Source organism: Carettochelys insculpta, chromosome 6 (assembly GCF_033958435.1).
Source record: "Carettochelys insculpta isolate YL-2023 chromosome 6, ASM3395843v1, whole genome shotgun sequence".
NCBI lineage: Eukaryota > Metazoa > Chordata > Testudines > Carettochelyidae > Carettochelys > Carettochelys insculpta.
In genome coordinates, this window is record NC_134142.1 from 77452687 (window position 1) to 78363738 (window position 911052).

The 911052-nt window shown below is 45.0% G+C and overlaps 3 protein-coding genes and 1 long non-coding RNA gene across 7 annotated transcripts; 2 read left to right on the forward strand and 2 right to left on the reverse strand.

Annotated features, from left to right (window-relative positions):
• Nucleotides 1-15869: 15869 nt before the first annotated feature.
• On the reverse strand, nucleotides 15870-18043 carry ADM (adrenomedullin). The gene is made up of 4 exons (XM_074998915.1): nucleotides 17948-18043; nucleotides 17433-17543; nucleotides 17179-17319; nucleotides 15870-16696 (listed from the first exon to the last, which is right to left on the reverse strand). Exons 2-4 carry the CDS (start codon nucleotides 17528-17530, stop codon nucleotides 16372-16374), a joined length of 564 nt encoding a protein of 187 aa, XP_074855016.1. The 5' UTR covers nucleotides 17531-17543; nucleotides 17948-18043; the 3' UTR covers nucleotides 15870-16371.
• Nucleotides 18044-26424: 8381 nt separating this feature from the next.
• Nucleotides 26425-674785, forward strand: SBF2 (SET binding factor 2). 4 transcript variants are annotated; one of them, XM_074997415.1, is made up of 41 exons: nucleotides 26425-26580; nucleotides 163400-163485; nucleotides 292350-292487; nucleotides 324415-324531; nucleotides 330267-330377; nucleotides 352487-352592; nucleotides 406827-406959; nucleotides 410188-410296; nucleotides 412005-412118; nucleotides 414502-414579; nucleotides 423950-424063; nucleotides 425206-425334; nucleotides 426244-426342; nucleotides 440733-440937; nucleotides 449937-450046; nucleotides 452176-452325; nucleotides 521034-521102; nucleotides 560244-560414; nucleotides 562240-562502; nucleotides 569431-569603; nucleotides 569886-569959; nucleotides 571218-571434; nucleotides 575989-576116; nucleotides 578795-578970; nucleotides 588467-588612; nucleotides 592635-592833; nucleotides 594278-594474; nucleotides 599502-599639; nucleotides 601844-601939; nucleotides 627338-627522; nucleotides 628100-628276; nucleotides 631933-632034; nucleotides 633264-633449; nucleotides 642439-642565; nucleotides 644680-644807; nucleotides 653317-653550; nucleotides 660325-660429; nucleotides 663249-663442; nucleotides 664915-665002; nucleotides 672545-672676; nucleotides 672981-674785. In XM_074997415.1, exons 1-41 carry the CDS (start codon nucleotides 26526-26528, stop codon nucleotides 673077-673079), a joined length of 5658 nt encoding a protein of 1885 aa, XP_074853516.1. In that variant the 5' UTR covers nucleotides 26425-26525; the 3' UTR covers nucleotides 673080-674785. The 4 variants fall into 4 exon arrangements, with proteins under 4 accessions (XP_074853516.1, XP_074853517.1, XP_074853518.1 ...); XM_074997416.1 differs by having other exon boundaries at nucleotides 571239-571434; XM_074997417.1 differs by lacking the exon at nucleotides 601844-601939.
• Nucleotides 674786-706717: 31932 nt separating this feature from the next.
• LOC142014587 (uncharacterized) lies at nucleotides 706718-789921 on the forward strand. The gene is made up of 3 exons (XR_012645985.1): nucleotides 706718-706787; nucleotides 775699-775871; nucleotides 789203-789921. It is a non-coding gene; the product is annotated as an uncharacterized LOC142014587 (long non-coding RNA).
• A 3590-nt stretch (nucleotides 789922-793511) lies between these two features.
• Nucleotides 793512-870058, reverse strand: SWAP70 (switching B cell complex subunit SWAP70). Its single transcript, XM_074997419.1, has 12 exons — nucleotides 869853-870058; nucleotides 858532-858672; nucleotides 846837-847010; nucleotides 836452-836679; nucleotides 825799-825945; nucleotides 825292-825400; nucleotides 821347-821528; nucleotides 815062-815169; nucleotides 802969-803135; nucleotides 801206-801404; nucleotides 798017-798113; nucleotides 793512-796382 (listed from the first exon to the last, which is right to left on the reverse strand). The coding sequence occupies exons 1-12, from the start codon at nucleotides 869949-869951 to the stop codon at nucleotides 796273-796275; spliced, it is 1761 nt and encodes a 586-aa protein (XP_074853520.1). The 5' UTR covers nucleotides 869952-870058; the 3' UTR covers nucleotides 793512-796272.
• Nucleotides 870059-911052: the final 40994 nt, after the last annotated feature.

Here is a 911052-nt window from a genome sequence, read left to right on the forward strand (position 1 = left end):
AAGTTAGTGGACTTCAAGCACTTCACAGATGCAGGCTGAATAATGTATGCAGGCACCGGGGAACTACATAATATCTGGAGAAAGAAGGAAACATTTCTGAGATGTTCCTAAGTTTGGAGAAAGAGAATTACCAAAATCTAAACTATTTTTCTAACACTTTTTACACCTCTTGACTGCAACTGAATCATAATTTACATTTTCCAAGTAGATGAAGCTAAAAACAGCTTATTTTCTCTTACTGGTACAACTGGTTCCATTTTGCAAAGCAGAACTCTGGGATAAGAGGTTCAGGACCTAAATATGCACTTCAATGACTAAAAGCCTTTCTTTGCTGGTAAATGAGGTTGAGATTTCAAGTATAAGTGCAAAAGCAATAGACATACTTTTGCTAGATCTACACTAAAGTGCTACTTCGAAAGAGCGTCTTTCAAAAGAGAAAGCAGTCAAGTAGCACTTTAAAGACTAGCAAAATAGTTTATTAGGTGAGCTTTCATGGGACAGACCCATGTCTTCAGACCATAGCCAGACCAGAACCTAATACACTATTTTGCTAGTCTTTAAAGTGCTACTTGACTGCTTTTTGTTTCAAAAGAGAGTGATTGAAAGACGCTCTTTCGATGCATAGCGTCTACACACAGGCCAAGGCTGGCACTGTCAATGAGCGACATCAAAAGGGCCCGATGGCACATTGAAAGGGAACACCCAGGATATCGAAGGAGAGTGTATACACTTATCACCAATCTCTTTCGGGCCAGGAAAGGCTGCTGACAAGGTCACAGAGCGGACAAGATCTTCTGGGGCTGCAGCAAGCCATTCCTTTAAAGGGCCCCTCCCAAACACACACAGCCTGCACAGCATGAGGCCTGTGGAATTGCCACAAGCCCCACAGACACAGTGCCCACAGGAGAGACCATGGAGCGGCAGCTGCTCGACACCCTGCTGGCTGCCACCAGAGGAGTGGGCACCCTGCTAGCTGCAACCAAGGTGGCTGCCCAGCAGCTCCTGATGGGGAGCTCCCCTCAGGGGCAGAAGGGGATGTCCCAGGCCATCAGGTCCTCCTGTCCCCACCCGCCTTGTATGCTCCGCCAGCTCTGGAGCCATCTCACCAGCTGCGAATGGTGGGAGCAGCTGGTGACAGGGGAGTGGGAAGGTGACTGGTGGCTCCGGAATTTCTGGATGTGACGGCAGACCTTCCTGGAGATCTGCCAGTGGTTGACCCCTGCCCTGAGACAAGAGGACTCCCAGATGCGGAGAGTTGGAGAAGGAGGTTGCAATAGATGTCTGGAAGCTATCCGCTCCAGACAGCTCCTGCTCCGTGGGACACCAATTCAGTGCGGGCAAGGCCACAGTTGAGGCCATCGTGATGGAGGTAAGGAAGCCCAGGCATGCACCCACTGGGGGAAGGAGGACTGGGGTGGGGCCAGGGTGGGCCGGGCACAACCTGCACACCCTCATGGATGCCTATGTCCCCTCCCTGCAGGTGGTTCATGCACTAAATGCCATGCTTCTCCAGAGGTTGTCCGGAACTCAAGCCTGTGCCATCAGCTGTAGGCGAGGACCTACATTCCCCACTGAGGGACACCACCATGCCCCTCTGCCTGGTGGCCGACACCACATACCCACCCCAGCCCTAGCTCATATGGCCCTATATGGGTCACCTCATCCCCAGCCAGGAGCTCTTCGATAGCCAGCTCAAGCACACCCACCACGTGGTTGAGCACACCTTTGGTCTCTTGAAGGGGAGGTGGTGTTGCCTCCTCGCCCACCTGGATGTGGGTGTCTTCAGTGTTCCCCAGGTGGTGGGCACCTGCTGCACTCTACATAATATTGTAGAGAGCAAGGGGGAAGCCTTCATGCAGGGGTAGGCGGTCAAGGCAAGCACAGGCTACCCCCAGCCAGGCACTGCCCCTAGCCACCAGGCCCACCCAGGGGAATCTGCATCCAGGAGGCCCCACGCTGGTACTTTGACCAGGAGCCCCAGTGAACTCTGCCCCACATCCCCCCACACCTCCCACACACTCCCCACCACCACCAAGTACTTGGCACACAGTGGTTTGGGAAAAATAAAACCATGTATTAAAAACTATAAGTAATACTAATTTTTTTCTAAAGAATGGTAGGGTAACTATTTACACGGTGGGGGACTACCTATATAGAGAGGGAGGGGGACCTAGGTGGCCCAGGCAGTGGGCCATCACTCTGGGGCAGGGATGGAGGGCCATGATCCCCGCCAGCTCTGGGTCCTATGCCCCCCTCATCCAGGGTCCCTGGCGAGGCTGAGTGGGGTCAGGGAGGTAAGGCCAGGGATCCGGCTAGTGGGGACCTCTCCTGGGAGCCTGGCAGGTGGGGCCATGGTGGGAGAGGTGGCAGGAGAGGCAGCTGGGGTGACAGCCGGGCCAGGAGCTCCAGGTACAAGACCACCATGTCCTTAAAGGGGGCCATGAAGTCCCCCCAGGCTGCCTGGTGCCAGGCAGCCTACCCTCTCCTCGAAATGGAGCTGGCGCTCAGCCAGCTCCACCTAGCACTAGATGGAAGCAGCAAGGTGTGGGTCCTCGGATGCCTGCCTCAGGCTCTGGCACAACCGAGCTTGCCCAGGCATTTGTGGGGCCTCCAGGGAGTCTCTGTCCCTCAGCTCCGGGGGGCTGTCTGGGACAACAGACACAGTGAGAGTCTCCCAACCCTCGGGTGGTGCTGCTGCGGAAACAGAGGGAAAAAAGCAAAAAGCTGTGAGTACTGACCCCTGCGCTATGGCCCATGCCCCCAGTACCTATGTGGGTGCAGGCTCCCTGTCCCCTGTCCTGTGTCTGTGGGTGTGGTGGCCCTGTGGGTGGCCCCTTTGTGTAGTCCACCACTCCCCCCGCCCCCGGTAGCAAGGCACAGCGCTGTCCATGGGAGAGGATGCTGACAAGCACTGGTGGACATGCCACTGTCCCAGGGCTGTGGTCTGGCTGGGCCCTGGAGGGCCAGGGTCTGCCAGTGATGTGGTGAGCCCCCAGTTGTGTATGGTGCCCTGCCCCACAATCCAGGGTGTGTGCCCTGTTGGGTACATACCTGAGGGTCCACCACCGAGGTTGGGGGATGGCCATCTGGACGATGCCCAGCTGGAGGTACTGTCACCAGCTCCCCTTCCTCACTGGACCACTCTGCTGCCTCAGTGCCTGGCTCCATCTCCAGCCCTGGTGGTGCAGGGCTGGCCGACAGTCTCGGCTTTGCTCCTCAACTGGCTGGGTCTCCTCGGCCATGGTGTCAAGGACAGCCAGCAGGAAAGAGGTGTCCTGGGGGCCCAGCATGGCCCTGAGCTTCCAGTAATAAGGGCAAGTGATGGGGACAGCCTCCAACTGGCTGGCCAAGTCCCAAGCCCAGGTGTAACCCAGCTGCAACTCCTTCACCTTACTCCTGACATGGTCAGGAGTGCAGGTGGGATAAACCCAGGAGGTCAGGTCCTCGGCCAGCTGGGCAAAGGTGGCCACATTCCACTTCTTGCTCCCCGTGACCCGAAGCAACTCCTCCTTGTTCCAGAGCCCCAGCAGGTCCTGGAGCTCGGCCTCGCTCCAGGGGGCCACACTTCTTCCCCAGCTGGCCAGACCCTTGAGAGCCCAGGAGACAGTTGGAGGGAGGGAGCTTGGGACTGCTTCCATGCCAGGCTGCTCTCCATCTCCAGCAGGAGGCTGCTGGGGTTCACTCTGACATGTGCAGGGGCAACATGTGTGATGGATGGTGTCTGCACACTCTCAGCTTCCTGCCACAGAGTTTCCTGGTCAGTACAGCTTTAAGAGCCACTGCACGCACAGACCATAGAAGCCTGAAGGGGTTAGGCAGCACATCTCAACATCCCAGCTGATTGCCGTCATGGTGGACTCTGCTCTTCCAAAATAGCGAGACACGGAGCATCTAAATACATCCTTTTTTGAAATTAGACCTCAAACTAGTGCCCTCTTCCTATTTTCTGGTTGGAATAGCGGTTTCAACATCTGTGGCACCTAACATCGATTTCAACTTCAAAGTACCATGCTGTGTGTGTAGACATAACGCGTGCTACTTTGACTTGGTGCCTGCTCTTTCAACACAGCAAGCTAGTAGAGACGCAGCTTTTTTAGCTTTTAGGAATAATGTAGTTCTCAGTAGTGAAGATGTAAGAGTCATAGCCCACCTAAGAACCCCTACTGTCCATGCCCACCCACCCACACCCCAAAAAGGACTGGCTTGATAGAACTTTGGGTTGGTAAGGTAGGGCTGGTATTGACCCTATGCTGTAGGCATGTGGCTTTAAAATCAGCATCTGCAGCCAGCCTGCCCTACAGAAAGATTGAGCAAGTCAACTATTATTTTAAGAATATTTCACGTGGAATACATTCAAGCTACCTGAACAAAAGGAGGGTTTATGAAAGAGTAAAAATGGCTATTCCTTTGTGTATTTAAGTAGTTTCTAAAAAGGGAAAGCAGATTCCTGAGCCGCAGTCATTTTTGTCAATGTCCTATTTTATGCTTTCCCAAGACTCTGTTTAGCACTTACAAGTCAAAGAAATGGAAGGGTTAGAGTTCATGGTTTTAGCTGATGAAAACTGGTCTCAGCCCTTTGATGTCCATGAAGCTTTGAAACACATGAGGCTTTACCTATAATTTTTATGGCGCACATTTAACCGTACAAGTACAAAAATAGAGGCTCAAAACTATGCATTTAGAAATATTTAATTACGTGATTGCTGGACCTACATGACCTAGGCTATGTCTACACTTAGGAAAAACTTTGAAATGGCCATGCTGATGACCAAATTGAAGAATACTAATGAGGCGCTGAAATGAATATTCAGCGCCTCATTAGCATGCTGCCAGCCACAGCACTTCGAAAGTGCACGTTTCGCTCACGCACAGCTCTTCTACACAGGTTTCGCTCACGCACAGCTCTTCTACAGAGGTCCTTTTCTAAAGGACCCTGCAAACATCAACATCCCCTTATTCCCATCAGCTGATGTTTGCAGGGTTCTTTCAAAAAGGACCTCCATGTAGACAAGCCGCATGCAAGCAAAATGCGGCACTTTTGAAATGCCATGGCCAGCAGCATGCTAATGAGGCACTGAATATTAATTTCAGTGCCTCATTACTATTCTTCAATTTGGCCATTAACATGGTCATTTTGAAGTTTTTCCTAAGTGTAGACACAGCCCTGCTGTAAGTCTTAGCTCTCATGCTACATATGCACAGGCGTCCTTTTAATATGAAAGGTCTGTTAAACAGTAGGCTCCAATCACAAGACACCTTAGTTTGGCACTGCAATCTTAGTGCCTCAGCTCCCCATTTTTGGTCCTCCATCTATTCAGAAAATAAACTCTTTTTGTTGTTACTCCTAGCCTCTGAGTCTTCTTTAATCTGCACCATAGGCATCTCAAGAGATACCCACACATATTCCCTATAATCTCTTCTTTGCCATGGTTTCCAGATTAAAATTCCATTTTCTCTGGGGCTATGTCTCCTCAGCCTTCCTTTTGGCTCTGGTTGAGCTGTGGCAGCAGCAATATACAGTAAACTGAATAGTAACAAGTCTCCAGGACCAGATGGCATTCACCCAAGGGTTCTGAAAGAACTCAAATGTGAAATTGCGGAGTTATTAACAGTGGTTTGTAACCTATCCTTTAAATCCACTTTGGTACCAAATGACTGGAAGACGGCCAATATAACACCAATATTTAAAAAAGGCTCTAGAGGAGATCCTGGCAATTATAGACCGATAAGTTTAACATCAGTACCAGGTAAATTAGTAGAAACACTAGTAAAGAGTAAAATTGCAAGGCACATAGAAGAGCACGAATTGTTGGGCAAAAGTCAGCATGGTTTCTGCAGAGGGAAGTCGTGTCTGTCTAATCTATTAGAATTCTTTGAAGGGGTTAATAAACATGCGGACAAGGGGCACCCAGTGGACATAATATACCTAGATTTCCAGAAAGCCTTTGACACGGTCCCACACCAAAGGCTTTTATGTAAATTAGGTGGTCATGGGATAGGAGGAAAGGTCCTTTCATGGATCGGGAATTGGTTAAAAGACAGAAAACAAAGGGTTGGAATAAATGGTAAATTTTCACAATGGAGGGGGGTAACTAGTGGTGTTCCCCAGGGCTCAGTCCTGGGACCGATCCTGTTCAACTTGTTCATCAATGATCTAGAAAATGAGGTAAGCAGTGAGGTGGCAAAGTTTGCAGATGACACCAAGTTGTTCAGGACAGTCAAAAGCAAAAGGGATTGTGAAGAACTACAAAAAGATCTCAGCAAACTGAGTGATTGGGCAGCAAAATGGCAAATGAAATTTAATGTGGGTAAGTGTAAGGTAATGCATGTTGGAAAAAATAACCCAAATTACACGTACTACATGATGGGGTCAAATTTAGCTACGACAGATCAGGAAAGGGATCTTGGAGTTATAGTGGATAGTTCTCTGAAGACATCCACGCAGTGTGCAGCGGCAGTTAGTAAGGCAAATAGGATGTTAGGAATTATTAAAAAAGGGATCGATAATAAGACAAAAGATATCATACTTCTCCTATATAAAACTATGGTACGCCCACATCTCGAGTACTGCGTGCAGATGTGGTCTCCTCACCTCAAAAAAGATATATTGGCATTAGAAAAGGTTCAGAAAAGGGCGACTAAGATGATTAGGGGCTTGGAAAGGGTCCCATATGGGGAGAGGCTAGAGAGACTGGGACTTTTCAGTTTGGAAAAAAGGCGATTGAGGGGCGATATGATAGAGGTATATAAAATCATGAATGGTGTGGAGAAAGTGAATATAGAAAAATTATTTACCTTTTCCCATAATACAAGAACTAGGGGACACCAAATGAAATTGATGGGTAGTAGGTTCAAAACTAATAAAAGGAAATTTTTCTTCACACAGCGCACAGTCAACCTGTGGAACTCCTTGCCCGAGGAGGCTGTGAAGGCCAGGACTCTATTAGGGTTTAAAAAAGAGCTTGATAAATTTTTGCAGGTCAGGTCCATAAATGGCTATTAGCCAGGGATAAAGTATGGTGCCCTAGCCTTCATAACAAGGGCAGGAGATGGATGGCAGGAGATAAATCACTTGTCTTCTGTTCTCCTTTTCTGGGGCACCTGGCATTGGCCACCGTCGGCAGATGGGATGCTGGGCTTGATGGACCTTTGGTCTGACCCAGTATGGCCATTCTTATGTTCTTATGTTCTTATGTAAACTCTTTCGTATCCCATGGCCCCACAACCTGGAGGTTGCCAGACATTCAAATACTCTGGGTAATAGAGAGGTGTACTAGCAACGCATAACACTACAGAAAAACACGATTAGACATTAAGAAACAAATAATGTATGCAGAGTACTTAATTACCAACAACAGTAGTATTGTACACTGTAAACGTATACAGCATGTGCTGTATTTATTTGTATTTACTTTCACCACACTGTATTTTTGGAAAACATAACTAAAATTTACTTCTGACTAAAATGCTGGTTATTTGAGAGTTCCAGATGATAGAACGCCAGTTAAGACAGAGTTTACTGTAGCACTTTATTATAGATTATCTTACACTGATCCTAGCTGACTGAACTAAGTGCTCTCTTTTTCTGAGCTGGGCAAGTAGTTATCTGATTTAAATGCTTGCCCTCCATTCCCAACATAGCTTGGTGTCCTACCCCAGAACAATCTGTTGTGAAAGGGGCCATATCTTGGAACAGAGTCTGCTGTCCCCAAGTGCCATTACCACAAAGGGGACAGACTACCCTATTACAGAGTAATATCCAGCATTCATTGTGCACCAAGAAGTCCTATTAACCTCAATGAAAATTTTAAATATACTGTTTATGAGATACATTGGAGATGTATAAAGAATTAAAAGGGTAATTACAAGTACCTAGGAAAGTTGGTATAAAACTCAGAGGGGTAGCCGTGCTAGTCTGTATCTGCATAAACAACAAGAAGTCCTGTGGTACTTTACAGACTAACAAATATATTATAGCATATGCCTTCATGGGCCAAGACCCACTTCATCAGTGCATCTATGATTGTGGTGCATTTAAAAAATGGCAGCAGCATGAAAAAAGTCATGGAACGCTGTTCCATGGTGTTCCACCAGAAAAAAAGCCCTGGTTGTATATTAAAGTAGGAATAAATTTGAATAATTGTGTGAAAAAGAACCTGTGATCTCCATCATCAACAACCATTTCAACCCAATAAAAATTAAATTGTAAAACATGCTCCCTTCACCCTTTCCAGGTAGTGGAAAACGTCACACTGATATTACAGAAGCTGCTAACGGATACCTTTATACTACTGAGATAGCACCTCCATACTACTGCAGTGCTAATGCCTCAGATCAATAATTCTCATCATGCTGTTCTGATTCCTGTTTTTGTGTAACTTGGCATCGCCGTGAAAAGGCCTGCAAACTCCCCCAGTGGCTGCCATTAATGTCATTTCATTCGTAGGTGCAAGAGAGATGCAGAATAGCAGTCTTGGTCATCCATACTCTAGTCCATTTCCTCCTAAACCAAATATGTCATTCCCACAACATGCAGAGGAGACAGATACATCAAGTCAGCCCTGGCCCTTCTTATGCCAAATAGCTAATGAAACTGAACCTTGGGAATACCACTGCCATGAGGAGGCACTCTGGGTGTCTCAGAGTTCCATGTTGCCTTTATTGTGGCCCCAAGCATAGGCTGTTGACCAGAAGAATGAATTAAGTATGACCTGAGAGCCCTGGGGGACTGTTGCAGCCAAATGTAAGCTGTGAAGTTGCTCTAATCTTCTGTAGGAGCAGCTTAGTTTTCCCCCATCCCACTCCACAAGCCCCATAAAACAGAAAGATATTGTAAAGTCCCTTCTGCACCTACACTGAAGGGAGTTCAGGAGGAATGGAAAATTGGATTGCCTGCATTAAGCAGCATTGCAAGTAACCAGCCTGGTCCAGATTCAGAATTTTCTTCTAAGTTCAGGATTTCCTAGGGAAAGTAACTGCACTGCAACATACCCAGGAATAATTTTAAATAGGGAGTTTGTTTTGCTCTTCAGTAAACAGCAGGTGGCAGCAAGATTTTAAAGATCCAACACATTGTTAAAAGTGGAAAAATACTTTAATCTGAGAGTTCTAACAATCCATGGAAAAAACGTATAATTTGTTTCTAACAACCTTGCAATGTGGTGATCATAATAAATCATTCTCCAGTGCCCTTCTGCACTTGTAATATGAGTTATTTCCTGCCTTGCTAAGAGATGGTGCAATCAAATTGGGCAAGATGATGTGGCTTGTCACTCCTAAATACCATTGTTTTGGTAGGATTTAGTCTATTGTGCACATATATTTTAGGCACCTTGATAAACCGTTGGTTTTATTATTAATTAGGTAAATGCATTTATAAAAACATTACTTTGGTATATGACCATGTATCTGCACATGCTCAGATTGATACTACGCTCTATTTTGGCAATTAAAAAGCCGCCTTTACTCCTTATTTGACTTGTTTTCCTTGATTCATCCTTGGATTTAGGGCCTCAAACTGGGTGTTGAGATTGAAAAAAAGGAGATGGGGAAGTATGCCTAAAACAAATGCCATAAAGTTAAAAATTCACTTAATGAAATACATAGTGATGAGCTGATTGTGGACACCACCACTGGAAGGCACAGTGATCTGGTGCCTTCCATTCTAAAGCCAACGAACTCTTCTAACATTTCCCTTCACAAACTTATGTTATTTACTGCTAGTGTTATCCATATTACTCCCATTTCTTGAACTGTAATTGTAGAGCAGGAGAAGCTGTGATCATACATCAAGAAGCCCGACCCAGACTTAATCCTGGGGTTTGGATTAGAGTCACCTCCTTTTGATAGAGTAATTGTCCATTATTTCCAGTTATTGGTAACTCCTTTAGTTTTCAGAAACAAGGCTCTAAGTGGAAAACACATGACACAGCAGAATTTATACTGCTGGGGAAGATTGTGGAAGAGACTGAAACTGATTATGTATTCTTCCACTGTACAGATAGCTTTGTAATTAATTTTCAAGAGGCCGGCGATCCAAAATTTTCTCCACTGAAGTCAAGAGAAGGGTTTTTTATTTAAGTAGGAATAGCCTCAGGCCCCACATTTGATAGATTCATATTCAGTTTATCATATTACCATCGCCCTCCACTGTAAGTTTTGCTGCTCATGCCTATGCAATGAAGAGGACATCATGATCATATCCTGTTATAAATTTTTTATTTTCTCTCTCATCAAAGGGACAGACAATGAATTTACATCTCATCCTAAAGAAGGAGCAGTGCATAGCTGCACTGCTCCAGGAGCAGCCCAGAACAAGGAATGGTGACTCAGAAAGCCACCAATGGTTCACTAGGTCCTGGGAGAGCAATTCACTTTGCAGGGTGCAAATAGCTTCCTCACATAGCATGCTGGGTCAGCTCTGTTCCATCCAGTCCCCAGCCCTCTGCAATCCCTTGTGCAATGGAGATAGAGAGAAGGAATAGTGGCCCCCAAAGCCTACTGTCTCCTTCCCCCCAACACAACAAAGTAACACAACAAAACTAAGGGGATGGGGAGAACTCATATGTTTAGAGTAGGGTTGCAGTATATGAAGGATGGGGAGAACTCTTACATGCTTAGTGTAGTAGTGTTAGGGCTAGTTCCAAACTGGCCCCAAGTTAGTCTGAAATATTGTAGGCACCGAAATCATTGCAGTTACAGTAAACCTATTATTAAAAAAGATAATGATAACGATGTTTGTCCTATTAACTTAACCAGAGCTTAAAGTAACAGAGAAAGTGCCTCTTGTTTGCTCTCTCCTTCCCTGCCTTACTGGTCATGAAAGAGCCACATGCTTTTTACCTTCTTAAAAAAAATGTGCTGAAAAAAAATGACAGTTGCTGAAAAAGTAATACACATTTTGCAAAGTGGCATATTTGGGAATCAGTACTGAATTTGCTACGTGCAGTGAAAAGGCGAGAGAAGTATTCACATTTTAAACATATATGGTGACATTTCAGGACATTTAGTGTGAAATGTGTGGAAAGCAAAAAAAAAAAAAAAAAAGAGCAATTTTGCCAGTATCCAATCATAAGAATGATCTTTTTCATGCCAGCATCATGATATTATAAACTGTTCAAAATGTTTGACACTCTGAGTGTTACCGAATGATGTAAACTGTATTAAAAGGTCCTTTACATAACAAAGGTCTTCACCTCATGAACAAACTATGTCCTTTTCCCCCACCACAGGATATATGACTCCGTTCCAAAGAGCTAAGTGTTTAAAAGTTTAAAACTTCAAAGCCGAGACAAATTATTTTGTGAAATAAATAGCTCTTCAAAAATATTTTGGTAATAAAAGCAACCTGTAAATCCTTTGAACATAATAAACAAAGTCCATTTTGACTTACTTGTTTTTTGTTATTAGTTGCACTCATCCCCCTTGGAATTTATTTTTCTCTTGATGCATGTGTGCTCTGCTCTTCTTAACTATGATGTTAGATAATATAAAATGGTGTATTGACTGCACAAGGAAAATATTTGGACAGTTGTCTGGAGTTGCCATTATTGGCTTTAATCATGATCTTTGGTCTTCTGGGTACTGAATATGCCAGAAAATTCTACATATGTGCCAAAATATTCATTAGTATTCCCTTCTCTGTCATTGTTCTTGAAGAAAAAGTTATTTCTGGCTTAATGTTGTGGTTCTTACTAGTGGAACTTAGATGCTTCACAGATTTTTGTGATCATCATTCGAGAACACACTTCCTGGTATAGCTTTATATATACAGGTGCTTTAACAATCATCTGGTAAAAGGAAAACACTCTTTGATCTCCTTTTTTTATATGTGAATTATAAATATTTTTAAGTCCTCATAGTTACCTACATGCTAGAAATGTTTATATGTTGTTCTTCTGGAGGGACAATACAGCTGCTAGCTTCTCTTCCAAGGTAAAAGTGATGCTCTGGGTTTTTTGGGTTTTTTTTTTTTTTGTATAAGGCACTGGGATATCACCATTTTGCAGGCCCATAAAGCAGTAAAAATAAAACCTCATATTTTCTTTGTTGAAATGAATGCATGTATGTATTTAAAAGCTAGAACTATTTGGTATTCTTTGTTTTTGCTGTATTACCCTCTTGAGGGCAGCCACATAGCTTAATGAATGTAACAGCTCTGAAAGGCGATCCCATGAATGAAAGTAGAAATTTCCTGACACATCGCCATTGGGATTCAGTTCAGAAAGATGACCACTTTTTTGGCACATATTCTTGGACTGGCTGGTGGGCAAGGATGATTTCATATTCTAATACATAATTCCCATCACAAAAATCATTTAGAATGTAGGCGCTTGTCTCTATGAAACAGTGTTTTAAGCTGTCTCTGAAGTGGTGGCATAGCAGGCTCCACACTATCCCTTGAAACTGACATGTTAATGCTTTAATTAACACTCCATGTAAATAGATGATGGTGATTTTGGAGGAATGTGATGCTAGTTTTTGCTCATCACCTATCACCCTGGACTACATGCTGCCCTTGAATCTATTTGCACAACTCTTCCTGAGTTTCTGGCACCTTACGTTCCATCTCACCTTCCTGTGGCAGATAGTTTTGGGACCAAGTCAGAATCAGCAACTTGTATGGAAAGGTCTGGCTTGTGTATTTGCATCTGCAGCCAAGGGTTTATAACACTCTCATTATTGTTCTTTAGGAGGATCACAGAATTGAAGCTTTAAAGCTTTTGTATTTCTCTGAGCTTTTGGCCTGTGTATCAGTGTGAGCTGGCATCTGCTTGGTTTTACTGTATTTGTCCTGGATATGTTTATGTATGGCCTGTACTTGTTCCTGGGATGCCCATGATGGAGAAATGCCTTAAAATAAGCAGACAATCATGCCTTCTGATTCAACAGGGAGAAAGGACCCTGCCTGGGATGCTCTAGCTAAGGGAGGGATGCAAAAAAGTAGAAGAGCAATCTTCATGGCTTTACCCTCTGTGCAACCACTCTGCAGGTATTCAGCTCTATGGTATTTTGGGAGATTGTATGTGGAGCAGAAGAGAAAGAAGCTGCTAGCACACTTGTATTTTCAACTACCTTTATTCCCCAGAGGCAGCAGACAGCAGCATCATTACCTTGAGTTTTTTGTATGCAACCTTATCTCACCACTTCTCACCCTTAGAGAAGAGGTTATGGGGATCCATCCAGGAAGGCAGCTCCATTTCTTTGTAAATCTCTAAAATCAGTGGTGTCAGGAAGTTGCACCCTGCACCTGCCACACCTGCCATCTCCTTCCCACCTGAAAGGATAATCAACATACTACTTCAGACAGTGATTATTATGGATGTTAAGCCTCTCCATTCCCTTCCATACAATGAAATAGTCTAATCTACTAATATATATGGCAGGCCCCAGCTGTCCTTTACATGACATGTTTCATTCCCTGTACTTCCTAAAATTAGGACCATGGCCCCAAGGAGTAGTACAGAAGAGCTCTGTTTGCTTCAGCAGTCCAAACTACTCTGGCTGGCGAGCTGGGAGCAAATCTTAATACACAATTTTAATAGTTATGTGACAGTAGTGCCTACATGCCTCTCTCAGTTCTGGACCCTGGTGGTAGGCATGGAACCAAGTCATATAATAAATGTCTTTGCCCCAAAGAGTTTGCATTTTGGGATACACCCTTTTTCCCTCAGATCAAAGAACACCTGTTCTCTAACAAAGGACCAGTCCAACCTCTTCTGGGATGTAGGGCTCAGTGACGTTTCTCTTTACACATAATAGACACCCCCCCATCTGTTCAAAAACTAATAGAGAGAAAACCAAGATTTTTACTTTTCTTTAATTTTTTTTTCAATTCTTACTGTACTACCATCCTGTTACAACTATGGGGCTTTGCTGCTCCCTTCAGCTGCAGCAGAGGGCACCCTTGATCCTTTTAAGTCAAAGCCTATTTTTAAACTTTGAGGAGATCAACATAATGCTACCTCACCTAGCACCAATTTGCTGGCTTAAGTCATGCCTGAGGCAGCCGTGGATCTTGCAACAGATATGGAAGGAAAAAAAAAACACAATAAAACAGTAGCTGTGCTGTGCAAGCTTTGTAGATTATTATCCACTAAAGCAAACACTAAACCTGCCACAGACTTACCTTACAGCTTTCCAGGTTACCCAGGCTGCAGTTATGTAACTACAGGCAGTACCTTCCATAAATCAGTGCTCTCACAGAAGAAGAATATGGGCAATATCCTAGCCCTTTCGAAGTCAGTATGAATGGTTAATTTGTCTTCAACTGGGCCAGGATTTCCTTTCTTGTATCTTCTTTCTTTATAACACCTTCGATAACTTGTTGACTGCAGACACCAGCCTTACTTCAAGATCTGGACCTTGTAATTGATATTTAACATACCTACTTGCTGACTTTGCAATTGACAGCCACTAGATGAAATCTGCACGTGACAACCCATTTCTTTGGGAAATGAAAGCCTGTTCAGCATATAAGAAACACTGTTTTAGGTATGCCCCTGAAAATGTTATTTTCACCCATGCTATTTCTGCTTTCAACAAATTTCAGATCAGAACTGTCAGCAGCAGGAAAGGGATAAAAATTCTCTCATAAGTTCCAGTTTGTAAAAATCAAAACCTCAACCAGAAACATAACTGAATAACAACTTCACAGCTCTAGCCTATAAAGTTGTAGTTGCAAAATTTTGGGAAGTGGCTAACATTAAGAAAACTCTATAAAATGTGCCCATAAAACTTTGTGCCTGTATAAGTCAACATGGACCCAACCAACTTACACACACAAGGGTACCAACAGCTGGGGGCACCTGTACCTTATGCAGACTCCTTGCCAAAGTAGCTCTGATAAAGAAGATAACATTGTTTCTCCCTCACCCTTTAAAATGATGCTTCATGTACACTGTACAAAAGCACTGAAATGCTTCAAGTAGCAGGGTTCCACCTTCTGGTGTGGTTGAATGCATTCCCTCTGTGTCTGAGGAGCTGACTTTAGAGCATTGGTAATGGACACTATTGGATGGTGCTGTAACACCATTAATAAAGTCTCTAATATCTCAAATTTGTTTTCTAGTCTGTGGTTTGGGGAATTTTTAAGTAAGGCTAAGATGTTCTTCCCACAGTGATCTGGTTGTCTCTCAGTTGTAGTGCAGGAAATCCTTCACCATAAGTAACCTTGTAAACTGCCACAACAATTTTGTTGGAACACAGTGCCTCAATAAATCTGTTACTTTGTTGTGCAATGTTGGAAGTCTGCATTGTTTCTCTGATTAATTGTGGCAAAAATAAACTTGCACCATTAATCCAGTCTGTGAAACATTTCAAACTGGGTTGAATTGTGTGCTCAGGAAAGGCCTTGGAGCCTTCTAACTAGTCCTGCTGCAGATTTTAAAGTGCAGGGGTTGTGCATTTTTTATTTGTTTGCTTTCTGGAAGCTTTTGATCTGTACCTTGCCTGCTAATAAATTGCTAGTGATTAATGGCTTGATAGCTCTGTTATTCCACAGTTTCACACAAGTTGGTTATGATAGGATAGAACAGGGTCAGATATTACTTATTTTGATCCCATCTGCCCTCTCCAGACACCATAACAGCACTGTTTTAAGTATTAATGTTTATTTTATTTCACACATTACCCATGGAGAACAGCGGATACATCCTCTACATCTGTCACCAGTCCAGAATGCAAGGTAAGAAGAGACTCAGAGAAACTTAAAAAAAACAACAAACCAACAACAACAACAAAAAAAGATTTTACATTCACCCTAGGAGAAACAAGGGGAATACAATGCTTTTAAAATGCCCTTATGCAAAAATATATAATGTATAAAAATAACTCTTTTCAAAGATGCAAAAAAAGAAGGGAACAGTAAATTCTTAAATATTGATATTTATCTTATTATACACACACAGCACTTATTAACCCAGGTACAATTGCACTTTTCCATTCTCTGGTACATTCAAGTATAAGGCAGTCCCCGCAGGGACTTGTGAGTGTCCGATTCCCTGCCGGGTGCAGACAAGGGTGCAGAGGGTGCTTGCCTTGCAGCCCAGCGGCCAGGGCAGGCAAGGAAAAGGAGTCCCCGTATGTCCGAGATCCAGGGTTCACAAGTTCACTTGGCAGCCCCGTGGGATGTGACGCCAGCCGAGAGAAGCGAGTCTCCAGCGCGCTCCCTCCTGGCGCCACGCGCCTCTCGTTCCCGGGGGCGCTGCGCTCCGCTGGCCGGCAGCTGCCGCAGCCCCCAGGCTGGGGTTGAGTCCAAGTCCGAGGCGTCCCGCTCTGTCCCCGAAGCTGCCCTGCCCCAGGGGCTCCCTGATGCTGAAGCGCCGGGGAAAGCCACCGTGCGAGGTGGCGCCAGCGCGGTGCGCGGCTGCTCTAAGTCCTGCGGGAGAGGGCGCGAAGCTGCGCCCGCAGCCAGCCGGGCTGGTCCGGGGCCTCGGCAACCGTGCCGCGCCGGGGGCTGGAGCGCGTCCGGCCGGGGACTGGCACCGAGCGCCGGCGGCGGCCGTAGCCCTGCGGGCTGATTTTGCTCGCCGGGGCAGCGCCGTCCTTGTCCTTGTCCGTCAGCTGGTAGATCTGGTGGGCCAGCTGCTGGATGGTGCAGGTCCCGAACCTGCAGCCAACCCGCGGGTGCTGGAAGTGGAAGCCGCTGGCGCCCGGGCGGTAGCGCTTCACGCGGATGCGAGCATCCTCCGGGCGGCTGCAAGAGACAGGCGAGAGGAAGGGGCGTAAGAGGAGGCCTGGGGCCGCGAGGCACCCAGCGGGATACCCCGGAGAAGGGAGAGGTCCCAGCGCCCGGGGAAAGCCGGGGAGGGGGCTGCGCGGCGCGGGGCCGAAGCTTCCCGGCGGGGGCGGGAGGGGGCGTCCCGGCTGGGGGCTGGTCCCAGGTGTGAGTCCGGGACTCGGGCTCCCGCGTCCCTTTGGCTCGGCGCCGCCAACGCGCCGCTCTCCCGCCCGCTCACACCGGAGACCCCAGAGTCCGATCCCCAGCGCGCGCCGGGGCAACCCGGGGGACTGAGAACTCCCCGCCGCCTGCCCACGGCCGCCCTGCCCGCGCGCTGGAGCGATCCGCACGCGGGCGCCGGGCTCAGAGCCACCGACTCGAGCCTTAAACGTGCCCCGTCAGGAGCGCGGCTGCAGCCAGAGGGGCAGCGCCCGTCCCGCCCGGTCCAGCGCCCTTACCTGTGAGGCGCGGCTCTGGGATCCTCCTTCGCGTCCTGTGGCCGTACGAGAGGCTGCACAGCCGCAGCTGCAGCTCTGCCGCCCAGCGGGCTGGCGGGGCCAGCGTCGCGCTTGGCCCGGCTCGGCGCCCATTTGGTCCACCTGAAAGACGCAGCGAGGTGGGGGTGGGGGTGTCAGCGCCAGCCCGGGGGCCCAAGGGACGGCCCGCGTCCAGCGCTGGCCAGGCTGGCGGAGGAGCGCGCGGGGGTACTCACCGCCTTTTGAATCCCGGCGCCACTTGCAGCCGTGCCGCCCCCGCCCCAAGCAGGGCCAGGGACCCGAGGCAGAGCAGCGCCACGTGAACCGCTCTCATTCTGCCCCACAGCCTGCGGGGGGAGAGGAGGAAGGGGTCAGCCAGGGCGCGGGGGGCTTGGCGCGGGGCCCCGGCGGTGAGGCGGCCGGGGTGTCGCCGCGCGCAGGAGACGGTCTCCAAAGTCCGCCCCCCTCGGACGTGACCTCCGCGCGCGACCCAGGGGTAACCGTGGAATCGGCTCCCCGGGGCAGAGCAGCCTCGAACGCCTGCGACCCATTCCCCCGCCAGCCCGCATTGAACTGCGCTGGGTTTACGCGGCCGCCTCCGCTTTCTCAACGCGCGGAGGAAGCTACGCCAGGCTGCCAGCGCCAGCCGCGATGGTACCGAGAGCCAGTGCAAACCCCGCAGCGTGGCCTCGGGGAGCCGGAGCTGGGGAGCTGCTCGTCCCCCTAATTCCCCCTTCTCGAGGAGCCGTACCTGGGAGCGAGGATAATCCACTGAGAACAAATCTGTGCGCGACGCAACCGCGCCCCGGTAACAGCCGCCCTCGGAGTCTCTCTGCCACTAGACGCCCTCCGCCGTGTCACTGAAGTAACCACTGGCTCTCCCGCGCTCCACCTCGCGCTTTTATAGAGCAGCGCCGCTGGGGAGGGGGCGGAGCTTCGTACCACTGGCCCGACACTTTCTGCCCCCGTCCCTCCCTGCCCCGCACGCGTCTAATGTTAATCATCCCGCTGCAAGGAGTGCGCGTTGGGGACACCCCATACTAGGGCAAAAGTAAGAAGATTAGCAAAAAGAAATCCTGTACAAGCTCGCTGGTGTTATGCTAATTATCCAAGGAATTTTTAGGTGTGGGTTCTTAGTCATGGCATGCTGCAACGTTCATCGCAACTTACAGTATCTGCTCTGTCGATGATTCTGGGAACACAATACCTGTGGATCTAAAGCAAATACCTAGAATATATAGTGTGTGGTTCCCATCCTATAAGATAAACACTAGGCATTTATAAATGTTGCTAGACCCGATCACTTTCAAAATCCGTACAAGTGCAGCCAACCAAAACTTTTAAAAACATTATATTTGGGTAAAGGTGAAATGCGAAGGATAAGTTTAATGAAGAACAGGCCTCTTACATAAGTAAGGAAATGAATACATCATCCAATAGTTGTATTTATTATCTGCTTGAGAACATCTTTCTCTGTTGGTAATCACTTAAACGTTTGCTGACATTTAGGCATTGTTCAAAAATTTAAGGTTAGAACAGATGCCTAAAGGTTCAAAGCAAGTTGGATCAATATGGAACTACAGACACCCTCATCTAAAATACTAAAAGCTATAGACTCTCTCTATATGGAAAGAGTTATCATGGGCTGCTTTGGCCCTGGTCCTACAAACGCTTAACCAGGTGCTTAACTTCAGTCAGGAAAGTAAAGTTAAGCATGTGCGTGTTTGTTGGATCGGGGCCTTTGGCAGTATTCACCATAGGCAGTGAAATATAGTCCCATTTTACAATAGTGCATGACATCTCTACTGGGACCATTTCAAAGGTTTGATTTTCTTTTTCTTGTTTCTCTTTCCCTCGGATTCTTTTCACTAGAGAACATTTCACTCCGTGTCAGAATGAACCAAACGTATACACTGTTGCAACACAGATTCATTAGCCTCTTACTGTCGTTTTTCCAGAAGAATCCCTGGTGTTTCTTGCCGCCTTTGCTATTGAGAAAAGTAAAAACTGGATTCAGACTCCTGAGACACTTACTTCACAGTTCTGCCAAGATAAACACTATTTAGGAAATCAGGTGTGTATACGTGTGCGATGCTGTCTCTCTTGGTAACTTTGGCATGTATCACACTCAGAAAGGTATGTGGATGAAGATGATAGAAACTTTCCTTTGCACAGCTGACTCAGTCAGTGGTGATCCCTCCCTTGCCAGCAGCGTCCAGAACAAGCACTCACGTCTCACAGCTATCCCAGGGTACACATCTGCTTTGATGAGAGATTGTTAGGGTTCTAGTGGCAATAAGGTTGGGGCTTGCAGGTACATTACAGAGATGCATTCTTTGAGTTAATTATTTTCCCTGGAATTGCCATGCTCCTGCGGCCCAGAAGGCAGACAGGTGGGTTATTTCACACACTTTATCTTTCTCCAAGAAAAGAGGGACCTTTCCAGGTTGGGATTTTAATACTCCTTCAGGAGTTAACCCTCCACACATGTAGGAATCTGGGTAGCTTTACTCAGCCGTTTTATTTCCTTTCACAAACTATCTCAAACCACACTTAAATAATGCAGTGACAGTTAAAGGATCAGCAGAGGGAGGAAACAAGAAGTAGATGAGGGAGAAAAGGAATTAAATGAACATATCACTGATATATAATTTTGAAAAAATTAGTTTGACAAATTAACATGATTTTAAGTGATCATATATGCAACTAAAGCTCCAGTGACTCCTAAACATTTATTTATAACCTTCCTTAATCAGCAAAAATACACGACCCTGCTTTTTTTTTTCTGAGAAGGCAGGATTTAATGCAATGGGCATGGCTTTGGTTTTGTATTATTACAGTACTGTGCAGTTCCACTCACATAACACATTTCCTCAAATGTGGAAAGTCCCTAATCAAAAATCACCAGCCAAAAGAGAATTCCGTTCTTTGTACTCTTAGGAAACATCATACAGAAGATTCCTACTGGGACATAAGAATTGTAATAAACCACTCAGGCTCTGAAAACAAAAAAGCAGTCCCGTAGCACTTTAAAGACTAATAATCTGAAGAAGTGGGTCTGTCCCATGAAAGCTCATAACCTAATAAATTATTTTGTTAATCTTTAAAGTGCTACTGGACTGCTTTTTTGTCTTCATAGTACATAGACTAGCATGGCTAGCTCTCTGTTACCACTCAGGCTCTGTGTAACTCAGTATTGTCACGCTTAAAACGTCTGTTTTTCACAAACACCATTTCAGTGATATATAATCACCTAAACCTAATATGGGATTGAAACTGGGCACTCAGTTTATCAACCTACTGGTGTAGTTTGTGGAAAGGGCTGGGACAGGTAAAGCTGATTTTAGGTCTAAGATGAAAACATTCCTTTCTGAATCCAGATGCTTGTTGTCCCACCTAAGCATATTTACACAAAGAGTTTTAAAATGAGCTGTAAGCACTGAGTTTATACATTGGAAATAATGTATCTTTTATTATGAAAATTATTTCTTAAACAGACACGTTTTTGCACTTCATAAAACAGAGACAGGATGTTCCTTGTAAGTACTTTATTATTTTTGATATATTTTGGAGGAACTATAATACATACAACACAAAAAAAATTCTTCTATGATATCTCAATTCTGACCTGGGTACTAACTCCATTAATTGGGAAACTGGGTGGTTTGCAGGAAGGAATGCTAGGCTAGATATTATCAAGTATGCAGTTTTAATCTTTTACTGACTGGCTGTTGACCTTAGGCAAGTCACTTCAACGTTTCTGTAAGTCAGTTTTCCCATATGAAAACTGGATTAACAGTATGTACCTTCTCTGCAGGGAGATAGCAAGGATTAGTATGTATTTGTACAGCACTTTGAATAGGTAAAGGGCTCAGTGTTATTACTGCTCTAAGAATTTCTCTTAAAATTTCTGTGCATCAATGGGGAGATAGAGTTTTGGCCAAATTCCATGTGACTTATGCAAGAAAAATCTTTCCTTCAAGTCAGTGTGAGATTTTCCTGTGTAAGGATTTGGTCCGTAAGTATGGACTGATATTAGTTTAATTAAATTTATATGCAATTTGTCATACTACCTATTATAGTAAGTCTGAAGTTGGACTAAAGATATGAAGGTAAGTATTCTACTATGAGTAGTGTGTAAAATCCCAGCCACAGGCAAAGTGAAGAACTCTTGATTTTAATTTTATTGCTTTGCAGCAACACATTGAAAAGGGACCAGTGAAAGTAGGTGCCTTGATTTTTGGGTGCCCGAGAAGAGATAACAGATTCTGATTTTCAAAAAGTGGTGAAAATCCAAAAACTGAAGCACCCAAATATCCCTAAAGACTTTTGAAAATTTAGGTTCTTGGACCTACATACAATACTCAACATTTGAAGTGCCCCATCTACAACTTAAGTTTATCCATAGTCCTGAGATCCCCCTTTAATGTCCAGGTAGAACAGGATGAGTTTCTCTTCCTCCCGGGTAGGAAATATGATCTCAGCATTGAGAAACTGGACTTCAGTAAAATAGGGCAGGCCCACGCAATTCTAGCTATGACAATTGCATAGTTGGAATCGCCGTATCTAAGATCTCTCAGGCCATCCACATAGAGGAAGGATGATGGGAGGAACTATCCCATCAACCTCCATTATGCCTTGTGAGAAAGAGGAATATGGTGTTGACTGTTGAGCTCTGATGGTTCAGTTTAGCATGCCCCCACTAGGTGCGCCTGGAAGATTGACACTGACTGGGTTGGTCTTCTGGTAAGTATAGACGTACCATTGGTTTCAATTCTTCATTCTACCATAGACTTCTTCTGTGACCTCAGGTGACTATCTATCTATCTAATCTCCTTGTCCTCACTTATCGGATGGGACATCATTACTGGATGATGAAGGGATATATGGAGGTTAACTCCATAAATATTTAGGAAATAGTTAGATATTATGTTGGTGGTGAACATCCAGGTAGTTTATTTCAAATCAAGTTAAAGTTAAGAAGTGCTTTTTCTTTTGCTAGACTGTTTTAAAGTCTATGCTGTAATCCCACTAGATTTTGCAAGCTAATCAAGGTTTAGCTATGTCTGTTTAGACAGAAGAATCAGGAATGGTGAGGTATTGCCAGAAGCAGTGTTGGTGAGACCATAGGTATATTTTTATTCTCTTCAGTGCACACTGAATTAATACCTCAGCAAAGTTCTGTGTAACACTGCCAGGTTTGGAGTGCACTCAAATGAAATGAAATCTCAGATGTTCTGAGATTTGCTTTGATAAAGTATTTCTGTGTTACTTTTCATAAAAGTAGAAATATGAATGCTAAACTCCTGGTCAAATGCAAAATGATTTTAAATAAATAATTACATTCTGCCATATAAACTTTCTCTTCACTGTCAATTGTACAGAATATTATTAAGTCCCTCTTGTAGACTGCTCTGTATTCTTGCTGTGCATGGTCAACAACTGGTGTCTCATTCTAGTGGTGACTTGTTGATCCTAATTCAGAGTAGCTTAATTAACAAATGCATACCTTTTGTTATTGTTGTTGTTGTTTTTTGTTATTTCAGCAATGCTTTTCATCCAAAATCTCCAAGTAGTAAAATGACGCTATTCTCAAGACTTTTTGCCCCTATATTTTCAAAGCAGCTCTTTGGGTTTCACTCATTAAAATCCATGAGGATGACACTGGTAAAATCTTGCACATTCCTTTTAAAACATATCCTTTGCATTTATTCTACCTGCTCTTATGCCCAGGGGAACCAAAATAATATATTTAGAACCCTGAGAGCTATTCTTTTTCTCTAAAAGGATATGTACTTCTATAGATTAATTTTATACTTTTGTATTTTCTAATAAAGCTTACACTGCATTTTATTACGCCTAAATCATGCTAAATCATGGTGATACTTTTTAGGAATGTTTGATTACCTAAGGTATTTGGGAGAGATAATGTAAGTTGCTACCCTCTACAGGATAGTAACAAACAAGAGGATTTTAATCCATATAATTTGTGCTCCACCCTTTGTATACTAGAAAAGTGTTGCTTCTAATTATGCCTCTTCTGAACATAGAGCGTAGTTATTCAGCATCTGCCAATATGGACAGTAATGTTCCTACACAAAATGTTTATTACTGTATTTCATATCCTAAATTATGGGTTAGAAATAAATCCAGGAGTAACCTAACAGTAATGAAGAGTAATTCATATAACTTACGGATGCAGTTCTTACTATTTTGCTGTAAAACATGGCTGAGATATAAATGGCAGTTTTTATCTTATTATACTATTTTTGGCATATGCTCAACCAGTTAATCCACCAGTGTCTTGTTAGACATCCTACATTTCAGCATAATCTTTGCAGCACCTGGTAGGCCAAATAGCCTTTGGGGTAAGATCAAAAGGTATCAGTCCTATTTGTGCACTATAAATAGTAACCCAAAATCTTCCACTTAACTGTAAATGAGCTCTGCAAGCTGTTGAAGAATAGCGTTTTGCTAATGTGTCACACAAATGGGTAAGTAGAAGACCAGCGATATTAAATAAAAGAGCATATGAGCCACAATCATCATCTTGATGAGGATTTAAAATTAAACCAACCCGATTTTTTCCTGCTTGGGTGCCAATGCCAAAACTGAACTCCACGTGGAAAGTAATACCTACATGCAGTAGAGGGAAGCACAAGTGGAAAACCTGTTAATAAATATGTATGGAAAAAAATTTCCAGACATATCAATATTTCAAATAATATAGTTACCAGCAATTTGCCAAGTCAGAGGCAGCCTGTTTCTGTTTCTGTTTCTGTTTATCTCTCTCTCTCTCTCAGGCTGATTCTGCATGTGCCACCTCCCATTGGTGGCAATTTGAAGCAGGCTAGTGAGGTGCTAATGTGCACATTCACCTCATTAGTATAATGATGACTGTGCAAATTTCAAAGTGGAGACTTTGAATTGCAAATTGACAGTGTAAATGCAGGCATCTTCAAAATAAGCACCCCACTTCAACATTCCCTTACTCCCACAAAACTAGATCAGAGTAAGGGAATGTGGAAACAGGGCACTTATTTTGAAGATGTCCCCATCTACTCTGTCAACCTGCAATTAAAGATCTGCACTTGGAAATTTGTGCAGTGGACATTATGCTAATGAGGTGCTGAATATGTACATTAGTGCCTCATTAGCTTGTTTCAAATTGCCTCTTTACCATGCCCCCTTGAATGGGAGGGGGCATGTGTAGAAGCAGCCTTACACCTTCTGCCCCAGATTTTCCTGTTGACTTTATTGCCAGAGACAAGCCCGTGCAAGCAGAACAAACACAGTTACTACAAATAATTAAAGGACGTGGTGAATGCTGGGCCATGATAATTGTGTTCAGTTCACAAAAGCTTGCTTCCTGCAGCAACATGGCATGTTCCTAACATAAACAGGAAACTTCCTGAAAATTCCTGGACACTGTAAATTCCATTCTTGACAAGGAACTCAGGGATGCTATTTTAAGGAACTACACTGATAGTTCAATTAAGGCATTTCTTTTGTATGCACAATTAACTGTAAATGCATCAGCAAAATATGTGAAACAAGACGATGTGCTTCACTGAAAATTTTGCCAAAGAAAAAGTCCCACTTCCATAGCTGGGTGCTAAATGAGGTCAGGAAGGATACTTTAGAGAGACTCTTAGTTACCTTATTTGTAGTTTCATGAGTTAAACTCAAAATGTGTTAATAGAAGGAAAAAACAATGACTGTCTTGCTGCAAAAGTTACTAGATTATGGAGCATAATCTGTGGGTGGATATTTTAGGGAGAGACATGAATGGTTGTCATGAGCTAAAATGCATGAGCAGGGATCAGCAACCTGCAACTCTGGAGCCACATGTGGATCTTTTAACTAGTAATTTGCAGCTCTGGATGCTTCTGCCACTGACTCCTCTGTGGCTGCCTGCCCTGCTGCCGCTGAAAGAGTAGAACTAAATTTAATTGGTTTAATGGCTGGCAAGGTAGTGGGAGGGATCTGGCCATTAAACAGACTGAATTTGGTTCCACTGTTTCAGCAGTGGCAGGACAGGGATCCACTTGCATTGCAGGTGGGGGAAGTGCAATGCCTGCAAGAGAGCTGGGGGAAGGGGCAGCTGAGTCTGCCCCTGCTGGAGCTGTGCAGACCCACTGAGAAGAAGAAAGAGGTTGAGGAGGTGGCTATGGAGAAGCAGGTGCAGTGTGCGGAGCTGACCCAGCAGTATTGCCTGCTGCTGGCAGAGCACACATGGCGGTACAAAGGCCTGAATGCCATCTTGTGCCAGAAGGGGGAGGAGCTGCCCTGCATGCAGCTGGAGGAGCTCATGAGCTGAGGCAGTTTAATGCTGGGGATGGAGGGAGTGGGTTTATGGATTGGGGAGTGGATTTGGGAACTGAGGGCTGAGGTGGGTAAAGCCTGTTTGAGGACAGAGGGAGGTAGAGCCTGGGGGTTGATGTGAACATTGCTCCTTCATCTTCAAGAAGCTTATCCCCAGGCACAGCTTTTCCTTGTCCACATTTGCTCTCCAGTCCAGGTCTGAAAGTAACTTAAACTTTCTATCAAAACAAAAAGCAGTCAAGTAGCACTTTAAAGACTAGCAAAAATCACCTAAAACTATTTTGCTAGTCTTTCAAGTGCTACTTGACTGCTTTTTGTTTTGCTAGTGTATAGACTAGCACGGCTTCCTCTCTGTTACTATTAAACTTTCTAGCTGGTACAAATCATTGTGTGTGTGCTGGTCTTAAGACAGGGTTGACAAAAAGTCCAGTTTGACGTTATTTATTAGGGACTGCCTCCTATTCAGATGCACTGTGGCGCTTGAAGTATTGCTTTTTCTAACTGAATTTGAAAAAAAATGGCTCGTCTCGCTATTTCGGTTGCAGACCCCCGTGCACGGGTTAAACTACCTGCCTTCCACCCTTGTAACAGACCCAAACTCACGTTCAAGCAGAGACTGAGAACAAGTGTGTGTAGCGAGAGATTCGCATAGGTCGGGGCACCGTGCAAACAGAGCAGGAAGCCGCTGTACCCCACCTTTCGCACGCCAGACGGCCAATGCGCCGGCAGCATCCTGCCGCGTGCTCACTGCAAACCCCGCAGCCCACGTCCAGCGCCGGCAACATCCCGCCGCGTGCTCACTGCAAACCCCGCAGCCCACGCCCAGCGCCGGCGAGGTCAGAACCCGGCGGCCGAGAGGGCGCGCAGGCGCAAAGCGTGCATGGGTGGCCAATATGGCCGCGGTGCTGCTGCTTCTGTCGTTGGAGCAGCGGGCAGGATGCTGAGTTCCCCGGCGGTGGCAGCAGCAACAGCCGCGGCGGGGCTGAGGCAGATTCGTCTCAGCCATGGCCCGGCTGGCTGACTATTTCATTGTGGTGGGCTATGACAATGAGAAGCCAGGTAGGTGTGGCTGTTCGTGTTGCGGCTGGTGCGCTGCTTCTGGCCGCCCTGCCCTGCCCTGCCCTGCCCTGCCCTTTGGGGTCACGGAGCGCCCTCCCCACACCGCCCGCACGAGGGGGAGGCGGTGCGGACATTGCGCGCCAGAGGCTGCTGGGGGGACGTGGCTGGCAGGGCGTCGGGGTGGGGTAACGGCCTCCCTCCGGGCTGAGCAGGTGTGGTGGGGGGACTCAGGCGGTTGCTTTCATGAAGGGGCCGAATTTCCTGGCCGCAGCGGTGGCTAGGCTGGGAGGGGAAGGCGGGAATTCCCTTCCTCCCGGCAGGTTTTCTCCAGGATCTTCCCAGGGCTCGGCCGTGTGGAGTGGCTTCACGATCCCTGTGAAGATCAACACACCACCCCCTGTCCGCCCCGCGCTAACGCTCCTGTCGCATCCTGAGCGAATCAGGAATGACGCAAGGGAAGGGGCTGGGATGTTCCTTGCCTTCAGAAGGAAGAGGTGACATTCTGGTCCTGGCCCTTTTTGGTAGTTTCAAAGAGTGGCTGTAGGCTGCTGTCCTGTCTAGGAGCCATTTTGATCATTGAAAGGAGAGAAATTCCCAAAACAAATTAGAGGCTTTAAAGGGTTGTCATAATTTATATACTATTCACCCTTCATTAAATCAGCCCTTAAATGTTAGCTTAATCTGAATCCTCGGGTGGGGATTCTTGTTTATTGTTTTATGAGGTGTTTTCTCTGTAAAGAATAATGTTTTTGTTATTCCTTTCTCCTACTTTATGTAGTTTTTCAAAATACTTTCTTTAGCAGAATAGTAAACTTTATTGAGAAAACATTTACATGCAAGTTGTCACATACGAGTTAAAATGGCAGGTATACTAAAAGAAATGTTGGCTAAGTAGGATCTCCCTCGAAACCAAGTGGGACTATTGTCCTTTCTGTCTGGGTGCAAGCAGTTTGTCACCACCTGCATTGATACAGTGTAGGTAGCAATATAGCAATTTATAGGCTCTGTGAGGGATTGATTTTGTTACTGAATTCGCACAGGAAAGATGTTTTTGCTCCTCTGGTTAGACAAGACCAAGAGATGTTCTTTGTATGTGATGTGCAACCTGAACAGGAAAAAGATCCCACTTTTGCGAATTAATTGAAATATCTCTTTCTGACTTCATATTTATCAAGCATGACATCCCTTGTGTATGGTTATTGTTGAAGGACCTTGCAGCTCTCATGCTGTTGTGTTTTAAATTTTCTATTCACTTGGAAACTGTTGCATAAATATACATAGACTGTTTTTTTATTTTAGCGTGAGCAATGAATTAACTATTGTCATTAAGCTGGCTTCTAAATAATTACATGCTTTTTTTTAATTGTCCAAGGCTATGTCTAACAAACTGTATTTTAATCTTGTACTTCAGTCTGTATTTGTAGACTCTCTGAAGGTAATACTTACTCCCTAGTTTCTTTTATGTATTGTCAGAATATACATAGTAAAGGATTAGTTTGGTATCTTTAACAGAAGGATGAAATATAACTAAAACAGAAATATAGATTTAATATAAGATTTGGTAGGCTTCTTCGCTCCATAATTTTGTGTGTGCATTACAATATATATTGTCTTTTCTAATTCCAGTGTTGAAATGATAGACTTGTGAAGGAGGGTGAAGTGAAAATGGAGTACAAGAAGCTAAGGGCGAATGTGGGAAGATCCAATATATAGATTGCTTTTTTTAAAGAGAGCTCAGTCAGCTTTAATACCTTCACTATGTGAAGTAAATTTACAGATCAGAATTAGACAATGCCTGTAAGACCCTCACGCTTTATTCTTACTTCATGCACATCTTATTGACTCCTGAACTACTATCTTATGTAAACTAAGAGCTTTCAGGATGGGGAACTTAATCTGAAGAGTCCATGTCCAGAAATAGTTTAGACAGCATAATCAGAAATTATTATTGAATGGGTTTGTTGTTCAAAATGTTTGAAAGAAAACAACATTCTCCGGAAGACTAAGCACACACTGTATTTCAAATTCCTTCACCCCCACACGCAATTCCATAACACACAGAATAATGAACTTTTTTCTTTTGTAAGATTCTGAAGTCCTTTTTGCATATTTATTCCATTTACTTCTATCTGAAATAGACAGGCCGAAAATATTTTTGTAAAATAAACTTAGAATTATCCTTTAATATTTTAAATACATCTTTGTGTAGAGACATTTTCTCTTCATTTTCTCTTTTTAAACGATGCTTGTTTTGTATATTAATTTTTAACTTTAACCAAAGTAAAGTTAGTATTTAACTTTAAATGCAAAAAAACCCAGCTGTTCTGCCTCATCCGAATGATTTAAAATAGACTTGGTTGAAAACTTGAAAATCATGAAAAATATTTCATGTAGTTTAAGAAACCATTTCTAGAGTTCTTTTTGGTAGAAAATACTCTCAACATCAGTGTTACAGTTCTTGATCCAATAGGTGTTTTAAGTGTTTTGAAAGGGGAGAAAGATGCCACTTATTGTGTGTGTTTTACATACCTCTCCCAAGTGTAGCGTTGTCTGGACAGGACTCCTATGAGATAGGGAAGTGTTATCCCCGTTCTACAGATGAAACTCAGACAAGGAGGGATGAGTGGGTTTACCTACAGTTGATAAATCAACCCATATTTCCTCAGAGTACAGTATCCTAATAACAAAACCATTTTTTCTTACTACAAAGGCAAATCTAATTCACCTGCCACTTTATCCATTGCAAACACGTGATGGCAGTCTTCTCATTTAATTGTGTGTGCTTGGATGTTTCAGAATTATAAATTTGAATATGTGGTATTTAGGTACTGTCTCTTGTAAATGATATTTAGCAGTTTGCTGCTGTTTGTTTTTACTTCCTCATGGGATTTAGGCTATCGCTATACTCACACGGAAAGTCGATGACTGATATGTAATTTTAGGTACGCCGATTGCATACCTAAAATAGACTTTTCAGCCTTTGACTTTGGCGTCTGTCTTCACAGCAGAAGGTCGACAGGAGTGCTCCTCCAGTTGACCTTCCTTAATCCTTGTGGCTCGTGAGGCATTCTGGGTTGATGTTGCCCCTAGAATGTGCCAATGCTTGAAACGGTGCCCTAGAATATTGAACCTGAGTGGTTGATCTTCTGCAGTAAGTGTAGCTGCAGGCTCAGGTTCACTGTAATCGCAGAAGAAGGAATGTAAACTTTTACAAGTTAGTGCAGCCTTTAATATTTTCTTCACCTTTTAAAAATACTTACGCTTACTATAAAGTGGTGCAAAAGTGCTGTATTGAGAGTCCTGTTGATTTAAATTCTATGTTTATTCTTGAAATAGGTATAGCTGTAGTGTTATAAGTTTCCTTGTGCCACCCTGTTTGCGTTCTCAAGTTTGAATTGAAGCTACCCTCAGTATTTCTGTGGCACATACACATGCACAGAGTAGATGAAACTAACTAATTTGATTTGATTTTTCGGCCTTTGTTAACTGGAAGTATAGCGAACATTCACTGACACAAATTGACAGGTAGCGTGTTCCATCTTGTCCTGCATCAGTTTTATAAATCTTTGTCAAGTGTTGAAATGTCTGGTTTGTGATCCAGCATTTCACTGTTTGTAAGCGCACTCTTATATAGGTTCCTGCTGATGGTGGTAGGCCAGTGTATCTATGCCTAGTCATATGGATGTGGAGCAGTTGCTGTTCTTGTGTGAGGGTATCTGCTTATTATCCTCCTTTTTATTGAATACAATAAAACAATAGTTTAAAAATAAGAATTATTTTTGTCCCTATTGTGGAGAATCTCTTGCAAGTTTTCTGCTAATAAATATGTCACTCCTGTGCACACTTTTAATAACTGGTGGAAATTTCAAGAGGGAAAATTACTTTTGTGGACTTGCCCCATGATTAGTGTATTGTGAGTTCTGCAATTATATTCACACATGGTGCTTTTTTTGTGCTGATATTTGCCAGTGCAGAGTACCAGCACCTCCTCCCCAGCCAATCCTGGGGCTGGATGGGTAGGGAGCTGGCTGAATACTGGCTCCTGTTGTTTTGTTTTATTTTTTTTACACAACAAAAAGCTCTGTTCACACATATGGACCCTTGCACTACAAACAAGCCTGACTTATCTTGGAGGTTCTTTGTATGGATGTAAGAGCCCATGTATGCAGATAGGAGTTTACAGTGGAATTGAGTTTGGATTCCTTGTGGGCTCAAAACTTCTTTTGAAGTTGCTGATACTTTTGAGTGTGAAGGAGTGCAGCAGCATCCCTTGTGGGAAGTGAAATAAACAAGCATTTAATTTGACAAAATAGAAGGAGTCAGATTTAGTGCATTTAGCTCTCAAATTAGTTATTTCTCTCACTTTTATTCTGAAGTAAGAACTATAGAGCTGCATGTATTAAATCTGACTTTCACTTTTTTCACATTATATGCTTGCTTCATTTTGCACTGCTGCATCCCATATACACCCAGAATTACCAGTGCCTTCAAATAGAAGTTTTTATGTGTACAAGGAGTGAAGGCTTGTGGTCCATTGCAAGTAGGACATCATCTGCCTCTGTGGGCTCTTACTGGGATGGAAGAATTTTTTTTATTCCAATGTATCGGTATAATGGAGAGTTACAACAGAAATGGTCTAAAGGGCACATGTTAAAATGTCTTTTAAAACAAAGTGGTAATTGGCAAATGTAGGCCCCATAAATAATAGTTTAAAAAAAAACTACTTCATGTTCATTCTGTGTTTTTCCTTGGGCTTTGAAGTGTTCTTGTTTTACAACAATAATTCCCATATAATGTGTTTGCTGAAGGAATGTTGATGGGATTTGGGGAAGTGCACAGATGTTTGCAAAGATCACAGGAGGGCATGAGAAAACATGCTGTTCTTGTTTTTTGTTTTTTGTTTGTTTTTTTGCTGCTATAAGCCCTAATCACAAATTCATCATTGGAATTTACATATGGCCTCATTCAGAAAGGTACGAGAGAGAGAGAACGTGCCAAGCTTTTGTTGTTTTTCAAAGGCAAAAACAAAATGGTAGTGTAAAAGAAAGAAACCAAATATTGGGCATGTTTAACTTGTCCATAAGCACACCATGACTTTTCTTTACTTGAAACTCTGGAAAAAGAACTTGCATATAATTGAGATGTAGTAATGAATGCAACAAAGTAAAACTGCCAAAACAGAGAGAATCTTTTTTTTATAAATATTTTTTCTAAAGCTAATCAACAATTAGTCAGCATTACTCTTGCTTCTTGTCTTCATTGGTTCTGTGTGTAATACAAGGAATAATGATTGAAAACTCTTTTAAGTATTACAGTGGTTGGTACAATCTAACGTGACAAGTGATAGTACCTACACTTACAAAATTATCTAATGTTATTTGTTTTATAGAGACCACTTTCTCTTATTTAGCTTCACATCTTGTTAGATTATGAAGCTATTTAAGAGAGCATGCAATGAAGTGGGCAGAAGAAATTCCTATAGTTGTAGAATTTTTGTTTATTGTCTGTGATCGGACTTTGCCTATAAACAGAATGTCTGTCTGTCTTATTCAGTTAAAACAAAACTTCGGCTAGAATTAGAGTGAATTTTTTTATGATACATCATTTTGGAGATGATGTAACTGGTGTGTAGCTTCATAATAAGTGCCAAGTAGTCTTCTCATATTTAAAGTAATACCACATGTATTACTGAGGACAGATATTCTGTTCTGCTGCCCTGTAAATCAAAGGAAGCCACTTACTCTTGTAAGTAAACATGCCACCTCCAACTGTACTAATGTTGGAAGAGTGTAGGAAATCAGGTTGTTGCTTCATTCCTCTATTTATGCCTCAGTTGGATGAGGGCTAGTTGCCATCTAATGCCAAAAGTGCAATACCCTTAAAACAAAGAAAATGTCAGAACAAAAATAAAACTTGTCTTTTTTGTAGCAAGGTGCTTTAGTGTTTAATCCAAGCACAAAATCTGCTCTGTGAGCTAAATCAGAGTGGAGCTACCCAGTACTGTATGTGGGCTAAGACATTGGTAATCACATGGTGGATCTGAAGAAGTGGGTCTGTCCCATGAAAGCTCATAACCTAATAAATTTTGCTAGTCTTTAAAGTGCTACATGACTGCTTGTTATGATTGACATCAGTTAACATCAGACAATGGTTACATTGCAACAATTTGTTGACAGAAGTCACTGTGGGAAGAGATTTCCTCACAAAACTTCTGTCAATGGAGTGCGGCCACACACAAACGACAATCAGAAGAGGGCTCTTCTCTATTGAGAGAGTGGCTGGACTGCCCAGGTGTTCTCTTGACAAAATAGGCACCTGGAAGCACAGTGCAGAGTTCCCCATTGTGCTGGATGTCCTGTCTGTTGAGAGAAGGCCCTGCAGAGTATCTATACAGCTTTTTTGCCAACAGAACCTGGGAGAGGCAGAAGGTTGTCAGTGGAAGTGCTGACTTTTGTCAACATAGTGTTCACAAAACACATTTTCTGTGTGGATGTTCCACCAGTTTTGTCGAGAAAACTCGCTAGTGTAGCTTTAGCTTTGGGGCATAGGAAAAATGAAGTTTGTAACAAAATGTCACATGAGTAGTGTGATCATTCTTAATGCTCTACTTAACAGTGGACTTTTAAGGCAAAGTAGAAAAATTTTGGTAGTGTTTTTTTCCATTGATGTCTCTGATCTCTGAAAACTAATATTCAGAGATTTGGTAGTAGTTTTACGTAAGCTGCTAATTGTTATTTGAAAGTGGTTTACTCTGAATCACTAACTTGTAATTTAAGAATGCTGTAAGTTATAATTTCTTGTAAAGTTCTGATTCTGGCACTTTCTTAAAAAACTTGGTTTTTGAACTCTGTCCAGTAGATTTCCCTTGCATAGTGATAATAGTAAGAAAAATGTATTTGCCTGTATTTAATATGGAATTGTTTTGTACATCTGTTTCAGTTTAAAATATAATGTTCAGAAGACACCCCAGCTTATTGTGCATGTATACTACTTTAACTGTTTAGTATCAGGGAAAATAATTAATACATTATATCTTCAGGGACATTGTAAAATCAAACTGTACCTGAGAAATAATTTTCTTTTGTTCTGTGGAAGTCTTGAATTGCACTTTCATATCTAAGCAGGGGATATTTCTGCTTGATGTGCTGTCATCTTTTCTTGGCTGCACATTATATTGTGTTAAGTTTGAACACTGCTAGACCACTGGATTTCTATAAACACAAATTTTCAGTAGGAAACAGTGGTGACTTGCACTTTAACTCCTACAGTATCACAAAGATAGTAGCCTTATCATATAACACTAGGTGAGATAATTGTAGTGCTCTGGTACTTCACTGACATGAATTCAAAATACAGGTGTGATATCAACTCACTCCCAACAGCTGCAGTTCATAAAGAGGGGAACCCCAATTTTGGTATAATTTTCTAGCAAGAAACAGTGGCTTCCGCGTTGGAAAAATATTGCTAAAATCTGAATGGTATAAATTGCAGGACAGACTTGATGATCTCCTTCTCCATCTCTGCAGAGTAACGCAAAGTTTACAAGTTTTTAGTGGTAACCTTAATGACCTATGTTGTGAATGACAAGAATAGTGTGATTATGGTGAAGGTATTTGTCTTCTGTTTAGGATTTTGAATAATTTATTTCAATTTATGTACTATTTACTCTTTTTTAAAAAAGAACAAATTCCACCTGTGGGCTGTGTCTACACTAGCCCAAAACTTCGAAAAGGCCATGCAAATGGTCATTTCAAAGTTTACTAATGAAGTGCTGAAATGCATATTCAGCATCTCATTAGAATGCTGGCAGCCGTGGCACTTTGAAATTGACGGGGCTCCTTTTCGAAAGGACCCCGCCAACTTCGAAATCTCCTTATTCCTAACAGCAGATAGTAAACTTCGAAATGGCCATGCAAAGTGTACATGCTAGTGTAAACGTAGCCATAATGTTAATGTCAAGTTCTGGAGTCCTGAGTAATTTAACTACTAATCTCTACACGCTGTAGTCAGTATGGCTGTTGTTTATCTATTAGTCAGTGATTTGGGGACACAATGATTTTTATCTGGCTTTTAAAAATATTCATAAGTTGACTTTCTGGGTGTGTCTACACTCGCATTCCTCTTTCGAAAGAGGCATGCAAATGAGGCAAATTGAAAACGCAAATTAGATATAAATTTGCATATTTGGCACATCATTTGCATATTCTAATTTCAAAAGAAGAAGGCCAGTGTAGACGCTACTATTTTGAAAGTAAGCCCCATCTCTGAAAGAATCCTTCCCAAAGGAGAAGGATTGCTACTTCCTGTACAAAGACAAATATGAAGCTAGACACTCCTTACCCCAAGAACTTAATAGTGTTGTGGCTAAAGGGGAGGGCTAAAAACCAGAACTTCTGTATTCTATTTCCATTGCTGCTGCAGAATTTGGTTGTTTACTGTTGCTAATGATGTAGCTTCATCGTACATAAAATCAGGATGACAATAAATCTCTGCTGAAGGGTGGTGGTTTGGCATAAGTTGTTAATACTAACAGAGAATTTTGGAGACCTTATATAAATGGCTGTCTGAAATCGCGAAGTGTTATCATAGTTTCAGCCAACTTCTATTTTAACATTTTTTTAATCATCCAGTACTTTTGGGTTGGAAAAATGGCTTAGTCTGAATATAGTCAGATTTGTTTTTAAGGCAGTGGTAAATGCTTCTGGAGTGTTAGGGAGGAAAAAAAAATGGTCACAGACACATTAATGAGCTTCAGAGAAAAATCCTCCTACCTATTTATGTAATTTTTACCATTCATAAACACTGTTATAAATTTTGCCTATTAAGCTATATGCAAACAATTCTTGCATTTTTAAGCCTTCACTCTACTCTCCACAAGTAACCACATTAAAAAAATAATTGGAAAGAACTCAGGTTGAAAGTAGGTATCATTGTCACTACCCCACCTATACTTTCTTCAAAATTTTTTTTTTTGTTTAAATTGAAAAATCTCCAAATTTGAAGTCTAGAAAGTAACAGTTGTGAGCTTATTCACACTTGACTACAATCCATAATTACTTATTGCCACAACAGGCAATACTCTACAAGCCTAAAATTAACTTTATTCCCCAAAATTTGCAAAAGAAATATGCAGAGATCAAACTAATAGTGATCGGATATTGTTGTAAATAATAGTTTATAACGTCCCCAGTTGTTTTGAATTTAGTAGATATTTTTGCGGATATTAAAGCTATTGGACTACAGTACTATAATCTTAGACTTTTTATCCTGCAGAGACTTACACATGTGCAATTATATCATTATATTGAAGTCAGAGGTACCATTTACAGGTGCAGAGTTGACTATGAGAATAAGCCTGAAGAAGTGGGGTTTCATACTCAATATGCACTGTCTTCTCTTGAGGGACAGAAAAGCTGCTGTTCATGTTTCAGCATGTTGTGGTGGTACTGTCTCATCCCAAATCTTGGACCATCCAATGCAAATGATGGATTGCACACTTGATACTCTTAGGCTGTGTCTACACTACAGAAATAACTTCAAAGCAGCTACACACACCCTACTTTGAAGTTATACTTCAAAGTAGGTCACTACTCCATTCCCAGGAATGGAGTAAGGACTTTGAAGTTGGGCTTGAAGTACGTTAACTTGAAGTAAGGTCAAATGTGCGTAGACTCTCTGCTGGCTACTTCGATGCAGTGTCTAACTTCGAAGTTAATTCCTAGTGTAGACTCACCCTTGATGTTTTTCTTTTTTAAAGAGGGAAAAATATTTGATGCTGACTTCTTTTACAAGAAATATGAAGGACATAAATCAATACATTTTTGCTCTGCATTTCACCTTTTACCATGTCTTTGAAGCTTTACTTTTTGGTTTATATCCCTTGTTCTTGAGTGGATTTTCTGTGTGCAATCTACAGAGGGAGCTTTATAAATGATTCTGAATCTTGCATTTGGATTAATGACTCTACTCCAAGATGAATTTTACTTCTCTGACAATGTACATTTGTGCCTCACTAACAGTTTTCTAATACAGGGATGCAAAATTGTTTTTCTTGATTAAATTACTACTATAATAACAAAGTTTGAAACAGGCAATTACAGCCACTATTCACCCTTAAATTATTGGCTACCATTTGCAAAGCTCCTCACTAGGAATGTTGAAGAGCAAGTAATTTGGTAACTGAGTAACCACCAATTTTTTTTCAGTTACTTAGTTCACTGCCCCCTCCGTTCACCCTGCTGCTTTGCATTTCAAAGGCTGAGCTGCCACACAGGCTGTCCCTAAGGTTAGCCAGCTGGCTTGTCCAGTGTCCTGGCTGTTGATGGGACCTGGGTCTTTTATGTTACACTCCATCACTGATCTTCTGTATGCCTGCCTGGGTCAGCTGTGTCAAGATTTATGTAATCTTTGCATACAGCATCCCCCCTCCCTCACTCTTTCGAGTCCTTCCTGGTCCCTTGGACCTCATGTCTTTGTTTTCCCTTGCAAAGTAATCTTCCCTCCCTCATGCTTTGCTGCCGCTAGTGTCCCTTCAGTGTCCTCATATCATGTCTTAGTTTCCCTGCTTTCCACTGTTCCCACCTGAAGTGTTCCTCCCAACTTTCACCCTCTTGCTTTGGTAGCCATCTTCCAGCCGCTACTACCTGTCCTTGTTTTCCTGGGCAAAATACAGCAATAATTCTGCTTCTGTCCTAACTGTTTGTGACACACAGACTGCATCTACATTAAGAGAGAAATTCAAATTTAATTCACTTAGCTTGATTTACCAAATGACTTTCTTCACTATAAAGACCATTAGCTTGATTATTGGTGCACTAATCTCGAGATTGCAAAATCATGGTTACCTGACGGGTGTAGCATCAAGCTCGAATTCAGAAGTTCAATTAAAGGTAAGTGTGGAAGTGCTACGTCTTAAAAGAGAATTTATTAGCCTCCAGAGGTGTCCCGTATGTAACCCACAATGCCCCCTTCAGTGCTTCGCTCTGGCTGCTGCTCTCCGGTAACAGGAAGACTGTAAATTTCCAAGTGGGCATAGCGGGCCTTTAGCTGTGGGCTCATTTTGGTATGACAGCCTGAGAAGTGACTTCTTTCTTTCTATGTCTTTAGCACTGTGAGTGCATCTGCCCATTTAAATAACCCCTGCAGGGAGTTCGCGGCTCTGTCTGTACACTTGCTGTTTTTTTTCTGTGCTGCTTGGTGCCAGCCCATGCCCCGCCATAGCACATGTCAACAAGGCTGTGGTGGGTGCTTGCATAACATGCCGAGAAACTTCTTCTCAGCAGTTTACGTTTGTGAGCAAACCCCCTTCCCTCCCCCACAGGTACTACACAGTCTGGGGCTTTCCCACACTCAGCCACATCACGTGGGTAGCCCCCAACCCAAAAAAAGGATAAGCCTGCCATTCAGTGCTGACCATGCTGCCAGTCATGCATTTAGGGCTCCAAGGGTGGGAAAGATATTTTGGGCTTTGCTGCTGCTGTGGGGAAGTCACCCCTGGTGGCTAAGATACTAGGGGCTTTGCTGCTGCCGTGGGGAAGGACCACTTCAACTAACTCAACTACTGACTCCCTGCTGCCCATACCAGGCTTTGCTGCCGCCAGGGAAAATTCTCCCCCAGTAGCTAAGAAATTTGGGGTTTGTCTGCTGCCACGATGAAGGACTACTTCAGGTAGCCCTCCCTTGTCCCAAACTGGTGCTTGCTGCTGCTGGGGAAAAGGTCTCCCCCGTTAGCTAAAGGGCTTGCTGCTGCCGGGGAAGGATCACCTCAACTGGTCCTCCACTGAACCACCATCCCCACCTTTGGCCCATACTGGGGTTTGCTGCCTCTGGGGAGAGGTCTCCCTGGCAGCTAAAGGGCTTTGCTGCTTCTGCCAGGGAAAAGTTCTCCCCTGGTGGCTATGGGGCTTGCTGCCACCGGAAAAGGACCACTTCAACTGACCACCCCCATTTCTTCTCCCCACCTCCCGCTTTCCCCATACCGGAGCTTGCTGCCACCCAGGGGAAACCAAAAATACTTTTTTTTCTGGCGCTTTCCTATCCTCTTTCTTCTCACTTTAAAAAAACAGTCTTGGACCCTGTGTTTTTTTCAGGGATCACATGCATGTAATGGTGGAAGGTAGGCCACAGTGGATGGCCAGTTGAGAACACAGTTGTTATACCCATGTGGGCAATGTAGTGGCATGGGAAACCAAAAATTCTTTCTTGTAAGTGTGAGGATCTCTGCATTATTTTCAGGGATCAGGAGAAGAATGAGAAAATGCAATGAGGGAAGATGATGTCAAGACCAGTGAACATACTCAGAATGCTAAAGGGGTGAAGGAACTGTGGGATAGCTTTCCACAATGCACTGCTTCAACAGTCAATGTTAGCCAATTTGTGTGTGGGACCAATGACTCGACTTTGTAGGGAGCATGGTCAAAATTGAACTTACAGATTCCAGAATTAGAAAGTCAGTGTAAAGAAATTCGATTTTATCTCGTAGTGTAGATACAGCCTTAGTCAGCATTCATCGCAGTTCAAACAGCATTGAGGTTTTTATTTTTATTGTTGGTGACAGCTAGTGCATATTTAAGATGGAACAATCAAAGAGTGCTGCTTGGAATCATTTCACACAAATAAGTGAAGACACTGTTAAATGTAAACTATATTCTGCTGGGCTGAAGTATGCAAGGAGTACAAGATCAATGCACAACTGCTATAGAGTGGGGAGGGAAAAAGAGACAGAGCCCGTGTGCCAGCTCAGCCTTTTAAATGCGGAGCGGCAGAAGGGGAACTTGCCTGATCCCAGTGCAAACAGGGATAGAGGCTAAGCCAGCCACTGCTCTGTTTGTTTGGGTGGGGGCAGGAGGAAAGAGAAGGGGCTGTGACTAACTGGTAGAACTAACTAATAATGTTTATTGATTAGTTGTGTAACAGGCTGCTCTATTGCATCCCTTCTCCTCAAAAGTGTGACTTAAAAGACTGAAGAGCTTAAAAGTTGACAAGCTATTTATATTCTATCCTTTGGTTAAGGGAGATGTAGATTGTAGAGGGGGAACAAATCTGTTTATGCTGAATACCTCTCTTCTATGCTATATCAGTTTGGCTTTGGTCTATCTAACGTTTTTTGTCCCCCTTAGTAATACTCAAAGTAACAAAAGCCTAGAATACATCTACGCTATCACAGTAAGTTGCTCTAAGGTCCTCAGCTCTACATATGTGAATAACATAGCTGGAGTTAAGTTAGATCACCTGTCTGTGGTGTATATGGGAGAAATGTTTATGTCCACATACCTTACTGCCCAAGACTAGAAGAAAGTACTGGGGTCAACTGGAGAAAGATCTGAGGTCACTTTGGTGGATCTTCATTAGACTCCCTAAATTGACCACTGGTGCATCGATTTATTTATTTTTTTCCCCTCCTTCCATCCTGGCTATAGTGTAGATGTAACCCAAATAGCATTTGGTACAAGGAGTTGACTGTTGAACAAAATAAAAATGAAAAAAGAATCGCTGTATGAAAAGTTGAATGCTTTTCTTTGATTAAAAGGTCATCTTTGGTGAAAAATTAGTGAGGGTGACAACTTTATGATCTAAGTAGAGAGAGACAACTTGTGTATAAAATTGTTGTGCTTTCTGCTGGACTTCCTAAAAACTGTGGTGGCTTTATTGCCTTTAAATATATTATGTCAAATGTCATGTAGAATTTTCCATTCAAATTGTTTTTCAAAGTAATCTAGAGTTAAATTGATACAGGTTGGCATTACAGCAATCTGTGTTTCCTTGCAAAATATTTAAGTGACATTGTGATAACTGTAAAACAATGGAGGATCAGTCTCACAGAATTAGCAAAGAGAAGTAGAGAGAATATAAAGCAAGTGAGAAAAATTTTAATGAGTTCTGGAAAGAGATGAAAATCCTGATTCATTGTCATGTTACTCCTGTTTTTATAGTAGAGAAACTTCTTTTGAACCCCATTTAAGAGCATACTGCAGAAAGTTAGTGTTTGTGAAACTCCAAAACAAGAACGGATCTCGGTCCAAATTAGCAACTGTCTGGGGGTTGAGGGGAGGAAGGGAATTTGAAAAGGATGTGATTAATATCTTAAAGTTACAGTAAATAGTTCAGCTTTTGGGTCAGCGATGTCCAGTAGGAAATCAAAGATTGCCACACTTGTGGTTCTTGTCTTTCCATATTTGCCACATTAAATAATTATCTAAATTAATGCCCTCCCTCTCCCCCAGAGCCAGGCACTCCTAGCCTTTCCCCCTCTAAATAAATGCCCTCTCCCTCCCTCAGAGTCAGGCACTCTCCCCCCCAACTGCCTGCCCTCCCCTAGAGGCAGGCACCCCAGCCTTCCCCCCATTCTAATGCTGGCGACTCACCAGAGTGGCTGCTGGGGTTGCTGCTGGGGTCACTACCGCTGCCACCATGCGTGCCTCCCACCAAGCTTTGGGGTGCATGGATGGAGTAGACGGACGGCACTCCCTGCATATGGCTCTCATGAGGAGCTATATTTAAAAGCTCCAAGAGCCGCATGTGGCTCAGGAGCTGTAGCCTGTCTATCCCCATATTCACCACAACGTTGTCCTATTTACCTCATGTGGCACGTGGTGAAAGTATTGACCACTGCGGTTCTAGGTACAGTACAAGAAGACCTGCTCTTCTGAGATTGCACTTCAAGGCTACCTGTGCATATCATGTGTGTCTGCATTGTATCACACAGAGGTAGCTGTATTTTTCTGTATACGTGTATTAGCCTTTGAAGTGTTGTCGTTGTCTCAAATAGAAATGACCAACTAGATTTTTCTGTATTGATATGACTTGTGCAGAAAAGAGAATAAGGTTTTTATTGACTACATATGGGCCATAAGAAATACTTCTACTCAGTGGAAATTTTTTTGTTATACTGTTGTGTTGTTTTGCTGTTCTTTGAATCTGTGTAGTCAATCCAGACAAAATATTTGTCCTAACAAGGCCTGTGAATCATTCTTTGTTAAAATTTTATTGTCTCCTTATATCCTGAAAATATTTTGTGTGTGTGTAAGAAATGAGTACCCAACATAGGTTTATTTACTGTTAATGTACGTTTTTACAGCTGTTCTGTAAAAATTAGTTTTGAATGATCAAAATATTATTGAAATGTTTTATCTTATTGGTGCTACAGGAAGTACACAGGGTGGGAATTCCCAGGTGGCCTGCAGCTCATCATCATCATCAGACATGGGCTACCAGTTGCATGTTTATAACTATTTTTTCCAGCTGTCTAAGTTCTGGGAAAACAGAGGAAAACTTTGTTCTTTTATTGTGCACATTCTGTTGATCCTGGAACTGTGAAGAAAAAGAAAAAATATTTAGATTTATCCTTCATTCTGTCAGCCTCTGTCATCAGTAAGGAAAAAGCTGACCAAGTCATAATACTTGTAAAATGAAATATTAAGTGAGTGAAGCACAGGGCACTTACTAGCTCTCAGTCTTGGACTTAAAAGTGTGCTTGCTTTTTTTTTTTTTTTTTTTTTTAAAACTGAAAAGTTGATAGGAGTGTGGGAGGTTGGCAAATGTGCACCACCCAGTGAGTAAATGAAGTAGCTCTTACTAAACAGAAGGAAATTAATGAACTTATGGTAACTTACAGCGTACTGCACTGCTTCTTATGGTCAATAATTAAAAAGAATAAGATTGCAACTATTTTTAAAAGCTGTTTTCAAAAAGGTTGAGAACATATTTTCACAGTGAGATGATACACAGTCACAAACGCAAAAGCTGTATCTCGCCGTGAGCTTGAACAGGGCCATATTTCAATTCCTGTCACTAGAAGTTTTGATTCAAGAAATGATCAGTAGTTTGTAAAACACTGTACAGGTGGTATTTGAATGTGAATGAGGAGGGAGGAAAAGGAATACTAGCCAGATAATAGTTAGATGATGCTGCAACAAAAAAGGATGCTCCTTCCTTCAGAGGAGGCAGTGTTGAGAGGCTCAGAACATAAGCAATACCAAGAGAGAAAATGAAAGTGTAGAGAGATGAAATCTCTCATGGGTGGAGTGTTGCCATAAGGATCCTGTAAGGATTGGAGTAGAGAGATTGCCTATGAAAACTTATGGTCCAGAAATCTGTTAAGACTATAAGGTGCACAGGATTTCTCATTGCTTTTGTGGATTCAGACTAACACGGCTAACCCTCTGATACTTGTTTTGATGATGTGGCATTAAAGGGAGTAATGAATGGGGCCAGATAATGTATGACTAGCTCTCGTGTCTGAAGTTCACAAGAAGTCATTGAAAGTTTGAGATGAGGTGAACTGAGTTTTGTGTTTCAGATTGCTTTTACTTCCTACAGATGCTAAACTTTTAACACAGTTGGGAAACACTACTCAGAAGTAATTGTGATTCTTGAGAAGTTAGAGAGTGAGTGGGGCCAATATAAATTAACATTAAGATATATTAATGCTTAGCTGACTTGGAAAATTGGACCTCTATGCATTTTCTTTGGCTTCAGGAAAAAAAAATACTGCAAAATATGTATTTTTTTTTAAAACAAAAGAATTATGTAAATTTTAGTACCTTCCTTGCCATTGTCTGTCTGAACCAGTCATCTAACCAGGATGTGCCTTTGAAACTTATGATAAGTAGGTACGTGTTAGAGGGTTGTGATATAGAACTAATCCAGTTAAGGTATGCTGTATCATACTTCCACTGGAATCAAAACATTAGATGCTAGTATTTTAAACTAATCTAAGAAGCTGTCGACAGGCATGATAGAACCTCTGGGTCTGAAAAAGAGCCTTCTGCACAGTTCTGTAACTAGCTAATTTTGCACCTGAGGTAAGAAAATAAAATTGTGTTGCCTCTTGTTTGCAGGGTGTGTGTGTGTGTGTGTGTGTGTGTGTGTGTCACATTATTGTCACCTTTACCTCTGCCCTGACTTCAGTTGGGCTTTAAGAGTGCTGGCTGTTAGCTGGGCACCAAGCTCTGAAGGCGGTGCCCTTTCAGCAGCAGTGCAGAAGTAGGTGTGACAATGCAGTATCATATCACACCCTCCCTTAGTCTGTGCTGCTGCTAGCGTTGGTTCTGCCTTCAGAGCTGGACTCTATGTCAGCATCTGCCCCTCTCCAGCTACTCAGCTCTGAAGACAACAGCAGCAGTGTAGAAGGGTCACTGTGCTACAACCTAAGTTTCGTGTAAGCTATGCAGCTTCCCATTAAGCACTGTTCTGGGATTTAGGGCAGCAATGGGGCCCTTCCTATGCTCTGAAGCTGCCGAGGCTGGCAAAGGGGAGCACTCTTTTTCCCCACCAGCCACAGCTGACAAGAGGGGAAACCTTCCCTGCCAGCCCCTGCAGAAATCTGTCCAGGTAAACCTGAGCCTCAGCCCTTACCCCACCTAGCCCTGAGCACCTTCCTGTACCCCAAAACACTAATCCTCAGCCCTACCCTAAAGCCCACACCCCTAGCCCAGAGCTCCTCCCCAACCCCCTCTCTTGCACCCCAAACTCTTCATCCCCAGACGCACCCCAGAGACTGCACTTTCCCAGCCAGAGCCCTTGTACCCTAACCCTCTGTCACAGCCCTGAACTGCCTCACTCCTGACACATGAGTTTTGTTATATGCACCAATATGAAGGTGATGTGTCATCCATCAGCTCCACAATGGAAGTGTACATAAAGAGAATTCATTCTGCTGGGTGTGGGAAAAGTTGAGGGGGGAGCACTGACTGCAGCCATACCCCACAGTAACCATGCGACATCTCTCCCCCAAACTGCTTTTTGGTTACAACCCTGACAAATTTTGAGATTTAAGACAGCTGCAATCATGGAATTTACAGTTTTTTAAAATCCTGTGACCATGAAACTGATCAAAATGAATTGGGTAGTGCCCTAGTAACAGTAGAGATGCTAGAGCAGACAGCCGTCCAGAGTCATCAGCATTTAGTAACTGCACAGTACAATTCTGATCAGAGCAAATTCTGGTATACAACAATAATAAATCAATCCAGTGCCAACCAAAGGCATGTTCTACTATCATCACAAGAGGAGAGGAACTGGTGGCATCAGTTAGATAATTTCAACATTAGATAATTTGGGTGACATGAAAGAGAGTGTAAATAGGTTCAGAGGGAGTCACTATAGTTATAAGACTGATGTGAGACCTCCATGGTTTCCTTCTTCTGGGTTAGCACCAGCAGGCACAGTACCTGGAATGTTACAGGCACAAGATCACATGCGTGTTCTGCTGTTTTTATGTAGTAGTAGGCATCCTTCAGTCTGCATAGACTATGGATTGCGCCCTTTATAGTTTCAATTGAGGACTTCATTTACAGCATCTACTGTGCCTATGAAGACCCACATGAGAGGGACAGTCCTTGCTGCATCTCTTGCAGATGTGGTGGGTGTCTGGCAAGTCCTTAGTGTGCTTTCTGTGTGCTCGCTTCTCCTCTGCTAGCTGTCTGATCCTCATCTTGCCCTTCTGAAGGCCCTTGTGTAACCCCTGCCTCCATCTGCTGCGGTCGTCTGCTAGTTCTTCACAGTTGTCCAGCTCGATGTCTACCTCTCTGAGGTCTCTCTTGCAGACATCTTTGTAACGCAACTGGGGGCGTCCGGGAGGTCTTTTGCCAGAGGCTAGCTCACCATACAGTATGTCTTTTGGAATCCTTCCATCATTCATCCTGTGGACGTGGCCAAGCCAGCGGAAGCCGCCGCTGCCTGAGGAGGATGTGCATGGTTGGGATTCCAGCTTGCTTGAGGATGGCGGTGTTGATCACTCTGTCCTTCCATGATATTCCAAGGATGCGCCTGAGGGAGCGCAAGTGGAAAACGTTCAGCTTCTTTTCCTGGCGGGCATGCAGGGTCCAAGTCTCGCTGCCATAAAGGAGGGTGCTGAGGATGCAGGCTCTGTAGACTTGCATTTTGGTGTGAGCGTACAGCTTGTTGTTATTCCGCACTCTCTTGCTGAGTCTGGACAGAGTTGTGGCCGCTTTTCCGATCCTCCTATTTAGCTCAGTGTCCAACGACAGGGTGTCAGTGATGGTGGACCCGAGGTACACGAACTCGTGGACGACCTCTAATGTATAGTTGTCAATGCTGATTGATGGGGATTCAGCAACATCCTGACCGAATACGTTTGTCTTCTTTAGGCTGATGGTAAGCCCTAAGTCCTTGCACGCTTTGGAGAACTGATCTAGCAGTTTTTGAAGCTGGTCTTCTGTGTGAGACACTACAGCAGCATCGTCTGCGAACAGCATATCTCTGATGAGGACTTCACGCACCTTAGACTTAGCTTTCAGCCTTGCAAGGTTAAACAGTTTCCCATCAGATCTTGTGTGCAGCAAGATGCCCTCTGTTGAAGACCCAAAGGCATGCTTCAGGAGGAGTGAGAAGAAGATCCCGAACAACGTCGGAGCAATCCTTGTTTGACGCCGCTCCTGATTCTGAAAGCATCCGATAATGTGCCGTCATATTGGATGGTTCCTCTCATGTCTTTGTGGAACGACTGGATCATCTTGAGTAACTGTGGAGGACAGTCTATCTTGTGGACCAGTTTGAACAGACCATCCCTGCTGACCAAGTCAAAGGCCTTGGTCAAGTCAATAAAGGCTATGTAGAGTGCCTTCCTCTGCTCCCTGCACTTCTCCTGCAGCTGCCTTAGAGAGAAGACCATGTCAACGGTAGACCTCTTTGCACGGAATCCGCACTGCGATTCGGGGTACACCCTCTCAGCAATCTTCTGGAGTCTGCCAAGGATGACGCGAGCGAACAGTTTACCAGTGACGCTTAGGAGGGAGATTCCACGGTAGTTGTTGCAGTCGCTTGTGTGTCCTTTGTTCTTATACAATGTTACAATGTTAGCGTTGCGCATATCCTGTGGAACCTCACCTTCTTTCCAGCACAGGCACAGTAGCTCATGTAGGGCGTTCCAGGAGCGTGTCCGCGGCACACTTGATTACCTCTGGTGGTATACCCCCCTGGCCAGGGGCCTTTCCTGCTGCAGTGCTGTCGATGGCTCTCTTCAGTTCATCCACAGTCGGTTCTTGATCCAGTTCGTCCATTACTGGTAGGAGCTCGAAGGCATTGGGGGCTGCGTCAACCACAACGTTCTCGCGTGAGTACAGCTCAGAGTAGTGCTCAGTGTACGAGGAATGTGAGAGGAATGTTGTTATGAATATACACGTAATCAGCATGGTCATAGAGACATAGTTGAGTTAATCTTCAAAGTGCTCATGACTGACTGCTTTTTTGTTTTGTGAAGATGCAGACTAACAAAATAATCTATTAGGTGATGAGCTTTCATGGTGCAGGCCCACTTCTTCAGGTCTGCCCCACGAAAGCTCATCACATAATAAATTATTTCATTAGTCTTTACAGTGTTACATGACTCTTTCTTTTTTGTTTTGTCTGAAGTACTGGTTCTCAAATTGCGGTCCACAGACCACTAATGGGCTGCAAGACTCAGGGCTCCCTTGCCACAGCAGGGAGCCCATGCTGGTGCTTCAGCCCTGTGGCGTCCTTTCTTCCCATGAGGTTGTTATCCCAGGTTCCTGCTGTGGGTGGGAGGCAGCACCGAATCTTACGGGGTGGGTGGGTGGTGGACTGAAGCACGGCTTTGCATATTGCCAATCCCCCTGTCCCTGGCTGGGGGAACGCCGCAGCAGACACTGCTTGTGGTAGGGTTTCCCTGCTGCTCCCATTGGCTTTGAAGTTTGGTCCTCCTTGCCGCCTCTCCTTCTTTCCCCCCATCACAACCCCACTGTGGGGCTAGAGTGCCAGGGGAATGAGGTATCTCAGTTAGGAGGGGTCACATAAGTGAGGGTTGGGGCCTTTGTTTTGCAGGTTGCTTCTCACTTGTCTCTCCCCAACTGATTTTTCTGCAGATCAGTGTTCCCTGACCCAAAAAAGGTTTCCGACCCTGCCATAAATAATGGTAGTGTTGAAACCTTTTACTGGGGCATAAACTAGTATTTTATTTAAAAGAAAGTTTTTGGTAAACTAACATTGTAAAGGTAAAGCGCATTTGTTTAATTATTTTTATTTTAATTATTTCCACTCTAATCAGTTATATGCCCCCTAATGTTGTAGCTGCAGTAGCCTAATATGAATAATTTAGTAGTTAAGGTATTTAGAGATAAAGACATTTTGTCATTGTGGGTGGTTGGCTCGTGGTCCACGGAAGGGTTTGCATTGAATTGTGTGGTCATGGTCCAAAAAGTTTGAGAACTACTGGTCTAAAGACATGACCCGTTTGAGGATTTGTATTCCACTGATTCCCTGCAAAAATATTTGCCTTTTGTCATGAAGAGTTTTGAGAAGTTTTGAGTTAATTTGCAAATGGTAAATATTATGCAGTACATGTTTAAGAAGCAGGAGTCTTCTTGCATAACCATAGCTTCAATTTAGAGATGTATTTATCAACACAAGACAAGACTCCACAAACCAGAGGAAATGTTAGTGAACCAAAACCCACTTCCTGTGGCTAACCAGCTATGCTGTTGTGAACAGATACTAATGTGGTAATTAAATCTCACTGAATATTTGCAAGAGGTATACTTGAGACTGTCACTGAATTTGTTCAATTCATCTTCAATTTCCAAACTGTGAGCCAGTGGTCCTGTTATAAGAATGTGGACAACTGTGCTTGTGGACAGGCTTACTGGGGTATGCTGAATGTTTTAATGGAGCTTACTTTTTTTTTCTTGATGGTCACTTGATAATGAGTAGGACATCTTCATGTCACCCTCTTATTTGTGAGTCTGCTGGTGGCTGGTAAGCCTGATTATGGAGCTGCAGATTTTATTGGTGAAGGGGCAGATGTTGGTAGGTGATGGAGGGGCATGGGGCAGTTTTTGATGCTCTTTTTCTTCTTCTCCGGCTCTTCACATCTGTGCTCTGGCAGGACCTCTCAAATTGCACCACCCCCTCACGGGTTTCCATTGTCCACTGGGGGCAGTCTTGGGTAAGATTCTCCTTCTTTTCGTGTTCAGTGTGAGGCTGAGATTCTTGTATGCTTAAGATCGTCTGATGGTATGTAAGATGGTCTGAAAGGCTGTGGGAGAAAGAGCTGCAACCATATTGTCATCTGCATACTGGAGCTCCATAATGTGCAATCAACAAAGTGGGTCTTTGCCCATGAAAGCTTATGCTCCAAAAAAATCTGTTCATCTATAAGGTGCCACAGGACTTCTCGTTGTTTTTGTAGATAGAGACTAACACGGCTACCCCCTGATAATGTTGAAGCTTGCGAAGGTCTTACTTTTAGCTTTCAGTCTCGTGAGATTGTTTATAGAGTGAACAGGAAGCTTTTCAATCTTCACACCATCTGCAAGCTTGCCATCAATAAGGTGAAGGGTCATGGCACTGAAGATGGAGAACAATGGCGGGACAGTGATGCAGCCTTGTTTAACTCCTGTTTTGACTTCAACAGGGTCAGTTTTTTTGCTAAATACTGTGGCAGTCATGTTATGAGCAGCGTCAAGATGCTAATGAATATTTTGGGGCAGCCAATCTTTGAGAGGATGGTCCACCGGGCGCTACAATTGGCTGAGTCAAATGCTTTCATCAGGTCAATGAAACTCATGTATAAGGCTTGGTTTAGTTCACAATATTTTTCTTGTACTTGCTGGGCAGTAAAGATCCTGTCTGCTGTTCCTTGGAATCCTCAGAAGCCACATTGAGATTCTGGCAGAATTTCTTCTGAGTGGCAGGAGTTGGTTTGCAAGGATTCAAGCTAAGATTTTTCCCTGCTGTTGTCAGGAGGGAGATGCCATGATTAGTTTCCGCATTCCAACTTGTTGCCCTTCTTGAAGTGACTGACAGTCACTAAGTGTCTGAACTCTTGCAGAATCTGCTTCCGATCCCAGATCTTGAGAATGAGGAGGTGGAGTTGTTTGTGGAGTTCTGGCCTGCCTTGTTAAAGACTTAGGCAGGCATTCCATCTAATCCAGTTGCCTTGTTGCACTCCAGTGCTTTCTTGGCAGCTTGGACCTCACTCAGGGTAGGAAGTGTTGCAAGATCATCTCTAGGTGGTTGCTGAGGGATTTGGTCAAGGGATCCTAGGACCACAGGGGAGGGGTGGCTCAAGAGCTCATTTTAGTGATCCCTCCAGCGAGAAGCAATGGCTTCATTGTCTTTCAAGAACTGGATACCATCCTTTGATCGCAGGGGATTGATACCATGGTTTCTTGTTCCATAAACATCTTTTGGTAGCATTGAAAAAATGTCTTGTATCATTGAGGTCTACAAGGTGCTGGAGTACTCGTGTCTTCTCAGTCTACCCCTGGTTTTTCAGAGTCCGTGTTTTACACTGGGCTTTTGCCTTAGCCTTGGTATGCACTTCTTTCTTCGTTGTGCAGTTGATGTCACTGTGCTAGGCCCTAAAGTTTTTCCTTTTTGCCTGAATCACGAGTTCAGTTTCCACATTGTTCTCATCAACCCAGTGCTTATGCTTCTTGGACTGGTAGCCAGTGGTTTCTCCACAAGCTCCGGTGACGGCATTTTTCATTTGACACCAGTGTTCTTACACATCTTTAGGGTGTACTGTCATCAGCTTCCTTTGGAGTGCTATCTGGAAGTCACGTAACCTGATGGGGGCACTTCAAACCTTGTATGTTGATCTTTCATTGGATCTGTTTCCTCTGACTTTTCTGTTTGCAGTTCTCATTGCACTTGTGGATCGAATAAGGCAGCGATTAGTTTAGCAGTCATCAGCACTAGTCATTGGACATGTGTGAAGGACATCACCCCGATCCCAACTGTGCAGGATAACATAGTCTATGAGGTGCCAATGCTTCAATTGGGGATGTTGCTAGGAGATCTTAAATTTGTTTTTCTGGCGGAAGAGGGTGTTCATGACGATGCGCTTGTGTTCCGTAAGTTTCGTAAGGAGGAGCACTTCAGTGGAGTTCCTGTTGCTGACTCCTCCTTTCCCAATGGCAGTCTGCCAGAGGTTGGCGTCTCTTATGACCCTGGTATTGAAGTTCCCCATTTCTTTGGGGGCGCCTTTCACGTCTGTGTCGAGGTGGCTGTAGAAGTTCTCCTTCTTCTTCGAGTGTCCCCGTGGGTGCTCCACAATAGGTGACGGCTTGGCCGGCGCCGCAGATCGGATCTTCCAAGCAGTTTCTGCCGGACCGCGCATGCGCCAGCGCGCGCCGCTCCCTGGCGCGCTCCTGGCCATGTGCGCGATCCGGTCCCCGCCAGTTCCTCTCAACCGCCGTCGGCTGCAGACGGAATCCGACTAGGCTAAAGCCACATAGCGTATTCAACGACTTTAATTGTTTTCTCTTTAAAGTTTTCAGTTATTTAGGCTACCATAAGTAGCCGGTTGTTATTTTGTAAAAAAAAAAAAACAAAAAAAAACAAACAACAAACAAGCTACGGAGGGACAGCTCAAACCAGTCCCAGTAACAAGCGCCGGAGGCCGGGAGCTAGGGCCATCAGCCCTCCTGCTGAGGCAGGCCATCGGACGGGGAAACAGCACAAAGAGGGTGCTAAGTACCCATAAACAAACTCAAAGACTCACCAACAATGTCCTCCTCAGGCTTTAAAAAATGTGAGTCCTGCCGAGAGGCGATGCCAGTGTCCGATGGGCACAGTCTATGCATAAGGTGCCTGGGGGAGTCCCATGTGGCACAAAAATGCGCCTTCTCTGCAAAATTAACAACAAGAGCACGGAGAGACAGGGAGATGAGGATTAAACTGCTGCTTCTTGACAAGGCCCTCCAGCCAGATGTGCCGGAGCGGCCGCAGCAGGAGGGACCCTCCGGGACCCTTAGAAGAAAAGCTGCCTCCCTCACTCCATCAGCGCAAAAACGGAGGAGAGTTTCTCCAACCCGATCCCTGCCGGCAGCAACGGTGAGCGGGACGGGAGGAGCAAGCAGCCCCCAGCCGCAGCAACAGCTGATCGGCGGCTGCACGGAGAGCCACGTGGAAGCGGCTCAGCCTCCGATGATCAGCCAGCCGCCCCGCACCGCAGGCAGGGCGGCGGCTAAGCAAGCGCCGGTACCGGCGGCACCGCAGGCAGCGGCACCGACCCCCGGGGAACCGGCGGTGCAGAGCGCGCAGGCACGTAGCCTGCAGGCACAGAAGCACTCCGCACGTGCGGCACCGCCTTCGAGCGTGCCTAGCACGGTGCCGACGGTGCCGGGATCCCCCGCCCATCAGGGGGCGGAGTTACCTCCCTTAGGGAGGGGAAAGGCTGCACACAAGAGGAGGCACTGCAGCCCCTCTCCAGACAGGGCTGTGGAGCTCTTTTCTCACAGCCCTCCGCTCATGTTGCAGACTCCAACCAGAAGGCAGGGGCTCCCCCTAGCCTACCCGGAGCCCCCTTCTCCTTTCCTGCAATCAGCCTCCCCATGGCTGGCACCACCCTCACCCTTCCTGGGATTTGAAACGCTGGACTATTATGCAAAATCGCTCTCTCCAGTGTCTCGACGATCCCCCTCTTCCAGACACAGAGGGTACGTGCAAAGGGAATGGTCAAGGTCACCTTCCCAGGAACAGTGCCTATACTGCCATGGTCGTCCCTACCACGCGGGGCATGGACACCATCGGCAATCTACCAGGGAAAGATCCCCACATACTACCTCGTACCCCCGAGGGCAATCGCGATCGGGGACAGAGACTCAAACGTCCCAGGGGGGACTGGCTGTAGACCCACGAGATTTTCCCTCGCATACCTCCAGCGAGAGGGCGCACCATCACCATCAAGAACCGGAAGGGTCCAAAGAAATGTACCCCAGCGGTTCCTCGTTTTCCTCCCCGGATGAGGCCACGGCCTTAGGGGACGTCCATCCTAAGGACGATCTCAAACAGTTTCAGGAGCTGTTTAAGAGGGTAGCTTTCACGCAAGGCATCCAGACAGCACAAGTGCAAGAGAAACATCATAAGCTCCTTAAAAATTTGAGCTCCCCGGCCTCCTCCAGAGTAGCAATACCGCTTGATGAAGCGATCTTGGAGTCCGCCACTACCATATGGCAGACCCCTGCAACTATTCCGCCTGTTCAAAAGAGAGCGGATAAGAAATACTTCGTGCCGGCGAAGGGCATGGAGTTCTTGTTTAGCCACCCCCAGCCAAACTCCTTGGCGGTGGAGTCCTCGCAACAAAGACTAAAAACATCTCAATTTAAAACAGGGGGAACGGACAGAGATGCCAAGAAGCTAGAGCTGTTCGGCAGAAAGGTCTACTCCTCCTCCACCTTAACGTTGCGCATGGCAAATTACGCAGCGCACTTGGCGAACCATAATTTCAACAACTATGCCAGATTAACTTCCCTCATGGACTCGGTTCCAGAGGACAAAAAGCCGGTCCTCAAGGCCATAGTGCAAGAGGGCTACGCGGCTGCGAGGATGGAAGTTCAGATTGCTTTGGACGTTGCGGACACGGCAGCACGTTCCACAGCAACTGCAGTGGTGATGCGACGGGAGTCCTGGCTCCAGACCTCGGGTATACCAAGAGATCTGCAAGCGAAGATAGTCGACCTTCCCTTCGACTTGCAGAAGCTGTTTGCTGAATCAACTGACTCGGTCCTTCATTCCAGTAAAGATTCAAGAGCCACACTCAGGACCCTGGGGATTTACACCCCTCCATACTCAAAGAAAAGGTACTACCCACAGCAAAGGTGGTACCAGTACCAGCAACAGCGCCCCCAGTATCACAGGGGTTACGAGCAAGGGCGGTATCAGCAGCACCAGCAGTACAGAACCCCCAGGCGACGCTCACAACAGGGCCGTCCGTCCTCGGGGCGGGGCCAAAGGCCACAAGTTTGACATACAGATCCAGGGCTGCGCCATCACCACCATTGCACAAGATCATCCGAAACGGCTTTTTCACCATCGCCTCCGACCATTCTACGACCAGTGGCAAAGGATCACCACAGACAAATGGGTGCTGGAGATCATAGCCACGGGGTACGCCATCCCCTTCCAGTCGCTCCCGCCGCCGCGACCTCCGCCCAAGCCCCACCCTCAGGAGGCCTCCCATGTAGCCAGGCTCAGGCAGGAGGTGGCCCACCTCGAGTTCTTAGGGGCGGTGGAGAAGGTGCCGGAGCAACTGCAAGGGAAAGGGTTCTACTCTCGGTATTTCCTGACGGAGAAAAAGACAGGAGGCTGGAGGCCCATCTTAGACCTTCGTGGCCTCAACAGGTATCTACGCAAGCAACGTTTTCGGATGATCACGATTGCCTCCATCCTTACAGCACTGGACGATGGAGACTGGTTCGCAGCCCTCGATCTAAAAGACGCGTACTTCCACATAACCATCCATCCGGCTCACCGGCGTTTTCTCCGGTGCATGGTGGGCAACGAACACTTCCAATACAAGGTCCTACCGTTTGGCCTTTCCTCGGCCCCCAGAGTCTTCACCAAGACCTTGGCAGTGGTGTCAGCCTACCTGCACAGACAGGGGGTGTTTATCTTCCCGTATCTGGACGACTGCCTGCTCAAAGGGACCTCGAAAAGGGAGGTCCTCCGCATGATACGCGTCACAGCAAACACGTTCTCCTCACTTGGCCTGGTTATCAATCTGGCAAAATCAAAGAAAGACCCCTCACAGGACATAGAGTTCATAGGGGCTCGCATAAACTCGGTCTCGGCGAGAGTATACCTACCAGAGGCTCGCTTTCGAGCCATCGGTTCCCTCGTGCAGGTCATCACCTTCAGCCCTACAGTGCCGGTCTTGACGTGCTTGCAGCTGCTGGGCCACATGGCAGCGGCGACGTTTGTGGTACAGAACGCCAGGTTGCACATGCGCAGCATGCAACACTGGCTGGCAAGTGTATACAAGCCGGCAGTACACACCGTTCACAGGGTGGTGTCGCCCTCACCTGGGGTGCGCGAATCCCTGCAATGGTGGGTAAACCCCGGGAACTTGCTAACAGGGGTACCCTTCCATCAGCCGCAAATATCGGTTTTCCTCACTACGGATGCCTCCCTCATAGGGTGGGGAGCGCACATGGGCGAAGAGGTGGCTCAAGGACTGTGGTCACCCACGGAACAGTCTCTACATATCAATGTTCTAGAGCTCAGAGCAGTGTTCAACGCCTGCAAACACTTTCGAGACCGTATACGAGGCAAAGTCGTCGGGATCAGTACGGACAATACCTCCACCATGTTTTACATAAACAGGCAAGGAGGAGCTCGATCCCGTACCTTATGCGCGGAAGCAATCCGCCTATGGAACTGGTGCATCGCCCACGATATAATCCTGAGAGCCTCATACTTGCCGGGCGTGCACAACGTGAAGGCAGACCAGTTGAGCAGGCGTTCTGCGCTCACCCACGAGTGGCAGATCCGTCCCGATCTACTGCGGCCGATTTTCCACGCATGGGGGTTTCCCCAAATAGATCTGTTTGCCACTCAGCACAACAAACAGTGCCCACGATTCTCCTCCAGAGCAGGGCTGGGCCGGGGGTCCCTGGGGGACGCGTTCGCGATCCCGTGGGGGGGCCCCCTGCTTTACGCGTTTCCCCCCGCAGTGCTGATCCACAAGGTTCTGCAAAAAGCCAGGAGAGAAAAGGCTCGGATGATCCTGATAGTCCCAACGTGGGATCGCCAACAATGGTTCCCCCTACTCCTGCGCATGTCGGACCGCCCACCGATGCCTCTTCCGGCGGCGCCGGATCTGCTCACGCAAGCCCAGGGGTCCATAGTGCATCCGCACCCCCAAAGCCTGCGACTGCAAGCGTGGCTAATCCATGGCTCAGCTCCCTAGAGAGCACATGCACAGTGGAAGTACAGCAAGTCCTAGAAAGTAGCAGGAGGACTTCCACTAGGAAAACCTACAAACAAAAATGGACTCGCTTCATGGCTTGGTGTTCTACCAAGCAGCTGGCCCCCCTTTCGGTGCCTATACCTACAATTCTAGAGTATTTACTGGACCTCAAGAGAGCAGGACTCTCGCTATCCTCGTTAAAGGTCCACCTTGCCGCCATCTCGGCGTTCAGACATGAGGATGGGGGGCACACGGTGTTCGCCCACCCTATGGTTACCAGGTTCCTCAAAGGGTTGGTAAACCTCTACCCCCCTCGGAAACCGATTCCACCCTCGTGGAGCTTGGACCTGGTGCTTACCACACTCATGGGACCACCGTTCGAGCCCTTGGCCACGGTTCCCCTTCGCCTCCTTACAATAAAGACGACCTTTCTTCTTGCAATTACGTCGGCTCGTCGGGTGAGTGAGCTTGCGGCAGTCATGGCAACGCCACCCTGCACTGTCTTTTCCAAGGAGGCGGTAACCATACGGCTGCATCCAGCCTTTGTTCCCAAAGTTTCTTCCGAGTTTCACATCAATGAACCTATTGTTCTACCCTCGTTTTATCCAAAGCCTCATACCTCCAGCGAAGAGGCGCGCCTACACCTCCTGGACGTGAGGAGGGCGCTAGCCTTCTACGTAGACAGGACCAAGTCCTTCCGGAAAACGGATAGACTCCTAGTCTCCCTCGCTCCCAAATCAAAAGGAGAAGGTCTCTCATCGCAGAGAATTTCAAAGCACATTGTATCCTGCATAAAAATGTGCTACGAGCTCAAAAAGACTCCTTTGTCGGCCACTCCCAGGGCTCATTCCACCAGGGCGGTGGCAGCATCAACAGCCTTTTTCAAGGGCGTTGCATTGAAAGACATTTGCAGAGCGGCGACCTGGTCATCCTACGACACCTTCGCCAAACATTACGCCCTTCACAGGGTATTCCAAGAGGATACCCGTCTCTCTGCAGCGGTCCTCTCGGGGACCAGCTGCACTTAATCCGATTACTCACCACCTATCTTGGGTTACTGCTGGGTAGTCACCTATTGTGGAGCACCCACAGGGACACTCGAAGAAGAAAGAGAAGTTACTCACCGTAGTAACGGTGGTTCTTCGAGATGTGTCCCCATGGGTGCTCCACTTCCCGCCCATCCTCCCCGCTTCGGATCTCTGTTAGTGTTTTGCAGGGGCACCCGAGGCGGTTGGTCGAGGAACTGCCGGGGACCAGATCGCGCACATGGCCAGGAGCGCGCCAGGGAGCGGCGCGCGCCGGCGCATGCGCGGTCCGGCAGAAACTGCTTGGAAGATCCGATCTGCGGCGCCGGCCAAGCCGTCACCTATTGTGGAGCACCCACGGGGACACATCTCGAAGAACCACCGTTACTACGGTGAGTAACTTCTCTTTCACCTCATCTTCAATGTCTAGAGTTGGTGCATAAGCACTTATGACACTTGCCTGTTGGTTTTTGGCAGGCGTCAAGTGGAGAGTCATGAGATGCTCACTGATATCAACAGGAAGTTCAGGTAGGATCTTTGTCGTTTTGTTTTTGATGGGAGATCCTACTGCATGAATTTGTTTTTTGCCGTTTGGGGTTCCTTTCCAGAAAAACATGTACTGGCTGCCTTCTTTTCTTAGCTGTCCTTCTGGTCTACGCGTTTCTGCCATGGCAGCTATATTGATGTTGAAATATTGCAGCTTGCGGGCGATAATTGTAATAAGTCTTTTGGGTCGCTCGCTGTCTGGGTTGTCCATTAGAATCCGAATATTCCATGTTACAAAGTTTACTGTTCGATTTCAGCTGCTTAGAGGGGAACCCAATGGATGCGGTTATGCCGTCAGGTTGAGGTGGACTGTGTTTAGGGCACCTTTTCTAGCCGCTTCCCCATGTATGGGGAGCAGAGCAGATCCTAAATGGGGCTGCTTACTTATGTATACAGCAGCCAGACCATTCTACCACCTCAGTCCTCGAAATGGAATAACTGATACACATATTCACTGCCTACGTTCTGGTATATGACTAAAAGCTTCCAGATTTCACAATCCTGGTGCCATTTGCCATAGGGCTTAAGTTTAGGAGAGTAGTACACAGAGGAAGATGCCTGTGCATGACTTCTTTTAAAGGGGGAGACTGTTGCACTGCAGCTGCCACACAGTTCTTGATGGATAGAAGGCTCAGGTTTGATGGCATGAGACCCATGATAACTGCTGGAGAAGACTCCCAGTTCAGACTTGTGGGGCCTGGCTGTTGCCTGGAGGAAGCCTCTCCCGGCGGCTGTAAATTGCAGGGCCTTGCTGCCACCTTGCGGGGGAATGCCTCAACTGTCCTTCCACCCAAACCGCCACCAGGCCCCCCCACCACAACGTGGACACTTGGGGGGCTAGCTGTTGCCAGGGGAAGTCTCCCCCAGGGGCTATAAACTGCAGGGCCTAGCTGCTGCCTGGGGGGAACTCCTCAACAGGCTTCCACCCAATGCCTCCGTCTCCCTGCCACAACAAGGACGCTGGCTGCTAGCTGTCACTGGGGGGGAAGTCTCCCCCTGGCGACTACAAATTGCAGGACCTGGCTGGTGTGTGGGGGAATGGTTTAAATCACCCTCAAGCCATGGACCCCACAGCCCAAAAACATTTTCAGGGACCATGTCAACTGGCCAGTCAACCTCCAAAATACCAGTCCCCCCAGATGGCAGTGAAGTTTGGCAAGCCCCATCTTCCATGTTGGCAATATCTGTATAGTGAAGAGAGAAGCCAAAAATCTTTTTTCCTGTCCTTTTCTATTGTATTTCTTCTAATTTTGGCCTCCTTCACACAGGAAAGTACGGGTGGAGGACCAGTTGAGAAGACAGACTGCTGGGAGATCCTAGGGCACAGAAGCTGTATAATGAACTGGGAAGCCAAAAATCTTCCCTCACCAAATCTCTTTTTTGAAAACCTTTACTATCTACTCTTTCTTCAAGCTTTGCATCGTCCCTGTATTATTTTCAGGGATCAGATGTACTCAAGGGAGGGGGGGAAGTGGGTGGAGGCCCAGTTGAGAAGACACACACCTGCTGCTTTTTATAAAATCTTTGATAATTCAGTTACAGCTACAGTTTTGAAAAGCAATTCAGTTATATAAGCAAGAGAGTGCCAGCTTTTCCTTCCGTCCACCTGAAAAAATGCACTTTTGCTTAACATGGGAGGGGAATGAGGGCAGTGTAATGTGGGAAGATGTCAAATACCTACAACCACTTGTGGGTCATTTTTTTCCCATGCTGCACCAGCGAAAATACCGAGAACGATACAGGGATGGGGCATTGTGGGAATCTATCCCACAGTTCTATTGCTGCAATATTCGATGTTTGCTGATTGAGTGTGGCAGCAATAAGTTGACTTTGTGGGGATGTGAGGATACTCAAATTCAAATTTATAAAATCCAGCATTACAAAATCGATTTTAATTTGAATTTATCTCATATTGTAGGCGTAGCCTTATGCTTTTTTTTTTTTCTGTCTTCCAAGTACTGTCGGAATGAATGAAGCTGGCCTCTGCATTAGGGTTTGCGAACTGTTCTTCATGCAGCAGTGCACCAGTGCAGCGGGTCTTAAATAGGATCCTAATTCAGTGTGAGAGAGAACCAAAATTCTCAGATTTAAAATAAACCATAAAAATCTGCATTTTTCTATCATTAAAAGGGAATACTGGGGTGAGCTTGTGGCAGTGCAGTGCACCGAGACCCCTAGCCTTCCCTACTCCAGGAGCTGCTGGGATATGCTGGCCCCGTGTAGGGAGCTGCACAGCGCTGGGTAGTTGGGTAAATTGGTATGTTTCATGTGAAGTGTAACCATAAGCAAGCTACTTAGGCCTGGAATTCCTTTTGCACATAAGTGGAACCACATAGGTCACATGGTGGACACTGATTAACAGCCCTAGATTGCACTTAATCTGGGGCATATTTTGGTATCACAGTCCATATCCTGTTGTAATCTCTAGAAGGACTGCACACACTCGGTTTAACAGTAATGATGGAAGCAGGGAGTTCTGGTTTTTGAGTTATAACACCACTTCTTTCCTAGCAAGAAAGGGATATTTAACCTATCAGAGATCAGGGGGTGCTTTCAGTTTTGGAAATAAACATTATCTATGGGAAACATATATTTTTATGGCTTTGGAAAGAGAGAGCCTTCTTATCACATACTAAAAGGAATGAAAATGTTTCTTATATGTAGTTTGTGTTTGATGTGTTGGAGTGCCTGATACATGCATATGAAGTTTTCAGGTAGGAAAAGCAAGGATTTGGCTTTTTTTTTTTTTTTTTTAAAAGATAAATTCATATGATTAATACAAAGTGAAATTTTTGTACTGCATTTTTGAGGGCCAGCACAAAACTTGAAGTCCAGGAGAGTGGAGGCCTGAAGTGACTTTAAGCCTCTTGGAATTCTTCCAGTTCTGGGCTTCAGTGGGCACTAAAAGACTTCCACTTTGATGTATGCAAACTTGTTTCAGTCAAAACCAAACTGTCTATTGCTGGCAGTGCTGCCCAGAATCATTATAGTGTCTAGTATGGCCGTGATCACTATGACAGGGCTTGCAAAGGTGGCTTTATTTAGTTCATATGCTAGGGGAAATTCTCTCTTGCTTGGATCCCATGCTTTATAGTGTGATTAGTGTAAAAAGGCTCTATCAAGACCAAGAATTCAGCCTGTATATTTTTACAAAAATAAAAAATAGTGTTGACATTATCCTTTTAAATGATACTGTATATTACAGTCAAATTCACTCCTTAAAAAGTTCACTGCAGTTATTTAAGTTTATTAGTTCACGTGAATTGCTTCCCCCCTCTCCAAAATATTGTATTTATGATATATTGAAGGTTGGGTTTTCACAGAAATTTCAATACAGTAAACCCTCGAGTTACACGGAGGTTGTGTTCCTGCAATCCCTGTGTAACTTAAATTTTTGCACAAGTTGGGGCGGGGAGATGGGAACCAGGATGCCGCTTGGTTCCCAGTTCCCCTCTGCTTGCAAGCCTGCAAACTGAACAGCCCACCAGACTTTTAGGTTGACAGCTGCGTGGCTGGGAGAAGGCAGGGAGAAGGGGGCTTTTAGCTTGCCTAGCTGCCTGCAGCTGCAGCCTTTCCTCTGCCTTCCCTCAGGGGTGCGGCTGTCAGGCTGACAGCCCTGCTGCTGGGAGAAGGCCAGGGAGAAGGGCTGCAGCGCAGTGTCAAGTTGTGCTTAACTCTTGTTAAAGCAAGTTACATGCAACTTGAAGCCGTGTATGTCGAGGGTTTACTGTAATTCAATTTTCAAATAAATCCTTAGGATCTACCACCTATTTTCTCTCCAGGATAAAGAATCCTTGAATATTGTTTTCTGAAACAAATTATATATCATTTTAGTTTCTGTCTTGATCCAGGTGATTGTTTAAACACATGCTACGGTGAAGTCAACGTGTGTGAGCTCTGCTACATTGATTCACTTTATAAGCCTGGTTTCCACTTGATTAAATTTTGGACTGATCTGTTCCTCAGTAGAGAATTGGAAAAGGGGGAATCTCTTGCTCCTGTTCTCTTACCAAAGTTTGTATTTTGCAGTCAATAATTTTGTGTGAAAGTTTCTCACTTTTTTTTCTGTTTAGGATTCAGGGCTGGCTTAACAACTGGTTTAAATAACAATGTAGGACATTGTGGTAATGACAGAATGAGAAAAATTCAACGTTTTTATGTTGTAGACCATAGTCAGTCAGTGGTCAGTCATAATAGAATCTAGGAATCCTGATTCCAGGGTGTGTCAGTGCACCTTTTATACAGTAGACATATGAACGCCTTGACAATGGAAGTTGTTTATAACTCTAAACAAAATGTTATGGTTCTTCATTGAAATGTTTACAACTGACATTAAGGTAATACAACTTTGAAACTGTACTATGCAGAAGACAAATGCTGCTTTTACTCATCTTAATTTAAGTGAAATAAGCACAGAAAGTTTCCTTACCTTGTCAAATCTTTTTTTAACTTCCCTTTATTTTTTAGGAGTTTAACACAGTATTTTGTTTTGTTTTGTGTTTCTGCTGCTGTCTGATAGGGTAGGTCCTGTTCCAAATGAGAGGTGTAGTTGACGGGTCAATTGGTAGCTCTGGTGTACATGATGCTTAATATCTACTGTCAGACAAAAATGTTAAGTGAACTAGTTGATTTTTGTCACAGTTGAATTTTGAGGTGGCCACTCAGGAATAGTCAGTTGAACATTTTTATAAGCTAAAACAGATGGATCTTGAATCCTTTAGTTTGTGTTCTGTTCAGTTCAAGGATTTACATTACCCTCATCAGTATAATATGTGAGCAGCTGACAATCACTAATTGATTTTATCCTCCTATCACTCTTATGAGGTAGCAAATTCCATTTATAGTTAGGAAACAAATATTAAGTTTTCTGCATACCTATGCTGTTCTTGCTATTTCATTACATGTCTTGCATATTCTGTGATATGTCGATCATCTTACAATTAAATGTCTCCTCTGTCATACTGTTCTAATAGCACAGTTCTAGTTTCCTTTTAGGTTACAAAAAATTACATTGATGGGTACTGGGAGAGCCCATTTTTCAGAATTTGTAATGCCATAAGCAGATTTTTAAAGATTAGTTAACAAAAACAGCAAACATCATTTTATGTAACTCAGAGCTTAAGAATGTTTTGTGAACTAAGTTGTTACATAAGCTTGCAAAGATAGCTGTCAAGTTTGAGCCACACAATTTTTGTAAAAATGTCTGTATGTTCTTTAAGTAGTATTTCCAATTGATATAAATGTTTGTTAATTCTACTGGTAACAATTACTTTGTAAAGAGCTCTGTACTCAGAAGTCAGAAGAATGTTAATTCAGTGTAATGCCTACAAAACTGCAGTTGCAAAATATGAGTAAACATTTTATAAAAGTGGAAAACTTGACTTGCTTATCTTGATTTTCAGCAGGATATGGAGTCTTCATAGAATCACAAAACGCTAGAACTGGAAAGGACCTCAAGAGGTCATCGAGTCCAGTTCTGTGCTCTCTTGGCAGGACTAAACACCATCTAGATCATCTCTCATAGGTGTTTGTCTAACCTGCTCTTAAATATCTCCAGCGATGGAGATTCCACAACCTCCCTAGGTAACTTATTCCAGGGTGCATCTACACTAGCAAGTACATTCAAAATTAGGAACGGAAGACAGAGATGCTCCGCAGCTTCTTTCGAAAGAACTATGCTGACACAGCACTATTTTGAAATTAACTTCGAAAGAACGGGAGAGTTCTTTCATAGTTGTCCTCCACTCCCAGGGTGGGAAAAGCACCCTCTTTCGAAAGAGAGCAAGTGTAGATGCTCTGTGTCCCGCTCCTTCGAAAGAGCGGGTCTTCCATGGCCACGATCAGCTGGCAGGCAGTGTCGTCGCTTGTAGCACAAGTGGAGCTCTCTGGCGCCAGTGTCTGGCTGCCTTTCAGCACGCAGGCTCCCAAAAGCCCGCAGGCAGGAAGCTGAGAGCATGCAGGCAGCAGGGAGTCTACATTGCCGCTCGCACAGCTCCCAGCTGGGATGCTCCGGGGGAAGTTGCAGCACCATGGCCAGCAGGTGGGACTCCCGCCCGCCCCAGGGGCCATACAGGGACCGGGGGAGACCTCCCAGGAGGGGAGCCAGCCCCCCAAATGTTGGGCCCCTTCCTGGACAGAGGCCGAGCTGCAGTACCTCCTTGCCCTGTGGGAAGATGAGGAGGTCCTGCAGCAGACGGGGGTCCAGCGCCCAAATGCTGCAGCATTCGAGCACCTGGTCAAGAGCCTCACCAGCCAGGGTCACCCCATACGGACCCCAGACCAGGTGAGGTCGAAGGTCAAGGAACTCTGGCAGCTGCCCCTACTATCAAGAACTGGACTGCCTCCTTGGGACCAAGGAGGCGGGGTCCCTGGCTGTGTACCTGGGCACTGCCAGCCCACCGACTGAGCTGGAGGAGACAGGGACTGGGACCGAGGAGGAGGACTGGCCCGGACCACCGGCCACCTGCAGGTGCCCCTAATGGATCCAGGACATGATGATAGCCATGGCGTGACAGGCATGGGACCGGGTGGGGTCCAACTTGGTCAGCCACCTGGCCCCTGCAGCCACTCCATCGCAGGTCACTCCTGCACCCACAGCCTCCCTCACCCCCCCACAGCCCCCTTGCCCTCCCAGGGGTTCCCCCCGCCCCACTCCCACAGCCCCCTGCTCCCTCCCCAGCCAGCCTCATCCTCCTGGCCTACACCCTGCTGGCCAGGGCTGGCCAGGTGGAGGCTGAGCCCCCGGCTCCCCCCCGCCGAGCCCAGCACAGGTACGGGGACTGCACCCGAGCCATCCCCCTACCATTGTGTGCCACCGGCCCCGGCCTGGCCACGCCCGGCCCCCAGACATGTGGAGGAAGGGGCAGGTGCAGGCGATCCCGGCCATTGAGCCCCCTGCAGGGGTGAGGCCCCCCCCACTCCCTGGCCCCTTCCACCCTCCCCACTCCCATGTAAAAAGTTCTCCCCGTTCATCTTTTCCTCTCCCATGTATACAGCTCTCCCCGTTCATCCTCCCCTGACACATCTGTAGAGCTCCCCCGGATAATGAGGGGCATAGTTTTTCCAATAGTAAACAGTTTATTTTTATGGTTTACCCTGTGTCCCCCATGCATGTGTGCTGGTGTGTGTGCGTGTGTGTATGCAGAGTGTGGTTGAGGGGGGAAGTGTGTGTGCAGGATGGGGGGGGTTGCTGTGGCCCCTGCTCAGAGGCCTGGTGCGGGGCCACCCTTACACGCACCCCATCCTGCTGGGCCTGGTGGCACAGGGTGGCACGAGGCTGTTTGTAACCGTGCCCCACCTTGGCGGCCCACCCCTGCATATAGGGCTCATGTTTTGCCTCCACCAGCTTATGGAGGGTGCAGCAGGCCCCAACCACTGCCGGGACTTTGGGGAGGCCCACCTCCAGCCTGGTGTAGAGGCATCTAAAACGCCCCCTTGAGGCGGCTGAATGCCCTGTCCACAGTGTTCTGGGCGTGGTTCAGCTGCTTGTTAAAAAGGTCCTGGCTTGGCTGGGTGTGCCTGGTGTATGGCTGCATCAGCCAGGCCTGCAGGGGGTAGGCTGCGTCCGCCATGGTGCAGGGCGGCATCATCGTTTCCCCGATGGGGAGCTCCTGCTGGGAGGTGAAGTTTCCCTCAGCAATAAGACGTCCCAGCCCTGAGTTCCTGAAGACCGTTGTGTCATCGGTGTGGCCGGACCAGCCCACATAGATGTCCTCGACCCAGCTGTTGGCGTCAACCAGGGCCTGCAGGACCACCGAGTGGTAGCCCTTGTGATTGACCTAGGCCCCGCGGCTGTGCTCCGGGGATCAGATGGTGATGTGGGTGCCATCCAGGGCCCAAAAGCAGTTGGGGAGCCCCAGCTCCTGGAATCCCTGGATGGCATCATCCAGCTCTCCAATGTGCACCAGCTGCCTCAGGAGCAGCTTGTTGATTGCCCGGATGACCCGCAGGGCATAGGGGGGCATGTTCGTGAGCATGAGCTGGGGTGCAGCTTGCCTGCCTGTGCCTGCGCGTGTCCCCCGGGTGCCCGCCCTTGCCCCGAAGGTGCCTGTCACCAGGCTGCCCCCCCCGCATGCTGTCTAGGTGTGAGCTGGGCACAGCTTATCTCGATGAGGATGGCCCTGATGGTGGCTTTGCCCACCCCAAACTGGTGGCCGACAGATCGGTAACTGTCCAGGGTGGCCAGCTTCCATAGGGCGATGGCCATCCTTTTGTGCAACAGGAGTGCTAGCCTCAGGTGTGTGTCCTGGTGCTGGAGGACTGGGGCGAGCCAGTAGCACAGCTCCAGGAATGTCCCCTTGGTCATCCTGAAGTTCTGTAGTCACTGCTTCTCGCCCCTGTCCTCCAGCACCAGCCGGCCCCACCAGTCGCTGCTTGTGTGGAAGCTCCATAGGCAGTGGATGACCCGTGGGGCCGGCTGGGGACATTGCACCCTGAGGATGACTTCTAGGAGGGTGGTTATTGTGGTGGCCACCCAGAGCCACTGTAGGACGGCGGCCAGGACCACGGCCAGGGCGCTGGCCAGGGCTGCGATGGAGGGGGGGTGCTGCTTGGGATCCATGCGTTCCCAGGATGCCACCTCTGCTGTCTGTCTGTCTGTCTGTCTCATGCTGCCTGGGGACAAGGTTGCTGGCCCTCTGAGGGTGCAGGCTGAGGTATGGAGGGGGGACCTTTAAGGGGATGGCGGTTGACGGCCCCGGAAGGGCTCGTCTGCCATGCGACCTTGCCCATGGCGCTTCTTGTCCCTGTTCTTTCGAAAAAGCGCCCTGACATGTATGGACACGCTCTTTCAATATTATGCTGGGGGCCTTTTGAAAGAATGGACCGAACCTTTGGTCCCCACTGGTGTGTGTGGATGCTCTGTTTCGACAGACCATCTTTTGAAACAGAACTGTAGTGTAAACGCAGCCCCACTGTTTAACCATCCTGACAGTTAGGAAGTTTTTCCTGATGTCTAATCTAAACCTTCCTTGCTGCAGTCTAAGCCCATTGCTCCTTGTTCTATCCTCAGAGGTCAAGGAGAACAATTTTTCTCCCTCCTCCTTGTAACCCTATTTGAGGTACCTGAAAACCATTATCATGTCCCCTCTAAACCTTCTCTTTTCTAAACTAAGCAAGCCCAGTTCTTTCAGTCTTCCATCATAGCTCATGTTATCTAGACCTTTAATCATTCTTGTTGCTCTTCTCTGGACCTTTTCCAGTTTTTCCACATCACTCTTGAAACGAGATGCCCAGAACTGGACACATTAATCCAATTGAGGCCTGATGAGCATTGAGTAGAGCAGAAGAATGACTTCTCCTGTCTTGCTCACAACACTCCTGTTAATACATCCCTGAATCATGTTTTGCTTTTTTGGCAACAGCATCACACATTTGACTCATATTTAGCTTGTTGTCCACTATGACCCCAAGTCCCTTTCTGTAGTACTCCTTCCTAGACAGTCGCTTCCCATTCTATATATATGAAGCTGATTGTTTCTTCCTAAGCAGAGTACTTTGCATTTGTCCTTACTAAACTTTATCCTGTTTACCTCATACCGTTTCTCCAGATCCTTCTGAATTATGAACCTATCCTTCAAAGCAGTTGCAACCCCTCCCAGCTTGGTATCATCTGTAAGCTTAATAAGCATACTTTCTATGCCAATATCTAAATTGCTGGTGAAGATATTGAATAGCACCAGTCCCAAAACAGATCCCAGCGGAACCCCACTTATTATGCCCTTCCAGCATGAATGTGAACCATTAATAACTGCTTTGTGGGAGCGGTTATCCAGCCAAGTATGCACCCACTTTATAGATCTTGTTTTCAAATCTGATTCAGGGTGGTCCTGAGTAGAGGTTTCTGCTGTGATAGGTGTTGTGCATTTGGCTCTAGAAAATGATTTGTGGTTTCATTTCATTTCAGCAGTGTTGTTTGAACCTGAGAACTTCAATGAATAAGTAGAGAGAATGGGCTGGCATGTTACAATTAGAGTTAGACTCTGACAAACTATGAAACTATAATTAAATATAGATTTTTAAAACTTGATCCTGTGCTTTGCACACTCAGAACTCCCATTATGAAGTCATATTTTTAATGTTTGTGTAGGTTATAGGTGATAATTTTTATTATAGTATTTAAAATAATTAAGCTGTTTGGTATTTATAACTTAATTTTATATATATAATTTTCATTTTCAAGGCACAATCTAATATACGAGAAATCATATATGCTGTATGGTTTGTGATTAAATATGGAAGAAGCTGGTGTAGTGATTGTGTTTTGTAGGTGTTTTATGTGGTTTTGCTTGTTCCTGGTAAGTTACCAGGAAACACTCTGAATGAGATATAGCTCCATAGTATTGATGAAAGATGATTTCTTTTTCTTTCAAGAGGAGGTTGTGCTAAGAAATGTGCTTCTGCTTTTCTGTCTACTTGCTCTCAGTGAAGTAGGATACATACTTAATTGTTATTTGTAAAGTAGGTAAAATATTTTGAATATGTAAAGCACTACGAGGGCTTGGTAACACTAGTGGATTCATTTATCCTTCTTTGCAGTTGAAATACCAATAGGTCATTGCCAGGTTTTGTCCTTCAGTCTTTTCAATTTGACTGTTCATACCAGGGATACAAATGTGACTCTTTATGGTTAAAGTTAGACTGTGGAGCCCCTCATGCCCACCTCTTTTTTTTTTTTTTCTGCTTACCAGAGTGTGGCGAGAGCTAGGGCCTTCTGCCCAATGGTGGGGTAGTGGGACTACAGGCATCAGCCTCTGGAGAAATAGCTGCTCAGGCTTGGGAGCTGCAGCAGGAGTAATGCTGAAACACATAACTCTGGCAGGCACCTCCTGCAAAGCTGAAGCCCTGAGATTCCCTCTCTGTGAGGCAGAAGGAACTAGTTCTATCATTGTGTTGTAGGACAGAAAATGGCAAGCGGTCCTTGGCTCTCAAACTTCTGAATATTATAGTTTAGAGGGTCAGTAAGTTTGGTATAGACATCTGCTCCAAATCATTGGATGACTCTGCGTTTTCACCAAAATAGATGGGAATGTGACCTCATGCAAATTCCATTCTTGTCATTCCAGTTTTATGAATTTATTTTTGTTTTACTGTTTCCAGTTTCATCGGTCCTTTATAAAGCTTTTCTTTTCTCATGGTAGTCTAATGGAAGATTGAGGTACTTTAACAAATTATTTAATCTTTTAAAAACTATCATAAATTATAAATTTTAGATGTGAAAGGAGTTAGTTGACAATTACATCGAGGCTGACTTGTAGGAAAAAAAAAGGTGGACTTTGCAATAGGCCAAATGATATTTGGAAATGTTATGTGCGCGGAGACTTCTCTTCTTGCGAGAGATTTTCTATAGCTTTGTAAGTCTTTTAGCATGAACCATGCAAGAGTTCAGCTCTGAGTGTTTTCAAAAAAAATCATGTTCTGTTTATTCCTGGAGTACAAAAACTGGCTCATACCTTACTTTTATGGCAGATTTTGTGATCCTGTCAGCACAGGACCTACATAGAAATGGTGGGAACAAAGTTGGATTTGTGCCAACGTTGTACGTCCCAATTTTAGGGCCAGTGTGGCACTACTTTGTCTCTTAGCACCAGATTAAAACATCCCCTAGACTGCTCCACCTTCATGGAACTGACCTGATGCTCTGCTGCTAGAAGGGGAAAGTTGTGATTTTTGAGGTGTAGAGGCCATGTTTGTACACTTATAGCTGTTATATGTGGTTTAATGGGTCTGGACATGGGTAGGAGCATTTCTGTAATTTACTTTGAAATTCAGTAGTGGGAGTTAGTAGAGTTAATATACGGAAGCAGATTGTTGTTTATAGATGTGTGGAGAAGTAGTTAAATATGGGGTGAGATTTTTGCGTGGGTCAGGGAGATCCAGAAGGTAGGTTTCAGACACTTAGTGTCCTTACGATGTTGGGTTACAAGCTCCTACTTTTGTTTTTTTTGTTAATAATATCTTTTAATTTACTGCATATTTGGTATAACTGTTGCTGTGGTTGTGCACCACTAAATTGACTTAAAAATTGCAGTGCATGATAAGGATCGCAAAAGCTTCTCTCTAGGCAGCTAAGCAGCTACTTTTTAGGCTCTTTGTTCAGTAAATTAAACTCTTAAAGTGATCTCTACACTTGATAGGTATGCAACATCTCCCTTTACAGTTCCTAAAATATGTCTTTTGAGTTGTAGATAGCCTATCAGCTGTTGCATTTCAATTTTTAATAATTTGACTATTGGGTATGTAACATTATTTGCCCAGTGCAGTACAGAATCAAATTCTTACATAAATATTTTTCTAAACTGCTTAAAGTTAGTCGCTGCTGCCTTTGTTGTGAAGTCTTAGGTCTTTTAATTTTGAAGCACAATATATGTTCCTCTTCGAGTGTCCCCATGTGTGCTCCACCTTAGGTGTCAGGCTCGCCCTGGTGCCACAGATCGGAGATCTTGATAGCTATTTTTGCTGGACCACACTTGCTCGGCTCCTATGCTCCTCTTCGTGCTCTTTTCATCACATGTGCAGTCCAGCTTGATCCAGTTCCTCTCAACCGCCAGTGGCTGCAGGCGGAGCTTCCAACTGTTCTCTCCTTGGCTTCAATTCTTCAAATTTTCCTTTTTTATTTCTTCAATATTCATAAAGTTTTTCTAATTTAAGTACTTCTATTGCTTAATTGACTGTTTAACGTTTAGCTACCATTGGGCTGACACTTAGTTTTGGTTAGTTGTTAAATCCGTTATTGGAGCAAGGACTCCTCATCTATTGACTTGCTAATCTGTTTAGCACTTGCTACCATGCCTGAATTTAAGAAGCGTGAGTCTTGCTGTGAGGCAGTGCCTGCTTCTGATGGCCACGCATACTGTATTCGGTGCTTGGGTGAAGGGCACATACCTGCAAAGTGCCCCCATTATTCAAAGTTAACTGCGAGGGCTCGCAGAGTCAGGGAGATGTGTCTTCGTGTGCTCCCATTTGAGAAGGCACTGCAGTTGGCTCCACTGGAAAGCAATGAGCCCTCTTAGGAGTGCCACCTTAAGTGTAGAGCGTCTGCAGAGGAGGTAGCACATAAGCGACCAAGAGCCTCCCCCCACTCGATCGCTACCCAGTCTGTGTGTGGGTACGATGAGTGAGACTGAAACAAGTTCAGCTGAGATCCCTGGTGCTCATAAGAAGGCCAGGTCCAAGAGGAAGTCTTGCTCGCCGAAGCAGGGGATAGAGCCCGGCACCGCCAGAGCCCCTGACCACCCTGAAGCATCTCCGGAGGCCTTGGTCCCAGCACCAGTGAAATCTAGAGTGCCACTGGCATCAACAGCATTGGCACTGACGAAGTCTAGAGCACCGTCAGCACTGACAATGCTGACAATGACAACCATGGCACCCACAGTCCCAGCACTGAGACACTCGACCACGGCACTGACAACCATGGCACCGAGATGCTCGACCTTGACACTGACAACCATGGCACCGACAACTATGGCACTGATGTTCCCAGCACCAACGCGTTCTCTGCTGCATGTCAAAGAACTGTGTCTTCCATGAACCTCACCAAGCTTATTGGTGCTGACGCAAGCAACGGAGCAGGGAAAGGCAAGGCATAAATCCACCCATACCCCTCGCAGGGATTCCCCAAGCCAGTGTTCTGTATCGCCGATTTCTGTCACGTCACAGATTTCTCCGGGATGCTACGCCAGGTCTCCTTACCATGTTATGAGGTCACCATCCCCAGTGTTGGGGCCGCAATCCCCTCACTGGCGTGAAGTTCGAACTGGAGGGTGACGGAGTAGTGACAGATCTAGGTTACCACCTCAGCGCAGTGGGCGCTCTCATTCCTGCTCATTGTATGAATATGACCACGAATGCTACTCCCCTGCTTGTCAATTCTACCATTCTCCATGCAGTGCAAGGCTTTGGGACTATGAGTAGCATCAGTCTTCCAAGAGCCATGTGCCTGAGCAGACAGAATACACAGCAGAGAGGCTTTTGGTGGCCTCCTGGTCTCCTGGCCCCTGTCCAGTGCCTCCACCTCCGATGACCACCCAACCGTTCTCTCCACTGTCTGGAGAGGAAGAGGCCCAGTTTTTGGAGGCTGACTTCCCTTCCGGCCCTGCTTCACCACACAACCCATCCTCATCATCGCCAGATGAGGCACTCATTCCAGATCATGTCTCTCCCCTTGATGACCTTCGTGGTTTCCAGGACTTATTTTGGAGGGTGGCAAAATCCCAGGGGATTCAGATAACAGAGTTGCCTGAGAGGAGACAGGGGTTGTTGAAGTTAAGGCCCCCTTGTCTCCACCAATATCGCCATCCCGCTGGGTGAGGCTATCATAGGGGCTTCCGACAATATCTGGCAAACACCGGCATCTGTGCCAGCCACTTAACAAAAGACAGTGGACAAAAAGTATTTCGTCCCTTCTGCAGGTATGGAGTACTTATTTACCCACCTGCAGCCTAATTATTTGGTGGTGGAATCCTCGCTACAGAGAGCGAAGGCCCCACAACATAAGGCCCTAGACAGAAACTCAAAACAATTGGACTTATTCGGTTATAAAGTCTATTTGGCCTCCACTCTATTGTTGTGCATGGCAAACTATGCTGCACACCTGTCCAATCACAACTTCGACAGCCACCCCAAGCTTACATCCCTTATGGAGTACTTCCCTGACTCTAAGAAGCCCTTGTCGAAGGCCATAGTACAGGAAGGCTATGTGCCCTCCAGGGCTAGTGTCCAGATTGCTCTCGATGTGACCAACACGGTGGCTAGCCCCACAGCCATGGCCATAGCCTTTAGAAGGGCTTTGTGGTTGCAATCTTCGGGCATCCCCAAAGAGCTTCAGTCTAAGGTTGAGGACCTGTCCTTCGATAAACAGAATCTCTTTGCTGAAAATACAGATGAGGTGTTCCATTCAAGTAAGGACTCACGCGCTACCCTCTGGACTTTTGGGTATGTACACACCGCCGTTTAGACTTAGGCGATATGGGCCTTACCAGGGGAGGTACTCCCAACCTTTCTAGAGGCAGTACCAGCCCAGACAATACGAACAACCCAGGTCTTCCCAGAGGCCACCCAGGCCAAGACATACACTGTCTCATGGCCAGCAACATCAGTTGAGGCAACAAGTTTGACGGTGTCATTGTTGAGAGCCGAACCTCCCCTGTGCCAGTAGCTTCATCCTCCTCTCAGATACTGTTCCACCACTGCCTGCAACTGTTTTTTTTATCAGTGGGCCAGAATTATCACAGATGGGTGCTAGAGATAGTATCTGCGGGTTACATGATCCTGTTTTGCATCACCCCTCCCACGACTCCACCAAGCATGCCCCTCTTCAAGGACCCCTCACATGAAGTCATGTTATGGCAAGAGGTAGACCACCTTCGCACCATAGGGGCGATAGTGCCAGTGCAGGAGGAATTCAGAGGAAGAGGCTTCTACTCCTGTTACTTCCTCACACAAAAGAAGTCTGAAGGCTGGAGACCCATTCTGGACCTCCGCAGTCTAAATCACCATCTGCACAAGCAGTGGTTCAAAATGGTCACATTGGTCTCCATAATTCCTGCGCTTGAACAAGGGGATTGGTTTGTGGCTCTCAACCTACAAGATGGTTACTTTCATGTCACCATCCACCCTGCCCACAGGCGATTTCTTTGATTCGTGGTGGCGGTGGGCCACTTCCAGTACCAGCTGCTAACCTACAGCCTAGCTACAGCTCCCAGGGTATTCCCAAAAACCCTTGAAGTGGTGGCAGCACATCTGCGCCACCTGGACATGATCATCTTTCCGTACCTAGATGACTGCCTCATAAAAGGACCCTCCCGGGAGGAGGTCAATACGATGGTCTGGGTCACCAAAGCCAGCTTTCTCGCTCTGGGCCTACTGATAAACGAGCAAAAGTCGACTCTGGAACCGACCCAGGACATAGAATTTATCGGGGCAAGGTTGAACTCTACCACCGCCCGCACATATCTGTAACCTCTCTGCTTTTGAGCTATCCAGGACCTTGTTCACACACTGTTGATGGGTCCACAGGTGCAGATCATAATGTGCTTATGCCTCATGGGTCACATGGCTGCCACTATGTATGTGGTGCAAAATGCACAGTTGCGTTTCTGATGTTTCCAACTCTGTATAGCAACCATTTATAGATCAGTACACCGAAACCTACTCAAATGGGTGACAGTGCCAACCGATGTGTGCATGTCTCTACAATGGTGGAAAGTGCCAGACAATTTGTTGGTGGAAGTCCCCTTTCAATGACCACAGGCCAAGGCTCTCATGATGACAGAAACCTCCTTGTTGGGCCAGGGAGCGCACCTCATTGGACAGTCCGTGCAAGGTTGATGGTCTGCAGTGGAGTCGATCCTGCACATAAACCTGCTAGAACTCAGGGCGGTACGCAGTGCCTGCAAGCTTTTTCTACCGAACGTTTGCAGCATCCCCGTCAAAGTCCTCATGGACAGTGTTGCTACAATTCACTACATCAACCACCAGGGAGGAGCCTGTTTTCGGTCCCTCTTTGCGGAACCTATCCGCCTATGGAACTGGTGCATCCGCAATGGGGTAACGCGAACTGCATGCTCTCTACCTGGGGTCAACAATACAGAGGTGGACTCACTGAGCAGACAGTTTGCGCTGGATCACGAATGGGAGATCTGCAGAGACATCATCCTCGCAATGTTCCATTGGTTTGGGGGTTTCCAGCCATGGACCTGTTCACGACACATGACAATTGCCAGTGCGAGCTATACTGCTCCAGAATGGGCCTGGGACTGCACTCCTTAGGTGATGCGTTCCTGATCAGCTGGAGGGGTCCATTGCTGTATGTATTCCCACCAATGGTGTTGATCCCCAGAGTCTTACAGAAGGTCAACAGCGGTGGAGTCAAGCTCATACTCAGCGCCGGCATGGTCGCGTCAGCACTGGTTCTCGATCCTACACAGAATATTGCTACAAGAGCCTCGTCTCCAACCCTGTCCTGTAGATCTACTGACTCAGGAGAAAGGGACAATCATACATCCACAGCCGCACACCCTACACCTCACAGCATGATTGATGGCTGGTTCAACGCGGTGGAGGACCGTTGTTCAGAACCAGTGAAAGCTGTTGTCATTCAGAGTAGACAAAAAACACACGAAAGACGTGTTGTGGGAAATGGCGACGATTCATTGCATGGTGCTTGAAGAGACAGCTAGTACCAGATGAGTCACAAATTCACTTGATACTTGACTACTTACTAGAGCTAAAAAGTCAAGGTTTAGTGCTGGTGTCCTTAAAGGTACATTTGGCTGCTATATCAGCCTTTAGACATATGGTGGATGGTATGTCGGTCTTTGTGCACCCAGTGACAGCACAATTCCTCAAAGGTCTAGCAAACATATATCCACTAAGATGGCTGGTAGTGCCCCCTTGGAGCCTGGATCTGGTCTTAGAGACACTGTCAAGAGGCCCATTTGAACCCTTGGGCACAACTTTGTTCAAATTGCTGGTGCAAAAGACCGCCTTCCTTTTTGCAATCACGTCAGCCTGAAGGGTGAGCAAGCTATCGGCCCTCATGGCGACTCTGCCATACATGATTTTCAGCAAGGATGGGGTGACGCTCAGGTTGCATCCCTGCTTCATCCCTAAGGTTGCCTCTGAATTTTGTGTCAATGAGCCAGTAGCGCTCCCAGCATTCTAACCTAAGCCACGTGCTTCAGCATGGGAAGTGCAGTTGCATTCCTTGGACATTAGAAGAGCCTCGGCCTTCTACATTGACAGAACCAAGTCCTTTTGGAAGACCGAGAGGCTGATGGTTTCTTTAGCCCATCGCTCTAAAGCCAAGGTGATTTCCTCACAAAGATTCTCTAACGTTATCATGTCCTGCATCACAACCTGCTACTCACTGAGGGGCATATCTTTGCTGTGCCAACCCAGGACATATTCAACAAGAGTGATGGCAGCATTGACAGTGTTCTTCAGAAGAGTCCCTCTTTGTGATATCTGCAGGGCGGCGACCTGGGCATCCTACGGCATGTTCGTGAAGTGCTACGCCGTCTACCAACAGATGACTGAGGATACCTCCTTGTCCACAGCAGTGCTGTCTGTCCTGGACAAGACCTGAATCTAGTACCCGCCTCCTAGTTTCCCGGGGGGTGGGGTGGGGCACTGCTACTCAGTCACCTAAGGTGGGTTACCCACAGGGACACTCGAAGAAGAAAGAGAAGTTACTTACCTTTGTGCAGTGACGATGGTTCTTCGAGATGTGTCCCCGTGGGTGCTCGACCACCCACCCTTCCTCCCCACTTTGGATTCTTCTTTGTGCTTTTTTCCAGATCCGGAGCAGTTTCTAGGAACTGGATCAAGCCAGACCGTGCACATGATAAAAAGAGCGCGAAGAGGAGCACAGGAGCTGCGCATGCGTGGTCTGGCAGAAAGAGCTATCAGGATCTCCAATCTGCGGTGCCAGGGTGAGCCTGACACCTAAGGTGGAACACCCGGGGGACACATCTCGAAGAACCATAGTTACTGCACGAAGGTGAGTAGCTTCTCTTTTATCAGTTTTGAAGTGTGAGTACTGTATTTTATAAGTTCTTCACCCACACCTGTCCTCTCAGAAGTAAATTTTAGTGGGCTAAATTATTCCTTTCAAACACTAGGTTTAAAAACCTGGTAGGTCCAAGATTATGATATGGTTTGTGAAAACTGACAATGTCCTGTGTCCTGAACAAACCTTGTGGAATTAAGGTAACTTTTTTATTGAATTGCGTTAAACCTTATTCACTTAGAGTTAATATCTTTCAGGTATGGTGTATTAAGATGCAGATGTGTTTTGTGGTGTTGTGGCATTGTGTGTACCTGCTGTAGCAGGGAACGAGGATTGTAATGTTCTTCTTCCATCTTGAAGTGACCCCTTTGGAGAGGTGTGCAGATAGCAGTTGAAATAGGATTCTGCAGGGACCAACACAGAAATGTTTTTTTGGATAACTATCTTGGTATTCAACTGGTTCATGATCATCTTCTTGGTCCAGCAACGTGAGAGTGGCCCTGATTCACCCCAGGGTCCCAACATTTAGGGTAGGGTCTGAAGAACTGAATCTCATGAAACTGTGTAGTTCTGAGCTGAAGCTCTGGTGGTCTTGCAACCACAAGAAGTCCCTTTTGGTGGGGTGCTGACAGACTGCTTCTGCTGAAAATCACGTTAGGATGATCTCTGCTAAGCTCATTTCTGTGTGTGCAGGATTTTTTAAAATTGCTTTTAATGTGCTTTTCCCTAGTGCTCATTGCCTTAAGAATAAAGTAGACTTACGTAGGTGGTGTTCTGTGGTCCTATCAGCTTTCTCTTCAGAGAAGGCAAACAAATGTCCTTGTTCAGTCTGTGCTGGGAATAACCATGAAGGCTGAAAACTAGACAACTTGAAATCCTTCATTCATAAGGAAGAGAAACATGAATCACCACCCAGAAGGGCCGTGGCTGGGGAACTGGAAACCCAGAAATGGATGAAAATATTGGACCACTGAGGGAATATACAGGTATAGTTACCCTGAACTGTGACGAGGACAATGTGATCTTAACTTGCTAACCAAGTGCTAAAAAGAGATTTGTGTAAGCAGATCCTTTGGCTGTCAGCAAGAACTTCTCACATGCACAAAAGAACAGAATTTAGCGCTAAGAAAGCAGAAGAGCTGCAAAAACCAAATGGCAAATGAGGAGAGAAAGGTAACATTTTAAAACTGTAGCTAATTCAGTAAGTACTGCAATTTCCTGGAAATGGTATATTTTGCAAAATAATAACTGACAATCCCTGCTTCTATCAAAACAAGAAGCAGTCAAGTAGCACTTTAAAGACTAGCAAAATAGTTTATTAGGTGAGCTTTCGTCTGTCCCATGAAAGCTCACCTAATAAACTATTTGGCTAGTCTTTAAAGTGCTACTTGACTGCTTCTTGTTTTGGTAGTGTATAGACTAGCACGGCTTACTCTCTGTTTCCAATCCCTGCTTCTGTGAGTCTTCCAGCAGTTGCGTTTTGAAAGTAGCCTTTGTCCAAAGGTTTGGAACTGTCATTTAATCAAGGCTTCTGTTGTTATTAGTTACTAAGGTAAGGGAATACCGCAAAGTGTCCAGCATTAGGCGGCAGGAAATCTGTAGCCTCCACCATCTCTTCAGCTGTCCTTATTTAATCCTATTAGGTTTTTATTTTTCTTGGTAAATGTCGGGTCATTTGTGGAACACCCTGTCCCAGCTGCCACAATTAAGGAGACAATCTGACATAGTTCATTTAAAAATTGTTGAAGACAGGACTTTCATATCCATGCCACAGACTTGTGTCATATGAATGATTAGAGTAACAGCTAGAAATAGAAGTCTGTTATTCTAAAGATGGAACACACTTTGCCAGTGGGTCACACAACTGTTGCTGGACAGTAGCAGACTGTAGGGAAATCCTGATTCCTGTGGTCTGTTCATAGGACAGTGAGGGGAGTATTGTTTACTGATATGAGTAGGGGAGATGGTGTTAGCCAGTTAAATGGTGATAGTGCCTTTCATAATGAATGCACGATGCTGAAATAGCTAAGACTTATTTCTGTCATATCAGGGACATGGCAGAAATTCCTACCTCTATTAGAAGTGAACTTGTGCAACCTATGCACTAAATCATGTGCAAAATAGGTGGTTTTATGCTTGCCTGCCCTCTAGATCGGGCCTGAGGTCTTGCTGAATAGTAAGGTTATATAGTGTCTAGAAAGCGTATTACCATGTGTGCAGTTTTTTAAAATTGTCTTTTAATGTCTCTCTAAAGCTTATTGCCGTAAGAATAAAGTAGATTCACTAGGTAGTCCCTTGTGGTCCTACTAACTGTCTCTTGAAGAGAAAGCTAAACATATGTCTTTGGGCAGTCTGGCTGTACTGGGAATAATACAGTGAAGGCTGGAGTCACATCTCTCAGGTCACTTCTCTTCCAGTGTGAGTGAGTAGAGGAGATGTGACTTGAAATCGCTGCCTCTTACTCAAGGAAAAGGTGTACTGAGGTTGGGAGCCAAGAGTGAGTTGTGTAAGCTGAGCGTACTTGCTGTATTGGTTCCCCCTCTACTCCTGGGGAGCACTGCATGAGCTGTGCAGCAGGAAAGGGTGAATACAGCTTAGAACATATTATGATACTTTTCAGAGCTCTAGTTGGATGGTGGTAGCTTGTTAAACTTCTCTAGTTTGAAGGAGACTGTCCCAAGATCAGGCAGCTTTTTGTCTTCTGTAATTTCCATCTGCTGATGAATCCTCTAACAAGTGTTTCTTCGCAAAAAGATTTCTCTGCAGTAACCATTGGAAGAACTTTCTGTTTAGTCATTGTTAGCATCATTAATTAATTTAATCCTGTTGATGAGCTTCCCATTCATGAATCTTCTTGTTAAAGATTTGTAATAGTTAAGATATTCTCAAATCACAGCTAAAACTCTAATACAGTGTTAGGTTAGTGTAAGGGAGCTTACATTGACCTAATTCTCTATAAGCATCTGCACTTAATAGTATCTCCCACCTGTGTAACTTGTCCAGTACATCAGTGTGCTAGATGGAGATGCAAGGGATGGAGTGCTTAGGTCAGTGTAGTTAGGCAAGTGCAATGACAGTGTAGATACTGTTTTTCACATCAACTATTGCTGCCTTTTGGAAGCCATCCCACACTGCCCCATACTGACAGTTAAATTGGTGGGAGCACTCATGGTGCAGATGCCAAGTCAAGGAGCCTAGTCTAGACATGTAAAAGTGATTTAATTACTGCAGTGGCTATAGGACAAGGTAACTTAAGTTGACTTAATTTTGTGGTATAGACTTGCTCATAGAGGGCTTCTGCAAGGTAGATAATGTAACATAGCTAGCTTCATGTGATATATCAGTCTGCAAGATTTAAGGAGCTTCACTTAATACTGTTGGAAACATAACGTAATGCAGGCTACTGTACCAGGAGGACTCAAAAGTGTTCAAATACTTGATTTGATAGAAACTTGTCTGAGGCACACAGGAATAGGAAACTGAAGTGAATGGTGGATTGATCTTGTAAGTGAGATTGCATCATACCACTTCTTCTGTATGTGGACAGGTCACATGTCAGACTGGTGAAGATGATGCTTGCACTAGCAAAGTCATGATCTTGGTATCTGAATCTTTCACAGTGCCACTGTGAGCAGGAGCTTTGAAACCAACATGTAACAAAATATACCAAATTCCTTTCCAAATCTTTGACTGAAAGACTACCCTGACATGCTATACTCCTAATGTTTCTCTGTTTTAGTAGTTTTTTATTTTATTTTATTTTATTTTATTTTATTCTTTATTTTATTTATTTTTTTTAAATTTCTGTTGCTTGATGTTAAATACAGTTGTACTGCTCTGTATCATTTTCTAAAGCTTGTCTCTCTGGGAGAATCTCAGTGAAACTCCAAGTGTGGATCAGTGTTCCCTCTACTCTTTTCCATCTGTGTGGAATAAATTTTGTTACGTGCATCAAGTGCAGATGTTTACCACCACTAGACTCACATGCTGCTGGGTGTAGGTGCTCTGCTAATCAGGTAGGCAGCACCTGAATCTCTCCTGAGCCAAGGCGCTCAGCTCGTATGGAACACTGGTTTGGATGCTGAAGGAACACAACACCTGCCAAACCCTTAATTTGTATATGTTGTCTGTGAGCAGTAGAAGCTCATGCCTTTAATGTCAGCCAGTTGAAGAAATTAATGTAGACTATTTCATACTTATGAAATTGCCATTAGAATGTTACTGATCTATTCATGTGGTTTGCAGTGGTCAAAGGTGCTTGGGAGAGGCCTTAACTTTTTTGCTATACACTAAATATATTGTAGTGGCATTCATAAAAAAGTGCGGCGGTTACTTTTATGTTTTCTATCACAGCTGTAGGACACGAACCATAGGAAGTCGTAGAGGTTGGCATCAGGATCAAAGACATTTTGAATTACTCAGGTGTTAGAGGTACATGCCTCAAATGCTTTTGGATATGCCTGGCTTTCCAGATCTACCACTCCTAAATCTCTTCTGTCTGCCATTTAGGCCTGGTCTACACTAAGAGATAAAGTCAAATATAAGGCTCTATGGTCAATCTTTAAAACTCTCCATCTACGCCCTCGCGCTCAGTAAGTTGATTCTAAGCTGCTGTAATGAAGACTTCTATGTTGCTGACTCCCCAGTGAAGTTACTTGAAAAATTGAATTTCCAATGTCGAGCTAAAACAATGTAGATTAACTATGGTTAAAATTGACTTTATTAGCCCCAGAAACTCTTCCACCAGTGCCCCACGAGGTGTCCTTTCCAATCATTGCCCTGCCCCCGCTGCACTACAGGTGAGCCAGAAGTGGGTGACAGGAAGTGGTGGTCATCAATCCGTGAATTTTGATTAGATTTCCTTTCCTCTCCGGGCAGCATGGTGATCAGATGTGTGGATCACATCTCTGCAGCATACCTAGCACCAGTGCTTTTTTTCCCTAGAAAAAAAGGAGGTGGAACTCAAGCTGTGATGCATCCCATCCCCAGGCTTAACTCTCCCCCCACAGCCCCAAACTGTTGGAACTCAAGACTGATGATTCCTCATGAGGGCAAGGGTGTTCAATTTTAAATAAAAATAATTCAAAATAATGTTCTAAAAACAGTTTTTTGATGTAAACCAGTCCAGCAGCACTGTACATCTCATGTTAATTGTAAAAACTGCTTAAAATATGTAATGACTATTTTACTCCTACAACACTGGCACTGGAGGACAAAAAAGCCCTTAAGCCAGTGCTTTAGCCACTAGACCATCCTTCCCTCCCTCAGGTTTCTGTCTGCGGAAACTAGTTCTGTCCCTTTAAATACTGTTACCCTATTGAGCTTATCCTGCAGTCCCAGCCCCAGAACTGCCTTGGCATGGAGAAGTAGCTCTACCCTCCCTGGTGCTGCTGTAGGGAGAGAAAACTAGAGGGGGTCCTTTCTCCCCTGTGCTGCCTTGTAGCATACTTCTGTGCCCCTCTGCCATAACCAGAGCATTCACCCCCTGCACACAGCCCTCTGCCCCAGCCCCAAGCCCACATCCCAACCCTCTGTCTAAGCCCTTAATCTCTCATCCCCAGAGCCTGCACTCCAAGCAGAGTCCTCACAGTCTCTGCACCTCTGACCCAGCCCTGAGCCCCATCCCATACTGCAAACCCTCAGCCTCACCCACAGTACGTGAATTGTGTTATGTGCACCAATATATAGGAGACGTATCACATATGACCTCCGTATTGGTGCACAAAGCAAAGTTCATTCTGCATGTGGAAAGATTAGAGGGAATATTGTTCATAACTGAGGTTCAGTGCTGTAACTACCTAATTTTGCGCCGGAAGCAAGAATATAAAATTGAGCCCCCTTCTATATTCATGGTGTGTGTGTGTGTGTGTGTGTATATATTCATATTTCATGGAAAAAGGGCAAATACATAAATAACAATAATTACAATAACAACAACACTTGCTTATGCTGCTGGGAAGTGGGGAGTGTGTCTGGTTTCCCCGGGCTGTCTAGTGGTGGGGTACAGGGCTGTGTGTGGTGGACCTGCCGTGCTCCCATCTCGCCCACCTCAGTGGGTCCTGCGTCCCTAGCGGCCGCTTGCAGGAGTCTATGGTGGGGCCATGCAGGAAGCGTGGGGTGTGGGGTCAGAGGGTGGGTGGGTGTGCTGATTGCTCACTGCAGGGCTACTGGTGGCCAGGTTGGCTGCATTTCCTGCCTGCCCCACACTCTCTGGGTGAACAGGCTGGTAGGAGCCACTTAAATGAGGCTACTCGTGAGGTGCATGGAGGTTCCTGGCTGTAGCTGCCCTGTGGTTGCATCAGGCAGCTCTGTAATTGCCAGGATTACCTCTCTAGACCTTCTAAATACGGGCATCACACTAGCTATCTTCCAGTCATTAGCTACAGAAGCTGATTTAAAGGATAAGTTACAAATCACAGTTAATAGTTTCACAATTTCACATGGAGTTCTTTCAGAACTCTTGGGTGAATGCCATCTGGTCCCGGTGATTTGTTACTCTTACGTTGATCAATTTGTTCCAAAACCGCCTCTAATGACACCTGAATCTGGAAAAATTCCTCAATTTGTCACCCAAGAAGAGTGGCTTAGGTTTGGGAATCTCATCACAACATCCTCCGTTGTGAAGACTGAAGCAGACATTTAATTTAGTTTCTCTGAAATGGCCTTATCTCTGAGTGCTCTCTTAGTGTCTTGATTGTCCAGTGGCAGCACTGGATGATCTAGCAGGCTTCTTGCTTCTGATGCACTTAAATACATTTTGCTATTACTTTTTGAGGTTTTGGCTAGCTGTTCATCAAACTGCTTTTTTGGTTTTCTTCTTAGTTTTTTAGACTTAACTTGACAGATTTTATGCTCTTTTCTATTTTTCTTACTGGGATTTAATTTACTATTATTATTACATTAGGGTCACTATTTCCAACTGGTTACATCATATTTACCTTTTTGGATCAGATCTTGTGCTTCACTTAGAACTAAAACAAAAATTGCCTGTCCCCTTGTGGGATCCAGAACTTGCTGCTCCAGGAAGCAATCATTAAAGTATTAAGAAATTTATCTCTGCATCCAGTCGTGAGGTGACGTTCCCAGTCAGTATGTATATAGTTGAAATTCCCCATTATTACTGAGCTTTTAATTTTGATAGCTTCTCTAACTTGCCTTAACATTTCATGGTCACTATCACTATGTTGGTCAGGTGGTCAGTAATATACTCATACTGCTAAGTTTTTTTATTATTAGAACACAGAATTATTATCCATAGATATTCTGTGGAACATTTTGGATTCATTTAAGATTTTTGCTTCACTTAATTGTACATTTTCTTTCACCTATTATGCCATTCCCTTATCACCATGACCTGTTCTGTCCTTCTAATATATTTATATCCTGGTATGGCTGTATCCTATTGACTTGTCCTCATTCCACCAAGTTTCTGTGATGTCTGCTACATCAATATCTTCCTTTAAAATGACACACGCTAGTTCACCTATCTTATTATTTAGATTTCTGGCATTTGTGTTGAAGCAATTGAAAATTTTATCACTGTGTCATTTCCTGATGTGTTACACTTTCATTTGATTGCTTCTCATATGATCTTACCCATATTTTATTATCTTTGATCCTCTTCTCCTTATTAGATAGACTCCCCCCTATGGGATGTCTGTTCCATGTACTCCTCTGGAATCATAGGTTTTCCTTAGCCCATAGTGTTTAAAAACTGCTGTATGACTTCTCCAATGTTAAGTGAGAGCAATCTGATTCCATTTTTCTTTAGGTAGAGTCCATTCTTTCTATACAGGCACCCCTTTCCCAAACGTTACCCAAGGTCCTAATGAATGTTAACCCGTCCTCCCTACACAATGATCTCATTCATGAATTGAGATCCTGAAACTCTCCCTGCCTTCCTGGCCCTTCACGTGAACCTGGAAGCATTTCAGAGTATGCTGCCACAGAGGTCCTGGATTTCAGTCTCTTTTCTAGTAGCATAAATTTGGTCTCCAAAACCTGTCTCCTACCCTTCTCTATGTCATTGGTGCCTATCTGTACCACAACCACTGGCAGCTTCTCAACAACATGGGGGCTGATTGAATGAATGGAAATGGGACAGGTCAGTAGTGTCTGGAAAGCCTCATCTATGTACTTCTTTTGCCTCCCTTAGCTCCCCCAATTCAGGCACCCTGATCTTCAAATCCTGTTCGCAATCTGAGGATCAGGAGCTCCTTGCACTGAATATACACACATGCTACCCATTCATAGGGAAAGTAATCATACATGCTAAACTGGGTTCAATAAACAGAATAATCCCCATTCTGCTGCTGGGCTTCTGCCTGCATTCCCTCCTACATTTAATGAGATTCTTGAGAGAATTTTTATTTTCATCAGGTAGGTTTGGTTTTAGTGTAGTTTAAAAAGAATTTTAAAGAATGCCAGATACATCTAGTCCCCTTCAAATCCACCTTCTATACTCCTTTTTAGCTGTTCCTGTTCACTAAGCTCCACGTCCACTTAGTAGTGGGCTATGTGTAGCTCTTGCCTTCCTGATAGCTAAGCTTCCTGGTTAAGACTTGACCAATGTACAGCGGGTTGTAGATTTCAAATCCTCATCAAGAAACTCACAGCTTCCAACTATTGGCCTCAGCACATGGTCTTTCAAACAAATAGCTCAGTACATGGATCTCCAAACAGATAGACAGACAGGCTCAGAACACAGTATCTTTCACGCAGCGCAGCAAGAAACCTCCAAACACACACTACAGACGATTGCTTTCCTGGAGAATTCCTACATGAAACTCCCTGTTAGCTGCTCCTGTTTGCTAAGCTTCCACTGCTTACTCCGCTCGTAGAAATTTAGGGATAAATTAGAGCTAAATAACAGCAGAGAACACTGACAGCCAGGATTGTTGGCTGTAAACAAGCTTTATGGGACCCTGGGATATTTGGTATCCCGTGGTAAGTGGACATCTGGCAATAATCATGCCAGACCACTGCTACTGCCAGACCTGAGAGTGCCAGACTAGAGAGGTTCAATCTGTAATACATTTTTGTGTCCTACTTTTAATGGACAGTGGAGAGAGGAAATTAGGGCTTCTGCATCAAATCACCAGTTTAACATCAGCTTTTACATTTAAGCAAAGGAGTGGAGAAGGATGGTGAAATAGAATAGATCGAGCTGTGAGAAGAGTGAGAACTGTACTGTTGTCTTAACGCTGCTGTATGTTTGTGCCTTGGGAAGCTTCCATGATTGGCAGGAAAATTCTGGTTTACCTATGCAATATATAAAAATCGTTCTGTCAATTTTCAGACTTCTCCCCCCAGATTGATCTTGTGTCTCCTTGGAAATTTTCAAAGTGTTAAGGATGTATAATAACAATACATTCAGATTTCTAAACTTGTTCTGATTATTTGCTGACTGTGTGATGGTTAGATTGGGACATTGCATGTAAGTGAAGAAATATTAAAAATAAGAGAAGGCTGTTTGGCTCAAGGGCATTAGTTTTTTGCAATTCTCTTCTTCCAATTTCTTTCTGCCAGCTAATTTAGGGACCTGACTAACTACTCGTTCCCTTAGAAAAAATCAATTACTCATAAAGCAGAAGTTGTTTGCATTTTATGCCTCACTAACTGAAATACATCATTTAAGTAATTAACAAAATCATTGCCCTTGTTTTAAATAGGAAAATGCTGGTAAAGTCAAGTCTTTGTTTTTCTGCATAGTTGCTTCATCAAAGTTTAAATATTTCCAATTTAAAGTCAAAATCTAAAGTTTAGTGATTTATCCTAGCATGCTATGAACTAAGTGTTGAAAGTGGGGGGGAAAAAACCTCACGACCTTCTGTAAAAGACAGATATTTTTCTAACGATTTGAGAAAATGCTACATATATATTTCTAACTAAGAGGGTTTCCAAGAACATATAGGGAAAAAAACTTTTAAAAAAAATGTACTGAGAATTTTGCTGTACTAGAATCTATGAGTGCTTCATGGTGTGGCGGCTTGTTTCTCATGGTTGCTTTTGTTGGATACTTGAAAGGAAATCCCAGAAACCCTGTATTATGGAGGTAGATTTTTTTCCCTCTGGTCCCTAACTGGTGTTCCACATACATTTGGAAGACAGTTATGGTGTTCTTTGCTATTGCTACACTTTAGATGCTATTTCTGATGGGTATTTCTCCATTGTGTAGCTTGAAAAAGTGGTTCTTTTCTTAATGAGGAAAATAGATTTACTATGGTGTCTCACAGGGAGTTTGATCTGTTGGGGGTGTGTGTGTGTGTGGGTGTAGCGTGAGGAGGAGGCATTTATGACTCTGTGGCTGTGGCTACACTAGCACCCGCCCTTTTTCGAAAGGGGGATGCTAATGAGCCACTTTGGAAGATGCTGCCATGCATATGCAGAGCCTCATTAGCATAATGGCGTCCGCATGTATTTGGAAAGTGGTGCTTTCAAATCATGCACCACCCATGTAGACAGGGTCCTTTTGAAAGGACCCCTGGATTTCGAAAGCACCTTCTTCCCAGTTGGTTTTGGGAAGAAGGGGCTTTCGAAATCCAGGGGTCCCTTTCGAAAGGCCCCTGTCTACACCGGTGGCGTGCGTTTCGAAAGCGGCACTTTCAAAACGTGTGCGACTGCCATTGTGCTAATGAGACACTGCATATGCATGGAGGCACCTCATTAGCATCTGCCAAAGTGGCTCAATTAACATCCCTCTTTTGAAAGCGGGGTGCTAGTGTAGCCATGGCCTTTCTGAGGTAAAATAAAAGATTAAGATGTGGCACAGAGAACATCCTTTCCAATAACTTCTGTTACATTTTTCATGGAAATAAAGCAACCTTTCTACCTTTCCCACAGAAATTTCTATAACTTTAAAAGGAAAACGTCAGTCTGTTGAACAATAATACAAATTGTACCTCTTTGATGCTTGGTAGTACTGTAATGGGATATAATACTTAACTTAGGTTGGCAGTGTGTAATACACTAAGGGCTGGATTGTGGCCCTTGCTTCAATAATTTTGTGCAGTCATTAAGCTGGTGAAGCCTGTCTTCTGTAGATTACCCACTTTTAACGTGAATCGTTTCATACTTTACCTCTTATGGTGCGGTAGACAGGTATTACCGCACCTTGCTGCTCCACAGTTGGTAGAAATGCATCCGGCGAATCACATTAGCTTTCTTGTCCATCATTTTATACTGGAAGCTCACTTGATATCCGCTCTGATCCCCAAGTCTTTTTCAGTCACTGCTTCCCCAGATAGGATTGTTTATCTGTGCCTAGCTTACCAAGTAATCCAGGTCATTCTGTACCAGTGACCTATTTCATTTTTTACCACAATTTTTGAGTCCTCTTCAGAATTTTTCCTGGTGACTTTTTTTCTTCCCGGCCATTGATAAAAATGTTAAATAGTAGACAGCCAATAGCGAGCCCATGCACTATCCCTGAGGTACACCTACATTAAGAAAAGTCCCTATTTGTAGTTACATTTTGAAATCTCTATTACCTGGTTATTAATCCATTCAGTGAAATGAGCATGTTAATCTTCTGTATTTCTAGTTTTTTAAATTAAAATATGTGGTATCAAGTCAAATGCCTTGTAGAATTTTGTTACATCAACACCATTTCAGTAATCTTACTTAGATTGTTGGTGTGCCTCATTTTGACCCAACCTGCATTTTTAAAGAGCATTCTGCCGTTAGTGTGTTGGGTAATAGCACCAGCTCTTCTCAAGTACAGTAGGGTCTTGACATTCACGAGCGCCACATTCGCCAATTCAGTTATTCACAAATGGCCTTGCTTCCCCGGGGCTCTGGGGCAGGGGGCGTTGGTGGCCGCCGCTTCCTGGGGCTCTGTGGGAGGGAGCACCCATGGCTGCTGCTTCCTGGAACTCTGAGCCCACCCCCCCATTTGCGAAAATCAACATTCATGAGGCTTCTGAACATAGAACCCTCATGAATATTGAGACCCTACTGTATATAATGAATTATGCAAATGTTATTCAAAGTAAGAGTGCATACTTTACCCCATCGTCCATAAAATAAAATACTAATATAAATCTAGCCATATAGACTTCATTGCCTGAGGAGGGTGTGCATGGTTGGGATTCCAGCTTGCTCGAGGACGGTGGTGTTGGTTACTCTGTCCTTCCATGATATTCCAAGGATGCGCCGGAGGCAGCGCAAGTGGAAGACGTTCAGCCTCTTTTCCTGGCCAACCATGCACACCCTCCTCAGGCAGCGTCGGCTCTGCTGGCTTGGCCACGTCCACAGGATGAATGATGGAAGGATTCCAAAAGACATCCTGTATGGTGAGCTAGCCTCTGGCAAAAGACCTCCCGGACGCCCCCAGTTGCGCTACAAAGATGTCTGCAAGAGAGACCTCAGAGAGGTAGACATCGAGCTGGACAACTGGGAAGAACTAGCAGACGACCGCAGCAGATGGAGGCAGGGGTTACACAAGGGCCTTCAGAAGGGCGAGTTGAAGATCAGACAGCTAGCAGAGGAGAAGCGAGCACACAGAAAGCACACTAAGGACTTGCCAGACACCCACCACATCTGCAAGAGATGCATCAAGGACTGTCCCTCTCATGTGGGTCTTCATAGTCACAGTAGACGCTGTAAATGAAGTCCTCAATTGTAACTTTAAAGGGTGCGATCCATAGTCTATACAGACTGAAGGATGCCTACAAATAGACTTCATTAAATGCCAGTTTTTAATTTCCTAAAAGATTGTCTTTCTATATTGTATAGTTTAGGACCAAAAGACTAAATTGAAACTTTTTTATAGGCCAAGTAATATTTGTAGAGGCATTCAGCAAGCTTCAGGTTGCACCTCCTTGGCCCGGCATGGTCGGGACGTGACTGGTTCCAAACAAGAGAATTTGCCAGACCAGGGAAGGTTTGGTGCCACTGCGCCCCTAACTGCTGCTGGGCTGGGGTCCCAGCCTGTTCTGATGCAAGTCTACCACTCATGCTGCGGCCCAAATTGGAATGCAGTTCCAGCCCTGTGTGGCTTTCCCAGGCCCTGCAGGGTTGCAGGGTGAAGCTGGCTCTGGCCCTGACCTTGTGGGGTTGCCTGGAGAAGCCAGCTCCAGACCTGCAGTGGGAATGCAGCTCCAGCTCTGTGCAGCCCTGCAGGGCTGCCTGAGGAATCTGGACCAAACAGTAAATGTGAACTTATTGAGGTACCCTTACTAGTTAGGATCTGCAAGTTGGTCAGTCTTTATTGCAACTCTTTTTGGAATGTGTTGCAGCATCTGGTTTGTAGCAAATCTCTGTCTTCACTCCTTCCCAGATCTGGGACCATAACAACTTCTTACATTTTATTTTCTGTGTTTATTGTTGATTTGGGGCCTAAACACGCAATTCATTTACATAAGATGTTGTTTAATTTCTAAAATTCTTTGTCAGATTAAACACATCTGCCTTTCTAAATTTTTTTTCTCTTTTATGCTTTTGCTAGCAAAACATTTTGTGAGGCAGATTGTAACACATCCACTTAGTAACTGTTGTCAGGCATTTAACTGTTTTCACTCTTCTGTTCTAATTGTTTTGATTAGTGTTGTCTTCATTTTGTAATGCATATATTGCTGAAATTGTTCATTTCCGCCCCTCTTATGATTTAAAACAGCAGATAGAGATTTCATCTTTTTCTTGGAAATTGTACCACAATACCCTGAGGGGGTGGTGTCTTCATAAATCATTTTGACAGTGGATTGTGCATGTCATTTGAGGAAGATTCTTCAAGAACAACTTTGAGCAGGTCATACTGGAATCTGCTCTGGGAGAGGGTACTCCAGTTAGTAAGAAGGGGCAGGTGTTAGTAATGGAAGAATTGATCATTAGAAACTTAGATAGCTGTGTTTGCCATGATTGGGAAAACCTTATGGTGACTTGCCTTCCTGGTGTGAAGGTTGTGGATCTCTTGAGGCATCTCGATAGACTTATGTATAGTGCTGGGGAGGGGTCAGTGGTCATGGTACACGTAGGTACCAAAGAGCTAGGGAAGGGTAGGAGGTATGTCCTGGAGGCCAAATTTGGGTTGCTAGGAAAGAGGACTGAAATCCAGGACCTCAATGGTGGCATTCTCAGAAATGCTTCCAGTTCTGTATGCATAGGTAGGCAGAAATTCAGAGTCTCAATGTGTGGATGAGATGATGGTGTAGGGAGGAGGGGTTTAGATTTATTAGGAACTGGGGAATCTATTGGGATGGAGGAGACTATCCAGGAAGGATGAACTCTACCTAAACCACAGTGGACCCAGCCTGCTGGCACTTGCCATTAAAAAGGTTGTACAGCTGCTTTTAAATTAAGAGAGAGCTGATTTGGTGCAGAGCAGCATGCGGATTGGATGGAGACTTCGCTTAGTGCAGAGTCTATTGATAGAGATTTTCTAGGTTTTACTCAGGAGGAGAGGATGGAAGAGGATAAAGTATGGGCAGGATCAGAAAAGAAACAATCACATGAAAAAGAATCTCATGCATCAGGAAAGAACAGACAGATCTATAGTGACAAGTTTTTAAAGTGCATCTGTGCAAATACTAGAAGCCTAAATAATGAGGTGGGTGAACTAGAGTGCCTTGTATTGGAGGAGGCTATTGATGTAATAGGCATCACAGAAACCTTATGGAATGAGGACAATCAGTGGGACTCAGTCATACCAGGGTACAAAATATATCGGAAGGCCAGAACATGATGTGCAGGTGGGGGATTGTATATGTGAAAGAATATGTAGAATCAAATGAAGTAAAAATCTCAAACAAATCAATTTCCATAGAATTTCTATGGATAGAAATTCCATGTTTGATAAGACTATAGCAGTAAGGATATATTATAGACCACCTGACCAGGACAGTGATAGTGACTATGAAATGCTAAGGGAGATTAGAGAGACAATCAAAATAAAAAACTCAATAATAGTAGGGGATTTCTGTTATCCCCATATTGACTGGGTACATGTCACCTCAGGGCAAAATGCAGAGATAAAATTTCTCAATACCTTAAACAACTGCTTCTGTGAGCAGCTGGTACAGAACCCGCAAGGGGAGAGGCAGTTCCTGATTTAGTTCCAAGTGGAGTGCAGGATCTGGTCCAAGAGGTAACTCTAACAAGACTAGTTGGAAATAATGACTCTATAATAAGATTTAACATTCCCGTGTTGGGAAGAACATCTCAACAGTCCAATGCTGTGGCATCTAATTTCAGAAAGGGGAACTGTGCAATACTGAGGAGGTTGATAAACAAAAAATAAAAGGTATAGTGACTAAAGTAAAATCCCTGCAAGTGGCGTGGAGACTTTTCAAAGACACCATAATAGATGCCCAACTTAAATTTATGCCACCAAATTAAAAAACACAATAATAGACCCAAAAAATAGCCACCGTGACTTAAAAACCATGTGAAAGAAACGGTGAGAGATAAAAAGGCACCTTTTAAAAAGTGGAAGTCAAATTGTAGCCAGGAAAATAGAAAGGAGCATAAACACTGACAAATTAAATGTAAAAATGTGACAAGAAAAGCCAAAAAGGAGTATGAAGAACAGCTAGCCAGAAAACTCAAAAAGCAATATCAAAATGTTTTTATAATTACATCAGAAGCAGGAAGCTTGTTAAACAACCAGAGGGGCCCCTAGACGATTGAGATACAAAAGGAGCCCTCAGAGATGACAAAGTCGTTGCACAGAAACTCAAACAATTCTTTCTTCGGTCTTCATGACTGAGTATGTTAGGGAGATTCCCAATCCTGAGCCATCCTTTGTAGGTGACAAATCTCGGGAATTTGAGGCATCATTAGAGGAGGTTTTGTAACTGATTTGTTAAACTTAACAGTAACAAGCCACCAGGACCAGATGGCATTCACCCAGGAGTTCTGAAAGTACTGAGATGTGAAATTGCAAAACTGTTAACTATGGTTGATAACCTATCCTTAAAAATCAGCTTCTGTACCCAATGACTGAAAGACAGCTAATGTAATGCTAATACAGTAAACCCTCAAAATGCGTGATTTCGAGTTGCACTTAACTCACATTAGTAAGTGAGTTGAGCCAGCCCTGGCTCAACACCCCTCCCCCCCGCCAGCAGCTTTGGCTCACCAGCCCTGCCCTGGTTCAACAACCTGCCTCCCCCCGGCCCTGGTTCAAACTTCCCTTGCTTGGCTCCAGTTTAAAATTCCTGTGGCCCGGCTCACCCTCACTCCCCGTCCCAGTTCAAATGCCCCACGTGCAGCTCCAGCTTACTCCACCCCTGTCACCCCCGCAACCCTAACCCACCTGAGGCTTAAATCACTGCTCCCCTCCCACAGCCCCAACCCACCACCAGGCTTAATCCTCCCCAACCCCAGAACTTACCTTTCAAAAGGAGCTCCGGTGCTCCTGCTGCTTCCCTGGCTGCAGAATGTGTGTTCTGTCAGGGAAAAAGCTGCCCCTGACTTATGTGAAATTTTGAGTTATGTGAGGATGCAGGGGAATGCAACCCTCACATAACTTAAGGGACATTTGTATTTAAAAAGGACTCTAGAGGCGATCCCATCAATTGCAGACCAGTAAGTCTAACATTGGCACCAGGCAAATTAGTTGAAACCATAGTGAAGAATAAAATTGTCAGACACGCAGAAGAACATAATTTGTTGGGTGAAAGACAGCATGGGTTCTGTAAAGGGGAATCCTGTCTTACTAATCTATTAGTGTTCTTTGAGGGGTCATCAAACGTGAACAAGGGGATCCAGTAGATATAGTGTACTTGGATTTCCAGAAAGCCTTTGATAAGGTCCCTCACCAAAGGCTCTTATATAAATTAAGTTGTCATGGAATAAGAGGGAAGATCCTTTCATGGATTGAGAACTAGTTAAAAGGCAGGAAATGGAGTGCGGGAACAAATGGAGAAGGGTAACTAGTGATGTTCCCTAAGAGTCATTCCTATGACCAGTCCTATTCAACTTATTCAGAAATGGTCTGGAGAAAGGGGTAAACTGTGAGGTGGCAAAATTTGCAGATGACACTAACCTGCTCAAGATAGTTAAGACCAAAGCAGATGGTGAAGAACTTCAAATGATCTCAGAATACTGAGTGATCGGGCAACAAAATGGTAAATTTAATTTAATGTGGATAAATATAAAGTAATGCACATTGGAAAAAATAACCCCAACTATACATACAGTATGATGCAGGCTAATTTAGCTACAGCTCATCAGGAAAGAGATCTTGGAGTCTTTGTGGATGGTTCTCTGAAAACATCCATACAATGTGCAGCAGTGGTCAAAAATGCAAACAGGATGTTAGGAATCATTAAAAAAAGAGATTGAGTATAAGATGGAGAATATCTTTTTGTCCTTGTATAAAACTCTGGTATGCCCATATCTTGAATATTGCACACAGATGTGGTCTTCTCATCTCAAAAAAGATGTATTGGCATTATAAAAGATTCAGAAAAGGGCAGCTAAAATGTTTAGGGGTTTGAAATGGGTCCCATATGAAGCGAGATTGAAGAGACTAGGACCTTCCACTTAGAAAGGAGGAGACTAAGGGGGGATATGATAGAGGTATATAAAATTATAAGGGGTGTGGAGAAGGTGAACAAGGAAAAGTTATTTACTTGTTCCCATAATATCAGAACTAAAGGAGACCAAATGAAATTAATGGGCAGCAAGTTTAAAACAAATAAAAGAGAGTTTTTCACACAGTGCACAATCAACCTGTGGATCTTCTTGCCAGAGGAGGCTGTGAATTGTAGGACTATAACAGGATTTAAAAAATTGCTAGATAAATTAATGGAGGGTAGGTCCATTAATGTCTATTAGCCAGAATGCATAAGGAATGGTATCCCTATCCTCTGTTTGTCAGAAGGTGGAGATGGATGCTAGGAGAGAGATCGTTACCTGTTCAGTTCCCTTCCTCTTGAGCACTTGGTATTGGCCACTGTCAGCAGGATACTGGGCTAGTTGGACATTTGGTCTGACACATTAATGGCCATTCTTATGTTCTGAGTTCAGCTGAGGGTAAGGGAATTTTGTCAATCTACTCAAATGGTCTGAGAAAAGGAGGGCGATTTTTCATTGTAAAAAACTTCAGTTTAATATGTCTCTAGACTTACGCAAGGAGCATGAGAAATTCGCCATGCTGGATAGGGAAGTTCTGGCATGTTCTGCAGTGTTCTGTTCCATTCCAAAGATGCTTAGAAGAAGAAACCACAGTGATGACTCTCTTTAAAAGGTAGTGTTTGTAAGCTGCTTACTAGTTTGAATCTTGGGGCATGGAGAACTTGTTCCCTAAGTGAGGCCCTAGGGTTGAGGTACCTATTCATGTAGGTGAGTACCAATCCCAGATTAACTGGGATGCAGACGTGCAGTTGCCCCAGTGCCCTGGGGTCTGGTGGGGGCAGCCCAATCTTGGAGGAGCCGGCAGGGGAAAGGCTGCGATCCATGTTGCTGGCTGGGGGCACCGGGGGTCTAATGCTCAGAAAGGCTGGCAGGGAAATGGCTGTGTGTCACGACACTGGCTGGGGCACGGCAGAGCAGCACTCTAGAGGAGATGGCTTTATGTGCCATGGCCTTTGACTATCTTAATCCGGCTTTGTTGAGTACAGGTACTTGTTAGAAGCGTTAGGAAAAAATATGTATAATTTTTTATATTTTTGTTAGAGGAAAATGATTTAAGTGACTTGTACAATAGACAAAGTTGTGTAGTATGCGTGCACTGATACATGTGAGGAGCAAATATGCTGTGCTCCAAGTCCTAAATAAGGGTGGAGGTGAGAGGTGGGTGAAGTGTTGAACTGGGGAAAAGGGAGGGCTTCTTCTCAGTGATGGCCCGCTCCACTGAGAGTGATTGTGCTATTTATTATGAAACTGATGTAGTTATAGCTGTGGCTTACACCACACTACTAAATTTATCTAATCTGCTTGTGTGGAGATATATCTCTGTGTGGAGGGCTGGCTATCAAATGTAAAGAAGGTGGGTGGCTCTGCAGAAATGAGAAGTATTGTTGAAGGAGTGAGATTTTGTACTTCTGTAGAGGTGTACATTATCTGCTCCTGGGGAAATTTTGTGCCAAAACCAAATATTTTTGGGGAGAAGATGGTTAGGAAGTTGGTGAACCTCCAACATGCAGACACTGGCTGCCCCCTAGCTATGTCTCTTCAGCAAGGCATCTCTGCATGTCTGCAGCCTTGTTGCCTGGCTCTGCAGCTCCTTCCCAGTGTGGTGATACCACTGAGCCAAAGGCACTAGACACATGTGTATGCACACATGCACGCATGTACTTCTACTCAAGTAGTTTTCGAGGGGGGGCATCCCACTGGTGACTTGTAAATGATTGCCTTTGCTCGATTTTTTTTTTTTTTTTTTTTTTTTTTAAACCTCTACTGTTGAGGAGGAGGGAAAATACTGCACTCTTGACTCCTTGAATGATTTTGCTTAAAAAGGAAGACGCAAAGGAAATGGTCAGTCGCAAAACGCAATTGAACATAATAGGTCTCATTGTAAGACTTTCTAGGAAAAAAGAAAGTTATGTTGGTATAATTTACTTTAGCAACTTGACATATAATTTTATGTGAATTAAGTTGCACTATTTGCACCTCTGAAATGTACTCTAAGGGTATGAGGATATTTTAAAATCTTAATTGACTTAGATTAATACAAAAATTGTTCTGGTTTAGTAGCAATCATTCTGAGACTTCTTTCTGGTTTCAGTTAACTGATGTGAACAGTGACCTGAATTTTTTTTTTCTAGGGCATTAAGATCTCTTAAAAATAATCTTTACTGCTAATCTTCTGGCGCGTTCCTCTAGGTTGTTAATTAACAGATTTACAAGTATGCAGTATTGTCTGCTCTGGTGTTGGAGTCACATGATTTACCCATGTAATCACACCACTTGGAACTATTTGCTAATTTTGGAAGAGGCACATAGAGGTTTATTTGCATGTGATTTGCTTAGTAGCTATAATATTCATGCCCCTTTATATATCTCTCCTGTGTCATCCATTGTTTTCCCTCCAGAAGGAAAAGCTATGGTGATAGTGTCTAAGTATGTTATATTTCTTTTTCCTCTTTCTTAACTGCTACTACTGCCAAATGTTATTTCAGGAGTTGAGAAATTAATCTACAAAGTGCATTGTTAACTAGCTAAGAAAATCGCTGATACTATTTGGTACAAATAAGATTGGATGTCACAATATTTTAATTACATTGAGATAATATGACTAGGTTTTAATATTAAATGCAAAGCACATCTGAGATGTACTGGGATACTGATAGTATTTTTCCACTCTTGCTCACTCAGTCTCTTGGGTTATGTGTAGTATGTTTTCTTTGCAATGGTAACAGTAGGGGTAAAATTATCAACATCGTTTACGCTATGAGCTCTTTATTTGCTACTTCCAACAAAGCACATGTAAATTATCAGAAATTTTAAATATTCAGGTATATCTTTAAAAACGTAGTTCCAATTAAGATAATTTCTAACTTTCTTAACATCTCCGACCTTTTCTGGTTTAATTTGATTCTTGGCAGCAAAAAGTCAGTAAAATCTACTATTTTTACCAGCAAATTCAGTGAGTTTTTAGAATGTAATTCACAGAACATCAGACTCATAGGACTGGAAGAGACCTCAGGAGGTCATCTAGTCCAGCCCCTGCTTCAAGCAGGATCAACCCCCACTAAGTCATCCCATCCAGGACCTTGTCAAGCCAGGTCTTTAAAAACCTTGAGGGATGGAGAATCCACCACCTCTCTAGGCAACGCATTCCAATGCTTCACCACCTTCCTGGTGAAGTAGTTTTTCCTAATATCTAACCTACACCTCTCCCTCTTCAACTTCTGACCATTATTCCTTGTTTTGCCATTTGACACCACTGAGAACAGTTTCTCACCCTCCTCTTTAGAGTTCCCCTTCAGTAAGTTGAAGGCAGCTATTAAATCACCCCTAAGTCTTCTCTTCTGTAAGCTAAACAAACCCAAATCCCTCAGCCTATCCTCATAGGTCTTGTGCTCCATCCCCTTAATCATTTTTGTTGCCCTTCGCTGAACCTGCTCCAGAAAATCCGCATCCTTTTTATACTGGGGGGTCCAAAAGTGGACACAATATTCCAGATGTGGCCTCACCAGGGCTGAATAGAGGGGAACAACTACTTCTCTAGATCTGCTTGAAATGCTCCTCCAAATGCACCCTAGTATGCTGTTAGCCTTCTTTTCTACAAGGGCACACTGTTTACTCATATCTAGCCTTTCATCCACCCTAGGTCCCTTTCCATCATACTGCTGCTTAGCCAGTTGGTCCCCAGCCTATAACAATGCTTGGGATTCTTCTGTCCCAGGTGCAGGACTCTACAATTCTCCTTGTTGAAACGCATCACATTTCTTTTGGCCCAATCCTCCAATTTATCCAGGTCCCTCTGGATTCTCTCTCTACCCTCCAACGTATCTACCTCTCCCTCTAGTTTTGTGTCATCTGCAAACTTGCTGAGGGTGCAATCCAGTCCCTCATCCAGGTCATTAATAAAGATAATGAATAACACTGGCCCCAGAACCGAGACTTGCAGCACTTCACTTGAAACCAACCACCATCCAGATATTGAGTTGTTGACTGCTATCTGTTGGGCCCAACTGTCAAGCCAGCTTTCTATCCCTTTTATAGTCCAAGGATCCAGTCCATATTTCCTTAATTTATGGACCAGAATGTTGTTGGAGACTATATCAAAAGCCTTGCTGAAGTCAAGATATATCACATCCACTGACTTCCCCATGTCCACAGAGCCTGTTACCTTGTCATAGAAGCTAATCAGATTGGTCAGGCAGGACTTGCCCTGGTGAATCCATGTTGGCTACTTTTGATCACTTTCCCCTCTTCCAAGTGCTCCAAAATGGATTCCTTGAGGATTCCCTCCATTATTTTCCCAGGGATTGAGGTAAGGCTGACTGGTCTATAGTTCCCTGGATTGTCCTTCTTTCCCTTTTTAAAGATGGGCCCTATGTTTGCATTTTTTCAGTCATCCATTATCTCCCCTGATCTCCAAGAGTCTTCAAAGATAATGGCCAAGGGTTCAGCAATGACATCTGCCAATTCCCTCAGTACCCTTGGGTGCATTAGATCCAGATGCATGGTTTTGTGTACATCTGGCAGAGCCTGCATCCTCAGCACCCTCCTTTATGGCAGCGAGACTTGGACCCTGTATGCCCGCCAGGAAGAGAGGCTGAACGTCTTCGACTTGCGCTGCCTCAGGCGCATCCTTGGAATATCATGGAAGGACAGAGTGACCAACACCGCCGTCCTCGAGCAAGCTGGAATCCCAACCATGCACACCCTCCTCAGGCAGCGTTGACTCCGCTGGCTTGGCCACGTCCACAGGATGAACGATGGAAGGATTCCAAAAGACATCCTGTATGGTGAGCTAGCCTCTGGCAAAAGACCTCCCGGAAGCCCCCAGTTGCGTTACAAAGATGTCTGCAAGAGAGACCTCAGAGAGGTAGACATCGAGCTGGACAACTGGAAAGAACTAGCAGACGACCGCAGCAGATGGAGGCAGGGGTAACACAAGGGCCTTCAGAAGGGCAAGATGAGGATCAGACAGCTAGCAGAGGAGAAGCGAGCACACAGAAAGCACAATGAGGACTTGCCAGACACCCACTACATCTGCAAGAGATGCATCAAGGACTGTCACTCTTGTGTGGGTCTTTATAGTCACAATAGACACTGTAAATGAAGTCCTCAATTGTAACTTTAAAGGGTGCGATCCATAGTCTATGCAGACTGAAGGATGCCTACTACTACTGGTTTTTCTAGATAGCTCAGGACTTGTTCCTTCCCCACAGATGACTGCCCTCCACCTTCCCATACTGTATTGTTCTACCCAAGTTTTGTAAGGCTGCTGATTTTCCATGTAATTAAATAGAATACATTCTTTAAATAATATTGGGGACTTAGTTTCATTGGTCTTTAGATCTTCTGAGAACTCTAAAATATTAAGTGGCTTGTTAGTATATTTGTTTGTGTTAGTTTTTATTTCAAAAGAGAAAAAACATGAGCAAGTTAGATAAGAGAAACCTTTGGTCTTGTGAAAACTTTGGTCTTGGTCATTTGCAAATTATATAATGAAAATTTATTATTCCAGGCAAATCATATATTTATACACCTTATTATGGTGATAATGAAATAAAAAAAGATCAAAACTGCTATCCTCATAATCTTTTGATGAAAGCACAAGAAGAGTTTTGCAATTCTTTTTTAATAAGAATAGCAGAATATTTCTGGTAAGTCTCATTCTTATAAGTCATATCAAATGTGTACAATATAACATGAATAGAATTAATACATTTCAAATTTGTAGTAAAGGTTGATAGTAGAGCAGAAATATTGTGTGTTTGTGTGTGTTGTGATGGGTTCGGTTGTTGGGAATCCCTTGGGACTGTCATTTCCTGTGCTGAAATACCACAGAGCCTGGGTACCGCTCAGCTCTGTTCTGATGAGTTATGCCGTCAGGCCTCCTCCAGCAATGACATAGGGATAAGATCACAGCCCTCTGCAGTATAATAGATGCCAAGATCGGCTCTGCTCTGGGAAGGCCCAGATAAAGTGATTTGCCTCAGCTCCCAAATGCACAGCCTCAATGTGACCTGAACCTCAGATAAATCAATCTTACCTTGTACAAAGTTTTATACAGGGAAATGGTGAGACTGACACTCGCCACAGGCTCTTTGGCAAGTTGGGAGGGAGGCCTAGCTCTGTGCCTTGGAAGGGGTGGAGCCAAGAACAGGAGGGACAGGTCTTAGTGCAGAGAGCCCTCAGTGCCGCTTGGACCCTGGTGCTGCCCCTCACTCCCTCGCAGCCATGCACAGCAGTGCTGCTGCAGCAGTTCAAATGTGCTCTGGGCAACTGTCCTCTTTGTTCCTCTGGGCAGGTCAGCAGGATATTGTGGTATTGTGGTATTCACTTGTGGTATTCACCCTCTTTCTCACGGTAAAGAGAGAGACGCGCATCTGCTTACCCCTCTCAGTTAGAAATTATTTACACTGGCTTTAGTAATAACCATTAATAAAAATAATGTAAACTGAAAAGGTAAAAAATACTTTGTAAGGAGGTATTTTTTCCTATTTTTTCTTTTATTGTCAGTCATGCCTTAGGCATCTGTATTTGTATGGGGTCCTTTTTCTTTGCTAGATTAGTCTTTCAGAGGTTTTAATTTTCAATGTGCATAGAAGTTTATAGTTCTATAGAAAACTAAAATTTCTGTAATTCTGGAAGATATGTGAATAAGGGGTGTTGTAACAGAATATAAAATTATCTTTTATGCAGCGTCATATATACTACTGTTAGTACACTTGAACTTCCCTAATTCAGATATCCCAGATCTGGGAACACAGGTGTTCCACAACTGGCTGGGAGAGGAGAAAGCATCTCTGTGTGCTGCCATCCTCCCCTTGCTCCCCTCCTTGGGGGGAACAGCAGCACAGTGAAGAAGCTGTGGTCCAGAAGCTTTTCCCCTGCTGTTTCCATAGCAGCTGTAGGTGGTGGTGGTTTGTGGTTCCTGGGAACAATGGGGAAGGGAATAAGTGCCATGTAAGTCCCCCACCCAGATCCTACACACCCCTAGTCCCTCTCACCCACCCTCCTTCCTCCATCCCTGCAGTCTCATTCCAGCATGCTCTCGCATCCACCCATCCACCCACCCTCAGTCCCAGACCCTGTGTGTATTGCTGTCTTTACATGTGAAATAAGAACTCTATCTTCCAAAATGTTTTTATTTTCACATTCTACAATAAAAAGTATACATAACCACCCCTGGCCTGGAAAATTCCATAATCTGGCATAGCCTGTTTCCCAAGGTTGCTGAGTTAGAGATTCAAGTGTAGTTACTCTGCAGGATGGGGTTGCCACATAATTTTATAATCAGACAGTACATCTTACTTCAGAAGGGTTGAAGTACTGTTTACAGGATAAAAATCTGGCCATTTCTCCGTATCTGTATATTAGCTATTGGGACAAATTAGACATTAGTGCAATGTCAAATTACAATAAGATTAAACTGCATAGTAGTTTTTCTATGAGCAGGTCTTTATTAGGTATTCCATTTTGGCACTAAATACTAAGACTGGCTTCATTGGTATTCAGGGCAGTAATCTCTTGTGATCAGCTGACCAACATGCTGTTTTGATTACACAAGAGTCATGGAACATGGTTTAAAACTCAAATGTAGTATGTAGAAAAAAGATAACCTCAGAGGGCTTTTGTACAAACGTGAAGGCCTTTGTGGATGTTTGTGATTCCATAAAGTGGTGCATTTAAAAAACTGTGAATTACTTGTGTGTCAGCATTAGGGATGTTAACAGCTAACTGGTTAATTAGTCTCGTCGGTTTAAGATGAGGCTTACTAGTTATGATTAACCACTAGGGGCTGGGTGCTGCTCTGGCTCCACAAGACCTGCTGTGCCCAGGAGTGCACCAGCACAGCCGGAGCAGACCCCGTCCTTAGCGAGGAAGAGGGCTGACCTCCTGTTTAATGGGTTAACCAGTTGAATTTAACTGGTTAACTAATTGATCAGGATTTTACTTACCCCATCAGCACATTAGCAAAGTCTAGACAGGGGAAGAATAAGCAATGTTTTGAGAGCTAGTCTGTCAGGAGTATAAAATTAGGGGAAGTCGACCAGTGAAATATTGATCAAATAACGTCAACAGTGCTCAAATATTCTATGGCACAAAATTATTAGAACAGTACAAAAAAAGTACTTTGTCATTTCTAGTAGGCTCAGTCTTACATATTTATGCCAAATTACAAAAAATCAGGTTACTTAACTGAGTTATTTTGTCTCAGAAAAATGCAAAGCACAATGAAATGAAGGCCTAAGAAAGGGGGGGCCCTGACCCATAGACAAACCAGTTGGGGGTTCACATGAGTGAGAAGCTGCCCTCCCCCTCAGAGAAAAAAAGAAAAAAAATAACCCAAAAGCAAAATGCTGGGCAGGATGCAAGATGCAGGAGCAAGCTGGGAATTGTGGGGCTTGGATGGGAGGAAAGGGGTGGGAGTAGATGTGGGGGATGATCTGGGCTGGAAAGGGGTGCAGAAGTGGGCCAAGGGTGGCGTGTCTGGTTGGGGGAGGTGCAGGAGCAGGCTGAGGATGTGGGTCTTGGTGAAAAGAAGGGTACAGAAACGTTTGGGGTCTGAAAGGGAGGAGTCAGGGTGGGAGGGAGGGAACAGGAGCAGGGTGCAGGTGGGAAGTCTGAGCAGGAGGAGAGTGCTAGAGGGAAAATGGGGTCTGGACAGGATGGGCATGGAGGGTTTGGGGTTCCAGGTCTGGGAGGTATGGGTCAGGGTAGGGGGTGGGGTAAGGGTGCAACAAGGGAGTGGGAGTGCGCACAAGAGCAGTCAAGGGGTATAGGATCTTCGTGAAAGAGGTGCAGGTTACTTGCTTTTCCTCTGATGCACATGGCTCTGCTTCCTCTCCCCGTCTCCTCAGAGGTATAAGTTTCTGGGCAGGCTGCTGAGGCTGCTCCTGTTCCCCTTCTCTTCCCCATCTGGGGGAATAGCAACAGTGGGTGGCGGCAGAGCCTGGAGCTGTTTCTCTGCATGCATGTGTGTGCGCACGCACGCACGCACGCACAGAGCCGAGCCCATAATCGGGATCCGGCACTGGCTTGTTTGATCTGATCCACAAGGCTTGGGGCACCAAACCCTCTGCCCCAGCGCAGGCCATATGCTATGGAGGGGAGCCCTCAGCCTCAGTCTGAATCCAGACAAGCTGCAGTCTGCATCTGGACCATGAGCCAGGGGTTCCCCACCCCGGCTTGAGAAAAAAGAAGGATTAGTATTATTTTTCTTAGGTGTTGCATTCATTTAGATGTGACATATGCGCTGTACGTTTTTCTTCCCCCAGTACGGTTAAAGATAATGAGCTTTTTTCTTGCCCCTCCCTCTCACTTTTGTATGTTTTGTCCAGTTCTGGATTGTAGGCTCTTCAGGGCAGGGAGCATGTCTTGTGTTTAATATGCTTTCTAACCTGCTGTATACATAGAATGTCTGATACACAGATTATCTGATACGCAGATCTGATGCTGTAGAAGACTCAGATGTTCAGCTTTTGGTTATTTTATCTCTTCTACATACATCTTGTCCCTAACAGATGGCATTGGCATGTAGTGAAGTGAGTGACCTAGACGCATTAGTAGGCTTGCTAACAGATGGCAACATGTTAGGCTGATGTCTCCGTCTAGGCATTCTTGCTAGAATATTTAAATGTGGTCTAATAATAGTAGGTCAGTTGACCAGCTTGATAAGTCTAGGCCACAGGTGGCAGGGATGCATAAATTGATGAGTGTGATGAATGCGGCTATTCTTCACTGTTAAATAACATCAGATAGGGTCAGATATTTGGATTAGCACAGTATCTAATGGCTATTTTTTAGGAGTTTGATAAGTCCTTCTGCTTATAGCAAGTGTAATAGGATAGGGTTAGATGTTTTTCAGAGTAGAGGTTCCCAAGTTCATTTCATTTGTTTTTGTACAAAGGCAGAAAGGTCAGCACCCCAAGGCTTAGGTTTCTTTTGTTTAGTTTCTTTTTCAGAAGTACCTTCCAGTCCAGCTTTCACTTTAAATTATTGTATCTGAACAAATGTGTGAAGAAAATGTCAGTTCCCCATCTGTCTACAAAAAGCATGTACAAATAACAGTAATAAAAATCTTGAAATTTTACTTGGTACTAGCATTCAGAAGCATCAGCAGAGAAACCCTCCTATTCTGTCTGCCATGTAAAATCTATTTAGTGTCTCACTCCCTTGTTCCACTGTGTTAAATGCTATCTGAGTACAGTACTGTATGTTGTATGCATTAGGGTGTGCTATGGGTGGTGGAGGGGTGTGCTTCTGCACAGCCAGAGCAGAGCAGCCCCTGCTGCAGTACTCCCAGGTCTGCTGCAGTACTCCCAGGTCTGCTCTGGCTGTGCTGGAGTGATCTAGTCTGTGACGTGCCCTGCAGGGCTGGAGCAGCCCCCTGCCTGCCGTTGGAGGTTATCTGCTCCGATCGCTACTGGTTCCTCTTAGCCATAATCTATAAGACTCATCAATTTAGGATGATGCTTACTGATTAACCAATAACATCCCTAGTATCCAATGGTTGCTTAGTTTCCAAAAGGAACCTTTGATGGACAGCTTATATAAGACTGTGTCAGTATTTTCGTAGGTAAGTCACATTTGCACAGTGTGATCTTGTATGGTCACATTATGCTGCGAGAGAGATTCATATTTAAGACAGTTATCTTAATATTAAAATTTCCCTGTCTTCACTGTAAACACCATTTGCTCAATTTAGGGAGCACTAATATTGATATAATATTGATCTCATAATATCATCGGAACTGGGTGGGTGTATTTCAAATTTAAAATTTTGAATAAAGGCCAGTGTGGAAGCACCATGTCTTTAAATTGAATTTATTGGCCTCCAGAATTGTCCCATATGTATCCCAGAAAGCTACACGGTTACCTGCTAGGTATGACTGCTTCCTTCCCTGTTGCTCTCCATCCAGGTGTGCAGGAAGCTCACAGGAAGTCTTTGAATTATTGATTCAATTTGAATTCATCAGCACCCAGGTGTGCAAATATAAAGGGTGCACACAATGAAAAAAATCTTTTACCCAACACAGCACACCGCATCAGTAGCAGTCACTTTGGTAGCCATTACCTGCAATTATGAGCACTCAGGATATTGATCTGCTTAGTAGCTCTCAGGCTCGTAAGAGAGCTCCAGCATGGACCCATCAAGAGTTTCTGGATCTTCTTGCAGTTTGGGGAGACTAATCGGCGCTCTGCTCAGCTCTGTTCTCTTGTGTTGCACTTGCCATGCCTCCAGCCTCCTCCTCCTATGGGAAACACTCCCCTCTCCTCCTGCTGCCTGGGAAGAGCCTTTTATAGGAAGCCTGGAGGCCTTAACTGGCCACAGTTGCTATAATTATGTCCTGTTGCTGGCTGACTCCTGCGGAGCCACAGTTGCCTATCCAATCTGCAGGACTGCACCCTCTGTGAACCTAAGAAGGGAACAAAAAGGAGTTCCTCCAGCACCAAAACTGTTCCTCCTCCATCAGGCACTTGTCAGCTGCAGTCTGTGATCTGTCACACTATCAAGTCTGTATCCCTTTTGGTTTAAATATTCAGCAGCCAGGTGGTCTGGGGCCCCGATGGGGATGTGTGCGCCATCTATTGCCCCACTGCAGTTAGGAAATCCCATGGAAGCAAAGCCATCCTCTATGGCCTGTACATGTCCCAGGGTCACAGTCTCCCTGAGGAGACACTGACAGATTGCATGGGCCACCTGCATCACCACGGACCCCACTGTAGATCTGCCCACCCCAAATTGATTTGCCACTGACCAGTAACTGTTGTTGCAAACTTCCACAAAGCGATTGCCACTTGCTTCTGAACTGTTAAAACTGGCCTCATTCTTGTGTGGCTGCGCTTCAGGGCGGATGCCAGCACATCAGAGAGTTCCATAAAAGTGGATTTACACATGCGAAAGTTCTGGAGCCAATGGCGTTTGTCCCAGGACTCCAAAATGATGTGGTTCCACCAATGCATGCTGGTCTCACGAGTCCAAAACTGCCGCTCCACTTTCATCAGTGGATTCAAGATAGCCAGCATTTGTGAGTTCTTGGACCACAGTTGAAAGATTCTCTTCAAAAGCAACATGATCATTGTTGTACTGAACCATCATTTGAGCTTTTAATAGAAAGCAAAATTGAGCAGCAATCCAGGAAGTTGCCATAACGGTATTTGCAATGACTTGAAGCATTTGGGGATCCATGCTTCTACTAGTGCCGTGCCACAGAAAATGCTGCAGGGAATTGTGCGATCTCTAGTTTGTTTTCATGTGCTTACTGGGTGCTCCAAATTCTGGGACAGTGGTTTGCATTCTGGGATTCCTGACATGAAGCATCCACAAACTACCGGGGTAAGGCACTGTGTAATAGGTACCCACAATGCATTGCTCATGCTGTTGAACTTGGATAAGGCAATGGGGACATGGAAAATTGACAGTCAATCCATCAATCAATAAAAGGGACCAACTAGGAAAGCAGTAGTGCAAAATTCTTTCAGGATTGAAGATTCTTTTTTGGTCAACTAATTTGGATAGCCGAGTGTTATATATTTTATTTTAGATACGTCCATCAAATTACTAGAGCAGACTTTTAATTAAGATTATCATAAGCTTTTCCCAGGTGAGTGGTGGTTGAGTTTGATTTGTTTTGCTAATTCCTCATCTGACTTTTAAAGTCCTGTTATTTCTGTACATAGTTGGGCAGTGGGCCCTCTGTGTATGTTCTATCATATTTTCAATGCTTGAATTAAATCCTGTATGATTAGATTACTGAGAACACTTTTTGTCTTTGTGGTGTCTTAAAGGTTAATATAGTAATTAGCTCATAGAAGAGCATACAAGGTTTCAGAAAAGAGTACAAATGCAACTCCTCTGGTTCAGTGAGGCTCAGCATCAGTTTTTCCAAGATGTCACGCTCCTTTTTCCAGTAGCAGTAACAATTTAAAGAATCTTGGATAAATACTGATAATTGATTTCTCTTATGATGGGCTGCCACTAGTGGCAGCAATAGTAACAACTGATTTTAGTTTTATTAGGTCTTTGAGATAAAGTTGGTGGGATTTTAGATGTTTAAGCATCAGCAGTTATGGTTAAAGTTTGGGTCCCAGGTCCATATGTAGTCACCTAAATAAGTAACTTGATTTTTCAAAAGAGCACATCAGCTTTTGCAGGAATCAGTGGGCGTTGCTGGGTTCTCAAGTCTCTTTGACCATCAAACTACTTACATAGGTGTTTAAATTGAGACAAGTATTCATGGCAATCTAAGCCTAAGGCTTCAGCCTGTCATAAAAGTGAAATTTAAAATGATTATTCTACAAAATGTAGAAACAGTTTAATTAAACGTAATCAAAAATGTAGATTTTTTTAGGCTAATTTTTTTGTACAGAGTAACATATATTCAATTTGTTCACTCATTCATTCTAATTACTGTTGAAACACAATCAAGGAAAAGACATGAGATCATTCAGTTCCAACGCTGTACATTGGAATTGGAATAATGCTATATTAATTACATTTTTAGAACAAGAAAATCAATAGGTATGAAAGCTTATTGTGTCTTTTCTATTGTAGACAACATGAGTTTAACGAAGAAAATTGACTGCAGGCTTGATATTTGGGGTCTTTTTTTCCGGCATCTTGTGAAATATGCATGCTGATAACTTGTACACAAAAGTCCAGCACATCCTGTTTTTTGTTCTCGGTGGTTATATATACATTCTGTAACTTTATCTAGGCATCTTTACATGCGCTTATGCTGAGACTGTGGAATCTGATTTAAAAAAAAATCCTAGTCTAAATAAAAAGGTGGTATAGGTGGAATTCATTCCCAGAGGTATTTCGCAGTGCCAGGCTTTAATAGCTGCTTTCATTTTGACCTTATAAATCTTGCAAACTCTGAGATGGCAAGTAGTTCTGATTCCTTGTCTTTTGGGATATCAAAGTGGAGAGTTGGCTGGGTTCCTTTCTTAGACTGTTTATTTAAAAGTTATTAAAAACTTTTCTGTATGTTTAGTGATTACAGCATGTCACTGGCAGATGGGTAGCTCTCTTGGGTAGAATGCCCTGGCGTCTGTATTTAGTAGTGCATGGCAGATTTTGCCATAATGTGTCTGTCGGAAGCAGAAAAGAGTTGGATACATTTAATAAATATTAGCTAGTAACTTCTTCACTCCTTCACTTAGTCTGGTATCATCTGATTGGAGTCCATTATTAAGATTTTTTGAAGGCAGAATAAGATCATGATCATGCAGGATAAAGGTACAGAAAAGTGCTTCCTGGAGCAAGAAAGGTGAGAAGAACCATACGTGTGAGAATCCTTCTGGGATCACTAGCAAGAATGAATCTGTACAGAGCCTAGGGACTATGAGAAATGGTGCACTGTCACATGTACACATGTCCCACAGTCATATGGGGACAGGAGAAATTCTGACGGAGCCCCTCTGATTTCACTGTGCCCAGGGACACGTTGCTCTTTTCAGTACTGCACTTACTATTTTATTATAACAGATGTTTAACGTTCTCAGTATCGTTCTGTGCCAATTTGGCTAAGATGCTGCAAAATTCCTGTAGCTGGTCGTGTTATGTTTTATGTTATATGTTATAACAGTCTGTAGTTGTTTTCTTTTTATTATTGTAGTACTGTATTGTACTATTGTAATAGCTTTATAATACCTGCTATAGTGCATGTCAGAGAGAATACTCCCTCTTTTTGCTCTCTGGTTATTGAATTGCAGGGCTTTTTGTCAATTAGAACATGTTAGTTCATCCAGTTAAGCTCCTGATGGTCTTGATAAGCAAAAAGAATGTGTGTCTTTGGCACGATTAATGCTTTCTCCAAAGCAACTGAATAGCCCCAAATCACTCTTGGAACATAATTTGTGTGTGTGTGTCTTTCAATAAACTGTCGATTCACTCTTCTACTAGTAATTGTATAAGAAAAGTTTTCCCTAGCAACTAGCCAGCTGGGTCCTCTGGGGAGTTCCCTGAAGTGGTGCCTGTCCAAAGCCTACCTATGACTTAGGCAACTTGGCACCCCACAGTTCTCTTTTTATCTCCTATGGTGGCTATTCAGTTGCTCTAATCAAGTACCTGTTGCTTTAGCAAAGATCCCTAGCCTTTTCTGTGCAAATAGTAGAAAAGAGCTGTGTTGAACATAACCAATGGTTTTTGGTTCAGTTAGTTTTCACTGTTCTTGGGTTTGGAAAGGTTTTCCTTTTTCTCCTACACTAGTTTCCCCTTTCGCAGGCTTAGGGATGAAAAGATCTCAGGGCTTTAAATAGTGCTCCAGGTGCTTAAAGACTATGCCATCCAGTGATCCTCATGTCTCCTGCCTTCATTATTTGGGTGAAGCTCATCAAGCATGTAAGTGCCATATCTGAAGGGGTTTCAAGCCCCAGATCCATAAGGAGCATGACTTTTGGCCATGCCATCCTTGTTTCTGGGCTCAGTGCCCAGGAAAGGCTTGATGCGCTCAAAACTGCCAGCACAGTGTTGCTGCCACTCTCCAGTGTACACTCCAAAATGCCCAAGTCATTGACACCAACTCTGTCGACAGTGGCATCCTCAATGCAGAAGGTACCGGATGCTCCTGGGGCCTGCAATCCTGATGCTCCTGCATCCTGCTCACTGATCCCCATCATCTTGTACTCACCCTGAGGTGATCTAGTGCTGCTTGGTCCTTCATTGATGCCTGATACTTACTGGGTGGCCCGGGGACTCATAGAAATAAAGAACTTCCCAGTGCACACCAAGGCCCCTGCCGCACAATGCATGCCCAGGGATAAGCCTTCCCTTCTGCCTGCACCTGCCCAGGTGCCATTACCTAATTGCCTGACAGCTGAGGCCCACCCTAAGTCCCAGCATGGCCATCTGAGGCATTGCTGTTCTGACTCATGATGCCGGACGTCTTCACAGCTGCCTCCTCCGTCTTTCTCAATGCTGGTCTGTTTTTCATCCAGGGCTGCCTCTGGGGGCTCCTCTGATTCCACATCTTTGGCACATTCTGTCTCCCACTCTAATGCTGAGCACCGTCCCTTGCCTGTTCTGATGCCATCTGATGCTCAGTGGTTGTCCTCTGGCTTTGGAATCTGTCCGCAGCCTGTGCCACCACCGTGTTCCCCTTTGGGGACTTGTTCCTACTCCTTGCACCAGTCTGGCTCTTCTCATCAGGACCCTCATGGATTGGACCTTTTCTTTTTCCCCCTCTGTGGTACCAAAGGCTTCAACTCCACGGGGAGTGGAAACGCCGAGCAGATCTTGCTCTTCACACAGGTCTCCATCCTGGCACTTGTCCTGGTCCCAGCACCAGTCCATCTTTCAACTCCAGTCCCCATGTCAGCACTGTTCTCAATCTCCACATTGATTCTGATGTCGGTCTTGTTCTCAGCACTGCTCTACCTCTCAGCACTAATCCCGTTCGCAATGCTGTTTCCATTCTTTGGTGTCAAGAGGTATCATGGCATGGTCTTGGCACCAATCTTGTTCCCGGTGCCAGTTTCTGTCTTGGTGCCAGTCAACTTTTCTCCTTTTTTCCTGTCTCGCAGTGGTTGCCACTCTGCTCAGTATCAGAGAGGTAGCCGTGTTAGCCTGAATCTTTGAGAACAAGTCCTGTGGCACCTTATAGACTAACAGATATTTTGGAGCATAAGCATAAGCTGATGAAGCGGGTCTTTGCCCATGAAAGCTTATGCTCCAAAATATCTGTCACTCTGCTCAATGTTGTTCTCCTTGGCATCAGTCTGGTTCTTGGCACTCTTCACCCCAGCCCTGTTCTTGCTCTCCTTATTGGTCCTGTGAAACCATGCACACTAAGCCAGGTGGTGACTCCTCCAGGAATGGCTCCTCTTTGACCTTCTCCAGCCTCATTCCAGGGCTTTCTGGTGTCAGACCCTTAAGACCTGGAACAGGACCTTGCTGCTGCCCAGTGGCTTACAGCTCAGTACCCATACTAGGATCTGTGGGCATAGCGTGAATCAGCAAGTACCGTGGCCTCTGCCAAGTCGCATACAATGTCTACCTCAAAAGCTCATGAGTCTGCTGCTAGTTTCCTGCCTCAGGGCTCCTGCCATTGGGCTCCTGCGATCTCCTCCTCCTCCTCCCTCTGAGGATCCTGCTGTGGTGATGCCCCCCTGGCTCCCTCCAGCTCCTCCCTCGATGAAGCTGTAGCAGGTGCATCAGCCTCTGGATGCTCCAAGAGCTTCTCTGCCATGTGGCTTTCAGGCTTACTCTTGCAGTGGAGGAAGCTGCTGAATCTGTTGACCCTCCCTGTAGCATTCTGGCCTCAGAAGGTCCATACTGTGTGGTCCATCCCTTTAACCAAACTATATTGTCTGCCTCTGCTATTTGGCAGACACCGGCCTCTATCCTCCTGACTGCTCATGGGGTAGAACGTGAGTATTTTGCATCAACAAAAGGCAATGAGTATTTGTGTACTTACTGGCCACCTTGGAGCCCTCAAGTTTAAAAAGGCCCTCTCCAAAAATCTCAATGAGGAGTTCTCAGCCCTAAGGTAGGAGGGCATGATGGTGTCTGGCATCTCCCTGCAAGCGGCCCTCGGTGTTAGTGACTCTGCAGCCCACTCCACTGCCTCAGGCATAGCCATGCACTGGATGGCCTGGCTGGGATCATCAGGGCTCCCACCAAAGTTCCAACAAACCATCCAGGATTTTCCATTCAATTGCCAGAGATTGTTCACTCAGCAGACTGATATCCCCATTCACAACTCTTGCATTACCAGGAAGTCCTTAGGCGTGCACACACCTGCTACACAGTGCAATTCCTTTAAGCTGTAGACTCAGCAGCAGCAACACAGTGCCAGCCCTTCCAACCTCATGGGTGCTTGGACCCTTAAAACAAAAGGGTCATTACTCCTGCCTCCAGCCTCCCCATCAACTGAAGATGGTCATGATCAGTCAAAATCCTCGTCAAAGTGCTCCTTTTTGTGGTGTGTTTTAAGACTGGAGTACCTGCACCAATCGGTCCTACTCCACTCCACCCTACCGCCTCCCCCCACCCTCCTATCTGTCCCTCTACAAGGACCTTGCTTATCTGCAGTTCCTCCTCGTGGAGGTTCAGTCACTCCTAAACTTGTAGACAGTGGAGGAGGTCCCCCCAAGTACAGGGATAGAGCTTCTAGCCCTGTTACTTCCTGGTTCCTAAGGTAAAGGGAGGGCTGTGATCCATCCTGAACCTCCAGGAGGTCAACAAGTTTGTGGTGTCTCACAAGTTCTGCATGGTATCTCTGGGCACTATCATGCCCTCTCTGGATCTGGGGGACTGGTGCATGATTCTCGTCCTAAAGAATGCTTCCACACTTCCATCCACTTGTCCTACCACCCGTACCTCCAGTGCGCAGTGCCTTCAATTCACGGCTCTCCACAGTCTTCAAGATGTTTACCAAGTGTATGGTGGGGTGTGGGATGCCTTCCTCTGCTGTCATGGGCTTCAGGTGTACCCTTACCTGGATGACTGTTACCTCCGTGGGCAGTCTGTGAATTAGGCGCAGTCTCAGCGGCGTTCACCAGATGGCCTCTGGTCTTGTTGCTTAACCCATCAAAGTCCTCACTGTTGTCAAGTCAGCATATAGAGTTCATTGGGGCAGTTCTCGATGCTGCACAAACCAGGGTATTCCTCCCTGATCAGTGCTACCAAGCTCTTGTTCAGCTCCTACACTCCTTCTCCGAGTTTCCTACCACCATGGTCCGCGTGTGTCTTCGGCTGCTGGGTTACATGGTGGCCTGTCCTTATGTGGTGCCATTCTCCATGCTCTGTCTCCACCCTCTTCAGGTGTAGTTGGTCTCAGCATACTGTCATGGCTGAGACAGCCTGGACATGCTCATGACCCTTCCTCACCATGTCTGCAAAGCTCTCTGCCGGTGGCTGTGTCCGCAGAGTGCTCTGATTGGCATTGACTCTTAAGCTCCTCAGACCATGGTGCCTCTAGTCACAGACAGCTTTAGGCTGGGGAGCTCACTTGGGAAATCTAACAATTCTGGCATTGTGGACAGTGGAGGAGCTGTCAGTCCACATTGTGTGTGAACTCTGGGCCATTCGCCTGGCTTGTCTGGCATTTCTACTTCATCTCTGTGGCCATTGCGCAGTGGTCATGATGGGCAATACAATGGCCATGTGTTACCTCAGCTGGTGGGTGAGGGGTGGGTTCCTCTCCAGTTCACTCAAAATCTCTGTGCTTTTGGGAATTCTGCATGGCCCACTCAAGATGCCTCCTTGCGAACAGTCTCCTGGGGTGTCCAGAACCAGCTGGTGAACCATCTGAGTCATCAGTTCCTAGCCCATGAGTAGATGATCTGCCTGGATGTCATCCACTCAATTTTTCTGAAAGTGGACCTTTCCCCAGGTGGACCTCTTTGTGTCCCAAACAATTACAAGCACTCTGTACTCTCCTTTTTCTGGGGTCTGAGTCTGGGCTCCGTAACTGATGCTTTCCTCATTCCACTGATCCTGGGACTGCTGTGTGCCCTTCTTCCATTTCCCCTTGTGCATAAGGTGCTCTTCAAGGTCTGCAGGGACCCAGGCTGATGGAGCTTTTACTGGATGGGTGCTGGGTTGGCTAGGTTGTATATAGGCTTCACATTGGCGCTATGCCAGAGGACTCCCCAGCTGACTCAGCTTGCTATTTGCTTGGGAAAACTTTCTTATGGCCATGCAGGCATGTGCAAATGCCTAACTTGAATAGATACGAGCAACACATCTTGAAGAAAATTACGATGGTGGGTAACTGTTTTTTCTTCAACATGTGGGCAAGGTAAGAGTATTCTGAAGAAATGAGAAGAGTTAGTGAAGATGAAGACAAGGGTATTTTTTCTGCACAGTGGCCTGGTAGCATAATATATGCAAAGAACTGTTCTTTAATGGGACAGTAGAATGGTCTGTGTAAGAGATTTTCTACATCAGGGCACTCAGGAAAGCTAAGAGAGTTAGCTGAAGGTATGAAATCAGATGCATTAAAACCCTTTGTGGATGATCTAATTTAAGCTAAAGTGAAATGTATGAAAGAGCCTGCCTGCCTGCACAGTGAATTAATACACAGTAATTTCACACCTTTAGTTAATTGAATTAACTTTACTGAGTTTCCCCATGTAGACAAGGCTTCAAGCTTAGTACAACTATGAACTTTATTTGAACAAAAGAGAAACTTCAGAAGTCCTTGAAGGTAGAGGAAAACAGTGAATTGTCCTCATGCAATCATATCTTCTGGAATGAACCTTTGTAGCCAAAGAGTAAAAATGTTTCTGAAAAATTGAACTTTTTAATTATAATATGAGTATATGTGAAGGTGCTTGAGTTGTTCTAGGATGTGAACTGTCTAGCAGTATCTTTGCTACTTCTGTTAAATCTAAAGATTTATTACTTGCCAACTAAGAAGTGCAGTTGATATTCACAGATGACTTACTGAATTACTGTTAAATTTCAGTCAATTTTAATAAAAATGCCAAATTCACAGTCAACCTACTCTAACAAAAAATAGGAATAGTTTGGTACAATAGATTTGGGGCACTGTATGTTCAGAAAATGGGGTTTTATTTCTGGCTTTATGGCTATCTTTCTGTGGATTCTGAGCAAGTTATTTAATCTCTGCATGTCAGTTTCCTCAGCTGTAAAAGGGAAGCAATCTTTTAATAAGGTCATCTGTCACCATGGTATCTGAGTATCATACTCCACCTGTTGTAGAAGGTTTTAAGATTCTTGTGATGGAAAACACCATACTTATTTATATTTGCTGTGACAGGTGTCCTAATAAAGTAGCCTTTCTAGCATAGCTAGTCTTTGTGCCTAACAAGTGGGCTTCAGTGTTTCATAGGAGTCTTTTGAAGTTAAAAACAAACAAATCCTCCATTAAACGTTGTGGGCCAGCATGCTTACTATATACCTTGGCTGAGTCATTTTGCTGCTATCTTCATTCATCTCTCAGACCTAATTTCAAGTCAGATTGTTTGAACAGTTACCATGGTGACAGAATCCATAGGCATACCTGAACAGACATTCTTGCTTTACATTAAAACTGTACACAGTTATTAGCTCATGGGAAATTAACTATAGAAAATTGAAATAATTCCTTTTAAATAAGAGTGTATATGGGCCTTTCCTTTTGACTAATGTGCATTTGATTTTGAACCTTTGCCTATAAAATTCTATGAACTCATGCAGTGGTTGGGGAAAACTACCTCTTCTATGACACATGCATAAGAGGAGGATGGAGGAAGTTGGAGCTTTAATTATAGCTCTTCCTTATTTGAGAATGCCTTAAGATGTATTTTATACTGTCTGTCCTTTTTATTTTTAGAGGCACATGGGGGCAGGTCAGGTAATGTCTTCTTTTGGACCAACTTCTGTTGGCTAGAGAGACAAGGTTTCACACTTATATAGAGCTCTTCTGCAGGTTTGGAAATGTAAGCTGAGCTACAATAACACTGTATAACTTTTATTTAATACTCTTTCTGTTCCCTGACCACTTTAAAACAAGTTCAGAACTCCCTGTTGTGCAAAATTTGGAGTGCTACAGAGGCATCATGTTTATTCTCCCCATCATTCCCACCAAGGGGATTGTAAATTGCTTTTCAGCTGTGATTCCTGTGCAGAAACTGAATGATGTTGATGCACTCAAGTGTTCTGTATCCCAAGAGATAATAACTGTGACAGGTGTTGCAAAGATGATAGTTGAAGGATGTCATATGGGAATATTCTCAGGTATGTGATAGGGATACAAAGGAATTTGGACAGTATACTTCAGGTTCTTCTACTATAGTAATTTCACTTGAATTGCTTGACTGTGTTTCAGATTAATTTCATGCAAATAGAGTTATTAGAAACTACAGCAGCTTCTTGGAATGATTGCTCATGTGCATTCCAATGTAGGTGTGTACACATGCGCATGCCAAGTTGCTGGAAGTCTTTGTCCCCTAACTGGTAGCCCTGGGGTTGGTGCAGTGCCCCCTGGAGTGGTGCAGATATGACGACCAAGATATGCATTGCTTGACCCGCTCCCCACAGTTCTGTCTTGCTACAGTCTCAGTTGTAGGAACTCCATGACTCTCATGGGAGCAGCCTTATCTTTGCTGGTAGCTTTGCTTATCAGTAGACAGTTAATCATTGTTTACAGTTCATTAGGTAGGGAGTTGGTTGTTAATAGTTCATTGTTATAGATAGTTTGACAGCTGAATTGGGTAGCTGGTTCCCCCTTCTCCCTGCCCTGGCACCTGGGCATGCCAAAGTTTCCAGGCTTGTGCGGAGAGTGGCAAGCACATGCCAAAGAGTGACCTGCACCCAGACTATTTGAAGTGATTGGGTGAGAGCAACCAGCGAGATCGCTGTCCCATTTGTAGAACTTTTAAGCTGAGGATCTTGAAGGACAGGACACAGCGCCTGAAAGTTCTCCTTATGGAAGTGGCTCTCCAGCCAGAGCAATTGCCTTCCATGGGACCGAGTACAGTATCCCTGTTGAGTGCGCTGGCACTGTGTGTGACAGTGGCACCGGTAAAATAGAGTGGCCCAGCACCAGGTGGTGGGCCACCATCACACTCATCTTTGAGACACAGGTCTCAGCCACCATTGCTGCATAAGCAGAAGAAGTGTGATGGGGCTGGTCTGCGGTGCTGAGAAGGAGGGACAAGCCCGAGGTAGCAAGGGTTGAGCTGGGGCATGCTTCGTAAAGCCAAGTGTTAAAGCTGGCTCAAAGATCCAGCCCTCGTTCACTGGAGATGCCATTGACACCAAGGGCATTCTGGGTGGCACAGAGTCTCTCGTGGATTATGGCAGCCTTTTTGCCACTCAGGACTTTGATGCGACTGGTGCACAGCTATGTTGGCACCCCCTTTTATAGCCGTGGCCCGGATCTTGACTGTGGTGCCTGTGTAGGCACCTCCAGTCAGGCACCTGCCTGCTCCTTGATGTTGGAGATGTCGGTATCAGAGTTGGACTCCTATTTTTTGGGATTGGACAGGAACAGAAGCAGCCGTTTGTTGGTGGAGCTGACACTCAGTGTAGGGACATGGTCAACAAAACTGGCAAGCCTCGCCACAGTGGCCCTTTTGGGCCCTGTGGGGATTCCACGAGTCAAAAAGGCAGTTTCTCTGACTGCAGTCTGGGCCCCTGTTGCTGCTGGCAGCATTGGGATCTCTCCCAGTGTCACACACTGCTGAGGGATGCACCACCAGACCAGCTGTCCCCTGCCATGGTGCTGATGCCAGCAGAGCTGGTTCTGGCATTGGCTTCTTTGGTGCTGCTGCCTCACCCCCTCCATGCTGTACATGCAGGTACCAACGGTGCTGGTGACCTCGACAGCCCCGTGCCTTCCCCAGGGGTGTCATCCTCAGCACTGCCTTTGGTAAGTGCCTCAACTGTTTCCCCCACCTTTTGATGGCACGTGTATTGGACCCTTTAGGGGCCTTGGGCCTGGGTTGTTTGGGATAGGCTGGCACCTCTTCATTGTCCTCCATGGATAAAGGAATACTCGGCTCCTCTGCTTCTCTGGTGTTTAGAGGATGGTCGAGCTCTGCAACAGCTCCTCTGCAGTGCTGCTCAGAAGTTGGGCTTTCAGGCAGAAGTGAGTAAGGACAAGGTGGCCCCAATTACAGACATTTTATTGTCTTTGGGCCCCACTAGAGTGGCCTGGACTATTATTAAGGACAATTACCCAAACAGCTAAAACTGTGTGGCAGCCACCAGCATCTGCCCAGCCAGCCACCAGAAAAAATGAACGGTGTTATTTCATCCCCTCTGAGGTGAATGAGAACTTGTTTGCCCACCTGTCTCCCAATTCCCGGGTTGTTGATGTAGCCAACCGTAGGGAGCAGCAAGGCTTTGAGGGGCCCTCACCCAGAAACAGACAAGCCAAAAAGATCAGATTTATATGGGAGGAAGGTTTATTCCAAAGGGGCCTGCAATTATGCATAGTGAACCATCAGACTGTGGTGATCAGGTAACTCTTTTTTAACACAACAAGAAGTCTTATGGCACCTTATAGACTAATGGATATTTTGGAGCAAAATATAAATATACATTAAAATAAAGAGATCTGTGTAAATCAAGTTCTTGGTTTAATAAACATAGCTCAAAAACGTTGTCAGTGTTAAGTATTCAGAAGAACAGTATTCGGAAAAGCAGTTTATTATGGTACACAGTTTATTTCTGCCTAATTTGTTTTTGCGTGTTTTAGAGACACTAAAACATTGATAGTTATAATTTTATGTTCCTCAGTCTTATTGCAACTAAATTTTTACGCATGCCGGAATTCTCCTAAAAGAGGATATGCAGATTTTTTTCCTTGGAAGAAATGTATAATGTCAGTGTCCTAGAGAATGTAAGCTCTACTTAAAGAAAACTCCAAACCATGCACTTTAGCTAATCATTCTTAAGTTTGGTGTAGATGGGCCTCGTTCCTCCACCAAAGTATTTTCTCTTCTTGATGACATGACAAACTTGTGCAGAATTCATGCTAAGATTCATGCTGTATCTATCACAAAAATGTACTGTTGTTCATTTATCATGTATTTGTTATATGATGCTAATGAGCCCTGTGCTCTGGGAAGATTTTTGCTTACTCTTGGGCAATAGTGCATTCCATGCTAATTAGATACATCCGACTCACTGGTGCCTTTGAATCCTCCCCCACCTCTCCCTCCTGACTGAAAAAATACATTCGTTCTTTCAGTGATTTTTACAAACTCAGTTTTCACCTTCAGTAGAATTCTTATGTGATAAGTAGGTTTCTGGGTGTGAATTACCTTACTTGAATATAGCATACGGAGCCCAGATTACCTGTACACTGCCTGACTGTTTATTGGTTGTACATTTCACAGTAGGTCTTAAGCCATATGATACAGAGCTTTGTATTTTTATTAGCAAAAACAAATGATTGTATAATGAATGTGGAAGAACAATGGTTTAATCTGGTAAGAGATGGCATTGCTTTAGGATGGGAAGATAATTTTTACAACCTTGGGAATCCAAGTCACTGTGGGAGGCCCTTTAGGACATATTGGAGCTCAGGATGATAAAATTAACATGAAAGGCCATCATATGTCTCTTTTGAGTTCTCCTTATGCATGAGCACTTGAACACCACTTCTGTGATGCACTTGTCAACAGACAGGGGAAGGCAAAATCATACTCATTTGCCACAAGGTGGAATATTGCATACCATACCTCGTTAGGTCAGTGGCCCTCCATTTGCTTGGCCTTCTGAACACTCTGGCAAATCGTCTCAGCAGGACTTTGCTATAGTATCATGTATAGTTCCCTCAAAAATTCCATTTCCTTCATCTTTGTAAGCTGGGACACTCCTTCATGCTCATGACACAGGAGAACAAGCGAGTGTTCTGCTCCTGAGGTAGGGTGGGTCTGGGCCAGATACACCAGCTCCAATATCAGGTTATTCTGATGGTTAGCCTTTTTGGGTTTGGAAACAACATCTGGGTGTAAAGTGCACTGCTGAAGTGTGTTTAACAAGCAGGGAGGACCTGGATTTTTTGTAGAAGATTCATTGTTTTTGAGATTTCCATAATAAATAAAAAAGTGCATTATAATAATTGGTTCCTTGAATATTAGTTCCTCTCCTTCCCCCCAGGTTCTCATTCCTTTCTGTTTCCTAGCTTCAGGTTCATCTATTCCTCATATATTTGTCACCATTTTTTTTAGCAGAATGAATATTTTTGTACCCACCTCTAGTTTAATTTGTCACTTGTTGATGGGATTGTAATGATACAAATTCTTATTTACTAATTTTATTTTTCTAATGTGGGCTAATTGAAGTCCATTCTGCATGGAACCTTTACTACTTTGAGGGTCCCATTGGGTGCTCCACCTTTAGGTGCATAAGCACCTCTGTACCCACTAGCTGTAGATTTGTATGTAGCTGTGTCGCCTCCAGCTGCCCATGCGCACAGGGCACAGACATGAGTTGCTTGTAGCACTTACTGTGCATGTGTGGCAGCCAGCTCCTCAGTTCTCTCATTGCTGCTAGCATTGGTCACAAGAGCAGTCCATCTCAAGTCACCTAAAAGAGAAAAAAGAAGGGTGGGGGTGAAGAAAGATAAAGATTACAACTTACCTTTAATGAACAACTAAATACAGCAAGGAGAAGACGACAGTGGAGAAAAGCTGCAGATGTAGTTTCTCCCAAGTGGCTTTACCCACTTCAAAAACAACAAGAAGTCCTGTGGCACCTTATAGACTAACAGATATTTTGGAGCATAAGCTTTTGTGGGCAAAGACTCACTTTGTCTGATGCATGGGTGGGCTCTAACAGCTCTGCTTCATAGTGAGCCATTCTGGCGAATTTCACTCATGCCTGGCTTGCTGGGTTTTAAAAAGTACTCCTCTTGTGGCCTGTCCATTTCACTCACAGAGACCACTGTCTCTGAATGCAGTATTAGGGTCAGCACCATAATACAGAAGGCTACCCACACTTAAAAGACTTAACAAAACAGTCCAGGAGAGCTTGGCAACAGCAGCTCTGTATCCTGCAAATGGAGCAGGCGCTCAGACATGCAGACCACGACAACTACCCCCTCAAGCATAGCTCACAGGCGATTGAGACTATTGACAGGGTTTTGACTCTGACAAACCCTAGAGACCAGGGGAAATCCCCTGGAGCTAACAAGAGATTGCATACTTCCTAGGGGTCTGTCTACCTGATGGTAAAATTGACCAGCTCCAAGCACTGCACTGCCATTCTCCTTGCTTTTAAGGGATCAGCTATGATACCTCACTGAAAAGGCAACATAAGGAGAGGGCTCTCCGCTCCTCAAGCAGAAGGCTTTTTGAGTTAGCCACTGTCCCAGCACTGCAGAATAAGCCATCAGAGAAACTCGCTTCTGCTCAGAGTACATTGGTGCTCTTAGTGCTGACAAGCCTGCATCAGTTAAGTGTGTGGAAGTGCTGAATGCAGCTACAGCTTCTGTGCTCCCAGCACCGAGGGCCCTGGTACCAATGCCCCTCTTGCCATTTATACCACAATACACCACCATAGGGGAGCTTTCTGTCACCATGGTATTGGAAACCTCCACTCCAGCTTCTGATTCTGCAAGGTTCTCTGATTCATATGATATTTCATCTCAGAACAGTGAGAAAATCTTCATCCAAGCCAATGCAATTACCACAGTGGTAACACCAATGGGTGCCGCCACCCAGCTGGCCATACTGGGATCTGTGGGTGGCTTTTCATCACCAACCCCTTCTTCAGCTGTTACCTCAACCTCTACCGGTAAACAGATGTCAACCCCCTAGTATTCAGACACTAGACAGGTCTGAGAGTAGTATGAGGGTCTCAGACAGGGTAGAGAGATCCCTCTTTACCCTGTGGGGTACACATCACAAGCTGACTAATGTATTACACTCCGAACAGTGGCAATATCAATTAATGAAGCCCTCCTGGATCCAGTCAAGATTCCATGGAACACCCTCACCTGCATTCCACCCATGTTGAAGAGAGTGGATTGAAAGTATGATGTGCCCTCAAGAGGTGCTGAATTCAACTTCTCGCAGCCACCCTCTAACTCACTGATAGTAGAGGCCGTAAATTGGAGGGGTAGGTGCAGAATGACAGATTCAGCCCTGGAGATAGAGTGGAAAAGGCTGGATGCCATGGGTGAAAAGTTGTACTCATCAGCCAGCCTACAATTTTGCACTGCCAGTTACGCTTGCAAAATACACACACACCGTCTTTGACCAACTTTACACCTTCATTGAAACAATTCTGGATAACAAAAGAGATCACTATAAAGCCCTCATGGGAGAGGGCTCCCTTATTTCAAGGACAGCTTTACAATCCGCTCTGGATGCAGCAGACAATGCTGCTAGGTCCCTAGCATCAGCAGAGGTCGTGAGGTGGGTGTCCTGGCTATATCTGTCCACCTTTCCTAAGGATGTCCAAACCACTGTTGAGGATCTTCCCTTCAAAATGTCTTGACTCTTCACAAAAAGCACTAACAAGATGCTTCACTCTCTCAAAGATACATGGCTCACCTTACGTACCATGGGCATCCAAACAGTCGCTGCTAAATGTAAGCAAAACAGGTAATTCAGTTGCAAGTACAAGCCATCTCAGTTCAATAACAGAAAATGTCAGAACCAACCGATGAGGAGACAAACCACAGATCAATTTCTAACCCAACAGGCTACAGCCTTTCAGTCATTATGAAGATGTGGTTGAGAGTTGGATGGCCTCCATTGGTTGCGGGCTCCAGGCTGAGCCACATACTACCTTCATCTCAAGGCTTTCAGAATTCTACCCTGCATGGCGAGCCATCACCACCAACAAGCAGATCTTAGAGATTGTACACACCGGTAATGTCCTCCCATTCATCTACAAACCCCAACCACCATCCCTGTCCCGTTTCAGGGACCCCTCCCATGAGTTTGCGCACATGCAAGAGACACAACGCCTTCTGCAGCTGGGGCCATAAGAGGTACCTGCTGAGCACAGGGGAGGGGTCTTCTACTTTCATTACTTCCTCATACAGAAGAAAACAAGGGGTTGAAGACCCATACTGGGTCACAGAAATCTCAATTGGTATGTGCTTTTTCAAAGATTCAAGATGGTAATGTTAACCATGATCATCTCTATGCTATACAGAGGGGATTGGCTTCTCACTCTCGACCTCCAGGATGCTTATTTTCATTTCACCATCCACCCATTGCACAGATGATTGCTCAGATTCGAGTTAGTGAAGCGACTCTGCCAATACAGGGTGCTGCCCTTTGAGCTACGCACAGCACCAAGGGTTTTCTCAAAGTTTCTAGCACTGGTCACCACATATATAAGAACAAAAGGAGTAACGATATTTCCCTACCTAGATGACTGTCCAATAAGGGGCTACTCTTTAACCCAGAACCAACAGGCAACAGCTTTGCTCAGAACGCTATTCTCCAATCTGCCAAAGTGCACCCTGACGCCAGCTTGCACACTAGAGTTCATAGGGGCACTTGGATTGCCAGAGAGCCATAGCCTCGCTGTCTCTCAACAGAGTATAGGCAATCGATGACCTCGTCATCACCCTGCAGGTCAGCCAGATGATATTTATGTTCACATCTCCTTGGCCATATGGCACCAGTGATCTCTGTTGTACCCCATGCGCACCTCCGGATAAGACCAATGGTTCAGTGTTCAGGCCCCATGTCCATCCACTGAACAAAACACCGAGCATCCTAGGTGTAGTCAGAAGCTCTCAGCTGGTGGATGTAGCCACAGAACACGTGCAATGGGGCTGTCTTCCAGATACCCTCTCCAACTATTACGATTATGACAGGCGCTTCCCTACTAGGCTGGGTACTCACCTGCAGGGCCAAGTGGTTCAGGGGACGTGGTCAGCAAATGAGTGGGTTAGTACATCAATCTCCTAGAGCTGAGAGCAGTATGGTATGCCTGCATGCACTTCATGCAGATCACCAACAACACAGTCTGCATAATGATGGGCAATACAGCAACAATGCACAACATCAACATACAGGGTGAAGTATGTTAGCGACAACAACTCTGCTGAGAAGCAGTGCAGTAAGGAAGTGGCCTGTCCATCTACAAATCCACCTTGTGGCTGCCTACATACCAGGCAGGGAGAATCTACTAGTGGATGACCTCAGCCACAACTTCCCTCTTGAGCACAAATGAGAAATCAACAGATCCACTGTTTTCCATGTCTTCCACAAATGTGGATCTGTTTGTTGCAACTGCCAACACATGCTGTATTCACTATTGCTCCAGACATGAATTAGGCCACAAATTCACAGGGGGTGCATTCAACATCACATAGAATGCACCCTTAGAGTATGCATTTCCACCGATTCCTCTCATTCAGAGGGTTGTGATCAAGATAAAGCAGGACAGGGCTTGGGTCATACTACTAGCACCCAGATGGCTCAAACAGATCTGGTTCTCTGAACTTCTACAGCTGTACAGACATCCCCCATGTCGTCTTTCTCATGACTCCTCACTCTTAACCCAGCAGGATGGGTCCATTCACCATCTATTCATTGACTGCTTTCACCTCCACACGTGATTCCTGGTTGGCTGACCGAATCAGAGCTGAGTTGTCTATCTCAGGTCTGAAAGATCCTGAAGAACAGTAGGTGACCTGCAAGGAGAAGGATTTACTCAGAAAAATGTGACAATCACCTTCCTGCAAAGGGCAAGGGGAGATCAGTGCACTGATGTCAGAACCATCATATATGACCTTTTACAAATAAAAAGTGGTCCTTCACATCCACCCTAAATTTTTCCCTGAAGTAGTTACCTCTTTCTGCTGTAACAAACCAGTATACTTACAGATTTTCTTCCTCAAAGCTCATACCGATGATAGGGACAGAGCAATATGTACCCTTGATGTCTGCCAGGCCTTGGCCTTCTACCTGCAGAGAACAGAGTCCTTCCAGAAGACAACCTGACTCCTTTGTCTCCTCTGCTGATAGATGCTGTGGCATGCCTGTCTCCAAACAGGTGATGTCCAAATTGATGTCTGGCTGTATGACTTGCTTACAGTAAGTTTAACCAAGAACCCCAGGCAAGCATTCGTGCCCATTCTACACATGCAATGGCTGCCTCTACAGCCTTGCTCTGAGGTGTTTCCATTGAGGGCATTTGCAGAGCAGCTACATGGGTGTCTGCTCACACATTCACCCAGCATTACACCATGCAAACATTTGCTGACTCACAGACTGTATTCATCCAGTCTGTATTGTTATCAGCCGATGTACACTACCCGAGGGTGATACTGCTTTGTAGTCACCTGAAGATGGAGCACCCACAGGGACCCTCGAGGAAGGAAAGGTTACCTACCCTCCCCTCTGCTTCGGATTCCTTTTTTGGCTTCCAGATCAGAGAAGAACTGAGCAGTTGGCTGCCTGAGCATGCGCAGTAAGATCCATAATCAGCTTGTGCCTGTGTCTTGAGGCTACACAAATCTGCGGCTAGTGGGTAGTGGGCACATTGGTGCTGGTGCATGTAAAGGCAGAACACCTACGGGGACAACAACTTGAAGACACCAGTTACTGCACCGGGTGAGTAACCGTTCCATCAGGCTCAAATAGGGTAACTCACAGAAATAGATGTGAGTTGTGAGAGGGGTTTGTTTTTGTTGGTTAAATTGTACTGATTATGCTAGGTCTCATTGATGTTCAGACTTGCAGGAAGTAAAGAATGAGTCATTTGTTTTGATATTATGGTTTTGTTCATAGAAATGAAATTATTTTACAATGTATTGTTTAAAGCTTCAACATATATGTTCATTTTGTCTTTCTGAAGAATATCACAGTATGGCCTTTGACAAAAGGAATACATTACTGGGAAAGATGGACTATAGTTTTCTTTTCATGCTTTTCTAACTTTGACTTGAAAAGTTCACGCAAACGTGACCAGTATTGAGGCTAAATATAAAATTAACCTACATGTGTGAAACTTAAAATATGTACATGCTAAATACTATCTTGTTCAACATTTCGGTTGCAGTAGTTTCGTTATCTATGTTCATGTACATTAGATTACATTCAATTATGATGTCACCGGCCTAAAGTTGATTGAGTAAAAGCAAGAAGCAGGAGAAGTAAAAAAATCAAAATGACAGGGCCAGATGAATACCCAGAAACTAACTACTCCAAGATAGGCCCAAAAAACCCAGCAACAGAACATTACTGGTCATTACCTACAGCCCCCATCTCAAACCACCGCAACCCGTCAATAAAGACTTGCATCCTGATTTAGGATAGGTTGTATCACTCCAGAAGGCCCTAGGTGACCGGCCTGTTCTCTCCTCTAGAAAACCTCCCAACCTTATGAGGATTCTCACCAGCAATCACAGGCTATACCACAATAATATCAATCCTGAAACTTTTCCTTGCAACAAGTCCCATTGCCAACTTTGTCCACATATCTATTCTAGAGATACCATTACGGGACCAAACCATTATCAGAGAGGTAGCTATGTTAGTCTGTAGCTTCGAGAACAACAGGAAGTCTTGTGGTCTATAAGGTGCCACAAGACTTCTTGTTGTTCTCTTGGACCTAACCATATTACTCACAGAATCATGGGAACATTCTCATGTTCCTCAACTAACATTATATATGGCATCATATGCCAGCAATGCCCACACACTATGTATATTGGACAGACTCCAAATGCTCTTCAACAAAGAGTGAATGGACACAAAATAGACATCAAAAAACTCCTAACTCACAAACCTGTCAGCCAGCACTTTAATGGAGCGGGCCATTCTGTTAGTGATCTGAAAGTCTGTATTTTACTGAAGAGGAACTTTAATGATCGTTTACAGAGAGAGTGCTCAGAACTCTCATTTACATTCAAATTCATCACATTAACACATGGTTTGAACCAGGGCAGCAATTACCTGGCCCATTATAAGGACTCTTTTACATACTGCGTTATATCTAACTCTTGCCTTCCCCACCCCATACCCCCCCGCCACCCCTCTGCTCTTCTGATTTGCCAACCTTGATAATTTTTGGACCTCTGTGCTTTATGTATTGAGTCTGTTCTGGTATGACTATGATCTTCTTCAGTGGGTCTGTCCCACGAAAGCTCATCACCTAATAAATTATTTTGTTAGCCATTAAAGTGCTACTTGACTGCTTTTTTGTTTTGATAGGTTTGATACAGTGTGTGTACACTTGACTTGTGTTGACCCTTACAGTTCTCCTCGAGCTGTCCCACAATAAGTCATTCTCTGTGACAGTGATTGCTCAGCTCACAGCTGTAAACTCTGGAGCCCCCTTCAACTGCTGTCATATTTCTGAAGTGCCCTTTTCCTGATTGATCACTTTGGTCAGCACACCTAGAAGCTCTCTGATATTTTGTTCAACTGCCAAACTGACCAGGCTGGTTCCATGCACTAGGCATGCTCCTGTTTGAAATAGACAATAGATATTGGGATCTCCTTGGCTTGTTGGAATCTATAGCTGCCACTTAGCCATAAATATGTGAACCATCTATGGAAAGATTTCATGGGATGCAGGCAAAGTGGTACAGCAGAGGTGAGAAGCAATATCATGTGAAAGCAAAAGAACTACACCAAGCATGCCACAGGGTCAGTGGCTCCAAGGGAAACACTTGATCTAGTGCTGAGCCACAGACCTGCCACTATTATGATAAGCTGTACAACATATGTGGTGGACATCCCAACAGCAGTGGAGATTTTTGAGGAGTCTGAGACAGACTTCTGCTGTGAACTGATGAAGAAGAGTGGGGAACTGCAGTGGAGGGCTACAGGCAGGCTACAAGCTATGACCTATTTGAAACTCCATGACAATATAGTCAGTTATACTAGCCAAGAACAGATGAGCCCAGTAAAGAAAGTGTCTTATTTGGAAGAGTGTGCACACATTTTTCTGTAGTGTGTTTGAATTAAAAGATGACTGCTCTGTCAAGGCATGTTGTTGACGTCTCATAGTTTTACTTGTATGAGAAGAGCTACAACAAACAAAGGTAGAGTTAACATACGCTTTTCATTATCCCTGCACACCACAGTTGGGGGCACTCCTGCCTGGCTGGAGCAGCCCTGGGTCCCTGGATTTCTGTGAGTGGGGGTGCTGTAACCCTAGGTCTCCAGTTGGGTTAGGCAGTGGGGGATGGGTTTGAAGAGCATGTGAAGCACTTTAAGTAAATAATAATAAATAATGGCTGCTTAAAGTATTGCTGCTTTATTTTCCTATGCTACTTTGCAATTAGTTTGGCTGGGTTGAAAAACAAAAGTTTTAATTATTTCTTCATTTCATACCATGAAATATTTTATATCATTTTATTTTGTTATTCCGTTACATATTTAGGTATGCCCAAAGGTGATAAAGCCTGAGGTTCTTCCTTGTCAGTTTTGTGCCCCAGAAAGTCAAGGTTCTCTTTCTTTACCACCACTTCTGTTTTTCTAGAATTGTTATAGTGTCTTAAATCAAAAAGAGATGCTTTGTTGCATTAGCTTAAATTTTAATTTGTGACCTCACTGTAGCTGTTCCTTGTTGTTCAGTGATTTGCATTGTGAGTTCTTTAAATGCACACCTTTGTCTACATACTTTCTTTTATTGCATTATTTTAAAATAGCCAAGCAACTTGTACCTGAAGTGTAGCACATAGAGTTAACCATACATTTAAAATGTGCTTGTTGTTGTTACTGGTTTTCAAGTAAAAGACAAGAGTTTATCACATTTCTCATTAATTTGGAATGTAAGTTGAATTAACAGCTTGCTTCTGGAATTTAAAGGGCAAACTAGATGGCATGCGACCTTTAATCGGGAAAGATTTATACAAGAGGGGAGTTCAGGGGACTAGAGTTCAGAAACTAGTGAATTCTGCCAGATTTTTAATTGTTTTTATTGTTGTGAGGGAAAAGAGAGGTTTGTGGGATAGTTTACTGTGGAGTGCATTCTTAATTTTAAATTGCTTAAAAGGTAAATTGTTGATTCCAGAATTCTTCTAATATGCTATCATTGTTAACTGTGAGGCAGCAACAAATATGTTGTAAAGTCAAAAAGTCCCTTGGTGTTTTTGAACAAAATCAAAAATAATTATGGAGAAATGATCTACTTTTTATATGCATTATTCATTATCTGACTTTGAAGGTTTGAGTCGAAAGTGAATGAGAAGTCAAATATACTGTGTATTTTAGGACCTCTTTGTGTTTAAACTGAATAAAATATTGGTAATAGTGCTTGCTCATGGCTCTTTCACGTTAGATGTGTTTTTGTTGCGTGCACCGCTGCTGTAAGTTTTTCCCTCAGCAGTATCTCAAGGGGACTTGGCTCTGCTGCCCTCTGGAATAGCACCAGCATGGTGTGGTCTAAAGGGCACTGATGGTTCCCTATAGCCTTAGTTCCTTCTTGGAGGAAACTTTGACAGTGGGGAAGAAAGAAGGGGGTTCTTCGAGTGATTGCTCATGTCCATTCCAAGTTGAGTGTGAGTGGGCACACAGCCAGTTGCCAGAAGCCTTTTTGCCCTAGCCAGTAGCCATAGGGTTGGTGTGGTACCCCCTGGAGTGGTGCCGATATAGCAACCAACATATGCTCCTCCCACTGCCCTCTGCTCTCACTTCCTTCTCACTATGCTGGTGGTCATTGGAGCTCTTGCTTTCTCTGCTCAAATCTTCAGGTAGAAGCCTATTGTTGTGTAAATAGTTCTTGAAGAAAATGTAAATAGTTTAGTATTTGGTGGCTGTGTCTACACTACCACCTTCCGTCGAAGGAAGGATGGTAATTAGGGTATTGGGAGTTTAGTAATGAAGTGCTGCTGTGCATAGGCAGCACTTCATTAAGCAAAATCCCCGCCCCCCCACCCCGCGGCAACTCCAAAGTTTTAAACTTTGAAGTACCAGCACACATCTAGCCGCAGCACACCCACCAGTACTTCAAAGTGTTGGGGCAACTTCAAAGTCCCCTTACTTGAAGAGTAAGTGCTGGTGCAGGAGTAACTCCCGGGGCAAGTCCCAGGAGTAAGGGGACTTCGAAGTTGCCCCGGCACTTTGAAGTACTGGTGGGTGTGCCGCGGCTAGATGTGTGCTCGTACTTCAAAGTTTAAAACTTCAGAGTTGCTGCGTGGGGGAATTTGCTTAAAGAAGTGCTGCCTATGCATGGCAGCACTTCATTACTAACTCCTAACACCCTAATTACCATCCTTCCTTCGAAGATAGGTGGTAGTGTAAACAAGCCTGATAGTTAGTCTTAGTGTTCTAACTAATAGCCGAGGTGGCTTTCCATCTCCCTTGGTGCTGGGGAATTCCTGGCTCCCCAGGCTTTAAGACTCATTCAGAATGTGGCAAACGCATGCCAAAAAGTGACCCCCCCATTCAGCCTGTTTGATTTGCTTGGAGGAAGGACACTTGCGTGGTTGCTGTCTTATTTGTAAGGCCTTTAAGCCCAGAACTTTAAAAGATAGGGCCCAACGCCTTCAAGTCCTCTTAATGGAGGTGACTCTTAAACCTCTAGGGTCTCCTGCGAGAGTGGAGCCTCCCCAATGCAAAGTGCGCCGGCGCCATCAACTGTGGTGCTGCCTAAGGATTCCTGGCGCAGAGAGCAGGTGCAGGCACCGTTGCCTTCGTGGTGTTATAGAAATCAATTTCTGGTGCCAATGAAGTGGAGGAGGCACGAAAGGCATCGCTCGCTGAAGAAATGGGGTGGCCTGAAGTCCAAGGCTCCGGCACACACTGCTGAAGGGCAGGAGGTGTGTCCGTTGAAGTTGATGTGGAGCAGGAGCCCGCAGGTACTGGACTTGCCCTCAACTCCAGAGGCAGTTCAAGTGGCACAAGGACTGCTACAGATGATGGTGCCAGGTCCTTCTCAGTCTATGGAGAACAGGCGCTAGAACACTGGAATGGTGTGCTTGGGGCTCATGGATGTGACACTGGCACCAACATTTGCACTTATGTCAACACCAGCACCTGCACCGTATTCGGTGCTGAGAGCTCTAGTGCCAACCCAACAAACTATGGTGCCAGTTTCAGGTGCCCTATACTCTGGCACAGTCACCGTCACTGTCACTGTCCCTGGCATGCATGACATCGGTGCTGACTCCAGTGGCCCTGCCGTGGTCATCTGCCTCTGAAATCGGCGTCAGAGTCGATCTTCTACTTGAGCTCCGGACAGAGGAGGAGCTCGAGAAGGTTGCACCATGTTCATTTCAGGCACCGTAGTCATTGTTCGGACGATATGGGTTGGCTGCTGACTTCACAGGCGACTCAGCAGTGGCCCTTCTGAACCCTGTGGGCAGTCCATGAGCCTGAGGGCCAGGTTGTTGGAGTGTCTTTTTTAACGGTGCTGAGGGCCCTGCCGATCCTGCGCTTGGCGTCATCAGCATCACTAGGTGCCCCACCACCAGAACAAAGACAGGAAGCAGTGGTCATCGTGGAGCTGCCTGCTTCTACCTCATCGGTGTTGATCTCAGCACCATTGTTGGTGCTATCGCAGTGGGACTGGACCCCTTTGAGGGCTGGCACCATCTGATATTGTAACTCCTTTGCCCATGGGTCAAGCACCATCACCGACCCAACTGCAGAGAGAGGTACCGGTGCCGTCTGTGCCTCCTGTGGCAGGGTTTTTGGGCCAGCCAGTACCCATGCCAGCTCTGCTTACAGTGCCCACCCCCCAGTTTGCCCATAATTTCCATGGGGGTCTAAGTGCCTGAACAGGTCACTACTGCTCTTCCCCTCCAAAGAGAAGTGCAAGGGCTATCAACATCTTCCTCCTTGGATGAAGCCATTGTGGGCTCATCAGTCTCACCTGTGTTGGAGGATGGCAGGGCTTTTCAACAGCTCCTTAGGAGAGTGGCCCAAAACTTGGGGCGCAAATGTTGGAGGTCCAGGATGAAATGGACCCTGTCACAGACATTTTGTCCTCTGCAGGCCCCAGGAGGGTGGCTCTGCCCATAATCAAAACAATTGTCATTATGGCTAAAATGGTCTGGCAGACCCTTGCTTCTGCCCTTCCTATGGCCTGTTGGCATGAGAGACGGTACTTAGTCCCATCCCAGGGCAATGAACATTTGTTTATGCACCCCTCCACCACCTGACTCCCTGGCAGTGGACGTTGCTAACCATAGAGAGCGCCACGAGTTCCAGGGTCTCTCCCTGAAAAACAGAGTAGCTAAACACTTGGACGTCTATGGGAGGAAGGTCTATTCAATGGGAGGGTTGCAATTAAGAATTGCTAACCAGCAGGCTCTGGTTAGCAGGTATGCCTATAGTACAGTCAGCACCCTGTTTAGGTTCTCTGAAATGGTGCCACCTGAAGCCAAGCAGGACTTCAGAGCTGTAGTGGTGGAGAACAAAATGATTTCATGGGCGGCCCTGCAGGCAGCATTGGATGCTGTGGAGCCTGCCACGAGGGTTGTGGCCTCTGGAGTGGCAGTGGCGCAGGGGGCTTGCTTGTATGTTTCCTGCCTGCCTCATGACGTCCAACAGACGATCCAGGACATGCCCTTTGATGGCCTTACCCTATTTTCAGATAAGACTGATCAAAGTCTGCATATTGTGAAAGATTCTAGGGCCACCCTCTGCTCTTTGGGCCTGCGTACAACTGCCAACTAACACAGGCATTTTAACCCCTATCCTCAGCAAAGGCAGTTTCCACAGCCACAAATGGACAGCAGTAGCTGGCGGAGCAGGATGTGGAGGCTCTGTTTGGGGCCACTGAAAGGGCCCCCAAGGCCCCAAGCCTCAGTTTTGATGCACAGTCGGGAGCATTGAATCGATCTCACCCACTCCAGCATCTCCACTTTTTTGTTCCGCCTGTCCCACTTTTAGCATATGTGGTGCAGCATCACCACAGACTGGTGGGTCCAGTGTACGGTAGAGCGAGGGTATGCCATTCAGTTCTCTTCCTACCCCTCCTTCCCTGTCCCCTTCCCTATCCCACTTCAGGGACCCTTCTCAAGAGATCAAGTATATGGCAGGACTTGCAATCCCACCTGGTTCTGGGCCCATAGAAGAAGTTCCTCCCAGGTTCAGGGGACAGGGATTTTATTCCCAGTATTTCCTAATTCCAAAACCAAAGCGGGGCTTGAGACCCATCCTGGACCCAAGAGGTCTCAACGAGTTAGTGAAAAAGATAAGCTTGCGCATGATATCCCTGGGTCTCATACTCCTGATGTTGGAGCAGGGGGATTGATTCACGGCTTTTGACTTACAGGATGCACATTTCAATCTACGTTCCTCACAGGAGGTTTCTCAGGTTTATGGCAGATGGCATTATCAGTTCAGTCCTACCTTTCAGTCTGTCTGCGGCCCCAAGGGTCTTCACTAAATGCGTGTCTGTAGTAGTAGCGTACCTACGCAGGGATGCAGCTGTTCCTGTACCTGGACGACTGACTAGTCAAGGGTCATTCCAGGGAGCAAGTGATTCAGCATGTGCAGTTGATCCATCAAACCTTTGTAAGCCTCAGTCTCTTTATCAATGAGGCAAAGTCGGTGTTGGTACTATCTCAATCAATAGAGTGTTTAGAGGTACCACTAGATGCCAGGTGTGCAAGGGCATTCCTGCTGGATGACAGGTTCAGGTCCATGGGGGGCCATAATCTGAGACATCCTGGCAGTTTCTACCATGACAGCCAGGTGCTGCCTGCATTTGCTGGGTCACATGGCAGTGTGCACCTTCATGGTACAGCACGCCACGTTAAGGATGCACCCTCGACAGCTATGGCTGTCATTGGTGTATTGCCCTGTAAGAGACAGTTAAGACTTGGTTGTTACGGTGTGGACACGAACTTTGTCGACCCTGCGCTGGTGGTTAGATGAGGGAATCGTCCTCATGGGAGTCCCCTTTGCCCCTCAGCAGCCCTCGCTTTCCGTAGTAATGGACACGTCGTACCAGGCATGGGGAGTGCACCTGGGTCAGCTACAAACCTGGGTCAGCTACGAACCCAGGCTGTTTTGAGTGTGCAGGACCTTTGGCTCCACATAAATGTGAGGGATCTCAGGGTCACCAGACTAGCATGTGTGACGTTTGAGGCCTGTCTGATGGGACATTGTGTGTCAGTCAGTACAGACAACATGACAGCAGTGTACTGTGTCAACAAACGGGGGTGTATGCTTCTCCTCCCTGTGTCATGAGGCCACGATGCTCTGAGACTTCTGCATATAGCACATCACCACGCTGCAGGTCCTTTAGCTGCCAGGTGTGCACGATTCGCTGGCGGACCAACTCAGCACGTCCTTTATGGATAATGAATTGTCTCTCCACCTGGAGGTTGTTCATTCTATTTTCTGGAGGTGGGGATATTCCCAGGTGGACCTGTTCGCCTCCCACCTCAGTGCAAAATGTGGAACATTTAGCTTCTACCACAAACAGAGCCTGGGGTTCTAGGCAGATGCCTTCACTGTCCCCTGATTAGGCAGGTTGATGTATGCATTCCCTCCGATCTCGCTAGTTCACAGGGCACTCCTCAAGATTCACTCAGAAGGGGCTTTGATCATCTTGGTGGCACCAGCATGGTCCCATTAACACTGGTACTCAACCTCCTGCACCTGTCAATCCACAAGCCGATTTGGTCAGACCTGCTGACGCAGCAAGAGGGGAGACTGCAACATCCCAATCTCCAGTTGTTGCACTTCACAGTGTGAATGCTCCATGGCTGAGGGACCGAGAGCTGTCTGTTCGGATCCCATAAAAGAAGTATTGTTAAATAGTAGGAAACCCTCCACGAGGGTGACTTATTTGTTTAAGTAGAAAAGGTTTTCAGTGTGGGTGTCTCACAGAGAGCTGTTTCCCTCACAAGCCCCCATCACATTGATTTTAGATTCTCAAGGGGTCTGGTACAGGAGGGCTTGTTCCTCCCCTCAGTTAGGGGGCACTTAGCCACTATCTCAGCCCTTCATCCGGGTCATGGAATGCCTTCTGTGTTCTCAGACCCTGTAGGTTTAGAAAGAATTAAGGGTTCAGAAAGAACCAGCCCCAGGTTCGGATACCACTGCCCACACGAGATTTGTTTGGTGTTAGCCAAGCTTATGTGGGCCCCCTTTGAACCTCTGGCTCCCTGCTCCCTACTGTTTGAGTTACAGATCAGTGTTTTTGGTGGCAATCACCTCAACCAGGAGGGTATCTGAGTTGAGGGCACTTTCAGTGGACCTCTTGTATACAGTGTTTCGCAAGGATAAGGTTAGGCTGAGACGTCACCTGCATTTTTACCTAAGGTTGTCTCCAAGTTTCATGTTAACATTTCCCTACCGGTATTTTACCCAAAGCCCCATGCCTCCCCGAGGGAGCAATGTTTGCATACCTGGGATGTTAGAAGGGCGCTGGCCTTCTATGTGGATAGGACTAGACCCTTTAGAAGAACACAGCAATTCTTTGTGGCAGTTGCTGATAGGATGAAGGGCCTTCCAGTTTCCTGCCAGCGGATTTCCTCCTGGATAGTGATGTGCATCAAAGAGTGTTACAATATCGCGGGGGTTCCTCCCCCACCAGTTAGGGCACACTCCATGAGAGCGTAGGCAACGCCTGTGGCATATTTGGTTAAGGTGCCTATCCAGGACAGCTGGTCCTCAATTTGTACATTTATAGCACATTACGCTTTGAAGCAGCATGCACAGGAAGACTCTGCGGTGGGCAGGGCTGACCTGCAGTCTGTTTGGGGCTCCGACCCCACCTCCTAGGCATTGGCTTGCATTCACCCAACTTGGAACATACATGAGCAACCACTCAAAGAAGAAAAGACAGTTCCCTGTTCTGTAATTGGTGTTCTTTGAGATGTGTTGCTCATGTCCATTCCAAAACCCTCACGCCTTCTCCACTGTTGGAGTAGCTGGCAAGAAAGAACTGTGTGTGTGTGGAGGGGTGGTGTTGGGTGGTGCATGTTGTGGTCGCCATATCAGCATCACTCCAGGGGGTGCCACATTGACCCTATGGCTGGCTACTGACTGTGGGTGCGCCCACACACACCCAACTTGGAATGGAGATGAGAAACACATCTCGAAAAACACCAGTTACAGAACATGAACTGCCTTTTGCACAAAGGACATGAATAAAAGGAGTTATGGAACAGGTAACTGTCTTTTCATTGACATCAGTGTTAAGTGATTGTTTTCTCAATGACTGTAACCTTTTTATAAGCATGATAAGAAAATATTTTTACAAGATTTAAAACGTCTACATTCATCAATATAGGAATTTTCAGGAAGTAGGAACAGGAAATACTTTTTATACTTTAAACACATAGTACTGGAACAGTCTTGCATTGGCGGATAATCAGTCTAATGTTGTTGACATAGGAGCAAATATGCATCTGTTAATACTAGAGAAAATTAATTTTTGGCAGTAGTCTTCTGTAGAATTAATGACCTCAATTTTACTGTAGCTATAATGTAGGTTGAACCTCTCTCGGCTGGCACTGTGGTCTGGCAACATCTGTGGTCCAGCATGATTTTAGTTAAACAAATGTCTACTTTTGGGTGTGGCCAAGTTCCCTGTGGTCCCATGAAGTTTGTTTACAGTCACCAGTCCTGGCTTTTAGTGTTCTGTGCTGTTGATTAGCTCTAATTTACACCAAAAGATCTTTTGAGTAAGCAGTGGAAATGTTGCTAGGGCTGGGAGACAATATTGACCTTCCATGGTCCAGCAAATTCTCTGTTTTGGTGCTGGTCAGGGCTCAAGGGTGGTGGACTAGAGAGGTTCAACCGAGAGCAATAAATTAATTCAAAACTGTTTACTTAGTTTTATAGTCTTTATGGTACTGTTGTGAAACATGAAGCTTTCTAATACTCAGAACTGTGTGGGGAGAGTGACAGCAGAACTTAATACCAATGGGAGAATGATCTTGGGGCATAGCTGCAAACACGTTTGTATATACCAGCAGTTCCCAACCTTTTCAAGGTGGCGACCTGTTTTGACAATTAGGTTGGACTTTGTGACCCAAGGCAATTCAAAATTGGGGGGTAGATGGGGTTCTCCCTTGCGAAATTTTTTTTTATAAATCTTGATTCACCCCCGCCCCTGCCCCCAGGCTTAAGCCCCTTGCAGCCCCAAACGACCACCCCTACCCCAAGATTAAACCTCTTGCAGCCCCAAACCACCCCCTCCTGCACCACCAGGCTTAAACCTCTCACAGCCCCAAAATGCTTTCCCACCTACCTCTCCTAAGTACTCCCGCTGCCTCCCTCGCTGTTCCTTTGTTGGGCCATTGCCGCCATTGCCACTCCTCTGTGCAGCTACCACCACTCTCCTACTCCCTTCCCCCACCTGCAGTGCGGGCAATTCCCTTCCCTGCTCAAGTGAAATGGGGCTCAGTTTAATTGGTTTAACAGCTGGGTCCCTCCTGGAGGCCATTAAATCAATTATATTCAGTTCCATTTCAGCACTTCAGGGTAAGGACTGGGAGCTGGAGGATGGTAGCAGCAGGAGCTGTGAATGGCTCCATAAAGAGCCCCATGCAGCTCAGAGCGTCCCAGATAGTGACCCTTAGAAAATCTAATGGTGACCCATGTTTGTGTTTCAACCCATGGGTTGGGAATCAGTGGTATATACATATTGATAGGTTCTTCCTCGAGTGTCCCCGTGGGTGCTCCACGATAGGCGCCGTGCTCGCCCTGGTGCCGCAGGTTGGATCCCCTCAGCAGTCTCTGCTGGACCGTGCATGTGCCGGTGCGCGCCGCCCCCCCACGCGCCCCATCCAGTCCCCGACAGTTCCTCTTTAACCGCCATCGGCTGCAGATGGATTCCGCTCAGGCTATGTCCAGAGTTAGCGTATTTAATGTTTTTAAAGTGTTCAGAGCTTCTTTTTCAGTCTTTAGCTTAAGTTAGCTTGTGATTGTTTTCAAAAAAAAAAAAAAAAAAAGAAAAGAGAGTAAAAAGTAAAGTTTTACAGCCTTAATAGCAAGCAGAGCAGCGGAGACCCGGGGACGTAAGGCCAATAGGCCTCCTGCCGCGGCAGGCTGAGTCCGAGAGGGGAACAGGCACAGAGAAGGTGCTAAGTACCCTATTAACAACTCAGACTCACCACAATGTCCTCTTCAGGATTCAAAAAGTGTGAGTCATGCCGCGAAGGAATGCCGGCCTCCGATGGGCACAGAAATGCTCCTTCTGTGCAAAGCTCACAGCCAGAGCAAGGAAGGACAGCTGAAAATGCTGCTCTTTGACAAGGCCCTCCAGCCAGATGTGCCGGAGCGGCCTCAGCAGGAGGGACCCGCAGGGGCCCATAAAAGGAAAGCTGCTTCCCTAACCCCATCAGCGCAAAAACGGAGGAAGCTTTCACCAACCCGATCCCTGCCGGCAGCCACAGCGAGCGGGCCGGGTGGAGCGCATAGCCCCCAGCCGCAGTCACAGCTGAGCGGCGGCGGCGGCGCGGAGACGCACGTGGCAGAGGCTGAGCCTCCGATAATCAAACAGCCGCCCCGCACCGCGGGCAGGGCGGCGGCCAGGCAAGCGCCGGAACTGGCGGCACCGCAGCTAGCGGCACCGACCCCCGGGGAACCGGCGGTGCAGAGCTTGCAGGCACGCGGCCTGCAGGCACCGGGCCCGCGCGGCACCGCAGCAGAGCTTGCTGAGCGCGGCGCAGACAGCAGGGCCAAGATCCCCGACGCAGAAAGGGGTGGAGCCAGCCCCACAGGGGAGGGGAAAGGCAGCACAGAAAACCCGGCACCGCAGCCCTTCTCCAGACAGGGCTGCAGGGCTACTCGCTCTAAGCCCTCCACTTATGCTGCGGACTCCAACGAGGTGGCAGGGGTCACCTCCAATATACGCTGAGCCCCCATCCCCGTTCCTACAGCCAGCATCACCATGGCTCGGACCACCATCGCCCTTCCTGGGCTTTGAACCCCTGGAGTACTGCCACAAATCAGTCTCTCCATTATCTCAATCACCCAGACGATCTCGCTTCCCCAGACGGAGGGGGTATGCGCCTCCAGAGTGGTCCAGGTCTCCATCTCTGGAACAGTGCCCGTGTTGCCATGGTCGCCCCTATCGCGTGGGGCATAGACACCATAGGCATACTCCCAGGGATAGATCCCCCCCAGACGGTTCAATATCCCTGAGGGCAATCACGGACGGGGATGGAAACGCAGATATCTCAAGGGGAGTTGATTCTGGAACCCCGAGATTTTCCCTCGCAAGTATCCAGCGAGCAGATGTATCACCGTCAACAGGACCCAGAGGGGTCCAGAGAGGTTTACCCGAGCGGTTCTTCGCTATCTTCCCCTGACGAGGCCACGGCCCCAGGGGGACGTCCATCCTCCAGACGATCTCAAACAGTTCCAAGAGCTGTTTAAAAGGGTGGCCTTCACTCAAGGCATCCAAACAGCAGAGGTGCAGGAGAAACACCATAAGCTCCTTAAAAACCTGAGACCTCCAGCCTCTTCCAAAATAGCTATTCCGCTGATGAAGCAATCATGGAGTCCGCCACCACAATATGGCAGACCCCTGCGTCCAGTCCGCCTATAAACAAGAGAGCGGATAAGAAGTACTTCGTCCCGACGAAGGGCATGGAGTTCCTGTTCAGCCACCTGCAACCAAATTCTCTGGTGGTGGAATTGTCTCAACAGAGGTCAAAAACTTCTCAGTACAAGACAGGGGGAACGGACAAGATGCCAAGAAACTAGAGTTCGGCAGAAAGGCCTACTCCTCCTCTACCCTACTGTTGAGAATGGTGAATTACGCAGCGCATCTAGCGAACCACAATTTCGACAACTACTCCAGGCTGACTTCCCTCATGGACTCGCTTCCAGAGGACAAGAAGCCGGTGCTCAAGGCCATCGTGCAGGAAGGCTACGCAGCCTCGAGGACAGGAGTTCAGATCGCCCTAGACGTAGCGGATACGGCAGCACGCTCAACAGCTATGGCAGTGGTCATGCGCAGGGAGTCCTGGCTCCAGACATCGGGTATCTCGAGGGATCTGCAGGCGAAGATCGTTGATCTCCCCTTTGACACGCAGAAGCTATTTGCAGTATCAACCACAGCGTCCCCAGTACCACAGGGGCTACAAGCAAGGGCGACATCAACAGCACCAACAGTACAGAGCTCCCAGGCGACGTTCTCAACAGAGCTGTGCGTCCTCGGGGCAGGGCCAAAGGCCACAAGTTTGACACACAGATCAAGGGCTGCACTATCACTACCATTGCGCAATGTCATCCGAAGCTACTATTCCACCATCGCCTCCGACCATTCTACGACCAGTGGCAAAAGATCACCACAGACAAATGGGTACTGGAGATCATAGCCACGGGTTACGCGATTCCCTTCCAGTCGCTCCCACCGCCACGACCTCCACCCAGACCCCACCTAAAGGACGCCTCCCACGAAGTGAGACTCAAGCAGGAGGTAGACCATCTTATGCTTATAGGGACAGTGGAAAGAGTGCCGGAGCAACTCCGAGGGAAAGGGTTCTACTCAAGATACTTCCTCACAGAGAAAAAGGCTGGAGGCCCATCCTAGATCTTTGAGGCCTCAACCGGTACTTGCGCAAGCCACGCTTTCGGATGATCACAGTTGCCTCTATACTTACGGCACTGGACGATGGAGATTGGTTCGCAGCCCTCGACTTACAGGACGCGTATTTCAACATAACTATTCACCCGGCTCACAGGCGTTTTCTCTGGTTTATGGTAGGCAAAGAACATTTTCAGTACAAGGTTCTGCCGTTCGGCCTCTCCTCGGCCCCCAGAGTCTTCACCAAGACCTTGGCAGTGGTGTCAGCCTACCTGCACAGACAGGGGGTGTTTATATTCCCATATCTGGGGAAAAAAAAAAAAAAAGACTGCCTTCTGAAAGGGGCCTCGAAGGAGGAGGTACTTCGCATGATACGCATCACAGCAGACAGGTTCTCTTCGCTGGGCCTGGTCATCAATCTGGCAAAATCAAAGATAGACCCCGCACAGGACATAGAGTTCATAGGGGAACGTATAAATTCCATCACAGCAAGGGTTTATCTATCAGATGCCCACTTTCGCGCGATTGGTTCCCTCGTGCAAGTCATCACCTTCAGCCCTACGGTGCCGGTTCTGATGTGCTTACAGCTGCTGGGCCACATGGCAGCAGCAACGTTTGTGGTACAGAACGTCCGATTGCATATGCGCAGCATGCAGCACTGGCTGGCGAGCGTCTACAGACCGGCAGCACACACCGTCCACAGGGTGATGTCGCCCACGACAGAGGTGTGCAGATCTCTGCAATGGTGGGTGAACCCCAAGAACATGCTAACAGGGGTGCCCTTTCACCAACCACAAATATCGGTTTTTTTCACTACCGACGCCTCCCACATAGGGTGGGGAGCACACATGGGCGAAAAGGTGACGCAAGGACTGTGGTCCTCCATGGGACAGTCACTGCACATAAATATACTGGAGCTCAGAGCAGTGTTCAATGCCTGCAAACACTTTCGAGAACATATACAAGGCAAGTAGTCGGGATCAGTACAGACAATACCTCCACCATGTTTTATATAAATCGGCAAGGAGGAGCTTGGTCCTGTGCCTCATGTGCGGAAGCAGTCCGATTGTGGAACTGGTGCATCGCCAACAATATAACCTTGAAAGCCTCGTATTTACCAGGCCTCACAATGCGAAGGCAGACCAGCTGAGCAGGCGCTTCGCACTCACACACGAGTGGCAGATCCGTTCCGATGTGCTACGACCTATTTTTCACGCATGGGGATTTCCCCAGATAGACCTGTTTGCCACTCAACACAACAAGAAGTGCCCACAATACTGCTCCAGGGCAGGACTGGGACGGGGGTTGCTGGGGGACGCATTCGCGATCTCGTGGAGGGGCCCCCTGCTCTACGCCTTTACTCTCACAGTGCTTATCCACAAAGTCTTGCAGAAAGCCAGGAGAGAGAGAGCCCGAATGATCCTAGTAGTCCCAACGTGGGATCGACAGCAATGGTTCCACTTACTCCTGCGCATGTCGGACCGTCCACCGATGCCCCTCCCAGTGGCGCCGGATCTGCTCACGCAAGGCCAGGGGTCCATAGTGCATCCACACCCCCGAGGCCTGCGACTGCAAGCATGGTTAATCCATGGCTCAGCTCCCTAGAGAGCACGTGTACGGAGGAACTGCAACAAGTCCTAGAAAGTAGCAGGAGGACTTCCACCAGGAAGCCCTATAAGCAAAAATGGACTCGATTCACTGGATGGTGTTCTACCAAGCAATTTGCCCCCCTTGCTGTGCCTATACTTGTAATACTATAGTATTTACTGGACCCCAAGAGAGGCAGACTCTCCCTATCCTCGTTGAAGGTCCACCTTGCTGCTATATCAGCTTCCAGACATGAAGAGGAAGGGCACACGGTGTTAGCCCATCCCATGGTTACCAGGTTCCTCAAAGGGCTGGTAAACCTATACCCCCCTCGGAAACCACTTCCACCTTCGAGGAGCTTGGACCTGGTGCTTAATGCGCTAACGGGACCACCGTTTCAACGCTTAGCCATGGTTTCCGTCCGTCTCCTTATGATAAAGACGACCTTCCTTCTCGCAATCACGTCAGCTCACAGGGTGAGCGAGCTTGTGGCAGTTATGGCAACGCCACCCTGCACAGTAATTTCCAAGGAGGCGGTAACCTTACGGCTGCATCCAGCCTTTGTTCCAAAAGCTTCTTCAGAGTTTCATATTAACGAACCTATAGTTTTACCCTCGTTTTATCCAAAGTCTCATAACTCCAACAAAGAGGCGTGCCTACACCTCCTGGACGTGAGGAGGGCGCTGGCTTTCTATATAGACAGGACTAAGTCCTTCCGGAAAACAGATAGACTCCTAGTCTCTCTTACTCCCAAATCAAAAGGAGAAGGTCTCTCTTCGCAGAGAATCTCGAAGCACATCGTATCCTGCATAAAAATGTGCTACGAACTTAGAAAGACTCCTTTATTGGCCCCGCCTAGGGCTCACTCCACTTGGGCGGTGGCGGCATCAACAGCCTTTTTCAAGGGCATTGCGCTAAAAGACATTTGCAGAGCGGCGACCTGGTCATCCTATGACACCTTCGCCAAGCATTATGCCCTTCACAGGGTATTCCAAGAGGATACCTGTCTCTCGACAGCGGTCCTCTCGGGGACAAGCTGCACATAAACCAATTACCCACCTCCTATCTTGGGTTACTGCTGGGTAGTCACCTATCGTGGAGCAGCCACGGGGACACTCGAGGAAGAAAGAGAAGATACTCACCGTAGTAATGATGGTTCTTCGAGATGTGTCCCTGTGGGTGCTCCACCACCCTCCCAACCTCCCCGCTTCGGATCTCTGTTTAGTATTTTTCAGGAGCATCCGAGGCGGTTGGTCAAGGAACTGGCGGGGACCGGATCGCGCGCGTGGCTGAGGGCGCGCGGGGGGCGGCGCATGCCAGCTCATGTGCAGTCCGGCAGAGACTGCCGATGGGATCCGACCTGCGGTGCCGGGGCAAGTCCGGCGCCTATCGTGGAGCATCCACGGGGACACATCTTGAAGAACCATCGTTAGTACGGTGAGTAACTTGTCTTTTCTTGGGAAGTCCATTAAAATAGCTTTATGTATTTGGTTTACATGTAGATGTAGGCAATTCAGATCACTTTGTAATTTGAATTTGAAATTAAATTTAAATAAAATATTAACTTGGCAAATATAGGTATTTTATTGTATATTTGTAGGGAGCCAAGCAACAAGCATTGCTGCTGTTTGTGTTCATTATCTCTGAGGGGTACTGATCCAACAAAAATAGCCATATCCGATACTTCAGGGGAAGACCAACCCCATCACCACCAGTATCTCCTAATATGTTGGATACAAGATCCTTTCTCAATACCAGCATGTGACTGAAGTCCTGATGCATGTCCTTTATGCTATAAGATATAAATTGGAAGGGCTGCTCAGAGCCATGGAGCATTTTCCCTCCACCATTACAAGCAATCTGATTGTACAGTTGGACTCAGATTTTCCCAGTTTGTGCTTAAAATTAATTAAATTGCCCCCTCCACCCCAACTTATATTGGGAAGCGACTCTAGAACCACACTGCTTGATCATTAGAAATCATTCTTCACCTGAATTTGTTCTTGCCCAGCTTATTCCCATATCTTGTTGTGTATCTGTACAGTTTTTAAACTTAAAACAGCACTTCACCCACTAGTGTTTATACGCTTTTTATATAGATGTTGGTGTATAACTCTGTTATTGTATGTGTACCCATGCACACTCAGGGTCGTCATCTTCTCTCAGCCTTCTCCTTTTTTGCTAGGTTAAACAAGCCAAGGCTTTCCAGTCTCCTTTCATTCCCCAGATCATCCTACTAGCTTTTCTATCTCTGTTCCAGTTGAATTAATTATTTCTTGAAAATGGGTGAAGAGAAACGTGCACAGTAATGTAGATTAGATCTTACCAAGGCCTCCCACAATGGCATTAATTCCTCTGTCTTGGCTGATGCATCATTATTGTTCCATGATCAGTCAGCAGACCCTGGTTTCTCTCTCTGTCACTTCCAACTGACTAGCCTCCAGATTGTAGTGGTTCTTAAAGTTAGACCCTAAACGTGTATGTGCTTTTGAGTTTCATCACATTTCTGTTAGTCCAGTTGTTTGTGAATGGGAGATGCAAAGGAAAGAGCTAAAGGGTTAAGCTAACCTGCCTCTGAGGGGAGTAGGTTTGGGGGGAAGTGGCAAAGAGCCAGTAGGAGCCAGCGGAAAAATTCAAACTTGAAACTGAACCACAGTTAGAAAACAGAGACAGAGAAAGAAGGGGATATCTCCAGAGATAGAGGGGAAGAAATGAGGTATTCCAGAACAGATCACCTGGACCCTTCAGAATGCATGAGTAGGGAAAAGTTCAGGTAGTCCTGTAAAGTTTGTTTTCATTGTTTGGGATTTGAAAATTATGTCTGAGCTGGGTATTTATTCCTTTTGTTCTTTTCTGTGACTGACTTAGAGTCTGACTTAGGGAAAGATCCCTGTGTTTTCCTTCAATTCATTTTTTTTAACCATCAAACCATTTACAATGCTTGCAACGATTGTCTTGTTTTAATAATAGAAGTACGTTTTCTTTATTAACAAGTACTGGTTGATCCTTTGTGTCTCACAGGTGCTTAAAACTACATACCTGGTGTGGCAGGGCCAGGGCAGAGGACCCACTCACAGGGAACCCAAAGAAACAAGAAGGGCCTGCGGAGCACCAGCAGGGCAATCAGAGGCAGCTGGGCAGGAGATGGTTCAGCCTACTTGGGGCCAGCTGACTCCATGACTGGTCTAATAAGAGGCCTTTTAAAAGCCCTTCACAGTGGGGAGAGAGTGGGAGAGGCGACTGGAGAGAGGTGAGGAGACCAGAGTAGTGGGAGAGAGCAGGTTTGAGAGGAGCAGAAGAGAGGATCAGGAACACCAGAAACCACAGAGGGAGAATGAGGAGCTTCAGCAGATCAAGAAGGGTGGATGCACTACTGCTGTAGCCTGGAAAAGGTACCAGGAGAATTGTCTGGGAAAGTGGCCCAGAGAGAAGATCTGCTGCACCAAGGGCTAAGGGAGTCAGCCCTTCCTACTAGCAGTCACATAGGGTCCCTGGGCCAGAACCCAGCACGAATGGGCATGGACTGTGTTCCTTCCAGACCACCCCTCACCCCAGTGAGGGCAACTGGGCCCTTAAGTGGGACCAGTGGACCGAATAGAGGCCAGAGGCCTAGGAACAAGACCGACGTTGTCACATTGGGCACAGACATATTATCAGAGAGCTCACAATTCCCTGCATGTTTTTTGTGGGCATCCTCTTATTTATTTCTAAGTCCTTGGGAAAAGGAGGATGGGGGCTAGGGGTGGGGTTTGCCCTCAGGGAAGAGATTTCAAGTGATTTGTTTCCTGGAAAGGGGTTTTTGTATACTTGATAGAGATAGCTACTGACTGATGTCAGGTAAAACTGAAATCAGGAAAAAAAAATCTCTCTGGGAACTGCAGAGACAAGACCTAGCAGTGTTTTATTTGGCTAGCTGGCCCACGTTACCTACACTGGAAGTGCTAGGGTGGGGAATCAAACAGGCTTTGAGGACATCTAGCTTTACCTGTATAATGTGCCAGTCCACCTCTGTATTGACATTGCCTCCCAACTTCGTAGCATCAGCAGATTTTATTAGCACATACCTATTTTTTGCACGATGGTCATTAATGATAAAAAAGAAAATGGTATTGTTCTAAAACTGATCCTTGAGGAACTCCCCGAGTAACCTCCCTCCAGTTCTGTAGTTCACCTGTGAACACAGCCTTAGCCAACTCCTCATCTGCTTTACAGTTTTTGTACTAATCCTCATTTTAACTAATCCTCATTGTCCCATCTGATACGCTGTCAAATACTTTATTGTAACACAAGTATATAAGATCTATTTAATTTCTCTTTCCTACAAATTTACTTACGGTCTCAAGGAAGGGCATAAGGTTAGTGGGGTTTAACTTGGATAAACCCATGTTGCATTATAGTCTCCCCTCCACCCCATTTCTGTTTTTTTCAATTAACTTATTTACTTACTTCATTGTTTGCTCCAAAATCTTGCATGCTACTAAGATTAGACTAGCAAGTCTGTAATTGCCCAGATCACTTTTCCCCCGCCCCCCATTCTTGTGTAGAACATGAGCTGTTCTCCAGTTATACAGCGCTAGTCCCAGCCACATAGACTTATTAAAAATCCTTGCTACCACACTAGCAATGCCATGAGCTCATTTATGGTGTCCTGGGATGGAAATTATGTGGTCCCCCTAATTTGAGTGCATTAAACTTTTTTTTGTTTTTTCTTTCTCTTCAGAAGTAGTTGTTTCCATTCTTATGGGCTTATTTTCCAATAGCCATCTTGCCTGTATGCCCATGTTCCATATTCTCATCTGTTTTGAAAACAGAGGCTGTGGGGGTGTTTCAACCTTGCAGTGAGTCAGAGCAGGCTGATCTGTCTCACCTAGCCAAGGAGGTCCCAACACTGCAGCCTTGCTGGGTATGGTCCAGATGCAGGCCTGTATACAGGACTGTGTAGCTGGTCAGTCTGAGCTGGCTGCCACTGCGGAAGGAGGTGCTCCGGAGCTCTAGAGGGGGAACTGTCTGAAGACCAGACCATGGAGGCAGGCAGGAAGCAGCCCACGGATGGGAACACTCCTTGCTGACTGGGCGCCTTTCAGTAGGCAGTTCCCTGTCAAGTCAGTGGTTGGCCACCCCACTGCAGATAGGGCCCTGGTCTGGGGTCCTGTGGAGCAGAGAGGGCTTGGGCACCCTACACTTTCCTAACACCTGACCTGTGGGGTCTGTCCTGTATGAGGGATCTTGCTTTATAGACTTTGGTCACTAGGCCACGTGGACCTGCAAGAAGGGACTCACTGTGTTGACTCTAGCAGCTAAGCCACACTGGCTTTCAGGGTGGGTTTTATATGGATTCTAGCCACTAGTCTGTCCTGCCCCGTGGAGACAGATTTGTATAGACTCTGACCAAGAGTTTATGATGTCCTGTGGGGGTGTGGGGTGAAGGGTAAAGGGGCTTGTGAATAAACCAGCCCCTGGTGAGTGGTAATGGGCTTTGTTTGTTTTTGGGTGATACTTAGACTAACTTAATTTTCTCCCCATCAGTGGAATATAGCAGCCCAGCCTCCTCCTTATTTTGATTTTATTTATCTCTTAAAATACCTTATTTTAATTTGCATGTCAAGAGCTAATTTAGTTTGACTTTTAGCAATTATTTTTGCATGCTCTAACCTCCAAGATGAAGCTTTTCTTATGAACCCCTTTTTCCTTTCCATATACGCTCTGTAGGAAATTGTTGTTCATCAACTGGGTCTGGGATCCAATTCCTACAGCCTCCCCCCGCCCCACCAGCTTGGGATGCAAAGTGCAGATAGTTTTTGTACAGTTGATTTATAGAAATTCCAGTCCTCCATATTAAGTCGTTGAACTCTTTAGTTCAGTTGACCTCTTTAAGACCCTGGTTTTTAAGTGAATTCTTACTAACATAAACAATTAATGTTGACTTGTTTTTACTAGGATGAAAGTTTTAAAATGAAGAGCAAAATACATTGGGCTGATGAGCTTCCCAGGAAACTTTGAATTAGCTATGTCTTGAATATTATGTAAGCCCACTTTTTATAAAAGTAGTTTTTATAACAAGATTTTAGCATGCCTTCTAAATTACAATAGTGTATTACAATATAAAATTAGAATATAGTACAAAATATTTTATTGAAGACAAAAAAGATAGCACATTTATTTTGCAAGCATTTGAAGTTTCCAAAACTTTGCAGTAGTTGAAGTGTAAAATTTTTGTTTTACAGTATAATTTTGTTTGATGTTCAAATTATTTTTATTATATTCAGTCTGTACAGAAACATTGCTATTCAGCTTCCACATTTTTAGAGTGAGAGTAAAAACTTTAAGACGTATTTTATTTTTTTGTTCATGGTAAAGCCAAAATATGCAGGGTTCTGTTTTATTCTCTTTTTTTTTTTGTTGCAAAAGACTGATTTGCTGATCAGAGTTTTATAAGTAAATGTTGGAATCTTAAATTGATTTTGATAAACTTGGTTTGTTTGTGAAATGTTTTATAACTGAATGATACAAGTTTTTAAAACCATATTAAAATTTACAGTTTAATCTAGGGACAAATAATTCTGTGAGTGCAAACTGATTTGACAATGAATTACTGTTTGGAATGTGGCCCCTTGGTAGTTTAGGAATGTTGTCCTGAGTTGCCATCAGCATCTATTGAAACCAATTTTGCTAATCTTCTAAAAATTTTCATATGCTTCTAATAAAAGTTTTCTGTTAACACCTTTAGAGCTGTCATGTTTGGGAATGTGAAATCACATAGGTGTTTACAAAACCTAGCCTCTATCACACTGTAAAGATGAATAATATGATATTTCCAAATACAAGAGATCTGCTGATAACTGAAGGACTTCATAAAGTCAGATGAAACCAGTTAGAGTCAATAACCCAATAAAGTATGAGAACTAGGCGACTTTATAAAAGTTTTAATGTTTGTGGGTCAGATGGATCTGAAAAATCAGAGTAATCAAAGGTCATCAGAAATTATGCCAAAGAATTAGAAGAATTTAATAAGTGCACTGCATTCAAGTCTCCCCTCTCCCAGCGTACTGTGTTTCTGTTTTTTGATGGGAAAAGCCAGAACCGAGTCTCCTCTTTCATAACCAGGTTTTACTCCTGTCTTGCTACGTGAGCTTAGTGGAGTTACTCTGGATTTACACAGTATTAATGAATCAGGCCTGTTAGTTGGAGAATTAAAAAGAATTGTTTTCTTTCTGTTAGAAGACTATTACTTCATTTCTAAAAGTTTATATCGTTGCCACTGTGTAGGTGGGAGGAGTGTCTTTATTTTTTTAAATTGTGTATGGGTTGCACATAGTTCCCTAAAGCAGCAGTTTCTGCTTGGGATCCAAGCCAATTAAGGTTTATTTTTGTAGATTAGTGTGGCAGTGAATGTTTCCTTACTATTTGCTACTATGGTGTTCCAAAGGTCAGTCAGTTTTCTCTGATTTTTTCATTTGTGAAGTGTTCAAAAACTGGGATGAACTCATGAAAATCTGCAGAACAAAGTTATCCTTGTCCATAAAAGAATTCCAGGGCCCAAACAGCCAACGACCCCTGATGCGTGAAGGGCTACGTCTATGCTAGCCAAAAACTTCAAAATGGCCATGCAAATGGCCATTTCGAAGTTTACTAATGAAGCGCTGAAATACATATTCAGTGCCTCATTAGCATGCGGGCGGCAGCAGCACTTCGAAATTGACGCGGCTCACCGCCACGTGGCTCGTCCAGACGGGGCTCCTTTTCGAAAGGACCCCGCCTACTTCGAAGTCCCCTTATTCCTGTGAACAGATGGGAATAAGGGGACTTCGAAGTAGGCAGGGTCCTTTCAAAAAGGAGCCCCGTCGGGATGAGCCGCACCAATTTCGAAGTGCTGCAGCCGCCCGCATGCTAATGAGGCGCTGAATATGTATTTCAGCGCTTCGTTAGTAAACTTCGAAATGGCTATTTGCATGGGCATTTCGAAGTTTTTGGCTCGTGTAGACACGGCCAAGAAGTTGCATCCATGTGCATGTGAGTTCTTCTGATAGTTAGGCAGTGTTGCATCTGCACTTGCTGTTGCCCAGCGAGCTCTTCTGATGTGGCCAGGGCTTCCACATGCCTGCTTGATAGAGTTGACGCCTGTCTAAGAAGTCTGTAATTGCCCGGATCACTTTCCGCCACCTCCCATTCTTGCAAGGAATGTGAGATATTCTCCAGTTATATAGTGCTAGTCCCAGTACATAGACTTATTAAAAATCCTTGCTATCAGACTAGCAATGCCATGAACTCATTTATAGTAGTCTTCATTGGCTTTTGGATCAAGCCCATGCTGAGGTATTGCTCCAAAACCGATCCAATCTCTGTCACATCCTGAATTCTCGCTCCTGGTAAGCAGCACACTTCCTGAGATTGCAGCTCTGGACTGCAAATGGATGACTCTGTCCCTTTTAGGAGGGAGACCCCAACCACAACCACCTGTCATCTTCTCTTAAGAGTGGTGGCTGTAGAATCCCTGTCCCTAAGACTAAGCATCCCATGTCTTCCATTCAATGGGGTCTTCTGAGCCCTTCCCCAAGAGGTCTTTTTCAAAGCATTCTCCACTGTAGTGCTTGTGCCGAGAGCCTGAAAGCAGTTGCTTACCTCCACTGGAATTGGGAATATCTGAGTTGGCTTTCTTCTTCTGGAGGTTACACGCTTCTGGTTTTCTTCCTTGTTCTGTACTGCCCTCACTGGTTTCTCAGCCCTGCTGTGCTTCAGCCTGCCAAACACACAGGCAAACAAATGCCTGCAGTGTTAAATGTTGCCTTCTATCAAGAAAGTCTTCATCTTCCCTGATGACGGTGTGGTTGATACTTGATCCTTAAGTCCTCTAATCTTCTCTTCCAAGATGGCAATGAGCTTGCACTTAGTAAAGATGAAATCCCTTCTATGTTCCGGGAAGAAGACACACGTGGCACAGGCTGTGCAGGTCACAAAAGCTGATCATTTTTGCCTTTCTTCAGAGAGCTCCCACAGATGTTTTTATTGCCCCCTCGAATGGCAGAAGAGAAACTACAAGAAAAAACTAAAGAGTATGGGTTTCCCCCAAAGGCAAAATCCCAGACAGATTGCCCTCTTGGATGCTGCCCTGTTTTGCTGCTCACTATGTTTGCTTGGGCTGCCTTTTTATAAGGCCTTGCCTCCAGTCCAGTTAGCCCTTGAAGGCTGACTTGGAACAAAGCACTCTCAGTTCATACAGTCAAACAAATACTGACAGACGTGGATATTTACCCCACCAGCTCACAACACAGGTCCCCCAAAAGCCACACTCTGAGCTCCTCTTGGACATTTCCCAGGGCAAATTCCCCTGTTGACTGCTGCCCTGCTGTCGACTGCTTGTTTGCTGTGGACTCGCTATATTTGCTCTTATTATATATGGAACATTCCTGATACTTTGCTGTCTAGTTCAGTGATTCCCAACCTTTTCAGTAACATGGTAAACTTCAGTGAGATGATTCTATGGCACATCCATTTGTTTTCTGCTGAATTGATTGCTCTTACACGTCACATTTACTTATATTTGCTATGGTTACGTTGTTACTAGAGAGGTTTGCAACATAGTAGTGCATACAACAAGCTAAACAGGGATCAGATGAGATGTCGAGTAATTGAGTAACCATTTAAAATTTCAGAGTTACTTGATTACTCATGAAGGATGAGGGGAAGGCAGATCCAGAGAGCAGGCTCCCCTCCCCATGAGCCCATTGGAGCCAGGACATAGCATTTGAACCATGTCTTAGCTCCAACAAGCTTCTGCCCACCCCTCTCCCCTTTCCACAGCAGGGAGGGGACATGGGCTTTCCGCCAGCCAGTTTCAGTTGAAAAGCAGCATTTCAGTTGCTTCTCTGTGCAAGTGGGCTCCTGCAGGGTCAGCATTTCCCCATGTGGTGGCTCTGCAAAGAACTGGCAGACGGGAAATTGACAGACCCCGTACCAGCTGGGACTCAGGCAGCCTTGCCCTTTAAGCCCCAGCTGGTGCTGGGGTTGTCTTCTGTCGTCACCCTCCCACCCCCCGGTGCAGTGGCTCTTCATAGAGCCACACTGAAGGGAAATGAACAGCATTGTATGGCACGCTTGGAGAGTTCTCACAGCGCATGGGTTGAAAACCACTGGTCTAGTTTGATATTTTCTGGAAAAAATTTTTATGAATTTGCCTGAATCTCCTATCCTAGTTCATTTACAGTTAAAATGAAAGCAGATTAAAGAGCACCGCTTTTTCAAGACTACAGAAGGATTTCTTAAGGCAGAAATGGCTTGGATGAAAATTAGATGTGAAAGAACAAATTCTTAATAACTATTTGCCATTGAATATATGCTGTGCTAAACCTAATAACAACTGAGGAAAATTAAAGAGTAAATCATTATTGGGGAAGATCTGGTAGCATATATTAGCTTAAAGATCATCAGTAAAATCTACTAGAAAAAAACAAGCTTCATTACATTTATATTAGAAAAACATGAACTTGTTACCTAAATTCCCTGAGTACTTAGGAAGATTGGACGTGGAAAGATAGCTTAGTATTACATTCATATTTCATAATCTAATAGCTCTGAATTACCAGGAAGCTGGTCAGATCTATTTGTTTTTCAGTTTTTTTGTGAGACTGCCTTGACTGGCTTGCCTTGACTTGTGCCAGGCTCAAGACAGCTAAAATTTGGTGTCCTGTTTCCTCTTTCTGAATTCTATTGAGTGATCTTGCATTGGCTAAAGATCAATTCTGTTACTAAAGAAGATGACAGCAAAATTCTGAAAGGGAAAAAAATTACCTCAAAAATTTGGACTTTTTTTTATAATGGTAGACTATCTATTGACCCTATTTCTGTTCTGTTTAATTTACTCCATGTTTTTTCTACAATGATTTACAAGAATGGGATGTGTTTGTATTGGTCAGCCCTTGGCAAAGCATCTTGTTGATCATCAGTTTCAAGATTTATCCCCCTTGCCTTTACTGCTCACTACAAATCGGAGTCTGGATACTGCTCTGCTCATCCCTGACTTTGATTATAAAGCAGTTATATTCCTCAATGGGGATGGGATACAACTCTGTTTTTAGGATTGTTCTGGAACTCGGGGTATAGCCACACTAAGGAGATTATATTAATGTCATCTTTCAACATAGCTACACATGGGGGGATAGGTTAGCATAGTTATATCATATCCCTGATACATGTAGGTATATTGACTGAACTCTTAAGTGTAGACTTGGCCCGGGTTAAGCCCCTGAATCACAAGTGCTGTGAGGATTTATCCATGCTGTAGTTGTCACTGTAATGTAGCAGGTTTAGAGGACAACAGTTACACAATTGGATTTGCAATTTTGATAGCCTCTGGAAGGGTTCATTATTAGTGTCTTCTAAGTGTAGGTAGTTTTCTGCTCTGAAAGAAGAAATTCTCCCGTCTTCCAGGGCTGTGTTGAGCAGGAATTGGAAAGTCTGGTCAGAAGATCTATGAATTATATACTGTGAAGCCCAGCTTTGCAATGCTCTTTTTTTCTTTTTGGACAGCTACACAGCAGAGTTTGATGGGGACCTTGTGAAATTGTTGATCCAGAGGCAATCTTTCCCATAGTGGAGTGGGCACAAGTAACCGCTGAGTGTCATTTGGAGAAAGACATTCCTAATCTAGGATGCAGCCCAACTACTGTTGGTCATATTTCTCATTTTAGGTTGTGCATCTGACAATCCAGGAGGAGAACAAAGCCTTGGTTTGGCTTAGGTCATATTCAGAAGGAAGTCTATGTATGCATAAGGGTAGAAACTTTTTTTGCTCCCAACCCAGAGCTTCAATTCTTGATGTTTTGTCAATGTGGACCACACACTCTATAGATATGTATGTGCATAAGCTCAAATCTTTTGAATAACGTTATACTTTGTAGCCATGCCTGTTTCTCTTTATGTTCCAGTATAACAGTATAAAGGGCAGAGCAGCTCTGCCTCAACATCAGTTTCCTCTTCCATTGCAATGAGATGGAGCCTGAACGGTGTCCAATCTGCCTCTGTTTTGAGTGTCAGAGCTCAGACTTTATGCAGAAACAGTTCTACAGCTTCTTAATTTATTCTCATTGAAAATTTTAATTGAATGCTCCAAAAAGAGAGAGGAAAAGAAGGTATGGGGGAAGACTTCTTTGTTCACCTTTCTGTACAGGCTCCTAGATTATCTGGACCTGTTGTTGCCAGAGGAAGGACAAATACAACATCCAGATTCAGAGTTATTGCAACTGACAACCTAGATCAGAAGTCTGCAACCCCTAGCATGTGTGTCAAGAGTGGCACGTGAACCAATTTTCGTTGACACACAAGGCAGGAGTTCAGTCCTTCCCCTCCTCCGTGCAGCCAGGAGCTTGCTCAAAGCCATGCTGCCTGTTGATAACAAAAGACCACGTAATGCTACCAACCACTGCCTAAATGGTAAAGCTCTGCATCTTAATTTGTTAGCTGAGATCAATGGAAAGTGGTTACTCATAATGAGTTTGAGTCCTATCCTGGCACAAATCAGGAAGCTATTCTCAAGAAAGACTTACTCCTGCAAATCAATATATTCTTGGTTATGGTCAGCTCAACATAACCTAGACATAGTCCAAGCACCCATAATAAAGATTTTAGAATGTTTGTTGCAGCTAAAGTATTCTTGATTCTAACTGAGCTCAGTGTTCACCTGCTAGTAATATGCACTCATGTAGTCACTGCGGTCTTTGCTCATGCAATTATTTCAAAATTCCTGAAGAGCCTGATTCACACTTACATGCTCTTTAGAGAGCCTTTGCCAGTATGGGACCTCAGAGCACTGTCCTTTTGATGCTTATGCCCTAAAATTCAAAGTAATGAAGAATACTACTTGTTGGAAGAATGGAAAAATACTTATTTGTTCTTTAGCTTCCTTGTGTTTCCTATTGTTGGATTCAATAGGCATGTCTGATTTTCTAAACATTTTATTCTAGTGAATTCAGAAGCTTTTTCCTTTACATTATTCTATTTTCTTTTGGGAATAGGTTGTGAATGTATACCCTACCTTTTGTAGAGAATGTTACAGATGGTATTAGAATGATTATACAATTTTATCTTCTCACTAGTTAAATGGGAGACTAAACTAGTTAAGATTTTAGTTTGAAATATTTGTTGTTCTAAATGTAATTCTCTGGTTTGGTGACGATACTATATTGCTTGGGGAATGAACATCAGAAACAATGTTTATGAAATAATATTAAACTGTTAGACTAAAATGGTGAGTAGGGAATAAGTATCCAGTAATCTTACCTTGTTACCCTTTTATTCCTTTTGTGGTTGGGGCTTCAAAATTGTTCTGCCAACACTGCGTGGTTATTCCTACAGAAATGCCAGACACTTTGAAGGCAAATCAGCATGCCAGATTTTATTCCTCTCTGCCATTTTTTTTTTTTTTTTTTTAAAGATCAGGGTGGTCTGCATTTTTGCCTTATGCGATGGACTTCGTCTTTCCCCAAATGCCTTTTTCGGGTAACTTCTTGCTTGGCTTTCTAATAATTATTTGTCTTGGAGCAAGGGTCTGCAACCTGCGGCTCCAGAGCTGCAAGTAGCTCTTTTAGGACTTCTGTGTGGCTCCTGATGCTATCATTGCAAAGTTTAAAAAAAAAAACCAAAAACTTCCAGATTCATTTTGATAAATGGAGAACATGTATCACATTACAAATCATTGTGTGGGCACTGTTCTTAAATAGGGGTTATAGACAGTATGGTTTCATGTTCTTTATTAAGGACAGTGCATTGTGGCTCTTGAATTATTGAGTTTTTAAATTGAATTAAAAATGGCTCTTGCTATTTTGGTTGCCAGCCCTTCTCTTAGGTTTACTTGAATAGATATGGAACACGAGAGAATGTTAAAACAAGGGATATTTAAAATTGTGCACTGCTTAAGATGTTAATACTAAGTAAACCTTTAATTAATTTTAAAAGTGTTTCTTTTTAGGTAATGTTACTCTGAGGTGTCTGGATATTCAAAATCTAATGATGGTGAAGCCTCAAATACTATGCCTAAAAGTGAAGGGAAATTGCACATTATGCCAACAGTTAAAGAAATAGTTTATTGTGATTCAAGAGATTTGCAGTTCCTAATTTACTGATAACAGAAATGTAAAAATAACATTTACATTTTGATTACCGAGATTTTAAGTGTTTTACTTCATCCTACATATTTCTGCATTCGATCTGGCAGCTAATGCCAGCCATTTTTCATCACTAAAATATTTTAAAAACCTTCCTCCTCTGTTCCGACTCTCCCAGAGGGCAGTACAATTCACTAGACACTAAAACAGCAAGACTTTTATAAATACCTTAGAAGTTTGACATCACTGGACTATTGCACTTCTAGGCAAATCTGTGTACACTTAAAATCTGAGTAAAAGAAATAAGCTAGTTGGAGAATGTTATTTAGAAACCATAATTTTTTAAAGCAAAAATAGGGAGCAGCCAATGTCTCTTCCTGCTGCAGTCCAGGGAATGGGGCCAGGGAGAGAGAGACTTCTTCCCTCTGTAGATTTACACACTTGAAATTCTTCCCATCACTGCCCTCCTACCTCACCCTCCTGTCCTCCACTTACTTTCTATTCCTTACCTTGCCCTACACTCACCTGTGGTTGATTGAACCCCTGTGGCAATGCCTGAGCAGCTGTAGTAATCTGGCACAGAGCCCTAGATGGCCTCCTATGTGGCTGTGCATTTGTGCATCTTAGATGGAACACAGATTGTAAATAAAAGTAAATATCACAAGTCTTTAGAAAAATGGCCTCAGATCCTAGTTATGCTTGAACTAAATTATTTCATATACTGGAGCTTACAAGCATGTTTCACTCTTCAGCAACAATAAGAAAAGGGAGTGAGTGGGTGCTGATAACCTTAAATCCACAAAGAAAGAGAGAGAGAATTGCTCTGTGGTTTTCATTATTTTAGGATCAGTCTGTCTTGTCCCAATCTTTCCATTGAGCTGCCTTTTGAGTACTATGGTGGATCTACATGGTTATGAAGTTGCAAATACTATTAAGAGTCTCAAATAGTAACATGAACAAAGTAGTGCTAAAGCAGTTTGATTTGAGGCTTACATTCCGGTTGGTCTGAGTATTTGTTCCTCTGTCTTCATTTCAATCCGTTTCATCTCCTTTCCTATTCTATGCCTGTGGCACACAATAGGATAGTCTCTTCATTGTGCTGATTTAGCTTTACAGCTGTGTCCTCAGGCTTCTGTTACATATAGGAATAGCAGATTGGGGGACTGGCAAGTATTGCCCACAGAATCATAGGCCTGGAAGGGCCACAGGAGGTCATCTAGTCCAGCCCCCTGCTTCAAGCAGGATCAACCCCTACTAAGTCATCCCAGCCAGGACCTTTTCCAGCTGGGACTTAAAAACCTCAAGGGATGGAGAATCCACCACTTCTCTAGGCAACGCATTCCACTGCTTCACCACCCGCCTGGTGAAGTAGTTTTTCCTAATATCTAACCTACACCTCTCCCTATTCAACTTCAGACCATTACTCCTTGTTCTGCCATCTGACAGCACTGAGAACAGTTTCTCACCCTCCGTTTTAGAGCTCCCCTTCAGGAAGTTGAAGGCTGCTATTAAATCACCTCTAAGTCTTCTCTTCTGTAAACTAAACAAGCCCAAATCCCTCAGCCTATCGTCATAGGTCTTGTGCTCCAGACCCTTAATCATTTTTGTTGCCCTTCGCTGAACCTGCTCCAGCAAATCCACATCCTTTTTATACCGGGGGACCCAAAACTGGACACAGTATTCCAGATGTGGCCTCACCAGTGCCGAATAAAGAGGAATAACTACTTCTGTAGATCTGCTTGAAATGCTCCTCCTAATGCACCCCAGTATGTCATTAGCTTACTTGTCTACAAGGGCACACTGTTTACTCATATCCAGCCTTTCATCCCCCATAACCCCTAGGTCCCTTTCCATCATACTGCTGCTGAGCCAGTCCGTCCCCAGCCTGTAACAATGCTTGGGATTCTTCTGCCCCAGGTGCAGGACTCTACACTTCTACTTATTGAACCGCATCAGATTTCTTTTGGCCCAATCCTCCAATTTATCCAGGTCCCTCTGGATTCTCTCTCTACCCTCCAATGTATCTACCTCTCCCCCTAGTTTTGTGTCATCTGCAAACTTGCTGAGGGTGCAACCCAGTCCCTCATCCAGGTCATTAATGAAGATGTTGAATAACACCAGCCCCAGAACCGAGCCTTGCGGCACTCCGCTTGAAACAGACCGCCATCCAGATATTGAGCCATTGACCACTACCCATTGGGCCTGACCATCAAGCCAGCTTTCTATCCATCTTATAGTCCAAGGGTCTAATCCATATTTCCTTAACTTATGGACAAGAATGTTGTTGGAGACAGTATCAAAAGCCTTGCTGAAGTCAAGGTATATCACATCCACTGACGTCCCCATGTCCACAGGGCTTGTTACCTCGTCATAGAAGCTAATCAGATTGGAGAGTTGTCCTGCATCCTACAAAAGGAGAGGCTCTATTATTTGTTCTATAGGTGACTCTTCCCAGCTCCTTATAAGATATGGAGAAAATGTTGGAGGCTTGCAGCTAGCGCCCTTTGTGTGAAGACGAGGAGAATGGATACTTCCATCTTTCTCTCATTCTGATAGGTGAAAGAGAGGAAAAAAGAGTTGAACTAATCTCCTCTGGGAAGATGGCAGAATCCTAGGTTTCAGTATTTGTGGGATGGATGTCATGCATTGCAATATGAAGATATAGTTATCTTGTGTATATTTTGGTGGAGGGATGTGGCAAGAGTAGGGATGGAACAAGGCTACATCATTGCCCCATCATTGTTTGTCATATTCATTTCCATGACTCTTCGCCCAACGAGCATCACCTGGCAAGCTTCCAGATGGCATGAAGATTGTCTGTAGAATGAATGGGAAGCTTTTCAGTCTCAGGAGACTGAAGACTGAAAACAAGACCTCCACAACCTCGATCATGGAGCTGCAGTACGGGTTGCTGCTCTTTGTCCCACAGCCCTTCAGACCATCTTAAGTGTCTTTGCTGAAGCTTACAGGAATTTCAGCCTCAAGTTGAACATCAAAAAGACAAAGGTGCTCCACCAACCCTCTCTGATGGGGCAATTTCATGTACCTTCTATTGAAGTCAATGGAGAACTGCTGGAAAATATGGATTACTTCCCATAACTTGGGAGTCATCTTTCCACTAAATTTAACATCCGTGTGGAAATCTAGCATTCTCTGAGCTTTGCAAGTTCTGCTTTTGTCCGCTTGAGACCAAGTGTCTTCAGGAATCCATTCCAAGACAAAGCTCCTTGCACACCATGCAGTTGTTGTTCCAATGCTACTTTATGCATGTGAAACATGGACAACATACGAGTCATTTGAAGTCACCTGAACAATATCATCAACATTGCGTCAGGAGGATCCTAAATATCTCTTGAGAGTAGAGGCACACAGACACTAGTGTCCTCGAAGAGTCGAACATGAACAGCATTGAAGCCATTATCATTCATCAACATTTCCATTGGACTGGTCACATGGTTTGGATGTCTGATCAGCATCTCCTAAAACAGAATCTGTTTTCTGAGTTGGGGGGAAGGACAGAGCAGCACTGAGGGCTAGTGGAAGCGATATAAGGACATGCCGAAGGCACATGTGGAAAAGTGCAGCATTGGTGTTGACACTTGGGAGAACCTTGCCCAATATCATCCTTAGTGGAGAACATTAGTCTGTGAGGAGATGGTGCAATGTGAGAGGTCCTGCAACAGTGCAGATTAGGAGACATGGAGGAAACAAAAAGAGAGTCAAAAACTGCCTGGCACCCCTCGAACAGCTACCACCACCTGCCCCTTCTGTGGTAGGATCTGTAGCTACAGAATTGTGCTGATTGGCCATTAGCAGACTCACAAATAGAAGGGTGACATGAAGACATTCTACTTGTTATTTAGTGACCATAGAGAGAGAGAGAGAGGTGGGAAGCATCTTAGTCACCCCTTCCCACACAAGAAGGATGAGACAACAGGTGAAGAAAGGAGAGGTACAAGATGCAATTCTTCTTGTCATTCAGGATACATCTGCACTTTAATCTGGCAGGTGTGATTTGCAGCACATACCTGAATTACTTTTGATCTGTCTAGGTCAAAATGAACTCAGTATCAGCAGTGAAGTCATGTTTACTCAGGATTTCAGGCACTTGGAGCTGTTGGCACTCAAACTAGCTTTGATTTAACCAGATAGAACTATCGAAGGTATGTTTACATATGTTGCAATTGAATCATCTGATTGCAGTGTAAACAGAACCTCAGAAATTTCTGCCTTAAGAAGAGCTAATTTAGATTAACATTTGACATAAGAAAGGCAAATTCAATAAAATATGAAGAGAGACTCATCTCAACATTGACTTTTATTACTGGGATCTAGAGAGTTCTTCCCTACACAGTTACATACTGTATCTACTTCTTAGTTTCTGCCATTTATCACCCTCTGGCTGGTATACAATTCTTTTTCCATACGGACAGGTACACTTCCCGTTTCTCGCTAAACTGTTTTCTCTGGTCTGTGACTTGCTGTCGTGGCTGTCACATTTCTTATCTAATTCCCTCCCCTTAGTTCTGCTTTATTTTGATTGCAGTTCTTCAGTGTCCCGTCCTGTTTACATGAATGCTAATTAAAGTTGTGAGCTAGGACTAGTAAGCAGTGTGTACCATTTAGGGGTGAGGATGCTTGCTGTAGGGAAGAATAACTGCTGTGATATAACTTATTCTGTTACCATTCTACTTTCAAGAATTATTACAGATCCAAGAAGGCCAGTGGTAGAAATAATTTTTGGAGTAAATATAGAGGTTGCATCTCTCAAATCCGGTACACTCTCATCTGGAATATCCATCATCCAGCAGGACCACAGATGTTACCAGATGAGATAATACCAGGCAGGCTGGGAGCCAGAGCCCATACTTGCCCTGCAGTAGTTGGGGCTGGGAGGTTGCTGAGGGGCCAGACCTGGAGCCACCATCTCCCCCACAGGGCCACAGCTGGAGCTCCCCACCTGTTCTGCGGTAGCAGGGTTAGGACACTGCTGAAAGGTTGGGAGACAGAGGCTCCACCTGCCACACAGCAGTGGTGGCTGGAAGGCAACTGCGGGGCCAGGCATGGTAGCACCTACCTACCTTGTGAGACCAGAACTGGAGCCATCTTCTGTTCCCTGGCAGTGGGATCTCGAGCCCCTGCTTGTCCCAGAGAAGCAGGTCCCAGGAAGCTGCTGTGGGGCCTGACTCAGCACCCTTGCCGGCTCTGCAGGGCCAAGAGCTGGAGACCTCATTTGGTCTGTGGCAGTGGGGTCTGGGAAGCTGCTGTGGGACTGGCATTGGAACTGCTGCCTGCCCCACGACATTGGGACCTGGAGCCCCCGCCTGCCCTGTGACAGAGGGGGAAGATGCTGCTGCGGGGTCATAAGCTGGAGCCCCTGTCTGCCATGGCCTGAGAGGCTGCTGATGGGTTGGTGCTTGAGCCCCTGCCTATCCAGTGGGGTTAGGAGCTGGTGCCACCACCTGCCCCATGGGGCTGGGAGGCAGAACCCTCACCTGCCGTGTGCACAGGGTGGGCAGGGACTGGATAGAGCCACAGTCTGCCTTCTCTTGTCTGGCACATTTTCTTGTCGGGGACCTGTAAGGGAGGTGCAACCTGTATTGAACTGCCATACCAATTGTTTCAAAACACATTTGGCTGTTTTTATTGCGCAATTCACTGGAGTAAAGTGGATTCAAACTCTCTAAATTAGTGTTGGTTTAAAGGGCATATATGCTTAGATTGTAATATAAAATATGAAATAATGTTACCATGAATTGACTTGTTGTTAGACACTTGCTATATCACATTAAATACTGTTTTTATGGGAGTACGAACAATGTAATCTATTCTTTGTTGCTGTTGGAGTAGCTGCAATGAATCAGACATGAAGAATCACTCTTAAATGATTCTGATATTAACACCTTTCTTATTCTTAATGTTTATATTTAGTCGCAGAAAATTCTACACGGGGTGTACTTTGCTTTCATCATTTCAAAATAGCATGATTTTTTATGTTGTAATCAGATGTCAAGTGTTCAGAATACATTTTAGAGGTATAACACAGCTAGCTAGTGAGTTTTAGATCAGCATAGATTTTCATTATTGTATCCCATTGAATAATGGCTTCTATTGGTTATGTAACTTACATCTCCTGTTGTAAAGCAAATATGTTAAAAATATCGTAAAAGTCTTCATTGTGCATGTGAAATACTGTACAGCCTTACCATATATTGCTTCTGGAAAATAAAATGCAATTTATAAAAATAAAAAAAGAAGTCCCTTAGTACCCTTGAAAGATAGGAAAATATCTCAATTTCACAACTAGGGAATAAGAATCACAGATAGGTATCAGAGAGGTATCCAAGTTAGCCTGTATCTTCAAAACAAGAAGTCCTATGGCACCTTATAGACTAATAGATGTTTTGGAGCATAAGCTTTCATGGGCAGAGACTCACTTCATCAGATTCAGGAGTTGGGGGCGTTTCAGAGGAGGATTTAAAGAGGGAGTCTCAGTAAATGGGAGGGCCAGAGCTGACAGGGTCTATTCAGTCAGGGTGTATGTGGCCAGTTATCAGCAGTTAATGTGGAGTTGTGAACATCAAGAAAGTAGAAAACAAATCAGTTCAGTTGGGGGGATGTGGCCCATTGTCAGTTGTTAATGTGGAAGTGTGAATATCAAGAGCTGAGAAAATGCTTTTGTAATGAGCCAACCACTCCCAGTCTCTGTTCAATCCTTGGTTGATGGAGTCAGATTTGCAAATGAATTGCACCGCTGAAATTTCTCTTTGCATTTTATTTAAACATTTTTTTTGTTGTAGGACTGCTACTTTTAAATTTGTTAGCAAGTGTCCAGGAAGATTGAAGTGTTTACCTACAAGATTTTGTATGTTACTGTTTCTGATGTCTGATTTATGTCTATTTATTCTTTTATGAAGAGACTGTCCGTTTTGGCCAATGGAAATTGCAGTGGGGCATTGCTGGCACATTATGGCATATATTACATTAGTAGATGTGCAGGTGAAAGAGCCCCTGATAGTGTGGTTGATGTGGTTAGGCCCTGTCATGATATCGTTGGCGTAGGTATGTGAGCAGACCTGGCAGGGAGGTTTTGTTGGAGGGATTGGTTCCAGGTTTAGAGTTACTGTGGTGTGGTCTGTAGTTGCTGGTAAGAATTTGCTTAAGGTTAGCAGGCTGTCTGTCTGCGAGGACAGGCCTGCCTCCCACGGTGTGTGAGAGTGAAGGATCGTTGTCCAGGGTGGGTTGTAGATCACTGATGATGTGATGGAGGGCTTTTAGCTGGGGGCTGTGTGTGATGGCCAATGGTGGTCTCTTGTTTTTCTTGTGGGGCCTGTCTTGTAGCAGCCTGTCATCTGGCTCTGTCAATCTGTTTCTTCCCTTCCTTAGGTGGGTACAGTAGTTTCAGAAAAGCTTGGTAAAGGTCTTGTAGATGTTTGTCTCTGTCTGAGGGATTGGAGCAAATGCAGTTGTACCTTAATGCCTGGCTGTATACAATAGATCATGTAGTGTGCTCTGGATGGAAGCTGGAGGTATGTAGGTGTGTGTGCGTAGCAGTCCGTGGGTTTTCAGTATAGGGTGGTATTTATATGATTATCACTTATTTATACAGTTAAGGTTGGGATTTTCAAAGGGAACTAGAAAAGGCCAGTGCTCAATATCCATGGAAATTTAATTTTATTGTAGACCCATTTGAAAGTTGCAGTTTTAATCTAATGTGTCCAAAAAAGTAAGAGAGAAGCACATCCAGGAAAATCTTTCAGTTAAGTTCTATGCTTAAACAGCAGACGATCTTTTTCCCCCCCGAGTGCAAGATGGTGGCACTGCTGTTGTCTTGAGCATATGTAGGATGTTAACTGGAATTACTAACTATGCACTTAAATGGTCCTAGTGGTGTTAGGTCAGCATCCTAAACAGAAAAGATTTCGTTTAAATTTTTTTTCATCTTTGCAGGCTTTGTTGTATTATTTTCTGGGATATGAAGTTTCAGTAACAAAGAGGCTTTGCAAATGGCATTTTGCAATAGAATTACAAATTATATTCTTACCTTTAAGGTTTAATTATGTTAAAATCTTGTCAGCTGCTCCAAGACAAGGCGAGAGAGAGAGAGAGAGGAGGGTACATTTTTGCATGAAGCGAGTGGCATGATTCAGTCAGATAGGTTCTATAGCTTGCATGATTGAGGGGATAGAATCATGTTTCTAATCTAAAGGGTCAAGAGGGTGATTGTGTTAGGTTTACTAACAGAATTAAATTAACAACTTTATTTTTAATTCTAATGTTTACCAGCTGTGAACATGAATTTTTCTCCCCCTTTCCACCCCACATTAAGACTCCATTAACATTGGCAAGGAAAGAAAATAATGGACTATCCATTTGGGACTGGTTTTTTCAGTTTTGCAGAATGCTTGGGGAATGGAAATTCTCTCGTGGACTAGATGTTTGCTGAATGTAGTAATATGACCTGGCAAAAATAATTTTTTTTCCCAAGATTCAGAGGGAGTAAGCTATGCACAGAGCTATATTATTAAATTACTCCTATTTCATTTTCATTATTCTTAAATTTAGAAATGCATATTTTTCCTAAGGAGTTCCTAATCTCACTATTGCATACAAGGAAATGAAATAAGAGTTCTGGCAAGGAAGACTGGAGTACATTAGCAATTTATGCTTTGGATAAAACAAAAATGTCATTTTTAACTCAAATCCAGTAAATTTTTGAAAAAAAATTATAATCTACCACATTTAATGTTTGACACATTTAGAAATAAGCTCTTGATTCTATGAAGATTTTTATTGTATTTTATTTTAATAAAAATAGCCACTGATAAGCCTCATTCAAATCACCTGATTTGTCTGTCTTGATGTGTTAATGTAAGAGTTTGCACTGTGATATTTATGACAGCATAAGCTGCAGTGTTGTGAGTAAGTTTGTTGAAGGGGGCAAAGTTTCATGCCTTGATTTTTGTCTTTGTATAGGCTCAGCGGAAGGTTTGGGGAAAATAATTCAGAGGTTTCCTCAGAAGGACTGGGATGATACTCCCTTCCCCCAGGGAATAGAGTTGGTAAGTTCATATTAACCTTCTGTATATTATAAACCTCTTGGAGTTGAAGCTTGAAAGTGTAGTTAGCGGAGTACATGCATCTAACCTGACATAGTATTGAACACAAGTATTATGTTAATGGGTTGTAGCAAATATCTTCAAGGATCATTTCAGCTAGCAGGGAAAAACAATCCTTCCCATTCACAAATCTAACTAAAATAGAACAGGTAGAAAAATGATTTCTAAATACAGTTACTAGAAAGGTGAAAATATTTTTATAAATAGTTTGAAAAATGTAATATGAAGGACTGTCATTTAAAAAATAAATGTGCATAATACACAGAAGAAAGTATGAATAATTTAAGGTTTTAACTTTCATCTTAAACCACTGTAGAACACTGTATTTTAAAGTGTGAACAAGAACTTTGAAAATAAGTTCATTTGAGTAATGATAATTCAAATTTAGGATGTACAGTATAACTGTTCAGGAAAATTTTATTGCTAAATTAATGCTGAAATGTAACACATCAAAAGATTTATTAATACGATATTGATACAACTACATTTCTGTCGTGGTTGAACAAACATGGCATGCAGGTGTCCCACATAACACAATAGTCTTGTGACAGTGTTGATCTTTATAAACTTTTTTACACTTCAGAATCTATTTATGATCTAAGGTATTTGTTCATTTAAAATTCAGTACACAGAGGCATTGAAATCCATAGTTAAACATGCTGCATTGCTTTAAAAGCTACAGCTAGACAATTACATAAGTGTTCCTGTGAGTTTTTGGGGCAGGAAGACTGGGAGATGGAGAGACATATTAGTTAATAAAAGTATCATGACTTTGTTGGAGCTAGAGCATACGTTCAAAGCTAGTTGTTCAAGGAATTTTGTTGTGGAAGAAAAAATTTGTTACAGCTATGATAGTATGAAACATTGGTATCTTTTTGGTGTTAATAGGAATGCGTGCAGTATAAAGTGCGTAAGGCACTTTACTAGGTAAACTGTAGCTTGAAGTAAAATAATGGGTAGATTTGTCCAAGCAAAACGTCTCTCGCTTTCCTCTCCTCCACAGCTCTTCACCAGAAGAAAAATCTATATTATAGCATGAGAAATTTTTGGAGCATAAATTGTAGGCTGAAATATGGGTTTTCTAACCAAATGTGAAGCATATATGTGAAAATACCCAATCACAGAAAAATTAAGACTGCAATATTCTGTACGTCTAAAACAAATCTAGTTTATGCATCTTCCTTTGCTTAGAAAATTTCCCTGTGTAGCAATCCAAAGGATATTCTGTGAATTGGTTTTTCATAGTCGTAAAATTCCTGTCTCTTTGATTCTTGGACTACAATCTCTTCTATTAGCTGCTCCACGTTTCCTGCAATTCACTTTTTCTGTCTATGTGTGCATTTTCTGGAATACATATAGCAGGCACATGTAGCTAAGTTGTTTTCTCTTTTCTTTCAATGCCACATTAATTACAAAAATCAATTAAGTGCTTGGAATTTGAACTGCTAACCTCATTAATATTGCTCTAACTCGTCCCAGACATTCACATTTTGAATCATTTTGATATTTTTCCCAGATCAGTTTGTGTAAATTAAAACTTATGTTTCTCTAAAAATAAAGTAGACTCTAGACTGCAGAGGTCTCACGGAAGAAGTCTGTTGCATCCAAACAATGATTCTGCTTTACTGAGACCACTACTGGAAAAGCAGATGTGTTCATCTGACATCCCTGGTATGCCTTGTGCCATGAGGCAGAAGCGATGTCCTGGCAGAGGGGCTTGTCCCGACATTTGGCCCTGTGTGGACAGGACTAATGTCAGAAAAGCCTCTCCTGACAGAACAGTTGGCAGAAGACATGCAAATTGCAGTTCCCTGCAGTCTAGACTACCTGAGACTGAAGCCCAAGAAAAGTTAACAGAAACCAACCCTAGGCTATGTCTACACTACAGCATAAATTTGATTTTAAGGCACTTAGCCCGATTTTAAATTGTGACTGTTCACACAGCAAATATCAGTAGGTTTTTCTTAGGGGGCACGACGGCCTGACAACCTGGATGGGATTAATGGGAAGTTCAAATTTAAGCGCTCAGATTAATGGTCATGTGGAAACAGCTTCAATTTAAACCATTTTTATTGGCCTCCAGAGGAGTCCCACAATGCGCCACGGTGATCCGTTCTGGCTGCTTTCAGCTCTGATGCCGTCCAGGTGCTCAGGAAGTAGGTAACGGGAAGTCCGCAAAATTGAATTTGAATGGTATCAGGAATTCAAATTAATTTTCTTTCTGACAAGTGTGGATAGCATACCTCATCCATCCATACATCATGAGTACTCAAGGTTATTGTCTCGATTTGAGTTCTCAAAGTCACAAAAGAGCTCCAGCATGGACTCACATTGAGTTCCCGGATCTCATTTCTGTGTGGGGAGAAGAATAGGTAATGACCAGACTATGAGTGCGCAAGTGAAATGTGACCATTTATGAGAAAATTTCACAGGGTATGCTCACTAAGGGGATACTCAACAATGGCGGTTGAAAGGAAAGGCGCTCCGACATTAGTTCCTACATGGAGAAGTAGGAAGGGGTAATATTCTGAATATTCTGTGGGTTTGATGATTTTTGGAAGAGATTCTGTAACATCTCAGATTCTAGCTCCCAGCAAGCAGCAAATTTTGTGGGATTTTAGGTCCAGACAGCAGCTGGATGACTCTGTCCCTCTTAGGAGGGAATTCCCGACCACAACCACCCGTCTTTTTCTCTTAAGGGTGGTGGTCATAGATCCCCCATCCCTAAGACTGTGCATCTCCTTTGTTACAATCTATGGGGTCATCTTTTGATCCATTCCCTGTGAGATATTTGCCCCAGCTATTTCCACCCTCTCACCTGTGCAGAGAGACTGAAAGCAGTTACTTATCTCCACTGGAGTTGGAGACACCTGATTTACTTTTCTTCTCCTGGAGGTAACATGCTTCCAGTTCACTTCCTTATTTTGAACAGCCTCCTGTTCTTGCAGTACTAAGCGGTGACTTCTGTCCAGAAAGTCTCCACCTTCTCTGATGGACCCAAGGGTTGTTATTTGCACTTCAAGTATTCTAATCTTATCTTTCAAAATGGCAACCAGATTGCACTTGGGATGTACAAAACTGTCCCTATCGTCCAGGAGAAAGACAGACGTGGCTCACACCATGCAGCTCACAACGGCAGACTTCTCAGTAGCCATGACACCATCTATTCTCCTTTCTTCAGAGTTCCCCTAGGTGTTTCTAGTGCCGCTTTGAAGGGCACAAGAGAAACAAACCTGTACGACAGGGACAGCTGGTGGCTCGCCCCCAAGGCAAACTGCCAGGCAAGCTCCCTGCTACCCTGTTAGTTTCTCCTGTTCACTGCTCTCAGTGTTCTCTGTGGCTGCCTTCTTATAAGACTGCTGGCTGGCTAGGCCCAGCTGAAAGCCTTGTCTCCAATCTAATCAGCCCCTGAAGGCCCACCTGGAACAAAGCACTCCCAATTCACACCTTGCAAACTTATCAAATGCCCTTCCTGAAACAGGAAAGGACGAACTTATCAAACACGCTTTCAAACTGCCCCTCTTTGCAAAATAACTGCTCAGTCACACAGGCAGATATTCAACCCCCACAGGCATGTATTCAACCACACCCCCCCAGAAGCCACTTACCTGAGCTTCTCTTGGATGCTTTCCCAGGCAATCTCTCTGTTAGCTGCGCCTGTTCACTTAGAGACATGGATCAAATTACCTCTTCACTTACTTTTTGGTAAGGCAAATAACTTGAGTTTTTGTCCATCTCCTGTAAATCAGATTTACCAGACCTGAAACCATTCTTGAATACTTTATAATTTATCGATGTTCTTTCAGAAATGTGGGATGCTGGAATTGGATCCAGTAATCAGTCTCAAAAATCCTCCCAACAAATGTGTTTCCACCTCCCTACCTTACTTGATATGTCCCTGACTATACATCCTAAGATTGTGTTCACCCTGTTAGCTTTACCATTGTACTGAGAGCTCATGGTTAGCCAGTCATTCACCATAATCACTAGGTTCCTTTCAGAGCCACTGCTTTCAGTTGTGTAAGTATGAGTTTTTCAGTTGGCAGTATTAAAAACATATGTTTAAATTTTCCTCCTTCTTATCTTTCCACAATATACTTTCTCTTTCCCAATGTGAGAGAAACTCTTTGCCTTTCTCCTTCTTTCCTCTCTCCTGTTATGTCTCATAAATTCAATAGTTTACCTGCTTCAGTTGAATAAACTGGGGAATTACTTTTACTGATCTAGAACTTGAAACCTATGAGAAGAAGTGGCAGAGCAGATGGACTGTAGTCTGTCAAGGTAGTGAGATTTGCATAATCACTGCACAGATACTGAGAAATAACAGTAACAATTATGCCAACAAGAGACTCGTAGTTAATCAATGCAGGGTTAGATAGTGGCTGTGGAATAGTGACAAGCAAATACATTTTCCTTTGCAATTACTGCCAAATTTGTTACTGTAACTGTGACAGGTGAGAGAATCATAGGAACTTCAGAAATCTGTTATATTGAGATATGAAGATACTATGGTTAAAGGAATTACTCATAAGCATGCATGTGTTTTAAATATTATATCTAGTCTTGTGAGGTAGGCAATGTATTCTAGCTCCAGAGTGGGCAGGGGGTAGGTTACTGAGTTTCCCACAGCAGTTAAAATCATTGAGGGGGGCAGGGATGTGATTACTGCAGATCCCTGAACAGATAAGCAATTCCAGCCTACCATGACCTCCTGTGAGAATTGCATCTTCGGACTGAATTCAGAAGGCTAAGACACAGAAAGGGGTTTTGGTATAATAGGACATCACAAAACTGACATGAGATTGTAACCCAAGGGATATAAAACTCTGCTGGAAGGGTTTCTCTGTGGAAGATGCGTGACATTTGATAAGCTTAACATTCAGATAGAATATTGTTTCATTGTGTGTTGTCTTTGTAATGCATTTGTATTAAATATACTGTACTTTGTGAAATCTGCTAACCATTTTCATGCCTTGGGAAAGAATAAAATAGGAGGTTCTAGAGACTGAGGAGATAGGAGGCCTCTTGGGATAGTCACAGTGAATTGCATGGGAATTGCAAGCCCTAAATCCATAGTCTGGAAGAAGGGGAAGATAAGTTTCCGCGCAGAGAGGTGTGATGGCTGGTGTCTAGAGACCCACTAAACAGATTATGCAAGGGATCAGAGGTGCATTTTGACCCATAACTGTGACAGTAACAGAAAAAATTGTAGGCTCTGTGAATTAGGTAAGTAGTTATGATTTTTGGAATATTGTGTTAAGTATGGAATGAAAAGTGTTTTGGCTGTATTATACATATCTTGTAATTTCGGAATTAGAAAGTAAACTGATATTTGTAGCAACGAAACTCTTGGAAATGTTTCTCTCCTGTTTGTTGCTTGTATGCATTTGATAAGGAAAGCTTGCATCTCACAGTGTGATTAATAAGAAGTATGTGAGAAATGGATGACAATTCTAATCTTTTCTAAGGCTACGTCTACACTACCAGATAAATTCAATTTAATTAAATTTGAGTTTGTAATGCTGGGTTTTATGAATTCGATTTTGAGTAGCGTTAAAATAAATGGTGATAATGGTAATTTATTTGAAAGCTTAATTGATATTTAAAGAGCTCTGTTGGAAGAATTTTTATTTACAATGAAATGTTTATTTTTATTTACATTTCCGTGTATTTTTTGTTTAATGAAGAGTGACTGAACATAATCATAGAATCATAGAACAATAGAGCTGGAAGAGACCTAAAAAAGCCATCGAGTCCAGCCCTCTGCCCTAAGCAGGACCAAACCCATCAGATCAGCCTCGCCAGGGCTTTGTCGAGGCGAGACTTAAACACTTCCAGGGAGGGAGACTCTACTACTTCCCTGGGTAGACCATTCCAGTGCTTTACCACCCTCCCAGTGAAAAAGTTTTTCCTAATGTTCAACCTGGACCTTTCCAGCCACAACTTGAGACCATTGTTTGGTGTTCTGCCATCTGTGACAACTGTGAACAGCCTCTTGCAGCCTCCCTTCAGTAAGGCTGTTATCAAATCCCCCCTCAGTCTTCTCTTCTGCAGACGAAACAGTCCCAATTCCCTCAACCTTTCTTCATAAATCATATGCTCCAGCCCCCTAATTATTTTGGTCACCCTCCGCTGGACCCTCTCCAGTGTATCCACATCCTTCCTATAATTGGGGGCCCAGAACTGGGCACAGTACTCCAGATGCAGCCTCACCAAAGCTGTATAAAGAGGAATAATCACTTCTTTAGATCTACTGGCAACGCTCCTCTTGATGCAACCTAATACGCCATTAGCTTTCTTGGCTACAACGGCACACTGTTGACTCATGTCCAGCTTCTCGTCCACTACAACTCCCAGATCCTTTGCTGCAAAACTACTACCGAGCCATTCGGACCCCAGCCTGTAACAATGCTTGGGATTCTTCCAGCCCAAGTGCAGGACTCTGCACTTGCCCTTATTGAACCTGATCAGATTTCTTGCAGCCCAGTCTTCCAATTTGTCTAAGTCAGTCTGGACCCTGTCCCTACCCTCCAGCATGTCTACCTCTCCCCCTAGCTTAGTGTCATCCACAAACTTGCTGAGGGTGCAATCGTAACCCTCATCCAGGTCGTTGATAAATATGTTGAACAGAACAGGACCCAGAACCGAACCTTGGGGCACTCCACTAGAAACTGACTGCCATCCCGACATGGAGCCGTTGATCACTACCCTCTGGGCCTGACCTTCTAGCCAGCTTTCTATCCATCTTACCGTCCATTTATCCAATCCACATTCCTTTAACTTGCCAACAAGAATATTGTGGGAGACTGTATCAAAAGCTTTGCTAAAGTCCAGATAAATCACATCCATTGATTTTCCCCTATCCACAGAGCCAGTTATCTCATTGTAGAAACTAATCAGATTGGTCAGGCATGACTTGCTGTTCATGAATCCATGCTGACTATTCCTGATCACTGTCCCCTCCTCCAAGTGCCTCAAAATGACTTCCTTGACGAGTTCTTCCATGATTTTTCCAGGGACTGATGTAAGACTGACTGGCACTAAATTTGCCTTTTTCCAATCATCCGATATCTCATCCGCTCTCTACAACTTTTCAAAGATAATGGCCAAGGGGTCGTCAACAACATACGCCAACTCCCTCAGAACCCTAGGATGAATTAGGTCTGGGCCGATCGATTTATGTACATTTAAGCTGTTTAGATAGCTCCTAATGTGTTCTTTCCCCACCAAAGGCTGTCCACCTTCATCCCATGATGCATCACTTATCGCATTAGTCCGGGAGCTGTCTTTGTCCGTGAAGACAGAGGCAAAGAAAGCATTAAGTACTTCAGCTTTCCCTACATCATCCGTCAGTGGGTTACCTCCCTCATCCAGTAGGAGCCCCACGCCCTCTCTGATCACCTTCTTCTTGTTAACATGCCTCTAGAAGCTTTTCTTGTTATCCTTCACATTCCTCGCGAGTCGCAATTCCAGTTGTGCTTTTGCCTTCCTGATAAGTGCCCTATATTCTCGAGCTATACGTTTATACCCCTCCCTAGACATCTGTCCCAGTGTCCACTTTTTGTAAGCTCCCTTTTTGTGCCTAAGTTTTCCAAGGATTTCCCCCTTAAGCCAGTCTGGTCTCCTACCATATTTACTTCTCTTGCTGCGCATCGGGACAGTTTCTTTCTGCGCCTTCAATAAGGCTTCCTTAAAATACTTCCCGTTTTCGTGGACTCCTTTTCCCTTCATGGTATCACCCCAGGGGATTTTGCCCATCAGGTTCCTGAAGGAGTCAGTCTGCTTTTCTGAAGTCCAAGGTGTGTAATTTGCTGCTCTCTTTCCTTCCTTTGGTCAGAATCCTGAAGTCTACCATCTCATGATCACTGGTTCCCAGGTTGTGCCCCACCTCTACCTTCCCTATTAGTTCCTCCCCGTTTGTAAGCAGCAAGTCGAGCTATGCACGACCTCTGGTCAGGTCCTTCAGCACTTGTACCAAGAAGTGATCCCCAGCATTCTCCAGAAATTTCCTGGACCGCTTGTGTACTGCCGTATTGGTCTACCAACAGATGTCAGGGTAATTGAAGTCCCCCATGATAATGAGAGCCCGTGATCCGGAAACTTCTCTGTTGTCCAAAAAAAGGCTCACCTACCTTATCATCCTGATTTGGCGGCCTGTAGCAGACACCAACCACCACATCCCCAGTGCTGCCTACACCACTAAGCTTGACCCATAGATTCTCAACAGGCTTTTCTCCCTCTGTGTACTGGAGTTCCAAGCAATCATAGTGCTGTCGTACATACAGTGCAACCCCTCTTCCTTTTCTCCCTTGCCTGTTCTTCCTGAACAGTTTATAACCTTTGATGGCAGCACTCCAGTCATGTGAGTCATCCGACCAAGTCTCTGATATTCCAATCAAGTCATAGTTCTTGGACTGAGCCAGGGCTTCTAATTCCTCTTGCTTGTTACCCAGGCTTCTGGCAATGGTGTGCAGACACCTTAGATAACCAGTCGATCTCCCCACCCTCACTACTTGAACCATGGGTCCACTTTTGTTGTACATTCCTCTTTGTATTTCTTCCCGGCCTCCAAGTTCCTTTCTACCCACAGGGTTTTGGTCACCGTCCCCCAGTGAACCTAGTTTTAAAGCTCTCCTCACTAACAAAACAAAAAGCAGTCAAGTAGCACTTTAAAGACTGGCAAAATGGTTTATTAGGTGAGCTTTCATGGGACAGACCCACTTCTTCAGACCATATCCAGACCAGACCAGACTCAATATTTAAGGCAGAGAGAACCAAAAACAGTAAGCAAGGAGGACAAATCAGATTAGATTAGATTAAATTAAATTAAATTAAACAGTAAGCACTTGCTTATTGTTTTTGGTTCTCTGTGCCTTAAATATTGAGTCTGTTCTGGTCTGGCTATGGTCTGAAGAAGTGGGTCTGTCCCACGAAAGCTCACCTAATAAACCATTTTGTTAGTCTTTAAAGTGCTACTTGACTGCTTTTTGTTTTGATAATGTATAGACTAGCACGGCTTCCTCTTTGTTACTATTCTCCTCACTAAGTTTTCAAGACTACTTGTGAAAATGCTCCTTCCTCTCTTGGTTAGGTGGACCCCATCTCTTCCCAATAATCCTTGTGCCCAGAACAGCGTCCCATGACCAAAGAATCCAAAGCCCTATCTCCGACACCACCTGCATAGCTATGCATTTACTTCCTCAATTCGACAGTCCCTACCTAGCCCTTTTCCTTCGACAGGAAGGATGGACGAGAACACCACTTGGGCTCCAAATACTTCGACCCTTCTTCCCAGCGCCACATAATCCGCAGTAACCCGCTCAAGCTCATTCTTGGCCGTATCATTAGTTCCCACATGCAGAAGTAGGAAGGGGTAGTATTCCGAAGGCTTGAGCAGTTTTGTAAAGCTCTCAGTCACATCCTGAATTCGAGCTCCCGGTAAACAGCTCACGAGATTGCAGGTCCAGTTGGCGGATGGATGGTTCAGTCCCTCTTAGGAGGCCCCTACCACCACCATCTGCCTTTTTCTTCTGGGGGGTGGTGGTCATTGAACCCCCACCCCTAAGACTACACATCCCCTGTCTTGCAGTAGGAGCAGTTCTCTTGCGATTTTCTTCCTGTGAGATGCCTTCCAAAGCATTCACCACTGCAGAACCAGTGGAGAGTGCCTGAAAGCGATTACTTATCTCTATATCAATGGGGGACTCGTGTACCGGCCTTCTTTTTCTTCTAGAAGTCACATGCTGCCAGTTCTCTGCTTCATCCCTTACCACCCTCCCTGGTTCTTCTGCCTGCCGTGCTTGCAAGATTAAACGCTCCCTTCTGTCGAGGAAATCTTCATCCTCCCTGATTGAGCATAGGGTCAATACTTGAGCCTCCAGTCCTCTAATTTTTAGTTCTGAAATGGAGACCAGGTTGCACTTAGTGCGGATGAAATCCCTTCTTTCATCAGGGAGGAAGACAAACATGGCGCATCCTGAGCAGGTAACAGCAGCAGACCTGTCACTATCCATGCCTGCCATCCTGTTCACTAGGACACTGCTTTATAAAGCCCTGAACTGCCTCAAAGTCCCTCCCCTTACTGAGGCTCAGCCAATCAGCAGAGGCTTCTAGATAACAAGCTTATTTAGAAGCCAACAGATTCCAACTGCCAGTCCCAGTCCACCCTCCAGACAGCCTCTTACTTAAGAATCCTGTTTTGCGTTCTCCTTTACCTGCCTGGAGAACTTGCTTTCTAACTCCCTAATACTGGGTTCTGTTCTCTTTAGCTCAGTGAAAAAGGTATTTTTTTCTATCTTTCTATATCTAAGTTGCTCAGTAGAGGAAAACAGTATTTAGAAATAAACAAATTGAAAAAATAAACTGGGCTTGGCACAGTCGGTCTTCTTCTAACTCAGTATAATGTTTTGTAATTTTGGATGATGAAGTGTGTTCAGATTTGTCTGTACAATTTACATTATTGACCATATGGCTGTGTGGCTGTTTGAAGACAGACAAACAAAAAAAAAAAACCCAACAAAGCAGAAGCATATTTACATTTATACTGGTACCCTTGATCAAATGCTGCTGTTCAACTTTTACAAATTTGTTACTAGGTTCAGAGGAATCACAGGAGTGATTGGGATTAAAATTGAACCCTTTAAATTCGTGGAACTGGCATCTGTTATTAATAGAATAAGTGATCACTGAAGCATTATAAAGCAGTATAGTATTAGGAAAGTTGTAAGACAATCAACTGAATGTTCTTGCTCATAGAAAAATATTTTAAAAGTAGAATGTAGACATAGGATGAGGTAACTTTACTCATCTCTGCAATTTTTTCATTTATAAGTAGGTTTTAACTCTGCTTACCTTCCCAGATGGTGTCATTTATTAGGAATCAAAGGAGGAGACTTGGATATCTTACGTTATACTGGGTACTCCTTTTTGTCCTTTGGCTAAATCAGCTTAATTTGCGTGGCGTCTACATGACTAATATTTGAGAAATGAATGAGAATTCAAATAATGAGACAGTCACACCATTGAAATAGATGCGTATGCTAAATTTAAATTAGGGCAGGTGTACATGTTCACTGTACAGGAAAAAATGTGTGGGTGTAACTAATACTGTAGTCATGGACTTATAATTTGCAGTTAGATCAAGTGTGTACAAGTACAAAAATGTGCATGTTTCTAGACAAGTTCAATAATTTAGGTGATATCATTGTTTAATAAATGACTTAAAAGGCAATACTAAGATGGAATCTCGTGGTATTGTAGACAGAAGATTTAGGAACAGTTAACTTTCTAACTGGCGTTCTTTGAGCTCGGCATTCTTCGTGAACAAATTTTTAAAGATAGTTCTTTGATATACAAGTTTATGCAGTCTGAGGAAACTCCTTGATTTTTACTTGATTATAAAAACAGAAATAAATATAAAAAAAAACAAGGGGTCCTGTGTCACCTTACAGACTAACAGAAGTGTATGAGCATAAGCTTTTGTGGGCAAAGACCCACTTCGTAAAGTGGGTCTTTGCCCACGAAAGCTTATGCTAATACATTTCTGTTGGTCTATAAGGTGCCACAGGACCCCTCATTGCTTTTGCAGATCCAGACTAACATGGCTACCCCACTGAGAAATAAATATAGTTAAGTTTTAAATAAAGTAGGTGAGAACACGCATACATGTAATTTTTTTTTTTTTACGTTTGAAGTTGAGACCATGTGAGGAGAGTCACATCAGTGCAAATATTCTGTTGTATCTTAAATATGCTTTGAGGCATTTGCTGCTACATAGTTGTAACTGAAGTGTGTACAAAACTTTAGAAAATAGAGGTTAAAATGGTACCTTTTCATGAGGACAGTTCCTCTTTTTAATGTTTGCTGTTTATCCTTGTGTGTATTTAATAAAGATATAATCATATGTAGAGGTCATATTAATGTGATAAATTTCAGGAGCAAGTGTAAAATCATACAGCTATATGGGTTTTTTTTGTACACTTTCTGACCACCTCACATGATCTTTCTTTACTTATCCATCTCCCACACAAAACCAGATTAAGGTAATCTCACACCATCTGCACAACATGATTCCCCCCTCCACTGCTAGAGAAGCAGGGTAAAGAGCATTATACATTCTCTTTTTGCCTTCAGGTACAGTAGTAGGGGCCTTCTTCATAAAAGAGCTGCAGAGAGATTGCTTGATCAATACCTAGTTAGTCCCCTCCCTCTGGGACACCTGGTATTGGCTGACTGGGCTGGGTGGACCTTTGGTCTGACCCATTATGGCCATTCTTATGCTCTCTCAGAGGGATATGGGTGGCATGCAGGGTGCCTCCCTCTACCCTTCAGACATTACACTTGTTGGGCAAATATCTGCTTGGATCACTGTGTGCAGGTGTTTTCCAGAACGCAGTTCTTGAAGATAACACCTGTTGGAGATGTACTGGGCATTTGCCCCCCCAGAAGCTGTTGTTGTAGATATTCTTTAGACTCGGACATCACTGCATCAGTTATTCAGATCACAGTTGTCTTGTTTTTCTTCTCAACTGTGAAGGATGGAAACTTCTTAAAATGGAAGCTCAATATTGTGATGAAAATACATTATGATTTAAGCCTGTGGCATGGGCCTATGGTGTGCCCATTGCCTTAATCCAATTGTGTCCTCAGAATTTATTGTCATATTCTGCACCTTCTCAGCAGTCTCTCAATGTCCAACAATTTAAAAAATATGAATTTTCTTGAAGTGTCATCTTCTCCACCATATATGGAATTTAGTCACTGAATTGCACCTATGGGAACCTGGATATGCAAAATTAAGTCTAGCTGTGGATAGCTTTTAAATAATTACATATCTTAGGCTATGTCTACACTAGGACACAACGTTGAAGTAGCTTATTTTGAAGTAAGAACTTTGAAATAGGCTACTTTGATGATTATCGTCTACACGTCCTCCAGGGCTGGCAAACGTCGACATTCAACGTTGAAGTAGCACTGGGGAACATCAAAAAGAGCCTCTCCACAGGGAAACGCAGATCATTCACACACACAAGCCCCCTATTTCGAAATAAGGGGCCAGGAAAGCCCACAAACCAGGTCACAGAGCACACTAGCCCTTCCGGGGCAGCTGCAAGCCGCTCCCTGAAAGGGCCCCTCCCAGACACACTCAGCCTGCACTGCACGAGCAGCCCTGCATTGGTGAGACAAGCCTCGCAGACCTTGAGCCTGCAGACGTGGACCTCCAGCAGCAGCTGGAGGCCCTACAAGCTGTCTCCCGCGGAGCAGGCACCCTTCTAGATGCTGCCTGGGCAGCCACCCAGAAGCTTCTGGAATGGGAGCCCTCCCCAGGAGCACCAGGAGACGCCCCTGGCCATCGGGCCCTCCTTGCCCAGCCCCGCCGGGTGCCCTGCCAACTCTGGAGCTACCCCTCCGGCACTGAGTGGTGGGAGCACCTGGTTATGGGGGAATGGAATGATGACCAGTGGCTGTGGAACTTCCGCATGAGCCGGCAGACCTACATGGAGCTCTGCCAGTGGCTCACACCCGCATTCAGGCACCAGGACACCTGCATGCGGCGCGCCCTCCCCGTCGAGAAGAGGGTCGCAATAGCTGTCTGGAAACTGGCCACTCCAGACAGCTACTGCTCCGTGGGACAGCAGTTTGGAGTGGGAAAGGCCACAGTCGGGGCTGTCCTCATGGAGGTAAGGAGGCCTGTGGCTGAACTCCCTGCTGGGGAGGGGGGCCTGGGTGAGGGGGGGCTTGGGTGAAGGGGGCCTCAGGAGGAGGTCACACTCTGCAAGCCCTCACAGGCACCCGTGTTCCCTCTCCACAGCTGATTGCCACCATGGAGGACTCCGCTATTTCGAGTAGTGGGATGCAGATCGTCTACACAAACCCTACTTCGACGTTCAACGTCGAAGGAGGGCGCTATTCCCATCTTCTGAGCCAGCTATTTCGACGTTGTGCCGGCTTTAAGAGCCGCTGAGTGCAGAGACCATAGAGCCCAGCGCGTGTAGAAATCTAAGTTAAATAGCTCTTTGTTACTGTTCAAAATAAACAGTGTTTAATATTATTGCCTTATTGTAAACTACTGTTATAAATCTAAGGGTGCGTCTACACTTACATCCCTCTTTCAAAAGAGGTATGCAGATGAGGTAAATCAAAAATGCAAACAAGTGTATATTTGCATAGTTGGCACCTCATTTGCATATTCTAATTTCGAAAGCTGGATTTCAGGAGGGGGCAAGGGTTCTGGGTAGGGCCAGAAATGTGGAATTCAGGATATGAGACGGGGAATTCTGGGTCGGGGCACAGCTTTGGATGTGAGCCCTGTGGGTGAGGCAAGGGATGATGAGGCTTGGAGTGCAGATGAGGGGTGGGCTGGAGTGGTTTGGCATATAGGAGGGGACTCCAGGCTGAGATGGGAGTTGGGGTATGGAAGGAGGTATGGGCTGTAGAGTGGGGCCAGAAATAAGGGGTTCAGGGTGTGGGAGGGGGCTCAAGGGTAGGGCAGGGATGTGTGATGGTATGCAGGGCGCAGGCTCCGGGAGGGAGTTTGGATGTAGGGGTGAGTTTTGAGTAGGAGCATTTAAAATTTAAATGCAGAGCAGCAGCAGAGGGGGGAGGGGTAAAAATTCCAAACCCGTGGTGAGGACAGAAGTGCTATGTCTACATGATTGCATAGGTTATTTCAAGTAAATCTCTACATAAGCTATTTCAGCATGTGATGCTGTCTAAATGGCACTCCATACTGAAATAGAACGCTATGTCAAGGCATGCCTGTACTTTTCCAGGTGTACAGGGATGCTGGATTAGCGCACTCATCTCAAAAACTCTTTTAAGACAACAGGTGTGCTTTTTAGATGCAGGCAACTATTTCAGAATGCCATCATATCCTGAAGTAATGCCAGTCATATACACATAGCCAAGCTGAGCCAGCCAGTATGCCAGTTCAGCCTTCTAAATACAGAGGCAGGATTGAGGGGTGGTTAATTGAGAGAAATTTTGGCAGTTACTTGGTTACCAAATTACTCACTCTTCAGCATCCCTAGTTGACAGTGGGCATGGATGGCAGAGAGAGAGAGACGACGAAGCTGGTTTTTGCCCATGAAAGCTTATGCTCCGAAATATCTGTTGGCCTATAAGGTGCCATAGGACTTCTTGTTGTTTTTGAAGATACAGACTAACATGTATACCTCTCTGATTCTGATTCTGATTCTGGTCTGTTGAATCCATAGTGATTTTTCCCATTGTCAAAGAAATTAGGATCTGTAATATTCAAAGCTGTGGAGGAGGAAGAGAAGAAAAGAATATCATGCTTCTTTATCTAGCAGTCTATTGTTTTAAACATAAGATTATGAAATTTGAATCAAATCAGTCTACGCAGGATGGAAATCCCAGAAAAGGATTGTATGGTAAGGTAATTCCTATGATTATGAATTACTGTATTTGGAAATGTATTCTAATAATTCAGGAAAAACCAAATTATGCACAATTAAATTATGCTTTTATAAACTTCCTTGAACAATTTTTTTAAATGATAAGCAGTCTTTGTATGTGTATGTCTCCTTACAGAGCAGCTACTTGTGGGCTTATAGTTATGAGTTTTCAGTAGTCCTGTTATAAACCTTGGATGTCTTTTTTCCCCCACTCTTAACTATATTGCTATCCTTAATTTAGTCTGAACTTTTGTTTTTGTCACACTTATAGAGGTTTGTTGCAGGTTTATATCAATTAAAAATTAAATTGTAGATTGACAAAAGTGTAAAAATTCTTGTGCTAAATCATTTTTTTGGATAAAAACACACTTTATAGTACATTACAGATAAGTAGGGCATATTATGGTGAAAAATATACAGCATTGCCAAAATTAACAATATTGAGCCTTGCTATAAAATTAGTATGAGGTAGACCAATGAAGGACAGGAATGTAGTCGAAATGGGAGCTTTGGGACACATTGTTTGATGTATCCAGCTTGTGTAGCTCCCTGATTCTTTATCTAAGACTAACCGCAGGTTTGAACAGTATTGTGTTTTGGGCCATTCCCACCTCTGACGTTTCCCTTGCACTAGGGACTGTGGGGACGAGCTTGCTTTGCAGAGGACTTGGAATAATTTTGCTTCCCTGTATGTGATGTAAATGATTCAAAGAAGCACATGGGGTAGAAAATATGGTCCATTTACTGTTGGTTCCTTTTTAAATGAGGTATAAAAGGCTGTTGACAAGGGAGGTTTTGGTTGACAGACCGCCATCTGCATGGCTTGTTTTGTGGTGACACTAGGAACAAAGCTGATTCCCAGATACACAGTTCTAGCTAGCTATTAGCATAGTTGGAATTGACGTAGAATAAATCGGGGCTCTTTGGACTTGCACCAGTGTATGAGGGCTGATGGCCAAGCCCAGAGGGAGTGATTTTTGCCATGTCTTTACACACGGCAAAATTGAACTCCGGAAGATATATTGCAGTGCAGCGATCTTCCTGCAAATATAGACATATGCTCAGAGAAAAACAAGACTGGCCAAGAAGTCAAGGGATTATACAGGTGCCCAGAGGGGATAAAAATGCAGATCTACAAGACTATGACAATGACCAAGGACAGTATCTTAGTGGCCAGGAACAGTGGCAGTGGCCAGTAACTGCATCACCATGGTCAATGAGAGCATGGAAGAGGAGAGGCAAATACAGAGACAACTTTACAGATGCTATTCTGAGGCAGAATCCTTTACTCTAAAATATACCCTACAGTCCTGTTTATATCCTTCTCTCCCTTGACAATGCTATAAACGACCACTATCTCGAAGAACTAATTTTTGAGCATCAAGAGTTCAGCAATTTTGACCTGCAGGACTTAATCCCAGAGGCCACACAGACCAAAAGAAACAGAGGGAGGGTGTATAGGTTCCTGGGACTTCAAGCCACATTCTCATCTTGTTTTGTTTACGTCTTTTTGTTTTCTGGTGTCCCTTTAATTAAAGGTTTGGTTTTATTTGATTAGATAGTACAAGTAGTCCTGTGGCACCTTAGAGAATAACAAATTTATTTGTCTTTCATTGCAAAACACTGCTTCTTCAGATAAAAAAAAGGAAAGGAAAAACAGAATCCATGGGTTACGTAGTGGGCTAGGGGCTTGGGGAAGGGAAGAAAGGAAAAAGGGGGAAAAGAATGAAGGAAAGGGAAAGAAGTAAATGGTTCAGTTAAATGTTTCTGTATTTGAAAATACATTATTTTTTCATTGGTTCAATTGAAGCATTTTTTATTTTATTCTTTTATAATAAAAATGGTTTATAATCATGAGTCATTAGTGCAGTTAACTCAAATAACCTCCAGATATTTTGTGGAAAAAGTCTCTTCACACTTCATATATTGCATATATTCTAGTGTGACCTAACCAAACACTTGAGCAGAGGAAATCTGCAAGATTTATTCCACTTTTTTGGATTTGATGAACCTAAGAGAAGTGTGCTGTCTGCCATCTCTGAAGCTACTTTCCCCTGCACAATTCTTATGGGTGGAGCGAAACCTCTTAGCTCATCTCACTCTATTATGTAGTTCACCAGTAGTTCATAACCTTCTCAGGTAAAGCAATCTCCCATTCAACCCAGGAAAAAGAGGAACAAGTGACACAGAAAACTTGAGCGGGAGCTCTCATTCAACTACATCTGAGATTTTTCAATCTGTTTACCATTGTGGGCTGCATCCACACGATGTATGCACTAACTGTATGGCCCAAAGAATCTCATGTGGGCCACAACCTTGTGCTGTTTCGCCGGGCAGGTTGAAAACCATTTACCTACCCTCTCATCAAGAAAGTATGTTGTACGACACCTGTCAGTCCTGAAAGAAAGTATTTTAGGATTAGAATGGGTACTGGAGCCATACATTTTTGCCTATGTATCAACAGTTCTCCTGCAGATCAGGAATATGAAGCAAAATGTGAAGGATGCTCTGCCACACATCCATGTTAAAGGCTGTGGATTTTTGTGCTGGTACTTGCTTGTATAGAGTACCGGCATCTTGGCAGTCCCAGCCGTGGGATTCCCCAGCCAGGTGGCGGGAGACCCCATTAGCTCTGCAGCTGGAAGCTGACTGGTGCACAAAGCCCTGTTGGCAGCCCCAGCTGTGGGAACCTTGGGGAGTGAGTGGGGCTTGGGGCCTACCGAATACTGGCTCCTCTTTTTTTTTTTTTACAAAAAGCAGCAGCTCTGGTTAAAAATGTATGTCGAGTGAAATTTGTGGTTCTGAGAGGTAGAACATCTATTTCCATAGACTGGTATGAACAATTTAAGATCGCTGCTATAAAGAAAACCAAAAAAACCAAAAAACACAAATCAGAAATCTTTTCTCTGAAGATTTTGGTGCATGTTTATCTTTGAGACTTGTATGATAATATATAGAAAATGGAAACAGACACTATGATATTGGAATGGCAGATTAGAATTAGATAGTGAATTGTTGCTATTAGAATAATGGGTCAAAATGGGTACCAGAGTTTCAATACATGTTTGTGGTTTCTGGAATTTGTTTTAACATTCCTCAAATGCCAGATTTGTCTGATTCTCAGCATCACCTCATGAGTATTTGCTATAACTACATACCAGAAAAGCATATTTCACAATGATTTCCCTTTATTCTGGCAGTAGCATTGTATTTTCAGGGACTTGTTGGCATTTGTAGGTTTCTAAGACCTGTGGTTGTGTTTTGTTCAGGGGTCAGCTACTGTAAAGTGTAAACAGGAGTCTTTTCTGGGACATATTGAAATAAAAATAGTTAATAAGAGCTCGAATTTTCTGTTTTCCTGGGCAGTGGAATTGTGAAAACTAACATGAACTGGGAAATCATTCCAGCTCAAATAACAGCCACCTATATCAACTCCCAACCTCCCTTCCACATGTAAGTGGATGGAATGTTCATATAACCTTTGAAACACTGGAAAGATTCAAAAGAAAATATTAAGATGCAATCATTTTGCCAAAAACTAGTCAGATCAAGCTGGGTGTCATGACATCAGCAATGTTAGTTACCTATGATAATCAAACGACTACAATCTGCATCGTTAGGAGTAGAGCAATGTATATTGTCTTGTTCTTTCAAATACACTGGTGAAAGTGACCAATGATGTTTCTTTATTACAAAAATAAACCATACAAATTCTATATGGTATAAATCTGCACATTGTATTCGATTTGAATCCAGTAAATGAAGGTATGTATGTGTTTGATTTTTTTGATCTTGCCTAATACTAAAATACTTCTACTTTAGTTACATGCTGTAAAGGAGAGATGATTGGTTTCTATGCCAGTTTTCTGCACTGAAGTCCATTATCCTCTGTACTTTTTCCAATTGTTTCAGTTCTGAAGATGAACCATAATACAATTCTGTTTGCCCTAACATTATGTGTTTTGTTTTTGTCAAAAGCTCTCTAGCTATCATATTAATTTTGACCTTAGCCTGAAAGAAATGTGGTGCTGTTATCTGAGTTTAACTAAAATCACTTAACTCTTTGGTGCCTGCATAAATGGATTTAAAGTTTACATGCAGTGGTGGAGGATAGTGGATTTCAGAAATTCACATTTTTGTTGCCCCATTAGGTAATAAAATGGGTAGAGGTGAACAATTAAGATAATTGGTAAGCTGTGAATGGTCATTATTGGACGATGATTACACTTTGCCAAAAGCCCACATATAAAATCAAAAACGTGCTTCTAAATAATAATGAAAAGAGTTGATTTTTCTCCATTTTTAAAAGTTTAACATGGATAACTGTTGGAAATATTCGTAGGGTCAAGGCCCAATTCTTAAACTATTTGAGATTTGCTCTAAACAAAACCCTTTGTTTAATTAGGGAAGTTATTTCTTCATTTTAGAAGTATTGTTTTCTTCATGCGCTGCTAAAAGATTTACCCAGGTCCTGTGGCAGAGTGGGTGCATATCCCCCCACATCTGGTGCAGATCCGGGTTTGCCTGTCCCCTGTGCTCCCAAGCCAGAGTGAGGAATGCAACCAACTTTGGTGGTCCTAGCTCTTACCTTATGGGAGGAGTTATTGAACAGACAGACAGACATGGAGACATATTCACAGACAAAGCTTCTTAAGTATATAGTAGACATTTTTCTAATCTCTGAATGAACACACCAGGGTATGTTTTTCAGATTGCTATGCTTCATGGATTAGTAATAGTTGATGTGTATCTTTGAATATATGCACGTTAGAAATATTTTCTCATATTTATTATGTTTTTAAATTAATATTTTATATCTTGATAAGATGCTCCAGTGTGTATATTATGATCTAACAATTACATGCCTTGTGGATTATTAAGGTGTCATCGTTATGCCACAGGCACACCTTGATATGTCTTATTGCTTAAATATGCTGTATTTAAAATAATGTTTTTAAAGGAAAGATTATAAAGTAATTTGGGTAAGATAGCAGTCATCGTATATTCATGATTTGTCATTTGTATTACCTGTTGTGAGCAATGTTTTCGTTGACTGGTTGATACAAAAGCAACACTATTGTTACAGCTTTATTAGATTTTTTAGGAATGACATTTTACAATTGTGAGATCTCAAATCCATGTACATAAAACCTGTCTTTCCAACAAAAAATAACGAAATCGTCTCAGTTTCACTAAATGTTAGGTAATAACTGTGCTGAATTGAGTTGTAATCATCTAATATTTTTGATTTCTTTAAAGAAAGTGAACCTGATTTTCCTCTCCCTCCTCGAGTCTGGATCAGTCCTCCTATGCAGCCAGGGTAAATCCATTGACTTTAGGGGAATTATTCTTGCTTTACTCCAGTTTGAATGAACTTATGATGAAACAGTGTTTTTCTTAAAGTCAGCGAATGTTCAGACCACAAGAACAGAAAATATTTTGTATTAAAACAATAGATCTGCTCATTCTTAAGCCTGTGATTTTATTTCTGATTTCACCAGAATGTAGATATTCTGACTTTAGGGCCATGTAAACACAAATTTAAGGTAGTTGCTTTTGCTTTTTAGGCATCTGTGTGAGATGGAGAGCAGAATAGGTTTATTTCACTGCCCTTAAAAAGAATGTGATTTGTTATTTCAAATTAGGCTTTTTAACAGACAAACATTTTAGTGTATAGCTTGTGTAAACCAGAATTGTATTCAAACTGAAAACCATATTTAACCTTCCATTGGTTCAGTTTATTTTCATTAGTCTATCAAGTCTCAAACTTTGTGGGAGCGGGGAACATGCTTGTTTACTGAACATGAAGTGTCAAGTCTACTTTTACATCTTTTATTAAACAGTGTAAAGGAACATGATAGAAATGTGACAGAAACTTGAAGTTCAAAAGAACATTATTCATGAGGTTGTTAAATAAGAGGAAAAGGCTAAAGTTGATCAGTATTTTACTCTGAAAATGAGCACAATTTGAGCTATCACATTTCAGTAAACATCCAGAATAACAACATATGGTGAAACACAAAGTAAGACCGTAACACTACTTTTTCCATAGGCCATGATATAAAATTGAATTTTTCTTATTTTCTTTTAGAAAGGAAAACTGTATTAAAAACTACACATTAGCCTTTTCGCTATGAAAATAGTGCTGAAATACTATGAAAGTACTGCTGGCTCAAAAAGAGGAAGAATTATGACTGAGATTTTGTGCTCTTTAAAACATAATGGCTACGTCTACACTAGGAAGTTCTTTCGAAAGAGCGCTTTAGAAAGCTCAAGCACAGTGCCTGCACACAAAAAGTGTTCTTTCAAAAGTAAATCAAAAGAATGAGGCACTCCTTTCAAAATCACTCTTCCTTTCCCATTTCAGAAAGACTGGCCCCTTTTTGAAAGCGTCTTGAAAGAAAACTCGTGTAGATGCCCCACAGGCCTTTCTTTTCCGAAAGTGCAGTTCTCATGGAGCCTGACTTTTTTGATCCCTGGTCTACTCTTTCGAAAGAGCAGGGACTGTGTGGACACTCTCTTTCAAAAGAGCAGCTCACTCTTCTGATCTGCTTTTTTTTGTGTGCGGGTGCACTCTTTCGAAAGAAGTCCTTTTGGAAGAGATCTTTTGGAAGGGCTTCTTTGAAAAGATCTCTGTAGTCTAGATGTAGCCGTATTGACGACGAGCTAATTGTCTTAGGCCACAGTAACAGAGAGAAAGGTGTGCTAGTCTATATACTATCAAAACAAAAAAAACAGTCAAGTAGCACTTTAAAGCCAAACAAAATAATTTATTAGGTGGTGAGCTTTCGTGGGACAGACCCACTTCTTCAGACCATAGCCATACCAGAACAGACTCAATATTTAAGGCACAGAGAACCAAAAAAGTAACCAAGGTTGACAAATCAGAAAAAAATGATCAAGGTGAGCAAATCAGAGAGTAGAGGGGCGGGGGGGGGAGGGTAAGAATTAGCTTAAGCCAAGTATGCAAAAGAGCCCCTATAATGACCCAGAAAATGAACCAAGATGTGAATTTTCTGGGTCATTATAGGGGCTCTTTTGCATACTTGGGTTAATCTAATTCTTTCTTCCCCCCCCCCCCACTCTCTGATTTGCTCGCCTTGATCATTTTTTTCTGATTTGTCAACCTTGATTACTTTTTTGGTTCTTTGTGCCTTAAATATTGAGTCTGTTCTGGCATGGCTATGGTCTGAAGAAGTGGGTCTGTCCCACGAAAGCTCACCACCTAATAAATTATTTTGTTAGTCTTTAAAGTTCTACTTGACTGCTTTTTTTCTCTTAGGCCATGTTTACACTAGAAGTATCTCTCCACAGAACTGCTGTTCGCAGATTGCTGCAAGGCACAATTTGCTCTGTTGACAGAGAGCTGCCAGACTGCATTGCCCTCTGGGGACAGAAAGTGGAATGACAGCTCTGCAAACAGGGCTGCCACGCAACCAGAAGCCCTCTCTGTCGACAGAAGTGTATACGCTGCACTTTTGTCGACAGCAGTCTGCCCAGAGATTGTTATGCCTCAAATTTCTGAGGGATAATACTGTTGAGGAAAATGCAGAGTTCTGTCAAGACTTTGTTGACAGATTGCTTTGTGGCTAGACACTCCCTGACTTATGTCGACAGAAGGTCCTTCTGTTGACAAAACTCTAGTGTAGACACAGCCTTCATGTTTTGGAGAGTAGAAATTACCTTTTAATGAGTGGAGTTTTAGGGTTTTTGGGCAAACTAGAATTGCATTTAGCACTGCAATGCCATTCATTCTTATAGCATATCTGTGAGGTATTTAGATCTCAATGTTATTCTCCAGTTACAAGTGGGAAAACTGAAATTAGGTGGCTTTCTCAAAGCTGGCAGGAGTTCAGGAGAAGAGCTAGGAATAGACTTTTTAATTTCCTGATGCCGTCCCTCTGTCCTCTGAGTAGATCATATTATAGTTCTTTTGTATACATTAGCAGGTTTATTATTATTGTCAGCTGTTTTCTTGTTATTTTTGCAACTAATAGTTGGAGTAAAGTCATTTAAAAATTGTACAAACATTAAAAAGTGTCATCTTCTTGCTTCATATGTGCTGAGAGTAGGACTTTCAAAAGTGGTTATTGGTGACCCAAGGCAGTTGGAGGGAGCAGAATTGGGCCAACCTGTGACTTTAAAAACTCGTCTCCAAATCTCTCTAACCAGCATAGATTAATTGTTTTGTCCTTTTCAAATCAAAACTTAAGTATTTTCCATGCATAAAATATACATATACTATATTGACTCATTCCCCAAGATTCACATTAAAATAAGGTATGTCTTGAGAAAGTTGTCCTGGAGAGCAAAATTTTAATTATGCATTGCTTAGACATATCATACAGCAATTTTGGTAACAATACTGTTTGACAGAGGCAAAACAATATAAATGACCTTTTGAATGTTCAGAACAACTTGCCAAGACTATGCAGTAAATGAAAACATTTGGGCTGTTCATTTTAATACAGAACAGAACTTTGAACTAAGCATATTAAAGCCATGATAAAACAAACAAAGAACACTACTTTCTGATGTTACCATGAAAGAGTGCCAGTTGTAAAGATTTTGAAAAAATATTTATGAAGCACAGTTCTCCCTTATTGTATCTTTAGACCTTGTTCATCAGGTGTTTTTGTAACTTTTCTGGCTAGTGTGATACACCATGACCCTTTTATTTTTAGCGTGTAGTTTTATAAAATTGTATGAAGCATTATGATGATAGTTTTCATATGGAACAAAGTTGAAGGTGTTAACTTGCAGTATTGTGCAAGTAGGTAGCCAGCAGTGTTTGAAAGTGTCTCCTGCATTGATGATATGCACTGATGTGGAAATTTCCAGCTGTATTCTTAATTTTTTAAAAAAGTGTTAATTAAAAGAAAAAAAAGCTCTCAAATCTGGAGACTCTCATAAAAAACCAGCCTTCCACACAAACCTTCCATGTGGCTGGACTTTACTAAAACAAGACAGGAGATTTACAATGGGCACTTCTCTACGAAAGAAAAAGGACTGTAAATGATCTAAACTCCTACTTTCCACACGGGGCCGCAATAGTGGTACCCTTAACTCACCCAACAATATTGTCAATCTATCCAACTACACACTCAGCCCAGCAGAAGAGTCTGTCCTTTCTCAGAGACTACTTTTTTGCTCAACTACCCCCACAAACTTGATACAGTTCTGCGGGGATCTGGAAGCCTACTTTTGCCGTCTCTGACTCAAGAAATACATCCAACATGACACTGAAATGCTCACTGACCCACAGGTACCCTCCCACCTACAGTACAAGAAAAAGAATTCTTCATAGACTCTCCCCCAATGGTCAAAATGACAGACTAGACCTATGCATAGAATGCTTCCACTGACCTGCACAGTCAGAGATTGTGGAAAAGCGGCATCACTTACCCCATAACCTCAGCTGTGCAGAACACAGAGCCATCAACAGCCTCACAAAAAATCTCTGACATTGTCATCCAAGAGGCTGACAAAGGACGTGCTGTTGTCGTCATGAATAGGACAGACTACCAAAAGGAGGCTGCCAATCAACTCTCCAGTACCACATTCCACAAGCCACTGTTCCAGGATCCCACTGAGGAGTACACAAAGAAACTACAGCATCTGCTCAAGACCCTCCCTGTAAAAGCACAGCAACAAATCTACACAGACACACCCCTAGAACCCCAACCAGGTTTATTCTACCCACTACCCAGGATCCATAAACCTGAGAATCCTGGACACCCCATCATCTCAGGCATCGGTACTCTCACTACAGGATTGTCTGGATATGTGGACTTTCTACTCAGACCGTATGCTACCAGCATTCCCAGCTTTGAGATACCACAACTTCCTTAGGAAATTACACTTCATTGATGACCTTCCTGAAAACACCATCCTGGGCACCATGGATGTAGAGGCTCATTACACCAATATCCCACATGAAGATGGACTTCAAGCTGTTAGGAACATTATCCCCGATGAGACTGAGACACAAATGGTGGCAGAGCTTATTGACTTTTTCCTAACCTACAGCTGTCTCAGATTTGAGGACAATTTATTCCTTCAAATCAATGGTACTGCTATGGCCACCTGCATTGCTCCACAGTATGCCAAGATTTTTATGGCTGACCTGGAACAACACTTCCTCAGCTCTTGTCCCCTAGTGCCCCTCCTCTATTTGCGCTACCTTGATGACATCTTCATCATCTGGACCCATGGGTAGGAGGCTCTTGAAGAGTTCCACCATGATTTCAACAGTTTCCACCCCACCATCAACCTCAGCCTGGACCAGTCCACAGAACAGATCCACTTCCTGGACACTACTGTGCAAATAAGTAATGGTCACGTAAATACCACCCTATACCGGAAAGCCACTGACCACTATGCTTACCTACAAGCCTCCAGCTTCCATCCAGGACACAGTACACAATCCATTACATTCACCAGGTACTAAGGTACAACTGACTTGCTCCAATCCCTCAGACAGAGACAAACATCTATAAGACCTTTACCAAGCTTTCCTGAAACTACAGTACCCACCTAAGGAAGTGAAGAAACAGATTGACAGTGCCAGACATATGCCCGGAAGCCACCTGGTACAAGACAGGCCCAACAAGAAAAACGGGAACACCACTGGTCATCTCGTATAGCCCCCAGCTAAAGCCTCTGCAGCGCATCATCAGTGATCTACAACCCATCCTGGACAATGATCCTTCACTCTCACACACCTTGAGAGGCAGGCCAGTCCTCGCCTACAGACAGCCTGCCAACCTTAAACAAATTCTTATGAGCAGCTATAGATCACAACACAGTAACTCTAAACCAGGAACCAATCCCTCCAACAAACCCTCACTGCCAACTCTGCTCACATATCTACACCAGCAATATAAGAGGACCTAACCACATCAACCACACCATCAAGGACTCTTTCATCTGCACAGCTACTGATACAATATGTGCCATGATGTGCCGGCAATGCCCAACTGCAATTTACATTGACCAAAATGGACAGTCTCTGTGTAAAAAAATAAATGGACATAAATCAGACATTAGGAACTATAACATATAAAAACTCGGAGGAGAATGCTTCAATCTCTCTGGGCACTCAGTAACAGATTTAAAAGTAGCTGTCCTACAACAAAATAACCCTTCAAAAATAAACTCTGAAGAAAAACTTCAGAACTACAATTCATTTGCAAATTTGACACCATCAAACAAGATTCAACAGAGACTGGGAGGGGTTGGCCCGTTAAAAAAGCAGTTTCTCCTCTCTCGATGTTCATACCTCCACATAAGCAATTGACAATGGGCCACATCCCCCCTGACTGAACTGGCTTGATTTTTACTCTTTTGATGTTTGCAAGTCTACATTAGTTGCTGATAATGGGCCACATCCTCTGGGACTGAACTGACTGTGTCAACTCTGTCCCTCCCCTTGACTGAGACTCCCTCTTTAAACCCTCCTCTGAAACCCGCCATACTTATGCATCTGACAAAGTGGGTCTTTGCCCACGAAAGCTTATGCTCCAAAATATCTGTTAGTCTATAAGGTGCCACAGGACTTCTTGTTGTTTTTGAAGGTACAGACTTACTTGGCTACCCATCTCATACTTGTCTGCTTAGAGTTCTTAGGTACTTGAAAGTCTATGTAAGTAATGAATAATCAAGTCTAACTAATAAGTCAACTCATGGATAGCAAAATGATGTGCTTTTAATATACTCATTTGACAAGCTGAGCTGTTGTGCACCTAATTATTGTAGAGTCCAGAAGTTAAAATTTTAAATTAATAAAACTGAAGAGAGTATGTCTTCACTACAGGTTGCACCTCCCAAAATCAGCATTCTGTGGGATGAGGGATGCTCCTGGTACAGAGGGCCAGGGCAGAAAGGCAAGCTGGGCTGGCTTCTCAGCAGCCCTGTAGGGGGCAGCGGGGGTGCGGGGGTCAGGGGTGGTGATCCTTGGCATCCCTATGGGGGGCCATGGCCAGTGTGCCAGCATCCCCTGGCTGCTGGGGCCAGAGAGCTGGCAGCTCCGGAGGAGGTAGGGGCTGGGGAGCTGGCATCCCTTGGCTGCCCTGCAGGGGGCCGGGAAGGAGAGACCGCTGCTTCAGCAAGCTGCAGCAGGCCAGTGGGGGTGACCATGGACCGGGAGGGCATTAACCTCCCCTGATCTGGCAAAAATCCCTCATATGGGACCACTGGAAGGTGGTGGAGGGAGATGGCACCTGTACTGAATTAGCCTGGTCTCAGATGTTGTCCTGGTCTCCCTTCCATTCACACAGAGAAACCTCTATCCTGAGGGTATGGGCTTGAATTTAGCCCACCTACTTTCAGTGAGAATGTAGACTAACGGAACATAGATGTTTTTATGGCTTATTGCTTCAAAACTATAGATAAGTTCTGGTTTTGTCACTTGCCTCTAATACTACCTCAGCAGTTTTGGATGTTGACCAAGAGTAGTGCATCAGAGTTCAAGTGTTTGCTTATACGCCACACATTCACATCCGGGTCATTCCTTGTATTCCACTTGATCATATTGTTGCCAGCCTGTACCACCCAAATTCTTTTTCCATTCAAAGTCAGCATTGTTATGAAGGAATAAGCGTCTCCAATATCTTTGGCATTTCCTGCCATTTTGTTACTCTGTAGCCTTTGCCAGCAGTATTTTGGGTAAGGGGTTTTCCAGAGGAAGAGTCTTCTGGACTTCCACTTCTTGGAGGTGCAATGTGTCTATCCAATGAGTGTCTTGGATCATGTACCTGTTTTTGTTTGTTCTTTTTACTGAACACATCCTGCCTCATTGATGGTGATGCAATGCCTATGAGAGTTGGTTTCAAGATCCATGTGGTGAACCTGTATCACTAAATTTAGTATCAATTTTGGGTGCACTTTTTAAACCTGATTTTATTGGGGCAGTCGATTGCTTGAGCACACAATTCCTGATGTTCACTTTCTTTTCCAGCTTCTTAATGTGCTCTTGGAGTGTCAGTATTTAGTTTAACGTGGCCCTAGGATACACTGGATGCTCATAATGCTTAAGAATTTACCATCTTCTGATATATGGAGCTTGTGTTTGGCTTTGCAGTCCTTCATGTGGATGAAATGCACTTGTGTGTCTCTTGGTCAGAACAGTTAAGTGTCTAAATTGGATTGTCCCAACGTTCAGTGTGGCCATCCTTGATGTTTCAATGTTTACACAAATCATAGAATTCTAGGGCTGGAAGGGACCTCAGGATGTCATTGAGTTCAGCCCCCTGACTAAAGCAGGATCAACCCCGACTAAATCATCCCAGCCAGCACTTTGTCAAGTTGGGACTTAAAAACCTCTAAGGCTGAAGATTTCACCACCTTTTCTAGGTATGGCCAACCAGAATTCCCCAATGTGCAAAGATTAATTTAATCCAACAATCTTTTTATTGCCATACAGTCAGAAAGATTCAAAGTGTTGAGGACATTCTGATATACCTGGATGTGGCTTAGTGCCATAACTAGCTAATTTTGCACCTGAGGCAAGAATATAAAATTGCTCCCCCTAATTTATAGTAGTTATTTTGTAGAAAAGTAGAAAATACATAAATAATAATAGCACTGCACTGCTTATGCTAGCTGGGGTTAGAGCAGGGGCCTGAGGGTCCCTGGCTCTGGGGCAGTGGAGGGCAATTGGGTTAGAGCGGGTGCCTGGGGGTGCCTGGCTCTGAGGGAAGGCATTGTCCTTCATAAGCATTCTGAAAATCTGACAATGCTAGAATGGTCTGGCTTCCCACATGGCTGCCAGGGATCCCCAAGGGGCAAGATGCTACCCTTGAGCCACCCAGCGTAGCTGTGGCTGCAGCTGGAAGCCTCCATGCACCACACAGTTGCTTCGTTTAAATGGATGCTACTAACAGTACCAGGGAGTGCGGGGCAGGAGGTAAATGCACCTAGCCTGGCTACCAGTGGGCCAGGAGCCCTGAAGGTCTGCTCGCTTGCACCTGCATTGGATATGGGGGGCAAGAGGGAGCCCAGGCAGAGCAGCACCATGGCAGTGGGAAGGTGCTGGGTGTGGACACAAGTCAGAAGGGAGGGATTATCTCGTCCCACTTGGCCCTACAGAGGCCAGACCCTGGGGTTCAAACCTGCAAACTCCTTCCAGCACCTCAGCCTTCCCTGCCAGCTGAGCACTTAGGCGTTGTCTAGAAGAGATTTAGGTACCACCCAGCTGACTAGCAGAGCTGGCAGCGTGTGTGTCTACTGGAGGTGCACATCCGCACATGCCTCTGTGCACAGTACCACCCACACTCCGTCTCTGCCCCTACACACAATGCCACCTCCACACACTCTGCCCCCAAACACAGTGCTGTCACATACACCATGCCCCTGCAAACAGTGCCACCGCCACCCTTGTGCACAGCACCACACAACCCATCCCCTGCACACGGCACCACTTACACTCCCTGCTCATGTACACACAACACTACCACAGATACCCTGCCCACAGAGCCACCTCCAAACACCCTGCCCCTGTCCACGCTCACTCCTGCCCCTGCACACCGTTTGTTAGGCGCTGACAGCAGTCTTTAGGTAAACTGTAAAACCCATGATTTGAGGAAATGTACCCAAAATACTTTGCACTGGGAATTCTCAGGCAATATTATGGTAGCTAGGTGGTCTAATTCTATGGTGAAGGTATATTTGAAAAGATTTACAGAAGCTTGGAGTAGATTAGGTTTCTGATACTATCTATTCTCTCTGTACAAACAATGCATTAAGTTATTCACCACCATTGGGAATCATCTCATGGGAAAGGATTGTCTGGGTTTTTTTTGCAGACTGCATGAGTGTATCCATACTGAGAACGTGTGTAAGCATTTCTCTGAAATGATGCACTTCATCAGTGCTACCCAAGGTGGAAACTGTAATGTAAACAGGGTGCAGGTGTTTTGTATGACTGCATCATTCAGTTCAGCCTACTGCAGAATTGACAATTTAAGTTTATATCGTCAGGACAAATGAACACAGAATTGGAACTTAGGATATCCTGAATTCTAATCGTGACTGTTGCCATTATATGGCATTGCAAAATTTCCTTTGCCTTTGGGGGTTTTACCTTTTATATAATTAGTGGACAGTTCTATTATTCCTTTGACTTGCTTGTGAATGACTCAGTACTGTTTGATTTCTCACAAACATGCATCAGAGAGAACAGAGACCTCAATATGTTGTGCAGTCTTCCTGGATGCCTTACTTAAACTGCTTTGCCAGATACTTGTTATGTACTGTGTTGGCCTGTAGCCAGGGAAACGGTGTTTTTACAGTACTGTTTCAAAAATAGTCATTTGTGAAAGGTGGTTTGAATGTTAAAAGAGGTGTCTGAATAAACAGTATGTTCTGTATGACATGATGAGGAACTACATTATTATAAGCTGTAACAATATTGCATCAAATGTTGGATCATAATGAGCACTAATGTGTATACCACTTCCTTTTGAAAGTATACAAACTCATATTTTACTTCACTCTATGACCTTGTAGATTCTGTGCAATATTAAAATTTACATGTGAGGTTCTTGGTTTCAGTGGCCAATACTAATATGAAGTCTGCTCTGGAAAAAAAATAGTAATAGTTTAAGGCATGAATCTGATCCCAGTAAAGTCTTTGGAAGTCAGTGGGAATATGATCTGAGCCCTCTGTGATGGGTTTGGTTACAGAGATCTTCTTGAGACTGTCACTCTGTGCGAAAATACCTCGAGAACCCAACTCTGGGGTGCCTCACCACCCCATCCTGCTGAGCCACAACCTCTGGTCTACCATCAGCAACAGCACAGAATTGGGGTCACATCCCACAGCAGAGCAACACAGACACTCAGCTCTGGGAAAGCTCAGTTAAAGGAACTTGCCACACCATCTAGATACACAGTCCCAGAGGGACCAAAACCTCAGATAAATCCATCTTACCATGCATAAAATTTATGCAGAGTAAGCTTATAAAATGTTTGCCCCCCTGTCAATGAAAGAGAGGTGCACATTTGTCACCCCCTCCCCCAGTAACAATTATTTACATTGGGTTTATTAATAAACAAAAGTAGTATTATTAAGAATAAAAAGTAGTATTTAAGTGGTTGCAAGTAATAACAGACATCAAAATTACTAAGGTATAATCAAACAAAGCATGCCATCTAAGGCTAATACAATAAGAAAATTGTTACAAACCATAATTTCTCACTGTAGTTCTTATTGTAATGTAAAGACCTTGTCAGGCCAGAGATGTCTTTTCTGAGCTGGTTCCAACAGTTTTCTCTTCCTCTGTCATTAGTCCTTTTGTTTCCAGGTGTTTTCACATATCCCTTAGAATGGGGAGGCAATCTGTAAACCAGCTGAAGACAATCATTGTTTACTTCTCACTCCTTGCATAGAATTTCCCTAGTGTGGGTAGTCTCTGCTAGTTCCCTCTCCCATTTATGGAAAAGTACAAATTAAAGATGGATTCCAGCACCAGGTGACATGGTCACATGTCTTTTCACAACCAACCATAGTCACGGCTTACTGAAAAAGCAAGACAGAAAAGCAGTCAAGTAGCACTTTAAAGACTAACAAAATAAATTATTAGGTGAGCTTTCGTGGGAAAGGTCCACTTTTTCAGACCATAGCCATACCAGAACAGACTCAATATTTAAGGCACAGAGAACCAAAAATAGTAATCAAGTTTGACAAATCAGACAAAAGTGATCAAGGTGAGCAAATCAGAGAGTAGAGGAGTAGAAGGGGGGCGAGTCAGGAATTAGATTAAGCCAAGTATGCAAAAGAGCCCCTATAATGACCCAGAAAATTGCCATCCCGGTTCAAACCATGTGTTAATGTATCGAATTTGAATATAAAAGAGAGTTCAGCAGCCTCTCTTTCAAGACTGTTGTGACAATTCCTCTTCAGTAAGACGCAAACTTTTAAGTCATTAACAGAATGGCCCACTCCATTAAAATGCTGGCTGACAGGTTTGTGGATCAGGAGTGTTTTTGTGCCCTTTAACTCTTTGTCTAAGAGAGTTTGAAGTCTGTCCAATATACAGAGCATCTGGGCATTGTTGGCACATGATGGCATATATGCTGTTAGTTGAGGAACATGAGAATGTACCCATGATTCTGTGAATAACCTGGTTAGGTCATGTAATGGTATCTCCAGAATAGCTATGTGGACAAAGCTGGCAGCAGGCTTTGTTGCAAGGAAAGGTTCCAGGACTGGTGTTCCTGTGGTATAGACTGTGGTTGTGGGTGAGAATCCTCATAAAGTTAGGAGGTTGTCTATAGGAGAGAACAGGCCTGCCACCTAGGGCCTTCTGGAGTGTGGCATCCTGATTAAGGACAGGTTGTAGATCTTTAATGCATTGCAGTGGTTTGAGTTGGGGGCTGTAGGTAATGAACAGTGGTGTTCATTTATTGGCTTTTTTAGGCCTGTCTTGGAGTAGCTGGTCTCTGGGTATTCATCTGGCCCTGTCAATTTTTTTTTTTTTTTAATTTCTCCTGGTGGGTAATTCAGGTTTATGAATATTTGATAAAGATCTTGTAGTTTTTGGTCTCCGTCAGTAGGATCAGAGCAAATGCAATTGTACCTTAGGGCTTCACTGTTAACAATGGATCTTGTTATGTGTGCAGGGTGGAAGCTAGAAGCGTGTAGGTAAGTATAGTCATCAGTGGGTTTCTGGTAGAGTGTGGTACCAATCACGCCATCCTTGATTAGTGTTGTAGTGTCCAGGAAATGTATCTCTCCAATGGAGTAATCGAGGCATAAGTTGACGATGGGGTGCAGATTGTTAAAGTTTCTGTGGAATTCTTCTAGTGTGTCTATACCATGGGTCCAAATCATAAAGATGTTATAAATGTATCTTAAGTAGAGCAGGAGTAATAGGGGACGAGAGCTGAGGAATCATTGTTCCAGGTCAGCCATAAATATATTAGCATATTGTGGGGCGGTTTCAAGGGTTGTCATAGCCGGGGGTGGTAACGGGGATAAGCTCCCACTACCTATAAAATGCTCCCATGGCGTGCGTCTCTAATAGCCTCTGACAACCGAAGTCCAGCTCCTGGCCTTTACGTGTGGCTTAGTTTTTAAGCCCGGCGAAACTGTTCGCACTGACAGGAGAAGGGGTGAAGGTGGGTGACTGGCGCCTTAAAACCAGCTGCTTCGGTCAGATGGGGCTCGTCAGCCTGGGAAGGCTGCCCACCTAGGAGAAGGAAACTCTGATCTAAAACCTCCGCTGCCTTGCGGCAATACCTAGTCATGGGAAAGGCTTCGGGAGGAAACCATGAGGAAAAATCTGGAGATGGAGCCCCTAAGGCAGTTTGAGGTTGTGCTCAATCTCACTCTGGCAGCTCCTGCGACGACATTGGTGCCAAGCTGTACTGGCTTTCGCCTTTCCCTTGGATTACATCAGTGGCGTGGAGAGGGGGAACCTGCTGCTGGGCATCAGCTGGTTCTTCAAACTTACTTGCCCAGGCCTGCGCCCTGGAGAGGACACTCCGGCATTGCTTTCTGAGCGGTGACACAACACGGGAAGCAGCAGTTACTGGTATTAAGCCACTGCACTCGATTGGAGTAGAGTGAGGTGCCAGGCGTTGCTTCCGAAGGTGGGAGAGGTCTTCGGATCTCATTGGCCAGCTACCGCCCGCCTCAAGCTGGGCAGCCTCCAGCCAAGTAGGTGCTGCCTTGCCACGGTCCACATGCTCCACTGGGTGTGTGGGGCTTAGGGAATCACCGACAGGTGGATTGTTAACCTTACACCAGGCAAAACAAACAAACAAACACAATAATCCAGCCTTCAGGCTGGGCACATGGAATGCAAGGACCATGACTCCGGGCCTTACAGAAGACCTACAGAGCATTAGTAACCCCCGGAAGACAGCAATCATTAACAACAAGCTGAGAAGAATGTGGATGTACATCGTGGCCCTCCAGGAAACAAGGCTCTTGTCCTCTGGATGTCTCAGGGAGAAGGACTTTTCCTTTTTCTGGCATGGGAAGCCTCCAGAAGAGACCATGGAACACGGTGTTGGCTTCGCAATCAGAAACAGCCTAGTTGGCTCAATCATACCACCAAATGTGGGAATTGAGAGAATGCTGAAAATCCAGCTTCAAACACCGGTGGGCATGGTCAACATCTTCAGCGTCTATGCACCTACTTTAACTTCTGCCCAGGAAATTAAGGACAAGTTCTATGATGAACTTAGCATTGCCATCAGTGAGGTACCTTCCCATGAGCTGCTATTCGTCCTTGGCGACTTTAACGCCAGAGTTGGCAGCGACCACCACAGCTGGCCATCCTGTCTGGGACAGTTTGGAACAGGGAAGATGAATGAAAACGGACAGCGCCTACTTGAACTCTGCTCCCAACATGACCTCTGCGTAACCAATATCATCTTCAACGTCAAACCCCAGCACAAAGTTTCGTGGCGACACCCAAGATCGAAACATTGGCACCAGCTTGACCTCATCCTCACCAAATGCAGCTATTTAGGTAATGTCAGGGTGACACGTAGCTACCACAGCGCAGACTGACATCGACCATTTGCTTGTGTGTAGTCAGGTGCACATCCAGCCGCGAAGATTCTTTCGCTCCAAAAAGGAAGGGAGGCCGCGCATTGACACTGGTAAGACTCGTGACCCTTCAAAGGTATGCGAGTTTGTCCAAGCACTTGAAGAGGCCTTGCCCCGCCCGGATGACACTGATATCAGGAAGAGATGGGAACAATGACGGGATTCTATCTATAATACTGCGATATCTACTTTTAGGAAGAAGACAGTCAAATCTGCTGATTGGTTTGAAGCCCACACTGAAGTGCTGACACCCCTGATTTGAGAAGAGACAGGCACTGGCTGCATACAGGTCCTCTCCCAGTGATGTGAACCTGCAGGCGTTCCGAACTGCTCGGAGTCAAGTGCAGCAGTTGCTCGGCGGTGTGCCAACGATTACTGGCTCCAGCTCTGCTCCAAGATTCAGCAGGCCGCAGACACTGGTAACATATGAGGAATGTACGATGGGATCAAGCAGGCCATCGGTCCATCACAAAGAAAGACTGCCCCACTTAAGTCGGCCACAGGCGAGGTCTTGAAGGACAGAACCAAGCAGATGAAACGCTGGGTGGAACACTACTCACAGTTGTACGCCAGAGAGACTGTAGTTACAGAGAGAGCCCTGAATGCCATCGAGCCTCTGCCCACCATGACTGAACTCGATGCTGAGCCCACCTTGGAGGAACTCAACGATTCGCTAAAAGCACTCCTTCCTGGAAAAGCCCCAGGGAAAGACGGTATTCCCTCAGAAATCCTCAAATGTGCCAACGGTACCCTAGTTTCAGAGCTGCATGGAATACTTTGCCAATGCTGGAGAGAAGGCAGCGTACCACAAGATATGAGGGATGCTAACATTGTTACTGTCTATAAGAACAAGGGTGACAAAAGCGATCGTAACAACTATCACGGCATCTCCCTTCTCAGTACCGTGGGGAAGCTATTTGCACGTGTTGTTCTGAAGAGGCTCAATGTTCTTGCGGAGAGAGTCTACCCTGAGTCTCAGTGTGGTTTCAGAGCTGAACGGTCCACCATAGACATGGTTTTCTCTGTTAGGCAACTACAAGAAAAGTGCAGGGAGCAGAACAAACCTCTGTATATTGCCTTCATCGATCTGACCAAGGCATTTGACCTCGTCAGCAGAAAAGGTCTGTTTGCGATTCTGGCTAAGATCGGCTGTTCCCCAACTCTGCTCAGCATTATTAGGGCCTTCCATGAAGGCATGAAGGGGATTGTCATATATGACGGATCCGCATCTGAACCCTTTGAGAGTCTCAGCGGAGTGAAGCAGGGGTGTGTGCTGGCTCCAACACTGTTTGGCATCTTCTTTGCAGTTTTGCTCAAATATGCTTTCGGAACTGCTACAGAGGGCATCTCTCGCTGCACGAGAATGGACGGCAACCTCTTCAAACTGTCGAGGTTTAGAGTGAGGACCAGGGTGCTTACATAGCATCTAAGGGAGTTCCTTTTAGCTGACGATGCAGCTGTTGCTGCTCACACTCATCAGGAACTTCAGACACTCATAACTTGCTTTGCGGATGCATGTGTGGAATTTGGCCTCACAATCAGCTTAAGGAAGACCCAGGTGATGGGCCGAAACGTGGGTAACGAGCCATCTATCAACGTGTTAGATTACGAACTGGAAGTCGTCCATGAGTTCATGTACCTAGGCTCGATGATCTCGGACAACTTGTCCCTTGATAGCGAGATCAACAAGTGCATTGGAAAAGCCGCCACAACTTTCTCCAGGCTGACGAAGAGAGTATGGGCTAACAATAAGCTCACTGTACACACCAAGGTGCAGGTCTACACAGCCTGTGTTTTGAGCACACTTCTGTATGGCAGTGAAACGTGTACTTTGTGCTCAAAACAAGAGCAGCAGCTCAACACATTCCACATGTGCCGCTTTAGGCGCATACTCGGTATCTCATGGCAGGACAAGGTCCCCAATAGCGCAGTGCTTGAGAGGGCAGGCACTGCCTCCACATTCACCCTTCTCAAACAGAGGTGTATGCGCTGGCTGGGCCATGTCTCACGCATGACAGATGGCCGAATACCGAAGGACCTCCTCTTCGGTGAACTGGCATCTGGAAAGAGGCCAAAAGGGTGACCTAAATTGTGCTACAAGGACATGTGCAAGCGTGACCTCAGCGCGCTCTCTATCAGCGTGAACACCTGGCATTCGCTCGCCTCAGACAGGCATGCCTGGAAACAGGGAGTGAAGGGAGCTCTTGTTGTGTATGAAACTACCTTGGTGAAGGAAGCGGAAGACAGGAGAGCCCTCAGGAAGATCCATGCCTGTGATACCAGAGCGACATCTGCCTACTGCTGTTCACAGTGCAGAAAGGACTGCCACTCCTGGATTGGATTGTACAGCCACAGAAGACGCTGCTCGAATCAGTCCAACTGGGGCACAAACCCATGATCCCTCGGGATTGAAGGATGTCAACTAACTAATTGTGGGGCCATGCGGGTGCCCATAGCAGTTCTACTAATCTAGAGGTATAAATTGTCCTCAAATTGGAAATAATTGTGGATGAGAACAAACAGATTGGCTGTGGTGACGTCAGGGATGGTATTCCTAATTGCTTGTAATCCGGCTTCGTGTGGAATATTGTGTGGAAAAAGCAACACTATTCACAGATTGTTGTCCCAAATACCTGGTCATTAAGTTCCTTAAGTGCCAGTAATGGCCCTTGCTTAGTATTTCTAAATCAGTAAACAGATGTAATGTCAATATTTCTAACCTCAAATGCAGGAATGATATTTACATAAAAGTAGATTATACACATTAAGGGATTATACACTTTCCAATGATAGGTTATATTTGTTAACCATATTCATAGACCTATTTGTGTAAAGAATATGGGATGCAACATCATATCCTGAAGTTGAGTCAACTGATAACTGATGTTAGAAGATTTACCTGGGGTTGCTCTGGTCCTTAATTAATTTTTGTTTTTTTGGAAATAAAATGAAAATGTACATTTCATTTAAATCAGTATTCTGGGAAGAGGCTGGGCATGAGGAATTCAGTATGCTGACTGCCCTTGGGTGAGAGGACTACTCCAGCCTCTCTCATTATAGCAGCATGGGGCTAGGAGAGAAGTGCCTATCCATGGCTGCTGCAGTTCCTGTGGGTGTAGCTAGTGGAGGGGTGCGTGTCCCCTGGCTGGTCCAGGCTCAGATTCATCTGCCCCCTTTGCTCCCCAATCAGAGAGAGGGAATGCAGCAAATGATACACTCGCTCCTCACTTACTGACAAAGGGGTTCAGCCAGCAATGTCCCTTTATAAACTGGGAGGTGGTGGGAGCTGCAGCCCCCCCCCCCGCCTTCCCTAAAGGGAATCTTCAGGGGTCCCAGATATCAGGGAGGGCATGCCTTCAGCCAGCACTTGTCACCCGTCTGGTGGTTCTCTCTTTTCTGAGTGCTTTTATGATAAGCAATCCCATTCCAGGCACTTTTGATTTTCCTGGCACAACCAGATCTTTACCTGGTTTTAAGTTATGATAAGAAGTTGTATGCCAAATTTGGTGGTGCTAGCTCTTGCTATTTTGGCCTTCTTGATCAAATGTGTGGATGGACAAACTCTCTCAAATATCCATCCGTCCATCCATCCCGAATATTCAGGACAAGTCCAGGACTGTATTTTGGAACTTCTGGACAGTGAAAGTCTCTGACTGATTTTTGTACAGCCCTATTGCTTCATCAATTACCATTTAGAGCATATATAAACTAGTGATTTGATATTTTATGATATAGTAAATGCAGGTTAGAGATGCTGAGTGAGATACTTGGAGTCTCTAGAGACAACTTCTTGTGCCAAAAAATCATGAGTTTCATTAAAAAGAAATAGTGTATTTAAATTTTTATATAATTTTTTCTGGTTTCTTTTAAACATATTGTCAATTAGCATTTTATACACAAACATCCTTCATGATCATGTGGAAGGATACATGATTTAATTTGGAGATAACAGAAGAAAATAAAGTTGGCAATTTTTAAAAACAATACTCATTTTTTGGTTTTGAAAGTTTCCCTTGTTTGTATGTTATCTAAATCAGCAATACTTTATTGCACTGAACTAAGAATCCAAGAAAATATTTTTGTTCCAAGGATGATATTCATTACGTGACATTAGAGTAACTTCTTACTTTTTTGCTTTTATTTGCTTGTGCTAATTTTCAAGGTTATTTTGTGGTTTTTTTCTTTGTCATAGTGCAAGTATTTTGTCTCTAGAATTGATTATTTTAGAGTTAAATGATGCAAAATGAGATGTCAGAGCCAGGTAGAAATTATGAAACTTTAAAAAAAATTAACCGTTAACGCTTAAATGTATAATTTATTTTTGATGTATGAGACAAAATTATTTTGTCAAACATCCTAGGTTAGATACATATCTAAACACTGTTTCAGAACCCCAAAAATACCAGTGTGGTGGAATTGTGGACAGCTCATTTTGCCAGGTGGATTACCCTTGAAAAACTAATTCAGCTTTTGACATGGTAATGATGCACTTTCTTATAAGTATCAGAGAGGTAGCCGTGTTAGTCTGTAGTTTCGAGAACAAGAAGTGCTGTGGCACCTTATAGAGTAACATATTTTGGAGCATAAGCTTTCGTGGGCAAACACCCGCTTCATCAGATGCATAAGTCAGTGGTGGTTTCAGAGGGGTATTTAAAGAGTGGGATCCCAGTAAAAGGGAGGGCCAGAGCTGACAAGGTCTATTCAGCAAGGCGGAAATGGCCCGTTATCAATAGTACGTACCAAAAGAGTTAAAAACGAGTCAGATCAGACAGGGGGATATGAACCATTGTCAGAGTCTAATGGGGAGATATTGACACCCGTGGGTGCCAAATACCCCTCTGAAACAACCCCCCCACTCATGCATCTGATGAAGCTGGTCTTTGCCCACGAAAGTTTATGCTACAAAATATGTTAGTCTATAACGTGCCACAGGACTTCTTGTTGTCTTATAAGCACAATATGTGATACATTTGTAAGAGATAACATATTTTAATATGTGGAAGAAGGGAAAGTGATCAAGAATAACCAGTATAGATTCACCAAGGGCAAGTTATGCCTAACCAGTCTGATTAGCTTCTGTGATGACATAACTAGCTCTGTGGACATGGGAAAGTCAATGGATGTTATATATTGACTTTATCAAAAGTTTTGATAGTTTCCCAGAACGTTATGACCCATAACTTAAGGAAGTATGGATTGGATGCATGGACTATAAGATGGATAGAAAGCTGACTAGATGGTCAGGCCCAACAGGTAGTGATCAATGGCTCTGTCAGTTTGGCGGTCAGTTTCAAGTGGAGTGCCCCATGCATGGATTCTAGGGCTGGTATTGTTCAGTATCTTTATTAATGACCTGGATGAGGGGATGCATTTTACTCTTAGTAAATTTGTGGCTGACATTAAGCTGCAGGAAAGGTAGACACGTTGGAGGGTAGGGATAGAGTCCACAGTGAGCCTAGAGAAATTGGAGAAGTGGGCCAAAAGCAATCTGATGAGGTTCAAGAAGGACAAGTCCAGAGGTTAGAGAATTTTTTTCCTCTCTCTTTCTTGTAACTGCCTTTTATGTACTTAAAAACTGCCATCATGTTCACCACAACTTTCTCTTCTTAGACTAAACAAACCATTTTCTTTCCAGTCTTGTCTTAAAGGTTGTGGATTTTGGACCTCCAGTAATTTTTATTACCTTTCTTTAGCTTTTCTCTAATTTTTCTGCATCATTCCTGACATGTGGCATCCAGAAGCGAACACAATACTCCAGCAGTTGCAGTCCAAGTAGAATGGACGAATTACTTCTCATATTTTGCAGTGCTCCCTTCTAACGTATGCCAAAATGTTGTTGACTTTCATTGCATCAGTGAAATCCTGCTAAATGAGAACTGAGATGAAGAGAATTTAAGAGAAAGGTAGGAAAAAATGAAACAAAAACTTGAATCAACTAGGTGGGACAAAGCGGGGAAAGCAGGAGGAAAAGTAGTTTCTGCAAATGTCTATTAAGTTAAGTGCATTGCCTGGGATCTCTACGAATATAAAGGGTGGTGAAACCATAAGGTAATTGACATCTTTGAGTCTGAGGTGAAAAGTATCAAACTTGAGAATGAACTCCAATTTAGGTGTCTCCCTTTGTAATCTGGTGTTTAAGTCTTTGTTTTAGAATGCGCGGTCTTAGGTTTAGGAGGCTATGACCTGCTAATTGTAAAGTTCACTGGCAGACTTCAGGAATCTGAATACACACAAACCTGATTTGTGCTCATTCATTCTTTGGCGAAGTGATTGTCCAGTTTGTCCAATATATTTGGAGAGGGGCATTGCTGTCAGATGATGCCGTATATTACATTGATGGAGGTGCGGGAATGTGAGCCCTTGATCGTGTAACTGACGTGCCTAGGTTCAGTGATGGTGTCTCCTATGTAAATATGTGGACAGAGTTGGCAACAGGGTTTGTTGCAATGAAGAGTTCCAAGGAGTATTTCTTTGGTGTGGTGAGTGGTTGCTAGTGAGAATTTTTCTGAGGTTAGATGGTTGCCTGTAGGAAAGAGCAGGTCAGCCACCTAGGGCCTATGAGTTGTGTAAGTGTAGTTTCTTTGCATTTGTCTTTATTTAATTTCATCCCATTTGCTTCAGTTTGTGATTCATTGTAAGTACCAGGACCTTTTTCAGCAGCACCATATTTTGCCAATTTTTCCTCATTTTTTAGCTGTCCACCTGAATTTTCCTAAATGGAGTAATTTGCAGTTTTTTTTACTGAATTTCATCCTGTTGATTTCAGAGCTGTTCTCTAATTTGTTAAAGGTGTATTTAATTCTAATCTTGTCCTCTAAGTACTTACAACAGACCCCAGTTAGGTGTGTGCAGATTTTACAAGCATAGTCTGTATATACTCAATTTTCCAAATCATTAATGAAAATATGGAATATTAGCAGGTCCAGAACTGACCCCTGCTAGACTCCACTAGATACACCCTTTCAGTCTGAAAGCCAACCATTGATAACTACTCTTGATCTATAGTCACTCACTAGTTTAACTGCTCCCTGTCCCCTAACCCTCCAGAGAAATTTCAGCTTGACCACATTTCCCGGGTTTGCTTATGAGAATGTCATGTGTCAGTGAGTCAAAAGTCTTACTAAAACCAAGGTATCTGACTCTATTGAAGAAATTATATTGGTTTGGCATGATTTGTTCTTGACAAATTCATGCTGGCTATTCCTTACAAGCTGTTACTCTGTGTGTGTGTGTGTGTTTTAAAAACTGATGATGATTTTGCCAGGTATTAGCCTTTTTCGCTGTTGTACTTGTCTGCTCCATTCATGTATGCCAGTAGACAAGTGACATTTTCAAAAAATCCTACTTTCGGAGCTGCATTATGTGGATTGCTAATCTTCCATGAAATAAGTTTGTTAGAAAAGCTAACCAGTTAAGTTAATGTTATTTTAGCATCATTTAGGTTAAGGGTTCTGTCTTCATTTTCTGGCTTGCCTTTCCATAAGAAAGAGTAACCTTTCGGTTCGCAGATGGATCCTTCCTCTGCAAGTGTGGTCTCGCTCACGGTGGCGATATCAATGTTATAGCATGCCAGCTCTCTTCCTATGAGGACCATTCTTCTCTCAAGCCTCATAGTGTTCTCCCTGTCGAAGAGGATGCGAATGTTCCATGCTCCAAATGGCATCTATCTTTTCAATGTTTTTTGACCTCTACGATGGTAAAACTGCCAGCCATGGCATGCTGGCAGTTTGGTTGGGACAAGCAATTTTGGGATGTCTTTTCTAGTCCCTTCCCTCATTTGTGGGTGAGCAGTGCTGCTCCTAAAAAGGCTTGCTTAGTTGCCTGGGATGTTGCTGAACTCCTCTGTTGTCCTGGGGTTAGAGTTGAGCACCCAAAGTCCTTAGGCCACCTATGTGCAGATTTGGAACTATGACTTCCAGTGGTCACCTCCACCTGTCTCTTCACCCTTACCCCATTGCTGCAGGACTTTGAAGTAAACAGAAAATGTAGAAGGAAGAGCAGATTAATGAAGTAGGCTGACTTGAGAGATGAGCGTGCAAAGAACCTGTGCGGGAGAATGTTTAAAGACGAAAAGCTGTTGCACAGGGGCAGTTCCACTTTCTTGGCCCTAGAAGCCTGGTTCTAGTGGTGTGGAAAGTTGTCATAGCTGGAGACTTCCTAGGTTGCAGTGTATGGCGTGCTGCCTTTGGTCCTTGTCATGCCCTTCGCTTTCCACAGAGCATTGCAGAGGTGCTTTCCTTGTTGTTGGATCTCGCTGTTGATTTCATCCATCCTGTCTGCCTGAGCCAACTTCACATGCTGGGATAGGCAAGTCCCTGTCTCACCGAAGATTTCAGACCTGTCAGCTATCCTCACCTGGTTTAGCCTTCCTGTTGAAGCAGTTTATCGGGGTGTGGCTTCTGTGCATGCTACAACTTCTTAGAGCCACAGGTGAGAGCTGAGAGCCAGGTCGGACCCAAAGGTGCATGAACTATCCCTGAAGAGACCCGACAAGTCCCCCATATCACAGGTGATACCCTTACTGGACACCCCATACACCCCATGCTCAAGTCATCTTCAACTGTCTGATCACCAGCATCTCAGAGGAGAACCTACCAGCAGCATAGTGTAGTTTCCGCCCAGGCTGCAGAACCATTGACGTGATCTTTTCTGTTCGTCAGGTCCACTAAAAGTACATAGAGCAACGCTTGGATGTATATGCCATCCTTATAGACCTGACTAAGGCGCTTGACACCACCAGTAGAGAAGCCCTGTGGATTATCCTGTCAAAATTCAGCTGCCCAAAAAGATTCGTTAACCTCATATGCCTGTTCCACGATGACATGACTGGCTTTGTTCTTTCAAATGACGAGTCCTCAGATCCATTTGAGATATCTAATGATGCAATGCAAGGGTGCGTGCCGGCCCCAGTGCTAGTCAGCCTCTTTTTCATGTGCATCCTCAGCCATGTAGTTAGGGACCTGGACCGTGGAGTCCATCTAAAGTACAGACTTGATGTGTCACTTTTTGACCTTTGTCGTTTGAATGCTAAAACCAAGATGCTTGAGAGGCTCATCCATGAAGCCTTTTTTGCTGACGATTGTGCACTTGTGGCACACAAGGAATCTGATCTCCAGCTTATTGTCAATAAATTTGCTGAAGCCACTCTCCTCTTTGGTTTGACCATCAGCCTAGGAAAGACCGAGGTACTGTTTCAGCCTGCTCCAGGATCTGCTGCTCTCCCCGCTTCAATCTCTATTGAAAGAACAGAGTTAAAAACAGTGGACGAGTTTGAGTACCTAGGCATTGTGATAGCCAGTGAGGGCTCCCTTGACAAAGAAATCATTGCCAAGATCTGCAAGGCCAGCCAGGCACTAGGATGTCTGAGAGCATGAGTGTTGAATCAGCACAATATCAGACAGTCCACTAAACTGGAAGTGTACAAGGCTGTAGTCCTGACCAGTCTCCTGTATGGATCTGAAACCCCTTGTACAGAAAACATGTGAAACTGCTGGAACACATCAACACACACAGCCTGAGGTCAATGCTGCACATTCGATGGCAGGACAGTCACAAACCTGGAAGTCCTTGACAGCAGGAACCATAAGCAATGATGCTATGATTCTGAAAGCCCAGCTTCGCTGGACAGGGCAAGTCATGAATAGAGCAGTCAAGAATCCCTAAGCATCTCCTCTATGGTAACAAGTATCAGAGAGGTAGCCATGTTAATGTGTATCATCAAAAACAACAAGAAGTCCCATGGCACCTTATAGACTAACAGATATTTTGGACCATAAGCTTTTGTGGGCAAACACCTGCCTGGGTCAACTCTCCCAGGTCAAAAGGAATCAAGGTAGGCCTCGCAAGAGGTATAAAGACTGCATGAAGGCCAGCATTGCTCATGCTGGATTAAAGCCAAAGTAGCTAGAGCAGCATGCAGGAGACCAAACAGGCTGGCATGCTCTTGTACGACTCGCGTATGACAACTCTGAAGAGCAGTGACACATCTGACTGATGGATGCTCATGAGAGGAGGAAAGCAACAGCAGCAGTCGCACTAACAGAGCCAGGATAATTCCCTTCCCCCTACTGTGAATGCCCATGCCATTCAAGGCTTGGACGCCTCAGCCACATGTGAGCCCACAACTGATAATCCTGTGCAAGCTCGAGGTGTTATTGTCGGACACAACGGACTACCAAGAAAAGTTAAGTTTTTTTGTGGTTTGGTTCCAATTTTCTTAGTTTGGCTAACCCTGAACATTGCATGAAGATTCTAACACTGTAAAAATTTGCAAAAAACTTTTTCATAGTGTCACACTTTGTCTTCAAATCATTGGACAATTCTTTGCTTAACCAAGAAATATATGGATGGTGTATAAATACAGGGAAGATGCTATTGCTTTAAAGTGGGATGGTAATATTTACTTTGTCATAACCATTTTTATTATGAATGAGAGAATGCATTTCTCCAAAATTAATCTTACTTTAGAAAACAATCTCATGTATTTAACCCTCAAACCACAAATTGCTAGGCCTACAAAAATTACAGCTTAATGTTGGGAGAGGCAGGCTTTTTCTTAGACTGATTTGAATTATACTCGTAATTGTCTTACGGCAATTATACTCTTAATTGTCCATAAAAAGAAAATTTCTCCATTCTCTCATATATCTGTGCTTTGTTTTGATTGGACCTCTATGCAATAATATTTGCAATGTATTTTGCTTAAAGATCCCTAAGAACAACAGAATCATTCTGTTTCACATTGACTACAAAATCATTTTGTTTCATGTGACTGACCTTTATGCACATTGTGATGACTCATGTTATAAATTTCTTATCAGATACACTGAGCTGTAGTTTTAAAAAAATTGTTGATTTAGGTTTTGTTTTTACAACTGAACTTTGCTGATATGGTTAATATTAAGACGTTTGTAATGAGTTCTATTCCCACTGGATCTTACAGAGAACATAGCATGTCTCTCTGTGACTTAAAAGGAAGGATTTATGACAATATTGCACAAACATGTTTGATTAGATATAGATCTAAATATTGTTTCAGAACCACAAAAATACCAGCATGGTGGTATTACGGATAGGTTATTTTGTCAGGTGGATTACCCTTGGAAAACTAACTTTAAAAAAACAGCAGTCAGAAATCAGAAGCATTGCGGGCAGGTGCATTACTTTTAGCAAATTATATGTAGTACTATGTTTTGAGTAACTGTATACATAATAATTTTACAAAGAATTAATTCTATAAAATATATGCTGCTTTAGAAAAGCATATTTCCTGAATAATCAATTTAAATCCATATAGACCAAATGGTTAGTTCTTTTCCTTGATTCTCTTCTCAAAATAATTGTGGGCTATAGAAATTTAAAAATATTTCACAGATTCTGAACCATGCAATTCCAGTGATGGCAAAATATTTATGGGGTGTGTATTTGCGCTCAAAGCCATTGTACAGAACTGTGAGGCTGTGTCTACATGGGCACAAATCTTCGAAATAGCCATACTAATGGCCATTTCAAAGATTACTAATGAGGCTCTGAATTAAATATTCAGCACCTCATTAGCATTAGGACGCTTCCGGCCGCAGTGCTTTGAAAGCCCCGCTTTTGAAAGCGTGTGGCTCGGTGCAGCTACATGGCGGTCCTTTTCTAAAGGACCCCACACCTTTCGAAATTGCCTTATCCCGATCACTGAAGTTACTCACTCTATGCTGTAATGATGGTTCTTAGAGATGTGTCCCTGTGGGTGCTCCACTACTCTCCCATCCTCTTCTTTACTTGGACTCCACAGTGACTTCAGGTAGAAAAGGAACAGAAAGGGGTTTGCTCCATGTGCACATGCCACAGAGAGGCCAGAGAGTGAGACACTGGTTGAGCATGTGCAGCATACTGCTCTGAGAAGACTTTCCAATCAGCTGTGCAGGGGTGCCAGCTGGTAATTAATTTTGAGTTTAAATCTGTTTGAGATATGTTAATAATAAATTGCTTCAGTGAGTTCTTTGTTCATATTTTGCTACATTTTGGGTAGTGTTAGTGCAAAAGAAGAATGCAACTTGCTTATCAAAGCTCAAGCTTTTGCCTTTCATTTGTTTCTGTGCCATGGTCATTGATTAATCTTCGCCATTTTGGTCTGCTTAAGGCAGAGACTCCTCCTCAGTGAAATGGATATTGAACAGGTGCTGAAAGAGTAAAACCAAAGACTTAAGTTATAATCATAGCTATGTTTCATGATGATATTCTCCAAAAATATTTTACTTCCAGAATCATAACTCATTAGTGTTCTAGTCTTCCACTCTAGACAGAATTGCATTAATTCTGATTTTTTATAGTTAATAAAAAGTTTTTGTGCACTTTGAAAAACAACCATAAATCCACTTTCCTTCTATTTATAATGGATAACAGTTTGTTTATACTGTATTTTAGAGCTATCTGACTTCATTACTCCTCTCCAGTCACTTCTGTGACTTCTTTCAAATTGAGACAAGTAGAATAAAATATCCATTTGTAATACTGATTAACAGTGCATATTTTATATTATTCTTAAGCATGTCTGTCCTTCCAAATGAGGTGTCATGGTGCATGGTCAATCACTTTGTATTCCTTGGAAGCATAATTTATGCTGATGGCCAACTGCATATGGGGGTGGAAGCGAGAACAAGAATGCAAATGGGAAGCCAAAGATGCACAATGCTGTTGTGATGCCCACTTTGATATATGCTTCCGAAACATGGCAACTGCAGGAAACCCACAACAGACAATTGAATCCAATCCATCAGTGATGCTTGTGAAGAATTTTTGACCAACACGGCTGAAATAAAAGTAACCAATGCTGTGGGTGTATCGCAAACAACTGGCCAACAGACTGTAGAAACAGTGATTTGAGAGAGAAGGCTGAAATGTTTTTGGACATATCACATCAGCCCCTGATTTGTATACCCCTTTGTGAAAATGAAGACAAGGGAGGACATATAAGAAAACCATTGAGAAAATTCTTCGTGTCATGGAAACCCATGATAATGGAGGAAGAAAGGTGACAGACATATGAAGGTGGAAAGACTGGGATTCCTCAAACCATGGTGGTCAAAATTAAATATATATTAAAATAAACATTCTTCTATCTTCCCTCTGTGCTTGTATAAGAAATAGTCTGATTTGTTATTGGGTTACAAGTATGTTTTTCTTTGTACATGTGAGTGCATTAATGTGTCTGTGTGAAGAAACTGAAAGTAAAATTGGATAGATAAATTTTATTTTGAAAGTGGTTTGTTCTGTGTACATCTTTATCCTTTGCGAGGATGAAAGCCACAGTCTGCTTTGGCTTCTGTGAAAGATCTATCATCTGCACTCATATTGGTCATATTTACTGCAGTTACAATGCAAGTAATGTGTCTGTAGTGAACTCGACATTACTAAAACACTGGGAAAAAGAGTCACCTTTATTATATTATAAAATATCTTGAATATCACAAAATAATCTAGATTTTAGGAAATCAGCCCTCTACCAGTTTAGAAATCTACCCCACTGTCAACATCCACCAGCAGCTGAATTCCACTGATTAGCAACACTCTTCTCTCTAATCACAAACATTAGGATAATTTTATAATCCAGGAATAGCGATAGCTCTGTAATTGTTTTTCATGTTTTCCTAATACCCTTCATAAATTCTGATTTTTCCTTTTAACCTTCGAAGTGGGTCTTTGCCCACGAAAGCTTATGCTCCAAAATATCTGTTAGTCTATAAGGTACCATAAAAATTCTTGTTGTTCTTTGAAACTAGTTACTTTTTCAATCACAGATTGAAATTATAGCTGAAAAGCCAGTCAAGAATAATTTCATTTAACTAAATTAGAAAAACAAGTTACAATGGGGGGGAAAAAATCTCATACTTAGCTGTTCAAAATGCCTGGTTGGAGCTAGAAAACTCATTGAGAAGAATTTAGGTAATTAGGGTAAAAGGAAGATGCTCTTGAAAGAATGGAGTGTTATGCCTGACTATTTAAATAAATGAATAAATAAATCCTAAACATTAGTTTCATATATATTGTCCTGATTATATATGTATTTTTTAATTCTTGGCTGAGATACATAGTTTTGTTTTGGCATCACGTACCTTCCATGTCCATTAATATCAATTTTCACTTTTCCTCAAACTTTAAGTTTAATTTTGTTGTAGAGATGGTGTTCATTTTCATTCATCATATTTTCAGATCAGAATTTCAGGACTTAAGTGCATTCATTACCCCCACAACTTCATTATTAGGGAAAAATGGACTTTGTGTACAAGTTCCACATATGTGCATTTATAGCTCACCCCTTGTACACGGATAGTCTGCTGTTTTTTTATCTTTACAGATTGATTATTACAGAGGATTCAGGTGAACCACTTTAATGAAGATTTAAAAAATGTAGATGATGGAACAAAATCAGAGACTTTTTAAAGATGTGGCTTGTTAGCATTCTCCGTTCTCATGTTTTGGTTAATTCTGATTACTTCTTCCCTGTTTAAAAAAGAGATACAAAGCATAATCTAGACAGAAAAAGTTGTTAAGAAGAAATAAACAATGTCAATATTAACTTTTGCTCTTTCAGACAAGGGAAAAGAGTGACTGAAGGAAACAGTAATTTTGAAGTGGATATTTGAAAGGAATAGTTTCGGAGGACAGTTATAATTTCTGAAGCAAAGACTTGAAAGTTTTAAATGTGATGCAGACAAAACCAAGGTATAAGAGGGTGAATTTGATATCTGTATGAAATATTATTGATATTCACATTGTGGTTTCCTTGTTTTGTACATGGCAAATGTGACCTGGGCTCAGTTATACATACTTATGGATGGAACTCTTGGCCTGTCAGACTGCTTGACTTTTTGAACTTTTCTCTTTGTTATATTGCAGTCCCAGTTGTAATGTGGAATGCAGAATGACCTTCCGGGAAGTGCTTAAATGTGAATTTAAAAAAATGCCTAAATGGGAATATAGTCATCCCTCAGTGACTAAGGATAACTGAATTCAGTTTAGCAATTCTCTTGTTTTCCTGTCTTGTGATGAGACACGTTCTTGGCAGTCAGTGTTGGGGATAGAGGAAAGGAAAGGTGAATGATAATAATGAACCAAAGCAGGAACTTCAAGAGGCTCTGTTTGTTTCTTTTTAGTTGTTTTGTAATGAAATCCGTTGTTTTAGTGAATAAGCAAGCAGCAGTGACATGTAGAATTGCACGTTGCTAGTGATGTGCTGACTGCCAAGATTCCTTTCATTTACAATATATTCCAGAAAGAATTCTTTATAAGAATCAACCTATTACTACTTAATGAACTGTTCTTTAAGAGCAAGAGACTCCATTATTACTTTAGCTACAGTTTGGCTCAGTTGACTGTGCTCAGAAAACTGATTGTGGAATGTTAGTGTTGTTTTAGGATGTGGACTGTTACAGCTTCTTTAAATTATTTCCATATGTAGTTGCTCAGGTTATAACACAGATTATTTTTTCTAATTGTCAGTCCTGCACGCTCCTCTTGGAATTTGGAAGTATTTTCTGCTTCTTACATTGTCATCAGTTTTGATGATCCTGTTGCCAGAACTTTGCACAATATCAGTGTTGAAATATGCATGAGTTATAATCCAGTCCCTTTTAGTCTTCCACGGCTGTATCTTCTCTTTAGTGCTAATGGAAATAAGAACTTTTTTTTTTCATTAAGGTAAGGGACTATGAGTTGAAGATACAAAAGGACTATTAGCAGGTGTGTTGTGAACAAGACACGAGAAATCATTCTTCTGCTCTACTCTGCGCTGGTTAGGCCTCAGCTGGAATATTGTGTCCAGTTCTGGTCACCCCAATTTAAGAAAGATGTAGAGAAATTAGAGAAGGTCCAGAGAAGAGCAACTAGAATGATAAAAGGTCTGGAGGACATGACTTATGAAGAAAGGCTGAAAGAACTGGGCTTGTTTAGCTTGGAAAAGAGCAGATTGAGGGGGGACATGATAGCGGTTTTCAGATATCTTAAAGGGTGTCATAAGGAGGAGGGAGAAAACTTGTTCTTCTTGGCCTCTGAGGAGAGAACAAGAGGCAATGGACTTAAGCTGCAGCAAAGGAAGTTTAGGTTGGACATTAGGAAAAAGTTCCTAACTGTCAGGTTGGTCAAGTACTGGAATAAGTTGCCAGGGGAGGTTGTGGAATCTCCCTCGCTGGAGATATTTAAGAACAGATTAGATAGATGTCTATCAGGGATGGTGTAGATAGTGGTCGGTCCTGCCATCGGGGCAGGGGACTGGACTCGATGGCCTCTCGAGGCCCTTTCCGGTCCTAGTGTTCTATGATTCTATGACTAAAGATGTCATTGTGACAATTGAGAACACAAAGTTTTGTGGAGCATCTGTCATTTTTGACTTATAATTTAGTAGGAACCCATTTTATGCACAGTTTCCAGTAGAGAAACTCCAAGAAACCCCCTCTTTAAATTTTCCTCTGAAACCCCCCACTCATGCTTCTGATGAAGCGGGTCTTTGCCCGCAAAAACTCATGCTCCAAAATATCTGTTAGTCTATAGTGCCACTAGACTTCTTGTTGTTTTCCAAGAGCTTTGGGTCTGATCCTCTGTGCACAAGTAATTCAACATTCCTGTATGGAAAGTGAGACAGACACATTTTGCTAGATCCTAGCACAGTCCTCTTTAGGCAGAATCAAAAGTTTCCTTCCAGTGGTTGTCCATTAGCATATTACATATGGTCCTCATGAACGCAATGTGACTGAGTGCAGAGTCTTTCGGTCAGCACTGTCTGTTGTGTCTCCATGTGTATCCAGTGTATCCTTGGGACCCATAACGAGGGCAGAGTGGGACAACAATTGGTCTCCTTGACTACTCGCTTCAACTGAGCTGCTTGTTGTATGTTGTTTAATTAACCAATTGTCATTTCCAAATTTGTAAATGGTTATGAATAAGCATCAGAGGGTAGCTGAGTTAGTCTGTATCTTCAAAAACAGCAAGAAGTCCTGTGGCACCTTATAGACTAACAGATATTTTGGAGCATAAGCTTTCATGGGCAAAGACAAAGCGGGTCTTTGCCCACAAAAGCTTGTGCTCCAGAGTATCCGTTAGTCTATAACGTGCCATGGGACGACTTGTTGTTTTAGTTAGGAATAGTTAGCTTGTCTGTTGGCACTTAATTTTTAAGAATATATTTCATTTTTAATGTGTACCACACGTGAGCAGAAAAGTTTAAGCATCCTGCAGGATAAATGACCAAAATTCAACCTTTAAGGACGTATTAGTAGACATTTGACAGGTCAGAGCCCTCAGGTGAACACCAGTCAATCATGGAGACTTCCAAGTGACCTATTTCCCAAGCATCACCAGTAATTAGCTATATGGATTAACATAAAGTAATAGCTGGATTTTTCAAGGTAAATTTGAGATTACCAGTCCTAAAATGGATTCATCCTGAAGACACACGGGACTGTAAGCTGTGGGCTAATTCTGAACGAACTCTTTGCAGCTACAAAGCTCTTCTTTGAGGGTCCTCCTGGGTGCTCCACCTTTTGGGTGCCTCATTGCCACTGTGCTTACTGGTTGGAGTCTCCTTGGTAAAAGTGCCCCCTCAGGGCATGGGCATGATATGCCTGTGGCACTTGAACTGCACGTTCCCAGAAAGCCAGCTCCTCAATTCTTCTCTGACTAATGCCAGCTTTGGTCTCAGTTGTGCACCACACATTCTCTTAATCAACTATTTTAAAAAAAAAAAGGGAAAGAAGAAACAAGAATATAACAGGAGAGGAAAGCCTCAGTGCTGCTTTTCTCAAATGTCTCTAGCTGTTTTTACAGGCTCTGCTCCAGAGCAGAGCCCAACCTTGTCAGTTTCACACAGGCATGCCTGGCTCTCCAGGCTTTAAAAAGAGCTAGTCGTGTGGGCTGTCCTCTATCTCAGACAGCCACTCTGTATTGGTTGTGGTGTTTGGGGCAGGGACACAATACAAAAGGCTGCCCAGACTTGCCTAAGCTTCACTAAGAGATCTAGCAAAACAAAAAGCAGTCAAGTAGCACTTTAAAGACTAGCAAAATAGTTTATTAGGTGAACTTTTGTGGGACAGACCCACTTCTTCAGACCAGCTGAGAGAGATCTAGAGGAGAGAGACAACAACAGCTCTGCATCTGGGCAATGGAGCAGGCTCTCAAACTGTCAGATTCTCTCAACCACTCCCCCCCAGACATACTCCACAGGGGGCTGAGGCAATTGACAGGGCTCTCACTTTGACAAGCCCTAGAGATAAGGAGAAATCCCTTCTGGCTAAGAAGAGGGATACCTCACTAGGGTCATTTTCATTGACAATCCAAGTGACTGGCTCAGAGCATCTGGCTGCTGCCCTCCCTACTTCAAAAGGGGCAGATATCAGTGCTTCATCAAAAAGTGGTACTGACCAGCATAAGGAGAGGGCACACCTTTCCTCAAAGGCAAAAGTGGTGAGGCTCTTTGATTCAGCTACCGCTCTGGCACCACAGAAGCTGGCTGAAAAAAGGTGAGCACTGGCTTCCACACAAAGCATGCTGCAGCCTTTATCTGTTAGTACTGACAAGCTGGCACTGGTGAAGTGAGCCAAATCACTAAGCACAGCTCCATCTTTTTCTGTGCCACCGGTACTGACAGAACAGGGGGCTCCAGTACCAATGTCCCCTCCTCCTTTCAAACTACAGTATCCTACGGCAGGGGAAGTCTCAGTCACATCGGTACTGAGCACCCTAGTACTCAGCACTGATGGCTCTTTGCATAGCTCACGATTTTCTCATTCATTCACCCCAGCTTCTATGTCAGCAAGGTTCTCTGACTTAGAGGAAGAAAACTTACCTCAGAGAACACCAGAAAAACCTTCTACATCACAATCACAATGGTGGCAACAGCAGCGGATGCTGCCGTACTGGGATCCATGGGCAGCGTTCTGCCAGCAGCCCCTTTCCCAGTCATTACCCCAGTTGCTGTTGCTGATTAGACCCCAAACTCCTAGTATTCAGTCACTAGATGGGTCGGAGATTTCGGAAGTTGATGACTATGATGATTACACAAGGGGAGATGATCGGTCAAACTCTCTGCTGCTTCTTCGAGTATTCCCCATGGGTGCTCCACAGTAGGTGTCGGGCTCGCTCTGGCGCTGCAGATCAGAGATTTCCAAGCCATATCTCGTCAGATTGTGCATGTGTCGATGCGCTCTGGTCCTTCGCGTGCTTTCAGTCACGTGCGCAATCTGGTCCATGCCAGTTCCTCTCAATTGCCAGTGGGTGCAGACGGACTTCACTTTGGCTCCAATGCCTAAGACAGATAAATACATTATTAGTTCCTTTTGTTAAAAATCATTCTTAAAGTTATTCCTGTTTTTAAAGTAATTCCTGTATATAGTTTGGAAAAAAAAAAAAGAGAGAGAGAGAAGGAAGGAGCAGCCGCTTCTGCGTCCTTCTTATTTCCACAATAGTCTGTTGAACTGTTATCTGGTTAGTAGCCCTTAAGTACCCTTGTTAAAGTACACATTGTTAAGTACTTCTACAAGGAGATGTCTCTGGGGGCGTTTTAAGAAATGTGACTTTTCCTCGAAGCTATGCCTGCCTCCGATGGACATAGCAAGTGCATTCGTTGTCTGGGAGAGACCCGTGTCCCACAGAAATGTCCTCACTGCTCTAAGCTGATGGCCAGAGCGAGAAAAGACAGGGAAATGAGACTTAAAATGATATTGTTTGACAAGGCTCTTCAGCCTGAACTGTCTGAGAGACCCCAAGGGGAAGGGCCCTCAGGGCCACATAAGTGGAAGGCAACCTCTTTGACCAGCTTGGCGCATAAGAGGAAGAAAATATCCCCTACTCGATCCTTGCCGGTACTACTTGTGAGCAGGACGAGTGAGGCACAGAGATGGGAAGCGCTTGCTATTAAGGGCAGTGCAAAGACCAGAGAACAAAAGACAGTGCCTGGGGCTCAGACTGGTAAAGAGGCAGCACCGAGGATTCCGCAGGCATCTAAACGACAGCCACTGGAGACTGTGGCACCAAGACCCCTGGCACCGAGAGCACTGGCACGGGGCACGCCGGCACGGGGCCCGACGGTGCTGGAGACCACCGTGAGTGTGGAACTGCAGGCAGCAGCACTGGGTGTGGCACTGAGATCTTACGCATAGGCACCGACTGAGCAGCCCCATGCACCAGTAAAAGCAAGGTCTAAAACCCGGCACCAAAGTCCATCGCCGGATCTTCTCATCGTGCCACTCTCTCCCCGTACTCCTCCGGAAGTGTGCATGCTGAAATGGCAGTTAACACCACCATCCCCTTTTCTAAGACCTCCATCTCCACTCCTACGGTCACCTTCTCCCTGGCTCAGGCACCCATCACCTGTCGCCTTGCAGGAGCTGCACAAACATCTCTACAGAGCCTCTCCTCCGATGTCCACATCATCCAGGAGATCGCACTCCTCATTACAGATACAGACATCACTCACATTCTAAATCTTCATCACCAGGTCCATGTCCTTGCTATTACAGTCACTCCTATCATCACGAAGATTATCGGCACCGAGGCTGGTCAAGGAATAGATCCCTGCACCAATGCTTGTCATACAGGCAGTTTTCACCCCTTCCTTCGAAGGGGACACACGTCTCTCCATGGGCATAGGCCCAGAGTCAACCTTAGACCTCTCCCTGGAATCTTTAGGGGAATGGGCACAGGAAGTGGCCGAGGCATAAGCAGAAGCATATCAGACTGATGCCTCCTTGTCCTCCCCAGATGAAGCGGTCATCCCAGGAGATATATCCCTCCTGCACGATCTTAAACAATTCCAGGAACTCTTTAAAAGGGTAGCGCAGTCCCAAAACATACAGATGGCTGAGGTACGGGAGAAGCATCATAAGCTCCTCAAAAATCTCCGACCTCCTACATCATCAAAAATTGCCATTCCGCTAGATGAGGCCATCGTGGAGGCCACCACAAACATCTGGCAGACCCCAGCTTCTATTCTGCCCACCAACAAACAAGCAGACAAAAAGTATTTTGTCCCATCAAGGGGGATGGAGTTCTTGTTTAACCACCCCCAACCAAAATCCCTTGTGGTGGAGTCCTCTCAATATAGATCAGACGCCTCAGTACAAATCCACGGGGTCTGACAAAGATGCAAAGAAACTGGACTTATTCAGGAGGAAGGTATATTCATCCTCCACCCTGTTGTTACATATGGCCAACTATGCTGCACATCTATCTAACCATAATTTCAACAACTATACAAGACTTACTTCACTCATGGACTTCCTTCCAGATGATAAAAAGCTGGTCTTGAAGGCAATAGTCCAGGAAGTTTACACAGCCTCGCGCACAGGCATCCAAATTGCATGAGATGTGGCAGACACAGCAGCATGCTCTACGGCCACCGCAGTTGTGATGCAGAGAGAATCGTGGCTCCAAACATCTGGCATCCCTAAAGACCTACGAACGAAAATTTGAGACCTTCCCTTTGATGGGGCAAAGCTCTTAGCCGAATCCACAGACTCAGTCCTCCACTCTAGCAAAGACTCTAGAACCACACTCAGAACGCTGGGTATGTACACCCTCCTTACATTAGGAAGAGATTCTACTCACACCAGGTTACACCTACCAGTCTCAGTGCCCTCAATACCAGCGAGGCTACGATCAAGGGCACCACCAGCAACAACAACAACAAAGGCCACCCAGGCGGTGCTCCCAGCAAGGCCGTACACCAGTATCACAGACTGCTAGGCAGCAAGTTTGACTGCTATGTCAAGGACTGCAACATCACAAACATCCTTCATTGCCAGCCACAAAATACGTTCCATCGCCTCAGACAATTCTACTGTCAATGGGAAGGTATCACTGCAGACAAATGGGTACTAGAAATTGTTGCCATGGGGTACACCATCCCATTCCACTCCCTGCCTCCACCAAACCCCCCTACCCAGTTCCTCTTCAAGGACCCCTGTCATGAGATAACATTGAAGCAAGAGGTGGATCACCTCGTATTCATAGGGGTGGTGGAGAAGTCCCAATACTTCCTCATGGAGAAGAAAACAGGAGGCTGGAGACCAATCCTGGACTTAAGGGCTCTCAATTGTTATCTCTGCAAACAGTACTTCAAGATGACCACAGTTGCTTCCATAGTCACAGCACTGGATGATGGAGACTGGTTCGCAGCCCTCAACTTGCAAGCCGCATATTTTCACATAACTATCCACCCAGCACATGGGTGCTTCCTCCGCTTCACCATGGGCAGGGAGCATTTCCAGTACAGAGTCCGCCCCTTTGACCTGTCTTCAGCGCCCAGGATTTTTCCAAAGACACTCTCTGTGGTATCGGCTTACCTGCATCAACAGGACGTATTCATTTTTCTGTATCTGGATGATTGCCTATTTAAGGGTGCCTCACGGGCAGATATAGTGCACATGATACACATTACCTTGAAGATATTTCTGTCGCTGGGCCTAGTCATCCACTTCTAAAAATCAATGACGGAGCCCACACAGGGCATAGTATTCATAGGAGCACACCTAAACTCAGTTACGGCAACGGTGTATCTGCTCACCGCATGTTTCATGCCATCCAGTCTTTGGTACAGATACTGACCTACAGCCCCACAATACGAGCTTTAACTTGCTTGCAGCTCCTGGGGCACATGGCAGCCACCACATTCGTGGTGCAGAATGCCAGATTACATATGCGATGCCTTCAACACTGGTTGGTGAATGTGTACAGACCAATGATACATGCCGCTAACAAAAAGGTGTCGCCCCTCAGCAGAGGTGGAAAAGTCTCTGGCATCGTGGACAAACCCCAAGAATTTGTTGTCGGGGGTACCTTTTCACCAACAGCAAATCACGGTCTTTCTCACAACAGATGCCTCCCACATCTGTTGGGAGGCTGGAGGGCACATGTGGGAAACAAGTCAGCACAGGGGTCCATCACAGAGATGGCAATGCACATAAATGTAGTGGAGCTGCGTGCGGTGTTCAATCCATGCAAGCACTGCCGCCAATACCTACGGAACAAGGTAATTGGAGTCAATACCAACAACATTTCCACAATGTATTATGTCAATTGCCAAGGTGGAGCCAGATCCCGCGCATTATGCACAGAGGCAGTCCAACTGTGGAATTGGTGCATTGCAAACAACATAATCTTAAAAGCCTCCTACTTACCTGGTGTCCACAATGTAAGGGCAGATCAGCTGCACAGACACTTCGCTCTTATGCCCGAGTGGGAGATCCACTCCAATCTGCTTTGCAATATATTTGACATCTGGGGGTTCCCTCAGATTGATTGATTGTTTGCCTCCTACATCAATAAAAAATGCCTTCAGTACTGCTCCAGAGGGGGCATTGGACAGGACTCATTGGGGGATGCCTCCCTGTTCTCATGGAGGGGCCCCTTACTGTATGCATTCCCCCACTACGATACTTATCTACAAGGTCCTGGAGAAAGCAAGGAGGGAGAAAGCACGCTTGATACTCATAGCCCCAGCATGGGACTGACAGCATTGGTTTCTTCTGCTGTTATGCATGTCATGCTGCCCACCACACCCCCTCCCGATCATACTGGACCTCCTCACGCAAAACCGGGGGACCATGAGACACCCTCTTCCTCGAACGCTTTGTCTGAAGGCATGGCTATTCCCTGGCTCAGTGCCCTAAAGGGAGCATGTTCAGAAAGAGTGCAGGAGGTCTTGGAATGCAGTCGATGGGCCTCTACCAGGAAAGCTTATGCATATAAGTGGAAACGCTTTACATTCTGGTGTTTGTCCAAACAATTGACCCCTTTGAAGGTTCCAGTTCCTACAATTTTGGACCTCAAACAAGGTGGACTCACTTTATTATCACTAAAAGTCCACCTTGTGGCTATAAAGTCATTCTGCCATACGGTGGATGGGTCAACCGTATTTGCTCATCCCATCACAGCACGGTTCCTGAATGGTCTTGCAAACTTATATCCCCCACAGAAACTGTTATCGCCTTCATGGAACCTAGATCTGGTCCTTGACATGCTATCTAGACCATCCTTCGAACCACTGGCCACTGTCTCCCTCCATCTACTTTCCATGAAAATGGCCTTTCTTCTCGCGATTACATCAGCCTGCAGAGTGAGCGAGCTGGCGGTGGTGATGGCAATTCTGCCCTGTACAACATTCTCCAAGGAAGCGGTGATTCTACACCTACACCTGGCATTCCTTCCAAAGATCTCTTCAGAGTTTCACATAAATGAGCTGATAATTCTAACATCCTACCCGAGACCGCACACCGTGAGTAGGGAAGTACTGCTGCATTCACTTGATGTGTGAAGGGCACTGGCCTTTTATGTAGACAGAACTAAGCCCTTCTGAAAGACGGATAGGCTACTGGTGTCTCTCACACCCAGATCAAAAGGGGAAGGATTATCATCACAGAGCATTTCAAATAACATTGTATCCTGCATAAAGATGTGCTGTACACTGTGTAAGACTCTCCTGCTAGTTCCTTCCAGGGCTCACTCTACCAGAGTGATGACTGCCTTGACAGTCTTCTTTAAAGGAGTCTCCCTAAAGGACATCTGCAGAGCGGTGGCATGGTAGTCTTATGACACCTTCGCCAGACACTATGCAATTCATCGTGTGCTGAAAGAGGATACACGTCTATCGGCAGCAGTCCTTTCAAGGGCAAGCTGCATATAAATCCAGTATCCACCTCTATTGTTCTGGGGTCACTTCTGGGTAGTCAGCTACTGTGGAGCACCCACAGGGACCACTCGAAGAAGAAAGAAGTTACTCACTTGTGAAGTAACGATGGTTCTTTGAGATGTCCCTCTGGGTGCTCCACTACCCACCCCTTCCTCCGTGCTTTGGAGTTGTGCTTTATATGTTTCAGGAGCACCCGGGGCAGTTGACTGAGGAACTGGCATGGACCGGATTGCATGTGAGACTGAAAGCGTGCGAAGGACTGGCATGCATTGGTGCATGTGCAATCCGACGAGATATGGCTTGGAAATCTCCGATCTGTGGCACCGGGGCAAGCCCGACACCTACTGTGGAGCACCCACGGGGACACGTCTCAAAGAACCATCATTACTACACAAGTGAGTAACTTCTCTTTCCGCCATGATTCATTCTCTCATTCTCCACCACAAACTCATTTACTTCACCACACACTTCCTTGTTGGGTGACGACTGCAGATCATTCCAAGACCTTTTCAACAGGGTTTCAGATAAACTGGAAGTATCCCTCTCAATTCCACTAGATATCCAACATAATTTAACCAATATATTACATTCAGTCACACAGAACAGGGTGGCAGTACCAATTAAGGAAGCCCTCCTGGACTCATCCAGGCTCCTCTGGAACACCCCTGACTCCATTCCACCTACATCTAAGAGGCTGGAATGAAAGAATTATGTTGCCTCAAAGGGTGCTGAATTCCTTTCTCCCATCCACCCTACAACTCATTGATAGTAGAAGCCATAAACCAGAAGGGTAGGCAGCAGAGCTCCAGATTTACCTCGGGGGATAAAGAATGGAAAAGGCTAGATGCCATGAGGAAGAAGGGGTATTCATCCACCAGCCTCTAATATGGCATTGCTTGCAAAATACACACACAAAGTCTTCAATCAATTGCATATTTTTATTGATGTAATATCAGACAAGAAGAGAGACTAATACAAAGCCCTCACGGGAGAAGGCTCTCTTATCTCAAGAAAAACACTTCAGTCAGCCTTGGATGCAGCAGATACTGCTGCCAGGTCCCTTGCATCAGCAATTGTCATGAGGCACCATCTTCCATCTCTTCTGCAGATGGGGATTCCTCACGGGATTTATTTTCCACAAGTACCAACACACATTGCCTCCACTATTGCTCCAGACATGGATTAGGCTGCAATTCACTGTGGGATGCATTCAACATCATGTGGAATGCACTTTTAGCATATGCATTTACCAATCCCTGTCATCCAGAGGGTCATGATCAATATAAAGCAGGACCAGGCTTGGGTCATACTATTAGTACCCAGATGGACCAGACAGACTTAGTTCTCCAACACTGTACATTTGTCCAGACATCCCCCATATTGTTTCCCTCCCATTCCCTTGCTACTAACCCAGCAGAACCGGTCCATTCATCACCCAGCCATTGACTGCCTTCGCCTTGATGCGTAGCACCTGGTTGACTGACAGACTCAGAACTGCTTTGCCCACTAGAAGTCCAAACAATCCTCAAGAACTGTAGGTGACCTGCAACAATGAAAACCTATTCACATAAACGGCAATGTTTTGTCACATGGTGCCTCTCCCAACCATGTTATCCTATGCATGCAGGGATCCCACATGTACTTGCTTACCTGCTTTGCCTGCAGCAGGTAAACCTATCCATTGGCATAATTAGGGTTCCTCTTGCGGCCATATTGGTTTTATACTCACTTATCCAGAATCATTTGGTTTTCCCGTACTCATTGGTCATGTATTCCTTAACGGCCTCCACAAAACATTCCTTCCAATTAAAGAGCCAACACCTCAATTTAGTCTTCAGGGCCCTAACTGGCAAACCCTTTGAGCCAATAACCACCTGCTCTCTGTTGCACTTGTCCATGAAAGTGGCTTTCCTTTGAGCAATCACTTTGGCATGAAGGGTGGGAGAGATTGGTGCACTGATGTTGAAGCCACTGTATACAACCTTTTACAAGGACAAAATAGTCCTCTGCACTCACCCTAAGTTCCTCCCACAGGTACTTACCCCTTTCCACTGAAATGAGCTGGTATAGTTACCAGTTGTCTTCCCCAAACCTCATGCTGGTGATAGGGACAGAGCCCTGCATACTCTCGATGTCTACTGAGCCTTGGCCTTCTATCTGCAGAGAATGCAACCATTCCGGAAGACATCCTGACTTTTCATCTCCTCTGCCAAAAGATCCTGGGGAATCTCTGTCTCAAGCAAAGGTTGTCCAAATGGACCAGGCTGTGTAAGACTCGCTTACAATAAGTTTAACAGAGAACCCCTGGAGATCATCCATGTCCTTGCAGCAAGGTCACCCTCCCAAATAATGAGGCCACCCTGGACCCTGAGAAAGAACTATGACAAATGCCTGCTACAGTACTATTCACTGTAACAAGAGGTGACAGAAAAAAATTACTACCATCGGGGCAGAATTTTTACTTACTCATCCCATCCCTAACTCCTAGGTGGTAGATGCAGTGGATGACATTGCAAACAAACCCAATTTTTATATGCACCATATGACAAAGACTGGAAAGGGTTAGATCTGCTGGGAAGAAAGTCCCTTCTTCGGCATCCTCACAGTTTTGGATTGCTAACTATTCCGCGCTCCTCGCAAAATACATTTACAACTTACTTGATATGAAAATTTTTATTGAAAATTTGCAAACAGAAGACAAACAATGGTTCAGGGCCAATCTGGCTTATGGTTCCCTCATAGCCAAAATGACTCTTCAGGCCTTAATGGATTCTGCTGACACAACAGCTCAGTCACTTGCAACAGCAGTTGTGATACGAAGGGATTTCTAGCTCCATCTCTCTGGTCCCCTTTGAAGGCCAGATGTGATATGCAAACTCTATGGGTACATTGTTACATACCTTAAAAGACTGACTCAGTACTTTAAAGACCATAGATATGTATGTACCTCAAGGCAAGATAAAACAGGGATACTACTATACTAAATGTTTCTGCCCTTCACCACACCAATAATCGTGACCGTCTGAACCATGTAGGCAACAGAGGCAACCCAGATGATGGCAACAACAAGAACAATCATCTGCTTCACAACTGTCAAAATCACATCAATCATTTAGAACTGTTGGTTGATGGTTCATCAAGTCACCTTCATTAACTTCCCACATCCTACCTGTTTTTTCACCTCCCAGTTCTTTTTACCCTATCTGGATCACCATGCCTTTGGACTAATGGGGTCTTGAAATAATCCACACAGGTTACGCCATCCCATTTCTCTCTAGACCGCATTCCAGCCCATCTTCCCCATCCCTCTTCAACGACCCTTTGCATGAGAGCCTGCTACCACAGGAGATAGCTCACCTCCTGCACATAGGAGCCATAGACAAGGCATCACTTTAGTAAAAGGGAAAAGGGTCACTCTAAATAAAAGCAGGGGATGAAGACCTATGCTGGACCGACATCAACTAAATAGGTGTATCAGGCATGAGCATTTCAAAATGGTAACACTGCTGAACATTATCCTGTTATTACACAAAGGAGATTGGCTGTTGTCCCTCATCCTAAAGGTTGCCCACTTCCACATACCTGTACATCTGTTCATGCAAAACACTATGAAAATCCCCCAGTTATTTAACTGCAGTGCTTAACTATGCAGTAAGGATTGCTGTTAAATAAGTGATAACTAAAATTTAAAGCCTGGTTAAAAATTTCTTCTCTTTTCAGTGACTTGTCTTGCAGCCTCCTGTCTTTTGTGACATCTTGTCTATACAACACAATGGATTCTCCCCAGGTCCAGCCATCAGTGGCAAGCTTCCAGTGTAGGTAAACTGGTGCAGAACCCTAGTGTAGACCTTTAAGGACTGGAGTGTTTGTAAGAGTGGAGTTTACTCGATGGTTTACAGTGTGGTGCACCCAGTCTTTGTTAGTGGTTAATACTATTACTACTACATCTATTTAAGTCAATGGCATTACTTATACTTAAAATTTAAGCATGTGTTTGAATGATTTAGTGTATTGGTGCCAGAATGCTCAGCACCTTGCAGAATTAAGCCTGTCATTGGTGCTTTAAGCAGCTTTCTACTCCATGTACTCTTTATTCTGGATGTGGGGAGAGGGGGTGCGGGGAGGAGCAAAGAAGTGGTGCCAGGGGAGGCTTCACATGCTGCTTCTGTCCCTTTGCAAAATCTCTCAGCTCCTGTTGACCAGCTTCTGGACAATGGGAGCTGAGAGATTTTTGCTGGGGGACAGCACACAAAGCCTCCCCCTCCCCCTGGCATCTGGAGCAGAGAGCCACATGGGGCAGGCAGCAGTTGTGAACTATCTGGGACTGCAGCAGGCACAGAGAATCTTCTTTAGAATCCAGTAGGACTGCTGGCTGGGAGTCACCCCTGTAAATCTCCTGGCTAGAGCCTGTCTTTCACACCCTGGACTCTCATTCCCCTCAGTCCTCTGCCCCCTACACCACATAACCCTAAACCTCTGCCCCTCCTCCTGCACCCATACCCCTTCCCAGACCATACACCACAATCCTTTGCCCTAGGTCACAGTCCAAACCCCCTACCCTGGGTCACAACCCTGCACCCCTCCTGTAATTCAGATCCCTGCTCTGGATCACAATTGCATCCTGCACCTAAACTCCATCCCAGACTTCACCCCCTGCAATCCCAATCTCTTACCCCAAACTCCCTTCTCCTCTGAGCCTTCTTCCTATACCATGCACCACCTCCTTTAATATTGTGGAAGAGGTTCAACCCTTGACCACTTTCCAAATTCTTGGAGTGTCCCCACCCCATCAAAAATATGGCCCACTGCTGATTTAAAGTAAACTTTTGGATATTGTGGCACATAATTGCTGATGACAGGGCATCAGGAAGTCACAGGGTCTAGTCTGTGGTCACGCTTGTACCCTATCTTCTGTGAATTACCTGTTTGGGTTTGGGTCCGTGTCATTCAGCCCTCTGAAACTGGGCCTTCCGCACCAGGTATCCCTGTCTTTCTCTGTGGCAGCTTGCAGTGAATCCAGCGAAGCCAGAATACTGCTAGAGGATTGTTCTGTGCTCCTTTGAGCACGCAGCTCAGTATTCACAACACAGGCATCCTTTTCAAAACAAGCTAACCATTATTAGTCAACTGGCATATCATTCATTTTGTAGTCCGTAGGTTAACACAGAGAATCAGAAGTTAAGCCATTGTCCATCTTGATCAAACAAATAATTCCTTGAGCCACCCAAGCTGTGATGGTGTCCATCTCTGGCTTCCTGTCTTGTCCCTCTGTGTCTTTCATGGTCTAGTTTCTTGAGTCTCTACAAACAGCCCTCTTCACCTGACACCTTGTTTTCACATCGGTTCTTTTGCTCATATTTCCTCCTCCCAGGTTCTGATTAGTTATAAAGGAATCTTTTTGTTTTGCTGGATCTTCCATTGATTTTGGTTAGTTTGAGCCAATTCTTTAATGACTGAACTAAGTCATCCCTACCTCTTATGCTGTTCCGGAATCATTGTTTGCATTGTACAGAAGGAACTGAGGTATGCACAGGGGTCAAAGAAAAGTATTACAGAAGATTCCCCCTTTGTCACACAGGGATTTCAAACTGTGGCACTATGGTTGAAATATTAGCCATCTGATTAAAATAGGGAAGGTAGCCAGAAAAGGTTAACCACCTCCTGGGCTGAATGACCTAGGGTCAACTTTGTTGGGAGGATGCTAGATGATAAATGAGCTTTTACACTGGGCTGTGATAGAACTTTAAAATGCAAATTTGCATCCTTAGAACAGTAGAATGGTAGCTTTTTGCTGAGGCCTTGTGAAGTGAACAAATAAGCTGTGTCTGTTACTGTAGGTCTGATTCAAGATCAGAAGAGAATATTAACATTTATGGTGAGTGATATAGTGTTATGGTTTATATGCCTCCTTGCAGGTTTTGGTAATCTGTATATGAACTGTTTAATGGATAAATTATTTTGTGCTAATTGCCATGATGTTTGGGAGACAGAAGGTTATGTCAAAAGCCTGTTGTGCACTCCCAAATCAAGAAGTTGCTGCTAAGGTATAAAGTCCCATTAGACAGGATCCTCTTTTGTTTCTCATATCTTCTTGGATGCTCCTGGGGAGACTGCAAGCCATAAGAAATACCCCTTTTATAGACATTGACGTAGAGGTTCAGATCTGCTTGTGGTTTCATACACTGCATACAACATGAGGCTTTAGTAAACTCTGTTAAAAACTTTAGTAGTGCATGAACATAATCAGAAGTAAGTTTTCAGTTGCTTTCATTATCCAGTCAGGTTTTATATATTTAGTCAAGCTTCCACTTCATGCCTTGGCTTCTTTAGATGCCAATTGAGAAGTTTCATATTTAATGTAGAATAGTAACAGAGAGATGCTTGTCTATATACTAGCTAGTCTAGTGCTAGTCTATATGCTATCAAAACAAAAAAGTAGTCCAGTAGCACTTTAAAGACTAACAAAATAATTAGGTGATGAGCTTTCGTGGGACAGACCCACTTCTTCAGACCATAGCCAAACCAGAACAGACTCAGTATTTAAGGCACAGCGAACCAAAAATAATAATCAAGGCTGCAAGAAGCAGAAACGTGTCCTAACTTTTTTGCCTTGGAAAAATGATCAAAAGTAGTAATTTTATTCATGCTTATATATATGTATAATCTCTCCAATTACAATTATAAAATATTTATGTATGTATAATTGGGCAGAAGCCATTCCTGGAAATCTTCCCCCATTAAAGTGAACGTTTCAAAAATTCAAGGGTTAGAAGAAGATAGAATGTCTTAATGCAATAGGAGGATTTTCCAGTGGTTAGGGCACAGGTTCAAGGCTATGATCTGACACAGACTTCCTAGGATGTCTTGGGCCAAGCATGACCTTGAGCTTCTCTTTGTCTGTTTTCTATCTGTAGAATAGAGGAAACAGTTCTCACAGGGGGTAAAGAAGAATGCATTAAAAATCGAGGAGTTGAGCTACTTTGGTGGAGTAGACTTATAAGTACCAAAACTAACATCTGGATGTTTTCTTTGATTTTTTCTTAGGGAATGTACAAAGCTGGATGCATTAATAATGACATGAGAACCATACTTTTAATATTTCCTGATTTCTGTTTTCAGATATGCACCTTTAATATTGTACTTGTGCATGCATGTATGGGTAGTGGGGTGGAATGTATTGAATAAGGCCCCTCTAACAAAATTAGCACATGCTGAAATTCCAACAGACTGTTTAATTTTGCCAAGGGTTGCACTTGTGTTGTCTAGTTAAATGTGTAGCTTAATAGATTTACTTTTTAAATCAGCTGAGCTATTTGTTTTTGATGCTATCGTCATTTCAAATTAGTAATCAGGCATTAAAATAGATTATTTTTAGTTTACTTAAAATTATTTTCCTGTTTTGGAATGAATTGTACAGTGGGTTCAGGAACAGTTGGTGTATTGATTTGTATCTGTCCATCAATTTGCTGATTTGTAATGACGTATGTAAGCAGAATGAAGAAGAGGATTTCTTTCTGTAGTCTGTCTGTTTACAAGGAGAAAATGTTCAATGTTTTCCTAACACACACACGCACAAAATTGCTAGAATGAATCACAGCTAGTTGGCGGATTTCCTTCATGGAGAAACTCCAAATTCAGTGTCAAAACTAGTGCAAGCATTATGGGTTTTCAAGATTTTGACTGGAATTCAAAGTATTGTGTTTTGGAACAGTGGACAAATCAGTTGCCTCAAAGGAGTTAGTTCATGTCCTAATTTTGGAAGTTTTTTCAGCATATTCTAATTTTAAAATATTTTATACTTTATTTTGTAACTTGGGATTTCAAAATGCACTTGCTCAAATAGTGGAAGTACATATTAAAACACCCTTTGGCGTGCCTCGTGACTTTTTCTCATCTGAAAAAGTTGCCAAGTTAGTTGAGATCATCTCATCTATCAAAATGTTGTTTCTTAAGAATGGAGTTTCAAACTTTAGTAAGTAAATTCTAGTATATATCAACTATTGATTTAAAAAGAGTATGTATGTGGCACGTTATTTTTTATAGTAATGGTTAAAAAACACATTTGTAGCGGAAAGAAGTCTCTTGGGTATGGTAAAGAAAAGAACTGCATGCCCAATAAAAGGCATTTAAAAAGATCACAGTCGTTAGACTATTAAACTTTTATGAATCCTTTTTCTGACACTTACACTAACTGCTAAATCACAAACTGCAAATAATATGACTTAAATGTGGCTTGCTTATGTAAACCTATTCAGGTTGGTGATAATCCAGCATTGCAGAACATTTAAAACCCTTGGGGTTTAGCATTGCATTCTTGGCTCATTTTTAGTCTTGTTCCTCTCCCTCTCCTCATGAAAATCTGTTTTATATACCTATTCTTGAAGGAAGCCTCAAACATATATCTCCCATCAAAGTTAGTTTTCATCCTTTTAATTTTAAATGTGAAATATTTTCCCACTTGCTAAATTGAGTCAAACTTTGGCTATCCTGGGGTTTCCATTGCTTCTTGTTTTGTATGTCTGTCTTCTGTGGTAATGTCTTGTGACAGTCCCTGCTTCATTATTTGAATCTTTTATAAGACTGGGCACAAATATTTAATTATAACTTTTGGCTGCCATGTCATGATATCACAGTTAAATTTATACAGAAAAACATCTTGGCTGAGTTTATTTGTATTTAGATTACACTAATTTAAACCTTATGGGTTTATAATCACATTACAGACTTCCCTGGGAGGACTTGTGGAGATCTTTTTCATATAAATAAAAAAGCCCACAGTTTTACCATACATGTTAAGAAATAACTGATAAAAATTAGATGCAACTCTTATTAAAATACTTAATTCTTTTAGTTCACCAAGGCTTGTCTGTACTACTTTGAAATGGGAATGGTAATCGGCCCGAGTGGGGAATAGCAGTGAGCTGCTGAGATACATATGCAGCACCTTATTAGGCTAATTCTTGCTGCAGGAACTTCAAAGTTAGCAACTTCGAAGTGCTGGCAAGCCGTGTAGCCACGGGCACTTTGAAGTGCTCTGACTCTCAAAACTTTTGAGTTTGGTCGCACTGTAAAGTGAGATGAATGAGCCCTTTCAAAGAGATGTTGTTAATTTTTTTGGCTTAGGAAAAACTTAAAACTATATATTTAACTTCAATGTTCTGAATTGTCCCAGTTAAATAGTAACTATGCAGTATGGCTGTAGCAGTCTTGGTCCAAGAATATTTTCAAGACAAGGCAGGTGAGCTATTACCTTTTATCAGACCAACTTCTTGTGGTTAAGCAGTAGATGTGCTTATCTAGACTTCAGTAAAATATTTAATACAGTCATGCGTGACCTTATCAATAAACAAATGTTACGCCTACACTACAAGATAAATTCAAATTTATTAAAATCAGTTTTGTAATGCTGGGTTTTATAACTTCGAATTTGACTATGCTCACCTTCCCACAAATTCCCCAAAAGTCAACTTATTGCTGCCACACTCTATCCGCAAATGTTGACTGTTGCAGCAGTGTATTATGGGCACCTATCCTACAGTTTCTTCATCCCTGTGGCATTCTGGGTATTTTCGCTGGGAAAAAAATGCTCCACAAGTGGTTGTAGGTATGTGATGTCATCCTCCCACATTGCATTGCCCTCACTCCCCTCCCATTGGAAGCAAATGGCCATTTTTCCAGAAAGAAAGAAGGAAAAATAGGGAATCATAATATGTATCTGCTCTGGGATCACCCAAATGACTGTGCCATGACAGCCGTTCCCTCTGTTACTCCCCCCTGCCCCAGCCCTTGAAACCATAGTATGGCATTAAAGAAACAAATAATGGGAAGAAAGCATCAACAAAGATCTCCAAATTAACTTAAATATCGTGCTTTCATAACTCAATTATCAAAAGATTTTACAAAAAACAGCAGATGTCCGAGTCTTCTCAACTGGCCCTCCAGCCTCTGCCCCCCTCCCTTGATTCCAGAAACATGATCCCTGAATATAATACAGGACCAATGCAAATCTTGAAGAAAAAGTAGGAAATCTAAAAGTTTGGAAAAAAAGCATTTTTGATGCAGGATTTTTGGCTTCCCAATTCACTACACAGAGGTGCCCAACATGGTGGATGAAGCTCCCTCATTGCATAAGGGGGCTGTGGGGCTTTAGGTTGAAGGGCCAGTTGGAATGGTGCCTTCAGTGTTGCTCACGTGGGGGTGACAAGCCCCTGAAATCTTTGCCATGGGAGGAGACTTCACCTGGTGACAGCGAGCCCTTGAAAATCTTTGCCGCTGGGGTTAGACTTCCCTCTGATGGCAGCAAGCCCCTGCAAATCTTCCCTGCACTTGGAGCCCTCACCACATGCAAGCCAGGACGTGGTGCTCCCTGGCAGCATGGTCCGCACTGAACATCAGAAATATTGTTTTATTGGGTTGGAGGCTAGCCATGTGATGTGGTTGGGTGCGGAAAGGACACCGAATGCATGGGGGCTGTAGGGGAGGCTAATCAAGTCTATTAAAAGACATGGTGTTTCACACTAGCCTTAATTCAAACTTCTAAAATCTAACTTAATGCTATGTTGAGTTGCTTCTCACACTGTTATAATATCGACCTTAGCACTGTCTAAAATAGACCTAATGGTATTTACAGTGAAAACGGTGACATTGTAAAATCTAGTTAAATGCAACTTTATCATGTAATATAGACATAGCCTAAGGAAATACGGTGTAGATGGGATTACTAGAAGGTGGATGCATAACTGGTTGGATAACCATTCTCAGAGAAGAGTTATGGTTCATAGTCTTTCTGGAAGGGCATCACAAATTCGGTTCCACAGAGATTAGTTTTGGGACTGGTTCTGTTCAATCTTTTCATCAGTGGTTAAGATAATGGCATAAAGTGTACGCTTATAAATTTTGCAGATACGTAGGTGTAGGTAGATTTCAGGATTCTGACAAAAGGAAGAAAGGTGAGTAGTAAAATACGGGCTTTTAATTTCAAAAGATCAGACTTTGACTCCCTGAGAGAGCTGATGGGCAGGATCCTCTGGGAAGCTAATATGAAGGGGAAAGGAGCTCAGGAGAACTGCCAGTATTTTAAAGGAGCCTTATTGAAGGTACAGGAGCAAACCATCCAATGCACAGTAGGAAAAGCAAATATGGTAGGCAACCAGCTTGGCTAACAAGGGAGATCCTTGGCAAGCTTAAACTCAGAAAGGATGCCTATAAGAAGTGGAAACTTGGACAGATGACTGAGGAGGAGTATAAATATATGGCTGGAGAATGTCGGGGACTAAGAAGGAAAACAAAAGCACAATTGGAATTGCAGCTAGCAAGGAATGTGAAGGACAGCAAGAAGGGTTTCTAGAGGCATGTTGACAATGAAAGGGTGTTCAAGGAGGGTGTGGAGCTGTTACTGGATGAGGGAGGTAACCTGGTGACAGATGATGTGGGGAAGGCTGAAGTACTCAATGGTTTTGTTTTTTTTTTTTTGCCTCAGCCTTCGTGGACGTGCTCAGCTCCCAGACTATGGCATTAGGTAATGCAATATGAGAAGGAGGAGGGCAGCCCTCAATGGGGAAAGAACAAGTTGAGAGCTATCTAGAAAAGCTAGATATTTAATCTATGGGTCCATATTTAATGTATCCAGGGGTACGAAGGGAATTGGCAGAAGTCACTGCAGAGCCTTTGGCTGTTATCTCTGAAAACTCATAGAGATTGGGAGAGGTCCTGGATGATTGGAAAAAAGGCAAATGTAGTACCCATGTTTGAAAAATGAGAGGAGAATCCAGGGAATTTACACCAGTCAGCCTCACCTCAGGCCCCAGAAAAATCATGGAGGGCATTCTCAAGGAATCCATTTTGAAGCACTTGGAAGAGGGGAAAAGTGATCAGGAGTAGTCAACATGAATTCACCAAGGGCAAGTCGTGCCTGACCAACCTGATTAGCTTCTACGATTAGGTAAGTGGCTCTGTGGACATGGGAAAGTCAATGGATGTGTGATATACCTTGAGTTTAGCAAACCTTTTGATACAGTCTCCCACAACATTCTTTCCCATAAGTTAAGGAAGTATGGATTGGATACCTGGACTGTGAGATGGATAGAAAGCTGGCTTGATGGACAGGCCCAACAGACAGTGGTTCAGTGGCTCGATTTCTGGTTGGTGTTTGGTTCAAAGTGTAGTTCCCCAAGGATGGGCTCTAGGGCCAGTACTGTTCAACATCTTTATTAATGACCTGGATGAGGGGATGGTTGCACCATCAGCAAATTTGCAGATGACACTAAACTAAGGAGTCCGGTAAATACATTGGAGGGTAGGGATAGGGTCCAGAGTGACCTAGACAAATTGGAGGATTGGGCCAAAAGAAAATAGATGATACTCAAAAAGGACAAGTGCACTTGGGATGGAAGAATCCCAAGCACTGTTACAAGCTGGGGATTGACTGGCTAAGTAACAGCAACGAAGGGTCCTGTGGCACCTTATAGACTAACAGAAAAGTTTTGAGCATGAGCTTTCGTGAGCACAGACTCACTTCATCAATGCATCAGATGTGAAGTGAGTCTGTGCTCACAAAAGCTCATGCTCAAAACTTTTCTGTTAGTCTATAAGGTGCCACAGGACCCTTCGTTGATGTTACAGATCCAGACTAACACGGCTACCCCTCCGATACTTGGCTAAGTAACAGTGCAGCAGAAAATGACCTGGTGATTACAGTGGATGAGAAGCTGGATAGGAGTTGAGTGTGCCCTTTTAGCCAAATAGTTTAATGGCATATTGCGGTGCATTAGGATAAGCATTTCCAGCAAATCTAGAGAAGTTATTGTTCCCCTCTACTTGGCACTGGTGATGCCACATCTAGATTATTGCGTTCAGTTCTGGCCCTCCCAGTATAGAAGGGCTATGGACGCATTGGAGCGGGTTCAGCAGAGAGCAACAATAATGATTAAGCAGCTGAAGTACATGACCTGTGAGGAGCGGCTGAGAGATTTGGGCTTACTTAGTTTATAGAAGAGAAGAGTAAGGAGTGATTTGATAGCAGCGTTCAACTTCCTGAAGGAGGATGGTGACAGATGGCAGAACAAGAAGCAATGGTCTGAAGTTACAGAGGGAGAGGTGTAGGTTGGATATTAGGAAGAAATATTTCACCATTGGAGTGATGAAGCACTGGAATGCGTTACCAAGAGAGGTGGTGGAATCTCCATCACAAGAGGTTTTTTTAGATCCTGGATTGACATAGTCATTGCTGAGATGATTTAGTTGGGGTTGATCCTGCTTTAGGCTGGGGGCTGGAGTAGGTGACCTGCTGAGGTCCCTTCCAGCCCTAAAATTCTATGATTCTGTGATAGATGGGAGGGGTTGCAATTGCTTTGGAGGATAGGGTTATAATTCAAAATGATCTGGGCAAACTAGAGAAATGGTCTGAGGGTAAATAGGGTGAATTTCAATAAGGACAAATGCAAAGTACTCTAGTTAAGGAAGAAACAATCAGTTGTACATCTACAAAGTGGGAAGGGAACTCCCTAGGAAGTAGTACTGCAGAAAGGAATCCAGGGGTCCTGGTGGACCAAAACCTATATGTGAGTCAAAAGTGTGACGTTGAAAGAAAAAAAAAAAAAAGGCAAACATCATTCTGGAATGAATTATCAAGAGTGTCATAAGCAAGGCATAAGAAGTAATTCACTGATTAGGCCTCAGCTGGAGTATTGTGTCCAGTTCTGGGCATCACATTTCAAGAAAGATTTGGAGAAATTGGAGAGGGTCCAGAGAAAAGCAACAAAAATGATTAAAAGTCTAGAAAACATGATCTCTGCGGGGTGAATGAAACAACTGGGTTTATTTAGTTTTGAAAAGAGAAGACTGAAGGGGGGACATAACAGCTTTCACGTACCTAAAAGGGTGTTAGGACAAGAAGCCATGGACTTAAATTGCAGCAAGGAAAGTGTAAGTTGGACGTTAGGAGAAACTTCCTAACTGTCAGGGTGCTTAAGGACTGGAATAAATTGGCAGGGAGGCTGTAGGATCTTCATAATTGGAGATATTGAAGAGCGGGTTAGATAAACGTGTGTTAGGGATAATCTAGATGGTGCTTAGTCCTGCTGTGAGTGTAGAGGACTGGACTTGATGAGATCTATAATCCCTTCCAGTTTTAGTATTCTGTGACTTCAAGGGATGATTCAAGGTGAAGTGGCCCATCTTTTCAGTCAGGGAAGGAGTATGATTAATGGATTGTAGATTGTAAAGCTATAAATCTAGTCTCTGTATTCAGTGCATTATTTTTAGTGTCTATCAAAGTTATGAATTTAAGCTTGTGTTACACAGAGTTTTCATAACCCACATCAATGGTAACTCCATGTTTTCACTCCTGGCAGTGTAAGGATAAATCAGTGCGAACACATTTCTCCACTTGATGAAAGATTAATGCAAGTAAGCATGCTGTTACCTAAAACTACAATTTATAAGATTTAAGTACCCATAGAAACAAGCAAGAGAATTAGATGACTGGCTGGGATGACTTAGTGGGGGTTGATCCTGCTTGAAGCAGGGGCTGGAGTAGATGACCTCCTGGGGTCCCTTCCAGCCCTATGATTCTAGAACATCTCAAATATCTACCTAAAATTTGGAATGGTACAAAACAAATTTTGACAGTTCAGCAACGATCAGTTGTTTCCTTGCTGGGGTGTGAGATAGCGGGGAAAAAATCTCTCAAGGTGGCTTCAGAGGACTACCCCCAAATTCACTACTTTAGCTTTACAAAACACGTAAATCATAGTGATCCCTTTTGGGTCACCGCTTTTCTCCTAACTTCAATAAACTAAATACCAGCAAACATGTCTAACAATACAAAAAAGTAGTCTTATAGCACTTTAAAGACCGACAAAATGATGTATTAGGTGATGAGCTTTCATGGGACAGACCCACTTATTCAGATTTGAAAATTCTGATGTTTTTAGTCTTGACAGTGCTACGAGACTGCTTTTTTCTTTTGTGAAGATATAGACTAACACAGCTACCTCTCTATTTCTGACAATGTTAGTCATAATAAACTTCTATGTGACAGGTATCTAAAACTCAAGGTTCCTGTTAACTTATATTCTTTCAGTCTCAAATGGTTCTTTTTTCCCCTTCTTCCCATTCAGATAAGCAGAGACTGCAAGTATTTCTGATGTTGCCTGTAGAAACTCTTGCTTGTTCCAGTTAACCCTTACTTAGGTGGTGGTCTATATGATTAATTTATGGTGTATAAATGCACATAATAATATGGTTGCAATTAGCTTGATCAGCATCTGGGGTTTGGACACCCCTCAAATCCAGGCTCATCTTTTGAAATTGATGTGCACAGTTCCTTTGAGGATAAAGGTTGAAAAGTGATTGCTTTGTGAAAAGTGTTCATCTGTGTGGTGTTTTAATTTTTATATTTTTTCTGTGTAAGTTCATTTATGAGCACGAGTGTCTGGCTTCATATAATACCTGTGGGTGAACAATTTTTACAAAGCTGTCACTCTGTATCTGACCTCTCAATCCTTAATCTCCAAGGAAGCCTGCACAAAAGAGAGTCTGGAATAGAGAATGTGGGTTTATAATTTACTAGCAAATATATCTGGCATTGCTCAGCTCTTTAGCTGAAGTTATTTTTTGAAAATAAATGAAAAATGTGCATACTTTTTTTCAATGATAGTATTTTTCAAAAATGAATGCTGAAGTGAGGATTTGGAGGTGAGGAGGAGGAGGGGCAGGGGCTGGGTTGTGTAGGGCAGAGCATTGGTGGCAGCTTAAACTAAGGGGTGGAGGTACAGAAGTCAAGGCATGTGGTGGGTTCAGCAGTTAGGGTAGGGGTCTCAGGACAGGGGAGTGAGAGGTGTGTGAGAGTTAGTTGGGCCACCTGTAATGGTAAAGGTGATAATGCTTCTTTGGCCCCTCCTCCCAAGTGGCCAGGGGAGCACTCCACATCCAGCGTCTCCTCTTGAGGGGGTTGGGGCTGCACCCTCTATCCAGTAACTTTTCCTGGGAGGAGGGCTCTGGGGCCATTTGCTTGTCAGGTAGGGGCTAGGGCTCTGCAGGGTGGTCCAGGCCTGCAGCTTCCCCCACCCCAGGCCGGCACTTTCTCCAACTGGAGGGAGGGGGCTCTTTGCTTGGGTTTCCTATTGTGTAGCCTGTTGTGAGTGGGAGAACGCTGTGCGGGTTCATCCAGACCTCTGTCTTGGGGGGAGCAGTGCTTTGGAGGCTACCCCCAGCCTCCAGTGACCCCGTTCATCCTGCAGCCTGCCTCCCACTTCCACTGCCCCCTGCAGCTCACAGGCTGTGGGGGCAAGGCTCTGGGAGCTGCCCCAGGCCTCCAGTGGGCTTCCTGCTCCTCCTCAGCCTAAAGGATTGTGGGTGGCGAGCCACTCTCTGTGGACTACCACCAGCTCCAGTGCTCTTGGGGCTTGCCCTCCCCTCTTGGCCTTTTAGGCTTTTGAGTGGGTGCAAGGCTCTGGGGGCTTGCCACAGCCTTCAGGAGGCTTTCTGTCCCAGCAGCCTGCAGGCGGTATGGAAGGAGGTAGGCTCCAGGAGGCTGCCCACCCTTCCCACTGGCCCCACTGTGGCCCGCAGGCTGTGTGGGTGGGGAGCCAGGCTCTGGGGTTGACTACCCAACAGCCACTTTGTGGCCTGTAGGCTGCCTGGGGAGGGTCCAGGCTCCAGGAATTGACCCCCCCCAGCTGCCCTCTGCAGGATGACTAGAGTGGGAAGCCAGGCTCTGGGGGCACTGTGCCTCTCCTAACAGCGTCCAACACTGTGCAGGTTGTTTGAGGGAAGCCAGGCTCTGAGGGTGGTGCCCCCCTGGGTGCCACCCTTGGTCTGTAGGCTGTCAAGGGAGACAGGCTCTGAGGGCTGCCCCTCTCCAACTGTCCCCCACCCCAGCAGCCTTGTCTGCAGCCTGCAGTATGTCCAGATAGGACCAAGTTTTGGGGACTGCGCCCAGCCTCCTGCACCCTCTCCCATGGCCCACAGGTTGTCTGGGGGCTGCCCCTCACTCGTCTGGCCCCCTGCAGACTGCCTGTGTGGGGTGAGGTTCCAGTGAGTACAGTCCCCCTCCTGTGACCTGCAGTCTGTCTGGGGGCTACCCCTTCTCCTGCCACCCCCTGTGCATCCTGTAAGCTCTCTGTGGGGTGAGGCAGGCTGTAGGTTTGGGGTGGGAGAGCTACTTAGGAAGTCTTTGTGGCAGGCAAAATGGCAGAGCCCCAGCCCTTCTGGCCTCTCCACTGGTGCTGCAGCTTCCCCCAGTGGCCACTCTCAGTATCTCATTCCTCCACTCTGTGCTCTCTTCTGCCTGCTCCCTTTTCCATGTTCTGGAAAATCCTGGGATTTCAGGCATTTCCCACTTTCCAGGCACAACCAAACCCTGACCTTAGTTTAAGTTAGGGTAAGAGGAAGCTGCATGCCAAATTTTGTAGTCATAGCTCTTACAATTAAAGAGGAGTTCTTGAACAAACATAGCACATACAAACACAGTCTTGTCTATATATTTGCAACAATATATAACCTACAGACCACACCACCTGCCCGTCCTCTTCCACTCCAAGACTGGAGGGAGTCACCCATCTTGTTTCTCTTTAAATAGTAATTGACGTTTGTTTCAGAGTTCAGCATCTTCGCTTGGAACAGGAACTCACTGACTTGTCATCAGCTTGTTGTTAGCCATGGGATAGCCAGGAATTTTAATTTCTAGTTCATTTGAATTTCTCTTTCCAATACAAAGTGTTTAAAAGTCAGATTTAAAAAGGTTTAATTTTTAGTGCAGTTGTTAAAGAATTGCCTTTCTCTTGAGTACTCTACACACATTGCGCTCAGTCACTAGGCAGGGCTTTTTATAAGGTTTTTGTCTGGATAGCCAAACCAGTTTAATGACCGCCTGCATTCAATTATTTGTTTGCTTGGTAAATTTGCTGAGTAGAGAAGTGGTAATGCTTTACCCTTTATCAAGAGTGCAAGTGGAGAGTTCCTGAGTGTATATCTTGGGTCTCAAGGGGGAAATGAGGAAAACGGGGACATGATGGCTAGGGGAGAGTAGATGAAGAAACATGAAGGTAATGGAAGAGTAGATGTGTGGCTGCAGTTGATGAGGAGACTGCCAGGAGCAGACGCATTTCAGTAAAGAGGGTAGTACACAGGAGCCAGCTAAGGGATACAGAAGTTAAAATTGGGAGGGAGAGAACCACTAGCTTTGCTGCCTTCTCTATTGCACAAACATCCTGTGGTCTGTCAATGAAAAAGCCCACTCACGCAGGTGAGGAAGAAAGGTCAGCAAATTTAGGAGACTCGTTTGGTCACCATACATTTTCATGAGCCTTAGGCAGCTTGGTGGCCCATATCAAAAGCATTTTGATGGAAAATGTTTCTTCATTAACACCCCTTTGTATGTCTGGGTTATATTTTAAGGTGTTTGTACAGAAAACCATAAAACCAATTGAAAAATGAGAGCTTAAACTTCCAGCAGCCATTGATACACTGGCACATGCTAGGACCCTGTTTACTTTAGTAACATAGCTAAACAAAAAGTCAAATTTCAAATATTAATATTTATCAAATTTTAGATTTGGACAATACATTTCAGCCAGAGGAATACATTAAAATAAGTTTTTTCTTTTTTAAAAAAATCTGATTGTCGCTTTTCTGGGTTAAAGGTGTAGGGTGAAGAGTTTGCTAAATAGGAATACAAAGAAAATTAATATACTTTTGTAACTTTGGTTAATAGCTGCATTTTGTGAGTTTCACATTTCTGTAATTCACTCTCCACTGGTTTTGTAACCGATAGTACTGATAATAAATATAAATCAGAAGCTAGAACTTCTAGACGAATGATAATGAGAAGCGAAGAGATAGAAGGCAAAATCTGTGCCCAGAAGTGTTACAGACATTAAGAATGAGCTTTAAAAATAATCTTAACAATGGTATTGGTCCATTATTGGATTAAAATATTAGAATTATAAATAATAATGGGAAAAAAGCAGAAGTGTTGAATGAATATTTGTTTAGTATTTGAGAAAACACAAATGGTGGTGTCATACAATATACCACTTCTAATTCCATTAGTACCTCATGAGGTTGTGAAACAGTAGATACTGAAATTATGTATTTAAAAAAATTGAATCTAAAAAGCTTGCATCCAAGAGTTTTTAAAAGAGCTGACTGATGGGGATCTTTCTGTATGTTAATGTTGATTTTCAGTACACCTATCCCTTGATTTACAAATGTAATTTGTTCCAGGAAAACTGTAAGGTGAAAATTTGTCAATCAAAAATGAAATTCCCGTTAATTTCAATGTAAAAATGCTGACTGTTTCTGGATTCTCAGAAAAATCACCCAGTAATTTTTCTGCATATGTTACGATATTATACAATCTTAAAAATAAGAACAGTACTACTTTATTTTGACATTTATCACCACTAGTCAGTTCTCAGATAGTGGTGAAGAAGGTGGTGTTGACGAGAGTTCCCTGGGATCCTCTGTGTCATCTTCAGAAGACAGTTTTGTAGAAATTTCAGCCTCCTTAATTGGGGTTTTATCTTCAGCTTTTGAGGTTGAGGATCAGCTGACAGTGTTGAGGTTTTAGGCAGAGGTGATGAGGTTGAGGGTCGAAAAAATGGTAAGATTGAAGTTTGTACTGCAACCCTCTTTTTTTCTGTTGTGCAACTCCTGATAGTATTGAATGGCTTCATGAATGTGTTGCTTGCATGCTGAACGTCATTGTCAGTTTGGGTTGTTGTCATCAAGTATTTGTGTAGCTGCTTCCAATGCACTTAGAATTTTGAGTGTTTTAGCATCCACCATTTTCTGTAGTTCATCCAATTCTTCCTCCTCCTTTTCTGATGAGCTTCCTGCATCCATCTGAATTAATTCTTCTCTAGTCAGTTCTTCATCGTGTGACAATAACAGGTGTTAAACATCATCTGCCTACCTCATTGAATCCTGCCTGAGTTGCCAGTTCCACAATAGTGTTTTGAATGTCTTTCACTTCACCCTCAACACCACGGAAATCATAACATATTTTGGTAATAGCTTTTTCCAAACGCCATACTTTGAATAATTTTATTCCATGCAGTTGCAATGTTTTCTGTAACTGTCTTGACCTTGTCGTTCTTCCACAACTGCTTAATTGTTCTTTTGTCTTCTGTCTCTGACACAGATATGATACCTCGTTACCAGTTGCAGATAGTAAACTTTAAATGTAGCAATGACACCTTGATCTATTGGCTGAAGGATGGAAGTGGTATTTGGGGACAAAAAACCACTTGAATTTTATCACCACAGTCTTTGACGTTAATAGGATGACTGGGAGCATTATCAAGGATCAGCAGACATTTGTTATCCAGATTATTTTCAGCATAGTATTTAGAGATGCATAATGAACTGTAGCTTGTTATGTAATCAGCAAAAACCTGCTTTGTCACCCATGCCTTTCGATTAGAACACCATGCCTTTAAGTGCTCTCAGATTTTCTGACTGGTAAAGAAGGAGAGGCTTCAATATCATGTCTCCTTCCAAATTTCCACCAAGAAATAATGTCGGTCAATACTGCAAGACCTTGAAACCTGTTGCTTTTGTTTCATCCCTTGAAATAAAGGTTCGAGGAGGCATTCTTTTCCAGAAAAGCCCCATTTCATCAATGATAAAGATTTGTTTTGGAGAATGTCCACCTTTATCAATTATTTGTTGCAGTGTGGCTGGGAAAATGTTAGCTGCCTGAATATCAGCAGATGCTTTTTTGCCTGTAACACGCAGACTATGATGATGTGAACACACTTTAAAATGCTCAAACCAACCATGACTTGGTTTTAAAGTTACTTTGGTGGCCCCAACTTGCCTCGTTGTTCTTCTTCAAGTCCTCAAACAAAGGCTTTTTCCATTATTATGAGGAAGCTGAAAGGCACGTTACATTCTGTGTGGTTGTTGACCCAATATATTAAGTCTTTCAAGTTTACACATTGCATCCCTGCCCTTTGTTATTCGATGCAGTTTAGTTCCACCAATACATGTTTCTACCATTTCGCTTACATTTTCTTTCTGCGGGAAGATTGTACACACTATCGATGTCGCCAAGTTCATTGCCAAACATGTGTCTTTCAATTTCTGGGCCTCTTCAATTCTTTGAATAACTTCAAGTTTGGTAGCTGTGGATATTGATTTCCTTGGATTTTTGGCCTTATTAATACCGGGTGAAGAAACTGTTTTCACATTTGGGACCCATGATGATTAAAAAAATTAAAAGATAGTTGAAGAATAGCATCAATCACAGTCAAGATGACATGAACACAAGGAAGCATGTGAACCAACTGGGAAAAGTAGGTGGCTGAAGGAAGTGCGTAAGCCTGCACATTCATGCTGCTTTTTTTTTTTTTCCCTCAGCCAGCTCTCCTCTCACTACCATGGTTCTCATGGCTGAGAAAGCAGGGCTCTGTACCCCAGCTGCTGGACTGCCGGAGTTCCCCAACCCAGTCAGCTCCCTGGGGCTGGAGCTGCCGACAGAGCTGCCTGCCCTGGCCAGCTCCCAGTCCCAGCGCTGCCAGGTTTTCCCACCCTGCTATTCCACCCTCTCCCCTTCTAGGGTTCCCACAGCTGGAGCTGCTGAAGGGACTCAGTGCCCCAGCCGCAAGGCTGCTGGGTTCCTCCAGGAGCTCTGCACCCCATCCGGCTCCCAGTCCTAGTGCTGTTAGGGTTCCCCAGCCCTGGCCAGTCTGGAGCCAGAGTTGCTGGCAGAGCTCCATACCCTGCTGGCACCCAGCCCTGCCGCTGCCGAGGTTCCCCATCCGCAGTCACATCTGATGCTGGAGTTGCTGTTGGAGCTCCATGCTCTCAGTTCTAGTACTGGCTAAGTTCTGGTGCTGCTGGGGTTTGTAAATTGAGGGATAGGTGTACACCTTGGAACACTGGGGAAGTTCCTGAAGAATGAAAAACAGCTAATATTGCACCAATATTTAAAAAGGTCAAACAGTATGACCCAGGTAGGCCTGTCAATCTGATGTTAGTCCTAGGCAAAATAAGGAAGGTGCTGATATGGGACTTAGTTAATAAAGAATTAAAAGGAAGGCAGTATAACTAACTGGGGGGCTGGGGGGAAGGAGCAGCAGTGGAGTTCCTGTGCAAGCCGGTAAGTGAATTGTGGTGTTGCGGGTGCTGGTTTTGGGGCTGAAAAGGGGGGAAGAGAGTTAAGCCTGGGCGTGGGGCAAGGAGGAGGCTTGGGCCCCACGTGGGGGGACGCACAAAGCCACCAGGGTTGTGGATTGGGCTTTCCCTAGGGTGTGGTTAAGCCACTGGATGGCAGCTTGGGCCCTACGGGGGCAGTTAAGCTGCTGGGGATGATTAAGCTTCCGGGGGGGGGCAGTTTGGGCCCTCCCAGGGACTGGTGTGGGCTCTGCCCAGGGGGCTGTTAAGCTGTGGGGGAGGGTTGGGCCTTGGGGTAGGGTGTGGTTTGGGACTTGAGTTCTGATGCCTTTTTCTGTAGAGAAAAAGCACTGGACATACATATAGAGGAAGGGCAAATAAATTGAGGTGCATGCTGTTTGCACACAGCGTTGACTGTGGGGTCAGTGTACTCCCTCTACATTCGATCGCAGCACTGCTACAGTTCTGTCTGTACAACTCAAATTCTAGACATGCAAGCACAGTTAGCAAAATGGTGCAATTTTAGGAGACCATCTTGGTTATAGCCAATTTGCATCCCACTGAAATGGAGGACTGCTCATACGACCCACTCGCTAGCCTCGGTTGCCCATCACTATGTCAGATTAACATGATTTTTGACTTAATCTTTTAAATAATTTTATCGTTGACCGAGAAAAAGATAAAACCTTCACTGATAGTTTATAAATGACACACAAATTGGGAAATTTGCGGAGTATTGAAAAAGTCCAGTAACTGATGCAGAGAGAGATGCAATGCTTGGTGAACGGAGCTCAAACACACAAAATATGCATTTTAATATCCAAATGTAAAGGTATACCTGTAGGAACAAATAACGTAGGCCTTATTTTACATGGAGAGATACCTTTATTGCTACCACTTTACCTTTGTTGTAGGCAGGGATGATTGCACTCATATTAATTAAGATTGCCATTTCAATACTTGGTTTTCAGTTATCTATGACTTTGTCAACTTATGATTTTAGGGTTGAGATTTACCTGCTGGGTGTTTAGCACAGGTTGAATTTCTTAATTTATTTGTAAACTTTCAGCCAAAATGGGTGAGCCCATTTCCAATGATAATCAGGGTAAAGTCTGTTTTCTTCATCGTAAAATTTTGTGTTGATTTTTTTTTGAGCAGTTGTATTGTTCCTCTATTTTGGAGAAGGAATTTGAAATTTGACATAGGTGTAACCTTTGTGTGAGAGGTGTGCCTTATGCTTTCACTGTGAAAATCTACCCAAGTTTGACTAAGTTTATAAGTCTTTTAGAAATTCAGTTTGTACTTGTACAGTAGAGACTTGCTACAGCTTTGGTGTTTAATTCACCAGAGATACCATCTGCACTGAATATACTCCCATCTTATAGATGAGTAGACCTTTCACTGTAACTGTAGTCTCCATTTTTTCCAGCCTCCCAGGTTTGAGCATTCATACTGAAAGCGGTTATGTTTTTTTTTTTCTTTCTGTGCTCTCAGTGCCTCCTCTGGTGCATAAAGGCAGTAAAGAGGAGAAATGCATCTGAATGGAATTCAAAGGAAAAGAGTGGGAGTGGGGTGGAGACAGTAGATTACAACAAGGAGGTTGGGGTGGAGGGACGTCTGTGGGGGAGGGGGCAGGGAATGGGACTGGGATTTGGAATAACAAGGGAAGACTTGTAACAGAGAGTAAACCGTGCTAGTCTATACACTATCAAAACAAAAAGCAGTCAAGTAGCACTTTAAAGACTAGCAAAATAGTTTATTAGGTGAGCTTTCGTGAGACAGGCCCACTTCTTCAGACCATATCCAGACCAGAACAGACTCAATATTTAAGACACAGAGAACCAAAAACAGTAAGCAAGGAGGACAAATCAGAAAAAGATAATCAAGGTGAGCAAATCAGAGAGTGGAGGGGTGGGGGGAAAGATCAAGAATTAGATTGAGTTAAGTATGCAGACGAGCACCCACGGAGACACATCTCAAAGAACCATCGTTACTACACAGGTGAGTAACTTCTCTGTCTTATGAGATATCATTGGAAGGGTTATGGTTTACTGAACATGACTATCGTATTTGTATGCATGTATCGTATTTTTATCTAAAGTTAGAATTCTTCAGTTCAGGATTTTATATCGATCCATGAAACCATTTTTTCTCTTCCTGAATTCCTGTACTTTGTTCACTTCATGCTTAACTTTTGTAAAAAATGAGTCAGGGCATCCTACAGTGGAATGCTCTGGTTTATCTCCAGAGTAGGTCCATGATGTGTGTTGAGGGGGCATGAGTTTGGTGAAATAGCATGTTATCCAAAAGACTGTATTGTAATGCATATATGCAAGGAGGTAAGTTAAGGTTGTACGTGAATCCTAGTTCTGGAATTTTCCTAATTTTTAAGAGGTTGACTTTGCAACCTTAATGATGTTAATACAGATTTAATTTAATGACTTTGCAACCTTAATGATCTTAATACAGATTTTGTGTAATTGTATTTTAAGGAGACTGTTCTAATGTTCATATTATATATATTAAAATTATTGCAACAAAGGCCTTGTCAGAACTGTGAACATACCCCTTAGTTGCCCCTCTCTTTAGAATCATGTTCCTCTAGCACTAACCCAAATATCTTCTCTCTTTTTCAAATCATGAATCTTCTTCAAAGCCTTTAAGTTAATGAATGCTGGAATATAGAAGACAACCTGCAAATCATAGTGACACCGAATATAAGTGTATGTTTACGATAAGTTTTGTAATTAGATCATAGAGCAGAAAGGGGCATGTACACTAGCCAGCTACTTCGAAGTAGCTGGCACAATGTCAAAATAGCACACATCGCATCTACATGTACCGTGTGCTATTTCGACATTGAAATCAACGTTAGGCGGCGAGATGTCGAAATCGCTATTCCTATCCGAAGATGGGAATAGCACTCTACTTTGACATTCAACGTCGAAGTAGGGCGTGTGTAGACAATCTGTGTCCCGCTACATCGAAATAGCGGGGTCCTCCATAGTGGCCAGCAGCTGAGGGGTTGAGAGATGCTCTGTCCAGCCCCTGTGGGGTTCTATGGTTGCTGCGTGCAACAGCCCTTAGCCCAGGGCTTCTGGCTGCTGCAGCTGGGGGTCCACGCTGTATGCACAGGGTCTGCAACAAGTTGTCGGCTCCGTGGACCTCGTGCTGTGCAGGTTGTGTGTGTCTGAGGGGGCTCTTTAAGGGAGTGGCTTGCTCTTGCCCCAGAAGGGCTAGTCCAGCCTGTGACCCTTCTGCAGGCTTTGCTGGCCCCTTATTTCGACAGATAGTGCTTGTGTGTGTGGACACTCCACATTTCCTTCGAGAGAGGCTCCTTTCAACGTTCCCCATTGCTACTTCGACGTTGAACGTCGATGGCACCAGCCCTGGAGGACGTGTAGACAATATGCGTCCAAGTAGCCTATTTCTATGTTCTTACTTAGAAATAGGCTACTTCAATGTAGTGTGCTAGTGTAGACGTAACCACATTGTTGCAGAATGTCATTGTGTTGTTGAGGGTTGTGTTCATGTTTGAGTTTCAGTACCAAGCATACTTGTATTCAATAAATAATGTGGCCATTAATCTGTTCATTATCATGATAACTTCAGTTTGCATGCTCTGGTTCTATATTCTTAATGTGGTTAGATTCTCCAGCGGGCTATTGTGCTGCTATGCACCATTCTACCAGACCAAAACTACCCAAAACTCAGATCAACTAATCATAGGTCGAGCCCTCAAGCATAGAAAGACCTTTGGATATTCTAGAGCTTCCGTAGCTGGTTTTAACATATTATAAGATCCAGTGGTTCTAAATTGAAGGAAGACAGACTCATTGCAAATAATGTGCATTTTATTTACAGTGAGTCGTTAAGAACTTACTAAACGTTTTGGTAGGTTGTCCATCACTGGCAATTTTTATATCAAGATTTAAAAAAACAGCCAGAGATATTCTATAATTCAGATTATTTTGTGCAGAGGCTATCATGTGTTACACAAAAGATCAGTGATTCTCAAGCTATTTATCACTGTGGGCAACATATGCATTTTTCTGTGTTATGTGGGCCAGATCCACACAATATATGTCTACTTGTTTGACCTGTGGTGTGCTGTGAGCTGTGCTGAGGATCATGCTGTGAGTTGAGAATCTTTGGGGTAAAGTGTCACAGTGGTCTCCTCTGACCTCAAAAACTGTGAATTATCTCTTCTACTCAAAAGTATAGTTTATTGGTTTTATAGAACATGATACAAATTAGCAGATCTTCAGTTGGTGCCAGGGAACCGGGCTGGCATGCAGCATCTCTGTTACTGGGAAAGTTCAAAAGGGGATTGGCACTTCTTACTTGAGTTGTATTGCGGGGCTTTCCTCTGCTGGGCCCCATGTGATTTATGTAAGAGAGTCCTGTGTAGAGTGTAGTCAAATCAATAATTCAGTGAGATCCCAGTTTCCCCTCTTCAATCCCTGCTTCCCATGTGAGTTGTGGAAATCAGTCCCAATTTACACTGCTGCCTTTAACTAGATGTTCTTTTTAGGAATCTATTTACAGATTAATGTGAAAATATGGTAAATTTTAGGATAATTCTTTGGAGGATCTTTTGAAGTGTTGCAAAGATTCATCTCAGCCATTCAACCCATGGTTTGAAAGCTAGCAAAACACAATAGTAATAAAAGCATATTTTGACATTTTGTAGTTTAAAAAATTGTTGGTGATCTTATGCAACATTTTATCTTTTTGGACTTCCTAATTTAAAAAGCAGGATGCTAGTTACAAACAACTTTAACCCGTGCATTCTACTCAGACCTTGCTTAGAATAGTATAATGGGTCTGAGGATTAGTTAAACAGTTATATTAAGGTGAAAACATTTTTCCTCCTCCTTTTAACTCTCTATTTGAAAATACCTTCATGCTATTTAAATTGTTGTCATTACCTCTTGGTGACTAGACAATTTTCAGTGATAAGGGCTAATTTGTTTATGAATTCTCAACTAAGAATAATTCTAGAATTGCATTTGAAGACTTTTTTTATACTGAGAACATTGGCACTGAATCATCGACAGTACATTATTAGATCTGCATTTCATTAATGTTCTCTATGTAACAGGTCATGTAATTTTAGATGTCTGATGCAAATGTTAACAGGTCATGCGCTTAATAGAATCATAAGGATGTGATACAGGATTTGTGGCTGCGAACTTTATTTCACATCTAGCAAGACATTTTGCAAAATGGAACATGACTTGCAAATTATAGATTAACTTCATTCAGTTAATTATTCTGGGCATATCAAATTCTCAATATCAATTTTTTTTCAAAATTATCCTCTCTCCCAATATGACTTTTTCCTTACTGGAAGACAGTGCTTTTTTAGATTACATAAAGACAACTCCACATATGGGCTCTACAACTTTGCTTAAATAAATTGACTATGCATAGTTTATAAAGGAATTCTGAAATTTTCTTGGTGAAAAACACTTCCCATTTAAAAGAAATACAAAAGTATTATTCTTTTTTAGTGGGAGAATCTAACTTACAGGGATGTTCTTCACAACTGATTTCTGTGGTGACAATTATAAGAGATATCTGCCCAAAAAAGTTGGTGTATTTTGCTATGTTGGTAAATGTGTGTGTCCTTTTTTTTTAAAAGGAAAAATGTCATCTAAACTCTGTGTCCTGAATGAGCTGTGTGCACTTGGAGATGGTTTAGTGTGCTGAATGTGCCATTAGCTTTTATTCTTTACTGCATTTAAAGTGAAATCAAGCCTTGGGTGTTATACTTCGTGATTGATACCATCTGTTAATTGTCAAGGAAATGCCAAACACATGAACATGTTAAGATGATGGGTGAAGAATCTGTGAATGTATGTCTAGAATTTAGTGTTGTCACATTGCTGCTGTTGTCAACAATGAAGCAGCTGCACACAACACCCTCCAATTTGATACAAACAATAATATGACATTCCAGAGTATTTTCAGCATTTATGTTTGTGACTTGGAGCAGTTTTCTGAATAATAGAGTGATTAGTAGTGGTAATGGTTGTGGCAGAAATGCAGGTGCCAGTCCCAGAAGTTCTCTTAAAATAAAATAGTCATCCCTTCTCTGTGACTAAGAATAATGCTGCTTAAGAACATAAGAATGGCCATACTGGGTCAGACCAAAGGTCCATCCAGCTCAGCATCCCATCTGCCGACGGTGGCCAATGCCAGGTGCCCCAGAGAAGGAGAACAGAAGACAATGATCAAGTGATTTATCTCCTGCCATTCATCTCCTGCCCTTGTTCTGAAGGCTAGGGGCACCATACTTTATCCCTGGCTAATAGCCATTTATGGACCTAACCTGCAAAAATTTATCAAGCTCTTTTTTAAACCCTAATAGAGTCCTGGCCTTCACAGCCTCCTCGGGCAAGGAGTTCCACAGGTTGACTGTGCGCTGTGTGAAGAAAAATTTCCTTTTATTAGTTTTGAACCTACTACCCATCAATTTCATTTGGTGTCCCCTAGTTCTTGTATTATAGGAAAAGGTAAATAATTTTTCTATATTCACTTTCTCCACACCATTCATGATTTTATATACCTCTATCATATCGCCCCTCAATCGCCTCTTTTCCAAACTGAAAAGTCCCAGTCTCTCTAGCCTCTCCCCATATGGGACCCGTTCCAAGCCCCTAATCATCTTAGTCGCCCTTTTCTGAACCTTTTCTAATGCCAATATATCTTTTTTGAGGTGAGGAGACCACATCTGCACGCAGTACTCAAGATGTGGGCGTACCATAGTTTTATATAGGGGAAGTATAATATCTTTTGTCTTATTATCGATCCCTTTTTTAATAATTCCTAACATCCTATTTGCCTTACTAACTGCCGCTGCACACTGCGTGGATGTCTTCAGAGAACTATCCACTATAACTCCAAGATCCCTTTCCTGATCTGTCGTAGCTAAATTTGACCCCATCATGTAGTACGTGTAATTTGGGTTATTTTTTCCAACATGCATTACCTTACACTTACCCACATTAAATTTCATTTGCCGTTTTGCTGCCCAATCACTCAGTTCGCTGAGATCTTTTTGTAGTTCTTCACAATCCCTTTTGGTTTTGACTGTCCTGAACAACTTGGTGTCATCTGCAAACTTTGCCACCTCACTGCTTACCTCATTTTCTAGATCATTGATGAACAAGTTGAACAGGATGGGTCCCAGGACTGACCCCTGGGGAACACCACTAGTTACCCTCCTCCATTGTGAAAATTTACCATTTATTCCCACCCTTTGTTTTCTGTCTTTTAACCAATTCCCGATCCATGAAAGGATCTTTCCTCCTATCCCATGACCACCTAATTTACATAAAAGCCTTTGGTGTGGGACCGTGTCAAAGGCTTTCTGGAAATCTAAGTATATTATGTCCACTGGGTGCCCCTTGTCCGCATGTTTATTAACCCCTTCAAAGAATTCTAATAGATTAGTTAGACACGACTTCCCTCTGCAGAAACCATGCTGACTTTTGCCCAACAATTCGTGCTCTTCTACATGCCTTGCAATTTTATTCTTTACTATTGTTTCTACTAATTTGCCTGGTACTGATGTTAAACTTATCGGTCTATAATTGCCAGGGTCTCCTCTAGAGCCTTTTTTAAATATTGGTGTTATATTGGCCGTCTTCCAGTCATTTGGTACCAAAGTGGATTTAAAGGATAGGTTACCAACCACTGTTAATAACTCCGCAATTTCACATTTGAGTTCTTTCAGAACCCTTGGGTGAATGCCGTCTGGTCCTGGAGACTTGTTACTATTCAGCTTATCAATTAACTCCAAAACCTCCTCTAATGTCACTTCAATCTGAGTGAGTTCCTCAGATTTGTCACCTAAAAAGGCTGGCTCAAATTTAGGAACCTCTGTAACATCCTCAGCCGTGAAGACTGAAGCAAAGAAATCATTTAATCGCTCCGCAATGGCACTGTCTTCCTTGATCGCTCCTTTTATATCTTTATCGTCCAAGGGCCCCACTGCTTTTTTAGCGGGCTTCCTGCTTCTAATGTATTTAAAAAACATTTTACTATCGTTTTTTGAATTTTTGGCTAGCTGTTCCTCAGTCTTTTTTGGCTTTTCTTACTACATTATGACACTTAATTTGGGAGTGTTTATGTTCCTTTCTATTTTCCTCACTAGGATTTGACTTCCACTTTTTAAAAGCTGCCCTTTTCTCTCTCACTGCCTTTTTAACATGGCTGTTTAGCCATGGTGGTTCTTTGTTAGGTCTCTTACTGTGTTTTTTTATTTGGGGTATACATTTAAGTTGGGCCTCTAGTATGGTGTCTTTAAACAGTTTCCATGCAGCTTCCAGGGATTTTAGTTTAATTACTCTACCTTTTAGTTTCTGTTTAACTAACTTCCTCATTTTAGTGTAATTCCCCTTTTTGAAATTAAATGCCAGAGTGTTTGACCGCTGCGGTGTTCTTCCCAACACAGGAATATTAAAAGTTATTATATTGTGGTCACTATTTCCAAGCGGTCCAGTAACAGTTACCTCTTGGACCAGATCTTGCGTTCCAGTCAAGACTAGATCGAGAATTGACTCTCCCCTTGTGGGTTCCTGTACTAGCTGCTCCAAGAAGCAGTCATTTAAGGCATCAAGAAATTTAATCTCTGAATCCCGTCCTGAGGTGACATGCACCCAATCAATATGGGGATAATTGAAATCTCCTATTATTACTGTGTTTTTTATTTTGATAGCCTCTCTAATCTCCCTTAACATTTCAGCATCACTATCACTGTCCTGGTTAGGTGGTCGGTAATATATTCCTAATGCCATATTCATATTAGAGGAATGAATTGTTATCCATAATGATTCTATGGAACATTTTGATTCCTTTAGGATTTTTGCTTCATTTGATTCTATATTATCCTTCACATATAGTACCACTCCGCCACCCGCACAACCTGTTCTGTCTTTCCGATATAATTTATATCCCGGTATGATAGTGTCCCACTGATTGTCCTCATTCCACCATGTTTCTGAGATGCCTGTTATGTCAACTTCCTCCTTTGATATGAGGTACTCCAGTTCACCCATCTTATTAGACAGACTCCTAGCATTAGTGTAAAAGCACTTTAAAAAACTACCACTATTTATATGTCCGCCTTTCACAGACGCGTTGGATTTTTTTATATGAGATTGTTTCACATCTGATCTTGCCCATATATTATTTCCCATGTTCCCTATCTGACTAACTTCTAGGGAATCCCTATCTATGGAGCCTCGTGTAAGAGAAGTCTCCGTCCGATCCAGGTGCTCCCCCGCACCAATCGGCTTTCCCCCACCTCTTAGTTTAAAAACTGCTCTACGACCTTTTTAATGTTTAATGCCAGCAGTCTGGATCCACCTTGATTTAGGTGGAGCCCATCATTCCTGTATAGGCTCCCCCTACCCCAAAAGTGTCCCCAGTTCCTAATAAATCTAAACCCCTCTTCCCTACACCATCGTCTCATCCACACATTGAGACTCTGAAGTTCTACCTGTCTATCTGGCCCTGCGCGTGGAACTGGAAGCATTTCAGAGAATGCCACCATAGATGTTCTGGATTTCAGTCTCTTTCCTAGTAACCTAAATTTGGCCTCCAGAACATCTCTTCTACCCTTCCCTCTGTCATTGGTACCGACATGTACCACGACCACCGCCTCCTCCCCAGCACTGCCCGTAAGTCTGTCTAGATGCCTCGAGAGATCCGCAACCTTCGCACCAGGCAGGCAAGTCACCATACGGTTCTCCCGGTCATCACAAATCCAACTATCTATATTTCTAATGATCGAATCCCCCACTACTAAAACCTGCTTCTTCCTAACAGCTGGCGCTCCCTCCCCCGGAGAAGTATCCTCGGCACGAGAGGATACAACAGCACCCTCTGGAAGGAGGGTCCCAACTATGGGATGGTTTCCCTGTGCTCCCATTGACTGCTCTCCTTCCCTGAGCCTTTCATCCTCCGTAACAGCATCAGGACTGTCAGATTGGAGGTGGGACAGCCCTACTATGTCCCGGAAAGTCTCATCAACAAACACCTCTGCCTTCCTTAGCTCCTCCAGTTCAGCCACCCTGGCCTCCAAAGCACGCACTTGGTCTCTGAGGGCCAGGAGCTCCTTGCATCGAGCGCACACATACGCCACCCACCCACAGGGTAGGTAGTCATACATACTGCACTCGACACAATAAAGCATGGTAGAAATTTTCTACCACTTAAAAGTAAAATATTACTTTTTCTACTTCTTGTCTTGGTTTGCCTTGAATAGATCAAGCATGTTACATAAATCTTTTACAACATAATGATGATTTAATAAAGTAGTCTTGAGGGAATATCTCCATAATAGGAATTAATAGGGTTCACTATGATGGTCCCTTTAGTGGCCTTAGTGTTGAATATCCTTTATAACAGAGTGTAGCTCCAGAGCTGTAACTAGGGCAGGGTGTGAGGGTGCTGAGCTGGCGGGGTTGTAGGATTGGTATGACTGGGCTATTGAGAGGCAGCTGCCCAAAGGGGATGCCTGAGCACATCTCATGGCAGCTCGGCTCCATGGGCAGATCCCTGCTCCAGGAGGTTTTACAGGGCAGAGACGATTGTATTGTATTAGGGTTGCAGCTTGGAGCTAGGCTGCCTGGGGAGTGCCTAGTTATGCAGACGCAGTCACTTTAGGGGGCAGGAAAGCTACCAGGCAGCCAACCAGCTCTCACAGCATAGAGAACCAAGGGCCTGAGGGGCTGGGAAACCCCTCAGGCACTGGGGACAGATAGCTGCTGGCAGGGTGGACCCACTTATGCCAGCTCCAGAAGCCAAGGCTGCTGGCTCCTGACAGGAGAGGATGTTTTTCAAACTGTGGGATATATACTTCTAGGAATGCATGCCCTCTGGTTTGAAGACCTTTGAACTGAATGCAAGGCATGTGACCCCATGTGCCTTCCTATGTGTTGCTCCTAGGGGACACAAGTATGACTGTTTGCCCCAGAGGCTAAAATCCTTGGTTATGGTTCTGTGAAGGACAGTGGCACTAATTTATTGCTTTCTGTGATGTGTAGCTAGGAAACAGGATAATCCGAAGAATAATGCCTTTTGGACCTTAATGTGTAAGGTGCACTCTCTCTGTCCTCTTGTAAGACTTTTGCCTGCTAGTGTGCAGCATGATACCAGAGCAGCTGTGTCTGTGATGATGTTGGATGCTAATGATGACATATAGGACTGTAGTAATAAGTCGACCTGTTGCAAATCAAGTAGAATTTCTCCTCTGACTGAGCCTGTGATTCCCCCTAGTAAAGCAAGCTTTTACTGCATTCAGAATATTTCATGCGACTATTGATGGTGAAGACATTGCGGCCTCCCGGTTTGGGATCTATCTTCTGAAAGCTACTAAAGCCAATCCAAAAGCTTTTAAACCATTAAAAGTCCAGAGATGCAGTGGGGCTAAGGCAGGCTCCCTGCCTGCCTTGGCTCTGCACTGCTTCTGGAGGTAGCTGGCATGTCCCGAGGTGAGGGTTGCCAGGGAGTCTCGCATACTGTCCTCGCCCTGAACGCTAGTTCCAGAGCTCCAATTAACTATGTGGTAACTAACACAAATTAAAATCCTAGTGAGGACAAACAGTTTATAGTTTCCACAACATAACAGGTTCAAGTAAACATTAGTGAGGAGCCAATAAAACTGTTTTATCTTCACCAGGATTTTACCTATCTTGATTGCAAAATGTTAACCAATATTTCTACTTTGAGGAGTGTCCCTGCAGGTGCTCTCTACCTGAGGTATTTTGGAGCTGGAGTGTGCCTGGCCAGAAGGTTTTTAATAGCAGTAACTTTGACAGCCAGCTGGCACACGTGCATAGCGCTCATCATGCTAAAAGGGTAATGTGCAAGTGTGAAGTACGGTCCCCTGCTGCCAGCAAGAACTGGAACCCACAGTGCTCTCTGCTAGTCTCCTCAGAGAGACAGCTCATCAATTTTCTTTTCTTCTTTTGCCTCTTCTCATGCTTGCCTTTTATTATTTTACCATTTTTCATTTGACAATCTCCTCAAAAAAAAAAAAAACTTCAAATGCCTCAGGCATGGAAGCAGCATGGGCTCCACACCTTGCATGTCCTCTCAGGGGACCTTTCTCCATCTCTGCTGAGGAGTTTTCCTCCTCGGCTTTTACCTCAGCCTGCCTTCACGTGGCTGAGATACGTATTTTGACTCTCATAACTTTAAAAAAAAAAAAAAAAAAAAGGAATTCCTTTTAAACAGCTTTTCTTTTCAGTATTTTTCCCCAAGCAGAGTTTTCTTTCAAACACTGTTTTTCCTCATAGACTGCCAACTTCGCTTTTAGAGAAGCCCTCTCACTTTTCTACATCTTGTCTTGGTGTCCTTGAAATATTGTCTGGATAAATGCAGCACATTTTACTGTCACTTGGCGAACATTGTGACAGATGGGGCTAGGCAAGCCAGAGGGTTGATCACCAAATTGATGAACCTCACATGCTCCCTCAGACCAGCGTTGGATCCTGGTCTCCCCGCAGCCCCACTGTCATCAGTGGTGATGTCAGATGAGGCAATGCCCTTGCCTCAGCTGCATGTGCTGCATCTTCCAAACAGAAGAGAGCACATTTAGCAGCTAACAGGGAATCCCCTTCACATAAGAAAGGGCAATCCCTGAATTCTAAGCCAGCTCTGTGCCCCGCTGGAGCTCCAGAAAAGCTCTTACTGCAGCAGTGTTCGCCAACTCCCCGAGAGTCTGAAGACCTGGCCATTGTGTCTAAGCATTCTGAGAAGCCCAAACCTCATTCTGATGCTGAGCAGTGCTGTGCACGAGGGCAACAGAGGGACCAGAGTGCTGTTGCCACCTCCAGCACCTGCACCCTCCTCTATGCTGGCAAAGAAAAATCACACACCGGCACAACATTCTTTGCCACCTGGGCCACCTTTTTGCCCTTATATGTCCACAGATGACCCAGTGCCTGTCACACCTCTGTTTAGCAGTGACAGAGAGAGAGTCATGTTCATCTGTATTCTGTCAAAACAAAAAAACAGTCACGTCGCCCTTTAAAGACTAACACAATAATTTTAGATGACGAGCTTTCATGGGACAGACTCGCTTCTTCCAATCTGTAGCCCGACCAGAACAGACCTGACATTTAACTTCTGCACCCCTCATCCTCCTCTTTCTGCTCTTCTATCTGATCTGCCAACTTTGATAACAATTTTTGGACCTCTGTGCTCTGTTTAGCATTGATTCTTCCCTGGATTCTGAGGCTTTTTCCATTCTGGGCACTTCCATACCACTCTTTTCTGGTGAAGGAGGATCAGGCTTCCATCACGGCCTCAACTCCTCCCAGATGTACTACACCAGGGCACAAATTGCATTGCTCACAATTGGCCATGCCATACAGGCAACCGGCACATTGGCTACCACTGCCAGTATCTCCCATGTAGCCTCACTGGGGACCCTGGGCACTGTATAGAGTGCAGCAGCAACATCACCAACGTATCGCTCAGCTCTGCTCCAGGCCTGTATCCACTTTGTCCCTTGATGTCCCAAGAGACCGGACTGATTTGTGATCACCTGCTAAGTGATGAGGAATCCACTGCCTCCTCTCACTCATTTGCTCAAATGTCTTCCTCCTCCCCTGGGGTCACACAGATTCTTCTAGAAGCCCTCCAGGGGATGATTTTAAGGTTTTTCCCCACCCTTTTAAGATGGTAGCCAAGGTCCTAGAGGTCTCACTAACTACACTGCCAGAGATCCAGCATAAACCAACAAGAATACTCCTTAAACTGACAACCCTGCCCTTATGGACCCACCCAAGCACCTCTGGGAAACACCTGCCACTACCCAGCCAGTATCAAGAAAGGCAGACAAAAAAGTGCTGAGTTTCTAGTCTCACATCCCTCCATGACTCAATAGTGATTGAGACACTGAATCAAAGATCCTAGCAAAACCTTTTTCATATCCATTCCTGACAGAATGGAAATGCTTAGCTATCATGGGCAAATTATCATATTCCTCTGCCTCACTACAGATGTGTATTGCTAATTACACTGCGGTGATAGCAAAGTGTATGCACCACATTTTTCAGCAAATTACAGATTTTATTCAGTTCCTCTCTGAGGACAAAAGTAGGACAAATGATAGTAAACACAAACAAGGATTTCCAGATAGCCAGAAAAGCCCTGCAGGCTGCTCTTGACTCTGTGGACACAGCCTCATGAGCCCTTGCAGACTCAACTGTAATGAGAGGGCCTCCTGGCTCCATCTCTCAGGGTTCCTGAGGGAAGTCCAGACAAAAGTAGAGGACCTTCCCTTCGAGGCCTGAAACTCTTCGCTAATTCCACAGATGTGTCACTCCATTCTCTCAAGAACTCCGGGGACACACTTAAAATGTTAGGTATTCAAGCTTCTGTGAAATAGTGTCTAGAATAGCAAAAGCAAGGGTGAGTTTGAAGGCAATGGGTAAGATCTGGAAAAGCAAAGCAATTAGCTTAAGAATGAAGCTGAGTGTCTTGAAAACGTGTATTCAGCAGCATGTTGTATGGATGTGAGACATGGGTGATAATGAAAGATTTGAAAGGAAGAATATTGGCGTTCGAAAGGAGTTGTTATAGAAAGATTCTGAGAATAGGATGGATGCAGAAAGTCACCAATGAGGAATTATATAGAAAGATACAGCCAAAAGAGAACCTGCTGCAGAAAGTTATAAAATGGAAGCGACAAGTATTTGGGCATATTTGCAGAATGAATGACAAAAGAAAAATCAAGACCCTGGTATTAGGCATAATGGATGGTTCAAATAGGAGAGGCAGACCCCACAAAGAATGGACAGATGATATAGTAGATTGGTGTGGAACTAGTCTTCGGAAACTAAGCCATTCCGCACTGGATGGAAAGGAAAGATGGAAGGAAATAGTGAGAGAGGCATCAGACACCAATGGGTGCTGAGCCCACGGTTATTGATGATGATGAATGAGTTGTGGCATTCCTGCTAGGGGGAGAGCAGGATGCTCTTAGCAAAACTCTCCTTGGAATTAGAAGGGCTTCTGTCTGCTGCTAGAACAACTAGTCCTGTGGCACCTTACAGACTAACAGATGTTTTGGAGCATTAGCTTTCATGTGCAAAGACCCACTTCATCACATGCATGACAAAGTGGGTCTTTGCCCACAAAAGCTTATGCTCCAAAATATCTTTTAGTCAATAAGATGCCACAGGACTACTTGTTGTTCTCGAAGATACAGACTAACATGGCTACTTCTCTGATACTCGTCTGCTGCTAGTTACTTGTTCTAACACTAAATCCTCTTCTGTGATCAGGCAACCTTAGGTAGATGGATAGCTTGTAGGCACAGTAATATGCTTGCAATGTGTACATCCCAATGGCAGTAACGATCCTTTGAGGACTGTTGACAATGTAAAGAGTGCACTATACATTTTCATATGCTATTGTGACAATCAAACCACTTTCATGAAGTACGGTGTATGCAGAATTTATTACAGATGGAGGCAAAGTCTACGGTGTTAATTGACAGTTAACACATTTTTAAACGTGACTGACTTGGGATTGTGTGGTGGTTAACAACGTGTTAATTAAAATCTGAACATTTTTATAAATCCTTTTTCAAAACACATTCCTGCTGCATAGAATCATGGAATTCTAGGGCTGGAAGGGATCTCAGGAGGTCATCTAATCCAGCCTCTTGCCTAAGGCAGGATCAACCCCAACCAAATCATCCCAGCCATGACTATGTGAAGACAGGACTTAAAATCTTCTAGGGATGGAGATTCCACTACCTCTCTTGGTAACACATTCCAGTGCTTTATCACCCTCTTGGTGAAATAGTTTTTCCTAATCTCCAACCTACACCTCTCCTGCTGTAACTTCAGATTATTGCTCCTTGTTCTGCCATGTGTCAGCATTGAGAAAAGTCTCTCTCCATCATTGCAGACTGGTATGAACAGACCCAAGAGCTTTGGAAGGCATAGGAGACCCCAGACCCTGCACCAGAGAGCGTACAGCTGCCTCCAGCCATGGCCCGAGGCTGCTCCTGGACTTGGGTCTCTAGTGCTAATAAACCTGCCCTCCACCCTGTTGACATGCCTGATCAGCTGGGGTTCCCTCCCTTGCCTCAGCCCCCAGGGGAACCTATTGCCGGCACCGCACCAGGCATGTCTCCGGCCACACATGTCTCAAGAGGCAGGAGCTCATGCTGCTAGTGCAACATCTGGGCCGAGTTACACCAGTCGCTCTGTCTAAACACTTGTTGCATCAGGCATCGGCCACCCTCTTGCAGCACTGCTGCTGCATCCCGCCAGCCAGCCTGCAGTGGTGCTTGACCCCCAGGAGCAGGACCAGGCTCCCCTGATCTTCATCCAACACCCCTCGGTGGCCCCATAGCTGAGTGTGGCTGGCAGAAGGGGGGACTCCCCAGGCAGGCACTAGCTGCCCCACTGCCAGTGCTCCCCAGAACAGCAGGGCCAAGCTGAGCACTGTACATATCCCGAGAGCTATACCTAGATTTCCCATATCGGCTGCAGTTGCCCCACACCACCTAGCACAGCCAGGCCTGGAACTCTGCTGTTGTCCTCCTCCTTTGTCTGGATGGCCACTCAGAATCGTACTGGACAGCTCCACAACTCTCCAGCTGCCTCCAGGACTGCACCGGGCGGGAGGCACTGTGTAGTTCCCACATGTCACCTCAGGAGCCATGCTGGGACAGGAGAGGCACGCAGCTCCCAGCTGGAGCCATGCATACGTGAAATGGAGGGGAGAGGTGCTCCATATGTGTGGCTCTACTGAGCATTTTGCCACCTGCTCTGAATGAGTAGCGTAGCCCAGCTGCTTGCCACAATGGCAGTACTTGGAAAATAAGGTGCAGCTTTCCAGCAGAAAAAAAAAGCCCTGATTTGATCCTAATGCCTCAGACTTACTCCTGCTAATCTTATTTGTGGCCAAATGCCTGAACATTTTGATGAGTTCCAATAATGTGATTATCAGCCTGTGTCAGGTAGAGAGTAGAGTCAATGCATGTGTATTTTTTATTGTATATGCCTAATCTTCAACACAAGAAGATGAGAAGTGCAGGGGTTGTATATGCTGTTATAGCAAGGACAAAGGAGAGACAAGACAGGACTGGGCGGGGTGGCCAAATCAATATCTTAGATGTATGTGTACTCAAGCAAGAAATATGGAGAGGAAGCAGGAATAATTCACAATTCCAGTAAATATACACAATTCTGACATAACAGGAACATAGTGGAATAATTGTAACAACTACAATAGTAGTGTAAAGCGATACAGCTTGTTCAGGAAAGCTGTGCAGAGTCAAAAAGGGAGTGGGTGTTGCATATATGACATGATATTATACTTGGACTGACGTTGAAATAGAAATAGGAGACAGATTTATTGAAAGTCTCTCAGTAAGTATAGAAAAGGGGTAAAAACATGAGTGATGTCATTGTAGTGGTCTGTCACAGAGCACCTAATCAGGAAGAAGAGGTGATTGAGCCTTTTTTTTTTTTTTTAAAACAACCACCCATATCATCCAAAGTGCGGGAATTGGTGGTGGTGGTGGGGGATTTCAGTTACTCAACCATGGCACAGGTTATTCAACATCTCCTTGGGATGTATTGGAGACAAATTTTATTTCGGAAGTTGGAGAAAGCTAATGAGGAGACATCATTGTACATTTGATTTGACAGATAGGGAGGAAGAAGTTGAAAATTTGACAGTGAAAGGCAGCTTGGGTACAAACAGCATGAAATAGTAAAGTTATTTATTCTAACGAATGGCAGGATGGAGAACAGCAAAATAATGACAGTGGATTTCAAGAAGACATTAGCAAACTCATGGAGGTGGTAGGTAAAAAGTCTAAAGAGTCTAAAGAGAAAAACAATTGATTAATAACAAACTATCCCACTGAAGGAAAGATGAGAAGTCTGGAAAGGAACAGTTTTGCCTTCACCAAGAAATTTTCAGTAATCTAAAATCAACAAAGAATGACAAAAACTGGAAACTAGATCAAATTACAAATGGCGAGTATAAACATATACTACAAATATGTAAGGACAAAATTATAAGGGCCAAGAAACAAAATGAGCTCAAGTGGCCTAGAGACATAAAAGAAAATTACAAGAAAATAAGAGAGAGACCAAGGAGAGATTAATCCCATTACTCAATGTTTGGGGTGGGGTGGGGTGAGGGGAATAGAAAGTGTGAGAATGGGAGAGGTGCTTCTTTCTTTTTGATTTCACCTAGAAGGTTAGTGGTTAATGACACCAGATGATATAGTAAATAACAGTGCAAAATATAATAATAATAATAATAATAATAATAAATAATTAATAAATAGGATCAGAAGCTAAAGCAGGGAAGGAACAGGCTAAAAATTAGATGAATTCATTGTCTTCAAGTGAACAGGGCCTAATTAAATGCATCCTAGAATACTCAAGGAACTTGCTGAGGAGACATCTGGGTCCTTATCATTGTCTTTGAAAAGTCATGAAAGATGGGAGAGATTTCAGAGCTCTGGAAAAGCGCAAATATAGTGCACATTTATAAAAAGGGAAATAAAGATAACACAGGGAATTACAGACCAGTCGTCTTAACTTATGTAGCAGGAAAGATAATAGAGCACATAATTAAGGAATCAGTTTGTAAATATCTAGAAGATAGAAGAAAATGGTAGGTAATAGCATGAATATATCAAGGAGAAATCATGTCAAACCAACTTGATAGCTTTCTTTGACAGGATAACAAACCTTGAGGATAAGGAAGAAGTGGTAGTTATGGTATGTATAAGTAGACTTTTGTGAGGCTTTTGGTACAGTCTTGCGCGAGTGGTCAAGAACTGGAATTGCTTTGGGAGGTTGTGAAATTTTTTCATCATTGGAAATTAAGAGCAGGTAAACAAATACTTGTCATGGATGTTCTAGGTCAGGGGTCTGCAGCCAAAATAACGAGAAGAGCCTTTTTTTTTCCCCCAAATTTGGTTACAAAATAATACTCTAAGAGCAGTGATGCATGTGAATATGAGACAGATCTTAATAAATATCTTCAAACCATACTCTCTGTAGCCCGTCTTAAGAACAGCACACACACAGTAATTTGTAATGCAATCCCCATGTAAATATTTAACCCTTTTCTGTGTCCTAGTAGGCTTCAAGATCAGTCCTGTCTAGTGGCAATGAGAGTTTGTTCTGGAAAAAAGAGACTTTAACCATCTACAGAGAGAGTGTTTGGAACTAACATTCATATTCATATTCAAATTCGACACATTAACACATGGTTTGAACAGGGACAGCAATTACTTGACCCATTATAAGCACTCTTTCACATACTTTGACGTTTGACCTAACACTTAACTTCACCACCCCTCACCCCCCTCTTTCTGCTCTTCTGTCTGATTTGGCAGCCTTGATAACAATATTTGGACCTCTCTGCTTTATATATAAAGTCTGTCCTGGCAAGGCTATAGATCTGAAGAGGTGGGTCTGTTCCACGAAAGCTCATCACCTAATAAATTATTTTGTTAGTCTTTAAAGTGCTACATGACTGCCTTTTTTTTTTTTAGTGGCAATAAGTACCAGAAATTAATTGACATCATCTTTCTCTCCAAATGCAAGAAAATGGACATTACACCCAAGGGACTGGCAGTGAAAAACTCATTACAATCAACATACTACACTGACTACAGTGAACATCTATGCAACACGCTTTCTAAAAAACTGAGGAACCACTTGATCAAAATCCTTTACAAGAAATTAATTGGTGAGCCAAAGGAGGTCTGTTTAGGAACATACAGTATAGCAGAGGGTCAGCAAACTTTTTTTTATGTTGGGCCCTACTTTTTGTCCCTGCAGTTAGCGGAGCCCCTCCTCTAGCTTGTCCAGTGCCCTGGAAGCAAGCACTGGTCTCCCATAAGTTATGTGCCATGCTCCACTGGCAATAGCGGAGGCGAGGAGGGGGGCCAGCAGAGGTCACAGTGGGGAGACTGATTGCACTGTGCCCATATTATGAAATTTCATGCCCCCTGCTTGGTTCAGAAGCTGAGGCATCTGGAGATGAATTCTTTTTCCAGCATTTCACTGGTTCAATTTAAGCAGAAGTCCATAAACGCGACACCAAGATTGAGAGTGGCTTTCAAAGCACCCTGGCAGCAAAATAGAGTTAGCCAAGGCTTGTTGTTGAGACACAGGTTTGCAGCATTTGTGAGGCCCGGATCTCTCTCAGCCTTAGTTGCCTCATCTGGGAAATAGGCTTAATAATAATTCCTGTCTCACAGGGATATTGGGAGAATGCCTCAAAATTTTATCTGGTTGATCCCCATTAGTTGCTTATGGCAAACTTGCACTTGAAGTGTCTTAGTTGGTGGTCCCTAGAGCCCAGAGCATGAAGGAAAGCTGAAAGTACATCAGTGGTGGGCAGACCCTGAGCCTTAGATCATCACAGACCTAGAGAAGTAAGTGGAAGAGAATCCAAGAGCCCATGGTGAATGTGAGCACTCTTTTGCCATCCAGGTTGAACACTATTTTTTCCTTCCTGCCTGCTCCGCTGAGCTCATAGCTTGGGAAAAATCTCAGTGTTCATTAATTTGAGCATAATATTCAAAACCATGACAGCAACTGTACAGCAATCAGGCCAAGGCAGCTCTATGTGGTACCTGTAGCAGTGCTGCCTCCCTGGGAGCTGCTTCTTCCCAACCCTAGGCTGGCTCCATTCACAGCTGGGCTTCAAGCACTCTGCCTTCTGGGCTGTTCTCCCAGCCTGAACCAGCTCCCACAAGCAGAGTGCTTACCCTGCCAGTGAGTGACAATGCCTGGGCTGGCTGCTTGCAAACATGCTGCATCCTGGAGGGGCTGAGCTCCCAGCCTGAACCCCCCACTCCCAATCTTATTTCCCTAAACAAAAAGGGAGGGGGGAGTCGTCCTCCTATTTCCTAGCACAGCTCTGCTCCTCCCCGTTCTGTTTCTGATTTTGCTCCCTGCGAACTAACTTGAGCCGAGGGCAAATGCAAGGGTGTGGGGTGAGGAACACAGGCTGCGCAAAGAGTTGGATGGAGCTGAGCAAAATCCCGGACATTTTCAGATTTTGCAAAAACCCAGCCAGCCAGAGTGTTAACCAGATGTATTGTAAGCCTAATTCCAGCTTCCAGAGCCGCAGTGGAATCAGCACTCAGAGCCACAAGTGACTCCTCAAAGAGCCACAGGTTGCCGACCCCTGGTCTAGGTAATAGTCCTGCTGTGAATGTAGGGGACTGAACTAACTTACTTCTTGAAAAACTCTTCCTATGAGTCTATGGTTAATCATGGTCCTTTCTTGAAAGAAAGTGGACTGTTCTCTCAAGTGAAGGGGGAGCAGCTATCCTTATTGGAGGAATTCCAATATCTAGCAATCCTGCTATTAGTAATGTTATACAGGAGTGATATTGAAGGATGAATTGGAGCAGTGGTGGCAGTGATGTGGGTGCTGTGCCAATCCGGGGTGGTGAAGCACCTACCCTGTGGTTCTCATCTATGGTCATGAACTTTGGATAATGACCAAAAGGGGACAATCAGAATATAAATGGTGGAAATGAAGTTTTTCCAGGGGTGGCTGGGCTTACTTTCCAAGACGGGGTGAGGAGCGTCGCTATTCGTGAGAGCCTTGGAGTAGATCTTCTACTCCTCTGGATCAAGAGGAGCCAGTGAAGGGGGTTTGGGCACCTTATAAGGGTGAGAGGCTTCTTTTAGATCTTTACCAGGCCCATTGGGAGGAGACTCTGAGGATAACCCAGGATATACTGGGGGCATCATATTTCCTGGTTGGCTTGCGAATCCCTAAGGAGGATCTGGAACCTGTCGAGTAACAGGAGATCTGGTACTTCCTACTCTCTATGCCACAATCACAATCCTCACCAGGAGAAATGGCAAAAAGGAATAAGATGGTAATGACAGCTGCCTTTTATATCCATTATAGCTGTGCCTCCCTGGATTACACAAGCCAGTAATTCTAGAACTATGTCAAAGCGTAGCAGGTAAAGCAGAACATGTTGGTCGACTGAGTCCAATTATAAGAATTTACTAACACGAATTATTACTCCTCCACAGTCCTGGTGGAGTTCTGCAATTTTACTACGGCTCCATATAAACATTTGCTGAATTTCTGCCAGGGCTCTGACGACAGTATGTACTGGTTTGATTTACCTGTCTTATACCACCCACAGGACTGTCAAGTAACACCAAAATTTTGAGTAAGAGCACTGCGAAGTTGTGACGATACTTTTGAAGTGCCCGCGGCTACAGAGCATGCCAGCACTTTGAAGTTTGCAACTTTGAAGTTGCCACGGGGAGAATTAGCCTAAGGAAGTGCTGCATATTCATTGCAGTATTTCAGTAGTATTCTCCCATTAGGATGATTACTGTGCCCCCTTCTTTGAAGGGGGCTAGTGTAGACATAGCCCCTAACTTCTTTCCCAAGGTGCCGTCACTGTTTCACACCAAGCTGCATTCTGACCCTACAGATGCAGTATGGCATTTGTTGGATGTCTGTCAGGCATTCCCCTTTTTTATTGACCATACAAAGCCATGGCACAAGTTTCCATGGCTCTTACTATCATTTTCAGAATGGGCCAAAGGCCTACCCATTTCATCCCAAAGACTTTTGAAGTGGGTTTCTTCATGCATCCACACTTGTTATGCTCTTCATCATAGAGAGTTACTAAGTACTGTCACGGTCAGCTCAACGAGGGCCATGTCTTCCGCTACTGCCCTTCTCAAGAATGTACCTCTCATGGATATTTGTAAGTTAGCCCTGTGGTCTTCCAGTAACATGTTCACCTGGCATTACGCTTGGCATAAGTAGCTAAGAAATATTCAAGGTGAAGTGAAGTCAGAGAAGAGAAGCATCCATGGGGAGTGTGTGTGATTTAAGTGGGTTATAGATGGTTGTAATAAGCCATAAAGCCAGTGTTTTGATTCAATATATGATTTCTAGTGTGCTGCACAGTTAGGAATTTTAGTCTTCTTCGAGTGCTTGTTCACATCTATTTGAGTTAGGTGTGCGCATGCGCTGCAAGGCTGTCGGAGAATTTTCCCTAGTAATTAGCTAGCCAGGTCGGCTGGGGAGCGTCCTGGAGTGACACCTATGTGAAGCCTATATGTGACCTAGCTGACCTGGCACCCCTCAGTTCCTTTCTTATGGCCTGTGGTGTGTGTTTGTTCTGGTGAAGTACCTGTTGCTTCCTAGCTCTTTCTGTGCAAATAATTGTAAATAGTGGTGTTTAGCATAACCATTGTTTCTTCTTTGAGCACTGTCCCTATGAGTTCTCCACTGTAGATGTATGTGTGCCCCTGTGCCTCAAATGGGAGATTTTTTGGCAGCAGTGTCCTTTGGGCCCGTGCATGTGCTCTCCCTCTCAATTGGTGTGCCTCAAGGTTATCTACCATTGCCTGGGGAAAAGCCCCTCCACTTCCTTCTGAACTGCCTTGGGCTGTGTCACTGAGAGAGCACTTGTCCTTACAGTATTTGCATCCTTTGCTCTCCTTAATAGTTGAAGATGTTTCCTTTTTCAATTCCCTTAGGGGTGTTTTCTTTTAAAGCAGACTAGACAGAGAACTTGAGTTTCTTTCCTCTTCTGTCTGGAAGACTTCTCCCCCTCCCCACCTGCTTTAGAAGTCTAGTTTTGTTCTTTTTCAGGTAAAAGAAAAAAGAGGTTTGTTTCTATTTCTCCTGCATTTCTCCTGTTTGGAGCTATTCAGCTCTGAGAGGTGCCTTCCTGCAAGCAGTTCCTGTAACAACCAGACACCAGCTGTGTGTCTGCTGTCTGATGAAAAACAAAATAAAAAACCCTTCAGGTTCCACAGCTAAAAGGGCAGTCCCACAGGAACTAGGAGCTGAAGGAAGAGCCCCCTCCACCCTCCCGCCCTGCCCCAAGCCATCAGCACCAGAGAAAAACTCCTAATGAGAGTGAGAGAGAACCTGCAGCCCTGTGCACCAACAGAGAGAGAGAGAGAGAGAGAACACACTGTGGAGTGTTTGGCCAGTCAGAGGGTGTTCCCCAGTATGGTCCTTAGCACCCAGGGCACCATGATGCCCCCTCCTCTGGTTGGTCTTCACCAGGAGCTGCATATCTCCTGAGAAGCCAAGGCTGTCAGGCTACAAGGCAATAGTAGAGACAGAAAATTACTCTAACATCTCTAAAAGAGTGGCACTCAGGAAACCTTTGGCACCAGGTGTGATGAAACTCCCATCTAGGGAGTGCTCTGAATCTTCCCAACCATTAGTACTGACAACATACTATGAAGACTTCTCTGACTTACCATTTGAACCAAGGTAACACATGAGCTCTGATATCCTAGCGAGTGCTCTGTTCCCTCAGATACTGGTACTGATAAAGTATCGTAGACACGCCTGTGATACAGAGCGAACTCATGATAACACATGAGCTCTTGTACCTTGGAGACCTGATGGTAAAGAAGAATGGGAATCCCCATTACATGATACCAGGGTCCCTGTACGGAGCACACCCAGGCACCAACAATCACTCCTGGCACTGAGCCATATACTGCCAATACCTCAGTCAGTGCTGCCTGTACCCAGAGACAAGTCTGACAGTTGTCAGGAGGAATTAATGACCCACTGTTCCATTGAGTCAACCCATAAATATGATATGGGACCAATGGGCCAAGCTCATCATCCGTAACCCCACCACTGCCATGTAGCAGTCCTTCGGGAATACACACACATATATCATAGCCATTCAGTTTGTCTCAGAGACAAAACCCCTGAGCTAGGGCTGGAGGAAGCTTTTCAGAACAGGAAGGATTAAAATGGGAAGCTACCCCTTCAGCAAACTTCTCTTTATCTCCACCAGAGAAGCCCCCTCTGGAGACCATTCTTAAAGTGGATCAAATAATAATGACAGATCGATCTCCCAGTTTTTTTCTCCAAAAGCACTTTGTGATAACAGGAAGATGATTCTGCACATGCTACGTATCAGAACACTAGCATTGTACTTGCACAGGACTCAGGATGTTAGGAAATCCCCTAAACTCTTCCTTTCGTCCATAGAAAGATTTCTAAACTGTGACATTGGTTCAAAGGCTACCTAGATGGGGATCTGATTGCATTAATCATGGTTAGAAAGGGCACATCCGGTTCCTATCTTGGGTCTGTATGTGCTCGATGTGGTCAATTTGTACCTTGTCACATTCCTTACGGGCATCTCAGCAATCGGTAGAGTAGTGACATAGATGTCTGTCCATACACTCACAAAGCATTACATGATCAGTGAAGATTTGGCTCCTAATGTCATCTTTGACTCCATAGTAGTCTGTATAGTAACAGACTCCACTCCAAAGTCCAAGCCTCCAATATTGAGTATTGCTTGGGCGTCACCTACAGTGGAGTACCCATAGGCATGCTAATCAAAGAAGAGGAAGTTACTTTGTGCAGTAACAATGGTTCTTTGAGATATGTGCGGTGGAGAAGGAAGTGAGGGACTTTCACTCATGCAGTGCTAGATAGACTTAAGACAGACCATGTGGGAAGGAGAGCACATGTGCTCGCTCAACGGACACTGCTACAAAAAAAAATCTGCAAATAGAGGTGCTGGTGGTGTGCTTACACACATAGTGGAGCACCCATAGGGGCACACATCTTGAAGAACAATCGTTACTGCACAAGGTGAGTAATGTCTTCTTTTGGTTCAGTTAGTCTTCACTGTTCCCCTTCTCCTACCATTTCCCGTCTGGGGGTTAAGGGAATGAAAAATCCCAAATGAAGTAGTTCATGGTTGCAAAAGGATTTTTGCTTTTGTTGGCATAGGTATGTCGGTGCGGGCAAAGTCACGGGCCAAGGCCACACTGACCCCACACCAGTATACCGCTCGGATCCTCAAGAGGCCTGGGATGAGGATAAGGAGGGGACGGCGGAGACCCGGCGACGAGTAGAGGTTGCCCTGCCCCTCTGCAGGCTATCCCCACCCACCTCTGGCAGGAGGCCCCGGGGATGGTGCACTGACCCTGTACCACTGTTAGAGAGGCTGGTAGGTTTTTCCCTGGCAGGCAGGAGGCTGGTTCTAAGGGAGAGATGAGAAGAGGAAGGCTTGTGAAGGTGCAAACAGTTACAAAGTTTATTAACAGAACAAACAACAGGAAAAAAGGGAATGACAAATGTAACACAGTAGATAATTCCTTACAATGTAACTATGTATATAAACTAGTGATTACTACTACTAATATACTGAGTTGCAACAATAGTATTTCATTTAAACACTTACAATGCTAAGTACTAAAGAATCCATGAGGCGACCTGTATGATGGCTTTTATTAGGTTGGGAGGCAAAGAGGAAGGTTAAAAGGAAAATCCAAGGAAAGAGGTATAGGTAATTTTAAATAGTTTTAACTCCGGGCAGGGGAAGGTCAATTTGCCTTCCCCCTTTGTGCCCCGGCTGGTTCGCTACGCCAGCCTATTGGAGGCCCTGGGGCTTTGCCTGCCAAGGTCCTCCTCTCAGCCGAGTGAGGGGGAAGTGCAACCTCCCTGGCTGGGGCTCGGAGAATAGGGACAGGTAAGGGGGTAAGGTAGGATGCAGGGTGTGTAGGGCAACTGGGAGGTTAAGCCTCTACCGAGATGACCCGCCTGCTCCTTAAGCTAATAATACACTCACTAAATAAATACATTCACTAAGTAAACACTATTAACTTTAACTAGATTAACAGATTAACTATAATTGTAAAACTATTAATACAAGTGCGCAGTAGTAAAGGTGGTAATTTAAACCTGGGCAGTAAGGCCTGGCCTTAGGTTCAAGCACCTGGGTGTGACCCTTTCTTGGCCCTGGAAGGGCGCGGTCCGGATCGCGACCCCAAACCCCCCGATGTGGGGACCCAATGCCCAAAGTGTTGTGATGATAATAATTTGTATAGCTTGGGCTGGGCCACGGGCCCGTGAAAGTCAATGTGGCCTGGGCTGGGCCTCAAGCCTGTGAAAGTCTGTGTGGCCTGGGCTGGGCCTCAGGCCTGTGGTAGATTTACATGTCCAGGTGATTGCAGTCTTGTCAGGCAGGTGGGTCGTGTCCGGTAGGTTGTGTCGTCACCGCAGGGTGGTAGGCGGCGGGAGCGAGGGTGCCGCTTCGATGGCAGGCTCTGGGCTTCAACAGCTGGGCACACAGTACCTCACCCTAATGGTGAGGCCAGTTCGCCACCCAGCTGATCCACCTCAGAGCCTGCTTGCTGTTTAGATGGCAGACCCTGGGTTTCAACAGGCGAGCGCGCAGTACCTCATCCTAGAGATGAGGCCAGTTCGCCGCTCGCCTGATCTACCTCAGGGCTGCTTGTCGCTTTTTCAGTGCTGAGGTAAAAAAAAACCAAAAAAAAACAGCCCGCTGTCACCGCAGCAGGCGGACCCTGCTGGACAGTGCTGGTGTTGACTCAGGAGCTCTTCGAAAAGGCAGGAGCTCTTCAAAAAGTCTTCACCGCTGGAGCGGCTGTCCAGAGACTCTCCTGGGTGCTGTGCTGTGCCTGCTTTTATCCTTTGATTTCATGCATAATTCATTAGTTGATTTTAATATTCATGATTCTGTCCATGGTTTTCAACCAGGTCCTCCAGGCCGTGGAAGGTTCTAGAAACTCCTCACATATGCCAAATCAGAGACCTGGATTTTGAACCTGGGCATGAAGTGTTTGAGTTCAGGGTTACCAGGGAAACCAACTGACTCAGAGTGATGGTTACAGGGGGCTGCTAAATGGCAGCCTATGTGATTTTAGATTCTACCTGTACCTGTAATGATGTTTAATGGCCAAAGGCTTGTTTCCCCTGACCCACAGGGGCGATAATGCCCAAGGGATGAAAAATCCCTAACAAGGTATATCAGTTTTTTTCCCCCCCCCCCCACATGACCAACAAATATAACTGTGCTGGCAAAACACTGACCCTAGTCTGTGATAAAGAGCTTAAGAATGCCCTATATTGTTTCCTTGATTCTCTCTCCCTTCTCCCCACTGGAAACTGTCAGAGTTAGTGGAAAGCACCGTACTTTTCTGCTGGAAACATATGATTTTTCCATTGAAACATAACTTACACATGCTTTAAAATATGCTGTCCTGGTAATCCTCAGTTAACATTAGTAGCTAAATTCGGGAATATCAATAGGTTTATTTAATGCAATTTTATTTCCAAACTGCCAGTCATAGCTATTCTAATTAAACATAGAAGCTGCTATACTGCGTATTTAAGGGTTTCTCTTCACTGGAAATTACTTCTCTTCGTGTTTTCTGTCATTTTTCCCAGAATATGAGACACATTAAATGGCTTAAACAACAATAACCTTTGTTTATGGCTTTTTACAGAAATATTTAGTAGCCAGCAGTTGCTCTACAAGTGCATTTCTCAAGAAGAATGTGTTAAATAAACAAAGAATAAATAGTCTGGATGACGGATAACTGATAGCATTAAAGGACAGTTGTTTGTCCAGATCTACTGAAACCAATGTTTATACATTATGGTAATCTACTCAACTTGTTTAGAAAGGTTTTTTAAAAAGCATTTCATTTAAGATATTTTTCAACAGCCTCATGAAATCCAAAACTAAGATATCAAAACCAACTTGTTGTAATCATGTATGGGAACTTCATGTTAGTTGTAATGTTTTGACTACTTTTCGGAAGTGAATTTATTCTGTTTTACAAGGGAAGATAGTCACTATCACAGGCTTTCAAATCAGTATTTTTAAACAAAAAGTAGTAATACAGTTTTGTGATTTATTCAGTGTTTCTGTAGATAAGAAATATGTAGGTCATTCGTAATTGTCAATGATGTTTGATGCCTCTAGCAAATAGAGATAATACTTCTCTCTGAGGTTGAAAGCCTGATCTGATTCATTCATTTTAGCACAGATTTTTCAGAACCATTTATTTCACTCTTGGGTTTCAACAGGGTACCTTTTGACAAAATGGGAAACAAAGTGTTGAACTGTATCCACTTCCTTATTACACTATGGCTGGGCCTACACTTGCCCCCAGCTTTGAAGGTGGCATGTTAATGAGGGCAACGGGAGATTACTAATGAAGTGCTGCAGTGAATACGCAGCACTTCATTAGGCTAATTCTCCCCCGTGGCAACTTCAAAGTAATGCAGGCACTTCGAAGTGCCCGCGGCTACACGCATGCTGGCACTGCGAAGTTTGAAGCTTTGAAGTTGCCATGAAGGAGAATTAGCCTAACAAAGTGCTGCATATTCCCCACAGCACTTCATTAGTAATCTCCCGTTGCCCTGATTAATATGCCCCCTTCACAGTTGGGAGCGAGTGTAGATAAGCCGTCTGTGTTCCACCAATGCTCGCTGGCAATGCTGTCAAACCAATGTGATACAGCTCATGGCACTAATATGAAATACGTACTGTAGGAAACTGCTGTACTAGGTAAAGTGAAGCTGATTTGAAAACATCGTGTTCTTGAAAAGAAGGTCTTGTAGAGTCCAAAGGATGCTTCAGTTTTAATTGGAAACAGTTTGCAGGATGTAGCAGACAAGTCCAAACCAAGTGAAATCATTGAAATATTGAATTACTCTTGATCACAGATCCTTCAAATGTGTCTCTCTATACACCGTGGCCTACCATCACCATGCTAGCAACTATATCACAACAGCCCTGGTGTGGCAAATAGTGTACCTACTGAAAGTGTTGGGAACTGTGGCACAAAGAGGTTAAGACATAAATTTGATGCCTGAATTTTTCATGGTCCCAACTTGATATGTCTTTAAAATGTTTTGATTTTCGGCAAGTATTGAGCACTAGAAAAGGAGCCCTTTAAAATGTCTCAAGTTGAGACACTGAACATTTTTAATAATTTAAAAAAAAAATCAGACCTAAATAACTTGCCTGTGATCACAAAGGAGTTTTGTGAAAGGACTGAAGTTTGAAACACTAGGTTCTTGGGGGTTTTTTCCCCACCAGTTTTATGCCCTCATCATGAGCCGTCCTTTAAAACAAATAGAGGGTCATAATGAATCATTTTTGTATTGGGCCTGGTGGGTACCCTTAGCATGAAAATCAGGGTTGATGTACTGAGATTAGTTGTACAGTGTTGTACAGTCAATTGCTTGACCATGCTTTTGTTCTTTATGAAATATACTCAAGGTCAAATAACTGATATTATTTAGGTTTATTAATATGATATAGGAAAAATGTTCTACAGGTTGATGCATTCTAACCCATGGTTCCTTGGTCTGGCAGAATCAATCATCTGGCTGGATCATGGCTGTTGCTAGACCAGAGAGACCCAGCACCTGGGAGCAGGGGCTAACTGGGAGTACAGTGGGGGTTGGCTGGGAGCCCAGCCAGACCATCAATCGGTGGGTCAGGAGCCCAGTTGAGAGCACAGTCATTTGTGTTGTGGGGGCTGGGATCATGGGTGGGTGCTCAGGATGTTGAAAATGTGTGGCTTAGTGTCTGGATGTAGAGGTATGTGTTCTAAAAATCACATAAATAAAGTTTATGAATTATAATGGTATTTGATACGAGATTATCCAGCTGCTCTGAAGGGATTTGTAGTCATTAACTTGTCAGATAAAAATTTACTACTGAATATATAATTTATGGTGTTCTAAATGGAAAAGTTGTGTGATTTAGTTTAATTATCCCTGGTTTTTTACTTATTTCTGTATTTTTTATCTAATTTGAAAAGACTTGTGCATGATATATATGCTTTTTGAAAGAACTTTACAGCCTTTTGTGCAAAATAAATTGGAAGGAAATAGACTGGAAAAAATAAATTTATAGCTGCTTTCATGATATGGAGCTAGCATAGTCAAGAAAAGAGACCCAGTTCAGTATCCTTGCTGAATATGATTGTTACTCAGATTAAGAATTAAATTGTGTAAAGCTTCCATGTGCTTTATAAACATATATCTGTACTGCCCAGACCTTTGAGATGGTAAGATTATTGTCTACAATACTTCAAATGTTAAAATTAACAGCTGTTTTAAGAAGCAGCATTACAGTATTGTAGAAACCAGTTTTGACTAGTTGGCGGAAAATGATAATAGAGGCATGTCAGCACACAGGTGTCTGCCAATATGTTGCAAAACAGAATGCTATTTGCAGTTATATGTGTTTTAATTTTCTTATTCACATGTTATTTGTCAATTCAATTATTGATGTAATGTGTACATAGTGCAGAATGTGAGAGAGGTAAAATATGAACACAAGGTATTTACTGCCATCTAATGGGAGAGAGTGACTGCCAAGAACTTGAGCTCTTATGTTAATTATGTTTTGAGTTCTAGGAACACAATTAAAGACTAACAATATAATTTATTAGGTGATGAGTTTTCATGGACCAGACCCACTTCTTGAGATATGGAAAATCATGATGAATGGTAACGGAAACAAAGATAATTTAACAGTGAGATAGAAGAAATGAAATAAAATGAAAGCTGATGAATCAGTTTTAGAATGCACCCTTCCAAATTTTGGATGCTATGACCTGTTAGATTTAAATGCTCACTCTCAGGTTTATGTGTATTCAGATTCCTAATGCCTGATTTGTGTCCATTCATTCTCCGGTGAAGTTTGTCCAACGTACGTAGCAGAGAGGCATTGCTGGCACATGGTGGCATATATCACATTGGTAGAAGTGCAAAATAATGAGCCTCTGGTCGTGTAATTGCCGTAGTTATGTCCAGCGATGGTGTGTCAAGTCTAAATATGTGGACAGAGTTGGCAATGAGGTTTGTTGCGGGGAGAGTTCCAGGGTTAGTGTTTCTGTGGTGTGGCATGTGGTTGCTAGTGAGAATTTTCCTGAGGTTAGGTGATTTTCTGTTGGAAGGCACAGGTCTGTTACCCAGGGCCTGTGCATTCTAAAACAGAGACTTTTAACACCAAATTACAAAAGGAGACCACTGAATTTAAATTCATTCTCAAGTTTGACACTTTTCACCTTGGTCTCAACAAAGATATCAATTACTGTATGCATTACAAGAACAGTTTCCCCACCTTTGATATTCATAGTGATCCCAGGAAGGCAACTTAATAGACACTTGGAGAAGCTACTTTTCTTCCTCCTCCCCGACCCTTCCTTCTATGTTATCTAGCTTGATGTGTCAGCTTTTATTTCATTTATTTTAATTATTTCATTTTTTTTCTCTCATTGTTAAATTCTCTTCATCTCAGTTAACATTCTTCAGGATTTTCCAGATCTGAAGAAGTGGGTCTGTCCCATGAAAGCTCAGCACCTAATAAATTATATTGTTAGTCTTTAAAGTGCTACAGGACTGTCTTTTGTTTAATAACAAAGTGTTAGTGTTAAACAATTTTACTGTTTTGGAACAAGGAAATAAGTAGATGAAAAAGAAATAGAAAATGATACAGGTAAATGTATAATATACTGAATCAAAATGATGCCTGAATTCTGCTTCCAAAGTGATGTAACAATTAGTTCAGTTACATTTGGGGTCTTTGCTATAGGTATATCTAGGGTAGATAAAGTGGAGGCAAAAGGATTTTCAACTGTTAAGTGCTGCTCACGGCTCTTCTTCACTACCTTGGCTTCTTTCATGAGTTTTTCATGTACGATATATAGAGACATGAGTCGTGGTCAGAAATGAAATGTCTACAATCCTCTATTAAATTTGTTTCCAACTAAATGCATTTATTGATAGGTATTTTTTTCTGCGACATCCTCATTATTGTCTTCATCATCAGCACTGGCTTTATTGTTTTCTTTGTTTTTCTCCTGCCATATCATTTACACAGTTTCTTTCTCTGTCATTTATCTGCTTCATCTTTGTCGGCTTTCATCCACTCTAGCAAATTTTTCTATTTCAAATCCTGCTCTGTTCAAGCACTACAGTGTTTGACATACCACTGTAGTTCCCTGGATTGTCCTCCTTTCCTTTTATAAACATGGGCACTGCATTTGCCTTTTTCCAGTCATGTGGGATCTCTCCTGATCTCCACGAGTTTTAAAAGATAATGGCCAAAGGCTCTCCAATGACATCTGACAATTCCCTCAGTACTCTTGGATGCATTAAATCTGGATCCACGGATTTTTGTGTGTCTAGGTTTTCTATATAGCTCTTCGCCTGTTCTTTCCTAACCAAAGGTTGCCCACATTCTTCTCATAGTGCATTGCCTCGTACCATAGATTGGGAGCTGCACTTTGGCAAAAAGTAACCCCAGCTACACGTACAATATGATGTGGGGCTAATTTAGCTACTACTCATCAGGAAGGAGATCTTGGGAATCATTATTTATATTTCCCTGAGAACATCCATGCAGTGTGAAGCAGCAGTCAAAAAAGCAGACAGGATGTTAGGAATCATGACAAAAGGGACAGAGAATAAGATGGAGATAACTTATTGCCCTTATATAAAATCATGGTCAGCCCACTTCTTGAATAGTGTGTACAGATGTGGTCATTTCATCTCAGAAAAGATATATTGGCATTAGAAAAGGTTCAGAATAGGGCAATTAAAATGACTGGGGGGTTTGAAATGGGTCCCCTATGAGAGATTAAAGTGACCTTCCACAGTATTTATTGTCAGCTCTTTTTCTGAAGCACATTCAATGATATTGTGTAGCCATTTCATAAAACTCTTGCTGACAAAAGAGCCAAATGTTAGATTCATTCTTAACACAACACTATTTTAAGCCATAATAGCTGTGTCTACACGTGCACGCTACTTCGAAGTAGCGGCACTAACTTCGAAGTAGAGCCCGTTGCGGCTACACGCGTCGGGCGCTATTTTGAAGTTAACTTTGACGTTAGGCGGCGAGACGTCGAAGTCGCTAACCCCATGAGGATTTAGGAATAGCGCCCTACTTCGACGTTCAACGTCGAAGTAGCGACAGTGTAGACGATCCGCGTCCCGCAATGTCGAAATTGCCGGGTCCTCCATGGCGGCCATCAGCTGGGGGGTTGAGAGACGCTCTCTCCAGCCCCTCAGCTCACTGGTGGCCGCGTGGAGCGGCCCCTTAAAGGTCCCCTCCCCCACCCTGACTCTGCAGGAAGCTGAGGCAATGTGCAGGCTGCAGCCTGCACACGCGGGCAGCCTGCACAGCCATCAGCCACCCAGCCAGCAGCGATGGCGAGCCAGCAGCCCCCCCAGCGCCCCCAGGGGACCCCCCCAAGGGGAGCCAGGGCAGCCAGCCCAGCCAGAGGGCCACCCAGTCTGGGAAGCGGCAGCGGGGCCCCTCCTGGACGGAGGCCGAGCTGCGGGACCTGCTGGGGCTCTGGAGCGAGGAGGAGGTGCTCCAGGTAATGGGGAGCAAGAGGCGGAACGCGGATGCATTCGCTCGGCTGGCCGATGGCCTGGCTGCCCGGGGTCACCCTGCCCGCACTCCGGATCATGTGAGGAGTAAGGTGAAGGAGCTGCGGCAGGGTTATGCCCAGGCCCGGGATGCGGCCAGCCAATCTGGGGCCGCCCCCGTCACTTGCCCCTTTTACAGGGAGCTCAGGGACATCCTGGGCTCCCGGCACACCTCCTCCCCTCCGGCCACCCTTGACACCTCGGCTGATGAGCCCCAGCAGGCCCTGCAGCCGGAGTCCGCCCCGGAGGCAAGCCCCGGGACATCGCGGCAGGAGGAGGAGGAGGAGGAGGAGGGGGGCTCCTCCTCTGCAGAATCCAGCCTGCAGATCCTCCTCCTGCCATCCCGGAGCAGCAGCAGGGCCTCCGACCCCCGGGGATCTCCGGACCGTGGGAGCGGACCCACAGGTAGGTACCCCTCTCTGGTGGACACCCCTGGGCTGGAGGGGCGGGGGTAACAGAGATGTGTCCAGGGCCCCCCACACGCTCACATGGCCATGGCCCCAAGGACACCAGGGCCATGGCCCTCACAGCACTGCAGCCATCAGCCCCTGCTCCCCCCCACCCTGCATGACAGTGCCATGCCCCATCCCCGGGCCAGGGGGGAGCGGAACCTCGAGGGGCCCCCGGGCGGAGGGGGTGGGACACCCCGCAGCAGCAGCATGTGATGGAGTGGGGGGAGTGCCAAAGGGAGACTCAGGCTACATATGAGCCACAAGAGCCGAAGAGCTCCCAGGGCCAAAGGAGGATCCTGGCGCTATAGCTGGCAGGTGACACCTCTGCCCTGAACCAACAGGAGGGAGGAGCCGAGCTGGCGTGGAATTGGGGGGCGAGGGCGGGGGCCACAGGTAGAGGCTACAGGAAGGGAGAGCTGGTAGGCAGCCAGCCTGAGGAGGGGGAAAGCTGCATCCCAGAGGGGCCCCCCTTGGGGTCTTCTCCCCACGACGGGTTGGAAGGACTGTCTCTTCCGACAGCTGGTGCTGTCACTCCTGCCAGAAACTGGCCATCTGTGGCCTAAGAAACCTCTTCTGCTCTCAGACCCTGCGGGGTGAAGTGAGAGTCGCTCCCACCAGGGGACGGGGTGCAGGGCAGGGGGACCCCGAACCCCATCCATCACAGCAGCATCTCCCGGGGACGGGGATGGGGAACCTGCAGCACAGGGCGGGGGGGACAGAGGCCACGGCTCGGGGCCCACACTAACGCCTGTCTCCATTCTTCTTTCCCCCCTCCTCTCCTGTGTCCTGCACCTGCACCATCAGAAGGACCGGAAGAGAGCGCTGGCGAGGCCTCAGTTGTCCAGGAGAGCCCTCCGGGACCATCGCTCCAGGGCAGCCCCTCGGCCGAGGAACGACCGGCCCCGCGGAGGGCTAGACGGCGGACCCCGCGCCTACTACCGGCGATGGCGACGGACCCCCAGCTGCTGGCCATCTTCCGCCGGCAGCTGGAGGTATCGGAGCAGCACCTCCAGCTGCAGGAGCGGGCTCTGGCCTGGCGCCAGGAGGCATGGGGGGCCTATATGCAGACATTTAACCGGCTGATGGACTACCTGGCCCCCCATGCCGCGCCGGCCGAGCCATCGCCCGCCCTGCCCGCTCCTGCAGCCCCACCACCAGCTGCTCCGGCCGTCGCTGGCCCGTCCGCCGTCGCCCCACCACCCACCCGCGAGGGCCAGAGCGCCGAGGGACCCCTGGAGCCACCTGAGACTCGCCGGCACCGATACCTTCCGGTCCAGCCCGCTCCCACCCAGCCGCGGACCAGACTGCAGGCACAGCGGGGCTCCCGGCCGGGCACGCCCAGTGCCGGGCTATAGGGGCGAGGGGCCCGGGACGTGGCCCCCCCCTTGTTGTATATAGTTAGACCCTGTTTTTTTGGTGCCCCCGTTTGCCCCGTCCCCCCCATGTAAATAGTTCTCCCCTTTCTCCTCCCTGGTTTTCTTTTTATTATGTATGCCACACAGTTGTTTCTTTGGTTTGTTTTATTTGTGTACATATTGCTTTGGTTGAACGTTTGTACTTAGTTTTCTGTTTGTGCTTCACATATTTATTTACACCCCAAAAAAAAGGTTCGGCCAGAAAAAAAAATTACGTTCACCCACAAGTTCGTGCTGTCATTTGTCCAGGACAAGTGGGGGGGGGGCGGTGGGGTGCTCCATGGTGTGGGCGTTGGGGCAGGAGTTTGGGGAGGAAGGGGCGGGCAGTAGGGGGCCTGGTCAGAGTTCACCCCGTGGCCTGTTGGTCGAAGTAGGCCCGCAGGGCCTCCCAGACCCGGGTCCCCTCTGGGTCCACCTGCCGACTGGGGGCAGCAGGTGGCTGCACGTGTGCCCTGCTGGCCTCCGCGGCCCAGCCCTGCAGAAAGGTCTCCCCCTTGCTCTCCATGAGGCTGTGCAGGGCGCAGCAGGCACCCACAATCTGGGGGATGTTGTTGGGGCCCGCATCCAGGCGGGTCAGGAGACATCTCCAGCATCCCTTGAGGTGGCCAAATGAGCGCTCCACCACCTGGCGCGCACGGTTCAGGCGCTCGTTGAAGCGCTCCTGGCTAGCAGAGAGGTGGCCCGTGTAGGGGTGCATGAGCCACGGCCGGAGGGGGTATGCCACATCTGCGATGACGCAGAAGGGCATGGTGGTGTCCCCCAGAGGGATCTCCCGCTGGGGGATGTAGGTCCCCGCCTCCAGCCGGCAGCACAGGCCCGAGTTCCAAAAAACCCAGGCGTCGTGGGTGCTGCCAGGCCACCCCACGTAAATGTCCTGGAACCGTCCCCGGCTGTCCACCAAGGCCTGCAGGACGACAGAATGGTAGCCCTTCCGATTGAGGTATCGTCTTCCACTGTGATGCGGGGCGCGGATGGGGATGTGAGTCCCATCCAGAGCCCCGAAGCAGTTGGGGAAGCCCAGGGTGGCAAAGGCGGCAACAGTGGCATGTGGGTCCCCCAGCCTCACGAGCCTGTGCAGGAGCATGGCGTTGATTGCACGCACGACCTGCAGAGAAAGCACATGGGACAGCCCCAATGAGGGGTGAGCAGGGTGTGCGTGGCCCTGCCCTGCCCTGGCCCCCCTGCCCTGCCTTGCCCTGGCCCCCCTGCCCTGGCCCCCCTGCCCTGCCCTGCCCTGCCCTGGCCCCCCTGCTCTGCCCTGGCCCCCCTGCCCTGCCCTGGCCTCCCCCTGTGGGTTCTCTTACCTCCATGAAGACAGCCCTGACGGTGGCCTTTCCGACACCAAACTGCTGCCCCACGGATCGGTAGCTGTCCGGAGTGGCCAGCTTCCAGACAGCGATGCCGACCCGTTTCTCCACAGGGAGGGCACGCCGCATGGCAGTGTCCCGGTGCCTGAGTGCGGGGGTGAGCCACTGGCACAGCTCCAGGAATGTCTGCTGGCTCATCCTGAAGTTCCTGAGCCAGTGGTCGTCGTCCCACTCCCCAAGCACCAGCTGCTCCCACCAGTCGGTGCTGGTGGGGTAGCTCCACAGCCGCCGGCGTGTGAGGCGGGGGGTGGAGCGGGGTGCTGCAGGGGTAGGGGTTGAGCCCTGCTGCCCTGGGGGCATCTCCTCCCCTGGGGCAAGGAGGTACTCAGCTGCCTCCCACATGGCATGGGCCAGGGCAAGCCCTGCTCCTGCTCCTGCCAGGAGGGCTGGGTGGACCTCTAGCTGCTGCTGCTGCTGCTGCTGCTGGGGGTCCATGACTGCGGCGCCCGGGGTCTGTGTGCCTATGGCTCGTCAGACCGCGTGCTGTGCAGGCTGAGTGTATGTGGGAGGGGCCCTTTAAGGGAGCGGCTAGCTGTTGCCCCGGAAGCGCTAGTCCGCCCGTTGACCCTGTCTGCCGCTGTGCCTGGCATCCCTATTTCGATGTGTGCTACTTTGATGTGTAGACGTTGCCTCGCTGCGCCTATTTCGATGTTGGGCTGAGCAACGTCGAAGTTGAACATCGATGTTGCCGGCCCTGGAGGACGTGTAGACGCTATTCATCGAAATAGGCTATTTCGATGTCGCAACATCGAAATAAGCTACTTCGATGTAGGCTTCACGTGTAGACGTAGCCAATATGTGTTATATTTTGGGAGATACACAGTAAGGTCATTGTGAAAACAGCATCACACAGGGACCAAAAAATGAAGCAAACAAACATCTTCTGGTCTTCCACATTCAAGCACTTATCTACATTCTCTTACCATTTCACTGTTCATTGAAAAAAGGAATTCTAGAACAGATTTATTTTTCTTTGGCTGAAAATTTCTACTTTTAAAAACTTTCGGAGGGGTAGCCGTGTTAGTCTGGATCTGTAACAGCAACGAAGGGTCCTGTGGCACCTTATAGACTAACAGAAAAGTTTTGAGCATGAGCTTTCATGAGCACAGACTCACTTCATCAATGCATCTGATGAAGTGAGTCTGTGCTCACGAAAGCTCATGCTCAAAACTTTTCTGTTAGTCTGTAAGGTGCCACAGGACCTTTCATTGCTGTTACTTTTAAAAAGTTACTGTAATGTTCCCTAGTATAATAAAACTTGATGTTATGAAGCTGTGACTACAATATGAGGAAAAGGATGAAGCTCCTGGGATGCCTATGAATCTGAACATTGTACTAATTTTATAGCATTTCCAAACCTTTCATCATGTAACCTACATATTTGTCTTTCAGTCATATTAGTGCACAAAAGGATGTTCAAATTGTGTATGGGTGTGCATGCACACATGCAAACACTTACGAGTGGCATGTGCGCACACATGCATGCACACACACACTTCAGTGAATGAAGATCTATTTTCAGAGTATTGCAGGCTAGCCTTGTGGGAAGGCTATGCTGACTTTTTGTGAAATTATCATTGGCCAGGAGAAAAATACTTGTAATTATAACAGGGATTGAATTTTAAATATGTTTTTTCTGTTCCAAAATACAAGGAAATAAAGGCTGCTGAGTTGTAACCAGAATTCCTCATGATGCAAAGTCAAAACTGCAGAATCAAGATAACTGCGCCATGAGCCTAAGGAAGTTTCCTAGAAAAAAAGTGTCCATTTGAGCCATCCTGTCCCATCCCACTAGCTCCTGTCTGTTTCCTAGGGTAGAAGATGGGAAGTTGGCACCAAATGCCATTTAGTTCCTTCCATTAATTTGGGAAATTAATTACTCTAGAAAGCCTATGAATCTGAAAATATGGGGAAGATGGGCCAGGAGTGAGAACATGCAGAGGCTTATCTCAGTAATTTCCTGATTACTTGTATTTTCATCAGAGCCATCCCCACTGTCAGATGTTGCTAAGGGCATAAACAAGGCTCAATTATCCCTATCTATCTGGGCCTGCACCTTTCATTTCTTTTATTGGCTATGCCTCATAATTTGGCTCCTTTTGCAAGTTTTTCTCACTGCTCAATGCCATGCCTGCCATGGCAGACGCTCTGACTTCATCAACCTTAACATTAGCTGTATATTTTCATCTTGTTTTCTAGAGAAGTAAAAAGATAAAGATAAATTAGCTGTCAGATCTTGGCATTTACTATAATGTAATTCCATTTAATATCTACTATTTTTCTAAAGCATTTTATTTTGAAGGCATTTATGCCTTTCTGTACCTTTAAACCTGATAAATGCAGCTGCTGCCTTGACACTTGTGACATTATTTCTCACTGGACATCCCCTTGGCTTGCACGTCATTGTCAAAGTATGTGAATTGTGCCGCCTCTTGTTTGTATTCCTTCTTCTTCTAAATTAATGCTTGAGTTCACAATTTCTGGGGTTGTCGCTACATTTTTTTTCCATAACTGTTTATTAGCCCCATATTTTTACAATATTGGATCATCCTTTCATCTTTACTTGAATGGTGATTGAGCTATCAGCTATGTTTCCTGCAAAATCTATGTCATAAAGCCCAGGTGAAGTAATGCACTCTTGTTTGACATCTTACTGAGCTTGCTTTTAAATGTGCATGCTTCACCTTAACGTAAAGCCTTGATAATTATTTTTGTTGGTACACTGATACTGCAGCATGGCTCAGTGAATCAAAATGGAGTCTTTCAAATGTTCTCTCTCATATCTATTAAGTTTATGATGAGTGTTTTTTGTTTGTTGGTTTGTTTTTTGTTTTTATGGTGCATTACAGTAGGACAAAGCACCCCACTTGTCCCAGCAACATAGGAAGAGAAAGGAGAGGGGAAGGGTAGCTGCACTCTCTCAGGTAGTCTCCATCCACACTGCCTGGGATGCTGCTGGCTGCCCAGTGCAGTGCAGCAGGGTAAACAGACACACATGAACACCACCCAAGCCCCCAACATTTGAACTAATTAGCCATGGCCTCCCATGTATACTGACTCTCACAACTGGTTAACAGTAAGACTCTAGTTCCAGCCCCACAAAAAATCCATGGTCATAGAAGGGTATAAACTGTTCAGGAAGGACTGGCAGGGGAAAAAAGGAGGAGTTGCACTGTATGTGACAGAGCAGTATGACTGCTCAGAGCTCCAGTATATGGAGGGGAAAAAAGCCAGTTGAAAGTCTTTGGATTAAGCTTAGAGGCAGAAGCAACAGAGGTGATGTTGCTGTGACTGTCTGCTATAGACTGCCAGACCAGGTAGATGAGGAATTCTTCAGACGACTAAGAGAAGCTTCCAAATCTCAGGCCCTTGTTCTCATGGGAGACTTTAACCACTCAGACATTTGTTGGAAGACCAATACAGCAGCACACACACAACCCAGGAAGTTCTTGGAGATTGCTGGGTGATAACTTACAGGAACAAGTGTTGAAGGAACCAAGCAGGGGCCGTGCTCAGCTTGACCTGCTGCTCAGAAACAGGGAAGAACTAGTAGGAGAAATAGAAGTGAGTGGTAACTTGGGCTGCAGCAACCATGAGATGGTAGATTTCAGGATCCTGACAGAAGGAAGAAAGGTGAGTAGTAAAATACCAACCCTTGATTTCAGAAGAGCAGACTTTGACTCCCTCAGAGAATTGATGGGCAGGATCCCTTGGGAAATGGATATGAAGGGGCAAGGAGTTCAGGCAAACTAGCAGTATTTTAAAGAAGTCTTATTGAAGGCACAGGAACAAACCACCCCAATGCGCAGTATTGAAAAACAAACATGGTAGGCAACCAGCTTGGCTTAACAGGGAAATCCTTGACAAGCTCAAGCTCAAAAAGGATTCATATAAGAAGTGGAAACTTGGAAAGATGACTGAGGAGGAGTAAAAATAAGTGGCTGGAGAATGCCAGGGAGTAATCAGGAAAGCAAAAGCAGAATTGGAACTGCAGCTAGCAAGGAACGTGAAGGGTAAGAAGAAGGATTTCTACAGGCATGTCAATGATAGGAGGTGATCAGGGAGGGTGTGGGGCTATTAATGGACGAGGGAGGTCAAGCTGAACTACTCAATGCTTTTATTGCCTTAGTTTTCACGGGCAAGATCGGGAGTGGGGCAGCCCTCATTGTGGAAAGGACAGGTTAAGAGCTACATGGAAAACTTAAGAGGTACAAAAAACCTTGGGTCTGGTTTTAATGCATCTGAGGGTACTGAGGAAGTACACATGCTGGGAAGCCATGCCAGCCTTGGACAGCCACTGTTCGTGTGTTCAGTGTATTGGTGAGGGGCACATACAGCAAAAAAAGGCCCCCACTGTTCTAAACTAATGACTAGAGCATGCAAACAGAGAGAAATGTGGTTCTGATTGATTTTATTTGACAATGCTGTGCAGCCTACTGAGCTGCAGTCAACAGCAACTTCATCTGACGCTGCCCCTCAAAAGTGCAGGGCGGCTTCTCCTGGGTCAGCCCCAGTGAAGAAAATAAGAGCTTTGTCCACTAGATTGATGCCATCATTATCTCTGAGCAGGGCAGGCGAGGGGGACAAGCCAGACACCTCTGGCACTTACTGGTACCACAACTACTTATTCTAAGATGGCAGCTCTATCAAAAACAAAGAATGACTTTGGCTACTTTTAATTCTGTTACTGAGTGTCCAGAGAGATTGAAGATATTAGGAATGGTAACATACAAAAACCAGTAGGAGAACACTGGATACTTAGTCAGAGAAGATCAAATTTATTTTTTCTGATATTTTCTTCTAAATCCCAAATAAGTACATGGGACCTTTGTGGTTAGTGAGGAAAATCTTTCTGGCCTTCAAAACCCTCTTTCAAACTCCATGTACCATTGTGAAGCTTACAGAAGCAAGAGGCAGAGGCCCCCAGGAGTGTCTTTCCGAGCACAGTCGTCCAAGCTCCATAGTTGAATAGAGTATGACTGAGGTCTCAAACGAAGGAGGGAGGAAGGTAAGATCAGTCAGTCTCATGAGAAGCATGAGAAGTCACATCACAGCACTGGTTTCTCAGCACTGAAGACCAAGACCATCTTGATGAAACTGGCACTCACTGAAGCATCATCTGCATCTGAAGAAGTGAGTTAACTCACGAAAGCTCATGCTCTAAACTTTTCTGTTAGTCTATAAGGTGCCACAGGACCCTTCGTTGCTCTACAGATCCAGACTAACACGGCTACCCCTCTGATACTTGAAGCATCATAATTGCCCTCAGTACCTGAAAGGGTGGAAGGCAGTGGATGCCTCCTATGTTGACAGTAGTAATGCAAAGCTTGAGAAAGAGCCATCAGTGCTGGAGATTGGAGCAAGACCAATACCACTGGCACCACCGTAGGGGAGAAGCTTGGTTCCTCATGTAAGGGACTACACCACCCCAAAGGACATTAACATATATTTTTTTCTGAACCGTGTTCAGAATCTCCAATACTCTTGAGTCAGATCCTAGCCAGGGATGTCCTCACACCATTGGTTCAGAATGAGAGTGAAAGCCATTCAGCGGTACGATTGACCAGCAGTGGCATAACACTGCTACTGTCACTGGAACTGCCTATTCATGTTGAAGCCACCTCAGATGAGCCTGGTTTCAGCAGGAGAGCTTCACCACTCTACTCCGGAAAAGGGATCAGCTCAGATAGAGGGTCTAAGATATAAGCGGCCATCCTGCTCAGTACGACTCATATCCTCTCTTATGGGAGTCTACCTTAATTTCCCTATGACTCCTGCCACTGGCCTTATTGGTATCTTGGGGCAATTAGGATATATATACATAAGTCACCCTGAATACACCAGATCCCTCCTGGAATCAGGGCAACCATCTACACGTAGGGAAGAACCTCAACAAATGAAGAGGAGGAACTAAATCAGAGAAAAGTGCCCACATCAATAAGGTTTTAATCTTTGTTTCCAGACAAAGGCAGTCGCAACAGTCTTGCTATCACCACCTGAGCATTACCAGGAAACCCTGATGAGGATTGCAGATCTCCATAAAACATGTACAGAACAAGACTATACTCTCAAACTACTAGACGTTATTCAGGGCTCTGGTCCCACTAAAGTGATACTGCCAAGGGCTGGCCAAGACAGTCTAGTGTACTCCAGCTACCACTTGAAAGACAATGGAGGAGAAATACTTCATGCAGAGGAGCAGAATAATTATTCATACATCCAACACCTAACTTGCTGGGTTGCAGGCTGTAACCAAAAGACAGACAACATCAACTTAAAGAGAGAGGCGATCTGCTTTGGGGTTCACAAGACTGGTCACAGATGCTTCCGTGCTAGGGTGAGATGATCACATAGCACAGGGTACCTGGATCACCAAGAATTCCAATAGTGACAGAGAGATAGCCATGTTAGTCTGCATTCTATCAAAATAAAAAATGCAGTCATGTAACACTTTAATGACTGACAGAATAATTTATTAGGCAATGAGCTTTTGTGGGACAGATCCACTTCTTCAGATCACAGCCATAGTCTGTCCCACAAAAGCTCATTGCCTAATAAATTATTCTGTTAGTCTTTAAAGTGCTACAGGAATTCCAACTAGATATAAAACTTGTGTGCAGTCAGGGATGCTGCAATTAGTTGCTCAAGGAGAGTGGCAGCACCTACTGTCTTGAAGTCATTTCCATTAAACAGAATTTACTGTTTTTAAAAATGGCTTTCAGCGCCCTTCCGACAAAATTGTTCAAATGTGACCATGCACATGAAGTCTGCAAGCAGTTGCTTCCACAGTATTCAAGTATTTCGTGTCCAAGGCTGTGTCTACATTATGAGATAAAATCAAATTTAAAGGAGTTAACTCAATAGTAAAATTTCATTGTCTCCACTGTGAATGCCATTACCTTGAAATATTGATGAGAAAAATGTCGACATTATTGGATGGGTATAGCATCAATTTCAAACTTAAAATTTTGAATAAAGGCTAGTGTGAAAGCTCCATGTCTTTAATTCAAATTTATTAGCCTCCAGTAGTGTCCAGTATGTATCCCACAAAGCTATGTGGTGACCCTCAATGTTATGCCCACTTCCTTCTCCGCTGCTCTCCATCCAGGTGCGCAGGAAGAATGTCACAGGAAGCCGGTGAATTTTTGATTGAATTAGAGTTTGAATATGAATTCTGCAGCTCCCAGGCCTGTAAATATAAAGGTCCGGACGCGCACCTGACGGAACCAGATGGGGCTATACAGGGCTGATAGCACAGCTGCCTGCTGCTATACCAATATCTGTAGAGGATGCATGGCACAGGGAACCCAGGTGGGTTTGGGAAAGGGCTGAATTCTGTTACTGAATTCTGGGACTCTGTTTTGCATTCTGGGATTCTAACGTGAAACCCTCACAAGCAACTGGGTTTAAGGCACTGTGCGATAGGTGCCACAATGCACTGCTCACACTGTGGAACTTGCATTGGGCAATGGGGGTGTGGAAACTCAACGCAAAAAAAAAGTGGGTTGAATTTCAAGGAGGTTTGTGGACACTTAAATTCAAATTCATAAGAATGCACTTAAAAATTGAATTTATTAAAAATGGAATTTATCTCGTAGTGTAGACATAGCCCAAGTCATGTTCACCAGCATTGCTACATCAACAAATAGGGGACATGGGTCCCTCCCTCTTTGCAAGAAGTGATATTAATCTCAGGAATGTGTATATTTGACATTAGACAGCACACCTCCCAAGGGTATACAGTACATAAGCAGATAGCCTCAGGAGACCTTTTTCCAGCAACAGCAAATAGGAATTACATGATTCCATGGTATGGAGCAACATTCAGCAGTGTTTATACCTGTTCTGGAATATCTTTGCATGTCAAGAGAACAAGAAATGCCTATCTGTTGCTCCAGTGCAAGTGAAGGTTATGACTCAGAAGACATTGGGCAGCTGATGTATGAGTTTTGGTGATCCTGAGAGCTCTCGAGTGGCCAGGGTAGGTCTTGTTTCTGAATTTTCTCCAGATGGCTGTACACCCATAATGGATCAAACTAATGGTCCTTGTGAAAGCCTAATATCCCTGTCTTCTAACAGTGGCCAATGCCAGGTACTTCAGGGGCTATAAATAGGACAGACAATCAGAATAATTCAGAATGGTCCATGCCCAGCTTCTAGCAGTCAGAAATAAGAGACACCAACAGCATGAGGTTTCAGCCTTAACCATTTTGGCTAAAGCAATTAGTGTACCTATCTTCCGTGAATTTTGGAAACCCGACTCTAGTTTTGTCCTTCATAACATTCACTAGCAAGAAGTTCCTCAGGTTGACTTTGCTTTGTGTGAAGTAGCACTTCCTTATATACTTCCTTCCTTAAACCTGCTGTCTATTTTACTGGGGACCCTGGTCCTTATGCTACGTAAAGGAGTACAGAACACTTCCACTTTCACTTCTTGCATGCCTTTATTGCAGCCCATATAATTTGAAATTATTTTTTTCACTGTTGCAGAAAGCTATCGTGCAAAATACTTTGCAAAAGGTGATGCACATTTTTAAATGAAGAATGAGATGCATGTCAGAGTTTTAAGAATTAAGTTTGCATGAGTCAGACTCATCTTGACTTTGACTTACTCATGGCAGTCGATCAATTGGATTTCTGTTTAAATTTGTTCAGATTTCTCAGTTTGTATTGTTACATTGTAGTTCAGAAGACCAAACTATGGGACTACCTCATGCACAATTAGACAACTGATAAGGAATTATATAGCAAATAAGCTGTGGCTGTTCTAAAAAAGAAAATTCTGGTCAAAGTAGCTACTAGAGTACCTGTTTTGGCAATTCACATGTTATAAATGCACTGTATCACTAGATTCTTGGGACCTATTAGGGACAGCCAAAATAGTCCTTGTTATACAGGTATCATATTTTTTTGGATTAGTCTGCTTGGATTTCTTTTGATGAAATTACTTTCATGCCCCATAATAGGCAAAAGGATGGGCAACTTCTCAAGGCACCTATTCAGTTATACTCATAAGCTCCAACTTGCAAGATGTTTCAAGTATTTTACCAGAATTCCAAGACGTGTTTTATCTTTCATATTACTGTAGTCTCAATTTATTTAAGAGATATTGCAGGAGAATATAGAAATAATTTTAGGATGTGAATTCTCTTGAATGGTTGACATCAGAATTTGGACCCAAATATTTTCTTTCACTCTGTCCACAAATCCTGTTGCCATTAGTGTTTGATCAACACCAGGAAAGACCTGAATACTGAGCAGGTATAAACTGTCATAACTTTATTGAAATCTATGAAGCCTGACAATCTACACAAACTGAGGATTGGACCCAAGGTCTGGTGTGTAGCTCTTCCCTTGTTTTGCTGAGTAGCACTGCATAGTGTTGGGCATAGATACTTTCATTTCATGTATATTTTACACCATGTTTCAAAAAGGCAGCCTAATGCTATATTGTTAGAAACGATTTTGATGCTTTTAAAATAGTATTATTGCTATTTAATTATACTTGGGTGTTTTCTTTTATTAGTTTTGTCAGCCTGGAGGATGGCAGCTGTCCAGAGAGAGAAAGCAGCCTACCTTCTTTGTTGTGGTTTTGACTGATATAGACTCAGAACGGCACTACTGTTCATGCTTAACTTTCTATGAAGCAGAGATCAACCTGCAGGTAAATCTTTGAACCACAAATAGAGAGGGGAAAAAACGTAATTTCAAAAAAAATAAATGCTCAAAATGGAGTGTTACTAAAATAATTTTCATACAAAAATGTTTTTATATTCTTGATATTCAGATAAGGGGATTTTTGTAAAAAGTTTGTATTTAGTATTTTTTTGTTTGATTTAAATGGCAGCTCAAAGTACTTGTTTGGGATCCTTTGGTGGTTTTTATCGTCCACTATTTGGAAAAAAAATTGCTTAGAAGGATTAGAAAAAAGTTTTAGTACATATTGATTTTTCTTTTTCTTCTACCTACTATTTTGCATGCATGATATTTTTGCTTTCCTTCCTGATTTGTACTTTAGCATAATGATTTTGTCAACTCTGCTCTATGAATCGAGTTTAACTTTTGCTCCTTCTGCTGACTGTCTATGCCTGATTCAGCAATGAAACATTGTAAATCTATACATTGTTTTAAATGTTAAATTGTATTTTTGTGTACTGTATATATATTTTATGATTGTACTTATTTGTTTAATTGCATTTTAACAAAATTAGTAGATTAATAAAACAATAGATTTTTAGGTAAGTCAGTTTTGGGGTAATTATTTGACAGTGACCTTTTTAAAATGCCTTACTAATTTTGGACAGTTTTAATCAATTAAAAGGCACTTTATTTCTCAATGTGTACATTACAAAAATAGTCTACCTTTTATTTGAAATCCTTTGTAGGAAGAAAAAAAGGGCAAACTTTACTACATTTCATAATTATGAATTGAATTATGTCTGAAAACTTTCTTTCCAACATATAATATCGCTCTGTATAATCGGAAGGAAATACAGTTTTGGCATTAAGATTATCACTAATATGTTTGTAAATTTATGTATCTGCTCCATAGGATTCAAAATTATTCCTTCAGAACAGATAGATTAACTTGTTAAATAATGGTTTTGGTTTTTTTTCCAACTAACTTTTAAAAAAAATACTCTGTTTGGATGTTTTCAACATTCCTGGAGTGGAATTATTTACTGTATACTGCTATTGAAAAGCTTACTGAATAGTTTTTGAAAATTGCTGATTAGCGGCAATTTTATTTTGCACCTTTTAGAAACAATTACACTTTTAACAGTAGCAGGAGTAACAAGGGTACACTGAATTTCTTTCAATTTTGTGGGTTTTTTAAGATTAATTTCTCTTGCACATGAATTAATGGAACTGAATTATAGAAATGTAGTCAGACAAAAGGATATACTTTACTTCTGTATTGTTTGGTGAAGATCTACTAATTTTTTTAGATTAATCTATGAAAAATTATAAAGTGAGGAACAATATTCTGTGCGAATTCTTTATTGTCCGATTAAATCTTGCACATATGTACTTTTCCTCATTGTGGATTTCATAATCTCTGTAATTAATCTGGCTAGGTCATTATTGGTGCTGTACTTCCTAGCAGCTGCTTTTAATTAATTAACTTGTTGCAAGAATACTAGTTAAAGAGCTGGTCTTAATATTTAATTGTATAATATTCCCTAATAATTTGACACACAAAAACTAGCTGCGTCTTGGTCCTTCCTGCCCACCTTCTGAAGGATGCATATTTTTCAGATGAGTTTGCTTTGGTGAAGCTTGTTTCATGACTGCATTGTTTATAGCCAAACTTCCTGTTTCTTATGAAGCCCAAAGATAATAAGTGAATGTGCCATGTTATATGGTCATTAGACAAGAATTCGACACACATACAACTGTAATGAAAGATAATTGTGTTGAGACGTTGAACTATGTAACTAAGTAATATAGGTTTCACCATCAGTGGTATGCAGCAGTAAGTGAGTCTTGTGAACCTCTGTGTCCAGGTCTTAAATGATAAGTAATGAAACTTTGAATGGTAATTTTTCATCTTAAGAACAATGCAGATTTCTATTTATCATTCTAACTAATGACATTTTTTTAAAGGGTTGAGGTTCCAAAGTAATTACTTCAAAAGGCAAGTAATAGTTTCAGGTCAACATGGACTGTAATGTTGATTCAATGCGAAAGTTATTTAAATGGCGGGTGACCATCTGTCCCAATTTCGTCCTGATTTATTTTGTCAAAAGGGCTAATTGCCCTGTATTTTCGTGCAGCTGCCCCACAACTTCCCCCAGCTGGGGGAGCCGGACCCAGTCGCAGCTGCCTCACCCACAAGCTTCCCATGGCTAGGGGAGCTGGGAGCTGGAGCTGCGCAGCAATGTGGCTGCTCCCCAGTTCCCCTGCTGTGGTGCAGCTGCCTTCCAGCTTCCTCCGGCTGGTGGATTTGGAGCTGGACCCATGCAGCAGCATGGCTGCTCCCCACCCCCACCCACCGCCCTCAGCTTCCCTTGGCTGGGGGACCTGGGAGCCAGAGCGGCAGCACGATGGCCCCCCCAGCTGGTGGAAGCCAGGAGCTTCACTGGTAGGGTGACAACCTCCTCAGGGAAGCCACCTCCTGACTCCCAAATAGGATGCCAATCTGTCCCATTTTGGCTGGGACAGCATCATTCCCTTTGTCCCATATTTGGGAGGGGGAAACATAGTCACCTATTTAAACACTGAAAATAGCAATCTGTATTGCACTGTCTCATGGTAGCATGGTTCGCTTGAGATAGACAACAGTATAAAAAGTATTTTCTCAAAATACCTTGAAGTTCAATAACAAAATTCTTTATAGAAACGTAACATTGTAGCTAAAAGCCTAGCAGCTGTAACACAATGGGATCCTAATATTAAGTAAATTCACTCTTCAGTTGCAAGCCTTTCAATGGCTCTAAAATTGACAGTTTTGCTTTTAGGTGTTGAGACAAATTAATTGAGAATCTTAAATTTAACATTGTGAAGTAAGCTCACATTTTCCACTTTTAGCGTTGTTTCTCACTGTGACGCTGTGTCTGACCAAATGTATCCAGTATAAATCGTGTAGAATACAGATTGCATTTAAATTATTTGGTCACTTACAGGTAGCATGTATCCACTTGATTGAGTTAATTAAATATATATATTCTTCAAATGACTGCACATGTCTATTCTGCTTAGGTGTTTGACTGCCTAAGACAATGAAAGCAGGGATTATTCTCTGTTCCTATGTGTTGGGATGAAGCATCCATCCTTGTGCTCAGCAGAAGGTAAAGGGTGAAACTGCCCTGTATCTCACTCAGTTTCTTTCCCCATCCATTGCTATGTATCAGAGCTCCTTCTATACTGTTTCAGCTCATTACTGGAAGAAGGATTCCATAGCAAGCTACAAACATAATCTTAGCACTACTTAAAATACCTTATATCTCTTCTCCCCACCAACCAACCTTCAAACTCAACTCCTTAATAATCCCTTTCTGAATTCCATTAGTGTCTCATGCCTACAAGAAATTTAAATTTATCTTTGACCCTCCAACTGAAAAGGACATTCAACCTGACAGAAGTAAGAGGAGACACTAAATGGAGAAGGCTCTGAATAATGACAGAGAATTCTTTCCCAGGTATCTGCCTGGCATAGGTCTTCGCCACGTACTCAGCGTCTAACTGATCACCATATTGAGGGTTTGGGAGGAATTCATCCATGGGTCAGGTTGATGGGGACCTTGAGATTTTTGCCTTCCTTTGCAGCATGGGACACAGGGAAAGTCTTTAAACTATGATTTGAAGAGTTCAGTCACTCAACCAGAGGTTAGGGAACTATTTCAGGAATGTACGAGGTTCTATGGCCTGCAGCGCACTGGAAATCAGACTAGATGATCGCAAGGGTCCCCTCTGACCTTGAAGTCTGAGGCTCTGAGGAAAAATATAAAAAGTCAACTCATTCTTTCTCCTTCCACCAATACTGGACTATGTTGATAAGCCCTGAGAGCAGCATTCAGAAAATTCACAGAAATGTAGGGCTGGATGGGACCAAACCAATTTATCAAGTTCATACCCTTGCACTGTAGCATGGCCAAGTAAATACATGAGACCTCTAATGCATTGTTCAAAGCTTCTAATTATGGTAGCTCCCAGTGATGTGATGCAGGAACATTTTAAGAGTGAGGATGCTGATGTCCTTCCCGCTTACCCAGGTCCTCCACCACCACCACACCCAACTGAGTCTGGAAGCAAAGCCCTCATGTGTTGGGCTAGCAGCCAGGACCTATGGCATGGGACTGGCAGCAGAGCCTGCAGTCAGGACCCCTGGCCAGAGCCAGCAGCAGAGCCCTCGGAGCAAGTGGCAGAAGCTGGGTCCTTGAGTGTGGGGTCAGTAACAGAGCCTCTAGCATGCTGGGAGGCAGATGGGTCTCTGGGCACTAGTGGGGGAGTCTGGGGGAGCTGCAGCACCACACCTCCCCATCTGTAGTGTTACGTGGAAGCTTCTTTGAGAGCTTAACTGCTGCTATAGTTTGAAAGTGTTTTTTAATGTTGAACCTAAATCTCCTTTGTTGCAGGTTTGTCCTACGTTCAGTGTACCCAGAGAATAATGGACTACTGTCCTCTAACCCTTTACAAATTGGAAAAGGCTTATTGATGCCCTCCAGGTTTCTGAAGATTAAATGTGCCCTGTTTTTAAAATCTTTCCTCATAAATCATGTTTCTAAACCTTTTATCATTGTTTTTTCTTGTATCTGGACTATTTTTAGCTTGTCCACTTTCTAAATTGCTGTGCTCAACATTGGACACAAGTGCCAAGTAAAGTAGCACAATTATCTCTTGCGTCTTGTGTGACCAGTGCTTTTTTTTGTACTGGCACCTCAGCAGCCCCAGCTAAGGGATCCCTGGCCAGGGGGTGGGGGAAGCCCGGCAGCCCTGTGACAGGGAGCTGGCTGGAGCATGGAGACCCCTGCCAGCAGCCCCCCATCTGCAGGAACCCCAGCTGGAGGGGCAGAGAGTCAATGACAGCTCTGCAGCTGGGAGCTGGCTGAGTACCAGCTCCTCCTTCCTGTGCCCACTTCCCCACCCCCAAAAAAACCCAAAACCCTGCACATGACACTCTTGTTAATGTACCCCGAGAATCATATTAGTGTTTTAGCAGCAGCAGCACATTAACAACACGTGTTCAGTTTGTGATCCATTACAACCCCCTGGTCCTGTTCAGTAGTACTACCACTTAGACAATTATTTCCCACTTCTGTGCATTTGTTTTCTTCTTCGATGAAGTACTTGGCGCTAGTTCTATTGAATTTCATCTTGTTGAATTCAGGCTAGTTCTCCAGTTTCTCAAGGCAATTTTGAATTTTAAATCTATCCTGGAAAGTTCTTGCAACACCTGCCAGTATAGTGTCATCTGCTTACTATTAAGCATACTCTTTACTGAAAATATTGAATAGCACTAGACCCATGTCTGATCCCTGTGGGTCCCACTAAATTTCCCTTCCCAGTCTGATAGAGAACTATTCTTTGAGTACTGCCTTTTAACCAGTTGTGCACCCACATCACAGTAGCTTTTTTCTAGGCCGCATTTCCTTAGTGTGCTCATGAGAAAGTCATATATAGCTGTTTAAAAAAAAAAACATACTGAAATCAAGGTATATCACTTCAACTGCTTTCTCGTATCTGCTAGGTCAGTAATCCTATCAAAGAAGGAAGATAAACGGGTGTGGTATGATTTGTTCTTAACAAAGCCATACTATTAATAATAATTGTTGCTCCAGAGGGTTTCCTTGGATATGGGCTTGGGAGCTATGCTCTCCCAGGTTGTGAGTGGTGATGAACGCCCAATCCTATACACCAGTAGGAGCCTATTTCCCAGAGAGAAGTCCCACTCAGTAATTGAGAAGGAGGCACTATTGGTGAAGTGGGCAGTGGACTCATTCCAATATTACCTTCTGGGCAAACACTTTACCCCCATCGCTGATGTGCCCCTCTTTGCTGGCTACACACAATGAAGGAGACGAACCCTAGAATCTTGAGGTGGTACCTCTCCTTCCAGCCCTTCTTCTGGATTGAACATCGTGATGGGAAGGCCCATGCAAATGCACATTTTTTTTTCTCCTGTGGGCAGGGAACACAGCTAGGGGAGAGGTGGGTAATCAACATGAGGCAGGAGGACCTGGCAGTGCAGGGGCTAAACAAGGCCTCTTTGCCCAATTAGCCCCTTCCTCCAAACTCTCCCCCAGGTTCCAAGAGGGAGAACCACAAAGAAAACCCCAGTGAGGAGGGGGAAATTGGATTCTTGGGGACACGCCCAAAGTGAAGGTATAGACTCTAGTAAGCTGACTGAAGTCCTACATGCCAGGCCCCCAGGTGACACAGGGACCCAAAATTTATTGAGATAGAGAAAGTTGATCATCTTTGGACCATAAGGTTCATAAACCTACTAAGTTAAAATATATATTATGAACAAAATGAGTGTAGTATTCTTTTAGCAGACAATGAGAGCTTAATTTTTTGGATATGTGACATATCTTTTGGGCAGTAAGTAAATATGTATTTTGTTTTTAGAGATTCAAGTATGCGCTGAATGTCCCAAATGTTAAACTTGGCATGAAAGTGACATGCATTTGTGTCGCTGTTGGTTTACAATACTGTCTCAAGATGTTTCTTGAGAAAGAATGTTCTTTTGCATAATGTTTACTCTGCTCTTTCATCAGATTCTAAATATTCTGAAAAATAGATAGCTTAATTTTACAGCCATTAAACAATGCCTGTTTCAGTTCCATAAGTGGAAAATTGTATAGTTGATGTTCCATAGGCATGAAATTGGGGGGGTGAGGTTATTTCTTCTTATAAATCTGATGGTCTGCTATATACCAAAGATTAAAGGTCAAGATTAGAATAACTAGACAGATTACAAATTTCTATCTTAATCGTATTGTTCCAGTAGCATTTTTTCCATTATTTGTACCACTCATTGGCAACAAGTTAGAGAACAGAAATATCTTTATTTAAAGTGATGCTAAATTTTTGAAATGATGAAATAGTGACCCTTCCTTTATTTATGGTTGAATCTCTAACATAATGCATGCTAGTGAGAAGGGGGTCAGTTTAGAGGATAATATACATAAAGAACAAAGTAAAAATTACTTAGAAAAATTAGATGTCTTCAAGCCACCAGGGTCTGATGAAGTACATCCTAGAATACTTAGGGAGCTGATAGAGGTGGTTTCTGAGCCTTTAGCTATCGTCTTTGAAAAGTCCTGGAAGTCAGGAGAGATTCCAGAAGACCGGAAAAGGGCAAACATAGTGCCCATCTGTAAAAAGGGAAAAAAGAACAACCCAGAAGACTATAGACCAACCAGTTTAACTTCTGTGCCAGGAAAGAAAATGGAGCAAACAATTAAGGAATTCATCTGCAAACATCTGGATGAAAATAAGGTGATAGGTAACAGCCAACATGGATTTGTAAAAAATAAATCACGCCTGAGCCATCTGATAGCTTTTTTTTGACAGGATGACAAGTCTTGTGGATAAGGGAGAGGCGGCGATATGGTATACCTAGACGTTAGTAAGGCGTTTGACACGGTCTTGCGTGATCTTCTTATTAATAAACTAATCAATAAACTACATAATCATTAAAACTTAGATGAGGCCACTATAACTGCCTGGATCACCGTTCCTAGAGAGTAGTTATTAATGGTTCATAGGTGCTGGAAGGGCATAACAAGTGGGATTCCTCAGAGATCTGTTTTGGGACCGGTTCTGTTCAATATCTTTATCAACGATTTAGATAATTGGCACAGAGAGTACGCTTATTAAGTTTGCAGATGATACCAAGCTGGGAGGGGTTGCAGCTGCTTTGAAGGATAGGTTCATAATTCAGAATGATCTGGTCAAACTGGAAAAATGGTCTGAGGTAAACAGGATGAAGTTTAATAAGGACAAATGCAAAGTACTCTGCTTCAGAAGAAACAATGAGGTACATACATATATAATGTCTAGGAAGGAGTACTGCAAAAAGGGACTTAGGGGTCATAGTGGACAACAAGCTAAATATGAGTCAACAATGTGATGCTGTTGCCAAAAAAGCAAACATGATTCTGGGATGCATTAACAGGAGTGTTGTGAGCAAGACACGAGAAGTCATCCTTCCGCTGTATTCAGTGTTCATTAGGCCTCAATTGGAATATTGTGTTCAGATCTGGGCACCACATTTCAAGAAAGACGTGGAGCATTGGGAAAGGTCCAGGGAAGAGCAACAAGAATGATTAAATGCCTAGAGAACATGAGCTATGATGAAAGACAGAGAGAACTGGATTTGTTTAGTTTAGAAAAGAGAAGATTTAGAGGGGACATGATAGCAGCTTTCAGGTAGCTCAAAGAGGGTTGCAAGGAGGAAGGAGAAAAATTGTTCTCCTTGGCCTCTGAGGATAGGACAAGGAGCAATGGGCTTAAACTGCAGCAAGGGAGGTTTAGGTTAGACATTAGGAAAAACTTTCTAACTGTCAGGACTGTGAGTCTTACGTTCCCAAGCCTTGTTGGCCCAGAGGATGTAAAAGATTATAAACTTAGGAAGAGACTTCAATTCTAGCAGTAGACGTCACCTACATTAGTGACCTTTCATCTGCAAATCCTATTAAGTGTTTTCCTAACTTATAGTTTAAAGGAACTCAGTGTACCTGTTTTCTAAAATATAGATTGAACCTCCTTAATTCAGAACTATCTTTCCTGGTATAAATTACCTAGGGAGGTTGTGGAATCTCCATCACTGGAGATATTTAAGAGCAGGTTAGACAGATACCAATCGGGAATGATCTAGATGGTGTTTGGTCCTGCCAAGATGGCAGGGAACTGGACTCAATGACCTCTTGATATCCCTTCCAGTTCTAGTGTTCTATGTGTCTATGATTCTTTATTTAAGTAATGTCATCAGACTGCTTTGCATAATATGTGGTTTTTCAATTGTCCATAGATGAATACACAGTCTTCCCCTGCCATACGAGGGTAATTCGTTCCAGAAAAACCCCTCTTAGGGCGTATTCTCTTAAGTCAAAAACGTAATTACCATTAATTTCAAAGTGAAAAAATTTTATGCATTCCTGAGCCCCAAAATTTACACCCATTTATGCTAAAACAACACCAAATCCCATTAAAATGAACACAATTACTTCAGTAGTTAACATTAGTTATCCTAACACAACCTAACAAGGCATTTTCCCTTCATTAATTACTCTATAATATGGCTGTTTACCTGCTTTTCGGGGGGGCTGTCCCAGGTGCAGAGACAGGGCTGAGAGGGGAACGGAAATCAAAGAGTGCCTGGGAGGGAGGCACAAAGTCAGGTAGCTGCTCACAGCTGCAGAAACGGGGCCAGTGCAAGGGGGTGGGCAGGGGCAGATCAGGGCATAGGGAGACAGCCTGGCCTGAGCGCAGTTTAGGTTAAGTGGGGAGTGGGTGGTGCCAGGGGCTGGCTGTACTTGGGAGCTAAGCAGGCACAGGGGGCCCCCGACTGGTGAGGGGTGATGTCTCGCTCATACGGGGCTCCGTGACAGAGAGGCCTCGCCGCCGGTGGCCAAGGTGGCAGCAGCAGGCAAGGCAGGCGCTAAAGAGGATGGAGCACCACAGACAGCGAGCGGCGCCCAAGGCACAGCTGCGTAGGGTGGGCGGCGCCCCCCTACATGCCGGGGGGGGGCAAGTGGCAGCGGCAGGGCTGGGATGGGCTGTGCACCCAGCATCCACATTTTGCAGAGCAGCGTGATCTACTGCCAGGATGCGGATGAGTCTGGCTCCCTACAGCTGCGCCACCCCCCTACACAGCCTCTTCGTCAAGACTGACACAGCTGACTCCATCCCCTCGGTGCTCGCCTACCAGGGCCGCCAGCCTCCGCCCGGCCCCGGCCCCCCACCACCAGGAGCGCAGGAGGCCCATGGCCACTGGCCAGGCCGGGGTGCACCACTGCTGCAGCGCCGAGGCAGATGCCCAGACCAGCCACAACAGTGTCAAGGTAAAGGTGGGGGTGGGCCAAGGTGCCCGGGGTGGCAGCTCTGTGGATGAGCACTTTCCCCTCCTCTCCCGGCTCCAGAGGTGGGCGCCCGCTGTGGCCTGATGGGGGCTCCGGGAAACCGCTGCTGGGCACTCTGGAGAGATGCGCCGAGCAGGCAGCAGCTGCAGGCAACTGTTTCCTGGAGCCGCGGCCTTTCTCCCACTGCAGGGCAGCCGTGTCCCACTGAGGTGCGCGAAATCCAAACCAGTCCTTGTAAATGCGAAGAAATGCCTCATAAGCCAAAGTAGGGGCATTAAATGAATCTCCTTGTAAAGTTGAATTCTCATAACCCGAATGGGCATATCTCGGGGTATGACTGTACTTTAAAATGTTCCTCCTTTTGAGGAAATCAGAGGGAATCAGCATCTTCACACTTCCCTTGCCCTTCCCTCTCTCATGGTCAGAGCTAACATCCTTTTAGCTATAAGGATTGAGCAGGATTACCTTTACGTCTCAACAATTCTACTTTCTAGCTTCCGCTTCCCTTTTCCCCATCATTCCCACGCAGTGTGCTTTGAACATAATGTGAACTTTTTAAACTGTGATTCGGGGACTTAAGTAACTGTGCCAGAAGTTATGAGTCTATTTTAGGAGTGAGTAGGTGTGATTCTATGACTTGCAATGTGCAGGAGTTCAGACTGTATGATCATCTTATATTTTAAGGTCAGAATGGACTGTGAGTCTTACATTCCCAAGCCTTGTTGGCCCAGAGGGATGTAAAAGATTATAAACTTAGGAAGAGACTTCAATTCTAGCAGTAGACGCCACCTACGTTAGTGACCTTTCATCTGTAAATGTTTCCAATATTACATTTTATTGCAAATCCTATTAAGTGTTTTCCTAACTTATAGTTTAAAGGAACTCAGTGTACCTGTTTTCTAAAATATAGGTTGAACCTCTTTAATTCAGAACTATCTTTCCTGCATGATTTTAGGTAGCTGTATGACCACTTTTCATGGGCGTGGCCAAGTTTCCTGTGATCCTGTGAAGTTTGTTTCCAGCTACCAGTCCTGGCTCTCAGTGTTCTGTGGTGTTATTTAACTGCGCTTTAACCCTAAATGTCTTCTACAGAGCCCAGTAAGCAGTGAAAGTGTTGGTAATGCTTCTAGACAATATTGACCTCTCATGATCTGGCAAATTCTCTCATCCAACACTGGTCTAGTCCCACGGATGCCAGATGAGCAAGTGCTGTTAAAATGTGACCAATCCTGTACTAAGCACATCTAGCCTTCCTACAGCTCCTTATGTAGCCACTGTGCTGAGTATTCTCCCAGCCCAGTGATGTTTCTGCATGTCAGTTGTACAGAACATGCTAGTTATCAAGGTGCCTAAAAATGAGCTAGGTGCCTACTGGGATTTTTGAAGGCACATAGATGCCTGACTCATATTAACATCAGTGAAACTTAAGTACCTAACTGACCCTGAGGTACCTAAATACAGCAGAACTTCAGCATTATGAACACCAGAGTTATGGACTGACGAGTCAACGTCATTCAGAATCAGAAATGTGCAATTAGGAAGCAAGAGGAACCAAAAAAAAAAAAAAAAAAACCAAACTAAATACATTATAGTGCTGTATCATGACGATCATGAGAGCTGCCTCTACATTTTGGCATACACTGGCCTCTGTTCCCCCTCAGCTGCTCATGGGGTAGAACACAAGTGCTTTGCAACAGTAAAATGCTATGAGTAGTTGGATGCCATACACCACCTTGCTCTTTGGTGGTAGATGCTGTGAATGAAAAAGAGCACCAAGGCCAGCAGGCCCTGTTCCCAAAGTCCAAAGATGCCTCTTTGGACAAAAGGTCTATTCGACTGGGGCCTTATGCTAATCAGCTAGTCATCCTTAGCCACTACAACTATGAATCGCAGGCCACATCTCTCAAATTTTCAAAGGCCCTCCTTGCAGAGCTCAAGGAGGAGTTCTTGCCCCTTATTCAGGAAGACAAGGTGGTGTCTTGTACCTGCCTGCAGGTGGACTTCCCATCTTATGATGGGATGGCTTCGTGGTTGACATTTGCCGAGCAGGCTTACTCAGGGCCAATGCAGCAGGTCTTCCTCAGCAACTGTCAACTATATATGTGATGGTCTTACCTGGCCAAATGGGCACACTTCTCTTATTGATGCACTCAGTGCAATGTTGTGCCTCTGACTATCTCCATCCCACCATGGATGTAGAGGCCCTTTATACCAATATCCCACATGAAGATGGACTCCAAGCTGTTAGGAACATTATTACTGATGAGACCAAGGCACAAATGGTGGCGGAGCTTTGTGACTTTGTCCTCACCCACACTTATTTGAGATTTGAGGACAAATTATACCTTCAAATCAGTGGTACTGCTTTGGGCACCCACATGGCCCCACAGTATGCCAACATTTTTATGGCTGACCTGGTACAACGCTTTCTCAGTTCTCCTCCCCTAGCACCCTTCCTCTGCCTGCACTACATTGATGACATCTTCATCATCTGGACCCATGGGAAGGAGGCTCTTGAAGAGTTCCACCGTGATTTCAACAGTTTCCATCCCACCATCAACCTTAGCCTGGACCAGTCCACACAAGAAATTCACTTCCTGGACACTACTGTGCAGATAAGTGATGGTCACATAAATACCACCCTATACCGAAAACCCACAGACCGCTATGCTTATCTACACGCCTCCAGCTTCCATCCAGGGCGCCCTACACGATCCATTGTTTACAGCCAGGCTCTAAGGTACAACTGTATTTGCTCTGATCCATCAGACAGAGACAAACATCTACAAGACCTTTACCAAGCTTTCCTCAAACTACAATACCCACCTAAGGAAGTGAGGAAACAGATTGATAGAGCCAAATGGGTACCCAGAAGCCACCTGCTACAAGACAGGCCTCGCAAGGAAAACAAGAGAACACCACTGACCATTACATACAGCCCCCACCTAAGGCCTCTCCAGCACATCATCAGTGATGTGCAACCCATCCTGAACAATGATCTTTCACTCTCACAGACCTTGGGAGGCAGGCCTGTCCTCGCCTACAGACAGCCTGCCAACCTTAAACAAACCTGCCACTACAAATCACAAACCAGTGACTCTAGGCCTGGAACCAGCCCCTGCAACAGTCCTCGCTGCCAACTCTGCTCACATATCTACTCCAGTGACATCATCACAGGACCTAACATCAACCATACCATCAGGGGCTCCTTTACCTGCACATCTACTAATATAATATATGCCATCATGTGTCAGCAATGCCCCACTGCAATTTACATTGGCCAAACTGGACAGTCTCTCTGTAAAAGAATAAATGGACATAAATCAGACATCAGGAAGGGTAATATACAGAAGCCTGTGGGGGAACGCTTCAATCTCCCTGGACACTCGGTGGCAGATTTAAGGGTGACAGTTCTGAAACAAAAAATTTCAAAAATCAAATGGAGAGAGAAATCTCTGAGCTGCAATTTATTTGCAAATATGACTCCATTAACCACGGATTAAACAGAGACTGGGAGTGGCTCACAGCTTACAAAGGCAGCTTCTCTGCTCTGAGTGCTAATGTCTCCCCATTAGACTCTGACAAAGGGTCACATCCCCTTGTCTGATCTGACTTGTTTTTTCCTCTTTTGATAAGTACCATTGATACTGAGCCATTTCCACCTTGCTGAATAGACCTTGTCAGCTCTGGCCCTCCCTCTTACTGGGACCCCACTCTTTAAATACCCCCCTGAAACCACCTCCCCCACGCATGCATCTGATGAAGCGGGTCTTTGCCCACAAAAGCTTATGCCCCAAAATGTCTATTAGTCTATAAGGTGCCACAAGACTTCTTGTAGTTCTCAAAGCTACAAACTAACATGGCTACCTCTCTGATACATCCCACAGGTGTTAGACTACCTCATTTCCCTGAAGCAGCAAGGCCTTGCTACTTCATCCATCAAGGTGCACTTGGCACCATATCAATCTTCCATCCTGGCGAAGGTGGCTGCTTCAGTTTTGCACATGCCATGGTGGGGCATTTCCTCAAGGGCATGGACTGACTTCACCCACTGGTTCACCGGCTGATTCCAGTCTGGGACCTTAAACTTATCCTCTGGGTGCTTTTGGGCCACCCCCTCAAACCTCTGGCCACTTGTTCTCTCCTCTGTGTTTTCTGGAGAGTGACCTTCCCAGTGGCTATCACCTGTGCAAGAAGGGTATCTGAACTTCGGTCCCTCATAGCTGAATCCCCATACATGATGTTCCGTAAGGACATGATCCAACTGCATCCTCACCCAGTGTTCTTGACAAAAGTGATCTCCAGGTTCCATGTTAGGACATTTTCCTGCCTGTGTTCTGTCCTAAGCCTCATAGCTCCCAATGGGAGCAACAGCTGCACTCCCTTGATGTGAGATGGGTGCTTGCCTTCTATATTGACCAGACTAAGCACTTCCTTAAGACCACACAGCTGTTCATGACCATTGCTTTTGTCACAGTGCATCTCCTCCTGGATCATGTTCTGTATATGCGCATGTTATGTCATCGTGAGTCTCTCTGCTGCCTGTGACAGCGCACTCTATGCAAGTTCACACTTCCTTTTCCATTTCCTGGTGCATGTGACTCTACAAAAGATCTGCTTCGTGCTGATATGTGGTCGTCTATGCATACCCTCACTCTCACTTATGCCATTGTGCAGCAAAGTAGACGAGATGCAGCCTTTGGGGCTGCTGTCCTAGAGTCAGCCACATGTTGACTCCGACCCCTTCTCCTGGGTTTAGCTTGGGAATCATCTAACTCAAATAGATATGAGCAATCACTTGAAGAAGAAGAAAACCCACTTTCCTGCCCACTGTTGGAGTGATCAGCAAGAAGGAATGAACATAAGAACATAAGAACATAAGAATGGCCATACTGGGTCAGACCAAAGGTCCATCAAGCCCAGCATCCCATCTGCCGACGGTGGCCAATGCCAGGTGCCCCAGAGAAGGAGAACAGAAGACAAGTGATTTATCTCGTGCCATCCATCTCCTGCCCTTGTTATGAAGGCTAGGGCACCATACTTTATCCCTGGCTAATAGCCATTTATGGACCTGACCTGCAAAAATTTATCAAGCTCTTTTTTAAACCCTAATAGAGTCCTGGCCTTCACAGCCTCCTCGGGCAAGGAGTTCCACAGGTTGACTGTGCGCTGTGTGAAGAAAAATTTCCTTTTATTAGTTTTGAACCTACTACCCATCAATTTCATTTGGTGTCCCCTAGTTCTTGTATTATGGGAAAAGGTAAATAATTTTTCTATATTCACTTTCTCCACACCATTCATGATTTTATATACCTCTATCATATCGCCCCTCAATCGCCTCTTTTCCAAACTGAAAAGTCCCAGTCTCTCTAGCCTCTCCCCATATGGGACCCGTTCCAAGCCCCTAATCATCTTAGTCGCCCTTTTCTGAACCTTTTCTAATGCCAATATATCTTTTTTGAGGTGAGGAGACCACATCTGCACGCAGTACTCGAGATGTGGGCGTACCATAGTTTTATATAGGGGAAGTATGATATCTTTTGTCTTATTATCGATCCCTTTTTTAATAATTCCTAACATCCTATTTGCCTTACTAACTGCCGCTGCACACTGCGTGGATGTCTTCAGAGAACTATCCACTATAACTCCAAGATCCCTTTCCTGATCTGTCGTAGCTAAATTTGACCCCATCATGTAGTACGTGTAATTTGGGTTATTTTTTCCAACATGCATTACCTTACACTTACCCACATTAAATTTCATTTGCCATTTTGCTGCCCAATCACTCAGTTTGCTGAGATCTTTTTGTAGTTCTTCACAATCCCTTTTGCTTTTGACTGTCCTGAACAACTTGGTGTCATCTGCAAACTTTGCCACCTCACTGCTTACCTCATTTTCTAGATCATTGATGAACAAGTTGAACAGGATCGGTCCCAGGACTGAGCCCTGGGGAACACCACTAGTTACCCCCCTCCATTGTGAAAATTTACCATTTATTCCAACCCTTTGTTTTCTGTCTTTTAACCAATTCCCGATCCATGAAAGGACCTTTCCTCCTATCCCATGACCACCTAATTTACATAAAAGCCTTTGGTGTGGGACCGTGTCAAAGGCTTTCTGGAAATCTAGGTATATTATGTCCACTGGGTGCCCCTTGTCCGCATGTTTATTAACCCCTTCAAAGAATTCTAATAGATTAGACAGACACGACTTCCCTCTGCAGAAACCATGCTGACTTTTGCCCAACAATTCGTGCTCTTCTATGTGCCTTGCAATTTTACTCTTTACTAGTGTTTCTACTAATTTACCTGGTACTGATGTTAAACTTATCGGTCTATAATTGCCAGGATCTCCTCTAGAGCCTTTTTTAAATATTGGTGTTATATTGGCCGTCTTCCAGTCATTTGGTACCAAAGTGGATTTAAAGGATAGGTTACAAACCACTGTTAATAACTCCGCAATTTCACATTTGAGTTCTTTCAGAACCCTTGGGTGAATGCCATCTGGTCCTGGAGACTTGTTACTATTCAGCTTATCAATTAATTCCAAAACCTCCTCTAATGTCACTTCAATCTGAGTGAGTTCCTCAGATTTGTCGCCTAAAAAGGCTGGCTCAGATTTAGGAACCTCTGTAACATCTTCAGCCGTGAAGACTGAAGCAAAGAAATCATTTAATCGCTCCGCAATGGCACTGTCTTCCTTGATCGCTCCTTTTATATCTTTATCATCCAAGGGCCCCACTGCTTTTTTAGCAGGCTTCCTGCTTCTAATGTATTTAAAAAACATTTTACTATTGTTTTTTGAATTTTTGGCTAGCTGTTCCTCAAACTCTTTTTTGGCTTTTCTTACTACATTATGACAGTTAATTTGGGAGTGTTTATGTTCCTTTCTATTTTCCTCACTAGGATTTGACTTCCACTTTTTAAAAGCTGCCCTTTTCTCTCTCACTGCCTTTTTAACATGGCTGTTTAGCCATGGTGGTTCTTTGTTAGGTCTCTTACTGTGTTTTTTTATTTGGGGTATACATTTAAGTTGGGCCTCTAGTATGGTGTCTTTAAACAGTTTCCATGCAGCTTCCAGGGATTTTAGTTTAATTACTCTACCTTTTAGTTTCTGTTTAACTAGCTTCCTCATTTTAGTGTAATTCCCCTTTTTGAAATTAAATGCCAGAGTGTTTGACCGCTGCGGTGTTCTTCCCAACACAGGAATATAACGGTGCTGGGTGGGTCATATACAGGCTTTGGGTAGGTGCCACTCCAGTTCACCCAGCTGGTAGTTGCTAGGGAAGGCTTTCTGATAGCCGTGTACATGCGCATGCACACACCTAACTTAAATAGGTATGAGCAACACATATCGAAGAACAACAGTTACAACAGCAAGTAACCGTTTTTTCCATTTATTCTCACCCTTTTCACTATGTAAAATTTTATGGACAATAAGTATCCAGTAGACAATTGATCTCTTCACGAAACTGAAATCTAATCTGGTAATGTATGCACCGATATTGTGGGATATAGGAAAAAAATTCAGAATGTATAATGCTGTTGTCTAATCTCAAAATAACATTGTGAAGCTGTCTCACTAGTAAGATATGCTCAATAAAATGTTTTTGTTAACACAGTCAATTTACCATTATTTTTCATTTGTGACTTAACTTCAGTTGAATACAAACTTAGTAAATTAATTGGATAAAGAATAACTGCCTAACCCCATTGCAGTTTTCTGTTTCAGATTATCAGGTTCAACAGCAGCCTGCCGTGATATTTTTATGAAGTCTACGTGAATGTTGAGCAATAAGAAAGTTATATGGTCATTAGAACGTCTGAAGTATTTGGCTCCATTTTGATCTCTGAGTACAGTGGAAATCAGATATTTAGCAGTGTTTCAGCTCACCATTACTTTGGCAAACAAAAAACAAAAATGATCTTTCTGGGAAACTGGAAACATTAACAATAATTTGTACTTTTCTTGCCACTTGTAAATTGGCATCTGAAACTGATGTTAATTTTCAACTGTGGCTCAAGATGTGTATGCTAAAGTAAACAAAGTATATTAGAAGGAAAAGATCATTGCAGAATTATTTGGTATCTACCCTTCTATCTGTACCACAAGGTTATTCCTTGGCTTATCTGGTATGCTTGAATACACAGTGGAATATTAGAGAACTGCATCATAGATTAAAAGTGCTGCACATCATGAGCTGTTTAACTGGGGCATTATGTACTGAAAGTATTTATAGATTTCCAGTGGTAACACTCCCTTTAATGTCACCATATATAACTTTTGGTAAAGCTGCAAAAATTTTTGTCCTGTATGAATGATTCTATTCTGTCCATTTATTGAATTAGCCAATTTACACACTTTTCCAGGGGGAGACGCAACATTGCCCCGTATATTATGCATGAAATCAACATTATACTGTAAATGCAAATCTCTTGACCTATAAAAATGTGCTTATTTGATTAACTCTTGCTTTAATTTATTTTTAAAAATACAGGTTGCACTCAAATCCAGTACTCTCAAATCTGGTACTCTCTCATCTGGCAACATCAGTGGTCCTGCCAGACCACAGATATTCCAGAATGAGGGAGTACCAGGCTGGGGCTCTGTCCAGTTCAGGAGTCCCACCTGCCCTGCCCTGCCCTGCCCTGCCCTGCAGCAGTCGGGAGAGGAGCAGGAGCCCCCACCTGCCTCACAACAGTGCTAGGGCTAGGAGATGGAGCCTCCACCTGTTTGGGAACCAGAGCCCTCACCTACCCTGCAGCAGCATGGGGCCAGGAGCCAGAGCTCCCACTTGACCTGTAGCAGTGTGGGGCCTGGAGCTGGAGCCGGAGCCTCTGCTTAGAATCACAGAATCCTAGGGCTGGAAAGGATCTTAGGAGGTCATCTAGTCCAGCCCCCTGCCCAAAGCAGGATCAATTTCAAGTAAATCATCCCAGCCAGGACTTTGTCAAGCTGAAACTTAAAAACCTCTAGAGATGGAGATCTCTCTAGGTAATCTACTCCAGTGCTTCACTACTCTCCTAGTGGAGTAGTGTTTCCTAATATCCAGCCTCAACCTCCCCCACTGTAATTTGAGACTGCTCCTTTTTCTATCATCTGCCACTACTGAGAACAGCCTCTCTCCATCCTCTGGAGAACAGGAGGTTGAAGGCTGCTATCAAATCATCTCTCACTCTTCCCTTCTGCAAACTAAATAAGCCCAAATCCCTGAGCCTTCCTGCTAGGTCATGTCCCTTAATCATTTTGATTTCCCTCCACTGCAACCTTCTCAGTGCATCCACATCTTTTCTATACTGAGGGGCGGAGCGGAACTGATGCCATACTGTAGATGTGGCCTCTCCAGTGCCAAATTAATGGGAAAAATCACTTCTCTAGATCTGCTGGAAGTGCTCCTCCTCATGCACCCCAATATGCCATTAGCTTTCTTAACTACGAGGGCACACTGTTGACTCCTATCCAGCTTCTCATCCACTGTAATGCCCAGGTTCTTGTCTGCTGTACTGCTGCGTAGCCAGTCAGTCCACACCCTTTAACAATGCTTGAGATTCTTCCGTCCCAAGTGCAGGACTCTGAACTTCTTGTTGAACCTAATCAGATTTCTTTTGGCCCAATTCTCCAATTTGTCTAGGTCACTCTGAACCATATCCTCACCCTCCAGTGTATTTACGTGACCCTCTAGCTTAGTGTCACCTGCAAATTAGCTGAGGATGCAATCCATCCCCTCATCAGGGTCATTAATAAAGATGTTAAACAGTACTGGCCCCAGGACAGATCCTTGGGACACTCCACTTGAAAGCAACCATCATCCAGACATTGAGCCATTGGTCACCCCCTGTTGGGTCTGACCCATCTAGCCAGCTTTCTATCCACCTTGCAGTCCATTTATCCAATCCATGCTTCCTTAACTTGCTGACAAGAATATTTTGGGAGACTGTATCAAAAGCTTTGCTAAAGTCAGGGTATATCACATCCATTGACTTCCCCATGCCCTCACAGCCAGTTACTTCATCATAAAGACTAATCAGATTGATCATACTGGTCACTTGTCCCATGGCAGCACAGGGTGGGAGGAGGAGCCTCCCCTGCCTGCCCTGTGGGTCCAGGAGACAGAGCTGGAGTCATCTGGCTTCCCCTTTTCAGCTGGGGAGGGGACACGTCTGGAGTCATGTGGCAGCCCCAGGGGACCCAGGCTGGGGCCAGCTTCTCTGGGACTGAGTCTGGACACTGGGGCTACAGCAGCTCTGGGAGCACAGCGCTGTCTGGGGGCAGAAGCCCTGGACTTCCCCTCATCTGGCAAAGTCTCTTGTTTGGGACCTGTGAGATCCCAGCCATGCTGCACAAGGGAAGTGCAAATTGTATCCTTTTGTTTGTCTTTTTCGGAAACCCCTTCTAACCACAAATTTAGTACTAATTAAAATACTTGCTGCTTGTTTAAGTGCATTAAACTCTGCATAGTGGGCTTTGCATATCCTCATAGATTTGTAGAGTTTTAGATTTTAACATGAAGCTCTTATGATCTAACTTGAACTTATGCAGAACATGGTCATTAGAATCTTACCCAGTAATTTTTGCATCAAGCTCATTACTTCTGTTCTGGTTTTAACACCAATTAGGGCTCTTATGATCTAATCTGAACTCATGTAGAATGCTGTCCTTGGAATCTTACCCAGTAATTTTTGCATGAAGCTCGCTACTTCTTTTCTGGTTATAGCATAATATACAGGGAAAATGTTCAGTCTTGATTTCTGCTTCAAGTTACAGAGAATCCAGCCCATCCTTTGGTAAGATGTTCCAATTGTTAATTGTGCTCATTGTTATAAATGTGGTGGTGCTTTGAGTGTTCATTCATGTCATTTCCAATCAGGTATTTGTGCATACACGTGCATGGTAGCTGGAAGATTTCTCTCATAGCAGCAACCATCACATTGGCCTGTGTGCCCCTTGAGTCATTTCTTCATGGTGCTTAATTTAGAGGACTGACAGCCCAACATCCCCTCAGTTCCTTCTTGCCAGTGATGATTCAGCAGCACCTTTATCTTGTCATCTGTATATAGTTTGTCTTTTGTTAGCTATGCTAAATAGTAGTTAGTTGTGGGATTCAAACAGCAGCTGTGGTATGCCGCAGTCCCTGATGTTTAAAAACTGTGAGGTCTGCGAGAAACACATGCCAAAGAGTGATCCTCATGCCTTTTTTTTAAGCTTCCCTAGGGAAAGTTCACCTCAAGGACCGTTATAAAATCTGCTATGAGTTTCATCCCAGAACTTTTAAAAAAGAGGAGCAATGACTAAAAATTCTCGTTATGGAGACAGGTCTTCTCCCGAACTCAGACCCAAAGTCAGGCAACCTTGCATGAGTATGTCCTTAGTGGCATGGGGCATACCAACACTGTTATCTCGGGAAACAGTGCTGAGACAGGACTGTTCCCAAGATGCTCAGCACTGACACAGCTGCTCCTGTAGCCAGTCGGTGGGTAGGCACTGGTCTCAATCTCCAGTGCCTCGTGGGGGAAAAAATATAAAGAAGCTGAAGAGGGCTCATTCTTTCATGGCCAAAGCCATGGAACTGATGACAGTGAGATCCTAGTTATGCCACGGCAGGGCTTTGTCTACTGCTGCCCAAAGAAGAAGCTGTTGTTTCCCTTGACACTGGAGGCTTTTGAAGTGGCTCAGGACCCGCTGCACCTCACAGCACTGTTCTTGTCCCCTACTTTACAGGAAACACCAGCACTATCCCACCCTTAAGTGCAGACAAGTGGGAAGCCAGCAAAGCTATCCCGGCACTCTGCTTCTCCATGGTGCTTTCTGGCACCAACATCATTGGAGGGAGAGCCCAATGGATATCAGATTTAAATCAAGTTAACAAAAAATCTAAGACTGATTGTGCTTTGAGTGCACTTAATTTTGGAGTAAAACTCACTAAACTCACTTATACTTTTGTTTTTGAGAAAACATTTATAAAATGGGGTTCCCTTGGAAAAGCTGATTTATGCTGAAGTAAAATAGAGAATAGACTTATGGCATCACCATTATCCTCTGTGGCCATGATGTTCCACAATAAGAAATAAGTGTTCTGTATTACGTAACCAGTAAACTAAGTAAATACAGCTTACATGGGGCCACTATAAGGTGGGTGCCTAACTGGCTGGATAACTGTTATCAGAGAGTAGTTATTAACGGTTTGCAGTCATTCTGGAAGGGCATAACAAGTGGGATTCCACAGGCATCTGTTATGGGACCAGTTCTATTCAATATCTTTATCAACAATTTAGATATTGGCATAGAGAGTATGCTAATTGAGTTTGCAGATGATACCAAGCTGGGAGGGGTTGCAACTGCTTTGAAGGATACGCTCATAATTCAAAACAATCTGGACAAACTGGAGAAATGGTCTGAGGTAAACAGGATGAAGTTTAATAAGGACAAATACAAGTACTCCACTTATGAAGAAACAATCAGGTTCATACACATAGAATGGGAAGTGACTGTCTAGGAGGAAGTACTGTGGAAAGGGATTTAGGGGTCAAAGTGGACCACAAGCTAAATATGAGTCCAGTGTGATGCTGTTGCCAAAAAAGCAAACATGATTCTGGGATGCATTAACAGGAGTGTTGTGAGCAAGACACAAGAAGTCATTCTTCTGCTCTACTCAGAACTCATTAGGCCTCAATTGGAGTATTGTGTTCAGTTATGGGCACCACATTTCCGGAAAGATGTGGAGAAATTAGAGAAGGTTCAGAGAAGAGCAACAAGAATGATTAAATGTCTAGAGAACATGAGCTATGGGGAAGACTGAGAGAACTGGCTTTGTTCAGTTTAGAAAAAAGAGTTAGAGGGGACATGATAGCAGTTTTCAAGTACTTCAAAGAGGCTTACAAGGAGGAAGGAGAAAAATTATTCTCCTTGGCCTCTGAAGATAGGACAAGGAGCAGTGGGCTTAAACTGCAGCAAGGGAGGTTTAGGTTAGACATTAGGAAAAACTTCCTGACTGTCAGGATGGTTAAACACTGGCATAAATTACCTAGGGAGATTGTGGAATCTCTATCGCTGGAGATATTTAAAAGCAGGTTAGACAGACACCTGTCAGGGATGATCTAGGTGATGTCTGGTCCTGCCAAGAGGGCGGGGAATTGATCTCAATTACCTCTTGAGGTCTCTTCCGGTTCTAGTGTTCTGTGATTCTGTAATATAAAATAAGAAACTGGTAGTGGCAACTTGGAAGTCTAGATTTCTGTTACTGCAGCTTTCTGTACTGTATACTTGAATGATAGATTCTAAACCTATTTAATTGAACAAGCTGTAAGGACTAGCTAAACTAAATATTTTTTCCTAGTAACATCCAACACAGCAAACAGCTTGGGAATTTACTTGTCAAATCACACTTATACTAAAAAGCATAGAGAGAGTCTGGAAGAATGATGCATTGCAAAGTGAATTATTCAATAACAGAGAGATAGCCGTGTTGGTCTGAAGAAGTGGGTCTGTCCCACGAAAGCTCACCACCTAATAAATTAATTTGTTAGTCTTTAAAGTGCTACTGGACTGCCTTTTTGTTTTGATGAATTATTTAAGTTACTGACGAGCCGTGTCTGTGTTTTCATCCTCATAATTTTCTCCCAAGAAGAAGTTTTCCTTATGATATTTCATTCTTGCATACAGGCCCTGCATTAACTTCTTGCACTGTTTACTCTCAACACATTTTACCTAGGGAATGAATTTCTTCAACACATTCCCAAATAAGCTTTCTCTTACTCCCAGAAGCCATCATGGTTTTTCTATGACAAAAATATGTGAGGCTATAGGAAGCTGTGTATATGTTCAATAAAGTCTCCACTTTTTCTTTGTAGTCCTTTCTATGCTGCCTCCATCCTTTCCTATTTATTCTCTCTCTGTCTTAGGACATCATCTTACTAACTCCTCTACCATACTTGGCCAAGGTCCACTACCACCAAGCACAGAACAAAAACAATCCTATCGAGCTTGTTTCTTTTTTTGCACGTTATTTTTTAGTATTCTGAGAAACAGAAATTGAAAGCTGCTCTTCCCAGATTTACTAATTCAAGAGTATGGCTGTCCCCCGAAATCAAAACTTTGAGTTGCTGCACTTCACGTCTTGGAAGCTCTGTGGCTGAGCCCAATGGAGTTTGTTTGCTCAGATCAGATGAGAAAAGTCCTCATTGGCAACAGGAAAAAACGGTTACTCACCTTGTAAATGTTCTTCGAGATATGTTGTTCATATTCATTCCAGTGCCCGCCCACCCACATAGCCATCTGTTGGTGCAGACAGTTTTCATCATGACCAGTCCACTGTTTTTTATGTCATCCACATATAAAGCCAGCAATAATTTTATATTTTGCCTATATTGGGTTGAGACAGATCATTGCAGAATCCCTTTGAGAACCCCATCCCATCTCCATGGGATGATGATTTCTTATTACAATTACTTTTTTCAGTAAACTTAACCCAGTTTTGGTCCCTTTTTTGAAGGTTGTATTGACTTTTTGTTTGCATACTACTCACTTTTATCAGGATGTCGTGTCAAATGCTTTACAGAATGCTATTATGACAATAGCTATCTTTATCAACTGAATTTCTAATTTCAGCACTGAACTGACAAATTTGTTACTACTTTTGTATGTGTGCTACATATTTAGGGATTGTGGATTTTTAAGGAAAAAGTATATCAAATAATAAGTATTGAGAAAAATGTGTCTATGTACCTGTTTTTATGCAAGATCAGAAGCAATCAGTTGAAAACTGAGAATGCATTTAAAAGTTGGGACACCGTAGCTATGGACAACCAGTTAGGCATAATAATCAAAATATGAAGTTGGTGAGCAAGAAGTGTTGCAGGCAGTGTGTTAATTTACAGCAGATAGCCTGAACAAGAGTCATAAGTCTCTTTAAAGGAACTTTGCCACTTTCTGAGGGTTGCTTATTTTTTTAATTTGTTTATATTTTTAAAATAGTTGATTATGGTTAAATTGTTCAGTGATACTGGGGTTTCATTTTTACATGAAATATTCCCAAACCATATATTGACAGCCATTACTGATAACAAAACATTAGATGCTAATTTGAAATATTGACAATATAATTCATCTGCTTTTAAAACTGACATTTTATTAAATTATTTTCTTATGCCTTTTGATATAAGTATTTACATTTGCACATTCATGTAACTGCCTGTATGCATTTGAGATGTCAGAATTCAATAATGTATTACAATTATCTTCCTGTAACAGAGTTATCAATTCAACTAAACGTACAGATCATGCAGTTGAGGAAGCCTAAATAAAAGTAGATTAATTACATGGAATATTTTTAAACACCATTCTTCACCTTAGTCCTAGTGTCTTGTGACTGATCATCAGTAGTTAGTACTCTGTCTTTTAGCCTGATTACTACAGCAAGTACAGATTTTTCATTCATATGAATGCCATCGTGTTTGATTTACTGATTCTCTGTTCCTTCCTGACTAAATTAAGGGGACTGGTTTATTTCAATGTGGAAACCTGCTTGTTGATTGAAATAGTTGAGGTAGATGGTTACACTAATGATATAAAAACCATAACAAAGAAAAATATTCGTAAATACTTGCAACAAATTACATAAAATTAAATATGTACACTCATCCCTCCTTTAACAAGTACTTTACTTACGAGTACTCACTAAAAGGAGGGACACATGCACTTACCTTTGTTCACTGTATGAGTGAACTTCCCCTGCTGATATGAACCAGCCATGGGGTCCCTGGCTGGGTCGGGCAGGGAGACACACAGCCCTGTGGCTGGCTCCGCTTGAGGCACGGGAACCCTGGCCAGGGGGTGGGGAGACCCATAATCCTGCAGCTAGAGTGGAGCCAGCTGCAGAGTCCCTGGCTGTGGGGCGGGGAGGTACACAGCCCTGGCTGCCACACTCCTGCTGTGGCAACCCAGGGGAACAAGCTGCCACCTCCTCCACTGGAGCCCCCACCAGGTTTTAACCCTCCTTCCCTCTCTTGGCCTCAAACTGCCCCCAGCCTTTAACCCTCTGCAACACCCCCCGCAACCCAAGGTTCACTTACCTTTCAAAAGCAGCACCACATGCTTCCACTCCTTCCCTGAGTTAGGAGCACTAGGAACCAGAGACTTTTACATGTATTTTAATGGTAATTTAGTGTCCCTTGTATGAGTTTTTGCCTATGAGCAGAAAGTGGGGAGCCAATTGTGCTCATATAGCGAGGGATGAGTGTATAGTGCAAATGCAATCATATTCTTTGGGAAAGCATACTTGTTTGTGGAGAGTCTCTTTAGTGGCATTTTTGAGACCCGTGCATTTTCATACTCAATAGAGTATTTTGAAGTTGTATTTTCTTCGGTTATGAGTGTCTGATATAGTTTATTTTCCAACACAATTTGAATTTAACTTTGTGTTTGTGCTCTTTGTGTATCTAGACATTGCAGCATTATGGTGCTTTAGAACACTGGGTTTTGGTTTTGTTTTTAATTTGTAAGAGTTCAAGCACACTGAAGAAGAGAAGAGTTGTACGTTTAATTTTAACTTTGAATTTTCTATTTGGCGTGCACTACAGTTGGTACCTGGAAACTGATCTAATTTTTAGCATTACTTGGCTACTCTGGAATGGCTTTTTTAGGAATTAGGCTGCTGTGTAGACATACCCCCAGTGTGCTGACTTTAAGAATATATCCTGTTTGTCAAAATCTTCAGTCATATCCCAGTTGGCTTTATGGCATCTAAGAATTTTCATGGTTACTTTATTAAGCTGAAATTACATTAAAATATACTTACAATGTGTATAGTTAGATGTGTATTGCTTAATTGAAAAATTAAAATCTTTCTGTCCTGCCCTGTCCTGTTTTAAGATATTTTAATCCATATGATCTTCCATGCCTCTTTTCCATTAGAGCACTGTAAACACACATTGTAAATGATCTTTTCTTCTAATAGTGCCACAGACTAAACTTGGTCAGTTTTTGGTGCTCTTAAACCTAAAACTAGTGATGGCTGGTTAGGTAAGTTGTTAGAATAACTTTGTATTTGAAAGAAACTCATTTTAACTGTCAAATTATATTTAAACAAGTCCTCTAGTATTGAATTTTGCCACCTATTTTTGGTGTAAAAATTACAGAGTGAGAATAAATTCACCGTCACGGCATATGTGAATGAAGATGAAGAAAACAAAATTGCATTGTGCCTTTTGTTAAGTTGTACCTTTTACACTCTGACAAAAAGGTGCAGAAATGAACTGTTAAGAGTACAAATGTTTGCAGTGCCTACACTGTTAAAGTAAAAGTCAACAGATGGCAGTAGGCTTTTTTTTCTGTGGCAGGTGTTTGTGCTGTATTATCGAAATAATCAATATAATTCTCTTTTAAAGCAAACTAGCCGATTTACCTGGCACTGCTTGTGTTCTTAATGTTATTATGATTGATTGTTGTTAAAAGAAAAATGTACATGCTTTATTTAAATGGTGGTATTTTTCAAAATTACAGTGTTTTAATGAAGTTAATTTTTATTTTGGATTTCTTAAAGTAGTGATGGGTAAAATTTGGCCATGCAACCAGGGAGACACAGCTAGATAGATGATGAACTGCTGCCAGCAGCGATGACCTGGGTACCAGCCCTGCCACAGTTGCAGGGGCCATGGCAGCCACAGCAGGGCTGGGATCTGGGGCCACTGCGGGAGGGTTGGGCACCCCGCCACAAGGCTGGGAGCCAGGCTGCCACAGCAGGGCTGGGAGCTGCGGCCAGGGCAGCCAGTGGCAGGATGCCAGCTAGGGCCACTACTGCAGGGGACCATCCCTGGTCTGGCATATTCCTTCTTTGAGATCAGTCTGGTCCCAAGGGTACTAGACCAGGGAGTTCTAAACTGTATTTTTAGTATTTGAATCTTCTCTAACAGAAGAATAGAAATTGTTCATTGTTTTGTTGTAGAAACCCAGAATTGATCAGCTATTTCAGCTTCAGTACTGTAAAAGAATTATGATCATCATCTTACTATCTGTAGCTGTACATTAATTTTTAGTGCTTATTTCTTGTTTCAGTGAGGACAGTGAGGGGAAAAAAACATTAATTTCAGTAGTTGGAGAATTGCTGAAGTACAGAGATTTCCCCCTGTTTAGTGAATCCATGTCCAACAGCTGATGCTTTCCATTTAAGGAAATCCTCAGCCAGAGGTCACTACTTGTTTTCCATTGTGTCATTTCATATCAAAATTAAGACACTTCTGCAAACTAAACAGAAAAAAGATTATCACAGTCTTGTTTAAAAAGAGGGAGATAGCGATTTTGTAGAAAGACTACTCCTTTGCAGTTGTGAAACTCTCTAAAATTAGAAAATACAATTCTTTTCCAATTAATGCATTTATAAATTTTGCTCTTCAGGTTTAGAGTCATTTTATGCTTGTATTTGGGTGTGGGCTATAGTTTAGATAAGACATACATTGTGAATTTTAGTAGCAAAATGGAAGTGATTTCATTCCTACCAACTAAAGGAATTTGTATGCAGACTCTTTCGTTGTAAGACAGTGATGACTAAATGTCTTAGCAGGGTGGTGATATCTATATGTCTATATATTTTGAGGAACATGCCATCAATCAAAAACTGCTGTTTCATGCTGTTAGAGCTAAAGGAAGTAGACACCCCACATTCATAAGTAAGGAGTTCTTAAGTTGGGTTAGAAGCAAAATAAAGCCATTAAATGCTTTTGAGTGGGAGGGAGGTACTCAAACTGGAAGGACAGCTCATTTTCTACTATTTATAGTATGTCAGTAAATTTGCAAAGAATGTGAAGAATGCAACCAAAGACAGAGTGCTTTAAAAAGGGGTGTAGAGGTAATCCTGGCAATTATAGACCAGTAAGACTAACATCAGTACCGGGCAAACGATTGAAACTGTAGTAAAGAATAAAATTGTCAGACACATAAACTAACAACTTGGGGAAAAGTCAACATGATTTCTGTAAAGGGAAATTTGCTGATGATATTAAACTGTTAAATATAGTAAAAAACAAAGTAGACAGTGAAGTGCTTCAAAAAGATCTCACAAAATGAAGTGTTGATAACAAAATGTTGATAAATGTAAAGTAATGCAAATTAGAAAAAATAATCCCAACTATACATCCAAAATGATGGGGACTAATTCAGCTATGACCACTCAAGTGAGAGAGATCTTGTCATTGTGGATAGTTCTCTGAAAACATCCATTCGATGTGCTGCAGCAGTCAAAAAGGGCAAACTGAATCCTAGGAGTCACTAAAAAAGGGATAGAGAATAAGACAGAGAATATCTTATTGCCTCCATACAGATCCATGGTACGCCCACATCTTGAATGTTGTGTACATAGGTGATAGCCTCATCTCAAAGAAGATAAGATAAAAGAAAAATATAAAAATGTTTGTCATTGGAAAACATTCATGAAAGGGCAACAAAAATGTTTAGGGGTTTTGAACAGGTCCCATATGAAGAGAGATTAGAGAGACTTGGACTTTTCATCTGGAGACTAAGGGGGTGGATATGACAGAGGTGTACAAAATTGGTGTGGAAAAAGGGAATAAGGACAAGTTATTTATTTGTTCCCATTCACCAAATAAAATTAATGAGTAGCAGGCTTAAAACTAACAAAAGGAAGTTTTTCTTCACACAGCACATAGGTCTGTGGAACTTTTCACCAGAGGAGGTTGTGAAGACTGAGACTTTAAAAAGAACTAGATAAATTCATGGAGGTTAGATCCATAATTGGATATTCTCCAGGATGGGTAGGAATGGGGTCCCTACCCTCTGTTGTTACAGGCTGGAAATAAATGTCAGGAGAGGAATTGCTTTGGTGATTACCTGTTCTGTTCACTTCTTCTGGGGCATCAGACATTGGCTTTTGTCGGAAGACAGGATACTGACGTAGGCAAACCTATGATCTGACCCAGTATAGCTGTTCTCATGTTATAATAGGCATCACCAAAACCAATGTTTGAGAATTAACAATACTTATTCTTTATTACTGTATAGGGTTTTTTTTAGCATGTTGCCTAAGTAGGGTTACGAGGTTTATCTAGCTAAGTGATATATTTCTTTCATCACCAGAAATTCAGCGTTCCATGGGTTAACAAGGCTCTTTTTGCAAATTCCATCTGGTTTCCTTGGGAAGAAATTCTTGTAGTTCCTTGATTCTCTGGGGGTAGTGGTGAACAACAACGCTGTGGTTTTCAGCTGCAAAATGGATTGGAAACTTGGAGATTATATGATCCTTTTTTTTCAAATCTGAAAAAGTGTGCTAAAATTTTCATACAATACGTAGTGGTATTGCTGTATATAGAAGTTGTATAGTAGTATACACAGAAAATCCCCAGGCTATTTTAATTAATGAACAAAGTTGTTAGATTCCAAAAGCCCCAATTTGTATATTCTGTCTTACTGTCTATATCTAAAGATATACACTGGCAATGTTAACGTGAAATACTGTCCTGTTAAAATGTATGACTCTGACAACATGATTTGTTAAAGCACAGTGCATTCCAACATTATACATATTTTTAATTATTTGTTTAAATATTTTAGTAAAGTGATGTGTTACACTGTATACCTTTACATCACAGTCAAATGTACCTATAACAGTGGAAACCTATTTAAATATCTTTCTGCATAAAGTAAAAAAGTTTGTTTTTATTTATATTTCTAGTTTATAAAAATGTGTCCACTTCTCTTATGTCTGGGTGCATGTACAATTTTAAAAAGCCACCACTTGAGTTAACTAGTGCTAACAAACATGCATTGTATTTCATCCTACAAATCTGGAGTATATGTAGTCCCACGTTAATTCCTGCTTTAAACTGGTCAGGTAGAATCTGAGGAAACGGATCTGATATATGTTGTACTCTGAAGATAACAATCTTTAGTCATGCAGGAGATGGGACTTCCAGTGTCTCCGGTTAATTAAATGTAGGGTCTGTTAAACTACAGTGCAACACTTGGCTCTGTTATGTTGGAAAGTAAGGAAGATATGGTCTGTCAGTTAACTAAAATCCAAATGGCGTGCTACCAATTTTTTTCAGAATCACACCCAGCCCATTATATTGCACCTGGAGATGTAGGTAGCCAGAGCAGTCATTGGATACTGGCATAATGATCTGCCTTTGGCTAGCTTCATTAAGTGGGTGAATTGCTATGCTCAGCAGCAAATGGTCACCAGCTTTAGTGCCACAGAGAGTGTACTACAAGACTATCATCTAGACATAACAAGACCAAATTTGACAGTACCAAGGTACACATTCAGGAGAACATCTGAGCTAAATAAGGATGAAAAAGTTGCTACAGCCACTTACAGATGTATATAAGATCCTTGGAACAGATAAAGGTCACCCATCAGTAGCTACTGCAGATGTCACTGAAGGGTATTAATTGAACCACTTGTACTCACATCAGCTTCTACCAGGTCCACACTTAATTCAAGAAAACTTTGATGAGTGACATCAGACTGCTGACAGACTGAAAGGAATGAAACAGGCCTACAATATATGTGTAATAGTGCAATGATGAAGTATTTACCATTTATTTCATTCTCTTTAAAGTGCCATAGCATAATTTTTATGAAAGAGTAAAACAGAGGCTAAATGGTTAATTTGGCATCCTATCCTAATTGTGCTCCCTGCCCCAACAATTGACTTCAGAGGTTCTCTGTAGGTGTTCAGTTTTAGGTTTAGATCCTCTTTTCTTTTAAAAAGAAAACCATCATTAATTATTTTTCATACTGTTTGACAGCACTACACTTTTGATATGACATTGAGGAAACAATTTGTCTTCGTGGCAATGCGAGGGTTTTTCAGACAGTATTTTGGTACTTTGTAGTAATTACATCAGTAGATTATGCATATAGTCTTTTATATAAAACTGTGGGCTTTTCTTACGTGTAGTTATGATTCTTTCAAAGATTCTGTGCACTATATAATTTTTTAAAAGCAATCTTGCTCCTTAAACATTCTAAAAATATTTCTTTATAGGAATACTAGCCTTATTTGGAAGATGTACCTCTTTCTAGTAATTAACTAAAGTATGTCTGTTTTCAAGGGAACAAAAGAGACTGAAGGTGAAGAAGAGGAGTCTGGTTTAATTCAGCCTGCTGAAGTATTTGCTCCCAAAAGCCTGGTGTTGGTGTCTAGACTAGATTATCCAGAAATTTTCAGGGTAAGGAACTCCCAGCTGCCATTTGTAGTATGTGTCTATACAAATCTGTTTTTAATGAGCAGCAGTGACAAGTAGTTTTGATTTAAAACATCTCTGCATTGGTTTGGGAATTTACCAGCACAAGCAGAGGTAGACTGTACTAAATGAAAGTCAATGTCTAAGAGACTGAATGCCCCTCTGGGTTAATGCAATACCCTTTTACTGACAGAGGCTAGCTTTAAATCTACATAGGCCACAAAATAAAGTCTTACTGAGCTCAGCGAAAAGTCTAATGACAAAAATCTTCCACTATGTCTACACTACAGTGATTTGTCGACAGAAGTTGCTGTCGGAAGAGACCTTCTGACAAAACCTCTGTTAACAGATCACTTCCACACACAAAAGCGGATTGAAAAAGCAATCTACTCTGTTGACAGAGAGCATCCACACAGCCCAGCTGCTTTCTCAAAAGCACAGACCCTGGAACCTCACTGGACAGGATCTCATGGCCAGCAAGCCCTTCTGGACTTAAAGGGACTCACCCCACCCACCTTCTCTGCCCATGCTGAGGCTTGCCTACCTCCATGAGGGACAGCATAGCTTCCACAGGGCTCAAAAACTTCCTGTGATAGTTTAACCTTTCCAGTTATCAATGGTGCCAGAGCAGTCCCAGGACACACTCCAATTTGCTTGGGCTGCTAATCACCCCCATCATGCCTGTCTTCCACCTCCTCTGGGGCGACACACCTGCCACTGGGTCTAGGAGCAGGGCCTCGGTGCCCCAGGGTCCCACCTGCGCCTACCCCCCCAGGTGACCAGGCAGGTCTGTGGAGTTACACCACCAGTTCTGATTGGTGGGACTGGCTGGTCGTGAGGCAGTGGGAGGACAAGCAGTGGCAACAGAATGTCCCCATGAAGGAGGACACCATCCTAGAGCTCTGTGCCTGGCTTGCCCCTGCCCTCCAAAGGGAGGACACCTGGATGCGGCCTGTCATCTGCCATGAGAAGCAGGTTGCCATCGCCCTATGGAAGCTCGCCACCCTGGACAGCTACCATTCTGTCAGGAGCCAGTTCGGTGTGGGGAAGTCCACTGTCAGAACCATCCTCATGCAGGTGAGGCCTTGCAGGTTGCAGGCCCTCCACGGGGGGTAGAGAAGAGCAGAGAGTTCTGCCCAGGGAGGGCCCTCGGGGAGCAGGAACAGGGGTCCAAGGGGTTGGGCTGAGCAGTGAGGGATGCCTTGTCCCCAGGGGGCTGTGCCATCCCACCTTCACACAGATCTGCTGCTGTGCTGGGAGAGCCCGGGGGGAAAGGGGACACAGGAGTGGGCTCGGGAGCCCGCTGAGGACCGCGAACACCCTTCTTTGCTTCCACAAGTGTATTTTTGGTCTCCTCCCATTGCAGATAGTGACAACCATCAGCATGCTCCTCCTTCAGAGGGTCATCCGCATTGCACAACTGGACACAGTCATGGCTGGCTTCGCATCCCCATCCCCATGACCCACATCCCCATCTGTGCCCCGGACCACAGAGTGGCCCACAGCATAAACTTCAAGGAGTACTATTACATCTTCCTGCAGACCCCGGTCGACCTCTGGGGCCGGGCACACAAATTGTGCCTGTTCTGCAACTCCATCCTGTGCTTGAGGATGGAGGTGGGAACTTACATCTCCTGCCAGGAGCTGACCATTGGGGCTGTGCAGGTACCACTCTGCATCAAGAGGGACACTGCCTACCCCCTCGTGCCCTGGCTCATGAGGCCCTACACCGGCCACCTGGACCCCACCCAGGACCTCTTCAACACTCCCCTCAACCGGGCACAGAATCAGGCAGTGTGCACCTTTAGCCATCTGAAAGCATGGTTCAGGTGCCTCCTTACCTGGCTGGACGTGGGGGAGTTCAATGTTTCCGAAGTCGTGGCAGCCCGTTGTGCCCTCCACAACGTTGTAGAGGTTGAGGAGTAGGAGGAGGAGAAGACCTTAATCCCAAGGTGGGGGTTGGACACCGGCCATAGCTATGAACAGCCTGGTGCACCTCCCATCTGCCAAGCCCACAGGGATGGGCTGCGGAACCATGAGGCCCTACAAGAGAGCTTCTCCCGTGGCCCCCGATGACCCTTCCCAGGTCACCCCTAGAGGCCTGTGGCCCGCAGCTCTCCCCTCTCCCCACCACAACCCCTCTTAACCTCTCTGCAGTAACAACAGACACAGGGGTGGTGAACAAATAAACTGTTTACTTTAAAATAGAAAAACTTCTGCAAGATAAAAGTTGTGCAAATAACAATTTACATTGGGTAACTATATACATTTGGTGGGGCTTGGAACAGGGGGTGCAGGCCATCTGAACTTGGAGGGGGGCTTGGGACAGAAGGTTCAGGTCTCAGTGTAGGGATGGGGTGGAGGGGGCTGTGACCGCACAGGGGAGCGGGACCCCAAGTGGCACTGGCTGCAGGATCGCCTCTCACTTCAAGTTCAGCGTAGCTGTCAGGGCTGGGATGGGGCTGGGAGCACAGAGAGGTACGGGGGTGGGATGAGGGGGGTTGGTGGTGTTAGGCTCAGTATGGGAGCAGGGGGGCCTTAGGGGTTGGAGGGGCTGGGATGGAGGAGAGGGCCTGGGAGGTTGGGGGTGGCAGCTGTGGCCAGCAGCCACCACGCCACTTCCAGGGCAGCCAGCAAGATGTCCTGTGGGGGCAGGGCAGCGGGGCCGGGGGAGGGCAGGGATGAGGGGAGCATCAGCGGGGCGGGGCAAAGAGGGTGGCAGGGGGTGTAGGGCTGGTTAGCTGCACAAGCCAGTCCCACCGGGCAACAGTGACGGTGTCCAGGTGAGACATTCCCGCACTCATCATTCCTGGTCCTCCCACAGCTGCCACTCCAGCAGGTTCCATCTGCCTCCTCTGGGCAGCCATGTACACCTGCAGGGCATCATTGTCAGTCCAGAGAGGGCCCCTCTGTCTGAGAGTCTATCCTGTTGGTGATTGAGTGCTTGCCCTCTCTGGTGCCAGTCCCGGCCTGGCCAGTTCCTGTCCCTGGATGGGGCTGGCCTAGCTCTCAGAGGGTACATCCGTAAAAAATGTGGGGGAGAGATATTGAATTATTCCCACCACATAGCCCCTAAGGCATTGGCTCCCATCCACTGTGAACAGCAGCTGCCACCTCTGTGCCAAGGGATGGGGATGTTTGGGGAGTGCAGACATGTGTGCCCTGCAATGCAGGGCCTGCCACACACAGACCCTGTGGTGCCTTGGGGACCAGGCTGACCACTGTGCCCCCCCCGCCCCCCCCCGGTCTCCTGCCCAATGAGCCTAGTGACCTGGTGGGGGCGGGATATAGGTGCACCAGACACAGCCTGCCCATCCCCCCAGGCTACCCACACACACATGCAGCTCGTGGTGCTGTCCATGGGGGCAGGTGCTGTTTGTTGCCTGCAGGCATGCCCGTGGGTGGAGAGCCACGCTTCTTGGTGGTGTGTATGAGATCAGGCTGCCACCTGTGTTGCTGGCCTGTCACCCATGTAGCTGGCCTGCTCCCAGCTGTGGCAGGGGCAGGCTAGCCCCCCTCACCCCTGGGGCCCTGTGGCTCATTCACTCTCCCCCCATGGGGCTGGCAGCAGGCTGTCACCCATACCCGGGGTGGCCGCCTGAGTCTGGGTGGAACATGCTGCATTGCACATGGTTACACGTGCTGGGACTGCAGTGTGGGTTGCCTCCTGGGCTGACCTGGTGAGGCTCATGGCATGCTCTGTCTGCACCTGTGCCCTGGGGTGTGTGACCCATGGGGTACTCACCAGAGGGTTCCTCGGAGAGGTCCAGAGGCACTCTGGATGTTGCTTTGCTGTAGGGGCCTGAGTCCAGGGCAATGACAAGTGTTCCCTGGGTGGACTTGGGGTCCAAATCGGACCCTGGCTGCTCCTCTGGCGGGGTCCCCAGCTGCTCCTGCAGCTGTGGGACTCCTCCTCCTTTACCATGTCAAGTGCCCACTGTGCTGGGGGCACCATCCTTGCCCTGCAGGAGCTGGTGCAGTCTGCATAGAAGGAGCAGGTGGCGATCCCTGCCCCAAACCTTGCCACATGTACCATGCCTTGATTTAACCCATCTCAGTTTTTTCACTTTGGCCCGCACCTGGTTCAAGGTGCAGGTGGGGTGTTTACCATCAGTCTGGGCTGTGGCAAGGTGGGCGTACCCTGGGGTGTTGTACCTCTTCACTGCAAGGTCCAGCAGTATGGCCTCTTCGACCTAGGAGGCAGAGAGCGTAGAGCTGTGATTATTGTGGACTGCTGTGGCACCATGGAGGACGGTTCATCATCAGCCTTCTGCTCTCCCCCCCCACCACCCAGAAACCTCCACACATGTTTTTTGTCTACAGAATCTATGGACAAAGACGTTCTGCCTTGTGGTGGAGAGGCAGAAGCCTGATGATGAAAGTGCCAAGTTCTGTCTATAGTAGTCAACAGAGCACATTTTTAGTGTGGATGCTCCGTATGTTTTGTTGACAAAAACAGGGTTTTGTCGGCAAACCTCTCTCTAATGTAGACATAGCCTTCATGATAAAACCAGCCTTTATAGATAAAAATAATCTCATCTGATATGATTTAAGAATGTAAGGAATTAAATATAATAGGTAGGTATAGTATAGTATCTCTTCCTTCGTAAAAAGTGAGTGAATTAGTTACTCTTCCAGATCCATTTAACATATATATTTCGAGTCTAAGATTTTTCAGTTGGTATTATGAGTGGTTCGCATTATACAGAAAACTTAATTTTTATCAGGTTTCCAGCTCTTTCATATGTTCAAAAACTGTATTAACTAAAGCAAAAATACTTCTGTCTAGTAATGCAGGAGTAATTCATTTAATAGTAAGTTGCAGCCATAATGTTGAAACTCTTTGTAATGACATCTCTTAACAAATTGATCCGTGTTCAGAATCTTCAATACTATAGGCAGCTAAAAATAGAAGGCAAAGTGTCATTATTGAGCAGTGTAATTTGTTCTCTCCCTTCCTTCTCCAAGGCTGATTGTGAACCAATGTTGTGTTATTTAGTGCTAAACAACTAACTTTATCAGTTTTGTCAGACCAATGATGGTAATGCTTAATGGAAACTGACGAGATGCAAAGTGAAAATAGTAATGCTAGAATGTCAGTGCCATTTATTTTAAAGTACTCCTTTTATCAAAATAACAGAAATACCAACTATAAATAGAGAAAACATACAAAGGTAGGTGACTGATCCTCAGAAAAATTTTTGTTACAGTTGTGAAGATTTTAGGTATCAGTCCTAAAATCAGATTCTGTGACCATAGACACCTGCACTGACATGAATACAATGATTTAATGCTACTTTATAAACGTGGTGATTTATGGAAAGAGATCTCAGTGCAGGAGCAGGTCTGTAGAATGAAAAAAAAAATAGCAATTGTTATAATGTAGGAAATTTTAAATTTTATTTTAAACCCAGTTTTTTTCAGATGTGTGAGCAAGAGAACTCAGATTAAGCATTAGATTTCTTTTTAAAATGTGTAATGTAAAATGTGTACTTTTTTAGAGTTTGTGAAATCCAACAAGAATTCAGAGGTATGCTGTGACACTTCTTCATAGGAATGAATTATTTTTCAGATAATTATTTTTATTCCTTTTGGAATGTTCTTTCCTGTATTAAGATTGTTCCAGGCCCTGTTTATTATAAAGCTATTTTTTGTTTGATGATAAACATCAATGTTCATCTTTCACCCATCACACTACTACGTATTTTTCAATTTTTCAGGCTTGCCTTGGCTTGATCTATACTGTGCATATAGACAGCTTGAGTGTGTCCTTGGAGAGTCTTATTGCAAATCTCTGTTCATGCCTAGTCCCTGCTGCTGGAGGCTCTCAGGTAAATGGGGGGGGGGGGGGCGGAAATATGTATTTTTCCAGATAATTTAATTTATGAAGAAAACAAAAAATAAATTCTTTAAATATTTTGATTTAAAAAATGGATCATAGTTCAATTGGGTGTTGTCCCTGTAGCCTGCCTTCTAAAGACAGCAAAATTCCATTCCAGATTAAGGTCAGAGGGTTAATTTTGTTACTGGATTTCCTTTTACAAGGCATAATAACAAATGAAGCAGTTTGTTATAAATTCAACTTTTTTTAATAGTATGTGTTCAGAAATAAGTTTGCTGTATGCAATTTTTTCTTGGGAGCTCTGACAAGTGCCTTCCTTTTTCATCAAAGAGAGAGCGAGAGAGAGTTTGAGAGAGAGAGAGATGAATGTAGTTCAAAATTTCATTGTTACTTGAACGCTATTTGGTTGTTTTTTTTTCATTTTTATGTAGCACAAATATGATTCTGAAATAACAATATATATGTAATATTCAGATTTCTAAAGAGCATCTGAAGGTGTCCAAAATACTCTGTCAGCTAAAAATTACAGAATTAAAAAAAGGGTGTCCATAAGTGTATTTACATTATCCTCAGGAGTCTTAAAGAGAGAAGAGTTACTTCCAATCCAAATGTTGTCCAAACTGCAGGATTGTATGTGGTGATGCTCCAAGAAACAAGTATGAAAAAATATTTTACTTAAAGAAGAAATAGATTATTTAATAGTTATTCTTACATACAGTTGAAACAGGAATAGCATACAGGTTGCATTTCTCAAATCCAGTGCACTCTCATCCAGCAACAACTGTAGTCAGGCTGGATGAGAGAGTATCAGGTTGCAGCTACTGACCTCCAAGTTGCACAAGCCAGCCTGGGTCCAGAGCAGTGGCTGGTAGCCTCTCTGGAACAGAGTTCTCATCTGCCATGCAGCAGAGCTGGACCTGGAGCCCATGCCTGCCCTGCAGGACCAGGGGTTGGAGCTGGAATCTTCTGGCATCTGGTGCTCCAGGGCAGCCTGGGCTGAGGCTGGTGGCCTGGAGTGGGAGGCTGGGGGAGCCACAACAGCCTCAGGGGTGGGACTGCCTTGGTTGCAGAATCCCGGGACCTCCCCAGTCCGGCAGGTTCTTTTGTTTGGAACCTGTCAGGTCCTGGCCAGGGAGGTGTAACCTGTATTATACCAAGATTGTGAGTGCCAGGGCTCCCTTTCTCTCTGAATGCACAACACTACAGAAAGACAATGGACGTTGCTGGATTAGAGAGCTACAGCTGTGCAGGGCCAGAGTGGGGCCCTGCTGTTGGTAGGGAGCCCTGCTGGCAGCTTGATCTGGAGAACCCCATGGGCAGCTCTGGGGCAGGTAGCCCTACCAGGGGGAGCCTGGCTGGAGTTGGGGACCCCAATTGTGGGGAGCTCTACCAGGAGCCCCACTGTAGGGAGCCAGACCCTCTAGCAGCCCCACATCTGCGGGAACCTCAGCTGCCCTGCACCAGGGAGCCAACTGGGGCATGCAACCCCAGCAGTACCAGATTAGTGAGGAACCTGGCCAGAGTAGGGAAACTTGGCAGCCCCACAGGAGAGCCATGCAGAAGGTCAGGCCCCGCTTCAAGCAGCTTGGGGACCTGACCTCCTCTTATCCGACAAATTCCCTCATTCTGGCTGACAAGGGAGGAACCACCTGTACAGCATTATCAAAGATAACTGAAAGAATAAATAAACTACAAATAATACCTATTCTGATGAATACACTTGGTATGTAATATAATGTGGCTGGAAGTCAGGTTGCCATGAAGATTGTAGAATCTTGATAATGGACAGTTTCAGGCTTGGTTATCTGCAGTATTTACGAACAAAAAAGTCTCTCATAAATTTTGTGAAAATGTGATCTGTATGCTATATATTAAACAATGGATTGTCCATTTTGCCTGTTCTGTTTTCATCAGCCATAATTGGAAAGATTTCTCTCCAGGTTTTTGGGTTTTTCTTTATGAGGAAATGTTGCACTCTGAATTTTTAACTGTTTTAGAGATTCTTCAGGATCTAAATTTTTCTTAATGCTATAGTAATTTCTTATATCTCTAACCGTAACGTCATTCATTCATTTTATTATATTCACTATAATGCCTGAAACTATCGACAGTTACAAAAAAACAAAAACAAAATAAAGGCACTGAAAGGGTTGATTCAAATAAAGTAACTTTTATAAGCAACACATCTTTCTTTTTCGAGTGTCCCCGTGGGTGCTCCACGTTAGGTGTCGGGCTCGCCCCGGCGCCACAGGTCGGATCTTCCAAGCAGTTTCTGCCGGACCGCGCATGCGCCGGTGCGCGCCGCTCCCTTGCGCGCTCCTGGCCACGTGCGTGATCCGGTCCCCTCCAGTTCCTCTTTAACCGCCATCGGCTGCAGATGGAATCCGCTCAGGCTATGGCCAGAGTTAGCGTATTTAACGTTTTTAATTGTTTTAAAGTTTCTTCAGTCTTAGATTAAGTTAGTCGGTGGTTGTTTTCAACAACAAAAAAAAAACAAAAAAACAAAGAAAGGGAAGGAATTCAAAGCTTCCAATCCTAGTAACAAGCGGAGCACCGGAGGCCAGGAGCCTAGAGCCATTAGCCCTCCTGCCGTGGCAGGCTTTATCCCAGAGGGGAACAAGCACAGAGAAGGTGCTAAGTACCCTATTAACAACTCAAAGACTCACCACAATGTCCTCTTCAGGATTCAAGAAGTGTGAGTCGTGCCGCGAGGCGATGCCAGCATCTGATGGGCACAGTCAGTGTATAAGGTGCTTGGGGGAATCCCATGTCACTCAGAAATGTTCCTTCTGTGCCAAGTTAACAGCCAGAACAAGGAAGGACAGGGAAATGTGGCTGAAAATGCTGCTGTTCGACAAGGCCCTCCAGCCAGACGTGCCGGAGCAGCTGCAGCAGGAGGGACCCTCCGGGGCCCATAAAAGGAAAGCTGTGTCCCTGACCCCATCAGCGCAAAAATGGAGGAAAATCTCCCCAACCCGATCCCTGCCGGCAGCAACAGCGAGCGGGACGGGTGGAGCGTACAGCCCCCAGCCACAGCTACAGCTGATCGGTGGTGGTGCGGAGACACACGTGGCGAAGGTTCAGCCTCCGATGATCAAACAGCCGCCCTGCACCGCGGGCAGGGCGGCGGCCAAGCAAGCGCCGGAACCAGCGGCACCGACCCCTGGGGAACCGGCGGCGCAGAGCGCGCAGGCACACAGCCTGCAGGCACTGGGGGAGACCGCCCGCGTGGCACCGCTGAGGAGCGTGCCGAGCGCAGTGCAGACTACGGGGCCGAGATCCCCGACGCGTCAGGGGGCGGAGCCACCCCCACAGGGGAGGGGAAAGGCAGCACAGAAAACACGGCACCGCAGTCCCTCTCCAGACAGGGCTGCAGAGCTGCTTTCTCTGAGCCCTCTGCTCGTACTGCGGACTCCAACGAGAAGGCAGGGGTCACCCCTAGCCTATCTGCAGCCCCAATCTCCATTTCTACAGCCAGCCTCCCCATGGCTTGGACCACCTTTGCCCTTCTTGGGCTTCGAGCCACTTGAGTACTATCACAAATCGGTCTCTCCAGTGTCCCATATCTCCAGAAGATCTCACTCCCCCAGACGTAGGGGGTATGCACCAAGGGAGTGGTCCAGGTCACCATCCCAGGAGCAGTGCCCCTGTTGCCATGGTCGCCCCTATCATGCGGGACATAGACACCCTAGGCATACTACCAGGAACAGATCCCCACAGATGGTTCCGTATCCCCGAGGGCAATCGCAAACGGGGACAGAGACTCATATCTCAGGGGGAGTTGGTTCTGGAACCCCGGGATTTTCCCTCGCAAGCTTCTAGCGAGCGGATGTACCACCGTCAATCGGACCCGGAGGGGTCCAGAGAGGCGTACCCTAGCGGTTGCTTGCTGTCCTCCCCGGATGAGGCTATGGCCCCGGGGGACGTCCATCCTCCGGACGATCTCAAACAGTTCCAAGAGCTGTTTAAAAGGGTGGCCTTCACTCAAGGCATCCGGACAGCAGAGATGCAAGAGAAGCACCATAAGCTCCTTAAAAATCTGAGACTTCCGGCGTCCTCTAAAATAGCCATTCCGCTTGACAAAGCAATCTTGGAGTCCGCCACCACGAGATGGCAGACCCCTGCGACTATTCCACCTGTCCACAAGAGAGCGGACAAGAAATACTTCGTGCCGGCGAAGGGCATGGAGTTCCTATTCAGCCACCCGCAACCAAATTCTCTGGTGGTAGAATCGTCTCAACATAGATCAAAAACGTCTCAGTTCAAAACAGGGGGAACGGACAAAGATGCCAAGAAACTAGAGCTGTTTGGCAGAAAGGCCTACTCCTCCTCCACCCTACTGTTGAGAATGGCGAATTACGCAGCGCATCTAGCGAACCACAATTTCGACAACTGCTCTAGGTTAACCTCCCTCATGGACTCGCTTCCAGAGGACAAGAAGCCGGTGCTCAAGGCTATCGTGCAAGAAGGCTACACGGCCTCGAGGACGGGAGTTCAGATTGCCCTGGATGTTGCGGACACCGCAGCATGCTCAACAGCTACGGCAGTGGTAATGCGAAGGGAGTGCTGGCTCCAAACATCGGGTATACCGAGGGATCTGCAGGCGAAGATCGTTGATCTCCCCTTCGACTCACAGAAGCTGTTTGCTGAATCAACTGACTCGGTCCTTCATTCCAGTAAAGACTCAAGAGCCACTCTTAGGACCTTAGGGATCTACACCCCTCCATACAGAAAGAAAGAGTACTACCCTCAGCAAAGACGGTACCAGTATCAGCCACAGCGTCCCCAGTACCACAGGGGTTACGAGCAAGGGCGACATCAACAGCATCAACAATATAGAACTCCCAGGCGACGTTCCCAACAGAGCCTTGCGTCCTCGGGGCAGGGCCAAAGGCCACAAGTTTGACACACAGATCCAGGGCTGTGCCATCACTACCATCGCACAATGTCATCCGAAGCTGTTATTCCACCATCGCCTCCGACCATTCTACGACCAGTGGCAAAGGATCACCACAGACAAATGGGTGCTGGAGATCATAGCCACGGGGTACGCGATCCCCTTCCAGTCGCTCCCACCGCCACGACCTCCACCCAGGCCCCACCTGCAGAATGCCTCCCACGAAGCGAGACTCAAGCAGGAGGTAGACCATCTTATGCTCATAGGGGCAGTGGAAAGAGTGCCAGAGCAACTGCAAGGGAAAGGGTTCTACTCCAGATACTTCCTCACAGAGAAAAAGACAGGAGGATGGAGGCCCATCTTAGATCTTCCAGGCCTCAACCGGTACCTGCGCAAGCCACGCTTTCGGATGATCACAATCGCCTCCATCCTTACGGCACTGGACGATGGAGATTGGTTCGCAGCCCTTGACTTACAAGACGCGTATTTTCACATAACTATCCATCCGGCTCACCGACGATTCCTCCGGTTCATGGTAGGCAAAGAACATTTTCAATACAAGGTCCTACCGTTTGGCCTCTCCTCGGCCCCCAGAGTCTTCACCAAGACCTTGGCAGTGGTGTCAGCCTACCTGCACAGACGGGGTATTTATATTCCTGTATCTGGACGACTGCCTACTCAAAGGGGCCTCGAAGGAGGAGGTACTTCGCATGATACGCGTCACAGGAGGCATGTTCTCTTCGCTCGGCCTGGTTATCAATCTGGCAAAATCAAAGATAGACCCCACACAGGACACAGAGTTCATAGGGGCACGCATATATTCTATTACAGCGAGAGTGTATCTACCAGAGACACGCTTTCGGGCCATCGGCTCCCTCGCGGAAGTCATCACCTTCAGCCCTACGGTGCCGGTTCTGACGTGCTTACAGCTGCTGGGCCACATGGCAGCAGCGACGTTCATAGTACAGAACGCCAGGTTACACATGCGCAGCATGCAGCACTAACTGGCGAGCGTATACAAACCGGCAGCACACACGGTTCACAGGGTGGTGTCGCCCACGACAGAGGTGCGCAAATCCCTGCAATGGTGGGTAAACCCCAAGAACATGCTAACAGGGGTACCCTTCCACCAACCACAAGTATCAGTTTTTCTTACTACAGATGCCTCCCACATAGGGTGGGGAGTACACATGGGCGAAGAGGTGATGCAAGGACTGTGGTCCTCCACGGAACAGTCACTGCACATAAATATACTGGAGCTCAGAGCAGTGTTCAACGCCTGCAGACACTGTCGAGATCATATACAAGGCAAAGTAGTTGGGATCAGTACAGACAATACCTCCACCATGTTTTATATAAATCGGCAAGGAGGAGCTCGGTCCCGTGCCTTATGTGCGGAAGCAGTCCGGTTGTGGAACTGGTGCATCACCAACAATATAACCTTGAAAGCCTTGTACTTACCAGGCGCTCACAATGTGACGGCAGACCAGCTGAGCAGGCGTTTCGCACTCACGTACGAGTGGCAGATCCGTCCCGATCTGCTATGACCGATTTTTCACGCATGGGGCTTTCCCCGGATAGACCTGTTTGCCACTCGACACAACAAGAAGTTCCCATGATACTGCTCCAGGGCAGGACTGGGACGGGGGTCCCTGGGGGACGCATTTGCGATCTCGTGGAGGGGCCCCCTGCTTTACGCTTTTCCTCCCACAGTGCTGATCCACAAAGTCTTGCAGAAAGCCAGGAGAGAAGGAGCCCGAATGATCCTGATAGTCCCAACGTGGGATTGACAGCAATGGTTCCCCCTACTCCTGCGCATGTCGGACCATCCACCGATGCCCCTCCCGGTGGCTCCAGATCTGCTCTCGCAAGCCCAGGGGTCCATAGTGCATCCGCACCCCCAAGGTCTGCGACTACAAGCGTGGTTAATCCATGGCTCAGCTCCCTAGAGAGCACATGTACGGAGGAAGTGCAACAAGTCCTAGAAAGTAGCAGGAGGACTTCCACCAGGAAGACCTACAAGCAGAAGTGGACTCGCTTCACGGCATGGTGTTCTACCAAACAGTTAGCCCCCCTTTCGGTGCCTATACCTGTAATATTAGAGTATTTACTGGACCTCAAGAGAGGAGGACTCTCACTATCCTCATTAATGATCCACCTTGCTGCCATTTCGGCGTTCAGACACGAAGAGGAAGGGCACACGGTGTTCACCCATCCCATGGTTACCAGGTTCCTCAAAGGGTTGGTAAACCTATACCCCCCTCGGAAACCGCTTCCACCTTCGTGGATCTTGGACCTGGTGCTTAGTGCGCTAACGGGACCACTGTTCGAACCTTTAGCCACGGTTTCCCTCCGTCTCCTTACGATAAAGACGACCTTCCTTCTCGCAATCACGTCAGCTCGCAGGGTGAGCGAGCTTGCGGCAGTTATGGCAACGCCACCCTGCACAGTATTTTCCAAGGAGGCGGTAACCATATGGCTGCATCCAGCCTTTGTTCCTAACGTTTCTTCTGAGTTTCATATTAACGAACCTATTGTTTTACCCTTGTTTTATCCAAAGCCTCATAACTCTAACAAAGAGGCGCACCTACACCTCCTGGACGTGAGGAGGGCGCTAGCCTTCTATATAGACAGGACCAAGTCCTTCTGGAAAACGGATAGACTCCTAGTCTCTCTCGCTCCCAAATTGAAAGGAGAAGGTCTCTCTTTGCAGAGAATCTCGAAGCATATCGTATCCTGCATAAAAATGTGCTATGAACTCAAAAAGACTCCTTTTCTGGCCACGCCCAGGGCTCACTCCACTAGGGCGGTGGCGGCATCAACAGCCTTTTTCAAGGTCGTTGCGCTAAAAGACATTTGCAGATCGGCGACCTGGTCATCCTATGACACCTTCGCCAAGCACTACGCCCTTCACGGTGTTGCAAGAGGATACCCAGCTCTCGACAGTGGTCCTCTCGGGGACAAGCTGCACATGATCCGATGACCCACCTCCTATTTTGGGTTGCTGCTGGGTAGTCACCTAACGTGGAGCACCCACGGGGACACTCGAAGAAGAAAGAGAAGTTACTCACCGTAGTAACGGTGGTTCTTCGAGATGTGTCCCCGTGGGTGCTCCACCACCCGCCCATCCTCCCCGCTTCGGATCTCTGTTTAGTGTTTTGCAGGAGCATCCGAGGCGGTTGGTCAAGGAACTGGCGGGGACCGGATCGCGCACGTGGCCAGGAGCGCGCAAGGGAGTGGCGCGCACCGGCGCATGCGCGGTCTGGCAGAAACTGCTTGGAAGATACGACCTGCGGCGCTGGGGCGAGCCCAACATCTAATGTGGAACACCCACGGGGACACATCTCGAAGAACCACCGTTACTACGGTGAGTAACTTCTCTTTAGATGTTTAAGAATCTGATGAAGTGGGTCTTACCCATGGAAAGTTCCTAATAAATAAAATTGTTGGTCTTTAAGGTGCCACAGGACTGCTTGCTTTTTTGTGAAGCTACGGACTAATATGCTACCTTTATGGGTTTTTTTCCTTCTCTTCTTTCAAGTTTCGTTCTTTGTCACCTGGTCTCTCTATTCTTTACCTTCAACATCATCTGTCAATTTAGTACGTATTTGTAGTCTTTTTGGAAAGTTGAAATGGTTTGTAAATTTTGTCCTGATAAAGGTTAGGCTCATAGTCATTCTAATTATCTCTGATCTTCAGCATATTCTACTTATCAAGCGTGGAAACAGATTTTGGGTTTGATGACTAGATATAAATTGGAAACTTTTCATCTTTGCAGATGAATATTTTCCATCACACAATTTGGCTTGATTGGCAGTCTGCCAGAAACAGAGGTTTGAGGTAGGAAGTGAGAGTTTATGTGCATCACCAGTATGGTGTGGAAGAGCTAACAGCTGATGATAGACCTACTGTTCCTTTTTCAGTTAGTGCTTATAGTCTCTACCCTTTCATCAGCACCAAAATTGCTCACTCACACAAAATAAAATCTAAAAAAAAGTCTGCAAATACTGATGTTTCATTTCTCTAATATGAACAAATAGAGAGCATTTTTGAATATCAGAGAAGCTGTAATCTCCATATTTGTTCCTTGGCTGCTCAGTAATTTCCAGAGTGAAACATCTCGCTAAATTGAATTTAGTATGCGCATTCTGTACACTTTGACGTTTGCATCTTTGGTAGGTCTCTGCTTCCTTGAAGAAACCCTGCAGATTCCCAGCTTTTTCCTGTTTTGATTACATGGCCAACTTTGTAGGCATCATCCATTAAATAGGGACTTCATCAGTCTGCCAGTGCCACTGCTTAATTAGATGACAGTGTCACAGTTAATGTAAGATTCTTCTTTTTCCTTTAAATCAAACAGTAGAGATCACACAGCATTCTGCTCTTTCTTGGTAGTGGAAGGTCACTAAGCCAGGAGTATAAAATAATTTTGAAAGTTGTGGGGGTGCACTCCAACAGTTGGTAAGTTGGCAAAGGCTACATTTTTCTGTGACATTAATGCAGGAAATATGGGGTCTGGGACATCTTTTTTTCTTTTCTTTCCTCTCTCCTGTACACATTTGTTCTTCTTCGAATGATGTCCTCGTGGGTGTCCTACTGTAGGTGCTGCCACTGTGTCTCTCCATGCATTCTCTTTTGATCATGTGTGCAGATTGGCTCATGCCAGTTCCTTTTCAACTGCCCCAGGCTGCAGACAGAGCTAACTGCTTCTCCGCATTTTGAAGTTAAGACTCATTAACCTTCTTCTTTATCTACATATATACATAGTTGTTGTTCTTATCTTCTATTTTCAGTTATTCATCGCTTCTTAAAAAAAAAAGACAACTGTGAGCATTTGAAGTGTTTTTCTCTAGTTACCTACAGTTAGCATATAGTTAAGTTTCTCACAGTTATACTTAAAAGTTATAGTGCAAAGTTTTTTGACTTATATAACCAACCATGCCTAGCTCACAAGGCTTTAAGAAACGCGAATGGTGCTATGAAGCCATGCCTGCCATGAATGGTCTTTCTGAGTGCATACACTGCCTGAGAAAGGGTCATATGCCTCAGAAGTCCCAGCATTACTCTAAACTAATGGCCAGGGCACAGCACAATTGTGAGATGCGCCTCAAGATGATTGTGTTCGATAAGGCCCTCCAACCCTTTTCTGATTAGACCATGAAAGGACCAGAGCAACGTGAACATAAGCTCAGGGCTTCCTTTTCAACAGCTGTTCCCTCTAAGAAAACCTAGCTTTGCCAACCAGGTCATTTCCTGCCCTATTGCAGAGCACACTTGATGTCACAGTGAAAACTGGCACTTCTGGCACCACCTCTGTGAGTTCTAAGGCAATTGGGAGTGGCAAATCAGCAAAACCTGTATTGGCAGCACCAAAACCTTTGGGCCCGAAGGCCCCAGAACTGAGAGCAGAGACAACTCTTCCCAAGTGCCCAGTGCCTAGCATGCCCACACCACTGGTACTGACTCCAGTTCCAGCCACAGTACCATCATTGGGCCTGCCAATGACCTTGGCACTGTCAGTGCCAGCCTTGCTGCACTGATCCCTGGATCTGCCTGTACATAGACTGTCAGCACTGGAAATCCCGCACGACACAGCACTGAAGAAGGCACTAACCAAATCACGGCACCGAAGCGTTAGCCCTCGGTCACCATCACCAACCTTCTCTTCAGCTCTGATGTCACCTCTTCTGCACTCTCACAGACAGCGAAGTTGTAGCTCTCAATATTAAGAGCTACAAAGGATGCTGTCATGCTTCCTGACCCCTACGCATGAACACAGGGCACGCTGCAGATACAGGTCACCCCCCCTTGTCTCTGTCATCCAGGATGTCAGTGTTTTCTTCCCATTGTAGAGATTTGTCCTGGGACTGGCATAGGCGATCATATGACTCACCAAATTCTTGTCACGCTAGCAGCTCTCACTATCGAGACCATCACTGTTATTGCTCCTCTTACAGGTACTTGCCTAGGAAGGAGTCTCCTGGCATGTCTCTATCACAGGCCCCTTCCACTGTGGGTGATACCTCTCCACAAATGTTGTCACTTCTGATCCTGTCTCTGACACCGCAATCTCCATCGTCCCAGCATTTGGAATCGGGGATTGCACTGGTATCGGACACAGAGAACCAAGGGCCTGATGCGCCTCACGTGGACTGGTGCTCCTCATCCCCCAATGAGGGTATTAGCCCCATGGACATCTCCCCTCTGGATAATTTAAAGAATTTCTATGACCTTTCCAAAAGAGTGGCTATCAGCCAGGATGTTCCTCTGGCTGAAGTGCAGTAGAAGAGATGTAGGCACCTAAAGAATCTATGACTTGCTCATTCATCCAGGGTAGCTATCCCATAGACGAAGACATTATGGAGGTATCTGATGACATATGGGTGACCCCTGCCTTGGTTTCCCCGTCAACAAGAGGCTCAACGAAAAACACTTCATCTCCCCCAGGGGATGGAGTTCTTGTTCACACACTTACAACCCAATTCTCTAGTGGTGGATGCTGCTTTGCATAGATCACGCACACCCCACTTCAGGGGGGCGATACATAAAGATGCTAAATGCTTAGATATTTTTGGCAGAAGGTTATACTCCTTGGTGACCTTGCTTCTTCGTGTAGTGTACTACGTGGCTCTGCTTTCCAATCACAATTTTGACAAGTATGCTAAGTTGCTGCCTCTTTTAGACTATCTGCCTGAATCTAGAAGACCGATTTTCAAGTTGGTAATAAAGGAGGGCTCCACCACAGCCAGGACAGAGGTCCAGTTGGCCTTGGACATAATGGATACAGTGGCAAGGGCTGCAGCCATCACAGTGGTTAAGCAGTGGGCCTCATACTTACAAGCTTCTGCTATATCTAAAGAGCTACAGGCGAAAGTCGAAGATGTACCCTTCGATAAAAAGAAACCATTTGCAAGGAATATCAATGAGGTCCTTCATTCAAGCAAGGACTTGCAGACCACACTACGCACTCTATGCACGTATACTCCTCCCTATAGGAGGCAGCACTACCGTCCATACCAGAGGCGTTATGATGTGAGATTCTATAGGCTGTGATTTCAGCAATCTGCCAGGCCTTATAATTGGCCTCAACCTCAACAGCGACAAAAATGCTGCAGAAACCAGGGCATACGCAACCAGTCATCACTGTCCAACAAGCATCACGTTTGACTTGTTAGTCGAGAGTGGCAACATTGTTAATGTTACTTGCCATCTTCCCATGCTGCGCCACCACCGGTTATGGCCCTTTTTCCTTTACTGCGTCTCCATCACCACCAACAGGTGGGTTTCAGACATAATCAAATCTAGATATGCAATTCCATTCACCTCCATCCCATCTCCCTCAGCCCACACTGTCTTTCTTCAGCAACGAAGGGTCCTGTGGCACCTTATAGACAAACAGAAAAGTTTTGAGCATGAGCTTTCGTGAGCAAAGACTCACTTCATCAGATGCTGGTCATGGAAATCTGCACGGCCAGGTATAAATAAGCTTATTTATTTATAAATAAATAAATTTATTACTTATTTATGCCTGGCCCTGCAGATTTCCATGACCAGCATCTGATGAAGTGAGTCTTTGCTCACGAAAGCTCATGCTCAAAAATTTTCTGTTAGTCTGTAAGGTGCCACAGGACCCTTTGTTGCTGTTACAGATCCAGACTAACACGACTACCCCTCTGATACTTGTCTTCCTTCAGCGACCCTTCTCACAAGACATTATTGTGTAAGGAGGTGAACCATCTCTTAGCCATAGGACTGGTGGAGAAAGTTCCTGACAAGTTCAGAAACAATGGCTTCAACTACCGTTACTTCCTTACGCAGAAGAAGAATGGTGGTTGGAGACCAGAACTGGACCTACGCCTTCTCAACAGTTTCATGCGGAAGCAGTGTTTCAGGATGGTAACCTCAGCTTCGATAATCCCAATCCTAGATTTCAACTATTGATTTGCCACTCTCAACCTTCAAGATGCCTACTTTCACATAACTATTCGTCTGGCTCACAGACATTTCCTTCAATACGCAATAGGGAAGGACCACTTTCAGTACAAGGTCCTCCCTTTCGGGCTTTCTGTGACTCCAAGTGTTCTCCAAGACTCTGGCAGTGGTCACCACTCATTTACATCAGCAAGGGATCATGTTATTCCCCTGTTTGCATGACTGTCTCCTCAAGGGGCGCTCTCCTTCAGATATGGCACAGGTGATACATGCCACAAGAGCTGTGTTCCACCCTCTGGGTCTCCTTGTCAATGAGAAGAAGTCTACCCGTCAGCCCAGACAGGAGCTGGAATTCATCAGGGCTCACCTCAGTGCAACCACAGCATGGGTCAGTCTATCCTTCCCAGGTTGCAAGTGATCCAGAATCTTATAGACATCTTTGGGCAGCCCTACAATTCAAGTGATCACATGCCTCAAACTCCTGGGTGATATGGCAGCCACAACATTCGTTGTGCCACGTGCCAGATGCCACCTACGATCATTACAGCATGGGGTGGCGATGATTTACAGCAATGCACACTGCAATCTCCACCACTCCATGACACCTACACCCGCAGTCCTCTCCTCTCTCCATTGGTGGCAGAGCAGGAAGAATCTGTTATCTGGCTTTCCATTTTACTCCAGGCAACCCTCCTGCCTCATCACTACAGCTGCTTTCCTACTGGGTTGGGGAGCCCACATGGACGCTCTCTCTATCCAGGGATGCTGGTCCCATCAGGAGCACCTCTTTCACATCCAAGTGTTGGAACTCAGAGCTGTCCTCAGGGCTTGCCAACAGCACATCCAGGGTTACATGGTCAAAATACTGACAGATAATGTGGCGACAATGTGCTATGTCAATTGCCAGGAAGGAGCTCACTCACGCTCCCGCTGTGTGGAGTCAATTTGACTTTGGAACTGATGCATTCACAGTGACAACACGATTGTGGCATCTTACTTACCTGAACTCAACAAAGTAGCTGCAGACTGCTTTACTGCCCAGGAGTTTCCAAAGTGCAATGGGGCAATAGATGGCACACACATCGCCATCATGGCCACAGAAACCTAGACTGTGAGTATATAAACAGAAAGTGATACTTCTCCATGATTTTGCAGGCATTGATTTATCACAAATGTCCTTTCACCGACATCAGTGTGGGATGTTTGGGAAGGGTTCACAGTGTGCACATCTAATTCTGGGCTGTACAGAAAGCTTATGGATGGGACTTTTTTCCCAGACCAGAAAACTCAGAATGGTGATGTGGAGATGCCTGTTTGTAACATTGGGTGACCCTAGTTGCCCTCTGCTCCCTTGCCTTATAAAGCCCTACACAGGAGCCCTGGACCCCAGCAAGGAAAACTTGAATCAGAGACTCAGCAGATGCAGAATGGTGTTGGAATGCGCCTTTGGCCATTTAAAAGTGAGGTTCAGATGCTTATTGACCCATTTGGACCTTTCTGAAACTAATGTCCAAAGTGTGATTACAGAATGCATCATTTTGTGCAACATTTGTGAATCCAGGCACGAGAATTTCCCATCCATTTGGAATTCTGAGGCTGAGGTTATCAGCAGGGCTTACTCTCAGCTGCCTCCATGGCCATTCAGTATCCATGCACAGGTAGCAGCAATAAGGGATGGTATAAAACATAGCTTCATGAATGATCTGTCATGCACATGATAGTGATGTATTTCTCTGTTGTACTCCCAGCTGAGCCCCACTCCCCAAACTGATGGTGCTCCCCATCAAATCTGAACCAATAAATTAGACCTTGTCTTACTGAATGAATGCTTTTACTTGGTGGGAGGGGGCTGAGTTTCAGGAAGTAGAATGAATGTCAAGGGAGAGTTATTCTCCTAAACAAGGGCAACTGTGCTTTCAGCCTCTATCCCTGCACCCCCTGCTTCGTTCTGTCTGCTGCCAATGCTCTGCGGATCTTGGCTTAGCAGCAGGCAACTGTGCTTTCAGCCCTCCACCCAGCACCCACCAGCCTGGTTCTGCAAAATGATTTGTATACCCTACCACTACCGCCCAGCCTGGTTCCACAAAATTATCTGTGTGCATGCCAAAAAATCACACTGAACTCAAAAGAATAAGTTTTTGTGGGGTGAGGAGAGGTTCAAGTGGCAGGAAAAAGAAGCCTTCTCAAGGGTGATGGGATAGCCCTATGCAGTGGTCATTGAGGCTAGAGTGGCAGGCTGTCCTTGCCTCCCTCCCTGTGTTTGGGGACTGTGATGCCAGGGGGGCAGGGGAGCGACCTGTCTTCGGGGTACTCTGGGCAGCAGTCAGTGGGGCCTGCAGTGCTGTGTTGGGAGTCCATCTGCACCTGCACCATGGAATGCAGGACCTCGGTTCGCTCGCTCACTGCCGTTATGAGCTTTGCCACTTGCTCTTGCTGGAACTCAAGCATTTTATGCCACCACTCAGCTCTGCTTTGCTGTCACTGAGCAATGTCCCTTGTCATCTTACTGTTTTCTGCCTCAGACTGCTCCATGTGCTGCAGGATGAAATCCTCCATTCACCTTTTTCACTTAGAATCATAAAATCATAGGGCAGGAAGGGACCTCAGGAAGTCATCTAGTCCAGCCTCCTGTCCAAAGCAGATTGAACCCCAGCTAAGTCATCCCAGGCAGGATCTTGTGAGCCAGGACTTAAAAACCACTAGGGATGGTGAATCCATCACCTCTCTGGGCAACGCATTCCAGTGCTTTGCAACCCTCCTGCTAAAGTAGTTTTTCCTAATATCTTACCTACTCATCTCCTTATGTAACTTCAGACCATTACTCCTTGTTCTGCTGTCTGTCACCACTGAGAACAGTTTCCCTCCATCTTCTTTAGAGCCCCTCAGTCTTCTCTTCTATAAACTAAATAAGCCCACATCCCTCAGCCTCTCCTCATTGCACATGTGCTCCAGCCCCTTAATCATTTTGTTGCTCTCTGCTGAACCTGCTCCAGCACATCCACATCCTTTTTATACTGGGGGGTCCCAAAACTGGACACAGTATTCCAGATGTGGCCTCACCAGTGCTGAATAGAGGGGAACAACCACTTCTCTAGATCTGCTTGAAATGCTCCTCCTAAGGCACCCTAATATGCCATTAGCCTTCTTGGTTACCAGGGCACACTGTTTACTCATATCCAGCCTTTCATCCGCCATAACCTCTAGGTCCCTTTCTGCTGTACTGCTGCTTAGCCAGTCAGTCCCCAACCTATAACAATGCCTCGGATTCTTCTGTCCCAGGTACAGGACTCTACACTTCTCCTTGTTGAACCTCATCAGATTTCTTTTGGCCCAATCCCCCAATTTATTCAGGTCACTCTGGATCCTATCTCCGCCCTCCACTGTATCTACCTCTCCCCCTATCTTAGTGTTGTCTGCAAACTGAGGGTGCATTCCAGTCCCTCACCCAGGTGATTAATAAAGATGTTGAGCAACACTGGCCCCAAAACCTAGCCGTGGGGCACACCGCTTGAAACCAGCTACTGTGCAGATATTGAGCCATTAACCACTACCCATTGGGTCTGACCGTCAAGCCAGCTTTATATCCATTTTACAATCCATGTATCCAATCCATACTTCCTTAACTTATGGGCAAGAATGTTGTGGGAGACTGTATCAAAAACTTTGCTGGTGTCAAGGTATATCACATCCACTGACTTCCTCATGTCCACAGAGCCTGTTACCTCGTCATAGAAGTTAATCAGATTGGTCAGACATGACTTGCCCTTGGTGAACCCATGTTGACTACTTTTGATCACTTTCCCGTCTTCCAACTGCTCCAAAATGGATTCCTTGAGGATCCCCTCTATTATTTTCCCAGGGACTGAGGTAAGGCAGACCAATCTATAGTTCCCTGGATTGTCCTTCTTTCCTTTTTTAAAGATGGGCCATTTGCCTTTTTCCAGTCATCCAGCATCTCTCCCCATCTCCAAGAATCTTCAAAGATAATGGCCAAAGATTCAGCAATGACATCTGCCAATTCCCTCAGTGCCTTTGGGTGCATTAAATCCAGACCCAAGGATCTGTGTACATCTAGTTTTTCAAGGTAGCTCTTAACTCGTTCCTTGCCCACCAAGTGCTGCCCTCCACCTTTCCATACTGCATAGTTGTAACATATTGTCCATGAAGACTGAGGCAAAAAAGCGTCGAGCACTTCAGCTTTTCTTACATCATCTGTCACTGGTTTACCTCTTTCATCTAGGAATGGCCCCACACCTTCCCTGATAACCCTCTTATTGTTAACATGTCTGTAGAAACCCTTCTTATTACCCTTCATGTCACTTGTCATCTGCAATTCCAGTAGTGCTTTTGCTTTCCTGATTACTGCCTGGCATTCTCCAGCCATATGTTTATACCCCTTCTCAGTCATCTGTCCAAGTTTCCATTTCTTATATGCATTCTTTTTGAGTTTAAGCTGACCAAGGATTTCCCTGTTAAGCCAAGCTGGTTGCCTACCACTTCCTTGACCTGTCTCCCACACTGGGGTTGGCAGCTGCAAGGTAAGTGAAGGTTAAAATTAAGGTACAGTTCAGATGAAGCACTTCTTCATGGAAAGAATGGGCCTTTGGTCTCTTGTCAGGGAAATTTTCTTTTTGCAAGCCTACTTAAGGTTTATTAAGGATGGCATTCAAAGCGTGCATTTCACAAGTCATCATTTACCATCGTTTATCCAGAACATTATGTTGTGGACATGGTAAGGTATTGTCTGCTTTTTGGGGTAAGGGGGCGGGCTGCAAAGCAAGGGGGCATCCGGTGTCCTGGGTGGGGGAAAAATTATTGGCCATTCCTCTGCAATGAGCAAGGCCCGCAGAGCTCGGCAGCTGTGTGTGAGAAGGGATGGTAGAGAAAGGTTTGATTCCAGCCACATGGATGCCTGGGTTTTTACTATAGAGTAAAAAGAAATGCTGCCAGGTTGGGTGGGGGGAGGTGGGGAGGTGTGCCATCTCCTGGGTTGGGGGAATAAAGTTTCTTGGTGCTCACTGGAGCAGCCCTCGTCGGGGAAAAAGGCCATTTAAAGGAGGGCACAACCCACCACTGTGGCACATGCAGGTTTGTGGTAGCAGCGTCCACAGAGCTCGGCAGCCACGTGGTGAGGGGGAGAGGTTCGGTTCTAGCCACATGCACAGCTGGGTGGGGAGGGATCCTTGCAAAGTAAAGAGAAATGCTTGGGGTGGGGGGAGAGGGTTTGTGCTATGTCCCGGGTTGGGGGAAAAAAGTTTGTCGGCGCTTACTGGAGCAGCCCTCATCAGGGAACAAAGGCTATTTAAAGGAAGGCACAACCCACCAGTGCTGCACATACTGGTTTGTGGTAGCAGGGTCTGCAGAACCTGGCAGCCGTGTGGCGTGGGGGAGGGGTTCAATTCCAGCCATGTGTACACCTGGGGTGGGGAGGAATCTCTGTAAAGTGAAAAGAAATGTCGAGGGTGGAGGGAAGAGACATTTGAGGGGAGAAGGTCCAGAGATCCTGCAACCTGAGCGGGGGGAGGTCTGGGGGGAGGAGAGCGGAACACTTGCCAGCCATGTAGTGCAGCAGAGAACTCCAGGGAAATGTAAAAGGGCAGGAAGCCTGGGAAAAAAATCCAATCCAAATTCCCGTGCTTCTTTCGGTTGACAAAGACATCACCCTCCTAAAACCAACAGATATCGACAAAGGAGAGCTGCTCATCCTGTGTGACCATAATTCTGGAAAACTTGCCAGATTGTTGTGTGGCGCCCTGACATCAGATCACTATCTGGTTGCCTGGCATGACAAGTTGTGCTACCCTGGAAGCTGCAGTAAGTCAGGCCTGCCCAAAAACTTTGTGTTAAAAATACAAGAGTGCCTGAATGAGGCCTTCAAAGAGATCTTCAAAAAGGGGAAGCCCTCCATCCCCAGAAATATTAATAATATGCTGTTCTGAGGGTCACACATCCATGTACCCGTACCGCAGATCTGTACCCATACCTATTCCTGTACTCACCTGCAACCCGCTTGTAGCATTCAGAAAAAAATATTCACCAGAACAGCTTGGGCTCACTGACTGGCATTGGGGAGACCAGTCCCAGATGAAGGGCAAAGAGCTCTGGGCTGTCGTGAACAACTTTCTCAGGCCCCTGCTCGTTGCCCCCTTCCTCCTCTCCATTGGCTTCTTCCTTATGGGCCCCCAGCTCCTCTTGGATCACCCCTGACTACAGACCAGGTCCTTCACAATTGTCATAATTAAAACCGGGGCTCTGTGGTGGGGTCGGCCCAAGTAAGCATGTGCAGCTGTTCATTATAGCGTCAGCTCTGTGGAGATGACCCTGACTGCTGGTTGGCTTCCCGGACTCTGTGATAGGTGTGTCAGAGTTCTTTCACCTTCATCTGGCATTGTGCAGAGTCTGGGAAGTAACCTCTGGCAGTCATCTCATGTGACGTGTGAACACAAAGGTCCTCATTTTTCTTGGCCACCCCAAGTCTCATTGCCACTGATTCCTCTACCCAAACTGCAAGAAGATCCAGAATCTCCTGATGGGTCCACACTGGAGCTTTCTTGTGAGCCTGAGAACTACTAGGCAGATCACTACCCTGAGTGCCCATGACTGCAGGAGATGGCTACTGATGCGATAGCTACTGATGCTGTGCTATGGGATGGTGATGGGTAGAAGAATTTTTCAGTTATGGGCACCCTTTATATTTGCACACCTGGTTGCTGATGAATTCAGATTCCAATTTAATCAAAAATTTGCAGGCTCCATGTGACCTTCTTCTTGCGCACCTGGATGGAGAACAATGGAGAAGAAAGTGGCCATACTTCATGTGTAATCGTGTAGCTTTGTGGGATACATATGGGAGACTTCTGGAGGCTAATGAATTCAATTTAAAGACATGGGTTGTCCACACTGGCCTTAATTTGAGGTTTTAAATTTGAACTTGAGGCTACACCCACCCGGTTCTGATGATATTACGATACCAATATTAGTGTTCCCTAAATCGAGCTAATGGTATTTACAGTGAAGGCAGTCATTTGGTACTATCGAGGTAACTGCCTTAAATTCTAATTTATCTCATAGTGTAGACACCCCTAGTTTTCAGGTGTTTTGCATAGTTCACTTTGGTTCTACTTAGCTATGATTTCAGCAGTTCATACTCTAATTGAGGAAGGGTCCGTATTCTCTAACCAAGTGGTGTCCAATAGTGATTGATGGATCACCACAGTCATGGTTGTCGTCCTTCTGTATTCACCACAGTTTCCCCCCACCCCGCTCTAATGCAATTCCCCTTTCCCAGAGTCAGGCACCCCAAGGCCTCCCCTCCACCGTTTTAACAATGCCCTCTTTCCCCAGAGCCAGGCACCCCAATCCCCCCCACTCTAACAATGCTCTCCCACTACCCCAGAGCCAGTCACCCCCACACATACAGCCAGCCACTCGTCAGAGCCACCACCATGGCCACACAAGGCAAGCTGCAGATAAGCCATGCTATAGCCACTGGGGCCACGCCAGCTTGGGGCTGGAGCTGCTGCTGCCACACTCTTGGCCCAGTAAGTGGTAGAGCACTTGCACAGAGAGGGCAGAGGGTGCTTCACGTGTACAGCTCTAAGGAGCCACACATTGTCACACCACAGTGTCCAATTTGCCACATGTGGCATGCGTGAAGCATTTTGGACACCGCATCTCTAATTTAACATGAGGCAGATTTCTCAAAGGTGGCATTCCTCTCTCTTCCCCTATAAAGAATGCAGTTAGCATGTAGGACTTAACACAGTGTTGGTACCTTTTATGGGCTCCCCATTTGAGTCTCTAGCTCAACAGCCCCAAAAAATACCTTGTTTTCATTGTAATAATGTGAGCCAGGAAAAGTGGGAGAACGTCAGTGCTGGGTGGCAGGCCCTCCATTTACAGAGTTCTTTGAAAGGTAAGGTAACCTTAAGACTACATCCAAAGTTTTTGACCAAAGTTGTATTATGATTTTCATCTATAATGAATAATATACTCATCTCTATCTTTCCAGAAGCCACATTTCAGCAAAGTTGAACCGTGTTTTCATACATTGCATGAGCAATGTCATTTTTCTTAGATAGAATGGAGACATTTCTAGCATTTCATCTTGCCTGTTTGTTTCTGATTATGGTAGAATCAAAAATCAGGCAGTTTTGATGCAGATTATCTCTAGATGGTTTTTAGCATGCATTCCAAAAACCTGCATGACAGCACACCTTTCCCACATGGGAAAGATCCCCTGTCCATTTCACAAGACCCCAAGCTATCTCTATGTCCATATTACAAGACATTTCTATACTGGTCGTAAGATCTGTTGCATTGTCCTTTTTTCAGCATCATGTTGTCACCTCTGCTTCCAGATTGCTTGGGAATCACCTAAGTGGAACACAGATATGAACCATTCAAAGAGGAAAAAATGGTTGTTTACCTATTCAGTAACTGTTTTCTTTTGTACACACATTCCTTGACTCCTTTTGTGTCCCTTTGCACTGGGGTCTTTAGCCATATATTATGGTGCCAAAGAACCATCGAAGGCTGAGGTGATGAACCCCTTAGATTGCTTTAGAGAGGGCTACAAGGGAGCTTGTGGCACATGTGCCAGCGTGACAGGCAGTGGCTACAGGTCACAGGAGCTTTCATGCACAGCTGAAGTGGAACACACGTGTGAACCACACATAAAGAACGGTTACAGAATACATAAGAAAGCATTTTTTCCTGTACTTCAGACACGCAAAATATTCAGGTCTTGTAAGTAAAAGTAGCAAATTAGAAACCAGTAGAAATGTAATGAGATCTACACTGTATAATCTCAAGAAATTATCCACCACTGGAATTCTCCTCTTGATTTTTATGTGCCATAATGTTATGGTTCAATAAAACTTTTGAATTTACACTTTAGTTCTCCAATATTTTTAAACATAATCACAAAATAAGTAGTAGTGAGATGTATATGGTTGACACTCTAGCAGTTTACTTGGAAGAAAATTAAATATCTTTCCTACTATCCATAGAATCTCACTAAACTTTATATGGCTATTAAAGTTTTTAGCATGGTGGACTTAGTTGTACATAAGATTTTAACTTTTCTGCTGTTAGATTTAATGAAGTAGCATTGCATCTCAGATGTAAATTAAAAAGTCAACTAGATTAACATGATAACATTTTATATTATGCACTTGGTCTGAATAAGAAATTAAAAATGTATAGTAAAACTATAAAAATATGTACAGAAGAGTTTAAAGTATGTATTGAAATATTTCTGTCTACAGAAATTGTTTTCTTTGGGAGCAGGAGACAGACAACTGATACAAACCCCTTTACATGATAGCCTTCCCGTTACCAATACAAGTGTGGCGCTTCTTTTTCAGCAATTGGGTAAGTCTGTTCTTAGCTTGTTATAGTATATTACAAAATTTTATAAAAAGAGAGATTCTCTTTTATTTCAGTCATATTAGGTAAGTGATCAAAATAGGTTGCCTTAATGCTTTGATAGTGAGTATTTGTTTTGAATGAAATAAATATAAATACTTCTGGTGTGTGCTTACATTTGGTTTAGGGTGATCAGATAGTAAGTGTGAAATATACTCTGCAGGGCCTCCCTTTCAGTGTCCTGGCCCTGTTCGCAAAACAAACAGATTAAAAACTGCACAGGCTTAAGGACTCTCATACCATGCTTAAGACCCTGTGCTTGTATGTCCCAGCTCAGCAGAGAAAGTGGTGCAAGCCGGGTCCTGCACCCCAACAGCATAGCCAGTCTAGGCAGGGCACTTCCAAAGGAAGGGAAAGCACAGCAAGTGCCTAAAGGTTAGCTCCTCTCTACTTCGACACAGGCAGGCTCTTCCCACTCCCAGCACTATTCCAACTGCACATTATGAGGGTTCTCTCCCAGCCACTTTCCTGGATCCTGCCCTTATTCCTTTTTCAAAACAGGTTTCTTTTTTCTGCCTTACTTGGAAATTTGTAACCTCAGACCACTGGGTCCCTCATTACTGTGGTAAACAGCTACATGCTCCATTTTATCCCTAGCTGCATCCCACTTCATCCTCCCGTCTTCTCTCTCTTCATGAGAATCTTCTGCAACAGAAGTTGCAAAACCTGCTGCAGGTGGGGGTGGTGGAAGAAATCCCCATAAACCTCAGGGGCAAGTGGTTCTACTTCAATTAGTTTCTAATCCCAAAGGTCAGGAGCACTCTGAGACCCATCCTGGACCTACAAGAACTTAAAAGATATCTCAAGCAGTTGGAATTTTGTATGGTCTCGCTGGCCTCCATTATTCTGTCTGGATCCAGGAGACTCTCGATTTGACACTCTCACGTTGAAAAAAGGTTACTTCCAAGTAGCAGTCTTCCAAGGGCCTGGGTGCTTCCTCTGTTCCATGGTGGGTCAAGTTCATTACTCGTTTGGTCTAGCTAGGGCACGGTGAGATTTTAAAAAATGTATGGCATTTGTGCCAGCCTACCTCAGATGTTGGATCATTCTCATCTACTTATATTTCAGTGAGGGTATGTCTACACTAGGAACTAACTTCGAAGTTAGGCACTACATCGAAGTAGCCAGCAGACAGTCTGCACACATTTTCCTTTACTTAGAAGTTGACTTCAAAGTAGGGAGCCCAACTTCCAAGTCCTTATTCCATTCGTGGGAATGGAGTAATGCCCTACTTTGAAGTTTAACTTCGAAGTAGAGTGTGTGTAGACACTCAGGTTTGAAGTTGCACTTCAAAATAAGCAACTTGGAAGCTATTTTTGTAGTGTGGACAGTCTGAGTGGCTGGTAAAGGACCATTCCAGGTCTTAGGTCATAGATGCAGTTGGTAGGTTGCGGTCCATATGCAGGAGGTTTGACCATTTGATAAACCAAGAAAAATCAGTGTTAGTCTCCATACAAAGGTTAAAGTTTATTGGGGTGATCCTAGACTCTGTTAGGGTGAAGGTTGTCTTGCTGCTCAGCATGTTCTAGGCAATGAGAGATCTCATAGTCATAGTTCTCCACATTCCCCTTCACAAAAGCCAAGGTCTGCCTCAGATTACCGGGACACATAGTGGCATGCACATATAGTGGCCACCAGCTGAGGCTGTGGATGCAAGCACTCCAGCAGTGGATAGGATCACCTGGACAAGATGGTCACTATTCTACCAGACATGCCTAATTCACTCCAGTAGTGGACTGAGACCAGCATGGTCCTCCAAGGGGTCCTGTTCAAGAGACCCTGTCCTTCCTCCTCCTGGATATCAGACACCTTGGACCCTGGATGAAGGGCACACTTCCAAGTGACATGAATGCAAGGTGGTATGTGGTATCTGGAGGAGTTGACATTGCACACAAACATCACAGAGCTCAGGGCAGTTTGCAGGATGTGTGCAATATTCTTCTCAGAGCTAGACAGTGTCCATGTTCTACATCAACAGCCCTCTCTTGGGAGGCACTGCACCTTTGGAAATTCTGTGTACAACATGCAGGTGGCATTTCTTCTCCCAGGCATCAAGAATACATTGGCAGATCACCTCAGCAGATCCTTCTTACCTTACCCCAACTGTTGCCTTCATTTGGAAGTAACCCAGATGCTATTCCATATGTGGGGAACTCTCCAAGTGCACCTGTTTGCCACAAAGCAAAATGCAACACATCCTCAGTTTTGCGCTCTTAGGAATCCTGGTGCTGGTGTTCTTGCAGACACTCCCTGACTGTAAGACCTGTTATCTTCTTTTTATCTGCAAAGGAAAGAGCCATATTTTGGATGCGATATTTATAATAGTAATCTGTGTATATGAACGTTAACTTTCAACTCCAGATTATTTTTAATAAAAGCCAGATGTTAACTTGCCAGCTATATCTGCCTTGTCACAATGAATGTAAATGATAAAAGAGCACGGGAAAAGATTAAACATAGTCTGTTCCATAAATTCTCTTTCGCACTCCCCTCTTATGCAGTATGATAACGGCAGAGAAAAGGCTAGTTCAGGAAGAAGGACCATTTTCACTTAGCTCATCCTTCAGTGCCACAGTTTTTTTTAAAGCTGAAACCTAATCCTCTCTGTGAGTAAGTACATAGTTGAGCTTGGTTGAATGCTTTCGTGTAGCTGGTAACAGTGCAGAGTGGCCTGTTCTAGTTAAGCCCTCATGCAAAGGCATACAGTATCTCTTCCTTCTTCCTCGAGTGTCCCCGTGGGTGCTCCATGATAGGTGTCGGGCTCGCCCCGGTGCCACAGATCGGAAACTTTCCAGCAATTTCTGTAGGACCGCGCATGCGCCGGCGCGCGCCGCTCCCTTGCGCACCCCCGGCCACGTGCGCGATCCGGTCCCCACCAGTTCCTTCTTAACCGCCATCGGCTGCAGACGGAGTCCGCTCAGGCTGCGGCCAGAGTCAGCATACTTAGAGTTTAGTTAGATTGTTGGTTTCTTTTCTTGCAAAAAAAAAAAAATAATAATAATATATGTAGAAAGATTAGTAAAAGAGAGGGAGGAGCGGAGACAACGCGGGGACGTGAAGGCCAGTAGGCCTCCTGCCGCGGCAGGCTGGGGTCCGTGAGAGGGGAACAGGCACAGAGACAGTGCTAAGTACCCTATTAACAACTCAAAAGACTCACCGCGATGTCCTCTTCAGGATTCAAAAAGTGTGAGTCCTGCCACGAAGCTATGCCGGCCTCTGATGGGCATAGTCAATGCATTAGGTGCCTGGGGGAATCACACGTTACCCAGAAGTGTTCCTTCTGTGCAAAGCTCACAGCCAGAGCCAGAAAGGACAGAGAAATGCGCCTGAAAATGCTGTTGTTTGATAAGGCCCTCCAGCCAGACGTGCCGGAGAGGCCTCAATCGGAGGGACCCACAGGGCTCCATAAAAGGTAGGCGGTGTCCCTCACCTCCTCGGTGCAGAAACGGAGGAAGCTCTCTCCAGCCCGATCCCTGCCGGCGGCCACAGCGAGTGGGACGGGCGTAGCACACAGCTCCCAGCCACAGTCACAAACAAGCGGCAGCGCGGCAGCGCATGTGGCAGAGGCTGAGCCTCCGATTACTAAACAGCCGGCACGCACAGCCTTCAGAGCGGTGGCCAGGCAAGTGCCAGAACCGGCAGCACCGCCGCAAGCGGCACAGATTCCCACGGCGCAAACGGTGCAGGGCCAACAGGCATGCAGCCTGCAGGCACCGGAGGAGGCTATCCGCGTGGCACCGCAGCTAAGTGTGCCGAGCGTGGTGCCGACAGCGGGGCCGAGATCCCCGGCACGGGAGGGGGCGGTGCCAGCCCCACAGGGGAGGGGAAAGGCAGCAGCAAAAACCCGGCACTGCAGCCCTTCCTTGGACAGGGCTGCAGGGCTGCTTTCAACAAGCCCTCCCCTTATGCTGCGCACACCAACCAGAAGACATGGGTCTCCCCCAGCCTACCCAGAGCCTCCTTCTCCGTTCCTCCAACCAGCGTCACCATGGCTCGGGCCACCTTCACCTTTTCTGGGATTTGACCCCCTGGAGTACTATCACAAACCAGTTTCACCATTGTCTCAGTCATCGAGAAGATCTCACTCTCCCAGACATAGGGTGTATGCACCTCAAGAGTGGTCCAGGTCTCCACCCCAGGAACCGTGCCCGTGCTGCCATGGTCGCCCTTACCATGCTGGGCATAGACACCACAGGCATACACCCAGGGGCAGGTCCCCCCGACCGTCCAATATCCCTGTGGGCACTCACGGACGGGGACGGAAACACAGTTGTCTCGGGGAGTTGATTTTGGAACCCCGAGATTTTCCCTCGCAAGCCTCTAGCGAGAGGGTGTACCACTGACAGCAGGACCCTGAGAGTTCGAAGGAGGCTTACCCTAGTGGTTCCTCCTTGTCCTCCCCCGACGAGGCTACGACTCCCGGGGATGTTGCTCCCCCGGACGACCTCAGACAGTTTCAGGAGCTGTTTAAAAGTGTGGCCTTCACGCAAGGCATCCAAACAGCAGAGGTGCAGGAGAAGCACCACAAGCTCCTCAAAAACCTGAGACCTCCGGCCTCATCCAAAATCGCTATCCCGCTCAACGAAGCAATCACGGAGTTGGCCACCACCATATGGCAGACCCCGGCTTCTGCTCCACCTATAAACAAGAGAGCAAATAAGAAATACTTCATCCCGGTGAAGGGCATGGAGTTCCTGTTTAGTCACCCACAACCAAATTCACTGGTGGTAGAATCATCTCAGCAGAGATCAAAGACTTCCTAGTACAAAGCAGGGGGTATGGACAGAGATGCCAAGAAGCTAGAGCTGTTCGGCAGAAAGGTATACTCCTCCTCCACCCTGCTGTTGAGAATGGCAAATTATGCAGCACATCTAGCGAACCATAATTTCGACAATTACTCCAGGCTTACTTCTCTCATGGATTCGCTTCCGGAAGATAAGAAGCCGGTGCTGAAGGCCATTGTGCAAGAGGGCTATGCAGCTTCGAGGACGGGAGTCCAGATCACCCTGGACGTAGCGGACACGGCGGCACGCTCAACGGCTACGGCAGTGGTCATGCGCAGGGAATCCTGGCTGCAGACATCGGGTATCCCGAGGGATCTGCAGGCAAAAATTGTTGATCTCCCCTTCGACACGCAGAAGTTGTTTGCGGAGTCAACTGATTCGGTCCTTCACTCCAGTAAGGACTCAAGAGCTACACTCAGAACCCTGGGTATTTATACCCCTCCATACAGAAAGAAATATTATTACCCTCAACAAAGGCGATACCCGTACCAACCTCAGTGTGCTCAGTACCAACGGGGCTACGACCAAGGGCGAAATCAACAGCAGCAACAGTATAGAACTCCTAGGCGACGTTTCCAACAGAGCCGTGCATCCTCGGGGCAGGCCCAAAGGCAATAAGTTTGACGGACAGGTCGAGGGCTGCACCATTACTACCATCGCGTAATGCCATCCCCAACTAATGTTACATCATCGCCTCTGACCGTTCCACTCACAATGGCAAAAGATCACCACAGCCAAATGGGTACTAGAGATCATAGCCGCGGGTTATGCGATCCCCTTCCAGTCACTCCCACTGCCAAAACCTCCACGCAGGCCTCATCTCAGGGATGCTTCCCACGAGGCGAAACTCAAGCAGGAGGTGGACCATCTTATGTTCATAGGGGCGGTGGAAAGAGTACCGGAGCGACTACAGGGGAAAGGGTTTTATTCACGATACTTCCTCACAGAGAAGAAAACAGGAGGCTGGAGGCCCATCTTAGATCTTCGAGGCCTCAACAGGTACTTGCGCAAACAGTGTTTTCGGATGATCACAGTTGCCTCTGTACTCACGGCACTGGACAATGGAGATTGGTTTGCAGCCCTCGACTTACAAGATGCGTATTTTCATATAACGATCCACTCGGCACACAGACGTTTTCTCCATTTTATGGTCGGCAAAGAACATTTCCAATACAAGGTTCTGCTGTTCGGCCTCTCCTCGGCCCCCAGAGTCTTTACCAAAACCCTGGCAGTGGTGTCAGCCTACCTGCACAGACAGGGGGTGTTTATTTTCACATATCTGGATGACTGCCTACTGAAAGGGGCCTCGAGGGCAGAGGTACTACGCACGATACGTGCAACAGCAAACACGTTTCTTCGCTGGGCCTGGTCATCAACCTCGCGTAGTCAAAGACCGACTCCACAGAAGACATAGAGTTCATAGGGGCACGTATAAACTCTATTACAGCAAGGGTCTATCTACCCGACGCCTGCTTTCGCGCCATCGGTTCCCTGGTGCAAGTCATTACATACAGCCCCACGGTACCGGTCTTAACGTGCTTGCAGCTGCTAGGCCACATGGCAGCGGCAACGTTTGTGGTACAGAACGCCAGATTGCATATGCGCAGCCTGCAACATTGGCTGGCGAGCGTCTACAAGCCGGCGTCCCACACTGTCCACAGGGTGGTGTCGCCCACGATAGAGGTGTGCAGATCCCTGCAATGGTGGGTAAACCCCAAGAACATGCTAACAGGGGTACACTTTCCCCAACCACAAATCTCTATTTTTCTTACTACCGACGCTTCCCACATAGGGTGGGGAGCACACGTCGGCGACAAGGTAACGCAAGGACTGTGGTCCCCTACGGAACAGTCACTGCATATAAATATACTGGAGCTCAGAGCAGTGTTCAACGCCTGCAACCACTTTCGAGACCTCATACAAGGCAAAGTAGTCGGGATCAATACAGACAATACCTCCACCATGTTTTATATAAATGGACAAGGAGGAGCTCGATCCCGTGCCCTATGTGCAGAAGCAGTCCGGCTGTGGAACTGGTGCATCGCCAACAATATAACGTTGAAGGCCTCGTACTTACCAGGAGCTCACAACGTGAAGGCAGACCAGCTGAGCAGGCGCTTTGCACTCACGCACAAATGGCAGATCCGCTCCGATCTGCTACGACCAATCTTTCATACATGGGGGTTTCCCCAGATAGACCTGTTTGCCACCCAGCACAACAAGAAGTGCCCCCACTACTGCTCCAGGGCAGGACTGGGGCGGGGGTCCTTGGGGGACGCATCCGCGATTTCTTGGAAGGGCCCCCTGCTTTACGCGTTTCCCCCCACAGTGCTCATCCACAAGGTCTTGCAGAAAGCCAGGAGGGAGAGAGCCCGCACGATCCTAGTAGTCCCAACGTGGGATCGACAGCAATGGTTCCCCTTGCTTCTGCGCATGTCGGACTGCCCACCGCTTCCCCTTCCGGCGGCACCGGACCTGCTCACGCAGGCCCAGGGGTCCATAGTACATCCACACCCTCAAGGCCTGCGCCTACAAGCATGGTTAATCCATGGCTCAGCTCACTAGAGAGTACATGTACGGAGGGAGTACAACAAGTCCTGGAGAGTAGCCGAAGGACCTCCACCAGGAAGACTTACAAGCAGAAATGGACTCGATTCACTGCATGGTGTTCTGCCAAGCAATTAGCTCCCCTTGATGTGCCTATACCCGTAATACTAGAATACTTACTGGACCTCAAAAGAGGCGGGCTCTCCCTATCCTCGCTGAAGGTCCACCTTGCCACTATATTGGCTTTTCGGCATGAAGAGGAAGGGCCCACGGTGTTTGCCCACCCAATTGTTACCAGGTTCCTGAAGGGGCTGGTAAACCTGTACCCCCCTCGGAAACCGCTTCCGCCATCGTGGAACTTGGACCTAGTGCTCAGCGCGCTAACGGGCCCACCCTTTGAACCCTTAGCCACAGTTCCCCTACGTCTCCTTACGATAAAAACAACCTTCCTCCTTGCAATGACGTCAGCCCGCAGGGTGAGCGAGCTCGCAGCAGTCATGGCAACGCCGCCCTGCACAGTCTTCTCAAAGGAGGCGGTAACCTTATGGCTGCACCCAGCCTTTGTTCTGAAAGTTTCTTCAGAGTTCCACCTTAGCGAACCTATAGTTTTACCCTCGTTTTACCCGAATCCTCACAGCTCCAGCAAGGAGGCACGCCTGCATCTCCTGGATGTGAGGAGGGCGTTGGCCTTCTACATAGACAGAACTAAGTCCTTCCGGAAGACGGACAGGCTCCTAGTCTCTCTCGCTCCCAGGTCAAAAGGAGAGGGTCTCTCCTCATAGAGAATCTCGAAGCACATTGTGTCCTGTATAAAAATGTGCTACGAACTTCGAAAGAATCCTTTGCTGGCCCCGCCTAGGGCTCACTCCACCAGGGCGGTGGCGGCATCAACAGCCTTTTTCAAGGGCGTCGCGTTAAAAGACATGTGTAGAGCGGCGACCTGGTCATCCTATGACACCTTCGCCAAACATTATGCCCTACACCGGGTATTCCAAGAGGATACCCGCCTCTCGACAGCGGTCCTTTCGGGGGCAAGCTGCACATAAACCGATTACCCACCTCCTTTCTTGGGTTACTGCTGGGTAGTCACCTATCGTGGAGCACCCACGGGGACACTCAAGGAAGAAAGAGAAGTTACTCACCGTAGTAACGATGGTTCTTCGAGATGTGTCCCTGTGGGTGCTCCACCACCCGCCCATCCTCCCCGCTTCGGATCTCTGTCTAGTGTTTTTCAGGATCATCCGAGGCGGTTGGTCAAGGAAGTGGCGGGGACCGGATCGCGCACGTGGCAGGGGGCGCGCAAGGGAGCGGTGCGCACTGGCGCATGCGCGGTTCGGCAGAAACTGCTGGAAAGTTTCCGATCTGCGGCGCCGGGGCAAGCCCGACACCTCGTGGAGCACCCACAGGGACACATCTTGAAGAACCATCGTTACTATGGTGAGTAACTTACTTTTTCCTATCCTGGGAAAAACAGTCTGATATTGTTCAAGTATTCCAGTTTCCAGTGTGGTGTTTGGTTATTTCCCTTTTTCAGTGATTTGTGATCTCATCCATTATCAGTGTATAATAAATAAGAAATGAGACACAAAAACACTGGCTTGTCTGATCTTGTCAGAAAAGCATTTTCATGTTTTCTACTTCCAGAATAAGTCACTATTTTATTACAGCATCCTAATATATCTTCAGGTGAATACAAGTACTAATTTCTAAAAAAATGGAATATTTGAGAAATATTTTTAGCTGAAGAAATCACCTTTTAAAATTAGCTCTTTATGTAGGAAGCACATGTAATTTTACAAATATGTACCAAATACACAATGTGAACTGTTACAAAAATTAGTATCATGTTAAGAAAAATATTGTGCAACTTTATACACGTGACCTTTTCAGTTTGGCCAAGTTTAAGGATGGTCCTCTCTGCACCATCCAGAGGCACTGTGTCTGAGCATAGTGTCTGAGCAAACTTTCAAATTGGGCTTCAAGGTACATTGGGGAAAATTTAATAATAAACTATTAAACTTTAAATTGAAACTTTTAAAACTATAGTATAAAGTATAAATTTTAAAATGCTTTTTGTTTTAAAGATGTATTCTTATATCAACAGATGATACTTTGGCAAGAGGCAAATTTATAGCTGTTCTGGGCCCTCCTCCCCCCCACCCCCACCCCTAAAAAAAAAAGTGGTGGCTACAGTAAGGTTTGGCCTGGAACAGTAGCCGCCAAATATTGTACATCTAGAGTTGAACTTGGCCAGCACGAGAACATTTGACATTTCCAAGCACTGTACCTTCCTCTTTTAGTTCTTTGTTCAGCTGATAGACATCCAAGGCAGGTAGAGAAGTCTGTCCAGAGCTGCTAAATTCTATTCTGGTATGAGATTTCTTATTTATTAGGATTCAATCCATACCGGAATTCTCTCGCTCCTCCTACCAGAGGGGGAAATAAGGGAAGCTCCATGGGGTACCTCATTCTTATAAAGGCATACAGTATTTTAGTCTTCTCCATACAGGCTATTTGGTTCATAGCCATATCACTGATCTTATTCATATTTATTCTGGAAGTTGGCATTTGAGTCTTTTATCTGCTCTTGACACTTACTCAGGTGGTCACATGTTTGGTATTTCCACATTACCTGCAAATATTAAAGCCCTTTTATGCTAAAAACTGGGTCTCTGGGATCCTTTAAGTAAGGCAAACACATATCCTTACAGACGTCTACTGACTTAGCTTATAGACAATAACCTTTCCTGATCCCAAATAGGCAGTTTGGTCAGGTTCATAGCATTTTGTAAATAGAGGTGGTAATACCATAGCTGCATGAACCCAAGAAAGTTGCTTAATCTCACTTTGCCTCTTTGTGACTTGTTCTTCTCGTCTCTAAAATCTAGCTACTTACACAACCTATATTAGGACTTAGATAATTATACACAGAAAGCACTGTAAAAATCCTAAGTAATATAAGTGGTAACTAATCTAAATGCTGATGTCAAATAGTTAATATTCTTACAACATTGACAGCTGTGTTTGTGCTATAGTTTGTCTAATCTCTGTTTCTGTAGGTTGGCAAAAAGAGAATATTTGAGAGAATATAACTTTTGTTGCAATAAAAGGAATACTTTGCTACACAATTTTGGTTGTCAACAATTTAGGGAAATACCTAAATCTATTCCTGTTTTAACTCAGCTGATTCCAAAGGCCAGTGAAGTCAGCAGCCGAGTTTCCATTGACTTCAGCAATCCTTGGATCAGGTGCTTTCCTCAATGGGGCCTTTAATGGACAAAATACCAATCTTTCCAAGGAGAAACATAGTATTCATAGTGACAGAGAAATGACAGAATAGATTGTATTGGTGGGGGAGTGGCACTATATTGGAAAGAGAGCATAAAGTCAAGTATACTAAAAATCTTAATTAATCAAATGGTACTATACGGTTTGTATCGGTAGAAATTCTCTTCTTGAATAATCATGTAATAGTAGGAATATATTATCACCATGTGACCTGAGCAGTGATGGTGGTTTTGAAATTCTCAGAGAGTAATGAGGCTTCAAAAACAAAACCCTTAGAAATAAAGGTGGGGATTTCAGCTTATTGACTGTCACCTCAACATTTTATGCAGAGAGAAAATTTCTAATTATCATTAATGCTTCTTTCTTAGAATGCTTCCTGGAACCCACAAAGAGGAAGCGGGGAATAAGGCAGTTCTTGATTTAATCCTAAATGGAGCCTAGGCTCTAGTCCAAGAGGTGAATACTGCTGAACTCTTCAGTGATAAAGACCATAGTGTACTAAATTTAAATATCTTTGTAGGAAGAAAAATATCAAAAAACCTACAACATTACCATTTTCCTTCAAAATATAAGGGAACTGTCGATAAATGAGACAGCTAATTAAATGGAAATGTAAAGTAACCATCACCAGAGTGAAAAGCCTGGAAGCTGCATGGAAACTATTTTACAACACGATAATAGAGGCTCAAACTAAATATATATGCCAATCAAAAACAAACAGTAAGGGGACATAGTAAAAGAGTAGAGTTAGAGACAAAAATACATCCTTTGAAAACTGGAGGTCAAACATTAAGGAGGATAGAAAGGAGCATTATCTCTTGCTTGTCAGATGTAAAAATACAGTTGATCAGGCTAAAAAAGAATGTGAAGGACAAGTAGAAAAAGACACAAAGACACTAGTAGCAATTTATAAAGTACATCAGAAGTAGGAAGTGTGCTAAAATTATTGGGGCCATGGGATGATCAAATCACAAGGGTTATGTCTACACTACAGCAATTTGTTCATAGAATTTACTGTTGAACGAGAGATTTTGAGGAAAAACTCTGTTGGCAGATTATGCCCACGCACAAAAGCAGATTGAAAAAGTGATCTGCTCTGTCAACAGAGAGTTGTGTCACATCCTGCCTACTTGAGAGAGAGAGAGAACGGACCCTGGAACTGCATCAGACAGTATCACATGGCTGGCAAACCCTTTCTGGAGACCTGGTTAGGTGTGCCATTAAAGAGACTCCCTCACCCACCTTTCCTACCCATGCTGAGGCTTCCATACCTCTGTAAGGGCCAGCATAGCTACCACAAGGCTCACACACTTTCTGTGAGAGTTTGACCTTTCAGTTAGCCATGGTGCCAGAGCAGCCCCCGGGCTTGTGCTGGACCCACTCAGATTTGCTTGAGCTGATGATCACCCTGATCATGGCCATCGTCCACCTCCTTTAGGGGGTGGGGGGTGGGGCACATCTGCCACATCTGCCCCATGCCACAGACAGGACACCTGGATGTGGCCTGCAACCCCCCCTGGAGAAATGGGTCACCATCGCCCTATGGCAGTTCCCCACCCTGGACAGCTACTGCATCACTGAGCACCAGTTTGGGATGGGGAGGTCCACTACTAGGGCTGTGTTTATGCAGGTAATGCGCACTTGGGCTACAGGCGCTGCGTTGGAGGAGAGGGGAGGTTTCTGCCCAAAGGTGACACTTGGTGAGTGGGGTCGGGGTGTAAGTGGTGGGGTTGAGGAAGGAGGGAAGCCTTGTCCCCAGGGGACCATTTGAACCACCCTCACACAGACCTGCTGCTGGGGATATGTGAGGGCACTCCATAGAAAGAAATTATTGCTAATAGAAAGAGGAGGTTGAAGAAGGAACAATTATTAAAGCATTGTCACTTGTAGGCATTGAAGAAGGACATCCCAACAGAAATTTAAATTGGCTTTTATATGTCATTACTAACGAATTGACCACATGTCACTTGAGTATTCAAGTGAAATAATTTTTTTTCCCCTGTCAGGAAAATAAAAGAGGAAAGATATGATTCATGCAAATTACTGGGGACTAATTCTTTGAGAGAATTGTGGGGAGGCAACAGGGTTCCCCTTCCAGGGCACTGTGCCCAAGCAATGCAGGTGGAGTTGGGGTCAAGGGGTGCTTACCTCTCCTGGCAGAGTGGATAGACCTGTCTCCAGGTGGCCACTTTTGCTACTGTGGCTGCACCCAGTGGTCACTCTGCAGTATTTCTGTTCCCTGCACTTGGTGCCCCCAGTGGTGAGTCTGAAGTATGTCAGTCCTTCTGTTGGTGCCCCTGCTTTTCCAAGTTCTGGGAAATCCTGCAATTTCAGGCATTTTCCAGGCACAGCCAAACCCAACCTTGGTTTAAGTTAAGGTAAGAGGAAGTTGCATACCAAATTGTATGGTTGTAGCTCTGATGATGTGATGTAACCCAGACAGACACACTGTAAAATATATAGAAGATTAGTTTCATCATATGTCAGTTTTACTTTTAAAACCAACCTTTAGCGTGCAACTTTTGGCATTAATAGGTTGTCCCAAAGTTATCGTCAGATAGACTGAACCAGAACCCCTGTAGAGGTTCAGCTGCTTTTCACCTCACTGCGGGTAGATTCCGGCTATAGAGCAGTGCATGTAATCCCCAGGGGATTGTCCTGCAGTGCAGAATCCACAAAGCCCCCTACACGGTCACATTTTGATTTTTATCCCCGTAGCAAAGACATAGGGCGCAGTAGTCAGCCTAACTTATGCTGCAGGGTCATCCCTAGGCTTACAGCTCTTGGCTTGGGGAGAGTACCATGGTAAGCTGTTACATTGACACTAATACAGTTCATATTAACTCCAGGAGCAGTTCTTTGAGTGAAACTCTCCACTTCCTTTATTAGAATGTTACGTTTCCTAGGCAAGCTTGCTTGTGTTTGCTTCCTGAAGTAGTCATTAATATGTATTTCAATAACTTCAGAGTACTTTTATGGATTCTTATATTTCCCTGTTTGCCGTCAAGTAAACACAAGCTGGTGTTCTAGGTATTCAACCTTTCATAATCCTGGAATCACTAAAAATAATATACTTTTGTTTTCCTATATCTAAACAAGTTGAAAGCCCGTTGTTGCAGACCTTTGTAAAATAAATGGTGCCACCAGTATATAGGCATTTTACTCATAAATGTAAGTAACTCTTAGGTTTTTTTCTACTTGAATTTTTCCTTCGCATCTTTTACAGTTTTACATCCTGCCTTCAGTTAATTGTTATCCTGGTTATTTGTGTAATCTTTTGCAACAGTTATTTACGAGCATTTTCAGAGGGCTTGAAATCCTGTGACTGTTACCAAAGAGACAACGTTATCATCATGCAGAAATGAGTACCTTATACTCGAATTTTCCCTAGAAGACTCTCTTCTCTATCATCCTGCCAGAACTCTGATTGTTTGGTCTGCATTACTGACAGATTAGCCCTATATTTACAGTCACTGATACCAGGGTGTGTATTTTAATACCAAACTTTGTTCTTCACACTGAACAACAGTACTTCTTAAAGGAAAATCAAGACACTTTTTCCTGTAGGAGATGGCTTTGCCCTCCTCCAGGAAAAGGTTTCTTACCTGTTTTGTGTCTGGATCACATCCTGTGTAGGGTGACAGACTGCTTCTACCCTTCAAAGGAGAATCCTGGCCATCTTATGTCCTTTAAAGCAGCACAAAGCTCTCCCTTTTTTAGTTCCATTTGCCTGCCTTTTTAGAAGCTTAAATGTACTCTAAGGCAGAACTGGCAACACAAAATACCTGTATATTCCCTCTTGAGGTTAGGTCCAAGGATTCTCACTGTGGGTCTTCACATGTCTGTATCTCTAGAATGACAGTTGATTGGATGACTGATGAGTGACTATTTACCACCTTTCAAAGCCCCCTCAGTTTTGTTTTGCCTCCTACAGCAGGTGACAAGGTGGTGAAGTATGTTACCAAGTGTGTAAGAGAACTTTTGAAGAGGTGGTTTGGCTCCTGCCTAGAATTACCAAAGTGGGAGGACCTCTCCACCCTAAAACACACACACACTGCTCAGGTAACAGGCTGGGAGGATGGCAGAAAAGAGGCCAAAAAAGAGGAAAACAAGGTTGTGTGCTACTCTATACTCCTGTCACACAGGAAGAGGTTTAGAAAGAAGTCGCTTTGGCCCCTGTATCCAACTTTACAAGTCCGCCTTCTCGAGCAGCAGGAATACAGAACAACCAACAGGGCTGTAAGAATTAGTGGCTGCTATTTAGCCTTCTGGTGGGTTCTGCATCAGGACTGCTGTAAACTTATGAAGGCAGTGGCTGCAGCAGCTTCCAGCATTATATCTCTGGGTAGGTTTTGGTAGAGGAACACCTCAGAGGCAATTAGAGGAATAGAGGTGTTGACAAAAAACAAACAAACAAAAACAACCCCTGTCTAAAATGTGTCAGCAAACCAGACCCTGTTTTTAGTGCAGTCTGCTATCTCACAGCGGTTGAGCTAATGGAGGAGCCCTTCTCGTTCTGCTCATCAGCCTTATCATACCTGCTGTGCTAATGGTCAACCCATAACATGTAGGGTGCCATTTGCCAAACAGCCATCCCTGCAAGGCAGAGAGAGTGAGCAGCCCATGCATGGAGGAACAAGCACAAGGATTACCCTCTTGGGTCATCACTTATTTCTGTAACTTACTTTAGCCATTATAACAAGGTATGACTCTGTCCTTAGGGAATCCTGCTTCACCCACTCCAGGATTCAGTGAGATTATATGTCAGTGCCATGGAGCTCAGCTATAGCATTGACTGGCTCTCTCAAAAGGGGCCTCTTGAGGAAAAAATGGATGTGCCATGCAGTGATTATGAAGCTATGAGTGACTCACTTAGGGATCCAAAGACATGAAGGGCTGTGCCCATGTAACAGTTGTGTAACACTATCTGGCTCATTAAGTTTTCCAGTGACAAGACAAACTAATGTTATCAGCTGTAGCATATTCTGGCTGACAGTTAAGGGAGCTGTTAGACAAAGTGGTGGTGGAATCCAAAGGTAGATCAAAAAAGTCCTTTACAGAGCCTTCATAATTTCGAATCCAAGAAGAGAAATGTCCATCCTTTTTACAGGCCTATATATCTTTTTACAGTTACTCTTCCAAATGTGGAATGCAAGACTACAGCAAAAGCAGGTTGAACAAATGTAAACCCAGAAAGGGGAGTGACCAGTCTTCTTGCAAGTCAAATTCTAGCACTAGAAATAGCCTTTTACTGGTATTAGGAGTGATGTGCTGGACAACAGTCTTGGGGGAGACTACTAAATTTCAAATATTAAGGGTCTCTCTCAAGAGTGGATAGATGGCTCCTGGATGGAGTTTAACAAGGGTACCTCATAGGATTGTCAAAGCTTCTGAATAATTTTATCCCTTCTTCACTACTACCAAATCCCCAAAAGATGCAAAATGTACAGAATGCTATAGATCATCTATAGAGAATTGGCGTGTTAGTGTTCCGGAGGTGGAGATGTTTTCCATCCACTAAGGCTTGTCTCTGGTAACCAGGAGATACCATGAGGATGAAGTAGATTTTGGAAGTAAAACACTGGAACAAGTTCATAAGGAGGACCTTATTTAAGATGGAGACCTTGAAGTCTATAACAGTGTCTACCTGCCAGGGGGATTACTGTACATCAGTGCACTTGAAAGAGACCTACTTTCATCTGCCAGTCCATCAGGTATACAGAACATTTCTGCAATTTACTCATGGGACTGATACTTTGCAATATAAAGCATGTATCTTAGGGCTTGTCATCTCTGCACCTTAGATATTCAGAAATTCAGAGAGGTTTCATGGAGGGATGGACATGGGGAAAACACAGAGCTGTGTCAGAACAGCAGATGGACATATGGAAGTATGGAAAGTGTTCTCCAAGAAGATGGCAACTCAAGCGTTATGGTGCTTCACTGAGTGAAAGACAAGATTTATTTTTTTCTAGAAGTGAGATTATTTCAATATTCTCTTCAACGGCTGGGTCCTGCATTTCTGAATGGTCATGTCTTTGTAACAATGGACAATATGTTGACAATAGTATGTAAACTATCAGTCAGAAAGAAGGTCAGAGAGTATACGGAAGAATGAAACATCAGTATATCAGTCTTCCATGTCACAGGCATGAGTAATACAAAAGTCAACTAGGTCAGAAGAAGGAAAATTGGTCAGATAGACTGTAGTCTTCACAACTTTTGCTTGTCTTTGAATCCAAGGCAAACCATAATACTTGGCAATATTCTTTAAAAAGCAGAGAGACAGAAGCACTGTGCATAGAGGCCTTATCGCTCAAATGGCCAAAGGGATTACTTACACCATTCTTTGAGTCCATTAACACCAGGTGAATACAAGAGATCAGGAAACAGGAAGGTAAAGTAAACTTAGTGGCTTCAGATTGGCCCAGAAGGCCCCTCAATCTTGTAAACATTTGAACAAAGCTACTGTTTTCCTGAATCCAAAGCCAGATTTGTTATCCCAAGGACCAATTTTTCACTAAGATCCAAGCAAGTTATATCCAGCAACTTGGCATTTGAAAGGAAATTTCTAAAAATGAAAGGTATCAGAGAGGTAGCTGTGTTAGTCTGTAGCTTCGAGAACAACAAGAAGTCTTGTGGCACCTTATAGACTAACAGATATTTTGGAGCATAAGCTTTTGTGGGCAAAGACCGCTTCATCAGACGCATGAGTTGGGGGGTGGTTTCAGAGGGGAATTTAAAGAGTGGGGCCCAGTAAGAGGGAGGGCCAGAGCTGACAAGGTCTATTCAGCAAGGTGGAAATGGATACTGGGCCACTGGTTGCCAGATAGCCATCCCCATTGCTGTTGGCCCCGGCCAGTCAAATGGCCTGCAGCATTCTGGTTATCCAAACTTGCTAGTTATCTGGGAGCCAGAAAACTGCACTTTTTACTGTGTGTATATATATATGGTCAGATTTATTAGCAGCAGCAGCAGTGTGTCTATTATATATGTATATATGTTTAACATGTCAAACAAATACAAGTTAGGAATATTTTGATATTCAAGCTAATTTTCCTTTTTACTTTGGTTTTCATGGTGTTTGTGGCCTCTAACTTTTTCAGGTCTTGTTTACAGTTATTGTCCATGACTATAATTCACTACTTTTCCTATTCCTTTCCTGGAGATATCCTAATAACATTGTATACTTAAAGTGCGTAGAGATAGATATCAGCTGAGTAGCTGGATCTTTGTTATAAAACATATGATTTAAATGTATTTAACATACAAAACATTTTTCAGGATTCTAAGTATGGTGGATCTTTCTTGTCCTATTCTTTAAAAAATATTTATTCACTTTTTGCATAACACTTGTCTACGAAAGTGAATAAGAGAACTGGAACTTATACATGTATGTATTTCAGGGGAGAACAACTGAAATATATCATTTTCCTACACTAGAGTAAATACCAAGAAATTGTATTGTAAGATCGACCAAAAGCCCATAGCTATTTCTCAACCAGCTATTGAATTTGTACATACAAATGCTCATTAGAGCTGTGCCCAATGTGACAACTTCACTAAATAAAACCTGTGCAAAATGAATCATAGTTCAGTGCTAAAACACAAACCTTTCTTGGATTTTTGGTTTGTATAGAAGCCCTGAAACCCTTGGTTTTCCCAGCTATGGTTTAAGGGCTTTCAGTGAAAATGCAACTCGATGAACTAGTGCCAGATTTGAGGCCAAGAGTGTTATATATTGGTACTGCATGACATATTTGCCAGAGAAGCTGCTTTGTTGAACTGGTTAAATACGTAGAAAAATGTGGTTTACATAAGTTACTCCAGAAAGTTGTGTGCAGTGTTCCCTGTAAACTGAGCACTTGGGCAGGCGCCCAAGAGAGATTCAGGTGCTGTCCAGCTGATTAGCAAGAGTGCCCACAGGAGCCATGGTGGGCAACATGTTTCTATTGGTGGTGCACATCTATACATTCCTTGGTGCACACAACAAATTTTATTCTATCCATGAATGGCAAAAATTAGAGGGAACACTGGTTGTGTGTTAAATAAGTTGCATCACTAAAACTGCTGAACTTATGTAAATAGACTCATTGAGCAATAGGTACAGAATCAAGATCTTAACACTGACCTAGCAAGGGCATTTTTAAATTAATTTGCTCTTGAGAATGTCTAACACTTTGGTGGATGTGTTTAAGATTTCTCTTTTTCTTTATTTTTATTTACCTGTGGAAGGATAAATTATAATGTTCAAACTCCCTGTTACAGGGCAGTTGCCCTGCACTGCTAGAGAAAGGGTTAAAAGTAGCCCCTAGGAGAGGGCTTCCCTGGGAGTCAATCAAGGGGAAGGATTGTGACAGCCAATCAGAGCCCAGGAGGGCTGTATAAAAGAGACAGCTGAGCAGGGTGAAGACTCTTGCTCCAGCCCTGGAGGGAGAGGGACTTAGCTGCCAGCTAGAGTTGGGTAACACAGACAAAGCAATGCTAGGGAAAGGCAGGGTGAGCAAGGGGAGCTCTGGCCAGGCAAACCTGAGACAAGGCCTGAGGCTACTAGACAGTAGAGAGGCAGGCAGGCAGGGCAGCAGAAGACACCAGGCCCACTGCTTTACAATGATGAGGTGGCCATTTCAGACTGCATTTTTACCCTGAGATGAAGACAGATGAAGGTAGATGAAGGTTGGCAGTGGGTCACTGAGGCAAGGTGCGTCGGGGCGCTTGGGAGTCCCTGGAAGGGAGGATCTCTGTGTGTGGCACGGCAGTGGGGAAGTGGCCCGACTGAAGGGCTCTGTCGTTAGAGAGAACATGGTTCTGGATATAAGGTGGAGAACAAACTAATGGGCAACAGTGGGTCAGATACTGGCCAGAAGGGAGCACTCAGGAGGCTGGAACAGCTAATTACTGTGTGATCAGTAGGAGGCATCATGGTGGTGAGTTGTGCCCATTCCACTCCCATGTAACATATCCTATGCATGGAGGGCCAAAAGCTTCTATGGGCAGTGTGTGTGCTGGAGAGTGCAGCTCCATACTTCAGCCCTCCACGCTGCCCAGAGTGTGGTGTGCTCACTGCAGCCCTCAGAGCCGCACAGAGCAGCAGGCATGGCACTCCACCAGCTATTTAAAGAGACCAGTACTCTGGCCGCAGCAGCAGTGGCTGCAGGGAGCCCCAGGCCCTGGGGCAACTCCCTCTGTTTTGTCCCACCCCACCCTATTGGTACGCCTGATCCTGTGCACCCCAAAATCTATATTGAATTACTAGGGAAAAGTTAGTCAACTTAAATCTTGATGTATATATGCATAATTGTATTACTGGGAAATATTATGTAAGATTCACTGCACAGCCAGTTTGTTAGCTGGCTTCAGCTTGCTGAGTAAAATATTCAAATGTGTTCAACATGGATCAGAAGAATTATTAGTCCTTAATAGTTTATTTTGGTTAGGAATAATTTACAGAAAATTTAACTGTGTATTTTAACCTGCAAAAATATTCTGTATGAAGTTATCTGATGTTGCAAAGACCAAGACTTTAACAGCGTTCAAAAAAAAACAAACCTAAATACGTTCATAGAGATTAGGTCCATCAATGGCTATTAGCCAGGATGGGTAGGAATGGTGTCCCTTGCCTCTGTTTGGCAGAGGCTGGATATGGATGACAGGCAAAGGATCACTCAGTTGACTACCTGTTCTGTTCACGCCCTCTGGAGCATCTGATATTGGCCACTGTCAGGCAAGCTAGATTCAGGGTTTTTTTCCTTGGAAAAAATGGTGGCAGAACTCAAGCCACAAACCGCTCCCCCTCCCAGCCCCCAGGTCCAGCCTCCCCCCATGCGGGGCCTAAACCACCTCCCAGGCAACATAACCACCCCACATGGGGCCCAAGCTGCCCTTCCGGCAGCTTAACTGCCCCCCCAGCTGACGCCCAAACCACCCCCTGCTGGCTTAGCTGCCCCACGTGGTATTCAAGCTGTGCCTCCTGTGTGGCGGACCAACTGCCCCCCAGCCAGCTTAACCATCCTCTCTCAGGGCCCGAGCTGCACCTCCATGGCTTAGCCACCCCGTGTGGGTCTGAGACACACCTCCTGTGCGGGATCCAAACTGTTCCTGGGCAGCTTAGCCACCCCATGAGGGGCCCAAGCTTTCCTCCTGGTGGGGCCTGAGCCATCCCCTCCCAGTGGCTTAACAACCCTACCTAGTGAGGCCCGAGCCACCTTCCAGTGGGGCTCGCCCTGCCCCCTCCCAATGGCTTAACTGCCCCCTGCCCCCTGTGTGGGGCCCAAGCTGCCCCCTGCTTCTCACCTCCCCCTATTTCTGGGCCTGCAGCAGCCCCTCTCCCTGCAGCTCTTCCCAGATCTGGGCCTGCACCAGCCCCCCAATTCAGCCCTCGATCTCCAGGCCCACGCCAGCCTCTCCTCGCCCCAGCCTGACCATGCCCATGAGCGAGGCCAGGACTGGCAGCAGGGTTCCCGCGGGGGAGTAAACGGGGGCAAGCAGCAGGCAGGGAACCACAAATGGTTCCTTTAAAGATCCATTTGTGGCTTGGAGCTACCCAATTGCCTTTTAAAATTGGCAGCAGTGGGAAGAAAAAGCCCTGGCTAGATGGTCCTTTTTTTTCTGACCCTGTATGGCTGTTCTTATGTTCTTGTAAGTGGACAGCTACATTGTTTTCATGTAATAATAGTTGTGTGTGTGCATAGCTGCAGGAAGCATTCTTTAAAAAAAAACCCGTGGTGCACTTTGGTCAATTCCACATGAGAGACAACCTCAAGTTTGTCACGAAGCTACAGTGAAACTAGTGAAATTAATCTTTTGGCAAGTTTCACTTTGCATTCCAGTTTATCAGGGTATTTTCAACTGTTTGAAAACTTCACTGCAAGTTGCTCCTTTTCCTCTCACCTCAATATACCTACCATACTTTGAGTGGGCAGCATTTGTACTTGAAATGTGTTGAGGTTTAACAGTGAAGTGAGGTAATGCATGTCAGTAATATCAAGTCATCCCTTTGCAGTCTTTGATCCTGCTGAGCTTTGTTTTGTATATCCTATCCAATCCACTTATGGAAATTAATTTCAGATATTGCATGAGTAGAGCTGCAGGCATCTATTGTAGTTTTAAGTTAAATCTGAGTAGCTCGTTTGCTGTGATGAGCTGATGAAGTTGGTTTTACCCATGAAAGCTCATGACTTAATACATTTGTGAGTCTATAATGTCTGTGTAAAGAACTACGAAGGTTACCTGGAAATTTGATTTGACATTTACTGCTGACTGGAATTTGCTGCTAGAGCAGCATAACAAAAAAGGGTGTTTGATGCCCCTTGAAGCAAAGGAAAAAAGTAAAGGATTATTGCAGCAACAAGTGTATTACTAACGCAGTAAACTTCTTTGATACTATTCTTTTATTAAAAATTAGCAAGTGTTTGTGAACAGACTCTTGATTGTTACTGCAGGGAAGGGTCCTGTGGCACCTTATAGACTAACAGAAAAGTTTTGAGCATGAGCTTTCGTGAGCACAGACTCACTCTGTGCTCACGAAAGCTCATGCTCAGAACTTTTCTGTTAGTCTGTAAGGTGCCACAGGACCCTTCATTGCTGTTACAGATTCAGACTAACACGGCTACTCCTCTGATACTTGATTGTTGCTGATTTTGTTTGATGTAGATTTACAAGATCATTGGCAAAGTTATCTATCACATGCTTTTCTGGCATGTATGGCAACACTATGAGAGATCCGATTTCAGTCCATATAATATTAGATGTGTCACTTCATCCATTAACATGTTAGAGTCTCAAATGTTTCAGGATGTTTTGATCAAAATTTCCAGTATTGTCATCTTTTGTATTATGACAGCACCAGGAAACACATGTAACAGGATGCTGACTTACATGTGACCTTATCTGAATTTGAATTACCAACTGATGAGTGTGTTCTAGTAGAACAGCAGAGACAATGATTCTGGAAGTGAAATATAAAGCAGGCAAGGAAATGGTATCTGAAAGAAGAAAATACTGACGTTTAAAGAAAATAAACTGGAGATATGTACGTGATGAACTGCAGATAAGTTATTTTTATATTAAAAGGAAGGTGACCTTTCAAATTTAATGGGAAAGGCTTAAAAATCTAATCTGAGATTTACTTCCTAAGTATTACGTGAAAAGTTTAGATAATTTATTTTGTGATATTTAATGCCTAGAGGAGTCTGAAGTTAAGTACATCCTTCCTTAGCTAATGCTTGCCATCTGTCACAGGTGGCACAGGTCCTCACAGGTGAATTCCAAATTAGCATATTAAGATTTTGCATTTTATAAAGACTAGAAAAAAATCTTTTAATGGATACCCTTATGCTTAAAATCTTTAGAATTTATGTTCAATACCAGTGTTCTAAGACAGCACCAACACCTGTGCTGTTGCTCAGACAGTGAGAGAGGCTGCTCCAAACATGAAGTTCAATGATCTCTGTAAAACTTGCAGAGGGCTTGTCTACACTACCACCTTCCTTCGAAGGAAGGATGGTAATTAGGGTGTTGGGAGTTTACTAATGAAGTGCTGCCATTCATAGGCAGCACTTCATCAAGCGAATTCCCTCCCATGGCAATTTTGAAGTTTTAAACTTCGACGTACTGGCACACGTCTAGCCACGGCTCACCCACCAGTACCTCGAAGTGCCGGGGCAACTTCGAAGTCCCTTTACTCCTTTGAAGTTTAAAACTTCAAAGTTGCCGCAGGTGGGCGGGGGGAATTTGCTTAATGAAGTGCTGCCTATGCACGGCAGCACTTCATTAGTAAACTCCCAACACCCTAATTACCATCATTCCTTCAAAGGAAGTTGGTAGTGTCCACAAGCCCAGAGAGAAGTTCACCAAGCCCTGCATGGTTTTGAGGCTAGGGAAAAGAAACAGCCTTCAGTATAGCAGACTTGGCAGCTGTGATCCCAGCTCTGGTGATGCCCTCTGGGGCTGACTCTGACATCGGTAGATGAGGGTAGGACAGATTCAAGTCCAGTGCTGGTGACAAGATGTTTGCTAGTACTGACGCCAATACTCAGAGTGCTTTACACATAGGCATCACTCCTAGAAGAGGTTTCTTCTCCTTCACGTCTGAGCGCTACTCAGTGACTTTGATGGACTGGCCAACACCCACTGAGTCTTCTAGATTCTTGTGATATGGCACCATGGTCTGTTGACTGTATTGGGCAATTATTAAGAAACCGGTCTTCACCATAGCGGAAAAGGGCAAAAATGTCTTTCCCCAGGTCACCAACTTCAAAATACCAGAAAGTGCTAGATCCAGGGGCAGAGCCACCTGTGAATCTTCCCTCACTTGGCAATCTCTTCTTTTCCTCACTGGATGAAGTGTAGCCCTCAGAATTGATGCTAGCATAAGTATATTTACACTTCTCCATAGTTCAGACTATAATGAATATCGGTGTAGGCTGAAGTGGTTACTGTAGGTGAAAATTTAAATGTTTAGTGCAAACTCAGGACCTTTAAAGGTTGCACATAAAGCATCCATATGGGGCTGTGGGGGCAGAGTTACAGCACAGCACTTCAGCATATGCTACTGTTTACATCCTCATAGCCTGAATTTCAGTGCTTTGTGGACATACATCTTACAAACTGTTTAATAGTCTGTCAGATTCCAGTTCAGCTAGGATCACTTTCACCATTATAGAGGGACTGCTTGACCCAGCTAATATTCTGTGGTAGAGACCAGGCACAGTAACATCAGCGGGAAAGCAGGTTTAAAAAAAAAAAAAAGTGGGGGAGGGTAAACACCCCCTCCCCCTCTGACATGAGTACTTCTGCACTAATCACAACTCGGGATCTTAGTCATGTTGTCTCTACAAGTAAAGTTAAGTTTTAGCAAAAGTACACCTATAGACACAAAAATCCAAAAAACTTGACCCATTTGGGCAGGATATGCTGTTTCCCTGTTCTTGCAGCTAGGGGACTTCTTTCAAACTATGAGAGAGCATCTCTCACATCATCACCGATTGTAGATTTCTTGGGAGTTTTAGCTAGTTCCAGATTGGCAAGAACCTCTCTGCCAGAGAACAGGTTCCAGTCTCTTCATTATGTGGTACACAGCCTACAATCATATTTGATGACAACAGTGTATACATGGATGGTACTTTTCGCCCATATGTCATGTGCCTGTATATGACATTTGTGACTTAACCTTTGCCTCTTAAACTCTGGCTGAGGTACGTTATATACTTCCCATATGTCATCTTGTGAACAGGAGGCTCACAATTCAGCCTCAAGACATGTAATTTAACTTAGTGGCAAGATGCAGTCAGCATGATCAAAAGGAGTGCCATTCTCAGTATCTTCCCTGGCAATGCCCAAGGAAAGGTTTGGGGCATCCACCTCAGCCACATGCAGACATAAAATAGATGTTAGCATTAAATTCCCTTAGGGCTTATCTTGCCACAATATTGCTGTTCAGTGCTCTGGTATAATCATACCCTTCTCACACCCTATGGTTTCTGATTTCCTCTAAGAATTTCTTCATATTTGACTGAGTCAGTGATTCATCTCCTATATGAGACCTCAGAGTCATCCTACTAAGTTTTATGGAGCCTTCTGTTGAACCAGTGTCAGAATGCCCAATATACGTTACTATCAATATGGTCTTCTGTGTGGCCCTAACTTCAGCATAGACGTTCAGTGAACCCCAAGACCTTAGACCAGATTGCTTTACACATCCGTCTGTAGAGACAATATACAACAAGTATACTTCAAGGTAAACCCTAAGGTGAGCTGAGGATTCCATCTTAAACCAATCAGTTTTTTGCTAGTCTATGTCCCAAAGAAGCAGTCCAGTAGCACTTTAAAGACTAACAAAATAATTTATTAGGTGATGAGCTTTCGTGGGACAGACCCACTTTGTCAGATCATAGCCATACCAGAACAGACTCAATATTTAAGGCACAGAGAAAAAAAATAATAATCAAGGTTGACAAATCAGAAAAATTATTATCAAGGTGAGCAAATCAGAGGCAAAGGAGCAGGAGGAGGAGTGGGGAAGTCAAGAGTTAGATAAAGCAAAGTATGTAAAAGAATCCTTATAATGAGCTAGAAAATTGCCACCCCAGTTCAAACCACGTGTTAATGTGTCAAATTTGAATATAAAAGAGAGTGCAACAGCCTCTCTTTCCAAATGGCTGTTAGTTCCTTTTCAGTAAAACACAGACTTTCAGGTCATTAACAGAACGGCCCACTCCATTAAAGTGCTGGCTGACAGGTTTGTGAATCAGGAGCGTCTTTATGTCTGTTTTATTCCCATTAATTCTTTGTCTAAGAGAGTTTGAAGTCTGTCCAATATACAAAGCATGTGGGCATTGTTGGCACATGATGGCATATATGATGTTAATTGAGGATCCTGCTTATTTGATGTTCCATGAGGACTGCTCTTTCAAGAGAACGGCTCATGGAGTGTCTACACAGGCTTTTTTTTTTTTTTTTTTTGAAATCTTCTTTTGTAAGAAGGCACTTTTCCTGATCTGGGAGTGAAAGAGGGATTCCAGAAGAAGAACCTGTTCTTTTGAGTTTTGGATCAAAAGAGCGCATTTTGTGTGTAGACGCGCCACGTGTTCTTTCAGAAAAGGGTCGGGTTTTCTGAAAGAACTTGCTAGTGAAGATGCAGCCTGTTACTAACAGGACCAAGCCTTTCAATGTATCTTCCCAGCCCTTTGTGGCAATATGTGACACACAACAATGCTAAGCCATTTCATTGCAGAGAATCTTTAAGTGGCTCACACATGTATTTTCCTCTGCTATCAAAGGACTAGTAAGCCAATCCTCCTGACCTTGAAGGCATGTTCCATCAGTGCAAGAAAAGCGTCTTGTGACTGCTTCAATAACATTTCCATTTCTTCGAACTGCAAGACCTCAGAGCAACCCACGAACTTCATATTATTCACTGGATGTGGAAGCCAGATCAGATGTCAAATTTGGGAACGTGGCATTCAATCAGTTTTGGATACATCAGAAGAACCTCCGTCTGAGCGTCTAGGGAGGACGTTGTTTTCCAGTCATCACCAATGGGATCCCCATTGAAATGAACAGTTACTTACCCTCTGATTTGTACCTCTGATCATTTTGTCAGTGTCTTGATTGTTGGATCCAATCCCTCACCTCTACTCCTTTCATTGTGTATCCTGCATTAACTCTGGTCATGCAATGTCCTTGAATTTAATTTTGTTTGAATTAGAGCACATATTTTAGAAAAAAAATCCACTATTGAGTTAAAAACTGCCAATGAAACAAAAGCCTTCACAAGCCTGGATAAATTGCTCAAAAGCTTAGTTTCTTCCCTGGTTAAAAAAAAATTACCATATCCAATGTAACTTTGGACAGAATCAACTTCCAGACACTAAATCTTCATTATATCTTTGTCTATTAAGTTGAAGAACCCTGAATTATCAAATTTCTGTTTCCTTTGGAGGTGTTTTTAAACTGTGATCAAATCATTGCTTAGCTTTCTCTGTAAGCTAACCAAACTGAGCTCTTTAAAACTTTCTCTTAGACATTTTCTGAACTCCATTAACGATTCTTGTAGTTCTGCTCTGAAATGTCTAACTTATTAACATCCTGTCTTCGATTGTGGACACCAGAACTGGACATAGTATTCCACTAATGACTCCAACAGTGCCAAATACAAAGATAATATAACCGTTCTGTTGCTGTTCAGTATTCCCTGTGTATACATCCAAGGATAGCATTTGCTGTCTTGAACATGTTTTACTGAGAATACAAATTGACTAGTTACCATGATGTACAGGTCCTTTACAGTAACAGAGAAAGCCATGCTAGTCTATATACTATCAAAACAAAAAAGAAGTAAAGTAGCACTTCAAACACTAACAAAATAATTTATTAGGTGAACTTTCGTGGGACAGACCCACTTCTTCAGAGGATAGCCAGACCAGAACAGACTCAATATTTAAGGCACAGAGAACCAAAAATAGTAATCAAGGTTGACAAATCAGAAAAAAATTATCAAGGTGAGCAAATCAGAGAGCAGAGGGGTACTGACCAGGAAGAGTGCTCTCTACACTCCAGCTTACCAGGTGAGAATCAAATGGGTCCATTGGTCTGGTTTGGCTATCAACACTTAATTCCTGTCTATATCTTTAGGTATCCAGGGGAGCTGACAGCCTCTGTGGGCACCCCGGGGCAGTGGGAGACGGGGAGATAATACTGCTCCTGGAAGGGGTGAGGCCAATGGTGGAATGGGCCGGGCCAGCCCTTGGCACCATTCAGAGCACTCTTTGCATCCCTACCCCATCCCTTAGCACTGCCCTGAGCATGCATTTTGGTGCTACAGCAGTGATTTAAAGGGCCTGGTGCTACTGCAGCAGAAGCAACAGCTGGAGCCTGGGGCCCCTTGAAGTACTGTGCTTGGGGGCAACTGACCTCTTTCTCCCCTCTCTGTTCCTAAAACTTTTGGAAATCTGGTCTTTGGAGACTTGTAGTTTGTGTTTGTGCAGGCATTAAGTTTAACACAAGCAGAGCTGTACCATCTTCCTTCTACTTTTCTGTCAGCTTGCCTCAGTTATGATCTGGAAAAGGCTGCTGCCCAGGGACTCTCCAGCAGTGCTGGACCCCCGACAGGTGGTGGGAAGACCCTCACCACCTTTTAGGTCCTGGAACCTGCCCCTGCGGCCTTTGTCGGGGTGCGCCCCTAGGGGATGCGGACCCACGCTGGCACCCCCCGGGAAGACTGAGGTCGAGGAGAGCAATGAGGCAGACACAGAGATGAGAAACACAATTGGTTTATTAATAGACTAGGAGGGAACGGGAAGTATTATTGTCAGTCTTATTCTAATACTGGTGTACACTTACTTGAATTATCAGGAAGATGACAATTTTACTACCAGATTGTGGCATGGTCTCAGGTAAATTCAGCTCAGGGCCAGTTCAAAGGAAAGTAATTTTGTGTGTGTGTGTGTGTGTGTGTGTGTGTGTGTGTGTGTGTATATATATATATATATATATATATACATATATATACACACACACACACACACACACACACATATGTATTTTGAATTAAAAGGAGGGAGAGGGCGCTACACCTCTTACCCTTACTGGGGTCGGGTTGCTACTCCAATCCAAATGATAAGTTTATAAAAGGCTGATGGAGGGTTTACCTCTCTATCGAGCCAAGTAGGAAAACAAGGAAAGAGGGAGGCCACGCCTTCACTTTGGTATGTATTCTCCAATATTCTAACAAGTTACTAACAATTTCTCCCTAACTAGGTATTAATAACTAACAATTACTACCTATAATTAACTACTAAAGTAGTTTAATAATGTTATCTATTACTAACAGTCCTATTTACTACTAACAACACAACTATTTAACTAACATTAAAAGAAACTGTCTATGGAAAACAGATCAATTAAAGTAATAACAGTTCAAGATTATAAGTAGTCTTAGCAAATGTCTTTTTGGACTAGACTTCAGCCAGAGGCCGGCAAGGCCTGGCCTAAGGTCAGTCCTCGGGGTGCTGCATCTGCCCTGCCCAACAGGCACACAGCAAGGGGATCAGCCCTGCTTCCCCACTAGGGGTCCCTTAGCTACTGGCTGAAGCGGTGTTGCTTTGTCTGTAGGTCCTGCGCAAAGCACAGGCCTGCTGGTGAGTTAGGATACTTGTCTGGAGGATGTGTCAGTTCCGGTATTAGGCTGCTGCTGCTGGTTAAGCCGGTGATGAAGATGGGCGCTGCTGGACCCGTGGCAGGCCCTGGGGTTTGCTACGCCAGAGGTGCAGTACCTGCGTGAATGCAGGCCAGTTCGACCTCTGTCGGGCTCCCCCACAGGGACACCGCCTTGCTGCTGAAGCCACCGCCTCAGGGATGCTGGATGGTGACAATCTTGCACCTCACGGGATGGTGACAGTCTTCGCCCAAAGGGCTGGCCTAGGGACTTGGCGGACGCTCTTGCAAGCCGCGCCTTACCATCCAGGGCCGCACGGAATGGGCTGCGTGCCCTGCTTATATAGAGGGTCCTCGTGAATAATTAATGAGATCATTACCATGCAGGTAAAGTCCTCAACTAGGTCCCCACTCTGATGGAAAGTTCTGGAAGGCATCCAGGCTCACCCAGTCAGATTGCCCCATGCAAATCTGAATACCCCGACTCATGAATATGGATGAGCGCATGGAACAATTCAAATTCCCGGGGGAGCTACCGGTCAAAAAGAACTGTTACAGTGTTGCCAATGGGCAAGCAATGACAATTTAAAGCTTCATGTATCTGTGGGGATTTTTATCATACAGCCCCTTCCCACCAAAATCATGCTGTCCCTGACTCACGGGGGCAATAATGCCTGTGCAGATGGTTTACACACGACAGCTGCCACTAGGTGAGAGAAGTTTGTGCAGTCTTTATGTCCATTCGTTTATTTGACCATCTGCTGAGAATGTCAACAAGATTGCTAGCTATGGTGATAGTTTTGGTAATGTTGAATGCATACCTGCTAATGGCAAAAGTGAGTCCACAAAACTAATTTCCAGCAGTAACAAACAAGTTACTTCATATGACTAGTGACCCATCTTGATTTGACTCTAAGGCTAAAGCCACACTATCATGGAAGATTGACCTGGGATTTTGTTTTGTGAATGCACGGAATGGTGCTTTCTGGGGTCAAAGTTGACCCTGGAACACCTCACAAGGAGCAAGGATAAAAGAAGTTCGATGGGAGAACTGCTCCCATCAACCTTCTGTGTAGACAGACTTGGAAGTCAACTGCTGATAAGTCAATTTTAGCTCTGCATTTGATGTAGGTAAAACTGCATATTGGCAGTCGACTTCCATGTCTAGTGTAGTGTAGTGTACAAGCCATCAGTAGACGGATCTCATCTTCTATGACGCCTTTGGTGAGCGACTAAACCAGTCCTTGATCGGCAGAGCTGATTACAAATGTCACGTAAAAAATGCCAACTGCAAGTGTTGTACATTCTTTTTGTATCCTACACTTTTCCTGTAGTGCGTGGTTATGCTGACTCTCAAATCAGTTAAGAGCCTGTACAGTGATTTGCCAATCTGACCTGAACTGTAGTTTCCAGATCTTTGGAATATAAGCCACATGACTTCACTTTGGCCTTTAAGGTGTCTTTATAGTGCTTATAATGACCACCAATAGAGTGTTTTCCATGAGCAAGCTGGCCATAGAAAACCATCTTTGGTGTTTGTGTATTATCCATCCTCATAAGAGAACCAGTCCAATGAAATTGTTTGTTCATAAGCATTGCTTCCATGCCCATGACACCACACAGCTTAAGAATATCTGTGTTATGAATTGTCCCCCACCAATTCACATGGGCAGTCTTTCTCAGACAGCACATATGGAACTGATTTGATTTTTCAAAGCATGGCAGTGATATATTGTCCATGACTCCAAAACATACAGCAGGATATTCAGGACAACTGCCTGATAAATTGCTACCTTGGTATGGAGTTTAATACCATGGCCATTCCATAGGCGTTTAGGCAATTTTCCAATTAGCTTTGGCTAATCAAGCAGGTATGTCATGATCCACATTTATGCTGGACATATGTACGCTTCTGAGGTAGCAGAACTTGTCAACAGCCTTCAGGATTCTACCAGCAGCAGTGATCACTGGAGTGCTGGGCTTTTTCTAAACAGGCTGAGGCATAACTTATGTCTTCTTGAAGCTCCCTGTGAATCCAGAGTGGTAAGCAGAGGTAACAAAAGGATCAAAAAGTTCCTGTGCATTCTTCACGGAATGAGCCGACAATGCACTGTCATGAGCAAACATTAGGTCATGGATAGTTGTATTAACCGTTTTAGTGTGAGCCTGAAATCTCCAAAGATTGAAAATTCTGCCGTCTATTCAGAACTGAATATGTATGCCCAACATGTAGTCCTTAAAAGCAGCAAACAGCATCAATGAAAAGGATTTTTGCACAAAGTGAGGCCATCAGCAGAGTGCAATGGTATACAGTCAGCAATGCAAGACCCATAGATTACCTTCAGCCTGTTCAACATGATTTTAGAGCATTCTATATCACTTGCATCTTGGAATTTAACTGCTTAATATTTCCACTAGTTCTCTTTCATTTCCTGTCATTTGACTTGTGTCTCCTGCTAGCTCAAATATGTGCTAATTTCCTGGAGGCATTCTCTTTATTGTTGATCCAAGCCAGGCGTGTCACGTGCATGTTATCAAGAAAAGATTGGGCACCTCTGTCCTTGTTGTCAAACTAATCCTTGTGCTTGTGTTTTTGGAAACCAAGGATCTCGACAGCAGTTCTGTAGGTTGTTTCTTTGATGTTAACCAAATCATCCTAAGTAGTGGGTGACCATTATGGACCTTTATTGATGATGACTAAGAAACTAGCAAGACTATGTTGAAACAGAATCTCTATCTTGGGTATTTCAAGTTTACCTACATCCAGCTTTTTTCCGTATACAGCAGAATGATGACGTTTTGGTGGACAAAGGTTCAAAGAGACAATACTGTGTACCATGTAGTGGTCAAATCGTGAGAAAGCATCATATGTTGCACGAGTCAACTTGATATTAGAAAGATATCTTTGTTTTGTAATGAAGTAGTCAGTCATATGTCACTGCTTAGACTGAGGGTGCCTCCATGTTGCTTTGTATTTGTTTGCCTGTTGGAAGAATATGCTTGCAATAGCAAGATGCTGCTGCCCACAGGTTTGAAGAGGAAGAGTGCCACTTGAGTTGTCATTTCCAAGACCATGATGTCCAAGCACCTTTGGCCATGTGGTGTAGTCCTCACCAATTCTAGCATTAAAATCTCCAAGTATATATAGCTTGGATTTAAAACATACTGAAGAGATCACTGAATTCAGGCTAGCATAGAAAGCCTCCTTGTCATCATCTGTGGCAGTCAAAAGTGGGTGCAAATGCACTAACAAATACAAGGCATAGCCTAAGGCAGATTAATGTTCCATGTCCTCTGATCAATCCCTTGAGTTCTCTGAGTGCTTTTCAAAATTATAATAATTATTGTAAAAAAAGGTTAAAAAGTCCTTAAATGGACATCTCTGATGTTATAAATATCAGTAGTTTGGTGAATAAAAATCCATTCTTTTTTAATTCACACATGCTAGATAATCTGAAAGTATTTTACATGCTGGCATGCAATAATGTCTATTTTTGGGTTGTATGAACAGGTTAATAATCACTTAAGATTCCTCCTTCACATCAAATTAACTTCAGATCTGTTACAAGAATGAATAAAGAAATGTGTTGGTTGTTTAAACTCATCATAATTTTATACCATTTGCCAGTTTTTCAAGGAGTTTTGACACTGTAGGACAAACTGTTTTCCCAAAGCAGTAATTTTGCAGTGTTTAAAATGGCATTTCGTGACAGAAGAAACTGAAAGCTTCCAGTATTTCCGTAACTGTAGAAATATTTTAATATAGATTCCCTTTTATTACAGGGAAATGATCAGTCTTTGGTTAACTCACATTCCTTAGTGAAAGAAATGATCAACAAAGCTACTATCCCTCAAAAAAAATGTTCAGGCAGCATGCATGGGAGAACTCTGGGGAAGTTCCTTGGACCACCTCTAGGTAGGTTACTAACAAAACAGCAGAAATATAGCACTTTAAAGACTAAAAAAATGATTTTGGTACATTACTGAGTTGCATCTAATACATACCTTAGGAGTTGTCAGGTCTAAAACCCTGACATCTGGGAGAAGAAATGCCACACACAGTTCCTGTATATTTGTGATGCATTGGAGTTCAACCAAACCAGTAAGACATTGTAGTGACTTCCTGCCCTACCTGTGTCTGTACTGTGCAATCTTGATTCAAATCTCTGACTCCAATAGTGTTCAGTTTGTACTGTAACCCCACTGGTTTGGTTATTCCTTGAAAGGTGACCCCAACATGTTCTCTCATCTCTATAGTTAACGTATGTCCTCAAGGCGTGGTAGCTAGTTATGAAAGAATTCTTCCACCCGACTAGCACTGTCTACACTATGGGTTACACCAGCTTAATTATATTGCTCATTGGTGTGGATTGTTCACACCCCTGTGAAATCTAGCGAGGTTGACTTAACTTTTGAGTGTAGACTTGGCCTAAGGGCAAAACTTAATCATCTGTAGTCCTTGTACAAAATATTTTTTCTACATACATCATCTTTTCCTGTGCATCTGGCTGTTATAGCCAAGATCTACCCTTACAGCATCAAACTGCTGTTTTCTTTGATCACTCAAGATGGATGCCCCAAAGTTTTTCAGCAGTTCCATGTATCCTCAAAGTATATCTTTGATTTCAAAAATCAGGAAATCCTCTTGGGATCTCAGCTTAGCTCTGATTCCTCTGTGCCCCATGAGGCAGATCCCACGTTTGGTTTTGGAGTCTCCTGTGACTTTACAATGCAAATGATTTTCCTGTAACATCTCATGCAAATGAGTAGTCCTTTGTCCATATCTTTGGTCACACATGGTTCAGGTTGCCACTGAGCCAGATGTGTTTGTCAGTTCCTCTATCTCAGTAAAGCCTGTTTTACATTCTTTATCTGTTCAGTCTGCAAAGAGAATATCCATAATTTCATGTACAGTAGTGTTGCAGTAAACTCTTTCATATCTGGCATTCTATCATCCAGAACTCTCAAATAACTTGCATTTTAGTTATGTTTTCCATAAGGACAGTATAGTGAAAGTAAACACAAATAAATACAGCAAACATAGTATAAGTTTACAGTGTACAATACTACTGTTGTTGGTACATAAAGTACTCTGCACACATTTTTGTTTGTTTCTTAATTTCAAATATTGTTTTTGTTTAGTGTTGTTCATTGCTAGGTACATCTCTCTATTACCCATAATAATTGAATAACTGACAACCTCCCGGATATGAAAGACTTTACTGTATAAATATTTCACACTGATTTTAATGACCTGTGTTTTACTAATTTTCAAATGGTATATTACAAGACATCTTTTTAAATCAACATCATAACAGTGTGTGAGTGTTTTTGAGCTGGTCAAGCTAACTGAGTTCTATTATTATTTGCAAAGGAGTCCTTTGTTTTCTGGCATGGTAGTGTTCAGAGGTCACAGTGTTTTATTATCTTAACTAAACCGCAGAGAGTTAAGCAAACTCATAAAATACATACAGACAAAGCATATTACAATATAGTAGATTAATATCAAACCTCAGATTAGACTAATTACCATCTGATTAAACCATGTCAAAAAGACCAACAGTTCCTTATAAGCGCTGTGTAATGATTTGGGAAAGGCAGTAGTCTTGGTTAGCTATGAGGTCCAAAAATATTGGGGTATTGTCACAATTAGTGCCAATAGATATATGTACGTTCTGGCTAATTAGCTGATAGAGAGAAGATCAACTCACTACTAGGTTGAAGCTTATAATGAAACTACAGCTCTGGTGTTAAGGCAGCATGTCCAAATGATCAGGAATTAGGTTGTTGCCGGTCTCTTACTCCCAATATAGGATTGTACTTAAAACATTTGAATACAATATAGCACACCGTTATATTTAATATTCAAATGATAGTTGAGATGAAAATGCATGATTACCTACAGATGAATATATAACTGCTAGCCCAAGAAGTATGAGCATGTGTGATTTCAGCTGTTTTTTTTAACCTAGGGATGTTTTAGGTGTGTTAGGAGTTTTTCATAAGCCCCATTTTTCAGAGCCTGTGAGTTCTACATAAGCACCCACATGCACTTACTGCCAGCCATCCTCAGTACTTTTTTTTTAAATAAAAGCTGAAGAATGTCCAAATATGGTTACGTCCATCTGCTGATAAAAATTAGAAAACAAAAATACTGATACAATGCAGGAAGATTCTTATGACTCTTGTGATTTTAGTCAGTTTCAGGGAGCTGGCAGGTGGTCTTACTGGTTCAGCTATTTTAACATGGATGGAATTGTTGGCTGATTAAAGATTATTTACTTGTAGGTGTCAAATCAGAGATTTAGCATGTTTCTGGACTCCTATCCCTCATTGGCCTGATGGGAAGGTGAGAAAGCACAGGCTTCTTGACAAGACATAGTAGTGTTGCATGGCCGGAGACCCAAAGCCAGTGGCCACAGCATCAAGCAGGCAATGTTAATCAAGAATCCAGAAAGCCAACAATGAAAGTTATTTTATGTTTCTTTAGTTTTTAAAGATGGGTTGGGGGATTGGCTAGTTCCTCCAACTTGAACTCCTCAGCAGTCCCTTGACAAATCAGAACAGAGCACTGTCCTTCTGAGGTCACTGTCATCACCCAGTTAAAAGAAGAATCTCTCCATTCCATTTCTTTAAGACTCAGGAAGTCCATGTATACAGCAGTATGTCCAGTCTTTGTCAGTTGGTCCAGAAGGGATGGATACATAGATGTCAACCACCCTGTAAAACTCCTCACTCAAAAATGATTTTAAATATGTAAGGCTAGACAGATGTTTGAACTGAAATTTTAAGAAAATAGCAATTACATGTCCATTCAGCCACACAGGGTGCCAACAGCTGTCATGGGCCCCTGGGCAAGTTGGAAGTGAGAATCCGGTCTGCAGAACAGGTGGGGCCAACACCAGTCAGCTCTCAGCAACACCCAGGCCACAGTGATGCTACCCTTCCAGTCCCTCAAAGCCACGAGCAGCTGAAGCAACACTTCTGCAACACTTTAAGGGACCTGGAGGCAACTGCTCCCTTTTTCCCATACCCCTCACTCCTGTTGGTGGGCCTGTGGACAGGTACTCACTACTTACAAAGGTTAGGCTATATGTAGCTTTTTACCAACAAGGCTGTTTTGATACAGCCCTGTCACTAAAAGTAAACATTTTGTCTACTCTTTTGATGACAAAATACTTCTAGCCCACCTGAGCTGCTTTCACTTTGACAGCAGGAGAGCACTTCTGCCGACAAAGTAGCATTCACACTTGCACTTGCCATGGCAAAACTTTTTTATCATTTAGAGTGGTTATTTTTTAAGTACCTGTGAACAGCAGTTTCGTTGATCAATGGCAAGTGTAGAGAGAGCCTTAGCCTTAGACTCTAACTTAGACCTGGTCTACGCTAGGGATCAAAGTTGATCCCAGGTACACAATTATAGCCATACCATTAGCGTAGTTAGAATCAACATATCAGGATCAACTTTGTTCCCTGGTATATGTCAGGGCTCTTTGGGCTCCTGCCGACGTCCCTTACTCAACACAGCAGAGAGAGTGATTTTGCCACGTCTTCACAGATATGGCAAAATCAAACTCCGGAGGATCAATTGCAGCATGTTAAACCCACATTAAGTGTAGACATACCCTAAAAGACAGTAAAAGTCTCTCCCTCCTAGAATCACAATCTTAAGATTCAGTTTTTACTTGCACCCCTAACTGCACAGCCCTCTGCCATTTATTCTTCAATGTAGTCTAATTCTTTCTGATGTGGTGTTCATATTTTTAAAGGAGATGAAAGAGAATTTATAACACAAAATCTACACAAAGAATTAAGTCTTGGAAAATGCTATTACAAGATGAATAATTGAATAAAGGTTCTTTCTAAACACCATCTATAAACATGTATTTTTTCAATTTATATAATTGAGATTAAAATTGTACTACGCATATTAAGACAGCATCTTGGGCAAATCATACAATGGTTATAGCATAAAATAACTGCCAGAGTAAGGTAAATATACATATTTCAAGCTGATAACGTATGGAATGTATGTATGAAATGTTTTTCCACATGAATAACTCAATGTAGTTTAGGTATCTTGCACTATTGTTTCTCTGTAATGCCCCCCATTGTCTGTTACCTTGTATTACCATGAAAACCTTTGAAAAACATTTCCAGCTGAGAACCAGGAGACAGTGTCTGTGTGGAAGGATGTTCTCTCATGGATTTCTTTCATCTGTGTGGGCTTCCTTTGTTTTCCCCTTTCCCCCCATTTCTGCTTGCAGACTGGTTACTGCTTAAATAACACTTAAGGCAAGCAAACGCTCCTTTGTTCAAAACAGATTTATTTGACAACAACTGTCTGGGTTTTGAACCTGGACTATGACATTATACAGGGGAACTTTATAACTTTATGCAAACATTGCTACATAAATTTCACTGAACAGCAAAACAAAAGAGCAGATCTGTAGCACTTTAAAGACTTACAAAATAATTTATTAGGTGATGAACTTTTGTGCAGTCCTGCAATTGGGATGAAAGGTGTGTTGGACTGGTCAGGGTCATCCGTTGCGGGCTCTGGAATTTCACTCTGTAGTCTGGTGAAGGCCAAATAAATTGACATTTTGGGGTGCTCAGTTTCATTTTCTTACTGAATTAGGCCAGTAATTTTACATGTGTGAACTATTACTGGACTAGGTGACAGAAGTGTGTTGATTTTTATTATAAGTTTCCTATAGGTTGATGTTAGTCATAGCTTATGATGACAGATGTGGGATATAAATGAGATTTGTCATGGTTGCTTGTTCAAGAGTTGGTTTGAATACAATTATTCTCTTTGTTTATTAGTGAACTGTGTTTATCTTATTAGCAGAACTTCAGCCTTTGTAATTATGAACTGTAATATCGTAAAATTTAAAAATAAAAGATTATCTTTTTTTTTCTCAGCTGTTTTTGTTTTCCAATCTCCTTGTGATTTTTGCAGTGTGTAAGTTGTAAAACCTTTGTAACAGTCATTGTCAACCTCCAGTGTTTTTTAGAGAAGCATTTTGGTCATTGGTGACCCATTTCCTGTATTAGTCATGCCAAATCTTGGGATATTATTTCAGTTAAGCTCTTCCTTATTGCTCAGTATTCTAAGAGCCAAAATCTTTTGCAGCATGTTAGTTTGTCTGCAGAGCCAGATAGACTTCCAAATCTTACATTTAAAACTTTGTTAGCAATAGTATTTGCCTCATTAAAAAGTGCCCCCATGAATTCAGTTTAGCAATTTGAAAAAGTGATTGTGTGTACACTACCAAGTACTTTTAAAAGAAATATCAAATGTGGAGGTCCTTTCCAAATGCCCCAAGGAGCATCTACACACAAAATGTGTTCTTTCAAAAAGAATTTTGAATGAACACTGCCCCCCTTTCCAATTCACTCTTCTATTCCCTTATCAGGAAAGGTGCCCCCTTTCAAAAGGCTGTTTTGAAAGAGAACATGTGTTGATGGTCCATGGGTGTCTCTTTCCATGGCGCAGGCCAGCTGGAGCACAGCAACACCTCTGCCAGCACAAGTGGTGGCTTTGTGGTCTCCGCACGTGGGCGCATTTAAAGATGCAAGGACACACAACCCTCGTTGCAGGAAGCTGAGAGTGTGCTGGCAGCAGGGACAGTACAAGGCTGCAGCAGCCCACTCTTCAGCCTGTTCTGCAACCACCCAAGGCACCTGATCCCTCCAAATGGCCAACAGCCAAGAGCCTCATGCCCCTCAGGGTCCCCCCAATGAGCAGGCAGAGGGTGCCCAGGAGCCCAGCCAGGCCCCCCTCCGCATAAAAAGGGCCCCCTCGTGGATGGAGTCTGAGATCAAGAACCTTCTTGGACTGTGGGGTGACGAGCGGAACGCTACAATGTTAGTGCGCCTGTCCACCAGCCTCATGTTCCAAGGGCATCCCAGCCACGTGGCTGAGCAGGTACGTGCCAAGGTTAAGGAGCTAAGGCAGGCATACTCCTGCACGAGGGATGTGGCCACCACCTGCCCCCACTTTGAGGAGCTAGACTGCCTCCTCAGCCCAAAGCAGGTGCCCCCCGCCCCCCCCCCCCCGGTTGCCCTCCCCGTTATGTCTGACCTGGAGTCAGAACAGGATCCACACGCCGAGGACCAGCTGGGACCATCAGCCACCAGACTCCCCCAGCCAAGTAACCCAGATGTCAAGGCAGGAAGCGATGGTGAAGGATCCAGTGATATGATCCTTGTCATTGTCACCCCTCTGGATTGTCAAGCAGAGACTCCTCCTCCTGGGCCACCCCTGGGTTCCTGGAGGGACCCTTAGGTAGGTCCCATGCATTTTGGATGCCTCATTGTGTCGGGAGGGGGTGCCTGCCTCTACCCCAGCCAACAGAGGGCCACCTACATGGCCACGAGCCCCAGTCTGGATACACCCTGGATGGCCGTGCTCCCCAGACCCCAGAGGGGGCTGCATGCAGCATTCGGGGGCTGCATGCAGCATTCAGCCCCTGCCCATATGGACAACACCACAAGCCACATGCCTGGGGAGGGAAGGTAGTGGGTGTGTCCAAAGCCTGAGCATGCTCCACCCATGCAGAGACCCCCAGTGACCAGGATCCCCCAGGGTAAGGTCACAGAACTGATGGGTTGCCACTCTGTCCTCTTCTGTCTCCACAGCTCCACCATCCACGGACCAGCTGAGCCCCATACACAACCAGGAGAACCCCACAGCACAGGGCGAAGAGGCCTGGACCCCACCACCTCCTGCACGCATGAGAGGTCACCACTGGGGCATGTGCTGGGGCTACCAGGGAGAGGGGGAGGCCACGGCAACCCACACAGCTGCCCTGAGGGACATGACCACCATCCTGTGGGAATGTCTTGCGACAGAGCAGGAGGTTTGGGATCAGGTGGTGGACATCCTCATGCCAGTTGTGACCACCTGCCTGACCCCGCCTCCCTGCTCCCTTGCCAGCCCACCACACAGTTCGTCCCCCGCTCCCCATGGTCCCTAACTTAGCTGCCCTAGTCCCACCTGACTTCCCCCCAGCCACTCAAATGGCACTGGGCTGGTGGTTGGTGGCTAGCACTGGCCAGGGCAAGCCTGACCCCCTCCCTTCTGTACCTCACTGTGCCTCCTGTCAAGTCCAAGTCCATGCCCGATGGACCTCCCCCATGCCCCTACTGTCCCATGGTCCCAGCCCTGTCCCAGTCCTGACTGGGACCCTGGACCCAGGCCAGTAGGGGCTCCCACAGACGGTGTGGCTCCCAGCCCTCCATCCTGGTGGAGGAGGAAGCCCCCCCCCACTCCAGAACCCCCTCAAAGTTCCATTGTCCCTATCCCTACCCCCATTGTATGAAGTTCCCCCCAACTCCTTGTAAATAGTTTATTATTTAATTAAACAGTTCAGAGTCATTTCTTACCGTTCCAGTAGGTAGTTTCTCACCACTCCCATGTCCCTTGTGTATGGTGGAGGGCAGTGGGGCGGGTGTGCAGGAGGGGTTTCGTGTTGGGGGAGCAGTGAGGAGTGGGTGTACGGGGAGGGGTCGTGGTTGAGGGTACCCAAAGTGAAGGCTTCCCAGAGGGCCTCCCTGATCCTCACTCCATCCTGTTGTACCTGGTGGCATGAGGCAGCAGCCAGCTGCTTGTAGCTGTGGCTGGCCTCAGCAGCCCACCCCAGCACAAAAGGCTCATGCTTTGTCTCCACATATCCCCAGCACGTCTGCCTCACTGGGGAGGCCCACCTCCAGCCATGTGAGGAGGCAGTGGAAGTGCCCCTTCAGACACCCAAATACCCTCTCAACATTGTTGTGAGCTTGGCTTAGGCGCTCATTAAAAATATCCTGACTGGGGTCAGTATGTGCCACGTAGGGCCACATCAGCCACCATCCATGATGCAGGGGGGCATGGTCAGGTCCCTGACCTGGAGGTCCTACAGGAAGATGTAGGGCGCCTCCTGTATCCTGCAGCTGAGCCAAGGGTTCTGAATAACCTGGGCGTTGTGGGCTCACGCAGACCAGCCTGCACACGTATCCATGAAATATCTCTTGTCATCCACAAGGGATAGAGCACCACAGAGTGGTACACTTTGTGGATGATGTATGTGCCAGTGCTATGGTTTGGGGCCCAGATGGTGATGGAGGTCCCATCCAGAGCCCCAAAGCAGTTGGGGAAGCCCCGCTCAGCAAACCCTGCTGCAAGGGCAATGTGAAGGTCCCCAACATGGACGACTCAACAAAGGAGGACGCTGTTTAGGCCCTGATGATCTGCATGGGGTGGAGGGAGAACAGTCCTCTCCCACTCCCCTTGGTGGGTTTGTGACTCCAAGCACGGCTTACCTTTATGAGGATGGCCCTGATGTGGCCTTTCCCATCCTGAACTGGTGGTTGTCTGGGGTGACCAGGGGGAGCGCAGGCCCCATGTGGGTGTAGTGGTGCTGGAGGCCTGGGGCGAGCCAGTGACATAGCTCCAGAAATGTCTGCTTGGTCATGAGGAAGATCTGGAGTCAGTGGTGGTCATCCTAGTTCCCCAGCACCAGCCGGTCCCAACATTCTGTTCTGGTGGGATAGCCTCTTAGGTGCTGGATGGCCTTGCATGCATTAACCCATGAGGATGGCTTGTAGTAGGGAGGCTATCTGAGTGGCCCCCAGAGTCACTGGAAGATGGCCAATAGCAAAGATGCCAGTAGGTTGTCCATGGCCTCAAAGGGTGGCACATCAGGAAGCTGTTGGGGGGGTCTATATTATTCCCCAACATGGCTTCTCTTGCTGTGTGGTGTCTACATTGCTTTGGGTGGCAAAAGCCCTCATCATGGGCAGGCCAAAGGTGCTTGGGAAGGGAACTTTAAGGAAGTGGCTGGCTGCAGCCCCAAGAAGGGCTTGTCCTCCATGCAACCCCATCTGTGGTGTTTCCTGGCCCTTTCTTTAAAAAGAGTGCCCTTTACCATGTGGATACTCCCTTTCAAAAGAGCAGTTTGTGACCTCAATCTGCTTTTTGTGTGTAAGTGCACAATTTTGTAAGGCAATCTTTTGAAAGGTGGCTTTTGAAAGCTCACCTTTCAAAATCACTTTATAGTGTAGACGTAACCTGTGTTTGCACATAGTGCGTCAATAGTGTTGCAGAACAGGAAACAGACAAATTAATACGCGTTAGGGTAGGATGTCAGATATTTTAGTACATATTACAACCCTTTAAATCCTTGAAAACAGTGAAGGCCAGGAAGTCTTGTTCATAATTTTCAATGCATATGTAAAGTTCAACAGGATGTTTGTCTGTATGCCTGGATTGTTAGAAGTATAATCTGTAAAAATCAACCTGTTTGTTTTTCATGCTGTTTGTTTGTGCCGGGAGCTTAACATCAGATGTACCTTGAATTCTGAAGTCAGTAAAACAGTTCAAGGTTACAAACCAGTATAGTTGTGCTTTGTAGCATAAGGAATCCTCAAAGATTGTTATTCTGTAGTGTTTGCAATAATATCTCCCAGCTTGAAATGACATTTTGGTTGTTCGAATAGTCAAATTATTTAAGGGAAAAAAGTAAATGAATTTTAGAGGTAGTGGTGTCATAGCAGATACGGATTGATTTTGCATACATAATACTGAACTTATGATATGCTTGGAGAAATACTGTAAAGATATGCTGCAATACATATCTATAAAAATAATTTTGTGCTAAACTGCTGTTCATCTCTTCTGAAAATCAGATTGCCTTTTAAGTTGTCTCTACATGGAATTAAGAATCTAACTTGAGACAATTTAAAAATCTTGCTTCGTGTGTTTGCTTTGTGTGTTTAATAAATAAATAAAATAATGCAAAATGAAGATCTCATAGCAGAACCACACAACTTCCAAAATCAGCCTGTATATAAGAGACAAGATTTAATCCAAAAAGTTTACTGACATAGGTTTAATAAATCTCCCACACTTCTTTCAGAAAGTCAAGCATAGACTGAAGACCAGCTCCTTACTGGGACATGAGATTGCTTCAAGAAACTATCACTAACCAAAATATGGAAGATCTCAGACTTGTCTGCGAACCAACCCCCCAGCCTGGGTACAGTTTGAAGAAGCTGTCCCTAAGCATAAATTTCAAATTTATCAAACTCTAAAGGTCTTAGTGCAAAGTGTAAGAGCCAGGGAGATGGCATCTTTAAACTGGGTTTTGAAAGGTATGCACAAATTGTGTCCCCACTACACCTCAAGCAGAGGAGGGAGATGATTGTTTGGTCTTCCAGGGATTGGGGTACACCAATTCAAGGGCAGACACACACGTTTCTGCACACACAGAGCAGCTCAGCATGGGGATGGTGACCGTTTCCCTCACGTGCCTGGAAAGAGGAAGGTACAAAAGGGATGAGAGAAGTACTCTCTTTCCTGGATCAAACCCAGTGATAAAGTGTTAAAATACCAGGTTTGGTCAGGATCTGCTGTGAGCACTGCACTAGGTGCTCCTGGGGGGGGGAAGGGCGGGATTTTTCCCTCACTGCCACATTGGCCAGGGAGGGTGGTGTTCCCGATAGTATTCAGGGATGGGCACTTAGCTGTGGTGAGCATGGAATGGGATTTAGACTACAGTGTCACAACTCATTATGTAAGTAAGTGTGGGGCAGATATTCAGTATAGGTGTTCCATTGGGAAGAGATACAGTGATCAGAAAAATGGTTTGGTAAAGGATTTTAGAACATAAGAATGGCCATACCGTGTCAGACCAAAGGTCCATCTAGCCCAGTATCCTGTCTTCTGATAGTGGCCAATGCCAGTAGCCCCATAAGGAATAAATAAAACAAGTAATCAAGGCCACGTCTACATTACAGTGATCCTTCAAAAGAAGGTCTTCCAGAAGCTGTCTTCTTCTTTCAAAGGATTGTATCTACACACAAGAAGTGAACTGAAAGAGCTATCCCTTCTTCGAAAGAGCAAGTCCACACAGCCACAGGTGTTCTTTTGAAAGAACAGGCCAGGAAACACCACATACTGGGTCGTATGTCCGGAAAGCCCTTTTGGGAGCATCAATCAGGTGTTCCCTTAAAGGGCTTCTCCCAAACACTCCTTCCCTGCACGTGCTGCTGAGGCCTGCTGAGCTGTTTACAGTGAAACTGAGCCTGTGCCCAGTTCTGACCCTCGCCTTTGAGATTCATTGACCCACAGCAGCTGTGGACTCACAAGATTGCCTTGGCTAATGTGCTGGCCATCCTGCTGGCAGCCATCCTCCACCTCCTGTAGTGCTGGAGATTCGGTCTGGGGGCCCCAACCAACCATAGTCCTGGCTGTGCCCACCCCCAGGCCATCCAACACGTGTGGGTGCATCCCGTGAGTTCCAGCTGGTGGGACCAGGTGGTCCTGGCCGAGTGGGAGGATGCGCGCTGGCTGCAGAACCTCTGAATGAAGGAGGACACCTCCCTGGAGCTCTGCAGCTGGCTCGCCCCAATCCTCCGATGTCAGGACATTCGGATGTGGCCAGTCTGCTCAGCGGAGAAGTGCATGGCCATCACAGTGTGGAAGTGCATCATCCCAGATAGCTACTGCTCCGTTGGGATGCAGTTCAGGGTGAGCAAGTCCACCACTGGGGCCTTAATTCTTGAGATAAGGCATGCTCTACGTGCTGGCCCAGCATGGTGTGGGGGGGCACTGGGAAAGGGGGACCCTTGGGGGCCAGGGGCTGGGGTATGATGGGGGAAGCCCCATCCTGGGGGACTGTGATACCCTACCATACACAGGCCCCCGCCACGTGGAGGGCCTGGGGTGGAGGGAGTCCAGATGGCTCAGTGGAAGGGAGCCCAGGAGGAGGCAGGAGATCTGGAAGTGGGCACCTGTTCACACCCACAAGCCTGCCTGCTGTCTGTTCCCTGCAGGTTGAGAGAGTCATCAACCAGGTGCTGCTCCAGAGGCTCATGCGCCTTGGGGATTTGTATGCGGCCATCACAGGCTTCACTCCCCTTGGCTTCTCCCATTATTTTGGAGCAATCAGTGTCATACTGATCACCATCAGGGTCCTGGAGCACAGCACCCACCACGAAACGAACAGGAAAGGGCTACCACTCCAGTGTACTCCAGGTGTTAGTGGACCATTAGGGCTGGTTTATGGATGTTTATGTGGGCTGGCCAGCCTGGGTGCACAACTCATGCGTTTTCAGGATGGAGGCCAGGACCTACATCCCCCAGTGGGAGTACACTGTCGGGGAAGTCCCCAGGCCCTTCTGCATGGTGGGTGGCCCAGCCTACTCCCTGCAGCCCTGGCTTATGTGGCCATACACGAGCCACGTTCCTCCCTCCCAGGAGCTCATAAATGGCCAGCTCACAAAGGCACACTAGACCATCAAGTGTGCCTTTGGCCACTTGAAGGTGATATATAGGTGCCTCCTCACATGACTCAACATCAACGTGGAGAATGTCTGCCAGGTTGTCGGGGCCTGCTGTGCCCTCCACAACCTCATCAAGGCCAGGGAGATCTTCCCCCAGGGCTGGATGGCTGAGGCTTGCCCCGGATACGAGCAGCCCACTGCAGCCCCCAATCACCAGTTCCACAGCGACCAGCTCTGTATTCAGGAAGCTCTCTGGGAGGCTTTTGTCCGCAGGCTAGAGTGACTTTCATCCGGGCACCCCCTGCAGGCCCCTCCTACCCATCCAACCCTCACTGTTCCCTCACCCACTCAATAACGGGGACACAGGGGTTTTGCAACCAAAAAACTACTAGCCAAATGGAACTTTGGAAAAATAAAAACTGTGAATTTAACTATTTTCATTTGTGAAGGGGGTAACTTTATATATTGGGGGTCTTGGAATGGATGGGAAGGGGGCATCTCAACCTGGAAGGTGGGGGTGGAAGGGTTGGAGGGTTGTGAGCCCTGGCATCTGTGGGAGCCCCTCCTGCCCTGGGTGTGGGTCCATGTCAGCACATAGAACCATAGAATACTAGGACTGGAAGGGACCTTGAGAGGCCATCGAGTTCAGCCCTCTGCCCTAATGGCAGGACCAAATACTGTCTAACCTATCCCTGATAGACATCTATCTAACCTGTTTTTAAATATCTCTAGCAATGGAGATTCCACAACCTTCCTTGGCAATTTACTCCACTGTTTGACCACCCTAACAGTTAGGAACGTTCTCCTAATGTCCAGCATAAACTCCCCTTGCCGCAGTTTAAGTCCATTGCCTTTTGTTCTATCCTCAGAGACCAAAAAGAACAAGTTTTCTTCCTCCTCCTTATGACACCCATTTAGATAGCTGAAAACCGCTATCATGTTTCGCCTCAATCTTCTCTTTTCCAAACTAAACAAGCCCAATTCTTTCAGCCTTTCTTCACAGGTCACATTCTCTAGACCTTTGATCATTCTTGTCGCTCTTTTCTGGACCTTGTCTAATTTCTCCACATCTTTCTTGAAATGCGGCACCCAGAACTGAACACAATACTCCAGCCAAGGCCTAACCAGCGCAGAGTAGAGTGGAAGAATGACTTCTCTCGTGTCTTGTTCACAACATACCTGTTAATGCATCCCAGAATCATGTTTGCTTTTTTTGCAACAGCATAACACTGTTGACTCATATTTAGTTTGTGGTCCACTATAACCTCTAGATCTCTTTCTGCTGTAGTCATTCCTAGACAGTCTCTCCCCATTCTGTATGTGTGAAACTGATTGTTCCTTCCCAAGTGGAGCACTGTGCAATTGTCCTTATTAAACTTCATCCTGTTTACCTCAGACCATTTCTCCAATTTATCCAGATCATTTTGAATTATGACCCCATCCTCCAAAGCAGTTGCAATCTGCAAACATAATAAGCATGCTTTCTATGGCAATATCTAAATCGTTGATGAAGATATTGAATGGAACCAGTCCTAAAACAGGCCTCTGCGGAACCCCACTTGTTATACTTTTCAAGCAGGATTGAGAACCATTAAGAACTACTCTTTGAGTATGGTTGTCCAGCCAGTTATGCACGCACCTTATAATAGCCTCATCTAAATTGTATTTGCCTAGTTTTTTTAATAAGAATATAATGCGAGATCGTAACAAATGCTTTACTAAAGTCTAGGTATGCCACATCTATCACTTCTCCCCTATCCACAAGGCTAGTTATCCTGTCAAAGAAAGTTGTCAGATTGGTTTGACATGATTTGTTCTTTACAAATCCATGCTGGCTGTTCCCTATCACCCTACCACCTTCCAGCCATGTCTACACTAGCCCCGAACTTCGAAATGGCCACGCAAATGGCCATTTCGAAGTTTACTAATGAAGCGCTGAAATGCATATTCAGCGCTTCATTAGCATGCGGGCGGCTGCAGCACTTCAAAATTGACGCAGCTCACCGCTGCGCAGCTTGTCCCAACGGGGCTCCTTTTCGAAAGGACCCCGCCTACTTCGAAGTCCCCTAATTCCCATCTGCTCATGGGAATAAGGGGTCTTCGAAGTAGGAGGGGTCCTTTCAAAAAGGAGCCCTGTTGGGATGAGCCACGCGGCGGCGAGCTGCGTCAATTTCGAAGTGTCGCGGCTGCCCGCGTGCTAATGAAGCACTGAATATGCATTTCAGCGCTTCATTAGTAAACTTCGAAATGGCCATTTGGATGGCCATTTGGAAGTTTGGGGCTAGTGTAGACACGGCCTCCAAGTGCTTGCAAATGATTTCTTTAATTACCTGCTCCGTTATCTTTCCTGGCACTGAAGTTAAGCTGACTGGCCTGTAGTTTCCTGGGTTATTCTTATTCCCCTTTTTATAGCTGGGCACTATATTTGCCCTTTTCCAGTCTTCTGGAATATCTCCTGTCTCCCATGATTTTCCAAAAATGATAACGAGCTGCTCAGATACCTTCCCTATCAGCTCCTTGTGTATTCTAGGGTGCATTTCATCAGGCCCTGGTGACTTGCAGGTATCTAAGTTTTCTAAGTGATTTTTAACTTGTTCTTTTTTTATTTCAACTTCTAACCCTACCCCTTTCCCACTAGCATTCACTACGTTGGGCATTCCTTCATCAGATTTCTCAGTGAAGACCGAAACAAAGAAGTCATTAAGCATCTCTGCCATTTCCAAGTTCCCTGTTACTGTTTCTCCCTCCTCACTGAGCAATGGCCCTGCCCTGTCACTGGTCATCTTCTTGTTTCTAATGTATTTATAAAAAGCCTTCTTGTTTCCCTTTATGCCTGTAGCTAGTTTGAGCTCATTTTGTTCCTTAGCCTTTCTAATCTTGCTCCTGCATTCTTGTGGTGTTTGCCTATATTCACCCTTTGTAATTTGTCCTTGTTTCCATTTTTTATATGATTCCTTTTTTATTTTGAGATCATGCAAGATCTCCTGGTTAAGCCAAGGTGGTCTTTTGCCATATTTTCTATCCTTCCTGCACACTGGGATGACTTGCTTTTGGGCCCTTAATAATGTCCCTTTGAAAAACTGCCAACTCTCCTCAGCTGTTTTTGCCCTCAATTTTGCTTACCATCGGTCCTTACCTACCAGCTCTCTGAGTTTACCAAAATCTGCCCTCCTGAAATCCATTATTTCCATTTTTCTGTTTTCCCTTCTACCCTTCCTTAGAATTGTGAACTCCATGATTGCATGATCACTTTCACCCAAGCTGCCTTCCACTTTCAAGTTCTCTATCAATTTCTCCGTATTTGTTAAAATCAAATCTACATGGATAGGGCCAGGAGCACAGGAAGGTGTGGGGCATGAGGGCTGCCTCAGTGGGGCCCTAGCCAGGAGGGTTGCAGGGGTAAGGTTGGGCAGCAGCTGTGCAGCAAGGGCCTTGGAGGGGTGGGGGCTGGGGCAGCTGGGATGGCATCTCTGCAACGGCCGTGCAGGTGGTTCACAGCATGCCCACCACTTCCGCCCACATGTCCTGCCACCAGGCCATGTCAGCCTCATCCAGTACCTGGCACCACTCCACCAGGGTGTTCTGGTGGTGGAGGGCAGCTGTGTAGGCAATGGCCTCACCCTTCCTGCCATGGTGATGTACCTTCTGTCTGCGGGCCTGTCCGGACAAAGGTATCAGGGGTGGTCCAGCCCTTTCTCCTGGACTCCATGGCCCAATGGGCTGGATGGGGCTAGCTGACCCCAGGGGTGCACTGAAACTCTCCCAGTCCTTGAATGGCACAGCTGTAAGGGATGGAAGGGGAAAGAGAGGCATACTGGCTTGGCTGGCAGGTCTGGGCTGGTTCCCATCTGGACCTGGCTCCAATTCTGGTGTGGCAGGAGGCTCCTGGGTTGCCACGTCCACGAGGCAGCAGTGTGGGGAGCTGTCCTTGCTGGCAAGGAGCCCGTGCAGCTCTCGATAATATGGGTAGGTGGCCAGAGTCTGCCCCAGCTGCTTGGCGCTGTCCTGGGCCTGCATGTATACCTGACACATTTTCGTCATCTTGCACTGGGCCTGGTTGGCGGTCCGGGCAGGATGGCCTTGAGTGGCCAAGCCGCTAGTCAGTCAGGTGAATATCATAGAGGACCCTCTCATCTTGCCAGGGCCCCAGGAGGTCCTGAATCTCTGGCTCAGGCCAGGAGGGGGCCCTCCATGTTGTGCTCCCAGTGGGCTCCTGGGGCCCCTTAGCTGGCTCCCTAGGCCCCTGCATGTCATGGGGTGGCTGGGTGCTGGCCATGGTGGCCCTGAGCACTGCAGAGGTGGCTGGAGGGCGTGTTGCAGCAGCACACATGCTCGCTGCCTCCATGCTCTCAGCTTCCTGCCATGGGGTTTCTGGGTCCTAGCAGCTTTAAGAGCAGCCAGACTCAGAGACTATAGAGCCTTGGTAGTGCTGGCGGAAGCATCTCTGTGCTCCAGCTGGCCAGCGCCACGGGAGATTGCTCTTTTGGAAGAAGAGCTCACAGAGATTCTTTCAAAAGAAGATGCCCTTGTTGGTCCAGGAGTGGAATGGGGCCTCCAAAAGAAGCGCTGGATTCTTTCGGAAGGAATTTGAAAACTCATTTTGTGTGTGGATGCTCCGGGGGATCTTTCACAAGAGCCCCGACTAGTTTGAAAGATCTCATAGAGTAGATGCAGCCCAAGTGATCCATTCCCAGCTTCTGACAAACAGAGGCTGTGGATACCATTCCTACCCATCCTAGCTAATAGCCATTGATCTAGCTCTTTGAACCCTGTTATAGTCTTGAATTATGTAACATCTTCTGGCAAGGAGTTCCATAGATTGACCATGGATTGGGTAAATAAATACTTTCTTTTGTTTCTTTTAAACTTGCTGCCTATTAATTTCATTTGGTGACCCCTAGTTCTTTTGTTATGGGAAGGAGTAAATAACTATTTACTTTTCTATATCAGTTTTGAGTTTATAATCCTCTATCATATCCCCACTTAGTCGTCTCTTTTCGAAGCTGGAAAAAAATCCCAGTCTTATTCTGCCCTTATATGGCAGCTGTTCCATGCCCATAATCATTTTGGTAGCCCTTTTCCGAACTTTTTCAAATGCCAAGAAATCTTTTTTTCAAACGAGGTGACCCCGCATGCAGTATTCAAGATGTGGCTGAACCATGCATTTATGTAGAGGCAATAATATATTCTCTATCTTTTTCTCTACCCCTTTCTCACTGGCTCCTAACATTCTGTTTGCATTTCTGAGTATTTTTTAGATAGGCATTTGAAGAAGAAGCAGAAACCAAGGATGTTGAGGCTTCTGTGACTGGTGCAGCAGGTTTCCAACCCCACCTCACTTTTGTAACGCTCTATAACAGGGATTACCAACCCATGAGTTGGGACCCAAACGTGGGTTATGGTTAGATTTGTTAAGGATGGCCAGCAGCTCAGAGCTGCAAGTGTCTGTTAAAGAAGCCATTTGCAGCCCCTGAACACTGCCACATCCAGTAGCTATCTCTAGCAATAAAGAAGCAATTATGCATTAAAAAGACAGCTTCTCCACCTTTGATATTCATAGTCAGCCCAGGCAAGCCGCTTAATAGACTCTTGCAGTAAGTAATTTTCACCCCCGCTCCACCCTTCCCTGTTTTGGCTCCCCCTTCTGTTCTGTGTAGCTGATTTGTCAGTTTTCATTTTTTGTTTCTTGCACCAGCCCGAGTGTGACTCACCCAGCTTCATCAGCCTCTTGAGTGTGACTCCCCCTAGTCCTTCAGTGACTACCCCAGCCCCTGAATGTGGCTTCCTCAACCCCCAAATGTGACTCTCACCCTGCCCCTGAGTATAACACACTCAGACACCCAACCCCCCAGCCCGAGTGTGACCCACCAGCCTGAGTGTGACTCCCCCAGTCCCTCCAGCCTCTGAGTGTGCCCCTTATAATTCAAGGCCTTTTTGAAAGTAATTTGTTGCAGTTTTAATAAAGCACAGAAAACTTGTCACTGAGGCCATCTGAGCCAAGTTTCCAACTGCATTCATCTCTTAGTGCTGTGGTTTGGGCAAAAAAAATGTGGTCAGATTTTCTTTTCCAAAGAAAAGCGATGGTGATTATTTAATGTGCTCAGAACCTATTAAAAAAGAGGAGAGGCTGAATGGTTTTTAAAAATATAAACAATTTAATAGGCATAGACCAAGAATCGAAAAATCCAGGTTAAAGTTGAATTTATGAGTTTAAAGAGAGAGTTGTCAGATATTATGAAGTGCAATACATATGCCTAGCAAATATATCTGTAATATATATAAATGTGTGCTTTTTGTATGTGTGGTATGTATTTACACACAGACCGCAACATTCAGATTCCATTGTGGGTGTAAAGCGAATATGGGTTGAAGATTTTGACCATTCTTTTATTTACAGTGTTGCAAATAATTTAACCTGTTTATCTGTATTTCTTATCCTATTACATATGATCTTTTAAAAAGTAATTTTTCTTATCTATGATAACACCCAGTGATCAAGACAGAACTGATGAACCTCTAGACTCAGTGTAGCTGAATTCAACTATCTAATTGTGTATTCTGCCATTTATTTCAGAGGGTTTTTTTTTTTTTTTTGCAAAGGAAAAACTTATTGGATATTTTGCTTCCTTCTAGAAAATCTTGAGCACAGTAGCCTTTTCTTTTATTAGAACATAGTTAACAGAACTACACAAGCCCCAACAGGATGATTTGAGAGTCAGACATGCCTATAGTCAGCTGCTATGTCATATTTGTGCAAAAATATGATGAAGCAATCTAAAGATAAACATTTGCTACCTTTGTTGTTTTGAAGTTTCCATCTACTTCAGGTTTTTTCCTAAAACATATTTGCTTGGAAGTTCCTTTAGCTAGATGAAAAAAACTCGATTTTCTGTAGAACCTTAATGTTTAAACTATCGTAAAGCCATGGCCTAGATATGGCTACCGACCCACATTGTGTTGGTAAATACAGCCACAAATATATTTGCAGCCATACCTCACTCAATCCTGAATCTATAAACAGTTTTAGAAGTGTGTGAATATTAGTCAGTCTTTGCTCTCTCTAAAGAAAGTTGAACTTCTACAAATGTAAATGAAACTACCTCAGAAGAGACATTGGTTCGGTAGCTTATTCAGAACTTTTTTGAGCTAGTGATTTCAAGGTTTACCAAAGCTGCTGCATCATTAACTAAGGGATTCTTATAATTTTACAGTGATATTTTTTGTCATTAAAATATTTGGAGGACCTAACTAAAACGGCTCTTTGGAGAGCTAATATACCATACAAATGAGACTTAAATATTTATGACTTAATATTTCTTCCGTTAGGACAATATGAAATTCCAGCCACACAGTCATCTTTCTAATCTTTTCTTCCATCTCTCAGTGTGGGAGGATGGACTAACTGTCATGTGGGAGATTGAAGAAGAGTAGCAGATCAAACTCTTCAAAATATGAAAGTGGCATTGCTGATGTACTCATTGGATACAAACCTTTTGAGGATATCACCCATGTTCTAAAGCAAATTCCTGCATTCATATTTCAACAAGTCTTACCACCCTTCAGGTTTTTGGAGTTTCTCCATGTGTGCACAGGCTTATATCAGTCCCTTGTTGGCACAATGTGGATGGAGTTTGTAGCCGCAAATCATTATGTTACTCTTGATTCAGCCTTCTCAGAACTTAGAATGATGTTCTGTTTCTCCAAGACATCAGAACAGTGCTTAACTCTAAGGTAACAGGCTTGAAATCCCCGATTTTTTTTAAAAGAATTTAATTTTACTAGTAATGCAGAAAATACAAACTGATTTAAATACACAGGAACCAGAATTACTACATAGATAATGCAAGCCCTTTTAAGTTATAAGACAGGCTATATCCCCAGGAAATGTTATGAATTCCAGCATTTCTCAAGAAATTTCATTATTTCTAGGATGCGTAAGAGACATGTTTATTTACCAGAATGGGACTCTTTCTGCTATAAATGGAGTGCATTTTTTGGTCTTTCCTCAAAAGTGCATTATTCATAAAGCCATCTTACCAAAACCAGTTTAATTTGGATTCATGTGTGTTGTCCTCAATCTTGCAGGTCTTGTTTAGACAGTCTGTCTCTCTCTAACTCCTTCCAAGCACATGTGTAGCCCTTACTGGCCTTGTTTAACTTAATGACTTTCAGAAAACATTTTTACAGATAAAACTATGAATATGCTTACTGGGCAAATGTCAGCAAAAGACTACTTACAGAGATAGTACGTAAAGGTTCAGAAGTTGAGTCTGGATCAACCACCAATAATGGGCTCTGGATACATGTTTTCTTTTTTATGCAACCATTTTTAAGCATTGTTGAGCACTGTTAGGATTGTTTTCAGAAGAGAAAATCCTTGGAAATGGGATAAAAGAGGAGGTATAATACAAAATATTTGAACTACTGGAAAATATTAAAGGGGGTGTTATACCAGTTTGAAAAGTAAATACCAAAACTTACCGAAAAATCACAGAATAAGGCCTTTGCATAGTTATTGCAAATTTCTTCACGTCATTTAGAGAATTCTTAATTTTCCATTTTTATTCTTCTGTTTAGTCTATGAGTTCATAATTTGTAAAATGTATGGGTTTTTTTTTTTTTGCTTTTTTTGAAGGAATCCAAAATGTGCTGAGCTTGTTCTGTGCAGTCCTTACAGAAAATAAGGTTCTCTTTCATTCTGCCAGTTTTCAGAGGCTCAGTGATGCCTGTAGGGCCTTGGAGTCTTTAATGTTTCCTCTAAAATACAGGTGAGTTTTGTTAACAACTTTGACACTTTGGACTTGATGTTGAAAACCTGCATTTATACAAGTTATCCTTACTCATGTGAGTTCTGCCGTTGAAGTTAATGAATTTTTGCATTAATAAAGATTAGACACATGAGGAAAGGCTTTTGGGATCAGACATTTGGTCTTGTAGTTTGTATGCTTCATTGATCAAGACCTCATTTAATACATTTCAATATGAATTGTATGTAATTTAACAAAAATACACTAGAGGCACGTTGCCAACAATACTACCTAGTTGTAAATCTCTTTTTCTAATACAGTAATGGTCCACAAACAGAAGCTGGCACTTGTGCCAGTTTGTGCAATCGTTTTCAGGTAGACGGACGTGATTGCAAACTGACTCCTGCCTCTCTGAGAAGAAATTCTCCCATAATCCCAGTGTGGCTTCCAACCATTCCAAGGAACAGTGGACATGATCTTGGCTGCTGCCTGGCAACTGCAAGAAAAATGTTGTGAGCAAAACCAGTCCTTGTTATAAATGAGTTTCATTGACCTGACCAAAGCATTCAACTCAGTCAATCATAGCACCCTGTGGACCATCCTCTCAAAGATCGCCTGCTCCAAAAAATTCATTAGCATCTTGAGGCTGCTTCACTATAACATGACTGCCACAGTATTGAGCAACAGCGGGTCCTAGCGTGACTACTTAAAGGTCAAAACGAGAGTCAAGCAAAGCTGCGTCATTTCCCCATCCCTGTTCTGCATCTTCATCTCCCTGACCCTTCTCCCTATTAATAGCAAGCTTCCAGATGGCATGAAGATTGTCTATAGAGTGAACAGGAATCTTTTCAATCTCAGGAGACTAAAGGCTAAAAACAAGACTCCCAGGACCTCGATCATGGAGTTCCAGTACATGGATGACAATATGGTTGCTTTTCTTTCTGCTATGGCTCTTCTGACCATCTTAAGTGCCTTCACTGAAGCCTACAAGAATCTCGGCCTCACACTGAACCACAGAAAGACCAAGGTGCTCCACCAACCCTCACCAATGGGACAATCGCATGTACCTTCTATGGAAGTCAGTGGAGAACTCCTAGAAAATGTGAGCATTTCCCGTACCTTGGAAGTAATCTTTTTTTGCTAAAGTTGACATTGATGTGGAAATCCAGCACTAACTGAGCTGTGCAAGCTCTTCTTTTGCCCGCCTGAGACAAAGGGTCTTGGGAACCTGGACACCTATTCCAAGGCAAAGCTCCTTATATACTATGCAGTGGTGGTTCAACACTATGCATATGAAACCTGGACTATATACAAGCATCATTGAAGGTACTTGAACAACATCATCAGTGCTGCTTCAGGAGAATCGCATTAACACCAGTGTCCTGGAAGAGTCAGACACAACCAGCATTGAAGCCATTATCATGAATCAACAATTTCATTTGACTGGTCATGTGGTTAAAATATCTGATCAGCGCCTCCCAAAACAGATTCTGTTTTCTGAGTTGGAGGAAGGACAGAGGCGTATTGGCGGCCAGCGAAAGTGATATAAGGACATGCTGAAGGAACACGTGGAAAAAGTGCAGCATCGGTGTCAACACTTGGGAGAATCTTGCCCAAGACCATCCCCAGTGGAAAACGGTAATCCGTGAGGGGAGGTGCAATATGAGAGGTCCTGCTGCAGTGCAGACAAGGAGAGGTGGAGAAGAAGAAAAGAGTCAAAAACTGCCCCAAGCTCCTCCAACAGCTACCAACATCTGCCTCTTCTGTGTTAAGATCTGCTGCTCCAAAATCAGGATAACCAGCCAACAGCGGACTCACAAATAGGAGAGTGACATGAAGATGTCCTATTCGTTATCAACTGACTGCCAAGAAGAAGGATGTGAGCTGCACTGCAATCAACCAAAACAAAGATAGCTCAGTGGTTTGAGCACTGGCCTGCTAAACCCAAGGGTTTTGAGCTCAATCCTTGAGGAGGCCATTTAGGGATCTGGGGCAAAAAGATGGGAAGTCCTGTGGCACCTTATAGACTAAGATTTTTTGGTGCATAAGCTTTCGCCAGCAAAGACCCACTTTGTCTGATGCATGTGCCCGCCTTTTACTTACAATCAACAAATTAATTCTTTGTGGAAAAAGCCATGTCTGAGCCCAGTTTTTTAGGTTAAAAGCAATTGTATCAGCCTCTTAGGGCAACAGCCAATGGTCCAATTACAGCTGGAGTAAGCATACCCATGCTAGCTTTAATCTACCTAGGATGGCTCAGAGTAGCTGTGAAGATGCAGCCGCCCAAGCTGTACAAGCCCACTGGGAAACCTCAATAATATACTCACTCACTCTGCTGAGGTTTGTGCCACCATGTCTTTCTGCTATTTTTAGGTAGATGAGATCAAAGTAGTATGAATATGCCTACCTGAGCTGCAGCTCCCCTCCAATTGCAGTGTAAATATATCCTTAGTTGAAAAAATGAAAGAAGTTTAATTCTAAGCCAAATGCCTGCAAAAGATGCTCTGACTTAGAGCAAGCAGAGTTCTTGTATTTCTTCAACATATTTCACACAGGTTTGTACCTTATTATAAAACACTAGAAAAACTTTGTAACAGATTGAAAGTTAATTTTGAAATATTGTTCCTAAATGTTGAAATACCTGACATTTCTCATGAAAAAATCAAATTCTGACAGCTGTTTCAATGATGATACAAATTTTTAAACAACAAAGCTCTACATCAGTTACTGCATAAGAAAGCTCTGCATTTGGGAATTTTCGTATGTGACGCTGTACAAAACAGCAGTTAGTATTATATATTGTACTGCATGCTTTACTTCAAGCATACTGTGTTTTAGAACTTGGTGTAAGATCTATAATAGATCTAATATCTCTACTGCAAATCTTTGTGCGTGTTTATCAGATTAATGGGCATCAAATGACAACCTATATAGACAGATTACTTTGAATATTCTTTTTTTTGTCGTCTTAGTTTACATGCATATTCAAAACAGTTTGTGTTAAATTTTGATAAGAGAATTACAATTCTCTTGTGTTAATGGCTGGGGTTTTGATAGGCTTCTTTAAATTTTCATGCCTGAATGTCCTCATAACTTTGAATATGTACTGAGTAATTGATGTGCCAAATGCCCCAGAATTTTAATGGGCAATTTTTGAAGTAGTTAACAATGAGTGGTAGAAAGGTGAAGAAAAACTTATGTAATGGGGCAGACTAAAAATCATTAACTTTTTATTAATTCTCTTCACAGTTATCCATATATTCCAATTCTCCCAGCACAGCTGCTTGAAGTTCTGAGTTCACCAACGCCTTTCATTATTGGTGTACATTCCATCTTTTGTGCTGATATTCATGAGCTTGTGAGTATGCATACAGTTGTGCTGTGAATTGCAGGACCATCCTTAGGATTTATTCGGCCCTGTGCATGGTGCTTCACTGACCCCAGTGTGTCGAGAGGGCACAGCCCCTGGACAAAACCTGCTCAGAGACTGGGTTACTCCATGCCTGCACACCTTACAGCCTGAGCCCCTCATATGAAGTATCAAGAACATTTTTAATTTTAAATTAATTTTTTTATTAAATGTGTGCAAATTTAAGAACTGTTTTAAACATTTTAAAAACAAAATATGAAGCAGTGTTAATATATTTTATTCACCTTGAGCAAATTATATGTTTTATTTACCTGACTTCCATGCCTGTCTGACCAGTGGTACATGTGGGGGGAGATGGAGCAGGGGGAAGGGAATCTAGGGGTGCTGGTGGGTTTGGGATGGAGGAACTGGGTTCCAGGCTGTTCCATGGTGCCTGGACAGAGGGGGTTAACTTGGAACAAGAAACAGCTATTGGTCTGGGTCTGTCTTACTGAGTGCTCATGCCGCCTCTGGCCCATCATCATCTGGAAGACCCAAGCTACCCTGGTTCCTCATTCAAATAGCATAGAGGCAGGCACGTGGGGCAGGAAGGGAGCTGTATGTACAGCACCTTCCACCAGCATTGCCCCAGACCTAGCAGGGACTCAAGAGCACAAGGAGGAGGTGGGAGCTCAGCCAAAAGGGGCCAGAGCAGAGCTGCAGAGGCTGAGTCTGCTTGGACTCCCCACTGTTCCCACAGGGGGTGAGAGAAACAAGTGGGTGATGGGGAGGGACACGAAGAAAGTAATCCTGAGCCTGCCAATTGGAGCAGGGAGTGAAAGGGGCAGAAAGAAGGTAGCCCCACAGCTAACTCGGAGAAGCCATTTATGTACACAGCACACGTGACTGTGTAGGGGCACCCAGAATATTGGTGCCCCAAATTTTCCAGTGCCCTCTGCAGCTATGTATTTTGTATATGCTTAGGGACTTCCTGGTCAAGTGTGAAATTTGTAGAGGGGTTTTTTTTGTTTTGTTTTGTGTTTTGTGCTTCAAGCATTATTCAGTTTAAGAAGCTAGCTAGACTGATTACTGGACAAGTACCCATAGATAAGGCAGGACACTCAGTAATAGCAAAAAGAAAAAGAAGACCTACACATATCAACTAATTTAACCTATTGTCAGTTCTTTTCCAAAGAAGAGTACAAGCTGTCAAGTGGAAGTGGAATGGGGGAGGGAAAAATTCAGAAGAATGATTTTTAGATTGAGATGCAGGATATGAAGTCAAGACTGGAATATATTTGCCACTTCATTTCAGGCTTCTGTTCTGACTTCGAGCAATTCAATTAGACCAACATTTTTCGTGAGTATCTTTGATTTTTGCAGTCACCCCTTTGTGGAGTTGTGGTTGCTCAGCACTTTTGAAGTTCACTCATAAGCTATCTCAAGTTGGAGACCCAAAAACTGAGGCACGCAGAACTAAAGCCCACACTTGAAAGTTTGATCTAAATTTTTCTCTCTTGTTTTCTGAGATTCATGTAGGTACTTTGAGGATAGATTCATTAATGCCATTTTAATGACACTAAAATTATGAAGTAATATTATCTTCACTCATTTTAGGTTTAATTATATACAAAATCTGAAATATAGTCTGTTTGGTGTTTTAACTATGTTCATCCCAAAACAAACTATATGTAAAGTATATGTTTGTCTTTTTCAGTTGGATGTAATCATAGCAGACCTGGATGGAGGCACAATTAAAATTCCTGAATGTATTCATCTATCTCAGCTCCCAGAGCCACTGCTACATCAAACTCAAAGAGCTCTTTCTCTAGTATGTCTCATTTCCTGGTCAACTTGCCTAGCTCTTTTTAAAAAGAAAAAATAAATAAAATTATTGAATATTATGCAAGATTGAAAATTACTAACAAAGGTTTAAAAAGCAAGATAAATTAATTCATATATGCAATGTATATGAAAACCATAAACTGCAAATACTGTTATATGCAGGCGTACCCAGATATGATATTGCAGATTTACATATTTTTCTCTTAAATACCATCTCAGATTTGCATACAAATCTGGTGTCCTTGGACTCAATTCTGTTGAAGCCATTAATTCTGAAGCCAGAGTTAAGTTGAACCTGGCACATTCACTTCATATTCACATTAACTTCATTAACTCACAGCGAGCTCTTTACTTCTTGCATTGTCCCTAAGTAATCAATCCTATACTGCTGAAATCAAAGGGAGCTGTGCTATTAATATCAGTGGATGCAGAATCAAGGCTTAAATAAACCTTGTTTTCCTCCTCTGTACGCCCTTTAGAAAAATGCCTTTCACCTTTCTATGGCTAGAATTGCACATAGGTCTCTGTTAACTATGCTCTTTTAAAAGAACAGATTGATTTGTAACTAATTCAGCTTATTCCATATCCTAAGAATTCATTCATTTATAGCCTGTGACTTTTTAACATCTGAGAAGAGGAGAGTGAACTGAAATTACTGAAATTCTGATCTGAAATTACTATGTACCAATTACTGAAAATTCAGCTGTTTGATTATGTTTTATCTTGTTGACTTTTCAGTTGAAGGCACAATTCCAATAATCACTTCAATTTTGACTTCATGTGATGGCTGGCAAAGGAATAGTAAAAGATCTGTTCAGTTGTTGCAGTAAATATTTTTTATACTTGATTATCATTTCATTTTGAGGAATAAGCTTCCTGTTATCAAAGGAATTGTCCTTAGCCATCATTATCAAAGGAATGGTCCTTAGCCATCATTATCAAAAACTGAAAAATGCTATGACAAACAACTTGGGTTCGACCAGTAGGGCCAACCTCATACAGTGACTGATTTCCCAATAGCTTTTATAAAGGTTGAGTCATTTCACTTTTCTTTCCTCATTTCTTCCATCCTTCTTTCCTCTTTTCATTTGTAGGATGGACCGTACTGGAGCTCATCCATGGTCATTTCTTGTGCATGCTTTGCTGTGTGGTTCAGGCAAAAGTGTTAATCCTAATAAGAAAAGAAAGCAAATGACAGAAAATTAGGTGGAACTACAGATTATTTGTGGCAATAGGTTTGTTTTTAATGTACTGCCTCAGTACCTAAATTTAAACTAAGAACTTTCCCAGGCTAAGAAACAGCTTTATTGTCATTTCTGTTGGAGAATATGGGTGTTGATCCCACTGCTTCTCGCATGCAAAGCGAGCACTCTACCATTTGAGCTAATTCCCATAAGCTAAGCAAAGGGCAGCTAGCTCAAATGGTAGAGTACTCATGTTGCATGCAAGAGGCAGGGGGATCAATACCCCCATTCTCCAACAAAAACTTCATTATCAATACTTTTAAGTAGAATAAGCAAATAGGCCAGTATTTTCAGATGACTTAATATTGTGTGCTTTGTTTGTGGGACTCTTCCCTCAAAACCTCTTGAAAGGACATGATTTTCAGGGAGTAGGTGCTCAGCATTATATGAAAACCACTCCCCTTTAATGTGTGTCAGTTTCAGCACCCGAAATCACTAGTCACATTTGAAAATCTGGACCCATATAGTCTCCTTTAGATAATCAATGTATTTATTGCTAATACCATGAGAGAGAGACATAATAGCGAGGGCATGAATCTTAACAATGCTGCTTATGACATTTAAGATGACAACCTTGGCTTTCAACACCTACTAAAATCTATTGCGAACACTGCCTTTAATTCCATCAATTGAATAAGGGCATCTTAATTCCTAATCTTTGTGTAATAGTTAGGATTTAATTGCACATGCATCATTTTTAAAGTGTTTTCAATGCAATGAGTACAGGTTGAACCTGTCTAATTTGGAACTCTCTTCTCTGGCAATATCCATAATAGGACATGATTTTAGTTAACCAGGCGACCATTTATGTGTGTGGCCAAGGTTCCCACAGTCCTGTAGAGTTTGTTTACAGCCATCAGTCCTGGCTGTCAGTGTTCTGTCCTCTTATTTAGCTCTAATTCCTGTCCCCCACCCCAAAATGTCTTCTAAGAGTCCGGTAAGCAGTGGAAGTGTTGGTAATGCTGCTAGACAATATTGACCTCCCATAGTCCAGCCAATTCTCTCGTACGGTACCAGTCAGGTCCCAAGGGTTCCAGATTAGAGAGGTTCAACCTGTATTAACAAATAAAAAGAAAAAAAACAGTAAAAAAGTTAACAATTACTTTCATTAATTGAAAAATGTAGGTTTTACACCCTGATTTGGAAACGGCAGATTATGCATTCCCTCCTTCACGAACGGCTTTATCGCACTCAAAAATGCTGGTAAGACCTATTATTCCTGGCTTTGTAATAAGTAGACAAATAGACAAATATTAAGTTTTTAGAATAAGAAGTTAAATCCATGTGGCGAATGGAACACTGCACTGTGGTGAATAAGGTGAGCCAAACATGTGGCTCAGAGCCGCACACATGGTGACCTCCACCTGCTCTACGCATGTGCCCGCTGCTTGGTGGGTCAAGTGTGTTGTGGCTCCTGCGGCTCTTGCCTGGGTACAGCTCCTACGGCTTTTGAGGTCTGGAGCCATGCGGTTCCTATGTCCCCAGCCTGGAGCCACGTGGTTCCTGCTGCCTGGTGTGGCTCCTGCAGCTAAATCTTTGTTACTCACGTAGAGGGTACTGTAGAAGTGCAAAGTATTATTACTATTAATTGAACTAGACCAGATCTACTTAAATGTATGCTTAGGGTGGTAAAGAGTATTTTCTCCCCATTTGAAATTTGTTAAACCTGCAAAGAATGGCTAGTTGTCTGTTACATAATTACTTTGTAGGCTAGATTTTTTTTTTTAATGAAAATTTAAGTTCCAGACTTACAGTGAGAGGAAGGGAGGTCATGAGAAGGCAATGTACAGCCCCATAGGCTGCTTACCACGGGTATTGAAACTTGAACTGAAGTCAGTTTAAAACCAGAGAGAGAAAGCCAAGTCTGAAGTAATTATGCACCGCTGACATTTCCTTAGATCAGTAGTTAACAGTTAAAATAGTAATAAAGAAACAAGAGGAAGAATCATTGTTGCTGAAAATGAATGAGAAGTAAATATATTGAAGGAGCAAGAGATTGAGAGTGCTGCAGAATGCAAGCTTCTACTGATAGACTGAAAAGGCACTATACACATGGAAATTTACACAAGTAAATAAAAGATGATTTTATTTGGAAAATACTGTCATTCTGTGTCTAAGAGAAGTGATGCCATACGCTATCTAGCAGCTACAGCTCTGGTCTGACTATTTGAGAAATGGAGATGGGACTTGTTAATTTTATAATAAAAAAGGAAACTTGGTTTATTTTGATGTTTGTACATATACATGGTATATTTACATCCTATGAAGAGAATTCTAGTTTATTAATGTGGTATTGGGCTCCGGTGAGGTTTATAAAATGCTGTCTAAGACATAACATGGAAATCATTAGTAGAGATAAAAATACCATAATTTCTCTCCCATGTGGCAGTATTGCTTATGTTTATCCTTTTCTTTCTTGCCTCTCGTAAAGAAATTCATTTTTCAGCCCTGAAGTCAAATTGAAATCCTGGCTTTATTGATGTCAGTGGCAAAATTCCCATTGCTTTCATTGAACCCAGGATTTCACTGTTTATGGTGCAATCTTAAATCGGTGCGGTGCATTGTTGCAAGGTCGATACATTTAATCTTGCATAATTTTGCCTACTCAGAGAGAAATAGACTGTTTTTTGTGGAAGACCTCTGTATATGACTTCTGTGTTTTGTGCAAGTTACTATAAACTACTTGATGCTAACTTTGGTGAGCAATCTGGTCCTGAAACAAATAATGTGCAGTAGTGCCTCGATTTATGCAAGAGATGCATTACTGTGCATTGTCACATAACTCGAATTATGCATAAATCGATGTGGCTTCTTTCCCCTATGGAACACACGTTCTTCTTCGAGTGTCCCCGTGGGTGCTCCACAATAGGTGTCAGGCTCGCCCGGCGCCGCAGATCGGATCTTCCAAGCAGTTTCTGCCGGACCGCACATGCGCCGGTGCGTGCCGCTCCTTTGTGCGCTCCTGGCCACGTGCGCGATCCGGTCCCCGCCAGTTCCTCTTAACCGCCGTCGGCTGCAGACGGAATCCGAACTAGGCTAAGGCCAAGTTAGCGTATTCAATGGTTTTAACTGTTTTTTCTTTAAAGTTTTCAAGTTCTTAGGCTACTGCAAGTTAGCCAGTTGTTATTTTTCAAAAAAAAAAACAAAAAAAAACCAACAAGCGGGACGGCATTCAGTCCAGTCCCAGTAACAAGCGGAACACCGGAGGCCAGGAGCCTAGGGCCATCAGCTCTCCTGCCGTGGCAGGCCATCGGAGAAGGGGAAAAACAGCACAGAGAAGGTGCTAAGTACCCGTTAACAACTGAAAGACTCACCAACAATGTCCTCTTCAGGATTCAAGAAATGTGAGTCCTGCCGAAAGGCAATGCCAGTGTCTGATGGGCACAGTCTATGCATAAGGTGCCTGGGGGAGTCCCATGTCACGCAGAAATGCTCCTTCTGTGCAAAACTAACAGCCAGAGCAAGGAAGGACAGGGAGATGCGGCTTGAAATGCTGCTCTTTGACAAGGCCCTCCAGCCAGACGTGCCAGAGCGGCCGCAGCAGGAGGGACCCTCCGGGGCCCATAAAAGGAAAGCCGCCTCCCTCACCCCATCAGCACAAAAATGGAGGAAAGCCTCCCCAGCCCGATCCCTGCTGGCAGCAACAGCGAGCGGGACGGGAGGAGCGCGCAGCCCCCAGCCACAGCAACAGCTGATCGACGGCGGCACGGAGAGCCACGTGGAAGCGGCTCAGCCTCCGATAATCAAACAGCCGCCCCGCACCGCAGGCAGGGCGGCGGCTAAACAAGCGCCGGTACCGGCGGCACTGCAAGCAGCGGCACCGACCCCTGGGGAACCGGCGGTGCAGAGCGCGCAGGCACACAGCCTGCAGGCACCGGAGGACACCGCCCGTGCAGCACCGCCCATGAGCGTGCCGAGCACGGCGCGGACGGGGCAGAGATCCCCTACACGCCAGGGGGCGGAGTTACCTCCCCAAAGGAGGGGGAAGGCTGCACACAAAACGAGGCACCGCAGCCCCTCTCCAGACAGGGCTGCGGAGTTGCTTTCTTTCAGCCCTCCGCTTATGCTGCAGACTCCAACCAGAAGGCAGGGGTCCCCCCTAGCCTACCCGGAGCCCCCGTCTCCATTTTTACAACCAGCCTTGCCCTGGCTGGGACCACCTTCACCCTTCCTGGGGATTGAGCCGCTGGAATACTATCCAAAATCGCTCTCTCCAGTGTCCCAGATCTCTCGACGATCTCGCTCCCCCAGACGCAGAGGGTATGCACCAAGGGAGTGGTCTAGGTCACCTTCCCAAGAACAGTGCCTATACTGCCATGGTCGCCCCTATCACGTGGGGCATAGACACCACCGGCAATCTACCAGGGAAAGATCCCCACAGACGATCTCGTATCCCCGAGGGTAATCGCGACCGGGGACAGAGACTCAAGTATCTCAGGGGGGACTGGTTATGGAACCCCGAGATTTTCTCTCGCAAGCCTCTAGCGAGAGGGTGTACCATCACCAACAGGAACCGGAAGGGTCCAGAGAGGCGTACCCCAGTGGTTCCTCGCTCTCCTCCCCGGACGAGGCTACGGCCCCGGGGGACGTCCATCCTCCGGACGATCTCAAACAGTTTCAAGAGCTGTTTAAGAGGGTGGCCTTCACGCAAGGCATCCAGACAGCAGAGGTGCAAGAGAAACACCATAAGCTCCTCAAAAATCTGAGACCTCCGGCCTCCTCCAAAATAGCAATACCGCTTGATGAAGCAATCTGGGAGTCCGCCACTATGATATGGCAGACCCCTGCGACTATTCCGCCTGTCCACAAGAGAGCGGATAAGAAATACTTCGTGCCAGCGAAGGGCATGGAGTTCCTGTTCAGCCACCCACAACCAAATTCCTTGGTGGTGGAGTCGTCGCAACAAAGATCAAAGACATCTCAATTCAGGACAGGGGGAACAGACAAAGATGCCAAGAAGCTAGAGCTGTTCGGCAGAAAGGTCTACTCCTCCTCCACTCTACTGTTGCGAATGGCAAATTACGCAGCGCATTTAGCGAACCATAATTTTGACAACTACACTAGGTTAACCTCCCTCATGGACTCGCTTCCAGAGGACAAGAAACCGGTGCTCAAGGCCATTGTGCAAGAAGGCTACGCGGCCTCGAGGACGGGAGTTCAGATCGCCCTGGATGTTGCGGACACAGCAGCACGTTCCACAGCTACGGCAGTGGTGATGCGAAGGAAGTCCTGGCTCCAGACTTCGGGTATACCGAGGGATCTGCAGGCAAAGATAGTCGATCTTCCCTTCGACTCGCAGAAGCTGTTTGCTGAATCAACTGACTCGGTCCTTCATTCCAGTAAAGATTCAAGAGCCACACTTAGGACCCTGGGGATTTACACCCCTCCATACAGAAGGAAAAAGTACTACCCTCAACAAAGACGGTACCAGTACCAGCAACAGCGTCCCCAGTACCACAGGGCTTACGAGCAAGGGCGACATCAACAGCACCAGCAGTACAGAACTCCCAGGCGACGTTCCCAACAGAGCCGTGCGTCCTCGGGGCAGGGCCAAAGGCCACAAGTTTGACACACAGATCCAGGGCTGCACCATCACTACCATCGCACAAGGTCATCCGAAGCGGCTATTCCACCATCGCCTCCGACCATTCTACGACCAGTGGCAAAGGATCACCACAGACAAATGGGTGCTGGAGATCATAGCCACGGGGTACGCCATCCCCTTCCAGTAGCTCCCACCGCCACGACCTCCACCCAGGCCCCACCTCCAGGAGGCCTCCCATGTAGCGAGGCCCAAGCAGGAGGTAGACCATCTCATGCTCATAGGGGCAGTGGAAAGAGTGCCGGAGCAACTGCAAGGGAAAGGGTTCTACTCGAGGTACTTCCTCACGGAGAAAAAGACAGGAGGCTGGAGGCCCATCTTAGATCTTCCAGGCCTCAACCGGTACCTGCGCAAGCAACGCTTTCGGATGATCACAATCGCCTCCATCCTTACGGCACTGGACGATGGAGATTGGTTCGCAGCCCTCGATTTACAAGACGCGTATTTTCACATAACTATGCATCCGGCTCACCGGCGATTCCTCCGGTTCATGGTAGGCAAAGAACATTTTCAATACAAGGTCCTACCGTTTGGCCTCTCCTCGGCCCCCAGAGTCTTCACCAAGACCTTGGCAGTGGTGTCAGCCTACCTGCACAGACAGGGGGTATTTATATTCCCGTATCTGGACGACTGCCTACTGAAAGGGGCCTCGGAGGAGGAGGTACTACGCATGATACGCGTCACAGCAGGCACGTTCTCTTCGCTCGGCCTGGTTATCAATCTGGCAAAATCAAAGATAGACCCCACACAGGACATAGAGTTCATAGGGGCACGCATAAATTCTCTTACAGCGAGAGTATATCTGCCAGAGACTCGCTTTCGGGCCTTCGGCTCCCTCGTGCAGGTCATCACCTTCAGCCCTACGGTGCCGGTCCTGACGTGCATACAGCTGCTGAGCCACATGGCAGCGGCAACGTTCGTAGTACAGAACGCCAGGTTACACATGCGCAGCATGCAGCACTGGCTGGCGAGCGTATACAAACCGGCAGCACACACCGTTCACAGGGTGGTGTCGCCCACAGCAGAGGTGCGCAAATGGTGGGTAAACCCCAAGAACTTGCTAACAGGGGTACCCTTCCACCAACCACAAATATCGGTTTTTCTTACTACAGATGCCTCCCTCATAGGGTGGGGAGCACACATGGGCGAAGAGGTGACGCAAGGACTGTGGTCCTCCACGGAGCAGTCACTGCACATAAATATACTGGAGCTCAGAGCAGTATTCAACGCCTGCAGACACTTTCGAGACCATATACAAGGCGAAGTAGTCGGGATCAGTACAGACAATACCTCCACCATGTTTTATATAAACCGGCAAGGAGGAGCTCGGTCCCGTGCCTTATGTGCGGAAGCAGTCCGGTTATGGAACTGGTGCATCGCCAACAATATAACCTTGAAAGCCTCCTACTTACGAGGCGCTCACAATGTGAAGGCAGACCAGCTGAGCAGGCATTTTGCACTCACGCACGAGTGGCAGATCCGTCCCGATCTGCTACGACCGATTTTCCACGCATGGGGTTTTCCCCAGATAGACCTGTTTGCCACTCAACACAACAAGAAGTGCCCACGATTCTGCTTCAGGGCAGGACTGGGATGGGGGTCCCTGGGGGACGTGTTCGCGATCTCGTGGAGGGGCCCCCTGCTTTACGCTTTTCTTCCCACAGTGCTGATCCACAAAGTATTGCAGAAAGCCAGGAGGGAAGGAGCCCGAATGATCCTGATAGTCCCAATGTGGGATCGACAGCAATGGTTCCCCCTCCTCCTGCGCATGTCGGACCGTCCACCGATGCCTCTTCCGGTGGCGCTGGATCTGCTCACGCAAGCCCAGGGGTCCATAGTGCATCTGCACCCCCAAGGCCTGCGACTACAAGCGTGGTAAATCCATGGCTCAGCTCCCTAGAGAGCGCATGCACAGAGGAAGTGCAGCAAGTCCTAGAAAGTAGCAGGAGGACTTCCACCAGGAAGACCTACAAGCAGAAATGGACTCGCTTCATGGCTTGGTGTGCTACCAAACAGCTGGCCCCCCTTTCGGTGCCTATACCTGTAATATTAGAGTATTTACTGGACCTCAAGAGAGGAGGACTCTCACTATCCTCATTAAAGGTCCACCTTGCCGCCATTTCGGCGTTCAGACGCGAGGAGGAAGGGCACACGGTGTTCGCCCATCCCATGGTTACCAGGTTCCTCAAAGGGTTGGTCAACCTATACCCGCCTCGGAAACCGCTTCCACCTTCGTGGAACTTGGACCTCGTGCTTAACGCGCTAACGGGACCACCATTCGAGCCCTTGGCCACGGTTTCCCTCCGCCTCCTTACGATAAAGACGACCTTTCTTCTCGCAATTACGTGAGCTCGCAGGGTGAGAGAGCTTGCGGCAGTTATGGCAACGCCACCCTGCACTGTTTTTTCCAAGGAGGCGGTAACCATACGGCTGCATCCAGCCTTTGTTCCCAAGGTTTCTTCTGAGTTTCACATTAACGAACCTATTGTTTTACCCTCGTTTTATCCAAAGCCTCATAACTCTAACAAAGAGGCACGCCTACGCCTCCTGGACATGAGGAGGGCGCGAGCCTTCTATGTAGACAGGACCACTCTCTTGCTCCCAAATCGAAAGGAGAAGGTCTCTCTTCGCAGAGAATCTCGAAGCACATCGTATGCTGCATAAAAATGTGCTACGAACTCAAAAAGACTCCTTTATTGGCCACTCCCAGGGCTCATTCCACTAGGGCGGTGGCGGCATCAACAGCCTTTTTCAAGGGCGTTGCGCTAAAAGACATTTGCAGAGCGGCGACCTGGTCATCCTATGACACCTTCGCCAAACATTACGCCCTTCACAGGGTATTCCAAGAGGATACCCGTCTCTCGACAGCGGTCCTCTCGGAGACAAGCTGCACATAATCCGATTACCCACCTCCTATCTTGGGTTACTGCTGGGTAGTCACCTATTGTGGAGCACCCACGGGGACACTCGAAGAAGAAAGACAGGTTACTCACCGTAGTAACGGTGGTTCTTTGAGATGTGTCCCCGTGGGTGCTCCACTACCCGCCCATCCTCCCCGCTTCGGATCTCTGTTAGTGTTTTGCAGGAGCATCCGAGGCGGTTGGTCAAGGAACTGGCAGGGACCGGATCGCGCACGTGGCCAGGAGCGCGCAAGGGAGCGGCGCGCACCGGCGCATGCGCGGTCCGGCAGAAACTGCTTGGAAGATCCGATCTGCGGCGCCGGGCGAGCCCGACACCTATTGTGGAGCACCCACGGGGACACATCTCGAAGAACCACCATTACTACGGTGAGTAACCTGTCTTTCTGCAGCTGGGGGAGCAACAGGAGCCCCTGAAGCTCCTTTTGACTGGTGAGTCCTGGGTTTAGAGGGCAGCTGGGGAGAGTTAAGCCTGGAGGTGGGTCAGAGCTGTGGGAGGAGGCTGCGGGGGGGGATAAGCCTGGGGTGTGTTAGGGCTGTGGGTGGGGTGGGGAGTAGAGTTGAGCTGGAGCTGCAAGGAGTGGGGTGAGCCAGAGCCACGGGCGGTTTGAACTGGGGCTAGGGGATTCAGCCAGAGCCACACGTTGGGGAGGGAGGGAGGGAGGGTGAGCTGGAGGTGCACAGGGAGGGGTTGAGCTGGAGCTGTGCTCGGGTGGTGAGCTGGCAGGGGTTTTGAACTGGGGCAGGGGGTTCAACTAGGGCAGGAGTGGAGAGGGTTGAACTGGAGCCGTATGTGGGAGGTTTGAACCATGGGGGTTGAGCCGGAGCCATGCACAGTTGGTGAGTTGGCGGGGGGTTTGAACCAGGATTGGGGAGGCGGTGTTTTGAGCCAGAGCCACCCATGAGGGGTGTTGAGTTGGAGCCAGAGCCAGGCATGGGGGTGGGGGGTGAGCAGGGCTGGGCGGGGCGTTGAGCCAGTGGTGGGGGAAAGCGGGATTTTGAGTTGTGCTGAAGTCGCATTAATGCGCATTTGAACGGTTTGCTGTATCTGGCAACAGAAGCCTTGTCTACTGAATCCTAAATTAATTTGTCAGTAGAGAACAGCTTTGAGCACATTCTTAATGGTATTCAGGGCTGGCATCTTAAAAATAATTAAGCAGTCATGTAACACTTTAAAAACTAACAAAATAATTTATTAGATGATGAGCTTTCATGGGACAGACCCACTTCTTCAGATCTGGAGATAGTGCTGTACTGGAAATGGTGCTGAAAGTGAATTGACATGACAATCATATAACAGAGAGAAACAGACATCACCTAATACATTATTTTGTTAGTCTTTAAAGTGCTACATGATTGGTTTTTTGTTTTGTTAGGATACAGACTAACATAGCTACCTCTCTGTTGCTAAAGATAGTTAACAGATATTTTGGGGCACAAGCTTTCATGGGCAAAGACTTGCTTTTTATAAGGTGCCACATGACTTCTAGTTGTTATCGAAGATACAGACTAACATGGCTACCTCTCTGACAAAAAATAATTGTTCTTTGTAGACTATTTAGTGCAACATAATGGTCTGCTTCCAAAACAATCTATTGAAAGATTAAGTATTGACATCATAGTTTAATGATTTGATTCATTTTGGTCTGGAATTCATTTGTGCTATTTTTTTCAAGTCAAAGACCATATTTTAATGTGCATTTGAGAGTTATTGTAAAATTAAAGTCCCGGACCAACCTGCAGGTTAGCTGCAGGAAGAGTGATTGTACTGAGTCTGGTCTTAACTGAGATAAATCATAGTATGTAAAGTGACAAAAGTGATTGGTAGTGATGAGCATAATGCTCAAATTAAATGGTGTGTGTGTATGCACACACACACCCTCCCCTCAAGAGTCACTCTCCAATTGGCCTGCAACACTGCTGTATTCTTTTGGATATTGTCTGAGAATGGTTCATTCTGTTTTACAAATGTTTATGATGTAGTTTTAAACTTGATGTTGGGGACAGTTATAGAACATAAGTTGTTTACATCATATCTGATCACCATTTACAGGATAAAGAAGTGCGAGCAATTTTCCTTAGATTGTTTGCGCAACTTTTCCAGGGATACAGGTCATGCCTTCAGCTGATCAGAATTCATGCTGAACCAGTCATACATTTTCACAAGGTAAAAAAGAAAAAAGATTGTCTGTGTTTGGTGAATATTTCACACATGATTTGAATTTATATACAGTCTTGGACTTTAACTGTATGCCTTACATACAAAAGTTTCCTTATATATGATATGATACAGCCATATCATTCTGATATTACTGAGAAGGTACTGCCAACTGCGGTTTTATAGACCCACTTTCTGTTTCATTTACAAACAGATTTGTCTAAGATGAAATCTGTAGCAGTGAATGCATGTTAATATTCAAAGTAAACAATACACACACATACATACCATTTTGGAATTACACACACGCGCACACACCATTTTAGAATTAATGAAATGGATTTCAAGAAATTTTTACCTATAGTTAAAATAACCATCTTAATATGTAACAAAATTATTTGGCATTTTACCTGCCCAGAAAGATCAAAGAATTCAGGTTACTTAATCATATGTATTATTTTTGCTGTGTCCGTCCATCTGTCTGTCTGGGCAAGGTTCCATCATGCTTCCACCCCCACACTGTTCCAGCCCTAGCCCCTTCCTCAGCCAGCACGAGGCCTGGCCCAACGCCCCAATAGAGCCCTCCATGCACCTTGCCAGCCCAGTCCCCCACCCAGCATGGGGCCCAGCCCAGTCCGCCAACAGAGTTGCCCCCCACATGCCAGCCCCAGTCTTTCCCCCAGCCAGCACAGGGCCCCGCTCAGCCCTCCATGAACCCCCCTCATGTTGTTTTGGCCCCTCCCCCACGCACCAGAGATCCAGGCTCAGACTCCACCCAACAGAAGGGGGCCCCCCTGCAATGTGCCAGCTCCAGCCTCTCCCCCATCCAGCACAGGGCCTGGCCTGTGAAATTTGGACATATATCACAAGTTTCTGTCTAGAACTTTCTTCTAGCCCAACTTCTGCTTGCAAGCAGAGCTGCAACCAGTCCTTTAGTTATTTTTTAAAAATGTTTGTGTGTGGAGGGAAAGAGTGTTACATTTCCAAAACCTTTTACAAGATAGCTTACAGCTATTGTCTCTTAAAACACTTTGTTCTGATTATTAGCAGCAGAAGTTTTAATCTATTCACATACCTGGAGTTAAATTTTCTGCTTGTTTCCATAACTTTTAAATTATACAATGATCAATCCCTCTTTATATTCACTTCAGGCAATCTTTTTGGGACAGCGAGGCTTAATTGAAAATGACTTTCTCACCAAAATTCTCAATGGAATGGCATTTGCTGGTTTTGTGTCAGAGAGGGGTCCTCCCTACAGAACATGTGATCTCTTTGATGAGGTAAAAATTCAAAAGACAGTTAAACTATAGACAAGATGATTCTGTATGTAGAAAAGTGGTAATTGGTAGATTTCTGAATCCTAATGTGTTCTGTAAACATGATTACTACAAACATGTTTTATAAGGTATCTAGTAATATATGATATTTTAAGCCCTGATGCTTTAATGAGTATATACATTCATAACTTACACACATGAAGTTATTGGCACAGTCTTATACCTAAGGGTAAGCACATGTGTAAGTCTTTGTAGGGCTGTGACCTAATGTTGTTTTATAGTCCACCATGTAACTCCGTATACTGATAACACCTGCTAGTGCAGAATTATTTTGAATAAATTGGTTATATTTTTAGAAATAATCTTTCAGAAGTAATATTTTTAAGAAATGTTAATTAAATGTACAATTGGCAAAGGAAAGTGAGGCAAACAACCCTTGACAATGGAATCTTCAATTTGCCACTGCTAGAATTGCAGTTTTTACATTCATTTCTAAAAAGACCGGACTTGGTACATTTTTCATATAAACTTGCTGTGCTGTTTAAACTTAAATATTTTTTAAACTTCTGGTATCACTCCATTTTATTTTCTGTGATTGGTTCTGAGAAACAGCATGCTGCATTATAGATGCTAAACGAATATTACAGGAGCACAGGTTTATTGCACAATCGTGGTCTTAAGCTCCATTAAGTCTGGTCTCTTTCCTCTGGAGCTGTGATTTGCCCTGTGCCTAAAGTTTCAGGGAAAAGCGAATATTCCTGATAACTCTCCTAGTAAATGATGCACTGATTGCCAGAGACATAAGAGGTTTTTTCAGTGTCCAATTTTCTGTACACTTTCAATGTAAGATGAATATTATATATTTGGTGTATTAGCAAAGTTGATTTTAAACATTTTGATACTTTTTTTAAGTTGGTAGCTTTTGAAGTGGAAAGAATTAAAGCTGAGGAAGGTAATCCACCGAAAATGATAAAGCACATCAGAGAGCTTGCAGAACAGCTGTTCAAAAATGTAAGTTTATTATATCCATCTATGTACTATACTGTAGAATGCTTCAGTAACTCTTCACTAACCTAACATGATTTATAACCTTGAACAATTGAAACAAATGACTCCTTGTGGTGTTGATCTTTATATTTGGCTAAAGGCTTTTGAACATTAAATTGTATTATACTCTAGTAATTTACAGTACATGTTGAAGTAGCTCGATATTATTGTTAACTTTCCCTTCAGCCATTGCATTGTAGCACCCTTCTTAGTTAACTAATACAGATTGAACCTCACTAATCCAGCACCTTGGGACCTGACCCGTGCCAAACAAGAGAATTTGCTGGACAACAAGAGGTCACTATTGTCTAGCAGCATTACCAACACTTTCACCGGTTAATGGGCTCTTAGAAGACATTTAGAGGTAATTATAGCTAAATAACAGCATAGAACATCAATAGTGAGGACAGCCTGCTGTAAACAAACTTTAAGGGATCACAGGAAACTTGGCTACACTCATGATAAGTGGCCCTCCGACTAGCTAAAATCAGGACGGATCACAGATGTTGCCACACAAGAGAGTTCCAAATTAGAGACATTCAACCTGTATCACTTAGTGTTTTTAGGGTTTTTTCTGCTACCTCCAATATATCTTCTCCACATCTCTCACCAGCGTCACTGCGTCCCAACAGCTCTATGCCCCTCAAACACTGTGCCCCCACTTCAGCATACTCCCTGTCCTATGCATGTATCCCCGGGGGAGCCCTGCTTCCCACTTTATAGCTAACCACTGAGGCTGCATCTACACTATGAGAGAAGTTCAAATTTAAGGCTGTTAGCTTGTTATTACCATGTGGTTGTCTTCACTTTAAATATCATGAGCTCGATTTTGGTAGAACCAATATTGAGGTTAAAATATCGCCATTACCTGACAGGTATAGTGTCAAACTCAAATTCAGAAGTTCAATTAAAGGACAGTGTGAAAATGTCACATCTTAAAATCAAATTTATTTGCCTCCAGAGGTGTCCCACATGTAACCCACAATGCCCCCCAGTATTCTGCTCTGGCTGCTGCTCTCCAGGTGCATAGGAATTAGATAACAGGAAGACCGTGAAGTTCAAAGCGGGAGCAGCAAGTCTGTGTCTGTGGGCTCATGTTTGTATGAGAGCCTGAGAAATACATTTGTGCGCGAACACTCTCCCTCCCCTACAGGCACCACACAATCGGGATCTGTCCCACGCTCAGCTACATCACATGGGTAGCCTCCGACCCAATAAAAGGATGTGCCTGCTGTTCGGTGCTGACCGTGCTGCCAGGCAGCACCATGTCCTAGCTTGTGTGCAGTTAGGGCTCAAAGGGTGGGAAAGATATTTGGGGGCTTGCTGCTGCTGAGGGGGAAGTCTCCCCCTAGTGGCTAAGATACTCAGGGACCTGCTGCTGCTGGGGGGGATATCTCGTCTGGAGGCTTAGTTGGGGGGACCACTTAAACTGGCCCTGCATTGGACCCCCCCAGTTGCCCTAGCATAGATCACTGGGGCTTGCAGCCACTGGGGGAAAGTCTCCGCCGGCGGCTATGATACTCAGTGCTTGCTGTTGCTGCAGGGAAGCCTGCCCCAGCAACGAAGATAGTTGGGGAGACCACTTCAACTGGCCCCCCACTGAACACTCCTGCACATCCATAGGATGGGACCACTGAAGCTTGCAGCTGCCAGGGGGAAGTCTCCCCCAGCACCTAAGATAGCCAGGGGGGCTACTTCAACTGGCTCCCCAATGAACTCAACCACACTCCTAGCATGGGACCACTGGGGCTTCCAACCACAGCGTGGGGGAGTCTCCCCGGCAGCTAAGATAGTTGGAGGGACCACTTAAGGTACTACAACATTCCAAGCGGCTCTGCAGCCACAGACCACAGCACCTCCGCACACTGCGCCAGAAATATTTTCGGAGCTTGCTGTCCATTGCAGCCACCTGCTGGTTTGATATTTAGGTTATAAAATCCTTTTGCTAACATCTCCAATCTGTCTTCATTCTTTGACCCCTTCAGAGACACAGTGGACAGGGGCTAGTTGAGATTCCTGTTTTCATTATAAGTTCAGAGTATGATATTTCACTGCTATCACCTGTATTGGCAATATCTGTGTAGTGAAGGGGAAAGTCGAAAATCTTTTTTCCTAGACTTTTCTGTCCTCTTTCTTCTAACTTTGAGAATACTGTCCTGGACCCTGTATTATTTTCAGGGATTGGACGCAGTGATGGGAGTGGGGACACTCAATAGATGGCCAGTTGAGAACACAGTCGTTGCACAGAAGCCTTATAGTGCGCCGGAAAGCCAAAGACTGTCCCCTCAGCAACTGTCTTTTTTGAAAAACTGTCCTATGTTCTCATTCTTCAAGCTTTTCAAGGATATTTCACTGCCATCACTGGTGTTAGCAGTGTCTGTGTAGTAAAGCGGGAAGTCAAAAAGGTTTTTTTCGTAGACTTTTCTATCCTCTTTCTTCTAACTTTGGGAATACAGTTAGGGTCCTTGTATCATTTTCAGGAATTGGATGCAACCGTGGAAGGGGGGACACTCAGTCAATGGCCAGTTGAGAATTCAGCTACAGAAAAAAGACATTTCTGTAAATTTTTTTGCCACTTCTGTGGATACCCTACTTTTCCTTCCTTCTAACGGGAACAATGACCATTTGCTTACCACAGGAAGGGAATGAGGAAAATGCAATGTGGGAAGATGATCTCAAAGACCAGCAAGTGCATCCAAAATGCTACAGGGCTGAGGGAACTGTGGGATAGGTTCCCACAATGTACTAGTGCAATAGCTGATATTTGCCAATTAAGCGTGGCAGTAATAAGTTGACTTAGGAACATGCAGGGAGGTGAGGATGGTCAAATTCAAACTTATAAATTCCAGAATTACAAAATGGATATTAATAAATGCAAATTTATCTCAGAGTGTAGACTCAGCTTAAGTCTTGTTTACTTCATTTCTCACTCCCATCTCCATCTCTCCCTTGCACATTGTATGTTTTTTTAGGACACCATCCTCCACTGCCTCCTGCCTCCCTAATATTGACTAGCCTTTACCCCACCTGCATGTTGCTATCTTAACAACTCAAGCTTCCAGCTGGTCCAGTAAATCCTGTGCCCGCTCACCCAAGTCTACCCATATCCCCTTCTCCATTAGCCACCAGCATCTCTGGCTTACCCTGTGATCCCCACATCACCCACCACATAACATTTGCTGGCTTCCCTGGCTCCAGCATGTTTTCTTCAAAACAGAACTGCTTCCATATCCTTTATATCAACCTTCCTTGAATTATTTTCCACGTTTACACTTTTTCTAAAACACATAAAAAAGTCATATATAGTGACTTTAAGTTTCAAAGCCTTTTTTTCAGGTGAATTTAATTCAAGCTGCAATCTCTGAATATCAAGAAAATTGCCAGTTAAAGTGAATTAATATCCAGAGGTTATCCCAAAGCTCTGTAATCTCTTCTTCAGGAATTGTTGTGTTCAATAGGCTTTGGTTTGGTAAAAATAAAGAAAAAAAAAGGGATATATTTGGATAATATGGATATTGTGTTATAGTATATTATATTGGCCGTGTCTACACTAGCCCCAAACTTCGAAATGGCCACACAAATGGCCATTTCAAAGTTTACTAATGAAGCGCTGAAATGCATATTCAGCGCTTCATTAGCATGCGGGTGGCCACAACACTTAGAAATTGACGTGGCTCGCCGCCGCGTGGCTTGTCCCGACGGGGCTCCTTTTTGAAAGGACCTCTCCTACTTCGAAGTCCCCTTATTCCCATGAGTAGATGGGAATAAGGGGACTTCGAAGTAGGAGGGGTCCTTTCGAAAAGGAGCCCCGTCGGGATGAGCCGCGCGGCGGTGAGCCGCGTCAATTTCGAAGTGCCACAGCCGCCCGCATGCTAATGAAGTGCTGAATATGCATTTCAGCGCTTCATTAGTAAACTTTGAAATGGCCATTTGCATGGCCATTTCGAAGTTTGGGGCTAGTGTAGACGTAGCCATTATGTTACATTAGCGTACTTATATTATATTATGGAAAATAGATGGATAAATAAAAAATATGGATACCTAAAATATATATATATGTACACACACATCTCTTAGAGCTGGAAGGGACCTCAGGAGGTCATCAAGTCCAGTCCCCTACCCTCTTGGCAGAGCCAAGCACCATTCTCAAAATATATTTTACCCCAGATCCCTAAATGACCTGCTCAAGGATTGAACTCATAATTCAGTGTTTAGCCAGCCAGCGATCAAACCACTGAGCTCTCCCTCCCTACTTGGCAGACTGCAAGTCACATCAGTAGAGGGTACGCAGGATGCTTGTCCCATTTTCAGTTTGCTTTGTGTGAACACAGAGTAGTGGCTTATTGTGAGCTGAGGGAGTAGTGTTCTCTGGGGGTATCCCTTGGTCCTTTATTTCATGGGTGAGCAGCATGTGCCATTGGATTGTTCTTATTGTAAATTGTGGAATTCAAAGCAGAAGCCAGGTGACTGATTTTTAAACCCCATATTTCTGCTGTCTACACCTGCACTTCCTTTCTGTGTAGGTTGGTGCCAGCTTAGATCTAGAAATGCACTGCTCCACTATGGTGGCAAGTGTGAATATGCAGAGGCTACTTGGACTGTATTATAACATTCAAGTCCAGACACATTCAACATTGGAATTTGCCTGCCAGACCACTTAACACAAGCTGCAGGTCCAGCAGAAATATTCAATGGCAACATCACTAGCGCCTCCAGCAATTGAACAACTGTTGCACTAAGATGAGGATGCTGAGCTGTTAGCCAAAGGATCAGTTCAAGTGTCAGCTACGCCATTTGTGGGCCCTGTCGATATGTATATGGAAGGGTGGGAGATATTTGTTCTGTGTTAATAACATGTAAGTTGGGTCATTTATTTAGGGAGACCCCACTTATTCTCTGATTTCGTGGTTAATGAGCCCATACACAGGCCATTTGGAAGGAAAGAATGAACATTTGAACTATTGCCTGAGTAGGTGCAGAATGGTGGTTGAATGTGTGTTTGGCTGTTTGAAAAGGGAAGCTTATGGAGTCATATGGAAGTATCTGAGGGGGAGAAGTCCCAACCATTATAGTTGCCTGCTGTGTTCTGCACAATATCCGTAAGACCAAGGAGAACAGCCTTAATAGTGGGTGATAGGCAGAGGTGCATAGACTTGCTTGGTGTCCCATAGAAAAGGCTGGAATATTGTCCAGGATGCTCTCTTTTCATTTGTTGAGCCTCGGTGTTGAAATTGTGTAGATTTACATTCTGCTGCTAATCTATGGAGGTCAGGTGATGTAGCTCTGGTGATGGAAGGGGATGTTGCCTATGTACTTTTGTAAATATTGAATTAATTATTTTAGCTTTACTTAAAGGCATTTCTCTGTTACATGCCATGATGAATCATAGTGGACCAAAACAGATTTTTAATTATTTTTTATTAGAAACAGCAATAATAAAGCCAAAATACAATTTTAATTGAACTCATGAATAAATAATACCTTTTTATTTAAAAATACTAAAACAGTCAACTGACTAACAGACAAAAAGAAAACTGTTATGTAAAACAACAGTGCAAATCAAACAATGCAAAATGCAAAAACAACAAGGTTGGGAGAGGGGTTTAAAGTTTCAGACTCGCATTCCCTCTGCTGCTTCTGTGCAGGGATACTGGGGTTCAGTGGTATGGCTCAACATTGTCATGCTAAGTTGCAGGGCTCAAAAATGCTGGCTTCCAGGAGCCAATATTCTTGGTGGATGGATGATGGACTTGAGAATGGCATTTGAAATGTATGTGTTTTATGGGGCGGAGTTGGTGCTGGCCCCATAAGCCAGTATTGTCTAGAAGCTGAGGACATGCTGGGTCCCAATTTATGCATGGTTTATTGCATTCCAGGGACATGTCTTTTAGTCTTTAGACAATACAGGCCAATGGTTAATGTTCATGATTTACCTCTGTATCTGCTTGTCTTTTGCCTTGCTCTCCTTTTCCATGCTAGTTATTTTTCTTGGCTGCTGCCACAATCCCCTGGAAGAGCTACATTTTTCTCTTCCTGGGTCATTGTATAGTTCTTCCACCTTTCAGTAAGTATGTTTTTTTTCCCTCTGGGACTCTGAATTGACTGAACATTTTTTCCTGAATCTTTTTTTTCCCCCGCTCAGGTTGGCCAGCCTCTCAACAGTAGATACAGTAGGCCCTGTTCTTGGTGGTCCGACTATTGCAGGTGCTGCAGTAGTATTTGGGGGGGTGGGGGTTTGAATATCGCTCATATTCCGGACAGAGGATGATAAGACTTCCTTTTTTCTCAAGTATGTGACTTTACCTCTCTAATGTTCTTTTCAGTATTGGGGAAGCATCAGAGATGGTAGGTGGCCCGTATGTGTGGAAGTTTTGGCTGTACTCAGATTTCTGTCTGCTGTATGTGGAATTTGCCTCTGTGTCTTAGCAATCTGCCTTTGCAGTCCTGGCCTGGGTTGCTGGCTGCAATCTGACCTCAGCCAATGCAGGGCAGAATTGGGATATTTTGCAGCAAGGTATAATTTGCTACTGGATTTTCAACTGGCCAGCGTCAGGGTTTGGGGTACCAAAACATCACTGGCAAAGATTCTCTCTTGCATCCTTCCCACTCTTCCTCCAGCAGGTATCGCTGGTTATCCATGGAGGGTAGGAAACTATAATCAGTGAGCTCCACATGGTTTCCTGGACAGGCTGTGCAAAAAATGCGTAAAATCCTTCCAGTTTGTCATACAATGAACAGGTCACATGCTCCTTGCTGAATTGTATCCTTTTGTTTCCTCTTTCAGTGTACTTACTCCTAAATTGCTTGCTCTTTTTCTGGCATGGATTGGTATCCCAGTCATGGACTTGCTTACATATCTGCTTTGCAATGTCTATAAAAAGGCTTTTATACAGGTGGCTGATCACAAGAGCTTTTTATACCAACATTTCTCCCCAGATAGCAATAAGATTCTTGGTTCCAGCACAGCATCAGACAGCTGGGAAAGACACGGTGTGGGACTTCTGGAGTGTTATTGTGATTGCAGCGCAGGAATTCTGATATGTTCAGATCCAGGAACAAATCTGGCTCTGTGCCAGCCTGTGTGGGGGGAAAGGATGTCCTAGAAACTTGATACCGGAGTCAGGGAAGGCACGCTGTTGGACAGGCAGGTCTGTAATGGTCAGTCTACAAAGCCCTGTAGGAGGCATAGGGGAAAAAGTGTTAGCGGTTTTGTCTGTATGAACAGTAGATCACGCTAACTGCGTTTGCAGCAAAACTAGTTCACTTGACAAAACATAGTTCATTGCAAATGTGGACTTAGTGCATGGTGATGGATTACACTGTGTTTAAGCAAACCTTTTTCAAACTGCATTAGCAGCTTTTGATCCTCTTTTAAACCCCTGTGTAAACAAGGCCTACGCTCACATGAATATTTAAACAATAATTTTATATTTCTTAAAATGGAGCATCAGTATTCATTCATTTCAGTCTAATTTATAAGCATACTTTTAAATAATTGACCTTCTAAAACTTCTTAAAACAAAGTTACCACTGACAAGTTTTAACTAACAATTAAGTGCTATACCTCAGACTATTATGCATACAGCCACATATTTTTAAAGTTTGAATCTATTTAAATACTGAGCATGATGGTGCACAACATACATTCTCAAAGTTATCAGGAGGTTCCCTAGTGTAATGATTCTGAACCTTCCAAGGCACTCAAGGGATTATTTTGACACTTGTTCCACATAGTTTTTATGTAGTGAAGTAGATCAGTTTTGACCTACATTCCTAACGATTTCACACCTGGAATGGCATGATTTCACATTCCAGGCATGATACAGGCATATACTCTTGAGGAATTTCATTAATGTGATTAATCACAGGCATTGATTGGTTTTCCAAATTGAATAATATCAAAACCTACAGCTTGAAAAACCTTCTCAGATGTAATTTTTTTCAAGGTGCTTGCTAAAGAATTGAAATGCTAAGCTAAGAGGACCTTCAGTAATTTAGTCTGATTCTGGAATGACAAACTTTACAGATAGAATTTTTCTCTGCCCAGAGAACAAAAGAGCCTTCTTATATCTTATACAAAATTAAATACATAAACAGTCAGCAATTTGTATTGACCTTTGGTTACTACTTATCTGGGATGGATTTAAAACTAGTGACGAAGATGAAAAACTGAGCTGGACATAACATTTTCCAACTTCATAGCCATTCAGTTCCACTTAGTGATTTTTTAAAAACTTTCTGCTGCTTTTTTGACAGAACCTATCATGGTAATTCTGGAAGACTATGGGAATGAAAGACTAATGATACTACATTGGAACAATACACTGAATTCAGCCAAGTTTGATAAACTTGGCTGGAAAACTGAAAACTTACCATTTTTAAAGGCTGACCTCATTATGTTGTTCTGTTAACATTCCTTTACCAGAGTTATAACATGACACACATGTTGTTCTAATATAATATGAAATACGTTGGCATCTTCTGAAAAAATTAGGTGGGGTATAATTTGTCTGAGTTTCCTGCTGACATACTAAGTATTAATAGCCTCCCTTGGAAATAGCTGAAAGATTACAATTTGGCTGTAATACTCCCACACAGTATATATGTTCCATGTTATCACTTATTACCATATTGACATCTCAGGATTGCTCAATACTCCCTAATTTGGTTTCATTGAGAGTTTTTCTCCATAAAGCTAAAGGCTGAATTTTACTATTTTCCACGCAAACAATCACATTTGTCCTTCATGCCCCATTCAACATGATTGGACTTAATACAGTAATATAGCATAAATGAGAGTAGCATTTGGCTCTAACTCTTTAAGGCATATAGCTGGTATAAATTTTCTAATGTACATTATCTTGTATTTACCAACGCTGAATTTAATCTGCCATTTTGTTGACACACTAAAAAAGAAAAAAAACTAATAGATTGGTGAAGCATGATTTCCCTTTACCAAAGCTGTGCTGACTCTTCCCCAAAATATCGTGTTGATCTATGTGTATGAAAATTCTGCTTTTTATGATAGTTTAAGTCCAATATGCCTGATACTGAAGATGGTCTTGCCAGTTTTTAATTTCTAGAAGCACTGCTGGAAATTTTCAGAAATCATCCTTACATTAGCTGGTTTTCAGTCATGTGGTACAGTGGCTGATTTAAGCAATAGATTACAAGGCACAGTTAATAGTTCTACAATTCCATATTTGAATTCCTTCAGAATTTTTCAGTAAATAATATCTGGTCCTGGTGATTTATTACTATTCAAATTATCAATTTATTCTAAAGCTGCCTCTAATAACACCTCAATATGGAACAGCTTCTTTGTTACCAAAAAGAATGACTGATACACAGGAATCCCCCTCACATCATCTGAAATGAAGACCAAGGCAAAGAATTCTCGGCAAATGGCTTGGACTTCCTTGAGAGCTCCTTTAGCATTTCAGACATCTCGTAGCTGTACTCTGCTCATTGGCAGGCTTCCTGCTTTGGATCTGCTTAAAAGAAAATTTGTGACTTTTGCTAGTTGCTCTTCAAATTCTTTTTTGACCTGTCTAATCATACTTTTACCCTTGACTTGCTGAAATTCATGTTCCTTTCTATTTCCCTCACTAAGCTGTAACTTCCAATTTTGCAAATATGTCTTTGTAACAGTTTCTTACTCTTACTGTTTAGCCATAGTAGTACTTCTGGTCCTCTTACTGTTGCGGTTTTAGTTGCTTTTTATTCTTCTTACATGGAGGCATACATATAGTTTGCACCTTGGTTGTGGTGTTTCTAAAAAGCTTCCATGCAGCTCATAGCATCGTGCTAATGCTTGTGGTTCCTTGTGACTTGCATTTAACTGGCCTCCTCATTTTTGCATAGCTCTTCTTTTTGAAGTTAAATACTACTCTGGCAAGTTTGTTTGGCATTTTTCCAACATCCTACAAGCATGGTAAATGTAATCACATTGTGGTTGCTATTGCCATATGGTTCATCAGTCTCTCTTCTGTCCATCAAAATTTGACATCAAATACTTACCTATTTACCAAAGCAAATGTATCAAATCGAGGTGTGTACAGAATTTGACCTCTGGGGAGGGGAGGGAATATTGCGTGCTTCGCCAGGAGCTTACTTCCCCCTGCTCCATCCAGAGCTCACTTTCCCCTCCCTCCCACTGCCCTTTCCCCCTACCCCCATTCTGACTCTGACAGGAGCTTGCTCTCCTCCATGCAGACCCAGGGCCAGAGGAGTTCTGTGCCCGACAGTTATTGAGGGGGGCACTTGCTCCTGCTAATCCTCCTTTGTGCACACCCCAGTTCCCAACGCAAATCTCCAAAGACTGTAATGACTACCAACAGATGTTAACAGAGGCAGCACGAGGACCTCAGAACTAGTCAGATGTAAAAAGAACTGTTCTTATGCTTTGAAAGCTGCGGTGTGAGATCTGTCAAGAAGTGCCTACCTCCAATTGCTCTTTCAGTGTTTCCTTCAGATAATTCTCCTCAACCCCCTCCCAGTTTTCAGTGTGAGTTCTGTGGGGATCTGCCATTAGTCCCCTCTCCATTTTTGGGCAGTTTCATGTGCAAATTTAACATTAATTGTGCCTATTCTGGGATTGAAATAACTCTCCATTCCAGGCATTTTTTGTCTACATTGACATGTTTGGCTGTCAGCTTTAGCACATCATAACCAAAACAAAGCTTTTCATCATTATTTTTTGTCACCATCAGGGATGAAAGTTAGAGCTGCAGTGGCAAAAATCACACTCCAAGTCTGATTGCAGCCTAAAGGGATTGGAGGCATTAAGGGATGCAGTGTCTGCCTCCAAGACATTCTTAGTAGATAGAATTTTGTTTCTCCCACATCAGAGCCAGGGTCTATTAATTTTAATAAATGTAAGTCCTCTCTTCTTCCATGCTTTTGCTTAATTAAGGTTGATTTTAGTAACAGGAAACCCCAGAATTTTGCAGTAGTACAGATGTCATCTTAACACTTTGCACAGTGCCCAGAAACTTTAGGCACTTTTGTAAACAAATAACTATAAAAGTAATGTATAAATATGAGCAATGGAAAATTAAGGGTGACTATCACAAAATATTTGTTTATAGCAATATCTATTTTACTGTGAAATAACCTTCCAAAAGGAAATAATGGAAAGCCTAATCTCCTGGAGCATTTAAAACAAAACAAAAAACTTGGAGAATGTTCCTTAGGGAACCATACTACATTACATGTCATTTTGACTATTCAGTGAAAACTAAAACAAGCAGGTAAGTGAGATAATATTGGACCAGCTGCTATTGGTGAAGGAGACAAGATTTCCCAAACAGATCTAATAAATTATATTATCTCATCTGTCTTGGGTCTCTAATACCTTGGGACCCAGGTGGCTACAACTAAACTGCATACAAGATGACCTCTAAACTTTTCCATTTCTCTGATTCAGAGACCCTGTCTCCCAACATATCTTTTTTAGCTCTTGTGGTTTTGGCCCCTTTTTCCCCCCTCATGTAGTTGTTTTTTGTCCATATCCTCCATGTAGTATCTAGTGCAGTAGTGGGCAACCTGCAGCCCATCAAAGTAATCTGATGGTCGACTGGGACAATGTGCTAATGTTGACCATCCACAGGCACCACCCCCCGCAGCTCCCAGTGATTGTGGTTCTGTACTCCTGGCCAGTGGGAGCTTTGAGGCAGCACCTGCATGCAAAGGATCTGCAGGGACATTCTAGCTGCCACTTCTGAAAAAGAGAACCTGGGCCATGGGGCTCAGTTGGGGTGGTTAGTGGGAAACAGCGCCTGCAGATGATCTACTTCAGCACAGTGTCTTGTGGCCCGCAACCAGATTACCCTGATAGGCCACATGAAGCCCATGGGATGCAGGTTGCCCACCACTGGTGCATACAGTGAGCTATAAACTTATACTGAGCTTCTCTGCAGGTAAGAGTTTCATAGCTACAGAGACATGCCCACTGATAAAACCTAGTAGAGTGTGTTACATAAAACTGTATTTTCACTTTGTAAATTTTATATTTATATACTGTGCTCTTGAAATACTCCTTCTTTCCTGACTGACTGAATAAATTCTGCAAGGCAAGGGCATAAACGAAGCCAGGAAATCCAGTCTCTGCAATATGGGCTGTGTCTACACTAAGACAAAACTTCAAAATGGCCATATCGAAGAATACTAATGAGGTGCTGAATTCAATATTCAGCGCCTCATTAGCATTAGGATACTTCCAGCCGTGGTGCTTCGAAAGCATCGCTTTCAAATGCATGCAGCTCAGTGCAGCTACACAGGGGTCCTTTTTGGAAGAACCCCGCACGTTTCAAAATCCCCTTATTCCTCTCAGCTGAGGGGAATAAGGGGATTTCGAAATGTGTGGGGTCCTTTCAAAAAGGACCCCTGTGTAGCTGCTCCAAGCTGCGCACGTTCGAAAGCAGCGCTTTTGAAGTGCCACAGCCGGAAACATCCTAATGCTAATGAGGCGCTGAATATTCAATTCAGTGCCTCATTAGTGTTCTTCGATATGGCCATTTTGAAGTTTTGTCTTTGTGTAGACACAGCGATAATGGGTTTGTACCAAGGACCGAAAGAGCTCTCTCCTCAAAGTCCTCATACTGATGTTCCTGGAGCACACCTCTTTCTACCTCTCCAATTTTACATTGCAGGCACTATTCTGCAAATTTCAGTGAAGGGCAAGGATCATACTAGCTCTTACTTTTCTCAGAGGAGGGAGATCTGTTATAGACTCGAGACATGTAACCAGTCATGCAGACAATTACTCAATATTTTCATTTTCCCTTGCTATAATCATGTAGACTTGATTGGACACACAGAAAATCCCTTGGACTTGTAGAAAGATTCAGTATGTTATCACTGCTGTCCTGTGCTGCAAGAGAGCAGAGGAGAGCTGAAATGTATACTGAGGGTGAAAATCTAATTGTATCCCTTTCGAAAATTATGTATCTTGAACTTAATACAGAGAGTATAAGGTTTTGTTCAGTCTGACTCTAGGATTAAGAAGCTACTCTGTTAAATTCTTATTTTGTGTTTATTATTGTGGTGTTTATGTGCCTGGAGACATTTTATGATTCTCAACATAGTGAAATGACTGTGCATCACACTACTTCTTTAACCCTTCCAATAGTGGAAGGGTTTTTTTTTTTTGTTACCTTAAGGCCGTGTCTACACATGCCCCAAACTTCGAAATGGCCATGCAAATGGCCATTTCGAAGTTTACTAATGACGCGCTGAAATGCATATTCAGTGCTTCATTAACATGCAGGCGGCAGCAGCGCTTCGAAATTGACGCGCCTTGCCACCGTGTGGCGCGTCCAGACGGGGCTCCTTTTCGAAAGGAAGCCACCTACTTCGAAGTCCCCTTATTCCCATGAGCTCATGGGAATAAGGGGACTTCGAAATAGGCGGGGCCCTTTCGAAAAGGAGCCCCGTCTGGACGCGCCGTGCGGCGGCAAGGCGCGTCAATTTCGAAGCGCTGCTGCCGCCCACATGCTAATGAAGCACTGAATATGCATTTCAGCGCGTCATTAGTAAACTTCGAAATGGCCATTTGCATGGCCATTTCGAAGTTTGGGGCACGTGTAGACGTAGCCTAAGTGTCAGTTATGCATTAAATTAATTAATCTGGCTTAATTTAATTTAAGCATTTTCACCTTTCTCCTCCGAGTTGCTTTGAATGCCAACAAAAATTCATTTTGTAAATTGTGTGGCTGAGGAGCATACTGTGACATTTTTATATAATTTCAACATCATGTGAGCTTACCCATGAATTAAACCATTCATAAAATCCTTTAAAATCTTAAAAAGTAAAGTTTGGAGAGTTACATATAAGAGGATTGGATTGATGTGATTTTTAATGTAACATTACTGTGTCATTTTGAGTATTTAGAGTTTATTCTTTTAGCATAAGTGAAATTGAACAATACGTTTTTTCAACAAGCCAAATGTTCCACACCTGCAAAATATAGCAAAATAGTTTGTACTTGTGCAAAGATTAATGTGGTGCTAAAATGTCCTGGTTCTGTTACAAAAACATAGGCCTTTTCTCAGTAGTGGGAGCAGCTGACAACTTGACCTTCTGAGCAACCACTCAACAAATACTCTTGGGCTGTGTTCCAAGATTTTATGCTGCTACCATAGGAAGAGTCAGTGCTATTCTCTGCCAGTACTTGCTGATGCTGAGTACCAGCATTTCAGCAACCCCAGCCATGGGATTGGCTGGGGTGGAGAGACAGGGAGCCAGTTGAGTTCTAGCTACTGTTGTTTTTTTTTAAACAAAAATGGCACTGTGAAGAGTTAATATAAAATAACTATTTGAGTGTAAGATACTATATTTTTTTTATTTGCAGGAGAATCCAAATCCTCATATGGCATTCCAGAAAGTTCCACGGCCCACTGAGGGATCCCATCTACGAGTTCATATCCTTCCTTTCCCCAAAATTAATGACAGCCGGGTTCAGGAACTAATTCAAGAAGGCCTGGCTAAGAACCAAACTGTGCCACCTGCTACTCGGGTAGAAAAGAAATGTGTGGTTCCTGCTGGCCCACCTGTTGGTATGTTGCATTATCATCTGTCATATATTTATGAATCCATATTGGCACAAGTGAAAAACATATAATTTAATTAAAATGTGTTGTAGTACAGTGTTTTACTGAGGCTGCATCTGCAATATAATGATCTGCAAACAGAAGTTACTGTTGGAAGATGTCTTCCAACAAAACTTCTGTTGACAAATTGCATCCAAACTGCCCAGCCACTCTCTCGCCGGAATGGCCCCCAGAACCTTGTCAGACAGGGTCGTGCATTTAAAGGGCCCCCACCCCACCACCAATTCCCTGCCCGTGCTGAGGTTTACCTACCTCGCTGAGAGACAGCATAGCTAGTGCAGGGCGCACACACTTGCTGAAAGAGACTTTGCACTTTCATGGTGCCAGATCAGCTTGTCCAGGTCCCACACACAGACATACCTTGAAAGATGGGGGAAGGCAAGAAGGAAATTCATAATGTAATGAATTGAAAATATAATTAATGTATCAAATTTGTTCCCAGTTCAGCATTTATGTAGTGGGTTAGCTTCAGAATTTATGTAAAAATCCATGTACCATTTCAATATCTTTTTTATGACAGCTAGATTTTATTATAAATTTTCTCAGAACAAATGCAGATAGAAAGTTTCCAAAAGTAAATGAGGAACTTGTCTTTCTCTGATTGTGCTATAGATTATCCACTGTTCATTTTTTATATTAATTCCAATTCCTCCCGTTGGCTATGTCAGCACAAATAGGTATTAGTAGCTATTTTATGTAGGTCAACATAGCTGTTATTTCAAAATAACTGCCTTAGCATTTAGACAACACAACCACTATTCTGAAATAAATTCAAAATAGTGGTTGGCTTATTTCAAAATTGGTAAATCTAAGTCTCCAAAGAATAGAGCCTATTTTGAAATAAGCCATAGTGCGTCCACTGGCACTGTTTCAAAATAGGCATTATATTTGTAGATGCTGTATTCTGAACAGCTACATGCTATTTTGAAATGCATTTTTGTGTGTAGCAGAATATCTTATTTCAAAGTAAGGCTGCTGTGTAGATATGCCCTTAGTACACGGGAAGGGAAGCATATTCTGCTCTCACAGCTATGTTGTTCTCCCCTTTTTTTGAGGGAAAGGTATAGGAAAGAGGGAGAGCGAGAGAACTGGATTTTCTACCAAAGAATCTCTAGAATTCAGCAAATTGTAATCTAGATGGAACTGAGTTGTAAACTAGTACAGGTTTCAGAACACTCTCATCCAGCAACATCCGTAATCTGACATGATTTTAGTTAACCAGAGGTCCACTTAGCAGGGGTGTGGCCAAGTTTCCCACGGTCCCATAAAGTTTGTTTACAGCCATCAGTCCTGGCTTTCAGCATCCTGTGCTGTTATTTAGCTGTAATTTTCTCCTAAATGTCTTCTAAGAGCCCAGTTAGTGGTGGAAGTGTTGGTAATGTGCAAGAAAATATTGATCCTCCATCATCCAGCAAATTCTCTTGTCTGGCACTGGTCAGGCCCTGAGGGTGCTGGTTGAGAGAGGTTTAGCCTGTATTTCAACATGGCTACGTCTCTGTTAGTATTCAAATAATAAGTTCTTTTAAATGCTTTATTCTTTTTCTAGATTTTTGTTATGGTGTCTCCAGTTTTGTAAATTCTTTGAAACTGGTTTAGGTTCCTCTGTTTTAAGGAAGATTGTATTGTTTAATCATGTTATCGAAAGGCATAGATCTTAGCTCGTATACACAACGTGCATTGAATTGTCAGCAGAAGAATCTGATTACCTGAGATTTGTCATGGTACATTAATTCTTCGTCGAGTGTCCCCATGGGTGCTCCACAATAGGTGTCGGGCTCGCCCGGTGCCGCAGATCGGAAATCTTCCAGCAGTTTCTCCTGGATCGTGCTTGCGCCGGTACGCGCCACCCCCCTGCGCGCCCCCAGCCGCGTGCACGATCCGGTCCCCGCCAGTTCCTTCTTAACCGCCATCAGCTGCAGATGGAATCTACTCAGGCTAAGGCCAGAGTCAGATTAAATAGTGGTTTTTTTCTACGTGTCATTTGTTGTTTTTGGTTATTAAAAAAAAAAAAAGAGAGAGAGAGAGAGAAAGCAAAGACAAAGAGAATATCAGCAAAAAAAAAAAAAAAAAGAAAAGAAAAAGAGAGGAGCAGAGAAGAGAAGAGCGGACGTGAAGGCCATCTAGGACGCCTGGTGCCCCGCAGGCCGGTGATCACTATTTGGGGTGGAAAGGCACGGATTAAGTGCTAAGTACCCTATTAACAGTAAAGGACTCACCGCAATGGCCTCTTCAGGTTTTAAAAAGTGTGAGTCATGCCGTGAAGCTATGCCGGCCTCCGTGGGGCATAGTGAATGCATCTGATGCCTGGGGGAATCACAGGCTACCCAGAAGTGTTCTCACTGTGCTAAGCTCACAGCCAGGGCCAGGAGGAAGGACAGAGCGATGAGGCGTAAAATGCTCTTGTTGATAAGGCTCTCCAGCCGGACTTGACGGAGAAGCCTCACCCAGAAGAGCCCTCTGGGTTGCATAAGAGGAGGGCAGTTTTCTCTGACCCCCTCGGTGCAGAAACAGAGGAAACTCTCCCTGGCTCGATCCTTGCTGGCGTTTGCAGCGAGCAGGACGAGCGGCGCACACAGCCCCCAGCCGCATACTCAGGCAAGTGGCAGCGCACGTGGCAGAGGCTGAGCCTCCGGTTATACAACAGCCGGCACGCGCGGCGCCTAGAGCGTCAGCGAGGCAAGCGCCGGACCCGGCGGCACCAACGGTGCAGGGGCGCCAGGCACGGAGCCTGCAGGCACCGGAGGAGGATACCCGCGTGGCACCACAGCTGACGGTGCCGATCGCAGCGCTGACAGTGGGGCCGAGATCCCCGGCATGGAAGGGGGCGGTGCCGGCCCTGCAGGGGAGGGGCAAGGCAAAATCAAAAGCCTGGCACCGCAGTCCATCTCCGGACAGGGCTGTGCTGCTGTTAGCACCAAGCCCTCCCCCTGTGATACACACGCCGCACCGAAGGCCTGTGTCTCCACTGGCCCATCCGGAACCTCCTTCTCCGTTCCTCCAACCAATGTCACCATGGCTTGGGCCACCTTCACCATTTCTGGGAACGGATCCCCTGGAGTACTATCACAAGCCAGTTTCACCTCTATCTGTGTCGTCGCGGAGGTCTCGCTCTCCCAGACATTGGGGATACACACCCCGTGAGTGGTCTAGGTCTCCATCCCCGGACCCTTGCCCATGCTGCCATGGTCGTCCTTATCATGCTGGACACAGACAGCACCAGCCTACACCCAGGGTCAAGTGCCCCCCGGCCGCTCAATACCCCCGTGGGCACTCCCGATCGGGGACGGAAACACAGTTGTCTCAAGGGGAGTTAATTTTAGAACCCTGAGACTTTCCTTCACAATCCTCCAGCGAGCAAGTGTATCATCGACCACAGGAGCCCGAGGGTTTGAGGGAGGTTTACTCTAGTGGTTCCTCCTCATCCTCCCCAGATGAGGCCATGGCCCCCGGGGATGTCTCTCCCCCGGATGACCTTAAACAGTTTCAGGAGCTGTTTAAAAGGGTGGCTTTCACGCAAGACATTCAAATGGCAGAGGTGCAGGAGAAACATCACAAACTCCTGGAAAATTTGAGACCCCTGGCTTCGTCCAAAATTGCTATTCCGCTGGACGAAGCCATTCTGGAGTCAGCCATTACTATATGGCAGACTCCGGCCTCTGTTCCGCCTATGAACAAGAGAGCGGATAAGAAGTACTTCATCCCGGCAAAGGGCATGGAGTTCCTCTTCAGTCACCCACAACCAAATTCTTTGGTGGTTGAGTCGTCCCAGCAGAGGTCAAAGGCTTCTCAGTACAAATCGGGAGGATTGGACAAAGATGCTAAGAAGCTAGAGCTGTTTGGCAGGAAGGTATACTCCTCTTCTACCCTGCTATTGAGAGTGGCAAATTATGGGCACACCTAGCAAACCATAAGTTTGATAATTACTCCAGGCTTACTCCCCTCATGGACTCACTTCCGGAAGACAAAAAGCCGGTGTTAAAGGCGATTATTCAAGAGGGCTATGCAGCATCGCGGACGGGAGTCCAGATTACCCTGGAAGTGGCGGACACGGCGGCATGTTCAACAGCTACAGCAGTGGTCATGCATAGAGAATCCTGGCCCCAGACGTCGGGTATCCCGAGGGACCTACAGGCGAAGATCGTGGACCTTCCCTTTGATACATAAAAGGTGTTTGCAGACTCAACCGACTCAGTCCCTCACTCCAGTAAGGACTCGAGTGCTACACTTAGAACCTTGGGCATTTATACTCCCCCACACAGGAGGGAAAATTTTATCCTCAGCAAAGACGCTACACTTACAACCACAGTGTGCTCAATATCAACGGGGTTACGGCCAAGGGCGCTCTCAACAGCAGCAACACTACAGAACTCCTAGGCGACGTTCTCAACAAAGCCGTATGCCCTCGGGTCAGGCTCAAAGGCAACAAGTTTGACGGGTATGTCGGGGGCTGCACTATCAATACCCTCGTTCAGTGCCACTCTCATCTCATGTTCCATCATCGCCTCAGACCGTTCCACTCCCAATGGCAAAAGATCACCACAGACAAATGGGTGCTGGAGATCATAGCCACGGGTTACGCGATCCCCTTCCAGTCGCTTCCACCGACGAAGCCTCCCACTAGGCCTCACCTCAGGGATGCTGCCACGAGGCGAGGCTCAAGCAGAAGGTGAATCACCTTATGTTCATAGGGGAGGTGGAAAGAGTGCCGGAATAATTCCAGGGGAAGGTTTTTATTCACGCTACTTCCTACCAGAGAAGAAAACAGGAGACTGGAGGCCCATCTTAGATCTTCAGGGCCTGAACTGTTACTTGCGCAAGCAACGTTTTCGGATGATCACAGTTGCCTTGCTACTCACGGCACTGGACGATGGAGACTGGGTTACAGCACTCGACTTACAAGATGCTTACTTTCATATAACAATCCACCCGGCACACAGACGCTTCCTCCGCTTCACGGTCGGCCAGGAGTGCTTCCAGCACAGGGTTCTTCCGTTCAGCCTCTCTTCGGCCCCCAGAGTCTTTACCAAAACCCTGGCAGTGGTGTCGGCCTACCTGCGCAGACAAGGGGTGTTTGTTTTTCCCATATCTGGGCGACTGCCTGCTAAAAGGGGCCTCGAAGGCAGAGGTCTCACGCATGATACGCATCACAGCTGACACGTTTTTCTTCGCTGGGCCTAGTCATCAACCTTGCAAAGTCAAAGTCTGAACCCACACAACATATAGAGTTCATAGGGGCACCCATAAACTCTATCACAGCAAGGGTGTACCTACCCGACACCCGCTTCTGCGCCATCAGTTCGCTGGTGCAAGTCATCACATACAGCCCCATGGTGCCGGTCTTAACGTGCTTACAGCTGCTGGGCCACATGGCGGCAGCGACGTTTGTGGTACAGAATGCCAGGTTGCACATGTGAAGCCTGCAGCGTTGGCTGGCGAGCGTTTACAAACCGGCATCCCACACTGTCCACAGGGTGGTGTCGCCCACAACAGAGGTGCGCAGATCCCTGGCGTGGTGGGAAAACCCCGAGAATCTGCTAGTGGGGGTGCCTTTTTTCACCAACCACAAATTTCTATTTTTTCTTACTACTGATGCCTCCCACATAGGATGGTGAGCGCACATCGGCGACAAGGTAACGCAAGGGCTATGGTCCCCTGCGGAACAGACACTGCACATAACCATGCTGGAGCTCAGAGCAGTGTTCAACGCCTGCAAACATTTTCGAGATTACGCACATGGCAAAGTAGTCGGGATTCAATACCGATAATACCTCCACTATGTTTTACATCAGTCGACGAGGAGCATGATCTCGTGCCCTATGTGCGGAAGCAGTCCAATTGTAGAATTGGTGCATTGCCAACAACATAACATTGAAAGCCTCGTACTTGCCGGGCGCTCACACGGTGAAAGCAGATCAGCTAAGCAGGCGCTTCGCAATCACGCACGAATGGCAGATCCGCTCCAATCTGCTACGGCACATTTTCGTACATGGGGGTTTCCCCAGATCAATCTGTTTGTCACAAGGTCTTGCACAAAGCCAGAAGGGAGAGAGCTCGCATGATACTCATAGTTCCACTTGGGATCAGCAGCAATGGCTTCCCTTGCTTTTGCGCATGTCGGACCGCCCACTGCTCCCTCTACCGGTGGCGCCGGACTTACTCACGCAGGCTCAGGGGTCCTTAGTGCACCCGCACCCTCAGGGTCTGCACCTACAAGCATGGCTAATCCATGGCTCAGCTCTTTAAAGAGCACGTGTACGGAGGGAGTACAACAAGTCCTGGAACGTAGCCGAAGGACCTCCACCAGGAGGACTTACAAGCAGAAATGGACTCGATTCACAGCCTGGTGTTCCGCCAAGCAGTTGTCTCCCCTTGACGTTCCTATACCTATAATACTAGAATACTTACTGGACCTCAAGAGAGGCGGGCTTTCTCTATCCTCGCTAAAGGTACACCTCGCTGCTATATCAGCCTTTCGGCATACAGAGGAAGGGCCCACAGTATTCGCCCATCCTATCGTTACCAGGTTCTTGAAGGGGCTGGTAAACCTGTACCCCCATCGGAAACCGCTTCCACCATCGTGGAATTTGGACTTGGTGCTCGGCACGCTATCGGGCCCACCTTTTGAACCATTAGCCACAGTTCCCATACGTCTCCTTATGATTGAAAAAAAAAAAAAAAAAATCTTCCTCCTTGCAACTACGTCAGCCCTCAGGGTGAGTGAGCTCGCGGCAGTGATGGCAACGCCGCACTGCACAGTATTCTCAAAGGAGGCAGTAACCTTAAGGCTGCACCCAGCCTTTGTTCCAAAAGTCTCTTCGGAGTCCAATCTTAACGAGCCAATAGTTTTACCCTCGTTTTACCCGAAGCCTCACAGCTCCGGCAAGGAGGCACGCCTGCATCTCCTGGATGTGAGGAGGGCGTTGGCCTTCTACATAGACAGAACTAAGTCCTTCCAGAAAACGGACAGGCTCCTAGTCTCTCTCTCTTCCAGGTCAAAAGGAGAAGGTCTCTCTTCACAGAGAATCTCTAAGCACATTGTGTCCTGTATAAAAATGTGTTGTGAGCTTCAAAATGCTCCTTTGCTGGCCCCGCCCAGGGCTCACTCCACCAGGGCGGTGGCGGCATCAACAGCCTTCTTCAAGAGCATCGCGTTAAAAGACATCTATAGAGCGGCGACCTGGTCATCCTACGACACCTTTGCCGAGCATTATGCCCTGCCTCAGGTATTCGAAGAGGATACCCATCTGTCGACAGCAGTCCTCTCAGGGGCAAGCTGCACATAAACCGATTACCCACCTCGTAACTTAGGTTACTGCTGGGTAGTCACCTGTTGTGGAGCACCCATGGGGACAGTCGACGAAGAAAGAGAAGTTACTCACCGTAGTAATGGTGGTTCTTCGAGATGTGTCCCCGTGGGTGCTCCACTACCCGCCCATCCTCCCCGCTTCGGATCTCTGTCTAGTGTTTTTCAGGAGCATCCGAGGCGGTTGGTCGAGGAAGTGGCGGGGACCGGATCGCGCACGCGGCTGGGGGCGCGCAGGGGGGCGGCGTGCACCGGCGCATGCGCGATCCAGGAGAAACTGCTGGAAGATTTCCGATCTGCAGCGCCGGGCGAGCCCGACACCTATTGTGGAGCACCCATGGGGACACATCTCGAAGAACCACCGTTACTACGGTGAGTAACTTCTCTTTTGCATGTTTTTGAGAATTCTCTTGTGAAATAGTAAATATGCCTTAGTTTTAATAGAAGAATGAAATGCATCAACATCAGATTTCATGCAAGACTTGAGTGTCTGCTTTATGCTTGTTTCAGTGTACAGCATGACGGAGATAGTAGTGAACTATCAGTTTATTTAATAAATGCTTTATGATTTGCTATTTTAAAACCAGGCAAATATGGCATTATGCAGTTTCTTAATCTACAGCAGGCTAAAAAATAAGGACTTTTTAATTAGGTTCTGCAGTTTGTTTAATTTATAGGTTAGGAGAGATAAAACACATGGTCGTATGCTTTTGCAGCGCAGCAAAACAAAGATGCAAATCATGCATAAAAAGAAGTTGCCAGAACTTTGAAGTGTTTCTGTATTAATGAGTTTGCTAAGCGTTTAAAAATAATAATAAAACAAAGGCACCAAGGTTAGCATTTGTGAAAGGTTCTTCACAAATTCATTGTATCAGAGGGGTGGCCATGTTATTCAGTATCCACAAAAACAGCGAGAAATCCTGTGGCACCTTATAGAAGCAGGTCTTTGCTCATGAAAGCTTATGCTACAAAATATCTGTTAGTACATAAGGTGCCACAAGACTTCTCGTTTTCACAAATTCATTACTAACTGGCCTGGTAACACCTCCATTATGAATCTGTGTATGTGGACAAATCAAAGAAGAGAGATGAAGATGAGGACCCAGGAAGGCAGACTATTTAAAAAGAGAAGTGCATGTTGAAAACGAACTGTTGTGCTCATGTAACTTATTAATTTCTATCCCTGCACAGTAAAAGGAAAATATATTACAGTCATGGAATTCATTTTTATGACATATTAAAATAGCGATCTTGAAATCCAGACTCAATTAGTGTAGTAATATCATTAATTTAGTTTTAGAGGTTGGAGTCTGGTTCCCTATATCAAATCAACAGACAAAACAAGCAAATAAATTCTCTACTTACAATTCAGGGCACAACCACCATAAAGCCTGCTGCAGGTTGCCCTGCATAAGGATAACTAAAGAAAAGCAAGACTGAGCAATAGCTTGTTTTTAAAGGCTACTTAATAATTTGTAAATTTTTTTCCTCATGTGAGCTTAATAATGACAAACAGCTTAGTGAAATAAAATTTATACTTGAAGCCATGATAGTGTTTTTTTAAAAGTACTTTCCAATTATTTATCTGTGGCTTTTACAGAGAAGCTGTTTCACATCCGTATGTACCTCTTTCTTTTTTTAGTTGCCATAATGGAAAAAGCCAATACAGTTTTCAATAGTGCACAAAGACTGGAAGTTGTTAGAAACTGCATCTCATTCATCTTTGAAAATAAAATTTTGGAGACTGAAAAGGTAATAATTTTTAAAAGTTAACTCTCTTAAATAAGTATTTACTGCCTCCAAGTTAAACTAGCACATGGTAAGTGACTAATCTCTCACACCTTGTCACAATTTTTCTCATGTGTTTTAATGTTCATTATCTTTTCAGTAATTTTAGATGAGAGAGCGTTATAACCACCAAATGGTCTAAATACAGTACCATGTAGTAGTTTGCAATTTCTCCCTTTGAAGACCTGTGTTTAATATTCAGTATGCTTGAGGTTTTGGTTTGTTTTTGTTTTGCTTTGTTTTAGGGGTGGGGAGGGCTAACTATTCAGAGGTTATTCATCACATACTATTTTCCATTTAATTTTTACAAAAATTATGAATGAGCAGTTCAGCCTAACTGTTCTCGTTGTAAGGAATGTAAACAAAATGTAGGCATAGTCATTTAATATTATCATTTGCCAACAGATGCTTTGTTGAAATTTCAACTAAGTCAGTTCTTGTCTGTTTTAAAAGTCATGACGGAATTTAGAATTTGTTTAAATTTAACTATTGACTGGCTCATTTTTTGTGAAACCCGCTAGTAACTTACCATGGTTATCCTTGATACTTGTATTACTTTGCCTTTCAGATATGGCAAGCTTTTGTGGATTCTCTCCTGTAGATAATTACAAATATTAATTCAATCACATATTTATTTATTTATAGCAAAAAGCTAAGGACAGAAAGCCAAGTTGTTTATTAACTTGAGCCAGAAGGGAAATAAAATTTGAAGATACTCATCTCATAGAGCTGGTAGGGACCTGGCAAAGTCAGCGAGTCCAGTCCCCTGCCCTCTTGGCAGGGCCAACCACCATCTTTTTTTTTCCCCCCTCTTTGCCCCAGATCCCTAATGGCCCCTCAAGAATTGAACTCACCACCCTGGGTTTAGCAGGCTAATGTTCAAACCACTAAGCTATCCGTCTTCCATAATACAGAGTTTTAATATTGCTATTTTTTTCTGTTTTGCATGCACGTGTGTGTGTGTGCGTCACTCATACACACACACATACATACATACATACATACATACATATATATATATATATATATATATATATATATATATATATATTTCTTTCTTTACTTTTGTTTTCTTTAACATTTGTAGTGGTGATACCCATGTAATAAAATTGATTCTTATGTGTCTTTGTCTCACTTACATTTTCTCAATGAACTACTCTTTTTGAGATTATTTCTAACAGTCCAAGCTTCTGAGGAACTTCACATGGCTCCATTTAAAGGAAGAGGGGGAAAGCTGATTCAGAAATGTTATTTACCCCTCACTCATTATATTTTGTGGAAGGTGCTTTTCAGATTTCACTGAACTGTGGTTCTTGCCATACAGTATTCAGTCCTGAAATAAGAATGTGGTTTAATTGTGTCAGAACTAACCAGGACTGTAAAATGACCTATATTGGAAGTGAATTCTAGATATAATGTCTGTAAAAGTTATTTGAGGAAATTTGTAGAGATTTCTGAATTTAAGATGTAAATTTGCTCTCTTTGGAGACGTCCACATGTGTTCACCGAAATAAGTCACTTGGTTTTACTAATGAAGGGGTATGAAAGGATTCCAATAAAGTTTGTAATAATTCTTTCAAGTTTTTTTTAAATAGTTTTTCCATAAAATATGTATGTTACTCAGAATACATTATGGCATGGTACAAAGATTTTATTGTCACTTGTTTGGGATGATCTGCATAGAAAATTATTATGAATAATATGCCCATTTCAAAGCCATGTTGAAAGACTATATAACTTACTATATGTCTCAGGACCTGGCTGGACATATGTTCTGTCTCCCTTGCACCATAATCTTCTGACTGATTTAATATTCATTTTGTTACTTATATGCATTAACTTTTCCCACGTTGGAATTTAGCAGAAAATTTCTGCACTTAATGGTTTATTTAAAAAGAGTCATCAGAACTTGAAAGTCAGTGCCAGGGTTAGCTTGAAGTCAGTTGTGAGAATTTGATGTTCTAGCTCTGAATTCATTTGGATTTCTAATTTTATTATTCTTATTTGCAGTGACTTGACAAAGTATTAAGGACAGCTAGTATTTCAGTGGCCTTTCAGATCATTTTAATGAGGTCAGAATTTCTTGTTTGCAGACCCTGCCCGCTGCATTGAGGGCGCTGAAAGGAAAGGCTGCCCGACAGTGCCTGACACAGGAGCTAAGCCTTCATGTTCAGCAAAATCGGGCTATAGTGGACCACCAGCAGTTTGACTATATAGTGCGGATGATGAACTGCACCTTACAGGTACTTAATGTGTCCTTTGCCTCCTTTTCCGTCTTTCCTTGGTTATTTTAAAGCAGCACTGATGATGATGGCAGGGAAACAAAACAGAGTTTGGTCAGGGGCAATGCACCGTAGAACGTATAACAAATCTTACTTGTCCATGCGGTTCTGAGACCATTAGAATTAAAAAGATAACAAGCTAAGATCCACATAGTCTGGCCAAGTACATCTCCTCAATATTTGGAAAGCAGTTCATAGCATTAAATCTCCTTTCCATTCACATTCTAATATGTCGTTCACTTTTGTGTTTTCTAAGCTCACTGTGCCACCCTTAAAGAAGTTGCCTTTTAAAACTGATTTGACATCCAGGATCTGAGTATTTTACACTATTTCTATTGAAATCCTTAGCTTGAGTTGTTCTTTACCGACCTTTTACGTGGTGAAATCCAATGATTCTGAGAGGTGCTGCCAATATGGATGATATGGACAAAAACATAAACAATTCATTGTCCAGTGACTTGTGCCAGTTGATTGGTACAATATCAGAGTCCCTTTCACTCTAGATCATGAGAAATGGGTCACTAGTTTCATGTGCCAAAAACAGTTTTACCAATAACAGTTTCTTCTTTCTAATTAATGATGTGTGTTATATAGCAAAGATTTAGTTATTGTCTAGAGAGAAAATTCTGACTCCATTGTGAAGATGGCAGCTTTAATTTAGTGTCAGCTAACAAATAAAAGTGATTGAGTGGCTGGTAGTCATGCTTGTCAGTGGTAAGATTTTAGTGTCAGAGATGCTCTCTTCAGCTATTTATAGCTTGCTGTTGAGATAATCCTAAATTATTTTTTTTTGAAGTATTCCACGGCCAACGTCTGAACAGCCTGTTCCAGCCAAAATAAAATATTTAGATCATTTTGGCCTAAATTTAAACTATTTGGTCTGCCTAGACTGACATCTACTTGTCAGAAATTGTAGGTCTGATCTAAAAGTCTGAAAGACCTCAGACTAGTATCTGAATATGTTATAAATATTTTACATTTTTTGAGCATGATAATGTTTACTGTGGGTAATTTTTGTTTCCTAACTTTTTTTTTTCCATTATATCATTAAAGTTTTAAGAATTACATGGCAGTACTTATAAGAAAGATCTTTGAATATCAGTTCTTCATTAGCAACGAAGGGTCCTGTGGCACCTTATAGACTAAAAGAAAAGTTTTGAGCATGAGCTTTCATGAGCACAGACTCACTTCATCAGATGTGCATCTGATGAAGTGAGTCTGTGCTCATGAAAGCTCATGCTCAAAACTTTTCTGTTAGTCTATAAGGTGCCACAGGACCCTTCGTTGCTGTTACAGATCCAGACTAACACGGCTACCCCTCCAGTTCTTCATTAGTTTCAGTTCTTAAAAAAAAGGAACAAAGAAATTTGTAAATTTTCATTCATATTCTAGAATCGTAGAATCCTAAGTCTGGAAGAGACCTCAGGAGGTCATCCAATCCAACCCTCTCCCCAAAGGAGGACCAACCCTGACTAAATCATCCCATCCAGGATTTTGTCAAGATGGGACTTAAAAACCTCTAGGTGCTACACCATTCTAGTGCTACACCATCCTGTAGTGAAATAGTTTTTCCAGAGCTGTAAAGAGGGTGAAGTGACTGAGGCACTTGCCTCAGGCACCACAGCTCAAGGGGAACAGTAAGCTGCCTGGGCAGCTCCATCTGAACTGCATGTGGCTGTTTTAGAGCCATTTGCAGCTCATTACACTGCTGCCTGTGGCTGACTCCTCCTCTGCTCCCTCCCTGCCCTGCCTTGCCTTGCCGCACTGCCTGAAATGGAACTCAGTTTAATTGGTTTAACAGCTGGCCATTAAACCAATTAAATTGTGTTCCATTTCAGGCAGCACAGTGAGATAGGGACTGCATGTGCTCTAGGTGGGGGCGGGGGGAGTCACACAGAGGAGGAGGAAATGACAGTGGTGGCGGCTGTAGCAATGCACTGGAGGTAGGGTGTAGCAGAGGGTGGAGGGGAGCAGCTTGTGGGAGTGTGGGGTTTAAGCTAGAGGACAGGTTTGGGACACAGTGCTGGAGTGCAGAGTCCACAGGAGTCTCCAGGGGGCACAAAGTCCATTCCTGGTCTCCTTCCCATTCACCTTGGCTGCCATGCCGGCCAGCTGTGCATCTGCCCTGGGAGGCAGGGGACAGGGTTAGCAATGGGGGAGTGGCCGGAGTGGAGGCGCCATCAGGAGAAGAGCAGCTGAGCTCAGGGGCAGCCCCTCCTCGTGCTTCCTGCAGTGCAACCTGCCTTGGTGGTCATGGCACCCCCCATATGTGGCACCCCCACTCCTATGTTACCCAACCCCACAGCCTCTGTGTGTGACCTCACAGCCTCTAGTCTGACCCCCTCACCCGTTACCCCACCCTAGAGCCCTCATCTGACCCCTCCACCCATTACTTCACCCCGTCGTCCGTGTGTGACCCCCTCACCCCATGTTACTTCATCCTATCCTCTGTGTGTGACTTCCAGACTCTGTGTGCGACACCTTCATGCCTATGTTACTCCACCACAGCCTCTGAGTGTGACCCCCCTTAGCCTGTGTGTGACCCCCCAGGACCCCCTTCCTCCGTGTGACACCTGTTACACCACCTCACAGCCCTTGTGTGACACCTCCACCCAATCCTCCGTGTGTGACCCCAGAGCCCCTTCAGCCTCTGAGTGTAAACCCCCCAACACCCCCATCCTCCGTGTGTGACCTCCACCCCCTCCAGCCTCTGAGTGTGTAACACCCCACCCCAGCCTCTGAGTGTGTGGGGTTTTAGCCGGCAGGGGGAGGGGGGAAAGCTGTTTGGGGAAGAGGGTCTTTCGCCACCACAAATTAGATTAACTATACTAATAAAATAGTAATAAAATATAATAAAAAATGTGTTGCTATGTTATTATTAAAACTGTATTTTCCCTTCTGTGAAATAACTGCTATGAACATGAGGGGGCACAATTGTATATTCTTGCCTCGGGTGCAAAATTAACTATTTATAGCACTGAGTTTTTCCTAATATCCAACCTAGACCTCCCCAACTGTAACTTAAGACCATTGCTCTTTGTTCTGTCATCAGTCACTACTGACAACAACTTCTCTCCATCCTCTTTAGAACCCCTCTTCAGGAAGTTGAAGGCTGCTATCAAATCACCCTTCACTCTTCCCTTCTGCAAACTAAATAAGCTCAAATCCCTCAGCCTCTCCTCATAGGTCATGTGCTCCAGCCCCTAATCATACAGCTTGTTGTTTTCAATATTAGATTTTATGGCATATATTGCACATTCTAGTGTAATGAGAAGAAATTCAGAAAGATCATTTTAGCAAAAGAAAACAAAGGCTACATAGCCCCATAAGTTATGGCATGATACCATTTTGCAGTGTTATATAAATTGCTACACTAAAAATTGTATGGCTTCTTCCCTCAATTTGTTATAAAATTAAGAAGCCAAAGGTGTGCATGTTGAGTATTTGAATATGAACTGTGAAAGAGCATATGGTGCATCATATTTTTCATACTAAAAAGTCAGCACATCTCAGACGCATGATAATATTGAATGTTACAAATTGGCTCAAAGGTGACAACCTAGTTCCGAATATGTTATTTATGGTCACCATGGGATTTATTAATATTTATATATCTTCTTACAATTATGTGCTTTTCAGGGTCTGAGTTAACAGTCTTTACAGATTTACTAGACCACTCAAAAGTTCCATGGCTGAGTGTCCAAATATCAGTAATATTATTTTAGAAAGCAATATTGGTCAAAATGTGCCATTTGTTGAGAAGTGATTTTATTAATAATTAACTAACTAGTATTGCTTTCCCTAACCTTGAGATGTTCCATTTCCCATTCCTAAAATGGCAATTTTTTTTCCATTATGCATAAGATGGAGTATGATTACCACATTAAGGTTTTTATTTCCTTTATCAAGCAGTTTATAGGCCAGCACAGTGAAAAGTGGTTGACAAAACACACAGTCCTCCTCCTGTGCATTTGTCTGTCACTCAGAAGTAAGATCAGCTCATAAACCTATCTAAATAGTTCCATTCATTTGTAATATGGAAGTAATTATACGAAAATGGTTGTATTTGAGAAATGTTTCATTTTCCAAATTTGAAGAGTTCTTTACACAGTTACAAAGTGATGTCTGTTCGAATGACAGGTACGTGTATAAGACAGTGCTTATTCGTGTTTTACATAAAATTTTTTATAAACTACTTTGTTGAATTGTTTTTCTGTAATGCTGACTTTATTAAAACTAGCATATGACTGGTAAGATAACTCATTGTTTATACAGTAAACTCTTTCATAATGGCAGCCCCAGGACCAGGAGGTTGTTGTATATTCAAATATTCTGGATAATAGAGAGGTATACCTAACAGTGCATAACTCTAAACCTAAAGCAAGATTCAATATTAAGAAAAAAGCAAAAACATATGCAAAGTACTTTATTTACCAACAACAGTAATATTGTATACTGTAAACTTATACTGTATGTGCTGCATTTGTATTTACTTTCACTGTACTGTACTTATGAAAAACGTAACTAAAATTTACTTATGGATAAAATGCTGGTTATTTGAGAGTTCTGGTTGATAGAATACCACATATGAAAGAGTTTACTGTATAAATGATGGGTTTTAAGTCATTCTAACGTCATACAAATATATTCTCAGGGGCAAATCTACTAGAGTTCTGCTTTACGAAAGGGACAAGTGTAAAATGTTGCTTAGGAGAATCTGTACTGGTTGAAGAAAGAGCAAAGGCGGGTAGCCAGTGGATTGACAAACTACGCAATGAACTGGGCCTGTGTAGGAGGAACATAGTCTGCTGTCACTTCCACTATGACTCAGAGGTCCCTGCCAGCCCCAGGATTTTATGTTTCTATCATCTGTGCCAACAGCTAGGATGAGGGGAGCAAGTGGTGGTTATAGAGAATGCTGCTTCAGAGAGGTAGCCGAGTTAGTCTGTATCTTCAAAAACAGTAAGAAGTCCTGTGACATCCTATAGATTAACAGCTATTTTGGAGCATAAGCTTTCGTGAGCAAAGACCAAGTTCATCAGATTCCTCAGCCTGCTCCTGAGTACTCTCCAACAAAATGTAAGTGAAGACTAGACATTAAGGAAATATATGTACTGTAGATAAATTTGAGAACACACAAAGGAATGTCATGAATGAACCTCTGTGAAAGACAATAGGGATGTATACCCTGCAAGGACTAATTTTGGCTTTTAAACATCCTCTGTGCAGCAGGTACAACAGAGATCTTAAAGAACATGCTTGACTAGGTTTGCTTCCAGCCATTTGACCTAATCTCCTAGTGTAGCCCAAGTCTTAGTTTGGAGCTATAATATTCTATTAGCAAGGAGAAGATTAACATGCATGGTCTTTGGAGCAGGACTTAATAGTCAGAAGAGAACAGATGAACATTATAAATGTCTCCTCAAATCCTCAAAACAAGAGGTACATTGGGATCCACGATTTCAGATGAAAATCTAGTCAGAAAAAATACAGTATATCTCAGAACAAAATGAGAATGCATAGTTTGAGCTGATGACAGGAACGAGAAGATGGGTCTTTAGAGGAGCTTTCTGTGAGAAGCAGGGAAAGAGAGATTATAGGAAGTTATCTGGTCTTTGAGGAAGACGGTCTTAAGTTTGGAGGATGTTAACCTCAGTTAGCCTTCATGCACCTATATCTTCTACAAGCATATTTTAACAATACTTAGAGCACTTACAAACAACCCTGCAGCTAATAATTTTAAAGATCTTTGCAACCTCTAGAGTAGTTAGTTAAACTTTGTAAAAACCCTAGTGAAGGCTTTGAAAGTGTGTTTGTTTGTCTACATGGGGTCATTTAGGAAAATTAATCCACATAAATTTGAATCTGATTAATTAAGTGAATGATACCCCTGTGTGAATGCTATTGTTCTTGTCTTTGCAATCTATCCAGTGCTGACTCTCTTCATAGATACTCCATGCAGAGTTGTAGGGAAAGCACTGGCACCAGTGGAGGAAGGGGTAAAATGTTTTCAACCAACCACAGGAAATGTTGGGCTCTAAATCCTCTAACTCAAAAACCTTATCTTCCTGTGACTGATGCTAGAAATAGATGGGCATAGCAGCTGCCTCTTCTGTTTCCAGGAAGGGCACATCCCCAATAAATGCTCTATTTCCTGCTTTTTCTTGCCCTGTGCCAAGCATTTGAATTACACAAGGTGTAAGCTCATAGAGAGGTTTATTATGGTCTTTCCCAACCCCAGAGAGCTGCAGACACCATCCTCAACAAGTGTCAGTCAACCAGACACACCTCTCTGGCTGCCCTCAGATTCTGAATAATCAAGTTTTATTTGTGCACATAGCTTCCTGATGTTGGAAAGGGTGGCCTCCTTCATTTCTAAATTCTTGTAGTAATGCAGGGAGACCCTCATAAATAGAAAGGCAAATAGTAGCCACAACAGCACTAAAATATTCAATGAATGCACCAAACATGCGCTCCCAATCTCTGGGCAGGGCTAGCAGAGTGCTTTGGGCTTCCTGGTTGCTGATGCATGAGATTCCCAGAGATGTCCAGGTGACTTCTATTGATTTGATGATATGGGCCTATTTAGTGCCAGAAGAGACAAGGCACTCTGTTCACTGGAAGATTCTGGAGTGATGCTGAGGTTCTTTGGAATTTATACTCTGGCACTATAGTAAACCTCAAAGGCAGACAACCATAGGTGCCAACTCAATGGGTGCTCTGGGGCTTGGAGCATCCATGGGGGAAAAGAATCAGGCGGTGTGGAGCACCCACTGGCACCAAGTTACCACCCACTGCTCCTTCCTCCACACCCCTTGCATGCCCACAGCCCCACACTTACGAACCTTAGCCTCCACCATCCACTTTCTTCCAGGGTTTCAGAAATGCAATAAACAGCTGATTCATGGCATTCAAACTCCAGGAGGAAAGCAGAGGCAAGAGGATAGGGTGTGCTTGAGGGAGGAGGTGGAGATTAGGTGGGACAGAGGTGGACAAGGGTGGGAATAGCCAGGGTAAGGGCTTGGGGAAGTGGTGGAGTGGGGGTAGGGCAGTAGCAGCTTTATGGATGAGCACACTGTCAAAATGAGAAACCACTTATGTAGACAACACTATTATGTTCTCATCCACCTGCCAAATAACCTTCCACTGTGTGATCCTATTCTTTAGGTCTCTGTCCTTTTCATCCATTGTGCAACCAATCTCCCTCCCCAAAAAGTTAGGAGCTACACTGGAATCACGAACACATAATCAATGCCTTGAAATAGCTGCACTCTTTCCATTGGATGTGATCAAAAATTACAGATGACAAATACTAGATATTGTTGTCAATGGATATCCCATACAATTGCTCTCCTGGCCTCTGACCGCTCCCTTCCCTCTGGAGGGACTTTTTCACAAGAGCCTCTTACAAAAAAATAAGTGTCAAGTGTCAGAGGGGTAGCCGTGTAAGTCTGGATCTGCACAAGCAACAAGGGGTCCTGAGGCACCTTATAGACTAACAGAAATGTATGAGCATAAGCTGTCGTGGGCAAAGACCCACTTCATCAGATGCAGGTAGTGGAAATTTGCAGAGGCAGGTATGAATAGGCAGGCTAGAGCAAGGCTGGAGATAACAAGGTTAACTCAGTCGGGGAGGGTGAAGCCTAATACCAGCAGTTGATCTGGAGGTGTGAACACCAAGAGAGGAGAAACTGCTTTTGTATTTAGCCAGCCATTCACAGTCTTTGTTTAAGCCTGAGCTGAGGGTGTCAAATTTGCGGATGGAAATGCAGCTCAGCAGTTTCTCTTTGGAGTCTGGTTTTAAAATTTTTTTGCTGTAGGATAGCTACTTTTAAATCTGTTACTGTATGTCCTGGGAGATTGAAGTGCTCTCCTACAGGCTTTTGTACATTGCCATTTCTGATATCCAACTTGTGTGCATTTATTCTTTTCCTTAGGGACTGTCCAGTTTGTCCAATGTATGTAGCAGAGGGGTACTGCTGGCACATGATGGCATGTATTACGTTGGTAGATGTGCAGCTGAATGAACCTGTGATGGTGTGACTGACCTGGTTAGGTCCTGTAATGGTGTTGCTGGTGTAGATATGTGGGCAGAGCTGGCACCAAGGTTTGTTGCATGGGTAGGTTCCTGAGTCAGAGTTGCTGTGGTGTGGTGTATAGTTGCTGGTGAGAATTTGCTTCAGGTTGGCAGGTTGTCTGTGGGCAAGGACTGGCCTGCCTCCCAAGGCCTGTGAAAGTTGGGGATCATTGTGCAGGATGGGTGGTAAATCACTGATGATGCGCTGGAGGGGTTTTAGCTGAGGACTGTAGGTGATGGCCAGTGGTGTTCTGTTGGTTTCTTTCTTGAGCTTGTCCTGTAGTAGGAGTCTTCTGGGTACACATCTGGCTCTGTTTTATCTGTTTCCTTACTTCCTTGGGCGGGTATTGTAGTTTCAAGAGTGCTCGGTAAAGATCCTCTAGGTGTTCGTCTCTGTCAGAGGGGTTGGAGCAAATGCGGTTGTATCTTAGTGCTTGGCTGTAGACAATGGATCGTGTGGTGTGTCTGGGATGGAAGCTGGAGGTATGAAGGTAGGCGTAGCGGTCAGTGGGTTTACGGTACAAGGTGGTGTTTATGCGGCCATCGCATATTTGCACCGTGGTGTCCAGGAAGTGGATCTCCTGTGTAGACTGGTCCAGGCTGAGGTTGATGGTGGGGTGGAAGTTGTTAAAATCCTGGTGGAATTCCTCCAGAGTCTCCTTCCCATGTGTCCAGATGATGAATATGTCATCAGTGTAGCATAGGTAGAGACGGGGTGTAAGTGGACGAGAGTTGAGAAAGTGCTGTTCCAGGTCAGCCATAAAAATGGTGGCATAGTGAGGGGCCACGTGGGTGCCCATGGCTGTGCCACTGATTTGGAGGTATATATTGTCACCAAATCTGAAATAGTTGTGTGTGAGGATAAATTTACAGAGCTCTGCCACCAGTGGCATCATTGGGGATACTGTTCCAGACAGCGTTTATTGCATCTATGTGTGGGATGTTGGTGTAGAGAGCCACTACATCCATGGTGGCTAGGAGGGTGTTTTCTGGAAGATCACCAATGTTTTGCAGTTTTCTCAGGAAATCAGTGGTGTCCCAGAGATAGCTGGGAGTGCTGGTGGCATAGGGTCTCAGGAGAGAGTCCACATAACCACAGTCCTGCAGTGAGAGTGTCAATGCCCGAGATGATGGGTCGTCCAGGATTTCCAGGTTTGTGGATCTTGGGTAGTAGATAGAATAGCCCTGGATGGGGCTCTAATTGTGTGTTTGTGTAGGTCTGTTCCTGTGCTTGTGTAGGGAGTGTCCTGAGCAGATGGTGCAGTACTAGTGTATTCCTTGGTGGGATCCAAAAAATGTAGCCTGTAGAATTTGGTGTTGGAGAGTTGTCTGGCAGCCTCCTTCTGGTAGTCAGACCTGTTCATGATGACAACAGCTCCTCCTTTATCCACCTCTTTGATTATAATGTCTGAGTTGTTTCTGGGGCTGTGGATGACATTGCGTTCCGTACAACTGAGGTTATGAGGCAAGTGATCCTATCTTTCCACGATTTCTGCCTGTGCGCATCGGCCTCACTGTTCCATCTAGGGCTTAGTGAAAGTTCCATAGAACAATGTGGACAGAGGTTTTTACTGCCAGTCACCTTCAGTACAATCCATGCTGATACATGCTTAAAGAATAAAGAATGGTGTCTAATAACTTGTTCTTCAAGATCACATAGTTCATGTGGATCCCATAACCAACCTTCCATCCCTGCTTTCAGAGTTGCCAGGCAAGATGGGCTACATGTTGTGTGGGAGCTCAGGCAGGGTTATGGCTGCTCTGTCCATTATGCTCTTCATGGGACACGTGCATGTGCTCTAAGGTGCACAAAGATGCAAAAGATTCCAAGCCTCACCAAGTGAGGCACATGCACACATACAGTAGGATCCACCCAGATTGCAGTGTGTCAAAGAACCACACTTAGGCTATGTCTGCACTAGAAGAATCTGTCGACAGCAGTTACTGTCAACAGGGAAATCTCAACAGAACCTCTGTCAACAGATTGCATCTACACACGCCTTGCTCTGTCAACAGAGAACTGCCAGACTGCACTGCCCTCTGGTGCCAGAAAGCGGAATGGCAGCTCTGCAAAGAGGGCTGCCTGGCGACCGGACACCCTCTATGTCAACAAAACTGTCTAGATTGTACAACTCTTGGTAGTACTCTGCTGACAGGTCGTTAGGCCTCAAAGTTTTGAGGGATAATACTGTTGAGGGAAATGCAGTGTTCTGTTGAGAATCTGTCTACAGAATGCTTTAAGTGCATAGGTGCTCCCTGAGTTATGTTGACAGAAGGCCCCTTCTGTCAACAAAACTCTCTAGTGTAGACCCAGCCTTACTGTATTGTGAGTAACCACTCTCTTCACTGAAATGAGCATATCTAACTTAGAAGATAAAGAGGGAATAGGTGCATTGAGTAAGAAGGTGCTATTTTCACGCTCACTTTTATGAATATCTCCATACTTTTTAAAAACTTTTTTAAAATGGAGCCATCCATTGCTTAGTAGCAAGCGTGGCCAATTTGCAAGATTTTCTGAATCTTTTCCAGACATTGTACAGTTAGTTAGAGCTGTAATTGATAAAGTTTGCTGCTTCTCATGTGGAAAAGCTTCACTTTTTTTCAAGCGAAAGAAATCATTGGGTCAGAGTCAGTCTATTTGCTCTGTGTTTGTACAGCACGTAGCAAGGTGGCATCTTGGTCTTTGTCTAGGACTTGTGCTGTACTTACACAAAAAATAAATAATAGTGATTCATAATTTGTGTCTCACCCTTTGTTCAGCCATGGAGGCTTTTGGAACATTTTTTTCTTCGTAGAATCATAAAACACTAGAACTGGAAGGAACCTAGAAAGGTCATTGAGTCTAGTCCCATGCCCCTAAGGGACCATACAGGACCATACACCATCTAGATCATCCCTGATAGACATCTGTGTAACCTGCTCTTAAATATCTGCAAAGATGGAGATTCCACAATCTCCGTAGTTAATTTAACAAGTGTTTAACCACCCTGACAATTAGGAAATTTTTCCTAATGTCCAACCTAAAGCTCCATTGCTGCAGTTTAAGCTCGTTGCTCCTTGCCCTGTCCTCAAAGGTCAAGAACAATTTTTCTCTCTCCTCCTTGTTAACCCTCTTTTAGGTTTGCGAAAGCTGCTATCATGTCCCCTCTAAGTTTTATCTTTTCCAAACTAAACAAGACCAGTTCTTTCAGTCTTCCCTCATAGTTCTTGTTGTCTAGAACATTCTTGTTGCTCTTCTCTGGACCTTCTCCAGTTTTCCACGTCTTTCTTGAAATATGGTGCCCAGAACTTGACACAATACTCCAATTGAGGCTTAATCAGCAGTGAGAAGAGCAGAACAATGACTTCCCATATTTTGCTCCCAACAGTCCTGTTAATACAGCCCACAATCGTTTGCTTCTTTTGTAACAGCATCACACTGTTGACTCATATGTATCTTGTAGTCCACTGTCACCCTTAAATCCCTTTCTACAGTACTCCTTCCTGGACATTCAGTCCCCATTTTATATGTCTGAAACTGATTGTTCTTTCCTAAGTGGAGTAGTTTGCACTTGACCTTATTAAATTTAATCCTGTTTACATCAGACCATTTCTCCAATTTGTCCCAATCAGTATGAATTCTGACCCTATCCTCCAAAGCAGTTGCAACCCCTCCCAGCTTGGTATCGTCTGCAAACTTAATAATTGTACTTTCTATTGCAGTATCAAAATCATTGATGAAGATATTGAATAGAGCCAGTCCCAAAACAGACCCCTGTGGAACCCCACTTGTTATGCCCTTCCAGCATGACTGTGAACCATTAATAACTACTCTCTGAGAAGGAAGTATCACCGCACCACAGTCATTCTAACTCAGGGACCCATCCATGCAACAAACCTCATTGCCAGCTCTGCCCACATGTCTACACTAGCAACACCATCACAGGACCTAACCAGATCAGCCACACCACCGTGGGTTCATTCAGCTGCACATCTACCAATATAATTTATGCCATCATGTGCCAGCAATGCCCCTCTGCTATACACATCGGACAAAATGGACAGTCTCTACGTAAAAGAATAAACACACACAAATCAGATATCAGAAATGGCAATATACAAAAACCCATAGGAGAGCACTTCAATCTCCCAGGCCACACAGTAGCAGACTTAAAAGTAGCTATCCTACAGCAAAGAAATTTCAGGACCAGACTCCAAAGAGAAATTTCTGAGCTACAATTCATCTGCAAATTCGACGCCCTCGGCTCAGGCTTAAACAAAGACTGTGCGAATGGCTGTCTAAATACAAAAGCAGCTTCCCCTCCCTTGGTGTTCACACCTCCAGATCAACTGCTGGTAGTAAGCCTCATCCTTGCTGACTGAGCTAACCTTGTTATCCCCACCCTTGCTCTGGCTTATTTATACCTGGCCCTGCAGATTTCCAAGACCAGCATCTGATGAAGTGAGTCTGTGCTCACGAAAGCTCATGCTCCAAACTTTTCTGTTAGTCTATAAGGTGCCACAGGACCCTTCGTCTCTGAGAATGGTTATCCAGCCAGTTATTCACCCACCTTATAATAGCCCCATGTAAGTTGTATTTGCCTTATTTATTGATAATAAGATCATGTGAGACTTCTCTCTTATCCACAAGACTTGTTGTCCTGTCAAAGAAAGGTATCAAATTGGTCTGGCATGATTTGTTCTTCACAAATCCATGCTGGCTATTGCCAGTCGCTTTATTTTATTCCAGATGTTTGCAGATGAATTCATTAATTACTTGTGCTCCATTATTTTTCCCAGCATAGAAGTTAAAATGATGGCTCTGTAATTTCCTAGGTGGTTCTTTTTTTCCTTTTTTTTATAGATGGGCACTATGTTTTCCCTTTTCCAGTCTTCTGGAAACTCTCCCAACTTCCGGGACTTTTCAAAGGTGATAGCTCAAGGTTCTGATACCTCCTGTATCAGCTCCTTCAGTATTCTAGGATGCATTTCATCAGATCCTGATGACTTGCAGACATCTAATTTTTCTAAGTAATTTTTAACTTGTCCTTTTTTTATTTTATCCTCTAAACCTACCCCCTTCCCACTATCATTCACCATGTTAGGCATTTCTGCATCAGCCTTCTTGCTGAAGAAACAAAGACGTCATTAAGCACCTCTGCCATTTCCAGGTTTCCTGATATTGTTTTTCCCTCCACACTGAACAGTGGACCTACCCTTTATTTGGTCTTTCTCTTGCTTCTAATATATTTATAGAATGTCTTCTTGTTACCCTTTATGTTTTCATATATATTGTAACAATTAGCTGGTTTGCTTTATCAACTGATGGGTGAAAAGGGTAACATTTTAGAGAACATGTTATGCTTCTTTAAACAAAGGAGGTATGAAGTCAAAATGCCAAAAGTATGTGCCACTGCGTGTATATTTGCATCTGAAAAGTAAAGAGATAAACTGCTGAAAGAAATGAAAAAGCATTGATGATGATCATTCACAATGGTCAATCCAAAAGGATCATTGAGAGGAGGACAGATATCTTTCAATAAGGTACATATTACACCTAAATCCTCAAAACATTCTTTCCATTCTACTAAGAGATTTTAAAATTGTATCAAGTGTCTAAGTAGTAAAAGTTTACAATTATGATTAATACCGATGATAACAAACCTTTGATGTATTTTAATTAACTCTTTTCCTGTTTATAGTATTCTAAAGTATTTAATGCACTGTCTGTTAGTATAAATGATGTCAGCATGTGGGCAGTTTTATAATTTGTAACATACATGTGTCATCTAGAAGCAGATTCAATTATGTTTATTTTCTACTGCTGTAGTTACTTGATTAGCATTTACAGTCATTCAAATAAAGTAAAATTCTGTAGGTAGAATTCTTTATTTCCCTCTTCTGTTTTTTCTTTAACTATCCTTTAATTTTCCATAAGAAATATTTTTCTCTTCCTTGAAAGTAAAGATTGGTAATAGTTGTAATAATACGTGAAACAGAAAACCATGTGTACTTCCAGTTATATAACTGTGCAAGACCTTGATTAATCATAGCTTAGAATAATTAGCAATTTTGTTTGTGGGAAATATATTTCAAGCAAACCTGAGTGTATAAAATATTGACTTAAAATAATAGGCATTCCTAAAATGATGCTTTATTCAATTTTGCAGGAGGTGCTTTTTTGTTTCCTGCTTCACATATATAGTGTGGATGTTATATCTAGCTCTCCTTGAAGTTGGAGGAACTGAAATCTATCTGATTAAAACTTTGGTTCTACTCACAGTTAAAAGTACTATGCATGGTATTAAGTATTTAAAGAATTAAGTCCGTATTCTTAGGATTTAAAGATATAGTAGACCCCTGACTTACGCAGACATTGCATTCTTGGCAGCCCCATGTAATTTGAATTTTTGCATAACTCGGGGAGCAGGAGCACCGGTCATTTTCCAGTCTCCTGTGAGTACATAGAGCTGGAGCCTGGCTCACAGCTCTCCACTGTTCACAGGAGACAGGAAACTGACCAGAACTGGTCCTGGTCTGGCTCCCATCTCCTTCAAGCGGAAGTGAGCCAGGAGCCAGGCTGCTACCTACCTCCCAGGAATCAGGAAACCACTCCTCTCAGGGAGAGCACCCTGACTCTCGTCTGCCACCATTGACAGGATAGGGAAACTGTGCCTGTCAGAGGCAGCAAGAGTCAGGCTGCTGCCCCCAAGGAGTCAGCATATGGGCAGCAGTTATGTTATGTCAGGGGCAGCAGTTGCATTAACCTGAGGTATGTGCAACTCAGCTGCATGTATCTTGGGGTTCTACTGTAGCTTTTTACAAGGAAAAGGAAACTTGAAGGGGGACCAATATGAAGTTTCATGGTCTTTGGGGGCATGTGGAAATCAAGTGTAAAGAAAGGTTGTTCTGTGTTAGGGGTTAGATTATTTAGCATACTTGCAATTATGTTTTCTTAAATATTCAGCCAAAAGAGTTGGATTGAAAGGCCTTATATGCTGATTATATAATAATAAAAACCAATTATTCTTGTCCAAGTGAGGCACATAATGTTTTATTATACAGTCTAATGTGAAATAAGTGCTCAAGTATAAATAGTAACCCCAGAGCATTTTAATAAAGAATAAAATCAATTTTCTTAGTGAAAATATTTTTCTTCGGTGCCATCAGATTTGTGTTCTGAAACCACAAAGCTTAAAAATTGTCAACCAGCTCCTACAATCTAAGCATCCAGGGCATACTGTCCAATAGAAAGATTTTACAATTTCCAAGAGAGCAAGAATTACAATATGTTTCAAAATACTGATCACAGCAAACATAAATTAAACTGTATTCTTCATATTAAGTTGAAAACAACTTATGCCAAATGTCTCTATTTTGGAATGTTATGTGTCTTTGAAATGCTTTTCCATCCAGTCTTTTTCATTGGCCCACCTCTATGTTGTTCAGCTTGATTCTGGTAGCAGAGACTTAGAAGTACTGCTGCACAGCTGTAATTCTGGGAAGTATTTAAAATATTTTTAAAAGATAGAAGAGATTTTGAGAGAGATAGTGGAAGTTTACTGGGCCCGCTAACTGCTCTGGTACCACGCAGAGAGATAATATGTGAAAGAAGAAATCAGGGGTTGGGGGGATGACAAATTATTAGTTCCAGTATTGTGGATTTCAGTGTGCAAAATAAGTGAATGTAGAAAATATGAAATATGAACAATGTGCTCATGTTCAGTGGTTGAATTATTTCTTGTAGTATTGCTTATGCTGCTAGATATGATCATAACATGATGGCTACATCTACATGGGCAGCTTTGGTCGACAGAGAGACTGCAACAGTACCTCCATCAACAGATTTCATGCACACACAAAAGCAGCTTGTAACAGAGAGCATCTACATGCACCAGCTGCTCTGTCGACAGAACCAGCCCTCTAACCCTGGAAGGCAGGCATGCATGGAGGGAAAGCCCTTCCTGGTATGCAGCCTCCCTGCACTCTGAGTGGGTCCCTCCTGACCCACACTCCCTGCCCATGCCAAGGCTTGCCTGCCTCTTGGAGGGAAGGCAAAGCTGTTGCAGGGCTCCTTGGTGTTTGTGAGAGACACTGCTCTTTCCAAACTGCTGTCTACCTTTCGTGACCCCTCACCCCCCACCCCCGACACCGCACCCTTCCTGACACCTAAACCACCTGGACTCCATACCCTCCCTGACCCAACACCGCTCCCCCCATGCCTGACCTCCACCCTTCCCAACCCTGACCATGGCAGAGCAGCTCCTGGGCATGCCCAGGACTGTGGACCAGCTCCTTCTGGGCCTGCTACTGGCCATCATTGGTCTCCATGACCACATCTGGGGAGATGACCCCGAGTGACAGCCTGCAGAGCAGGCCCCTGACAACGTAGTGTCCCAGCCACATTCACCCCCTTGAGTGCCCAGACAGATCTGTCAGCATCCGACCAGCTCCAATTGGTGGGACTAGCTGGTCCTGGGGCAATGGGGCGACCAGAAAGGGATGCAGGATTTCAGGATGCACAAGGACACATTCCTGGAAATGTGCAACTGGCTTGTCCCTGATCTAAGTCATCATGACATCAACATGCAGCCAGCCATCCATGTGGAGAAGAGGGTCGCAATTGCCATCTGGAAGCTGGCAACCCCTGACAGCTCCGTGGGTCACTAATTCGGCATTGGGAGGTCCACCATCATGATGCAGGTAAGGAAACCATCTGGCCGCAGGCTTTGCGCACTGGAAGTGGGAGATGGAGGGGAGGAGGCAGAGGGAGGGCAGGGGGGCTGAGGGATGTGGGGCTCACTGTATCCTAGGGGCCCCATCCCCGCCAGACCCTCACGGGTGTGTCTGGTTTCCCACACCTACAGGTGGTGTGAGCCATCAACGCCATCCTGCTGCAGAGCTTGCTGTGAACTGGCGACGTGGACACCTTCATCTTCAGCTTTGACCTCATTGGCTTCCCCAACTGTTTCAGGGCACTGAACAGGACCCACACCCCCATCTAGGCCCCAGAACAGAGCACTGGCCCATACCTTAATAGAAAAGCTACCACTCTGTGGTGATACAGGCCCTGGTGGACCACTGAGAACAATTCCTTGATGTCTATCTTGGCTGGTAGGGCGAGAGCCAAGACATGAGGGTGTTTCCTGGCTCTGGCTGCTAGCTGCCATGGAGCACCCACTCTGTTGACGGAACTGTCTACACGGGTGCGCTGTCAACAAAACATTGTTGACAGAGATGTTATACCTGAACAGAAAGAGGTATAACACTGCTGACAGCACAGCTGAGTTTTGTTAACAAACTCTCGACAGAGCACTTTAGCCGTGTAGACGTTGAGCGAGTTCTGTTGACAGAGGGGCTCTTCTGTCGACAGAGGCTGCACATGTAAACGCAGCCTATATGAGTAAGATAATGGATGATCCAATGATTAGGACATTAGCCTGGGACTTTGGTTCAGTTTTCTACTCTGGGCAAGTTGTTCAGTTTCTTTGGCCTTCATTTTCAATGATATTTAGGCATTGCACTGCTGCTCACCATGACAATGCCCAATGGGCTTGGGAACTTAAGTCCCATTCACTTTTGAAATGGTACGTAGAGGTTGTCTGTATGGCCCCACATTTTGGACTACAGGGGGTGAAAATAGCTGTTTGCACTAGTATGCTGTGCTGTAACCCCACCATGCAGATGCTGCGGAAACAAAAAGGTACATGGTTCACGTTCATAGAATCCTAGGGCTGGAAGTGACCCTATGAGATCATCTAGTACAGCCTCCTGTCTGAAACAGGATCAACCGCAACGAAATCATCCCAGCCAGGACTTTGTCAAGTTGGGACTTAAAAACCCCTAGAAATAGAGATTCCAGCACCTCTCTAGGTAAAGCATGCCAGTGCTTCACCACTCTCCTGGTGAAATAATTTTTCCTAATATCAAACCTACATCTCCCCCTCTGTAACTTCAGACCATTGCTCCTTGTTCTGCCATCTGTCACTACTGAGAACAGCCTTTCTCCTTCATCTTTAGAGCTCCTGCTTCAGGAAGTTGAAGGCTGCTATCAAATCATCCCTCACTCTTCTTTTCTGCAAACTAAAAAGGTCCAAATCCCTCAGTCTCTCCTCATAGCTCATGTGCTCCAGCCCCCTAAGCATTTTTGTTGCCTTCTCCTGAACCCGCTCCAGTGCATCTACATCCTTTCTATACTGGGGGCCCAGAACTGGTAAGGTAAGGCTGACTGGTTTATAGTTTCTTGGATTGTCTTTCTTTCCTTTTTAAAGATGAGCGCTACATTTGCCTTTTTCCAGTCATCCAGGACCTCTCTCAACGTCCACAAGTTTTCAAAGATAATAGTTAACTTACTACAGAGGATTTGTTATATGCAATTTGTTATATGCAAATCACTTACCTTTTATTTCATGTCTGCAGCATTCACATGGGAGTTACAGTGCACTCTCTGTTACATGCTGCAGTTCACACTGTTGTAGTCTAAACTAGAGGGCTGTGTAAATGTACTACTGTTAAGCCAGGTCTGCCTCTGCAATGAAAAATGGATTTAAAATACACAACTGCAGTTACGTGAATTGTGTAGCTGGAGTTGCAATCTATTTGTTGGGCCATTCCCCCAGTGGGAGGTTGATGGGAGAAAGTCTGCCATTGGCTTTCTTTGCTCCTTACTGTAGGAGGAGCCCTGATAGTTTGATTTAGTGTGGCCTCTCTAAGTGTACTAAATTGAATCCTGGAAGATTGATCATCATCATGTTGACGATCTTCCAGTAAGTGTAGATGTAGCCTCAGTTTTCTAAGTCAAGTAGGCTCTATTACTGAGCAGAGCAACACGTATGTACCTGTTATGGTATAAGAGAGAGATAAGTAGATTATATCGGCAAATCACAGAATTTTGGGGGTCTGCTGGGAGTGGGGGGAGTCTCTCTGCCTATACTTTCAATAAGATGCTGAGTAATAATACTTCTTAAAATTTCATCAAAAACTGCAACTCCAACTTCTTTACTAAGGCACCCTTAACAAAGCAGACACACACGAAGCACAAGTTTGAGAGACTGGAACATACCCATTTTAAACTTGGCTTTTCAGCTTACTCACTCTATTCCTAAGGAAGGGTTATATGTCTCAGTATTTTCACCAACTGTAGTATGGGGAAATGATGAGTAGTAACAGAGAGTAAGCCGTGCTAGTCTATACACTATCAAAACAAAAAGCAGTCAAGTAGCACTTTAAAGACTAGCAAAATAGTTTATTAGGTGAACTTTTGTGGGACAGACCCACTTCTTCAGACCATAGCCAGACCAGAACAGACTCTGGCTATGGTCTGAAGAAGTGGGTCTGTCCCACGAAAGCTCACCTAATAAACTATTTTGCTAGTCTTTACAGGGCTACTTGACTGCTTTTTGTTTTGATGGGGAAATGATGTTTACCAACTACTAGGTGGGTTGTGAAGTTTACTTTGTTAATGTTTGTGAAGCACTGTAAAGTTGTAAAAGGCTCCCAGGCATTTCCCACATTCTCACTGACATCAGTAGGAATTGGCCATCTATCCTTTACAGCACACATTGGTTTAATTCCTGTTACTAGTTCTTGGCTGTTTTGTGGAGTTTATTTCACGTCTTCTGTCTTCTATCTGGGGAATCAAGTCTTCAGCGATTTGTGTAATTTTAGGTTTTGAAAGTCATGGTTAGTTTATGCATTTTTCTTTGTTATTTATTCTACTCTCTAGCCATTTAAACTTTGTTAAATTCTTCCATAATTACTTTGCAATTTGTTTTCTTTCAAAATTGGACTAGTAAGCTCACATCTGCATATGTTGTAATGTCAGTAAGTCTCAACTTTTCATTCTCTTTATTTCTTGCTTAGCTATTTCTGATTCATTATTCATCTGTCTTAATAGTAGATTGCTAACTATGTTGTATTGTCATTGAAAGAATTCAGGCTGTGGGCATGATCTGAGTGAGAGAAAACTAGTTGTAAACTACCTTTCCTCTTCCTCAATCCTAGGTGCAGCTGGGGTCTGGTTTGGCTTCAATGTAGCTAAAAGCAAACTAAACCAGGGGTGTCCGATATGTTTGCTACTCACCACATGTGGCAAATAGGACACCACATTGTAGTGAATATGGCTCTTGAGCCACTGGCAAATCTTGGAGCCTTTAAATGGGGCTCCTCCTGAGAGCTGCACAAGGAGAGTGCCATCTGCTCGCTCTGCACGTGTGCCCCACCCCTGGCAGCTCTGGTGAGTCACGGGCATTGAATTAGAATGGAGGTGCTAGGAATACCTGGCTCTGGGGGAGAGGGAGAGCATTTACTTAGAGCTGGAGTGGGGAATGTGGTGAATATGGACAGATGACAACCTCAAGTGTGGCAATCTTTGAATTCCTATTGGACACTGCTGGACTAAATAGCTGCTTGTAATGATCTCAGCAGCAACAGTTTAGCAGACACCATTCTGCTAATTCTTACCTGCACAGAATCAGAAGCAAGTGACATAGATGTTCCCGTGTTAACTTTACCCCCGCCCAAAGACTCCACTTGACTAAGACTGCATCTACCCTATGAAATAAATTTGAATTGGAGGCAGTTAGCTCAATTGTACCAAGTGACTCTTCACTGTAAATAACACTAGCTCAATTTAGGGAGCACTAATATCAATATAATGTCAATATCATAATATCATCAGAACCAGGTGGGTGTAGCCTCATGTTCGAATTTAAAATCTCAAATTTAAAAGCTCTCCATCCAGGTGTGTAGGAAGAAGGTCACAGGAAGCCTGCGAATTTTTGATTAAACAGAAATTTGAATTCATCAGCAATCAGAAGCTAGTCAGATTGATCAGACACTACTTGCCCTTGGTGAATCCATGTTGACTACTCTTGATCACCTTCCCCCTCTTCCTAGTGCTCAAAAATGGATTCCTTGGGGATGCCCTCCATGATTTTTCCAGTGACTGAAGTAAGGCTGACTGGTCTATAGTTTCCTGTATTGTATTTTTTTTTTAAAGATGGGCACTACATTTGCCTTTTTCCAATCATCCATGACCTCTCCTGATCTGCACAAATTTTCAAAGATAATGGCCAAAGGCTCTGCAATGACATCTGCCAGCCCCCTTAGTACCCTTGGATGCATTAAATCCAGACCCATGGATTTGTGTGCATCTAGCTTTTCTAAACAGGTCTTAACCCATTCTTTCCCCACCAATAGCTGCCCACCTCCTTCCCTTACTGCATTGCCTAGTGCCATAATCTGGGAACTGAACTTGCCAATGAAGACTGAGGCAAAAAAAGCATTGAGTACTTCAGCCTTTCCCACATCATCTGTCACCAGGCTACCGCCCTCATCCAGTAACAACCCCACACCCTCCCTGATAACCCTCTTATTGTTAACATGCCTGTTTCTTCTTTGTCGATATCAGTTAGTTTTAGGAGGGAGATGGCAACCTAAAGAAGCATGGGAATTAGGATTAGATTTTTTCCCCATGCTTTCTGCCTTTTTACATTTCCCCAGAGCGCATTGTCGCACTATGTAGCTGGCAGGCACTTCTACCCACCCCACCCCCACGTGTTGCAAGCTCTCCAGGCCTTCTCCCCTCATATGTCCCTTTCCCCCTGCCATTTCTTTTCACTTGACAGGGATCCCTCCCCACCCTGCTGTCCATGCAGCTGGAATCAAACCCTTTCCCCCTTGCCACGTTTTGCAGACATTGCTACCGCAGACCAGCATGTGCAGCACTGACGGGTTTTACCCTTCTTTAAAAGGTGAGCACCAATGAGCTCTGAGAAATGTTTTTCCCCCAACCTGGGAGATGGCACAAAAAGTTTTCTCCCCTCCAGCATTTCTTTTTACTTTACAGGGATCCCCCCTGCCCTCCGCATGCAGGCGTCCATGTGGCTGTAATCGAACCCTTCCCCACCATCCTCTCTTGTCACGCAGCTGCTGGGCTCTGCAGGCCTTGCTCAGTGTGGAGGATTGCTCCAGTAATGGCTGGGAAAAGTTTTTCCTCCAGACTCAGGATACAGATCATTGCGTGAAACCAGGCTGGGGGGAGATGGGGAGGTGGATGGGTAGAGGGTTAAAAGCATAGGTGTCCACCACTAAGCCAAGGTGTGCAGAGGACTGATGGCAGATGGAACCGGAGAGGGGGATAGATGGCTGAAAGCACCGTTGCTCTTTTTCAGGAAAATAACCCTCCCTTGACATCTATTCTTCTGCATGAAGCTTATCCCCCTCCCACCAAATAAAAACATTCATTCAGTAAGACAAAGTCTGATTTATTATTTCACATTTGGTAGGGTGCACAAATCTGTATGGGGAGTGGGGCTTGGTTGGGATTACAACAGAGAAGTACATTGCTATCAAGTGTGTGAGAGATCATTCATGAAGCTATGTTTGAAAGTATCCCTTATTGCTGCTGCCTGTGCATGGCTATTGGTGAATGGCTGTGTAGGTGGCTGCGAGTAAGCTCTGATAGTGGCCTCAGCCTTGGAATTCCAGTTGGACGGGAAATTCTCCCACCTGGATTTACAACTGTTGTGCAAAGTATTGTCGTGACTCCTTCCAGACCATCGCATGTTGATGTAGGTGAAAAAACATTTGTGATCTGTCAATGTCTGCAAATGCATGGAGAAGTATCCCTTTCAATTTATATATTCAGAGACCAGGTTTTCTGGGGCCATGATGGGGATGCGTGTGCCATCTGTTGCACCACAAAAGTTAGGAAACTTCATGGCAGCAAAGCTATCAACTATGGCCTGTACATCTCCCAGGGTCATGGTCTTCCTGAGGAGGTGCCGACAGATTGCTTGAGCCACCAGCATCACCATGGAGCCTACTGTAGATCAGCCCACACCAAATCGATTAGCCAGTGACGGGTAACTGTTGAGTGTTGCAAACTTCTACAGAGCGATTGCCACTCGCTTCTGAACCGTTAAAGCGGGCCTCCTCCATTTGTTGTTGCATCTCACTGCAGGGGCCAGTACATCACAAAGTTCCATAAAAGTGGACTTGCACATGCAAAAGGTCTGCAGCCACAGCTGGTTACCCCAGGACTCCAGAATTATATGGTTCCACTAGTGTGTGCTGGTCTTACGAGTCCAAAACCACCACTCCACTGTTAGCAATGCATTCAGGGCAGCCAGCATTTGAGTGTTCTTGGACCGTAGTTGAAAGATTTGCTCTTCAAAACTATCATCATCATCGTCCTACTGAACCATCACAGTGCTTTGTAATAAAAAGAAAATTGTGCAATAGTCCGGGAAGTTGTTGCAATGGTGTGTGTAATGACTTGAAACAATTGGGGATCCATGCTTGCACTTGCACTGTGCCAGAGAAAATGCCGGACAAAATGGTGCAGTCTCCTGTTTGTTTTTGTGCGGTTACTGGGTGCTCTGAATTCTGGGAAAGTTCTTTGCATTCTGGGATTCCTGACATGACATCCACAAGCAACCGGGGCTAAGGCACTGTGGGATAGGTACCCACAATGTACTGCTCATGCAGGTGAACTTGGATAAGGCAATGGGGGTGTGGAAACTCGACACAGAGAAACAGTGGCTCAAATTTCCGGAGGGTTTTTAGACACTTAAATTCAAATTCATATGAACAAGGTTAAAAATTCAAATTTAGTAAATGCTGAATTTATCTTGTAGAGTAGACACAGCCTAAAAGACTGATTTATGTTACACCAAATGCAGAGTGATAGTGGCCAGGAGCCATGGGGCAGCCACCCCTTTGTATCTTCCCTTCTCCATACGGCTGCCATGGGTACAAACACCTAAAATTGTAGGGGATGGATGGTCGTGTTTGTATAGCATTGATTTCAGCGGGTGGGTATGTACTGCACAGGACAAAACTAATAAGATCAGGGCTAAAAAGTATATAATTAAACCAGGGGTCGGGAAACTTTTTGGCTGGAGGGCCACATCAGGTAGGGCAATTTATATAGAAGATTAGGCAGGGAAGCCTGCGGAGGCTGTGCCTCCCCAGATAGGCAGGTGTGGGCAGGCTCCTGCCCCCTTCTAAATCTCCCCCCCACACACACACACGCTGTGCCCTAACTGCTGCCTTGGACCCTCACCCTCTATCCATTCCCCCTTTTCCTGTCATCTACCAACCCCACCCCCCCAGCTCCCTGCCACTTGGAGCACCAGGGCTGGCAGTGCAGCAACTGCACAGACCAGGCTGTGGGGAGCTGAGGTGGTGGGGGAGATGGGGCAGAAGGGGAGGGGCTGAGATCTAGTAGCCCATGCTTGCCACATTGCCCAGGAATTGAGGTGGTTCCTCCTAGGAACACCATCCCGATGCCAATACCTGGCAGGAGGTTGAGGGCTGGACTGAAGGGTCCAAGGGGCCATGTATGACCTTCAGACAGTAGCTTGCCTACTCTGAATTAGAGCATCAAAACATCTGTATTAAATATTAAAAATATTAAATTACCTGGTGGCAAGAAGTATTGTGATTAACACAAACATACTAGACTCACTAAAACTTTAATCTCTGCGTACATGAATTTCCTTCCTTTTTTTGGCCTCAGTCCAACCCTTAATATTATTGTTAGCATAGTGTTTTGTGCATGTATCTACATCTCTTATTGAAATTATAGGGCTTCTTGGATCATTCATGGAATGTTCTTTAACTTCTGTGTGTCTTAGTCATTCACTGTGTCATTATGATGGTTGCCAAACATTCCCATCAAATGTATTTACAAGAGTTACTTGGCCATTTTGACAAAATACAGATGTGCCTGTATGCTAGTCAGAACTGTAAATAAAATAACTTGGGTTCAGGAACTATGCCATGTTGCTCTGTGATTACTCTCTAGCTTATTCATTAAAGAGTGGAGATGGCTGATAAAAATAAAAAGAAAGTAAAAGCAGAATGCAAAATCTTTATAGTTTAGAGATCCAAAAAGCCAACTAAGGAAAACCAGTTGGTACTCTATATGCGATTCAGCTGTACACATAGCATTGTAAAACTGCGTATGCAATAGCTATTGCGACTGATGTGGCTTTTGCCCCAGCTTCCCATCTTTGACAGCCTGTCTAGCAGAAGGCAAGTGTAACCCAGCTTGAGTAGACATACACACGAAGCTCTGCTCAACCTTGTGTCTGAAAATAGCCTGGCTTTAGCAGCTTGGATTAGCTAGCCAACTACGTATCACAGGGTGAGGCAGGATTGTGCTTATGTAGTTAGCCCATGCTGCTACCCATGTAACCATGACTAGATTGTTAATTGTGGGACATTGGTTTGATCTTAGAAACTTTGTATATGTCTTCCCATGCTGGGAATTAATCTTCCCACCTTTTGTGTAGACATATCCTGAAAGGGAAGATAGGAGTATTTTCACCAACCTTTGTCCGGCCTCAGGCACTCACCCTTGCATGTTTCCAAGCTTTCTACCCTTTCTGCCTCCACATTTGCCCTCTTTTTATTGTGTAGCAGAACCACCCTGGGGCTACATCTGCACTGCAAAGATTTGCTGACCAATCTTATAGTGACAGCCAAAAGTCAACAAAACAAAACTTTCTAATGGGTGTTAACACTTATCCCCTCAGTTGACAGACCATGTTTATGCTGGGGGAGCCATCACCCACAGGCTATGTCTACACTAAAGGGTTTTGTAGACAAAAACTGGCGTTTTGTTGACAAAATCTGGGGAACGTCCAGATTCCCAAGACATTCTGCTAACAGTAAATCGACAAAACATTGTACTATAGTTGACACCATTCTGCTGTTTCCCCATGAGGCGGACCCCTCTGTCGACGGCAAGCCAGTGTGGATATTCTGGGGGCTGTCTGTTGACAGACAGGGCTGCTGGGATATCTGGCAGCCTTGTCTGCTGTACTTCCAGTTGTCGTTGTGTTGAGAGAGTGGCCAGGCAGTCCGACTGCCCTCCGTTGACAGAGCAGATCACTTTTTCGGTCTGCTTTGCAGTCTGGATGTGATCTGTTGACAGTTTTTGTGAGAAGATAGCTTCCTACAAAAACTTCTGTCGACAGATCGCTGTAGTGTGACATAGCCACAGTGTACCTACAGTGTAGTGTTACGGGGAGGCGGAACCAGTCCCTGAGTATTTTGCAATTCCTTCTGTGTTCTCCCACAGCCTCCTCAGTTTCTGGGCATGGTATCCTGAGAAGCTCTGTGAGCATTATGCTGAGGAATGTCAAACCAGCACAGCAGTCTGTCGCCCTCCTCTGGCAAGCAGCAGTCAGCCTGCTATTGTGGGGCGGAGCAGAACAGAAGCAGCCCAATGATTTGCTCTTTGTTCCCCAAACCAAGTAGCTCACTCAACTGTCAGATATTTCCCAGAACTTTGAAAGCGGGGGCGGGACATGCCTGCAGGGCAGCAGAGATCAAACACTGAGCAGAGAGATCAGGGCAGGCATGGTGAGCTACTGGCAGAAGCCAGTTCTGTCCCCAATACAAACGCCAGTGTCTGCACTGGCTCTGTCCTCAATAAAGGGATGAGGGGTGGGGGAAAGAATCTCTTAGAGGTGAGGTTTTCCCCACTAAAAGTCATGTTGCAGTGCATATCCTCTCGCTGGTTTGTCATCAAAAAGCAATTTTGGGCTGCAAAACTTGGTAGTGTCCATGTAGCTTAGATCAACTACTTGGGAATACTTTTCTGCTATGTAGATAAAGGCAGGATGTGGTCCTGTGGTAACTGATTGACTAGCCGGTATGCCAGAAGAATCATGCCTTGCAGCTGGGGGGTACACGAAGTGGGGGCAGGCCCCCTTGGTGTGGGGGTGAAATTTCATGATGCAGCACTATCAGCTGCTGGGTCTCAGGCTCATCCATCTCATTAAGAAAGTTGAAATGTATTACTGTTTTTAGGTATGTGTATTCACATTAATAAACCAATGAATAATCACAGTTTCCATAGGTTTGGATTACATTAGACAAGTTGGGGAGGGAGGGCTGCTACTGGCAGGGACAAAATGTGGGGCCTGATGTAAAAAGTTTCTCCCTGCTTTATAGCAACACAGATGCATGTTTCTTTGGATTTAAAATATATAATGTTGACTCTGTGTTTTGAATATTTTATGACAGAGAGCTTGCATGAAAGATGTAGTAGGATGGCCACAAGAACATAAAGTATTTCGTTAATCTTTCACATGCTGTCATCTCTAAAACAACATCCAAGAGCCCTGAAACAGTATTAATTATAGTTTGTGTTATAGCAGCTTAGTCATTTAGTTCTTGTAACATATTGTTAACCTTTGATTCAAACCACTGAAATCTTGGCAATCTTGAGGATAATAAAGCGTGGTGCTGGGATAAATAGTATGAAAAATCATCCAAGTTCTGGGTTTTATCAACATTTCCTGTGAATATATGGATATATACCTATCTTATAGAACTGGAAGGGACCTCAAAGGTTATCGAGTACAGGACCTGTCAGCACCCCTGGTGGTTTTTCTTTTTTCAGTCTATTTATCCCAGATCCCTAAATGGTCCCCCTCAAGGATTGAAATCACAACCCTGGATTTAGCAGGCCAATGTTCAAACCATGAGCTATCCATCACAGATTGATTACAACGTACAAAAACAATTTTTTTTAGACTTTTTTAAAATTTTTCATTTTTTAGACAAATTTGTAAGGTAATGAACGAAGAATAACTTTCATTAGAATGACAAACCAATTTTAATCCCTTTTGATGAAAAAATGCAGTGCATGAAGCATAAAACTTTTTCATATCAAGTTTTGGAAAGTAAGGATATAAACAACCTCCCCTTCACTTGAAAAGCTGCACACATTATGACAATTTCATAGCATTCCTGGCATCAGTTTTTTGCTGTTACAGCCCAGATTTAGAGTTTATATGAATCAGTTGCTAGGATGCATGAGGAAAATGCTTTGTACACCATACGATGATTAATTTGGTAGCATTGCCAATCTTATTCACAGTCTTTATCATAGTAGTAGAGTCTTAAATATAGCTAACATAGCACATTAAAGGGCAACATGTATTAAAGTTTCTGTATTTCTTTATAGCTGGAAATGAACATCACAAAAAATCATAAGAACATAAGAATGGCCATACTGGGTCAGACCAAAGGTCCATCCAGCCCAGTATCCCGTCTGCTGACAGTGGCCAATGCCAGGTGCCCCAGAGAAGGAAAACAGAAGACAATGATCAAGTGATTTATCTCCTGCCATCCATCTCCTGCCCTTGTACTGAAGGCTAGGGCACCATACTTTACCCCTGGCTAACAGCCATTTATGGACCTAACCTGCAAAAATTTATCGAGCTCTTTTTTAAACCCTAATAGAGTCCTGACCTTCACAGCCTCCTCGGGCAAGGAGTTCCACAGGTTGACTGTGCGCTGTGTGAAGAAAAATTTCCTTTTATTAGTTTTGAACCTACTACCCATCAATTTCATTTGGTGTCCCCTAGTTCTTGTATTATGGGAAAAGGTAAATAATTTTTCTATATTCACTTTCTCCACACCATTCATGATTTTATATACGTCTATCATATCGCCCCTCAATCGCCTCTTTTCCAGACTGAAAAGTCCCAGTCTCTCTAGCCTCTCCCCATATGGGACCCGTTCCAAACCCCTAATCATCTTAGTCGCCCTTTTCTGAACCTGGTTCCTGATTTTTCTGTACTTAGCTGTTAGGCATTGATATGGGCTGGATGTTGTAATTCTAGCACAGAATGATGTTTCTGACTGTACGTGTAGCAAGACTACAAACAGAATTAGCTTCTTTAACCTTTAGAACAGGAGCAACCCATGTTCAATGAGCTAATGGGATTCTCCCCCCTCCCGCTGAATTGGGCTTAGTTCTGTGAGGTGCTGAGCACCTTCCATACCTGTTGCTCTTAGTAGTAGATGTCAAGTAGCACTTTAAAGAGTACAAAATAATTTATTAGGTGATGAGCTTTCGTGGGACAGACCCACTTCTTCAGACCATAGCCATACCAGAACAGACTCCATGGCTATGGTCTGAAGAAGTGGGTCTGTCCCACAAAAGCTCATCTAATACATTTTTCTGTTAGTCTTTTAAAGTGCTACTTGACTGCTTTTTTGTTTTGATAGTATATAGACAAGCATGGCTTCCTCTTTGTTAGTAGTAGATGTGACACTTGAGTAGGTGCATTAAGACAACAAAAATATAAAAACATCTGTAACCCTTCTGCCAGAAGGAGTCAGCAGCAACCAGAACTGGGTTCAACACCTAGGGGTTCCTTTTTATCCATCTCACATAGAACCGGCATGAGCCCCCACCCAGTTGCCTGGGAAATTCACACACCTCTGGGCTCCTCAGAGAGGCAGTGCTTCCCCATTCGCAAGCACAGAGTCTGAGTGTAGGAAAGGAACTTTTAATGAAAGAAGCAGAAGAGTCATATGGCATAAGCTTGGGAAAATACCACAGCCAGAGTTGATAACCAGCCCTCAGGTGACTGTCCCAATTCAAATGGATTGAGCAGCATCCTTTGCCTCTCAGGTTCACCAGTCCAATACTGTAAACAGCTAGTCCACACACCCAAACTTTCTTCGTGCCCCCCTTCAAATGCTCCACTTACAACTCCGTCCAGTCCATGCAGGCCCTGACACATCACCCTGATGCATTCCCTCATTGAACCTGAGGCAACGCCACCTTTGTGCTGGTCCAGCATTCTGCTTGCCCCTGCCAGCTGCCCCACCAGATGCCTGCTGGTTGCTCCTGCCGGGTGCCCACTGCTTGTACCAGCTATCCACCAGTCACGCCTACCAGCCGCCTGCTGCTGCTCCTACCAGCCGTCCTCTGGTTGCTTCTGACGGCCACCCCCTGCTTCTCCTACTGGCCAGCCCCTTGTCGCCCGCTGCTGTCTTGTGGGTTTTGCTGTAGGCAAAACCCTGTGATTCCAGTTCTCTGTAGCTTCAGCTACCAGTGATTTCAACTCACAGTGGCATTCTGCTCTGGGCTTAGCCACAGCATCTCAGTATCCACCAAGGTGGATTCTCACAGAATAACTACAGACCCATCTTTGTGTCTACCTTTGAACAGTCATGGGGAGGCAGGGGAGAGAACTAGTCAAACCAGTCTTACAGCTGTATAGCCAAAAGGCTTCCAGCCAGCTGGTTCAACCACTCTCTCTTCCCTTTTCTCACCTCACAATGCTTAGAAGGAGGGAGCCCTGTGCAATCCATATCTTACCCAGTAGTGATGACTGCCCTGTACCCCCACAACAACTTCAAGCATTGGTGAGACTCCACAATTCTTACACTGAGTGATAGCGTAAATTGTGACTTTACAACAACATGTTGTTTACAATAGACAAAAACCTCATTAATTCACCTGTTCCCATCAGACTTTGTTTAAAAGGCATTACATATGCACACCTTTACATTTTCATGCAAATGATCTCTGAAGGACACATTCGCCAAATCCTTCAGCAGTATTGAGCTCCTGCTGGCACATTCCTTACATGTCATCAGAGCAATGACTATCCCCAGACAAAATCCTTTAAGTGGAGGAGGAGAACCCTTTCTTACTCAACCTACCTGCTCCAAAAGAAATGTGTTTAAATAAGTAAGTCATGCAGCATGCCTTGTAGGTCAGTAAATCGTTTCTTTGGTCCAATTGAGGAATCTAGTTTCAAAGATAATGGCCTGGCACAGCAGCTACTCTCTCCTTGCATACAAATTCTGAGGACGCTTACTTTGAATAGCCTGATTTCAATTGTCAAGACAAAGTACAGATAGAGAGAGAGAGAGAGAGGGACTATAAAATTATGATCCCACCACCCCCTCCCTGTAATCTTCAACATCCTGGAGCCCTTTCCATCTGCTTTCCTTATGGCTCTTTTAAGTGCCTCCTCTTAAATTAAGACCCTAACTTGGCATGTCTAAATTAACTTCCGATTTACCAAATTATGATAATTTAAACTCGTGTTATTCATGTGGCTACCTTGTTAAGTGCCATGCTGCAGAGTACATACATTCTGTCTGCTGATTACTGTTTATTTGCAAAGACACTAGAGATCCCAGCATTTATAATCCTGAGGCTCACATACGATGAGCTGTCCAAGTCTGGCCACAAGAGTCATCAAGAAAAAATTGTTAGTATGTCTCTTTTCATGACCTAGTGGAGATGCTTAATGGAGTACTGGAATAAACAATTTTTCCACTCTGAAAGAGATTAGATAAAGTCTAGGTATTTGCCTGCAAAAATTAGTTTACAAAATACAAAAGTTCCCCTGAACCTTTGATAAAGCATTGACTGTCTAGACATGAGTTAAATTAATTTCTAAATCCCACCAGGTTAACACTAGTGTGTATCTTTTGATCACAGAACTGTCTGAGGTCACTGTAGCCTAAATATAAAGTGCACCCATCATTTAATTTATAATCTGTTAGCTTTGTGTGAAGTGTAGATCTGCCTTCGTTTGCAGATTTAAATTTCAATTAATGTGTTTTTAAAAGTACAAGTTTACTGAAATGTATTATGGGATAACAAATTATCTGCTCTGTTAATAGTAAATGACCATTTTGATAATTAATCAGAAACATTTTTAGCAGAACAATTATTTCTTTTTAATTACAAGGGGGATGTATATGTCAGGCTTAAAGTCAAAATTGTGAGGTCACAATTAAAAATTCAGGCAATTTACAGTTCTCAGGCCAAATTCAAACTAAATTATAGCTCTGTTGATTTCACTGGAATTGGAACAGTTGTGTTTACGTGCTTCATTCACGGCTAAGTTGTTTTCCATAAAATATGTAGACGGTTATTGTTAATGAATAACTGTGTAGCTTTAATGCCACTTGGGAACACAAGCAGCTGAAATTCTATCAGACAATTCTGTTTAAAAGGATTTGGGGTGCAGGATCTGGTAGGGAGGGTATAGGAGTAGGGTGGGGTGGGGAGTCGGGGGGAGTTTGCAGGAAGGGAGCAGGAATGATCAAGGGGCATGGAGGCTGGGTGATGGGTGCAGCACACCTGCCCCCACCAGACACACATGGCTCCATCCCCCTTCTCCGCTCCCAGGGACTGCCCTCTGTTGCTCTGATTGTCTGGAATTCTGGCCAATCAGAGCAGCAGAAGGAATCCTCTTGACAGGCTGCAGAGGCTTCTGCTGCTTCCGCTCCCTTCCTCAACTTGGCAACAGCATTGAGCAGCAGAAGCACCCAGAGCCACTTCCTGGCCCCTAGCAGAGCCTGCAGTCTGGATCTGGCCTGCGACTTGCCTAATCCAGCCCAGAAGGCTTGGGCTTCCAAGCCCTCCACCCTGCTGTGGGCCAGATTCTATGGAGGGGAGCTTTGAATCCAGACTGTGGGCTGGGGGTTCCCCACCTTTAGTCTAAAATAAGTCAGGTTGGACAAACATGAAATCAACATACCATCAGAACTGACTCACTTAAAGTCAACTGCGGCAAGGGAGGTTTAAGTTGAACATTAGGAAAAACTTCCTAACTGTCAGGGTAGTTAAACACTGGAATAAATTGCCTAGGGGTGTTGTGGAATCTCCATCAATGGAGGTATTTAAGAGCAAGTTAAACAGACATCTATTGGGGATGTCTAAATGGTGCTTGGTCCTGCTGTGAGGGCAGGGGACTGGACTCGATGAATCTCGAGTTACCTTCCCGTCTAGTGTTCTATGATCCTATAACACTGGTAGCCATATTAGGTTACACTTGAAGGATGATCCAGAGTGAAGCTTACTCAGAAGGCTTATAGATGAAGAATTTCTTCTTGCCTCCAAATATGGTGACTGAATCATATTGAGCAAGTGAGGAAAGAATAGTCATACTCAGCCATGAACTCATCAACAACTCACTTGGCTTTTGTCCAACATGAAGCCACATGGAAGTGATGCAACAGAGTGAAGAACAGTGAGAAGATCTTTGTGCTTGTGGAGAATACTCTTGTTTCCAAAGCTGCCTGAGAGGCTATTCCTGTAAACTGTCAGAGTTTGAGTCTGCTGATGCCCACCCGTATTATGCAGAAGCCCACAATTTACTCTGGAAATTGGGTACTAGCTGACAGTCATGTTAATACGCCACTTAATGCCAGTTTCAGTGTATAACAGATGGAGTTGATTTATTTTCTGTTTTGGCAACTCAGCTAGGCTACATTGTTAAATCTGATTCACTTCAGGTTAAATCAGTTCTGTTATAGTCTATAGGTTTAGTTTCTTTTGCATATTGGAGACTCTCAGATTTAATTTCTGATTTTCTGTTTTAATTAAATTCAAAGTTCCTCTGTTTCTTTTCAAAGCTCCAGGCAGAATTAGGTAAATATGACGAGAAAAAGGAAATCTTGTATCTCAGCTCATCATTCTTCAGGCAGCAAAAGATTCTGTTATTAGCTACGATAGAATAGGGTGAAATTCTGGCAGCACCTTTAACTCATGTGCCATTGATAGAAAATCATCTACTCAAGCAATATGATCTGAAAGAGAGCATGAATAAATTAAGCCTGAACAGGTCAGAACTGCATGACTGGTGAGTTTTCAGATAATGTAAGCACCACAGATGGAGGTTTGGCCAACGAGAAGCTAGAGTTTGGGAAACTCACAAAAAGCTTGTCTAGAGCATTTGCGACTGAATTTGAATAGGGTACAAAAGAATTGTTCTTCCTCGAGTGTCCCCATGGGTGCTGCACGATAGGTGTCAGGCTCGCCCCGGCACCGCAGGTCGGATCTTTCCAGCAGTTTCTGCCGGACCGTGCATGCGCCGGCGCGCGCCGCTCCTTTGCGCGCTCCCGGCCACGTGCGCGATCCGGTCCCTGCCAGTTTCTCTTTAACCGCCATCGGCTGCAGACGGAATCCGCTCAGGCTACGGCCAGAGTTAGCGTATTTAATGTTTTTAAAGTGTTTAGAGTTTCTTTTTCAGTCTTTTAGCTTAAGTTAGCTTGTTATTGTTTTCAAAAAAAAAAAAAAGAAAAGAAAAGGGAGTAAAAAGTAAAGTTTTACACCCTTAGTAGCAAGTGGAGCAGTGGAGGCCTGGGGACGTAAGGCCATTAGGCCTCCTGCCACAGCAGGCTGAGTCCGAGAGGGGAACAGGCACAGAGAAGGTGCTAAGTACCCTATTAACAACTCAAAGACTCACCACAATGTCCTCTTCAGGATTCAAAAAGTGTGAGTCATGTCGCGAAGAGATGCCGGCCTCCGATGGGCAAAGTCAGTGCATTAGGTGCCTCGGGGAATCTCATGTCACCCAGAAATGCTCCTTCTGCGCAAAGCTTACAGCCAGAACAAGGAAGGACAGAGAGATGCAGCTGAAAATGCTGCTCTTTGACAAGGCCCTCCAGCCAGATGCGCCGGAGCAGCCTCAGCAGGAGGGACCCTCAGGGGCCCATAAAAGGAAAGGGTCCAGAGAGGCTTACCCTAGCGGTTCCTCACTATCTTCCCCTGACGAGGCCAAGGCCCCAGGGGACGTCCATCCTCCAGACGATCTCAAACAGTTCCAAGAGCTGTTTAAAAGGGTCGCCTTCACTCAAGGCATCCAAACAGCAGAGGTGCAGGAGAAACACCATAAGCTCCTTAAAAACCTGAGACCTCCGGCCTCTTCCAAAATAGCTATTCCGCTTGATGAAGCAATCATGGAGTCCGCCACCACAATATAGCAGACCCCTGCGTCCACTCCGCCTATAAACAAGAGAGCAGATAAGAAGTACTTCGTCCCGGCGAAGGGCATGGAGTTCCTGTTCAGCCACCCTCAACCAAATTCTCTGGTGGTGGAATCGTCTCAACAGAGGTCGAAAACTTCTCAGTACAAGACAGGGGGAACGGACAAAGATGCCAAGAAACTGGAGTTGTTCGGCAGAAAGGTCTACTCCTCCTCTACCCTACTGTTGAGAATGGCGAATTACGCAGCGCATCTAGCGAACCATAATTTTGACAACTACTCCAAGCTGACTTCCCTCATGGACTCGCTTCCAGAGGACAAGAAGCCGGTGCTCAAGGCCATCGTGCAGGAAGGCTACGCAGCCTCGAGGACGGGAGTTCAGATCGCCCTAGACGTAGCGGATACGGCAGCACGCTCAACAGCTACGGCAGTGGTCATGCGCAGGGAGTCCTGGCTCCAGACATCGGGTGTCCCGAGGGATCTGCAGGCGAAGATCGTTGATCTCCCCTTTGACACGCAGAAGCTGTTTGCTGAATCAACCGACTCGGTCCTTCGTTCCAGTAAAGACTCAAGAGCTACTCTCAGGACCTTGGGGATTTACATCCCTCCATACAGAAAGAAAAAGTATTACCCCCAACAAAGACAATACCAGTATCAACCACAGCGTCCCCAGTACCACAGGGGCTACGAGCGAGGGTGACATCAACAGCACCAACTGTACAGAACTCCCAGGCGACGTTCTCAACAGAGCCGTGCGTCCTCGGGGCAGGGCCAAAGGCTACAAGTTTGACACACAGATCGAGGGCTGCACTATCACTACCATCGCGCAATGTCATCCGAAGCTACTATTCCACCATCGCCTCCTACCATTCTACGACCAGTGGCAAAAGATCACCACAGACAAATGGGTACTGGAGATCATAGCCACGGGTTACGCGATTCCCTTCCAGTCGCTCCCACCGCCACGACCTCCACCCAGACCCCACCTAAAGGACGCCTCCCACGAAGCTAGACTCAAGCAGGAGGTAGACCATCTTATGCTTATAGGGGCAATGGAAAGAGTGCCGGAGCAACTCCGAGGGAAAGGGTTCTACTCAAGATATTTCCTCACAGAGAAAAAGACAGGAGGCTGGAGGCCCATCCTAGATCTTCGAGGCCTCAACCAGTACTTGCGCAAGCAACGCTTTCGGATGATCACAGTCGCCTCTATACTTACGGCACTGGACGATGGAGATTGGTTCGCAGCCCTCGACTTACAAGACGCGTATTTCCACATAACTATTCACCCGGCTCACAGGCGTTTTCTCTGGTTTATGGTAGGCAAAGAACATTTTCAGTACAAGGTTCTGCCGTTCGGTCTCTCCTCAGCCCCCAGAGTCTTCACCAAGACCTTGGCGGTGGTGTCAGCCTACCTGCACAGACGGGGTGTTTATATTCCCATATCTGGACAACTGCCTACTGAAAGGGGCCTCGAAGGACGAGCTACTTCGCATGATATGTGTCACAGCAGACACGTTCTCTTCGCTGGGCCTGGTCATCAATCTGGCAAAATCAAAGATAGACCCCGCACAGGACATAGAGTTCATAGGGGCACGTATAAATTCCATCACAGGAAGTGTTTATCTACGAGATGCCTGCTTTCGCGCCATTGGTTCCCTCGTGCAAGTCATCACCTTCAGCCCTATGGTGCCGGTTCTGACGTGCTTACAGCTGCTGGGCCACATGGCAGCAGCAACGTTTGTGGTACAGAGCGCCCGATTGCATATGCGCAGCATGCAGCACTGGCTGGCGAGCGTCTACAAACCGGCAGCACACACCGTCCACAGGGTGGTGTCGCCCACGACAGAGGTGCGCAGATCGCTGCAATGGTGGGTGAACCCCAAGAACATGCTAACAGCGGTGCCCTTTCACTAACCACAAATATCTGTTTTTCTCACTACCGACGCCTCCCACATGGGCGAAAAGGTGACACAAGGACTGTGGTCCTCCACAGAACAGTCACTGCACATAAATATACTGGAGCTCAGAGCAGTGTTCAACGCCTGCAAACACTTTCGAGACCATATACAAGGCAAAGTAGTTGGGATCAGTACAGACAATACCTCCACCATGTTTTATATAAATCGGCAAGGAGGAGCTCGGTCCCGTGCCTCATGTGCGGAAGCAGTCCAATTGTGGAACTGGTGCATCGCCAACAATATAACCTTGAAAGCCTCGTATTTACCAGGCGCTCACAATGTGAAGGCAGACGAGCTGAGCAGGTGCTTCGCACTCACACACGAGTGGCAGATCCATTCCGATCTGCTATGACCGATTTTTCACGCATGGGGATTTCCCCAGATAGACCTGTTTGCCACTCAACACAACAAGAAGTGCCCACCATACTGCTCCAGGGCAGGACTGGAACGGGGGGTCCCTGGGGGGACGCATTCGCGATCTCGTGGAGGGGCCCCCTGCTCTACACATTTCCTCCCACAGTGCTTATCCACAAAGTCTTGCAGAAAGCCAGGAGAGAGAGAGCCCGAATGATCCTAGTAGTCCCAACGTGGGATTGACAGCAATGGTTCCCCTTACTCCTGTGCATGTCGGACCATCCACCGATTCCCCTCCCGGTGGCGCCGAATCTGCTCACGCAAGCCCAGGGGTCCATAGTGCATCCACACCCCCAGGCCTGCGACTACAAGCATGGTTAATCCATGGCTCAGCTCCCTAGAGAGCACGTGTATGGAGGAAGTGCAACAAGTCCTAGAAAGTAGCAGGAGGACTTCCACCAGGAAGACCTATAAGCAAAAATGGACTCGATTCACTGCATGGTGTTCTACCAAGCAATTAGCCCCCCTTGCTGCACCTATACCTGTAATACTAGAGTATTTACTGGACCTGAAGAGAGGCGAACTCTCCCTATCCTCATTAATGGTCCACCTTGCCGCTATATCGGCTTTCAGACATGAAGAGGAAGGGCACACGGTGTTTGCCCATCCCATGATTACCAGGTTCCTCAAAGGGCTGTTAAACCTGTACCCCCCTCGGAAACCGCTTCCACCTTCGTGGAGCTTGGACCTGGTGCTTAATGCGCTAACGGGACCACCGTTTGAACCCTTAGCCATGGTTTCGCTCCGTCTCCTTACGATAAAGACGACCTTCCTTCTTGCAATCACGTCAGCTCGCAGGGTGAGCGAGCTTGCGGCAGTTATGGCAACGCCACCCTGCACAGTATTTTCCAAGGAGGCGGTAACCTTACGGCTGCATCCAGCCTTTGCTCCCAAAGTTTCTTCAGAGTTTCATATTAACGAACCTATAGTTTTATCCTCGTTTTATCCAAAGCCTCATAACTCCAACAAAGAGGCACGCCTACACCTCCTGGACGTGAGGAGGGCGCTGGCTTTCTATATAGACAGGACTAAGTCCTTCTGGAAAACGTATAGACTCCTAGTCTCTCTCGCTCCCAAATCAAAAGGAGAAGGTCTCTCTTTGCAGAGAATCTCGAAGCACATCGTATCCTGCATAAGAATGTGCTACGAACTTAGAAAGACTCCTTTACTGGCCCCGCCCAGGGCTCACTCCACTAGGGCGGTGGTGGCATCAACAGCCTTTTTCAAGGGCATTGCGCTAAAAGACATTTGCAGAGCGGCGACCTGGTCATCCTATGACACCTTCGCCAAGCATTGTGCCCTTCACAGGGTATTCCAAGAGGATACCCGTCTCTCGACAGCGGTCCTCTCGGGGACAAGCTGCACATAAACCGATTACACACCTCCTATCTTGGGTTACTGCTGGGTAGTCACCTATCGTGGAGCACCCACAGGGACACTCGAGGAAGAAAAAGAAGTTACTCACCGTAGTAATGATGGCTCTTCGAGATGTGTCCCCGTGGGTGCTCCACCACTCGCCTATCCTCCCCGCTTCGGATCTCTGTTTAGTATTTTTCAGGAGCATCCGAGGCGGTTGGTCAAGGAACTGGCGTGGACCAGATCGCGCACGTGGCCAGGAGTGCGCAAGGTAGCAGCGCACTCCACCGCATGCGCGGTCCGGCAGAAACTGCTGGAAAGATCCGACCTGCAGCGCCGGGGCGAGCCCGACACCTATCATGGAGCACCCACGGGGACACATCTCGAAGAACCATCGTTACTACGGTGAGTAACTTCTCTTTACAAGTCGCTGATCATATTTCTTTTTATCTGTGATAGGTTGGTTAGAGTACATCAACTTTTTGAAACAATGAATAGCTAAGTACTTTAACCAGCAGGGCCAACAGCTTCCCCAGGGCAAGGTGGGAGGGGGGGCCAGTTCCAGAAGGGGTGGGCCAAGTGCAGAAGGGGCAGGCCATTTGGCCCTCAACGGCACCCAGACCTTGGCATTGTGCCCCACCCCCCCATTCCATCACAGATGCACACAGCCAGAGCAGCGCTGCCATGGCACTTCACAGGGGCCCAGAGCTTGGTACCCAAGGTGTAGTAGTGATACCTTCTGGGCCATGGGTGAGGTCTGAGATTAAGCTCTTAATTGTGCTCCTATCCTCCCCAGTTGCTTTTGTCTTCACATTCCCTTCCTTTGACTTAGACCAGGGGTGTGCATAGTGGGGGGTGCATCCCCTTGGGGGGCACAATATTTCAAAAGGTGGGGGTGCAGATCAGTCAACTCCATCCCCCCAGGCCTCCACTGGCTCCCCTGGCCTCCACAGTCTTCTGCACCTCTTGCCTCCCCAATCATGCCCCGCCCCCTCCTCCCCAGCACAGCTGCAGGCAAGCAGAGCCAGCCAGCCATGTGCAGGCAGCAGCAGCTGCTGCCCCACATGAAACCTGAGCCCACTACCTGCAGCCATGCCACACTGCTGGGGAAGCCAGGTAGAGGACATCAGAAGTCTGCTGCTGAGCAGCCTGTGACACTCTGGAGCCAGTGAGGGAGGAGAGCGAGCCACAGGCAAGTGAGCTCCAATACTCTGCCCCTGCCTTGCCCCACCCCTGCTACTGCTGGTCCCTCCAGCCCAGGGAGGGAGCCTTGAGCTCTGCAGCCACCTTTGCCTGGGCTTCTCTGGATGCCCTGTGAGGAGATGCCAAGGGGTGCAGATGCAAGCGCTGGGTCTGGGGGGAGTATGGAAGTGTGTGTAGAGGCTAAGGTGGCAGGGGATGAGCCATATTTGTGCCAGTATGAGTGTGTGAGGGACACTGGCTGGTCCCTTCCTTACAAAAGGCAGGAGCAGGTGTTTGCCCTATACTTCAGTTAGGCAGGGTGCTGCCTGTCCCAGGAGACTTGCCTGCAGTGCGAGCCCTTTTTAATGTGATACCTATAACATCATTGTATAGGGGTTTGCAAAGCGGAGGCATGAAATTTCACAAGGGGGAGCAGCAAAATCAGCCTGTCTCTCCCACAGCCTCCGCTGGCTCCTTCAGTCTCTCCTGCCTGCTGCTATCCTCGCCCCTGTGACCGCAATGGGAGCACGGTGTGTCACTTCCAAGAGACCTCCGCTTGCTTCCTGGGCCACTGGTGGGAACCCTGTTAATTGCAGGGACAAAGAGTGGGGTCTGACGCAAAATGTTGGCTCACCCTGGCTTAGATTATGGGAAGGGGAGCTGGCTGGTGGGGGACAGGGAGCCCATGCTGTGCCTGAAACTAGGATTCCAGTGCTGGTGGCCAGTCTGATCTCCAGGATGGAGGTCTAAAAGGGATTTTTTTCTACATGGCAAAATTGGAATTCTTCGAGAGGTCCTCATGGGTGCTCCACATCTGGTGTCAGACTTGCTCCAGCGCCACAGTTCAGAGATTTTTACAGCCATGGTCAGCTGGACTGTGCATGCGCGGCCAGCATGAGGCTCCTTTCCTGCTCTTTTAGTCACGTGCACAGTGCAGCTGAAACCAGTTCCTTCCAACCACCTGTGGCTGCAGTCAGAGCTTGTGTTCTCTCTCCTCAGACCTGTTGAATAACAGTTAAATACCTGTTAAACGTTCTTATTATTCTTCATAGTTTAGTTTGTTAGTTCTTTTAAAAAAAGAAAGAAAGAAAGTTAGTTATTGTTGGAATTAACCATTTCTAATCATGCAGGGATCAGGCAGTTTTAAAAAGTGTGATTTGTGCCACAAGGCTATGCCTGCCTCAGATGGACACTCAAGATGTCTCCGCTGTTTACGTGAGGGACATGTACCACAAAAGTGCCCTCACTGTTCCAAGCTCACAGCCAGAGCTCAAAAGAGTAGAGAGATGCACCTAAGAATGATTCTTTTTCGGTAAGTAACAGAGAGGTAGCCATGTTAGTCTGGATTCTAGCAAAACAAAAGAGCAGAAATGTAGCACTTTAAGACTAGCAAAATGAATTATTTGGTGATGAGCTTTCGTGGGACAGACCTACTTCACCAGATCAATAGCATTTCCGGTGCAGACTGATGTCTATAAGTACAGAGATGCAAAAAAAATTGCAATAAAAACAGACAAATCAAGTACATAGGACTGAAGGAGGGGGGTGAGGGGGTGGGGGTATTAAAGTGCTACATTTCTGCTGTTTTCTTTTTGATAAGGTGCTTCAGCCTCCTGATCAAATAACTCCTACCCAGTCAGAACCTACTCTAAAGCTCAGAGCCTCCTCTCCTGACATGGGGTCTCTTCACCCACTCGATCCTGGCCTACATTACCTAGAGGCAGGACAAGCGGCGCAAAGGACAGTGGCACTGCTGTGGCCAGCTCCCTGGGAAAGCAGCCAAAATCCAAAAAGCCTTCAGCTACAGTTCCATGTATAAAATCTGGGACGGAACCGAGACCTGGCCAGGCACCGCTGGCACTGAGTGTGCAGTCCACAGCACCTCCCAAAACATTGGCACTGATGTAACTGATAAAGCCGTTGGGTCCAGTAGATCCAGCACCAACAACCCTACCACCCGTACTAGTACTCCCACACTGGCAGGAGACCCATCGGAACCAAAGACACCCTCGGTACCACTGCGAAACCATTCTCTCCCAGCACTGTGCAAGGCTGCTTCAAAACAACGGCACTTCCAGTACGTTCTCTGGCATTTCCTCAGTGGCCTCCATCCATTCCTTCTCCTTCCCACAGGCTACCCTCTCCATTTCTGGATCAGCCTAATCAAGCCTTTTGTCACTCACAACATACATCATTATCTTCCTCCAGATCATCCTGTGCTCTCTGGTCACCTCACCATCTCAGTCAGGATTATCTATATACCGCTAGGTACTCATCACCCAGCAGGTATCATTACCATCTCTCACTGTCTCACATCATCATCCTCATGACCATCACCACCTTTGTGACTACTGGTGTTGTTCTGCTAGATCCCTAGAGCAGTCCTCTGTTGGTTGGTCTCCCAGGCATTCCACCCATTCTATGCGGACAGCCGAGGCTTGGCCTACAACACCACTGCTCCCTCTATCTGAGCCAGAGGAGATCGCAATACCCTTGGATGATGCCATAACAGAGGCTGCAAATGACATATGGCAGACCCCAGCTTCAGCTCCACCCACCAATAGGAAAGCAGATATAAAGTATTTTGTCCCATCCAGGGGCATGGACTTCCTTTTCAATCACCCTCAACCAAACTCCTTAGTGGTAGAAGCAGTTCTACAGAGGGCAAAAACTCCTCAGTATAGACCTCCTGGATTGGATAAAGACTCAGAGACTAGTTTTGTTTGGCAGAAAAGCTTATTCATCCTCTACTCTCCTACTCAGAATGTCTAACTACATGGCCCATTTTTTCAAACCATAATTTTGACAATTACACAAAATTGATTACGTTAATGGACTACTTCCCAGAGTCAAAGAAGCCAATGTTAAAGTCCATTATACAGGAGGGTTAAGTTGCATCCAGAACCAGGGTCCAGATTATGTTGGACATTGCTGATACAACGGTGCGTTCCACAGCAAAAGCAATTGTTATGTGTTGCGCATCCTGGTTACAGTCATCAGGAGTGCCGAAAGAGCTACAAAGTAAAGTCAAAGATTTACCCTTTGATTAATTCAAGCGGATGACATCCTCCACTCAAGTAAGGACTCTCGAACAACGTTACGTACATGGGGTATGTACACACCACCATATTGCCAAAGAAGATATCACCCCTTCCAGAGACGATGTGATTACTGCTTCCGTCACTCAGAATATCAACAGAAGGGCTTTGATCACAATCGCAATAGGTAGAGACCATGATGCTGTAACCAAACATAACCAGCCGGCCCAAACCACAAGACAACAGGTTTGATGGGTTGGACAAGGACTGCCCGGCCATTGCCATTGTCTCACCAACCTCCACACCCACATTCCCTCACCGTCTCTGCCAGTTTTATGACCATTGGGCTGAGATCACATTGGATCATTGGGTCCTAGAAATAATTGCATCAGGATATACCATCCCCTTCCTCTCCGTACCACCTCCCACTCCATCTCTCTTCAGGGACCCCTCTCACGAGACTCTTTTAAGAGAAGAGCTGTGTCACCTCCTTTCCATAGGAGCTGTGGAACTGGTACCAGAAGAGTTCAAAGGAAGAGGATTTTATTCTCGTTATTTCCTGACCAAGAAGAAGAGCAGTGGGTGGAGACCGATACTAGACCTTCGAGCTCTGAACCAATATGTTTGCAAACAACGTTTCAAGATGGCTACTCTCGACTCCATCATTCCTGTCTTAGACACTGGAGATTTGTTTGCAGCAATATGCCTATTTTCACATCAATGTTCATCCTGCTCACTGGTGTTTTCTCTGCTTTACAGTGGACGATGGCCATTTTCAACATCGAGTCTTACCTTTTGATCTTTCAACTGCGCCTAAAGTATTCTGCAAGACCTTTGCTGTGGTGGTGGCATTCCTTTATCACCGGGGCATCACAGTATTTCCCTATTTGGATGTTTGCACATGGACACACTCAATATGATTCATGTCATGATTCATCTGTCAGCTTCATCATAAACAAACAGAAGTCAGTTACCAAGCTGATGCAAACTATTGAATTCATAGAGGCTCAGTTAGACTCAATCGTAGCCAGGGCCTACTTACTGCTCCAGCGTTTGCACACCATATAGGCTCTTATCAACGTCATGAGGCACAGCCTGATTGTTCCAATCCATACTTGTCTACAATTCATGGGCCACGTGGCTGCCACCACATATGTGGTTCAAAATGCCAGACTTCACTTTTGCTGTTTTCAGCACTGGATAGCGATTGTCACTACACCCAACAGATATTAGGTCCATAAGGTGGTTTCACGACCAAACTACGTCCTGGAATCATTACAATGGTGGAAGAGCTGCAGCAATCTCTCTTCAACTGTGCCCTTCCATCGATCGCAGCTGACATTCCTCATAACAGCAGATGCTTCCCTACTGGGGTGGGGAGTTCACGTGGATGGAATCTTGACACAAGGATGATGGTCTTTACGTGTGTCAACAATGCACATAAACCGATTGGAAATGAGAGCAGTCCTCAATGCATGCAAACACTTTTTAAGTCATATCTGCTATTCTGCAGTCACAATATTCACATTGTTGCCACCATGTCCTATATTAATTGCCAAGGAGGGGTGTGATCTCCCTCCCTTTGCGCATTAGCGATTCAGCTCTGGAATTGGTGCATATACAACAATCTAATACTAGTGGCCTCATACTTACCAGGAGTCAATAATACCTCAGTGGACTTAGTAAGCAGACAGTTCACATGAGACCATGAGTGGGAACTCCACACTGACATCCTCAAGCTAATCTTCCATCAGTGGGGCTGCCCCACATCAAACTCTTTTCCACCTTCAAAAACAGAAAGTGCCTTTATTGTTTCTCCAAAGCAGGACTCGGCCTGGGCTCCCTCGGAGATGCCTTCCTTATCAGTTTGGGGGATCCTCTACTCTACGCATTTCCCCACCTCGCATACCTTGGGTCCTAGAGAAGGCCAATATAGATGGACCCAGGTTGATCCTAATAGCCCTGGCAGCACTAGTTCCCGTTCCAAAGACGAATGTCTCTGTATCCTCCTTACATGCTTCCTGACTTACCAGATCTCCTCAGTCAGAACCAGCAGTCATTGCTGCACCCCCAGCCACACATACTCCATCTCATAGCTTGGTTGATATTTGGCTCGATACCTCCCAGCACTGCTATTCTGAACAGGTCAAACAGATACTAATGCATAGCAGAAGGCCTGCTACTTGCAATACTTACCTGTCCAAATGGAAGAGGTTCACGAATTGGTGCTTCTCAAAGGGTCTGATTCCCTTGGAGGTTCCCATACACGTCATTCTTGACTACCTCCTACACCTGAAACAAATGGGATTGGCATTAGCATCTTTAAAGGTGCACCTGGCAGTAATATCAGAATTCAAGCATGCCGTTGATGGCATGTCAGCGTTTGCCTATCCGATCACCAAATACTTTCTCAAAGGTCTGGCCAACCTGTATCCTCCTTGTCCACCTATTTCTCCACCTTGGAGCTTGGATTTGGTCTTGCAGACTCTCCAGAACCCCATTTGAACCTTTGGCCACTACCTCCTTTAAGTACCTCACTATGAAATCTGTGTTACTCTTAGGTTTTACATCCCCTCACAGTCGGCAAGATGGCAACTTTGATGTCTGTTCCGCCTTTCACCGTCTTCAATAAGGGGATGGTGGTACTCAGCCATCACCCAGCATTCATCCCCAAGGTCTTGTCTGACTTTCACATCCATTTGCCTATAATCCTGCCCTTGTTTTACCCAAAGCCTCATGCATCAGCTAATGAAGCAAGGTTACACTCACTGGGTATGTGAAGGGCTTTGGCATTTTACACTGACAGAACCAAACCTTTCCATAGGATGGACAGGTTTATAGTATCAATCACCAATTGCTCCAAAAGGGAAGCCATGTCATCTCAGAGGTTCTCCAACCTCATCACTTCTTGTATCATCACTTGCTACTCTATCTGTCGTATGCCGTTACCTATGCAGCAAAGCCAGCTTCCATGGCCGCCTTCAGAGGCGTCCCATTAAAACAGATCTGCTGTGCGGCAACATGGTCATACACAACACTTTTGTCAGACACTACGCTATTCAGCACCAGCTGGCAGGGAATGCTCCGCTCTCAACAGCTGTGCTTTCGGTGGCTGCCAAGCCCTAACTCTGGTACCCTCCTCCATGTTTTATTCCTTGCAGGGTACAGCTACTCAGTCACCAAATGTGGAGTGCCCATGGGGACCACTCGAAGAAAGAGCAGTTACTCACTTTTGTGCAGTAATGATTGTTCTTCAAGATGTGTCCCTGTGGGTGCTCCACCACCCACCCTTCCTCCCCATGCTGGAGTTTTCTCTTTTCATATCTTTCAGATTCCAGGATGGCTTCCAGGAACTGGTTTCAGCTGGACTGTGCATGTTAATAAAAGAGCGTGAAAGGAGCCTCACGCTGGCTGCGCATGTGCAGTCCAGCTGACCACAGCAGTAAAAATCTCCATACTGCAGCACTGGAGCGAGTGTGACACCAAATATGGAGCACCCATGGAGACACATCTCAAAGAACAATGGTTAATGCACAAAGGTGAGTAACTTCTCCATCTCTCATGTGGCCTTTCAACCATCTATGTGGCGTCCAGTCTGGCACGGGTGGGGAAGTCAAATTATAATTGTTGCAGCTGGGCAGGTCCAGTGCAACTGGGGGGTTACAAAGTGTACAGTAAAGGTCCCAGTAGTCCAGTTGACTGCCTGCACTTGGTCGTGAGCAATGCCTGGTCAGTAGGTATATCTCTGCTCCTGTCACAGCTTAATTTGAGTTGTGTCAGTAATGAAAGTTGACACCTATTATAAGATACTCTATTCTGGTGCCCGATTTATAAATGCATAAGCATTGCTGGTGTGAATGCTCAATATAAGAATTAAAAATTGGTTTCCATGATTATTCGCACAAGGCTTTGAAATTTCATCAAAGGTAAGTGGTAGTACAACTCAGTTGCATCAGTGTTCATGGGAAATGAACTCAAAATTGTCGTAAGTATGGCTGACACAAATTCATAAAATAGTCTAGTGAATATTTATAGACAATGTTAGGTGATATTTTCCCAGCTGTACTCCTCTCTCTTAAACAGTCATAAGAACATAAGAGCAACCATACCGGGTCAGACCAAAAGTCCATCTAGCCTAGTACCCTGTCTTCCAACAGTGGCCAATGCCAGGTGTTCCAGAGGGAGTGAACAGAGCAGGTAGTCATTGAGTGATCCCTCTCCTATCATCCATTTCCAGTCTCTGTCAAACAGAGGGTAAGGACACCATTCCTACTCATCCTGATTAATAGCCATTGATGGACATACCTCCATGAATTTATCTAATTATTTTTAAGCCTGTTAAAGTCCTTGTCTTTGCAACATTCTCTGACAAGGAGTTCCACAGGCCTACTGTGTGAAGAAAAAACTTCCATTTATTAGTTTTAAACCTCCTACATATTCGTTTATTTTGGTGGCTCCTAGTTCTTATGTTATGGGGACAAATAACTTTTTCTAATTGACTTTTTTTCATACCTGTCATGATTTTATAGACCTCTGTCGTATCCCCTTAGGCTATGTCTACACTACAGCATAAAGTTGATTTTAAGGCACCCACTCTCAGGGCTGCCCCCCTGCCTAGGCACACCACTCCAGTACTCTCGCTTCCCAAAGCATGTGCCTTGGGAGAGCCACAGTCTCAGCAGTGGCCTGTTTGCTGCATTTTTACCAGGGGGAAAACTGAGGTACCTGTTAACATGATTCCTTCCCTATCTTTCTGCATGTGACCTGGTTTTAATCCATTGTTATTGTACATTTGGGATTGAAGGTTCCCTGCGTTGTGAGGAACACAGAGGTACCTGTTGACATGGCACAGTCAGCGCTGTGCTCCCAGAGCACATTTTCAAAGAATGCTTCGGTTTCTGAAGCTCACAGCCTATTTTACTTTCTTTCCCTTGGGCTTCCCTACCTTCCTTCTCTGTGAATAATATTAAGTCTTTCCTTATTCATATGGATCCAGATGCTTCTAGTGTTTGGTGTTCTTCCACCAGGGGAAAAATATTTGAGCAACCTGTTGACATGGTTTAGTCATGGTTTTCTTTCCCCTGGGATTCCTTACTTTTCCTTCTTTCCTTCTGAAAAATGGTCATTTGCTTCCAACAGGAGGGGAATGAGAGCAATGCAGACTGGGAAGATGACAGTGGGTGCTCTCAGGATACATTTGGTTAAAAGGTCTGTAATGCCAACAACTCAAACAATTTCTCTCACTGGGGAAGGAGATTTCTGAAAAATATCCTTTTGTTTTCAAAGGGAGGGGAATAAGGGCAATGCAGTGTGGGAAGATGGCATCATACACCCACAGCCACTTGCAGGGCATTTGTATTCCCATAGAGCACCAATGAAAAAACCCAGAATGCAATGGGACCAAGGGAACTGTGGGATAAGTTCCCACGATCCACTGCTGCCGCAGTCAGACTTTGGCAATTTAGTGGGGGTACACTGAGTCTGCTTTGTGGGGAGGTATGGAAATTCAACTTTGACTTTATAAAACCCATTGTTACAAAGGCGACTTTGATAAATTTGACTTTATTTCCTAAGGTAGACATAGCTTTACTCTCCTCTTTTCTAAGCTGAAGAGTCCTAGTCTTTTTAATCTTTCTTCATATGGCACCTGTTCCAAGCCCCCAGTCAGTTTTGTTGCCCATTTCAGAACCTTTTCCAATGCAAATATATCTATTCTTGGAATGAGACAGCCACATCTGTGCGCAGTATTTAAGAAGTGAATTTATAACAGAGGCCATAAGATTTCCTCTGTCTTATTCTCTATTCTTTTTTTAATGATTCCTAACATTCTGTTTGCTTTTCTGACTGCCACTGCACATTGAGTGGATGTTTTCAGAGATCTACCTACAGTGACTCTCTCTTGAGTGGTTATGGCTAAATTAGTCCCCATCATTTTGTATGTATACTTGAGATTATTTTTTCCAATATTTATTACTTTACATTTATCAGCTTTAAATTTCATTTGTCATTTTGTTGCCTTATAACTTAGTCTTTTGAGATCTTTTTGAAACTCTTCACATTCTCTTCTGTTCTTAGCTATCTTGAGCAGTTTAGTGTCATAAGCAAATTTTGCCACTTCACTGTTTACCCCTTTCTCCAGAACATTCATAAAGAGGTTGAATAGGATTGGTCCCAGTACAGGCCCTTGGAGGACACAACTAGTTAGCACTCTCCTCTCTGAAAACTTACCTTTTATTCCTACCCTTTGTTTCCTGTCTTTTAACCACATATCAGTCCATGAGAGGACCTACCCTCCTAACCTAAGACAGCTTACTTTACTCTAGAGCCTTTGGTGAGGGACTTTGTCAAAGGCTCTCTGGAAATCTAAGTACACTATAGCCACTGGATCCACACTGTCCACATGCTTATTGTCCATCTCAAAGAACTCTAGTAGATTAATGAGGCATTATTTCCCTTTACAGAAATCATGTTGACCTTTCCTTAACAGTTTTTTATTCTGTCTTACAATTTTATTCCTTACCATAGTTTGAACTAATTTGCCCAGTATGGTGTTAGACTTATCAGTCTGTATTTACCAGGATCACCTGTAGAGTCCCTTTTTCAATTATTGGCATCACGTTAGCTATCTTCCAGTCATTAGGTACAGAAGCTGATTTAAAGGGTAAGTTACAAACCACAGTTAATGGTTCCACAACTACAGAGGCAGTCAGCTCTGCTACTTCACCTTCCCAGTGTCTCAGAGCTCATCTTTCCTCCTGCGGATTTTTATTGTTTTTCATTATTTCCAGTTTTGAAAAAGTACGTCAGTATCTTCTACTATATATTTGAGAAAGCTTGTCTGCATTTTTGGTTGATCAAAACTCTTCCTAAAGAGTCAGAGGTAGGACCACCAAATTCATTACACAGCTTCCCCTTATAACTGAAAAAAAAATAACATTAACAGCCTTGTCTGTTAAAACATAGTGAATGATAAGAGTTTATAGCACTGATTCTCAAGCTATGGTCTGCAGACCACTAGTGGTCCACTGCCACCTTGCAGGTGGGCAGGCAGGCCTGAGCCTTTCCCTCCCTGACAGATTGGGGAGCCCACACTAGCATTCCAGGTCCCACATTGCCCTCTCCCACTGCAGGATTCTTGCACCAGCCTCCTGCTGCAAGCACAAGGGAAGTCCTGAGGCCCATGGGCCTGATCCAGCATGTGTGAGGAAGAAGTGTGGCTCTGCATGCTGCTGCTCCCCTTCCTGCTGGCTAGGGGAGTGCAGCACCAAAAACTGGTAGTGGGAGAGTTTTCCTGCTGCTCCCATTGGCCAATTCCAGACAATGGGAACAGCGGAGGATGGTATCTGGGAGCAGCATGGGGCTGGAGCCCGGTAAGTGTTCCCAGCCCCTACACCCTCATTCCCCTCTTGTGTCCTCTGCTCACACCCAGCTCACCCAGCCCCAGTCCACTCCTGCATCCCCCTCCCGCACAGCTCTCCCAGCCCCGGTCTACTCCTGCATCTCCCTCCTGCCCAGCTCTTCCTGACCCAGTCTGCTCTTGTGTCCCACTCCCACCCAACTCTCCTAGCCTCGGTCTGCTCCTGCACCCTGACCCCAGCCAGACACCCTACCCCCATCCTGCTCCTGCACCCTCCCCCCAGCCAGACACCCTACTTCTGTCCTGCTCCTGTGCCCTCCTTTGTTCCTGCACCCTTGCCCCTCTAAGGCTGTGTCTACATTAGACATAGCAGTTGACCACTGATATGCAATTTTAGCTATGCCAATTGTGCAGCTAAAATTAACTTATTAGCAGTCGATTGCTATGGCTGTCTACATGGACAAAGGTCAACAGGAGCGTTTCTCCTGCCAACGTTCGTTAATCCTCACCACTCACAAGGAGTTCTGGGGTTGACTTTGACCCTGGAAAGCGCCATTTTACGCATGCGCAAAACAAAACCCCAGAAGATCTACCCTGAGTAGGTCGATCTTCTGCAGCAGTATGGTCATAGGCTAAGTCTGACTCATCATCCATAACATTGTTATTATTTAATGCTCTTTATAAATACAAACTTTTCGCTTAAGTATGCTTAAAGGAAAACATGTATCAATGATACTATCATACCTCCAATGGGATATAATGTCATTTTGTTAGGGACCTTACTTTTGCAGGGCATTTGGAAAATTTATCCTTAGGAATCTTTCAGAGTGATCAAAAACAGTGTGGGGAGGGGGGACTGTTACCACATGATGAAGTTAATCCATAAGCTTCATGAATATGTGTATATTCATTTCAAGGTATTGTTTGTCGGTCTCACACCTGACCATTATAGACCATCAAAATAAAAAATGCATCAATAATCTTAAAAACAGAATAGAAAGGCTTCTCCTGCAGTATTATTTCTTTCATGGCCACTGTTCTCCCATCCTCAAATAATACTCTCCATGGATCTAAGAGAGCTTTAGTCTTGCAGCATGCCCTAGATATTCAGAATTCTGGCCTCTGCTGGACCAAGACAAGAAGCAAGTTTCTTAGCAGAATAGTTCTCACAGAGAATATTCTGTTGTCAGCCCCATCAGTTCCTCCACGTGGCACCGGTTCTGATCGTCACAGGAGCTATTGTGCTGCGTGGAGACAGTGATTGTCTGGCTCCAAATTATTTAGGATTTTATCAGTCAAATCCAGAAGTGGAAAAACTACCCAAAAAGTTACTTGAGTAAAAGTGCGCCTGCTTTGGGGAGGAATGTACTTAAGTAGAAGTCATTACGCGCACGCGTGTGCACCCGCTCTCCCCACCTGTCTTTATTGTACTCAAGTACCCAGAAGTGAAGGCAGCCCCATGTTTACTCAAGTAACTTTTTTGGTACTTTTTCTGGGCAAGTGCAACACAGTCAACTGAAAATCAACTTCCAGTCATCTGAGATCACAGCACATAGGTTCTGTCTGTGAAAGATCCCTAAGTAAGATTTCTACTTCATTCATTCTGTGACTGCTGCATTTCACTGATCGTTTGAAAGTATAGCCCCATGGAGCATACATTGCAATATTTTACTGCAGGGTTATAAAGATAGTGGTAACAAAAGTGCAAAGTTAGGATGCAACTTTCTTGCTAACTGCATGTAAGAAGCATCTTGTCAATTGCTGTACCCTCATGCTTTAAAGACAAAGAGCATACAAATCCATTTATCAGGAGTGCAAAGGTAAGAGTAAATTTCCCCCCTTGTAGGTGCACCTGCACCTAACAGGAAACCAGTTTGGACTCCCTGATCTGTGCTGCCCCAGTCTCAGCATAAATCTAATCAGGATTGGATGTTTTTTAAAAGATATGCTTTAATTGAAACAGGAATTATTTCTGGAAAATGCTTTGGCATGAATTCTTTGGAGGTCAGATTGATGGGTCACAGTAGTCCCTTTTGGCCTTATAATCTGAACAAAGCAGCTGCTCTAACTTACCTCATTAGCACAAGATCCTTAAATGACCAATGGAGGGTACGGTTAACAAAGTTTCAATTTCCATATCCTTCCTCCAGTATACATCCTGAAAGATTCGTGAACTAGAGACGGAGGGACAAATGACACAGGAGCCAGCTACAGAGCCTCTATTGGCTGTATATCAGAGAAAAATGGCTACAGTGGATTTGAAAACACGAGTCATTATCTCCACCAGTTTTTTTTTTTCTTTTCTAGTAAAATTCTTCATTTTATCTGAATTGAATTTTGGTCATTTAGCCCTTTTCCAAGCTCCATTTTCCCCTGGGTAAGTTGTTCCTCTGCAGTAGGTAGATCTAATTTTAGTTAGATTAAGAGCTACTGTACAGCCATTGGGAGGATGGAAGACATGGATGGGGAGAGAACTGAGAGGTGGAGAACGAGAAAGAAAACACATGTATAATTTAAAAAAAATAGAAAACTGAGCTATCAGATTTTCCAATCTTCACTGTCTGTTTCAGTGGTGAAGAATCATTCACTTCACATCAGGGAGTCCAGAGAGCACCTGTCTTTAAAAACATTGTCTTCAAACATTTTGTCTAACCACGTATGTGGAACTGTCAGCGAATTGTGTTTTTAATAGAAAATTTGGAGTTTTCATTGAAAATCAGAAACCTTCAACTGAAACAAAGTATTTCTATTGGGAAATGTGCTGGGTATTAAGGCTGGCAACTTGGTAATATTTAAAAATGGAACACTCCAGCAGACATGCCAGAATCTGCCCTGCACTGACTCTTTTCTCCATGAGGCCCCACTGTTGTCCTGCCCATTCCCTTCAAAGCTCCCCCTTGCCCCATTTCTTCCTTCCTTCCCTTCAGTAACCAGACATCGAGTGTCTGGTTAGTAGATCTGACTGGATACTGTTGGATCCCCTTTTCAACCAGACTTTCCTGTTGAAAACCAGGCAACCCTAGTAGGTAGTGGCATCATGGCCCAGTCTTCTTTTGTGTTCCAACTCTGTAGTTGACTACATCTTCCTTAATCCTCCTCTTGTGAGCAGTTATGGTTGATCATGGGAAATGTAGTCTGGGTGGGAACGCTAACTACCAAAGGTGCAAGTGGGCACAAGGAAACATAGCAGCATTTTCAAATCAGTTTTCTTTTTTTGACCAAAAAATCAGGGGGGAAATTCTTTTGAGTGTTCATTTTTTTCAGCAAAAAGCAGAGATTTTTTGTGGCATCAGACACTCTTCAAAAGTAAAAAAACCAGTTTGCTACCAAAAAACAGTTTTGATTAAAACATTTTGACTAGCCCTGCTTGTAAGTCAAACTTAATAACAGGGTTTAAGCAAGGATTATGGGATCAAGACCAGTATCTTTTGATGGGTTTCATTTCATATAACTGCCAAATACAGATCTTTAAATATTAAATTGCTTCATTCTACCATACTTTTCGAAAAAGTGAAGAATGAACTTTTGAGTTAGCCAAAATATAAACTGATGACATTTTAATTTTGTGAAAAGTAAGACTCTGAGATAGGTTTTCTTAAAACACACAGAAAATTCTGGTGATGACTGTGATGTGTTGTACAAATACAGAAAAATGAAGTGTGTGAAATATTGGTAGGAAATTAAGGCCCATTTCACTTTTATACTTTATATGCTTTTGAAAGATAGCAAATTCCTTGGAATGTTAGGAACAGAGATGCTGCTGCATAGCAACAGGAAAGTAGAATACACATTGTGTATTTATGAACTGATTCTCTAATAGATAACAACTGGATTGGACTGGAATGTTGCAGCTATTTTAATAGCCCTTCCATTATTCTAGGTATTTTTTTCCATTGTTCCTTAACTCAATTAACTAGAATGACTGTAAAGTGGTTTAAAAAGTATTTTGTATTTATGTTTTGCAATCACTTCACCAATGTTTTACTGCACCACAGATTTTAGACAAGCGCCACAGTATATAAACATCTTATAAATTAATAACCCTTCTTGTCTGGGTGTTTAATGGCTATTGATCACTAGTTTGTCATGAATTGTAATATACACCATAGTTTAATTTAAAAAATATTTGTCAAATGCCTTTGGAAATTATTGTGCAGGACTTTGTATCACAGCTGGTGTCGTTTAAGGTTTGGACAGAGTCACTTTGAATGAAGCCCTGCTGTGAAATAAAAGTCAAAAGGCATCTTGGCATCCCAACCATTTCCTTGGGAGAAGATTACAGCCCTAGTACGTTGAACTTTATTGCCATGGGCCTCATGACAGTATTCAGAAACATGCATGGCATTTTTTGTTAAAGAAATTCAGATGTGCTCAGACATAAGGGATGGCATTCTTATATTTATCAGTGTCTTAAGCAGAAAAATTTAAAAAAAAAGAACTTTTATACTTATTACAAAAGAACTATAATGGAATACAGTGAAAATACAGAGAATTTATTACTTCTGCATGTAGGAGTTGTTTCCCTGTTTCCTAAATATTTTAGTTATTAAAAAGGGGTAGAACAACAAATCTTAACCTTATGTTATAAAAAAAAGAAAAATGCATGCCTTGTGAGATAAGCACCCAACAGCTCTCTTTCTAGTAAAGTGCTCTGGATAGTATTGGCTTGCTGCTAGGCTAGAAGAGCTGTAAGACCACAAGTTGAAAAGTTCTGTATTGTTAACTTACTATCAAGAGTACTTTTTAAACTTTAATAAAAATTACGTGCTTGCAGACATCCAGGACATTCTCTTCTCTGCACTTTTCTTCAAGAAGTCCACACAAACCAGCACCTAGTACAGCCTGGTATTAAGAAAGTGTATTAAGTTGGCAGAACTCCCAGCTGTCTGGGATGACATTCTGTGTGTGTCTTACACCAAAGATGTGTTTTGTAGGCTTCCAGCCGTCTCATTGGCTAGTGAAATGATCCATGTTCCTGGTTCCAGTTGTGACTCTTTTACCACACTCTGATATAGAGGGGCCAAAAAGCCAGCTTAATCAACCAGCTATGGGGATTTTCCTGGGGTGAAATAGAAATCTCTGTTTCTTCCCCCCTAAGAATACCAATTACAGGGCATTATTGTAGCATGTTTTTATTTGTGCAATGTCCCTTTGAGGGTGTTGCACCTAGTGTATCGCACGGAAGAGCTGAGGTTGTTCTAATATGTATTTTGTGTTGAATGATCCAAAGATCAAGGAGTAATACAGGCTGTCCTACCTTTTACCTTTGCCTTGCACTGTACTGAGTGCACATAGCTTCAGCCTGAGTCTGTAACATCTTTCCAGACAGTAGTCAGCCTCTTTGCTTATTGATAATGAACTTCAGTACAGGTCCTGTATGTGGATTCTTCAGTCATTATCTTCCTCTATGCCTCACAGAACTAATATGTGCAGGAAGTCTCAGTGAGATGGATATAGAATGCTATTACAGTCTAGAGAAGAGTTCCTTCTTCTTCATTCCACGCTGAAGGAGAGGAATACACTCTGGTAGTGACTTCATAAGGTGAAACCTATCTGCATTTGATCATTATAAATGAAGTAACCGTGAAGTTAACTTTTACTAAAAGATGTAATGGAGCAAAATCATGTCCTAATTGACAACAGTTGGAGTTTTGCTGGTGATTTCAGTGGGGCTAGGATTTCACTATAATTTATAAACAATTAGATTCCAAGATGTATATTGAAGTATACTATATGATATGCGCAAGAAATTGTCAGAGGGGTAGCCGAATTACAAAAGCAGTTTCTCCTCTCTTTATGTTTACACTTCCACATTAGCTTCTGATAATGGGCCACATCCTCTCTGACCAAATTGACCCGGTTTCTCCTCTCTTGAGCTGCGTCTACACGTGCACGCTACTTCGAAGTAGCGGCACCAACTTCGAAATAGCGCCCGTCGCGTCTACACACGTCGGGCGCTATTTCGAAGTTAACTTCGACATTAGGCGGCGAGACGTCGAAGTCGCTAACCTCATGAGGAGATAGGAATAGCGCCCTACTTCGACGTTGAACGTCGAAGTAGGGACCGTGTAGACGATCCGCGTCCCGCAACGTCGAAATTGCTGGGTCCTCCATGGCGGCCATCAGCTGGGGGGTTGAGAGATGCTCTCTCTCCAGCCCCTGCGGGGCTCTATGGTCACCGTGGGCAGCAGCCCTTAGCCCAGGGCTTCTGGCTGCTTCTGCGGCAGCTGGGGATCTATGCTGCAGGCACAGGGTCTGCAACCAGTTGTCAGCTCTGTGTATCTTGTGTTGTTTAGTGCAACTGTGTCTGGGAGGGGCCCTTTAAGGGAGCGGCTGGCTGTTGAGTCCGCCCTGTGACCCTGTCTGCAGCTGTGCCTGGCATCCCTATTTCGATGTGTGCTACTTTGACGTGTAGACGTTCCCTCACTGCGCCTATTTCGATGTTGGGCTGAGCAACGTCGAAGTTGAACATCGACGTTGCCGGCCCTGGAGGACGTGTAGACGTTATTCATCGAAATAGACTATTTCGATGTCGCAACATCGAAATAAGCTATTTCGATGTTGGCTGCACGTGTAGACGTAGCCTTGATGTTCACAACTCCACATTAGCTGCTGATAATGGGCCACATCCTCCATGACTGAACTGACCTTGTCAGCTCTGGCCCTTCTCTTGACTGGGACTCCCTCCTTTTCATAAGCCTATATTTAAACCCTCCTCTGGAACCCCCACTCATGCATCTGACAAAGTGGGTTTTTGCCCACGAAAGCTTACGCTCCAAAATATCTGTTAGTCTATAAGGTGCCACAGGATAATAAGAAATTAGTCAGCCTACAAAGAGTCAGTTAAGACTAAATGATGACAGTTAATTTGGAAGATGTCAATTGAGACATGACTGAAATCAATTAAGGATCTGCTACGTCTGTTTAAGATCTCCTCCTCCTGAGTCAAGGAGTCCAAAGGAGCTATAAGGGAGGAAGTGCTACCAAAGGACTGGGAAGTATGAACACCAACAAGCTGCAGAGAAAGAAAGAACTGAGGTGATGGCGATGTTGAGGGAACACAGGGAAATGCTCCAGGGATTTGTAGCTGTTCTGGTGGTGAGAGGCAACACTGCCAACAGCTGCTGCCGTTAGGGTCCCTGGACTGGAAAGCAGAGTAGAGGATGAGTCTGGGTTCCCTCCAGCCCCCAATTCACTACAGAGCCAACTCACTGTGAGGAATGACAGACTTCCATTGGGAGAGGAAGATGAACTGCTCCAACTAATCCCCAAGGGTTAACAGAAACTTGAGGGTGGTCCCCCACCATCATCCTTGCTGGCCTATGTTAAAAGTGGCTCAGTAGGCTATGACTCTTGCCTCTATAGAGAGAGGGGCTAGGGTGAGAAACATAGGAAGCCCCTAAGGCAAGCATAATCTGCTTGGAACCACAGGACCCACTGACACAAGGTTGGAGCTTTGTCATACAATATGTCAACAACTGCCATGTAGCTCATTAGTGTGTGACTTTATATGGTATATATTATGTCTGTTGGATGTTTATATTATAACAACATAAAATGGACTGCATCTAAGTGCATTTATGTAAACGTCTTCAGAACTTTGAGCAAAATTATGCTCAGCTCTTTACAGATTGTAGAGATACAGTTCCTGATCACACAGCTCACGGTGTGAAGCACATACAGTTTACAGTTACATAATATGCAAATTGCCTTCAATGATGGCAAATCTCAATGTGATGTAGATTTCGCCTCTTTTTTTAAAAACACAATTTTTATGGTGGCTGGATAATGACAAACTTCATAGAAGTGGAGAATTTTAAAAAGGCAGAAGTAGTGTTTATCAGTGGAAGATATCCCTCCAAGATTTTATAGGTCATATGTCGCAGGGGGAGCTGGCATCCATAAGGAGGAGGAGGAGTTGCGCTGTATGTGAGAGAGGTGTGTGACTGCTCAGAGCTCTAGTATATGGAGGGAGAAAAGTCAGTTGAGAGTCTTCTGGCTACACTTAGAGGCAGAAGCAAAAGAGGTGATGTTGTGGTTGGTGTCTGCTATGGACTGCCAGACCAGGTATCACAGAATCACAGGGCTGGAAGGGACCTCAGGAGGTCATCTAGTCCAGCCCCCTGCTTCAAGCAGGATCAATCCCCACTAAGTCATCCCAGCCAGGACCTTGTCCAGCCAGGACTTAAAAACCTCAAGGGATGGAGAATTCACCACCTCTCTAGGCAACGCATTCCAATGCTTCACCACCCTCCTGGTGAAGTAGTTTTTCCTAATATCTAACCTACACCTCTCCCTCTTCAACTTCAGACCTTTACTCCTTGTTCTGCCATCTGACACCACTGAGAACAGTTTCTCACTCTCCTTTTTAGAGCTCCCCTTCAGGAAGTTGAAGGCTGCTATTAAATCACCTCTAAGTCTTCTCTTCTGTAAACTAAACAAGCCCAAATCCCTCAGCCTATCCTCATAGGTCTTGTGCTCCAGACCCTTCATTTTTGTTACCCTTTGCTGAACCTGCTCCAGCAAATCCACATCCTTTTTATACTGGGGGACCCAAAAGTGGCCACAATATTCCAGATGTGGCCTCACCAGTGCAGAATATAGAAGAATAACTACTACTCTAGATCTGCTCAAAATGCTCCTCCTAATGCACCCTAGTATGCCGTTAGCCTTCTTGGCTACAAGGACACACTGTTTACTCATATCCAGCCTTTCATCCACCATAACCCCTAGGTCCCTTTCCATCATACTGCTGCTGAGCCAGTCGGTCCCCAGCCTATAACAATGCTTGGGATTCTTCCGCCCCAGCTGCAGGACTCTACACTTCTCCTTATTGAACTGCGTCAGATTTCTTTTGGCCCAGTCCTCCAATTTATCCAGGTCCCTCTGGATTCTCTTTCTACCCTCCAACAAATCTACCTCTCCCCCTAGTTTTGTGTCATCTGCAAACTTGCTGAGGGTGCAATCCAGGTCCTCATCCAGGTCATTAATAAAGATGTTGAATAACACCGGCCCCAGAACCGAGCCTTGCGGCACTCCACTTGAAACAGACCGCCATCCAGATATTGAGCCACTGACCACTACCCGTTGGGCCTGACCATCAAGCCAGCTTTCTATCCAATTTATAGTCCAAGGATCCAATCCATATTTCCTTAACTTATGGACAAGAATGTTGTTGGAGACCGTATCAAAAGCCTTGCTGAAGTCAAGGTATATCACATCCACTGACGTCCCCATGTCCACAGAGCTTGTTACCTCATCATAGAAGCTAATCAGATTAGAAATGAGGATTTCTTCAGACAGCTAAGAGAAGCTTCCAAATCACTGGTTTGTTCTCATGGGAGAGTTGACTCACCCAGACATTTGTTGGGAGACCAATACAGCAGTCCACAGACAATCCAGTAAGTTTTTGAAGAATGTTGGGGATAACTTCCTTGTACAAGTGGTGAAGGAACCAACCAGGGGACATGCACAGCTTGACCTGCTGCTCACAAACTGGGAAGAACTATAGAAGTGGGTAGCAACTTGAGCTGCAGCAACCATGAGATGATAGATTTAAGAATCCTGAGAAAAGGAAAAAACGTTAGCAGTAAAACACACACACTTGATTTCAGAAGAGCAGACTTTAACTCCCTCAGAGAACTGATGGGAAGGATACCTTGGGAAATAGATACGAAGGGGAAAGGAGTTCACAAAAACTGGCAGTATTTTAAAGAAGTCTTGTTGAAGACACAGGAAAAAACACATAGTAAGAAAAGCAAACATAGTAGGCAACCAGTTTGGCTTAACGGGGAAATCCTTGGCTAGCACAAACTCAAAAAACATGTAAAAGAAGTGGAAAATTGGAAAGAAGACTAAGGAGGACTATAAATATATTGTTGGAGAATGCTAGAGAGTAATCAGGAAAGTGAAAGCACAATTGGAACTGCAGCTAGCAAGAAATATGAAGAGTAACAAGAAGCATTTCTACGGGCGTTTTAAGAATAGCAGGGTGATCATAAAGGGTGGGCAGCCATTACTGGATGAAGGAGGTAAACTAGAGACAGATGATGCAGAAAAAGCTGAGGTACTCAATGCTTTTTTTGCCTCAGTCTTCACGGACAAGATCAGTTGCCAACCTACGGCACTACGCAATACGGTATTGGGAGGAGGTGGGCAGCCCTCGGTGGGAACAGAAGAGTTTAAGAGCTACTTAGAAAAGCTAGTGGTACACAAATCCATGGGTCTGGATTTAATGCATCCAAGGATACTGAGGGAATTGGCAGGTGTCGTTACAGAGCCTTTGACCATTATGTTTGAAAACTCGTGGGGAATGGGAGATATCCTGGGTGATTTGAAAAAGGTAAATGTACTGCCCATCTTCAAAAAAGGAAAGGAGAACAATCCAGGGAACCATAGACCAGTCAGCCTTGTCTCAGTCCCTGGGAAAATAATGGAGGGGATCCTCCACGAATCTATTTTGGAGCACTTGGAAGAGGGGAAAGTGACCAGGAGTAGTCAGCATGGATTCACTAAGGGCAAGTGGTGCCTGTCCAATCTGATTAGCTTCTATGATGAGGTAACTGGCTTTGTGGGCATGTGGAAGTCAATGGACATGATATACCTTGAGTTAAGAAAGCTTTTGATACAGTCTTCTACAACCTTCAAGCCCATAAGTTAAGGAAGTGTGGTTTGGATACATAGGCTGTAAGATGGATAGAAAGGAGGCTCGACGGACAGACCCAATGAGTAGTGGTCAATGGCTCAATGTCTGGTTGGCAGTCGGTTTCAAGTGGAGTGCCCCATGGATCAGTTCTAGGGGCAGTACTCTTCAACATGTTTATTAATTATATGAATGAGGGATGGATTGTACCCTCAGCAAATTCGCAGATGACATCAAGCTAGGGAGTCATAGATACATTGGAGGGTAGGGATAGGGTCCAGCATGACCTAGACAAATTGAAGGATTGGACCAAAAGAAATCTGATGAGGTTCAACAAGGAGAAGTGCAGAGTCTTGCACTTGGAGGTGGAAGAATACCAAGCATTGTTATAGGCTGGGGACCGACTGGCTAAGTAGCAGTACAGTGGAAAGGGACCTAAGGATTGTAGTGGATGAAAGGCTAGATATGAGTCAACAGTGTACCCTTGTAGCCAAGAAGGCAAATGGTATATTGGGGTGCATCAGGAGGAGCATTTCCAGCAGATCTAGAGAGGTTGTTGTTCCCCTCTATTCGGCGCTGGTGAGGCCATGTCTGGAGTACTGCATCCAGTTTTGGGGCCCCCAGTATAGAAAAGATGTGGATGCACTGAAGCAGTTCATCAGAGGGCAACGAAAATGATTAAGGGGCTGGAGCTCATGACCTATGAGGAGAGGCTGAGGGATTTGGGCTTATGTAATTTGCAGAAGAGAAGACTGAGGGGTGATTTAATAGCAGCCTTCAGCTTCCTGAAGAGGTGCTCTAAAGAGGATGGAGAGAAACAGTTGTCAGTGGTGACAGATAGCAGAACAAGGAATAATGGTCTGACATGATAGAAAGAGAGAAGTAGGTTGGATATTAGGAAAAATACTTCACCAGGCGGGTGGTGAAGCACTGGAATGTGTTGCCTAGGGAGGTGTTGGAATCTCCATCTCTAGAGGTTTTTAAGTCCTGGCTTGACGTAGTCCTGGCAGGATGACTTAGTTGAGGTTGATCCTGCTTGGGGCAGGGACTGGATTCGATAACCTCTTGAGGTCCCTTCCAGCCCTGCGATTCTGTGATTTTAATATACACCCATCCCTCATTCAAAGAGTACTTTACTTGTGAGTACTCGCTGAAACGAGGGACACGTATACGCACCTATGTTCGCTAAATGAATGAACTTCACCCGCTAATATGAGCAAGCTGCGGGGTCCCTGGCCAGGAAGCAGGGAGACCACACCCTCCCCAGTAGCTCCCAACTGTCCCTAGCCTTAGAACCCCCCTGCAGCCCCAAACTTCCCCCAGTCTTAGACCCCCTCCATCTCTAAACCACCCCCAGCCTTAGATTCCCCCCCCATGCCCCACCACAGCCCTAAACAGCCCCAGCCTTAGACACTCATCATCCTCCCGCAGCCTCTTCACTGGGGCTGCTAGGCTGGGTGGCTCCCTGAGTCCTCCTGCTCCCAGCAAGTAACATTGGTTAAAGCCAGTTAACTCAAGTGTTAAGCTTTCCGCACCTAAGAATAAGGTAATTGCTATCTCTAGTGAGAGATATCTGCCTGAGGTGGCAATGTTAAGAAACTTCAGATGGCTTCTTTAACAGCCACATGCAGCTCGGAACTGCCCAGCTGGTGACCCTTAACAAATCTAATGGTGACCCATATTTGAGTCCTGGCTGGGAATCCCTGCTCTACATACATACACTACATCCTATTTCTGGTGCCAAACTATTCAAATACGTCACAAAAGTACCTAAACTCAACTGGTTTATGTCAAGTTACAAGCACTGGGAACAAATCAGAGAATTTTATGTATATTTTAATGGGAATTTAGTGTTGCTCTTATGAGTGTTTGCCTACGAGCAGAAATTTGGGAACCAATTGCGCTTGTATAGCAAGGATGAGTGTACTTGAATCTGTCATTGAATTTCCAATTTGCTTTATAGAATCATTTAAAGATTTACCTGGTGATGCTGATGCTCCTTAACTCAATTAGGTTTTTGGTTTATGAAAATAAAATGAAAATGTACATGCTTCATTCAAATAATTGTTTTGTGGTGTGTTTGGAGATGAGGGGTTCCGTATGCTGGCTGGGGCAGGTCTTCTTCCAGTGGTCCCCAGTCAGAGTGAGGAATGTAGCAAACTGTGTACTTTCTCCTCACTCCCTGGTGAAGGGGAGCATCCAACAATGTTCCTGTCTGAATCTGGCTGTGGGGAAGCTTGAGCCCCTCCACCCTTTCTAAAGAGCACCTGGTTTGGTGGCCAGGTGAGGTGGGGGGGCGGTTTAAGGGCTGCAGCAGTCCCTGATGGGGCGGGGCAGGAGGGCATCCACAAACAATCCCTGTCACACTTCTGTATGGTTTTATATTTCCCTGTACAAATCATGGGGGGCGGGGTGTCTTTGCACTTCCCACCTTCCTTTGAGTGTACAAGGCTCACAGCTGGAGCAGTCCCGGAGGGGGTAGTGTGTGCCTCTAGTCAGCTCCTTTCACTTGCCTGGTAATTGTTTCCCATAAAATCATACAGAAAAAGAGACAATCTCCTTCCATGAACTTCCTGTTTTTCTGGTACATCCAAACTCTTACCTAGTTTTAAGTTATGATAAGAGGAAGCTATATACCAAATTAGGTGGTTCTAGCTCTTACCATTTAGGAGGAGTTCTCGAACAAACAGAGAGATGAGCAAACAGACAAACTCTAAAATATATGGTAGATAGGATTTGAAGGGAACACAGGGTAATCCCTTGGCAAGATACAGCTTCAGAAATTTCTCATCCACAAATTGAACTTTTGGTGCTTGCTGAACGTGGATGGCATGGAATCAAACCAGTTTTTTTTGCAAGAGTTGGTACTTCATCATCAATTGCAGTTATTTATAGGAAGGCTATTTGCATAATAGGAATGATTCTTGGTTCACCCACATCACTCATCTTCATTTTATGGTAATTAAGAAAGCAAATTTCATTGCTTTGTAACACCTGGGCTGGGCTGGATGACCTCCCAAGGTCCCTTCCAGCCCTAAGATTCTATGATTCTACCTTGTAAGAAATTTTTCCCCTTATATAGTGTTAATAATTGCTATATTCACTAACATTTATATATTTTATCACTGATAAACTACCTGGAGATTTTTTGCCATTAATATGAATTCATTTCATACAGTATTCATGTGACATTTACAGAACCTGCATTATCTTAATTGAGTGTCTAAGATTCTACATGTAATCTCCATTAATTGTGGCATTTTAGTGTGCTCAGACGAAGCAAGTGAATAGTTAATAGATTTTACTGTACTTGTATCTGCAGTATTAGGAAGGCATCTTGAGATATTTGTTCTGGAAGGAGATCATTTTAGTTGTATTGTCTAATGCTTTCAGCACATGCTGGACAGGGAAATATATATTGATTATACTGCTACATTAAAAGTGTAGAGAGTACTGTTGACACACCAAATGTGGGGAAATGCATATTTGTAAGTAAAAATGCAAAAAATGAAGCACCATATGTTGTCTGTGCTATGGTGATATATATCTTTCAGACACATGTTAGCTCTTGGAGTACTGAATGCTCTCTAGGTGAGGATTCTAAAATTGTTCAGTTTTAGAAAGACATTTTATGTATATTTTGGGTAAAAGCCAATACTCCAAAATTATTTGAGACAAAAGATTAAATGGACAATTTAAAACAATCAGCATAGGTCATTTTGCATTGAGAGACACATCCACAAAATATACAAAAGGAAAGTAAGTATTTCTTTGCAAAACATTAAGAATTTTAAGTGTACAATATAATCTCCCTGTATATGTAGACTCATTTTATTAAGTTGAAAATCCTAAAAATGTGAAGAATATTGTGTATACATAACACACTCTAAATATGTGTTAAACCACAACACTTTCTGGTAAAGTAAAATAATAGGTATGGACAATGCAATAGTAGCAATTAATTCACAGTTTGAGAATGAAATGCAAGCCAGACTTTTCCTTCTGTACTCCATTGTGTCTAGACCCTGGAAGAGTGGGACTAGCATGTAGTTCTACAAACTACGTAGGCTGCATTTACACATACCCTATCCGAAAAAGGCATGTTAATGAGACAGTTCATAAGATGCTAATGAGGCGCTGACATGAATATGCAGTGCCTCATTAACATAATGGCAGCTGCATGTAATTCGAAAGTGCCGCTTTCAGAAAGCATACCGCCTGTGTAGACAGGAGCCCTTTGAAAGGATCCCCCTGACTTCAAAAGCCCCTTCTTCCTATTTTGATCCAAGGCAACACCGGGGGGGGTGTGGTCACATACACATGCTGCACACATGCAGTGGGGGCTGTACTGATGGCCTAGCACAGGTTACATCCAGTCTCATGTGCTGCAGCTTGGCCCATCCAGCAGCCTCGTGCACCCACCCCCATCATCAGCCATGGGATCACACATTCAACACTGGTGGGCAGGCAGCTATCAAGCAGGGATCCAGCCAGTTAGCAGGACTGACTGGTACTGGAGCAGAGGAGAGGCAAAAAATATGGGACCATTTGCCCTTTTTAAGAAAAACTCAGGACATCTGCAGAAAGGCTTGAATACAGTACTGTTCCTTTAAAACTGGGATGCATAGTCACCCTTGTCCTCAGGCTTATATCATAGTAACAAAAGACATAAGAGTGTCTATCATGCTTTACAGAATTATTTCTTTCAGTCTCCAGTGACCACTTTTTCAACTGGTGTGGGATGCAAGTGCAAAATGCACACAGTTACACATTTGTATTTGCAAACACAGTTGCAACATTCACATTCAGACAGGGCACAGATCTAGACAACTAAAGGTCCATTTGCAAGAAAAGCTAGCGTGCATAAATGTAGACATAAGTGTGCATAAATTTAAACACCATCTTCAAAATCTATCTCAAATTTTTTGTCAGATTTTGGGGATAAAGGGCTTCATGACTGTTTGCATAACTGGACTACCTGAATTGAGAACAGAGCCCTGAATCATTTGTTTTTGGGGGAGAAAATGTTTAAAATTACATGAACTTTTCAAATAACTAGAAAAAAACTTCCTGATTATCAGTTTTTTTGATCCATCAGCTTTGGACCCAATTCTATGGTTCTTAGCACTAGTAGGCCCATTGAGTAAATTGGAATTTTTTGTGAAAGAGAACTGCAAGATAAGGCCCTTTAACTGTGCCCAGTGGTCTTATGTTTCTGTGTCTGTCAGGTATTTTGTTATGCAATTTATTTTGCATAACAATTTTCATGATGACTCTCAATGAAGTTAACGGGATTGCTGGGGATGAGACCACTTTCCTGGTTGTGGGTACAAATAAAGAGTTGAAATTCTGCATTTGATAATACAGAGAGAATTGTAAAACTTTGAGAGAAAATTGTGAGGTAGGGAATGTAACAGTCAAAATAATTTTGGATTCCGGCAATTTATCAGAGATTAATAATAGGTATGCAGGTCTGGAACTTGTGTTGGACTGATGTTACTCAACAGTGAAGGTCAATGTGAAACAGGAGTTGAGAAAAATAGTGTCATTCATTATCCAGCATATAATCGTGTATTTGTCTTGTAGAAATACTTGCACTGCAACTTTAGCAATGAGGAGCAATGAAATATATCCAATTCATTTAGAATAAAAGAGAGTGAGAGAGAGGCCTTTCGGATATCAGTTGTAGTAGGGTAGGTGTCGTGAACTGCTTTCACATTCGCTGTGTCTACACATGTAAGAAAAGTTGGAATATCCAGCCCTTTTTCGAAAGAATGGGAGGAGCATCCACACATGTAGCCTGGTCCTTTGAAAGAAAATCGAAGGAACACGGTGCAGACGTCAAAATCCCAATCCTTATCCTGTATCAGGAAGAGCATCTGCTTTCAAAAAACTGTTTTGAAAGGGTACATGTGTACATGCTCCACAGCCCACTCTTTCAAAGGAAGAGTCCGCCATGGTGCCAGCCAGCTGGAGCACAGGGCTGCTCTAGCCTGCAGCAGCAGGGCTTTATGATCCCTGCGTCCAGCCGCCCTTAAAGCAACACAGAGCAGTAACCCCATGGTAGGAAGTTGAGAGCATCCTAGGACAGCCCCAGCATGCGCTCCCACAGCACACCCTGAGAACACCCCTTGAGCACGAGCAGTGAGCTATGGCCAGCAGCCAGACCCCACAGAAGCCCCAGGGATCCACCTCGGACCTCTTGCAGATCTCTCACAGGCCCAGGAGTGAGAAAAAAAAAGGCCCTCTCTTAGATGGAGTAGGAACTGGGGGACGTCTTGGGCCTCTGGAAGGAGGAGGAGATGCTGAGGGAGATGGGCATGAAGCGGCAAAATGCCGCTGCATTCGCCTGCCTGACCCAGGGCCCCCAATGAGGAGCCACCTGGAGCTCACTGTGGACCAATTCCGCAGTAAAGTGAATAAGATGTGGTAGGGCTATGCCCAGGACCAGGACCAGGCTGGTCGCTCCGAGGCAGCTCCGTCAACATGCTCCTACTTCAGGAAGCTGTGGGCATCCTGGGGCCCTGGGACAGCTCCCCACCCCTGGGTGGTCCTGGACACGTCCACAGACAACCCGCAGCCAGAGGTGGAGCAGCCCGGACCGGGGACCCAGGAAGCTGATGTCACCACACAGTGATCCAGTGATAAGGTGGACCTGACCATCTATATCTCCTCCTGCTCATCCAGCTGGGCAATACAGTATTGCCCTTATGTAAATCCCTGCTATGCTCACTTCTGGCATGTCGTATGAAGAATTGCAAATGTGGTCTCCTCTTCTCAAAAAAGATACATTTGAATTGGAAAAAGTTCAGAAAAGGGCAACAAAAATTATTATGGAACAGTTTATATGGATGTCAGGAGAGGGATTGCTTGTTGATTACCTGTTCTGTTCACTAACGCTGAGGCATTAGGCATTGGCTTCTGTTGGAAGATAGGATATTGAGGTAGATGGACCTTTGGTCTGACCCAGTGTAGACATTCTCATGTTCTTATATGGCTTCTGTATGAGGAGAGATTCATAAAACGGGGAGTTGTCAGCTTGGAAAAGAGATAAGGGGGGATATGACAGAGGTCTACAAAATCATGACTGGTAGAGCTCAAGTAATCATCAAGTGATCCATCTTCTGTCATCCATTCCCACCTTCTGGTAGACAGAAGTTTAGGACACCATCTCAGCCCATCCTGATTAATAGCTGTCAATGGACCTGTCTTCCAAGGACATATCTAGTTCTTTTTTAAACCCTGTTATTGTCTTGCCCTTTGCAACATTCCCTGTTTCTGATGTTCTTAACTCTGGTTGCTCTGAGAAATATCTTTTCAGTAGTTTTAAGCTTCTCTTGAAATAGCCCCTGTATATGACTGCTCGTGGGATTAAGCCAATATGAAGTATGAACATACAGGAGCTCATCTTCAAAAATTATTGTTACTGTTTTTCTTTTGTATAGTTCTGGTTTTGGTAAATGTACTTTGGTGTTTATTTGATTTATCATGATAGTTAATTGAATGTCATAGATTTAAATATGAGAGAGCTTTGAAGTTCTGAATTATAAGTTTTTTCTTTATTTGTACAACGTAAAGTTCCAAAATGTTAAGTTGAAACCAAACGTTCACAGAAATGCTTTTCTGTGTGTTATCAGTTATTACGAGACTTTTGTTAAGGTTGAAACTGAATGCTACTATGCTGTAGACTCAGCAGTGGCAGCCACCTTGCTTCAGGTCAGTTAATGGCTTTATTGTACTCTGGGGTGTGTAACGAGAATGATACTTTGTCCCTAAGAAAATGATGTGTGGACTATCCATCATTAAGAGCATATTCTTGTTACTGATATATGGAGTAGAGTTGGCTAACCCTTGTGACTGGAGGTGAAGATACCTCTGTCACTGGAACAAGAGCAGAAATGGGTATATAACAGAAAAGCTGAAGTGAAGTGAAAATAATTATTTACCTCTCACTAGATTGATCAAAAGTTATATAAATGGAAAATTATAGTTGAGAACCACCCCCTCACATACAGCAAAAAGGAAAAAGTCAGTACCACATATAGATGGGGTTCACGCTGTGAGCTAGTCATCATGGCTTTGCTTATCTTCTGTATATGTTTTTCTTGAAGGATTGTTCAGCCTCAGAAGAATACAGCATTGCAGCAGCATTACTGCCCCTGACAACTGCATTCTACAGAGTAAGTTTTTACTGGTTTTAAATTAAGTTTATTACTGTTTTCATATGTTTACACTTATTTAGATGATTAGTTCTGAAACTATGGTTTGGACCCCATTTTGATGGTATTGCCAGGCCTGCTATTAGATTTACTGGGCTCAGCCTCAAGCCCGGTGACTTCAGCCCTGAGTGGTAGAACTTAGGCTTCATCTTTAAATAGTGTCCCTGTGGGTGCTCCACTCTTGGTGTCAGTGCATCCTTGTGTTGGCATTCGGAGATTCTTCCATAGCCTTGGTTTTCCGTGTATGTGCAGGAGCACCTGCTCATGCTGCCTGTTTCTACACAAGCCACTTTCTTCCATGGTAATACACGGCCCGAAATATGCTAATGAGGCATGGATGCAAATTCCCTGCACCTCATTAGCATAAGGTCACGTGATTTGGAGTCCAGAAGACCATTCTGGACTCCAAAACAGCGTTTAGAAGCCCGGCCCCTGGGGGATCTTCCAGAAGGAGGTCCTTCTTCCGGAGGCTCCTTCTTCCCAAAAATTTTTCAGATGTCAGTAGTGGCTCCTTACCCATTTTATCATCACTGCAACCTTCTGTCTCAATCTTTACCTCCATGCATGGCTCCTTCATGGCTCCACCATCCTGAAACCGCTGACTCTGAGGGATAAAGGAAAATTCTTGTCAACAGCAGACAGCAATCAATACGTAAATCTGACCTTTATAAGTGGTGGTGGTTCTCCCACTGGTTGTACTCGCACCACTCTGTGCCTTCTCATACCATATCCTTGCCTGTTCTTCTGGACTACCTCCTGCACCTGTGTAAGTCTAGCCTTAGCCTTAGTGCGGTTTGGGTGTACGCTGTGGCCATAACAGCTTTTCACCAGTCCGAAGAGAGGGCCCTCATTCCTGGCCCATCCTATTACCAAGCATTTTATAACAAGCCTTCAGAACACCTTCCTGTCAGTCCACCCCGCTTCCCCCATTCTCATATGGGACCTTAATCATGTGCTTCACTGCCTTATGAAACTGCTCTTTGGGCCCCCCGTGATGTACTCCTGGCCTCGCCTGTCTATGAAGGTTTCTTTCCTTGTGGTGATCACGTTGGCCAAACTGTGGAGCTGTCCACCCTAATGGTGGAGCTTTCCTACTTTGTTTTTACCAAACATAGAGTTACCTTGCATCCTCACCCAAAGTTCTTACCCAAGGTTCCCTTGCTCTTCACCTTCACTCAGGGTGGAGGCCATAAGACTGTGGACATGGTGCATCCAACATCAGCCCAATCCCATGGCTTCGTATCTCCCCAGAGAGTACTCGATGTCATGGCCAATGCCCTCAGCCGTACATTCACAGACGATCATGAATGGGAGCTCTATACGGCAGCCCTCAGTTGGCGCGGGAAACCACAGCTATGGAAGAATCTCCAAGCACCGGCATGAGGACCTCATCAACACCCAGAGTGGAGCATCCACAGAGATCCACTCACCTGTGTTTTTCATGAAGCTGCATTCTGACCCTGCACATGCAGCATGACATATGCTGGATGTCCATCGGGCATTAGCCTTCTACATCAACTGTACAAAGCCATGGCACAAGTCTCCCCAGGTCTTCCTGTCCTTCACAGAGCAGTCTAAAGGCCTGCCTGTCTCATCCCAAAGACTTTCCAAGTGAGTTTCCTCCTGTATCCACACTTGTTAGGCACTTCATCAGAGAGAGTTGCCGGGCACTGTCATGGCCAACCCAGCCCAAGCTGTGTCTTCTACCACTGCCTTCCTCAGGAACGTACCTCTCATGGACATTTGTAACGTAGCCACATGGTCTTCCAGTAACATGTTTGCACGGCACTACACTCTCTTTTCTAACATTGCTTCTTCTAGCCAAGTGAACCAAGCTGTATTGTCTACTGTGGTAGTGAAAGAGCTCCAAACCCACATCCATTCTGCCACTGCTGCTTGCTAGTTAGCCAATATGGAGCATCCCAGGGACACTACTCGAAGAAGAAGAGGAAGCTACTCATCTTGTGCAGTAACGATGGTTCTTTGAGATTTGTGTCCCTGTGGGTACTCCACTTCCCTCCCTCCTTCCCCTGCTTTCAAGCATCCTGCTCTATTTGTCAGGTAGAGAAGGAACAGAAGAGCATGTGCCCTGAGCATACCACAGAGCATGAGGAGGCACTTCTGTGCTTGCATGGCGTGGGAGACCACATATATGGAAGAATCTCTGAGCGCCGGCATGAGAACACACCAACACCCAGAGTGGAGCACCCACAGGGCCACATATCTCGAAGAACCATTGTTACTGTATTTCCTCTTCAGCTTCATCACTGGGTGGGATGGTTCAGGTGACAGGCCCCTACCCAAGCTGAAGCCCTTGGCTTTCATCTTTGGCCCTTTCCTTTGGGGATAGGTCTCATGCAGGCTCAGGCTTCAGTGCTCCATTAGGAGCCCATGTAATAACTTTTGTTGTCAGAAAGGGATCCTGGTGCAATGAACTTTAAGAACCGCTGGTTTAGACAACTAAAAGGATGGCAGTGATGACAGGCATAGCAAGCCTTCTGACAAAGCCCGTTGAATTCACTGAGTGTCTTTCAGTGAACTTCAGGCCCAGAATGAGGGGGAATGGTTGGTAATGGGATTCTGACAAGAGTAGAACAAATATTTGATTTTTCAGTCTGGCCAGCAGGTTGAATAGGCACAAAAAGTCAGTTCATTTAAAAAAGGTGTGGGATTTTTCAGCAAATCAGAAAATTCTATTTAGATGTCACAGATTGTGGGGGTCACCAGGCCCTGCACCCCATCCACAGTCAAAAGTGACTGTCATTCATCAGGTAGAACAAAAGGTTTATTACGAGACAGGGACACAGTGTAGAACAGACTTGCCAGGACAAAAACCAGAAGTCAGTACAATACATCTTGGTGAGGGGGGCCCAGAGGAGGTCTCTGACCCAGGGCCCTATCCCCTATTCCTCCTTCTCCAGCCAGACAAGACTGCCCACTCAACTGCCAGTTCCAGTTCAAACCAGCCAGGCCCCTCTTCCCTCCTTTCTTCTGTTTCCCAGGGAAGAAAGGTGGCACCTGTTTGCCTAGGTTACAAAGAGCATGGAGGGTTATTTGCCTATGTGTGAGAAGTCACCACACTGAAACTCCAAGCACCACTGTGCACTGATGCTGTCTAAGGTAACTGAGGCACCCCCCTGGGTTGCTACAGGACAATAGGAAACATGCCAGGGGAATGAAATTTTCACACAGCCCACTTCATCACAGAGTTTTATAAAATTTGTTATTCTGGACAGTGTCATATTTACTGGCAAGGTGTACAGATATCCAGCGGAAACATTGTGAGACTGTGGTTTTTGAAAGGATGATGATTTTCCATGCTTCAGATCTGAACTGACAGAGAAACCTGACTGTCACTTGCACTAACCAGCTGTTACTGAACAATAAAAAAATATTTTTGTTATTCCCAGATTTACCCCACAGGGTTAAGTGACTATTCCTGCTCTGTGTCTCATAAGACCCACGTTAGTTGCCAAAAATGCAGAAGCAGTTTTTAGTCTGGCTATATATTGATACAAAATTATGAGTTAATCTGGCTTTTAAAAAATGTGTGGAAGATCAGCAGAGGAACTTTTGGAAGGTTAAAGTACAGGGAGTTCCATTGAGAGCTGGAAGATGAATAAAACTTTTAAAACATATTTCAACTTCTTTTGACTCTTTCAAAATTTATGCTGGATGGGAACAAATAGATCTCAGCCTCTCATAGGTCTTTGTAGAGAAAGTTCACCATGGGCATTCTTCCTAGGAATTTTTTTTTTAACCCTCCTTATACTCATTACTTATTTGGCGCTATTTCTGGAATGCTGTGCTGAGTCAGGCCTGTGGTATTGTTCCTCTGTTTCTGGCTTTGACGTGGGGATACCATAAAATATTTTCAGGCACTGCTTCCTTTCTTGCCCTCCCTAGTCATTGGAGTGGAGGTTGAAAGTGTTTGTAGGGTTGGGACTGGGCGAAGGGAGGCGCTGGAATCAAGATCAGTAGACAGGTCCGGGTCAGCAACAAGATCAGAATCTGTATTGTAGTGGGAGACATGATGGAAGCCAGGAGTCAGAGCTAGGTGATCAGATTCCAGAGACAAACCAAGTCAGTACTATAACCGGGGTCCATGTCCAAGACAAAGATCAACCCGAGATAATAAATCTGAAGAGGATTGGGAAGCAGAGGCAAGGCTGTAAGTAGGTCAGTAATAGGGCTGGAGCAAGGTCAGAGTAGGGCAGACAAGGCTGGGGACTAAAGAAGAAGATCAAGAGCAGGCTTACAGTCTCAAAAGTCTGACGCACTGTAAGGCTGCAGGAGAGTTCTTGGCTAAATCGTGCTGCTGTGCAAACTGATCTGCTGCTTTGTCAGAGTTTGGGAAATATCTGGGAATGGGGGTCACTGAACCCAGGCTGGACTAGAGGATAATCTGCTGCCACATGCCGAAAGGCTGAGTCATGGCAGGCCCAGTAGGAGCAATTAGTGCAGCTGAGGTACTGCTGTGTGCTTGTGATGACTCCCTACAGCTCAGGTGAGCAAGTAAACCTGGTTTGGTGGCAGGATTGTCTCACAAATACTGCTGCTCATCCTATTTCCTCATGTAAGTTTTCCTGTCAAGGACCATAGCTTCTGGGATAGCAGGCCTGGAAAATTCTCTCCTCTCGTCATAGGTTTCCCTTTATAATGGCACTGGCTGAAAGATTTGAAGCTTTCTGGCTTCTCACTGGAGATGTTGCTAACTTGGGGAGGGATAGCTCAGTGGTTTGAGCATTGGTCTGCTAAACCCAGGGTTGTGAGCTCAGTCATTGAGGGGGCTGTTTAGGGATCTGGGGCAAATAGATTAAGAAAATCCCTCAGGGATGGTGAATAGGTCCTGCTGAGAGGGCAGGGGACTACATTTGATAATCTCTAAAAGTCCCTTGCAGCGCTATGAGATAGGTATTCCTCCATCAGACCAGAGGGACATAAAAAATCAAATTGTTTGTGTTTGTTTTTTATTAAAATGTATACTGGTACATAGATATTAGATTTGTTATCAGAACCAAATACATGTCCTTTCTTGCTAAATTGCTTAGAAGATACACCAACACTTTTTAGAGGATAGATTTTTTTTCTCATCATATTTCTCTTAGGCTACATCTTCAGTAAGGAGTTTTGAAGACAAGGCTGGGGTTTTGTAGACAAAACTTGCAGAGCATCTACACACAAAATGCATGTTGTTGACAGAAACTGTCAACAAAAAAGCTGTGTAGACTCTCTGGGGATCCCTTTTGTCAGAGTGGGTCATAAGATAGATCCGCTTTCATGTGTAGATGGGATCTGTCGACAGAAGTTTTGTTGGAACATCTCTTCCGACAGTAGCTTCTATAGACAGATGCTTCTTCTGTAGATGTAGCCTAAGGGGAAAAAAAAAAAGCAGTGTAGAGGTTATTAACATTCTGTTGTGTTGCAAACATCTTGCTGAAGATTCATACCCTGAACTGTATGCACAAGGACTATTTTTACATTTTCCATGAATGAAGTTATAATTGTGCTTGTAAATACTTAATTGTTTAAATAAAGTTTTCATTACTTCTCCTCTATACAAAATGTTTTAAATACACTTTGAAATTGTTTATCTAAGCAGAACAGTCTTAATTCTAGTTGAAGAATCTGAGGCCAGGAGTGAAAATGAATCTAAGACTTATCGATGATATTTGTTGTACTTTGTGACATATGACAGTGATATACTTTTAAGTGTCGTGCCATATGTAGTAGTCCACAAAAGGGGTTGCCTCCCAAAGATTTATCAGTGAGACACTCCCTGCAACAAATCTCGGGATGCTGTACAATTTACTTCAAAATCATTACATTAAAAAAAAACTACTGAATATCTTCTCTGTCATACAACTAAAACTCAAATGTACTAGTTTAATACCTGATTTATCCTTGAATCTGGGGACCATTATATAATTCATCCTAAATTGCAGTGCAATAGAATTTTTCATCTTAATCTTTAATTTAATCTTAGTCCAGCACACTCTTGTCTGGCAATATCCATAATTCAGCATGTTTTTAGTTAGCCAGAGGACTGCTTATCATGGGTATGGATAAGTTTCCCATGGTCCCATAGAGTTGGTTTACAGCCACCAGTCTGAGTGTTCTGTGTTGTTATTTATGTGTAATTTACACCTAAATATTTTCTAAGAGCTCAGTAAGCAGTTGAAGTGTTAGTAATGCTGTTAAAAAAATTGAACTCCTGTGTTCTAGCAAATTCTCCTGTTTGTCACCAGTCAGTTCCTGAGAGTGCCAAAATAGTCCCAATCTGTATTATAATCCTATTACCCTACTTTCCCATTCCTTGAGATCAAATAGTCTAATAAGGAGTAATCTAATGCATGAACAACAAAAAGTCTTGTGGCACCTTATAGACTAACAGATATTTTGGAGCATAAGCTTTTGTGGGCAAAGACCCGCTTCGTCAGATGCATGAGTGGGGTGTGGTTCAGAGGGGTATTTAAAGAGTGGGGTCCCACTAAAGGGGGAGGGCCAGATCTGACAAGGTCGATTCAGCAAGGTGGAAATGGCCCAGTATCAACAATACTTATCAAAAGAGGAAAAAACAAGTTAGATCAGACAGGGGGATGTGAGCCATTGTCAGCATCTAATGGGGAGCTATCAACACCCAAAGCAGAGAAACTGTCTTTGTAAGCTGCGAGCCACTCCCAGTCTCTGTTTAATCCATGGTTAATGGAGTCAAATTTGCAAATAAATTGCAGCCCTGAGATTTCTCTCTCCATTTGATTTCTGAATTTTTTTTGTTTCCGAACTGTCACCCTTAAATCTTCCACTGAGTGTCCAGGGAGATTGAAATGCTTCGTCATTTCCTGAATCATACTTTCTCTGCCCATCCCCCAGAGGCAGGCACCCCTGTATCTTTTACCGGACCCACTGGAGTCACCGTTGCAGGATCTGGGGCTGCTGGGGTCTCAGGCATCACACTAGGCCCTGAGGCTGCCCTGGGCCATGAGCCTGCACCAAGCCACAGGCAGTGGGAGCCGTGCTGGGTCTCAAGGAGTTACATGGGTCCCAGCTAGCACTGCGGGCACCGTGCCAGAGAAGCTCTGTCAGGGGCTGCCTCCACCACTGCCACCATGCACTTGTCCCACCTTGTGGTGGTGCACATGCATGGAGCAGCCAGAGGGGTGCCCCACATGTGTGGTTCTCCTAAGCCACAAGTTTGTCACATTCCCCTGCCCCATTCGTCACATGTGACAAACAGGGAGCATATTGGACACCGCGAATTCAAAGTGTACTGGAAGAGCATTACAAATATATTGTACGGAACAAATTTGACCTGGTGTGGGCTGATATAGTAGATCTTTACAATCTTCTAATGTCTCTTATTTTGAGAAGTTTACATATATTTAATTAAATAACAAATTAGATCGGGGTCAGCAACCAAAATAGCAAAAAGAGCCTTTTTTTTTCAAATTCAGTAAAGAAGTTCAATAATTCAAGAGCTGCAATGCATGTGAATAAGAGACGGTCCTTAATAAATAACATATAATCATACACCCCTATTTTAGGAACAGCATACACAGTGATTTGTAATACATGTTTACTGCAGGATGTTCACAGACACTTTGCATATTCTATTTCCTCACACTTTTACATGTGTGTGTTTGTACCACAATATTCCTGACTTCATTTTTAATTTCCATTTTCTTTCTTAAAATGTGTGTTGCCCTTCACAGCAGGAATAATAAAATGTGTGTTGCTCTTCACAGCAGGACTACCACAAGCTTCCTTTTCCTTTTCATAGTCAAGACTTTATTAGCAACACAATCAAAACGCAGATACAATATTATATCCCACAATGCACTGCACATATTAAAGGGGGAGTTATCCAACATTTCAAGATCACATATCTTTGATATTTAGATATGTCTTGTCCATTGTTGAGGTTTTAGACATTCTCCCTTTATCGAAAATAATCAGGAGGGGTTTCTTTTTTGTTTGCTTGGTTTTGCTTTGCAATTACAGTGTTGGGAGCCACAAAGAAGCCCTTGAAGAGCCACATGCAGCTCCAGAGCTGCAGGTTGCAGACCCCTGAGTTAGATATTTTCAAGTTGCATCATGGTATGGCTTTGACTTTTGGGATGTCAGGCAATGTTCCCTCTACTCTTTTCCACCCATGTGTGGAATACTGTGCGTTGAAGCATGTGTCAATGTTCACCAGGAGTAGAAACAAAAAATCTAGCTGGGAGCGGGGAGGCTCTGCTAATCAGCTGGGCAACACTTGAACCTGTTCTGAGTGGCCACACAAGCACACAGCTCACAAGGACCACTAATGTCCAGTAAAATTCCAAAATTGAACAAGTTAATCCCCAAAGACTAATCTGTTGTGTAACTTGATAGTACGTGATGTGATTGCAGAAATATACTAATGTATAGTTGACAGCATTAGATTCATGGACAGCCAGTCAGTAGAACAAGTTTTCTCCTTCCTCCTTATGACTCCCTTTTAGATACCTGAAGACTGCTGTCATGTCTCCCCTCAATCTTCTCTTTTCCAAACTAAACAAGCCCAATTCTTTCAACCTTGTTTTCTGATGTAGGGTTGTATGAAACAAAAATTATACTGTTATCTTACTGTCATCTTGCTAGACGTTGGTTAACAAGTAGTTCACTTAACTGGCTTCCAGGAACAGTGATGCAGAATGTGGGATATTTTCCTTTACTTTTTTTTCCATAATCATTCTTAATATTTAGTGGTACCTTCTATCTTTGAAAGTCTTTACAAACATAAAAGCTCAAAACATCTATTATAAAAGTCCAGATGATGGAGTCCCCACTATGTTAATACTGTAATTAATTCAATTCTGTTATATTTTTCTTCTTTTTATGGGGTTTCCTTCCTTTGAATTAGGACTATAAATACTACAGGAGGTTTTGTCAAAAATACTATGTTGTGTTTGGCTATTTGAAAGTGGGAATAAGTTCCACAGGGAGAAAATCTTCTCCACAAAGACCTTTAATCTTACTTCCTAAGTGTATACTGTGTCTCGACTTTTCTGGTTAGGAAAGTTAACAAGCAGCTTTGTTCAAATCTGATAACTCTAAACTTCTCCACTAACTTTTGCCACTGTAATGAATTAATACAGTAATTCCATTTTGTAAAAGTAAAGCTTCATCCAGTTTAAATTAACTTGAAGCTCATAAACCAATAACCATTTTGAGTAACAACACACAATCTTCTGAATTTTACCATCTCTTCTGAACTAATTCCAATACAAAAAATTAACTAGATGTTGCAACAGCAGACTTTAAAGTGGCCCACAAAACACTAAAACTTTCTTATGTTTTAGTATTTTTTAATTTTTGTGTAAATCTTAAAACATATGCATTGAAATAAATTAAAATTTCAAGACATTTGCATCTTATCTCTGTCCTGTTTTGGAGTTGTCTTTATAGTGAGTTTCCTTTGGAGCTCATTATTGCTGGGAGCCAAATTCTGTTTTTGTGTACACATTCAGGTTTCCCACTGACTAAGCTATACTAGCACTTGGTGAAATTCACATGTGTGCAGAAAACCAAAAGAAAACTCTGTTTATCATTTAAATCTAATGTACATAATCAAAATAGAGCTTCAATGGTGTACAGAACTTGTGAATTTCACCCACATATACTGAATTTATGCATAAAAAGTCTAAAGAGGCAAATTTAGGTGAACAAGAAATATTGATCAGGACATATGAAAAATGAAATACAGATTGAACCTCTCTAATCCAACACCCTTGGGACCTGATGAGTGCTGGACAAGAGAATTTGCCTAACCATGGGAGGTCAACATTGTCTAGCACATATACAACATTTCCACTGCTTACTGGGCTCTTAGAAGACATTTAGGAGTAAATTGAAGCTAAATAATAGCACAGAACACTGAGAGCCTGGACTGGTGGCTGTAAACAGACTTTATGGGACTGCAGGAAACTTGGCCATACCCAGGATAAGTGGTTATCTATCTCAATCCATCTAAATAAAACTCATGCCAGATTATGGATGATGCTAGATGAGAGGGTTCCAGATTAGAGAGGTTCAACCTATACAGTTATGGAGATGCATTTTGAACTGAACGTTATAGATTTTAACTTCAGTGAAGGAGATACCTCACTTCCTCTAAAATACCATGCATTTACTTAAGTACCCTGCAGTGTTAGGTAGCTTCATGCTAAATACCGGATATTCTGGTTGTGATCACTTCATCCCAAACTCTAGGATTCAAGGCACCTTTTCTCCCAAAAGAAGATACACTTGGCTGGTGGTACATATTAAAGTGTATGCTACAAATTTTTGCCACCAGATCTGCATGAGTTAAGAGTGTAAAAATTCACATACATATTCAGCGCCTCATTAGCATGTGGGCAGTCGTGGCACTTCGAAATTGACGCGGCTCATCCAGACGGGGCTCCTTTTCAAAAGCACCCCGGCTACTTTGAAGTCCCCATATTCCTATGAGCAGATGGGAATAAGGGGACTTGGAAGTAGGTGGGGTCCTTTCGAAAAGGAGCCCCGTCTGGACAAGCCGCACCAATTTCGAAGCGCCACAGCCACCCGCATGCTAATGAGGCGCTGAATATGTATTTCAGTGCTTCATTAGTAAACTTCGAAATGGCCATTTGCATGGCCATTTCGAAGTTTCTGGCTAGTGTAGACGTAGCCAGAGAGTGTGGGGCCGTTATTGGATGAGGGAGGTAATCTAGTGGTGGACGATGAAGGAAAAGCTGAAGTATTCAATGCTTTTTTTGCCTCAGTCTTCATGGACAAGATCAGTTCCCAGCCTAGAGCACTAGGCAATACAGTATAGGAAGGAAGTAGGCAGCCCTTGGTGGGGAAAGAAGAGGTTAGGAGCTACTTAGAAAAACTAGTGGTACATAAATCTGTGGGTCTAGATTTAGTGCATCCAAGGGTATTGGCACATGTCATTGCAGAGCCTTTGGCCATTGTCTTTGAAAACTCATGGAGATCAGGAGAGATCTGAGATGATTGGAAAAATGCAAATACAGTGCCCATCTTTAAATAAGGAAAGAAAGACAAACCGTGGAACTATAGACTGATCAACCTGATCTCAGTCCCTGGAAAAATCATGGAGGAGATCCTCAAGGAATCCATTTTGGAGCACTTGGAAGAGGGTGACTACTTACAGGAGTAGTCACCATGAGTTCACCAAGGGCAATATGTGCCTGACCAATCTGATTAACGTCAGCAAATTTGCAACACTAAGTTAGGGTGTCAGGTAGATATATTGGAGGATAGGGGTAGGGTCCAGAGTGACCTAGGCAAATTGGAGGATTGAGCCTAAAGAAATTTGATGAGGTTCAACAAGGAGAAAAAAAATATGGAAATACACATATCATAGAACTGGAAGGGACCTTGGGAGGTCATTGGGTCTAGTCCCCTGCCCTCTTGTCAGGACCAAGCATCATCCCTTTTTTAATTTATTTGCCCCAGATCCCTAAATGGCCCCCCTCAAGGGTTGAACTCAAACACTTAATTTAACAGGCCAGTGCTCAAACCACTGGGCTATCCCTCGTGCCTTCAGAATCCTGCACTTGGGACAAAAGAATCGCAAACACTCTTACAGGCTGGGGAATGACTGCCCTAAGTAACAGTGCAGCAGAAAAGGACCTGGGGATTATAGTGGATGAGAGGCTGGACAGGAGTCAACATTGTTCCCTTGTAGTCAAAAAGGCTAATAGCATATTGGGGTGCATTAGGAGAAGAATTTCCAGCAGATCTAGAGAAGTTGTTATTCCCCGCTACTCAGCAGTGGTGAGGCCACATCTGGAGTATTGAGTCACATTGGAGTATTGGACACATTGAAGCAGGTTCAGCAGAGGGCAACGAAAATGATTAAGGGGCTGGAGAGCATGACCTCTGAGGAAAGGCTGAGAGATCTGGGCTTATATAGTTTGCAGAAAAGAAGATTGAGGGACAATTTGATAGCAGCCTTCAACTTCCTGAAAGGGGGCTCTAAAGAGGATGGAGAGAGACTGTTCTCAGTGGTGATTGATGGCAGCAAGGAACAATGGTCTGAAGTTACAGAAGGAGGGGTGTAGGTTGGATATTAGGAAAAACTATTTCAGCAGGAAGATGGTAAAGCACTGGAACGTGTTACGAAGAGAGGTGGTGGAATCTCTATCCTTAGAGGTTTTTAAGTCCCGTCTTGACATAGTCCTGGCTGGGATGATTTAGCTGGTGTTGATCCTGCTTTAGGCAGGGAGCTGGACTAGATGACCTCCCTCAGCCCCTTATCCCTGATGATATGGCTTTAGGATATCCTGAGGCAGTAAGAATTTTCTGGTTTCCACAAAATAAATTCTTTTTTTGCATTTTTAATAGACATTTCAGTTTTACATATGCTTGACTTCTAAGCTCAAATAATTTAATATTGAATTATATACAGGAGGCTGTATTGTGTCTGGAAAATTACATTACATGACAGATTATTTGATTTAATTTTCAAGTTCTGTTTTTCAGCTGTCATCATGGTGAATATTTCTTCCACCCACCCATAAATGACTAAATAAAATAACCTAATGAAAACCTTTGCCCTTTGAAAGCCATCTTTGTCTGTTCTTCATAGGAAATTTAGGCTTTTAAGTTTTCCGTAGTAATGAATAGTGTAAATTTTGATGACAAGGATGATCTTGCTATTCAGCATCCCAAGTGAATCATCTAGAATTCTGAATCATTTAATGTTTTTAATGTCTTCATTTAAAGCACTTGTCAGTAATTATCTTGTTTTGGCAAATAAGATATGTAGTAAGGTAACATACCCATATCATGGATATGTTACCTTAAATGGTATGTGTTGATTTTTATGTAACACATTTAGATATTTCTATGACTAATTATTTCATAGATTGCAATGCATGACTAAATTATGCAATTAACCTAATTTATGGTTCAAGATATTGTATCAGTGCTGAACAGTTGTTCTTTTGGCCAACAGAGTTACAAGTTACTTGTAACAGATTCATCCAAATCACTTTACGGTGTGTTGTTTTCTTCCACTTGTGAGCCATCCAGTCTCCAATAAAATTTGAATTGGATACTGATGACAGTTTTGAATCTAAATCTCATAGCTGAAACATTGGAGAAATATTTTGCAAGGATAGATGCTGGGATTAGCAGGTTAATTCTTAGCTGGAGTCATTGTACACCCACACAGACACCCACCCATCATTGTTATATTGTGTCCCCTAAGGCCAGGCATTTTTTTATGACATTGCTTATTTTGGTTGAAAGAAAATATTTGGATAATGGAACTGGGTAAAACAGACATTCTGTTTTACTGATACAGTCTTTAAAAAATGTACAAAAATGTATTCAGTTGTCATGTGCCTTTTTTTCACAACATTTGAGGAAGGGATTTTCTGGTGGCAAATAATTGCAGTAAGAGGGCTAGTCTGTTAAAGTTACATGAAAACATTTCAAATAATCCTCTTTCTATCCAAATCAGTCATAATCTGAAAAGCAAAAACCCATGGACAGAAGGAAAGGGGAACTGATGTCTTATTAAATATTGGACAAGCAGTAGTCATATTGAAACACCTAATAAGTAATAATGATGGATGTTCTATGAGTCATTGCACGCCTTCCACTTGAGATGCACAAGAGTCAGAGACTTTTTTTTTCCCTCAGCAATACCCATGGGGCAGGTCATTGCATCCTCTGATGCCTGGTGCTGCTGCATGTTGCTATGAAGGGCAATGCCACCTCACCCACCCACAGTTTCCCCTTACTGTCCATGACTGGTATTCAGAACATGTCAGTCTGCTTTTCCAAAGTTTCTCCCCTTGCGGGGAATTTAGCCTGCCTGTCTGTGAAGAGTTAGTTCTTGTTAGATGTTTATTGTTTAGATTAGTATAGGTTTTATTTGCATCTCACTTCTCCAGCCTGGTCTACACTAGGGATCAAACTCAATCTGAGATAAGCAGTTCTAGCCTTGCCATTTGCATAGCTAGAATCAACCTTCCAGGATTGACTTTCCTCCCGGGTGTAAATTAGACCAACTTCTTCGGGCTTGCGTCAACATCTTTTATTCTGTGCATCCGTGTGGAGTACCAGTGTTGATGGCTGAGCCCAGAGTGATCAATTTTGCTGCATCTTCACATGCGTGGAAAAAATCGATCCCCAGAAGATTGATCACAGCACACTGACCCCCGGTAAATATAGACTTGCCCTCAGTTTTCCTATTTAAGGAGCTTACAGGTGCTTCAGTCTCACTGAGAAGAGTCACACCAGTCACTTCTTGGGAACTTCAGGCCTGATACCCTGAGGCAAGGGAGAAACACAAGCGATTGGAACAGTCAAAGGAGCCATGACTTAGCTCCACCAGGTGATTGAGTTTCCTGGTACCATAGATGAGTAAGCACTCAGGAGTCAGGAAAGGGTGTCAGCTGCTACAAAATATTCACCAAGACCAGTATCATTCTAGCACTGGTACCAGGCCAAGCTGTTGCGGTCAGCTGTAGACGAGATGAAAGCCCTTCTAGTTTTGATGCACAGAAATTTATTCTGGATTTCATCCTGAATATGTTTGTGCTATGACATTGCCAGTTCCTGCCCCCCTCCAGGTAGTGTGGTGGCATCTGCTACAAGTTCTCAATCAGCTTCCATGGCTCTTTTTACTTGTGTATCTAAAACAGCCATTTGTAAAGGTGCAACTTGGTCACTGGTGTATACCTTTACAATTCATTATCTATATCTCAGCATTCCACACATAATTCCAAGACTGGATGAGCAGCCCTTCACTCTTTTTCAGGTAGACTCTAAAATTCACCTCCAGACTGAAGTGTTTGTGAATTATGTGCAGTGGAATGGTGTGAGATCACTCAAAGAAAAAATATGTATTAACCTGTTCTGCACATTTATATTGGAAAAACAATGAGAAGTCCTGTGGCAACTTATAAACTAACAGATTTGTCTGGAACATGAGCTTTCACGGGCAAAGACCTGCTTCATCAGATGCATGTCAGATGTTTCATCAGATACGTGCATCTGACAAAGCGGATCTTTACCCATGAAAGCTTATGCTCCAAAAAATCTGTTAGTCTATAAAGTGCCACAGGACTTCTCATTGTTTTGCAGATACAGGCTAACATGGCTATCACTCTGATACTTTCATATTGAAGTCTGTCTGGTAAGAAGTTAACTGAGGGAAGCTTCACCCTTTTTACCATAGGGTAGCAGGATTGTTTTTTGAAAAGACAGACTCCCAGACTTTCAGAACTATAGTTATGGTCTAGTCACCTGCTGTATATTTTCCCTCCTTTCTGGCTAATGCACAAGGTCCTCCTCGAGATATAGCAGGACAAGGTGGCACTCATCCTCATAGTCCCATGCAGCCCCAGCAGCATTGGTTCACTATGCTACTGAGTCTTTCTCTTCTCTTGGTCCAACTTCAGCTTCTCCTGCATAATCCACTTCTTACTGATCTTCTCTTATTCTGGAACAGTCTGCTCAATTGCCTTTTCTATCACCCTTTCGATTCTATCTATCCCTTTCTCTGTGCCTGCATTCCTAATCTTCTCTTCAAGTGATGCCCTGTACACATTCCCTATTTCTTCCTTGCCTAGCTTTGCCATGTCTCTTCTTTTCGTAAACTGTGTCTTCTACTTTCTTTTGAGTTTCATTTTGATGTTTGTGAGCGCTAGACTGTGATCTGCATCTATATCCACTTCTTGGAAAGTTCGGCACTGCCGTACTGATGTTACCTATCTTTTTATCGAGATCATAATCATCATATTCTTGGCCTTCCCATCATTCAATCACCATGTCCACTTCCTACAGTCCTTTTGTTAAAATCTCATGTTGCAGGTCACCATCTGGTGCTCCAAAGCAAACTCTAGTAGTTTCTCACTTTGTTCTTTTCTTTCTCCAAATCCAGACCTTCCCGCGACTATCTCCCAACCTTTGTTATCTCTTCTGACCTTTGCATTCCAATCTCCTTGATGATCAATGCGTCTCTTTTCAGTACCTTCTCCAGTGTCTTTGTCAAGTATTTAAAGAATAGCTTGCTCTCTTCCTCCATACTGTCCAACGTGGGTGCATACACCTGAACAACTGAGATGTTGAACAGTTTTGCTTCGAATCTCAGTACCATCATTCTTGCACTCACCAGTTTGTATCCTAACAATGCTCCTCTAGCTATTTTGATAAGAAGGAATCTGACTTCTGCCTCATGCTTGTTTTGTTCCCTGACCAAATGAGTTTGCAACTGCACATGTCTCCTGATGCCATCCAACTCATCTTCGTCAGTCCAAGTATATCACATCAGTATCATGTATATCACGTTCTCCTTTCAAAGCATCTCTCACGTTCCAGTTGCCCACAGAGTTTGGACTTTCCACATTCCAATTGACGGTTTGTGTTAGTTATAATTTTCTTTCAGTAGCAAATTTATTGACCCAACCCCGGTTGCTCGATTGGTGCCATGGACGTTGTTTATCTGGGCGACATCTGAGCTGGCGTCTTTTATCTGTTAGTCGTATTGGCATCAGATTTCATTCTTATTGTGGTTTCACAATCACCGCATCAACACTCATCTGACCAATCCTTCTGCTTTATCCAGGCTTAGGATAAAGGCTTCATGGCAGAGTTTGACCATCCTACTTGCTATAATTTTGGCCAGTTGGATCTCTGAGCTCCAGTACCTTACCTCCAAGCCCAATACGCTGTCTTTTATAAAGACAAAGTGCTATTATGCCCATACCCACAGTTTCTCCCTAAATTGGCCTGCCACTGCCATGCAAAGCAGAACTTCTACCTCCTTGTTTTCTTCCTAAACTGCACACCAGCTCTAAACCCCAAGTCCCCCATACACTGGAAGTCAGAGGTGCAGATCAATACAGACAGACAATCACAAGGCAACAGTGAGACAGCATAGGTCAGTATCCTAAATAGTGATTTTAGCACAGCAGCAGCCTTACCACTGTAAAGTTTTTTTGTATATATCACAAAAAGAATTTTCAGGGTGGTTTTGAAGGAAAGTAATCTGAGGTAGCATTGACGATATTCACCGAGAACTCTGCTAAGAGTCGGGGGCAGCAAGGGACAAAATAATGTGATAGTTGACGTTTTGTTGGTTCCACTTTTCTTCCTGCTAAAATTAAATAAATAAATAAATAAATAAAAATTTCAACGGTTTCTACCATGGCAATAAAAATTCCATTTGGGAAAAGGACTCAACCTGAAAATTATTTCTACAGAAAGATGAAGTGGTTCTAAAGTTAGATGTGTTGGAATATGAAACCAGGAATTCAATCTTCGCCACTCTGTGGAAGTAGTAGTAGTAGTAGTAGGGTAGTGCTAGTAGTAATAGGGTTTTTGTTGTTGTTTTGTTGTGGTAGTACCTGTAAACCCCACTCAGACTCCAATGTGCAGAAAAACAGGTAGCAAAAAGACAGTGTGCCCCTTAGTATTATTCGTCAACACCAGATTGTGTTCAAATGCAGTGTGCAGGACATGTCATATTGGTTTCCATTTAATGTGTAGATGCTGCACATCTCACACCTGTTTTTAACATAATTTTTGGGTGAATTGGATTCTTATAGTTGAACCTCTCTAATCCAGCACCTTTGGGATCTGACCGGTACTGAATGAGAGAATTTGCCTGACCATGGGAGGTCAATATTGTCTAGCACATTATCAACACTTCCACTGCTTACTGGGCTCTTAAAAAACATTTAGGGTAAATTAGAGCTAAATAACAACACAGAACATCAAGAGGCCATAAAGAAACTTTATGGGACTATCGGAAATGTGGATGCATCCATAATTAGTGGTCTTCTAGATAACTAAAATAATAGAATCATAGAATTGGAATAGATGTCTGTTGGTCAAGTCCAATCTCCTGCTCAAAGCAGGACCAATCCCAATTAAATCATCCCAGTCAGGGCTTTGTCAAACCAGGATTTAAAAAACTCACATAGGAATGAAGATCCCAGCACTTCTCTATGTAGCCTATTCCAGTGCTTCACCACCCTCCTAGTGAAATTTTTTCCTAATATCCAGCCTAGACCTCTGCCACTGCAACTTGAGGCCATTGCTCCTTGTTTTATCATCTGTCACCACTGAAAAAAGCCTCTTTTCATCCTCTTTGTAACCCCCCTTCATATGATTGGAGGCTGCTATCAAATCCCCCATCACTCTTCTCTTTGGTAGACGACATAAGCCTACATCCCTCAGCCTCAACTCATAAGTCATGTGCTCCAGCCCCCTAATCATTGTTTCTGCCTTCCACTGGATTCTCTCCAATGTGTTCACATCCTTTTTGTAATGGGGGCACAGAATTGTACGCAGTAGTCCAGGTTTGGCCTTGCCGATGCCGAATAAAGGGGAACAATAACTTCCCTAGATCTGCTGGTAGTGCCTCTGTTAATGCAGGACGATATGCCATTAAGCTTCTTGGCTAGAAGGGGACATTGTTGGTTCATGTCCAGCTTCTCATCCACTATAATGCCCAGGTCCTTTTCTGTAGAAGTGCTTCTTAGCCAGTTGATTCCCAGCCTGTAGCAAGGTTTCAGGTTCTTCCATCCCAGCTGCTGGACCCTGCACTTGTCCTTGTTAAACCTCATCAGATTTCTCTTGGCCCAGTCTTCCAATTTGTCTAGGTCACTCTGGACCTTATCCCTACCTTCCAACATATCTACCTCTCCCCAGTTTAGTGTTGTCTATGAATTTGCTGAGAGTGCAGTCTGTCCCCTTGTCTAGGTCATTAATGAAAATGTTGAACAAAACCAGCCCCAGGATTAACCCTTGGGGAACTCCACTTGAAATCTGTCACCAACCAGACGTAGAGCCATTGATCACAACCTGTTGAGCCCGGTGATCTAACCAGCTTTCTATCCACCTTATTGTCCATTTATCCAATCCACACTAGTTTAACTTGAAGGCAAGAATATTGTGAGACTGTATCAAAAGTTTCGCTAAAGTCCAGGTATGCAACATCCACCACCTTCCCCATATCCACAGAGCCAGTTACTTCATTATAGGAAGCAATCAGGTTGGTTAGGCATGATTCACCTTTGGTGAATCCATATTGACTATTCCTGATCACATTCTTCTTGAATTTATCTCATAGTGTACACGTAGCCTCTGTCACATCATGCTTCTATGTTATTCCCTTTCCACCAGCCTCTTGTCTGTTTACATTGTAAATGCCTCACAGCATGGACCATTTACTACTTTGTTTGTTAGAATGCCCAGCATAATGGGGATTCAGTGCTTTTCAAGTGTTCAGTATATTGCATGATCAGGCTCTTTGTGGAAGGAGCGGATCATATAGCTCATTGTTTAATATGTTGTATGTTTTTGCACTGCTATATACTTCAAAATACTCATACTGTTTCCCTGCTCAGAATAGTATCTTGCTCTCTTATTTCAGACTATTCTGAAAATAGGTGATTCTCCAAGTGCAGTCCATGATCCATTACCTCATTGCAGCTGGGCCGTGGCTTGGGGAAATGGCAGCGCAGGAAACCATTTGAGGAAGGTTTTCCCTGTGGCTTCCATTGTCCAGAATCTCAGCCAATGGGAGCAGTGTTTAGGAATGGTGGGGAGTGTGGAGCCAGATAAGTGCCCTCAGCCACTCATACCCAAATCCCACAGCCCCACCCCCTCACATGGCACCCAGACACGCAGCCCTAATTCCCTCCCTGCACTCTTCTTCCCACCCTGACCCTAAGACCCCTCCTGCATGCCTGTGTCCTTCCCCAGCCCCTCACTCTCACCCCCTCCAAAATCCCCTCAGACTCCTACCCCAACCTGCACCCAATCTCCCAGCCTGACCCCCCACCCACACGCAGATCCTGCACTCTCATCCCAGAGCCCTCACCCTCAGCCTCCTTCTGCACCCGTCCTGCTGCCCAGACCCCCACCTTCTATCCTGCTACTGCATCCAGTCTCCTGGCTTGACCTCCACCCTCAGTCTGCACCCTCCCTCCCACCAAGACCTCACACACAAACTCCTTCTACACCTCGTTGCCCACACCTCACATCCTCATCACCTCCTTCACCCTTCCTCCCATTCAGACCTCACACCCTCAGCCATCCCACCTCTCACTCAAGCCCTGCACTCTTAACTCTCTCCTGCTCGCCAGCAGGCTCTCCCATGCACTGAACCTCTCATTTTGGCTCCAGCCCAGAGCCTAGAGGGGCCCCACAAAATCTACTAATGCTGGGACCTCAGAAAAGTTAATTTGGCCCGTGGGAAGCCCTGAACCTCAATCCTCCTGACTCCCCCATGGGTTTGAATCGCAAGGGGAGTGAGTTGTCTCAGTCAGCGGCTACATCAGCTGGGTGGCTTTTTTTGGTTTTTTTGTGGGGGGGCAGTGGTGTGCTTGTTGCCTTTGTATGGCCCCTGACTGATTTTTCTGTGGGTCAGTAACCCCAGTCCAAAAAAGGTTGCTCACTCCTCCTATAAAAAGACAGTGTTGAAACTTTTTGAACATAAATTAATATTTTAAAACCAAGTTGGGTAAACTGACATTATATATGCGATAAGAGCTAAATATATGCCCCTTATGTTGTAGCTGCATATTTACATTTTTATGCTTCAGTAGCTTAAGATGAATAATTTAGAAGTTAAGATATTTCGAGATAAGCAAATGCAGTTTATCATCCCGGGTGGTTGGCTGGTTGATTGTGGAAAGATTTGCATTGAGTGGAGTGGGCCTCAAGCCAAAATGTTTGAGAACCACTGCTGTTAAATGTATGGTGCTGTGTTTGATTTTTAATATTACAATCCAGTCACTTGGTTTATTTGCTCAGATTTCATGCCAGAAGGTAATTGCTGTTAATATGTGACAACATATGTAAAAGCTGAATTGTAATCATTTCATTTCTCTTGTGGGGGAGGGAAATGGCATTTGGCATTAGCAGTTTTGTGACTGAAATAAACACCATTTTGTGGAGCCACATCCAGGCTTATTGCTTGGGGCACACACTTTGGGAATGCCTTTCTTTCAGGTGGTAATGCTCTCACTATCTGGGAGAAGGCAGCATTCTTTATTAGACTTCAGTAAATCTGCGCCTCAGCAGGGAAGTGAGAACTATGTTTAAATGACGATTCCCTGTCATGTAAGTTGTAATGTGTTAGTGGCTTGAAGCTGTTAATGAGATGGGTTTTAAAGTGAAATTGGAAAAGAAAAATGAAATTTTAGGATCCAGTGATTAAAGTCTTGAGTCAGTGCCTACCACTCCAATGGTAAGTGTTTTCCTGTGTGCTTGTACAGCACTAAATAGAACAGCCCGTATTTCTGAGAGGCAGGGGAGAGTTTGGGAATTATTGCAGTACAGTAGACCCGTGACTTAACGCAAATTTCCCATGCAACTGGGGGGAGGGCGGGGGGGGGGGGGAACTGACGAGGACACCATCTCTGGTCAGTTTCATGGCTCCAGCAACTAGAGGGGAGCCAGGGACCAGGCAGCAGACTGGCTCCTCGCTCCCCTCCATTTGCAGAGCTGGGAAACTGACCAGAGCTGGTGCCCTCATCAGTTTCCCCATTCGTGTCCGTGGTGGCAGCTGAGACCCTGACTCTCGGCTACTGCTGGAGCAGCTGGCACCATGGACAGGAGGCGGGGAAACCACTCCTGTCAGGGATGGCAGCCGACATGCAGGGGTGGCAGTTGCATTAACCAGAGAGTTGTGCATATCTCAGGAGTTTACTGTACAAAAAATATGTATAATAGTGTGTATTATAAAAGAAGGTACATACTTAGATGCTTGAGTTTCTTCTGCCAAAATATATACAATAAATAAATCTCTGCGTAGGAGAATTACATACCATTTCTGCAGATTTCTATTGCCCTCTACTGGCTTACTGTACACAGCTGTGATTTGGTAATGCTGATTAATATTTGATGACCTTGTTTCGCCTTCATAGTGAAATAATCGTAAACAAACAAGGTAAGGACTCAGTGTACCACTCACATGTAAAAGAGAATAAGAATCTAAATACTTTTAAGTTTTTAGATTTTACTTATTTTGTATTATGTTTTTTTTGTATCCAGGAGTAAATGCAAAATCAATAGTAAATTTAAAAAATAAATTTCCTAACAGTGAGCCATTATAGCCAATTCTGTTTTGTGCACTATATCCCTTTACATTTTTATGTATAAATATCTGAGGCTCCCAGTCCTACAGTGAACTTCCAGTGGGAGGATCCCCATTTACATCATCGTCATCAATAACCCTGGGCTATTGGTGTCTGCCTCTCGCACTATTTCCTTCCATCTTTCCTGTCCAATGAGGAGGGCTTAGTTTCTGTAGACTAACTCGCACCAATCTACTATATCATCTACCCATTCTCTGTGGGGTCTGCCTCTCCTGTTCGAACCATCCATTATGCCGAATGCCAGGCTCTTGATTTTTGTTATTCATTCTACGGATATGCCCAAATAGTTGTAGCTTCTGTTTTATAACCTTCTGTAGCAGGTTCTCTTTCAGTTGTATCTTTCTATATAATTCCTCATTGGTGACCTTCTGCATCCATCCTATTCTCAGAATCTTTCTATAACAACTCCTTTCGAACGCCAGTATTCTTCTTTTTGAATCTTTCAGTATCACCCACATCTCATATCCATACAACATGCTGCTGAATACACATTTTCAAGACGCTCAGCTTCGTTCTTAAGCTAATTGCTTTGCTTTTCCAGATCTTATCCATCGCCTTCAAACTCACTCTTGATTTCACTATTCTAGTCACTGTTTTGTTCTTACAGTCTAGATTACACATTATGTTGCTCCCCAGATATGTGAACTTCTCTACATTTTCTAGTTCAATACATCCACACTGATCTTCCTTCCTACTTCCTTATGTCGAAATACCATTGTTTTTGTTTTGATGTTCATAATCAGTCCGTACCGCTTCCCTTCTTCATTTAACACCTGCACCATTTTTGCTAGCTTCTCCTCATCTTCCTCAGTGATAACTATATACTCTGCAAACCTCAAGTTGTTAATTCTTTTCCCATGCACAGATACCCCTTCTACTTCTTCCTTGATCTTGTCCATCACACTCTCTAGATGTACGATGAAGATACTTGGCAATATTGGATCTCCTTGTCTCGTACCTCTACTTGTTTTAAACCAACTTCCCAACTCCCCACATGTTCTCACCACTGCCTCTGCATTGTCATTGACCATTTACTTATATATATGTATTTGTGTATATATCTATATACCTAAAACACACAGATACCTGCACACTAAGGCTCCTGCAGTCAGACTTATATGTCAGGCAGAACTCTTATGTCTATATGTAGTCTCACTGGAGTTAGTGGAAGTTTCTGTGGGCATGCTGCAGATCTTAATACAGAAAGAGAGCCATACAATGAGTTTGTGCACACCTACTTTCATGTATGCACAAAGAAAATTATGTGGAAAGGGAAAATACATTTTCACCAACTTTGTACTCGTTTTCAGTCAGAGGATCTGTGAGAAGTAAATTCTGTATATGCCAGAATATACATAAAGTGAATGAATGTACAAATAAGAGATTTGAAAATCTGCCTATTGGTTTTTAGCAATAAGCTAGCAACTTGTAAAACTGATTCTTACATAATATATTGACTTCTTAATAATAATAATCTGCTGAAAGAGCACGACATACCTCTCAGGAGAAGTTAGTTATTTTATGAGTGTTCCTACTGCTCAAATGGCATCAGAAAAACAGCTTTACATTTTTGACATTATATTCATTCAGAAGCTTTGGTGAGATTCTTCAGAACTGTATGAGAATTACATATCTCATGTTTGTTAGAATTAATCACAAGCATGTGCTTCAATAAGTTAAATTATGGCAATATATTACACATAATTTGGGAAGCATACCACTTCAAAATATTCATTGTGAGTGTGCATAAATGCATGGTAAATTATCAGAAGTTTTAGTTTATCCTTACTTTTTCTTGGGGAAAAAAGAACCCTACTATGTAGAAAACAGGGTTCTTCTACGAGTGTCCCCGTGGGTGCTCCACGTTAGGTGTTGGGCTCGCCCCGGCACCGCAGGTTGGATCTTTCCAGCAGTTTCTGCTGGACCGCGCATGCGCCGGCGCGCGCCGCTCCCTTGCGCACTCCCAGCCACGTGCGCGATCCGGTCCCCGCCAGTTCCTCTTTAACCGCCATCGGCTGCAGACAGAATCCGCTCAGGCTACGGCCAGAGTCAGCGTATTTAACATTCTTAAAGTGTTTTAGAGTTTCTTTTTCAGTCTTTGAGATTGTTAGCTTGTTATTGTTTTCCAAAAAAAAAAAAAAAGAGGAAGGAGTAAAGCTTCCAGTCTTAGTAACAAGCGGAGCACCGGAGGCCCGGGGACGTAGGGCCATTAGGCTTCCTGCCGCGGCTGGCTGAGTCAGAGAGGGGAACAGGCGCAGAGAAGGTGCTAAGTACCCTATTAACATCTCAAAGACTCACCATAATGTCCTCTTCAGGATTCAAAAAGTGTGAGTCCTGTCGTAAAGCGATGCTGGCCTCCGACGGGCACAGTCAGTGTATAAGGTGCCTTGGGGAATCTCATGTCACCCAGAAATGTTCCTTCTGCGCTAAGCTCACAGCCAGAGCAAGGAAGGACAGGGAGGTGCGGCTCAAAATGCTGCTCTTCGACAAGGCCCTCCAGCCAGACGTGCCGGAGCGGCTGCAGCAGGAGGGACCCGCAGGGGCCCATAAAAGGAAAGCTGCCTCCCTCACCACATCAGCGCAAAAACGGAGGAAGCTCTCACCAACCCGATCCCTGCCGGCAGCCACAACGAGCGGGATGGGTGGAGCGCATAGCCCCCAGCCACAGTTACAGCTGAGCGGCGGCGGCGCGGAGACGTACGTGGCAGAGGCTGAGCCTCCGATAATCAAACAGCCGCCCCGCACCGCGGGCAGGGCTGCAGCCAGGCAAGCGCCGGAACCGGTGGCACTGCAGGCAGCGGCAACGATGCCCGGGGAACCGGCGGTGTAGAGCGCACAGGCACACGGCCTGCAGGCACCGGGGGAGACCACCCGCGTGGCACCGCAGCGGAGCATGCCGAGCGCAGCACAGACAACGGGGCCGAGATCCCCGACGCGAAAGGGGGTGGAGCCAGCCCTGCAGGGGAGGGGAAGGGCAGCACAGAAAACCCGGCACCGCAGCCCTTCTCCAGACAGGGCTGCAGGGCTGCTCTCTCTGAGCCCTCCGCTCATGCTGCAGACCCCAACAAGAAGGCAGGGGTCACCCCCAGCCTATCCTGAGCCCCCATCCCCGTTCCTACAGCCAGCCTCACCATGGCTCGGACCACCTTCGCCCTTTTTGGGCTTTGAACCCTTGGAGTACTACCAAAAGTCAGTCTCTCCAGTATCTCAATTATCCAGATGATCTCGCTCCCCCAGGCGCAGGGGGTATGCACCTCGAGAGTGGTCCAGGTCCCCATCTCAGGAGCAGTGCCCGTGTTGCCATGGTCGCCCCTATCACGCGGGGCATAGACACCATAGGCATACTCCCAGGAACAGATCCCCCCAGACGGTTCCATATCCCCAAGGGCAATCGCGAACGGGGACAGAGACACAGACATCTCAAGGGGAGGTGATTCTGGAACCCCGAGATTTTCCCTCGCAAGCATCCAGCGAGCAGATGTATCACCGTCAACAGGACCCAGAGGGGTCCAGAGAGGCTTACCCTAGCGGTTCCTCGCTATCTTCTCCTGACGAGGCCACAGCCCCAGGGGACGTCCATCCTCTGGACGATCTCAAACAGTTCCAAGAGCTGTTTAAAAGGGTGGCCTTCACGCAAGGCATCCAAACAGCAGAGGTGCAGGAGAAACACCATAAGCTCCTTAAAAATCTGAGACCTCCTGTCTCCTCCAAAATAGCTATACCACTCGACGAAGCAATCATGGAGTCCGCCACCACGACATGGCAGACCCCTATGTCCATTCCGCCTATAAACAAGAGAGCGGACAAGAAATACTTCGTGCCGGCGAAGGGCATGGAGTTCCTGTTCAGCCACTCGCAACCAAATTCTCTGGTGGTGGAATCGTCTCAGAGGTCGAGAACTTCTCAGTTCAAGACGGGGAACGGACAAAGGCGCCAAGAAACTAGAGTTGTTCGGCAGAAAGGTCTACTCCTCCTCTACCCTACTGTTGAGAATGGCGAATTACGCAGCGCATCTAGCGAACCATAATTTTGACAACTACTCCAGGCTGACTTCCCTCATGGACTCGCTTCCAGAGGACAAGAAGCCGGTGCTCAAGGCCATCGTGCAGGAAGGCTACACAGCGTCGAGGACGGGAGTTCAGATCACCCTAGACGTAGCGGACACGGCAGCACGCTCAACAGCTAAGGCAGTGGTCATGCGCAGGGAGTCCTGGCTCCAAACATCGGGTATCCCGAGGGATTTGCAGGCGAAGATCGTCGATCTCCCCTTTGACACGCAGAAGCTGTTTGCTGAATCAACCGACTCGGTCCTTCATTCCAGTAAAGATTCAAGAGCTACTCTTAGGACCTTGGGGATTTACACCCCTCCATACAGGAAGAAAAAGTATTACCCTCAGCAAAGACGGTACCAGTATCAACCACAGCATCCCCAGTACCACAGGGGTTACGAGCAAGGGCGACATCAACATCACCAGCAATACAGAACTCCCAGGCGACGTTCCCAACAGAGCCGTGCGTCCTCGGGGCAGGGCCAAAGGCCACAAGTTTGACACACAGATCATGGGCTGCACCATCACTACCATCGTGCAATGTCATCCGAAGCTATTATTCCACCATCGCCTCCAACCATTCTACGACCAGTGGCAAAGGATCACCACAGACAAATGGGTACTGGAGATCAGAGCCATGGGGTACGCGATCCCCTTCCAGTAGCTCCCACCGCCACAACCTCCACCCAGACCCCACCTAAAGGATGCCTCCCACGAAGCGAGACTCAAGCAGGAGGTAGACCATCTCATACTCATAGGAGAAGTGGAAAGAGAGCTGGAGCAACTTCGAGGGAAAGGGTTCTACTCCAGATATTTCCTCACGGAGAAAAAGACAGGAGGCTGGAGGCCCATCCTAGATCTTCGGGGCCTCAACCGGTACCTGCGCAAGCAACGCTTTCGGATGATTACAGTCGCCTCCATACTTACGGCACTGGACGATGGAGATTGGTTTGCAGCCCTCGACTTACAGGACGCGTATTTCCACATAACTATCCACCCGGCTCACAGATGCTTTCTCCGGTTTATGGTATGCAAAGAACATTTTCAATACAAGGTTCTGCCGTTCGGCCTCTCCTCGGCCCCCAGAGTCTTCACCAATACCTTGGCAGTGGTGTCAGCCTACCTGCACAGACAGGGGGTGTTTATATTCCCATATCTGGACGACTGCCTACTGAAAGGGGCCTTGAAGGAGGAGGTACTTCGCATGATACGCGTCACAGCAGGCACGTTCTCTTCGCTGGGCCTGGTCATCAATCTGGCAAAATCAAAGATAGACCCCACACAGGACATAGAGTTCATAGGGGCACGTATAAATTCTATCACAGCAAGGGTTTATCTACCAAAGACACACTTTCGAGCCATCGGTTCCCTCGTGCAGGTCATCACCTTCAGCCCTATGGTGCTGGTTCTGACGTGCTTACAGCTGCTGGGCCACATGGCAGCAGCAACGTTTGTAGTACAAAACTCCAGGTTACACATGCGCAGCATGCAGCACTGGCTGGCGAGCGTCTACAAACTGGCAGCACACACCGTTCACAGGGTGGTGTTGCCCACGAAGGAGGTGCGCAGATCCCTGCAATGGTGGGTGAACCCCAAGAACATGCTAACAGGGGTGCCCTTTCACCAACCACAAATATCTGTTTTCCTCACTATAGATGCCTCCCACATAGGGTGGGGAGCACACATGGGCGAAGAGGTGACGCAAGGACTGTGGTCCTTCACGGAACAGTCACTGCACATAAATATACTGGAGCTCAGAGCAGTGTTCAACGCCTGCAGACACTTTCGAGATCATATACAAGGCAAAGTAGTCGGGATCAGTACAGACAATACCTCCACCATGTTTTATTTAAATCGGCAAGGAGGAGCTCGGTCCCATGCCTTATGTGCGGAAGCAGTCCGATTATGGAACTGGTGCATCGCCAACAATATAACCTTGAAAGCCTCCTACTTACCAGGCGCTCACAATGTGAAGGCAGACCAGCTGAGCAGGCGCTTCGCACTCATGCACGAGTGGCAGATCCGTTCCGATCTGCTACGACCGATCTTTCAAGCATGGGGTTTTCCCCAGATAGACCTGTTTGCCATTCAACACAACAAGAAGTGCCCACGATACTGCTCCAGGGCAGGACTGGGACGGGGGTCCCTGGGGGACGCATTTGCGATCTCGTGGAGGGGCCCCCTGCTTTACGCATTTCCTCCCACAGTGCTTATCCACAAAGTCTTGCAGAAAGCCAGGAGAGAGGGAGCCCGAATGATCCTGGTAGTCCCAACGTGGGATCGACAGCAATGGTTCTACTTACTCCTGCGCATGTCGGACCGTCCACCGATGCCCCTCCCGGTGGCTCCGGATCTGCTCATGCAAGCTCAGGGGTCCATGGTGCATCCACACCCCCGAGGCCTACAACTACAAGCATGGTTAATCCATGGCTCAGCTCCCTAGAGAGCACATGTACGGAGGAAGTGCAACAAGTCCTAGAAAGTAGCAGGAGGACTTCCACCAGGAAGACCTACAAGCACAAATGGACTCGCTTCACTGCATGGTGTTCTACCAAACAGTTAGCCCCCCTTGCTGTACCTATACCTGTAATAGTAGAGTATTTACTGGACCTCAAGAGAGGAGGACTCTCCCTATCCTCATTAAAGGTCCACCTTGCCACTATTTCGGCTTTCAGACATGAAGAGGAAGGGCACACGGTGTTTGCCCATCCCATGGTTACCAGGTTCCTCAAAGGGCTGTTAAACCTATACCCCCCTCGGAAACCGCTTCCACCTTCGTGGAGCTTGGACCTGGTGCTTAGTGTGCTAACGGGACCACCATTTGAACCTTTAGCCACGGTTTCCCTCTGTCTCCTTACGATAAAGACTACCTTTCTTCTCGCAATCACGTCAGCTCGCAGGGTGAGCGAGCTTGCAGCATTTATGGCAACGCCACCCTGCACATTATCTTCCAAGGAGGCGTTAACCTTACAGCTGCATCCAGCCTTTGTTCCCAAAGTTTCTTCAGAGTTTCATATTAACGAACCTATAGTTTTACCCTCGTTTTATCCAAAGCCTCATAACTCTAACAAAGAGGCACGCCTACACCTCCTGGACGTGAGGAGGGCGCTGGCTTTCTATATAGACAGGACTAAGTCCTTCCGGAAAACGGATAGACTCCTAGTCTCTCTTGCTCCCAAATCAAAAGGAGAAGGTCTCTCTTCACACAGAATCTCGAAGCACATCGTATCCTGCATAAAAATGTGCTATGAACTCAAAAAGACTCCTTTACTGGCCCTGCCCAGGGCTCACTCCACTAGGGAGGTGGTGGCATCAACAGCCTTTTTCAAGGGTGTTGCGCTAAAAGACATTTGCAGAGCGGCGACCTGGTCATCCTATGACACCTTCGCCAAACATTACGCCCTTCACAGGGTATTCCAAGAGGATACCCGTCTCTCGACAGCGGTCCTCTCGGGGACAAGCTGCACATAATCCGATTACCCACCTCCTATCTTGGGTTACTGCTGGGTAGTCACCTAACGTGGAGCACCCACAGGGACACTCGTACAAGAAAGAGAAGTTACTCACCATAGTAACGGTGGTTCTTCGAGATGTGTCCCCGTGGGTGCTCCACCACCCGCCCATCCTCCCCACTTCGGATCTCTGTTTAGTGTTTTGCAGGAGCATCTGAGGCAGTTGGTCAAGGAACTGGCAGGGACCGGATCGCGCATGTGGCCGGGAGCGCGCAAGGGAGCGGCGCGCGCCGGCGCATGCGCGGTCCGGCAGCAACTGCTGGAAAGATCCGACCTTTGGCGCCGGGGCGAGCCCGACACCTAATGTGGAGCACCCACGGGGACACATCTCGAAGAAGCACCGTTACTACTGTGAGTAACTTCTCTTTATTCAAAGTATTTCAAAACTAGTCTTCCAAAAATTTGAATACTAGCTTGCTACTCTTAAAGCTTATCTCCACTATGCAGTGGAGCAAGGCTGCAGCAATTGATCTGCTGGTTGTCGATTTATCGCATCTGCTTAGATGCAATAAATCGATTTCCAAGCACTGCCCTGTCAATGCAAGTACTCCATCTGGACAAGAAGAGCAGCCAGAGTCAACAGGACAGCAGCCCCCACTGATCTTACTGTGTGGATGCTGCTGTGCTGAGTATGTCCACTTCAGCTATGCTGTTTGTGTAGCTGAAGTTGCATGTAGTAGATCAAACAGGGAAATGAAGAGGGTTAATGTAGATAAGGCCTGTGGTAAGAAAGGTTCTTTTTGTCTGGTATTGAAATGCTACACTGGCTGTTCTGCATGTTTTTATAGTTACAGATATCAAATTGAGCATGAAAGAAAGTAGTTTGCGACATTTGTGTAAAATATGTCTTTCAAATGCAGATTAACTTTTGTGTGGTGTTTAACAGTTGGTAGTATGGTACAATAGCTAAATTAGCATTCCCTTCATTATTCTGACTTACTGGTGCTATAGCTATAACTATTTCAAATGCTGGTTCCTATATATATATTGTGGCAAGATCAGTCTCATTCCTGGGCCCCAGGTCGTCCATTCAGTCCACTGGCCCCACCATATGAACCCCGCTACCCTTGCTTGGGGCAGGGGGCAGTCTGGGGGGAACCTGGTCCCCACCCACTCATTCCAGGTTCCAGCTCAGGGACCCTGGATGGCTGCTACCAGCGAGGGCTGACTCCCTTCGCCTTTGCCCCTGCAGCTCCTCTCTGGGCCATTTCCCCAGACGATTCCCCCCGGTACCTCCTTCCGCTAGTGGTAGCCGTGGCAACAAGTCCCCTCCTTTGTTTGGCTCCTCCAGCTGACCAGTTCCTCACAGTCTCTGGTTGAGCTTCAGGCCCCCCCGGACTGGGGCAGTCCAGCCCCCCGAGTCACTGAGGCTCCTCTTCTCTTTTGTGTTTTCTAGTGTTTCTCCAAGGCTCCTTCCCTCTCTTCACTCGCCTTCCAAACTCTCCTTAATCACCCTCCCGTGCCCTGCGTGGCGAAGGGCTTATGAAGGTAGTCCTGAGTGGGATCAGCTGGCCCTAATTGATTTAGGGCAGCCTGCTCCTCAGCTGCTCGCACTTTGATTGTCAGCTCCATCTCTGCTGTTTTTACTCTCCTGTCTTTTCCTCTCCTGGCCCCACCATGCCACTATATATATATATATATATATATGTCACACTGGAAATATTTTTAAGGTGGAGGTACTGAGCTCTGCCCAAACACACACCTGTTCACACCCCTTACCACCCCAGGCTGGGGTCACATCTCAGGCTGGCAGCCTAGCCATAGCTAGAGGTGGCTGCAGAGCCCCAAGCTGGTGTGGGGACCCTGAGTTGTAGCGGAGCTTGCAGGGCTGGTGGCCTGCATCCTGGGACAGAAGGTGGCAGGACCCCAGGGGAGATGGGGTGCCAGGGAAAGCCACACCCCAGAGGGGCTTCCTGGAAGGTGGGGCCTGGAACTAGTGGGTTGGCAGTGGGTCTGGTCCCTAGGCAAAGGGAAACCAGGTGCAATACTTCCCACACCTTTGTATACCTAATGGAACACTTCATGAGGCCCCAGTCAAATTCAAACCATGGAGACCATCTGCATATCAGCCTGAAACATCAATGAGTACACTTTCTAGTTCAGTTTTTGACTTACTGGGGAATGGCAAGAGTGAAGGACACTGTGGGCATTCTTAGTAGTGTACGGGGTGCTCTCATAAGCATAAAAAGATGTATGATTGATGTATTATTAATTTTGTTCCATAATCTATGTCTGAAATCTATTTAAGTTATGGAAGGACAGTTGTGAGATCATCTAAGTAAAAGGATCACTTCCCCACTCCGTACTGGTTGGGCAAGTCCTTGCACAAAGTACAAAGATTTAGGTTCTATTAAGTTTCATGGCAGTAATCAGAAAGCACAGAGGAGCATGACTCCTTCAGTGCTACTCCAGGCATCATCATTGACGCTGATTCTGGTACCAACTAAGGCTGAACACCAGGCGCTGAAGGACCAACGGCGACAGCATTGTCAGAGGCACCTTCATTGACAGTACCTTCACAGCTACAGAAGGAGCCACCAAACAGTAGGAGTCCTGTTACACCATGTCTGATGGCACAAGAAAATAAGCTGCAGCCTTCAAAGACTTCAGTATTCTGCTCCATTCCAGAGGATATCTTCATCCTCCTGGAGTCACAATTTTCTCTTATTTTCACCAGCCCTGACCAAGGATATTCTAAAACCAACAAAAAGCCTATTTCCCAATCCATCCATTAGCTGCAGCTTCCCACTGTCAGTTCTGATGGCACCACTGATGGAACCAGATCTGTCCTGCTCATCATTAGGAGAGTCACATAGTCTGTGGTACAGCCATCTTTCCTTCCAGCGAGGGAGTTAACCCCAGACAGGGGATTGAGAGTCTTCTTCTGCCAGTCTCGTTGGCTCATGTGGCAACCCAAACCTCAAAACAATATCTTGGGCATAACAACTTACTTTTGAGCCTTTGAATCGTCTTACTGGGGAATTTGGGACCTGCATGAATGGCATCCAGAGTCCATATGATCTAATAGGGAGTCTTTCCACTTTTCCCCTCCAAAAGGCTAATCAGAACCTCTGGAGCCTATGGAAGAAGATAAGGATTCATAGAACCAAAGGGTTGGAAGAAACGTCAGGAGGTCATCAAGTCCAACTGCCTGTTCAAAGCAGGACCAACCCTATCTAAATCATCCCAGTTAGGGCTTTGTCAAGCCAGGACTTAAAAACTTCTAGAAATAGAGATTCCACCAACTCTATAGGTAATCTATTCCAGTGCTTCACCAGTCTCCTGGTGAAATAGGTTTTTTCTAATATCCAACTTAGACCTCCCCGGCTGTGTCTACACGTGCCCCAAACTTCGAAATGGCCACGCAAATGGCCATTTCAAAGTTTACTAATGAAGCGCTGAAATGCATATTCAGCGCTTCATTAGCATGCGGGCGGCAGCGGCACTTCGAAATTGACGCGGCTTGCCGCCGCGTGGCTCGTCCAGACAGGGCTCCTTTTCAAAAGGACCCCGCCTACTTTGAAGTCCCCTCATGAGCTGATGGGAATAAGGGGACTTCGAAGTAGGCGGGGTCCTTTCAAAAAGGAGCCCCGTCTGGATGAGCCGCATCAATTTCGAAGCGCCGCTGCCGCCCGCATGCTAATGAAGCGCTGAATATGCATTTCAGCTCTTCATTAGTCAACTTCGAAATGGCCATTTGTGTGGCCATTTCGAAGTTTGGGGCATGTGTAGACGTAGCCCCCCACTGCAACTTGAGGCCATTGTTCCTCATTCTGTCATCTGTCACATCTGAAAACAGCCTCTCTTCATCCTCTTTGTAACCCCCCTTCAGGTAGTTGAAGGCTGCTATCAAAATGCACCCCCAATTCTTCTTTTCTGGAGCCTAAATAAACCTAAATCCCTCAGCCTCTCCTCATAAGTCATCTGTTCCATCCCCCTAATCATTTTTGTTGCCCTCCTCTGGACTCTCTAATTTGTGCACATCCTTTTTGTAATGGGGGCCCCGAAAATTGGAAAGAGTACTCCAGGTGTGGCTTCACCAATGCTGAATAAAGAAGAAGGATAACTTCCCTAGATCTGCCAGCAGTGCTCTTACTTATGCAGCCCATTATGATGTTTGCTTTCTTGACTACAAGGGGACATTGTTGACTCATGTCCAGCTTCTTATCCATTGTATTGCTCAGGTCCTTTTCTGCAGAACTGTTGCTTAGCCAGTCCATCCCAAACCTGTAGCAGTGTTTGGGATTCTTATGTCCTAAGTGCAGGACTCTGCACATATCCTTGTTGAACCTCATTAAAATTAAATGTGTCCTTGATACCACCAATGCCAGCAAATGTTCCTGCCTCTCCGTTTCCTTCAGATTACCACAGTCAGTCTCAAAAGCTGTTTCAGAGAGTAGCACAAGAGCTCAAAATCCCTTTAGATAAGGTCCAGGATTCATGACATAAGCTCATGTACGTTCCACAACCTATGGGACCAAGCCAAATAGCACTCCCAGTCAACAAGGGCACATTAAATGTGCAAGAACTGCATAGAATACACCAACAGTCTGTGCTTATATCCCTAGAAAGGCAGAAAAGTGTTAGTTTGCCCTAGCTAAGGGAGCAGAGTCCTTGTTCTCCTATCCTGTCACAAACTCTCTAGTCCTCCAAGCAGCCACAGAAATGTACAAACAATATGCAAGAGCTTCCCTTGCATTTAAGACCAAAAGTTTAGATCTTATGGTGAGAAAGGTATTTACTTTAACCAACTTGCAGTTTAGAATTTCCAAATAACTGGCCCTGGTGGCAAAGAGATAAGTTACTTGTAAATGGACACTCATCTCTTAAGTGCCCCCAAGTGGCTAAGTGCTGTATTACAGTCCTTTTCTTGGTCCTGGTACCACCATGAGGATAGCCAGGTAAATCTCAAAGTCCAAATGAATCACTTCCAGGTATTCATCTGTTTACCATGCTAGGGTCTTTAGCCCCAGTTTTATTAAATTCAGCCCTTTGTTCGGGCTACCCCTACAGGTCGCTTCTTGGGATTTATGTCACTGTACCTGTGGCTCATAGGGGAACTGAGGCCCACCTAGTACTTGGGGTTCCCAGACAGGGATCCGATATACAGTAAACTCTTTCATATCTGACATTCCATTATCCAGAACTCTCAGATAACCAGCATTTTAATCATAAGTAAATTTTAGTTATGTTTTCCATAAGTACAGTATAATAAAAATAAATACAGTAAATACTGTATACATTTACAGTGTACAATTCTACTGTTGTTGGAAAATAAAGTACTCTGCCTGTGTTTTTGTTTGTTTCTTAATATCCAGTCTTCTTTTTCTTTAGTGTTATGCATTGTTAGGTATACCTCTCTGTTATCCAGAATATCTGAATATCTCGCAAATGCCTGGTAGTGGGTCTACTGTACATAAATCCATATACTGCTTACTTGAGTCTTTCGCTGATATTTCCCTGGGTCTCTTGCAACTGAGCCCTTTTAACTCTACCCACTATCTTTGGCTAATCTCTCTCTGAAATTCTAGTTATATAAGTTCAACCAGCTATAAATCTCTGCCTCCTTGGCCAGACAGAGGAATGCCTTTCTGTGCTTCTCTGGTCCCAGCCAGAAATTAAACTACTAAGCCCAGGTAGCAGGGTTGCCTCTTATTTTTAACAACCATGGGAGGAATAAATTTTGTTATGTGCACCAAAGCATATGGGGATGTGCATCATCAGTAGAAAAACATGTTGCTAGCTGTGGGTGCTGTGCTAATCAGCTTGGAAGCACCTGAAACTCTCCTGGGTAGCCATCCAAGTGTTCAGTTTACAGGGAACATTGCCAGGCAGCTTCTTTTTTTGTGGGCTAGTGGGCACTGATTGGGTGTTTCTAATTCTTCTGGCCCTTAGAAGATCAAGTCTTTTATGGCTTTCAAAATGGCTGCTCATCCCTAGGAGTCCTCTCTAGGTAAACCTGGGGGACCTCACTTCATTCCCTCTTTTTTGGTGCTTCTTGGGGTGCAGTGAGGTAGGACCCCCAAGATAGAACCTCAAAGGCTAAATCCACCCCATCACATTGCTTCAGGAGAATAGAGTTCAATTTCAGACACATGATTTTTATTTAGAAATCTGATATTTTGCTAATATAGTGGTTATTTATCATAGAATCATAGGGCTGGAAGGGACCTCAGGAGGTCATCTAGTCCAGCCCCTGCTTCAAGCACGATCAACCACCACTAAGTCATCCGAGTCAGGACCTTGTCAAGCCGGGACTTAACAACCTTGAGGGATGGAGAATCCACTACCTCTCTAGGCAACACACTCCAATGCTTCACCACCCTCCGGGTGAAGTAGTTTTTCCTAATATCCAACCTACACCTCTCCCTCTTCAACTTCATACCATTACTCCTTGTTCTGACATCTGACACCACTGAGAACAGTTTCTCACCCTTCTCTTTAGAGCTCCCCTTCAGGAAGTTGAAGGCTGCTATTAAATCACCCCTGAGTCTTCTCTTCTGTAAACTAAACAAGCCCAAATCCCTCAGCCTATCTTCATAGGTCCTGTGCTCCAGCCCCTTAATCATTTTTGTTGCCCTCCGCTAAACCTGCTCCAGCACATCCACATCCTTTTTATACTGGGGGACCCAAAACTGGACACAATATTCCAGATGTGGCCTTACCAGTGCCAAATGGAAGGGAACAACCACTTCTCTAGATCTGCTCAAAATGCTCCTTCTAATGCAGCCTAATATGCTGTTAGCCTTCTTGGCTACAAGGGTACACTGTTTACTCATATCCAGCCTTTCATCCCCCATAACCCCTAGGTCCCTTTCCGCTGTATTGCTGCTTAGTCACTTGTTCCCCAGCCTATAAGAGTGCTTGGGATTTTTCCGCCCCAGGTGCAAGACTCTACACTTCTCCTTCTTGAACCGTATCGGATTTCCTTTGGCCCAATTCTCCAATTTATCCAGGTCACTCTGGATACTATCTCTACCCTCCAAAGTATCTACCTCTCCCCCCTAGCTTTGTGTCATCCACAAACTTGCTGAGGGTGCAATCCAGTCCCTCATCCAGGCCATTAATAAAGATGTTGAACAACACCAGCCCCAGAACCAAACCTTGTGGCACTCCGCTTGAAACCGAATGTCATCCAGATATTGAGCCATTGAACACTACCCGTTGGGCCTGACTGTCAAGCCAGCTTTCTATCCATCTTGTAGTCCAAGGATCCAGTCCATATTTCCTTAACTTATGGTCAAGCATATTGTGGGAGACTGTATCTAAAACTTGGCTGAAATCGTGGTATATCATATCCACAGACTTCCCCATGTGCACAGAGCCTGTTACCTCATCATAGAAGCTAATCAGATTGGTCAGGCAGGACTTGCCCTTGGTGAATCTATGATGGCTACTTTTGGTCACTTTCCCCTTTTCCAAGTGCTCCAAAATGGATTCATTGAGGTTCCCCTCCATTATTTTCTCACTGTTTGAAGTAAGGCTGACCAGTCTATAGTTCCCTGGATTGTCCTTCTTTCCTTTTTTAAAGATGGGCACTACGTTTGCCTTTTTCCAGTCATCCAGGATCTCTCCCGATCTCCAAGAGTCTTCAAATATAATGCCCAAAGGTTTGGCAGTAACATCTGCTAATTCCCTCAGTGCCCTTGGGTGCATTAAATCCAGACCTATGGATTTGTGTACATCTAGTTTTTGTAGATAGTTCAGCACTTGTGCCTTCCCCACAGATGACTGTTCTCCAACTTCCCATACTGCATTGTCTAGGATCATAGTGTGGGAACTGACTTTCTCCATGAAGACTGAGGCAAAAAAAACATTGAGTACTTCAGCTTTTCCAGCATCATCTGTCACTAGGTTACCTCTGTCATCCAGTAACGGCCCCACACCTTCTCTGATAACCTGTTTATTGTTAACATGCCTGTAGAAACCCTTCTTGTTACCCTTCAAATGCCTTGCCAGCTGCAGTTCCAATTGTGCTTTTGCTTTCCTGCTTACACCCCGGCATTCTCCATCTGTATGTTTATACTCCCCCTTAGTCAGCTGTCCACATTCCATTTCTTTTTCGCATCCTTTTTGAGTTTAAGCTGACTAAGGATTTCCCGGTTAAGCCAAGCTGGTTGCCTACTATGTTTGCATTTGTTACTATGCAGCAGTTTGGTTTGTTCCTGTGCCTTCAGTAAGACTTCTTTAAAATACTGCCAGTTCTCTTGAACTCTTTTCCCCATGCATCTTTGTTTCCCAAGGGATCCTGCTCATCAGTTCTCCCAGGGAGTTGAAGTTTGCTCTTTTGAAATCAAGGGTCTGTATGTTACTGCTCACCCTTCTTCCTTTTGGCCGGATCCTGAAATCTACCATCTGATGGTCACTGCAGCCCAGATTTTCACCCACATCTGTTTCTCCTACAAGTTCTTCCCTGTTTGTGAGCAGCAGGTCAAGTTGTTCACAGCACCTGGTCAGTTCCTTCAGCACTTGTACCAAGAAGTTATCCCCAACATTCTCCAAAAACTTCCTGGATTGTCTGTGTCCTGGTGTATTGGTCTCCCAACAAATTTCCAGATGATTAAAGTCTCCCATGAGAACCAGGGCCTGTGATTTGAAAGCTTCACTTAGCTGTCTGAAGAAACCTGAACATTTGAAATTACATGATTGTATATGCAAAGAACAATGAGAAGTCCTATGGCACCTTATAGACTAATACATTTTTTTGGACCATAAGCTTTCATGGCAAAGACCCACTTCATCAGATGCATGCACGTGATGAAGCAGGTCTTTGCCCATGAAAGTTTATGCTCCAAAAATATCTGTTAGTCTATCAGGTGCCACAGGACTTCTTGTTGTTTTTGCAGATACAGACTAACATGGCTATCTCTCTGATTATTGTATTTCTCACTCTTAAATATATAAAGTATGGAATAAAATTCATCTGGGTGAATGAATATCCTAACACTTCTTGGATGATTCATACTGAGTGGCTGTAGAGTAGCAGTAATAAAAGGTGAAAGATGACGTACTGCTTGGCAGCTGAGCAATATTTTGTATTAAAAATTTATTCTTTAAAGATATCATCATCATAGAATTTTTACTGATGAGTTTTGTGCCTCCAGTGCAACTCAAGCAGGCACTGTCTTGTACTGATAGATGAAGACTCTAGAGTAGAAATCATCCTGTGAGATATCTTCAAGAAGCAGAATTATATATAAGTAATTTTTCTCTTACCCAAGCTGCTATTGATCTCCAGGAATAGATTGCAATGGGTCTTTTCGGACTACAACTTTTAAAGTAAAAAAAACTCTGAGATAGATGACATGAACTGAACATGCATATTCTGCTGCTGTAAAAATATAGCAAAATATACACTGATGGTTATTTTAACTGACATTCCTATTCCTGTGCTTTCAGAAACTGGCACCTGGAGTTAATCAGTTTGCTTATACATGTGTACAAGACCACTCTATCTGGGCTAACCAACAGTTTTGGGAAACCACATTTTATGATGATGTGCAAAATCAAGTTCGTTCTCTTTATCTCACATCTAAGGAAGACAACCAAAAAATGCATTTGAAGCGAAAGGTAAGAGCATATGTAAAATAAATGAAGTGCAAAAAAGCCATGTTAAAGCAGTATATGGGCTGACATTTTGCTTGCAACAAAAATCATGAAGATGTAAATTATGGCTCCTACAACTTCTGCAAAGAGTGTTTTCTTGTTACTATTTACACATTAAATAGATACATTATTAATTTTGTTCCATAATCTACATCAAAAAGTTATCCAAGTTATGGAGGGAGAGTTCTGAAATATAACTTGTGGGCATACTTTACAGTATTTTGCCCTTGATTAATGCAGATTAATGACAACTAATGCAACTCTTTTCATATCCACCTGATACCCAAATGTCTCCATCATAGGGAGTTATGTCCAGATATGAAGAAAGTTCTGCATTTCATTTTTGTTTCATTTTTGTCTGAAATATATTTCCTTTAATTTCCTAAGCAAAAAAGTCCTATTTTATGAATTATAATATGCAAACTGTGTATTGTATTTGAGAAACATTTTGCTAAGCAGAAGAACAGCTATCAACCTTTTTGACTGATCAGCCCTCAGCTATCTTAACTGGAGATTGTTTATCTCTCCCAAACATGTAGTTCACTAACCCAGCTTGGGGAAATTGTTTCTGTTAATGCAAGAATGGATTAATGATGTCCACATTCAGAAAATGCTTAAATAATAGTGTTCCACCGACTCATGTATCAGCGGGCCAGGTGTGATGTTGGCCATCTCTTGCCTGTTTTGTCATGTGAACTCCCCAGAACCACCATCCCTAATCATGCGATTTGAGAGATAAGTACTACCAAGGACATATGATAAGAAGAGAGAGAGCAGCTGAGTATAGTTTCATATACCCGTATGGATTTGGGAAGAGTGAAATGCAGACGAGACACCCTCAGTCATGTGGTTTGTTAGGGAGACAAGCAAAATTGTTAAATCAAGAAGTTCCTTATCCACTTGAGGTGTGGGGGAATCTGCAGAGGGAAGGAAGAGAAGGAGAAGGCACAGGCAGATACTCACATTCATATCCTCAAATAATATACAATTGTACTGAAAATCACTGGCATTTTTTGTTCCTCTTCAACAGATCCCAACTATGTTAATACTTTACTACCGCCTAAATGAGGACACAGATCAGCTACAAGATGCCTTTATCTGAATTTCCGCAGGCTATCATATAATTTGCCTACGTGCTCACTAACGAGTTTACACAGAGCAAATGCTTGAATTGGAATCTAGCGTGTGAAAACATGAACATTTAAGCTGTGCTTTAAACTATTTATTCTGCATAAGCATCACCTGAACACCATAGGACTTTGGATGACATCATCTGTGTCAGGCAGTTAGTTGCATGTTATTTCTCCATTCAATTCAAGCTTGATCCCTTCCTGAGTTAAGTATCAGAGGGTTAGCCAAGTTAGTCTGTCTGTTCAAAAACAACAGGAAGTCCTGCAGCACTATTGGTCTGCAAGGTACCACAGAACTTGTGCCTGAGTTAAGAGTCCGCAAGCTGAGAGGAAAAGCTGTATAATACACTGTTAACCCGAGCTCAGCAAAAAATGAGTAGACAATGGTGTTATGGGCTAGAAAACATTAGAACTTAATCAAACTATTAAATTTAACTTGGTTATATTTTATTATTTCAGTATAGTGCCTGCATTCATCACTGGATGCAATCTTTAAGTTCTATTACAGGTGGATATAATTGCTATACTTATTTATTATTTTTACATTTTAATGTAAAACAAAAAGTTTAATGAAGAGTTGAACATATTGGAATTAATGTTATGTCTTTTCTTTATTTTAGTAATATAACTATTGTTTTATTTGGTTATATTTATTCTAGGAGAAAAATTCTGTAGGTCTAGACCAGGAGAAAACAGCCATGGATCTGGCTGCTGAGCAATTGCGTTTATGGCCAACACTCAGTAAAGAAACTCAGCAGGAGCTAATTCAGAATGAGGAAAGTACAGTTTTCAGTCAGGCAATTCATTTTGCTAACCTCATGGTATACCTGTTAGTGCCAATGGACACGAGTAAAAACAAACTATTGAGAGCATCAGCTACAGGAGACTGGGAAAGTGGAAGCAACAGCATTATCACAAATAGGTGCGTAAGTGAAAAAACATGGTTTGGTAATAAGCAACTGTGGAATACAACATGGTCCCTTTTAATAGAAATACTATATTAATTTTAAAATTTAAGCACAGGATCTCGTTACAGTAAAGAATGTTCATGTCCTATGTTGACAATATTTGAAACAATGTAAAAATAAGCAGTGCTGTGTATTCACAATACAAGTAATATCAACACAGTGTTTAACATAATCCAAAAAGTGCCATTTTTCCTTTAACATAATGCACAGAAGTCCTTACATTTCTAAACCATTTCAGAATATTAAAAACTTTATACCAATGAAGCAGCATTTCCTGTGGTAGTAATTAAAGCTGTACAATATTTCGTTAGTAGATGATGTGATAGTTCTGTGCATTTAGTTCATTAGCTTAAGGTCCTAATCCTGCAAACTGCTCTACAAACACAAAGTCCTGGTGAAGTAAGAGAAGTTCTGTGCATGTGCAGGATCCACCTGTGCAGAGCACCTTGCTGGTCGATATTTCTGAAGCATTTTATGACATTTCCAATATTATCATCTTTTCATATAAAATATTATAATGGTCACTGCACATATAAAAACTGCAAGTCATAAAGGGAAAGTGATAAAACAAGGCTCAGCCCCACTCTCACATATCTAAAATGCTGTTTTCAAATAATCTCCAAGACATCAGAGAGATTCTACTATGGGCACCTTTTCTTTTTGGGATAACTGATTCAAGAGCCGTACATTACAGAGGCCAGAAACTTTATATGGAGGCGTAAGGAAGAAAACTTCCATAGCAACAGAAACAAAATCATATCCTCTAGAAGTAGCAGCTTAATTATAATAGGGTTTTTTTGGGGTCAAAAGTAGCCTTTAGTCACAGGGAACCTTAAAAATACATTAAATACCTATCTAGGCACTTTGGTGAAATGTCCTCCATCCTTACTCTCTTTTCTTCAATCAAACTTTGACAAGAAAGTGTAATAATTATTAATTTGCCTTTTTGTAGTAAATATTGAAAATGATTCTGTGTACTATTAAATGGACTTAAAGAAGCAGGGCATTGGCCAAATTCATATTGTCTTCATCAGCCCTAGGAGAAAACCAGTAACCTTTTCTGTAATAGTGAAATGGAAGTGTAGATTGATAACTTGGTGGCTATGGAAATTATGTAAGTCACAATCATTTAAGAAATTTACTGTCAGTTTTTCGTTCATCATCCAGTCTATAATATTTGTTGATGTCTTTGGTTGTTTATTGCCAAAATGTCAAAACCAGCAAAACCAAAACCAAGGTCTATTCTCAAGCATCATTATAAATATGACAATACTTTCAAATGTTTAATAACTAGAAATAGTTTGAGATAATAGTGTCACAGATTGGAGCTCTTGAATGATCCAAAGACTAAAACATAAGTAGTTTATTGCACAATACCTTGCCAATGTTATCCTTTCATACTACAGTGAGAATATTTAGATATATATTCAGCAAGTGTCCTTTTGGGCATTGTTAAATGATTGCTATTTGTGTGGTATTTGGTGATCTGATATTAAAGAAGACGAGGCTGAATGGCATCTCCAAAGAATGTATGTTGCTGATGGGAATGTACAGGTGTACTTTAAAATTTGTATAGTTGCTTACAGTCTATGTCAAAATTTTAAGTTCAGTCTTCATAATTTTTTACTTTCCCAACCTTTCTTGTCTTTTTAACTCCGTAAAAATGGTGCAAAATACAAATTATTTGAATTACTATTTCAACCATTTCTTGGGGAAATGCAACCATCTCACATATAAAGCATCATTTGCTACCACTTAAATGGCATGCATTTCATAGGGGAAGTTAGACTTTTTGATAACTTTGGACACTTAATGTCATTCTAGACAAAGTAGTTCTTTATGTTTGAAAGCCAGCTTCCATTATCATCACTTGCAGTTCTGAGGACTTAGCAGTTTTGTAAATCAAGCCCCTACCGTCTGAACTTGTGAGGAAAACACAGTGGCCACAGGTGAAACATTTGGAGTAAGTGACTTACATAGCATCTCACAGGAAATGGATGGCTCTGTCAGAGGTGGAATCCAGTTTTCCAGATTATTAGTCAACTGCCATTACCAGAAGATCACGTTTCTCTTCCTGTATTCCCATGCCTTAGTCAGTGCATCCCTTCCAGCTTCTATAAAACCTGAGTCTAGGTTCCTACAAACACCCTCACTCACTACACAACCCTAATTAATTATCTATGCATTGAGCAAGGCAGGAGTCATGTGAAAAAACAATATATGATTAAATAATGTAATTCATACACAGAAGGGATGTGACTCATGTTTGTGCCTTCATTGTCTGCATTCATAATTTCTGACTTTGCAACTTTATTGTTCCTGGTTTTTTCTTGCTCTTAATTATCATGCCAAACAGGGGGCCATATGATTGTCCAAGGCAATGGAGTGCCTGTCACTCACCAGGATTGCCTTCCATTATGAAATACAGCATTTCCAACTGGAAGAACTTGGCATGCTCTCTCCATGTTTAAATTCCACTGGATAGGTGAAAAAAAAAAAGGTGAAAAGACAATGGACCTTCTGCTTATACCTATCTTTCTCTTTCTGTGCATAATTATTTTAAAAAATATAATTACTACAGCTAGCTAATACAAAGTCAACACTATCTACTGACACTAAATATAAGTGTATTTAGTGTATAAGAGAAGTGTATACATGAGTAGTGTATAAGAGAAGAAGTAGACTTAAAGAAAGCTAAATGTGGGCATGGCTGAGGTGTCATCTCAGGCTGAAGTGGCTGGGACGGATCAGAGTGGTTTACCTCCACAGCTTTTTATACACCTAGTGCAGAGTATGGGACTGAGTGGGCTCAAGCGTGAGCTAAAGAGGCACTGCTACCTAAAATCTCTAATCCGAGGTGCATGCACACCTAGCGTAGCACCCATATAGATACAAGTACTACTACTGCTTAACCTTTGTATTCCATATGGAGCATAGGTTATCTACAAATCTCTTCCACTTCACTCTGTCTTGGGACTAAACTTCTAGCTGGCTCCAGGATAACCCCAGTTATTGTCCTTCAGTCTTAGTAGACCTTCTCCGTGTTGTCCGAGGTCTTCCTCTTTTACGTTTTCTTTGCGGTTTCCATGTGAGAGCTTGACGGACTCGGCTGGATGATGGTTTTCTGAGCGTGTGGCCTGGCCATCCCCACTTTCTCCTCTTGATTTCAGTGTCAGTTGTTCTTGTCCTACTCTGTTCCAAAGCTCCTCATTTGCAATGAAGTCTTGCCATTTGATGTGAAGGATGCACCTCAGGCATCTGTTTATGAATTCTGTAGCTTGTGATTTGAAGACTTCTTGGTGTGCCCAGTCTCGCATCCATATAAGAGCACACTCTTCACATTTGTGTTGAAGATCTGCAGTTTTGTCATTGCAGATATTATTTGTGAACTCCATATGGAATAGAGGATCTTGAATGCAGCTGGTGCTTTTCCAATCCTGGCATTGATATCCTTATCTGTTCTTCCAACTATGCCTATAATACTCCCCAAGTAGGTGAACTGCTCCATATCTTCTAGGTCATCCCCTCCCATTGTGATGGTGGTGTTGTTGAACTAGTTGATCCTCATTGTCTTGGTCTTTCTCTTGTTAATGCTCAGTCCAGTCATTGAGGCAGTTTTGTATAGTGTTGTGATCTTTTTTTTCTTGCTTTCATGTTGGTGTGAAAGGAGGGCAACATCATTAGCAAAATCAATATCCTCTAGCTGTTTGCAATATGTCCACTGAATGTCTCATTGATGGTCATCTGTTGTCCTGTTCATAATCCAGTCCATTATGATCAAGAACAGGAAAGGTGACAGTAGGCAGCCTTGTCGGACTCCTGACAGTATGCTGAAGGATTCCGTCAAGACACCATTATGAACAACTTGACATGTTGAGAGTTTATACGTTGAACGAATCAAGTTAATAATTTTGAATGGCGTACCCATACAGATTCTACTTGAAAAACAATAATAAGTTACAGGTGAAAAAAGTACATTAAAAAAACTTAAATTACATCTCCTCATGATGGAGAGTTCACTATGACCAGCTTCTTACCCCTACCCAAGGCCTCACCCTGTACAATAACCTCTAAGTAAGTCATTGGTACATAGCTTGATGTACATCAAAATTTATTGCACACATGTATGGAAAGGATTAGAGGGAACATTGATCAGCACTTACTGGTAAATCATTGTAGCAATTAAGACATTCTGTACCATAAACTCCTTCTGCCACAGTTAGGCTATGTCTACACTACATGATAAAATTGAATTTAAGGCATTTAGCTCAATTTTACAATGTCACTGGCTTCACTGTAAATACCTTTATGTCTAACCCTTAGACATCTGAGGTCGATACTATAACACAGTGAGAAGCGACTCAACATAGTGTCAAGTTCAAATGTAAAAGCTTGAATTAAGGCAAGTGTGGAAACTCCAGACTTTATTAGCCTCCAGAGGTGTCTCATATGTATCCTACAATGCTCCACAGTCCTCTGCTCTGACTGCTTCCATCCCTGCTGCTCTCCAGGTGTGCAGGAATTGGGCAACAAGAAGCCTGTAAAGTTGAATTTGGCACCAGGAAGCCCGTGGCAGTTAGCCTATGGGATCATGCTTGTAAGAGAGTATGAGAAGCCTCTTTCCTTCTTTGCTATCAATGCAGTGAGCACATCTACATATTAAAAATAGCCCCAACATGAAGTTAATGTTTCTGCAAGCTGAGCACTTGGATTTTTTTTCCAGCTCTGGAGTCAGCCCCTGCCCACCACCTGCAACACATGGCAGCTAGACTATGGGGGTAATGCTTGTCTGAGATGCCGAGAAACTTCTTTTCTGTGGTTCACGTTGCAGCCTCCCCCACAGGTGCATTCAGTCAGGGTGTTTCCCATGCCCAACTACATCATGTGGCTAGCCACTGACCCAATAAAAGGATGTGCCTGCTGTTCAGTTTGGACCATGCTGGCAGGCAGCACTATGTCCTGGCTTGCACGCAGTGAGGGCTCCAAAGGCTGGAAAGATTTTTGGGTGCTTGCTGCCATCGAGGGGAAGTCTACTCCCCGTTGCCAAAGATTTTGGGGAGCTGGCCCTCGCCCTGAGCAACACTGAAGGGACCTTGTCAATTGTCCCTTCAACCTAAAGTCCCACAGCCCCCTAATGTGAGCTGTGTAAGGGAGCTCCATCCACTATGTTGGGCACCTCTGTTTAGTGAAGTGGGAAGCCAAAAATCCTACATCAAAAATGTCTTTTTTCCAAACCTTTCCTATCTTACACTTTCTTCAAGCTTTGCATTGTTCCTATATTATTTTCATGGATCATGTTTCTGCAATCAAGGGACGGGGAACAGTGGCTGGAGGGCCACTGAGAAGACTCAGATACCTGCTCCTTTTTGTAAAATCTTTTAATAATTCAGTTATAAAAGCACGAGCTTTCAATTAATTTGGCGATCTTTGTTGATGCTTTCTTTCCAGTCTTTGGTTTTTTTTTCATGCCATACTGTAGTTTCAAATGGGAGAAAGTAGCAGAGGGAACAGTTGACATGGCACCGTCATCTGGCTGATTCCCAGGGCACGTACACATTGTGATTCTCTACTTTTCCTTCTTTCCTTCTGGAACAGTGGCCATTTGCTTCCAACGGGAGGGGAATGAGGGCAATGCAATGTGGGAAAATGTCACATACCCACAGCCACTTGCGGGGCATCTTTTTCCCATACTGCACCTATCCTGTACAAACCAGCATGCCAAAATTGTGTGGTGTGAGTTAGATGCCTGAAAAATAGTCTCTTCTTCTGGTACAGTTGTCTCTTACAAGGGAGTTAGTAAGGTACTTGGGAGTCAGGAAACAGACTTGGACAGGATCTCTGTGCTGTTTAGGATTTACCATAAATCCTCAAAATAAGTGGTTTCAAGTTGCATGTAACTCGCTTTAACGTGACTTGAGCACAACTTGAAGCTGCTCTGTGCAGCTCCAACACTGGTCATGCTATTATATACATTGCATCAGCATACACTGGAGTTTTATAGAGTTTTTATCTGAAACTGTGCCTGCAGTGTAGAGAAAAAGCGGATAATATATTTTGGTACACAAAATATAGCAGACTGATCACACAAAAACATAAGAATAGCCATACCGGGTCAGACCAAATGCCACCTAGCCCACTATCTTGTCTGCCAACAGTGGCTGATACCAAGTGCCCAAGAGGAAGTGAACAGAACAGGTAGTCACTGACTGATCCCTCTCCTGTCATCCATATCCAGCCTCTGACAGGCAGAGGATGGGGACACCATTCCTACCCATCCCATCCAATAAACATTGATGGACCTAACCTCCGTGAATTTATCTAATTCTTTTTTGAACTCTGCTAAAGTCCTGCTCTTCACAACCTCCTCTGGCAAAGGGGTCCACAGGTCTACTATGCGCTGCATAAAGAAAAACATCCTTTTGTTAGTTTTAAACCTGCTACATATTAATTTCATTTGGTGTTATCTTAGGGGAGCAAGATAATTACTTTCCCTTATTTACTTTTCCCATATTTGTCATGATTTTGTAGACTTCTATCATATCCCCCCTTAGTCTCCTCTTTTCTAAGATGAAAAGTTCCAGTCTCTTTAATCTTTCTTCATATGGCATTCATTCCAAACCCCTAATCATTTTTGTTGCCCTTTTCTGAACCTCTTCCAGTGCCATGGTATCTTTTATGAGATGGTTATGTCTAAATTAGTCCCCATCATTTTGTACGTATAGTTGGGAGTTTTTTTCAGTGTGCATTACTTACATTATCAACGTTAAATTTCATTTGCCATTTTGTTGCCCAAAAGTTATATGGTAGTTATTCTCTGTGTATTGCAGTTTGTTAGCTGGATTTTTTACAGCAGCGGGTTTTTTTTTTTCTTTACTTCTCTAGCATTGCAGGCAGTGTTGCAGAGAGCTATGACACTGAAAGTGGATTTGAGGACTCTGAGAACAATGATATTGCCAACGCAGTTGTGCACTTCATCACCAGGTTTATAGACAAAGTGTGCACTGAGAGTGGAGTTACACAGGATCACATCAAGAGCCTTCATTGCATGATACCAGGTGAGAACTCAAAAAAAATTTAAATTTGCAAAATTGTCACTTCTTTCTCTAAGAACTGATATTTTCCAGGAGGAGTGTATGTTTTGGTTTTCAGCATAGTGTAAGGTAATTTTTTTCCTAGACAGTAATAATTGACCAACTCCAAATAAACATTGATGACATCTACCCTGCTTTTCCTTGATAGTTTAACGCTACGATTCTAAAACAATGGAGTTATATTTAGTCTGTTTTACTCTGTCTTGTACTATGTTAAGTTTAATTTATGGTGTCACTGATTCCTAGGCATTGTAGCCATGCACATTGAGACTCTGGAGGCTGTCCATCGAGAGAGTAGAAGACTACCACCAATACAGAAGGTAAGTATTGCAAAATATGTTGTATTGACTATACATATTGGCAGTCCTTTGTTTCAAGAAAAAAGAGTGCTGAAACTCAAGACTCAATTCCTCATAGGGGTTAGGGTGTTCAGTGTTAATGCCCTGATCCCAGTGCTGCTGCGGGACTGGTGGTGAAAATTTTTCTGGTGTTCTAACAGGAAAAAAAAGGTGCCAGAACTTCATTCCAGTGCATTTCACCAGAAAAAAAGCGCTGCATATTGGAATCGTACGTAGTTTGAAGTGGCTTCAGCCTTCCTTTTTCTAATATTAGGAGGAAATATCTGATCACTAAACAAAACAAACAAGCAGTCATGTAGCACTTTAAAGACTAACAAAATAATTTATTAGGTGATGAGCTTTCATGGGGTAGACCCACTTCTTCAGATCTGGAGATAGTGCTGTACCAGAAATGGCATGAGAGTTTTATAACACAGAGATCCAAAAACAAATTGAAATAAAAACTGACAAATCAGATGTATAGGATAGAAACCGGGGTGGCGGGGAGGCAATGGTGGGAATTAGGGAAGCGAATTACTAACTAAGTGTCCTTCCGGAGATCACTATGAATATCAAAGATGGGGAAGCTGTCTTTGTAATGTGTGAGGAAATTACTATCTCTATTAAAACCTAGCCTCAATGTATCAAATTTGAGCATAAACTGCTGTTCACGTTTCCCTTCGTAATCTGTTGTTAAAGTCTCTTTGTTGTAAGACATATGTTCTCAGGTCTTTAATACTACGGCCAACTCCATTGAAATGCTCGCTGACAGGTTTATGTGTATTCAGATTCCTAATGCCTGCTTTGTGTCCATTTATTCTTTATTGAGGTGATTGTCCAGTTTGTCCGATACACATAGCGGAGGGGCATTGCTGGTAGATGATGGCATATGTAACATTGGTTGAGGTACTGGAGAATGAGCCCCTAATCCTGTAATTAACATGGTTAGGTCCAGTGATGGTATGATCAAAAAGTTTTCCACCAGTGATAAATAAATTGTTTGGCTTTGATCTCATGAAATATGAACTTGTGAAAGTAAAAGAACCAAACCCATGAACATAAAGAAGTGATTGCATGCCAGCTACTTATTAAGATTCGTTTCACTAAGTTGAGTCCAAACTCAACCTCTCACAGTCAGTCTCATAGTAATTTTATATTTCAGTTTTTTTCATGAAATACCAATTTGACAGATTCTGGTGTTACACTGTATGGTATAGTGTATATTTACATTTAAATGTAGATGTCTTATATTTGGGCTCAGCCTAAGATTCTGCGACCAGCTTTGCTGCCAGGAGAAGAGTTTGTATGTGAAGGTCTCCGTGTGCTGCTGGATCCTGATGGGAGAGAAGAAGCAACAGGAGGATTGCTCGGAGGCCCCCACATTCTCCCTGCAGAAGGAGCCTTATTCCTTACCACATACAGGATTATATTTAAAGGCACTCCTCATGATCAGCTAGGTATGGTGTTTCTTAGGAATGTTGAAATAATTCATGGTCTGACAGATATATAAGACTTTGAACTGACCCTGCAGTTTAATTAACAAGACCATCAAAACAGATCTACTCCAAAACAAAACAAAAACAAAAATTAAGAATTCAATTAAGTATTAATTTAATTCATGTCAATCATCTGTACATACATAGACTCCACATGTAGATTTTTGACTTTATCACTAGATATAATGATACAGATTTTGATTTTGCATTTTATCTGCAATTCAGCTATCCATTTGAGTGTTTAGATACTGAGTTTTAGCATTGTTCCCATGCCATGGTATTCCTTTGGGAGTTTTCACCTATTTACTTAAAAGAAAAATATACTTTGAGCTTTCTGTTCACACTTGCACAAAGTGAAGCAGTTCAACAGTGTCATCAAATGAGTGAGGGAATGTTGTATTGTGGTTAAAGTTGTGGGCTGGCAGTGAGGACTCCTGAGTATATTCCTGGCACGCACACGGATTTGTTGTTTAATTTGGAGACGTCACTTATTTTCTCTGTTTCTCAGGTTCCTCATCAGTACAGTGCTACAAATGTGGGATTTGTGAAACCTACAACAGCACACATTGTACTAAAACAGCACAAAAATGTCATTAGTGGCTAAAGATTAAAATCTGATTTAATGGATTCACGTGTCAAGTGATGACTCATGTCAGGATGAGGGCTTGCATTGAGAACTTATAAAAGTGAGAGGGAGAAGAAATCCTTGCCTCAGAGGCCTTTATGCATATGTTCAAACATTGTTTTAATAGTACAGCTTAATAAAAGTGCAAGTAATCAGAAATTGAGGTATAACTCTGATTGTTAGAAATTGACACAGCTCTCCACACAATCAAGAACTGTAAAATCTCTAGTCATTTACATTCCTTCAAATAAGAAGACACAAAACAGAGCGTTCAATCAACACTTCCATACAGCTCCGTATTCACAGCCTCAGAGATACTGACAGACTCAAACAAAGACAGACCAGATGTAGACAACAAGCAGAGCAACCATCCACATCATGACAGACATTTTGAGGCCTTGGGTGAGGGCCAGATAGCCACACCTTCTCTACTGCTCACATACTCTACCCCATTTGGCAACCATCTAGCAACATTTTACACTGCTTAGCACAACATTACTTCAAACAAATGGATGCTGGAAATTATCCAAACCAGCTACTGTCTCCTTTTTTCTTCCTTTTAACGTACCCAACCTCCCTACCTGTTCCTCTTAAGGGATGCACCTTACAAGAAATCTGTTAGAAAGAAGATAATGCACCTCCTACAATTGGATGCCATAGAGCAGGTACCCACACAACACAGGGGGACCAGCTTCTGTTCACCTAACTTCCTCACCCAGAAGAAAACAGGAGGGTGGCAGCCCGTCATGGACTTACGCAAACTGAACAAATTTCATCACACAGAACAATACAGGATGGTGACTCCAGCTACAGTAATCCCATCTCAGGAGAAAGAAGATTTGCTATCAACACTCAGCCTACAGGACACGTATTTACATGTCACTGTTAATCCCTCATACAGACGTTTTCTCTACTTCATCGTACACAAACTACATTTTCAATACAGAGTCCTCCCATATGGACTTATCAACTGTCCTCCTAGTATTTCCAAAGTCCTTGCGGTAGTGGCCATTCACCTGTGCAAGGCCAGGATGTGCATTTTTCCCTATCTGAACCATTGTCTCGTAAAGGGCAATGCATAGAAGGCCACAGAGTGCATAGCACACATGACCATGAATCTCTTTGCCAGCCTAGGCCTACAGATGAATATAACAAAATGCATGTTTACCCCCAACACAAACACTGGGTCACTGCAACAGCATCACTTCCAACACAATGACATCTGACACTCTCTCAAATCACATTGCAGATGCACAGAACAGCCCACAAACAACAGCAAGACCCTTTCAGTGGCAGACAACAAAAGTCACCATCACCATGGATGCCTCCCTCGTTGGGTGGGAGCACATTTAGCACACCACATAGCTCAAGCATGTCGATCTCCTGACAAGTGCAGGCTCCATATAAAGCTTCTTGATCTGAGGGCAGTACACAATGCTTGCCACCACTTCTTCCTCTTTATATGTGGCAAAATGGTCCAGATATTCATGGACAATCTAACCATAATGTATTACATTAGTTGTCGGAGGGGGGACACATTCCCACTCCATGTGTGTGAAAGCAGTATGAGCTCTGGGATTGGTGCAGTCACCACAAGATAGATGTGATAGAGGCATATGTCCCAGGTGCAGACAATACTGCAGCCAACAACCTCATCAAGCATTTCTCCATGGATACATGGACAGTGGGAGATGGACCCCGTCATCCTGTCTCAGGTATTCAAACATTGAGGGTTACCCAGCAATAGACCTCTTTGCCACAGCCACCAAAGCAAAATGCCCCCAGTACGGCTCTTAAACAGGACTGGGCAAACACCTGAGAGGGGATGCATTCATTCTAACATGGAATGCACCTTTCCTGTATGCTTTTCCACTGATTATACTCCTCAACTGCACCTTACAAAAGATCAAGCATGACAGAGCCTCAATAAACTTGGTTCACTTACATCCTGCAGAGTCCACAAGACCTCCATGGCAATTTCTCCTAGTTCCTCACCTCCTGACTCAAAACAGCAGGCAAATTACTCACCACAATGTACTAGCTCTCAAGCTTCAGGTGTGGCATCTCGTTGGCTAACTCCGCATGCTTGGTAGCAACCCAGGATGTCATCCTCAATACAAGAGAGATGTATGTTAATAAATGGCACCACTTCTCCATATGGTACCACTCTCAGAGCATCTCACCATCTGCAGCTCTTCTCCCTACCATTCTGGACAACATACTATTGTTAAAAACAAGTGGACTTTCCCTTTGTTCCTTAAAGGTCCACATAACAGCTATTACAGCATTTCATATTCACATGGATGTTTTTTCTGTCTTCACTCATCCCAGCAGAAAACTGTTTGTTAAGGACATACAGAACTTGTACCCACCCATTTAGCCACCTAGGGTGCCATGGGACCTAAATGTGGTGTTCAGGGCTCTTATGCAAAAACCTTTTGAACTGCTCAACATCTTTTGCCTCCTACAGTAATCTATGACGGCTGCATTTATCTATGAAGTAGGAAGGGATCACTCAGTTTGAGCATTGGCTTTGTAAATCCAGGGTTGTGAGCTCACTCCTAGATGGGGCCATTTAGGGGTATGGGGCAAAGAAAAAAATGTCTGTCAAGGATGATGATATAGGTCCTGCTGTGAGTGCAGGGGGCTGGACTCAATGACCTCTCAAGGTCCCTTCCAATTCTATGAGATAGGTATCTCTCTCTCTCTCTCTGTTTCTCCTAGCTATCACCTCTGCTAGGAGGATAGGGGAATTGAGAGCACTTGTGGTCACCCCTTCCTATATGATATTTCACAAGGAGAAGGTAGTCATGTGACCTCATGCAAGGTTCCTACCTAAGGTATCCTCCTACTTCCAGTGTAATGAACCTATTTGCCTTCCAGTATTCTACCCAAAACCCCATGTGATGATAAAAGAGGAAGTGCTACACACTCTCGATGTGCACAGAGCACTTACATTTTGTATTTGATAGACCCAAAACTTTTTGCAAATCCCACAAGCTCTTTGTTTCTACCACAGAGCGTCAGAGGCCATCCCCAAACAACGATTATCAAAATGTATTTCTGAATGCCTACACTTTTGTTACTATAACAATGAACAGCAACCTCCTACAGGTGTACAAACATGTTGCAATTAACATCCACTCCACAACTGAAGCACTGTTTGGACATAGGGTCTTATCAGCAACTTCAACTCTACTTCTGAAGACATTTCCTGCACAAGGGATTATTACTTCCTAGTCATCTAAAGTGGAGCACCCGGAGGGACACTCCTTAAAGAAGAAAATGTTACTCACCTTGTACAGTAACTGAGGTTCTTCAAGATGGTTATACCTGTAGGTGCTCCACTACCCACCCTCCTCCCCTCTGTTTTAGAGTTCTTGCATAGGCTTTGCAGCAGAGAAGAAACAGAGGATGGTAGGCTGTGCATGGGCATTATGGGCTTTGACTGGCATGTGCTGGCCGCTGGCAGGCGCAACCTGCTGAGGGCACTGCTAGCATAAATCTCCGATTAGAAGGCAGGGACACATGCCCACCTACAGTGTAGCTCCCGCAGTGATAAGCATCTCAAAGAACCTCAGTTGCCTCACAAGGTGAGTAACCTTCTTTTCTAACAGCAACGAAGGGTCCTGTGGCACCTTATAGACTAACAGAAAAGTTTTGAGCATGAGCTTTCGTGAGCACAAACTCACTTCATCAGATGCTGGTCTTGGAAATCTGCAGGGCCAGGTATAATATACCTTATTATAACATACCTTTTATACCTGGCCCTGCAGATTTCCAAGACCAGCATCTGATGAAGCGAGTCTGTGCTCACGAGAGCAAAATATGACTAAATCAGATATAAGTCCATGACCTAACATGTCTGTAAATGATTCTGTGATACTTAGCTGGAGAACAGACAGTGGTCCGGAGCTTTCCCATTGCATCTATTATGAAGGAGAAGAAGATTACTATACAGAACCAGCTGCAGCAGAATATGCAGGAAGGACTGCAGATCACCTCCGCATCTTTTCAGGTACAATGGAGAGCCTGATCCTTTGTAAAACACCTGAAATTATGATCTCATCAGTGTAACATGCTGCAAGTAACTCCCTAGCCGCTGGAGGCAGACTGAGTGTCCTCAGTTCTTGGTGTAGTCACTGATATTGGCAGAGTCTGAGCATATCAGAGAAACCCTGGATTGCTTTCCCTCACACACTCTCAATATCTGTTAGAGAATAAATGGTTTTCCCTGCCTGTTCTCTCACCCCTCCACTGGATCCTGTGGATAACAATTGTTGTTCAAAGTTTCTGCTGTAGAGCAAGTTGAGTCTGGGCAGGTCAAAGGCATGTACATCAAATCTCCTCCATCACGTAGCATATACCTGGAAAAATAAGCTCCCTGCCATTTACCAGTGTTTTAGGGAGGACCAATGGCAAGAGGAAGACCAGCTGAAATGGAACCTGCACTCCCAGGGAGCTTTGAGGCATTCCCAAGGTCTAGGGCTAACCCAAAAGCACAAGGCTTCTGCATAGGTGACTGTGACCTTTGTGGAGCCCCAGGATCCATACAGATTCCTGAGGATTTACCAGTTTACAAAGATGCCCCACAGCCTATTCTTCAGAGGCATATAAAACAGAATGGTTTGTAGGGATGTGAATGCTCTTGGGATTTTTTTCTCCCAGAGCACCCTACTGTGAATTTTGTCCATGAGACAATCTATTCTGTGCAGAGGCCCTAACTGAAGGAGAGAGGAAAACAAGGTAGAGATCTTCAAGAATAGTAGTCAGTAGAATTAGAATTATGTGGGGTTTCAGAACATGAAGGGTAGTGCTACACTCACCCCTAGTGCCAGCAGCTTGATGCAAATGAGCAGTCTCAAAAATGCAAAATGGCTGCTCATCTGCATATTCACTCATCTCATTTGCATATTCACCACAGAAAACAAGCCATGAAGACATGATTCTGCTGGCAAAAACACCATCTGTCACCACCCCCTTATCCCTGATTTTGTCCAGGCATAAGGGGCTGGCGACAGAGCAGGTTTTTGCGAGCACAGCAATGTCTTCACTGCTTTTTTTCTGCTGTGAATATGCAAATGAGCCATCCGAATGTACAAATGAGTGGCCATTTTGCATTTTTCAGACTGCTAATTTGCATCAAACTGCCAGCACTAGAGATGAGTGTAGCATTAGCCAAAATGTTTAGCTAGATCTGGCTAAAATACAAATGTTCATTACTTTGTTCAGGACAAAAAAACATCACAATCTGATATATTGGAGAGCCTTTCATTTAGGAGGATAACATCAATTTCTCCTTATTAGTGTTTTGAGTAGATTTTGAATAATTTTTCTGTTATTTACATTATTGTATATAAGTGAATGGATTTAATTAACAGTTTTAGTAGTCACTCTTATATGACTTTCAAGAAAAACAGGGAACTGTGAGCCTTTTGCTTTCCGAGGCTCTTTTGGAGACTAATACTAACAAAATTTTAACATCCTTCAATAGTATGCTAAATGCAGATGCAATTCCATTTCTGGTTCTGGACTCTGGTCAAATGTAATCTCTGCTTTTGTTTAACAGAGTTTTGTCTTTGGTTATAAAACAAAACAAACCAACAAATGGTTTACTTTCTGTTCCTTTCCTAACAAAACATGAAATATTATATGAAATAGGCCCCCTCCATGCTTTGTGCATTAAGTATGACCATCAAGGGAGAATGGTCTGCAGCTATCTTATTTTAATGTATTTATATTTCATATTGGGGTGACCCTAATATTCAAGACCTCTTTTCAAGGAGATCCTAAAACAACAGGAGTATTAGCCTTTTGGAGAAAAAGCAAAGGATGAGGTATGCCTTGTGTCTGGCAAACAAAGACACATAAAATGTAACTTCATCTTGGGACTTATAAAGTAACAGATTCCTCAGAAATGTGTGTTTATGTTTACCCCCACTCTTGTAGTTTTCCCCCCCCTTTTTACAAACCCTCATTTTCCTTCCCCTTTATTACTCATCCTCAAGACATAAGACTTGGCCGTCATCCCACTGGCTAAGAATTGTGGGATTGGGGTCCTTTTAAAGTGTATAAATAATACTTTGACTTGGAAGAGATATCAGTCGTTCATAATGCAAAGTACTTCCTTTTCCAAGGGTCAGATTCATTTATCATGCTTTGCTACTAGCACAGTTTTCCATCCTTCGAAAAGTGAGGCATGAATTGAGGTGAATGGACTAAGGAAAGACAGCTGTAGTAATTTTTGAAAGCTAAACTTTTTTGGTACAGTGAGAGTCTTTGAATTAGAATACAGGCCTTTTATGGCTGTCTTCCTATCTACACTGAAGCGCCTGACCCATCAAAATTCTTTCAGCCTTTGTCATCCCACTTAGCAAGAAAATTTGGCTAGCGTTTTAACTAGTGTAGAAATGTTAGTGCAAAGTTGCTTCATAGATTTGCTCAGAGGTTTTGTCATAATTTTATTGGAATTCCAAACACTGCAGAGTGGAAGTACTTTAATGTTAGAATATAAAATTAAAAAATAAAGTAAAAATGGATAAAATGAATTTCCATAGTAAGTAACATAAACACATTTCTGTGTTTTATTAATATATTTGATTACCTTTGTGGGATCCTTTTAATGTTTTATATCAAAAGTTGCCATATTAAATTATTTCCAGTTTCTAATAACATGCTATTTTTTTTTATTTTTAGTTAATTAAAGTAGCATTTGATGAGGAAGTGAGTCCGGAAGTGATAGAAATATTTAGGAAACAGTTAATGAAGTTCCGTTATCCCCAATCAATCTTCAGCACTTTTGCTTTTGCAGCTGGTCAAACTGCACCCCAGATAATTTTGCCAAAGCAAAAAGAAAAGAATACTTCCTTTCGGTAAGATATAATCTATTTTTTCTTTAATATTTATTTACTCTTCTTTACTATTAGTACAGTGCATTGAATTCTATTGTGTCATTTTTTTATGGTTTTCCAAAATTGCAAATACATTGAAGTAGTCCTCCATAAAACTGAACTGTCTGGTTTCTGTCAAGCATGTTATATTGGCGTACCAATTAAAAGCTTCCAGTGTAAACATATACGTTAATTTGGTAATAAAAGGGTGTAATTAACCTGTTGAACTACTTGCCTTAGGAAATTATGGAAGTAATTACAGTAATAAGAGTCAAATCATGCAATCAGTTAATTATGTAAATTAAATCTACAGTTACACTAATTCTATGGTGACATATAGAGAGACTTCTTATACTTCAGAGTATGGCTTGGACATCAGTGTAGGTAAAAATAAATTTACACTCATGGGATGGTACTTTGCACTTGTTCTAGTGCTCTGTGTTGTACAGTTCGGGTTTTTTAGTCCTCCTTTGAAGCAGGTCCAGATAACCTGCATTCAAGAGTTTTGAGAGAGCAGGCTGAAGAGCATACTGGATGATTAAAGCTGATTTTCAATAAGTCTTAGAATGCTGATGTATTTCCAAAAGACTAATTAAATAATTTAAGAGGTTAATGTTCCAGTATTTTAAAAAGGTGGAAGGAATGACCAAAATAATTGTAGGCCTATCCGTCTGACATTGATCCTAGACAAGATAATCATAGAATACTAGAACTGGAAGGGACTAGATAATCATAGAATATTAGAACTGGAAGGGACTTGAAGAGGTCCTGAAGTCCGGTTCCATGCCCTCATGGCAGGACCAAGCACCATCTATACAATCCATGTTTGATATTTATAATGGAGCAGCTGTTATGGGATTCAATTAATAAAGAACAAAAGGAGGATAATTAATACCTTGGGCTTATGGAAAATAGATCTAGTCAAACTAACTCGAGATTACAAATTTGGCTGCACCTTTGACTGGGAGTGTGGAGTGGGTTGGCTGACAGGAGACATTGATGTGGGTTTAATCTAGCCGGAATTTTATTATTAGATGTCCAGGACTATCCGGAATGTAATTTGTACATCAGGCTTCCCTCTAAGCTGCCTGGCCAGGGGGCCATACAGCTGCCTAAAAAGTCCTGCAGGGGCTCAGAGCTTACCTCACATGGAGCTGCTGCAGCTGAGAAGGTGACTCTCTTCCCTGACAATGACAGCTCCTTGCTGGGGCCGGAGGAGCACACCTCTCTCTCAGCCACAGCAGGGAGCTGCTATTTCCAGGCTCCAACAGCAGGGCTGGATTAAGAAAGAGGCTTTAGGGGCTGTATCTCAGGACTCTGGGCTAAGAGGAGCCCCTTTAGTCCAGGGCCCTGGGCTGCAGACCGTAAAACTCCTTGGCCATGTCTACACTAGCCCAATCTGCTGTTAGGAATAAAGGGATTTCGAAGTTGCCAGGGTCCTTTTGAAAAGGAGCCCTGCCTGGACGAGCCATGTGGCGACAAGCCACATCAAGTTCAAAGAGCTGTGGCTGCCGGCATTCTAATGAGGCGCTGAATATGTATTTCAGCACTTCATTAGTAAACTTCACAATGGCGATTTGCATGGCCATTTCGAAGTTTTGGGCTAGTGTAGACATAGCCCTTGTGTTCTAGGTATGTTCTTCTGGGCAGGTGGTGGGGAGAGGCAGCTCTGCGCACTGGTGTTTCTCTTCCCCCAGCTGGAGCTGCATCACCTTGAGCACCGGGAAGCTCTGTTCTCACATTGTCCTCACCTGAAGGCTCTGCCCCCTCACTTCCCGTTGGCCAGGAATTGCAGACAATAGCAGCTTCAGGGGGTTGTGCCTGCAGGTGAGCATGCGCCAATATGAGCTACATAGAGCCACCTGTTCCCCCACTACCACCAGGCCTGAGTCTCCTCCCACACCCTAAGTCCCACTCCCTCCCAAAGCCCTCACCCCAGCCCTCAGCTTGCTTCCACACCCTTGCTCTTTCTTCTACCCCACACCTTAACTCCCACCCACACCCTGCACCTCCACCTCAATCTCCTACCTTAAGCCAACTCTCACACTCCAAACTCTTTGGCCTCAGCTGAAATTCCCCCTTCCCACATACCTTATTCTCAACCCCACTTCACAACCTGCATTCTCCCAGTCAGAGCCCTCATCCCCCCAACCCTGAACCCCCTCTCACATTCCAAACCCCTTTGCCCCACCCCCACCACAGATATGTTACATCTCCATACTGGTGTACGTAACAAAATCATTCCACACATGGCTATAACAATTAGAGGGAACACCAGTATACAGTGCAGGTAACCCGCATGTTTATCCTATAATTATGTGAGGGCTGGTTTACCTGCTCCCACTCTTTTCCATCCCTCTCCTTCCAGCAATTAGCTTGGCTGCCTCCTCCCCACACCCAGACTACTTCTAATGTTATCTTCTATATTGGTTAAAATATGACAGCAACAAAGTTTGACAGGTGAAACCCAGCCTCCCAAGACATCTCAGGGCCCCTATATACTATGTGTAGATGTACACATACTGCCATTCCTATATCCCCAAATAATTTGGCTGCCTTCTTTTCCTTGACTTGTCTGCCTCGGGGGAGCTTCTGGCTTCCCGCAGACCATGTGCTGACTTATGTCTGACCTAAGAATGTGAACTCCTGGAAAATGTTCAAGGCTCATTCTCAAATCCCTCTTGGCCTTGAGCGTTATTTCCACCCATTTGAGCATTGCTAAATTGTTTTCCCCACGATGAATCACAGTTATATATGGGGGCCAGTGACAAGCCTGCACAACATATAGCATTGGTTTATTAATTGATCCCATAGCTTGCCTCTTCTTGCATGCCAGCTGAGTACCAGTTTATCTCCAAAGGCCACCTGCAAACCCTCAGGCAACCTGGCTGTATGCCTACTGGCCCAAAACACAATACTGTACCCCTCGATCCATGCTACCATCTGCTGGTCTTATTGTCCCACATCTGTAATCAGATTACAACAAATTAATGTTGTCTTGCCACCTGAGGTCTTACATACATTTGGTATGCATGCGAATACAAACACTCGGTTGCCTGGATTGCTGCTGCTTCCACACCTAGCTCTGTTGCTGCTGTTGCAGCCCTTATTCTCACTGGGTGTGTCTACACTAGCTGGCTACTTCGAAGTAGCTGGCACATCGAAATAGTACGCGTCATGTCTACATGCACCGTGTGCTATTTCGATGTTGAAATCGACATTAGACGGCAAGATGTTGAAATCATTATTCCTATCAGAAGATGGAAATAGCACCCTACTTCGACGTTCAACGTCGAAGTAGGGATGTGTAGACGATCCGCGTCCCACTACGTCGAAATAATGGAGTCCTCCGTGGCAGCCATCAGCTGAGAGGTTGAGAGACACTCTGTCCAGCCCCTCCAGGGCTCTATGGTCACCTTGTGCAAAATCCCTTAGCCCAGGGCTTCTGGCTGCTGCTGCTGCAGCTGGGGGTCTATGCTGCATGCACGGGGTCTGCAACCAGTTGTTGGCTCTGTGGATCTCGTGCTGTGCAGGGCGAGTGTGTCTGGGAGGGGCCCTTTAAGGGAGTGGCTTGGGGCTTTGCTGGCCCCTTATTTCGATGGGGAGCTCTTGTGTGTGTGGACGCTCCGCATTTCCTTCCGGGGCGGCTCCTTTCAATGTTCTCCGTCGGTATGTTGAACGTCGATGGCACCAGCCCTGGAGGACGTGTAGACAATATACGTCAAAGTAGCCTATTTCTATGTTCTTACATCGAAATAGGCTACTGCGATGTAGTGTGCTAGTGTAGACATAGCCACTGAGTGGGAACCAAATTCATGGACTGCTAGCCCCAGTCTCATCAGCCCCTGACTCAGCATGTTAACAAATAGATATGATGTGAGGTAGGGTGACCATTTTTACTGGGACAGTCCTGTATTTTAGCATGTGCATGCACACACACACCCTGGTGAGCTGCTCTTTACCCAAGTCAGTGGACTTGCAGGTAAAATCAATCAGGAGCTGGCCACACAACATGTACAGCATGTACTGACCAGCCAGTACGGGCAGCAGCAGGAGAGGGAACCAGAGGCCGTGCCATAGAGGTAAGGCAGGGAATGTTGGGGTAGTGTGTTTTGTCCCCCTTTACGATTTTAAGGAGGACCTGGTGCCCCAGCAATGCTGGCAGCCCCTCTGTGGGGCAGCTTCCCCTGCAGCAGGAGAGACCACTGTCCAATCCCTGCCACAGGACAGCCTCCTGGGAAGCCACTTACCCCCCATCCCCTACCCCTGTGGGGCAGAGATCTCTGCAGCTGGGGAGCACTTCCATGGGGCAGCAGCCTGATTCTCAGCACCCTGAGGTGTGGGGCAACCAGGGAGGTCCGCGATGGGGTGGGAGCCCCATTCCCAGTGTCCAGAGGCATAGGGGAGCTGGGAGCTTCAGCTGTTCCTCACAGCCAGGGAGCACCCTCCACCCCACCCCTCCCACAGGGTGGCAGCCCCCACAAGGCAGCCACTGCTGGAGCCAGGGAGCATTCCTGCAGCATTCCCAAAGCCTGGTGATGTGGAGCAGCCGGTGAGCCCTCCCCTTCCATGGGGCAATCACCCTTGCAACCGGGGAGCTCCCTGCTGGGGCAGCCTCCAGCACCCTGTGGCATGGGGCAGCCAGGGAGCTGCTCTTAATTGGCACCCCTAGCTGGGGAGCTTGCCTCCTGGCCCCTCCCCATGTGTCCTCTATTTAGCATAGGGAAATATGGTCACCTTACTGTGAGGGGACTCCTGTCCGGGTGCAGAAAAGGGGTGTCTCCTCTTTGGCTGTATTACCCTGAAGGCCTTAAAAGACTGAACAGGGCAGACCTTAGGCTCGCCACCCTGCCAGAGATTTAGATTCACCTCCACCAAGTTAATCCATCTTTGACCATTACAGATGTAAAATCACTGAATGTTCATGCCATCTTGCATCACACAGTTGTAGAGCCTTTTCTGTAGTGTCCCTAATGGACCCAGGCACTGAAAGTATCAAAAACACTCCTGTGAACAAGGCTGCCTCCTATCCACTGTGAAATCTGATGCCTAGGATCTTCTTGAGATCCCTAAGCATGTAAATCTTGATGCAACGATGGGAATCCATCCTAGGACCACAGGAATGCGTCCAATCAGCCAAAGGCCTTCGAACTAAGAAACTACTGCAAGGCAAATGCAATGGCCAAAGGTGATTGAGACTGTGGGGGATGCTAGTTGACAGGTTGCCAATGCCAGCTTGTACTGCAGCACCTCTTCCTCTCTATGGGGACATATTGTTGGCCAGCCTTCCTGCTCCTGAAATTGCACCAAACCATTGAAACTTCTCCTATAGCTGTGCCACATGCACAAAGCAACTGATCTCCACACCATTGTAACAAGCATTGTGTGCCAAGGTTCCATACCACTGTTGGCTTTTTCTGCCAGCTCCTGAATTCTGTGAATGTGAAAATGATACAAGGCTGCTGTACCATTGTCAGCTCCAAGACTAAGAAGCAAAGTCATTCCCTGGAGCCTTCTGGGGGAAAGACTTTTGAATGAACCCACAACATCAACCAGAATTCCTTCTTGTTTTCTAGAACCATTAATCAAGAATGGTCGAGTCTCATTCTGGAAAGGCAGGTATAAAGAAGAAACATCAACCAGAATTCCTTCTTGTGGAATTTTTGTTTTAACTACCTGGCCAAACTTCAAAACCTAGAGTGTACACAGATCATTGTTTTCCTGGGCTTGGCACTGTGCCCCAAATTCACTCTTTTGCGGTTATCAGCAGCACAACAGGCCAAACCATAGCCTTTAATTTATAATGATTCAACATGAAAGGGGAGGGTCTGAACCCCCATTAAAGAATCCAGCCCACAAATTGGATGCATGGGATTTGCTGGGATAGTCCCAACCACTACTTTATGCTGGCCCTTAGCACTACCTTGCATTCTGTCATGCACGGTGCCCCATTGAAATAGGGCATACCTGTACATAGCATTTGTCCTACTCAGCTTCCTGTACATCCCCATTGTGGCAGGGATATGCAGTAAGAAACCTTATGCCACTTTTTGCATACATGCCTGGATGTACAGGTGATGCAAAACAACTGCTGTAAGCAGATATATGCCTTTAGGTGTATTGCATGCTCACACCTGTGAAATGTGTGTAACCAGGCCAGGTTTCTGTCTGGGGCCCTAGCCATTGGAAGACCTAGAAATGAGCCAGTATGAGTCATGCAATATGGGCCTATCCAGACAAACTGAAGACAGCTTCTGGACAACCTGGGTGACATCACATTAAGGGTGTAGTGGTGTATTGCTTTGTTTTGTTTTGTTTGTAACACCACAGGGAATCATAGTGCCTGCAGTTCCCACCCCAGTGGTATGGGGCCCTGAATCACCTTTGCAGCCTCTCCCCAAACAGATCCAAACACACCTGCGATTGTGAGCCTTCATCAGTTGTTGATTTAACTCACCCCTGCCATGGCGTCTTCCCTTCTCTCCCACCATCACCTGAGTAGAATGCTTATATCCAAATCACTGCCTCATAGAATCATAGAATGCTAGAGCTGCAAGGGACCTAAGGAGGTCATCTAGTCCAGCCCCCTGCCTAAAGCAGGATCAACCCTAACTCAATCATCCCAGCCAGGACTTCGTCAAGCTGGGACTTAAAAACCTCTAGGGATGGAGATTCCAGCACCCCTCTCGGTAATGCATTCCAGTGCTTCACCACCCTTCTGGTGAAATGGTTTCTCCTAATATTCAACCTACATCTCTTTCTGTATTGCATGCTCACACCTGTGAAATGTGTGTAACCAGGCCAGGTTTCTGCCTGGGGCCCTAGCCATTGGAAGCACTAGAAATTAGCCAGTATGAGTCATGCAATATGGGCCTATCCAGACAAACTGAAGAGTTTCTGGACAACCTGGGTGAAATAGTTTCTCCTGATATTCAACCTACACCTCTCCCTCTGTAACTTCAGACCACTGCTCCTTGTTCTGCCATCCATCACTACTAAGAATAGCCTCTCTCCATTCTCTTTAGAGCACGCCTTCAGGAAGTTGAAGGCTGTTATCAAATTGCCCTTCAATCTACTCTTCTGCAAACTAAATAATCCCAAATCCCTCAGCCTCTCCTCATAGGTCATGTGCTCCAGCCCTTTAATCATTTTTGTTGCCCTCTGCTGGACCCGCTCCAGCGCATCCACATCTTTCTATACTGGGGGGCCTAGAACTGGATGCGAAATTCCAGATAAGGCATCACCAGTGCCAAGTAGAGGGGAATAATAACTTCTCTAGATCTGCTGGAAATGCTTCTCCTAGTGCACCCCAATATGCTGTTAGCCTTCTTGGCTACGAAGGCACACTGTTGACTCATATCCGGCCTCTCATCCACTATAATCCCCAGGTCCTTTTCCTTTGCACCTTGTGCAGTGTGCAAAACTGTGGAAACAACCTCAAACACAATAATCCCTTATTACTTGTACCAAATCGTGAGTGACCATGCCACCATGAAAAGCAGCTAGCTCACTTGCCTGAGCACCCTCCTTGCCTGATAGGCTGTCCTTGGTTCACAAAGGTACTATCCCAGACTTTCCCAACTCCTCCCTCCTGTAGCAAGGATCCAGCCCTAGGTTTGCCTCCAGCCAGAATGACTGTACTCTCTCTGCCCTGTGCAGGGTTGATAACTCCTCAGTTCCTTGTCCCTGCAACATTAACTAGGAGGGAGAAGCAAAATTCGCCTCCCACCTTCCTGTTGTGGGAATGGAATCTTCCTTTTTTCTTGCCTGCTCTCCTTGCTCTGTCTCTTCCATATTTACAGGATGGGAGATGCCACCCTGGGAAGCAGTGACTGAAAAGATTTGAGGGTCATGGCAGATTATCTGCTGAACAAAAATTCCCAGTACAATGCTGCGGCCTAAAGAGCTAATGTAATCCAATTTTGAGTGCATAAACAGGGAAGTCTCACTGGCTGTGTCTACACGTGCCCCAAACTTCGAAATGGCCATGCAAATGGCCATTTCGAAGTTTACTAATGAAGCGCTGAAATGCATATTCAGCGCTTCATTAGCATGCGGGCGGCAGCCGCGCTTCGAAATTGATGCTCCTTGCCGCCGCGCGGCGCGTCCAGACGGGGCTCCTTTTCGAAAGGACGCCGCCTACTTCGAAGTCCCCTTACTCCCATGAGCTCATGGGAATAAGGGGACTTCGAAGTAGGCGGCGTCCTTTTGAAAAGGAGCCCCGTCTGGATGCGCCGCGCGGCGGCACGGAGCATCAATTTCGAAGCGTGGCTGCCGCCCGCATGCTAATGAAGCGCTGAATATGCATTTCAGCGCTTCATTAGTAAACTTCGAAATGGCCATTTGCATGGCCATTTCGAAGTTTGGGGCACGTGTAGACACAGCCACTTAGGAATAGAGATGTTATTTCATCTCTCTGGCGCTGGTATGACCACTGCTGGAGTACTGCAGCCAGGTCTGGTGTTCAGTTCAAGAAGGGTGTTGAGAATTTGAAGATAATTCAAACAAAAGTCAAGAGAATGAATAAAGGATTAGAAAACATGCTTTACACTGATAGATTTAAGGATCTGATTTTATTTATTTTAACAAAAAGAAGGCGAAGGGGCGATTTGATCAGACTTTACAAGTGGCTACATGGAAAATGAATAACAAGTTCTCCAATATATCAGAAGAAGGTGAAACATGATCCAGTGACTGGAAGCTGAAGCTCAACAAGTCAGATGGGAAATAAGGTGTAAGGTTTTAGTAGCATGGGTAATTATTCACTGGAACAATTTACTGAGAATCCTGGTGGATTCTTTGTTGCTGACTTTTTTTTAATTTAGATTGATTTTTTTTCCAAAAGATATGATTTAGTACATGTTAGGGAAAAGTTCTCTGGCCTGTGTTAAACAGGTCAAACTAAGTTATCACAATGATCTCTTCTGGCCTGGGAATCTGTGAATGCTCCTCGCTATTTAGATAGTTTACCAAACTAGATGGATTATTAGTCTGTACAGAGTGGCAGTTCATACCTTCCTCTATTGATCAGTGCATTGTTGGCTCAGTGGAATGGAATCCCAACATAGTTCTGAAATACAGAGATTTTTAGATTTTTTTTTTCTGCCTTCAGTCTCTTAACCAGGAAGATTTAGTTATATTGCCAACAAAATTCAACAACTGCAAACAGGAGATAGTTTCTTATTCTTTACTATTGAGCACAATTAGCATAGCATTGTCACAGCACGTTCTCCTAAATCTCGGGGCTAGCAACTTAAACTTATATTAGGAGCCCTTTTCTGAGTTTCTGACATTACTTTTCTTTCTTGAAATTAAATAGAAAAAATTGTTAAGCATGCTTTGTGTGGGTGAGAAGTAAATCCTAAAATGTATATTGGTACACTGACACAGATATTGAATATTAATGAGAGTTACAGATAACTGTTGTATTTTACCTACATTTTGACATCAGGCATTATTGTTTATTTCTGAACTTTAGCACCTTCTCAAAAACAATTGTGAAAGGAGCCAAACGTGCTGGAAAGATGACAATTGGTCGTCAATATTTATTAAAGAAGAAGACAGGCACTATCATGGAAGAAAGAGGAAATCGTCCAGGCTGGAATGAAGATGATGATATCTCTGGTAAAAATATTAATATTATCAGATTATACATCCATTCAAACTGACATGTCAAGAGATTCTCAGACAGTAATTATTAGGGGAGAGTGTTTATTTCAGACATTAGACTGAAATGTTTCAAATGTAATCACTTAGTGAAGATTTTGAACTTTTATTACTTTCCCGGGATTGTAGGAAGTAAGGGGAAGCACAAGTTTTTACATTGGTTTACAGAAGAAATTTTTAAATTTCCGACTTTTTTTTGTTCAGTTACCAAATTGCCCAGTGCAACTTTGCTTACTATCCTGTACAGAATCCTGGGTAGGCAAGGTTAATGTTGGCGAGTAGCACAAAGGGAAACTCAGCAGCCTCCATGTATTGCTAAACAGTTTGTCATGAACCATTAATCTAGAATGGTTGAGTCTCATTCTAAAATGGCAGGTATAAAGAAGAAACAAATGGTGTAGGTTGTGTCAACAGTTGTGAAAGTATAAAATGAAAGGAAAGTATCACACAGGAAAATACCACAATCCTGAACTTCAGTGGAAAGTATGTTGGGGCTGAAGGCAAAAAGTGGTTTTTGTGTTTTTTCCCTGAATACCTCAATTTCTAAAATGCACAGCTGTCATGACAGAGACAGGGTGCATGAGGTAATGTCTTTTGTTGCATGGCCTTTGTTGGTGAGGGAGACAAGTTGCAAAACATGCAACTGTCTTCAGTAGAAATTGGTCCAGTAAAAGATATTTTCCCACACACCTTGTCTTTCTAATATCCTGAGCACAACATGGCTACAAGACCGCATACAGCTGCTGTCACTACATTCAGCTTTTCCTTATCTGGATCTGTGCTATTAAAAAATATACCACTAGAGGGAACCAGATTCTCCTCTACCTAAATAGGTATTGCTTTGTCACACCATTCTTTACTTTCTTATTTACGATTTCAGATAATGAAGTGCATCAAACTTATTTCTCCAAAACAGCCCACAAGGCAAACTTTTGCTGTTTATTGCAGCACCCTTATTTGGATAGTCATTGGAAAGATTATAATTAGGAAAGCGAGACTAATCTTTTTTTCCCCTCTTTCTTTTGTTTCATTTTTACAATGTTCTTTTTGTTAATAAGATGATTGCAGTGCTTAGTGAATGAGAGCGACAAAATATGTGTATATATATAAAGTTCATTCCTACCGACATCTTAAGCTTGGTTCACTGTTCACGATATCGCTCTGCTCACCAAAAGAATGAACAAAACCTTCTCAGAAAAGGCTAGCAATACCTGATGCTCTTTACTGAGGGGGAATGGAAAGAAATAAGAGGAAAAATGCCTTCACATTAGTGAGAAATGACAAAAGTTACTGCACTACAGATGGAATGCATTACACATTGAGAGTGAAATGTTGTCAAAATGAGTATACGTTTTGAACCGTACTAAACTTTTTAATTTCAGAATGCACTGGTCCCAATCTTTAGTCAAAACTTCATGCACAAATAACTCCATTCTGTTGAGAGCCAAATAATACAGGCCAAATAATGGTGGAGTGGGGAGCTGTAGTAGCAGTAGTAGTAGTAAATTTGTAGTAAATGAGTAGTAAATTTGCCTTCAGAAATATTTGAGAGGAATTAAAGTAAAGTGGTGCTAGCAAGTGGGTGGCTAGTTTTGTATAGTCAGTGCCTTACTTGAAGTTCAGTATAGCTTAAGACTGAAGCATGGTTTTTTATCTCTCAAGATTGATTTTTTTCTTACTTTGGGAAAGTGCAGCAGGCAGTAAAACTCTGCTGAAGAAAGCTGTTTAACATTGATATTCAATCACAAACAATACTTAGAACTTAGGTTATCTGTGTGCACTAAAATTTTAGACAGATTTACAAAGCCTATTAAAGTAGCTAGAGAGTATGTGCTCCATTTCTGGCTCTATGGCATAGATCTTCCATTATCAATAGATATGTTCCCCTTTTATAAAATATTTCTGAACATAACAGTTTTGTGCAAATAGTAATGCTGGCAAAAGAAACATTACCACCAGTTCAATTCAGCTGAGTACACAGAATAAATTTTAAGCCAGGAACAAGGGATGCCTGTCATTCCAGCTGACCTTTGAGCCATAAACTATGAAAACAATAATGGGATATAGCCAGGCTTTTTCTTTTTCTTTCATAGGATTACAACTTTTGTCAGTATGTGTCACAATTTCTGAGTTTATTGCATCTTTGCCCTTCCTCACCCTCACCCCCAAACTTCCTTGAGGACAACCCCATAAGATTTCAGTCCGCTAGACATCACCCTCTAGGGCATTAACCGATTTCTCCCTCCCTGCACATGGAGGGCTTAGTTTTGCAGTCCGTCTATACCTTACTGCGATTTCTCCAGCAGATCTGATGGGTCCAGCATCTGAAGTTGCCCTTTCTCCAGGGGTAATAACAATGTTTGCCAGTTACCACCCAGGCTGTACAAAGCAAAATACCTTTATTCTTAGAGTTAAAGCATGACACATAAAATGTATTTTAAAAAATAAAATTTCTGTGCCCATGCTAAAAGAATGTCAGAGATGCCCATCTGTCTAATGGAATCTGGTAAGCCAAAGTCTTTCCAACTCTTCCTCAAAGGTTGAGGCTGCCGTTGGATAGAAGATCCTGTCAACTTGCTGAGTCAGACTTTTTGTGTTGTCTGTTGGTCTCTAAAAACACATTTTAAAACAGTGTATGCAAAGCCTCCTTGGAGAGTAGAGACCCCTCTGGAGGTGTTCACAAGATGAGTGATTTCGTTAACGACCATCCATTGTTTTTGGTTCCTGGAGGAACTGTGCTAGCCCTGCCCCGAGGAGTTGCATATAATCATTGACCACATTGCTGCATAAACTTAACGTGTATGCATAAACGTAACAGACTACAGTCTCCAAAGATTTTTTATGATTGCAATGTTTGTGTTCTGTGCAGCAAGAGAGTGCATTATTCTTCTGAGCGAGGTTTAAGTTGTTTCGGTGATGTGGTTGCAGAAGATATGAGTTGGTCTCCCAACCTCCTGCTGGACTGGGGAGCTCACAGCCAAAGGGAGATGAGCCCAAGAACATATGAAGAGTCAAAAATGATTGGACATTTATATGGATAACAAGATATCTAGAATTACCATAATTAATAATAAATTTTGTAGAAGAGAGATTAAACTTCATGTCGCGTGGTGCTAGAGATCAGTTAGGTATCTATAGTCGGTGCAGATTATCCGGTATCTACCTACAGTGGGGTTCTTACATGTTCCTCTGCAATATCTCGTGCTGGCTGCTTTTGATAGTTGATGCTGGTCAGTGAGGTCATTTCTGCGTTGAGTGGGATGTGAAATAGTCATCATTCTGACTTCTTTGGTCCCTAGAGGTTAGATCCAGAGGAGTAACTGAGAATCCCACATCAATTTTCCCCATACAGTAGATTATCCTGAGCTACTCACTTTGGAATTCTATAGAAAACTATGGAATTCATTCAACTATGGGTTCATCTTTGCCTTAGGTTTAAATAGAACTGTTTAGATCATGGATAATAAGATGCTGGTGTATTAGGGTGTTGCTGCTTCAAATATGCTCCCTTCATTGGTTCCAGAAAATTGTAGCCTTTATCTTAAATTACTTTAATGAAATGTATACTCTGTTGGCTATGCTATAATTTGTATAAACTGGTGTTAATTCTCATTAGTTCCTGCCATCAGCAATTCCCGGATTTGGTAAATATAATGTTTCTATAATAATAGAATGAAGCAGCTCTCAGTCTCCTTTATATAACTAGTAACAGAGAGATAGCTGTGCTAGTCTATATACTATGCAAACAAAAAAGCAGTCCAGTAGCACTTTAAAGACTAACTAAATAATTTATTAGGTGATGAGCTTTCGTGGGTCAGACCCACTTCTACAGATCTGAAGAAGTGGGTCTGACCCACAAAAGCTCATCACCTAATAAATTATTTTTTTAATCTTTAAAGTACTACTGGACTGCTTTTTTGTTTTCATTATATAACTAATGAATTGGTAAATACTAAACTAGAAAATTATTTTAACTTCAGTTTCAGATGACAGTGAACTGCACACAAGTGGTACTTTGAAAGCCTCAGAGAAGTCAACAATGGAGCAATTAGTAGAAAAGGCCTGTTTTAGAGACTATCAGCGTTTGGGACTAGGTACTATCAGTAGTAGCTCTTCTCGCTCAAAAACAGAATACTTCCGAATAACTGCATTGAACAGAATGTATTCACTTTGTAGAAGGTGAGTTAATCAGTTTCTCTTATATTTAGAAATATGTGTCTGCCATATTACACATAATCCACAACATACATGACATATAACATATCAATTTAGGAACAAAGTATTCTGAGAAAATGGTACTTGTCATAACCCCAAAACCAATAACACCAAAAATGCAGCAAATATAGCAGTGCCAATTTTCTCTCCTTTTGTTAGTAACATATTAGCATCTCTGCATATTCAGATAGTCAATTTTGTATTTTAGAGGATCTCTAGTGTCCTTTCTGTTCATTATAAAATCCTAATTTGCAAACTCTTAAGTGTCTGTTGCATGGAAAGTACGCACAATTAATTTTATTGTTACGTAAAATTTCTGTTTGACCTGGAAAACCTGCACCTGAATTGCATGTTTATTAATACAGTTCAAATCAGGAACTGCAAATAAGAACTCATGAATCCATCGTTGGTGTATTTACTTTAAAATGTTTGATGTATGGTGTATATCTCCTGAATGTTAGTATAAAATTAATGCATAAACCCTTTTTATTGTGAAAGTTCATCAGTGCCCACAAAATGCTATTTAACACAACAGCAAATCTAGAGAAGTTTCATGACTAATGCAATCACATCCGACAAAGACACTGCAGGGTAATCTTTGTTTTCATAATGGAAAGATGACATTGCCATCATTTCCATGGAGAGACCACAACAAATATGAAATCCAGGATGTCTCTTATCTAAGGCAGTGATGTGATAGTGTAACTACCCACAGGGGAACTCAAAACTGAGACCTCTGGAGCGAAGTACAGGTGCCTCTGCAACTTGAGCTAATGGCTAGCTGGTTGGCAGCTTAGGCTGTAGACACTTATAGAGGACACATTCTTTCTCTATGCCTTTTTCTTACTAAATTATTTAAATGCATTTTGACATGAGCCTGTTATGGTCAATGCCAAAGTCCTAATTTTTTATTTTAGTGTTTTAATTCAAGACATCTAAGCATGTTTGCCTTTAAAATGTCAGGCTCTGTATACAGTCACTGATGTCAAGTATAAAAATATTGTTTATTTCCTTTGAAGAGTTCCAGTGATCTGTCTTTTATCTCATTCTCATAAACCTGACTGTTCACAGACAGATGAGGAGAAAATCTAGGAGTGCAGAGATCTATCAACAAATAAGACTGTAAATGAAAGAAAATAGGAAGAAATAGTCATATACATTTTTTCAATGAAAGTTTCTTTTTACAAATTCTAATACTCTTCGTCCTATCAACATAATAATCAGGACTACACTGTATTACAAAAATTAGCTATTCTTTAAAGAGCATTAAATAAAAATGCATATGTCAGTGAAAACATATATATATGTATGTATGTATCCCGTTTTCCAATTTTAAAAAGGAAAAGGAAGAATCTTTTTCAAAATAATTCTAATTATCTTTTTACTTTCTCTCAATTGACTCATACAGCTATCCTGGACTTTTGGTAGTACCTCAGTCTGTGCAAGACAGCAGTTTACAGAGGGTAGCTCATTGTTACCGTCACAATCGCCTACCAGTTGTCTGCTGGAAAAACTCAAAAATCAATTCTCTGCTGCTGAGAGCTGGGGGCTTCCATGGAAAGGGAGTTGTTGGCCTTTTCAAATCACAAAACACACATACTGCCGGTGAGCCAATGTTGCTGGGCTTTTCTGCATGTATAGTTTCAGTGAAAAAGATTCTTTTCCTGTAGAGTGTTCTCACAAATACATTATTTAATTTATAGCAATCCTACTTGTTTCCTTAAAACAATATTGTTCTAATTTGGTTTTCTTATTGAACCTTATTTCCTTGCATCACACACAAATTTATGTTGTCATTATTTATGGGCTATGGAGATAGAGCGAATTTGACATAGGCCTCAGAGATTTGCTTGGGATCTTTGAGTACGAAGAAGGTTCATCTTTCCTATGATCACCATTGGAACTGTGCAAGATCTCTCAAAACTGAATATTTTTGAAGAGAATATTCGAGGGAAGTGAATCGCATGTTTAAAGGGAAATGATTTTTGAAGTATATACTACTCTCGAGTTTCACTTTCCTCATGAGCTGCATGGTGTGTCTTTAATTCTTGCTCCTCTTTCTCATAGTTGTTCTCTTGACGGTGGTGGTTGTTCTGGGGTTGGTTTGTTTGTTTATTTATTTATTTATGTATTTGCAGAATGTTGAGTGAATTGTGTATGGTGTTTTGCTCTGAGAGTATGACAATGACACTGATAAAAGTTAATGCCTCAAAGATGCTAGCCAATAGGGAAAGTCTAAATACGTGGGATACTTGGGATGAAGAAAACAGCTCTAGCACGTTTCTTAAGCATATTGTGTTAGAAGCAGAATTCAAGGCAAAAGTGAACTTGGTAATCTAAATAAGGAAGAATTTAGTTTGTGATTATCTATCCAAGCCCTAGTCTAACCCAGAGTAATTAGAGCAGAATGAAGGGTCCCTCTACCTCCTTAAAATCCATGATGGTATGGGAACTGGAAATTAACCAGCTAGTAGAATTTATTTTTAAATTCCTCTGAGAATGCATGGAGAGGAAAGTGGCAAAACAGATGTTGAATCAGCATAGAAATTTCTTGGTCAATAAATTCTTACACTTAAACACAAAAAATTGTTTTAAAATATTGAATGTTACTGAATAGTTTTTGCTGGGGAATTTCTCACTGTGTAGAATAATATACAAGTGTAGTCAACGTTACATAAACATAGTGAGTGGCTCAAGGTTCTCATCAAAAGAAGAATCCACACAGATCCCAAATCAGATCACAGAACATACCAGAACAGTAACAGAAAGGTAGCTGTGTTAGACTGTATTCTAACAAAACAAACCAGCAGTCATGTAGCACTTTAAAGACTCACAAAATAATTTATTAGGGGATGAGCTTTCATGGGACAGACCCCCTTCTTCAGATCAATAGCATTTCCAGCACAGACTGAAAAGAAAAGAAAAGAAATAAAAACTGACAAATCAGATACATGTAACTGAAGGGCGGGGTGACGGGAAGAGATACTAATAGTCTTGCATGAGATCATTATGAATACCAAAGGAAGGGAAGCAGTCCTTGTAATGCATGAGATAATTGCTATCTCTGTTGAGACCAAGTGTTAATGTTCAAATTTGAGTTCATAGAATCAGAATCATGGAAGGGACCTCAGGAGCTTATCGAATCCAGTCCCCTGCCCAAAGCAGGATCAACCCCACCTAAGTCATTCCAGCAAGGACTTTGTCAAGCTGGAACTTAAAAACCTAGGGATGGAGATTCCACCACCTCTCTAGGCAATGCATTCCAGTGCTTCACCGTCCTCCTGGTGAAGTAGTTTTTCCTGATATCCAACCTCCTTCTCTCCTTCGGTAACTTCAAACCATTGCTCCTTGTTCTGCCACCTGTCACCACCAAGAAAAGTTTCTCTCCAACTTCTTTAGAGCTCCCCCTCAGGAAGTTGAAGGCTGCTATTAAATCACCACTCAGTCTTCTCTTCTGCAAACTAAACAAGCCCAAATCGCTCAGCCACTCCTCATAGGTCACGTACTCCATCCCTTTAATCGTTTTCATTGCCCTCCGCTGAACCTGCTTCAGCACATCTACATCCTTTTTATACTGAGGGGCCCAAAACTGGACACAATACTCCAGATGTGGCCTCACCAATGCTGAATAGAGGGGAACAACTACTTCTCTAGATCTTCTCGAAATACTTCTGCTTAGGCAGTTGGTCCCCAGCCTATAAGAATGCTTGGGATTCTTCCATCCCAAATGCAGGACTCTACACTTCTCCTTGTTAAACTGCATCAGATTTAATGCCTCAAAGTCTAGTCTCCAGACTGCTTTGTCAATCAATTCAGCAGAGACTTGTCTGAAAGTGCTCAGTCCTTCATGTCCTTTTATTTATAAAGGGGGGTGTTTTAAGTGGACTTATTTGCAGCAATTGTCATATTTTCTGCTTCAAAAGAGATACCCTCATGGATAGCTATCTCACCCTTTGGCTGCTAGTTTAATTTATGCCTTTCAACCAACCAACACCTGTGATACTCAGATTGCTAAGGAAGCTCAAAGCAAGATGGTTGTATGATCATGTTAGCCTCAGAATGGACCAGGCGGTTTTGTATTCAGATCATCTTCTTGGCAGTCACTCGATAAAGAATAGGATGTCTTCATGTCACCCTCCTATTTGTGAGTCCCTTGATGGCTGATCAGCCCAATTCTGGAGCCATAGATCTTATCACAGAAGAGGCAGGGTGTTGGTGGCTATTGGAGGGGGCAGAGCAGTTTCTTTTCTTCTTCCCTGCCTCTCCTTGTCTGCATTGTGGCGAGACCTCTCAAAGTGCACTTCCCCCTCATGGATTACCATTCTCCACTGGGGACAATCTTGGGCAAGGTTCTCCAAAGTGTCAACACCAATGCGGCACTTTTTCATGTGTGCTTTCAGCATGTTCTTATATCACTGCCATGGGCCCCCAACACATTGTCCTTCCTCCAGTTCAGAAAACAGAATCCGTTTTGGGAAGCGCTGATCAGACAGCCGAACCACATGACCAGTCCAACGAATTTGTTGATTAATGTTAACGGCTTCAATGTTGGTCATGTTTGACTCTTCCAGGATGCCAATGTTCATGCACCTATCCTCCTGAGAGATATTTAGGATTCTCCTGGAGCAGCATTGATGATATTGTCCAAGTGCCTTCAAATGACACTTGTATGTTGTACAGGTTTCACATGCATACATTAGCATTGGAACAACTACTGCACAGTGTACAAGGAGCTCTGCCTTGGGGATAGATGTCTCGGTTCCTGAAGACCTTTAGTCTCAGACAGGCAGAAGCAGAGCTTGCACACCTCAGCCGATGCTGGATTTTCACATCAATTTTCACATCACATCTACTTTAGCAGGAAGATGACTTCCAAGATATGGGAAGTGCTCCACATTTTCCAGCAGTTCTCCATTGACTTCAATAGAAGGTGCATGAGATTGTCCCATTGGTAAAAGCTGGTGGAACACTTTGGTCTTATTGATGTTCAGTGTGAGGCCGAGATTCTTGTGTGCTTCAGTGAAGCACTTAAGAGGGCCTGAATGGCTATGGGAGAAAGATCAACAACTATATTGTCATCTATGTGCTGGAGCTCCATACAATGAAGCCATTGCTTCTCACTGGAGGGAGCACTGTAATGAGCTCACGAACCACTTCTCCACCATGGTCCTAGAATCCTTGGACCAAATCCCTCAGCAACTGACTAGAGATGATTGTGCAACACTTCCTACCCTGAGTAAAGTCCAAGTTGCCATCAAAGCATTGAAGTGCAACTAGGCAACCGGACTAGATGGAATCCCCACCGAAGTCTTCAAAGAAGATAGGCCAGAGTTCCACAAACAGCTCCACCTCCTGATCCGGGATAGGAAGCAGATGCCACAAGATTTCAGACACCCTGATTGTCAGTCTTTTCAAGAAGGGCAAAAAGTCAGACTGTGGAAACTATTGTGGCATCTCCTTCCTAGCAACAGCAGGGAAAATCTTAGCTTAAATCCTTGCAAGCCAACTCCTGCCACTCTCAGAAGAAATTCTTCCGGAATCCTAGTGTGTCTTTTGACCATTCTGTCCAATAGTAGACATGATCTTCACTGCCCGGCAACTGCAAGAAAAATGTCATGAACACAACCAAGCCTTATATATGAGTTTCACTGACATGCCCAGAGCATTCAACTTAGTCAATCATAGTGTGCTGTGGACCATCCTCTCAAAGATTGTCTGCCCCAAAACAGTCATTAGCATTTTAAGGCTGCTTCCCAACAACATGACTGCCACAATATTGAGAAACAACTGATCCCAAAGTGACCCTTTGAAGTCAAAACAGGAGTCAAGCAAGGGTTCATCATTGCCCCATCACTGTTCTGCATCTTCATCGGCATGACCCTTCACCTCATTGATGGCAAGCTTCTAGATGGTGTGAAGATTGTCTATAGAATGAATGGGAAGCTTTGCAATCTCGGGAGACTGATGGCTAAAAGCAAGGCCTCCACAACCTCGATCATGGAGCTCCATTCAGATCTGCTGAACCTAACAATACAGAAGGCAGCCTGGTTTCTCAGAATGATGACCCCAAATCATTACACCTTGCAGCCTGGATGCTGGCTGGATGACATCTCTGGAGAGAAGCTGCTCTGCTGCAGCCCAAAACATCTTTCTTCAGTGCAGAAACTTTCACCCACAATGAACCTTCAACTCTAGAAGACCAAATGGAGGAAGTTTCTATCTGAGCTAAATAAATTCAGACTGGAAATAAGGCATGAACACTTAACAATGAGGGTAGTTAACCATCACAACACCTAATCAAGGATTGTGGTAGATTCTCTATTTCTGGCAGTTTTTTAAATCTAGATAGGCTGTTTTTCTAGAAGATGTACTTTTGTAAACAACAACAATAAATTTTGGGAAGTTCCATGTTATGCTGGAGGTTAGAGATCACAGAGGTCCCTTCTGGTTTGATGATCTATGAATCTAAGAAATGATGTGAGGCTGTTGGTGTGCATTATAGGAAGAATGCAAAGTACTATCTTTGCTGTCATTCTTAATCACCTTTTTACATATTATTCTCTATGTTGTTTTAATCTTATATATAATATAGCAATAATTTAATTTATTTTGTGTTTTCTGTATTTATTTAGTTCCTCCTAATTTAGAATCTTCAAGCAACATAGAACAGGAGAAATATCTGCAAGCCTTACTCAATGCAATTTCCACCCACTCTAAAATGAATGGCAGTAATACTCTCACTGTCAGACCAACAATTGCTTTGTCTCCAGGTAAGTGTTCTTTTCTGTAACTAAGATAAAAAGTAAACAACTGTGATTGTCTGTGTGTTAAATAAACAGATATACACATCTCATAAACTTGGAAGGGGCCCTGGGAGGTCAAGTCTAGTCCCCTGCCCTCTCAGCAGGACCAAGCACCATCCCTGAAAGATTTTTTTTCTCTCCAATCTATTTGCCCCAGCTCCCAAAGTGGCCTCCTCAAACATTGAACTCACAACCCCAGTTTTAGCAGGTCAACATTGAAACCACTGAGGTATCCCCAGTCTGCTTTCTGTTACATTTTCCACATAACTTCTTAATAGTAAAAGAGGGATAGCCATGCTAGTCTATATATTATCAAAACAAAAAAGCTGTCCAGTAGCACTTTAACAAAATAATTTATTAGGTGATGAGCTTTCATGGGATAGACCCACTTCTTAGGTTATAGTTTCTGAGTGTCTTACAGTAAATTCTTTTGTATCTGGCATCTACGGAACCTGGAGTTTGCCAGATAATCAAAGATTCTGGATAATAGAGAGATATACCTAGCAAGGCATAACACTAAAAAAAAGCAAGATTAGATATTAAGAAACAAACAAAAATGCTTGCAGAATATTGTTCCCAGTCTTTTTCCACAAACATACACATACATTAGAAGAAGACTGTTCCTCTCTTCTAGCAGGACGTAACCACAGCAGAATAGCTCTGGGCAGTATGAGTAGCTCACACTGGGTGGGAGAGCAGAGAAGCCTGCCGGCTGCACTCAGATGCAGCACGGGAAGGATACAGGGCAGCACTGGTGGGCCACCCGTGCTCCCAAAGCAGGGGCATTGCTCTGGCTTTCTGTTCACAAACCCCAGCCCTGATGCCGCTCCTCCGTGCTCCCACCTATTGTCCACTTAGCAGAGGAGAAGCAGCGTCAGGGCTGGGGTTTGTGCACTGCGCATGAGAGCAGTGCCTCTGCCTTTTGGGGGAGGGGGCAACCCACTCAGTGCTGCCCTAAGTCCCTTCATGCTGCATCTGAGTGCAGCCGGCAGACTCCTCTGCTCTCTCCAAGCTCCTGCCTGGTGTCTGCTGACCAGAGCTGCTCAGCTGTGAGTTATGCCAGTTATTTGACTGTGCTGATTAATCAAATAGAAGTTAAACAAGAGTTTACTGTAGTTACGCTAATTTTTTGCAGTTGAGTTTTTCATAGTGTGAAGAATGTTGAAAGCTACATTATTCTTCAAAACAATTTCAGTAAGACCAAGGTTGTAGATAAATTGGACCATCATAATTTTTATTACTTGGCCCACTATTTCAGTGTTTCTTAGCCAGGAGCTGCACCAGAGGATCACTAAAGGAAATCAGGAAAGTTGCAAGATATTGGAAATGTTATTACAATTCTAAAGCACGCAAAAAAATTCAAAATTACTTCAGGGAGGTCAATACCTTTGAAGTATGTGAGGTCCAGTGTAGTAATAATAGGTAGATTATATAGGCTTAACATTATCATTAATACATTTTTACTCTATGTTAAATGTAAGGAGGTTGCAAAAAAATTTTCCTTCAATTATGGGGTTGCCAACCTGAAAAGTTTGAGAACCACTGCTTTATTTTATATTACGTGAAAATTTGAAAACATGTTGCAAGTTGATGCTACATGAATATATGCAGTATTTATCTATAAAATTACTGTAGTGTAAGTTGCATAAGCAATGGTTATTTCCATGTTTTATGCACAATTAACTTTAATTTTTCCATGTATAATTTTATTTAAATAACTGGAAAATTCTAGTTTATCTAGATCTGAGTGAAGTCACTAAGATTTAGTCAGTATTTTATTTCATTTATGATGTTATGCAACCTGATAAGTTTCATGTAAAGTTAACTCAAATAATGTTTTAGAAACAGGAGCATGTGTCTTGAGAAGTTTGTCTACTTGGCTTAATCTTTTGTTGGAATTAATGCCTATTTTTTCAAAGTAACACTAACACCATCTCAAATCTGTGCCTGCTTTGCTTCATTTGTCATTAAATACTTTGTTTGCATTAACCAAGTCTAGTCTCAATAATGATGCAAATTTATACATTATCTCTAAAAACAAATTTAAGGGCCTCTTAAATTACAGAATTGGTAGCAATTGAAGCACAAAAAGAACATTTTTGTCATTTGAGTAATGTTAGTCTGAATGGCATTGTAGCCTTTAATCTTCTATTGTTTTTGACTGACTTTAGGCATTGAAAGGAGGACTTCAAGAATGTCCACTGTGGTTAAGCAGGTAGTGCCAGGACATTTGGATGTAAATCTATCCAGTAGCTTTGCTCGAGGAGGTTAGTAAGACTAGCTCAAAGACTAAGCGTTGATGTAAACTGAAATAAAATGTATAATACAATGTTAGCGCTGATATAAAAACAATTGGTTTGCACCTTAGTTAATTGCATTATAAAATAATAAAATACATGTTAAAGTTGTTTAATTCACCAACCATCTGGTGTTAAAATGTGTATCTTGTATTGCCTAATGAAGTAAATGATCATTAATTGTTAACAGAATATTGTTAGTATCCAAGCAAGTTCTGACTTGTGAATGAGTAATTCTTTAAAATCCTAACATTATGGATCAGCACATTGGTTGTGTGAAAATTATTTTATGTTTAATGACTATACAAATGGATGCATCTGGATGATGTTACTCCAGAGAAATTAAGGGCAAGCCAGGACAGCCAGTAATAGATAGAATTGTACAAATGGGCCATTCAGACTTGAGGGAGCGCATAGTGAGTCTGAAGTTACTTCAAAATGCCATTTTTACTTTGTAGGATGTGTGTGTGGAGAGATGTAGCTATTGTGACAAAGTCCCTTGTCAGCCCTTGTGGGTCCCTGTGTTTCCTGGCGGTTCTCTGGTGTGCCTCAGAGACTCACGGAGACCCCTTATCTGCCCAGGCCTTTCCAAAGGCAGGAGTCTCCATTTAGTGAGCCATCCTCATCATAGGCAAGTCCAGAGTGGGGAGGATAAAGCCAGTCCCCTTGCAGGCCCGCGCCTGCTCCAGTGGAGTAATCCCTCTGGGGAAGGGTCAGGGGAGTCCACACCCACCCTCTACCCTGGACTCCGGCCCAGGGTCCCTACGAGGACAAGAAGCAACTGGCAGGGCCTCTACCCCTGCCCCAAAGTAGCAACCTCACCCTGGGCCACTTCACCCACCGCTTCCCCATGGTAGGTAAGTCCGGTCCGGTCTGGTCCGGTGCGCCTTCCAAAACCTTCCCACCTGCTACCAGATGGGGAGCCTTTTATAGGGAGCACAGGGTCCATCTGACCAATGAGGGCCTGGGCCTAGTCAGGGAACAAGAACGCCTTGGCTCACCACCCGGCATCTCTTCTCTCTGGTGGGGGGCGCTCCTGCAGCCTGTCCCCAGAGGCTGGGGAGCTGCCACGGAGAGCCCACTTAGGGCCCCTGTGGCTGGGAGGTCAGGTGGTGGGAGGTGAGCAGCCTTGGCTGCTGGCGCTGGCCCCCCTTGGGGCTGCTTTTGGCCCCTTCTTTTGGGCCAGCTTCTCCCCTGCCCTAGGCAGGCTGCTTTCTTCTCCCCTCCACTCCACTCCTCCCAGCTAGTTTTTTCTGGAACTGCTAGGTGGGTGGTGTGTGGGGGCACTCCTGCTGCCCTGCCTCTTGGCAGGGAAGGGGGTATCCCCCCCTTCCATCTTTTGGGGGGGAGTCTGCTGGCCCTCTATTTGGGCCCACCTTCTTCCATCTACTGGCTGCTGCATCCTCACCCCTTCAGAGGAGGTAAGGGGCTTTCTTGGGTGGCGGCTGCGCTTTCCCTCCACAGCTCGCTGTGGAGTGGCTTGGGGGAGGGGTGAGTTTGGGTGGGGCCCCTCTCCATTGGGGCTCCACAGGGGTGGCTGCATAGTTGGGGGTGGGGTGTAAGGGTGTGGTCCTTGCCCCACCACTGCAGCCACTGCCTCCTTCCCCGCCCCCCCACCCCCACACCCAGCTGCCACCGGGGCCCTCTCCATCTGGGCCCCACCCTGATCATCTGCCCCTTCCTCCCCCACCCTGCTCTTGTGGGGCTCTGCAGCAGCACCTGCTGTGGGCCCACCCTCAGGCACCCATGGGCACACTCTTTCCCCAGCCCCCCCCATTTGGCTGGTTCCACCCCCCTTCCATCTTGCCCGCCCTCTTTTTGTGCCCACCCCCCCCCATTTTTCTTTCTGTTAGGTGCCTAAGCCCTCCCATTCCACTCACTCGCCTCACCACACTTACATATATTGTACCCCCACACACACATCCCAGTGCAGTAGCAGGAGCCGCTTACCATCTTGTGCTGGGAGCTGCGGCCTCTTGCACCTCCCTTTCCTCCCTCCCTCCTCCTGCTCCACCCCCACCTGGCCGGGTTCTCAGCTTTGCTGGTGGGGGAGGGGCAGCCACTTCCTCCTTCCCCTCTCCTCCATTCCTCCCATCCCCTGTGCTCTTTCCTAAAGGTCCCCACCCTCACAAATCCCCTTCGCCCTTACACCCCTCATCATGGCCACCGTGCCTACTGGGGGGTCACCCAGTGACACCCCCCTTCCCCTCCCCTCCACTGGTCTTCCTTCCACCTCTGAAATGGCGGCCCCCTCATCCAGGGCCACAGGGGTCATTGCCTTCTCATCAGCCGAGGGCGTGGGCGTAGGCTCCGGGGCTTCTGCCATCCCCGCTGTGGTGTCCTCCGGTGACCCTGCCCCAAACCCAACCCCCCGAAGGGGTAGGAAGGGTCAGGAGCAAAAGAAAGGCAAGAGCCCCGCCCGGAAGGCCAATCCTCCCATGGCGGAGGCTCTTACCCCAGCTGCTGCAACACCATCCAGCGCAGCTCTCTCTTCTCCCTGCTCCCCTCTTCCCACCACCGTGCCTGGGGGCTCTGATCCCTCGGGCCCCAGGTCGTACGCCCAGGTGGCAGCTGCCGCCTCACACTCTGCTCCTTCCACCTCCACCAGGACTACCATCCCCTATGGTCGCGGCCCCTTCCCCTTGCTCACCAGGATGCACAGAGTCCACTGCCTCCTGGTAGCTGCCGCACCCCACGTGGAAACCTACATGCGGGCGTTGGCACAGGTGGTGGGGTCCGCAGCCGTGATGGCGGCCTCCTGGATGTTCGGGAGGCTTGTCTTCTTCCTGGCTTTGGAGGCCGCTGCCCAGGAGGCAGTGGAGATGGGCTTGGCAGTAGGGGGCATTCATGTGCCCCTGGAGCCTCTGGAAGAGTTGGGCGTACGGGTGTCCCGCCCTTCCTCCTCAACTCCGCCCTTGTGCCTTTCCTTGCCACCCTGGGCCGGCCTCTGTCAGTCCTGAGCCCCCTCCCGCTTGGCTGCAAGGACCCCGCCCTCCGACATGTGCTTTCTTTCTGCCGGCAGGCTCATGTACAACTGTTGCCGGCGGCAGCACAGGGCAGGGTAGCCCAGGAGAGGGCTATACTGGTGCCCCATCAAAGGGCTCAGTACCGGCTCTTTTATACTCTGGGGGAGGCCTGGTGCTTTGTGTGCCGGGCAACGGGGCACGTCCAGAGGGACTTCCCCCTGGCCCAGCACAAAAGAGAGGAGCCCAGGACCTCCTCCAACCCGGGGGTGCCAGCCACGAGACCAGCGGCGCCCCGACCGCGACAGGCCCTGGGACCGCCCTTCCTCCTCTCGGCCTGGATGGATCCATCGCTGCTCGGGCATCGGAGGGCACCCAACCAGGTGGTGCTGGGCAGGAAGAAGTGGGCGCCGGCGCCCGAGCGGGCACAAGAGCCAGCTCCGCAGAGGAGAGGGAGGCGGGGCCAGCGGCAGGACCCCAGCAGGGCCCACCCCAGGGCAGGCTGTCCCTTCCCCCTGCCGCCCCAGTCCCTCTCTCCCTCCTCACTGCTGCTTCAGTCCCCTGGCCCTTCCTCCTCTGCCACCCAGCCCCCCTCATCAGAGGACTGGGTGCTGGTAAGGGGTAAAAGGAGAAAAAGGAGCACGTGCGCCCGGCACCCCACCCCATCAGAGGATGGGGTGGGCGTGCCCCGCAAGGCACCTAAAAGGACCGCCAGCCCCAGTCCACCTGTTGAACCCCTGGCCACTGACCACCTGCTGGGGGTGGCCAGGGCCACGGCGGCAGCGGCTGCTATAAAGGACGCCACCCCTCCTGCCCCAGAGTCGGAGCCTCCAAAAGCGGAGACGGCCTCCACTGCCCTCTTGCCCTGCTCCAACACCCCTCCGGCCACTGCCCAGGGGGGGCATCCGGAGGAGGTAAGCCTCGGCCTTGCCCTTCTTTTGCAGGAGGTTGAGGCCCTGGGTCTCACCCCAGTGGCCCTGGATGCAGACAGCCTTCTACTGGACGCCTGTGGGCCATCCATTTACTCCCCATCCCTCTCGCTCCCCTTCTCCCCGCCCACCAGCGCCCCTTTAACTGCCACCCTTCCCTGGTCCGGGACGTCGCAGGGTGCGGGCCCCCCCCAACTGGGGATGACCTCCCAGCAGAGGTTGGCCAGCCCCTGGACGCCCCAGGAGAACCAGAATTCTCCTTACGCCTCCTTTCCCCCTTCAGACCTGAAAATTCCCAAACAATTCCCCCCGCCCTGTTGGTGCCCGCTGCCAAGTGCGTGGGTACCATGCCCTTAACCCCAGCTCCTCTTCCACTGTCTGTGGAAGTCCCCCTTCCTGAGATCCCCTATGTTCCCGTCCCAGCCCCTGCTCCCACCCTGGCTTCCCCCTCCACCCCCACCCCTACTCCCCTCCCCAATCAGTGTTCCACCCTAGAACCCGTAACTCTCCCCCCTCCAGATCCTTCCCCTCCCCCTCTTCCACCACCCCCGCCCCTTCCTCCTCCCCCTGTTCCCCCCACCCCCTCCCAACCCTTTCCCTCCCCTTCTAACCCTCATGCCCCCTACCTCCACCCTTCCCCTTTTCCCCCTTTCCCTTAATACTTGTCCACATATATCCACCCCCGAGGCTGCAATCGCCTGAGAGGCCCCTGCTATACTGCCCTCTCCCAGCACCTCCAGGGCTGCTATCCCTCTGTTCTTGGAGGACATTCGTGGCTCCGACAAGGTCGCTCTCGCCCTCCAGCGCTGGGGTGACTTTCATGTCATCTTAGAGTCCGTGAGGGCCCTTCTAAAGGAGGGCAAGGGGACCGGGAGGAGGACGCCACAGCCTACCAGCGGGCTTGCGGCTTCCGTGTTGCCCTTATTACTTTTGGCGTCAGTCACGTTTGCTGCGCGGCCCCACGGGGGCCATCGGCACTCCCTCCGGTGAGGATCCTCTCCAGCCCTCCAAATGGCGCTGTTCTTCTTTGCCTCATTAAATGCCAGGGGCTGCGGGTCGGGTCTCCACAGGTGCCAAGTGTTCTCCTTCCTCTGGGAGGTGGGGTACTCGGTCACCTTCTTGCAGGAGACCCACACTACTCCAGCCGCCAAAGCCAGCTGGCAGCTGGAGTGGGGAGACGGGGTCCATTTTAGTCATCTCTTGGCCCATCGGGCTGGGGTAGCAACCCTGTTCTCCCCAGACCTGCGGCCCGAGGTGCTGGGGAGCGTCGAGGTCGTGCCAGGCTGCCTGCTGTATCTCCGGGTACGGGTAGAGGGGCTGCCCCTCCACCTTGCCAATGCCTACGCCCAGACATCCAGCCTGGAGAGAACATCCTTCTTCCGGCAGGCAGCGGCCTTCCTCAGCTCCATCGATCCTCATGAGTGCCTGGTCCTCAGCGGGGATTTCAACTGCACCCTTGAGGAGTGGGACCGTATGGGGACGGAGCAGTGCCCGGCTGCTGCGGACGTCCTCAGGGAGCTCATCAATCATCTCTCCCTGGTGGACGTCTGGCGCAGCCACCACCCGGACGAGGACACTGTCTTCACCTACATCCGGGTGGTGGGCCATAAATCTACACTCCCGGTTGGACCGCATCTACATGTCTCGACACCATCTCTCACGGGCCCAGTCCTCCAGCGTGCAGCCAGCCCACTTCTCAGACCACCACTTAGAACATAAGAACATAAGAATGGCCATACTGGGTCAGACCAAAGGTCCATCCAGCCCAGCATCCCATCTGCCGACGGTGGCCAATGCCAGGTGCCCCAGAGAAGGAGAACAGAAGACAATGATCAAGTGATTTATCTCCTGCCATCCATCTCCTGCCCTTGTTCTGAAGGCTAGGGCACCATACTTTATCCCTGGCTAATAGCCATTTATGGACCTAACCTGCAAAAATTTATCAAGCTCTTTTTTAAACCCTAATAGAGTCCTGGCCTTCACAGCCTCCTCGGGCAAGGAGTTCCACAGGTTGACTGTGCGCTGTGTGAAGAAAAATTTCCTTTTATTAGTTTTGAACCTATTACCCATCAATTTCATTTGGTGTCCCCTAGTTCTTGTATTATGGGAAAAGGTAAATAATTTTTCTATATTCACTTTCTCCACACCATTCATGATTTTATATACCTCTATCATATCGCCCTTCAATCACCTCTTTTCCAAACTGAAAAGTCCCAGTCTCTCTAGCCTCTCCCCATATGGGACCCGTTCCAAGCCCCTAATCATCTTAGTCGCCCTTTTCTGAACCTTTTCTAATGCCAATATATCTTTTTTGAGGTGAGGAGACCACATCTGCACGCAGTACTCAAGATGTGGGCGTACCATAGTTTTATATAGGGGAAGTATGATATCTTTTGTCTTATTATCGATCCCTTTTTTAATAATTCCTAACATCCTATTTGCCTTACTAACTGTCGCTGCACACTGCGTGGATGTCTTCAGAGAACTATCCACTATAACTCCAAGATCCCTTTCCTGATCTGTCGTAGCTAAATTTGACCCCATCATGTAGTACGTGTAATTTGGGTTATTTTTCCAACATGCATTACCTTACACTTACCCACATTAAATTTCATTTGCCATTTTGCTGCCCAATCACTCAGTTTGCTGAGATCTTTTTGTAGTTCTTCACAATCCCTTTTGCTTTTGACTGTCCTGAACAACTTGGTGTCATCTGCAAACTTTGCCACCTCACTGCTTACCTCATTTTCTAGGCTTTCCTTTCACCGGGGAAGCGGGGGCGGCCTACTGACATTTTAATAACAGGCTGCTGGAGGATGTGGGCTTCGTGGTGTCCTTCCAGGAGTTCTGGCTGGCCTGGCGCGGGCAACGACACGCTTTCCCTTGGCACGGCAGTGGTGGGATCTGGGAAAGGTGCGCGCACGGCTCTTCTGCCGTGACTATACCCGGGGGGCCATCTGGTGGCGGGATTCGCTGATAGGACAGCTGGAGCAGGAGGTTCTTGAGCTGGAGAGGCGCGTGGCCGCCAGCCCCAGAGATCCATCCCTCTGCGGCACGTACCGGGAGAAGCGGGACGAGCTCAGAGCCCTTGACGCCCTTCGGGCACAGGGGGCCTTAGTGAGGTTGTGGATCCAGCTCCTTCAGGAGATGGACCGCAGCTCCCACTTCTTCTACACCCTGGAGAAAAAGAGGGGTGCCAAAAAACACATCCTCTGCCTTCTTGCAGAGGATGGCACCCCTCTTACGGATCCGGTGGAGATGCACAAGGGCGCTCATGCCTTCTACACCACCCTTTTCTCCCCGGATCCGACCGACGCCCACCGGGTGCTTTGGAACCAACTGCCTTTGGTCAGCACAGGCGACCGGGACCGACTGGAGCTTCCTCTCACTCTAGCTGAGCTCTCGGAAGCCCTCCGTCTCATGCCCACCAACAAGTCCCCGGGCATGGACGGGCTGACCGTGGAGTTTTACCATGTGTTTTGGGACGTCCGCGGCCCAGACCTGATCAGCGTCTGGGCCGAGTCCTTGCAAAGCAGGGTCCTCCTCCTCTCATGCAGGCGGGCTGTCCTCACCCTGCTGCCTAAAAAGGGGGACCCCACGACCTTCGGAACTGGCATCCCATCTCGCTCCTCAGCACGGACTACAAAATAATCGCCAAAGCCATCTCCCGTCACTTGGGGTCCGTGCTGCAGGACGTGGTCCACCCCGACCAGACCTACACCATCTCGGGCCGCACCATCTTTGACAATCTCTGTTTGGTCTGGGATCTCTTGGAGCTCGGGTGTAGGGATGGTCTGCCGTTCGCCCTCCTGTCCTTGGACCAGGAGAAGGCGTTCGACAGGGTGGACCACGGGTATCTCCTGGGCACCCTGCGGGCCTTCGGCTTCAGGCCCCATTTTGTCGGGTTTCTCTGGGTGCTGTACTCTGCCTCAGAGTGCACGGTCAAGCTCAAGTGGACCCTGACTGCTCCGGTCAGCTTCGGACGCGGAGTACGACAAGGCTGCCCGCTCGCAGGACAGCTCTACGCCCTGGCCATCGAGCCCTTTCTCTGTCTCCTTCGTCGAAGGTTGGTGGGACTGGTGCTTCAGGAGCCGAGGCTGCGGCTGGTCCTGTCGGTGTATGCCGACGACATGCTCCTCATGGTTCAGGACCTGGGAGACCTGGTGCGGTTGGAGGCCTGCCAAGCCATTTACTCGGCAGCCTCCTCTGCCCGGGTCAATTGGGTCAAGAGTTCTGGCCTGGTGGTCGGGGCTGGGTGGCAGGTGGGCTGCCTCCCACCCATGCTTCAGGCCATTCGGTGGAGCGCGGGTCTGCTGTCCTATCTAGGCATCTTTCTATCTGCCACGCATCCCTCTCCGCCGGAAAACTGGCAGCGTTTAGAAGGCAGGGTGGCTGAGCGGTTGCGGAGGTAGACGGGGCTGCTCCAGTGTCTCTCCCTCTGAGGGAGAGCGCTGGTGCTTAACCAACTAGTGCTGTCCATGCTCTGGCACCGTCTCAACGCCCGTGTCCCACCCCCGGGTTTCCTGGCCCAGCTCCAGAAGGTAGTTCTGGAGTTCTTTTGGCCAGGACTGCACTGAGTCCCTGCAGGGGTTCTCCATCTCCCCCCGGAGGAGAGAGGGCAGGGCCTGACCTGCCTATGCACTCAGGTCCATGTCTTCCGCCTCCGGGCCCTGCAGGGACTCCTCAACAGCAACAGTGCAGATAGTCCGGCGTGGAACACGTTGGCACACCCTTTCCTCCATCACTTCTGAGGGCTCCATTACGACTGGCAGCTCCTTTATTTGCCTTTGAGAGGCCATCCACGAGACCTCTCGGAGCTGCCAGCCTTCCACCAGGACCTCCTCCACACCTGGCGGCTGCTCGCAGTCTCCAGGTCTTTAGGGGCCGCCATGGGGGAAGACCTCCTCGCAGAGCCCCTGCTATACAACCCCTACCTCCATGTGCAGGCGGCGGGGTCCCCTGCGGTGTGCCGGAGGCTGGTCCTCGGTGGAATCACCGGGGTTGGAGACCTCCTGGACTACAACCGGGGAGACTGGATGGAGGCCCCGGCGCTCGCCTGGCGCATGGGGCTCTCCACCCTATGCTCTCCCCAGCGCGTACTCAAGGAAGTGAAGGCTGCCTTACCACCCGCTGCTCATGTCTACCTACGCCGGGTCCTGCAAGAGGGTGCACCCCGCCCCCCTCTCACTCCTGGCTCTCCGGATCTCTCCGTGGGTCCCCGGCTCCATGAGCCTTCCCGCCCCCCTCCCCCTCATCATCCCAGCCGGCTGCACACCTTGCAGCCGGTCCCCTTCCGAGCCGTGCCCCGATGTCATCTGTACACACTCGTGCTTCACACGCTCCACTTCCCCACCCTCATGTCCCTCCCAGACCACAAGTGGTGGGACCTTCTACCGTCTTCAGAGGATGGGGAGCCCCGGTGGGGACATAGGGTGGAGAATCCTTCATGGGGCGGTGAGCACGGGCGTGTACCTGGTGCGGTTCACACCCCTTCTGGACACTTGTTTCTTTTGCGGCACAAGGGAGACCCTGGCGTGCATTTACATTGAATAGTAACAGAGAGGAAGCCGTGCTAGTCTATACACTATCAAAACTAAAAGCAGTCAAGTAGCACCTTAAAGACTAACAAAATAGTTTATTAGGTGAGCTTTCGTGGGACAGACCCACTTCTTCAGACCATAACCATACCAGAACAGACTCAGTATTTAAGGCACAGAGAACCAAAAACAGTAAGCAAGGAGGACAAATCAGAAAAAGATAATCAAGGTGAGCAAATCAGAGAGTGGAGGGGTGGGGGGGAAGGTCAAGAATTAAATTGAGCCAAGTATGCAGACGAGCCCCTATAGTGACTCAGAAAGTTCCCATCATGATTTAAACCATGTGTTAATGTGCCAAATTTGAATATAAAAGCCAGCTCGGCTGCTTCCCTTTCCAGAACGGTGTGATAATTTTGCGACTATTTTGTTAGTCTTTAAAGTGCTACTTGACTGCTTTTTGTTTTTACATTGAATGCACCAGGTTGCAGCCCCTCTTCCGGCTCCTCCAGAACCTCCGGCTGAGGAATCTCAGCAGGAGGTTCTGGCTGCACTTCTCCCCGCACCTGTTCATTCTAGCACACCCCTTCCGTGGCCCTACTAAGTCGCGGGACCTCCTCGTCAGCCTCCTCCTGGCTATGGCCAAGGTGGCCATTTATAACACCCAGGAGAGAAGGCTGGCCGGGGGGGGAGGCCTGCAACTGTGGGGCCTATTTCCTCTCCTCCCTCCGCTCACAAATCCGGGCAGAGTTCCTTTGGGTGGCATCCCCTGGCTCTCTCGACACGTTCAAGGGGCAGTAGGCACTGTCTGGGGTTCTCTGCTCGGTGTCCCCTTCTGGTTCCCTCGTTTTAAACCTCTGACCCCCACTCCTATCCCTGTTTTCTCTTTAGTTGTTCCCCGCACTCTGTTGGGGCCATGTTTTTTTAATGGGTTCCCTCTTCCATTAAGAGGGGCCTTTTAGTCGTGGGCGGGCTGTGCCTGCCCACTTCCTGGTCTTCAAATAGGACCCAGTATGCTGTCCTTCTGGAAGGCTCCAGAAGCTTCCAGGTAAGGGTCTGCCACAGTATGCAGGAAACTTTGTTTAGAAAAATATTACAGGTGGACCTCTCTAGTCTGGCACTCTCTCATCCAACAACATCCATGGTCCAGCATGGTTTTAGTTAGTTTGATGTCTGGTCATCATTGCCGTGGCCAAGTTTCCTGTGATCCCACAGAGTTTGTTTATAGCTACCAGTCCTGGCTCTTAGTGTTGTGCACTGTTGTTTAGCTCTGATGTATCCCTAAATATCTTCTAAGAGCTCAGTAAGTGTTGGTAAGACAATGATAGACAATGTTGACCTCCCATGGTTGAGCAAATTCTCTCATCCAGCACCAGTCAGGTCCCAAGGGCCCTGAACTAGAGACGTTCAACCGATAATAAAAAAAAAAAAGGGGGAAAAATAGCCGTACTAATTTGGCACTTGAAGAGTCTGCCTGTCTGTGAGTAGGAGTTGGCCTTGGCTGGATTACTGCTAAGAGGCAGAGACAGACATTTTTGGCGGGAGTGAAATCAGACCTTTTGACTTCTGTACTTTGAGACAATTATTGTGATTTTGTTTTGAACAGCAGGTGCATAAATCAGTGCACTGTGTTTTACGTCTTTAGGATGGGGTAAGGAAGAAAGGATACTTGCTAATGGTCCCAATTCCATCTCAGTCTCACTCTCTGGTACTGGGAAAATGTTTGTGTTGCAGTTACCACCTGTGACCACTACAGACTGCTGCTAGGCAGCCAGAGTCTGCTTTTCTTGTAGTATTCCTCCATGTGCCTTCTATCAGTTCCCATAGTGACCAGTCACCTGTCTGTGAAACAGCCAGCTCCTTCAGCTGACTCTTGCAAGAGAGAAGGAGAGAGGATGCGCCAGACTCTGGTAGATGAAAGAATTTCATGGGTGGAAGATAGGGAAATAACTGGAGAAAGAAAAGAGAGCTCAGCAGAAAGAGAGATACTCAGAAGTGCTAGAGGAAGCAATTAGATGAGGAAGTCTCTCTGTGGTGTGGTAAATAGAAAGGAGAAAATCCACATGGGGAGGAGAAATATGGAGCTGAAAAAGAGGAAGTGAAATGAGGAACGCAGCAAAAAAAAAGCCAAGGAAGAGACTAGAAAAAAAAACCCTCACAGAAATGAGATGAAAATTGGGGAGACTATTGTAGAGGAAGACATTTTGTGCAGCTCTGCATGTGGTAATTTACAGTAAAATATGTATGGAGCTAATTTTGAATATTTTCTGATGATTTTCATATAACCATAAACTTCAGCTTCTTGTTAATACACCCCGTCCCAAGCAGCGGTAGAACACGGAGCTACACAGAACCTGGCGGTTAAGACTGGGGCAAGGGGAAGAGTATCTAGTGGTGGTATCTGGGGACCTGTTGGAGGATGCTGAGTAAATTGTTGTCCACTAGGGTATCTAAGTAGTTAAAGTGCTGGAGGGTGGCGTGCTGGGTTGGCTGGGAGTGTTTGTTTGTTGGTTGCGTGCAGCTTCTGAGGGGTGGAAACTGAGGGATCTGGAACAGCACTGTTTCAGTAGCTGTGTTGCGGGGGGGCGGGGGTTGCTGGTTGTCTGTAGGTCATGGGGAGATATGGGGAGGGGAGTGAGAGGGTTGCTGATATAACCACAAGGATAGAATGGTAGCTGGTTGATTGTGGAAGTGGAGATGTATGCCTGGGGTTGCTCTCTAGGACAGGGTTGAGCAAACTTTTTATGTCGTGCCCCATTTTTCGTCCCTGCAATTTACAGGGTCCCCAGAACCTATCTAATGTTATACCAACTGATGGAACTTTCGGTTGTGTTCATATTAAAATAAAAAAAAAACCATTTCAGCACACGTAAGCAAATAAGTATGTAGAATGTGAACACTTTATTAATTGGTATATAAATGTGAATACACCTACATAAAAACAGTACCAGATTTGAACATTTTTAATGAAATGGTTGAGCCTGAGACCCAGCAGCCAATCATGCTGCACCCTCCCTTACAAAATGCCATGCCCCCACAGGCACTTTGCACAACCATGCTCAAGGAGATAAGCAAAGCAGTGGGGCCATTATTGGGTCTGACCTGCTGCTGGTCCCTCTGCTGACCCTTGCTCTTCTCTGGCCATGTTTCAGCACAGGAGACAGCCAGAATGGAGACAGAGAAGCCATCTGTTTATCTGCATAACTGCCCCATGTGATCTGAGAGTGTAACTGCAGATCAGTGTCTGCTCACAGCTGAGCTACATACATGGGAATCCAGTTGAAATGCAGGAATGTGTGACAAAATGGTGGCAGCCCCAGTTAAGGCAAGAGGCTCTTAGAGAAAAAAGGAATATCTCCTAATACGGAGGTAAACACCATTGGTACAAGGTAGTAGGCTACTGTGCTCCCACAAGATAACACAGACATCCAAGTTATCCTTAGTGATTTTGTATGTAGTTTTGCTGTTGCTAGATTTATGTGCTCTTCCGTGGTTTGGTACAATTGCACCTTTGTGGAGTAGTGTTACAATATAATACCTGTGGCAGAAAATGCAAGATTCAGTGGACTTCTAGCTGACTAACACAGCAGGCTGTTTTAGAAAGGTAGGCTGAAAATGGTGGTAATTTTGAGATGCTAATAACTGACATTTAATTAAAAATAAATAAAACTAAGAGTCACTGTAATATGTATACAACTCTCCAGAGCCTCTGGGGCAAATGTTAGCAGATATTTGTATTCCTTTTCCTCTGCTTTATGGTCCACTGGGTAACCCAAAAGTAAATATTATATACTTCTGGTCAACCATGAGTCAGTCTGTCTCAGCTAACAGCCCAAGCCCAGCATCATCTAGTTAATAATAGGATTATGCAGTACATTATTCAGAATCATAGGCAGATAGACGTCGGTTATGACCAGCATCGCTGAGTTTGTGAGCATGGTCCCCTCTTCCATTTCCTTATTTTTCCTGGACATGACACAAAGGCTCTGTCCCCCTTCCAGAAGGGGCATGTAAATGAAGCAGGTTGAAAATGCTAATAAGGCACCTATTTAAATATTCAGCACCTTGTTTGCATAATGACAGCCACCTGGAACATCGAAAATGCTGCTTTTGAATTGCAAACTAGCTGTGTAAATGGGCTTTCCTTTTGAAGGAATCCAGTTTAGAATTGGGTTACAAATGGCTAGTTTACAATTTGAAAGCAGCACTTTTGATGCCCCAGGTGACTGTCTTTATGCTGATGAAGTGCTGAATATTCATATCAGCACCTCATTAGCATTTTCAACCTGCTTTATTTACATGCTCCTTCCGAAAGGGAGGGACACGTGTAGATGTAGCCCTAATGGGGGCCCAAAAGCTGAGTATAACGGTGATGGCATCCAGCAGGAAGTGACATTTCCTGTATTTTGTGTGTATGTGCATAGTATTAATTTCATGTTAGGGTGTATAAGCATCATTTTATTATTTAAATTAACATGAATATATATACCAGGGATAGCCTAAGATTCTGCACGCTTTCTGAAATCAGAACAGTTCTGAATATGAGTACCAGCCCATCTTGAATGTATGCAAGTCAGACCTATGCTCATCTCCTGTCTGTATATCTTAGCAAAGTGTTTACATAAAATCCAGTCAGAATGGTTCTATTGTAAAGTAATTGGCCAATTAGTTACAGTTGTCATAACTGTGCAGTACTAGGACATTCTAGGCTTTTTTATATCTTTGAGAACAAACATAACATTACTCAGAATACAACCCATTGTGTCTCATACTGTATTTGTCGTCGGCTCAAATACAGTGTGGTGTAAAACTGGTTATCTGGAACACTGTTTGTCATTTGGTTTTATCCCCAAACATTTAAACAGTTAAGATGGGTGAGGAATCTTTTTTTCTGTCAGGGGCCACTAGCCACAGAAAAATCAGTTGGGAGTTGCACATAAACAAAAGAGAAAAAGAAAAAAGTCTCACTCAGCTCCTCTGTAGTCAGGGCCAGATTACCCCTTCTGAGGGCTTGGGGCTGTTAGATTTTGTGGTATCCCCTAGCTTCCGGAGTTGGGCCAAAATGAGGGGTTCAGAGACCAGGAGGGGGCTGCAGGTTGAGGCAGGAGGGTGGGCATGAGAAGGGGGTAAAGGCTTCATTTGGGGTGCAGGCTCTGGAGTGGGGCTGGGAAGAAGGTGTTTGAGATGCAGGGGAAGCTCCAGGCTGGGGCCAGGAGGTTTGGAGTGCAGGAGGGGCTCAGGTTGAGGTGGAGGTTCAGGGTCTAGGCAGGAGTTAGAGTGCTAGAGTAAGCTCAAGGCTGGGGCTCAAGGTTGGGCTGTGGGATCTAGGATGGAGTTATGGACTTAAGGTGTAGGAGGGGACTCGGGGCCAGTGCAGGGGGCTGGAGTGCAGGATGTGGGAAAGGGGGGTGCAGAACGGGTATGGGGTTGGGGTGCTGGTGGGCCTCCTCTTTGGTGGAGGGGGAAACACGTGGTTCACCATGGGCCATGCTGTCATGAGCTGGCCTGCGAACACTGCCCCAACAGCTGCAGGGACACAGCCTGCTGGCAAAGGCAGTGCAGAGACAGAGCTTCCCTCTGGTGCTCATGGCAATATGGCTGCAGCCCTGCATGGGGACACCAAGGCCTGGAGCTTCCAGCCCACTGCATGGAGACTTGCCATGGGCTGGATCAAATTAAGCAGCAGGATCACATCCAGCTCGCGAGCCAGCGGTTCCCCACACTGAGTTAATAGAAGAGAATGTTGTGGCGGGGTAGTGGTCTGTTGCCACTATCTAGATATTGACTTATTTACAGAAGAGGCAAAACAGTTTTTGAAAAAGCTGGAGCAGTTGCTGTTGCGATTATGTTCCAACAATTATTTTAACCAAATAGTTTATGTAGACTTAAGCATCTGTGATGAAATCCTGCTCTATGATGCATGTGCATGACATCCCTCGTTCCCAGATATCGGGAGTGTGCACTTGCCCCTTGATATGATGATAGTTTTTGTTTTAGAGTGATAATTTTCCTGAACTGTATATACCTTATACCGGGGTGGGCAATCATTTTTAGGGGGGGATCATTCCAAGAATTTGGTAAAGGGGCCATACTCTTCCATGATATTAATGGAGGAGGTGTGGGCTCTGGGATGGAGGTTGGGTGCAGAAGGGAGCTTGGGGTACAGGATTGGGATGCAGGAGGCATTCTGAGGTCTAGGAGGGAATTTGGGTGAAGAAGGGGATTGTGACCTGGGGACAGGAGATTGGGGTGCAGAGTCTGGGAGGGTGTAAGGTGCAAGAGGATTCTGACTTGGAAGTGGGGGTGGGGGTTCAGGGTCTGTGAGGGGGTTGTGACCAGGTGCAGGAGGGGTTTGGGGGGATTAGGTTTTGACATGGGGCAGGGGATTGGGGTACAGGAGGTGGTGCAGGGTCCAGGAGGGAGTATGGGTGCAGGAGAGGATTCTGACCCGGAGGAGGGATGCAGGAAGGGGTGCAAGGTGTGGGATGGGGTTGAGACCTGGGGCAGGGATGGTAGGAGGAGGTGCAGGGGTTTGGGTTGTGACCTGGGGCAGGGACTTGAGGTGCAGGATCTGGAAGGCGGTGTGGGTGCAGAAGCAGGAGTGAGGAGGGTTTGGGTTGTAATCAGGAGCAAGGGTGCAGGACGGGGGCAAGTAGCACAGGAGAGAGCGGGTGGAGTGCCAAGTTCAGGCTCTGGCCAGGAGGCACCTACCTCTGATAGCTCCTGGTCAGCAGCCCAGCAGGTCCCTCAGGCAGGCTCCCTGCCTGCTGCACCCCACATGCCACTCAAAGCAGCCAGCTGCTGGGGCCTTGTGTTCTCTGGATTCTGGACACTGCCATAAGAAGAGCCGCAAGCTTGCGCTGGTGGCAGGGGCAATGCACAAAGCTCTCTGTTCCTCCCCCACCCCCAGCAGTGTCCAGCGCATAGCGAGTACATGGCTCCATGCTAGGACAGGACAGGCTGGGATCCTGCTTGAGGTTCCCATTGGTCTGTGGTCTGTTTCCAGCCCATGGTCCATATTTCACCTGCTCCTGCCTTACACTGAGCTTGAGAAATGTAGCTAGGTAGGACTGTTGTCCTGCATTCTGATAGACCTAGAGAACAGGATAAAAATTATGTGCTTATGCCAATGAGAGGAGAGCAAATAGAATTTTATGCAACTATTCTGTTGCTTTATGGTTAAGCTTGCTTCTGATAGGGTAAAATCTTTTTAAAATAGTAATGCTCAATAAGTATCAGAGAGATAGCTGTGGTTAGGCTGTATCTTCAAGAACAACAAGAAGTCCTGTGGCACCTTATAGACTAACAGATATTTTGGAGCATAAGCTTTTGTGGGCAAAGACCTGCTTCATCAGATGCATCAGTAAGTTATCCAGCTATCTGAGTGCATGGCTCAATCTCTATTTGATATAATTGTCATACAATGGTACATCTTCTTGTCTGTGCATGTTTGGAATTACTGCAAAGCCCCTAAAAATGATGTTGACAAGTAGATACTGCTTTTCAGTTTTATTGTTTTCTGTTGTTTTGTAATGACTAAGAAACCTGTTATCTGGTACTTCTGAAAATTTTCTGAAAATTATTTGAGTATAATCTTACATCAAAGGAAACTGAAAAATAATCTGTTCTCCCACTCAATCTGTTTATGACTGTCTCCCTGCAATGTGCATTCCATTTCTCCTCCTTCTGCCTGTACTCTTTGTCTACCAGTGCTTGGGTCACACATTCAAATTCCAAATCAGCAGCTAAGGGAAGAATACATCAAGGTGTACTGTATTCTCTGTCCTGGAGATATATTTTATTCTTCCATCGCCATAGTTAGTGCTTTGTTTTCGTATATCTTCAAATGACAGTATTAGGCAACCTTAAGCATGTTAATAAAGTTGTTTTTCAAGTGATTGCTCATATGCATTCCAGTTGGTGTGTGTATGTGCTGTGCACACGATAGTTGGAGAATTTTTCCCTCAGTTGTACCTGTTGAGTCGGCTGTGCAGCCCTCTGGCTTGGTCCCTTCAAGGTGCATTATATAGAACACTGCTCACCTCCACCTTCTCACTTCCTTCTTACCACCGGTATTGGTCATTGGAGCTTCTTAGTGCTCTTTCTCTGCAAGTGTATTCTTGGTATCTGTAGTTGTTTAGTTCTTCATTTAGTTTTCAGTGTCTCAGTCCTGTAGTTATTTAGCTGAGAAGGAGAGAGTTTTCCCCTGGGGTTTCCCCCTTCAGTTTACAGTTCTCCTGACCAACGCATGCTGTGGGAAGCCTACGCCCAAGCCTATGCCCAGTCTTCCTGCCATAAATGCCTTGGAGAGGGGCCATCAAACACCTGTATTCCCTGTTTGCCTGAACTTTTGGCCTTGGACTAAAAAGGAGTGAGACTATCACCTGAAGCTCTTGCTTTTGGAGGTGGCTCTTCATCCTCAACCTAAGTTGGAGTCAGCACCAGTTCTGGGGGTGAATGCGCAACAGCCTTTGTGCGAGACCCCTTGGCACTGTGTAAAGGTGCCTAAGAGACCACTGACACCTCTCCTTGATGCAGACAGGTTCAAGTATGTGGTTCCATTTGCACTGGCTGGTGCCACACAAGAAGAAAAGTATAGTTGCCAGACTCATTCAAAAGTAGGGTGCACCATAAGGCAGGGTACCCAAAAGGGGGGCAGCAGGCTGCAGCGCAATCAGCTCCAGCTCCACAGAGGGTTTTGAGTCTGGTGCTTGTCATATCCCCTGGTAGGGAGAAATTGGCAAAGGAGTTAGACCTTCCTGGCATTCCTGACACCTATGAGGCCACCAGAAATCTTATCGTCATCACAGTGCAGTCACTGACTTGGCAGATAAAGGCACAAACCTTGGCACTGACTCAGGGCCTCGTATCACTGCAGCTACCAGCAGGGCCCCATGAACAAGCCTATGATGATGCAATACTGCTCACTGTTGCCACAGTTTTCCTCCCCAATACCACCAGCCTTGGTATCACCATGGTTAGGCTCTGAATATTAGGCAGACTCAGATGAGGAGTCGTCCACATCTCAGTGAAGCCAGTACTGATCAAGTTCCTGGAACCACTTCTGGTACTGTAGCCCTCAGCATGCTCTGGCACCGTTGCCCTCCTGGCAGCAACAGTGGCAAACACTGGTCCACTGGCTCTTTTGGACTCTGTGGGGTTATCACTAAGCCAATGGGCCACCTTCTAGGGCCATGTCAGTGGCTTCCACAACCCACCATCTGCTACCCTGATTAGTGCCATTCCCCCAGGGAGCAGGCGTACACCCCCCCCCCGCCCCATGCACGGCACTGTGCACAACATTGTGTCCCCTTTCTGGGGCACTGAGTACAGCACTGAGACCCTCTCTCCAGGCACCATGTATGTCCCTGGCACCAGAGTTCTCTGAACACCAGCTTGGTAGCACCTGAATCTCCCCCTAGGGAGCAAGAAGGCCAAAATGTTGATCTTCCAGAGGTCTTCAAGGGGTTTGTCTTCATCTCCAGTCAAGGCAGTGGTTGGCACCTCAGCCACCACACCAACTGCCATGGACACCAAAAACCAGCAGGATCTCCTACAGCAAGGGGCACAAAACCTGTAGTTGCAGACAGAGGAGATCATTGAGGACACTAACTCTATGGTTGACATCCTTGTAGGACACCCAGAAGGCCCTTCAAGAGTGGTCTTGCTTTGCCACTGATTGAGATAATCCAGAAACAACATAAAGGTGCTATAGCAAACCCCAGCATCCATACCTCCTCCTGTGTCCAAGGGCATTGAGAGGAGGTACTTCATGCACCGCAAAGAATCCAGAGCCAGACTCCCTTGTGGTGAAAGCAGTGAATCATAAGGAGCAGCAAGAGCAGCTGGGACCCACACCCATATCAAAGGATGCTGAAAAGCTAGCTCTCTTTGGACATAAGATTTATTCTCCTAAAACTGTAGGTGGCCAACCAGAAGATGTTGCTGAACTGGTATTCTTTAACTCCTGGGGTGCCCTCACTAAGTTCCAAGAGCTTCTTCCTGCTGACTGCTGCCAGGAATTTGCAGGCCTTTTAGAGGAGGGCAAACTGGTTGCCAGAACCTCCCTAAGGTGGCCCTAGACTCTGCTGACTCAGCAGCACATATAATGGCCATGGCTGTCACCATGAGAAGGGGCATATGGTTGCAGGTCTCTGGAGGTTTAAACTGTCATGAAAGAGTTGCCATTCAACTGTGCCAGGACTGTTTGCAGAGAACATGAACCATGCCTGTACAGTCTGAAAGACAATAGGATCACCCTTGAATCCCTGCAAATCACACTTCCCATAGGAGCAGAGAGAACAGGAACCATCACTGGACCTAACCAGGTTATTCACAGAATCACGGGCACATTCTTATGTTCCTCTACTAACATCACATGCTTTGTATATTGGACAGACTTCAAACTCTTTTAGACAAAGAATTAATGGGCATAAAACAGACATAAAAACACTCCTGATTCACAAACCTGTGAGCCAGCACTTTAAGGGAGTGGGCCATTCTGTTAATGACCTGAAAGTCTGTGTTTTACTGAAGAGGAATTGTCATAGCCATTTGGAGAGATAGGCTGCTGAACTCTCTTTTATATTCAAATTCGACACGTTAACACACCTCTGCTCTCTGGTTTGCTCACCTCGATAATATTTTTCTGATTTGTCAACCTTGATTACTATTTTTGGTTCTCCATGCCTTAAATATTGAGTCTGTTCTGGTATGGCCATGTTCTGAAGAAGTGGTTCTGTTGCACGGAAGCTCATCACCTAATGAATTATTTTGTTAGTCTTTAAAGTGCTACTGGACTGCTTTTTTGTTCCCATAGGAAGTCCTTCAGATTCCAGGCACAGGGGCCAAAATCAGAGGAGGCACCAGCGCCACAGGGCTTCTAGACAATCCCAGAGTCACAGCCCAACTTTTGAGAGCGAGCCCGAGGATGGAGTGCCAGTTCCCATACTGGATCCTTTCCCATCTGGCAACTGATTATACCATTTGTACTGTGCCTGGACATGGGATGGGGAGGATACTTTATCCAGTTCCCCGCCTGCCCCCGTTCCCATGGTGGTCTTCATCCAGAAGCACCTGAGGCATGTCTCCTTGTATTGGTTCTTCAAGGGCAAGTCCAGAGAGCAGGTCCTGGCACACATAACACTAACAAGGACCATCTTTACCAACCTAGTCGTCCTCTTAAATGAGCCAAACACCACCCTGGACACAGGGATGAGGCAGGGCCTGAGTGTAGGAATGGGTGCAGGGGTTTGGGCTGTGACAAATAGGCAGGGAGAGGTTGTGACCTGGGGCAGGGCATTGGGGTGAAGGGTCTGGGATGGGGTATGGGAGCAGGAGGAGGGGCAGAAAGTTAAGGTTATGTGAAGTGATGGGAGCAGAGGGTTGGAGAGAGGGAGGGTTTGGGGTGCCAGAGGCAGGCTCTGACTGGGAAGACTTACCTGGGCGGCTCCCAGCCATCAGCCCTGTGGCAGCCTCTTGGCCTTCTGCAGCCCCAGGCCACTCAAGATTACAGCGTGCTTCCTGTAGCTCTTTGGTCTAGATGCAGGAGGGGTGGGGAAAGGCTTGGCACACTGCTTCTACCCCCAAGCAAAATAGCTGAGCTCCTATTGGTTGTAAACCAGCCAATGGGAACTTAGATATTTTGCAAGGGGGCAGAAGCAGCATTTATAACCTTCCCCTCCTGCATCACAGTCTGCTATGACCTGCCCAATAAGGCAAAAGCTCGCTTGGTAGCATTTCTCATGTAGATCCCTATCCAGGACATCTGCTGGGCAGCTATGTGGTCATCCATTCACACCTTCACATCGCACTATGTCATCACTCGGCAGGCATGCCATGCCATGCCAGTCTTTGGCAGGACATTCCTACAGGCAGCGACCCAATCCATCCTCCATAGAAACTTCTGGAGAGTCACCTATTGAAATGCACATGAGCAATCACTTGACAAAGAAAAAATGGTTACCTGCCTTTCGTAACTGTTGTTCTTGGAGATGTGTTGCTCGTGTCCATTCCAGATCCCCCTACCTTCCCCATCAGAATAAATGGGAAGGAAGGAATTGAGTGAGTCGGGGATGGACAGTGTCTAATATATAGAGCCCTGAAGGTGCCACTCCAGTGAACTCCACAGCTGACTTGACAGGTATCACCAAAGGAAAAAAAAATTCTGACAACCATGCACATGGTGTGCGCGCATGCCTGTTGGAATTCATATGAGTGACACATCCTGAAGAACAGTTACAAAAGACAGCGCAAACCTTTTTTCTTTGTGACTGTGATTACCCTCACAATTTAGCAGTTTAGGAAATCTCAGACAGGGACTTGCTTGTTCATTCAGCATAGCCCATCTCCTTGAGTCGGAGACCACGAAAGTAGGCTTCCAGATCACCACAGAACTGTATCAAGTTTGTCGGGGTGGTGGGGCAGAAAGAGAGTCCTCGAGAAAGGGCAGATTCTTCTGCCAGGCTGAGTGTGTAGTTGAATAGATTGACAATATTGTGGGGTGAGTTAGGGGTAGCACTATTGTAGCCCCATGTGGAAAGTAGGAGTTTAGATAGTTTACAGTCCTTTTTCTTCTTCAGAGAAGAGAAAGGTGTGTTGTAAACCTCCTGTCTTGTTCTAGTAAAGTCCAGCCATGTGGAGGTTTGCATGGAAGATTGTTCATTTATGAGGGTCTCCAGATTTGAGAGCTCTCTTTTGATCTTTTCCTGTTTGCTGTACAGGATGTTGATCAGGTGGTTCCTCAGTTTCTTAGAGAGTGTGTGGCACAATCTCTCACTGTAATCTGTGTAGTATAGAATCATAGAATCATAGAAGAGTAGGACTGGAAGGGACCTTGAGAGGCCATCGAGTCCAGCCCCCTGCCCTCATGGCAAGATCAAGCACTTTCTAGACCATCCCTGAAAGCCATCTATCTAACCTCTTCTTAAATATCTCCAGTGATGGAGACTCTACCACCTCCCCCTGCAATTCGTTCCAGTGTTTGATCACCCTGACAGTTAGGAACTTTTTCCTTATGTCCATCCTGAACCTCCCCTGCTGCAACTTCAGTCCATTGCCTCTTGTTCTATCCCCAGAGGCAAGGAAGAACAAGTTTCCTCCCTCTGCCTTATGATGCCCTTTTAGATACCTGAAAACTGCTATCATGTCCCCCCTCAATCTTCTCTTTTCCAAAGTAAACAAGCCCAGTTCTTTCAGCCTTTCTTCATAGGTCATGTTCTCTAGACCTTTGATCATTCTCATTGCTCTCCTCTGGACCCTCTCCAATTTCTCCACATCCTTCCTAAACTGCGGTGCCCAGAACTGAAAACAGTACTCCAGCTGAGGCCTAACCAGCGCAGAGTAGAGTGGGAGACTGACTTGTCGTGTCTTGTTCACAACACAGCTGTTAATGCATCCTAGAATCATGTTTGCCTTTTTCGCAACAGCATCACACTGTTGACTCATATTTAGCTTGTGGTCCACTATAACCCCTAGATCCCTTTCTGCTGTACTCATTCCTAGGCAGTCCTTTCCCATTCTGTATGTGTGACACTGATTGTTCCTTCCTAAGTGGAGCACTTTGCATTTGTCCTTATTAAACTTCATCCTGTTTACCTCAGCCCGTTTCTCCATTTTATCCAGATCCTTTTGAATTATGACCCTATCCTCTACAGAAGTTGCAACCCCTCCCAGCTTGGTGTCATCTGCAAACTTAATAAGTGTACTTTCTATGTCAATATCTAAATCTGTTGATTTCAGTGGGTTTTTCACCTTCAGTCCTTTTGGTATGATGTCCTTGTGTTTGCATTTGGAGAGGAGGGTGATGTCTGTCTAAATCTGTGCAAGTTTTTTCATGAGGTTGATGGATTTCCATTCATTATGGCTAAATGTAGTGCCTTGCATCGTGACAAGTATCAGAGAGGTAGCTGTGTTAGTCTGTAGCTTTGAGAACAACAAGAAGTCCGGTGGCCCCTTATAGACTTAACAGATATTTTGGAGCATAAGCTTTCGTGGGCAAAGACCCACTTCTTCTGATGCATGACTTGTGGGGAGGTTTCAGAGGGGTATTTAAAGAGTGGGTCCCAGTAAAAGGGAGGGCCAGAGCTGACAAGGTCTATTCAGCAAGGTGGAAATGGCCCATTATCAATAGTACGTGTCAAAAGAGGAAAAAGCAAGTCAGATGAGACAGGGGGATATGACCCATTGTCAGAGTCTAATGGGGAGATATTTGAGGGGATTAGCTATTCTGAGAGTGCTGATTTACCTACCTCTGAAAATTAAAAGTCTAAGTTGCCTCATGATGGGCATGTAAAAATTGAGGCATGCAAAAATTAACTAATACATTTTTTTAAATCTTGTCCCAGGTGTCTAGCTTGGTTGAGGCATAGAACTGTATAAATTAGCAAAAGAATATATTAATTAGATTACCTAGTCATCTCTCTGCCAGTGTAAGAGTCATCTCTGCAGTATATTTGTTGCTGCTTTATCTTAGATGGAGGTAAAATGGCTCATGAAGGCCCTACAGTGAAAAGAGAGGAGAATTGAAATATGATACCAGGAACTATAAGGCACCACCAGCATATTTGTTCTAACCACTAGACCCATATTAATGTGTGTCAAAATGTTAATTGTGAAGCATATCGCAAAACAAGGGATGTGTTTTAAGTCAATGTAGACATGATGTTTAAAAAATAAATTTCATAAGATAATCCATTATTGTGGCTTTAAATATTGTAATTAATATTATTCAGATTCAAATATGGAATAACACCATGAAGTTTAGTATTTGGATTGCTTATACTAATATTAATTTTAATTACACTAAAAATAATGGGGCGCTTTTTTACTTTATATGAAGCAAGAGATACATTCAGTTGTTGAGGAAAAACTTTGTGGTAGCTGGGTAGATAAGCTGCCAAAACAACAAGCCTGAAGCAAAGAAAGCTATAGAAATGTGTGCAATTTGTATGTAAAAGATCACTTAACATTTTTATTTACATATAGTTAAATACATATTCATTATTTTCAAATTGTTGCTCCTATCAGAATTATGTTTTGATTTTATAGCAAACACTATTAATACAGTCTCAAAGGGAAGTCCATGTGAGTATGTATCTGTAAAACCAGCAAGGAGTCCTGGAGTACCTGAGGATATGTCTGAATTGAAGAGCTCTGTCAGCAAAAGATACGCATATTGTGCAATGTATTTGCATATCTTCTGCCAACAGTTTTGTCGGGAGAAGCTTTCCCAGAATTGGTCCATCTACATGGGGCCAAATATCGGGAAAACCCCCTCTGTCAACATATCAAGGATGACCAGGATGTCAGCAGAATGCTCCTGGAACACCAGACATCTATTAGGAGACCTCTGGGCTCCCGACAGAAGCCTGCAATCTAGACATAGACCAAGAGAGTAATGGATTTCTGAGGGCATAAGCTTCCATGGGTAAAACAGTTACAGTAAACTCTCATATTTGGCAGCCCTGGCAGTTGCTGGGTATTCAAATATTCTGGATAATAGAGAGGTATACCTAGTAATGCATAACACTAAAACAAGATTAGATATTAAGAAACAAAAATACACGCAGAGTACTTAATTTACTGACAACAGTAGAATTGTACACTGTAAACTTATACTGTTAAGTTATTTGGGAGTTCCAGATGATAGAATGCTGGATATGAAAGAGTTCACTATGTTCAGCTAGTTTTGACCAGTATCTCACATTCTATTACTGTACTATAGTTTAAATTGGAGAATTTTAGTTGTCGAATTATTCCAGTTTGGGATTATTTCCTTCAGTGCATGATGCTCGTTTCAATCTATAAATAATCTAAGTGACATGTGTAAACACCTTTGTTTCAGAAATATGCTTATATATACATGCTACAATGTATTTATTCTGTATCATGTCATTTCTGTGACTAAGAAATTGTTCTATAACATTTTTATTTTTTGTAAAGGTGTATGGGCAAGTCTTCGTTCTAGCAATCGGTTTATCAGCACTCAAGCGCCATTTATTGATGTGGGTGCAAGACTGGCGGGGAAAGATAACACAGCATCATACAGTAACAGTTCATTTTTGCAAAGTCAGCTTCTGAAACGCCAAGCTGCCCTCTACATATTTGGACAAAAATCTCAGTTAAGGGTAAAGTCAAGCTTCTTTATTCATTAAAACACAGTAAATAATCTTACATGCTCTCATTTAGAATACCTAGACATATCACATCTATTAGAGCATCTATCAATAAATTCCCTTATTTTTGGTAATTTTAGTCAATTCAAAGTACTAATTACACATAAGTAAGAAGAGTTTGTCCATTCAGACTGCAATAATGACTTTATAATCAAGCTATTGAGTCCATATTTATCAAATAATTTTATTTTTGAATGATATTGTAACTTCACAGAAGTTCTAATGTAATTTCCAAAGAGTTAGGAAGGTCTGCTAAATGCCAATTTTATTTAAATACCAAATAGAATAAAAATATGTAACATCCTTTTTTATTCTGGATGGTGAATGGGGGAGTATATTTTGTTATGTTTTACAAGGGTGTGGTACGAATCATTGTGTACTAAGTAGATTATTATGCAAAATGAAATGTAAAATTTGTTTGGAAATTCTTACCCTAATATCTTTGAAAACATCTCTTCTCACATAGATACTTTGGATGAAGAATATCCTTTTCCAATGATTAATGTGTCATTGTCTTATTCATCCACAGAGCTTCAAACCTGATTTTGCTTTGAATTGTGAATTTGTTGCTGTTGAGTTCAGTGACATACGACAGGTGAAAACAAGTTTTAAAAAGCTGATGAGGGCTTGTGTTCCCAGTACTATTCCTACAGATTCTGAAGTAACATTCCTTAAGGCACTTGGTGAATCAGAGTGGTTCCCACAGGTAATTCATATGGCAGGTGCTTCGAACAATATATATGCAATACCATTTTCCAAGAATACATTGTGATCTCTGTTGACAGAGAAGCATCCGTTGTTTGTTCCTTGTAATTGACAACTAGGCAGTGTAATTCATTTTCTCCTATAGTGTGCAACAAATGCCAAGAATACAGATTAGATTGTTTTACTACCTTTTTTGATTCTTATGGCCTTGATTGTACACGCTTCAGTTATTCCATTTTCTATTAAAGGCAGATAAAATATAAAAGTAGAACAATTAAGTAACTATTCAAAGTGAATGATATATTGGCAATTTTATTTTACAACTCATACTCAGCTGTGTGCTAACTCTGCATTTCTGTATATACTTTTATTTAATAAATAAACTGTCTGTGAGCTATTAAGGGTCAAACATGAAGAAACTCTCAAAAGTATTTCATTGCAATTGACATTTTGAGAAACTCTCTACCATTTTTCCCCTTTCTTTCCTCCTTCCACATATGTTCAATAGAGATTAACCAAATAAAAAAAGTTAGGATTGTGTTTTGTAGGATTCAAGTGAGTGGGGATGTAGAAAATTGAACTCTTTGTACATTATAAGTGTGAACATTTGGACAACTGGATGTTATGTTGAGAAGGTGTTGCTGAAAAAATACTCCTTGGAATATAATAAAACAGGATATATCCATTTTGTTATGCTAGCTACTCAAGGGCCGTGTCTACACTAGCCCCAAACTTCGACATGGCCATAGGAATGCTCATAGGAATAAGGGGACTTCGAAGGAGGCGGGGTCCTTTTGAAAAGGAGCCCCGTCGGGACGAGCCGCGTGGCGGTGAGCCACGTCAATTTCAAAGCGCCACGGCCGCCCGCATGCTAATGAGGCGCTGAATATGTATTTCAGCGCTTCATTAGTAAACTTCAAAATGGCCATTTACATGGCCATTTTGAAGTTTGGGGCTAGTGTAGACATAGCCAAGGAGAACATTTACATTAAACAGACAGTGAATAAGCAGTAACTCTGGAAATCACACACTAAGGACCATAAGGGATGCCTTGTGCCTCCTTACTTCACTTTTGTTTGTTTGTTTTCTTTTGCACTGTACTCGCACTTCCAGAGCATGGGGGACTTTAGGCTTCATAGACCTGCTGTGTCCAACCCCTTGCTCGGAAAGCTGCGAATGTGGGGCAGGGCATAGGGAGGGAAGCTCTGCCCCCTCTATCCTGCCATCATGCTCAGTAGTATAGTTAGTCAGCATGTTGGGGTAGGGATGTAGAATAGATTTGGGACTACACTTGTTAGGGCACATTTCCTCCACTAAGAAGTAGGGTGATAATGAGGGAGATTATATCCCTTCAGTAGTGCTCCAAGGGCACAGCAACAATTCAGTTCCCTAGTTTAGGATTAGATCATATGTCACATATTAGCCCTAATTCAATACTAAGGCTAGTTCTGTGGGAGTAAGGGAATGTGGAAGTGGGGTACACATTTTGAAGCTGCCCGCATTTACACTGTCAATCTGCAATTCAAAGTCTGCACTTCGAAATTCATGCAGCCACCATTATGCTAATGAGGTGCTGAATATGCACATTAGTGCCTCATTACCCTGCTTTGAATTGCCTCATTACCATGCCACCTCCAACAGGAGGTGGCATGTGTAGCAACAGCCCAAGACGTTCTTAAGGTGCTAAACCAAAATCTTATACAATCTGGTTATAAAGACAAACTGGAAAGACAAGGTGACTTTATATTTAATTTGCCATTTTTAGACCACGCTTATGAAAAAACTCAGATCTTCATCCTATAGATTTGTTTTTAGTATACAGAATTTTTCTCTGCTGAAGAATACAGAAATAAATTGCACAGTGTGTCTGTAATAATATTTTAGAAAGTTGAATGCTTCTTTAAATGGAGGTGCATAAATAAGAAAAAAAATGAAATGTACTGCAGTGTTTTATTAAGGTAGCATGAAGGCACATAAGACTCAAATTAAGAAATTTAAAGTAACAATGTTGTTCTATGATTAGCATATTCAACCTTCCATATGACTCCTTTAAGTTGAAAGATAATGTGTGCTTTCAGGCTAGTTGTCTACTTGTTTGATGGAATGTTCAATTATATCTATCACAAGCTTCAGGGAGATGGGCTGGAATTATTACTCACTGAGGTGCTTAGCTGAGGGCCGCATAAGGGACCAGTGTCTGGTCTACCACTGATTTAAATCAAAAACAAAAAAAGCAAAGAGGACAATGCACCTTCAACACTACTGCATGGAATCCGCTTTGCCTGGCATCAGATCTCATTTGGTCTGTGCAGGGAAGTTCATCCAGCACTCCTTGAGCAAGTGCTCTCTCCTGTCTTGCCATCTGACAAAAACAGTAGATTTTCACCAGAGCCATGTCTAAGGAACCACTAGTGCTCAGGGACTTGCCTCCCAAGCTCCTCACCCCAAACTCAGAAGCCTCAAAAGACTGTTTCAGCTACCTCTGAATTCTCAATACCAGACTTCTCATTGTTAGGAATAAAATACTTTTGTACCGAATGTACATTGAGCTGTCTGGCTAACCTCAGCCAGGGACCATCTCATGACATAGTAATTGTCACAGACTGGAGTTCATGGCTCCAGTACCTACCATGGGACCACTGAAAGAGGCTGTTACTTCTGGGACTGTGAAGTATCCAGCACCGCTTCTGAGTGGCATGCAACCTCCTCTCTTCGGGCAGGTTTACACTACCCCTTGGGTCAATGTAACTTAAAGCCATGTCATTGAGTGATACAAGTAATGGCTCCTAAGCATGGTCCACATTAGAGCTATGTCAGCATGAGACACTGTCCCACCACATAGCTTCCTTATTTGCAGAAGTGGAGCAATTATACTGACAGGACAATTCTCTTCCAGTGACATAGAGCGTCTCACCAGATGCACGACAGCAATACATCTGCCCCATCTTAGGGCTTCTAGTGTAGACCTGCCCTTAGTATCAACAATGCGAGAGGCCTGCACTGCTGCTTTTCCCTTCTGGATTCACCATTTACTCTAAGGGGAGATACCATCTTGTCTGTAATCTAGCCTTCCAATATGCATTCAACAACACTTGATATCAGTGGCTAGGAAGATGCAAATGCTTCTATCAGTTTGGTTGTCTTGGTGCAGATCTTGGTACCAACCCCCAGTCACTCTTCCAACTGGCCTTTAGAGTATTCATACTCACTAGGGTTAGAAGTGGGTTCTTACACTTGCCACTGTAGAGTCAAGGGTGTCACAGAGAACCCAATCTCAATTTTCCGCACACCTGTATTTATAACCATAAGAAGTCACACTGAAATTAGTAAGACTGTTCATAAGGGGAAAGTTACAACTGCGTTAAGGTCTAGGACTAGTTCTGTAATGAATACCTGAAGATGTAATTTCTTGCCTTCTAGCCAGCCTGGCCAACACTAAATGAGAGAGAAAATATTTGATCAATTTTCATAAGACAGAAACTTACTTTCTAAATGCATAAAGAGTTTGAACAGTGGACATGTTAAATATTTATAAATATATAATACATATTTAGTATTTATAATTTAAATCATGAATGGTATATGATTCAGTAAACATTCAGCAATATTAACATATGAATTCTGCACTGTAATATGTTACTTTTTTATATTATGTAGCTTCACAGAATAGTCCAGTTAGGTGTGGTCATATCAGAGCTCCTTGAAAATGGTTCTTCAGTTATGGTTTGTTTGGAAGATGGTTGGGACATTACTGCACAGGTAAGCTACTATTAGAAATTTGTGAATGGCAGGGGCTAGTAAATACCAAGCAATAGATTTTGGCCAGGTAGCTATAATTTTATTATAACTTTAAACAACACACTCCTAAACACAACCCTTTCTGGTAGCAGGAAAAAGGCCAAGGCTACCTAGGTCTGTCACAAGTTTTCATCCACTTGGATTTTCCAATCCAAAACACTACTCAAAACAGTATATTTCCACCCCAGGTTTTGAAAGCCCTGAACAGTTCAAAGGCCTAACCGAGGTCCACAGCCCTGTGCAGGCTAATGCGTGAAGAATGGCTTACTTTCTTCCACAAGGACTTGCTTATCTTAATGGTTGAAATACATGTTAGCAGAGAAGATGAGCATTACACCCTTATCTCTAACACTGTGTGTTTGGGAAACTCTTGACCATACACACCTACACAGTTCTGACTCTGTAACATCGACAATGACAAATTACCAAGTAAAGATCTTGTGAAACAAACAATGCATTAAATGAAAAGCAAAAGCTGAGTTCATTCAGTGAGTAGATTGTGCCTTTATAAATGCTTCATAATCCAGCAAATCAATAATCCCACAAAATTGTTGGAGAAGCTGATACATAACTCATAGCTCTGTACAAACAAAAGCACAAATGAAGCTTAACACTGTCCACTTAACCATTTTTGAATTACAAGGGAGACATGCAGGCGCATACCTAGAGAGAGAGAGCAGGAAGAGACCCATTTCCGCCCAATATGCCCTTTTTAGAGCCTCACCAACTGCTACCTAATAAAAGGAGGACTACGAGGCATTATTCTAGACATATAGCCCACCATCTTCCAGCTCCTTTTCTGAAATGGCCAGCACCCCTTTTCTAAATACTTGTCATTCTTGTCTGATGAAAAAAATGTTTTAATCAAAATTTAATAAACACTGACAAAGATTGTAATGACTTCAGAATTTTGCAGTTGCTCATATTTGCTCCCTGCAACCCCAATTGAGTGAAACCTCAGTTGAAGCTCTGTTAATGAAGCTTACTCTTATCCAGATTTCTAGATTATTTCTGACATTGTAAATCACTTATCTGGTACCTCTCCCCAATTATTCATTATTTTAATGCTTTTGATTTCTTGCAGTGTTTCGTATAAATGGGCTTAGAACAATTCAGTTTGTTTAACAGAACTGTAGTTTAAGTATGTGGTATCTGATATTAATGCCAGTGCACTCTGTTTTGTGATTTAGGTGGTGTCTCTGGTGCAATTACTCAGTGATCCATTTTACAGGACGCTGGAAGGCTTCCAAATGTTAGTGGAAAAAGAATGGCTCTCTTTTGGTCATAAGTTCAATCAACGTAGTAATGTGACTCTCAATTGTCAGGGCAGTGGATTTGCTCCCATTTTCTTACAGTTCCTGGACTGTGTGCATCAGGTAAGCATAACAAATCTATGCCAATTCAGTGTTTAGAAAAAATGTGTTGGTGCCATCATTGCAGAGCTCCTAATAGATAATGAAAAAGAAATAGGGACTTCTCTTTCACAGTTCCACTCTTTTTACCTCCCTGTAATTGTAATCCTGCCCACTGGCCATAATGGACTCCTGTGATCTGTACTTTTGGGCCCCACACTGTGAGGATTCCGGGCACTGATTTCAACAAAGATCATGTCCCAAACAGGAATAGAAGCAACTGATACAGGATTCAACTGACTGAATTTTTCAGAAAATAAATCCCGTCAAACTAACATTTTTTTAATGAAATTACAGGTTTGGTTGATAAAGGAAATAGCATTGATATAATGTATTTAAACTTCCTTAAAACATTTGCATGACATTTTGATTAAAAAACTAGAAAGATGTAAATTTAACATAGTACAAATTAAATGGAATAAAAACTGGCTAACCAGTATATCTTCAAATGTAAATGTAAATTAGGGAATCATCACTGAATGGGCATGCTTCTAGTGTGGGCTGGGAGAGATTAGTCCTTTTAGCCCTCTTCTGTGTCACCTTTTAATCAATGACCTATAGGAAAACAGAAAGTCATCACTTTTAGGTGACAAAAAATTGGAGGAATGATAAAAAAGTAAAGAAACTAGGTCACTGGTACAGAATTATCTGGGTTGCTGAGTAAGTTGGACATAAGAAAACTTTGTTTTACTTTGTAAATGTAAACTTGTAGGACCAAGAATTTAGTTCATATTTATAGCATAGACAACTTTATCCTAGATAATCAGCTGAACACAAGCTCCCAATGCAGTGCTGTAGCCAAAAGGGCTAATGCAATACTTGGATGCACTAATGGGAATTTTGAGTAGCTGACAGGTTATTTTGCCTCAGTATTTGGCAATGGTGCCACCACTACTGTGTCCAGTTCTGGTGTCCACAATTAAAGAGGGATATTGATAGCTTGCAGATTGTTCAGAGAAGATCCAGGAAAATGATTGAAGGATTAGAAAATGTACTTAGGCTGAGGCTACACTAGCACACCCCTTTCAAAAGGGGGATGCTAATGATACACTTGGGAATAAGGTAATGAGGCACTGCAATAAATAAATGTTTCTGATTTGTCAACCCTGATGACAATTTTTGGACCTCTGTGCTTCATATATTGAGTCTGTTCTGGTATGGCTATTATCTGAAGAAGTGGGTCTGTCCCATGAAAGCTCATCACCTAATAAATTATTTTGTTAGTCTTTAAAGTGCTACTTGACTGCTTTTTTGTTTTGATAGAATACAGACTAACATGGCTATTTCTCTGTCACTATTCAACACACAAGGGGAAACAAAGTTCAGGCCATTCTGCAGGGAACCAATCAAGTTCTGAAACTGGTGCATTCAGCATCAAATTATCCTTTTCCCAGTACACTTTTTAGGAGTAATATGGAGGACAGCCTTAGAAGCATATTTACAAGGATCACAACTGGGAGTCCATTCTTTGCTGGTGCAATATATTTTACAACAGTGAGGATTCACATCCTGGGATATTTTTGCAACCCAAGGAAACAAGAAGTGTCCAACACAATACTCTTGAGTCATCAAGGGCCACAATTCAAGAGGGGATGTTTTCCTGGTACTATGGTTGGATCATGGCTATGATCTGAAGAAGTGGGTCTGTCCCCCGAAAGCTCACCTAATAAATTATTTTGTTAGTCTTTAAAGTACTACTGGACTGCTTTTTTGTTTTTACGGTTGGATCATTGATTTATGCCTTTCCTCCCAGCCTTCTACTATTTTGTGTTCTCAGCAAAATCAAGTAGGATAAAGCAACTGTAATTCTGACAGTTTATTGATGACCAAGGCCGTTGTGGTTCATCAGTGACCTGCAGATTGCCTCTTGCCTATACAAACTCTTACAACCATTTCTAGATGTACTGTCTCAGAATAGAGGCAGGACCTTCCATTCCAACTGGCAGTTCCTCCAGGTGTGAAGCACCTCTCCATGGCTGTGCTCCAGTGGGCACAGCTGGGTGAGTGGTGCATGTCCCCCAGCCAGGGCAGCCAGATTAATTTATCCTCTGTGCCCCCCACCACCACCAAAGTGAGGAATGCAGCAAACTGTGCATTTCCCATTTCTCCCTGATGAAGGGGAACAGTCAGCAAAGCTCCCACCCATCCTCTTTAAAGGATGCCTGGAAGCGGGGTTGGGAGGTTCATGGCTGGGGCAGTCCTGGACAGGGGACCACATGCCCCCAGCAAGTCCCTGTCACTTAGCTGGTGATTTGTCTGTTTTCCGTATGGTTTTATGAGAAGCAATTCAATTTCAGGCACATCCCATTTTCCTGGCACAACCAAATCCTTACCTTGCTTTAAGTTATGATAAGAGGAATCTGTATATCAAATTTGGTAGTCCTAGCTCTCATCATTTCAGAGACGTTACTAAACAAAGGAATTCTATCAAATACATAGTTGATTATCTACCTTGTTTTTGAATGTCCATATTTAAAGGATGTTCCTGCTTCCCCTCTTGGAGAGAGAGTGCTATGAAAATCTCAATGTAAGAGATTTGTGGACCTTACTATGAAGAATAGGAATATTTATCCACGTTTACCTGAAAATTTCCTTTTGTTTAGTCCACAGATCCATTCTATCCTTTAGGGAAAAAAGATCATCCAGATATGCAATTGATATCCAAGTATTTAACTTTGTAATCATTAGGTGAACTTGATTATGCTCTGCAGAAAGATAAATTGTCGTTTTTCCTCAGCGTATATGTAACGCCATCTGTAATTTATGAAATTGGTTTGAATTATCCTGGCCTGGGAAGTTATCTCAACTGGAGGGGAACTTCATGTTCCCCTGCTGCCAGTGGCTGACAGGTCTGCTTCTGCCCCTAAGCTGCAAGCAGGATGAATTACCCATCGTAACAGATGTGTGGATCATATTACTCAAAAAAAAAAAAAAAAAAAAGGGGGGGGGGGTAGGGGGAGGAATTTTCAGGTAATCATTGATAAAGTTTTGTATTCTGCCCATGTTTTTTGAATGCAGTGTTTTGGTAGCAGTGTTGATCCGACAATATTAAGAGACAAGGTGGGGGAATAGTATCTTCAGCTTCCGTTGGTGAGAGAGACAAATTTCAAGCTCACTCTGAGCTTTTCTTCAGCTCTAAAGTTCATATCTCTCACCAAAGAAGTTGTTTAAATAAAAGATATTACCTTGCACACCTTTTCTCCAATATATTTTGGCCAATTCAAGTGTTTGTATTACACTCCAAAGTACGTTTCTTTGTGAAATAAGGTATGTATTTTTTCTAGGATAAGATATTGAGTTGCCCAAAATCATATTTATATAATGTCCTTTAAAAAATGAAAGTTAATTCTGATTGTTTTTGCTTAGGCTAGTGAGTCTCTTTAGAGGGAAAAAAGAACTCTTTAATTTGAGGGTATCTCTAAGATTCAGTAGCAGCTTCCCGTATGTAGTATGGTATGTTTCTTTCTTACCTATTTTTGTTTAGTAAGTGATACACATTATCAATAATTTGAATACACATACTTTAACAGTAGGCTATATTTCTTGTCTTTTACGTTAGTTTTTAATCTGGGCCTTGTGTATTATATACATGGTAAACTCTGAATTGCAAACCATTGTAGGCTAAGTATATGATCTGGTACTGGGGTGGGTAATAATTTTTGGTGGCGGGGCCACTCCAAAATTTTGATAAGTTGTCAAGGGTTACACTTTTCTACACAGGGGGTTTGGTGTCTGAGCTGGAGGTTGGGTGCAGAAAAGAGCTCAAGAGAGAGGCTATAGAGGGTTTGGGTTGTGACCTAGGCAGAAGGAGGCTGTGATCTTCAGCTGAGAGTTGGAATAGGAGAGAAGTAGGGTGCCAGTTGCAGGCTTTAGCTGGGAAGTGCACATCTGGGTGACTCTTAGCCATCAGCCCAGCAGGACCCTCTGGCAGGCTCCCTGCCTGCCATGCTCCACATACTACTCAAAGCAGCTGGCTGCTGGGGCCATGTGCATCTCTGCACAGCGCTCCATGGGTGGGGTGGGGGGAGGGTGGGATTCCATCAGTTGCTCATGTCCACAAGCACAGCCCAGGCAGCACCCATTGTCCAGTTTGCACCCAGTGGGAGCTGCAAGGATTGTGCTGGTGGGTGGTGGGGGCTGTGCATGGAGCTCACCGCCATCCCGTGAGATGCGCTTCATGCAGAGAGAGACGGGCTGGCCACAGCAGCTGGCCACTATGAGCAGCGTGCGGGGGCAGCAGGCAGGAGAGAACTGTGTCAGGCCGGGCCCATGGGCTGCATTTTGCCCATCCTGGTAGAGTATCATAACTATGAATAAATTATCTAAGAATAGTTCACAAAACTTTCCAAAGGTTGTTTTTTAGCCCATGATAATGTGTTGTTGATGTAATAAATTCTAACGATACTGTTACAGATTTCAAACGTCTCATTTCTACAGGTTATCCAAATGAATACACGTGCTCACACAGAAATTTGGCGTGAAGAATCTGATCCTAGATATTTGTACTATCGTGTTTCTATGAGTTTGTCCCTATGTTAGTTTGTTATCCTAGATCAGTGGTTCCCAGACTTTTTGGCATCGTGCCCCCCCTTTTGTTTTTTGACAAACATATGAAACAGTGACTCCTAAATTAGAACTGCATCATCTTTGGAAAAAGTTGTTGTTTATTCCAGTATCTCCAGGTGTCAGCTGAATTAATATTAAATCATTGGTTCCCAATAGCAACATCTGGCAAATAGTTTTACTTCTAAAAACATGCAGTGGGTTAAAGTGATGTCATTACAGGAAATTCCCTTTATTTAAACTTCAGTTATATCTGTTTAATATTTTGATAAATATAGTTCAACTTTATAGTGAACAAATGATCCAGAATTTAAATAAAATTTTTCATCAGTTTTAGGGCCAATCCTGCAAACAGTTACATATGTGAAATACTTTATTTACATCGTGGGTGCCATCGACAGCATTGCAGCAGGAAAGGCCCCTGGCCAGGATGGTATACCACCAGAGGTAATCATGTGTGCCCCAGACACACTCCTGGAACCCCTACATGAGCTACTGTGCCTGTGCTGGAAAGAGGGTGAGGTTCCACAGGATATGCGCAACGCTAACATTGTAACGTTGTATAAGAACAAAGGAGACAGAAGCAACTGCAACAACTACCATGGAATCTCCCTCCTAACCGTCACTGGTAAACTGTTCGCTCGCGTCATCCTTGGCAGACTCCAGAAGATTGCTGAGAGGGTGTACCCTGAATCGCAGTGCGGATTCCGCACAGAGAGGTCTACTGTTGACATGGTCTTCTCTCTAAGGCAGCTACAGGAGAAGTGCAGGAAGCAGAGGAAGCCACTCTACCTAGCCTTCATCGACCTGACCAAGGCCTTTGACTTGGTCAGCAGGGATGGACTGTTCAAACTGCTCCACAAGATAGGCTGTCCTCCACGGTTACTCAAGATGATCCAGTCATTCCACGAAGACATGAGAGGAACCATCCAATATGACAGTGCATTATCGGATGCTTTCAGAATCAGGAGCGGCGTCAAAGAAAAATGTGTGCTTGCTCCGACATTGTTCGGGATCTTCTTTGCACTCCTCCTGAAGCATGCCTTTGGATCTTCAACAGAGGGCATCTTGCTGCACACAAGATCTGATGGGAAACTGTTTAACCTTGCAAGGCTGAAAGCTAAGTCTAAGGTGCGGGAAGTCCTCATCAGAGACGTGCTGCTCGCAGACGATGCTGCTGTAGTGTCTCACACAGAAGACCAGCTTCAAAAACTGCTGGATCGGTTCTCCAAAGCATGCAAGGACTTTGGGCTTACCATCAGCCTAAAAAAGACAAACGTACTTGGTCAGGATATTGCTGAATCCCCATCAATCGGCATTGACAACTATACATTAGAGGTCGTCCACGAGTTCGTGTACCTCGGGTCCACCATCACTGACACCCTGTCATTGGACACTGAGCTAAATAGGAGGATTGGAAAAGTGGCCACAACTCTGTCCAGACTCAGCAAGAGAGTGTGGAATAACAACAAGCTGTACACTCACACCAAAATGCAAGTCTACAGAGCCTACATCCTCAGCACCCTCCTTTATGGTAGCGAGACTTGGACCCTGTATGCCTGCCAGGAAATGAGGCTGAACGTCTTCCACTTGCGCTCCCTCAGGCGCATCCTTGGAATATCATGGAAGGACAGAGTGACCAACACCGCCGTCCTCGAGCAAGCTGGAATCCCAACCACGTACACCCTCCTCAGGCAGCGTCGGCTCCGCTGGCTTGGCCACGTCCACAGGATGAATGATGGAAGGATTCCAAAAGACATCCTGTATGGTGAGCTAGCCTCTGGCAAAAGACCTCCCGGACGCCCCCAGTTGCGCTACAAAGATGTCTGCAAGAGAGACCTCAGAGAGGTAGACATCAAGCTGGACAGTTGGGAAGAACTAGCAGACGACCACAGCAGATGGAGGCAGGGGTTACACAAGGGCCTTCAAAAGGGCGAGATGAGGATCAGGCAGCAGAGGAGAAGCAAACGCACAGAAAGCACACTAAGGACTTGCCAGACACCCACCACATCTGCAAGAGATACAGCAAGAAGTGTCACTCTCGTGTGGGCCTTCATAGTCACAGTAGACGCTGTAAATGAAGTCCTCAATTGAAACTATAAAGGACGCGATCCATAGTCTATGCAGACTGAAGGATGCGTACTACTATATCCAGAGTTGCTATAAATAATACTAACAAATTTTGGAAAGGGTACTAAAGCTCATACTTGATGGATTAAGCCAATCTCTAAATATTAATGATCAGAATGAGACGGGGGGGAGGGCAGATTAACTACCATCTGTTGGCTAAAGAGCACCTTCCTCTTAAGCACCTGGCACTGGTAGAGACAGGACACTGAAACAGAACACACACACACACACACCAGCATCTGCCCCCTAGGCATTGGGGGAAGGTTTCCAACTCACCTGAAGTGCCCTTCCAAGGATCCTAGGGGAGATCCTGAGGGATGGAGGACCAACTCCAGAGTCAATAGGACCTCCTGGCTGGCAGGTATGATGAAGTGGCTGGCAGGTATGATGAAGTAGTTGGATTCCTCCTGCTCCTCCCCCTCCCTGTCATCATCCTTTAGGATGATGTTGGGCATGTCCTGGATGGACTCTGCAACTGCAGGGGGAGCTGTGGACACCCCCTCAGATAGCATCTGTGGGGTGCCGCACCAGAGTGACTGGACTCCTCCAGGACTGGTGACAGCCCTGCCACAGCTCCTTGATTTTGAGCCAGCACTGCTCCAGGGTTCAGGTGGGTGCCTTCTCTACAAGGCCATCAGACATATACCTTAGCATTTGGCTGCCAGGTGTGGCGATCCTAGAGAGCACCTGCCACCCACAAGCCCTTTGAAGTCCATGATCTCCTCATTGGTCCAGGATGGCTTTTGCCTGCATCCAGGGGAAATATATGTCATGGGAACAGCTCCAGTGGTGCTGCCAACCATTAGGGGCTCACCGGGAGCTCTGGCCTTGCTCATGGCTCCCTCTGACTACAGGACGGGCCAAGTGCAGCCAGCCCGTCTGCCTGTGGCTGGCTCCTTTAAGGCTCTGGGCAGGGAGAAGGGCGGTAGAGTTGGCTGCAGATATGCCTAGAGTGATCAGGTCTGTAGCTGTGCCAGGTCCCTGCAGGCCAGTTACTTCTAAGTAACAGCCCCTGCCCATGCACACTCGCACTATTTAGAAAAAGGAATTTATTCCTCTCAAAACCAGGACTACATTATTTCAAAGTAACTCCCAGTCATTTTGAAATAACCACTACAGTATAGACCGGGACGTAGGGAACACTAAATAACAGATCGTATGTGACAGAGAGGAAAATATAATTAAAGAAACTATCTAGTTCAAGATTTACAGTGATCATGGTGATAAAAAGGGGGTTTTATCAAAATTATGAAAAATATTTTGACAATCCCTTGTCTTTAATGCCTCTGGCTATGTCTGCACTAGTTCCCAACTTGGAAGGGAGTATGGTAAGTAGGGTGTCAGGAGATTATTAATGAAGTGCTGTGGTGCATATGCAGCACTTCATTAAGTTAATTCTCCCTCGTGGCAACACTGAAGAGCTGCAGCTACACGTGAGCCAGTACTTCAAAGTTTAACACTTAGAAGTTGCCGCACGGGAGAATTAGCTTAATGAAGTGCTTCATATGCACCGCAGCACTTTATTAATAATCTCCCAACACCTTACTTACCATGCTCCCTTCGAAGTTGGGAGCTAGTGTAGACACAGCCTTTAAATAGTTTGAAGACCATTTACTGTACTTACTTCATCCAACTTGTCTCTTAAATTAGTATCGTTTATTAAATTATTTCTACAGGTAAAGAGACAAGCTTTCAAGTACACAGGCTCTTCTTTCTGTCTGCTGAACTATTGTTAAGCAATGTCATATTCATCCAAATTAACTTTGCTTACCCATAAGTGCAGTTGGATATGAATTACCAGATGCTCATTGCAGATTAACCGAATTTGATATTTGGAAGAAATTCACCAAACTTTGCAAACACTTTGGAAAATGGAAACTGTAAACCCTAATATAAAATAAAGTTTGTGAAAGTGGTATCTGTTAAAGCAACCAACGCTAGCGATACTGCTTATGTAGAAAAACTACTGTGTTTTTAAATTAAAAATTAGGATCACACTATCTATACTCTGGCATTTTGATGCAGCAGACCATGCCATGGTTTAATTCAGCTGCAAAATGTCTTAAATGAAAATACCAGAAAAAGAATCTGAACAGATGGATCTGTAAGGAGTGTGGGTAAGACAACGGCCTTAAGTACATATTTGTTATCAGCATTCACATGATTATTACATTCTCATTATATTTTTCCTTCCTGTCCTTTAAACGTTCTTGTTTTATTATAGTCAATGTATTTTTCCTCTTCTGTACATATTTTGTAGATTCACAACCAGTATCCTACGGAGTTTGAATTCAATCAGTATTTCCTGAAGTTCTTAGCTTTCCACTACATTTCAAATCGCTTTAAAACATTTCTTCTGGATTCAGACTATGAAAGACTAGAACATGGTATGTGTAGATGAATGTGGTTGATGCCCATTCTTTTTTTTCATTTCTCTGTTATTATACACTTCTGCCTTTAATTAATATTTAATTCACATGGTAAGATGGCACAGTGACATTGTATCAATGATTACGTTGCAGTAAACTAAGAACATAACAAAACTTAGCATATGCTATGTAAGTACTTGGAGCATACTGGAACTAATTCTGTGAACTCTCATCAGTGGAAGTTATATTTGGTGGATGAGCAGTTCCTGACCCATACTGAAAAGTGAGTGGAAGAAAAATGGAAAGAATGGTCATAACTGTCAGAGCTTTGCTTCGCTTTGCAAACCGCTCATTTAATACAATTTTCCCTTCCATCTACCTGCTCTCTAAGCTGAAGGCTACCCTATGGTTTGCATTTTAGGATACTTTTGTATCCCAAACTAGAAACTACACGGCCAAACACCATGCTCAAAATAGCGGGGCTATTTCAAGTGTGATATTGCTTTCCCAGTAACCCTCGAAGTACAAGGGTTAACAAGATGTTCGAAATAGCCCCTTATTTTGAACCACGATGCAGTGTAGCCTGCACTGGGTTTGAAATAAGGGAGCTCAAAATAACATGCAATTTGTGCACCACAAATTTCGTAAGTTATTTTGAGCCAGGGCCCCAGTGTAGCCCTAGCATAAGGATAGGTCTACACAGCACAATTATTTCAAATAATGGCTGTTATTTTGAAATAACTGTCATAGTGTCTACACAACACAAACACGATTTTGAAATAATTTCAAATCAGTGGTTGGCTTATTTCGAAATTGGTAAACCTCATTCTACAAGGAATAGGACCTATTTTGAAATAGGGGCTCTTAAAACAGGTAATAGACCTGTTTTGAACTAAGTTGTAGTGTGGCCAATGGCTCTATTTCAAAAGAGGCTCTCTTGTGAGTAGACGCTGTATTTTGAAATAGCTAAGTGCTATTTTGAAATTCATTTGTCTGCAGCAGAACTATTTTAAAATAAGCAATTCCGGAATAGCTGTTCCTGAGTAGCTTATTTTGAAATAAGGCTGCTCTGTAGACGTACCCTACAAGACTTCGTTTTCTTTTTTTTTTTTAATTACAGAAAATTAATCCTGCGATTCATGAGAGTGAATGGCATTTTCATAGAAAACAGTCCTTCTCCCCTTTCTCATTAATTCCTGTGTCATCTTTTAGTTTCTTCCTCTATCTCTATAGGCTAGCTGACTTCATCTAAGGCCACACTTGCCTCCTGCATTCTCAGACCTGCTCCTGTTAGATTGATCAGTCAGTCATATCCACATTTCTCAGGCTTTTCTCTAAACAGATGCAAGAAGCAAAATGGCAGTGAAATCTCTGAAATTAACAGTTTTCACAGAGAAATCTGATTTTACATGACAAACAGCCTACTAAATGTAGTCTGTAAAATCCAGAATGTCAAAGAAAATAATACAAGCAGTTAACAGCTATTCTCTTTCTGCACAAAATATTGATAAGTTTTTCATTAGTGTAATTTTATCTTAATTATGAGACTCACAAAAGTGTGGTTATGCTTTGAAGTATCAACAAACCAAGAAGGAAATAGTGACTTCAGTGAAGTCAATGTCAAAACCATCATTGACTTCAGGGGAGCCTGGATTTCACCCCAAGTGTCTGCCTTCAGCCTTATGCTTCCCAGTCCATGTCAGGCAATGAGACTTCACAGTAGCACAATAATTTATCACACATTACTGCATAATTACCAAAATTTTAATGTGTATATATAATGAACTAATTTGCAACCAAAGTGCAAAAACAAAAGTAAGTTCATAATAAACAGTCTCATTAACAATATCTCAAGTATGTTAGTAAACTTCAGAATAAGAATTCAAAAGTCACACTCCAGAATGTTATTTTGATAGTAAGTTGGCGTTCAGGGAGGAAGGATGGCAATTACATTTTATGACATAGAATGGTTTACTGTTATTTTCATCAGTCAAGACCTCTTTAGTACTGAGCATTTTTGCAATGTTTTAATTTCTTCATAAATGTCATAAAACAAAAATTGTCCTGATTATGCTTTACCACTTGTCACATTTCTTTCTAAATCTTTTACCTTTTTTCCCCCACACCCATAGGCACATTGTTTGAAGATAAAGGAGACAGGCATGCCAAAAAGGGAATCTGTATTTGGGAGTGTATTGAAAAAATGCACAAAAGGAGCCCTATTTTCTTCAATTACCTCTATGCACCTGTTGAAACAGAGGTATGATATAGAAAATTTTATGGTGTGTGTTTTTCTGAAAGAATCTCTCATTAAAGTTTGACACTTGCTGAATTGGTTCAGACTGCTTTCAGACATTTATTATGGTAACTAACCCCGCTGAAGAAATTTTAAGAAATATTAATAGATTATTGCAGTGTCTCACTAGTTGTAATCACTAGTCATTCTAATTAAGACTTACATTGGCTCATTATAAAGGGGCAACGCCTTGGAACATTTATTAATCCATGTGTATCTCACAGATATAAAGAACGCTATGTAGGTGCATGACTTATGGTTAATTATGTGAGTAATGATTGCAGGAGCTATCTTAAACATTTTCACATGACTGTAGAAAAGTACATCTAAATAAAAATTGAGTTACAATTTACAAGTAGCTATAAATGCCACTGGAAGTGAGACAAGTTTCGTAGGATCCTGACACATTGCATTACAGGTCATACTAGTGCCTGATAGGACCATATATTGTTCACATTATGCTGTATGTTGCATAATTTTACGGTGTTATTATCTATAATGTACCAGAACCCCATCGTCCATCCCTTGTCGTGGTGAGGTGGCTCGTGTGTCTCAATGACCCAGAGAGCTATGCCAGCAGGAGCTACAGCTTCTGGAAGGGTCACCCAAACTGGACAGGTCACAGGGTAGAGACCCAGACAAATTTGGATTACCTCTCCCTGAGGTAAAAGGGGTTGATTTAGGGTTAACAACCCTACCGGGGAGGGCGGGGAAAGGCTACAGAAACATCTACAGGAACCCATATCCGTTCTAGTCAGGACTATTTTGAAATATAAAATACTGTGTCGTGAACAACTCTTATCCATGTTAAATTAAGACATTGAGGAAAATATTAAAGGTATGTATGCCAGCACATAAACAATGTTGATGTATTTGTTTTCCCAATGTAATGCTATTTATAAAGCAGACTAATCTTTGATTAAACAGAACATGTATAAAAACTTCAATTGGAGGAACCATATTTGTTTCATTTTCACTGTGGCTGTGTCTACACTAGCACTGCACTTTCGAAAGAGGCATGCAAATGAGGAAAACAAAATGCAAATGAGATGCAAATTTACACATAGGACACCTTATTTGCATATTATTCTTTTGAAAGAAAAAAGCAGTGTAGAGATGGCTTTTTTGAAAGTGAACCCTTCTTCCTATTTTGTTTCAGGAGGAAGGGTTCTTTCGAAGATCGGGTTTACTTTCAAAAGAGCTGCGTCTACACTGCTTTTTTTCTTTTAAAGAAGCTCTTTCAAAAGGAAAATATGCAATTATGTTGCCAGATATGTAAATTTGTATGTCATTTGCATTCCTCTTTCAAAAGTGTAGTGCTAGTGTAGATACAACCTATGTGTGCTATCATATAAAAGTAGCACTTCTGGCTGTTTAGTGTTGACAAAGGGAGATTTTCCCCTGTTCAGCTAAATTAATCATAATACAGAACCTGGATGTAAATTGCTTTTAAAATAGGAAAAATGGGAGAGGTTCTTGGGATTACGGCTGCGACGTGAAGGAATTGTATAAACACAATTTACTTTCACTGTATTATCTTGTTAGCTGAGATAAGATTGGCTCATTTTTCTCCATGTATATTCCACTGTTGGTGTGCATGTGTCCTATGTACTCAAGTTCGGACTCTCTTTGACAGCAATATCCATTGGTACTGCATTGTATCCTGTGTCATCATGTTTGCCAACTAGAAATATAAAGTGCAACATGACCCTAACTGTCTGACAAATCCTTCACTATTAAAATATGCAGATGTTTAAAGACCCCACCGTAGCAGAAAGGGCAGATCATAGAATACGTATGGACAACAGTCTTGAAGAACTGTAGTTATTGTGAGGAAAGTAACCACTTCTTCTCTGAATGCTTTTGCCTTCTCACCACCTTTGGTTACAAGTTGGAATTTGCAAGATTCAAGCTTCTCACAACTCTGCCATGGAGGGGGTGGTTCCATGACAATCCCAAGCCTGGGTGAAGAAGGGTTATTGGTGCATAGTATGAGAATTAACAACTTATGTTTTGTGGATGATATAGTTATCATTGAGGAAGATGAAGAGAAGCTAGCAAGAATGATTCGGGTGCTAAACGAGGAAGGGAAGTGATATTGATTGGTTATGATCATCAATAAAATGAAAACAATGGTATCTGGAGATAAGGAAATAGAAAGGAAGATCAGTGTAGACAGGATTGAACACATTTTAGGGGGCTGCCTTCCGCAGGCACCACACACCAGGGGGCTGGCCCCCTGACACAGAAATATTACAGGGTCCCCCTCCCAGGCACACAACTGATTGAACCATGTCAACAGGTTACTCAACAGTCTCCGGGGATGGATCCCCCCTTGGCAGCATGGACTGGGGGGCTGGCCCTGACACAGAAATTATAGGGGGCTGGACCCCAAAGGTGCCACATGCTGCGGGGCTGTTCCCCCATGACAACATATGCCCAAGGCTCCAGTATTCTCCCTTCCCAAATCATGTGGCTTGGGGGAAGATTTCCTATGAAGGAATGGCGCTTATGGACTCTCTATCTTTACTAGAAGAGGCAAGGGAATCCCTTCATTCTTTCCTCAACTTTTCAATCTTCTAATGCTTCCTTAACTTTTCCTTCTCTTCTCAATCCACTACTACTTCTGACAGGGTAATGGCTCCTTAGAACAGCCACTAGACACCAATACCTTCTGGGATTATTTCCTTCTCTTCTGTTTAGTCCTGGGAGAAAACTAGTTGAGCAACCTGTTGACATGCTGCTGTCAGCTAGGTGCTCTCAGAATATATTTGGTGAAGTTATTTTTTAAAGTCACTGTTCTTTAAAAAGGGACCGAATGAAACACAGAACATATTTGGTAACAAAGTCTATAATGTGGACTACTTGAATAATTTCTCTCATCAGGGAAAGAGACTTCTGGAAAATGGCTATTTGTTTTCAACAGGAGGGGAATGAGGGCAAAAGATGACATCACACACCCACTTGCAGCGCATTTTTTCCCATAACACACCAGCAAAAAAATCCAGAATCCCACAGGGCTGAGGGAACTGAGGGATAGGTTCCCACAATGCACTGCTGCAACAGCTGAACTCTGGCAATTTAGTGGGGACTCACTAAGTCAACTTTGTGAGCCGGTGTGGACACTCAACTTCAACTTTATTTCACAGTGTAGATGTACCCTGAGACACACTATCCCAGAGAAGGAGCTCTACAAGGGATGGAACGTGGGCCAGAGCTAGATCTCCTTCTTACCCACCTCACAAAGGGGCACTGCAGCAACCCTGACTTACAATGCTGCTGACTGGTCACAGTTCTGGTGGGAGCTTGCTGCCAGAGAACCCATCCCACACAAGTGCCCATCTCATATCTGGATGAGACTATAAGAGACACGTCTACCTCACTCCCAGCCAACTTCAAAGCATTCCAGAGCTTGCTGTGTAGACTGCCTAATACACTGGAGAGTCCAGTGGTAGTTGTCCAGAGGACAACCCATAAACTCCTGGGCACCCTACATACCTCTGTGCCTGGATGCCTTGCAATACCCATGAATAAGAGGCTCTTACAGCCAGCATTTACTCTGGCAGATTCCTGCTTCTTTGGCACCAGTATCAGAAACAGTAAATCACTTCTACCAAGTGCCTTCCTAAGGTTTTTAGCAGCTTTATATATGGCCTGTGTAGGGATCTCTGATTGTTGCAAAAGTTAAAGAAAAAGACAGGTTCAACAAAAATCAACATCTCAAGACAGATACAGGAAATTAAATGTCTTTGGCTGCAAATGTTATTCATTATCAAGGCTACAAGTAAAAGTTACAAGTTACAATTGAGGATCTTCCATTTGAAGGATGCAAACTTTTTAATGTAAAGAATAATGAGTACTTGTGGAGAGGGGGGTTTCTTAAAAGATGCTCCAGTTCCTAAGGGTCTACACTCATGCACAAAAGAGAAAGCTCTTTAAATCTCAACCACATCAAAGGAAGCCAATACTGCACTCATTCTAGACAGCCTGAACCACCAAGGAAGGAACAGAAATTTAAGAAGAGGAAGCCATGTGCCTGTACTACCATATTTTCACACCAGACACTGTCATAATCAAAGCAGCAGATTTGGTTCCTTGGTCAGGAGCTGTGTGTGCTTTCTCTTGGATTTCCCTCTTCTATTCCCTCCGTCTGTTTTTATTTTGTGGTGTCTGGAACATCGGTACGGATATTTGCCTTACTTCCCTCAGTCCCCAGAAAAATCATGGAGGGGAGCCTCAAGGAATCCATTTTGGAGCGCTTGGAAGAGGGGAAAGTGATCAGGAATAGTGAACATGGATTCACCAAGGTCTAGTCATGCCTGACCAATCTGATTAGCTTCTGTGATGAAGTAACTGGCTCTGTGGACATGGGGAAGTCAATGTGATATACCTTGACTTCAGCAAAGTTTTTGATACAGTCTCCCACAATATTCTCGCCTGCAAGTTAAGGAAGTATGGATTGGATAAATTGACTAACGTAGATAAAAAGCTGGCTAGATGGTCAGGCCCAACAGGTAATGTACAACAGCTCAACGTCTGGTTCGTGGTTGATTTCAAGTGGACTGCCCCAAGGATCCATTCTAGGGCCACTATTGTTCAATATCTTTATTAATGACCTGGTTGAGGGGATGGGTTGCACACTCAGCAAATTTGTGGATGACACTGAGCTGGGGAGAGACGTAGATACATTGGAGGGTAGAGAGAGGGTCCAGAATGGACAAAAAGAATTCTGATGTCATTCAGCAAGGACAAGTGCAGAGTCCTGCACTTTGGGATGGAAGAATCCCCAACCATTGTTACAGGCTGGGGACTCACTGGCTAAGTAGCTATGCAGAAGAAAAAGACCTGGTGATTACAGTGGATGAAAAGCTGAATATGAGTCAACAGCGTGCCCTTGTAGCCAAGAAGGCTGATGGCTATTGTGGTGCATCAGGAGGAGCATTTCCAGCAGAGAAGTTCCACCCTTTATTTGGCACTGGTGAGGCAATATATGGAGTAGTGTGTCCAGTTCTGGGCCCCTCTGCTCCTCCCCAGTATAGACAGGATGTGAATGCATTGGTGCTGGTCCAGCAGAATGCAACAAAAATGACTGGGGGGGCAGAGCCCATGACCTATGAGGACAGACTGAGGGATTTTTTTCACAGGGTAACAAGTCTTGTGGATAAGGGAGAAGCAGTGGATGTGGTATACCTAGACTTTAGTAAGGCATTTGGCACAATCTCACATAATCTTCTTATCACTAAACTAAGCAAATACAACTAGATGGTACCACTACAAGGGGGGTGCATAACTGGGTGGACAGCCATTCTCAGAGAGTAGTTATTAACGGTTCGCAAGTGGGGTTCCACAGGGGTCTGTTTTGGGACTGTTTCTATTCAATATCTTCACCAACGATTTAGATAGTGGCATAGAGAGTACTCTTATTAAGTTTGCAGATGATACCAAGCTGGGCGGGGTTGCCACTACTTTGGAGGATTGGGTTATAATTCAAAATTATCTGGGCAAACTGGAGAAATGGTCTGAGGTAAACAGGATGAAGTTTAATAAGGGCAAATGCAAAGTACTCCACTTAGGAAGGAACAATCAGCTTCATACATACAGAATGGAAAACAACTGTCTAGGAAAGAGTACTGTGGAAAGGGACTTAAGGGTCACAGTGGTCACAAGCTAAATATGAGTCAAGAGTATGATGCTGTTGCAAAAAAAGCAAATAAGATTCTGAGATGTATTAACAGGAGTATCCTGAGCAAAACATTCTGCTTTACTCTGCACTGATTAGGCCTCAATTGGAGTATTGTGTCCAGTTCTGGGTACCACATTTCAAGAATGATGTGGAGAAATTGGAAGAAGAGGAATGAGGATAGGACAAGGACCAATGGGCTTAAACTGCAACAAGGGAGGTTTAGAGTAGACATTAGGAAAAACTTCCCAACTGTCAGGGTGGTTAAACACTGCAATAAGTTACCTAGAGAAGTTGTGGAATCTCCATCACTGAAGATTTTTAAGAGCAGGTTAGATAGATACCTATCAGGGATGGTCTAGATAGTGCTTGGCCCTCCTGAGAGGGCAGGAAACTGGACTCGATGACCTCTTGAGGTCCCTTCCAGTTCTAGTGTTCTATGATTCAGGTTTATTTAGTTTGCAGAAGAGAAGAGTGAGGTGTGATTTGACAGAAGCCTTTAACTTCCTGAAGTGGGGTTCTAAAGAGGATGGAGAGAAGCTGTTCTCAGAAGGAGCAATGGTCTCATATTAGAGTTGGGGAGGTGTAGGTTGGATATTAGGAAAAATTTTCACAAGGGGGTGGTAAAGCACTGGAATGCATTACCGAGATAGATGGTGGAGGTGAGGTTTTTAGGTCCAGCTTGACAAAGTCCTGGCTGGGATGATTTCATTAGGGTTGGTCCTGCTTTAGGCAGGGGACTGGACTTGATGACCTCCTGAGGTCTCTTCCAGCCCTAGGATTCTATGAATCTATGATTACTGGGCCATTGATCTCACCAAGGTGAACTATTTCATCCAATTCCTGGTACTTCCCACCCACTATGCCATTTTTCAAGGATCCATCTCATGACAGCATGCCACCAAAGCAGGTGGAGTCAGTTCTGAGGATATGTTGACCCTGATGCTTGAGAAATAATTTCATATTACCTATGCTAGCTGTGATAAAAGTAGGCTCTAAATATAGCAGTGTAGCCACCGTTGCAGAAGCAGTCAGACAAAGCTAAGTACAAATGTAGACATGCAGACAGGATTGTACCTGAGGCACACTGCTATTTTAGGGTGATAGTTTGGCAAAGATGCTATAAATATATCTGCCCTAGCTGAGCATTACATATTCAGTTCTAGTGTAGACCTACCCCAAATATCAGAACAGTGGAAAAAGTGCTTTCTGACTACAGAGGGTAATGTGTTTTATTCCTAGTATTTTCTAATAGGCGAGAATAAGACTGACCATGATTTTCTAATAGTCAAGAAAAAGACTGATCTAGAACACCTTATTCTGAACTTGAGACAATTGAACACCTTCATTCACAAGCTCAAGTTCAGTGTGGTATCCCCAGCCTTGATCACTTTTACCCTAGATTTACTTACGTAGCATTCAGATCTCAACCTCCAGGGTGCTTATTGTCATACAGAATTCATCCTAGCCACAGCAAATATCTCATGTTTCAGATAGGCCATTCCCAGCACCCATACATGGTCCCATTACTCAGTCTGTGGAGAGGGTCAGCAGCATAGGCAACAACTTTGTGGGTGCTCTAAGGCTGGAGCACCCACCAGCAGCCAACTCTTCATCATCCTCCCTCATCATGCTTCCCACCCGCCAGTGGTCCCACTGATCAACTTGTTACCATCCCTCCCAATCCGCTGGTCAGTGGTGTACAGAGGCACTGGGGAGAGAGAGGATGGCATGCTCAAATGAGAGTGCAGAATGGGGGCAGTGAGAGGGTAGGTTGGGGGTGAAAGCTTGGGTGAAAGGGTAGAGTAGGGGCAGGACCTGGGGCAGAGTTGGGGGCTGAGGAACTCCCAGGGTAAGGAAGAAGCAGCATCCATATTCACAGATTTTTGAAAGTATTTGGGCATTCCTCTGCTCAGCATTCCAGCACCTAACTGACTTAGGAGTCTATGGCTACTTCTACACTCTCATATCAGAGGTGGCATTGTAATGAGGCAATTTGAAGCAGGCTAACAAGGCGCTAACATGCATATTCAGTGCCTCATTGGTATAATGGCAGCTGCACATGTGTGGTGAGCCGGCAGGGGGTTGAACCAGGGCCAGGGAGGTTGAGCCAGAGTGACGCCTGAGGGTTGGTGAGCTAGAGCCAGAGGCCGGGGGTGAGCAGGAGCTGTGCGTGGGTGGTGAGTAGAGCTGAGGTGGGAGGCTGAGCCAGAGCCATGCAGAGCCAGGGCCCGGGGGGGAGGAGCAAGTTAAGTGCAAGTGGAAATTGTGCATTTCCAGGTTTTACTGTAGGAATCGGGGTCAGCTGCATAAGAGCAGGGTCGCGTATTCTGGGGTTGCGTACTCTGAGACCTTACTGTATGCATCATCCATTTGTATTCTACAGTCAGTCTTTCTTTTTTGCCATTATACTGCCCTATAACATCTAAATTGTGTTTGGTGAAGGAACAAAGGGACATTTGGATAACCACACCCTTTATAGCCTCAGGTGGGAGGTACTAGGACATTCAGAGTGCAGGGCATATGTGTAGTGGCTCATATTTGGACAATGTGTTTTGAAGAAGCATGGTTACTGTGACGTAAGTATGTCTTTCTTTTTCTTGATCTGACATCTTATCATACCCCACAATCATACATGGAAAGTTGTAATTCTAGATCAGCACATACCAGTTTCTGTGCTACATTAAATTCAGGGAATAGGCTGTAGAATGTTTAGTGTTGGTTTTGTGTTGTGGAAAACTCTGGAACTGAATTTCCGTGTGACACAAGTTTTTTGGGCTTTTTTCCAAACAGGCATTAAAACCATGTGTAAGTATCTCCAGCCTGAAAAAGTGGGATTACTATACGGAAGAGACATTGGCCACAGGTCCTTCCTATGACTGGACCATAGTTACTGCAAAATGCAACATTTCAGAGGAAGCTGACCAAATGGATGCTTCTTTCTCCCAGAGTAAGAGAAAAATAGTGTGGCCATGCTATGATGATGTTAGCAAAGTGCAACCTGACGCAATCACCAGCCTCTTGAACGTAAGTATAGAAGCTAACAAAGGATGCTGCATTTTATTACACTTATCAAATTCATATCCATTCAAGTCAATGTCTGCTAGATTCAAATATTGGATAAAAAAATAAGTAAGTTAGTCTCCACAAGAGAGAAGGGTAGACATCTTATAACAGGTTCTGATGTTCTAGATGAATTCAACTCTGTCAATAGGTTTTAATACTTACTTTTTACTTTGAGAACTACAGCCAGTAATAAAGGAATTTAAATATTAGAATGTAACATGCATACTAGATTTACTGACTGACTTTTCCTAATGATTTCAGAATGGTAACGTCATATTTTGCAAGGAAATATTTGGGGCATACTTTGGATTCTTTCTGTATTGCAGCAGTACATTTACCCTCCTGTTCCTGACCTGTTCACCATATAGCTTAATGCAAATGAAGTGTAAGGTGTCCAAATCTGTGTCTAGCTCATAGCATGTCCATTAGTCCCAACTTGTACGAATGTCTTCTTTACAGAATCTGGAGGCATCTAAAATGTGGTAGCATTTTTAGCACCTGTTTGTAGTAGGTCTCATTCCTTCCTTCGGCTCCTAGAAGACAGCCTCCAACAACACAGAAGACCTCTCAGAATTGGGCTCTAAACAAAAGTTCTTCTTTGAGTGCTTGCTCGTATCTGTTCAAGTTAGGTGTGCGTATGCTGTCAGAAAGCTTTTCCCTAGCAACTACCAGCCAGGCCGGCTGGGGATACCCTTGGAGTGGCACCTATGCAAAGCCTATATAACACCCACTCAACCTGGCACCCCCTAACTTCCTTTCTTACCACCTCTGAGGCTGTTCCTATTGGTTGGCTTAAGTACCTGTAGCTATGCCAGAGTTCCGTAGCTCTCTGTGCAAATAAGTTGTAAATAGTTATATTTAGCATATGCATTGGTTTTAGTTCAGTTAGTGTTAGACATTCATCAAGTAGGGAAGGTCTTTCTCCTTCTATCATTTCCCCTCCAGGGGTTAAGGGAATGAAAACGTCACAGGGCTTTAAGCAATGCTGAGACTACATAAAGTCCGTCCCAATGAGTGACCCTTACAGCTCATGCCTTTGTTGTTTGGGTGAAGTTCTTCAAACAGATAAGTGCAGGGGTTTCAAGCCCTGGACTTGTAAGTAGCATGACTTTCGGCTCTGGCAACTTTCACAGAGTCGGCACTTCAGTTGCCACAGCGAGACTTTGCACCTCCATCTTTGGTGCGGAGCACACCATCCTCATTCCTGGTCTCAATACAGAGAAGGGGCTCAACTCACCCAGAAACCTTGGTGGGCACTGCTCTCACTCTCCAGTGTGTGCCTCCAGTACACCCAAGTCATCGGCATTGGCACTGACACCATCAACAGTGGCTTCATCAGTGCAGAGGATACCAGATGCTCCTGGGGCCCAAGATGCTGATGCCCCTGCATCACACGCACCAAGTCCCATCCTCCAGGACTTGCCCAGAGTTGATCCAGGGCAGACGGATCCTTCATCGCTGCCTGATACATACCAGGGACTCTTAGAAATGATGAGTGCACCATGGGCACATCCAGTTCCGGCTCCTCAGCATGCTCTGCCTTCCAGACCAACTCTCAGCACCGTACCTCACCAGCCCCAATGCTGTCTCCTTGACGCTCATCTTCAGGCTCCAGAATTCATTGGTCTCAGCTTTGTCCTGAGACCGCTCAGGACACTACTTGACTCCATTCATGCTCTGGAACTTGGTCCTGTTCCCCACTGCAGTCTGGCTCCTCTTGTCAAGACCCTCATGGGTCCAGCTCTTGGAGTCTGCCCTTTGTGGTGTGCAAGGCCACACCTCCCTGGCATTCCCACTCCATGTGAAGGTCTCGCTCTTGATGCCGGTCTCATTCTTTATGCCAGTCTTCTTCCCAGTGCCGGTACCATTCTTCATACCATGCTAATTGTCAGCACTTCTGTGGGCACCACTCTTGCTTCCAGAACCAGCCTGTCTCCACACCAGTTGACTTTACCTCTTCCTCTCTCACTGTGGTAACACTCTGTTGCATAACACCACTGTCGTCAGCTCCAGTCCAGTTCTCTGCACCCTTTGCCCCCGCACCAGTGCCACTCTCCTTGCTGCTCTCACTCACCTCATCAATCCCATAAGACCATGCACCCTAAGCTCGATGCTGGCCATGCTCCTCTGATGGCTCCTCCTTGGCTTCCCTGTTCAGCCTCTCCTGCTTCATTCCATAGCTCCATGGTATCAGACTCTCCTGTCCTGGAGCAGAACTCTGCTGCTTCCCAGTGGCCTCCTCCCTGGTGCTCCTTCTGAACGCCACGGGCATACCACAAATCACAGGGTACCACGCCATCTGTTCAATCACATACAACAGCTACCTCAAAAGACCCCGAGACTACTGTTAGCATCCCACCTCTGGATTCTCATCCTCCCACTCCTCCTGAGATGACACCCTGCACCCCACATCACAGGACAGTGGACCCAGTGCTGGTGGTGCCTCCTTTGGCGTCTTCCAGGTGCTTCAATCTTGGGGCCTCTGCCCACAGACTTCCGACCAAGCCAGAACCTTCTCCGCTATGTGGCCACCAGCCTCAACTGCACAGTGGAGGAAGTTGCTGAGTCTGTCAATCCAACCTATGGCAGTCTTGCTTCAGAGGAACCCTCCCGTGTGGGTCTTCCATTCAATAAAACCATTATGACCAACACTTCACCAGTTGGCAAATGCCAGCCTCAGAGGCAGGAGAGACCAGGAGAGCGAAGCGGGCAGGGAGCTGCAGACAGGGGAGTTTAAGAGGGAGTTTGGGAGGGAGTGTGACAGAGAGGACTATAATGGTTAGGAAGACGCACAACACCTGTGCCAGCACTACTGCTGTCTCCTCCACTTGTGCCTGTAGCCAGACAGACTGCCTGACCATGGACGTTTCTACCCAGATCCTGGTGTGGTTCTGCAAGGACTGTGGCTTGCCGTTCCCACTTACTGATACCCAGGCTGAGGGGAATATTCAGTGTGAAAGGTGCCTGCTGGTGGAATCTCTCAGGCGGCAGGTAGGGGAGCTACAGGAGGAGGTGGCCAGGTTGAGGAGTATCCAAGTCCGTGAGCAGTTCCTGGATAGTATTCAGGTGGAGACTGCGGAGGTAACTGTCCCAGTGCACAGGACGGCTGATAAACCACTGGAGGAGGTGGACCAGGGTGGACTCTGGCAGCAGGCAGTGTCCCACCCCTGCTCAGAACCCTCCCACCGTGGTACTAGGAAACTGTTATGCTGTACTTGATACAGGAGAAAAGGAATCACCCTGTACAGCAGAGGAGAAGCTTCATACCCCCAAGGCTGGGAGGTCAGACCTATGCCCTCACTAAAGTTTCCCTGACGCCTGTCATGACATACTCTGTGTGAGCTCAGGCCTCTTCAACCTCCTACCTGGCACACGTGCCTCTCCAGGAGATCTGTCATGCTGCTACGTGGTCCTCTGTGCATACCTTAGTGGCTCACTCTGCTATTGGTCAGCAGTCCAGATGAGATGCAGCCTTTGGGGCTGCTGTCCTAGAGTCAGCCATGTGTTGACTCCTACCCCCACTCCTGGGTTTGGTTTGGGAATCACCTAACTCAAATAGATAGGAGCAAGCACTTGAAGAAGAAGAACAGTTACTCATCATTGTAACTGATGCTTTTCAAGATGTGTTGCTCATATCTGTTCAAAAGCCACCCTCCTGCCCCACTGTTTAAGTAGACAGCAAGAAGGAACTGAGGGGTGCTGGGTCAGGTGGGGCATATATAGGCTTCACATAGGCACCACTCCAGGAAGCTCCCCAGCTGACCCAGGTGGGGAAGACTTTCTGATAGCTCCATGCACACACACAACTCAAATAGATAGGACAAGAGTTACAACAGCAAGTAACCATTTTTTCCCAAACGATAACCAACAGGCAGCATGTGCAAATGACCCAGACTTTCTTCTCTATGCCTTTCCCCACCCCAGCACCAAGACAATACAAAAGATAGAACAAGCATAAGTAATCTGAAATGGATAAGAACGTACTGGTGACCTTGATTTGAGTGAGCTTGCAGTTCAACCACTTAACTTACATGCAAGATCATCTTCTCTGTTATCAGTCTCTCTCAAACTTCTAGCCTGGGGAATGAAAGGAAAGCAATGGCAAAGGATTCTCAACCAGTCACTAAATATCTACTCTAGTCAAGATAACTCTCCACTTCACTTTCTGCAGGATCTGTCCTCATTCTTTTACTGATGTACAAACAGAGCCCTAGATCCCAAAAAGTCAGTACATCTGCTGTTCTGGAATGTCTTGTTCTACGTTCATCAAACACTACAAAGCAAATTCCTCCTGTGGGAGAAGTAATGATATTTAATTAAGTCCCTTAAATTATATATGTGCTTGACCTCAAAATAGCTGATTATGTTTTTGTTGTTATAACCTTTCCTATTCTTCTTGCTGCTTACCGATTCCCAGTGGAAATTCGTTGAGCTAAAAAATGAAAAACTCATACCTGTTTATTTTCCTTTTGTGAAATGGTATTACTGCTAGTTCTTCGCACCCATGTGGGAAAAATCTGAAGTTTACAAAGTAATTTAAAATTGAGGGAGAGTAAATCTTACAGAAATGTATGGTTATTTAACTGTTCCATACAGACCTCATAAAGGAGCAGTTTATTCCTTTATTCAGACATTGTATATTATTAGGATTAGTCAAGATGCTATCAAATAGAAAGGAAATCATCAGGTAAAAATAACTTTATAAATTTGAAGACCCTGAATTCTTTAGTTTAATATGGGAACCATTTACGTATAGAGATTTTGGTAAGTGTCATTTGGCCCCTATTTCTTTGTACTCATCAGCCTGGAAGTGGAAATGGGTGAGCAAGTGAAGACTAAGGCCATGTCTACGTTATAAGCACTATACTGCCCTAGCTGGGTGCTGTAGCTGTGCTGGCATAACCCCATGCATAGGCATAGCCTATACCAATAGAAGGGGCTTTTCTGTCCGGATAAGAACACCACCTCCCCAAGCAGTAGCAGTAAGTTGACAGAAGCATTGTTTCATTGACCTGCAACTACACTGAGGGTTAGGTTGGTATAGCTCAGGGCTGATGATGGGCAGGGGGGTGTTATGCAACATTGCTGACCGGTGGGGTGGGAGCGTGGTTAAAGAGGGCAGCTGACCTCTAGAGCCCAGTGATTGAAAAGGGCCCAGAGCTCTGGACTGACACTACCACAGCAGCAGCCGTGAGAGCCCTGGACCCTCTAAATACCCACCTGAGTCCTGTGTAGCAGTCAGGCCAGCAGTGAGAGCCAGTTGGAGGAGGCTAATACCCATCCTCACCCTTTCTGCCTGAGGTCCCATCTCTTCTGGGGTGGGCTGGAGCCAGGTCACACCCCCCCACCCCCCACCCCCCCACACACACACACATATATATCTTGCCCAGGGCCCCAACAAGTCTGAAGCCAGCCCTGGCATACCTGTGGGCTGTAGACTTTTCACTCCGTGAGTGAGATAGCTATGTCAATCTAACTTTTAAGCATAGATGAAGCCTCTTCCTGGCTCACAATGAATGCTTGGTCACGGCTCTATTTGGTATCTCTGAATGAGAAAATCCAAGCCTGTAAAAATATTCATGGCTTGAAAGGAAGAAAGTCCTATATTAATTTACTGGCCTTTTATGCGTGTACACAGCTCTGGTATATCAACTTCTATTTTGGCTCATAGAGTAAAGCTACATTTCTTGGGGTTGGCTGTCCCTTCAAGTTCTCTTAGGAGAAGTTAGGAAAAATAGTTTGTTCCCTATTAGACTTTGTTATTGCTTTTACGTTTAATTAAAATTCAGGTGTTTGCATTGTTTGTTCAAAGTTCAAAATTTAGTTTAGCTAGCAACTGCCTCATTAATTTTGCTAAACCATTGTTAGCTGCTGAATTATGAAGGCTCATGTCTATCTCAGTTTAGCATATTTTATGGTCAAAATCGTTCTGTGTTTTGACAAAAAGTTCTGTCATTTGTGATGTTAATGATCTACTGAAAAGCTGGCTTGCTAATGAACCAGTATCCATTAGAAAAGCTGGTTAATTCCATATTAAGTATTTGGTAAAATAGAAATTCACTGTATGTAAATATTGTCGGAAAGTCTCTGCTTAGAAAATAAATATTTTGGTTTTAAGTTGACTTTTATGTAGCAGTTAGACTGTGGTCATAAAGCAACTTTCTGTTGCCTTAAGGTCTCAATCAAGAATGGATAATATGTTAATATGATTCCCTAGGAATCAGATTCCCTGGTGGTGATGCTTTTGCTGGCAGTGAAAATACAGTGGGAAAAGTGCCAATGAGATAGGGCGTGGAGAGCATAGCTATGCGTGTTATATTAAGGCTACTTCGTAAGTAACTATAAACCAAAAAGTGGCCTCATTTTACTTAATATCTCATGTAATTGCTTACTAACAGGAAATAGTCCTAACTGGAATCTACCAAGAAAAGTTAATAGTCCCAAATTTCACAACCACAACATGTTATTACAATTTGGAATCTAAATCAAATAAGTCTTTGTTTCAGTTCCTCCTTTTTTATACACTTTAATATCACTTCTTATAACCATGTTATGTTAATTTTGACAGTGTCACAGCAATGGATTAGCACTTGGTAAATAATTTTATACATTATATACGTTGTCCTTAATATTGTCTTATTTTTGTTATGGTGAGTGGAAATGGAATTTGTCTGTTCAAGATGAAACCAGCCTGAAATATTTATCTTTAAGAAAAACACTGTTTATTAATTTCAGGAAATCGAAAGACTGGAGAATAAATTGAATCATACCCCAGAAAAGTGGCAGCTCTTGTGGGAAAGGGTCACTGTGAATCATAAAGATGATACAAGACAAGACAATGTAAGTGATGGAAGCATCCAATGTTGAAATGCTTAGTGTCCAGTTGATCACCTTATTAGGCACTGAGAAGGAATTTTCCCCCAGATCAGATTGGAAGAGACCATATAGGGTTTTTTTACCTTCCTCTGCAGCATGGGGCACAGGTCACATGCAGGTTTAAACTAAGATAAATGGTGGATTCTCTCTAACTTGAAGCCTTCTAATCATGATTTGAGAAACTCAATAACTCAGTCAGGGGCTCTGGGTCTAATGTATTACAGAAGTGAATGGATGAAGTTTCGTGACCCTCAGTATGCAGTAGGTCAGACTAGATGATCTGGCATTAAAGCCTATGAGTCTGATGATAAGTCAACCTCAACTATAAAGGCTAACTGAGGGGAGTGACAATCACTATATTCGTTGAAGTACTGCTTTCTAAAAGCAAAATGTGTTCTTCTAACCCGTGGGTTGTTCATGTGAAAAAATTTGCATTCATATCACATTTACTTCTTCTGTATTTTGAAAGTAGATTGGTAAATAAAGAGCAAGATAAGCATTTTAATAATACACAATCGTGTAAAATTAGATATTTATAAAGCTTCTTGGGGCCTGATCCTGCAAATATTTACACAATAATAACTTTGCTTATCGGAGTAGTTTCTTGGATGTCAGTGGGATCATTCGCATGTGTAAATTTAGTTTTATAATCAAGCCTTCAATACCCTGAGCCTAATCTTTTAGAACTAGTTATTCATACTAGGTGAGGAACTGAACTTCCATACATCCCAGAGCTCATTTTTAGGGTTTAGCAAATAATAAAAATCAGATAAAGTAGCAAATATATTTTAAGTGAAAATGGTGAGTATTTGGGTGGGAATATTGAATATAAATATAAAAATGTGGAGAGTCCATTTATCCATCATTCAAAATTTCATCTACTGTCGGTCTACTCTTATTTTCCATCACTGTTTATATTTTATGTTGCATATCTGCTGTTCAAGAGCATAACAGAATCTGAAAATCAGGGTCTTTCTTTAGATAACGTTTAGCACATCACATGATCATAACACTACAAAATCTTTGTAAATACACCATTCATCAGGCTCACAGTTTTTGATTCTTAGATCTTTCATGCAAGACTGGTGGATCTCCCGGGGCTCCCAAAGGTTTTTTTCTCTCGAGAGTAGCTAAACAAAGCAGAGCAAAAGCCAGGCCCCTTCTCTGACATTGCACACCACACCCTGATTTTAATATTTGGAAGGTAGTGGTCTTATTCTTCAGGGGACAGAAGAAAATATTTAGTACAGAGCCTAACTCATGCTCTACTCTGCAACTACTACTGCCCTCAGGGGAGTCACTTTTTTTTTCTAAGAGCTGCTGGCATTCTACCAATCTTGCACAAAGGAGCTAAAACACAAAGGCTGTAGCTACACTAGGCTGTAGCCGCACTAGCCAAAAGGAGGCGCTATGGTAACGTAGTATTTCAGAATATAATAATGAGGTGCTACCATGAATATGCAGCACCTCATTAGCATAATGGCAGCCATGCACGCTTCAAAACTGCCGGTTTCTAAACGGCCCCCAGATTCTGAAAGCCCCTTCTTCCCATTTGATTTTGGGAAGAAGGGACTTTTGAAAGGCCCCTGGCAATACGGGCAGTGCGCATTTAGAAACCAGCAGTTTTGAAGGGTGCACAGCTGCTATTATGCTAATGAGGTGCTGCATATTCATGATAGTCCTTGATTAGCATATTCTGAAGTACTGGATTACCACAGCCCCTCCAAAAGGAGGGGCTAATGTGGCCACAGCCAAAGTGAAAATCCTGTGAGATCTGAGAAGCTGAATTATACATAAGAAATTTTCCCTTATCTCTTAAAGTATTTACATGGACGTTCAGCAAAAACTATTAATTCTTTTAGAAAGTAGCCAGCTCTCTGAGGGCAAATTCTTTATTTTAAATCATATACAGAGACATCTCTTGTGGTTTAGGTGAGGTCAAAAAATTCTATACCAAAAAAGCTCCCTACCTTACCTTTTGCCGTCATTTTTATCCTTACCAGGAATCCCGGGAATAAAAACAAATGTTTTAACAAATCATTTTTCAACCACTGAGCTGTCTAGCTGCTACCAGTGCTGTCAACTAAGAATGAGTGAAAGCACACTAAATAAAACTGAAGGATCCTTTATATCAAAATAAAATGACCTTTCAATGTAGGTTTGTTTAAAACTAAGTTGTATTTCTAAAATGATGCAATAATCGACACAACTGGCCATGTTAAAACTGAAGTCCAACTAGCACTATCCAATTAAAAATTAAACATCAGCCTCTGAACTGTTCAGACCACTTTTAAGTTACCACTGTGGAGAACGATTGGAAGGAATAAGCATAGTTTCTCACTAATTTTGGATTAATGACTGGGAAGCTCATTACCAGCTTTTCCTAATTAGCCACATAATAAAGAAGCATATTTTTAAAAAGACTATGGCACTGCAAAATATAATTTGTTAATGTATTTTATATGGATAGTTTTTTGTAATGTTTCCCAACATAGCTGTATAAGTCAATGTTCTCTAGTATATTTAATAGAAAATACAGAAGTCTTACTGATAAACTACAGTTCTTTGCTATTAAAACTTTACAGGCAAATTACAGAATGTGTGGATTAGCAAAATAGTTGTGAGTTTTGTGGTTTGGAGCTTTTTGTTTGTTTTTGCTCAAATGTGTTAATTTTGGTTGTTCCCCTAATTAATTCAGTACGTAATCACATTTTAGAAAATTTGTAAGTTCTAAACTTGGCTAACACTCTCTCTCCAACACTCTCATTTATCTTCCTTTTTAGCCACAGAGACATCCTTCTGGCTCATCAGGGATAATAGCTGCTAATCCACGTTCCTTTCAGAAGAGGTCTTTGCTGCATCTACCTGACAGTGGTCTGGATGAAGAACAAAATGCCAGCATTGCTCCCTCCAATGGAGTGGACAGACGAGCAACCACACTATACAATCAGTTTACATCGAAGAATGATGAGAATAGGTAAATGGACTAATTGCTGGATATCACTGAAACCTCACCTAAAGTAGGAAAGTGATTTACAAAGAATGCATCACTGTTGTATGTCATACTGCAGAGAGTCAAATGGGTGATAGAATAGTGGTGAGGATAGTAGCATAGTGACTATAGCTGTCCTAAGAATAAAAAGTAGAATCTTCCTATCCATGGAATCCTCTGCTGCCTTTTTACTGTTTCTTCCAAAGCTTTTAATTCTTAGTTGCTTTTCTCTTTCTTCTATCTTATATATTTATTGTGAGTCAATTAAGTGTTCATACAAGTACTTCTACTGCTGAGAATCAGGGATGAAGGGAGAAAATATGACTCAAGTTTCCCCTTTAAGTCAACTATCTCTGTCCAGACTTTCACATCAACAGCCTTTTAGAGTGCATATTGTGACAGGATCCAGGGTGCAGCCTGGGACTCTGGTTCCATTGTGTCTCCTTAAATCTCTAGCCTGGGCTGCCTTTCGCAATGCTTTTCAGTGACAAGCAGCAAACCCCTCCAGGTACTGTTAGCACTCAGCACAACATGCTGTCCTAGATTGCATGAACGCTTCCAGAGCCACACAGAAAGGCACCAGACAGATCCTTTCCAGTTCCCAGACTTGTACCTCAGGAATATACTCTCTTGCACTGCTCAAGACAAGAAGTGCAAGTTAATTGGTTCACTGTTTCATCACTGGAAAGCAGATATATACCAGCCTGTATAAACCTAAGCAAATTTACCAAACATTTCAGATAAAATCACTGGTAAAGATAAACAATAAAACAAGTTTATTGACTAGAAAAGGTAGATTTTACATGACTGTAAGAGACAAGCAAAAGTCAGGGTGGTTACCAAAAGAAAAGAAAATATAAGCAGGCAGTATATACTCTCAACCCTATTAGACTGGGCAACAACTGGTATGCCGCTTTCACCCTTGAAACCAGGGATGGTCTCCTCTGTTGCAATCTTTGATGTTCTAAGCATCCTTGTTGCTTGCAGCATAGGTGGGAGAGGAGAAAAAACCAAGCACTGGCCACTGTGTTTTGTTTTGTATCCTTGGTCCATGTGTTCGAAGAACACAAGTCCAGCCATGTCTGGACAATACCTAGACAATTACTGAATAATTTAGCATTTGGCCATTGAGAAACTGTAGCCCGTACTATTCAGTCAGAATAATCTTATTGTTAATGCAAAGCAAAACAAAGCATTTGATATGAGGCAGAAATAGTATCGTTAAGTCTTTTTCAGTACTTGGAACCAGTGGAAATTATTGTGCTGATCAGCAGGCCTGCAGATCTGAGCAATATGTCTTCTAGATATTTAGAATTGATTTATAACACTGTAGTGAAAGCAATCCCTGAATAGTTTTAGACCATTCAGTGTCATATGTGCCATGGTACTGAAGCTATGAAATCAACATGTAAGTACTAAATCTTTTTTTATATTCTCATATTCTCCTTCTGATTAAGGTCTTTTGAAGGTACACTTTACAAAAGAGGAGCTTTGTTAAAAGGTTGGAAACCTCGCTGGTTTGTACTGGATGTAACAAAACACCAGGTAAAATATTTTTAGCAAACTGAATTTTTATATGTATAACCTCTTGGAGTTTTACTTAATACGCATATAAAAATAGTGGCAAATAGTACAAGTAATAAAACAATAGAAGGGCTGAAAGGCCATCTTTCAATTTTCATAGAATCACAGAATCCTAGGGCTAGAAGGGAATCCAGCCCACTGCCCAAAGCAGGATCAACCCTAACGAAATCATCCCAGCCAGGACATGTCAAGCTGGCACTTGAAAATCTCTAGGGATGGAGATTCTACCACCTCTTTAGGCAATGTATTCCAGTGCTTCACCATCCTCCTGGTGAAGTAATTTTTCCTAATATCCAACCTACTCCACTCCTTCTGTAACTTCAGACCATTGCACCTTGTTCTGCCATCTGTCACCACTGAGAACTGTTTCTCTCCATCCCCTTTAGAGCTCCCCTTCAGGAAGTGGAAGGCTACTATTAAATCCCCCCTCAGTCTTCTCTTCTGCAAAATAAATAAGCCCAAATTCCTCAGCCTTTCTTCATAGGTCATGGGCTCTAGCCCCTGAATCATTTTCGTTGCCCTCCTCTGAACCTCTTCTAGCACATCCATATCCTTTCTATACTGGGGGGCCCAAAACTGGATGCAGTACTCCAGATGTGGCCTCACTAGTGGTGAAAGGAGGGGAACAACAACTTTGCTAGATTTGCTCAAAATGCTCCTCCTAATACATCCCAATATGCCATTAGCCTTTTTGGCTAAAAGAGCACACTGTTTGCTCATATCCAGCCTTTCATCCACAATAATCCCTAGGTCCCTTTCTGCTGTACTGCTGCTTAGCTAGTCGGTCCTCAGCCTATAACAATGCTTGGGATTCTTCTATCCCAAGTGGAGGACTCTACACTTCTGCTTGCTGAATCGCATCAGATTTCTCTTGGCCCAATCCTCCAATTTATCCAGGTCACTCTGGAGCCTGTCTCTACCCTCCAACATATCTACCTCTCCCCCTAGCTTGGTGTCATCCACAAACTTGCTGAGGGTTCAATCCAGTTCCTCATCCAGGTCATTAATAAAGATGTTGAATGACACCAGCCCCAGAACCAAGTCTTGGGGCACTCCACTTGAAACCAACTACCATCCAGATATTGAGCATTGACCACTACCTGTTGGTCCCTACCATCAAGCCAGCTTTCTATCCATCTTACAGTCCATGGATCCAATCCATACTTCCTCAACTTATGGGCAAGAATGTTGTGGGAGACTGCATCAAAAGCTTAGCTGAAGTCAAGGTATATCACATCCACTGACTTCCGCATGTCCACAGAGCCTGTTACCTCATCATAGAAGCTAATCAGGTTGGTCAGGCATGACTTGCCCTTGGTGAATCCAAGTTGACTATTCTTGATCACTTGTCCCTCTTCCAAGTGCTCCGAAATGGATTCCTTGAGGATCCCCTCCATGATTTTTCAAGGGACTGAGTAAGGCTGACCCGTCTATAGTTCCCTGGATTGTCCTTCTTTCCTTTTTTAAAGATGGGCACAACGTTTGCCTTTTTCCAGTCATCCGGGATCTCTCCCAGTGTCCAAGAGTCTTCAAAGATAATAGCCAAAGGCTCAGCAATGATGTCTGCCAATTCCCTGAGGACCCTTGGGTGCATTAAATTCAGGCCCATGGATTTGTGTACATCTAGTTTTTCTAAGTAGCTCTTAACTCATTCTTTCCACACTGAGGGCTGCCCTCCACCTTCCCATACTGCATTGTCTAGCACCTTAGTGTTGGAGCTGTCCTTGTCTGTGAAGACTGAGGCAAAATATTTTGAGACAGGACACACATATCTAGACCATCCTGGACAGGTATTTGTCTAAATTGCTTCTTAAAAACTTTCAGTGACAGGGATTCCATAACCTCCCCCAGTCCTTAACTGTCCTTATAGTTAGAAATGATTAGTAATGATCATTTGCAAAAGCAACTGTACATAGCATTTCAGTATAGGGTGTGTGATACAACTTATAGCCAATGTGAAGGTAATAGTTTTATTGTTTTAAACAGAGATGACAATCTAATATATAAAGAAATTCCATGAACTGGTTGTCTAGGATTTGTTGAGTGCTAACATTGTTGCTTTAGACCTTACAGAGAAAAACTATCCCTAAATCAAGGAGTCTGTAGATCAAAATGGCAGCACATAGGCCAGCAAAGTAGCAATTTCATTAAAACTTGCCCTATTAAGAAAGTTATTAGCCTGTTTGTCAGTGACAGACATTAATCTAGCCTGTCAGCTTCAGCCATCTGAACTCTTCTGCAGTTGGAGCATTTTAAGAAACTGAAAACTCTCTGAAATGAGAGTCCAAAAAGCCAGAAAGTATTGCCAGTATGCAAATAAAGATCTAAGAGATAATTATGGAGTTGGGAGCAAAGTTAATTCAATCAGCCCTTTCCAAACAGTAGTAGTAATTATACATTCCAAGCATGGATTTTATGACTTGTTTGTTTATTCTTGGAGCAATTCCCTTTCATATTCGTTTTCATGAAGTCTGTCCTGTGCAGATAAATTGATATCCAGTATACACTATAGATAGATCTTAATCTGGATTGCCCTAAAATAAAGGTCCATTAACCTATTATGAATGTTTATATTGTCATAACAATCCATATATAATAAAACTGTGCTGGAATTTCTTTTTTTGCATAAGTATCCTCAGATGATGAGAACAAATACTGAAATGGTGGCCCCACTGAAGTTAATGGGAATTTTGTCCTTAACTTCAGTGAAGCCAAGATTTCACCCACAAAGTTTGTTTCCAAAGTCCCCTGAAATTCCAGTTTCTTTTAATAGCCATTTCAGACAGAAGCAAAACTGGCTCTGTGGACATGGGGAAGTCAGTGGATGTGATATACCTAGACTTTAGCAAACCTTTTAACACAGTGTCCCACAACATTCTTGCCCATAAGTTAAGGAAGTATGGTTTGGATACATGGACTGTAAGATGGATAGAAAGCTGGCTTGATGGACAGACCCAACGGCAAGTGGTCAGTGACGCAATGTCTGGTTGTCGGTTGGTTTCAAGTGGAGTGCCCCAAGGATCAGTTCTAGGGGCAGTACTCTACAACATCTTTATTAATGATCAGGATGAGGGATGGACTGCACCCTCAGCAAATTTGCAGATTACACCAAGCTAGGGGGTCAGGTAGATACATTGGAGGGTAGGGATAGGGGCCAGCGTGACCTAGAAAAATTGGAGGATTGGGCCAAAATAAATCTGATGAGGTTCAAGAAGGACAAGTGCAGACTCTTGCACTTGGGATGGAAGAATCCCAAGCCTTGTTACAGGCTGGGGACCGACTAGCTATGAAATAGTGCAGCGGAAAAGGATTTGGGTATTACAGTGGCTGGATATAAGTCAACAGTGTGCTCTTTTAGCCAAGAAGGCTAATGGCATATTGGGCTGCATTAGGAGAAGCATGTCCAGTAGATCTAGAGAAATTATTATTCCCCTCTACTCAGCACTAGTAAGGCCACATCTGGAGTATTGTATCCAGTTCTGGGCCCACCCATATGGAGAGGATGTGGATGCACTGGAGTGGGTTCAGTGGAGGGCAGTGAAAATGATTAAGTGCCTGGAGCACATGACCTATGAGGAGAGGCTGAGAGATTTGGCCTTATTTAGTTTGCAGATGAGAAGAGGAATGTGTTACTGAGAGAGGTGGTGGAATCTCCATCCCTAGAGGTTTTTAAGTCCCAGCTTGACTTAGTCATGGCTGGGATGATTTAGTTGGGGTTGATCCTGATTTAGGCAGTGGGCTGGACTCAGTGATCTCCTGAGGTCTCTTCCAGCCCTAGATTTGTATGATTCTATAATTCTATGATGTGAAACATTTGGTAAGTCTTAGACTACATCTACTCTAGGAGATAAATTCGAATTTAAGGCAGTTAGTTCAATATTAAAACATCACTGTCTTCACTGTAAATACCATTAACTTGAATTAGGGAGCACTAATGTTGATATGGTAATATCGTTGGAACTGTCTGGTTGTAGCACCAAGTTCAAATTTAAAAGTTTGAAAAAATACTAATGTGGAAGTGCCATGTCTTGGAATCAGATTCATTAGCCTCCAGAGGTGTCCCATAGGTATCCCACAATGCCCCACAGTGCTCCGTTCTGTCTGCTTCCATCTCCACAGCTCTCCAGGTGCACAGGGCTCAGGTAACAGAAAGGCTGTGAATTTGAGTTCAGCACCAAAAAGCCCGTGGCTATGAGGTCATGCTTGTGTGAGAGGCTGAGAAACTTCTTTCTTTGCTATTAGTTCAGCTATGGTTCAATCTCTGCCTCTGCTAGCTGAGTGCTTGTTTTTTTTCTGCGCTGACACCAGCCCTTGGTCTTCTGCACTATGTGGCAGCTAGGCTGTTTCGGGGCAGAGGAGGGTGGTCATGCTTGTATGAGAGGCCAAGAAACTTCTTTTCTGTGCTTTACGTTTGTGTAGGGGCCCCACCCCCACTACAAGTGCCATGCAGTTGGGGTCTTTTCCACACCCAACCACATCATGTGGCTACTCCCCCACCCTGTGAAAGGACAAGCCTGCTGCTCAGTGTGGACCAGCCAGCACCTGTCCTGGCTTGCATGCAGTGAGGGCTCCAAGAATGGGAAAGATTTGTGGTGCTGACTGCCACCCAGGAGCAGTCTCCCGCAGCAGCTAAGATTTTTGGAGGCTTGCTGCTGACCAGGGGACCTCTTCAACTGGCTCTGCACTCCCCACCCCACACCTCCATACACAAAATATATATTCAGGGGCTTGCTGCTACTGGGAGGAAATCTTCCCTGTCAGCTAAGGCTTGCGGGGCCTTGCAGACGCCACGGGGACCTCTTTAACTGGTTCTGTGCTCACCACCCCACACTCCCACACCCAAAATATATATTCGGGGGCTTGCTGCTACTGGGGGGAAGTCTCCCCTGGCAACTAAGATTTTCAGGGGTGGGGGGAACATTTCAACTGGCTCTGCAGTCACAGATTACAAATCCCCCACTAAAAATATTTTGGGGTTTTGCTGCCCATTGCAGACACCTGCTCTTTTTGCATAATGTTTGATATTTCAATTATGATCTTTTTCAAAGCCTTTTCTATCGTCTTCCTTCATGCTTTGGCCCTCTGAAAACACAGGGAATAGGGGGTGGAAGGCCAGTTGAGAAGATTACAGACACCTTCCTGCCCATTGCAGACACCTGCTGTTTTTTGTAATATCTTTGATAGTACAGTTACAATTTTGTATAGAGAGAGAACTGTGTCATAGACCTGGAAAGGACCTTGAGGGGTCATCATGTCCAGTCCCCTGCCTACTCAGACCAGGGCCTATCACCATCCCGCATAGATTTTTTTAAAAAATCTTTTTGCCTCTGATCCATACATGGCCCCCTCAAAGACTGAGCTCACAACCCAGGGTTTAGCAGGCCAATGCTCAAACCGATGCCCTACCTCTCCACCTAGTTATAAAAAGCAATTCACTTATAGAAGCAAGAGATTTCAGTTAATTTGGCGATCTTTGCTGATCCCATGCTCTACTTTTACTTCCTTCCTCCTGGAAAAACGGCCATTTGCTTTCCATGGGAGAGGAATGAGGACATTGCAATGTGGGAAGATGACATCACATACCCACAACCACTCGTGGGCATATTTTTCCCATGCTGCACCAGCAAAAATACCCAGAATGCTAGGTTCCTACAATGCACTTCTGCAGCAGTCAATGTTTAGCAATTGAGTGTGGCAGCAAAAATTTGAATTTCTGGGGAGCCTGTGGGGAGGTGAGGATACTCAAATTCAAATTTATAAACCACAGCCTTATAAAATCGATTTTTAATAAATTCAAATTTATCTCATAGTGCAGATGTAGCCTTAGTGAAGTCTGTCTTTACTGGTTTCAGTAAATTGAGTAGCAGGCCCATTTATTTACATACTAACAAATTAGCGCAGAGGAGGTAAGCGCAGACAATCTGTTTACTGTTTTAAACACTGTACACTGCTTGCAATGCACACCCAACTCAGTGATGGCACTTACGGCTTATCGAATTTTAAAGCATTTTGGATCTTATCACACAAGCCCGTACTCATGCAAATAGCGTTTATTACATAAATTGCCTCAGTCATAACTAAGGACTAGCTTTTAAATAGCCACTTGCATCTTGGCCACAGAAAAAATTGTGGTACAAAATGTTAAATATATTTTAATTAACATGGTGTTAAACATTTTCTCGTACATGTGGATAAGGATAGGCAACTTTAAAAATGTTTGTGAGTAGAACTGGTGTCCCTCCATGCACAAAAGAATACATACTTTCTCCAAGCATATAAAAGGCATGCCTCTCAATATTTTAATTGTTTCCATAGACAAATATCCTAGGGAATGTTGTTTATGAAAAGTAGACATATTGGTCAGGCAACAGAAGGAGTAAATCTGATTTGGAAGGACTCCATTTCCCCTCTCCTTTCTTAGAAGGGTTTGTCTTTCTTGCATACACTGGGCAAGGGTCGGCTGGTGTTTTTAATATGTAAATACCAGATTTTCCTTATTTTTGTGGAACTGTTTGAGTACTGAAAGTAATTTAGTGGAGTGGTTATCATTCAATCCACAATGTCTTTGTACAAAAGCTCCATTAAACCACTAAGTATAGCATAGGAATATGTCAATTTTATATGCAGTCTATAATTTCCTAAATTATACCTGATTTTTTTGCTGATCGCTTTCAGTTCTTTAAAATACAGAAAATTAAAACTTTTGTTAACTCTTTGGTACAACATATGTTAAATGAGCATTCATTGGTTTCCAACAAATGGCCAGGGTAGTACTGTCAGGAAAGCCTGAATCCTCACATCAGAGTTGCTCCCTGGATTCTAGGGGCCAGGCTGTGGCCACTGTGTACTGGTGCCGCTTCACACTTGTCCCATAGTGGAGAGCTGGCATAAAAGCTTGCCAAGCCAACGGTGGGCCTAGGGGCACTGTGGAAGGGGGGCCTGTTCCCAGCCGTGGAAATGGTGGGGCAAGGGCAGAAGGGCCCACACACATTCTCTCTTAAAGCCTCATGCAGAGTGGCAGCACAGCACTCCATGGCATTTCACAGGAGCCTGGAGCTCCAGCTACTACTACTTTGGTGGTGACCAGAGCTCTGGGCCCCAGGTTAACTACCCCCTTCGCCCTCCTCTTTCCTCACACCCCTCATCAGTGGGCCGAGGTGGTGTATTGCTACTGTATGGGCTCCTTTGTCCATGCAGATATTCCCACTATAAGGCGTCACTTGAACATGCCTGCTGCTGCTATCACTTAGTTTGTCCATCTGTTGTCATAAGCAAACCTCAGGCTTTTTCAAGTGGCTCCTCAGAACCAGCCCAACATCTAGTGGCCCCCCAGTGAGGGAACACAAAGGAGCTTTAAAAGCACTTTTTTTCCCCACCCTCAAAACTCAAAAAGCTGTGGAAGCACAGGAAGGATGAGCACAAAGGCCTGGCCCAAATAGTGTATTTGTCTGTGAATGGGTTATGTATTGCATTGGTCAGTCTGTTTTCTCTCTCGTTTTCTAGCTGAGATACTATGACTCTGGTGAGGACACAAGCTGTAAGGGACACATTGATCTGGCAGAAGTAGAAACTGTGATCCCTGCATCTCCAACAATTGGCGCACCAAAGCATGCTAGTGAAAAGGCATTTTTTGATGTACGTATACTTATTCTTTGTTGGCCTCCATTAAGAAAGTGTTCTTCCTTTGTTTTGTTTTTCCTATCACAGTTATTCCTACTGGACAGTCATGTGAGATATTTCAAATTGAACTATCAAGGGCAGTTGCACAACTAACCAGCGATCCAAGCTTGGAACTCAAAGTGAAAATTCAGAACATTAGTGTATTGAAGCAAAATGAAACCCTCTAGATAGCAAAGCTTAAAAGAAATTTACAAAAACCTGAGCTTTTGTCTTGTAAAATTATTTTTCTGCCTTACACACTTTTATTTTCATTTTGCAGCTGAAGACAAATAAACGTGTATATAATTTCTGTGCCCAAGATGCACAGAGCGCACAGCAATGGCTGGACAGGATCCAGAGCTGTATTTCAGATGCATAATAGAATACCATTCCTCTGCCAGGGGCAGAAAAGAAATGCTTTCAGCACCTCATGGTGTAAGAAGATACTTACTGAAATGCTATGACAGAACAAGCACCCTTCCTTTCATTCCTCCGAATCATAAATACTCATCCACTGAAGAATCTTTTTTATGACCACTATTATTACTCCTTTTCTCCAGTTAGGAGGACTTTCCAAATTAGTAACGAGCATAGCTTGAATTATAACTTTTTTCAATATGATTCCTCGCTAAACGAGCCTCCTGAACCTACTGAAATAGGCTACCATCTAATACTGTTTTGCTAGTCAGAGTTTTATCAGAGAAGCTTTCTAGCTTGAACTGCGGACATGTTTTCTCAGACTGTGTACTGTTTTCATCTAGTTTTAATATTTAAACAAAATGGTCCAAATTTTCAAGTCAATTGTGTATCTGGATGAATATTTCTACAATTTCTAAGAAATCATTAGGTTTGTGAATGTAATGACATGCATAGTAAATTGACAAATGTCACTTATTTTCAAAGACCAAAAAGCAAAACCTTAATATTTAATTTTCCAAAAAGGTTTCTCCTCAAGTCTACTAGCTCCTGTCTAGTCTCTTGCTCTAAATAATGCTTCATGTATGGCATGTTTAGTTAAAGAATATGATTTTAAGGGCTTCTATTTGCCCATTATGATAGAATAATGGAAAGAAAACAGGCTGACAAGAAGAACTGGTCACAAATTAAGACTTGTATAGGAGAAAAATTTCTGAATATGAAAAGTTGTATATGTTTATATTCTGTTCTGCTCACTGTAAAGTAAAAAATAGCAAACACAATGATAAATACACTAAACAATAAAACAAGTACTTGTACTGGAAATCATTGAAATGCAAGGCGTTGGGGGACAAAGCTAAGTTATTTATAGCACAGCAATGCTAGCTAGATAGTATTTACAGATACTAAACATGTACATAATTTGGTTTGGTGTGATTCGATATTTTAAAAACATTTTTGTACATAAATTGGAACTGTTTTAGATTTTTACATTTAATAACATTGTGTTTGTTCACCTTAAAATCTTTGAGGAATATTATTGGGGTTTTATAGATATAGCCCAAAATTACTAGAGGTTTTATTTGCTACAGTTTGTGATGACATGCAGTGGAGTCTTTAGATAAAAAACATTGTGAGTTTTTAAATGTTAATATGTTAAATATCCAACTAATATTTCTAAGAGTTTGTATATATGTTTTGTTATTTTCTGATTTTTCCAGACATTTTGCTTGCAATTTTTAATACGAGACTAACCTACCTGACTTCATCTGTAGGATTTCAATTGTTTAATAGTTTGTTCTCTTTTTTATCACCTTTTGTTTTTACACTAAAAAAATTACTCAAAATTCACACTGCACAGAGAATAGGAAATATAGCTGTTTTAATACATGCGGAATTTTTTTAAAGGACTGAAGGATTTTTTTTACGCATTTTCACCTGTGAAAATGGTGTTTGCACATTTGTATTTTTCTGTGTATATGGAGTACTTTTATATGTACTTTGTAAAATACTGATCCTGCTGTTTTAAGGTAATTTGAAAATGTATGCAAAACATCTTATTTTATAGCTAGGTTATTTTAACTGTTTTATGTATGTTTCATGACTTATGTATACTAACCACCTTGTAATAAATACATTTCTTTAAAAAAATAAATAAATAAAACCCTTCCTTCTGTGAAAGCAGTATACATGTATAGCACAATACCTAAAGAATAAAGATCTTATTATCTTGAACCATAACACAAAATCCCAAATCACCTGATATTAAGTTACGCAGGATTTTATGTATACTAGTTTATAGTCGTATACAAAAATTGCATACTTGAGAAACCTCAGCTCAAAGTAAAATTCCTATCAGTAAAAATTCCATAAACAGAGAAGATTTGAATTTAAAAATAATCATGCACAATTCAGTATCAATTTACATACCTTTCCCAGAGGTCACTTAATCATTCACTGCAGTTTCTCAACACAAATCTGCCATATGCCAAAGCTTTATATATTTAAATTAATTAGTATGTAAGAAATTAAAAGTTCAGAGTTGAAAACATGCATCTGAATTGAATTATTATTTACTGGATGTGTATGTATTTGTGCAGGAGTTAGAAAGGGAGTGGTATAAAAGTGAGCATTTGAACCATGTCTGTATGGCCCATTAGCACAGCGCTGCTGCTGGCAGTGCTATACTAATGACAGTTCATGAAATTGCAAATGGAGGACCATTTGCAAACTTGTGTGGCTAATTACCATAGCCACACACGACTTTGCTGTTGGCAGGAGTGGTGCTGGCAATACAGAGCCCATGTGAATGTGCCTCTGCTGACTAAGACCCCCTCTGTCGCCAGTCCCTTATGTTGGAGGTCCTCCATTTGCAGGTTTGTGAACTGTCATTAGCATAGCACTGCTGGCAGCAGCACTGTGATAATGAGCTGTGTAGGTGTGGCCTCAGTAGTTGTAGCTTGGTATTGTGATGCTTGGGTGGTAAGGTTTGTAAATTGAGTTTGATGTGGCTCTTAATGGTTCTTAGTTCCGATCTCAATTTTTTGCATCTGCATTGATACACTTGAACAACCATAACTAGAAAAAGTCTAAATAAAAACATACTAAGTTATAAGTATAAATGTTAATGTTGGAAGTAGATAAAGGGAAGGTGTGTGGGGGTAATAACATAGGAACATAAAAGAGGCAGGGTGAATGAGTGGGATTTTGGTTGATAGGACATAGAATTTGCAGTGGCCATGAGGTTGTCGACAGCACCAGGAGTCAAGAGCAGTGGTCAGCAACCCCTCAGACTGGTGCCAAGTGTGGGACGCAAGCCAATTTTCACTGGCACATGAGGCAAGAGCTCAGCCCTGACCCTTCTTCCCCATGCACCCAGGAGTTTGCTCAAAGCCATGCTGCCTGTGAATTAACAAAAAACCAGCTAATGCTACCAACCACCACTTAAAGGGTGAAGCTCTTCATTTTAATTTATTAATGAAGCTGTTAGAAGTAGGACTATTGGTGACTTCAAAAAGTATCATAAGAACATAAGAATGGCCATACTGGGTCAGACCAAAGGTCCATCCAGCCCAGCATCCCATCTGCTGACGGTGGCCAATGCCAGGTGCCCCAGAGGAGGAGAACAGAAGACAATGATCAAGTGATTTATCTCCTGCCATCCATCTCCTGACCTTGTTCTGAAGGCCAGGGCACCATACTTTATCCCTGGCTAATAGCCATTTATGGACCTAACCTGCACAAATTTATCAAGCTCTTTTTTAAACCCTAATAGAGTCCTGGCCTTCACAGCCTCCTCGGGCAAGGAGTTCCACAGGTTGACTGTGCGCTGTGTGAAGAAAAATTTCCTTTTATTAGTTTTGAACCTACTACCCATCAATTTTATTTGGTGTCCCCTAGTTCTTGTATTATGGGAAAAGGTAAATAATTTTTCTATATTCACTTTCTCCACACCATTCATGATTTTATATACCTCTATCATATTGCCCCTCAATCGCCTCTTTTCCAGACTGAAAAGTCCCAGTCTCTCTAGCCTCTCCCCATATGGGACCCGTTCCAAGCCCCTAATCATCTTAGTCGCCCTTTTCTGAACCTTTTCTAATGCCAATATATCTTTTTTGAGGTGAGGAGACCACATCTGCACGCAGTACTCAAGATGTGGGCGTACCATAGTTTTATATAGGGGAAGTATGATATCTTTTGTCTTATTATCGATCCCTTTTTTAATAATTCCTAACATCCTATTTGCTTTACTAACTGCCGCTGCACACTGCGTGGATGTCTTCAGAGAACTATCCACTATTACTCCAAGATCCCTTTCCTGATCTGTCGTAGCTAAATTTGACCCCATCATGTAGTACGTGTAATTTGGGTTATTTTTTCCAACATGCATTACCTTACACTTACCCACATTAAATTTCATTTGCCATTTTGCTGCCCAATCACTCAGTTTGCTGAGATCTTTTTGTAGTTCTTCACAATCTGTTTTGGTTTTGACTGTCCTGAACAACTTGGTGTCATCTGCAAACTTTGCCACCTCACTGCTTACCTCATTTTCTAGGGCTATGTCTACACTAGCCCCAAACTTCGAAATGGCCATGTAAATGGCCATTTCGAAGTTTACTAATGAAGCGCTGAAATACATATTCAGCGCCTATTAGCATGCGGGCAGCCGTGGCACTTCGAAATTGACGCGGCTCGTCCCGATGTGGCTCCTTTTCGAAAGGACCCCGCCTACTTCAAAGTCCCCTTATTCCTGTGAGCAGATGGGAATAAGGGGACTTCGAAGTAGCTGGGGTCCTTTTGAAAAGGAGCCCTGTCGGGATGAGCTGTGCGGCGGCGAGCCGCGTCAATTTCAAAGTGCCGCGGCCACCCGCATGCTAATGAGGCGCTGAATATGTATTTCAGCGCTTCATTAGTAAACTTCAAAATGGCCATTTACATGGCCATTTCAAAATTTGGGGCTAGTGTAGACACGGCCTAGGACTTGGCCCATACATAGAGGTCAAAAGATCAAATTTTGGCATTCTGCTTCAGAAAGGTTGCTGACCCCTGGTCTAGAGAGAGAGGAGATGGGATGTGGCAAGACAGGATAGATTGTACAGTTAATATCATGTAAGATTTCGGAAACTGATGAGGGACAGCAATTGAGCTGGGTAGGCAAGAGGGAGTGTTGAGCAAGAGTGACACAGGTGATGGGAGCATCTCCCCATAGTGGGCAGAACTTATCTTTGCTGAAGGAATCTCTGATTGTTCAAGCACACAGAAATCCACCCTGACAGGAGGGAGTTGACAGGACCTTCTACAGAAGAGCACCTCACGTGCCATGCACTGTCAGTACTGTTCTGCTATGAGCCGTAAGAAACTTGTCCACTAGAGAAGGAAGACATATTATGGGTCCTATTTAAAGTGCAGGGCTACATTGCCTTCCTTTCTCCATTGATACCACTGACTGACTCTGTGGAAAAAAATATTTTTAGAATATGTAAACATTGATATTTGATTGTCATATTACCAATGTCATACCAGCCGCGTCTACACGTGCCGGCTACTTCGAAGTAGCCATGCCAACTTCGAAATAGCGCCCGCCACGTCTACACGTGGCGAGTGCTATTTCGAAGTTGACATCGACGTAAGGCGGTGAGACGTCGAAGTCGCTATCCCCATCAGGAGATGGGAATAGCGCCCTACTTCGATGTTGAACGTTGAAGTAGGGCACGTGTAGCCAATCCACGTCCCGCAACATCGAAGTAGTGGGGTCCGCCATGGTGGCCATCAGCTGAGGGGTTGAGAGACGCTCTCTCCAGCCCCTCAGCTCTATGGTTGCCACGTGCAGCAGCCCCTTAAAGCTCCCCCCCCGCCTTCCTGTGCAGGAAGCTGAGAGAGCGTGCAGGCGGCAGCAGTAACACGCGGCCAGCTTGCACGCCTCCCTGCAGTGCAAAGACACCCCCGCCCGCTGCAATGGCCCAGCCCTAAAAGAATGCCTCCCCCTTGCTCTCCACCAGATTGTGGAGTGCGCTGCACACGCCCACAATCTGGGGCATGTTGGTGGGGCCCGCATCAAGACGGGTGAGGAGACACCTCCAGCGCCCTTTGAGGCGGCCAAAAGTGCGTTCAACCACCTGGCGCGCATGGTTCAGGCACGTGTTGAAGCACTCCTGGCTGGCTGTGAGCTGGCCCGTGTAAGGGTGCATGAGCCAGGGCCGGAGTGGGTACGCCGCATCTGCGACGACGCAGAGGGGCATTGTGGTATCCCCCACAGGGATCTCCCGCTGGGGGATGTAGGTCCCCGCCTCCAGCCGGCAGCACAGGCCCGAATTCCTGAATACCCGGACGTCATGGATGCTGCCAGGCCAGCCAACATAAATGTCCAGGAAGCGGCCCTGGCTGTCCACCAAGGCCTGGAGGACCACCGATTGGTAGCCCTTCCTGTTCAGGAAGCGTCCTCTGCTGTGCTCCGGAGCTCGGATGGGGATATGGGTCCCATCCAAAGCCCCGAAGTAATTTGGGAAGCCCAGGTTGGCAAACCCCGCGATGGCGGCATCTGGGTCCCCAAGCCGCACAAGCCTGTGGAGGAGCAGGGCGTTGATGGCGCGGACGACCTGCAGGGGAAGGACATGAGAGAGCACCAATGAGGGGTGTGCAGGGAGTGTCTGGCCCTCCCCCGCCCAGGGCTCCCCTCCACCCCCCAGGGCTGCCTCCCCCTCCCCATGGGTCCTCTTACCTCCACGAGGACAGCCCCGACGGTGGCCTTGCCGACGCCAAACTGCTGCCCCACGGATCAGTAGCTGTCTGGAATGGCCAGCTTCCAGACAGCAATGCCGACCCGTTTCTCCACGCTTAGGGCACGCCGCATGGTGGTGTCCTGGTGCCTCAGAGCGGGGGTGAGCCACTGGCAGAGCTCCAGGAATGTCTGCTGGCTCATACGAAAGTTCTGGAGCCAGTGGTCGTCGTCCCACTCGCCAAGCACCAGCCACTCCCACCAGTCGGTGCTCGTGGGGTAGCTCCACAGCCAGCGGCATGTGCAGCTGGGGCGGGGCAGAGGACAGCAGGGTCTGGGGTTGCTTCCTCCTCCCCTGGGGGCAGCTCCTCTTCCACGAATAAAAGGTGATCAGCTGCCTCCTGCATGGCATTGAGCACTGCTCCTGCAGGAGCGGCTGGGTGGACCTCTGGCTGCTGCTGCTGCTGCTGCTGGGGGTCCATAACTGCTTTGCCGAGGTGTGCGTGCCTATGGCTCTGCAGACCACATGCTGTGCAGACTGAGTGTGTCTGGGAGGGGCCTTTTAAGGGAGCGGCTAGCTGTTGCCCCGGAAGTGCTAGTCCGCCCTGTGACCCTGTCTGCAGCTGTTCCTGGCACCCTTATTTTGATGTCTGCCACTTTGGCACGTAGACGCTCCCCTGCAGCGCCTACTTCGATGTGGTGCTGCCCAACATCGATGCTGAACGTCGACGGCACCAGCCCTGGAGGACGTGTAGATGCTATTCATCGAAATAGCTTATTTTGATGTCGCTACATCGAAATAAGCTATTTCGATGTAGCATGCACATGTAGACGTAGCTACCTTGGCCCAATAAAAGATATACCACATCTATCTTGTCTCCCTTGTGTCACTAACCTCCCTTTCATGTCCAAAACACAATGGGGCTTGGAAGGTAGGGTTATAAAAAAAACCTTAGTAATAAAAATAAGCAGCTTCAAGTTCTGTTACTGCAGAGTTAGGCTCAATAATACATGTTGAAATCCCAAACTTCTGGGTCAGTACTGATGTAAAAAAAATGTAAAAAAATATAACCAAGTAGCAGATGCAGGGCCAGATGTTCAAACCTGGCATTATATTCTTCACTCCTAGTTGTTTGTATCTGATACTTTCTCTCTCTCTCTCTCTCTCTCTCTCTCTCTCTCTCTCACACACACACACACACACACACACACACACACACACACACACACACACACACACACACACACTCCCCTAGTTGTTTGTATCTGATACTTTCTCTCTCTCTCTCTCTCTCTCACACACACACACACAAAATCTTGTGTTTCCAACCAAATATGGTTTTCTTGCCTTTTCCGCTTGTAATGTCCCTGGACTCTTTGTCAGTAACTGAGTCATCTCATTTTTCACATCCATGATCATCCAAATGTTTGGCTGTTTATGATCAGCCTGTAGTTGCTTTCAAGAATCAAACTGCTCACGTGGATGCATCAGTTCCCCAGTTGATGGTGAAGTTCATCTTGAGTATTACTGTTGCACTGCTTTCTGGCTTGTAGCCTACGGGATGTTGGTTACTTCCAGAATTTTGGCCAGTGAGTGAGCCAGAGTCTAATTTGGTGTCCATGTTCTCATGCAGCACAATATTATTGCTCTGTTTATGTGCTGGAAATTCTTCCTTAATTCAACAGCCGAATGAAAACAATCCAGTGTAAGAGTTTCTTCTTCCTACTTGCTTTCTGTGTTGGACTTTCCAGATTGGTAGAATATGGGTCTACACTGTGGCAGGGCCAGGGCGGAGGGCCCCCTCAGAGGGAGCCCAAACAAGCAGAAGGGCCTGCGGAGCACCAGCAGGGCAATCACAGGCAGCTAGGCAGGAGCTGGCTCAACCTAACTGGGGCCAGCTGACTCCATGACTGGTCTAATAAGAGGCCTTTAAAAGCCTTTCACAGTGGGAAGGGTGGGGAGAGAGCAGGTTTGAGAGGAGCAGGAACACCAGAAACCACAGAGGGATGGGGGGACTTGCTACTGCTGCAGCCTGGAGATGGTACCGGGGAAATCATCTGGAGAAGCGGCCCAGGGAGAAGAGCTACTGCTCTAAGGGAGTCAGTCTTTCCCACTAGCAGTCACATAGAGTCCCCAGGCCAGAACCTGGCATGAGTGGGCGTGGACCCGGTTCCCTCCAGACCACCCCTCACCCCAGTGAGGGCAACTGGGCCCTTAAGTGGGACCGGTGGACTGAATAGAGCCCAGGAGCAAGACTGACTTTGTCACGCCACATTGCTTACACATTAGTTTGTCTTCGTGTTTAATTTCAGACAGTACAAAAAATCCAAGGATGCTGAACTTTAAACTTTTAAATCTTTATCCTGATTGAACCAAACAAACATTCTCCATTACTTTCAGTACTAGTCCTGAGCATGACATTAACCTGCATCCTTTGGTTTTGTTGCCTTGGAGATACTTCTTGAGTGAAGAAAGGCTAAGGTAGCTCATCTTGTTAAAAAAGGCACTCATGCATTTTGAAGCAAAAGACTTTTCTGTGTTTAGGCGGCTAACATTCTGAGGCATTCAGCTTTATTGAATTCAATAAGGCAACAGATGAGCCAAACTGGACACTGCCGCCTAAACACAGAGAAGTCTTTTGCTTCAACATGCAGTTAGTTATTTAGGTTGCTGTCTGGCAGAAGCTACCACCTCAATGTCATTGAACATTCAGACTTGCTCTGGGCTTTGGATTCTGGCCAAGCAGTTTAAAGGGGGACTGACAGCAACTGTTCCTCCACATCTTTACCAAGGTGTATTCACTGAGGGTCTTGGCAAGATAGTTGCAGGGATCCCAGAGAGGCATAAGGATTGGTGAAGTGTGGGGGAAGGTGAGGAACAGCTACTGTGTGCAGACAAGGGTTAGCTGCTTTCATCCATTGCCGACTGAACAGGATGCCATTGATGCTTTCCGGTAAATGAACGTGAAAGGAACAAAACACAATTAACAGACTATTTCCCTTTAGCATTAATTTTGTTAAAGTTTTTTCTACAAACCATGGTTCTGCATTCCCACTGTTTTACTCCCCCGCTCATACACACACAGAGAGCCTCTTGTTTTTACTGCCCCCACCTGCAAAACCTTTTTGTCATAGCAATCATGTTGCTGTGCTTAGTGTCTATGAGTACTACTGCATTTTAGTGGCTCACCAACAAAAGACAGAAGCCCTGCTTCCTGCGAATAGATAAATCCCTGTCCCTTTGGAACTAATGGAACAGAGTTCTAACCTGGATGTCACATATCTGTTGTTTACCTGACAACAATGTATATACAGCCATTAATATGAGGAAAGGGTCTTTCCAGAGCTGAGAGAAACATTCTCACCTATGGTGTAAATACGCTGCCAAACCCTGATAAATAAGGCAAAGGACTGAAGGTGAGATTTACATACATGTTCCCCACTATAACAGCTGATTTAATTTACTGTTGGCTCTCTCATTGCAGACCCTACAACTGGACATTTAAACTATTAATAACTGAAATATTATTCCACATGTCTAACTACTGCATTAGTCTCACAAATGCTCTTTTGTTTTAACAGTCTCCTGATGGCAGCTTGATCTTTGGATAACACATGACTTCAGATTGGAAACTGTCTGCAATTATTATGTTAGAACAATCTCCTGTTATATGGCCACTTTTTGCTTGTAGTTTGGCAGTATGTACAGTATACTGAAAACGTTCTTGCATTGAGGAGACCTGGTGATGTGTTTCTTGAGCTGTTTTCCTGTGTGTGTTCTTTGGTGCCTATATTTCTTCTTGGTGTCTCCTCCAAGAGATATTCCTTTTGTCAATTTAATAAGTGACATGATAAAAACTGATGGTGATCAAAAGTTTGAGAAGATGAGATTTTTATAGTATATACTTGTACTTGGCTATTCCTCATGTGATTGTTTGACAGGTCTCGATTGCCGGGCCACACTATGGCAGGCCCTCCTTCTTTTCAACTGTTGCCTGCTTCAGGCCCATCTCCACTGTTGCAGTCTCCACCCCAGCAGCTGGAAGCATAAACAGCTCTCAAATCTGACACGGAAGAGTGGGAAACCCGCTACCTCTCCTCTCACCCGGTCATCCTCATCACCTGATGAAGCAGTCATTCCAGGGGATATTATGCACCTAGATGACATTAAGCAATTTAACAAACTATTCAAGAGGGTAGCCGGTAGCCAGGATGTACCACTTGCCATAGTCCAGGAGAAACGGCGCTGAAACCTACAGCCAGCACAGTCTTCCAGAGTAGCCATACCTATGGAAGAGGACATTCTAGAGGCAGCTGATGACATACGGCAGACCCATGCTTCAGTACCTTCCACTAATAAGAAACTTGATTAGAAATATTTGGTTCTTTCAAAAGGGATGGCGTTTTTATTCACACATCTACAACCAAACTCCTTAATAGTCAATGCTGTGCCACATATATCATGCACACCACAGTTCAGGGGAGCCACAATGGACAAGGAAGCCAAACAACTCTGCATCCTTGGCAGGAAGCTAAGTTCTTCAGCTGCTTTCCTGCTTTGTATAACTAACTACGTGACTCTCCTCTCAAACCACGACTTTGACAATTACTCTAAAATCGATGCCGCTCTTGGAATACATACTGGAATCTAAGAGACCAATGCTCAAGTCAGTGGTTAAGAAGGGCTATACCACTGCCAGGACAGCTGTTCAGCTTGCCCTGGATGCAGCAGCAAGAGCCACAGCCACTGCAGTTGTGATGCGGTGTACCTCATATTAACAAGCCACTGCCAAACCCAAGGAACTGCACGCAAAAGGTGAGGACCTGCCCTTTGATAAAAAGAAATTGTTTGCAGAGAATACAGATGCTGTCCTCCACTCTAGTAAGGACTCTCGTACGACACTGCATATTCTGAGGATGTATACCCCTCCCTACAGGAGGAGGTGCTACCACCCCTACTAAAAGGCATTATGAAGCTGGCTTTTATAAACTGCAACCAGTCTGCCAGGCCATACAACCAACCCCACTCTCAACAGAGACCACAAAGGTGTAGAAATCGAGGTGGACATAACCAACCTTCTCAGTCCAACAGACAGCAAGTTTGACTCGTTGCTCAAGAGCAGCAATGTTGCCACCATCACCTCACAACCTTCCAGTGTGTTCCACCAGCAGCTGAGACCGTTCTTCCATCGATGGACCACCGTCACCACCGACAAGTGGGTCCTGGAGATTGTACCATCAGGCTATACCATTCCATTCCTATCCATCCTCCCTTCCACACCAGCCACTCAGTCCCTCTTCAAGAACCCCTCTCACGAGAGTTTGCTGCATGAGGAGGTGAACCATCTCCTTCCTATAGGAGCAGCAGAATGAATTTCCCATGACTTCATGGGCCAAAGTTTTTATTCCTACTACTTTCTCACACAGAAGAAGAGCGGCGGTTTGAGACTAATACTGGATTTGTGTCTATTGAACCAGTATGTGCACAGACAGTGGTTCAAGATGGTGACCTTGGCCTCAGTAATCCTAACCCTAGACCTCAATAATTGGTTTGCTGCTCTCAACGTTCAAGATGCCTAGTTCCGTATCACTATCCATCCTGTTCACAGATAGTTCCTATGATTCACAGTAGGGACGGAGCACTTTCAGTACAGGGTCCTTCCATTCGGTATCTCAACAGCCCCCAGGATTTTCTCCAAACCTTAGTGGTAGTAGCAGCTTACTTGCGTCATCAAGAAGTCCTGATATTCCCTTACTTTGATAGCTGCTTAATAAAAGGCCCCTCTCCTGCGGAGGCTGCTCACATGGTGCACACTACTCAGTCAGTTTTTCATTCTCTGGGCCTTCTTATCAATGAGAAGAAGTCAACCCTCCAACCTACGCAGGATCTAGAGTTCACTGGGGCCTGACTCAATGCAACTATAGCAAGAGCATATTTGCCCCTCCACAGGTTCCAGGTGATTCAGGACCCTGTAGAGATCCTCAGAGGCAGTCCCATGGTCCAAGTAGTGGTATGCCTCAGACTCATGGACCCCATGGTGGCTACAACCTTTGTAGTGCAGCATGCCAGACTCCATTTTTGTTTGCTACAACGTTGGGTGGCCACTGTCTACAACAGCACTCACTGCAGCCTTCACCGCTCGATGCTACCTCCCCTCACATTCTTACGTCTCTTCCATAGTAGCAGAGCAGGAAAAATCTTCTCTCTCGAGTTCTGTTCCACCCCAGACAACCATCCCGACATATTACCATGGATGCCTCCCTACTGGGTGGGGAGGGCACATGGACACTCTTGCCATTCACGGTCGATGGTCCCCACAAGAACATCTACATCACATCAACCCACTGGAACTCGGCCATTCTCGGAGCCTGTCAGCACTTCTGACGATACATTCAGGGTACAGTGGTAAAGATACTAACAAACAATGTGACAACACTGTACTACATAAATTGCCAGGGAGGGGCCATTTATGCTCCTCTGCATGGAGTCAATCCCACTTGGGAATTGGTGCATTTGGGACGACATCAAGCTTGTGGTGTCCTACTTACCCGGGATCAACAATGTTGCAGCAGTTTCTCTGAGCAGATGCTTTGCACTGGACCACGAGTGGGAACTCCACAGTGGAGTGGTCTGCTCCCTGTTCCAGCGTTGGGGTGCTCCCCTCATTGACCTGTTTGCCACCTGCCACAACAAGAAACGTTGCCATTATCGCTCCAGCGCTGGAGTAGGGCAGGGATTGCTAGGCAATGCATTCTTAAGGTCATGGAGGGGCCCTCTCCTTTACACCTTCCCCAAACACATGCCCCCCACGCAGACTGCCTCCTCCCCCTTGGAGTCTTGATCTAGTACTATGGGCATTGATGAGACCGCCGTTTGAACCCCTGGCTACTATCCCTCTCAAGTTATTTACCATGAAGGAGCCTTTCTTCTCGCCATAGCATGTGCCCGTAGAGTCAGCAAAATATGAGCCCTTACGGTGGGGCCTCCATACATGATCATCACTAAGGACGGAGTAACCCTCAGACATCACCCGTCTTTCATTCCTAAAATCTCTTCCGAATTTCACAAACAAACAGTCTTACCTGCATTTTATCCTAAACCGCATTCCTCACCACAGGAAACAGCACTGCATACTCTAGACATAAGCAGGTCACTTGCTTTCTATATAAACCGGATGAAAATGTTCCAGAAAACAGAACGCCTGCTGGTTTCATTGGCAGAGCGTTCCAAGGGTGAACCCCATCATCCCAACAGATAGCCCATATCATCACTGCGTGCCTCTCCCAGCACAACCACGGGCTCATTCCATGAGAGCAGTGGCAACTTCAACAGCCTTTCTCAAGGGAGTCCCCCTTAGAGACACCTGCGGAGCAGCCACCTTGTCATCCCACAACATTTTGTGAGATGCTGTGCTATCCAAGACAGATGGGCTACGGATACTTCGCTAGCCACAGCAGTTCTCTCCACTGCACTTATACAGTGACTCCTTTTTCCCTCCTCCAACTGTTGGGGAACTGCTACACAATCACCTACAGTGGACCACCCACAGGGGGACACATCGCAAACAACAATAGTTACTGCACTAAGGTGAGTAACTTCACTTTTCCTTGTCTTGTTGAACACTTTTTATAAAAAATTCCCTTTAACAGTTTACCTTTAATACAGCACTGAACTGTATTTGCATTTTTTCCCTCTGTCTCTCTGTTGCTACCTGATTTCATACTTCCTGTTCAAAATAAGGTATGTGGTTGACCAGTCAGATCATAACTGTTAGGTTCTACGGTATTCTGCTTTGTTGTTCAACAGATCTCTTTCTTGTTCAACTCAATGTTATCACGACAAAACCTTTATTTAAAGCCTTCTTCTGCAAAGCTCCTACCTTCCTTAAATAGTATTCTTCAGCATTTTTCCAGTTACAGACCCTCTACTGAGAGATCCCTGTCTCCAACACAATTAAATCCTCCCTTTCCCCTAGCCCCAGAGTGTACCCTAAATGCAGCATCGTGCCTTTGGAAAGCTGAACTGCTTTGAATTTCATCGTCCATAAGGAACGTATAATTAATTCATCTTAAGTCTACAAAAATTCATACAAAAAGGGCTGGAATATTAGTTGGTGGAAATAGGTGTAGTTCATTTGACTTCAGTGAAGGCTATGCCAATTTACATCAGCCAAGAATTAAATACTAAATAACTTACTTTACATCAGTAATCCAAATAAGTTCAAAGATAATTTCATAAACCCATTGCTACATATATAGATATTAAACAGAATTCAATAGCTTCTCCACCCAAGTGTACTCACTCATTGAAGTATTTATAGGATCGGGCCATATAGTCTATTTACCAGAAGTTCTATGCTTCTGTATATTGTTTATGCTGAAAAACCAGGTTGTAGACAAATATGGGAATCTTTCCAATTTTATTCTCTTCTTTCTAAGCAACAACTGGCTGATATTTTTGAGCCACAAGCAACTGTTCACACCTGATATTTATGTTGATATTAGCATGTTATTTTATAAAAAGGCAATCGAGTTTATTATTCAAATGTTTGTAAATAATAATTGAATAAAAATTACTTAAGACTGAAGTTTGTCAGGGGAAACTTAAGGAAGTTAGGTACCCAACTTACATAGAATTGCAGTGAAATATGAGCACCAAACTCATTAGGGTCTTTTGACTATCTTAATCTTCAAGGGATTTCCTTCAATTTTTCAAGGTTTTTATTATTATTGTTATTATTATTATTATTACTAGTATTATTATTATTATTATTATTTGAAATAGTCCCCTCACATTTAGTGTCTGCTTAACTCAGGCATTACTGGAATTTTAAAAATAAAATGAAGTTGGAAAGCTCTTATGTTTTAAGTACCATGAAAGCAGCTGACTTCTCTTCCTTATCTGAAATGTTTGATGATATTTGTCAAAATTAACTTTACTTTAATCTTCCACTTCAGACTCCTGACTCAAATTAAAGCCTCCAATTTCTCTCCTTTTGTGGTATGGGTATGCAGCAAAGCCTGAATGATCTGGAAAATATTCCATCAAGATATACTGAACCAGTGCCAAGAACAAACTAAAGAGTTAGTTATGGTATGTAAAAGTCATGTCATTGACCACTTGTGGTCGTAGTGTACATTAACAGTGTCAACATGGCCTAAAGGTCAAGTAACATGCAGTTGCTGCAGTAGTGAAAATTTTACTTCAATATTTTATTTGCTTTAATATCTTTTCATTCACCCTCTCACTGAAAGTTTTTGTTCACACACTCAGGCTATGATTTCCATGGAAAAAAATAATTTTAAAATCGTACTGGACAACATCAATGGCTACTTGAAATGTTGTTAGCTATCCTATGGCTGATCACAGATGTTACTCTTGCATAAGTTTTTTTTTTAAAAAAAGCAGCAGCTGCTTACTATGATATTTAATGTTTTAATCTATGCATAATGTATGTACTCAGATTTGTCTTGTGAGGTGATTTTTTTCATTCTTGCTACGAAAAATAAAAATAATTAACATTGTCATGGTCAATAAAGTAAACTATACCCTAGCAACTCATCTGTAGGCTACAAATAACAAACCTTTATTAACTTTTGTCAAAAAGGAGTCCATTTGAAAAAGTGCACTTCCTATGTCCTAGGGCATCTATTGTATAATCCCTTTGTCCCGTTCAAACACTTCTGGAAAACACAAATCTTCTGCAAAGGCATTCAAATTCCCCCCTACCCCCCGCCCCCGAAAACATGCACTTAATGGTGAAATGTCTTCCCATGTTCTGCATGCCTGAATTGTTTTGTCTGTCCAAATTAGACTTAAGGTTCTTGAGGTATTAACAATGTCTCTTTATCTGATTGTACAGTACCAGGAACACTTGATAACTTTTAAATTACATACACATTTAATACATATAATCTGTCTTGGACAGTTTCTTTTCCAGCTACTGAAGCTTGTTGCGGAAAAACAATGATCATTCCATTTATCAGATTTGTACAGCCCTTCTGATTTTTTTTAACTGATCTCAATTGGAGTCGATGGGCATTTGGGGTGCAGGCTTTAATTTGTTGTGTTCCCACCTATGGTGGTAAGGCCATTTATTTCATTTTAGAAACAGAGTTTAAATTCAGTTTGTGTCTGTTTTTCTTCTTACCAACAATGGTGAGTGAAAGTGAACAATGGAGATCAAAGGCAGATGGATTCATGGAGCCAATGACAGATGAAGCCTGGGCCCTGATAATCAGCAACCAAACAGAACGATGAGTCACTCCTGACATGAAGCAGGTGTCAGAACAGTAAGCCAGTGATTTTTGAGCTGGCTCTTCACTTGGGAAGATGATCAAAGACTAAAGAAGGTGAAGGATAGCTTTTTCACCTCCACTCTGACACCCGTCTTGCGGCGGAAGTGGATTGGGGTGAGGGGTCCTGCCAGGAACTTAGGTGCTGTTCAGCCTTAATCTACCCAGATTGTAAGTGCTGATGATTTCATGTGTAACCCTATTTACTGAAACCCTTTCCCTTCCTTTCTTTGTCTGAACCTTTTTTTTTAAATGACCTTTACTTGTTCTGTCATGTCTGACTTTAGATTTTAATTATTTTGGACGATTTTGGCTTATTTCTGCAAGGTGCCTAAAACTCAGATGCTCTGACACAAAAGCTGAAAGGAAATATTTTTTTTTTTTGTAAGTCATGTGACGAGTGGCTGGCTCAAGCTGTGAATCATAGGTAAAACAAATATCAGGGATGTTTGGCTTAAGTGCTTCAATTTGATCTATTAATAAGTATAAGGGGCTGTTGCAAAATTGGGTTCTGGGACAGGATTTCAAACACTCTGAGTTGGACTTAACTCTGGTAGAAATTAAATTCACACTATAGAGGAAAGAGGGTAACATGAAACATATGTAAAGTAGGCTGCACCCTGATCACTGAAAATATCACGGCTAAATTTGCCCAGTGTATTTCAAGTTGAATATTGCTGTTCTCTTCATCAGACACAGCTAATTTTGTTCAGATTCCAGAAGTCAAATTTCTACTTCAGTTTTCAAATTTGGAACTGTTATTTCCAAGATGCTACATATTTGTCCATTATAGGAGTATCCCTTCCGCTTTCTCAGAATGTAGGGCAGCTAGCAATGTTATACTCGAAGCCATATATCAGGACAATGGAGGCGTTAAGGGTAAGACTAACAGTAATAACCTTGCCCTTCTCTAATAGCAGTTTCACTATGGGCTTTCTTGCCCTTTGTCAAGGCCGATCCCCACTCTGATACTCTGGCTGCAGAAGATGGGAACCTGCAAGAGACCTTAAAAATACCTTGCCTCTATAGACTTTTGATTAAAGCTTCCCAAAGTCAGATTTCCTAAACCTGGGAGGTAGCCACCACCACCCACGATCTGTCCCTGTGCGGTAGCACTGAGATCTTAACCCCTATTAGGAGACAGCTTGAGAACAAAGAGGAAGAAATTATGCTGCAATCTGATAGCTGACCTTTCAGTCTCTGGCTGCAGCTACATTACGAGATTAAATCGAATTTATTAAATATCAGTTTTGTAGCTCTGGAACTTATAAATTCGATTGACTAACCTCACATTCCCACGTGCTCCTCACAAAGTCAACTTATTGCTGCCACACTCAATTGGCAAACATCAACTGTTGCAGTAGTGCATTGTGGGAACCTATCCCACAGTTCCCTCATCCCCGTAGCATTCTGGGTACGTTCGCTAGTCTTTGACATCATCTTCCCACATTGCATTGCCAGTGTTAAGCAAACGTCCATTTTTTCCAGTCGGAAGCAAGGAAAAGTAGGGCATCGAGAAAGATGACATTGTTATCAGAAATTTCTTTCTTCTGTAACTAAATCAACAAGGATTTTATAAAAATCAGCAAGTGTGTGTCTTCTCAACTGGCTATCAACTGACTGCCCCCCTCCTCTGATTGCATCTGATCCCTGAAAATACCACAGGGATAATGAAAATCTTGAAGAAAGAGCTGATAGTAAAGTTTTTGGGAAAAAAAAAAAAGGGAGTTGCTGAGGGGAGTGGTTTCCCAGTCCACTATACAACTTTTATGCACAGTCTGTGTTCTCAACTGGCCCTCCACTCACTCTTCCCTGCGTGAAGGGCTGCAAAGTTAGAAGAAAGAGGATAGAAAAGGCTAGAGAAAAAGATTTTCTCTTCCCTCTTCATGACACAGACATTGCCAACATGAGGAACGGCACTGAAATCTCAAACACTCAACTTATAACAGAAACAGACTCTCAACTGACCCTCCACCCACTGTTCCCTGTGTTCTGGGGGGGTCAAAGCATGAAGAAAGAGGATAGAAAGGTTAGGGAAAAGGTTTTAGGAATGAAATATCCAAGATTTTGCAAAAAGCAGCAGGTGTGTGAAAGGGAAAGCAAGCCCTCGAAAATATTTTTGGCGGCGGGGGAGGTGCAGGGGCTGAGGTCTGCAGCTCCACAGCTGGTTGAAATGTTCCACCGCCCCTGAAAATCATAGCTGCTGGGGGAGACATTCACATCCCCACCCCCAGTGACAGCAAGCCCCTGAATATCTTAGCCACTGGGTGAGATTCCCCCCTCCCGGCAGTAGCAAGCCCCTGAACATCTTAACTGTTGGGGAGATTCCCTCCCCCCGTCCCCCCATGACAAAAGGCCCCAAAAATATTTTTGCTGGGGGTGGGAGCCAGTTGAAGTAGCCCCCTGTGTAGCAGAAAGGTCCCAAATGTATATATAGGGCAGGGGACCAGTTGAAGTAGTGTCCCCTGAATATCTTAGCTGCTAGGAGACATCCCCCTGGCGGCCCAAAGGCCCCAAAAATATTTTTGGTGTGGGCCAGCTGAAGTAGTTTCCCCCCCACCCCCCAGGTGGCAGCAAGCCACTGGGAAAAAAAAAAGAGGTGCTTTGTTAACAAAACAGAAGATCAAATACACCAATAAAGTGATAAAGTATACTTGGTTACTCGGTATTGGAGCAACTCAAAAAGGATAGATAAAAGCACAGAGAATTACTTCCCTGTGGTTCAGTTGAAAACAGTGGTTCCCAACTGGGGGATCCACAAAGGTATTGCAGGGGGTCCATGAAAAAATAAACAAATAAAAAATGATCATAGAAAATAAGTGTTACATACATTTGGAAGTTATGCCAAATTATTACTTTTAACTTAAGTATCTTCCAATGATGTTATCAATTGCCATCTGAAAATATCTGTTGTGGTTTCCTTTTTCATTGAATGAAGTGTGTGTAGTGGCTAGAATTGGCTTGGGGGGGGTGGGCTGTGAAGAGTTTGGAGAGGTGATTGGGGGTCCACACCAGTGCAAAGTTTGGGAACCATTGTTTTAGAAGTTACAGTGCACGGGAGGTACATCAGCCAGCCTGAGGAGTCCCACACCAAACCCAAAATAAAAATAAAAAATAGTAACCTGATCACGTCTAACTAAACATTTCCTTTCTACTTATGCATCTGAATGCCCAGAGCTCCTTGTGGCCTGGATATTTACGGAATTCCTAAAGCCCTGCTCAGACCTAAAGCTACGTATACACTAGGACACTACATCGAAATAAGCTATTTCAATGCATAGCGTTTACACATCCTCCAGGGCTGGTGCCGTCGACGTTCAGCGTCGACATTGGGCAGCACTACATCGAAGTAGGCGCTTCAGGGGAGCGTCTACACACCAAAGCAGCCCAAATCGAAATAAGGGTGCCAGGAACAGCTGCAGACAGGGTCACAGGGCGGACTAGCACTTCCGGGGCAACAGCTAGCCGCTGCCTTAAAGGACCCCTCCCAGATACACTCAGCCTGCACAGCACGCGGTCTGCAGAGCCACAAGCCCGCACACCCCGTGTAAGCAGCATGGACCCCCAGCAGCAGCAGCAGCAGCCAGAGGCTCCCACACCCGCCCCTGCAGGACCAGTGGCTGCCCTGCTCAGTGCTATGCAGGAGGCAGCTGACCATCTTTTATTTGTGGAAGAGAAGCTGCCCCCAGGGGATGAGGAAGCAGCCCCAGACCTTGCTGCCCTCCCAGCCCCACATGCCGCCGGCTGTGGAGATACCCCACGAGCACAGACTGGTGGGAGCAGCTGGTTCTCGGTGAGTGGGACAACGACCGCTGGCTCCAGAACTTCCAGATGAGCCAACAGATGTTCCTGGTGCTCTGCCAGTGGCTCACCCCTTCCTTACGGCACCAGGACACCCCCATGCGACGTGCCCTGACAGTGGAGAAATGGGTCGGCATCGCTGTCTGGAAGCTGGCCACTCCAGACAGCTACCAATCCATAGAGCGGCAGTTCGGCGTGGGCAAGGCCACCGTCGGAGCTGTCCTCATGGAGGTAAGAGGACCTGCGGGGCGGGGGGAGCCCTGTGGGGGTGGGCCGGACACACCCCTCACCGGTGCTCTCTCATGTCCTTCCCCTGCAGGTCATCCGTGCAATCAGTGCCCTGCTCCTCCACAGGCTCGTGCGGCTTGGGGACCCGGATGCCACCATCATGGGCTTTGCCAGCCTGGGCTTCCCAAATTTCTTTGGGGCTCTGGATGGGACCCATATGCCCATCCATGCCCCGAAGCACAGCGGAGGACGCTTCCTCAATAGGAAGGGATACCATTCTGTGGTCCTGCAGGCCTTGGTGGACAGCTGGGGCCGCCTCTTGGACATTTATGTTGGCTGGCCTGGCAGCACGCACAACACCCGGGTGTTCAGAAATTCAGGCCTGTGCCGCCGGCTGGAGGCGGGGACCTACATCCCCCAGCGGGAGATCCCTGTGGGGGACACCACCCTGCCCCTCTGCATCGTCGCAGACGCAGTGTACCCCCTCCGGCCCTGGCTCATGAGCCCCTACACAGGCCACATCACAGCCAGCCAGAAGCGGTTCAACATGCGCTTGAACCATGCGCGCCAGGTGGTCGAGTGCACTTTCGGCCGCCTCAGAGGGCGCTGGAGGTGTCTCCTCACCCTCCTGGATGCAGGCCTCACCAACATCCCCCCAGGTTGTGGGTGCATGCAGCGCACTCCACAACCTGGTAGAGAGCAAGGGAGAGGCCTTCTTCCAGGGCTGGGCTGTGGAGGCTGGTAGGGCCGACGTCCAGCCACCCGCTACCCCCAGTCACCAGGTCGACCCTGAGGGGATCCGGGTCTGGGAGGCCCTGCGGGCCCATTTTGACCAGGCTGCGGGGTGAACGCTGGCAGGGCCAGCTGCTGGTGAGCCACCCACTGCACCCTCCCATCCTCCACAACACTCCCTGCCTCCACGCCCACACCACAGAGCACCCGAGAGCACACACCCCCCCACACTTTTCTTTGAAATAAATGGAAATGTTGTTTGAAACAAAACAGTGCAACGTTATTATTAACAGAAGGAAGGGGGGAACTATGTACATGGGGGGGGGGGGCAGAACAAAAACAATTTACAAACATGGGTGGAATTTGGCAAAGGTGGGGGGGACAACGTCCTTGGCCCCGCACCCTATTGTCCAGCGCCTGGTGTTGGGGGGGCGTGACCCACGTCTCAGCCGGAGCCCTGGTCGAGGCTGGGTGGGGGCCGGGAGAACCGGCAAATAGGGCCGGCCAGTGTCCGCAGGCCCGTGGTCCCCCTCGGCGGCAGGCCCCAGGGTGGCAGACGGTAGAGGGACGGCAGGTGGAGCGGCAGGCGGAGCAGCAGGTGGCGCGGCAGGCAAAGCGGCAGGTGGAGCGGCGGGGGGGGGGGCCAGGTGCTGCGCAATCTGGTGGAATGTGCCCGTGAAGGCCCCCCAAGCCTCCTGGGGCCAGGCCAGTGCTCACTCCTGGAGCTCTAGCCACCGCTTCTCCACCCGCAGGCGCCACTACGACACCTCCAGCTGATGGCGGAGGGTCGCGAGCAGCTGGGGGTCTGTGGCCGTCCGCGGGTGGCTACTCCTCTGTTGGCCTTGTCCTGGAGCTGGTCTGTGGTCCGCCGAGGGGCTGGCCTGCTGGGATGGCCCCGGTGAGCTCTCCAGGACCACGGACACCTCGCCGGCACTCTCCAGGCACTGTGATGGTGTAGCTGCGGAACACAGGGTGGAACAAGAGTGGACACAGCCGTTAGTGTGGGTCGTGGCCCTTGTCCCCCCACCCCCTGCTGCTGGTTCCCCATCCCCGTCCCCCGGAGATGCTGCTGATGATGGTGGGTGCCCCCCCACATGGGGGACCCTAGGTTCCACTCCCCCCATCCCCAGGGATGGGGCATGGCGCTGTCCTGCTGGGGGGCAGGGGCTGATGGACTCTTCTGAGGGACATACCACTGCTGTCCTTGGGGCCATGGTCATCTGGGCATGTGGAGGGCCCTGGTCATGTCCCTTGTCCCCGCCCCTTAACCTCGGGGGTGTGCACTGGGGGCATACACACCTGACGGTCCGCTCCCAGGGTTGGGGGACACCCACTGGGCAGACGCCCTGCTGGAGCTCCGGGACGGGATGGCAATTCAGAGCCCCCCGTCGCTGGAGGAGTCCCCCTCCTCCTCCTCTGGCATCCTAGGGGTGGGCTCCTGGGGCGTCCCTGGGGTGCAGGGCCGGCCTCTGGGGTGGACTCCATCTCCGGGGCCTGCTGGGGCTCGTCGGCCGATGTGTTAAGAGTGGCCGGGGGGGAGGAGGTGTGCCGGGGGCCCAGGATTTCCCTGAGCTCCCTATAAAAGGCGCAAGTGGCGGGGGTCCGCCCCAGATCGGTTGGACTCGTCCTGGGCCCAGGCATAACCCTGCCGCAGCTCCTTCACCTTACTCCTGATGTGGTCAGGAGTGCAGACAGGGTGACCCTGGGCAGCCAGGCCCTCGGCCAGCTGACTGAATGCATCCGCGTTCCGCCTCTTGCTCCCCATTACCTGGAGCACCTCCTCCTCACCCCAGAGCCCCAGCAGGTCCCAGATCTCGGCCTCCATCCAGGAGGGGCCCCGCCACCACTTCCCGCTCTGGCTGGCAGGCTGGGAGCCCTGGGTCCCGTTGGGGGGGGTACCCTGTGGGCGGTTGGGGGGGCTGGCTGGATGCCATGAGGTGCAGGGTGCTGGATTGGGGCTGCTGAGGTCCGTGCAGGCTGTGCACATGGCAGTGCTGCTGCCTGCACGAGCTCTCAGGTTCCCGCACAGGAACGCAGGGGGCGGTGAGCTTTAAGGGGCTGCTGCATGCGGCGACCATAGAGCTCAGGGGCTGGAGAGAGCGTCGCTTAACCCCTCAGCTGATGGCCGCCATGGAGGACCCCCGCTATTTCGATGTTGCGGGACGCGGATCATCTACACGTGCCCTACTTCGATGTTCAACATTGAAGTAGGGCACTATTCCCATCTCCTCATGAGGATAGCGACTTCGACGTCTCACTGACTTACGTTGATTTCAACTTCGAAATAGCGCTCGGCACGTGTAGACGCAGAGGGCGCTATTTCGAAGTTGGCACGGCTATTTTGAAATAGCCGGCTAGTGTAGACGCAGCTTAAAACATCTCTCCCCGCCTCCTCTGGCCACACAAAAGAAAAGACCCCTCAGCAGGGAACTACGTTGATTCACAAGAACCCTCTCTCTTCCTATTGGCTCACCTGGCTGCTTCCCAACAGTGCCCCACTCTCTCTGGGTTTAACCCTTTACAGGCATTCATTTGTGACACACTTTCTTCCAGCTTGGCTTGTGTGGGCCACCATCAGGAACAGGAATACTAAACTAGATGGGTCTGCCTGTTCTTATGGTACCTCGGACTGAAAGTCACCTTGTGGCCCTTGGCCCTCTAGCAGAAGGTAACTTGCTCATGGTGGCAGAGTATTAGCTCCCTAGGACTATAAGGCTACGTCTACACGTGCACCCAACTTCGAAATAGCTTATTTCGATGTTGCGACATCGAAATAGGCTATTTCGATGAATAACGTCTACACGGCTGGCAACGTCGATGTTCAACTTCGACGTTGCTCAGCCCAACATCGAAATAGGCACAGCGAGGGAACGTCTACACGCCAAAGTAGCACACATCGAAATAAGGGAGCCAGGCACAGCTGCAGACAGGGTCACGGGGCGGACTCAACAGCAAGTCGCTCCCTTAAAGGGCCCCTCCCAGACACACTTTCATTAAACAGTGCAAGATACACAGAGCCAACAACTAGTTGCAGACCCTGTATATGCAGCACGGACCCCCAGCTGCAGCAGCAGCAGCCAGAAGCCCTGGGCTAAGGGCTGCTGCCCACGGTGACCACAGAGCCCCGCAAGGGCTGGAGAGAGAGTATCTCTCAACCCCCCAGCTGATGGGCGCCATGGAGGACCCCGCTATTTCGATGTTGCGGGACGCGGATCGTCTACACGTCCCTACTTCGATGTTGAACGTCGAAGTAGGGCGCTATTCCCATCCGCTCATGGGGTTAGCGACTTCGACGTCTCGCCGCCTAACGTCGATTTCAACTTCGAAATAGTGCCCAACACGTGTAGACGTGACGGGCGCTATTTCGAAGTTACTGCCGCTACTTCAAAGTAGCGTGCACGTGTAGACGCAGCCTAAGACTGTTTGCCACTCTAGCATTCTTCTTTAGGCTAAACCAGTCCCAGAATCCCTTTAAAACATTCCCTTGTAATACACAACCTGATAATGGCTCCGCACCAGAAATCCCTGATCTGCCCCAGTGGAGTAGTGCACCCCAGTTTTACTGCAGGTTCAACCTCCCTGGCCCACCACCCTCGACCTGAACAGTCCCAGATCAGGGATTTTGCCTGACCTGAGAAGGTCAATTCTGTCTGTCCCCGGCTCCTAGGCTCCCCTCCCCGCTCTCGCACACAGCTTCCCAACCCCTTCCCCTAATGCTGTCAGCCCCCCGCCACTGCTCCCCAGCTGCAGCTTCCCTAGGCCGCAGCTTCCTGCCCCGCCCCGACAATGAGCAACTGCAAGCTGCCACTCCCCAGCCTGCCAGGTTCACACCTCTGGCCACTGCTCCCGGGGAAAGGGCCTCCCACTGTTGCTATTCACACCCAGGCACCCTAGCTGCTGCTCGGTCCCCACCCCCATTGCCACCAGACCAGCTGTGGCTGTCCTAAGCTCCTGCCATTGGTCCAGCTGACCCCTCTTCCTCCCAGCCCCAGGACTCTCAAGTCCTGGAAGATGGTCTGTCAGGACCACATGTTACTGGATGAAAGAATGCCAGGATTTCAGAGTTTCATCCTGTAGTTTTACCTTTAAATCACTGTGCCTGTAAACTCACACGCAGTTGTGTGTGGTCTTAAAAGGAGACTTATGTAAGAAAGATTCAACAAGAAAAAGTTTTGTCATGGGAACAAATACAGTATAAAGTCTTGCTGGTGGATGCTCTGGCAAATTTTTCTAAAATACTTATAAAAACCCCAAAATGTGCACATACACATATCCAAATCATTGTCATGTGTTTATGTAGTTTATGCAAACTCTGTAATAAAAATCGCATACAGTTGTATTTTGGAGCCCCTGGCCCTTGCTGGCTGGCCAGCTGGTCCTCCTCAACACCTCTGCCTCCAGCTTCATCCACTGGCCTCCCACAGATCCCCCTGGCCTATGCAGCTTTCTCCTCACCTCCATTGCCCTGAGCTCCCTTCTGCAGACTCCTATGCCTCCTTGACAATGGCATGCACTAAGGACAGTCCTGCTGAAGCCCAGAGGTTGATGCCCATGGCTGCAGCTGGGAGAGCAGACTGAAGCCAGGAGTCCCGCCCACCCCCAGGGCCTGAAGCAAGAAGCCCACCATCAGAGCCTCAAGACTGAAGCCTGTCCCCAGAGCTCTGGCTGAGCCACGGAGGGGCACTAACGTGCCCCCGAATCTCCATAGCTGAAGCCCACTATCAGAGCCTCTGGGTGGGCACTGCAGGGAGAAGCCCCTCCTTTGTCCCTTCTCTCACCTCTCTGCCCAGAGGACTGTCATGGCTGCCAGAAAACGCCCTTGTGGCTCCATTTGAGAAATGCTGCTCTGGGAGAGTCCCAGAACTCAGGCTTCAGCCTGAGCCCTTAAATCCACACAGCAAAAACCAGCCCCTTAGTCTGAATCTGTATCAGCTGGCATGGCCGAGCCCTGGGTTTTTGCTGCGTAGACATACCCAAAATCCCCTGGTGACCAACATTTAGTCCAAGACCAGAAAATATACTTTCATATATTCACATTCTTCCCTAAATATTACCCATACGTACCACCATAACGACTGAGTCTTGACAGTTATGAATTTCCTGTGGATTCCTTGAATATTACTTCTTACCAATAAATATCCTGCAAGACTTATTTGGTGTGGTGAGTTTGTCAGGTCTGAGACAAAAGTTGTTTGTGCAGAACAGCAGACCCTTTGCCAAGAGCTTTCTATATCCCAGTGGATCATTGATCTAATCTAGTTTGGCATCGCCTATATTACACCCTTTGTGCACAAAAATGTTTGTCAATCTGTAGCTACAAAGGCCATGCCAGTCCTGAGTCTGACATGCACATTCAATTATTCCTAGAACCAAACCTGTCCTACTGTGTATGCTGGATGTTTTTCAACTTGCACACCTGTTCTAGTACGCACCCAGGAAAACAACAAAACCTGAAGGTGAAGTAGCCATAATTTTAAATAACAAACCTGGGCCCAAATCTCTCTGTCTCTGCTTTAATAAAACACTACACAGGAGTAGTTTTACACACATATTTCACCTCTCCATCTCTTGGAAGGAGTTGTATACATCAATTTACTATTTTATTGATGACATTAACATGGTCAAAAACACTTATGGTCCTTGGTGAAGTGAACTTTTAAACATCTCTTAAAGACTGGATTTATTATACTAGGAGGCAAAAGTAATATTGTGTTAATATGGCTTTCTTTCAAAATGCTTGGCTGGTCGGCGTTTTGAGTTTTTCTGCTACCCCTGCAGGAACTTTAAGCATCAACACTGTGTTCTAAACCAGCTATTCTATTGTAATACCATTTATGGTGCATATTTGTTTGCTTTTACTTTAAAAACATTTAATCATTGGCATAAGTGGAGATAAATCCATTGAAGCCAACTTGTGCTTGCTTATGCCAATAGTAAACTTCACCCTTTCTCTGAAATTTATTTGCTTATTAAACTGTCTACATGGGTTTTAGCAATAGTGTATTGAGGTATCATTGGGATATTTAGCAAAGCGATGGGCCACATAATACTGCTGATGTTAATGTTATTAATACCCACTTTAAGTTCCCTTCACACAGTCAGAGTAGCGTGAAGGGATTTTAGGGGAAATGAGAATCAGGCCCTGTGCTGGCATACTTACATTAACCCTCACATATGTCTTCAGGGAATAAAAAAATGTAATTCATAGCTGAAAAACACAGCAAGGAAGAAGCCTGACACTAAATATTGAATTAAAGGGTCAGAAGTATAATCTTTCGGCTGACTTCCAGGATGAGGAGTCAGGAATGAAACCCTGCCATCACTGAAGTCAACAGCCAAACGCTCACTGACTTCTGGGGAGCTAAGATTTCACTGCATGTGACTTACAGTCTATTCCCGACTGCTTCCAAAGTGGTCCCAGTTCGAATCCCAAGTTGTAGAAACCACTCATCTGAATCTCTGAGTTTCCATAAGCACCCACAGCTCTGCGTAGTCAATGGGAACTTTTCAACTGCAATTAGGTCAGGTCCTCAGAACAGGAGATACACAGGGGTTTCACATAACAGGGCAGGCTGGAAATTTAGAGTTGAAAGATATAAAACTTTGCTGAACCATGTATTGTCTCTTTGTTCAAAGTCAGAAGCCCCATTAATTCTGTTCAGATTTTGCATGTTACGCTCTCATATGAGCATTTGCAGAATGTTTCAGCCAGACACAGAGACTGTACTGAAAATAAACTAATTTCAGCTGGCTAATCTTTCATTTTGAAGGACTAATTGCATTGTTTTCATTTAACAATTGTTTAGCTCATTTGGTCATACAGATACAGGTTAATCAGGCAGTGTTGGGAGAGGGAACTTCAGTCATTTAACAAACCATATCTACTTTAGAGCATTTTAGAATCCAAGCTCATATCCCCTAAGGTCCTAATACATCAAACCTACCTTTTTTCCAATCTGGTGCACTACAGTATTGATGCAATGCAGAGAGAAGCCAGCCGGAGAATCCAGTGGGTAGTAACAGATGCATCCAAAGCAGGGGCTGCTGCACTGGGGTGTGTGTATAATGAGGCCCAGCTGGAGGTACCCCTTCCTCCAGCTCCTGCATCCAAAGATGTGCAGCAGAGACTGCCTACAAATTCTGGGGCACTAAGACCCAGGTGCTGTCTTTCTTTGTCCCCTCAAGTTGTGGCCTTGATACGGTGACCATCCGTCCCGGTTTTGGCGGGATAGCCTCGTATTTTGGGCGCTAGAAAGGCAGTCCGATTTATTTCAACCAATGGGTTAATTGCCCAGTATTCAGCCCCCTGTGGGCGCTCAGGTGCCACTGCTGGCTGGAGAGCACGTGGAGAGCAAGTACAGTACTTGTATGCACACAGACCATACCAGAGGGAGCAGGCAGGGACTCCTGCCCTGTCCTGGCTGCGGGGTGCCACCCCGCCTTGTGCTGGGGAACTGTCCTGCCAGCTTCCTCACTAGGTCCTGGAGGAAGGGGATGCAGGGCTGAGCTCCCTCCCCCCACATGGGGTCTAACCCAGCCCTCCTGTTAGGCCCAGCCCCCCTCAGGCCTGGGGCTCTCAGGCAGGCAGAGGAGCAGAGGGGGGTGCTGCTGAGTCCCGACCAGTGTCCCCACTCCTCCCCCACCCTCCCAGCAGCCAGCTGGCCCGGAGGTAGAGTAAGGGCAGCTCCCGACGGAGGCAGGACGCAGCCATGGCAGACTGGGGCCAAGGTGAGCGCAGCCAGGCTTCACGCTGCCCCCCACCCTGCGGGACCTAGCCCAGCCGGGTTTTGTGCAGGGCAACTGGCAGTGAGCTCGGGGAGGCTGCGGGTGGGAGGGCTGGCAGTGAGCAGCAGGTTGGGGAAGCTGTGGTCTTACAGGGCAAGGGGATGGGGAGGCTGGGGGTTGGGGAGGCTGCGGTTGTGGGGGTTGGTAGTGAGTGGGACACCTTAGCTGGCCGGGGTTCCTTAGCTTCTCCCAGCCCCCTCCCTGCTGCACTCCGGCATCCCCACACAGCAGCCCCCTGCCTGCCCCCACATCTGTGATTCAGGTGGGTCAGCCAGTTGCTCCCTCTTGTATTTGGGGAAAGGGAAATATGGTCACCCTAAGCATTGGAGGACTCAGCTACAAACTCCAGTCCTATGAACAGAAGCAGCCATAGCAGGGACTGTAACAACTAGGGAGAAGGTGCTAAAATGAGGCCCAGCTAGTGGCAGTCTGGTTTTGCAACCAGGGGAAAACGAGTCAGTCGTGCTGCCTGCCTATCTAACAGGGGATGCAGACTCCACTACCACCCCCTTGCCCTACAAAGCAGATAATGGTCTCCTGCAGCAGCACTCTCCACTCTGGCCCCCTAATCCAATCTAGTGCAGATATCAGCTACGTCTACACGTGAATGCTACATCGAAATAGCGACATCGAAATAAGCTATTTCGATGAATAACGTCTACACGTCCTCCAGGGCTGGTGCCATCGACGTTCAACGTCGATGTTGGGCAGCAGTACATCGAAGTAGGCGCTGCAGGGGAGCATCTACACACCAAAGCGGCCCACATCGAAATAAGGGTGCCAGGGACAGCTGCAGACAGGGTCACAGGGCGGACTCAACAGCAAGCCGCTCCCTTAAAGGGCCCCTCCCAGACACACTTGCACTAAACAACACAAGATCCACAGAGCCGACAACTGGTTGCAGACCCTGTGCATGCAGCATGGATCCCCAGCTACAGCAGCAGCAGCCAGAAGCCCTGGGCTAAGGGCTGCTGCACACGGTGACCATAGAGCCCTGCAGGGGCTGGAGAGAGTGTCTCTCAACCCCTCAGCTGATGCCGCCATGGTGGACCCCGCTATTTCGATGTTGCGGGACGCGGATCGGCTACACGTGCCCTACTTCGATGTTCAGCGTCGAAGTAGGGCGCTATTCCCATCTCCTCATGAGGATAGCGACTTCGACGTCCCGCCACCTTACATCGATTTCAACTTCGAAATAGCGCTCGCCACGTGGGCACTATTTCGAAGTTGGCACGGCTACTTTGAAGTAGCCAGCACGTGTAGACATGGCTATCATGAGGGCACTTCATGTTTCCCGAGCACATCCCTAGCAGCTCCAGTTCCTGGCCTACAGGACTGTGTCTGCTCTAGTTGTTGCAACCTGGCACATGGGCTCACAACACCATTCAGATGTGGCCCAGCCACTCCTCTGTCCACACAGCTACAGCCAGGCTACATTTCAGTGAGTGGCATAGGGACCTGACACAGGGGAGGCACAGAACCCAGCCCACCTGTGACTGATTAGCAGCATTCCATTTCAGGCTGTAGGCGCTGATGATAAGCAGCTGTCTGGCCAGCAAGAGCTCTGTTTAAGTGGAATGTAGACTCCAAACTGGATCAGGGAGGGAAGAATTGAAAGGTTCTGACAGACATTCACTTTTTTATTTCTCAGGAGAAGTTGGATGGTGAAGGACTCCACAGAGAGAGCAGATTTGTGAGTCAGCGCCCTCCAAAGGCATGGGAGAGGTGTGGAAGATTGTTTTGAAAATGAAGACAGCCTCTCAGAAGGAAGGACTCCACCTCTCAGGTAGGGACAGAAAACTCTTCTGAGCTTGGAGTCCATTTGAACCTTGATACCCTACAGGAGGTGGACTTTTCTGACAACCAAAGAGCTAAGTCATTGCAGCAATCAAACAGCGTATGACAGCTGGAATTGCTAACTTATGTGGGGGGAAACTGAGGCACCATCTGATCTTACCCAGATTTCCTTCAGATCAGCTGCTGCCTCAAGGATTTAAGATTACATTGGTGCTATGAAATATATATTTTAAATGTGATGAAGCTTTAGTGTTGTGAGAACTTCATGTATCTCCTTCCTGAGACTACCATTTTGTGTTTGTGCAGTTCTGCGCGCACATTGTCCCTGTTCCAACTTATTTTTGGGGGTATGTCCTTTACCAAATATCATATAGAAGGAACCACAGCAGAGGGATGAAGTAGTGGGTCTCATGTGATATGATTCCTAGAATTATGGTCATGTGGAAACTCTTATTACTAAATAGTCTTCTGTGCCAATGGTTCCATGCACTAATAGCTTACAATGGCATTGATATGAAGAATGGCGTTGTGCTGTAACATTCTTTCGTAAAGTGTAATTGCTTACTACTTTGACTCTGGTGCCAGCCAATAGTGTATTTATAAAGAGTCTGTTGATGGATTTGCTCTTTTGCTTTTCAGCTTGCCTCTCTCATGGATAACTTTGAAAAAGGAATAATTGAATTCGGTTGGCTATACTGAATACCAATCGGGAGACATGAAAAAGTTTGCAAGATTGAAACCTACTGGCTGGCAGCTAAGGGCTTGCCTGATAGTTTTTCTTTTCTTGTAACTTTCTGTTTAATATTTCATTTCTGTTCTTAACAAGGTGCAGGAAAGGGCCAGACAGACAGCAGTGTATTGTGAAAAAAATATTATGATGTGTGCAGATCTATGCCCACCACTCCCAACCAGGCAGTGGCTTTGAGGTTGCAAGCCAAGACCTCCCAAAAAGAACTGAATTTTTGGAACCCCTGAGATCTTTTTGCTGGATTCCTTTAGTCTGAGGCCCTGGGCTGCACCCCCTCAATCTCTTTTCTTAATCTGGTCCTGAATATGAGTACATAATACTGTGGAAATCTCTGCTGCATGTGAAAGTATTGCTTTGATGACAGGAAGCAGATCTCGAACTCCCAGATAATATCGGACCATCCTATGAGCCATTTAGACTGTGCTTTGCTGAGTAACTGCATGTAACCAATGAACTTCACTTTTAGTCTTTAGATGTAATTTTTTTCACTGATTTCCTGCATGAGGGTGTCAATGCTGAAGATGTTAAGGATTGTTCACAACTTTCTTGGCATGTTGTTCCTTGAATCTGTCTGTTGTAGGTAGCAAGCCCAGGAAAGAGTTGCAGGAACCTGACTAAAGGGCCAAACCACCAGTGGGATAAGGGACATATGCCATTTCCCTCTTCCTGCCCCCAAAAGAAAGGGTAATGTAGTTTTTAGCTGAATTAGTTTTCAATTTATTGATAATCCATATCTGAGCTGAAAAGCCATGAAGAAAAGGGATGTGATCAGTAGGTCAACAGGAAATATTTTGTTGTGGATGTGTGTGATGAACAGAGTAAATAGCTTTTACAGGAATGCAATTAGCAGTTAGATTTTTTTTCCAAGGGCTTCTGAACACCTAATTCCCATTTGTGCCTTTGGTCACTATTGCCCATTAAGGCTTTTGCTACCAATGCATGCATAACTATCAATCAAAAAGAGTAGCATTACAGGCAGTGTATTTCCTAATAAGATGTCTAAAGATCTGTATACTTGGTAAAACCAGAGATTGGCCCAAGGCACAGAATGTGGGTTTGGGTCTCAATTCTTGACAAGTTTGGTTGGGAAAAGGGTTCAGCTCTGTGCTTTTGATTTAGCCAGTTCTACAGACAAGAGCTGATTGTGCAGCTTGCATCCTGTGCCATGGGAGTTCAGCTCTGGGGTTCTGACTCAGTCCTAATATTTGTCAAAGCTTCTGTGCTGTAAAAGACAAATTACATTAGACAATAAGTATTCAAAATACCATATACGCTAATTTGTGTTTACAATGTTTTTTGTCTGTCTGTACAATATGGTATGTCCTGATTCAGATCTTGACATTGTGGTTTGTAGATGGCATGTCTAGCGTGGGAATAAAATAGCAAATAACACTTCCCAAGTCAAATTTTCCAATCTCTAACCATAAACTCAGCCTGAAAGGACAGAGAAATTCTAGCAGTCTGGCACCAGGATCTGCTCTGTAACAGTGTTGCTCAGTCCTACAGTCTAGTGTCTTCCTAAATCTCCAATCAGAGTAAAGTTGTGGTGATGAGAATACAAAAATGCTCCTCTGCCCTGGCCTTCAGTATTCTATACATCTAATGAATGTATTTAACTTCCACTTTTTTTCCCTTTTGAATACCCATAGTTTATTATGCAGAGATGGTAAAACTGCCTTATTGAGTGACTGATTACACAAGGCTCAGCTGAGGTTGAAATACACTGTCCCTAGTGGATTTGAGGTTTTACCCATTGGAAAGAATTTTGCATGCAAAGTCACATTTTTACATAAAATTATAAATTCTTCTGCATGAAAGAAACATGTTTTATAAACACTGAAAGAACTTTCAATCCCCTTAGACATACAGCAGGCTTTAAATAGCTCATGTAACTTAGCAGCAAGTTAGGCTGTCTGCATTTCCTGATGGGGAGCTTGACCTAGCCAGAATCAACGGAGTATAGACGGTCAGCCATAATGTGGTATCCTGACCCTATCTCTCCAGCTGGTAGAAGAAGAGGAGGATGGCATAAAACCTATATGACACAGAAGTGTCACCGTAGCGTGAGTGATCTTCTGGGGTTGATTAAACTGGTTTGAAGGGTACTTTGTGCTAGGAGCAGCTTTGGCAGAACTAGGGCTAGAGGCAATTGTCTGTTATGTGAATCGATATTCTGGCATCTTGACATCTTTCCAGAGCTGCTTTTGCTTTTTTTTTTCTTTCTGGTGGGATGCACCAGAACAGAGTTCCAGCTCTACCATTTTGGAAGCTGGCTGGGCAGCTTCAAGACACAAGTGTCTCTTTAAAGAGCCATTTGTGGCTCCTGCTGCTGCCGCTCACACCTCTGGCTCTCTGCCTGCTGTGCTGGAAGAGTAGAACTCAATTTAATTGGTTTAATGGCCAGCAGGAGGGATCTGGCTGTTAAACTAATTAAATCCTGCTCTTTCAGCCTGGGAGGCCACTGGGAGGTGCCCTGAACATGCTGTGCATGCAGGGAGCCATGCAGACACAGTGAAGAGGAGATGGCAGCTCGTGAAGGAGCAGTGGAAGGGGTGGCAGCATGCAGATCTCCTGGTAAATAAGTGAATCCTGGGGTTTTTTTGGGGGGAGGCAGTTTAGGGCTGAAAGGGGGTTAGGCTTGGGGGCAGGGGCGGTGGTTTGGGGCTGTGGGGAGTTCCAGCACCTTTTTTCCTGGGGGGCAGGGGGGGAGAAACACTGCATCTTTCAGCCTGAAGACAGTACTACTTCCAGACATTCACCCAGAGCTTCTATTGACATGCACTAGAGACCAGGGCTCATACACTGCTTACCTAAATCTGTCCTCGGGCCAAGGTTCCATTGTCCCCTCACTTAGCTTCTATGAGAGCTCCATCTACTTTCCAGAAGGAGAATAAAACCATATACTTTTCTGAGCCCAAGAAAGAAGACTCGGAAAGACAATTCAGTGCACAATTATAATAATTAGCTCTTCTAGAAGTAATAAGCCAGCCTCACTCCAAAGACTTAACCCAAAAGCACCATGAGTCAACTTAATAGAGGTTTTAAAAAAAAGAAACAAAAGAATACAGAACATAGAACACAGGAAAACAGCACAACATCAGGCTTTTATAAAGAATTCACTCTAGCTCTGAGGATGATTCTGCCAGGATTCAGCTGGGAAAAAAAAATTGTAAAATATGTGCTCATTTAACCCACTGAAAGGAAAGTAATTTTGAAATTGCTGACTCACCCTTAGTGTGCTGCAAACACTGCATACTCTGTAAGGCAATTTAAAGAAAAGACCTTATAAATCAAGAGGGATAAACTGAGGAACATTCAAAATCATCATGTATCCTTCACCTTTATCATAAGCTAACTTTTCTCTCAGTATATTTACAGTTACAGTTACCAACAACATCTGTATACCCAGTTAAGATTCCAAGAATTTGAAACTACACCAATACTTGCTTGTAAATAAGGATTTGCGATACATTACAAGTGTCTGTAGTTGTCCATTGTCACACACAATTCTCAGTAGACAATGCCCAAAATTTATTGTGCAGGATTGCACGTACATCTTAACAAGGAATCTTTCTCAAATTACAGACAAAGTCCCCACCTTTCATAAGATACAAATGAAAATAACTGTAACCTCACATACATAGTTCTCACAGCTTGAAATCCCTGCTTCTCTGACTGAAATCCTGTTAGCCCTGGAGTTGCCGGTTCCCTGACTTAACTGGAAGAAGGTATTGCCTGTGGATCTCAGTGCTGTTGACTTAATTTCCTGTGGAAGACAAATCCTTCATCACTACCGCATGATTTGGGATCTTGTGTTCCTTCTGCGTTTTACATTTTCTGGTTTTGAGGTACAATCCATTTGGTCATCATTTCTCAGTAAACATTGCCCATAAATTGAGGAAAAATAGATTGGATCCATGAACTATCAGATGGATAGAAAGCTGGCTTGATGATCAGGCCCAATGGGTAGCAGTTAATGGCTCGTTATCTGGATGGCAGTTGATTTCAAGCAGAGTGGCCCAAGGCTCAATTCTGGGGCCGGTGGTGTTCAGTGTCTTTATTAATGACCTGCATGAGGGACTGGATTGCACCCTCAGCAAGTTTGCAGACAACACTAAGCTAGAGGGAGAGAGTATCCAGAATGACTTGGATGAATTGGAAGACTGGGCCAAAAGAAATCTCATGCAGTTCAACAAGGAGAAGTGCACTTGGGACAGAAGAATCCCAAGCATTGTTATGGGTTGGGGACTGACTGGCTAAGCAGCAGTACAGTACAGTAATTTTGTTCACTGAAATGGAGAATATTAAAATAATCTCAAACTAACTAGTACACTCAAATACTTTTCCATTCTATTTTTTTAAAACTGTTAATTTCTTAATCTTTAGGACACTTAGCACAGATTTTTTAATGCATTACCTTGCCTTTGTCTAGGTTATCAAGTAACAGTGAAATAACTTTCTCATGATATTTTGTGTTACGTTTTATTTAAGTTTGGACACAAAATAGACAGGTCAATTTCACCTCTGATCTGTTTAATTTCATATATTTCATGAATTCAGAATGCTGTTTTGGCTTGGGTTTTAGCCATCTTAAAGAAACTGTTTCTACTACTTTGGGACATTTAAGTGAAAGATTTTTCTCTTTTGTTACGCTTCTGTAGAATCTTCTTACTACAACTAGAGCTTTAATATTATGTCTCACCAGTGTGCTTTTTTTTTGGTGCCAGTGCTTGCCGGTACTGTGTACTGGCACCTTGGCGGCCCCAGCAGCAGAATTATCTGGAAGTGGTGGAGAGACCAGCTAAGTAGCAGCTCCTCTTCCTCCCTCCTCCCCCGACTGCTCACTCCTCCAGAGAAAGCACTGTGTCTCACAAATGTTCATGTTTTTGTTTGTTTTTCAACTTAAAGGGAGTGGTTGGAAGTGGGGTTTCTCTAAATAGCTATGGAAACTAGAGAATATTTGCCAATAATTATAATATTTTTAAGTAGGTCGAATTTGGGGAACAATCTATTAAGCACTTTTGTGAAGTATCCAGCAATTATACTAGTTATGCTAGAGAACAAAGTTAATAAATGCTGCACACTGTTTATTGGACACTAGCACTGAAAGATTTCCAGATTTGTCACTTTATCATTTCCAAAAACCAGGGTTTGAGGAATAGATGCTGGTCTGGCTCCTCAAGTTAAGCAATTGAATTTCCCAGAATTTCTGTTCTTCGTAGTCATGATGATTTCATGTTGTTAGATTTTTTTACAGTGAATAGAGTACTGGCTAAATATTTGTACCTTTTTAATGTCTTGTCTGTTTTTATTTGACTTGTGCTCTAATCTATACTAATTTTGTTTTGTTTCAAATGTCTTACTTACATGTATTCAGTCACTGACTGGGCCCAATTCCTGTTTTTCTGAGTTGGTAAATTAATCTAGTTCTCATCTGGACCAAGCAAAGCTGGTAAAATCCCCTCTAACCACATGTAAAGGCACTTGCTTCTGGGTTTTGTGGTTTTGGGTTGGGTGGTTTGTTTTGGTTTTTTTCATTGTTCATTAAACCATCCATTTGTCCCTCAGAGATGCAATGGACTGTCCTTAGTGTTCTATAAATGTCTGAACTCTGTATTCTCTTATGTAACAGAGCCTTGTGAAGGCTTGCCCAGCATTGTTTGCGCCCAACTAAACTATCAGCGTGTCATTCCATTTCTTGTTTTCAGCTTGTCCCAGAATAATTTCTTTGAACATTAAAGCATGAAGATAGCTCCTCATTTTCGTAAGGTTCTAACCCCATGCTTTTCCTATTCCCACCCACCGGCCATCCTTCCAGTATGCAGTGCTCCATTAACTTTGTAGCTCTCTAGAGGATTTATAATGGAGGCATTTCCTTTCTCTTTGAATGATTGTGCATACAAATGCGTCTCTTGGCATACACATACCATGTATGAGAGACTGGATTATTTTGGCTGGCCCTGTCTGTTGGGGCTGCATCTTGGCCCTGGATAACTGCCCCATCCCACCCTGCTGAGGGCATATAGGGTGGAGTGGGACCCAATCCATCCTCAGTTCCTTCTTACAGTCTGAGCTAGCAAGATGGAACCCCTAGAGTGACTGCTGGCTCTGCATGCTGTCTGATTTACTTGTACACAGTGTGGTTTTGAATACCGGCACGTGAGCAGCCCCAGTGGAGAATAAGGGGTTGTGGAACCAGCTGAGTACTGGCTCCTCCTCTTCACAAAAAAGCACTGCTTGTATGTAGTCTATTTGCTTTGACCATATGTCGATTGATTTGTTTTACACCTGTTGGCTAAGACCTGTCCCACATGTGATGCTTGGATACCTATTAGCAAGTAGTCCTGTTTGCTGGCTTTTTCTGGGAGAAAGATATGTGGGAGTGATGTTCCAGCTATCATTCTTAACCCAAGTGTAACCTGGAGAGTGAGTGGGGCTAGCCAGAAGCTTTGTCTTTAGAAAAGCCTCTGCAGACTCAGCTGGAAGTGATACCAATGCTTCAGAAATCTGGCAGTTGCTGTCTTTGCCCTGGTGAGCAGTGATTTCACTCGGTGGGTATGTTACAGGATCTCAGATGCCCAAATCATCAGCCGCTACGTTGGCATCAATGTCATCTGGGCAAAAGGAAGCACTTCTCCAAGGAGCCCAGGCACAAAGTTGTCATCTTTGGCACTTGGCAAAAGAAAGGACATAGAATCCTAGGGCTGGAAGGCACCTCAGGAGGTCATGGAGGCCAGTCCCCTGCCTAAAGCAGGATCAACCCCAACTAATTCATCCCAGCCAGGACTTTGTCTAGCTGGGACTTAAAATACAGAGGTCAGAGTTCAGCAGCTATGACCCATCTTTGCTCCTAACTCTCAATACCACAAACCTGAGATGGCTCCTTCTAGTGTCTCTGAACTGACTTCCGACCCTGTAAGACACTTGCCACAAAATGTTCGTGGTTGAAGCCCCTCTTGCCTCCCCAGGACCCAGAGATGGGAGCAGGACCATGGCTCAGAGTGGGAAGAACTGGGGTAAGGAGCGTCAAGGCTGAGACTGAGGACAGGTTTGGGTTGGGAGTGGAGGCCTCAGGGAGGCTGAGCTTAGCTGCGGCCAGGACTGGAGCTGCTGCTGGGAGTGGAGCAGGGCTGGGTGGCATTCCCCTCCCCGCCCTGTGGGTGCTGGCCCAGACCCTGCCCAGACCACCTGTGAGGGCACGTCCTGCATTTTGGGATCTTCTGCTCTAAGTGGGCTTTTCTTCTCTGGGGGTCCCTATTGCTTCATTAGCTTTGTCATCTCCCTGGCAGCTCATATTTATTGCCCATTCCAACTATGGGGGAACTTTTTTTGTCAAACATTTCTTTCTTGTTTTTGTTTAAAGAAATTGCCCGGACCAGTCTATCCAGTTGCAGCTGTGGAGGCTGAGGCCGCTTAAACAATGCCCACCATTAAAACTGGACTTGTCTTTTTTTTTTGTTTAAGCAACGGCAGCCTCCGGAGCTGCAAGTGGAGTCAGCAGGAGGGGCAGGAAGCCCTGGAAGAGGAAGCCAGTAGGGCAGGGAGCCACCCATGCACTGCACAGGGGGGAACTCTAAGGCTGCCGGAGAGCTGGGGGAGGGGCGGCTGAGCCTGCCCCACCAGAGCTGCACCGAGAAGGAGGCAGCAGAGGGGAGGCAGTGGCTGTGGAGGAGCAAGGGCAGCATGTGGAGCTCCTCGTCTCAGGCAGCTAAATCATTTTGGGGCTGAGAGGAGTTAAGCCTGGGAATGGGGGGACAGGTTTGGGGGATGGGATAGGATGGCGGATTTGAGGACTGAGGCGGGTAAAGCCTGTGCATAGGGGTAACAACTTTCTAACTGGTACGAATCATTGTGTGTGTGCTGTTACAAAACGTAGGATTTGACGTTACTTATCAAGGACTGGCTCTTATTCCCATGCATTGCGGCTCCTCAAGTATTGATTTTTGTAACTGAATTTGAAAAACTGGCTCTTCTTGCTATTGTGGTTGCAGACTCCTGCATTAGAACATGTGTTCTCCCTCTTGGAGCTCTGAATTTAAAAGGAACCTTATCCATTTTGACTTTAAGAATTTGGAAAAAGTGGGGTAGGCATAATGGTGGGGAGCCAGGTACGCCTGCACTCTGATCCTTACATGCCACCACTCCCTGTAGGATCCTGAATAAATAGGAGGCCAACATTTTAAAACATGTGCCTGCTAGTTCATGGTTATGTAATATGAAATAACCTAACTTTTAGAGATAAGGAACCCCACAACTTCAGTTTGAAGTCACTGGTATTTGCAGATGCTCAGCCCCTCCACAAATTAGTACTCTGATCCCTGAAGTTGCATATCCAAAAGCTTTGAGATGCTCATGATTTGAAGGTGAGAGTTCTCTGTGTCTCTGTACACATCTGCAAAGAGGGAATAATGGTATTTTAGCCTACATCGAGGTTGAGTTGTGAGGGTAGTCCAGTTAACGTCTGTACAAGAGTTCTTCAAAGCATCTCGTTAACCTCTGTTGGTACTAATGGGGCCTGTCTGTAATAATTCTGAGAAAAACTTGTCCTGGCATGAGCCCAATTAACCATTTTCATTAGTTCTAAGGCTACTTTTTAACCAATCTATAGTTTTGTGGTGGTTTGTTTTTTGTTTTTGTTAGTTTTCTGCCACTGTTAGTATTCAATATTCATAGAATCATGGAATCTTAGAATTCCAGGGCTGGAAGGGACCCCAGGAGGTCTTCTAGTCCAGCCCTCTGCCTAAAGCAGGACCAACCCCAACTAAAAAATTCCAGCTATGACTCTGTCAAGCCAGGACTTAAAAACCTCCAGGGATGGAGATTTCACCATCTCTCTTGGTAATGCCTTCCAGTACTTCTCCACCCTCCTGGTGAAATAATGTTTCCTAATATCCAACCTATACCTCTCCCCCTGTAACTTCAGACCATTGCTCCTTGTTCTGCCATCTGTCACCACTGAGAACAGTTTCATTCCATCCTCTTTAGAGCCTGCTTTCAGGAAGTTGAAGGCTGCTATTAAATTATCCCTCAGTCTCCTCTTCTACAAACTACATAAGCCCAAATTTCTCAGACTCTCTTCACAGGTCTTGTGCTCCAGCCCCCTAATCACTTTTGTTGCCCTCCACTGAAGCCGCTCCAGTGCGTCCACATCCTTTCTATACTGGGGGGCCCAGAACTGGACACAATACTCTCGATGTGACCTCACCAGTGCTGAGTAGAGGGGAATAATAGCCTCTCTGATTTCTGTTGAAAATGCTTCTCCTAATGCACCCCAATACGCTCATCACTCATTACATGAGCACAGTTGATTCCCAGCATTCTGCTCGTAGGTGAAAACTCATAAGAGGGACACTAAATTCCTATTAAAATACATGTAAAAGTCTCAGAGAGAGAGAGAGAGAGCTGTGTTAGGCTATATACTATCAAAACAAAAAAGCAGTCCAGTAGCACTTTAAAGACTAACAAAATAATTTACTAGGTGGTGAGCTTTCTATCCCACAAAAGCTCACGACCTAATAAATTATTTTGTTAGTCTTTAAAGTGCAACTGGACTGCTTTTTTGTTTTGATGTAGAAGTCTCTGAGTGGTTCCTAAGGGCTCTTACCTTGGAGGAGTGGCAGCAGGTGGCACTGCTTTTGAAAGTTGAGTGAAACCTTAGGTTTGGGAGAATTAAAGGCTGGGGGCACTTTGCGGCCATGAGCAGAAGCATGGATTAAATTCTGGTGTGGGGTTCAGGCTTCAGGGCCATGGGGGGATACAGGCAGCAGGTGGGGATCTGGCTGCACGGTTGGCAAGGGGGTCTGGCTGCCGCAGTTTGGGGCCCTGGTGCAGGCAGCGGAGGGTTCAGGTTGAGGGTCTGGCAGGGGGATCTGGCTGCGGGGCCAGTTAGGCTGCCGCAGTACAGGGCCATGGGTCCAGCAGGGGTGTCTGGCTGCGGGGCCACAGGGCTGGTTAGGCTGCCATGGTATGGGGCTGGCAGGGGGGTCTGGCTACAGGGCTGGTTAGGCTGCTGCGGTGCAGGGCCGGCAGGGGGGACTGGCGTTAGGGCCAGCGGGGGGTCTGGCTGCAGTGGGTTGGGGCTGCAGGGCTGGCGGGGAGTGGGGGCCAGACTACCGGAGGTTGGAGCTGCAGGGAAGGGGGTTACACATATGAGTGGGGAGAGTTCACTCATTAAATGAACCAGGGGAGGTATATGTGTCCCTCATTTAAGTGCGTACTCATCAAAGTACTCGTTTAACAAAGGATGAGTGTTTGCCATTAGCCTTCCTGGCTACAAGGGCACAATACTGACTCATATCCAGCCTCTCATTCACTGTAATCCCCAGGTCCTTCTCTGCTGCACTGCTTCTCAGCCAGTCAGTCCCCAGCCTGTAACAGTGCTTGGGATTCTTCTGTCCCAAGTGCAGGACTCTCTGCACCTTTCCTTGTTTGAACCTCATCAAATTTCTTTTGGCCCAATCCTCCAATTTGTCTAGGTCACTCTGGACCCTATCCCTACCCTCCAATGTATTTACCTGACCCCCTACCTTAGTGTCATCTGCAAAGTTGCCGAGGTTGCAATCTATCCCCTCATACAGGGCATTAATAAAGATCTTGAACAGTACTGGCTCTAGAACTGATCCTTAGGGTACTCAGCTTGAAACCAGCTGCCAACCAGACACTGAGCCATTGACCACTATCCATTGGGCTCATCCATCAAGCCAGTTTTATATCCATCTTACAGTCCATGTATCTAATCCATACTTCCTTAACTTATGGGCAATAATGTTTTGGGATACTGTATTAAAAGCTTTGCTAAAGTCAAGGTATATCACATCCATTGACTTCCACATGTCCACAGAGCCAGTTACCTCAGCATTGAAGCTAATCAGATTGGTCAGGCATGATTTGCCCTTGGTGAATCCATGTTGACTATTCTTGATCACTTCCCCTCTTCCAAGTGCTCTAAAATGGATTCCTTAAGGATCCCCTCCATGATTTTTCCGGGGCCTGAGGTAAAGCTGATGGGTCTATAGTTCCCTGGAGTATCCTTCTTTTTTTTTTTTTTTTGTAAAGATGGGCACTAAATTTGCCTTTTTTCAATAATCCAGGACCTCTGCTGATATTCACAAGTTTTCAAAGATAATAGCCAAAGTCTCTGCAATGACATCTGCCAATTCCCTCAGAACCTTTGGTGACATTAAATCGGGACCCATGGATTTTTGTGCATCTAGCTTTTCTAAATAGCTCTTAACCTGTTCTTTCTCCACCGAGGGCTGCCCACCTCCTTCCCAAACTGCATTACCTACTGCCATAGTTGGGAAGCTGACTTTGTCCATGAAGAATGAGGCAAAAAAAGCATTGAGTATTTCAGGCCTTCCCACATCATCTGTCACCAGGTTACCTCCTCATCCAATAACGGCCCCCCCACACACACACACCCTGATAACCCTCTTATTGTTAACATGCCTGTATAAACCCTTCTTGTTTCCCTTCAGATTCCTTGCTAGCTACAGTTCCAGTTGTGCTTTTGCTTTTCTGATTACCCCCCGGGATTCTCCAGCCATATATTTATACTCCTCCTTTGTCATCTGTCCAAGTTTCCACTTCTCTTACATACCCTTTTTGAATTTAAGCTCACCAAGGATTTCTTGCGTAAGCCAAACTGGTGGCCTACCCTATTTGCTTTTCTTACTGTGCAGTGGGATGGTTTATTCCTGTGCCTTCAGGAGAGCTGGCAGTATTTTAAAGAGGTCTTATTGAACTCCTTACCCCTTCATATTAGCTTCCCAGGGGATCCTGTCCATCAGCTCTCTCAGGGAGTCGAAGTCTGCTCTTCTGAAATCAAGGGTCTATATTTGGATGCGCTCTGGATGTGTGATGGGGAGACTGTTTCACCCCCTCCCACTCCCTATGGTTCTGACAATATAGCATTAATTACTGTTGCCCTGCTCCACTGGCAAGCAGAATCCCGTATTCTGCTCCATAATGAAACCTGACTTTGGTTGTTAACAAGTGTAAAAATAGTCCCTAAATAGCATGTCTGAAGTATTTGTATTAAACAACTGCAAACACTGAAGATTTCTGGACTCTTTGCCTAGTGGCTTTCAGGAACTTGCAACCTGAAGCAAATAGATTTCTGTGTTACAGGTACCAGTAAGGAAGGTCACTTAGTGTATTTTTTGTGAGGGGTGCTTATTTGGACTTCTGTCCCTTAGAGAAGAGCCCATAGATGATCAAACATAAATATCCTGATATATCAACATGGAGCAAATGTGGTTTTGCTTTTCCATTGTTTTGATGGTGTTTTTGAAGAGCTTGCTTTTGGAATTGTTTAGCCTGCAAGGAATGACCCTGTTTCAGCAAGTTCTTCCCTGGTCAACCGAATGCTTAAGCATTGTTTTGAAGTCAAATATTTTTGCTTATCTCCCATTGAAATCAATGGAAAGTTATGCATGTGCTTCACATTAAGCACATGCTTTGTGCTGTTCTGAATAGAGATGTTTCCTGAATTGGTATCAATAATATCACTGTAGATGTTTTTTTTAAATCCAAGTATGAGCAACTAACCCTCATATAAGTGAAATCAGAGATCATTTTTGTCAGCAGTTTTATGCCTCTCTTACTTCACTCTCTTCAGTCACCTAGAGAATACCTTGGAGAAGGATTTGTAACCAACCTGTATTTAAAATAATGCTGAGAGGATAAACATTAAAGGGAGACATCTGCTTGCAAAATCTTCTTTTTCAATGGGAATAACAATGGCATTTTTATCTGTTTTCTGTTTAAGCTTCTTACCATGAATGTTCAAAATATACCCGAGCTGCAAAATTTGGATTCAGATTTAGACCCAAATAATTTCGACGTTCACAAGTGTTCAGATGTACGGCTTCAATTTTGGTCCATTGTCAAAAGAAGGCAGCTGCAAAGTTCGGCACCAGATCCAAACTTTTGAAAAGGTCAGCCCCATCTCCTAGGAGCTATAATAAATACTGTGATGCAACATTGTTTCCTGGTAGATGTCTTTTTTTGGACTTGACTATTCATGACTATGTAAGAGAAGCAAATGTGTTTGCTTTTTTCCCATTATTCTATTTGTTGTGTGTACAATTAGAAATCCCATCTGTCTTCTGAAAGAAGACATTCTGTTGACTTTTTTTAAAAAGCCTGGAAAACCACTCCTGGTTCCTATCTGTTGTTTACTATCTTTTGTACTCTAAGAGTTCTAGCAGCTTTCCCACAAAAGATCAGGGTAACAGTCCCCTGGACATAGTGATTTCAAAGTACAATTTTGCTCTGTACATTTACTAGGAAGGTGATCATTAAGGACCAGATCTACTCTAGGCATTAAAATTTATTGTAAATATGAAATTCTAGCTATAGCAATTGCATAGCTAGAATCAACTTCCTCAGAAGATATTGAGGAGTACAGAGGTCAACAGCCAACCCCAGATAGTTTAATTTCATGCTTCCCCACTAGGTGTATGAAAATTGAACCCTAGAAGGTCAATCCTACCTGGGTTGGTCTTCCAGGTAGTGAAGGCATACCTAGAGGTATTGGTTGTCTAGATTGACCCAAGCTTCAAACTCTAGGGGTGATATTTTTTCTATTTATTTCCTGGGCTGAACTACAAACATTTTTGGATGGGTTATTGGTCAGTCTCTGCTCAGCCAGCAGCTGTAATGGACAGTTCAAAGTGTTACTAAACCAAAATAAAATGTTAGTTTGCTCATTTATTCTTGTGTTACCAGACTCTTCCATTTAATTTGACTTGGAAAATATGCTCCATCCCAGTTCTCCAGTTAATTTTTTATACAAAGGATAAAATGGTAGTCATTGGGATTTATGAACTGATGCTGAAGTCTTAGGGTCACAAGACAATAACTCGGGAGCTGGGGCAGGAGGGAATGTTATCAAAATATCCAATGAGCTGATAGACTTGAAGTTTTGCAGGATCTTCCTCTTCAAGGTTTTGCTGATGATAGAATTGATTCCATTTACACACCTGCTGGAGGAGTACTTTATTGGAATTTGGATCAGTCACTGAGGCTAATATAAAGCACTGGGGAACAGAATAATGAAAAGAAAAGCAAAACCACAAGCATGTGTCTGTAATGGTTTATGCACCTTTTCATCGCCATTGAAAGAAAATGGTTTGATTTGCTGCAAATTTTCTCTTGTTTATTTTAACATTTTCTTTCATCAGTAGCGGCTGTCTCTCTAGCTCTAATGTGGTAATGTGCTTATGGAAATAAACCACTTGGAAACAATTCTAGCGAAAAGAGAAGATAGCTAATGAAAAAGAATACATGAGACATTATTGAGTTGCACTATGTATCCCTACTGCTCTTTAGCTGCGAAAGACAATTACACCACATTTCAGCACCCTTTTTTTTGTTCTAGACCTCACATTGATGAATTTGCAGTTCTGTGTGTGTCCTGACAGGAGAGCTGACAGAAAGACAAAGGGCGATATCCCTTTTTTTTTTTTTTAAACTTACTGTATCTCCTGGTTTTCATGGTTCACTTGTCTGTAAAGATGATCCAGCACTGCACTGTGTGGCCCCAAGTCCGGTCAAGGGGAGAGAAGACTGGAGTGGGAGAGGTTTCAGAGGAGAAGCTTGGTCCTGCCTCTGCTTTTGTGAATTTGGACCCTATGGGTGAACTAGGGAAGGAAAAACAAGTTTCTATGATAGAACTTAAAACAACTTTTTGGTGTAGTTCTGAATTATTTAGCACAAGTTTTGGTTGGAAACTGAAAAACCTGAAATGTAATTGCCTTCTGTCTCATGCATCAGGTCTTGCAGGATTCCCAGCCAAGTTTCGTGCATTCATAACTCACGTGAACTTCACCTAAACATGTAAATTGTTGGGTACTTCTGTAGACCCTCTCGCTCTTCTTACAAGGGTCTTGGCAGTTGACATATAATGCAGGTGTAGAGGAGGCTTTGCCTGCCCTAGACTATTGAGGCAAAGGATGTCTTTTTCCTGTTGTAAGAGAGTCTATCAGCATATGCTTGCGTGTCAGTTTTGCCTTCACACTTTCAAATGTCACCAGCCTCCACTTGTTCTTGGAGCATACAGACATAGGAAGCGATCAGAGGCATCCATTGAATAAATTGCAGTCAGGTTTACCTCCAATGTTAAGGACAGAATGAATCTTTCACGGACAATTTAATCTGCTGAAAGTCTCTGTAATTTATTTAAGTAATACTGCATCTGATTCTTTTGTTCACTGTCTAAAAAGCTGCACCCTGCTTTCTTCCTCCCTTCCACCCCCGCACCCTGCTCCTTCCCCCAAGGGAGAGCACTGCTGTACTCACAGCAATCTTAGGAACTGGAAGTGGCCAGTTTAGGACAACTCAAGTGGAATTCAAGCCATCACTGGAATTTTAATCTAAGACTGTTGGCGAAAATAACAGCTTTTTGCTTGTCCTCTTGGGTCTGATGCTTGACAGGAAATGAGTTTGAAGGGTTCAGAGGCAGGTCACAGAACTCACATCACTGCCAGCTGCTCTGTGGACCCTTAGTACTGTGTTTTCAGAAACTTGATACATTCACTCATCACTAAAGGCCTTTCTCCTCTCAGAGAAGTCATTCTTAAAGCCAGGTTCCCTCAGACATACCACTAGCATTTTACATCTTTTCCTCTGTGCATTTTTATCAACTGACTCTTTTAATGACTCAAGACTCTTATCATGTAAAAAATGCTGTTTTGTAATTCAAGGCAGAGGGAACAATCAAAGTTATGTCTTATTTTTAAGCATTTATTGTGCTTGTCCCTGCAGCACCCACATGTGGCACCAAAAGAAAATCTGGACATTCCTAAAGCCTGAAATCTTAAATTATGCAAGGTGTATTTTAACAGGAACTGCACATCAGATCTGGCTGATTAAAAATTAATTTTGGTAGATGGACTGACCACTTCCATGCAGAACATGACATGTATTCCCAGAGCAATTTAAAAATAAAGCTTCTACTCTTCTCTGGAATTCTGTGAGCAAGTGAGTAGGACTGATTGTCTGACTGTCTCCAATCTGCGTTGCGTTTCTGATTTGGAAATTGCGTGCTGCCTAAATCCAAAAGCATTGGATGGATCAACTGTTACGTAAGAGAGCCTAGAAAGGAAACAGCAATGGTGGTCATGCATAAAAAACACAACCTATGGCTAAAGTTCCATTAGTCACCCACTCTCAACTATGCTCTTGAGAAGATGCAAACTGAGTGGCTTTCAAACATCCTCGTGGAGTAGAATGCCTTGAGAGAGTGAGCAACTCAGACGTTCTATTCTCAGGGCTCAAGGTGTTCCCTTCCTTGAAGTCACTGAAATCCCCACTGCAATGTAAGGGCATTTATAAAGAGTGTGTGAAAATAAACTTGCTTTGATGCAATGTGTCAGGCTGTTTGGCTATCTTAGGGCATTTTGTATCTGTCTTCTGTGAATGTTGGATTGCATCTTTTAGTAGCACAGCATTTCCACTCATTGTCTGCTCCCCCAAGTGCCCTGAACTACTGTTCTAAACTCTGTAGGTCACTTCACGGATTGGTTCAGATCTCTGATGTGTTTGTACTTCGTTGCTACAGAAATCATCTGCTAACTTGCTCATGTTTGAATTTACATCAGAAGAACACCTGACAGGGAAGCAGACGCCCAGTCACAAAAGGAATGAGGTTGGTTAGGAGTAGCCCAGAACGTGGCTACTATTCTCTGTGGTAAAAAGAGCTCTGGGTTTTTCTGGGGAAGAGTTTGCAAAGGAGTAGGACTGCAGGCCTGAATCCAACAGGAAATGACCTCTCTGTATGCCTTTTCCTTGTTGAATGGAACAAACTGAGACCTAAAAGATTTGGTCCAGGAAATGTAAGGTTTAAGTGTGCAGCACACAGCCCAGGAATGCCACTAGATCCAGACTAGTCTAGTCTAGCAAAATTTCTCATGGTTAAGGTAGACAGGTGAGACTTCCTTGGGAAGAAAACTGGGGTATGTTCAGAGAATTAATCTGTCTGGGGAAATAAGCTACAGGCCAAGGCTGCAAATTAACTCCTCTGATCCCTTGTGACAGCAACTAGAAAAGCATCTATTTCAAGTTCTCATGTATGTCCCACTCCTGGCATGTACATGCTCACGGCCAGAATCTCTGTTGTGGCACAAGCACTGTCCCAAGTGTCCAGTAACCAGACTGGCCCCATCCACTCTTAGCTCCTTCTTACCACATGTATCTGGGAGGTGGAACACTGGCAATGTCTACATTTGCACACAGCAAATATCATATCTATTTATGCCTTTACTGAGCGACAGGATTAATATAGTTAGACGAGGTTTCCTTTCTGCCCATTGACAGGTAAAAATTCTGTTGGGTTTTTCTGTGGGATTTTTTCCCCATGTGCTGGAACTAGATCATGATGGAAACCTAAGTCTCCTGAATTCAAGAACTGCCTCTCCTCTGAAGTGTATACACTGTTCAGCACTGGGCACAGTAGACACCTTTGTCAAAGGAAGGGGCACATCCCCAACATAAGTCCTCAGAAAAGACACAAGCCTTACAAGAAGACTGCCTTATGTTGTTTCTTTTGTGGCCTGTGACAGATTCAGGCAGGAAAGATGTTGCTGGGCTGGAGATTCCAGAAGTGTCTAGATATGTGCTAGCTCCAATCTCTCTCCTATGGCTAAGGGTCAACAGTCTGACCCTTGTAGTACAGGGTAAGACTCCTCTAAGCTTGTGTGGAGTGAACTAGAAAGGGCAGCACTCTGGTAAACACAGGGACACCTCCACCTTTGTTGGCTGGTGCAAGAAAGGACTAAAATTACCTCATAAATCTTGAGTCCCTTTAAAGGCACAACCTACAGAGTACTGCTGCAGCCTTCGGGACAAGATACCAGACTTTCAGCACTGTCTCAGACAGTGGCACTGCAAGACCCAGTACTGAGTCTGTGGTGCCATGATTAATCTTCCCAGCATGGTTCACTTGACACTGGCAACTCTGGACAATTTACCCCTGCAATGTATCTCTTGGTGCCACAATAATATATGGCACCAGGAGACCTTTTTATTACAATAGAGCTAAAGTCGGTTACTATCCACGGTGCTGAAAACATCAGTCGTGGCACCAGCTACATCTGCTTCAACAGTAATGGGGTCATCTACATCATTCGCAATGGATCACACAACTGTGAATCTTGGGGCAATGTGTTCTTCATCTTCCTCTGACTCTAAATCCAGAGAGGGATCCCATGTCTACCCCTTCAGATCCTGTTCTGATGAGCCTTCTGAATCAGATGAGAATCAAGAGCCTCCCATAGACCTCATGCTAGCATTTCTAGGGACAGTTGCACTTCATAGTATTCCCTGCCTTGGCCTCCAGGTCCCTAGGCATGCAATATGCCTCCATGTCACTACTGGAAACTGCAACAGTATTTCATCATGTATGAGGCCCTTTGTACCCTCTCCAATGTTAGTACCTCCTACCTCTTGGAGTATGACAGTTGATCAGGCAACTTCCCATCAGCCTGTTAATCTTCAGATGAAGAAAGTCCTCCCTCAGAGAAATGCTCTGTCTGGGCTGCCCTCTCCCCATCAGTGCCTGATGAGCCACTATCCTATCCCTGCCATCCTAGATGGTTGACTACAGATGCTTTCAAGACTTGCCCTGTTGCATAATGGGGTATATCAAATCGCAACGGAGGTCGTGCAAGAGAGCTCATTCAAACTCTTTCCACATATTCCACATACCTGTGCCTGATCGCATAGTGCTATAACCATCACTGCAGCCTTGCTGGAGCCAGCTAAGAATGTCCAGCAAAGCCCACCATCGATATCATGAGGTACCAGCTGGTGAGGTACCAGCCTCTGAGTTTGAATATTCATTACCCTTACCCCTCACTGAAATGACACCCAAGGATAAGGAGCCAAAATGACTTGATTTATTTTCAGACAGATCTGTTCCTTAGCCAATTACCAATCCTTAATTACAAACTATCAACTACTGTCAGCAGGCTACAGTTATTTAAACTGACAAAACATTTTAGTTAGACTTCTGGCATTTTATCAACCAAAGCAGATTTCATATCTGTCTCTTCAAGCTGTTAGATTCTTCTGACCATGCAGTGCAGTCCATAGCAACCTCCATCACCATAAGGAAAGTGTCTTGGCTTCCTTTGTAAGGCATCCTAAGGGAGGGCCTGATGTCCAGTGAAGACTTCCCCCTTAAAAGGCTCTGAAGTCTAGCACAGAGATGACACTTCTTAATCAACTTTTAAGCTATTGTATATTTTGCTAGAAGTACACACCTCGGCTCCCAAAAGGAAACGGGGAAAATGCAATATACAACATGGTGACATTTAAAGTAACTGTGGTTCTGTGGCAAATTGTCAGTGTATATCCACATTTGGCCGCCTTCACTACTAGTGATTACTTGAATATTAGATCTCTTCACTAGAGAACTGAAGGACAATCTGGAACAGAGGCTACATCTATACTACAAGATAAATTTTGCTTTTTAATAAATCCAATTACTTAAACTCGATATTCTGAATTCAAATTAAGTGTCTGTCAAGAAATCCTGTCAGAGAAGCCCCTGGCAGGGTTTTGAGATGCCCCCCCAGCCTCTGGTGTATTGCAAGGTCTCCTTGGTGACAAGTCATGCTTGATACATCAACAAAGCACAAAGTTTTACCTCAGAAATTTCTTCAGAAAGTGATTTTAACTTAAATAAATCAATACATAGCCATCCATTTAATCTGAGAGGGTAACTTTCGGTGGGAAAAGACTTCTGGAAAAATCCGAAGTCTCCAGACCTGTCAGGGGTAGTTCTCTGTCAGGTCCTCACCCAGCCCCCAGACTCATGAATAATGCATGAGCTGGGTGTATAAAAGAAGGCTGCTCACCACAGACGGGGCCCTTCGGGAAGGCCTTGTCTTATGACTTGGACCAGTCCCTTTTGGTAGCCCCTCGGGGTGAAGCAGCTGAAAAATCACTTCGCACCATCCTCAGGGAAAGCGTGCCACCGGACAGACAAGTGGCACTGAGGGGACCTGGATCGCCGCACCAAGCGTCACGTGCAGCTCGCAGCTATAACATCATGGCGAAGCCCCACAGTGACGGCACTATACCACATCACCTGACACCGCTCCCCAGCAGGGGCCGACTGGGCCAGGGCCGGCCCTCGCTCCAAAGAGACTTCTTTACTGGACTGGACAACTCATCAACTGAGCAGCTGTGAGCTGAGGCTAGAAAAGAAAGGCCGCTCCAGCTGCTGTATCCTTCCAATATTGACTCTCTCTTTCTCTTTACTCCTATTCACAGTTATTGATATTGTTGTTAATTATTGTTAATTATTACTGTTATTGTTAAGTATTAGGTATGCTTTTGCGGGCAAGGCATGGGAATGGCAATTGGATTCATCTTTTATGTAAGTAAATCTAATTAACTGGATTAACTGTAACCAAAAGGGTTTTTTGGTGAACACTTAAACTTCCACTTTGTTTTTTGTAACAATTAATTACTCTTAGCCTCCATTTTCTCTGGGCCATACAGGGAACTGCAGTGACCTAACACCAGGGGACGCCCTCTAAGGAACTTTATTAGCTACTGCTGACACCTGTGTTTCTTTTAATCTGACCACCATACTAAATTGCCCTTGGGTCTTTTTAATTCTCTGTGTTTCATCTTTAAAGTGAGTTGTTTTTATTAAAAGAAGGAAACCCATGAGGGGGTCGTTACACCACAGACCTAGAGCCATTGTTAGAGCCTAGGTCTGATAGAGCTTGGCATTTTTGGTTGGCTCTCGCAGCACCCTCATCTTACAGTTGCTTGCTACATTCAGCGTCTCGGAAGCGGCTGCGACAGTGTCTAAAAAGCTTCTTGAAATTCGACTCACCTTTTTTCTATGTCAAGTCACCATGTCCCCGTTGCCCAGTGCAAATTTGACAGCATGAGCAGTGCATTGTGGCTACCTAGTCTACAGTGCCTTAGCCCTGGTTGCTTGTGAGTGTTTCATGTTTGAATCCCAGAAGTCCAAGCACTGTCCCATAATTCAGAGCACCAGTAACCCTGTGAAAATGAACTGGAGATTGCTTCATTTCCTGTTGTGACATTTCAGTGCAAGCCTGGATCCCCAAATGCTTCAACTCATAGCACACACCACTTCAGCAACCACACTGGCTGTCGATGACGATGGTTTGAAAGAGCAAATCTCCCAACTGCAGTCCAAGAACTCTCAAATGCTGGCTGACCTTGATGCATTGGTGACAGTAGAGCAGCGGTTTTGGACTCATGAAACCAGCACACTCTGGTGGACCCACATCATTTTGGCATCCTGGGATGACCAGCAGTGGGTGCAGAACTTTCACATGTGCAAATCCACTTCTATGAACTTTGTGATGTGCTGGCGCCCGCTCTGAAGCACAACAACACAAGAATGAGGCCGGCTCTAACAGTTCAGAAGCTAGTGGCAATTGCACTGCGGAAGTTTGCAGCACCCAACAGTTACCAGTGAGTGGCAAATCAGTTTGGGGTGGGCAGATCTACAGTGGGTTCCATAATGATGGAGGTGGCCCAGGCAATCCATCAGCATCTCCTCAGGAAGACTGTGACCCTGGGAGATGTACAGGCAATAGTGGATGGCTTTGCTGCCTAGGGGTTTTCTAACTGCAGTGGAGCAATAAATGGCATGCACATCCCCATCATGGCCTCAGACCACCTGGCCTCTGAGTATATAAACCGAAAGGGGTACTTCTTGATGGTATTGCAGGGATTGGGAGATCACAAAGGTCGTTTCACCGACATTAATGTTAGTGGGTCAGGGAGGGTTCACGATGCATGCATATTCCAAAATTCTGGACTGTACAGAAAGCTCCTGGATGGAACTTTTTTCCCTGATTGGAAAATCACGAATGGCAATGTGGAGATGCCTGTTGTTTTATATTGGGTAACCCTGCTTACCCTCTGCTCCCTTCCCCGCTCATCGTAGCCCTGGACCCCAGCAGGGAAAACGTCAATCACAGACTCAGCAGGTGCAGAATGGTGGTGGATGGAATGCACTTTTGGCCATTTAAAAGCGAGGTTCTGATGCTTAATGACCCATTTGGAACTTTCTGAAACCAACATCCCCACTGTGATTACAGCATGCACTGCTTTGCACAACATATGTGAATCCAGGCAGGAGACTTTCCCATTCATCTGGAATTCCGAAACAGAGCCCCTAGGGAGGGCTTACTTGCAGTTACCTACACAGCCATCCACCAGTAGCCATGCTGAGGCAGCAGCAATAAGGGATGCTTTAGAAAATAGCTGCATGAATGGTCTGTAACGCACATGCTACCAATATTTCTCTGATATAATGCCAATAAATCATACTGTGGCCTAATGAATGAATGCTTTTTACTTGGTGGGAGGGGGTTAAGTTGCAGTAAGTAGAATGCATGTGGCGGGCAGCTGTGCCTTCAGCCTTTCCTCAAACATCTGGTTCCCTCAGCCCTGCATCTGCTGCAGACTAGGGAGTATCAGTAGGCAGCTGTGTCTTCAGTCCTCCTCCCGACCACCTGCTTCCCTCACCTGTGCATCTGCTGTGGACCAGGGAGTATCAGTGGGCAGCTGTATCTTCAGCCCTCCCTGCAACCACCTGGTTTGGTTTGTGTCCCCTCCCCCACCACTCCTGCATGCCATGAAATCATACCAAGCTCAAAGGAATGATTTTAAATTGGGGCATAGGGGAGGAGAAGTTTAAGTGGCCAAGAAAAGAAGCCTTCTCAAGGGTGCTTGAATAGCCTTTTGCAGTGGCCCTTGAGGCTGGAGCAGCAGGCTATGCTTGCCCCCCTCCTCCATATTTGGGACCATGATGATGGGGGTGGGTGACCGCTCCTCAGGGGACTCTGGGCAGCAGGAATTGGTTCCTGCAGTGCTGTGTTGGGAGTGCCTCTGCAGCTGCACCAGGGAGCGCAGGACCTCCGTTTGCTCTGTAACTGCCATTATGAACTTTGCTGCAGCCTCACTCTGCTTTGTCGCTTGCTGCTGCTGGAAGTCAAGTGGTCTCTGGTTAAACTCATCTTGACTATGACACCCCTCAGCTGTACTATGATGCCACTGAACAGTGTCCTTTTTCAGCTTGGTGTGCTTTGCCTCAGTCTTTGTCCATGTGCTATAGGATAAGATTCTGTTTGGACCTCTTCCTTCTTCTGTTCTCTGACAAGCTGTGCATTTGGCTCTGGAAAATGAAGATCAGAATTAAGACACAATTCACATAATTTGATTTGAAATGGAATAAATGGGTCTCTGTCTCTGCTATAAGGGAAAGTTAACTTTTTGTAGGCCACTGAAGGCTTATTAAGGGTAGGATAGTAAGTGTGCATTTCATTTGCCATCACTTATTCAGCACATTTCTTTGTGGACATGGTAAACTATAAACACTTGTCCACATTTTGGGGGAAGGGGAGGGCTGTAAAGCAGGGGCAGCTGCCAAGTGTCCCGGGGCATCCTGTGGCAGGGGAAAAAAAATTTGGCCATTCTTGGAGCAGTCCTCCCCAATGATCAAGCCATGTGGAGGGTGGGAAAGGGTTCCATTACAGCTGCATAGATGACTGCATGAGGGGGGTTGATGGACAATGAAAGAAATGTAAATAAAAATAAATAATCCAGAGAAAGACTGGATGTAAAGGGATATGGGAGGGGAGACATCCAGCAGTGCATGGTAGCCGCACTGCACTGGGAAGTCCTGAAAAATCAAAATAAATGTCGAGGGAACTGGGCATGGGAGGAAAATGCCCAGCAGTGCATGGCAGCTGCAGGGCACTGGGGATTCCTGAATAATGAAAAGAAATGTGGGGGGGAAAGAGACATGGGGTGGTGACAAGCCCCGCTAAGCATGTAAACCGTGTTGGGGGGGGTGGGTATTGGAGTACCCACTGGCTGCTGCAGACAAATGTAAAGGGGTAGGAAGAATGTTTAAAAAAAAAAAGAGATGCAAATTCCCATGCTTCTGCATGTTGCCCTTCCACGCTAGCCTTGATTCAAAATTTTAAATTAAAAGTTGATGCTATACCTGTCCCATAATATGATATTTTGTAATCGGTATAACAGCTCAATAAATTGAGATATTAACTGTGAAGACTGACGTTTTAATATCAAGCTAACGCCTTGAAATTGGACTTTTAATCTTGTAGTGTAGACACAGCTTGAGACCATGAGCGTGAGCAATGGGATAACTGCACTAAGTTGAGGCTTCAAGAGGGCCTGAAAGATGGAGTCATGAGATTTCTTGCTGAAGCATGACTTATCCAGCTGAGAGGCAGGAGACTGACTTAATGAAGAGATCGTTCCTTCACTCCATGAACATTATTAACCTTTCTAAGGACAGGTTGCAATTTGATGTGTGGTCTGACCTTTATGATGTTATGAGTGGCCTGATTTACAAAGGATGAAGAAGATAATTTAACAATTCTAGAAATATTGCAAAAATGGCATAATCACCAATATAAGGGAAAATGAAAAGCAGGGTGAGGCAGGTCAGGGAAGAGGCAGGATGCTCTGGCCCCAAAAGGAATGAAAACAATTTGGGATAAGTTTCTTCTCTTCAAAATAACAAAGCAACAAAACAAAAATGTAAGTTATTTTAATTGACTGTTTCTGGCTTCCCAGGGGATGTTGTAGTCTATTAATTGTCTGTGCTTTGGTTGTCTGGGGGAATGTTATATTCCTCAGCATTTGGGCAAGGAAGTGGGAAAGTTGTGTGCATATTTGTACGTATACTCAGAAGTCAGACAGCAATGTGAACAAAGCTTGACTGAGGAAGTACTGAAATGCAACTAGTGGATGGAAGGTGTGCAGCTTAATGGCAGAAATGCTAATCTGTTTCACACTTGTAGATCTGCAGTAACACCAGTTAACTCTACTGTGGTTTTGTATTTAGTGTAATGAGCTACGTCTACACTGCGATGCTACATCAAAATAGCTTATTTCAATGTAGCAAAATCGAAATAAGCTATTTCGATGAATAGCGTCTACACATCCTCCAGGGCTGGTGCCGTCGACGTTCAATGTGAACGTTGGGCAGCACTACATCGAAGTAGGCGCTGCAGGGGAGCGTCTACACACCAAAGCAGCCCAAATCAAAATAAGGGTGCCGGGAACAGCTGCAGACAGGGTCACAGGGTGGACTAGCACTTCCGGGGCAACAGCAAGCCGCTCCCTTGAAGGGCCCCTCCCACACACACTCAGCCTGCACAGCAAATGATATCTGCCCCTGGAGGAGCAGTGGTTGCCCTGCTCAGTGCCATGCAGGAGGCAGCTGACCATCTTTTATTTCAGGAAGATGAGCTGTCCTTGGGGGATGAGGAAGCAGCCCCAGACCTTGCTGCCCTCCCAGCTGCCCACCCCCCGGCTGGCTGTGGAGATACCCCACAAGCACGGACTGGTGGGAGTGGCTGGTGCTTGGCGACTGGGACAATGACCTCTGGCTCCGGACATTCCTGGAGCTCTACCAGTGGCTCACCCCTGCCTTACGGCACCAGGACACCCCCATGTGATGTGCACTCACCGTAGAGAAACGGGTCAGCATCGCTGTCTGGAAGCTGGCCACTCCAGACAGCTACCAATCCGTAGGGCAGCAGTTCAGCGTGGGTAAGACCACCGTCGGGGCTGTCCTCATGGAGGTAAGAGGACCCACAAGGAGCAGGGGGAGCCCAGGGGGGGGATCCCGGGGGGGAGGGCCAGACACCCTACACACCCCTCACTGGTGCTCTCTCATGTCCTTCCCCTGCAAGTCATCCGCACAATCAATGCCCTGCTCCTCCACAGGCTCATGCCGCTTGGGGACCCGGATGCTGCCATCGTGGGGTTTGCCAGCCTGGGCTTCCCAAATTGCTTTGGGGCTCTGGATGGGGTCCGTGCCCCGGAGCACAGCGGAGGATGCTTCCTCAATAGGAAGGGATACCATTCCATGGTCCTCCAGGCCTTGGTGGACAGCCGGGGCCACCTCTTGGACATTTATGTTGGCTGGCCTGGCAGCACCCATGACACCCGGGTGTTCAGAAATTCGGGCCTGTGCCGCTGGCTGGAGGTGGGGACCTACATCCCCCCAGCGGGAGATCCCTGTGGGGGACACCACCCTGCCCATCTGCATCGTCGCAGACACGGCGTACCCCCTCCGGCCCTGGCTCATGCACCCCTACACGGGCCATGTCACAGCCAGCCAGGAGCAGTTCAACACACGCTTGAACAATGCGCGCCAGGTGGTCGAGCGGACTTTTGGCCGCCTCAAAGGGCACTGGAGGTGTCTCCTCACCCGCCTGGATGCAGGCCTCACCAACATCTCCCAGGTTGTGGGCATGTGCAGCGCACTCCACAACCTGGTGGAGGGCAAGGGAGAGGCCTTCTTCCAGGGCTGGGCTGTGGAGGCTGGCAGGGCCGACATCCAGCCACCCGCTGCTCCCAAGTTGCCAGGTCGACCCCGAGGGGATCCGGGTCCGGGAGGCCCTGCGGGCCCATTTTGACCAGGCTGCAGGTTGAACGCTGGCAGGTCCAGCTGCGGGTGAGCCACCCACTGCACCCCCCCCCCACCATTCCTTCACAACACTCCCTGCCCCCACGCCCACACCACAGAGAACCCAAGAGCACACACACACACACACACCCACACACTTCTGTACAATAAAAAAATGGAATTTTTTTAAACAAAACCCTGCAACCCTTTGTATTATTAACATGAAAACAGAAGAATAAGGGGGGAACTATGTACATGGGGGGGCAGGTACAAAGCGGGTAGAACAAAAACTATTTACACAAACATGGGGGGAATGAGTACAAAGGAGGGGGCTTTGGGGGGCAACGTCCTCAGCCACGCACCCCTATTGTCCTGCGCCTGGTGTTGGGGGGTGCAACCCACGTCTCAGCCGGAGGCCCGGTCAAGGCTGCGTGGGGGCCGGGAGAACCGGTAGATATGGCCGGGCAGTGTCCGGAGGCCCATGGTCCCCCTCGGTGGCAGGCCCCAGGACGGCCGATGGTGGAGGGACGGCAGGCGGAGCGGCGGGGGGGGGGGTCAAGTGCTGCACAATGTCCTGGAAGGTGCGCATGAAGGCCCCCCAAGCCTCCTGGCGCCAGGCCAGCGCTCACTCCCACAGGTGGAGCCGCCGCTCCTCCATCTGCAGGCACCACTCAGACACCTCCAGCTGACGCTGGAGGGTGGCAAGCAGCTGGGGGTCCGTGGATGCCCACAGATGGCTCCGCCGCTGTCGGGCTCGTCCTGGGGCTGGTCCATGCTCCACTGAGGGGATGGCCTGGTGGGATGGCCCCGGTGGGCTCTCCGGGACGACAGACGTCGTGCTGGTGCTCTCCGGGCCCTCCGATGGTGCAGCTGCGGAACAGAGTGGGGAAGAAGAGTGGAGACAGCCGTTAGTCTGGGCCCTGACCCGTGGCCCTTGTCCCCCCACCCCTCTGCTGCTGGTTCCCCATCCCCGTCCCCCGGAGATGCTGCTGCTGCTGATGATGGTGGGTGTCCAACCCCCCCCCCCGGGGGACCCTAGGTTCTGCTCCCCCCCAACCCCAGGGATGGGGTATGGTGCTGTCCTGCTGGCAGGCAGGGGCTGATGGACTCTTCTGAGGGACATGCCACTGCTGTCCTCGGGGCCATGGTCATCTGGGTGTGTGGAAGGCCCTGGTCATGTCTCTTGTCCCTGCCCCTTAACCCCAGGGGTGTGCACCAGGGAGGTACATACCTGACACTCCGCTCCCATGGTCAGGGGACAGCCATCGGGCGGACACCCTGCTGGAGCTGCGGGAGGGGAGGGTGATCTGGAGCTCCCCATCGCTGGAGGCCCCCTCCTCCTCCTCCTCCGGTGTCCCAGGGGTGGGCTCCTGGGGGGTCCCTGGGGTGCAGGGCCGGCCTCTGGGGCAGACTCCATCTCTGGGGCCTGCTGGGGCTCCTCGGCCGATGTGTCAAGGGTGGCCGGGGGCGGGGAGGAGGTGTACTGGGGGCCCAAGATTTCCCTGAGCTCCCTGTAAAAGGGGCAAGCAGCGGGGGCGGCCCCAGATCGGCTGGCCGTGTCCTGGGCCCAGGCGTAACCCTGCCACAGCTCCTTTACCTTACTCCTGACATGGTCAGGTGTGTGGGCAGGGTGACCCCAGCAGCCAGGCGCTCGGCCAGCTGAGCAAATGCATCCGCATTCCTCCTCTTGCTCCCCATTACCTGTAGCACCTCCTCCTCGCCCCAGAGCCCCAGCAGGTTGTAGCCAGACAAAATCTCCCCACTACAGACCAGCTTTTGCCTCCCCTCTAAGGTGCCTCAGAGCACACAGAGCACTGAACAGCAGTTAAACAGCACAGTCTTTGATGCCTTCCTAAAGGGGCCCAGATGTGCTGGCTCAGCGTGACCCTGAGAAACAGAAAACACAGATAGAGGGCTAGCAGGCTAACTGTTAACAAAGGGCCTCAGAGAAGTGCCCTTGGCTGGCATTAATGGAGTGATACGCCCACATATCCATCCCAGAAGAGAAATCTCCGCCCTTGTAAAAGAATGTCCTGTACTCCCAAATTGCTTATCTCCTGTCTTACAAGTGCAAATTAAGTAAGAATTGTCCTTGTAAACACTGGCATCACAAAAGACAGAGCAGTACGATCTGACACCATAGATAAGAAAGAGAATATGTGACCCAAGGGGTATAAAGATGGGCCCAGCAGCACTCTGACTCTGAGTGCATTCCCACCAACTGCCTGCTGGTCAGGTCAGGTGATTGCCTCCCGAGGTCCGCAACTGGGGACACCCAACCTCATATTTGTCTTTCCGCGAAATTGAGTGACCGATCCTGGCTTGGCTACGCTGGTATTGAGAGATGCAAGGAGGGTAAAATGTACCCATATTAAGGTCTCCTTTTGGTGTCCACAGTTAAAGAATTAGAGCTCTATAAATAGATGCTGTTGCGTTAAGACGTCGTGGTATTAAATTGTAATGTAACCTGTTAACACCTGTACTCTGCTAGCATAAAGAAGTAAACAATAGCCTTTTGTAACCGCACGCTTATAACTATAGCTTAATAAACTTGTAACTAGTTAAAATCTAAGCCTGACTGCTGTTACTCTCTCTCACTACAACACAGCCAGCACAATAAAGAGAACTTTAACCATTTGGTTACCACAGCCTGGCCATAGGTGAGAGTGCTAGGAGCTCCCTGCTCTCGCAGTAAAAGACTCGGGTGTTTAGGATCCTGGGGCATCCGTCAGCCTTGCCCAGGCTGCCCGCTGCGAAGGAGCCCTGCACTCTAGCAGTTAAAGACTCGGATGGTAACAAGGGCATAGTTGGTACCTCACCGCACATTACCCAGCCACCGGCTAACACAGGTCTCGGTTCTTGGCCTCCGTCCAGGAGGGGCCCCGCTGCCTCTTCCCCCTCTGGCTGGCAGGCTGGGAGCCCTGGATCCCCTTGGGGGGGTGCCCTGTGGGCGCTTGGGCGGCTGGCTGGCTGGCTGCCATGGGCTGCAGGGTGCTGGATTGAGGCTGCGGAGGGATGTGCAGGCTGGGCACGTGGCAGTGCTGCTGCCTGCACGAGCTCTCAGCTTCCTGCAGAGGAACTCGGTCGGGGAGCTTTAAGGGGCTGCTGCATGTGGCGACCATAGAGCTCAGGGGCTGGAGAGAGTGTCTCTCAACCTCTCAGCTGATGGCCACCATGGAGGACCCCGCTATTTCGATGTTGCGGGACGCGGATCGTCTACATGTACCCTACTTCGACGTTCAACGTCGAAGTCGGGCGCTATTCCCATCTCCTCATGAGGATAGCGACTTGGACGTCTCACCGCCTTACACCGATTTCAACTTCAAAATAGCGCTCGGTGCGTGTACACGTGGCGGGTGCTATTTCGAAGTTGGCACGGCTACTTCGAAATAGCTGGCTAGTGTAGATGCAGCTATGGAGAGCCAAAGGCCTGAATTAGCCCTTGCCTACACCATTGAAAATCAGGAATAAAGCCACTGAGGTTGGTGGCCTTAGCCTTACTATGTGAGAAAGGAGAGACTCTAGCCTGTTATCTTGGCCATTCATTTTGATTGTGTAGAACTCCTCCCAAGAAAGGGAAAAAGATAAGCTTTCGGTGTCCTTGTATTTTTCTCCGCTTTCTTTCACTTTTTGATTTTTTTTCCTGGAGAGATGGTGGACTCTCCATCCCTATAGATTTTTAAGCCCTGACCTGACAAAGTACCTGGCTGGGATGATTTAGTTAGGGTTTATCCGGATTTGGGCAGGGGGCTGAACTCGGTGACCTCCTGAGGTCCCTTCCAGCCCTAGGATTCTATGATACTGCTCTGCAAACACTTGCTCTCAGATGTAAAATCATACAAGCAAAACTCCAGCTTACAGAGTCATTGTCAACCTGAAAACTCATTCTCTGTTTATAAACTAAATTAGAACAGTTCCAGGTATCAGGCCGCCTTCTGGAGCCCCCTTCCATTGTTTGTCATCTTCCATGTTTCACTTTAAAATATTTTTTTCTCCTGGTCTTGTGTGAAAGCCTCACCCAACAATGCTAAACAGTAGAAGTAACTAGACACTGTGCTGTCAAATATGCAAAATAAACCTTCCTGGGGGGGCGGGGGCGCGAAAGAGCTTACTTCTCTTTTCTAGTCATGCGAGCTGTGACAGGTCACAGTAAGTGAAAAGCATTAATAGAAATTTGATGTTTTTGTAAATGGGTAGTGTTCCTTTAATTCACCCTGCAGTGCTGGTGGCTGGATGCACCAAATTATAATGTTGCTGTAGGTCCTGTGGGGAACACTTTATCTCCAAATGAACAATTTTTAATTGAATATTTTTGGTTTTCTTTCTTTAGAAGCCTTGTGGTCATCTTTTGGGCCCAGATCCAAGCCCATGGAAGCCACATGGGGCATCTTTTCATTACTGTCAATGCGCTTTGGATATGACCCTTAGGGAATTGAACATAGTTTTTTCCCTTCTCTCCAATTTTCCTTCTCCCCTCTCCCTTCAAAGTGGTTGCAAAACTGGCAACTCACATGGAATTTTCTTTTAGTAGGTCTTGTGCTCTTCATCTATCCCTGGGTTTAATGCAGACTATAAATCGCACGGCTCATGTCTGCATGGTTATTGGTTTATTTTTCATCTCAAGCTGTTGAGCCACAGAATGCCAAAGTGCATATTTTCTGATCTTGTGAAGTGGCTGTTTTTGTTTACATAATGCTTGTCCAGTGCAGCTTTTCAAACATTTCATAATCAGCAAAGTCAACTTGAATAAAGATTTTTTAAAACAAACATTTAGAAGCAGTTTGCACTGTTTGAGAACTTCATCCAACTTTCCCCTTTTTTTAGAAGCACCTTTCAGGGCCAGGGCAGTAATGGTATTTTATTTTGGTCGTGCTTTCTGCTGTGCAAGATGACAGTTTGTTGCAGTGCTGTGAAGTAGGGCCTGCAATACTGTAGCTTACCTCAAGGTGATTTCACAGAGATTACTTACATAGTAAAAAACTAAACTGGTGAGGGGGTAAGCAGAATAAGCACAGATTAGTCATAAGTAATGGTTGGGGACCCACATTCCAGATGTACCTTACACTAAAGTGTAAGCCCTAATTCACACAAGTACCCCATGGTCTCTGCAGCCATACTAAGCACACACTTCCATACATTGCACCCTTGTAAACTGCATTTTTGTTACCAGTTGACTTGCACTCTAGTGCTTTATTGGAATGTCCAGTAATGCAAATGTTTGAATCATGGGGTGGGGCTGACTGATACAAACTGAAACTTTTAACCAAATTGGGAGATACATCAAATGGGGAAATACATTTATAAGAAATAGCAGCACTGAATTATTAGTTGAATTAGTTAAGCATTGGGGTTATTCCCTGATATATATTTAGTAATAATGGACAGTCTTATGGTAAGCATAAGGGTGATCTTACAGCCAAAACAAAGCTGCAAATTACTATAAGGAACTGAAGACCTGTTTTCAGATGGCACATTGCTTAATTGCAGAATGAATGGATTGTCTTGCATTTTCAATGGAGGAAATACAATCTGAGAAAATATTTTTTTCTACAGATGTTAACAAATGTGATCTCCATTAAATGAAAATAGAGTGAAACTCAAATTCTGTAAGACTTGGAAAATGTGCATGGGCAATTTTTCTTGGCTGCTTCTACACAGCCCCACTTCCTTCTGGAAGGGGCATGGTGATGAGCAAAGGGCAATATTTAAATGAGGCACATTTAAATATTTTGTGGCTCGTTTGCATAGTCCTGCAAGATTTTGCTTCTGGAAGAGCCCCTTCGAGAGGCTACAACGATGTCTAGGTGGTGCCCAAAAAGCCCCCTTATTCCTGAAACATTTGCTGGAAATACATACCTAGTGTATATATTTTAAATGCTTCTGGGAAAAGCCATGGCACATTGTTTTATTCAGCTAGACAAAAAAATATTTAAAACTCTCTAAATTTTTTTTATTAAACATCATAAAATGCCATCTATAATCGGGGTGTATTTTTCGTCTGTTGCTCAGTACACATACTGTTTAACAACAATTTCAGAAAATTTATGCAAACAGAATTGTACAAATAGGCAAGGTGGCAAATTTTTACCTGCAAAAACATGTCCTTTGACACCTGATAGATAAACAGGTATTTTGGAGCATAAGCTTTTTTGGACAGAGACCCACTTCATCAGAATTTTTACATATGACACATTTGGAGGTGTACTGGCCAGGCTCTCTGACAAAATTCGCAAAAAGTAAAACCAAAGCTGTTTTTGGTCTCTGCATGCATGCATATGCATATATTCACACTTTCTGCATCAGAGTGGTGAGGGAGGAACTCTTGAGCTCAAAGGTCAGAGTTTGGTACTTTATATGATATTTTTATATGAAACGTGTGTATGTGGTCAGCACATACAAACAAAAGGATAAACTTGTTAGGGCATCAGTAGAAAACTTGCTTTCAAAGCTCATCAGGGACTGTGCCAGGCGCACAGTTAGCTCTGTATAAAATTTATGTATGTCCAGTGCCAGGCATTCTGTTAGCTCTGTATAAAAATGTGATTTATTGTTGTTAGCTTACTTAGTTTTCTTTCATGTCAATATGTTAATTTTGTTTATTGTTCATGTAAAGGATTGGGCCTTGTAAACCCAGGGTTGTGAGTTCAGTCCTTGAGAAGGCCATGTAAGGGTCTGGGACAAATAGATTAAAGAAAAAAATCCATCAGGGATGATACTTGGTCCTGCTGAGAGAGCAGGAGACTAAACTGGATGACCTCCCGAGGTCCCTTACAGCTGTATGAGGGGTGTGCTTGTGGGATGTGTGTTTGTGTGTGTGTGTATATATATATATATACATGTGTGTGTGTGTGTGTGTGTGTGTGTGTATATATATATATATGGTGATTTGTGGATTCCATAGAGTGATTGCAAAGAGAGGGTTAAGAATACAGAAGGACCAACCCTACATACCATGGGGTGTCAGTATTGCTTTTCTGACCTTGAGGTTTGCTTTTTGTTTTACCCAGGAATGTCTACACTACGATAAATTCGAATTTAAGGCAGTTAGCTTGATATTACAACATGACTGTCTTTACTGTAAATACCTCTAGCTTGATTTAGGGAGCACTAATACTGATATCATAACATCAGCAAAAGCATCTGGGTGTGGCGTCAAGTTCCAATTTAAAGTCTGAATGAAGGCCAGTGTGGAAGTGCGCCATGCCTTAAAATCAATTTCATTAGCCTCTCGAAGTGTCCTGTATGTATCCCACAAAGCTACATGGTTACTTGCCATGTATGGGCACTTCCATCTCTGCTGCTCTCCTGGTGTACAGAAAGTAGGTCACAGGTAGCCTGTGAATTTGTATTCATCGTCACCAAACCCTGGAAATATAAGGTGTGCCCAAAAGCTAAAATTTCTTGTACTCATTGCATACCACCACCTTGGTAGCCATCGCATCATATCAGTAGCCATCTCTGACAATCGTGAACTCTCATGGTAGTGATCTGCCTAGTAGCCCTCAGGGTCACAAGAGAGCTCCAGCATGGAGCCATCAGGAAGTTCTAGGTCTCCTTGCAGTTTGGGGAGATGAATCAGTTGTGAGCAGACTTCCAGTCTCCAAGAGACATGCAGAACTATTTGAGACCATGTCCGGTGGGATGATCACCAGAGGTCACTCCTGGGATTCTCCACAATGCTGGGTGAAGGTAAAAGCACTCCGGCAGGTGTATCACTAAGTCCAAGAAGCCAACTGGTGGTCCAGGTCATCTCCAAAGACCTGCCGCTATTATGAACAGCTGCATGTTCTTCTTGGGGGCGGGGGGGACCTGACCACATTGCCCACTCTTCATTTCAACACTTCTGGAGGCCCTGATCTGGAGTCCAGGGAGAGGAGCTGGGCGGGGTAGGGGCAGGAGGAAAAGGCCAGTGGAGAGGATGATGGGGGCAACCAGCAGGGGCCTGAGGAAGCTATTCCCAACAGCACAGATTTCTTCACCATAGTCCTGGAACTGGTCCCCTCTGTGCTGGTCCCTGAGCCCCTGGGGCCCAGCTGTTCTGGTGAGTATTATTTACTGAATGTTTGAAGTGGGTTGCAGCTGGGTATAGGTATGGTTATGGGTATAGGTTTTCTTTGGATCTGTGCCCCTCAGAACAGTGTGTTAAAATTTCTGGGGATGGAGCTCTTATCCTTTTTGGAGGTCTCCTTGAAGGCTTCATCCAGGCACTTTTGTATTTTTTGCATAAGATTTTTGGGCAGGCCTGAATTATTGCAGCTTCCATGGTAGCACACCTTGCCAGGCCAGGCAATCAGATAGCAATCTGGTATCATGGTGCCGCACAGCATTTTGACAAATTTTCCATGCTTGTGCTCACACAAGATGAGCATCTTATTGTTTGCTATCTGTTACTTTTAGGAAGGTTATGTCTTCTTCTTTGGCAACCTAAAGAACATGGGAATTTGGTTGGATTTTTTTTGCAATGCTCCCTGCCCTTTTACATTTCCCTGAAGTGCGTTGCTGCACCATGTGGCTGGTGGGTGCTCTGTCTCCCCACCTCTGTGCAGCTGGAAGCCTCTCCTGGCCTTCTCCCCCTCCCATTTCCCTTTACACCCCGCTGCATTTCCTTTCACTTTACAGGGATCCCTTCCTACCCTATGGCTAGAACCTAATCCTTCCCCCTTGCTGGGCTCTGTGGACCCTGCTCCTTGGGGAGGATTTTCTTCAGGAATGGCCAAAAAGTTTTTTTCCATGTTCCAGGACACCAGCCTGCTTCCCCAGTTTTCCCTCTCCTCCCCTTGTAAAACAGACAATGGCTTACCTCATCCACAGTGAAATGGTCTGGATAAATGATGGCTTGTGTAGTGCACAGTTTGAATCCCATCCTTAAGCAGCCTTGCAAAAAGAAAGTTTCACTGATAGTACAGACAGAGACCCACTGATTCCATGGGGGAAGCACTTTGTGTGAACTGTATCTTAATTTTTGACCTTTACTTTCTAAGTATTTTCTAGGAGGCATCCCCAGCACAGGAGATGGGGCGAGGAAGCTCAGAAAGTGCAAGCAGGATCTTATCCTGAAGCACATGAGTGGGATCAAGCAGAAACCACTAACAGCAAAAGAGACACAGCACAGTGGCAGCAAAATATGCTTGAGTTTGAGAGAGAGAGCAATTGGATCACTTGAGGGAGGACATGGCAAAGCTCATAACATCAGTGAGTAACTAAAGTGAGGTGCTGTGCTTCATTCTGGAGCTGCAGAGAGACTCTCAACACAGCAGTGTGGGCTCTGCTGAATGCTGCCTGAAGTTCCCTGAATACAGGTCACCCACCACTGCTCATCACAGTCCCAGAACTCAGGAAGGGAGGTAAAGGACAGCCTGCTGCTCTTGCCCCAAGAGCCACTGTAAAAGGCTATTCCATCACCCTTGGCAGTGCTGCTTTTCCCTGCTGCTTAACCCTCTCTTCCTTCAAAATAAATTTATTCTTTTGACCATGGTATGATTTTTCTGGCACCCATGAATGGTGGGGTGCACAAAACATTGTGCAGACCCAGGCACGGGTGAAGAAGGCCAATAGCACAGCTGCCCATCTTTTTTTGAGGAAAAACCTTCTCATTAAATCCATTCTTCTTCCTTCAGCTTATGTCCCTCTCACCAAGTAAATGCATTCTTTCTATGAAAGCCACAGTCTGATTTATTGGTTCACATTTGGTGGGGAGCACAAATCATTCTGGGGAAAGTGGGGTGGTATTACAACATAGAAATACAGCACTATCTTGTGTATGGCAGATCATTCATGCTTCAAAGCCTCCCTGATTGCAGCTGCCTCCTCACGGGTATTGGAGAATCGTCTTTTAGATGGCTGTGAAAAAGCCCTGCTCATGGCCTCAATCTCAGAATTCCAGGCATTCATGAAATGCTCCCACCTGGATTCACAGATGTTATGCAAAATACAGCACACTGTAATCACGGTGGGGACATTAATTTCAGAAAGGTCCAAATAGGTCAATAGGCATCTGAACCTCACTTTCAAATAGCCAAAGGTGCATTCTGCCACCATTCTACACTTGCTGAGTCTGACACTGATGTTATCCAGGGCTCCTGAGTAGGGTTTCATGAGGCAAGGGAGCAGAGGGTAAGCAGGGTTGCCCAATATTACCACAGGCATCTCTACATCGCCAATATGGATTTTCCCATTGGGGGAAAAAGGCTCATCCATGAGCTTTCTGTACAGCACAGAATTTCTGAAGATGCTCATGTCATGAACCTTCTCCGACCATCCCATGTTGATGTTGGTGAAATGACCTTTGTGATCTACCAATGTCTGCAACACCATCAAGAAGTACCCCTTTCTGTTTATGTACTCAGAGGCCAGGTGGTTCAGGGCTGTGATGGGGATGTGCATACCATCTGCTGCACCACCACAGTTAGGGAACCCCAACGCAGCAAAGAAGTCCACTATTGCCTGTCCTTCTCCCAGAGTCATGGTGTTCCTCAGGAGATGCTGACAGAGTGCCTGGCTGCATCGCCACAGTCCCCCAATGTAGATCTGCCCATCCCAAAATGATTTGCCACTGACCAGTAACTGCTGGGCATTGCAAACTTCCACACTGCGATTGCCACTCCCTTCTGTACTGTTAAAGCCAGCCTCGTTCTTGTGTTGCTGTGCTTCAGGGTAGGGGCCAGTAAATCACAAAGTCCCATAAAAGTGGAATTGTGCATGTGAAAGTTCTGCACCCACTGCTGGTCATCCCAGGACTCCAAAACAATGTGGTCCATCACTCTGTGCTGGTCTCACGAGTCCAAAACTTCTGCTCCACTGTCAGCAGTGCATTGAGGGCAGCCAGCATTTGTGAGTTCTTGGACTGCAGTTAAACTATTTTCTCTTCAAAATCTTCATCCTCCTCCTCCTCCGCCATCATTTCCCTTTGTAGTCAAAAGAAAGTTCACAACAGTCTGAGCAATTGCCGTAATGGTGTGTGGAATAACTCGAAGCATTTGAGGATCCATGCTTGCGCTAGTGCTGTGCTGCAGAAAATGGCGCACACTCCTGTTCATTGTCATGCAGTTAGTGGGTGCTCTTCAGGCAATGCTATGCATTCTGGGATAGTGACATCAAACACTCACAAACAACTGTGGCAATTTTTTTCCCCACAACTAAGTACAAACCCCCCCCAGAAAGCGACAGGGCTAAAGCACTGTGGGATAGGTAACCACAATGCATTGCTCATGTAGTCAAACTTGGACAAGGCAATGGGGATGCAGTAACTTGACATGGTGAAATGGTGGGTTGAATTTCCAAAAGGGTTGAGGACCCTGAAAGTTGACTTAATCAATTTGATTTTTATACTCATTTATGAATTTGAATTTATCTCATAATGTCGCCTTATAGTCCCCTCTGTGTGCTAAAGTTCACAAATAGATTAGGGGAGACACAGAAGCAAGAGTCTATTCATGTGATACACGCTCCATGTTTTACTTAATTATTCCATATGGGTGCAATTCTGATCGGGACTATCTAAAAACAGCACTTTCCTACGTAGTACCTCTGCTCCTCTATGTATTTAGTGATCACTAGAAGTGCTTACTTTTTTATTGCTGTTAGCTTAGCTCTGCAGTGCTAAAAAAGTAAGTTGCTTTCTCCTCCCTGTGAATTGTCAATAGCCTTGATTACTGAGGCTACACTAGGAGAGAAATTCAAATTTAAAGCATTTAGCTTGATCTTAAAACGTCACTGTCTTCACTGTAAATAACGTTAGTTTGAATTAGGGAGCACTAATATCAATACCATAATAGCGTCAGAACTGGCTGGGCATAGCATCAAGTTCAAGTTTAAAGGTGCAAATAAAGGCCAGTGTGGACGTGCCATGTCTTTGAATCAACGGTGTCCCACAGTGCTCCTCTCTGGCTGCTTCCATCTCTGCTGCGCTCCAGGTAAGAGTCAGCCTACAAATTTGAATTCAGCACCAGGGAGCCTATGGCTGTTGGGCCATGCTTGTGTGAGAGGCTGTGGAACTTTTATTTTGCTATTAGTTCAGCTATGGTTCTGTCTCTACTTCTGCTAGATGAGTGCTTGTTTTGTTTTGTTTCTGCGCTGGTACCAGCCCCTGTTCTGCCACACCATAAGGCAGCTAGGCTGTTGGGGGTGGGGGTGTGCTTGTATGAGAAGTGAGAAACTTCTTTTCTGTGCTTTACATTAGTGCAGGACACACGCACACGCACACGCACACACACACCCCGCTCCAGGCACTCCGCAGCGAGAGTCTTTCGTGTGTCCAGCCAGATCACATGGCTAGTCCCCAACCATGTAAAATGATATGCCTGCTGCTTGGTGTAGACCATGGTGCCAGGCAGCACCAGACTTTAGGGAAAAACATGCTACTTGCAGCTCTGCAATGTCCATCTCAGTTTGCAATAAGCACAGTATCATGCAATGTGGTTGTAAGAGTGTGTTTGATATGTGTTCTTGCAGCTGTGTGCCTTATCTCTATAACAGAATGATTTTTAAAAGTCCTGATTTGAACTCTCACTAGCTTTGAAAAAGTTCCAGTCTAAGTCTTACTTTTGCAATTGAGAGCCATTGCCTGTTGTTGTTTTGCATCTGTTCTGCCATCGATACAAATAACTAAACCCCTGCATCAATCCCTGCTGTAATCTATAAAACTGGCTTGGTGAGTCTCTTGAGGCAGACAAAAGCCAGTCCTGCCATGAGTATGGAAGTCATTTTGATACAGTAACAAAAACTCTTGAGAGGGAAAAATCTCAAACCATTAAATGCTCCTCCAAACACCCAGACAATACAGCCTGTGATTCAGTGAGGGCACTTCCCCGTTTGGGCTCATGAACTAAGTGGGCAGTAGTTGTCATTTTAACAAACAGTCAGGAATAGATCGGGACCTGTATTAAAGCATCGCCAGTTTCCTGCTCTAACATGAGATGTGTGCATGGTAACAGTGGAATCGCAAAAATGATAGCAGAATGGTACAGTCTTGCTTCAGAGCAACTGTAGCAGGTGCACGAAAGCCATTCTTAACCTAGCTCAAGGCCCTGAATGCTTCTATTTCCACCCCTGTGTTAGCAGCTATCATGGGTACTGCTACGCCTGGAGAATGGGCAACTTAAGAAGGGAGGTGGGGACAGCTTTAGTACAACTGTGATGAGAGGTGTCTGTAGTGGTAATATTCATGATATACCTTATTCATTCAGTAGCTTAATAACAGGAAGTAGGATTCAGATATCTTCTGTTGGGATACTTATTCTCTTAGGCTGCGTCTACACGTGCACGCTACTTCGAAGTAGCGGCAGTAACTTCGAAATAGCGCCCGTCACGTCTACACGTGTTGGGCGCTATTTCGAAGTTAACTTCGACGTTAGGCGGCGAGACGTCGAAGTCGCTAACCCCATGAGGGGATGGGAATAGCGCCCTACTTCGACGTTCAACATCGAAGTAGGGACGTGTAGACGATCCGCGTCCCGCAACATCGAAATAGCGGGGTCCTCCATGGCGGCCATCAGCTGGGGGGTTGAGAGATACTCTCTCTCCAGCCCTTGCGGGGCTCTGTGGTCACCGTGGGCAGCAGCCCTTAGCCCAGGGCTTCTGGCTGCTGCTGCTGCAGCTGGGGGTCCGTGCTGCATATACAGGGTCTGCAACTAGTTGTTGGCTCTGTGTATCTTGCACTGTTTAATGAAAGTGTGTCTGGGAGGGGCCCTTTAAGGGAGCGACTTGCTGTTGAGTCCGCCCCGTGACCCTGTCTGCAGCTGTGCCTGGCTCCCTTATTTCGATGTGTGCTACTTTGGCGTGTAGACGTTCCCTCGCTGTGCCTATTTCGATGTTGGGCTGAGCAACGTCGAAGTTGAACATCGACGTTGCCAGCCCTGGAGGACGTGTAGACGTTATTCATCGAAATAGCCTATTTCGATGTCGCAACATCGAAATAAGCTATTTCGAAGTTGGGTGCACGTGTAGACGTAGCCTTAGGGAATAAACAAACATACTTAAGCCACTTTTAGTTTGTGATAGTGCTTTGGTACCCTTATTTCTGTGTTTTGCTCATTTATTGTTGCCAAAAATAAAAATAAAACAAAGCCCGCCCTTTCCTGTATTACCCATATGGCTAGGTTAGGTGCAAGTTTCTATTTTCATATTTATTTAATTGCTTTGTTTTTATTTCCCAACACCATTGCCACTTACTGCTGTAACTCTCACTTCTGCAGCCAGGGTCTTGTTTATTGCTTTCTATAGTTTGTCTGACAGTTACTGCTGAAAAAGGCTGAGGAGTAATTCTGTATTTTGTTGTAGTGTCTGGTCTTCTTGAAGCAGGGAGGTCGTTTGTCACAAAAACAGTAATTCTCTTGCTTAGGAACCTCTCAGAGTCTGAGTGTGTGATCTTGTAAGACTAAAGTTGGAATATTTCTGTTCCAATCTTCTCAGGTGCTATTGTCTCCAAAGAGTTCTTGGTCTGGTTTTGAGTAACTTTGATTCATTACTGCGTATCCTAATGAATGATGAATTCTTTCCTTTCATTTACTTCTGTCTCCTAGGATTACTGTGAAGTAGATCAGTGGGTGAACCCCTGAGGTCCAACCTGCCAGACCTGCTCTAGCCATTTCTTCTCACAGATTCTCAAGTGGTTGCCTCAAACCACAAAATTTGGATTTTGAAGACTCACCAACATTCATGGCTGCTTTTGGATTCAGAGCATTAGTTTGGCCTATTATAAAAATGTGGGGGCTCTTTGTAGAAGTTGGATAGTGCTTATAGTTTCATCACACCTGGGGTGAATTTCAAGCCCGGGTGAATTTCAAGCCCAGGTGAAATCAGTGGGAGGGCTGCCATTGCATGAGTGGAAGTTAGGATTTCATCTCAAGTAGCTGAGGGTTGCATGGGGGAGGCTTTTGGGCCCATTTCTGGTGCAGGAACATTACTCACTTGTAACTCTAGTGCTTTGTGGGCATTGCTGCCATATATTCATGCTGTATGGAAACACCAGTGCCACAGAGTTTTGGAAACCCAAGACCCGGTAAATGGAGCCAACAGCAGGGTTCTGCCACAGAGGCATCATATGACTGTGTGTCTGAAGATTGCTTGAGAGTTACCTATACCCTTGGCTGCCATTGCAGTGATCCAGGTTTTTTGGCTTCTGTGTGTGAATGTCGTTTAGGGTTACCAGGTGCCCGACATTTGACTGGCAACCCTCAGTGCAGGGAGAGGTGCTGGTCATTAACTCACAGCAGCCTCTGCTCAGCCAGGGCTGCCAAGTCCCTGCAGGCAGGCTCCTTGAGATGATCCAGTGAATGCTAAACTGGAAGGGGGCGGAGGAATAAGTGAGAGGGTGGGGTCTTGGGGGAAGAGGTGGAGCTAGTGAAGTATCTTGATGGAGAAGGGCAGAGACAGGACCTCAGGGCCCAGTTACCTGCAGTTAGAAAGGTAGCAACCCTAAGTCAATGCCACTGAATGATCCAACATGCTGAAGTCTTGTCTTCTCTGCACATCTTGAAGAAATATTTTATTTTTTTGTTTTTAAGATCCTGATCTGTATGTTTATGATTTGGACAGGGACTGAGAAGGGGGGTTGGCAAATGCAGGCAGAGATTAACCAGACTGAGACTCGTTGATTGGAACAGCTTAGGGGAAAGGGATGGTGTGTATGACTTTTAGATCTTTCCAGTCTGAACACACAGTACATAACACCAAGCCTAAAAACAAAAGCTGCTTCATGTCAAAGTTGTCTCAAGTTGGCAATAAATTAGTGTAGCGTTAAGTTTTAGAGCTAAACGCAATCCTCACTGTGCCCTTTCTCTTAGGGTATGTCTATACCACAAAGTTTTTTAGAGATGAAATTAATGTTTACATTGACTCCCTCACTAGACACGTCATGGCCCCATTTTTAGCTCCCTCATCAAAAGACTGAGCAGACCACTGAGGGTGTGCACCTTCTTTTGCCAGGCCCTGTGGGAATGCAGAGTGGAGTGCAGCACATCCTGTCAGGCACTGCTTTCCTCCAGGGACTTCTGGCTCCCTCCTCCAGGGCTTCTGTCTCCCTTTCGCACCATTTGTAAAACTGTCACTCTGCTGTGCACTCCACATCTGCTGTGAGGAAGGCCTGCATTCCGCACGTCTCTCCTATGCTGTGCTCAGCGTCCCGAGGGCAGCCCACCTGGCAACAGTTACTGCTGAAGTTACTAACCGAGGAAGAAGAGTCATGGGTGGATGACACTGAGTGACATGGGCAGTAGTAACTTGGTGCTGCTTTTGGCTCTCACAGAGCAGCTGTGCGTGGAAACCTGCACTGAGTGGTGAAAGTGCATTGCCATGCAGGGGTAGGATGAAGACCAGTGGCTGCAGAGCTTCAGGATGCACAAAGCAACTTTCCTGGAGCTGTGCGCTGAGCTGGTCCCTGAACTGTGGCGCAAGGACACCCTTATGAAAGCTGTTCTCTGAAGAGAGAAAGGCGGCGGCTGGTGTGTGGAATTCAGCAACTCCAGATTGTTACTGCCTTGTAGCAAACCCGTTTGGAGTGGGGAAGTCTGCCACTGGCACAGCACTTCTGCAAGTGTGCAGGGCAATACATTGCATTCTGCTATGTGGGACTGTGACTCTGGGAAATGAGGGTGACGTAGAGGCTGGCTTTGCAGAGATGGGCTTTCCTAACTGTGGTGGGCCAATTAATGGCACATGTATTCCAATAGCAGCACCAGTCCACCTTGCTGCAGAGTACATCAACAGGAAGGGTGCTTCTCAATGATGCGTCAAGCACTTGTGGATCACTGTGGGCATTTCACAGAAATACATGCAGGGTGGCCTGGAAAGGTTCGTGACATATGCATCTTCAGGAACATTGGCTTGTACAGAAAGCTGCAGGCAGGGACTTTCTTTTCAGGACACAAGATTACCGGGGGGCATGGGGAGGAATGTAAAAATGCCCATAGTGATCCGGGAGACCCATCTTATCCCTTACAGCCCTGGCTCGTGAAACCATACATACATATGGCACCTGGACAACAGCAAAGAGTGGTTGAACTAAAGGCAGTAGTGGGCAGCTGAAGTTATACGATCCTGGCCCAGATGAGCAAGGGAAACTGTGAGATGGGTTGGGTACAGCTGGGTCTCTGTAATGTGACTAGCAGAGGGGAGCATGCGTAGCAGCACTGTTTGCCATCTTTATGTTTAGGTGACAGAACTACTAAAAATAAGTTCAATATTAATGATGTAATAGGTGTAGTAATGAACAAAAACTGTAGCACAGCAGTTCAGGCTGTCCTACGCCATCTTCTGCCTCACTAACTACAACTTCCACATTTACCCACTGGCTCCTGTCTTCCACCTTCCCCCAGTTAATCTAACTTTCCTCACAATCTTCTTGTACGCTCACATTCTGGCCCCACTTAGACTCCCCCAAGCAACTCTCCATATTTCTATGTATCCATTTATGCAGACTGCTGCCCCCAACCAAGTTCCTGTCTTCCCCTCCCTCCCACATTTCCTGTTTTCACTATGCTCTTCCCTTTCCCCTGTGTTAACCTGCAATGCCACACTCTCCTGTCTGTCCTATTCCCTTGCTCCTAACAGTTGCCTTCCCAGACAGCCTAGATCTGCCATCTTACATACTTATCTCATAGAACGGGAAGGGACCTTGAGAGGCCATCAAGTCCAGTTCCCTGTGCTCACAGGAGGGCTTATCACCATCCCTGACAGACTTTTTTAAATCTAACCTGCCCAGACCCTTGAAAGGCTCCTTCATGGACTGAAATCACAACCCTGGGTTTACGAGGCCAAGAATACCACAAAGTTCTGGCTGCGATGATATAGTTAGGGTGGATAATACAGATCTCATAGAACTGGAAAGGACCTTGAGAGATCATTGAGGCCCATCCCCTGCTGTCACAGCAGGACTATCACCATCCCTGACAGATTTTTTTTTAATTTATTTGCCCCAGACCCCTAAGTGGCCCCCTCAAGGATCTTCCCTGCCAGCAGCTTAGCTTCACTTCCACTGAGAAAAATACCAGGTGGTGGCCACACTTTCTAAGGACAGCTCTAAGGTCGATCTGTACATTCTGTAGCACAATGGCGGTTGCTGTAGCTGAGGGCAGTTTGTGGCCTCATTACCAGAGATAACAATGGGATACAGACCACTTTGTAAACCAAATGGAAAAGGGGTAAACTTTGAATTTGTGCTCTCTCTGCTGGCAGTAGCTAACAAGGGAATAATTTTGAACCAAAACTTGGGAAGAATGGGAGCAAAGAAAGAACTGGTTACATAGGTGAGCTCTGTGCCACTTCTTCAAAAAGCCCCCTAGTAGTACCATGGTGCCTGTGCCATCCAGTTGTGTCTGCATGTAGCTTTATATTTCTCTACTTTTCTGCCTTCCTGCTGTATGTGCCTTCATAACTGGTGCTTGGTTCCTACCTGTTCATTCTATCCCCATCAGGACAGGGAGATGGTGGCAGTGTTCCCTGTAGGCTGAGTGCTTGGGTGTCCAGCCAGGAGAGTTTCAAATGCTTCCCAGCTGATTAGCAGAACACCCACGCCCAGCAGTATGTGTCGTACTGGTGCTGCACATCCACACATTCCTCAGTACCCATAACAAAATTTATTCTGTACATTGATGGAAAAGTTTAGCAGGAACCTTGCTTGGTGGGAATCCTTTCTGTCTCATTCAGTGTTCCACCAGCTGATTTCTCTTTCCTGTGTGTGTGTGTGTGTGTGTGTGTGTGTGCTAGTGGCAAAAAGGAAGCCGCAGTCTTGCCTTGGGCTGCCTCAGTTGCTGTTTGTTTTGCTCTCATTTCCCCTTGTCTGTTGTTACAGCCCACAGAAGAGAGAAGGGAAGCACTGAAGCTGCACATAGAAGAGTTTCTGGGGCTGAAACTGGCTGCCCCTGTGTCACAGGCTGAAAGCTGGGTGGAAATGCTGCCCCCACACTGTCCCTGCTATAATTTTCCTTATAGTAGCTATGACATGAGGAACTCTTGAAATGCCATTGAGAGAGTGCTGCGCTGAACGCAGTCCCATCTGTAAGTAGTAACTGAATCCAGCAAACTGCAGCAGGGACCTAGTAGCCTCTGAAGAAGTGGGTCTGTCCCACGAAAGCTCATCACTAAATAAATCGTTTTGTTAGTCTTTAAAGTGCTCCATTTCTGCTGCTTTGTTTTGTTGGAATACAGACTGATACGGCTGCCTCTCTGATCCTGTTCAACACGGAGAAGGAGTCGCCTGTGTGGAACTTTAGAGCACTTTGCTAGGTAGACATAGGACCAGTGGGTTTTGTGTTTTTTGTGTGTGTGCGGGTACTTGCCGGCACTGAGGTCCAGCATCTCGGCAGCCCCAGCCATGGGACTGGGTGGAGCTGGGGGTAAGCAGGCTGAGTACTGGCTCTTCTTTTTCTACAACGGTAGTTCAGGGGACTGAAGAGTCCACAGAATTGATGATGCCCAGAGGGTCAGTAGAGCAAAAGGGGAGAAGAAACTTTAATTAGCAGAAAGGAAGCCATGGAGCAGATCTGGTTCCATGTTCTGGCCAAAATAAAATCCAGACTAAAAATGAATTAAGGACACAGGCGCCGACCTTTATTTTTGCCACTGGATACTCCTCTCCATCCCTTCTCCCCTGTTCAAGTGGCAGGTGAGGGTGCAGTGCTCACAGGGCCATTGGTCCCATCAAAATCCCATTCAATCTGAACCTATGGATGCTATACACCCCCCCACCCCTTTTTTGTGGAAGGGGGTTGGTTGCTGCTTGAGCCCCAGAACACTCTTCATGTCAGCACCCATAATTAAGATAATATTGCATCTGAGAGTTGTTTGGAGAAAGGGAAGGTTTGAGTTTCAGCAATAATGTTGAATGTCCAGGGAGGACAGAATGTGCCATATCTTGTATGATTTGGGAAATGCCCAGACACAAATGGAGGTGTTGTCAATGTGAACAAACTTGGATGAGAGGAAGGGGTAAGAGTAAAATACAATGAAGGCGAGAGGAGAATGGTTTTCTCACATCACTGTGATGCCTTCTGTGTACAGGTGGGAGGATGGAGAGTGGCAAGAGAAATTGGTGGACAGGTGTTCAGGGTGAAGGTCAGTGAGGACAGGTTTACGTCGGTTGCATATCAAAGGGCATGCCTCTTATAGTTACATGTCACACTGCACTCTTCAGAGGCACTGTAAGTAATTAAAGGGACACGGCTGATTGGCGAACTCAAGCAGAAGCTGCAGATTGTGCACCTTCTACTGCCAAAGAGAACCTGTGATGATTGCAACAGAAAGGAATTTGGGAGTGAGGGTTATTTTCCTCCATGATTTCAGTGTGTTAAATGACTGCATTGGAATGTCCTTTGTGTAGTTGCTTCCCTGTGTAGTAAGTTGGTTTTCCCTGCACACAGCAATTCAAGGGAGACCATGGCAAGAGCGGAAATAACCAGCTCGCTACTACTTAAAGTGTTTGCAGAGGGACTCAGGCAGTTCAGCTCACCCAAATGACATCAGTGTATTTAGGATCCTGACCGGTGAACTTTGGTCACCTACCTGAAGGTCCCAGTGTTAGGCAGAGATGCTCTATGCCTCCCTCAGCTACCCACATTTGCTCCCACAACTGCAGCCGCCACCACCACCACCAACCCTCCAGCTCCAATCTCATCCACAATGTTCCTTCCGCTCCCCCGCACACTGGCTTTCACACACTAACACTGAATCTTCCCCTCCCCAGCTAGTGCCTCCAGCCCCAATCCAAGGGGTAGGGAAGCAGGGTTGTACTAACTGCCTCAGATTGCTGCATTGCCTGTGCCCTCCTGAGAGAGGGTGCCAGAGCGCTGTGCTGAATGCAGTCACACCCCAGGGAAGCCAGCAGAGCTGCCAAGCCCACCAAAGCCCAGACACATGCACCACAGCAAGGATGAGAGAACTCTGAAGATGTGTCAGCCTTACAGGGAAGGAATCTAACCAAGCAGAGCCAAAACAAGCATCTAAACCAAACCTGGGTGAGGCTCAGCCCAGAGGATACAAACATCAGTAAGGAGGAACTGAATCCAGCAAACTGCAGTGGGGACCTAGTAGCCTGGCTTGGAAGGTGAGGATCTGAGACAAGGTTCTGTCATACAGGTGCTCAGGAGGACAGTGCCTCATTGAGGAGGAGCTGAGACCAAATGAGCTGGCATGGGACATCTGAGCCTTGCTCTCTTGGAGCACGTACATTACCGCAAGGAATTTACCCCATTGCTTCATATTGTTTCCTTTGGAAACAGGATACTCCTCTGGTTTCTCTTCTTTTCCCCTTCTCCTTCCAAAAGACCCATGTTGGAACATCCCGTCCTCCTAGCCAAGCTGAGCTGGAGTGTGCTCCTGGCTTGCTCAGAAGCAGTTGCTCAAGAGGAGTGAGAAGCATTCCCTCCTCTCAGGCGTTGTGTGCACAGCATCCAGCATGCTCCTGGGGTCAGGTCTTAGGCTCAAAGAGAGATCCCCTCTGCAAACAGCACAGTGCGTCACTACTGAGCTGTCCCATCCAATTGTGCATTCCAATATATAACATCAGTCAGGTGTGGGCTGCATTGTAGGGGTTGTAATGACCTCCTCTTTAGGCTTACAGTGTTCACTATAAATAATTCCATAATGGCAGCCCATGACATCTGTTTTATGAAGCTAAATCACACGTCTGTATTTTACTGCTAAGTACTGCTACAGTTAATAGTCTGTCAACAATTCCAGTTTTGGAGGAGTGATTTGGCTGTTTAACGTCTATATCAAGACTGAAATTTGGCATTAAATCCTCCAAACTAGATGCAAGATGGTTGTTTTTATTGTGTGTGATTTATAGCAGTTTTGTCCATGTTTGCAGAGGAGTTTAAGGTTACTTTGGAGGAGCAAAATTTACTCTTTAACCCACAACTTTTGCAATTGGTTTGTGAATCAAAAAGAGACTAATCCCTTTGCCAGCTCCAAAGTTTGTTTTTTTAAAGTTTAAAAGTAGTCACTGGTTCATGCAGAGCAAGTCCCAGCCCCTTTCATCCATATCTGCATTCTTGGAGTAGTAAAGAGAACAGTCAAACATTTCACTGGGGTCTTGATTTGAATGGAAACAAAGCATTCCATGAAACACATTTGAAAGAATCATGCAAATATACAGTATTCTTTCTGTGCCAAAACACCCCAAAACTTTAATTGTTAACACTAGTTACTGTGTCTTTGGCTGGTACTGTGGATTAATATGCTGTCGGTACTATCACATTCTCAAGTTTCACTTATGGAAGTTCACCAATGGAATAGAAACACATAGATGAATTAGTCCCATAATTACTGAATTACATGCTGTTATTTGACCTCAGACCTTAGGAAGTTTTCTTCCTACTATAAGGATGTGAAAAACATGGTCATCCCTGTGGTGTAGGTCATGCTTCCCCTATCCTTCCTCTCACTGTAACATGTTGCCCCTTCATCCCACCCCTCTGACACTGACAATATTCAGCGTGGCTGGGACTGTTGTGCTTTATGAATCCAAGAAGTGAGAATGTAGCATTTGTAGCTTGCGTGGATCAAGGGAGTGATTACACTATACCAAGTTTCCATGCATCTTGTGAGACAATAGTACCTCTGTGCATTGTATCTTTTGCTTCTGGAAATGTAATCTTGAGGGTCTCTCCATCCACACCAGATGAGGAGAAGGAAGAGGATATAGGATGCTACATTGTAAGACATCCTGCAAGCCTCTAGTGCTTTGGATTTCGAGCACAGGGCATGAAGGATCGTCCTTTTGGGCAGAATGGTTGGGGCTCTTGTGGAGAGGAGAAAAGCACAGAAAAAGAAGAGAGATGTGCAGCAGGAGATGCAAGCCCTTCTCAAGCAGCAACATACATGCTGGAGTTGCTTCTTAGCGCAGGTCTGTTGAACCTGTAGGCCCTCCTTCCTTGGAAGCCCAAAAAGAACTGAATTCCAGTACTTTCCTACACACTCATTCCACATGGCTTCCCAGCCCACCACACTACTCCTAGAACCCTGCCCAGGGAGTTGAGTGGGTTTTTGTCTTTTTCTGAGATTCTTGAGTAAACAGTATCTTCACTGGGAGGAGAACAGCAGAGAGAGATTTGGATTGTGTTTCCTATCTTGAAGACATTATTTGAACAATTCTATTTTCTGGCAATTCCCTTACTGTTCCTAATTCAATCAAGATGAACTTCATTCTAAAACCATGATCTTTTTTTTCCGATTACTAATGAAGTTGTAATGAGAGCAGAACAGAGAATTTTTGGGAGGGTTGGCCACTTAACCATAATAATTAAGAGTGGCACAGTTAAGTCTGTACTCAGTGTGAGTAGTGCCTTATGATGGGAGTCAGCTCATTGAAATAGCATAGTTGGCATCCAGAAACTGCACTGCAACTTGACTACACCACCAGGGATGTTCCCATCAGAAAAGGCATTCGCCAGTGACATAGGGCTAGAGGAACAGACTTGTGTTGCAGGGCTATATCCTGCAGCACTGGGTGTGCTGGGATATCTGCTGGAAAAATAGGTATGTTAGGGAAACAAGATGGTGTGGTGAAATCATCTTCTACTCTGATTACTCTCCAGACTGCTGCAAGGGCCTGTAGTGGAGTCCTAAGACTGCCCTAAGGTACACAGGGGACCATGCCTATCCCTAACCTGCCCCTGGCAACACACTGTTCTCAGTCCTAGTACAACCGGTTAACTGGCGGGTGGGTGGGTGGGGGGTTCCCCTATAATCCTGGATTTTCTCCTCCCACTATCTTTATTTCAGTTTTCTGCTGTACTTCCTTCTCTGCATTGTTCTATTTCTCTCCTTTCCTAAAGCTCTCTGCCTGCTCAGAGAGGCCAGGCGTACCTCTCTCTCTAACGCTTATGCTCCTGGGATTAACTCGTGGGTAGATGGCTCTTGCATGATGCTGAGTGACTTCCACTCTCACTGAAGGTGCTTCACATTTTGTATAACTGAGCCCACAGGCAAAACTTCAGTTTAATTACAACTGGGAGTTTTGTCTTTGAAAAGCCCATAGAAGAGACAAAGGAAACAAAGGGTTCAATTCACAAAACATGGCAGCAATGGTGGTGCCATTCTCATTAACTTCTAGCCTAGTGGTTAGGGCACTCACCTTATATGTTGCAGTGCAAAGGTTGCTTGATGGGAAGGAATTGGAATTTAACAAGGAGAGTTCTAACCAGTTGGCTGTTTGGGGGCAGGATGCAAGAAGGGATTTTCTCTCAGTGTCTTCTGTTGACACTGTTCTGCTCAGTGCTTAATTTATGAGAAAAGGGATGCCCAGGCTTGTGCCATTTTCATCACTGACACAGCAAGCCCAGGTGTGCTGGGGCTATGAGCTGCTAAGGGGACTGAGGGTCAGCCCTGGCATAAATTAAGATTCCACTGTGCATAAATAATACTCTAAGCAGCAACATGAACTTGAGCCTCCCATCTCCCAAGAGCGTGCCCTAATCACCAGGCTAGAGGCTCATTCTCTCTATGGTCCTGTGAGTAATGCAAGTATTTTATGCCAATATGAACAGCTTCAATTGGTGAGGTGGCCAGAGACCCACATGATGGTATCCAGTAGCTGGTGATGAGGGCATTCTCCTACGGTGTGGAAGACCCAGGTTCCTCTCCCTTTGCCACATCAGGCAGAGGGGGAGAAATGAACTTTGCCTTTCATCCCAGGTGAGACCCCTAACCACTTGGCTGATTAAAAGGCTGATAGCAGCACTGTCTCCAGCTGTGCTAAGTCTGTTGGGGAGGAAGGGGAATTCACCAAAATATTCGATTCGCATTCAGTTTCAGGCTGCCCAAAATTGCAGTTTTCAGTGTATAACTCACACAGCTCAAAGTCCCCTTTCTGCTGCTGGAACTGCGCAGCAAGGGTCTTAGTGTGTCCACTGGAGTCTGACCTGAAATCTCCTCTTCATTGCAAGATGACTCAGTTCTGCCTATATCTTGCTGAACATTGTTTAACTGCCCATTTAAAAGCTTTATGTAACTTTCTGAAATACCAATGAACTTAACACAGAAACAAACCAGATAAACTCAAAGAGGAGCCTGGTGGAGCATAACAAGTTTGAATGTCACAGGGTTTTGAAAGCTTGTGAATTAACTCTCTAACATACAGAGACCGTGCTTCAGGATGTAGATGTGAAAGTGTCATCATGTTCTAAAATCACACTGCTTCTTGGTAAGAATGCCATTTATTCCACTGACCAACAGGGTTTCAAACAAAGAAACATATTATACTGTAAAATGTACAACGTAAATAAAGAGTGTTCATAAGCGACTACCAGAAAATGCTAACAGCTTTCTTTCATTTGAGGCACGTCCTGAAATGACCTCTATCTCTCTCCTTTGACAACACACACATTCCCTGGGGGAGATAAAAGGGATCTTTCTATGCTTTAAAAATTCATCAGTGTAATCACATATTCCACTTTCTCATCTGGATATTACCAACTAATTTTATTTTAGGGGGTACATCTTTAAAAACAACAAGAAAGACCAAGGAGTAGAGGGCATGTCCTAGCAGTATCATTGTTTTGCCTTGAGGCCCACAGTTCCACTTACCTCTCTCTAAACTGAGCTCAGACCCATGCTGCCCACAAATGGATTTAATGATAATCATTCCAAACACGATGCTATCCATTTCCTTAATCTGCTTGGAGAGTAATTTTGTATCTTACAGCCTCCTTATTAGAACCATGTTTTCCAGACAAGAGCCTGATTTTGCAATATAGTGCAACAGAGAAGTGAGAGGATAAACTGGTTGCTTCCTGTCATTTTTAATATTTAGATTTTATTTTTCATGAGATCTGAGATGAGCCATTTAACTGCACTGAAGTTAATAAAAGATAGGTCTTTTATTGTCCCAGAGCTGACTCTGATGAATGAATAGCAATTAACACAGTACCTCACATCACCCTCCTTAGAAAGACCTTTTTCATTCTTAAGTGATGCTTGTCTGTGTCAGTCTAACAAAGACACACATTCCAAGTTGCTTTCATCTAGCCCAGTGTTTCCCAAACTGTGTTCCATGCAATGTGAATAGGTGTTCCATGAAGAAATTTTGGTGCTTGAGATATTTTTCCTTCTAAAATATTAAAAAAGAAATTGTGTGTATCCAAAATGCTGAAGTATTTGAACAGTATTTAGATTGTAAGTATACGAATATTTATAGCAAATTCATAAGTCTAGTTGTTATTATACAACTCATGCTGAAACAGAGAGGCAAAAATACTCTTCCCAATAAAAAACATCAAATGGCACTTATTTTTATTTTCCAGTAGTTGTCTGCAAAAATATCAAATTTATAAAAACACAAAATTTAAAAATATTTCTCCGTACCTAATTTGTTTTGCGGCTTTTTTTTCCCATAAAAATGTTTTTTTAAGTTTTAAGGAAGGACAGTCCTTTTAGAACAATATTGTCCTTTCTATTTTTGTACAAATGAACATTAACCATCCTTCTTTTGGCTGTTATATTGATGTTTTGTTTTGGGTTTGTACTTAATTTTTAATTTTTTTACTTAATTATATGGTTGCTAACCATTTTTCTATCAGAAGGACATTAGTTGTTCATTCAGATGATTTTTCTCTTGTTATTTTTTGTTCTTTGTAAAATAAAAGCCATCTAAAAATATTTTAAAGCAACTTTTGAGCATTACATGCCACAATTTTTTTGGTATGAAATCCTTCCACTTGCCGCACCAACCAGCATGTATGTGTTCCGTCCGTATAGTCCCAGCCCAATAGTGTTCTGTGGCCAGATTAGTTTGGAAATGCTGATCTAACCATTCAGAAAAGCCTGACAGTCATTTTACTTAGATGGAGCTGCCCAGAGTACGGAACTCGTACATTAATAGTGGGAAAGCAACATAGTCAAACCCCATCTTGCTCTCACTTTCACCAGGTGATCTTTGGAGACAAAACATCTCAAAGACCATGGCTTGAGTTCTGTGCCTAGAGAAAATTCTTGAAGATCCCAGATAATTAGGTGCCTAAATCCTGTTATTTCATGGATACAATATTTTTTTGCCAGCATTCCCATACTATTCTTTGGCATCATTTTGGAGTAATGTAATTATCAGACAGAGACAATTGCTGTCATGGCAAATGAATGAGGTTGGCATCTGAGGTTTCCAGGTTCTGTTCCCGGCCCTACTATTAAGTGGCAGTGGGCAAGTCATTTAACTTCTCTGCCTCAGTTTCCTGCTCTGCTAAAAATGATGATGATTCTTCCCTACCTCATAAGAAACTTGCAGGACTTTAGCATAGGTGGATGAAGAATTTGGAAATATCTTAAGAAAAGGTACCATAGCAAAAAAAACATGTTGGGCATAGCTTTAAATTAATGTCCAAATTCTTTTCTGCTGCACTGTTGCAAGAGAATTTACTATTCCTGCAGTCCTTGTAGGCTTGTTACTAAGGCATGCTCATTATGGGCAGATCCTAACTAACATATCAAAATAGGCTAATGTTTGTTTGAATTGGATCCCCAAATCTTAAGAGGTCACCTTGTTTTAAGATTAGGGGCACATCTACACTAGGGGAGAAAGTTGACTGAATAGCATAACTGGTGGAGACATACCCTAGTTTGACTTTTTCTCAACTGTCCCCACAGTGGGAGGTTGATGGGAGAAACTCTCCCGCTGTCTTCACTTATCCTTGCGATGTCTAGGAGTAGTGGGGGTCAATGGGGATACACTCAGTATTTGATTTAGCATGTCCCTACCAGACACTCTCAATCGAACTGCAGAAGATTGATCTCTGCAGTATCAACATGGCGGTGTAGACATACCCTAAGACAAGCAAAGAGGATCTGCACTGTTGTTTTTATAAAGGAGGGTATCAGTTACATATTTCAGACTGAGTCAAATAGCACCTTCTTGTGGCAATGAGATGGGCCTAACCTAAGCTCTTTGTGAGTCAGACCAGACAGGTAAACACAAGGTGTGGGGCTCAGGAATCTGGGAGAAAATTCCAGTAAAGTATTAAGAGAAGGCATCCATTGGGAGCCACACCACAGCTCTGCTGGCGTAATTCTTATCAAAGTAGACAGGGTCTTACTGGCGGGAAATGCCTTCTGCATTCAGTAAATGCTAATTAGTAAACATGACTTTCCATACAGTTTGCTCACATAATTGAGTTTCTAGGCACTCGGTTTATTGAGGTAGGATACAGGGACTAATAGGAGCTTGATCCAAAGTTCTTTGTAGTCAAGCATAATTTCCATTCACTTCACTGGATTTCGGATGGGGCTGTAGGATTCACTTCACCTGGCTGTCTTCATGGGGTATAGTTAGAATTATTTTAGCGTGGGAATGAGTCAGTATGGGGACTTGAGTACCTGCTATCTACAGCTATCTGAATGAGAGAAAGGCATCTCCCCTGAATACCATTCTCCTATCTTGCACTATTGCAAATGTTACTTAGAAAGAAATATGTTACTGTGTGTGAAACTCTTCAACATCACAAGCAAATTCTTCCATATAAAATGTTTGGGGTAAATCATGCTGGGACTGCCTAGTGCTGAAATGCATGGAATGAGATTAGATAAACCTTTTCTTAATTAAGAAATGAGACTGGATTCTGAACTTTATTTAAGGGTCACTTTGGGATGATTTCTAGACAGAAGAATCTTGGCTTTCTGGCAGGACAGCTGTGAAGGGAGTGTTCTGTTCATTAGAATACAATTTGTCCAAGAACATACGTTCCAAATACTAATCAATTTAGATGAAAACTTACTGGATAATGTTCAAGCAGTCCGGTTATGGAGTTTATATAGCCAAACCCACATGTCTCAATGGACAAGACAAAAGATAATCTTAGTTTACATTGGAATGTTAAAATTTATACAGTTTAGACATTGTGACATAGGCATGATTTAAAAAAAAAAAACAGAAACATGAAGAATTAGAAGGTTAAAGTAATAGAGAAAATGTCCCTTTAAGAATCAGTCCTATTCCTGCAGAATGAGTGGACTACAGCTAATTAAGAACCTGGAATGTGGACTGTATTAAGATTCTTTTGAAACCATAATTTCCAGCAAGATTATTTAAAAATGTGCATGACTCAAATTATGAAGATCCTTAGGATTATGATTGAGTGCAAATAAATGTTTGTTGATGGGTTATTTTGTAACACTATGTTGTGTGATGAGCTGTGACACATGGAATTAATATCAGAGTTCAATAATTCTGGAGAAAGCTTGCAAAATAAGCATCCATTGGGCGATAGCACATATAGTGCACTATATAGCCATGTATCAGAGGGGTAGCTGAGTTAGTCTGTATCGTCAAAAACAACAAGAAGTCCTGTGGCACCTTATAGACTAACATATTTTGGGGTATAAGCTTTCATGGGCAAAGACCCGCTTCATGTAAATTTGCAAATTATGACATGGCTCAGTAGCAGTGGGCACAGGAAACCCCAACATCCCACCCTGCCCAACCCCTTTACATGGTATGTTTCATGGCGTTAATGGCTGCTAATCCAGGTTTGGGAATCTCCATCTCTCAAAAACCTTTTATATGCAAATATGCTTCTCTCATCTAGGGATTAAAAGACCTTGAATTAGAACTCTTAGTTTTTTATTCCTGAACTCTATAACTTTGTGGCAGTCACTTTACTGCCTTCTGTTTTGATTTCCTCCTCTGTGAAATGGGCACAGTATGTGAAAGGCAATGTGGGTGAAGAAATATCTTTTATCAGACCAACCTCTGTTGATGCAAGTGACAAATTTCAGTCTTACTGGATATGAGCAGGGCTGGCTTTCCAGTTAGACTCAAGCCTATGGGAGCCTAAAAGTTAAAAGTGGGTTAAAAGTTTAGCTTTTTACAAAAAAACACAACAGTCAGCTAGGAGGGAAGGGGTGCTAAAGATGTGCCTTAGGAGTGCATAAGATTTGCCTCGTGTATTGGACAGAAATAGGCAGATCACAGGTCAAATCCAAACCACCAGATACCTTTGCATAGACCCCAAACTTTTTCATTTACTTATTTTTGTTTTGTTTTCTTTATTATTACTTTGGCTGGCATCCAGATCTTGACGATACCTTGGCCAAAAAAGCTGGACCTTAACAAAAGGAGTAGACTACTTCCAGCACATAATAGTATGTATTGATCTCACAGAGATGTGTGAGGCTAAATTAGCTATTAGACCTGATTGTGCCCCTTCTGTAAATCTGGGCATCTCTTCCAATTTAAATGGAATTAGGTGTTGAGAGAGGCAAAATTTGGGTTTGCAAACACTCTGGTATGCAAATCCACAACTCTTATCAATACCACTATGAGACCAGGATTTTTTTTTCTTTTAACCCTCTGACTATTCTGGCTTTGCTCAGGGTTTCCCTGGCTCTTTATACTTCTTTGTTTCAAACCTTCCCACCACCTATGACCCATTTCTCTTTCAGCTGAAACTAATTTATCAGGGTCTTCTATGATCATCCACCCCTTTCCAGAACCTAATCAGAATTTCCACCCAATAAGACAACTGACCGCGTTTCCAGCAAATCTTAAAATAATGACTTTTTTTTGTTAATCATCTTCCAACAGCTTTCAAATAAATCCTTGTCTAATAAAAAGTCTTTAAAATAGAACTTTTAAAGATTAAACGCGGTGCAATAAGGAGAGGATATTCTGTAGACTGTAAGGTGGCATGTCCCCCAGCAAAAGCAGCCTATATTTCACTGTAACTGCCTGCAAAACTTCACTTTCTGAAAGCACTCAAGAATTAAAACACCTATGAAAACTCTAATCCACCCTTTCCCCGCTCCTCACCTATTTAGTAGGATCTTGTATGGGGGCAGCAACCTGTGGCTCCAGAGCCGCATGCGGCTCTTTGAGGAATCATTTGTGGCTCCAAGTGCTGACTCCTCTGCGGCTCCAGATGCTGGAATTAGGTTATTTTACATCTGGTTAACTCTCAGTCTGGCCGGGATTTTTTTTTTTTTTTAGAAAATCAGAAGATTTTGGGGATTTTGCTCAGCCTTGTCAAACTCTTCTGCAGCCCCAATGTTCCTCACCCCATGCCCTTGTGTTTGCCTCAGCTCAAGTTACAGCTGCTCCAGCTAGTTGGCTGGGAGAAAAGGAAGAAATGGAGTGGGCAGGAGCAGAGCTGTGCTAGGAGACGGTAGGAGCGCTCCCCCCTCCCTTTTTGTTTAGGGAAATAAGATTGGAGGTGGAGGGCTCAGGCTGGGAGCTCAGCCCCTTCAGCCCTCAGCATGTTTGCATCCAGCCCAGGCATTGCCACTCACTGGCAGGGTAAGCATCCTCCTTGTGAGGGCTGGTTCAGGCTGGGAGCACACAGAAGGCAGAGTGCTTGCAGCTCAGCTCTGAATGAAGCCAGCCTAGGGCTGGGGAGAAGCAGCTCCCAGGGAGGCTGCAATGCTATAGTTACTGCACAGAGCTGCTTTGGCCGCATTACTGCACAGTTACAGTCACGGTTTTGAACATTGTGCTCAAATTAGTTAATACTGAGATTTTTCCCAAGCAATGGGCTCGGGAGCAGGAGGGAAGAAAACAAGTGTTCATCTTGGTTGGCAAAAGAGGGCTCACATTCACCATGGGCTATTGGATTCTCTTCCACCTACTTCTCTAGGTCTGTGATGATCTATGGCTCAGGGTCTGCCCACCACTGATGGGCTTTAAGCTTCCTGACATGCTCTGAGCTCTAGGTCCCAGCAACTAGGATACTTCAAGTGCAAGTTTGCCATAGGCTGCTAATGGGGATCAGCCAGATAAGTTTTGGTGCATTCTCCCAATATCTCTGTGAGACAGGAATTATTATTAAACCTTTTTCACAGATGGGGCAACTAAGGCTGAGAGAAAGCCAGGCCTCTCACATTCTGCAAACCTGTGTCTGAAAAATAGGCCTCAGCTAACTCTATTTTGCTGCCAGTGTACTTTAAAAGCCACTCTCAACCTTGGTGTGCCATTTATGGACTTCTGCTTAAGTTGAACCAATTAAATTCTGGAAAAACAATTCCTCTCCAGATACCTCAGCTTCTGCTCTAATCCCTCAGCCTCTACTCATAGGTCATGTCGTCCAGCCCCTTAATCATTTTTGTTGCCTTCCTCTGAATCTGGTCCAGTGTGTCCACATTTTTTCTATACTGGGGGAGCCCAGAATTGGATGCAATACTCCAGATGTGGCCTGACCAGAGCCCAGTAGAGAGGAATAACAACTTATCTAGATCTGCTTGAAATGATTCTCTCAATGTACCCCAATATGCCATTAGCCTTTTTGGCTACAAGGGCACACTGTTGACTCATATCCAGACTCTCATCTACTATGATCCCTAGGTTCTTTTCTGTTGCACGGCTACTTAGCCAGTCACTCTCCAGCCTGCAACAGTGCCTGGGATTCTTCCATCCCAAGTGTAGGACTCTGCTCTTCTCCTTGTTGAAGTTCATTAAATTTCTTTTGGCCCAATCCACCAATTTTTCTAGGTAACCCTGGACCCTACTCTCCAAAGTATCTATCTGACCTCCTAGCTTAGTGTCATCTGCAAATTTGCTGAGGGTGCAACCCATCTCCTCATCCAACTCATTAATAAACATGTTGAACAGTACTGACCCTAGAACCGATCCTGGGGGCACTCCACTTGAAACCTACCACCAACCAGACATTGAGCCATTGACCACTACCCACTGGCCCATCCGTCAAGCCAGCTTTATATCCATCTTACAATCCATGTATCCAGTCCATATTTCCTTAACTTATGGGCAAGAATGTTGTGGGAAACTGTATCAAAAGCTTTGCTAAAGTCAAGGTATATCACATCCATTGACTTCCCCTTGTCCACAGAGCCACTTACGTCTGCATAGAAGCTAATCAGATTGGTCTGGCAGGACTTGCCCTTGGTGAATCCATTTTGACTACTCTTGATCACTTTCCTCTCTTCCAAGTGCTCCAAAATGGATTCCTTGAGGATCCCCTCCATGATTTTTCCTGGGACTGTGGTAAGGCTGACTGGTCTATTGTTCCCTGGATTGTCCTCCTTTCCTTTTGTAAACACGGGCACTACAGTTGCACTTTTCCAATCATCCAGGACCTCTCCTGATCTCCACAAGTTTTCAAAGGTAATAGCCAAAGGCTCTGCAATGACATCTGCCAATTCCCTCAGTACCCTTGGATGCATTAAATCCAGAGCCATGGCTTTATGTGCCTCTGGCTTTTCTAAATAGCTCTTAAACTGTTCATTCCCACTGAGGCCTGCCCACCTCCTTCCCTTACTACATTGCCTAGTGCCATAATCTGGGAGCTGGCTTTGTTCATGAAGACTGAGGCAAAAAAAGCATTGAGTACTTTAGCCTTTCCCACATCATCTGTCACCAGGCTACCTCCCTCATCCAGTAACAGCCCCAGACTCTCCCTGATCACCATCTTATTGTTAGCACACCTGTCGAAACCTTTCTTTCTGACCTTCTCCTACCTTGCAAGCTGCAATTCCATTTGTGCTTTCATTTTCCTGATTACCGCTTCAGCCATATATTTATACTCCTCCTTACTCATCTGTCCAAGTTTCCACTTCTTATATGCATCCTTTTTTAGTTTAAACTCGCCAGGGATATCTCTTGTAAGCCAAGCCAGTTGCCCACTATATTTGCTTTTCTTACTGCTCATCGGGATGGTTTGTTCCTGTGCCTTCAATAGGACTTGTTTAAAATACTCCTTTCCCCTTCATATTAGCTTCCCAGGGGATCCTGCCCATCGGTTGTTTTAGGGAGTCGAAGTCTGCTTTTCTGAAATCAAGGGTCTGTTTTTTACAGCTCACTTTTTTTCCTTTTGTCAACATCCTGAAATCTACCATCTTATGATCACTGCATCCCAGATTGCCACCCACTTCTGTTTCTCCGGCTAGTTCTTCCCTGATTGTGTGCAGCAGGTTAAGCCGTGCATGGCCCTAGTCAGTTTCTTCAGCGCTTGTACCAGGAAGTTATTCCTAACATTCTCCAAAAACTTCCTGGATTGTCTGTGCGCTGCTGTATTGGTCTCCCAACAAATGTTTGGGTGATTAAAGTCTCCCATGAGAACCAGGGCCTGTGATCTGAAAGCTTCTCTTAGTTGTGTGAAGAAATCATCATCTACCTAATCTAGTGGCCTATAGCAGACACCAACCACATTACCTCTGTTGCTTCCTCTTCTAAGCTTAACATAAAGATGCTCAACTGGCTTTTCTCCCTCCATATACTGGAGCTCTGAGCAATCATACTACTCCCTAACATACTTCACAACTCCTTCTCCTTTTCTCTCCTACCTGTCCTTCCTGAACAGTTTCTGCCCTTCCATGAACGTGCTCCACTTATGTGAGTCATCCCACCAAGTCTCTGTTATTCCAGTCACCTCATACAGTCTTCCCCTGCCTTACGAGTGTAATTTGTTCCTGAAAAACTCCTCTTAGGGCGAATTCTTACAAGTCGAAAATGTAATTACCATTAATTTCAATGGGAAAAAATGTTATGCATTTCTGAGCCCCAAAATTTACATCCATTTATGCTACAACACCACCAAATCCCATTAAAATGAACACAATTACTTCAATAGTTAACATTAGTTATCATAACACAACCTAACAAGGCATTTTCCCTTTATTAATTACTCTACAATATGTCTGTTTACCTGCAGAGACAGGGAACGGAAATCGAAGAGCACCTGGGAGGGGGGCACAAAGCCAGGTAGCTGTCCACAGCTGCAGAAGCGGGACCGGTGCAAGGGGGCGAGGAGGGCAGAGCACAGGGCACGGGGAGGCAGCCCGGCCTGAGTGCAGCTTAGGTTAAGTGCGGAGGGGGCAGTGTCAGGGGCTGGCCACGTGGGGAGCCTGGCAGGCACAGGAGGCCCCCAGTTGGCAAGGGGCGATGCCTCACTCGTGCAGGGCTGCGTGGTGGAGAGGCCCCGCCAGCAGCAGCTTAGGCACTAAATGCAAAGGAACACCACAGGTGGCAAGTGGCGCCCAAGGCACAGCTGCACAGGGCAGGCAGCAGCAGCAGCCCCCTAGCCACCCAGGGAGCGAGAGGCAGGGGCGGGGCCAGGATGGGCTGTGCGCCCAGCAGCCACGTCTCGCGGGAGCACCCGGGAGCCTGCAGCCGCCAGCTAGGCTGGGACATGCCACTGCTGCAGAGCCGAGGCAGAGACCCAGAGCAGCCGCAGGCAAACGCTGGGCCGGGGGCTCCGGGAAACTTCCACTGGGCGCTGCAGAGAGACATGCCAGGCGGGATGCAGCTGCGGGCAGCCATTGCCTGAAGCTGCAGCCGCAGCTGCAGCCTTTCTCCCGTTGCAGGGCGTTCGTGTCCCCCTGAGGCGCATGAAATTGAAATCAGTCCTTGTAAATTAGAGGAAATGCCTTGTAAGACGAGGTAGGGGGTTTAAATCAAACTCCTCATAAACTTGAATGCTCATAAGCCGAATGGGTGTATCTCGGGGTATGACTGTACTTCTTTGACTGTGCCAGGGCCTCTAATTCTTCCTGTTTGTTTCCCAGGCTTCTTGCATTTGTGTACAAACATCTTCAATAATGAGCTGATTGGCCTATTTTCTCCTTTTGAATGACAGGTCCTCCTTTGTTGTACCTTCGTCCTTCCCCACTTATCTCAGGGCTTGTGTCACCATCCCCCAGTGAACCTAGTTTAAAGCCCTCCTTACTAGATATTCAAGCCCGCTCCCAAAGATGCTTTTTCCCCTTTTCATTAGGTGGATTCCATTTCTTCCTTGCAATCCTTGTTCTCAAAACAGAGTCTCAAGGTTAAAGAAACCAAATCCCTCTCTCTGACACCACCTGCACAACCATGCATGTACTTCCACGATTCGATGGTCTCCATCTAGACCCCTTCCTTCAACAGGGAGGCTGGGTGAGGACTCACTTCCAGTCCATGTTCCTTGACCTTCCTTCTGAGAGTTACATAATCCGCAGTGATCTGCTCAAGATCGTTCTGTGCTGCGTCACTGGTTCCTACATGGAGAAGTAGGAAGCAGGTTTGATGATTTTTGGAAGTCTCTGTCACATCCTGGATTCTAGCTCCTGGTAAGCAGCAAACTTCCCAAGATTCCAGATCAGGACGGCAGGTGGATGACTCTGTCCCTCTTAGGAGGGAGCCCTGGCCACCGCTACCCGTCGTCTTCTCCGGGGGGGTGGTGGTTGTAGACCTGCCATCCCTAGGACTACGCATCTCATGCCTTCCAGTCAGTGGGGTCTTCTTCTGTTCCCTTCTCTGAGAGGTTTCTGCCACAGCGTTCTCCAATGTATCACCCTTGCAGAGGGCCTGCAAGTGGTTGCTTACCTCCCCCTGAATTGGCTTTCTTTTCCTGGAGGTTGCATGCTTCCAGTTTTCTTCCTTGTTCTGTACTGCCCTGTGTGATTATTCAGCCTTCTGCGTCTGCAGTACTGAATGCTGCCTTCTGTTAAGGAAGTCTTCACTTCCGCTAATGGACCGGAATGTTGATATTTGCTCTTCAGGTCCTATATGCTTTTCTTCCAAGATCACAACCAGTTCGCACTTGGTACATACGAAATTCCTTCTATCTTCTAGGAGGAAGACAAACGTAGCACATGCTGTGCAGGTCACAATAGCTGATTTGGCAGTAGACTTGTCACTACCCATTTTTCCCTTTCTTCAGAGAATTCCCTCAGAGGATATTAGAGCTGCCTTGAAGGGCAGAAGAGAAATAAACCTATAAAAAGGAAACCAAATAATAATAATATGGGGCTCCCCCGGAGGCAAACTCCCCTGTTAGCAGCCCCTTGTTTGCAGCTCCCAGCTGGTGATGCTCCTGCTCATTGCTAGCCTCTGCCTTGTGAAGCCTTCTCTCCTTTGGAGCATCCGTGCACCTTGCGGGTAGCCTTGTTTAAGTGGCTGCTACCAGCCTGGTCCCCCCAGTGAGTGTGGGACGGCAGTAAATGCACCCAGCCTGGCCACCAGCTGGATGGGGGGCGGGCAGGAGGGAGCCCGGGCAGAGCAGCACCATGGCAGTGGAAGGTGCTGGGTGTGGACACAACTGTCAGAAGGGACAGGAGACCATTACCCTCCCCCCACTTGGGCCTACAGAGGCCAGACCCTGGGGTCAAACCTGCAAACTCCTCCCAGCACCTCAGCCTTCCCTGCCAGCTGAGCAGTTAGGCGTCATCTAGAAGAGATTTAGGTACCACCCAACTGACTAGCAGAGCTGGCAGCGTGTGTGTCTACGGGAGGTGCACATCCGCACATGCCTCTGTGCACAGCACAACCCACACTCCCTGTCCCTGTGCACAGCACCACCCACACCCCTTCTGCCTGCACAGTTTCACTGTCACCAGCATGCTCTGCACACAGCATTAGTAGTGCTTACACACACACACACACATTGCCCCTACACACAGCACCACTACACACCTGTCCTAACACACAGTGCCACCAGCACACCCTGCCCATCACCCCACTTTTTCACACTCTGCCCCTGCTCATTGCCCCACTTCCACACCGTACACAGCCCATACCTCCCCTGCCAGCGAGCCCAGGAGGAACCAGACACAGCTCCGCCCCAGCCAGTATAAGCAGTGTGTTGTTGTGGTTGTTGTTGCTGTTGTTTGTTGTTTATATATTTTCCCTTTTTCTGTGCAATAACTACTATGAATATATGAGGGGGAGCAATTTTATATTCTCGCCTCAGACGCAAAAACAGCTCATCACAGCACTGAATTTCATAATGGGGCACAGTGCAGTCGGCCTCTCCCCTGCGGCCTCTGCTGGCCCCTCCCACTTCCGCCATTGCCAGAGGAGCATGGCACATAACTTATGGGAGACCAGTGCTTGCTTCCAGGGCACTGGACAGGCTAGGGGAGGGGCTCCGCTAATTGCAGGGACAAAAAGTAGGGCCCAAAATAAAAAAAAAATTTGCTGACCCCCTGGTGTATTGTACGCTCCTAAATGGACCCCTCTGGATCACCAGTTAATTTCTGGTACTCATTGCCACTGGATAGGACTGATCCTAGAGCTTACTAGGACACAGAAAAGGGTTAAATATTTACATGGATCACATTACAGTTATTGTGTGCGCGTTGTTCTTAAAACAGGGGTGACAAAAAATATGCTTTGACGTTATTTACTAAGGACTGTCTCGTGTTCATGTGCATTGTGGCTCTTGAAGTATTGATTTTGTAATCGAATTGGAAAAAATGGCTCTTCTCACTCTTTTGGTTGCAGACCCCTGGCCTAGTACAAAGTGTCCTATCAAAAGGCAGATTTTTTTCACCAAGCAGATCAATCAACTTTTATGTGACAGGCAGCTTCTTTCGATGAACTCATTAAAACTTTGTACAGCAAACTGCAGTGAAGAGAGACAATATGTCATCATTTTAAAGCCAAGGAGTAGACAGACCTCCTATGGAAAAGTGAGTCATATTCCCTGCAGTACATTCTGTTCATTCTGTTATAATAAACACAAGTATTTGTTTGTTCATCCCATTAGGGTCTAACTGTAAACTTCTTTAACAGGAAAAGTCCCACAGCCTGCTGTTAAGATGTGTTGTTTTTAATAGTACCGGTCCTTTCAGGGAGCCATTCCAGGAGGACGTAATGGCAAACTTTTTGTTTCTTTTCAAATCTATTCCAAATTTCTATGCTATATTTTCGAGCTATGGCCCTCATACTTCCCAGCCTTGTCAAATGGTCCATCAATAAAGAAACTGCAGGGGAAATTGTCATTACTATTTCTTAATCTCATGATTTAAATAGTCAGGGGGGAGGGGACTGTTATCAGAGGCAATTTTCTCTCTCTTGGTATTCACACCTCCCCATCAACTGCTGGGAGTGAACTACATTCACCATGACTGAACTGGCCTTGTTAACACTTCTACACTTGATAAGCAACTCCTTTTCCTTATATGCATGTGCATATGTGTGAGTCCCTACTTCTGTGATTTCCGCTCCAAGGCATCTGGCAAAGTGGTTTTTACCCATAAACACTAATTTCTGAATAAATCTGTTAGTCCTTAAGATGCCACAGAGCTCCTTGTTGTTTTTGCAGACACAGATTAACTTGGCTACCCCTCTGAGACTTAAGTTTTGAGTTATCACCTTGAAAGAGTCACCAGTCTTCTCTCGTGGGCATGTTCTTAGTAAAGCACAAGGAACTTGTGTAACAAATTGACTATTTTTTTTATTAAAGATGCAGAATATGGTAACCAGAGCCTGGCGTTAGACCAGCATGAAGTAGTGTGATATTCCCGCAGGTGGGAACCACACTTTCCTAGATGAAGGATGACCTTTGGTCTCTGTAGCTCCCTGCACAAGTTTTACAACAGTAAGAGCTGTGTCACATGGTGGGAAGATGATCAGAGGGTCCCATTTAATAGAAAAATACTCCATTGTCCCTAGGGTAAGAATGTTGAGCTTGTGCTTACGCTATAGGACTAGAGGTTGGCAGACTTAGATTCTAGTTCATACCCTGTGATCACAAACCTGAATGTTTGTGCTGTTGTGGTCTTTTGAAAAAAGACCTTTATTGTCTTTCAGCCTCTGCTTCCTTTCTTGTAAAATGGAACTAACAGGACGTAACTCTGTGAAAGGCTGTAAAGCTAAATTATTGTTGAAAGTAATGTGGCAGACTGAAAGTGGTGGGCTGTAGAAGCCTTATACCAGGCAGTTACAGCAGGAGCTGGGTGAGTGGGTTTCTGTTTCCCACATAAAAAAAGCACTTGAGGTTAATTAAGCAGGGCTGTAACAAGGATGAGGTGACTGAGGCACTCACCTCACGTGCCGTACCTCAGGGGGCGCAGTTAACTGGCTGGGCAGCTCCATCTGAGCTGCATGTGTCTCTTTAAGAGTCGTTTGCAGCTCATTGTGCTGCTGGTGGCTACTGCTGCTGCACGGCGAAAGGCAGCTGCAGCCCGGGACCCCTGCTCAAACTCCCCTGCCTCCCCACCTCCACCACCCTGAGCCAGAGCTGCAGCTGCCTTTGTCCCTGTAGTGAGCGTGCTGGTGGGGTTTGGGAGAGAAGTTGGATGTATAGTGGTATTGGGGAGGCTGCTGGGGGAGAAACTGAGTCTGGGGATGTCGGGGGCTGCTGGGTGAGTGGGGTGCCAGGGAAAAGCTGGGTTTGTGAGGCTGGGGTGGACATAGAGGGGAGGAGCAGGCTGGGGTCAGTCTGCCCCCTCCACCGCTCCCTCCCTCTTCTTTATCTCTGCTACCTATTGCCTGGCTATTCCTCCCCGCTCTGATCCATGGAGGTGCAGCCTGCTCAGCCAGCCCTCCTGGCTGCAGCCCCGCTGCCTGGGTGCACGTCTATGCAGCAGGCGTGAGGGAGAAGCAGGTGCCAGTGTCACCTTAGCTGCCTCCTGCTGGGTGTGGCTGACGCCTCTTCCTGTGACTCACTTTACCTCCCTGCCTATATCCTTATCTGTACAACAGATCAGTTGGGACTCCTGCTTGTGAAGGAGCCACACCGGCACAGTGGGTGTGCCTATTTATTTATTGTGTCTCACATGTAAAGCCTAGTCACATTAACACACCGCTGCTCTGGCTGGCTGTTAAACAGAGAACGCACTGAGCACCATTGACGTGCTGAGGTACTATTGACAGGGATATTACCCAATTTTCACACCCCAGTGCAGTGCCTAATACTTATTCCCTGGGGTATTGCAAGTGGTTTGCAAAGCGCTACAAAGAGAGAAAGCCCTGTGGTGTCGTACCTGTTCTCTGCCTCTCTCCACATACAAGGTAGCGCAACGGCCTTGTAAACCCAGGGCTGTGAATTCAATCCTGGGGGGAGCCTTTCAAGGTTCTAAGGCAGGAGAGGTTTAAATAAGTGTGTCAGGGATGGTGATAGGCCCTGCTGTGAGGGCAGGGGACTGGACTGGATGACCTTTAAAGGTTCCTTCCAGTTCTATGAGATATGTGTATCTCCTCGACGGGATTTTCTTTGGGAGTGAGGGAGGATGTGGCAACATGTGGATGTCTGAGCCACCAGCACATCCTTCCCTAAGGCAGGAGAGACTGACACAAGTGCGGTTTGAGGTTATTTATTAAGGGCTGTCTCGTATTCCCATGCATTGCGGCTCTTGAAGTATTGATTTTGTAACTGAATTTGGAAAAAAATGGCTCTACTCCCTATTTAAGTTGCAGACCCCGGCTCTAGGCTCTGGGGTAGGTAACGCCCCCCTCACTAGAGCCAACATGCAGATAACATTCTTACACTCCTCCCCAGGGTGCCACCTGGGAACAGATCTCAATCCCTTCCCTTCCAGAATCCCTCAAACAAATGATCTGTCCCAGTAACTGCTCATGGCAGGGTCATTCTGATAGGCCGTGTGTCCAATCTGCTGGCTCCCCACCTGGATAATGTACTTTCTCAGCAACTGTAATCCCTGCCAGCCAGCTCGCTTGGTGCTCATGTGCCTCCTGCCCTAACCATGTCTCCTGGGCAGGCCGGGTGCTCTCCTCAACTGCAGCTGCTTTGGCATGTGTTGCACCTACTCTTTAACCTCCGTGCCCTTAGCCAGCTTCCAGCCAGAGGGGTCCCTCTTGCCTCCCTTAGCCCCCTCCAGCCCCTGAGTGACTCCTAGCCACTGAATGTGACTCCCCTAGCCTCTGAGTGTGACTCCACAAGCCCCTGATTGTGAGGTTTAAGCCGGGAGGAGAGGTTTGGGGACAAGTGTGTTCCCACCACCACACCTCTGACTATAGTAAATGTAGTGTTGTTATTTTATTAATATATTTCCCCTTTTCTATGAAATAACTACTATGAATTTATAAACATGGGGGGGGCTCAATTTTATATTCTTGCCTCAGGTGCGAAATTAGCTAGTTATGGCATTGTTCCCCTCACCTGTTTTTGAATTGCCTTGGGTCACCAAATCTTTCTGAATTGTGAAAATGGGTCCCCATCGAGAAAAGGTTGGGAAGATGGAAGCAGTGGGAGAAGTGGGCCAGGGAAACGCTGCTGTGATTGGGGCAGAAGAAGAGTCCCCATTGGCTGCCACTCTTTCGGGTCCCTGGGCAAGAGCCGGGAGTAGTGCGTAGGCCTGGGCTCCCCACACCCCTCCCTTGGAGAGCTGCTGGTGATTTCTCTATGAGGAGAGTGGCTTGGTGAGCGGAGATCCTTGCCTCTAGGAATACCTGAGGCAGTGGAAAGGTCTCCATGAGCCTCTGAAGCATGCAAGAGAAGCCGCCAGAAAGCACGGGGCCCACTAAGTGCCTGCGGACACTTGGGGGAAAGGGACAAAGTAGAATGCTTCAAAGACCATGTCCTTAGGCACCCAAATAGTTATGTCAGGTTAAGAATGGGGAGAAGTTTCCCTCTTTTGTTTTAAGCACATTGCACTGCCTGCAGCAAAATATGATGGTGCCTAATCCTTGGGCTACATTAGTTGGGCCCAAGGACTCCCCTTGCATCCACAGTCCTGTTCTTTGCATTCCTCGGTGTCAGTCCCAGCCTCTCTCTTGCCATTTGTTACTGGAGTGGGGATGGAGTGTGCAGTATACCCTCTGAGCGAAGTATTGACAACAGGAGACAACCAGACCCACATTCCATCATCAGGCCCCAGAAGGCATTAGGCCTGCCCCAGGCACAGTGCCACTGGAGTATCTGCATTGCTCAGCATCTCTTTACCAGTCCCTTCCCAGCATAGGCACTGGTTTTAATTACAACCTTCAGGAAGGACTGTGACTACAGTGTGTGTAAAAAGCACGTCTGCCGTGGGAGTTACGAGAATACACAGTGAGTGGGGTAAGGCAATTGGACAATCTGTGCATGCCTAACTCTGCACACCCCCTGCATGTTGGTAACTTGCCTGGGTTCTTCACTGTCAACTCCTCAGAGACCCTGATGCAGACGTTCAAGCTTATATTGGCTGCCCCAGATCATGAAGGTCAAGCAAATTGAAATACTTTTCAAATTAATTACATGCACTGTCGATCAGTATCCATTTGAGAGCCTTATTCTCTCTGCTGAAAGTAAGAGCCACATAGCAGTCACCCTTAAGCCAGGAGAAGAGCCATACCATTTTGATAAGTGCATGTGCTACTTAGGAGACTCTTTTTAGGGGTGTATGTTTTTTTTTAAAATGTTTTTTCAGTAGAGTGTGATTTTTTTGTTACTTTATTTTTAGGCTAAGCCTGTCCCTTACAAACATCAATCCTTAACCCTAACCCTTACAAGTTCCAATGGACTAGTAAAATGCCCTGAAAAGGGATACGTTTAATTTAAGCAATGAGATTACCATGCTGTGAATAAAGCTGCTTTTATTAATAATTACCTCTCTGCCATGACTTAAATTGAAACAGATGGGAGTTTTACAGTCTCTGCTCTCCATTAATTTTCTTGGATGCTTCAGAGTAAAGCCCTTGATTCCTGTGATGTAATGGTATAAACAGTTGGCTCCCTGCTTAGCTTCCACCCACAAGTTCTAAATTTGGAGCCTGGCAAATTTTTGCAGATTCCAGAGACAGGGTCTGCTCAAAAGGCATGCTGCTTTCTTGAGTCCAATCGATTGCACCAAACAACAAAACTGGGTGCTTTTTTTTAAAACAGGGATAATAAATATGACTCAGATGCACATGTTGTCTATGTAAGCACTTTGGGTTGGCTATCACTTTATGGCACTGGGAAGGAGCCAAGCCAAATAAAAATTGTTTTGAGTAAAGATTACATTTCTAGAGTATGAATAAGTTTTCTCTACAGCCAGCATGTCGCTAATGGGAATAAGAAAGAAGTTGGGTGGAGGAAAGCAGTAACTAAATCATTGCACTAAATGTAGACTGTCTACACGGAGATCTATTGTTTTGACTCATCTGGGGTGTAATATCACAGCTAATTCATAACAGGTCTCAACAAGGCTACAAATGATGGAAATAAAAATAGTAAATATAGGTGAAGTAGCCTCTCCTCCTTGACGCTGTGCTTCCTGGAATGGAAACTCAACTAGTGACATGTAAAGGAGTCGTCTTGAGACCATCCACTGCCAAACTTAACAAACACGATGCAGGTGCTTAAAACAGAACGCACAAATGGCTCCATTAAGATCAATGATGTTACACACGTGCTTAATGATAACAGAGAGGAAGCCGTGCTAGTCTATACACTATCAAAACAAAAAGCAGTCAAGTAGCACTTTAAAGACTAGCAAAATAGTTTATTAGGTGAACTTTTGTGGGACAGACCCACTTCTTCAGACCATAGCCAGAACAGACTCAATATTTAAGGCACAGAGAACCAAAAACAGTAAGCAAGGAGGACAAATCAGAAAAAGATAATCAAGGTGAGCAAATCAGAGAGTGGAGGGGTGGGGGGGAAGGTCAAGAATTAGATTGAGCCTATAGGGGCTTGTCTGCATACTTGGCTCAATCTAATTCTTGACCTTCCCCCCCACCCCTCCACTCTCTGATTTGCTCACCTTGATTATCTTTTTCTGATTTGTCCTTCTCACTTACTGTTTTTGGTTCTCTGTGCCTTAAATATTGAGTCTGTTCTGGTCTGGCTATGGTCTGAAGAAGTGGCTCTGTCCCACGAAAGCTCACATAATAAACTATTTTGCTAGTCTTTAAAGTGCTACTTGACTGCTTTTTGTTATGCTTAATGATGAGTATGTTTTTTTTTCAGGATCTGGCCAAAAAGAACTCTTATTAAGAATGCTCCTGTTGTCTGAGCGCAAGTGCCACTGAAAGTCCAGACAAAGGACCATCAGGTTTCCTGGGTCTCATTACAGCTGTCCTGTTCGCTTGCTGTGTGACCACAAGAAAAAAACCCACCATATCTGATTCTGCCCCTTCCAGGTAGGTTTAACAACATTTTTTACTGTCTGGCAGAGGAGGGGAGATACTCACTTAACATTTTACCCTTTGGTAAATAGTCAAGAGGTGTCAGTTAATATTACTTGATAAATGAATAAGCTTTTTTTTTAAAAAATGTTATACCAAAAGCCAAAATCCATTTACAAATGCTGGGATAAAAATTAGATTATTAAACCAAAGTACATATTTTGGTGTCCCTAACCACAGTGTAGTACTGAAAACAGCAAAGCATCTCATGTGATGAGCTGGAGTCCTTTTCAGATTTTTGGGCACAAGAATGTTTGTGGGTTTTTTTTTTTTTTCATGTTTCTTCTCATTGTTGAGAAAAATCTGAGATAGGTTTAAGAGAAGACTTCAGCTGGGAAAGTCCTGCTCACCAGGGAGAGCTCTGAGTCACCCGGAAGAAGACATATTTTACAAAGTGTATATTTTAGAGAGTCTATGAAATATTTGCAAGATTAGGACATGTTAATAAGATAGATCAGAACAATGCTGAGTTCTAGTGGTTCATGCATCAGATCAGTTTAAGGAACTTCTTAACCCTGGAGGCAGGCATTTAATTTACAGATAAAATTGCTTCAGTTATGTGAGCTCTCTTGCTGCAGTAAACACCTATCTCTAGGACCTATTGCCGGGATAAGGTGGGGGCCTATTTATCATGTTGTTGAAGCAGCTTTGACTCTGCAGAATCCAAGAAGTATTGTTCTTGTATTTGAAACTGCCAATTATCATTTTCTCCTAGTTTCTGAAACACAGGAAAGTTTTAAAGGTTATTGCTTTTGAAGTGTTAGAACAGTTGGTAAATCCTAAATGCCCTTGCAACTAAAGGAAGGAGCACTGACGTGTAACACTATAAAGAGCAAATCAACTAACCAATGCAGGACATTAAAAGTCTTTTCAAAATTTGGTACATTTGGAGGCTCACATCTGTGCTGATGTTCCTAAAATGGAGTCTTGGGCATCTAACTACTGATTTGCATATCCAGCAGCAGATCTTGTTGCCCAGACTTAGCAGCCAACTGAGAAAATGGAGGCCAGAGAATGCTGCTGTGTGTTCTGCAATACTTTGTCCCCACTCCCACTGCGCTCTCTCACTAATTAGTCCTGATTCTCTGACATTGCCAAGAAGGTCTCAGTGCCAGACTAAGAGGGTGAGGTGCACATTGGTGACTTCAAGCTGCTGTTCCTGGGACTGTCTGCCTGGATCTAGCCCCCAGAGTTTAATTAGAGCAGGCGGGAGGCTGTTGTGACTTCAGCTGGTTGTCAAGCAGCTCCTGTAGCCTTTCTGGCAGTTATGGATCTGCTGGGTGTAAAACAGCCCTGGCCACAATCCCAATGACAGTGGTGTGTGGGATTTAGGAGTGTTAACAGCATCTGAGGATTTCTCTAAACAGGGGAACCTTCCAGCAACCAGATCCATCAATTACAAGGCTGGTCTGCGTGCCACAGCACCAAAGTAGTGCTGCTAACATTCTTCCAAGGCTGTCAAAACACTTAAACATTAACTAAGCCTCACAATTCCCCTTTGGTATTGGTAACCTCCTCCTCTGTCATTGAGAGACAAACTGCCACACAGAGAAGTTAAGTGACTGTATCCAGGTGATTGAGCAATTTGGTATCTGTCCTGCTTCTATAGGGCCATAACTCTCAGGAATGATACAGCTACTCATCAAATAGAGGAGTTTCTGAAATCACAACCAGCTCAAATCACAACCAGCTCATGGGATTGCATGTGTGTAACAGTTAACCTGTGGACTTCAGCTCGAACACAAACAAGAAAGAAAAGAAAGTGGCAAATCCAAAGGCCTGGGATATTGGTTCTGTTTTATAGACTCACAGAATTCTAGGGCTGGAAGGGACCTTAGAAGGTCATCTAGTCCAGCCCTCTGCCCAAAGCAGGCTCATCCCCAATTAAATCATCCCAGCCAGGACTTTGTCAAGCTGGGGCTTAAAAATCTCTAGGGATGGAAATTCCACCACCTCTCTAAGTAAAGCATTCCAGTGCTTCATCACCCTTCTGGTGAAATAGTTTTTCCTAATATCCAACCTACACCTTTCCCTCTGTAACTTCAGACCTTTCCTCCTTTTGTTCTGCCATCCATCACTACTGAGAACAGCTTCTCTCTATCCTCTTTGGAGCTCCCTTTCAGGAAGTTGAAGGCTGCTGTCAAATCACCCATCAGTCTTCTCTTCTGCAAGCTAAATAAACCCAAATCCCTCAGCGTCTCCTCAGAGGTCATGTGCTCCAGCTCCCTAATAATTTTTGTTGCCCTCTGCTGGACCCACTCCAATGCATCCTCATCCATTCTACACTGGGGGGGCCCAGAATTGGATGTTATACTCCAGATGAGGCCTCACCAGTGCTGAGTAGAGGGAACTAATCACTTTTCTAGATCTGCTAGAAATACTTCTCTTAATGCGCCCCAATATGTCATTAGCCTTCTTGGCTACAAGGGCACACTAGTGACTCACATCTAGCCTCTCATTCACCATAATTCCCAGGTCCTTTTCTGCTGCACTGCTACTTAGCCAATTGGTCCCCAGCCTGTAACAATGCTTGGGATTCTTCTGTCCCAAATGCAGGTCTCTGCACTTGTCCTTACTCAACCTCATCAGATTTCTTTTGGCACAATCCTCCAATTTATCTAGGTCACGCTTGACCCTACCCCTACCCTCCAATGTATCTACCTGTTCTTCTAGCTTAGTGTCATCTACAAATTTGCTGAGGGTGTAATCCATCCCCTCATCCAGGTCATTAATAAAGATGTCAAATAATCTTTGACCCTAGAACTGATCCTTTGGGCACCCCACGTGAAAGTGACCACCAACCACACATTGAGCCATTGGCTGCTCAACCTGTTGGACCCAACCATCTAGCCAGCTTTCTATCCATCTTACAGATTGTGTAGCCAATCCGCATTTTCCAGCTACACTAAAGCCGTGTCTACACGTGCACGCTACTTCGAAGTAGCGGCACTAACTTCGAAATAGTGCCCGTCACGGCTACACGTGTCGGGCGCTATTTCGATGTTAACATCGACGTTAGGCGGCGAGACGTCGAAGCCGCTAACCCCATGAGGGGATGGGAATAGCGCCCTACTTCGACATTCAATGTCGAAGTAGGGACCGTGTAGTCGTTGCGCGTCCCGCAACATCGAAATAGCGGGGTCCGCCATGGCGGCCATCAGCTGGGGGGGTTGAGAGACGCTCTCTCCAGCCCCTCAGCTCAACGGTGGCCGCATGGAGCGGCCCCTTAAAGGTCCCCTCCCCCTCCCTTTCTGTGCAGGAAGCTGAGAGAGCGTGCAGGCGGCAGCCCAGACACGCGGCCAGCCTGCATGCTATTGAGCAGCCCCAACAACCCCCAACCAACCTCATGGCCGCACAGCAGCCCCCCCCAGCGCCCCCAGGGGACCCCCCACAAGGGGAGCCAGGGCAGCAAGTGGCAACGGGGCCCCTCCTGGACAGAGGCCGAGCTTTGGGACCTGCTGGGGCTCTGGAGCGAGGAGGAGGTGCTCCAGGTAATGGGGAGCAAGAGGCGGAATGCGGATGCGTTTGCTCAGCTGGCCGAGGGCCTGGCCACCCGGGGTCACCCTGCCCGCACTCTGGACCATGTCCGCAGTAAAGTGAAGGAGCTGCGGCAGGGTTACACCTGGGCCCGGGATGCGGCCGGCCGATCTGGGGCTGCTCCCGTCACTTGCCCCTTTTACAGGGAGCTCAGGGACATCCTGGGCCCCCGACACACCTCCTCCCCTCCGGCCACTCTTGACACCTCGGCTGAGGAGCCCCAGCAGGCCCCAGAGCCGGAGTCTGCCCCGGAGGTAAGCCCCGCACCCTGGGGGCGCCCCCTGGAGCCCACCCCCGGGGCATCGCAGCAGCAGGAGGAGGAGGAGGAGGAGGAGGGGGACTCCTCCTCCGCTGAGACAGAGCTGCACATCATCCTCCCCTCCCGGAGCAGCAGCTGGGCGTCCGCCTCCCCGGGTGTCCCCGGACCGTGGGAGTGGACCTACAGGTATGTACCCCACCCGGTGCACACCCCCAGGGTTGAGGGATGGGGGTAATAGATATGTGGCCAGGGCCCTCCACATGCCCAGATGGCCATGGCCCCAAGGACACCAGTGCAATGTCCCTCACAGGAGGGCATCAGCCCCTTCCCCGCCCCCCGCCCCAGCACGACAGTGCCATGCCCTATCCCCAAGGCAGGGGGGAGCGGAACCTCTAGGGTCCCCCGGGAGGAGGGGGGTGGGACACCCCGCAGCAGCAGCAGCCACAGCAGCATGTGATGGAGTGGGGGGAGTGCAAATGCGAGACAGGCTAGATATGAGCAGCAAGCTGAATAGTTCCCAGGGGCAAAGGATGATCCTGGGGCTACAACTGGCAGGTGACACCCCTGCCCTGAACAAAGAGGGGGGAGGAGCCGAGCTGGCTTTGAATCGGGGGTGGGGGCCGCAGGTAGAGGCTAGGGGAAGGGAGAGCTGGAAGGCAGCCAGCCTGAGGAGGGGGAAAGCTACACCCCAGAGGGGCACCCCTTGGGGTCTTCTCCCCAGGACGGGTTGGAAGGATTGTCTCTGACTGCTGTACTGTCACTCCTGGGAGAAACTGGGCATCTGTGGCCTCAGAAACCTCTCCTGTCAGACCCTGCTGAGTGAAGTGAGAGTCACTCCCGCCAGGGGACGGGGTGCAGTGCAGGGGGACCCGTGAACCCCATCACAGCAGCATCTCCCGGGGACGGGGATGGGGAACCTGCAGCACAGGGGTGGGGGGACAAGGGCCACGGCTCAGGGCCCACACTAACGCCTGTCTCCATTCTTCTTCCCCCCTTCCTGTGTTCCGCAGCTGCACCATCGGAAGGACCGGAGAGCACCGGCGAGGCTTCAGTGGTCCCGGAATCCCCTCCAGGGCCATCACTCCAGGCCAGCCCCTCGGCGGAGGACCGACCAGCCCCACGGCGGGCAAGACGACGGACCCCGCAACACCACATGGTGGCGACGGACCCCCAGCTGCTGGCCATCCATCGCCGGCAGCTGGAGGTCACGGAGCAGCGTCTGCAGGTGGAGCAACGCTGCCTCCACCTGCAGAAGCGGGCGCTGGCCTGGCACCAAGAGGCATGGGGGGCCTACATGGAGACATTCAACCGTCTCGTGGACTACCCGGCCCCCCGTGCCGCGCCAGCCGCCGCAGTGCCCGCCCTGCCCACTCCACCCGCCGCACCACCCGCTGCTCCACTCGTCGCCGCGCCGTCCGCCGTCGCCCCGCCACCCGCCACCAAGGGCCGGACCGCCGAGGGACACCTGGGGCCAGCTGAGACTCGCCAGACGTATCTTCCGGTCTGCCCGGCCCCCAGCCAGCCCCGGACAGGGCTGCGGCCAAGGCGGGGCTCCTGGCCACCCACCCCCAGTGCCGGACTATAGGGGCGTGGGGCCCAGGACATGGCCCCCCCCTTGTATATAGTTGGACTTATGTTTTTGTGCCCCCCGTTTGCCCAGTCCCCACCCCCATGTAAATAGTTCTCCCCATCCTTGCAATCCCTGGTTTTCTGTTTTTTGTTACTTGTAAATATATGGAAACTTTTTTATTATTCACTTATGTTATGCTTTAGTTAGTAGGTCTTGTACATAGTTTTGTCATTATTAGTTCAAAAACCAGTTGAAAAAAGAAAACCAGTTTCATTTTCCCAACGAGTGCGTGCTTTTATTTGTCCAGGAGAAGTGGGGGCGGGGGTGTGCGGTTGGGTGCTCCATGGTGTGGGCGTAGGGGCAGGGAGTGTTGTGGAGGAAGGGGGCGGGGCACAGTGGGGGGCCTGGCAGAGTTCACCCCGCAGCCTCCTCGAAGTGGGCCCGCAGGGCCTCCCGGACCCGGGTCCCTTCGGGGGTTCACCTGGCGACTGGGGGCAGCAGGTGGCTGCAAGTAGCCCCTGCCGGCTTCCACAGCCCAGCCCTGAAAAAAGGCCTCCCCCTTGCTCTCCACCAAATTGTATAGGGTGCAGCAGGCACCCACAATCTGGGGGATGTTGTTGGGGCCCGCATCCAGGCGGGTCAGGCAACATCTCCAGCGCCCTTTGAGGCGGCCAAATGAGCACTCCACCACCTGGCGCGTGTGGTTCAGGCGCTGGTTGAAGCGCTCCTGGCTGGCAGAGATGGCCCGTGTACGGGTGCATGAGCCAGGGCCGGAGGGGGTATGCCGCATCTGCGATGACGCAGAGGGGCATGGTGGTGTCCCCCAGAGGGATCTCCCGCTGGGGGATGTAGGTCCCCGCCTCCAGCCGGCGGCACAGGCCTGAGTTCCAGAAAACCCGGGCGTCGTGGGTGCTGCCAGGCCAGCCCACATAAACGTCCTGGAAACGGCCCCGGCTGTCCACCAAGGCCTGGAGGACCACTGAGTGGTAGCCCTTGCGGTTGATGTACCGTCCTCCACTGTGTTCCGGGGCGCGGATGGGGATGTGAGTCCCATCCAGAGCCCTGAAGCAATTGGGGAAACCCAGTGTGGCAAAGCCTGTGATGGTGGCATCTGGGTCCCCCAGCCTCACGAGCCTGTGGAGGAGCAGGGCGTTGATGGCGCGGACGACCTGCAGGGGAAGCACATGGGAGAGCACCAATGAGGGGTGTGCAGGGTGTGCGTGGCCCTGCCCTGCTCTCCCCTGCCCTGCCCTGCCAGGGCCCCCCTGCCCTCCCCTCCCCTGCCCTGCCCTGCAAGGGCCCCCCTGCCCTGCCAGGGCCCCCCTGCCCCCGCCACCTCGTGGGTCCTCTTACCTCCATAAGGACAGCCCCGACAGTGGCCTTGCCGACGCCAAACTGCTGTCCCACAGATCGGTAGCTGTCTGGAGTGGCCAGCTTCCAGACAGCGATGCCGACCCGTTTCTCCACTGGGAGGGCACGCCGCATGGCAGTGTCCTGGTGCCTGAGTGCGGGGGTGAGCCACTGGCACAGCTCCATAAATGTCTGCCGGCTCATCCTGAAGTTCCTGAGCCAGTGGTCGTCGTCCCACTCCTCAAGCACCAGCCGCTCCCACCAGTCGGTGCTGGTGGGGTAGCTCCACAGCCGCTGGCGTGTGAGACGGGGGTGGGGGCGGGGTGCTGCTGGGTTGGGGGTTGAGCCCTGCTCCCCTGGGGGCCGCTCCTCCTCCGGTGTGGCAAGGAGGTGCTCAGCTGCCTCCCGCATGGCTTGGATCAGGGAGAGCCCTGCTCCTGCAGAGAGGGCTGGGTGGACCTCTGGCTGCTGCTGCTGCTGCTGCTGCTGCTGGGGGACCATGACTGCGTCGCCCAGGGTCTGCGTGCCTATGGCTCCTCAGACCGCGTGCTGTGCAGGCTGTGTGTGTCTGGGAGGGGCCCTTTAAGGGAGCGGCTAGCTGTTGCCCCGGAAGCACTAGTCTGCCCTGTGACCCTGTCTGCAGCTGTGCCTGGCACCCTTATTTCGATGTGTGCTACTTTGGCGTGTAGATGTTCTCTCGCTGCGCCTATTTCGATGTGGTGCTGCGCAATGTCGAAGTTGAACATCGACGTTGCCAGCACTGGAGGACGTGTGGACGTTATTCATCGAAATAGCCTATTTCGATGTCGCCACATCGAAATAGGCTGCTTCGAAGTAGGCTTCACGTGTAGACATAGCTTAATAGTGTCATACTTCTGCAGAGGAGTATATGCCCTGCAGAGATCACAGCAGCTTTGACTTATTTTCCTACTTCAAGAACTCTACTTTGGATGCTGAACCAAAATGAGCATGGAGCTTGGTATGCCACCAAGAGGGTTCTGGGAAGGGATCTCCAGGCTACTGGGATAGAAGGGTTCCAGCTTTAACACATTGGAAAGTAAATTTGTGCTAGATTTTCAGTGTGACCTTAGATTTTACCTATAGTTTTAATATCCTGACACACTGGTCATTACTACCTGCCCCTTGCTACGTTACTTTTTCTACACCCTAATTAAGACCTTGCTGTAAAGTATACGATAGAACCTATTTCCTCATTGCTTCAAAAGTGACTTTTGTAAAGTGAAAAACCTGCTGTGCATGTAGCAAGCAAACGTCTGCTCCAATTTAGCCCTCAAATATAAAGGAGGAATTATTGAAAGGGTTTGTTCGAAACCCGAACTGCAGATCTGCTGAGCAACAGACCACCAAAGCTCAGCATTGCAGGGCTGGAGCTTGTGCTGCAGTGCGAGACTGCCATCTGCTGCACATTAATCACAGTGTTGGTTATAGCCCTGATAAGGAGTGTGTCACTTAAACCAGTCTATGTATTGTGCTGCTTCTGGGTATCAAGCAGGGGTTGTGGTGTAATGGGGAGGAGGAAGATAAAGGACGATAATGGGCAGGATGAAAGCAAAAAATTGCGAGCGTAGCAGTCACACCTTATCACAGATGCCCCTAAACACAGTGCCACCACATGCACCATGCCCCAGCAAACAGCACCACCCTCCCTACCTACCTCTGCACACAGAACCACACACACTCCCTGATCACTCACACACACACACACACACACACACACACACCCTGCCCCCAGGCTTTAACCCCCATCAGCCCCAAACACACACACACACACACACACACACAGGTTTTACCTGACTGAACCAACAAGCTCCAAATGCTGCTCCTCCATGGCCACCATCTCCTCACACCCACTGCTCCCTCCTGCCACCTCCTTCTCAGTGGGAGTCCAGTAGAGCAGGCTCAGCCATCCCTTCCCCGAGCTCTCCGGCACCCTTAGCTACTTGCCCTTCCGGCTTCCTCTGCTGGGGCTCCCTGCTGCTGCCGGTGCAACTTGAGGCTCTGGAGGCTGCCGCTACTTCAACAAAAAAGCTAAATTCAGTTTCACCTGTGGGCTTTGATTAAGCAGCAGCAGCCTTCAGAGCCACAAGAGGAGCCAGCAGCATCAGCGCTCAGAGCCACACATAGCTCCTTAAAGAGCCGCATGTGGCTCTGGAGCCATGACCCCCAGGAAGACATCCGTGACCCCACAGGTTGCACACCACTGGGCTAAGTCATCAGCAATTGACTGAAAGGTAAATGTGTTTCAGCCATCCAGCCAGACATCACCCACTGTGACTCATTTCCCTAGGGGACTCCTGGCAGAGCTGATTTCAGTAACAGTTGTCCCTTCTGCACCCACCCACCCACCTGCTCCACAGCAGCTACCACCCACCCCAAAAAAGTGAGCAAAACTTCTAAGCCAGCCAGGCAAACAGGAAGACAGAACCAGCTGCTGGTAGGGGAGGGGCACAATTAAAAGGTTCCCACCTCAGCAGCTCAAGTGTCATACCCCACTCCCCAGCTTGTCATACCTCCCCCCCTTGAGTTCCCCTGTAGGGCTCTTGGGAGGAAAGGGAGGTGGTGTTGAACCCAGGCCTGCTCGACACTCACACACACCCAGAAAGCAGGGTTGCTCCAAATCCCAGCCAGAACAAACACACACACTCCCTGATATCTCTCTCTCTCTCTCTCTCCCTCTCTCTCTCTCTCTCTCCTGCCTCCCACTTCAGTCCCCACCAAATTCAGCTGCCCACGCAAACTCTGACTCTCTTCCAGCACAGCCTGCCCCACCCTCTTGCCAGAAGGCTTCTTCTGCCCCTGCCCTGAGCACCCACATAGCTACCACCCTCACCACTGCAGATAAATTACCTGAAAGTGCTGCTGTCCTCCCTGCCCTGGGCTGAGATGTTGGGTTTCCCCTCCTACCTGGCTGGCCGGCCACAGGTGAGGTTACATGAGACTATTCATACACACCCCCATCAGTACATCACCCTGGGCAGCAGCCCTGGTCACTCATGTCGAGGGCTGGTCGTGCCTGCACAGATACTGTTTTTGGCTGAAAAGGTGTTGCTGCAGCTATTAAGCGGGCTTCTTTGGCAAGCCCATTATGCTTGTTGGTTATTTTTTAAAAAATTGTCACTGCATGACGATTGGATAATGGCACAAGCAGCTGTGCTTTAGCCAGTTGGAATCCTGGCTTGCATTACAGTGGGGTGAAGAAAGTCGTCAGTAGCTAAGCACTTTCGGACATGGTAGATGAATTAGACAGTACACAGGTCATAAACACAGCCCACTGGAAGCTGCTGCGCTAATAAATTTGTTAGGCTTTAAAAGTAAACAAGTTAAATGTTAGTTTTTAAGAGGAAAAACGAGTTTCAGGGGGGGCAGTCGTGTGAGTTTTTTTAGCATAAACAAGCAGTTCTCTGCAGTGCAAATTTTTTTGTTATTTAAAAAAAAAAAAAAAAGCAGCTGGTACAGCTCCTCATCTCCTCCCTGTGGGCTGGCGGGGGCTCCTGGCCCAGCTCTGAAAAAAAGGTGACGGGGAACCATAATGGGGTGTAGCGGCATTAAAAAAAGCAGTGGTCCCGTAGCGCCTTACACCTTAAAGACTAACACATTTATTCCAGCTTCAACCTACAAAAGCTTATGCCCTAATAAATGTTTTGGTCTTTAAGGTACCACAGGACTCCTCTTTGTTTGTGATGAAAAAAGACTCACATGGCTACGCCTCTGAAACTTGTGCAACTCTGCCTGTGTTTGTGGTCAGACATGACGTTCTCCCCCTCAGCAGTCTTTTGGCTGTGCAGCGATGCACCTGAGAAGGCTTTGCGGTTGCTTTTGGTGGAATCTGGGAGTGTATCAACCTGAGTCATCCTCATTACTTGGGGAGAAGCAAACACATGACTTTAAAATATTAGAGTCCTCCTAAGGCACATGCCAACCATATGAGCGCTGCTGCTCTTTTACCTAGATCAGCTCTGCAGCCAAAGAGTGGGAGTCAAACTTGTCAATTCATGATATAATTTAACCACCCCTGAGGCTCATTGCTCTGGGAGACTTTGCTGCTGTTTGGGTTTGATGGAGAATGGCATTCTTTGCATTGTGACACTACTAATCAGTTAAACACAGCCTGAGCCGTGTGAGTCAGCATGTGGAGTGCCTTGCCAGAGGATGTTGTGAAGGCCAGGACTTTTAACAGTGTTCCAAACAGAGCAAGACAAATTCATGGAGGATTATAACCATCAATGGCTGTAAGCCAGGATGGGTTGGAGAGGTGCCCCCAGAACCTGTTCTGTTCAGTCCTCTGGCGCATTGGCCACTGTCGGACAACAGGATACTGGGCTAGATGGCCCTTCAGTCTGACCCAGTATAGCCATACTTATGTATGGATAAAGTGGAAGAAAGAGCTGAAGTAGTCAGCCATGCTACAACTATTTTTTAAATTATGTAGAAAATAGAGAGAGACGCTTTCTGTGTCACGGAGACTTACAGTCTCTTTCATCCGGTTCATTTTGATAAAGGCATGTTTGGCAAGTCTGCCTCCCATTAGTCTGTGTTGCAATCCCAGCGAGAAACAGCCTTTGATTGATGTGCCCAGCCCACAGAACATGCCAGCCATGCAGTCATCTTTGGGGACCACTCAGATCTCAAAGAAAAAGAAACAGCAGCATCAGTCTGCACACAGAGACAGCCTCTTTTTCTAGCATACTTCTCTTTTCCGCTTCTGAGTGTCTCTACTCCAGCAAAGGCTGGAAATGCCTGACCATGTAACATGCTCCCAGGGAAAGGATTATGGGCCTTCCTCCTTTGCAGATGCGTGCCTCCATGAGCGTCTATACTGGGGAAAAAATATCCTGGCACTAAACCATGAATGTCATAAATGAAACTCATTTTGACAGGTTTTACTCCAAATGCTTCTGAATGTGAATTTCAGTTTGGCTTCATTAAGGGAAGGGTTAGAATTATTACACATGCCAAGATCTTTAAGAGAGCAATCATGTCTACACTTGTAGGGTGAGATTCACAAATGTTTTCAGGCTCCTAATTCTCGTCAGTCTCAATGGAAGTTAGGCATCTAAATGCCGGGGTACCATTTCAGATGTAAGCATTTGGGAGTGGCCAGCTAAGCATGCTGTAATAGTGGGGGGAGGCCCGTGAGGCCATGTGGGGCAGATAGAGGGCAGCAGCTTCAGAAGCGTTGCAGCAAACCACAAGGAGGGAGAGGGGAGGCTGACCCTTTGTGCCCACCACTCCCCACACATCACCTCTTTCCAGGCTTACTGAGGCAATTGAAAACTCTAGTCTTTTTGGTAGCTAACATAGCAATTAACTGACAGGGGAACTGAATCTAATTCCTAGATAAAAGAAAGAAAATTAAATAAATGTTAGAGCTGCTCAGCGCTAACACATTCTGACATCTTGTAGCAAGTCGCATAAGGGACACTGGTTAGGTTTAAATTTTTAATATATTTGCTTCCTTTGTTATGAACTCTGTGGAGAGAGAGACAATGTCAGGAGTCCTAGGCTCTGTCTCAGGTCTGGAAGAGGCACGTGGGTCACAGCAAGGGCTCTGTCTCAGAACGTCAAAATGGCCAAACAGGGTCCAGCTAAGCTGGTATCCTGTCTTCGGAGAGTGGCCAGTGCCAGGGGCTTCAGAAGGCATGAGCAGAGGAGGTGCATTTCTCAGTCATGACATGGCGGGGGAGGAAAGAGGTTCAGACGAGCCCATCTGTCACCTGTTCCTAGACTCTGGCAAACAGAAGCCAGGGATACCATCCCTGCCCATCCTGCCTCGTAGCCATCGCTCTGCCTTGAACTTATTTTGTTCTTATTGGACCACTGTTATAGGGTGGGCCTTTCAACCAGCCTCTCTGGCAAGGAGATAACACACACTGATTGCAAAGAAATTATTTTATTTTTTAAATCTGTTCCCTGTAAAGTTAATTGGGTGAGCACCTTGTGGTATGTTAGTGGAGGAGAAAATAACATTGACATCAATTTTTCCGTATCAGTCATAATTTTCTAGCCTACCAACAGATCCCACCCCACCCTTCCACCTTTAATTTCCAAAGTCCCAATCTTGTTAATCTCTCCTCATATGGAAGCTGCTCTTTACCCCAATCACTTCTGTTTTCCTTCTCTGTACCTAAAACCGTCCTTTGTAAACTATTTAAATCCAAAAGGCTAATTCTTTCTTCCTGACTCTGAGGAACAAGTGTTGGAACCAGAGTATTTAGGGGGGCCTGTGTGTTAGAGAGAGACAAATCATTGGAGGCAGTTTTGGATTTGTTCACCTCTTTGGGGTTCGCTTTGGGCCCTCCATATTAAAATGATCACTTTTAAGAAATTGCACACAATGTCAAGAAGTATTTAACATGCAGTCACTAGTTTATTGCTGCTATCTTCAAATCTGTTCACAATGTGTACTGCAGTTTGTCAAGCACAGCCACACCATGCTTAGTGCCTTTAGGAAACAGTGCTTAAATCTTGCGGTGAGGTGCGTGGCTTACATCTGAGGTTGAATTGTATCCAGCTCTACCCATTGCTGACACCATTCTAAATCCCCACTAGGTGGCAGAGTGAGACAAAGTATGTCGTATGCCCATGCTGACCGTATGACATTCGCACTGCACCGTTGCACTTCTGGAACCTTGGAGTTACCAACACATGGGGGCCTGAAGGCAATGCTGAACAGTTCCGGGTGCTGAGCAAAGTGTTATGGGGCTTTCAAAAGTTTGCAACTGCCTTTGTCAATGCAGCTTTGAAACATCACAGTACACAAAACACTGCTGTGTTCCCTTTCTTTTTTTAGTAATTTGCATTGCGGCACTGCTCTCTTTTTTAGTTCCGCTGTTCTCAGTTCCTAGTTTGTGTCCCATTTCAAAAGAGGCATGAGGTTGACTGTCCAATTTATAACATTTGTGTTCATGAATCTGAGGTTCTGCTATAATTTTGGCACCCAATGCCACTGAACAGATCTCAGGGGAAGGAACCCTTGCACGACACAAAGCACGACTTGATTAAATGTTAGTTTTTGCTGCTATGGGGGTTTGATTCAAGGCTGTAAGTGTCTATTGCCCAAAACAAGCAAAAACTACACACACAAAAAGGTGATATTTAGGAAAACAGAGACCCACCTGTAACATTGGAATGAACCTCAATTACAACGTATTCCCAACTGGCAGGTAGACCGGACGTGCATGGCTGAGTTACTGCAGGTAGATACAGGCTTAACGAAAAGCAGTGAGCGCTAGGCCTCTCTCTCTCTCTCTCTCTCTCTCTCTCTCTGCCTTTTACAGCCCCAGACATGACATCCCAGGCGCATGTGGCACCCGTTCCGCGAGAGAGAGAGACAGTTGTGGTCGTGCAAGCAGTGTATGGATTCGTGCTTTTTCAAGGCTCTTGAAGTGCCACCTCTGAGGAGGGATATTGTCAGTGTAGGTATCACAGTTCTGTGTTATGGATTAGGACCACGTGGGTGAGGCTGTCATGTGCTAACACTGTGGCTACTCATCTGCTGTGGTAGAAAGGAGCACTACTGAGGAGGAGATGGACCAAGACGGCTGGTAAATAAGCTCATGACCAGAGCTGTCCCACGAGGGCATGGGGGGGCTCAGGCACCTCTCCCTGGTGCCCAAAGTGCAGAGTCTGGGTCTACATCCCCCCCACCTGTGCTGCAGGCCCATTTCCCGCCCCCCCCCCCAACCCAGCTCCATTCCCACACTGCTCCCTTACACTCTCGCAGACCAACTGGCTGGGCTTTACCTGGGGCAGAGCATCTGGCAGCAGCAGCACAGGGAGTTGTCTCCCACCCCCGCCATATATTGACCCTATGAGTGGCAGCCTGCTCTGCTCCACTGCCCCTCCCATTCTTGCCCCCGGAGAAGCAGGGCTCAGCAGGCTGGGAGGGCAGGTGGCGCCCATCAGCCTGCTGCTTGCACCACCCACATAGTGAATGGGGAGGGGACCAGACATGTTGCCACTGACTTCAGTAGGAGCAGCGCTTTAGTTACCTTAGTGTAACCCACACACCCATGTTTGGCTCACTGGCCCATGGAGGGGCACCTAGACCACTTCACAGAGAAAGAATGCATGTTCTCTATAGCCTAAACCGTGAGCCAAAGGGCCTTGAGCTCAAAGCATAGGGACACCTGCACTGAGCTTCAGAAATCCCTGGTTTGAGCCTGCCTCAGGGCAGTTATGTTATCTCAAAGAACTAGAAGGGCCCTTGAGAGATCATCAGGTCCAGTTCCCTGCACTCCCAGCAGGACTGACCACCACCCATGACAGACTTTTTTAAAGCCTATTTACCCCAAACCCCCCAAGGACTGAACTCACAACCCTGCATATACAAGGCCAATACTCAAAACAAACAGTGAGCTATCCCTCCCCACCCCCAGATCAATCAGCTGCTGCTCAGTGCAGATTTCACCAAGAACTTCCTTGTGAACATTTTATCTCTGCATCTTCTCTAAGTCTGGGGCATTGTGAAATCAGAAGGGTGGTTGGCTGCTGTGGTTTTCTGGGCCACACTGTTTTACACTGGCTAACTTAGAGGAAGCCTTAATGTGATATGATTCTAGGACACTGTATGTTTATTATACTGCAGCTTCAGTGGCCTTGCAACTATTGCATATACTTGAAATGGGAGAGGGGATATTCAGCATTTTTCATGAGATTTAAAGCAACAAAGCCAGCTAAGTATGGTAGTGATGCTTCTTCAATTGAGGCAGTGAAACAGAATTCTGCTAAGCAGCAACCCAGAAATGATTCGAGGCTTTCTATTTCAAAACATGAAGAAGAGTGATACTGAGCATTTGCTAGAATTAGAGGTCAGCTTCCAAGGAAGATTAAATTGTTGCACTGTTAATACTATTCTTTAATTGGCCAGCTTTTGAAGGACTTGAAGACTTCCTGCTGAGGAAGTCAACACTCCTGGGAGACATACAACCAAGCGGTGTGGATAATGTAATCTGTAGGCAGGGAACCTGACTTGGAAGAGAAACGTCTGTAAAAGATGGGCATGGCATTAAAGGTACCTTTGGTGGAGCTGCACTGTATTAGTAACAGCCTTTTTTAAACAAAGTGTCAAATCCACCACGTCAAATCCTTGCATGGAAATGACATTCGGTCCCTGAGCAAGTTTCAGCTGTAGTATAGAAAAGACCACTGGGGGTACATTGGTGCTGTCTAGGTTTAGTCAAAGCATTGCAATGGATGATGGGCAAACTGCTTTGAGTTACAGTCAGTATTCTCTCTAATCTTTTTCCATCCATCTGCTGACTAATTATGAGCACCAAGACCTGTGTGACTGCACACCACTAGTAGAAACAAAAATCTAGGGCTCCAGGTAGCGTGTAGCTGTAACTCAAAATAAAACTTAGACAATTTGCGTAAATTGTGTGAATTATTTCAAGGTGACTTACTTTGAGCAGCATCAAAGTTTGAAATAAGCAGCTATTTCAAAGTTTCCACTACCCCTCTTACAGTGGGTAGCAGAAGCGGAATAGCATGGTGTTTAAAAATGTACCCCAAAATAGCAACCACAGTGTAGCTGGCGCTCTGCTTATCAGCTGGGCAATGCATCTTAGAGCAGTGGTTCCCAACCTTTTCCAGATAGGGACCCATTTCCACAATTCAGGAAGAGTGGGTAGTTCAAAAATGGGGGGGGGTGTCACAAAAGCAGACCCATAATTTTGCACGAGGCAGGAATATAAAATTGTACCCCCTCACGTTTATCTATTCGTAGTAGTTATTTCATAGAAAAAGGGAAAATATATTTACTATGGTTAATCAGAGTTGTGGCAGTGGAAAGACACTCATCTCCAAACTGCCCCCTCCCCTGGCTTAAACCCCACACTACAGGGCTAGGAGTCAGTCAGGGCTGTAGGGGACTAGGGAGTCACACTCAGCACTGGAGGCATCTAGAGGGGGGTAAGAAGTGTCACACTCAGGGGCTGCAGGGGTCTAAGGGAGGCACCCTCAGAGGTTAGGAGACACTCGGGCTTCAGGGAGCTAGGAGTCACAGGCTGGCAGGAGCTAGGAGAAGCATAGGGGGACACACACATACACACCCCAGCTGGAAGTTGGCTGGGGCATTGAGCTCTGGCCAGCAATGCCAGCCACAGGAACCCCAACAGGTATGCAGGGGGGAGACCCCATCCTTGCAGCTGGAAGCCATCTGGGGCAGAGCCCTAGACAGAGGAGCCAGCTGTGGGAAGCCTGGCTGGGAGTAGGGCTGGGGAGACCCAGACCCCTATAACTGGAAGCCAGCTGGGGCTGGGGGGGACCTCAAACCCCATGGCTGGAAGCTAGTTGAGGCAGAGCCAGCCCCGGGAACCCCGAGCAGGGCTGGGAGAGACCCTGACCCTCACAGCTGGAAGGTGGCCTGGGAGGACCCAATCTCCTGGAGAGACTGGAGGCCAGGGAGCTAATGGCTTCTTAATAGCTACCTGTAGAGCCACCCAGCCCAGCCCGTGCCTTTCTTGAAATGTAATCACAACCCATGTTTAGGTCCTGACCCTTAGGTTGGGAAACCCTGGCTTAGAGGGACCACTGGCTATAGTCCATGGGCAACACCTCGCGTCCCCCTGCAGCCCTCCAATCATGGTTTCACAGGATGTTTACACCAGTCTTCAGCACCATCAGAGTGACAAAGAAGACATAAGCAGGGTAGGTTTATAGATTCTCCTACCTTCAACTACATGCCAAATTCCTGCACTGTGTCTTAGAAATGGAGCCTTTTGAGTAAATTCCAAACACCACTGCCTGCTAGCATGAGAAAGTTGTTTCCAGAAGCTCAGAGACAACTTTCGTACAACCAGTATTGTAAAAAGCACTTTCTGCAAAGTAGTGTTAACAAATTAAACTACTGCAAAGACTGGGGCTACAACAAATTTGTTTTATACAACATCCCTAAATTTATTTTGTTGCTTACAGCCTGCTCCCTCACCCAGTGTACTCCCTTAATGTGGATAGTCACTGACTATCTTACAGGTACATGGCCACTATCCTGATGAGTAAATTGGTTATTCCACATGGTAACTTGCATAACACAATAAATGTGCTGTTGCAATACAAATCACTTCCTGTTTCATGAAGCTAATGGAAAGTGTACATGTTCATCTAGAAGTGTAAGTAACTTTTTTGCATTATTTTATTAAAAACCAAATTCTAAAGAACCGCTAAAATTGTCATTATTTGGAATTTCCTTAAAATATTTGACAAGATAATTGTTTTTGTTAACAAAGAGTAAAGAAAATAAAATCAGCTCCATATACCTTCTAATCTTTATGTCCAAAAAAAGGAGGGAGGGAAAATACTTGTTAAGTTATGCTTTTTCCAGCTCTTCCTTTACAATTTAGTAATAGATAACGATGAAAGTAATTCTGCTATTACCACATAGTTCTTATGTAAACAAACAGTTACAGTCACGTAAATTAAAGGCTGTTAGCAAACTAAAATATATTAGTTTACTGTACAGTAATTACAAATGTGTAATTCTAGAATTTACCAGCACGTGAATGCATATCTCCATTTATTGACATATTAGTTCAATTAATTAGTATAAAAATATAACCACTTAAAAAATGTTTGATTTTTTTAGCATATGAAATAGGGGAGTTCCAGTTCTGAAGGATGTTTTTGTTCAACACTGAATTGTTTCACTTCGATTTCACTGAATTACTCAGTAATACTGTTCTGTACACAAACATATGGGTTTGTTGTAAGTCTAAAAATCATAACGATGCAATAATTTAACTTTTTCAAACTTAAGGTCAGAATTGTATGCTTCATAGATGTGCAAGGCAAAGGTGATTAGTAAGCCCTAGGTATGTGTAGCTGCTATTTAGTATCAGATTGTGCATTTGAGGAAATATTTCTCAGGAATAGACTGACTTCTTTCCTTAAGAGCGGGGGGAATGTCTGCAAAACAAAATCATGTGGCATATTACTTTTCAGAAATAAAGGGCTTCTCCTGTCATGCACTAGGATTCTCAGGAATGTTTTATAATAGGCTAGATTAATGACTTTGTCAAAGGTTTTGGTTCTGTTCTTTAAAAGGTGATATATTAAGTGAGCGTAACCTCAGAATACTGGGTTAATGACATGTTCATCCCAATTATAAAATTAAAAACAACAATCTCATTAAAATTGTTGGGACCTGGTCCTTACGCAGTTTTTAACATCTCACTTATTTCATAATAATTCTCGTTCCAAGCTGGGACTGTTATTCCCAGCTCAGAACAATACTCCTGCCATTCCCCCTATGTACTAAAAACAGAAGTTGGGTGCAGCAGTGAGACAGACTAGCCACTCTGAGTGCAAACACGTCAGTGCTAATATGTACAAAAGTGCCTCCTCAAGCTGGGAACTATACTTCTCCCACAGCTTTTAAAAATCAAAAGGGACACTGTGACCAGTGAGGCTGAGGTTCTTAGCCTGCATTATAGCGGAAGTCCTCCAGTCATTTCTGAATCAAGCCTCTCTAATTTGTTTTGAAGTTAAACCTCTCTCAAGAAGACCTCCACTCAAAGTACATGAGCTGACAACATTAGGGCAATTTGAGCAGGGAGCAGCTGCCTTTTCCACATGAAAGCTGCTCCTCTATGATCCTGGGGTGCTGCTTTTCCCCATTGTTTTAGCTTAGTGCTTCTCAAAACATGATTTGTGAAGCATATGATGGTGGTCTGCAGAAAGCCTTTGGGCTATACAGTGATTGCTTAGATGCATCATTTCAACGAAGCACCATGAAAAAGCCAGCCTAGATGCCTTCAGCAGGGACCACTGCTGCAGAAGAAAATAGACCATTGTAAGGGAACAAAAGAGGAAAATATTAAGTCTCCACGGCCAAGTAAGCTCAGATGAGCCTGCCTTCACTTTAGTACCCTTGGGCTGTATAGATACAAGAAATTGTTGGAAGCGAGAGTCTCAGGGGGGTTCCTTCACCATGCAAGGCCATGCTCTATCCAGACCTGGCTCCTCAGGGCCTTTGTTCAGGGTGCAGTGGAGAAAGACTTGATTGGCATGAGGAAATAGTTTTAGCAGATTCCTAAAGCACCAGGCCAGGGGTCCTATAGCTAAGCTGAAAAACAACTGGGTTTGTATGCTGGGTCCCAGCTTGACTCAGGTTTGGCCCCTTTGGGTGGCATGACTTGTATGTTGACTGTTAGAGTACATCTACACTACAATCGGCTCAGCCTGAAGGAGTGGAGGAGATGAACTGAAGGGCAAAAAGGAGACTAGAACTGGCAGTGGGAGGAAAAACCGGGGTTGTTCTCAGGGTACCATCCCTTGTTTTAAACAACACTCCCTGCATTAGAAACACTGGAACTTATCTCCAACCGTCATGTTGCACATAGAATAACTTGTAAAATTTGATGGGACAAAGATATTTAAATAAAAATCTGCAGCTGTGTGATTGGATAGTGTCCATATAAATAAAGCAGTTTCTGGAAGCTAAGTATTGGAGGGACGATTGCAGACAATGAGCGCTACTGTATATTATTATAAAAGATCCTTTTGTAGACAGTGTTTGCTTTGAACACCCTCAATCATTATAAGCAGTAAGCCATATTTGACATATAAAACGGAATGATCAAATTTTATTTCTGTTCCATGGGTTACTTCAGCTGCCTCCATTACTCGGAAGTGGCTTTTTTCCCCTTCCAGCTCTTTTCTCTTTCCTCAAGTTCAGCTTCAGTGAAGGCTGCTGGTCCCCAGTTTGTAATTAGGTGAGGATTCTTAGACCCTGCAAGACATTATGATACTTGACATTTTCCATAGGTACAAATTTTGGCTATATGGAGCATGACTAGACTCAATGAAACTATCTGTTCAGTAACAAACATACATTAAACTATGAGAAGGAAACAGTTTAAAAAAAACTGACGGTTTCATTCTGTACACATTTATTGCAAAGATGCAACATAATACTCCCATTCCAATCAGGTTCCTTTTTTCACAATATGTGACTTAAAGGCAGTGTGTGTCTACTGCCCAAAGTTCCCTTAGCTACCTGTCCAGTTAGCGAAACCCACAACCACTTAGTTTCATCAGCTTTTTCAAGATTTTCTCCCTTCCTTTAGGGCACTTGTGATCTCTTTGTAATTGTCCATGCCTTTCGCACCATCACTTTGTCTCCAGCCCCAAAAAAGCTTATGCACAAGAGTTCTGGACCATCACTAGGGCTCCTGCATAGCGGGGTAAGAATTATCACAATACTATGAGAATGGATCACTGAGTAACAGAGGCTTTTTCCCTAGACTTACGGCTGATGTACACCAATGCTTTCGTTAGCCACACCAAGGATTCTCAGCAGCACAAATCTATCTTAACCCACCCATGTGGAACAGAGCTGATGCAGCTGCTCTACACTCCACACCCAGGAGAAAGGGAAGCTGGTTGGGCAGCCTCCATGTTCCAACAGTCCCCAGAGGATCAGTAAGTGCTGGGTGTCACAGTGCAAACCAAAACAGCTTTAAACTTGTACTAAATAGCGCTGTGCCCAGGATTGAGAAGCCACTTACAGCCCATGGATATGCACTCACTGGACCAAAGAACTTAGAGCATCCTGACTGACCTTGTCAATGTAAACAAAGATGTGTTTTGTTCCCTGTTTTTGTTATTTCCTGTAATGTCCACCCTATATAACCTAACTGAGGCTGGCTAAAAAAAGTAACTTTTTCACACACACACCATCCTAAAAATATGTGGGTTCAAACTAAAGACACTGCTGAAGAGTTTATTTAATACATGTATGAGCGTAGCAAAGTCTTCAGAGTTTCCACAGAGTTGAACTTCTAACTTCTTAGCAAAAAAGCAACCAGCCCTGCACACTGTGCATCAACGTTCCTGTCCGTGTTCTCCTGAGGAGGTGAAAAGGTGTCATCACATCCTAAACCTTACTCTCCTGCTCCAATCACCGGCCTTGCTTGTACTAGAGAATGGAGTAAGGCTTTGGAGAGCAGGAATGTTATCAACTGAAAGTTTGGTTCTGCAAGGAAAGAGCTGGCAGGAAGAGCACAGAGCTCTAGGACTATCGATGCCGACAGTGATGACATTGCAGTGGAGTCGAGCAAACAAAAAATGGAGGATAATGTGACACTGTGAAATAAACTTTGTTCTCACAATTATTTAAAGGTTTTGCAGAATCCATTCCAATTTCTCAATGCACTCCTGAGTTGGCGAAAACCATGGCCCCCCAGACACTGTACATGCTTTTTTGCATCAGAGTCCCTCTTTACTCACTGCTCATTTTAAAATGCAGTTATTTGCAGGCTGTAGTACCTAGATACATCAGATGCGAGCTGCACATCCTTTCTCAGACACCTCATAAAAGCAAAATAAGGTCTGGTTATTGTATTTTCTATACTGATTACATACCTGGTTCTATCAATCGAATTAGTCCTTCATGATGAGCTACTTTATCTTTCCAGCTCTTTGTTTTGTTAGCTGCCAGTTCCAACTTCTTTTTGACCTCCTGAAACAAGATGCAGCATGTTTTCAAAAACAGCTCTGGCCTATTCCAGGTACCACCCCCCTCCCCTCCGCACCCCCACCCCCAAAATACAGAAGGCAAAACGCTCTCAAACCTCCCTCCCCTTCACCTTCAAGAAGACTGACAGCATCCCACAAAAAGCAGTAAAGCCCCTTTGTTGCCATTTCCACATGGACCACTCACTTTGAGAAGTCTTTTTCAAATCAGCTACATTTATCTTAAGTCTCTAGTGTTGTACCTAAAGCTCAACACAGTGCTCCATGCTCACCCTCCATGATTTGTTGGCTGTCTTTCACAGCATCAGCCAGGCCCCTCATCTTGAAACTTTATCTTCCCTTGGCTTCTCTCATTCTGTCCTGCTTCTCCTCCTACCTCACTGATTGCACTGACAATTTTTCCTTTGTTTCTGGGAATCTTCATCCTCCCTAGCTTTCTGCTGGAGTTCCACAGGGCACTCTGTCCTTGGTTCCCCTCTCCTCCAATGGTTCTCAGCCATGGGCCCATGTACTGCTGATGGCTCAACATGACTAGAACAGAGCTCTTCACATTTTCTGTCCCCAAGCACATGGTCCCTGCTCCCTCTTTTCTTGATCACTGTGGAGACAACAGCTTCATCCTGCAAGCCCATAACCAGGGCATTGTCTTCAACTCTCACTTAGATCTTCTCGTATGAGCTGTGACTAAATCTTGCTGATTTTTTCCTGCCTCACATGGCTCTCTTATGCCTCTTCCTATCCATCCAAATTATCCTCTCATGTCCTGATTACCACATGTCGTCCTCTCTAGCCTTGACCAATGCAATCTTGTCCCACTCATATCCGCTCAGAACAATGCAGCAAACATTTCCTAGCCTGTTGTTCAGCCCTCTCTTTGCACACCTCTACTGGTTCCCTGTTATCTAGCACATCAAACATAAGCTGCTTTGTCTTTACTTTCCAGGCCCTTCACAGCCTAACCCTATACTACCCATCACTCCATTTGCTAGCCTCCACTGCCTACTTGATGAATCTGCAAACAAGCACCTTTGTGCTTTCTCCCATGCCCTTCATGCTGGCAGGAGCTCCACGCATACACCTGCAAAGTCATCTCATTATGCACCTTTACATGACGCCTGTAAATAAACTTGAAACCAGTGCTAATATGCCAAGACAAGGGTCTGGCATGTTGAACATAGCTACTTATTTCCTTCTGCTCCCCTAGATGCCTGCATCTCCATTTGTAATCCTTTGATAAGTTCTTTGGGGGAGGTACCATCTTTCTGTTCTTTGGACAGCGTGCACAGCACAGTGAGGTCCTGGTCTAGGACTACGGCTTATAGGCACTACAACGAAGTACATAGCAAAATGCTTTCATTGAGCCTAGAATGCTGTCAGTTAGGGGAATGGCGTTTAGAAAGGTATTCTGCCCTGGTGGAGATATGGCTGACGTGACACTTGGGCTACCTCTATACTTCCAGGAAGACTGACCGCAGCAGAGTCAATCTTCTGAGGGTCAATTTAGCGTGCCTGGTAGGGATGTGCTAAACTGAACTTACAGGGCGCCCATGTCAGCAGCAGTACTCCTGCCCCTTGTTAAGAGAAGAACGGGAATTTGATAGGAGCTACTAGAAATGGCACAGAAGTCTGAATTAAGATATGTAATTCACATAGCTGGAATTGTGGACCTTAATTTGACCTCCTACTGTAGTGTACTTCTATCCTTGGAGGGAGAACCATTCTGACATTGCAAAAGGTTTCTTCTGTTTGTGGGCAAAGACTATTATTGGAGGACCATGACACTGAAGGTCAATTATACACTTTCAGTAACTTCGAAGTGATGCTCTGTGAGGAATGCTCATCTTGGGCAGAGGCAAGGCAGCTCAAGCATCCTGGGACATTTATGAGGGCATTCGGGGAAGACAGACAAACTGAGGGCACCTGAATGCATGGGCTAAACGGAAACCTGAAGACGAGGCTTTCCCTTCTCTCATCTCAGCTGGCCTTTTGAGTCAATGCCAATAATTCCTAGAGGCCCCACTTGTGAAGGAAAGGTCAAACTATACAATAAATCTGAACACCAAAAAAAGGATCTTGTTAAATAGTTAAAATATTTGCATTTTAACTTTAAAAAAAGGTAACAAATAGCTTAAAAGTTTTAGAAGCAGGCTGCTACTTGAAGTGAAATGTGGTTTTGTATATGGGCATCCATATATGTTCATGTATAATCAAATATGGCACAAGCATTATTGGAAAAATCAAGCAGCTCCCATGGCAATATCACACTTACCACCAATTATATAAGTCTGATAGATCCTTGGGAATTGTTTGTTCAAGAAATTGCATAGTATTTTTTTTAAATTTCATTTTCCTCTCAACCATCATTTCACACAACTGCAGCCCCCCCAGAATAATGAGATATTCTGTAATATTCCCAGACACAACAGGGTGTGGATAAAAATCACTAAACAGAGATTAAAATAACTACATTTTTGCCTCTGAGTGTCCTGGTTTTCACAGTTTAATGTTACTGCATTCTCTGCAACACCTTCAAGAGAGCAAGTTGGTCAGAGAATCAAACCCTTATCTGTCACCCAACTATGCGGAGAAAGGCAAGGTCTAGGTGACAGTGGACAACCACGAACCCACAGTCATTACTCGTCACCCTCTGACTGCCCATGGTGGACTCTATCAGTGCTAGCTATGCTGGTGGTTTGTGCAGTATCAACACTTCTCCAAGTGGACTCTTGTTAGTTTGGGACTCTGCAGACATGGGTTTACTTCCCTGTTCTGTGTGACCTTTGCCCTCAGTTTCCCATCCATATAATGGGAATAAAAGCTCAACACAGTGGAGCTGTGAGGATAAATACAAAGCTAGTGAAGCGTCAGGGGCTATATAACATGTACCGGGAGCAGAAATCACTGAAAACACTGGAGAGAACTTCTTGTCTTGGGCTGGACTCGCCTGCACAGAAATAAATTGAGAGAGCCCAATAGCCCCAAGAACACCACATAACATTTGTTTTAATTGGGTTCTTATTGAACATCTGTCATAGGTACGAGGCAGATTAGGAAAAGAGCTGGCATAAGGTAATTTACCTCATACTGTTCAAGTGCCTGCTTCCTTTCTAGTTCAAGCTGTTCCAACTGTTGCATAGCAACTTGAAGAGCACGTTCCTTGATGATCCTCTGAGTCTCTAACTCTTGCTTCTCTGCTTCTGTCATCTGAATGGTCTGCTGCTGCTGCAAGTGCCACTTTTCCAGTTCAGCTCTCTTTGCTACCTCTTCCTCCAGTAACCTAGAGAGGAGATTGGGAAAACTGCAACACTGTAGTTGAAAACTGAGCTGAATTCCATTCTCTAGCGCAGTATTTCTTAAACTATGTGCCATGGAGCCCTGGTGTTCTGTGAAAAACTCACAAGTGTGCCGTGCGCGTCTGATATTGTTTTGATATCGTACACTGATGGCCTATATTTTTTGTTATTAAAACCAGATATAACGTTACTTCATTGCTATGACACCTGACTAAATTATTTCATTTTGGGCTCATCTACAATAGCCTCCTCCTTTGACAGCAGCATGCAAATAAGCCTGAGCAGTGAATAGCAATGAGGTGCTGCGCTGCATATGCAGCACCTCATTAGCATAATTTTCACCATGTGAGCTTCCAAGCTGCTAACTTTGAAGCACCAACAAGCAGTCCAGCCATGGACTCTTACTCCCAAAATGCTTCCTCAAAGGAGGAGGCGACAGCAGACAAGCCCTTTGGTTTTGCCGCATATGTTGCTGTTTGAGTATTTTTGGTCTGACAACAATTGTTAAAGAAAATTTTCATAGTTTTCCTCATAAAAATACTATTGTTGGGTGTTCTGTGGTCTCAAAAAGTTTTAAGGAACACTGATCTAGCACATGTGCACTAACGAGCCAGGGGCTCCAGCAAATTAAGAACTGCCACATTGGATCAGACCAAAGGTGCATCTAGCCCCATATCCTGTCTTCCAGAGTGGCCAATACCAAGAGCAGAGAAGGAATTGTAGCACTTGATGATGACTAACTTGGAAAGCAGGGGAAAGTTTTCAGTATACCAGAATCCATATCAGTCACTCAAGAGCACAAATAACCAATCACTAAAAGTGCAGCTTGGGGATTTATTTCGGTATAACTGCACAATACTGGAGAAACGAACAACAACAAAAAACAAGCACAAAGTTATCACCAAGCAGAAAGGACTGAAACGCACAGTAGAAAATGACAAATGAAGCCCAATATCAGAGATAAAATACAAGCACGTATGAAAATTGGATAATAAGCGTTTTGTGAAAGTCTGGAATAGCAGAACAATATACATGTAGGCCTCCACTTTTGGAAGTGACTTTCCACTGTCAGTGGCAAACATGACACACACTAAAAGAGGTTTGGTTTTCTGAAAGCCCAGAACACTGCACCTGAAAACTTAGGGCCTTTAGGGTGTAATGTTGGGAACCCCAAAATGAAGACAGCCAAAATCATTAGTCACTTTTGAATGTTTAGGCCTTAGAGACAAGTGTCCCAACTTAAACATCCAAATCTACCGCCAAGCTCCCTACTACATTCAGCTCTAATACTGTATTATCTGTTGCTATTACTAATCACTGTGTATTTGTACGTTCCCCACCCTTACAGTATCAGAGAGCCCAGGAGCACCTCAGCCTCCACTCTGATCTCCTAGAATCAGAAATGAAGAGCCGAAAGGGACCTCAGGTGGTCACCAAGTCCAGTCCACTGTAGTGAGACAAGACAAAATAAACCCAGACAGCAGACAAGGATGGGCCTAGTTTTATTGATTTATTTCCACTGCTACCAGTAAGACAAAAAAACCTCACCTGCCTTGAAGTTTCCTTACTGTCTCTTCATCTTGACGTGCCTGTCTCTCATCCTCCAAGGCTTCCTGTAGCTGTTTATACATATCTTCGAGTTCACATACTCGCTGCAAATACTGTTTAAGTTCAGACGATTTCTGGGCAACCTGCTCTTCCATTTTCTGTCTTACCTGACAACATAAGTGAAAATGCACCTTAGCTCACGCTCCCCAGGACAGAAACAGAGGTAATGGGGCTTCTCTTTGAGAAGGGTGGAGCCCCTCAAGGATAACCAATTTTCAGGGAAAATCTCTTCACTACACTTGCCAAGTTTCCCATTTCAGGAAGAATTTTCCTATGCTGCTGCTCACTTCCCCAAATCCTCTGCTTCTACTATTCCCAGTGTATTTAACTTCTCTACCTTATGTGCTGTCCACACAGCATCTTTTCACAGCGAAAACTCGGCTTGGTCTACACATGTAGTTGTAGCTCTATAACTGACTGACTTCAAGTTGGTTTAGTTAAACTGATACAATGTTGTGCAGATGTTCTCAGAGTGGTTTAAGCCTGGCTTAGCTCTGTTTGGCTCAGGTTACACAAGTAATAGGCACAAGCTAAACAGCTTGAACTAGTAATAGCAGCAGCAGATTTACCATGATGCCAGTGGCTCTGCGGGGCTGGGCACCAGCTCAGATGGGACACACAACACTTGCTTCCTCCCCAGTACCTTGTATGGTGGAAGCCTGCAGAGCATGATGAGAACTGAGTGCTCAAGATACCCTGGCAGTTGCAGTTCCTTGGTCAGCTCCCAGACTTCAGAGCTGGCCCTGGAGCAGGGAAGGAACTACATTTCCCAGCATTCCCTTGGTAGCTAGCAACAGGAAAGGGAGGGGGACAAATGGGAGAAGCTATGAGACTCATTCACTGCAAGCTGCTATGCATGGGAGTTGGCTGATAGAAGGGGGTGGCACTGTGAATGGGAAATGTGTATGCAGAGGGAGTAGGCAGCTTTGGTCCAGAACTCACCCTCAGAAGAATTCCCCAGACTGGATTAGAGCTGTTGATGTCTTCAGCCAGCCACCTCCCAAGAAGGAATTGGAGGGACTGAATGGATAATTTACCACTATCTCAAGCCTCGCGATGAAGGTATATGGAAACTACCAGGAGAGGTTAACATGATGAGTAAGGGAGGGAAAGCTCTACTGGAGGGCCTGGGCAACTTTAGGCACAATATCAGGCACACAGGAGGATAAGTCCATTTCCACAGCCGTTTAAACAGAAATTCCCAATTTATCTAATATGCAGAAAAGGAATCGAGCAGCTGTCTTCCACATTTGACCAGCAGTCAAGTTCAATTTAAGCTATTATTACATCAGTTCTGCAAAACCAAATACTGATCCACTGTAATTTGTTGTAGAAAACGTAGGATACAATTGAGCAACAAATGCTAGCATCTTCTCAGTGATAATTAGGACAGGAGTTGCGATTTTCATCTGTCATTACCAGTTGTTTTTTTCTGTTTGCTTTTTAAAAAAAAATTTTATATTGCAGCAACCAAGAGCGGGACAAATGAACAACAAAGGCATTTCAGCTTTTCCTCAGTATGTGGGACAGCCTTACAATATGGATTCAGATATCCTCCAGTCACACAAACTGCAATGTTTTCCACTTTACTATAGTTCTGTAACCATGCAGGAACCAGCCTTGTGTTCTATGCACTTCTAAAATGCCTCCTGAATTCAGAAGTGCCTTACATTTAGTAACTGGGTGGGAAGTCCCTCAGAAAAAGTTAAGTACTGCAGAGGGGTTGATTACTCACTAGGTAACTTGAGACCCTGGTTACAATAATAAACCAGTGCAAAATAGAATGCACTTTTCTGCTACAGTCAAGAATGGGTCCTTTGTGTCTAAGAAGAGAATCACTTCTGTGGGCTTAGGGCAAGAAAGGTTACTCACCGTAGTAACGGTGGCTCTTCGAGATGTGTCCCCGTGGGTGCTCCACATTAGGTGTCGGGCTCGCCCGGCGCCGCAGATCAGATCTTCCAAGCAGTTTCTGCCGGACCGCGCATGCGCCGGTGCGCGCCACTCCCTTGCGCGCTCCTGGCCAAGCGTGCGATCCGGTCCCCGCCAGTTACTTGACCAACCGCCTCGGATGCTCCTGCAAAACACTAAACAGAGATCCGGAGCAGGGAGGATGGGCGGGTAGTGGAGCACCCACGGGGACACATCTCGAAGAACCACCGTTACTACAGTGAGTAACCTGTCTTTCTTCTTCGAGTGTCCCCGTGGGTGCTCCACATTAGGTGACTACCCAGCAGTAACCCAAGATAGGAGGTGGGTAATCGGATTATGTGCAGCTTGTCCCCGAGAGGACCGCTGCCGAGAGACGGGTATCCTCTTGGAATACCCTGTGAAGGGCGTAATGTTTGGCGAAGGTGTCACAGGATGACCAGGTTGCCGCTCTGCAAATGTCTTTTAGCGCAACGCCCTTGAAAAAAGGCTGTTGATGCCGCCGCCGCCACCGCCCTAGTGGAATGAGCCCTGGGCATGGCCAGTAAAGGAGTCTTTTTGAGTTTGTAGCACATTTTTATGCAAGATACGATGTGCTTCGAGATTCTCTGCAAAGAGAGACATTCTCCTTTTGATTTGGGAGCGATAGAGACTAGGAGTCTATCCGTTCTCCGGAAGGACTTGGTCCTGTCTATATAGAAAGCTAGCGCCTCCTCACGTCCAGGAGGTGTAGGCGCGCCTCTTTGTTAGAGTTATGAGGCTTTGCATAAAACGAGGGTAAACGATAGGTTCGTTAGTATGAAACTCAGAAGAAACTTTAGGAACAAGGGCTGGATGCACCCGTATGGTTACCGCCTCCTTGGAAAAAACAGCGCAGGGTGGCGTTGCCATAACTGCCGCAAGCTCGCTCACCCTGCGAGCTGACGCGATTGCGAGAAGAAAGGTCGTCTTTATCATATGGAGGCGGAGGGAAACCGTGGCCAAAGGCTCGAACGGTGGTCCCGTTTTCGCATAAGCACCAGGTCCAAGTTCCAGGAAGGTGGAAGCGGTTTCCGAGGGGGGGTATAGGTTTACCAGCCCTTTGAGGAACCTGGTAACCATGGGATGGGCGAACACCGTGTGCCCTTCCTCTTCGTGTCTGAACGCGAAAATGGCGGCAAGGTGGACCTTAAACGAGGATAGTGAGAGTCCTCCTCTCTTGAGGTCCAGTAAATACTCTAATATCACAGCCATAGGCACCGAAAGGGGGGCTAGCTGTTTGGTAGAACACCATGCCGTAAAGCGAGTCCATTTCTGCTTGTAGGTCTTTCTGGTGGAAGTCCTCCTGCTACTTTCTAGGACTTGCTGCACTTCCTCCGTACATGTGCTCTCTAGGGAGCTGAGCCATGGATTAACCACGTTTGTAGTCGCAGGCCTTGGGGGTGCGGATGCACTATGGACCCCTGGGCTTGTGTGAGCAGATCCGGTGCCACCGGAAGGGGCATCGGTGGCCGGTCCGACATGCGCAGGAGTAGGGGGAACCATTGCTGTCGATCCCACGTTGGGACTATCGGGATCATTCAGGCTCCTTCCCTCCTGGCTTTCTGCAACACTTTGTGGATGAGCACTGTGGGAGGGAAAGCGTAAAGCAGGGGGCCCCTCCATGAGATCGCGAAGGCGTCCCTCAGGGACCCCCGTCCCAGTGCTGCCCTGGAGCAGAATCGTGGGCACTTCTTGTTGTGCTGAGTAGCAAACAGGTCTATCTGGGGAAAAACCCCATGCGTGAAAAATCGGTCGTAGCAGATCGGGACGGATCTGCCACTCGTGCGTGAGTGCGAAACGCCTGCTCAGCTGGTCTGCCTTCACATTGTGAGCGCCTGGTAAGTACGAGGCTTTCAAGGTTATATTGTTGGCGATGCAGCAGTTCCACAACCGGACTGCTTCCGCACATAAGGCACAGGACCGAGCTCCTCCTTGCCGATTTATATAAAACATGGTGGAGGTATTGTCTGTACTGATCCCGACTACTTTGCCTTTTATATGGTCTCGAAAGTGTCTGCAGGCGTTGAACACTGCTCTGAGCTCCAGTATATTTGTGTGCACTGACTGCTCCGTGGAGGACCATAGCCCTTGCGTCACCTCTTCGCCCATGTGTGCTCCCCACCCTATGAGGGAGGCATCTGTAGTAAGAAAAACCAATGTGTGTGGTTGGTGGAAGGGTACCCCTGTTAGCAGGTTCTCGGGGTTTACCCACCATTGCAGGGATTTGCGCACCTCTGTTGTGGGCGACACCACCCTGTGAACAGTGTGTGCTGCCGGTTTGTATACACTCGCCAGCCAGTGCTGCACGCTCCGCATGTGTAACCTGGTGTTCTGTTCTACGAACGTCGCTGCTGCCATGTGGCCCAGCAGCTGTAAGCACGTCAGAACCGGCACCGTAGGGCTGAAGGTGAAAACTTGCACGAGGGAGCCGATGGCCCGAAAGCAAGTCTCTGGTAGATACACTCTCGCTGTAATAGAATTTATGCGTGCCCCTACGAACTCTATGTCCTGTGTGGGGTCTATCTTTGATTTTGTCAGATTGATAACCAGGCCGAGCGAAGAGAACGTGCCTGCTGTGACGCATATCATGCGTAGTACCTCCTCCTTCGAGGCCCCTTTGAGTAGGCAGTCATCTAGATACTGGAATATAAATACCCCCTGTCTGTGCAGGTAGGCTGACACCACTGCCAAGGTCTTGGTGAAGACTCTGGGGGCCGAGGAGAGGCCAAACGGTAGGACCTTGTATTGAAAATGTTCTTTGCCTACCGTGAAAACCAGAGGAATCGTAGGTGAGCCGGATGAATAGTTATGTGAAAATACGCGTCTTGTAAGTCGAGGGCTGCGAACCAATCTCCATCGTCTAGTGCCGTAAGGATGGAGGCGATTGTGATCATCTGAAAGCGTTGCTTGCGCAGGTACCGGTTGAGGCCTCGAAAATCTAAGATGGACCTCCAGCCTCCTGTCTTTTTCCCCGTGAGGAAGTACCTCGAGTAGAACCCTCTCCCTTGCAGTTGCTCCGGCACTCTTTCCACTGCCCCTATGAGCATGAGATGGTCTACCTCCTGCTTGAGCCTCGCTACGTGGGAGGCCTCCTGGAGGTGGGGCCTGGGTGGAGGTCATGGCAGTGGGAGTGACTGGAAGGGGATGGCGTACCCCGTGGCTATGATCTCCAGCACCCATTTGTCTGTGGTGATCCTTTGCCACTGGTTATAGAATGGTCGGAGGCGATGGTGGAATAACCGCTTCGGATGACCTTGTGCGATGGTAGTGATGGTGCAGCCCTGGATCTGTGTGTCAAACTTGTGGCCTTTGGCCCTGCCCCAAGGACACACGGCTCTGTTGGGAACGTTGCCTGGGAGTTCTGTACTGCTGGTGCTGTTGATGTCGCCCTTGCTCGTAACCCCTGTGGTACTGGGGACGCTGTGGCTGGTACTGGTACCGTCTTTGTTGAGGGTAGTACTTTTTCTTTCTGTATGGAGGAATGTAAATCCCCAGGGTCCTAAGTGTGGCTCTTAAATCTTTACTGGAATGAAGGACCGAGTCAGTTAATTCAGCAAACAGCTTCTGCGAGTCGAAGGGAAGATCGACTATCTTTGTCTGCAGGCCCTCGGTATACCCGGAGTCTGGAGCCAGGACTCCCTTCGCATCACCACTGCCGTAGCTGTGGAGCGTGCTGCTGTGTCCGCAACATCCAGGGCGATCTGAACTCCCGTCCTCGAGGCCGCATAGCCTTCTTGCATGATGGCCTTGAGCACTGGTTTCTTGCCCTCTGGAAGCGAGTCCATGAGGGAGGTTAACTTAGTGTGTTTGTCGAAATTATGGTTCGCTAGATACGCTGCGTAATTTTCCATTCGCAACAGTAGAGTGGAGGAGGAGTAGACCTTTCTGCCGAACAGCTCTAGCTTCTTGGCATGTTTGTCTGTTCCCCCGTGTTGCGACGACTCCACCACCAAGGAATTTGGTTGTGGGTGGCTGAACAGGAACTCCATGCCCTTTGTCAGCACGAAGTTTTTTTTTTGTTTTGTTTTTTTTTTTAAATCCGCTCTCTTGTGGACAGGCGGAATAGTCGCACGAGTCTGCCATATCATAGTGGCGGACTCCAAGATTGCGTCATCAAGCGGTATTGCTATTTTGGAGGAGGCCGGAGGTCTCAGATTTTTGAGGAGCTTATGGTGTTTCTCTTGCACCTTTGCTGTCTGGATGCCTTGCGTGAAGGCCACCCTCGTAAAACAGCTCTTGGAACTGTTTGAGATCGTCCGGAGGATGGACATCTCCCGGGGCCATAGCCTCATCCGGGGAGGAGAGCGAGGAACCACTAGGGTACACCTCTCTGGACCCTTCCGGTTCCTGTTGGTGATGGTACATCCGCTCGCTGGAAGCTTGCAAGGGAAAAATCTCGGGGTTCCATAACCAGTTCCCCCTGAGATACTTGAGTCTCTGTCCCCGTTCGCGATTGCCCTCAGGGATACGGGACCGTCTGTGGGGATCTTTCCCCGGTAGACTGCCGGTGGTGTCTATGCCCCGCATGATAGGGGCGACCGTGGCAGCATGGGCACTGCTCTTGGGAAGGTGACCTAGACCACTCCCTTGGTGCATACCCTCTGCATCTGGGGGAGCGAGATCGTGAGAGACCTGGGACACTGGAGAGAGCGATTTGTGATAGTACTCCAGCGGCTCAAACCCCAGGAAGGGTGAAGGTGGTCCCAGCCAGGGCGAGGCTGGTTGTAAAAATGGAGACGGGGGCTCCAGGTAGGCTAGGGGGGACCCCTGCCTCCTAGTCGGAGTCTGCAGCATGAGCGGAGGGCTGAGAGAAAGCAACTCTGCAGCCCTGTCTGAAGAGGGGCTGCGGTGCCTTGTTTTGTGTGCAGCCTTCCCCCTCCCTTGAGGGAGTAGCTCCGCCCCCTGACGTGTAGGGGATCTCGGCCCCGTCCGCACCGTGCTCGGCACGCTTATGGGCGGTGCCGCACAGGTGGTGTCCTCCGGTGCCTGCAGGCTGTGTGCCTGCGCGCTTTGCACCGCCGGTTCCCCGGGGTCGGTGCCGCTGCTTGCGGTGCCACCGGTACCGGCGCTTGTTTAGCCGCCACCCTGCCTGCGGTGCGGGGCGGCTGTTTGATTATCGGAGGCTGAGCCGCCTCCACGTGGCTCTCCGTGCCACCGCAGATCAGCTGTTGCTGTGGCTGGGGCTGTGCGCTCCTCCCGTCCCGCTCGGTGTTGCTGCCGGCAGGGATCGGGCTGGGGAGATTTTCCTCCGTTTTTGCGCTGATGGGGTAAGGGAGGCGGCTTTCCCTTTTATGGGCCCCGGAGGGTCCCTCCTGCTGCGGCCGCTCCGGCACGTCTGGCTGGAGGGCCTTGTCAAAGAGCAGCATTTCAAGCCGCCATCTCCCTTTCCTTCCTTGCTCTGGCTGTTAATTTTGCACAGAAGGAGCACTTCTGCATGACATGGGACTCCCCCAGGCACCTTATGCAGTGACTGTGCCCATCAGACGCTGGCATTGCCTCTCGGCAAGACTCACATTCCTTGAATCCTGAATAGGACATTGTTGGTGAGTCTTTCAGTTGTTAATGGGGTACTTAGCACCTTCTCTGCGCTGTTTTCCCCCTCTCCGATAGCCTGCCGCGGCAGGAGGGCTAATGACCCTAGGCTCCTGGCCTCCGGTGCTCCGCTTGTTACTAGGTCTGGACTGAATGCCGTCCCGCTTGTTGTTTTTTTTTTTTTTTTGAAAATAACAACTGGCTAACTTAACAGTAGCCTAAGAACTTGAAAACTTTAAAGAAAAACAGTTAAAACCATTGAATACGCGAACTTGGCCGTAGCCTAGTCGGATTCCGTCTGCAGCTGACGGCGGTTAAGAGGAACTGGCGGGGACCGGATCGCGCGCGTGGCCAGGAGCGCGCAAGGGAGCGGCGCACACCGGCGCATGCGCGGTCCGGCAGAAACTGCTTGGAAGATCCGATCTGCGGCGCCGGGCAAGCCCGACACCTAATGTGGAGCACCCACGGGGACACTCGAAGAAGAAGAATTGGTTACAGATACCTTCACTCTCTTCATAGGGTCCTGATCCCATAGCAGGAGGCAATGTGAACTTGTTGCTGAGCTGCTGCTGCTCTGGGATTGAAACTTCCTGGTGCCTTAGCTTCCCAAATCATTCAGGCTGTGCTTTCTAAATGACTGTGCTAGTGAGGGGAAATTGGGGCCCCTGCAGCAGGGTAGCTTCTCAGGTACTTAAAACCATTGCCTAGCGCAGGGATGGCCAACACATGATCTGCAGGCCACAATTTGGCCTGCAAAGCCTTTTCATCCAACCCACGAAGCCAGCAGCGGCGCCATTTTATCCAAGCCAGCAAAGTGAGTACAGGCATGGGGCTGGCAACCTGCAACTCTGGAGCTACACTTGGCTCTTTAAGGAGCCATTTGCAGCTCCAGTGCTGCCACTGCTGACTCCTCCTCCAGCTCTCTGCCCTGCCTCTGCTGCAGGTGGGGAAGGGAGTAGGAGAGCTAGGGGGAGCTGCACAGTTGCACTGAGGAGGTGGCAGCAGCTGCTGTGAAGGAACATGGCACAGATCTCGTTGTCCGAGGTAGGTTAATCCTGGATTTGGGGCTAAGAGGGGTTAAGCCTGGGGATGGGTGGGTAGCTCTGGGCTATTTTGCGTTAGGCCCCAAGAACATGTAAAAAAAAATTGCCAGGTGGCCCCAAATGAAGAAAAGGTTGGCCACCCCTGGCCTAGAGAGAAGTACTGAAATGCTGAGTCTGCAGCTGTCTAGGGTCAGTGCTGAGGATTTAGAGTGCCAAGTGCTGCTATTGCAAGGTTCAAGCATGCTCAGCCATGGAATTGCCACCCGTTCCATAACTAGTAGCTACAGCTGTCTTAGGCTGGCCTCTGGCAATTGGCCCCATGGCTGTGGTCAGAAAAGCTATGGATGGTTCTTTGTCAAATGGGGCCATTAAGCTAGGAGCAGATAAAGAGACTGGAGTTAACCTTCAGGAACAGACACACCAGTAGGAAAGGAATGTCCAGGAGAGCAGGGAAAGAGGAAGCAGCTCACGCTTGCATGGGAGTGTAACTCCTGCTGGCTGAGGAGCATGTCCACGGTGGAAGGGAAACAAGCTTTGGGAGAGGTAGTGGTGACCAGGTAAGTAGCTGGGAACAGACTGAGAAAGGCAGGTGACTTCAGGTTCCTAAGGGCTAAGTGCTCACTTTGGGGGAAAGGTGCTTACAAGTGACTTGCTCAAAAGGCAGGGTGCACACAGAGGGTGGGCCTTGTCAAAATTGATCAGGCTGTGGAGCTTTACTGAGCTGAGACCAGGGCCACAGGTGAAAGAGGGTGGCACTGGAGACATGGCTACAGACTGCCTGGATGAGGATGGAGATAAATTGCTGGGGAATTTCCCTGATCACTAGGAAACTTCTGCACCCTGTGGGCACTGGTAAACCACATGGGTCGGGTGTACGATTCAATGAGAAAAACTGGGAGCTGAGGAAACAGTACATACACTCATGAAGAGGTATGTGAGCAAAATGCCTCCGAGAAGCAGTCCTGGGCGTGCTGAAGTACATCCACACCAGGCCCACACTCAGTAGGGGCTGATTATGACTACACAGGGGGCCGCAAAATGTTTATCTGGCCCATACAGACAAAAGTCCACGCACACGTTCAAACTAATGTAACAGCATTGTGCAAGCAATCCCTTACTAAATGCTAGTCAATTTCACACAGTGACGTTCAGGGTGGTAACCAGTGAGCTATGGTGAAGTGGCAGTTGAGGGGCCAGAGAAAGCCATCAAAGCAGAAGAACAACGAAAATCAAGGGGAGAGACCAAGAACTGCCTGCTACTCCTTCAGCCAAGCCAAGCCAAGTCAAACGGGAATGCCCAACGCCCCTCTCTTTGAGATCTCTCAATTCAATTCCTCAGTGCTCATCATTTGATGCCTTTTACACATGGCCAGTGCCAGGGCTGGCCCCTGGGGAGTGTTGGGCTCACAACAAACCCCCACCTGTCCCAGGCACCACCACTTCCCATTCCCACCCCCATTGTACCGCTTCCCCAGAGCCCTCTCCCCTGAGCAACATGACCTGGGGGATTAACAGAAAGCCTGGTGCAGGGCAGCAGTGGGGGTCAGTGCTCTATCCCCCAACCTGCACTCATTACAATGGCGGGAGCCATGAGAAGCCGAGTGATGCACCAGGCTGTTCTGCTCCGCTGCTGAATCGCAGCCAGGCTGCTCTGCTTCACCATGGCAGCTGGAAGCAGAGTGATCCAGACCCAGCCTGCTCTGTTCCCCATCTGGAAGATGGCTGGGAGGAACAGGCTGCTGTGTTGCTCTACTTTCACTGGCTCTCACCTCCATGGTAAGCGCAGGGGGGCCCAATCCCTGGCTGTTGGCCCCCAGCCCACCAAGTACTCGACCAGCCCCTCCTGAGCCCCATGGGCTAACCTCAACATGGGGGACCCTCCATGGAATAGCTGGGGTGGTCACCATGCAGCTCCCCAACATGTGCAACCCAGGGACACCTCCCCAAACTGTCCTATGGACAGGATGACTCTAGCCAGAGCAGGGCACCACGCTTAGCTGACAGAACTGCTCTTCCTCTGCTGGGCTCCCCATTCTCACCATGTGCCAGGCACAGCAGAAAGCAATGGTTGTTGGACTGACTAGGAGGAAGAAAGTACCAGTCATGGAATGCAGTCTGTCATCTTTGATAAAGTAGAGTAAACCCTCAAAATGCGCAACTTTGAGTTACTTAACTTGCATTAACCAAGGCTGGTTAGTTTCCTGGCTCCCACCAGCAGCAGGGACTTAGGAACCAAGCAGCAGCCTCAGCAGCAGGGACTCAGGAACCAGGACACCACCTTGTTTCCAGTTCCTGCCATTCTGGAAGCCAGGAAACTGACCAGCCTTATCGGGCTGGTCAGTTTCCTGGCTCCTGCAAGTCCAGGGGAGCCAAGAACCAGACTGCCACCTGGTTCCCATCTCTCCCAACTTATGCAAAATTTGAGTTGAGGGTCTACTGTAAAGGAGTCAAGGAAGGGAGCAATGAAGGTAAAGCAGGAGACAAACATCCAGTCAGTATTTGAAACTTAGCACCACTGCCTTGCTCCAGACAAGTAGTGACCCTGAGCCACATTGTTAGAAGACCTTATAGGACTTGCTTCAACGCTCATTACTATCATTCCTAAACCAGCCAGAGGACTTGCTTTTACATATCATAAAGCCATTTCTTCAGCTACAGCTATTACGTGAGCTGCTTCCACAACCACCTCAAGTCCTTGTTACTAAAGCAAACAAGGTGACTTTCCAGAACAGAGCTCCTTCCCTCCCACATGCACATCCCATCACTAGACCTGCACAGCAACTTTATGTCCCACAGTTCCATGCAATGAAGTGTATGATGGACAATCAACATTTGCCTTTCATTTTCAGCAGATATCTGACCTAAGTTAACATTGTATTCAAGATAAACCATGTAATTATAATAAAATTCATCACAAGATCTGATTTCCTAAACGCAGGCCTGCATTACAAGGCGGCAATATTGCTTACTGTTTGTTTAATAAGTAGATATGTGCTATATAAGACAGAGACAGCAGACATAAATTAAAGAAAGCAGCATGGGAACCACGTGAGCTGCATCCTGTACGAATGCTGCCACTGACTCATTTCTGTGACCTTGAGCGAGGAACATCCATCAGCAGTGGATTACTCATATTTGAGGTCCACAGATAAAATTATGACGTAAGTGCTAAGCACTATTCCCTATATCATCAGGGCACACAACACACTTAAAATTCAATTTTAATAAAATTATCAGGCATTAAAAATAGAATTGACAGTTTATTGCACAAAGAAACACTCTGCACTCAACTACTACAATTCATTTTGTCCAAGAGTTGAACAAACAGCAATTTGTAGATGATTATTCAAAATAAATGCACCACAAATGAGGATACAGTACACCTACTCTAGTAAGTCACCATTCAGAACCTGTTTGGAAGCCATTCTGCTTGTGCCCATAAAGAAGTGTCCTGAGGCAAACACATCTTACTGAAGAAATGCAAGATGACTTTGGCTATCCTAGCACTCACCATTTTCTCTCTCTCTAGCTCCACACTGAATCGGTCCTGCAGTTCCATTTGAGTCTGAAGACGTCTCTTCTCTTCTTCTGCAGCTCGAGAAGCTGCTTCTTCAAGTTGCTGTGCAGAGAAACACCACGTGTAAAAGAGAGGGAAAGACAGTTATCTCACACCTGTGTGTATTACAGTAAGAGAGATAGCCATGTGAGACTATTCTCCCAAACCAAAATAGCAGTCATGTAGCACTTTAAAGGCTAAAAATAATTTATTAGGTGATGAGCTTTTGTGGGACAGACCCACGTCTTCAGATCTATAGTCCTACCAGAACAGGCTTAATATACAAAGCACAGAAGTCCAAAAATTGTTAAAGGTTGACAAATCTTTCTGCTCTTCTATCTGATTTGCCAACCTTGATAACAATTTTTCTGATTTGTCCTCTTTGGGCCTATATGCATTCCCCCAAATACCACCAGATACAATAATCTAGAGGACTGACTGAGTCTGTACTGCAGTTTGACCCGTGGGAGGAGTGAAAGGGAGCAAAAGCCAGTGACAAGAGAGCAAATGAGGGAAAAAATCCAAAGTCTAGATGTCAGAGTTGAGTCACTGATGTCAGGAGGCTGGGAGGACAGTTCCTCCTGGTGGCGGCTAATATCCCTGCATAGAGGAAAAGGGTAGGAGGTCACAGGGCTTTGTGCAGGGCAGGATGCCTCTGACTCACCCCGCTTGCAAGCGGGGCCTGCAGCAGATGCTTTGAGGGAGGAGCTCTAAGGGCCTGAGGTTTTCCACACAGTACCTGACAAAGCAGTTGTCTCGGAAGATGAGAAAATATTTTTTTTCTATGAGATTATTAAACATAATGAGAGTATGCCAACAAAAAATGAAAATGATTGATGCAATTTATGCCTTATTAATATCTGCATGATTATGCACAAGGTTACATCAGACAGAGTGGATAAGAGTAGAGACAATAACCATCACTTGAAATTATAAAGAAAAAGACAATAGTGAGACTGTCAGAGCAAAGGAGAAAGACAGACACTAGAGCTATGTCTACACTAGACACAGAAGTCGACTGCCAATACGCTATTTTAGCTATGCCAATTGCGTAGCTCAGATCTACTTATCTGCGGCCAACTTCTGTGTCTGTCTACTCGGGGGAAGCTCAATAGAAGCATTTCTCCATTCGACCTTCCTTATGCCTCACCTCTTGCGATAAGTGTAGGGGTCGACTTTGACCACTGAGAGCATCATTTCACGCATGCACGAAACCCAGCCCTGGAAGACTGACCCTGAGCAAGTCGATCTTCCATGGCTATAGCCTAAAATTGAGTGCCAGGTCTGAAACTGGCACTCCCTCTGGCCTTAGATCTGTTCAACTCTCCACGCCTCTGTTCCAATGTAGAGGATAACTGCCGATCCCTTCACAAGACTTGTGCATGGATTAGTGTTTGTAAAATGCTCTAAAAATGCTGTATAAATGCTGGACAAGCAACAGTCAGGAATTGTGCCCCATTTCGTTTAAAAACAAAAATAATTTCTTCAGATGAGCTAATTCACACAATGTTCTCTCTGGAATCCCACCTGTATCTTGAGACACGAGCACCTTGTCAAAGAAAGAATACACTTCAAAGACTGAGACGTTCAAATTGAGCCGAAGGGAGTTAGGGCCCCATCCACCTCTTCTACCCTCCTTTTGAAAAGCCCATTGTCAACTGCCACTCTACCTTCTCTTTCTGCCCCCCAGCTTCACTAACCCAGAACTTGCTCTGTTGTAGCTGCCAGGACATACACGTTAAAATAGCTTTCATTTCTTTACAAGCCAACAATGAGCACTGATAAAAACGACTGGGCTGACCAACACTGAAGCAACAACAGAGCGGCGTTGCAGGGTATGACTTTAGTATTAAATGCCGCAAGAGAAGTTTTGCAAAGCACCTACATTTAGGGACTAAATCTAACACCACAGTATCTTTGAAACTGTACTATGGAAATCAGAGCAACATTTTAAAAGCATCCAAACCCAAGATGCTAATTTAAGGGCACTTCACCTGTCACTCTCCCTCCTCCCCCACTGTAAACTAAATGTACATAAAGCAGCACCAGTATGATTGTAGCAGCCAAATACAAATCAGATTTACAAAAACTGGAATTGAAGACTGATTTTTCAGATTGTTTGCACCAGCTAAGCCCCGCATCCATATGAATCCCTGGTGCCATCTAGGGATATATCTGCATGGCAGAGCCATGTCAGGATACCTCCGTATTCCAAAATACTCCTCTGCATCTTTGAAATGCCTATTTTGGCATACCCGCACTCCTCATTGCAGGAGGAGTACAGGATGCTTCACAATAGCACATTACTTCAAAATCTGGCAGATTGGGTATCTTATTTCGAATTTAGGGTGCTGTGTAAACGTAGCCTAAGGGTGCCCACAGCCAAGACCGTCCATGCTGAGTCACCTGAGGAACTGGATCCAATTCCTGCTGTCCTAGATTGGTAACAGATTTTTTTTTTTTTTTTTTTAAACTGAGCCTTCTGCCACTGCTGCCTTGCTGTCTCTCACCTCCCCCACACCAGACACTGCCTTTGAACAGGAAATATATGCATAAATATTCAGGTTTGGGGAAGTTAGAGAAGGTTTTTATATGTCAGAAAATTACAGTGGCAAACAAAATATGGTGGGTGCTCAGTGTGAAATGTGTGCCATGTGATCCAGACCACAAACCGTCCTTCTGCATCACTGAAGTTGCAGTTACAGGGCTGCCAATGGGGGTGGGGGGAAGGAGAGGAGCAACTGCTCTGCAGACCAGTGATTTAAACATGCCACCACCACTACCATGGCAGTCAGTGTCCCAGGCCCTTTAAATTGCTGTCAGAGCCCCACACGATGCAGTCTGGGCAGCACCGAGGTCTGGCTACCCTTAGCCCCAGCCCCTCCACTTGGCCAGAGCCAACCTCCTCGCCCTTCCACTTTCCCGCATGCACATATTGCCCAGGGCCCACGGAGCCTGTTGCCAGCCCTGCCCACTTACAGTGCCAAAATACAGAGTTAATAGTTTCACATGCCTCACTATGAAATAAATTTCATCTTTCAATCAGATCTGGGAATCTCAAACTTAGATAAGAACAAGTTATTTTAGACAAATGGCAACAAAACACCCAGACCTATAAAGATCTGCTCTATTGCTACTTGTTGGCACACAGGCCATTCTCAGGCTGTGTCTACACTACAAGGTTTTTCCTGGAATAACTTATTTCTACTTTGTTAACAAGTACTTAGCAAAGTAGAAATAAGTTATTCCGGAACAGAGTATCCATTCTTCAAGAGCATTTTCAAATTCAGCATTCACACTACAGAGCCCTATTCAGAAGAAAGAGCAATGCATTTTGGGTGTGTATCCCATCATGCCTGGCCTCACTGGGCATCGTGGGATGTCAACAGGAAACACAAGGTGCCCTGGGAATCAGGAATTTGTCCCATGAGCCCCTTCTCTTCCTGAATCCCCTGCCCCACAGTTTACTGTTTCCAGTTTCCTTGAAAGCAGGACCGCACTTCAAAAACTAGTCAACTGAAATTTGCAAGTTACTGCAGAGACTTATCTTGTTATTGGGACTTGCTATGCTTGGGTCTATCCCTTCACTAAGCCCTTCTAGCTCTACCTACACTGAGTGGGATTTTACAAAACGCACCAGGCATGACTGCCTTGCCTTTGTGAATCAGCAACTGCAGTTGCTCTTAGTCCATTTAAAAGCAAGGGAGCACTTCCTCAAAAGACCCAGAGCCTTGAATGCTACTCATACTCACCCTTTGCTCTGTTCTTTTGCTCACTGATTACTTGTTCAGACTGCTCATTCAACTAGTGCATTGTTCTACTTCTAATTTGAGCGACAAGATTATACCAATGTAATTCTGCCTCATATTTCAAATATATATGGTATTCTCACTTCTTTCCCTACAGACTGTGCGCTGCTACAGTGAGCCCTTAAACAGACACTGCACTCCAATGCAGGCAGAGGTGATAACAGATTAATACATTCTGTTCTGAAAATGTCTTGGGGTGGGTAAAATAGTACTGTTATATTTAAATTAGAACATGAATATTGATTCACTAGGAAAATTCATTTCAATACCATTTCATATAGGATGCAATAATTCTCTGTAACAGTACCAAGCAAATCATTTTTCCTGTGCTCTGCCCTGCAACATTAACACCACGTATAAATGTGTAATAAATACAGGCAAAATTTTGTCACATGAGAGTATTAAAACTTTTGTTTATAAAACTACTTGGCTATAAGTATCAGAGGAGTAGCCATGTTAGTCTGTATCTGCAAAAACAAAGAAGTCCTGAGGCAACCATGCATCTAAGGAAGTGGATCTTTGCCCATGAAACACTGTATTCCAAAAATCTGTCAGTCTAGAAGATGCGACAGGACTTCTCAGTATTGCTTGGCCTTAGACATTCCAGATTATAATTCTACAGTTACCACCGCTTTATTATCCCATATGACTGTTCATACTACAAGACCAAGTAAGGATCAACTTTTTTTTTTTTTTACTGAGATATATTTTGTCAAAAATTCAACTTTAAATGTCTTTTCCCAAAATGACCATGTCTGAAAACAAATTTCATGTAAAATCATACCATCAATTAAGTAAAAATAATTAACAGTGCTGAATAAATATGGACGGCACTATGCAGCCTTGGGCACTGAACAGCAACAGAAATACCAAATGCGAAATAGTAAGAGAGAGAAAGCCGTGCTAGTCTATATACCATCAAAACAAAAAAGCAGCCAGTAGCACTTTAAAGACGAACAAAATAATTTATTAGGTGATGAGCTTTCGTGGGACAGACCCACTTCAGATTATAGCCATACCAGAACAGACTCATCTTTCTCTCCTTAAATATTAAATTATTTTGTTCATCTTTAAAGTGCTACTGCACTGCTTTTTTGTTTTCAAATGTGAAATGTATATTGATAGACTATATTACTAAAAATTATTGCTCTGTCGATCTGATTAGGAGCAAGCATGTAGCAAAGCTGACGCACTGCATATCATGGATTAAACTGACGCTTGTACAATTTTCAAAAGACTACATAGCACATAAAAGGAGTGCTGCCACCAACTTCAGTGAAGCATTTTTCACCCCCAAAATTACCATAAGAACCTGACCAGAGCTGGAGCTCCATGCACTGCCAGCAGGGAGCCCTGCTGAAGCCATGCTGTGCTCCAGACTGGGGCTTGGTGCACAGGGCCTGCAGCAAGCTCCACTGTCACCCCACTGTGCCCTGGACCAGCTCCTGGAATCATGGCCATTTTTAGAATCTCAGCTTTCATTTAAAGTAGTAAAATTTCTCTCTTACAATTGTGGAGAGAAGCCTAAAAACGTGACCTGAGAGTATGCAAATATGCAGGGTTCCTCAGTGCTGTTCACAGAACCTTCAGAAAAGCTTAAACTTCAGCTCTTTTCAGATAGCTTGAGAAATCAATGTTTCTCCCAATATTCGCACTTTAACTATCTGAATATCTCACTCTGCAAAGTCAATCCAAATTTCATGAGAAAAAACATGAGTTTGAACAAAGTACCCATGGTCAAGACATTTGTCTGAGCTGTGAATCAGCCCCAAACTGCTCGATAGGATTACGAACACACACAAGGATTCTGCTGCATATTCAAATTTCTCTGGAAATTGAGCTGTGACCATGCTGGAGCAGTATGTTTTCCTCTCAAGTCCTTTTCCACCCCACCTCTCTGTCACTTTAGCAGCAATCCATAAAAACTAAGAAAATCCTAAAGGAAACTCTGCTAAACTCCAGAAAAGTGTCCAGCCCCACCATGCTCCTCAGGCCATGGGGCAGCCCATTCATGGCACAAAGTGCTCTGAAGCCACCCTGTGTGGATAGCTGGGGATATCCCTTGCTCTATGCCTCCCTGGCATAGAGAAACACCCAGAGCACTTTCTGATCCTCCAGCAGAACAGCCTCGAGAGAGCTGTTGCAGGCAGCACTAAATTAACTGAAGTCTAGCTCATGCTCCCCAGTAACTCAAAGTTGAAATAGCTGCATGCCTGCCACCTCTCCCATGCTGTCTGTCCTTCAAGGGTCCTGCCCTAAGCACAGTTCCACCTGACTCAAGGATCTCACTCAGTGTGTCCTGACCCTGCACAAAAAGCATACACCTGTGTAAAAGACTAATATGCCAAGAAACTAACAAAAACTTCTGTAGGCCAAAATTCTGGTCTGGCCATACAGTGTGAAAGCTTGAAGGCTGGCAGCCTGCCCCCACCTTTCTCACTGTCTCCAATTCCTTCTGCTTGTTTTCATTGGCTACTTGGAGTTCTTTCATCTGTTGCTCCAATGCCTCTTGCTCAGCTTGCAGTTTCTGACGCAGCTCTTTCCGTTTCTGGCGTGCTTCTTTGTGAGGTGGAGAGCTGCCCAATCTCAGCAAGTTTACAGTGGTCTGAATGGCTGTAAAGGAGTTCATGTTATTAAAAGGAAAACAATGGTAAGAGAGAGCAGCAGTTTGGAGAAACACTAGCCCCTCTGGATAACTTTGGTGAGAAACAGCTATTCTGTGTCACACACAACTCTCTCTCGATTCCCCACGCTCTCTGATTAAGTTAACTAATAACATGAAAAAAATATGTATGTAACAGCTTTCTATATATTGCAATATTATATGTATCACAAAGAGAGGAGTGTCCAGTAATTCCACTACCCTGACCAATATTCCTTATCCAGTGTCAATTTCTGGCAGGGCATTGGCAAAACTAAGATGGTGTGAACGTAAGTGTGGTTTGGTCTACTTTAGGAGATTAGGTTGAATTCAGGTGTCCTAGATCGAATTCCTAAAGAATCGGTCCACATTACAGGGGCCATTTCATAGACTAAGGGTTCCTTAGGATGACTTTTGTACTTCTACTTTTCACAAGGAGTTACACCAACTTTGACCTCGTATGGTCAACCTTAGGGTAGTGCACATGGAGCTTTGAGAAATTTGACATTCTTGGTCTCCTGGACCACTCTGGCCATCACTTTCAGCTCTGCTGCTCTCCAGGTGCGCAGGAAGCAACCCAGGAAAATTTGAATTTTATTTTCTGTTTGGCCAGCATGGTAAGTGGAGCAGGCAGCACACCTCAACATCACATCTGGCCAGGAATCCCCAGGGTCGTAGACAGGCTCCAGCATGGAGCATGCAGTGCACAGATCCAGGACTTCACTGCTGCGGGGGGAGGGGAAAAGGCGGGAATGAACTTGTGCTGGGAAAACTACAAAGCAGGAAAAGAAACACAGACATACATGCCAAGATTTCACAGGGAATGCAAGAAAAAAAAACACACACCAGGGATGCCCAGCAGTGCCATGTGAAAATAAAGGCGCTCAGGCAGGTGTACCAGAAGACAAAGGAAACAAACAGACATTCTGGATCATCACTGCAAACATACCGCTTCTAAGAGCAGCTGGCATGGGATTCTAGGCAGTGACTCAACCACTGTCCCCAGACAGTCTGGGGATACCTCCGAGGAGCTTCCACAGGAATCCTCTGGCAACAGCAATGAGAACGTAATACATAAGAGAGAAGGATGGTGACAATGGTCAGCAGGTGACTAGAGCAGCAGATTTCACCAACAGCCAGGAGCTTTTTGTAAGGTTGGATCTCATCCCCTCCTCCCTTGATGCTTCACAGTTAGACCCTGACCGTGGGGAGGACACCTCTGGTGATTTCTCCTTTTTAATCATGTGGACGAAGGCAATTGGGTGTGGTCCGTGGCGGACGCTGTACCTACATAGCCCGTGGCTCTTGGAAAAACTTGTTAATATGTCAGAGGACAGAGCACCGATCCTCCTTGAACATCTTCATAAAGCTCTCAGACAGGTACTCTTTAATATGTTGCACAAGGTTTTGTGGGAGGCCTGCCTTATTCCAACCTCCTCGATCGGACACCTTTCCTCGACAAGCCATCAGTAACCAACCTGGCATCGAGGCATCACAGAGTAGTGCAGCATAATTACAAGCCTTGTGCTCACATTCAATCAGAATTCATTCCTTATCAACGTTCTTTACACTAAGACAACTATTATCTCTTTTTGCAACCTAGAAGATGCAGAGGAAAGACTAGTAAGCTATTATATGATAGTACAAGCTGCTCCACTATGCCCTGGACCACTCCTTCCTTCGCACTACTCTCCCAGGACTGCTCAGGGAAGGGAAATTTTCACTGTCCCCGCCAATGGAGTGAGGGACAGGGACCATACAATGAGAGAGCAAGGCACACGCAGTGGCCACCACTGCCATGCCCATAGATTCTTGTGTGTGTTGTTATATTCATCTACCGTAAGTATCTCCCCTTAATGTCTGGCCTTCACTTACTGTTTTGTTGTAGTGTGCTCAACACTGGGCTCTGACCACCGTTCACTGCCGCTCCCCTGCTCCCAGCTGTTAGACCAGCACAGATCCACAGGGAACACAAACACAGCCATGTATGTTCATAGAGCATATAGAAACTGCCCACATGGAGGGGGCACAGTTAAATGTGTGGAGGAGAACCACGCTGGGGGAGAACCGAGCCCATCAGGCAGAAAGGAGAGTGGATCACAAGGTCAGGACAGAGCCCAGAGAGCATGAGTTGGAAACCTAGAAGATGTTGCAGCTGATGAGGCAGCAAATGGAGTTCTTGTGGTCCCTGGTACAGGGTCCCACTGCAGCCCATGAGGAACCACATGACCTCCTGATCACTTTCCCTACCCTCCCCAGCACTGGCACCCCAGAATGCAGGAGGGGAGGAGAGAAGTCAAGGGCAGCCTTGCATTCCACACCCAGGGACGCTTCTGAGAGCAGAATGCTGACATTCCCGCATTTGTGATGGCAACATGCCCTTGCATACCCACCCACTGGATCTCTGGCCATGAACTCCTTTAGTGACCCCTGAATAGAACAATTAAGCTCAGAAACCAGTGTCTTCACTGCTTATGTTGCACAGGGTGTGTGTGTGTTCCACAGAGCTACTGCCAAATTCTTCTGAACTGTCAGAGCAGGTCTCATTTTGGTATTGCACTGCTTCACAGTGGGAGGAAGGCAATTGACAAAGTCCCATGAAAGTGAGTTTATGCATTAGGAGATTTTGTAGCCATTGCTGATTATCCCATACCTGCAGAAGATTGTGGTCCCACCAGTCTGAGGTTGTTTCATGGCACCAGAACCAGCACACTGTGCAAAGAATCAAGTGCAGCCAGCACCTCCCTGTTCGTTCTCTTCAATGTCTCACATTTGTACATGTCCTCCTCAAAGTTTTCAGCACTCTCACAGTTGCTTAGGTTCTGCAAATGCTGCATGACAATGCGTGAGGTGCTCATAATACTTGCCACAACAGTCTGAAGTGGCATGGATTCCATGCTAGCCTTGGAATGGCATGTGCACGGCTATGTAAAAAGGAGGCAGAAACACTTTTTGCTGTTGCTTTCCACAGGGAGGGAAGAGGAGGGAAGTGCACTATGGGATGCTGACGACACACATCCACAACCACATTTTTGTCCCATCCCCCACTGATACAGAAACCCACAATGCAAAGTGGTAAAAGGAACCGTGGGGTAAGTACCCCCCGTGCACTGCTGACAAAGTCGAACCTGGCAATCCTAATAGGGATACACTCCATTGACTTTATGTACCAGTGTGGACATGCACCTTCGACTTTACGTGATCGGGTGCTAGAGAATTGACCTTTTAATTCAGCCTAATTTCCTAGTATAGACATACCCTTATTGTAGGAGATAAAGTCTTATGAAAGGATGATAAATTGCAGAATTTCCCTCTGCCTCTTTAGACAGTTTTCTCAATGTTTTTAATCCAGCTGATAACTCTCGCTTCTCAGGTGCCTGGTGACAGATGATGCAATTTTTGGAATTCTCTCATCTTTCTTTTCTTAGGACCAACATTTTGTCTGGGCTGCACATCTTACTGGTAAAAGGGTGTAAATTTTTCATCCATAAAGTGTTTTTGATCTAATTGCGTTCAGAGTGATTGAAGCACATAGAAAGGAAAGCATTATAATACCCTTTTATTTCCTATTTGTATCACATTTCTATTTAGAACAATAAAATAATGTCTTGTTTTAGTACTGGGTAATTGCTAACCACACACCCCTTGTGCAGCTTTAATTAAGCAAATGCTTAAATACCATGCAAAGGCATGATCTTAACTCACAGGTTATCACTAAGATTTAAGACACCTTACCTTGAATCCACTCCTGCTTCTTCTTTTTATCAGAGGCACTAATCTCAAAGCTCTTATCTAAACATTTGATAAGAAAAAGACATTTCTTTCCATCTTTGTCAGGCAAGGACTAGAATGGAAAACAAAGTATTAGTCTCTAGTGAACCTAAACATCACGTCACCCACCTTCACACCAGTCAGTCAGTCACACATACAACAGTACAATATTTCATTTGTCTGTTTGACAGCTTGGGATAGAATTGCCATTTTACTCGAGGAAAACTGAATCATCATAAAACTTACATTTTTACTGTTGCTGTTTTTCACTCACATACCTGTACAAATATCTACTGTTTCATTAAATGATCTTCATAAAAATAAAGGCACTGACCCACTAACATAAAAAGAGGGGGTAAAAAAAAAAAAAAAGAACAAATACCCCACCATCACCGAAAAGACATTGGGAGTCCATCACAAAAGGAGATTTTTTAAATTTCTGTATTTAAAGCCAGTTGAATTTAATTTTACCTCTACACAACAGTTTTCATCCAACACGATATCTCCTTTTTTGTCTTTTAAATCTTCACTCACATAATAAGAAATAATATTTGGTCTCAGCACAAACCAGCGTTCTGTCCAATTTTTCCTTCTGTGACCCTTTTTCAACATATAACCCTGTAAAAAAAGGAATGACCCATTAAATTGCAAACCCTTGGTGGTACTGCTCCTCCTTTTATTTGTGAGCCCAACGGTTTCAATTTAAGACTGATGAACTAGGCCAGGCCCTAAATACTGACTCTTACACATTTCCATTCATTGTAACTCACAATTCCATCACTATTGCTTAGTTCCTGAAAACAGTTTTCCCCAATTTGCAAATAAATGAAATACTAAGATCTCTCCAGATCCTATCAGACAATATTTTACCACATTATAGTAATATGATAATCTTCATTATTGTTATTCTTTTTACTATTAATGCTAGCAAACTATTTTGTTGGACATGTCATCCATACCATTTAATGGCAGAGATATTAACTTAATCATGTTGTGAAATATCAACATTTGCCCATGAAAGCTCATGCTCCAAAATATCATTAATCTACAAGGTGCCACAGGACTTCTTGTTGTTTTTTCAGATACAGACCAACATGGCTAGCCCTCTGATACTTGTCAGCAACAAAAGATCACTCCAGTTGCATATTTAGAGCCTGGAATTAGAGAGATATTCTATCACACCCCCACACACCCCAACCCCACTGCTATCCCTGTGACCCTGGGAATAAGAATATTTCCACTTCCTGGAAGTGGTTTCCTCAAATACCTTATGCTGCCTTGATCAACTAGCTGCACCTAATAAAAGCCAAAACCTTTTTCTAAAGGAATGGTCCTAATGAGAGTGTGCTAGAAAAGAGAAGTTACTCACCTGTGTAGTAACGATGGTTCTTCGTGATGTGTCCCCGTGGGTGCCCCACAGTAGGTGTCGGGCTCGCCCCGGCGCCACAGCTCGGAAATTCTTCAGCAGTCTCAGTCGGGTCGTGCATGCGCCCATGCACGTCGGCTCGTCACGCGCTTACAGTCTCGTGCGCGATCCAGTCCCCGCCAGTTCCTGATCAACCGCTCCGGACGTCTCTGAAAAAACACACAAACAGAGCTCCGAAGTGGGGAGGAACGGGTGGGTAGTGGAGCACCCACGGGGACACATCTCGAAGAACCATCGTTACTACACAGGTGAGTAACTTCTCTTTCTTCTTCGAGTGGTCCCTGTGGGTGCTCCACAGTAGGTGACTACCCAACAGTAACCCCCCCGCAAAAAAGGAGGTGGGTACCCGATTTATGCGCAGCTTGCCCGTGAAAGGACTGCTGTCGACACACGTGTATCCTCATCAAGCATCCTGTGCATGGCGTAGTGCTTGGCGAAGGTGTCATAGGAAGACCACGTCGCCACTCTGCAGATATCTCTCAGCGCGATTCCTTTGAAGAAGGCCATTGACGCCGCCATTGCCCTAGTGGAGTGGGCCCTTGGCAGAACTGGCAGAGGAGGCTTGCGAAGCTCGTAACATAGTCTTATGCATGACACGATGTGATTTGAAATCCTCTGTGAAGATAGCGCTTCCCCTTTTGACCCGGATGCAATGGACACCAGGAGTCTGTCCGTTTTTTTTCCGGAAAAGTTTAGTTCTATCGATGTAGAAGGCCAGTGCCCTTCTTACGTCCAGTAAGTGCAACCGTGCCTCTTCGCTCAAGTTGTGAGGCTTAGGATAGAACGAGGGCAACACTATTGGTTCGTTAATATGAAAATCTGAAGAGACCTTTGGAATGAAGGCTGGGTGCAAACGTAAGACCACCGCCTCTTTTGAGAATATCGTGCAGGGTGGTGTGGACATTATGGCCGCGAGCTCGCTCACTCTGCGAGCTGACGTGATTGCCAGGAGGAAAGCCGTTTTAATGGTAAGTAGTCGAAGAGGGACTGTAGCCAATGGTTCAAAGGGCGGTCCCGAGAGGGTGTGTAAAACTAAGTGTAAACTCCATGACGGCGGTATTGGTTTCCGAAGGGGGTACAGATTTACCAACTCCTTTAGGAAGCGTGAGACAACAGGATGGGCAAATATGGTTGATCCATCCTCCTCATGTCGAAACGCTGATATAGCTGCCAGATGAACCTTTATACAGGATAGAGAGAGTCCCTTTTGTTTGAGTTGTAGCAGATGGTCCAGAATCATAGGTATGGTGGTGTCCCGGGGTGTCAGCTGCCTGGAAGAGCACCAATCAGAAAAATGCAACCATTTGTGTTGATAAGTCTTTCTGGTGGAAGTCCTCCGACTACATTCAAGGACTTGTACTCCCTCTGAGCATGTAGTCTCTAGGGCGCCAAGCCATGGATTAACCATGCTTGTAGCCGGAGTCTTTGCAGGTGCGGGTGCAGTATTGACCCCCGAGCCTGTGTGAGAATGTCCGGTACTGTTGGTAGGGGAAATGGCCAATGCTGTGCCATGCGTAGAAGCAATGGGACCCACTGTTGCCGGTCCCAAGTTGGGACTATGAGTATTATGCGTGCTCTCTCCCTTTTGGCCTTCTCCAAGACCTTGTGTATGAGTGTCGTGGGAGGGAACGCATAAAGTAGAGGGCCCTTCCATGGAATCATGAAGGCGTCCCCCAAAGACCCCTGTCCCATGCCCACTCTGGAGCAGTATCGGGGACATTTCTTGTTGTCACGAGTGGTGAACAAGTCAATTTGGGGAAAACCCCATCTGCGGAACACTTGGTGAAGCAGGTCTGAACGGATCTGCCACTCGTGTGTGGGCACAAACTGTCTGCTGAGCTGGTCCGCCTTGATGTTGTGGACACCCGGTAAGTATGAAGCCTTTAATGGTTATATTGTTGGCAATGCACCAGTTCCACAGTTGGACCGCCTCCGCGCAGAGTGTACGAGACCTGGCTCCCCCCTGCCGGTTTATATAAAACATGGTGGTGGTGGTGTCGGTATTTACGCCGACTATTTTTCCGCGCAGATAATTCTGAAAATGCCTGCACGCACTGAACACTGCTCTGAGCTCTAATATGTTTATGTGCAGTGTCTTCTCTGCGGGGGACCATAAACCTTGAGTGGTTTTGTTGTCCATGTGTGCCCCCCATCCCGTATGGGAGGCATCTGTTGTAATGAACACAGTAATCTGTAGTTGGCGGAAGGGCACCCCTGTTAGTAGATTCTTGGGGTCTACCCACCATGTTAGTGACCTTCGTGCCTTTGTTGTAAGTGACACCATCTTGTGAACGGTATGGATTGATGGTTTGTGTACGGTTGCCAACCAATGCTGCAATCCTTGCATGTGCAGCCTGACATTTTGCACCACAAACGTGGTGGTCACCATATGCCCCAGTAGTTGTAAGCACGTTAGGACTGAGACAGTGGGACTGTATGTTATTAGTTGTATAAGAGACTCGATGGCGCGAAAATGGGCATCGGGTAAATATACCCTTGACATGACACAGAGTCTATCCGAGCCCCTATAAACTCTATATTTTGCGTGGGGTCGGTCTTTGACTTTGAGAAGTTGATGATGAGGCCCAGTGACGTAAATGTGTTTGTGGTGATGTGTATCATCCGTAATACTTCTGCCTGGGAAGCTCCCTTTAGCAGGCAATCGTCCAGGTACAGGAAGATGAAAACGCCCTGTCTGTGTAGGTATGCTGACACAACCGCTAAGGTCTTGGTGAAGACTCTGGGCGCTGAAGAGAGGCCGAATGGAAGGACTCTGTACTGAAAATGATCTGTGCCGACAATAAACCGGAGGAAGCGCCTGTGCGCTGGATGAATTGCGATATGAAAATACGCATCCTGTAAGTCAAGGGCTGCAAACCAATCTCCGTTGTCTAGTGCCGTAATTATTGAAGCCATTGTAGTCATCTTGAAGCGCTGTTTGCGTAGATATTGGTTGAGTGCCTGTAGATCCAAAATGGGCCTCCACCCTCCTGTCTTCTTCTCTGTCAGGAAGTACCTGGAGTAGAAACCTTTGCCTTGAAATTGCTCCGGTACTCTCTCCACCGCCCCTATGAATAGGAGGTGGTCCACCTCCCGCCTTAATTCTGGTAGGTGAGAGGGGTCTCTGAGAAGGGGTGCGGTGGGAGGATTTGGTGGAGGTAATGATTGGAAGGGGATCATGTATCCCGTGTTTACAATTTCCAATACCCACTTGTCCGAAGTGATGCTTTTCCATTGTGGGTAGAACGGCTTGAGTCGGTGATGGAATATGTACTGAGATTGGCACTGAGATACGGTCTTGGTTTCGCGACCCTCGACATACCCGTCAAACCTGCTGTCTTGTATTTTGCCCTGAGGAGGCATTGCCTTGTTGAGGTTGACGTCTAGGGCCCTTGTAATGTGGTTGTTGATGACGTCCCTGATCATACCCCCATTGAAAATGGGTATGTTGCGGTTGGTAACCATAACGGCGTTGCTGAGGATAAAACTTTTTCCTTCTGTATGGTGGGGTGTATATCTCCGAAGTGTCGCTCTGGAGTCTTTGCTCGAGTGTAAGACTGAGTCGGTTGATTCGGCAAATAATTTTATTTTGTCAAAGGGAAGGTCTGCAATTTTCACTTGTAGCTCCTTGGGAATGCTGGAGGTGTGAAGCCATGACTCCCTGCGCATTACAACTGCAGTGGCTACGGCGCGGGCCGCTGTGTCCGCTGCATCTAATGCAATCTGGACGCCTGCTCGAGAAGCCGCATAGCCTTCTTGTACAATCGCCTTAAGGATCGGTTTCTTATCCTCCGGGAGGAAGTCCATGAGGGCGGTAAGTTTGGAGTAGTTGTCGAAATTGTGGTTCGACAAATGGGCAGCATAGTTAGCCATGCAAAGCAATAGGGTAGATGACGAGTAGGCCTTTCTACCGAGGAGATCCAGCTTCTTTATATCCTTGTCCAGTCCCCCGGATTTACACTGGGACGTTTTGGATCTATGTTGAGAGGATTCGACTACTAGCGAATTTGGCTGTGAATGACTAAACAAGAATTCCATACCTTTAGCAGGAACGAAGTACTTTTTCTCTGCCCTTTTGTTGGTAGGAGGAGCGGAGGCCGGAGTTTCCCATATATTAGTGGCTGCCTCCGTGATTGCATCATCCAATGGTATAGCTATTTTAGAAGAGGACAGGGGCCTGAGGTTTTTAAGAAGCTTGTGGTGCTTCTCCTGCACCTCCGCCACCTGAATGTCCTGAGATTGAGCCACCCTTTTGAACAGCTCCTGGAATTGTTTCAGGTCATCTGGGGGCGGGAAATGTCCCCAGGAACCACTGCTTCGTCTGGAGAGGATGAGGAGGCATCACTGTGGTATCTCTCCTCCATTTCCTCGGGATCCTGGCTGTATTGATATGGTTGTCCTTTTGAAGCTTCGAGGTAAGGCTCAAAATCTTTCGATCCAGCCTCTGATTGGGAAACTTGCGGTGTTCCCCCAGGTGGAAGCTGTGCACTGTGGCATTGAGGAGGAGTTGACAGAGATCTATGGTAAGATGCCGACCGCCTATGTTGATGCCCCGTATAATGGTGGCGGTCATAGCAACAGGGACAAGAGCCCAGTGATGGGGACCTGGACCATGACCCAAAGATGTAAGGGTGATGCAGAGAATGCCGTGACCATCGAGATGACACCGACGTATGGGGAGAGCCTCTGTGAGAATACTCATAGGGGTCTCTGCTAGATGATGGAGAGTGAAGAAAGGGAGATGGACGTCTGTGGCAGGCTGAAGGTGTTGCTGCTCGTCGAATCTCCGGTGGTGATCGCGGCGATAATGGCAGCGCAATTACCTCAGGGGAGGAACTGCGGTGCCTGGTCTTTGCTTTAGCTTTTGCTCTTTCAGGCATCACTGGTGGTCTTATCGGTGCCGGCGGGCTCGGCACCGTAGCAGGTGCCGTGCTAGTTCCGCTGCTCCCGGTGCCATCGTTCTTGGTGCCACTGGGAGTGCTTCACTCGGTGCCGCAGTAGCCGGTGCCGGTCTGTCCAGTGCCTGCACGGCTCTCGGTGCCATCTCCTTAGGAACTGTAGGCCCCTGGGCAGGTACACGTGCCGCGGCTTTCCCAGCAGAAGAAGCCAGCGTGCCCGGACCCTTTGTTTCACTCGTCCCGCTCCCAGAGGTAACGGGCAGGGATCGAGCAGGAGAAGCGCTTCTCTTCTTCTGCACAGAGGAGGTCAAAGAGGCAGCCTTCCTCTTGTGCAATCCTGAAGAGCCCTCCTTACGGGGCTTCTCTGATGAGGCAGGTTGAAGTGCTTTGTCAAAGAGCAGCATTTTCAACCTCATCTCTATCTTTTCGAGCCCTATTCGTCAATTTGGAACAATGGGAGCACTTCTGGGGAACGTGTCTCCCCCCTAGGCACCGGATGCATCTGCTGTGGCCATCCGAAGCAGGCATGGCCTCCCGGCAAGATTCACACTTCTTAAAGCCGGGGGACGACATTGTTAAATTTTAACTCTGAGTCCTTAGGTGCTAACAGCACACTTAACAGTCTGTTTGCTAAACAATAGCAACCGTTGGCCTTTGGAGGCTTGACAAAACTAGTGGGCCCGCCCAGAGGCGGCCGCTGCAATCCTTAAAACAGTCTTTACTTCTAAAACGAACTATAACAGGGCAAACTAAAACTATAATAACTATATAACTGCTAACTATTAATATTATAACTATTAACACAAGTAAAATAGGATTTATCTGTCTCGGGCGTTGGAGCCGGAGAGGATTCCATCTGCAGCCATTGGCAGTTGAAAAGGAACTGGCGGAGACTGGATCGCACACATGACCATAAGCGCGCGAAGAGCCAACACGCATCGGCGTATGCGCGACCCGACGGAGACTGCTGAAGAATTTCCGAGCTGCGGCACCAGGGCGAGCCCGACACCTACTGTGGAGCACCCATGGGGACCACTCGAAGAAGAACTTTAGTTAGTGGGAAACTTTTAATTAGAAAGGGAAAATTAAAATAATACTTCTGGCTAATATACTGTATTTGGGGAACAGAGGGTAAAATCCTGTCCCCTTTGAAGTCAATAGCCATTTCCCTATTGATTTCAGTGGGGCCAGGATTTCACTTCCCTTAAATTTGATCAATCTCCTTTACATTCAAAAAAATTGTTTCCAAGGTCTTGTTTCTCCAGTTCTCTCTCAACAAGCTGGGTGTAAATCTATTCCACCTCTAATCTACCATGCACTCACTGGCTTGGTGGACACAGCTATCACACACACCAATGGTGTAATGTGTTGTGATCTACTGTAGTTTGTAACCAAGTAGATCAAAGCACATTGTGACATCTTTAGCACGTAGTAGAAGTTCTGCATAGCCAGTTAGTGGGGCAGGCTAGATTTGCCCTAAATATCCATATAGACATGCTCTGATACTCAACATGCATTACCTTTGTGAAGATTTTAAAACTCCTCTCGCCTTCCTTTTACAATCCACACACAGCCAGTGGAAGTCATAAAGAACAAAAATAACTTGCCTGATAAAAATCTGAGTGATTTGTCCTCATCTGAGCTGGAGGTGGAAGTATTAGCGGAATCACTGACCTAACGATTTATATTTACTGCACGCCTACTATCTTGGAATTTCTTACATATTATTTTCCCCTCTCAGATACATTTCTAAAGAAAGTTATTTACTCCCTTTGTCTCTTGGTGAGAGAGAGAAGGAGCCAATGATGTGGCCGTCGCTCTTTGTTTTCACTGAGTTCAGTATAAGTGAAAAACAAATAAAATTGAGAGAATAGAGAGTATTACATTTCTCTTTGCTCTGAAGCAGAATGAGGTCACAATCACTTTTCTGTGGGGGGAAGGTCGTTTAAAAGTACTCGATCTAAAACAGAACTTGTATTTTACACAGAGGAAATATTAAAATGTCACAAAAAGATATAAAATACAATTACTCTAGCTCCATATCTGTGGTGCTGGACTTCAGTAGACTGGACTCAGGACCTAAGCACCTACATTTCACCTCCACACGGATGGCTTTCGACAAACCATTATTAGGAGACATCATTTCCCTCCTCTTACAGGGTCCCAAATGTACCCAAGTGGAGCATGAGTGAAGTTAGTAGCCATCTAAGTTTCAATAATGCATAATTAACACACCAAGTACACTTACGCTACCAAAAATTGTAACAAATATACTGCCATTACCAAACAAGAAAGACCAATTCCCCTATTACCAAGAACACCATGAATATGAGATACTGTAGTTACATAACTGCCTGGTGCATTCTTCCCAGGTTATGGGGAGAATTCCATCTCTCTCAATGTTCTATAGTTCTCCATACAAACCCTATTTTATGCTGCACCAGGGACAAGAATTTGGCTCCAAGCAAAATGATGTGCCCCATCCATCTCAATTAGCTGTTACTGCCGAAATCTATTGATGAAAGTGTAACCACTGCATTAACAATTTTAACAGAAGTACCTACTGTGGCTTTATCTAGTGTGGATAGAGCAAGACAAAGGGCTGAGCCTCAGGGGGGAAAAATGCATGCTGAAAGATGGAAATGATTGTTCGATCAGAGATTTGAATTTATTGGCTAGTCAATTAAAAAAACACTAATTTAAAAAGTTATTTTGGGTGTTACACCTTACCCCATTTCCCCTGCTAATTTCCACAATCACATTTTATTAGTTCTTACATGTTTGCTATTTTCATCCTGTTGCCATCTTGCCAAGAAGGAGGCATTCAGCAATGGAGCAGCTTCCCCATGGCCAAGGGCTCTTCTCCCTATCCTCCACAGTCCTGGCTGAGAACCTGTAGACTGCAGCCTCCCCTGCACCTTGTGCCAGGAGGGAGTCAGATTTGCACGAAAAGTAACAAGTGAAGTCCATCAATCTTAGTTTGGTCTGAATTACAGTGCAAACACCATTTCCCAATAGCCTGGTGAATGTCCAGGACGACGAATGGGCTAGGTTGTAACTGAACTATTTCTCAAAAAGTCTTTTTGGAAGCCAGGGGACACCCCCAAGCAAAGTCACAGTCACCAAAAGATGAGACAGTCAAGACTATAGCAATTCTTTTATGAGACACAACAAAGTCGAGCTGAAAGCATTTGAAATCAAAGACCTTCTTTCAAATCTTAAGTGGACTGATGCCCCAATTATTATATTCAATGGTATTAGCAGAATGGCTTAAATTCTGTCAACTGGTCATCCTGCCAATGAAAAATAAGGGGTTTAAAAAGAAAAAAAAAAAAAAAAAAAAGATGCTTTGCATTGTTCTTTGGCTATTCTGAAAGAACTTCCTGTGCCAAGATTTTCTGACTTCTTTTGAATGGATTTGGAAGGACTGCCAAAAAATTCTTTACTTAATTTTTTTTTTTTTTTTAATAAGGAGAAACAAATCAAAGACCAATCAGTTCTCCATAAAGCACATATGAACATGGATTAGAACCCTAGGTAAATTCAGTATGCCGGAATAAAAATGCTGCTCTGGGATGTTAAAGAATTATTTTTCCTATTAAAAACATACAGTCCTTTAAAGCCTTTCTGAAACATCAACTGATGAGTCCCCTGGCCAAATGGTAATCCCTCTACGGGAACTCCAAACAAGTAGAAGGTTGACAGAAATAAGAATTCTATTAATTTTAAGATAGAGCCATTACTTTTTGGCTTTGACATCAGCTTAGTAAATCACTAGTGAGGAGCTAGCTAGATCACCACATTTGTGGATGTCATCCTTCCATATTCTCCACAGCTTCCCCTTCCCCACCCCCAAATAAATGGCCTCACACAGAGCCAGGCTCCCCCAGCTCTAAATAAATGCCGTTCCCCAGAGCCACGCACCCCCAAGCCCCTCCTATTCTAAATCAACGTCAGCGACCAACCAGAGCCACCACTGCTGGAGCAGTTAGAGCTGCCAGCACTGGAGCCACCAGGGCCGGGGCCACCACACACTTCTCCCACCATGCAGTGGGGCACATGCACAGAGCAGGCGGACAGCACTCCCTGCATGCAGCTCTAGGAGGAACTGCATTTAAAGGGTCCAAGAGCTGCATGTGACTTCAGAGCCAGAATCGCCACACCGCGGAGTCTTGTTTACCACTTATGGTCAGTGGCAAACGTCCTGGATGTTGCAGAACCAGCCTTTTTCATACAGTCCTTGTGCTGTTTTACCTACAGTTATATGGGCGTGACACCCTTGTGTGGGCCCAGTTACACTAATATATACCTATATCTATCAGAGCTTACGTCTATTCATTAACTACACAATATATTGAATACTGGACATGCTATATATAAATTTAACATATTAAAGACTGATCACAAATTTAGGAATTAATTAATAACATTTTGCAGCTACTCTATTAACTAATGAATTATTGGTATAAAGAAAGGTCATATTTTAAGTCTGAAACACAAGGGACACTTTTCCTTCTGTTCCAAACTACAACTCACCAAGCAGCAGCATCTCCTATACAGTACTAAAAGGGCTAAAGAGATCTTTTTACATAGCACAGCTTCCTTTTTATAAAATATATATTTTTTAAAAATAAACCACATTGACAAACTCTTAACAGAAGCCACCTCTCAGAATGCTGGAGAGATCCCTCAAGCTTGTTCGCTGCCATCAGCCAAAGACTGCTGTTCATGCCAGCAGAATTCATGGGCAAACGATCTCCTTATCCAGTAACTCAAACATTCATTCCATGTAATTCTTACCTGTTTCAGTACATCTAATATGAGCTCACTAAAGACTTCATTAATTGCCATTGACACTGTCTGTCGGTCCATCCCTTTGCTAAACTGTCCACTTCCAATAAACTCAATCAGTTCCCATGCAGAAAGACCTTCTCGACTGGCACCCAGGTTGATGTTGTAATGTTCAAACTGTTCTTGATGCGAGCCTGCCCCCATTGCTTCAGTTAGTTTTTTAAGCAAGTATTCAATCTGTACAGAAACAGAAGCAAAAATGGCATCATTTTTAAGAATTTACTCATATCCTTAAAAAGCTCTGTGTCAACATTTTCAAATATGAGTGCCTAAAGGTAGGCTCTTAAATACACATTTAGGCACCTAAAGATAAATAACTCCATTTTCAAAGATTCCAAATGCCCATAGTTTTCATTTGCTTTGCTGGGATGTGTGCGCGCTTGTCACCCCAGAAAATCTGATAACATCTTTAGAAGACTTCTTACTCGGGACACTCAAGTTTTGGCATTTCTGCCTATGAGCTATACACATGGAAGTTACAATATAATAGCATCAAGATTACGCAGAATTAAATATGCAAAAGGAGAAAGCATTACAGGCTGAACCTCTCTGATTGGGCACACTCTCGTCCAGCAACATCCATAATATGGCATGATTTTTAGTTAGCCAAATGACCACTTTTCATGGGTGATACCAAGTTTCCTATGATCCTGTAAAGTTGTTTACAGTCACCAGTCCTGGCTCTCAGGTGTCCTGTGATTATTCAGTGGTATTTTACCCCAAATGTCTTCAAAGACCCCAGTAAGTGGTGACAGTATTAGTAATGCTGCTAGATATTATCCTTTTGTGGTCTGGCAAGTTCTCTCATTCAGCCAGACTAAAGAGGTTCAGCCTGTACAACTGTATAAAAAGTAAACCAATAAAACATACCAGGATGAGTAAAGAAAATAGCTTTGATAAAGAAAGACATTAGCAATGGTCACATGTCTCTGCCTTGACGCCACCTCCCCAAATCTGTTATGATGATACCAGAAAGGGCACAAAAGAAATGAAAGCGAGGATGAAAATGTAGGCAATCCCAAAACAAACTCTCCTTTTCCTAATACTTGCCATATCATGTGTCAACAAGAGTAATAATGCTTCTATACTAAGATTGAGATTTACCTCTCTCTTACACCACTAACTGAATCTCATACTAATATTGAAAAATGAATCCATCCAGTGTTTTGAGCGCAAGTACAACAAAAAAGCCCTACAAATCTTTAACCAATGCCAGTTTGTGAGTTCCTACTTCCACAACCACATCTGTTCAATTAAAATTACCATTTTTTGTTTCCTAAATCTGAAAATACAAAACACTCAGGTACTATAATCAAGACTTTAAGGATGGTTTGGTCTAGTCATGAAGGCAGGCCAGGTTTGCCAAAAGATACCAGAGAAAGCCACAGAAAGCATAGAAATTTGCTATATTTTTCCACCAGTTTCATAGCGGGGCTAGTATGTGCCCTAGTTGACTGGGGCAAAGACAACAGAAATAAAGCAAATTATTTCCCTGATGGCCAAAAATAAACCTGCCTAAAGGGAGCACGATGACAGCGGTACACCATGGCCTGTCATCCCTTTAAAAAGTTCATATGGAGACAAATCAGCCTCTAAAGCTGGCCCATCCTTCCAGTGACTTTTAAAGCAAGCACATGGATCCTGCCTCTTGCCTCTATCCTATGACAAATGTTGTGTCACACAAGGGCTCTTAGAAGTATTTCCTCCTAATCACTTAATTTCTTTCTGTGCAGAGCTGATGTTCTTGAAATGGCACATGATGGTCACAAACAATGATAAAGCTTGATGCTATCCACCCCAAGTCAAAGTGTTACAAGGTACCTTTCAGATTCCCCTTTCAACACATACATATTTAGCAATATTTTAGGCCTCTTCTGCCTGGTAGACTGTTCTGCTGGAGGGCTGGAACAATCTTGGAAAGCAACCAACTGTAGGTGCTTTTTGAAAATTGTACCTATAGGAGTTGCTGTATCCCACAGTTAGAGACAGGGTCTTCAGCATCTTAAATGTCTCAAGGAAAGTCAATGGGACATCAGTTTGTAAGACATTTGGTCACCTGGAAATTCTCCCCCTCCATGTTATTGATGCTGTGCAACTTCCCTTACTCTAGTGCTTCTGAGAAACCAAGAAGTAGGCCGCTACTTGCATGGCTGACAGAAACATCAGTGAGGACCAAATGAAGCTTCACCCCAAACCTGCCTAACCTTTCAGCATGAACACTAGGTCACTTTTTGATTAGCCTATTTAAGAGGGAATTGGAAGGCTAAAGCGACCTGCATAGTCTCTCCTGAAAGGTTTGGGAGAAGGGGGATGAGGGAGTACTCTCCCATACACTCATCCTACAAGGACTATCAGGCCTCAAGCATCTTATGTTAGCCACAGTGTGTATATTAACGCTCTCACCAATATAGCTTCTACTTGACGTAGGCAAGCACCCTCCTTTTGCTATATTTTATATATAAAATTATATGGCAAAGAAACATGAAACACATGCAAATCTGTGACAGAATATAACAAGTCTGACAAAGCAGTGAATTACTGACCATGTGTTCACCCTTAGAAATGGGGAATTTTTAAGCTATTTCTGGAAGATTGAGATTAGTTATTAAACAGTCTCCATTTCAGTGATACTGTGTGGGAGTTAATACTACAGGAAAAATGAAGTAAATTATAATCACTTCACAGACTCAAAAAGCAAATGAACACATAAGAAAAAAGTACCCATTCCTATACTTCTTCATGTTACGTTGCTGTGATGTTTGCTCTCAGACTGTGTAAGCAAAAATTGATTTAGCTTGGCAGGGGACAGGTCTTTAGAGGAGAAAAAAGTAAAGTGCTTTTTTATCTCTGTTTCCTTACACATAACTGGGCATGAATTTAGTTGGGATGTACTCATACACAAATGCACTAACAGCCAACCAACTTTAGGAAAGAAAATGTTTAAATAGACTGTTTCAAGGAGGCTCATTCCAATTTTATCAGCACTGGGTGGTGTGCTTATTACTGAGAGTACTCCTATTGACCTCTGAACACTGGCTATTTCTGAAATGCTAAGTTTAACATTTACTACCAGCCATTGTGCTTACTACTGTGAGTAGTCCTGCTATTTCAGTGCAGTGATTTCAGTACAGTTGCTCACCGTAGCAAGAGGTACAGCCAACAGTGGTAATGGACCTTTATACTTGGCATTTTAGAATTTCAGAACATGGCTCTGAATTACTCACTGTAAGGCCATTTGGGTAAAAGAAAAATCTGGCGATAAGCATGTCAATTTTTAGCACTTCATAAAGCTGTAATTTGTAATCATTTAACATTCACATTCAATCATTAAAACATTTTATTTATATAAATAATTCACAAAAATAAAGTTTTTATTTCTACTTCTAAAACTCTTATTACATTAAGAATTACTTATGTGCAACCAGGGCTTTCCAACAAATCTACAAGGAGTCCTGCAGCACCTTATAGACTAATAGACACTTTCGTCAGTCCTTGCATTTGGAGAGGAAGATGATGTCTATCTGTGCAAGGCTAGTATGTGCCCTAGTTGACTGGGGCAAAGACAACAGAGTTCTTTTCATGAGGTTGATAGATTTCCACTCAATATGGCTAAATGCAGTGCCTTGCATAGTGACAAATATCAGAGAGGTAGCCGAGTTAGACTTTGTCTTCAAAAGCAACAAGAAGTCCTGTGGCACCTCATAGACTATGTTCTACAGTCTAACAAAGTCTATAAGTAACAGAGAGAAAGCCGTGCTAGTCTATATACTATCAAAACAAAAAAGCAGTCCAGTAGCACTTAAATTATTTTGTTAGTCCTTAAAGTGCTACTGGACTGCTTTTTTGTTTTGATAGTCTATAAGGTGCCACAGGACTTCTTGTTGTTTTTGAAGACACAAACTAACTCAGCTACCCCTCTGATACGTGTCAGATACTGTACACCCTCCACATTCAGTAAGATTCAGGAAGCAGCTTACTTCCCACCTACAGGTAAGTTTGACCAAAAATAAAGAATGCTACTTCAGCGTATGTGAACTGCAGTGTCCAGTGTGTCCAGTATAGACACAGATTTACTGAAGGCCTTGCCCTAATGAACAAAAATAAACATTGGCTATTAAACAGGCTATCCCTTCTTAATAAAATATAATAATCATCCTCTCGTTTCACGTTTAAAATTTTATGCCCATCAGTTCAATTCCTCTGAAGAGAGCTCACCATGGCTGGTGGGTGACCAAGGCAAGAAAAGACATTGCCTTCCCAAAATTGTCTACACTTCCCAGCTGCCAGGGAAGGCTGAGGCCACAGCGAGGGCAGGCTGGAGGGAGGGAAAATTGTGAAAGGGGTGGGGCTGGGACTCGCCTTCCTAGCTGCACCTTCACCTGCCGCCCATGGAGCTCACAGTACTTCTCTGAGGAGGATGGAAATTAAAATAAGCAGAGCAGAATGTTATCCACTGACAATATTCTCCACTTAATGTAAATCATAGCATCCACTTCATTTTGTTTGCAATGTTTTACGTCAGCCTACTAAAATATAAGGTAAGAATTCCTTCTAATTTTACTACTGGTGTTTAACTTTGGGCTTTTTATTTAAAGGAGAATTGTAAAAACATCCTCAAATCCCTTTTGCTAATCATCTCACGAGATTGGGCTCATGGAAGAAGTAGAAATCATATTTAACCAGATTGCCACTGTTGCCCACAGCATGCATTCATGAATTTACGTCCAATTTATGGCCTGAGGAAGAAATGTGTGAAAACTGTTCAGGGTAATTTATTAAAATACATACAAAAGAAAAAGATTTACTTTTGTTAGCTCTATATAAACCAAAGTATTACTGTATGTGAGATTAAAATACATAAATATTTAATCTCAAGGAGACAAGCCCGCAAATCCACTACTCTCCATTAATGTTGTTAATCTCCATGAGATACTCTCATCGCTCACTCTCTATTCAAGTGTATACAGAACAATATTAACTTGTACTTACAAGAAAAACAATGTATTAGTTTAATTTTTAAACAGTGGCATTCTGCAGGATTTCCTCTTCCTGATCTGGCATGTGTATGCAAATATTTTCTGCAGTAGCTGCATTAGATCTGTGGAATTGGGGTGTAGGGCACATGGGGAGAATTATCAGCCTAAAACAAGGAGTGATCAATGTAACACAGTAATTCCACCTGGTCAAATATGGATGAAAACCCCAAACATGCTATTCATTTACATGCTCAAATGGGGAACTTTTCATACTTCTGAGAACAAAGAACAGTAAACCCTCAAAATGCTTTTTCCTTGCAACCGGTATTGATACCAGACAGAGGATAGCACAGCGTCTCACTGTACACTTCACCATACTGCATACCACGCCACCACACTTTTGGTAAGAAGCAAAGCAGATTTTAGAAAAAATTAGCTTAACACAGTGTAATTACTTACAGAATTGGCTCTACACAGGGCATGGGAACATTTAAATAAATAAAAGGGCAATGCCTATTTACTCTTATTTTTAAATGTTTCAAGTGTTAGTTGAACATAACACAATGTACCCTTATACTGTATACTCATTTGTATTACACAGATATGCCCATTTCACTATTAAGGACTGCCCATGAATATGGCTGTTTACTAACCACATCAAGATTTAGATGACAAAGCATTTTCAAGGTTATAGCCCACATGTACTGAAACAGAAAAAGGGGGAAATGTTGGGAAACCGTTTTTTTTTTTTTTTTTTTAAAAAGATATGGCATATTTCAGTTAAAAGATCAGCGAGATATACCACCAAGTCTGTAACAGATAAGAAGGGCAGTAAAGGCAATATTCAAATCAGAAATGCAGCTGGTTTTTTTTTTTTTTTTTGCTTATGATTACAATTCTCTCCACTGCCCTTCTTTGCATTTAAAGTACCCAGCTAGGCACTCAATAAAAACTAGAAAGGCCTCTCTGATGAGCTGGATGAGAAAGTGCTGTGGACTGCCTGACTGGAATGAAGTAGTGGAGGTGATAATATGCCATGGCTAGTTCTTTTCAAAGCACCCCTCCTCAATACCTACATATCTATCAAAGCTTTCCTGACATAACACAAGTCCAGGCTATTTCTGACTCATGTATTTCATTGATCCAAAGAGATGTTCCTTCCAGTTTAGCTCTCTTTAAAAACAGGAAAGCCCAACAATTGTAAGGCAGCATTTGGCACAATCATTCTTCTCAGATTTATCACTTCCCATCCAGGAAAAGCCTGTATGTCAGCGACAGGGTCATTTTGTTTTGTGAACCACAAAGTTTCTTACTTCCAAGTGAGAGCATGCTTACTTGCACAGAATTAGTATCTCCCTCCAATCTCCCCAGGCACCAGAATACAAGAAGGAAGTGGTTCCTTTCACCTTTCCGACAACAGAAGCCCACTAAAGCCATATTAGCTATCTGGTATCATTAGATGTACACAGCAGCAGAAGTACAAATGTACAAAACATTAACAAGACAGGAAACAAGTGGTCCAGATTCTTCATTCAGACTGGTGCAACTAAGATGGGACTCCATTTAAGATCACTGCAATTACATAGGTCCAAAATTAATCAGTACAGATCTGTGGGCATTGGGCCAAGTCTCCCCACCAATTTATGGAATTCCTGTGGGAACTGAAGTGTAGAGAGAGAGCCACATTTCACGCAAAGGACTCAGAGCTGGAGAACATAGCATGCTGCACTATAGTTAAATGTTAATGCAAGCCATGTAAGAGAGGGGGAGGAAAACCACTTTCCTTGGCTGGGAAGTTATAGTGAATGATCCCAGGTTGATAAATCACCTTTCCTACAAATAAATCACTGGCAAGCTGTAGTGAAATGCTATCCAGGTTCACAATATTCTATAGATTTCATAGCAAAACATCACTATATCTTACAAACAAGCTCTTTATGAATCACACTACACATGAAAACTTATACTCAACTGCAGAAATTAGTTTTGAGAGGAAGACTCTACTGTAATGGATTAATCTTTCTCCTCCATCTTAAATCAAAGTGAGGTGTTCCTTGTTTCAGAAACAAATAGTTTGATTAAATATTACAACAAAAGTAAAAAGCTTTATAACAGCTAAAGGTTTCCAACTCAAAGCCCCCTTCCTAAATAGAGAAAGTTTCTATTAAAGAATGCTTAGGAGAACTCAGGAGAATTATGATAAATTACATTAAACCTTCACATTATGTCAAAGTGAAGAAACAAAAATGTGTACTGTGCATAAGAACACAGCAATGCAAATGACTTAAAGATAGTATCTTACCCTACTTGTCTTTAACTGGATTGACTTCTGCCGGTGAAAGGAAGAAGCTTCTGAGCTTGTATGGAGCAATAACCTAACCCACACCTTGTCTCTTTCATATCCTGGGATAAATACAACTGCAACATCTCTACAAGTAACTTTACAAAAACTTTCTTTACACTGTATAAAAGTTAAAAACTTTGCAATAACAAAGGTACAGACAGGTGTCTGCTCAAATTGGTGAAAGTGAGAGATACTCACATGCCACATTTTTTCCCAAATGAAATGCACAACTGTGGGAAGGAAATTAACAAAGATCAAAAATCTGGAGTATTTTGCTCTTTAGAGCTGATGATACAGCCTGTCTGGCACCCTCAAAATAAATGTGGTTATACACCCAGCAACAGATGTTCAGAACAGCATGAGATCTCACAAGGAAGAAAAATCTATGAACTTAGTACTGGGCCTCTTTTCTAGTAACAGCATCAGATAGCAAGATGACACACATTTGCTCTATGTCCAGCCAGGCTGTCCAGCAGTCAGCACAATCAAGCCCTAGATAAGGAATCTGAATCTGTGTCCCAAGGTCTACATGATTTGGGGCTCAAAGCACTGTCTAGGGCTGCAGAGAGAGAATTATACATTGCCCTGAGGTTATCCCAGCCAATGCTGACTTCCTCCTTGGATTACAAGACAATTGACACATACTTCAAAGTCTGAGAGAAAATAGTAAGAGCCCTATAAGTTCTTGCCTTGAACCAGCAAGCCCCAACATAGTTAAAAAGTTGCCACAGGGCAAAAGCATCCTGTGGCTAAGGGTATATCTATACAGTAAACTCCTGATTTAAACGGACTACTGGGGGGAGAGGTTCCGCTATTCCTAAAAGTCTGTTTAATGCAAGAATTTGCTGCCCGGTGCTCCCAGCCCCAATCTCCCCCCACCCCAAATAAACAAACAAAAGCCTGCCACTCACCCCCACCACTGGACCCTGCTGCACGTGGCTGGAGGGGTGACTGCATGGCATGGAGGAGCTGCCGACGGAACCACCACATGCAACTCCCATCAGGGGCGTGGTGCGTAAGCAAGTGCCAGTCTGCCTATGCATGCGCCCCCACCGCTGCTACACACTCCTCCTGCCAGCTTCAGTGGAGCAGGTTGCACCTCCTCCAGGCTGCCGCAGTGGTAAAATTTTTTTTTTTTTTTTGAGGCGGGGGTGGAAGATGATTTTATGAACCCCAGTGAACTTCAGGAACAATGGGGCCCCCAGAACATGTAAAAAATTGCCGCGTGGCCCCTGATGAAAAAAGACTGGGCACCCCAGTATACAGCTTCTTCTCATCGTAGCTTAAAGCAAGGCAAGAGTTTGGTTGTGCCTGGGAGGAGGCAGGGGTGACTTGTTTCCTTGCTTCCTGTCAGGGAATGAGGAAAAAGTGCACAGTTTGTGCATTCCTCACTCTTACTGGGAAGTATGAGCAACAGATGAGCTGAAAAGCTGGATCTGTTGCCTGCTGGTGACTTCCTTCCACCTGCTGCCTTCCTGCATATGGGGCAGGGAAGGAGTGAGTCCCAGGTCCACACCAGCTCCAACTGCTCAGGCAGCAGGTGCACACTGCCTGAGCAGCTGGAGCTGCACAGACCAGGGGCTCTTAGTCCCCCATCGCCCCCCAGGCAGGAAGGCAGCAAGCAGAAGTCAGTCACCAGCTGGCAACAGACCTGACTTTTGAGGAAATGCACTGGCTGTTTGGGGAGGGGAAGCTGCGCATGTGCCTCCTGAGGCGTCGGCTCTGCCATGCAGCTACAGGACCCCCCCACCAGCTGCAGGAAGCCAGTGCTACCTCCATTTTTGCAGGAGGTAATGCCAGCATGGGCTTTTTCTTGGGGTGGGGGGGATTGATGGGGGGATGGCTCACCTCACACCCCCCTGGAATTTCTTCACACACACCAAGGAGCATATCCCCAAGTTTGGGAACACACAGTCTAGAGACTTTTATTTAACCATTTCTAAAGACCATCAAACCAGCAGAAACTCAGAGTTGCCAACCACAAAGTTACAGTCAACTACATGGCTGCCTTTGGAACAGGCCATATGCCATCAGGCTGCTAGCAGCAGACACACAAAGCCCATAGAATAGTCCTGTGTTAAACTACTAAAAAAGGGAGAAGCAGCATTTTTCATCTGCACCATTTCAAAGCTGCATTAAGCCACTGTTCAGATGTAAACTTCTGAAAAAACAAACAACGTTTTCTACAGTTATGAACATTTCACAGTTATAAACAACCTCCAAGCAGCCTGGGGGACTAGCAGGGGCCTGGCACCAGCGCCAGGGGTCACCCTCCTCTCTATCAGCATGACCTGGCTCCAGCCTGCTCCACTACACCGAGCAACAAAGTTGGGTAGGGGGGAAGATGACACTGACCCCTGCTCTCAGGGCTAAGCCCCCCTCTATTGCCTCAGGCCACATCCTTCGGGGGAGGGTGCTTGGGAGAATGGGGGCAGGGAGACAGGGCTGTGTTTAGGTATAAGTAGTATACACAGTTGCGTAAGTCACCAAACTGATGATCCAAGTTTAGTGGTACCCTACGCTGCATATGCCTAAGGATGTCATGGAAGCAGCCATGGGCAGCACCTGGGCTATGAAAGCTCCCCCAGTGCCATCTTCTAGCCAGCCCTCACCCCATGGTCTCTGCACCTAATTCTCACCTCACCTGGTGGCACGAGCACAGGCCAGAAGAGCAGAGTGCAGCTGAGTTGCCATCCAAACAGAGGCAGCTCTTTCCTCCAGGTGCCATTGCAGCAAATGGTGGCTGCTCCATCCACTATGGGAAAGTTGGCAAACCTTTGCCCCCCTCACTCTCCCCCTCACGGGTGGGGATGGGCAAGGGAACAGGGTGTCAGTACTGGGCTGCACAGGACACTAGCAGTGGTAGAGAAGGCTCAGATGAAAGGGGCACAGGGTCAGGATGAGGCGGGGGGAAGTTCCTGGCTGCCAGGGATGGCACTGCCAGCAACAGAAGTCATTTTGGACACTGAAGGAACTACAGTTATTATTATGTAGCTTAAATCATTGTTTCTTACCTCCTCAGGTACAATGACCAATGGATATTTGTCCTCAGATAAAAAATTGAATATAACCCAAACTTTAAAGGCATCATCTTCGCTGATGAACAGAGGACTTTTAGTGAGGTTCTTCTTGACGCAGAGAGTCCAGCACATCCTATTGAACTCAACTTTATCAAAATTCCCTTGAACCTAAAAAGAAAAATGAAACTGAGAAATGTAATCTACATGCCACAGTACATTATATCGTTTAGATAAACGGACTTGGGAAGCTATTGATCAAATGAGACACTAAAGCACCAAGAAAATTCTAAAGTCACAGATTTTTAAGGCTTAAAAGAACCTGTATGGTCTCAAGACTGATCTTCTGCAAGACACTTGTTGTGGAATTTCACCAAGTAAAACCATAATTTCCAACTGAACTAAAGGATACTTTCTTAGAAAGACACCAAATCTTGATTTTAAAACTTCAGTGAAGGAGAATAGACCATATTCACTCCTATGGCCCAGTTAACCATCCCTCTAAATGTATATACTTATCACTATCATCTTCTTGACTGCACCTATCCTTATGTTATGTTGAGTTATTCAGATGGATGGAACGTACCAGACATCTTATTAAAAAAAGCCCTAAAAGCTACATACAGAAGAGTAACTGCGAAAGGCTCATTATAAGATATTTTCATGATTTATTATAAATATATTGCTACTGCAATAAAGAAGTTCTAATAACCCAACTTCCTGCCCCAGCACTGAACCCCCAGAGTCAGCACCCATACCCCGCCTGTGCCCACAACTCCTGCCTGCAGCCCAGTAAAGTGAGGGAAAGAGGGGAGACGGAGGGAGTCAGGTGGGGCTTTGGGGACAGGACAAGGGTAGATACTGGGTTGCCCTGAAACTCATCATCTTGGGTTTGGAAAGGCTGGAGATGGCTGCTTCAGGGCATTGCTCAGAGATGAAAGTAAGGTGTCCTGCCTGGGTGCACACGTCCAGCAAGGAGTAGCTGGCTGGCTGGCTGGCGCTGCAGGAGGCAGCGTGGCGCGCTCCCTGCCTAGCTCTGGGGCGCTCCTGCAGGCTGATGCATTAAGCAGCACACAGCCAGGCTAAAGGGGCTGGCTGGAGGTATCCTCCCCCACCAGTCCAGCACAGCCCCAGCCCCAAGCCCCCCACCCCTTACAAAAGGAAGGGGGGCTGAACCCCCATCCCCTAAGATTTGTAGCAGGGTGCTGCTTCCCCTTCCCATCACTGTCAGGGGCAAACTGTGCCTCTATTCCTCTCCCTCCTGGATGGAGAGGGACGGTGCAGAGCAATGAGCGGCTCATGCTGTGTGTTTTCCCCTTGCCCCTCACAGGGATTAAGGGGAGCATCAAGCAGCCTCCAGGCATGAATCTTGAAATAGGAAGGCTTCAGTCACTCCTATCCACCCTCAACAGAGCTCATGTCCTGGCTCCACACGTCCCGGCACCCTGCCTTGAGCCTCTCCTCACACTCACCAACCCTCACTCCCGCACCCCACACAGCCCAAGCCCCTGCCCTGACTCCTTCACATCCCCACGTCCTCATCCTGCCCTGCGTCCCTCCACACCAGCCACAACCCACTGTCCTGCGTCCCTCCACGCTTCACTCCGCACTTCAGACTTCTTACAACTACTGTCGCTTCACACCCCCAGCCCCTGCCCTTAGCATCCTCTCCCCTTGGGGGCTTCGCTACAACAGGACCTGTAAGAAATGCAAGTTACTCTCACCTCTGGCTTTGCTTTAAATACGTCACGTATAGGCTACACCCAGTTTACAGTTTGTTGCCGGGGGGGGGGGGGGGGGGGCACTGCAAGATGGCAGGTGGTCACGGACTGCAGTTTTCTATGGTGGGGTGCAGGGTCTGGGACAGGCTGAGTACCAAACGGAGCTCAGGGTAGAGAAGTGGAGTGCAGGAAGGGGGCACGGGAGTTTGAGTGAAAGAGGTGAGTTATGACCTAGGGCAGGGGATTAGGTGCAGGAGGGGGGTCAGGGTCTGGGGTGCAGGAGAGGATTTTGATGTGGGAGAAGGTTGTGGGGCATGCAGGGTTTAGAAGGGACTCGTGACCAGGAGCAGGGGTGCAGAAGGGAGCATGGAGGGTTTGGACTGTGACCTGGGACAGTGAGTTGGGGTGCAGAAGGGAGCGGGTTGCCAGGTGCAAGCTCTGGCTGGGAGGCGGGACCCTGGGGGAGGCTCTCCACCCACCTCACTCTGCACACTGCTCAAAGCACCCGGCTGCTGCACAGCAGGTGAAGGGGAGCTCCGTGAGCTGCTCAAGCCTCAAAGCCTGACAGTGTCCAGACAATGGGAGCTGTGAGGATTATGCTGAGGGTGGGAGCAGCACACACAGCTCCCCAGCCCTAGGGTGCATGCCATGCAGAGCTGCACAGGCTGGCCCCGGCAGCCAGCTGCTTTGAGCAGCGTGGGTTGTGGGGTATGGCAGGCAGGGAGTCTGCCCAATGGTAACTACTAGGCCATGGGACACTGGTGGCCCAGAGGACCATGGCAGATTGGAGCCAAAGCCTTGGTGGGCCAAATTACATCCACCCCTCAGCTAAACATAGGGTGCAGGCAGTGCTTTTTTTAACTAGAAAAAAAGGTGCCGTAACTCAAGTCCCAAGCCACCCACTCGCCCCCAGCCTTAACTGCCCCACTGTCCCAAACCAGCCCTCCAGGTGGCTTAACACCACCCCCCACCCCCACCCCCACAGAGGCCCTAACTGCCCCCCTCAACGGCTTAACACACACCCTCCGCAAACTCAAACTGCCCCCAGGCTTAAATCTCCCCACAGCCCCAAACCACCCCCTTACACCCTCAAACTGCTTAACCCCCCCAACAGTCCCAAACCACCCACAGACTTAACCCCCCACCACATAGCTCCAAACTGCCACCCAGCCCTAAACCGACCCTCTCCCACCCTCAGGCGGCCTAATACACCCTCCCCCAAACTGACCCCCCTCTCGGCCCCAGGTGGCTTAAACCCCCCCCGCAACCACCCTCCCCCAATCCAGGATTCACTCATTTTACCCAGGAATCAGAGCTCCACATGCTGCTGTGCTTTCGCCGGGCTGTCTGCTCTTCCACACGGCTGCGTGGCTGCCCCCAGCCCGCCAACTCCCACAGTACAGGGCAGCAGGGGAATTTCCCAGGGCCCTGCCATGCTGAAATAATAGGACTCAATTTAATTGGTTTAAACCAATTAAATTGAGTCCTCTTTCAGCACACAGGGTGCTGGGAGCCGGAAGAGAGCAGCAGCAGCGGGAGGCACAAATGGCTCCTTAACGAGCCACATGAAGCTCGGAGCTGCCCAGCCGCTTTTTAAAAGTGGTGGCGCCAGGAAAATGGTGCCAGAATGCTATTCTGTGACATTCTGGCAGAATAAAGCCCTGCGTACAGGTAATGCTGACATTATAACAAGCATATCTAGTTCAGTAGTTCCCAACCTTTTCAGAAACCCGGGACACTTTACTGAGAAACAGTTCCATGGAACATCCACTTTTTAAAAGCTGAATGGATTGTTCACAAACACCACATTTACTTACATTTACTGTGGTTAGTCTTACTAGAGAGGCTTGCAACACAGTAGTGCGAACAACAAGCTAAATAAGGATTAAATGCATTAATGTTTCAACTCTAGCACAGAATACACGGTCGACAGCTACCATAGACACATTTTCAAAATCTGCTCAACTAAACTATTTCTAGTTATTTATAGCCTTAAATCTGTTCCATTTCCAGCATTCAGTTCAGGTGTCTGAATTTCACATTTTCACGTTCAGAATTTCATATTTGCAACAATATTTATAGAAGTATTTTTATTAAATAAGTGAAATGATAAACAATTGGAATTCAACAGATCACAAGAAAATGCAAAGTAAATAGCAATTTACTGGGTGAGTGGGAAACCTGGGCCTGCTTTTGTGCAAAAAGGTGGGCAAGTGAACATGTACTATATGAGGGATGTTGAGTAAATCGCTGAAATTTTCAGTGGTTATTTGATTTCTCATGGAGGATGACCGAGGAGGCAGATCCAGAGAGCAGGCTCCTCTCCCTGCCAACAGGCTCCCTCCCTTGCTCTACCAATGCCACAGCTGGGGGGTGCCCCCCCCCCCACAGCTTGTTCTGGCTGGGAAGCAGCATTTCCTGCTCCTGTGGGGTTGGCATTTACCCTCAGGGCAGCTCTGCAGAGAACCACTGAGTGGGGAGGGGAGAACAACATGACACTGACCAATCCTGCACCAGCTGAGATTCACACAGCCTCCCCACTGTGAGGGGAAATTGGCAAACCCCACATCAGCTGGGACTAAGGCAGCCTCACTGCTTGAGCCTCAGCTGGCATGAGGTCAATTTCCCCCACAGGGTGGATCTACAAAGCGGGGAATTCAGATGAATCCTTCAAAGGGTTGGTAACAGAGAGGAAGCCGTGCTAGTCTATACACTATCAAAACAAAAAGCAGTCGTCAAGTAGCACTTTAAAGACCAGCAAAATGGTTTATTAGGTGAGCTTTCGTGGGACAGACCCACTTCTTCAGACCATAGCCAGACCAGAACAGACTCAATATTTAAGACACAGAGAACCAAAAACAGTAAGCAAGGAGGACAAAGGTGACTCACTATAGGGGCTCGTCTGCATACTTGACTCAGTCTAATTCTTGATCCTCCCCACCACCCCTCCACTCTCTGATTTGCTCACCTTGATTATCTTTTTCCAATTTGTCCTCCTTGCTTACTGTTTTTGGTTCTCTGTGTCTTAAATACTGAGTCTGTTCTGGTCTGGCTATGGTCTGAAGAAGTGGGTCTGTCCCACGAAAGCTCACCTAATAAACTATTTTGCGAGTCTTTGAAGTGCTACTTGACTGCTTTTTGTTTTCAAAGGGTTGGGATGCTGAAGCCGCTGAATCAGGAAATTACTTCCACTTGCAGACCAATACACTACAACACTTTCTACAGCACCTACTTTCACAACAGCTGCAAATCTAACGCTCATTTTCCATTGCCCACTTTCAAACAGCAGGATTTTTGCTTATTTCATCTAATGTCAGAAAATCAAATCAAATAAGTACATGAACCCTAACATTTTTACTGGGGAAATGGTCACGTACACATAGCCGAGAAAGTAATTTCTCAACTGGATCCAGGGCTGCTGGCAGGGAGCCACAGCCCCTACACTTTTTGAATATAGGGAGATCTGACTCATCCAGTTTTCAGAGGAGGCCCTGCCCCACAATCTTCCTTTACCACCACCCTCCACCAGGCTTACAGCTGGAACCCAGGCAGAGTGCCCAGATTACCACTGGGTGCGGGGCCATGGACTTTACAGCTGCTAGGGGGCGGGATGTTGAGAGCAGGCCCTGGCCCACGTCTCCTCCCTCCCTGACTCCCCACAGCTGCCTTGCACACCACACATGGCTCGTATTTGGACACAGCTCCAGCAAGGCATCACAGCCCAGTACTGCCACCCTTGATCTGCTCAGTTTGCTAACTGTCCTAAACTTTATTTATTAGAGGGAGAAAAAAAAGTTATGAATGCTCTGAACCCATAACAAGTTCGGTTCCATGCAGTTGGTGAGGGGACAAGTCCTACAGAGCTCTCTCAAAAGAGAAGTCATCTTGATTTACCTCAGGAATTTTTTGAGCCATTAAGCCTATTGTTCAAACGGGCAGAAGAGCTTAAGAGAGTATGTAATCTCCAGATGTGACAACACACACAAGGATGTTGAAATCCAAGGGAGAGAGAAACTAAACAGTTAACTTTTACCAAAGAGTAAATACCCAACAGCATTCTTGCAAGTTTTTTTTTGTAGACGATGCCATAATCTTTGCAGTTTTACATGAAAAATGGACACATCAGAAAAGGAAAAAATCCAAGTCCTCTAACAGTTAGCTATTTTTTTCTAGCACTAAATCCACACCATGGAAATTTTGGCATCTTTAATTTGGAGTTCACAGTTAACAATGCTTCACTCTAGGGTCTAAGTTATTACCATTATCATATTTTAGCCTTCTGAAGAGTTTTTACTTTTACAGTTATTTTAGGCTTCAAAACAGTTGAATGGGACCTCAAGTTTCAATTATGGATTGGGTTTAAAGATGGGTTTAAAATGATTCAGAAGCATTTGTCATATTTTCAAAGCTACCTTTCTGGATAGGAATAACTGCTGGCAAATGTCCAGAAATTCAGTAATAAAACACACAAAAAGTGCCTGAACAAATGTGCATTTACAAAATCAGAGAGGGGCCATCCTGAAGGTTTGACGTTCCTACATTAGCTTTAAAAATACCAGGGCTTTTTTTGGGATGGTATGTGCCAGTACAGCATACTGGCATCTTTTTTCAGAGCAGGACAGGAGCCAGACCCCTTGCCAGCTTTGTGGCAGCTCAGGGGCTGAGAGGCCAAACATGGCTGGGAGCCAGAGCCCGTACCGCCCCTTCAGCGGCCTTTTCCCTGGAGGGGAGTAAGAGAAGGGAGGACAAGGAGCCCCAGGAGCTTTTTATTGTTTAAAACACAAAAAAGTTCAGAACACCTCCCACTCCTCCCAAAAAAGTTTTATGCTGTAATTACAAACGATTTAAGGTCTCTGAATCCAGTATGATCTCTTCCTGCTATTTACTTGCTACAAAAAATACCACCTACACCGTGTTCCACTAGCAGCATTTGACCGAACAACCTTAAGTACAGCTAAGTACAGAAATTTAACAGCTTTACAAGACACAAAACACAGACAATCCTCAAAGAGCTGACTGATATTCTCAAAAGCTGTATATAATCTGAAGCCCAGAGGAAGAAAGTACTTGCACCTGGTATAATTTAGACATGTGAAAAATGGGATGTGTAAAATGTTACCACCATCATAAGTGAAAGGAAATGTGATTTGACAGAATTTTATGTAACTCATACTATAATTCTGGCTGACAACCATGTGTGATATTACTAACAACTCAGTATAAGACACCAAAAGCAAAGCAATAAAAAACAGTTTGAAAAGCTCAGACTGGCAAGACATATTTCTCGCTTTCTCACTGTCTTTTTACTTTTCGGACAACAACAAAAAAAAAGCATAATTAAAAAGAGGAAGAACACTTTCACATTTCAGATGCAACACAAACAGCTGTCAGGGCTGTATAATGAAAATATTTTAAGTGGAAGTTTAGTAATACAATTTTCAGATTCCAATAAAAGAAGATTGTTGTTAACTTCCTTCATCAGTTTGCCAACCTGGGCATTTCTCCATGTTTCCCTGGTTCAACAATGGAAGCTTTGTTACAGGGCAACTCATTCCCCAGTACTCTAGATAAATAATTCATTTACATTCAGGGGTACAAGAATAAAGATTTTAAAAGCCTGAACAGTTTTTGCAATGAGATTTACTCTATAAATAAGGTAGGATAATATGAGTTGCTCCTCTTGCACCTCAATGCGATTTTTTCTGTACAGATTGGCATGTTTGCTGATAATAAAATGATTTGAATTGTTTGTGAACACTCAAACAATACACTATGCTACAAAACTAATGTAGAAACTTCTGATTTCCAGTAAAACAAGCTGATAACTTTCATCTAAAGGCCTTCTAATCAGAAGAGTGTCTATGCCCTAAACGAACACCAATGTTTACTGTCGCAGAAATAATGAATCTTATTCAAATCCCGATGAAAGGATTTATTATTTTAAGTAAAAGGAGAGTTTGGTTAATGTTCAACAAGCAAAGCAACTGGTGAGTTTAAGAACTCTCAGAGGCTGCTTTTGTTGTCATTCAAGATGACAGGAAAATAGTTATTCCACCACCCCATGGAAGAACTGATAATAAATTGTACGTCTGGAAATCAACCATGTCCTGTGGAGTAAGTGGGAGAACCATAAGGAATAGTAGAGTTTCCAGGGCTACACCATACAGTGTTTAATGTTTGTTTGCTTTTCTTTAGGATAACAAATTTGAGGGAGGGAAAGAATCCCAAAGAGGCCTTTGTTCACTTGTTCTAAGATCATAAACTTAAGCACAAATTACTGAAATAAGGGAAAGCAAAAATACATTTTCCAAGAGGGAAATTGCCAGCTTTAGTGCTTTCATCCACTGCAAGTCTCTCTCTCTCTAACATTTGTTCATAAATTCCTCTTCAGCTGCCAAAGAAAACAAGCTCCAGTGAAGATTTTTACTGTCCACAAAGACAGCTTTGTATATGCACCAATGCATAATTCAAATCTCAGAGAAGGAATCAAAGAAGTTTCTCAAGAAGCACAAAAAAAACACCTTTTTAAAATTTGTATCCAAGATACAAGCATGTTCAAATATCTGTCATTTAATTAGCATTACAAAGCAAGAAATTCTGGGCAATTTAACCAAGGTTTCTTAACTTTTTCCTTTTAAGATGAAAATGTTTTACAAATTAAAGCGTTATTAATTGATAATACTGCTGTTATTCCTCTCCCTCCCTCCCCCCCCCCCCCCCCCGCACCAAGTACCTACTCCTCTCTCATACACACGGCACTCAGGAGGCTGTTTCCCTGTTATATTCTCTGTCAGTGCATACGGACAATGACGAGCTTAATAGTTGGATACTGCATATGAAAGGCACTTGTAAAGCTGCAGTTCTCGCTCTCCACCCTCAATTCTTCAATTTGGGAAAAACAAGGCCCTTGGTGGGAAAGTCTGCTGGATTTTTTTTCCCCAGTCTCTTCAAATTAAACTAAAGTGCTTCAAAACAAACACTGCAGAATGGTTCACCACAGTACAGTAAACCCTTGATTTATGCGGAGGTCGCATCCTAGGCAACCCCCACATAAATCGAATTTCACGTAAATGGGGAGGGGGGTTGGGAAGATCCCCGGAATTCCCCAGGCTGGGGCTGGGTTAGAGGCAGGGCAGATGGGGCACCTCCTTCTCCAGCCACCAGCCATGGCACTCCTGCAGCCCCCCCCAACCGCAGCACAGCTTGGCCCTGGGGCTGCTCCGGCAGCGGCAGCTCCAGCCACGGCACTGGAACCCTGGGCAGCTCCAGGGAAGGAGGAGTCTGAGCACACAGCAGCTGCACCCAGGAGAAGGAGGACAATGCCCAGCCCAATTTGGCCCAAGTGACTCCGGCTCCCGGGGGGAGGGGGCTCTTTTCCCAGGGCCTGAGTCTCCAGTAAGTGCCCCCATCCCTTCTCCTTCTCACTGCAGCACACTCCACATTGGAGCAGCCCCAGGGCCTGCCTGCTAGCAGGAACTTTGCTGGGAGCTGGCCCAGGGCAGGGGAGGGGGCACTGCTGCAGGCAGATCGAAGGCAGGTGCACCACGGAACCTGTCCTGCACTCCTTGGGAGGCGTTTCCTGAGGGTGGCAGCCTCGTCCTCCACCCGGACACCCTTGGCCAGCGTTCTCCCACCTGTGGCAGGCAGCTCTTGCCTCTCTCCAGTGCCCAAGCTCAGGGGGCCAGGGCAGCTCATGGATCTGCAGCCAGAAAGCAGCAGCCGCATTGGGGGACTTTTCTGCCAGCTGCGCGGATGGGCTGCCTGCATCCCCCTCTTGGGTCTGGGCCTCACCTGCTGTGCTTCATTTCCAGCCCGCCCCACGCTGCCACAGGGTACTCACGAGTGCCACTCCAGCATGCAGCTGGAGCGAGCTCTGCAGGTGCAGCAACTCTAGTACTCTTACCACCCACTCTTGCCTGATTTTTGCCCCCGAGCTGGTCAGCAGTGCAGGGGTAGCGGAGAGGCGGGATACAGGAAAACAGGGTCCCCCTCAGACTTGACTTGTGTTAATATGAACATGCATAAGTCAAATCCATGCAAAGCGAGGGTCTGCTGTATAGCCTAAAGAGTGACTGGGGCTGTCGGCATCATCATGCACCTTGATGTGTTTCAACTGGCACTACACCAAAAGCCTACCACATACTAAAAGGAGGAGGAGGATGAGGAGGGAAGAGTGTAAAATTTGTACGAGAGCCCAAGTCTAGAGAGATAGAAGGGGCTGACTGGTTAAACCAGGGGCTCCCCACCTTTTTGGCATCAGGCCCCTTTTTGATTTCTGAGAAGCCCTCACGCCCCTGCTCACCTCTTTTTTTACCATGGGCCAGCCACCCCAGATGCCTGAGCCTCTTCCCTCCCCCAAAGCCAGGCACCACCAGCCCCTCCTCTAACCCTGTCCTTCTCCTCCCCTCAACCCACTCACACCCCTGTGCAGGAGGCAGCTAGCTCCACATGTGCCTTTGCTGGCTGCCTGGCTTTTACAGCGGCTGCACCGGGTCACTCACGTGAAGTGGCAGGGGCTAAGAGCCAGAAGCAAAGGCCAGCTTTTTCTTCAGGCTGGGGGAATGACTGGGGGGCAGGGGCTGGGTTGCCTTGCACCCACCCTGGAATTTCTTGCATGCCCCCAGTTTGGGAAACCATGGGTTAAACTAAAGAAAAGAACGAAGCTCCGGGGCACAGGAAGAGAAGAGCCAGGGGACCATGGCCTCATCAGGTTTAAGGCTATACCTTCCCATTTTTTACCTTCCCCAGAGGAAGGGAGGAGGAATGGGGGAAAGGAGGTGACAAACAGCCAGTGGGGGGCATGAACTCAGGGGAAGTGATGGAATGGGCATAGGGTCAACCAAAGGAAGGAAGGTGGGGTGTAACTGGGAGCGGGACCACCATTTGGGAGCCAGCAGCTCTCCTACTTCTGGGAGTTTCCAGCCCTCCTAATGACGCCTCAGCTAAATTAGATTTCACTGGTGCCAATACCACAACAGTACCTGACAGTATTAAATGGATATGATATTTTTAAGTTGGTGCATGAAGCAGCACAAAACTTTCCAGCTATTCCTTGGTACAGGACTCCATGAGGAAGAAATCATTAATGCTATAAAATGGGGGCCATTAACTGCATTATCTCCCCCCTGCAGAGCAATAGCAAAGCCTGGGGCCTGCAGGTTAGCTTCATACTGGAGGAGAAATCAATGATGTAGAAACAGGGAAGAGTTTTGGTGTTTGTTTTACTGTTTCACGCACTATGTCTTGAACAGACGTGGTCACAAACAGCACACAGACAACTCCCTCTTTAGAAATTGCAGGCAAAATACTAATGCCAATTCCCAGAGGGCACCACCGCCTCAAGACCTGTCTCTAGTTAAATAAACATGGACAGCAAAACTTTGATGCCTTCCATAGTTCCCTCCCCCACCCCACCCCAAAAAAACCCCCCACAAAACTAGGATTCCTTCAAAGACTAAACAATGCTTGTGCACTGAGAGAAAGAACTTTTAAAATGAACAGAACCACCTACTGAATCCCACTATAATGCTACTTTTGTGGGATTTCAAACTAAAATACCCTCTCTTGATATAAGGGATTTCTACCCTTTCTGGCCGCAAATGAGTCTACACCTCACTGTTGTATAATACGGGTCAATACACAGCTCTAAAATTTTAATGTATATGAACACATCTCTTTATAAGTGTGGCTTAACGTAACAGGAAACAGTGGGAAGGGGATAAAACACAACAAACCTTAATACCACATCTTGCAATTTTAAGGCATGCGTCCCTACACAGAGCATTTCTCCACTATATCTCAATGTACAGAATCAGGGCCAGCATCTCTTCAATTCCCTTTCCCCTGTCTGGCCCTTTTTTCCCTCCACCCAGTGTAGGAATTTATCATTGCAGTAGAAAAGTTAAGTTTGTGACATCAGCTAAGCCTAAGACTGTTTACTTGAAAAGAGAACACAAGAACTAAAAACTTACCTTTTCCAAGATGAATTTGTTTAAATAAGGCATGTAACCTTGATTGGAAACTGGTCCTTCATCATCATCTCGAAAATGCTCTTCCAAGGCCACAGGATCATGTGGAACGTTTAGTACTGTGCACAGATTGTGAGAAAGGACCTAAAAACAGAAATAACTGAATGAGGTCAAAGGTCAGTTTCCTTAGTGGCAGTGCTGTGATTCACTAAGACTGCACAGAATGTGATGCATTCATGTCAGGCTGATTTGTAAACTGGGGATTTTTGCTGGAAGAAAATACAGTTCTACTAGCTGAACTACAGGGATTCAAACACTTCAAATGGTGATACTTTTAGTGAGACAAGATAGGTACAATATGGTTGTTGTTACCTCACAGACAGAAAAACAGCTCCACAAAAGATTTTACATCATATATTGGGAAGTAAAGGAAGGGCTGTAGAAATACGGAATTCATGTTTCTATGAGAAAATTAGTTAACGGGAAAATAAGTAATAACTAGCTCCTCTAATTATAAAAAAAGTCAGCAGCATGACTGATGACTCATGAAAAGAATTGTAATATACCTCTTAGGTGTATACAAAATGTTAACGTGTCAAATAAGAAAAAGGTATACATTCTGGATTTCTCTCATTTGCTTGTTTTTCAGTCAGTCACTTTCCTATATTTACTCTAGGTTTCAACTGGTAAGACGCAAGTGTTATAGAAGGCCCCTGGGGAGAAGAGAGGAAAAGGAACAGAAGAGTTCAGAAGCAATTCTTTTTTATTTTAAAACAATATATTTGCATGTGTTACTTCATTAGTTTTAGCCCCCTCCAAACCTATGTAAAGAAATGACCTTCACTGTGGGGCTGCATGCTTCATTAGTTTTAAGGAAGCACAGAGTTCATGAAAACTAAGTGGCAATAAAAATATCTAAACACTCCCCTGCGTGCACTGCTTTACATCCAAAACCTGTGCCTGGGTACTGATTATATAGAACCTAGATCATTTTTCCTTGTATGCCATAAACTAGTAGCACTCAAAAGTCATCCATACTGCAGATTAGGGGTGTGATTTTTCAGCTTCTTTATCTGTTAGAATGAGAACAGATTAGCGTAGTTAAGTAACAAGCTGTGGCAGCTGGATTACCCATGCCAGATATACATGGCTAATGGCACTCAACACAGCCCATCCATGCCACTGCTCCCTATGGCTGAACTGCTGCAGGTTGAATTTCTCTAGTCTGACACCCTCAGGACCTCACTGGTGCCAAATGAGAATTTGCCAAACCACAGGAGGGCAATATTGTCTAGCACATTAACAACACTTCCACTTTGATCTTCTGGAGTTCAATTTCGCATGCCTAGTACAGATGTGCGGTATCCAACTACCTGGGGCCGGCAGTTGACCCCAGTACACCTCAGTATCATGAGGAATAAGGGAGGTCCACAGGACACTTTCACCCATTAAACTCCCTCTTTGAGGCACGCCAGGTAAGTCCATTGTAGGTAAGTCGATTCTAGCTATGCAATTGTTGTAGATAGAACTGGATATCTACAATCAATTTTAATGCCTGGTGTAGACCTGGCCTTACTTATCCATGAAGGGATTGCAACTGTAAACTTTCCAGCATGCTGCAGAAGAAAAAAAAAAAGTGCTGTAAAGCCAACATGCAGAAAGAGGAGAAATCAAACAAAAAATAGCTTGCATTGTAAAAATAATTCATCTTGTCTATATAAAAGAAAGCTAGCCATCCAGTTGTGAGAAAGGGTAGCAAATGAAATTTAGTTATACCTATGTAAGGGTCCTCGTTGTTCACTGGGCAATTACATTTAAAAATAGAACAAAGGAAGGCAAGGAGAAAGTCTGCAAATTTGTTTACAGCTACTTATAGTCAGCTAAATATATTCATGTTAGCACAGAATGAGCCGCAATTGAGGTTGCTGCAAAAACCAGACTAAACAGGCTGCAGAAAGAGTTCAGTGGTTTGAGTATTGGCCTGCTAAACCCAGGGTTGTGAGTTCAAACCTTGAGGAGGCCATTTAGGACTCTGGAGCAAATAGATTACCACCAAAAAAAAAAAAAAAAAAATCTGTAAGGGATGGTGCTTGGCCCTGCCAAGAGGGCAGGGGACTGGACTCAATGACCTCCTGAGGTCCCTTCCAGTTCTATGAGATGTGTATTTTTTTTTTTAAAGTTTGAAATCTTCAGTTATGAGCCAAGAACAACATATCAAGGTAACACAGCCAATGGGGAGTCATTCTGTTTTCATCCTTACCAGATATTAAATTTTGCCTCCTTGAGGCAAATGACAAAAATTACCAGTGAAGTACCAGCATTATCATGAAATCCTGCCAGAACCACATTTTAATTTACAAAAGTGTACACATATCCATGAAAAAGAATCTCCACACAGATACACAAAAATTAACCATATAATTTAATGTGACCCTGCCAGGTGATAAAGAGAGGTTTAAATAGACCAGAAATTGATAGTGTTCTCTATTGCCTACCAGTTATCATTAACTGCCAAATTTTCCAAAGCAGATAAAACTGTATCTACCACATTTTGCATTCAGACAGTGTTTTGCACAATTTTTCAGCTATTCAGGCAGAAGTTGCAAACACACATGCAAAGTCAGGTCTCAGACGTATGCACAAGAATTCATATGAATAAATACAGAGGACAGTTTTAGAAGCCAAGATGGGGTCCCACTGAAAATTTGATCCAAACATAACATCTCATGCTGTCTATCTTTCACTGCTGTACCATATGCTGAAGGAAGATGCTATGATCCTCCAGGGTTCTCTTAAAATAGCCAACCATTGCACTGATGAGAAATTTTAAAACAAACATTTCCCATCATTCTCCTCTTTTCACCACACCTACGAATTGGGGTGATGTTAAAAAACTGAGATACACAAACTTGCTGCCTTCATCAGCAAGATGTTTCCCTCCAGTTTAAAACTGCTGTCACCAAACAAATTATGTCAAATCACTAGGCCACCCTTACTTCTGCTAATACAGTAAAAGAGACCAGTGCCCCTTCTTGCCCCATTAAGACTTCCCTCCTGGTGCATATTTATGAAAGAATCAGAATTTTTCAGCAAGGCACCTAACCAGAACATTCAAACAAGTGCTTATTTACGAAGTTAACAATTCAGAACAAAAAAATAAATAAAATAAATAAATAAATAGCAGCATTTAGTTGGCATCTGCCTAAATCTGGTTTTATACATCTTTCTGCTCTCTCCCCTGAGGGATTACAGCTGCCCAACATCTGAATGAAACCCTGGATGCAACTGAGAACCAGATACTAGGAAAGGATTCCATTTTCAATCAGTTTTTGAAAAACATGTATTTGTGACTCATGTTCACTTCCTTTTTTTCGTAGTTTGAGGAATTCCTTGCTGCCTTCTGAAGCCTTTCATTCTTTGAAATAGCAGGCAGCCAGCAGCAGCTAAAATTTAAAAACTCAGTGAGCTCTTACTTTAAGAAAAAAATGCCTATAATCTAAAGCATCACATAATCTACTCTGATGATCAATAGTTAAAAAAAAAATAGAGTACAAGCTTAAGGTCTTGCAAACCCCCTTTTACTGCAGAATCTCAGTTAATCTGTGCAGAAAAACTTTCCACTACTAAGGATCATTCTTCCAGTGCCCCCATGGTTGCTATGCAATTTTTTCCTCTGGCATTTAATATGGTCGTCATCATAATTAACAATCCACCTTCATGCCAGACCCTGTGTCTCACTCAGTGCCAAAAATTCATCTTTCTATGCTGTAGAGCAACCTGCAAACCCAGTACACCAGCTGGATTGCTAAGGTTCTGAAAACTTCATGAAACTTTGCTAGTTGCTGCTGGATCACGTCTTTATTTTAAGTTGCTCTACTTGTCATTTATGCTCTATCAGTACTATGCTACAAGGGCCTGATCCTGCAAAACCTTACATATGCTGAACTACAAAAGAGGGGCTTCAAACATGCTCTGCCTCCCATAAAGAGAAGGGACACTCTGACAATTTGTTCAACAGACACCAACTGCCCCATAGAAAAGAGTATTTCAGCCAAAATGATACTGGGACCATTAAAAGTAACAACCTCGCACAGCTCAGGATAGTGATAATTTCTTCAGTACTAGTTTCATCTTTGTGAAGGGGTGGAATTGGGTGGTTCTTGAAAGAGTTTAACACACAGAAGTTATGGAACTGTACAATTCCATTTACTAGCCTTTTATTTTATAAGGTCATTTCAAGATACTTTTGGCCTGTCTCCCTGACATCTCCTAACAGGTATCTAGCCATCAGCTGAAGCTCAACACACTCACACCCCCAGTCTCTGCTCTCAGTCACTGAGAACACCAGTATCCTGGACATTACTCAGGCCCATAACCTGAGCATCCCACTCAATTCAAATCTCTCTCTAGGTTCTCCTTTAAGATTCTTTCTGTATAATATCTCTGATGCAGTCAGAGGCCTGGGAAATAAGGGAGTAGTTGTAGCATCCCCAAGCTTTTCACCTGGCTTCCCTGAAGCTGGGTCCTCCAGCCTCAGGTCCCAGACTCCAGGTAGCCCGCTTGGGGTCCTGCCATGGGGTTCACCACCACCCATGGTCCTGCCAGCCTTGCCACAGACTCTGCCTGCCCTGCTCACCCCAGAGGTTCTGCCACCCATCAGCCCTGCTGAAGTTTCCACTGGCACCGCCAGCCCCAGAGTCCTGCTGCTAGCCCAGGGCTCTGAAGCTGCCTCCAGCGGCGGCCAGCAAGGATTGCCAAGTCTCCCAGACCAGATGCCCTCTCTAGCAATGGACTCTGGTCCATCTGTTCAGAAAGCATTGGCAACCCAATCTCAACAGATCTAAAGGAGCAGGGTGTAGCTCAGCACCCCCACCCCAAAATAGCTACAGCCCCACTGGAAATGGCCTTTTCTATTCACACAGCTCCAACTGCTGTCCAAACCCTCGTCTTGTATCTCAGTCACTGCAACATTCTATTTTCCACTCTTGACAAATGCAGTCTTGCCCCACTCAGATGCTATCGGAACGTAGCTGCAAAAATCACTTTGCCATTGCTTTGACAACATACTTGTCTCTTTCAATCCTGCCCCTGGCTCCCCCCACTCTTTCACGTTAAACATAAGTTATTTCACAGCCTCTGTCACTTTCCATTTTGTGAGTCCACTGATGGCTGATCAGCTCAATTCTGGAGCCGCAGGTCTTATCAGAGGAGTTGGTAGCTGTTGGGAGGGGCACAGGGCAGCTTTTGACACTCTTTTCTTCCTCACCTCTCCTCACCAGCCCTGCGGCGGGCCCTCTCAAATTGTTGCACCACCTCACAGATTCCCGTTCTCCACTGGGGGTGGTCTTGGGCAAGGTCATCCCTAGTGTCAACACCAATGCTGCACTTCTTTCATGTGTACCTTCAGCATCTCCTTATATCACTTCCACTGGCCCCCAACACTCCTCCGTCCTTCCTCTGATTCAGAAAACAAACTGGTTTGGGAGGCGCTGATCAGACAGCTGAGCCATGTGACCAGTCCAATGAAGTTGTTGATGAATGATAAGGGCTTTACAGCTGGTCATGTTTGACCTTCCCAGGGCGCTAGTGTTCATGCACCTATCTTCCTAAGAGATATTTAGGATTCTCCTGAGGCAGCATTGATGATATCGTTCAAGTGCCTTCAAATGACACTTGTACATTGTCCAGGCTTCACATGCATACAGTAGCGTTGGAACAGCCACTGCACAGTACACAAGGAGCTTTGTCTTGAGATAAATACCACAGTTCTTGAAGACCCTTTGTCACAGGAGGACGAAAGCAGATTTCCACATCAATGTCAACTTCAGCAGAATGACAACTTCCAAGGTATGGAAAGTGCTCCACATTTTCCAGCAGTTCCATTGACTTCAATAGAAGGTACATGAGATTGTCCAGTCAGCAAGGGTTGGTGGCGCATGTTGGCCTTTTTGATCTTGAGCGTGAGGCTGACATTCTTGTATGCTTCAGCAAAGACACTTAATGTGGTCTAACAGGCTGTAGGAGAAAGAGCAGCAATCATATTATTATCCGTATACTGGAGCTCCATGATCAAGGTTGTGGAAGTCTTGGTTTTAATCTTCAGTCTCCTGAGATTGACAAGCTTCCCATTCATTCTATGGACAATCTTCACACCAACTAGAAGCTTGCCACTAATAACGTAAAGGATCATGGAGATGAAGATACAGAACAGTGATGGGGCAATGATGCAGCCTTGTTTGACTTCCATTTTATTCACTATCAGAATGTCAATTCTCACCTCCATGAGGACAGCCTTCACTGCCCAATTGTTAAATTTCCAAACAGCCATGAAGTGCCTTCTCCCAGGTTGCATCTCATCCTCGGGAGAAGCATTCCATAAACACTGACAAAACTAACTCATTAACTTCCTTCAAAGCCCTCTGTGATACCCATACAAAACTGGGAAGGCCACCGCCTATCATGCTGACCAACATCATCTCAGGATTTTCTTATATTTTGCCATCAGCCTGGGTCTCCATCTGTTGCGTCTTAATTTACAAGCTAAAATAAGCTCTTTGAGGCAGGGTCTATCATCCTTGTTCTGGTTCTGCAGAACATTTAATGTCAGTTTGGTCCAAGTTGAGGGCTTATAAGCACTATGCTAATACAAACAATAACTGTATAAAAAGTATTTATGTATAGGATACAATGCTGATCTTTGGGGAACTTGAGCTGAGAAGGGTAATCTGTTCTGACAGACGTATGGCTGGAGTAATGCTTTCAGTTACAAGGGAGAACAATATAAATAATTTAATTCATTCCAGTTTTAATACAATAAAGTAACAATTTCTAGTAATAATGAGTCAATGACTACTTTCTGGCTCTTTAAAATACAGCATGAAGTCAATTGTTGTGTTAAAGTCCTACCCATGTCACAATCCCCACCTTTCTACTTCTCTATTATGTTATCCTGTAACTCCTTCCTTGCTTCTAATTTTACCTTTCCTCGTCATACTGACTACACACTGCTTACTTTTTCCTGGATGATGGACCTTAATCTTCTGCATGTGAATATTAAACTAACGTTCTACCCCGTATCACGCTGCAGATAAGCACACTGGCCAACCTCTATTTTCAAAAGTGATTAGCGATTCTGGTGGCCTCACTTTTTGGTTACACAACTTGACACACCTGAAAAAGGCAAGATTTTCTGAGAGTGCTGGTCACCCCACTTTCTGAAAAATCGCACTGTGTTAAGGAGTCAAGCTGGGGACCAAAAAAAATGAGATACAAAGACTACTTTTGAAAATATAGGCCACAAACAGCAAAGGGAAGAACAGCAAAACACAGGGGTGCACAAAGTTGGGACAGGGCCCCGGGGGAGCTGAAATTTTGTAAGAAGGGAGCATAGCATGATTGGCTGCTGGGTCTCAGGCTCATCCATTTCATTAACAATGCTATAATACATTACTATTTTAAAGTATGTGTATTCACATTTAGATAGCGATTTAAAAAGTTTTATATTCCACATATTTTTTTCCCTATGAATGTAACTGAAATTACCGTGGGTTTACATTACATTAGACAGGTTTGGGGGGAGGCCTGCTAATTGCAGGGACGAAGAGCGGATGACATAAAAAGTTTGCTCACCCCAGAACAGCTAAATGAGTCCACAACCATAAAGAGAAAACTAAGAAGAAACACAAGGAAGTTTTTTCATATATTGCATAAAAATGGTTTCAGCTTGCATCATCTCTGAGGTTCCAGTCTCTCAAAAAATGCTATCAAGTGTATGGTTTACGTCTGCAAGCAGGCTCATGGAAATCTAGTACAAAGCACTTACAAGATTTGTCCAAAAGTCTACGTTACACCTGGGGAAAGTACTTTTCAAATAACCCAAACACAACATTTTAATTAAAAAAAAATTAGAAGCTGAAGAGTGCAGGAAGGTGAAGCCAATGGGCAAATTTAAAAATAGTATAATATACATCTCTACGTAGCTCATACTAAAACCACAAAAGCAACCTAAAGCTGTAATTGCCTCCACAAATATAGTGTAATTTTGCTGTAGTACTATTTGAAATGACATTGTACAATCTATTAACAAAACAAGATCAATATTTATTTAACACTTGGCACCTCAGAGACTAACAAATCCGTGTTAGTCTCTATCTTCGAAAACAACAAGAAGGCCTGTGGCACCTTCTGTTAATCTATAAGGCACACAGGACTTTTTGTTATTTTTGAAGATACAGACCAACATGGCTACCTCTTTGATATTTAACATGTATAATACGCGAATAGTCCAGACAAGCATCGTAAATAGTTGTTATGTTTCCTGATGTGCAAAAGAATGCAATCAATGTAACTGAAGAACTACTGAAAAACATGGTCAAATGAATCAGCGCACAATACTTCAAAATACAAAAGAGAACTAATTTTGTTGGAATTAGTCTGTAGCACACATATTTGCATTTTCAAAAGACAAACAGAGGAACAAGTTAGTTCAAGAACTATAAAGGGACTGATAACAAAAAAGGGTTAAGGGACACTTCACGCAACTCCCTCTGCCCTGAAGGGTCCCCATTTTTCCCCATGGACTTGACTACTCTCCAAATGATACAGGGATGGGGAAAAAAAGGACCCATTTATCTGCCTCTACCACTTTTTATTTCAGTTCAATTAAGACTAATGCAGAAAGAAAGTCCCTTTGGAATGGGACCTATGCTGTATAAAACATTAATTCTTATGCTGAATTATATCTGTATTAGTACTGCCTTGAAACTAAAATAGCCACTTTTTGAGGCAACTAGAATATGAGTGAGTTCTTTCAGAAATGGTGGTGTAAGTCACTTGCAATTACGACAGCATATTCATGCTATGCTCCTATCATCTACAGGATAAATTAAAAAAAAATGATTCTAGAAGTATTACAAATACCAAAAAGTTTAGGAAAATCTTTGGTATGGTTGCAGGGTAACCTGGCAGAGAATTAAAGTTAACTTAAGCCACTGTAAATGTGCTCAAGCTAAGGGGAACTGCTGAAGCTCACCAACCATTTCTTTTGTAAACCTCTTAAACATTAACCTTTCCTCATATCCTGAAAGCAGGGTAAATTCCAGTAATGGGGAACAATTACTGCATCCTAATTAGACTACACAGGACCTGCAAATCAAAGGAGAACACAGCAGGGAGTGGTAGGGGGTAGGAAAACAATATTTTATTTTATTTATTTATTTATTTTAAAAAGGAGAGCCTTGATTTAGAGGTTGGGGTGCAAGTGTTTTAATTTAAGATGACTCAGTTTCCTGCTGTAATAAGGACAGACACTCTGTCCTTCAGAAGAAAAAAGACCAGTCCAACCTTCCTCCAGTGACTACAGAGGCTATGGTTGACCTGGTGATGACGAATACAATGATCTACTGTACAAAATACCAACGGGTGTACAGTCTTATTTGTTATTAGTCAGGTTCTTCCCATTATTCCCAGGCCAAGACAGTCCTGTGAAACATGGCCACGGTAGAATGAGATTATACAAGCAGTGCACGTTCTATTAAGCACAAACATCGCTTCAGAGCATAAGCAAGAAAAGAATCACACAGTTGGAGCCTCCTGACTATCTCTCCTGTCTACGTTCAAATAAGAGAACACTGTAAAACCTTATTCTCCCCTTGGCAGACACTATATTCCACTTGGATGGGGTGAATTCTCTTGCTCGGAAACCTTGCATCTAGTACAAGAGAGCCATGCAGAAACGGGTATTCAGGGCAAATGACTGGTCTGATAGATTTATATAAATGCACCTACATATCATAAATCAAACAAGCTTCATCACAGGTTTATTGGTAGCTCTCTGCTCTGAGCTGCCAGGCAAGTCCCGATGCACCGTGGCTGCTGCTCCCAGTGTGACTGGGACTGGGTTTCTAGGCACAGCTTGAGAAATCAATCCAGAGTACCTTTGCCTAAAATCCAGGCCGCTTACAGCCCCAGCCTGAGATTTCCTTCTCACTAAGGTGAATCCAGTCAGCCCCAACAGTACTTCTGCCAGCCCACTGGCCAGCCAGAAGCTACACAAGCAAACTCACAGACTTCTCAGCTGCTCTACAAGCCCAGACCAACAACCCCTAAATTCAGGTGAGAGGCTCTTAGGCCTGTTTCACCAACCACCATGCAGATTCTTCCAGAACCCAAAGGGCCCAGCGACAGACTCCAGACAATATATACTTGGATCTTACCCAAACAACATGGAAGCGGTGGGGGCCAGTGGTGCAGGAACTATTTTTAGGACGGGGATGCTGAATTACCCCACCCCAAAAAAACCTTTCCACACCCCTTACTGCCCCAGGCTGGGGTCACCTTAAGCTGTCAATGCTCCCAGACCAGACACCATTGCCAGAACTCGTGTCCAGTTCATCTGGTCCAGGAGAGTTGATAGCTGATTCGCAGTTAGATGTGGCTGCAGAGCCCCAGGCCAGCAGCAGGACCCAGAATGGCAGGGCAGCCTCCAGGGCTGGTGGCCTGGCCCTACAGGTAGCGGGCTCCAGGGCCAGTATGCAGCAGGACCTCAGAGAGTACTGAAGCCAGTGGGGCTGGTGGCAGGACCCTGGAGGGGCCAACTGTAGACATAGGGCTGGTGGGACCCTGGAGGGGCTGTCTGGAGAGCAGCGCACACGGTCAGTGGAGCCAGTGGGGGGGGGCTAACCGCTGAGAAACCAGGTGGAAAACCTGGGGATGCTGCAGCACTCCCTGTCCCCTGCTTCCCCTCCCAATGACCCCAAGGCAGAAGGTGGGCCAGAAACCCGACGGGGGACCCCTGGGGACAGCGGGTGGACAACAGCACAAGAGAGCCATGAGCCACTACCGGGGGGGTGGGGGGGACACTAAGTAAGCGCAGCACTTGAACTGCTCACTCCCCCCAGCCCAGGTTCGTCACCCGAGCTGTAGGCGTGGGGCACGCGGGGCACCACCGTGTCTGCAACCCAGGCGTGTTTGCGGCCAAGTTCCCGCCCCTCCCCACTTGGGCGTCCCACAGCGCGTCCCCGTGTCTGGCCCCGGCCCCGGCCCCGCCAAGGCGGCGGCAGCGTCCCCAAGGAGCCAGAGAACCCGCCCGGGCTCCCCTGAGCCTCCCTCAGGCCCGGCCCTGCGCGGGGCTGAGGCTGCGGGTTCTGCTTCCCTGAAGCAACAGCCCCGGGCTTCCTTCCTCTCTCCCGCCGGCGGGGCGGGGGGCGCCAGGAGGGAGGACCCGAAGCCTAGAGGCCCAGGCCCAGAGCCCGCCAAGGCCGCGCACTAGCGCCCCCCGGGGCGGGGAGGCGATGCCCCCGAGCCCGGCTCCCGCCCGCACTCGCCTTGAGCTGGGACTTGGAGACCTTGCCGCTGCGGTCCAGGTCCAGCGCGGTGAAGGCGTGCCAGATGGCCTTCAGCAGCTCCTCTCTCAGCGCCCCCATGGCCAGCTGCGCCCCCGCCAGCCTCAGCCTCAGCCTCAGCCTCAGCCCCACCGCCGCGCAGCCGCCGCCGGCCGTCTACTGCCGGCGCGGCTCGCCCGGTCCCGCCGCGCCCCGCCCCGTCCCGCCGCGCCAGCCAACCAGGCCGGGCGGCGCGGGGGAGGGCTGCGCTTGGGGGCGGTAGGAAGTGAGGGAGCGCGGGGGCGGCTGCGGGCGGAGCATCGCGCCTGGCGCTGACCTTTCGCGTGCAGTAACCGCGACCCCTGCTCGCCGCGTCCTCCCCCGGCAGCGGGGTGGGGCCGCGGCCGGGTCACCTCGCTGCCCCGTGCGGCAGCGGGCTCCGCCCGCGAAGCCCAGGGCTGCAGCTTGGTCCGGTCAGTGGTTATCGCAGCGAGACCACGATCCCGCCCCGCACCCGGCCGGGGTGAGTGCCGGGACTGGCAGGTGGCCTCTGGGCCGAAGGGCTGACAGGTTCACAGCCTCGTTTCCCGGCCAGATCGCCCCAAATGCGGGGAAGGGTCACAAGCTGACCCCTCACCCCATCAGCCTTCAGCTCCTCTGGCTTGTTCCCTGGCACTAGGAGAGGTTGCGCTGCGGTTGGGCACGCCTGTATCTGTACGTAAAATGGTCTTTCTAACTTACAAAAAACAGCACATTATGAGATCAACAATTAAAAATTGTACAAAGCAGCCCTGTCCTCAAGCCCATTGCTTCTGGCACCCTAATGTAGTCCCCTATGGGTAATAACCAGTCCCTTCTTCAGAGTTCCAGATGGGATTCCTTAGCCTGGCTCCTCTCAACGCTTGCTTTGTGCATCAGATATGTAACTATTAGCAAGTGAGTAGGATTATTCCAAACAGCAAATTTAAGCAAACTTGAGAAGTGCTTTTAGGAGCAGGGCCTTAGCAATGATAACGGAAAAATCTCATAATTGTGGGTTTTGGCTCACAGGAATGTTTATGTTTTGAAATTAGCATTTCCAGTGGACTTTCAACTAAATAAACCCGAACCCACCCTACACTACGCTACCCCAACTAGCTTGTTCCCGCATATGTTACTGTGTTGGGGGACCCTCCAATAAAACTGATGAGCACCTAATTCTTTGTCTCAACGTGTCCCGTGCAGATTTCAGTGTATCTCCAAGAGGCAACTATGTTAAATTGCTATTTAAAACAAATGTGATGATTCCACAAGGCCTTGTGCGACATTTTTACACACACTATTTCTACTGGGCATGTAACATTTGCTCATTTCATGAGCAGCCTTTGAAGATGAGCTGAAGTGACATTTGAAATGAGACGGTGCATATCATGGAAAAACATGATGGCACCACTAGAAGAACAAGCTCTTGAATTGACAATGTTGATATTGGCAGAGAGAGACAGAGGAAACCAGTGGTAAATGGAGGGTAAAGAGGAGAAAGTAGAAAGAGGTAAAAGGCATGTCTATATCAGCCATGTCAAACTCACATCCAGGGGGCCATGTGTGGCCTGACCAATTTTCTTGCAGCCCCTGACTAGATGTTAATAAAACATCTAAGCGTCACCACCACTCTAAGGAGAGGGACAGTGAAACCCACACTGGACGAGGCAGAGAGGTGCACCTGCCTGGAGCCGTGGCAGGTGAGGTGCTGCGAGAGGAAGACCAAGGGGCAGAGGAGCGTGAGGCAGAGTTTTATGGGGAGGGGGTACGAGGGGTGCAGTAAAATTCATGTAGGATGAGGTGGAGAGGGGCACTTGCTGGGGGCAGCGGAGCCGGGGGGCGGGCAGAGCAGGGGGCAACCAAGAAGCACAAGGCAGAAGAGGCAGGAGGGGATATAGGAGCAGGGTTAGGTGGTCTGGACAGAAGGAAGGGGCAGGAGCAGGCTGGTTGAAGGGGGTGTGTGCTTTTAGCCCTGCAGCATTGTTGCTGTCCCTGCCCCTGCAGGGGGGACATCAGTGGGAGAAGAGTGCCCTTGAAAGACATTTTTCCCAGGGTCCCAGACACTGCCCCTCTCCCTCCCTCTGCTGTGACTGGCAGGAATTACAGACAATCAGAGCAGCAGGTGAAGCCTCTCTCAAGGCAACATCTGTGTCTGGCATTCCCTAGTTCAACAACATCTGTGGTCCTGCTGGACCATGGATGTTTCCAGACCAGAGAATCTAGGATAAGAGATGTTAAAATCCCAGACATTGTAGATATTGAAAAAAGCTGGCCGGATGGAGATTTAAAGACCTAAACAATAAAGCTCTGAATCTTAACATATATTAATGAAGCTGTTGTAAGTAGGACTATTAGTGACTTTTTAAAGTGTCATGGGCACTCGGACTATACATAGACCTCAAAAGATCAAATTTTGGCACTCTGCCTTGGAAAGGTTGCTCCCTCCCTCCCTCTCTCCCGGACTAGACCATCCCTGATAGATGTCTATCTAACCCGCTCTTCAATAAGTCCCGTGATGGAGATTCCACAACCTCCCTAGGTAATTTATTCCGGTGTTTAATCACCTTCACAGGAAGATTTTCCTAATGTCCAACCTAAACCTCCCTTGCTGCAGTTTAAGCCCACTGCTTCTTGTCCTATTCTCAGAGGCCAAGGAGAACAATTTTCTCCCTCCTCTTTGTAACACACTTTAGCTACATCTACACGTGAATGCTACATCGAAATAGCTTATTTCAACGTAGCGACATCGAAATAAGCTATTTCGATGAATAACGTCTACACGTCCTCCAGGGCTGGTGCCGTCGACGTTCAACGTTGACGTTGGGCAGCACTACATCGAAGTAGGCGCTGCAGGGGAGTGTCTACACACCAAAGCGGCCCACATCGAAATAAGGGTGCCAAGAACAGCTGCAGACAGGGTCACAGGGAGAACTCAACAGTAAGCTGCTCCCTTAAAGGGCCCCTCCCAGACACACTTGCACTAAACAGCACAAGATCCACAGAGCCGACAACGGGTTGCAGACCCTGTGCATGCAGCATGGATCCCCAGCTGCAGCAGCAGCAGCAGCCAGAAGCCCTGGGCTAAGGGCTGCTGCACACGCTGACCATAGAGCCCCGCAGGGGCTGGAGAGAGCGTCTCTCAACCCCAAAGCTGATGGCCGCCATGGCGGACCCCACTATTTCGATGTTGCGGGACGCGGATCGGCTACACATGTCCTACTTCGACATTCAATGTTGAAGTAGGGCACTATTCCCATCTCCTCATGAGGATAGCAACTTCGACGTCTCGCCGCCTTATGTCGATTTCAACTTCGAAATAGCGCTCGCCACGTGTAGACGTGGCGGGCGCTATTTCAAAGTTGGCGCAGCTACTTCAAAGTAGCCGGAACGTGTAGATGCGGCTTTTTAGGTACTTGAAAACCTCTATCATGTCCCCGCTAAGTCGTTTGTTTTCTAAACTAAAGAAGCCCAGTTCTTTCAGTCACCCCCTCATAGCTCATGTTCTATAGGCCTTTAATCATTCTTGTTGCACTTCTCTGAACCTTCTCCAATTTCTCCACATCTTTCTTGAAATGCGACACAATGCTCCAAATGAGGCCTAATCAGTGCAGAGTAGACCAGAAGAATGACTTCTCATGTCTTGTAGCCCCATCTAAGTTGTATTTGCCCAGTTTATTTAAATTTAGGAAAATAAGCTTTATACAAACATAGTTACATCCAAACTAGCTGCTGTACTGATTTAATTCTTGCAGTTAAAAAATGACTACCTTAACTGGGGAGCAAGGGCAGGCAAGGAGTAAAAAATTAAACTGGATGGTGTAGTCTTGGATGACGATTGTTAACACCCATCTGTCTTTATCAGAGAGGTAGCTGTGTTAGTCTGTAGCTTTGAGAACAAGAAGAAGTCCTGTGGCACCTTGTAGACTAACAGATATTTTGGAGCATAAGCTTTCATGGGCAAAGACCCACTTCATCAGATGCATGAGTGGGGGGGTAGTTTCAGAGGCGTATTTAAAGAGTGGGGTTCCAGTAAAAGGAAGGGCCAGAACTGACAAGGTCTATTCAGCAAGATGGAAAGGGCCTGGTATCAATAGTACTTATCAAAAGAGGAAAAAACAAGTCAGATCAGTCAGGGGGAGGTGAGCCTTTGTCAGAGTCTAACAGGGAGATATTAGCACCCAGAGCAGAGAAACTGCCTTTGTAAGCTGTGAGCCACTTCCAGTCTCTGTTTAATCCATGGTTAATGGAGTCAAATTTGCAAATAAATTGCAGCTCAGAGATTTCTCTCTCCATTTGATTTTTGAAATTTTTTTGTTTCAGGACTGTCACCCTTAAATCTGCCACTGAGTGTCCAGGGAGATTGAAGTGTTCCCCCAAGGGCTTCTGTACATTAGTGTTCCTACTGTCTGATTTATGTCCATTTATTCTTTTACAGAGAGACTGTCCAGTTTGGCCAATGTAAATTGCAGTGGGGCATTGCTGGCACATGATGGCATATATTCTATTAGTAGATGTTCAAGTAAAGGAGCCCCTGATCGTATAGTTGGTGTTAGGCCCTGTAATGATGTCACTGGTGTAGATATCTGTCTCTTGTTATGGGATGATGAGCAGTGGCTACAAAATTTCTTCACATGTAAAGCCATTTTGATAGAACTTTGAGAATTGCTTTCCTCTGCACTGAAGCACTGCGATACCAAAATGGGACCTGATCTGACTGTTCAGAAGCATGTGGCAATACCTCTGTGGAAGTTTGCAGTGCCAGAAAGCTACCAGTCAGTGGGCAACACATTGGCATGGGCAAATCTACATGCTGGAGCTTGTGTGCAACCCTGGGAATTCATGGCCAGACGTGCTGCTGCTGTTGCTGCTGAGGTGTACGGTCTGCTCTGCTTGCCACACTGGCCAAACAGGAAAAGAAATTCAAATTTTCCCTGGCTGTTTCTTGCACACCTTTAGATCAGTGGAGATGAAGGTGGTGGCAAGAAGGGTCACACTGTGGCACTGTGGGACACGTTAGGAGGTTAGGAACATTAAATTTCACAATGCTCAGCTGCACGACCCTAAGGTCCACCATACAAGGTTGAATTTGGTGTTACTCCTTGTGAAATGCAGGAGTATAAAAGTCAACCTTGGGAGCTCTTAAAGTCGACCAAATGGACCCTGTAGTGTGGACTGATTCCTGAGAAATTCCACCTATGTCACCTCAATTCAACTTTAGCGTAGTCCAAGCCAAAGCAAGTGAGATGGACTGAAGAACATTTGGTGGTGGTTTTAAAATAAGTACAGTTTTTACATGAATCCTGAAATACACAAGAAGCCAATAACATTGTTTGATGTTCACCAGTTTTTATGCGCCTGAGAAGAAATAGACAACACTTTCTGTACTTTCTGGCATCTGGGGAGATTGGATTTACAGAGGCCAGAGAGAAGGAGGCTGCACTAATCCTAGCAAGGGACAATGAAGGCATGGGTGGAAATGAAGCTCTAAGCAACAATGACATTGTTGTGAAGGGGATGATAGGCAGAACTGCAAACAAAGAAAATGTGAAGGAAGGCTCAGAAGCAGTGAGAGTCTGGAATAATGCCAAGGTATGTACAGCTGAGGCAAACAAAGTGTGAGTTAAGGAGAAAGCAGAGGTTCTGTTTATTTTCTTCACAGTGGTAAGCGAAAATGGTATTATATAATTTCAGTGGGCTTGTTTATTATGTTTATCCATTTGTTACATTTAAAAAAAAACAACAACTGTGGCTATGCCCAGCTGTCTTTAAAGAACCCTCTCTAATGGCTCTTTGCCTCTGGAAAATGTGTACAAATGAACTACTTTCTTTGCTGGAAATTAATGTGTGCAGCAGAGAACATTCTCAAGAAATCTGATGAGGTAGGTCTTAGCCCACGAAAGCTTCTGCTCCAAAATATTTGTTAGTCTATAAGGTGCCACAGGTCTTCTTGTTACTTTTGAAGATACAGACTAACTTGGCTACCCCTCTGATACTTAGGAAATATAAGCTGCGTCTACACGTGCACGCTACTTCGAAGTAGCGGCACCAACTTCGAAATAGCGCCCGTCGTGTCTACACGCGTAGGGCGCTATTTCGAAGTTAACTTCTACGTTAGGCGGCGAGACGTCGAAGTCGCTAACCTCATGAGGAGATAGGAATAGTGCCCTACTTCGACGTTCAACGTCGAAGTAGGGACCGTGTAGACGATCCGCGTCCCGCAACGTCGAAATTGCTGGGTCCTTCATGGCGGCCATCAGCTGGGGGGTTGAGAGATGCTCTCTCTCCAGCCCCTGCGGGGCTCTATGGTCACCGTGGGCAGCAGCCCTTAGCCCAGGGCTTCTGGCTGCTTCTGCGGCAGCTGGGGATCTATGCTGCAGGCACAGGGTCTGCAACCAGTTGTCAGCTCTGTGTATCTTGTGTTGTTTAGTGCAATTGTGTCTGGGAGGGGCCCTTTAAGGGAGCGGCTGGCTGTTGAGTCCGCCCTGTGACCCTGTCTGCAGCTGTGCCTGGCATCCCTATTTCGATGTGTGCTACTTTGACGTGTAGACGTTCCCTCGCTGCGCCTATTTCGATGTTGGGCTGAGCAACGTCGAAGTTGAACATCGACGTTGCCAGCCCTGTAGGACGTGCAGACGTTATTCATCGAAATAGACTATTTCGATGTCGCAACATCGAAATAAGCTATTTCAATGTTGGCTGCACGTGTAGACATAGCCATAGTGTATTTCACGCCAAAGGATCTATGACCACTTTATAAACTGAAATAAAAACTCCAAATGGGGCTCCTGATATTGCTTTGCCAAAGGCTGAACTGCAACTGCCTCTGGGGCAGGAGTGATACTGAATCTTCTCCCATTAATTCAACGGAAAGATCCCACTAGGTACAGTGGAGGCAGTTTTGTTTTTGTCGAAAAGCTCATTGTGCCAAAGGAATTGACTCCCAGTCTTATAGAACAAGGTATACATAGATCACAACATGACCACAGAGATCCCTATGCACTAAGTAGCAGTCTGGACTGCCGCGGTATCCAGAATGGACCCTACTGGCAAACAGCAAGCACCCCCGCAAGGGCAGTTTCAATTTACTTCTGACAGATACTTGAGAAAGTCTGTCTTTTTTTTCTTTTAAATCTAATTGAACTTGAAGATACAGAAGCTGGAGATAGAAAAAATGATAACATCTGCATGCCCGCTTCCTTCATGCACCAGTGCGCCACAGACAGAAGATGCATCAGATATCAAACTGAAAATGTATTTGCTTTTTGAAAAAATAGCAACCAGAACTTTTTTTGAAATATGTACGCAATAAAGGAGCAAGACTATATGCATCCGCCAGTGTAAGCCTCTGTCCGTGTTCCCTGTCACCCGGGTGCTTGCATGGCCACCCAGGAGAGATTGAGATGCCACCTAGCTGATTAGCAGAGCGCCCAGAGCCAGCAGCATGTGTTTCTGTTGGCGCATCACACACACCTCGGTGCCCATAACAAAATTTATTCTGCCCATTGATGGAAAAAATTAGAGCGAAGAGTGGCCTCTGGGCATTGAGCTGGAGGCTTTCAGGCTTGGAGGAATGCATCAGATCGCAGAGCATGTCTTCCCTGGTCTGCTTTTTTCATCCCTTCATCTGGGATAGTCATTGCAATGATGTGGAGGATGCACCCACAGAGAAGAGTCCAGCTGCAAACAAAACAAAGCCGCAAGGGTAGCCTGCCATTGTTGAAAATACAAGGTTAACTCTTGCAACAACTGAAACACTTTGCAGCAGTAAATACATTGCCTGAGGTGCCAGTAAGGTACAACACAGGCAGAATTTGGTTTGCAGGCAGCCATGCTAAGCACACCAGAAAGGGCAGGAGGGGTCTTTTGCTGCTGCTTTTCAAACATCTATGACTCATGGCCGCAAACAATAGCCCCCCGACCTTTCCCACAGCAGCCTGGAGGTTGTTTGAGAACAGCCACCAGCATCCATCCCTGCAGCAGCAACGTATTTGTTACTGTTCTTGCTTTTGTAAAATAGCGGCACTAGGTTTGGGGTGGAGAGGGGTGGGGTTTGCACAGTCGGCTTGGCACAACTGCCATCCTGAACATACTGTCTGGGGTCTGCGATGAGCTATTCCAGTCAAAGCATTCTGGGAACACTGGGAGACATTTTATGGTGGAGACCAGCAAGCAGTGGTGGATTATGTCAGGGCTCTCACTTATGAAGTGTCTCCCATTTCATCTAGGTAACCATGTGCGACATCAGTCTCCTGAGGATAAACAGAGCCAGAAAGGGAGCAGTTGCTGCACACATCCGGGCAGAGAGCTGGACCTTTTGCTGCTGTGCTGTGTGCTGCAGTGAGGACAGAACACTTAATACTGGCGTAGCATGAGAAAGTGTCCTACCAAAGTGGATGGAATAAGGCAGCCCTCCCCAGCAACCTTCCACAATGGCTTGCAGCATACCTCCAGGAGAGCATCTTAGAGATATGCTTGGAGGATTCCCAGTCCATTCCCAGGCTGCCCAGAAAGCGCCCAACAGGGTAAAAATTTAACACAATTACATTGAACCTGCCTTCCCCACCATCACATCTGGCAACAATAGGTCCTGGGAGGGGATTGGCTCCAGAGTTAGGAGAGAGTCTTGACTATCAGGGAGACCAGACCTTCCACTTGCCAGCTGTGCATTCATTTCCTCCTCCTCCTCGGTGTTCTTTTCATTGTTGCTCAAAGCTGCCTGAAGCTCCTCAGAGGAGAAACTGACTCCAGGGTCCACAGAAGGGGCAGGGCTGGGTCTAGTCCTCCCACCCGCCTTTCAGGGCTGCAGGGCACATGCCACCAAGGGCTCCGGTGGTGACTTTAAGGGCCTGTGGCTCTGCCAGCTGGCAGGTGGCTGGGCAGGCAGCTGGCCCTGGCAGCACAAGGCTCGGTCAGCTCAGATGGGTGGCTCTGGCAGCACAGGTCTCAGGGGCAGGCAGCCGGTGCAGGCAGCTCTGGCAGCTGTCATGGGGCTCAGGCAGGTGGCCAGCTGGGCTGCACCAGGCACCCACGAGGGGCTAAGAAAAACTATTTGTACTTATTTTTATTTTTAAATTAAATTTTTATATCAAGTTTGTGTGTTAATTTAAAATTAGAAATTGAATTTTTTGTTAAAGGGGGTTGGATGACGGTAAAGAAGAGGTGTCAGGGTGTGAGGGTTTCTAAAAAATCAAAAGGGGAGCATGATACTGGAAAGTTTGGGAACCACTGGCCTACAGACACCCTGCAAATTTGAGAAGAGAATTTTGTCTTTTAGTGGATTCGTTAAAGTTTAAAAACAAAGTAGAGTTTAATGTTTTACTGGTTTGGCTCGATGTTTTACTAAAGATGCAGAGAGGCCTCTCTTTTTGTAACGTGGTTAATGAGCCATGGATAAAGATGCACTTGCCTTTTAAAAGTATTCTAACAATTTTTGGGGGGTTGTTTGTTTGGAATGCCTTTTTCATACTGTATCCAAGGCCTTGACGTCCACGGATTCTGGGGGTTAGGTTCTGAACACAAAAAGGATGGATCACAGTGGGGCTCTGGGGGGGGAACTTCTTTATGACTTTCAATAGACATTAACTCAAATGTTTAATTTAATTATGACCATTTGATTACCAATACTGTTACCAGCTGTTGATACTAGAAGCATCTAGTTAATATAGTTCTTCCATGTGGCTGAGCACAGCTGTTCTACTTATTTAAACAGGAACCAAGCTGCAAGTTTTGTATTAGCAAATATTCTACTGAATAACCTTAATGGCATAGCTGACAATGCAAAGAGGTAAATACAGAGTTTACCTCTCAAAACAGCTGGCAACCTGAGGCCACCCTGCACGCAACCCCAACCAGGTCCACAGCAAGGTAAAGGAGCTGCAGCAAAGTTACACCCATACCAGGGACTCTGCTGCTCACTTAGGGGCAGGTCCCATGACCTGCCCCTACTACAGGGAGCTCCATGGTCTCCTGGGGCCCAGGGAAGGTTTTCCCCCCATTGCCTCCTGGACATGGACCTGCACCCCCTGGCTGAGGAGGGGCCCAGATTGGCAAACTGTTCCATGGTGACGGACACTGAGCTGGCCACCGAGGTCTCCAGTGATCAGGGAGACCTTTAACAGCAACGAAGGGTCCTGTGGCACCCTACCGACTAACAGAAAAGTTTTGAGCATGAGCTTTTGTAAGCACAGACTCACTTTATCAGATGCTGGTCTTGGAAATCTGCAGGGCCAGGTATAAATAAGCCAGAGCAAGGGTGGGGATAACAAGGCTAGCTCAGTCAGCAAGGGTGAGGCTTACTTCCAGCAGTTGATCTGGAGGTGTGAACACCAAGGGAGGGGAAGCTGCTTTTGTATTTAGACAGCCATTCGCAGTCTTTGTTTAAGCCTGAGCTGAGGGCGTCGAATTTGCAGATGAATTGTAGCTCAGAAATTTCTCTTTGGCATCTGGTCCTGAAATTTCTTTGCTGTAGGATAGCTACTTTTAAGTCTGCTACTGTGTGGCCTGGGAGATTGAAGTGCTCTCCTACGGGTTTTTGTATATTGCCATTTCTGATATCTGATTTGTGTGCGTTTATTCTTTTACGTAGAGACTGTCCAGTTTATCCAATGTATATAGCAGAGGGGCATTGCTGGCACATGATGGCATAAATTATATTGGTAGATGTGCAGCTGAATGAACCCACGATGGTGTGGCTGATCTGGTTAGGTCCTGTAATGGTGTTGCTGGTGTAGATATGCGGGCAGAGCTGGCAACGAGGTTTGTTGGATGGATGGGTCCCTGAGTTAGAGTGACTGTGGGGCAGTGTATAGTTGCTGGTTAGGATTTGCTTCAGGTTGGCAAGTTGTCTGTGGGCAAGGACTGGTCTGCCTCCCAAGGCCTGTGAAAATGGGGGATCATTGTCCAGGATGGGTTGTAAATCCCTGATGATGCACTGTAGAGGTTTTAGCTGAGGACTGTAGGTGATGGCTAGTGGTGTTCTGTTGGTTTCTCTCTTGGGCTTGTCCTGTAGTAAGAGGCTTCATGGCACACGTCTGGCTCTGTTGATCTGTTTTTTCACTTCCTCAGGTGGGTATTGCAGTTTCAAGAATGCTTGGTAGAGATCCTGTAGGTGTTTGTCTCTGTCGGAGGAGTTGGAGTAAATGCGGTTATATCTTAGTGCTTGGCTGTAGACAGTGGATCGTGTGGTGTGTCTGGGATGGAAGCTGGAGGCATGAAGGTAGGCATAGCGGTCAGTGGGTTTACGGTACAGGGTGTTATTGATGTGGCCATTGTGTATTAGCACCGTGGTGTCCAGGCAGTGGATCTGCTGTGTGGACTGTTCCAGGCTGAGGTTGATGTTGGGGTGAAAGTTGTTGAAGTCCTGGTGGAATTCCTCCAGAGTCTCCTTCCCATGGGTCCAGATGATGAAGATGTCATCAATGTAGCGTAAGTAGAGATGGGGTGTTAGTGGACGAGAGCTAAGGAAGTGCTGTTCCAGGTCAGCCATGAAAATATTGGCATATTGAGGGGCCATGTGGGTACCCATAGCTGTGCCGCTGATTTGAAGGTATATATCGTCACCAAATCTGAAATAGTTGTGTGTGAGGATAAAGTTACAGAGCTCAGCCACCAGATGTGCTGTAGCATCATCAGGGATACTGTTCTGGACAGCATTTATTCCATCTTTGTGTGGGATGTTGGTATAGGAGACCTTGTTATCAACATCCCAGCCTGGCCGTCAGGCCATGCAATGACCAGCCAGACATTGGCGGACCTTGTGGAGGTACCCTCCAGTAAGTACATGGCAGGGCACATACTCACTTGTGAGGCAGGGGTACCAGAGCCTCCAGCAGACCACCAACATGCCCAGCGTTCCCAGGCCAGACACAGCACAGGTGTTTGTGGCTCCCATGATGCTGCAACGGCCGCTGGCAACATCCAGCAACAGCACCCGGTGACAGTGCCATAAGCAGCATGCGTGGAGAGGTGTGGGCAGGCAGGACCATAAACTGGGAATGGCCCACATGGCTGGGGAACCCCACAGCACACGTGATGCACCAAGGCCACCTGCCGCTGGAGAGGGGAAGGTGCCGGCAGGGGGGTGCGGAGCAACGGTCCCAACCTCACCCCATCCCAGTTAAGGTCTCCCTCTCCCCACTACCGGCTAAGTCCCCCACCCCAAGTTGAGGTCCCCCCTCTCCAATCTTGGTTCAGGCCCAGCCCCACCGTTTTCATTGCCCCTCCCTGGCCTTGGCCACTCTTGCACATAGTTTGCCCCTGCTCTCCGCTACAGTTCCTTTTTGTTACATTTGTAAATAACCCAGTTTTCATAACTCTGTAAATCTTTATCTTTGAACCACGCCTGTGTCCCATGCTTTGATCGCATGCATGACCTGCATGGGAGAGAGGGCATGTGGGCTCATGACGGCATGATGAGGCGTGCCTGGGATGCGGCCCCCCCCTCCAAATTTTCCCCCGTCCCCCCCCAGCCACCTACCCCCCTGCTCACTTCCACTAACACCCTAGCCACCAAGGGTTCCCCTTGGCCGAGATCCATCTCACCCCTCCTTGTGCCGGCTCCATGACCCAAGCATGCCTTACCCCCATTATGACAGCCCTGACGGTGGCCTTGCCCACACCAAACTGGTGCCCCATAGACCTGTAGTTGTCTGGGGTGGCCAGCTTCCAGATGGTGATTGCTACCTGTCTTTCAAGGGGTAGGGCAGGCCTCATGTGGGTGTCCTGGTGCCTCAAGGCAGGGCCAAGCCAGTGACAGAGCTCTTGGACCATCTGCTTGCTCATTCAGAAATTCTGTAGCCATTGAGCATCGTCCAAGTCCCCAGCACCAGCGGTTTCCACCAGTCACAGCTGCTGAGGTAGCTCCAGAGGTGCTGAGGAGCTAGGGGTGGGCACTGTGGGATCCCAGGCCAACTGGCTCCAGGGCCCTGGCGGAGGGGGGGAGCGCCCACGTGAGGAGTTGGATGGTGGCAGTGAGCGCAATGTGGCATGGTGGCTTACCATGGTGTGGAGGATGGCCACCTCGACGACAAGGAGCTGCTGCTGCTGGGGTCCACTGGGACAGGCTTCCATGCACCATGCTGTCCAGGTGGGAGCGCTGTGGGTCTTGTGACAGCTCTGCAGGTCTGAGCGAGTGCAGGGCAGGGGGTGTTTGAGAAGGGCCCTTTAAGGGAGTGGCTGCCTGCGGGTCCCAGAATGGCTTTGCACCCATGCGACCCCATCCATGGCGTTTCCTGGCCTATTCTTTCGGAAGAGCAGCTGTGGGTGTGGACACTCCCTTTCAAAAGTGTGGAGCGCTCTTTGGAGAGCGCACTGTAGTGTAGACATGGCTTTTGTGTCTTGGCCCAATCTTACACCTGTCTGATAAAACAATGTAGTTCAATCAGTGTAAGTTTGTGGTACAGAAAGCTTTATATGACACATTTTCAAAAGGGGCTTCAAACAGCAGGGGCCCTTTTCTGCAGTTAAATCTTTGCCCCCCCTAAAACCTCAGTTTGGAGCAAATATATTACTTAGGTTTGGCTCATACAAATTTAGTTTATGCTCACTAGTCTGAGTTGGTGCACCCAAAATCCTAGATTTGCAAATTTTAGATGTAAAATTGAAGTCCATTTGACAACACCTGTAAAGGGCCATAAAAAACATAATTAACAACAATAGACTTGCCCCGTAAATTAATTTGCTGTAATGATGTTATGTATATGCTGGTAACTGTCCTGTGACCTTTTGCCATGGTTGGGACAGTGCACACAAATAAACTCAGTTACAACATCTTCCTAGAAAGGCAGAAGTGTGTTGTCTGAGTTCTGAGGTGATTTTTTTTAAAAAAATTGTGTCTGTGCTGAGCAAGATTGTTCAGGGTGGTTAAAAATGGGCTGGGGAAGGGGAACAGGGAGGGAAAACTGGCTCATTGTCTCTTACACAGTGACTCAGGATTTCAGGAGGAAGTTCTGACTAGAATCTAGCAGACCCTGCTGAGTTCAGCCATAGGAGGTCACAATTACTTTGGTTTTAGAAGCTTAATTACTCTTTGTTTAAGAAAATCAAGTATTTGTCAGGCAACTCCCAAACGGAAAACACACTATACATTTTAAAATGTCACTGTTTGTTTATTGGCACTGGCTACTCTGATTGCCATCAAAAAAAGAATTCAGACACTCCAACCATGCGGAGTCCCAGACCACTAGCACCCATACACAGCCTTCTCCAACTGGCTGCCTCAGCTCCGCTTCCTCTTTTCGCCAGGACAGAAGTAACATGAAACATGCAGGACTGGAAGAGCTTCTGGCATTGTAGCCTTCATTTGAATTAAGAAACAATTGAGTATAGACACTTTCAGATGAATATGACATTAAATTAATTAAAAGAGGCAACATTTCCCCCGTAAATTTAGAAAACTAAGCTTTATACAAACATAATTACATCCAAACTAGGTGCTGTACTGATTTAATTCTTTCAGTTAAAACAATGACTACCTTAATTGGGGAGCAAGGGCAGGCAGGGAGTTAAAAAATTAAACTGGATGGTGGAGTCTTGGATGAAGATTGTTAACACCCATCTGTCTCTTGTTATGAGAGAGCTCACCCTCTTCCACTGAAAGTCATGCTTCCAGGACTGACTGTTCTGTGTCTCCTGATTATCCTGTCAGCTCTGCTTGCACACTCCAGGCCTGCATTGCTTTGCTGAGGAGGAGGAAGGTTAGGACACCCCTGTGATGCCTGGGTTTCTTCTCTGCAAGTCTGAACTGCAGGATGAGGTTTGGGTATAGCTTCCTGGGGAGCAGAAGGTAGCCTGGGAAGTTTTAAAGGAGTACAGGGCAATCTCTGTCCACTTGCTGAATAATTCCACAATGTCAAAGGGTTGAGCTTCAGTTGTGGCTTATATACGTACATATCTCATAGAGCTGGAAAGGCCCTTGAGAGCCTTTGCATCTGACGAAGTGGGTCTTTGCCCATGAAAGTTTATGTGCCTAAATATCTCTTAGTTTATAAGGTGCCACGGGACTTGTTGTTTTCCACAGAATGATCATCATGAGAGGGACCTTCCAAAATAACCTCTCCTCAAAGCCTGCCTACTTCAATGAGGGCTGGACCATGATGGCCATAACCAGAGCATATAGACCAACAAATTGCCTCTAAACCTATTAAAATGGCACCTGAGGTAAAGTAAGTGGGATTTGTCCCCATCAAGAGCTTTGCGACCGGGTGCTTGCGAACAGGGTGAATGCTAACAGGACGGAGTTTTGAGAGGCTCTCCTGGAGGAGGAGAAGGAAGGAGCAAATTAAAGCACCTTGGGGTAAGTGGCTGCTTGTGTTTGGGGGTTCTGAGCTTGTGTGTGTTTGTTTGTTTGTTTGGAGTTTGGAGTGCTGAGCTGAGTGTTTGTTTGAAAGGCCGTGTGCTCAGGCGGGCAGTTGGAAGCTGAGTCTTGATTAGGTTTGAATCGAAACACTGTGTGCTGATTGGCTGAGCTGTAGGCAGAGGGAGGAGCTATCAGGGAGGCCGAGCACCTAAACCCCGCTAGTAAGCGACCAGGGAGCTTTGTGACCGGGTGCTTGCGAACAGGGTGAGTGCTAACAGGAGGGAGTTTTGAGAGGGGAGTTTAGAGGGGGAGCTTGGAGGGAGCCAGTGACTTCTATTGCCCTTAAACTTAAATCCTTTATAACAACCTCTATCTGAAACATTTAATTAAACCCTCATATCTAATTAGAGTAGGAAATGGAGGCAGAAGCCCAGCAGCAGAGTGGGGGCTATCCTGTTTATTGTGTCGAGTGCAATATGTATGACTACCTACCCTGTGGGCGGGTGGCATATGTGCGCGCTCGATGCAAGGAGCTCCTGGCCCTCAGAGACCGAGTGCGTGCTTTGGAGGCCAGGGTGGCTGAACTGGAGGAGCTAAGGAAGGCAGAGGTGTTTGTTGATGAGACTTTCCGGGACATAGTAGGGCTGTCCCACCTCCAATCTGACAGTCCTGATGCTGTTACAGAGGATGAAAGGCTCAGGGAAGGAGAGCAGTCAATGGGAGCACAGGGAAACCATCCCATAGTTGGGACCCTCCTTCCAGAGAGTGCTATGGTATCCTCTCGCACCGAGGATACTTATCCGGGGGAGGGAGCGCCAGCTGTTAGGAAGAAGCAGGTTTTAGTAGTGGGGGATTCGATCATTAGAAATATAGATAGTTGGGTTTGTGATGACCGGGAGAATCGTATGGTGACTTGCCTGCCTGGTGCGAAGGTTGCGGATCTCTCGAGGCATCTAGACAGACTTATGGGCAGTGCTGGGGAGGAGCCAGTGGTCGTGGTACATGTCGGTACCAATGACATAGGGAAGGGTAGAAGAGATGTTCTGGAGGCCAAATTTAGGTTACTAGGAAAGAGACTGAAATCCAGAACATCTATGGTGGCATTCTCTGAAATGCTTCCAGTCCCACGCACAGGGCCAGATAGACAGGCAGAACTTCAGAGTCTCAATGCATGGATGAGAAGATGGTGTAGGGAAGAGGGGTTTAGATTTATTAGGAACTGGGGACACTTTTGGGGTAGGGGGAGCCTATACAGGAATGATGGGCTCCACCTAAATCAAGGTGGATCCAGACTGCTGGCATTAAACTTTTAAAAGGTCGTAGAGCAGTTTTTAAACTAAGAGGTGGGGGAAAGCCGATTGGTGCGTGGGAGCACCTGGATCGGACGGAGACTTCTCTTACACAAGGCTCCATAGATAGGGATTCCCTAGAAGTTAGTCAGATAGGGAACGTGGGAAATAATATATGGGCAAGATCAGATGTGAAACAATCACATATAAAAAAATCCAACGCGTCTGTGAAAGGCAGACATATAAATAGTGGTAGTTTTTTAAAGTGCTTTTACACAAATGCTAGAAGTCTATCTAATAAGATGGGTGAACTGGAGTACCTCATATCAAAGGAGGAAGTTGACATAATAGGCATCTCAGAAACATGGTGGAATAAGAACAATCAGGGGGACACTATCATACCGGGATATAAATTATATCGGAAAGACAGAACAGGTCGTGCAGGTGGTGGAGTGGTACTATATGTGAAGGATAATATAGAATCAAATGAAGCAAAAATCCTAAAGGAATCAAAATGTTCCATGGAATCATTATGGATAACAATTAATTCCTCTAATATGAATATGGCATTAGGAATATATTACCGACCATCTAACCAGGACAGTGATAGTGATGCTGAAATGTTAAGGGAGATTAGAGAGGCTATCAAAATAAAAAACACAGTAATAATAGGAGATTTCAATTATCCCCGTATTGATTGGGTACATGTCACCTCAGGATGGGATTCAGAGATTGAATTTCTTGATGCCTTAAATGACTGCTTCTTGGAGCAGCTAGTACAGGAACCCACAAGGGGAGAGTCAATTCTCGATCTAGTCCTGACTGGAACGCAGGATCTGGTCCAAGAGGTAACTGTTACTGGACCGCTTGGAAATAGTGACCACAATATAATAACTTTTAATATTCCTGTGTTGGGAAAAACACCGCAGCGGTCAAACACTCCGGCATTTAATTTCAAAAAGGGGAATTACACTAAAATGAGGAAGTTAGTTAAACAGAAACTAAAAGGTAGAGTAACGAAACTAAAATCCCTGGAAGCTGCATGGAAACTGTTTAAAGACACCATACTAGAGGCCCAACTTAAATGTATACCCCAAATAAAAAAACACAGTAAGAGACCTAACAAGAACCACCATGGCTTAACAGCCATGTTAAAAAGGCAGTGAGAGAGAAAAGGGCAGCTTTTAAAAAGTGGAAATCAAATCCTAGTGAGGAAAATAGAAAGGAACACAAACACTCCCAAATTAAGTGTCATAATGTAGTAAGAAAAGCCAAAAAAGATTTTGAAGAACAGCTAGCCAAAAATTCAAAAAACGATAGTAAAATGTATTTTAAATACATTAGAAGCAGGAAGCCCCCTAAAAAAGCAGTGGGGCCCTTGGACGATAAAGATATAAAAGGAGCGATCAAGGAAGACAGTGCCATTGCAGAGCGATTAAATGATTTCTTTGCTTCAGTCTTCACGGCTGAGGTTGTTACAGAGGTTCCTAAATCTGAGCCAGCCTTTTTAGGTGACAAATCTGAGGAACTCTCCCAGATTAAAGTGACATTAGAGGAGGTTTTGGAGTTAATTGATAAGCTGAATAGTAACAAGTCTCCAGGACCAGACGGTATTCACCCAAGGGTTCTGAAAGAACTCAAATGTGAAATTGCAGAGTTATTAACAGTGGTTTGTAACATAACCTTTAAATCCGCTTCGGTACCCAATGACTGGAAGACGGCCAATATAACGCCAATATTTAAAAAAGGCTCTAGAGGAGACCATGGCAATTATAGACCGATAAGTCTAACATCAGTACCAGGCAAATTAGTAGAAACAATAGTAAAGACTAAAATTGCAAGGCACGTAGAAGAGCATGAATTGTTGGGCAAAAGTCAGCATGGTTTCTGCAGAGGGAAGTCGTGTCTAACTAATCTATTAGAATTCTTTGAAGAGGTTAATAAACATGCGGACAAGGGGCACCCAGTGGACATAATATACCTAGATTTCCAGAAAGCCTTTGACATGGTCCCACACCACAGGCTTTTATGTAAATTAGGCGGTCATGGGATAGGAGGAAAGATACTTTCATGGATCGGGAATTGGTTAAAAGACAGAAAACAAAGGGTTGGAATAAATAAATTTTCACAATGGAGGGGGGTAACTAGTGGTGTTCCCCAGGGGCCAGTCCTGGGACCGATCCTGTTCAACTTGTTCATCAATGATCTAGAAAATGAGGTAAGCAGTGAGGTGGCAAAGTTTGCAGATGACACCAAGTTGTTCAGGACAGTCAAAACCAAAAGGGATTGTGAAGAACTACAAAAAGATCTCAGCAAACTGAGTGATTGGGCAGCAAAATGGCAAATGAAATTTAATGTGGGTAAGTGTAAGGTAATGCACATTGGAAAAAATAACCCAAATGACACGTACAACATGATGGGGTCAAATTTAGCTATGACAGATCAGGAAAGGGATCTTGGAGTTATAGTGGATAGTTCTGTGAAGACATCCACACAGTGTGCAGCGGCAGTTAGTAAAGCAAATTGGATGTTAGGAATTATTAAAAAAGGGATAGATAATAAGACAAAAGATATCATACTTCCCCTATATAAAACTATGGTACGCCCACATCTTGAGTACTGCGTGCAGATGTGGTCTCCTCACCTCAAAAAAGATATATTGGCATTAGAAAAGGTTCAGAAAAGGGCGACTAAGATGATTAGGGGTTTGGAACGGGTCCCATATGGAGAGAGGCTAGAGAGACTGGGACTTTTCAGTCTGGAAAAGAGGCGATTGAGGGGAGATATAATAGAGGTATATAAAATCATGAATGGTGTGGAGAAAGTGAATATAGAAAAATTATTTACCTTTTCCCATAATACAAGAACTAGGGGGACACCAAATGAAATTGATGGGTAGTAGGTTCAAAACTAATAAAAGGAAATTTTTCTTCACACAGCGCACAGTCAACCTGTGGAACTCCTTGCCAGAAGAGGCTGTGAAGGCCAGGACTCTATTAGGGTTTAAAAAAGAGCTCGATAAATTTTTGCAGGTTAGGTCCATAAATGGCTATTAGCCAGGTGTAAAGTATGGTGCCCTAGCCTTCAGTACAAGGGCAGGAGATGGATGGCAGGAGATAAATCACTTGATCATTGTCTTCTGTTCTCCTTCTCTGGGGCACCTGGCATTGGCCACTATCAGCAGATGGGTTACTGGGCTGGATGGACCTTTGGTCTGACCCAGTATGGCCATTCTTATGTTCTTATGTTATGTAAGGTCATGCAGAAAAGCTATGGCCAGATAGACCCTGTTTGACTAAAAGATTTGTTCTTAGTAACAGAAATCAAAATCCTGTGTAAGGTTTGCAGAATAGTATACATACATGGCTGCCTGGCAGGTATGGCTGGGGTGTCCTCCCACGTTAAAAATTATTTAGATGAGTGCTTAGTCAGAAAAATTAATGAGTCAAGTTATGAGTGTTTCTGGTGCCCTCTTCCGTCCTTTTTGACTTTCTCCTCTGTTATTTTTTACTTCTCTTGGTCTCTTCTGGATTTGAATTGAGTTTTATGTTCTTTGTATTTCATTATGGGTGCATCTACGCTAGCTGGCTACTTCAAAATACTTCAAAATACGTCAAAATAGTATGCATCGCGTCTACATGTGCCGTGAGCTATTGCGATGTTGAAATCGACGTTAGGCGGCGAGACATCAAAATCGCTATTCCTATCTGAAGATGGAAATAGCACCCTACTTTGATGTTCAATGTCGAAGTAGGGCGTGTATAGACGATCCGCGTCCCGCTAAGTCGAAATAGCAGGGTCCTCCAAGGTGGCCATCAGCTGAGGGGTTGAGAGATGCTCTGTCCAGCCCCTGCAGGGCTCTATGGTCACCACATGCAGTAGCCCTTAGCTCAGGGATTCTGGCTGCTGCTGCTGTTGCAGCTGGGGGTCTATGCTGTGTGCACAGGGTCTGCAACCAGTTGTTGGCTCTGTGGATCTCGTGCTGTGCAGGGCAAGTGTGTCTGGGAGGGGCCCTTTAAGGGAGCGGCTTGGGGCTTTGCTGGCCCCTTATTTCGACAGGGAGCACTTGTGTGTTTGGACGCTCCACATTTCCTTCCGGGGTGGCTCCTTTCAACATTCTCCATCGCTACTTCGACATCGAATGTCGATGGCACTGGCCCTGGAGGACATGTAGACGATACACGTCGAAGTAGCCTATTTCGATGTTCTTACGTCAAAATAGGCTACTTCGACGTACTGTGCTAGTGTAGATGTAGCCTATGTGTGCAAAAGTTCATATCATGGATAATTTTATTCTCTGTATGGAGAGGGTTTTTTTAAATTATTACATCTGTATATAAAAAGTCAATAAAAAGATTACGCAGATTTGTGCCCTCAGTTCACCAGCATCATACATATAAGATGTGCCCCTTTTCCTCCCAGATCACCCAGGCTGTGTCTACATTAGCAATGAACTTTGAAGTTAAATTCAATGTTAGGAGCTATTTCAAAGTAGAGTGCGGAGCATCTACACGCGTTTTGTGTTAGTTCAAAATTGACTTTGAAATAAGGGAGCCCAATTCAAGTCCTTATTCCATTCCCAGAAATGGAGTTGCACCCTATTTCCCTATTTTGAAGTTAAGCTTTGAAATAGGATGTGTGTAGACACTCCACAGCCACTACTTTGAAATAGGAGGTCCCCCATGGCGGCAACCCCTCAGGAACACGGAGCCACTCTGGCCACCCCAGACGGGGCTCTGTGGTTACTGCTGGCCACGTATCAGGAAGCAGCTACCCAGCAATCCCAGAGAGGGCGCTGAGAGTGTGGCAGAGGCAGGGGAACCACGAGCTCCCTGCTGCACACCCCACCCTGTGATGCTGGATGCGAGCCACACAGCTGGCAATGGCATCAATCCAGACCTCCCCTCCCCCTCAGAGCCCACCAACAAGTCCCCTGAGGGCTTGCAGCAGCAGGTCAAGCCATGCCAGAAGAGGGGCCCCTCCTATACTGAGGCAGAACTGCAGGACCTCCTTGGACTGTCGGGGGGGGCGGTGGGGGGATGCAGAGGTCCTGCTCCACACAGGGGCCTGGCAGTGGAATGCGGAGGCATTCAAGTGGCTGGCCAGGGGGCTCACCACCTGTGGGGCACCCTGCCTGGACTCGGGAGAGCATTCAAACCAAGGTGAAGAGCTGTGAGGGATGCTGCCAGCCGCTTGAGGGCATGGCCCACCCATGGCTCCCATTATGGGGAGCTGCACCTGCTCGTAGGGCTGAAGGTGGCCCCACCACAGCATCTCATAGACACCACCACCCCCTGCCCGCAGCCACACACAAGGAGGCAGGTCCATGGGCACCACCAGACCCACACTGAGGGACCAGGGCACAGAGGCTGAGGATGCTGACAAGGGGGCCCAACGATGGGACCCTTGTCATCACCCTCCACCCTGGGACACCCAGCTGGGCCTCTTCCAGCTGTGTGTCACTGAAGATCCTGGAGGCAGCAGCTGGTAGGTTTGTTACGGATCCTGGGGATGGCATCCCCACAAACAGCCCCACAGGCCACAAACCCATGGAAGGAGGGGGGCACCGAACCCAGCCTGACTGTCACATTGTGGGACCCCCCCTCTGTACCCAGGATATATGGGGCCCCTTGAGCCATTGGCCAGCAGGGGCGCATGGTGGGGCCAGTGGAGTGGGGCCCCGGCCCCCGGGGTCAAGACACAGCACTCATGAGCCATCCCCCTGTCCCCTTCTGTCTCCACAGTCCAGGAGCTGCTACAGCTCTGTGTCAGGCCAGCCTGCAGCTGCAGCAGTTGGGAAACCGCCTCCTCACCCCAGGCCACATCCGCACAGGGCCACTGCCAGGCTGCACGATGACAATGCTGGGGGGACAAGGAGGCGGCCCCCCCCCCCAGCCAAGCGGTTATGTGGGAGATGACTGCCGTGCTCCGGGACGAGCTGGCAATGGAGCAGGAGGTGCGTGTGCAGGTGGCTGTCAGCCTGGAAACCCTCACCAGGCTGTGGCCACCCACATCACCCAGCCTCCCACTCACTCGCCAGCCCGGCCCACAGCAGAACCCCCCCTGCAACTTCTCCCCTGAAGCAGCCCTCCCCTACAGCACACTCCCCCCCGCACCAGTGGCCCATCTCCCAGCAGACCTGTCGTCAGCCATCTGCATGGAACAGGGCCGTTGGCTCTTGGCCAGTGTGGGCACACCAGCAGTGGCCCCAGTGCCACCCCCCGCTCCAAACACCCTAGGGAGGCCAAGCCCTCAGTGCCCCCACCTCACCCCTACCTGCCCATAGTCGTGGCCCCTCAGGGGGCCCTGGACCCAGGGTGGTAAATGCACCCACAGCTCCCAGCCCTCCACGCCAGTGGGCAATTAAGCCCACACCCATCCTGGCCCCCCTCCTCCAAGTTCAGTCCCCCACTCTAGCCTCCTGCCCCCACATCCCTCCTGTACATAGTTTACCCCTTGTAAAGAGGTTCATTCATTGTTGTGCTGGTGTGAAAAAAACATGTTTATTACCACAAACCCTAATCCCAAGTCCCTAGTACATGGTAAAGGAGTGGTGTGGGGATGGGGGGGCAGGAGTGTGTGTGTGTGTGTGTGTGGTGAGGGATGGGGGGGGCGGGGGAGATATGGTTTGGGTGGGGGGTGGCTGGGAGGGACAGTGTGGGCCCTGGCAAAGGCCTCACCCCATCCCTTCAGGCCTGGCGGCACAGGGCAGCAGGTGGCTACTCATACCCACCCCCCAGGGCCACAGCCCAGCCCTGCATGAAGGGCTCCTGTCTGCTCACCACAGTGTTGTGGAGAGCCCAGCCTGTGACAACCACTGTGGGCCCGTTTGGGAGGCCGATGTCCAACCTTGTGGGGAGGCAGGGAAAACCCACCTTTAACTGCCCAAACACCCACTCAACGGTGCACCTGGCGTGGTTGAGGCAGCTGTTGAAAACCTCTTGGGATGGGGTGGTGCATCCCATGTAGGGACACATCAGCCATGGGTGCAGCAGGTACGCAGCATCAGCCACAATAGAGGGGGCATCATGATGTCCCTCAGCAGGAGCTCCTACCGGGGGCGGGGGGGGCGGATGTCATAGGTGCCCTCCTTCATCCAGTGTCCCAGCCACGAATTTCAGAACACCCAGGAGTTATGGGCCTTGCCAGACCACCCCACACAGACATTCACGAAGTGGGCCCTTGCATCGATCAGGGCCTGGAGGACCACTGAGTGGTACCCTTTCCCCTGTTCATACAGGCATCCCTGCTGTGCTCCAGGGCCTGGATCACGATGTGGGCTCAATCCATCATGCCAAAACAGTTCAGGAATCTCAGTTCCACAAACCTGGTGAGGGCGACGTCCAGGTCCCCAGCGTTGATGACACAGTGAAGAGTATGTTGTTTACGGCTCGGATGACCTGCATGAGGTGGAAGAAAGACACGTCCATGAATGCCGGACTAGGTGGTCCCCTTCCCCCGCTTCCTGGCAGGGCCCCCTTCTCTCTTCTCCCCTCCATGGTGGGACCCCCCCATCCCCTTCACCCTTGCCCAGTAGCTCCCTCCCAGTGGTGGGTCTGTGGTCTGAGCCAGGCTTACCACAAGCAGAACTGCCCCGATGGTGGCCTTGCCCACCCCAAACCGATGGCTGATGGACCAGTGGCCGTCTGGGGTGACCAGCCTCCATGGTGCTATTGCCACCCTCTTCTGCACTGGGACCGCAGACTGCATTCGTGTGTCCCGGTGCCAGAGGACTGGGGTGAGCCAGTGGCAGAGCTCCTGGAATGTCGACGTGATCATGCGGAAGTTTCTCAGCCACCACTCATCATCCTGGTCCTCCAGCAGTAGCGGTTCCCACCGTTCCATGCTGGTAAAAAAGGTCCATCAGCACCGAGTCGCCGGGGCCAGGAGCGAGGCAGCAGGGCCCAGCCCAGAGCCTGCAGGATGGGGCCCATGCGACCGGCCCTGCCATGATGCTGAAAGATGGCAGCAAGCACCATGGCCAGCAGGTTGGCCACAGCAGAGAGGAGCTCCCCCTGGGGGAGCAGCTGGCGAGGCATGGCTAGCTCTGTTCCCTAGCACAGGGTCTGCCCCGCTGTGTGCAGCCTGGCAGCCCTGAGCACGTGCTGGGTGGGGAGTGTTGGGACGGGCCTTTAAGGGAGCAGCTGTCTGCAAGCCCAGAAGGGCTTGTCGGCCACCTGACCCCTGCCCGTGTAGTTTCCTGGCCTCTTATTTTGAAATAGGAGCTACTGATGTTTAGACGCTTCCCTTCGAAGTAGTGGGATGCCATTTCACAGTAAGGGCTGGGGGTTTGGTGCGTGTAGATGCGCAACTTCGAAGTCTGTTATTTCAAAATTGGACTTTGAAATAGGCAACTTCGAAGTTACTACGTCATGTAGACACAGCGCCAGAGTAAAAAGAGCAGCCAGCTTGACCAATCAGCTGCTATCAAAGAGACCCTTGTCAATGTTAAGTGCTCGGCCTGAACTACTCCATCACATAACAAAGCAAACGGTCCTGTAGCACCTTAAAGACTAACAATATTATTTATTAGGTAACACACATTCATGGGAAAGACCCACTCCTTCAGATTCTGAAGCAGAACTGAAGGAAAAAATGAGCTAAAACTGAGGAATCAGATAAATATGCACGGCTCCCTCTCAGAGACTACTCCACCGCGTGGTTCTGCTACATACAACCAGAAAAGTTAAAGATCACAAAGCAGAAAAAATTCAAAGTGTTTTAGTCTTAACCATGAGCTTTCCCACTATTTATACCAGGGTGAGAACACGCAGGCTGAGATTATCTGTGATCTGGGGAAATAGCAACATGAGTAGTTCCCTCCAAGCTGAACCCACAAGTCAGCCGCCTACGGATCAGCTGCAGCTGCTATTGCAAGCTGCAACAATTTGTAAGTAATCCTCTTTGATCTGAGTCACATGGCAAACTCACATGCTGTGTGGTGGGGTGTGGGAAAGGCCATCAGGAGATTGAATTAACAGCTAAAAGCACAACAGTGATGGAGGATGAAGGAGGAAGTGTGTAGTGTCACTGAAGTCCTGGTTAAAACAACGGCTCTCAAACACAGGCGATTTGTGGGGGTTTCCAGGGGGCCACGTGCACCTCCAACAGCCTCCCACACATACACACACACTCACTCACTGTCAGGGCTGCACCACTTCTGGGGTGTGCGGGGCAGTCCTGCCCCTCCTGTGAAGAAACACGTCCTGAGACCAGCACAAGCTGCCTCACTCATGCTGCTCTAGGGCCATGCCACTATGATGCAGAGACCTGCACCTGCACTCCCTGGAGCGGACCATTCTGGAGTCTGATTTGTTTCGGGCACCACCAAGTCTCACCTCACGGAAAAACTACTTACCTACAAAAAGACATAAAAATACAAGACTCCCAGTGCACGGTTACTGAAAATGTGCTTACGTTCTCTTCTGTGGTATTGGGTAATCATAAACTGAATCACTTGGCCTATATGTAACCCTTCTGTTAACGCCAGATGCCTGCCAGAAGGGCCGGGTTCAACTCTTGTGGGGTTTTCCTATCAAGGATACAATCAACCGTCTCGAGCCCCCACCCAGTGGCCTGGGACAATTTCACCCCTGTGCTGGGTGCCTGTAAGGCGGTTCTCCCCGCCTCCTCGCAAGCACAGAGTCTGAGATAGAAACGGCTTGTTTAATGACCGTAACCTACCCCAAGGTTACAGCGACAGATGCAGTATATCTCAGCACAGAAGAGACAAACCCCCTTTACCCAGATACCATCCCCATATGCAGTAGAACCCAGTCTCTTGCTGGGGCTCTTGGCCCTTTTCCACACACACACAGTTACAGGGTGTACCCTCTGCGGTGCAGTCCCAAACTCAAAGCCCACAGATACATCACCAGGGCAATACTAGCAGTCCACTTGTCCGTAGCCTCCCCTTGCTGTCACCAGCCATCTGCCAGTCGCCGTCGTCCACCGCCGCTCCTACCGGCCGCCCGCCAGTCGCCATCGTCTGCCACCGCCGTTGTCTACCACCGCTCCTACCAGCCACCCGCTGGTCCTGCTGTTGTCTGCCAGTCCTAACCCCACTGCTTGGGACTGCCCTAAGGCAGAACCCAGTGATTTCAGCTCTGCGTGGCTTCAGCTTCCACTCTGTGATTTCAGCTCTTGGTATCTCTAGTATGGGGTTTACACAAACAGCCTAGTATCCAGCTCTATCTTTTAACAGGTGGGGAGGGTTAGTCAAGCCAGGCTTATAGCTATATGGCCAAGGCATAGGCCGGGCCAAGGCACTCAGCAAGCTGGCTCAACCAGTACCCCTTCCCTTCTCCCTCACAATGCTTTAAACCAGGGAGCCCTGTGTAATCAATGTCTTACACAGCTAAGGCGGCTGCCCTGTCCCCCACAACAACCCAGAGCATTGGTGAGACCTCACAACTCCCACATTAAGTGTCAGCTTAAATTGTGATTTTACAACTACATATTTACAATAGACCAAATCTCATGGCTCACTTGCTACCCATTAGGCTTTGCCTGAAAAGGTATCACACATGCACACCTTTTGCATTCTCATGCAGATGACCTCTGGGAGACTCATTCCTCCCAGCCTTCAGCAGCACTGCGTTCCTTCTGCCACATTCCCTACATAAATACTGTCCTTACATTTCAGCATCTAGCGTACAGAGACGTATGAACAGGTGATTGTCTGTATGAAATTTTACTTTGCCCTGACTTTGCTTTTTATGTAGCCTGTTGTGTAAAACTAGGCAAATAGCTCGATGAGCTAAAGTATCTTGTGGAAGACCATTGTGTACCCCCAGGATAGGCATCAGAGCCATCCCAGCTGTAGGACAAGGTGGGGAGGCCGTCCCAGGCTTTGTGCTTTCGGAGACTCCTCAGCAGGTGCCCCAGAAATCCTATGGATAGGAGACAGGAGGATTATCTGGGGCATTTCCTGACGATTCCCTGATAGTTGGGGCAGGCGGGGGCAGCAGCGGGAGCTGGGGGAGGGAGGTGCCTCCCCACCCCTGCACTCACCGCCAGGGTTCCCTGTAAGCTGAGCATTTGGGTGGCCACCCAGGAAAGGTCCTGGTGCTGCCCGGCTGATTAGCAGAGTATCTGCAGTCAGCGGCCTGTGTTTCTATTGGTGCTGCACATCCACACATGCCTTAGCGCAAAGAACAACATTTATGACACACATGGATGGGAAAGATTAAGAGAAACCCTGCTCCCCACGTGGTGCAAGAGGCAACCTGCTCTACTCCAGCACTGCGTCTGGGCCTGCTGAGCCCCACTTGTCTGTGGCAGTGGGAAGCAGCCTCCACTTCCAGCCGCCCGGAGAGAAGCAGGACCCAGCAAGCCAGGAGGGTGCATCGGAGCACATCAAACTGCTGTTTATGCTGCATGGTGAGTGCAGGAGGTGGGTGGGCGACGGGAGGTGACCCTCTGCTGCTGCAATCACCCACCACCATCATGTCCTGCCCCAGGTAATCCTCAGCCAGGATGGGAAGGGAGGAGGTGGAGTAGGGAGGGGGCCTACAGCACTGTGAGGGGGAAGGGCCCAGGGCCCGACTCCTGGAACACTGAGGGGGAGTTGCCCGGGGCCCTTTCCCCGACCTTGGGATGACAAATTCCTGGTTGAGAACCACTGGGTTAAAGAAACCAATTTGGTTTCTTTTCTTCCTCAAGACCAGTGCTCTATGCGCTGGTTACGATCCAGGACCAGACAGAACAAGCACACCTTAAACTGATTTTATCATCGTGGCAGGATTTTTCGGTCTAGGTTAAAGCAAAACCTCCATACTGTCAGTCTCCTGAAGGCAAATTAACAAAAAGAGCCAGTTAGTCACCTTGCACAGTAACAATGGTTCTTAGCACTGTGTCCCACTGTAGGTGCTCCACTGTAGGAGTGAGCACGCCCCTGTGCCTCTAATTTCTATCGCACCTGATTGGGTTAGTACTAATCACATTTTATAGAAGACAGAAGTGAATTTGGAAACACTGGAATTTTCTCTCTTCAGGTCTTCTATCCTGCCCTTATTTATAGAAGTGTTTTGTTATTTTGCACGCACTATAGATATTAGCACTTACTTTTGGGGTGCATATATGCGAACAAAAACTTCAAAATAAACAGCAGCAATAAATAAGATTTCAGTACTAACTTTTATAAAATAGGTTTTTAAATGCTAAATCCATAAATCTTTACTATAATGGTCGTTAAACTAGACACAGCCTTTCCCATCACAAATTTGTGGCAGAGTTTTATGAAACCTCGTACATTATTAGAAGGCTTCACCACAAAATGATAGCGCTTTTTGAAAAGTACGATTATAACGGTCATACATTCGAATGAGGAGGTTATTTGTAACTGGAGCGTGTTTGAGCTGTGCCATATGCCTGAATCGGGTTCTTTAGTGGGGTCCATTGACCTACACACATGTAGTATGTTTCCTCCTGCTCCCAGCAGAGAGCATAAGGGGCAGTGAGGGTAGGTGGGGGAGAGGGGAACAGAATTGCTGGACCCCTGGGCAAGAAGGGAGGCATCTCTGCACTCCTGGAAAGGGTATAGCCTTGGGGGGAAGTACGGGGAGTGGGGGCAGCCAGCACCACTTGGATTTCGCTGCACCCCCTCCCCCAACTTAAGTGCTAAGTGTAGACATAGGCAATGCATGAGGATGCATAGGGCACCACATGCACCCCCCCCACATCCTGCACCTCACCGATCAACGTGAGTGCTGCCTGCTTCCAATGAGCACGAGGCAGTCCCAGCCCTCCCCTGCAGCAGCACAGCCTGCAAGCCCTGCTTCTAGGCTGTCCTGGTCCAGGGGAGGACGGCGGGTGTTCACCCTCTCCCACCGAAAGCAGCATGGCACTTCCGAGGGAAGAGGCCGGCCGGGGTGAGGACAAGGCAGGCAGGGTACTTTGTCGGTTCACACTGGCAGTCCCTGCACCGGTCGCCTCTGAGTGCAGACCAGGCTTAAGTTACACTCAACACTGAATTAGCCTCCACATCAGGGATGCAGGAGGGTAGCTTAGAGTTGAATCTCTACCCCATGTGGCACCCAGAATCATAGAATCCTAGGGCTGGAAGGGACCTCAGAAGGTCATTGAGTCCAGTCCCCTGCCTAAAGCAGGATCAACCCCAACTAAATCATCCCAGCCACGACCATGTCAAGGCAGGACGAAAAAACCTCTAGGGATGGAGACTTCACCACCTCTCTAGGCAACACATTCCAGTGCTTCTCCACCCTCCTGGTGAAATAGTTTTTCCTAATATCCAACCTACACTTCTCCCTCTGTAACTTCAGACCATTGCTCCTTGTTCTGCCATCTGCCACTACAGTAAACCCTCGATTTTAGGGAGCCTGATTTAGCAGAATTTGGGAACAATGGACGGCTGCCAGACCCCCTGTTGTTTGCAAAGCCCACTTAATGGAGGCCTGTAAAATCCCAAATCCCACCACCACCCCAAAAAAAAAAGAAAGAAAGAACTAAAAGAATTTACCCAAACCTTCGGGGCTGCCACTGCCTAGACAGTCACTGCTGCCGGAGCCACCGTGCACTCCTCCCACCAGGTGTGGGGCACATACGTGGCAGACAGCGCACAGGTACAGCCCCGCCCCGATGGGAGGAGCATGTGGCAGTGGCAGCTTCTGTAGCTGTTCGGGGAGCTCTGAAAGCTCCAGCCACATGGCTCAGGGCTCCCTGCAGCCGCGCAACTCATGGGCAGCTCCAGTCGCAAGCGACAAGGGCCACATCAGGCAGCTCCTCTAGCTGCGGCAGGTGGCTCTTGCAGCTGCAACTCCTCTGGCGACGGTGGCTCCAGCTGTTCTGGTGAGTTGCCCTTTCTTGGGGGGTGTATGAGGAAGCTGTCCGGGGGGAGGGGGGAACACTAGGGTGAATACAGTAAACTCCTGCATATAACAGACTTTTGGCATTAACAGACACTCCTGCCCTCCATTCGTCCGTTATATCAAGGGTGTAGTGTACTGAGAACAGCCTCTCTCCATCCCCTTTAAAACCACCCTTCAGGAAGTCAAAGGCTGCTGTCAAATCACCCCTCACTCTTCTCTTCTACAAACTAAATAAGCTCAGATCGCTCAGCCTCTCCTAATAGGTCATGTGCTCCAGTCCCCTAACCATTTTCACTGTGGATTATAAATTCTAACCTGGATTTCTTTCACAACAGTCTTTCCACTTGTCTTCAGTTTATTCCTGCCCCTCAGACCTTCCTCTCCTCTTGAGCTATGGCTACAGGTCAATGGGACTAGTTCTAAAAAACATCCGTTTGTATGCAAGTCCACATAAACGGTGTGGTCTCATGTTACCTATTACTCCCCACCTACAGTAGACACTGTTAGTGAGTCTCCCAGCCTGGTAGTAAGTAAAGTTTAATTGCTGCTGTAAGCAGGGCAGAACCATTTCACCACACTACAGCCGTGCTCCTGTCTCGAGCCCAACATTTTGCTTAGTGTTTCTCTTAGAGGAAAACTTCATTCTAGCTCAGCCCAAATCCTCTCCAGTCTATAAACCCAATATACTGCTTTGACCAGCAGGTGCTGCTGCAGGCTACCTAATGTGTCCATTTGTGAGCTATGTCCTCGTTCTGCTCATTGCTTCCTGGTCCCTGCTCCTGTCTATATGTAGAGAGCACTGGTATGTACTCTTCTGAGAGCTTGTTAATATGTAATTGCCATGTAGCCTTGTGTTTTGTTTAGATGTTCCTAACTTGCCCTCATCATCATCATCATCATCAACCATGGGCTCAACGCCTGTTGGTGTCTGATGCTTCCCTTACTATTTCCTTCCATCTTTCCCTGTTCAGTGCAGAGAGGCTTAATTTCTGTGGACTAGCTCTGCACCAATCTACTATATCAGCGATTCCCAAACTTTTTGGCTTCATGCCTCCTTTTGATTTTTGAGAAACCCTCATGGCCCACCTCTTCTTTACCATCATCCAACTCCCCTTTAACAAAAAATTCAATGCGTAATTTAAAAGAAACACAAAAACATGATATAAAAATGTTATTTAAAATTAAAAATAAGCACAAATAGTTTTTCTTGGCCCCTTGCGGCTGCCTGGTGCAGCCCCAGCTGACCAGCTGCCAGAGCTGCCTGCACCAGCTGCCTGCCCGCCTAAGACCTGCACGGCCAGAGCTGTCCGCCTGAGCCCTGCACTGCTAGGACCAACCACCCACCCAAACCCCATACTGCCAGGGCCAGCCACCCACCTGCCATCCCAAGCTGCCCAAGCCCTTCATTGCTGGGGCCAGCCACCAGCCCAAGCCTCTCCTCTCCCACAAAGCCAGGCAACCCCAGACTCCCTGCTCTTACCTCATCCCCCTCATCTGAATAAGGCATCCCCACCCCTCCATCTACCCCATCCTCCTCCTTCTCTGCATGCCTTGCTTTGAGTTCCTTGTGGTTTTTGGATTTCTGTTCTGGGGTGCATGTGAAAAGGTCACATTTGTCTCTAGTTCTTTTGTGATGTGTCCCAGAGATGATATTTGCTGTTTCAGATTCATGGAGGGATTAAAGCAACAGTGAATTTAAAACACACTAGAGACCTGGTTGCAGTTCTGCTTGCAAGTAGAAGTTGCACTGGTAGACAGTTCTAGACAGAAACTTCTAATACACATCCAAAGTGTATGCAAATACATTGTGGTAACATTGTCAGTGAATATTCTTACCCAGGCCCCCTGAATGCAGGGCAGAAAGTGCTTGCAGGCATTGAACACTGCTCTCAGTTCCACAAGGTTTATGTGAAGGGTCATTTCTCATTGAGACCATTGGCCCTGAACTGACATGTTGCCCATATGTGCACCCCAGCCCACACTGGATGCATAGGTGGTTGTGGATACAGCAGGTTGGGGTTGGTGAAAGGGGATCCCAGATTACAGATTGCTGGGTCTTGTCCACCACTGCAGCGATTGCAATACCTGTGTGGTTGGGGATACTCGTTTGTGACTTGTGTGCCTCGCGGGCATATAGACAGTTGCCAGCCAACGTTTTAAGTAAAGTACCAGAAGTGCAGCCTGGCATTCTGAACTACTTATGTAGTGGCAGCCATGTGACCAATCATCTGTAAACAGGTCATTACCTAGACCGTAGGGCTGCAAATGAGTACCTTAATAAAGGAGTGAATCTCTTGGAAGTGCTGGGCAGGTAAGTATATTCTTAATGATATCAAATTGAAACAAGCCCCTATGAACTCTGTCTATGTTCAGTGTGGGCATGATCATTGATTTCTGTAAATTGACATTGAGGCCCAGAGATTGGAATGTCTTCATGGTGACGGATATCATCTGGAGGGTGTCTGACAGGGAGCGCCCTTTAGGAAGGCAATCGTCCAGGTACAGGAGTGTTAAAACATCTAGACAATGCAGGTATGCTGACACCATCTCAAGGGTTTTCGAGAAAACTCTGGGTGCTGTCGAGAGGCTGAAGGGCCGTATCCTGTATTGAGAGTGTTCTGTTCCCACTGTAAACTGGAGGAAGCGTCTGTGAGCCGCGTGAATTGTTGTATGAAAGTATGTGTCCTGCAAGTCGAGGGCTGCGAACCAATCTCCAACATCCAGCACAGCACTTATGGAAGCAATAATAATCATCTTGAAGTGCTGTTTGCATAGGTAGTGGTTTAACCCCCATAGGTCCAAGATGAGTCTCCATCCCCCTGAATAGATGCCTTTCCCTCTGAATTTGTGAGGTACTCGCTCCACTGCTCCTATCACAAGGAGGTGGTCGACCTCTTGTTTTAACAGGGTTTCGTGAGAGGGGTCCCTGAAAAGGGACAGGGTGGTCAGAATAGTGGCTGGTATTGTGCGGAATGGAATGGCATAGCCCACTGAGACTATTTTTCAGTATCCACTTGTCTCTAGTGATCTTGGACAACTGATGGTAAAAGGTGCGTAGCCAATAATGAAAGAGACGTTGAGCTGGTGGTTCACGTTGGACCATGGAGATGGTAGCACAGGCCTTGACAGAGGAGTTAAAGTTGCAGCCTTGGGTTTTGCGGAGGTGGATTGTGGTGTTGTTGATTACACATTCTAGATGGCCTGTGGGGTTGTCTGGATTGATCATAGCTCCTCTGCTGATAGGACTGCTGCTGGTATGGGTAACTGTATCCTCTCTGATATGGGTAATCTCTCTTTCTTTTGTGTGGTGGAGTATACATCCCTAAAGTTCTCAGTGTTGTTTGAGAATCTTTACTGGAATGTAGCACAGTATTTGAAGCTTCAAAAGGCAGATCTTCAACCTTGGTCTGTAATTCTTTAGGTATCCTGGAGGTCTGGAGCCAGGATACTTGCCTCATAACCACTGCTGTCACTGTGGACCACGCAGCAGTGTCAGCCACATCTCAGGCTATCTGTACACCTGTTCAAGATGCTGCAGAACCCTCTTGGACAATTGCCTTAAGGTTTCTTGGAATCTAGTAAGTATCCATGAGGGTCATTAGTTTTGTATAGTTATCGAAGTTATGATTAGACAAATGCACAGCATAGTTAGCCATGCACAATAGGAGGGTAGAAGAGGCATAGACTTTTCACCTGAACAGGTCCAGCCTTTTAGCATCCTTGCCGGAGACGGTGGATTTATGTTGGGGTGCCTTAGAGCTCTGCTGTGATGACTCTACCACCAGAGAGTTAGGCTGAGGATGGTTGAATAAAAATTCCATCCCTCTTGTTAGTGGCTGGGATGGAGGCAGGGGTTTGCCAGATGTTATTTGCTGCCTCTGTTTTGGCATCATCTAACAGGATGGTGATCTTGGGTGGTGCTGGGGGTGTCAAGTTCTTTAAAATCTGTGTTGTTTTTCTCGGACTTTTATGTCCTGAATCTGGGCTACTCTTTTAAATTGTTCTTGAAATTGACTTAAATTGTCAGGAGGGGAAGAATCATCCAGAATAATCACCTCCTCCAGGGACAAGGAGGATATGTCTGTCTGGTAAGTTTCCATGCATTTCTCTAAGCCCCCTGGTTGGTCATCCACCAGTTCTGATAGGGCAGGAATTATGGATTGGGCCTACAGAGATGGAAGTGACAGTGGTGGTAGAGGGGTAGTTGAATGTCTGTACCCTTGTCTGGATGCGAGAGAAATATCTCTTGAGCTGTTGTGATAGTGGTATTGCTACTGGTGACCCCTGTTGGAGTGAGGGTAGCAGCATACGCGAGTATCTGGGGTTGAGGAGTGAGAGATGGAGAGTCTCCTGTATTCATGATGGTGATAAGAGTAAGGCAGGTATGATGACCTTGAAGACGGAGGAGGTGAAGGGGACCTGTGGTAACCATGGCTGTAGGTGTGGTGCGGTTGCTCGAAGAAAGGTGGTTGTCTCAGGAATGGCAATGGAGGAGATATTGGATGTTGCAGTGATGGTATCATGGGAAAGCATAGAGACATGAGGTGAGGAGAACATGTCTAAACTGGTGAATGAGGTGTTGGGCTATGATGCCAAGTCTTGCCCTGTGCCTTTTTTTGGTTCCCTCCAGGAGTCAGTCCCCATTGGCCATGTATGCAGTGCCGGATAAGTTGGCATGGGTAGCTCCAGTGCCATACTTGGTGCTGACACCATTGGTGCCACTGGCTCAGTGTGCCAGGGACACAGTGTGCAGTGCTGGTAGTATTTGTGGTGCCAATTGCTCTTTACGTGTTGGCACTTGATGAGTTCCGTGAACCTGTCGGTTCTGGGTGGGATTCTTGCATCGGCACCGGTGAAGCCAGTTTCTTAGACTTAGGCCGCTTGTTCTTCTTAGTTAATGAGGAAGCTCAGCTCTCAATACGACTCAGCTTGTCACCAAATGAAACAGGCAAAGATCGAGTCGGAGATCATTTCTTTTTTTCTTATAGCCGTCTGGAGAGACTAATGAGGTCACTCAGTGTTTCTCACCCACTGCCACAATTTCAGGTGTTGGTTAGACAGTTGTATCAGGCTAGAGAGATTTTTCAAAGAGAATCATTCTCAGTCTCATTTCTTTGAGACTCTCCTTGTAAGTTTAGAGCAGGTGTGTCCATCCCGCGGCCCACAGGCCGCATGCGGCCCTGGACAGCTAGTAATGCAGCCCCACAAGATCGTAAACTTTTAACATTATTATGTGATTTATATACATTAACTATATTATATATTTTATATGCAGCCCAAGACAATTCCTCTTCACTCAATGCGGCCCAGGCAAGCCAAAAGGTTGGACACCCATGGTTTAGAGCAATGTGGGCACTTGTGAGGCACATGGGACTCTTCTAAACAGCGCATACATTCACAGTGGCTGTCTGAGACCCGCATTGCCTCCGGTAAGAGTCACACGTTTTAAAACCTGATGCAGGCATTTCAGCAGAACAATAGAGCTTCTAACAGCTTAGCTCTAAGAAATGCAAACAAGGCAGTAACAACAACGGTGCTACCTACTGGAGAACTTGTTACACAACTTTTTGTTTTTAAGTTATAACTAGTAAATATAAAACTACTACTGTTAGGAACTTGTTAGGAACAATGAGCAAGAAATAACAAAGATCAAAAACTGCTTTTCACGTGCTGCTGAGGAGTGCAGGAGAAGTCCGGTTGCAGCAGAGAGCTATTGAGAGGCACTGGCTCAGACTGGATTGCGCATGTGACTAGAGGCGTGCGCAAGGCCTGGCACGCTTCTTCACCTGCGATCCAAGCAGCACTGCTTTGCAAATCTCTGATCTGCGGCGCCAGCACTGGCCCAACACCTGATATGGAGCACTTATGGGGATCACTCGAAGAAGAACCCTTTTTCTTCTTCAAATGCTTGCTCAATGCTATTCAAGTTAGGTGCTTCACAATCCAAATCCAGGAGGAGGGTCAACACTTGGCTGACTCAAGCACAGCAGCCCTGAAAGCTGCCTCCTGCCTGGACTGCTGCACAATAGCACAGTGTGACATAAAAATTGTACAGAGGCCCAAGTCCCAGCTCGACAGATTTTTGGAGCGAAACATGGCCCAGGAAGGCAGTTGAAGATGCTTGAGCTCACATAGAATGTGCCGTATTAATTGGTGGAGCAACCTTGGTGAGGTCTTAACGTGTTCGTATACAGGACATTATCCAGGAAGAGCTAAGCCGAGATGAAACTGGGAGCCCTTTCATATAATCATTAACAGCCACAACAACAGTGTTGTGCTAGGATTTGGTCCATTTGATGTAGAAGGGAAGCACCTACCTCACGTCGAGAGAGTGCAGTTGCTGGTCTGTGGGGGAGCTGTGAGATTTAGGATAGAAAACAGGGAAGGAAAATGTACTGGTCAGTAAGAAAGCTGGAGACCGCTTTCAGAAGGAGAGCTAGGTAAGGGGAGAATTGAACCTGGTCCTTATGGAACAGTGTGTACAGGGGCTCTGACATTAGGGTCCAGCGCTCAGATGCTCTTCTGGCAGAGGTGATAGCCACCAGGCAGACCACTTTCAAGGAGAGGTAAAGAAAGGGACATACTACCTGCCCCCACACCCCAGGTTTTGGAAATCTTATAGAGGACAGGCAGCCCTGGCTGGGTCTCCCATGAGTGGTGCCGCCTGTCCCACATAGGTTTTTCCAAAAATCTGGCAACCCTAGCTGAGAGGGGACTAAGCCTGGGGAGGAGCAGGGGAGCTGAGAGGGGTTTAAGCCAGGTGGTGGGGGGATGTTTTGGGGCTGAGAGAGTTTTAAGCTGGGAAAGGGGTGTGTTTTTCCCAGAGGAGAACCTCCCCTGCAGTTTTGACTTGCCTTGCATCATCAAGACTTCCTGAATTTGCAAAATGGGTCCCCGGCTTGAAAAGGTTGGGAGTGAGGCTTTTGTGTGTAGCTTCTTTGGTGCAATAGTGCCAGTCTGAGCTGTTCTGCAGTCACAACAATAAGATTGGCGCGTGAGGGGGAGCCATCAGAGGTGGCTGAGGTTGTGGTACTGCATAGGGGACGTCTGTGCTGGGAAGGGGGTTGGCTGCTTTGTGCCTACTAGTCAGCTCCTTGTTCCTGTCAACAGAGGCACCAGAGCAGCCAGTGCCAGAGGTGACCGATGGATCAGAAGTGCTCACTTTGTAAGAGTTCAGCACCCTGAGCACCAATCTTGCCTGAGACAGAGTCTTTAATGGTTCCCAGCTTGGTGGAAATGTGGCCATTTTCCTCAATTTTCTAGAGGAACTGGCATTTATTCTGTCTGTGGAGAACATGGCCGGGAAGTCCCTTGTCATGGGTTAATCTGGGGACCAATATAGGTGTGAGGACTTTCTCCAGTAAAATAAGCTAGAGGTGAAGAACCTGGTCTCCCCTTGTTCTAGCTTTAAGACTCTTTCGGTGAGCGCTCGTCTGTGGTATGCATGACTCACCTAAGCATTGGACACCTCAGGAGTAGCCATCAGAAGAGTAAGTTGTTAACCTTGTGCAGTAATGATGGTTCTTCGAGATGTGTCCCCCATGGGCGCTTCACTCTGGGTGTCTGCGTGTCCTCATGCCGACACGCAGAGATTCTTCTGTTGATGTGGATTCCTGCGCCATGCATGTGCAGTAGCGCCTCCTTGTGCTATTTGGCACACGTGTGCAGAACAGACCCCTCCATTCCTTCTCTACCCTGGCAAATAGCGCAGGAAACTCCAAAGCGGGATAAGGAGGGAGGGAAGTGGCGCATCCATGGGGACACGCATCTCAAAGAACCATTGTTACTGCCCAAGGTGAGTAACTCCCTCTTCTTCTTCAAGTAGTGTTTCCAGGGGTGCTCCACTCTGGGTGACTATAAAGCAGTAGCTGCACTTTGAAGATGGGTTTGGAGCCCAGTAACAGTTCGTGTCAACAGAACTGCTTGTCCCACTTGAATGGAGGAAGCAATGGAAGACAGGAAAGCATACTGCTGTGCAAACATGTAGCTAAAGACCATGTTGACGCCTTGCATATGGCTTCAAGGGGTACGTTTTTGAGAAAGGCAGTAGTGGAGGACACAGCCCAGGTAGAATGGGTAGTGACAGCACCAGGAAGCTCCCTTCGGTGACGTGGATAGCAAATGTGAATACAGGAGGTTTACGTGGAGCACTCGCACAGTGAAGGACTATTTGCTCTGAACCCTACAGGAACCCAAACACACCCCTCCTATTCCATAAGGGAGGCGTCTGTATTAAGGGTGTTAGACAGTGGGGTAGCTGGTGGAATGGCACCTCAGTGAGATCATTGTCTGGATATCTCCACCTCTAGAGGGAGGCAAGAACATGTGGTGGTACAATCTTGGATAGTGGGTCCCTGGCTGGAGCATAACACGTGGCCAGCCATGACTGAAGATACTGCATGAGCATGAAACCTGATCAGTTTGACCACATATATGATAGTGGCTATGTGCCCCAGCATCCTGAGGCAGACGTGCACGGTGACGGTGGGGGACAGTCGTGCCACCAGGATGAGCTCATGCAGGGCTTGGAATCTCTGGAGGGGCAAAGTGGGCCTGGCAGCAGTGGTGTCTATGTGGGCCCTGATGCGTTCTAGCAACTGCATGGGTTGAAGGCATGGACTTCTCACTTTTAGGAGGAAACCGAAACTTAACAGGAGGTCCTTGGTGACCCACATCATGCGAAGGGTCTCCTGGAATTACAGTCCTTTTATGAGACAATCCTCCAGATAGGGAAAGATGATGACTCCCTGACAACTGAGATGGGCGGCCACAACCACCTGAGTCTTGGAGAAGACCCTGGGTGCAGTGGAGAGCCCGAATGGGAGGACCACGTACTGATAACGGTGGGACCCCACCTTAAACTGGAGGAAATGCCTGTGTGCTGAGTGGATTGTGATGTGGAAATAGGCATTTTGTAGGTCGAGAGCTGACAGCCAATTGTTTCTGTCCAGTGCCAGAATAACAGTTGCGAGTTACCATCTTGAACCCTCCATAAAGAATGTGTTTATTGAGACTCCTGAGGTTGAGGATGGGCCTCCACCTCCTGTTTTTCTTTTGAGTTAGGAGACCCCCCTGCACCAAAACTCCGTGGGGACTGGTTCAATAGCTCCTAAATGGAGGAGGTGCTGAGCCTCTTGCTCAAGAAAATGCTCCTGAAGAGGGACAGGGAGGTGGAGTAGAGGTAAATGGGATAGAATATCCATGGGCCACTAGCTCTAGGACTCATTTGTCCAAGGTAATAGTGGCCTAGTGGTGGAAAGGTGCAGAGACAGTGCTGGAATGGATGGTGCCCATACTGTGGATGGCTGAAATCGAAAGATCTCTCAGACTCCCAACTACACCTCAAAACTGCTGTTTAGATTGTTGAGGGTGGGACACCGGGAATTTTTGGTGCTCTTCCCTGTTGGGCTTTCACTGAGGGGACCTGTGCCACTGGCAAGGTTCAAAACATGGTTGCTGCTGGAACTGCTTCTGTGGGCTCTGATAGGATATGTAGCAGCCCACTTGAATTGGGGGAGCAGGGGTACATAGCATGGTGTGAGAGTCCTTCATAGAGTGAAGGATCTCATCTGTTTTTTGGCAAACAATGATACTTGTCAAAGGGGAGGTCCTCCACTTTCAGTTCCAGGTCCTTGAGGCCCCCTGAGGGCTGGAGCCAGGATGGGCGCAGCATGAGCGTAGCGGAAGCTGTGACCAGCATGTCCATTGTGGAATGAAGAGCCATGAGGGCGATGGTGTGCCCCTGGTGGATGACATTCGCAATAGCTGGGCACTGTAGCTCAGGCAATGTGGGGACCAACTCCTGCCATTTGGAGTCATTTTGATGGTCATAGCCAACATGGTTGCATAATTTGCCTTGTGTAAGGGCAATGTGGCGGATGAATAAACTTTGTGCCCCTGAACATCCCACTTCTTACTTGCCGTGTCCTTTTGTTCCACCCGTCAGAACTTTATCTTATTGCAGACTGCATCTGCCCACCAATGAATTTGGCTGCAGGTGAGCAGATAAGAACTCTGCATCCTTAGAGGCCACACAGTAGTGCTTGTCCATCCTCTTGTTAATGGGAGGGATAGATACTGGTGTCTCCCATGCGACATTGGTGGGGTCCGTAAGGGCCTTGTCCATGAGCATCATAATTTGGGAGGAAGGAGGAGGCTGCAAGGTGTGGAGAAGCCTGTATTGTTTCACCAGCACCTCCTGCAGGTCTTTTTCCTAAGCCTAGGCCATTCACCCAAATAACTCTTGAAACGCCCTTGCGTCATCTGCAGGGAGAGGTGACACTGGATCATCTGATGAAAATGAAGAATGGATCCCCTACTGCACCATTCTCATCCTCTGACAGGGAATCCACAGCTCCAGAATGTTGACAGGGTAGGTACTTCGCTGATGTGGTAGATTATGGTGTCCAAGGACTGCCCTGTGTCACCACAGATGGTGCTGATAGGGCATGGGAGACTTACCCCTATCTGTGGTGGGTGTGTGACCTGAGTATGCCTCACCTCCATGAGGATGACCTCAATAGTGGCCTTGCCCACCCCAAACTGGTGGCCAACCAACTGATGGCTCTCTGGGGTGGCTAGTTTCCAGACCCAGTTGGAGAACGGGCTGCATGGTGGTGTCCTAGGGATGCAGGGTAGGGGCAAGCCAGTGACATAGTTCCTGCAATGGCCCCTTTACCATCCAAACAATCTGTTGCCAGTGGTCATTGTCCCATTTGCCCATCATCAGCCAGTTGCCCTGCCCATCCCCTTGGTGCTGGTGTGGTTGT

Bases quoted from the DNA above. Each gene is read 5' to 3' on its own strand.
- SWAP70 (XM_074997419.1), bottom strand. From the start codon at position 869,951: ATGGGGGCGCTGAGAGAGGAGCTGCTGAAGGCCATCTGGCACGCCTTC. The intron at 836,680-846,836 runs GTAAGAAACAAT...GTTTCTGTACAG, and splicing joins TGGTCATTGTACCTGAGGAG to ATTGAATACTTGCTTAAAAA. The intron at 798,114-801,205 runs GTAAATTACCTT...ATCTTGTTTCAG, and splicing joins AGGCACTTGAACAGTATGAG to GAGGTCAAAAAGAAGTTGGA.
- SBF2 (XM_074997415.1), top strand. From the start codon at position 26,526: ATGGCCCGGCTGGCTGACTATTTCATTGTGGTGGGCTATGACAATGAG. The intron at 292,488-324,414 runs GTAAATCTTTGA...TCTGTTTTCAAG, and splicing joins AAGCAGAGATCAACCTGCAG to GGAACAAAAGAGACTGAAGG. The intron at 653,551-660,324 runs GTAAGTATAGAA...TATTAATTTCAG, and splicing joins CAATCACCAGCCTCTTGAAC to GAAATCGAAAGACTGGAGAA.
- ADM (XM_074998915.1), bottom strand. From the start codon at position 17,530: ATGAGAGCGGTTCACGTGGCGCTGCTCTGCCTCGGGTCCCTGGCCCTG. The intron at 17,320-17,432 runs GTGAGTACCCCC...TGCGTCTTTCAG, and splicing joins GCGCCGGGATTCAAAAGGCG to GTGGACCAAATGGGCGCCGA. The intron at 16,697-17,178 runs GTAAGGGCGCTG...TGTCTCTTGCAG, and splicing joins CCCAGAGCCGCGCCTCACAG to CCGCCCGGAGGATGCTCGCA.